The following is a 1,153,433-nucleotide window of genomic DNA, read 5'->3' as shown; positions in this document are numbered from 1 at the left end:
AGCAGTAATATTGAATGACTCTTGCTGTACTCGTCAAAATTCTAGCAGCTAAGCTCCGCACTGACTGATGCTTCCAAGGCATCTCATGGCAGCCACACATAATCTAGCCAGGAGGTTACCAGAACATAAATCACCATAGCTAAGCTATCCCTGTGCACAAGGGAATTTCAGCTAATGAACCAGCAATGCTGGCAATGTGAACTTTGGGACACTGAGGCCATCTGGGCCTCGAGTGGCAATGCTAGATCAAAGAGTATCCCTAAACTGCATACCTGCTCCTTTAGGGGGTAGTGCAACCTCATCCCCAAACCTGACAACACTCACCCACAATGTTTCCATGTTGGGATTCAGCTTCAGGCCGGTTAGTTACCGAATTCAGATTGAACCCTTACATGCTTCATAAATGCTTTTGGCAGAAGGATCTTCCAGCAGATGAAATTGATTACAGCACTACCTGGATTTATGAGCACAGTTATACAAGTGGGACCCTGTAACACTATTTTGTTCACTATCTCCCTCCAAGTTACTCTATTCCCAACAGCTTTCTACCTTGCCAACCACATTTAATGTCCACTGAGCAAGCTAACTCTCAATTGGCCATTTTAATTTTATTTAATTTCCCCCACTTAGTCCCCCCCCACATATTCTCAGATCCAAAATCTATTCCACTCAGCATTTGCCCTGGGAATAAATGGTTGCTGAGAACCCCCTCTTAATTTCTAGCAACTATGCAGAAAAGGAAGAACACAAACTGAAACATTTTCCCACAAGTACACACTATTACAATTTTATTGGGAAGCCAAGAGTGTGTCCCTGGATTATCTTAGATAAAAAATTAATCATAGAACTGTAGAATTTCAGAGTTGGAAGGGACCCCCAGAGTCATCTGGTCCAACCCCATGCAATGCAGGAATCTCAACTAAAGCATCCTTGACAGATGGCCATCCAACATCTGCTTAAAAACCTCCAAGGAAGGTGACTCCACAACCTCCCAAGGGAGTCTGTTCCACTGTCGAACGGCTCTTACTGTCAGAAACTACTTCCTGATGTTTAGTCAGAAACTCCTTTCTTGTAACTTGAATCCATTGGTTTGAGTCCTACCCTCCAAAGCAGGAGAAAAATATGTTCCATCTTCCATGTGGCAACCCTTTAGATACTTGAATATGGCTATTATATACTGTAAACGTTTTCCTATTTTCATATAATTTTTTTTGTTTTCCTGACATCCAAAGCAGAATCATATCCTCTATATCCATAATTTGATTAGCCAAATAATCATAATGGTGTCCATATCGCTACCATCCAGGTGCCATAAGACATTCAGATAACAAAATGTGGAATTCAGCAAACCTTCTGTATGTTCTGAAAGTATATTAAGGTAATCACTGATTGATGATGAAACAGATGTGAAAAATGTGTTTCACTGTTGCTGTTGCAATAAAATTTCTGTCTCCATTCTCAGATTTTGCAGCTTTACTTTTTGCAGCATTTTAATTGCTAAAAGAATAGGCCTGTCTGACAGTCTGATAACATTTCCAAAATAAAATTACTGGAATGTTTAACTGCAAGCAAGAAGTACTGTACCTTTAATAATTCCATCATCTCTTTCAACAAATATTCTGATGCAAGCTATTCTAATATCATGATATTGCAACTTCAGCAAAAGTGAACTCAAGCTTTGAAATTATTAATTAAGTCTCAAAGCTTTCCTGCTGAACCCAAATACCAGATGGGAGAATCAATTGCGAGTCAAATCCTGAGGTGGATAGAGGGAAACATTACCTATTGGCATCTGTAATGCTTCACTTCAACTTACTGAAATAAACACAGTGGCCAATATGATCTGTTTGAGGCCACACACATTGCTTGGTTAGAATAGATAAGAATAACTCAATCCATATGCACATCCAGCCTAGCCCATGGTCAGAAAATCCAAATTTATTTTGTGTATTTCATAGGTTAAACAAAAATATTCATATATACTGTATATTCATGTAATATATTTTGCAATACTTCAAGCATTTTATGAAAGTGATACATATACAAAGCTGGTCAAAATGGTAATCACAATGCAAGTGTGTTGAAATTTTACTATGAAAATATTAAGAAACTGCGTTAATTTTCAAACCTAAAATTATTATGAATGTAGGCCAAATGCTATAAAGCAGCTCAAGGATGTCACACATCTTGTAAAAAGTGTGTTGAGTGTTTGTGTTTCAGCTGAGCTCATGTTCTGTATGCAGAAGGTTCCCAGTTCAGTCCTTGGGATTTCCGCTTAAATGACTCTGGTGGCAGGGTTGGGAAATACTTCTACCTGAAACTGTGGATAGGTCCTGCTAGTTCAAGCAGAGTAGTGGTCTAGGTGGACCTGGTTACTTCGCTCAGTATGAGGTAGCATCGTATTTTTAAAAGAGTGTGTACGTCACCACAGAGGGAAAAGCAAAGGGCTACATTTATGCAAACCAGTGCTGTTAGTTAAAACAGATTTAGTTATCCTTATTTTACAAAGTTTTTGAATCTTTGGTTGATCCTAAATGCTTAATTGGTTTAGACTGGGTTTTTGGGGGGGAGGGGGATGAAATTATTGCTTGGTTTTGAGTTTTCTTCATCATGTGTTCTTTAGATCTAGATGCTGAAAATGATTCACCAAGATGGTTATCAAATTTACTCATCTGTGTACTTCTGATTTTTAAATGTGCTGAAATTATCAGCTGCCTAGTTCTACTTCATGATATTAAATGTGAGGTAAAAATGGTTGTGTGAAATCATGTTGAATGGCATGTGGAGAAATAACATTTGAGAGAGAAGATCCACCTAAGCAGCCCTGTCAGCAGAAGCCTTGTGCAAGGACTATAACTTGTGTGATGGGACTTTCCCTCTTCTCCTTCCTTCCCTTGCCCCCCTCAGGCTCCATGGGCCTGGGAAAGCCGGTTTGCTCACCTCTCTGGCTTTCAGGGTCTGGACCCTAAACTGCAGGCTGCTGCACTCTGGTCTGCTTGGGCCCTGCTTGCCTAGCAATGTGGATGGCACTGTATAATACAACAACAACACCTACTTTAAATGCAATCATTTAGGTCAAAAGTTAAAAACAAAAGATTTCAAATCAAGTCAGCAACAACTTGGTCTTCAGTACCACCTACAGATCCTGGCTGAGCACTGCAATTCCTTTCCCCAAAAGACTATTATTGTTCAAACATATTACCTGAAACCTGAAAAAGCCTATGCTTTTCCTATTGGTCTGTGACAACTGCTGCCTGGTCACAAATACTCCCATTTTAGGGAAGGTGATTGAGAGGGTTGTGTCTCAACAGTTGCAGGTATTCTTGGATGAAACAGATTATCTTGACCCATTTCAATCTGGATCTAGGCCTAGTTATAGGGCTAAATTGACCTTGGTCACTCTCTTTATTGGGACAAGGACAGGCAGAGTGCAAACCTGTTATTTTTACTTAATCTCTCAGTGGCTTTTGATATCATCCTCCATGGTATCCTTCCAAGCTGATTTGGTGGGATAGATATTGAAGGTGTTGGGTCATTTTCAATTGGGTGATTGTCTTTTGGCACCCTGGGCCTTGGGGTGCTGTGGGGTATCATCTTGTCCCTAATGTTGTTTATAAAAAGCCATTTAAGGCAATCATTTGGATATTTGGGGGGAAATGTCAACAGTATGCTGCTGATACCCAGCTCTTTTTATCTGAAATAGCCAAATCAAGAGGCTGCGCGATCCTTGGGCTGATGCTAGGACTCAGTGATGGGCTAGATAAAGGCCAGTAAACTGGCAAGATGGAAGCCCTGTGGGTTGGTGGGTCTTGAGTCCAGATAATTGGTCAATAGCCTCTTTTGAATAGGGTCATACATCCCCTAGCAAAAAATAATATTTGGTGTTGATTAATTAGGTTTTTGTCTCTGGTTTAGAAGTCCATGCACGTTGTCACATGCATTTGTGATATGTAAGCAAGCTTTGCCATTTCTTTCAATAATGCAAGCAAATCAGCTGTCCCTTTGCATGCACAGAGCTCATCTTCATCACAGTTGCTACCTTTCTCTAGCACAAGGTACCAAATTGAGGACTACAGAGTCCTTATTGGCCACATAGTTATTCTGCAACAGAACACCCCATACATATTTTTTATTTAGTATAAAACAAGTCTTACATACTTTTGTACTTAAAATTAAAAAGAGATTTGACCACAAACAATGAAAAATGTGGATATAAAAGTTGTTTTGTTATTCTGTTCCGATATTATCTGTCATTCGGGACTGTTCTTGGGCTGATGACTAAATACCTTATTATTAATACCCTTTATTCTTTGGTTTCTTAAGACTGATGGAAGGGGGGGAAATAGCTGCAAATGCAAGATCAGAAAATTAAACTGGATTTAATAATAATTTATAATTCTTAACAAGCTTCGCCTACATTCAGAAGCAATTAGCATTTCAAAATTAAGGGATACATGCCTATATATTTCAAATGGTGGCATATTCTGCCTTTTAGGATTGTTGGGTTGAAAAATTAAGTGCTTTTCTGAGGCAAGTCTGCCAAAGGAAACAATGCACTAGGGAAAGAGATCATGCCAGATACTAATATCTGATATTTAATGACTGAACCATGGTAATTTAATAAACAAACCAAAATTAACCAAACAGAATTTAAGAGAATTTAGGCATGTTTTAATCCTCACTCACTCAAGCCAACAGCTCAGGTAGGATTTTCAAAAGCTAGGCCCCCAAATCACATTGTGAGCCATTTGGATTTTGGCGGCTAGCTCAGGTGCTTTGAAGAAAAATCTTCCTCAGAATTAAATAGTGGTGTCACTTCCAAGTAATACTTTCTCCAGATAATGCCCTTTTAGTAATCTTGTTACCTCACTTCCTCACAGAGGAAGATCTAAAGGGACAAAGCTCCTATTATCTTAATACATTCCCGGGAACTTTGCTAAGGAGTTTGGTCACTGAAAAGCTAACCTCCTCAAGACCACTCAGCAATTTGATTGATGGTTTCTTCTTGTGTTTTACGATTTCGCTGCTGCTTCATCCAAAACAGTTTGTATGGATTTGTTTTTAATTGATTGTTTTGTAGAAATGTAGCAAATGCAAGGTTTCTTGGTATTAGGAAAAACACAGACTCAAATCATTACACGTACTATTGCTAAATGTTGCCTGTATATTTTAAATGAAATTGTTATTAATGTTGGTAAATTAGAAGTTTTGAGATTTGGTAGTCATTTCCTTCCCAGAGTACTTTTGGATCTTTACTACTCTAGTATATATATTTTTTAATCCAAGGCATCTTTAGCCAAGAGACTGAATATGATTCTACTTCGTGCCAGAAATGGCCAAACTGAATGATCTGAATTTGAAATCCAAATGGCATTTCAATCGATAAATGGGGGTAGTTAAATATTTTTGGCCATTTCCTAATTTACATATGCTAAAGTGTGCACCTGCCTTGTTTTCTAGTATTTGGCCTCAACTCCTAGCTTTAAACTGTACATATTTTGGAAAGTTCATTCACATGGAATCTTATATTTAACAGTTTCATGGGGTTGTTTCTTTGGGACGAAAGGAGTTTCTCAAGAGCCTTTTTTTCTCTGCTCCCAATGAAAAGAGGAGAGCAAAGCCATCCGCTTACCACAAAGCAGTCCCACCACAAAGGAAAGATTAAGGGTTTAGGGAGAGGTCAATGTGGGTTTTTCTCTAACTAAACACTTTCCTAAAGTTTCCTTGTGGAAAAAATAATGAAGTCATCTAAGAGTTTTTAAAGAATTTTTATTTCTTTTTCACCGTCTGCATTCGCTTGTCTTCTCAGCATGGATGTTTAATCTTTCTAGGCTTTGTGAATTGGCCCAAATGAATAAGTGGTGAGCTGTCTCTCTAGGAGCTAGCGGCTTATTCTAAGGCCCTAATCACTGAGTAAACACATCTTTGCCCTCCCTCTCTTACAACTGCTATATAATAGTGGAGATTCTAGCACAGTAACCTGGATATTGCAGAGATCCACGCTTTGAAATGCAGAATGGCTGATCCTCCAAAACAGACAGTGCCTGATCTTCTCCTGCCTCTTTCTTCTTTTTTAAATTAAATATCACCACTGAGATGCTGTTTTATTGCCTGATATTGTGCATTAGTGCCCTGGATTTTCAAGTTTAGTTTCAGTCAACATTGTTGGCTGCACTTATATGGAACTGTGCATGTTAGGCTTATTGGTGGCCTTTTCTGGTGCATGTGTACTTGGTTTTGAATCGCTTTTTAAATTAAAGCGGACAAACATTAATGTAAATGTCTAATCCCTTTTCCAAAGTCTACTGTTGAAATGTTTTATACTTTTAAAATCGATTTTGAGGACTTACACAAACTCTGTATTTTATAAATGTGCTGATTTAAATGAATATGTTGTTAGAACAGATGTTTCTATGCATTCAACATATTTATTTTTAACTGGCAATTCTTAGCTGGTTAAATACATTGGCTCTGATCCAAAGAGTTACTTTGGGCATGCCCAGTGCTATTTCTTACTCCCTATAACCCCTGCCTCTTGCCATATTGCAAACTGTTTTTAAAATGTATTCCAGAAACACAATTTCAGAACCCACATTATGTGTTGAGCTAATTGCATCTTGACCAATTCCTTGAGGGGCAGATCTGAATGTATCATAAAAAGACAATAGTTTTCATGAAAGATGCTTGCTCATTATTACTCTTAAAGAAGAAGCGGTTTAATAGCCTTATGTGAGAACAGCTTGCCAGGTAGCCATAGGTTGTAAGGAAATGGAGCAGGCTGGTGGACAAAGCCATCCCTGCTCCACCAACCCACTTGGTTCCCATGCTGGCAGCAGATGAATGGGATTCACTGCTTCTGGAGCCAGCAAAACATCTTCCCCACATCAGTCCATTTGGTAGAAGGCACTTACAAAACCCAAGAAGCCCATATTTCCACCATGGAAATACAGGCTCCTACTTTCTTAGGCTAGTTGAAAAAAGTTGCAGATTGGTAAGTTTTGGGTTTATTAACAGGACAATATTTTAATAAGTTTCAGTTAAATTTGTCTGTTGTCTACAGAAGCTGAAATATTAGGAACTGAACTATACCTCATCTTCCTAGGGTGGACTTTGCCACTGCAGCCTCCTGGAATAATGTTTCTTGTGAAACTGCCAGCAGTACAAAACTACCTATGAAACTACGATTTGAAACTACCTGTGAAATTAATACTTAGGTTTATCTAAATTGTAAATGAATGAAATTTTATGTTGTAAAATTTTATATAACATTTCCAAGCTATGAGTTGTGTGGTATCAGAATTTTTTTGGTGAGTTTTCTTTTTATATCAGCTACTGTATTTTCAAACGTAATTCAGAATCTAGACAATTTGATAGTTATCAATTTCCCTGAGATGTTGGGTAAAACAAAGCAACAGCATAGTGTGATAGAGTAACATTATTAAACTTACTGTAAACTCAACAATTTAGTTACCGGTAGTTTTAAAAGAAAATTGAAACAAAAACCAGTGTTGTTATGAGATAAATATACTCTGTTAGATCGAGACTGAATGGAGTTTGGGTGGAGGGGTTAGTGGTGGGTGAGGCAAGTTTCCCATGCTGCTCCAGAGTTGGGTACCCTGCAGAACAGTGTGAGCTGCTTGGGGAAGGGGAAATTGCCTTGTCTTGCCTCACCCCTTTCTGCTGGATCTCTGTCCCTTTTGTGAACAGATGGATGTTACCCAATGCACAATATAGTTTTATCCATGTGGCCTGGGAATCAGGGATTAGTTTGCACAGGAATGCTCTTTCCATAGGACTAAAACCCAAGTAAATGAGAGATTTTGCCCCATATCCAGAGAAATTTTTGAATACACAATTTCCCTAGATCCATTTTGTGTGTGTGTGTTGCTGTGCACAAAAGGAAATAAGGTGCTACATCCCTTGTTTAATTCTCCCTCTCCCTAATGCATAGTAAACCTCCTATCCTAATGCCATTGCATTAAAATCAGCTATTGGTTGTACAGTAGTAAGTATTTGCAACTGATTAAATTCTAAATTCAATTTTGGTGATCATGACAGAATGTAAACTTTTCTTCTTTTTATATAATAGTCACAACATTATTATTTCTGTAGAAAAAATGTTCTTAAATAAACATTTTGGCCATGGGCTCTTGATCGCAAGAATAGAGTAGTTCACTTTCTCTCCAAATACCATTAAACAAAGAATTGTTTCTATGGAAGCAGCAGCGGAGTGCTGGGTGCTGAGATAGGTGAAAGGATGTTCCAGCAATATCAATAGGATGCCTCCAAAATATTTGGTTAGGGCTGAGACAGAAATTTCACTTATATCTGAAAGTGGTGATGGTGTGGGCAAATAAATCAAAATATCATGCTAACACTCCCCCCCCCCCCCGTTTTTCAGAGAAAGCTGCTTGCTGTCTACCTCCACCATGACGAAAGTGTGCTAACCAACGTGTTCTGTTCTCAAATGCTTTGTGCCGAATCTATCGTCTCCTACCTTAGTCAGAACTTCATAACCTGGGCATGGGATATGACAAAAGAAGCAAACAGAGCAAGGTAAATAATTTGGAGTTGAATATTAAACTGTTTTAAGAACTCAGGAAACTCAGTGTATCTTTATAATATATGTTACATAGTATACCTTCTGTTTAAATAATAGATTTTGGGACTGCTCCCCCCCCCCGCCGCCTTTATTGTTCAGTGATTTACTTTTCACAGGCTAATGTTCTCAGGATGCCGCCACTGTGGGTCCAACACACCCTTCCCCACTCTGTTCATTCACAAGTCTCCTGGGCCATTCTCTTCCTCCTGTCTGCCAGGGTTAGGTGAATGAGGAGAGTGAGCAAGAGAACCAGTGAAATATCTGAGTGAGGGGCATTATGACTGCATCCTTTTCTGGCGCCTTGGAGGATACATTTAGAGTCACCATCACCCAATGAAGACCTGGAAAGCATTTTATCAACAAGTGGAACCTTCAACAAAGAGATGCGGTGATCTGATTCACACATCATATTAAACTGTAGTTAAAATAAACTATAGTTCAATGTGAATGATCTTGCTGGTACACACTGCTCAAATGCCCATTCTTCACTCTTCTTCCATTCCTGCTGCTTCCATGCCAGGAAGGAAACTAACTAGCTTGCTGTTCCATGTGTGGAAAAATATGTAGATTAGGAGAGCAGCATAATGTGGACTTTTGAAATGCATCCACTTTTGAGACGCATGCACTAGCATGCTGCTCATTCAAATTGTTTATTTCATAGTTTATTTTTACTATGGCTTAAGATGTAAAGTGAACTGGGCCAGTGTGGCCTTCTTCAGTTCAGATTTCTAGCCTACCAGTCATGCCTTTTTTCAGCACATACTCTGTTGTATTCTTTTTCCTCCACTTGATTTTCTGTCTATTAGCCCCCAATACTAAATCAGGATTTCTGTGCCGATTGACACATACCAAGTCCTCTTTTACCTGTTTTGGGGTTTCTTCCTCAGGGTTGTGTTTTCCTAAAGATTTTTCATTTTGGGTGGAAACCATTGGGTTCTCTCCACACCTGATGATACTTCCCCTGTGTGTGTGGTGGTGCCAGTTTGGCTGTATAAAGATTCAGACTTGGAGAATGACTTCAAGGGTGGTATAAGAAGGAAGTGTAGCAAACCTCCTGCAGATTGATGCAGTGATCTGTTGTGTCTGGGATGGGGAATTAGAAAGGAGAGAACTTTCTGTTATGGGATAGAATAAAGCAGTGGGATGGACCTGTAGGGTGTAAGCAAGTTGCAACCTGTTCCCACATCCTGATGAACTGTATAGAATATTGCGTTGCATAGATATGTAAGTGTAATATCAGAACCATCTACAAACACCCATTTCCCATCTGTCTCTTTGTTATTAATAGTTTTTTAATACCCCACAGGAAGTTTAGTTTGAAGGGCCTCTGTGTTGAGCTCATGTGGGAAAGTTTTGTAATATGAAAAATAACCAGAATTGCTACACTGGGTTTAATCTGATCCATTTGACTTTCGTCAAATGCAGCCTAATTGTGATAAATAAAGGCAGAAGTTTTCCCATATGGTGATACAGTTGTTGGGCTTTAGATTGCACTTAATTGTCTGCTGGCAATAGTTCCTTACCAAAGTTCTTTCTGTAACTGGTGGAATGTGCGGGTTATGTCATTCATCATGATAGTCTTTAGAAATATTGTATGTACCAATGAGCCTATGTCTATATATTTTTATGATGGAAGGATCTTAAAATTGTAGTAGCTGATCTCCTTTTTATTAACTTCAATGATGGTCTCATTCCATGTTGCTATTGATAATTGTTACTTAATATAAACAGAGCACTTAAGAAATCACATGGTTTTGTGTTCCTATCGGACTAGTTCACTGACATGTGCATTCCTCCACCATGCCGCCCGGTAACTTACAAATGAGTTAATTGCAGTTAACTTTTCAAATTAAGACTGAAACATGCAATGTTCTTGCATAATACTCCACAGACTACTTGGATGCATTTACCATAATCTTAATTTAATTTAGATTAGCTCACAGTGTTGACCCGTGCTTTTAATTGTTTTAATTACTATTGAAAAGAGGGATAAAAAGTACTTTCTAACACAGATATGAATGGAGTAACTATGCTTTTTAACACGGCAAAATATGTGGACAAGAGATTGGGCTAAATCTTACATGCTGCCATTCACTGGGGGTAGGGAGTTCCCTCCTTTCCTTTTATCCCACAACTTGGTGTCGAAGGAAACACTATTTCTAAACCATCTGCAGTGGCTAAGTTCAGTCGACTGCCTGCTGTTATATTGTTCTAGTCTCTGTTTAATTCTCTAGTTTCTTTTATTTTACAATGACAAAAAATTGCAGTGTAGTTTCTTTTGAAAATCTGTGTTTGAGGGAGGTTTTTTTATGACTGACAATCAACAGGCATGTCATTGCTTTGTTGTGTTTTACTAAAGAAGTCTATTAAGTAGCACAACTTTGATACACTAGTTATAAGAGTTTGCAGGTTACAGAGACACCTGTGGTGACCAAAGCGACAGAAGCTGCTTATTAGAAAGAGTCTGTACAGCTGTGTCCTATTAACTCCTTATGACACTTTTAGAAACACTTAATAAAGGGCTTGTTTAAGGCTTTATAGCTATTCTCAATGGATCTAGAACCTGATTGTGAAATACAATAAGATGCTTAAGCTTACACGTTTGGGTTTTGCTATCAGTTTATGACAAAGGAATTATTGTATAGCAGTTTTCAAATGGCTATATATAAACAAACGATTTTTTATTTAATTTTATTTCATTAGAGCATTTATAACCACCCTTCTTGTATAAATACACTCTGCTCAGGGTGTCTTACAGCCTATAAAGATTGCGATTTAATAAAACGAGCAAAAAAACTTTTCAAAAGAGATGACATCAGCAGTTTTTTAAAAAATCATTACAACATTGTCTACCTCATAAAAGAAAAACCTGCCAGAAAAAAGTCTTCAACAACCAGTGAAAAACAATGACAGAGGGTGCCAGCCACATTTCATGAGGTAGGATATTGGGTGCAGCTACTGAGAGAGCCTTCTCTTTTCCCTCCCAGCCATGCTTCCATTCTAGGTGGAGCATAGGGAAGGTCAAAATACAATTAATACTTAATATATACATATAAATTTAGGTTACTCTTAGGCTGCAGGGTTATTCATGCAGCATGGGGATAGTGAGGAATTGCTAACTAGAGACCATAGTGCTATCACATGAAAATTGTGAAGGCTACTTCAATATAAATCTAACAGATGGGGTAATATTAAATTACTATCTTCCCAACACAATATATTAAAAATATAAAGTCCTGGCTATGATTGTTGATAGACTTTGTTATGTGTATCTACAAATATCTGTTAACTTAATATGGACCTGTCACTTTGGTGGTATGAGGACAGATTAAGGTTAGATATTTTATTGAAAATTAAAGCAAATGTCTTGGACTCTTAAGTGGGTGGAAAGACATTCATAGAAAAATTGTTCCTCCAACTGGAGGGTCAGACTTGATTTTGGGTGGGTTCTCCCTCCTCTAGAAACCCCCATCATACCTTTTTTCATGTTGTTCAGGAGGAGCCCCTGATCCTCTGGAGAAGCTGGTGATAGCACAGGTGGCTGCTGGGATAGGGGAGGAAGGGACCTTTCCTTCTGTGAACTTCCTTCTGCTTGCTTTTCTTAGAATCCAAGCTATTGTATGCATATTTCCAGAAAGTAGCGCCCAATTTGAAAAGCGGACAATTGGATTGCCAAACCAGGTGCATTACTACTGCAGCCTATTGGTTCTTTCTCCCTCCATTTCCTCACTCTGCAGCCTTTATTCAGAGCCGCTATTATCTGCAGAAGGAGTAAGACCTAAAATTGCATTTTACCTTCCTCTCATTATGATGGAGGATTGAAAGAGATTATGTGGGGCCAGGAAGTCCACAGTGGAGCACTGATGCTCATCCTTACCTGATGGCCTTATTATTGTTAGCAGCAAATAAAGTTTATTATTCTTGCACCCAAAGTGGTTGACATAAACCATAAAAAACCAACAAAGCCACAATTAATTTATCAAGTTAAATAAAATGCAAGTTAAATAATAGCAGCTACTGAAGAATCATATCAATTTCTATGCACATGGTTATAACTCATCAGCAATTCAGGATCAAACTCATTGACCAAACACATGTCTGTTTGTTGTGTTTAGCCCCAAGCCCTTGAGTACAATATTTCAAATCCTCTTTTCCTTGGCCGGTGCTTGCTAGTCTTAATTTTAAAATGTTTATTTCTCCTTTAGTGTCTCAGCTTAAGAAAGGGGTAATTGACATACACATTTCCTTATTTCCATGACCAAATAATTAGCCAGATTCACATATCATACATCCTTTTTGCTAGTTCATCTGAATGAAAACCAGTAGATTTACTGCTTTTGTATGTACTGGTCTCCGTTCACATGCAAGTGATGACAGATGCCCTTTTAGTCTGGTCTTTGCCACTTCTGAATGTTTTTAAGTCAATAGAGAAAGTGGGAGATAACCATTTTAAGTCAAATACATGTTCTAAATCAATGTCACTTTGTGATTTAGTTGGAAGACATGAAAAATACAGCAGCCAGTTTAAGCATCACCCACTTGCCTTCAGTTCTGATGGCTTCTCATGGAATGAAATAAAATTCAGCAAGAGGTAACTTGCAAAAGAATTGGATCTGTTCCTGTTTAGATAGCAGTCCATTCTTAGACTTTTGTCTAAGTTTGTCAGAAATTGTTTCTATTTTGTCTATAATAATTTAAACAGTTCAATTTATTACAACAACATAATTATCAAAGGTGCTTAAAGGTGCCCGGGTCAGGAGTCTAATTAATGTTTTAAGAAATAAAGATTTACTACCAGGCAAGTTTGTCATTTTGTCTGTGGCATGTTTTGTAGAAAAAGCAGAGGAGAGAAGTTGAGGAGGAAACCCTCCTGTTTCTTGATTATATCCCACCCGCTCATTTTCTCCTTTTCTCCTTTGCTTTTGATTTTAGTGGTGGTCTTAACAGAATGTCAAGATCAATTTGAAGCATGGTTAAACTCAAGGTTTGCATTCTGCCAGCAGCAATTGTCCCTACAAACAATGCTGTGTGCTCTTGTAACTTCAGAAGCTTTTAGAAGGATCATGGCAAGGGCAGCATCTAATGACTTTATTAGTATAGGGTTTCAAAACAGCCTCAGTAATTGTTCACATCTCTTTGTCATGTAGTCATAATTACTGCATAACATTGTTCAGGGTTGCACTTGTGAATGGTTTCCTAATAGCAAGAAATGAAGAAAAAAGGGAAGGGATGAAAGGTGATTGTCTCTTCACACAGCCTGTATTCAGATAGTGCAAGAGCTGTTTGTAATGCTGAATATGTCTACTAAACAAGGAAGATCCATATTTAAACATATATACTCTTTGAGATGATACCCTGTTAGGTGTTTTGAAATATGTATCAAAAGGACATTAAGGCCTCCACATCTAGAAAAGGAAAGTTGTGATTGATGACCTATAGGTTTATGAATGTTAAAGGTGCACAACTTTCCTCCTTTGATCTGGCTTGGTTTTTTGTTTAAATTACCGTATTTTTCGCACCATAGGACGCACTTTTTCCCCTCCAAAAATGAAGGGGAAATGTGTGTGCGTCCTATGGTGCGAATGCAGGCTTTCGCTGAAGCCTGGAGAGTGAGAGGGGTCGGTGCGCACCGACCCCTCACGCTCTCCAGGCTTCGCGGACCTCTTCGCAAGGAGCGGGAGCACTCCGGCTCCTTGCGGAGAGTTGCCAGCATGCCGAAGCCTGCGCGCGCTGAGCTCAGTGCGCCCAGGCTTCGCGGACCTCTCCGCAAGGAGCCGGAGCGCTCCGGCTCCTTGCGGAGAGTTGCCAGCATGCCGAAGCCTGCGCGCGCTGAGCTCAGCGCGCCCAGGCTTCGCGGACCTCTCCACAAGCAGCGGGAGTGCTCCCACGGCTTGCAGAGAGCTGCCTGTTTGCGGGCTGGGGTCGGGGGAAGCTCGAGCTTCCCCCGCCCCAGCCCCGCGCCTGGGGGGGGGGGGAAATAATTTTTTCCCCTTTATTTCCCCCCCAAAAAATGGGTGCGCCCTATGGTCCAGTGCGCCCTATGGTGCGAAAAATACGGTACTCCAAATAACATTGCATGCCAGTCAATACTCCCTAGGCTCATGTCATCAAATTAATACGCAGAATTCTTGTACCGCTGAAGGATAGGCTGTTCTGCTCTTGAAATGATTCTATGTGCAGAATCTTTAGTCAATGAATTAAGCAAGAATACATTCCAGAAACTGTTGTGGTGCTACATCTAACTCCAATTGAGCAGTGGCCTCAGTCCTGGGTTCCTACTCCATAGCCCCTCAATTGCAGGGGCATCAGGAAAGGGGTGGCATTGGCTTACAACTCCTCACTGTGAACTGTTGAAGCTGCTCCAGCTGTATGTTGCTGTATGTTGCAGTGCTTCTAAACCGTTCACCAATGAATGCCTGCTGGTATTCTACTCCTTGTGTTGATTCTGTATGTATAGGAGAGCATCATGCAATGCAGCAAGGAATGCCTGCTCTAAAATATATCAGTTTAGCGTCAGTATTTAGATAAATGAAAAATCAAAATCTAGAATGGAAAAGTCCTAAAACTAGAGTCTTGAAAACTGATTAAAAGCTTTCCCTCACAAATAAAATTCTTATTGCACAGTAAATATGTATTGATTTCTCATTTTGGTTCACAGTCCATATATTTTTCTTCATAATTATATCCTGTTGTGGGAGAAATCACTGTTTCCTTGCACTCAAATTTTCAGTATGTCATATCTGGAAAAATGCAATTCTTTCAACAGGTAGCAAGTTTGTAAGAAATTGTTGTGGATCACCAGTGGCGTTGCTGTCTGTCTAGTATGTTGTTGTTTGGATGCTAGAGGTATGCCCTGGGTGGTTTTCTGATGCAGTTAGTGATGACTGACAGAACTGTTTTAATTCTTATGCCGATTTGTTGGTGACCATGCATTCCTCTGCTGTACAATTTGAGTAAAGGAACTCTTTATTAGCTCCCCTCTTTGCCGTTCAGTAAACTGTTTTGCCACTTTGTGGCCATTAATTTTAACAGCAACAACAACTTGTTGATCTCTTTGTTGCATGGAGAAAACATACATGCGTGAATAACCATTAGATTTATATGCACCACTCCCAGTCTGTTACAGAGAAGCAGGCTATTGCATCCTTGCCTTTGAAAGAAACTTGCTAGGCTATGGTGCAAAGGCTCCAATGAAGATGAGTATAGTTGGATGGATTGTACACAAGGCCCTTAGTTATGGAATTGAAATTAACACAATACATTCTCTTAAGATCCAAGTATATGTTGTTTTTAACTCAAAAGAAGCCTTTTATGTAGTGTAGCATGTAGACTCCATCCCTGCATGAGGTTACCAAATTAATACCAATGTCTTTTCAGATCAAGTTACAGATAGGTAGCCGTGTTGGTCTGCCATAGTCAAAACAAAAAAAAATTCCTTCTAGTAGCACCTTAAAGACCAACTAAGTTAGTTCTTGGTATGAGCTTTCGTGTGCATGCACACTTCTTCAGATACCAGGTACCTGAAGAAGTGTGCATGCACACGAAAGCTCATACCAAGAACTAACTTAGTTGGTCTTTAAGGTGCTACTGGAAATATTTTTTTTTTCAGATCAAGATAGAGACCAGGTTCTGGAAATATATAAAGTTGTATTTGCTTCATAAAAAAAAACCATTACAGCTGTAACCTTCTGGCATTTCATCTGCACCTTGATTAGCCCATACTAAATACATCATTAACAGTATAATCCTTTGCATACCTACTAAGTCCCACAAATTCAATAAAACTTACTTTAAGGGAAGCGTGTAACATTGCAGCCTTAGTTGGTCCAGTGCTCCCCTGTGTTGAGAAACCTTAGGACTGTCATGACATTATAAAGAGGGAAAATCCTGTTGTAGAACTGTGCATCATGACTTTTTTGATAACGATGTGGCCGAAACATCTTCAGTGTCAAGTCCTTTCATCGCTCAGACTTGTAGAGCAGAAGGTGCAAAAGAATAGGATCCTGTGGTGCTATTTGTAAAAGAGCTGTGATGCAGAAGAGTGGTTGGCTGATGCCGGCCTCTGAGGAAAAAAGAGTGAAGGCATTTGGGCACAATTCCATTTACACTTACAAAAGCCTACAGCTGCATCAGTAATATCTCAACGATTCTGTTATCAAAATCACAAAGACATTTAACAAAATCTATGTGGGTGCTTGGCCTTTTTCTTATCAGGAGGACTCAGTAAGCAACAAGATTATTACACCTAGTTTTTTAAAGTATGGAGTCTTTGACAATCGGGCATTGCTGTAACTAGCACTGCATTTGCAGAGGGATCATAAGAATACCCTTTCTTGGATCATACTGTGCAGTGTCATGCCCCCCTCATGCTTGAAGTGCTACCTGAATTTAAAATCCCTCACAGAGCCACTGATCTTCAAGAGGTTATATAATCTGGTATTTCTCCTGGGCTAATATGAGGTAGCTGCTTCCACTCCCCAAAATATTTTCTCCAACCTCTTTTGCTGCCCCACACATAAGTGGAACATAACTGTATGCTAATAAATTTTCTGTGATGATTAACTCCTGAGTTTAAAATGTTCCAAACCTGTAGAGCTGTTCTTTTTTTATGCTTCCCTCTTTCCTTTCTCTCTCAACTTGTAACAGAGCTAATAGAAGCCGGATAGCTGGGAGGAATAGACTGTTCTAGTCTGCAGGCCAGAGCCTCATCACAGTAACTCCTTGGGCATGGGCAAAGTTGGGGCGATTTTATCACTCAATAATGACCTTTGCCAGTCTTCTGCTTCCCCAAATGAATTATGAATAACTCACCCATGGTTACTGTTCTATTTGTGTAGATTTGCAAAATGGCACATTACGGAGAACAGAACTACCACACTCTTCGTTGTACTTCTAAGGACCAATTTCCATCTGTTGTTGCCACTTCAAAACCCTTCCCTGCTATTAATGATGTGAGGAGGAACATTTAAATGCACACTTTTGCCTTCTAACTGCTTCGTAGTTTTGTGATGCTAGTGTAGACTGATTAAAAAAAAAAGGTAGACACCTTTTGTCATAGTCTGGTTGCTGAGCTCAGTGGAATGGGAGAGTCTCTGAGGTGTACATGCCTGGAGGCAGAGTTAGCATTCAAAGTCAGGTCCAGTCCTAGGGTCAGGCAAACAGCAATCCACATGACCAGACAGTCTAGGGGTCAGGGAATCCAGTGATCATTGGTTGCAGGGTCAAGACAAGCAGGGAGCAGCAAGGTAGGGCCAAGAACTACTAGCATTGTTACCAGCAATTGATTCCTGTTGGAAACTGCTTAAGAAGGCTGAAGCCAGTTGGTTCTCACCAGTGCCTTCCCCTCTGAGTCCTTGAAGGCTGATCAACTGCAGGTGGAGTCACCCCACCTCCTCCCCTTTCAGGATGCTGTTCAGCAGGTGAACCTGATTCCTGGCTCAAAACACCTTTTTAACACACACCATATGGATACACAAGTGGAAAAGTTTTCAGTGGCAATCATGGACAGTAAGTAATATGTAAATTAGTCACAGTGGCTTATAGCAGGATGGGGCCTTTATATTTCTTTAGCTTTGTATTATTTTAATGGCTAATCCATCAAGCTCAACTGTATCTACTCTGAGAGTTACAGATAAAGAGGCACATAGCCTCAAACAATCTTAATATTTTCAAATAAACTTCCTAAACAGAAACAATTAGTTTAGTGTTGACTGGACTGATTGCAATAAAAGTGTCATTGCCTGCAGAAAGATGTAGCAAGAAATGGTGTGAGCCCAGTAAAAAATAGCAATTGTCTTTAAAGAAAGTTGGGGTTAAGTGGTTCACATGCAGACTGTACTAAGACAATCATGCATAGATACCCTGTTTAAATATTACATATCACATCCTTCAGTTTTACATTTAAAATTTAAATATTAATACATAAAATGTTATTCTTAAATTAACATTTTAATGAGACTTGTGTTGACTTTGCAGAGTATAAAATTAATAATGTTAAATAATTACATGTCTTACGTGTTTAATATTCAACAAGTATTCTTTTTGCTTTGGAAAGACACTAAAGCATCTCTTCTATGAGGAAAGATACTTTTAAGCTTTATCTTAAAAAAAAAAAAAACCCCGGCAGATAGGTCAGCGTATATTGTCTCTTATCTTCAAGGGGCTGATTTGATTGACCTTAAATAATTCTAGAACTGACCTTCAGGTCATGGCTCATCAAATTGGTTTTACCAGATTGATGCTTAAGATTAATTTATTTAGAATTCAAATTTGGTTGTGGTAATAAATCACTGGTCCAGTTTCTATATCATGGTAAACCATAGTTGATTGTTTACAGCCAATGTGGAGATTACACCTGCTTCACTCCTCTCCTAGTGGGAGCAGCAAACCACAATCCTTGGCTTAGTGTATTTTACTTATTTGTATGCTGCTTTTTCTCCCAAAGGATCCCAGAGCAGCAAATGTTACATTAAAACAAAACAACTTAAGATAAACATATTTAAAACATTTTAAAACCACTTAAAACTTTTAAAAACAATCACATAGCTTCACAGTTACTAATTTCGAGGTTGCCATGGCCAGTAGCTCATAGCCATCATATGCTTGGGTAAACAGGAATGTCTTTAAATTTTGCCTGAAAGTCAATAATGAAGGAGACAACTGCACCTCACCAAGGAGGCTATTCTAAAAATGGGGAGCCACTACCAAAAAAGGCTTGTCACGGGTCAACACCAGCCAAGCAGAAGCCAGAAGTAGCACCAGCAACAAGGAACTCCAAATTAGGATTGTCGTTCATTTGATCCATACCCACCACAGTTGGTAAGCCGAGAACAAATCTTGGCTTCATGTTGGATCGAAGTCAACTACAGTCCCTAGTTCAGATGTAACAGTAAGCCAGCAATTGTGGTTTGTTGCTCCTGTTTGCCATAGGGGAGAAGCAAAACAGGAGCTTTGGTTACCATGGTGCGCAGACTGGGTCAGAACGCTGTCGATTGAATGGCACAATTAGAGCAAAGTTATATCCAGTGCAGTTGTTTTGTTGTTGTTGTTGTTGTTTTGCCATTTGTCCTCTCTTTATCCTCAAGTTTGGAGGAGCTGGTCTTCTTGAGTAACTTTGCTTAAAGCGCAGCCCAAGGACATCTTCAATCTGACTGTCCTCTTCCAGGAGCATAGAGCTTGCACAGTGCAAACTACCCTGAAAGTCTCTGCAGCTGCCAAACACCACCCACTAGTAACATCAGAGAGTCTCTGGCATCACAACCCTCTAGTTTCCATTCAGTGGTGGCAGCCTTATGACGCATTCAAATGATGCCACACGCACTTCCATTATTCTGAAATATTTTTTTAATTTTACCCTTAATAAACAAATGTGTTCCATGGCTTCCATCTTAAGTTTATATATTCTACTGAAACGAGGCCAGTGGAGATTCAAAGTTGGGTCTAATTTGTTTTCAGACTTTTAGCAGCTCTCAATAGCAAGCCTAGTTTTGACTTCCATTATTTGTCATTCTAGGTTTCTGAAGTGTAGATGTTGAGATTTTTCCCGCTGATAGGAAAACGAAGTGCCGTGATTCTGTTTTGGATTTTGATATCAAATGCTTCTCAGCCTGTGACATTTTAATGCCGCTTGTCTTTTCAAATAGATTTACCTTCTAATGCATGAGACAACAGGACTTTGCTCATCAGATAGTGCATACATTTCAAGATCAGTTGTTACCTAAAATATTATCATAAGGCATAAGAAAACACATGATTTAAGTTGCCTTTCATGAACATAATTAAGAATTAATAAGCCTGTACCAGTGGCTAGTCCTCAGAATTTCCACTGTTTTGCCTTTTGTGACCTGTGTTATTAAAAGTCCATTATTTTTACAGACTTTATTAAATTGGATCTTATTAAAGCATTCTATATTTGCATTTGGTCTTTCATAATTCATTATTATTATGACATTTACTTTTTACCATCAGATCTGAAAACATATCATAAGCTACCCTTTTCTCTTGAAAGAAATGCTAATTTCAAACAGTCCTCTAATGGAAGAGAAAAGCTTTATCAGTTTTTTCATTTATTCAGGATCGTGTTAAGAATACTAATGCCAGACTTCAGTATGCTAATGGATGAAGGCATTTTTTTGGCCAAAAGCTTAGAATTATTATTTTAAGACTGCACTAGTAAGTATGAAAGTGAAGAAGGCTAGTACTATATCCAGAAGCATAACTCTTGAGTAAAAGTCATTGATTTTTATTGCTACTAATTGAACTTACAAATTTTATATTAAAATATTATCTCTAGGTATAAAGCAATATATGTATTTCATAATTAAATAAGTCCCCAACTTTTATTCTGTTGGTATTTATTTTTTCTAGATTTGTATTTTACTCTGAAGCTCTTAAGTTTAGTTGCTGATACCTAGTAAAGGGTACAATACACAATACTTGCAGATTTGTATAGTCATGTGTATAGTCATGTGAAGTACAGCAAAAGTTAGGTTTGCTAGATTTCTTTGGGGATGAGTTCAATTATCCATTCAATACAGTGTGACAGAGCCATGGTAATCAGAAGTGGTGTTTCTGTGAAGTGAGATGTCACAAATGATAGATTTCTGGTGCCATTCCATGTTGTTTTGAGCCCTAATGTTTTGGTGTGTTCATAGTTATCCACACAACTTCATGCAACAATACCAGCACACTGAACCTTTCAGGATGGTACTGTATGTTGTGTCTTGATGACAAATTCAGCATCTAAAGATTCAACTAAAAGGCGTCATTACATTACTTTGAGCCTTGTAGTTTATTCCGGTGCATATGTAGCAGTTGTAACTGAGATACCAGTTACCTTGTATATGACCCAATCATATTTACAATGGCTGAGAAGTGAAAACCATTGAGTTCAATGGGGCTTACTTCCAAGTAAGTGTGAGTATATGACTGCAATCATAACTGCTTTCTCTATCTTTCCTGCTCTTGGTAAACAGGTGGAGCTTGGTGCTCAAAACATGGTTAAATGTTTTGTGTTTGAAAATTAGAAACAGCATGCAGAATTCTAAGTAGATCTCTTTCTTTCTGCCTGAGTAAGAGACTTATCTTAAGGAAACTGATTCTACCACTTCTGAAATCCTAGGAAGTGGTACTTCAGTCAGTTTCATTCATTTTTAGAAATTTCAACAAAAGTCAGTGTTGAAATTCTGTTGGACTCTTGAAAGATTTGTTCAAAAATACTTCAGGAGATGCAGTGAAGCAGAGGTTACCCTCATATGGTGCCTTCTCTGTCGTCACACCCCAGGTGTGGAACTCTTTCCCTGTAGGGATTACCGGTAACTTGTCCCTCTTACTGTCAGTTTTCCAAAGCCAATTGAACATGCATTTTTTCCTCTTAGTCTTTGAGGTTAAATATTACCTGGAGTCCAACAGCTATGTTGTTGCAACTGTATTGATAAAGTTTGTGATGCAGTGTTTTTAGTGTCTTAATATGTATTTGGGGATATTTGAATTTTTGTTTGATTATTTTGTTAAACTCCATGAAAGGCTTCTGATCCCAATCCCAGATGTCCCGCTTTGGCTTGGCCATGCCAGAGCGTGGGACTAAAAGACAGGAGGTTTTTTTTGTCCCAACCTGTGGCGTAAGTCAGTTGTCTTACACCAGAGCACAGGACTCAAAAATGGAAGGAAAACTTACCTAGACCCACACATCATCACTTTTCTTCCTCCTTCCATTGCAGCACCTCCAGAAGCCTTTCAATACAATTATTGTAGATAATAGTAAAATGGTGTGATGTGTATGCATTCTAAGTGCTTGCTCTAAATGTTCTAAGTGCTGTTAACAGCCATATGATTAGTGTTAATGGTCTGAAAGTTGAGAATTCCACCAGAAAATGAATGTGTGACAGAAGTCCATGCTTGTGAATGAAAGGAGAATGTATTGTAGACATGCTTCCCCAGATGTTAAAGCATATGGAGATATATTATTGGAGTAGAATTTATTCATATCATTTAGCACTCTCTCACCTCCCCCATTTTTCTCTTATTTGCTCTTTATTTTAGCAATGCCTTTGGAGCAGATAGACCCCATATTTATTAACCTGTTAACCACTTTAGTTGTGAATGCCAAGGCACACTGCCCCTGCTAAAAAGTTTGTTTTATCTGGCCTTGGGATTGCTGTAACAGGATAACCAAATTTCTCATTCCTCTTTGCATATTTGAGAGGCCCCAATTGTTTTATATATTTGTGATAACAGAAAAATAAACTATAGATTTCATCATCAGGAGGCCTGTTAAAATATACTACAACCTTTGAGTTTGTTGTACTACAGAGCATCTGGTTCTACATCACATTGCAGAGTAGAACATGCTATTTAAACCTTGAAATGTCTTGGGCTGGCCTTGGTCTTTCTTTGGATTGTGACTAATTCCATTCTCTTCTGTTCAGGGGAAAAATAGTTTGTATTGGTGCATTCATTATTTTAAAATGTGGTGTTCATTTTCTTCAGTATGAGAACCAACTTGCTGCAGGATGGAATTTGATAGCTCTGAATATGATAAATGGGAATGTTGGCTTTGATAAATATTGATAAATGGGAATATTGACAGGATAAATGGGAATATTGACAATGATATGGTTACAAAGTGAACACGCAGGACTTTTGAAACTCGCTAATTTAGTCCAAATCTAATAACCTTTCTTTTCCTTAATAAAGTGGACATTGTTTTACAAAATTTCCATCCCCCTTTAAATGTTTCTGTTTTCCAGGTTTCTAACGATGTGCACGAGACACTTTGGTAGCGTTGTAGCTCAAACTATTCGAACTCAGAAAACAGATCAGTTTCCACTTTTCCTGATTATTATGGGGAAACGATCATCGAATGAGGTGCTGAATGTAATACAAGGTACCGTTTTTTGGTTCTATTGGGCATATGTTCCTTCCAAGTTAATTTGCTGGCGGTCCTCTCTAGAATATAGTTTATCTTCTTTAGTTCAGAAAGTACCTTTTAGGGAAATGTAAAGTGCAGTGCATTTATACTATACTCATTTGCATTTACTACGGCCAAAACTGATTTTCTTACTCTTTGCATCTCTAATAATGAAGAGGAGTATAGTGTAAATAGTGACAAATGGCTTTTATTTTTCATGCTTACCAGCAAGTATACAAAAAAAATGAAAACAACTGACAGACTGTGAATGATAAGTTTTCTGTAGCTAGAGCTTTAGAAACAGGAATTCAGGTTCGTTGTTAGAATAGATCCCCTTTCAGATTTCCAGCATTGAGGCTGATTTGAGTAAACATGCATAGGATTTTACTACAAAAGTACTCTCCAGTAAGTGTTCTTAGGATTAGAGCATTCTTGTGCATATCCACTCAGATATAAGCTCCCTTGTCTTCAATGGGATTTCTGTCCAGGTAAGTCTACATATAGGGTCTCAGTCTTAAAGACTTTGGGCAAGCTATCATGTCCCATTTTAGCCTGCCCTATAGCATTATTGTGAAAATTAAATGGGATGAAGAGATGTTATAACCGGGCCAGAGTCCTTTATGTTTTGAGTCATTGAATTCAGGTATCTTGCAACATTCTTAATTTGGAACTCTTAAAACATTGAAATATTGTTGATTTCAAGCTGAGATTTCCATAACTGAAGGAGTCTGTCTTGAAAGCAAAACAAGGGTCCAAATCTAACCAAAGCTGTGGCAGTTTGATGTTTTATCATAAAAAGTTCCTTTCTCTACTCTTGGCATTACTTTTCCAAGTTTAAATTTAGTGTGTATGTTGTCAAAGACATCCTGATTTCTGAAAGGTCGACATTTGAAATTCAAAATTTCACAATGCCAAATGCAGCCAGTATTGCTGTGGAGAGCAAGCAAAATCTCACTTGGAAAATAATGGAAAGAAGTGAAGCTACCATCTTCTCGCATGTCAGCCCACCTTGCATTGGAGAATAGAGAATTGCTATTGCCACCCAGGAATGAAAACCTGACAGGTCCATAGAATGGATTTTAACAATATTTGGACTAATGCGAAAGGAAGGGTAGGATTTCAAGGGACAACAGGATATACCGGTATATACTGCTATTTGAGATGCAATATAAAAGTCTAGAAGAATTTGGATATAATTGTAACTACTCTGTGGAAAGTGTTTTGAGCTAATGCCCTCAGATTCTTCTTGAAGCTAGCCCAAATTTTACATATCAGTTTGACAATATTTTTTTTAAGATGCTTCTTTCAGCTACCTGAAAGAAATAAAAAAAACCCCTCTCTCTTCCTGTTTAGTGATCCTATTTTCACCTATAGGCAAATATAACAGAAAGCATCATCAATCAGTTCAGAATAAATACTTTCGTCTATACTTGTGCATACATTTTATTGGAAAAATTAGAAACTTGTGGGGGGCAGCCCACCGATAAACAGAAAATATTCTAAGAATCTCATCTCATATTCTTATTATGACTTATAAAAACCCCTGCTAGGTATTCCTTTTGGATTAATTCTAGAATGACTTTCTGGTTTTTTAATAACTTTAATAATATGAAGTTCAGCTATCTTTCTTTGTTGCTAGGTAACACAACAGTGGATGAGCTAATGATGAGGCTGATGGCTGCAATGGAGATCTTCGGTGCTCAGCAGCAGGAAGACATAAAAGATGAGGTGAGAGCTGGACATCACTCCAGACATCTGGTGAATTTCGAGTAAAGGCCTTTCCAGACAATTAAAAAATATTGGATTCTATTCATAGCACTAGATCTGTTCAACCCCCAATTCAGCACCAATTGCACATTGTACGACCGGATGCTAAGGAAAACAAGGTTCCTGTGGCTTTAATAGTTGGGCAAATAGGAAGTTTTTGCAGGTTCTTACTGCACAAGTAAGAGAAGTTCCACCTAATGAGCTCTCTTGTACAACTGGACACAGCTACTGTCCTTTTCATCAAGGCACGCTAATACCAGGATGCGCTAACACAGGTGTGGGTAAGCTTTGGCCCTCCAGATGTTGCTGAACTAAAGCCCCCATCATCCATGGTCATTGGCCATGCTTGATAGAGCTGATGGAAGTTCCAGTTCAGCAACATTTGAAGGGCCAAAGGTTCTCCACCCCTGCATGTAATGGACAGGGTCGGGCAGCCATCACCTGTAGCGTTCTAAAAGAAGTCAGAGCAGAAGTGAGCGTCAGTGCTAAAAATGAATATATAGCTTTTAAATAAATAAAATAAAAGCTAAGGTTCATTATATGGCACAACATGTTACAGAGGGAAGGGAGCTTTGACAGGTGTTTGCTTTATTTTAAATGGGAATGATGAACAGGGAAAGATGAACATTTAATACTGAAATGCTACAATAATGAACCAGTAAGAGGTGCTGATATAACACAAAATAAAAATGTTATGGATTGGAGAGAGGGAAGGATCCTAGTATCATAGTCCAATAGGCACCTGTGACTCCTAGAAATTTCATAGCATTTGCAAAAGCAATTTAATGGCTAAATATTGTCTTTGAGTACTGGGGGAAATTATCTCTTGAGGAAATCATCTGAATGTGTGTGGGGGGGGAAATTATTGCACCTGGAAAGCCACAAGTATTGAACGGCAAATTTAAAAACTGTTATTTACTGTTCATACTGGTTTTTGTAATGTTGATTTAAAAAGAAAGTGTGTCACTGGTTAGCTAAAAAATATGATGGAAATTGTAAATAATAAAGTTGGTAGCCTGAAACATATAACATCACAGTACTGTAATGTAATAGAAATAATGGAAATGTTATAGAACAAAATATTTTGGTTGTAGCAGGAGGCCATCTCATGTTTTTAATCGACCTTTCACATGTTCAAAGCAGCTTATTATATGGGGAGATTATTCTCATCATTTCTTTCTTACTAGGAATTTGGCTTCACTCTACTGAAAACTTACCACTTCTTTCATTCCTTACCCCCATGATTAAAAAAATAGGAAAACAATCATACTTAGTACTCTAGCAAAGGTACCTTTCAGTATATAATAATAAAAATATACATTACCGTACAGGTCTCTTTCATTCAAACTAAATGAGCAAGTGGAAGCATAAAGTTTTCCAGAACTGTCACAGTGTTTCAGTTTTACAAAAAAAAAGTAGACACAAGACAGGTATACAGTAATGAGACGTTTATCTGTTACTCTGTAAATTGGGAGTGACATTTGCAAGTAATGAAGTACTTAGTTAGGAATTTGTAATAATAGGTGTGTTGCCATTCAAGATTATTGTTATCCTGGTTGTAGAGACATTGATTGACAATAATGCACTAAATACATTTTTCAGCCATTTAAGTCTTGTTTCTCATTAGTACAAGATTTACTGATTATTTTATGTAATAATATGAATGTATGTCATCTGCATTACTATCTACCATATCCATTTCCTCCCTCTACTCTAATTCCTTTCTATTCTTGATAGAATTTTTAGTTATGAGGATTGCATAAATTTATGAAATTTATTGCATAATATAGTTGAATTTTCATTGCATTATAGCAGAAGGTAGCCATGAGATGATATATTATTTTTTAAAAAAACTTTCATGGAAATGTTTCAGGTCTCAAATGATAGGGCTGTTTAGTATGCAAAAGAGGGCCGAGGTACCCTTGCACTCCCAGAAGGGCTTCTGAGCCAACAGATGCCTCTATTAATGGAAGAAAGGAGGAGGAGCTGCAGCCCTACAGTGCCCCCTGTAAATTGGCTTCAGAGTTTAGAGACCTTCCAGCCCAAAGTGAAAGGTAGTGCAGGGAGCTTTCAGAGGAAGGGCGAATTTGCAATAATTGTCTCTCTCATTATCACTTAGCAGAGGTGCCCCATGAATCAAAAGCTTTTCTGTGATCACAAGGGAAACATCTAGATTCCACTCTATATTGTTGTGCAGATTTTAAAATCATAGTTGCCATGTTTTTAAGTTGCTGCCTAATTGTACCTGCCTAATGGATGGCTTGTGAAGATATGTATGGCCTACTGCATTGCCCCATTCTTTGTTACCTTCTGGTTGTTAGGGATGACTAGGGGTACCATTTCAAAAACTGGTTTTATTCTAACAGGCTCTGATTTTCTCTCAATAAAGTCTGTTTTCTATGTTAAGCATGGTGCTTGCAAACCCATGTTGTAGGCAGTGGGACTCCGGTGCTATAGTCTCTCTCTGGAGTATTCCTGAGAGTAATCAGTCTCCTTCCCTGACCTGCAGTTAGTGAGAACAGGTAGAGTAGCACTAGCACTGCCACTGTCTGTACAATAGGAATGCTAGATATTTACTGATTGGGGCAGGGACAGGGGCAGGGAGACTACAGTGTGCCATGTGCTGCTGATTGGGCAGCTCAAATTGGATTGGCTGAGATATCGGTATAGCCTTGTTCCCTTTCCTTTCAGCTACCAAGATAGCGTTGTGCACATGTCAAGCCAAATGCAGTCTTCAGCTGTGGTTTCCAGCTGCTTGTCAGCAGCAGCACCGGCACAATGGTCTTACAGACCCAGGCAGGCAATATAAACAGGCAGATTATTGAGTCTTTGGTCAACCACCAAACATGGCTGATATAGGCTGTGTTGGTTTATTGACGCACATGTTGGTTTCAAACACCAGGAAGCATAAGATGGCTTCTCACTTTCAGAGAAGTAGCAAAAAATAATTGTGCCAGTAATTCATGCTTCCAGTATTGTGTTTCTGCATCTCTCTTGTGGGTTTTTTTCCCAGGGGAGAATGCATGCACATTTCTCCCTTTTCACATATCCTGGAAGTACAAAAAAAAGAAGTGGAAGGGTTTTCTTTGGAAAGGCAAAATAGTTAACAACTTAACATAAACATAGTGTCTGCAATTCATTTCAAACCTGTAAGAACATTTGAGGAATAAAACCAGCTTTATTCCTCAGTGTCTTTAAGGGAAATGGAATTCACTAGATAAAATAATGTGCTAAACAGGTAGTGAAGTAATCCATATATTATGTACTTAGCAAGAGGCGTTGGCATGTGAAAAAAAATATTGTTTTTTCGTGGTTTGCTAGCTAACATGTAACTCTTTTTTATAAGCCTTGTTCCTGACAACTTCTGTTTAAACAGCAACTCCTTTTTCTAGTGAAGATCTTAATGCATTTACATGAACATTCTTTCAAAATGTGACAATAGCAAGCAGGATACAGATTCCGGTTTCTGTTACTGTTTTCCTAGTAACAACTGTAAGCCATCATAAACCACAAAAAGATAAACAGAAAGTTCTTCCGAGGTTTTTGGCTGTTATTTTTTTCTAAGTCAACATGTTTTAATTTTTGTACATGGAGGCACAAAAGAATGGTTCTGTATGTTCAAAGAATATATGTTTCAGCTAGGGTGGGGGAATCGACAATGAACCAGTATGAAAATTTGGAATGTTACCCTTTTCATATATTTATATGCTTAGAAGTCTTCAAATCATGTATAACAATGTGACACACTTTTGCATAGCATTTAACACAGTATCCTTTGCTAGGTGTCATAATGTGGAGCTGGATTTTTCAGTTAATTGTAGATAGAGGATAGAACTCTTTTAGTATCACTGAGGCTAACTGAAGAAGAAGAAAAGTAAGACAAAACTGAGACACTGCACAGTTTTAGCAAACATGTAGATAGAGGCCTAAAATTCAGGTAACTTAAGTACTTTAGGGAGTGGTGGGTATTTTTCAATCCCACAAGAGTGGCTTCCCATAATTTCTGAGTAAGGTAACAGAGCTAGCACCACTTCCAGTGCCCTGCCACCTCACTCCAGCCTGAGTGGGAAGTAGGGGTGGGGATTCTACCTTTTTTGGTGGGCTGCTTTCCTTCATTTACTCCCTTGCTATTGTGTTCAGTGAGAAGCAGCTCTCGGAACGGTATAGTTGAGGGCTTCTTATGGGCACGTTGGGAATTCAAGAGATCTTGAGGTCTTGCAGATCCTTAGCTGCCCTCGTTTCACTACCTCCACCAGCAAAACACAACGAGTGGGACATCTGCACTGACAGACCTTTCTGTGGGTGTACCAGGGATCTTCTAGCGGCATGAGTGCCATCATACCAGTGGGCCTTCCTTCTCTGATGGAATGGGATTCTGAATCCAGAGGTCCTCAGCTGGTCTCCTACTGGCTTTAGGATTACACCCTAAATGCCTGTGGACTAAATAGTAATATAGTACCATAATGAATTGGCAATGTTATCCTGAGCAGTAGCAGCTTTGGAAAAAAGTGAGCCAGAGAAAGTGGCTGTTTCTATCCAGAGGAAGTCCAATTTTAATTGAGAAATATAATTTCCTTCAGTCTCATATTGTTACTGGAGACCTAGCTGGGAGCTCCAAGAGAAATGGCAGTAATTTATTAAGCCTTTTGTGTTTGAGGAGTGTACAGTGTTAAAAAGACATGTCCACAGTTTCATTGTTTACATTTGGCTTTTAACTTGACTGTTGAGTGATGATTCTAGCATTGCATGATAGGCAAGAATAGAGCCTGAATTTGTCACATATGAAACTAATGAGAAGAGATTTGTGATTAAATAATGGTATTACAATTCAACACACCTGTTTTGAGCCTCCTCCTTATGCATTTTTTCCTCTCTTGCCTGAGGAGGAGACTTCTCAATGGATTACAGTAACACTTTTTGACAAGCTTATACAGGGTGGAGTTCCTATGTACTGACAGAACCCATTTGATGATACCTCGATAATGCATTCTTTTTATTTCTGCTGTCAAAATTTATTACTGTAAAAGCATTGACTGTTACACAGCTGGTCTGACTTGTCCACATTTTTACGTTAAGTAACAGTAGGCCTAACATAATGTTTATTTTTCTTGTTATGCAACATTTAACCCTCGTTGCTTTAGGATAAAATTCATGGTAGATATATATTGTTCTACAATTGCTTGAAAAAACTTCCTTTATTTGCAAATCCCACTTGAAAATGTCTATTCACTTTGACTTCCCATCATCTGGTTTTTCAATCTTCTTCCTGAAAAACATAGTGTGTGTTTCTTTTACTTAAAAAAACCACCTGTAGAAATAAGAGTAGCACTGATAAAGGCATGGAGAACTATTCAGGTTCATGGAGATGAAAAACTTTTTAATGTTTTTATGTTTATTTATCTGGAAATAGGTGGGCTGTCAGCTAAGCTTTCAGATTGTGTGATCAGCCATCAACCCATCTTCCTTTCCTGTGAACTTAAATTGAGTAGCTTTATTGTTAAAGGCACAGGAACAGAGAGCGAGCATTTAACAGTGGCCTGGGATACAAAAATTAAGAAGTTGAAAGTTTATAGTGTCACTTTATGTCCAAGTCACAAAAAGTGTTTCACAGATTTTTGCATGCCACCCTGATGTTAAGGCATAGAATCAAGACAAGTAACAAAACAAAACAAAAAAAAAGGCACACCCCACAAAAAGTACCTCAAATTAGCTTATTGAAGCAAGTCAGCCATTTGGGGACAAAGCAAATTGTGATGGGTTTTTAAGAAGTATTTCCAAAATGTAATAGCAAGCAGGGCTTTTTTTTTTTAGCTGGAACTTGCCGGAACTCAGTTCCAGCACCTCTCAGGTGGGAACCATTGCCATTATAAGAGAATGAGGGAGGTGTTCATGGTGAGTCCCAGCACCTCTTTTTCTAGAAAAATAGTGCTGATAGCAGATAATCTTTTGTTTTTCAGCAGAAATTATGTATTAAATAATTTTATGTGAGAACAGCAGTAAAAGTTAGGCTTTATTTGGGCAGCTTTTATATCATTTAAAAAAACAACAACCCACACACTCTGTATATATATATATATCCATAGATTTTCCTGTGTTAAGCTATAAAATGTACAAGTCTGTCATCTTTGGAGGATCAGGTTAATGTTTTCTATTATGTTGTTTTGTTTAGACAAGCTGGGTGTTTTTTCTTTCACACTCCCATGATTAGCTGCAGGCAGTAATAGTTTTAACTTCAGGTGTGGCTCAATAAAATGTTTGAAATAGATTCTCATCCTTTGCAAACAGAGAATATGTAGGGTGGGTTCTTTGGTTTCTAGTGCCTTATGTGAACACATAGATTGTTGAATTTCAGGGTATAATGGGTTGTGTGTTGCTCTGAGATAACTCAGCATTTAATTGGGTCAGATATTAATTGAGACTCAAACTCCTCCTTGAGGATGCAGAAAGACAAGCTAGAAACATAGTGTAGAATTTGAGTTTCTAAAACTTAGATTTTGTTTCCTTTTCACAAGAAAGATATTTCCCAAGTTGAGAAGCAATTTAAATCTGACCATTCAGTTCAATAGAACATAGTTGTGACTATCCTTGCTGGATAATAAACAAGTACTTGATGGAACTTTACTCAAGTCTGACTTTTTTCAGCATTTTAGTGAAGATGAGGAGAAAATGCCCCACCCAAAGATTGAATGACTCTTGGGAGAGTAAAACTTCAGAACTTTCAGGTGGAAGTAGCCTTATGTTTGAAGATGATGCTGATTATATAAATAAGATTTTATTAGAATTCTTACCGACTCTTCACCATGAGCTCCCAGGTTGGGTCACAACAATTTACAGTTACTGTATTAAAATAGGTTAAAGCAGATTTTCAATCAAGAGTGCGTCCTAAGATGAAGTTGTCAATGGTTGCTGTTTTTTTTTTTAATGGGGGGAAATATTTGACACTGCTTCAAGCAGCAGCCACCCTAGGCATTCTCACTGGGTCAGAATGCTTCATGGGGATGATGCTTATCTGTGCAGGGAACTTGGTGGGAGTGGAGAGATGGTGCACAATGATAGTGATTTGAGAGGGGGGAATTTCAGCCTGGCCTCAACACGGACTGATCAAAAAAAATTTTTTTAAATAAAATATGAAGGTTTATGAAATTAAAAAGGGGGAAGTTAACTGCAGCTTAGCGGCAGACTGTTTCTTTCCATGGAGTAATCTTGCTGTCACTTTAATTTATTTCTAAAAAGATTTCATACTGATTCCATCAAAGCTGCCAATTAAATGTTGCTATATTGTCATACTGACACAAGATCAATTGTCCAACATCTTGAGGTGGGGGCAGGGGGGTCCTACCCATACAGCATTTCTGAATAACAGCTAAGCAATGAGAAATTTCAATATTCATAATGGTATATCCAATGGCTAAGCAGTGGAATGCAGAATAATCATGGCATAAGCTGTTCTCACAGATTAAAAGCTCTGTTTTTCATTTTGCTTTATGGATTCATTACTGTTGTGTTTCAAAGACAGCTTGCTTTGGGTCACATTTGAGGCTTATGCACTAGATAGATCCATATATTCCAGAGGCGTATCTTAATAGGTATGTTGATACAGAACTGTGATCCTCAGGCCTTTTAAATAAGGGGACCTATTGATGTCATTTTCTTTTTATGGGTATCATTCTTCTTCTCCCATCCATAAGCCTCTCCTCTCAACCTCTTGCTCCTTGTCCTTAAAATTCATTGCAAAAAGAGTCACAGAATGAGTGAAAGTGTTTGAAAGGTCAGAAATCAGTGCTCAGATGTCTGTGAGATGCACATTATCTGGTGCAGAATCATTGTCCCCCTCATTCCAGATATTGGGGGTGAGCTGTAAAGAATACATGGTTATTGCTAGCTAAACTATGAGGCTGAGCAAAACATAAGGTTTGGAAAAGATGCATGGTATATGTTACAATTTTTGCATGCATGCAGGTCTAGCAAATGCCCTACGACTACGTTATTAGCAATATATTAATTAATTAGTCAATATATTAATTAATTAATTAACATGCTGACTGAGGCCTCAATTTGAAACATATTTACCCCGGAGTAAGTCCCACAGAAAACAATGAGACTTACTTTAGACTAGACTTGAATAGAATTGCACTACAGTCTTGTACCAGGCTTCTGTTGCTGGAAGTAACCCTGGGGAGAGTATGCTCCTACCACCCCAAGGTGGGAAGGTAACTTCCACTGTTTCCTCTTTCCCAACTAGTCAGTTATGTCTGCTGAAAATCTGTTGCAGAAGGTTGGGAGGCTCACGGGAGCAATTTGAGAGAAGATGCAGAGGAAAGGAAAACTTCATCCTACCTTCTGCTGGTACTCCATTAGATCATGGTCCTGTCCATGGACTGAAGGAGCTGTATGATTCATGGATGTCTTATTAGGATGCTAACCAACCCAACTCAACATTATGTGCCACTTTTCCACACAAGTGTGCTCAAAGCAGTTTACTTAAAAAGCTAAAGCTTACAAGGAGCACTAGAAAGCAATTTAAGAGCTTTTTGCCTACCACCACCTCCTGCTGAAAAACAGTTCATGTTTTTACTTGTAATAATGTCTGGGATATGGACTGCTGTCTTGAGTAAAGCCCAGTAGAACTAACACATTGCTTGAGTTATATTATAGTATCTTGGAGTTTTATTCATAGATTTCATTAAAATTGTTTGTTAGGTTTGTCATTCTCCACCCCACACACTGTGTAAGCTGCTGTGTGTCACTGTTATATAGTAGGAAGGGTGAGGTAAATTGGCTTCCTTCTATCATCTAGTTACTGTTCCAGACAAATTTTGTTTCTCCCAACTAGCCAGGCATTGAGGTACAATTATATTCACCTGTACTTAATGAATAATAATTATCTAAGTTATAGAGGAAGGCAACTCTTATGAGCTTGTTTGCCCATTATGCTTTTTGAATCTGGGCAAGATTCAACTTCTGGCATTCACATTTTCTCAACAACCGTAAGTGAGCAATATTGCTGGTTGGCTGTCAAGGGAGTGAAATGTCATTTGCTTTCCAGTGACCTGTAAAGCCCTTAGCAAGCATGTCTTGAAAAAGCTCCATGTAATTACTTGGAGTAGAACATTTAATGAAACTTACATTTTAAAGGCAACTTTTAATTTTTATCTGCATTCTGAAATTTGACTGTAGATGTTTTTGCTTTGCTATCAGTGTCACATTATATCTTAAGTTTTAAATGCTTTTCCAAAATGAGAAAATGTTTTTTATTGATGCTCTACTTTCATAGGTACATTAGACAAGTTTACAAAATTAAAATAAAGCACTGAACCAACAAGGGCAAGCAATAAAACAATAGGAAGTAAGGTCCAATTTTTTTTTTAAATGCTTATCTTTTTAAAGGCTAGCTTATATGAACTTCCTTTGGAAGTGAGTTCCAAAGCACCATGCTGTAATAGAAAAGGCCCTGCTCTTAAGGAGTAGATGAAATCCAAAACATGGCATAATCAGCTGGCTTTTAAATGGCAGTAAGAACTTTTTCTCTGTTACAAAGGTTGGTTTGTGCTCATGTTGGTAAGCACTCACTCAGTGCTGTTGCACATCTGATCAAGTAGGTAGCAAGAGTAAAGAAATTTGCTCATACACCTTGTTGTGAAGAGAGGCTGCTGCTGTGCAGTGTTCATATGATGCTTCATTTAAGCTGTTAAAAGCTGGGTTCTAAGTCCCATAAATAAATAAAACGAACATCTAACTCTGCAGGTTGTAAGAGGAACTCTCACAGATGAGGAAGAAGGGGAGGAGGGCAGGTGCATAGTTTTCTTAGTAAAGCTGGGTCTACTTTGGCATTGCAAAGGCACAACATAATTGCAGGGGGAAGCACTGCAAGAGAGACATGTCCTTTGCTGATGCTCCAAGGGGCCAAGAAACCTTGGGAGCAGGGCTGTTGCTGGCGGTATGCAAATATTTATTTTTGCAAGTATGAAAGGGTATCATAATATTCTCTGTAATCTCACACTGATGAAGTCCTGTACTGCGGATTGCTTACTTTGCAATGCAACATTAATCTTAATTAAAACATAGTATTTTTTTTAAAAAAAACCTATGCAAATATTTTAGATAGTTAAATCTCTTACTTAGATAAACAATTTTCCATTGTCTAACCATGAACTTGATTTAGAAGGTACATCTGCTTAGGAAACTGTTCCCTTTGAAATGGAGGTTTAGCTGTGCCATTTCACACCTTTGTCCCAGAGAGGCAGTCATGCATAATGTATTGTTACATTCCTGACATCCCTTGCATATCCCGTTTAAATAATGCCAAGAAGAACTAAACCTAAGGGAAATGCGTGAAACTGTCTGACTGGAAAAATACAGCTGAGAACAGGAATAGCCTTGCCACAAGGAACCATGCTCTGGTAACCTTTGATTTGGTTTACTCTAATGCAGTGGTGGCTAACCTGTGGCCTTCCAGATGTTGTTGGGACTCCAGCTCCCTTCAGCCTCAGTCCGTATAGACAATGGTGAGGGATGATGCTTAGCCACTTCAGCTTGTGCATGGTGCTATCCCTGAAAGCTACTCAGAAGCTTCAACTGGTACAGAACGAAGCTGCTAGGTGGTGCAGCCAGATGGAATTACATTGCATTGATTATGTTGACTGCCTTTTCACCTGAAGCCCACTTTTTGGTGCTAGTGCTTACTGTTAAAGCAATATATGCCTTGGGACCCACATACTCTGTGCCTTAAGAACCTTGTAGGAGAGCCTTCTCTGTGGTGCTCTCCCACCTTCGAAATACTTCTCCAAAGGACACTAACTTGTGCTGACTTTATAATAATACTGTAGTCTGTATGCCATGTCAAAATATAATTGTTTGCCAAGGAATTTGGAAGCTAGTCTTGAAAGCCATTTAGTCTGCTCTGAGTGAGTTTCATTGTGTCTAATTCTTTTATGAAAATGGTTGCCTTATTTTATGTATGATACTGTATTGATACAGCAATGTTTAATTTTATTTATGCCTACTGTCTACAGCCCTCTTATCTATAAGAATGAAGGGCAGCCTTCATTCAATTTATTCTTCATTCTTCAAATTATTCAGCTGGATTTCAAATACAATTTATTTAAAGCTGTGAAATCATCATCATCAGCTGTATAATTATATTGTTACAAAAGTGAAGCATTGCTGGCTTTATTTATGTCACAAATACATATTTGCCAAAAAATAATTTTTAATAACCCACTGATTTTAAGTGGTGATTTAGAGTCTTATTAAGGCAGGAGTAGTCCTTAGTGTGAAATAATTTAGTACCTTTATTCCTCCCTAAATAAATCCTGTTTAAACGCTGGGGTGTTTGACAAATACAAAGCAGCAACAAAGACTGGTCATCAGTTGTTAAGCTATTTGGATCATGTGTCATCATGCTCATGTCTCATGCTCAAAGACATGGTGCAGTGCAAACTTGGCAGAGAGCAGATGTACTCCAGGTGATTGAAGCAAGAGAGTTGGTACTAGGGAAGGCAACACCGAAAGCACTTTGATTGGGAAGAAAGTTCCTTTCCTAACCCTAAATATGTGAATCAGTGAGATTTTTACCATGAGGAAATCTGATGGAATCAAGCAGCATGATAACACTTGCTTAGATCAGCTAGAGCCTATTTTCTGGCCTCAGAAACTGAACTTGTCTCTCATTCCTTTATTTGTCATTTTTGTCCATATTTGGAATTTAGAGTAGCCACATCATGGAAATAAATCAATGGGTTGTGTTACCCCAGAGTTCTGTTTCTGTTTCTACTACTGTCTTCAATTGCTTTAGAGTTGATTTAAATTGGTAAGAGACTGTTGCAATTTGAATAGTTTTTCAGATCCCTACAAAATGAGCCCAGGTTGAATATACAGATTTTCTAATAGGCTACTGTCCAATGCATACTTACTTTGGGAGTAAGATCCATTGAATTTAGTAGAACACACTTCTGCATAAACATGCATTGGATCAGACTCCATATAATGTGACTAACCTGAATGGCATAGTGACCTAGCTTAATAATAATAATAATAATAATAATAATAATAATTTTTATTTATATCCCACCCTTCCCAGCCGAAGCCGGGCTCAGGGCGGCTAACAACAATAAAACAGTACAAAAGTACAGCACAAACAACATTCTAAAATCATTCATTATAAAATTATAATTCATTATAATAAACTAATGACTTAGATTATGATTTCTTGGTTTATTAGGCTTTTTATTTGTTTTGTTTTTATTGTTAAGCTAGATGCTTTCTTCTAGTTCTTCATTCTGCAGTGGAAGAAGCAATCACTTGGGATATTAATCCAAACATTATTGCCACCTAATAGAGGAGCCCATGTGGTGTAGCGGTTAGAGTGCTGTACTAAGACCTGGGAGACCAGTCACTGTCTCTTCGCCTAACCTACATCGCAGGGGTGTGGGGAGGAGAACTAAGTATCCCACCTTGAGTTCCATGGAGAAAAGATGGGATATGAATGAATAAATGTAATACATAATTTTGGGATCCTAATCTGATTCTTGGCCTCCTTTTCCCATACCAGGATGAACGTGAGGCCCGAGAGAATGTGAAAAGAGAACAAGATGAAGCTTACAGAATCTCTCTTGAAGCCGATAGAGCAAAGGTGTGTACAGTTCTATACTAGAGAATGTGATTTAGTGATGAATTAAGATATTTTTATGAACTCTTTTGAGACCAGGAATTACATTATGATATTAAGCTTATTCTCTAGTTGAGAAAGTGTGGCAGCCATGAGTGGTGTTATTTCTAAATTTGTATCAATACACACACTTATCAATATATGTATATTTTATGCAAATTAGAGTCTTATTTTGCCCTTCCTCCTTGTGATGCATTTCTCCTTTTTCTAGTAATCCAAAAGCAGCCTTCCTCTGAGAGAAACCATGAAAACTGTGGAACATTCCCAGTTTGGACATCCAATATTTTGCATGGTATAATTAGTAGGAAAATGAGGGCCATTGGAATATGAGAGTGTACCTTAATGATAAATGATATCTGAAGTGACTTGTTTATTTCATCCCTGCAGAGAGAAGCACAAGAGAGAGAAATTGCAGAGCAGTTTCGTCTGGAGCAGATTAAGAAAGAACAGGAAGAAGAACGTGAAGTGAGACATTTTACCTTGAACATATAGTTAGTGGCACCCCTATGTTAATTTGCACACATAATCACAATGGCAGTGTCAAAGTAAAAATATAAATCCATCAGTGTATATTCTATTTAAAAAAACTCTGCTTGCACAAAATGGCTTCTGTCCCTCTCTAAAATAAATACTGCCCATATAGGTGCACTGTTATTGTGCTGCATAACCTTTCTTTCAGATACAATGGCCTTTTATAAACTGTTTTCTTACTCAGAGCTGCAGAACCAGTCCTCATTTCAACCTGCAACTGGCCTCCTCGATTTAATGCAGATTGCTATAATGAAAAGAAAATAAGATATATTTGTATAGCAATACAAAAGCATTGTTAGCCATGCTGTTTACTAACACTCCCCATGTCCAAGTGCGTGGATTACCTACAGTCTCTTGTTGTGCAATAGTGTTTGCTTACCTGACAGACGTTTGGCTTAGCCTGTCTATTTGAAAATCATCCACCCGATTCACATACTGAATATATATTTTTAATCAGTAAAATGCAGATCCATGAGTTGTTAACTTTACTCTAAGCATCATTGTCCTTTAAGTTAGTCCGGTGGTGTAGAATATCCATTGTAAATAGCTATTTTTATGCTTTAGTACTGGAGACTGGTTACTTTGAGGGGGGGTGGAGTATTGTTTGCACAATGAAAACAACTCTAATGAGCTACTGTTGTTTGTTTTCCTCTGATATAATGGCTTGGGTTTAGTAAATAATGTTGCATCTGTTGTACAGCAATGGAAAATGTCAACACACAAGGATAAAAAGCAGGTGCTTGAGTAGAAAACATGGACAAAGATAATAAAAAAATACCCTTTTTTAAAAAAAACCAGTAGACCAAAATACATTTTAAGGGTTGGTTCCACAGAAACACAAGCAGAATTCAGTTCTTGAAGAAGGGTGTTTTGGGCCCTTCCTCCCCACTAAAGGTTCCTACGCACCCCAAATAATGCTCCTGATAGTTCAGTGACCCTATGAAATGAATGGAAGAGGGTACGAGGGGGTTCCAGTAGGACGCTAGAATTGGGCAGAATTTGAGAGGGCTGCCTTGCACAAGCCTAAGTGCTTGGATTCATGCTTTGTCCTGTTGGTCTTTGATTCTCGTTATGATTGATATCTCAGTCGCTCATATATCTTTTCAACTTTCTGTCCACTCCAGTCCTAAACCCATTGGGCAGAATCTAAAGAAGCTTGAGCATTCCGAAGGCTGACTAAAATAATTGGAATTTCATTACTCAGTTCATACATTTAAAAGATCTAGCAGGCAGCAATAGCATTTCAAATCAAATTTATTTATAAAAGGTTTGTTTAATGTAGTGCATATCTTCGAAGTAGCTTCATTTCAATGAAATTATATAAATAGCAAGTCCCACTGAACTCAGTGAGGCTAACTTTTGAATAAGCATGTATATGATTGCACTGTTAGTGTATACCTGAAAAGCAGCTTCACATCAGTTAACTTAACGGTGTTATCTCGTACATGTCTGCTCAGAAATTAGCCCCACTGAATTCAATGGGACTTGCTCCCAGAGTAAGTGTGTATATAGGATTACTCAAATCATTGTTCAGATAATTTTATTGCAGGTTTCTTTGTAAAGAGTTCAGGTGTTTTTTGCATTATCTGGTCTTGTGTATTTATTGTGTTATCTGGTCAAGCATTTTGCCTGTGAGATGGTTACAGGATTTTAATTAATTAATTAATTAGTCTAAATATTTAATGGTTTTGATTTTATGCTTTAAAAAGCAATTTGGCACTTGACAATTATTCCCTCAATCAAAATTCCCTAAGCCCTTTCTGCCCAACAATTAAATTACCTATCACCACTATGCAGTAAACTATAGGTTTAATAATGTGTTATAAGAGGAGGATTTATTTTAATTAGTTGTTTTCTGAGCTGTTATTAAGAAATGAATAAAGATGGATGTGATATTGAAATATACATCATAGAACTGCAGTGTGGAAAGGAAGTTCTTCTGACACAAGATGTCAACCTGAATACTTGGAGAAGAATTTGCTTTCCAAAAATGGGGCTTTTTGCATGCTTAAAATTAGAAATAGATAAGAGAAAAGCATTTTCCTCCTGCTACTTCACTCTAGCCAAGTTTATGGAGGACAGGCCAAAGGAAGCAGGACCTCCAGCACTGTCATACCTTAATAAGGACAGGACAGCCCTTGATTCTTGGCAGAGTAAGAGCCAAGTACCAAGAGCTAGGAGTAAAGAGCCAGGTGCAGTGGCCCAAAGTTACAGCCTGAACTATAAATCCTTTATCATCCTTCTAAGTCAGGAGAAGTTGATAGGCAGCTTGGATGGGCTACTTCTCTTGAGTTGTAGGGTCTGTGCTGCCTTGTTCACTCAGGATGAAATCTCGGTGATAAAGACCCTCAGAAGAGGACCTTGCTGAGCGATTGGGGTGGAGACGCTCCTTCCGGTATATATAGCCTAGATGTTGGGGAAATGTTGCAACATGTAGTAAGAGGTTGCCTATTTCCTAAGACACGTTGCTTCACAGAATGTAATAGAACGTAGTCAAACATCTTGGAGAGGCCTTTTTGACCACAGCAGAAAAGCAACCACAAAATCAGGTGCTTGAAAGAGATTGATTTCTGGGACAATGCATCTGGGACAATTTGCAACAGGAAAAATATAAACTGGTTTATGCATTTAATTAAAATTACTATTCAAAGCTTGCCCCCCCCCCAAAGTCTTATTCCAAAATGTGTTAGGCCTGAAATAGATTCATCTTCAAGCACTTGGGAGTTCCTTCGTCTCTCTTTTCCAACCATAGCAGCCATTGATGGGACACTGAGTTAAAATTAACCAGATACAATGCAGTAGCAGTCTCAGTAACTAAGTTACAGAAAGAAAAGGGAAAGTTGCTAAAAACCTATGTGTCCTTCTTCTTTCTTCAGGCTATTAGGCTATCTCTAGAGCAGGCTTTGCCTCCAGAGCCAAAGGATGAGAGCCCGGAATCAGTGAGTAAGCTGCGTATCCGAACACCTAGTGGAGAATTCTTTGAACGACGTTTCCTTGCCAATAGCAAGCTGCAGGTCGTCTTTGATTTTGTGGCTTCCAAGGGATATCCTTGGGAAGAATTCAAGCTACTAGGGACTTTTCCCAGGAGAGACGTAAGTAAAAGAACTTCCTTTGGCATTCCTATTCTGCTTATTTATCAAGTTACAATGTATGGGTTGTTCTGCATACCTCAAGCACATACAACATTTGTGTGTTCTAATCAGTCTGCAGCATAATGATCTGCACGTAATAGTACAGCATGGATAAATTATGTTTGTTATAGTACTGAAAAGCTGCCATGCCTGCTCATGTGAATGCTCCCCTAGCATAGGAGTAATTAAATAGAAATGTGTATTTGAAAATGGATCTCAAACTAAAACTGACTGCCTCCACTTCTAACATATGCTTTGATTACTCTTGAGTATTTTGTGTGTACACATAGTTAAAATGTCTGTATTCTCCTTCAAACTGAAGTCAGTTTAACTCCATGTCATTTGTTACCATTTTGACTTGGCTCGAGAGCAGATAACATTTGTTGTTGTGTGAAAACATAGCTCTGTTGGTTAGAGTGTGACGTCTTAAACAGAGTCCCATATTGTGTTGTTTTTTTCACGTAGCTTGGCCCAAACTGAATTAGCTTGCTTTCATATTTGCTTTTGTAGAAGCAGCAATAAGCATTCTTCTCTAATGACTTCATGGCCTAAATGCAATAAGCCTGCCTTAAGTCACTGGGCTGCTTCACACATAACACTAAACCATAGCTTTCATGCTTTTCCACACCCCCTTCTTGCGCTATGCGTCCATAGGAATACGTCTTCTCATTTCAATTAATCTCAGTCTGGTGTTGTGTGCCAGCCAGGTCAGTTGGTCAGTTGCTAAACAAGCCAACTTCAAGCTGGCTATTGTTAAGCAAGCCCACTATTTGCAACTAGCAATGCACAAGTTCTTGTTAGTTATGCCTACTACTCTGTAGTATTTGTGAATTTGCTATCAGGATAAAAGGCTTTGGTTGCTTTCTTATTCCTATACTGAAGTCAGTTACTGTTCTATTTTGTCCTCACCGTTTCCTCATTAAGAATATGAACTATGCTGCCATTTTTACAGTGAGATACTCTGAAAAACCATTCATTACTTTTGGATTAGCATATACGTGTAGCATCTGTAATCAACCTTTGTGGGGGATTTATAATTTTGTACTAAGTAACATGCATTTTTTCCATTTTGTTTCTCATTGCGGCTGAAGAACATTCAGGGGGCAAAACTTTCTGGGAAACTCTGTTTCTAAATGCTTCTAAGGATGTGGGACGCTGGCAGCTATTGTGGCATTGGGCCTTTTTTTTTATTCTACAATTAGAAAGCAAAAGGGTTGGTAATCAAACTTATGCAATCTGAATAATTTGCCTAAGAATACATCAGCACCCACCATGAGACAGAATTTTTTAAATTTGTGGGGAAACCTCAAACCCATTCTGAAGTCAGAACAAAGTTTTCAGAATAATAAAACAAAATACAATTTTTCTAAATGAGCAGAAATTACTGCAGACATTAGAATTTGTAATGGTTTGGTTTGGAATCCTCTGTGTTCCCGTCATTTAGCCCGCATTCCAGCTAAGAGACTTTCCAAAGTTTCCCTAGCTTTTCACACTGCTGTTTATCAATGCTCTAGCAAGAGCTTTAAACTCTTCTCCTTCAAAGTCCTTCCACAGCATGTTCCTGAAGAAGGTTCTCCTATTACTATTTAAGGTGCTTCTGTGCTGCTTTTTTTAAATATGAGAATTTGTAATCCTATGGAACAGCTGTCTAATTAAGTATTGAATACTCTTTTTTGACAGTCTGGATGATAGTGATCAGCAGTTGTAATGTAGCATCAGGTAGTTCCTTTTAATTATAAAGTTAATGGTCTCATCCTTTACACTCTGAGCTCTTCCTGCAAAATGCTAGGCCATTTGACTATAATAGGCTTTTATATGGAGCTGAGTACACTCCAGGACTAATCACATAAGATGCTGTATGATTAAGGAATTGTAAATGTTAACCATTTCTTAAATGTTATGAAACACCTGCTTGCTGTAGAACAGCCTTGAGCAACTAATTTCTAATCAGTGTTGTTGTATATTTATTTATTTGTTTATTCGCTTTATCCTGACTGTCTAGAGCAGGCGACAGGGTTTCTAATTATTTTTTAAAACCTGATTATGTCACCCTTCATCATATCAGACTTCAGGCATAGCTGTCAAAGTTTCCCTTTTTTAAAAAGGGAAATTCCCTTATTCCGAATAGGATTTCCCTTAAAAAAGGGGGGAAGTTGACAGCTATGGCTCAGGGCAGTGCACAACAGTGCGAGACCCTCCAGAACAGCATGGGAGGGAGTGCTCCTCCCCTCTTATCTCATGATCAAAGGCAATATATTTTAAACAAACATATAGCTACAGTTATTAACCTTACGTACAAAGCCAGTGCTTTTTAGTACTCAAGCAAACCGCTGGGTCTATGAAGTCTGAAAAAGTGAACTTGAGCTTAACTTCTATGGAAGTGTTTTTTCAAATTTGAGTCCATCCCCATTCAGTTTATTCAAGGGTCTTTCTAGCATAGTCTGATCAAGCCTCTTCTTAACTTTGCGCTTCTAACAGTATCACTATATTTAGACTGAAATCCCCTGACAGGATAAGAATAAGAATTGTAAAGTTCTTTGTACATTGAAAAGTGCTCCAGATGGTGTTAATTCTTAATTATACTGAAGTACAAAAATAATGATACAACTCTGTTTTAATTTCTCTGCCCTGTTTATTATGTATTGGGAATTTGCAGATCAAAATGAGACAATTCCTACAAAAAGAAAGATTTGTGCTTGTTGCCTTTGTTTTACAGGATTTCCCCCCTCAAAACAGCAAAGAAACGTGTAATAATGCAGATGAGTCAACTCTTGTAGATAGTATAAAATGTCTGTGAAGGAATCCCATTATCCGCTAATTAGGTTTATCCCCATCCAAGCATGTAATCTCATTTTCAGTGGAACCAAAGTGGAAAAAACCATTCAGAGATGGCTGCCATGTTACAGATCTTCTTCCTTCCTTGAAAAAAGCTGAAGCAAAGATTTTACATCTAAAGCGTGATGCTTCTCTAAATACCTAAAGATCTTCTTCTCTAACAGTTTTCTTACGCTTTAAGAACAGTCTTACCACCTCACACAAAAGCAATTGCCTTCAGAAAGTAGCCTTTGCTTTTTTTAATTTTAAGAATAGTATTCTATTGAGTTAGATCTCTGTGACACTGTGGAAGAATGCCATCAAATGGTATAACTTTTTATTCAAAGTTATAACCTGCAACATTCTTAAGTCCCATTAGTACTCTTAGTTTAATTCTGACTCTGTAATGTCATAATCAAGTATTTATTTAACCGATTCTGAAAGGTTAAAGGGGACTTGTTGCAAGTAGTATCTGCTCATGATCTACCCTGAAAAAATACAGAAGATAATGTCCTTAGGCAGCCACTTTAGCTTTCCCCCAGACAGTGTGTGAGTTGATTTAACTTACACCGTCAGTGCAATATGCTGCAGTTACTGGGGCATAAGCAGAGGGATCTGCAGCAACAGGGCAAACAGGATAGTAGTAGCTTAAAGTAGTAGAAGTGTTCAGTAATTTGGATGGCTTTGATATTTTCTATGCAAAAGAGAAGCTTTGAGCAGGAAGAATATTCACAGAATCTCTATCACTCATTCACATACACATACAAACACCCAGCCATTCAGAGAATATGTTCTTAGAGTGATGGCATTACTGTACCGTTTAGCCAATGAGATTTGGCTATATTAATGACATCACAGAATCACTCCCTTTGCCACCACTTCAAATAGAGGAGGCAAGTATGAAGAAGCCTGCCCCTGCTTTTTTACTTGGTTGGATTAAACAGTCACCTGCCTTAGCATGCTGTGATAGTTTGATTGTTGACGAGTGCAACAAAATTGGCATTAGTCCAGTTGCCTCAGTAGTAGACGGGATTAGTGCAGCATTGGTCCAGTTGCCCTTAGCAATAGATTTCAAATCACATTGATTAAGAATTGTATACATTCAGCATGCCCAAAAATGAGATGTAATATTGCTCTTCTTGACATCTCAAATTATGGAAACTTTGAAGTGGCTCAGAATACAGCACACTGCTTTGACAAAATGGTTTGTCAGTAGCAAAATATGAGTAAAGCCACCAGTCTAGGTATCCCAATAAATATTGAAATAGGTTCACGTCTCCAGTAAATATGAATTCATTAATTCCTTCTTGTACATTCCAGTCACTTTGACATATATCCTTGGCTGACAAAGTCAGTATCATAACCCTACTGTAAATACAAACTTCTACAGTAAATACAAAGATTAACTTATTCTAGAGATAACTTGTAGCTTTTAAAATATCAGTGACATCCCAAAGCACCTAAAATGGGAAAGGCACTATGATAGGTATTACCTGCATTGGTGTAGAGGGTTGAGCCAACTCCTCGTTACTCTCTGACTCAATAAAAATATACAATAAATGCTTACAACTGCATTTTGAAATCATTAACAACTTGGAGTTGTTTGCAACTGTGTAACAAGGTTAAAGAGCATTAGAATGCTGTGCAATACTTGTATAGTAGTACCTTGGGTTACATACGCTTCAGGTTACAGACTCTACTAACCCATAAATAGTGCTTCAGGTTAAGAACTTTGCTTCAGGATGAGAACAGAAATCGTGCTCCGGCGGCGCGGCAGCAACAGGAGGCCCCATTAGCTAAAGTGGTGCTTCAGGTTAAGAACAGTTTCAGGTTAAGAACGGACCTCCGGAATGAATTAAGTACTTAACCCGAGGTACCACTGTACATCCTTTGCCATTACCATTTGTTATGGTTCAAAGTTGATGCCAGCATCTGAAAGAGAAAAGAGAGGAGAGTTCAGTGCTTGTTTCCACAGAAGTCTTAACGTTGCCTGGTCCTCATTTCAGATGGTATTTAACAGCTCTATACGCTTATTTAAAGTATGTGTTCAAATGCTCAGACGTACTTAGAAGGGCACCTAGACCATGTTCCAACATTCACCTATATATGAGTATGCTCAAAGTGGGGATGGGGGCAGGAGCATGCATGCAAGGCTTCTTACAGTGTGCTTGCACCTGTTGTTCTCCCCTCAGTCCTCAGCCCTCTCCGTGTTGAGTAGCACCAGTGTGGTGTAATGGTTAGGGTGTTGAACTAGGACCCAGGAGATCAGTGTTCCAATCCCCACTTTGCCATTTAGCTTACTGGGTGACCTTGGACCAGTCACTGCCTCTCAGCCTAACCTACGTGACAGGGAGGTTGTGAGGATTAATTTAGGAAGGGGGGGAACCATATACACCACCTTGAGTATAAAGTCTTGCACAATCTGTTTCAAAGGTCCTGGTTTTGTGAAGAGTAGAAGCACCCTGCAGACCTTCCTCACTTAGCAGAGGGAAAGTCAGGGACTGAGCCACCTATGACAAGGTGAAAGGTGACATGGGAGGCTGCAGGGTGAATGGCAGGCCAACCAAAATTGCCTTCCCTCCTCTTCCATTTACAAAAACATCAATCAGTCAGTCAAAAGATCTTCAATGAGTGGAAGAACAGCAATTCCATGTAATTACACATATATTAGGAAATCTCCAAAGCAGAAGGAAATTGTAGAAAGCCATGTTCGCCCATTAAAAAAAATAGTCCAAAAGGAACAGTGCAGTATATCTTTATGAGGACCAACTAAAAGATCTTAGAGAAGTGAGCAAGCCATCGAAAACTTGAAAGCTTGATCACTTTTTGTGACCTTTTAGTTGGCTCTAATAAAGATAATGTTTGACTGTTTCTTTTGCCTGTGAGAAATGATATCCTTTTATTGCCAAGGTGACAACTCAAGAGAGGTGGAGTTGACCACTCAAGAGAGGTTATGACACTGGGTTTTTGTATGGCATTTGAAACACAGACAAGGCTTCTTCACATCTCCCAAGAGCTCTGGCATGTCTTAACAGCCTGCACCTGCAATTTTCCTTTGTAATAAAAATTAAACCCTGTTTTTTTTCCTGCCCTGCATTTCCTCTTTAAAAGTACACCAGTGAACTCCATTTATCAGAGAGTATGTCTTTTACGGACTGTGTACTGGGGACTTAAGCTCTTTATTTACTGTATCTGGAAGCCTTAGTAAGCTAGGACGTCTACAGTATTTCACATTTATTTATCTGAGCCGTAGCTTAGGATCAGGTGGCAGTTAAGTCACTTAAGGTTATTCAAATGCATCTAAAATGTTGCTTAATAATTCAGAACCAGTTTGCTCTGTTTAGAGTATTATGCTTTTAAAAATCCCTTTAATTAGTCAATTCCAACAGCAGTTTAAATAAACAAGAAGGGGGGGGGGTAACTATCTCTCTTTCCTCCCTTACAAAGGAGTAGTTAAAATAAATTTAATCTGACTGAAATAATATAGTTCATCCACTCAAGAGAAGGATTTAGGCTGGTTTAGAGCCAGATTGTGTCTAGCAATGGCATGACTATAAAATACAGGTTAAAGATTAAAAACACTTCCGCCTTCACCCTTCTTCCCTTTCCTTGGTTTTCTTTTTGGTAAGAAGCAGGTGTTGGTGTTGTTTTGTACAGTTTATGCACTAGAGAGGGGAGCTTGATGTTGCAAGCAAGAAGCTATATTGCAATGTGTATCATATTTCTGAATACAGGAATTGTGTATTTCTGAATTAGTCTACTATCCACAGTAGCCATCAGGATACCTATGGAAGGAACGACTATGCTGTTATTTGTCTCTAATATTTGATATTCGAATGCTTACTGCTGTTGACCATGCACAATTTGTTTTTGCTTATGCTTTCATGACTAATTGTCATCGATCTAGTTTCCATAATTTTGTTGATAATTCTTTTTTAAAAATCCATCTATGTTAGCAGCCAGAATAACAACTTGCATTAGTAATTTCCATACATTTATGGAAAAAGGTTTTCCTTTTTTTCTGTCTCGAACCCACTGCCAATGATCGCAGACATACTTTTAGTAACATGATAAAGACAAATCTCCCTCTTCTATATTGACACTTTTCATAATATATGTCTACACAGAAATAAGTTCCAATGAGTGAGTATATGATTGCAACCTGCCACCTTTTTCTAAATTGCTTCTAGAGCTGAAAAGAAATATTGATAGTCTAAGCTGAGTGCTAAATACTCAGTAGGCATCTTAATTTGACAGTTCGTTTCTCAGAAAATGACCAACTAAACATGTTGAACACTACATACAGCTGTCTATAAGATGAAAGTATTCTGTTCAAATGCACCACCAGTTTCTTCTCTCTTCCACCCACCCCCAATTTTCACTATGGTCTTTTCTCTCAACTGGTTTCAAACTTTATTTGATTAGTGTGTTGTCTGATCATTCTCAGACGGTGCCGGGGGAAGTTGCCTCTTTGGGTCACCTGTTAAACAATCTTGGGGTGTGTGCGTATGTGTTATTTTTTCTCATGCTTAGCTTTTATTTTATGAATTTTTGCTAGAAGAAAGAAAGTGTAGTAGCAAAATGCCAAGAAATAGCCTTGGCAACATTAAGATATTAACATTGCTGTGTCTGCTAACTAGAAAATTTAATGATCTCCTGCTGTTTTGGTAATTGGACAAGTAAATGCATCTTAATAAGGCTCTGATCCTCAAAGTGATCCTTCAGCTCTAGCCCTGTTCATTCCGATGGGGTTTGCACTGCCAGAACTCTTTAAGAATCTGTAAATTGCCACTGCATTTTTGTATACATGTTATTGATTTAATCTGTATATCAGTCAGTCATATTGTAGCATCTGCACATCTTCTGTTCACCATTCTAAATGTTTTAGAAACACCTCCCTACATTGCTAACTAGAAATGTGCATTCAAATTAAAGGCCAGTCCCTTCTTAGCATACAATCTATATTTAGTCCTCTGTGTCTCAAACTCTGTTTGGTTTGAAAATTCATTCATATAGAGCTTTTTTCATAGTTCAGCACAGGTACTTTCACTTATGGCTTCAGATATGCTCGTGCTCAGAAAATTGAGGGAATAAAATATTTTCTTAGCATCTTACAATGCATATATGTTAATTGTTGAACTGAAATAATTCACAAGCCTATAAAGTGAGTGTATAGTGTACTGACCTTTAGCAACCCACAGAGGAAAATGTTACACTAGATTCCATTTTAGAAGCACTCAAAATTCACAGTTGTCGTCATCATTATCAACATTCCTCAGCAAAATCATTGTGCCAGCTGTTGTCCTTGACAACTGTAAAAATGAAGTGCCAGTGTAAAGTTTCCAACACATAAACATATTCTTTTGGTTAAATTAATATTCCAAGCTTCCTCCCCAAAGGAGCTCAGGGTGATAAAAGAATAAAGATGAACAATAAAATAGATGGATAATAAAAGTTGAAACACTGTATAATTCTACTAAATATTTCCTCCAAATACTATGAAAAGTCCCAGTTTTCAAGAAACTGGAAAAAAAACCTCTTAAATCTCATATGAGGCTACTTTGGTTCTTTCCATTTTGTCTTGTCGCTAATGCTTACATTGTTGTTCTGTTTGTCGCAAATTGGTAAATATCTTGTAACAGAAAACAAACAGTCTCTTCATCTGAATAGGTTGTTAAACTAGACAAAATGTTTAAAGGAATTTTCCCTTGGACCATCACATAAAGGACATTTCAGTCACATAAAGGACATTTCCACCTGTTTCAAATTCCAGATACAAATCCATTGGGAGATAGGTATATACTATCCAGAAGGCATAATCTATAGATGTTCTAGAAGAGCCCAAAATAGAGGGGAAACCTTCTGTTCTTCTAGATTTCTACATGTGCCAAAATGGCCTTTAAGTAGTTTGCAACTATAAAATCTATCCATAATTAAAATACACAATAGAAATTCCATCAGAGCATTAAAACACCCTAAATTAAAAATTATAAGCCTTTTAAGAAATTTCTTCAAGCCTAGGTGAGTAAAAGACAGTAGTACCAAGCTATTTGCATACATTGATTCAAATGTTTCTCTCATGTGTTGCAGGGGTGCATGCAACCTAGGTTTCCAGTCTATGGACTATGTCATGTGTTTAGATGTCATTTATGTAGGATAGGTGTGAATAGGCAGCCTGGCTTTACTCCTCTATTGACCATCATGTGTTTGGTGAGATTCCTCTGCACCATACCTCACTCCTTATATTAGGGTTGCCATATTCCCAAAGGTGAAAATCCAGACAAAGTTGCTGAGCTTTCGGGGGGAACATCCCCCCAAAAAAATATCATTTTGGGGCTTTCCTTTTATTTTCCCTGATTATTATTATTTTTAAAAAATAGCTCCACTTACCATACATCCAGGTTTTCCTGGACATTTTGCCAATTCAGCAAAAATCCGCCTGGATGCCATTTAGCATAGCAATTTCAGGACATGTCCAATTAGACCCTGTAAAATAAAGAATAGAGCAAATGTGCTATAATTTCTCCTGAACCTTGTTTATTCCTCATAAATCCTTTTCTATGACCCATGCTTGTAATTTTTTGCCAAAAAAAAAACCATTTGCACAACTTAGCTCACACATCTGCAAGACTGACAGGTCTTAGTGGACTGCTTTTTAATAGATTTTTATCCCACACCCTTCTTCCCCAAAGAAGCCCAAGGCGAAAAATAAAAAACCATCAAAAACAATTTTTAAAGAACATTCATGTTGAAAATATGTATAACTGAACTCGTGCAACTCCTTCTTTCCTAAACAGTATTTTTAAAACGTGACTTTACATCATTTCTGGTAGCACTGTTGTAAACTAGACTTCCCCAACCTGGTGCCCTCCATGACTACCGCTAGCATCTCCATGACCATTGCCTATGCTGGCTAGGGCTGGTGGGACTTGTGAGTCAAAAATCTTTGGTGGTCACCAGGTTGAGGGTGAGGGTATTGTAAAGAATCTGCATTTATTTATTTGATTTATTGTGCCCTCTTTACTGCATAATAAAATATACAACTATTTTATAAAACAAAACAGTTGACAACCATAAAACAAAAAAGTGTAAAAACATTTTAGAACATTTCCTTATATAAAACAATACAAACCTTTGGAGACTATTTTAGATAATATCAAAGTGATGCAAACCATTTTTATTGTTATTACCTGCCCTTCACCAGGGCAGGCTACAGTAATGATTTTCCTAACCGTAAATATTTTCTCTAAAGGAAGGGCTGTCGTAATCAAATTTCCTCAATATGTAACTGTACTGAAGTACTTTAATATCTATTTTTATTTAAGTAGAAGATTGGTCATAGACTTATGTGATTCCTAGTCTTAAAATTCACACACACATTCAATTTGAATAACCCAGTTGTTTTAAAGTGTTGTATTATGACCAACATTGTTAAAAAAATAACCCATTTTTATTAAAGTACACATTATATATTTCTTTTCCCATTATTCTTGGACATTGCACAGTGCCAATAAAAACCATTGGCAGATGAGTGTTGCTAAATCAGATCAAAGTGCACCTCTTCAAAGTGTGTGTTTATTTGGACCCTTGTTTGAAGCTCTTAATTACAGAATCCTAGTATACGTAGAGATTATTATTTTATCAGACAGAATGAATTGACTGTTCTCGTTTGTGTCATACTGAGATAATACAGATTTTGAAAAAGATTTTGTCCTCCACCAGGTGTGCATTTAAGTGATTTTCACAGCACTTACACCTTGATAAGGGGGATTAGGAAGGAAAGTTAAAGGATTCTTTGTCCACTAGATTCATCAGAGTAATTCAAGCATGTGTAAATGGCAAAGGAAGTTTGCCTGCTTGAGAACAGAATCCTGTTCTAGGGCGTGAACGAAAGTAATGAGTATGATCCTTGTTACTCATGTTTGACTTACAATAGTTGTATATTCCTATCATTACTTTAAATGACCTGACTAGGCTGCTTGCCATTATTTCACTTTACATTTTTCTCCTGGGTCAGTGTGCATAAGGAGCTGTATGTAGGAAGCCGTAAATTGCTGTTGTATAGAGTGTGAGCATTTGGTGTTATGTGCAGGGTCAGCTCAGGTGAATATGTAAATAGGGGTTTGGAGAGGATGAGCTCTATCAAGAAATGTATTTGAATACAAATCCACTATACTGATAGAAGCCCTAGAAAATCAATCAGTCATTCAGTCAATCATTTATTTGTATGTTGTCTTCCCGAAGTTCAAACCATGCTCTCGGTGACTTAAAACATACAAACATAACAAAAGCAGTAATAAACAATAATAAATAATAAACAATAAACATCAAAAGTACACAACCAAATTGAACAATTTCCATATAAATCACAAGAGCCGAAATAAAGATTAAAAAAAATTAATATATATATAAAAACCTAAATAACCCCAACCCAAGAAAACACTCTGGATCCTGTCCACAGTCCACTGAAAGTGACTGGAGACTTTCTATTGGCTTCTAATGGTATTACTGTTTCAGCCATTGTAGCCTAAATAGCATTACCCAGAGGTAAAGGTAAAGGGACCCCTGACCAATAGGTCCAGTCGTGACCGACTCTGGGGTTGCGGCGCTCATCTCGCTTTATTGGCCGAGGGAGCCGGCGTATATCTTCCGGGTCATGTGGCCAGCATGACGAAGCCACTTCTGGCGAACCAGAGCAGTGGTACCTATTTATCTACTTGCACTTTGACATGCTTTCGAACTGCTAGGTTGGCAGGAGCAGGGACCGAGCAACGGGAGCTCACCCCGTTGCGGGGATTCGAACTGCCAACCTTCTGATCAGCAAGTCCTAGGCTCTGTGGTTTAACCCACAGCGCCACCCGCGTCCCATTATTACCCAGAGGTATGGTGCTTCAAATTGGAACAGAGCTTTAACATAGGGAGCCATATTTTGCTGGTTATTATCTGCCCAACAATGGGGGTGGACCACAGAGTATATCAGCTACTATTCTCCTAGCAATTCCAGTATGATTCAGAACTTTCTTTCTTTCTATTGATTTTTTCCCTTCAATGCAAATGTTTACCAGCATCTTACAATATAGGAAAGGTAAAGGTAAATAACCCTTGGGCAGTAAGTCCAGTCAAAAGTTACTATGGGGTGCAGCGCTCATCTCGCTTCAGGCCAAGGGAGCCGGCTTTTGACCACAGAGAGCTTTCCAGGTCATGTGACCAGCATGACTAAAGTTTCTCGCACAACCTAACACCGTGACAGAAGCCAGAGCACAGAGAAATGCCATTTACCTTTCTGACACAACGGTACCCATTTATCTTCTCGCACTGGTATGCTTTCAAACTGCTAGGTTGGCAGAAGCTGGGACAGAGCAACGGGAGCTCACCCTGTCATGGTTTAGACCACAGCGCCACCCGTGTCCCCTTCTTACAATATATGATGCAATGGAATGATAAGAACCGGGATAATTTTAGTTACTTTAGTTGATAGTATATTGTACCCTTAAGTTATTGAATACATTTACATGTCTACTATTTGAGTAATTCTTATTTATATATAAATACTATTTAACCATCAGCCTCAATGTTTCTCAAACTGGGGTCCCCAGCTGTTGTTGCACTAGAAACCCCTTCATTCCTGGTCACTGAGCTAAATATAATGCCCATACAACAAAGTTTCTTGGATGAAGAAGGAGATTGTGAAGGTAACAGCCAAATCCACAGTCAAGAGGAAAAGATCATGCATGACAACCCTTCAAGTGCCCTAGGAAAGCCAGGGACTAATAAGAGAAATTTAAAATTTAAGGATGATTCTCCCAAGATTGGCTCTACTAAGATGAGGTCTTTGGACAAGCCGCAGGTGGTCATATCTAATTGGCTAATAATGAATCCCAGTGGCTCACTGCTAACTGAGGTTGAACTGTAGGCAGAAATACAAGCCATTTTAGGGATGTCCCCAATATTAGGAAATGGTTTTTGATGTAAATATTTGAGCCTTCAGGAGAAATGTGGTAGTATTGAACTTATGGTAATTTTCAGGACGTAGAAGTGTGGGATAAATTATGGTGTTTGATTTACTTGTTTGCCAACAGAGAATGTAAAAATAACTTTGCAGGGCGTCAGATCAGAAGTACACACACACACACACACACACACACACACACATACACGGTATCAGGTATCAGAAAGTGGTGAAGAGGGCATGGGAGGGAAGAAGACCATGTTCATGAAGACGGTTCTTGCTGTCATCCTGGATACAATTTCGGGAGGAAAGTACTGCCTGAATATGCCCAGAGATAACTTGTTTCTAATTTTCCTTTCAGTTGTTGCTGCTTTCAGGTTTTTTGCTTGCCATCTAAAGCCTATCTTTTGGTCAGAGGAGTGATAATAAAGCTTCTGTTTTCCATGCTAAAGCAACATATTTACATACTACAAATAACAAAGTAAATGCTGCAGACGGGATCTGGCGTGATAATTAAGTACAATGGCGACCCATATGAACAGAAAATGCCAAGCAGCTAAAACAAAGCAACAACAGCTTTGTTTGTTGACAGATGTAGGAGCCATATTGTTAGTTAATTGGGTAATGGTGTAAACATTTGCAAACTCTGCAGTCCCTAGGTGAATTAAAAAACCAGCAGGCACACTGAAATCAAGGGTGAAAAGCAGCAAACCTCCTCTTAGCACAGGTACTCAGCTAACCTCCAAAGTTGAAAACACTTGAGAAAAGGACATCGTTGATAGTTGTTATTAAGGGTAACTTGAGTTTGTAAACCCAAGAGTTCCGATTAGGATGTGCATCCTTAATTACACTCAAGTGAATAATAGGTTTCCATCTGGTTACAGTCTGGAGGATAGTGTTCATTAACCCAGCCTCGCTTTTCAAACCAGTTTTCGCCTGATACACAGAAGACATTCTCACTCTACTTACCTTTCCTTGCTTTTGCAATAAAGGGGTTATGGGATTTGGAAAGTGAGTGGATTTAATTAGATACAGACTTGAACTGAACAGAGAAAGCAAATTGCTTTTCTCAGGTGCACGGTACCTCTTGTCCAAAGAATGGTTCAGCACTGTAGCAGTGAAATGCTAAAGGCTTTAAATATGAAACAAAAAGCTTCATTATTAGGCTTCTGTAAGTGCAAAACAGAATTCAGAGTCACAGTAGTTTTATAAAACATATTTTCTAAGATAGTTTCTTCCCATTCATTTTAAGTGGTATGTTCTTTGGAAATAATGCTTTGTAGAAAATGCTATATCACAAATCCTTTTTAATGGCCTTTTAAAACATTTCATAATTTCAAGCATTCATGGTATGGTGCTACGACATATCTATGTATGTGGTAGAATCTAGTTGGTGTCATTCTGCTGACAAAAGGCATGCATCAGTGGAACAGGGAGGAATAGAAAGTTAGGTCTCCCTTCCCCTCCCAAAGACCACCACTCCATCTGAAATCTGCCTCGGAGGGTCCCCCAACCCCCAGAAAATTCCCTTCCTCCCTGTTCTGCTGACAGATGCCTTCCATCAGCGGAGCGTCACCAAGTGCAACAAGCAGTATAGAATTTAAAATACTAACCATCCAAACAAAATAAAATCAATTCAATTTTAAAAACACAGAAAAATGAAACGGTTGAAACAAAGCTAGAACACCAATGGATGGCTAAGGTGGGATATAACACTAGGAATAAGACTCAAGTAACAATGGTATGGAACTATATTTTTTCTGTTCACAAAGCGGGACTTCAGCAACTACTGGAACTTGATTTGTTCAGTAATGCCTAACATAAAATTGCCCTGTGTTTGTGAGCAGTAGACAGTTACTACTTATTTCAAATTTCAATGCACCCTATGTGGTTACACGCTTGAGCCTTTGATTGCAGCTACATATTCCAATGCAGTTATTCATCATACCACAATTCACTGCCCATGTACAGTCTGCCAGTGAAAACTAGTTTTGCATACAGAGTATGAGCAGGAGAGGGAGGAATGGCAATCTGGTCTAACAAAACATGTATTTAATGTTTTCAGGTGAGACCCTATCCTAAAAGCTCAAATTGCAATTGCTGGGAAGTTATACTGTATACTTCTACAGAACAGTGTACCTGCATATTGCAGTAGAGCTGTGCTCGTTTCTAATGTATGTGTTTCACTAGATAGCAATTCTTGGTAAATCATACAGTACGGTTTCACAGGTGTGGGTAAACAATTAAATCACTCTCCTATTATGCAGTCGAGTTTCCAGTAATATATCTTTTCAAGCCCAGATTTTAAACTTGGAAAACATAATCATATCCAAGCACTACTGGGGAAAGAAAGTCAATGGAATTTAAGCATGGAGTGAGCTGAAATGGATTTGTCAATTACTGTCATACCTCATGTTACAGTCGCTTCAGGTTACGTGTTTTTGGGTTGCGGACTGTGGGAAACCTGGAAGTACCGGAACAGGTTACTTCCGGGTTTTGCCGCATGCGCAGAAGCACCAAATCATGCCTGCGCAGATGTGGCGCTTCAGGATGTGAATGCTGCAGGTTGCGGACGTGCTTCCATCATGGATTACGTCCACAACCCGAGGTTCCACTGTACACAGGTGACATGCTCTCTGCAATGCGCTGAAAAATCAAATTGCAATTATTAGAGGATGTCTAAGCCATTTACATATTTGAAACATCAATTAAATTAAGTGAGTATTTTGGGTCTATATAGAAAAAAGTGCTAGGCATGTCGTTTCTGTCCTGTGTACCCGTAAGATTCCAATAATCTCACAAACATAACATCTGCATTGACAAATGCTGATAGATTCTCTAAATAAAGATAATAAGAGACCTTTGCCAGGTGATACAAAATGCAACTTACAATAAACCTATCTTTCTTGCAGCCCATTGCAAATATATACATATTCTTATGTATGAATTGATGCTATTTTCCTGAATGTTATAAGTAAAACAATTAAAAGGCCCTAAAATAGTTAACAGTCTGCTTTTGAAAATGTATATGATGGCTACCTGTACTTGTTTTTTAAGGGTTTTTTCTGTTTTTTTGTTTTGTTTTGTTTTTGTCTTCACAGGTGACCCAGCTGGATCCAAATAAATCATTACTGGAATTAAAATTGTACCCTCAAGAAACACTTTTCCTAGAGGCAAAAGAATAGATCGAGCCAGATTGGAGGACTAAGCAATCCTTTGATAATGAACGAGGCACGGTGAACGCTTTATCCAAATCACCGTGTACTGTCATTTAACTCAAAAATCAATGTCACAACTCTGCCTCTTTCAAGAAGCCGGAAAGGAAGAATAAACATAGCTCCTTAAAAGTTTTCCATACATGAGTATATGTTTCCAACCTCATTTAAATGAGCAGAAAAGAAATATTCTGCAGTAAACACTGAACACTATGACTTTGTTGCTCACTTACCATCTGGCTTTTGTTATAATTAATGCACTGTTAAAATGTGAGTGATTGTCAAGTAGAATTTTTACTCCTCAATTACCCCCTTTTCACCAAGAATTCTTGGACATTTCTGCCTGTACTTTTGACACTAGAATACTGTATATTTGATATTTCGGTGAACCAGTGCTCTCATATATATGCATTTTCTTCCTGTGTTTGAATTTCTACTTCACCACCTAATTTTTTTAAAAAGGCAGAAAATCAACACATGGGACATTTTCAGCCTTGGAGATTTAACAGTATTATAGTAGTAGAAAGCAGAAACCTTTTTTTTCTTTTGTTTTGTTGGTACTTTCTGACTCCTTTCATAAGATGTAAGGTTTTGTTTGGAGAATATAGTTTGACATATATGCAAGATATTTATTTACCTTTTTTCCCTTTTGGATCTCAGTTCCAATTCAGTTTAGGGAGTACTTTCCATTACACTGCAGTGTGCTGAACTGCTGATGATGTGAATATCTAAATAATGTTCAGAAATGGGCCAGTGCTAAATAACTGGTATCTAGCTGATAGTTCAGTAATAAGTTGATATTGACTACCAGCCTCTAAAAGTGTTTCAAATAGCAAACACACATTTTATTTTATTTTTTGCTCATCATTGTGGAAGAAATTACAGGAACCCTTCTCTCTGCCCTTTATTTCCTTTTTGCTTCCTTTCATTCTGGCACTTGTTTGTATTTTTTTTTCTGCTGTTTTAAAGCACCTTGTTTATTTCACCAAACAATAAAAATGTAAAATTACAGTGTATTAAGAAATCTTCCTCATTGCATTTTCATTATTGATCCTGAGTAATGTGTACCCAGGGAACTGGTTCTGAAGCCTGAATTATACAAACCAACCCAACTACACCTGCTGCCTAAAATTGTATCAAAATAATTTTATAACCTTTTTGTTTTTTAAAAAAGCAACAAAAATCTAGGTGTAGGGTATAGCATTTGAGAGCACCACAGAAACATCAGCTACTAAACAGATCATTGGTGTTTTTTCTGCATATAACTCAAGATTGTATCCAAGTATGAAGATTTAATATGAATCAGAAACAAACGTATAAACATTGTCAGTGGTGTTCTGCTTTCCAGAATGTTGGATATATGAAATTAGTGTATGATTATTAGTTGGCTAGTAAAGCCGATATATTATTTTTTACCAAAAATGCAAAATGTGGATGGGGGAGTCTTCTAAAACAATTACGTTAGTGAATGCACACAGGACATACAGTGATGTATTCATGTCACACTATTTCATGCCCCCCCACCCCAATCTACAGCGCATGAAACTCAACATTAGAGAATATGGAATGTATTGGAAAGATCCAGCTTCTTACCTTAATTGAAAAGCTATACAAGTTGCAAACAGAAGAAATGTAAAAAACAAATTCCCTACATGAGTAGGAAGAATGAAATCTACTTCAAGTTAAAAGCCCCATGCAGTTTAATTAGAGACAGTTAAGGTCATGATTAACTCTCCCAATGAAATGAATGGAACTGTGGTCTACCACTTGTTTCTGCATCAAAATTCTCTCTGAAGCAAGTGGATTCTGAATTGTGCCCTTAATTAGCATTCATCTGCAAATGTTCATTTAGATTGTTGTCAACCATACTTCTAATGAGTGGGCTTGCTGAAATATTGATATGCATTAGCATGGTTTTCACATCACATTAATGGTTTAATGTGAACATGCAGCATGCTAGTACATGGTGCTCAAACGTTCTTGCTCTGTTCCTCCCCTGCTCCTGCTGCTGCTGCTGCCATGCCACTACGAGACAAGCCAGAGTCTGACTTGCTGTGACATCCAAACCTAGGTTCATAGTTTGTTTCTCTCTAAATTCTGGCTTGTTTTCCAGCAGTGTAGCAGAAGCAGAGGAGAATTTTCCAGTGCTATGCACCAAAACACTGCATGTTCATTTTTATGTATGGTTTAATGTGATGTGGAAACCAGATCATTGTATAGAATATTTTTTAAATTACCTTTATCTTATATAATAAGTTTCATTTGTGAGATCATCATGCTGTTTTTATCTTCTTCAGCTTTATTTCTTATATTTTGGCTACACATTTCCCTATTAATTTATTAAATGTAGTTTAATCTTCCTGTGACGTATTTTATACCATGCTTCCATTTTACCCATCTGAACATCAACATTTGTTTACTTATTTCTTTTCATCTCGCATGATCTCATAATCAAGTCGCAAATGCACCCAAATGATTGACAGGAATAGCAGTTCGAGGTTTTAAAGGTAGTTTCCTATACTCTTCCACAACTTGATCTGAATTTGTGGATGTGTTTATGCTGTGTGGTTGGTTGGTTGGTTAGTGAATGTATACATCCAGCATGAAATTGGCTGTAGGCTTCTGTTGTGCCAATATCGGTTGTAATTTTCTCCATGTAAAATTAATTCCACCTGCTGTTCACTTTTGAGTCTATGAGGCATTGTCTTGGAGGACTGCAAGAATGCATATCTTCCTATTGAAATAAAATATTGCTAATGATTGGTTTATTCCTAACATTTGGATTTTTAGGAACACAAACCTCTGTAATCAAAAATATGGGCCCATAATGCTGCTTGCTGTTCATGTAGCAATAGTATTTAATGACAATTTTATATGTGCCCATTTTTTCTCTGTTTCAAAGCCACCGTATTAGTCACATTTTCTTTGCTGATATCAATTCACCAGCCCTTTATATTCAATATGCAAGCTGTTATCCCCACCCAACTGTTACATTGTTACGGTGGATCATATCTTTGATTCCACTTTTACATTGTCAGGTCCCTCATATTAATGGATTATCATTAATGTCTTGAATGCATTAGTATTAAATCTTAAGGCATTATTGTTGTCAATTAATGGAAACTTGTAACAAAGTGTTCCTTTTTGTGTCTATTATCCCATTCAGTATGATGGGGAAAGCGGGAGGCTCCCTGGCAGCAGCAAGTGCTGCCTCCGATGTACCTCTTCATTTTTACATTGCTGTTTAAACTGATATTAGAGGTTATGCAAAACCCAAATGTCTCCTCTGTATTCTCTTCACCTACACTCTTTACATTTAATGGGGGTGAGTTTTTATGGAACCGCCTTAAAAAAAAAAAAGATGTAGCAGAACAGGACGACAGCTTTCATAAATTGTACTTTTTCAGTGACATTAGAAACATTAAATAAATTTGCAGTTACACTGAAGTTTCTACTAAAATCTAGTTTACCTTTGTCTTGGAAGAGTCCATGGTTGTTCTTTCATTCCTCTCCATAACGAAGAGAAATAATGTCTTTTTTCAAAGATCAAACACTAAGTAGTCCAGGGATGAACAATGTTTTATGGGGCTTTTGAAGGCACAACGAGGATATAAGTATAATATAGTGTATTCCCATATACTTCAGGTTTGTTTATAATTTTTATCAAGGCAACAGTTTGGCATTTTAGATCTGGGCTGCAGTCCAGCTCTACTTACACATCACTAGTTCTGCACAACTACTTCTTTTAATTTCTAATAAAATATATATCATACCTTTCGAAATGTGTTTTTACTCAAAACAGTTTACAAACAAGTATTGTGATAAGAGCACCATTTCAGTGTTCTGGTCACAGACAGGAACATGCATCCATATTTACATACAAAGACTCAACTAGTCAGTTCAGTGTGATACTTGCTTACATCAACCTCCCCCTTAAAATAATATGGCCCAAATACAAGTAAACAGTTCTGCAAGTTGAATGAGTTTTAGCTGTGTAGTGGAACTTCCTTGTACCCCTTAAATCTGTTCCATCCCTTAAATCTGTTTCCCCAATCCACCAGAGCAGATTTACAGTGTGTGCAAAGAGAAAAGAGGGTGGGAAGTTCCACTGTGCAGGTCACTGTGCAGGACAGGGTCACTGTGCAGGTGCCTCTGGGCCCCAACAAAGCTTTTGAGGGCAATTAAGACAGTGGCTGCTACCATGGGTGTAGCCAGGATTTTCGTTAGGGGTGTAGGCTTTTGTTGGAGGGCAGAACCTCAGATTTTTTATTGTACTGATTTAGAGGGGCAGCAGACCCCCCCCTTGGCTACACCCATGGCTGTTACTGCTGATTCACTTAGTGCTGTGATGGCCAAACTTGGCCCTCCAGCTGTTTTGAGACTACAATTCCCATCATCCCTGACCACTGGTCCTGTTAGCTAGGGATGATGGGAGTTGTAGTCCCCAAACAGCTGGAGGGCCAAGTTTGGCCATCACTGGTCTAGTGCTTCTGTTCTCATTGCCAGCCTGCTCACAGCCATCCATTCCCAGTGCTGCTTCTCAACAACATCCATCCTGCCCCCCCAGTAGGTTGTGGGGAGCATCAGGGTACTGCAGGGAGGAGAATCCAGGGAGAAGCATGCCCTGGCCCCCCCCCAAATATTTGACAGACTGAATTTTTGCAGTGCAGATGTGTATCCAGATGTAAATCTGTATCCACCTTTGCATGAGCCAAAACCTGCTTTCTTGCACACATCCCTTGCTGACTATGTTTCAAGAAACTGATGTTCTTGGGGCTAGCTTGTTGCAGTCTTCTTCAAGATTCCTACATGTACTTAAGTAGCAATAAATGTGTAATGGCAACTGGTCAGTCCAACTCACCAGTAGAGGGATGTGCGTCTGAACTTATTCTGGAATTCTGCATATCACAAGCCTGCCACCTATTCCAACATACACATCATCAATTCTCCTCCTGCATTTTCTGGTGGTTTGCAAATAAGCAACGTTTTAACTGAGCTTCAAGATGCACTCAGAAAGTGGACTGTGCATCCACTCAGAATTGTTGCTATCTTGGTATGGGCCATTTCATATTATACAAAGTCCTTCATTAAGTTCAGCTCCCTATTTTAATAAGAGGGTGTCTTTTAAAAAAAGAAAAAGCTAGGCTTTTATTTATTTTATTTGCTACATTATATTCCACCTTTCTTCCCTCGTGTTACTCAAGGTGGCACAAATGGGTTTCCCAGAGGAAATCTTCCATCAAGCCACTTGACAGAAGTGAACCTGCTCACCTTCCCTTTGTGCCCTAAGCCACTTTACACAAAGTCTGTGCGCAAGAGGCTGGGGAAATGTTTTTCCAACACTGCACAGAAAGTTGCAAATATGTTGCAGCTCTAAGAAAATACTTCTATGTGTTTGTATAGTTCCACTTGCTCAGAGGAGACTGGCGGTTTGTTGTACGTTGGCTGCACTTGTATAACTTTGTGTCAAAGGCAAAAGATTATTGAATTGAGAAAAGGAAGCTGAACTCTTGACTGGCTGCATTAAAAACACTCCATAGGCAAGTTATTTCTCTAAAAAGGAGGCAATGGCTGATTGGGGCAAATGAGGGAAATGAAAGCTTGCCTCTGAGAGGCAAAAGAAAGCTTTGCAACATGTATGTATTTATTTCAGTTATTAATTGCATTTCAGGGGTCAAGCTATCACAAAGTGAGAGCGACAAGAATTTTTTAAAAAAAAACGAATATCAGACAAAATAGGAAGTTTTGATTGGAGGCAACAAATTGATTCATGAAAGAAACTGTTAAAGCACCTAAACAAGAGGTAACCAACACAGTGCCCTCCAGATGCTGTGGACTGCAGCTTGCATTATCCCTGACCACTGGCCATGCTGGCTATGGCTGATGAGAGTTTCAGTCCTAAACAGCGACACAAAATAGGCTACCTCTGACCTAAACTCTTTTAAAGAAAGGCAATAGTAAAAAGATAAGATTTAAAGGCTTTATTGAATACCAAAACTCAGTGGGCCAAGTAAATGTTAACTGGAAGAGAGTTCCATAAAGTGGAGCCACCACTGAGAAAGCCCTGTCTTGTGTGCTCATCGACCATGCTGATTTCACAATAGGCACACATGGCAAGACCTCTAATGCAGATCTTAGATTACAGGCAGGGAGCGATGGATGTAGGCTCTCCTTAGGTAACCAGGTGGCAAACTGCTTTAAGTCTCTAACTGCCAGGAAATTAAGGATGAAAATAGATCAAATCTAAAACCTATCAGCATTGTTTGGGGGCCTTTGTCTTTTAATGAAGGCTTTATAGTCCATGTTCATCCTGAATGTCAATGATATACACCCAACTTGCAGGAACATATTTGTATATTAAGATTTATTTAAATCATTTTGGGGGGCTTTGGTGGAAAGAGCCTGTTGCTTTCAAACTTGCTCAGTTTCATGATGTTACTTTTGTTTATCCATTCAGTGTGGATGTTTCAATTTATATTTGTATCTAAACCAATAGGTTTGGGGCTTACTGTATTTGCTGTGCTTTTTTTAAAGGGTTGGGCTGAATAGAAATTAAGGTGGTATGTCATATGGGTCCCATCTGAATGCTATTAATAATCTTATGAAATGCAGAACTTACTTGTATTTCCTCTAGATGCTCAATGTAACCCCAAAAGTCCATTAGTGAAGAGGCATGTCCAAACTGCAAGTCATTTATTTCTGTTGGCTAATAATACCAAGTGCCCATTTGAAATCTAAACAGCAATGTTCCATTTTAACTGTGATGGACCTAATCTCAAAAGGTTTCCTCAGTCTCTCAGAAAGGCCAGATGGCTATCTGAACCACACAAGACACCCTTCTCCTTTGGATGAAGTCTGATCAGTCTCCATACCCCAAAGGCAACCCCACTGATTTGTCTATTTTTGAACTACCAACACCCTTAGAATTTTAACCTCAGTCTGAAGTACACTCACTCAGGGTGACTCTCCTACAGTTCAAACACCCCTATCCGACTACAGCAAACCTACAAAGTTTGCTACCAAGCCGCAAAATCCTGATATTACACTTGGGAACCAGGAAGAAAGGATCTAATCTGAACTCTACAAACCTGGCTAAATACCGTATGTATATGGTAAACAACTAGGGTTGGCCCAAAAGATTTTGCTGCCAGAGATGGAATGGCAAATGTAACAGCTACTTCCATTACTAGAAAACATTTCCTCTGAGTTCTTTATCACATAGTAAAAATCAGAGATACCAGTAAGCTCTTCCTGGCCCAATTTATGTGCCCTTTGAGACATTTGAATATATTACAATGGTTAATGGTTAAAGTTAATGGTTGATGTGAGGGTCACTAAATAAAATATTTGTTTCCCTACAGTTGCTTAAACAGATAGAGGGGCTTGTGCCAATTTTAAAGATGACACAAATGTATTGTGTGAAACATGCTCTACAAGGGACTGCCCTTGAAGGCTACTGAGAAATTGAAGCTAGTCCAAAATGGAGCAGCCAGATTAATGTCTTACATTAGCTACAAGGGGCATGTACAATTTACTTACTTACTTACTTACTTACTTACTTACTTACTTACTTACTTATTATTGCTTCCAAGCTAAACTCAAAGTGGTAGTGCACACCTTCAAAATCTAGGCTCAGGATAGTTCCTTATGTTAGTTCCCACCCTTTAAGAGCTGGGAATATTAACTAGGGCTCCACAAGGACCACTGTGTTTACCCCCAAATGGACTTGAGCCCTTTTGCATATACTCCTAGCAAGGGTACATGAACATGAATGGGTGCTTGAGCACCTTACCTTGCCCCTCCCCAGTACCTTCTCAAATTTCCTAGGTCAGAAGAAGGGGAAAGTGAAGGCAGTAGAGCTTCCTTTCCTGCCAAGAAGTGCACTGAGACTACCAACTACCATGGAACAGGAAGTTTGACTAGATGATTTTCAAGGTCCCTTCCAATTATACAAATGGAATTCTAGTAATTATAGCCACCTCTGACCTCCCAGAGTAGAGGCAGCATGCTTATGAACACCAGCTGCTAGAGAGCAATGGTGGAAGAGGGGTTATTGCTCTCTTGTCCTGCTTGTGGGTATCTTGCCATTGTGGAAAAGAGAATGCTGCACTAGACAGGCTTTTGGTCTGATCCAGCAGCACTCATGTTTTTAACACTTTCCTATAGGAATGATGGGATGTACGGTCCCAACATCTTCCTTAGCAGAAAAGGCCATTCCACTAAGTTGCTAGAGCTGCTTCAACTACCAAGTCGTCTTTCTCCTGCCTCGGGTAAATTGCGACAGCAGCTAAAAGGGGAAGACAATGGGCCCCTGCTTTTAGCTCGATATGAACAAGTCCCTGCTTGACTCATGCTTCCTCTCAAGTAATTGAACAGGCAAAGTTGCCTTTGTGATCTTTTCTTTTCAGTTACTTGCCTTATCTCGAATGGGCAATCCCAGCATCTGTTGGGTTAGAGACCACTGCCAAACAAGCATTTGGGATAGAAGTTCCTAAGCTTTCAAATCAACTTCCTATCACGGTGTGACAGATCTGGGAACCTAACCCTTTTCAACAAGTGGTTAAATATTATTTAAATCTTATTAAATGATATGAATCTTACTGTGCCCTGCTTTGGGAAATGATATGAATGAAAAATGGGTTCAAAATAAATAAATAAAAGTGGTGTCACTGCAACAAGGAGGAGGAGGAGGAGGAGGAGGAGGAGGAGGAGGAGGAAGAAGAAGAAGAAGAAGAGGAGGAGGAGGAGGAGGAGGAGGAGGAGGAGGAGGAGGAAGTAAAACAATAAAAGCAGGAGAGGGAAATGATGTTTATGACAGGTAACAGGTAAATCTGCAAATGATTGCCTGAACATCCCCCCCGCTCCAGATAATGCAAAACTAACAACTGCTCTGGTTATGTCCTTATTTGAATGCACCATTAAAAATAATTATTATTTGAAAGTCTGACCAATGAGAAAGTCCCTGCAGAACCTGAGCATGAAACTAGCAGCCAGTTTTCTAAGAAATAGAGGATTTCAATATGTCATGGGGCATATCTTCTACCAACGAAAGGAGAGAAATATACTAGACATTATTCAGGCTCATGCTTATATTTAAAGTTAGCACAACATGAGGGGATTTTTAAATTGGAAACTCAGTATAGGTCACTCTAAAAAAGGAGGTAATGGACTCTTATTAAAGACTCACTTTGCAACTCTTGGATTTGTGCTAGAAAAAATGTACGTAATTTCAGATCATAACACAACTGGAACCTACAAAAAACATTGAGGTGTAGTTCTCCTGCTCACTATTCCAGTCAGGTGATGCAGCCATGCCCCTCTCTATAATACTCCATTTGATTCCCCTTCTTATCTGGTTCTTCCACACAAAACAAATAGTCTGCATTCCATGGCCACCTCACAGCCCTTTCCAACAGTTTTGTTGTACTTTGGTGAACCCTAGGACTCAGCTGAGCCTGCTAATACCACCCTTTTGTGGGGCTGTAGGGCTGTTTTGGCTATGTAAGCATCTGCACTCACACTTGGATGTCAGAAATAGATGTAATGATAAATCTGTCCCTAAACTGTTCAGCAAGAGAGATTTGTTTTTCTTTTGTTTTTATAGCCTTTGCTTTATAGCCATGTAGTTCTGGGAGCTTGACAATGGACTCCCCCTTGACCAACCTGGACCCTGCATTTATCATTTGAGGTCTTCTTCCTCTATGTGTCCTCTCTTGAGGGAGGTGTAGACTGACCACACGAGAATAGGCCTTTTTAGTGGTGGTTCCCTACTTACAAAGTGCTCTCCCCAGGGAAGCATGCCTGGCACCATCAATGGCTGCTTTTAGGCACCAGGAAAAAACATTGCTTTTCAGCCATGCTTTTGGCCTATAACTTGTAAAGTTTTAGATATTGTGGCCTCCTTTAGTTGGTGGGATGTGTTGGACTGCCTTTTATGTATATGTATACGAATATGTTTTGCTTTTCTGTTGTTTTAATTTTAAATTGGATTTTTTTTTTGTATTTTATTGTAAGTCACTTAAGCTTACTTTTTGTAATAAAGAAGGTGACCAGTAAGTGCAACAAACAAACAAACAAACTTTATTGTTGGAGTGTGGCGACTGCATACTTCAGAGCCAGGCTCCAGTATGAAGCTGCCATTTTGGAACTGATTAACAACTTTTACACTGTGGAATTTAGTCTCAAGAGATCCTGAAAATTACTCACTACAGGAAGTCATTATCCTTCGTTTGGTACTTGTTTATACTGTTGATCTTGCTATTCCTATGAAGATGAATCACTACTGGCTGCTAGTTTGGAGTGAGGCCCACCCATGCTGATGGGTTCCTGTTCTTTTGCTTGGATTCTGTATTCTTTCTCATGCACTGTACAGTGGTACCTCGGGTTACATACGCTTCAGGTTACATATGCTTCAGGTTACAGACTCTGCTAACCAAGAAATAGTGCTTCAGGTTAAGATCAGAAATCGTGCTCCGGCAGTGTGAAGGCAGCAGGAGGCCCCATTAACTAAAGTGGTGCTTCAGGTTAAGAACAGTTTCAGGTTAAGAACAGGCCTCCGGAACGAATGAAGTACTTAACCCGAGGTACCACTGTGTAACTGCTGTTTAAAAGAGAGCTACTTGTTTTATCACTATTTCTCCCATGACAGCCTCAAACTGCAGGCAGTGTGGATATGGCCTGGGTGCTGAGTGGCAGGGGGAAGTGGGACCTTATCAAAGAGACAAAGTTATGCAGCTTATCTTTCAAAAATCAGTCCAGTGTAGGATATCATTCAGGTCATGGTTCTAGATGAACTGCGGCTTCAGGTAGCATGCATTTGTTTAAAACCATTTTTAAAGCTGTACTTCTATATTGCTGTAACCCACCCTTGGATTCTTCAGTGAAGGGCAGGTAAAAGCTCTAGTAAGAATAATTGCTACCAACTAGGTCCCTGTGGCTGCTGGGATGAGGGTAGGGAGGCAGAACGCGGAGATCGGGAGAAAGGAATGCTGACCCAGTTGCTCAAGAGCATAACAGACCAAAAGGTGAACGTTTGCCCTCAAATTTTAATATAACACGTAGGAAAGCATGCTGTCTGGCAGCGCCTTGTGTTTATATTTTAGCATGGACTTCTGGTCATGAAATGACACCCTCAGCCTCCAAGTGCACACATTTTTGGATAAGGGTGGATAAGGAGTGGATAAGGAGAGAGAGCAGAAAACACCCTGCTTCGTTTTATGCTCTGCTGTGCTAGGAGAGAGCAGGCCTCTCTCTGTGCATTGCACAACTATACAACAAGATGTGCCTTGTTCCTCGCTCCTGGGCAGCCTTCCCTGCTGGAAGAAAAGACTTCTGTCAATTTCTGCTGGGGGGGGGGGCGGGTGCCCAGCCCTAAAGATAACACACATTTCCAGGGGAAGTGATACGACACCCACCCCCACTTTGTTGGCGGGAAAACCCATAGTCTGGTTCTACCACCCTTCAGCTCTCAGATCCCAGACTAAACTAACCTGGAGGGTCATTCAAAGTTTACTTTCTCAGAGCTATAAGCAGGAGCTCCCAAATGCTTAAAGGGTCTTTACATCTTAAACAGCTGTGCCCCAAATAAGGGTGTCTCATCTTCTCAACTTCTGTTTGTGTTGGGGGGTGAAGGGTGGGAGGGGGGCGGAGAATGCCTCCAGCTCACCCTCTATGCTTCAGGAATGCACAGGACAGCAATCCTCTTAGAAGAGCTGATCTAGAGAGCCACACACCCAATGTGATGATGCTGAGAAACCAAGCTTTCAACCCCCCCTTTTCCTAGAGTATAGGATTACAAATATCCATTTGCTTCAAGGGAGGTCTCATTTAAGAACCTCACCGTTCCACTGAATATAATGGTGCTCCTTAGTTCAGAACGAAATTGCATTACACAGGGAACACTGTTCGGTAGTGTCTGCTATTGTTGCAATGTTGATCTAGCAACTGCTGTCAAAAATTAGGCAAAAACACTGAATTAAGTCACTGAACAATTCATTAGCTTACTGAACAATTATTTAGCTTATCTTTACTTGTATTCTATTTAAGGTTACTGGCATTTATGAGGAACTCTGCACCCAAATTATTATAGTGCTTGCATAACACTTCTTGTAAACTGCAGCCTATCTTGTTTAAGGCACCAGGAGTTAACTGGATATTTCAAATGCCTTCACTTCCTACCTGGTCAAGTCTTCATCATAAGCCTGAAATTTTCCCTGGGACTCACATCTGAGGGAACCAAGAAGTTCGTATTCACAAAGAACTAAACTTTCTCAGAAACCAGCGAGTGTGTGTCTGAAAGAGCAAGGAACCCCCAATCAATACTGATGCTAAGCAATCCTTGGATTAGGTAGTGGATTGCCTCGCTCTTTCAGACAATTACCTGTGGCTCCCAGTTTCATTCATTCATATCATGTTTATTCTGCCCATCTATCGAAATTTGCCAAGTTTACATAGACGATAAGATACAATGCACAATTGTTAAACCCCTTAAACATAAACAACAAAACAAGAGGCAAAGCAGAAAGTCCAACGGACAACTGAAACCAGCATTAAACATAGCAATGAGGAGCATGAGGCAAACAGTGAAGCACCTAATGGGTTCTAATTAAATAAAAAATTCTCCCCCTGCCCCCCCCCCAATATGTACAGAGCTACAATCTACCTTCTGTAAAGTGGAACCAGATATCTGTGCAGTGGTTTCCTCAACACCCCCTCCCCCCGGGGCATATGAGTATTTTAAAGAGAAGGAGCTACTAATTCTCAGGTGCCCCGAGCCCAAAAGGATTTAGTATAATTGAAAATATAATGATCAGGGCTGTGGTGTTCTGTATGTTTCTGTGTGCTCCTCTGTTGCACAGAATCTAGACCACAGCACAGAACCTGGCACTTTGCGTGAGCCACTGCCCACAAGCAAAGATAGGTGGTGGTGTTGTTGCATCAGCACCACTTGCAAGGCAAATGAAGCAAGCCCGCCTAGCATCCACCCCAACAGCAGCCACACACACACACTCCATTGTGCCCCCATCAGATCAAATTTCCCTTTCATTATTGCCTTCAACTTCCCCATCTTTCTGAAAACATTCTCACTTCTGCCTCCACCCTTGCAAGCAAAATAAACAATCTCCTCTGTTAAAGGACCATCAGATGAGAGTCAGCTATACATGCGATGAACTGGAATGATTTATCTAACTCAGAAAGAACGGGCTTTTCTTAGGGTTTGGGAAAGTATATGCTCAAAAATGATGTTTTACATCTGCATCTTCTAGCAAGAAATTCTTATTTAAGTGCACATGGTGGTGATGCTTATCCATCACATTCCTGGAGAATGTTTAATGCCCTGAGAGTTACTGGGGCAACAATTACTATGTGAGTAGGTATGTTATGAAGAGACGCGGGTGGCGCTGTGGTCTAAACCACAGAGCCTAGGGCTTGCCGATCAGAAGGTCGGCGGTTCAAATCCCTGCGACGGGGTGAGCTCCCGTTGCACAGTCCCTGCTCCTGCCAACCTAGCAGTTCGAAAGTACGTCAAGTGGAAGTAGATAAATAGGTACTGCTCCGGTGGGAATGTAAACGATGCTTCTGTGCGCTGCTCTTGTTCGCCAAAAGTGGCTTAGCCATGCTGGCCACATGACCCAGAAGCTGTACGCCGGCTCCCTCGGCCAGTAAAGCGAGATGAGCGCCACAACCCCGGAGTCATCCGCGACTGGACCTAATGGTCAGGGGTACCTTTACCTTTAGGTGTGTTATGTAGAATAGGAACAAGAGAGGCTCTCAAAATCCCAGTGGAATTGCCTGGAACAAGTTATTATCTGCCCCCTATTTTAGTGAATAGCTTCCCCATCACTCTTAAGTTTTCATTCAGAAGTCCCTGATGTACAGGCACTGATAAACATAGGAGGCTGCTTTATAACATCAAACCATTGGCCCATCTTTCCCCAGTCTTCTGACTAGCAGTAAGTAAGCCTTCAGGATCTCAGACATAAGCTGCCTGGGTCCCTTTTAAATGGCGATGCCAAGGATCAAACCTGAGACCTTCAACCCTCAGTGTCCACCAAGTTGTATGTGAAATTCAGGTTCCAATTCTCCCATCCCAACTTGTCCTTCTCTACTAAGTTTTTTACTTCATAAGATTTATATACTGCTTGGTTATAATAAAACCTCAATGTGGTTTACAAAAAGAGAACTATAAAATTATCCGTAAAATGCAGTTTTAAAAAAACTATTTAGAATATTTAAAAACATTATCAACAATAAGCTTAATAAACTGATTAAAACACACATCATCATTCTATATCTCTGGATAGGCTTGCCTAGACAAAAATGTTTTTAACAGACTTCAAAAAGAGCACCTGCCTAATGTCAACAGGCAGGGAGTTCCAAAGTATGTGTGCTGCCACACCAATAGATTTCTTACAACCTTGTTGCCACTGTGACATCAACTAATTGCTAATGACAAACTGCCCATCCTTCCTTTGCTGCAAATTAAGTAACTGCTGGATTCCATAAATTGAGGTGAACTGTAGTGCCTAGATACCTGTTAGGATACACCTGCTCCTTCATAAACATTTTAGGATGGAGATACAATCTGGCCTTACTCTTTCAACTTTGAATAATAAGCCCAGTTCCACTGCGGGCACCTGAGTAGTGAGAAAGGCTCACCTTGTCTCTGTGTGCGCGCATGCACACATGCATGCCAAGAGTCAACTGGGGGTGGGGAGTTGCTACTGGCTAGTCATTGCATTGGGAGATGCATTTTGCACATGCCTAGAGTTGCTCTCTTCCTTTCTTAGTGTTGCATCTCCTTCAGGGCTGGCTCATATAAAGTTCTTTCAATCGCATTACCTTGCGAATCCTGTGAAGAATGTCCTTTAAAGGTAGGGTCATTGTCCTTTGGTCAACTTTGACTCAAGCATTGGATCCCACACTTCACCCAGTTCCTACCAACAGACCATGGCCTGGCAATGAAGGGGAAAGTTGTGCATGATGATTCTGCCCTTCACTCCCCTCGATTTTGCTGCCTCCACCCAATTTTTTTTTAAGTGAAAGAGACACACTTGGAATTAGAGTGGTTGTGACATTTAGGTGGCAAGCCATTGTGTGAGACCCTGAAAGTTTAAAAAACAAGTGCCATAGAACTCGGAGGGCTTAAAGCAACCCCCTTTGTGGAGCAAAGGACTGAGTTTTGATTCGGGACAATGGTGTTTCTCAAATTTCTTCCAAAAACCTGCACCCCATCTGTGATTTGAATGCAATCGCTTTTCTCTCACCCTGCAATTCATTTGGCAAAGACGAAGCAGATGCAAGAGACGGGGGCTGAATTTTAATGATTGGGTTTTACCTGAAACAAAACAAAACAAGCAAAAACAAAACAAAACAAAACAAAAAAAGAACCCAGCGGATCCTTTTAAGAAACAAAACAAAACACATGTTTGAAGTTAGCAAGAAGGGTAGGGATAATATAAAATATCATTTAAAAGGGCTCCGTTCATTAGACTCCAAGAAGAGCTCTGCTAATGAGCCTCTCACAAATGAGGGAAGTGCTGCTTTTCCTCCGTTTTCTGCTTGGCTTGCCACAAAATTGCCTACCTGGGGCGGGGAGGTTGAGTTATTACACAGTATGGACTCACATGATAAGATGGAGGTCAGCCGCATTTGGATTTCCCTGTAATGTCAGCACACTAGTATCACAGGATGTTTCAGATCTCTGTCATTAAATATATATATCTAATATACATATGTATTGAGTTCACTAAGGGTGATCTTCCTGTCCTATGCCTGACCACTGACACTACATTGTATCCCGATTTTGAGATATTTGATCTGGCAACATTGATCCTGTAAAGAGGCATATTGTGGATTTTAGGGTGACTCCTGTTGTCATGAGAGGCAGGCATCCAGTGTCTAAGTGAGTCAGATGATACCAGCTCTCTCAGTCTAGTATTTTATTTTATGGGCGGAGAGGGCAGGATTCAGACTATGTGAACTAATAATAGAAGTACTCGTGAGTATATACAAAACACACACACACACACACAGTGTAACATGCCTCTACTTAGAGTGAAGAAATTCCAGGTGGGTTTCTTACCCTAACCTCTTCTTCTAAAAACCTCCTTTGTCTAATAGCAGAGTGGTTGGGGGAATTGACTTATCACTGCAGTGCAAGTTCAGTGAGCAAATGCCTAGGGGTTTTTTAACCAATGAATTCAAAAGTGGACGGCACAATACTGACACCTGAGAGTTATATAAGGGATAGAGAATGTTGCACTGTCATTTTGCAAATACGTGGTGCATCCACCCACAGAACAATAGTTTCCTGTTCTAGTCTCCCTCGTCTTAAACAGGATACAGCTGTAAAGGCCCAAAATTAATCAGGAATATGGAACTGCTTCAGTACCAACAGAACTAAAAAAATTAAGAATTCTACTCGGACAGCATATACATAATATGTGTTATCTGGATACGTCGCATAATAGATGCATAAAACCATTAATATGGCACTCCTCGTTGTGTGTGTTTGGATTAAAATAAATTCATGTTTTTTTGTTCACTTTCAGGAAATATGGACTCAAGTGGACTTACTGTCGCAACATGTGAAGAGATGGCAGACAGTGTTTAAGTTGTTCCTTAAACGGCTGAAATAACTGAAAGTGATATTAGAGAATGTGCATTCAACTGAAAAGTTTCAAACACAGCTTAGTCAATATCCGTTGCTTCCTGCTGGAGATCATGCATAGTTACAGGACAGTGAGAAAGATACCCTATTTCCAACTCCCTTTCTTTCATGGAATGTGCAAGAATGCCAGTGTTTAGGCACATTTCCCCTCTAGCTGGCATAGACAAGGATCCAAAAGGCTGCTTTCCTATACTGAGTAGGATATTAGTCCACCTCACCCTTTAGGATTAATAACTCTGACAGTGGAGGTGTCCTTCCTTGCCCAGCTACCTAAAACCCTTTAGCCATAGATGCTTGGGAAACCAGGTCCTTCTACTACACAAACAGTAATCTCTCTACTTTCTTCCTCCCTGACTGCCAAACGTTATCTCCTTGCTCAGATGCCTTATTTTTCGCACTTCAGTTTACTCTACAGTGTGGGAAGAAGCTCCCTTGCTGCATGTTGCGCCGGCCACTGTTTCAGACCGAAGAGTCGGCATGATGAGCTTGTGGTCTGACCCAGGAAAGTTGTCCTTAATGCCGCCTCTTAGGCTGCTTTGGATGCATCTGAGGCCTTTGCGGAGTAAAAAGAAGAAGAAGGGGGCGGGGGGGGGACCAAGGGCACTAAAGCCCACAGCCAATTCCCAGCCTTTGCTGTAATACTTTGTACCCAAACTGTTGCTTCTGTTCCACCTTCAAGCGTGGATAGCTTTGTAGTTCTCCCAAACACACACACTTGATTGTGTTCTCACAGAGCTCCCTCTCCCCTCCCCTCCTCCCCACTCCGCCCTATTCACATCACCTCAAAGTGCATTTAAGCATCAATAAGGTGCGAAGGGAAAATTGTCTGTCACTTTAATCCAGGCCCAAGGGGCTGGGAAATAAAAAGGGAGAGAAAGGGAACGGTTCTTTAAGAGCCTAAAAATCCATACAATAGCTGTGGGAATGCTGGTCAGGCCCTTTCCTAGCCCCTGCCTCCCTGGTGATCCCTCAATTAGCACGCAGGGCCTTATTCTATAGGAGCACTTGTCTTTAAAGGTGAGCCTGTTTGTTTAAAGGGGCTCTTTTAATATTTACCAAGTTGGCCTCCAGGGAAAGCCAATGGAGCCTGGAGACTGCAATGCCTGGAGAGGAATTTGGGGGAGCTCTGTGCAAAGGGCCCTGCAAACTCCACTGTGGCAGGTGGGACTTTTGTCATGGTGGCAAGTCAGAGGCAGAGAAAAGCCTGGAGCTTTCTGAGCCTAATAAAAAAATGGCTGGTTTTAAAAGACACCAGATAAAACTATGCCTGCGTGCAATCCAGCCCAACGCAAATCAATGGGTGTTTCATCACAAACTTCCCAAGATGGGGGTGGTATCCTACACACCTATTGTATTTTAGTCTGGTTTTGCACTGTTGGTGATGAACTTGTGTTCTGGTGCAGCAGAGAGGGGAGGCACGCCGATTAATTGCTGTAGCTAATCCATTAACTTGTTCACTGCGTATTAATCAGATTGTAACCAGCGGTCCTCTGTGAATGGCTGTGTTACTGATAGTGCTGTCGGATGCAATCTGTGTGCATCTCTTAATGATTTTCTATGTGATAAATGGGTTGCTATTTAATACTACCACCCTCACTACTGCTAATAAAGTTGGCATAATTCTAAAGACATAATACTATTTTGTTGGTATTAAAGCAGCAATTATCCAAAGAGGTACAGCAACTAAAACTCAATCACTTGACAAACCTTTTTTAAAAAGAAAGAAAAACTAAATGTTAAAGCAATTAATATATTAATAACACACCCAGGTGAATTGTGCCCTTACCTCAAACACTCCAGTGCTTGAGAGCCAGTCTCTGTTGCCTACAGGAAGTGTGCAGAACTGGTAAAGATTGTCTCCAGAATTTCGGCTGCGAGTTTATGGAATGAGGAAGGGCTTGCAGCTGGAGGGATCTATAGAAGTGCTTCTATTTAAAGGAGCACTTGCTGAGGGAGGGCTGAGTGATCAGGGTTAGCATATGCTTTAGGAAAAAGCCTTACTGTAGGATGGGGAAGAAGGTGGAGTTGGTGGAAACAGGAGGCAGTGGCTGAAGAAATAAACAGGCATTCAGGTGGGGAAGAAAATGTACAGGGGATCCTGGGAGAAGGGTGCTGGCGCCTCTATGGGTCAGGAAAGTAGCAAAAAAAAAATGGGTGGGGGAGAGACGGGCCTTGCCCTCCCTCTTTCCCTCCCTCTCTCCTCTCCTTTTAGGAGGCGGGCGCAATAGGAGGGAGCCCGGGGCCAACTCTTCCCCCATGGCTCTCCATAACCTTTTATTCTACTCTGAGTTGATCCAAGGCTTTTTGAGGGGTGGGATGGGGTCAAGATTCACCCCTGACGCCGGGCAACGCGCTCCTCTTGGCCTGGGGGCAGCCGGGCTGGAGTTAGGCCCGGGCCGCCTGCGCAGGCCGGTTCCTTCGGCGCGAAACTGGAGGCGGCGCTCGCGTGGCCAGGCCAGGAAGCGAGGACGGGGCGAGGGGGCGCTGCCAGCTCAGGCCGCGGCCCAGCCGAAGAGGCTGCAGGAAGGGCACGGCCGAGGGCGGGGTCCCCCGCCGAGAAGGGAGGGGGAGCGGGAAGGAGAGGCGCCGCCGCCTCCCCGCCGCGGCCGGAGAGCCCAGGAAGGGGGCGCTTCGCCGAGGAGCCGCTGGCTTCTCCGGTTCTGGCTGCGGGGAAGATTTGCGCGCGGCGAGCGGGAGAAGCCCCTCTGCTGAAAACTGTTCCTTAGTCACTTTTAATTAGCCCCCTCGATTTAATTAGCGAAGTTGAAACATGCAATTAAAATTAGCTCAGTTTAGCAGGTCTTCAAGGGAAGGCCGGGGGGGGGGGAGGGAGGGAAGCGAGGCCGGGGAGAAGGGAGCGCCGCGGGGGACGGGCGGGCGGGAAGGTGGGGCCGAGGGGGAGCGGCGGGAGGCAGGCAGGCGCGGAGGTGCTGCACTGGAGCCTGCCAGAGGGGGCGCAAGGCGGAGGGCACCATGGGGACCTCTCCCTTCAAGACTTTCTTCTGCCTCCTCTGGGAGCGCCGCAGAAAGAAAAGACCAGTCTGATTGGCTGTTTCTGGTGACATTTCTTGGACTAGCGCCGAAAGTTCAAGGGAGGCATCAAACAGTTCCCGACCTAGAGGCTTGTGAGTTGCCCCTGGAGGGAAGAGCGCTTGGCTCCAATGGAAGCCCGAGGCCCGCTGGAGGGAATGGAGCGATGGGCGCCCCCCGCGCGCTCTCTGCCCAGGCCAGCCCAGGTTCTCGCTTCAAGTGAGCGGAAATCAAACGGGCACGGAAGAAGGCATTTCTGCTGCCACGTTCTGGGAGAACCATCGCCTCTCTTTCCCCATCCCAAGGGGGTTTCTATAGATTGGCAAATGGAGGTAACCGGTTGTGAAGTGTAGGTCTAACATTTCCATTATCCCCAGAAATGGGTCTACGTGACATTGGCCCGAGCCCCGTTGTTGAAACGTTGTTGCCACAGAGCAATATTTGTCAGAGTTTAGTTTAGTTTTTTAATATAGGAAGAAGGACTAAGTCAAACGTGAAATTGATGAACATGTAACGACCACAAAAAAAGCATTCTAACACTAAAACTGGCCGCCTTACCAGTGAACTGATAATCAAACTGACGCCGATTTTAAAAAACAATTAGTGGGATGGCAGAGGATTGGGAAATTACAGGCCTGCCAGTGTAAACATCTGTTCTTCGGGAAATGATGCGACCCATAATTCAAGATACAGAAGAATAAGCCTTGTGGAGGAAGAATTAGCAAGGCTTCTGCAAAAGAATTATTTGTGTGTGCCAACAAACATGTGAGTGGGAAGTAATCTGATAGAAATAGTGAATTTAGGCATGCAGAGAGAGAAAAAACTTTGGGTCCAGTGTTAGCCATACTTGGAGCAGACTCATTGAATTAAGGGAGTTGGAGATGATCATTTAGGTTTTTCAGTCTCCCGGTACTTCCGAGTAAATTTAGCAGCATGGGATAATAAGCTTGGTCATCTCGCGGATTAGTCTCGGTTAAAGAACAGGAAGCGGAGGACTGGAATTAATGGACCGTTTGCACAATGAAGAGATGCGAACATTAGGATCTCTCAGGGATCTGTATTGGAACCGGTCCTATTTAACGTGTACTACAGGATCTGAAGTCAACAACGAGTAACTATTGAGGATCGGGAAAGCGCCGCCTTTTGATTTCTAAAGCAATCGTTAGAAACTGGACAAATGAACAGTAAAAATCGCAAATGAGATTTGCCACTAAATGTAAAGAGATGCATACTGGGGCAAAACCCAAAACTTCAAATATGACATCATATGATGACATCGAAACTGATCGTCACTTTCCAGAAAAAAAATATATTGGAGCTGTGGTGCACTGCTCAGTGAAAATATTAACTAAGCATGCAATGGAGATAGGGAAAAGATAAAATCCATCTCGGAAATGGATTGAAAATAAAGCCACCGGACTTATATAAGACCCTTACATAAAAATCATGGGACCAGGTATTTGATTTATTTCGTACAATTATGAAAAAAGCACATCCCAATTTATCGAGGTGTTAGAAAACATTATCTACAAGGAAAGCGTTTGGCTTTTTTTTTTAAAAGAGAGTGCTAAGTGGGCGCATGGCAGAGGTTGATAAAATCATGAATGGTTTTGTAGAAAGTAAGGGAGAATTTCCTCTTCCTCTCTAAGAATGCTAGAACTCGGGGTCAAGCAAAGACATGGTTGTTTGACGGTAGAGCAAGACAACGCTTCGCCACACCACACATAATTAGCTGGTGGAATTCGCTGCCACAGGATGTGGCCACAACCTCTGGCTTAGAAGGAGATTAGGCAGAGGCCTGGAGGCCTGCCAAGGTTTTCAGCCAGGACAGTTAAACCCAGTTCAAAGGCAATGTAGCTCGGAATAATGGTTGCAGGGTGGGGTGGGCCAGCTTGTAAACTTCCTTGATGCGCTGGGTGAAAGCAGGTGTTGGACCAGCATGGTTGTTTGCTGTGCTGGGTTCTAGATTAAGTGAAAGGCTAGGCTCTTTGACTGAAGGGCTGAGGCTACCTGCAACCACCCCATAGACTATTTTACGCAGAGCTATTCCGGGTACAGCCAGCCAGTGGATCTGCTTGGGCAAAGGTTTCTCAGAGCTGTGCGGGAGAAGCGGATGGTTCTGGGTAGGTTTCATGTTGGAGCGGTGCAGGCTTCATGTTAGGGGTGGCAGAACCTCGGTTAAGTATTTTTACTGATTTACTTGATTTGCTACGGCTCTGGAGCAATCATCCTAACACTTGAGTTCCCGATCTAATTGCTCACCTGTGGGCATCCCAAAACCGATGGGGTCAGCAAACACACCTCACCTGTACGGCTCACCCCCGCCCCAGACATATAGGGAAATGACCTGAGAGGGAGATTTCGAGATGTGTTTGGGGGAGGGGCTTGTGACTCCTAAAAATCAAGGAATCCCCTTTAAAACGGAGGGTTGGCAATTATAAACCATGTCTAACTCAAGTCAAATGACTATCCCCGTGCGAAGCAACATTTGTCCGAAAGTCTGGATGGATGAAGAATTGGAGGGTTCATTCAGAGCCAAGCCACTGAGGGTGCTAAGGTTTCAGCGATCCTACGCATCCCAGTGGAAACGTTTCTAGTCCTCATTGAGATCAGATGGTGTCTGTGGTATTTTGCCAACATCAAGTCCACGTTTAAGACCGGTTGCCTGCCTATCAGACTAAATAGCACCATTATCTTAATGGCCCTGTGGTCGGGGCTTCTTGAGAAGAAGAGGAACGTCTGGCAGTCAGAAAGGTCATAGAATCATCGAATTGTAGAGTTGGAAGGGACCACGAGGGTCATCTAGTCCAACCCCTTGCAGTGCCCAGCGTCGTCAGCCGGAATGCAGGGGGGGCACGGGCTCCGCTTCCCACGCTGGTCCCCTCCCCACCTGCATGCGCCCATCCCTTCCGAGGTCACTCCCATCTTGCAGTCACCCACCCATTTAGGGAGGAGTAGGAAATGCTTCAGGAACTTGAAAACGGGCTTTTACAAATTAATTAATTAATCCATTTATTTTGCCATATATAGAAACCTAACATTAAACCAAAAATGTTTCCAATCTCATGTCTGTGTTAGATTAACTGAACTTCCAGATTGGAAGAAGCGTCGATGGGAAGCGATATTTATTTATTTATTTATTTAGAAAGACGCGAGGGAAAGGAGGGGGGCGGGTAGGGTAATTTTCATTCTTGTAATATTGGTTTGGGGATAATTACTTTTAATGTCAAAAAGATTTAGTTTAATATCATCTCTATTAGGCTGCTGGGCGGATAATTAAAAGTGAAGCGGATAGCAGGAGGGAAAACAGATGGGATTTGCTTACTTTGATTCAGTAGGTAAATAATGAAAAAGTCAGTGGCAAAAACCCCTCGAACAATTGAAACCTTAAAGATCACTAACATTATTGGAAGCACTTGCAAAGTGCCTCCTTGAAGAGTAGCCGGATAAATATATACCAAACGAGAACTATATTTCTGTAGAAAGCTCGTTTCTGCTCCCCGCCTCCTGTGGAAGAGATGCCCTCCTCCCCCCACCACGATTAGACAGCAGAAATAATATTTTAATTACGATTTTGCTCTCGTAAATAGGAATGTGGTTCCATGATCGGAAATTCTGTCCAAAATGCTAACTGGTACTTTTTTTTAAAGTATTATAATAAATCATAATTTTAGCTTTCTAGGCGCTGTATAATGGAAAGTTCAACAAAAGCACCAAAAAGAAAAAAGAAAAAGCAGGACGGCGGAGGATATTTTTAAAAGGGCTGCATCTGTAAGTCCTGGCGAGAAATCATTGGAATGATGACGGCGGCGGCGAAAATCACCACAATAATCATAATCGAATAAGAACCTGGGAACGGCAGTATTTTTGCTCGGACCTAGTTAAGGCAACCGGCTTGGGCGTCGGCAATGAACAGGACTTCCCTAAAGAAAATATGTATACTAAGCGGACGTTCGATCGTACCTCAGAGAGGGGGAGAATGGAGAAGCATATACATCTGCTTAACGCGATTTATAAAAACACCAGAAACGCACGTGTCTCTCAAGTGCTTTATAAGCGTGATAATGCTTTGCACATCAGCTTAGAGGTCTTTGGACCGTGGATAAAAACAAAATAAACCCTAATAATAATCCAATGTTATTCATGAGTGTGCTTAAAAAACAGCAGCAATATGACAACAAATAGAATATTGCATAATACCCCATTTTTATTGTTGACGAATGCGCTCGTCGTACGTTCATGTGAAAAGCGAAAAACGTTTTATTTATTTGTTAAAAATGAAATCCAACTCAGTAGCCTGTCTTTTCCAGCTGGCACCCGCCCACCCCAATATCAACGCAAGAGTTATATGTTTCTCTTCCCAACTGGACTTTTCTCCCAGCCCTTTCCGATCCAGTCCACCGGATACCATTTTTTTAATTGCCTGAAATCGGCCCCACTGGCAGGGGCTCCGGAGAGACGCGGAGGCTTGGTTGGGTTTTGTTCTCCCCGAGACCAACCCACCCCCGTCCGCCCCCGGGGACTCCCCCTCCCTCTTTCACCCGAGGAAGCAGAGAGCCGGCCTGTCTGTCTGTCTGTCTTTCTGTTTGTTGCCGCCCTGCGAAAGCTCCTGCCTGGATCCGCCAGGGTGCTTTCCGCACCTTCTTGTCAAGTTCAATTAGCTCCCGATCTTTTCAGCTAAAAGGACCAGCTCTGCTGCCCGGCAGGGATCCGGGCGCTGATTCATCCCGAGAGCGAGCGGTGTAGTCGCCTCTGGGCCCGCACTTTCTCGGCCTCCCCCTAGCAGTCCAGCCCAGCCCCTTTTGCTCGGGGTCCTCATTGCATTCATGACCAAGAAGGAGCAGATGAGCTTAGAGGAGCGGGCAAAGGATGCTCCTAAGGAAATAAGAAGGGTTGAAGGGAGAAAAACTCAGCCACACACCCAGAAGCCAATGATTTTACGCCTCCCCCCGGAAGCTCCTAGTGAAGGAGAGCTCCATATTTTTTTGCGTAGTGTTGGTGTGTGGAGTGGCTGGAAGAGGGCTGTTTTCAGGCTGAGGGGCAAGATCTGGTGTGGGGCAAAGGAGTCTACGCCTCTTGTGCCTTCTCTGGAGACAGAGATGGTTAGAGAGCCAGCGTTAGTCCTGCTCAGAGCAAACTCGTTGAAATCAATGGGCATGACTGAATGAGGGCCGTCGATTCACGAGGTTCTGCTCTGAGTTGGATGTAACTCATTAGCTGGAAGGATGAGAAACAGCAGTGAGAGTAAAGAACCACAGCGCCAAACCAGCGCTCGGAGAGAAAGGTCAATTTCCTGCGATCCAAAGCGATACTGCCGCCGCCTCCCTGCTTGTAATATAGCAGATTTCAAACTTTGTGCGCCTGCTCCCAGCTCTGCCACGCGGATTTTTAAGGGACTCGAGCCGCCGAGCGCTGTCACAGGAGGAGCGTGGCCTGAATTCGACGGTGCTTTGGGAAATGACACGGGTTAGTAAGACGTTCAGGGTGGTGAAAACAAGCGCGAGAGCCAGCCTTTGTGTAAGAAGACCCAGAAGCGACCCAAACCGGAGTCCCTCTGGTTTAAGCTCGCTGAGGACTTGGCATGCAGTGCTTTGTGGATCGCACCCTAATGGGGACACATTTCCTTAGAAGCAGCTCGTTTGTTGGGATATTGAACGATTCGCTGCGTCGCAAAGTGTGCTAAGGTTCCGGGTATTAATGCTCAAGTGAAGCGCTTGAAAACTCTCCTCGCTTGAGTAACTGCAACTAACGACAAGTTTGCATAAGATGGGAAGGACCAATAATGCGTTAAGTTCCTTTTGTGGGGAAGGGGAGGAGGCGTGTGCGTGGAGCAGAGGGAAGAGGCGGGCATCGCTGGTTTGTGCGGTAACCTTAGCAGGGTCTCCACGATCCTGACGCCTCGGAGACTAGGAAGGAGGAGGTCGGGGCTCTTTCCACTCCAAGGCGCACGAAGACTGCACCCGAGGACCAAAGAGACGCCTCGAACTGCTTTTAAGTTTCCTTTAAAAACAACACACACACACACAAGCACAGCAAGCCAAGTTAGCTGTCACATAAACAGTAGTTGTGTCAGAGTTGGAAACACCCCAGTCCAAGGAAACTGCACACATGCGACCAACGTAACAAAAAGCAGCAGGAGCCTGTTCTTTCTTGCTTGCTTGTTTGCTTGGCGTTTATTACAAATTATTTATTGGTGGTCACCATTTCTTCGCTTCCTGAGAGGAAAAAGTTAAAATGCGGGTCCAAGAGACGCGGGACGCACACTTCAGTTAGGTCACTGGTTCCCACGCAGAGCCCACGCCAGCCCACTCCAAGGGACACGCGTGCTGTGGGGCCACAAAGTGGGGAAAAGAACTGAGGGTATCTTGAGAAACAATCAAATCCCTCTGAGCGGTTCCTTCTGGGTATTCCTGAGGATTTCATCGCAAAGTCCCGGTGGTAGAATATTGTGTCAACTCCACTACCCAACCTCGCACCCCTAAAAACGAGTCTGATTTCAGAGATTTGCATTAAAATCAATGATGCTGACTATTTCGTCTAAAGTATTCGGAGATAAACATTTTTAACACTGAAACATTCAGATTTTATATTGTTCGTGCCTCGGGGCAGGGATCTCTTTTTTCTTTTTCGTTTGTTTGTTGTAAAGTCGTAGCAGCGATAACAAAATGAGACGAAATGAAAAACAGAAAACTGCACTTAGACGACACTGTATCGTCTGGTAACGGTAAAAAACGCGTAAATATATCACACACACCCCAGTTTTGTACCAGTAGGAAGGTGCGTGCGCGTGTGTAGAAAAGCCAATTAAAGTCTTAACGTCTATACAAGCACGTAAGAGTGATGGGTAAGTATATCAGTGTTCATATATGAAAAAGGAAAACACACACGTGCGCCGGCGCGCGCGATCGGTAAACTAGTTAAGCGTGGTGCTTTAGCTTCAAAAGTGTCTTAAATCCAAGGCCCTTCCGCCTTTTTGTTTTGGTGGTGGATCGCGTGACAGATCGTTCAGCTTGAGATCTAAAACACTTATTTGGAAACAATTTCAATGTCAATCAGCGTGACTTGTTCCAACCTGACATGTTTAGCACCGGTATGCCATAAAAGTATTTCCCTTCATTATTCTTTCTGGTTAGCATATTGATTTAGTGAAGACATGCATAATTTCTTTCTTTTAATATACCTCATTTCTGTTATAAAATTATATTTCGCTACATATAATGCCATGAGCTTTACATTTCTTACAGTCAACACATCTATACATCTATGTCTTAATAAAGTTAGCTTTTCTGTTGCATGTACTTTTGTGTGCACGTATGGTTTAGCCTAGCTATAATTATAAAACGTATGGTTTAGCCTAGCTATAATTTTAAAAAGCCATGTACACAACTTCTCAAAAACTTCCCGGAAACAATGCATTTAAAAATAAAAAATAAAAATCAAAGTCAGATCCTAACTCCTCTTTTAAACACAAGATAACGAGAAAGTGTGTAAAGTCCCGGAGCAACGGAAACTCTCTTCGCTCTGTAACTGAACCAACCTAGAGGAGCATTGCACAGATTTCAGACGTTGCTTACAAGCCTTAATTAGGAAATTCTTCCCCGGAAACCACCTCAAGTTTGTACTAGACATCTCTTGAGGGGAAAAACTAGGGAAGCACGCCGTGCATACGAGAGGCTGGCTGCCTGGTCCAACTCAGCAGCTCCCCAGAACTGATCCATTTAACTGATCCACGAAGCTTGTCGCTTTCCAAAAAGCGCCGCGCCTTGATGGAGCAGTTAACTCACTCAGGACCTTGAAATGACAAGTAGGAGGTCAGCAAGAAAGCGCAGCCCCAACTTTGCTCCCCTCGCCACTTCCAACATACACGCTTTGGAGGTGCGGGCAAGCAGGGCGCTGAGAACTTCCAGCAAAAGAGAGAGAGAGAGAGAAATAAATGACGGGACGGGGCGTGAAAAAGGCCACTTTCTCCTGCTGGAGAGGAAACACAATGGGAACTGCCAGTCCTTGCTAGCCAAGCGAATTCTTGCACCGTCCCCAGAAGCCAAGACGTCTCCTTCGGCGGAAACGAAAGAGGAGCTCTGGCTTGAGCAAACGGATCCTGAGCGGAGGGAGGCCTGAAATCGAGACCGAAGGAAGGTGCTCCACAACACCTCTCCCCCCGCTCGTGCAACGGGTTGGGGTATTGGTTCCCTAAAACTGGGGGTTGCTTTCCCCCCAAACGGGATTTCAGGGGGAGAGTTTTGCCGTCATCTAATTTAGATCATTCTAAAGCTTCTTGAATGAAGGCAGCAGAAGAGCGGGTTCAGAGTTACAAATGAAAGAGGAGCGCCTGAACCTCATTTTGCCAGGACAGATAGAAACAAACATTGCCTGAAACAAACATGTGCGGGACACCGCGTTTTCCGAAAAGCGGGAGGGGAAAAAGTTCCATCCAAAGCAGTCGGCTCATTCCCTTTTCTCTTGGTAACTGAACAGGGCTTTAAAAGATACTTCCCAAAGGACCCGAAATGCAGGTTCCCACCCGCCCCACTTTGCAAATATTTCAAAAATATTCAGTTATATCCCGGCGGGATTTTTAAAGGGCGTTGCTGCCAGGCCCACTCTAATGTCTCAAACGGTTTTGGTGGGTGCCTGATTTATTGCAGTTGAGCGTAAAGCAGCAAATGACATAAGGAGTCGGTTCAAGGGACTGGGGTTATTGCTGTGAACGATTCCAACCCTTCTTCCCCTTGGGATGGCGAGGACCGCTGCCTGGCCCAGCAGAGCCTCGACAGAGATCCAGGTGGGAGCGAGTTGCATGGCTTTCACGCAACTTCCTTCCAGGAACCTCTCTTCAAACCAAGCAGGTCCCAAGGAGTGTGACGTCAGCCACCGTCGCTTAAGTCGACGATATTCGGAAACAAAACAATATTATAAATGCGAAGACTCCGGTGATAGCGGCCTTAATTGCTCACGGATCGATTCCCCGTTTTAATTGTCCCAATGGAAAGTCAGAAATATTTCTGATTGAATTTTTAATTAAACAAACAACCAATAATTGAATCTGAGGAAAGAAAAAAAGAGACCTTCCAGAAATATAAAGTTGCTAGTGCCGCCGGCTCGTCTCACCCCCCAATTTATTTATTTTTGTTTCCCAAGTAATAAAACATAAAAATCGTACCTCTCATATACCTCCTTGCGCTGCAGTCGCCTGGATAAGGAAAGGCACCTGCGAAAGTAGAATGCGCAAGAGAAAACAAAAGTTAGTCTGTGCTCTCAGATAAAATCACCAGCAGGACTATCAATTGAACTGTCAAGTTTCCACAAGCGACTTCCTCCCTCCTCCCCACCTTTGACAAGTGATACAGTGCACCCCTAGAAAACCTGAAGCGCAGAGCGCACGATCGTTTGGCACAGCCAACTACTGCTTTTAAGTGGATTTTAACGAAGTACCAGGCAATGAGGTATCGGGAAAATTTTACACACAGACACAGCACGCGAGAGAGAGAAGGGGAGAGAGAGAGAGAGAAATGGAAACTATTTGTCGGCGTTTCCCCCCAATGCTACTCCCCACCCCCACTTTTGGACCCTTCTAGCCCTCCCCCCCTCCTTCTTTAAAACAGTTTATTTGAAAGAAGCTTCGGGTGGACACTGTAGACATCCGGCTGGCCAATCAGAAAGGCGCTTTCTTCCCCTGGCCAATAGCGGGCGTCACATTGTTGTCAAATGTTGTCTAATGGAAACGTAAGGAGCAACAATAGAGCGAGCGCTCGCGGGCGGCTCGGCGAAGATTTCTATCTCTTGGCAACTCTCGCCCTCTTTAGTGTCACACATGCAAAGTTGCGGCTAAGGAAGGGGGGGACCTCGCTGGGCTCTGCCGTCTGCAGAAGGCAGCTCGGGCCGACGGGCTTTTCTTCCAGAGGGAGGGAGAGGCGGAGAGAGGGGACGCGGGGAGGCTGAGCGGCGCTGCTGGGCGCGGGTCGGGAAGTTGGAAGTTGCTGCGCTCGGGAGCGCGATCCCCGGGCGGTTGTGTCTCCCTGGCGCTGCCGGTTGGGGCTGTGGGGCTGCTGCTGCTGCGGCGAGGGAGCCGCCGAGCTCTCCTTGGACAGGGCGCTGGTTTTGTTATGTCTCCAGGGGCTTGTGTACGCTTCAGACGGGACCGTGTTTTGTAACATTGGCAAGCGCTTGGGCGCAGCTGTCTCCTTTCGCACCAAGGCGCCGCCGCCGCCGCCGCTTGTTAGAGGGGGCGCTCGCTGTTGCCATTGTCCTGGCCGAGTCTCAATCGCAACTTTCCGCCGGAGAAGAAACCCGCAAGAACTAGGGGAACAGGGTCCGGCTGCGCTTGGCAGAGAGGCCGAGGAGAGATGGATTGGTTGTCATTTCGGTGGCTCAGGTACTTTAGGGCTTTATCGGAAGCCACGGTTTCCTCCGCCCGGGGATTTTAATTTGTGCTGTGGGGATTACGGCAGAAAAGGGAGGAAGGGCCGCGATCACTTTGGGTTGACGCGCTCGAAAAGTAAACTAGATTTACTTTCGCCTAGAGTTAGTTAAGCGGATCATTTACTGGGGGAAGGAAAGGCTGAAAAGTTCCAGGTATTTTAGTTAGGAAACCTGCCTAGACTGTGCAAATTGCCCAGCACTGCATGACAGTTGCTGTCGGAGGGTTTCGTGTCAGGCTATCTGTGTGGGAGTTATTGAAGGTTATCTGGAGGTTTATAAAACACCCAGGTTTGTTTTTTTGGAGGGGCGCAGTTCTGGAAAGGGCCCGGGTGCTGAGAGAGCAGCTAGTCCGAGGGGCGTCCCGTCGCGTGTAACCCGCCCGCGTAACTCCGAGAGAGCCTTTGGGAAGCTGCTGGGCTTTTGCGCGCCTGGGGCTTCCCCGGGAGCCCGTCTCTGAGCGTTTCGGTTCTGCTTCCCCGTCAGGATGGAGCTGAGGTCTGAGATGCCCAGCGTGCCCTCGGCGCCCGCTCCGGTGCCGCCCAGCTCGGTGGCGGCGGCCGCGGCCGCAGCGGCGGCCAGCCTGCCGGTGAGCGTGGCCGGGAGCCTCCTGCGGGCGCCGCCGCTGCTCCTGCGCGCGGCCGAGAAGTACCCCCGCACGCCCAAGTGCGCCCGCTGCCGCAACCACGGCGTGGTCTCGGCGCTCAAGGGCCACAAGCGCTACTGCCGCTGGAAGGACTGCCTGTGCGCCAAGTGCACGCTCATCGCCGAGCGCCAGCGCGTCATGGCCGCCCAGGTGGCGCTGCGCCGGCAGCAGGCGCAGGAGGAGAACGAGGCCCGCGAGCTGCAGCTGCTCTACGGCACCGCCGAGGGGCTGGCCCTGGCCGCCGCCAACGGCATCATCCCGCCGCGGCCCGCCTACGAGGTCTTCGGCTCGGTGTGCAGCGCAGACGGAGGCACGGGGGGCTCAGGTGAGCAGGCACCGAGAGAGCGCACCCCGATCCCGCCACCTTGGCGGCCACGAGTAAGCCAGGGAGTAAGCCAGGGGCCAGGGAGTAAGTCTCGCTGACCTCAGGGGGGCTTACTTCCCAAGAAAGACGCTCGGAATCTCACTGGTTTACGCGGGGCGGAAAAGGGGAGTCCGCTGAACCTCCATATAATGTCCAGAACAGAGCTGACTTCAGCCGAGCGCGCAGAAATATAACTCGGCGCTCATCTCTGCCACTTTCATCTGTCCAGCTACTCAAGCACCATTTCTCAAATCCTTTCATTCTTTGCCGTTCTTTCGCTTTTTCTACCATTGCCTCTACACTTCTCCAAGTCACTCCTGTACATACACGAACAACAGTTCTGAATCTCCCTCCTCCCCTCCCTATTTCCACCACTTAGCACCCTTTGCTCTCATGTCTCCATTCATTCTAACTCCATTTCGCTCTCCACACATCGCACTTATCTGTCCTATGCACCCACGAACAACGCATATTTCAATACTGTACTACTTGTTGGAATTAAGTCCCAGTGATTTCAGTGGGAGACAATTTTACTCAAGCTGTTTATGATAGACAGGATGTTACCAGGTTGATTATAAATATGGTCCATTGGAAACAACGGGTCTTATTTCCAAGCCAAAACTGAGGCATATATATTCCTCTTGTCTTTTATATACTCTGTCAAGCTCAGAAACTCTTTTAAACTTTCCTTCTCCATACTTATTCCCTGTCTACCCATCTGTACATGTATTTACACCCCACCCACAATTCCTTCCTTCCAGACCCATCTATGACCAGGGGTTACGGTCTCTATTGTGGACCCATTTTATGGCTTGAAGCCTCTGTTCATGCAGAAGCAAACAGGGGTCAGTTGGACTTATTTCCAGGTAAGTAGGTTTAGGATTGCCACATTGTAAGCTCTGGGACAGGGAGCTCCGACAGCAACGCGCATCAGCCTCGCGTTAGTTCTTTGCTCGACTTCTAGGGGAAGGCTCTCCTGCCGCCTCAGCCAAAGGAGATTGCGATAGAGAACGGCGCCCTCTACCGACCCCCCAGCGATCCGACCCTGCTAAAGAGGTGCCAGGTGGTGTGGCGAGCAGGGGCCTGGTTTGCTAAACGGGCTCGGCAAAGGGGGCCAAGGAAGGTGCTTTGCCTGGTCACCAAACGGCGTCTGGCAAACTGCGGGGTGGGGATGAGGAATAAGAGCTGCAAGATAGGCAGCAATTTATGCACCCACTTCCCCGGGGTGTGTGAGCCCCACATAACTCAGTGGGGCTTATTTCTATGTTGACATGTATAGGGTTGGCAGGGCAAGTGCTGAAGTGAATTAATCAGGCTGGTGGGCAGATGCCTGGAGACGTGCGTGCCCCCTTGAGGGGTGTGTGTAGTGAGTCCAGTTTGGGCAGGCTGCCTACTTCTCCGAATGGAGCTCCCGGCTGCCGCCAAGCAGGAGGAGCGGCTGAGAAGTTCTCGGCCTGACCCCCAAACCCAGCTCCACCCCGTCGAGGCTGAGAGCTTTTCAGGCGATGGTCAGCAGTGAGGCTCACGGGTCTCTCTCCCTCTCTCTTTCTGTCTCCCCTCTGCAGAGGTCAAGCTGCAGAAGTTCGACCTGTTCCCCAAGACGCTGCTGACCGCCCGGGCCGCCACCCCGCAGCAGGCCAAGCCCTTGTCTCCGGACGGCACGGACGGCGCACCGGGCACCTCGTCCCCGGAGGCGGCCCGCCACGGCTGCGGCTCGGGCTCGGAGAACGGCGACGGCGAGTCCTCGCTCAGCTCGCCCGTCTCGAAGGGCGCCAAGGACGGCTGCGCGGCCGAGGAGGAGAGCCCCGGCTCCATCAGCCCGCTGGGCTCCGACTCGGGCTGCTCTGAGGCGGAGCGCGAAGAAGCGGGCGCCCCTTCGCCCGGGCTGGCGGCGGCCGTAGCGGCGGCCGGAGGCAGCCGGCAGCAGCGGACGCCCTTGGACATCCTGACGCGCGTCTTTCCCGCCCACAAGCGCAGCGTGCTGGAGCTGGTCCTGGCCGGCTGCGGCGGGGACGTGGTGCAGGCCATCGAGCAGATCCTCAACAACCACCACCACCACCACCGCGGGGCCGGCAGCCCCGGCCAAGGCCTCGCCGTCGCGGCGGCCGCCGCCGCCTCAGGACTGAGCTCGGCGGGGCCCGAAAAGGCGAGCGACGAGAGCTGGGCTCGGGCTGCCGGGGACACGACGACAGGGCCTCTGGGCGGCCTGCAGCCTTCGCCCGCCGGCGCCGCCGCTCACCACCGCCCCCTGCTGGCCGGCGCCATGACGCCCGCCATCGGCGCGCTGGGCAGCCGCTCGGCCTTCTCGCCCCTGCAGCCCAACGCCACCCACTTCGGCGCGGCGGCGGCGGCCGAGGCCAGCGCCTACCCTCTGGGCACGCACCTGGGGCTGAGCCCGCTGCGCCTGGCCTACTCGGCGGCGGCGGCGCACAGCCGGGGCCTGGCCTTCATGACGCCTTACTCCACAGCCGGGCTCATGCCCACGCTGGGCTTCCGGCCGCCCATGGAGTACGCCTTCAGCGACCTCATGAGGGACAGATCCGCCGCCGCCGCCGCTGCAGCCGCCGCTGCCGCCGCCGCCAGTGCGCACAAGGAGCAGGCCTACCCCAACGGGCTCTACGGGCCCTTAGTCAACAGCGCTCCCGAGAAGCAGTAGGCCAGGACAAGGCCGCGCACCCCACACGACCCCCGGGCCTGCTTATTATACACGTGTATATAGACATGCTTCGAAGAAAGATAGACTGTGCCGACACCAACGGAAGGGAGGAGGAGATCCATGCCTTCAGCCGACGGGCTGAGTGACGTAGGCCTGACCAAGAGTTTTATATCCCGCAGGGATCGCAGCAGTTCTTAAAATATAATTTACACTCGGATGTTAAACGCATTGCTCAGAAAGTAGTTCTCTGGGAAATAAATCAGAGGAGTTACTTACAGGTTTAAGCTTGGAGGCGAGGCTGCCATAGGAACCCTGGCACGTCCAGTTTCGTCTGCGTAGAAGCCAGTATAAAGAAGGCAGTTTGGGGTGGGAGGTTTAGGAAGCGATTTAGAGCAGGTGGGGTTGTTTTCAAAAGATTGGCGGCTGCAAATGCCAGTAAAATGCATACGGACACAAGTTACTCGGAATTATTTCCATTGCCTTTTCCCCCAAGCTCTGAGTTCCGAGTGGTTTCTGGGTTGTCAGGATTTCGTTTCACCCTGTTCGTTGCAACGAAAACTGGTCAAATATGTGGGAGATACTTCTAGGTGTACTGAAGTTTTTGGTCCCCCCCCCCCAGCGCATTTCCATTGTCATAAAGTTGTCAGCCATTTTTATCTTTTTGCTTATGCCCATAAATAAGCATGGATATTCCTCTTGGTGCGTTGTGAGATTGATATATATATGTATATACATACCGAGATATATACACATATATACCAGCAAGTGTATAGTATAATGTTATCAAATGGAAATCTTAAGTTATTAATGTAATTTGTAGGTGATTTTAGTATTAACGGTAAATTAAAAAGTTAGTTTTCAGTTTAAAACACACCAAGCATAGAGATTAAATATATTGTAAATAATTTTAACGCTACTTTTTATTCACTCACTGAGAGGGGAAAGATACGAATTGTAAATAAATAAGGTTGAAAAGTAGATATATTTGCAATTGTTCTTTGGACTCAATCCAAAGCCTGTGCTTGACACCGTTTTAATGTGTGACCCGCAAGAAAAAAGATATTGGTTCCAGTGTAGCAAACTTCTTGCTGTTTCAAAAAGTTTTTGTCTTTTTCGCTGTTTTCATTTCATATAAATCCTAGAAATAAATGTTATTTTGTATTAAAAGTAGCCTTCTCAATAGCTCCTGCTGTTTTTATTTTTTATTTATTTTAAGGGTGGTTTTTATTTTATTTTTTTGCAGTATTTTGGTATGCTTTCGTAATGCGAGTCAGTGCAAAGTTGTAGTCATTTCTGATCCTTAACTGACCGATTTAAAGCGATTTTCCTGAGCGGACTCCCAGACATTCTTCCAAAACGGTTAACTAACATACCATACTTGCAATAGACGTTCACAGGAAAAGCTGCAAACCTTACACTCCAGTACACAGTTCGGCGGTTAAACACACACGACCAGAAATAATATATTACTTTGGTTCTCCTTTTTAATGGATTTGGGACGAAGTAACGGGTGCTGTTTTGAAAAGGTATTTTAAAATTTTATTGATCTGTTTCGAATGCTAAATTCAGGGACTGTGATCCTAAACACACGCGCTGGGAACTGAATCGGATTCAATGGGACCCTCTTAATGTCATTGTCCACGCGCCTTGTACACCCAACTTCGCGGTGGATTGCGCATAATTTTCCTTTAATCGTATTGCCGATTTCTATAGAAGTTGGTGGTTAAATTCTGCCTGTTAAAAATGCTAATTGGATTGACTGTGGTAAGAGGGTACTCATTGTTTTTATTTACTTTAAAAAAAAAAAAATTAAATGCGCCTATACTTTTAGTGTGAGAATCTTCCGCAGCTCAAGGAGGAATATCTGCTAGATTTCAGGAGAGAAAGCTTCCCTTTTCTTTGATCGACCAATCGCCTAGTTATTCTTCGGGTGAAATTGACCAACACCCGGTACAAAGCACGCTTAACTTGGAAGTTTATTCAAGTCAGCCGACAGTGTATTTAGTGGGAAGCAAAAGAAGTGTGAAACGAGGAAACGAATTTAGTTTTCAGTCATTTGTTGAGGAGTGGGAGTTTTTGGGAAATATACACAAATCAATCCTAACTTCACTTCTTGGGAAGTAAATTTAGTATTTTATATGTTCTAAAAGTCACGGAGGAATGAGGAGACCTGGAAACGGAACTCTGTTTAACTGGCAGGCAAGGATGACGACGAGCAACAGAGCTCTTAGGAATTTCTTACTGTACCTCTAGAATGGCAATGCTTATATAGGAGGGATTTTCTTTTCTACCCTGGAGAGTGTTTGGCCCAGGAAAACTATTACTCACAAAGAACAAGTTCAGTGCATGGTTGAATTAAGACTGTAAAAGCTCCTAAAATTGGTTGGTATGGAAACCTAATCCCACCCAACTGTTCTGTAGCGCAGCTGGACTGTTTACTTTCTCACTTCAAATATAACTGTGTAAACATTGGCTTAAAACTGACAGCTCTGCTCCTATAACCAGTTAATATATTGGGGTGGAGGGGTGAAAATTTGGATTCCTTAGTGGTTATTGGAAGAAGACATGGTAATAAATAATAGTGATGATGATGATAATAATTATTATTAGTGGTAGTAAAAAGGGGGTTAAAAGAAACACACCTCCAGTCAATTGCATTTCTCCCCCTTCTTCCGTGATTTCTTAAACGCGGTTGAACGGCCTTTGTTGTGTATTTAAAAATTATATTCGAGTTAATTCTTTGACCCCTACGCCAACCCTTAACGGCGGCCAAATCAATAGCACAAGGGAAAGGTTTATTTCCCCTTTTTTAAAAAAAATAAAGTCTCAGGTTCCGAAAGTGGTTGAAACGTAATATTACTACACCAAAACGGTTTAATAATGAAGGGCTTTAATAGTGAGCTAATTTGATTGAGTTTCCTAATTCCACTTTAATTGGAAAAAAGGAGTTGTCTGTTCGGTTATAATGTGACAGGGTTATGGGAGGGGATGGGGCGGGCGGGGACCAGAGAGAAAAAGATGGACTTCGCGCGACAGAGTAAATCTCTGCGCTCGCTCTCTCTCTCTCTCTCTCTCTCTCTCTGTGTGTGTGTGTGTAGGGAGCCGTCTGATTTTTCTGGGGTCTGGGATTAAGAGGAGTGGGGCTAACAGAGGATTTTTCTACTTAAGGAAATGAGGTGGACACAATTGTCACTTTCCAGCTGCGGAGAGCGAGCCCCAGTAGCCGCTCACGATTTAGGAAACGCCTCCCGCCACACACGGCATTCCTTGCAAAGAGAATGAGCTGAATCTATTCTTTGAGTTTCTTTCTCCGAAACACTTTTCCCTCAAGTTTCTCAGTGAGGCATCTCTACAAAGTTTCGAAGGGACCTCCGAGGTCATCTTATCAAACCTTTTAAATCTGGGATTTCATGGGATTAAACTGCCTAGACGTCTATAAATTTACAGCGGTCCCAAGGCGTCAAAAGCCCCTCCAGTAGCCAACGTGGCGCCCTCCGCGCATGGGCGTTTCCAGGATCTTTGTGGGGGGGGGGCAGAAGCGACGTGATTGGTCAGTTAGTTAAGTATTTCTATTGTTTTACTTTACCCCCGTTGGCTACGCCCATACCTCCGCATGTTGTGGATCCCAACTTCCAACATCTCCAGTCAGCAACTTCGCTACCCCTTATCTATTCATTTGGTACATTTATAACCCATCTTTCTTCCAAGGAGCTTCTCCTCTCCTCCATTTTATCCTAACAACAAGCTTGTGAGGTAGGTCAGGCTAAGCCATAGTGATTGGCCCAAGCACGGTCACTCAGTGGGCTTCATAGCTGAGGGGAGATTTGAACCCTGGTCTCTCAGGTCCTAGTCCAACGCTTAAACCACCACACCTCACTGGTTCTCTGCCCTGCTCTAGTCATACATCCTAGAGCCAGGGGTGTGGCCAAGTTGAATAAAATATTGGGGGGGGGAGGGACAGGTAAGCCCTGCTTGCATAATCAAATCACAAGATGTGGTGGCATGCACACCATTTGAATGGCAATGCCCATCTGCTTTGGGCAGGGGAGGCTTTGTCAAATATTTTATTGGGGGGAGCAAAGGGGAGTTGGCTCCTATGTCCAGAGTCCCAATACTGTACAAGCACAACCCCACAACAGTGGGCTAGGAGCAGAGAGGCAGCTGCAGGGCAAACACTTCCAATTACTCAAGAAGGAGCCACTCCACTCGGTGGAGTGAAATACCCTTCCTCACTCTTGAATTTGAAGGGGCGTGAGTGGGATGGGTGACATGACAAAACCCACTCCACACCACAAACATGGCAGCCAATCTGATCCTGAACATGAGAACAAACACAGTCCCTGGCCCCAGGCTGCCAAATAAAGGAGACTTTGCCGCTTGGCCTTGCAAAAATCAACCAAACTGGAAGCATTTTCTCTCTCTGTCCAAATTAAAATCCTTGTCCTTCCTTCCAAAGTCTTGCTCAATTGTTGTCCTCTCCATAGTTTGAATGGTTCCATGACCAACATTAAATAGTAGTCTATTTTCCTCTCGATTGGCCAGTATAAAGAGCAGATGCATTGCTTGTCTCCCCTTGGGATCCCTTGAGTCTCCTAAACTGTAAGAGACATAAGAACATCATTGTAGGGCAACACACTGGGGGAAAGGACAATGTGGTGTTGAGAACCAGGCTCTGGCTAGAAGGCAGGAAAAGGGAACCTGTGCCCCTCTCAAGGTTAAAGTAAAGGTAAAGAGACCCCTGACCATTAGGTCCAGTCGTGACCGACTCTGGGGTTGCGGTGCTCATCTTGCTTTACTGGCCGAGGGAGCTGGCGTACAGCTTCCGGGTCATGTGGCCAGCATGACTAAGCCACTTCTGGTGAACCAGAGCAGCGCACGGAAACGCCGTTTACCTTCCCGCCGGAGCGGTACATATTTATCTACTTGCACTTTGACGGGCTTTCGAACTGCTAGGTGGGCAGGAGTTGGGACTGGGCAACGGGAGCTCACCCTGGTCGCAGGGGTTCGAACCAATCACTTTCTGATTGGCAAGTCCTAGGCTCTGTGGTTTAACCCACAGCGCCACCCACGTTCCAGCCTCTCAAGGCTACTGGACTGCAATTCCTATCACCCCTGACCTTTGATAATGCTGGCTGGGGCTGATGGGAGTCTAGCACCATATAGGGAACAGTTCCCCCATCCCTTGATGGAGGGCATGAGCTATTTCTTTATCACATTTATATACCAGCTTCTCCCCCCAATGATCTCAAGGTGGTGTACATGGTTCTCCCCTCCCCATTTTATCATCACAATAACCCTGTGGGATGGACTAGGCCGAGAGACAGTGACTGACCCAAGGTCACTGATTGAGCTTCATAGCTGAGTTGGGATTTGAACCCTGGTCTCCAAGGTCACAGTCCATCATTCTATTACATCACACCAGTCATGTCATAGGACCAAACCACGGGTCACATCAGTTGCTTATCTCTCATATTTATCTAGCCGGTAGTTTATGTATATTTCTTCTTGCTCTCCATCTCGGGGGCAGGGGTGTATCTGAAGGTGTTCTTGGTGGGCAGGGCAGGTCATTCTCCCCAGGGATGTAGTCTAAAAGCTACTAAAATTCCTCCTCTGCTCCCCCCCCCCCGTAAATAGATTGCTGGCAGTTGAATAAAATTAAACAAAGCAAGTATAAATAATTTGTAAAATGGAGAGGCAGTGTGCCAGCATTTGCAAACTTTCTGTTAATTAAAATCTTAATCCGTTCAGTTGCATTTTCATTGTTTGGCTGTGTATTGAGAGTGGGGCACGTCCAGGAGGTTTATTATCTGCCCTGGTTGCTTAATAGAAATCAACCCTAATCCACAGCATAATAAAGATAACATTATACTAACAATTTAGTGGCAAAACGACATTTCTCACCAAAGCAAACATCTTTCCTCCTCACCCTCAGGTTGGTTAAAGGAGGAAAGGGCAGAGGGTAACCACAGCACAGGTCCCCTTCAGAGGTTAACTTGTACAATGACAAGTTTGGGGAAACCAATTGGCCTGTCCCCAAGCCCAGATTTTTATAGGCTAATTGTTATTTACTAGTGAAAGGCCACAACTCAGCATATGCTCAGAGTCACCCCCCTTTCTATACTTTATTAAACACATGGAGCAGCCCAGTCCAGAACAGAAGGGCCTGCTTGTAAGGGATTTCTATATTTGGGCACATTTATTTATGAATACAGGATTTACTCCATGATTTTTAGAAAAGAATTCAGAATAAATGATGTATGTTTCCTGGTTTAAGGTGTTGTCCTCTCCATAGTTTCATTTTCTTCTGTGATCAACGTTACAGAGTGCTTTCCTACTGTATTTGCCCTGCAGCTTCATTTTCCATAGGAAAAAGCATTTGCTAACCTTTGAATGCCCCTCAACCAACACTTTGACTTACTGCTAAAGTATTGCTAAATTTTGAATTTCCATGTCATAGTTTAACAAATGCAATGTAATGCTTTATATTGAAGTGTAGGAAACATGGATAAAACTGCTGATAACAAATACATAATATATGAAGAAGTCCTTGCCCCAAAGAAGTGCTTAAAGGTAAAGGGACCCCTGACCATTAGGTCCAGTCGTGGCCGACTCTGGGGTTGCGGCGCTCATCTCGCGTGCTTAGGAAGAGCATCTCGTTCTCCCACCTCCTATATAACCAACTCAGCCAATTGAACATCAATATATTCAGCTGCCTGTCTCTGCACAGGCTCTCCAGAGTTTCAGCTGGAGGCCTTTCTCATCATCTGAAGCTCAGGGATGGGGATCCTATTATACTTCAGAAGTTGTTGGGCTCCAACTCCCATCATCCACAGCCCGCATGGGAGTTGTAGTCCAACAATATCTGGCAGGCCACAGGTTCTTAACATCGGCTTTGACTGGAGATGTTAGAGACTGAACCTAGGACATTTTGCATGAAAAGCCTGTGCTCCACCCATGGGGCAATGGTCCCTTCCTCTAGAGCAGGCATGGCCAAACTTGGCCCTCCAAATGTTTTGGGACTACAATTCCCATCATCCCTGACCACTGGTCCTGTGAGCTAGGGATGATGGGAGTTGTAGTCCTAAAACATCTGGAGGGCCAAGTTTCGCCATGCCTGCTCTAGAGCATGGCGCTCCAACTTTTCATACCAAGTGGGACCCAAGACTTCAACATAGAACCTGTGGGCCACACACAGCCTTGTTGTGTGGGGTAGGGGGAGCAAGGTCAAAATTTGCGGCACCCCCTCATATTTTGCTGCCTTCCCAAAGCTGGGTAAGGGAGGTGCTGGGCTTTGGGAAGGAGGTGCAAAGCTCTGGTGGGGTCCTCCAGCCCTTCCACCTCATTCCAAAAGCTGAGAAAGTGCTAACTAGTATTAACTAGGCCTTGGAAAGGAAGATAAAGGACTCTAGGTCCTTGCCAGAGCCCTCACGTTGTGAGGATTCAGTAGGCCAGTCCAGGGCATGCATACTGCCATAAGCTCTTAGGAGAAAGCATGAGTTATTAATGTAATATTGAATGTAATTTGGACTGTGGCGATTCACTCATGTTCATGATTTACAACACTGATCACCCATAATAAAACTTTAATTTGGAATCACTCTTAGAGAACTGTACCACTGTTGAACAAAGTACAGTTTCAAGTTTTCCATGAGCAAATATGTGTGGGAAGAAAGTCTGTTTTTTTACACATTGCTGTAAGCTTTGGTGTGGGTTCTACGGATCAGTCCAGCCTCAGTGAACAAAACTGCTTATTTTTTTTTTTTGGGGGGGGCGCACAGTTTGTAATGGCACTAGCAGTTGTGATGCCCTCACAAACATTACTGTTAATTCTGATGTAGCTGACAATAGTAGACAATTGTAGATGTAGCAATTGTATAATTTTGCATCAAGTAAATTGTAACTCATGATATGTTTTCTAGTGCGGGTCTTGCTGTTTAGCAAGCTTCTTACTCCTGACCACAGGAGAGAAGGATATATCCTTTTTGTAATAAAAAATAGCTCTGTCTAATTAACACTTCAAAGTGTTAATTGTGCGTCCATCTTCTGTGTTTTTCGGGGACATTTATTTTCCAAATGCTGTTGATGAACATGTCAGAAGGAGGTTATAATGTCTGCGACTCCTGCTATGTTAACATTTATAATAGTTGTAGCTATTATAAAAAGATAGATGGCAATCAAAAGAGGATTAAGAAAGATTATACTGTACTATACTGTACCCTTTTTAATAAACTTGTATAGTAGTGAACTATGCATCATAATTATACAGAAGAGTACAGTAAAAGCCAGCAGAGCCACTGATGTATTGTGATCCAGTGTGAACACAAACAATACACAAACATTCTGAAATGAAACAAATTAGGACTGTAAATATGTGATGTTCCAGGTTATAAGGTTTCCCACGGCCACAAAGAAACCGAGCACAAAATGGATTGGGGGGGGGGAGCCTTTGACTGTAAATATGTGCACATGCTTTCAACCATATTGTGTTCTTTCATGCATTTTCTTTGTTTCTTCTTTGGACATCACTTTACATCAAATTGAAGGTAAATAAAAATCAGCAATGACAATGCAGCCTGATACAAACCTATAAAACCACAGCCTGCCTGACTTTAGGATTGCTTTTTATGTTACAATTCCACATATGCACATTAACACCCATGCATACACATTAATGCATGTATGTATTAATTCTAAAATGCAAATTTTATGCACATATCTATTTCCATTTATGGGAGAAAAAGCAGAGATCAGACCAAAATGCAAGGGCCTGTTCAAAGTGAGACATGCAGCTATTATCAAATATAGGTGTCTGCTGGGGTTGCCAACTTCTTGTTCTGGCAGAATCATACCCTCCAACATTTATCTGATGAAAATAGGGACATCCTATTCAACAACAACAACAATTTATTAATATTATTAGTATTAGTATTTTATTTATACCCCACCCATCTGACTGGGTTGCTCCAGCCACCCTGGGCAGCTTTCAACATATATAGAAACATAATAACACATTTAACACTAAAAATACTTCCCTATACAAAGCTGCCTTCAGATGTTTTCTAAAGGTTGTACAGTTACAGTACTTATCTCCTTGGCTCGGGGGTTGCATAACTCCATACCATACCATTTATCTGATGAAAATAGGGACATCCTACTGTACCCGTCAACATTACTTCAAAGAAAATAGGGATGTCCTAAGAAGAAGCGGGATATTCTGGGATCAAATCAGAAACTGGAATGGCTTCTGTAAATCCGGGACTGTCCTTGGTAAATAGGGACACTTGAAGGTTCTGCAGGGTTCCTCTAAACAACTTTTAAAATGGCTGACTTCAGGCTTAAAGAGGTGTGTAAGTTGCCTGTGTTGGGCTCCCTCTTAGGTTAGTGGCAACAACAGTATCAGCAGTCCTGCAACAAATGCCAGGTGACTCGACCATTCTAAATTTCTAAGAGTGCTGTTACATCAGGGGCATTGTAGGAAATTTAAAATGACAGGCAGCTCAAAGATCATCGGAACAGTGGTGGCTGGTGCCCATTAAGACTGGTAGGGTGGGAGCTTCTGTTTCCGGTGGTGAGAAATGGCTGACTCCCACACGATTTGACCTCAGCCGTGCCGGTAATTCAGGGTTGATATGGGGGTAATTAGCCCTGGCAGACTGTACCCAATGGATGAAAGGATATATGATCTCTGATATGATGGAGCATTGCACAGCCAGGGACAGGGAACTTTAAAGCGTTAAGATCGGAATGTGGAAAATATGAGAACAACAACAAGAAGGCAGAAATGAAAATATTGGAGATATACTTCAGAGGTCCAGAGTATGGGAAGCTCAAAAAATTAATACAGTGGTACCTCGGGTTACAGACCCTTCGGGTTACAAACTCCGCTAACCAGGAAGTCGTTGCTCCAGGATAAGAATGGAAAACGCGCGCCAGCGGCGCAGCAGCAACAGCAGGCCCCATTAGCAAAAGCATGCTTCAGGTTAAGAACTGTTTCAGGTTAAGAACGGACCTCTGGAACGAAGCTCTTAACCCAAAGTACCACTGTAATTAATAATTTGGATTGTAATTTGGCTGTTTTTTATTTTATTTTTATATTTTTAATTGGATTATGATTTGATGGATTTGTTAATTGCATGTTCTTATTGGAAAACTAATAAAAATGATTTATATCTATCATCTATCTATCTATCTATCTATCTATCTATCTATCTATCTATCTATCTATATCTATATCTATCTATCAATCATCTATCTATCTCTATCTATCTCTATCATCTATCTATCTATCTATCTATCTATCTATCTATCTATCTATCTATCATCTATCTATCTATCTATCATCTATCTATCTATCTATCTATCTATCTATCATCTATCTATCTATCTATCTATCTATCTATCTATCTATCTATCTATCTCTATCTATCTATCTCTATCATCTATCTATCTATCTATCTATCTATCTATCTATCTATCTATCTATCATCTATCTATCTATCTATCATCTATCTATCATCTATCATCTACCGGTATATCTATCTATCTATCTATCATCATCTATCTCTATCATCTATCATCTATCTAATGAGACTGTTAGGGTGGAAGACAGGAAGACCAACAATAGGTAGATCCAGAACCAATAGCAGGCAGAGCCAATAAATTCCTATTTTCTTCCTATCCCCCTTCCTCCTGCATTCTTTACAGGTAATGCTATAATTAAGGAAGAGGAAGTTTGCAGGCTGTGCCCTTCTGTGGATTTGTTGTAAGTAAGAAGACAGCTGATGAGGGCCAGCTGAGGGTAGACTGAAGTTGGTAGGGCAGTGCCTAATTTGCCGTAATGGACCAGCCTCCACTGTAGCCAACTGGTGTCAAGGGAGACATCCCAGGGGTTGTGTCAGCATAATGATGAGCCTTGTTGGGACACTGGAGCCCCAGCAACTGTCCAAGGATATTGTTCACCAGCACTGAGGATGCCTTAGGGAAGCGCATTTTGTAGACTACAAGGTCCAATCCCCGTCATGCCCTTGTAGGGCTAGGAGATAACCCTGTTTTGTTGTTGGTGGTGGGGAGGTATAAAAGGAGAATTCCTGGATGCCAAGATCCAAGTTTGGGGCAAGTACTCTTGTAAAAGTACCCCAGAATTAAAACCACAAAATATTCAACAAAGTCAGCATGGAAATACAGGCTGTTAGACCTCTAAAAATATGCCCTTCTAAAGTTTCCCTCTTGTCCTTGCAGAGAAAAAGGCCACATGTTTGATAAGTTAAAAATAGTTTACTTACAAACTCTCCAAAGGTCAGATTCATGTGCTTTCCCAGACAGCAATCAGAAAACACAGGTAGTAAAAACTGGTTTAATTACAGTGGTGAAAGTTCCTAAATTATTGGTATAGGAACACAAAAAAGGCTTATTAGAGCTATGCAGTCTGAGCTTGCAGCAACCATCTGTGTTGATCTGTGTTGATCTGAAAGGTGAGCTGGTACGGAAGCCTGGTCTGAATCCTGGTACTTGCCCTGGCTGTACAGATATTGTAATTGTTAGCTATTGTCTAATCAACTTTTAAAAGAGGTATTAGTCCAGTGGGACGAATCGTTCCTAAGCTAAGCTGCCATCTGGTGCAAATGACACCGCCCCCTTAATATTCCAGCTCCCTCTTTCACCTAGGAGTTGAAAAACTTATACTTTTCCAAAGTTGAGGCTGCATCAAGAATACTAGATTCCATCAAAAGATATGGGGGGGGGCACACAAACCTGGGCCCATGGGCATAAATGCATTGGACACCAATCTTCCATAGTTTGTTGGAAGTCATTAAACTGAACAAGGAATCATCTTGCGCATATCTACTCTAATCATTATTATTAAATATATTATGCATTAAATACATAAATTATTAAAAATCATTTAAAAATTACAGCTTGTGCAAGAGAGTGAAAGATATATATGACGATCTTGGGCTTCTTGTTAACGGGGAGGATAGCTGGATTTAACTTAAACTCTTCAGCTGGGTGAGGAAGGGAAGGACGGGGGCCTCCAAGACACCTTCCTGGGCTAAGGCCTAAATAACAGGGTGACCCCATGCAAACGAAGACAAGTCTCTTACATCTTTCATACAGGTGTTGATGAGGGGACTCCCCCTACTTTTTGGAAGCTTCAGCTCATTGTTTGGGAGGTCTCTCCTCCTTCCTTCCTTCCTTCCTTCCTTCCTTCCTTCCTTCCTTCCTTCCTTCCTTCCTTCCTTTCCATATTTGAACATAAGAAGATCTTGCTGGATCAGGCCAATGGCCCAACTAGCCCAGCTTCCTCATTTCAGAGTATCCAACCAGATGCCTGTGGGAAATTGGTTGCACATCACCCCAATCTCCAAGAAGTGTATGTTTCCAGGCACTTGCCCAGGATTCATGTTTCCTTTTGGAAAATGAGGCACAGTGGTGACTGTGGTGTCTTTATGGTATATGGTTTATTCACACATATATACAACCTGAGCCCATGATGGAAGGTTTCACAGCATCAACATCCCCAAAAGGTCTTGTTTCTCTAATAACCACAGCTTTGGATCCGAACAGAAATCAAACATTGCTCTTAAACATTGCTCCAACTCTCTCCAGCTTGATGCTTTACTTTGAGGTCACATGACTGCCAAACTCTGCTCTCAACTCTGGCTTTTTCTGCTGAGGGAGGGCCCCCCACCCATTTGCCATCTCACACCAAGCCACCTAACTCCCCATTCACCTCACCAGGAAGCTATGTTGGCTATTGCCAGGAATTAAAAGTTTTGATTACATTTTAACCCTAGGGCTTAGAGGGGTCTGGCTCATGGCATAACACCCCAAACTCATAACTCATCATGGCAATGTCCAGTTTCCAATCGACACCAGTCTGAAATACTTGGATCCTAAGAGAAGTTAACTAAAGGCAGGGCATGGAAGGAAAATTTCCTGACCCTCTCATGAGCCACCAGTATCCTTGAAAAGCCTCTACAGAGAGGTGGGGACTGCTACCCAGGGAATTGGGAAGGGGGCTTGGATGCTAAGATGTTCATAGACTGAAAGCTTCCTATTCCCTCTACATGTGAAAGGGAAACAAAGGCTGGATCTAGACACATCAAAAAACTGTTTCAGGAAAACGCGTTGTAAACCTTGTAACAAGAAATCATGTTGCCGAAAGACCAAACTCTACAGCGCCATCTGGTGTCACAGTGTCATAACGCATTTAAAACACACACGCACTAATGTAGCTGAGTCCGAAGTTTATCCTTATTCATGATGATATAATATTGTGACCTGGGGTAGGCAGGACGAATATTGTCAAAGCGCTGCTGAAGTGCCTGGGACCCTTGAACACCTGTATCTCACACAACCCTCTGAAGGACAAGAGAGGTGTATGTGGGGGACAAGTGCATTTTCCAATTTCCAGTGTCAAACATTGTGGTTTGAGTGCTTGGAGAACATGACTTCCTTTCAGTGCTTTATGGGGAAACATCTTGGATTCTCTGGAGCAAGAGAGTAACAGAAAGCTAACGGAACACAGCTTGGCAAACCCAAGATTGCTGGGGGAGTCTACACACCAGAGAAGTTAATAGCCATCAGAGTAGTCAATGCACTATATTAAGAATATCTAAGAAGTTGTGCTCCTTCATGACGAACATCTCTGGTGCGCATATTCCCCCAGCAATATTTTTAAACATCGCAAGTAGGAAAGCTTCTCTTCTCCAATAGTGCTGAACCCCCTTACACACACACACACACACACACACACACACACACACACACACACACATGTTCAGAATTCTATAAATTTAATCAGAGTTACGGTAGGCCCCTGAATATGAATTCCTGGTGAGGTCCTGCTTTCCCATGAGCATTATTATTATTATTATTATTATTATTATTATTATTATCAGTGCTTTTTTCTGGGGGGACGCAGGGGTATGCATTTTGTCAATCTAAGTTTGGCCTCATTGAGGGGCAGTAGTTCAATATGAGTAGGAAAATGAAAGTACCCGTAAACATTTTTAAAGAAAAAAAGCACTGATTATTATTATTAATTACATTTATATACCACCTTTGACTTCCAAGGATCTCAAGGTGGTGTACATGACACTTCTCCTCCCCATTTCATTCTCACAACAACCCCGTGAGGTAGGTTAGGCTAAGAGGTGGTGACTGAGCCCAAGTCACCCTGTGAGCTTCTCGGCTGAGTGGGGATTTGAACCCTGCTCTTCCAGGTCCTAGTCCAACACTCTAACCATTATGCCACATTGACTCCCATGTTGTTGGTCACCATGAGAACAGGGTACTAGACTAGGTGGGACTAGGTGATCCAGTAGGGCTGTTTTTATGACCTTATGATCACGAACAAGGGAGGGCTATTCCACACAAATCCTGCCTTTGGGCTTCCCACAGATACCTGGCTAGTCACCGCTGTGAGAATAGAATGTTGGTCTAGTTGGGCCTTTGGTTTGATTCATCTAGGCTCTTCTTAGGCTCTTAAGAGCAGAAATGCAGCAAAAAGCAGCAAAGCAATCCAATAGAGCAATCTAATATCCCCTGCTGTTGCTGGATTGGGGCTTGCAGCTGGGGCACTTCAGTGAGTTTCCAGTTGGGAGATGGTGAGAGAGGCACCCTCCTTAATGACACAACTTGTGGGACTGAGACATAAATAAGCCTAATCAAAGTACTATTGGAATGACGATAAGGTAAAGGGAAGCTGTACAACAGATTTTGGGTTTTGCTGCCACTGTGTGGCTGAATCCTGCCAGTTCTGCCAAGCTGGCTCTGTAGAATGAGAGCCTGAAAAACCACATGTTCTTCAATTAGTATAAGTGATCTAAAAATGTATCTTATCTTCCATTTGTATATCCCATGTTTTTGAGAGAAGCCCATTTCTATTCCCTTTCTTGTTTTGTATGGGCCAAGCAGCAATGTGAGATTTATCAGTAGCAGAAAGTGGGGGAAACCTGGGAAAAATATATTTCTTGCTCATTGACAAATCAAGGTGCTTACAAGCGAACTTCAGAGGCATATGGAAGGCATATAGTATGGGCAGTGTTTTTAGGCTGCCTTTCAGGGTAAAAACCATCTCACGGCAGCTTGTAATACATAAAATACAAAACAATTCAGAAATAGAATAATAATAAAAAACTCTATTTAAAATACCACCAACTGACAGTAGCTAAACGCTTATTATAGCAAAAGCTTTAACAATATTTTCTGCAACACCATCCCAGAACTGTCATAAAAATATAAGCTGGAATAAGTGGGTTTTCAAAGCCCAGTTAGAAATCTGAATGCAGGGGGTCAATCATACATAGATGGGCAAAGAGTTCTGAAGACATAAGCAACTACTGTAAAGGTCCCATCTCCCATGCCTGCAAACTTAATTGATTTTACTAGCAAGCATTTCAGGACCTCTGAAACTGATTTCAATATGTGGGCAGGTTCACAGCAGTGGTGGTGGTTTTCCAAGCAACCGGGTTTCAAGGCACTGAGAACTTTAAAACCAGCACTTTAAACTGGGGCTGGAACCACCCGGGCAACTGTACAACTGCTAGAGGATAAGCGTCATGTGTTTCAACCACCTGGCATCTGGACACCCGCATTCTGTACCAGCTGAAACGGAACCTTCTTTAAAGTAGTCCTAGGCAGAATGCCTTGCAGGAGTCCAGAGTATCAGCATAACAAAGGCAAATCCAGGGAAGTTGTGAGTGGTTCGGTTGCATCAGGTGCAGAGCTGCTGGGGCGCCGCAGCGGGCACCGTAACAATGAAGTCCAACAGAAGGTAAGAGGTGGTGGAGAGGAGTGGATTTTGGCATTGCACAGGGCTCCCCTGACATATGAAATGCCAAGGTCTGCTACTGAGCATAAGCTGGTGAAAGACATTCCTAGTCATGGCTGCCACCTGTGCTTGCATAGCTAGTGTAGAGTCCTCCAAACAGCAAACTTGTTTCTTCAGGGCAAATGTGTTCCTTTTTGTTCTTTGCATTTGGAGTTTTTTTTTTTTTTTTAAGGAAGCCATTTTTTTTGCTTCTAATAGCAGTTTTGGCTCTATTTATTAATCCCTCTTGGCCCTCAGGGTATATACTCCAGTTGAGCTTCTAATTTTGTGCTCATAAAACAAAAAAGGCAAAGGACCCCTGACTGTTAAGTCCGGTCACGAACGACTCTGGGGCTCATTTCGTTTTACTGGCCGAGGGAGCTGATGTTTGTCCGCAGATAGTTTTTCCGGGTCATGTGGCCAGCATGACTAAGCTGCTTCTGGAGAAACCAGAGCAGCACATGGAAATGCTGTTTACCTTCCCACCTGAGTGGTACCTATTTATCTACTTGCACTTTGACGTGCTTTCAAACTGCTAGGTTGGAAGGAGCTGGGACCGAGCAACAGGAGCTCACTCCATTGTGGGGATTCAAACTGCCGACCTTCCGATCGGCAAGCCCTAGGCTCAGTGGTTTAGCTTTTAACGCACTCTAAAACATTTTGGAGTAATTTGACTCTCTTGAATTTGCCTTTCAACTTTCCTTTTTTGAAACAGATTTATGTTCCTTTTAACCACAATACTCTATAGTGCTTTGGATTTAGCCTAGTCGACTTTCGCTCTAATGGTCCTCCAAGCTATCAAGGGCACTCTTATCTATCCATTTGTTAAAATATTTAGATACTGCTTTTCCAAAAGGTTCAAAGCAGTTTATATCAAAACGAAAGTACAATATAAAAAGATCAACAGCATAAAAATGACCTAATATCAGCCGCAGCATAAGGGCAGCCACAGAAAACAATGCTGTCAAGCAAAGACTTGGTGGAAAGAGATGTGCCTTAAATTTAACCACTTCTGAAAAACTGTCAGAGATCCTTTCTCCCCACCTCTGCATGAAGGAGGTTCCGCAACCATGAGGCATTTACCACAAAGACTTGGTGCTTGGCCATCACTGTCCAAACTTAGGCTCCAGTTGTTCTATACTGGCATCCCCCCACTTACACATGCTACTTGCACACAACCGTATATATGTGCAGTGCCGGGAAAGAAAGAAAGAAATAGAATCATATCAGGAAATGGCAGGACAGCACTACAGAGTTCTCATGGGTCTCCCCACAGCCTGAAGAGGACATCACTGAGGGAGGAGGAAGCTCCAAAGAGACCAGAGGTGCAGTGGAGCTTTGGTTAGGCTGCCCAGCCTCCCTGCCTAACAGCTGACTGGCAAGGTAGCACAGCAGCAGTAGCAGCCCTTTCCCAAGCATTCTCCAGCAGGCCCCAGAGCTTCATCTCTAGTTGAAGAAAGAATTGTGTGGAGAGAGAGTAGGAGAGCAGGGAAAAATAGGCATTTAGGGACTTTTTAGAGAGTGATTCCCACTTTATGTGATTTCACTTATGTGCACGGGGGCCCAGAATATAACCCCTGTGTAAGGGGGGGGATGCATGTACATTTCATGCAGCATTATATCACTTTAAACCGTTATGGCTTCCCCCAGAGTCCTGGGAGCTTTAGTTTGTCAAAGGTGCTGAGAATTGTTAGGGGACCCCTAACAATTCCCTGGCAAGAGGTATTGGTTCTTAAACCACTCGAGATATGAGAAAGGAATAAAGACAGGACTCTATTTAAACCTGAGCTCTGTTGAGTCTTGTGGAGAGTAGTTCGGAAAGCCCTTTAAGAACATGGTTTCAGCTTCTGAGCAGGCAACAGAGGCTTTCTCTCTCTTGAAACTTGCCTCATGAGCATGAAGTCTTATATTATGCACAACCTAATTCATGGCCACTGGTCCCATCACCTCCTGGCAAATAGAAGGGGAAGAAATGGAGGCAGTGAGAGATTTTACTTTCTTGGGTTCCATGATCACTGCAGATGGTGACAGCAGTCATGAAATTAAAAAACACCTGCTTCTTGGGGGAAAAGCAATGACAAACCTAGACAGCATCTTAAAAAGCAGAGACATCACCTTGCCAACAAAGGTCCGTATAGTTAAAGCCAGTAGTGATGTATGGAAGTGAGAGCTGGACCATAGAATTGATGCTTTTGCCTTATGGTGCTGGAGGAGACTCTTGAGAGTCCCATGGACTGCAAGAAGATCACACCTATCCATTCTGAAGGAAATCAGCCCTGAGTGCTCACTGGAAGGACAGATCCTGAAGCTGAGGCTCCAATACTTTGGTCACCTCATGAGAAGAGAAGATTTCCTGGAAAAGACCCTGGTGCTGGGAAAGATGGAGGGCACAAGGAGAAGGGGACAACAGAGGACGAGGTGGTTGGACAGTGTTCTCGAAGCTACCAGCATGAGTTTGACCAAACTGCGGGAGGCAGTGGAAGACAGGAGTGCCTGGCATGCTGTGGTCCATGGGGTCACAAAGAGTCGGTCAGGATTAAACGACTAAACAACAACAATTTAAGCAGCAACAGCATCATACGAATTATCTACCATCCACATTCCTCCTTTTTAGCTTTTGAATTCAAAACGCTGCTTTGCATCTATATTATGTGAATGCAGTATGTTTTAGTTTGGTGGGGTTACTGTTTTGATCCTGCAAAAAATTGGCTTGGATGATAAATTGACGTATTTTGTTGGATAATTTGCAAGACCACGAGAGGGCAGCAGAGACTGTGTTAAAAGCATGTCTTGAGTTATTAAAGCATTCCTAGACAAGATAAAGCACACTAGTTCCCCTTCTTTGGCCTGCTGTTTCTTCACTTCATCACTCTGTTTTGGATGAGGTGCAGCAACCAATGTGCCAGCATAATCTCACAGCTCATTGCACTGCACTGGCATCAGATACCAATCCAGAATAAAGCTGAGACAGTAGGGTGGATTAAGCACAGCTGTTTCTAAGAAAGCACTTAAGATGTACTAATTGCAATTTGATGTTGAGCTGTTGTGCAGCTCAGAAATGAATGGAGACGATGTATAGAAGCAGTGGGGTTAAGAATGTCACGTCTTATGCATTTTATCCAACCCACAACCTTGCATGGCATAAACCTGCATACTGCTTCTTAAATTAGCAAGAGGTTAGATTGATCTGTCCCATTTGATTGCATGGGATTTTGCTCTGCCAAGTTTGCTCTGCACATCATGTGTCAGTCTGCAAGAAATGAAAGCTGTTTCTTTTTAAAGGCTAAGCAGAAGCCCCATTCATTTCTAATGGGGGTCTACTCTAAGCATGACGAAGTCTGGATCTAACCATTTGCATTTTGTACTCTCAGGTTGTTTATTTTAAATGTCACCTATATCTCTTCTGATTAAATGTTTCATTGAAATTTTGTCTGTGGTTATAAAGCAAAAGTCACAATATTTATAAAAATTATTATATAATTTATATAATATATTTTTTTATATAATTATATAAATTATATAAATATAAATTAGACTGAGGTTTTCTGGGATGAAAGTGCTATTTTAAAAGTTGCCTTTTATAGCCATCTGGGCAATTATCATTTCTCTACTAAGGTAATTCCTTCCATTCAATTTCAGCAAACCAAATTTATCTAAATGGTAGGAGACAAAGAATCTATATGGAGGAGGGATATTCATTGTGTATACCTGAATCAAATAATGTACCTAGCTAGGCAAAACCATGAGGTAGTTGGGAAGGACCATGTCACAGTCAGAGACTAGATCACAATAAGCAACAGGGAACCATAGGGCAGTGGCTCCACCCATCAAACAAGTAGCTTCTGCTGCAGCCCATTGTTCTTTTTCACTCTCACCTACTCAGCCTCCTGTCCCTGACTATGGAATGTGGGGGTGTCTGTGTGGGAGGAAGACAAGCATGCAGTTATCCCCAAATGACTCTCAACCTTCCAGAAGAGTCTCCAGCTGTTTCCTAGTCATTGCAAGTAATTTATCTGTATTTTCCCCAACAAAGGAGCTGCTTGGCAACATTGAAGGCGGTCTCCAGCAGGACTCCTAGATTCATTAGCCATCTTCTGTCCTCCAAATCTTGCAGAATTGATTCTATCAGGATGGAAAACCTTGTGAAACATCCCATGCTGACCTCATAAATCTACTCCTCATGTGAGGCATGTAATCTACCGATTACAATCTCAGGAGGAACAGAAGTAAACAAGAGAGAGAGAGAGAGAGAGAGAGAGAGAGAGAGAGAGAGAGAGAGAGTGCAATACAGTATGTTTCACTAGTGTTCAGATTTCTGAGCTCTATCACAAAGTGCCCTTTGATCTAGAATGGGAAAAACTATATAGATTCTGCCAGTCAAGAAGAACATCAGCTGGTACCATGTAGGGCACCTACAGAGATATAGAAAGAAAAACCTGGCCACAGCTAATTAAAGCTGCAACCCTATTTACACTTGGAGTAAATCCCACGAAATACACTTTGGTACTTACTTCTGAATAAATGCAGATAGAACTGTCCTGAATTTCAGCCAGTTAATTTTCTGCTCCAACAATGGAAGTCCACTGTCTTTTTAGGGAGCTAGTCAACCCTTTTCTGTTGCTAATGCATACAAGAAGTTGCCTGCAGTCCAGTCCCTCTGTTTCTGAGTTTGGAGACTATTTTGCTCCTACTGTCAGGGTTGTTGTATTTCTGGGGTTGACCGTACCCAATGGCGACTTTGAACTCCGCTGTATTTTAACTTGGAAAGGTACGGATCTGCATGCCTTTCAGTGGTCTCGTTCGCACAACACAATAAACCAAACAATGGCTTCCTGGTCCTTTTTGCTCCTGTGCCATGCTGGGCTAAGCCAAGATTTGGTTTAGCCAGACCCTCCAAGTGTCTCTATTTTCCAGGGACATCCCTGATTTAGATAAGCCATCCCAGTTTCTGATTTGATCCCAGAATGTCCCACTTTTCCTTAGGATGTCCCTATTTTCATTGGAGAAATGTTGGAGGGCATGTCACCTGAGTCCAAATACTGAATTCACAGGATATTAAATTCCAATATCAAATAATTGGTGAGCAGGTGGAAAATATTCAAGTATTGAAAGACATTCTGAAGAATATTCAGAATCAAAGTTTACAGAGAAGAATTCTCTGTAAGTTTAATAGTTTAATCACTTAAAATAATTTCAGGAGCTTTGCTTCTGTTTTATCTCCAAACCACATAAACACCAATAGTAACTCTGAATTCTCTGGACTTACTTGCTTTTCATGATTATGGTTTTCAGCACCAGTGCAGGATTTTCAACAGTGCTTAAAACAAAGCAGCTTTTACTGGGAAGAGCTGTTTACAGAATCATTAAAAACAAACCTGTACTGGGAGCAAGTGAGAAAGCAGCACGAGAAGAAAATGATAGAACTTTATATGCTTTATCCAACTGCATCAAAATAAGATCACTCAAGCAAAGAGATATATTTGCAGTAAATGCTTCCTTTTCAGCATTTATCTAATCACAAAAACCCTTATTGCTACAAACACTTCAGTGTTTCAAACATTATCCCTTAATTATTCATCAGCAGTTTATATCTACAGCTAATTTACCAGCTGCACTTTTCTAAAGCCAAAGACTGTTTCTTAGTTACTTGTGGATTGGTCTAGGGGCTTAGCAACCAACATACTATAGGCTAGAAATGCAAGGGAATACACACGCACGCACGCACACTGCTTGGGTCAGTCCTACAAACATCTTCCAAAAGCAATGGGCAGTGTCATCTCTACCGGAGTAAATATGGTTTGCTAACTAACCTATTTTAAATCAATGCCATTTAAAAACTAGCTGGATTTTTTTTGGGGTGCTAGAAGTGAACTATCACATTTGTGGGTTGACTGGAGACCTCACAGCAATAATGAGATATCACAATGGGATTTAATTACACCCTCGCAGACATAGCTCAGAGGATTGTGTCTGTAGTGCAGGGGTGGGGAACCTCAGGTTCAAGGGCCAAATATACCTTTCCAGGCCTCCCAAAGACCTTCCCAGGCTACATCTCCTCCCCAGCCACATGCCATGGACTGGCTGGATGCCAAGGAATGGTGGGAGGAACCAGCTGGGGCACCCCCAAGGGAAGAAGACTCAGAGCCAGGGGATTGGTGGTGGGACAACAATGAAGGGTCAGATAGAGAAGAGAAAGCAGACTGGGAGTAGGGGCGTGTGTTGGAAGCTGTAGAGGTAACATGGTTTAGTGAGAGGGGAGATTTGTGGCAGAAAGTACTCCAGAATCAAAAACGGAAGCAGGAAAAGAGGGAGACCAAGAAGCAGAAATGAGTCAGGCTGATGAGGTGTCTCCTCCTGTTGCTGCAAGCTCCCCTCATGCTGGACTCCCAAGACCAGGAGAAGGATGAAGTGGGAAGAGCAAAGGCAGGCACAACAACATAGTCTCAGATTGCTTGGGAAAGACGTGGGAGAGAAGGAGACTTAGACATCTGTGGGAAGGTGGGGACTTTCAGTCTCTACAAATGTAGGGGCAAGACCTGTTGAAGAAGTGCCGCTGTGCTCATTAGGCCTGGCACTCCCGAGCAGATCCTGTTTCTTCCAATAAAGAGTTAACTTCACTTACTCTGTGTGATTTATTGCTGGCTTGCTCCTGACACCACACCTCCTCCTCCTCCCTGCAGACCACACTCCTCATTGGCTCTGCTTAGCACCTTCCCTGAGTGGTTTAGCCTGGCTGGAATGTGTCCTTGCATTCTGATTATGTCCCTTACTTAATCAGAAAATTTACAGAATATCTGAAAAATATATGTGATGATCAAATAACGCTAGCGGGGTTTAAAGAAGCTCTGTGAGAGTTTGAAGAGTATTGTAAAAAAGAGAAAAAAGATAGGAAGGGTATATTAAAAGGCAATATTAAATTTAGGGAATGCGTAATAAAAAAATTTAATATGGAAGATTGGCAGAGAAGCTGACGGAAGTCCAAAAGTTGAAATTTGTGAAAATGTTTGATATGGTTATATGTGTTTAATGGAAAATTAATAAAAATTATTATTAAAAAAAAAGATTATGTCCCTTACTTGCCTGGAAGGAGGACAGAGGGGAGTGTGTGTAGAAACAAACTTGCTGTACAAAGGTAAGATGAACAATCATTGCTTTCCCCTACCATCTGCAATTGAATTAAAGACTTTCTGAGGGACTGCACACAAATAGTAAGGATTGGGCCTGTTACATCTACCTCTCTGAAGCTCAGCACTGGCACCCCACAGGGATGCGTGCTGAGTCCCTACCGATACTCGCTGTATACATATGACAACATTTCATCTGATCCATCCACTGCAATTATTAAGTTTGCAGATGATACTACCATAATGGGTCTAATTACAGGTGGAGATGAATCCACGTATAGGGAGGAGATTCAAAAAGTCTCCACCTGGTGCCTAGAGAACAACTTGACCTAAATATCAGCAAGACAAAGGAGATGGTGTTGGACTTTTGGAAGAAGAGGGAGGAACTAGCCCCATTGTATATTAGGGGTGTGTGTGTGGAGTCTCTTCCTTTAATTTCCTGGGAGTTTACCTTAGTGAAGACCTCACTTGGAAAATCAATACAACCCAGGTGGTTAGGAAGGCCCAACAGAGACTCTATTTCCTCAGGGTCTTGCGAAAGAACAAAAGTTGATGATCTTCTTCTACCGGTCCACAATAGAAAGTGTCATTTCATACTGTATCACAGTGTGGTATGCTGGTTTGACAGTCACGGACAGGAAGTCCCTACAGAGGGTGGCGAATACAGCACATGACATCATGGGCTGTCCTCGGAGTTTGCTAGATGACATCCCTGCCTCAGGAGAGTGAGGAAAATTCTTAGGGATGACTCACACCCTGGCCAGCACTTCTTTAATCTCCTACCTTCGGGCAGGAGATACAGAAGTATAGTTAGCTGCATCAACAGGTTAAAGAGCAGTTTTTATCCATGGGCTGTTGGGCTGCTGAATGGAAAAAAATAGTGGTGTAATTGACTTCTGACAAACACACAGAGCGAGAACAAGACTGAGTGTGTGTGTGTGCGGGGGGGGGGGGCTCGTTTAATTTCACTGCACACAGGTGGTGTAGTGACAATAAAGGTTTATATTTATTTATTTATTTATTTATTTATTTATTTATTTGCTTGCTTGCTTGCATATTTCTCTGCCCAACATGGGCATGTGGCCCGTGAAAGGCTCCCTAGAAACAAACACAGCCTTTGGTCTGAAAAGGGTTCTCTACCCCTACTTTCATGGCTGCGGGGCCAGCTACAAGGTGTCTTAATCCCTCGCCCAACTGAAAAGCAAACTGTGTAGCATGAAAGCAGGAACTGAGGCTGTATACACACCATACCAGGGTGATACTTGGGGAGTGCTCTTCGGCCCTGTCGTGCCTTCAGTGTTGGGTTCCTCAGGATTCGATTTTATCCCTCATATGCTGTTTAACATATACATGAAACTGCTAAGTGGGGTCATCCAGAGTTTTGGATTATGTTGTCAGCAATATACCGATGACACACAACTCTTTTTCTCCTTTACATTTGCAGGTGTGGCAGTAGATATGCTGGACCATTGTCTTACCTGAATAATGGACTGGATGAGAGCCAATAAACTGAAGCTCAACCCAGATAAGACTGGGGCGCTGTTAGTGGATGGTTCCCTAGACTGAATGGGTAAGAAGTTGTCTGCTCTACACTCCCTCCACAGGAGGGGATATGCCACTTGGGGTGCTTCTGGATTCATTGCTGTTGCTTGAGGCTCAGGTGGCCTGAGTGGTGTGGAGTGCCTTCCAATAGCTTTGTCTGGTGCACCCCTGTTTAGACAGGGATAGCCTAATTTCTATTGTATATGCTCTGGTAACCTCCAGGTTAGATTACTGCAACACATATGTGGGGCTGCCTTGGAAGATGGTTTGGAAAGTTCAGCTGGTGCAGAATTAGGCAGTCAGCTTGCTCACTGGGGCAAAACAGTTATGCCTGCAACACCAATCCTGGCCTGACCTCACTGGCTGCCAGATAGTTTCTGGGCTCAATTCACAGTGCTGGTTTTGACCTTTACAGTATTAAGTACCTAAAGGACCGCCTCTCCCCATATGAACTGACCCAGACCCAGGGGTGTAGGAAGGGGGGGCCGCCCCAGGTGCCATCATGGAGTGGGGTGACAAATTATCAAGGAACAATGTACTGCCCTACTAGGGTGGTTCATAAAAAACTTTTTTTTGAAAATGCCTGCTCCAAAGGTCTTATCTTACTACACTAGGGATTATTTAGCTACATATGAAATTTCATGCATATCTTGACCCTCCCCCTCAGAAACAGCTGTTTATTTGGCCGTTTTCCTATGTCGTGAAGGCTGAAATTTCAGCAAAGCATGTTCCTTTGCTAGACTTTTTTTGGGCACCTGCTAAAAGCATTCTTCTTTAGGCAAACATACCTAGATGCTTAGGAAGTTGAAGTAATTTTAATCTTAATATTTTAGCTTTTCTATATCTTAAAGTAGGATTGTTAATTTTTCTTGATTTTACTGCTGTGGTTTTTTATGGTTTTTTTTTTTGGTAAACCACTTTGCAGGTTTTTAAAAATAAATTTTATTAAATAAACAATAATATAAATAAAATAACACAAGCTAAAACACAATCCATCCTGTAGATTTAAGTATCTGTCCATAGTCGCCTACTTGTTATCAGAGGCCCAGAATCCACATTCCTTTGTAAGAAAATATGAAATGACGTAAAACCATTTTTGCAGGGGGGAGAAAAATTAATGTGTGGAGGGGTGACAAGAAATTTTCTGCACCAGGTACCACCTGACCTTCCTACGACTCTGCCTAAACCATGCAATAATCATCTGAGGCCCTTCCTTGTGTGCCTGCTCCACAGGAGCTCCAGAACTTAGCAACACAAAAATGGGCCTTTTCTGCAGTGGCTCCTGTCTGTGGAATGCTTTCCCCAGGGAAGCTTGCCTGGTGCCCTCATTATATATGTTTAGGTGACAATGCTTCACTGCCAGGTGAATATGAATGCGACCAAGCAGTTGGCTAGCTGCATGGTGGGATTAACCTGAGTGAAACTATTCTTGGAAACCTTCAAACCCACTTTGTAATTGGCACAAGCTGGTCAATGAAGCGAGGTTTGCAGAAGGCCTCATTTTTGGGGAAATCACCTGGCCTGGGCGTGCTCAAAATGGCTATCCTGGACTAGCAAACTTCCTTTCTGCATTGCACAGCTGTGAGTGACAGTTAGAAGAGACAAGAAAAGAAAGTGGCACTAATTTAATTTACTTTCTGTCAGGAAAATAACAACATAGAACAAAACATCTTTTCTCCTGAGGCACACACCTTGAATTGATGAACCCCTGCAGTGATTTAGACAATGCTAATAATTTGCTTTGCTTTTATTTCCAAATCACATCAACTGTCTGCACTGACATTTAAGTTACATATGTGAAAGGATTGGCATTTTTAGATTGTCAGGAGCATTACTGGATGGGGAAAAACTGTTTGTGTCACGGGACATCTGTTTTATTGTTAATTAGATGAAATAGGAAAGGCATCACAAGCATACACTCCGAAACTATTTCATAGTTCCTGTTTAAAATCTTACTTTGATCCCTTGAAATTAATGATGCTTTGCAGATTTTCACATTTTGATGTGAATTTCATTTAGGAAGTTTCAGGAACAAATGAGAAAGGGAGTTGTTATCCATCTGTGCTTCTATCTATACAATTCAATTACTTGCTGCCATCATAACTGTTTCCCCCCCTTTCAAAATTATTTGGAGAGATAAAACAAGCAAGTAGTTCACTTATCATCCTCCTCCCCCGCCACCCCCACCCTGCTTCGGAAGTGATGTGTATATAGCAACTCATGCCTTACATCCCTTGATTTTGCAAACTGTGAAGCTGAAAATGATCTGAAGTCATCTAATCTCACCCACACTGTTGAGAAAGGATCATTCTTCTATGCGCTATATACCACCTTTAAAAGATATGTTAAAGTGCACATCCATTTTCATATCATAAAGTGATATGAAGTGCACATCCATTTTCATATCATAGAAGAAGGGCTGGTGGGCCTTGGAAGAAATCCATAGACTTAACTCCCCCCCCCTGCAATTTTAACCAGATTAATGTGCTTTTTATTATTAAATCCCTAGGGCAGAACCCAAGATGTGCAAGCAGATTTCCACTCATACAATGGGACTTAACTGATCTCTTCTTCTCCAGCGGGCCTTCAAAGTCCCTTCAGGAGGGTCTCCCATCCCTTTGAAGCAGATTTTGAGAGTGCATGGAGGGCCTCAGGGGAGGAAGAGAGAATGGTGAAGTCCTTTTTTGTATGAGCAGAAGTCCATTCCATGCCCTTCAACAGGTTGCAGCTGAAGACCAGGACATGCTTTTTCTGGGCTGTGCTCCTGCATGTGTCACGTGACCTGCAAGAGAGCACAGAGCCCCAAAATGGGATGTCCTGATTTAATCGGGACAGTTGAAGGGTAGGCTGCTCTGCTCACTCACAGACAGCATTACATACAACCTGTTAGCTGCTTGGAACCAAGATATCTCCTCCTAAATGAGCCTCTCTGCATATTGCAGCCCACAGGGAAGTTCCTTTTGCATGTCCTTCTGCCCAGTGAGAAACTGAGGTTTGCAACTCACAATCAGACCATTTCCTTAGCAGCACTCAGAACTCATTGCCCAGGAAGATCCAGCAATCCACCTTGTTGGCTCCATTTGCAGTTTTGTTCTGAGGGCGCTTGTTGTGGATGATTTTTACTGCTTGAATTTTCTCTGCTGTCGCTGCTCTGTCTTTGTTATTTACTTTCTTTCAAGTCGTTGCTTTATTGTTGTTTATTTAGACCTGCCGTAAGCTGCTCTGGGGATCCAATTTTGGGTGGAAGAGACGGATACACAATGTTTGTAAAAACACACAACGAAACAAGTGAGTGACTGTAGAGGATAAAGATTAGAAAGCATGTTATCTGTGGTAGCCAGAAGAATGACTGAAGGTGGCTGATTGAGTTCTGTTCCAGAAGAACTCAAGGGTGGGAAAGCTACCCCTGAGAATTGCATGCAAGCCGTTCTGAGCACTTTGGGGGGAAGACCGAGCTCTATCTGTCTTATGCAGCCCATACTTATAACTTTGTGCCCTATTTCAGTACAAGAACAGCACTGCTATTTCACAAAATTGGTACAATATTCCTAAGTCTTAACACAGGCATTTATTTTGACAAAATGTATTATAACACCTTGCCTCCCAGTCTTTCCGTCACCCATCCTTCACAACTTTATAGATTTTATTTTTAGGTTTGTTTCTTTTTTAAACCTGTTGTTGTATATTCAACAATCTTCATAATGGGAGACCTTTCTAATATTTGCATGGGTTTGTTTTTCTACTTCTGCACCAATGGCCAGGGCTTTATCAGAAATATTAAACTGGGCATCTCTGGCAGTTGCTAGACTGCATGCTGTACAGGGGCAAAAAGGAAAACATGGATAAAGGAATATCTGCAAAAACATTTACCTAGCAGTAAGTCTCACTGAAGTTAATTGGGCATACTTTTGAGTCGACATGTAGAGGATTGCGCACTGCTTGGGTTGTAACAGAAGTTTGTCAGGTACACCTAGAAAGCCAATGCAGATGAGCCATGACTGTGTTTTCCCTGAGTGAAAATCCAAAAGTAGTAGTTGGATAATAACTTCTAAGTAGCCAACTTTTTAATTTCACAGAATAGGTTTTAGAGTTCTGAATAACTGCTGGCTTTTATATTTTCAAATCAGAAACAGCTATGTCGTCTCATTGTTTCAGTAGCATTTGCTGCAATCTGAAACCCATTTTGGATCCAGTATAATATAATTAAGTTTGGGCAGCACCATTTGAACTTCATCTAAAAGACAAAACTACACAATGTGTTACTTGTTATGGATACCATATATGCCCTGTAAGGAAGAAGAAGACTGGGATGAAGGAAGGCGCAGACAACATCAGGGCCTGATCCAGTCAGATTGCCTCTTTCTCCCCCTTCCCAATTTTGCATGTTTGTCTTAGTAATTTGTCTTAGTAACTTTAAAATTGAAAACTGCCTTGGGTGCCTTGGCAGAAAAGTGGCATGTAACTGTAATGAACAGTAAAGATACAGGGACCCAAGAAATGCAGTTTACCTTCCCGCCAGAGCAGTACCTATTTATCTACTTGCACTTTGACATGCTTTCAAACTGCTAGGTTGGCAGAAGCAGGGGCTGAGCAACGGGAGCTCACCCTGTCGTGGGGATCCGAACCACTGACCTTCTGATCGGCAAGCCCAGGCTCTGTGGTTTAACCCACAGCGCCACCCACGTCCCAAATGTAATGAATAAATACTCATAATAAACAAGCGCTTAGGTGCTGAGTTTTTCTTTCAAAAATTTTCAGCATGTGACCCCTCACCCAGATTGCAATCTTGCTATGAGGCTTCTAGGGGGTTTTACCTTTTCTTTCCAACTGTGGTCTTGATCTGAATTGGGTCCCCCGTACCTGGGACTTGCATGGGAAAGAAGCTCCACTGTACTGGCTACTTAAAGCAAGCCATGTGTCATTATGTGTCATTTGATCCTAGAACTCTTACAAACATTTGCATCTTAAAATGTGACATGAACTGCTTTCACTCAAATTGTCTTTGCATCTAGTTTGGTCCTTAAAAACTGTTACTTAGATTCATTGCAATATACTTCTACACTTATTCTGTTGCCTTGGGTATTCTGATTATATTCTAACAATGTTCTATTTACAGATAGGTAGCCGTGTTGGTCTGCCATAGTCAAAACAAAAAAAAAATTTTTTTCCTTCCAGTAGCACCTTAAAGACCAACTAAGTTAGTTCTTGGTATGAGCTTTCGTGTGCATGCACACTTCTTCAGATACACTGAAACAGAAGTTTCCAGAAGCTTCTGGAAACTTCTGTTTCAGTGTATCTGAAGAAGTGTGCATGCACACGAAAGCTCATACCAAGAACTAACTTAGTTGGTCTTTAAGGTGCTACTGGAAGGAAATGTTCTATTTGACAGGCTGCCATATTGACAAGCTGGAATGTGTGGAGAGAAGGGTGACCAATATGATAAAGGGTCTGAAAACCAAGCCTTATGAGGAACAGTTGAGGGAGTCAGGTGTGTTTATCCTGAGAGGTGATAAGATAGCCATCTTTGAATATCTGGACTGTCACATGGATGATAAGCAAGCTTGTTTTCTCCTGCTCTAGAGGATAGGACCTGAACAAATTCAAATTACAAGGAGATTCTGTCTAAATGTCAGAAAGAAGTAAGAACTGTTAGACCGTGGAACGAACTAACTCAGAAGGTGGTGGACTCTCCACTGGAAAATTTAAAACTGGATTTGGATGGCCATTTGTCAGGGATTTTTTAGCTATGATTCTTGCATTGCAGGGGGTTCGACGCAATGACCCTTGGGACTTCTTCCAAATCTACAATTCTACGATTGCATTGCACCTTCACAAAGAAGCTACCTGCATGCTCTAAATTTTCTTAACTGAAGGTGCTCTGCACTGTAATAACAGAATGATGTGTTTTCTCATCTTCATTTACCATTCAATATATGTTACAGCAGATATACACATAGTCAGCTCTAAAGGCACAGTGTTTACCAAATGATAATACTACAATTTTCTTTTAGAAATATCTTGGAACTAAAGGCCTGTCCCGGTGATTTAGAAAACTGATCTTATCTTTAGCTATATTCACACAAGCCCTGAGCAATTCCTGTGGCATGATACTTTTTCAAAGGGCATTATTTTCTTCCCCTATCTGTAAAGAAAGACATCTAAGGCCACATTCAGGAGGACCCAGATGTCAGATGCTACTGCTGTCAATTTCAGCTTAACATCCTGCATTTTTACTGCCTTGAATATGAATATTTTTGCTACAGTTCTGTGAAGCATAACATCTGCTTCATAAGACCTGTCTCTTGAGAAGTGCATGCTTACTCAAATATAGACTCCAAGAGGAAAATGAAGACACTTCAGAGCAAGACAGAATGAAATATTAAGGTCCTGACAAAGAATATTGGCTTCTACCAATATTTCACAGCAAGATCCAGTTGTCTTCCTACAAGCCAGGTCTCCCTCCTCAGCTGTGGAAGGAGCAATGCCTTATATCTTCCTTTGACTGAATGCTGTGCGCTTATAGTGTCAATCAAAATTAAGAAGATCCCAGTTCAGCCCACCACACAGTTATGAAACACACTGTGTGACACTGGACTCGTCTCTCTCAGCTCATCATCCCAGGGTTGTTGTACCTGAGAGCAACATGGGGAGCAAGGAAGTGTGTACACTGTTTCGAGATCCTTGGGAGAAGAATGGGATAAACATGTATGTAAATATCTAAATAAAATTGATAGGCACCTCCCAGAGGTAAGGAACAGCAAATTTGCAGCGGCATAATTCACTGCTCCTTTAGTTGTATTCCAGTCCACTCTTACTTCATATAGCTTGACAAAGTGGGTGGTTACCTCAATCCGAAACTTACTAGTTGAAGGCTAAGTTTAGAGAAGTTACTCCAGGTGGTGGGTCTTCAGGCTTTGCCTTGCCTTTAGACTCCAGCTGGAATTTCTGCTGCAGTAACATTTTGCTGTTACTGTTCTGCTTTCAGAGATGTCAGTTTTATCTATGATTGAGGGGGCGAAGCATTCCACTGGTATTTCAACAATATATGTTATATAGATGAATGTATTGTTCATGAGGCTTGGCAATAATCTTCCTGGAATATACATGCGTGTCCACCCCTGGAACATTGGCTAATAACGGGCATGACAACTGAACATCTAATTTACATGTGTAAATGTCAGGCTAAACAGCTGCGTGTGTATGCAAATACAGATGTCTTTAATTCTCAGAGTTCTTTAAAATGCTATGCAACCAGAATATCTAAAAAAATAATACTGTGTAAAGTGTAAAATGGAGAATAACTGTGAGCAAAAAATGAATTTGTCTTGACTGGAAGGTTCATCAACAAATTGCCATAATTTAAGACTTATTTTATAATTATGTACACAACCTGTGTTTTCTAGCAGTAGAAGCATGATGATTTAGAGCGCGTCTCTGACAGGTTACTTTTGAGTTGGCCACCTCTGAGAAAGGGTTTCTTACTTCATGGATTATATAGAAGGGCCAGTTGCATGGGGCCCAAAGGCAATCTATTTCTTCCACACATCTGAGGCAGGTTCCTTCTTATTCATTATTCCACATGGATCAACTCTCATAATCCAGATTATATGCTCTAGTAAAATGAAATGAACCAATCTGTTAAGAGACAGGTGAAGGGGAAAAAAAAGAAACCCAATTTAAATTTCCTGCTTCATGCACTACACATTTTAGGTACCGTATATTCATAAGATATTTTAACATGCACATTTGTCCAAAAATATGGAATGTGACAAATGTGCATTATACAGACATGTTCATTGAAATTGGCCATAGGATCATCCTATGTCTGCACAGGATGGTAAACACATTGCCACTACACAATGTGTGAAATGGACTTTCCACTTGCAAGGTATGATGATGAGGTCCATCTAGTGCACAAGTGAGGAATCTGTGGCCCTCCATATGTTATTATAGAAGAAATGGTTGGTGAAAATGGATAAACAAGAACATAAACTATTCAGCTCAGCTCTAGAAATGTTCAGTCGAATCAGTGGTGGACTGTAAGCTTTCAAATTTTAGCAGTGCCCTGTGTGACAGTGAAATTCAGCACCTCCTGCTTCTCACCTTCCATTGTTAGTCATTGTTGTGGCGCCTCCTGCAGTGCCCACTTGGCTTGGTGCCCAGTGCAGCCAAACCAGCCCCGCTCCCCTAAATCTGCCTCTGGTTTAACTCTCTAGTCCCTTCCAATATGTGTCTTGCTCACACTAAGTCTAAACATACAGATTTGATAGAAATGTAGGTGTTTCCATGCTGCATCAGACCAGTGACCCAAAAGGGTCAGTCAGTATTAAGGCGAAACTATGCAATATTGTGAAAAACAGGAGACTGCATTTCATAGAACTGTTTTTGAAACCAAAATGGTAGTCCAGGTGTGTGAAGAGCAGTGGCCGGTCTTGGTGCCTCAATTTTCAACAGCAAAATCTGGCATCCACAGCCTTTCACCTCCATTGGACGTCATTGCTGAGACACCTGCTGATGAGCCCCAGAAGCCCTGTGCCTGGTGCAACCGAACTGGTCATGCTCCCCTAGATCCAACCTCATGAACATGATGAGGCTGGTGACATATAGAAAGCTGCTCTTTAAACTTTTCCTCCTGTGCTGCAGTCTCAGTGAATACCTATTCCTCCAAAGTTTATTCTATGAGGGGCTAACAGGAGATTCACAGTGTGTGTGTGTGTGTGGGGGGGGGTTATTCCTTGGAAGGAAACGGTTAATTGACTTCCCTGTGTACCACAGTCATTATGCAGTTTGGGGTCTCCATGGCTGATAAGGAAAATGCAATCACACATTTCCTCTGTTGTCTTATTTGGCCTCCAGACTGTGGGAACGGGGCTTTCTATAGCAGAGTGCAGAAATCCTTCCATGGTAATAGAAAATTGAATCCAGTGACAGTTCTCTTTTGAACTCTGACAGTATTTGCCAGAAGCCCCGAATCATGAATTTTGTACCCTTCCAAGCTGATTATAATAAACAAGGCATTACTTCTGGCCTAATTAGTATCTGGACCTGCAGGTAATGAATTAGAAGTTTGGAGAAGGACTGTACATCTGTCTCATGACTGACAGTTCTAAGCTTGGGGGCCTCTTTGTGAAATGATGGAAGTGCCATATATATATATTTGTCACTTTTTCAGTCAACTGAGGGTTATTTTTTAAAACGTGTAACACCCTTGCTTGGGAGAAAAGAAAAACAAACAGGGCTGAATTTCTCCTTGCTGTCATATTGACTTACTAGCATTGGCTAACATGGAGGATGAATTTTTGCAAAACGCATTTTATTAGTGAGACTAAGATAAATGTTCACTATGATTCCTTTATGAGAGAGAAAGATTGATATCCTTTCCTAGTTGTATAGAGAGCAATTCCATATCTATTTGCTTGAGAGTTTGTGTTATGGATGGATTGGCAGCTGATTTAATGGAGAGGAAAATGTACACATTTTGGTGGGAGGACACCAAAAAGCAAAGTGAGGAGAAGAAGTAGGATCAATGAATTTGGAGAGAAAACTTTGCTCTCTTCCTCTTCTCTTCCAAGGGAGAGGAAAAAAGAGGAATCAATTACTGTAAAATAGCCTTTAAAAGGTACGGGATATTTAGAAATCAATGTGTAAAGTGCATTGGAAGAGCAGGGGGATTACAATATGCCCTTCGGCTCTAATTCTTGAATATTTGATACTGCATCTCTTTTTAGATTCAGGGTTGCACTTCCTCTTCGGCCTGTTCATATTTACCAAATTTACTCATAGCCTTGTGATTAAAACAGAACAATACAATGAAGAAGAATAAGAATGAAATGATTCTGTCTTGCCTTTAAGTGATAACTGCAATGTACACACACACACACACACACACACCAGCAACCTTTATGTTTACCCCAAAGCCTTCTTATAATGGATTGATGAAATGAGTGTAAAAGAAAGCTTTTGTGGGAATATTCCTTCTTTTAATTTCCTGCCTCTTAAGCTGTGGCATCCCCAAATGGCTAGGCAAGGAGAATCTCCCATGACCACCAAGTATTTTACCATTTACAGGTTTTCCTTTAAGTAAAATTTGATTAATCTATGTGGGTTTTTGTTGGAGTTTTAAAAATTATTTTAAATACGCATTCGGGAAGGTGTAGAAATCTTGAAAGTGTGCTGCTATTTGTGAATAATAATAATATAATCTACTGCAAATTCAGGAGGAAATACACTATAAAACTCATTCTGAAACTGGCATATTTTAATGGCTAAATATCAAATGGACTAGGAGCATATTATACATGTAATAGTGGGCATCACTACTAACAACAGAAATAATAACAACAACAAACACTTCCTCTTTTGTTCTTCCCTAAGATGTATAGGAGGCTCTATGAAGAATGAGTAAAACAGCCAGAAGATGCTCATTTTAAAACGCAAATGGTTTTATGTATACTGCACAAATAGCTTCCATATTATGTGTGCAAATTCCACATTTAGCACAGTGAAATCATTTTCTGGCTTGCTAGTGAATTGCACCAAGCCAGATACTCCCTGGAACTGCCAGTTCATTTTCCTGTGCCTGGAGAGGGAAGTTGAAGAATTGGTTTCTAACGCTGAACCTGCTCAATGATAAAATCATACAAGATCATGCAGGCCAGGAGATAGTCACTTTATGGGAGCTATAGGGCATTCTTTCCCATATACCAGTGAATGCATCTGTATTCTGAGAAAGGTGTCCAATGGTTCACTTCGGAAAGTGTGAATGCACACTTTTCAAAAGGCAAGCATCGTATATTTCCAGTTGGCCAGGGCCAACCACTGGATTACAGAAGCCCAGTAGCTTGATTTCCATGCCAGAACTACATGTTGAGGGATTACAGAGGATAAGTGGTGGAGGTGAAAGATAGCAAGCTGTCAGAGCTGGCCAGATTCTAAGTCTGTGGGCATAGTCAATCACAGCCAGTCTCTTTAAATCTGCACCCTGATGCCTCTGCTTGTAAGCCATTCCGGTCACATGAAGGATGGATGAGGAGTAAGTATTCTCCTCCACAGGCTTCTCTATGTGTGTTATTAGAAGGATCCCAGCTGGTCCTCTCTGACCTGGCCTTGGATATAAATAGTATACAGTGGTACCTTAGGTTACATACGCTTCAGGTTACATACGATTCTGGTTATAGACTCCGCTAACCCAGAAATAGTGCTTCAGGTTAAGAACTTTGCTTCAGGATGAGAACAAAAATCGTGCTCCAGCGGCGCAGCGGTAGCAGGAGGCCCCAGTAGCTAAAGTGGTGCTTCAGGTTAAGAACAGTTTCAGGTTAAGAATGGACCTCCGGAACAAATTAAGTACTTAGCCCGAGGTACCACTGTATACTGTAGCCCTGTGAGGGGTAAACTACAGTTCCCAACATTTTTAAGTGTGTGTGTACTTTATATGTATGCTGTACACACCATCTTAAGTCACCAGGCAATAGGACACCTCAGTTCTACATTAACGACCTGGCGTTATACAACTAACCACACACTTAAGTTTTCTCTTAATCCCTACAAATATTCCTACCAATTTCCTCTCTCTTTACTGAATCTAAAAGAGATAGTCCCATTTTCTCTCAAAGCACAATGGGTTAAAGGATGGATTGCAAATCCAACCGTTCCACAGAGCAAGAAGTACTGGCATAGATGGATGGAAGCCTTAGCGGAAGATGCAATGGCTGTGTTCCATATTAAATAGAATCTTATGTGGGCAGCTTAAATTTAAACAGAAAGGCTATAAGTCTTTAACGGTAGTCTTGCATAAACATCTAAAACTTATATGCTACCTTTTAAACCTCAGTTTTATCACAATGAAGTTTAACATATATCTTCTATTACCTGCACCAACTTTACAGCTATCTCTCCTTTATGTATCCCCTTAAATATGTATAAGACAGTTTTACTTTTTGTGTTTATGCATATTCTCTCTTTGGGCATTTGTCTCGATCACCACATAGCATGTTTATGGTAATTTACTATAATACATGTATATCAGAGGCAGTTTAAATGACACTTAGCCTTGAATATATTTAAGATGTTTTCCTTGTAGCCACGGAGAAGTCAAAAGATGCATGGAAAGCTATTAATTTTAAGGCGATGGGAGCGTAAACAATATCGGGATGTGCATGTGTTGTTGGAACAGCCAGGAAGAAGTATGGCCAACTTTTGGCATTATGTGATCCGTAATTTTTTTTTTATTCTGACAGGAGCATTTTTGTCCATTCAAGCAAACTTTTTAAAATAGCCTTGTGGCTACAGAGTGCGAAGCAATATTTCATGCCCTTTAGGACAAATATTACTAGTCAGAAGGTATTGGAACTCCAAGTTTTTCATTGAATATTCCTTTTACCTACCTTTTAGTCCTAGCTTTGCTTAAAGGTGGAACTGACATATTTCTATTTCCAGTAGTTATATAAAGACTGTGATGTCAACTTTTAGTTATATAAATACTATGACACAGGATCAGGGCCTGATATTCCTAGAAGCGCATTGGACTCAGTAATAAGGGATCCTGCCAAAGCACTCATTGGAAGCAAAATTATAGGAATGTGTTATTTTATTTACTAAAAAATATTTTTATCTTGCCTCTAAAGCTTTAGTTGTCAAGGCAGCTCATAGCAATTAAAAAAAAAACAACCACATGCAAGAAAACAATAATAAAAGCAATGGGCAGCATCCAACAAAGTATTTCCACTAGTGCATGGATTTCCATTGGTATAATGGCACATCCTTGCTCTTCCTCAGTGCTCCTGCGCCCCCCAAATCTGCTCTGGAGGCTTGGGGGAGCCATCAGAACAGATTTAGGGCATGTGCATATGGGGCTAGGAAGGGGAGGGGAAGTTGCATTGTGCAGCCCAAAATCCTTGCACTAACCGAACTACAAAATTTTACATGTGTTAGCCTGGTGAGAAAAATTTCTAGTCTCCATGAAAACAGCATTTTAAACATGCTGACAAAATGAACTCGGGAAGGGCATTCTACAACAGAGGTGCCACAGCAGAAAAAGTCCTGTCTTCAGCTGCCATCAACCACATTTGTGAAGGAAGGGGGCACTGAACAGGGCCTCAGATGAAGGTCCTAATAGTCAGGCAAAGAAATGAGGTGAGAGGAGGCAAGAAGAGCGAGGCAACAGACGTTCAGGTGTGCTTTACAAATTACAATGCTCCTAAAAATTTGGCCGAGGAGCAAAAAGAGAGCATAAAAGTGCCCTTGTGGCTTGACCAGGCAGTTGAAAGAACAGGGTGGGGTGGAGATGACCACCTACATGTAGATTTGCTGGTGGGTAGATGCTCCAGCTTGAAAAAGGGTCAGTGTTCCCCCTAGGATTTTTCCTTGTGTTGTGCTTACATTGTGGGAAGGCTAGTACCTCTTTCATGAGGTAGTGACTTTCCTATTACAAACTCCAGAAGTGGAGCTGTACTCAGGATCAAGAACAGACTTCTGCACCAACAAATAAACTTGGATGCTGCTAAAAGAGGATTGGACAAAGTGATGGAGGATCTCATTGGCTGCTAACCATGAATCCTGTGTTCTACCTCCACTTCTGCAGGCAGTATGCCTCTGTATTCCAGCAGGGAGGTGCACAAAAATGTCATAAAGGGATTGAACCTCCAGGGATGGGCTGAAAGGCTGTAGTACAACCTGAAATTAGTCAATGGCTATTCCACTGGCTTTTATGGCAACACGAGGTTCAAGTCCCATTGTTCCTAAGGGCTCTTTCCCCTAGATCATCAGATACCAAGGCAGTGGATTCTACTTTAAGAAACTTGATGTAAGAAGAAAGTACCTGAGGCAGGTTCTCTTGGATTTAGCAAGGAGGTAGTGGCATTCTCCTCCTCTTTGTTCATTCTCTGTTAAGAATGTAAGTGAGCAGAATATCAACATCTACATTTCCATGCAGCAGAACTCTCCACCAGACCTGATCTACTGATGCATGTAACAGCTCAGTATTGCAAGGTTTACTTTAATTTCCTCCTGCCTTTGTTCTTTTGATTCACTGCTTTGTAACAGGATTCTCCTCTTCAGCTGCTTAAAGGGGTAGAGGGTGGCTAAGAAAGTCATTGTGCTTTTGGCTCTAAAATTAATTCAGAGAAAGTTAAGCGAGTTTACTTCACAGTGGATGTTTAGTGCACATCTAAGTACTCAACTCCCATTGTTTTCAGTGGGGCTGATGCACAGTCTCAGCTGGGTAGACCTGGGGGTGCCTTTCACAAATGTTTGACTGTGTTTCTGTAATCTATGATTAGGGAAGCAATTTGTTCCTTATCATTAGTATTCAAAACTCTGCTGCTGATCCTAAATACACCACGATACTGTTATGCACCACCCCAATCCCTGAGTGCTGCGAGATTCCAGGGATTCCAAGGATACCCAGGATTTGTGTTTCCTTCATAATGAGGCACAGTGGAGACTGTGGTGTCTTTATGATATATGGTTTGCTTACACATATATACAACCTGAGCCTTTGATGGAGGGGTTCACAACATTAACACCTTACTTCCCCTGTAGTTGCAACCTTGGATTATAACAACCTAATTTTTTTTCACAGGTTTGGTGTTGGATTTTTTTTTTTAAAAAAGAAGAGGGAGCCATGTGCACTGCCTTGAGCTTTTTGGAGGAAAAAAGTCTATACATACCTATAACTTTGTCATAAAAGCCATACAGAAATAGTCATTGATTCATTTCAGTTAGTACTGGAACCCTTCAGTCCAATCATAGACTCACGGTATCTTTGTGCTGCTTTTTTCATCCCAGAATATGTCCCAAGACATATCAGCAATGCTTGGAGTAGTAATATAGGCAATGGCCGTTTTGCATGGGGTTTGTGTTTCCGACCCATGTGCAGATTGGTGGCGTGTGTCTAAGCCCTCCCTGCCTCCTTTTCTGTCCTCCTCTAGGTTGCAGCGATGCGTGCATGCACACTTCGAACGTGCTCAAATGGTTGTTGCCTGTATGTTTAGGACATTCATGCAATGTAGTAAGTGTGTGTGTGTGTGTGTGTGTGTGTGTGTGTGTGTGTGTGTGGTTACCTTTGATAGCTTTAGCAAAGAGCGAAGCCTTGGACTAAATGTGGCCTTATAATGATCTGATGGACCACAGTGTCATTTGAGACCCACGGCTTCAGTGTAACAGATCATGTGCTGTAGGTCAGGTAGCATGTGCATAAATATTCTGCTAAACTGCACCCTCTTTCCTCTTAAACTAAAATGAACAGCTTGTGCTTAGGATAGTAGCGACTATTTCTGCCAAAACCAACATACTGACTAAAATAAATTAATTAACTTTTTCATCAAATCCACTTACATTCCCTGTCTGCTTCACTTCAGATCACCCTCTGGGAATTTTTTTTACCTGCTACTCCTTTATCATCTTCATCTATAAACTAATAAGCTGCTGGCCCCTTTGCTTTTTTGCTTTCTTATCCAACTGTAAATGCACGCCAGCTTGTTATGACAACGACTTTTCCGCAGAGACATCGGAACTCACTCCAGTGCTATGCAATGTGGCTCCATTCCCTTAGGCTACATTTATTTTCTTGTGTGAAATTTATTTCCTCTTTACCTGTATTTTTGTTTGTTTGAAAGCACAACTGAATAGCATTTGTGGGTGAAGAGCTCAGTTGTCATAGGTGGAAACTTGTGGGAATTTTGTGCTTCAGAAACGAACATCAGACAAAACACCACTGCATTATTGTGAGCTCCTAGTCACCACACCCAATTTGGGTGATTCCACTTTCCCTTTTTTTGAGGAGGATATATCATGTGAGTGTTGCCTCTGTGCAACTGGGGTTGCCTGGCTCACATGGGAGGTGACTTATGTATTGAAGAGGAAGAGTCCTGCAGCTCCCTTATGCTATGACACTGCTGGTTGTCTGCCCGGGAATGGACTGCCCCACTATCCTGGCACATGAGAACATCTCCCAGGTTCTGTCATCTTTGTCACTGTTCCACCCAGAAATGTGAACTTAACTTTAGCGTTTGAATGGACGCAATGCTAAGTTCAAATAACAATTACCTGCATGCCTTGCAGTTCAACCATTGCAAAAACTGAACTGAGCCACCATACTCATTCTGGGTCAAAGATACCTCTCAGATTTGTTGTAATTGCATCACAAATACTGCTAAGCTAGTGTTGCTTTTAACACATATGCTAGTGCTAGTTTGGGTTGTGGGTAAGGTAAAGGGAGGTAAAGGGACCCCGGATCATTAGGTCCAGTCGTGGCCGACTCTGGAGTTGCGGCACTCATCTTGCTTTATTGGCCGAGGGAGCCGGCATACAGCTTCTGGGTCATGTGGCCAGCATGACTAAGCCACTTCTGGCAAACTAGAGCAGCGCACGGAAACACCGTTTACCTTCCTGCTGGAGTGGTACCTATTTATCTACTTGCACTTTGATGTGCTTTCGAACTGCTAGGCTGGCAGGCGCAGGGACCGAGCATCGGGAGCTCACCCCGTCACGGGGATTCAAACCACCGACCTTCTGATTGGCAAGTCCTAGGGTCTGTGGTTTAACTCACAGTGCCACCTGTGTCCCTTGGGTTGTGGGTAGTGGGTTGCAAAGGAGATCTTAGGTCAGTTTGGGGCAGCATGTCCTGTTCTGCCACTTGAGGCAAAACAGGAAGTGCCACCTAGCTCTGCCTCTGCCTCGCCCCTGTCAAACATGCCTTACCTAGGTTGTGTGGAGGTGCAAAGCAGAGCCAGTGATGGCAGGTTCCAGCATCATCTCAGTGGAAATCAGCACCAGTGCTTCACCCTGCCTCATGGGTGGGCCAAATGTGGGTCAGTTAGCCTTCAACATACTTCTGGGCATAAGCGCCATTGAACTCAGTGGGACTTACTTCTGAGTAGACCTGCACAGGATTGTGCTTTTAGCTTTTCATTTTACATTTCACATAAGTGGCAATTGTTTCCAGATGTTTAAGTTGCATTAAATAAGTGGGCTTCAGCTGGAAATCCATCTTTCAGTTTTTTCGTCTCTTTATTAATTCATCCCTTAGGTTTTGCATGCATATCCTTTAGGAATGATGCTTCCAATTTATCCTAGTTTGTTACTTTTCTCCTGAATTTGATTTTCATATTGCAACAGAACCCTTGCACGATTAATCAAAAACAAATCCCACTGTGTCCATTGAGGCTTACTCATAGGAAAGTGTGTAGAAGGTTTCAGCCTTAGGCTGCACTGACAAATAGGGTAGGGCTTTGGGAGGGAGCAGTGGCGTAGCGTGGGGGGTGCAGGGGGGCCGGGCGCACCGGGCGCAACATCTGGGGGTTAGGGTTAGGGGGCGCAAATCCACGGGTTAGGGGGCACAAATTACTTGCCTTGCCCCGGGTGCTGACAACCCCCGCTACGCCACTGGGAGGGAGGTGTGAGGCTCTGGCAGGGTCTTAAAGCCTTCCCACCCATTGAGAAGTGTCCCAAAGTAGGGAAAACACTAAGTAGACTTTGGAAAGGAAGAGGGGGACTCTAGGACCCTGTCAGACCCTCATGCCTCCTTCCCAAAGCCCCGTGTCTCACTTACCCACCTTTGGGAAGGCAGCAGAAGGGTTGTGTGCATGTGGTGGGCATCAAATGTTGCTGAGGGCCACCTAAAAAGGCCTTGACTGCCACATGTGGCCCCAGGGTTGCATAATGGACCACCTTGGCTTAGAGAAAGAGGGAGGGATAGAAAGCAATGGTCTCTTAGAGAGTAAGCTAGAGTTATAGAAGGGAGTTAACAGGGATGTAAGCTGGAGAGAGGACAGGGCATATGAAATAAGCAGGGACTTTTTGGTGTGCCAATGCTGTGTGTGTGTATATAAATAAATGTGTGTGTGTGTGTGTGTGTGTGTGTGTGTGTGTGTGTGTGGTGTGTAAATAAATCATATATCCTAAAGACACCACAGTCTCCTCTGTGCCTCATTTTCCAAAAGGAAACTCAGACCCTGGGACCCCAGAAATCTCACACACTCCCTCAGTGGGGATTGGGGTGGTGTGTTTTTAAAGGGGGTGTATTTTAAAAGGAGAATCCATTTCCTACTCTATATAATCAATATTCAGATTAGTTGCTCTTCATCCTAGGCCTTAAGAGGAAAGGCTGTACAGAATTTCCTTACAGTACCTTAAATACTTAGCTGAGGAATGTATTTCCGAAAAGCCCCACAGATTCCATTTTCCCTGGCAAACCAAACTGAAATGACCAGGCTTGTTGAGAGAAATCTGCCCTAGTGCAGTTTTGCAGCTCAAATGTTCTGCTCTGCAGCTGTGTAGAGACTCTTTTATGGATTATGAATGCTGCAATTTGCTGGTATACAAGTTTCTTTTCATAGCATTTTCAAAGCTGCTTTACAATTTGCAGCACTGGCAAAGCTGTCCCCCCAACATTTAACAAAAAAACCCTTTTACTTTGAGCTTGTGGATACTAATCCACTTAAAAACAACAACACCCAACTTATATATTTCCTGGAAAAATAATATTCTCCAGCTTCAAAGAAACAGACGTGAGGGAGCTGTACATTGTTCTTGTTTCATTAAGGCCCAATACAACCACCGTTCCACAGATGTTTTAGCACATTGCTGAAAAAAAGACTTCCCCATTCTTGAGTTCCAGGCCCTCAGGTTTTGCACACAACTGAATCATTCATAGTTTAGCTGGTTGGTTCCTTCTGTTTCATAATATGCTGTCCTTTTCTAATAGATTCTTGGAAGATTTTTCATTCATTCCTTCCCATTTTCCCTCAGTTATCCAGTCAGTGTAAATGGTAACATTTTGTTTCTGGATTCACATACCATTTTCCTTACCCTTTTCTGTAAAATGTCCTTTCACTCTTTGATGACTTTTCAAGCTCCTGTCTGCTTTAATTATCCAGCAGCAGTCAACTTTCAGTAGTGAAAACAGCCAAATTGCATGAGCTATGTAGCTTTCTGGCCTTACACCAGGCTAAATTAATTTATATAGATCTAATCCAAAAGACTGCCCAAACCCCTGTCTTCATGACATTTCAAAACTGCCTGATGAATTTCGAATGTATGCGTCTAACTAGTTCAAAACATTTGGTATTGTTCAAAATTCTTCCTGACAAAATTGCCTTGGGATCCCAGGATTGTTGCCTGTTTTTGGAGCCTGCAGTATGGCTCACTTGTCTGAGCCACCTACATTAGCTAATATCTTCACTGTCCTTCAAAACCTCTGCCAAGGAACACTAAATTCTATTTGATGCTATCAGCTTGATGTGCTACTGTGACTTTGGATTACATGTGCCAACCTTTTAGGGTTCTCTTGGTGCTGACAAATGCACTCTTTGTAAAGGAGTTGGACTGAGCAGTAGGCGAAAGTGAGCAGAGCAATGAATGTGAATTTTACCTTTGTACAGTTGACTTCTTTACACCCCCCCAAACCATCTCTATCCAGGCAAATAAGAAGATTGATCAGAGTTCAAACAAACATTACAGCCAGGCAAAAACACTCAGGGTACAAAGCAAGAATGGTGAAGAGTCTCAACTGAGAATAGGAGGAGTGGCTGGGGAGGGGATGTGGTTTTGGGGGAGCTTTGAGGGCCAGATAGAGAGGTATAGAGGGCCGTATCTGGTTCAGCACCCATAGGACGCAGGTGGCGCTGTGGTCTTAACCACTGAACCTCTTGGGCTTGCCAATCAGAAGGTCAGCAGTTTGAATCCCCACAACGAGGTAAGCTCCCGTTGCTCTGTCCCAGCTCCTGTCAACCTAGCAATTCGAAAGCATACCAGTGCAAGTAAATAGGTACTGCTGCGGTGGGAAGGTAAACTGTGTTTCCGTGTGCTCTGGTGTTCTGTTGTGCCAGAAGCGGTTTAGTCATGCTGGCCACATGACCTGGAAAGCTGTCTGTGGACAAACACCAGCTCCCTTGGCCTGAAGCGAGATGAGCACTGCACCCCACAGTTCCTTTGACTGGACTTAACTGTCCTTTAAAGGCCAATCGTGTCCGACTCTGGGGTTGCGTGCTCATCTCGCTTAAGAGGCCGGGAGCCAGCGCTGTTCGAAGACACTTCCGGGTCACGTGGCCAGCGTGATGAAGCTGCTCTGGCGAGCCAGCACCAGCGCTGCACACGGAAACGCTGTTACCTTCCCGCTATAAAGCGGTACCTATTTATCTACTTGCACTTAGGGGTGCTTTCAAACTGCTAGGTGGGCAGGAGCTGGGACCGAACGATGGGAGCTCACCCCGCCGCGGAGATTTGAACCGCTGACCATACGATCGGCAAGTCCTAGGCGCTGAGGTTTTACCCACAGCGCCACCCGTGTCCTAACTGTCCTTTACCTTTACCTTTTACCCCTTTTACCACCCTGTTGATGTAGATTTTCTGTGCTGGCTAGCCAGCTTAGTCTGTGCAGTGACAACTGTACAACACAACAAGCTTTGATATTTTACTTCTGTAACAATTCTTGCATCCAATTGCATGTCCTTCTTTGTTTAAAATGCTACATTTAATGGAAGACTCACAAAACGTTCTTTGAAATGGAGTGTCTTCAGGTTCATTTTATCTTTCTGCTCAGCCTAATCATTCTTCTACATTCCTTCCCAAACAAAACAAGTGGCCCAGGCTTTCAGGGAAACTGCTGAAGAAAGTTCTTAACCTTGGCATGGTAACACTTAATCGACATGTGGCTGACACCTTGCAAATATCCCATAATCCACTGCTGCTGTGGCTTTCATTTACTCTGGAATGGGGCAAACAAACCACGTTCAAAGGCGCCTCTCTCATCCAAGTGCCTGTTTCATCCGGGTTTCCTTCTCAAATATTTCCAAATGGATGTAGAAGTGACCAAGGACTTTTATCAAGCCCACCGCATGCTGAGAAAAACTGAAATCCTATTTGTCCTCTGCCAATCCATAGCTCTCTCATCTCTTACCAACCCGAGGAACAGAAACTGCCAGTCGTATCTCCAAAAGCCAAGTAGCAAAATGTTTTGAACTACCAGCCTTCCCATTTGTATAAAGCAGCAGCGAGAGGCAAAAATTATACAGCAGCAAGAAACCTTGTCTCTCTTTTGCCTGGGAAAAGAACCATGCAAATAGTTAGCTTCTTTAAAGCACTATCACTGTACACTTATGATAGCATTTATAACAATTTCCTCTCTATTTTGAACTACCCTGGGTATATCCTTCTTATGCAGCCTCTTCTTCCACTTTCTCCTCTTCCACGGCTGCTATCTGTGGCCTTTGCTTTCACTTCCCAGGTGGTACCAAGGGATATCAATTCTTCAAGTCTACCTTTTTCCTCTCCTCTCCAATAACACTAAAACTCATAGGTATCTGATGAAGTTGGGGGATTCAGAACCGATAAAGTACTTCTTCCCACAGTGCAGTCAAACTGTGGATTTCACTCCTACAGGAGGCAGGGATATCCACCAACTACAATGACTTCAGAAGAGGATAAGACTATCAATGCTCACTAGCCAGGATGGCTCTGCTTCCATGGTCTGAATATCATACTTCTGAATACTGCTGGAGGGGAGAGTGCTGTTGCCTTCAGGTCCTGCTTTTATGCTTCCCATAGACACCTGGCTGACCTCTATGAGGACAGGATACTGGACTAGATGGGTCATTGGCCTGATCCAGCAGGGCTCTTATGACTGTTTCCATAGTCTGCAGGATAGGCCAGGTGTGAGGAACATTTGGCTCTCCAGATGTTTTGGACTACTACTTCAATCAAGTCCAGTGAGCATGGCTAATGCACAGGGATTGTGAGAGTTGTAGTCTGGAGGGCACGAGGTCAGGGAGGTACAAAATATGTGTGTACATCTATAAGAAACGGCAGGTCTTCAATTCCTTTTTCCTGTCTCCAGGCAAAGTTGAATTAAGCCAACCAAACTCAGATTCTCTGTCTCTATGTCTGTCTGAAGAGGGAATCTGCTACTGTGCCAGCAGCCCTGAACCCACAACCCTGCACGTGAGTCCAGCCCTGGTGAATAGCAGCATACCCTCCAACGTTTCTCTGATGAAATTAGGGACTTTCCATTCCTAAGGATAATTTTACTATTTATACCCCACACATCTTACTGGGTTGCCCCAGCCATTCTGGGCAGCTTCTAACATATACAACAACATAATAAAACATTAAACATTAATAAAGGATTGCCTTCAGATGACTTGGATAACTCCATACCCTTCAACATTTCTCCAGTGAAAATAGGGACATCCTAAAGAAAAGTGGGACATTCCGGGATCAAATCAGGTCGGCTTCTCTAAATCAGGGACGTCCCTGGAAAATAGGGACACTTGGAGGGTCTGCAGCAGACGAGACAGGAAACCTATAATCTGGGCACTGTTGCCTCAGACTTCAGGTGGGGGTCTCACATATGACTGAATGTGCTCCAACACACAAAAACATTCCCAGCAAAGAGAAGCCAGCATCTGCTTGTTGGAGGAAACTGGGCCTAAGAGTAAAGGACTGGAATAAAAATAGATGTCCTTTTTAAACACAACATGTTGTCATTGGTGCCACGGTTTATGGAGTTCTCTTTCCAAGTGCCAGTTCTCGTTTTCCTGCCTCGTTATCCTGATGGAAAGCTGACATCCCTGCAGATGCATCCAAATGGCAGGCAGAATCTGGGATGGAGGGATAGCGCGGTCCAGCTGAAAGGACCAATTAATAACTGCACCTGCCTTAATGTTTTCTGCTAGCCACAGCTAGGCATTTTGCTCCAACTCCCAGTCCTCAGCACTGTATGTCCAACAGAGTATGTGTCTTTTTAATGAGGGCATATCAAACATTTAGAATCCTTCCATTTCCTTTCTTTTCTAACGTCTCTGATTTACTCCTCACTCCCTTCCTTTATCCCTAGTAATTTCTGAGAAGTATAATAAAGTGGAAGCCACACACAGGGTGCATAAGAAGCACAACTTTAATGTCAAGCGCTTTATAGAGAGGGAATACCATGCTTTGGGCTGGTGGTTGTTCAATTGTAGAATTGAAACTAGAAGAAACACAAGCAGTTCCTGGTATGGCAAGACAATGTACTGCACTTCCCATGTGAAAACACACACATGAATGGACAGTGTCTAGTGCGGTACATAAGCTACTGCCTTGGGACACAGATCTGTTTAGTCCTGAAGTTCACTGGTTGGCTTTTGGCAAATGAGCATTTCTTACCTTAATCTATTTTAAGTGTTCCTTTGCAGGGTGATTAAATATGGTAAAGAAAATTGTACACTTTTAGAAGTCCAACCAATGCTGGAAATGTGTAAAAGTAGAAGGAACATTGTTCCATGCCTGGTGGAGCTGCAAAGAATCTAAGGCATATTGGGGTATATTTCACAAAGAACAAAAAAAATGTTAAAAACGCCTATACAAAAGAAACCAAAGGCATACTTATTAGGTCTGCTGGAGAAAGACATACTACAGAAAAAGAGAGAAATTTTCCTATATGTTACAGCAGCCACCAGGATTGTGTTTGCTAGCAAATGGAAGAGTGAGATAATACCTACAAAAGATGACTGGTTACATAAAGTAAGTGAATTTATAGAAATGGCAAAGCTAACTGCATATATAAGAATGCAGTCAAACCAAAAACTTAGACTAGAATGGCATGTTTTGAAGAATATATGGGTAAACACTGTTCAAAAAAGAATATGCTGATATGCTTAGACTAAAGGAGGAAAGTGGAAAAGAAAGCATTAATAAGTCACGTTATAAAGAGATTAAAATTTAAAACCTAAAAGATTGGAATGTTTAAATTTAAAATATATGGAAGTCGAGGTGTGGTGGAAGGAAGCAGTGGGGTGTGGTGACAGGAAGTCACAGGGGTAGGAAGGATTTTTGTTCATGTAAATAGTAGTTTATTTTTGTGTGTTTTCTTTTTTCCTTCTGTATCATCAAAACTTTAATAATTTTTTAAAAAATAAAATTGTACACTTTTAAGCATTGTGCAAGTGAATACTTTTAATATGAATAAAGCAGAGTTGTTCTTGAGGAAGAGAACTTGATCTTAAGGAATACTCTTGAACTGGGTTCATTGAATAAATGTCTTTAAAGATAATGTATTGAAGATGTGTTTTATCACGGCAAACTCTTCCATCTGGCAGAGTGAAGTGACCATCTCAGGTGGTAGATGCTGAGGGAGCAGCACAAGCTGACCCCTATATATTCCCCCCTGGGGCTATTTCATCCTCCTCAGCTGGAAGTAGCAACCGTGGCTTGTTGCTGACCTGAGCTGTCTGCCTGTCTCAACCAGTCTCCCAAAATGTTGAGAGAGGCCCCTGGCTGATACAACAGGCAGAGAGGCAGCTAGTTCAGGCCAGATCCTGCAACAGGCGTCATTGCACTAGATGACCCCCAGGATGCCTTCCAACCCTACAGTTCTGTGATTCTATGACATATAGCTGCTCCTCTGTAAAAAACAAACAAACAAAAAACTCACGAGAGGAGTGTTCTTTTAGGCTGCTGCCAATAGATGTCAGCAGCAGCTTTGGAAACAGTATGTTACACTGCAGGACAAAAGAATACATTTGGTCACTTCCCTTCACACTCAGCATCTGAACGTTTGACCCAAAAACAATGTTTGGAAGCCAAAACTCTGAACATTGCTATCTGGTTCAGTAGCCTCATGTTCTCGGTTCTTCTTAAAAGGATTAACACAAAAAATTAATTAACTATATTGCTGAGTTTAATTTCCTTTCTTTAGCAAGGTTGCAGTTTTTGGTTGGGATGTTGTAGGCTACTACCTGATATTTAGAAGAATGTGATATATTGATATTTCCTCTTATTTTAAGGTACCTTGGGCAAAGCTGAGTCTTATTCCAAAAAGGTTGTACACTATTTCTTTTGTTTAAGCCTTCAGTTTCTCTAGGACCCACAGGTTCCTTTATTTTGTGTTAAATTCAAAAGACTAAAATAGTTTCTGTTTTGGAAGTTGACCCTGCTAGGAAATAAAAATGTTCTAAAGCAAACAGTATCTCTGTATTTTACAGAATGAAGAGCACTTATGTGCATGAGCATGCAAAATAATGAGGCTGGACATACATGAACACTTAACCATAGCCATAGGCAACTGGGCTGGGCAACCATCAGATTTGTGCAATCTATCTATTTATTTCACTTGAGCACCAAGATCCACCACAGGACTCAAATACCAATGACAACCCTTGGAATTAATGAATTCTGAGCCCAGGAACCTGTCTTGTGTCTCAGAACTAAACTTAACTCACGGTCTTTCCACTCCTGCCAACCTGCACTCCCATTCCAGAAGCATAATTTGCAGGGGTCATTTTGTTTTTTCCATTGTAAAACAACAGAGTGAAAAACTCTAGCTCAAAGCCAGTAAATCCCAAATTACTTTCTACCTGTCTCTGTAGTGGGCACTTTTAAATTTTCCATAAGAGATAGGTACATATACACATTTGTAGCCAAAAAAACTAGAATACAAAATGTAAAATAACAGAAAGAAAGAAAGAAAGAAAGAAAGAAAGAAAGAAAGAAAGAAAGAAAGATTACCCGTAGGAAACACTTAAAGCTCTTACATCATGGCAGCCTTTACCATTTGGAAAGCTGCCATTTGTAGCACTGAACATGTGAAAATATGAGATGTGATAATCCATGTATTAGTTAGTGTGCTCTTGCATGCACTTGAAATCTGGGGAAGCCAAGGATCCTCTACAAACCCAGTTAAGTCCCATTGAACTTAGTGGGATCTGCTTTTGAGTAAACACTCTCAATATCTGTCTGTCGGCCTCTCAAAGTAGTTTTAAAACCCTTGTGCATTCAAAACGTCTATTGAATTCACAGGGCTGTGCACTTTACATGAATGTGGTTTGGAGCTTTTATTCTAGGTACATTTGCTAGATCAAAATCCAATAGATAAAAGGACACAATAGCACTGTGAGGTCTAATTAAATTTAGTGCTGCGGATAGCAGTGCTCTGAAAGATTGGACATCTGTTATATTCTATAGAAAACCATGCTCTGAGCAAAGAGACAATCTTTTAAAAACAAGAGATGTTCCGTTAAAAATGGAGGTCTCGCAGCCCTAAGTATGGGCCTGTATCATCTCTAGGGAGGGATATTTTCATTTGGTTGCCTTGAACAGAACCTAGAGTTCTTTCTGGCCAAAAAGACTGACGTTGTTCCTCACTATGCAAATTCAAATATGTGTGGGCATGGACTACTTCAGTCTAATTTGAATGGGGGGGAGTGGATTGACAGCTAAATACTGCTCAAGTGTGGACAAGCCCATTGCATCAAAGCAAGCATTACCTCACACTTTCCACAGCAGTTCTGTCACTTTCCTTACTGCAACAAGTTGGATCGTTGGTTTGCTGAGCGTCAAATCTGCTTTGATTGTGTAACCTGAATTTGCCAGAGTGTGATTGAATCCTAGCTCCAAATAGTGGCAGTCTAGAAGCACCCTAAGTCTATCAATGGCTACAAGTCATGATAGCTCTATGGAGCATCCATGTTCAGAGGAAGCTCAACACTGACTGCTGAGGAGCAACAGCAATCTCTGTCACACATATGCCATAGTTGTTTTGGTTTCGTATTCTCTTTAATTTTGAGCCCTGTACAATACAATGTTTGAGACGCTTTGTGGTTTCATTTCTAACTTCCTCTCAAACTATTGCTGTTACATTCCATAGAGAATAATTTTATCCTTGGGCAAAGAGAAATGGAAGCCACAATCAGTTCATTTTTTTGCAAAGCTGTTAATAATGGATCCAGGAAGTTCTGGATGAAGTTAGTTATTTGACCTGAAAGCTAGCCGTAACTTCCTACCAATAGATTTGACACCTGCATTTTAAAGGTATTTATTCCTTTTGTTTGTTAATACTATGGGCAGAAGAGCAGGTCAGGGTTGTGCACTGCAGTCTGTGTCAGTTTTATCCCTCTTTATACATGGGACATGTTTATGGCAATGGAGCTGGCTGTGAAGTGTGTTTCCACAGTGGCTGCCTGGGTGTGTGGGGCTACCATATCTACGAAACCAGAGATGATATATAATGAAATGGGGGGGAAATGCTTTAGATAACTTTTGTTAAGAAACAATAAGCCTTTCTATTAGGAATTACAGGTACCAACATAACAAACGAGCAGAAAAGACTTTTTACGTATGGAACAACAGCTGCCCAGATGCTATCAGCCCAGTCTTGGAAAGCAGACCAAGTCCCTACCAGAGAAGAATGGCAAACCAAGCTGATGGACTATGCTGAGATGGCAAAGCTGACTGGAAAAATCAGAAACCAAGAGGATATTTTTTTTAAATAAAAGAATGGGGAAAAAATTATAAGTTACTTAGGAGACCACTGTAAGCAGATGAAAACAAGAGCAGGATTTTGATTCACTTGTAGGGTAAATATCACTATGGATAATATGGTTTGATATAAAAATTGGAGTACGGATGAATATGCAGTTGTATATGTTTAAAATGAGACCCCATGGAGAGGATGGAGGGGGGAAGTCTCGAGATTTGGAGAATCTCTTTATATAGATATGTTTTTACTATTTGTACTTTGTATTTGTAAAACCAATAAAAATGATTTCATTAAAAAAGCAGAAAAAGGCATATGCCCATCCTCCATCAACTGCTCCAACAATGGGGGTGGGGTGTGGGGAAGGCACCTACATGAGCCACTACCACATGTTTGCATCTCTCCTCTGTTCAGAACAGACAGGAGATTGGGCACTCAATATTGGCAACTCATGAAATGTCTTTACATGTTTAAGGAGGCACTTTCAGTGTAGGAAAATCTGGGCCAGTGCAAACGGGATCTGAGCAGGATGGTCAAGTAGCATTGTATTGTATTGCAGATTTCTGAGGGTATATGTACCAAGACCTTCTGCAGGTGCTGTAGGAGGTACTGGTGGGCGCACTGGCACCCGTGGGCACTACGTTGGCAACTCCTAGTGTGACGTGATATTGGTAATGGCCTGTGTGAATTCAGATGCTCCAGCCATGGAATGTTCTTATTACTTCATCTTTTCTTTCAAGCACAACACCTTTTGCCCCGGCGGTTTGCACATGCTTCAAGACATTGAGTGCACACTAATCAAATGATGTTCAGGCACGTGAGAACTAAGACAGTTCATGATAATCAAAAAGCTGGAGGGCATTTTGTGGTGCATCTGACAACAGAGATAGAGTGAGACCCAAATAAAGTGTGTCTGTGCTTCACAAGGAGCTTAGCCCTAGTGTGGAACTCAACACTTTTAACGTTGGACTGAAAAGGTGACTGCTGCAACACAGCGGCTTTAGAAATGGGCCGTGACAATTCCAAGTCCCTTTCGTGCTTTCAGATATAAGGATTATAAACACAGCCAGTGTCATGTGTATCTATCTACACAGTCTATTTTACTCTTTGTGTCCTCTGCCCTCAGCACGACTCCTCCCAGTTCATCTGGGGATCTAGATTAATCAGGATTCTGCCTTTGGATAAAGGGCAGGGAGAGGGAAACTGGGCTCTTCTCGGTTCTTTCTGTGCCTGGCTGAGATAAAAATAAAGGGAACAGGGTTGTTGAACTAAATGGCTTTTTCCATTCTAGCAGTCTTTATGTCCTTGAAATTTCATTTGAAATGGAGCAGCCTGCTATTTCTGCTTCAAAAGGGGAAAAAATCAATACAATCAACACGTTAAAATGTTCTCAGTTACAATGAAAAAGTATCTGGGGAAAGAAGAGATGATGATATGCTTAACAAACATCTGTAAACTTAAAGGCCATCAGCAAAGAGGGCGTTATATATAAAAGCTAAGGGGTGGGCAGCAGGAGGCAATCGAAACACGCCACCAAGCCCTTGGCCCCAGCAATGCTCTCTCATGGTTTTAGTCTTGGAAGACAAAATATTAATAAGGTACATTGTGCCTTTGGGTGTATGTAGAGTGTTTTCCACTCTTAAATGGGCACCTGCAGTTCATTCCACAAATCTGGGACCAGAAGCTTCAGACAAGTGAATGGCCTGCCCCCCTTTGATTACAGGAATGAAAATGTGCAGAAGGGGGCCGAGTCTGTAAGAGGCAATGTTTGAAGTCATGCAGGGCAGGGGCAGCCAGTCGGAGGGGATGTTGGTCTGTTTTAGTGCTGTGCATTTTTTCAATATATTGGCCAAAATCAGTTTTGATATCACACCGCAATAACGATTTTGACCCAGCAATGCACAGCAATATATCACTCCTCAAGCAAGCGAGAGCAGAGCAGCTGATTTCAAGGCACCGCCGATAGCCATGACTGCTCCTTACCTCATCCCCATGCCTAATCTCCAATTTCAGACATCATGATATACCAGAAATATCACGATGTTTAGCTGATGATATATAATGATGTTGAAAACCAGATATCACTCTGCTCTAGTCCGTTTTTTAGTATACCTAAAATCCTTTGCTTATTTGGGGCCCCACATTTTGTTCAAAAAATGCTTTGCAGAGGTAACTACCATAGTTACCAAAATTTACAGACGTAAGGGGTCCATGGCTTGGCTTTTGAAAAATAGGGGGCCCTCAGTAATTAGCTAATTGGGAACCACTGCTCTAAACTTTAAATACAAGTATATTTCCTCTTATATGGGGCAAATAGTAATTTCAAGAAGAAAGTGTGTGATTTACTTTGGTAAAAGTATACAATGCTGCCCTCCTGATCCATTCATCACCCCTCCCATGGCTGCTTTAAGAGAAAGAGACAGAAGATCCAATAATGGATTTCCAAAGTAGCATTTATTTTTATTTTGCTGCTGCAACACACAATTTCTGATTTCCTTTGTAGGGCTGGGGGGGGGTGGAAGGAAAAGAAAGTATAACAAACAAAGAAGCAAATATCGATCAAATTTCACTTTCCCAATAAGCAACAAATAATCGATTACAGAAAGTCTGTGTATAAAAAGTCAGCATGGGAAAGACTGCATACTGCAGGGATGTGTAGTAAATCCAGATAGTTCCAGCTAATGTGAACATCTTTTGAGTTCATTAGTTTTATACAAATAAATAAATAAAATCAATTTGGAGACTTCTAGTAAAGTTGAAAGTATTTATTTTGTTTCATAGACTGTTTGCTGCATACATTGCAGGCAGAACAGTGTGTGTGTGGGGGGGGAGTAATAAACCTATATTTTGCCTTTCCTCCCAAAGGAGCCCATAATAACAGCAGCAGCAGCAGCAGCAGCAGCAACAGACCCAATGGCCCAATCCTTGCTTCAGTTCTTGGTTAATAGAGCAGCACTCACACACAGAAAGTCAAATATTAAGTGCCCTCAAATGGAAAGTTCATAGATTAGACTTGAAGATAGTCAAGGTGAGAAACATTTGAACATGGAAGTCGGAAAGTGCCTGCCTCATCAGCCATAACCTCAACCAATCTCACTGCTTTGGAGGTATGTAAGTGGTGGATGGAGAGATCTCCAAGGAGCTGATGGCATTAACCTCTGTCTGATCGTTGGTTAAAGGGTCCTAATGCGGCTAAGGTCAATGTCTGAATAATGTTCTGATCACATTAATGCAGCTCCATAGAGACATCTTTAAGACACAAGTTGACTTGCCCGGGGGAAAAAAGGCTTTCCTATTCTGCTTGGACCTGTAGTTTTCTGGGACACTCCAGTCTCTCCTGTTTTTAAATCATTTTTCCTATTGGTAGTACTTGCATTTCTCCTGAATGATATCAGCTATCATTACCTTACGTTGTTTTTATAAGAGTGTTTGGGATGAATGCTTTCAAAAATGTGTGCCTGTGAATAACTTTTGTACGCCTGCCTTGAAGCATGAGTGCTGGTAAAGGAAGGTATTGTATAGGTCAGAGATAATATGGGGCCCTTGTATTTTCTTTGACAAATAGCCCCACGTACAGTAATTCAGTGCTGTCCGCAGTATCAAAAAGTTAACTTAAAAGTTTTCTGCATTACACTATCAAAGAGTTTGACTCATGTTACCCTCCCTGCCTGGATTGTCCCCAGAGTGAGAAGGTTTGTTATTTCCCTACTCTGTTATCTTTTCGGTGTTGACTTTTGAATGCTGATAATAAGAGAGCTCTATTTGGCTATTGTCAATCAGGCACATATTTTCTGGTTAAGATTGGCTGGATGAAGCTGCCTTTTGTGAGATGTACGAACCTGGTATCAGGAACATATATTTTCAGTCTTAACTTCATGCTGCCTAAAATGCCCATATAAATGCATCAAAGATTTAAAGAAAATATGTTTTGCATCAATCCAATCTCCTCTCTTACAAATTGGCTGCTATGAATTGGCAGAGATACTTTGTCAAGACAGCTTATTTATGGATTTCAGTAATCTAGGGAGAGATCATTGTTCTTCTTAATTTAACCAATTGAGAAAAAAGATGTCCTGCCAGCTCAAGAGTAGGTATTGTTTGGCATGAATTACAAACAGCACTGCATCTTCCCTGGAGGAAATTTGGCTGGTGGAGTGCACAGTCCCAGAGTAATAACAACAGGGGGAAATTTATCACGTACAACATCATATGCAGCCATTTTTTAAACTTTACATCGGGATATCTCAGTGTAGACATGAGTGAAAAGCTCACACCTGCAACTAACATACCCATGATTTCATCTTCCCATTTGGCCCAACATATGGGACGCAGGTGGCGCTGTGGGTTAAACCACAGAGCATAGGACTTGCCAATCAGAAGGTCGGCGGTTCGAATCCCTGTGACGGTGTGACCTCCCGTTGCTCGGTCCCTGCTCCTGCCAACCTAGCAGTTTGAAAGCACGTCAAGTGCAAGTAGATAAATAGGTTCCGCTCTGGCGGGAAGGTAAATGGTGTTTCCGTGCGCTGCTCTGGTTCACCAGAAGTGGCTTAGTCATGCTGGCCACATGACCTGGAAGCTGTACGCTGGCTCGCTCGGCCAATAAAGCGAGATGAGTGCCACAACCCCAGAGTCGGCCACAACTGGACCTAATGGACCTTTACATTTACCTTATGGCACATGAACATAACAGACAGCCATAAGACAGGGGGAGGGAACCTGTGTCCCTCTAGAGGTTGTTGGGACTCAAATGACCATCTGCACCATCCAACACAACTAACAATCTAGGCTGATACGAGTTGTATTTCAGCAACTGGAGGGCTGCAAGTTTCCTCCTACAACAGAGGAACTGATCTACTGCATTCAACCAATGCTCATATCTCCTAGCACCCTGTCTCTAGCAATAGCTGGGAAGATGCCCCGGGAAGCTTTTAAGTGAGGCATGAAAGCGAAGGCATGGTTTTTTTTGTTTGTTCTTAACACCTGCACTTCAGAGGTATACAGAGTCTCCACACAGAGGTTCGATTTCACTATCATGACTAATAAAGAGCAGAGCAATTCTAATCCCAGCCAGGCAGTCACAGGGCATAGCCACTAGTGCATCCACAACTCCACCATGTTGGCCAGGGTGGAAAGCAGGGGGCGCCCCTCAGGCTGATTTGTGGGGGTACCAGGGGAAGAGGGGGAAGCCTCATTGTGCTAGTGGGGCTTGTTGCTCTGGCTCCCACTAGTGCAATTGTTTTGTTGAATCTGGACCAATTGTCTCATTGATTTGAATGGGAGAGTTGAGGACAAGTGCTTAACTTTGGTCAGTCGTGCCCTTTGTGTTTAAAGTGTGATAAAAACTGAACAAGCAGCAAAGTAATGACTAAATTTGGGAGAATGAAGAAAATCAGCTTCTAACCTTCCTGTCTGTTCATCTTGATGACATTTCTCTAGAATATACGGCAAATCAATGAAGTAAGTGCAGAGTGATAGAGACAGATAACATTTAATTATATCGACATAAACAAATAAGCATAGCAGTATGAGGGAAGATTATAAACCAGACATCCTTCTGACTTTTAAAACAACTATTCTACATTTTTTATTTACAGCCATTCACATTTTCTCCATACAGTTGCTTTTTGGCTGGGCTGGAGAAAAAAACATTGCTATGAATATTTATAACAAATCCCTTCTACCAGAGGACACATTAAATCTTGCAGCATAACAAAACTGAATTACCATGAAATAAACTTTCTTAATTAAACCAATTAAATTTCTTCCCAGTATGTAATTTAGAAACTCTGATAAACCCTGGTTGAAAAGGTTTGTTTTAGCCTTAAGCTGGCCTAAGAAAGAGTGAACATCTGGCCTGTATATGAAAAGACTCATTCAGGCCTTAGGCGGTTTGTCGAAACATTAGCGGCTGTCCATGGTGCTGATATAGTTTGGATGGCTTCAGGGCTTTGCTAAAGGACACTGGTATCATTATGGTATTATCATGCTTTTGGAAATAAGCTAAATCTGCAATGTGAATCTTCAAACTGCTACCATATCCCCATCTATATAGTAACTTAACTTTTTCCTAAAGTAGAATGTGCATATTTTTACCTCTAGATTTTCTGAAGCTTGGACAAATGTTTTAACCACTTTGCATATATCACACTCATAATTTGAATTTTCTGTTTGTAAATGCCTACAACAAACATCAGGATAAAGAAAACATTATTTTCAAACTTTAGCCTGCTGACACATCTACAAATAAGTGGTGTGGAACAGACTGATGCAAAAGTGTTGGAAACAGGCCTTTTAACAATTAGTTACTTGGATGCTTTCTTTAGAAGAAAAGCAGTATCTAAAAGTTGCAAGGGGAGTGACAAAGGCAGGCCTTTGATAAAGATGGTACAGTCCTATACATAGAATTGTAAGGGGCCATGAGAGTCATCTAGTCCAACCCCCTGCAATGCAAGAATTTTTTGCCCTATGTAAGGCTTGAACCCATGACCCTGAGATTAAGAATGTCATGCTTTACCAATTGAGCTACCCCAGCTATCTAGAAGTAAGAACCACTGAGCTGAATGGGTTTTCCTCCAAGGTAAGTGTACAGCATTGCATTGTGGGTAAAAAGATAAAGGTATTTTCAAATAGCCAAAAGTAACTCATCCTGTACAGTATATGGTTTATTTTATGCAATTGCAAATGAACTTTGCTTTAGTTCCCTATGAATTATTTGTTATGTCAAACAATTGCTGCTTACACTAATCTTTTGTGCTAAAAATATAAATAACCAATTAAGAAATAAATAAATTGCCAATACTAGCTAAATTTGGTGCTTGTTAAAATTCTGTAATTATTAAAATTAAGCTAATGCTTATGTACTTCTGTTATATAGTTAATTCAGCTACACAGGACACTAAAGTCTATCCCTTGACTATACTTTCCACTTTGACAACATTAAGCTTTCGTCTCGCCTTTCTGCAATTTCACCAGCACAACTTGTTACTCACCAAGCTGAATGAAACTCACAAGCCATATATATTGTGCCTGCCAGGTGCTTAACACACACACACACACACACACACACCAATTTTTGCAATCCAGGCAGGCAACAAAAACAAGGGTTTATGAAGCCTCTGGTGGGCCACCAGTCATGGCTGATGGAGAGAAAATCTGCACCAGATAGTGTAGCTATTTATTTATTTTTGGCATTCACAGGGGCTAGAGACTTGCTGTTTAAAAATTAATTTGTGACTAGGCTAGTAAGTAGCATATGTCCCTGAACAGAATGTTTCTAGACATTTAATATACATTTTAAAAATCAGTTTAAAAAGAAGCCCAATCAAACAAATAGCAAGAAGAGAGAGACAAATGGTATCAAAAATATATTGAAAAGAGAAAGGAATGGCATCTGAAGTAAAGCTGAGCCATCACCCCTAATCTGACATTTTAATGTTTGCTTGGGGACAACTTTAGGTCAAGAGTGAGAGCGGAAACTTAAAGGCAAAACCAGGGACATTTGAAAAAATATGTTGTCAGCTAAGACTGAAGCATAACAATATGACAACTGGTAGCTCGCTGCCTCAGGATGGAGTTCTGGGAAGATGTAGCTATTTAAAAAATGAAGTATTAATACATGAAAATGCAGTGTGGGCACAATTTATTGTAAAAACAGTTACACAAGCACAGGCACAGCCTGGCCAGATAGTTAACAAAAACAGCTTTTAGAAGAAGCCAGCATTAGTCCATTAGGATATGGTTGTGCTTGGAAAAAACTAGTATGTCAGCATGTCAAAGAATATCACGGAAAAGCTATGTACTCATGTCTTTTTATTAAACAGGAGAACAAAGAGATGGATCGTATTCTCTCAGCCAGCTGGAGGTTCAGGAAATGCAAATATTTTGTGGATACTATGGAAGCGCTCTGTCAAAGCAGTAAGGGAATAGGCACTCCAGTACCAAGCATGTGCCCTACTTTCGGTGACACTAACAATGGTCTTTGCTGTGACTTGGTTTGCACATAAGGGCTAGGAAACTTTGGTTTATTGGGAATGAGCAAGCATTGCTCAGAATGGCGCCACCCTCTCCCTTTGCCACACGGAGGACACTGTCTTGTTCTTCTGGGATTATTAATTATTATTATTATTATTATTTTAGTAAACAAGTGTTCACATGTAACACTAAGCCAGTGTTCTGGTTTGTCTCCCCCTGGTGTGGCAAATCAAAGAGAACGGCAGGCACAATTTGAGCAAAACACACCAGTGCACTTGCTTGTTTCTGGTAAATCATTCTTTATTTAACTCTGGTTTACCATTATGTGCCAAGCAGCCCCAAGGCGGGTAAAGCAGAATTTTACACTTGGCATTTGGGGTGAAAGAGGCTGCAATCCCTACACGTTTATATGGAAATAGGCTCCATTGAATCACAGTGGTACCTCAATTTATGAATTTAATCCTTTCCGGAAGTCCGTTCTTAAACCAAGCCGTTCTGAAACCAAGGCGAGCTTTCCCTAATGAGGCCTCCTGCCGCCGGTGTCCTTCCACCATTCGGATTCCATTCTTAGACCGAGGTAAAGTTTGCAAACCAAGACACTACTTCCGGTTTTGCAGAGTTCATAAACCGAATAGTTCGTAAACAGGGCTGTTCTTAAACTGAGGTACTACTGTATATGGGACTTACACCTGAGTAACCATGTATAGGGTTGTGCAGTTTATTTCTTTACCGTGTTGCTATCCTGCCTCCCTCCACCCCGAGAAGCTCAAGATGGCGTACATCCTTGTCATTTAATCCCCCCAACTCTGTGAGGTAACTTGGGCTGAGAGGCAGTGAGTGACTGGTCCAAGGTCACCCAGTGAGCTTCATGGTCAAGTGGAGATTCAGTCCTGCTCTTCTAGGTCCTAGTCTGATGCACTGACTTTGTTTGCTGTGTCTCTTGTCAAAAAGGTATTTCACTTCAGAAAGAAAGCATGACTCAAATACCTGCATATGGGCTGATGCCTCTTCCTGTTTGGCTCATTTAGTACTGCACTGCAAAGTGGCCCTTCTGTAAAATATATGTTTTACAGCATTTTTGCAACAACTCTATTGCCTGTTGTCACTATGACATATGCTAACAAGGTGGGGAAGGCCCATATGACTGCCCTACTCATTTCACTAAAATGTTTCCATACATACCACAGTGGGGTGGTTTTGCATCAAAGTGAAACAGCTCCCACGCTACTGGGTGTACACGCGAAGGGGACTTTGTATGTACGCAATTTTGTTCTGGATTAGGAACAGTACATACACATGCTAGAGCTGTAGTCCTATGCACAATTAGGAGGAAATGTTGGTCAATTCAGTGGGACTTAATACACACAGGATCAGGCTATGTGGCTGCAAACCTAAGCACCATTATGTGGAAGTCCACTGGATATATTTTTAGCCTTTGCCAGCCAGAGAAGCAAGTGAAATCAAATGAGTAAATTCATATTTTAAAAGAATCCCAAACTGCAATGCCTTTAACAATTACATCATCTTCAATTTGTTTATATGAGCATGAAAGGGAAAGGAGTGGAATTGCTTTCCTATGGGAAAGCAAATGGCACCTCCTGCTGTGGTATCAAATTCAACATTGGCAGCCTCCTGCGCTTCTCTGGTTCCGTGCTTGGAGGCTGGCGTCTGATTTCCTGGCGCCAGCAGGACCGCAAAGGTGTCTGACAGATGTGGACAGAAAGATGAGGATTGCTTACTTAACCTTGCTATGCATCTTTTCCATGGGGTCCTCCACCTGCCCCATGAGAATAGGGGAGACTCCAGAAGCTGCTTAAGGCTTCAATATTTTACATATATCCAATTAATCTTCCTTATATGTAGCTAATTAGCAGGGGAGTAAACATCATTCTTTGACGTTTTTTTTTTTTAACATCGATCAATTTGTGGGAAAACAATAAGGTCACAGAATGGAGGGGTAAAATCCACATTCTTGCAAAAACAACAACAGGCAAATCATCATTTTTATAAACATCAAGTGGAAATATAGATTACTGAGTACCTGCTGGACCATTTATTTCTACTTTGCTAGATTTTATTTTTTTAAGATACCATACCACAGCTTTTAGCCCAATGTCTGATATTGATTTGTGCTCATTAAAGACCTAATTCTGCAAAGAGAGACATTCGGACTGAGTGAAGGGCAGGTCTGAACCTGTGACTAAACTTACTCAGGAGAGCATTTGCAAATCTGAGCTCTTAATTGACATGTCGCAAAAATGCCTTTTAAAAATGTTTACTCCCTGGCACCTGTGTGATGGCAGCAGATCCTGTAAGAGCATCATTAGCTACTTAACGTACCAGCTAATGACTGGAACAGTTTAAAGGAAGCAGCTGCATTCTAGGATCTAGGTACATGGAGGGTTAATGACACCAAATAGTTTAAACAGCCTGCAGGAACACTTGCAAAAACTTTAGTGGTGACCAAGATTTTAAGAAGCATTCTGTCACAGTTTTGAAGCAGATATTCATATACTGTAAAGAAAGGCAAAATAGGCACACATAAATACACACAAACACGCATACAGACAGAGAGAGGCATAAACATATTTAAGTAGAAAGCTGTCCAATTGGTTTGGTGAATCATGCCTAAGTTAAAACAAACTAAAAACTTGCCCTGTAACAGAGAAGGGAAACCTTGGGTCCTTCAGATTTTACTACATCCCAACTCCCACCAGACCCAGCAAGCACCCTCAACATCAGGAATGATGTAATCCTTGTCTTATCAACCTAGTGTGGTATAGTGGTTAGAGTGCCCCAATAGGATGTAGGAGACCAGGGTTCAAACCTTCACTTGGGCATGAAGTTCACTGGGTGACCTTGGGTTAAACACCATCTCTCAGCCTAACCTACCTCAGTGGCTCAGAGTTGTGGTGGAGATGAAATGGAGAAGGGGAGAGGGCCATATATGCCAACTTGAGCTCCTTGGATGAATGATAAATAAATGAATAAATGATTCTGGAGGAACACAAGTTCCTTTACCTGCTATAAAGTGTGAATGGGATGTGGATGGGAGAAGGGTCATAGCTCAGTGGCAGAGCACACACTTAAGGCAGCATTCTATATTCCTAATTAGGCATGATTTTCTTAACCCCCCCCCATAAAAGTGGAAGTAGTTTTTGGAAGCACACTCAACCACTGCTGCTGTTTGGGGGTTTTGTTTTGTTAGGCGTCATTCATGTAATTCTACACGAGCAGCATACCCTTCATACTTGGTAGAGCACACAGGTATTTTGTACCTGGGTATACATAGCTGAGTAAGAAAAAGTAAAGTGATGGTTGTTCCAATACACAGAGGATCTAAGCCTCTCCCACAAGAGGCAGTGATGGCCAGCAACGCGGATGGGTTAAAAAAGAGAGGGGATTGGACAAATGAATGGAGGATAAGGCTGTCATTGGCTGCTAGCCATGATAGTTATGTTCTGACTCCACCGTGAGAGGCAATATTCCTCTGAATACTAGATGTCAGGAACTGCAAGCAAGCAGAGTTTGATGTTCTCATGTCCTGCTTGCAGGCTTCCTACAGGCACCAGTTTGGTCACTGCAAGAACAGGATACTGGACTAGGTGGGTGATTGGCCTTGTTTTTTTCCTTCTTCCTGGGGGTACTCAAGGGTACGCAGTGCCGGCACCTTTGTTTCCTACAAGAAAAGCACTGCTGATTGGCCTGAGCCAGCAAGGCTCTCCTAATGTTCTTAAGCAACCACCGCACCTTTAGTAGTATATACAGATACACGTTACCTTGGATTTTCCTACCAACTGAACAAAGAACATCAGACCATTGCTTAAGTGGTGAGCAGTGCAAGTGACACACAGTTTCAGCTTCCAGTTTAAAGAGCTGCCACATTTTTTCAGCAGGGCTCCTGTGCCTTAAAACACTGCAAGACAGCCAAATCTTTTCCTAGATCAGAGATTCCATAAGGGAGAAAGCCTCACCAATTAAAAATTTAGCCCTTTGGGAAGCAGTTAAGATAGGAGAGCACTGCAGGAAAAGCTCAGCATCTTTATTTTTGCTTCTCCCACATTGCAAGGGTTAGAATCCTCCTCCTCCATCTAAAAGCACAATTTCACATGCAACTGTGTGGCAGGTAAGACTTCAACAGATGAGGTGTGTAGCATATGTTGAATTTCTACCGACAATGCAGTTCTTAAAGGCATCACTGCAACCTTATATAAAACACACATGGTTTGCCCATTTTTACTGTTGTTCACTGAGCTGCAAAGCAGGGAAGGAATTAAAGGCACAAGTACTTTCTTATTCTGTCTCCCCTGGCAATATAATTAGCATCCAATGTTGTAAAGCCCTTAGTCTAAATATAAACCTTAACTTAAAAAAGGAAGACAGGAAAAGAACAAAACCCCTACACCAGCTACAAACACTATAGATTTTTTAGATGCATATAGAAACATTCCAGTGCTACAGCTCCGCTCATCTTCCCTCCGGATGTGAGCACAATGGGATTGTTGGAAGTAAAGGGGGAGGGATGCCATTTGGTAAAGACCTGTGCAGGAAACGGAACACAGTATGTGGAAAACATACTTAAGAAAGAAATTAGGATCAAGTGGCAAGTCTAGCATTTACCACAAAGCACCAAGCTGATTTTTCATAAAATAAAGAAGTCCCCGAATTGAGAAATATGTGTGTCTTTTAGATTGGATTGTGCAGTGAAGAGTATCAAGAACTAAGCAATAATAAATCATTGGGCTGTATGTCAGAGTAAATGGTACAAGATAAACCCCTGTTGGAATTGTCAAGAAGGTGACCTTAGGAGTTGCAACAGAGGTCCTAAAAAAAAGATAGAAAACAAAAGATCAATGTTTTCTTTTTAAACGCTGAAGGAAATCTATGTAGGCTTTGTCTTCACTCAGTTTTGTTTATTTTCTGTTTTAATTTTCTGTTTATTAAATGAATTATGGCCCTATCTAGGGAACACTGCATGACAAAATTATTGAAGATGCTGGTGGTGTAAAGCTATTTGTAGCAAATGAATTCCTGCTGTGTGCTATTCAGAACATTATATTGAACCGGCTAGAGAGGAGCATTTGAATATAGCTCTGAAGACTTCAGCACTGCCTCAGTTAGCTTGTTTTTCGTATTTTCTCCCCACTCCATGATATTGATTCAGAATGCATCATAAACTGGTGCAGAGACAGAATGACTTTATGGATGCTGGGTTCAGATTTGGAAACAGGTCAAGGAAAAGCAACAGGCATAAAATCTGCTGATTCTTTGAACATATCAGCTCATCCCAGAAAGAGCTAGCAGAGATGAAGATCTCTCAGCACTAACACTTCCTTGAAATTTGCAGCATAAAGAGAGATACAGTGTATGTACTATAGATTGTGTTTCTTCTGAACAGGGACTAACATATTCATTTATTCAAAGCAGGTTTCCTATCCTATTCCTGAAGCCTTGGGGTAGGTAAATAATCAGAACACTAAAATCCACTGGTCATCACTGCCCTGCTCCCCCCAAATCCTTAGGTAAGTGGTTTCTGGAAAGTTAGGCATTTTTGAACTCCTAAAGAGAATGAGTTCCAAAATGGGGTGAGGTCCGAAAAAGAACAACTTTGAGGTGGCATTCGCTTCCTCCCCACATACCCATTTGGTATATAGAGGGCAACACCAGAAGGCTGCTCTTGGCTAACTCTATAGATGGGATACAGGAAAGGAGGTCTTGTTTTATATCTTCTTGTATAATATCTAGAATGCTGCTGCAACATCAGGGGCAACCCCAGTTAAGACAAGAGAGTCTCCTTGTATACACCGCCAACATTCTGTCAAACTCTAGGGTGACCAAGAAGCATAGAGAGCTACACTGAAATAGAATAAGAAGACCCAGCCCATAGTTTCCTAGTTGCTGATTGAGCTCTCCAGGTTGTAAGGGCAGTATCCACTGAGAACATGTGCAAGAGGGAAGCCTGTATGCATGAAGGCTATACATGTGGATGTCAGGAACTAAGAAATTGATGTGTGTGACATCAGGAGTGAGACTAGTCAGTACATCCTTGCTCCTCAATCCCACATAGCTTCAATGTATGAGTGGTTCTTCTGGTGGTAGTTATTGTTTCTCCATACAGTCCAATATGGTCTGAGGGTCTTCTGATGATCAGGCAGAAGGTTTTCCTTATCACCTAATACCTGACCCTTTTAACTGGAGATGCTGGGGTCTGAACTAAGGCTTTCTACATGCAAAACATGAGTATTACCACCGAACAGGAGTTCTTCTCAAAGAAGGAGAACCCAGGTTGGGTTCCTGTAGAATAAGAGGTAGGGCTAGTAGCATGCTAGATTCTCAATCGTGAGGGACACTGGAAGCAGGTAGCAGGTTTAGCTTTCATAGCGTTGGGTGCCCTGAGAGTGCATCTGTTAAGTATATCACTGTACTTGGTGACACTGTTGTCAGGAGAGCAAAACCTGCCCTCCACAGTATTTGGAGGAGGAAAACAAGAAAATTTTATGCTGCTCTTCAAGAAAACCTTTCAAATCAGCTTACCATTTTATATATACTCACACAATAGAAGTATGAAAAAAATTACAAAATTTTCCCATGGAAGAAGACATAACATTTCTTTATAAGAAAATCACTGCTCCTTTAGTTGAAAAACAGCACAAAATGGGTTCTTCTCTTGGCTCCTGGGAAACCTTTGGTATAAAATAACACAATTTCCCAGGGATGGATAAATGTTGTATTTATTTATTTTTGAAAACCAAAACCACCATACAATAGCAGGATCCTTCCTCCAATGAGCTGTCCAAGCTATATCGGAACATGATGCTATACAATACCTGTTCCTTTTGTTGGGGTAAAAAGGTAAAGGTAAAGGTAACGGGACCCCTGACTGTTAGGTCCAGTCACGAACGACTCTGGGGTTGCGGCGCTCGTCTTGCTTTACTGGCCGAGGGAGCCGGCGTACAGCTTCCAGGTCATGTGGCCAGCATGACTAAGCTGCTTTTGACAAACCAGAGCAGCGCACGGAAACGCCGTTTAAGACAACAATATGAGCCTGAGAAGATATGATTGGGGGCAGGGGAAAGTTAAGTGCAAGACCAACCTGGCAAAGTACATGGACCTCTCCATTAGCTAGTTGTTTCAGTAGCTGAGCAGCATGAAGGGACTAAGTGGGAGGGTAGCATATGGCTGATAGAAAGCATTGAGAAGAGAAGGCAGGGGGGACAACAGAAATGCGGAAGGAAATTTCCCTTCTAGTTAGCATCACCATCTTTTCTAACAAAGGCCCTGTGTTGTTAACAACTGCATGCCACACCACAGGCAGAATTTTAGCTGCTATAGCTCTCTCAATTCTGTCTGAAAATACCTTAACCTTGCTCAATGTCTGCCTGTCACACAGCTTTCAATGACTGCTTCAGTCATGTCAAATTACACCCCGGTCAGTTACACACACACCCTCCAATCATGTGCACACACAACTTTCCTGAGTATTGCAAGCACAAACTCATTTATTGACACACAGTGTCTTTTCGAGTCTCAAAGTACGCTGGATGATTCTTCACTATTAAACAAGGCCCAAAGGATGAGTAGTACTAGGAATGAACCGAGGAATTATAAGTATTTGTCTTACCATGTGCATTTAATCTGGGAAAAAAAAGAAAGAATAGTCCGGTATTCAGAAAGCATTTGAATAAATGTTTTTAAAGAAACATAGGCCCCATTGCTTTAAAGCAATACTGCTGAATGAGTTCTTTTGAAATCCGTACAATATGTGTTCCTCACAGTTTTCTGAAGTTTTTCTACTTGAATAGTAAAGCACTGGCAATTTGGTGAGCTGAAGGGCTCTCCTTCTCTCCAGTCCAGCTGGAGCGGAGACAGGTGCCGTTCAGCCTCTCAAATGGAATCTCTTTTTGGTCTCGTTCCTGTTCTCTCTGCCATGAATGCTCTCCACACCAGCTCACTCCAGCATCACATGACCACACAAGTGACAATGCTCACTGCAGCAAAGCCTCTCCATAACCAGTTCATTTTACATTGCAGAGCACACAAAGCAATGGCTGGAAGAGGAAAGACACCCAACAAACCTCTTAGCATTTGCACTGTGACTATTCTCTCAACAGTGGCTAGTCTCTCAACAGAAAAAAAAGATAGATCAGGGAATTATAATTTATGTAATGCTTCCCTTTGCAAGTACTTATGCCAAGCCACACTGTTAGGGTCCTGAACATATAATCCCACTCAGTAAGCTAAATTTGTTCCCAGTCTGCAAAGAAGAGGAGAATCAGGTCCCCTCTGTACTATACATTAAAAGTTGAAACATAGCACTTTAAACAGTCACAGCTTCCCCCAAAGAATTCTGGGAGCTGTAGTTTGTCAAGAGTGCTGGGATTTTTTAGGAGAGTCCTAATCCCCTTACAGATCTACAGCTCTCAGAGTGGTTTAATAACCAATCCTTCACAGGGAACTCTGAATTGTAGCTCTCTGAAGGGAATAGGGGCCTCCTCATGAATATTGATCAGAATTTTAGTGCAAATTTCTCCTAATAACTACATTTTTACCAATGTATACATTTTTGCAAGCAATTTACTCATATATTGCATTTTTGTATATTTTCACTAGCATCTTCATTTTTACGCACACTTTCTCCTAGTATCTGCACTTTTGTAAACAGTCAATAGATAACCGCATTGCAAAATTTGGATAAGTGTGTTTTTGAAGTTTAGTGGTTTTGGTTTGCATTTTGATTTGGAACATGTGAATTTGATAGGTTTGACTTTAAATGCATACTGGGTCAAATTTCTCCTTCATCCCTACTCCAAACTGTCTTTAGTTATTATCTTCAGTGTTTCCTCTAATCTCCTTTTCCCTTCTTCAATTTGTTCTATAAACCATATCTTCAAAACTATGGACAATGGCACCAACTCGCCTTATGCATAGATCTGAACAATTCCTTTCTGCTATCTCCCCACCAGTCAGTATGCAGTATCTCCTGATATGTTTCCATTTGGTATGGTATAAACATGATAATAATGCCAATGTATTTTCTTTGTAAAGAATGTCATATGCATTTATGTACTTCTCAATAAAATGCACACATTCTCCAATAATGAAAGTGATAAGAATGTTGCTTGGTGTAGTGTGCCATTTAATCTTTTCTGTGTCATTTCTGACCCAAGTTGGTGAACAGCCAGCAAAAAAAGTAATCTACCTTTCATTGTTTAGTTCATTCATCTTTCCACATCAGATTTAAATTGTTTGCATTAATTACTTCTAAACCTCATGGGATCCAAGTCTATGTTCTCCTCAGCAAAACCAGGAAAGATAGTGGCTTGTGCAGTCAACAAAGCCAAATGAGAAGCCTTTTTTTCCAGTCCGTTGTTTTTTTAAAAAAACCTTCTTTGTTAAATACATTATAAATAACTATATAAATAAACCTTTCTTTTCTCATCACCACCTGGATATTGTGTTATCTTGCACTGAATGCTCAGAAAAAGTTTAAACTTCATTGTAGGAAGTGTGAAATCTTTTAGCAATATAATTCCCCACGTATCCTGAAGCTGAATAAAAGCAATTCCTTTGGCTAGAGCAGAAGATACAGATATATTGATTTTTGTTTCCGAACAATGCTAAATATATTTTAACAGACAGTAAGCACGTTTTGTGTTAGTGAAAGACTTAACAAATAAAGTTCATTTGTTTTTAAAGCAATAACACACTCCAGGGTAGCAGAAGTGTAAATTAAAGTCAAAGCTGTTTTTAAGTCATAGAGGCCATTAGATTGGCTTGGCATAGGTTTCCCAGGGTCTAAGGCCACTAGCTGAGGCTCCAGTACTTTGGCAACCTCATGAGAAGAGAAGACACCCTGGAAAAGATTCTGATGTTGGGAAAGATGGAGGGCACAAGGAGAAGGGGACAACAGAGGACAAGATGGTTGGATAGTGTTCTCAAAGCTACCAACATGAGTTTGACCAAACTGCGGGAGGCAGTGGAAGACAGAAGTGCCTGGCGTGCTCTGGTTCATGGAGTCACGAAGAGTCAGACACGACTAAATGACTAAACAACAACAACAAATGTAGCCACATATCTAACCACCTATAACTTCTCCAGAATAAAGGATACAGATGTGTTTGAAGGTGGGTGAGCTACAACAGCGGGCAGTAGGGGTATGCAAGAGTCCCTCCTACCTTTTTATTCCACTTGTTTTCATGATTAAAGACTACTTTCATTAAAGACTACTTTCATTAAATTATGTATTAGTTAAATCATATTCCTTTGATTATCCACAATGGGACTTCCCCCCTCTCTTGTCCACCCATGTGCACACTCCATGCCCTCCCTCAATTTGCTCCAGAGCATTAGGGGACCCCCAAGAATTGATTTAAGGGGCACACAGGGGGAGGAGAAGCAGATAAAATTCCATTGTGCTGGCAGAAATTCTTGCACTCACAGAATTTTCACTTTGACACTACATTGGATACAACCAAGTGTAAGTACCAAAACAAATACAAGTTGAGTGAATGGATAATCAAAGAATGCTCCCTTAGAAGGTAATGATAGCCACCAACATGGAGAACTTAAAAAAAAAGAGGCTAGGACTATCAATGGCCATAATGGCTATGTTGTCCACTGTCAGAGGCATTGTGCATTTGAATACCAGTTGCTGGAATCACAGGTGGGAAGAGTGCCCTTCTGCTCCCTTTGTGCTTGCAGGCTTTCCAAAGGCATCTGGCTGCCCACTGTGACAACAGTGCTGTACTAGATGGACCTTTTGCATGAACCAGCAGGACTCTTATGTTCAGTTTCCACCCCACTTTATCAGGCATTCCCCACCCACTTTGAAGCTTATCTTCGGAGCAAAATAATTGCTTTATTTTTAAATGAAAGCTGGCATTTTCAAGGTGCCAAATTATGTGTCCGTTTCCAAATCCAGCACTCAGGCTGTGGCATAGTTAAAAAGCAGGCAGTCCCAGCTTGTAGTAGCCATTCCTTAGTGCTCAATATATTAGATTACTGAGGCTGCAACCCTATACACTCTTATCTGGGGGAAAGTCTTGCTGAATTTATTTCTGGGCAGACATGGATAGGATTGTCAGTCTCAACTTATGCCGTGTTTGCATTTCATCGTGAAAATTAATCTCAATGCAAAATGGATTTAATCAGGGTTGCTAATGTGGAATAGATGGCAATTTTTTTTATTTATTGTTAAATGGTTTCCCAACCAGCCAGCCTAAAAGGTCCTTAAGATGGCTGACAATCATATTAAAGTTGTCTAAAATCCACTTTTAAAAACCACATTAAAATCGCCGATACAAAAGCAGCAAAAAAGAAACCATGCAAGCAGCATTAGTCAGTCAGCTAAATGCTTTATTGAACAGAGAGGTCCTGCCCTCCAGCTTCCTAAATCAGCAAGCTAGCCACCCAGTCTCTTTAGAGCAGGAAGACTGCTCCACAGAAAAAAGGCCCTGTTCCTTCATTGCCCCAAGGCTTCTTTATTTCCAAAGAATGGTCCTTGGAATGTAGCTTTGCTTGATTATCTTAAAACTGAAGTATGGACACATATGGAGAAGTTGCACCTTCAGGCACTCTGGTCCCAAACCACTTTGTTGGGTCTACACCAAGGAAGCCAACATGGTGCCCTCCAGATGCTGCACACAGCAACTCCCAACAGTCCCAGCCAGGATTGGCCAATGGTCAGATGTGACCGATGTTGTTCAGGGTGGGAAATGGTGACTTGGACTCAGTTCTTCAACACAGCAACACCTCCCTAGCAGTGTACACTGTGCACTGAAGTTAGACAGGCTCTGACATTGTGCATATGGCATCCAATGTGAAAAACTTTTTTTTATTTTTTATTTTACAGACTTTCCCGGAAGGATCAGTTGTGGGTTCAGCTCCTCCCTTGGGCACATGGCATAGCACCAATTCCATGCTAAGCATTCTCTTTGCAGTGGTTTTACTTTTCTGCAGTGACTCCCCATTCAAAAGTTTGTGAGACACAGCCAGAAGTATTGGGTTCAGAGGAAAATAGAAGGAAACAGAAGCAGGCCTAAAGTTGTAAGCCTTTGATCAGGATTGGAACTGCTAGATTCCCTTAATCCTCCCAACTGCAGCATCATTCAGACCCTATGTGCACATTCTGGGGACCAATTGTGTGAAGAGGTGTACCATACACCTCCCAGTCTGAACCTCCCAGCCTTATTGACTGACACTAGAAATGCAGCCAAGGAACAAAAATATCCACCAAGTGCTCAAAATAGTCTAAGTGAATCCAGTGTCTGATGCATTCAGAATCACTCTAGTTGTGACAGCTTTGTATTACCTGACAATTTTAGGTGTTTATTTTCATTTTTGTTCTCCCAGTTAGGAGACGGGAAAGAGGCAAACATAGAGGCTTTTGAAGTAAATTACTCCTCTGATTTATTTCTGCCTTGCTTCTACAGGAGGCAATGTTGTTGCTATTTTTCACCGTATTTTGAAACATTAGAGACTTAAACCAAGCATTTTAGCTCCAGAAAGCTTCACTCACAGAGAATCAAGGATTCATTTATTTCTTGGACACTAAACTCCTTTCTTACCTGGCTAAGAATGAATGATCGCAAAATACCTCCCAGCTCACATGTGAGGGCTAGGTGGCTAACATTTACCAGAAGATACAAGTGTCCTGAAAGCAAGTGTTTCATTTCTGCAATATAGCGGACTTATTCACACTAACCAAATTGGCAATTTGACAGCATGTCGACTGAATGAATCTAAGTGGCTTTGCAGAGTACAGTAAGGTTAAGGTGGCATTGCAAACTGGGTGTGTGGCAGATCAAACCCACACCCACTTTGCTACATGTTTGAACTCTGCAAGGATCTAGTCAGCCCATATTTTCAACAGGTCGGTTGAGGGGTTGTGTGAATTAGCCAGAGTTGGCCCACCTCAGGCCAGTGGTGTGACAGGGATTTGCACCAGCTTCTCTTGAAGGGAGGAACCAATGCAAAGTGTCACTGGCAGGTCAGATCCATAAAGGATCTCCTACCCATGACCAGTGGGGGAGACTAATTATGAAATTCGCGGCCACATTGTGTGGTGGCAGCAGGGAGTTTTGCCTCAAGTGCTGAAATGCCTTCCTGGGGAATTAGCTCATACAGCGTGCTAAAAAATACTGCTGTCCTCCTTTCCAGTGTATGAGACCACACCCACACGCAAGCCACATAATTCTAGAAAAATGAAGATAAGACACTAGTTTTAAAAGATGAGAAACCCAGTGATAGGTTCCTAGAACCAGGCCTCCTTGTAGCGGATGGGAAGTCAGTGCAGTGCTCCCAGTATCTACCCAACAGAGCAAGTCTAGCAGGATACAGTGGTAACTCAGGTTAAGTACTTAATTCATTCTGGAGGTCTGTACTTAACCTGAAACTGTTCTTAACCTGAAGACCACTTTAGCTAATGCGGCCTCCTGCTGCTGCTGCTGCACCGCTAGAGCACGATTTCTGTTCTCATCCTGAAGCAAAGTTCTTAACCTGAAGCACTATTTCTGGGTTAGTGGAGTCTGTAACCTGAAGTGTATGTAACCTGAAGCGTATGTAACCCGAGGTACCACTGTACTGTGGTCAATGGCATTGAAAGCTGCCTAGAGATAGAACAGAAGCTGCAAGGCCAACCTCCCCATCTCTTTCCCATCTAGCAGGATGGCTAAGGCTGATTCAGCCCCCCTCACATCTGGAATACTCTGTCCAGTTCTGGGCACCACTTTTTAAGAAGGAAATTGACAAACTGGAACATGTGCAAAAGAAGGCAACCAAGATGATCAAGGGTCTGGAAACTAAGTCTTATGAAGAATGGTTGATCAAGTTGGGTATGTTCAGAATGGAAAAGGGAAGACTGAGAAGAGATATGACAGCCATCTTTAAATATCTAAAGGGCTGTCACATGGAAGATGGAGCAAGCTTGTTTTCTCTTGCTCTAGAGAGTAGGACTCAATCCAGTGGATTCAAGTTAAAAGAGATTCCCACTAAACACCAGGAAGAACTTTAAAGGGAAGAGCTATTCAACAGTGGAACAGACTCCTATGAGATGTGGTGGGCTCTCCTTCCTTGGAGGTTTTTAAACAGAGGTTGGATGGCCATCTGTCCGGTATGATTTAGTTGAGATTCCTGCACCTCTGAGTCCCTTCCAACTCTACAGTTCTATGGAGAGTATTCTCTGGAGCCATTATGTAGCTCCACATCTCACTATTCAACAGCAAAGCCCTCAGCACTATTCACTGGCTCGTTCTACTGAAAAAATTGACAGATCATTCAGGACTCTTTCAGAATCCCTTAGTCTCTAGAGGTCAGCTATCCTAAGTGGCCCCTCACCACTGCAAGAAGGTCTGCCACTACCTTTTGAAAATTGCCACCCTTTCACAGCAATTGGTTCCCCATCAATTCCACGTGTCCTGTTTTTATTTTCACCCTTGTTTGAATTGCACTGCACTGCGCTCACAAGCAAGGCCAAACAATTCATGATTCAGGAGACCTGTGATCTGATTTTGGGTGGTTAATCCTACCCCCCCGCATCTTCCCTAGGCCAAACAAACAAACAAACAAACAAACAAACAAATGTTTTATTATTTCTACCCCCCTCCCACCTGGCTGGGTTGCCCACACTAGGGATGTGCAGGGTGGGGGAAGCTAATGGAAGCTTACTTGGAAGGACTCTGATTTAAATCAAGGCTGTGAAATTGGGAAGAGGAGTTAAAACCATTTCCTCTAGCATCATAGCCACAGCCCAATTCAGGCATCCTATAGCTATTTCAAATCTCAAAAATGGTGGCTCTCTTGCATTTGGCCCTTGGTTATATCGGGATCTATGCTGCGACTGAGCTGATAAAGCTCATTTTCCTCCAGAATCGCCCCCCGACGAATAATTAACGACATGAGCCTTTGATGAGGCCTCAGGCACATTCCCGTTCAGCAGAGTTTCCAAAGCAGCAGGAGTGATGAGATTTATGGCTACATGCTATGCTTTATTACTAAGCTACGCAGAGAGCAAAGAAAAATACATCCTCTCTCTGTGAGAGCAGAGAGCAACTGAACAAAGGAACAGGAAACCACTAACGTCACATCCCGTCTTCCGTGAGACTTCCAACAGCCTGGACTGGCTCTGGAATGTAAACAGAGTCATGTGACTCTAAGCAGCTGCACAGTGGCAAACAGAAACTAACAGGTTACACCATCACTTTTAATGTGTTAATGTTAAGGTATCTGACTAGTTATGTCAACTTCTTCAGTATTATTAAATAATGACTGAGGTTGTCATCATGATATACATCACACCTTTATAGGGCAGGTACAGTAGACATTCTATTCAAAATTAACTCCCACTGAGTTAAATGGAGCTTATTTATAGGTAAGTAGGTGTAGGATAACAGACTCAATGGCAGCTTATTTTCTACATGGAATTGGAAGGAGACACCCATGTTACCTGTGGATATTATTGTTAAAGACAGGAACATTTTATTTTTTAATGGTTTTAAGAAAATTACATTTTTGCATATTTTGACAGCAGGTTAGGGGTTGTTGTTTTTTAAATGTACCCTGTAAAAATATACATTTTGATATGGAAGCCAAAAGCTGCAAAAAATTCAATACAGCTCTAAGGATTAATTATTGAGGTTTTGGAGCTGACTCTCATTTCTCACTCTGCATTTTTGTGTTGCTGCATAACCTCATACATATAATGCATTAAGCTGAAAGTAAAATTGTATTACATTATGTGTGACCCGAGTACAAAGGTTCATATCACATTTTTTCTTTAACACTGCATTTGTGATTATGTTTCTGATTATACAGTCTTTTAATAAAAGTCAAATTACTGATATGACACATTCAATGCAAAGGTTAGGTAATTAATTCCCACATCATGCCACTTTCCTTGGCAGCTTTCAAACATTACTATGAGTTTATTATATGTGCTGTTAAATGGCCAGTTCCATGATGACCTTTAAGTTTGCGAATAGTTGCGTTCAATAGGTCAGTATTTTTGTATACTCTAGTACAAATCCTGTTCCAGATTGTGTGGCTTGTGGCATTTTACCTTCTTATTACATATTCTCTCTCTGTGTGTGTGTGTGTGTATACACCAGCAATACGTATGTGAATGTAGTGCCTTTTACATAATTCAAAGAGTCAAGGATAAACAACCAAAAGAACAACAAACAACTTATCCCTATTTCCCCCCTGCATTACGAAAACACTTATGAAAGTAAGATGGACCACAAAGGAAATAACATGACAGGATCCAGTGAGGCAGCAATAGAAATAAAATGACTCGAAGATACCAGCAAATAAAATCATACTTGATACATTCACAGAAGGACCGAGTATTGATATATTTAATGAACTTGATATATTTAATGAAAGGCCACCAAATGGTTGCCAAGACTTCCATGTCCATGGCTCCCCAAAGACCTTAAGATGGTGGGCTCCGCTCCCCCACTTCCCAAATAGCAATATACAAGGCTTTCTTCTACCAGCAGTCCAGTGTAATTGGCCCTTCCAGTCTTCAGGTATCACTAAACAGGCAGTTACAATATATCAAGAGATATTTCAAAATTAGATTAGCAGTAGCAGCTGAGAATAGTGAGAGAAGACAAAGTGTAGGATCTGATTCTACTTGTTGGCCACTAATTAAACTGATTTTCTGCAATACTCTCTCCCAAATGTGTGCTTATCTCCCAAAGGCGCCAGTAAGGTCCAATCTCTCTGCACTCCCTCCAACATCGGGTGCTGCCTATGTTGTGAATACGCACCAATCAAATTGGATTATTAAACCATCAATGAGTAGTTCTGAGGGAGTTTTGCCCAATATTGGTGGAAACCAAGGGAAATTACCTGGTGAACCAAAGATTTTTCTACAAAGCTGGCTCCAGCTCCTCACCCAAGTCTCATTCCCAGATCAACCAGACCCACAGAAAAATCTATCATAGTTCATGTCTTCTCAGCTATCCTGTGCTCATCATAATGATCCACGTGTCTTGGGATGACCTTTCCGTGGCAGCTCATTGGTTTGGGCTGCAGCACTGTGCAGAATTATATTTCATACATGTTATATAAAGGGTGTTTACCCTGTATTAACATTGGAATAAATATTTAAACTGCAATGCACACAGCCTGTTGAAAGTGAGCTACACTAGCAAAGTGACCAAAGGGTCACTTAAAACTGGCATTTTTCAAATGCATCTGGGAACAGTTCTGCTATTCTGTTGTCTGCGAATTCAGGAAGGCATTGCTCAGACTCTAGATGGTACAACACAAAACGTAAAACATTCATTCCTTTCCAAGTCATTCCAATAGTTACCCATTCAACCAGAAGAGCAGAAGTAGACTATTTTTAAATGAATATCATTATAATGAGGGAAACCAGGCAGCTATAAGGCAGGGCACTGATCAGTAAGACCCACTATTAAATATACATAGGAAATGTATTTCCTGTTTAAATCATTGGTTCAAGGTCAAGCCAGTCACTCTAAGCTACCCTCAAGGTTGTTGTGGGGATAACATACAGGGGAAAACCTTGTAGAGCACCCTGAGCCCTTTAGGGACAGTGCTCCAGGTTATTAAACCTGTATCCACAACAGATTTTGTCTACCCATTGTACAGTGGTTATTGGTAATTATTTGTCTGTTCCTGATCCAGATATGACAATCATAAAAAGCCTGAAACTTCCCAATTCAGAATATTCTAATCTCCTTTGCTCAAGTCCTTCCAAAATCACTACCTGTGGACCACCTTATGAAATGAACAAAATGCTCCCTACAATGGATACTTGAATCAGAATTTGGCAGAGGTCAAGGCCTAAACGCATAGGATATTATGCAGTTGACTAGTGAGTACACTGGCACACAGCCTGCCAAAACAAATTACTGGAACAAGGGTGTGAACGAAATTATCTGGCGAGTTACAGTATGGTATCTCCTTACACCTACACATTCTCAGTAGTGCTATATGGGGAGCAATATTAGGTTTTGGATCTGTATTTGTATTGGAGTGTTCATGCACTCCAATACAAGCATACATTGTGGAGGTACAGCTGCACATGACACATGGTAAAGAATCAGGTGGCAGTAGGAAAAAGAGGCAGAAACTATATTGAAATGGGACTTCCGGAGGCGGCGCGAACGGCAATGGCTGCCAGCTCCTGAAACGGGAGAGGGTAGCTCCGTTGAAACGGGTCGCCCGCTACGGCGAAGCGGGGACCCATCCAGAAAAACCACAGGCAGCAGAAGCCTGTGGTCCTGAGACCCGGCGGGCGCCAAAAGCAGCCCCTAAAACGACGAAGGGACCCCGTAAGGGGCTCCGGACCGCGGAGGGGGTAGCGGCGCTGTGGGTCGTTGCGCGATCAACGGAGCGAAGCCGCGTCGCTGTTGCCGGTGAGCGCTGACCTTTCTTCTTGAAACTGCTAACTTTGGAAAGCAACAACCCGTGAGTAATTTGGACACTATACTTCTAAAGCCTCTAAAAATTGTGAATTTGGCTGAAAGCGGAGTGACGAAAAACAGGAAGTCCGTCTTCCGCTGACACTGAACTTGAAAGTAAAGAGCAGGAGGAGTGGAGACAAAGAGTAATTTTTTGCATTGACTGATCTGGCATCTATTTAAACTGTTGTTTCTGGCTGATTTAAAGACTTTAAGTGGCTGTTTTTTGGACCTTCATTGAGACAAGGGTACCTGTCTTCTGTTGATCTATTGGATTACAAATAAAAGTAAGAAACCCAGGTACTGGAGCTGCCTGAGTAACTGAGCAGTCAGCCTGCAAGCTTTGGATACTTTGAATCTGAACTTTGGAACATACTGAGTTTGAATTTGTTACTTTGAAACACTTGTGGTCTAAGCACTTTTGGAAACAATGTTTGGCTTTAAGTTTTAACTCTGCTAAAACTTATCTTTGTGAAGATCTTTGGAGATCAATTCAGACTTACTAACTTTAATTGGATTGGACTTCCTCCCCAAAGACATTCTAAGCTCCACCTAGAGGATTTTTGGATTTACAGCAGTGACTTTGTTTTACTTTCTCTTTCCCGGCCTCCTGTTTGAGTGTTACCATCTGGGCTCTTACTTTCTCATGGGAACAATTCAGTTTGACCTTGGCTTTTAGATAACTTTGGAATGAGTGGAACAAGAAAAAGGGGAAGAACCAGACAAACAACGTTAACTTTACCGACAGTCTCACAGCGTAGATCATCTGTGCCTGCTTTGCCTACTACTTTGCCTCCTGAGGCAGAAGCGGCCTCCCTGCTACAATCAGGGGAGGGAGAAACTGAGGAATTACAACTGGAAGATATGGCCTCAGGAGCAAGTGGCACTATTTTGGAGAAAATTTTTGAAAAATTGGAGGCTCTGGACAGAAAGGCTGACCAGCAATCAGCTAAAATTGACTTAAACACAGAAAGTTTAAATAGACTAACTGGACAAGTTGCACAGAATGTTCAATCTATTGGAGAATTGAAGGAGGCTGTAGGTGAAAATCGGAAATTGGCGGAAGACACTAGCCAAAGATTGGGACAGCTTGAAAAAGAAGTAAGACCACTCAGCAAACAAGTAGGAGAACACCAGATCTACTTTTCCATGACAGAACTTCGGAACAGGGAGGCTAATTTAAGGATACGCTCAATTCCAGAAGTGGAAGAAGGTAACTTAACTGAGTTCCTTACCAAGGAATTTTCCAAGTTTTGGAACTTAGAAGAAAAAGACTTTAAAATACTATCTGCTTTTAGGCTTGGAAGACTTATAAAGAAGGAGAAGCCCAGAGACTGTTTGATAATATTGAGATCAAAGGAGGAAAGGGACAAGATTCTAGGCCTGCACTACGGAAAGTCACTGGATATTTTGGACAAAAGAATTGAAATTTATAAGGATATTCCTAAACAGCTGTTGGATCTTCGAGCAGACTACTCGGAATTAGTAAAACTGCTAAGGAGCAACTCAATCATCTTCAGGTGGGAGTTTCCCCAAGGTTTGTCGTTTACTTTCAGAGGGAGGAAGATTAAAATTAGAACGCCGGAGGATAGAGACAAGTTTTTGGTGGCACACGGAGAAGATCTTCATAAGGGACTTGGATTACCCCCAGGGCCTGAACCTCCGGGGGTTCCTGCACCCTCGGACCCCCAAAAATCTGACAATAAGGTACCCCCACAGCAAGAATAACCAGATATATTCAGGATGTCTCTGCAACTTTTGAGCTGGAACATAAATGGCTGTAACATTCCAGGAAAAAGGAGAAAAATCTTTCACATTTTAAAAAAGGAACATTTGGACATTATTTGCTTACAGGAAACACATGTGACCAGGCTCCACAGAAAAGTGTTAATAAATAAAAGACTTGGTCAGGAATTTATATCTTCGGATACAGTTAAAAAGAGAGGTGTGGTAATTTATGCAAAAGAGAGCCTTTCACCTAAATTTCTGTTTAAAGATGAGCATGGAAGAATTTTGGCGATAGAAATACAACATCAAGGGGAAAAAATACTGATATTAGGAATTTATGCTCCAAATGAAGGAAAATCGGAATTCTATAAGAAGTTGCATGAGACCATGCTGGACTATCTGGACTACAACAACATCATTATGATGGGAGATATGAATGGAGTTGTATCAACCAATATGGATAAGTCACAGAGCCAAAAAATTTCTAAAGATGGGAGACTACCAAAGACCTTCTTTGAAATGACAGACAATATGGACTGGATTGACATTTGGAGAGTGAGAAACCCCTTGGGAAGGGAAGGAACATTTTTCTCTGAAGCCCAACTGACTTGGACAAGAATCGACCAGATATGGATAACTAGAGGTCTGGCACCTAAGATCAGAAAGGTGGAAATCTGCCCAAAGACATGCTCCGACCATAACGCACTGAGAATGGACATGACATTGATTCCAACCGGTTCCTTCAGATGGAAGATGAATGATGGCCTGTTTAGAGATCAGGAGATCACTAAGAAGGCCCAAAAAGCCCTAAAGGATTATTTTGAGATCAATATGAACACCACAGTGGAAAAAAGAATTATCTGGGACGCAAGTAAGGCCGTGATGAGGGGGTTCCTGATACAACAGAACACAGTAAAGAAAAGGAAACAAAACGAAAGGAAAGATAAAATTTTGGAAAAAATCAAGGAGTTGGAGAAGAAGTTAAGACTTAATCCGAAGTCCCAGCCGATTCTGAGAGAAATCAAACTTTACCAAGCACAGTATTGTAAACTGATAAATCAGGAAATAGAATGGAAAATCAAACTAATGAAACAAAAAACTTTTGAGTCGGCTAATAAATGTGGAAAACTGCTAGCTTGGCAGTTGAAGAGGAGACAAAAGTTAAACACAGTGACAAACTTAGAGATTGAAGGAAGATGTATCCAGAACCCCGGAGAGATTAGAAAGTGTTTCCAGAGATATTTCAAAAAATTATACACTCAAGGGCCACAAGATGAAGCAGCGATTAAACAATTTCTAAAGACAAATGGACTGGCAAAGTTGTCAGAAGAAAATAGATCAATTCTGAATGGCAAAATAACACGACAAGAGATTGAGCAGGCCATCCAAAATATGAAACAGGGCAAATCACCAGGACCAGATGGGCTGACCTCCAAGTATTATAAGACATTGAAAGACTATTTGATACAACCACTGATGGAGGTCAGCAATGAAATTTTAGAGGGGAAGAAGGCGCCAGAATCGTGGAAAGAAGCTTTCATCACATTGATACCAAAATCGGAAACTGAAAAGACACAGCTTAAGAACTACCGTCCCATCTCCCTTTTAAATGTGGATTACAAAATATTCGCAGACGTTTTGGCAAGTAGATTCAAGAGGGTTTTAAACAAAGTAATCCATAAAGACCAGGCAGGCTTTCTCCCAGGTAGACATATGTCTGCCAATACAAGGAACATTATAGATATATTGGAGCTTTTACAAACAGACATAAATACTAAAGCTGTTTTAATTTTTATAGACGCGGAGAAGGCCTTTGATAACATATCCTGGAAGTTTATGAAAGGGAATCTAAAAGAAATGGGAGTGGGCCGGGGGTTTGAGAATGGGATTGATGCAATATATTCAGAACAAAAGGCTAAACTGATAGTTAACAATGTGGTTACAGAAGAGTTTAAAATTGAAAAAGGAACACGACAAGGCTGTCCGATTTCCCCGTTACTATTTATCTCGGTCCTGGAGGTGCTCTTGAACACGATTAGAGGGGACAGGTTGGTGGAAGGGATACAGGTCGGAGCGAAACAATACAAACTTAAAGCGTTTGCAGATGACTTAGTTCTGACATTACAGGAGCCAGAATCTAGTACGAAAAGAGTACTACAACTAATCCAGGATTTTGGTCGGGTGGCGGGATTTAAACTAAATAAGCAAAAAACCAAGGTGTTGGGAAAAAACTTGACAGATATTGAGTCGGAACGGTTTCAGAGAGAGACAGAGTTAACTGTGGTTAAGAAAGTTAAATACCTAGGGGTAAACATAACAGCAAAGAATTTGAGTCTGTTTAAAGATAATTATGAAAAATGTTGGTCTGAAATTAAGAGAGACTTGGATAGCTGGTCAAAACTGAAACTTTCATTGTTAGGTCGAATAGCTGCTATTAAGATGAATGTATTGCCAAAAATGTTATTTTTGTTTCAGACATTGCAGATTGTAGATAAAACGGAGTGCTTCCGGAAGTGGCAGAAAGATATCTCCAAATTTGTCTGGCAGGGCAAAAAGCCCAGAATTAAGTTTAAGATATTAACGGACGCAAAAGAAAGAGGGGGCTTTGCCCTGCCAGACTTAAAGTTGTACTATGAAGCCGCAGCTTTCTGCTGGCTAAAAGACTGGCTACTTCTGGAGGACACGGATGTGCTGGATTTGGAAGGTTTTAACAATGCATTTGGATGGCATGCATATTTATGGTATGACAAGGTTAAGATCAACAAGGTCTTTAAGAACCATATTGTCAGAAAAGCAATATTTAATGTCTGGACAAGATACAAAGACTTATTAGAAAACAAAACACCGAGGTGGCTGTCACCTTTGGAGGCCAAGGCCCGAAAAAGACCCAATATGGAGGCCAATTGGCCAAAATATTGGGAAATACTAGAAAGGGATGGAGACAATTGGAAACTGCAGAGTTTAGAGAAAATGAAAGATAAAGTGCGAGACTGGTTACACTATGCTCAGATTAAGGAAGTGTTTAAGATTGATAAAAAGTTAGGATTCCAGGTGGAGAAATCGAAACTGGAGACAGAACTGCTAGAACCTAAGACCAAGGTACTTTCAAAAATGTATAACTTGCTGCTGAAATGGAACACACAAGACGAATTGGTTAAATCGGCTATGATAAAGTGGGCCCAGGATATTGGGCACAACATTATGTTTGAGGACTGGGAAAGGTTATGGACTACCGGGCTGAACTTCACAGCATGTAATGCTCTGAAGGAAAATGTAATGAAAATGATATATAGATGGTACATGACCCCAGTGAAACTGGCTAAAATATACCATTCGTCTGATGACAAATGTTGGAAATGTAAGGAAAATGAAGGAACATTCTTTCACCTCTGGTGGACCTGCCCTAAAGTGAAGGCCTTTTGGGAAATGATATATAATGAGTTAAAAAAGGTATTTAAGTATACCTTCACCAAGAAACCAGAGGCCTTCCTTCTGGGCATGGTCGGCCAGAACGTGTTAAAGAAGGATAGAACATTTTTTATGTACGCTACAACGGCGGCAAGGATACTTATTGCTAAGAGCTGGAAAACCCAAGATCTACCAACACTGGAAGAATGGCAGATGCAGCTGATGGACTATATGCAACTGGCTGAGATGACTGGCAGAATCCGCGACCTGGGAGAGGAGAGGGTTGAAGAAGACTGGAAGAAATTTAAGATTTATTTACAAAAGTATTGTAATTTGGTTGAATCCTAACAAGGAAGCCAGAGCAGAAATAACTGTCTACCATTAAATTATAATTTTTTATTTGAGTTTAACCTAAACATTGCACTTAAGAGTATAAACAAGATGATAATTTGCTTGGAAAAATTCGTTTTTAATGATGAGAGTGGAAGCGGGAGACGTGAGGGAGTCCGCAATAGAATGAAAAGATGTTATGAAACCTATTTTGTTTGTTAAATATGTATCTGTAAAAAATCTTAATAAAATTTTTTATAAAAAAAAAAAAAGAAACTATATTGAAATGGGACCCAGCAAGAACAGGAATTGACCCACTGGGACTGCATTGAGACTTATCCAAAGCTGTATGTTCAAATCCAGTGCAAAAGCAATTACGAGAGCCTTGTTCCTACAGTAGCATTTGTATTTCATTAGTAGAAGCCCACAGTCAACCAGCCATATGTTACACAAACAAGATGCATAACCCTACAATTATGAATGTCAAACGACAAACTGCTAATCAGGGAACCATATTGCGAGTTCTGAATTTACCAAATACTGAATTAAAAAGTCATAAACACCTCTGCGAAAAGAAACAAGCGTGCCTCTAAAGATAATTTATCAGGTCTGTGAAATTCATTGGTCATTGCAAATACAGTATTTGACTCAGCTTTTTGTTTTAACCCTGTTGAACAATGCAAGGTCAAAAACAAGTCATGAATGCCTTTTGGATAAATGTTTAATAATCACCGAGATTAATGATTTTGCTCCAACCTACAGCATCCTTTGTCTACTCAGATTGTTAAAATCAAAAGTCACAACATGTGCTGTTCATCCATGCAATTAGAAATATCTGATGCTACCAGACCCATTTCCTTTGTGATATTTTTATAGAGCTGGAGTTAATGCTGAATATAATCGCCATCCAATCAATGGTATTGTGCTTTGTCCAATGAAAACCACATTCAACATAACTGCTGCTAGTTCCTGTTTAAAGTCCTAATCAGAGATGCTGCCAACATGTAATCACATTGCATAATAAATTGTTATAATATAAAATGAGTAAAGCAGATTCTTCTTTGCACACCAAAAAATGTAGTGCTTTAAACACAGTTATCAAAGGGTTTATTTTTAAATGTCTCAAAGTAAGAGCCAAGTGGCTATAAATGTGAGGGCTGAGGAGAACCAGTAAACCCCCACAGAGTCTTTAATGGATTTATATGGTTCATTTTGGGATAGTCTTCATCAGGAAAGAAGAACCAAGGTGGTGTCTGTTGAACTCTGTTACCAGAGATAACTGTTCTTGGTTAACAGCATAAATTCTTTCCTGTTGAAGAAATTCTATTGCTTTTCCACCAGTTATAACCAGCAGCATTCTGTGAGGGTAGTGGAGTGGCTAATGGGAAGGGGTAAGGTGGCAGTGAGGTTGGTGGCAATGGTCTGCCACTGCCACTCCACCCTGTCACTCATGTATTCAGAATGTGGCTTGCAGATAATCTGGTCAAATAGCTGAGACTGACCTGGGTAGTTGCAGATTATCCTGTCATAGTCTCATTGCTGGGCATCAACGTGCAGAAGTCAGTGGAGTGGGAGGCCAGCTAACCAGAAGAGTCACTGAGGTGTATTTGTCTAGATGCAGATTCAGCATCCAAAGTCAGGTCCAGTCCCAGGGTTGGGCAAACAGCAATCTGCATAACCAGACAGTCCAGGGGTCAGGGAACCTGATGATCATGGGGTCAAGATGAGCAGGAAGCAACAAGGTAGAGCCAGGAACTACAAGCATTGTTATCAGCACCTGACTGCTGCTAGAAGCTGTGCTTAAGAAGGCTGAAGCCAGCTGGTTCTCATCAGTGCCTTCTCTGTGTCCTTGAAGGCTGATCAGCTGCAGGTGGAGTCACTCCACCTTCTCCCCTTTCAGACTGCTGTTCAGAAGGCAAAGCTGACTCCTGGCTCATATCCTTATTTTCCCACCATGAATTTTAATGTGCATTTTATTTGTTGTATACGGTATACGATCAGATCACTTGGTAGTTCCACCGCCCTCAGAAGTTCAGGAAGTTGTGAGCCAGGAGAGGGCATTCTCTGTGGCAGCCCCTAAGTGGTGCAACTCCTTCCTCACAGAGATGCATCTGTATTCCGCCGAAGGTTTTGTTTGACAAATGCAACAGTTCTTCTGGATTCAGATAGGCAATGTAGACCAATAAAGTTGCCCTTTAATAGGTTTTATTTACAGGAAGAGGAAAATAAAGAACAGAGAAAACAAATGGCCCCGTCCCTTCTTTTTTTGGGCAGGCAACAGGTCAGACTTCCACCCCATCCACCATATGGTCTTACTATAATAAATGCTGATTTTAGCAAACTTATTGACGCCTTTACAGAACTCTAGTGTACAAGCAAGTCTAAGTAAGGTCTGTGACTGAGTACCTTTGAGGGCATCCAAAGGAGTTAACTGCAGAGTATCACTTCTTACTCCTTGTGATACAAATATATTCTGGATTTATTCCCAAACAATCTGACACCTTCACTATACAGTTATTGTCAAATTCTGAAGACACACTTCTTTAATCTGGCCTTTGACACTTGAGATGCATATTCTTGCAATTTGTTTTAGACTGTTTTTTAAATATATTTTATATTGCTATGTTGTGCTTAAAGTGCTATGTTAGGACTTTAGGGTGAATACTAGTAAATAATACTAATACTAATAGTACCAATTATTATATTTTTATTGTTAGGAGCCAGCCTGAGTGGTGTATTGGCACTGGAATGGCGGGGTAGATTTACAAAAGATATAAGTAAGTAAATAAAAATGAAATGTCATAGGACACAGGTTAATATCAAGGATTTGTTTTACAAGGGGAAACTGTAAAACAGGTCACATAGCAGCTGTTGTTTTCCTACTCTTCCCAACAGAGATTCTCTTTTGCATTGCTTGGGGAGGGAATGAAGCTCCCTGCTCATGAGGTGTATGAAGTTTGGGTGAGATTATATTATTCGTTCCCGAAACATCAAGAACAGATGTGGATTTTAGTCCTTATGGGTGGTATCTAACAAAGTCATACTCAGAGCAGACCCACTGATATTATGAAAGTAGACTAATTTCAGTGGGTCTACCCTGAATATAATTCAGTCAAATATCATCATATGACTTACTCCAAAAGCCTCATGTTGACATCAGTTTGAAAATCCAGCTAAAATATATACACATTTCAAGGTGCCTACAATCTAAGTATAACACTGGAGACCACAGGAGGTTTAACAAAGGGACAAGTAGATGTTCATTATGCATTACTTATCCTCCCTGTAAAGAGGTAGAGGCAGATTGTTACAGTCCAGCTCCACTTATGCTAGAAGTCTCTAGTCAGATCTTCAGCACAACTGATAAGATGGCTGCCACCTCACATAAGATAATTTTGAAGCAGCTGTGAACAGTATGATAACCAAGAGCCAGGACATGCCAGTTGCCTAGACACTATTGATTTCATTTCTTAAAACGCACAGCAGTACAGAGAAATCTAACACAAGTTTGATTTGAAGTCTTTTCTGAAGCAATTTCAAATCAAACACAGGCAGAAGGATTGACTTTTGCTCAAATAAATTGTAAGACAATCCGATGGTATGGTGAGGCAGTTGTGGCATGGCATGCCTTCTAGAGTGTACTAGGGTGATTTGACTAAGTACTGCCCTAGCCTTTGGCCTGGAGAATGCCAGGCTTTGTAGCTTCTCTGAATTCAGTCACATTAGGGACCTTCCTCTCCTTGTCAACAAGGGGCAGTTGGTGGGAAGTTCTATACATGCTCCTCACCAACCTTCCTTCCATGTTTCCCATTCCTGATCACATGAATTAACACAGTGAATTAACAGTGCCATTGTCCTGGAGGATGAAAGAGCTTTGAATTCTCCCTGGCATCTGCACCAACTCAAAAAGTCTCTGCAGGATTGAGCACCTTCAGGTAAGAGCTCTAATTAGTTCTGTTTTTGCTCTGCTGACAGGTGATGGAGTCATTAGTCAGCTAGTCTATGAGATGCAGAATCGACGCTATCAGATGAGTCCCATAGTGCAACATTTACTGGGCTGCACCAGTTTAGGCTGGAACTGGGGGCATCCCATGTGTTGATTCTTTCCCATATATAGAGAGATATTAAGAAAACCACCACATGTAAAACTAGCACATTGGATTTGATACCCCCCAGAATCTGGAGTGCTTCTCCCTCTCTCAATCTCTCTCTCTCTCTCTCTCTCTCTCTCTCTCTCTCTCTCCCTTTTCCAATACCTGTTTAGGAAACCATGGAAAATTACGGACAGCTTCATTTTATATGCCTGTTTCTACGAATACTGGGCCAAAGTATGTGGCTTGGACATTGTCATTGCTTGTCATTGCTTTTGGAGGAAGAGTGAAGCCGTGCAATGAAGATAGATTAATCTTTCAAGGTAGTCATCTTTTCCCAGCAAGAAAGTCCCTTAGAACACCACTACGTCATGACATGCCATCATTCCCATGGGACTCTGTCCCAAATTATGAAGGGAATGAAGGGGTTGTTGTGTCAGCCAAGCTGTTGCCTGAAGTGGCAGCAAAGACTGTGCCTGTGCCTGGGTCTGTGCCTGGGTCTTTCTGTCTGTCTGTCTGTCTGTCTGTCTCTCTCTCTCTGTGTGTGTGTGTGTGTGTGTAAAAGTCCTTAGCTGCCTTATCTTTAAGGTAAGCCGCCCCCCACAGTTCTTTGAATTCACCTGTTACCCTGAAAACGACCAATAATCCCCTTTCATTGAAGATGAATTATCCTGTGAAAGTGGTATTTGGCTTAACCTCAATGACCGTCTGAAAAATCATTTAAATAAAACTATGTTTGCCTGAACACCTTTTCTGGATTTGTCTGGGTTGCAGAAGCATCCTACATCAGGAAAAGCAGTTTATGAATTACCCAATACACTTCAGCTAACTATATAGGGGAGGGGGACTTTCGTAACATACAACCAGTATCCTACTGTAGTCCCATAGCAAAGATGTATTTAGTTCACAGAATCCATTAAATTCTGTAATCATGGCCTCTTAGCATTGCTGCATGCTTGTGTGTACACTAAAAAGTGTGTGAGATTAGGTTTACCATATCGCATCCGGCCACGCCCCTGTGTGAGGGAAAGCATTTTTAGAGCATTGTTACTAATATGTGGGTCACCAGAAGAATTGTGATCTCCACAACTTTCCCTCGGAGGTAAGCTATTGCACAATTTTAAAATGAAATTTACAGCCTTTCCCAATCAGTTGTGTCAGCAGATTTAGTTCATCTTTGAGGCCCAGCAAACCTGACAGTCTATTTGTTATTAGGGTAATAAATAAACAAGAAACTTGTCAGAAGCAAAACTGGTCTGTGTGCCTATGTGAGATAAATGCTGCTGTTGAGGAGACAAATATTTATGAACTTGGAGGGCAGTGTTGTCAACCTAGCTAAAAATCTTACATTTGCCATTAAAAGCTAAATACATAAATAAGCTATTTTTGGCTTCCATACCCAAAAGGAGCAGAGATGAGTTGACTAATAAGAATTTATCTGTAAATTTCACAGTAGCAGGTGGAGCATAATTCAAATGCTACAACTCTATAGTCTTGGCTCCATAATAAAATGCAATATAAATATTCCCGAGTAGATTCCAGCAGAGATTCTGTTTTAGCCAAGCAACTGAACACTGAGTTTTTGCATAAAAATAGGGTTTGTGCTGAATCTTTGAATCAGTATTTCAGGTAATTCTCACTATTCATTCACTACAGCTGCATGATAGGAAGAATAATGTGCACAGTATGAAAAGCCCAAGATGCAGAAGGATATCAGACATAGTGCTATTGTCCTCTCCTTGGCTTCTTATCATTGCTCCTGGACAAAGTACACCCTGGCATCAAGCTTCCAACATTCTCTCTATGGTAAGCTCATTGTTAGTTCCCTCTGTATGTTTTGGATTCCAGTCCCCAATATCTTTGCCCTTTGTCCATGCTAGCTGGGGTTGATGGGAGTTGAAGTTCAAAACATATACATGGCACAATACTGGGGACAGCTGCTATACACATTTACTAGGAAGTAAGCCCCATTGAGTGGGATGCAGGTGGCACTGTGTGTTAAATCACAGAGCCTAGGACTTGCCAATCAGAAGGTCGGCGGTTCGAATCCCCACGACGGGGTGAGCTCCCATTATTCGGTCCCTGCTCCTGCTTACCTAGCAGCTTGAAAGCACGTCAAAGTGCAAGTAGATAAATAGGTACCACTCTGGTGGGAAGGTAAACGGCATTTCTGTGCACTGCTCTGGTTTGCCAGAAGCGGCTTAGTCATGCTGGCCACATGACCCGGAAACTGTACACCAGCTCCCTCGGACAATAAAGCGAGATGAGCGCCACAACCCAAGTTGTCCACAACTGGACCTAATGGTCAGGGTTCCCTTTACCTTTACCCTTTAAGTCCCATTGAACATAGTGGAACTAAATTCTAAAGAAATGTGCATAGGATTGTAGTGCAGGACATTGCACTGCAAATTGCATAATTCACCTAAATTAGTTTGCTGATATTTTCCCCTTCCTTCCTTCCTTCCTTCCTTCCTTCCTTCCTTCCTTCCTTCCTTCCTTCCTTTCTCTTCCCACTCATTCCCTATTTTGAAGAAAATTCTAAAAGCTGAAATGATATTGAGATATCATTAGACTGTATATTGAAACATTTTAAATTAAAACATCTTATGACTTAATATCTCCCTGTTTCTAAAGCTGTTGCTTTTGAGAGAAACCTAAGGAGCTGCTGTATAAATCACTGCTGTCTTCCATATGGGATTGAGACCACCAAGATTAAACACCATCCAATTCTGCTTCTATTCTCACACATGGTAGACAGAACAAGATCTCAAAGGGGTTTGACTGAGCCACTGTCTGGCAGCCTGGGTGGTAGACAATATATTATTTATCATATTCAATGGAATGAGGTGGGCACGGAAGCTACTTAGTCGAGCAGCTGTGAACCTCCAGTCTCCTCCATTTCCCAAACAGGTAATTAACTAGAAAGTCATTTATAATAACTGCTGACATCTCTAGAGATCACAAAATGGTCAGTTAAATTTGCAGCATTGTTGTAGTGATATGTTTGATGACTACTCATCTTTTGAATTGTTTGCATTGCAAAAAACACATATTTTTGTATTTCTGATGTTAAAAGTTTGATATGCAAGAGAAATGATTCATGGCTTGATGGTTTGGGATAAAAATAGGTAATGAAATGTCAGCTTTGGTGGCTGCTAAATGAAGATTATTTTCAAATAGTTTATTATTCTAGTGAGTGGCCCTCACAGTTCTATAACTTGATCCTCTGAATCTGGGCTTAACTGAATCTTTGCAAATTTGCATGATAACAGGATTTAAAAGAATGCTTGCAGGACAACCATTGTATCTAACACCATAATAAGAGCCGTTAAAGTATGACCACTCCAGTATACTAAAAATTCTGATTATCAAATTATTTTGGATGTCCCACTTAACTGCTGATAAAGTTGTGGTATATTAAAATTTCAAAAGCAAAATTTATGTATGTTCTTTCTACAAAACACAGTAACTAGTTTGAATGTAATAATTATTTACAAGAGGAATAGTCAGACCTCTGCTATACTTCAGTGAAGTATTATGTCTTTCAGGGGCGAAGCTAATTTGCTGATGTCAAAAGACACTACCAACTGTAATCTTAATTTTTTTGAAGCATTGGCCTGTTACTATTTCCACAGAATTCACTATTAATAACTTCAACTAGGTCAGCCATTCAACAGTCTGTGCCCACCCACTACCACAGAATTATCAGGAGATCCCACAGCTATTTTCCAGATCTTCCAGATCTTCTAGATCTTCTAGCTTCAAATAACTCCAGAAAGCATAAATGCAACCCTATGCATATTTTCTCAGAAACAGATCCTATTCCATTTAACAGGACTGAGTTGCAGATAAGTAGGTATGGGATTGCATTCTTGATTTTGGTTCAAAACTGGAATAGTGTACTATATTACTACATTCTGCTATCATCTTACCTCCCATGATGATCCCACCTTCACCATTCTCACAAAAGCCCCCCCAGCTCACTATGTGCAAGCAGAATGAAGCTCCTAAACTTCTTTTATGTACTAGAACATATTTTTTGTTTCCATGTTTTCAAGTTTGCCTAATTTAATTGGTTTTTGCCTATTGACACAGGAAGCACATCTTCCTTCTTTGCTGAACATAAAATTAGCTTTCACTGCTGATTCGTGTTTGTTTGGCTCTGTATAAACTCTGTCTAAATGAGTTTGTTCTTTCGAAAGCAAATATCGCTCACATATTTTGAAAGTGCAGGAAAAAATGGTAATCTCCTTTCTTCATTCTCCTTAGTATACATTAGCATGTATTTGCATGATTTATTCATTTAAAACTCTATGTGTTTATTTGTATAGTGGCTCAGCAAGCTTTATCACAAAAAGGAAAGACTAAGTTTCAGTACCATTCATGGATTATGGTTTTGGATTTTAGCCACAAAAAAGAAATGATTCTGAGGCTTTGTCATTGCAATAAGAATGTTTCCAAGCAAGATGCTTTCACTCTTTTAGTAGTACAGAAGCTTAGCCCAATAAAAATGAGTCCCTAAGGTGAAACCACAAGGCAAAGGAACTCCTCCAGAGAGTCTGTGAGTGCTTTCTCTACTAGTGATATGTAGGTTTTTGTTTCAAATCAAGGCATGGGCTGAAGGTACATGATTCATGCAACTATTCCACCTGGGAACCCAACATTTAGTGCCTTCAGCTCCGTGGAGAAAGGGATGGAATCTAAATAAATAAATAAATAAATAAATAAATAAAAAGGTAAAGGTAAAGGTACCCCTGCCCGTACGGGCCAGTCTTGACAGACTCTGGGGTTGTGCGCCCATCTCACTTAAGAGGCCAGGGGCCAGCGCTGTCCGGAGACACTTCCGGGTCACGTGGCCAGCGTGACATCGCTGCTCTGGCGAGCCAGAGCCGCACACGGAAACGCCGTTTACCTTCCCGCTGGTAAGCGGTCCCTATTTATCTACTTGCACCCGGAGGTGCTTTCGAACTGCTAGGTTGGCAGGCGCTGGGACCGAGCAGCGGGAGCGCACCCCTCCGCAGGGATTCGAACCGCCGACCTTTCAATCGGCAAGTCCTAGGCGCTGAGGCTTTAACCCACAGCGCCACCTGCGTCCCTAAATAAATATATACCATCTAATTAAAAAAAAATTATGTCCCATCTACTTAAAAACTAACAATAGATTGAATACCACTGATGCTATACATTTCTACAATAGAGATGACTTTTTTAAATTGATTAGATAACACTAATTATGTTCATAATTTTAATAAAAATGGACGTTGAGGCAAATGAATTAATAAATCTTATATCCATTGTTCTAAAAGCTTTTGTGGGATACTGATACTGTACTATTGTTGATTAGATTGCTTTTTTCCCAATAATGTACACTTAGGAGACTATCTAAAATTGACATTTTGCTCAATTCATCAAAGGGTACAGTCAGGGTAAGTTAGCTCACAAACCTTTCCCCCTCTGTCCCAATCTTCATATTTATGTTTACTTCCTCTTAGAGTTAACCATGCAATTTCTGGACTGATCTGTACATAATCTTTTTATAAATTGTTCAGTTACCCCCACCTCCAGAAAGCTCTAGTGCTTCTATTGGTTCACCACCATTCTTGGCTCAGGACCCAAACACATCTTCCTCTTGTACCTGTGTAATCACTGACACATGTATTTGCGAATATGCACTAACAAGATCAATAGTATGACACAATACAAGGCACCTCAGAGCACAATAGCGATCATGTCAGGTCAAACCAGTATCAATCTAGTTAAGTAGACCATGCCTGACAGCGGCCTTAAGACAATTTTGCAATGTCCACTACCTGTCATTCACAACAGAAATCACAGTTGTTTGGTATTCCATCCAACATTCTGAATTGAAAGAATGCTTTGATTGACGCAGTCATATAGCTACACATTCATATTAATTCTATACATTTTTAGGAGTAGGCTAATGTGCTTATCAGAAGCATATAAGAAGAACCCTGCTACGTCCATCTATCTAGCATCCTATTCTCACAGTGGCCAACCAGATGCCTATGCAAAGCTTGCAAGCAGGATCTAAGTACAACAGCATTCTCCCCAGCAACTGGTATTCAGAGACATAGTGCCCCTGGCATTGGCTGATTATATATATGTAACAGTTTTTCAGGAGTAAGACCACTGTTCTGAATTTTCGCTTGCTAAAATCAGCAAGAGGGTCCTGGCTGGGCTCTCAGATGGCATATAACGTAAACATAAACAAATTTCGTCTCTAAAATGTGATTTTTTTTAAAAAAATAAAAGGATGCCCACCCAACCTCTTTAGTTTCTGCTCTGCTTTTCCTGCATAAATCTACTCCTCTAATGTGACCAGCGCCATATATTTAATATCCTAAAGAGCTATTACCACCTCAAGTCCATTCTGGAACTTCTTTCAAAGATTTGAAAAAGTGCCAAATGTGACATATACATAGTGAAGTTAAGTGGAAAATGGAAAAATCTGTAGCACTGCATGGCACTGTGTTGAATAATTGACATTAATTGCTGTTTGGAGCAGGAAATCTGTAATTTTCAATTGATGCTAAATGGAAAAAATCACTTAATGACAATTGCTATTAAATTGACACAATGGTAGAGAAATATAGTTTTAGAAAAAGAAAGATTTGGTGCATAGGAAAAATGGCATTAAGAAGGATTTTTCCAGTAAATGAATTGATGATACCCAGACTCACCGATATATCACAGTAGTATCTGATGTAGCTCAATAGCACAGTCATTATTCTGGCCAATGTTTTAGTCTACTTTCAAAACTGAGCCAAGTGCTACAACAAAAGGTAACACTGGGCAGCTTTAATGGACACAGCACAAATTGCTATGAATCAGCTTTAAAGGGTTGGCCTTAATGGATGGAGTACAAGCTGCTGTTTGTGCCTTGGGAGCATTCCACCTATAACTGGGTTCAAAGCCAGCCCATCCATGAGGCAGACTGAAGCAGCCACCTCAAGAGGCGGAATCCAAGAGGCACCTCCATGGGCACACACATCCCACCAGAGAAGTGAAGAGAAGCGGCTGTGGTGACTTCTGGAGTCCTCCCCATGACCTTGTGGAGTTCTTGCGAGATCTCACTAGAACCTGGAAGACACACCTGCCCAACCCCAGTAAGCGAGGCCAGCAGGGGCAGTAGCTGGTGGCAGGCATGTGAAGGCCTGTTTTGCTTCAGATGGTGAAATAGGATGGGTCGCCTCTGACTGGGTCACAGTACTTCAAAATGAGTCTATCATTCCTGTCAATCCCTGAGCATACCTCAGGCTGGAAGAATGAACAACTCATTTTCTATACAGTTGTACCTTGGTTTTTGAACAGAATGTGTTATGGAAGTCCATTCGACTTCCAAAATGCTCAGAAACCAAGGCGTGACTTTTCGACGTTTGCGTTCTGAATTGTTTGTGAACTAAGTTGTTGAAAATCCAAGGTACGACTGAATACTGTAAGACTTGAAACTGTGACAACTCTTGCTTGGAGGAGGGGCACCTAAAATTAATATGCAAATCTATGGTAACCAAATGCTTGTGGAGAAAACTCCATGTCAGGCTGCATCACCAAGCTTTTTGGGCTTATAGGCACTTTAGAACCACACACATGCTCAAACCAAGCACACACCAAAACCTTTTTCAAGACTGATATCAGCAGGAGTGTGGAGAGGTCCCTGTGGGCAGCAGAGGTCCCTCTGTGGATGCATGTGTGCCTACAGCGGCCATGCCGGTGACCCTGCATTAGTGAATGCCCATTGTCTGATTGTAATTATAATATGCTGCAGTGCTCTTAAGTGAAGTCTAGCAGTAAATACTCCCACGCTTTATAGCAGATCTAATTCTCTATGTCAATGTGCTACAATCTGTCTTCTGGCCTGCCTCTTCATAACATCTGCTATAGTTTGTGGTAGCAGTTTGATTTCACTCCCATCTCCCCCCCCACTCTAATACAATATGCAAAAACAATACAAAAAGGTACTTTAAGATCATAATACTACAAGAAGGACATCACAAAGCAAAACTATTTAACTGAGAGATTACAAACGTTTAAATAGAAGGCAAGACAAATGCCTGCCTAAAGAAAAACTTGGAGCTTCTTTACAGAAATCCATGTCCAAAACATATGAATAGCACTAAGTCTGAACTGAACTCTCATTTGCAAAATAGAGGATGGGAATAAGAAAGGCAAGAATAATTTATAAGGATACCAAAAACCAATCTGATAAATAATACTGGAACTAATGTCACAAGTTATCCAACAGCACCCCCATATATATTGGGCAGGATGGTAGTGGAGTTGTTACTAGATTTGTTTAGGTACCTATAAAAAAAGATAAAGGACCCCTGACAGTTAAGTCCAGTCGCAGACAGCTCTGGGGGTGTGGCACTCATCTCGCTTTGCAGGCCGAGGGAGCTGGCGTTTGTCTGCAGACAGTTTTTGCGGGTTATGTGGCCAGCGTGACTAAGCCACTTCTGGCACAACGGAACACTGAAACCAGAGCAGTGCATGGATACTTACACTTTTTGGCATGATTTTGAACTGCTAGGTTGACAGGAGTTGGGACCGAGCAACGGGAGCTCACCCTGTCGTGGGGATTCAAACCGCTGACCTTCTGATCGGCAAGCGGAAGAGACTCAGTGGTTTAGACCACAGCACCACCCACGTTCCTTTTAGGTACCTATATATGTGTACCTATAAACCTGTATTCTGAGGCGGCACAATCCCATTTTACTGTTTGAGGTGAAACAGGAAGTGCCATGCTCTCACATCACTGCCACTCTGCCACCTCTGCCACCAGTGGAGAAGCAGCACTGACATTAGTGCCCATTTTGGGTCAGATGGTCCCAATTTCTGGTGCGAGCTCACCAAAATTACACAAGCTCTCATATGACGTTGATGAGATTGCACCCCAAACCAGCATGACCTTACTTCAAATCGGCACCAATTCAAAATACTATGGAGATCGTGGTTTTGACATGTGGAAGGAAATGGTGAAACCCTGACTAGTCCTTAAACCTAGCTAAGAAAATGTACCGACACATTATGGTGTAAATCCACACAATTGCTTCTTCACGATCATTTTATTTCAGGCTGGATAGCTCAGTTGGTTAGAGCGTGGTGCTGATAACACCAAGGGATAGCTGCATATTCCTGTGTTGCAAGGGGTTGGACTAGATGATCCTCAGGGTCCCTTCCAACTCTACAAGTCCATGATTCTGTCATTCTAAGACAAATAACCACTGTGTGCCAACCCTTTCACTTTTATTTACATTCCTTATTTTATGGGTCTTGCTCACCTCTTGCTCCCATGAGAATTGGACATTGAACCTCAATGATTTGCACGTGAACTTTTCATCTTCTAATTCTCCTTTCAGTTTTGCTTAGTTTAAATACCAACCCCAGAACGCCATATGAGGCTTGTGTCCACCTATCTTTACCTCTCTATTGGTTCATGTTGAAAGCATGTGGTCCAGACAACCTGGGGTGTGTAGCCTTTGTCAGATGTATAAACTAGCCATGGCCTCTTTCATATTTGTGTAAGTGCAAAACCGTCTTATTCTTCGCCAGCCATTTTTTGTGAATAAATATGATACTTATAACTATGTGTGTGATTGCTAAATTCCCCAAAAGTAAACAAGGTAACTTTGGATACTGTCAGGGAACTGCCATTGGCTCCGGGGTGAGAGGGGAAAAGCCGGATGGATTACAGAGAGCCCCCAAAGATCGTGGGAAGCAGCACCTCCTCCACGGAGGAGAGTAACCACGCCTCCAGTGGAGAGGAGCATCAGGGCTCGGAGGAGGTGAGGCAGTGCCAGGACACCTTGCCTGGGCAAAGCGGGGAGGAGAGAGGTCCTCCATTACCCACGCCCTCCCTGCGCAGTAGGCTTCTGCGCCGAGAGGGGAAGCGCAGATTGGGCGTCAAGAAACTACTCTACTGGGGAAGGTTTAAGGACCGCCCACTCACAGATTCTGCCAGTGAATGAGCGAGCCACAGAATAGTGGCACTCTGCATGGTGAAGAGTTTTTGGCACCAATAACGAGGCTTTACAGCCGACCAGAGAGGCATTTGCCTGATTGCTCTTGAGTAACCCCCTGATATCCTTACAGGTATGTCCCAAAAAGTAGGTGCTCAAGTTACTTGACAAAAGAAATTCTCCCTCTCCCCCCCCCTCTCACACACACACAGTCTTGAATACTGAAGGAAGCTTCAAGAATTTCATTTTAAACTGCACAGCTTGGAGTTCACACATGCCTACTCTCCTCATGCTCTTGATGTTCTGCAAATAAACAAAAGAGCTACCCCAGTAGTGAGTGGGTGAACAGAAAGCCTTACATTGCATGGGAGTTATGTAGGCATGGAAACTTGGAAGGGGGTGGTCTGACAACATCTGGAAGATACTAGATTGTGACAGGCTCACCTACAGGAGCTTGGCTCCCATTGTTTTTATGCAGCTGTTTGCCCATGTTCCAACACCTGGAAGGTTTAAAAAATGTTATCTGAAAGAGCCTCTGCTATTTACGGATTTCTGCAAAATACACCCAGGGCTGCAGTCAAGGTTTTGTCTTTATTTTAAAACATTTTTAGGGAGTGATAAAAAAATTCCTGATTAAGCTTTCTAAATAAAATGTAAATGGCAATAGCTCCTGTAGGAGCACATGGGGGTTTGTTATTTCTCTTTTAATGTGCTTTCCCCCCCACAGCAGAGATGCCACAGCTATTTAGACTGTGCTATGAAACCCTCCCCCCCAACTAATTTCTGCTTTCTTGTGCCTACATAGAGCTAGGTCCGCCACACCTTTAGATGCTTAATTAGTAATTTCTCCTGACAAGAAAGTGTGAGTTAGCTATACAATATTTCATCTTATATTCCATTTCTGAGAACATAAGGAGAGCCTACTAGATCAAGCCAATGGCCCATCTAGTCCAGCAGAATGCCCCCACAGTTGCCTGTGGGAATACTGTGGAATGCCTGTGGGAAACCTGCAAGCAGGACATGTGTACAAGAGTACACTTCCCTTCTGCAGTGTCCAGCAACTGGTATTCAGAACCATACTGCCTCTGACTGTGGTGGCAGAGTATATGCTTATTTTCTAATTTGGTGGGATTATTACTAACAGTTTCTATCTGATCTTTCCTCTGGTTACCCATTCCTTGGTTACATCCAGATGATGCAATTGTTACGTACCTTCTGTAGGACTGCCTTTGATTATGCTCCAGAAGCAAAACAGGTTTGGAAAACAAAACTAACCACAGGAGCTAGCGAATGAATGTAGTCTTAGCTCCAGCCCAAAGCAATGGGAGACAGTGTTTCACTCTTATCATTACCCATTGCTACAAAGTTAAATTAAGTCAGTCCAACTTGGCTCTTGAGTTTCATGAGAAAAGGTGTGTAATGAGGGATGTGATACAGGTGTATAAGATTATGTGTGATGTAAAAGGTAGAAATAGATTTTTCTCCCTAAATAGTAGAACCCGGGGCCATCCGGTGAAGATGACTGCTGGAAGGTTCAGGACAGGCAAAAGAAAATTCTCCATGCAGTTAAGCTATGATATTCACTCTCTCAAGATGCAGTGGTGGCCACAAAGTTAGATGTCTTAAAAGAAGAAGAAGATTTAGACAAATTTATGGAGGATTATAAGGCTATCTGCAGCTACTAACTACAATGGCTATGTTCTGTCTCCACTGTCAGAGGATCTGCGGTCTGTTTGTGAGCTTCCCATATGCATCTGGTTCAGAAGAAAATGCTGGACCAGATGTGTGGGCCTTTGGCCTGATCCAGGAGGGCTCTTATGATGCTCTTCACTTTTTAAGATTTGGCCATCAACTTCTACCCCTCTTGGGCTTTGCTCCCCACTTTTCTTCCACCTCCGCCCTGGAGATAATCTCTTCTACAGCATTTTCAAGCATTTCCTCCTCCAAATTGATTGAGGTCTCTAGGATCACATGCTAAAAGCTTAGTTCTGTTCAAAGTGCTATAAAATTACCGCAGCAGTAGCAGCAAATGACAACAAAGTGCCTTCCTGTTCTATCTGCTTCACCCTTGGCCCACATCATCCCTCACAGACTCCACCTCCACAATTCCCTGTTTCTGCCTCCATCGACTGGCACACACTGCCCAAATTTTCTGTTCAATTCACCTTTCACAAGGTTTATCAAAAATGGCCATGCATTCCCTAGTTACTTTTACACATGACTATGCCAGCCCTAAGAGCTTGATTCTTATTAAGAAATCTAAAAGGGTGGGATTTATGTTCTCAATTTTAACTTTAATAATAAAAAACTGGTCAAAAGCCATTTCAGTCGTTTGTTAAAGCTGCTCAAAACTGTGTCTGCCAGACAGACCCCTTAAAACGACTGCTTCCCTCTTTCTCCCATAATAGTTCCCATTTTCAAAGTTAAATCACGGGGGTATAGTGTCATCCCAATGACAGAAGGGGCAGTAAAAAGTGGATGATTCCCTCCCCCGCAAGGAGTGCTTCAGAAATGTAAAGTAACTGAAGATCAGTACTTTTTCACTGCTGGCCAGAGCTTTGATTTTGGAAATGCAGCATTTTGCTGCTTCTGTGCCCAGGATCAGAAGCCTAGAGCTTTCTATTTTCTTTGCTCTGACTCAGTGGCTTCCTTTATTTAAACCATGTCAGACTTCAGTTCAACAAATCTAAGATCTCTAGGCACAGGCTACGTGACATACAAGAAATGGAGCAACCTCTCGTTGCCATTTTGCACTGAGCGCTTTCTGCATGTCCTCTGCTGAGATACTTCCCCAACAGTGGTGTTAGCCTTACTGTGGAGTCACAAATAAGCATAACTTTCCATGAATTTGTAATTGTTGTTTGCCAAACTCCTTTGAGTTTCCTGATGCTCATATATTTTGCAACATACTCTAGTTTGGGATAGATGTTTAATTACTCTATTCTACTATACCTGGGACATTAACCATCATTTTACTTTGGACCCCAAATGACTAATTCTCCAGTTCTGACTACAAAGCATGGGGCCAGTGTGGTTTGATCCATGCCTGCCCCACTTATTATGAACTACAGCACTTCTATATATTCAAAGTTATTATGCAGCCTCAAAATGCCACTTCAGTACAGTGCGCTGTTGGAAAATTAACCTTTTCATTACACTTGGGTCTGAAGCAACCTGCAACCATCGATAGAAAACCTTGATGTCTTTTTAAGTGCATCGAAACTGAACTTTCTCTGGCTGGGATAGTCAAAGTAGTTACAATTTATTTCCTCATTATCGGATGTAATTGCTCTATTAATATGGAAATAAGGCTGTCCTCTATAGATTCATCAGGGTGTTTAATGCAGTAAAAGTAGGAGAATTGTTTAGGTTAAAGCAGAACAAATGAACATGTTATTCATTATTATATCTAGGGTAAAGATCAAAAGAAGATTTCTATCTGCAAGGGTGAAATTCTGGAAAAAGGGTTCTTTCATCAGCCATGGAAACAAAGGATCCCATTTGTTTTAAATATGGATGGTATAAGTGCAGAAAAAAATTTAAAGATGGGGTAGGGTTTTATTTTGCTTCATTTACAGTTGGGAAGGTTCATTGTTGTCCTAATATTCTGAGTTGTTTCTTGTGTCCTCTGAGGACTGCCTTATATGTTACTTTTTCTGACACTGAGGCTCAAACCAGTGTTTGAATAACACATGCAATCTGTAATGCATAAAAGGCAGTACACATGCTTCTTCCAGCACTAAACTCTCAACCTCTCTCATGAGCATCACATAACCATTCTGAGAACTTCCCATGTGTAGACTATGAACAGTTCAGTGAGTGTGAATTTCCTGGTGAATATTATTCATGTCTGCTCTAATGAATAGCAGTTTACCCTGTTGAAAAATCAGATCTCAAAACAAATGCCTGGTTATGAAAAACTTTTTGTCTTGAAGATGAAATGTTATTCAATATTAATGGGTGGAGGATTTGATCCTATATAAATCCTTATACAGGATGATGGATATTACATGGTCACCTTGGAATATAGTCCATGGTGACACCCACACCATACATTTAAAGCACTCTCTTACCACTTTAACAGTCATGCCCCCTCCCCCAGAATCCTGGGAACTGTAGTTTGTTAAAGGCGCTGAGAGCTGTTAGAAGACCCTCCACAGGGCTACAATTCCCAGCACCTCCTGTTCCGTCTGGAGATTTCTCTCTCTTTCTGGATAGGATTAACACAACTCCACAAAGCTCTCATACAAAGATTTATTGAAGAAAATCAAGGCACATGTAGAAATATTACCCACATTCCAATAGGCTGTTCTATGACTCTGAATGAAGATTGTTAGGAGCTTTTTATGAAGTTCTCTGTGGAGCTCTGTAAGGACAAAATGAATTCGCCCTTTTTCTTGGGTTTGCCATAACTAGACTGCCACTAGATTGCAAGGGAGGAAGGGAGGTTTCTTTCCGCTCTGGCCAGAGCCAATAGAAGGGAGGTCTTTTCCTGCTATCTGACAGAACCAATAAAAAGTAGAATATTGTGCCTACATTTCCCATTCTGCCTTGGGGTCTAAAAAGGAGGAAAGGCACTATCTTTTCTTAAAGGAGCAGCAAGAGGCAGCATTGTGATTCCTTCTACCTAATACTAATACACAGATTTTCTATCGCTAAATAACTAAACCCTGTGCGGGCAGAACACCCCCAACAAACTATATTTCCCAGAATTCTTTGGGGGAAGCCGTGACTGTTAAAGTGATATAGGAGTGTTTCAAATGTATGGTGCAGATGTGATCCACATGATAGGTCCTCCAGTACTTGTAGCACTACTACAAGAAATGTAACATGAATTACCGGAGAGAAGAAGCAAATCCAAATATAGTAGTGCTGCCATTAGGCAGAGTGAGGTGCCCACCATGAACAGCAGTTGCTTGGGAACAGGAAGTGGCAGTGAGGAACAGGAAGTGGCTGTCCTGCAGCCATTAAGCTAGTTGACTACAGTACCATCATCTGCAGTATGGAACATTGTCCCATCACTGGCATTGACATAGGACTTCTTTATGTGGAATAGAGCAGGAAAGCCATCCTGTTCTTTGCCTCAGGCAGCAAAATGCTCTGGTTCACTTTTTTGCTGTTAGATGTACTATGTCATTTGCAAAAGCAGTATCTTCCTTCTAAGTATGACATCTACCTAATGGTAGTGTTGCTATAGACTAGGGTTTGGTTCACATCAAAAAGGCCTTCCCTTTAGTATTGGTTTCATTAACCAGAGATACAGAAAGTTGTACTGCAGAAGAGGGATACAAAATTGTACAGGAAAAAGAGAGAGAGATTTTCAGCCACAAGGAAATGGCTCATTTGGATTGGATCACCTATTGTACCCTGGCAAGTCTTCTGGTCTGCATTTGTGATTGGGGATGGACACAGTCCTGTGTGGCAGGACAACTGAATCAGCACCCTTTGCCTCCATCTATATTTGGGGAACTGCTTCTGTGCTGACAGCACTTTTAAGCAAGCAGCCACTGCTTACATTTGCACACATCCTGAAGATGTTATATAGGCTCACTCCTGGTTTCACAACAGCAGCTCATACTATTAGCGCATTAACATAACACCAAAGCTGTGAGGCTGGGTGATGAGAATGGCAGAAGTATCAGCTTCACACTACAGCCTTGTTCCTCTGCTTCTTCAACTCTCTGTGACTCACATTTGAGTCCTGAAGTCAGACACATAGCTCTCGGCTGTCACTTTGCACCTATGAACAATCTCTGTGTATAATAATTTGTAAAATGCTTTGGGATTAGGCTGGATCGAATGTGTAATATAAACATCAACTAGAGTTTTTGCCTTTGGGACAGCAAAGGAATCTAAAAACAGAAACCTGAGGCCAATAAATTAAAAACCGAGTCAAGCACCTGAGCCTGTATTTAGATACCCAATGGTAATCTGAGAAGTGTTACATTGTGGGCTGGAGCAAAGAACTTCCAAATTTGTCCTTCTCCATCCTGCTGTACAGACAGGTTTTTAATTTGCTAATAAGGGTGATTTTCATCCCCCTCAGCAGCCATAATGTTTGCATGAGTTATCATACAGTGTCCCCAAGGAGCACTGGGAGCATTTGCTCTCTTTAGAACACTGTACAAAACAGAGTGGGGTGTGTGGGGGGGGGGAGAAGTTCCTGTGTGATAAAAGGGTAGCTGGAAGAGCAAGGAAATCTATGTATGTGAACAAGGGTAAACAAACCTTTTTTGTCATGGTCACCACCTCAAATGCCTACAAAGCTGTATCACCTTAGTGCTGATATTTTTTTGGGGGGGGGATTGTTCCGATTCAGTAAGGCTGCTCTTACATCCATCATTCTCACTTGTTAGCCAAGCCTGGCTTAGTGTGTGTGTGTGTGCGCGCACGCCTCCCACTGTGAGCCCATCGTTTGCTTACAGGCAACAATGATTTCTTTCTGCCCATCCAACCATCCTTTTGGCATTCCCCACCGTGTTCTCAGCTGCTGTCCCCTTATGACAGCCATGAGGAATTGGATCTGACTGGTGGGCTAGTTCCTGGGATCTCCCATTCTTGGCTGGCCTTTCTGGCAGATGGGCGGGGCATTTCCCTCAGGCTTGAGGTCTGAACCTTCCTAAATCCCAAGCTCTGCTTTTACCATCTCTGCTAGCCTCTCACTTCCCCAGCTTCCTCAGTTATCAATTCCTGATTCCCATTCCCTCCATTTTCCTATCCTCCTTTTACCTTGCTTGTTGTGTCCCCTCTTCTTTCCTCCTTTAGAACAAGGTCTTTCATTCACCATGCAGCTTCAGACAGTCTGGCTGCCCTGCCTTTGTAGTTTTCCCTCTAGGCTTCTCTCATCACCATCTAGACAATTAGCAAGGGGATTTGCTTTATGGGATACCAAGAGAGGCAATCCTCACTTCACAATCCTCACAATCGTTAGTCATATATTCACTCACTCACTCACTCACTCACTCACTCACTCAGGGTAACCATGTGTCCTACTTTACAGAGGTCCTGTTTCCTCCTTCATCATCACCATCACCATCAACTGTTCCTATAGAACCCACACTGTGATACTGTGAAGTGAATTTTTTGTGTGACCCTCCCAAGCCCCTTCATTGCTAGTTTATATATTGCTCTAGGCCCCCTGCTGTGATTCTGTGATGAAAAAAGGTATTTGTGGACCTCCCCCAAACTCTGCAAAATGTTCCATGTCTACTTTACACTTGAGCCTCTTCAAGCCTGACCACGAGTCAATGTGGCTCTTGGCCTGAAAGAGGTTAGCCACCCCATGTAAGGTCAGGCACAGCGAAAAGAAATCCCAATGGCCTCCTTTGGAGCCCAGCTCTCCTAGATTTATTTTACTATATTTTGTTGACAGATTGACAGCCAAAGCAATTTTCAACAACAAAAACACACACAATAAAGAGCATCACAGCCACAATAAAACCACCACAAAACAACCATGAAATACTCTCACTGTGTAAACACTTGGTTATTGCAGGGCCAAGAGAGCAGGTTTATTTCTTTTTGGTTCTCTTTTGTACTGTGTTTCCTAGACGGCTGGTATAAAGGGCCCTTTAAGAGTCCTACATGCCTCTTTCAGTGCCATTCACACACCAAACGGTTGGCTGCATAGTTTAATTTGAAGTTCATTTCAGTTCAGTGAAGATCATTATGGTTTACTGAAGTTCGTGGTCAGCAGGTCAGCAAATGGAGAAACAACAACTGGAGCCATACCAGTGTGGGGAGGGTGGGCAAGCATTGCTTTCTGCTAATATAGAAACATATAGGAAGCTGCTCAGTATGCTAGGTCAGATCCTTGGTCCACCTAGCTCAGTATTTTCTGCAGTGACTGGCTGTGGCTGCCCAGGATTTCAGAGAAGGTCCTCCATGAGGTCTCTGGGAATTGATCTCAAGACTGCCTGAAGGCAAAATTTGCACTCTGCAAGTGATCTACCACACTTTGCCTGAGCAAAATGTTTCCCATCCTTTGACCTACAATAGCAGCAGCACATCTAAGCATAGGATAATTAAGGAACATTACTATTATCAGTGCTGTTTATGGGACTACAAATGAGACATTTCACCATGAAGGCATAGATAACTTAAATCAAAAGGATAACCATGGGGGTGGAGACAGTAAGCAGTATAAAAATGTAGGGCTTGAGGGGTTTTTTTGCGGGGGGACTGGGTGTAAAATCAACACAAATAATGTTAACTAATAAATTGATGTAAACAGTGCTTTTTTTCCTTTAAAAATGTTTAGGGGTACTCTCATTTTGACTCAAGAAAATCACCATTTTATAGTTCAAATCGGGGAAAATAAATACAGTAAGTGGACAAAAGTACAAAGATTCATAGAATGTTTAGGGGTATGCGTCCCCCCAGAAAAAAGCACTGGATGAAAAAGCAAATGCCAAACACACCAGGATACCTGGTTGAGAGACAATGGGTTCTATTGTCATTATGGACCCAGTAACAACAAAGGGTATTTTGGGTCCTAGTCCTACAATAATATAGCCCTACAGCTTCTGTTGTCCAATGAAATTGTTGGAGTTTATTGATTTTCACTGGTTGTAACTGGAAGGCTGTTTGGTGGGCAGCACTTGTATCAACTCCAGATTCAATTTAGAGACTGAGCTTAACATGAATAACCCACTGGGTTTGCAACTATAAAGGGACTCAAATATTTACAACAGATAGGGACCCAGAAGTTTAAAGGATGCTTCAAAAGATGGAAATGCATTTTATGTTGTTTGAGATAGAGCCATCTCTGAATTGCATTTCAAAAAAATTGCACGCATCTTTAAGGAGCATTTGCAAGGGCATAGATAATTATGTGCAGTGTTTAAATGTAGACAGTGCATGCTCACTAGTAAACTTTCATCATCTTGAATAATTTAAGACAATATGTGCATTATTATCTCATTGCAAGTTAAAGAGAAAATTTGAGAAATGAGTAGATCCCTGCTTGGGGCTGATGACTGTGTAATGCTCTGAATGATTACAGGTGTTCTTTGGGGAATCCGTGAGGAGTTATTCTTGTATATTTATCAGAAACTGGGGTTATTAAAGATGCTGCTTTCTCTCTCTAGAAAGCGGCAGAAAAACAGGAGCCCCGGAAAACGAATGCAGGAGTATTTGCTAAATGTTTCAGAAAATGGAATTATTAACCATGACACACTGATACACAGAGGCTGCTGGATGTTGCCAACTGTTCAGTCCACCTTGAAATTATGTTTATTTGCCTAAGTTGTTTTTTTGTTTCATATTCTTTGGAAGAGGGAATTTCTCTATGCTTGAACCCAAAATTAGGCTGTGTCCTTTTTACTGCTGTTTGTGATACCGCGGCAGCGGCAACAGCAGCACACACAGTTACTAGCTAGGTAGCTTATTATTGTGGTCACACTCCAGCACACAGCTTACTTGTTGGAACTTTCCAGAAATATTGCACTGCAGTCATTTTCCTCGCCGTTATGCTAATGGAATCAGGAAAATCAATTGTCCTTAAGGAACAGGGGAATGAGATGTGCTGTAAATGCCACAGGATGAGTGATTGGTTGATTGCAGGGATGGTGATTCAAACGCGTCTCATCTCTACATTATCCTGATGAATTTTTATGGCCCTGCCTTTTCTCTCTCTTCTTCTTCTATAGCTGTGGAGGAAGGTTTATGGCTTGCAGCTTTTTAGTTGATTGAATGCAGCTGGCATTGTTGCAGTGCAGAACAAATAGGTGCTTTTTCTTTATGGCCTTAAAAAAATAGATGGAAGTAATTGCACACCAACATTTTTGCAACAAAAGCATTATTTTTTCTTTTTTAAAAAAATTGCAGATATTTTATGAAATTATACGGGTTCTCTTTGCTGCTAGGAAAAAAAAAATAGCAGAAGAAAAGGTAAAAATTCTAAAGGATCATGACACCATTATATATGGGAAAGATAGCTGATGTTCTTTAATTAATTAATTTTCATGTGTTGTTTTCTACTAACAAAGAAAGGTTCTTCAACCTTATCATGTGTGGGTTTGCCCTTAGTATTTTTCTGTAGCTATTTCAGTCATTATAGGCAAGGTAGTAAAGATACTGTATGTGATTCAACTCAAATCATAATAACCCATATTGCATACTGTACCTGGTATTATAGGCTAGAATTTAATAACACAGGTGATTGACTTTATGAGGGCTGCTGACAGCTTAAGCAGGGCATCCAGGCTCCTTCTATTTGGGTCAAATTAAATTGCTGATAATTTCTTCTTCTATTCATTTCTTTGTACGCCACATGTGATGCTTGGGCTGCACATAAGAAATCTCTGTTTTTAGGAAGAAGTCCTTATGTAAGAGGTCTTCTTCTCTGCTTCACATAGCATTCCTATCTGTAATCTCCTTTTATTTCTTTTTTTGAGGTGGCAGTATTTCCTGACCCCATTTCCAGCTGTGATGTGTTCATAGCTTTGGACTTCCTGTGGCAATATTTTGTCTTCACCTGAATTTATTATTATTATTTAGTAAATTTAAATACTGCCCTTCATCTGAGGATCACAGTAGAAAAACACAAAAATACACAACAGAATAACAAACAAAACATTTACAATACTTCAGCATTATTGAAGTGAGAATCCAGAGGCTGGCGCATTCCAGGATTGCCTCTCATACACACATGTACTGGATTCTAGGGCTTCTGATGGACCAAACTGCTAAGAAAGGTACTTACCACTATGTGGGCTAATATTATCAGTGGTTATTTCTCATAGTGAGGGGCACAATGTATTTTCTGTAATCCATGAGCATAGATGCTTGCTTCCTCCCAGATTTAGAGGCATGAAAATCTCATGGCTGTACCCTCTTATAAAGTGAGAGAGCTTCCTGAGAATAAGGAATTATGTGGGCACTGTACATCTTCTTTTTGTCAGTTGTTCAATAACAGGCAGAGGGGGTTTGTTTCCAATGGGCCCATCCTGCATATAAATCTTTCTCCTATGCGCCATTAATACATCCATAGCTTTGTGTGAGATAATTCTGGTTTGTGAGAGAGAAACCATTTACTTCTGTAACAGTCACATCATGAATGATGATTGCAATGAGCATGGCACTCGGATTTCTGATCGAACCTGCAAATAACACAGTATTTATGTTTAGGTTGGAACTCTTTTTGGTCAACATTCATTCATTCATTCATTCATTTATTTAAAATTATTTCTATCTTTTCACCTAAGTAAAACCTCTCTCTTTCTTTCTCTCTACACTCCCCTCCCCATATAGCAAATAAAAACACAGCAGCTCTAAAACTATTTACCTATGAAAAAGGTAGAGATCATTTTTATAATTCCTACCAGAACTAAAAGTAAAGAAATAACTAGGTGAGAGCTGTTGCAAGGAAGGCAAAGGATCATGGGAAGAAACCACTTAGGCCTTCTCCAGTCATATTAATCTCCTGCACACCTCTCATTAATTTGGATGAGGCTTGTGCAGGAGACATCTTTGGTGGAATGCTTCTGATATATTGAGTTCCAGTCTTCAACAAAATTCTACTATCATAAAACACGGGGAAGGGGGGGAAGAAGCACTGCAATAGCTGTCCTAATTATCTACTCTCTAAATCAGTGGTGGCACCATTGACTTAATTTCCTCCTGGTGGTGGGTGAGAGGGACAGAGAGACACAGACAGGGAAGGTGCGGCCCACACTTTTGGTTCTTACTCTACCCAATTTAGCCCAAGCCCACCCACCTTTGGGTCTAGCAGATTCACCCTAGGGAGTGTGCCCCTTGACAGAAAAAAAAGTTGCCCGCCCCTGTTCTAAATGGTCCCAAAGCCAAATAGATTTGCACCATGATCTCAATTATGTTTACCCAGAAACAAGTCCCAGTAAATTCAGTAAGACTTCCTTCCAAGTAAGTATACAGGATTGCATCCTTAAACTTGTAGAAGCATGCAAACAACAAGGTGTTAGGAGGCCCCCTCTTGCTTTGTCAATTGTTTCTCAATGACTTGTGGGGTTAGTAATTCACTACCTTTATAAATTAATGGTGATATAAGAATGTAAGCACTGCCTTGCTGGTCCATCTAGTTCAGCATATGGTTGCCAACAGCAACCAGAGAGATATTTCTGGAAGCTTAATTTCATAAGCAGATCATGAAGGCAACAGCCACACCGTATTCCTGGTTCCTAGTATCTGGTAACTCCAAAGGCTACAACATCCAAGTCTTGAGTTTTCATTTACCTATTGATGAGCCTATGCTCTATGAATTTGTCACCACTTGTGGCATGACTGTGGCTGTATACAATGTTACCCATACCCCAATCTCTGAGGGTCGAGAGACTTATGGAGTACAAGCACATATCCTGAGTTTGGTTTCCTTGAATAAAACTGGTCTCATGCCTGAGAAGGAAAAGCCTGTCCTTTTCTTTTGGAAGCACCACTAGCTAGTCATTTCTCTGGCAACACATCTGGATTGGGTCTTCCTTTTAGCCAAGCAAAAAAGATACTTAACAAACTTGGCCAGAGTTTTGCCATTTCAGTAGTTCCTTCTACTACAGAATTTCATCTTACAAATTAAGCCACAGGCATGGATGAAATGGTTAGAAAAACACTGGGACCTAATTTGAATAGTAGAATGTTTGGCATCTGGTGGGCGGGGCTTTGTGTTCTGCTCCAGAACCAGCCCCTCCCTTCAAGTGTTCAGTTAAATTCAGTTAGAGAGACCAACTGTCATTCTTGCTTCTTGCCTCATGATGTTGTTTTAGTTTCTCTCAGACAGTTTGTTATTGTGTTACAATTTTCTTTATTATTAAAGCTTTGTTTGACATACACATGAGCCACTTACTTTGCTGAAAGAAAAGAAACTCTGCTGAAAAATGGTGGAATATCCTAAACTCGGTAAGTGAGGGCATATTCCTAGTCTGACAGGAAGATTTATTTTTTAAATCACCCCACCCTCCGCAACAGAAACCCATGGATGATATCCAGACTAACTGCCCAGGCCTATAAAACTTTTTAATTCTCAAGCCTCCCAGGCAGTAGGAAAAAGAAACTCAAAAATTCACATTTGTATATCTGAAAGCTACAAATGTTTTGGATTGGTTTTACATGCATCACTCAGATTTAAAACTGTATTCCAAGGACTGGACTTGATAAAACATTTTAACTGTTGGCTTTTAATTTTGTATTATGGTATAATAAAAAAAGAATTCCCTGGATGTCTAGACCCAGGTTTGGGGTAACAACTCTTTGTTGAGAGAGCCCCAGCAGAGATTTAAAATCATAAAACATGCAGCAAAGTAAAGTGTGGAAATATAGGCTGTTAGACCTTTAAAACCTTCCCTTCTAAATTGCTTCCCACTTCCCTTAGCATAGAAAGGGGCCACACGTTTGATATTTACTTACAAGCTTTGCTTACAAACTCTTCAAAAGTCAGATTAATGTGTTTTTCCATACAGCAGCAAGAAAAGAGAGGCAGTTTAACTTATTTTTAAAAAGATAAGAGTTTCTAAATTATTTGTATAGAAACACAAAGATGGCTTGCTGAAGCCATGCAGTCTAAGCTTGGAGTATCCAGCTTAGACCAACTTACTGGCAGAGTTCATCTTGTGGAAGTGAGAGAACAAAGAGTTTGGTAACCCTTCCTCCCAATGTAATGGGCTGTGACCTAGCTAAGCTTTGAAGGACTGGTTATTCTATGGTCTTAACCCCATTCATGCATGTTGGTTATACAGGGTGAGTCCTTAAAAAGAGGCCTGTGAATACAGAGTACACATGTTCCATGGGGCCTCTTTTAAAAGACTCACCCTGTATAAGGCTGTATATATCCTACAATAACTTTGAATCATATTTTCTTTGCATAAAGCATACACTGGGAAACTATCAACGTAGGTGAAATAAATGGCACACGTAGCTTGTGTTTCTATGATTTTGAACCATCACCAGCAATTCTCTGGAAAGCAGCACAGGTGAATGCTCTTCAGGCTTAGGAGAGACAATAATATCATGCTTTTTATTCTGTCAGATCGGATGACACATAGGATATTGATGACACTAACAGTTGTAAGGATATGGGAAATTTTTTTCCTCTCTTTCATTTTGCTATGCCTTCCTCAACACAGTCTTATGTTTCTTCTGTTTTCTGTCAGAAAATGATGCTAAGGGGAAAACAGTATTTTATATTTTATTTTCTACATATTATTATTTGCTGGTTTTCAACCTGTTGCTGTTGTTGTTATTGTGTGTGTGTGTGTGTATAAAATCTACTTTGGACTATCAAGAAAAATTTATGGTGGTGGTGAATTTAAAGAAATAAATATTTTTAAAATGTAAAATGTTCATTTAGACAAAGGCACCTTTTAAAAACAAAGCACGTTATCTCTCCAAAAGTTATGCACTTTTGTATTTCTATTTCATCAATTTCAATATTAAGAGTTCAACACGTGAGCAAGATACCTGCATGTGATTAATCTCTTCCATTGAAATATGTAGGTTAGGGCCAAACAACACATTCTGCAGGAGATCTACGGTTGATCTCCTAACTCCTCTGCCCCCAGCTCTCCCTGTCAATTTGTTCAGAGCAGTGGTAGGCAGGAGGAGGGATGAGGTATAATCTCTACCTCCAGAGGTGTTTCTCTGAACAAAATGACATCCCTTCACTACTTTACTTTGTTAATGCAGCAAGCTGCTTCCCCTGCAAGTCAGACAGTACCTTAACCTTGGATGGTTTGGACCCATATTTCCTATAGGTAAGACTGAGCAGTTAACCTTCCCCCACCCCACTGGTAAAACAGTGGTTTCTGTACTCTAGGCTGCGGACTTTTGTAGGGATATTGTACCACACCAATCCTGTGTGATTAAGAATAGAGCAACTGATTATAACTGAGTTGTGCTTGTGCTAGGCAGCATCCTATGACATTTGAAAGTATCTCATTAGCAGTTTATGAGCAGAGGGCTGTATGTATCCAGTGTGCCTACATGTGGTGCCATTCAGCAGAGTATCTGAGAGAAAATCTTGTTTCCCGAGAATCTTTGTTTTCCTTTCTTTTTAAATCAAACATATGTCTGGCCCTCATTCCCATGAACAAAGGTTTTTAACTGTGAAAGACAAACGACACACCATGTGGTAACTTTTTTGTGTGTGTGGGATGCACCACTTCAGACAACAAGTGGAAGCATTGCCTGATCAAATGCTCCACTGTAGGAAAACTCCAAGCAACATCCTGCACAGAGAAAACCCAGCCAGAGGAAAGGAGTCTAGGTAATGAGGTTGACAAAACTCATTATTACTTGGTTCAGAATATGAATTATAGCTCATAATGCTTCCCTTATTGCAAATTGAGCAGCATTTCCCCCAAAAGTTTTCCCAACCTCATGGTTTGGAAGTGTGCAGGGTTCACAGTGGACTTTGGAAGCTTATTCCAATCATCCAAATCTTTATTATGGTCATAGATCAGCAGAAGGTAAGAGCACCTCCATATGTAAATAAAACATGTTAGAAGGGCAATAGAGTAACTGGAGAAGTAGAGGGTACACATACTCATATTCTCACAGTAGCATAAGATAAGCATAAGATAAAAGCACACAAAACATGTAAATCAAACATTCAGTTTTAGAGCTGCTGTGTGGCACATACCACCCTCTGATGTATGTCAACCATAGCAATACAATATCTGGCCACTGAATGTGTTATATCAGGATTTATATCTTGGAGCAGTAAGGAGATATTAAGCTTATTGGAGGAAGCATTTGGATCTCATGTTTACAATCATGTAATAAAAAGTGCATTGAACTTTTCAAAGTTTCGAATGGACTCACAAGAAATGGGTTTGTTCATTTTGGAAAACAGCTTAAATTATCCAAGATGATTTTGAACTGAGCTGTGGGGAGTTTTTATATATCTAGAACTAAGGCAGCCTCCCCCCCCCAAAAAAAAATCTGAAATGGACAAACATTCAAATATGCAACCCAAATATATATTCATGGTTTACCATGCAATGAGCAAATTGTCTTGCCAAGGCTCACAGTTTAGGGCTAATCTTATAATGTACACAATTGACTCTTTAAAAAGGCATTATTGTTGTGGATTGCCAAGGTCTTTTGTTAGTGAGGTTGGTAAAGTATCAAGCTTGATTTTGCAGACTTTTCATGTGGCTATTTTTATACAGAATACAACCATCGTGTCTTGAAAGGCAAATGAACTAGCTTCATGAGAAGGGCATTGATTTTTTTTTTTTTTGGGGGGGTACTCAGTTTTAAAATACATCTAAATGCAAAAGATCAGCTAGATATCTACTTGCTTCTTCTTGTTGCCCAGTATCTGAGATTGTTATGCATACCCTGGTACATTAAATCACAGGAGCAGAGAGAAGCATGGTGATAGATCTTGCTGTGCATATTTAATATAATACACCATGCCAGCAGAATTTGCATTAATTATCAAGGGGGTGACTGCAACTGATTAGATTTCCTTCCCCCCAAAAGTTGCATAGACTTGGTCAATGTGTGTATTATAAATGTATAATAAACCTGATCATGTGATTTGTTGAATCAGGATTTACCATATGTAAAGCAAGGTGTATATTACTGTGGATGAAGGGAATGTGCATGTGCAGAATCAATGCAATGGACAAAATGAAATGAGATTGGCTTTGCAGTCTTAAGGTGTCTGTTGTGCTCCACTTAGCTGGAAACAATTGGCTTTTGCAATTGTATCCTACTCTTCTTCTCATGAGCTAACAGGGGCATCCATAGGGTGGCCTCCCATCCAGATCTAGCAAGGCCTAAAACTGCCACCAAAACTGAAGCAGGTGCCTTCAGACCATTCTTCCAACTACTAGTGCAACTTCATCTGCACTTCCGAAGACATGGATTGGATCAAACTGACATTAAGAACACTACTGCTACTTCATTTTTTTCACCTGTAATTATGGATAATGCATCACAGGGTACAGGAGACAATTCATCCCCCAAAATATGACTCTTTGATTGGAATGTATTTGTGGATCTGCATTTTCCTGTTCTAGCCAGTCATGACCTACATGTGTGAATCATCAGTTGAGGTCACCTTTGCGAGCTTCAGAGCCTGGTTTATACGTGGCCTTTTCAATAGGTTCTGGTATAGCATTTTCCATATACATGAAAACATGGTAAATATATGACAAGTGACATGATCTCAGATTTCCTATGGCTCCTTGTCATGTGTTTATATCATGGAAACCTGTCTGCTGCAGTGACATGTTAGAGACTTCACCATGCACGATGTTACATAACCTCTGTCGTGTTTTTGTGTCTTTCCTTTCTCACTTTTTCTAAACTAAAAAGCCCTGAGCACTGCAATTCTTCCTCACAGGAGAGTTGCTTTAGCCCTTTGATTATTTCCTGGAATCTTTTCCAGCTCTACAATATACTTTCTGAAGTGTAGCAACCAGAACAGTACACAACATTCCCAGTATGACTGCACAGTAGCTTCGTGCAAAGGCATTGTAATCACAATAGTTTTACTTTTGATCCTTTCTCTAAAGATATCTAACATGAAGTTCGTCTTTTGGCCTTTTCCACAACTACTGCATACTGGGCCAACATTTTCACTGAGCTGTTCAAGGTAACCTCATGAACCATCTCCTAGCCAGTCACTGCTAACTCAGACCCCCATTAGCATGTTTGAAATTCGGATTCATGTATTTTTTTTAATTTCAGGAGTTGATATATTCCTTTCTATTTCCACTTCTCTTTCACCTTGCCTTCCTAGGAAACCACTTAAATAAAGGAAAAATTTAGGTGTGTCAGCTGTCGCTCTGCAAAATGACTTTATTTTTGCTTGCTATATGCAATTCAGTTTTCCTGTGCCATTTCCATTGTCACTGTAGTCCAGCATAAGAGGCCCTGACTTTGGAAGAAAGCTTGAAGAAATTATAAGAGAACAAGCCAGGATTGTCACAAATGGCATAGAATTGATGCACTAAATGGCTGAATCTTTTTATTGCACCATGTGTTCCTTCCCCCTGTTTTTGTCTCTTTTCTTTCTCCTTTGTTATCTTCAGCTGCATCAATTTAATTGCTACTTTTTAAGCTAAAAGTTTGATAAATGGAAGTATTTTTTTTATGAGAGTTCATCCTGTATATATTGCAGATGTCAACCAACATGGCAAAGCATAATAGCCACATGGCAATTAAGAAATAGTGGTGGAATGTTCAGACAAAAGTAAGAACAATTCTTTGTTAAAGGTATTTAAAGTGTTGCACTAGTAAGTCATTGAGAGTATGGCAGTGGTTTAACACAGACCAAAAAAAAAAGGAGATTAAGAAGCAACCTTTCACACCACTGACCACGTATAAAAATCCACCAAAGTTAAAAACACACACACCACCTGCTCAAAACCAGTGGCAGGATTGCACCATGAAGCCTCTGAAGAAAAGGTATTTGTATTAATCTAAAGGAATCCACTAGAGGGTGCAAGAGAGTAAATTATATTCTGCATGCAAATGTGCTAAAATGAAAAATTGCTTTTTGTCATAAAGCAGTTCCTAGAGTGAAATATGAAATGTACTAACCTTCTATACCTGAATTGCCTGGGGGATCTCCAACACATTTGGATAATCAGAGGTTCGTGCAAAAGGAAAAGCTGTTTGCCCAGGGTTACATTAACAAGGGTCTGCATAGAAGATGCATTGTGAACACCCCTCTCACCTGTTAGTTCTGCTCACTTGCCAACTTTGGGCTGCAATCCTGCATGCAGCTCAACAACACGTCAGTCCCATTGAAATAAATGAATCTTAAGCACATGCAGCTGTGTGGCAATTCCCCACCGGGGGGGGGGGGGAGGATCTGGCAAAAAAATCAATCAATCAATCAATCAATCAATCACATAAAGTGCAATCTGTACTGTTGCTCATAACATGGATGTCCACAATTGGAAAATGGAGCAGAACCATTGTATTGTGACAAAACCCACACTAGCTGATTTTTTAAAATGTCAGTGCTGGGATGGTGAAATAGCATGTAAGATCTACCCTACAGCGTCAGTGCCATATCACGACAACACTTGCATAATATACTGGAGTCAGAGCTGTAGCAATGCTGGTGCTGTTAGTGGGACTGCCCAAGTTGTGCTCTGAAGATTCAAAATATGTGTTGGTGTTGTTTTAAAAAAGTCGTATTATATCTGGACAAAGAGAGTTGCACTTAACAACAAGACCTACTCTAGATAATCAGTAGGCAAGATGCATCGAGGAAGATCATGTTGCCATTTTAACAGCATTCTCCTTTTTTTTTGCATTTACTATGCTCAGTTTCTGTGCTATATTCTGATAGTAACCGTAGGTTACGTTTAGATCTTTATTTTAATATAGGGGAAATGATTCAACCGGATACTTCTTAATTAACAATAAAAACCCATCTATGAACAATCACAGTATAATGACATTCTTAGCTGAAGGAAATTTACAGATGTGTGCAGCTTCTGCCAATACAATAACAGCTAGCATTAAGCCAAAGAGTTTACTGTAGGAAGCATTCTAGCAAGAGAAACCATTTTATGTAGAAATGCAGCAGATCACCCCCACCTCCTGCTCCTAAAGCAGAGATGAGCAAACTGTGTCCCTCCAGATGTTCTGTACTACAGCTCCAACAAGTTCCATCCAGCATGATCGACGGTCACTGATGATGGGAGTTGTAGTCCAGTAACATCTGGAATTCCACAAGTTCTCCATCTAAAAAACAATCCAGTCTTTGAAGAAACCAGGAAGGACACATTCACAATAAATTCACATAAAATTATTTTGCCTGTATGAAAAGTCCTTGCTTAATGCTGTTTATTATTGTTTTCAATGGACTTAAATGTGGCAAATGCTGTGTGCTGGATTAGGACCAATGAATTATCTTTACCCTCTGATTTAGCTAGCCAATTCCATAACTAAGCATACAGTCATCTGGTCCATAACAAGCAGTCCTTGTTTAGCATAAGCCTTCTTCTACCACTTTAACACCTATGGCTTCTCCCAAAGAATCCCAAAGTTTACCCTTCACAGAGCTACAATTTCCAGCACTCATAACAAACTGCTGTTTCTAAGATTCGTTGGGGGGGAAGCTATGACTGTTAAAAATGGTATAAGAGGAATTTAAATATTTGGTGCAGATGCTACCTGCGTCCGTAGACAAAAACCTAGCATGTTTACTCAGAAGTAAGCCCTACTGTTTCTAACAGTCCTTACTCTCTAGTAAACATGCTTAGTGGGACTTTGGGGGGGGTGTATGTTGTGGCTGATTTTATTATGCATGAATCGTGGTATACGGCACAAAGTGCATGGATTTAATTAATATGCTGTTAATACTAAGGCAGGTTTGATTAGTGTCAAGACAGGGTAGAGATGACCATTTGACAAGACACACAACTTCTAGTCTCATGGCAATGCAGTCTGGTGCCCTCCACATGTTTGAGCTCCAACTTTCACAGTCCCAGTCAGTATATGCTGGCTAGGGTTGATGGGAAGGTTACTCACAAGAAATAGAATAGATATTTTCCCTCCTGTGGTCATCTTGATGATGATGCTCAACCACTATGGTCTCATGCTTTAATAATACATCATCTTAGGCATCTGAGCTACTGAACAACCATTAAGAAGCTTTAAAACTTACAGACACCCCTGCTTGCTCCCCTGAATTGGCAGAGGAACAACAAAGCATAGCTAGCATGTTACATTAATTTTGTGTTATCTTTAGGTATGTGTAGATACTCTAGAGGTAAACTGGCTTTCAGTTACCACAAATAACCTCTTCTTTCTCCCTTTGGGCCATCACAAAGGCATGAAAACCATGAGTGGAAAGGTCATGGGTGGAAAAAAGGGGAGAGGGAAGAATGAATGAATGCTTTTATGCCATGTGATGGACCAAAGGAAGAAAGAAGTGGTGGTTATGTTGTGCATTCTAATATCATTTATTCTGTTGCCTTGCTTCCTTCAAGTTAATGAAGTTTCCTCCAAAATATGATAGAAATTTGTTCCTGGTATGCTAATGGTATGGTGGGTCAGTGATGCTTCACTGAAATATTTGTTGTAGTGGTTTTGTTCCACCAGCTAATCCATCATGTGGTCCATTTTGGTTAAAATGGTTGAGATCTCTGTGGTTCAAGATAAGCTAGAGACAGGCCGGTCATTTATGGGTCTTTAACCTCCCTTAAATTGATTAGGTGACAGCTACCATATAGACTACTAGCCATTTATAGCACAACTGTTCCCTTCAGTTAACTATAGATTCAAGAAGAAAGATGTAGTGCAGACATTAGATGCCATGATAAGGACAGATCCTGCTCAGTTTTACAAATAGTGACCCATATGCTAGTGAGGCAAAGCAGCTGATAGGCACACCTTCTTCAGGGCTGTGGACTGCAGGGTTTGCACAAAGGAAAATGGCTTCTTTTCAAGCATCAACAGCACCAGATGGTGCCTTTTGTAGCACAGCCAGTATGGCCTGGGCTGAAACAATCAAGAGAATGAAAGCTGCTTGCAGCTCCTGGCACCTCAATTCCATGGTATTTGGATTTGTCTAAAATAAACTGACAATGAGACAAATAGACCCAATATTATGGAACACATTAATGATGTGTTCTGTTAAATAATTTTTTTTGAAAAAGTGAATTGTTAAGCCTATTAATAACTGCTAAATGACAGAAAAAAGCCAGCTCCAACTATTATGTGGCCATATGGCTATGTGGAGAAATTAACATTTGCCACCAAAATGTCATATATATTTTGCCCATCCTGAGGCTAAATTTAATAAACTCACTGTCACCAGCCCTATCACGAAGTTTGTGAAGGAAGAACATGCTGCTTTTCTTTTGGTTGAAACTTGCAGTAGAAATGACTTTGTTGAACTTTGTGTATCTGAAGAAGTGTGCATGCACACGAAAGCTCATACCAAGAACTAACTTAGTTGGTCTTTAAGGTGCTACTGGAAGGAATTTTTTTTGTTTTGACTATGGCAGATCAACACGGCTACCTATCTGTAATTTGTTGAGCGCTTCCATGTTGACAATCTCAGAGAAGCGCTCAAATGGGACAGGCCCAAGACCCACCAGACTCCACATCCTGTTTCCTACAGTGGACAATCTCTTATACTATTGCTCCCTAACAGTTGGTATTCAGCGGCATATGCCTTCTAAACCTCAGAGCAGCCTGTCACCAGATCTTCTGGTACCAAATTCCACACTTTTATTATGTGTTTTGTGAAGAAATCTTTCCTTTTATCCTTCATCTCCTGCTAATTTATTTCATTTGATGATCCTGAGTTATACGCTTCCCCGAAACTTGCCACATTCCCATTTCAGTGACCACACTGCTGCTGTAGTGACGGGGGCACCACTGCCTCAGAACCTCTCAGAAGCCACCACTGTTCTAAACTAATAATTCCCAAATACATTAGATTGTTCTGGGGTATATTTTTTGAATACAGAAAACAAAAACAAAAATGAGTAAAATATTGAAATCTGAAACAGTTCAGCCTTTCTTTTTAGAATAATGTCATTCAGTCCTCTGAATAAATTGAGAGCCCCCCTAAACAGACTTAGGACTCAGCTATACAGCTTCAAATAAAAAGTTTTAAGTGTATTGTGAAGGGCAATATACAAAAGTGACACTAGGTGATGATGGTTTCACATACCTGTTCTAGAAGATAATATACTAATACTAATACTAATAATAATACTTTATTATTTATACCCCACCCATCTGGCTGGGTTTCCCCAGCCACTCTGGGCAGCTTTCAACAAAACATTAAAATACAATAACCTATTAAACATTAAAAGCTTCCCTAAACAGGGCTGCCTTCAGATGTGTGCTGGTCCCGGGGGGGGGGGGTTTACCGTGCGGCGAGGTCCGTGTCCAGTCCAGGGTCGAGGGTGTGGTGTGGAGGCTGTCCGTCAAGGCTGAAGCGGGATCCAAGGCAAGGAGCCAGGCGAGGTCAGGAACTCTGACAGAAGACCAGGACAGGGTCTGGCAGGAACAGGTTACCAACAATGTTGCTCCTGCAATCTGGGACTGGGGCTGACTGGCTTTTATCTGTATAGGGCGGCCCCGGTCCACAGGTGACTCGCATCTCCTGGCCTGAAGGCGAACACTCCTCATACAGGAGTTTCACTAGAGCAATATCCTGTTATATTCCAGAACACATCATGGATTTATACCAACATCTTCAAATGAGCAGAGCATTCTGCTGCAGAGCATTGTGTTGCCAAGATACATAGGTTACATTATGTACATTACTGGTGAGAAAAGAAGGGTCATATAGCAGACTCACCCCATTGTAGTGCCTTGCTGAGATGGCATTTCAGAGTAGATGTTCATTGTAGGAGACTGACTGTGATTTTCAGGACAAAACCAACATAGAGATGGGAGACAGATTTTGAACAAAATTCTGAGAATGAAGAAGCCATTTTGTCTGGAGTAAGCTAATTGGAAAGCTGTTTCTTGTGAGATAGGGCTCTGGAGAAATGGTGATTTTGTACCTTTGGGAACTTTTCTCTCACTTTGGTCTGCCTTTTCCAGTATTATTGAATGCTTTCTAGGCACTTTCCTCTTTAGGTAATGCACTTAGATTTGTAATTAGAAAAGAGAAGTTCATTATCAATTCATATGAAAATATTGTGTTTGTGCTGTTTTTTAAAAAGATATAATCACAGCATGACCATTTAGAGAAAACAAAGGATATGACAGTTTCCCACACAGATTACTCACCTATAAACAGATGGATCCTCATGGATCTTTCCCCAACTCACTAAAGATCAGTAAGAAGACATCAGTTTTTGTATTTGTCACATGCAGAGGTGTTTCCACTCCACTGCGGTTCGTCGTCTGCTGAAAACTTCTGTGTCAAAATTACTTAACTTACATAACTAATTATGTAAATTATGTCAGCACGACTCTATTCCACACTATTCATCTCAGTGTAAAGAAATGGGAAGGTAAAGGGGTGATGCAATCAATTACAAATTGTTTGCAGATGGAAAGCAAGCACATTAGTAAATACTGATCGTATTCCTTGCAATGATTTCTGTTCCAAACAAGGGATAAATAAACGAACACTGGCAATTTCTGCTCCTATTTCTGTTTTCATTTGACTTATCCAAAATACCTACTCTTTACCTCCATGTGTGCACATGAGCACAGGCATCAGCAAGACAGTGTGGAGAATGGATGGTTATGTGCACCTCTGGTATTGCACATCTTTCCCTTGGATGGAGCTTGCATAACTTTACTGAGCAGAAGAAGAGGGTCACATGAGGACTTGGGAAAAAGTGGCAACAGGGTTCAGTTCAGCCCCATGGGGATTGCTCTGTGCAGGGACATGGGACGTACATAGCAATACTGTATTTACTCTAACGTAATGCACACCTTTCCCCCACCAAATCACATCATGAAAATTAGGGTGTGCATTAGATTCAATGGCACATTTACATTCACCAGCAAATCCCTTTTTGGTTTCAAGGTTTTCAAAATGGAAGTGTGCATTAGATTCGATGGCACATTAGATTTGCGTAAATACGGTAGATTGCATCCCTAAATATCCCTTGAATGTAGATTTTTAAAAGAAACATTAGTTAGAACTTTTGAAAAAATAATATTGTCTTACTAATACAATTTAAGAGCATTTATATATATTTTCCACTTCACCATCTGCACTGTCTCTACCCCCTCCTTGCACAGTGTCCAAATCCAAGCCTAAATTACTCATGCGTTTTCAGATTCTTTTGACAAAGGAGGAAAAACATTTTTGTATGTCAAAAAATGACTTATTTAAGGGCAATTTGTGACACCCACCCACCCACCCCTTGGCATTTCTGTACCTGTTTTGAATCATGAAGCTTGTTCAAGTGACCTTGCCATGCCTCCCATCAGTACATGATGACATACAGTATACTATTTACTATAAAGCATTTTGTTGGCTTTCGCCATCTCATGCATCACAGTGCAACGTCATCCCATTTGCCACATGGCATCTGATTTGGCACAGAGATCCATTTACAGAAGTGTTGCCAAAGATGGAGGCAGAAGCAGCAACAGCTTTGGCAGCTCATGGGCAGCTTGACTGGAAATGTAGTTGGCGATGAGGGAAGGATCTGGCCTTTTTTGATAATTTGCTGAATGTGATATGATGATGATGAAGTCTACCCAACTGAAATTGCAAATTTTAATATGACAAATGGAACCATGAAAATTTGGCACAGCCTCTTGAGTTTAGGCCACCATTTAAAGATTGTAGAGCATTTTAGAGAGCCGTTTAGAGACTTTAGACTGAGCAACCTTCAGGGAATCTTTGGCTTGTGTGCAATTGGGGAGGCAGAAGTGCTGCAGGAGACTCACCCTCTGAATCAGAGGATAGTTGCAAGACTGTGGGATCTGGCTGGAAGGGCCCTAACTGAGGTACTGGTGGTTCTTTCCCCACTCCCTGGAAGGATCCTGAACCTCATCCTCATCAGAGTCCTCTGCCATGTACTGCAGGGTCCCCAAATTGTAGATCATGACAGCATAATCTTGTTTACTAGGGACTGCATATCTACAGTGTGTGTTCTGTGTATTTTTATGAATTGAATGTAGTTTTGTATGAATGTGTCAATTTTATCTACGTCAATGATTTTAAATGCAAGGTCACCTGGAGACTTTTGTTTAACAAGCTACTAGCAAGTCTATCTAATAATAGTAATAATAATAATAATAATAATAATAATAATAATAATAATAATAATAATAATGTATAAGAGCAGTTATCCAGCCTTCTGCTGTTCCTGCAACTTTTGAGTTTGGGGCAATTGCCTGTGGCAGTGAAAAGCAAGCGCTCTTTATGTTTTTGTTAGCAGGCCTTTGATACTGGGCATTTGTTGTGAAGACTTCCCCTGCTGTCATTTCCCAATGCTAGAATTATCTATTTCCTTTTGCTTTCTCTCATATAGCTTCCATTTTCTCCTTCCAGAATCCTGGATGGTGTTTGGACACATAGACATTTGATAATGCCCTGTAGACTCTTGTAATAAGGGATATATGGTTTATGTCATCAAGACAAAAGAACAAGAAGGAATTAAATTGGATCTAAGAAGTGATTTGTTTTGCCAGAAAGGCAGTGTGAATTGGCAAGCAAAGACAAAGACAGAGTGATTACCTATGAGGTTGGAAACATACTAATCAACCTGAGCAAAGCAGCCTCAGTTCAGGTTGATAATTATCAAGTGTTTGACCTCCTTGTTGACCTGGCCAAGGAAATAAATCTACACAAGTTGAAGGGGTGCAAATAAGGAGATTACAACATGCAGCAGGAAAACAGGGCAGTTTGCAATTCAGAGGCACACAAGTAAAAGTGAATTGTTTAGAATAAATACTCCACAGTTAGAGGAATGAAAAAGTTAGGAATGGAGGGGGAGATGGAAGGAGGCAAAACAAGCAGCGGGAGGCAGGGAGGAGTGAAGGAGAAGTAGCAGTTTATGCACATCTCCTTGAAGACGGGGCTTCTAGTAATGGGGTTCAAACAGAGGAAGGTCTGACAGATAACATTTGAATTAATTCAACATGGAACAAGCAGCTGCACTGAAAGAATATATTGGTCTCATGGAACTGACAGATTTGTCTGGAAACTGGAGGTGAAAAAAACTACTACTCTCCATTGTGAAAAGATAATGGAATACAAAGCCGTTTCTTCAAAAGTGGCTTCAAAAGCTGCTCAAAAATACTGTTCATTATTATAGACATGCTCCTGTATTGTGAAAGAACAGCCTTTAAAAGACGTGTCCTTTTTCTGGGCCAACAGGAGAGAGGAACTGAAAAACAAATGGGACTGTGCCTTGATTTTAAATGTGGACCCCAGGTCTACCTCTGCTTCCTGCTGCTGTTGCAGCTCCTCTTCTTCATGACTGCAAGGGAGTTGCTATTCCTGCCCCTCCCTCTCTTGTCATCACCCCCAGGAATTGATCTGGCTGAGTGTAGGTGGCACATGGCAGATGCTCTGCATGGACCCCAAAAGCTTTCTTTTCTGCCTCTGCCAGGCCAGCTGTACCTTGACTCCAACAAGTCACAACTGGTGACTGAATTGGGCGGCCCCCCCAGACTTGGCTACCGGTCCCCGGCGGTCTGGCAGAGTTTCCAAGCACCCAACTTATTTAAAGGACTATGTTGTCGGACATGTAACACTGTTGGTCTAATGGAAGTATGTGAAATGTAACCAATATGCTTTTGTGCCTAATTGAACCATTACGTGTAGTGCTGTATATAAGGAAACCATTACGATTGTAATTAACGCTTTATCTCGGTGGGGAGGGGTGTTATGTATTGAAGTTCTCACCCTGGGACAGCAGGGGGATACTGTAGATAGTTATGCAAATAAGGGATCAAAAGTGACGTTCAGTGATTGGATAGTTTTAGAAAATTGTAACAGTTATGTTGTACTGAAGCTCTATATAAGCAGGCTGACTGAACCCTTCAGTTCAGTTTTGTTCTGGCCTCTGAATAAACAAGAGCTGTTTGAAGAATCGCTGTGTCGTCTGATATGTTCACCCACAACTTAACAGACTTAATAGACAGAAATGCAACCTGGACCACTGCTGCACTATCTCTGACATGGAGATCTCACAGGGAAAGCTATACTCAAAGAAGCTGAATATTTACAGGTGCCAGTAAATTATGTTTACAGGGTGCTACAACTCCAGGAAGAGCAGGTGACCCTGCTAGATGTCTAATGGCTGGAAACTTGAGCAGCTACTAGCATCAGATCTTCCTGTCTCTGTGGGGCTGAAGCCCAGGCTGAATTTCTGTGTGTCACCATCCCTAAGGAGATGCCTTAATACTCCACATAGCATATGAGCCCAGTGAGAAGGGACAAGATCTTGAAGGTGTGAGGCTCAAAGGTGTAATTGCTCCAGTGCTGAACATTGGAAAGCTTTTCTTTCCAGTTGTTGCACAAATAAGCTTGACAACATGATGAAGTCACTGGTGTTAATCTGGATTTTAAATCCTTTTGAGGTGATGTAGGTGGAGCAGGTTGCTTGTGAATGCCTGCTGTGAGAGGGTTTGTGTTGCCTCAGGTGTTGGCCTGTGCTGATCTTAACCCTACAAAGAATCAGCCCCACTCCAGGTCCTCCTGCTGAAGAGATGAAGCCTTTGGGCATGCAAAGGTGGCAGTTGGCAAGCACAGTGCTTTAGGGATGCTCGATCATAGCAGCAGAGTCAGGCCATTGTGCCATCTAGATCAGTATTGTCTACTTTAGGGATCTGCTTTGAGCATGCCCCAAACTTGGATCTTAGCATGCAGGATCTTAGCATGACAAAGACACATTAGAGCAGAAGCAGCAAAGCAGGCTGGGAAGTGCTGGGACTGCACAATCATTTGGGCCTCCTAAAGTTATTCAAGCCTAACTGCTAACTGTTGAGTCATTCTGACATGGGACGTAGTAGCCAGTTTCACTTTGTGCTCTGTAAGATTTCAGTGAGAGTCTGTCTGCCTCAGCTGTGAACAAAGTCAGTATGTAATCTCAGTCAAACTGTTTGGAACCATGTTGTTTATAAAGAAGTTTATTTTAACTCAGTAAAGCTTTTATTCTTTAAAACTCTGCATTATTAATTTACGCTGCGTGTCAATCCCCCCCCCCGAACCAACAATGAATGCACCAACACATCTCGCATTGGTGGTTTATTCTGTTCTGTGTTTACACTTTCCCCCTCCTGAAGGCATTTTGGTGTATAGTTTAGACTTGTAGCCAGAGCCAGCTCTACCATTAGACAGAGTGAGGCAGGTGCATCAGGTGGATGATTCTGAGTGTCATGAAAGGGCAGCAAAAACTTATTAATTCATCATTACTCTGTTTTCTGCCAAGAAGCAGGAGATTTGTTTCATTTTTCATTTTTGGTTTTTGCCTCAGGTGCCTAAATAACCTGGCTGGCCTTAGGTATTATTATGCAACCTGATTTGTGTGTGACATTTGCTTTTCCACATCCGGTAGCAAAATGTCTTGGGCCAGCTCTGTGAGCAGCATATATTTAAAACGTAGAAATCAGTATCCCAAAGCATTTCCCTCTTGTACCAAAAGGCCTCCAGCAAGGATTGTAAAAGCATAGGTGGAGAATAATATTTTAAAAGCAAAGCCACATATACATTAATTATTAAAAGCAAATTAAAATATGGAACTCTTAAGACCTCAACATCCAGCTCAGCTCTGGCTATCAAGCGCCAGGGTGGAGAGGAAAACAATACTGTGGCACATCTATTGTGGTGCAAGGCAAAATATTATAAAAACCAGAGTTTGGCATCCAGTATTATAAATGCCCCAAAGCAACTGAAACTGTAGAAGAAGCTCCTGGGAAATTGCAATGGCTAAGATACAGTCAGAGTATGCGGAGTATAAATAAGTAAATAAATAACCTTCTAAAATTCACTGGGGTATATAGTCAAATATTTATTTCAATGATATTTGAAGTGGATATATATATATATATATATATATATATATATATATATATATATGCACGCCTCTAGGGATAAAGCAAATAGCTCCATTTACTCTAACCGTTTGATTAAATTCCCAAAGTAGCAAAGTCACTGGGCAACACTAATAAAGTTTGTAGCTATGTAAGCTAAAATAATGATTAGCGTAATCAAGTCTAATGCTTCAAGGCATAAGTTGATCATCTGTGGAAATCAGGAAGAAAATTTTCTTTCCCCGTTCAGCAATGGATAATTTGCTTGGCATGTTCTGTAGCTTTTTATTTTACCGCCTTCCAAGCACCAGGTATTAGTTACAATTGTATTAATGTGGCTGCCTCCCACTGATAAGAATAACTACAACAGCAATATGTTGCATCAGAAATCATATTTAGCCTATGCTAATTGTGTTTCTAGAATGGGCAAACCAAAAGCTAACAAATGCTGTTGCTGCAAATGAAAGTAGGAAATAAGGCTCAGTGCACTGGAGGATATGAACAGAATTACCTAGTTAATGCTATCCTCATCCCCACCCATCATATGCTGATAAGAACTAGTCTTCCCCTGGCTGGTTCTCATACAGTATGCATCAGGGGAGTTGAGCCTGGTGCCTTCCAGACTCCAACTCCCATCATCCCTGACCATTGGCTATGCAAGCTAGGGCTGATAGGATTCCCTTCAGCATCTGGCAGAGAGCAACAGACACAGTTTGTCACCGGCTGCCTCTCCTTGGCTATCAGAAAGGGTATAAAAGGTAAAGGGACCCCTGACCATTAGGTCCAGTCGTGACCAACTCTGGGGTTGCGGCGCTCATCTCGCTTTATTGGCCGAGGGAGCCGGCCTACAGCTTCCGAGTCATGTGGCCAGCATGACTAAGCCGCTTCTGCCGAACCAGAGCAGTGCACGGAAATGCCGTTTAACTTCTCGCCGGAGCAGTACCTATTTATCTACTTGCTTTCGAACTGCTAGGTTGGCAGGAGCAGGGACCAAGCAACGGGAGCTCACCCCATCATGGGGATTTGAACCACTGACCTTCTGATTAGCAAGTCCTAGGCTCTGTGGTTTAACCCACAGCAGCACCCACCTCCCTTCAGAAAGGGTATAGCATTTATTAATTTGAAACATCTGCATAGCCATTGTTCAGCTCAGATTTCAGAGCAGTGTACAACAATATGCATGTTCTTACAAAATCAAATAACACTGGCAGCCCCACCAGAGTAGGGGACTGCATCTGATGTGCTTCCCAAAGGGCAGCGGTGTCAGACGGCTCTTTACTGCTTGAAGAGTTTTGGGATCAGATGGTACATCTCCAAAATCTCAGTATCTTTTGCTCCTCCTAAATCAGGCCACATTTAACACATTTGACTTTTGATCTCAAGTGTTCATGTTGAATACCAGCTGGGCTGTGTCTCACAGTATTATTTAGCTGACAGTAAAGCTTCTTTTAGCAAAAGGGGGAAGGAATTTCTGGCAGTTTCCCCTTCTGAGCCCTCCTATATCTTTGGCAGAGGGCTGGGAGGTATGGGTGGGGGCTGCAATGGGAGAGGGAATCACTGGCAGTGGCTACCATCCTTCTGCTGACTGAAGCCTTGTTGTCAGCTGAGCAACATGACTGGAAATAACCCATTAACTGTAGTATGGATTTTTTTTTTTTACAAGGGTACTCAAAATTATTTTAAAATATCAAGTAAACTGGAGCTTGGGTCAGGGGTGGGAGAAATGTGGTTCCTCAATTGTTGAACCCCAGCTCTCAACAGCTATAGTCCAAACAACCCATGGTCAAGGATGACAGGACTTGTAGTCCAACAAAATTTGGAAGGCCACATGCCTGGCTTAGACAATTTAAAGCGTGTAGATAAATAAACATGCTTTGGAAAGGCAAGGATCTTGCCATCAGGCTTGCCATTGCGAGCCCCTTCCTTGTCATTAGGAAGGGGCTTGCAAAGCTGGGGTGCCACTACTGAAAAGCTGTCTCCCTTGTGGCTGAATAACAACAGAGAAGGCAATTGTAGAAAGACTTTGACAAAAGGTAGTATGACATGGGCATCTGCTAGTAGCTGCCACTGCCATTATTTTCTGAAACCAAGCAGATATATTTTGCAGGTATGTTATTCAAGATAATTATTAGAATTGGGGAAAGTGCAATAAACCAGGCAAAAAACACGACGGGGGGAGGAAGAGGATCTGGATTGTGAATCTGCCATAAAGAGAAAGTTTGTATGGCTACATGCTATTTTCAAGATAGAGAAAATATTGTGAATAAACCTTAGTTTCTATAAGGACCTTTGAAAATTTAAATCTTTAGCCCTTTTCTTCTTTTCTTTTCTTGGAAATACACAACATATGAGGCCAATGGCCCATCTAACCCAGCACCCTGTTTTTACAGTGGGCAACCAGTTGCCGATGTGAAGCCCTCATGAAGGACCCTTGTGGAATGCACACTCCCCACTTGGATTCTAGCAAAATGGTATTCAGAGGCCACTTGTAAGTAAGAAAGGTTGCTTTCATTTTTCAGTGTGCAGAGTTGTTAGACCAAGGTTTGGCAGTAAATATAAAACTGCTGTATAATGATAGAAACAAATACCAGATCCTTCATTTTTTATTCTTATGTATGTGGTGTGCACTAATGGACTAAATGCATTCTTAAATACTGCTGCCAATTCCTCCCCCCACTTTCAATGGGACATTTATGACTGCCCTTTGTTTAAGTGCACATTAACAAATAATGATGCTTCAAGGGCTATTAAGATAATCATCTAAGTGCAGAAATGGCATTTGAGGCTATCGCATCTCAAAATGGCTGAACAGGATGTGATGGGTGCAGGCATCCTTGCACTCTAAAAGTTAGCAAGCATACCCAAAGGAAACAAAATGAGAACATTGGAAGCAATTTGTATGTTGTGCACAGAAGCTATCTACACCCTCCTAAAAGAGAGTGGAAGAAAGGCAGAAGAGTAAAAAGAGCACTGCTTTTAAAAAGAGCAGAAATAAAGAGAAGAAAAGAGTCCAGCTGATCTAAAATGAAAAGTGCAAAATGAAGCGGATGCAGAAATGAACCAGCTTCATAATGAGGCAAACTAATTTGCTTTCCCCAGGCAGCAGCAGAAGAGTGGTGGCAGCAGCCCACCTGCCACTGCCCTTCCCACTGCCCCCTGCCCTCTCCAAGCTACAATTTGGGGTCAGGGCTGTGCTCAGACTCCGAGCTAAGATGTGCAATGTGTGGTCTATCCTTTCCTCCATTTTCTTCCACTGCGCTGCTTTGCCCTTTTCCTGGCTTCTTCCAGTTGTTTGAAAGGAGAGAGGAAAAGAGGGGGGAGAGCAATATGGTGGTAATAAAACTAACAGCATGATTGCTGTGGCAAAAGCAGCATTATTGTTGGTGTGGCGACATCCCCTATCTTGAATTACCTGGGGATGCTAGCTGCAGCAGAAATTGTGTGCCTGACTGCCCATCATCACCTGCACAGACCACACTGTGTTTTGGGCTGGCCAGCTGCAGTGGCAGGAGCTGTGGTTCTTGTCTAGACAAGATTGGTCAGCAGTCACCTGGTGATAGTAGTAGTATGCTTCGTTGTTCTCCCTGTGCTGATGAGTCAGCCCATTTACACCAGAAGCAGGTTAGCTGGTTAAGCAACATTACTTTGGGTCAAATCAGGCCACAACTTTACTGATTACAGGTGTAAAGGTTTTGGCATAGGCATTGGGTATGACCATTGACAACGATCCCACTTGCTGGATGTATACCTTGTAGACATCAATCAAAGGTGAGGGGGTCCTATGACATACATCAAGTAAGAACCCCAACTCTTTCCAGACCCCTTTAACATGATACCCCAAAGTCTGGAGGGGCAGGCAACAGCTACAACATTTTGGGGCATTGTGAACAGTGCCAGTGAAAAGGCTCAGCAGCAGCAACCACCAACACTCCCTTTGGAAAAAAGAAATAAGCTGCACTATTGCCACCGCTGAAGGTGAGCATCACCTTTTAAAACAAAAAAAATTCCTTCCAGTAGCACCTTAAAGACCAACTAAGTTAGTTCTTGGTATGAGCTTTCGTGTGCATGCACACTTCTTCAGATACACTATCTGAAGAAGTGTGCATGCACACGAAAGCTCATACCAAGAACTAACTTAGTTGGTCTTTAAGGTGCTACTGGAAGGAATTTTTTTTGTTTTGACTATGGCAGACCAACACGGCTACCTATCTGTAACTGATCACCTTTTAAGACACTGTTGGATAATTTTTATTCCCCAGGATAAATCTGGTGAAACGGTACCTCTCCAACCCCATAATTTCTCTAACCAGAAAAAGGTGGCTAATTTTGCGAGGCCACTTGCACAAGCTCTAGCGCCATACGACTTTTGCACAAGGAAGAAACCCCGGGGCCAAATCCATCCTTATTTTGACTGCCAAGCAACAAAAGAGTAAGCATGCAATCATATAAACAGATAGCTGATAGTAATACTCACTGAAAATAGTGAAACTGAATTTTGAGTAGGCATGTATAGGTAAGATTGCACTGTAGTCCCTCACTTGGCCAATGGTGATCACAAGCACCATTGTAAATGTTGTGTTTTGAGATTCTGATCATAAGATCTCTCTGATCATAAGTTCTCTCTCTCCCTGTATCACACACACACACATCTTTCTCTCAACCTTCCACTCTAATATGTATATATTTCTCTCACTTGGTAAGGTACCATGCACTCACTGCATGCCCCAAATTCTGCCAATGTCTTATTACACGCATTAGGCAGCCCCCCAATACAGTTAGTTGTGATTTTTTAAAAATCGACACAAATACCAGGCATATGATTCTCTTCTTATCCACGGCATTTGTTTATACCATAGGAAATGAGCTGATTTATTTTGTTCCCAGAACCCTTCAGTAGTAATCTGTATCAAGCCAAGTAACAAAATTCACAAGAAGCAAGACTGAGCTCAGTCAAAAAGTCATTTATGACTCAATTCAATGCTTCAGCTTTCTAAGGGCAGCAGCAAATGTCAGCATGGTTACAGTCTGGAAACTCATCACTTGACATCAGGAAAGAATGGTGACCTGCCCAATAATGGAAGTTCTTTCTCTCCTTCCTTGATGGAATGGCAGAAAGCAATGTGAGGAATTTACTGGGCTTCACCTTGGCATTTGAAGAAAGAAAAGAAACGGTCTCTGCCCAAACTGTGTTAAATTAGGGGCCCCATACAGCCCTGCCTGCGAAAAGCAGAAGGTGCAGGAAAAAGGAGCGGCGTTCCTGACATAAAACAGGCCATCTTCTGGAGGGGGAAGGGTTAATGAAACATTGATGCCCTTTGTGGGAAAAGGAGGCCTGAAAGCTGGCAAAGCCACTTGTCAGGAAAACTGAAGAAATGAGAAAAGCTCTCATGGAGTGTGACTTTTTGTCACCATTAACCTCCTACCACATGCTAAAGCAGATGGGATTTCTCTGAGCTTTTGCCAAACACTGAGTTCATAAGAGACTGGAAATAAAAAGCTCAGCACCAAATGCAGCCAATGATAACAGTGAGCTTATTCTCGCACATTTCAGTGCTTGTAAAATAAAGGCAATTGCTCCCAAAGTAACTGCAAGTAGCAAGCCTCATATCAGCTTTGTTCTCACAATCTTTTTTCTTTCTTTCCCCTAGTCCACAATTCAGTTTTTAGCACTGTTCTCCACTGTCTAATGGTGCCCTCCATGTGTGTGTGTTGTTTTTTTTAAAATGGACTACAATTCCCATCATTCCCAACTATTAAACATGGTGGCTGTGGCTTATAGAAGTTTTTGTCCAATAACTTGTGAAGGGAACCACATCAGCTACCCCTGCTGTAAGGACCCATAGTGGGCTTATATTCAAAGTAGCACAAAGTCACTCATTCCATGTTTCTATACAAATAATTAAGAAACTCTTACCTTTTTGAAACTAAGTTAAACTCCACGGCTTTTCTTGTTGCTGTATGGAAAAGCACAAGAATCTGACCTTCGAAGCATTTGTAAGTAAACAGTTTTAACTTACCACATGTGTGCTCTTTTTTTCTATGCTAAAAGAAGAACAAAATGGGAATTTTGGAAAGATATTTAGAAGGCAATATTTTAAATGTCTAACAGCCCATATTTCCACTCTTTGCTGAATGTTTTGTGATTTTAAATCTTTGCTGGAGCTTTCTCTCACTAAGAGAATATTTGCCCCAAACCTAGATCTTAGGGACCCTGGGATTTCTTCTTTTGTTCTTTTAATCCAGTTACAACCAAACATTAAAATAGCAACTAAAAGTGGGATCAAATGCTTGCCATCTCAGTGGTGAACCACTAGTAAAATCAAGACAGGTAACTGGAACCAAAAATCCACACCTCTTCTAATGTTTTTCCCCCCAAAACAATTCTCCTAGGTCAATTCAGTCCCTCAAGGTCTCAGGAGGTAGGAACAAAATAGTAAATGTTAGCCATGCTCCCATGGTCAACGGATACTCAAAAGATCCTGTATTCAAGACAGGACATGTCATGTATAGAAGGCAGGATTAAAAAATAAACAGCAAAATGAATAAAACATTCAGTTGTAGTCATGGCATGATTTATCACATGAACTGTCCTGTAAATATGAGAATAAGTGGAATGAGCCAAATGCTGCTTCTTTATTACCCAGCTTCTGATAATTATACTTCACCATTAAGCAGACTAAAAACCAATTCATATGATCATTTTTTTAAGATGACAGAGTTGTCTAGCTTACTAAGGATGTGGTAACTTGATTTATTATGATATAGGGTTACTTTTCTGAAACCAGTTTGCCATATGAATATAGATGTGGAAAATCATCTTGCCTCAAAATCTTGCCTGAATCTCTATGCACTGTAATTGCCTTAATTTAAATATTAAAAACTCAGTTTTTCTGATGTCCTCTCCAAAATCCCAGGGTTTACTTCCCCACAAAGTTTAATTTTACACAGTGTAAAATTAAACTCCTTCTTCTCTCCCATCTTTAGCTGCTGTCTTCATTTCATTCAGTCGCTTCCTGTTAAAAAATATACATATATAGAAAAATATTCACAAATACTTCATCCATGTGAATGCAAATAAAATCAATAAATGTGCTGCTCCCACATCAGTCAGAACATTCAGCTGTCTTTTTTTCTGACTCAAAGAACAGAAAGAGGAAGAATATCTAGAAACCCTGACCCAATGAGAATTGGCTGCTATAGAGATATCAGATGGCCACTGCAGTCTTCCAGGTATGCAGAGCTCTAATGATGCAATAAGTGGCTTGATTTAGCAACATACTTCGTAGGGCAAACCTGTCCTATCAATCCTGGTATTAAAGCTCACTGCAGGTATACAGATATGTAGGTTTGTTTATTTATTCCAGTTCTATACTGTCCAATAACTGGAGTTCTCTGGGCAGTTTACAACACACATTTTAAAACCCAAACTGTAAAACATCTGCATGTGAAATCTAAAACAAAATAAAACAGCAATGTTTAAAACTGATATAAAAATGTATGACAGAGGAAATGGCATTAAAAGCACTTTTTCTAAAAGGTCTGGGAGAATAAAAAGGTCTTCGCATGATGTTGAAAAGAATTCAAAATGGGTGCCAGGTGAGAATATCCAGGGAAAGCATTTCACAATGTCCCTCCTTTCATCCGTTCATTTGAAATATTTACAGCCTACCCTTTAGCCTAAGATTTCAAGGTGGGGAACAATAAAACTTTCATTTAAACAGCAAACTATTCCCCAATAAAAGCAGATACATTCACACTTTAGTAGCCAGTGGCACCCGCTTCACTTCATTTAGTGGTGGCACCCGGAGAAGGACCCCAGAAGATGAATAGATATATGTGAGTAGGTCTATATTGGGAGAGAAATTCGTTCAACTTTTCTGGCCACTAGCCCCTTGTCCCAATCCTTCCTTTATTTTGCTATTCCTACTTTCATGGGCACTAGTCTGAAAATAGAACATCTTAAAGACTCAGACAAGTGTCTTGCTCGAGGAATCATTGGGTGTATCCACACTTCACTGACCAACTAATGCTGGGTCACAGCAAGTAACAACTTGATTGTTCCTGGACATAAATTTGTCTCATTACAAGAACTCATTGTGTGCAATTGGTTCCCAGAAAATTATTTCCACAGACTCTCCTCCATCGCTGTTGCCTATCATCTTGGTTCCATTTGTTTGTTAAGAGTGCTGAAAGTTGTTAGGAGACCCCTATTCCCCTCACAGAGCTACAGTGTGTGGCTTTCCCCAAGGTAAGGGTGCTGAGAGTTGTTAGGAGACACCTATTGCCCTCACAGGCCTTCCATTCTTAATCCCCAGTCAATCTCTGGGAAACTCTTGTAGAAATTGTAGCTCTGGGAGGGGAATCATACTTCTCACTGTTTAAAGTGAGATAGTGTATGATACTGTTTTAAATGTACAGTGCAGATGGGGCCTAGTTCCCACTGGTGGCTTGTACTGCTCCAGATTTCAGGTATGACTAACCTGACTGACTCCTCCTCCAGACAAAATGTGTCCGCTTTTACCTATCAGTCCATTTCCACATAGTTTGCTTCTCAGAATGTAATCACTGTGTAGATGGCAGCTTTATGCTTCTCATCTCCCTAGTAAATATTGCCTTTGGTCTTGTTCCAAAGGAGACATATTCTTGATCTGCTCATCCTAATCTAGCCAAAGCCCCCAACCACTCTGCCCACTTGTCTCCCACATACAGGCTGTATGTGACATCTCTGGTGATGATGGCTGTAATATTTGAAATGGCAAACTGTCCAAAATGACACGAAAGACAACTGAATCATGGAACAAGAACTGACGCTGTGCAACTCTTTTTTTTTTAATACAAAATGGCTGCACCACTAGGTTTAACTGCCCTGCTGCCTGTGCCCATCCACCCAGTCATTAAATCACAATCAGCAGAGTAGTAGCGGTTGGCAGAGAGGTCAAACCATAGTGAGATAATGGGCTAGCTCACAAGGCCACAGCAATGACCTGCTGGTGTCAGGGTCATTGTTCTTCCTCCCTAGTACTGCTTTACAGTACAATGGATGGTAGAATGAAGCTGTAAAACTGAACCTTCAATGGCCTCCATAAACCCATCCCCTTCAGAAGCTAAAATAAAGTGGACTAAATGATCACTTTCTTCCGGGCCTCACCTTATCACATCCCAGAGCCAAGAAAGTACTCTCTATACACAAATAACAATTTATTCACAGTTGTTTGTATAAAGTACAAAATAACCAGAGGAAGCTGATACATTAAAGAGCCCCAAATAAGTGAACAAGGCAGCCAGGCAAATATAGGGCACAAGAGAATATGAAAGTTTTAGCTCCTCCATATAGGCATAAGCCTATGCTCTCACTAAGATAATCATAAATAATAAACTTTTCATTTTAATAAAAAATGTACTTCCAGAGAGATAAGAATGCATTGATGTTGTTTCTACTAAACAGTGCTTGGAATATTAAGAAACTGTGTTTTATAATTTAACTACAATTGTATTTTACATCCACAGAATGTTCTTAGTTCCTGTTGTTAATTAACACACACACACAAATTGAAATGAACTGCTGAATGAGAATTTGGTAAATTGCTTTGATCCTGATCTCTCACTAGGAAATGATTTAATTCCCAGGTATTTTGCAAATTCAGCCTAGTGCAATAATTCTTGGGAGCACTTAACATTTCTATATAGTTGGCCAAGGCTTCATTGCCAAAAACTCTTTCAGATAGATGGTAATATTGAAACTCCATTAATATTCATTTCAATTATTTGGGAATACAGCTAATAAACTATTCTTCTACCTTGTCCTCAGATCCAGCTGCAGTCAACTACTGGGTAAGGATTTGGCATGGATTAAGGAGTCTACCAGAAAGGCCTGCCCATCTGCGCATAACTCTGCATCCAGCGTTTTGGACTTAAATCAGACAGGTGAATGAATATTAAACCATAGAATCATAGACTCAAAGAACTGTAGAGTTAAATAAGGCCCCAAGGATAATCTAGTTCAGCCCCTGCAATGCAGGAATCTCAACTAGATCATACATGACAGATGGCCATCCAGCCTCTGCTTAAAAATCTCTAGTGAAGGAGACTCCACAACCTCCTGAGGGAGTCCATTCCACTGTTGAACAGCTCTTACTGTGAGAAACATCTTCCTGATGTTTAGTGGGAATCTTATTTTTTGTAACTTGAAGTCATTGGTTTGAGTCCTACCCTCTGGAGCAGGAGAAAACAAGCTTGCTTCATCTTCCATGTGGCAACCCTTTAGGGATTTGAAGATGGCTACCATATCTCTTCTCAGTCTCTTCTTTACCAGGCTAAACATACCCAGCTTCCTCAACTGCTCCCCATTAAGGCTTGGTTTCCAGACCCCTGGTCATCTTGGTTGTCCTCCTCTGCACATGGTTCCAGCTTGTCTATACCCTTCTTAAATTGTGGTGCCCGGAACTGGACACAGTATTGCAGGTGTGGTCTGGCCAAGGCAGAATAGAGTGGGATTATTACTTCCCTTGATCTAGACACTATACTTCTGTTGATGCAGCCTAGAATAGCATTAGCCTTTTTTTGCTGCTAAAACCTTTAGAACCTTTTCACATGTACTACTGGCAGTTCTGCTGTCCCCCATCTTATATTTGTGCAGCTGGCTCTTCCTGCCTAAGTGTAGAACTTTGCATTTGTCTCTATTGAATTTATTTTTAATACCTATATACCTGCCAGGAGGTAACGCCCATTGAATTTAAACTCACTTTTGAATAAACATACATAGGACTGGGCTACATGTCAGTAGTCGCAACAGGCAGAAATGTCAGTTCCCTTTCCCTTTTTTCTGTTTCATGTTCCGTCATTTCTATCCTTTGAGTTCTCACCTGTGAATTCAGTACTTTTGCATGTATGATAGCTGATCCAGTCAAAACTCTCCTTTCCTTGATGAAGCCAAACTGTAAGGCCATTAGCTGAACCCAAATGATATTGGATGCAGTATTTCAAGGCCTGTAGGGCATTATTTTTATATTTAAACACATAATTTCCATATATAGTCACATTTCCATGGAGCTAACATGCTCCATGATGGAAAAGTAATTGTTTTTATGGACATAATTTTTCATATGGTGAGCTGGAGTTACATGTAAAATCTGAAGAAAGCCCAAGTGGTTTATTGTATTGCCACAATGAGCAAAGTGAGATCATTTATAGAGCGAGTCACCATGACCTCTTTGGAAATGTACCCTTTAGGGAAGCACCCTAACTTTTATTAAAGAACTGTCGTCCTACTCATCCTTATCAAACAATGTGTGTTTTTGCAATGAATCCGCAAACGGAGCTTTGGTGTTTTAATGACTAGAAATCATGAATATTAAACCCAAGAAAAGTTGACAGTATTTAAATGAGCATCATTAAGAGACACATAAATTAACAGGATTTTTAGTTCTTGTGGAACTGCCGTTTCAATGTTAATTAAACAACTGGAGTGCTCTTGTGCATTCCCAGCAAACTGTCCCTAATGTGCACTGCTGAATATCATTATGGGTGGCTGACTTGCTGTTTAATTATTTTCAAACTGATATTTTCCCCCCTGCTGCTGCAGTAGTTTTATGCTTGTCTTGCATTCAGAAGGTGATGGGGCTTATTCCCCAAGGAGTCTGTCAGTTTGATCTACATGTGGTGCTTATAGCGAAATACCCATTTTTGTAACTACTATAACATGCACATATAACATTGCTCCCTAACCCTACTGAAAAAAGGCTTGATTACTGACTGCACTATCTTTGTACATAACAGCCATTTGATGACTTACTGGGATTTAAGCAGACATCCTCCATCACAGTGGCAATCATTACTCATTCCATTCTCAACACGCAGGTGATAAAGAATCTGAATTTAAGAAGTGGGAGGGAGAGGGAGAAGTGAAATAAGCTAGCATCAAACTGATTGATCTCCTCTTGTTATTTCTCACATATGAGCTGAAATGGTATACTGACTGTTGAACCAAACCCAAGTAGCAGAACCCTTCATTGTTTGGATGCTCCCATTCGGTTAGCTATGTTATAAATGTGTATGAGCAAACATGTACAATGATCACCCATGTGTGATTTCACACATACTTGTCTGCACTCTTTAGACTTGCTTGCGAGTGATTGTGTACTGTAGGTGAACACATTAGCCTAATTTTGCAGGGATTGTGGGGATTACCCTCATTTGAAGACCTCTAAAATGGTTGTGGGAATCATATGATTTGAGGGTGTGTATGTCTGTGTGATTTGGTATGATGACCCAACAAAACCCACAAGTGACACCATCAGTTTCTATACTGGAATGGAGAGCATGGAGAGTGGAATAGGGTTTTTTAAAAATGAAATATAGTTTCAGAAACTGAAACTGATCCCACAAAGTGCATTGTATGCTGTCCCAGACCTATCATAACAATGGCGAAGCTGGCATGGAAATGAGTGGTTTTATCCTCTGAGTGTCTTGCAAATCTGTCACAGCAGGCCTCTGGCTATACAGTCCCAAATACTAAGCTAAAAAGGTAAAGGCAAAGGTACCCCTGACCTTTATGTCCAGTCGCAGACGACTCTGGGGTTGCATGCTCATCTCGCTCTATAGGCCGAGGGAGCTGGCGTTTGTCCGCAGTAAGCTTCCGGGTCATGCGGCTAGCATGACTAAGCCGCTTCTGGTGAACCAGAGCAGTGCATGGAAACACCGTTTACCTTCCCGCCGGAGTGGTACCTATTTATCTACTTGCACTTGGCGTGCTTTTGAACTGCTAGATTTAATCAATTCTGAATCAATTCTGAACAACGCAGAATTGCTCTACTGGATGTCTTCTTGAGGACTCAAATTACAACTACAAAACTCTCATTTGGGTTAAGCTTTGATGCTAACTTTAAACCTGCTTTCAAACTCTGGTTAGAATACAAACTCTAGTTGGTAACAGCTGTGAGTTATATGCGTTCAGATGCCATGCTAAAGCATAGAGATTCAAATAAAGTTAAGGAAACCAACCAACGTTTCTGGAACCTTGCTATCAAGCTCAAGTTTTTGTGTGTGTATTTTAATATCTATGAATTACTCTCAGAAACATTTAAGTTGGATAAGAGGAGGGTTTTATGTCCAGAAACCTTTACCTACTTATAATTAATATGTTCCTTAAATATAGAAACACCTTGGGTAAAAAGGGCAAAATCGTGGGTGAATTTATGCAGGCTATAGAAGTGTGTAATGGAAAATTAATTACAAACACCTTGAACTAAATGACTCATATTTTTGTTGTGTTATAAGAATTACGGATTTTAATAATATGCAGTCACCCACAGCAATCACTTTTATCCTTGAGTAAGCATTATAAAAGTAACTCACTGGCTATACTTAGACAAACTATAGTTTAACACAGTTTTAAGGAACCTTTGTGGCCTAGTATATACCACAGAGCAGAATGATAATATTCAGCTGATTGGGGTCTTATTGTGAGTGTGTTGCAATGGATGGATCATTCCCTAGTAAGGTTTGGGCTGAATTTCGCATTGCAGGGGTGGAGGATGTACTGAAATGGTTCGCCCTTGGATAATTATGGTATATGATGGATTCCTGAATTTTCTGGGGGATTTTCTGGCTGATATGGATGGTGCTTCTGTTGAGATTGTGGTCATAATGTGAAATAGTGAGCTATAAGTCTTCAACACAATCACTCCTGAGTGTCCTCGTGTTCAATAAAACAGGAAGTTTGACAGGTAGAGTACAAACGGTGTAAATCTTGGTGTAAACCTGGCCGAACACATGTGAGGTTCCATAATTGTCCCTATCACACGACAGTGATGGCAAAAACTTACTGCTCCATTACCATTGCATCTGCAGTTAGCAGTCTGGAATAGTTTTTCTGCGTGGTGAATGGGCTTTTGTCACCTGGCCAAGAGAGAGTTGCTCGGATGCCCTCAGCAGCTCACAAAAACAATGCTGAGAGGCACTTTGGGGCAAATTTGCTCAGATTCAAAGAGTTGGATTTCACAATTAGATCAAATTCAATGGATGTATCCAATATACTGTCTGTTCCACCTGTTCCATTGCACCCTGATAATGCAAACAAATTGCTTGAAGAAGGGCAGCTGACCACTTGCCCCCTTAATCGTTGCCTATGTTGGCTTCTTAAAGCTAACCATTAGGAACTGCCTGAGTAGATCCAGGGAATGATCAATTCTACATTGGAGGGGAGGTGAGGAGGCACCATCTGCCTTTAATGAGGCAGCGGCTATGAGTGCCCATTTCTAGCTATGGCTGGTCTACCAGCTGTAGCTCCTTTTTGACAGAGATGGCTTGACAATGGTACTCCCTGTTGTGATAACTTCCAAATTGGCTTATTGCAATGTGCTCTTCACGGGGCTACCCTTGAAGACAATTTGGAAACCTCAGCTGGTTCAAAATACAGCAGCCAGATTATGCCTCTTTATGCTAGCCTTTGACACCCGAAATGTGCATTTTCAGGACCCACCCTATTCCTGTGACTGTAAATTGTTTTAACTATTTTTAGTATTGATTTTTAAATTTTGCAACCTGCCCTGGAGCCTGATGGTCAAGAGTATATACTGTGGTACCTCGGGTTAAGAACTTAATTAGTTCTGGAGGTCCGTTCTTAACCTGAAACTGTTCTTAACCGAGGTACCACTTTAGATAATGGGGCCTCCCACTGCCGCTGCCGCACAATTTCCGTTCTCATCCTGAAGCAAAGTTCTTAACCCGAGCTACTATTTCTGGGTTAGTGGAATTTGTAACTTGAAGCATCTGTAACCCGAAGCAACTGTAACCTGAGGTACCCCTGTAGTAAATATAATGATAATATAATTATCTACGGTAACAACAAAGAAAAGAACAAATCTTTTGTCTGTTGTTCTATGTACTTAATAGAGCTGAGATGCATTTTGCCTAATATATGAAGAATGTATATTGTGTGGATTCAACATATTCTGGTCCTGTGGGCTTCAGGATTATCTTTCACTCAGAAATAAGACTGTGGAAAGTTTTAAAATGGTTGTCAAGGAGACATGATCAAGCATTTGTTGAGGTGGGAAAAATGTTTTGCAGCCATACATCAATTTAATTAACTAAAAAGTTGTTCCTGAATGTTCTTCCTTCCTACCTACTCATAGATGCCCATATTAATAGAAACAGTTGATAGATGTCTTTAGGGGAACTTCCTATCTAATTAGTGGATATTTCATACTGCATCTTGCCAATAGAAACAGAATTAAAATAACCTAACAAAACTAATTATGAGATACTATGAAACATCTATCATGTAGCAAAAGCAGTTTTTGCTCTTAATACAATATATTGATTAACATATATTTGCACATCTGTATTGTAGTGCATCAAAGCTTAAAATTATGGCAGAAATAGCATTTTGTATACTTTTTCCTATCTGTGCTTAGGGGAATATTGCTGACCAATTTTGTCTCATAGTTGTAGAGCTTCAATTGTTGACTCAAAGTAAATTTCATCAAAATGTTTAACAGGTCCTAGAAGTGCTTTTATGTTGGAGGTTCAAATTCTTTCAAATCACAAAGTACCAATGCTCTATACCAGGGGTAGGCAACCTAAGACTCGTGGGCCAGATATGGTCCAATCGCATTCTCAATCTGGCCCGTGGACAGTCCAGGAATCAGCGTGTTTTTACATGAGTAGAATGTGTCCTTTTATTTAAAATGCATCTCTGGGTTATTTGTGGAGCCTGCCTGGTGTTTTTACATGAGCAGAATGTGTGCTTTTATTTAAAATGCATCTCTGGGTTATTTGTGAGGCATAGGAATTCATTCATTCCCCCCCCCCCCCATATAGTCCGGCCCACCACATGGTCTGAGGGATGGTGGAACGGCCCGTGGCTGAAAAAGGTTGCTGACCCCTGCTCTATACAACCAGTTCTAAACTGGGAATTGAGCTGTTCCCGTCTCGGCCATGATGTAGTTCTCATTTCAGCTTTTCCATATGAAACTCATTGACCTTGTTTTTGAACAAAGATTATGAAATTTGGAGAGCCTGTGGTATTAGTTTTCTGGGAATTTGTATATTCCAACACTGCTTTTGCTTTCCAACCAGTATATTTAAGGACCTAAGTAGCTTTAGCAACTTTTCTTTTGTTCCACTGTTCACTTTTGCCCCTTGTACAGGGATGTGGCCTTACTTGTGAAGCTTGAAGCCCGAATCAATTGTGTGGCTTGCCCACACTGTCCGTGGTGCTGATCTGTTGCTCAAGGAGCTGCTTGCCTGCATACAAAAGTCAACGTTAACTCATTCTTCCCCTGAATGGCAATCAGCTATATGATGGAGTGTGGAATGAAAAGTGCAACCAAGCCACAAATAAGATGGGAGGTGGACGGAGGAGCTCTAACTGGCCAGGCAGTGACCAACTGGCTGGACCCACTTGCTGCAATGGGAAGATTTGAAGTGCACATGAGTAAGAGTAAGAAGGATGTCTCAGTGAGTGACTACCAGCACCAGCTGAGAAGTGCTGGTGCTGCAGAGAAGTTCTGCAGAGAAAAATTAAGAAAGGAAGAAGGAACAGAGCCGACTGATTTGCGGTGCGGTGCTAGTTGGTGTGTAGGTTGATGAGACAGACCTGCAAAAAGGTCTGAGGGCTGAGGGATATTATAAGCCTGATAAAGACCTCCAAGAGATATGAATACCTATGAAAGGCTTTAAGGTGCCCTTGGAAAATGGGAGGGGAAAGGAAGACCTCTAGTGGCTTGTGGCCATGAGAGGGGCCTGGGGAAGAGAGGGGAGCAGGTCTGCTAAAGGCCTTGTGTCCTCTTGTGGAGGTAAGGAGCAGAAGGTTGCCCAGGAGTGGCCCAATTTGCTGAATATTTAACTGCCCTGGTGACTTCATGGCTTTCCTTTATAGCTTCTCTCTTCCACCTTTTGAATAAGAAGGCAAGGTTGTGTTAAAAAAAAATCAAGAAGGAACTGTGAGGAAAACAGACAGACCCCGCAGCTCCCCTCCCTATTCTTCCTTTACCAACCTTCCTTTTCCGGGAGTGCAGATGTGGAAGGGACATGGATTGATGTTGTTGTTTTGGCCACTTTAGTATTTGAAAATCTGAAAGGATTTAGTAAGGTTTACTAAACTAATAGGATTTTTTTTCCTGCCTGATTTTTGTGATTGGGTCTCTCTGTGATTTTGCCCATTGTGATAGGTCAGGAATTTGAAACAATAGCAAAGCATTATTGTTATTGTTGTTAAAGAACTACGAGGGTTTTTGGCTGGGTGGATCTGAGATGAGTTCGGCCCATTGGATTTGAACTGATTTCCTAGAATGGAACCTCTGGTTCATGGGCTACTTAGTATACTTGTTCTAATAAGCTGCCATGTCTTGGTCAGTGACTTCTGAAAAACAGGCCTTTGCTTGTTATTGCCTCTGATATCAGTGCCTGCTAAGAGCATGGAATGTTACACCTAGAAAGATTTAAGTTGTACTCTCATCTGAGAACGCGGCCTGGCACGGCATGTATATACTCATACATGGAGGAATGAATCAGATGCAGGATAGAACCTAGGTATTTTTAGAGATCATTTGAATGTGATAAAATAGTAGCCATGATTGAAATGCTGACATTGATGAGTCTGAGCTATAAAGGAAAGACTGAGCTAATGATAAGATTGCATTATACATCCAACAACACAACTGTACTGATGATAATAATGTTTGAACAATCAGTCATAATCAGTGTGGCCTAAGATCTCTTGAAGCAAGAATGACAAGAGTGGTTCCAACTGAGTTAAAATTAAGGGTGTGCTATAGACCTGCAATCTTGGACAATATACCAATCTGCATTATGTTATCATGAATGACTTTAATTTTCCTGATATAGATCTGGAAATAAATAAAAGCCACCAACAAAAGGAGATCCCAACTACTCATGTATGTGATAACCAATCCTGTTCTCCATCATCTATCCTCCTACTCAACCAAGATGAGATGCTAAGTCAAATTTGGTTCCAGGAGAACAGCAAAATCGCGAGAGAAAAGTGGTAAATTGGACATAACTTTGGCTCACATAATCATGAGTTGATCCAATTTCATTTAATAGAAAGGTCTCCTGGAACAGCTACCCAGTTCAATTTCTTAAAAGATATGCCTTCTGAAATATAAGAAGTCAACAAACAAAGTGAATTTAGATTAAAATCTGGCAGAAAAATGGATTTTTAAAGAGTATATCAGTACTGTACATAACATCCAAAATTTAGATATTGGGTTTAAAAGTATCTCCTAGAAAAAACTTCACTTATTGCCAGACCATTGGTCCATCTGGCTATACATTAACTATACTGAGTAACCCTGGCTCTCCAAGATTTCTGACAGGCTACTCTCCTACCTTGTGCTTTTATGATATATAACGCCTCAAGGTGGCTTGCACATAACAGTGTCCAAAGTGTACATTAAAAAAGAGGGGGGAAATGCTGTGATGCCTAAAAAATATATTTTGGCATGATCTTTTGTAGTCAACAACCTACTATCAACAACCTACAGACTCTGAAGATGCTAGGTGCATATAGACCAGACTTCCTCAGCCTTGGCCCTCTAGATGTTTTTGGCCTACAACTCCCATGATCCCTAGCTAGCAGGATCAGTGGTCAGGGATGATGGGAACTATAGTCTCAAAACATCTGGAGGGCCGAGGTTGAGAAAGCCTGAAATAGACATTGGTTGATATACATAGACCCATAAAGTAAGACATGAATGTGAGACTTACAGATAACAGAAATGTAAAGCACATATGTACACACATAGCTGGCATGCTAAAAGTGAATGCAACCTGTTTGTTAGACTATGAAACATGAATTCTAAACAATTCCCAATTCCCTGAATAATGCCATTTATAACAAATGGGAAATTGTTATTTTGGAGGAGATGTTATTCCATCTTTCCTAAAAGTCATGAGTTAGCTTAGGAAAGAATATGTCAGGGATTGGGAACCTTTGCCACATTCCCTTCTGGGTAACCTTGCAGAGTCAGATACAAAAGTAGGTGGAGCAAGAAATGTATAAGACATCAAAGGATGTCAAATACATTCTTCTGGGGATCCTCTGAAAATTGTGTAGTTTATAGAGGGTAGGGGTATCAGAAAAGTTGTCTACCCCATCTGCCACAGATGACCAAGTACAGAAGAAGACTCTCCATCCATAAAATCTAGATCCAACCCAATGACCAAAAACATTGGAAGCAAAACAACTTGCAAATGACATAATAAAAACAGGCTGGTTGTTGCTCCAAATTATGGTTCATTCTTGATGTTGATAAACTCAAATTTGTATATAATGTCTTGAGTCCACTATTTTAGCTACAGATTAATAACTTACTCCTGAAACATCTATGATATTATAGTCTAGTGTATTTCTGACAAGCCAGTATTTTGATGGCACAGAGTGCTTCTAGACAATTTGATTACTGAGCATTCATCCTGATTTGTTTGCAGACAATGTTGGCTAACAATAACAATATTTAATGAGCAGTCATTTGAATTTGTTGCAGAGAGATTAGATGATGTTGCACCAAAGTATTACCCCACAATTTGCAGTGCATTTACCTGTCACTTTCCTTACTGCAAAAAATTCCAATGGTTTGGGAAGTGACTTTGTTGCACAAGACCTCTCAATCAACTATAACTGCTAGGGCTGGCCCAAGACATTTTGGGCCCTGTGGTAGACCCCCAAATGGCATCCTACTTCCCACCAAGGAAGAAAGAGGTCAGAGGTGCTCTACATCAGGAACAAGGAGAGGAAAGATTGACATCTGCATCTGCTGCCCCAGTTGCCTCACCTTGCTTCACCTTCTCTCACTGGCAAGGTAGAAATATGTAAAAATAAAGATTTACATTGGGATTTGCTGCCTCTGTGGATTCTGGCACCTGTGGATCCTTGCTGGTCCTGATAATTGCACAACCTCAATATGTTGGTATGTGACTGAATCCCACCCCAAAATAGCAACAGTCTATTGGCTTCTAGACTCATAGACATTTTTCCCAGCTAGTGGTTTCATTTTAAGATTGACTTTTAACCCCCCCCCGCAAAAAAACCCCAATGACTTGTTTTTTGGTACATTTATTTTATACTATTCTGCCATTTGTCTTTTTGGTGTTTGTAATGTGTTTCTCCTCAGACAAATCAATTTCACAAAAATAATAGGAATAAAAAAACCAGCACAGTATAAAATGCATTTTAATCTGTGTTTTATTATTGTAAACCACCCTTAAACAAAATGAATAAATAAAATTTCACATAAAAACCATGAAATAACTATGTAACAGTTATGTAAAGATGTTTTAATAGCTCTACTGAAGTGATGCTAATAATTTTGTATGGAAATATCTTCATAATAGCATTTCTGATCACTATAGCTCCCATTGTTTTGCTGTTTTCATAACCACCATTCACTAACTATATGGGTGCTGGTTATAAGAATACAGTTATGGTGTATATGCATTAATTATTTCAGCTAGTTATGTAAATATGCTGTTTATGCATTAATTATTTCAGCTAGATGCAGAAATATAGTGCTTGTTGAAAATATATTCCATCATCAAAACTAGAGAATATGTCATTCCCTTTAATGCTGTTTTCCTGCCTGTCTGATAGGTATATCTATTAATTTCCATATATGCTTAGTAGAATGTATGAATTTCAAACAATATGCCATTTCACGTACTACTCGGAATTTTCTAGAACAGTGATTTGAGAGAAGAGGACTCTGGGAGTCTTGATTTGTCCTTCTCTGTGACAATGGAAACTCAGTATGACATCTGAAAGTGTCCTAAACTGCTGCTTTCTACAGTTCTGATTCTAGAAAGCAACCATCCACATACCTAAGCAAGCATGTTCATCAGACTCCCAGACATGCAATCAAATGTTGTTTTCAATATCTTTTCTTTCTTTAAATTTTCCAATGTTTGTTTCCCCCTGTTTTTAATGGCAGGTCTAGTTAAAATAATATTGCATCATTTAGCTCAGGTTACCAGATAATTAGGGTGTCTTTAAAAGAGATTTCCACATCTAAGGTAATGGAGACAATTTATAGTAGAACAGATGGTTGGCCTTCATTTGCCTGTTGACAGGTAGCGTGTTGTCAGCACTTCAGGTTGTTATCATACAGAGAACAGCAGTTCAGTATCTTAATTGGGACCCTGAAGGATACACTGTGCAGCTATTGTTGGGCATTTTCAGACATAGGAATCTATGGAAAAGTTTATATATCTGTAAATATATAAATTTATCTTTTAAGATTTCCCCCCTTTCTTTTCACCTTAGTTTGACTTTGAAGTTAGTAAAATTGCTTGTATTTGCCACAAGCAGCACTGTAGTTCAGATCTAGAAGTGTACAGAGTGCCCTTTGTTCAGATAGTGTGGGATCAGTTTCAGTTTTTGTGGCCTGGTGAAGTGTACAGAGTGCTTGGGGGAGTTTAGCCTACCATATGTGTTCTCAACCCTTGTCTATCTTTGCTGGTACGAGCCAGCTGGAGAGATTCACTTGGTGGGTTCAAAGAACGCTGGCACAGTTCCTCCTCAACAAGCCTTCCATAGTTCTAGAGGTTTGTGACAACTATTGTCAAGTCACAAATATCCCCTTTCTGGCCAAGGTGTCCAACACTGTTGATGGCTATTCAACTTCAGGTGTGCTTGGAGGAAGCTAATTATCTGGACCTATTTCAGTCTGGTCTCCTATAACCTGGTTTTCCTATATCAATGCCTTCAGGAAAAATTGTAACTCCAAAAGGGCACATTAAGGCCTCCTTTACAAATGCAGCAGAATTGGGGGATAACATGAGGCAATATAATTATGGTATGTACCATTTCAAATTTCAGGTGGGAGATACACTTTTTGAATAGTCCCTGGTGTAAACAAACTCCCTGAAAGTTAAATAAAATAAAGAATTCCGCACCAGAGAATAATATACTAAAGACATCTCCCTTATAACATGGTAAGGTAAAGGGATCCCTGACCATTAGGTCCAGTCGTGGCCAACTCTGGGGTTGCGGCTCTCATCTCGCTTTACTGGCCGAGGGAGCTGGCGTACAGCTTCCGGGTCATGTGGCCAGCATGACTAAGCTGCTTCTGGCGAACCAGAGCAGCGCACGGAAACGCCGTTTACCTTCCCGCCAGAGCAGTACCTATTTATCTACTTGCACTTTGACGTGCTTTCGAACTGCTAGGTTGGCAGGAGCAGGGACCGAGCAACGGGAGCTCACCCCGTCCTTATTATATGGGGGAACATTTAAAAATGGGATTCTATGCCTGCCTTCTGACAGTGCGTTCTGCCACCTCAGCAGCTCATTCCCACTTTCTTTTCTGCTAATGGAGGCCACGCTTTGAGGACCTCATTCTGCTGAAAGAAAACATGAAACTCAAAAGGAGGACTTAATCTGGAAAGGAGCTATATAGCATACTCTATTCAGATTTAACTGGCCATAGCAGGGGGGAGGCTATTTGGACATATTTTTTGTAACGTGGGTAATAATGTGCATGGCACTTGACTCTGACCTTCATCTCCTCTCTTCCCAGACTGGCACATGTGCTGTTTGTGGAGAGGCTTCATGGCTCAATACATGGAAGAGAATGTGCAGTGGATGGTTGTTAAGTGCAATATACAAAAGGCTAGTTTGAAAACGCATACATTTAAATATCATATTAAAGTCAGAGTGTGTTTGTTGTTATTTACTTCACTTATCAAGGCAATTTATACCGACTGGAAAAGACAGAGACAGCGGAGGTTAAATATTCAGGGTGGGGATTAAGCTGCATGAATCCCCATTAAGGTTAATGGGAGTCACACTGCTAAATCCCTAAACATAGCATGTTGAATAGTCTGCCACCCCTGTATGCCAGGATTTGGCAGGAACTAAGAAGTAAACATCAGCGGCAGCACTGGAAAGGCAGCTCATTGGATGAGTTAAATGAAACTGCAATTTTGCAAGACAGTGAGAAACCGGTTTTAATAATGATTACATTTGGAATCTGAGGTACACTGAAAAATAGAAGAGAGATTAAGACAGAATCCTTTGCATACACACCTTCTACTGAGACAGAACTTCTCTTCCTGTGTATCTGTCAGCCTGCTTGTACACCAGTCACTCACTAGAAACAAATTGGCCAAGTGGGTATAAAACTTTCCAGTTAGTAATTTTAAGTGCTGAGCACCCAATATGAGCTTCAAAGCACCAACAAAACATCATGTAGTTTGAAAGGAAAGGGAAACATTTTACCGACATAGATCATTCAGTTCAGGTTATAGAAAGTTAGTTAAAGAAAAGCAAACATTCCATTTTCATCATTAAACTCAATCCTTGGACTAGGTCAGGTAAAGTAATTGGATTAGAAAGTTGAAGTATGCAAGACTTTGAACAGACCAAGCCCATTGTGTCATTCAAAAGCTTGCATGCTCTTCCCCCAAATTCACAACAAATAGCTCTATCTATTCATAAGCACTCACAGTCTTTTGTCTGTATCACTCGATTCAAATAAAGATAGCATCTTACCAATTTTGTCTCTCGCATTTTCCAGAACCTACACAACCACGACCCCCCAGCTCAGAAATTTGGGCCTTCTGCTTTAGAGCTCAAGTGAGATCTCATTATGAAATAATTAAAGGAACACAAAGACACAAGGGGGTAAAATGATACTTTTTTATTGGACCGGCATCTGTTGGTTAGGGAATGTGCAAGCTTTTAAGTGCTATTCTTCATGCAGAGTTCACTGGGGTGAAAAGCTTGAACTCTCTCACTAACAGATGCTAGACCTATAAAAGCCATTTCCTTACCTTTCTGGTGTCCCTCATCCTCTGGGGTCAATGTAGCAACAGCATTCTATTTGAAGCCATTAAAGAAAGGCTCCTATGGCCCAAAACACACCACTGGATTTCTGCTGCTTTTAAAATGCTATCTTTTTTGCAGCATATAAATGAAAAGAATTTGGAAGTTATGCTGTACTCTATGGAAACAGATCAAATTCTTATTTACTTGAAAATAATCCCCATCTTAAATGGGATTTAGGGCCAAACTATAGTAGTTAGAGTGTCAGACAAGAATCTGGGAGACCAAGGTTCAAATCCCAACTCAGCTGTGAAGGTCACTGGGTGACCTTGGGCCAGCCACAGTGTCTCAGCCTGACTTACCTCACAGAGTTGTTGTGAGGATAAAATAGAGAGAGGGATGGCCACTTTGATCTCCTTGGAGGAAAGATGGAATATAAATTTAATAACAAATAAATAAAAAGAGCCACAAAGGAAGCCACTCAGAGTGGGACCACAGTCGGGGTAGAATGTGGTTCACCGCACTCGGAATACTGCACTTCTAGTCATCACACTTTGGAAAGGATATTGTAGAGCTAGAAAAGGGCAACTAAATTATGATGAAGAGGGAGAGACTCCACAATGAGGAAAGATCACGACACCAGAGGTAGTGATGGACCCTCAACTGGACAGCTGCAAAAGTCAATTAGACCAATTCACAGAGGATAAGACTATCAGTGGCTAGTAGTCATGATGTCTATATTACTTCCAGGATCAGAGAAGGTATGCATCTGAATACTAGATACTAGAGATTGTGACTGGGAGAATGCTCTTGTGTGCATGTCCTGTCTTTGGACTTCCCATAAGCTTCTGGTTGGCCATTGTGAAAACTGACTGCAAATGATGCAGCAGGGCTATTCTTATGGTCTTAACCTCCCTACTCCCCCAACTAGTTGCTCTTTGCCCTGGGAGAAAAACAACTACTGCATGTGTGATAAGCAGCTGCTGGTGTGTGTGTGTGTGTGTGGTAATTTTCATTGCTACAGTGGCAAGGTGTACCCACACAATCACACCCACAATCCCTGATTCAGTCAAGATCCAGACTAGGGCTCCTCTTCCTGTGGCAGCTATTTTTTAAAGATGCTACATATATTTAACATAACATAAGATGAAGTTATGAATGCAGAAATGGGGAAAGCGAGCCATTTAAAAGATATCAAAACAAAAATGGATATACAGGGTTTTTCACTAAATTTGGGTAAATGTATCAATAGGGGTTGGGGCAGAGAGGTTTAACATAATTTGTGGAAAAATGGCCTTGGTATTTGTAATCTTAAATGAATGATGTCATGTTGGAAATTCACTTCATAAGTGAACAAATTCAGGTAGCTGCAGCTGACAAAATAAAATGCCCACAAATTATTTTCATCATTGCCAAATGTTTAAAGGCGTTCTGCCTGTTTTCTCAGCAATGTTCCAAATCCCTAGATCCGTAATGTGTAGTAAGTAAGCTTTCCTTCCTCCCTCCTTTATTTTGCTTTGTGTATTGCAGTGCTCAGATATTGTGTTAATATTGATAAAAGGTGACAGCTGAGAAGTAAGTGCTACTCACAATTAGCAAGAAACAAGGAAGAGAATAAGCAACAAAACAAAACCTTGCATTCACCTTTGGCAACATCTTATTTGAGTGATGACTCTGTCACATTAAAGCAAGAAAAAATGACACAAGTGAGGAAAGGCGAATAAATACGCAGACATTACTCAAGATGACCCAGGGTAACATAGATGAACATCCTGGAATCTAAATCTGTTACACTAGCATGCTCTGGGATGTTGCACACACCTGTGTAACTTAAATATCTGCCCATTGGTGCCGCTGTGCACATCAGGGCTTGCCTGTGACACTTTTCTGGCTGATGAAGAGCTTCAAGCCACCCCCCCACCCCCAATCAAGGGACATAGCACCCAAGGCCAACCAAGTTATTTTGGCATCTGAAAATTCTGCATGCACCTCTTGCCATGACCCCATCCCCCAAGTTCTCACATGCAGAGTCCTCCATGAAGGAAACAGACTACCTGAACCATACTGAGCAGATCCACTAGTATCAGCTTCTGTACCAAACCCTCCAAACCCTGAGGCTGCAGCTTTGCTGCTGATGTACTGAGGAATGGACTGACTTCTCTGATGGTCAAGAAAACACTGTACAACTCTCACACACCAACTCCCCACTGCCCTAAATCCCACTGCCAAGAAGAGCCAATGGCTGCACCAAAGGACACTAGCCTTCTAATAGGCAGCCGCCTCACTCTGCCTAATGGTAGAGCTGGTCCTGTGTGATTTTTGCTTATGGTGAATGACCCTGCAAACCTAATCTAGAATTTCTCACATCACTGCTCAAACCCACACTGTGAACATAGAGAGGAGTTGTGCTGGTGTACAAAATTCAAGCTTCTGCTCAAGGGAAGCAAGTCAAATGCCTCCTATTCACCATGTGCAAAGAGTCACAGGGAATCACCAGGCATCACAGAGCAGCAATGAAAAAATGCTGCCACTCAGCAACAATGTTTAGGAGAACACACACGTGCACACACACTTTTCAAACCAGAAATTCTCATATAATTGGATATAAAAATGTGTATATTGGGAGAAATACTTCATGAGGCTTTTAAAAAAATGCAAAGTCATGTGTGAATATGGAGAAATGAGCTTAAGAATGGAAAAATGACAAACCAGAACTGTCAGATTTGCCCATCTCTATGAAAAAAGAGAGCTTTTTCAGTAGTATAGCACCCCCATACGGGGTGAATTGGGGAGAAGCTTGCATCCTCCTTTCGCTGCCTGCCTCCAAGTGTCCCTATTTTCCAGGGATGTCCCTGATTTAGAGAAGCTGTCTTGGTTTCTTATCCCAGAATGTCCCACTTTCCCTTAGGATATCCCTGTTTTCATTAGAGAAATGTTGGAGGGTAAGGAGTTATCTGACCCCCAAACTGTCTGGAGGCAATCCTGCATAGGGAAGTTTTTTTTAAAGAGTGTTTAATGTTTTATTATGTTTTTATATATGTTGGAAGTATATATGTGTGGGGTATAATAGTAAAATTATCATTATGGAATGGGACGTCCCTATTTTCATTGGAGAAATGTTGGAGAGTATGCTGGTATGCTCTGCTCAAGATCAGAACCAAACATCAGGTGGTGATACGGAAGACCAGCAAACATGGCAAATGCCCCACACAAACCCAATGTGTGGTGCAGATCGAGTTGTAGAATCCTTGGCAACATGCTAACCTTTCTCAGCCGGGGAGCTGATCTCGAAAGGGATCCCTGAAAGTAAAAAGCTATTCATTTCAAATACCCAGGGGCATCTTAGGCATTAGGATTTGTGAATATACCCTCAGTGACCTCGAAAAAGAAGCTGTTTTCAGTAAGCAAGAAGAAGACATGAAATCTACAAATATGCACAGCAAACGCCACAGGCTCTGCAAAGAGCAAGCTTGTGACTACCACATGTGTAGATTTTTTACCCCTTTAAGCTAATATGATGTAGCAAAGAAGATGTGAATGAGGGAACTCCGAGCCCAGGTAAATTCAGCTCACGTTTGAAAGGAGGTTTTGCTTGTTGATTAGGTAATCCTTCTCAAGGAAATGTGCGGCACCAACTGCTTTTCATGCTAGATTAGTGCTCCCGTGGTCAATTTGCTTTTACTAATGTCAGGGCCCTACGGTGCAGGTTCATCTGTCGCATAGCAACTGCATCAGCAGCAGTGGAGGTAGCCATGCATAAAAGATTACACATGATGGCAGGGCACAAGTGTGAAGATTTTCAAAATTAGATACAATCTCAGCATGAATATGAACTGCCAAATTGACATGGAAGGTTTTTTTCTCTCTCCAAGTCATCAAGTTTTCCATATTTATCAGTTAAAAGTCATTTAACTGCAGTGCACGTAAAACTGAGAAAATTCAGAGGGCAGTCATTTAGGTGGAGGAAAAACCAATAAGGGAATACAAATAAATGTAAACAGAAAGGGCCTATGCCTCTCCTGTAGCATGCTGTTGACAACAAGGTCTACTTGTGGTGCATTGCATTACAGATCTCCATGGCAGGGAAGATGTTTGAAAACATTTTCTCTCCCCTCCCTCCCCAAGAAGCTTGATCTCTTCAGCTGTTCCCAATGATTAGCAAGAGAGTAAGTTACTTAGATTACTTCAGTTACAAGCGGCACTTGACTTCAGTATGCAACTGCTCACACTGAAAACTGCATTAACATTGCAAGCTTTTTACCAGCATAGCTTTGAATACTCTCTTTTCCATGTTGTTGTTGTTGTTTTTTTGGGGGGGTGTACACACACACAATTGTTGGACCACTCAGCCACAGATGTTACCTTGTTTATCTGCTGACACAGAGCACAGGATCTTCTTCCACTTGACTTGAAAGAAAAGAAACTATGGAATTGTGGCACAAACACGGATTATGTACTGTAAGTTGAAGCGTCCACTCGATCTGGGACTTCTATAGTGTTCAAAGGTACTTCTCTTCAAATGCTGCTTCACTATAAATATATAAAACAGATTGCTTTACTATTTGGGTGGCCACATGTTCAGTACAGTGAACTTTTGGGGTATGCAGCCCACGATTTATGTGTATTCCAGTTCACCAGGATCAAGGATTGCTCCACTCCAGGTCTTACAAACTTTAAAGGATAGGTGTTGAGGCAGCTGAGGGCATTGATTTCTGGTGGGCTTTATCTCATGCCAAATGTTTGAGCTTGTTACAAATAATGTATGTTGGCCATTTTACTTTATTCCAAGAGTACATCTTATAAACTATAGCGGTTCCCTCCCTGCGAGAGGCCAAGTTGCAGGGAACCAGGCAGAGGGCCTTCCCGGTGGTGGCACCCGCCCTGTGGAATGCCCTCCCACCGGATGTCAAGGCGATGGACAACTACCTGACATTCAGAAGACATCTGAAGGCAGCCCTGTTCAGGGAAGTTTTTAATATGTGACATTTTAGTGTATTTTTCATTTCTGTTGGAAGCCGCCCAGAGTGGCTGGGGAAACCCAGCCAGATGGGCGGGGTACAAATAATAAATTATTATTATTATTATTATTATTATTATTATTATTATTATTATTAAGGCCCACCCTTTCTCATTTCTGTTTGCAAAAACAGTTGCTTGAAAAACAGCTACAACTGCAAAAAATGTAATAGTTTTGTGGACTTGGAAAAAAGATATAGAAAAGAGGTTGGCAACCAAAACCAGCAAGTGCTGGAGTCCTTAGGAGGAAAAGCTGAAGTGTTTCGGGGGACCCTACAGCAGAGATCAGACTGAGGTAATTTTTTGAACTAGTCACTATGTATGGGGCCATCCAATGGAACTGACTGGCAGGACACTTGTTCGTTTGACGTGTAATTTATGTTCTTGCTATCACAAGATGAAGTAATGTCCACTAACTGAGTTGGCTTTAAAATGATTGGATATGTTTATGGAAAATAAATCTGTGAATATTTATCGATGGCTTAATGAAGTTTCCATTTTCAAGAGGAGCATAACTTTGAATAACAGGCCCTGGGGAGAAACAAGAGGAAGGCTGTTTTGGGAAGCCACAGAAAGAAAAAGGGGGGGGGGAGCTTGAAAATGAGGTTGATATCATTTGTATGTATATATATCCTAGCAGATACATATATTGAGTTTATAAGAATATAAATACTACCATATTGCTGTGTCCTTGTTATATGAAAATAATGTGGTCAAATCTGTGCTTCCTCAACAATGTTATTTACCCTCCCCTTTTAATCATGTAAACTATATTTTAAGACAGCTGTCCTAAAACTGGTGCCTTCCTCCTGATTTGGACTACAACTCCCAACAGCCCAAGTCCCTGTTTGGGGAAGGTTGTTTTGATGGATACAATGGAAAGTCTGCTATTTCATACTAAACCATGAGCTACTGAACTCCTGAGACTTGGTTGTTTTTCTGTAGTAGAAAAATCAGTAGAACAGGCTGATTTTTTTTCTAAGAAAAGAATTCAGAATTATAGTGGGGTTGAATTTTAATGAACTTTGAAAAATAATAGAAATTGAATCTGAAAAGGTGGCCTTAAGAATGTGCTAGACCCATCCCCAGTTGTTCTAAAAGAGTCTTATTTTTATTTTGGTGTGTTTGAATTCCTCTATATTGGCTGCACATATTGCTTTGATTGGAAGGACAAAAGAGACTGATAACTCTGGAGGGAGATTGTGCCTGTTTCTCTCTCACACAAGAGCAGCAGACTGCTGAAAAAAGGAACCTGGGAGGTAAATCAGACTAATGAAGCAGCTCAGGTGGTGCAACTTGCGTGGCTTCGTTTGTCACAATGCCTTGAAAGCCATGTTGCATATGGCAGTGAGAGTATGGAAGGCTAGGATACGTTGGGCGGGGGAATCTAAGAGAAAGCTGTTTCATCAGTTCCTCTGGGCTTTGGTTTAACTAGTAGTAAGTAATTAACTCCCTTTCTCATGAGTTAGAAAAGTAGCAGCCATTCCTGTCCCTGGACAAATTTGTATTTGGGCAAGAAATTATATTGTGACAGTTGCTGCCTTTTGATGCTAAGGTACTTTTATTAGGACAATTAGAGCTGCTTTTACTCTGGGGTGAGGAAGGCATTGAGACAATGATGCTTGCGCAAAGAAAGCAGTTTGTTAAAAATGGTGTTTTACTGCAAAGAGAGGAGGGCTTTCTAGATTAATTTTTGGATTACACAGATTTCCCAAGGATAAGCAGCTAAACCATTCTCCATCTCAAAGGAGGGCAAGGCAGGATCTGATTTGGCTAATCTAAAACAGCTTTCCCCTGGGAAGGTGTCAGTAATCTTCATGATTGGTAGATAAAATAATTGAAGTTCTCAGGGGTTGTGTTTGAATGCTAGGGACATTTCTCTTACGGAAGCGGTTTATTAAAGTGACAAAGTCGCACTTCAGTGTGGCTCAGCCCAACAGTCTCTCCAGCACAACTAACAAAAACATCATTTTCCCATTTGGATTTGAGCATGGAAAGTATGTGGGTTGTTTGACAAGGTGGAGGTAGTGTGGAGAGGCAGCAGAAAGGAATGTAAAAGCCACAGTTCTACAGTAAAGGGAAATTGTCTGAGCTAATTTGAAAAATAAGGAAGACACCAATCTGGAGACATGGGTTGGCCATGTGTCCTACTTTATAGAATAGAGTCTTCCATTTGAACGTCTGGCTAATACAAGTTGGACTTAGGACAGCAGCAGCCTTGAAGTTCCCCATCAACATGTTGCACCTGGAGAACAGAGCAGGCACACACACAGCTAGGTCTTCACCACTATGAGGAGAAATACTGTATTTACATTTAAATTATAGTATATAATGTTGCTTCTGTGCATATATTTTAGCATATGCATATCTGTGCTGTTTCTTGTCCTTAAAAGATAACGCATGTGTCCATCCTAGGAAGTACACAAAATACTGTTTCTTTGGTCCAAGTTGGGGGGGAAATAGCCCCCAGGACTACTGCAAAACAAAATACCATGCTCCCAAAATAAAGCAATTATTTATTTATTTTTGCAGATGAAGAGTCATTTAGGAAAGAGTATTGCTGGGACAGGGCCCCATTTGAAAGAGACTGCTTGCTCTCTGCCTGCTCAACTAAGAGCAGGATGAAAGGTCTAAATATCAATTTGCTCTGAGGAGGTACTGTGTGGAGTTTGCAGAAAAACAATTGTAGAAATTAACTTTTGGGTTCCAGTTCTACCAACTGGAATTAATAGACCTAAATTGATCTTGACCAAAAAAAATCCAAAGAAAAAGAAGCAGTTATACCATAATTAGTGGTCAGTGTGGAAAGGCCCTAAAATTGACATTGTACCAGAGTGCTGTTTGTTGTGTAGCATTCATATTTCTTGCGATCTCCTGGCTATTCTAATTTGTTGTTTCATTTGTTCTAAGCCCTAGGCCAATCATGTTTTCTGTGAATGATCCCCTCTTTGGAGGGGGTGTAATTTCCCCCTTTCTTCTCTCTCATGAAAAATGCCCATGCTCTTGATATTTTCTTACTGCACTCTTAACTTTAACATCTATTGCATATATGGGCTATCAGTTAAGAGAAATTTAAGTAAAAGGAAGTGTAGGGAACTTTTTCCAGTGTAATATGCTAAGGGGAATAAATGATCTCCCCACATGGAAAGCAGCCAGAAGATTGTCCAAGCTCCCAGAATGTCCCCATACTAGTAGGTTTCTGTTTAAAGAGAGAGAAAAACTGGCTTGCTATTTTATCCCAAGATACAGCTGATGCCTTCTGAATTGTACTTTTTAAGAAATAAAGCAAACTTTTAAGTTAACTAGCGCAAAAAAGCCTGAATCAGATCTGCCTGAAATTGGGCAGAGTTAATCTCCTCATGATGGGCTACTAAGCTTCCAAATTTCATGCACCTATATGTAAAAAAGAAAAATGTTATGCCCATTTTGGTTACCCAATGTAAGTCAGTGGGTGGACTGAAGATCAAGATTTCTGAAATTTGATCCAGAAATTGGGGGCCAATCTAAAATGCCACATCCAACTCTGGAGACACCACCAGGTGGCTGAATAGTGGTTTCCCCCCACACCTGTCAGAGTGTACCTGCAGGGGTGGAGAAATCTGGCCCACTGGGCAAAAGGGTTCACCAACACCATGATGATGTCTGCTTTCTTTTCAGTATCTTTCCTAATATTCCCTTAACATGCTATCTTCTGTTCATCCCTGCTATTGAATGCTGAGTAGATGTTTTCAATGAGCTGTCCTTCACATGCCCCTAATACCTCTTTCCTCCTGGAGAATCTCAGCCGATTCAGATCCAATCAGCATGTATACAAAACTGGATCATTTGCTTCTGCGTGCATCCCCTTAGACTTACCCCAGTGATGAGTTGCAGTGAAACCATATATTGCATTATTAGCATACCTATATTGGGACTGCGATTCTTATCAAAGTATCTACATTTCAGCGAAGGTGCAGCTTACATGTGGGATTCAGCTCACAGCTAGCAGGATTTCATTATGATTTAGAGGGTTTTGTTTTTGGAGTGGAATTCATTTTAATTAAGTCCTCTGTGTCTTTTTCATCTTTTTACTGTGTTTTTCATAACAAATAATGTATTCTAGTTGTGTAATAAGTGGCAGTGGCATTGCTACTGTGATATTTCAAATCTAATGGGATGATTAGTGAATGCCAGTTACACAACCGGAACTGAACCTTGTGCATTTTAGGCAGCAAGCTGAATGCGACAAATGCATTATACTGGCTAAAGCTAAAGTATTTTCTTATGGCTTGTTTGCCATTACAAAGTTTTTCAGATGAGGAACCGTGATGCATGATTGTGCTGCTAGTCTTGGCCCCTGAACTTGTATGATACTGCATACAGGATGATTATGATCCCATGCTTGTTCATGGCAGAAGTAGAAAACCTTTTGTACAGCATTAACATGGAACGCCGGTCCCAGTTTGAGAAAACAATTGTGCTTTCTTTATAGTGCTAGCATCCTTAAATAATAGTCCCATCAGAATAGTTCCTAGGATTAGGCTTTATGGCCCAGGTGCTGAACATATGGCAGGCTGTAGAACTGTCACAGATTTCAGAATTCCTACATTTGACCCTCTACATTCAGAATGGAGAACCTGTGACGCTCCAGTTGCTGTTCAACTCCCATTTCCATCATCTCTGAGCAATGGTGCCTGGGACTGATGGGAGGACCACAGATTCACCACCCCTGATCTACAGCCTTATTAACTTCTAAACATGTCATACAATTCCATTTGAGAAACAGGCAAGAGACTATGCAGTGGTCAATTGGCAACTTTTATGAAAGCCACAATTGTCTCTGGATATAGGTAAAGGTAAAGGTAAAGGGACCCCAGACCATTAGGTCCAGTTGTGACCGACTCTGGGGTTGCGGCGCTCATCTCACTTTATTGGCCGAGGGAGCTGGCGTACAGCTTCCGGGTCATGTGGCCAGCATGACTAAGCCGCTTCTGGCAAACCAGAGCAGTGCACGGAAACGCTGTTTACCTTCCCACCGGAGCAGTACCTATTTATCTACTTGCACTTTGACATGCTTTTGAACTGCTAGGTTGGCAGGAGCAGGGACCGAGCAACGGGAACTCACCCCATCATGGGGATTCGAGCTGCTGACCTTCTGATCGGCAAGTCCTAGGCTCTGTGGTTTAACCCACAGCGCCACCCACATTTTGTTCAATTCTCTTGGGGAAGCCCTACACACTTTTAGACTTTTCTTTTCATCAGAGTGTCCTGGACGAAGCATGTGCCAAATCAGCTTTCTAGGGAAGGGCCCAGATTTGCCTAACAACAAAAGAATAATCAGCTAGCAGCTTTAATAACACATACCTGTCTTTCTGGTTAAGCTCTAGTGAACTCTTCCAATGGCAATACCTCTGTTTGCACATAGCACAGAAAATGGCATGTCTTCTTTCTCATGACATTTTTGTTACTTGAAAAATAAATACATTTTCTCTTAGGGTAAAAAGTGATGGTTTTGTGTATTTGGTTAAAAAAAGAAAAAGAGAATTTCTGGCAAGGACTTTGGTGAGAGAGCCCCAGCAGAGATTTAAAATCACAAAACATGCAGCAAAGTAAAGCATGGAAATATAGGCTGTTTGACCTTTAAAATATCCCCTTCTACATCGCTTCCAAAGTTTCCCACCAGCCTTAGCATAGAAAGAGACCACACATTTGATAAGTTAAAAATGGTTTACTTACAAATTCTTCAAAGGTCAAGTTCATGTGCTTTTCCATACAGGAGCAACCTTTCCTCCCAAGGTGAGAGGGTATGACCTAGCTAAGCCTGGCAGGACAGTTTACTCTATGGTCTTAACTCCATCATACATTAACTAGAGTTATTTGAGGCTGGAAATATCCCACAAAAAGTGGGAGATGGACACTTGGTCTAAGTTCTGCTCCTCACCTACCCATTAGAGTCAGTGTCTTGAATTATGAGCTATAGGCTATTCCAATTTATGAAACCACAGAGTAAGATGAAACTTGTGTCCTGGACTTGAGAAAAATCTTATCTCTGGTCAGATTGGCATCCTGAACATTTTAATTCAAAACTTGCCATCTAGCAGGGCTAAATTCCTTTTTAAAAAAGAAAAGAAAGAAAGAAAGTTGAGGTTCCAGGCCCCCTTGTAGACATGGGTCCTTGTGAAATTGCTCCAGTTACACCATGGATAATCTGGCGTTGCCCATCACTCCTGACCATTGGCCATGTTGGCTGAGGCTCATGGCACTTTGAGTCCAACATCCTTGCTTGTAAAAATGATTTGCTGAAGTTATTGGAATTCCATTTTGGTAACAAGGAAATGCGTACTATACTCTGCTTGTTTGCTGTAGTATTTTTCTTATGCTATTTGTGCATCTTCCACATCCTTCCTATAAGAGTGTATCCATTCTGAGTAGATTTCCCCCCTACTTCACTGAATTTCTTGATTTATCCAGCTGAATTGTCCAAATTATAATATATTTCTTTTTGAACTCATATGCAAATAGGAAATGAAACAAGAGCATATTACAGATGCCTTATACAGAGTAGAAAGAAAAATAGCCTTCATTTATTTTTGTCAGGTAATAGCATTTTGCTGCTTGAAAGAACAATCATGCTTCCCTTTTTATCATGTTTTGTGTTTTTTGTCTATCATACCTTTTCAGCATAAGAATACTTTGCTATCTTCTCTTACCACATGATATTTTGCTCTTGCACTGAATATTCCATTGTGCAATTAGCATTTGCTAATTAAACAATACATTTTTTCAGTATTAATAGCTCCTATATCTTTTTTCCTCAGTACAGATTCCCTAACAGTACAATCCTATGCATGGTTGCTTGGAAGTAAGCCCAAGTGAGTTCAGTTGGATTTACTCCTAGGAAAGTGTATATAGGACTGCAGCCCTAATTTCTCATTAACAATTTCACTTTACACCAATGCAGAGTCCATAGCCTCTCCATCAATTAGATGTGGGAATTCTGATCATTCTGCTGCTAGTTTATGGAACAAAACCAACAAAATCCAGCTGTAATCTCTGTGGCAATTATAAAAGTGTGCAATTTCATTCATCCAAATGGCTGGGACATCTAAAACATTAATATAAAATTTTAGATAGCAGTGCTTCTAGGGACATAGTCATTTGTGGATACATGGGGAATCACAGAATTATAGAGTTGGAAGGGACCCCAAGGGTCATGTTGTCCAACCCCCTGCAATGCAGGAATCTCAGCTAAAGCATCCATGACAGATGGTCACCCAACCTCTGTTAAAAACCTCCAAGGAAGGAGAGCCCACCACCTCGTCTGTTCCACTGCCAAACAGCTCTTACTATCAGAATGTATAGAGATTCAATCCAGTTTTAGCTACAAAGACCCCTGAAAGGAAATTCACATTCCCTATGCAGATAAGCATTATGATGCAGATTGACACCTGTTGTTGCCGCCAGGTAAGCGTGCATAGGATTGCAGCCTAAATCACCCAAGATGGTTCTGAATTTGTTTCCTCATTCTACCCTATGCTTTTATGGATTTGTAGATTTGCAGCATTTGGTGTGTGATGTAGATATTAATTTTCTTAGTAAGCGCAAGCTACATCTGTTTTTGAAACGAGATAAGCATAGTTATAACCAGCATAATTTAAGTGGCTGAAACAATGAGTGAATCATTGTGAATACTGCCGCAGCAGAAAAGAAATAAGCAAAGCGGATTCAAATGCACAATTCATGGCAAATTGGTACTACATAGACTCTCCACTGCATAGTAGTTTTGAAGTTCTCTCTAGTAACCTCTGATAGATTGATATTCCAGCTTGATGTGATGGTCAAACTTTTTACATAGTTCGATAAGCTCAGCTCTTGATCCCTTTCTTTTCGGGTTCATCTATGTATGAGCTTATGTCTCCTTCCTTCTTATGCTCCCCAACTGACTTTCCCCTCCTCCAGCTAAGGTGCCCCCGTAATCAAAACCATAATGGCAGTAGCTGAAAAAGCCCGATATGTTCTAACCATAACACATGTATAGAGAAAGGAATTGTAACAAACACATTCAAATATCACATATTATTTTGGCATCAAGGGGCTATTCCATATTCTCATATAGCAAGGGAAGGATAAGCCGAATGCACTCCTTCATGCACGTGCCTAAATGCACTTATCAAAACCACCACCAAATACCAAGTGCTGAAAGAAGTGTCAATAGAAAAGGCCAAAAACACAGAGCAAGGTGCCACAAACCCATCTAAAGACAGGTGGTCTAGCCAAAACTGGCAAGATGAAGAAACAACAATACAGGGCAGGCAGAATCTTGGGTGTGGTAATCGTGCAAGCAAGCATAGATGCAGAAGACATAAAAAGGCACAGTAGAAGCACTGGGTGGCTGAGGGACTCGTGTAGCCAAGGCCCTCTTAATGAGTTTGCAAGGTTTGTACTTATTACAAGTCAATCAGATCAAAAGGGTATGATGCAAGTTTAATAAACCAACTCAAATCAAAAGTATTGCAGTTCCTATCTGCCACAAGGTCACCTTTGTTAATTCACGGTTGAATGGTACAGGGTGCCACAGCAGCAGAGCGAGGGTCCGTGCTCAAGATGTGTAGTGCTGACAAGAAACAACTGCACTTCATAATAACAAGCAATCCTGGCTGGGTAGTCTGAGATTGTTGCAGTCAATAGTGTTCATAAGAGGCCATGGTTACAGGGCCTGAATCGATGAAGGAGACTTGCTCAGCACAAAATAGTGTATGGGAATCAAACTCCTAAAGATTCTTACTGGCAGGAATAGAAAATTTGTAATCTAAACAGAAAATGTAAGTACCAGGTGAGCTGATGCTAAAGCAGCTTTTTTAAAAAAAGAGGAAAGAGATCCACAAAGGTATTTAAAATTTCCTGTCTAATGTTTCCAGTCTATTAGACTGTCTAAATCTGTCCATTTAAGGCACCAAGAATATTCTGTAATAAAACAGCTGCACCCTCCTTCATTCTAGCCACTGCAGTGTCATTTCATTATATCATCAGCAAATCTAATATAGTCATGTGTAAACCAAAGCAGGGGATGGAACGATGCAACTGATGTTGAAATTTCAGATGCTGTTAGTACACATACTTCTTGGAAAAATGATCTTAACCTTTAATAACAAGTTGCTATCTGATTAGTTCCAAAGAAAATCCTATTAAAGAGACATATGTACAAACCCCTTTTCTTGTTACAAACGAAAACGATTCTCCCCTTCTAATCAAATTCATGGGCATTTAAGCTTTCAAGGGCTTAATGGGGTCTCATGGCTAGATGGCACATTAGAGTGAGTAGAAGATATGCCATAAATGTATTATGGAAGCTTTTACTGGGAACCTCTCCCATGTCACAAATTAGTGCAGTTTTAATCTTCTCCTAATGCAGATAATAGAATCAAATGCTTTACCAGAAGAACATACAATGCATGTGTAGTATTGAATGACGTTCCACCCATTTCCTATTTTATTGCATTTCCAAAAATAGGAAGTGACTTCTATAATTCTACAATGCAGAGAGAAATATAATAGATGTATATGTCTGCAAGGTAGCAGTCCTACACACACTTGCTTGTAAGTCCCAGTGAACCTGATGGGACTTGCTTCTGAGTAGACCTGCAGTTCCCAGAGTTGCCTGTGGAGATTGAATGGTTATAAAGGCTTTGGTCCTAAAAAATCTTGGAGTTGGTTTGCACGGTGTGGTGAGCGAAACGATGGCTTAATAAGATTATGTGAACCTGAAGCCTTTGCTCCTCCCTGCTTCTTTTTACTGCTGTGCTGTTCTGAGCAAAAGTTGGCTTAGCATGTCTTCTGAACTGGGACTTGTGGTTAAGCTCTCTTCTCACTAACTGCAAGCTGTAGCCAAGAACAAACCTTGGCTACAGCTCACAGCACATGAGAAGAGACCTCAATCACAAGCCTGGGTTCAGTCAACACTGAGTTCAATGTGGTACAGGAGTGAAAGTGACCAGAGAGGAACAAAGCAGCAATAAGCTCTTCTCACGGTACCAGTAAACCATAGTTTGCATTATTGTATCAAGCAAACCAGCTCTTATTAAGGAGTAAGCCCCACTGAACACAGTGGAATTGGTTGGCATGTAAACCTGGACAGGATTGTTCTACACACCAGTTTAACTTTGTGGTATAGGAGAGTATATCCCCTAAGTGATATAAGATTATTTTATTCACTTTATGAACAATAATGAGAAGGGAATTGTGCTAGTAGTTGTTTTTTTTAAGCAGCATTTTAAGATTTTTGTTCTGAATGTGTGAGTCATGAGGCACATTTGAGACTTAATTTTTTTTTATTGTAAGGGGGGAAATTTAGGTTTTTGTTTTAAATTAGAACATAAGAACACAAGAGCAGCTCTGCTGGATCAGACCAAAGGTCCATCCAATTCAGGATCTTTTCCCCACAGTGGCCAGCCAGATACCTATGGGGAGCCCACAAGCAGACTGCAGCCTACCTCATCTGTTTACCAGAAATCGAGTGACTGTTTCTATAGCCTTGTTGCTATAACTCCATTTTCTGACATCCAATGAAGTAGACTCAACGTATATGAAATCTTACTGCCTTATAATATGACATTTGTCTCTAAGGAACCACACAAGCTATACATTTTTAAATATATACAACCACTGCCACAGCTTACTACTAGCATTTTGATTGTGTTCTTAATGTTATATGTCCCGAGACTTCAGGGATAAGGCAGAATAAGATTCCATAAATAAATACTGCAATTTTATCCTCTTAGAATTCAATGAACGTTGTACTTTTTAGAGGGCAGGGGGAAAGAGGTGTAAAAATCAAATCTAGTCCCATTGCATCCCAACAACTGTCATTGAATATGACATTTTAAATTTCAGCAACATTTTTTGAATGTTTGTAATTATTTTTACCTTACTGATTTTTTTTTGGGGGGGGGGAGGGGATTCCTTCTGGGATATTCTAGAATGGCAAAGTGCTCTCCTTCTACCTTAAAGTGCCCTAGGACTAAAACTGGGCCTGGTGTCTGGCATAACTGGATTGAATCTTAGCCTGACATACCATTGTTCCCTCTCTCACAGAAGAGGGATAGTGGTGGTTAGGCCTTTCTAGAGTGAACTGAGGCTTAGCACGTAAGCATAGCAAGCCTGGATAATTGCTGATGACCCATCAAGTTGAAGAGCATACCCTCCTTTCCATGGAGACAGTGGTAGAGGATTGGGCATGGAGCTAACAAGATGTAACAGGTAAGAAATACTCTAAAACACCAAAGAACATTCAGCAAAACAAAATAATACCCTTGATGCCACAGAGTGAAGTCTAATTTGTATGGCCTTTGATGCCTTCTGTCTGTGGGGATACATTGAATAACTGTGCTTTGATAATTGCATTGCTAATGGGCACTTCAGCCAGCCCAGAAAGTAAGTAAACGATGCTGCCAGAGGTCATGAGACTCAGATATGTATGGTACCTAACCTCCATTGGTGGGTATTCAGTCTTCTGGTGTGTAAACAAACACTGAGGAGAAGTTATGTTGTCACTCTCCGGGTTAGAGCTCTCCACAAGGCCAAATTCTGAAGTGGGGAGCCACCCTGAGTGATTTAAAACCTTGCACAATCAGCAGAGTTGGGGACTGTCCAGGATGGGAATTGGGGACACTGTGCTCCAGCCATCACACTATTATCTAAACAGTCATTTCCATAAGGACTACTAGCTCAGTGATTTGATCCCATGACTCTTATGCTGTGGCGTGCCATCAGACTGTTTTGTCTTGTAAGCTGTTTTACTGTCTACATGAAATGGCTCTGAGGTCATCTGGGGAATTTTAGGTGAAGCAGTGTTAAACTGATGTTACTCTGTTCCATCTCTCTTTTTGTCTGCTTCAAGTGAGATGCTAAGTTTGTGTTTGGAAGCAGTAATGGGCTGGAACAGGGCCAAGGAACTGAAGCTTGCACTATAAAAGATTGAGCTATTGTTATTGAGTGGTTTGTCTGATTTGAAAACTGGTGTTCAGCCTATCCTAGGCAGGACTCAAAGATCAAGCTCATGGATTGCGGGTCCTTTTGATTTAGCCTTATCTGGGAAGTCAAGTGGTTTCAATGGCATGATATACCTTCACTAGTATCAGTCACCTGATACAGTTTCTGAATAGAGAATGCTAAGGCACATGCTCTGGCAATAGTTAATTTTAATTTAATTTAGATTACTGTAATGCATTGTTTGTGGGCTATCTTTGAAGACCCCTTGAATGAGACAAAGTGCAAAGGCAAGATCACACACTGGGACCAGTTGAAGGAAACATATCTCATCAGTCCTGAAACTAAAACATTGACTACCACTGCATTTTTGAACACAAATGTTGGTTAAAGTCCTAAATAGCCCTTTAAAGCTGTAAATAGCTTGAGACCTGGGAGGCCGCCTGCTCTTGATGGGGTATTTCTGGATCCTTTGTTGTCGTTTGAGGCTCAGGTAGCCTCAGTGGCGCAGAGTGCCTTTCACCAGCTTAGGTTGGTGGCCCAGCTGTGCCCCATCTGGATAAGGATGGCCTAACTTCTTTTGTCTATGCTCTGGTAACCTCTAAATTAAACAAGGTAAAAGGTAAAGGACCCAAGGGAGCCGGTGTTTGTCTGCAGACAGTTTTTCCAGGTCATGTGGCCAGCATGACTAAGCCGCTTCTGGTGCAATGGAACACCGAAACCATTTACATTCCCGCTGGAGCGGTAGCTACTTATCTACTTGCACTTTGATGTGCTTTCAAACTTCTAGGTTGACAGGAGCTGGGACCGAGCAACGGGAGCTCACCCCATCTCGGGGATTCGAACCGCCAACCTTCTGATCGGCAAGCCCAAGAGGCTCAGTGGTTTAGACCACAGCGCCACTCGCGTCCCTTAACCTCTAAATTAGATTACTGCAATGCATTATATGTAGAGCTGCCTCTGAGGATGGTTCAGAAACTTCAGCTGGTACAGAATTTGGCAGCCAGGTTGCTCAGCTGGGCAAGTTGGTTTGAACATATTAAACCAATTTTTTTTCTGGTCCCAACTCAAAAGGCTGTTTTTGACCTATAGAGCCTTAAATGACTCAGGACCACTATACCTCAATGACCGTCTCTTCCCATATAAACTGATCCAGACCCTATAATCACAATCTGAGGTCCTTCTTTGTATGCATCCTCCACGAGAGGTCCAGAGGGTGGCAACATGAGAGGGGGCCTTTTCTGCAGTGGCTCCCCAGTTGTGGAATGCCCTCCTCAGGGAGGTTTGTCAATATACATCTTTAGGCACCAAGAAAAAAGTGTTACTCTTCAACCAGGCCTTGGGCTAATTAATAGTCTGTGTCCTTATAAATATATTTGTGGGAGGTGTGATAATAATATTAATGATTATTTTCTATTACTTATACCCTGCCCATCTGCCCCAGCCACTCCAGGCAGCTTCCAACAGACTATAAAAAACATAATGAACCACCAGACATAACAAACTTCCTGATACAGGGCTACCTTCAGATTTCTTCTGAAAGTTGTATAGTGGTTTATCTCTTTGACATCTGATGGGAGGGCATTCCACAGGCTGCGCTCTACTACTGAGAAGTAGTTTGTTTTATTTCTGTCCTTGTTTTTATTATATACTTTGTGGTTTTATTCTGTATTTTAATGCTGGGAACCACCCTGAGATCTTTGGAGGAATTACAAATATTAATAATGTTAATAATGAATAAAGTGTTAAAATCATCACCATAGGCCCTTTTCTCAGCTTCTTAGGTATTTGTCACCATCTCTTTCCTTTGTTTCTTTTTAATATTTGTCAGCTGCTCTGGAAATCTTTTGTCTGAGAAAAAGCTGCAGTAAATAAGGGAGGAGAAAGAAAGTCTATTGATTACGTTGTCATTTGCTGAGATAGCTTCAGCGTTCATCCAGCTTTCATTTGACACTCAATAAAAGAAGTTTAAAAATGCATGTTTGCAAGTTTGATTAACTTGTTGTTCATTGAACAGAAATCCTGCAAACACTTTGCTATGTAGCCACCCGCCATACACCTTCACTCAATACTCCCAACAGCTATTCTGGAATTTGAGCCAAATGTCCTCAAATTTTGGATCTTAAATTGTTTTCTACACTGCATTGAGCACCCGCTCAATTGAAAAGATGACTAAGAAGTGGTCTCAATAAATAAAAGAAAATATAAAAAAAAACAAGGTCTAGAAGACAATATTAGCGGATGCAGTGTTTTGTGCCTGCTTAGGGGAAATGTTAAAAATGCAGCATGCTTTTTCACTCGTGCCTTGTTTATACTTCCTGCATCTCTAGCTTTAAAAAAGCATAGGCAATTGATCAGGAATATTTTTACCTACAGACATTTACTACCATTATTCGTATTTATTTTATACTACATGATTATTATTTTAACCTGCAGAGTATACCCTTTGTGGTCAAATAATAGCATGTATTTGCAATAAAACCCAGGCAGACAAAGACTCTCAGTACACATGTGATGAGCAAGTGCAATGAAGTGAGCCAACTGAAATTTAGGACATTGCTTACTAATATGAAAAGTCTCTAGAAAAATGAGCTGAGAGATAAATAGCAGGAATGAAGCATGTCTGTGTGTTCATTGATATATGTGCAAAGTTTGAAATAGTTTCTGTACCTGATAATAGCCATTATCCTGAGCCGTGGCTGGCTGGCTTGATGGCTTCTTGGGGTAGCCATTTGCATGCCCCCAAATGGTGGTAAGTAGAACTGGTGCTGCAGTAGAAACTCTGCACTGTGGAGAGGTGGTTGAGTTGCACTGGCATAGAGTTTCATATGGGGCTTTCAAGAGGATAAGTGGTGAGTTGCTGAAAAGCAGAGGAAACTGGGCAGCTCTGCTCCAGACACTGTCCTTCTCACACATGACAAAGTATATACAGTGGTACCTCTAGTTACGGACTTAATTTGTTCCGGAGGTCTGTTCTTAACCTGAAACTGTTCTTAACTAGAGGCATGCTTTCACTAATGGGGCCTCTTGCTGCCACTGCGCCCCTGGCACACGATTTCCCTTCTCATCCTGGGGCAAAGTTCTCAATTCGAGGTAACTCTTCCAGGTTAGCGGAGTTTGTAACCTGAGGCATTTGTAACTCAAGGTACCACTGTATACATACAAGAGTAAATGTGTGTGGCATATGTCTGTCTGTCTCTCTGTGTAAAAGTGTGCATTCAGACACCACACTAAATGGTAAATTAACATGGCATGAACAAGCTGCAACAGATCTCAAACTCTTTGTGGCGATCACACACAGGCCCCTGGATGTTTGACGGTCTATTGACCCTGTGCTGCCACTGCGATTGCTTTTTCCACTGCCACCACCCCGTATCTCATGGGGACACATGGAGTCCAGTCAGTTGTTAACATAAACAAATAATCAAGTTTATTTTTAAATGCAGGAACAAGCTTATGGTTTCAGTTAGTTTTTCTTGACAGTTTCTTAATCATAGTTCCTGACAACTCCAAACTGATTATTCCAACTATCTATCTGACTCCACCTAACAATTCCTCTCACTCTCTCACAATACAACTCTACCAACCCACACCTAAACCTCCCTCTTCCTTCTTCAACTCCCAAACCTCAACTCAACTCAACTCAACTCAACTTTTATTCCCCCCATGCATTCTCACTGGCCAATCACATCACACCCATTTTAACCCTTTCCTTATGACCAATCCGAGGAGGCAAACACCACACTCTGCTTCTAACAATACCACAAGACATTCAGAAGTTTTTACTCCCATTTTTGCTTAACCACCACCTGTCATGTTGTCCAAACTGACAAACCATGGTTAATGGGACACAACCGTGAGCAAGTGTGAAGTGGGATGCGTGTGTTTGCATGTAATGTGTGTGAGAGAAAGAGGGAATGAATAGAGGAATAAGATATTTGCATGGGCTTTCACTTCTCTCCATGGATTGCTTGACCTGAAGCTTGCAACTTGGTTCAGTTCTTCTTTACATAGGTTTTGAGTTCCTCAGTACTGATCGATTGTCCTTCAGACTTGAAATTCTCAGCTCCAGTGTTTCCTGTCTGTGAAATGAGTACATGGATTTCCAGAATTTCCTTTGAATGCTTAATTCCTTGATAACATGCTGCAAATATTTGTGTTATACGTGTGGCTATGTAAGCTATGTATGCTTACTGGAGCAATGCAATTTTTGTTCTTGATTTGTTTGTGTGACATTGCTGCAAATGATGAGTGTTACAAACAGTATTTTGACCAGTCCACAAAGCCTGTTTGCAACAATTAAGATCTTTCTAACTTATTTCTGGCTAATATGGAATCATGTGACCTGATTGAACAGCTGTATAGGTCAACTAGATTTTGCCTTTCCATGGATATGCTTCAGCCATTTTGTTTGGTTTGTTCAGTGGTCAGTCATGAGGACCTGATAACTTCATTGGCTGGGTAAGTCTGCAATGTTTGATGGCATTTCTATCAATTCAGATATTTAGTGAAATATTGTGATGGTAGTAGGATAAATGCCTGCTAATAAACTGCTCTTCACAGTAACCAAGAATGGAGCTGCCCAGGGAATAAAAGCTTAGCCGATGTCACTGTAGCAGAAATGCATTCTTGAAGCGTTAACAAAGGATTTTTGGGACCAGTTGCCAGGTTCTTTCAGCTTACACCAAAAATGCATTTTGTTGTAACGCTTTATATTTGGAAGTCAAACTCACAGCGTGAGCTCAGCTATTGCTCTGAGAGATATATGTGATTATCCAGTGTAAGATTAGAAAAGCTGATTTGGGGATTCATAGAAAGGAAGCATGTACCTTCTCTAAAGGTTAACTTTGAGTTATACAAAATGCATTAAAGATGAATGCTCTCTGCCAGTATTAAGACTCTTCAGAATTTCACAATGAATGAGCTACATGTCATCAATTATTTACGGAGGGCTTCATAGTGTAGCCGTTCCAAAGTAATATCGAGATCCATGTATCCTGAAGGTTGCTGGAATGGAAAAAATGTTGCCAGTGATATTTGGTGAAATAAGTACAGTAGAAAGGTCATCATGAGGAGGTGTAAAATTACAGGATATCTTGGTCATGAAATTCAGCTGAAACAAGATAAGAAATTATTAATCTGTCCTCGGAGTGAAACCATGCATTGGCAATTCTATAGTGAACTGAATTTCACTTTGGTTTTTGTTTTAAGGGGAGACCTGAAAGGGGAGGAGGATGGACTAAGATTTCAGAATTTCCCCACAGTATAAATGTTGTTTTGACAAGGTTTTAAGTTTGATCTGGCAGCAGCTCCTCAAAGAGCACCCCCCTTTACTTATACAAATACAGAGTTTAGTTTTCTTTCTTGCTCCTTTCCTCTCTGTGTGTGTTTGCCTGGAGCAATCAGAAGTAGTATGTTTTCCTAATAGCTATTCACATTTAGTTTTCATATTATTGCTCTTCAAGGTTTGCAATGGTATTTTAGTTTTAATTTGACAGAAATTAATAAGTAGATGGGGAAAGAAATTGTACATCATGCCTGCATGGCAGTAACTGTCACACTTCCTAATTTGTTAGACAATAGGAATAATCTACCACTTCCAATTTAGGCTCAGCAAAATAAACACATGTATATTAATGATCTTCAAATATTTCTGTGCAGTCAAGCATGTTGCCTTTATATAGAACAGCATCAGATCAATAATTAGTGACCGTACATTTTAATAATTCAAAGTTTTCATTAATATTGTTTTTGTTTTGTGCATTTTGCATTTTAATGTTTCACAAATTCAGGAAACTTATTGGATTTGAAGGGAAAACTATTAATAAATAAAAATCACTTCATTTTGTGTTAATGCCGCTTACCCAATGTACTATGCAAATACCCGGTAGAACCTCTTTTTATAGTAATGGGAAGAGGCTCACCAAAAGCTTGCAGAAGAAGTCCCATTTAGCACCACTTTGTTCAGCATATTAGTATTCTCTGTGGTACTTAATTATTCACTGTTTTAGATTTTAAATTAAAAATAAATACTATGCATGAATGATAATTTATGTTGAACAATGGGGATGCTCTCTTCAGTCCAACATAGAGTACATTTCCTTAAGGTGTGAATTCTGGTCAATGATATCTTCTCTTGACATATATTCTGATTGCTAGGGATTAAAATGTATTTCTAGGGATTAAAATGTATTCCTTAAAGCATTAAAACAGGAAAGATGGGGTAGGACAAGCTGCAATGGCTAGACTGTGAAAGTTGGCACAGACATTTTAATTCTAATTACATGTGCGAAAGACTTGTTTCCTTCATTAGGTGGGCAGACAACAGTTCAGAGTTTCTGTGCTGTGTTGTTTGCTTTTTAAAATGGGTTTCTGTCCTGATAGAACATAATGCAAGCAAATTGTTTCACTACATTCTTGAAAACATCACCTGAATCAGCACACAAAGTGTCTCTGTAACAGTGAGAGCCATTCATATAACCACTTTTGAGCCGTGTTTTCCATTTGGCAATTAAAGTGACTCTTTATGTCAACTCAGAATTTAAAGGTGAGGTAGTAATGCAATTGTCTGAATGTTTCATCCTGAGTCCAACCCTTAATAGTGCAAACACTTCAAAAATATTGTGTCTAGCACTGCAATAAATCAGTGTTGCATGACCATGCTGAGATATTCAAACCATTGCTTCCACATTTGGTCCAGGATGACAAAAGAAATAAGACTACAATCCTATACACATCCAGGAGTAAGCTCAAACAGAACTCAGTGGGGCTTACTTCTGAGCAGACATCTCTATACACCGTAAGTCTTAGAATTAAATATGTGAGTTAGTCCTTATTTTCTGTTTAGTAGAGAATTTTGACACTACCAGATTTCCCCAATAAAGGGCTGTGATTAGTAAATTTAGTAAATTTAACATTTGTTTACAAAGAATAACAAAATATTTCCCAAAATGGGAAATAAACTAAGAAGTGTAACTAGCTACAGCACAGTTTGTTACATAGGAGGCCACACAGATTACCAAGGATGCAATATAGAAAGCAAGTTATGTTCTGCAGCACTCGCCTCTACCCACCCAACATTTTCCTGATGAAAATGGGTACATTCTATTCAACAACACCACCACCCCGCCCTTCTAACTGGGTTGCTCCAGCCACTCTGGGCAGCTTCCAGCATATATAAAAACATAATAAAACATTAAGCACTAAAAGCTTTCCTATACAGGGCTGTCTTCAGATGTCTACTAAAGGTTGTATAGTTATTTATCTCCTTGGCTCAAGGGTCGCATAACTCCATACCCTCCAATATTTCTCGATGAAATTAGGGACATCCTAAGGAAAAGCAGGACATTCCAGGATCAAATCAGAAATCAGGATGGCTTCTGGAAAATAGGGACACATGGAAGGTCTGCACATCTACACACACACACACACACACACACACACACACACACACACATCCTATACCTATCTCTCTACCCGATTTCTGTTCAGGTTACTTGGGAGCAATGTTTACTGGACTGCACTGCCGATGACTATTACAATGGCAACAAGGGACAGCCTTGACAGAAAACTATGTGCAGGAACTGTTATGTGATGGTTTCATTCTCTCCATAAGGACAGCATGGTTGGGTTTATCCCCATTGCTTCACATTCAGAGAGTTTAAATAAAGGGGGGGGGGAGGCAGGATAAAAATAATTCACTATTATCTCAGTAACATGGTCCTGTTAACTGGGGCACCAAATCTAGTGATCTGGTCTTAAATTAATAGCAGGGAACCAAAAATGTGGGACATTAATAATCCTCTTTATATATTAGGGTCATGGATAGCCTTTTCTCAGTGTCTCCAAAGTTTTATGCAAAGCAGCGAAAAACTTCAGTTGTATTTTTTAAGCTTCCTCCACTTTGAATTTTAAATAGTTTGTAAGCTGGTGATTTGCTAATATGAAAAAGAAATGAACTATAACACTAATAGATTGAAAACAGGGGCTTCTGAGTGAACTCCACATGTGAATATGCTGTTGGCTATTGCTACAACGCTTAGAATCTTGGGCTGCAATCCTCTACCTGTTTACCTGGTTGTAAGCCCGGTTCTTGAACGTGTGTGAGAAATGGTTTTACACTGTATTTCTACTTACTTTGGCACCTTCTTGAGTTCTTTTCCTGCTGCTTACAAGGAAAAACATCTGAACAAGGCTTAAGGCACCTAGTTATTTGAAAATGTGTCATTCTTTGGAAAAGGGAGCAAACTGTATTTTCCCAGGAGCTGTATGATTCCGGCCTTGGGTTGGGTGGTGGACCCAAACCCTGAACAGATGTGCTTGGAAGGGAGGGGCCACCAAGTAGCACTTACTACTTCTTGGGAATTTTGCTTGGGATCACTGCACAAGTAACTAGTCCTGAGAATGACAATTGTTCCATCAGGGTTAATATGAAGTAGGCCACTTCTCCAAAGCTCTTCTGCTATTAACAGTGGTGTGACAGCTAGAAGTACACCAAGTGCAGGTTTCCCATTCACGATAAGCAAAAAAGTATTGCATATCTTTTTGTTCACCTGTAAAAGTTGAAATAACCTCTGCGAGAGACAAAACAGGAATCATTGTGACATTTACCATGCAGAATCCTGAGGAGAATGCAGCTCTTGGTACAAAGGAACGCAGTAAGCACTATTAATTGGGAGAACAGAATTTGTCACTTTCCAATACAGAACTCATTTGCAGAACTTAATTAAGTTACGTACAAATTGTAAATAGCGCTAAGGCTGATTTTTTAAGAAACTACCAATGTAAACAAAAAAATCCCAGTTCAGGTTGGTTTAGAACTGGCCAGGTGGTTCCTAACAACATCTTAATTTCATGCAATCTGTTCCAGTGCCAAATGGTCCAATGTTATATTTATAGGATCAAACACCACACTCAAAAAAGTCCTCATCGTTCTCAAAGCTGAAGTATACTGTGTGTAAAGAATATGAGCGGTAAAATGGGATATTTTTTCCCTTATGAGAAAGTGTTCTCTTGTAATCTTTGCCGATCTGAGAAATGTAACAAGTACATGAAAATTACAAGCTGCTATCAAAATTACTGAGACTAAAACTGCCATTTTATCCTGCATTAGACCCATTTTACCATTGTTAGAGGAATACATCTCAGCAATTTTAAAATTATTTGAGTCATGACAGAAAGACTCATAACTGCAATATTTATCTTTCAATTTCAGATTAGGATGTTCCTTAAGGCTTGGAAAGATGACACATGATGGTGTTTTTTTTGTAGGTACTGCAGAAAAGTTTCACTAGTAAGTAATGTATCGAGATTGGAGCTACTGATGATGTAGGATTTAATTTTATCTGTTTTGCATTCATAGTATAATAAATAAAAAAAGACTTTAGCTGTTGCTGAAGAGCTGTGCCAGCTACTAACAGAAATTCAATTTATAGTTGCATATTTTTTAACAGTGAGCTTTAGAATGCATTTGATTAAATTCTGCTTTCCCGTGGACTTAATGAGAATTTTAATTCTCCAGAGGTTTTCAGCAGACCCAATGGTAAAATGAGACTATCGAGTCTCAGCAAGTGCAAGTAACTGACTTCTTTGAACATAAATAAAATCCATAAGTGTGCCTGCATATATTACAATATTGCTGTGATACATATTGGCAGAACAATAAATAGCACAAAGATTTACAATCCATTCACTCTTCCCCTTTCTCAGTATAGGAAAAAACTCTATTGTGTATACTCTCCAGAGAGCCAACATGGCTCCTCCCCCCAGGAATCCATTATTAACAGAGTGGATTAGGTGAATTAGTTGGTTAAAAATATGCAAAAATCATAGAAGTTACTACCAATGGCCTATCAAATGAGCTATCTTGGGTGCATGTTGTCAAGACTGCTTATCTTGGATTAGTATACCCTTGAATGTGATTTAATCATCATTAGCCATCTTTTGTTCACACAATCTGAGCAATTAAAGTGTGCAAGGAGGCTGATCCTTTCTTTCAAATTCTTTTCATGTATGTCAATTAAAGGATTTTCATATTCCTAGGTTAATCATGGTATTTTGCCAGTGTTGTAGCATTGATTGATGATATTTTGGCATTCTACCAATTTAGGATTCAAATATCTACCTGAGTTCAGTGATTAACTCCGTGTGGTGCACCTGGCCTCGATTGCATCTCAAGTAATTGCCCCCTGCACCCTCAGCTGTACACAGCTCCAATTTCTCCTCACCAATAAGACACAACAGACATGTTGGTTAACAATTGGTGTGCGAGTGCATGCTGCAATTAGGGTTTCCACCTTTCCCCCCTTATATGAGGAAAGCTTATCTCTATCTCCTTATTCTGCAGTTGTCAAAGGCAGAAAGAGCCACACAAGAAGAGCGTAGCAATCGTGTACAGTTTATGATTGCCAGAAATAAAAAAAGGAGAGCATGATTGTGACAGGGTGATCTTTGTTGTTGACTGACATGTGATTTGAACTCTCATTTAGCGGTGGCATGGTGGACCACTACAAAACAGAAAACATGATAAAACCCAGGAGTGCCTGTATTCTAGCTCCTTTGCTAATTTCCCATAATAAGATAAATCCTTTAGACCAGTCTGCCCCAACCGTTGGTCCTCAGATGTTGGACCGCACACACCACCATCCCTGGCCATGTTAGCTAGATGGGAGTCGGAGTCAAACAGCATCTGGCCACCTGCCAAGAGTGAACTAGCAATAAATCATATGGAGTAAGTGAAGTTAACTCTTTATTAGAAGAAACAGAATCTGCTTGGGAGTGCCAGGCCTAATGAACACAGCAACTCTTCTTCAAGAGGTCTTGCCTCTGTGAGGCAAGTTGTGGAGACTGCCTTCCTACAGCTACCTAAATCTCCTCCTCTAATGGGTTTTCCCCAGCGCAATCAGAGACTACACCATCGTGTCTGCCTTTGCTCTTACCACTTCATACCTCTCCTGGTCCTGGGAGACCAGAGGAGTGGGGAGCTTGTTGCAGCAGGAAGGGGAGCCACCCTTGCTTCTTCACTAGCTTGACTCATCTCTGCTTCTTGGCCTCCATTCTCTTCTGCTTCCACTTCTGATCTCTGCCATAGATTCTCCCTGCTCACTAAACCCTGTTGCCTCTGGTAAGATTCACCTTCTGTTGTGTGGGCAGGGCAGTCCCTCCCCTTACCTGGCCGATCCCCTGGCTACGCCTCCCAGGCGGGATTGGGTGATTGGCTGAGGTAGGCGGAGACCTCCAGATATCCAGCCTGGGGAGGGTGAAGCCAGCCTGAACTACTGGGAGCTGCACTGGGATCTGGGGGGCTGTGCGTGACCATGCAAAAGCCCCCCCCCATTTCATGGGGGGAGCGGTCATTCCCACTAAAACCCATTGTCATCCTACCACCAGTCCCTGGGCTCTTAAGTCTTCTTCTCTTCAGCATTCCCCAGCTGGTGCCTCCCACCATTCTTCTGTCCAGCCGGTCCATGACACCACCCAATGTAACCATGTCAGCAAGTTGCCTCAAGCAAGCTCACTTAGTGTGGCTCTACACATCATATCCGCCATCCGTGGCATATTTCTCACCCCCCTATTAAAACTAATTGTGTGATCTAATATCGTCATGCCTAGAGTTTCAGCTGCAGCAGAAAATTACTGTATAATTTTGTTCCAATAAACAGTGCTTCAGGATCCATCTTCACATGGCTTTAATCAGAAATGTATCAAGCCAGTTCCAAATGGGAGGGCTTTTCCTAAGTGTGCATTTTTAGTTCCTGCAAGAGATTAAAAATAACTTTCCCAAGCAATAAATTGAGCAAGACAGTAACAGGACTACAATCATAGTGAATTCTAGGCAATGAAATATTAATGCTTCAATGTTAAGCTGGGGGGAAATCATACAAAATCATTTTGCCGAGCTCTGTAAATCAGATTAACTAACATTTTAACTACATTATAATGGTCAGTGTTTTCACCCACTGTCCTGCTCATGTCTATGTGTACGTTTCTTATTAGGAGCATGGGCTGACAGATTTTCCACCTAAATACATAACAGCTTCCGGAATCAGAGAAAATGAGAGTATATACAGCCATAACTGACTAAAACAAGGAGTCATGTGGAGAACAATGCAAGAGAGCTGCTCTGCTCACATTGGAGTTTTTTTGCAGAAATAGAGAGGGGAACCTTTATTTCTAAGGTGACAGCATTTCCCAGTGGAAGTGAAGTGAAATAAAAACAGGTGGGAGGGAAGGGATGTTGGCATTGCAGTTAGTGCTTGATCTTTGCATACCCCAAGGACCTACTCCAAGCGTGGGGAATCTTTGGTTTTCCAATGTACTATAGTTCCCATCAGCTTTGGTCATTAGCCATGCTGACTGGGGCTGAGGGGAGTTGTAGTTTCTCAACCTGGCCAAAACTATCCAGCGGAAGGGCTTTACTTCAGGCAAGGAAATACACCAAAGTCAGACCCGGTTTAAAATTTTTGTATGCCGTGGCTTAATATAGGCTGTATGAAAGCTTGCTTGGTAAACAGGGAATGTATTTATAGATTTGTTATATTTTTATTTCTTCCTTTCCCCAAAGCATCCATAGTAGCATAGACTGCCCCCCCCCCATTTATCTTTACAACAGACTTGTTAGGCTGAGATATGGAGATCAGCCCCAGTTAACCTTCAGAGAGCCTTATGGCCTAGCAGGGATTTGAACACAGGTCTCCCCAGTGAAACTCCAAAAGGTCTGCGCAGCTCAATTTTGTAGAGCTGGGTCAAATCAAATGTTAACAGGACAAAACATAGTTGTAACTGAAATACAAATTATGAACCTTAACGTTGACGCTGCTCAATGTGCACTTTGGAACTTTAACTTTGCCTACTAAGGATAGGGTATCTAGAGTATAAATTGTGTCTGTGAATGATCTTGTCTTTTTACATATGTGATTACATGTGTGGTTTTATGATTGCAAGCCACTTGTTGGTCATGTTTTTGTTAGGAAGCAGATGTACATATGGCGTATTTAAGAAATGTTACGTTTCTTGAAGGCCTGACCTAATTGGGTGCTTCTTCATAATTATAATGGAGCAGTAGTGACATCTCAAAGAAACCACATGGGGTTAGTTGTTGCTGTTGTTTCTGCACAACATCTAATGGCATAACTACAATATTGACTCAACACCTGCATTGTCTGACTTACACATCCCCTTTATATTGACAGACAACCAGTGCCGTTATTTAAGCCCTTGGTTCAAATGCTTCATGCTTCTGGTCTCAGTTTGTAACCTCACAGCTGTATTCTGATCTAAGTGACATTTCTGGGCACTCTTCAGTTTTTGCTCAATGTGTGAAGCATGCATGTTTTTATAACATATGTAAATATATTTATGATTGGGCTCATAGTTGGCAGGAATTGCCAACATGTGAGCTCCTCATCTCTCTAATGGATTCCTAAACTTTGCAAGGAGAACTCTTATCATTTGTAGATGTTAGATTATCTACAAATAGTCTGGTTATTCTGCTTGATTGGTGGTGGAGGGTTGCTCTAAGCAAGTCTAGTCTGTCTTTTGGTCCCTTCCAAATCTATAATTCCTTGAAAACAATTCTTTATTCAGTATGTGTCTAGTGCTGCCTCCAAAAGGACTTGTGCAGATTTTGATGGAGCAATTTTAGCATAATCAATCTTAATGGGCACAAGCTACATCCAGAAATATATTATAATAGGAAAGTGTCATCTCACTTTCAAAGTTATAAAACTTCCTCATGCAGTTTCAATTACCCAAGATCCTGCTCTGCTCATACTTAGTTAAAAGTGACACTAATAGCAGCACCGTAAATTAATCCAGTTGGGAAATCTGAGTTTGAATTACAGGAAAGCTGTGTCGTACATAAATCTTTGCCATTGTCTTCAATGTTCTACATAATGGTGAATTTTGGGGTTTGTGGAAATGGAATGTAGAGTGTATCTCAGCTGCAAGTGTCACCTTTCAGGAAACTATGTTAGCTGGCAGTGCTTTCGATGTAATTTAAAAATAAAACAATTTTATGAATAAGTGGACAAAGACAAATAAGAGGACCTTGTCCTCCGGAATGCCTTCACTGGGCCAATCCTATGGTCCCGAGCCCCAGAGGCAGTCATGCTTGTTGCTGGATTTGGCTTGCAGGCTACCTTACCATGTTGCCTTCTCCCAATGTGTTAAATACTTTGAAAGGCTCCTAAATCCTGACCGAGTGAGCAGGCAGAGAGCCTGCCAACTCTGGTCACACACTCCAGCAGCCGATGTGTGTGTGCATGTTCCACTCTGCTCACACAACGTGTTTGAGTAGGCAGCAAGCAGGTGTCAGGTGAAGCAGTGAGCAAAGCAAGTGTTGGGAGGATAGAGAGCTGTGTGTGCCATGGGGCCTGCTCTGCACCACTGAAGCTGCAGCTACCTTGCTGCCTTCAGGTGTTGGGGAGGGCACTGTCCTGCTAAAGGTAAAGGTAAAGGTACCCCTGCCCGTACGGGCCAGTCTTGACAGACTCTGGGGTTGTGCGCCCATCTCACTCAAGAGGCCAGGGGCCAGCGCTGTCCGAAGACACTTCCGGGTCACGTGGCCAGCGTGACATCGCTGCTCTGGCGAGCCAGAGCCGCACACGGAAACGCCGTTTACCTTCCCGCTGGTAAGCGGTCCCTATTTATCTACTTGCACCCGGAGGTGCTTTCGAACTGCTAGGTTGGCAGGCGCTGGGACCGAGCACCCCGCCGCAGGGATTCGAACCGCCGACCTTTCGATCGGCAAGTCCTAGGTGCTGAGGCTTTAACCCACAGCGCCACCTGCTGCACATGTTGAAATATGATCCAGCTGCCCATCCAGTTGCCTTCTATATGTAGGATGTGGCGGTGGCAGGGGGTACTGACTGTCCTTCACTTCAGGCAGCAAAAAGCCTTGCCCATTTCTGCCTGCAGCAGTGGGGAAGAAGAGACCCGCCCCCCTCCAAATATCTGGTTAGGTTGGCCTGACAGAACACACATTTCTGAAAGGCTGAGAAACAGGTGGGTAGATCTTGATGCATGGCATCTTATACTAAGAGATGAGAGCCTGAATCCCATGTGAGGGCACTTTGGATTTGAGTATCTTGAACCACGGAGCCTCATGCTGCAAGTCAATTTGCTGTTGAAACTTAGGAGAATTTTACAAGTAATTGATACACGTGTTTTTTTTGTGTGTGTGTGTGTGTAAGAGAAAGTTTCACAAGCTTTTTTGCGCCTAAAATAAGGTCTTTGTATCTCGCCATAGATATTGTGTAAATCTGAAATGCCTATAAGAAAAAAGAGCAGTTGCACAAAACTTGGTGGGGAGAGGCCTGTTAAAAAAGCTCTGCTCTGGATGCATTTCAAGAGCAAACAGTTCCCTCAAATTGTGTGTAATAAATAAACCAAACATCCGAAGGACACACAGTGTGCTTGCTTGTTCCTGCTCTAGAGTGCTTGGCACTTTCAGAAAATGCTTGCTCAGTGTTTGCCTTTGAATAATGAAACAAAAACCTGATGGTCAGCAAAGTGAAGTCATTAAGAATAAATCAGCTCTGTTTCCATCCAGAAACAGCTTAACGTTACACTTTGCAGTACACCATTGCACCCGTTCTCAGCTCTCATATTGATTCCCCCCCACCCCTCCACAGCAGTGAACATACAGAATCAGCAGGCTCTCTCCTGCACTCAGCCACATTAAAAAAACCAAACAAAGAAGCCCTCCACAACTCCCCCATCTCCTGGCTTCCGGTATGTGTACGTGCAGCTATGACACCTGGTCCTGACCAATGCATAAACATGCACACGGAAGGCAGGAGCTTGCTGATTCTGCATGTTCATTGTGGGGAAGATAAAATCAGCAGGGAGCAATGACCCGCATCCTTTCTGCAATGCACAGTTGTACAGAATCCCAGTAGAGATTAAAAAAAAAAAAAATCTCGATTTTTTTTTTTTGCCAAGTACACATTGAAACTGGAAGGTCTGAATCCATCTCTGAAATTAAAAACAACCTCTCCATATTTTAAAATTAGCTGAAGTCGGAGAAAAGCATCTGTTTCCCAGAAAAATGCTGCTTTGGCTTTTTAGATTGATATATTTTGTGGCATTTCTGAGAAAATTCCTATGTAGATTCTGCAGTGCCTAATTTCCATTCAGTCTAATTTTGTTTGCCATGACTGAAGACTAGTGGTAATTCCATTTGCATTTGAGATTTCTGATAGACATAATCCATTAGGGTTTCAAATGTTTGAAAAGAGTCTTTACTTTCACACCTCTCAGCCAGCAGTGTTTTAACAGCAAATGACAATTCCTCTATCACTCCTTTAATTAGACACTCCAAAAAGTGAGGAATAGCAGTAATGAATGTGAAAGTCCCACTATTAATAACTCAGCAACTAGCTGTATATTTAGACACTTTTAAATCTTACTAAGTTAAAGATCAGTAACAAGTGCTTTTCACAGCCAATGGTTTCTTCAGATTCCCAAGTAAGCTGGCAGCCTGGTATCTATAAGTGTTATGCTGACACAAATGCCTTTTAGAACTTTGCTAGTTCATAAACTCCAGATTAATATGCATTCTAGGGACTGAGCTACATTGGTGAAGAAAAAGTGCTTGATATGTCTTGTTTATGCATTCTAACACTGTGACACCAGATGGTGCTGTGGAGTTCCGTTTTTGCTAACCCGATTTCTCATACAAAGTTTGCAACGCATTTAACTGGAATGCTTCTTTGATGTGTCTAGATCCAGCCTAGGTTACAGATGGAGTTCAAAAATTTAGAACTCTTTCCTGCAATACTCTGAAAATTTTGCCCTTTAAAAAGTAAATCACCATACATATACTCAAATCTGCAACCAGATTATTTGACTAGTCATTTCAAATCAAGGAACCAAATTCATCCTTCCTTTGGTCTCTTTTCTCCCCAGTGTTCCAGACCTATGAATCTGTGTGATTTATCTGCTCTGCTTCAGTCAAAAAGCACATCTATCTCTGTTTCTAAGCACTGTGTGGAATTGTTCCTCCTACACAACATTTTCAACAACTCATCCTTCCTACAATTCCCTGCCTCCTCCTCACTATTTCTTCATTCCTTCTCCATTGATTCTCCCATTTGGTTCCTGCTTCAAAATTCAAATGTCTATGTTTGTCTCATTTTATTGATCTATCGTGCGATCTGGGCCCTTGCTCCTCAGGTACCTTCCTCCAAGCTTTCCAGGTATGTGTTTCCACACCTTTCTGCATCCTGCCTGTGTCCCCACATTTTCCCCTACAATGAATTGTCAGTCTTCTGCGTCCAGTTTTGCCAGCCAAACTGATATATATTGTTTGCTTCATAATTTCCAAAGGAACTGGAAATTCCTTCCTTCATAGAATCTGTTCTGCTTGCTGATGTTCTGTGATGGAAACTTTCCCCTTAGCAGTTAAAATGTTTGTGAACATTTCGGGACACCAGAAATTCAGAGACTGGCTGGATGGGTTTTACATGGGACAACCGGCTTTGAGCCAATTATGCAGAAGATTAATTGTGTATCATAAAGAATTATGATGCAGCTGTGGATAAGAGGCAGGATCCTCCTGCTGCCATCAGTAGCTCAACATTATAGTGTGCTCCTGGCAACATATACGATGCTGGAGGACAAAGGATTACCGTGAACAATTAATTAAGGGGAAAAAGACTGGATGGGTTAAGCAAATGAACTGTTCCATAAATATTAATTCTCAGAGTCAGGGAAGCATAGTGTCCCCCCCCCCCAAAAAAATAGAATGCATTTCCAATATATTTCAAGATTCTTTCAAGGCCCATGCATCAGACAATATGGTTCAGTATGAATCTTCTAGGTTTAAGGTGGAAAACATTTGTCATGTAAAAAAGAAGCTCACAGTGTTGTAAACACGCTGTGAGATCTCTGTTTAGCATTAATATCCATCTCTAGCAACCCAGAGAATCAATCAAACTTGCCATTGGCAGTCCTCACTCTTTTACCCAGTTGCTGCTACTGGTATCACCCTCCGTCTGGGTAGCAGGGCACCCGTCAACTGAATGCCTCTGACTGCAGGAGGCTGCACTACTCCCATCTTTGTCACCTAATTGCTTTATTTCCCAGCTGGATGAGGAGGTGGACAGCAGCAGGAGATGGGTGTGCATGAGAGAAAGTGGGGCAAAAATGACACAGTATTTGACTGGCTGATACTAGACAGGTTTGGGGGAGTCCTTTGTCAATATGTCCTCAGTAGGTCCCTTTCTTGTTTGTCACAGTGACAACTGCTCATTTGTTTGTCCTCTCCCAAAGGGCCCAATTTGCACCAGCATTCAAAGGGCAAGGCAAGTAGAAGCTGCTTCTCCTTGATGTCACTGTTGCTCCCTCCCTCAGAGAAAGGCTGATGAACTGGCAGCAGTATCAGGGGCAGCAGTCCAGGAGTTAGAAGTTGGCTGCCCTGCTGTGGACTGGGCCTCGGTAGGTGCCCAGTGATTCTGACCTCTGATAGCAGCACAGATGCTCGAGGCAAAGCTGGCAGTGTGTTCACAGCACAACAAGCTCTCCTTTTTTGTATTTCAATTGTCTTCTGATACTTCTCTAAGCATAAAAAGTGTTTAAGCAACAGCAGCTTGCTGGATGAGGTGGAACCACTAAGCTAACTTCCTGGCAGGTGGGTTACTTACCAGGAGAGCAGGGAGACATCAGGCAATGCAGAGAGGCCACCGTGGCAGCAGAGGCAATCAGGCACTCCTTGCACTGAGCCAACCTCTCTACCACCTCTCCCTTTCAGCAGGCAACAAGGACCCACCTGCTTGGAGGTTAGCATACTGGCCCTACATCACCGCTCCACCCTCAGGAAGCTACGTCTGGCATAAGCAACTTGAAGGAGCCAATGCTCCACCAGTTTGAAGACAACTTTTGTGATCTCCATCAGTTTGAGGACAATGAACTTCATTGTCAGTGCACAATGTCAGGTTCTTATTGACTTGTGTATCCTAGTTTGATTTCTCTGTCTGTTTATTTTTCAAGATTTATCTACCACCTGATTGTAATATGACCTTGGGGTGGCTTACAAAAAGGGGGGGACAATAAAAATTTCAGTAAAAGTAATTCTTTACAACATTTGAAGCATAACAGTGTATGTCCTAGTACTCCACACTGGCAGCTGTTGCTTTGACCATACCTTTAGAATCAGTCATTTGGTTGTTTTATCATGTCCGCTTGAAAATATACTGGAACTCTCTAACCTTTGAACTAACAGCACTCTTCCGACATGCTTGATACTTGAATGGCAATGTTCATGCCACACCATTGTGATTAAACCAACTGAAGGGTGTCATAAGGTTTTGGTGCTAAGAATAGGCTCTAGCTGCTCTCAGTAAATTTCACTGTCTTTTTTTTAATAACAACTTCAGAATAGTTTGACTGAAGCTAAAGGGACTACCCAAGTAAGGAATCCACTCATCCTGGGGATGCTCTCATTTGGTAGAGCACGATACTCTTCAGGGTCTTTGGTTCAAGCCCCACACTGGATGAAAGATTTCTGTATTGCAGGGATTGGATTATAATCCTTGTGGCCCCTTCCAACTCTACAAATCTATGATTCTATGAATGCCCATAAGATTATGTTGTCCCATATAGGCTTAGGTTTCATGTCTCACAGTGCTTCTTGAACGTGGGTCCCCAGTTGCCATTGCCCTACAACCCCCACCATCCCTAGCTAGCAGGACCAGTGGCAGGGATGATGTCCAACAACAGCTGGGGACCCGTGTGAGAAACACTGCCAGCCTTCCCCCAGAAATAATCCTGCAAAAGCTCTTCACATTTGATACTTTGGTTCTATCACTTGTGCTATGCATGCATCCTGTAATGTGTGATCTAGTAAACATATTTTTCTTTTTCCAATTGTATATCGTGTGTACCTGCATGAGTTCCACTGCAGTCCTGTGTAGTGTGCACACATTGCGTAAACATGGAGGAAAAGCAGCAAGAAATCTTCTCATGTGTTACAAGATAGTTCACACAGTGAACCTGCTAACTTTTGAATATGTGAAGAGGCTCTGCGATTATTCTAGGGCAATGGACTTGTTGATGTCAATCTTCATTTGCTTAAGTGGCTTAGTTTGAGATGGATACTATTCTTCTTCATAATGGTGCTGGAGAGCTAGTACTATTTCAACAGCTCCAATCTCTCAGCACTAGCTAAATCAGCACAATGGCCCTGCATAGAGGCCAACTTAGAGTAAGAACTCATCAATACTTGTCCCATGCCTAGAAAGCATGGGTCCAAGTGGTTTTCTGCTTGACCCACAGTTTCTAGGCACAGGTCTGAGTGGTTTTTCCCTTGCCTGCTCCTTTGCCATGGAGAACCCACTCTTTAGTGCTAAATTGGAGCAAATGTGAATCTGGAAAAAACCTGTATTACTGTTTGCTCCTATTGAGTGTTAAAGAGCAGTTTTCCCTGGGCGGAAGCAGTGGGACAAGAGGAAGTGTGGATGAGCCCTTAGCAGATATTTTTGACCAGAGTGGAAGGACAGAAGGCTGTTGAGTTGAAAACTAGGTCTAAGACTTTCTTTAAGAACCTAGTGAGAAAACACAGTACACATTTATTGAGTTTTTTAAATTGCACCTCCTATTTCCACTCAAGGCAGTTTACAATATGCAATTTAAATCCCATATATAAGCCAGAGAACACAGATGATGTTAAGAGTATAGGAGGAATAGAGAAGCATTAGTTAATCCTACATGGAAAAAGGTTTATGCATTTGCTTACTATTTTTGTGAGGTGTTCTGTTTATTGCTGCTTTGCATTTATTTTGAAGCTGTCTTAAATAGTCACCCACACCATTCATTTTTTGAAACCAAAACAGGTGAGATCATGAAGTGTTTAGAATTATGCCTGTCTTAAAAAGGTAAAGGTACCCCTGCCCATACGGGCCAGTCTTGCCAGACTCTAGGGTTGTGCGCTCATCTCACTCTATAGGCCGGGAGCCAGCGCTGTCTGCAGACACTTCCGGGTCACGTGGCCAGCGTGACAAGCTGCATCTGGCGAGCCAGCGCAGCACACGGAACACCGTTTACCTTCCCGCTGGTAAGCGGTACCTATTTATCTACTTGCACTTTGACATGCTTTCGAACTGCTAGGTTGGCAGGCGCTGGGACTGAACGACGGGAGCGCACCCCGCCGTGGGGATTCAAACCACCGACCATGCGATCGGCAAGTCCTAGGCGCTGAGGTTTTACCCACAGTGCCACCCGCGTCCCATATGCCTGTCTTGGGATATTTAATAAATTAAACCATATTTCCATACATACTTTCAAACTGGCTACAACTTGTATTAGCATCTAAAATTTTTGAAACACATAATTTCATTTTATTTTATGATGTCCTTTTGCTAAGCTCATAAAAACATACACATACATACATACACATGCATAACCCCCATAATCTTATTTATAATAATGTTAGAGAAGTAATCTTTTGCTGGAATTCTGTTTATACCTCAAAAATTTCCCCTTTAATATTTTTCCACCCCCTCTTCTGTCCGCATTCCTAATCAAACAGTTGCTTAACTATATTTATTTCCTGTGCAGTCAGAGCAAATATAAGTCCAGGATGATTTGGCATTGTGCAAGAAACTGAACTGTCTGATTCTGATTAATGATGCTATCCATCTCAGAAGATAGTAATTCTCTCCTTCAGAGCTTAAAGGGGTGGGGAATGAGAAAACCATAGAATTCATACTTCACTGTTTTTCTGGGGCATTTTTAGCATTTCATAAGCTGCCGGACTGTCACTGTGACTGTGCCTTTTGTGCTAGAATACTTGGTGGCCATTCCCCAATGTTACTCCGGTCATCAAGAGCAATGAAGAAGAAACAATTCCAGACAACCGTAAGCAAGTCTCAAAATGTCTACGAAACTCTTAGAACAGTGAGAGGCCGTCTAACTGCATGCCACATAAATACCTATTATTGTTCCTTCTTGCCTGCTCTATTATTGTTCCATACCGTCTGCTTGGATTGGCAGAAGCTCTCCAAGGTCTCAAGCAGGGGTCTTTCCCAGCCTTCCTACCAGAGATTGTGGAAATTGTATAAAGTCTTAGGCTACTGAAACTGGAACTCAGGGCAGGGGGGAAAAACCCATGTACTTTACCATTCGGCTTCAACCCTTCCTGGATCTGATTGCAATTTCCCCCCTAAAGAAAAGATTGCTGACATGCCCAAGCCAAACCACATGACACACAGGCACTGGTGTCCGGCCCATAGATTCAGTCTGTGTGGGCTATCTGCCTCTCCTCCTGATAGGAGCAGGAACGCATCGTCATATCCACACAATTTGAAAACAGTGACCCTGGCCACCTCTGTTGCCAATTCTGGTTATTCATAGTATTATAGTTAGGAGAGATATTGGGAGATCATCTGTTGCTTGAATATCTTCATCTGAGAGCTTACTACCTCACAAAGCTGTTTCTCCCACTCCTTTAATAGTAGTCACTGCCGAAAGTTTCTCTTAAACAGCTTTAAACAAGGTGTTGGACACTTGGGCCCTCCAAATGCTGTTGAACTACAACTCCCATCAGTCTCAGCAAGCATGGCCAACATCAATCAGGGGAGAGCTGTATTTCAGTGACATCTGGTGGGCCAAAGGTTCCCCATGTCAACTTTAAACAATCTGAGTCCCATGTACCCTAGGGATTGCCCTTTTCCATCTGGCCATTCCTCAATGTTACTTCGGTCACCTAACCTTTAAAATATGGGAAGAGGGCAGCAAATAAAAAGGGGCAGGTTGGCAGGGACTTGAGATATGGACTTCTCTATTGTTCCACCACTATGCAAAACAGATTACCTGCTGAGATCTATGAAAGTTATTGCCTGCTATTTGTAAAGCATTTCAGTTTAGGCATGCTGTTAAACTCAGTTTTAATTAACATGTTTGATTTGGGGTAGCTTCAGATTTATTAATTTTTTGGTATGTTGGGAATTAAGTTTTTTTTTTCCTTTTAAAGAAATTAGTTGAGTTATGTAGGAATGAAAAGCACGGGAGACGAGTAGTAGGTGTCATGTGAGAGGCGTCTGCCGGGGAAGTCCCAGGAACTCTCTTTTATTGAATATTACAAGCATTGCCACAGGTGTGGTTGTGGCTGATTGGTTGATACAAACACAAAGAAACTCATTGCCTATTGGTTAATGCAAATGCAAGGTGGGAATTACATGTGAGGGGTGGGAATTACATGTGAACATTAATCACTGGTAGATTAAAGGCTGGGAAACGAGGTTGGGACTAGGCAAGTATGAAACCTCCTAATTAATTATAACTAAAGATTAATATAACACAGACGATTACTAATGATTGATCATAACATGAAAGAATACAACAATCAAGTTCTATAGATGTGCTCGGCTATGCATGGAGAACAGGTCAACATGAACTTAAGATGAATTGAGCAAAGGAAAGAATGTCTTGGTGTTTGGAACAGGTTCGTACAGTGTGTGCAGAAACAGAGAAAAGATCATGAGCGAGAGTTCCCAGAATGCAAGAGAAAAGAAGCAATGCTTCCCATAGCAAGACTTCCCATAAGGCCACAGTTATGTGTAGAAAGAGATGCAATGCTTTCCTATAATGCAACAATTATGTGCAGAGGGAAAACATATGTGCAGAAGGAAAACTTCCCTTTAGAGTTAAAAATGCTACAGACTCTGTCCATGTTGTCAGCTCTGGACTGCTCACCACTGTTGTTGTTTAGGCTCTCTCCCCCATCCATGCTTCAGTTTGTGGTGTATGTGGACACTTCCCATCATTTATCTCAAATGCAGAAAAGCAAAAGTAAAAGCTCCCCCATAAGCACATGGCAAAGTCTAGGAATATTCGAGACAGAATCCTATGTTCTTTAACCAGTCTAAAAGGCATGTTCAGGGATGATAACAGAATCAAAATAACTAAACCAGTTCTAATGGAAGTGTCTTCGCAGAAGACAAATGTTTCTAAAGCAGGTGTTTTTACAGCAACCTTCTTAAAAATGTGGAGAATAGAACTCTTAGGCTCCACCAGAAATTTTAATTGTTCTGAGCTTGTAGCCTTGCCTATTGCACTGTGGAGGCTACTAGTCTGGCTGGATGTTTTCATGTTTGTGTCTGGGGAGCACAGCAGTTGTCTCTGTGTTGCTCTAAGAATTTTATGATAGTGGTTATTTTAATTCATTTGGTTTGCTATGCTGTGGCTAAAAATGAGGTGTGGCATGCATAGAAAACTAAAATGAAGGTGGATTGCTGGAAATATTCACCTTTTTTCGCAGTCAGGGGACAACAAGATCAAAACAGAAAGGATGAAGAAAAGCAGGCCTGCTGTTCCCTGTCTCTCTGTCATCTTTGGGACTGTTGGCTACCACTATTGGCAAGCAGTGATTAAGGTTTAGCTCTGAAATGCATTGACTTACAGTTCCACTGTTTTCTGGTCCAAACAGGCAGAGTAAGGAGTTGCATTTCTTCGAGGAAGCCTATCTCACTTGGGAAACAATTGCCCTTGAGAAAAATAAAAGCTAAACTTAAAAGCTTCACCCCCAGTGCTTGTGTAACCATAGAGCCCTGAAGCCAGTGTAGTTTTGCACTGTTTTATATTTAACTTCCCTAAGCGCCTAAAACTAAATGGAGCAAGTTCATGGCTGGCACATCACATTGAATTACCTGTTTGGTTTATCTGGTCAAAAGAGCAGCAGAAATCCCTCTACAATATTTGAAGGAATCTGTCAACATTTTCGTTATGAAAAGTCCTGCCTCTCCTGTGCTTTTAATTACGCTGAAAGAATTTGCATCTGCATATAAATGCAGTTTAATATATAGCACAAGAACATTTTATTTCTAATAATGAAAAGGAACAGTTTTGCAAGCTCAAACTTATGCTTGTTGCAACCACATTCATTTGAATGCCCAGGGGGTGAGGGGTGGAAACTCAAAACACTTGGGATAATCTATGGTTCTTCTCTCTCTCAGGAGGACCACTGAAAATGAGAATTCATTAAAACGTTGGCAAATATTTAAAATTCCCATTGACTAGCTCTGAGGGAGAGCTGCAGTAAAGACTGTCTAGGGGGGCAAAAGAATCTTTCAAACTAGTTTAAAATCAGCAGAGTAGTAACCATACAACTGTAAGATGTTGCAACACATCCAGTATTATTTACATCAATGCTTACATTACTGAAACAGAATGTGAACTCAGCAGAGGTTAGTGTATCTTTATTAACATTTATGAGCAGTCCATGGTGCAGTGCCATGGGCTGGTGTGGTTGGGCACAGGTTGAGACCCAGGTTCCTGACTGAGGGCCAGCACAAGAACCCTGTCCAGGGTGCTGATCCTTTACAACATGGCTGCTTGCGTTCTGGACCAGAGGAGGCAAATGAGTGACCAACAGAGCAAGCAAGGCACGTGTTGCTAGGGATGATGGGAGTTGTAGTCCAAAACATCAGGAGGGCACCAGATTGGCAAAGGCTGAACTACACCATGCCTTCCTATCACCATTATTCATATAACTTGTCTTGGCCTTAGGAATACAATGAAGACACTTTTTTGATACCTGTGCAAATGTTCCTAGACCAAGGTCATCTCCAATGATCAGCCAACTCTTGCTGAGCAGGAGGCATTTCAGGTACCACCGAACAGCTGATTGGTGGTGCCTGCAAACCCAGCCAAGTGGCACTTTTATGCTTCCCCATACGGGCAATTAAGTGTGGCTGGGCCAAAATTGTCTGACAGGACCAATTAAGCCTGTGGGTCAGAGATGCTTTAAAATAAACATCCACAATTAAAACGTACAACAAACAATTCCATTAAAACAGTATAATAATCAAAACAGTTAATTAAAGCAGTTTCAAGTCATGAGATCAGTAGAATGGAGTTACAAGAGCCCCCGCTTAAGGGTGTGTTGGATTTTTTAACTTTTCAAATTCCGAAAATGAGGACTGCTAAAAAGTTGTAACATGATTTGGGAATCCGAAACATATATTGGTTAAGTTGATATAATTTACTTTTGCTTGTAAAATTGCATAGAAATCATTAAAAATGATTTCCAGGTAATTGCTGTTATATATATTAATATTTGTTGTTATTGTTCAGCATTACCTGAGGTTTTCATAAGGTAAAATTAAACTTCTTTGCTTGTCTCAAAGCAGTTTATGTGCTTTTTTATCCAATGTAGACTTACCAAGATAAATGTCCAATCACAAAAATAGCAAATGTGACTTCATCACACCCAGAAACATATTTTGAAGACCGCCTCACTGAAATTTGCAAAAAAAAGGTCCCACCCTTTAAAATAACACACCCTACCTGCAAGAACTAAATTGCCCTCCCCCACTATTGCTGTTAATCCGACCTTGGCAAGGCAGGGCGGGGGGGGGGGAGGAAAGTATTGGAGGCAGGTTGAGGGCAATTTCCCCTTGCAAACTGAGCCCATCCAAGGGCAGTCTCAGCAGCAATACCCATATTTCTCCTATTACCTGTACTTATGCAGCCAAAATGGTACTCTCCATGCAAAATAGGAAACAAGCAGGCCTGGGGAGACCACAATGTTTCCAGACCTGCAGATCTAGGAGGGAATTCCACCAAATAGTGCAAACTGGACTGATCATACCAAATGGGCAAAGAATGCAGACTGTTTGGAAGGAACAGAAAATGGAGTGGGTGTATTCAGAAGCACCCTGCCTTCTACTGTGGAATCAGGGTTAGTAGCCATTGGTAGCACTATGCTCCATCCATTTGTCTAATCCTCTTGTAAAGCCATCCAAGTTGGTGACCATCATGCCCCTAGTTTAACTACGCATTGTGTGGAAGTACTTTCTTTTGCCTGTACAGTCTCCCAACATTCAGCTTCATTCTAGTGTTGTAACAGATGGAGACAAGCATTCTCTCCATCTGCTTTCCCTATACCATATATAATTTATACTTTTACCATCTCTTACTTGCATTTTCTCTGAACTTAAAAGCTCTAAAGGCTGCTAACAGTCCCATTTAGTGGCATAGTGTGGGATGGGCCATGGGGGCTGTGGCCCCAGGTGCAAAATCTGGGGGGGGGGGCATGAACCAGGCACACCCTTGAGACCCCCTCGCACCCTGCTGGCAGCGGGGGCTGGAGAGCACGGAGGGTGAAGATCACCCTCTGCGTGTCCTTCCATGCCTGGCATGCCCAGCTGCCGTGCCTGGCTGCAACTCCAGGTTGTGGCTGTGGCGTGCCCGGCTGAGGCTCCTCCTTCCCTGTGGGCGGAGAGCGGCTGCCACCCACTCTCCTGGACTGGGGCACTCCTGCACAGGTGCCACAGCAAGCTCCTCCTCCCAACCCAGGCACTATTTAGATATGCTCCGCCACTGGTCCCAATGAGCATTCTGGCAGCCCTTTTCTGACCCCTTTCCAACCCTACAATATGCTTTTTGAGGTGAGGTGATGAGAACTGTTCATATAGTATTCCAAATGCAGTCACACCATAGATTTGCATAATAGCACTATATTGGCGGCCTTATTTTCAACTCTTTTCCTAATGGTCCCTAGCACAGAATTTTGCTTTTCCACAGCTGCCACACATGGGGCAACATCTTCATCGAGCTATCCACTACAACTCCAAGTTGTTGTTCCTAGTCAGTCACCACCAGTTCAGACCCCATGAATGTAGATGTCAAATTAAGATTACATTTAATTGCACTTGCCATTTTACTGCCCAGTTTGGAGAAGCCCCTTTGGAGCTCTTCACAAACTCTTGTTTAAGGCACCCTGAACATTTTATGAAAAAAGTTAAAAATCACAGGTCTTAATACTTACCTTGGAAGAATCCCCTTTCTACATCCCTGTTAGGAGAATTGTCCATTCATTCCTATTCTCTGCTTCCTGTTTACTTAACCGGTTCCTGATCCACAAGATGACCTCTCCTCTTATTCCTTAACTTACTTGGGAGTCTTTGGGGAGGTATCTAGTCGAAAGCTTTTTGAAAGTCCTAGTGTACTATGCCAGCTGGATCACGTCTGCTTGCTGACACTATTGAAGAACTCTGAACAGATTTGTGAGACAGGATTTACAATTTCCACATCTGCCAAATTTTCAAATGGACAATCTCAACTTTGAAATTTGACAAGATGTTTCATTGATAATGTCTAATCCAGCTTAAATTGATCTAATAGGCACAGGTACGGAAATGAAATAATACCCAGGTAACACTCAGAAGAATGGTTTAAAAATGACAACTTGGTTTTATGGTAAATAACTTTATTACTTTCTTAACTCTTGCTTACATTGCTGGGCTAATCATAGACTTAATATGTTTGAAAGCTTTGGCAAAAGCAAGGCAGTACAATCAGAAGCTGAAGCAAGAATTTTGCATATGGAAAATTAGCATCAAGTGCAAATGTTCTTGCAACAGAACCAGTATATGAAAAACCACTGTGAGAATGACTCACTGATGGACACATTTGTTGTTGTTTTCATGATCTTTTGCAATGTGTTTGCTGGTTTCCACAGCCTTGTTTAAATTCAAGCAAAGACCTTTTTGCACCAGCTCTGTAGGATTTCATTTGCGAGTTGTACATTTAATTCTCCACAGCAGATGGTGTTGAGTGGGTGAAGTGCTGTATATTTGCGACAGATTCCTTATCCTACAAAATTAATTAAGTGCTTCATACTGAGACTTAAAATCAGAATTGTATTATTTGTTAAAAGCTAATTCATGCTTGTGGGTTTTAAGGATATACACAACACAAGATTTGGTGTTTCGAGTATTTCCTTTAATTAGTCAGTAAATGCAGCCATGTCTTCTAGACTGAAATGCTACTGCTGTTGTAAATTTGAAATTCACTTGTAAATAAGTGTCATATTTTTGGCTGGAGTATTAGTTTTTCCAGATGTTGCTATGCAGAAGGTTGCTAAGGAAATCAATCAGTGTTCAATTATACGCAGTACAATGGAGCTCTCAGAATGCTTGTTTTCCACAAGCTTCCATATCCTACAGAGTTCTTTGAAATAAGAAATGAAAATGTAAAAAGATAACTTCTTGCTTTTTACAGAGAACTTAAGTGTGCTTGAAAATGTTTGGAAACGGTCAATACCAAATACATGGTTAAAGCACCATCATACTATTAGGCAAACAGGCAACTCATCTAGCCAAATGTATTGCCTACAATAGTGACAAATGCCGAATCTCAGAAAAAGTTTAGGAACATGAAAAAGTAGCAGGATTTAGTTTTCATCACCCATTCCAATCTCTCATCCTTAAACATTAGCAAGATATCCTCATGCTCAAGATGTGACTATAGTAATCTTGGCTAACCATTCTTGGGAAATACACACACACACCCCTGGGTGCAGAGCTTCATATTAAATATACATTTTGGACAATCCTGCTCTAATAGCTGAAGTAAATTATAGGCACTCACATTACTGCAAATATTTATTATAAATGTAGCACTTTATGTCAGAAATAAAGCACCAAATACTGACATCAGGGCCATCAGATGAAACGGGTAGGCAGGAAGCACTGAATGAAGGCAGGGAAGAGCTGATTGCAGAAAAACTGGTGGATGTGAAGTACTCTTATATTCACTGCAGAAGTTGTTGGAAGGATGCCCATATCCAAACTATTTTTTTCTGGTAGTGCAACTGAAGCTGTGTATCAAATACAAGTGTCAGGATGAAATATCTGACAAGTTAACAGTATCCATTTTCTAGAGCTCTGTGGTCATGCAGATGTTGTTATTGAACTATGAACATACCTATGCATCATCACAATTAAAATCAGTCTCCTTACCTAAGGAAAGTGTCAGCTCCAGGCTGTGACACGAGCAGGTATCAACAGAAATCCAGCGGAGGGGAAGTCTAGAGTAGGCTAGTTATCACAAAGGAGTCTGCCTACATGAATTCTTGACAGCTCAGTCATAGTAGTCATCAGAGAGCAATACCTAGATCTGTTCCGATGCAATGGAAACTGGGACCACCAAGCAGCACTGATTAGACTGGAAGTTAAGCAAGGTTGGGAAGTAAAAGAGAATAGCGATGGGTACCTGTTCTCTGTCACATTTCTATATCTAATGCTGGAAACTTCTAGACACTGAGGGTCAACAGAAAACAGTGAGTTTTCATGAGACTAGCTAGATTTGATGTCCCCTCAGGAGGTTGTTTTCAGTGAAAGGTATCTATGTCTCTGAGCAACTATTGCAGCAATTCTTTTTTTAAAAGATTGGAGAATGAGAGAAAGCTGACTAGAATTGGGGATTCCAGTAGTCATAGTCCAGAGGGCACACAATTATGTCTTCTTCATAAGGAAAAAAGATCAACATTTGGGGACAACATTGCAGAACCCAACCTCTGGTGGACATGTTTCCACTAATTCGAACCCATAAAATACATGGATAAAGAGTTTCTATATTCCACTTTCCCTGGAATACAAGCAACCTCCTTCCACACATAATCCACAATCATCATTTGATCAGTGATCTACAATGCACACATAAATAAACTTGATGATCTTGCAATGTTAAAATGAATACTCAAATTTATTTAAGGCGGCCGTAAGCTGCAAAAACTCATCCCACAGCATGAAACTAATTATTGTCACCATTGTTAATCTCTTGCAAAAAAGAAATATTTGTTATTAGTAAAAGTCCTGTAGAACTGCACACCATCAAGCAGATAGCTGATGTATTATTCCAAAGCTTGGACATGAAGAGCAGTGCTGCAGTTTTATGTATTTCCAATTAGCAACAGAACCTGAAGAAAAGATAAATGTGGAGCAAATTTTTGTATTTATGAGATTCATATAAACCTCTAGGAGGCTGTCCGGGCTATAAACAAAGTGGAGAAATCTGTTTAAACTGCAAATGAATGTCAAAATATTGTGCTACTCTTTAAAGCAGAGAAGGGGAACCTGTGATACTCCATGTTGCTAGACTCCAACTTCAGTCGCCCCCGACAGTTGGTCAGCTGATAAAAGTGGGAGTCCAAGCATACTTTGAGGGCCACAGGTTCCTCATCTCTGCTTTAAAGGTATCCATGGGAAAGTGCTGAAATCTAGGGCAACTTAGAGGATCATAATTCAGCAGACACTACTGCTATGCAAGTTCCAGTAGGGTTTAGAAGTATGAGGGAAATGAACTGATTTCATGCAGCCACAGCGTCCAATTATTTATGCGCATTAGAAGCAAACAAAGGTTGCTGAAGACAGTACTGTAGCAGAGATGCTGAACAGAGCGACTTCTCTCTGGACTCGATGCTTACAAAATAACACTCGGGGATTCAAAATGGATGGCCAACTGGTCATTTAAACTATTTCATGCTATTTGAAGTGATTCATTGCTTCTTTACACAGGTTAGAGATTATCACTGGACGGTTAAGATGACTACATCATTTGAAACAGGAGTTCCAGGTGTTCTGGCGTTCCAGATTCAACCTGCTTTGGCTTGTTTGTTTTCTAGATCCCTTTACCAGTTTCTGCATACTAGAGCCAATGCATCTTGTGTGTATGACCACTTAACCAAGGATACAAGGCAGGTGAGTCAAAAAGTTACCAAGTGCTCTTGATTCTTTCTGAAGAATTCTTTCTTGATTCTATCTGAATTGAGTGTGCATACACACAAAAGCTCATACCAATAACAAACTTAGTTGGTCTCTAAGGTGCTACTGGAAGGAATTTTTTTATTTTATTTTGATTCTTTCAGTAAGCTTAAAGACTGATTCACTCTTGAAATTCTAATTCCAGGCAATTTAAGGTGCTGCGATTATAGGTTGGTTGATCACTTAAGTGAGTTCTCTGATGCCATTCAAATCACCAGGTTTACTAAATCCTGTGAAATTGTTATCAGCAACATCTTCATTGAGCTATCCACTACGACTCCCAAGTTGTTGTTCCTAGTTAGTTAGTCAGTCAGTCAGTTATCAGATTTATGTTGTGGTTTCTCATTGCCAGGATATATACAAAGGAGGTAATAATCATCAAGGGCTCAGCCCGTATTCTGTTCAGCTTTGATTAAAAGAGAGAATTGCAGGAAAACCAGTGAGGTGGGGAAGAATCCATTCAAGAGGCCCAAGTGGATCAGGGATACTCTCTGATCCCTACAAACACTTAAAGGTTAGGAACAAGATTTGGCTGCTATGATTCCATTTTCACTGTTGTCCCTCCCACATTTTATTTTCCAGCTGCCACACGGTATATTTGTTTCTTCTGACTGGATCATTCAGCGGCACTCTCTCCAAAACTGTGATTACTAAGTAGGAAGTACTATTTTTCTATTCTGCACTAGCAATATAGTTAATCTTTAACAAAAGCCATGAGAAATGCCTTTCACTGCTAGGGCTTCTATGGTTATGACCCGCCCTTTGCAGACAAGCATCACTCAGACAATAAAGACCTACCAGCTACATCATCACAGCTCCTGAGGAACTGACACTGTTCCACCTTATCCCAAAGAGAATCTGGTTTTGGTTGGCAGCTTATAATTATGAGACAAAAATGTATACATTCTAGATGAGGAAGAGAGACTTGGGCATTATGTAGGAAACCGGCTCTCTTTTAAAAACATCCCTGGAACTATTTGTCTACAATTTGGGAGGCTAAGGCCACTCTTGAGAGACTTCCCTGTACCTGTAAATTTCATTCACTTTTTTTTTAAAAAATGGTAAATTTGTTTAAATGTTTTTAGATTCTTGCATTACAGTTAATGGGAAAACACACAACTTTGTTTTATACAGAATGGTTTGGGACTCAAAACACAGATTGAAGCAGAGCAAGTACAGAAACAGACAGATTCAAGGCAAATCTTAGTGCCTGCATAAACCCCTAGTAAGTGCATTGTTAACTGCATGCATGGAAAAGTTATAAGGGCTGGAAAGATGAAACCAGAATTTTAAAAATGGGATCTACAGGATTAAAAACTATTAAGATATATGGATGAAGCTGTGGTTATGAAAACAGCTGAACACTTTTAAAAATATGGCAAGTCCATAGCCATTCTACACACTTTCATTTATTGTCTGGACAATTTAAATACAAATAATTCAAACACAACAAGGTTATGAAAAAAAACATTTACAATACTTTCCCTCAGAAATGATCTAAACTAGCAAGTTAAACATGAAGTAATACATTATAACTAAAATATACAACTGCCTGGTCCTAAGAAAGATTTTTTTATTTTAAATTTCAGATAGTAAAACACATTGTAGAGAAAAGATTCTGACATGCCTTCCCCACTAATGCTTAGAAATTGCATCAAAACTTTCCCAGCAAACTGCGCTCATTCACAGCAGATGGTGTAGAAAGGTTTTCCCCAAACATTGAATGAGGGCATTTTCTGTTTTTTTTGTTTTGTTTTGTTTGAAATTTAAAATCATTTCAAAATGTAAATGAACTGATGACATTTAGGATGCACAGCCTTTGCTGTTGAATTATTCTTGTACTACAAAATGTTTGCTGCTTCAGTGTGGAAAATAAATAAATGAAATAAAACCAGTATGTGGTTTACATGCAGTTAGTGGGTATAAGCATGGGGCGGGGAGGGGGGGGGGAATGCACAAAATAAGCACAAGTTATAAAGAACCATAACGTTTTATTACCATTAAGACTAAACTGGTATTGAAAAAATTGTATATAACAAGACAAGAAAAGCAATAGCAAATTTAACTATCAACTAGATTATGCATAGCGAGTAACTGTTTCTAGTACTCAGGGAAGAGCATGACCTTTTTTTTTCTTTTAAATATATAACCATACAAAGCACAAACATACGAAAAGGATCAGTGCACTGAACATGGGAGAGGACTCCCTCAGTCATTTTGTTCCCTTAGCTCTGTTTTCCCCAATCTGAATTACATTAAAATAAAGACCCAGTTGTTGTTGTTTTCTACTGTGCAGTAAGAAAAAAATAAAATATTCACGACAAACATGACAATATATCAAACAATATTTCTACACAGGTTACCTTGATACCTCTTGCCACTTAAGTATCATTAAGAAAACATTTTAAGACATATACAAACGAAACTAGCAAAGTGTTACAACTTAGAATAAGTTAACCAAAAGGAAAAAAATAACTTCTTTATATATATATATATATATATTTATATTATATATACACATACACACACAACAAAATGACACAATAATATGCTTCTTCCCATAGTTTAAGTAAACAAATAAGTAGACTAGCCAAACTAGCAATATTTGATTTTGGCATATGCGTCACATCAGCAATTAAATAAATAAGTGTTTCAAGCAACGTAAAGAGTGTTTCAAATGTGCCAACACAGCCCAATTTATATCAGTATGGGCTAGAAAGTGAATCTGAAAATTCTTAACAAATTTAAAGCAAATGTACTTTTTCCCCTCTAAACACATTACATTTAACTATGATACTAAGATATGTAAATAATTTTGTAGCACCTACTGCTCAAAGAAAGGAACTTTTTGATTAAAATTAATTTTTTTCCAAAACTTTTGTTCTGCTGATATCCCATACTGATGACTTAAAGAAAAACCATCCTGCAACTCATCTCCTTGCTTTTGGGTTTTGACTGTGGGTAACTGTGTGCCTGGGAAGAACACTCTCCCGTTCTGTATTTAATATTTTTATTACATGCTATGAAAAGATACGAAGATCATCTGTTTGTAGCCCATCCTTCAAAAAACAATCTACTTAATCCAGTTTAAAACACACATCTTGATCTCTAAAAAGTTACCAGTGCAGTATGAACATGACAAAGTTGTCAATTTCCCCTAAATTAGCCAGTCAAAATATTTTTTTCTCAAATCCAGATTCTCTTGTAAAAATTCTTTATATTTTATAAAAATAGATTTTTCTTGAAACCCATTTTCAGCAAAGAGACCACCTCTTTGGCAACATTGTTAATGTTATTTAAACTGTTATGTCATCAGGTATCCCCCCCTTTTACCCTATCCCTAACAGAAGACTGTTTAGTTCACATGATATAAAATAAAAAAGGAAAAATAAAAAAGTTGCAAAATTATGTTTCTCTTTTTTTTCATTTTGCAATTTTTATTGTTCCTCTTTAATTTATGTTGGGGGTTTACCAATCTGATTGGATCAAACATTTTGGAAAAAAAAGAGAGCAAAATCTGCTAATCCCATTAGTCTGTAAAAATGGTTTTAGATTTTTTTCATTTATTTATTTATTTTTCAAATGAGTGAATGGTCATCTTAAAAAGACCCACCTTCAAGGAAGGTAGTAAAACTAGCTGGCCGGGTAAAAATCCCTGCACATTGTTATCTATGTATATTATATTCAACAACGACAGCTATGAAAGAACATTCAATGCATCAAAGGTTTTTTGTTTTTTTTCTAAGCATTATAAAATCCTTTCCTGTTCACAGGATATCAACGTTTTAATACTTAGGCAACACTGGCTTATAAAAGTCCATGGTTGAGTATAAGCCTTGAAAGTTTTTTGTTTGTTTGTTCGTATATATATTTATATATATATATATTTATAATAATTATTAAGGATATGAAATTCAGGATTTATGGGTTTTATTGGTTTTAAAGGAAACTTGCAATACTCTGTCTCCTAAGCGATATCCGTTAAGGCTGGCAATTGCCATGGCAGCTTCATCGTAGTTGGTCATGGTGACAAAGCCAAATCCCTTGCACTTGTTGGTGTTGAAGTCGCGAATCACCTTGACGTTATTGACTGCCCCAAAGGGGCCAAAGAGCTGCCACAAGACACTTTCGTCGGAGTCAGGGGACAAGTTGTAGACAAAGATGCACCACCCAGTCCCAGTATGGCCAGGGATGTTCATTCCTACAAGGCTCGTCATCCCATCAATTGTGATCGGAGAAAACCTATCGGATTAACAAAGACAAAAGACAAAAAAAGAGAGGAGGGCTAATCTACACATCAGTTTTCAAGCATACGTTACATAAAATCAAGACCAAGAAAAGAAAAAGAGCCTGTTAAATTCTCTGCAGTGAAGAGCGCACATTCAGCACACGGCGTAACGTTCAATTTAAAAAGCACTACTAAATGTCTCTGAAACAACAGCTGCTGAGCTCAATATAAGGAACTGAAATTGAGTGTAATTGTATTAGTGGTTCCCTTGGAGAACTTGGCTGCACCCTGCAATCACAGGAAGTCTCCTTTATGTTGTGATCTAGTACATGGTTTTATCTGAGTAGGTTGTAGCTACTACCTTTATTGCTGATGAAAGCTTAATTGGTTCGATTCAAAGGTATCTAAAGGGCTGCTACATGGCAGATGGAGCAAGCTTGTTTCCTCCTGCTCCAGAGGCTGGGACCCAAAGCAATGGCTTCAAGTTACAGGAAAAACTTTCTGACAGTAAGAGCTGTTCAACGGTGGAACGAACTCCTTCGGAAGGCAGTGGGCTCTCCTTCCTTGGAGGTTTTTAAGCTGAGGTTGGATGGCCATCTGTTATGGATACTTTAGATGAGATTCCTGCATTGCAGACTTCTAGACAAAATGACCCTCAGGGACCCTTCCAACTCTACAATTCTATTGTATTCACACAGGCATCAGTGAATTACCAAGTACCTTTATTTGAAACTACTGAGGCCCTAGAAAAAGCATTGCTATCCTGTCTAAGATGTTGTGTCCAATATGAATGTGTATTACATGTGCGAGTTCTGTCTCTTTACATAGATATATTTAAATCTGTGTGGGGCTAGCTTAGCTGAACCACAACTGTTGACCCCCACAGAGGGCAGCAAGCACTTTTGTTTTCTGTAATTTACTTGACTTATTACTTGCTATACCATTAACATGACAAGTTATGAAAACTAAAGACTGCTTCATGCAAATCTTTGTCCTACATGGATATAATATCTAGGTCCTGGTAGTCAGCAGGACACCCTCCAGTTGTTGTGGACTCTAGTATTTGGGAGGCCCAGCCATGGTGGTGAATGGTCAGGGATGATGGGAGTTTTAGTTCACATTAGCACCCTGATCTAGATGGATTCCAGTGTCCAGAAACTATATGGTAGCTGCTTAAAAACTTATCACATGGTCACCTGAAATCACATGGGGAGGTAGTATTCAGTAGCATGCAATTTAAGCCGATTGTAACTGGTGCGCCACAACCACCCCAGAAATCAAGGGAAGCGGGGAGGTAAAAAGGAACAAAGTTTAACACTGAGATTATTCAAGCAAAACTGCTTAACCACCCTAGTTTAAGTTCATCCTTTCAAGCACCAGGTGGTAAGTTCTGAAGTGACCACTCTCAACTGAATCTGTGCAGGGAAAAATAGGTACTGTTACTTCTAAAGTGCAGTAGGAATGTTTTTTACCCTGCCAGGAGTGGGGAATGTATAAAACAGCTGAAAATCTCTAAATGATGGGGAGCATGGCTGCCCCACCCTGTTTGATTTCATAAGGCAGACCAAGTGCTGGTTCAAAGCTACAATCCAGAAATATTGCGTGTGTGTGGCTGCACCTACACTGTACATACAGTATTGACAGCATGAAATATTATACCTGCAGTCTGTGGGTGGCATTCTATATTTCTGATACCTACACCCTGTAATAAAAAGCTAGCCCCCAACCCACCTCATGCTGTCCCTTTAAGAAAATATCTGCACCCAGAAATTTTCATGTCATTAACTAGGAGAGATCAATTCACATCAAAGGAAGTCAAAATTTTATGTTATTTATCCCCCCCCCAGTTTTATTGTTGTTCTGATGTATCAATAAAATCTATTTTTTAAAAAAGCAAAAGCACATCCAAAGCATCTCCCTCCTTGGGCATGTCCCCTCCTGTGTCTGCCATCTGGAGGAGAATGGCCCCATTCACACCTCGCAGGAATGTTGGCAAATGCTAATGATCAAATTCTCTTCTGTGGATGTGACAAATGTGGTGTCAAGGAGAGGGGGCTTCCCCATTGGTGAATTTCTGTCCTACTTGGAAATCCACCGAGTGCCTTGCAGCCCACCCCATCTCAAAGACTGGAGTGGGCGGGCCTGTTTTGTCACACCCTACTTTTTCAACATGGATGGATCACAATTGGACATGTGTGCACACAGCTGTATATGTTCCATGTCATGATACGGTGAGAGGCTATACATACAGCATTTTTGGATTATAAATGTAAGAAACAGTCCTTTAACCTCTATGCTGATGTATGTGGATTATTAACAGAGAAGTCATACTAATGTAACAGTTTCATGCCATTAGGACAGTATTTTCAAATTTCCAGTAGTGACACTATGAAATAAAAATCAGAACAAGCAATTTAACTTAAAAGAAGGCAAACCACAAGCTCCAAATTACTGGAAACACTTGTCAAACCTGCAACAAAGAAAATAAGAGGCCTGATTAAGGTGCACACAGTTACAGCGTTTTATGAAACTTGGGCAGCTCCCTTACATTTCTAAACAATACTGGGTTTGAGTCACATTTTCAGTGACAATTTCACACTATAAGCCCAGTGACACCAAATCTTTGTTATAATAAACTCTGATTGAGTGAGACTTTTAAAGAGTCATTTAACAATACACTTGGGAAACCAGAATGCTTGTAGCTGTTGCACCTAAACCATCTTAGAAGACCTGTAACAAAAGAAAAAGTAGAACATGCACACAAAAATCACACACTATTTGTGTATGTGTGTTTGTGCATGGTGTTAAAGAAAACGAACTGAAGTCCAAATGAAAAGACAGAAAACATTTGGCATGCTGGTGGGGGGAAAAAAAGGAAAGAATTAAAAACAAAATAAAGTTAGTGATTAAAAAAAAAATTATAGCACCAATCTGTGCCAACATGGACATCTGGCAATCTGTTCAATTCTAATTACCTCTTTACGCCATAGGCCATATTAAGCAAATTGTCCAGCCTGAAAAGAGAAGGAGGGTCTCTGGGTTAATGTCTCACAGATGGCAAGATTGCTCAATGGAACTTTTATTAATAATGCTCCATTTTCAAGGAAGAAATTCGTAACATCAACTCCTGTACATCTAGCGGGTCTAATGAATCAGCAGCCAGAGCTATTTTTACTTCCACAATAAACAAATGACATTTAAAAATGTGCTGGTAATGAAGAAAGGTAACATTCCACCATCTTACAATTTGATTCATCACAGAAGAATTCCCTTGCGGTTTTGCACACAGTATATTAGCCTGAAATTGTAACTATTGCTATGATTTCCACTATTTACCTTTCCATTGTCATTAAACCTGTAAATAGAAATAATAATAAAAAATACGCTGGTGGTAGCCGTTTAGGATTGTACTAGTATTGTGAATTGTAGACATTTTTCTTTTGTTGGGAGAAATTATTTTTGATGCCTAAAAGCCAGAGCAGATTATCCTAACATTTTTCAGATCAGATCATTAAACAAAGTTGACAATGTTTAGTATGATGGGCAGTCACAATGTAGCATGTATAAAGGCCTCCCCAACTTTAAAAATACGGAGCATTCCATATTAATGTATTAGGCAAATGGGTTTTTGTTTCCCAAGGGGTCAGGGTTGTTGGCAATAAATAACGAACTGAAATTAGCTACATTGTTCAGAAGAATTAACTTTAAAATAAAAATGTAACATCCATCACACTTCATCAGAAAAACCAGGAAGTGTTCTGTAAATGCTTTCAATGTGAAACAATTTGTGAATATTCTGTTCAGAAATCTGTATCTGCACAGAATGCTAAACTGTGGTTTTGTTTTAACCTTGGTTAGTTTAAGCAGATATCAATTTGTCTCAACTGACAAGTAAACAAGGCATGGCTTGTTTCCCTAGAACTTGGGTTTACATTCCAGCTGCTCTTGCCGCCACAGTTCGGCAAGCATCTAGGAAAGGTGGCCAAACAAACCATCATTAGGCAAGACTGTTGAGAGAGAGAGGACATAACATTGAACCACAGTTAAAACAACCTAGGATTTGTGTAGTCAACAACAAACCATGGCTTCACATTGTGATGGTACCAGAAAAAAAAACCATGGGCTGACACTCAAACACATCCCACTTTGGTTAAACTAACCATGGTTTAGTATTATGTGTGAGGGAGGCCACTTTATATTTATTTCTATCTACATATGTATTATACTCAATGAACAGATACTGAAATAAAGCTGTGTGTTCTTTGCACTTTATCTGAGCACTTTAAAAGCAATGTCAATAGGTACTAATGCTTTCTCTAGGGAAACCAATCCAAATGTAGAAACAAGTTTACGCAAAAGGTTGCCATGAATAGGGAAAGTCCCCACAACAGTAGTTCATAAGCAGGGCAACTATACTGTGTTAGAGACATCTAACAGGTGATCAGTACTGTCAACTTTGATTGCCAGAGGAAAAGATCTAGTATATAACCTGCTTCCTGCACCTTTTGCTTAACAAGGGATTGCTGCAAGCTAATCATATCCTGGGGCACATGGCAACAAGTATATAGTTTTTTTTTTTTACTGTATCTCTAGTTCCCTCGACTGGGGCTTTTATTTTTAATTACCCTACTGCTATGTTAATCTTTTGTATCTTTTTGTATAAATGCACCATGTATAAATGAAAAATGAATTCTGTTTCTCATTTTTATGTGGGGTAATAATTCACACATATTCCCTTTCTTCTTTACATGATCGTCCTATCATTCCTCTGCCTCACAAAATCTGGTCAAACCACAGTTCTGTCAACTCAGGAACCTGCAAAAAGATGGCCCACCAAACTCCCAGTCATAAGATACTGAAAAGTAACCTGTAACTTGGTACACAACAATAAAATAAATTATTTGGAGAATGTTACCTGAATCTCTGAGCTTGGTGGTGGAGAGGTCCCGGATAGCGTCTGTTGGGAGACTGGTACAGCTGGGAAAGGAGGGCTTGGCTTGTTTTCTGACTGGGGTTATTAGCAAACTTCACAGTAATCGGTTCTGTAGCACCACTAGGCTTCTGGCCATTTAGTCCCTTTATGGCTTCTTCTGCCTCTATTCTCTTATCAAAACGGATAAATCCTACACCACGAGAGACACCTGGGAAAAGAATATTGCATTTAAATAACCAGAAGAAGAAAGGGGGGAAAGTTTCAAGAACCTACTACACAAGGCCACAGGAAGTTATGTAACACCACAGGAAATCAAGTGTTGCATACACTGTTGTTGTTTAGTTGTGTCCGACTCTTCGGGACCCCATGGACCAGAGCATGCCAGGCACTCCTGTCTTCCACTGCCTCCCCCAGTTTGGTCAAACTCATGTTCGTAGCTTCGAGAACACTGTCCAACCCTCTTGCCCTCTGTCGTCCCCTTCTCCTTGTGCCCTCCATCTTTCCCAACATCAGGGTCTTTTCCAGGGAGTCTTCTCTTCTCATGAGGTGGCCAAAGTACTGGAGCCTCAGCTTCAGGATCTGTCCTTCCAGGGAGCACTCAGGGCTGATTTCCTTCAGAATGGAGAGGTTTGATCTTCTTGCAGTCCATGGGACTCTCAAGAGTCTCCTCCAGCACCATAATTCAAAAGCATCAATTCTATGGTCCAGCTCTCACTTCCATACATCACTACTGGGAAAACCACAGCTTTAACTATACGTACCTTTGTTGGCAAGGTGATCTGTCTGCATTTTAAGATTCTGTCTAGGTTTGTCATCACTTTTCTCCCAAAAAGCAGGTGTCTTTCGTGACTGCTGTCACCACCTGCAGTTGTCATGGAGTCCAAGAAAGTAACATCTCTCATTGCCTCCATTTCTTCCCCTTTTTATGTGCCAGGAGGTGATGTATTATATAAATAAATAAATAAAAAGGTACAACACGGCTGGCATTTCTGACAGATACAGCCACTGGAGCAATCTTCTCCCTCCACCCCCAGCACATATTTACCGGTTGACAAAGCCCCTGGTTCAGCATTAGGTTATGGTCCCAGCCTCAAGCTTGGAGTCAGTCAGTGTATTTAACTATACAGACCTTTGTCGGCAAGGTGATGTCTCTGCTTTAAAAAATGCTGTCTAGGTTTGCCATCGCCTTTCTCCCAAGGAGCAGGCGTCTTTTAATTTCATGACTGCTGTCACCATCTGCAGTGATCATGGAACCCAAGAAAGTAAAATCTCTCACTGCCTCCATTTCTTCCCCTTCTATTTACCAGGAGGTGATGGGACCAGTGGCCATGATCTTAGTTTTTTTGATGTTGAGCTTCAGACCATATTTTGCGCTCTCCTCTTTCACCCTCATTAAAAGGTTATTTAATTGCTCCTCACTTTCTGCCATCAAGGTTGTGTCATCAGGATATCTGAGGTTGTTGATATTTCTTCCGGCAATTTTGATTCCGGCTTGGGATTCATCCAGTCCAGCCTTTCGCATGATGAATTCTGCATATAAGTTAAATAAGCAGGGAGACAATATACAGCCTTGTCATACTTGAGCCCATCAGTTGTTCCATATCCAGTTCTAACTGTAGCTTCTTGTCCCACATAGAGATTTCTCAGGAGACAGATGAGGTGATCAGGCACTCCCATTTCTTTGAGAACTTGCTATAGTTTGCTGTGGTCGACACAGTCAAAGGCTTTTGCGTAGTCAATGAAGTAGAAGTAGATGTTTTTCTGGAACTCTCTAGCTTTCTCCATAATCCAGCACATGTTTGCAATTTGGTCAGCACTTGAGTGCAATTGTGCGGTAGTTGGAGCATTCTTTGGTATTGCCCTTCTTTGGGATTGGGATGTAGACTGATCTTCTCCAATCCTCTGGCCACTGCTGAGTTTTCCAAACTTGCTGGCATAATGAGCGTAGCACCTTAACAGCATCATCTTTTAAAATTTTAAATAGTTCAGCTGGAATATCATCACTTCCACTAGCCTTGTTATTAGCAGTGCTTTCTAAGGCCCATTTGACTTCACTCTCCAGGATGTCTGGCTCAAGGTCAGCAACCACACTACCTGGGGTGTACGAGACATCCATTTCTTTCTGGTATAATTCCTCTGTGTATTCTCACCACCTCTTCTTGATGTCTTCTGCTTCTGTTAGGTCCTTTATTATGGAAATCTTTGTACGAAATGTTCCTTTCATATCTCCAATTTTCTTGAACAGATCTCTGTTTTTTTCCATTCTGTTGTTTTCCTCTATTTCTTTGCATGCATTAAGTTGGGCTTTAAAGAAACCTATTGCGATTGCAACCCTTTTATTTAATTTAAATAATTCATACACTATTTAATTATGTAATCTCTGTGCTGTTTACAAAGATACAGCCTTAATAACTCCACCTATATACGAACATTTATGGTCCTATACACAGTTAGGTAAAAAAAAGAAGTTTAAAAATTGATATAGAGTTGTAAACATATGGCTGTTTTCCCTCTTATAAATGTGGAATATCGTATTTGTCCAAATGTTTTTCTGATGAAACCATGTTTATTTCAGCCTGAACCAGAATTCCCTGCCCCCATTCCAACTGATCACACATTTACAAGACTTCCCCAAATTACTGATTTGTCCCCAAGCCACCATTTGGAAATTACAGCTGATTATCAACCTCCCCTCCCTTTGTCAGCAAATCTAAATATGCAATTTCCTTTATATATATTCCTGTGTAGAAAAAGTAGAGCGAAAGCACTTGAGAGCTTTAATTAAAACAGCAAATGAAGGACCTTCCAAACAAATTCAAGTTTAGAAATGTGCTTATAAATAAAACGTTTTTCAACCTGTGACTTGATCAACCAGAATTCTTGAGGTGATGATGCGCCCATATTGCGAGAAAAGCTGCTCTAGCTCTTTCTGGGTCATCGTTTTTGGAAGGCCGCTGACATACAGATTAGCATCTCTGATTGATGCCGAACTTGGACGGGCATAGGAAACCTAGGAGTTAAACAACACGTGGTTAAATAATGTATTATGTTTTAAACATACTAATAGCCTGCTGATCAGACCAGTGGCCCATCTAGTCAAGCATCCTGTTCTAACAGTGGCCAAAAACAGATGCCTGAAAGCAGACAAAAACACAACAGCACTCTGCCCATTCTCAGCAAGTGTTATTCTCAGCAAGTGTTATTCAGAAGCACTGCCTCCGACAGTGCTTCTGAATAACCATAGTCCTCCATGAATATGTCTAATCCTGATTTAAAACCATCCAAGTTGGCCATTAAATGTGGGAACGAGTTCCATAGTTTATGTGCTTCATGAAGAAGCATTTTCCTTTGTCTGTCCTGAGCTTTCCAACATTACTGGATGTCCTAAGTTCTGGTACTATGAAAGAGGAAGAAAAAAAAACTCCTCTCGACCCATCTTCTCCATGCCATAATTTTATAAACTCCAGCCATGTCACCTCTTAAATGCCGTTCCTCTAAACTAAGGGCTATAACCTTTCTTCATAGAGGAGTTGCTCAATCCCCTGAATAATTCTGGCTGCCCTTTTCTGAACTTTTCCCAAATCTACAATATCCTTTTTGAGGTGAGGAACCAGAACCATTCACCGTCTTCCAAACGCAGTTGCACCAGGGATTAGTGCTTTTTCAAAGCTGCCACACACAGGTCGACTCTGCACCATGACCCCAAGGTCTTGTACCTGGTCAGTCACCGAGTTTCTCATGAGTTTTAAGAGAAATTAAGACCTTTTTGTCCCAACACGCATCACTTCACACTTGCTTACACTGAACTGCACTTGTTATTTTGCCACCCATCTTTTTTGTTTTAATGACCTCGAACAATTTACTGTTATCGGCAAACGTGGCTGCCACACTACTCACCCCAATCCTAGATCATATGTGGACAAGCTTAAAAGCACAAATCCCACAAAGACCTTTACATCACACACTTGGTTAACAGACTGTTTTCAACCTTTTGAGTTCCGACAGCTTGTTTAAAATAACCTTCTCACTTGATTCTACCTGCTCTTACTATAGAAACTGAGAAGTAGAAAAAATGTTGAGAACAAAAGGAAAGCTGGAAATAATTTTAAAACACATGCAAGGATAAGGTCCTTAAATGCAGGAATAAAAACAGTGACTGAAGATAGGCAGATTAATGTGCAGCCTCCCACACATCAGCTTTGTAAATTTACCCCTTTGGGCTGTGGGTGTATAAAATGATTTACTGTATCCAGCACAATCTGAACGAACCTAGTATGTACAGGTTCAGTGTTGTTTTGCTTTAATGGTTAGAAACAGATGAGGCTTTCTACAGAGAGATATTTTCTCTTTATGTATTCATACTAAACTGGCAGGATCTGCCCTGATTGCATTACAGAATAACTAACGAAACATCTGCTTAGTGAACCCATTCTCAACATCATGCTATTTTCAACTCAGTTCTAACTGCCCCTCAAACTGGAAAAACATCCAGCTGATGCCAGTCAATACATATTAAAATATTATGCAGAATTCTAATAATGCTTTAGCAAAATACAACACATTTCGGTGAAAGAATGATTTAATATTCATCTTAATAACTGCAGTCAACATACAATGTATGATTTATATATAGAGGTCTGTTTAATTTGTCAATATTGTTTCCTATTTCCACCAGCTCCAGTTTGAAAATATGTATTTTTCATCTTACAAAAAGCCATTTTGCCAACCCATTCCTTGTACTGCTAGCAATTCCACACAGAGTATAAAGAGATTAAGCTTTCCAGCACACTATAATACTCGAATATACAAACCCAACAACTTTGTGAAGCTTTTCACGTTTGTCTAAAACAAAGTATTTAAAGTCTAGCTTATCCATAAATTGCTGTATTACATTCACACAACAGCATGTATGGAGGGGGTTTAAGTCAGTAACATGACAAGCAACACCTATCTCTCAAAAAGGCAACTGATAGATGAATGTATTTTCTCCACTTCTAAAAACAGATGAGTCAACAAAGAAAATATCAGAGAAAACTAATATTTGCCTCCACAAACTTCATTAGAAGAAGATAAACATGTTACACATGTTTACACTGCAAAGAATTTAAAACCACATTTCAATATTTAGGAGTCAGATATAACTTATTTTCTAAAGTATCCCAGTGCATATAAATATAAATGTTAAAAAGAATTGTGATAAAAAGGGAACAAACAATTAGAGGGACTGGTTATAGTGTATGACAGTGGTTTTCAAATTTTAGGTTCAGGGAACATTGAGTCTTTCACAAAACTCTACAGAGGCATAGGATACTGAGACACAGTGTCTTCAAGCCCCATCAGCTATCATTCGTCATCAGCAAAGCCTGTGATGTGGCAAATGTACACTTATCCACAATGGGTTTGTGACGATAACATTTCCTTACTTACACCTCATCCCAAATTGTTTTGGGGAAAGAGCTACTGCTCTCTTCTTTTATTTCCCCATGCAAGGTTGTAGGTGGATGTCAAAGACATATTGGCTATTCCTCTTGTAATACTTGCACAATATTATTACCCCAGTCAACAAGTCCTCATATGCTGGAAATGGGCATATCTGCATGTGAAACAGATTATAAGAGTTGGGTTGAGGGGCCATTAGGTAGCAAAGGTTTGGAAGTCAGCCTAACTTCAGCATTTTAAAAACACCTGTGTATGCATAAAACTAGCTGCAATAAACATAAACATAGCTTGTCAAAAACATGTTTATTTTTATCAAGTTAATTCCTATTTTGTTTCTGCAGTGATTACAATTTTTTTAAAGAGGCTTACATACAAAATACAGCCATCAGTTCTATTCCTTTGTGGGATGTAATCAAAAAATCCCAATATTTAGTCAGGCATCAGACATATGAAAGACTGCCTGCAGTGATCCCGTAACGGCCTACTCACTGGATTTTCTTCCTCTAATCTCACATGATCTTGCAGATAAGCACAAAAATGTACTAGGCCATGTATTGTGAGGAAGGATTGGGGAGCAAAAGGAGAATTAAAAACATACTGGTAAGGCGTATTAGCAGCAAAGTACTCACTATATTTATTCTGGCAATAAAACAAATGAGCCTGGCTACTCACCACCACCACCAATGTAAGAATATTGCCAGGGTACTATGAGTTTGATTTTACCTTGAAAAAATTAGATTCGTCATAGCAATATAGCAAACACCTACTGTTATCCCCTAACTGTAATGACTTTCTGGCTCTACTATATACAGACTTTTTCACTTTTTCTCAGCACTTGTGTGAATGTAGGATTACATGGCATGGATCTGATAAAGTGTGTTGTAATTCACAAAAACCGATGTCACAATAACATTGTCTAAGGAGGCAAAGGTTCTTTTTTATTTTAACTATACCATACCAACACAGGTGCCACTCAAAATTTCATAGCCTAAATAATTCATGCTATTTTTTAAAGTCCTAGTGTTTCTATATAACCTGTGTTTGTGAACATAATTTCATGCATTCATCTGTATATAGTAAAACTACTTGTTGCCATTGTACTGTCTTCAAAATATGTGGATCATAAAGGTAATGGTACCCCTGACTGTTAGGTCCAGTCGCGGGCGACTCTGGGGTTGCGGTGCTCATCTCGCTCTATAGGCCGAGGGAGCCAGCGTTTGTCCGCAGACAGCTTCTGGGTCATGTGGCCAGAATGACAGAACTGCTTCTGGCAAACCAGAGCAGTGCACATAAATGCCGTTTACCTTCCCGCCAAAGTCTACTTGCACTTTGACATGCTTTCAAACTGCTAGGTGGTCAGGAGCAGGGACTGAACAACAGGAGCTCACCCTGTCGCGGGGATTCGAACCGCCGACCTTCTGATCGGCAAGTCCTAGGCTCTGTGGTTTAGACCACAGCGCCACCCGCATCCCTATATGTGACACATATAAGACCGCAAGGAGTGAAAGGGGGGGGGAATGGAAAGTACTCATTCAGGTGACATGCACAAATACATCAGATGTAAGACTTGGAGAATGAAAACTTCAATACCCAAGCAACCTGAGCTTTAACTTTCTTGGAAGCTGTCCTCTAAGTCTAATATTCTAATAATTATACGAAGCAGCTAATGCCTCTTTTACATTCAATGTTACTAGCCTCATGGTACTCTTCCTTTTCTCGTTTACCAAGACAAGTTGAACACTGGAAAAACAGGAAACCGGGAGAAAGCAAAATGGACAAATTTTGTTTATGGTGGGTAAGCACCTTCCTATTCACATAACAAGATAATTGTAATGGTTAAAGTCAGGCATAGGCAAACTCAGGCCCTCCAGATGTTTGGGACTACAATTCCCATCATCCCTAGCTAACAGGACTAGTGGTCAGGGATGATGGGAATTGTAGTCCCAAACATCTGGCGGACCTGAGTTTGCCTATGCCTGGCTTAAGTGTTAAGTTACTACAGGAAAAGGGAAGGAGGCAGTAGCTCTGTCTCTTTTGGCCATACTGGTCACCATCCAACTTGTGGAGGGTGAATGTCTCAATTGCATAGCTTCCTATACTCATTGGGGTTCCCTGTTTGTTTCAGTACCCTGGAAAGTCAGGGTTCTAGAATGTGCAGGACAGTGTCTGATAAAGTGGTGGAAGCAGCAGCAGCACGCAGAGCTGCGTGAATGTTTCTTGCTGCTCCCTTCACTTACTTGAAATGGGGGGGGGGGACATAACTGTGGAATTTAAACACAGTGGTAACTGGGTAGTTGTGTAGATCATATTAAAGGATGCAGATAATAAACAGGGCTTCAAATAAGAGCGGGGTAGGTCAGAAGACCGCACTGTAGTTCAGCTGCAGAGACAGCAAAGAGAAAGGACTCAGGAGACAGCTGCAAATAAAATGTTTCACTCCAAAGAGAGGTGGGAATTATTTTCTAAGCTTTGTAGCCATGCAGCGTCTGTGTGTTTTGCGGCACCGGAAGACAGGGATAAACCTCCTCTCCCCACATGCTGCAATCCCAATAACAAAGCCCCCTGAGCATGCAGTTAAGGACAAACAAGCAATGTAGCTGCACACTATGTATTAAGCGCTAACATGCAGTTTGACCAATACATCACAACTGGAAAGAAGAGCCTAGAGTAGTAGTTTGACAAATCCTAAAATGAAGGCCAAAACACACATTTATTTACTAAGTGTGGTTAGCAACTGCATTAAAAAAAAAAATAGATACCAGGTGTGACGGTCATTTCCAAAAGGAGGGAAGATTTAGCCCTCCCTTCCCGAACCATGATCAGCCCCTCTTGCCCACAGAGTTACAAGGCATAGAAAAGTACAGTGGGAGCTGTTTTTCAGAGAGAGCAATCCAAATACCTTTATGCTGGCATAGAGCGCTCACTACTGCCCAGTGAATTTGTGTGTGTTAACGTCCTGCTGGAAGGATCCAAAATGAAGTGTTGCAGGGAGGGGCTCAGTAGGTAGTGCATTAAACTTTTAATCTTAGGATTCCCACATTGCAGGGGGTTGGACTAGATGACCCTCGTGATCCTTTCCAACTCTACAATTCTTTGATTCCCTCCCGCGTATATTGAAGCTTCTATATTTATAAAGCCACTTTTTAAGGCTCATTTTCAGTGGTCACTCTAGATGGCACAATTACTGACCGTCATTCAATTTTCTGCCGTTTTCTTATAACATCTATGCTCTATTCCAGATGTGGGAGGGATATATAGATACGTGGATGTACTATTTAGTTAGAATCATGGGTCTGGAAAGTTTGTTGAAATGTCTTTTAAAAAACAAGAAGGATCTCTGGGAATGCACGCAGCCGGAGCCTTTTCAAGATCTGCCCTAAATCCCTCCACAATCCATCCAGCAAGAACACAAATTATATAAGCTGTCTGCAAAGTAGGGATCGGAACAAATTTGGTTCAGGTCACATTTAAAGGTGAATCTATCAAAACTGCGCTTTCCAAAACAATATGAGAACCAAAACACAACCATCCCTTGAAATTCACACTTAACCAAATTTTGTGATATAGTTACCCAATCAAACAATGGGTAGAAATCAATATAGTGCTAAAGAGACTATTCAGCTCAACTATTTCTGCTTTCTTGACAAAGCTAACTCCCTTCTCCTCTCCCTATATGCTGTTCTGGGGCTTCCTCTCTCTTCCCCTTCCCAAGCAACGGCTATCAGTTACACCCTTTGTATATTTATTCTGTATCTGTTAACTCTGAACTTCCACAGAGCGTAAGTACTAAGTATGTTGGAGCTTAGTAAGTGTCTTGCTGTGGTACCCATGGAGGCAGCACAGAAAAAACCCGAATTCATGTGCAGACAGTACTTTCCAGAATGTTTTGTTTACCTTTCATAACAAGCTGCACAGGGGGATTATGTAATTCAAGTGAAATAGGAGCATCAATAACTATTAAGTCAAGATGTTCTAAGGGATACAGATAATGCTTCAGGATATACCTAAACCAGGAAGTTCAATGAAAAGGAAAAGAAATAGATCACTCCATTTGTCACCATTTACTCTTGGGTTTCATCAACTGCTTGAGGTGAAATACGCTGCAGGAGTTGGGCCATTTGATCACGTCACCTTTATCCTAATGTAATGTTTATTACCATGTTCATTATTAATATTTAAGTTGTGCCAGTCAGTAGCACAAATAGGTAATTTAATATGGAGGTGACTAAGTAGCTTCTGAGGGTGCACATCAAGGAGTGTAGGTAAGATGCAAGTGAGAGAGAAAGATTAGACTTGATGAAAAAGCAACAAGGAAGGAAGAAGGGAATGTGAAGCATTATGTACCTAAATGAATGGATGCACAACAGTTCAGGAAGGGTTCTACAGGGGAACACAGAGGAACCTAAAGAGATCTGCTCATGTTATGCATATTTTCGGGATTAAAGAACCCTAAAACCCAGGTGCTTGTTTTCATGCCTGAAACACAAAACTGGATGTGGCATTTATATAATACACCATGAATATTCCTTCTTGTACATCTTTTTGGTAACACTGTTAACAAATGGGGAAATGTTATTGTTGGGGAAGCAAAGAATTCCCCACTTACCAAAGAGCTACTTTTGAGAAAAGTGAAGAAAAATGTGCTCTTAGCAATTTAAAAAAACGTGTGAATCCAAATATATGTGAGAAGCAAGATAATAATCAACTCACTCCTTTCCTAAGGAGAAAAAAAAACCAAATTGGATCCTATTAGGAACATCATTATCAGTATTATTTATTGCTAGGAGCTGTGTCCCTGCTTGCTTCGTTCGTCACCCCCCCTCAAGACCTCACCAACCCCCTCCACTAACCGCTTTAGGTCCACAAAGAAGGTCCTCAGATGAGGAACACAGGGTCTGGGTAGGTTCATGTGTGAGGAGCTGATCCTTAAGGTACTGGAATCTTGACCAGCACTTTGAACTGAGTCTGGAACTTAATTAGCAGCCAACTGTGCCAGGACTAGGATGGTATCACCAGATCACCTAGCCTGCCCTCTGAATCCTGCACTATGTGCCGTTTCTGAACTGTATTCAAATGCAGCCCGAAGTATAACACATTGCAGTAATCTAAAGCAAGAAGTTAGTACAGTGTTTATAATAGAAGTTAGGCTACCCCTGTCAAGACAGCGTCATCACTGTGCCACCAGTGAAAGCTGATGGAAGGTACTCTGTGCCACTGAGGTCACTTGTGTCTCCACAGACACCTGCTGTGTCCCTAAGCACCCCCAAACTGTATTCTTGCTCCTTTAGGAGAAGCTCAACTCTATCCAGAACAGGTAATGAAAAACAGATTTGTGTCTCATCTGATTATTGATGATAACACAGTCCAAATCCCTGGATGAGCCCAGCCAGTGGTTTCATGTAGATGCTAAACAGCCTGGGGGGACAAATCTGGTCCGTGTGGCATCCCACACTGGAGAATCCATGGGGCCAAGCAACATCTCCCAACACCACTCTCTGGAGATGGGCATCTAAGTAGGGTAGGAACTATTTTAAAGTGGAACCACCCACTCCCAAATTGGACAGCCACTCTAAAAGAAGACCATGGTCAATCAACACTCTCCCTGTTTCTCATCCATCCCTAACCCAACAAATACAGAGCAACCAAGGCAGTTTCTGTGTCAAAACAAGGCCTAAACCCCAATTTAAATGGATCTAGAAAACCAGACGGGATCCAAGAGAACCTGATTCTGGTTAGCAACCACCCGCTTAAGGACTTTGCTCAGTAACATCAGATGATTAGCTTTATATTGCTATTTTCAAATTAATTTGCTATTCTAATTCAACATCAAATGGATTAGAATAACTGCTTGGCTGAAGTTATTCAGTTGGTCTGCCATCTGGTAATTCAGTCCTAGGGCTTAGAACATGGTAAGGAGGAGGCAAGAATTACATGAAGCCCTAAAGCAGGTGTGTCTGAGCTGAATTTATTTTAAGCTAGATATAAAACTATGATGCAGGATACTAGCATTATAATTATTTAGACATCGCAACTGTTTATAGGTTAAGAGATCACACTATCTTCAGGAGGGGCAGTTAACACTAATTCACATGAACCTCACACTGAGCCAGTGTATTAAATGCTGGTTTTGGCCCAGATCACTCTCAGGCTACCTACTTCACAGTAATGGTGTGAAGATGAAATGGGGAAACCCTATGTATGCTGCACTGCACTGAGATCCTCAAAGGAAGGATAGTGTGTTATTACTAGGATTGTTTTCATTTACCACGAAACATGCCAAAGCAGTTAACAATAAATAAAAACAAACATATATCAACTATAAAAAGATATATAAATACAATTTCCAGTTCAATGCAGATAAAGATTAGGTAAAAACCTTCACTTGAAAGGCTTGTGACAAGAGGAATGTCTTTATTAGGCACCCAAACCACACTAAAGGTATGATTCCTATATCATACCTCCTGATGAGAAGACATGCGCAGGGTATAGTGTTCAATTGGGTATGTGTGGGTGAGTTAATCTTTTAGATACCCTAGCCTTAAAATCTCCCAGTGTTCGAAACTCCTACTGTTCTAGGCACATTTTGTGACTGGGAATTTCATTAGCAAAAGCAGTTTCTGAGCTCTGGGCGCAGTACTGCGCCTAAGGTATCAGATTAAAACTGCAGAGTGGAAGGAAAGGAGGACCATTTTCTGCCTCCCCACTTCTAGCTACTCTTTGAAGACTGGAAGAGACCCTCCTAAAAATTTAAGGGGGGTGGGCAGGAGAAGGACTAGACCATGTGAAAAATGAACACAGTATTTTAGCTGCAGTTCATTCATTTTCAGCTTTGCATTCTTGTTATTAAAAAAGTGTGCCTAGACATTCTGTTGTTGCACCCATAACCTAGGTTTAAGGTGCCATTTAGCTCCTAGCTTTCATATCTCAGTTTCTAACACTGAAATCTCCTAATGATAGCTCCCAATGGCTTCATACATGCTAAATGACACCGGGGGGGGGGCAGGATGGTACCTTGCAGCACCCCACTGCCAGGGGGCTTAAAAACCACCAGTGTATTCTCTGAAACTGACCTCAAAGAAAGGATCAGAACCACTGTAAAATAGTAATAATTTATTATTTATATGCCGCCTATCTGACTGGGTTTTCCCAGCCACTCTGGGCAGCTTCCAACAAATTAAAACACAATACAACATCAAACACTAAAAACACTGCTTATCTCATCAGTTCCGGACCACATCGTGTTCAATGGTATCACACAACATTACAGGGTCACGCATGCCTTGTACTCCTGATAAAAGCCATACGCTAGGGTGCTCACTGTTGATTCAGTCCCCAAACCAAGCCTGATTTTTGACTGGAATATGTCAATAACTCATATCACTCAATAATACTTCTTACTGTCCTATCATAGCCCCCTCAATCACCTTCGCTCAAGAATTGGTATTTGTGAAAGGGCAGTGATTGTCACAAACGAGGGGGTCCAATGTAGGCTTTTCCAGGAGTGGTTGAATCAAAGCATCTTTCAAAACTGCCAGGACCATTCCATCCTGCAATGATGTGTTGGCCACACCCAGGGCCCACCCGGTCAACCTCGCTTGGCGTGCTTTAATAAGCCAAGAGGGAACAAGGGCTGAGGAAGCAAATGGTTGGGTGCATTGTTCCAAGCATCTTGCACACATCTTTAGGTGACATCAGCTGAAACCTATCCATGTCACAGCAGCCACTGCACTGGATGCCTCACTGGAGGCTGAAATAAATGCGGTGTGAAGATTGTGACAGAAGTGACAAATGTGATAGTTATATAGATCCCTGAGTACAAGGTGGACAACAACTTTGGGCCTGCTGTTATTTTTCAGTGCATGGTTGGCACCTGACAGTTAAACTGTGAGATCTGACTTTGCAATCAGCTCCTCGTGTGCACAATGGACATCTATCACGGCAGCAAAACAGACAGGTGCCAGTGGTCTCACATTGTGGACTCAGCCCCCCCACTCCAAAAGCTACAGCTTCCTCTCTGACAAAACTGTGTTTTAAGAAAATTTGAATTAATGCATTTCTTCCCTGGCCTGACCTCCCCGAGCCACTGCTTTTATACTGGTCAAAAATTCTGTCTGTGTTCAAACAAAAGGTTGATAATTTCTCCACTTGTTACGCCTCCAAAGATGAAGACCAAAAATTTAAATGTTGCCCAATGGCCAAGATGTTTGAAATTTGATGGGCATAACAGGGTGACTAACACCATGACACACACTATAAGATGTCAAAATAATTTCTGTAACAAGGGTATTTGAAATTTGTGTTGTCTCATGGGAATGTTCTTATATATGGTGATCATTATTCCATTAAAAGTGTGATTATTTGCTAGCATCTTCCTTTTTCTTAAATGCTTGTCATTGCAAGAGCTAGGGCTGCAGATAGATGCTCTGGTCATCTACAGTGGTCTCTGACATCATGTCAAAGATGACACATGAGAGAGTTTAAAAACCTAATTATACCGGACACTAGCAATGTATTTCCTTTTAATGACAACCATTTATGTGACAAAATTTAACTACTTGCCCTCATGCAATTACTTGGCCTGTTGCTGAAGTGGAAGGAACAAAACCACTCACTTAGGTCACCCAAAAGCAGTCACTTAAAAAAAAAAAAGCAACAATACTGTTGACAGGCCAATGACATTAACTAATGCTAAAAATGTCAAGAATATTTATATAACTAAGCATCATAGCAGCTATTACTGATTGTAAAAGCAACTGTGGTCCTGACAAGCAAAACTTACACAGTAACTTATTTTGGCAATACCATGGGAATAAAATTTGCAAGTGGGTTAAAGCACCACAGCCAACAGAATGCTTCCCCTTGGTTACTGTAAGGTGGCAACCCACAGCCCTTATCAACTATACTTTGCCATTAACTTCAGTGGGATGTGAATCACACCTCTAAATCTGCAATTTTCTACTTCCACATCCTGAGACAAGTATGGTAGAACAGCTATGGTATTCAAACAGCAAAATAATAAAATTTATTTCCCTACCCTCTCCCTTTAATAATAGGAAATGTTTGAGAAAGAGGATTCCCTCCTTCCCCCGACACTTTCTACCAATAATAATAATAATAATAATAATAATAATAATAATAATAATAATTATTATTATTATTATTTATTATTTATACCCCGCCCATCTGGCTGGGCCTCCCCAGCCACTCTGGGCGGCTTCCATAAAAACCAAAAATACAGTAAAATCACACGTTAAAAACTTCCCTGAACAGGGCTGCCTTAAGATGTCTTCTGAATGTCAGGTAGTTGTTTATTGCTTTGACATCTGCTGGAAGGGCGTTCCACAGGGTGGGCGCCACTACCAAGAAGGCCCTCTGCCTGGTTCCCTGTAGCTTTGCTTCTCGCAATGAGGGAACCACCAGAAGGCCCTCGGCGCTGGACCTCAGCGTCCGGGCAGAATGATGGGGGTGGAGACGCTCCTTCAGGTATACTGGACCGAGGCCGTTTAGGGCTTTAAAGGTCAGCACCAACACTTTGAATTGTGCTCGGAAACACACTTTACTTTTCCCTACAGAAGTTTCTAGGGCTACAGTATGTCTCAAGAATTCAATTTTGTTTCCCCCCTGCTCCCAAGCCTTGTACTTCCCATGTATTTTCTCACTTGACTGTTTGTGAACATTATTTCATTATTTCAAGTTTGATCTCTCTGCTCTCACATCCCAATGCATTCCTGTTTGTGGTCTTTGCTCTTCAAGCTCCACCCATGTCAAGTGTGCAAACATCTTCTGCTCCCTCAAATGCTGTGCCCCTTTATCCACTGCTGCCCCTGAAGCCCAGAATGGTGCTAAATCCACTCTACTTCCCAGTGGGGAGGGGTTGCAGTGGACCACATGGGGGCGGGGGGCGAAGTCCCATGTCACTCAGAGGTTACCGGCCACGTTATTGTCCAGCCAGCCAATCTGTTGGCTGGGGGGGGGGGCCATGGGACGTGGCCGGGCCCCATTTAAACTGGAGAGCTTCCTCTTGGCTCGCTTCCTCGATCTTCCACCTGCCCTCCCTAGTTTCAGGTTTCAAAATTGGCCTTGCTATGGACATCGGTTGGTTGCCGTTGAGGGGCCTGGTAGGAATTTTTCCACTTGGCAAATTGGCATGGGTCATTTGGTTTTTGCCTACCTTGTAGCAATCGTCACAACTTTGTTAGGGTTGCGGTTAGGCATTGGTTGGTCTTATGATGGGGGAGGTGAGGTGTGGCCATCACCTGCCCCTCTAAGCTTAAGGGTATTCTGTTAAAGGAATTCGGGGGTGTGGATCTTGTCCAAAGCCCGGGGCAAGGCTAGGGCCATGCCACGACCCTGTTGGGAACCCAGGGGGAGCTTGAGTTGGTTTGCATCAACAGGGCTCCTCCTACCAGTGGTTGACCCTTACAGACTCCCTGCGTGACGGGTAGGAGTCAGATATAGTCGGGTCAGATATAGTTGTATAAGCCAATACCGCTCACATTCTGTAACCAATAAAGCTGTGGCCTAAATTTGCCCAATAACCATTAACCGAATATACACGTTCTTGTGTCTTATTCATCAACGAGGGGGGTGGTTTTGGGGTCTCAACATGCAACATCTCATCTCCTTCAAATGACTTCTCGAAACCCAGCTTTTCCATTAAGCCTTCAGTGCAATATCCTACTGTATTAAGACTAAGCATGCGCCACTGAAATGTAGACCCATTCCTTCTCTCTCTCTCTGCAGCTTGACCAGCATCAGATTTCACACCCTGGAGTAGAAACCTATCCTCTTATACTTAGAAGTGTTATGCACACTGTCAGTGCAATAAAATAAAAATAAAGATTTCAGATTCGTTGATGCCATTTGTGTTGTTTCATCTTCTAGCCAGTCAACTTTGTAATTCAGAACCAGAAGTATGATAAAATGTAAACTTTATTAAAACTAAATAAACTGTCAGAAAACAGTGACAGTTGTGTAATTTCACTTTTTATCGTGGTCATGGATGGACAGAAGGAGCCATCTTAAAACTAGACAATATTGTTCAGTGGCTGTATTTCTTCAGGAAGTATTTTCATTGTTTCATTCATTCATAATTTTACATGAAGCTTAAAATTATGAGGACACTAAACTTACAGCACTGAAATGCCTCTGAATACCAGTTGCTAGGAACCAGATGTGGGCAGAGGGCTCTTGTGCTCAGATGCTGTTTGTGGGCTGCCCACAGGCATCTGGTTGGCTGCTGTGAGAACAGGATGCTGGTTTACAAAGGCCACTGGCCTGATCCAGCAATCTGTTCTTATGTACTATGATTATAACAAGATGACTAACTGTTATCTCATTATCTAGCACAATTTACATACAGATGTTCAGATGTTTTATCCTGGTTCTGTAATTCTACATGCAGATCACTAACTACCCTTGTTTTGAGAGCAACTTTAGTTAATCAAACCCCACCATAGTTTAATCAAGCATTGTACCAATCAGAAGGACTCAAGCAAGCTCTATGTCCTTATTTCACGCATCTATGGTGTTTTAAGTACTGGTAATTGTGGTGCCCCCCCCTTTTTTTAATTATATGATAACAAAGATAATTCTTTAACATGATCTATATAAAATTGTATCACTTCAAACTGCAGTTAGGTGATCCAGCTGTCCCATTTTTTTTTAAAAAAAAACCACAACCCTGCCCACAGAGTGTTAGTTTTTGAGGGAATTCTAGCATTCTTCACAATATATTTTTCCACCATGTGCAGAGAGAGAGTTTAGGCTTTCTTTCATGTGAAGAAATGCGAAAACAAATCCCTGTCTATTTATTGTTTTCCATATTCAGTGCACATGTGTGGGAGGCACTTTAGTGTAGGAAACAAGAAGGTTTAAAACAAAGAAGCAGTAACATTTCTAGGCCATAATAATAAAATAAGTAATTGTTAAATTATTAAATTTCAAGGTGAAGGTGTCCCATTTAACACCAAGGAGAACAGCCTGTCATTTTACAAAGCAGATACTAAGAAGAAAAGAAAACCTTCAATGCTATAGGAAAAATTACAGATGAACATAATCCTCTCTAGTGTGTTTACACAGATCAGAACATATCACAATCGAAAAATAAACAAGGACACAGAACGAGTTATACATAAACAAATGAGTTGAAATGGCTGAACATTCTCTTTTACTTTCACACCCTAACCAGCAAAACAAACCTTTAGGGAAGAGATAGGATGTTTTTTAAAAACTTATTTAATGCTTCTTACATATTATTTCATACCTTTGCACAGCACAGTTCTATTGGGTTTTTCCTTTATTATTTCTTCGCTAACCACCTTGATGTACCCTGGACCAAAATCATACCCATAGTCTTTAAAAAACAATAACTATCCAAATTTGATATGGTAGACATATTTGAATTAAAAGAAGTTTAGCCTTTAGATCAAGACCACCCCTGCCCCTCAAAATACACATTTTACTTTAAAGAGTAAAACAAGAGATAAACACCATTAAAATATAATGGTTTTTTAGTCATTAACTGGTTAAGTATGAAAACCTATTTAAATGCGTACATCTGAAAGTGGATACTAGAGTCCTAGTCAATAAATTCTGGGGTTCTAGGACTTATCTAGACTTATCATGGTTTCTCCCCACCCCGAATTTGAGTCTATAGCACTATGATAATAACACGAGAAAGCAACTTATAAAACAGCAAAGATGACCAAGCTTTCAAGCAGAAAAATAATACAGAAAGTGAACACGGCACTAAAAATCTCTACCTTGAGGGTAAATTTAATGCAAGTTGGACTATTTAAGACACATACAATCTATTTTTCTTTCTTTCTTAAAAAAGTGGAGGACCCCCCCTTTTTTTTTGCTTATGGGCTTTCAGGTGAAGCCAGCAATTTCTTCCTTTAATTTGGAAGCAGACAAGGAAGCTGCTGACTCAGTACTACACTGTAACGATAAGAATATTTTTGTTTTGTTTCCTCATATTAACTCACTGAAGCAAAATGTGTAGTAATTGCAGGGAATCCTATAGTAAGCATTTTCTTAGTGTAAAAGATATCAAATTTGATACTATGTTAAGTGGATTTAGAAGGAGTATGCTAAAAATAGAATATATATTAAATTACTACAACGTACATGTAGCTATATTATGAAAGAATTTGCATGGAGTTTTTCTCTCTGAAATCAGGAAGACGTTACAGCCCAGTACTCTAGTTCCCCCCATAAAGAACTACAGTACCAAAAATGCTAACAGAATGCAGACAAATGCTTTAAGATCACTTGATCTTGAGTTTCCTTCAGAATGTTCTGCTTTCTGGAAAACAAACTTAATGCTAAAAACTGGTACCTGATCACCATTTACTCTAGGGTAACTACAGGTGCATCTTGACAAGAGCATCAGTCGTATGCCCAGTTATCTCATGGCAAGATGATGATAGCCGAAATAAGCAACCAAACCCCATGTAGTAGCCATTTCGTAAAAAGCCTATTTTCCCCCCTAATTTGCTGCTATGATTTTTGTGGATGACTCTCTAAACGCTGTGCTTTTGACATGCTGACTTGAAATCCTGTAATAGTCATTTAAAGATTTTCTGCTTGTTTTTTCCTTTTCTTTTTATAAACAAAAACAATAGGCAGTTTGAAAAGAAGAAGAAAGTGCCATCTGCTAGACACCTTTCCTTTGTTCCAAAGTAAGAGCTAGTTGCACCCTTTGGGCTGTGAAGAATGCAACATTGATGAGATAGCCAGACACTGTCTTAACTACACTCTTCCTCCTGAATTTAGCAAAATACTCTTTGTATTCTCTTACCTTTATGGTTTTGGTCTGGAGTCTGAGTCCATTTAAAGTGTTAATGGCTTTCTCTGCATCCTTTGGATCAATATAGTTAACAAATCCATACCCTAAACTCTGCCCTGTTGAAACATAAGAAACAAAAAAAAAGGACTCAGTATTCTTTGCAGCACACGTGTACGATTTCCAAATGGGGGAATGAAATCCTTTTTCTCTGATAAACTTTTTCACCTAACACTTCCATTCCAATCCAGAAAGCATACCCATACAGCCAACACAGCTTTCAGGAGGACTGCTTAGAAATATTTTTATCCTGAGAGTCTGTCATTAACAGGTGCTGATTCTTCTAGATTCCATAGTGCCCTTAAAACTAGGAAAACTAAACGGATATATTAAGAATTTACTAGTGGCCACACTTACTGAAGCTTTTCCCTACAGGAATCACATTAAGAGAATAAAAGACAAGAGAGAGGTAGCAGCAGGATTACATGCAGAATTTATAAACGATTTGTGTTATTTTAATCAACAGACAGAATTTAAAAAAATAAAAATTAGTTGTACAAGCAACTCAACTGCAATTTAAAGTGAAATAAATGAAATGCTTAAACTAAAACACATATCAGTAGCTAACTAAATTCTTACAAATAAGAAACCTTTCTTACAAATAAGAAACCCTGCATTTATTTTACCTGATTTGGTTGAAAATAGTATTTATTTACAATATTTATATACTGCATTTCCGCAGGGAAGGGCTCTTATTAATAAGAAGCTTAAAGAAACAGAAAGATTATCTAAAAATCAGGATGAACTCTAAAAATGAACATGTAAAAGCCAATAAATTAGCATCTATGTTACTGCCTTATCTGTGACAGCACATACACCATCGGAAATGACATAATATCATATGGCAGGATAGATGATTACTTTGTGCTCTTTGCACTGTGCTCATGTGGTGATGCTAGGAAGGACAAAACAGTAAATCTGCTTCTGCATTCGGATGGCAGGAGCCCATTTTAGCAGCCAAAATTTCAACAGCTTCTGTTTTATTGTCGTGTTTCGTGTTTACGTTTCACAGATCAACTTTATCCAGTACAAACAGCTTAGCTTTTTAACATGGTGCTAACTACATACCATAGGGATTCACACAGGTCAGGGATAATCTTGGCCTTGCAACGCAGTAAGAACATTTGACCAAGGAAAACTTTTGTCACCCCCCCTATAATCTATCAGAACCCACCCCTCGTTAATTCAAAGGCAATGAGTATAATTACAGTAAAAATGACAACCAATGCCAATCAACACCATGCACATGCAGCTTACAGGTTTGCTCAAGTTCATATTCAGTTCTTCTGCCTCAATATATTCAGTTTTTCATTGTTTTACATATGCTATGTCCCCCCACAGGAGGCACACACCATCCAATTAAAGCGTACCCCCCTTGGTCAAAAAATATATCATGGGAACTGCAGTTTAACCCTTATAGCTCCCATAACAAACTACAGTTCCCGAGGTTCTTGGGAGCAGTGGTGGCAAAGCTTTTAAATGTAGGGTGTGTACACAGACTAAATGCCCCTTTATCTCTATATAGCATCTTCCCCATTTGATTTGATTCAACAGCTTTTAATACACACAACTGATTTCAATGTACATGGAGATACTGGTTGACTAAACGATAAGCGGAGGCAGCTTTCCTACATCTAGTGGGAGATCTCCATCTTTTTCCATTATGAGGCAAGAGAATGAGAGACTGAAATTCAGAAGGAGATGCCATGTTTTCTGCCTGTCTTAACACCCTGAATTTACAAAATGCCTGACTACCCACTGGGGACTAGATGCGGACAAGGCAGTGAAAACTGCACCCAGGCAAGATGAAAGGGCGAGTTTTCAGGTTCAAACTGAATTCGGACAGGGAACTTTAAAGCATGAACAAAAGGTAAGTGCGAAACAGCCCTGAGTTACAACCAAGGAAACCTGGATCAAATCTCACTAGGTGGCTAAACGGCTCTCTCTCCCCCCCCAGCTTACTTCCTGCAATATGGAGTTAATACTAACCTACCTTGCAAGATTGTTTTAAAGGCTGCAACAAGATAATTTACGTGATTGACTCACTGCTAGGATTTCTAAGCACTGCCACCGTCATGGGATGCATCACTGTCTCTTAGCAACCTCACTTCTCTTCCTCATTCAGGGGAATTACGCTAAGGTACGAGGCAATGATACCTGACGGGTCTCATCATGCACCACAGATTCCCAGCTGATAACCACAATCAAGGTGTGAAGAACTTGAAGAACAAATTCAGAGGAAAGTAATCATGGTTAGAAAGTCCTGTCAATGGGAACGTCAGCAGCCAAAGCACTCTACATGCAGTGGAATGAAATTCAGTGATCTATTTCCTTTGCTACTGCCGTCTCGGCGCAAGCAAAGAGGAACAGAAGTGCTGGTTCAACTTCCAATCAGCTGCAACATTTCTGCTGCAGCGGAAGGCAAATGACATTTCCCCTATGGTGACAGCTACTTAACTAATCTTTTAATTAAACTACGAAGTGAAGAATTTGTCACCTGCCTCCTTTAGAACATCTGTAGCATTCAGTAAAGGGTGAAGAAATAGTTTTCACACTTCTATGCACTCATGCCATAATTTCCAGTGCAATGCTGTGTAGCAGAGAAGGGAAGTTGGAAACATGGCAATTTTGCTGCCCATGAATCGGAAATGGTCAAACAAGCAGTGCACAACAGCTCAGTCCTCCATTAGTGTTCTCTATCACCAAACTTCAAACTTATTTTTAAGCATGCTCTCTTGTAAACTCCCAGGAAGAGAGAATGGACATGGGGAAGAGAAGAATTGATTGCCCAAGAAAACAGAAATAATGAGTGCCTGCCATTTGGTTTCTGATCTCCCCCAGCCTAATGAACTCACATGGAAATCGAACAATAGTGTTTATGCTTAAAATGGGCTTGAAAAGGCTTGGCTTTTGTTTTTCTTTTAAAATAAAGGAGTGATTTTTTTTGTTTGCAAAGGTACAATTAAAATTATTTAAAAATTGCCTGCCCTTCAATATTAATCCAATGGGGGGGGGGGAGAGTGGGCAGCTTCAAAATATCTTGGACCAGCACTGGTCCCAATGAAATGTCCAAAAATTCCCAACCGGTGCTACAATGTAAACTCTCAAGAAGAAAGAATAGGAAGAGTAATAGAAATAGCAAGAAAGGTCTTCTCAATATCTTGTGATATATTCCAATGTTTCTGCAGTTGGAACAATTTGGACAGTGCAATATTGAAGGAGTGTGAATACCAAAACATGACTGCTTTCAGGAATAAAGTACATGTTAAGGTGAAGCCCACATTTTTAAAGCAAAATCAGCTTAGACAAGCTGTGTAATAGGGAAAGGAAGCTTGCTTAATTCTTTCCCCTCTGGCTACTCTGTTTAAAATCACCGATTTCCTGGTGCTTTTCACCTACAAGAGGGGTGGGCAACCTGTGACCACCCAGATGTTGTTGAACTACAACCTCCATCATCCCCAGCAGCCTACATCTATATTCTCTCTCTCTCTCTCTCTGTCTGTCATATGAACAAAAAGATCAATTTGGAAAGGGTGATTTTGAGCTGAATTATCAATAATTAAGTAGGCCTATATCTTCCCTGCCTTGCAGCCTGATTCCTGAAAGTATCTTGTTTTAAAAAGACATATAAAACTGCCAATGAAGTAGAGGCAGCAACCATTTTGCACGAGGGTTCTGTTCCTGATCCCTGTGCGCATGGGCAAAGCGCATAAGCCCACAATGTTTCGGGGCCTCTTCTGGGTCGGCAGCAAGGAGCATGCGCACGATCAGACACATGTTAGATGGTCTCTGCCTGTAATATGTACGGTAATTTGAGCCTCACTCCAACTTGGTCCACTTGGTTGCTATCTTAGATGACTAGTAATTTTTCTTTGGTGGTGAGTGAGCAAGAAAGCTGAAGTGGGATCAAGTTTCCAGTCCCTTCTCCAGGTACTTCCAGCATTTTTATGCTGGGTGTGGAGGAAAGTACTTTGACTCCTCCATGCCTGATGCAGAAAATGAAAGGCCCCCAAAGGGAGCATGAAACAATTGGGGCCTTCTGTGGGTGGAATTCAATGTTGCACTGTAAAAATCATTCTGTCTGTGCAAGCATTTCAGCTTGCAGATGGAATGATTCCCCCTCTCCTCCCTGCCCCCTAGCTGCTCTGGGGGTTCCCCTGACCTCCCCAGAGCCATTTTTGCAGGAGTGGTGGAAAGCCCTGTTGCACAAGACGAGGTCCTTGCATGGGGCTTCCGCTGATAGGGCTCATTGGGTGAATCCTGCCCTGCGTTTTGAGAATGGAAAGATCCATGCTTTCTACCCAGCCTAGAAACCAAGCAGGCTGCTGGTGGAGCTATGAATCGTTCCATCCTTCTGCTGGCAGCCCTTTAATGCTTCTATACTGAAGACAGAAGAGGTGAAGCTCTTTCCTGTGTGATAAGAACAGAAAGCAAGAGGAAAAGAATGCTCCTTTGCTCCCCTGCCGGCTTGCTGTTTTCCTACGAAACCCAGAGGACCTACTGTGCATCTAGCCTAGAAACCCTGCGGTCTGGGTGTGCAGGAAAGTTTCACTTCCTGCATATCCAGCATATAAATGCCAACTTAGGTTGATGGCAAAGGGATTGAGTGGTTTTGTGCCACCACTTGCCACATGATTGGTTTCTATGCTGGATGTACATCTAGCACAGGTGCACAGTGGGTGAAGGGGTACAGTAATCTATGCAGAGTTTTTTATGCTGAATGTGCGAGAGCTGAAGCCCTCTCCCGTAGAAATAAAATGGCATGGATCACTTCACCTCTCATCTGCTTCAAGGCTGGATGTGCAGGAAGCAAAGCCTCTTTCTGCACGGTCAGCACAGAAACCAAGTGGGCTGTCAAAAGAGGCACAGAGTGCTCATTTCTAGCTTACAAAATGTTTTATTCATCCACTATTTACTCATAAGAGGGATTGGCAAAGGAGGAACAGAGTGATCTGTCCATCCTCCTCTGCCCTGTTACATAAAAAGCAGATGAGTAAAACATTTTGTTGGCTAGTAAACCTTAATAGAGGTTATTTTCCAAGGCTACCTTAGCTTCATACGACATGTCACAGGATTGACTGGTTTAAAGTATTACCAACTGTAAGGATGACCAGACACAGCCTTGTTTGGATCAGAAGTAAACAACTTGATTAAAAAGAGACCATATACTGAAACCTAAGTACATTAAGAAGAGCCTGCTAGATCAGGAAAGTGACCCATCTGACGAAGCATCCTGTTCTCACAGTGGCCAGCCAAGACCCCTATGAGAAGCCTGCAAACTCCCCTGTGAGGAAAGGTTACAGCAATTGAGGCTTCAAGCCAAGAGAAAAGGCAACCAAGAGGCAACACAATAACTTTGGTTGCTCTTTTCTGAACCTTTTCCAACTCTACAATATCCTTTTTGAGGTGAAAGAACCAGAAGTGTGCACAGTATTCCAAGTGTGGCCATACCATAGATTTGCTTAATGGCATTATGACATTGGCAGTTTTATTTTCAATTCCTTTCCTAATGATCCCTTAGCATGGAATTTGCCTTTTGACATCACCTGCTCCAGAGGGTAGGACCCAAACCAGTGTATCCAAGTTACAAGAAGGGAGAATCAGACGAAACATCAAGAAGATGGCAAGAGCTGTTCAACAGTGGAACAGATTCCCTACGTAGGAAGGTGGTGGTGCACTCTCCTTCATTGGAGGTTTATTAGCCATCTGCCATGGATGCTTTAGTAGAGATTTCTGCACTGCATTGGACTACAATTCTAGGCACTCATTTCTAATCAGTATTGCCAGTTCAGACCCCAGGAATGTACATGTAAAATTAATACATTTTTGTCCTGACGTACATCACTTTATGGTTGTTTACACTGAATTGAATTTTCAATTTCACCACCCATTCATTCAGCTTAGAAAAATCTTCTTGGGGCTCTTAGCAATCCCTTTTTGTTCTAACCATGTAGCCTCAACAGAATACTTGGTTACCTCATTGCTCACCTCCAACTCTAAATCATTTTAAAAGCCCAGGTCCCAATCCCCCCGCCCCCCGTGACTGACTCCACTTTTTACACCCCTCCATTTGGATAACTCTCCATACAGTCCTACTCCACAAGAGGGCCTCTCCTCTTAGTCTATGACTGTTAAACTTAGTCATGGGTCTATGGTGATGCTGAAAGTTTTTTGAAAGTCCAAGTACACTATGTCAACTGGATCATTTGTACAACTATGACAGCATTAGTTTAAGAGGTAATATTGTTTGGGACAGTCCTAGGGTGCAAATAGATAAGAATGTAGGAGTCCCCAGTTTTTCAAAAGAAAACACAGCTGGGGGAAATTAGATTGAAGCTTCCCTCCATCACTCCCCCATCTAAACTGCCCCTTACAAAGGTATTTGCTGCAAGTAAGAAAACACATTTTTTTTGCAAGTAGCACTGCACATTTTCCAGTTTGATAACAGCTGCGGATGTGGGGAAATTAGCCACTCCTCCCACACCAAAATGACCCCTCACACAGCAGTTCAACTATCACACAAAAAGAGATAGGCCCCTTTAAAGTCATTTGGCTACTACAATTTAAGTGAATGTTAAATCTTTTCCTTGCCTAATTCCTTCCCCTCTACTATTTCCCCTGTGTGGAGACTAAGTTCCTCAGGGTGTATTGGGTGTGTTATAATATGTTGTACACTGCCCTGTGACTGCATGGTGGAAGGCAATATAGAAATAGCCAAACAAGCAAACAGCTGATGTGGAAGAATCCAACCATAATAGCTGATGTGGAATGAATTGAGTTAGCTTCACTAGGAGCTCAATTTATATTCTTCACATAAAATTAAAACAGTATGGAGCTTGCTTCATGAAAAAAGGACCTCTCAGTTGTTATCACTGAAGTGTTTCCACAACAGCTAAAGTAACTACAGATTTTCAGCAAAATATTGCCATCCTTATGTTGCAGAACACTGTATCCTGCTAATTTTGATAAATGGAGTGGGGATCTTGAAATACATGACAGCATGAAGTGTGCACAGTATTCCCCTGAAGTGGGAAGCACCCTACCTTAAGCAAGGCAGGCTGACAGCTACAGGAAGTCAGCAAGCATCAGTGATGATGACTAATAACTGATGATTCCCTATAAGAATCAGGGAAAAACTTGGGACAAAAATTGTAGCAAACTGTAAGATGGAAAAATATATTTAAGCTTTAAATGCAAGGAAATGTACTCCGGAAAGTTGCTTTTTGGCTGCCGAAAAACATTTCCTTCAGTAAATGAGAAAGGTCAGTAACAAATCTATAACAAATGCACCAACATTATCTTGCGAGTATAATGCCATTTACAGTTTCTGGTCCTGGGCTCTTCTTTCAAAGCTATTTTCCACCCACAGCCCTAAACTGCTTTTGTAATATTCAAAAAACCAATAATGGATTGTGCTACCAAACTTGGCAGGTCTAGTGATGAGAGCAAATTGGTTTATATGGATATGTCATATCACTGAAATGCTGGACTACTGGAGTGTTAATTGTGCTAGCAGGTGTAAAAACTGCCATTAAATACTTAAGCCAAGGCTTGAAAATATCATTGGGTATTTGAAGATGATTTAGGTTTTGGCTAGGAACAATTCTGCAGGACTGGTTACTAAGCCATGATTTAAAAGGACATCCTAATCCCATGGTTCTCAAAGGGTGTGGCAGGATAGAATGGCAAGTGTGGTGGGAAGATTCAAGGACAATCAAAGAAACAGTTAAACATTTCAGTGTAGTGTAGTGTAGTATAATATATTTTTAGAATTATTATTTGCAGGATATATATTATCAAAACAAGTGCAAGAGAATCACGTGATACTGCAAATTCACACCTCTCATTGAGTTTGTATACATACCTAAGGTACATATGTAAGAGGTTCATTTATAATTATATTTTGGGAATGATTCATGTTATTATGTAACTGCATTGTTTTATACTTTCTGGATGTCCCATGATCGTAATATAAAGTAGTTGTGCTCCACATTATAAATCAAACACTGCTAGTTGTTGTTTCTTTTTGTTTTCCAATGTGGAACGAGCAAATTTCTATTCTTAAAGTGTGGCCCAGAGAAAAAAGTTTGAGAACCACTGTCCTAGCCAATATAGGAGTATGTATCAAAACAGCTTTCCAGATACAAGAAAAGAATGTCCCTTAGTTAAAGCATATTTTGTGAGATCTATAGATGAAGGGCGGTATACAAATTTAGCTAATAATAATAATAATAATAATAATAATAATAATAACCAGCTTATGTAGATATCTGGGCATTAAGTGGTAAATTAATAAATAATAATTAGTTGCGTGGTCAGCTGGAGACTACAAGTGGCCAACTTCTGACAACAAGAGTCTCAAGTTAACACACTGCACTCCATGTAACACTATGCAGACACTCAAAGAAAATGTAAAAAATATGTTTGGGGGAATGGTCTGTCTTGCAAAAACAGGATTGCTTCTGACCAATATAATAAAAGAACAGCATTGTAAGAGAAAGAAAACTCTGAAAATAGAACGGGCCAGAGGACTCTAAAGGTAGCATTCAATGTTAGTTTAAAGTAAGCTGAACCCACTTATTTCAATGGGTCTGCTCTGAATTAGCTCTTACAGTGGGGCAGAGTCATCTATAAATAAGGAAAACAATGTTGGAAATTGTGAATACAACTATATAAATTATATATTTTGCTCCATTTGTTATAAACATTTAGAATGTACCATAATGCATGCCCTAGAAAAGCATCAACAGGTTTCCCCGCCCCATATCTTTGTAGCAAAGTAACAGCTAGCAAAACAGTTGCCTCCCTCCACATCCAACTTCTTTCATGAAACCAGTGAGCTAGACAGACCTATCCTTGCCAGATGTTATTACTCCTAATCGCTTCTCCTTCTTACTAAGAAACTAGACTGCAATTCTATACACATTTACTACGGAACAAGTTCCACTGAAATTAAATCATACTGTTGGGTAAACATGCACAGGACTGTGTTGCATATCTGCATCTAGGAATGCAGGAATTCTCTTTGAGAACCCACCATGGCACTCCTACAATATAGCAGTATTATACAGAGAAAACAAGCGGGACAGGCTTGATATGTCAAACAAATTGTAATAACGAACTGATGCTTTTAAACATCATGCAGGAATTCAACTGTTCATTTTCTTCTATCTGGACAGCCCATGAATAGAAGAAAATACAATGAGAAGAATCATGCAAACAATTCATGGTTGGAAGAGATAGCAAAGCATCTCCCTATATGAACTGACCCAGACCCTGCTCTCATCAACTGAGGACTGTCTTCAGATGCCCCCTCCATGAGAGGTCTGGAGGGTGACAGCACAACAGCAGGCCTTTTCTGTGGTGGTTCCCTGCTTGTAGAATGCTCACCCCAGGGAGGCTCACCTGACGCCTTCTTTACATCTATTTAGGCACCAGGCAAAAACATTCCTCTTCTTCCAGGTCTTTGGCTATTTAAATAACCTATGGTTTTTGAAACTGTGAGAAGGATATGTTATGTATATGTTATGTAAAATACCATTTTATGTATTTTTATGTTTTTATATTGTAATAATAATAATAATTTGTACCACGCCCATCTGGCTGGGTTTCCCCAGCCACTTTGGGCGGCTTCCAACAAAGACTAAAAATACATTAAAATGTCACACATTAAAAACTTCCCTGAACAGGGCTGCCTTCAGATGCCTGCTAAATGTCAGGTAGTTGTTTATCGCTTTGAAATCTGATGGGAGGGCGTTCCACAGGGTGGGCGCCACTACCGAGAAGGCCCTCTGCCTGGTTCCCTGTATCTTTGCTTCTCGCAGTGAGGGATCCGCCAGAAGGCCCTCAGCACTGGACCTCAGCGTCCGGGAAGAATGATGGGGGTGGATAGGCTCCTTTAGGTATACTGGGCCGAGGCTGTTTAGGGCTTTAAAGGTCAACAACAACACTTTGAATTGTGCTTGGAAACGTACTGGGAGCCAATGTAGGTCTTTCAAGACCAGTGTTATGTGGTCTCGGCGGCCGCCCCCAGTCACCAGTCTAGCTGACGCATCCTGGATTAGTTGTAATCCGCCCTGTGATCCTTGGATGAAGGGAGGTATAGAAATTTAATACACAAATAAATTACATAAATTGCCCACTCAAATGTTGATATTCTGGATACAAGAAATAGATAAGCAAATACCAAATATGTTGGATTATGCACCTACTGAAAACACACTCAGTCATCTATCTTACACACATACACAGGCAACTCCTAACTAGTGCAGGAGTTCCGTTCCTGGCCCCTATGCACATCAGCAGAACATAAGCCCACCCTGGTCATCTTCCGGGTCAAAAATGACGTGTGTTTCAGTGGTTATGTGTCAACTGAACACACGCAAAATGGTCGCCACCTGGACTCACGTTTATACTGAACCATAAAATCAGGACAGTAAGACTGCAATCCTAACCTCCCTTACCTGGGAGCAAGCCCAAATGTAAGTCTCAGAAGGGAACTTGCTTCTAAGTAGAGATGGTTAGGATTGCAGCAACCAATGGTTTTGTAATGGGCCATCAGCCCCTTCATAAACATTGTCCTTAAGATGCCACAAACTCTTGTTTTTGCTGCAAAATAGTAACAGGGCTACCCCTCTGGAAATGCATCAACTTTGAAAGGGGATACAGTGGACGATGAGACAGAAGAAAAAGTTGTACAAAATAAACCAATTGCAGGGGAACAGAAAATGCCAGGTGAAAGTGCAAAATGTCGGAATGGATTGAGGAATATTCACACATCCTTAATACGTACACACACATGCGAGAGGCTACAGAATTATTTTTGGGAATATACTAAAAGCCATAGCAGCCTACGTGTACTTGAATTCTGCAAATACTAATGGGGAACAATAGCAATTATTCTGCACTATAACTGGATATAGAAGACATAAGGATTCAAGTGGCATTTCTAATGGGAACTCTCCTCTTTGGGTTGCTTTTGCCAGCTACTTAAATTCTCTATAAACATCTGATCCATTTTGTGCATCGTTTGCTGAACAAACAAAATGCAACCATTTATAAAATATAAGCAACTTGCAGAAGAGAAATTAGAAGGCAAGCTCCCTCTTCATCAAATGCTATACGAATGGTTAAATAGATTTGGAACATGTAAATCAAAAGCACTGTTTATGTAGACATCATGAATTGAAAGATAAAAGCTGAACATGTCTTTGTGTCCTATCTACTTCTACAACTTAAATGGACACAGTCCCCAAATTGGAAAAAGTAACTGGGGTGGGTTGGAAGCAATGCAAATTCTACAGATACCTAAAAATAACTGATAAGAGAAATCACATCTATCAATAATACGCCATCTTAACAGAAATAAAACTGCTATTTAGATGTCATTAAAAATTATTAAACTGCAGAACTTTAAGCAGTGCATGTTTTGAAAAACAGTGTTTATATTTGTAGGAAGGGCAAGATGCATTTGCAGAAATTAATAGGGGGAAAAATGAGGGCAACAGCAAAAGACACATTTATTTTGAAACATGAACAAAACCAAGTGCAAGTACCTGGCTTTCTGGAATCCATAGAGCTAGGTATAATCTCACCCTCTGGTGCTTAGATTTTAAGTGTTTGCAATTTGATTGTTTGACAAAATCAAAACCATTTCACAAAATACTAACTACCTTGTACACAAGCATTTATGCCCCACCCAAGCAATCCACCACTGAGATTTCTTCTCATCCCCAATACTAGCAGACATGCAACCAAGTACATATCCTTAGATGGAATATGCAATATGGGCATTGCATGTGGGGTCCCCCTCTCAGTCACTTAGCGTCCATTGCTTAGGAAATGGAATCACACTTAAAAAGCTAAGCTTCCACTGATGTTGTTCAAAAGAAAAAAGGTGTCTTCCCTTCCAAACTAGTGATCAGACAGATTTCAGCCTTTTAAAAGGGTTCATTGTGAGCTCTACTGGGACTGAAGAGGTGTCATTTTGAACCATGTTTCAAGACAGCCTTCTTAAGGGCAAAGTCCTACTTCTTTTTTAAAAAATAAAAAATGGTGCAAGCTCAGGAAGCTAGTTTAATTCAGAAGCACCCAGTAGGGTGTATTCAGTACAGGCAGCCCCCCGTTTACGCATATTCAGTATGTGCATGACAGTGAATACATGTATTGCGCTGAGCCCAGAAATGCCATAAAAATGTCACTAAAAGGGTAGAATAAAGGAGTGGGATATAACGGGCTGTTTGCAGGCTTTTTCAATGGGATACAGTGGTACCTCAGGTTACATACGCTTCAGGTTACAGATGCTTCAGGTTACAGACTCCGCTAACCCAGAAATATTACCTCGGGTTAAGAACTTTGCTTCAGGATGAGAACAGAAATCGTGCTCCGGCGGCGCGGCGGCAGGCCCCATTAGCTAAAGTGGTACCTCAGGTTAAGAACAGTTTCAGTTTAAGAACGGACCTCCAGAACGAATTAAGTTCTTAACCTGAGGTACCACTGTACAAGTATATGCGATTTCACTGATGGGCATGGTGCTTTGGAATGTAATACCTGTGTCAACAGGGGCTGCCTGTACTTCAATTCACCTACTCAAGACATCAATTAAAGGCAAACCTAGGTAATATATATTAAACTCATAAAACATTACCCTTGGATAGATTTCCAAAGGGAAAATCCCCAACCCTACTTCCCCCCTGCCAGAATCCATCCTTCTTAAACTCAAGCCAATACCTCAAATACCTATAGTACCTCAAATAACTATCAATATATTTCAAGATACTTGTTTTATAGTATACATTATTTGAAAACCTTCACAAGATACCTAAAGCCAAAAACAGCAGCAAAATAATTTAAAAAGAAGTAGCTTCTGAAATTTATTTTTTATGTCCAGGAAGACTTGTCAGGTTCACACATTCACAGGAAGCTGTATCTACAAATTCAAATTTGTAAAGGATCTCATACTTGGAGCACTTTGAAAAACCTTTAAAGCTGTGCTGGTTGGTGGAGAGGGAGGAAGAATCAGCTGAGGAACCCAATTCATAGAGCTAAGTAAAAAGGACACTAACAATTCCTCTTGCGTGGCTAGGTACAATAGAGAATCAGTTCATTTTAAACTATAGGCATCTGCCCTCAAAACTGTCGGGAGAAATCAAATGAGGAGAACTAGCGGAAAATTTAACTTTCTGAATACTTATTCATCCCCAGTCCACAGATTTTAATGTGCAACTGCAGATGTGGAATTTTACACATTAATCTGTCCAATGGGTGAATGATGGTGGATGGGCAGAGAGGATATGGAAGATAATGGGATTTCCTAAGGAGAGCCCAAGTTCAAAAAGTGAACTTTGTGACCAAAAGGTAATAGATCACAACTGTCAATGGCTCAGGACTGCCACTGAGTCAACTATATCTGAAAGGTCTCCATGTACATGGAGCACGAGGTTCAGTGAAATTTCTGGAAGGGTCTGCTATCCTTTTGAAGACAGCATTTTCTGAATTTTCATTCACTTTTATTTAATACTGTTGTAGAAAATTAATGTTTAAGTACTTGGCTATTATTTGGTAATATTTCTCTAAGGTTTTTTGGGTTGTTTTTTATACTGGTTAAATGCCAATCTTAGAAACACTATATGCCGAGCAGTATGTGAAGGCCATATGGGGTTGGCACGAGCACAAAATCTATCTCTAGCAAATCTACAAATGGGAAGAAAAACCCCCATAAAAGGGGTATTTTTATATTTCCTGGCCCTCGTTTATAACACATTTTATTCTTATGAGCACACCTGGTATGCAATCAGAGCTACGTTTAATTACTTCCAAAAACAAAAAGAAGTGAGTTTCTAGGTGCATGTATTTGGCAAATATCTGGTATTTCTAGTATCTTGTTTACAAAATTGGGAGATGGGGAATGACACATGTAATGTGCCTAATAGTGATCAATTTGAAAGGGATTCAAGTTTCTATTTCCTAACTAGTCCCTGAGGAGAAGATAGCATGAGAGATAACCATCTGTATTTCAAAATGAGGCATTTAATCACTTCCCGCTAGTTCACATCAAATCTTACCCTTCTAAAAAAAGACAAGAAAAAAAAGACTGTGTACAGCAGTTCAAAGTCTTAAGTATTCTTCCTCAATAGAGCTGACCATTCAGAGCAACTGGCAGCGAAATGACAGGGTGCAGGCAAAGGTGACAGAGAGATATCTCCTCTTTTCAATCAAGCCCCTTTAGGAAAGTAATCCATAGAAAAGGGGCTACTACTGAAAAGGCTGATTACCTTGTTGCCACTGTCTGAACAGCCGCAATTCAGAACACAAACATAAAGGCCTCTGATCGTTGGGCATGGGAAATGGGGTCCTGAGTTGTAACAGGCTTTATCAGCACAACTTAGAAACAAATTGACAGCCAGGTTTTCTTGATGGCATTAATTGATAAAATAAATGAGGACTGTACTGATTCTTTCTGATTAGAGGTTAGGGCACATCATCTTATCTGCTCAAAACACAAGGCACACGTTAAAAAGAAATGATAAAACAAATACTAGAAGGGCACTTAAAAGACTTCCACAAAGCTGAGCCTAAGCACCGCTAAAAACCTCTTCCTGTGAATGAAATACCTCTTGCCCTGTGCGGAGGGCTATCCCACCAATCTGAAGCAACGCAAGGGAGAGCGGCACTCAAAGCAAAACGAAAAGGTATTTGAAGTAAGAAGTGGATAGGAAACAAACAAACAAAAAAAGTTACTACAAAACCAGCAAATGAGTCCAACACATTTACAAAGCAGCAATTAGCACAATCTGTTTGAGAAGGATTCATGTGACTATCCAGGGTGGGCAGATTGTTCTTTCCAAGCGAAGTACAGAAATTCTGAAAATATTAATTTCCCCTCCTCCCATCACGATGAGAACACTGAAAATTAGAACAGCAAGCAATAAATAAATAAATAAATAAATAAATAAATAAATAAATAAATAAAAATAAATAAATAAATCTACATCCTAAGGAAGGATAGTAAATCCTGCACACACAAATACTATGGTTCTGGATTCAGGTAGGTAGCTGTGTTGGTCTGACACAGAGTCTCTCTCTCTCTCTCTCTCTATATATATAATCCAGTAGCACCTTAGAGACCAATGGTCTCTAAGGTGCTACTGGACAATTTTTTTAAATACATTTTGACACAAATACCATAAGCCCTAGAGACTGGAGCAGACCCTGCAGTACAACAGTGAAGGTGTCTGTCCTGTTAACACACTGAAAAGGTGTGAAACACGTGACCATCCCAGAATTTTTATTTGTAGGTAGAGGTAGCAGAGAGCTTGCGGGGAACTATGCTGGACCCGGCTGGGCTTTGCAAATGTGCTAGCGGTTTTATTTCTGCGCAAATACTGTACTAAATGCACTGGGTTTTTAATATTCAGAGTTAGGTTGGAGTGCATGTGGCAATGGGCTGGTTACAGGAGTCAGTAAACTTTTTCAGCAGGGGGCCAGACTATATTTTGAAAAAAATAATGAAAGAATTCCTATGCCCCACAAATAACCCAGAGATGCATTTTAAATAAAAGGGCACATTTTACTCATGTAAAAACACGCTGATTGCCGGACCGTCTAGGGGCCGGATTTAGAAGGTGATTGGGCCGGATCTGGCCCTTAGTTTGTCTATCCATGGGCTACTACCAATCCCTGGATAAGTGGAAGTTAAGTAGCCTTTCAAAGGTGTATTGGTACCCTAGGAGTTAGACGGGAGAAGAGGAAAGAGTGCTTCTTGCTAAAATGCTGAATTCTGATATGAAATCTAAAGCCTCCCTGAAACTGCTGGGGGAGGTGTCCCTCCTCCTAGGAAGATGCTTTTAGCAATGCTTGTCTGGTTTCATGGAGGCAAGATCCAACCAATGAATAATGGTCTCTTACAGGAATATATTTTAACTCTCTGCAAATTTGCAAATCAGGTGTTAATCACCACCACCCCAATTTCATATTTCACTTAACACTGGGATAGTTCTATGCAGTTTAAACCTATCAAACTACATGTTTAAATACATATAGTTAGAGAAAATGAACATTTAAATGCATATTTTTCTAAAATAAAAAACTTATGCGGGAGAAAGGCAGGATTATGGGTAAAAAAATGTAATGACAATGCCTGGAAACAGACAGAGCAAACATCATATCAACCAAACCTATTTTACAAATCCAGGTATCAGAGAACTGTTATTTTCTACTTCTTGGTGCTAAATGACATACTACAAATATTGGGTTCAATGATTTACCAAATGATGGTAGAACACTGTATGGTCTGTGTAAATGAATTTTATGACACACAGACGTGTATGACACACACACAAACAGATAACTCTAAGCTTCACAGAACCAACATATCCATATTTCAGTGCCTCTTTGAATTTCTGCTTCATGGCTATAGTGCAGCAAAAGGCAGGCACTGTTAAGAATGTAATAGCAGCCTGCTAGATCAGACCAGTGGTATGTATCTAACAGTAGGTGGCCGGATGCCTTTGTGAAATCTACAAGTAGAGTAAAAGCGACATCACTCCCCAATTGTTTTGCTCCCTGGCAACTGGTATTCAAAGTTACGCTGCCTCCAAACAGGGAGGTTCCGATTAGTTATTATGGTTAGCAGCCACTGAAAGAACTAAGAAATTTGTCTCAATTCCCCTTAAAAGCTATTAAAGCCAGTGGTAGTCACAGTATCTTGTAGCAGCAAATTCCGGGAGGCTTTCCTTTTCTCATCCTGACTCCACTGCTCATCAATTTAACTGGGTGACTCTGACTTCTATTATTACGCCAGAGAACGATATACTCACTTCCTCCATGCATTCTTTAAAGGCCTCCTCTATCATGACCCCTCCTTAGATATAATTTCTAAAGTGAAAAGCTTCCAAGTGCTTTAGAAACCCCCGTGATAACTTTGGTTCTACAACATCCCCTTTGCGCTGGATGTCCTTCTGGCAGACATTTATCTGGTTGGTGGGACAAGGGAAAGGCATTTTTCAACACAGCATCTGAATTATGGAATACTCCCTTCAGAGAGACTTGCCTCACCTTTGCTCACTTTTAAGCAGGTGATGAAAACCTTATGGTTCTTGTTTATTTCCTTCTCTCTCTTGAGGTTTGACGACATTACTAAATATAAATTTTAAGATAATATTGTACACAATAGTCCAGATGTAGCCACACCATCCATTGTTTTAATGTTTGACGCTTTATTATGTTTTTATATGTGTTGCAAATCACCCAGAGTGGCTGGGAAAACTCAGCCATATGGGTAGGGTATAAATAATAAAATTATTATTATTATTATTATTATTATTATTATTATTATTATTATTATTATTATTATTATTAACAGCAGCACTACAATACAGGTAGTATTAACTTCCATCCCTAACATGGAAATTTCCTAGTTCACTAAGTACGTATTTTCACTGAGCTATCTACCATGAACTCATAATCTAGTTTCCCATGCAGTTAATTATTTAATTTAATTTACACAAATGGATTAATTCCTCACAATGACTCTTCGTGGCATTCTAACATCCAGTTACATAATGGGAAAATGTCCTTGTAGAACTCCTTACAGTAGGACTGGGAGTCCTGGCCAGCGACTCAAACCATTAAAAGAGAAAAAGAAAAAAAAACTACCCACTGCTAGATGGAAGCTACTTCATTACATCATTCAGAATAAAATGGGCTCTCCCCCACAGTTGAGGAAACCAGATGAAAACCAAAGCAGATATACCACTTTGCCCAAGGGTTTGAGAGAACCAAGTGGTGCTGAGCTCCAGACAAAGAATCACGTTGTACTTTTATGTGCAGCATACAGCTCTCTGTCTCTTGTTTTTCTTAAATTAAGTACAGCTGCAGGAGCCCAATGTTATTAGGGTTGCAGTTTACCCCTACCTTCCCCACCACAACCCCCTGCAAACCGGTGCCTATTGAAACATTTTTTTTCTAAGCCTGATATCCATGTTGAGGAAGAAGGATTTTCAGGTGTGCATGTGTGCCATGTCCAGAGAGGTCAGGGATCCATGCACTGTGACCTCAGCAATTCTCTCCCTTCCCCTATGGCTGTAATTAATTTAAAACAACAACAACAACAACAACAACAACAACACAAGAGACCTATCTGGATGCTGTGCATTACGCACCATGCTTGGTTTCAAATTATTCAAGTATGTACACAGGCTATTGGAGAAAGTAAGGTGCACAGTTACACACATTTCCCCCTCTAATTCATGCCTCAGCCCTGTGTTTAAGCACTAGCCTGGTAGTTACAGGCAACTAGGAATTACATGTAGGTGACTGAGTGGACTGACAGCAGAGGAATGGTGCACTCTGTTCCTCTTCTGTGCCCAGCACGGAACAAAGAACTATCTCCTATATGTTCAGTATAAAAAGGGAAAGGAATATTACCAGAAGGATGAAGCTTTCTTTCTGTCTGTCCCTCTTCTGCCAGCCTCCAGCAGGCTATGTCTATTTATTTACTACAGGCCAGCAACTGTCATGGGTTTATCTACAAGGCTTCCATAGGTTTTCAATTGTTAAGATGGTACTACTTCGCAACTGCTGCTTCAAGTTTATATGGAAAAAATTAAAAAGTCCTGAATATAAGGAAACTAGATCAAAACAGGCATAATATACTTCTTAGGAATGCACAGAAAACTGACTTGTATTTTAATTATTGGCCAAAATACTCTGGCACTATTGCTTATCTGTAGGAAGAATCATATCTTGTTTATCATACATGAAGAGTAATATAATTTAGGAAAATAATTTGCTTCAATTAAGTCTCAATTTAAAGCCCTAGGTTTCAAACCCCACCCTACCCAAATGAGAAAAGTATTTCCTCTTTCTGATATTGTACCTTCTCTGTGCAAGATAGTTCACTGACTCAAGGTTCCACTGTTTTGTTTTTGTTTTGGAAGAGCAGCTGATTAAAACTCACAACTGGGTTATTGGGCAAAATATGCTGCAGCTTTGAAATGATACAGCAGGGACCAGTTTCAGTGTTAATTTAAAATGCTAGAATTAATTAGGTAGTGTAAATGAAGAATTTAATAAGCACACTTTACAACTAGAAGTTATGCTTTTATTAAACATCTCTGCCAAACAAAGCTAAACATCTTTGGCCTATCCTGCCTTCCTTTTCTTATGGGCTCATTATTTTAAAACTCTGAAATTAAGGCATTTCCCCTATTGCAAACTCTGTCACAATTAAAGTTTGTCCCAAGTTATAGCAAATATAGATCACTAGCATTTTATGCCTGCTCTAGGAAGCTACTAAACACAATTGAAGTTTACAATTTTGGTTTTGAAGTCCAAATTAAAGGCTGTCTCAGAAGCTGTCATTCCCAGTCAACTTGGTTTGATATACTACCAAATTAGCATTTTTTCTGTAAAAGAATATGCTTGTTTAAAAGCATATTCAAAAGCAATGCGCAACATTATGAATCAGATTCTAAAGTCTACCTACCTAAAAGCCAGCATGAAGACTCTGAACATTATTATTAAGTTAACTGAAAGCTGGAAAAATATTTTAAATTCTGTTGTGTTAGCACCCCCATTTTAGGTACTCCAGCAGGTAGATATCTGGGATTTATTCAGCCCCACAATAGCCATTTAAATACTTGTCTAAAATATCAGAACTGCACACACCCTGAATTTATCATCAAATTATTTTGGATGTTAAGTGTTAGCCTATTAAAATCTACTTCCTTTGTAGCAGTGGAAGTACTGAGGTTTTCATTATGCCAGTCACTCTAGACTATAAATACTGTGGGTTATAAATATGAACAGTTTCATATAGTACAGGTGTGAAACCCACAATATAAACTAATTCCTCAAAGGGAATGCACATGGCCATTCCAACATAAAAGCCACTGCAAGTTGTTTTGACATAAGAAAGAAGTTACATGAATGCTTCCAGCACCTATCAATACATACCTTCAACACCTATCAATATATTACCCAAACATGTCAAACTGTGTAATGCAAATCAGTCACAATTTATGAAACTGAACTAGAACTCAACAGCATCCTGGAAACCAAGTTTTGGGGTATAGGAATCTGGGTCAATACCTGCCCTGGAATGTCCCAATCTCCAGATACTGCAGACAGCAATCCCAAAGTATAGGGGATCTCTATGGATAAAGGCCAGCAGGTGCTTGCCTCAAGAACTTCAGACTCAAAGCCAGAATGAAATCTAAGGCAATGCAGAACATTGTAAGACCGGGGATTCTCTCAAAAAGAGAACGAAAATGTACAGCTCCACGACCTCAGTTACAGCCCCATCATTCCCTCTAAATTGCTGGCAGAGAAGAGAGAACGCTCACATGGAGACTAGCAGGCAATGCTTGAGCATAGCTGTCAACGTTTCCCCCCTTTTAAGGGAAATTCCCTTTTTCTGAATAGGATTCCTCACAAGAAAAGGGAAAAGTTGACAGCTATGTGCTTGAGTGAAAGGCTCTACCCGATTCATTGTCTGGTGGCTCTTCGCCAAAGAGAATGGATCTTGGGGCTCATGAGGCTGCTTTGCCGTTTAGATTATGAGCTCAGCCCCCCGCCAAAACAATGCCTGCTGACTCTTCCAGAATCTTGAGCTTTCCATGCTATATGGAATTGGCTCCCAAGAATGTTGCTCAATGCCCCCTAATTGATACCATGCAACTCCAGCTCCAGCTGAACCTTGCTTGGCTCTTAGTACAGTTGGGAGAGGATAAGCATGGGACCAAAATTCTTATGAAGGCTCACTATATCAAGAAGAGCAATGCAAGTTAATAATTAGCAATTTGAGTCTACCTTGAATCTCTTCCGATTTATTCTGTCCACTGCTGCATTGCCTGAAATGTAGTGCAGCTGGTGACAGCGTCACAGCTCAGTGGTACAGCACTTGAGATGCACACGAAAGATCCCAAAGCTCAATCTCTGACTTTGCCTGGTAGACAATACTAAGCTAGATGAACCGATGGTCTGATTTGAGATATAGGAGCTTCTTGTGTTCCTTCCAACAAAGTATCATTCACAAGGGTGAGAATTCATATATAGCTCATATATGTAGAAGTAAACATCCTACCAGGAAGGATGCTGATGTTGCAACCAATGTGATTTCTCAAGCCATCTCTCTGTCCACAGAACTGCACAGCGACTAACAAATGCAGTTCTTTCACTAAGATGCTGATGAGAAGGCCAGGTGCCATACCGCTTGTGCTGCATATTATCCTTTTTTGAATTCAGCACATTATATGGCAGGGCTTATTTGCTAAAATATATACGAAGCATTTAACATCAGAATCTCAATAGAAATACAAATGAGCACTGTTCACCTACTAGACCCATAAATTAATCTTCCATATAACATAAAACTTCCCCTTACCCCACAGGAAATGTTGTAGCCAAGCAGAAGTGTACACAATCCAGTTAAAATTTCTATCTACTGTACATTCTCCAATCCTCCAGATGATCTTCTTCGGTCTCTATTTTCCAGCTTTTCCAGCTCTGAATCAGATTCAGTTCCATTACCTGCATCCCATCTCCTTTGGAGTTTTTTCAGCCCTGCTTCAATTTTCTCATCTACTTGCCTTCAGCCTTTTCTACTTACTTCTTGTTAGCATGTCTACAGGTAGATGATATTCATTCTCATTGCTTTTCCCACTAACTGTATACAGATATTTTTGGTCACTCTTTGAGATACCAGTTATTCCTTGACTCCTTCTGTTTTTTTTCCCTTTTCTTACACTCAAGCAGCCTCTAAATCTCTTTCAATGTCCTGTATTCAATTTCCTATTTATAGCTGGGATGGAGATTCCCACGGATAACCCCAATAAATTTTTGGCTCCAGCTTCAGTTTTTCACGGTATATATATAGGGTGACACTCTGGAGAGTCTCATGAGTTTTGGAATTGGGTTTTGAAATGATGTACAGGTGATACAGGGAGGTTTAAGCTCCAGTGTGCACATCTAAATTCCACACACAGCTATTTAGTCTCTAATTGTTCTTCATTCTCTGGTCACCCTCTCTCTTAGATAACCAAACTTCCCCTTTCCTAGTCCTCTTCAGCCACTTCTACTCTCTTCAACCCAGTCAAAATGTGTCACTTCAAGCCTTTACATTGGTTCCTTATCAAGTTCTATGCTTCCTAGTTCTTACTTTTAAATGTTCTCAATTACTGCACTCTCAACTAGCTCTTCTCATCTGCATTTTCTTGCCTTCTCCATGATCATCTGAGCCACCACTGTTCCCCTCTGCAGTCTCATCATTATTCCCTGTCTACAGGTCTTCTGTGTTTCCCCTGAACCTCCATCACTGTTCCCTATGTCTACAAGTCTTCCCTCTTCTTCAAGCCATATCCATTCCTGCTTCAGCTGATTTTATAATACCCTTCTTTCACCAAACCCTTTCCTGAACCTCCCAAACTTACCAGCCCCTCCCAAGACACCATTCATCCTTGACCACATGCTCCTGCATCTGTCAATCTAATATAGTTCCTAAACCCTCTGGATTACAAGGCTTGCTTCTTTACAATGTGTTGTATATTATTGTTGTTACCATGAAATAAATGGATCAGTAAAGAAATTAAAGCAGGAAGTTTGTAAACTCCTCTGCACATTTTGGCAGCAGTCATCTCCTCTCAATAACGAATGACGCAAACAAGATGAGCTGCTTTACCAAGCTAATTGGGCAACCCTAGCTTGTTAACCCCAACAAACTATGCCCAGAATACACCAAATTTAGTCAACCTTTCTGGTACTGGGAAAACGTTGATTACCATACTAAGCTAAGCTGTACCAAACTGTCTATAGAAAACAATCCATAATGATGAACTAAACTGAACCAACCTAAGAACCATATTTTATTTATAAAGTGGAGGGGAGGGGAGAGGAACAGGATGATAACTTAAAAGAGAATACATATTTTGATTACCGTAAAAGAAACTAAAATGGTCCTAATTTTGAAAGGGAGCTGAAATTATGAGTTCGTTGTGTGACCTACTTGCAAACAGGTTCACCTCCATGGCTCCAGCCCTTCCTGCGTTGATTTAGAAATTCAGTCCCCATGAGAACCCCTGCATCTACTTCCACCACCTAGGCCTCAAGGTACTACATTCACAGTAAGCATCTATATGTATTCATCAGGCAGTCTGTAGGCGTGTTGGTGGGAGGGCTGGACTGGCTCCACCGCTATATCCACATATTGCTGACTTTCCCACTGTCTTACCCCTCACCCCCTTGGTAAGTAGCAGTGTAGCCTGGAGGAGAGGTGTGCAGCAGCGCCCCTCCTTGTGTGTTACATCAAAGCTATGGTTAATGCCTGGTCATATGGATGATAGTACTTTCATCTAGCTCTAAGGCATCTCAGCTTCCTCATCCTGTAATTTCACACACAGGCACTTGTGCGATTTGCTCTTCTTCAGAATATCTAGCATAACTCATGCCACTGGTGTTGGATGACTGAGGGAAGTATCGTAATGAAACATGGACACGTGATTTCTATATTGATGGGCAATGTAAAGTGTTTCTATAAAAAAGATGTAGTAAACTTTGGCAACTTGTAAAGACCTTGTCAGAAGTCAAAGAAAAAGAAGCCCACGGCATGCAAGTCCCAATCTCAAGAAATAAGAAAACAATGAAGCACTTTACCTGTAATTTTGTCTCTCACAAGCTTGCAGGACTCTATTTCACCAATGCTCCCAAAAAGGCTCCTGAACTCTTCCTGGGTCATATTCTGGGGTAAATAGTTGACTATGAGGTTTGTTTTGCTGTCATCTGTAGCAGCCCCCGTCTGCATAGGGGAAGGGCAGTTCCTACTGTTACTGGCAGGTCCATTGGTTGTATTGGATGTTGGGCCATTTGACACCTGAGGCTCCATGGTGCTAATTATCTAGAACAGAAAGGAAAAGGGAGGGAAATACCATCTTAAAAGTCTGAGATACAGTTGCTATTTTTAAAAAGATACTTACAAATGAATACGTAGGTAGCATTCATGGCCAATTTAAGACAGTTAACAAAAAAACCCAGCTTGATTCTTCTGCTATTGTTGTAAAGTAGGTCATGCTAGTCTTTGGCAGAGAGCACATACTAAGATGCAGAGGCAAATAAAACCTCCCCGTCTATTTTTCTCCTCCTTTTTTTTTGTTAATGAAAAGCTAATTTCTCTTTTCCTGGTGTAACCTTTTTCACAAATGTGTATTTACACCACACCAATTTAATTGATTTAAGGTATAATGACTATGATTAAAATCATAGTTCCGTTTAAGTGGAAGAGTCCCATATAGAGGTAGAAACTGAAAAGGTAAAAATACATTAGCTATTTAATTACTGTAACACCCAGCGCTGTGACAGGTTTATCTAGGGCATTCAAGCTACAGAAAGATGTGACTGTGATCAGCTTGAAGCAATAACCTCTCAAGTCTCTACCGAACACACTTACTTGTATCACTGAAAGGCCTGGATTCTTCAGTTACATTTATCACCAAGGGCTTCTTTTGATTTATTCTTACACTAAAGGCCTGAAACTGCAAATACTTATATATCTGAGCTAATGTTGCACAAGTAAACAGCCCCACTTTAGCTGAAACTGGAAGAAGCTCTTCATTTTGTTAGTTTGTTTAAAAAGGGGGTACAAGATAGGGAATGTAAACTTATTAAGCCAACTTCTCTTCTTTTAAGGATACGCAAGCTTTAAAATCATACAGAATTATTCAACATGATTCATTAAGATGTAAGAAATTACCTGCTAGATCAGACCAAAGGCCTATCTAGCTCAGAATTCTGTTTCCCAGTGGCCAACCAGAAGCCTCTGGGAGCTATGCAAGCGAGACATGTGTGCACTAGGCCTCTGAATAAAATAGCCGGCGTGAAAAAATACTTCTTGTTGTCTGTCCTGAATCTTCTATCATACACTTATGCTGATTGTGACCTAGGGATGTTTGAAAGAGGTGGGGATTGGAAAAAGGGAAATGCTATCGTTATTTCCTTTTACCAACTGTGCAAAACCAGTGTCCTATCTTCCACAGCAGATGGGCAAAGGAACTGAAATAGGAGGGCAGAAAAGTTGTGCCCTCTTTCAGAGTCTTAAAACGATTCAAATGGAGAGCTACCGCCTCTAGACCTAGTGTCCCCACCTGGTCCTAAAGATGCTTTAACTTTATTTCTGAGAACAATCTCTCACTGTTCCATCACACTATTATTGGGCATGTCATAGTGAGTTATGAAAGCAAACTGATGCATTTAACATTTCTATTCTTATCCTAGAAGAGAAAAAACAAAAACATGGTTCTGAGCATAACCTACAATTTTCAAATGCTATAGATTTCAGAGTTGTCTTCTTACATAAGGCCAATAGTAATGGAACTTTAGAAATAAATTTTACATATGAATAAATGAAAGGAAATTAGTTAGGCTTTAATTATGCAAGATATTGTGCAAAAGGAACATAAAATAATTGGGGACAAACTATTGATGACACAAACTACTCTGCAACAACCAATTAACAAATTGTATTTGTTCATAGACAGGTTTGTGAATGTAAGGTGCATGCTGCCTTATGTGAAATTCTCACAAATATTCACCAGGACTGCAAATGTTAGGAAGCAGGAAGCCACAGCAGAGTCATCATCATCTTTTGATGCATGCATAGACACACCCTTTGCCGCATCAGAATCTTCTTGATGCATAGGAGTAGGAGAAAAATCATAATACTTATTGGGTTCCCAAGGAATCCTTAGTCATCAATGGATGGTTACCCTTTGAACTGGACGGCCACTTCACAGGAAGGTTCACTGCATCTTTTGAAATACAGAACTACCATCAGGAAGATGACACTTCCTCTTGCAAAAATGGCCAGGAGAACAATTTTCTTATAAGCCTCGGAAAAACTATCTTAGGGTCTGTTTGGGGGGGGGGACTTGCAGACTTGGTAGAAAAAGTAAAGACACAGGGGTGGGGAAGTTAGGCAAGGCATGGGTCCCAATCTGCCCCTCCAAAATATACACACCTGCCTAATATGATATCATATGTGACATCAGGTGTGGGGCAGAGGCACAATTGGGCCAGCTGTGTGACCGAGTTCCCTGTGGGGAACTTTATCATGCAGCCAGTAAATGCACAAAGCAGGGTTGAAGTCACCACCTACCAGCTGGTGGGCAATGTCTTCAAGTCTGCCGGATAAAATATGCAAACTAGTTCCCTGTAGGAAACTCTAGCACAGCTGATCCTTGCAGAAAGTACCTCTGCCAGCCGTGTGTTCAGCACTTGGAAAATGCCAAGCACAGGGCTGGCACAAACCCTTACACTGTCATTCCCAAGTGCCTGGCAACCAGCTGGCTGTTGGATGCTTGGGAAGCACTGGGCAAGGGACCTGGGCAGGTGGGCAAGCTGCCTCGCAGGGGCGGAGACCAATGTATAGTTATGGCAAACTCATTCTCAACCTGCCAACTGTTACACAGCCAAAGCAACACCATTCATGCAAATAACATTGCCTAATGTCAATGGCTCAGCAGGCATGGAATGCTGACTGGCAGGGCGAGGATGGAAAAGGGGAAGGGGCTGAAACTGGGTGAGGGCACAGCTGGCTGTGATCTTAGGCAGAAGCACTCCACATTGCAGTATTTTGTTTCATGCACCACTTGTAATCAAAAGCTTTTCTCAAGAGCTTTCTTGTTTCAGAAAGACCACATACATGATATTGGAAGTTGTGGAAGTAAGGGGGATTTAGCCTACTGCTTAATACTCTGCTTCAAATTCTAAGAGTGCTAGCAAAATCAAAATACGATTATTCTCGGTGTTTAACTCGATGTTGGTTTTTGAATTTCTGGAATGCAATCTTTGCTTTAGTATTCTAGATATAAACACAGGAAGCACATATATCTCAAAGTGCAGTTCTGAGAACCAATTTGTAAAGACCACTTTGCAGACCTAAGCACAGTGGAGCTGGCGGTGCAGGAGCAGGTGGCAAATAATGAGAGACATAAACTGTTATTGGATTAAATTGGGCCACAACTTCATGGACTACAGAGGAATCCTGGTTATGCAGGGGAGTCTGTTCCTGGACATGCGCAAGTCCACTCTGCCCCCACCCCCCTTTTGGCACCGAAAACAACGCATGTGTCAGCAGTCATACATGTGCTGATCATGCGCAAGTGGGGAGATGCCTATACAGTGCAACAGGTATAGCAAAGGCACTAGACATATAGCCTTATGATCTAGCAGTGCACGTTATAATAGCTGCAACAGGCATAAAAATCATTAAGTGCTCCACCAAGACCCTCAATAATTTTCAAGCCATTTCTTGGTGGTGGTGGTGTTTGTGTTGGGAGCCACTGATGTAGAAGATCGAGGTAATGGCTCCATCTTACTGCCAGTACACAACCGAAATACATAACCAACGTGAATAATTTCCACATAAATCAGAACAAGATCTAAAATAAAGACAAAGCCAACAGCAAGAACCTCCCTCAACAGAAAACGCCCCCCAAACAAAAGCCCAGCCCAAGAGTCTGTTCAGCAGCTTCAGCTTTTGTAGCTGGAATCAGTCAGGGTCCCACCCTCCCAAGTCAGGTAAGAAAAGACCTGAAAGGCAGGAAACAGGTCTCCCAGGTCTCTCATAGCCATTCAGGAAATTTCTGCCTTGGCTCTTCCTCCTACAACTGTATGTTCATGGAACATGGAAGATTCAGAAAAAGGCTATGGAATAAAGCAACATTCCCGCCCTGCTCCCACCCACATTTCAAACCTTAAATCTCCATTTGTATTCTAGAGTCCCAATTCAACTGAACATATCCCCCCCCCCCACTACACAGTGCTCACACAGCTGCATCAAGCAGATTTCAAATCTAAATACTGATGGATGCTGTGGACCAGCAAAAAAATTCAAGAAGCAAAAATCCGCATTCCTTTAAATAAGACAGACAAGTCAACAGTCAGCCTGTATATAATTCATGTAGAGTTGGCACTTTTTGACCCATGTTTAAAGAGCTATCTGTGCAGAACATAAAGCTGTTCCTCTCCTATCCCCTGACCATCAACAAAAAGTTTGGACTAAAAGGTGAGAAGAGGAAATGGAGCTCCATTTGCCTTATGCAAGTGCTGCACCTAAGCATTAGCCTCTAAATCTCTGCCTTTCCTGGAACACCCTTCCTTTTTCTTCAAACAACGCTCAGCAATAAAATGGTGGGGCAGAGGCAGCATGCTGTTCCACAGAGCATTAAGCTCTCCCCAGACCAAAATATTGTAATTCAAAGCCTAACACCCAAACACACACAGAGCTCCTGAAAAGTGGGCTTTCCTATTCCCGTACATCATGTTGCACACTTGGTAGAGCCCATCCCTCTCTATTTAAGTTATCAAGAAAGCCTTCAGGATGCACAAGCAACATGTGCATATTGGAGTTTCCAAACCTAGATGTAATAATAATAAAATAATAATAATATTTTATTATTTATACCCCACCCATCTGGCTGAGTTTCCCCAGCCACTCTGGACGGCTTCTAACCAAGTGTTAAAAACAATACAGAATTAAATATTAAAAACTTCCCTAAACAGGGCTGCCTTCAGATGTCTTTTAAAGAGAAGATAGCTGCTTATTTCCTTCACATCTGAAGGGAGGGCGTTCCACAGGGCGGGCGCCACTACCGAGAAGGCCCTCTGTCTGGTTTCCTGTAACCTCACTTCTCGCAATGAGGGAACCGCCAGAAGGCCCTCGGTGCTGTATCTCAGTGTCTGGGCTGAACAATGGGGATGGAGACGCTCCTTCAGGTATACAGGAGCGAGGCCATTTAGGGCTTGGTGGAGCTGAATTGGGGCACTGCCGTAAACTTTGCAGTAGATGGAATCTTTCAGAGACAACACACCATTGCAAATATGCCTGAAATCTCACAGGATATACAACTACATATCTGGAACCCTGCAAGGGAAGAGTGGCTTGAGGAACAATCACTTGGAATAGTATAATGGCAGGTGGATAGGTGGTTCTCCCTGTTACTCTATATCCACCCTATTACTCTTGCCTCTTCTGTTTACATTCCCTCTTCCCGTTATCTCCACTTATTTGGCAAAGTGGTGGTATCAACAAGGACAACTTAAATTACAATAACCTTTATTGTAGCTTCTAAACTCAGTTGCCCCAAAGCCTAAAGAAGAGGTTGCCAACGTGGCTTATTCCAGACGTTATTGGACTACAACTCCCACTGCCTCTGATCAATACAGGGAAATGTTCATTTTCTTAAAAAATGTTAATATTCCCAGATGTCAAGCAACATCTGGGTATTGAACTGGAAAGAACCTCACATTGTAGAAATAAAATCTTTTAAATCCCAATCTGACTAGTGCATGTACATGAAAACATCTATTTTCAATAGGAAAATATGTTTGAATGAGCAACAAAAGTTAAAAAAAATAAAAACACCCAAATTATTAAAACAAGTTTGACCAGCATTCACAAACTAGCAATTTCTAAGTGAGCAAAGGGAACTGGGAAATATGGTAATAAAATGGAATCACTTTCCAATTGGTTGGATGGGTTCTGAAACTAAAAGGGAGGGGAAATACTCAAAGGGACTGTGAAAGTTTATAATGGCAAAGAAAGTCGCTGTGGTAAAATACAACTTATCAAAAATTCATTAACTATAATTTCATATTATTTCTAAATGTTAATTAATGAACAGACTTAGAAAATTATTTCATAAAATAAACACTGATAAATAATGCAGCATTCTGTTGTCAAAGGCAATTCTTTCATTATCATTCCAACATGCTTTTGCATGTCACAACAAAGTGTCAGAGGGGACCCATTGCAAACTTAAGACTTGTTGAAACGCACTCCTTTAAAATAATTATTTTCAACACTGTGCTCTACTCTGCAATTGCAAACTACAGCATGTATAGCATCCATGTTTCAGAACCTAACTTGTTGCCGACAGATTATGGTAGCTAGTCTATGCATCTAAAACAAAATACAAAACACAGTTATACTCCAAAATATTTTTTAAAATATAAAAAAAATTGTCCAGTAGCACCTTAGAGACCAACTAAGTTTGTTCTTGGTATAAGCTTTTGTGTGCATGTACACGATACCATGCACACGAAAGCTTATACGAAGAACAAACTTAGTTGGTCTCTAAGGTGCTACTGGACACTATTATTATTATTATTATTATTATTATTATTATTATTATTATTATTATTATTTATATATTCTGACTGTGTCAGACCAACACGGCTACCTACCTGAATCTACAGTTATACTCCTTTCTTGATTATCTGAATCCAGTCTGAATCCCTATATTAATTCAGTCCAAGTTACAGCTAATAGACAGAAAACCCATGTCCAATTAATCAAGTATTTTAAACACACACTAAGTAATTAAGTTAATATGATAAACTCAATCTAGGGGTATTAGTTCCACCCATCATGACTTTAGTAGTGTCAGCTGCCAAACTGTGGTCCCTTGCATGCTCCTTTTACAAACAAACAAACAAACAAACAAACAAACAAACAAACAAACTCCCTTCTTGTTTATACAACACCAGGCATCATAGAGGTCTCACTCCGACTATACTTCTAAAAAGCTGAAATGAACTTTGCCAATAATATTGCACTGGGAGATTGTATTCTTGATCCCCCCCCCCCCAGTCTTCAGATTCCAATAAATTAGGTGATGAGATACTCCTAACTTTTTGTGCCACACACTTTGGCAGCTTCTTGATTCTTCCTTTGTGGCTGATAGGGATGTGGGAGAAAATGGATTCAGTTTGCTTTTAAAAGCAAATTTTCCCAATTCACACTTTTTGAAATAATATGCAAACTATAACACAGCCATCCTCCACAATTCACATCTCCAATGTTTGCAATATTGTTCTCCAGCCGTGTAATATGTAAAATATCCCTACAGTAGTGTACAGTGTGCATATAAATGCATTTATTAGTGGAAAATACAAATACTTTGCAAAAAAAATGCATGTTAAAAAGAATCCATGCAAAAAATTGTATATTAAGAGAAATTTGCATTTTAAAAATCACAACCTGATTTGAAAATGTGAAGAATCGAACTGAATATTGGGGGGGGGGGGGAGCCAAAAATTAACATAGTCACCCATCCTCAGTTGCTGGTATAGCACTACTACTCCAGGAAATGAAGAATTAAAATGTGAGACCCCAAATCCTTCATCTTGTGCAGACATGATAAACCCATATTTCCACTAGCCAAAATGTTAGAAGAATACTAGAAGAAAGCAAGAGGATATACTGATGATCCTTGTGAACAAATCACACCAGTTAATGTCTTTTCTCTTACTTCCAGCCTATCTCTCATGTCACACTTGGACCAAGACAGAAATGCCCCTCAAGTATAAGGGAAATTCAAACCCAAGGTTTTCAAGTGTTGATTTGAAAGGGTAGTCACAACACAATCTCATACATGCAAACTCAAAAGGAAGTCTCAATAAGATGACTGGAGCTTATTCCTAGAGAAGTGGACATAAGGTTACAGCTTTCAACAAATACTTAATTTCTTCTATTTAAAACATTGGGATAAATGCTTAAATTTGTTTAGATTGAGCAATCAATGTCATCTTGATATGTGTTAGCTACTGCATAGTTTTAGTATTTTATTGGAGGTAATCATGATAACGTGCTTCAAGGACAGGGCATAATCTCTTAATATATCAATCAATAAACTTATTCTTGTTTAAGTAGGCTGGTATCTGAAAAAACGCCGTGGAAATAATATAAAAGCTTATCTGTGGGACCTTCAAAAGTGTATTTGCTTCTCAATAACACAACTGCCAAGTTTCAATGTCAATTACTATTTTTATTAAAGCTTCTGTACTGCACAACAAGACATGCTATTATTTACTTAATAAATACATTATGAACTCAAAATAAAAGAGGAAAACTAAGTTTCAGAGTATCTCTGCCTCCAGGCAAATCCAATATCCCCGAAATAAATCTTTAACCCTCTGCATTTTGACACAACAACCTGCAAAAATGTATGAGGGTATCATCAACATTTTTCCAAAGAACCTTGGCGAAAAACAGAACTTCTTAGTTGCAGAAATAACTTGTCAAGAAAAATTAAAAGCTTCTGGTCTAATGGATGCTTATCAATGTCTAAATTTTTGAGTGACAAAACGTTACAACTTTTATATAAAATGTAAGATTCAGCCTGTAACATGAGTAAGTTAGAAATTGGCACTTTTATGGTTTCATACTACTGGGCACCGTAACAGGCAAAATACCTGCATAATAACTGAACTATAAATAACAAAAATATATTGAAGTTTATGTTTTAAACGTTTACAGGGTTTTATATTGTATTTTATGGGGAAGTATGCCTTCATATAATTGTAAATTGCTTTCTAAAATCATATATAATAGTGTCAAAAGCCAGGGCAAATAGGTGCATCTTCAGCCATGATATACACTGTGTAACAGATGCACCTATTCTAGGCAGAAATTCCACAATTTCAGGGATGCTAGAGAGAATCTTCTCTCCTGGGCTAACAACCCCCAAGATTTTGAGGGCATATGAACCACTTAAAATCCAAGAAGATCTGTAGGGAAAGAGGCCATCTTTCAGCTATTGGGACCTAAGTCATTTAGGGGTTTAAACATTAGCATGAGCATCTTAAACTGGGCCAGGAAACAGGCAATCAATGCAGCTGTTCTAAAATAGGGTTTATAAGCTCCAAATGGAAACCGAGCCAGTAATCTGGCTGCTGCGTTTTAGACCAACTGAAGTTTCCAGGTCATCTTCAAAGGCAGCCCAAAGTAGGTAATAACAAGTGCCTTGAATTGGAGCAAGAAACAAAGTGGAAGCCAGTATAATTTAAGCAAGACCAAAGTAATATGGTCAGGAAAGCGAGCAGTAGAAATTATTCTGGCTAAAACGTTTTGTACCAGCTGGAGTTTCTGAACACTTTTCAAGGACAACCCCACATGTAGTGTGTTTCCGTAATCTAATATGGATATGATTAATGGCTGTGTAACAATGGATGATCTGCTTTCTTCAGGAATGTGTGCGCTTGTATGCTACCCAAAGCTGGGAAAAGGCATCCCTAGATATTGCAGCTGCCTGTACATCCAGAAACCCCTCTAAACTGATCCTTTAGAAAAAGTACCAGAACAGGTTGTAATTCTGAACCCGGACTCGCATTTCTACCTTTGCATTTCTACTTCTGTCTCAGTTACATTAGTTGGTTTTTGACATACTGCATGAGAGAAATGGACTGGTTTGCACATCATATTAAATCAAGAACAAACTGTATCTTAATATACATGCTTCTGAAAAGTTATTGCTCTGCTTCTGCTGCGCTGCCAGAAACAAGGCAGAGTCTGCTTTGTCACAACAATCCAAATCCATGCTCTTGGTTTGTCTCCATCAAACCGTTGGGTTATCACTTTTGGTTTGTGAGTCTGCCTGGCTTCAGATGCAACAAGCCAAGACAACAAGAGTAGGGTCCAGAGCAGAATGAGTGTGTTCCAGCAGCAGACCGCACGATCACATGAAATGACCGTTTGTTTTTACTATACTTTAGTGTGGTGCATGAATTAGGCCAGTGATGGCCAAACTTTTGCCCTCCAGCTGTTTTGGAACTACAATTCCCATCATCCCTGGCCACTGGTCCTGTTAGCTAGGGATGATGGGACTTGTAGTCCAAAAACAGCTGGAGGGCAAAGTTTGGCCATCACTGAATTAGGCCAATGTCAATTCCCAAAAAGAGAGAAGAATGTGCTTATGGCTATGACTTTCTTTAAAAAGAATCCTAGCATAACATTAGGGCCAAAGAAGACTTGATGAGATCTCCTGCTGGTTTTTATTTTTCCATAGTATAACAGAAGTCATTGAAAAGGGAGAATCCAATCAGAGGGGCAGTAGCTCAATGGTACAGCCTGTGTTCTGCATTCAGAAAGTCCCAGAATTTTAAAGGATGGCTGTGCTTCAGTTTGAAAAGTGCAAATTAGGTAGGTCTGCCTTTAAAAGAGACTCATAGAACAGTGTCCCAAGAGTCATTGGACTGCAGGTATCACAGCTAAGAACTGAATCAGACATAAGAATTGAATAAAACTTCTGCTCCATCCCTATCTCACACGATATTACATTTGCTTTAGCCCTTGCTCTGCTACTGAGAGAGCCACCCAGACCCAGACAGGAGCGGCTCTATCTGATGGACAAAGCCATATTAGCCAGTAGCCCCTTACAAGGTGACAGGATGGTTACTACTACAAGGGCACACCGGTGAGAGCACCAAATTGGCTCCGCTGGTGAACCAGCAGAGACACAACCTTACCAGGAGGGCGAGACAAATGGAAGCAATGTAGATGCTGTGAAGCTATTGCTGCAGTCGTGGTCACAGAGCAAGTCGAGACTGGGACTAGTGAGTCCTGAGGGACATGCTGGAAACAAAGCAGAGCAGGAAGTGTACAAGTACCATATTTTTCATCCCATAGGACGCACCTAGTTCTTTTGGGGGGGGGGGGGAATAAAGGAAAAAATGTTTTCCTTTATTTCCCCCCCAAAACCAGGTCGGGGAATCCAAACCAGGTCGGGGAACAGCGGGATGGCGGCGCTCCGCTCCCCGCTGTCCCCCGAGCTTGTGGGGCTGCCCGATGTCTGTCCAAAGCGCGGGGCGCTCTGCTTCAGCGCTCCCCGCACAGCAGGCTGCGGATGTCTTCCCGAAGCGCCAGGCGCTCTGCTTTCAGCCCGCCCCGCGCTCCGGGAAGCAGGCTGCTATCCGCAGCCTAGAGAGCCCTGCGGGAACTCCCGCGGGTTCCCCAGGCTTGCTGATAGCTTCCTAAAGCCTGGAGAGCGAGAGGGGTTGGTGCGAAAGCCTGCATTCGCCCCATAGGACGCACACAGATTTACCCTTCATTTTTGGAAGGGGAAAAGTGCGTCCTATAGGGCGAAAAATACAGTAATTTACTTATATACAAGCTTCATTTACTTGTCGTTTTCATTATCTAGAAAGATACAAGACTATATCTGTAAGGTATGTCCAACTTACTGTATATTGTTAGGGGCCTGCAACTATTACCTTCCAAGTGTGAAAAATCCAAGATGGCTCTTAATGTGTAAAATTTGTGAGAATTAGAAAGCAAAAATTATGTGCCTTCTGACAATCACCAGTGCCCCATAGCCATATGCAACCTATCCTTACATAAATGTTTCTGAGCACAATAAAAGCCTGTTTTCACCAAGGTGTCACTCACAGAAAAAGAATTATCCCAGAAACTATGACAAAGACATATTTGCCAAATTTACTCCAATATTTATTCTAAACAGTGTTAGCTATAAACCCCTACATAGATTGCACTCTTGAGCTAGTTCTAGCATAATCACAGAGCTATGGCTTTTAAAGCGTTTGTTACAAGGCAAAAATAGCACATATATTTTTAATTAACCACAGCAAAATGACCACTGTCTGTATAGTCTCTGTTCACATTAGCAAACAGGTATTCTTGTGTTGTTGAGTTTGCTGCACTCATGATAGGTGAGGAACCCTTTTCTGTCCAAGGTCACCATTCCCTGGTGATTAACTTCTTGGGGGACACATGCCAATGATGAGTGGAACCATCTCTCTCTCTCTCTCTCTCTCTCTCTCTCTCTCTCTCTCTCTCTCTCTCTCTCACACACACACACACACACACACACACACACACAGAGTCATGGGCTGGTCAAATCAGGACGATGCAGTTACAGTGGTACCTTGGGTTAAGAACTTAATTCGTTCTGGAGGTCTGTTCTTAACCTGAAGTACCATTTTAGCTAATGGGGCCTCCCGCTACCGCCGCCCGATTTCTGTTCTCATCCTGAAGCAAAGTTCTTAACCTGAGGTACTATTTCTGGGTTAGTGGAGTCTGTAACCTGAAGCGTCTGTAACCCGGGGTACCACTGTAAATGGTTTGTAGGGACTCTGGGGAGGTGCCCAACTTGGGGGAGCCCGACAGTGAGGATACTGGAAAGGAGCCAAGTGGAGGATCCCTCAACCTGCTCGCCTTGCCTGTCCCTGCAACAAGAACCCCACGCCCTTCCTCCCTCTTCAGCCCTGCTTTCATCTCCAACACTTCCTCTGTGCCTCTAATGCCACCCATCTCAGAGCTGTCAGTCACTGGGTTGAGCTCTGCCTCTCTAGAGAGGTCAGACACACCCATCACCTAGGTTCTGAAAGTGGCCCAAGGAGGCATGAACAGATAGAGCAGAACCTGTCTGCCAAAAAACTGTCCCAGAACTTCAGGCTTGGGGTGGGGATGGAGAGGACACCACAGAATGCAGGAAGAGTAAAATCTCCTCTTACTATCTGCTCCCTCAGAAATTCCAGTAGCAATTAAGTTTTTAAAACTGCCTGCCAGTGGCAGTGTAAATGCCATGAGGGGGAGAAGCCAAGGAAGATACAGTGCAGGCATTAGCAATCGTGCCATTACTCTCTCAATGTGGCTGCCCTGCATGTGTTAGAAGCTGCTGGGAGTGTGCATGGGGTGAACCTTCTCACAGCTCACATACTTTTCTGCTGTTATCTAGTTTGCATTCAAAAATAAACTTGCTTTCTAGCCAAGAAATTCATTTTCTGTTTAAAATTACAGTGGTACCTCAGGTTAAGAACTTAATTCGTTCTGGAGGTCTGTTCTTAACCTGAGGCACCACTTTAGAGTTAATGGGACCTCCTGCTGCCACCGGAGCACAATTTCTGTTCTAATCCTGAAGCAAAGTTCTTAACCCGAGGCACTATTACTGGGTTAGTGGAGTCTGTAACCTGAAGCATATGTAACCTGAAGTGCCTGTAACCCGGGGTACCACTGTATTAAGCATTCTTTTGCTGTTTTTGTTTTGTTTAACTACAGTGTTCCTTATACTTGAAGCAAGTATCTGCAGAGATGAGAGAGGCTGAAGAATGACATATACGAACAGCATCACAATGCTGAGAACATCTATCTTTAAAAATATGCTTTGCTTCCAGTTTGAGGCAGTAATGCTTCTGAATACCAGTGGCTTGAAATCACAGGAGGGGAGAGTGGTCCTGCGCTTGAATCTTACTTGCTGGCATCCTATTGGCCCCTGGTTGGCCACTGTGAGAACAGGGTGCTGGACTACATGGGCCACTAGTCTGATCCAACAAGCTCTTCTTACGTTCTTATGATCAGATCTCTCATTGTTTTAACTCCTGAAATCTCTCCAACAAACTATGCACAATGGGAAGGTGAGCTTTCAATTTCCGCCACCTATCTAAAAAAAAAAAAAAAAAAAAAGTCAGAAATGTATGGATACATAGGCCATCTCTGCAAACACTTTGCAAATGGCTTAGCCCGTGACCAGCTAGAAAATGCTGAGGTTGCTAAGGAGGCAAGAGACAATCTTGGTTGTGAGTCTTGGGGTTTTATTGTTATTTTTTGGTTTATGTCTTTATGTTACTATCTTCAGATAGATAGAAAAGAGCAAGTAAGTAAGTTAATTTTATAATGGTTGCACCATAACCTATCCTCATACAGGGTCAGTGTTGCTTTCCTAAGTACTTGGGGGATGATAATTTAACTATCTGTTGTAATCTTCTACTGCTAGGAAACAAAGGACATAAGGGTCATAGTTCAACAGTTTAATAGCAGAACATGTCATTCATATATTTAGATTTCAGATTTAATTCCTCCAGTGTAGTAGGCCAGGGGGAACACCTCCCTCCCACCTCCACCAGAAAAACAACCCTACAAAATTCACCGTCACAGAATAAAGTGATGATTACGAGGCTAAATATGTTTCAGAGGACATAATCAAGGGATATTTGCCGTCAAAGTCAGAAAGAAAATATACATGTGCCAAGGTGATAAACCTCTACTGCCAGTTGCTGGGGACAAATAAGAGGTTGACAATCATTCTGTCCTGTTTGCAAACATATTTGTGACACGAGACTGGCCACCATCACAGACAATGCTATTCTAAACAGACCTCTAGTCCAATTAAACAAGACCATTTTTATCGGAGAAAATGGGTTTTCTTTATTCTTAGTCAAGTATGAATGGGTGGTGAGCCCAACACCATGGATTGTATCCAAGTAAACTATGCTCAGAGAAGGCCATTACTTTCAATGGGTGTATTCTGAGTAGGACTGGATACAACCTTGAGGCAGTACACATCCACAAAGCAATGGGCAATGCTAATGATCTATTTCTGCTCCCCCGTTACCCAGTCCTAAAACACACTTTCATTTGATGACACTGAAAACAGTGTGATTAATGATAATGTATTTGATTCTGTACAAGTAACTATCTTGAGAGAGAAAAAGAAAAAGTAGTGCAGAACAACATCAGCAGTGATTTCTTATGAAGGGAATTGGCGCTAGAGTAAAATTTGCAGAAAGCAGTGCAAGCGTATAATGTCCGGCCATCTAATGTTTGAGTCGCTCCTTTAGTGGGTACTTAATACTAAAAGCTGGAAATAAAAACATACTACTTTCTCTCACCGAATACCTGGAAATAAAAACATATAATCCTGTCTCACCAAATACATATCTTTTTATCTCCTATATCCAACCTTAGAATGGATTGTGGCCTTTAACAGGCAGGCACCAATTACCAGTTTGCAACAGAATAACAAACCATTCCTTGGGAAAGTATTTACAACCAGTTTATCTGGCAGATCTAGGATGAAGATAGAAAGTATTTTAGTGTTTCCTACTTGTGGAAGAGGCATGGCCATCTAAAGTGCTAATTCACTGTAAAATAAATAAAGTCTCATGTATGGACTGATGTGAGCATGGTTGGAAGGGAATGAACAACTTTGCTGAAGCAGCATCTGATGTATGCTCTGGGTGGGAGCTCACTTGAGACTCCCTTCAGTTCCACGATGAAAAGAAGGTAGGACATAAAAATATATATTATTAAAACAGATCCTTAGAAATGAAACATTTGACAATACTGAAATGTTTGTTTTACAGGTATGATTCTTTGGATATACAAGGGTGCACACTTTGACATGTAATCTAGGTCTGAAACAGGGGTCAGCAAACTTTTCCAGCAGGGGGCCGGTCCACTGTCCCTCAGAGCTTGTGGGGGGCCGGACTATATTTTGAAAAAAGAAGAACGAATTCCTATGCCCCACAAATAACCCATTTTAAATAAAAGCACACATTCTACTCATGTAAAAACACCAGGCAGACCCCCAAATAACCCAGAGATGTATTTTAAATAAAGGGGCACATTCTACTCATGTAAAAACACACTAATTCCTGGAGCATCTGCAGGCTGGATTTAGAAGGCGACTGGGCCGGATCCAGGCCCCGGGCCTTAGTTTACCTACCCATGGACTGAAACATATTCACAACTATTTTTAAAGGGGGTGGGGAGAGCTGAAATGATGGAAAGTTTAGAAATCAAAATTTAGAGGGAAAAGGTGTGCCAAAATGTTAAATTGTGGAAGAAGCTGAGAAGAGGGCACAAATGACACTAAATACTTCATGTAGTCAGATATTACTATCACAGATATTACCACTACCTGGATGAATACAAGGAGTATTTATTTTCTACTTCTATCAGTTGAACATCATGGCACTGTTACTCAAGTTCCCCCAGCAAAACTGTACTACTAAATCAGTTTACATGTTTTGTTTACAATTAAGTAGTATTTTTTGTTTTGTTTTTAAATGTATTTTTATTAAAGATTTATTGGTTTACAAAAGTATGTGCAATGTCTCTTTTCAAGTTACATTTTCTACAGATCAGTTGATATGTTACATGCTTTGCCTTTGAAAACATTTCTGGTGATATATGGTTATATTTAGAGGTTTTACACTATCACACCTGTAATTACAGCTGCTCACTAAAATTCCAGCAATATTTATTTAATAGATGACATTTTTAAAATACAGTGCCTCAACTCCTTGAACAGAAAAACTAACAGTGACAAAAACCCCTTCGGGGAATGTGGTGGAGAGTGTTGTGATAGGGCAAGCTGCAAGCATTCTTGGATAGCACTTCTATTGAGATCCATTTCTATTTGGGTCATGGTCTGTCCATGGAACCTTTACAGAGAACACAACCGGGAGGTGGGGGTGGGATTGCGACCTGGTTCTCACTTCTAGACCTTGCTGTGGTGTTTGATATCACTGAGCATGGTATCCTCAGCTTGGCTAGAGCAGCTGACAGAATGAGGCGTACAAGGAGCCATCCAACCATCTTAGGGACTCTACTGTGGATTTGTGTAGGCTTCACTCCTTAGCCTTTTCATCTCCCAAAGATATCCCGCAAGACAGAGGAGTTTTAGGATTAGTTTTCCTTCTCCTAGGTGAGCTACCTTGCCAGGTTGACAATCCCCATCTGCCACTCGCTTCCATCTACAGCACATGCGGAAACTGCTCTGATAGGATTTTATCAAACTTGACTGTCTCATTTTTACCTCTGAATCTAGTCTCAATACTACTTTTTATTTCTTTATTAGATGTATCAAATAAATGCATCTACCCTCCAATATTAAAACACAAGATCTAACACTTTTTTTAAAAAGGAAAACCCTCACATTAAATTTTAAAAAAAGAACTGCCAGCAAATAAAGGAAACTTTAAAACCAGGGATCAGTGCACTAATATTATATTATACTGCTTGGCAAATGCCTGCGGGGAAAGAACTGTCTTCAGCTGGTGGCACAAGACCAATAAAAAGAGGCTAAGGTAAGGATAAGGAGTTCTGCTATTTAGGTACACAAATGGAGAAGGATCTTTTCCATGTCCCATTGCAACCAACTGTGCCTAGGTCATTGCTGCGACATGGAGAATCCACTCTAGAAGGTCTGAAGGAATAGGCAGGATGGTATGGGAGGAGAAAACCTTTAGGTAACCAACATTCAAGTCACTTGTGGCTTTTAAAAGGTTATCATCAAGACTCTGAATTGCAGTTGCAGCAAAATGAAAACCACATGTCCCAACAACAAACTCCTCCAATAAGTTTAGCTGCTGCATTTGAACAAATTGGAGCTTCTGTAGACTCTTTAAAGACAGGATGTGGCAGCTATCTAGTCCCGAGGTAACTAAGGCATTTCTCAGCAGCCTGAAATGCTCAGGAGCAGGTGCAGCTGAATAAAAGAACAATACATTTTTGGTGCTTTGGGGTGCACTGTGTACCACGGTGAAAAGAGCACTAACCAAAGCAATGGCATGGTATACACATGGTCTAAGGGTCATGACTCCAGCATAGCTCTAGCTATGGAAAGTATATTCCAAGGGCAAAAAATGCACAAGATCTGCACAGAGATACCAAACACCTTCTGCTGCAACTTTTCAGTTATTCTAAAGCTTTTGAAAGACAGACAAGATGCTATATTGCTAAACCAGCAAGTTTTGCAAATATGAACTTAAGTTTGCACGTGAATAAAATACTTCATTGCTGTCAAATGTGAGCATCATGTAACAACACAGGCGAATGCTACACTGAAGAACAAACAGCAGATGACATATTACAAATGGAATATACTTCCTGCATAAAACTCTAAATGACCATTCAGTTACAGTCAGCTGGACATTTAAGGCAGTAATAAAGCCTTCTAATATATACATTGACAGAGGAAAATAGGAGCACTGTTGTTATGCTATGTTATGTTATGTTATGTTATGTTATGTTATGCTATGCCATGTTATGTTTTATGTTGTTATGCAAACAAGGTTTCATCATTGTGAACAAGTCAAGCCAATAAACTATTTTCAAATATAGGTTATAAATGTGTATAGTAATTGTCATGCAAAATTTCACCCTGAAAATATTGAAGTATACAAAATTCATTATATTCTATCAAAGCCAATATCTGATTCCCAAGACAGCTGAGGTTGTGACAGTCAAATAGGTAAACTTGAGATATTCAAGTTTAAACTACAGTTGTATCCAATATAACCATACAATATAAACAGTGTTTCCTTTCTTTCTATGTGCAACTCATCCTACAAAGAAATCTCAGATTAAAATGGTAAAATATAGATTATAGGATTATTATTATTTTTAAAAAAACACAAATTGGTTACCCTAAATTAACTGAAGTTTCCTCACCTGAAGTTGATCATGGCACTGCATACCATAACAAAATAATTGTGTAGAGAACAACTGAGATTAAATTCTGGTTACGAAACAGCTCTGCCCCTACAGGATTTGTAACACCTCACAAATGGTGCATGATGTTCAATTACTGTCCACCTGCATTCATACTGTCTCCTACTTTGTTCACAAATTGAGAATAATCTATCAGTTCATTTCAAGTGTATAGGACATGACAATGAAGTGATAATACAGGGAGCTAGCTATGTTGTTATGTTCAACCTACAGCCGCAGAAGGGCAGTTTAGGTCTGGCCTGCATATTCAGCAAAACGAGGCGACAGAGACAGGTCACAGGACGGGCTGCAGGCATAAATCATTTTTTTTTTTAATATTAAAAAATCCCCCTATGCAGAAGTTTCTCTGTAAGTGGAAAACTAGCATCTTAGGGCCTGGCACTCCCTATCACCTGCAGGTTTAAGTGGGTACTGCCTCATTCTACCATCTCATTCTGTTGCATGCGTATACCAGGACTTGGACTGCTGGGATCCAGACTGAAGCCTTTTAAAGACCAAAACTGTGGTGGAAAAATATTGCTTCCTCCTCCTTCACTAAAATGTGTTGCTAACTCACACCTCATGATTTCCTCACCTAACTAAACTTCCAACTAAAGTTGTATAAGAAACACAGTGTTAATTTCAGCTTTTATTTTCCACTTCATCAAATATTCAACTTACAAATATTTTTTTCAGATGTAGTGCTGGCAAAGAAAAGATACTAAAAATATACTCATTTTACGGAAATAGCAGTTCTACTGTTAAATATATACCACACTTTCTGAATGATCAAACATGATGTCAACTCATTAACCACATTCAAGATTCTCTGAGTAGGTTAAACTCGCAGTAAAGTTTTTGAAGTGTTCCAAACACATATGCTACTATGCAGAGCTACTGAATTGGTTCCTTCAAATGGGCACATTCAAAGCCGTTTTAGTTGCTATACTAACACTGCAATCCTAAATACACTTACCTAGGAGTAAAGATGTAATCTAAACCCCTCTTAATTGGGACTAAGCCCCACTGAATTCAGTAGAATGTGTATTGATGTAGCCATGGCCAGGATTGTGCTGCAGGTCAAAATGATTTCAATGAAGCTTACTTCTGTATAGATGAGACTAGGATTGCATTATAAGTTTGCCTTTACAATGCATGAATCTGTCTAGACCTGGCTAATTCGCTACAATAGCTGTTCTTACAGAAAGAACAACTGATGCTCCACAGCTGTAGCCCTCCTTAAGTAGGATTAAGCCTCAATGAATTCAGTGGAGCTTGCTTCTTAAAAGACTCCTGCAATGTGGCACTGTAAAAGCTGCACCTTAACAGCATACCTGGCACACATTAGAAAGAGATATGGATATTTGTGTAATAAAAAATACATGCATTTCAACAGCAGCACAGATCAATACAGGCCAAAAGAAAAAAGGGGTAAGAGAGACATCACTGTATATGTTAATTATAAAATTATAAAATATAAATTATAAAATCTACAAGTTCAAAGTTGACACTGAAAATGAGCTGTTAAAAACTGCTCACTGCATTCAAGCAACATTTTATCTGGATCCCATTTCTATTTCTGAACTACCACGTTTGTTTCAGACTAAATGTAAGACCAAAACCTGTAGATAAAGTTGAACCAATATGTTATACCATTGCTTCCCATGCCTTTTGTGCAGGATGCCACTGTCTGGTGGATCAGCAGCTGCCAGGCTGTGGCTTCCCCAGCCAGTTCTTGCAAGGTCCCACAGGATCTGGCAAGAGTACTAGGTGGGCAGGATGGTCAAGGTCACTCTGTTACGCATTCTATACTTTGTGATGACCTTGGGTGGAATGGCATTGGGCAGGATCTAAACATAATGAGAACCTCCATAAGAGGTCTTGGGATGGTGGGGGGATAATCAAGCCACACCCCTAGATCAAAAGGGGCCCGGCCTCCCCCCCCCCCAGCTGCCCAGTGGGAACCCAGATGCCTGGTCTACACCACATCAGAGTCTAATGCTGGCCAACTCTCATGGGTGCTTCCCAAATGTCTAGTAGCAGTATTTATTCCAACATTGATTCAAACGAAGACCAGATCCTTGCCCGACTGCCACGCCAACACCGCTTATCTGCTGAATAATCCAAAATAAATAAGTGGCCTGCTTCATCCCAAAAATATGTATTTGTTGCGCTCATTGCCATTGCACTAATGAGCCGCAACTGCTGCACTAGGATTACCTTCAGTTCAATAACTAATTCAGTACTAAGAAATGCTTATAGGCAGCACCAAAAAAGTGCCAGTGTTAGATGGATGGTGGCAGAAGAAAAGACCATGTATGCTTCTTTGACTTTATGAGCAGACAGTTAATGTAACACATTTTAGATGGTGGTTCAACCTTCAAAACACATGTCTCTTTCAACTCCCAATAGCTGGTGGGCATACCCTGTTCTAGCTTTTTTATTTTATATGGTTCAACCTTCTCCCTTTGTATTCTACTTGAATGTTTCACCTTAGCTCAACTACTAGCACCTTTCAAAATATCCTAAAGGTTGCAGAAGATTTTGGAAAAGGTATCTGAATGTTTCAGTGGGCATTTCAATCTGACTCCAGAGGGAATTAAAATCTAGAGTCTAGGTCTGTAGGTAAACAGAATACTGTAATTCAACTGTCTTTAGGCCCAGATTTTGACAGGAAATTCTGCAGTTAGGCTTCTTAAATTTCATTGAGGTCACTAAGATTTAAGCAGCTTGAATGCAGAATCACAGCCTTTGTCTTTTAAGCTTGTGATAAACACCAGACTGATTTCCATTTTTATATGCACTGACAGGAAGCTTTCAAGGCCAAATGTATGTTAACACTATTCTCATATGAAATATGTCTAATCTTAATTATCAGTGTGCTTTAGTGATGATAAACATTAACAGAATAAGAATACCCTTGTATTCCACAAAAAGTAGAACACAAGTGTAGGATGTTGTTTTTAATGGAAAAGCTGTTTTAGGGTTAGGTTTTTCTTACGACAACCAATATGTCTTGAAATCAGTGGGGCAGAGGATTCTGTAATTCTTATGTAAGCTGATAATACAGTAGGGTCTTAGCCATTAAAAGGCCAGCTCCAGTTAGAACTAACTGGTGGGGAAATTTGCCCCACTACTACTTACTTCTATGTTAATTCCAAAATACCTTTGTTAGAGAAAGCGATGGAAAAGACAACACTCCTTTATTAACTATAATTCAGCTTGGAGAGTTTTTAAACAAGTTTGACTGCTACACTTCATTTTTCACAGCTCTTTCCCACTGCTAAGTCTGCTTACAGAGGGCACTTTATGAAGATGGAGCCATTCTGCTATTTTTCAGGTGCAACCTGGAGAATAAATACACTAACCAGCAGAGTGAATATCAAAAAGGCTATTCTGCAAGGCCAACTTACATTACCAGCCAGAGTAAAGTACTGCTTATTGTTAAAATACAAGTGAATTTCTAACATTGCCTATAAAACTTCTAGGTTACAACGCAGGTGTATTTCTGGTCAATATTCCAATCTACAGGGAGTTAGAAATAACAAGTGTCTACATATCATATCAATCAAAAAGCAAATATGCCAAGGGCAATGCAAAAGTGATCAGAATTTAAAGATGCTATCTACTGGAAAGGATCCAGTGGTATCACAGTCCAAAGCCAACACTCAGAAACACTTAAGTACGCACAGAAGCGCTTTGCAAGGATTTTCCTTGAAGTGTTACAAATGACTACAACTTCTACATTCATGTGCATCAGTTTCAAGTAAACAGGCAAACAGAATGTCCCCTGTAACATCAAGGTTTAGGATCACTGAAATGGCACACAACACATTGGATCAACACCCAATCCAGTGCTCCTGCATGTGCAGATAACCACATATGCCCACAGCATTGTCTCTGCTGGTTTTAATGATACAAGCTAATTTAAAATTAAAGTACCTCTTAAGAGGCCAGGCCAAGGACATCTCATCTGCCCATCACGGTAGAGTACTGGGCATAATTGTGTTCACCTTAGCAACAAAGGAACATTTCAGCATTTTATATATGTTCTCATTCCCAAATATAGCCCCAGCCAGCCTTGCATAGAGCATTTCTAAAAAGCATGTTCAGCCTTTAACTGACCTTGTTTCTTCAATGTTCTCTCTGCCTTTTTATCCAATTTAATTAAGGGTTTCTCGCTGCTTCTTGGTATTTCCTGGCTCTTCTAGATTACTACTTCATATTAAAAGGTACAGTTAAGGGAAGAATAATGGATGGGAATTATTCTCCGTTTCCTCTTTACTTCTACAGGGCCCCATGGGCACAAAAGCTGTGCCATGGCTAAAGCAAACTAATGTAGTTATTAGAGAAAATAAATAGCCCTGGCCATGGAGGTAATTCTTAATGAATTAATACATAAATGATTTCTAGTTGTGGGAACCCCATCAAATTATTACAAATATTAAATATATGTTCGCCATATACAGCTACACGGCTTTTTAAAAACACTGCTGCTCCAAAACTATTGTCAAAACAATTAATAAGGGAATGTTTTTGCTGCCCCATGCTATCATTTAAGAAGAAACATAGATAATAATTAAAGCAAAAAGCATACGAAGTCAAGCTATTGACACTTCTACTACACGAATTCAAAATTTGTCCATTATCTCTCATACTGGATTGGTACATTCCCTCCTGTTTATCCCTTCATTTCCCCTTGACAGCTTAGTTTACACAATTTTTGCAATGGCATATAAATTTACTACCTCTGCTTTCTTTTCTTCAACTCTAAGCTAGTGACCTATAAGTCTTCTACACTTTAAGGTGTTTAGGAGATCGCCTGAAGGAATAGCTAAGTAAATTTTGAACATTGCTGATAGCTCTCCTGTACATAGTAAATCTGTGTTTAATGTAAACGAACATATTCTTCACTGGTTATAAAAAACTAAAAATACAGGATAAGTTTAGCCAAAGTACTTTTTAGAAAGGGGTGAAAAGAACAAATGTTTTCACTGAATTATGTATTTTTCTACCATAGGATTATGTACATCTCATGCATCCTTGTCTGTTCTCACAGAAGACCAAATGTGTTTAGCTTAACTAAACCAAAGCAATAGAAGCATAAGTGCGCACATGCTCACATGCATAAACACGCAGACACATACACCCCACTCACTCATCTACCTCTGAGAGAGGAGCAGAAATGGCAGAAGATGGGCAATTGCCTTTCCAAAAGGTACTGGCCAATTTTACAAAATCTGATGCCATCAGTGATTCAGCCCTGCATAAAATTTCTTGCAATTCTTTTCTCCCTAAACCCCAATGACATTGAAAAAAAATACTGCATTGCAGTATTTGCCAGTGTATCAGAGGGTATTCTGTCAGATGCCCCAAAGTCAAACCAAATAAGAAGGCATATAATCACATATAGTAAATGCCACACAACAGAGAAACTGAAAAGTGTGACAACGCTGCGAGTGCAATTAAATATTCAAGCTGTACTCCATGCCCACTCTGTATCTTAAGGTCCTGGATTATGTACAAAAATATCAAGGATTTATATACTCCTGAAGTTACTTTATGTGGGTAATCATGCACAGCCTAGAACCATAACCTCTCCACAAGGTCATGCATACGCAAGACTTAATATTACATATGTAGTAACTCCTAACAAGCTTTCCCAGCGACATACTAGGCATTCAAAAGTTTTTAAAACATAACTTATGGGGCAAAGCATGTGGAAGATTGAAAAAAGAAAGAAAGAAAAGGTGTTACCAAAAAACAATTTATTTAGATTCCATAACACTGAAAAAAATAATCCATTGAAGTTTGAACTCTTCTATGCCTATTAAGAACAGAATATAACCAAGCCCACCACTGGAAGCATCCTTTTGTTGTCATTCTTTTCTTGGTCACCCTTTTGTTGTGATTCTCTAATACAACATGTTAGTTCTTCCTTTACCAACGCAGCCAAAAGAGGCAACAAAAAGAAAGGAGCCAAAGGAAAGATGTCCACCTAGAAGAGCATCTTTCTACGTAACGTGCCAGTTTCATTAGTTATGTGCACTGCAATAAGAATAATTATAAATTAAAGAATGGAGTCAATATTTAAGCAATCCATAAATTGGACTATTTGTCCTGATAGAATTTTGTAAACTATAGATATTTAAATAAAATGCTTCACACATCTCACCTGCTTTAGGTATCCAATTAAAGGTTCAGTGCAGAAACAATCATAAATAATCTGCTGGTTTTATATATTTTTCTTCTACAAAGGTTCTATTCATAAGCTTTCATGTTATCCAAGAAAATCTTATGTGTATAAGCTAACAGTAAATAAAGAGCCACATATACATAGAAGCTATGGATATTACATCCATCTCTGACACCAAAAATCTAATAGCTCAATGCCAATGAGACATATGTAAGGAGAAAATGAAAATCTACACTAAAATTGTGTAGAGTAGATGAAAGGAAAACCCTAAAAAAACACCTACCAAAATGATTCAAGAAAACAATAGAGCTGTATGCCGATACTCTTTGAGAATGGGGAGGGAGACACTCAAGTCTGAATGTGGAATGAAGATTATGAACATAATATTGCATCTGAAAATGATTTTTTTAAATTCATCAGAGTTTTCATATATGAACCCATACAACTTTCTTTTTCTATATAGTGACATGGTCAATTTCGTCTACCCTGAAGTCTCCAAAAGAATTAGTTAAGGAATGAAATCCAAGCAGACTTGATTTCTCGTCTTTTAATCCTTCTAAACACTAGCATTTTCATTCTAACCGATCATTCAAATTATGTGCCAAAGAAAGGGAATGCGAAATTTGGCAAGTATAAAAGGTGTGCCCCTGTATTTCTGGTATGCTTCTCTTTTATCCTTGCCATACATTCCGGGCATGTGCATCCTTAGCCTTCTGTATTATATTTACCATCACCTGCCAACCAACAAAGTCTTCTAATGCTTTACATGCCTTTTACCTTCTTTTAAGAGGTGCTATGCTATTATATTGTGTCCGACAACATATGGCACCATAAAAATTAGCAACAGATACTTAAGTTTGTTCTTAACAGCACCTAGCTTATATTTTTGTATTTTAAGTACCGCTTCACAAAAGACAGATAACGTATTGCGATAAAAGATCTGTAAGACTGTGGAAATTAAGTTGGGTAGGAAAAAGAGTAGTTTCATTATATTTGAAATCTGTGATTCCATGCATAAACTAAATGGCAGGCTGTATTTGCATTAAATAATGATTCCACTACAGAACCATGGCATTTCATAAAACACACAACAAACAGCACTTCCACATAAAAACCTTTACTTAGGGTAAGTTTGTGCACAGTTCTCACCCTGACATTTGATGAATACTCTAAGAGAGCATTTGCAAGTCTGCTAGTTCCATTCAGCATCCTGTATCCTTATAGTGTTCTGCTTCCCTTGCGCCTTGTACTTTCTTGCACATGCAATTTCACATCAGAAATAAAATGGTTAAAGAGCCCCCACCCACCATATGCAGAAAAAGAACAGATGCAGGAAAAAAAAGGATTCTAGAAATCACTGTAAGCTTGAGCCAGAAATGTAATTAACACTTATTTATAAAGAATAATTAAAGTTGTGACTGCCACAAAGAACACCAAAGATAATTGAGGTAGCCCCAGAATTTTTTTACGCTGTTTGCAGTATTCCCACATGACTGCCACCTGCTCCCCCACTCAGCTTCCCCAATGCTCGTTTCCCCGGCAACCTTTCATTGGCTTTTCCTCCCAGCTATCGCTTTCAGTTCGGCTGCTCAGTCTAATCTTATTTGTTTTACACCCATCAAAACAAGCAGCTAGACAAAGAAATCCTATAAGAATAGGGAAAAGACCATAGCTTTGTTTCCCAGTTTATAATAAATATCCAGAGAGAGAAGAGGGAACGCCTGCAAAATGTTTAATTGAAACAAAAGTAGGAAGAATGAGGTGAATGTTAATGCCTTTTCCCTCCCTCCTGCTGCCCCCCACCTCCGTGATTTGCTCTGTTCTGAAAGATTCAAAAGTCCATATTTGATAGAGCCATTTTGCACAATCTATAAGGAAAGCACAAGAAACAGCGAGGGGGGTGGTGGGGAGAATGGGGGGGGGGGTAGAGAGGACAAGTCATGTAGTTTCTGATTTTTCTCTGCTGGAAGAATGCTCCAAAAATAGAAATACTACTATCACACCAATGGATTTAACTTCCTTCGGCAGAAAAGAAAGCACCCTTGTTTCACAATAGCATTCGGATTCTACGGCAACAGTACATGCAGTCATTAGATTTCAACTTAGCAATCGTGTAGCACAAATGAAGATTAAAAGGCGTCTTGTGCTGGGGACACACTACAAAAGCACCGCGACTGTCAGCGGAGATCATCCAAATGCATGCTCACTGGATGAAACACTCAGTGCCACGACACTTGACTATATTTATATAATAGTTGTACATACACATTACATACACAGGTGCCCCCATTAAAAGCCAAAACGACCTGTAATTTTATTTATGGCTCACAATCTGCCACCCTAAACAAGCATAATTCACAAGGCATACCAACTGCACCAAGCCTATATGGACAGTTTGCTGCCGGCATCCACTTACCATTTTCAAGCCATTCCACTCCATCTGTGATCACAAAGATGGACCCTTACAGCCCCGCACAGTGTCAAAAGCAAAAAGAACGTTATGTAAAAGCTGACATTCCTTCTTACAGAACTCCTGCCCAACGATGCAACAAATCGGCATATACTAGGCGCTGGTACACATACAAGCCGCCTCCTCTTTTTATGAGGTCATGACAGGAAACTCTTTGAAATACAATATGCAGCATTTACTGAAGCTCCTATAAATCACTCTCTTAGAAAAAAGGAAGGAAGGAAGAAATACCATGCCTACTGCGCAATACACCAAACCAAAAAGTATCAGTCCCAAGGCAATTGCCTCATTTTATTTTTTTCAAGGATTCCATTTTTCGTGTGTGATGCCCGTGTGTGAATGTGGGGGAAATAACCACCCCAACCCCCGCCTTCAGCATTTCTGTTGGCCACACGCAGCCTCGTGCTGGAAACCAGCCTTTTCTTTATTCCAAAAGAGAAATGATAATGACCTTAAAATGGCAAAGTACATCGCGGCTGCCCTTTATTAAAAGCGAGGCAAGTATATCAATGCGAGAGAGAGCAGGAGAGAGCGAGAAGGAAGATAAATGAAGGGAGAAAGACATTTAACAAGCGAGCCAGCGGGAGCAAACTAAACTCATGTGACAACACAGACTGATCAAAATGCAGACTTGGGGAAAGCTATATGTTCTATACACAGACTATGAAAGACTGCTGTAACAAACAGATTTTAAAAACTACTAATACCTACCATAACCATTCTTAATGGCAAATAATAGGTCTTGCAAGGCTTCAATTCCTCTAAGGATTTGATATGGTTTCAGGGAACTAAATGTGTTAGAATGGTATCTTTTTTTATAAATTAAAAATCAAAATCAAAAATCCACAAAACACACAGTGCTGTTGTAGGGTGCAGCAAAATGAGGAAAACAAAACAAAAACCCAAGCACTGTGATGAAGCCCCCTGATTTTAAAACGTAGCTAACAACTGAATAGAGCCTTGATGAAATTGGCTAGCAGCTTCTCCTTTTTACATCCATTTATGGGACCATCTGTCAGCTGAAAGCAAGATCCGATTGGCTAGGGAAACTAAAGGAGGCGTTGCAACATCAGGTGCTATTGAAATTAGCTACTGCCAGATTGACAATGTTAATGATTTGGTGACCTCTACAACAACAGAGACCAGATTTCTGAACTGCTGCTTGTGTCTAGTAATTAAGGGCCAGTTTAGGAACATCACACATGCATGGATTTTACCCACACCTCTTTCCCCCTTCCTCCATCAGTCACTCAGAGAGAGGGGCAGTTTCAGGCCACACCTTAGAGTTTCCAGCACTTTGACACTCAAGTGTTACACCTCAGCCATGCTCCACTGACTCCATCCTCTCACCTCTTCCATGCAAGGCTGTGAAGTCTAGACCATTTAAACCACCTTATCTTTCTCGACAGTTGCTTTCCAGAGAAATGCATATTTAATGATCTGCCTCTAGGCTTAAAAGATATGACAAAAACACTTTAATGCGCATCTTAACTGTATTTATTCATTGGTGCTATAGTGTTTAGTCTCTACGTAATTCCCGAAGATCTGCCCATAATAAAGGACGTTCGTGTATTTTGTAAATTTGATTTACAAAATTACAGTCATGGGATATTTCTCAGGACAAAAATTTACTCACAATGTTCAGGTAGAAAATGGGGAGGAAAGATTTTAGGGATTTGTTTTAGGGACTGTTCTGTTCTGGTTTAAGACAAAAGACAGTAATGCTTTTCTACACTATACAAGAGAGTATTTTTAAGTCTTGCTATGGTTGTGGAAATTTCTTTGCTTATTTGCATCTGAGAAAATAAAAATCACAAATGTGACACAAAATGTCACAAACTTTTCACTGTCCACCCACTTAGTGAAAACACTTTCGATAAGGATATTTTCATTTACATTTGCAATAGAAAAAGAGTTTGTTTCCAAACGCATTCACTATTCTTATGTTTGCTTCAAGAAGCCTAGTCTATAAACTAGAACCTGCTCATACTATAGCCAACTCAGATTAACAATTTTACACACACATTTTGTGCTCTCACTGAATGTTCTGAGCAAAACTATTCTGTGTGCCATCTGAAATTAGTTAAAACGTTTCCAAGCTATTAGAAACTGATTTGTTTGTCAGATTCTAATGCAGCCACATCTGAGTAAAACACTACCATGGGCCATGCAGCATACACATCTTCCACTGAGACCACAATATTACTATACAAAGAGCAAACATAACTCATAACGAAAATGAAGAAGTGAAAACTGAAATAAAAGCAACTCACTGAAAAACAAAATTGTACACTGTTTAAATAACTGTAAGCTTTCCTTTTGCTTCTGGATCAGATTGCTGTCTACTTAAAACTAAGAGATTCAACTAACCCATTTCAAAACTTAAAAACATCAAGTAGTACGACGGTAGAGTAAATGGCTGGGCAAGAGGATGGTGAATCCCAACTGTAACATGCGAGTTTCATTTGTAATAGTGATTTTGAATTCATTTCTGAGAGGTTAAAAAAAAATTAAACAGAGTAAAGAAATCCTTTCTCCATCATTTTCTCCGTCTCAACGCACTTCATTAGCCACCGTTTTTTAAATGTCCAGAATCATTATTCAGCTCTTTGTCTTAAAATACAATTGCAGATACAAGCATAAATTGGCTGTCTTGCCAACCTAAAAATCCATGCATTTTGTACAATGTGCACCAACACTGAGAACCACACAAGAAAAATATTTAAGAGAATTGAAATAAATAAATAATAAAGCAAGTGGGGGGAAAAACCACAAGGCAAATACACCAATGTCCACAGAGGCCTCTCTCTAAAGACAAAGGCAGAATCCTATTGTTGGGGCTGGGGGGAACAGTCTTATTATCAGATTTCCAATAGGACCATTCATCTTTCGGGGGGTGGGGGCGGCTGACCAGTGCATCACCAGCAGTGACACAATTTGTAAAGCATCAAAATTTTCAATAAAGTCTCTCAACCATAAACTGAGAGAAGCCTCCAAGTAGAGATGCTATTTTCATGAAACCCCCTTTATCTCCCCCTCCCCCCAAAAACTTGACTCAAAATGCAGCTAATCCATTTTCAAAATGAAACCACACGAGTTCTTTTGCCCTCCCTCTTCTTCCTTACCATAAATGAGCAGTTTCTTGACTCATTAATGACAGTTTCCCTTAAAAGAAGTGATCTCATAGCACTGTGTCCCTCTCCACCATGCATACATCCCAAAGGTTGCGGGTATCTTAGCATCAGGAACCGCCAGCAAGCTTTCTCATACAGAGTCCAGATGGACTATACTAGAAGCCAATTCAGCGTTAATAACTACCTACACTGTGCAGTTAAGAAGGCTTGCGTGGCATAATGTCCTAGGCAACAGCAGCTGATTAAAACCACAAATAAAAGAGAATCCTGTTATCCAAAATGATTGATGGGAGGTGTTGTTTAAAAAAAGAAAAAAGAAAAATAAAGCGAAGGATTTCTATTCCCCCCCTCTTTTTCCCCCTTTTAAATCTCTCACTTTTGAGGATGGAATCTTTTCTAAACATATGGAGAAGAAGAAGAAAAACCAAACACTGCCCAGAAGATGTGACAAAATATTACCTCATTATTTAACAAAGCAGCACTAAGCGTCCTGGTGATTTCAAACATCTTGCCACAGATTTTGGTTTTAGAGAAACGGAAAAGAGAATCCTTTGCAAATCCAGTCCTCTATCAGCACAGGGGAAGTCAAATTTCCTGCACACAACAATGTTTTCTCCCTAGATTTAACACATTAAAACACCTAGTCAGTGAGTTGCATTTTCCCTCTTCGCATACAGAGCAGACTCACTCCTGTAACATGTACTGCTCTCTTTTGCCTGCTACTCCAAAGCATGGTTGTTACTTAAACTGTTCTTTAAAGTAACAGTTCACTCTCTAGCCACCAGGTGGGCAGCGTGGAATGATTCAAAATGAACATCTTGAGATTGCAACTGAACAGCTCCTAACTGTGGCTCTTAATACAAATAAAATGCCAAGTATTTATAAGGGACAAAGGTGTGGCTTGCATGATTGTATCATCTGCTTTGTCAAAGAATCATGCACAGCTTTTGTGTGTGGGTGGGTGGGGGAAATAAATGAGTGATTTCAAAAATTACTTAACAGGGTCCCCCCCCCATAAGAAAACAAGGCATCTTAAATGAAAAGCCCTAATTACCACATTTGAAAGGGTTTAGTAAAATGTTCATTAAACTTCCGCACTGTCCCCTTTGCTCAGTTTAGCGAAATTCTACAACAATCCCATTTAACTCGTCTAGTTGCTTGGAATACAGTAACCCTGCAATTTATGTGCATTTTACCTTGTGCGCATTCAGTTGTACATGGTTGGTAAATAAATAAATAAATAAATAAATAGGGAGGGAGGGAGGGAGCGGAAAGGGGGTGGACTTCCAGGAAAACAGACTTTGGCAATCCACCCACCATTGAATCCAATGTATTTTGACTACACACGATTTTGGCTTTAGATGCGATTGCTGGAACATGACCCCCACGTAAATTGCATGTTTAATGTAATGTTTGGATGAAAAATTTACAATGCCTACAGAAAAGCTGAGCATCCTAGCTTTTATGCCACTTGCAAGTTCTTGCTTGATGTTTATAGTCCTTGTGACTGAACGGATAAGCTAAAAGTGATGATTAAAAGTGATGATTAAAAAGCACCCTTGATTTTAGGTTGTGGTACTGGGAACAGTACCTTTTCTAAACAACTGCAAGTTCAGCTATCTACAATTCAGATTTGTGTATGACATTTCATGGAGAATATAAAGAAGATACAGAAGACTACACGGATACTATATTTATTAGTAGTAGTAGTAGTTGTAGTAGTAGCAGTAGCAGTAGTAGTACTCCATAAAGTTTAAAAGGACTGCTCTCTGTCCCAAGGAGCTTAAAATCTAAACATGAGCTCAGAAAGACAGCAGATGGAATGAAGAGATATTGAGAATGATGTATGTTCATTCAGTTGCATATACTTCACCTTAGGCTGTGTACACATGCAACCCATTTGTAGCACCATTTCATTTTTCTCAATCCATAATTGTCCTCAACATGCTGTTTTTGATCTACATTTAGTCCTGCCTTCCACAAGGGTGGGTGTGGTTACTTGATACACATTGGTACCCATTTGAAAATCCACCATTGTAAACGCCCACCCACAACATCACTAGGTAAGTGTGGATACAATCCCAGTGATGCAGAATCAATGATATTTTAATTTGGGCATGAAACAAGTTTTTCAAGAAGAGCTTTTCAAGGGCAAAAAATATGCAGTGGATCTAGACAGCATATGGACTACCTAGAAAAAAAGAACTTACATCTCCATTAATTCTAGAATGTCATGTGTATGCAGCCTTAAGTTTCAGTAGGGGCTGGAGATTTCAGGAATTCTGTCAAAAGCTTAACAGAAAACATTATTTTGGGGGAAAGGACTAGGTAAGATTCAATACGAGAGAGTGCTGTAATGATCCAGTCCATATGCACTAGCAGACTCAACTGTGTGCTGTAATCTACACTTGGACAATTCATAGGAAGACAGCTTCTGAGTCCAATGAATGATTGCAGGACCTAGGGGACTGCTGAGCAAAAAAGTCTACAGGGCCTCTTCTTGGTACCTTAGGGATGCAGGAGTATGTGGCTTATTGCATCTAAACTATACCCCCTTAAGGAGAGACACTCCCCTTCCCTACTCAGCTATAACGAAGATTTCTATTTCCACCCCCATTCAGCAGGCACCTACCTAAGATGTAGCCTAGGAGGTTGCCAATTTTAGAATGTGGCTTAATAAGCTGCGATATGAATGAGCCTCACACACATGCATCCACTTTGCTGCTTCTTTTGTGCAAGCAAGGAAACAAGACAGGAAGTATATATATATTGCCCATATGTCCATCTCTGCACTTGCACTGATTCACCAATATGGAGGTCCATATGGAACTCCTTGCCGTATTGATTTGGCTTTTCACTTTCCTGAATCATTTGGTGTCATCTGTAAACTTGGCCACATTGCTTATCACCGCTGACTACAGTGCATTTATAAATTAATTAAATAATTCTTAATCAGATAGGTCAAACAGGCAAGTCATTGTTTGTTTCTGTATTTCTCAAACATTAATATTGTTGTATGTAATAAAACAAAACAAGCAAAAATAACAATGGTCCTAATATAGATCATTGCGCAACCTTACCACTAATCAAGTTACCTACATTATAAAAACTATCCCCATTTTCTCCTATTTTCTGCCTCTGGAAAACCAGCAACACAATGGCAATCTAAATTGGGCTACTGCTCTTTTCTCAATACTAATAAATCTACTCAGGTGACTTCGATTTTGAAAGCCTAAATATGAAGGTACAGAACATTGAAATCCAGGTATATAAAAGGCTGCATCCAATTAATTGTCCAAGCAGAACAACTTTCACTTGTGCAAGAGGATGCTCACTCACTCTTTCTGCCCCTGAGCCCCCACACTCACCCAGATCTGCTCTGGGTTTCTCTTCAATCCTCCAGAGGAGAAGGCAAAGTTCCACTGTGCAAGCAAATTTAACTCCCCTCACATAGTGACTTAGTTAGATTCAACACAGAGAATTCCAGACTCAACTGTGGTGGTTGAAGAATATGTCTCCTAATGTTATCAAAATGTAGTGCAGTTTCCTTTGAGAGGCATACCCTCACCTGACACAATTAGTATTTCCCAATGAAATAAATGATGATCCCAATCATTTTTTCTTCACATAAACATCACATTTCTTCCGGCCTGCTGTTACTATTTCCCCATATTTACATTGAAAATAAATATATCCCTTTTCCAAGGAAGTATTGATATACACATTTTCTTCTGTTCAATTAGGTCCCTCTGTTAATCTCCCAAACATTAATTTTAAAGTGTAACTTCAAAGCATAATTACTGTTTTGAATAAAATATTCATGGCTTCCTAGATTTTCAAGATTTTTATTATCCTGTTTGTTAAGAGCACTGTTTTATAATGGAGCCAAACAGCAAAGGGAAAGTGGAGGTGAGCAGACATAAGACACATTTTTAAGAAGCCGAAATCCCCAGAGCGAAATGCAGCCAATCAATATCAAACAACTGACATACCACCATATGCCGTACTGCACACCAGACCAATGTGACTGAATCTCCAACAAAAAGAGCAGTACTCTCATTTTCAATCTATTAGTGAGGAAAGAAAGCTTTCATGTGCAAGGAGTCAACACTACAGATCAGAATACGACTACACACCTTTCTCAAACCCAATTCAGATGTTATAGGGACCCATCAAATAGATCCTCAGCTTCAAAATATGCAGGCAAGTATGTGAACACACCTAAGGCGGGGGAAGGAAGGAATGTGTCAAATGCCATACTGTACCCCATTATGAAATAGAAATCCTGTTAAGATTCCAAGTTAATTGTAAGTTATTTTAAAGATGTACTGAAAACTATGAAAACCACTTTGAAATGACAAAATTATGCAGCAACCACATAAACTAGTACAGTGGACACTCGGGTTGTGAATGTGATCCGTGCTGGAGGCACGTTCGCAACTCGCAGTGCCACGTCTGCGCACGCGCGGGTTGCGATTCAGCACTTCTGCGCATGCGCAAAGCGCGATTTAGTGCTTCTGTGCCGAAACCCGGAAGTAACCTGTTCCAGTACTTCCAGGTTTGGTGCAGTGCGCAACTCAAAAGCACGCAACCTGAAGCGGCTGTAACCTGAGGTATGACTATACAGTGGTACCTCCGGTTGCGGAAGAAGAGGAGGAGTTTGGACTTGATATCCCGCCCTTCACACCCTTTAAGGAGTCGCAAAGCGGCTCACGATCTCCTTGCTCTTTCTTCCCCCGGAAAGGGATCCGTTCCGGAGCTCCTGTTGGATCCCAAAGTTTCTGCAACCGGAGGGACTGCTTCTGCGCATGCGGCGGTAGAGCACTTCTGCGCATGGTGAAACCTGGAAAAATACTTCCAGGTTTGCCACGTTCGCATCCTGAAGGATACGCAACCAGAGGTGTGCATATCCAGAGGTGCCACTGTACAATTAACGGACACTACTACAGAGCAGTCATTTGGAAGAGAAATATTTTTTAAGGCAAAGATCTAGGTACAAAAAGTGGCTCAGAGGACCTCTTGTGTAACCAAAGTTTGTGACATAACACTAGCTTTAATTGTATAGTAAAGAGGCCTTTGAAGAAATTCTGCAATTTCCCTGCATCTCTGTTCCTCAGGAGTTCCAAGCTGGTTCTGCTCTAAATCTGGGACTCACACTCACATAACAGGACATAAAACTCAAATGGGAAGTCTTTTTCAAAACCCCTGAGAAGGATGAGCCTTTACCCACGTGGAAACAATACCATTTGGGTCAGAAGCAAGCAAGCAAGCAAGCTCTGATTTTCTTTTATCCTCCATTTATTGAAGTCGTTTTTATTCCGCCTTGAATAATAATTCTTTTCAAAGGCAGCTTACACAATTAAAACGGAACAGTAATAAAACTACGATTAAAACTGTATCGAGTAAAAATAATAAAGAAATCAACCACATATATCAACATTAAAAATTTATAGAGTCATTCACAAGTCACTCATTAAAAACCTTATGAAATAAAAATGTTGCCAGAGCCCTTCAAATGCAGAAGATAGTGGGCGTGGTAGATCTCCCTAAAAAAGGGAATTCCTAAGCTCACCTTCCTTTCTCCACCTCCCCTCCCCGAGTATAAACATTTCACATTTTCAAACCAAGAGGTTTCTTAGAATATTCTAGCAATGAAAGACAATTGACATTAACTGCAGAAAAACTAGCAGCACAGAGATCTACACTGCCATATGCTACTAACTTCCAATGTAACATATTCCAATCCAGAAACAGATTTATGGTTCTCCCCACCTGGCACTTCCCCTCACTTTTTTTAAGGATTCTTCAATGCAACAAGCGCTCTCTCTTAATATCACTACGTGCTTTGTTTACCTGTGTCTAGAGACACCCTGCTCTGTTCAGATAAAACTTAATTGTTCTTCTGACACTGGACAATAAGGGACCTTTAAACTACCCTAATAAACTAGCAGTGCTTTGTTTTTAGAGTTGTTTCGGAACAAAAACAATTACACCAGATTACCTGTTCCTACACTGCACCGGGTGAAAAATGTGGTATTTTTAAAATCCTGCCAATTTATAGTATGACAAGCATTAAGGAAATAAACATACAGTAGTACCTCAGGTTACATACGCCTCAGGTTGCATACGCTTCTGGTTACAGACTCCGCTAACCCAGAAATTGTGCTTCAGGATGAGAACTTTGCTTCAGGATGAGAACAGAAATCGTGCTCCGGCGGCGCGGCGGCCCCATTAGCTAAAGTGGTGCTTCAGGTTAAGAAGTTTCAGTTTAAGTACAGACCTCCAGAACGAATTAAATACTTAACCCGAGGTACCACTGTATACTTTAGGCGAGGCAATCCTAACTGGCAGATTCACGGGCAGGAGGGGGTTAGGAAGAAACACAGCTGCTGGCAGAAAACCTTTGCTAGCAGAGGAGTCTATCAGGTATGAAAGAGCAAGACCTACTCACAGATAGGTCTGCAGTACAGATCTACTGCTGGCTTTCCTTTCACTGGGGCTTCCTAGTGTTAGGCTTTGAAACAGGCCTTTCCAGAAAAGGGATAGGATCCCTTGGACGCAAGGCCCCTTCATTCATTGCAGAAGCCCTAGGATAAGGTTCCTCCCTCTACAACACCTTGGAGTTGGCATAAAAAATAATGCCTGCCCCCACACCACTGGAGCCAATGTGGGAGGGGAATTAAAGAAAGAAAAATCGGCATAAAAGAAGGAAGTTAAGTGCTGTTAGACGAACACTATCCCTGAGGCCAATTTTTAGTTGCTGTTTTTAAATTAGGTCTCACTGTTCTAAAAACCAGTGAAAAATAAAAATAATCCAGTAATCCCAGGAAAATCCCATTTCAATTACACTCACATATATTACTACAAATCCTACTAAATGTGAGCCATTCTATTCTGATCCTGAATTACTGAGTTGCGTATAGCATGTAGTGATTTTAGCTCTAGTGAAGGGAAATTTGGAATGTTCATTTACACAACCCAACTGACTAAATTATAATCCTAAACAGTGACGTGGACTTTTAAGAAGTATTTGAAAGGGGAAATGTTATGATTTACATAACGATCTAATTTAAAATGTTTATTTTACCTGTATTTAATCAACAAAGCAAAAAAGCTCAGTCAGTAGGGCTATGAGGCTCGTAATCTCAGGGTTGTGGGTTTGAGCCCCACAATGGGCAAAAGATTCCTGCATCGCAGGAGGCTGGACTAGATGACCCTCAGGCCCCTTCCAACTCTACCATTCTGATTCCATGAACTTTGCAACTGCCAGATATTTATCAGCAATTGGCATCCATTTCCCACAAAACGAAGCACTGGAAGAAGGATCATCTCCACATCACTGAAAAATTCAAAAATAGCAAATATAACAACAGGAATTAGAAATGAATTCACCATAATTTCATTCCAGATACTCAGCAACTCCTTTTTTTAAACAATTATCCTTTTTTTTACATTATCACTACAGTCGAACCTCCGTTTATGTAACCCTCTGGTTACATAAACTTTGAGATGCGCGCGCGACAAACCCGGAGGTATTTTACCGGGTTTCACTGTGCATGCACACAAGCAGTCCTCAGGTTGCGGAAACCTCGGGATCCGACCCGACCTCCGGAACGGATCCGGTCCGCAACTGGAGGTACCACTGTATACAACAATCTTGTTCAAAAAAACTTAAAATCAAAGTTGTAAAAAACTTGCTTTAAGTCGTTCTCTCTAGGAAACACATACATTTGTTGCACAGGTCCTCAGGCATGCGGAAACTGGTATGTATGTTTTCAGTGCCTTTATATTCCTACCACCATCTGAATAATAGAAGGGATCTATATGCTATTGAATGATCTTGTCTTCAAATATTTACAAGTAATCCAATAAAAATAATTTCCAAGTAAAGCTTTGAATTTCTTATAATACATTTTTTATACCACTTTAAATGTGCTTCATTGATTTTTCCTAGTCTAATATTTCAGATCAACTACTTCTGGCTACTGGGGAAAAATGAGATATTTATACAGCACATAAAAAACAAAGATGGCATACTTTTTTAGTTTTGTTTGCTAAGGCTTCAATAGTACACACATGTAATAGGAATAAGCTCCATGGTGCTCAATGGGACATACTTCTGAATAGACATGCATAGGGTTGCACTGTCTGCTTAACTTCATTACATGTTAAATCAGATCTCAATCTATTTACTGTAAAACTGTATTAGCATCTTTATTTGCTGTCTCCTCCATTTTTAAACTCTGTTTTCAATCATTTTATGGTTTTGTTTTTTACTGTTATTTGATGTAAGTGCTTATGAATGTCTCCTTTGAGACAAAATGTGGGCCATAATTAATATAAATGAATTAGAGACAACGAAAACTTTCCAGTTTCAGTATTTTCTGGAAAACTTTCAAAGCTGGAAAAAAGCATGTTAGATGCAAAGTCCCATGAAAATAACCAATCTCAAATACTGTATGTGATAAATGCACACATGGACAGGAGGCAACTGCAAAGTGTGGATAACTCAAACTCTGGATTATGGTACCACAATAAATCTCCTGACTTTTTAAGAGAAGTAACAGAGGCACAAACCACTAAAAGCCATACAAAGATTACTTTTAGGCCATATTTTTAAACATATGTTTTATTTTGTGAACCACCCTGAGATCTACAGGTATAGGGTGGTATACTACCGTATTGGCCCGAATATAAGCCACACCAGAATGTAAGACTCACCTTTAAAATTGGAGGGGGGGAGAGACAGAGAATATAAGCCACTCCCTTCCTCGCTATTCCTGGCTGCATATTGGGGGGGGGGGCACCGTGCTGTGTTGCTGGTGGCCTTTCCCTTTCCTCGCTCTCTCCCTTCCCAGCCTTGGGGGAGGGGACGACGGACTTGGTGTAGGCTGGGCACCGCTTTGTCACACTCCTGCCACTGTTTGCCCCACGCTCCTGCTGCATACTGTAAGGTTGCGAATATAAGCTGCACTTTAACTTTTCAGTCAGAATTGGGGGGGGGGGGGATGTGGCTTTTGGGGGGGCCAATACGGTACTACTACTACTACCTTATCCATAAAACTATATTGTATTTTAAAGGACATTTCAAAACAACAGTGAAAATTTAAAATGTTGGACTAAAATGTGGAAGGATTTCAAAATTGCCTGATGGCTGGAGGTCTGTCAGTATAACCGCTCCCAATTCACCACCCCCACCCCATAATTGCTGGCCTTTGGTGGACCACTTAATTGGGGGGGGGGGTTGCTGCTATAGCAATTGTGATGCACTGTACTAAATACTATATGATTCTTAATTGCATTTTATTTCTTATATTCTATTGTACTGCATAACAATTTGCATTCCCTCGAGTGTTATAAGATTAAGGGGTCAGTCTGGATAACATCCATGTGTCGCTTCCAGGACTGTGATGCTGTGTCTATGATGTTTGGAATCTAATAGAAGCTTATGAAATAAGTGCATGAGAAAGACGACTAGGGAAGAACAAAGCAGCCACGATCTGCTCTCCTGCACACCCACTGCTAAGCCATGATTTAACATGCAAACTAAGCCTCAGTTTAATTTTGGTCAAATAAATATATTGGGCTAAATCCAATGGTCTCTCCAGGGACAATTCAGGGAAGATTTAGGGGAGACACGGGGAGGGGGGGAGGCTGGGGAATTACCTCCCTCCACTTTCCGCTGACAGAAGGCTTCCACCAGCAAAACGACACAGCTGGGCACAATCCATTTACAGTGGAACCTCTACTTACAGACGTAATCAGTTCCGGAGGTCCGTCCGTCCAGGTCGCTGGTAGAAGCACTGCTGTGCGCAGACACATTTGGCGGCAGTGCACTTCTGCACATGTGTAGACGGTGGCAGCCGCATCTCACAACTTGGATCGGGCCCAAGTAGAGGCAGTCGTAAGTAGAGGTTCTACTGTACTTCCATTCAAGTATTTCAAAGAATAGCATTCATTTACTTCTACTCAACCATACAGTGGTACCTCGGGTTAAGTACTTAATTCGTTCCGGAGGTCCGTTCTTAACCTGAAGCACTACTTTAGCTAATGGGGCCTCCCGCTGCCGGAGCACGATTACTGTTCTCATCCTGAAGCAAAGTTCTTAATCCGAGGTACTATTTCTGGGTTAGCGGAGTCTGTAACCTGAAGCGTATGTAACCCGAGGTACCACTGTACTTATAAATATACCGTATTTTGCGCCCCATAGGACGCACCGGCCCATAGGACGCACCAGGTTTTTTTGGGGAGGAAATAAAGAAAAAAAATTATTCCCCCCCCCAGGTGCGGGGCTGGAGGAACCAGGTCGGGGAACAGCGGGAAGGCGCGCTCCGCCTCCCCGGTGTCCCCTGAGCTTGTGGGGCTGGCGATGGGGAGAAGTGCGCTGAGCCCGGGACTGGAGGCAGCTCTGCGCAGCCATCGGAGCTGGTCTCCCGAGGTTTGCGCAGAGCTTCCTGAAGCCTGGATTCGCCCCATAGGACGCACACACATTTCCCCTTCATTTTTGGAGGGGAAAAGTGCGTCCTATAGGGCGAAAAATACGGTACTTACTTTCATAAGAGAAGCCTGTAGAAAAAGCAGAAATAACTCAATAGCATTTAACTCAATTTTTAAATACATGATACTCATATAAACACAACATCTCCGTTTCACCTTTTAGAAGAAAACTGCAAAATATTTTGCATAGCACTGTGGTGAAGGTAAGTAATCCAGAAGACTAATAGCTTGCCTCTGAGCAGCAAGGGAAGTAAAAGCTTTTTTCAGGGTTGTTATTCTGAGGCCTTCCATCCTCACTTTATCTGGCTGCAGAGGTTGCAATCCCAGGGTTATCATGAATTAGCACCTGTCTACATACACAAGGGTGTTTCAGCCACACTTCCTCTCTAACATTCTTGGGTCACTGACTTCACATTTTATAGTACTGTACAAGCAAGGTATTAATTAACACTTGCTCTGTATGCACTTATATCCTGTAACATATAAGTCACATACCTCCTATTATGAGAAAAAATGTGGAAAAACTTAGAAATGTAGCCACGCCACATGTTAGAGTAGAAGTGGGCATGCATGACTTTAAACACCCTGCAAAAAATCTTCTAGAAACTCCAGTCCTGGGATTACTTTCAGACACACAAATGCCCTTAAAAGCATTGCAGAAGAGACCGGATGGAGCAGCAATGGAAACACCAACTTTGCTGAAATGTATGACAAACTGGGGAACTGATCTTGTGAGGAACTGATTGATGATCCACTTTCAACTCATGTCAACTTTAGTCCCTGAATGTCCAAGTAAGTCAGAGATTCAGCGAATGCACTCAATCTGACCTCAGCATTTTTTAAAGGAAATCAGCTACAAAGAGAAAAGAGAGCTCCAATTCTCTGTCCGCTTTAATTTTTATTACAAAATCAGAATGTTTCACAAACATCATCATCAACATTTATAATAGCAAATATGAGAAACAAACTTGGGTGTCTCCATGGATATGTTTTTCTGAGTCCTCTATGGACTCAGTTCTGTCTACTTTCCAAGGCACATTGGGGAACAAAACCTAGTGTACTGTATAAAACAAGCAAGTTTCAGATAAGAAGTCAGCTTCTATGTTTTTATCCAATCTCATTCTCCCTCCTCAGACATTCAAAAAGAATGTGGAAGGACTGAAACTGAGGAAGGAGATGTACACTCTGCCACTGCTCCCACTGCTCCTGCACATGGCAGACATGCCTGCTCCATGCTCTACCTTCCTATGTTGAGCTTCTAAACAGGTTCAGCTAAACACACTTGGTAGCTTCCCCAAGATCTGAAACCCTATACTCTAAGTGTTTCATATTGTGAAAAGCCTTTCTGCTTCATTTGGGGAGGCTGAGAGTGGAACAGGTACCTATGGTCTGAGCCCCATAAGACAACAGATATTCTCAAAAGCGTTATGGGTTAAAACATTTGAAGAGAAATTTAAACGTGCCAATTTTATAGAAAAATTAATGGTGAATAGCATGGAGAAAGTGAAATTATTCATCACTTATTGTAATACCAGAGCTAAGATCACCTAATAACACTGACTGAAATCTAGCAACAGCTTTAAATTATGATAACTAAAAGGAACGTTCCCTATATATACAGTTTATAACATTTCCTAAATTAAAATATTAAGGTGAGGAACCTGAGGCCATCTCAATGTTCTTTAAGTCCAAATCCCATCATAAGAGACAACTTTGGGATTGGATCTTCTGGACAGAACCCAGAAGGGATTTTCATTTAATTAGGAAATCCAGATTCTTACCATGGCTCTCATTTCTGAAAACAGCATTTCAGAGCATATTATTTGACCCAACTCATCCCTGGTGCCTTAAGAAACGCATTTATAGAGCTAAGATTCAAGGTGATGCCCATAGCGGTCTTGGATAGCAGCTATCATACGGTTCCATATGACAGACTCAGCATATGTGGTCAACCACAGGTGGAAGACATCAATACATTATGCAGTGGTACCTCGGGTTAAGTACTTAATTCGTTCCGGAGGTCCGTTCTTAACCTGAAACACCACTTTAGTTAATGGGGCCTCCTGCTGCCGCCGCGCCGCAAGAGCCCGATTTCTGTTCTAATCCTGAAGCAAAGTTCTTAACCTAAAGCACTATTTCTGGGTTAGTGGAGTCTGTAACCTGAAGCGTATGTAACCCGAGGTACCACTGTATGTTATTCTGCCCTTTGTATAGGGATCGAAGAGATCGATTCCTGAAACTTTTGCTAATTCCTGGAAGCAGGTTTACTATGTCAGAAATGGTTCATTTTCTTTTGAGCGACACTTACAGATTTGTGAAACATAAAGTGACTGCAAGAAATATAGGAAAGGGAGAGAAGGACAATATTGCAATAAGTTACATTGGAGATTTGGAGGTCTAACACAAAGTAAGATAGGTATGAGCTAGCACATTACACTAATGAACTCTTGACTCCCTTTCCTTAAATCCTTGATGCCTTCTATTAGGTAATTGATGTATGCTGTATGTTATGGTTTGTAGTTTGGCAAATTGTAATGAAATTGTTATTGCCTTTGGCTAATAAAATAAATTCTTTGGTTGGTTGCTATCTAGGGTAATTTGTCTTACTACAGTCCAAAAATGAATGCTGCAATAGACAGACTGATCTAATCCAGTAGGACAGTTCTTATGTGCTTAGGTATTATCAACAAAATGTTAAGGTTTCATTCCTCAGTTGATCCACGTACTGTACAGATATATCCAATAACATAAGCGTGGGTTCAGGTTTGCAGTGGAAACTCTCATCTACTTCTAATGAAAGCAGTACTCTCACTACTACTTTTAATCGGCAATTAGGGGTAACTAGAAAATTGTAAGCTTCCATTAAACTGCAATTTGCAAAAGGAAAAACACTTTGTATGGGAACATATTTTGTAAAAGTAGAAAAAAATATTTTGCAAATGTTTATAAAGCGTGTATGCAGCTGCCCTTTTTTATACAATTGACTTGCAAATTATCCTTCCTTTAGATGTGTTATCTGTAACATTTTTCTGCGCCTTTTGTAAAGAGTGGGGGGGAATAAGTAGCAGCTTCCAAATAAATATATATTCTTGGGAAACTGTCAATTGCATTTTGATAGGTTTGTTGCTCTTTCATGGACAGAAGCTGTGTGCCTTCAGCAGGTGAAGTTGTTCCCATCACTGCAACAAGGAGCAGCTCCATCAGTTGATTTCCAGTATGCAGCTTTTAAAGGCACTGAGAAATTGTCCATAAACAGCAGTCCCTGATATTACCATCTATATTGCATATACTTGAAAACATCTGACATATATTAATTTAGTGAACATTTTAAGGATCCTGTAATACAGATCTTGCAGATGGGAGGCCGAGACAGCATTTCCATTTGCAAAGGCCCCTGAAGATGTGAGATTCTAACCTGCTCAAATTCTTAGCCACCACACTACACTGAGATTTTCATTACCCACCAGCATTGACAAACTTCAACAAAACAAAAACCAGTGCTAAACTGAAGAGCAAGGGAGGAATGGAGACCACAGAACTATCTATACCCCAAGCAGCAAATGTGGAGATTTCAAATGCTATGTTGTGCAACAGCAATGCCTTTATTTTAAAAGGGGGAACGGGACTAACTAGGAAACGTCTCACAATTATTAAATAACACTTGGATTGAATTGTTTTCATATTTGATCTTGAAGTAAACTTTACACTGAATATTTCAGAGAGTTGTCTGAACTTCCCTCAGGACCTGGGAAACACTGATTTACTCAGAAGGCCAGAATCCCAAACACACTTCCAGTGGTCTAAGCCACAACGTGCAGTGGAGTTTACCTGAGAGTAAACATGCTCTCACTTTAATATTGTAATCCTACGCTTACTTTCATTGAAGCAAGCCTCACTAAATTCAATTCACGGTGTTATAAACTTGAAATAAATCTTATATCCGCCTAGGGAGTAACCTCCACTGAATTCAAACGGGACTTACTTTTGAGTAAGATACTTATGCTAAGGTTATCTCCAAAAGCAAAGGAAATCGTCAGCATGGAGCCCCTTCTGCCCCTGGCAGATTTTTTTTGGGGGGGGGGTCCCCGACCCACAAAAGGGGCTTTTCTAATCCGCAAATACCTGAGCGGATGAGATCCTGGCCGCATTCTGATCCCGGCAGAATCGGCCCTGCTGCACGAGGCGTGGAGGGGTGGCCGTTACTTTGCCTTTCAGGCGCATTTTCCTCTCTTGGAGCAACGGCCAGGAGAAAGAAAGCGAGGGACGCACTCTCCCGCCCAGGAGAAGGCAACCCGCCCTGGGAAGAAGAAGCTGAGCTCCGAAGCCTCGGCGTCTCAGCAGCAACGCCCGAGCACGACGGAACGCTCCTTCGAAGGCGGCAGAACTTTCCAAAGCGCGCCACGTGACGGCGGCGTGCCAGTAAAGGGCAACGCAACGTTCCACGCGCGCGCGGCTCGCCCAATGGGAACGCAGCGCTGAGCCTGGGGAAGCGGGAATCGCTAACACGAGGCAGAACAGGCGGGCGTTGCAAGCGCTTACGTATCTTCGGCAGGCGTTCCGAGCAATTCCTTTGGGCGTTAGATTTCTCCTTGAGGGGGCTGGATGCAGCGCGGGGCCTGTCTTTCTTTGTTTAGCTGGAACCAAAAGCCTACAGGAATGTTATTATTTTTTATTATTTATTAAATTTATATATTACTCTTCGCCCGAAGATCATAGGGCGCTTTGCAATATTAAAAAATGTTAGAAACAGCAACTACTGCCCCGTGTCCCATCGTGCCATTGCCACGCTGCTCAGAGGCACGGTATGGGCATGGAACTAAGGGTGTGGACGGAAGAACATCGGTACCAATAAAGCAGGGAACTTATGTCGGCGAGGAGCCCAATCGGGGCGTGTTGTGAGTTAACCCTGAAGGATCTACCAGAAAGCACGATCGGGGCAAAGCGGGTGGGAATGGATGACTAGGGCTGTGCACTCAAGCAGACAGGATCTCGCGCAGGACAGTCCTGCGACCAAAGCCTAAGCATACAACGCAATTCAGGGATTTCGCCCCCGTTGCCGCCATGTAGATCGGCGATTGTGCAGAACTCCCAAAGAAGGCCAGACATTTCCCGCGCTCCCCTGGCACCCTTACTCCTGCTTGCGCGCTAAGAGGGATGGGGGAGTTTTCAGGCCAATCCAGAGGCTTTGCTTCTAGGTTTCTATAAATACTAGAACGTGGCTTTTGGGGAGGAGCTCCTCGTAACCGCAAAATACGAAATAAGCCCTTAACATTCTCTCCCAGCAGCCGGAGCGCTTATATAGCACCGATGGGAGGACTTTCACACATGCAGAACACGTGGTTCTTGCATTTACAACAATTGGACAGATACTGTACTAGATAGTGGGGATAGAAAATGTTTGAATGCTATTAGAACTTGTGCATTTGGAAAACAACATATTTGCATATGGCACTCAAGGTGTTTGCTCGCTTACTTGGGTAGCAAACGTCACTGAACACGCAGGAACTTATTTCTAACTAATTTTGCCCAAGTACATTTGGGCTTGTCAGAAAATGCACGTTAGAAGGTGATTAAAGCAAAACGTACCGAAGCCCCAGCTGTCAAGACAGCCTGTAATTCTAGCTCTTGTGTTCGAACAGAAAATATGGCTGCAATATACACACAGTATAGCCAGAGCAAATAAGAGTGGACAATATAAATATTTTCTTAAGTAAATAAATGGGGGGAAAATTACGTTTGAAAACAGGTTGCAGCCCTCAACTTTACCATGCAGAAACAAAATGCGATTCAAAGTTTCTGCAACAGAAGAACTCTTACAATCTTTTTATCTTCATTTGAAACCTATGAAAATAGTAACAGTGGTGGATTCCCTACCCTTCTTCATTTTTCCTTAGACTTGAATATCTCTGCCCAACAATCAACAATATTGTAAAATGGAAAGTTGAGGTGTCAGAAGCTTAGGCCTTCCCTAACAATTCCCAGAGAGTCTTGCTGGAACCAGAAGCATATACTGTACTGTACTTATCCTATTAATATTTTCTTCTGAAGCCATTCTTTAGTTTTTCAACATTTACAAATACCAGATACTCCTGTGATTTCAATGTCTTTAACAGAACTCTGCTAGTACAGTACAAGTGATCTCTGAATTGTCTCTGAATGCTAGAAAGTGGTAGAATTATCTCTACCAGTGTACCAATACTAAATTGCTACTTTGAGTGTTGCTGTAATTCGTTTTAGTGGGGTTTCTATCACAAAGTGAAAATAATCTAACATTCATTAAGCTGTTTAAGATTTCCACAGGAAATTTCAACATTGATCTGATCTGTCTGGATGGGATTAGGTGGCACTACTGACACTTGATTCTGTTAATTGACTTTCACACTGCTCTGTATTATCATTGAAACTAAGGAAGGTACTAAAGACATTTTTACTCCCTATGCCCTGTACTTGAACAAAGGCAGATTAGCATTGAATTACACTCAGTGTGTATAATATGAAAACCCATCTGTTTCTAATATTAGCATATGGAAGTCTGATGTCTGGCAAAATCTGTTCAGTCCAAATGGACTCAGCTATATATATGAATAATCCTGGTTGCATAGGATTTATATGATGATAAATACAAAAAGCTTCTGATTCATTACGTAGGCTGTTTTCAGTTCATTAATAAACACTTAAATACAAAAATTGGATTGTTATTAATAATATGGTTCTGATTGCTTAAGTGTGCACAAATAAAATACTTGCTAAAAGTTTCTAACATATGCAGGGCTGTTCAGTCAGTTTGAAGGGAATGTTCATTTCCTCTAGCTCTGTGAGAACTTCTAATAACTTTTTAAATATACAAATACTCCCCAAAAGAAAGAAAGTGTCTAGAAGTGATATAAAGCATAATCTTTGTCACCAAAACTGATGAACAGTCATCATAAAGCAATCTAAAACAATACTAAAAATAAGAAAAGGTAAAACGAGTTGTAAAAAAAAAGTAAAAATATCAAGAGTATCAACCTCCCATCACAACACCTTCCGGAACAGCCAGGTTTGTCCTGCTGAAGATACATCCCAAACCAATCACTGTTCTGCAGGAGAGAGCATCCTGCAGATATCAAAAGGGTATCAAGCCATGTGTTATGATATTGGAGTTGGGCTTTTAGTGTGATGACACCTGCCCTTTGGAACTCCCTCCCATTACATATCAGGCAGGTACCATTTCTAGTATTTACAATGCCTGTTGAAGACTGCCCTTTCAACAAGTCGAGCTGTTTATCCCCGTTTAACCATGTTTATCCCAGTTAAGCTATGTTGCATTTTTTTTTGTTAAATATGTAATGGTTTTAGCTGTTTGTATGTAAGGTAAGCAATTGTTTTACACATGTTTTTTATTGTATTGTGAAATTACTTTGAGATGCTCATAAGAAGTTGTTCATAGCTTAAATAAATAAATAAATAAATAAATGACAAAACCCAACAGAGATTGAGCTCGCTAAATTGAGATGGGTGTTGATTGCCAGATGGGTGTTCCTCACGCATTCACATTTAATCAATTTAATCTGAATTCCATCATTTTGTTTTTTTAAAAAACACCTTGTTGGTAATTTCCTGTTTGCAATATCTTATTAAGCCCCTGAAACAAATATATTTCAGTGACCAAAGCATTTCAGCATGTGGGCACCACTACTCTTAGCAGTTTTAATGACAGACATCAGACAGACACAGAACACACATGCATCTTCCTATGTTTTAGGGTAAGTGAAACAGAAATTTCAATGATATGTAATTTTGTATACATTCAGTGTGTTTAGGATTTTGGACAACACTTACTGCCATGAGTTTGATATTAAATTTCCAGTCTAAAACCATTCCCACTCATAGTGTGTCTCACATGTAGGAATCTGATAGTTACCATTTCCCCCAGCCTTTCACTTGCTGAAACTATTTTTTAAAATTTAGTATAGATTTGATGCTTTCACATTTCATTTCTTCTAGTACAGTAGTGTTTTACATTCAAAACAATAATAACCACACACACCAATTATTAATAGAGCAGCTCTTTCTATATAACCTATTTTGAAATATGTCCAATTCAGGATACATCCCTTTGACAATGCATCCTTCATATTTACTGCCTGAGTCATAATCCAGTTAAACCAAGGTTCATTGATTTGGGATTATAATGCGTCAAAAACTGTTGTTATTCTCAAACATCATTTTTGCAATAACCTATTTAAAATTAGTAAGTAAGTATATCATACCAAAGTTGTTCACTGTTTAGAAATCAGCTACTATTCAAGTAGTAAACACTCATATTAGTCCTCTGAATATAGTTATAACTTTCATTTAAAATAGAACAGATTATGAGCTGTTGTTGCAAATTGAATGCTTCATGTTAATAATTTCAGAAAATTAATGATTTTAATGTTAGAATAATTTTGCCACAAACAAAATAGTAATCTTCTTAAAATTAGTAGTAGAATGAAAACTTACATTGTTCGCAGGAAAAAGTCTTGTATGTGCTGTATGAAATTCTTAATCAATTGCAAAGGTTCATTGTATGTATGAACTGAAAAAAACACCTGTTTTTACTTTGTCTATATAGCGTCCTCTGTACCTGAGCATGTAATTTGTGTTACTCCGCCCACAGACCGCCCTGTTTCTTTGTCCTCCAACAATAACAACCTCTGGAAGAAATGGATATGAATAGATCTGGCCCAATTTATAGAAAACTGCACACTCAGAACAAAAATCCAAAAGCAAAATAATGAACTTTTGCTAATAGTGTCTCCTGACTAAGTGTAGAATCTGAAATTTGACAGTGCTGTTAGAGTACAACAGGCAAATTATTTTGTGAACTTACACCCCAAATCATTTTGTCATTTAGATCTACTTCACATTTTTTAAAATTGAGACTAGACAACGGAGTCTTAAAATAGCTGTTTGGTAAGAAGAGAAAGAATACTATGCACATTTTTAAGATGTGCTAGGGAAGCTTTTATAATACTCTTTTTTAGACGACAACGATAGTACCATTACTGAATAAAAGGGATGGCAACACCTGTCTTTAAACATTCAGAATTTCCATTGATTCTGGTGTGGGTGCATTCATTTTTAGATAGCAGATCAAAACATATTTATTTGATCGGGTCTTTGGGCATGAGAGATGTTGAAATGTTGCAGTACAGTGGTACCTTGGGTTAAGAACTTAATTTGTTCTGGAGGTCCGTTCTTAACCTGAAACTATTCTTAACCTGAAGCACCACTTCCTGCTGCCGCCGGAACACAATTTCTGTTCTCATCCTGAAGCAAAGTTCTTAACCTGAGGTACTATTTCTGGGTTAGCGGAGTCTGTAACTGAAGCGTCTGTAACCTGAAGCGTCTGTAACCTGAGGTACCACTGTATGGATTTTAACTCCTGCTGTTTCACATGTGGCTATGGTTTTTATAGTTTTAAAATGTTTTATTGGTTTTTTAAAATAATATTTTAGCCCTGAGATTCTCCAGCAGTTTGGCTTCATTCTATTGTCTCTTGAGAAAGACAGATGCTAACCACTGTTGTGAGTTTAGGTGGGGAAGGTAGACTGTATTCCTGATTCCCTTCTAATTCCTGGATCCATCAAGGGTTAAAATCTAATGGGGGATCCCATTGTTGAAGTAGGCAGGCCAGCTTCTTGGTAGTGTCCTTAAAGCATGGGTTGTTAGTATAATATAGGAAGTTGCCAAAGGACAAATGGGTGGGCCCCTTCCCTCACCTGTCTGGTAGTGAGAAGATGAATAATGAGAGCTGAACTAAACTAGAAGCAGGCTTCAGGAAGGAGCTTGGGAGTGAGAGCCATGATTGATTTCTGCTTGAATCCAAGGCTGTGGCTATGGGGAAGCAAGATCTTCTGAGGTGTTAAAGCTGTGAGCCCTTAGGCAGTGGTGGAGCTTCATGCTCTGGCACTGGGGGGGCGGGGAGAGCAGGGGGGCGGGGCTGGCACGCATCCTGGGGGCGTGCTGTGTCTCCTGCAGGGGCGCGGCGCCCAGCGCAGGCAGGGGCTGCCATGATGGCACCCCACCAGGATTGTGTTGCTGGGAGTGGTGAGCTCCCCCCGCACTCCTCTTCCTCCTGTATATACAGTGATACCTCACTTTTCGAACATAATGTGTTCCGGAAAACTCTTCGACTTCCAAAACATTCAAAAGCCGAAGCATTTACTTCCGGAAGCATTTACTTACAGAAAACTCAATACGGAAGCCGCGTGGCATGTTTGACTTCCAAAAAGCGTTTGAAAACCAAAGCAGTTACTTCTGGGTTTTCGGCGTTCGAAAACTGAAGCGTTCGGCTTCCGAGACGTTTGAAAACCGAGGTACCACTATATGTGTAAATAACCACATATCAAAAAGACACCACAGTTTCTGCTGTCCCTCATCCCAAGGAAACCAAATCCTGGGTAAGTACTTGGAATCCCTGGAATCTCATACCGCTCTGAGATTGGGATAATGTACAACAATGCACATAAATAGCATCATAGTGAGAAACTATATCATGAAGGGGCATAGACCCTTTACCTCTAAATACTCACCTGGGATTAAGTTCTGCTGAACTCAGTTGAGCTTACTTCAGGGTAACTGCATAGGTTTACATTGTTAGACTCGTATGACGATCTGATTCTCAAGAGCAGTTACCCGTCTATAAGATGGGAGCAACAGGGTTGTTGGGAGCAAAGCCAATACAGACCGAATGAATCTTTGAGGATTAAAACACTTTTAAACAACTGAAGGGGATAGCTTTTATTGGACATACTAGATTACTTTGTCTTCTAATGCCTCTTCTTTCAGACACATGCAACAATGCTTCGGTGGAAGATACTACCATTTTCTATATTTATAGTCTTCACAACAGGAAACAGGAAACTAAATTTATCAATAGCTTTTATTAAATTGGCCCAGAAAATGAAATCCCTTTTATTGACAGCATTCTTCAAATTGCTCTACTAACACACCACCTTTTCATATAAATTAGTACCTTCAGTAGCTGTCCCATTGCTGCTTCTGTCCATGCTGTGAAAAAGCCTGGCTGAATAGTTCTCAAGTAGCAAGTGAGTCAGTCTGCGGCTGCAGTAATGCTTGTAATGAGCATCTGAACATATCTTAGAATAGCTGCAGAGGCACTTTCAGTTTGTGGCAGAGATAGCATTCTCTCCCCACATGTGATTATTCCTCTGAAATAACAATGCTTCTAGTCTCTCAGTTCTACACACAGAATAGCTAACCTGTGGTTGCTGTTCTCCAACTCCCATGATCTCTAACACCATGCTGGCTGGGGCTGATGGGAGGTGGAGCTGAACCTCATCTGGAGGACTTCAAGTTCCTCCTCCTGTTCTACACACTTACTATTGATATAAATTTAATAGGCATATGAATGCAAGAGCAATAATCCATGTTTTTAAAGTGTGAGCTATTTGGCACGTGTTGATTAACACTGATATAGTTATTATGAATTACAAGGGAGTGTCTTCAAACCTTGATGAGAATCTGTGCCTGCCCTTTCACACTGAAATAGCAAAAATGGTTTTTAGGCATACTAATTTGGAACTAGACTGAACAAAAAACTATTAGTGAGTGAAAATAAAAATAATGGGACGGAATTTTGCCAACATAAGTTTTTCATTCTTTCTAGCAATATGATAAAAATGGAACTGCGGAGGTAAGAGTCATTCCAAACCTTTTGTGTGGTTGTGAAGCCTGATATTTAAGCTGTTCCTAATCAAACAGTATAACACCTGCTGAATGCTGCAAGACAGATTGTACTTAGTAGAAAATAAGCAGTTATTTGAAGTATAGGTGTGAAAGGTATCATAAGAATTGAATAGGGACCATATGTGAAATGTGTGCTAAAATGTCAACATAGCAAAAACCATTCTAATCTGCTATTATAGGATCATGCATTTTAGTTGTTCAACAGAAGTAGGTCAAAATCCTTAGCAGATAAATGTCTAATCCAAGATAAACATTAATAAATCCAAAAATAAGATTAAGTCTTTACCTTAAATACCCAACAAGCCAACTGAAGCGAAAACCTTTGTCATTTCATAGTGTGCCACTGGCGCAAATATTTGGACCACTCTTTCAAAATATAGAAAATAGGTGTTGTAGAAATGAATTATGTTATGAAGACAGCCATTGAAAGACAAGCAACAGGAAAACAAGTCTGGCACAACAGGTTTCACTAGACACCAGCCAGGATTGCTTTAGGTTTGTTCCAAAGTTATCTTCAGTCTCTGCAGAGTCACAATATGTGGTGACTGACTGTGCATGTCGTTGGTGTTAAGAGATGTATGCAGGCTCCCTTAGCCCCACAGATATGTTTGCCGATAACCTATCGGTCATGGTTATAATGTATGCAATAATAACACTTATGTTCTTTAGAGCATCCTGTGCCCGCCTGGTGGCTCCAGATATTTAGGATTACAGCTCCCACCAGCCCCAGCCCCAGTTGGTGAAGGTTCCGGCCCAAATGCCTTCTAAATCCGGCCCGTGGATGGTCCGGGAATCAGTGTGTTTTTACATGAGTAGAATGTGCCCTTTTATTTAAAATGCAGCTCTGGGTTATTTGTGGGGCATAGGAATTTGTTCATCCCCCCCATATAGTCTGGCACCCCACAAGGTCTGAGGGACAGTGGACCGGCCCCCTGCTGAAAAAGTTTGCTGACCCCTGTTTTAACGCATTGGTTGCTTCTTTTGAAACCTGGCCTTTTGCCTATATTGGACTACTACCTGCCCGTGGCTGCTTGTTTGCAGTGTCTGGATCTATGCCTGCCCTGGATTCATTCAATCATCTCTAGTTCTTTGGACTGACAGCCAGTATCCCAATGCAGCACACACACACACACCAGGTTGCAACATCTGACCACTTGTGGTTATAACCACAATGGGAATAATAATAATAATAATAATAATAATACTGCAATAATAATACACCAAATCATAGTTTGGACTATTCCACTAGAGGCACAATCACTTCTGCTGTGTTGTTAATGTGAAAAGATGGACAGGCGATACACTGGGCAGTTATATGGACTTTTGTGTATACATTCAGGCTAGATACCAACACCTCAACCAAGTGTCATTTTGTTGGAAACTCTTATAAAACATAAGACTGTTGTTTATATAGTTGTCCTGTTGTACTGCCTGGGATGAATTACTTTTTTGTATAACTGCAATCAGATTAAACCACTGATTCCAAAGAGAGAATGGTAATTTCTGTGCTTACCCAGCCATGAATTTATATTTTTCTGACTTGTTTGGAGGCAATCTATATCTGGAGACCATTTTGCTGTTAGAGAGGAGCCACTAGAGAGGGTGTTCGTTTAATGTATCCATGCAGGTCGTACATAGCACCTCCCCTGTGTACACAGTTTACTTGGTTTTAATTATTTTTATCTTGGAAGGTTATGATCAGTCTATGATTTTTGGAAGTTTATTTAGACTCTAAACATTAGAGTCTGACTCTTCAGAGTAAATATTTTTACAGTATTATTCTCTCAGAAGAAAATAAATGCAAAGGTAATCCTGGAATTTTTCATTTTTTTTGTTCCCTTTTGTGAAAGTGCAGATTGTAGGTTGCTTCAAATACAGTAACATAGGAATATACAAAGCCATCTTATACCAAATCAGGCCATTGGTCCAGACACTACATTGTGTGGTAGCAGCTCTCCAGGTTTCAGGCAAGAACACTTTCCCAGTCCTACCTGGAGATGGTGGGGCTTGAATGAACCTGAGACCTTTTGCCTGCAGAGTAGATGCTCTACCACAGGGGTAGCCAACCTAAGGCCCATGGGCCACAAGTGGCCCACAGGGGTCGTTTAACTGGCCCACGAACCACCCATGAACTGAGCCGCCTGCTCGGCGAGTCCCCATGCTCTGCGCTAAACCGGCGCAGCACAGCACGGTGCAGGGACTCGCTTCCGCGGCACCGGAAATCGCATCTGCGCAGATACCAGAAATCGCGGGTGGGCGCCCTCACACACACATGATCCAGCCCATGGAGGGATCTCCGCTGGAGTGAACCTTGCCGACCCCTGCTCTACCAGACCTTCCCACATGTCAGAACTGCTCTCTCTTTACCACAATACACTCCTACAGAAACATGATGCTGCATGATAATCTAAATTAATGGTGCTCTTGTTGTTGGTTTTAAAAAAGGGAACAGTGGACTCTCCTTCATTGAAGGTTTTTGAACAGAGGTTGGATGGCCACCTGTCAGGGATTCTTTAGTTGTGGTTCCTGGATTGCTAGGGGGATTGGACTAGGTGACGTTTTGAGTCCCTTCCAACTTTATGATTCTGTGTTTATTGACCACTTTTGTAACTATACACAAATACTATTTCAAATAAGGATTCCCTTATAATCAATGAATCTATTTTAGTGCTTTTGATTTGCCTCTGAACAGAGCAATGTGTTTGTTTTTTCTTGTTTAGCCGTAAGATTCATGCTTGAAATCCTTCAACTCACTTGACCCACATGCTAAAATCCCAGCAGAGCTGACTCAGCTGTTCTTCTTCCCCACATGGACGTCACTTTTATTGTGTGTGGAAATGTTTGTCAGATAAAAATCTAAAAAGAGAAGACCTACATGATCAGCAAGAAAATAAAATGCACGGTTTTGACGTTTATGTCCACGTGCCATGTTAAAATTTACTTTCTAGAAGGCTCACTCTCCAATAGGACATTCCAACTGTGAGCTACGTGTGACAGAGCAGGAACAGGATAGGATAGCTTCTAGGCACTCTTGAGACAGTGGAGCACAGCGCTACACAGGTGGGGGAGATTAACATTAGAGGAGTTATATTCTTGTGCTACCAGAATGCCCATGAAGCATTCCCAATGCCAAAGTCAAAAAGGGCAAGAGCAGGGGAAGAATAGAGCTTAAGAAAAATCATTGGCTGATTTAAAGCTTGTTTCCAAGCTCCACAATGTGTAATATTACACTTGCAAAGGAGACAGTATTAAAACATTCCTATTGGAGTCAAAGGACAGGCCAAGATGGCTTCCCTCTACCCACTTTCTGCCCTCACATCGTGCAACAGAGGATGGGATCTTGGATAACTCTGCAGCCAATAAACTCACAAAGTAGTATAATTCAATAAGGTACTGTATACGGAAAGGGTCTACATCTGTCAGTCCACTCGTCCACAAACTTAGAGCACATAAGCAGAAACCAGTTTAAGGGAATTTTGTACAAACAGCCAAGACTTCCAACAAAGAGGGAAGGACAGATTATCAAGATTTGTTATGTCAATTGTGCATAGCATATCCCTGCACCATGATTGCTAATCATGACTATGTGACAGATATATAAGTATATAAATATTGAATAGCAATGCCCATCAACTTTGGCTGGAGAGCGACGTTGGCGATGGCAGGTGTGAGCAGGTGGGGGTGGCAGCATGGTGGGAGAGGTGCCCTGGATTTAGGGGGGCCCCAATGTGAGTCATGTGCATGACTGTCGCGCTCGGCCTCCTCTGCCCCCTCAAGAATGCGGGCTCAGCCCTGTCCCAACAGAAATGGGGGGCTATGGACCTAACAGGTATCGAAAGCCATTTGCACCTGCAGAATGTAGGCACTCTATACATATATAACGAGCAAACCAGTGGCATTTTTAGGGAGCAGGCTAGCAGGCAGGGCCCATTACTAACATCATAGGAGCCTACACAACACAAAACACTGTTACTGGATATAGGTTTTATTTTGTTTTTTATCTTATATTTTGGAAATGTACATCCAGGTGTTTTTTTTCCTTTAAAATTTTTTGGGGCCCCCAAGAGAGCAGGGCCCTAAGCTATAGCTTGCTTAGCTTATACATAAATCCGGATTCCTCAGCCCTATAGAGTTGGCGGGTATGACTTGAGTTTCGCCCCTTAAACCCCAAGCACAGGGTATATTCGGAAAGGGTTATCGTGCAGTTCGGGTGATGCGTGCGAAATTCCTGTTGAACTCGGTAGGGCTTAACGTCCGAGTAAGCGCGGCAAAGCTTAGGCACAGATATTTAGCCATGCGGCTCGATCCTGTGGCATGTTTACTTGGAAGCAACCTCCACTGTGCTTAACGGGGCTTATTCCTTCCCGTGCCAGCGTGCCTTTGGACATGAGCCTTCCTCAGAGAGTCGCCTGGAGCTGGTCGCCGTCGCCTCTCTGGGCTCTGGCTAACCCCTTTCCCCTCCCTCGCGCCGCTCAGCTTTCCAGGAGGAGCAAAAGAAAAGGGGGACTCGCCTGGCTGTGACGTGCGTTGCCATGGTGACGTCCGGACAGCGTCTCGCGGAGGGAGGGGAGGGAAATGAAGGGATGAAAACAAACATGGCGGAGAGGAGCAAGACGGCAGAAACGGGTCAGTTATTATTCTAGCGGCAGTCCCGTGCGGCGTGGGGTTGGGGGGCGAGGGAGGCGAAGGCAGGAAGAGCTGGCTGGAGTCTATGGAAGCGAGCGACGGGCGGTGGAAACAGCCCTGGTTTAGGCGGCAGGGAGGTGCGGCCTTGGCGGAGGGAACCACCGAGGGAACTTGGGGCCCCGCTGAGGCTTTGGCGGGGGACGACCTTGTGGGGGGACAGAAGGAGCTGTGTGAGGAAGCCCTGCCCAGAAGGCAAGGGAAGCGTCGCCCTGCTGGAATGCGGGGGTCGGAAAGGAAGCCTGCTCATAAAGGGGATATCTGAGGGGTCAGACCCCCCACTTTGGTGAGGCAGAAAAGGAGGCCCCCGCTAGCCTAGGCACAAACACCCCGCTGAGGAGAGCGGAGGTTTAGGGCACAGGGAGGTTTAGGGCACATTTCACAAGGTATGAGGTAATGGTGGTGGGGAGTCGACAAGGGCCGGAAAACAGCCAGAAAAGCAATTCGGGGATCCACTTGGATTGCAATCCTGTGCAGACGTACAGGGGAGCTGGGTAAACATATTTAGGGTTGCTCTGTCCTTCAGAAATCGCAGCCCAGTCTGGAGGAGTTTGATTATGTTTAGCCCCAGAGGAAAGCATTGCTGAAGGACTTGCTCCATACAGATGTGCATCGGATTGCAGTCGTTTTTAAAAGGGATCATGCTGACAGTTCAAATATGTAAGAGGAAGGAGGTACAGAGAGATTAAGGTTTGCCCTCCGAAGGTAACATACTGATGTATAAATTTATGAAAATCCTACTGATGGGGATTAAGTTCCTTGCTATCAAGTAGGGTGTGAAGTTGCAAACTTTTATAGCCTCAGACTAAGGCATTTTGAATGAGAGAAAGACATCTTGCTCTGTTGGGTGCTGTATATAAATATGCAGAGAGGTATGAAAATTAGTAAAAGCATGCAGAGAGGTGTGAAAATTAGTAAAAGCATGAGAGGGAGGAGAGCTGTTCACACAACTTTTTAAATCTCATATTTAGCATCAGAACTATTTTGCACCATCTTCACGCTTTGGGAGCAGTGCCTAATCATACCTATGCCGCCATGAATAAAATGCATTTTGACCCTCCTGAATTCTAGTTTTTCTCAAAGGCCCCACGTATTTCACTAATTTAGTACAGTTTACATTTCTAGATGTATACTGTATTAGAATGTCAAACTGGCAGACACCGCAATCCTTGACATGTCTATTTAGAAATAAGTCCTGCTTTGTTCAAAGGTTAATGTACGCAGGACTGCACCCTAAAGAGCTTTGTTCAGATCTTACCTCACTGTACATAAACTGGATTTTCATTTTTTGTAAAAAAAATATCTGAAGCAAGGGGGGAGAGTTGGGCCCTTAAAAAAATTATATTGAAATGTGCAGTAAATGTAGAGAGAGTCCCATATTCCAAGAGGATCTAATCTATTTTATCAAGATAACACTTCTTTTGTGGGGGTATTGCATTTTCCTTGCAACAGAATATTGTGTTTTATGTGCGGGAATTATAGAGGTTTTCCCCCAATACCATGTAAATTGTGAAAGCTGTATAAAGAATGCAGTTGTATGAGTGTCACTGGGACCTCTTTGACTGTGTCTAGGCCATTATTGTAGTGCAGTTTCCCCATTCATTGCTATTATGTGCTTTTAAATAATTTCCTTCTCATTCTACTGAGGTAAACATTGCCCTACAGTGCCAATTAAGCCTAGCAGTGTTAACATGACGCTTTGGCACTTTTTGTAGTTGCTATATATCAGGGCTATTCTCCTTCACATCTGGAGGAATGTCTTAGAATTTCATTAACTTGAAGTGGGGGTAGAAGTTTAGTTATCTGCAGTTTCTTTGGATTAAAAAAAAAATTAAAGCGGAGAACACAGTCTACCTGCAGTGAGGTCATACTCCACCTCAGTTATGCAGGAATGAGTTTCATGATGCTGTCTTTTAAAAGAGACTTGTGGGAGTACTGCTTGAAGCCTAAGTTTTTGGTAGCAGCTCACTTTCTTTTATCATATGGAAGAGGATTGACATTTTGCTTGTGGAATCAAGACTTTTAATTTATCTGAAGCATTTTTAACCTGCTGTTCAGCCAAAAAAGGTTCCCAGATAGACTTACAAAGATCAGTCATATGACAGTCCCTGCACTCAGGCTTATCATCCTAATGACATGACATAAATGTGTTTGGAAGGGAGGAGGAAAAAAGCAAAAGTCAGGCAGAAGGTTTTGTAAGGACCACTTGAAATGGAGATAATGTGAGGAGTGGGAAACTTATAGTTTCTGGTCCCTCAGAGCAGAGCTAATGGAGTGAACCTTTTCATTTCTTTTGCATCATGGTGAAATGTCTGCTGCTAGATGACAATTGATAGAAATAGGAGCTGGCTTGTCAGCAGAGATGGTGGTGGTGTGCTTTCACTCCTCTCTGTCTCTGCTGCAGCCTTTATAGCAAGAATAGGGAATCTATGACTCTAGATGTGGTTGCACATCAACTCTCATCAGCACCAGCCAGCATAGCTAATGGTCAAGGCTGGTGGGAGTTGTAATCCAACAACATTGGGGAGCCATAGGTTCTCCATCATTTCAGGAAGATCTAAAGAAGATCATCTTGGTTTGATACCTTGTTAGGGGAGTCACCTTCTTTGCATATTACTACTCTCAATGTCTACTACTGGTAGTCTCCTGGACACCATGTCTCCTTATGTGAAATTGTACCTTGTTACCTTCCTTAGATTTTGTGTGCATGTATTTTATAGTGTCCATGCATCACACAGAAACACAATACTAGCTGGTATCTGTATTGGAAATTGATTTTAAGTATATGCTGTTTTTATTTTAAACTAGATTGATAGATAGATAGATAGACAGACACACAATTGTTTTTAACTATTTTTATATATGTATCTGTTTAAAATATTTATCTTTATGTAAATATACTTTATTATAGTGTAAATTTCTTTGAAATACCACATAGAAAGCATATAAGGAAATAAATAACAATAAAATGATAGCCAGAACTAGGATTTTGGAAACTAGTAGTGTAAACAGCACAGTGTGCAGGGATTATAGACTGGTGAGAAGAAGGGACAAAGTCTGGATTGTTGCCTATAGGGACTGACATTCTTATTTATCCCTCTCTTACTCAAAACAAAAAAGGCCTCTTGTGAGGCCAGTAACAGTCTGGGGATCTAATTTTCACCAAGTAAGTAACTTTTAAAACCAACTCATTTTTGTAGTTGCAATAGGGGTAGTAACAACCATAGGAAATGTGGATTTCAAAGTAACTGACATATGTCCTCTTGTCTGGCTATCATTTGAGATGCTTTCCAAACCTGTTGGAACTTTTCAAGCCACACATTTACCCTCCCTTATCTTAACGTTTCATTGTTTCTTTGAAGTGGTAAATTCTGCTGGCTGATTGTTTTGTGTATAAAAACAACAGCAAAGAGTCTTGTGGCACAAATTTATTAAGGCATAAACTTTTATGGGTTGAAGTACACTTCATCAGCTGCATCAAATGTTATCTTTAGTTGGTAGGTTCTGTCCATATGGGTGTAGAAAAAAGTAACAAAACTTATACCACCATATTCAAGTGATATAATATAAATTATTGAACTTGGCTATTCAACAGTGGGATCCTAAACTGGAGGAAAAGGATTTTATACTACCTGAAGATTCTATTTTATTCTCAGAGGAACATTTTCTCCAACTTCTAGATAAAGCTACTGAATTCAGTTTTCTTTTATGTACCGGTATGTGTTGTTGCACACCACCCCAATTGCTGTGTGGTGCAAGATTCCAGGGGTTCTCAGCCCTTACCCAGGGTTTGTGTTTCCTTTTGGAAATGAGGCACAGCAGAGACCATGGGTCTTTATGATGAAGGTGTTCACATCATCAACACCCCAAATGGGTCTTATTTCTTCCTTAGTCACAGCATGGCTCGCTTTCTGTGCTTGCTGCTTTGCTTCTGGCCCACATCACTGCAAACTCATCTCTAAACTCTGCCTTTTGTCCTTCTCACTAACTTCAGTCTGGGGGAGCAGCCCCACCCATTTGCTGTCTCTCATGGAGCTCCTTTCCTTTGTTTCCCTTGTTGACCCATTCCCCAGGCAGTCACCTCATGAGGAAGCTAACCTGGCTTGTATTTTAACACTTGCTGGATTCAGGGGTTCAGGAAGCTAGCCTAACTTTTAACACTTGCGGGGTTCCAGGGATTAGAGGGGTCTGGCACATAGGCATAGGATTTTTGTTAGGATTTATTATTTTTTAAAATCTCTGGTAAAGATACCACCAAAGCGGTGACATTACAAGGGGCACACTTGGGTTGGGAGGCTGGCTTCTGCTGTGGGGGGGGGGCGCATAGAACCTCAGTTAACTGAGTACTTTCAATGCTTTTCAATACTTTTTTTTGGCTCGGGGGAGAGGGAAGCTGCCCCGCTGCCCTCTCTTGGTTATGCCCATCATCTGGCACCCACAAACCCATAGCAATACACACACCCACGAACACACACACACACCCCTTTGTATATTTACCTGCCAACTGAGAACAGCATTACATGCATCTGATAAAGTGGGCTCTGATCCACAAAAGTATATGCCATAAAATTTAGTCTTTAATGTGAACTAACAAAATTGTTGTTGTGGCTACACTAATGCAGTTAGCCTGCTGGAAGTAATGTTATAAAGGAATCTAAACTGGATAATGCTTTGTACCTACTGTTAACATATTAAGGTTGAGATCATATTCATTGTACATGCGAGTAAGTTAAATTGACCTCTGGGATTTACTTCTGCTTGTATTGTTATCATTTGCTGATCCTAAACAACATCTTAAATTAGCTTAGGGAAAATACTAAATTCCTCCTTCCCTTGAAACCCTTCTCTTGAAAATATGACTATGGAAAAGGGAAGTGGACCTTCTTGCTGCTGGAAAGCAGGCCCTTACAGATTACCCAAAGGGAATACAGTGGTACCTCAGGTTAAGAACTTAATTCGTTCTGGAGGTCCATTCTTAACCTGAAACTGTTCTTAACCTGAGGTACCACTTTAGCTAATGGGGCCACCCACTGCTGCCACGCCACCGGAGCACAATTTCTGTTCTCATCCTGAAGCAAAGTTCTTAACCCGAGGTACTATTTCTGGATTAGCAGAGTCTGTAACCTGAAGCGTCTGTAACCCGAGGTACCACTGTATAGTCCTTTACAGAAAAAAGATCTCCCACCCTTGAGTTAGATGTGGGATGGTTCATAAGTCCTGCCCAGAAAAAATAACCTCTTCAACCATCTCTCCAATAGCCTTTTCTTTCCACTTTACTTTACAAGGATGGGTAGTCTACACAGGATTGGTGCTAGGTCTTAACCTCTGAGGCACAATCTGGAGGAATAGTGTTGGGTCAGACCCTGTAAAAAATATGAAGGGTTAACTTACTCAGAGGAACAGTACAACAACTGGCCCTTGAAACAGTTTCGTTCAGATTGTTAAAGAACACAGTGTTTCAAGCTCTGTTCCTGAATACCATGCAGACTTAAGCACTTCTCAGTGTTTTCAGTAAAGTACATTTTAGGATAATTTGCCCTGTCTTTTTGCTATTTTAAACCACTTTTCTTTTCCAAAGATTAAGGAAAAGACTGGCGATTGCAGACTTTGGCAAGAGTAATAGTTTAGCAATAGCAGTTCTTTCTGATTTAGTCCTATTAAAGTCTACTTTGCTGTACACTCTCTGTAGAAGGAAATGTTACATTCTTTGTCAGATTAGACTACTGTAGTTTGGATCTTTCTTTTACAGAAAAGTGCAGTGATGTTATAATAAGTATGAACTAGATAAAATAAAACACAAATGACCAATTTCTCATTAAAGAGGTGCTAGGTTTGTTGCAAAGAAACCATGCATTATCGCTTCTTGGCCTTTTGGCTAAGATCAAGTGTAGTAAGAAACCATGCATTATATTTAACTAACTTGGTTAAACAAAAACTAACAGATGTCAAAAGTCTTTCCAAATTCTAATTTGAAGAGGATATAAAAGTAATCAGTCTCAGAAGTATTGAAAGTAATTGTGCTACACTCTTGGTAGAGCAATTGATGTTGGCATCTGTGCATCAGGTTTGGTATTTGAGAGCAAGCAAGTAGGAAAATCACCACAGTTTTCTTAAAAGAAATGCTGTGCTTTCCATAGATATGAACTCCCAGATAATTTGCCTGGGTTTAGGGATGCTTTCAGAATTGTCTTCATTTGGAGTTAGTTGTGCTAGCAAAGTGGAGTCAATGCATTAGAAATCCTGCTCTGTTTTGTTTGTTTCTATTCAATTTTTTTAATTTTTTACAAGCAACTGCTATGCATGCACTGTTTGCTGCAGCTTTCAGTTCCTTCATGTTTTATTACTGCTGTGCACACATGTATTGATAAAATATTGTGTGATTGTGTATATGATTAAACCAAGATTCTAGTTGTATAGTGTTTTACCTATGCACATGTGCACAAGGAGCATTTGTGAAATATTAGAGAAATGAATTAGGTAATCCTCTAATTTCTAACCAAAAGCGTATGTGTTCATTTTAAATTAACAGTTGATTTTCCCACATAATTGAATATAAATGTAACTATATATTTACACGATAAAAGCAGTGTGTCAAATTAACCCAATATATACTTTTCTGAAATCAACATTCTTAGTTAGGACACTGAATCATTTGAGAATGTGAGTTCTTGATTACAAAGGGAGAAGAAAATAGTAATTAATGTAAGTAAGCAGAGGGCTGCATGCTGCAGCCATAGGATGGCTGACCAGCAGATGGAAAAAGAGGTCTCCCATGGCCTTACTTATTTGACCATGATTTGAACTTTAGCAATTTTATGCAGTGATATGGATGAACTATGTGTATTATTCCCTATGTGTATTATTCCATTACCAGTGCATTTGGTTAGAACAAAATTCATAGGATTCCAGCATAGGGGTGCACAAATGCTTGGATCTATTCCCTTATTACAGTACACTAGCCACCACCAGCAGTCCATTGAAGCTACTGTGCATGGCAGCTGTGAATTTTAAAGCCCATTGTAGGAGCTCTGTTTTAATGTTTGTGTACCACCTTATCTAGTGCACAATTCACTGGTTGAATTTGCTGGCCATCTGATCTGGAAGATGGTGATCAGGTTACCACAGTGTCTTGCTGTGGAAAATGTTTATAATATATGATGTGACTGTCTCTTTAGGGAAAGCTCTGAACTTCATGCTCTGCAGTGCAACTGTGGGTCTATTCTAAATAATAATTAGCCTCACACATGCTGATGGGGTCCTATGCAAAATACAGTATCTAATAAGGCCTTGTTTCTAGACCACCTGTTATTGGGGGGTGTTGAGGCAAGGTAATTGCCATTGCCAGATCATTAGCTCCTGAAATCTCATTGCTACTGGGAAATGCTGTTTATCAGATACTATTATAGAATATACTTGGAAAACATCATAGCATATGAGTGAGTATTATGTTTCATCACCTGTACAAACTATTAAAATTGCAAAGGAAGATAATCTCTGTGTTCTATTTTGGTATCAAGTTTACAATAATATCTAATTAACTTATTTTTATTCCAACAGGTAGTGACATAGGAATAGATGAAATTATCACAGGAAACTTAAACAAATGCACCGCTGTTCCACCAGGGTATTTTGGACAACCAAAAAAGGGACATCTCATATTTGATGCCTGCTTTGAGAGTGGTAAGTAGAATGTTATTTATAAAACAATAAGATGTTGCAGACATCTATGAACTTGCCAGCTTAGACCACAAAACGTTTATAAACAGTGATAACCAAGAATGTCATACTTTGTGAATTGTTTTCAATTAGTCTATGTTTTGGATGTTGCCAATGTATACATCATGTGTTGAATGTTGCTTCAACATGCATAGACAGACTTGTACTACTGTGAACATAATCTAGAGATATGGAACACTGATGAATTATTCTGGCCACTGTCATCATCATTTCATTTCTATATACTTTTCTCTATATGTTACTCTTAGGCCATGACAAAACTTCAAGAGAATAAATACATCAGCAATGCATTGCTATCCTTCATATGTCCATGTATATACAATTTAAAGCAGTTTCATAATCACAAATAATACAATAACCTCAAAATAATTCTTTCATAATTCATTACTAACAGGAAGAAAGTGAGATGCCATGTCACCCAGCAGGTTGTAGCAGCAGAGTAAAGCTTTTTAAAGACCCACAGAAAAGGATGGGTCAATCCTTAGTCCTAGATGTTGGCAGGAACAAGATAAAATTGGTTTTGTCCAGAATGGTTTTATCCAGTCTTTTCTATATAAATATTCACAGGACAAGGAACATTGTTCGTGTTTTGTAAACAGAAAGTCCTAGGTTCAATCCATTATATTGTTGGTTTAAAAAAATCAGAGGTGAACTCTCTTTCCAGTTGCAGTACTCATTAGTGGTCTGGAATGACAAGTATAGTATAGGACAGATTTCTATGTCCACAGGGAGTAGTGTAGTTGACTGTTCTTCAGCTCTCTAGGTGTTATTTTGCAAGGTGTTTTCCATTTTGACTTCAGTTGACATCTTTGAGAGATATATGACTAAAATGTTTTGCAACTCTGAACACTTATTAGTGTTTTACTTGTGAGGTAGAGGTTTCATGAAATTATTTTTCTGACATTTAGTTTATTTCTTTCAGAAAACTCTTGCAGTTTTTAAAGTGGAATGTTGTCTCTTTGCCCTATTTGAACATAATGGATTGGGGGTCATAAATAAGTATTGGTTAGGTCATAAGTTTCAGTTTTGATACTTCTGCTCAGAACAAAGTGCTTTCAAAATACTCCATAATGATGTTGAAAATAGTTGGCCTTTGTAAAGGTTCATTTTTTTCCAGCTTGTTAACTTTAAAATGGTAAGTAACCTTCAATCATCTTCTAACTTGTATTTATCCATTTTATCTATATAATAGTAAAGTGATAAACAATGTTGCACATTTAAACTAGTTAATACAGCTAGGTGCTGGTATAATCTCTAGAATATTTTTTGTTGGGCAGTACACATGACAAAGTTAACTAGCTATATTTTTGTTTTGAAAGCAATTATAATAGAAGCAAAGAATCTGAGGGACCAACAACAGCAAGTAAATGTTCAAAGTGCACCCTTTCCTCACCCATTTTGGGCAACAAAAATGTTATCCACTCCCCTTTTTGTACTTGCTCTAGATATCATTTGGTTCCTATCCTTTTTGAGAAGTAGCATTCTGTTACATATGTTTGCATGCAATTTTTAGTCAGTATTAGAACTGTGGATTCTAAAATTGTGGGGTGTCTCTTGTTCATAGCTTTGAACTCACTAGGTGTCTCTAGACAATCTCAAACACAGCCTTCCCACCCAGCATATGCAGAATTATTGCAGCTGTTTGAGGAGCGTTTATATAAATTATCCTGAGCACTCAGAAATACTGTATAAACATCATATGCTGTTTGAAATTTTCATGCAGGCACTACCCTCCATATCTTAGTGGGCAACACTTGAAAAATAGTTTTGGACAAAATTGGTTATTTAGGTCTGAATAACTGCATAGACTTTTCTATGTATATATTCATACACGTTGTTGTTTAGTCGTTTAGTTGTGTCCAACTCTTCGTGACCCCATGGACCAGAGCACACCAGGCACTTCTGTCTTCTACTGCCTCCCACAGTTTAGTCAAACTCATGCTGGTAGCTTCGAGAACACTGTCCAACCATCTCGTCCTCTGTCGTCCCCTTCTCCTTGTGCCCTCCATCTTTCCCAACATCAGGGCCTTTTCCAGGGAAATATTCACACATACACACATGAAAAAGAAGCTTATTGTGGGTAGTGTCACATCATTTTGACTGAGTGTGTCCTAACGATAATCATTTTTAGCTTAAAATGTTACATCAATGCCTTTGACAGATATCCTTATAGTAGTATGTTGAAGAAATTGTTATGATGGTTCACAAATATTGCAACCGCTACTCAAGGAAATTGTTTTATAACTACTTTTCTGTAGCATCTCATCCTGTTTCCAGATGCCTGATGTTTTATTATTTCAGTGTAAGATAGATCTTACACTGTTGTTATATAATCTCACTTTGTGTGTATCATAGAATCATAGAATTGTAGAGTTGGAAGCAATCTTAACTAAAGTATCCATGGCAGATGGACATCCGACCACCTGCTTAAAAACCTTCAATGAAGGAGATTCTACCATCTTCTGAGGGTGTCCATTCCACAGTCAAACAGCAGGATAGGATGTGGAGGATATAGATCTAAACTAGATATTTGTCATAGCCTGGTTCAATAAAATTTGAGACCAATGAAATTTAAAAGAGATTCCAACTAAATATTAGGAAAAACTTTCTGACAGTAAGAGCTGTTCAAGAGTGGAATGGGCTACCTCAGAAGGTGGTGGACACTCCTGCGTTGGAGGTTTCAAAACAGAGTTTGTATGGTCATTTGCCAGGGATCTTTATCTTTGATTCCTGCATTTTAGGGGGTTGGGTTATATGGCCTATGGGGGTCCTAAGTAATTCTCTAAGTGAAAACTGGGGCTCATGTAAGCACCATGAAGAAACACACATTTTGCATCAAGAAATCCATAAGACACTTCACTTGAAAACACATACAATCACAGAAATAAATGTGCATGTGCAGTTATTGTTATTTTATTTGGACAATTTATATTCTACTTATAGTGAAACTCTTAAGTGGTTTGTGTGTATATTGATGGTGAATATTCCAATAAATATAGCAGTGTTTATTTTGAATTGTTCATGTTCATTTGGACTGTGTAATATATTTGTGCCTATGTATAGCATAATAGATACGGTGGAAACTAATTAAAAAACTGGAAATGGGGAAGGAAATGTAAAGATTGGTTGTGACTCAGTCTTCATTTAATTTTAGTAACTACCTGAAAGATGATAATATGCTATTAAAATCACTGCTCATAAGTATTTTATGAGACATATTCTGGCAACACTTGTGTAGGAATAAAAAGGGGGAAGAATAATGCTTTTATTTTAAAATTCCTAGATAATGAAAACATTTGTTCAGGAAATGCTTTTTGAAAAAAATGAATACTTTATAACCTTTTTGATATGTTAAATCATTTTCTGTTCTCCTGAAATTGCTATTTGTATCACCACAATCAGACCAGAGCACTGAATTTATTTACTCATTTATTTATTTTTATAATAAAAGCAATAGACCTTTCCCTCCCCCTAACCGTCCCCATAGGGGCATTTGAAGGGCTATCTTTCCATGAGAGCAGGGGCAGGGGAGAAGAAGCAATGTGACAGCTTTTTCTTAACATGCAAGAATTATGCATGCTATGGTTATGTTCTGCTTGGACTTCTGCAATGCACTCCGTGGGGCTTTCTTTGAGGGTGACTCAGAAACTACAACTAACACAGAATGCGACTGCCAGACTAGTGACTGGGAGTGGCCTCCAGGACCATAAAACACGGGTCCTAAAAGATCTGCATTAGCTCCTAATACGTTTCAGAGCACAATTCAGTGTTCATGCTGACCTTTAAAGCCCTAACAGGTAATACCCGTCCCACATAATCGATCACATGATGTGGCACATGCGCATCATTCAAATGGCAGTGCCCATGAACTGGGGGTGGGGGTGGCCCCCTCAAATATATTATTGCGAGGGTTGAAGGGACCTTGTCCCCTAGGAGTTGGCTGCTGTGCCTGAAGGAGAGCTTCACTCCCATAGTTAAGTCTGCACATTGTGATCTAGCTCAAAGGACCTTCTGGTGGTTCCCTCACTGTGGGAACTGGAGTTACAGGGAACCAGGCAGAGGGCCTTCTTGGTATTGGCAACCGCCCTGTGGAACGCTGTCCCATCAGTTGTCAAACAGATTAAAAAAACCTACACAACTTTCTGAAGACATCGGAAGGCAGCCTTTTATCAGGAAATTTTAAATGTTTGATGTTTCACTGTGTTTTTATATTATGTTGGAAACTGTTCAGAGTGTTGGGGCAACCCAGACAGATGGGTGGGGAATAAGCAATATAATAATAATAATAATAATAATAATAATAATAATAATAATAATAATAATAATAATTCTATTGTGGGTGATTCTTTTTTTAAAATGATGCTGGTTGTTGTAATAATTTTATGTAAACCATTTTGTGATGTCTGCCTGAAAAGTGCAATAGGAATTCTTCAAATAATGAATAATAGAAAAGCATACAAAACCATTAAAAGGCTGTACATAACAATCATTAAAATGACTAGCTACTTAAGTAAATTTCAAATAGCTACTTAGACCTATCAACATAAAAAGTTTTTAAGAGATGTTCAAAAGTCAAAAGTGAGTAATTGGGACCCATAGCATGACTTAGCTGTCTGCAGTCTACAGATACATTTTGGGCAGGTTTAATGAAATAAACAATGGTCCATATTTTCTATTTCTTTAAATTATATTGGTTAGAGAACCTATTTAGGAAGATTTGTTGCTGCAAAATCAGCAATTTTACTCTATTTCAAGATGAACATGCTCTGTAATGAGACTCAGAGGGAAATAATTTATTAACATCTTTCCTGATAAGCTCAAAATTCATTTGAATACAAAATGTTACCTTTGAAGCATAATATTCCACTGGTTAAGCACATAAAATTCCTCTGATTAGGCACATAACTCTTCACGTTTGCCTTTATTGATTCTGTTCAGTGGTCTAATTGCATTCTAGGTTTAGCCTTTACCATGCTAATTTTGATTTAGGGTTTGTATTTCTTAAAAACAAACTGGGTGCACACCATCTATTATAGCTGCATGGTCTTGCTAAAGCTAGTGGGAACTTTGGGATCAACTATAATGACACAAAGTGGAGGTAAATTACTACAATATATAAAGGTGTTTTTTTATATGGTAGCATTTTGCAACAGATTAATAGTCTGAATTGCACCTAGGAAGAATTATTTGTTTTCTGTGGTGTCTGGTGTAATTGGACTTTTGGCATCACAAACACTGTGTATTTTAAAGAATTGTTTTTAGTGTGAATGTATTTACTTGGTAGTCAATCCACCATTCCTTCTCTCTGGAAGTACAGTTGGAAGCTTGCTCATGTTGAAGGTATTTTGTGTCCAAATTAAACATTATTATCACACTTGTTCATAAACCACAAGGTAATTTGTGTCATGCCCATTTCGTTGTTGTGGTTTCATCTGCTATTGCACCATCAAGAACATTCTTTTTCTCTTCTTCAGTGCAAGTGTCATTCCATACTCCAACATTTCTCCGATGAAAATAGGGACATCCTATTCAATAACGATGATGATGATGATGACAATATTTATACCCTGCCCTTCTGACGGGAATTGGAATTGATCTTTATTACGGCCATTGGCCCGTCACACGACAGTTTCCCATACCACCATAATGTACTTGAACCTCCAAATTTAAAACCGCCAAAACTTACAAAAAAAAACAACAACAGACAAGAACCAAGCAAAACAAAAACAAAAGACCAACATCATACATTACAACAAATTTGTAGCATAAACATCGCCCTCTGCTCATAAATTAATAGAAGACATCAATGGTGATATCACCTAATTACATCCTAAAACATAGATCATGGTTTAAAGGGATTATCCGAGCCACACAGGAGTCCGTTTCTCTTCTTTAGGGATAGGACGCTGATCAAGAATCTGGCAACCATGAGTGATCTTAGGGGGTCATCATCATTTAATAGATATCTCAGTTTGGCTTCAGTCGTATCATCGGCAATTCCCTTAAGATATTGAGCAAGAAACTTGCTCCTGGGCCCCTTCTGACGGGGTTGCCCTAGCCGCTCTGGGTGGCTTTCAACGCATATAAAAACAAAATAAAACATTAAACATTAAAAAAACTTCCCTGTACAGGGCTGCTTTCAGGTATCTTCTAAAAGTTGTATAGTTCCTTATCTCCATTCCCTCCAACATTTCTCTGATGAAAAAGGGATGTCCTACCATACCCACCAATATTTCTCCACTGAAAATAGGGACATCCTACAGAAAAGCATGACATTCTGGGATCAAATGAGAAACCAGGATAGCTTCCAGAAATCTGGGATTGACCCTAGAAAATAGGGAAACTTGGAGGATCTGCCATTCATGGGACTCAAGCAAAGCCATTCTTCGCATTAGTAACTGAGTCTTGTTATTTTTTTATCAACAGCTGCTAAGCCTCTTTGCTGTTTCTCTGTAATTTCTCAGCAAATATGTTTGAAGTGTACAATCCATTTCCCATTTCCCATCACAGGTACTTATTCTTACAGCTTTTTAGTATAAAGGTGTTTTAGTGCTCAGATTCACAATATGAGTCTGGGGTTTTCTTGCAACTTGACAATTAAAAATAGTGCAGGAAGTGACCACACATCGATTCCTGTATGATTCAATGCACAAAAGGGGTCTTGGGAGTGGGGGCGATGTGTGTTTGTGTGTGTGGCTTTGTGTTTGCAAGTATATAGGAAGTGCGGTAATTTTCTGCACCATTTAAAAATGCATTTTTACTTAATGTTGTGGAGGTACCATACTTTGAAGTTGTATGGTATTTACTTTGTTAAAGCAAGATAGCAGTATTTAGTTCACCGTATAAGTGCTACGTGTAGTCAAACTAGCTTTCTTGATAGCTCTGTAGAATAAACCACAAATCTAGGTTTTTTCCTGAGGTCTGGTTCAATTGGACAAATGAAAGTGCACTTCAGCAAATTGTGAACTGGACTGAAATCTGCTGACATTTCTACATGTGAGTGTTTAAACCATTAATATGTATTTATGGATGACACGATTAAACAAACATATAGGCACTTTGCAGTTAATAATAATAATAATAATAATAATTTATACCCTGCCCATCTGGCTCCAAGTGTCCCTATATTCCTGGGACATCCCTGATTTAGAGAAGACATTCTGGTTTCTGATTTGATCCCAAAATGTCCCGCTTTTCCTTAGGACGTTCCTATTTTCACCAGAGAAATATTGGAGGGTATGGAGTGATTTAACTCCCAAGCTGTCTGAAGGCAATCTTGTATAGGGAAGTTTTTTTAAAAAAATGTTTAATGTTTTATTATGTTATTATATATGTGGGAAGCTGTCCAGAGTGACTGGGGCAACCCAGTAAGATATGTGGGGTATAAATAAAAATTATCATTATGGAGCGGGATGTCCCTATTTTCATCGGAGAAATGTTGGAGGGTATGATAAGTAGACCCCAGAAGCTGCTGCACAGTGATAGAATTCTACAAAGTTCTACCCTAGGCAAGTTTTGAAAGTGTTCTAAATTGAAAGTTGGTATTTAGGATTTCTGTTTAGCAAGATTTTGAAGCTAACATTGTAGCTGTTAAAAGACTATTTATCATTTTTAATTGGATTTTATATTTGTTTTATTATATTATTAGGCATCACAAGACTTTGGGGCAGGCTTTGCAGTAAATATGAACAGATTATTTTACCACTGTTGTTGTTGTTGTGCCCCACCTTTTCCCTTGACAGGCTGCTTCCTTGAACTTTTTTTTTGAAATCTGTAATAATTTCCTGAAGATAGAAGTCAAGTTATATGTAATCCCCTGTCTCCATGTTGTTGTTGTTAAAATATAGGCACTCTGTTTTTCCCTTTGCTATCCTTACATAATCTTCCCAGTCTTTCAGTATTTTCAGATATAATTCCTGTGTGCTCAGAATTGTTTTCATTTTTTCTTTGAGCAAATGTGGGTGCTTTTATCTTATCCTACCATGCTATCCCCTCTTTTCCTGTCTTACGTTTGGGATCAGCTGATGATAACAATGTTTTTCCTTCAAATACTAATGTACAGGATATATTGTGTTTCATTTTCTTTGTAAGAGCTTGTGTTCTCTGTTGATTATGTTACTAGCTGCTACGCCAGTTCCCTACATGAGGTTGGTCAGCTCAGGTAACCTCATTGTTGGAGATAAGCAGTGTCCAGTGCACAGCGGAATGATGAAAAGTACGTGCCAACATACTCTATATTGCTTTATTTACATTTCAAAGCTGGTAAGTTACAGAAAAACATCTTCCCTCTGCCGGAGCAGAGAAAGCGTCATCTCTCCTCTAAAGCACGGAGAGAATCACACAAAGTGAAACTGCAAAGAACAGTGGAAAACAGGAAACCAGTGTACGTCATATCCAGTCTCCATTCCCGTGGGAAAACCTCCAACAGTACAGACTCTGTGGAATGTAAACAACCTGTCTCGTGACAAGCACTTCGCTGCACAGAGAAGAAAGCAGAAACCAACATCCTCCCCCTTTCTGTGAACATCTCTGGGCAGCGTGTTCGTACAATATCAGTACAAACCCAACTTCTGCACATAGGTACAGTGTTGATCCCTTGATAAAATCTTGGACAATACATCAGCAGGAATTTCATTACCTGGCATATAGGACACCATTACGAGTCCCTTCTGAATATGTTCCCTAGCATGTTGCACCTTCAATTGTAAGTGCTTCGTGCTTTGCTTACAACCTTCAGAATTCAGCAAAGCCAAACATGCTTTGTTGTCCTGGTAAACCTGGATTGGACATTTGACAGGAATTTTCATGTCTTTGCACAATTGTAACAACCATTCACAATCTTTAAGTGAATAAGACAGTGCATTCAGTTCAGCTTCACAAGTACTTAAGCTAACTGTTGTTTGCTTCTTGCATGACCAATCAAATAGACCCTGATTGTACTTATAGCAAACTCCAGACGTACTTTTCCTGTCTGTAGTGTCACTTCCAAAACTTGCATCTGCAAATATCTCAAGACCACCAGACTTCTGATTGTTAAATCTCAGTCTGTAATGCATAGTGCCTTTCAAATACCGCGCTATGCGTTTCAGAGCTTTCCAATCCTTAACAGTAGGATTGTTGACTTGTCTGCTTAGCAAATTACAGCTAACAGCAATGTCTGGTCTTGAACATCTGGCAATGAAGTTTAGCTTGCCTAGCACACTTCTGTACAGTGTAGTGTCAGAAAATGCTTCTTCAGTGTCATCTACCTGATAACCTGTTGTCATCGGTGTGTCTACAGGGTTAGCATCCATCAGGTTTAGCTTGCTTAACACATCAGCAATTTTCCGTGACTGGTGTACTAGAATGTTACCATCTTGATCTCTCTCTATTTCCAGAGATAGGTAGTTGTTTACCTCACCAAGATCTTTCATGTCAAAGTGCTCTTTCAGTTGAGCTAGGGCGTTATTGTACATTGTGACATCTTTCCAAAAGAATAAAAGATCATCAACATAAAACAAACAATACAGTTTCTTTTGCCCCTCCTCTTTGACAAACACACACGTATCAGCTTTCCCTTGCTGAAAACCTAGAGAAAACAATACTTCAGTGAGCTTTGTGTGCCAACACCGTGCACTTTGTTTGAGACCATAAAGGGACTTTTTCAGAGCACAAACAAATCCCTGTTTTACCTGTACGCCATCAGGTGGAAGCATATAAAGTGATTCATCTAGAGATCCGTACAGAAAAGCTGTATTCACATCATGGTGACTAATGTGTAGATTCTCCTCTGCAGCTAGCTTGAGCATAAGCCTAATGCTCTCATACCTCACTGTGGGTGAGTAGGTCTCGTGGTAGTCTTCACCTGGTACCTGTGCAAAACCTCTGGCTACCAATCTGGCTTTGTGTCTGACTATCTTGCCATTTTGGTCAGTCTTCGCTTTGAAGACCCATTTGCTTCCAAGCAATTTCATTCCTGGAACTACTGGAACAAGTTCCCATGTTTTGTTCCTTTCCAAGGAATCAAGCTCAGCCTTCATGGCATTTAACCATGGCTCAGCTTCCTTTGAATCCAAATCCTGGATTTCTTGGAAACTTGAAGGTTCAAAAACCTTCTTGGAGCTTTTAACAGCTGTTACTGCTATCTTAGCATACTCATCAGCAAATCTCTTTGGAGGTCTGCCTTTTGTGGCTCTCTGTGACCTACGAATTAGCCTTAAGTCTTCAACACTCTCCTCTTCCTTCTTAGGAGAAAAGTGACCTATTGTGAACAATGGTTCTTCCAATTCTTGATCAGAGCTTTCAGAGGGTCGCATAGAGGCTTTCGCACTCTTGAAATCCTCTGAATCACTCGATTCAGTTTCAGAATCAGAATCAGAACCTTCATCAGTGGGTGTGGGTTGTTGCGGTTGCTTTTGACTATCCTCAGTCTCATCACTGTCATCAGGATAACATTGAAAAATTCCCACATTCTCCCCCCACTTGGCATTGTACTCAACACTTCTTGTGAGCTTAATTTCCTTAGAGTCAGTCATCATTATTCTGTAAGACCCTTTCTGATAACCTAGAAAGATACCATGCAATCCACGCTTGTCTAATTTGGAGTTTTGTGGTGAGTGAACCCACATGTCCGAACCAAAAATTTTCATGTGTTTGATGTATGGCTTCTTGCCAAACATCTTCTCATAGGGGGTACAACCAATCGCTGAAGATAACCTGCGATTATAACTGTAAGTGAAACATGAGAGAGCTTCGGCCCAATAACTCTCTGGAAGATTTGCATCATGCAGCAAGGTTTTTAACCCTTGAAGCAATGTTTGATTTGCTCGTTCCGCAAGTCCATTCTGCCATGGCGAGCGAGGACTAGACAAATCGTGTTGAATTCCTTTCTCAGTCAGAAAAGCTTCAAACTGCTGAGAAGTGAATTCTCCCCCCCGGTCAGTAAAAAGAATCTTTATCTTCTTACCATGCACATTTTCCAACCAAGCACAGAATTCCTTGAACCTAGGAAAAGCCTCTGATTTCTGCTTGAGATTATACACAAAAATATACCTGGAAAATGCATCAACAAGAACCATGAAGTACTTATTTCCACCCAAAGAGGGCGCTAGTGGTCCAACCAAATCAGCATGAATAATTTGGTATGGCTCTGTAGCTTGCCTACTAGACACCTTACCTTTCGCAGCCATTTTTACCTTGTTTGCTGCGCATGCCTTGCACTTCATGTGGTACCTGCAGGGTTTAATAGTCATACCTTCAACCAAGGCAGGCATTTTAGATACTGCCTCAAAATGCAAATGACCAAATTTTCGATGAAAATCGTGAATACATTCTGCATGCAAACTTTTGTTAGAACCTGCAATGCAACAAGTGTCATCCTGCATAACATCATCATAATACAAAACAAACAAACGATCAACAAATTCAGCATACAACTGATAATCATTTTTCTTGGTGATGATGCACCTATTGTTTTTAAAGGAAACGTCAATCTTCTTCTCAATCAGCTGTCCAACGCTGAGCAGATTATGTTTCGCGTCCGGCACATAAAGCACATCCTGTATCGATAAGTCCAAACTGTGAAGAACAACAGTTCCGTAGCCTTTACTGGGGATAGTGTGGTCATCCGCCTGGTGAATTGCACCTTCCTGCAGTGTAAAAGACACGAACAGTCGCTTATCGTTGCACATGTGATGCGTTGCAGCTGAATCAACAACGAAGAAAGATCTAGATGTCTTCTGGACCTCTGCAACCTCCGCAACCTTTGGAGCGTAGCGTGAGACCATTGCCTTGTGCTGCGTTGTCCTGGACACCGGACCTTTGCCTTTGCCTCGGCCTTTTCCACGCGATGAGCTTTCGCTGCGCTGCTCTGTCTTGGCCCTGGGATATTTGCATTCCCTCTTCATATGGCCTAGACGTCCACACGAGTAGCATTTCACTGCCTTCAAAGCTTTGGCGCCATCTGGTGGTTCCACTGCACTATGGGATGACGTCTGTGAAGACTCCCCATTTCCCATGCAGCCAGCACCCCGCCGATCTGCTTCATTCTGAATCATGGCAGTAACACAAGCTACTGTGCGTTGAGCATTTGGCTGATCAGTGGTATCAAATCCCCCACTTGCTTCATCCAGCCTTCTGCAGCTAGCCATCATGACTTTGGCACTTGCCTCTTGCGTCATCTATGCTGGTTTAAATCAGACTGCTTTATACAAGCTGTGTCTGTGTACAGCTGCTTCAATCGAAAGGCAAATTCTAAACAGCCTCTGCCTTGCCTGAGCCTCTTTGCTTATCTGCAGCTGCTTCAAACTGCATTCCAAAGGCAAGTTCAAAATTACTTTCACTTTCCCAGCCATCCAAGCCACTACGCTTGTGCCGTGGAAAACGGCTTTAAAAGTTCAAAGTCCAGCCTTAAAGCCATTAATTAGAAGCTGGCAGGCTGCCCGGAGCAGTAGCACATACCTTCATCAATCATTTTGACGCGCAGAGCAGATACCGTGCGTTCCGTCGCTCTGCCGCTGTTCCGATGCTTTGCCGGCACTTCGTTTCTTGCTCCTTTGTTCCTTTGCCAGGAGCCCAACTTGTGAAGTCCATCCTCAAAACACTGCATTTTTCTGGGCCCGAAACCAAATGTTGGAGATAAGCAGTGTCCAGTGCACAGCGGAATGATGAAAAGTACGTGCCAACATACTCTATATTGCTTTATTTACATTTCAAAGCTGGTAAGTTACAGAAAAACATCTTCCCTCTGCCGGAGCAGAGAAAGCGTCATCTCTCCTCTAAAGCACGGAGAGAATCACACAAAGTGAAACTGCAAAGAACAGTGGAAAACAGGAAACCAGTGTACGTCATATCCAGTCTCCATTCCCGTGGGAAAACCTCCAACAGTACAGACTCTGTGGAATGTAAACAACCTGTCTCGTGACAAGCACTTCGCTGCACAGAGAAGAAAGCAGAAACCAACACTCATAACATAAATCTACAGTTCTCAGAATGATATAAACCTCATATGATATAAATCCATGGTCAAGACAGCCAAAACTGCTGCTGACATCAGCAAGGAACTCCATCAAGATAGGAAGAGGATAACTAATTCAAGACTCTACCAGTTGCTATCAAGTCAGCTGTCTGTGCAAAGAAATATATGGCAGCTCTCAACATTACTACCTGCTCTTTTCCTGAAGTCACCCAAACTCAAGCACTTTATGCATAATTTTCTTAAAGTTAAATAATTAAATGGGGGTGGGGTGGGGGCTTGCCATGTAGCAATATGCCCTCATAGCTCTGTATCCTGGCCCAACTGCACTGGCTGCCAATTACTGGTAGTTTCTGGGCCCAATTCAGAGTGCTCATGTTGACCTATAAAGTCTTACATGGCTCAGGACTTCAATACATTAAGGACCACCTCTCTCCATACAAAACGACCTGTACCCTGCACACAAGTTTGAGGCCCTTCTCAATGTTCCCCCTCCCCAAGAGGTTCGGAGGGTGGCAACACAAGAGAGCCTGATTTCTGTTCTTATCCTGAAGCAAAGTTCTTAAGCTGAAGCAGTATTTCTGGGTTAGCGGAGTGTGTAACCTGAAGCGTATGTAACCTGAAGCGTATGTAACCCGGGGTACCACTGTAGTGCTAAGGCCAGAAGGGGTTCAAATTGACTAATGACCTGTCAAGTGATAGGAACATGGCAAAAGATTTTAAAATCTGCATAAGTAGCTTGTGGGAGACTGGCGAGTAATGTTATCACCATTAGATAATAAATTGTCAAGTAGTTCAATCACAGGTGGCAGGGATAGGAAACCAGCTAGTGAAGCTCTTGACTTCAGTCTCTACCATCATTTGAAAATGGTGACGAGGTGCAGATTCTTTGGGAGCAGCAGTAGAATAAATCCCACAGAGTCAATATTTGGGTCCAAGAGGTGCCTCTTCTCTTGGACTGAAGGATACTGTACTAAAGAGGCTTGCAGATGTAATCTCAGAGCCTCTGTCTATAATCCTGGAGAATTCCTGGAGAACAGGTGAGGTCCCTGCAGACTGGAGGTCCCCCATGATATTCTTGCAAGGAAGCTGGTAAAATGTGGGCTGGACAAGGTAACTGTTAGTAGTTGGTTCACTGACTGAACTCAAAGAGTACTCATTAATGTTTCCTAATCATCCTGTAAAAAAGTTACGAGTGGAGTACTGCAAGGTTCTGTCCTGGGCCTGTTGTTCAATGCCTTTATAAATGATTTGGACAAAGAAATTGAGGAGATGCTCATCAAATTTGCAGATGACACCAAACTGGGAAGAGTATCCAATGCTGCAGAAGACAGATTCAGGATTCAATATGACCTTAACAGATTGGAGAACTGGGCCCAAACTAACAAAATGAATTTCAATAGGGAGAAATGTAGGGTTCTGTACTAAGGCAGGAGGAATCAGCTGCACAAATATAAGATGGGGAGCACCTAAGTTTACTAGTAGCACATGTGAAAAGGATCTATGGGTCTTATCAGATCACAAGTTTAACATAAGTCAACAGTGTGATGCAGCAGGAAAAAAAGCTAATGATATTCTAGACTGCATCAATAAAAGCATAGTGTCCAGTTCGAGAGAAGTAATAAAAGGTAAAGGGACCCCTGACCATTACATCCAGTCACGGACGACTCTGTGGTTGCGGCGCTCATCTCGCTTTATTGGCCGAGGGAGCCGGTGTACAGCTTCCGGGTCATGTGGCCAGCATAACTAAGCTGCTTCTGGCGAACCAGAGCAGTGCATGGAAATGCCGTTTACCTTCCCGCTGGAGCGGTACCATTTTATCTACTTGCACTTTGATGTGCTTTCGAACTGCTAGGTTGGCAGGAGCACGGACCAAGCAATGGGAGCTCACCCCATCGTGGGGATTCGAACCACCGACCACCTGATCGGCAAGCCCTAGGCTCTGTGGTTTAACCCACAGTGCCACCCACGTCCCTAAGGGAAGTAATAGTTCTGCTCTATTCTGCCTTGGTCAGACCACACTTGGAATACTGTGTCCAGTTCTGAGCACCACAGTTTAAGAAGGATATTGACTGACTGGAACATGTGCAGAGGACAGCAACCAAGATGATCAAGGGTATGGAAACCAATTGAAGGAGCTGGGTATGTTTAGACTGGAAAAGAGGAGACTGACAGAAGATATGATAGCCATCTTCAAATATCTTAAGGGCTGCCACATGGAAGATGAAGCAAGCTTGTTTTCTCCTGCTCTGGAGGATAGGACTCGAACCAGTGGATTCAAGTTACAGGAAAGGAGATTCCCACTAAAAATCAGGAAGAACTTTCTGACAGTAAGAGCTGTTGGATAGTGGAACAGACTCCCTCAGAAGGTTGTGGACTCTCCTTCCTTGGAGGTTTTCAAGCAGATCCAACCTCTGCTTAAAAACCTCCAGTGGTTCTCGGCTCAAGTGATGGGGCTAGGCAAGGAGACACAGACATTCTTGTGGGTGGACTGGGTCTATTTGCATCCTTGGATATTTCTGATGGGGATCATCCCATCTTGCAAGCTGAAATGCTTGCACTGACAGATCAATTGCCATTGCACTACATTAAACTTCTCCCAATGGGTTCTGCTTCCAACTAAATACAGCTATGGGATGTTTTATAAGTATTAATGTGAGCTTTACATGTATTTTATGACTTATTGCTATTATATGCTTTGTTCCATGGTCAGTGCAATTAAATAAAAATAAAATGTAAATTAATTTTGACTTTGCTTTGCTAAAGTTCATAGTACTACTTTCATAGCCTTTTGCCTTACTGTGTTGTCCTTGGTGCTGAAGTTGCTTTTGCATCTAAACAGCAAATTGTATTTATAGGGCTATAGAATATGAGATAAATCTAGCCGGTCAAAGAGATTGGAAAGGAAGGTGGAGGTTACATAATTTTTTAAAAATTGATTATGACTACTAGGCTTTGATTCTAAGCCTTGTGTATTTTTGGACTGTTTGCAGATCTGTATATGAAGCTACTTCTGTTTTGATATATGACCTTGCTTGTATAGATTGTAGATCAGATTTTTTTTCTCATTACGTACAACAGCAACTAATTATGAGAATGACAATGTGTCTTTCATTATTTTAAAGCAGTCACTGAATTACAAAAAAGAAGGTTTAAATTAAAGTGAACTTTACTAAGGCAATTTTGCTGTGAAAGTGATACATTCAATGTGGAAGCGAGACAGAATTTCACTTTTCTCCTTTCATGATATGAACACAGTTTTCTAAGACTGGCATTTCTTTCTTTCTTTCTTTTCTTTTCTGTTTTTTAACCTTTCATGCTAATGTGGACTGGATGGTAGACCAATTTTTTTTTCCTATGAAACTGTTTTGACATTCTTAGTATTTTTGTAAATATCAAAGAAAGGACAAAAACTGCAATTTTATTGCATTAATATTAATAATAATTTATCTGCCAGGAAAACATTTAAATATCACTTGACATTTACAGAGAAAGATTAATGTTTAATTTGCCACAAACCCTGAAATACATTGAAATAAAAGAAACTGCTTCTGTATTTGGTAAAAGGAAATAACAGAAAAAAGCTAGTCACTTGAAAATAGTCTAATCATAAGGGAGGACCAAAATATCTTTCAAAATGTCAGTATTTTAAAAGTATATGGGTGGGATGGAGGGAAAGAGGATCTCACTAATGTGATAAGCATTTAGAAATAATGAAAAATATCACATAAGAAGACTAAAGGGGATACAACTAAGGAAATAAATTGTAAATATGATTTATTATGTAAAGAAACCAGCCAAATGTGACTATTCCAATGCCATATGATATTTCAAACTACAATGCAATATATCAAGCATCCAAACAAATTTAGCAACTCTCCTGGAACAGAGACTAGGGTGCAGATAAAAAGAAGGGTCCCTTATGCGTCTGTTATTTAGTCTGTGCTATGACACTCCACCCCTAGGTCACCTCATCAAATCCCATGGCTCTCTGTACCACCTGATACTTGGTACGCCCAGAACTTTAGTCTTATCCAGTTCTGTGTCTCTAGCTGCCTATTGGATAATTTTCCTTAGATGTTTCATCACTTTGTCAAGTTCACTATGTTCAACAATGAAATTCTTATCTTTTCTCCCAAGCCTCCCTTCTCTTTATACTCTGTGAATCAATTAATATCATGACCCACTCTGCTAAACATGCACAAAGCCTTGGCTTTGCCCACAGTTCCTTTCTCTTCTTTGTTCGTTATATTCATATAGTCATGTCACATCTTCCTTTTCAGCACTGCAAAAATACAGCCTCATGCACATGTCATCTTTCACATTGACTGGTGTCCTTCTGCTTTCTTCAGAGGAATCTTGTCAGATGGTTAATGGGTGCCCCCATGTCCTGTGCACACCCAGCCAAGGAAGGCAAATGGCAGATAGTTAATTCTTTCTTGACAAAAACATGCACACCTATACAGCAGCTTCTAAGGTCTACCACATGCGTACACAATTTTAATGTCTATGTAGCTGTTTTCCAGGTTTGTGCCTGCTAGAGCAGGACCCTGCCCCCCCTGCCCCAGGCTTCTGTACCCTTGTCTGATGGAGTGCACACATGCAGCCTGAGACTTCTGCACAGAAATCATTGCTGTGCTTCCCTCTTCAAGCCCCTCCTGGTTCTAAGAAACAACTGTCATGATCCATTCCAGATAAGGAAGACATACGTCTGATAGTTAACTCTTTATTAGCAAGAGAAACACTGCAGCTTCCATGGTGCTCTGGATACACACACTCACACGCTTCTAGCCTGAATGCAGCTGTCCACAGGTCTGGGCCCTGTGAAGCAGTTGCAGCAACAGTGTGGCACCACCTCCCCTCCTCTGGCTTATATACCTTTCTCTGAAAGGCTGCGTGTCCACAACCTGAGACTTACCCTGCATTGAAGTCATCCATGCTCTTCCCTTTTCCAGTCCTTCCTGTTTCTAGGAGACAGTGGGGTGAGTGAAAATCTACTGACCCTTGCCTGAACCATCCCTTCTTTCTCTGCTACATCCTGTGTGCCTTCCTCTGCCTCAGACTGCCCTGATTCTCTCTCCTTCCCCAGGCTCTTGTATTGCGGGTTGTGTGACACCCCATAAATCACTGGTCCCCTCTCCTGGGTCACTCCTCTGGCCCCCTGCCTCCACCACACTCTCTTTAGAACCCTGCCAGTCCCTGATAACAGTGGGGCTGGATACAGTTGCGATTTGACCAGCCTGCCCCTCACCTGAACGGCCTCTTCCTCTGCTTCCAACCCACCCTGTGCCCCTAGCTCCATCTTTGACTGCTTGAACTTTCCCCCTCCCCTTCACTTTCCCCTTCCCCAAGGGCATGAAATGGGAAAGCGGGAATGGTGGGAGGCATGTTGAATGTCAGGGATGAGGGGGTAGTCCTACCCCTGCTTTGATGGTTGGGGTGAATGAGCAGTAGAGCTAAATCAGGGACCAAAAAGACAAATGAACTGGCAGCTGCTTTGCTTTCCTTGGTTGCTGCAGCCACAATTCTGTGGATCCATTCTTTCACATGTTTAATTTCCATCTGTAAGGATCATGGGCAGTGGGAACAGGGCTCCAGGAGGCAGTTGATGGTTTGGAGAGCTGGTAGAGAGATTGGGCTACCCCATTCATATAAAAGTCAGGGAACAACATTCTTTTTTAAAAGTACCTCATTTATAATTCTCATCAAACAGTAAGAACAATATTAGTGTAAGATAAAAACCAAGGGCCTTCAGCCATTTTCTCCAAAGGCCTTTGAAAACAGATAAATTTTAACTTGACAGAATCCCCAAATTATAGTTGCTCCCTATACATTCTGGCTGGGTGCCACAATTTTATTCATTTATTTATATAACAAATATACTGCCTATAGTGAAAATCTTCAAGCAATTTACATGAAAACAGTCTGTTTTATCACACAATTGCAGCATTTGGAACAACTGGTCCTTTTTTTCAGCAACTTAGATGCATGTTCTGTGAATACTTACTAATGTTTCCCCTCCCTTTTGAAGGAGTGTTGGTGGTGAAGCAGTTAGGCTTTTACTGGGAAAACAACACTTTGTAGGACCCCAGAGGGGGAAACAAAGTGGGATAGGAGCTTTTAGATGTTTATCTGGATCTATGACTTTCAAGATTTTGTCTCCATTACAGACTTGGCTGTACTTGGTTCATAAGAATGTTTTGTGACTTAAGAGCAACAGAAAGCTCCAAATATACTCTATGCATCTCAAGAGAGCATGGTGATAATGGTGACAGTATCTGCATCCCCATAGGGGACAATGTCATCTACTTATGTACACCAATAATAGCTTCTCTTTTTTTACAGGTGCTTTCTGAATAGTGGTGTATATGGTGAATATGATTTTTTAAAAAATATTTATTCCTTTTTGTGATTTTGTTGTCTGAAAAAATGGATTTGACTGCTTCCCATCACTGTATTTATCTTTTTTCATGAGTAAAAAAATGAAATGTGTCACATGGTTCGCTGGGAAAATATTTTTAAAGACTTTTTTGAGAAGTTTCCACTTTCACTTAGAATATAATCTATATAATTGCTTCATTTTATCACCTCAGTTTTGTTATCTTTTCAGTAGCATTCAGCTGATGGCCCATTCTAGAATGAATATTAAAGTTCAATGCTTTTTTTAAAAGTTTATTTGAAAACATAGATTAATTCTGCTTGGCTATCTTGAGCACAATTTCAGACTCCGAGCTCTGTAAATGATGTATGTATTATGCAATTCTGCACATTTGTTCCCAGGTTGTTTTTATTTAAGGGTTTTGTATAGATTGAAATGCAGCTGCAAGTGTATTAATGATTTTCTATTGCCATCTTGTCCAGATTTTTATTGTTCAGATGAAAAATAGTATTTTGAGGCCTGGCAATGTATTGACAAAAACAGAGGAGTACTTTATATATTTCTTTTGAAAAACTACTCAAAATTGCCTTGGCTACTTCTATTCACGTGTATTTTAAAGAATGGGTTAACTGTGAGCTTTCAGTTAAGGTTTAATTCTTTTTTCTTCTGTTCACCATGGTGCTCACTTTTCTCTATTTAGTCAAACCAGAATTATATTCCTGCAAGCAAGGCACACAATAGCCAAATGTTCTAGGTGCAAAAGAGGGCATCTGACCTTTTGTTACTAAGCTTTGACAGGTGCAACCTATTTTCGTCCAAATGGTGTTAATTTGCGTGTGCAAATTCATCGCCTGAAATCTGTATTCTGTATAGCAACCACAGGGGAATTGATCATAATCATGAATAGTGTAATGGACAGCTGAGAGAGATAATTACTGATATTTCAACACATTCATGCCTGCAAGTTGGGTTTTTGAGTACACTCCTGTTTTCATTGCTTGTTAGGGAAGCTGAAGTTAGTTATTCATTGCTGGACAAAAAAAAAGGTGTCTGCAAAAGTTCATGTGCAAGGAATAGCACATTGTTACAAATTAGTTTCCTTTACCATTTCTGGCAAACTCATTACAAAGTAATCGTGACCTGTGTTGAAGTGCACTTCCTCTGGGACCAATAACTGTAAATAAGCAGGGCTGCAAGCTGGCTGATAAGTTGTTGTTCTGAAGATAACAGTCCTTTTTAGCAGTGTGTTTGACCTTTTTCCTTTATATTGCCTGAGGCTTGTCAAAGACCCTCAAGGTCTATTTTTCATCTTAAAATTCTCTGTAGAAAAGCACAATGTGTGGTTTAAGAAGATTTTAGGATTGCTTAACATATCTCTGTTTTCTTGCATTTTTATAATAATTGTTGGCATACTTAAAAACTCCAGCTAGCATTTACTGGAACAGGATTTCTTTTGTCCTGAAATGCAGCCTTTCTTATTGATCTAGGATGCACCATGTTTTAGTATTTGATGAAGAGTTAAGTTCATATTGTAGGTTAAATAAAGTGGTAGTAATCATGTGTGTGTGTATTCCTAGTGACATTCATCTTTAGAATTAGTTTACAGTGTTTGTATTTTAAATATGTTACAGGACATTATTCTGAGGAAGTTGTTATTTGTGAATTCCAATATGAATTGACCCGATCCACACCTCAGAGACTAATGTGCAAATCAGAGTGCAGTTATCCCTCATATTTCACATTTTCCTGAATTTGGTAGTGCAGTTATTGACTCAAAAAGTACTAAAATTCATATGAAATGCACATCATATGATAAAATACATCGAGAAATGTAAGAAATGTTCATAAATATTTATTTAGACACAGACTTGTATGCAGTTAGGAGTAAAGTTGAACTTAGTCCTAAGTAAACATGCCTAAAATAGTACTATAAATTATTAATCTCTTATTGCAGAACAGATTGGGGTTTTTTTTTTTTACAAAAAAATTCTCCTCAATACAATAGACATATGGAATAAAATATTAATCTTTTAATACATATATAGTTTCTGTTTAATAGTTTTTAATGCATTTCAGTAAAATAACTATTTTATTCTGTTACGGGTACCATTTTTTTTTTAACAATTCTTTTAAAATTAAAAGATAAAAATTAAAACATAGTTTTGAAAATCCCACTATATGCTAAACAAGATTTTATTTAAAAACTACTTTCTAAGTTTCTATCATAAGCTTAGTATAGGTATTCATGAACCTTTCAGTTAATTAATCTAAAGTTATTGGCCACTCTATTTCTGCCACCAGCAGAGTGATTCTTTATTACGGGTGATGTTTATGGGCGCAACCAAGGCGGGACAGAGGGCAATCAAGTAAAACAACAAACAAACTTTACTGAGGCTCTGCCCCCCCAACATAAAGCCTGCCCCCCCAACTTAAATCCTGGCTATGTCCATGGCAATGTGCTTTGTCATTACTTTTCTTTTGAATATGAATTTACCTAACATAATGCTCAGATGTACTACAAATTAAATGTCATTTCCTGCAAAAGTAGATCTGCTGCCCAGAATGTAAGACAAGGTTCAGCATGTATACAGAATGTGCTTTTAGTTCATCTATCTTGTCCAACTCTTGGGCAGTAATAATAGTCTAAGCAAAACTAAGCACCAAATGACACTTTTATGACTGGGAAAATGTGAGTCAAATCCAGAGAATAAGGAAGAAGGGAACCAGGCAGAGGGCCTTCTCGGTAGTGGCGCCCGCCCTGTGGAACACCCTTCCAGCAGATGTCAAAGCAATAAACAACTACCTGACATTCAGAAGACATCTTAAGGCAGCCCTGTTCAGGGAAGTTTTTAACGTGTGATATTTTACTGTATTTTTGGTTTCTATGGAAGCCGCCCAGAGTGGCTGGGGAGACCCAGCTAGATGGGCGGGGTATAAATAATAAATTATAATTACGCCTTAGCTTATGTGAAGATGGAATAATTTTTTAAACTTTGTAGCTGACATGACTTCTAAAGCTTTCCTCCCACAAGCCACCTTGTTAAATGCCAAGTAGCTAACTATTTCAAGTGATATTGGAATTGGAATTGCCAACCCAATTCTAAATTAGACTATGGGGAATTATCATTACAATTTATTATTGGGCATTCTGGAAACATGAGGCACAAATGGTAGCTTATTATTTTTATTTTTACTTAATTTTTTTACCATATGTCAGAAAGAGATGGTGCCCCAAGGATCCAAGCCTTCACATTTTGTTCTGTTAGTGGCATGTCCAGCCAAGGGAGGTGGATATCCTTTGCTCAAGAGAGTAGACCAGAAATAGCCCCAACTTTTGTTCACACCTATGCTCTGCCTTTCTTTCATATTCAAATCCAAACAGTGGCACTCCTGCCATTATCAAGAGTGAATTTACTTTACCTATTCATTACTTGAAGGAGACTCAGCAGGAATTCCCAAAGAGGAGGGGACAAGGAGGTTACCAGGGTATAAGGGACCAATCACAGGGAGTGGCCCTGGGTGAACGCTTTGCTGCAGGGTCATGGTCTACATGTTCAGCCCCACCCCCCAATACCCCAAAGGATGGGGGAGAAGTACACCCAATCCTTGGCTAGGAAACTACTATGTGAAGCAGCTGACATGGCCAGGAGGTGCTCCCCTGTATACAATGAATAAACTGATCTGCCCTCACTTATTAATTGGCTCTTGATTTGCTGATCTTATATTTCAATAAATATTACCATTCTGCCAATATGTTGGCTCTAGAGGCTTCTTCAGGAATGTGTGGGCTGCCCTGAGTAAGGCATTGTGAACATTGTTATATCATAAACAGCTCATCTGGAAAGACAAATACACTTTATTTTATTTTTTAGAAATGAAATGTGCTCACAGCCAACAGTTGTGGATTAGAATTTTCCATACAACTTTATTGAGTCTTTTGGTAGAATATTTCTCTAAGAGAGGTATCACTGATCAAAGGGCTTTTCTGGAATGTGTTAACATAGCATTCTGTTTCTAATATATTTTTAGGTAACCTTGGACGTGTGGACTATATTACTGAATTTGAGTATGACCTGTTTATCAGACCAGATACATGTAATCCCCGTTTTCGAGTCTGGTTCAATTTCACAGTTGAAAATGTGAAAGAATCTCAGGTAAGTGCAATTTAAATGAGAATGAAGTAAACTTTTGCTTGACAACTAGAAATGTTCTGAATATTTAGATAGCTGTTATTTTCTGGCTGCTCTGTAGCTGGATTAGAGATGGCCTGTACTATATTGTTGCTATTTAGACATGTTAATTTGACAAGAAACTTGTTTCCCAGGTGGTAAAATGTGTCTCTCATATATCCTGGGCTGAGTAAGATATTTGGCTAAAAGATACCTTAAACTGGGTCTGAAGATCTCATGCTATGGTTACTGCTAATCTGTCACTCCTAGCTGCTTGACTCAAACCAGTGTACCAGCTGTCTAGGAGATAGGTTAACTGATCTACTTTTAAACCAGTTTTTCCTATTTATACTTCTGTCTGTTGGTAACTATCTTGTTGTACTCCAATACACATTATAATGGGATGTAGGATGCATTCTCAGCTTCCTTTTATGGTTCACCTCTTATCTCTGCCTTGGTTGTCCCCTAACGAACAGATATGTGCATTCACAAACAGCCAAAGTACATGGGCTGTATTTAGTTCCTTTGTGGGCGTGTTTGTGCTTGCCTGCAAGAGAGTTTTCATTTTGCTATGTTTAAGAATTAAGACACCATTTTAGCAGAGCACCTAGTTGAGCACCTCACCATTTCTTATTGAGCATAGATGAAATGTCATCTTGGTAAAAAATTCCAGTAACATTTTTAGAAAGGAACTATAAACAATTTACATATGGATGCCTTTGTGACCTTTTTCTATAATGTTTTCTTTTTGTACAGTTACTGGTTGATTTAGCTTCGGTTTTAAAAACACACACAATATTTTAATAGAAAGACACCATTTTCCTTAAGCTTCCAAGAAGTGTAAGACTATCCTTGCAAAAATTCTTATGAAAGATCAATTGCATGTGGACAACCTTGCCTTCATGCTCATCTAGTAGCTGTATGTTATAGAAAGTGTGTCTGTGGATAGTGGTGGAGGCAGATCATAGGGCACATGAGTTAAGGTTAAGAAATGTCTCCTTGGACTGCACAAGAGCCAAATGATTAATCACAATGTTGGCAAGACAACTTGCAAAATGTTTTGTTCCTGATGGACAACTAATTGTAAGGGGTGAAAATGGGAGAAAGATGTTTGATTAGAGAACAAGAGCAACACAGTGTGTTAGTATAAATAAATAAATAAATAAATAAATAAATAAATAAATAAATAAATAAATAAAAATAAAGACAGATCTTAAATATTGTCTGTCTGCTTGGCATGTAGAGGTCCTTCATTTGGGAAAAATTCCTCCCTGGGCCTGAATGCATCAACTATAGAACCATAGCAAAGTCAAGCAAAGCCCAAAACAAGTAAAAGGGGCGTCAACCATGAGATAAGGGAGGGTGGGTGGAAGATCCTAAAAGCCCATTGCGGTCCCTAGCAAAGGTCAGGGCAATTTTTATGCCCAGGGAGCAGACCTGAATGAAGTCTTCTAGGAGTCTTTGTCAGACCTGCCCCCAGGCTCCACCTCTTCACCCACCTGTGATTGGCCAGTTGTGTCCAGTGGGCAAATTTGAATCCAATAGCTGGTGGGACAGGTTGTTGCTTCTCCCATCAGCTGTTGGAGCCTGGGGCTGAAGAGCCTGGGACCACTGGATGGCAGTGGGGCTGTGCCAGGCCATATATACCACTTCACCTTCAAGCAGGTGAGTGGATGTTGTCCAGATTTAACCCAGTGATACTACTTTGCTTTTATTCCACAGTTCTTTCCTTAATGTACATTTTGTCAGTACTAATATGGCCCAGCTGTTCACAATATGTAGGTCTGTATACATGTATGTCTGTGCATGATTTTGTATCATTATGTCTTGCCTGAAAAAATCCCATAACTAAAATAGCATTTTAATGGAAGAATTATTTAATAATAATTCCTCTTTTATATGACTATCCTATGTTACAAGAAAAAAACCACGAAATGTGTTATCAAAATTTGTGGTACTGCATAGATGATTGGTCCTATTTCCCTGTTTTGTTCCTTAGTCAACAATGATGAGATTGTAAAGCCATGAGATGATTGAGTACCTGTCTCGATGAGCACCAAGATCTCATGTAGAGATACAATATATATCTAGAGTTCACAGGATATTTGTTTTCATGGTTGTATACATGAAAAAGAATGGGTTCACTATTAATTTTGACTTGTGAGGTCTGTTTTTATAATATGTCTTCCTGCAATCTGCTTTTTTTATCTCTCAAATTTCCGTTAAAATGAGTCCTACATGAATATAATGAAATCTTAAGCATCTCTCAGACTGGGCACCACCAGACACTGCAACCTTAGTGTATTAAATAAATGCTACAAATTGTTGTATCAAATGTATGTGGTGTGTTTTTTATTAACTATATTGTGTCATATAAGAAACATATTGTAAAAGTCTCTTTGTTGTATTCTGAACAGGTTGTAAAATCATTTTAAGTGATTTATTTAAGATTATAAAATACTGTATAATTGCACCTTCTTCATAACCCCTCCTTAATGGCATTAGAGCTGCAGCCCAGTTCATAGTTAAGCATGTTTAAATGTCATTATTTCAGTGTAGTAGGTCTTGATTAACTTGATATAATATACTTACGATAAGCTTACTTATTGATGTTACATTTATTATTGAGAATGTAAAGAAAGCAAACTATGTTTTCAATATCATTAATCCACCTGTGATACCCGTATACAATTGTATGGCCTGCTACAGTGATTTGATGAGACTCTATCATGAAGAGTTTGCAGTCCTTTGACAAGGATAGCTTTGCATAGATTTTTGTTTGTTTCAAAGGGCTGAACTCCACAAGATCCCTTTACAACTCCAAGTCTATAATTGTTTAATTGCAAAATTAAACCTACAAAGAGATTACTTAAAAGAAAAACTTTTTCACGAATATACTGCCCTGGGTTTTAACATAAGGAAGTTTCCTGCCCCCTCCTCCCCTCTGCATCTATTTGTGCCCTTGAAGCAGCTGATAAACAAAGATCTCTGTGCCTAAACTGACTTTTACAGTTATTCCTGGTGTGGCTAGAGAAAAGCTTTTCTCCCTCTCCCACAACAGTAGAACATGTGGACATCCAGTGAAGCAGAATGTTAGAAGACCTGAGACGGTCAATCCAGAGCATCATCTACTCTGATTGCCCATCACCAGCATGTGTCCTGACAGATTGCTGTAGATTTGTTTGCTTTGTTTTCTTACCAAAAATTTAAGCTGTTTCAAGCTGAAATTGAAAAGTGTTTTGGAATAGTTTCTGTATATTACATTCCCATGTTTTGAAAAACTGTCCTTTTATTACGTCTCAACACTGGAGGATGGACAAACAAACAAATGAATGAATGTAATTAGGTGTTCATTATGAGCAGTTTTGTCCCTTGTAACCTACTATTCCTGAATTGATAAATGTTGTATATGATTGCATTATTTGTTTGCTACTCTGTATGAAATGTAAATTAAATGCAGAATGAAGCAGTGATATCTAAGAATCTTAGACATGCCTCATATTTTATATAGAAATATCAGTTCCATACATGCACCATTATTCTAAAATGAGTAACTTTGCAGTTGTGGAAACTTTTGCAGATTAATATTCTTCCAAGTAGGATTCTTTCAAGTAGAGACGTTTCTTTTGAATCATTACAATGTAATGCACAGTAAGCATTTTATGTAATGCTTCCTTAACATGTTCCAGCTTTTAGAATATAATTAATATGGATTGACATGGATAAAATTGTGTTAAATTTATACACTTAATTTCCAATGTCTATGAAACCATCTTAGTTGCCAATTTTTTGAAATTACAGCAAGCATATTCATACTTTTGATTGTTACACTGATGTTTCTTGAGTAGAATCTAAATAGCCAGGTGTGTTTACTTACTTAATATGATGACATCTGTCAATCAGAATGTCAAAATTCTAAATAGTACAAACAAGAAGGATGCTTTGTTGTAATTATCATGATATTAGTGATGTGACACATTTAGTTCTGCTTCTATTTAGGAACTTATTTGTAGCGTGCTTTTCAAGTCACACTTGTTTTTGGCAACTGGCAGACCTCAGGACAAATCCAGCATACAGAAAATACTGCTGCAATATCCCACTTTAAGTAGTCACAATTTCTCTTTCTCTTTTCTTACTACTTCTCTCATATTCTCCTTTTAGGGGTTGGGACCACCTATATATGAGTTTTAGAGTCTTAATAATGGCTAAAGTTTTCTGAAGCATTGACCTTAACTATGGTTAGTTCTAACCAGGCTTCATTATTATTCAGAGTTTGAAATCATGTTTGAAGAATAGAGAGTGGGAGTATGTAGCTATTACTCGTAAGTGCCTTACATTCACTTTGGATCAGAGGACAATTTTTAGTGGTGGGGAACCTTTCCTTTCCTTTCCTTTTCCCCCTTGAATCTGCATTCGACTTTGGACAAGTCTCTGAGGGCTGTGAGCCAGCAGTGGGTAGAAGTGGGGCATATTCCAGGGGAAATTGCCTTGTGGGCCAAATTAGGACCCATACTAAGCTTAATTTTGCGCACTGGCCAAAGTTTTCTACACTTAGCAGATACATCTGCTGGGTCAAAAGTCCTTGCAATCATGGAAGGGCACTATTTGGATACAAGTCAGTGACTTTTCTTTTTGGGGTACAGCCCTCAGAAGAGGTTGTCTATTTATCAGCTTAATTTTCAGTTCCCAAATGTATAATATTACTTCTGAAATATTTAGTTTATTTAAAATGTAAAGTTTCTTACTATTTTAGAAGGATAACAGCTATCATGAATATATATGCATTATTCTTATGCTGTCATACACTTTCAAGTAACGCCTCTCCTAATGTACATATAGTCACAATATTCTAACTTTAAAATAACGTGGAGAAGCTTTCCCCTTTTTGGTAAATTGCAAGGGCTTATACAAAAGGGATGTATTTTATTGCAGAAAACTTAACATGGTATCACCACAGGGTTTTTATTTTTTATTTTTTTTAATCATTTCTTTGACATTTTTGGCTTACACAACAGGGTGCCAAACATTTATGACAGCTTACAGTGGAAAAACAATATTGCTTTTAGTTAACAACGTTAGCTATGAATATATATTGACAGCATTTTCACTACAGATTTGTTACCAACATAATACAAAGCAAATAGCATTCAATATGTTGGAATACTCAAGGGAATTAAAGAGTTTCAAAAACAAATTTATGGTATTAGGTGCTGAATGTTGAAATCTAATGAAAATGGAAATCTAGAAGCATCAGCAGAACATACTTTATGCAAAGGAATATAGTTTATCCAACTGATAAAATTAAGATTAAGCTGAAAAGAATAACTTTAGAATATCTCTACTTGTTTTAGTAAACTAAAGAGTGAAAATCAGCATCAATGTCTGAAACTTTATTGCTGACTTTTTAAACAACCAAACCCAGGTGAAATGAAAACAACAGCCAAAACAGCCCCCCCCCCATTTTGTTTTCAAGGTCTTGCATCCTCCCTCATTAATACCATAGGGCAGGCTTCCTCAACCTTGGCACTCCAGATGTTTTGAGACTATAATTCCCATCATCCCTGACCACTGGTCCTGCTAGCTAGGGATCATGGGAGTTGTAGGCCAAAAACATCTGAAAGGCCGAGGTTGAGGAAGCCTGCCATAGGGGAAGCAAAGCAACTACAGAGAGCCTAAAACGCTGAGTACTAGCCAAACGTTCTGAATGATGCTCTGCCGAGGCATGGAATCCATATGTGGTACTGCACAAAGAAGGATACTGTGCTGCATCATACAGTATGTGGTGTGGTCTTAATTCTAAACTATCAAGTGAACTGTTCAACACAGACCTTTTTCCAGACCCAAATATGTATCAATATGACCATTAAGAAAAGCAGAAATTAATAGTTTCATAAATCAACATGTTATTTGCCGGATAAGGTCCAAAGATATTCTGTTTACAGGATAATGCCTCCCTCTAGACTTGATTGGCAGGGTGTTTTATCTCCTCTTCCAGGGGATAGTAGTGGTGCAGGGTATTTGTCCAGATATACCTTGCTTATGTGGGACGCGTTTGGCGCTGTGGGTTAAACCACAGAGCCTAGGACTTGCTGATCAGAAGGTCGGCAGTTCAAATCCCCGCAACGGGGTGAGCTCCTGTTGCTGTGTCCCTGCTCCTGCCAACCTAGCAGTTCAAAAGCACGTCAAGGTGCAAGTAGATAAATAGGTACCGCTCCAATTTCAGGCGCTTCCTCCTTTCCACTGTAGCCCCATGCAACACAGCCAACATTATTCAAGAGAGCTCCCACAACCCCCTGGAAAGTCTTTTTAGAGGATGCAAATGAAAAGGTGAGAAGAGAAATACCATATGTTTGTGCAAATTGCTTTCCACTTGCACAACTGCTGGGTGCAAACATTAAAGTTTAAAATGTCTGGATCAATATCTATTTGGACACCCCAGTCTCCCTAATTATAGTTAATCAGAGACCTATCATGGAGCTTTCCTAATTTTGTTTGTGTTTGTTCAAAACACTGTCCTCATATATATGGTACTTTACCAAGTAACATAAGCAAAATGCCATGTATTTGCCAACCTAAATACAGACCAGGGAAAAGGCAAGAGGAAAAAGGAGGAGGATCAGAAGCAAAAGTAAGAAGGGATTATGGAAGGGAAGGTTTAAAACACATCCGCTTGTGATTCCTCCACTCTGCTGCTTATCCGACAGGAGAACAGCTGACACTGAGGAAAAGGAGTCTGGGGTGCAGAAAAAAGTTAATATTTTTACCTGAAGCCCCACCTCTACACCCTGCTGCTCAGTGGGAAGGTATGTGGTGGATCACATAAGATTAGGCTGGTCAGAAGCAGCCTTCAGAATGCAGATTGAACATTTCTAAATGACAGATAGAAAACGGGCATATTTCCTGAAGGCTATGTATACTGAGTGTAGAATGTATAAAGCTCAAATGGGATACATTGGTACCTCGGGTTAAGTACTTAATTCGTTCCAGAGGTTCGTTCTTAACCTGAAACTGTTCTTAACCTGAAGCACCACTTTAGCTAATGGGGCCTCTTGCTGCCGCCGTGCCGCCAGAGCACGATTTCTGTTCTCATCCTGAAGCAAAGTTCTTAACCCGAGGTACTATTTCTGGGTTAGTGGAGTCTGTAACCTGAAGCGTATGTAACCTGAAGCGTATGTAACCCGAGGTACCACTGTATACATACTCTCTAAAACCTGCTAACGATTGTGCATATTGACTGGAGAATGTACAAAATGCAGTTGTGATATTCACATTACTCAAGGCTTGTTGGAAATTATGTATATTGACTGAGAAATGTGACAAAATTCCTTCTTCATGGACAGATTATATGCATATTCTCTATGAGGCCTTGTGAATATGAGGCCTAGTTCATAAAATTCCTTAGTTCTGTTTAGTTCTGTGAGTTTTGGTACAGTAAGGTGATTTCTTTGTATCTGAAGAAGTGTGCATGCACACGAGAGCTCATACCAAAAACTAACTTAGTTGGTCTTTAAGGTGCTACTGGAAGGAATTTTTTTTTGTTGTGATTTCTTTGTGAGCTACCCATAGAGAAATTAATATTTTTTTAAATAGTAAAACCATTTAATAATCCAACATCGAGAACTGGAATTAGGGCTGTTTGGGAAGTTCCACTGCACAGGGTGCCAAGCCAAGTGGGTGCAAAATAATAAAAACAAAAACACAAAACCCTGTATTTATACAGGTAGCTACTGAGAAGATCCCTAAAAACTGTACTTAAAGGAATTATTGTGAAAATAAGAAATATTTAGGGAAGGGCACCAAATTTTGTTATCGCTCAGGGCTCCATATTATAAAAGTCTGCCCTTGCAACATAGTCACTATAGTTTACTGGTACTATCCTCCCCGCACATACCATACTATGAACTACATTGGTGTCTTCCTTTGTTTATGCTTCAAAACGTTAAGTTTATAAGTGAGGGAGGCTCTTTTTTCCTTGGAAGAATGAAGTCACAGAATTCAATAGGACTTTTGAGAAGGCTGTTTCTAGACTGTTGGAATTAAACTATTGGTACCGAGAAATATGCACTTAGGAAAGGCCTCCTCCCTGATGAGTTATCCCCCTTTTCAGCAGAAAACAATTACTTGGAATTGTCCCATGAGTGACTAATACAGAGGCTGAGAAGTGAATATAGTAAATAAGAAAGATAGTAAATATAGATCAAAACATCCTCATTTACTGTCAGAAATAAGATAGGAGCAGTATTAAGGCACATCGATGAAACAAACCAGCACTTATTCACGGTGAAATCTGTAAAGTGTCTTCGATTGCTCAAGGGATCTTTAGATATAGCATTATTTTCTCTGTCTTATGGATGACTTGACCACCTTTGCTATGAATTTTTCATGATTTTCCTGACCCAGCATCTCTTGCCTGTGGAGAGAGTAATACAGTATTGATTTGGGTGTTAGATTTCTACCTTTTTCTTTTCTTTTGCGACAACAAGATTTTGTAGCCTAGAAACCTCAATCCCTGATTACTCATTAGAGAATTGAGCAGTTCTTTTTAGATCTAGAATGAAAAAGAGAGGTTTGAGTGCTTGTGTTGTAGGCAGTCTTTACTGGAATTTCAAATGATCTCCGTGCTAAGGTTTAATGTTGTTAAAAGCTTCCTTAATTGAACCAGGAGTGCAAGGAATACAGATTAAAGAGACAAGACCTCTATCTGACAATTAGAATGTTGTGGGTGATGTTTGTGAACATGCTCATTTAAAAGCATACCACAAGCTAGAAAACTAGGGGGAAAAGGCTCAACTGCTGCATTTTTTCCAGTCAATGACTTCTGCTGGCTTATTTTCTGTGCCTCTCAGGCATATTAGAAAATTGAAAAGAGTCCATGATGCTGCCACTTTTCAGCTAAATTGTTTTGTAAGAGAAAAGGGAAAAAGCCATATCTTACATCCCATGCAAACTTACTGTCAGCATTGCCATGGAAACAAGATTTTTAAAAAGGAGTTAACTGAAATTTAGCAGCATTTTCATTTCTTTGTGATTCATACTTCATAAAAATGCAAATCTCACACTAATACATGTTTTACCTTAATATTTTATACTACCGTTTAGATTTAACTGATCTAATGTTTTGCTTAATTAAATTTTGAGCTTCTTTGAATGCTTTACATTTATATTTTTAAAAAGTACTCTGGTCCTATCAAGCTTCAGATTTTGACAGTGTGACACACTATTTAAAATACTGTCATTGAGAAAATCATTCGTTTCAACCTGTAATCATAAGCAGAACAAAGTATTGTAAAAGCATGACTGATTTTTTTTTTTGCCATTATAGTCTTTATTTATGCTGCTTTATCAGATTAGAAAGTATTGTATTACTTCAGTTTCTTTCTCTTTTGTTTCATTACATGCTAAAGAAGAAGAAGAAAAATAGTCAAACTTATTTTTCTTTTCTAGCAATCAAACCGTGTGTGTGTGTGTGTGTGTGTGTGTGTGTGTTTGTGGGTGTGAATATTTGGGTGGGCACATAACGACTCTAGCAGATTGATAATATTTTGAACTGTTTCCTGATATCTTTTTTCCACAGTGTGGCTGCTTGGTTTACCAGATGTTGTTCAAGGACATTCCTCATCTGTAAACAGATTATCACAAATAAGGCAAACTCCATTTTTAATCATTGCCTTTGTGGTTATCTATAAATGGTGCCTTCAGGTGGATTGATGCTTCTGTTATGCCTGTAAAACAAGGGTGGGCTATATTAGGCCTTCAGATGTTGGAATACAACTCCCACCAGCCACAGCAAGCATGGCCGGAGATCAGGGATGGTGAGGGTTGCAGCCCAAGAACTACTGGAGGGTCATAGTTTCTCAGTCTTGGTGTAAAAAATGTTGACCAAGTGTAATTTCCAACATCCTAAACTAGCCTAGCCAAACATTTTATTTATGTGCTTTACTATTGTATGGAATGACCAAGGAATACCAGGGGAAGGTTGGGTTTGGTATCTAGAAATATATAGTTTCATTGTTATGGCTCATATAGTCCCAGTGCAAGAGCATGAAAAATGACAGCAGAGTCCATTATTTTAAAAGAGTAGTTATTCAGATAATTTCTTTTTAATGAATGAACAGACAATTGGGAGCCCTTTAGTTCCATTACCTAACATCTTTACACTGTAGTAGCAATTTGGCAGCATTGATTCAAATATCATGTATAGACAGAGTGTATATTTTGTATTATATTTTTCTAACCTCCTCTACAGAAAATATTCATCATGTTTTGTTGTGTATTTTATGCATTGTAATAATAATTTTCAAAATCTGTCTGCAGAACAAACTACCAGACTCCATCCTTCCTTTAAAAAACCCAAACCAAACTGCCAATTATTCTGCCAAAAATGAAATTCAGAACTCAGGATCCAGTTAGATAGTGGCAGGGTACCCAACATGTTGTACTCTAGATGTTGCTAACTACAACTTCCATCATCCCTGATAATTGAACGTACTGGCTGGAGCTGATGGGAGTTGCAGTTTAACAACATGTGAAGACACAACACTGCTTACATCTGTTCTATGGCATTCAGACTTGAGATAAATAGATTAAAAAATGTCAGATAGGCAGGCGAGAACATGGTTAGCATTGCACTGTTATACAGTCATACTTTGGAAGTCGAACGTTCCAGAAGTCCGTTTGACTTCCAGAACGTTCGGAAACCAAAGAGCGGCTTCTGATTGGCTTCAGGAAGCTCCTGCAGCCAATCAGAAGCCATGGAAGCCCCGTTGGATTCTCAGGTTCTAAAGAACATTTGCAAACTGGCACACTCTATTCTGGGTTTGCGGTGTTTGGGAGCCAAAGCATCTGAGTACCAAGACGTTTGGGTTCCAAAGTACGACTGTATATCTAAGGAGCAGTGCTTCTTTTCTTAAAGAAATGTTTAGGGGTATTCTCATTTTCCTACTCATATTGAAATACTGCCCCTCAATGAGGCCAAACTTAGATTCACAAAATGTTTAGGGGTATGCATCCCCTCATCCCCCCCAGAGAAAAGCACTGCTAAGGAGTAAATACAAATCACTCCAGTGTATTTTATCAAACGCTTTATGAGCATCTAGTGAAGCAATCACATATGGATTCCACAACAGTTTTCCATAATATACTGCATTCAGCATCTTCTGTATGAGATCTGCTATATGTCTATGTTTAACAAAACCTACTTGTTCTGTATGGATTATACTAGGTAATATATTTGCCAGTTGATATTAGCTAGAATGCTAGTAAATGTTTTAGCATCCTGCCCAATGCATGAAATGTGTCCAGAGTCTCTGAATCTTTACGTGGTTTCAATATTACCACTATTCTAGACTCTTTCCAGGATCTCAGGACAATTGCCCCGTTGGAATGCTGTTAAACACCCTGCTCATATTGGGGTTCCCCCCGCCCCAATATTTCAGAATTTTTTAAAAATAAAATTTATATGTCAGATCATCTATACCAGGGGCTTGATGCAGTTTAAACTTTTCCATTATATTTTCTAGTTGCATACTAGCTTTCACAGAAATTAAAAACTCTTTAAACATGGCTGCACTGTACATTTATATAATGACACGAAAAAAAATATTTCTAGCCCGTTTCCTAATCATTTGCAAAACTGAATTTTCCTGTTTCACTGGTATTGCAGTGAGCTCTGCACTACGCCTGCAACCTCTGTTTCTTTGTGTAGTAACGGCAAATTTAGACCTTATCAGTGTATATGTGAAGAAGGGAAATTTTCTTGTCCCATGTGCATCACTCTTTATTTAAGGAAGGAAGAAGGCTGAAGCGTGTGATAGAAATTATGTAGATTAGCCACCATAATTAGCTCAGCATATTTGCATGTTATGCTAGTTATCTTGATTTAGGGGTTGGGTTATGGCAACCCTACTTCAGCTGATTAAATAGTGGTTCTTGCTTGAATAAAGAAGGCAACCATTTTGAAGTCTTGAACTAATTTAAATAAAATTACACTGTTTTACAATGTTTATCTTCCTAGTTTCTTTTCCTCTGAACATGTAAATTACGGCTCCTTTGGCAAAGTCTTCGTTGTTTTTGCTTTTATAAAGAAATGGGTGGGAGGAAGAAGAGTTAATTATTGGGTTATGTCCTCTTACTGAAAGGTTAAAAATTGTTCCTCACTTTCATTGGAATGACAGATTATAGAGCATGAGAACAGAAGACAATAATTTTAGCTAGGGGTTGTAATTCTCAGGAGAATGTGATTCCCAACACAGAAGGAAAACAAATTAGGATAATATTACAGTTGTGTGTATATTTTTGGGATCTTAGTAGCCATTCTCAACATACACACCTCTCTCATATTGCTGAAAACAGAAACAAAGAAGATTTGACTATATCCTATATACTCCTACAAAGTTCCTAGCAGTAGTATTTATGTTTATAGTTTTTGTGGTTTTTAAATTATCCACCAATATTCCTAAAACTGGGAGTCTAAATGTTTCCAAACTGAGCCTCTACTTTAAGAATGCACAGACTGATGGAGACCTAAGCACCATGCCACTCATCTGAAAATCCTATAGCTAATCTACAAAGAGTTTTCTGGGTCCTTGGGAGAAGAGGTGGGAAAAAGCATGAAATGAAATGAATTGGCTGCTGTTGGTGACCAGATATATTTTGCCTTTGATACACCTCCATTATTTACTTATTTAAAATATTTTTATGCCACTCTTCTTCAAAGGTATGAGGGTTTCCCCCAATAGACACGAAGAAACAATCATATCAAAAGTAAAATACAATGAATCACTTAAACTACATTATTTAAATCCTATAGAGAGGCAGCTAAATACCTGGACAAAAAAATTTTTTGGATCTGGCACAACAATGATTCTTAACATTGGTTCTAGCCATAATCCTTTGGGAAGGGCATCCCAGAGAATGGGCAGCAGCATAGTACAAGCTTCCTCTAACACATGGGAAAGTGTTTCCATTGAATTCACAGGTAGGTTGGTATAGAGAAGGCACTTCTTCAGATATCTGAGTTCTTTTAAAGGTTGTAATGGTAAGTACTAAGAGATTAAGAGTCCCTACCAATGATCCCATCCCATACATACAATCTTGTGAATGATGAAAGAAATAGTTTGAGTTTGATTCTAAAGTTACACACTGGGGCTTTTCTACAATTCCTCTCCCATTTTTGTTGGTGAAAACAAGTCGTAAACTTGCTTATAATTTTATTAATTGGATTGGTCCTATAAAAATAGTCTTCTGTTTTGAGCGAGCCAGCAATAAATCACACAGAATAAGTGAAGTTATCACTTTATAAGAAGAAGCAGGATCTGCTCAAGAAGAAGAAGAAAAGAGTTTGGATTTGATAACCCGCCTTTCACTCCCTTTAAGGAGTCTCAAAGCGGCTAACATTCTCCTTTCCCTTCCTCCCCCACAACAAACACTCTGTGAGGTGAGTGGGGCTGAGAGACTTCAAAGAAGTGTGACTGGCCCAAGGTCACCCAGCAGCTGCATGTGGAGGAGTGGAGACGCGAACCCGGTTCTCCAGATTACGAGACTACCGCTCTTAACCACTATACCTCACTGGCTCAAGAATGCCAGACCTAATGAGCACAGTATCTCTCTTCAGTAGGTCTTGCGTCTATGAGGCAGTTGTGGAGACTGAAGGTTCCTGCCTCTTCTTCTGGGTCTTTTCCAAGCAATCCAAGGCTGCATCAACATGTCTGCCTTTGCTCCTCCTGCTTCATACCAGGGAGACGGGAGGGAGGGGAGTTTGGTGCAGCAGAGCAGAGAAGACACTCGTGCTTCTTCATCTCTGCCTCATAACCTCCCTCCTCTCCTGCTTCCATTTCTGATTCTGATTCTGGACTCCTCTCTGCCACAGATCCCTCTTCACTAAAACCTGTTACCTCTTCAGGTTTTGACACCTCTTCCTCCCAGTCTTCTCTCTGACCACTCATCTTTGTCCCACCACCAATCCCTGGGCTCTAAGCCTTCCTTTGAGAAGAATGGGGGTGCCTCCCACTATTCCTCTGTGTCCAGGCAGTCTGTGACATCTTCTAATGGACTGACATGCCTGCAAACATTTGCTAAATAAACTAGTTCTCTTTAAAGCATTTTTCTGGGTGTTTTCATTGCAAAGTCACGAGTTAGCTCCCCAAAGTCAATTTCTTATGAAAGTTCAACTCAATAGACAATATAATGATGAAGATGAAGATGATTTATATCACCTTTTCCCCAGGCCAGAACTCGACTTTCAGATAAAATAAAAACAACTAATAACATAGAAAATAATAATTAAAAAGCAATTAAATATGAATAGAATTAAAACAATATATACTTATTACAATAAAAACATAACAGTACCATCCCTTTCCTTCACAGCCATTAGTTCCCAAAATAACTACTATAGTTGGCTTAGTAGTTCTTGCCCCATAGTAAACGCCTGCAGTTTTTACAAGGAAACTTATCAGAAAAATCTGTAGGATACTTGTGAAGCTTCTTTCAGTTCTTCTGGAACATAAAACAAATGTTATTGATAACTCTGAATCTTTGCAACAGTTTTCTTTCCATTTGTGATTCCCACCAACTGGTATAAATAGATCATTTTGGTTTCTCAGTAGCCCATGCTTTTTTGCAAATATTTCATTTTGTATTCTTTACTTTTCAAATTCTCTGTTGGTTGTTTACAATGTAATCTGTTCTTATTTGAACACATTGAAAAACAGATGGTTTGCTCTCTATATCATGTATGGCTTGCTCATATGTTTTAAGTCATACCTAATTTTGATACAGATATAACCTGCTGGTTATCGATGTCTGGAAATTTCCTAGTTGTCCATTTAACTTAGGTTTCTTATTGTTAATTACTGATGCTATTTTGTTAATTTCTAGTTATAAAACTTTCTTATATCTCTCTCAGGTTTTAAACATATATTGATCACGTAACTGTGCCCATTTTAATGTTGTTTTCCTGGTGAGTTTAGACAACCATAATATATTCCTGGTGTAGTTCTCAGTATAGACCCTTCTGTTGGTCTAAAATATTTATTTGCTTCTTTGAACAACTGATATTCACTGCAGGACTCCAGCACTGTAGTAGATAAATAAATCGGGAATGCCCAACCCTCTTTCTTTTCATGTCTTGTAACTTACATTCTTGTCAGCTTTAGCTCTTTTCTCATCCCAAATGAATGAATTTGTTTCTGGTATTCCTCCGTATCTGTTTATGTCAGAAATGTATATTACTATAGTATCTGCATATAGTCTCAACTTGTGTTCAGTATTCTGACTTGCTATTTCTGTAATGCCTTCATGTTACCTTATAACAGTAGTCACTGGCTGTAATGCACCCTTTCTGTGTGCCTCTTTCAAGTGTAGTTTCCTGGAAATTCTTTCATTAATTAGTAACCTGGCAGTTGGTTCCACATACATTAACACTATCTATATGCAGAAACTGCTGCCAAACATCCGGGTTTGCCATACACCTGGGTTTTCCTTGACATTTTGCTGATTCAGCAAATTTTCCCCCATATACCATTTTTGAACCCCCAAACCAGGACATGTCAGGAATTTTCCTGATGTATGGTAAGCCTATTAATAACACAAAGGCCCTTTATACCTGGGGAGCAGTATACCTTAAAAAATATTCTCATACCTTAATTTATATAGACTTTATAATCTCTATCACTGCAATCTGCAGGATACTATGTTATCAGGAGTTCCATTGCATGTGATATAGCAGTCGATCCCATAGGGTGGTGGCACCTATCCATTGGAATTCACTCTTGTTACATATTGGACAGACACTATCTCTGTTGTCTTTTTGGCACCTACTGAAGAGCTTCCTCTTTCAACAAGCCTTCTAAGTTTGTGTTTGTATTCAAATTGTTTTTAGATGTTCTGATTGTCTTATTGCCTGTATGTTTGCCACACTGGACTCCTTTAGAAAGAAGGGCAGAAAATAAATAAATAAATAGTTTTAGTCTTTCTGATTGTTGTATTTCCTCCCTTAAAGAATAAATAGACAAAAATTCATTGTTCTCCCAATGTGGTCCTTGTGTTTTATATAATTTATATATTCACAGATCTCATCCCACTCTGTCAGGTTAATTAACCTATCTTCTTAGTAATCAACATATTTTTGTACATTTTATTTATATGCATCTATACTATTTAGTTTATTCCATGCTTCTTTCACTTTAAATTTTACTTCCTATGATCACTTATCCTTACAAATCTTTTCTAATTTGCTTAGAAAATGTATCTAAAACTTAATCTGGGTTGCACATAAACCTATGTTAGATGCAGGAGTTAGGAGGAATTGCATCTCATTTGATAACATACTAATGTCCTTGTATTTCTGTTGCTGCCAAACATTTTGGATGTCTAAGTGCAAGCAGATAAAAGTTTTTGGCTTTGAGGGAACTGGAGTTTGTTTTCTTGGAAGGATAGGGGTATGGGTAATCTATTTTACTAACAGATAAATAAAATTTCTGCTAATTAAATTAGTATCTTTTTAGATCACTCAAGCAATTCATTGGGTGTAATAAATTCTGCATTGTTTTTGAACAAAACCATCAGCCCAAAGTTGTTCAAGGACATAACTTTATATTTTAAATTCTAAGCACTTTGTCATATTCTGCAGAACTTGTCTTTTTGCCATTTTATTTGGAAATTTATTTCCCTCAATGGAAGAGGCATTTGATTAATTGAGATGTCCAGGGTTGTTGTTGTTGTTGTTATGAAAGCTAAGGATCTACCTCCTGCTTGGTGTGTGTGGTGTGAACATGAAGATAGAAATTATTAAAATTGAATGATATAACTCAGTTCACCTTTAGTTCACCTGGGAACTTATGGGAACTTCTTTCTGGTGCAATTCAGAGATTTTTCAAAAGAGTTCAGTGCACTTCATTCAACTGAACTAGTTTGTTCCACTGTAAATATTTGCCAGCCCTACACAAGAGTAGACTCACTGAAATTAATGAACCTTAGATAGTAATGTACATTAATTACAATGGGGTTTTTCTGAGTAGGACTAGGATTGGATACAACTTTTAATGAACCGTTGTGAACCATGCATATACAATAGATGACAATATAAAGTAACAGAGGGATATCTGCATTTATAAAAACCCATAGCATTAGTTTCATTCACATGCATTTTTTGCTATTGAATTTCCAGATTACATTGATAAAGCACAAGATTGTACATGCTACTATGTTAGAAGAGAGATAAAGTTTGCAACCATGCCTGCATATGTGTCAATTTAAATAGGCAATACAATTGAATTTGTCAGTATGGTAATAGAGTAGCTCAGTAATAAAAAGTCAGTCCAAGGAGAATGGGACAAATTTTGTAATAAGTAAGCTGGTTTTAGTATTAGAGATTTATTTTTCTAAATGGTGAATGTGGAAAACACACTTTCTTGGTGTGTGCTTGGTGGCTGAATTTCTATACTCATGGGGATTTCTTTTATCAGACCTTCAGCACTTTGCTGCTGGGATCAGGTTTAAAGCAAAATTATTCCATCTATACGGTAATGTATTTCAAACCAACATTAAAAATAAATTAAACTGAGACAAGCAAACCCCTTGGGTAAGTTTTCTTCTAAGTCTAAAGTCCCTTTCTACAGTCAACTTATGCCCTTCGGTAGCTGTACAACTTCCTGCACTGCTAGATGCGACTGTGCCCTCCCCATTTTTCCATTACACAGACTGCCGAGCTTAGCAGTTTGTGTTGACTCTGAAGTAACTTCGATCACCAATTGCATCTCTGCTTTGTGTTAACATTTTGACTGTGTGTGTTCGTCAATTTTCTATACTATGCGTGCGTTAGCAGGTTACACAGCTTTTAAAACTGCAGTGCTGTGGAACATAATTGGATTCTTCATAAATAGTGAAGAAAGAAAGTTCTAAGAAAAACTAGTTACCTTTGAACTACATTTTTTAAAACTTGAGTTATGTTATTGCTCACACAAAAATAGTGCAATCTTAGTGTATCATTTTTACCACTAGAGTGGAACTATTTTTATAACCTTTTTGTCTCCACTTTCCCCTTAAACTAAGATTTTGTTCTTACTGCATGGAACTGAAAGTATTAAACTACCATTGCCCTTGATTTAGTTTGCTGCTTCTTCATGGCAGAAATTGCCCTTCATGCATAGCTGAGCTTGTAATGTGTGCCCTAGATGCTGAGTAAACGCTTTTGCTGTCTGTCCCTGGCTTACTTACTCAGGCAGTCTGAGTCACCTTCAAAGCATCAAGATTATGTGTGTATACACTGTAATAAATAACCACCTGTGCCAGACTAATGCAAATTGAATTCATTGAAATATAGCCTCTTACACAAAAATTTATGTTTCTATTATAATTTTTATTATATAAAACAAGTTGAGCAGTAAAAATAGAGATCTAATTTCATGTTTCAAAAACTGTTAAACAATATAATCCTACTAATCCTGTCTTTTTAACACACACATTTAAAATTTTTTAAATACAAGTTGTAGAACATTTGCAGAACTGCGAAGGGTATTCTTAAACATAATAGTTTAAGTATGTTCCAATAAACTGAGAGAAGATTGCTATCACATTTCTGCTTCTGTAACTTCAGATTTTTTTATTTTAAGTACCGTATTTTTCTGTGTATAAGACATGGGGGTTTTTTTACCAGAAAAATGGTAAGTGCATGGGTAGTGCTGAGGGGTGTTTTCTTAATTTGGAGTCCCCCAAAATAGGGGGCGTCTTATACATGGGGGCATCTTATACACAGAAAAATACAGTAGTTATTATTTGTTAAACTTTTATATTGTCTATCTAGCTGCGTTGTCTAGGCAGTTCATAACATGAATTATTTAATAAGCACAAAGACTAAGGTAAACAGAACTATAGAGTATGGGATGGTTCAGTGGACTTCTACTTCCAAATGAATAGATGTGGGCTAAAGTAAAGGTCTTTGTTTGCATCTCAATATTTTGGTAAATGCAGGGGGAAAATAATTAGAGATTTTACGAATTTTCTATAGATTGTCTCTGCTACACAAACTCCATCTGTCTTCCAACTTTACATAGACAGTTTCCGTAATTAATATTAGAAATCATGCATGTTCAGCTTTGAATCTTACTGCACTTTCTGCTGTGTGATTTACTACTTTTGTTACATTTAGCTAAGCAATGTGCTGAAGCAATTTTGTTTATGGGGTATCCCCCCTCCTCTCGCATTATGCAGTGATTTGCACAATTGCATTAACAACATTCATTTTGGTTAATGAAAAGGTCCCCAACTGTAAGTAGTTAGGTGTCTGTATATACTTTTTATTTTAAATTGAATTTACTTGTTCTGATTCTAAGGAGCAGATTAGAAAATTTCTAAACTATAATATAAATTACATAGCGAAATGATACAACAAAGACAGGCATTACACATGTTTTAAATACAGTGGTAAATATGCAGGCTTTGAATTAACCTTCATTTCATGCTAGTTCAGGATTATTGAATTAAACTACTCTTTAAAAAGCTGTTTCTCCTGTTCAAAGTAATATACAGTATATCCCAATTAGCATTCTTCCATTTTGGCTGTGAGAGTAAAGCCGAAAAGATGATCAAAAGCAGTGGAACAAAAATGCTCAGAATCATAGAATTAAAAAATTGTAGAGTTGGGACAAACCCCAGGTCCCATCTAGTCCAACCCCCTGCAATGCAGGAATCTCAGCTAAAGCATTCATGACAAATGGCCATCCAGTCTCTACAATTTATTATAAAACACGGATGCACTTGCATGTGTGAACAGTGCTGACTTTTTCCCTATAAATCTCAGACATTTCCCATCTTCCCTGCATCTTATTGTGATCACCAATCCTGAGAATGAATGACAAAGGTATTCCCAACCATGGTGAAGGGGATGCAGCCTAGACCAGTGAGATAGGTATATTGGTTGCTGAATAATATCCTCCAAGCATAAATCCTAACTTCCTGCCATTTTATTTATTTATGTTGCTGATGATATGATGCAAGATTGCCATTTTATTTTGCCTTTACAATCTAATTTCCACATACCAGTGGGGATGTGAAAGGTCATGCTTCCATTTCTCTCTTAAGAGCTCACTTTGAAAACTGCATGGGCATAAGAAAATGTATCCCTTTCATTTCCTACTGTCTTTTAGATGCCTAGAAGTCACAAAAGACAGTTTCAGTTACACTCCCAAAGCAGGTATTACAGTCTGTATTATGCTGTGCCCTTTGCTAGTATGTAAATATTTATTTTATTCAGTTCTCAGGGATAAGCATGTTAATGGATAAATTAATGATGAAGAATATTTCCACCAGAGTAACATACACAGAAAATAAATGTGCACACCTCCTTTCCTTTGAGCTGGTGTTACAGACACCTTTTGGAAAGCAAGGGCCTTCCAAGCCTTTGGCATATATAGATTTCTCTGCACCTGCAAGGGGACTGCTCATAGCGCCCAACAGCTAATCAGAGAGCAAACCCATTTAAAATCTGATTGCAGGCATGGTTTGGATTCACTTCCTGCCTGTAAAGACACATTTATTTTCCTTCTGCACAGCAGCAGTTTGAATCAGCAACCTGCACTCCATCCCAGCCATGCCTTTGCCTGTCCCACACCTGACATCACATATGACAGGTGGGCATGCTTTGGGGGGTGGGGAGAAGCTTCAGGAGCCTAATTATGTAAGTTCCCCACTTCTGATTTAAAGCCCTGAACATATTGAGACCAAGTTGCCTAAGGACTGCCCCGCTCAGCTTGGATGGGGCACTGCTAAGAGTACCACATGCCCCAGAGGTACATTCGGTATGTACTAGAGCCTGGGATTTTGGTGTTGCATCTCCAGCCTTCGGAAGCAGTTACCAGCCAAGACAAGTGCCTACTGTTTTGACATTTAGGCAGCCATTTAATATAGTTTTGTTTAAGAAGGCTTATTATTATGGAATAATAATTGAACAATTGTAGAAATGGTTTTAGTGCTTTAGTTTACTGTGTATGTAATCTTATTATTTTGTTTGTATTTTGTTTTACTGTATAGCACTTCAGAAACTTTTGATTGTGAAGCAGTTTATATATCTGCAAATAAATAATATTTATTTAGTTAGAAATATAGAGGGCTGCTCTCCTTCCCTCCTTTGCCAACCCCCAGTGGTAATCTTTGCGTGCTTATTTATAAGACTGACAATAAGCATGAGCCTATGACTTGCATTTTGGCATGGATGATCTGGTTCAGATCTGAACAAGCACATAGAAGTTTCTGCACAACTTCAGTGATTGGATGTGGCAAACTGGGCTTTCTTCCAGCTTACTCTTTTCTGTTTGTGAATCAAGATCAGTATCACAAGACACAGCAGCTGCATAGCCATGGTCTTAAAGAAATGGGCACTATTTGGAAGAACTCTTTGGTTTACCACTCCTTTTTCACTGACAATATACACAATTATCTTAAACTAGTTTTTAGGATTTAACAATTTATAATCCAGATATTGACTTCTGGATTTTTATTTAACCACCTCAGATTATTTCAACGAAAGTAATTTGCAATTCTTAACTGCTACCATTTATTACTCTTCCAAAATAATTATCTCAAACTCTCATTAGTCCAGGTACCAAACGCTTAATCAGGAGCCCTAAAAGAAATCATAAAATCATAAAAGAAGTAAATTGTACGCTTGAGAAGTATTATACACTTCTTGTGTTTCAGCCCAACATTAGCCCTATGCAGGTGTTACCAGTAGGTAGTATGGATGCATGAGGGGAGGATGGCATAGACAAGTGTGCAAGTCATGGAAAATTACTGAAGTGAGTTAAAATATGTCACACTGATGCGGGGTAGAACCCTTCACCTATTTATATTTTTCCTATTGGTAATGCTTGCATAGGGCTGTGATCTGGGATTAAAAAAATTATAATATATTGCTACAAGATTATCACCTAAATGAGCAAAGGAAGCACCCTGTAATGCAGTCTTTCAACTATTTCACATGGTTAATGATGGTTTTCATATGCGGAATTTTAGAATTATGCTTAGACAATATATTGTCATGAATTAATTTTAATGAACATAGTAGAGTGTGCTTATTTTAGATCCAAGTGGGGCATCACTTTAAGGCAAGCAATGCTCTGATAGTCCTTTTCAGAATGACTGACACCCATATGCCCCCTGCTAAGAGAGTTTGTTCCTCAGTTTAGGAAGGTTTCAGGGCACTCTGACACTTGAAACTTATTGATGTGAACTCTGTGTTGAATTGTGGATGTTGTGTCAAAGATGTGGGTTGGTTATTTCAGTTCATGATGAGTGCTGTTGTTTAGTTTAATGTTGTTATTTGTTTATTAATTTATATTCTGCCTTATCAACAAGTGCTAAGACAACCTACATTCAGTCACATTATAACCATGTGTGAAGCAGGCTGGGCTAACCTTGGGCAGGCTGCCCAAGGCTGCTAACTCAAGTATCAGAAGCATTTTTTTTTTCTATTCGTTTTTATTAAGTTTTTGATAACACAGAAAGATAAAAGCTTTTTTTACATCCAAGTACATATCGTAGCTCTTCCCTATTTGGACCTCCCTCAACTTTCCCGACAATCTTCCGCAATTTCTATCATATCTACACATTTCTTAATTTCAACATTACCATTAGGTCTTACAGTAATATCTTTATTTGTTCTCACGTAATGCTCCTCACTCTTTTACAAAGCTTCTTTTAGGCACACTAACGTTGTATGTTCCTCACATACTGTTTCCAAATAATCGGTAAATTTCCCCCAGTCCTCCAAAAATTTCTGATCTTTTTGATATCTTATTTTGCCTGTTAATTTGTCTAGTTCTACATAATCCGTAAGCTTTGCCCTCCACTCTTCCAAGGTCGGGACCTCTTTTCCCTTCCAATTCTGGGCCACCAGCACCCTTGCCGCCGTGGTGGCGTATTGGAAAAATTTACAGTCTTTCCTTGTTATAACTTTTCTTGTTATTCCTAATAGGAAAGTTTCGGGTTTCTTATCGAAGTTATATCTTAGTATTTTCTTCAGTTCGCTATATATTATCCCCCAAAACTCCCTTATTTTACTGCACTCCCACCACATATGCATGAATGTACCCTCCTTCTCTCCACACCTCCAGCATTTATTACTAATTTTGTACATTCTGGCTAATCTCACTGGCGTCAGATACCATCTGTACACCATCTTCATTAGGTTCTCTTTTAGGGAGACGCAAGCTGTAAATTTTATGTTTTCATTCCATATTTTATACCACTCGTCTATTTCTATATTATGTCCCAAGTCTCTGGCCCATTGGATCATCGTATCTTTCACCCCCTCATCCATCGTGTGCCAGTCTAACAGAATTTTATACATTTTTGAGATCACCTTGTGTTTGTTGTTCACTATTTCTGTTTGAAATTCCGAGTCTCTTTCTCTATATCCTTTTTCCTTTACATCCTTCTTAAACATTTCATTTATTTGTAGGTAATGTAGCCAATCGTAAACCTGTCCTTTTATTTGTTCGTAGGGTTTTATCCTCCATTTTCCCCCTTCCTTCACCACTAGTTCTCCATATGTCGCCCAATTGTCTCTCATGTTAACTTTTTTAACTGCTAACACCTCCAATGGGGATAGCCAATGTGGCACTCCTACCTCCAAGATGTTTTTATATCTATCCCATACTTCCAGCAACGCTCTCCGGAAAATATGGTTTTCAAACGACTTATAACCCTTTTTCTTCTCTTTCCATAGATGGGCATGCCATCCTGCTCTATTATCGAAACCTTCTAAATCTAACAATTTTGTGTTTTTGAGGTTGATCCATTCTTTCAGCCAACAGAGGCATGATGCCTCGTAGTACATCCTAAGGTCTGGCAGGGCAAACCCCCCCCTCTCCTTCGCATCTATCAATAATTTATGTTTAATTCTAGGTTTTTTCCCCTGCCAGACGTAGCGTGCGATCATCCTCTGCCATTCTTTGAAGGTCGTCGTTCCTTTTAATATCGGTAACATTTGAAATAGAAATAGCATTTTAGGTAGTATCGACATCTTGATTAGTGCAATTCTACCCCAGAAGGAAAGTTTTAGTTTGTTCCATACTATCAAATCTTTCTTAATTTTATTCCATGTCGGTATATAATTATTCTGATACAGGTCAATATTTTTTGTAGTCAGCCAAATTCCTAAATACTTCACTTTTTTGACAATTTCAATTCCTGTTTGTTGCTGTAATTCTTCCATCGCTGATTTCTCCATATTTTTGACCATAATTTTTGTTTTCTTCCTATTTATTATAAATCCCGCCACTTCTCCAAATTTCTCCATTTCTTCTAGTATTTCTGTTGCTGATTCCAACGGATCTTCTGCCGTCAACACTAAATCGTCCGCAAAGGCTCTAACTTTGTGCTGATCTTTTCCTACCGTCACCCCTTTTATTCTTTCCTTTTTCCTTATTGAATCCAATAGCACCTCCAGAACCATGATGAATATCAATGGAGACAGTGGGCAACCTTGTCTGGTACCTTTAGAAATTTTTATCTCTTCTGATATCACACTATTTACTATCAGTTTGGCTCTTTGTTCCGTGTATATCGCCTTTATTCCATTCAGAAAATCGTTACCCATATCTCTCTGTTCTATATTTCTCACTAAGAAGTCCCAAGATACATTATCAAATGCTTTTTCCGCATCCACGAACATTAACATTGCCTGTTTCTCATTCCTGGCAGACAGATATTCCACAATGTTTACGATGTTTCTTACATTGTCTCTCATCTGTCTGCCAGGTAGAAAGCCTGCCTGGTCCTCATTTATGATCTCTTGTAAAACCTTCTTCAGCCTTCCCGCCAATATCCCTGCAAAGATTTTATAATCCGTGTTCAATAGGGAGATTGGCCTGAAGTTTTTAACTTGCGTCAGGTCTGCATCAGCTTTTGGGATGAATGTTATGAATGCTTCTCTCCACGTCTCTGGGATTTCTTTCTTCTTCAGAATCATATTCATCACTTCTTTCATTGGTTGTATCAAAGTTGTCTCCAGTTCTTTATAATATCTTGCTGTAAATCCGTCTGGTCCCGGGGCTTTCCCATTTTTCAATTTTTTTATTACTTCTTTTATCTCGTCTATTCCTATTGGGGTGTTCAACCTTTCTCTTGCCTCTGAAGAAATATTCTGTATCTCTTTCTCCCTTAAATACCTTTCTATTTTCCTTATGTTGTTTTTTTCTTTCCTTCTATACAATTGTTTGTAAAAATCCAGAAATCCTTTCCTAATCCCTTTTGGATTTGTTATCTCCTCTCCACCCACTTCTATTTTATTTATTGTAGTTCGCTCTTTCCTTTCCTTAGTCTGCCATGCCAGCCACTTTCCTGCTTTGTTCGCAAATTCAAATTTCCTTTGCCTTAGTCTTTTGATGTTCCATTCAATTTCTTTGTTTATCATCATTTCAAACTCCTTTTGCAGCACCTTAATAGTTTGTTTGATTCTGGCATTATTCGGCTTTTTTATCAATTTCTGTTCATTTTCCATAATTTGTCTTAGAATTTCCTTCTTTTCTCTTTCTCTATTTTTTCTTTTAATCGAATTCTGTTGGATGAAATACCCCCTCATCACCGCCTTGCCTGCATCCCAGACAACACTCCTCTTCGTTCCTTTATCCCAATTGTCTTCAAAAAATTCTTTCAATTTCTTTCTAGCCTCGTGTATTATTTTTTGGTCGTCTAGTAAGTAATCGTTCATTTTCCACCTGAACGATCTTTCTTCCAAACCTTTAATTTCTAATTCCAGAGGGCTGTGGTCTGAGATAACTCTTGGTTGGATTTCTACCTGGGATATTCTTGGCGTCAACTCGTTTGAGATCCAAATTTGATCAATTCTGGACAGTGATTCATTAGGGTCGGAGTAAAAAGTAAATTCTTTTCTCAGTGGGTGTCTTAGCCTCCAGATGTCTGTTAGATTACAGCTCTTTACCATATCGAAGAAAGATTTGGGTAGCTTCCCTTCTTTTGTGTTGCTATTTCTTAATCTATCCATTTCCAAGGAAACCACCCCGTTCATATCTCCCATCAGAACTATCTTTTGGTCTGCGAATTCTAATAGCTTGTCTTCCAATTTTTTGTAGAATTCTGATTTGTTTTCGTTTGGTGCATAGATCCCAACCAGCATTATTTTTTGGCCTTGCCAATTAATCTGTATTGCCATTATTCTACCATCGTCATCTTTAAATATTTGTTGGGCTTCAATTTTGCTTTTGACGTACATTACCACTCCTCTCTTTTTCTTTTTATCTGAGGATATAAATTCGTTACCTAGTCTTTTATTAATCAAAATCTTTCTGTGACTCCTTGCGATATGTGTCTCTTGCAGACAAATTATATCTAAGTTTTTCTTCTTTAAAAGTTGTTCCACCTTGTTGCGTTTTTTCTTTTCATTCAAGCCATTCACGTTCCAATTCCAAATTTTTAAAGCCATATTGTTTTAGTTGGGTGTGTTTAGATTCCTTCCTCCTCTTCTTCTTCCTCTTCCTCTCTCGCCTCCTCTTCCTCCTGTTCCTCGTCTCTCTGGCCGCTTTTCCTTTTTATCTCCTCTCCTCCTGATGCTCCCTTGACTTCTTCGTCTTCTTCTGCCATCAGTTCTTTGTATTTTCTTTGGAATTTGCTTATCTCTTGCGGGCTGGTCAGTCTATGTCTTTTGCTCTTATAAAAAAAGGAGATCCCCTCCGGGAATTCCCATTTGAATTCTATATTATTCTTTTTGAGGGCTTGAACTATTGCTTTATAGGGGTCTCTCCGTTTCAACAGTCTGATCGGGATGTCCTTGAAAATGATTGTGTAGCTGCCATCTATAATTAGCCTTTTTTCTCTATTTTTTTGAAGGACCAAATTTCTCGTCTCCCTGTCTTTGAAAATTATAAGACAGTCTCCTGGGTATTTCTTAGCTTTGGTCGTTTTGACCCTCATTCTGAAGGCATTCGATATCATATTTGCTACATCGCTTTCCTGGAGATCCAACCATTGCGCCAATTCTACTATAAGCTTTTGTCTGATGTTCTCATTCTGCGCTTCTGGTATACCTCTCATCCTCAAATTTGTTTCCCGTTGTCGGAGATCACTCATAGAAATGGCATCCCACATCTCTTCTTGGGCTTTATTGGTCCCCTGGAGTTCCGCCTTGATTCTTTCTTCTTCCCGCTTCAATTCTCTTATTTCCAGTTTTGTCTTTTTCATCCCTTCTTCTAATACTTGGGTTCTCTTAGATACCTCCTTAATTTGCCCTTTAAGTTCTCTGACTGTCTCATCTATTTTCTTATCCATTTTTCCTATTCTTGCGTCTACTTGTTCAATTTTTGTTTCTAGATTCTTTTCACTTTGCCTAATCTCACTGAACATTTTTAATATTTCTGATCTAAAATCAGATTCTTGTTTAGACCCCTTTCTTTCTGTTGGAGTCCCCCCTTCCCCCACCTTTTTCTGTGTATATGACATTTTGATATTTTACTTTAGTTTCTTTATACTATGACGTTTGTGCCTGATAGACCTTCTTTTCCTTTTTTCCCCTTCCCACAAAAACTAGCTCCCCCCTCCCTCAGCAGGAAATTCAGTTCAACAGGAAGATAAGAAAATCTAATTTTCGATTCCCACTGTGGCTTTTGTATTGCAGTTTTTACAGATATAAGTCCAGTTTTGATCTTCTTACTTCTTACTTCTTGCCACCAATTAGGCTAATCCGTTAATTATAGGGTTGGGGTTCAAAGTTCCAAAGTTCAGTGTCCCTGCCCCCTTTTGGTTCTTTCTAAGTCTTCTTGCCCCCAAGTGGGCTAATCCACCTTCGCTGTATTCTGTACCTATTTCTTTGTCTTCCTGCCCTCAATTGGGCTAATTCAGTCAAAACCGCTTTTTCCGGAAGCACCAGAGCTCTTCTCTATCAGCACAACCCCCCTTCCTTAAGCAGTATTCTGCTCCCTCATTTCTGACTCCATTCCAATAGATCGGTAGGTTGTGTGAAATGAATAAAAAGTAATATGTTACAGTCTTTCCCCCTCCCGCTAGAGCGCTATGCTTCCCGCTGGCGAGAAGAGGTTGAGAACCACAAGTAGTAACAAGTCTCACCGGGAAGGATCGAGTCTTGCTGGCAAAAGGGGGGGCAGAGAGGGGCTGGAATCACGCAAAGGAAAAGAAAAGAAAAGAGAAGAGCTGGGACTCCGTATAGTTCTAATGCAGGCTTTCCTCGCGAGGAAGAGAATGGGCAAAACCCACTGGTATATTTTAATTTTGTCCACGTCCCTGCTGGGTAGTAAACCGCTGTCGATCCCCCCTCCTCTTGTCTCCTCCTCCTTCTTCTTCTATCAATACGTGCTGACAGTGAGGAAAATAATGGCGTCCCTAGTTTCACGGATCTTTCTCGCACAGTGCTTCTCCCCAAAGATCGCGCTGTCCCTTCTTTTTTCCCTCTAAGCTGTTATAGACTGGAGGAACCAGGACCAAGTCCTTCCAGAAGATATATAGTTTCTTTTTGCTCTCCCCTTGTCTTCCTTCCCAAACTGTTACTTAGTACCCCACGCTTGGAAAGATTTCAGGGAGAGAAAGTTCTGTCCGTTAGTGACACACACACTTTTCACCGCTTTGCTTAGCGCTCTGCGTCTAACACGATTTCGGGTAGAAGTTGAGCTCTCTTAAATCCTTCTTTCCCAATTCGAATTTCGGTTTAATCACATCTATAAAGCTTCCTTCTTTTGTTCGAAATTGTCCTTTTTCTGAGAATTTAGCGCTCCTCCTCCAGGCACGGGGCTTCGCTCCCCAGAGGCAGTTATGGCTTCCCTCTGCCCGCTTCCCCCCCCGCCGTACTCTTCGCTCCGAAACGGAGTTACCTGACGGCCGGGGATTCTGCGCTTCGGCACCACGGGAACCTCTGTGCCCGTATCGTCCTGCGGACACTTTTCAGGGGTTCGCTGCGCCCTGCGGCACCCCTATTTTCCCCTGGAGAGTTCGGGATCCTCCGCAACGAAGGAATCCCCGCCTGGCTCTGAGTCGCGCTAAACCGGAAGTCCGCTAACTCAAGTATCAGAAGCATTAATTGTCCACATGCTTTAATTATTTTAATGTTGCTGAAAATGACAGTATGCATGTTGCGATATTTTCAAGGTTTTTCTATGTAGACCATGCCCTTTTTAAAACACAGCTTGTTCTTTCAGGCTATTGCTTTAAGTATACCTTAACAACCACAATACCATCCTTCAGTTCCTTGAGAATGGTGCTTGTTGACTCACACAAGTATGAGGAGTTTATATCAATATAGTATGATAAAAGCATATTCTTTATGGATGACATCTGCTGTTACCTCATCTTCTTTCATTAGGAGTGGGTATTCATTTAAAAGATCAGATACAAGCATTCAGGCTTATCAAAGAAAGTGTGTATAATTTCCTATTGAACTGCATCCTTTAGCTAAACATTCTACTAAATCATTCTAAATTTCATGTGATCATTCCCACTTAAAAGCTCAAACCTTAGTTTCATACTTAGATGTCTCAGCTATTGTTACCTTTTGATATTACTATCTCCATTGTGGTCATCTTCCAAAGGAAGTGTTTTAGTTCTGACCACTCTTGTCAAGTGGCAAAATAAATAATATCCTAGTGTTTTCTGTTTATCTTTTTTTTTGCCAAGGCCTTGAGAAGCATACTCTCAGAGTTAACATGAAAGGAAGATTTACCAAACAATTCTTCACTCTGGCATTTGGTCCAATCTAAATTTTGATGAGAACCTTTTCCAGGCTTTTTGTGGCAGTGCAGGCAAATTATGGCACGTTTCCCACCAAGAGCACACAATTTCTTTTTGTGATCCTTGAATCTAATTTTTCTTATAGTCTAGTAAATACCAATGAAACATCATGGAGGTAAATTTTTATTATAGGTTGTTAGATTTGTTGTAGATGAAAGTTTTAGGCAGAATATAAGGAAGAAGCACAGTGTACTCTGATTGAGGAGGGGCTCATTCAGATTGAGGTGGGTTCATCAGCCGCATTACTTCCATGGTCCTTAATACATACTTCTTGCTAGTTTTCTCAGTGTCTAGAAAGCACATGGGAAAGTGGGTTACATATCAGGGTATGAGAATCACTGGTGCCCAAGTACTGACACTGGCTGTGGGATAATTCCCTTTGTTTGTTGTAATCTGACCATTTCCTAGACACAAAACATTTAAGGTGGATATAAACCAACTAACTAACTGTTTATTTTAAAACCACCCTATAAAGTTGAAGCTGGTCAGTAAATTTGATTAATTGCATTTAAATTAAATCAGTTTTCCTGGAAGCCCAGTTTCTATAAAAACTGGATTCTGTAAAAACAATAGCGTCAGATCCAAAGAAAATAGAGATAGTTCAGTATGGAAGATATGGAGTACAATTGCTACTATTCTGTTGTCAAATCTAATAATACCTGGTAATTCAGCCTTCCTGTTTCTTGTACCTTAGTTTGGTGGTCCATAGATGGAAAGCCAGTTCATATGTAGCCACGGTATGAATGCTATACATAAAGCAATATGCAGAAGCAAACCCACCCTACATATACTCTTCAGTGTCAATGACCAATGCAGATAAATGCCCACATGAGAATGCTTTACTCATGCAGTCTATCCATTTTTTTTCTTGGTTCTTGGACTAACTCTTTAAAAGTCATTAATAGTTTTGATGGACTCAGCAACCATGGAAATTGCTTTCTCATTCGAGAAATGAATTATCTCATTTTAGATGTCAATACTATCTTCTTTTGCTGTGCTGACTTATCACCAATGACCACTAGGGAGTGTGTCACACCAAGTCATCTTTTCACTGCACCTATGCATCCCCTTATGCAATACAAAATTAAAGTTAGCATCCCAGGTTTCCTTACAAGGGCATAAATAACACTGAACTTAATGGGGTTTACTTCTGAGTAAACATGCATAGGAATGGGCTGTAAGTTTACACTGTTTTAAGTATAAGCCCAATTGAACGCTGTGGACTTCTGGGTAAACATATGCAGGCCATGCCACATCAACTGGTGGATATTAGCAGTAAGGCCTAAAAGGTTTAAAGTACAAACATGTATTTTTAAAACAACCTTCGAGGGGGGAAATCCCCTGAACCGTTCAACAAGGAGTGAACATGCTCAGTAGGCAAAGAACAGTGAATCAGTTGGAAAAGAAAAAGGGGGATTGGCGTCAGCTGTCTGTCTGGCTGGCAGTGGCTGATGAGGAGGAGAATATTGCTACAGCAACCTCAGAGACTTCAGAACACTGGCTGGAGATCGTGGCTGGCTAGAGAAGCTATCTGACAGGAAAACATAGTCAAGGAGTATGTTGGTGGTAAGGATGAGAGGAGAAGGTCAGTGGTATCTCTTGTCTCTTCCTCTGCTTCTTGTTCCATTTTCTTCTTCCTCTTTTTCCTCCTCCAAGAAGAAAAGTATTTTGAGAGCAAAAGAGAATGATTACTGTATTTTACATTATACTGTATGAGGGCCAGACTCTGAGTGATTTACAGCACCCCATGCAGTGTTGTCCAGAGGTACTAAACCCATGTTGCAGGTTGGAGGCTGGGCTAAATCTGATAGAATAGCTTCCCACAATTCTGCACTGCACCATGTTGCAGGTCGGACTAAGAGAATAGTATGCTACAATCCTGCAGTGTAGTTCACAGTTTTAGCCCTGGAGAGAGGGGAGGGGAGAGGGAGAGACTCCACTGTTGATCTTGCTAGTCACAGGTGGTCCTGTGTCTGGCCAGGGGCGTATGGGGGTGTGACGGAAAAGTTGGTTCCACAAGTGTTTCTTTTTACTGTTTTCTCTTGCCAGCCTCTGATTGGCTATGGTTCCAGGAGGGAGAGTTTAAAAGGAGAGGTTCTGTAGGGAGATAGAGTTAGTTGGGGAGTTTAAGGTGGTTGAGTTGAGGTGGTTGAGGAGGGATGTTGGGAGTTAGGTAGGGAGATAGGAGTCAGGTTGGAATACAGAGTGTTAAGGAGGGAGAGTTGGTTCTGGAGAAAACATCCACTCTGAGTGTACAGTGAAGGACTGAGTGTAGTGTCCTGCAGGAGTAATAGGACCGGATCTTGCTGGGAGACTGAGGGTGAGACAGGAAAAGTAGGAGCTGAAAAAGATCAGTCTACTTAGGCCTCAAAACTAGTCTGGAGGGGAGAGACTTCTGAGGAAAGAAGAGACTCCCAAAACTCATTGAAGGAAGGGGTGTGTGGTGAGCCCTTAAGACTGTTACTGAAAGTACCTCAGGAGCTGGATTTGTTAAAGGGGTTGGTGGTGAAGGAAAGTACCGCCTTGGAAAGGAACCAACCTATAAAGTCGAAACCTCTGAGAACGAATTGAACTGAACTAGCGTATTACAATGGTACCTTGAGTTACAAACGCCTCAGGTTACAAACGCCACAGGTTACAAACTCCGCTAACCTGGAACAGTTACCTTGAGAACTTTGCCCCAGGGTGAGAATGGAAGTCGTGTGCCAGCGGCACAGCGGCAGCAAGAGGTCCTATTAGTGAAAGCACACCTCTAGTTAAGAACAGTTTCAGGTTCGTAACTAGAGGTACCACATTATTATTGAAGTAACCTAAGTTTCTCCACTTGTATTATACTACTTTGTTTTAAAAATAAATATTTATTGTTTATTTAAAGAACACCCGCTTGAGACTCCCAACTTATTGGTTATCCCCCTCACAAAGATCCCCCACAGGATACTCTGGGATAGTTAGGTTTTGTTTTTAAGCCTTCGGGTAAAAGGTTGTTCAGTGAGGTTGGGGCAATATATTTAAGTGAGAGCGGGCACATCGGTGTGAGTGGTAAGTGAGGTGCCGAGCCTGTTGCAGGGGGTGGTCTGCCCCGGGTGCCACCCTGGGGATGAAAAGATCACCTGCTGCCTCCCCCCCCCCAGCTGTAGAGTGGCCGAGGGTGTGCGGCGCCCATACGGGCTGCCACTCAAGCACTGTCTGTACAGGCACTGTGTGCGCGCTGCCAGGCAGTTTGCCCACCCCTCAGTGCCCCCACCTTGGGTGCAGGAGAGGCTTCCTTCGCCACTCTGTCTGGCTTCTGTGCCCGGTCAAAAATTTCCCACATCCTTTGTGTGCAGTAAAGGTCAATCTAATTAAACTGGTCCCTCAGACCCCTCAGAGGACTCAGTTGTATGCACCACTGACCTATGTTTAAACTGGTTGTACCTTAAATGTCCAAAAACAAATAGTAATTAAAGTTTGCACATAAAGTGGGACCTGAGTTAGAGCATCCTGGCTTTGATGTCAATGTTTGTTTTTTCAGCTTTTTATCACTGGTTCAAGAGGCACATGCTCACCAGGGATATAATGCAGTTGTTTTCATTTAAACTCTCTTTTCTTTTTTTCTCCCTTCAATATATCTTAACTTCTGTTTTAATGTCTCTGAGGCATTCATTTGTGACAGCCACAGAAGCATGCACCCCGATACCCACAAGTGCAGGTAAATCTGCTGTAGTGATATATTTTAATTACAGATGGTGAATCAGAAGTAATTAATGTTTTTTGTTCAAAGGATGGTGCAGAAATTCAAAATATGTGATTTTAGGCTTTTGGAGTGCAGAGTTTGTGACATGTTGCTATGCAAGATAACACTATACCCTTGGTGTTAGATAAATTAATACAAAGAAAATGAACTTAATGGGGCTGGAAAGGGGGGAAATGTGTGCCCCTCCCTTGTATATCACACAGATGGAATGATCATCCTGGGATTGTGATGGGGGACAGTAATTGCATTTTAATTACAATGCTGATGGCTTGTGCTTCCTACCAGATGGAAGGCCCTTCTAAAATAGCAACACAATAGCAACCCTCTGCTTATTTTCTCCTCTGATGCTGGCTAACATATACTGACACAGGACAAAAGCTATTATGTTATTATTTGATCAGAGAGACTGTCAAACTTCTAATACATTTCGTTTTGAAGCAAATATATTCTCAGCATAGATATTAAAAGGGCATTTCTTCAATTTTCAGATTTTTTTTAATCTAGGAATTATCTATTTCTTTTATTAGCAGTATCCCTATTTAATTACACTAGTTCCAGGTTGGTAATTTTTTTTTAGATGGCAAGATTGATGATGGGGACTGCCTTTTTGAATGGAAAAGTAGTTTAATGATTCCAGTATACTGAGCAAGGTGATTATACTGGCTCAGAATTTTAACAAATGCCAAGTTTACTCATATAGCTGTGGTTTTGGGTGGTTTCATAATACCATTTAGTTTATGTTTTTTTCATAATAAATGTGCATTTATTTCTTACATTCCACATATCTTTGTTTAACTAATTATTTGGATGTAGGAATGCACACTTTTTGAAGAGCCATGGTAAAGTAAGAGGGGCCATTAAAAAAAGCATTATATTTCATTCAAGTCTCCAAACTGAAAAGTGGGAGTAAAAATAACCTGGCTATCACAGATCATGTGAGGATAAAAAAGGGAGGGATTATGATTACGTGCCCTTTTTAGTAAGCTTTATTACCTACGTCTTCCTTCTGGGAACCTGTTATTTAGTCCAAAGTAGCCTTTCGTCACAGTCTCTTTACTTCTGAATAGCCTGTTCCTTAATTTCCCTAAGTTTCAGGTCCTATTTTCATTCATCAGCTGTGTGAGGTTTTAATCCTAGCAAACAACTTTTCTTAAGTGAAGCTAGACTAGTTTTGTTCCCTGGACATTGATCCAAGTGGGAGAAACTTGGATGCCACCACAACAGCTTAGCCAGTTGGTGCCAGAGGCTTCACAGCTGCAAATGCAATATCATAGAGATTTGGAGGTGGCAAGAAGAAGATATTTCACATGAAAGTTTGGTGTCCTAAAATAAGGCCTAGTACAATGTGGAAAGTAAGATATGGTGTGGCTTTATGTGTCTGCAAGCAAACTATGTGTGCCCAACTGCTGATGCTCTGGTGAAATTACCACCCAATTCTTAGGAACAATGTTCAGGTGGACTTTTCCAACCACGCCACTACTGCACAACATTCTTAGACATCTCAGTGTTGTGCTCTATGCTTAGCAGTCTCAGCTACAGCAATGATTTTGTGCTTTCTGGATTCCATCAGGAATGATAAGATCATGGCCTAAATTTCTGTATTATATACAAATTTGTTAGCTAGGAACAGAAGAATATTGATTTTCCAGGAATGACCTTTCAGTCAAAATAAATTATAGTAGCAAGTACATTTATTTGCTTGTATACTTATTAGATTTGTATGTGGTTCAATAGTGTGATTCACACTAAGTAATATTATTGACATGAAAACAACACTTGTAGATGGAAACAAAAAAGCTAGCTTTTCAGTATTAGGATGGTACTTGACAGAAAGGTAAGAGTTAAGATTATTAAAGCAAATTAATGGAACACATGATTCACTGAACATTTCTCTAATCATTCATGTTCAAATTGTTGAACTGTTGAAAGGTAGTCTGTTTATTTCATTGAATATTGAATATCTTGTTTGTGTGGAAAACCATTTATATCTTGATTCACTATGCACTGAAGAAAAATGTTTTAGGATTTATTGATTATTTTAAAAAGCACCAGCAAATTTCTAGGTAAATTTAGAGTATTGACTTTTCACAATAAAAATGGCAATTACCCAGTTAAAATAGAACTCATCCGTTTTGCAGCTTTGTGCAGTTGAAGAAGGCATGAGTGGAATGATGATATGCATATAAAATAAACATCACTATCTACATGCTCCTGAGGTTAACACAAACAACCTTTCCCAGACAACTTATATATGTTAATGAATTTATTCAAGTAAAAAACGATGATAAAGAGAACAGATGACTCAATTGTTAAGAAAGCTTTTGGTTCTTTAAATTAAGTGTGCACAACATATGGCACAGACTTGCAAAGTGGCCCACCAAGTGCTGGATAACCCTTGCCTATGCCTGTGTCATAGTGTGGGTTGTCAGCACCCAGAGCATGGCAAGTATTGTGCCTCCTCTGCGGCAACTCCCCCAACACACAAACACATCCCTCACACATCCCTACATATTGGGGTAGGGGGAAAGCCAGGCTCCCTTAAGGCTGCACACAAAGTTCTGGAGTTGTGGTGCTTCCCCTGCAAAAGTGCTGAAGGGATTTTTCTAGCCACATTGCTGGGGGATGGCCGAAGGGTGGGGGGAGAGGAGGGGTTGGGGCAAGCATAAATCTGCCTCCACAAGAGGGTGTGAGAAGAGAAGAGGAAGTTAAAAAGGGGGGAGTTTCCTTCTGCGTCACCTTATATGCCATGCGGGTGCCACCGCACAACTTCAATTCTGAGGCAGAAGCAGGTCTCTGTGGCCAGGGTAGGGCAGAGGGGAAGGGAGCAGTGGGAGCCCCCTCACCAGAGAAGGAGGGTGTTGAGTGGCTTCTCTCTCCCCTCAACCCCTGCCCAGTCCATTAACTCCCCCCTCCAAAGAGAGTGGGGGGCAACGGCTCCTACACCCCGCACCCCTTCTGCTAACTGAATGGGTGCCACAGCCTCTTCCATCTCTTACGGATGGCAGTTTTGAGCGGGAGAAGCATAGCCTCAGTTCTCACCAGTCACTGCCACTGTCACCAGCTAATATCTCCCCCACTCTCCTCTCCACTTTTATATAAGCATAAGGCAAGGAGAACAAAATGAAAGATGGAGAAACAGAATGAATTGGCTGCAGTAAGCAAGGGCACATCTCTCTGTCACGAGCCCCTTCTTGCTCTGTTTCACCCCGTTACAATCCTTCCTGCCTACAGCTCCCCACTTTTGTTCTGTCCCCTATCTTTCTGAGCCTAACTAGCAGCTGCTTCCATTATAGTAGAACCTGCAGTCCCTTGCTTACAAGCACAAACCCAGTTCTAGGTCCTGGCCTTTCTGCCCTGCCATTGGCTGATGGAGCCAGTACTCTGCAGAACTGGCTGTGGGTACTGCTGAGAAAATTTCTGAGGTGCAGCTGCAGTTCAGGGGCTTTGAGGGCTCAGATGAGTGAGGAACAGAAATTCTGCACCCCTAAGAATTTTGTAACCGCGTCTGTGCCCCTCCCATGCTCTGCATGGAATGAGCAGTCTACATAGAACAGAGGAAATACTAATGCCTTGCACACAATCATACTTCTTGATATTCACATTTTTTAAAAAAAAAATAGTTCCTGAAATTTTAGGCAATTGTGTTTGCTAATTGCTCTTGGGGGATTCTTAGAGGCAGTAAATCAGAGGTAGATAACCTTTGTTCTATGAAATCAATCGAGGGCTGGAATCAATGCCAGAGTTGTTGATCAGCAAAGCTACTCTCCTCCTCCTCCTCCTCTTCTTCTTTTTATAATAAAGTTTTATTAACCACAGTTTTGCCAATTATATAGATTCCAATTAATATCAAAATAATTCCAATTATTTCCAAATTTATACAATTTAATCAAAGTGGTTTCCTGTGCTCCTTGATCAATGTTTTTTCCCAGTTCTTATATTGCTGCAGCATATTTTTTATTAATATCTAATTACCTTTCAGTTGGTATATTAATCATTTAGATAACAGCTGCATTTTTAATGATTACTATTCGTGTTAATAAATGTCCAATTATCAAGTCCTTGGACTTTGTCTGCTGTCCCATTCTTGAAATTCCTCCAGCTTAGGAATTCTTAGTTTAGGAATGAGAGGTGAGGCTATAATCTTGGAGAATTCTCAAAATATCTCATTAGCTCCCTCCTATCATGCTCTCATCTTGCTTGGTGTTTCCAAACAACAACACACGCCATCAGTCCACTCTTTCTCACTACTCATTCAACATTTAGAAATTTTGACAGCCCAAGAAAGTGGGATCCAGCTTCCATTCCATGGCATATTGGAGTACTTTCATTTTAATTAATCACCAATTAACAGGAGAACCTCTGCTTCTTAATGATGGTGTAGGAGGGTTTTCACCAGGTGAAGTGCTTTTACACTCAGTGCCTCCCTGACCCCCACATTCAATGCCGGGTACTGAGACAGACTGCAAGTGAAGTCTGTTCCTCCCTTCCCTGGGAGGAATTTCCAGGAATGATTTACCCTCTATCATTCTTGTTTTTCTCTGCCTTTGATCCCTGTGATGTCATGGGGGCTGCCTCAACTAAGGCAGATAGGCACCGGAAACCCTCCTCTCCCTCATTCTTCAACCCTCATTTCTCTGTGAGGTATTTTTTGCCTTCCCTCTTTCTCCAGGTTCCTTAACATTCCTCTGCATTGCCTCATTTCTTCGAACTTCAGAAAGTGGTTGGGTTCTTGCTGTCTGTATGGAGCTTGAAAAAATAGGGTTTTGATTATTAGGAGCGTGTCAGAATTCAAATGTTCACAGGCAGACTGCAGCCCCCCCCCTTTTCCTGACGGGGACAAGTGCTTCCCCCTTCATTCCTTCCCTGGTTTTGTGCCTTTCCTTCACCTTCTCCCCAGCCTTCCTTCTCCTCTCTAGAACTTCTATTCATCTTTCTCTGTCTCAGCTTCTTCAGGAGCATCCCCTATTCCTCTGGCTACCTTCCTAGAATTCCAGCTAGCTGGGAAGTTACGACAAGCTGTAGCACAAGGTGCCTATATATATATAGAGAGAGAGAGAGAGAGAGAGAGACCTCATTCCCCTTCCTGTTTCACTCTTATTGCCATTTAGTAGTCTGAAAGAAGGGCATATGACTGAAAACAATGAATATAAAAATAATGTCTCTGTTACGTAAGAGGAGGATAGTATTTAAGCAGTTCAAAGCTGACAGATCCCTTAATCAAAACAAATGGATTATTTTTATCCTGCAACTGCTCATCTAGGACAAATAGACTATTCTTAGTTGTGAATGTTAATTCATTATCTTTCTTTTCAAACTGTACATTGTAAGGAATGTTTGGAGAAGTTTCCATAGTACAATGAAAATAAATATTTTAAGGAGAAGGCAATTGTTTCCATTAATAGCATAAATATTATTATTATTATTATTATTATTATTATTATTATTATTATTATTATTATTTAGCCCCTGATAACCTGAATCATCAGCAATAGTTTATTTAGGCTATAATTCTGTATTATCCTAAGAGTAAGTCTTATTCTTTGTTAAGAGTACACTCTTTACACAGGTTTTTTTTTTTAGTCTGTAGTATATGTGCATGCATATGGACAAGCAGGTATGTTTAACAGTTTACTGAATTGAAAAATACTGTGATTCAGACATCAATGATAAATCTGTGAGTAAGTGGAATAATATTCTTGGTAGGCTTGTATTTCCAAGCAGACATATAACATGTTTGGAATTTTGACTTCCTGAGGATTTAAAAAGGCCTTTGTTTTATTTTATTTTCTAGTCACGTTTCTTACACTATGGAACCAAGACTACCTTGTGCCTCTGAGCAGGCAGGGGAAGCAATCTCAAAGGCTTACAATCACCATTAACTCCCATAGCCATTGCAGATATTAAATGTAGAAAATTCAGATTTTACTTTATTGGGATATAGCTACACTTCTTCGCCAGTGAAATTACGTAAAAAATCCTATACCTTTTTAAAGAACAGATTTCCATCTCTTGAGTAAGTTTTTAAAATACCCCGCTTCTGTGCATATTTTATGCTGTATTGCTTTGTTGTTGTTGTTGTTGTTTAGTCATTTAGTCGTGTCCGACTCTTCGTGACCCCATGGACCAGAGCACGCCAGGCACTTCTGTCTTCCACTGCCTCCCGCAGTTTGGTCAGACTCATGTTTGTAGCTTCGAAGACACTATCCAACCATCTCGTCCTCTGTCATCCCCTTCTCCTTGTGCCCTCCATCTTTCCCAATATCAGGGTCTTTTCCAGGGAGTCTTCTCTTCTCATGAGGTGGCCAAAGTATTGGAGCCTCAGCTTCACGATCTGTCCTTCCAGTGAGCACTCAGGGCTGATTTCCTTAAGAATGGATTGGTTTGTTCTTCTTGCAGTCCATGGGACTCTCAAAAGTCTCCTCCAGCACCATAATTCAAAAGCATCAATTCTTTGGTGATCAGCCGTCTTTATGGTCCAGCTCTCACTTCCATACATCACTACTGGGAAAACCATAGCTTTTACTATGCAGACCTTTGTTGGCAAGGTGATGTCTCTACTTTTGATCCTTCATGATCCTTCATGGATCACTGCCTTGCCGTGGCGAAAGGGCTTGAAGAACTCAGAGAAGCTATGAACTATGCTGAGCAGGGCACCCAAGATGAACAGGTCATAGTGGAGAGTTTTGACCAAATGTGATCCACCTGGAGGAGGAACTGGCAAGCCACTCCAGTATCCCTGCCAAGAAAACTCCATGGACAAAGACAACAGGCTGTATTGCTTGACACCACATAATAATGGATTGCTTTCTTTGTTGAGTATAATTTGTTTCTTCCATACTTTATGAAATCTTGAGACAAATAGGAAAATGATGGGAAACAGTAAAGATACCCTTGCAGTAAACTGATGTGTATTCTGACACCTAAAGTATTTTGTTTTATAGTAGGTTGGATTTTTTTATGGTAAGTAACATTGATATAATAAATTTGAAAAGGTATAAATCTAAAGAATAATCAAATAATAAAATACATCTAGGGGAATGGGGAAATGGATACATTTATATTGACTAGAGATACCTGATATGCTAAACTGGTTTTAATTGGGCTGTCTGCACTACTACATGTGCCACATAACACCTGTTTTGCATTTGTGAGAAACCAATCATTTAATGTGGCAGCACCTACGCTTTGGAACTCACTTCCTGTTGATATCCAGCAGGTGTCTTCACTGTAATTTTTGGTACCTGCTAAAAACATTATTGTATAGACAAGCCTACCCAGATGCTTAGTATTTTCAATCAAGCGGTGTATAATTTTTATGAAACAAATAACTAATATCAGGTTATGCTGAGTTCACTGATGCCATGAACTACAGAAATAAAGCATGTAAAATGGCACCATCTTCACAGTACCACTGCCTTTAGCCATGCCGTTTCTTTTTGAATCTATATATATATATGCATTTAAACACTTTAAATGGTTGGCATCCATTCTCTAAGAACAATCTCCTCCCAGGTTTAATGGAAAGGCCCTATTACCTCCTTCTACTGGCAACAGTATGATTATATTTCAATCACAGCCTTTCCTAAAGCCTTGTAGCTTTCACAACCTGTTATAAACTCTCAAACCCTGAGCCCCAGAGATTCTTGTTCTGAAGGTCAGTCTCTAAAGACAAATTTGTAGCACCCAAGTCACTAAACCTATGAAAGAAAGGCTCTCTGTCTTCCATATACAGCAAACAATCCCATAGAACATAATCAACCATTTAGAGTAAATTCTGCTTACCCTGTAACAAGCCACTCCAAGGAGCACTATGCTTCCTCAAAACTGAACAGACTAACTTGTCTCTGCTGGCCTTTCAGTTTAAAAAATCAAAAATCCTCCAGTTGTGAACAAAAGAAGAGTATCATCCTACCTGTAGACCCTATCGCCCACTGTCTTTGTTTTTCATCCGAGTCTGTTTAACACAACTTTTAATATTCAAACAGGACAGTGACACCACAAGAAAAATGTCCCTCTGTCCAGAGACTTCCTGGCCAGAATAATCTGAACTATATTTCCATTTTACATTTGTCACAGAATTGTTTACATTCAGTTATAAATTTCTGTTGCTAGCTATTTCAGCTAGGAGGAGCCCAGATTGTTGAAAAGATGCCATTTTGTGTTTGCCTGGCTGTGAACTAGAGCAGTCATAATTTTAGTTGTAAAAAGGACAAATTGGTGCTAAAAAGCATTGAGAGATAATAAACATTAGCTCCACAATTCTGTGTTGCTGTCATATTCTTAAAAATTGGTTATAGTTTGAAAATGCAGAACAAACTGATATGAATAAATAGTAGATACTAATCATTCATATACATGATGCATCTTATATTGCAAATACGTTTTAAATATTCGGCTCTTTCATTCTGTGAACAGAGTGGGTGGGAAGAAAGACAAAGTTTGTGTTGCTTCAAGTAGATTTCATAAAATGTCACATTTCAAATATATCAAACTGAAAAATATGTCACCAGTGGAAATAGAGGTAGCTGATTCTAAAGAGCTCCTCATAAATCATAGGACTGGAAAGAATCAACAGCAATCTGTTCTAGATAAAGGTTTACCAAAAATGGCTCCCAGTTTTGCAGTCTATTCCTCACACAACATGGGGGTGGCATTTTTTCCACATACACTTTTGTATGGAAGGAAACTAGGAATGAGAGACTTTAATATCAGTTCATACACAGATGGCTTAGCACTATTTATGCATGGTCCCAAGACCTCATATGGAAGCTTATTCATATATAGCATGAAGAACATGTTGGCGAAGCACACCCCTGCACCCACAGCCAAACTGAGCAGGATTGCATTGTTCACTTACCAGCTGGTGAATGGAGGGTTCAGTCCTGCAGGGTTCTGCTTCACCAGTGCATTCCATGTGAGGAGCAAACTAGTGAAGTAGCTCCCTGCAACAAGCTGGTGAGCAGAGCATTCAATCCTGCTCAGTTTGACCATGTGTGCAGTTTCCCTGCTGGGAAGATGCATGTACAGCTAAAGGGCTGCTAGAAAGCCTCTTGTAAACAGTTTCATGCTGCTTTTTCTGCAGACTGCATGTGTCTCTCTTCCTTCCTGCTCACTGCCCTGCCCCTTGACTCTGGATTGTTCCTCGCTGTTGATCAGGGGCAATCTGGTGAGGCACTTAAATAATATTTACATTGAAAAATTAAGTACCTTCATTATGTATTGGTGCAATAAATGGCAAGAAAACATAGAACTATCTACACTTTTAAGAATACTGAAAACAAAAGAGGACAACAAATCTGTATTATGAAAATACCATAAATATATCTTTTTAAAACAATATTAATTGTAGCACATATTATTTTATGAGTTGCTCTTAATGTTTTAGACTGTGCAGAGACCATGAAATCAAGAACAATAGCCATGATTATGACCGTCAAGCTTTTCCTTTTTTACTATATTCTTTTTCATTTTATTATTGTACTTTGACTGAGTTCTATATCAGTGATCTCACCTGTAACAATGGACTTTCTTCACTGGGTTTCAAAATACGGAGAAAGATAATGGGTGAAAAATTACTGTGGCAAAGCAGTAGTAGTGGCTTGTAAAATAGTAAAACAAATGCCTATGGCTCACAATCCAGATGTTTTGATTGTAACAAGGTTATGCACATGAATTCATCAATGGTAAAATTTGTTAAATTCTCATTAAATTATGGCATACTGTTCCGTCAAGGCTGATACATTATTCCCCCCCCCAAAAAAACACACCTTTTATATGCCTAGTTATATAAATAAAACATACAAATAAAATGGGTGCAACCACTATATAATAAAGGAGGGGGAAGAAGGAAGTTATGAGGCAGGGCCCCGCAGCTCTGCATGGATTCATGTGTTTGCCTTCCTCATTCTCCACTTGTGGGCCTTTGAAAGGTGAAAGGCATGCTTTCACTCAATTTTCATGCCTCTCTGTGAAAAACTTGATATTCAGTAAGTGCTACAGTAGGGACTGATCATTGCTCTCTTTGCACATGTAAAATCCAATAAATGGAATTCCCCAGGCAAGCGCTCAAGGAGTAACATTTACAGGTAAGTGGAATCCTGCTTATTACATTACAGGGAAGAGTATTTTATCTGTCTGTTTGGACAGTTTGAGTTCCATAAATAAAAGGGACCTGCTTCACAAAAAGAATGCATTTTTATTGCATTCTAAATGCCAGATCCAAAGTTCATTTTTGTTTGCACATTTTGATTCTGGGCATTGTTCATTGTGTAATATACTGTGATGAGAGTCATATGCCTGTTCAGCACAGGTGCAGAGGTAGACCAAAATGTTTTTTTTAAGAGACATAAACGATATAACAACTTACAGACCAATTCTTAAGACATTTAGCCAAAAAGAAACTCTATTGCATTCTCTCTTTCTGTGGTAAGTATATTTCACATTATTCAGCTATTTTAGATGAGCCCAGCCTTGGCTGGGGAGTAAAGGTAAAAAAGGTAAAGGTACCCCTGCCCGTACGGGCCAGTCTTGACAGACTCTGGGGTTGTGCGCCCATCTCACTTAAGAGGCCAGGGGCCAGCGCTGTCCAGAGACACTTCCGGGTCACATGGCCAGCGTGACATCACTGCTCTGGCGAGCCAGAGCCGCACACGGAAACGCCGTTTACCTTCCCGCTGGTAAGCGGTCCCTATTTATCTACTTGCACCCGGAGGTGCTTTCGAACTGCTAGGTTGGCAGGCGCTGGGACCGAGCAGCGGGAGCGCACCCTGCTGCAGGGATTCGAACCGCCGACCTTTCGATCGGCAAGTCCTAGGCGCTGAGGCTTTAACCCACAGCGCCACCTGCGTCCCTGGCTGGGGAGGGCGGGGTATAAATAAACAATTATTATTATTATTAATGAACTATTTTCATCTGGCAATACCTGTATTCAGAAAACCTTGTTCACACTCATTAATGACATAAATGGGAACTAAAATACATATTTTTGTCCCGCTTTACATGTTAATAGTGTGTCATCACATAATTCTTGCAATAGGTATACAGAGATGGGGTGGTTTGAACTTTCAACTAACATTAAACATGTTTATATTTCTAGTTATCATACATTGTGCAAATTCAGCAGAAGATTTTTTAGTTACCAAGTCAATAGGCAGTCTAATAATAGTAATAATAAAAACAGCTACAATAGTTGCAATAAGTTTCACATTTTGGCCAGTGTGTATTTATTCATTTTAGATTAGCATTTTACCTTTCAGTTTGCAATTCTGTATGTTTACTTGAGTACAAGTACCACTGAAATAAGTGAAATTACTCTTGAGGAAATGAGGATCAGGCTACATGCATGTGAATGTAATTCTCATTCTATCAATTCTGTATTAATTTTTAAGAAAAGAATTATTTTTTTATGAGAGCTCCCACAGATAATCTGTTCTTGCTGTACTTTGCTGTAAAATCATTAGATATTTGTTAGGAGAACAACAGAGAGCCGCATAAGGCTGCATGTGTGTTGCAGAAGGTAGAATGTTTGTTCATTTGTTCATTTGTTAAGCAAAACAATGCCTTTCCTGCCAGATGAACTATAGTGCACACTCCCAGATTATTATTCTTAAAAAATACTTTTCTAGCATTTGTAAATCTAATATATGAAACAAAACGTATACTCCCTATTTGCTTTGCAACAAATTAGCTTGTACCAGCCTTTGAGTGTTTTTGCCATTAAATGAAGTTTACTATATAGCTAAAGACTGCAGAAAGCTGAAAACAAGCACTTTTGCATTTCCCCCCTAGAGGCAGCAAATTGTTTCTGACATGGGGCTGTCGAGTGATTAGTCAAAGAATCTGGCTGCAGCTGTATCAGAGATGTTCTCCTGTCTTGTTGACACTTTGTGTTGCCTCAGGCTGGTGATTCTTTGCAGCTTTTCCATCATCTCCCACACTTCATTTAGGGAGGAAGCACTCAATTATTTCTGCTTTGTGCTTAGCATCTCCAGTCTCCATGTCTATTAACTCCTGGTGACAGCAGGAGCAATTCTAAGCAGTGACTGCATGGTTAGTTGCTGCAAAAGGAGTTGAAAATGTATTTTGCACTGCTGTGTGAAAACAACTTAAGAACAACATACCCACATGGCTTTTGGGCTCATTAGACACATACTTTCTCGGGGGTATACTACCACAGAGGCTAACTTCATAATAAGGAAATACTATTGCCGCTGAAAACTTAATTTTCATCATTTTTAAAAAAATTCCATTCCAGTCAAAGCAATTTAAGTTAACTCGTTTAGACAAATTTCACATGGAATTTTATAGAACTGGTAAGGATTTTGAAGGTCAACTAGTACAATGTCCTGCTTGATGTAGGACCTGCAATACAACGTGCAACGACAGTATCCCTGACAAATGTCCACCCAGCCCCTATGGAAAAATACCTCTGGCAAAGGATTGCCCACCATATCCTGGAACTGTTGACATATTAGTTTACTTGGCTTGCCAAGGAATGGGAGATTCTGATTCAAATTCCTGGTCATCTAATGGAGTAGTTTGGAAATGTCAGTATCTCTTTTTAATACCACATATATAGCAATGGGAATAACTAGATAAGTTTGTGGGGCTTAGATTGTAACAAGTAGAGACCTATGAAATTGGCTGGAAGTCTGTAAAGTTGAAGAAATAGAGCTCTTGTATTTATACTTCCTAAATATTGGGCGCCATGTCCTTCAGACAGTTCTAATGAGAGGATTTGGAGCGAAAATAACCATTCTGGTTTGATTTCCCAGAGTTTGAAAAAGGATATAGATGTGTGAAATTTTCTGCAAAATGTTCTGTCTGTAGAGAATATTGTTATGGGCTACTCTAATCTCTGCCAAGCTGTAGCAAAATTCCAGGGGTCTTGGTACTTAACCAGAGTTTGCATTTCTTTGAAATAAAGCACAGCAGAGACTACTTTCTATAAGAAATAAGGTTTATTTTGCATGTATTCTCCTTTTTTATTTTTATTTTCTCAATTTACAAATATTTTAACAAAGAAAAAAGAAATTACACAATCAATCCAAAAACATTTTTCGAACCCTCTTTCTGCAGTTACTAATGTTATATCTTTTACCACTGTATATCCAGTTCAAGCCTATTTACTAATTTTCCTTTTATATTCCTTTTAATTTATTTATACTGCACCTTTAATGTCAATCCTGCTAATGATTTGTTTACAATAATTTTTCAAATAGTCCATGATTTCCCCCCATTCTATATTAAATCATCTTTCTTCTTGATTTTTTATTCTTCCAGTAAGTTTCATCATTTCTGCGTACTCCATCAGTTTTAATTGCTAGTCCTTAGTTAGAACTGCTGCTTCTTTCCATTTCTGGGCAGATATCATTTGGGCAGCAGTAGTAGCATATATAAACAATGTTTTCCTAATAGAAAACCTTGTTTTTTAAAACAAAAGTTATCTTCAACATTATTTTCAACTCATAAATCATTTCCCAGAATGCTTTTGTTACCCTACATGATCACCACATATGGAAAAAGGTATCCTCCTTCTCTTTACACTTCCAGCAGGTATCTGATTCTGACTTAAACATTTTTGCTAATTTAGTAGGTGTCAGATACCATCTATAGATCATTTTCATATAGTTTTCTTTTATCTCATAACATGCTGTCAATTTCAAATCCACATTCAGCAATCGTTCCCACACAGCCATTTCAATATTATGTCCTATATCTATTGCCCAGTGTGTCATTGATTATTTCACCTGTTGGTCTTTTGTTTGCCATTCTAATAGCATCTTATACATTTTAAGCATTACTTTTTTATTATTCTCTAGCAGGTCTCTTTCTAGCTGAGAGATTGATTCGTAAGAGCCGGTTCTTTTTAAACAAATTAAATAGCTCATTAAACTGATAATATTGTAAACAACTTGTTACTGTTTCTGCTACCTCCTCAAACCTCTTTAGTTTAATCTCATACTCCACCCCTGTTATCAAATCTCTATATGTTGTCTCTCATATTTCTTTTTTTCAACGATATGGTTTCTGTGAGTGAAATCCATAATGGTATTCTCCTTTCCAGCAAGTTTTTGTATTTATCCCACACTATATCCCCCCCATGCATGATTTATGAAACCTTTATGCATTCTAGTTTCCCCATACCACAGATATGTATGCCAGCCAAATTACCTGTGTATTTTTCAATGTTAACCACTCATTTAACCAACAAAGATGATGCCTCATAGTATAATCTTAAATCTGGCAAGGATAAAATAGAAAATCTATTTAAATTTTATATTTTATCCTTGGCTTCTTCCCCTGCCAGATAAACCTAGATAGAAATGCCCTTTCGCCACTCTTTGAAGTGTCCTACATTGCCGATGTGGGACACAGGTGGCGCTGTGGGTTAAAGCCTCAGCGCCTAGGACTTGCCGATCGAAAGATCGGCGGTTCGAATCCCTGCTGCGGGGTGCGCTCCCGCTGCTCGGTCCCAGCGCCTGCCAACCTAGCAGTTCGAAAGCACCTCCGGGTGCAAGTAGATAAATAGGGACCGCTTACCAGCGGGAAGGTAAACGGCGTTTCCGTGTGCAGCTCTGGCTCGCCAGAGCAGCGATGTCACGCTGGCCATGTGACCCGGAAGTGTCTCCAGACAGCGCTGGCCCCTGGCCTCTTAAGTGAGATGGGCGCACAACCCCAGAGTCTGTCAAGACTGGCCCGTACGGGCAGGGGTACCTTTACCTTTTACCTTTTACATTGCCGATCACCGGAGCTGTTCAGAATAAGAAAAGCATCTTCGGTAATACATTTTTATGACTGACATCCTTCCCATTGACAAAAGTTTCATCCTTCCACATATTTCAAGATTTTTCTTAATTTCTCTACAAGTTTTAACATATTTGTCTTGAAATAGGTTAATATTTCTTGCTGTTAACCATATTCCTAGGTATTTAACCTTTTTCTCTACCATTAGTCCAGTACTTATCTGTAAATCATTCTTTACATTAGCTTTCTCATTCTTCACCAACATTTTAGTTTAACTCTTATTTATTCTGAAACCTGCTACTTCTCCAAATTTCTTAATATCTTCCAGTGCCTTTGGGATAGATTCCAATGGTTCCTCCGCAGATTGCATCACGTCATCTGCAAGAGCCTTCAGTTTGTAGGCTCGTTGCCCCACTGTTATCCCTATTTTACACATATTTACATCCTGGATTTGGAGTGAGTGAATTCAGAACAGTACACCCCAAGATAGTCTCTTGTTGCTCCTCTCATAGCTTCAGCAAGCTTGGGTGCAAAGCAGCTGCCTATCATGCCCCCCCCCCATCGCTTGGTGCAGCCTCTTCCAACTACTGTGCATGTAGTTCTGGCTTTAAAAGCCTCAGACACACTTTTCCTGTGGTGACATCACATCCCCTGTTACCCTGGCATCCACCTCCTCCATGCCAGGATCCTGTTTGACTGATGGCTCCCATTATCAAACAAAGCAAGACATCATAAGCCTTTCCGAGCCATCACCTGGATGAACTTATGAGGAAGCCGGTTGGTGTTATTTCATGAATTTAAGAGTTCAAATTCTGACCCTTCACTGAATGTAGAGATTATGGGGGGGTCTGCCCCCCAACTTATAACCAGTGCTATTTTTCTAGAAAAATGAACACCTCCCTTGTTCTCTTATAATAGCAATGGCACCCACCGGAGAGGTGCCAGAACTGAGTTCCGGCTGGAAAAAAGCCCTGCTTATAGCAATATAATATGCATGTGCTGTAAGTGTGGTTCATGAAAGGATGCACTGAAAGCAGGAGAATTATATGGATCACTGACAGAGGGAACCAGAATATCCAACCTGGTTTATTTAAAATTTAGGCAACATTTCTGCTGTTGAAATAAAAACACAGTGGTTCTGTTGTGGATAACCAGAAAGTGCTTCTTCACCCAAAAGGTCTGTATGAACTTTAATGTGCTTTGACAATGCTGCTGGTTTTAAAGCACTACCTACTATCCTGTCAAAGGAAATGGAGGAGTTCATACATGAGTATCTTCCAGAACAAAGCACTATATTCCTCATGCTTTGGATCAGTTAAATTTTCTTACACCTTTTCTTTGTATAAATAAAACATTTCAGATGTTCAATTAAGATAAGTACCCTTGATTTAAAACCTCAGCCAGTTATGTGCTATAATTATTCAGAGCACTGTGTTTGATATTTCTCACAATTACTTTCCTTTTGTGCTCCAAGTGAAATTACTGGTAATTTCTGGTTTCCCATTTATTAACAGGACAAAAGCACTGCTTTGCAAAGCTGCCTTATAAAGAGACTAATGCTTTTACTTATTAACAACCACCTCCTGTTGAGTCCTCTGTTTGAGAATTGGAAAAAAGCACAAGACTTGTGTATCATTCATGTGATAAGCAGCACAAATGGGAAACGGTAGTATTTTGGTAGCCCATTCTGCATTAAATCTGACCAATTCACAAATAGTGCATTTGCATAAAGATTGACTGATATTTTACTTTTAAAAAAAGGAAAAAGAATTAGCCATAGGAGCCTTTATTGATACAATTTCTTGCACTAGAACTAAAAAACCAGTAGAGGTTATTGCTGTGTCTAAGTGTTGCAGAAATACACATTATGATTTCAAGATATACATTTATGTAATAAAAGAGAGTGATATGGCTGGCCCCATGAAGTCCAAATCACCTGGATAGCTATTACAATGATTGTTTGGATTAAATGTGCTGCCTTTTATCTGGGGTAGGGTAGGAAGAGAATTGCTGGATATCCAGCTCCCATAATCAGCAGGGAAAGTTAGTCTTTTTGAAGAGTTTTTATTTTGTATTTTATATTATTCATTTTTTAAAAAATCTTTATATTATATATATTTAATTTAAAGTGCAGTAGCAGGGTATTGCATCATACCACATATAATAAATATATGTGGATATGTACTTAACAGAAGAGTTTGAAATCAGAGAACTTGTAGATACACAAATAAGATTTTTCTTTCCTCTCATATACTGCCTTTTGGCTCAGGGAGGCCCTCAAGGTGGTATTCAGATATAAAGCAGTGTCATGTCTAATACAAGCAACACCCATAATTCACTGTCCACTGTTCCCTTGTTAGTAAATTGTTCCCAACTGTCAAGTACATGCTGTGCCAATTAAATGAAGTATCTTCTTTCTTTTTGCATTTCATGAGAATTCTTAAGTTTACCTCACTTAGAAGGCAAGAGTATCTTGCCAAAAATATAGACTGAAATGCCGCCATTTCGAACAGTGTTTAAGCTCTAGCCCTGCAGTGTGATAATTACCGGTAACTTGATCACTGATACAGAAACTCATGCCTATGTTATTGTGTTCTGTAATGGCACTCAGGTCCATTCCTACACCCTTTTGTCGAGGTCTAGTGGAGTCTTCCTATTTTTAATCATATGCATATGAACCACCCCAGCTCCTGCCAACCTAGCAGTTCGAAAGCACGTCATAGTGCAAGTAGATAAATAGGTACTGCTCTGGCAGGAAGGTAAATGGCATTTCCGTGCACTGCTCTGGTTTTGCCAGAAGTGGCTTAGTCATGCTATCCACATGACCTGGAAAAACTGTCTGTGGACAAATGTCGGCTCCCTTGGCCAGTAAAGCAAGATGAGCGCCACAACCCCAGAGTTGTTCACAACTGGACTTAACTGTCATTGGTCTCATATATATATATATCTCCACTGTATAAAACATCTGCCGGGGGGAAGTGTGCATGCCTAAGCCTTTTCAGCAATATTCATAATAAGGATGGGTCTGCAACACAATATTCCTGTGTACCTCCATCCCCATGTTTTATAAGGCTGCAGTAGTCCTTTCCTTGATTGAAATGGATTACTTGAACTGTAGGTGCTGCCATAGGATTTGGGTTGTGATGGCCCATTCAGAATCTGAGGGCTGTCACCAGAGACTTCAGTGCCTCTTTAGCCTCCAGACAGTAGCGTTGTTGGAGGGTGGGCTTGAACCCCAGAGCCCAGCACGCTGTTCCCCAAAGCAGCACAGCCTGGCGCTGGTCTTGCAGCGCACCAAACTGGAAAGTTTGCAGTGCTCAGAAGCATGTTTGTTATTTTGGCTAGCTAGTTGGGTAGTTACAATGTTTGTAGAGAAGACTGGAGCAAGTTAGATTAAATAATATGGAGTATGAGGAGGCTGAAGTGGACATTGTAATGGTGAATGAAGAGTCCCCTCCAGGAATGTTGGAATAGAGGAGGGTAGACTCCGCCTGGGTAATAGCCAGAGAGGAAGCCATGCACATCTGGACAGTGACTCAGAGGCAGAAAGAGAGGACTGTTTAGTGGGAGGTGCCGGGGGTTTGGTGGGAGGTGCCAGGGGACGCAGCCAAAGTAGAGGGCAGAGACATGAAGAGGATTGGAGGCAGTGGCTAAAAACTTTCATATCAGCCCATCAGTTAATTAAGGACAATCAACTCAGTCCGACTGTAAATCTGGAGAGGAATGGGAGAGGAAAAAATCCCTGAATTTCATGCTGGAGAAGATGCTTGCGCATATTTGAATCGCTTTGAAGTGACTTGTGAAAGATACAATGTGCCTGAAAGGGAGTACAACCAGATCCTTCGCTTGCATATGTCAGGAGAGCTTGCAGAAGTTCAGGGTGAGTTACCCCAAGAGGATGTGCAAAACTATCATAAGTTAGAATGGATGTCTTTCTCTTTAAAAGAATTGGCAGTTATGATCCTGTATAAAGCTATAATCGTGTCTATTGCCACTAATTATAGCCTTTAAAAGGGGGGAGGGGTTTGTGGTGATATCACCCCTTTAAGACTGGTTTATGGGAATAGGTTAGAACAGGCATAGGCAACCTTGGCCCTCCAGATGTTTTGGGACTACAACTCCCATTATCCCTAGCTAACAGGACCAGTGGTCAGGGATGATGGGAATAGTAGTCCCGAAACAGCTGGAGGGCCAAGGTTGCCCATGCCTGGGCTAGAACCTCAGAAATAATGAGCTTACATGCAGCTGTGTCTCCTTAAGGCTTCAAAGCTGGTGTCACAATGTAATTTAGGTGGAAGAGGTTCATGCCCATGGTCTATATTCCCATAAAACCTGGGTTGGTGGGAGCTCTCAGGAGCCAGCCAACTGAAATGTCTATTTGGGCTTTTGACAACATTTTGTTCCATTGCTCAGCCTACTGAGATTTAAGTATAAGCGTTTATGTTAATTAGCGGGATAATTTAGTGTTTTTTGTTTTCTTACCTTCTGAGCCATTTTAATCTGTGTAATTATTGGGAATTTTTCTCTCTTGTAGAGTTTTGCTTTAGTAAAGTCTGTGTATGATTTTATACAATGTGGTTTGGTCCGAGTTCTTGAATGCTTTAATTTTCAGATCAAGGTTCATCTACCACACCCTGTTTCAGCATGCCCCGCCTCCATGGAGCAGTGCACACCTGCCCCGATGGCAACCAGGGCTCCCTACGCCACTGCCTCCAGAAACATTGAAACATTGGTCAACTAAGTGATGAGTGAAAGAACTCTGGATTCTGTCTTTCTGGTCACCTCACTCCCAAAGCATCACCATTAGTTATAAGATTGAGCATCAATGGAAAGAATTACTGAATCAGTCTCTTGGCATGATGAGGAGTTTATAAATGTTGTCTTTTCTCGGACATAGAGAACTGTGCTGACTTGACATGTGCATTGCATGCAAGATGGACACAAAGTAAAGGAAAAGTAGTATGATGAGATGGCCAGATCTATGTGTTCCAGGGGTCATTCAAAGTTTTACTATAAGGACATTTGTAAACTTGATTTAGGAGACTTTCACATGAACAAATGGGAAATTCTGGCACATAGAAGGGACATCTGGTGTTACAGACTCTAGGCTGGCAGACAAACCTATGATGAGAAATGAGTTCGTACAGCTCCACAAGAACTATGAGCATAAGAAGTAGAATGCTTTTAAACTTCCTAGTGAAGTTTATAAATACCATACTATAGCAGTTCCTGCACATCCAACATTAACTCTTTCAGCCACACGTGGAAATATGATACAAAAACTATCCAAAAAGGATGGTTGTCTTACATACCTGCCCCAGAGTGCCTGGGGCAACCCAGTCAGATGGGCAGGGTACAAATCATCATCACCATCATCTATGCAGTCCTAAAAATTGGACACTTACTGTGCAATCATGTGCATGTTTATTCAAAAGCAAATACTATTTAGTTCCATGGAGATCATTTCCAATTACCGTATTTTTTGCCCTATAGGAAGCACTGGCCCATAGGACGCACCTCGTTTTTTTGGGGGGGGGAAATTAATAAAAAAATATATTCTCCCCCCCAGCCCCCAGAACAGGCTGCTATCCGCAAGCCTTGCGAGCCCAGCGGCAACTCCCGCCGGGCTCGCAAGGCTTGCGGATAGCTTCCTGAAGCCTGGAGAGTGAGAGGGGTCAGTGCGCACCGACCTCTCTCGCTCTCCAGGCTTCAGCATAAGCCTGCATTCGCCCCATAGGACGCACACACATTTCCCCTTCATTTTTGGAGGGGAAAAATGCGTCCTATAGGGCGAAAAATATGGTAAGTGTGTTTAAGGCTGCAGGTTCAGTTAAGATAGTTTCCCAAGTCTAAATTTACTTTGACCCTCATTTATGTATATAGCTTTGTAGTGTGTACCTCCCCAGTATGTTCCCAATTAGCCTACTTCCACCATATAGCCATCCTATTTTCACCATATACTATGACTTCTAATGTGAATTAATATGTGCTTCTATGAATCACATATGGAGGGTAAGGCTTCCATTGGCTATTTGTCATAATGACTGTGTTCTGGCTCTATCATCGGGGCAGTATATTTCTGAATAACAGTTGCTGGGGATCATAAGTGGGGAGAGTGCAGTTGCACTTAGCTTCTGCTTGTGTGCTTCCTATAGGCATCTGATTGGCAAGTACTACCACCTTACTGTACACTTGTGAAACATGGACCCCTTACAAACACCATCTCCAACTCCTTGAAAGATTACATCAATGGTGTCTCCAAAAAAATTTATGTATCTTTTGGGAAGACATGTGAACAAATGCCAGTGTGCTGGAAGAAGCAAAGATCACCGGTGTCGAAGCAATGATTCCTCAACATCAGCTTTATCGGACTGGTCATGTTGTTCGGGTGCCTGATTATCGTCTTCCAAAGCAACTACTCTATTCCAAACTTAAAAATGGAAAGCGTAATGCTGGTGGTCAACAAAAGAGGTTTAAAGACTCTCAAGACAAATCTAAAAAAAAGTAGTATAAACACCGACAATTGGGAAACACTGGCCTGTGAGTGCTCCAGTTGGAGAATGTTTACCAAAGGTGTCATGGACTTTGAAGACACTCAGACTCAGGATGAAAGGGAGAAGCGTGCTAAGAGGAAGGCAAGTTTGGCAAATCCTCACTATGATTAACTCCTGCCTGGAAACCTATGTCCCCACTGTGGAAGAATGTGTGGATCCACAGAACTGGCCTCCACAGTCACTTAGGGACTCACTGTTAAGACTGTGTTCATGGAAGACGATCTTACTTGGCAACGAGTGATCGCCAAAGGAGGAGGAGGATTGGCCACTGGGAAAGCAGATTGTTGGACTAGGTGGGCCTTTGGCCTGGCACAGCGTGGCTTTTTTATGTTCTTATGAAAATGGGTCATGAAAATTATGCTTTGAACATGTGATAAAATGTTTTGTTTTAAAAGCTTCCTCTTTGGAGAGCACTCCCTTTTTCTTAAAAGCCTAATAACTAATGAAACTGAAAACTATTGGGAGATTATTATTTTCTTGAGACTTCTACAGAAGAATATTGTAGCTTTAATTTCTTAATATAAATTGTGCAGACTATAAATAGATGAATATTAATTAGTCTTATAGCGCCCTAAATACTTCTATGGTATTGGAGATTTTAATAAAGGAGATTTTTTTATAGAAAAGGCAAAGTAACAAAGCTTCTTTAACAAATTATCCTTGGGAGATTGCTAGAGTTTTAATCGGTTTCTTCTACTTAAACTCATTTTCCCAGCATGATGTACACTATCTGTGGGAGCTTTTTATAAGAAACTCACACTATGATTACAGCACCAGTTATTTCAAGTGAAAACATTGTGAAATGTTACCATTGTTTGGGCAGTTGGAACTGAAATGATTGAGTGAAGGATGATCGTTATGCTGTAGGCTAATTACATGGCTAATGTCTTTGCTTTACATATCAATAGATACTTTCAGAGACAAGCAATATCTGTGGCTCCATTATCAGTCAAATACAATACACTTAAATTAGCTACCATTTAAGAACACTTAAAATAAGAGCTGGCTACTACTTAGTGATGATGTTGCACTTGACATGTTTTTTTTTGTTCTTGTTGTTGGTCTATAGATATAGCATATGGGATATGGAACAGTTTTGACATAAATAGAGGAAATACTTTAAAATATTTTGTGATTAGTTCAGTCTTTAGTTTTCTATAATAAAAATAATCATTCCTGGGTATAAGTAGATATAAAAAGGTACCTAATATATATTCTGTTTGGCCTTTCCTAATTGATTTTTGTATGATCTGTAAGGTTTATATCCAAATATACAATGAAATATACTGGAGATGTTCAGTAGTTAGGTTTTACTAGATATATGCTTTTTGTTTTAGCCAAGTAAACTCATACTAAAGGTATGAAAAAGGTAATATTTAGAGCCTTGTCCTAGTGTACATTCAGTTCCAGTACCATTTCCTTCATGGACCTGCACTCATGTGATGCTCTTAACAGTTGATAATTAATTTGCAAAACACAAGAATATAAATTACCCCAGTTCAATGTATCAGTTCTCTGAGGAACAAACATCCAGATTATGTCAGAAGAGCAGTGATCACAGGCTACCGTTAAGACTGCAGTCCTGTGCTCACTTAAATGGGAATAAGTCCTATTAAACACAGTTGGGCCTACTATTGACCAGGGATGCTGTTAGGTATTCTAAAGACTCAGAATATAGGCCCACAAATTTGCATAAAATTTGCATATGCCAAAGTAAACATAGAGATACAAATTAGGCTGACTTTCGGGGAGAAAAGCATTAGCTCTTGATATCAGGGCTTACTCTGAGCCAAGGGTCAGCAACCTTTTTCAGCCGTGGGCTGGTCCACCACCCCTCAGAACATGTGGAGGGCCAGACTATATTTTGAAAAATAATAATAAACGAATTCCTATTCCCCACAAATAATCCAGAGATGCATTTTAAATAAAAGCACACATGTAAAAACAGCAGGCAGCCCCCACAAATAACCCAGAGATGCATTTTAAATAAAAGGACACATTCTACTCATGTAAAAACCACACTGATTCCAGGACCATCCATGGGCCGGATTGAGAAGGCAATTGGGCCGCATCCGGCCCACGGACCTTAGGTTGCCTACCCCTGCTGAACTATGGGGTGCCAACAGGATTTTATGGGCCCAATACACTGTGTGTGGAATCGCCCTCCACCCAATCTTATGGCAATAATTTTATGTACATATTAAAAGTAAGTATCTTACTTAAGAACAGCCTTGTTGGATCAGACCAGTAGTGTCCAAATTTTTTCCAAAGAGGGCCAGATTTGATGAAGTGAAGTCAGACCAAATATCATTTAGTATCTTATTCTCAGTGGCCAGCCAGAAGTCTGAGTGGAAGAGCACTCACTGCATTTGTGATTTCCCACAACTGGTATACAGAGGCATTGTACCTTTAACAGTGGAGGTAGAACAAAGCCTAATGGTTACTAGCCATTTATAGACCTATCTGGCATGAATTAGTCTGTTTTAAAGCAATACAAGTTGGTGGCCATCAAATCTTGTGTAAGCAAATTCCAAAGTTTAGCTATGCACTGTGTGAAGAAGTACTTTCTTTTGTTTGTCTTGAATCTTCCAACATTCTGTTTATTTAGGTGGTTCTAGTATTATACTACCATGCATTATTTCATAAAATGTTTCTCTATAACTAGGTCTTTGGCTGATTAAACAATCTTTGACTTTTAAAATGTGTTTGTGGGAGTGGGGTTATTGGTTTGTTTGTGAGGTCTTTTTGGTTATGTGTTTTGTGTTCTCATTTTGTATTTTTATGTTGTGAACCACCTTGTGATATTGATATGAGGGGTGGTACAATCAATCAATCAATCAATCAATCAATTTATTTCCTACATTATTATATCCCCCCCTTATTCCCCCCCCGCCCATACCTGCCAGCCAGGATCACTTATGATACAGCTTAATTTACATAGGGGATACATTGGCATATCTGCCTGTTGTCGGTTATCCCAACAGAGCTTTCTGTTTTCAGCTGTTAATGCTTCTTTCAGCAGTTTATCCTGCTTCTAGAAGTTGCATTGTCTTCACTTTGGCAAGTACCACTTTCATAACAATAATCTGAGGCTGCTTTTTTAGGACTACTCCAGAAGACTGTGCTATCGTGATTACAATACCTCAATTACCTTTCAGATTGCAGTGTTGGTATTCTTTATAGCAATGTGGGTTATGCTAGCTGGGTTACAAAGTTTCACAAAGAGCTCTTGTGTTATAAATGAATGAGTAAATTTCTACAATAGTTTTTGTCATATTTGTTTCAATATCAGTACTAGCAAGAAACAGAAACTTGTTTATGCTTCACCTTAATATTGCCTCTTGTTGCATCCTATCTGGGCTGTTTGTTGCGTTTATTTACTTATTCATTTTATTATATTTCATCTATTAAAACCAAGGTCCTTAGAGCATGAATGTTCTTTTAGAAGTGTGTAATAATATATAAATTGCTGCTGTGAACAGTTTTCACTGTAGCAGCAGCAAAAATAAATAAATAAAGGCTTAGTTTTCAGGCAGACTGCTCTGAAAGATAGTATCTTGTTTTTCAAGCACATAAACACACTTAAAATACTTGACCATATGCCATTGACTATATTCTTCTAATTTTAAATGCCACATCTTCCCTCTTTACCTGTAAAGGGTGTAGTCCCCAGAGGTTCTCAAGCAGATAAATGTTTCTCTTCACTCTGTGCACGTAATGAAATGCTGAGGTAATATCCTCAAAGATTAAAGTTTCCTCAGTGAGTAACTGTTAGTTTAGAAGACTATAGAATTGCTACAAACACACTTTTACTCCAAGTTTTGTCCAAGTGTGGCAAAGCATTTTCTTCTTTACTTTGTAGCAAGCTTAAATAGGAAAAGATTGGGATCTTGCTGCAAACCTCTAACAGGTTATTTTTTGTCTCTGATCAGTACCAAAGGGGATTCATTACTTAACTTTGAGGATTTCAACAAAATAAAAGCAATTATCCATTTAGTTTCCCCTTCACATAGGTCAAAGATGTTGGGTTGTCTTTTAAGTCTAATTTGATTTTGTTTTTATTCATTCAGCCAATTTAAAGTCCCCAATGACCCCAGGAGTTATTGGGAATTTGTATGTTAGTATTTTTGACAGAAAACACATTATTGATTTTCTGTTTCACAGCTGTTTTTCTCTAACACTCTTATATATTTGCCATCACCAGCACCAATATTTTAGAATACAAGCCTGTATTCAGGGCAATGCTTGAATTTTATTCCTGAATCACATCCAGTAAATTTCAGCACCTAAAAAATAATAGATAATTATGCAGCTATCTTTATTGCCTTATGGCATTACTAATAATTAAAACAAGCATAGGCCATAGTTAAGTCATGGCAGCATTTTCTGTGTAATTTAGTTGTATATTTGAATATCTGATCATGTGAAAAAATGGTTAAAATCATTTTTCACTATTTTGTTTTGCATTAAGATGACTTCACAGTATAAATATCTTTAGTCAGTGCTATCCTGACCATTCAAAGCAATAACCTATATCCATAAATAACAATGTGACTAATTTGCATGTATTTATTCTCTGCTATACAGTATTACTGTTAGTATTGATTTGCCTGAATAGCAATATTCACATTGTCTGGAATGTTGGTTATTTTCAAAAACTTGAGAATAGTTCTGGTTATGTTTCAAGCCAAGCCAATGATTCTCCCCAAACCCCCTTCCTGTTAAAGACTTACTGGCCATTTTTAGTAGAGAAGTAGAGGCATGTTGTGTAGTTGGGAGATATGGTCCTCCTGGGCAAATGCAATGGTACTTCTGGCAGCTGGTAAGTCCCCTCGCCCCATCCTCCATTTTTGACCTGCCTCTCTCCAAAAAGGTTAAAAACTTTTACTTTCCTCCCTAAAAAAGGCTCAACAATGGTGACCTGAGCCCCCGCCCCAAGGGGTGGCTCACTGCCAGTTTTTTATTTTGTGAGTAGACCGCAGTCTCTTGGGAGTTGGATGTCCCTGTTCCAGAAACACTACTTCTCTTTTTTCCAACCATCTGGCCTCTTTTTCTAGTCCTCAACTGCTCTGCAAAACTACTTTATATTGTTAAGGAATGTTTGTGTTCCTTTCATCAAAGAAGTGAGACTGCAAAAAAAATACTGACAGCTTTGTGTTTTGTTCATTTATTATGTTTATGAAAATTCCATGCTATCTCAGTAGCTTATTACAAGTGTAACACAATATAGATATCTTATGTCTTTTTAAAATAAATTTTAGTTCCAAGGATGAAGTGTGATTAATAATTATATGGCTGTACTGTACTATTCTTTTAAATGATCAATTTACTTTATATTATTTTTAACGCTATACTCTGGATTGCTTAAATTCTTATTTTTTAAATTGCATTAAAGAAAAATAATATGTATAGCAACATGTATGTACTACTGAAAATTATTTATTTCTGCCTATAAAATTCTGAAGTAGTGATAATGCTAAGACCCAGGTCCCTATCAGCCATTGCACAGATATATAGCTCTTCCACCAGACTTACTGCTAAGAAAACAAAATTCATGGTAGATCTCATACATTGTTTTACACTAGCTGTATGATTGCCTATGGGAGCCCTGAAGCTACTCACCCCCAAAATTCACCGTTTCTACTGATTTGCTGAGGAATCTTGGGCATTAGACTGACTGCTATCTTATGAGCTTTACTGGTGAAAATAACATGCTTTTAGAAAGCAGGAAGACTCTAAGACCTTTAGAGATAGTCAGTAAGTATTATTTACTATAAATTATTTTAAAAGTTGATTCAGATGTTTACTTACACAAGTGCAAACATGCAGAGGTATATATAAGCAACTTTCCGTCACTGTTTTGCAAACTGATTTTAGTATATATGCTGCTGAAGCTAGCACTGGCAAACTGATTTCATAGAAACTCATTATCAAGAAATGAAGAACTGTATTCAACCAGTGGCAGAGAAAGCCTCTTGGGCACCGGGGGCATAGTGCCCAGGGTGGGGCGAACCACCCATAGGGGCGGGGCGAACAGCCAATAGTGGTAGGGCGTGGTGCCCATAGGGGCAGGGTGTGCGGTGCCCATAGGGACAGAATGGGGCGCCGCATGCTCTGTGCTGTGCCATCATGTGCTGTTCCTGTGGGTGCTGCGTGCCATCCCTATGGGTGCTGCACGCCATGGGGCGCACAGCGCCCATAGGGACGAGACTCATAGGGACGAGACGCTGCACACGACACCCATAGGGACAGGGCATGCAGCGGGGCCTCAGCTGCCCTACAGCTGGGGGGGGGGGAGGCAGCGGGCAGACAGTGCGGAGCCTATGGGCTCCGAGACGCATGGCGCAGGCCCTGCGGTGACGAGTGCCGCCTGCCATTTTTTCATCCCCCGTCACAGTGGTACCCGGGGCAAAGTGGACCCCCTGCACCCCACTTCCTATGCCCCTGTATTCAACTAACTTTTACTAAGAGTAAATCCATTGAAATTAATTATCATGAGTAACTTAGGTCCATTAATTTCAATGAGTGTACTCTTAGTAATAGCTTAATATAACCTGACAGGTTTTAGCCTGGTCTAGAATTGTTTTGTGTTAAGAAACATAGCAAATAATGATTCATGCTTGGAATAAAGTTGAAGCATTCTTGATACCTTTAAAGTGTAAGAAATTTTTACCACTTCTGGAACTAGAGCAGCAAAAGACAAGGCCTCCAACTCTGATTGACAAGAAAGAGGCTAACCAGGGACAAGCAGAAAGTTTGGTTGGTATTCAACTAACACACACTATCAGCGCAAGAATTTCTGTTTGCACAACAAAATTTTCCACCCTCCTCTCCCTGTATGCATCCCATAAGCTCCTGCAATCTGCTCTGGCATGTTACATAGGTAACATACTTTGTCTGGGTAATATGAAAAATGCTGGTAGTGTCATCAACTGCATATGATTTTCTGTCAAAGAGTTACTAGGCTATTGTGAGTAGAGAGTAGCAAATAGGTTTAGGTTGGTTTGCAGATAAATCATGTAATGGATTCCAAACAAATAAAACTTGCTCACATTTGGTCCCCAAGTAAAAAGGTAGAGAATCACAAGTATATAGAATGATTAATAATAATTACAGTTTTATAAACTAGATGGCTACATTTTTGCATCTGCATTTTCCATCTTTAACGTATTCACTTCTAGTGTAGGGTATATTTTGTACCAGCCAGTGGCGGGTATATTTTGTACCAGCCAGTGTGGGGGGTGCAGGGGGGGCCGGCCGCACCGGGCGCAACATCTGCGGGTTAGGGTTAGGGGGCGCAAATCCACGGGTTAGGGGGTGCAAATCCATGGGTTAGGGGGCGCAAATCCATGGGTTAGGGGGCGCAAATCCACGGGTTAGGGGGCGCAAATCCATGGGTTAGGGGGTGCAAATTACTTGCCTTGCCCCGGGTGCTGACAACCCACGCTACGCCACTGGTACCAGCTGTTACATCGCAACTGAAATCATGCAAGTTTTTAAATATATATATATATATATAAGATGTTTTAGTGACAGATTAACTGTTTTTATTTTGCTCATATAAAATGTGCACCTTACTTCTGATTAATAGAAAGAACTTAACAATCACATTGAAATGTGGATAATATTTAAAAAGGACATATTTTCCTTGCATAATTCCTTCTTCCATCCTGGCAAAGAATATTGAGGCAGATAGTCTTTATACTCCTTTTTACTATTAAAAATCCCTGAAGAGGACTCATCTATATTTTATACAGAAGCACAGAGAAACAAAGTGCTCACAATGAAGCACGAGTCAAAGAAAAACTGTTTGGGAAAATAAGTCAGCCCATAAGGTCCACCAGCAGCCTTGACCCTAAGGCACTCCCAGAGGCAATTGTGAAGATGCTAACTGCTCTGGAGCCAGTACACATTCAGCTAGAGACATAGTTTAGAAAGCCCCTAGAGACACAACTACCCTTGCTGCTAGGGAAATATTTTCCAGGTGTTAATTCTGTAAAAGAAAAAAGACTATTAAAGGTGCAGTGTTCAGTGCGAGAATATGCCAAAACAAGATCTATACTCAATTTGTAGGCTTGTACTAATTTACCTTGTGCCTGTCAAGCTATTTCAAAAGGGTTCTGCATTCCAATGCATGCCCATAGCTTTTATTGAGCTCAGATTTCTGTAGCTGTGGTTTGCATGTTGTAGGCTTGTACTAATTTACCTTGTGCCTGTCAAGCTATTTCAAAAGGGTTCTGCATTCCAATGCATGCCCATAGCTTTTATTGAGCTCAGATTTCTGTAGCTGTGGTTTGCATGTTCACTGAGCAGCAATATGTAGTGCTTAAATTAGACATTTTTCCATACTACTAAATATGTTTCAACAGTGTATATTTGTTTGAATATAAATAATAATTTCCTCTGTGTGAAAACTGTTTGACTTGTGTTGGAAAACTAGAAATTATTTTATTTGTTGCCTTTAAGATGAATCTGGAAGTCATCTATCAGGGGTATTTTAAGTTTTAAGTTTGTAACTTTTCAAGTCTTTCCTTGGAAGAAATGCCTTCCTTTCTCTTCAGTTGCTCTCAGTTCACTGCTGGCATCTAGTGTCTCCCTACAAGGTTTATTCAACCTCCCATGGCCTGGCACACACACTTCAGACTCCATCAATTTCACAGTTTCAGCTGTTCATTGTGTAGTATTTCCATTTTTCATGCACTTCTGTATTTGGTATGCTGCAGTTCTTTAGGTGTAAAAGATTTTATGTCTACACAATGACCTCTGCACATATAATAGGATTTTGCACTCACTTCAATGTTGATGTGAGATCTTGGAATGAATGATCCATACTTACATGAAATTGTTCTCTCCCCCCGCCCCCCGTAGCAAAGACTATCCAGGAGTTCCTATATTTATGTTAGCAAATATCTAGCTATAGCTGATAATGCATAGAGTGATTTTCAATCTTGTATTTTCTTTTTATTACATAGCTTGTAAACACTAGGACTAGTTGAGAACTGACAGTGGAAGAGAGGGTATAAATACAGATGACCAACATCCTCAGTATTGAGAATGTATGCTGGTCCACTCCATTGGTGCAACTGAGACCAGCAACTTTTGGCCTCTCTTTGAACTATTCCATTCTACCTGGTTCATTCAAGCAACTTGTAATTTAAAACTTGTATTTGCTTATTTTTTTCTCTGTCCCAATCCATTTTTCTTTTCCATCATGCCCTTTATTACTGTAAGCCTGGAGGGAAAGACTATCTTGTTGGTAGTGATCTGGGAACCCTTTTTGTCTGAAAAGCTGGATAAATATTATTATTTTTTAGATAATTTTTTTTAAAAAAACCAATGTGGTAAGCTTTCTGTAGTTGCTAGGTCATCTGCATTAATACACATTTGGTGTGATTATTCATTTACTTTTTTATTTATTGCCCCACATTCTAGTGAGTAGTATAGGGTTGCCATATTTCCAAAAGTAAAGCCCCCAAAATTGTTGAGCTTTATTTTTTTTTACAAAAATGCCAAAAAAAACCCCCTGCAATTTTTTGATTGACTTGCCTAAAGTCCAGGACAAAGCGCTGGAAATCCTCCCCCCCACGTCAATTCTGCCATCGATCCCGGTGATGTCCAGGGAAATCCGGACGTATGGCAGCCCTAGAATAGTAAAGGTTGGGCTTTACCAAGTGATAAAACTTTCCTACATTATTCAATGACATCTGTGTTAGTGAGCATTGGCTGATGATGTTGTGTCCTCTACGTTACAAAATTTCATAGCTAGATTCATCTTTTAAGAAACAGCTTGTCTTTCCTGGGTTTTCTCCATGGTTTTTTGATTTCATAATAGCAAATGTTTCTTTTTTTGAAAAATACAAATACTTTTTGTTTTTGTGAGATGTTCCAAAATTGTTTTTGTTTTTGTGCATTACTAAGAAACTATACTGTGATGTCTCTAAGCCTATTAGTTCACGTGGTGTGTGATGAAGCCGCTGGGTGGAGCTTGGGTATCCAACTCAATTTGTATATTTAAATGCTTTCTGTCAAACACAGGTGTCTTAACTTAATTACCAAGGGGGAAAGAAGAAAGGGATCATCTATAAACTCCCAACCAGACAATCCCTTCAGGGAATGTATATAAATTCTATATAATACAGAATTTTATATTATATTCTATAAAATAGAATATATAGAGGTTAATAAAAACATCTCCTCCTTGAGACCCTGAGAGGCCACCATTTTTAACTTCAAGATCCATTATATTTCTTTTCTGAGTAGAGTTATGTGTGTGTATCAATAAACACCTTTTTGTCCTGGGTCTACAAAGTGAGCAACCTTGCCCTAGATTAAATAAGAACTTAACAACAAGAAAGGGCCCTCTGCCTTATTCCAGAATTCTGATTTTGAACCACTCCACACTTGACAAAATCCAATGCTCTGGGCCCTCAGAAATATTTATAGAGTGGAACCAAGCTCCATTTAAACTTTCAGATCCATCAGTGTTCCTACACTGGGTTTATATATTGACTTGACATTCAAAACACTCAACTTTTAATGATATTAATTTTTTGCATGTTAAATAGCTCCTATTTTGTCTGTCTCATTTGTAAAGTGAAAGCAGTTACAATTGTTAATGAGTAATATGAGCCTAGACTGGTATCATGAGTATTACATTACTAACTAGTGAAAATGTTTAGAGCATTTAAGAATTTCTCTAATTAGTTCCCAAGTAGCCAATTCCATTGTGAATTAGTGCTGAAACACAGGAAGATACAGCTTTGCTGTTGAGTAATCGACACAGTGAAGTGTAAATTTTTAAAAATGTAAATCCCATGAAGAAGAGCTGAAATATTCCTCTGTAATCCTGAAGAATGTAGTTAAAAGATTTTGTCAGATAAAAGTTTCCAAAACCAATGTCAGTGGCATTTGGTGACAGGATAAATAAATTCCTATATGTGATGGTGAATAATATATGTTCATGGTTCATTTCACTAGTGTATCTTTTATGAATTGCATCCTAAAAATTATATCTAAAAACTAAAGAGAATCCAGTATTGAACAATTCCTTGTCATCCAAGTATTTGAGCTAGAAAATGAAATACGGTATTACATTACCATCTACATTTTGATGTAACAAGAAGCCAGGAATATGTTGCTACTGTTTTCAAATCATGAAAACATTATAAAGTTCTCTGGAATATCAGTTGCCATTTACAAAGACTAAGTAGAGTAGGAACAATAAATATTACACAGTGATGGTAAACATTTTATTTTGAAGTATGATTTGTAATGTTTACAAGGGAAGTTTTAATGCCCCCACCCCACCCCATGAATGGCATTTAGGACACAAGTAAGTACTATTTTTCACTGAAGCTCATTTTCAGTAGGAAAAACATTATACAACATAAAATATATTACAGACATAGTATATCCACCTGCAGATATCTACTGTACCTAACTGTGGATAAGGCAGAGTAGGCGAGGGTCTCCACTGATTATAAATACTCCTGCTCTTACAAATTAGGTTGGAATTATTAGACTAATTAGGTTGGAATTATCACTGCCTCCTTCAAACCTCTCAAACTGGTATGGATCAAAGACTGTGGATGTTTGTGGTCCTTGTGTTGATAGGGGTAGCCTTCATAGCAAAAGGAGCCAGGTAGATGAGCAGTTCATTTCCCTTCAGTCTGGAATCTAAAGGTGGTGGGAGGATGTGGTGAGGCTTTACACCCCATCCAACAAATTTCCAAGGACTCTTTCAGCATGAAGCAGAGCTGGTTGTTCATTCATGGGTAATTTCTTGTAAGAATATATTGTCCTGATGGTTTTACCTTCATTCATGATATACATAAATGTACTTTGTGTTTTTATGTTGTAGCTGCCCTGAGACCTGCGGTTATATGGCGGAATACAAATTTAATAAATTTAATAGTAAGAATAAGAATAATAACAGCATTACATTTAAAGAGACTGTTAAATGCTTGCTGGATAAAACAAGAACAAAAAATTATAGGTAATTATAGATCAGCTAAAGGTAAAGGTAAAGGTACCCCTGCCCATACGGGCCAGTCTTGACAGACTCTGGGGTTGTGCGCCCATCTCACTTAAGAGGCCAGGGGCCAGCGCTGTCCGGAGACACTTCCGGGTCACGTGGCCAGCGTGACATCGCTGCTCTGGCGAGCCAGAGCTGCACACGGAAACACCGTTTACCTTCCCGCTAGAAAGCGGTCCCTATTTATCTACTTGCACCCGGAGGTGCTTTCGAACTGCTAGGTTGGCAGGCGCTGGGACCGAGCAGCGGGAGCGCACCCCGCCGCAGGGATTCGAACCGCCGACCTTTCGATCGGCAAGTCCTAGGCGCTGAGGCTTTAACCCACAGCGCCACCTGCGTCCCCATATCAGCTAAGATATCAGCTAAGATCAGCTAAGTGGACCAGAATTCCTGGCAAGTCGCATACATCAAACAAAATAGGAATTAGTTGTTCCTTTGTTTTGTTAAGATACTGCTCCAAACCAGTGTACACTGTCTTTAAGATTAATAGCCTAATCAGATCTGTGTTTACATTAGTCTCATTTATTTAAATGCAACATCTTCAGCAAAGTGAACTTAGTCATACTTGGAACTTTATTGAATAGATACCTGCGTTATCATTACCCCCATGTTTTGTTTCATGTTGTTTCTTTTTCTTTTGCCTATTTTCTGTACTGCTTTTGGTTCATTTCATTGTGCTTCTTCAGATACCATTCAAGTATTAAAGGAGAAACAAAAAATAAATGTACTGGTTCAAAAAACAAGATGGGACACAGAAATAAATTTACTTATGGATAGGCACTTCAATCAACTGTCTATCCAAAAATGGGCTTATTTACTGCAAGGGAAATGGGGGTGCTGGAGCATGGACTCCAGTACTTGCACCTGTCACAGGTACTTGCATGTGGGAGCTGTAGAAGTGACAAACATATTGAATCAATGGTGCACTTACATACGTGTTGTACTGATGTTGATGCAAGTAGAAAGAGGAGTCTTGCATCAGATCTTCCATAGAATGAAGGCTAAGTGTTGTCTGTGGCCCCAAACATTGGATTTTTTCTTTTATCAATATGATGCTCAATTTTATCAATTGGATGCTCAGAATGCCCCTGATATTCTTCCTTAATTTCTCATACTTCCCTCCCCTCCCATTCTCTCTTAACTATTATATGCTAGGAAAAGACTGCATAAATGACCTCGTTGCAACATGTATGAGGTGCCAAAGTGGTTTAAATCATTGTATGTTAATCTTACATACAGCCATTGCATGGGAGTGTTCCCAGAATGTTGTGCTCTACTCCATTCTATGATACTATATACTGTAAAATACAAACTTTTCTTGTTGCCATAAATTTGCAGACTGTTGACACTTTTTAATGAAATGTTACTAAGTACCATAATAAATGGACCATAACAGTTTAATGAATAAAAACTAATTATAATTTTGATTCCTTTGTGAGGGGAGGGTATTTTAGACTATCTGAAAGCAAATCAAGCTCTGAATACCTTTTACTTCACATAGAGTAACTATATGAAGAAAAATCTCCTATCTGGGCAGGCTGGAGTCACTTGAGCCTTCCCCCACTCTTACATATTTTTGTCTGTCATTGTAGTAGCAGTGACTTTTCACAGTGACATCCAACCATCTTTGCACACTGTAGCTGTCTGCAGTCACTGAAGTGTGCCTTGTCTGCTTTCCATGGCTTGATTTAAGAACTGACATACCTGAGTATTGTATTGATTTTAGCAGTCTACTTTAGTCTATATTTGGAACTTAAATACGTTCAAATATCTTTCTTCTTTGATTACAATAATACTGAGTAAGTGCAAATTTGGGCAGTGGGGAGGAACAGAAAATGCAAAGCAGAAGCTAACATTCTATCATTAATTCACCCAATTTGTTTTCTTACAAAGTGTTAAATTCAGCTTTCTGGCTTTTGTCAGTGTCTGTCACAACTCTTTTGGATTCTCTTCTTGGAAATTCAATGCAAAAATAGAAAGCCAAAAGACTTGTCTAATCCCAAAGTGTTTTTGTAATTCAATGGAATTTATATATTACACTGGATATAGATAAGTCTTTATTGCCTTGAGGAAACTTTCAAAATGAGGATATAATATTGAATGGAAAGACAACCAAATTAAACTTATTCTGCACCATTAAACTCTAATGATTAAGGCTGCAGTCTTAATCCCATTTACCTGGGAGAAAGCCCTATTGAATTCAGTGGGACTTACATCTGAGAAAACATTTTTAGGATTGCAGCCTTAGATGTCACTTTTTCAATGTATCATTCCAGAGAAGGATCCAAAATACTGCCTAACCTGGTTTTGGGGAATGTGTTTCAGTTGTGACCTGAGGATGTGGATAAAGTGCTGTGGGAGTCTGGCGCACTAGTTGCGACTTCATAACTTCTTTTGTCTAGTGAGAGGGACTGACTGGCTGAGTTTCAGAGGTAACAAGTGCGCTGTTCCCAGAGTGGGGAGTCCAAGTCACTTCAAAGGAAATAGTTGTAGGACCCCTCATGAAAAAAGCTTCCTTGGACCTTCAGAATATTTTTAAAACAATTTTTAAAATACTTTTTCAAATTATTACAGATTAAACCAGATTTAATTTAATATAATTTCTTAATAAAACTGGTTTCCTGCCCCATTACCAAATATGCCCAAGATTTTTCCCAATTTGCTGAGTCCATTGTCACTTCAGTCTCTAGGTGACATCATTTCACTTGCCGTTTCTTCCATTCTTCAGCTGTCCTTTTTTATCACCTTACAAACAGCAACTTCCATTTAATCCTTAATATATATAATCCATCATGCATGTGCAATCCTTTATTTTTTCCAGACATGGTGTGTTTTTACAAGTTCAGTTCCTTGTCCCATACATCCTTCCCTGGTTAGATGTTTCACTGCAGTGTTATCTCTTCAAGGCTGCATTCCAGTCCGGTAATAGCAAACAAGCAGGCAAAACTGAATATAGAGTGAATTTTTCCAGGCTCTGTCTCTGCCATTAATTTCCCTTCTGTTCTTCATTCTCAGTCTTTCTCAGATTCAACTTTTTTTGCAGGTCCATACCAGTCCAGCTGGTGGTCATTTTACCACTGCATTTTTCCTCCGCCAGCACCATGTCTGGAGATGGCGATAACTAACATCCATTCACCTTCAGTTGGGGGGGGGGGTAGGCATAGCAAAACTATAGTAAATTCCTTGTAAAAACTTAAATCTGAAGCCCATCCCCCCTCTTTTTCAAAGTACCAGATAAAATAGTTATGTTGTTGTATAGGGGAGGGCAAAGGAAAATTGAACCATCCCGATAAGAAAAACACAAAGCACCCTGCCTTCCCCCTTTCCTTCATGGCTGTTGTAAGGATTTTAGAGCTTAGAAAAACCATTCGAGAATCCATCCAAATCCATCCAAATCCCAATTCTGTTGGCATCTGATTTATTGCAGCCCATTTGTATATCTTGCTTTGGGGCACCTCTAAGTTAATGCCAATTATCCAAATTGTGGAGGAACCTTCCCCAAGTCATGCTGGTAATGGAGGCTTATCCACTGCAGGAGCCCAGGTCACTCCCGTTCTGCCTTCTGAAGTGACAGACACAGGATTGCATGGTGCTGCAGGATGTGGACTTCCCAGAACTCTTGGAGAGTTTAACAGGAGGATTTATGCCTCATTTCCTCCCTTCTTCCCTGCCTCATTTCCTCCCTTCTTCCCTGCATCTGGGATGAATTGGGGTTTTTAGCTGAAAATGGACCTTCAGAGTTCTAACAACAATTGACTGGATGCCAGTGTCCCTTTATTAGGCAATATGGTGGGGTGAGTGCTTGCCAGCCAACTCCAAGCACTAATGAAACAGACTTATTTGAGCCATTTCAATCAGGATTTGGAACTAGAACTGCCTTGATTGCCCTGATTATCTGATGTCCTGATGAATGACATGTACCAGGGAGGAGAGAATGGTAATTTAACTCCATGATTTCTGCTGGATCTCTTGGCAGCATTCAGTACCACTGACAATGGTATTCCCTTGAATAAAGGCTGTTTGGAATAGGGGCACAATTTTCCAGTACTCTACTCCTACCTGGAAAGCAAATTCCAAAAGGTAGAATCTGGATACTTTACTTCTGCCCCATGACATTTATATTATTTTGTCCACCACATTGCTAAAAACTTATATGAAGCTTCTAAATGTGCTTCTCAGAGGATTTGCAATGGAGTGTCATCAGTATACAGCCAGCTCATTCTCTTGCAGCAGAGTCAGGCCATCCAGTGTTTTTCTATATAGAACCTGTATACAATTTGTTTTATGAAGGGTCAATTATATCTGTGCAGATGGAAGCCATTATAAATTGCCACATTAGTTGGAAGCTTCACATCTTTTCATCCAGTGGCCTTATGTACACACTGAACATTGAGGGGGAAACAAAATGGAATTTTTTAAGAAGATGAAATTTCTGTGATCAGTGTGTATAAGAAATGCCTGCCAGGAAGTAATGGCATACCAGCCAAGTCCTACATCAGATTGCTTGCATTGTGATGTAATAGTTTATGAGCATAAATGTAGAAGAGGAGATTATAAGAGGCAGTGGAAGACAGATTATTTTATTAAATGACCCTTTATACGGTTGGTCTATAGCACAATCATAAGGTCATTGTGAATTTGAGCATGTATATTTGCGCTGACACAGTGTTAAACTGTTTTATCCCATAATAGCTAAGGTGGGCAAAATTCAGTGTTGATTTGTTCTGTGTCTCAGGAAATCCTGTTGGTTTCAACAAGAGTCCCACAAGTTGTAAATCAATGCCAAATTTGGAGTAATTGGATGATTAAATAACTACTTGGAGTAACGTGTCATAGAGCCCCTTGTGCAGTCTTTCATGCAATGGCAAATTCCATGCATCTTGATTTATAACCATGGAAGACGCAGCAAGTTTATGGCAATGTGCATGCAGTAACAACAACATTTTATCCAAAGTGATGATCACTGCAGTATTAGGTATACTGTTGGTTGTTGTTTTTTATTTTAAAAAATCTGATGTGCACTGAAATAAATTAGAATAGCTTTTAAAATGGAACAAAATTACATTTGTGAAAAACGGGTAAAAATATAATCAAGCACAGTAAAAGCCATAGGAAGTTGGAAGTTTTAAACCTTCCCTTTCACAATCATGATGGAAATCACCCCCTTAGGAAAAAACCTATTAGCAGCAAAGGGACAATCATCACTGAAATCCCAGGAGAGGGAAGAATGAGCCAAGTGAGGAAGCATAACCCAGCAGGAGAAAGAAAGGGAAGGAGAAGGGAAGAGTATAAATAACCTCTGGTCCCACCCATTGCCATTTGTGGCCTGGTTCACAGCTGGTAGATTACCACCAAGAGAATTTTTCTCATAGTAGGAAAAGGTTCCCCAATCCTGCTGTAGTCTTTTCAAGGCTCTAGAAGTGGGTGTTGGCAGGTCAGAAACACAGGTTACATGTACAGTCCAGACCCTGACTGAGGAGCATTATGGCTTAACAAGGCAGTAGGGCCACAGCCTTATTTCTGCTGCTCACACCAGCTGGGGCGGAAGGTGAGTGGACAGACAAATGGCTGCATGTGCATGTAGACCTATTGGGCCTGGTGGCATCATGTGGTGGCAGTGAGGCTGGCTATGCTCCTTCCACGCACCCATCCCTAGGGATTTGCCTGCCCCAGCTGGCACTGAATGTTCTCGGATTCACTAAAGTGGTGTGGGAGTTAGTTACTATCTGTTAGTTTTTTCACAGTGGGATGTAAGCCATAAATCTATAATATTTTGCCCATTTTTAATCTGTTTTGTGGGATGTTAGGAATGTTCTCATATTGACTGGAAGGATGAATTTTCCTTCTATCACATGACTTCAGAGATTAGGTATAGGGCCTGTGTCATTTTCTGGCAAGGCCATTGTTACATTTGCAGCCCTCCTGCTCATGCCAGCTGGGCAAAAGCTGACAGTGGGGGAAGCAGTTTGCTTTGAGGGTAGGGCTGAGCTGACTCCATTGCTGCCACATGATGGCCTCAGATTTAAATGGGACAAGGAAACCTTGATAACGTAATAACATTTGAACCCTTACAAACCAAATTCACCAAATATTTTCACCAGTATGGGCTCTACTTTGCAAGAATATTTTTTTTATATGTCAGTAGTTTTCACCAAAATTGGAAAGAAATATATGACTTGCTGTCTTAATAACTTGAAAATAAGGGGTCAAAGTGTTAATTTTCAGCAGTTTTAAATTTAATGTATCTGTGACGATTCTTATATGCAGCAAAAAGCTCAGTGGCCATGATGGAGCAAACAGTTCAACTCCTCTGCAGAGTGATCAGACTGTTGGACTGGCAGCTCCAAGAGCTTGCTTTGCCTTACATTGGCAAATATAAGCATCTCCCAGAAACAGAAGCAGGAATGAGAGGATACGATGCATATATTCACTAATTAAAAAATAATAATGGGCAGGGCAGTTCAAACCTCTTGCTGGGAGCAGTGAAGCAGCATATTCAAAATCCTGCTGCTCACAGCCAAGGTGAAAGTTTCAGTGTGAGTCCCCCCCCCCTTTTTTTTCAGCATCAGCACCAAGACCACACTCTTAAACTCTGTGGTGGCTTTCAGTTGGGCTTGTGGGGTGCTGCATCACATACCTGGAAGGAAATGGCTCCCATGGATCTAAAGTTTCTGGTGTCCAACCCTGCCCTGAAACACCCCAGGTTGGGAGGAGTTTCCACTGATATCACCATCAGCAGAATCCTTGGTGGTAGATTCCTATCTGTGTGATTGGGGTCTCTGCTGTAGTGGAGCATCCCACCATGGTACTTCTCTCTGCTGGGCAAGGTCAGCAAAGAGGGGCCTGTATACTAGCCTCTCAGCAAGGAGTGAGGGGTTAATTATCTGCCCTTCATGCCAAGGCCCCAGGTTGGGGTGCAACATTAAATCACAGTATTAAAAATAGTTTAGAAATCATTTTAAACAACTTAATATCACATAAAGTGGGTCCTGAAAATATACATGTCAAGTGTCAAAGGCCAGGTTTTTAAAAAAATGTGGCTTCAACATTTGATGTACTCTGTATAATGAAGGTACCAGATGCACATCTGTGGCGAGAGAATTCCACAACTTAGGAGCTGCGACAGATAATGCCCTCTCTCAAGCCACACACCCCAGCCTCAGCTTCTGAGGGCAGTGGTGGAATAAACCCCTCTGCCAGTCTTAGCACCCAAGTGGAACTGTAGGGAAGGAGGAAGTTTTTCAGGTATTTGGGGCATGAGTTGCTTAGGGCTTTAGGCACTAACATGAGCACCTTGAATTGGGCCTGGAAATGAACTGTGTGTGCAAGTCCTGTGGGTGTTTGGAGAAGCTAGATTATATAAATGATCTTTCTTTGGGCAGAGAGCATAATTTGGCCTTCAATAAACCTCAAGCAGGTGCTGATTTAACTGATGTTATTCTTCAGTAAAATTTTAATTTCTGGTATTATTATGCTTGATACAACTGTCAGAGCCAATGACAATGCTATCCAGCTTTCCTTTGCACAAAATGCAACTAATTTCTGTATGAAAACAGCAGATGATACTTTCAATGGTGAAAAATATAGGATAAAACAAAGCCATTTTCTCTGTGTAAAGTAGCAATTATGACCTCTTTGACTTAGCACTTACTCTACAGAAATAAGCAATTGCCATTTGGCTCTATTCATTTTGTACTTGTTTCACACTTTCATAAGATGTATCAGCAGGCTTTTAATTATCCTGCAAATGATTCTATTAAGAATTCTCCTTGCATATTAAATGCAGGAGACATTGTTTTAAGCCTCCATTACCTCCTGTGAGTATAATGTGTGCAGACACAGAAAAATGAAATTATTTTGCTAAATGAAAACAACCTAAGCAGAAGAAATCATTTTGAATAATGACAATTTGGGTTATGGTGTCACCATTCCCTATCTGTTTGCTCTGATGGAATGTTTTAAAAAATGTGTCTATTAAAAATAAGCAGCGACACTGTCTAAGTAAATGAAATAAATCAGGAAGATTTTCAAAGGGAATAAAAAGTGTCATTTATGATGGTTACAGCTTATACGCCCACTATGATTCTTGTACTGGTACATTAATATTCTCTCATGGTGGATAACATTATTACTTGATCTGTCAAAATGGAGTGACAGAATTTCTGAGTTTAGACAGCTTATTTAAGAACAGTAAAATTCTATTGTGTGTTTGCTAGCTTGCCTCAAAGTACTATTAGTAAGAAAACAAGAAATGAATAAAACCAGTAATTGTCCAGAACGTTGTTTTATGAAACTGAAAACAGAAAGCACTAGCAAAGAAAACTGAAAATCATAGTGTTACCCACAGGAATTTTCCAGGAAAGCAAACACACATTTTTATTTGAAGTGATATTATTTCAGTGGCCCCTGAGATCTAAATTATAACACTTTTCCTGTGGTTGTAATGAATTTGTTAATACTTGATGTATTTTTTAAAAAAACAACCACATTATCTGGGTTATGATATACCTACAGTATCATCAAGGGAAAGAGCCTAAAGTTGGGTATCTCTTGACTGGACCCAATTGACAGTTGACGTGATTAGTCCCAAGAGCATGCCTCTGCTGAGCACAGCCCATGCAACTTCTTGGGTATACACTTGAGTTCAGGGCAATGAAGCAAAGTGTGTGGGTGGTGGGTAGGAGAAGTCTCTGATGCAGATGGAGAAAAATGTATGATGAATGCAGTCAAGCTGAAAATAGACCCCAGTATCAGCCTACAGTGTGATGTACAAAGGAGGAAAAATACTAATAATGATATTTCTCCTTCACCGTTACATTATTTCAGGTTGGTGCAGCGGAGCATTTCTGAGTGGTCACAGAGGGGCATTCTTTGAGGGTTAAGGAAAGTAAGTGGCCTGTCACTTGCTTTCCTTTTGTCTGAGACCTTAATGGGTGGGTGGGTGGGTGTGATTAGCCTTGAAGGACATGTGTCTTGAACCTAATCCCCGCCCCCGCCCCCATGAATCCTTTACTTCATGAGGTGGACTGCCCTCTAGCACTCAGAAGTTAGTTTACTGAGTTCAAGTGAGGTGTACTGCTAGGTAACTGGAAATAGGATTTTAACCTAAAATACTATGGAGAACTTGAGAGGACTCGGGGTACTTGCACCCTCAGACATTTGACCTCTAAGGTAATTTCCCTTCCCTACAAAGATGCTGCTGGGTTTCCTTCATAAGCAGGAAATTGAAATTTAGCAGCATCTTCAACAGTTGGCCTCTGGAAGAAGAACATGGAACAGGAAAGAATGCTAGGCAAGTTGAAGTGGGAGGAGAAAATGTGAAGGTAGGGCATGCTGAATTTTTCAACTTTCACATTCCAAAAATGAGGGGTCCTTAAAAGTTGCAACATGAGTTGGGAATTCAAAAGATATTTTGAGTAAATTTATATAATTAGTTTTGCCTGGTAGGTAAAATGTGTAATGTGTGTAAAATTGCATAGAAATAATTAAAAGTGATTGCCAAGTACTTGCAGTTATATATTAGCATTTCCTGACATTTTCAGAAAGTAAAATTAGAACCAAAATTCTTTGTGCTTCTTCATCAGATGTAGACCTACAAAGCTAAATATTGCCCAATCACCAAAATAATAGCAGATTCGAATTCCTCATACCCAAAAACATATTTTAAGATCCCTCACTGAAGAAATCTTCAAAAATTAAGTTTCACACTCTAAAGCAACATTCCCACATTGCGGGGGTGGGGGTGGGGAGTGTTTGTTGAAGGTATGAGTGAAGATGAACAAGGGAGAAAATGAAGGTATGAGCTCTCAATCCAGTTCCTAAGTATACGTTGTGACGGCGTAAGAAGGCAGCCTTTCCATGAATTACATGAATTTGTCCAATACTCTTTTAAAGCCATCCAAGTTGGTGTCCATCACTGCCTTGTGTAGAATCAAGTTCCATAGTTTGATTATGGGCTCCTAGTTGGTATTCCACAACTTCAAGAGGGACCTATGAATCTGCATTAGCTTACTTAGCCCCACATGTTGGGAACTAGGAGACATCAACAAAAAATAGCAGTACTTTGCATTTGCTAGTGACATATCGGTTGCCTCATGTAATGGAACAAGCATGAAGTCAAACAGACCTCTGCTATACTGAGTGAAGGCTGAAGTATATGCCACATTGTGCAGATTCACTGAGTCCTCTCAGACAATATGGTTACAAACAAAGCTGACCCCACTATGCATCATGGTGAAGCAATTTGTTTTGGGTGGCATCATGGGTGTGTATGGGTATAACACAGTGGCGTAGCGTGGGGGGTCAGGGGGGGCCGGCCGCACCGGGCGCAACATCTGGGGGTTAGGGGGCGCAAATCCATGGGTTAGGGGCGCAAATCCACGGGTTAGGGGCCGCAAATTACTTGCCTTGCCCTGGGTGCTGACAACCCACGCTACGCCACTGGTATAACAGACAAAGTATCTGTTGCAGCAGGGCTTTTTAAAATGTTAGGCCAAGTTGCAGGAGGCAGGTAGTGCAATCTAGGCTCTGGTTAGGTTAATGTGTACCTCTCTCAGGTTGCTTTATCTGCATTGGTTTATCTGTATCTGACTCAGCTTGCTTTACACACTGCAGTATGGGTCATTCTTGTAAAGCTTATGTAAAGATTGTGTATGTTGCTTTCCACAGAATGTGCTAGAAATATAAAAGAATAAATAGAATCATGAGGACTCTTACGTTTTCAAACAACCATATCCTTATGGTTTGTTGAGTGTAGTTTATTGAAACTTTCACTTCCTGGATTAGTCAACTATGTGCATCATTCAATCACTGTTATCTGAGGAAAAGTGCCAGGGAAACAGTTAAGTCCACAATTTTGAAATCACTGTGTGGGATAAGCCAAAAGGTCATAACAGAGGAAAATGTTTTCCTGAGCTTTTACCCTGGCTCTGCTTCTGTTAGAATTCAGAATGTTTGTTTTTTTAGCTTTGATGATTAGCTTGTTGTTGTTTATGGCAACTGTGCACAGACCTTGCCTTCTGTCCTTGAAATAATGGACATTCTAAGGAAATTGGGGGGGGGGGGAATCCAGTATCCATTAGCACAGCAGATAGTCTTACTTGGCGAATAACAGAATTCATGGTAAAAGTAAGCGACATCAAACATAGTATAGACTTCCTTTTTAAAAGCAGTGTCTTCTAAATATAGATTATAGTAATTTACTTTCAAACAACTCATTTTAAGCATGTGACATGTTCATTAACCCCAGGTAGAAAAATTATTGTGGTGCATTAATTTTTCACCAATGAAGACATTAGTCATATTTGCAAGTATCATTAGTGTCTGCCACCGAGGTGGAAAAGTCTTACTGTCTCGGTCCAAATGAAGGAAGCATTTGAATGTTAATGAGAATCTGTTAAGTTCTGTGGGTTATCAGCTCTTGCACACTTTTATGCTTTGAATCTTAATTAGAGACCTCTAAAGCACATCATTAAAGGTATTATAAAGAACAAGGATAAATATGTAATCCTTTAGTGAAATAACATTAAAAAAATTAAAGGATTTGGTGCAGCCGTTCTTCTGTCCTTGTGACCATATTCAAAGTGGGGGTATGTCGATTTCTTCATGGAACAAATGTATTCTGCAGGGGTTTTTTTTATAAAAATAATAATCTGCCTCTCTTAGTTTTGATGGTGACTCCATCTGCAAAAGTAATCCAGGAAAAAGCAGAAGCATCATATGGCAGTAGTTTCTGACCCAGCCTGTTACTTGGAAGAAAGAAGAACCAAAATACTCATTGGCTAATGCCACCAGAATGTAAACACACACAAATGGTCAGATGCCCTTCTTGCTCTCACAACTAATTTAGCAGAGCCTCTGGTTATGGGAAGGATTCAGGAAGCTTTTAAAGCTCCTGTGAAATCCAACAGATCAAGGAGTTAATTTCTTTAAGTAGATTAGGGAATATTTAACCTGAATACTACAACAAACTTATGCCAAAACATTCCTAATGTCTAGTACTACACTGTGTCCTCAGTTTTAAGTTGCTTTAGTTTTTCCAAAAGCAAGTAAAAGATCTAGAGAGAATTCATCACAATCACTTCAAAATACAAAAAGAGCAATGTGATAAATTAAAATATACAGAATTATATTCAGCATGATTATGTAGTTTAGTTTTGCACTTAACTGAGCCACACATTTGTTGGGGGAAGGAGGTATCAACTAAAAACTCCTAGATACTATAGTCTTTCCTAGTCAGTACTCCGGGTTCTTGACTATTTTGCCAAGTGTCCACAATGGTTCTCAAACTTAATCCATTCCAAAAGTCCGTTCCAAGACCAAAGTGTTCCAAAACCAAGGGGCGCTTTCCCATAGAAAGTAATGCAAAATGGATTAACCCATTCCAGACTTTTAAAAACAACCCCTAAAACAGCAATTTAACATGAATTTTTCTATCTAACAAGACCATTGTTCCATAAAATGAAAGCAATAAACAATGTACTGCAGTCAAATCAATCAGTAGCTAAACTGGGTTCCACACAGTCACAAAAACAGAAAAGAGCCACAAAAATGCAAAATAAATAGCAAAAACAGACAGACCTCAGCGTAACACTCAAAATGGGAGTGTAGCACTCAAATTGGAAGCACAACACTCAAAACGGAGCACATTCGGCTTCCAAAAAAAGTTCACAAACCGGAACACTTACTTCTGGGTTTGCAGCGTTTGGGTTCCAAGTTGTTTTAGTACCAAGGCGTTTGAGAACCAAGGCTACCACATTGGTAGCAGGGCAGCTGGTATACTAGCAGAGCTCCCAGTCTGTCCCTCATTCCCAATGTTACAAACACATGTCAAAAATTGGACATAGTTTGCACAAAATAGTGGGTCAAGGAAAAAAATGTCTTGCTGAAGTTATAGAATAGGAATTAAAAATGGAAGGTTGTTTGCTGGATAGGGGCTTTCCAAAAGTGCTCAGGCAAACATAGCTAAATGTTAAGTGAGGAGCCCACCATCGTGTATGAGACAGTGTTACTTCTTGTTGTAATCTTTGCCTTGTTTCATTAATTACATGCATAAACACATTTTTTCCATTCTATTTGCATTGCCTTTTAAAAGAATTAACTAAATTAAAACATATTTTCCATGAACTTTCCACTATATCAGCCAAGTAAGTTTTTTAAGAAGCAAAACCTTAGCTATAAATTTGCAACAATAATCTTGTTTAGTAGCAAATAATGTTTTACTGATATTTACACAACACAAAAGTTGTGTATATCACTTTCATTTGTTTGCCTTTCAGTTCGGATGAAAAAATTATACCTCTCTCTAGACAGTTTTGTTGTATTATTTAAGCACTTTTTGTTTTTGCTGAAAATTACTTTGGTAGGATGAAATTTACCGCTTTGACTGTGATCAGGGCCACAGCTCAGTCTGTAGCATTCAGTGCTGACATGCCTATTTCCTACCTGTCAGAATGAAATACTAATGGTAGGTCCTATCAATTCTGACATTGCCTTCTTATATTTTATATCCAAGGTCACTTTCTTCATGTTTACATTTGACATGGAAATAGAAATGAAACTATACAAAATTTTAAAGCAGTGTTATCCTGGTATTTCTTATTGCAACAATTGCTGTTGTAGGGGATACAACCTTTGGAGAATACAGTGAAACTTTTGCTTGTAGGAAAACAACAGAAAACTTGAAGGATTTTAAAACATTATTATTTAATAGATATCCAATACTGGACTTCTCCATCTATCATAGTATGTCAATAGCTAAATAAAATATTTGAATTATTATTATTATTATTATTATTATTATTATTATTATTATTATTATTATTATTATACCACCCTATATCCAGAGGTCTCAGGGAGGTTCACAGAATAAAATCAAAATATAAAAAACACAAAATAAACAATCAAAATAAAAACAATCCAATAACCCCCCCAAAAAAACACACCCCACATTTTAAAAGGGCATAGGATGCCAATCAAATGCTGAAAAGCATTCCCCAAGTAATGCCCTCTGGGAATGCCCATCCAAGTAGGACTGGAACCACTGCAAAGCAGTGCCACCCACACCTAGTTCGGACAGTCACTCCAGAAGGATACTATGGTTAATGGTATTGAAAGCTGCTAAGAGGTCGAGAAGAATTAACAGGGACATGTTTCCCTTCTCTCTCTCTCTCTCTCATCAGAGATCATCATACAGGGTGGCCAAAGCAGTTTCTGTGCCAAAACTGGGCCTAAACCCCACTTGAAATGGATCCAGAAAACCAATTTCTTCCAAAAACACATGGATCTGGACTGTGACCACTTGCTCCAGAACCTTGCTCAGGAAAGGGAGATTAGCAACTGACCAGAAGTTAGTTCGGTTTTCCGAATCCAGGGAAGGTTCCTTAAGGAATGTTTTTACCACTGTCTCCTTCAAACAGGCAGGGACCACCCCCTCTTGTAAAGAGGCATTGATGACCTCCCTGGCCCAGCCAACTGTTCTCTCCCTGCTGATTTTTATCCAGTGTATTGTGTTTTAAGTCCTCTAACAACAAATTATGCAAATATGAAGATGCTATTTTTTTTAGGTATAGAGAGGTCAGCCTCAGATATCTGAGATCTCAGAACCTTTGCTGTTTAATCATTTTTCATTATTGTTGTTTATCATGTAATATTTATTCTACATTTGGCCCAAATAAGGATGCATGTTTAACAGGAACAGCACAATTTCTTTCCTTTGCCTACTCAGGGGTATTAAACAGAAAGCATTCTAACATTATACTATCAATAACCTTAGTCCTAAATTACAATGTCTTCCTCCTTTGCAGATCAAGATGTAATTTAGCATGGTTGCCAAGTTAGCCAAATCGTATTTGGGAAATGTCTAATAAGAATTGTTATTTGTTATGCATTTATTTAGTTTTGACATGAATTGACTGTCACCTACCTTCCTCCCTCTGAGCAGTTCACAGTTTTTCAAAAAAGCAGTAATATATAAGTAGTAAGTAATATATAAGTAGTAAGTAATAGATAAGCTATCAAATAAATGTAAACAATAATATCTATAAACTAGTGTTGGGGAAACTAGTGTTGGCTGAACCCACAGGGTATTGAGCATTGAACCCCAAATTTTCCCCAACACTAGCGTTAAATTATTCCAAAACAGCATGAAAACCTAGCCAAGAATAATTTGTTCCAAGGACTAAAAAATACCAAAGCATAATTTTAATAAACCTGGAATAATTAAAAGATCTTCACATAAAACCTAAAATATTTTAAGTGCCATGTAATCTTCAGTGCGGAGGGCATTCCATAACCAAGGTGCCAACACCAAAAAGGACCTCAGCTTAGTCACCTGGCTCACGATACTTGGCAGGGGAATATAGAACAGGACCTCTGATTAAGATCTTAATGTTGACAGATGTACTTAGGAGTAGGTGACCTTTCAGGTAACCTAGCCTCAAGTCATTTAGAGCATTAAAGGTTAATACCAACACTTTGAAATGGGCCCAGAAATTGATTGGAAGCCAGTGCAGATAACAAAGGTTGAATCTGGCTAGTGCTGTTGTGTTTTAATCAAAATTATTTGCATGTTTTTAATAGATCGTATAATTAATGTGTGTGTGTGTGTGTGTGTTTAGTTGTTGTTTTTATTGCCCCCCCCCCATTTTTTAGCTGTTCTTATTTTATCTTAAGTTGCCTTGAGTCCCAGACAGGGAAAAATGTGGGGCATAAATAATAATAATTCTTCTTCTTCTTCTTCTTCTTCTTCTTCTTCTTCTTCTTCTTCTTCTTCTTCTTCTTCTTCTTCTTCTTCTTCTTCTTCTTCCTTGATACATTAAACTAGTAGTATGATTCAGTGGGGTTCCTTCAGTGGTGTAAAGGAATAACATTCAGGAGATCAAGTCTTCCAAGTGTTTATATAGAATTATTGAGACCAAGATATTCCATCCCTTCACACATTGCTTCTTTGTTTTCTTTCTAATACACATCTTCCTTAACTTCGTATACACCACTCAGTTTCTCCCTTCTCCCTCAATTCTACAGGCAAATCATGGTTCTCCCAATCATGCCATATGGGTTCACAGTCTAAGCTGAATGAGTGTAAAGACTGAGGCAGTACCTTCACAGAAGCATGGATCGTATTGCAGTGCACATGCATGGAGTCTGTCCAAAGCAGCACGATTGTAGGTCTTCTAATAATAGCCTACAGTTATGGATCAGATTTTTAATAGCCATTTTTTTTTAGTATAGGTCCTACTTAAACTCCCATCACTCCTATTTCAGTTATTCATGGTTTTCATTCAATTGTTCTTTTATGACAGTAATTTTGAGAAGGCTCTAATTATAGCTACTATTCTTCTTTTCCTTTTCTTTTTTTAAAGAAATGCCTAAATGCATACTCAAAGGGGCTTTGGAAGTGCACAAATGAGAATTAGTGATGTGATAAGCAGGCATCAAAAGCCTGCTGGGGCTTTTTCACTCACCAAATCTCAAATGAGAATTAGAATATTCAGATGCTAACTAGAGACCTGGGAAAGAAAATCAAATGAATAGGATTTTATATAAATAAAAGATAATAGAGATATTTAATTGTGTGGATCGATGCACTGTGTCAAGTTATGCCACATTTTATCTTTGTTTCAACAGAGCTGTGCTTTACTTGGAAACACTGTTTTTTATAGCTCAAGGAGACTGGAAAATAAAAACGAGGAAGTGCTAATAATAGAATGTGTAGGAGTTAAATTGGTGAAGGTGCTGCAGAGAACTGCTTTGTTTTAAAACACACGCATACAAACACACAGTTTCGACCCTTGTTATATTGTAAAATAGTTACATTATAACAAATTACACTAACAATGTATTTATTAATTAAAGCAGTACAGATTATAGACACACACAGTATATAAAAAGCCTGTTCTTTTCAAGCCTTGGTTTTCTTTTTCCTTTTTAAAACTTTTCAGTCTGCTGTATATTTTTAGTAGCTGCCTCATATTATTGTTAATGCTTTGATCTTATTGCATTAAAATAGATTAAAAAATAGTGGGGCAGTGATTCATGAGTGGCATTAATACACACACTTCATTTGAGTGGAATTGTGCAGGGCATACCTGTCTGTGCTTCAAGATGAGAGAGCTGGCAGGGTCTCAAGGTAAAGTTAGCTGTGGTTGCAGAATGTCTAACCTCTTAAGGGCAAACTCATTACCCTTGCCATTTCTGCACAAGCCTTCTTAAGGACCAGATATGTCACTGCTGTAGCGATTTTCAAGGCTAAGAATTTGCTGTAGGATGCTTTAAATCCCTGCCTGATAAAACATTTAAAGGCTTAGATGCTTTTTTTTTTTTTGCTTCTTTGCTCCCTATAAAAGCATTTTTCCAATTCCCATTATTTACTATCCCTGTAATCTTTTTAATGCATTTTATGTGTTAGCATCATTTTCTACAACAATATGAATAACGCCCTGTTTAGAGTGGCCTTAGGGCCAAACTACATATTACCTTAAGTGGGGCTAGCAGTGTCCTGGGGACAGGGTGCAGCAAATTTGCTTCAAGAGAAAATAACTTAGGGGAGGATTTTGGACAGAAAAACACAATCCTCATGGTGTGGTCCTGATCTGGAACACACACATACTCATCCTCAAAGCTGGAATTTAGGAATGAGGCATGGTGGGTCTTAATTGTGTTTTTAACATACAATATTCTTTGTACTATCAATGTAGTCAGGATTTGGGGGAGGCGGGCAGAACCAAGTTATCTGTGATACAATTGGTCAGTTAGTTAATTTTTTTTATTTATTTTCTTGATGTGGGGGCAGCTCCCTCCGTGCGGCCCCCTGGCTATGCCCCTGTTTTGTCCCTGAAGTTTGCATGTCTTAGGAACAGCACTCATCTTCTACTTTAAATTTGTTTTTAAAAGTTGAGTATGTTAATTAATGAAAGGAGAATACTGCTAAATGAAGTGCAAAAAACAGTGTTCAATAAAAGTTCCTAAAATTAAGTAAAGGAAGAAAACTATAAAAATGAGGAATGTTTTTAGAAGTACTTAAAGGTGGCGCTGTGGTCTGAACCACTGAGCTTCTTGGGCTTGCCAATCAGAAGGTTGGGGGGTTTGAATCCCCGCAATGGGGTGAGCTCCCATTGCTCGGTCCCAGCCCCTGCCAATCTAGCAGTTCGAAAGCACGCCAAAAAGTGCAAGTAGATAAATAGGTACCACTCTGGCGGGAAGGTAAACAGCGTTTCCGTGCGCTGCTCTGGTTTCGCCAGAAACGGCGTAGTCATGCTGGCCACATGACCCAGAAAAACTGTCTGCGGACAAACGCTGGCTCCCTTGGCCTGTAAAGCGAGATGAGTGACCCCAGAGTCGTCTGCGACTGGACTTAACTGTCAGGGGTCCTTTACCTTTACCCTTTTAAAGATCATTACTTTCTCTGCCTGATGTATTTTTAAGTAAGAGGATTTCTCCCCTTCTCCCCACTATAGGGCATAATGTCTTCAGGCAAATGCCTGAATAGGGCTTGTGTTGAGTGGGATTTGTTTCTAAGTAGGTGTGCATAGGATTGCAGCGTTGGCCATATAACATTTTTCCTCCTTGCCTTTCCATATCACAAACGTTTACACTCACATAGTTCTTATCCCAGTACACCTAATTTCTTCCTCCTTCTTATAACAATAATAATATTTTATTATTTATACCCCACCCATCTGGCTGGGTTTCCCCAGCCACTCTGGGCAGCTCCCAACAGTATTAAAAACTGTCTCCCTTCATTGTTCTTTATGTTTGAAATGCTTTGTACTGAGAAAACCCATCAGATATTTTGTTTATTTCTCCCTTAGTAATTTATGTGAATTGCTTGCAAAATGGTTACATCATTTATGATTGCACTAGCAGGGCTTTTTATCCATATATTTTAGGGCTTACCCCAATTCATTTTTGGTTTGTCTTGAGAAAAGTGGTTGCAATTCTCTATGGTAAATTTCTCTCAGATTTAGCTTATTAGAGAAAATAACCATTTTGTACATTCTCTTGTAACCATGAAAGTAGCTATTATGTAGACCAATATTATACTCAGCTGACTATCAGACAGAATTTGCAGTACTTGGTTGCTTACATATTAAAAGATTAAATCTGCAATACCTAAAATGTTGTACTGATATCTTTGGACATAGTTTTCACTGGGACAGTTTGTTTGATGCCACAGCCTTAGGGTGATATCTGACTAAATCATCCTTGGAGTAAACATAGGTAACCATCGTATGCAACCCTTAGTGTTAAATTAAACATAGGTCTTCATTCACAATTGCTGTGAAAGCTTCCTGTCAAGCAATCTGTGTGTACCAAATTATTATTTAAGTGTTCCTGCCCTATGTACTGATTTAAAAGCATGGAGCATTAGTGTCACATAGCCCAGGGGGTAGCTCACACCAATGTGAAACTGTTCAGATGCTAAACTGGCACATGCTGAAGAGGCATTTAAGCATTATCCTTGCTAAATGGATTGCATGGACAGGGAAGAGGTTTTTGGTGGGAGTCATGGTGGGAGTAGCATCTTATGTGTCTCTTTGTTACATCAAGCAGGCAGTGGCCTAATTACAAAATCTTTAGCACTTCAAACACCTAGAATTCAATACATTAAGCAGCAGGTAGTGACAGACTGCTGCAGTGATCCAAGATGCGATCATCACTTACAAGCAACAAGGGCTTGAAGTTTAACTCTTGGCCACTTCTTTGAAAGTGTTTCAGGACAAAGTCTTTATAGTAGGATGAACAGTTAGTAATGTTGGGAGAAAAGGTCCACCCTGTGTAGTCTTGTCTATACTAATGCTTTTGTATAATCATATAGCTATATAATATAATTTGAAATCAATTCACTATTACTCACATATTTGCCATTGGGATACAGTAATGGCTTGCAAAATGTATTTCTTTGTAAGTAGCCGTACTCCTAAAACAGAAGGCTGCAATTTAAAAATAAATTATCATCAGTTGCCTGATGTGGGGAGTTGCTGCTATATAAACATTTTAAAATACAAATATTTAAGTGGTTGGGTTTATGGATGGTCTTAGTAGCCTGTCTTCATATGCTTCAGAATGTTTTGGAAAATAAAAACACCTTTTATTCCAGGCAGAGGGCTCTATTGTTCTTAATGCATTTTAAATGCACATGTAGTGTGCCTTCTCCTACTTTTTACAATGAGACCCATGTGTAATTCAATGGCTATCAGAGCCAATGACTGTAATCAGTGGCTCAGCCAAGCCTCACAACAGAAAAGGATATAATGGGGAACAAAATATATTGAAAACATGGTTATTACATGCTTTTCACTGCCCCCCCTGGCTAAAATTCACTTGCTAAAAGAGTTCCTCTTTGATTTATAGTGATTAGATACAATTTAAGTTGTTTGGGATTAAGGATTCCCCTTCCCCCCAACTTCCTAGATTGACCTACGATTTGCCCATTCTAAAGGAAATGATAAGGATTTAATATTGCTCTCTTGCATATGACATGATAGCCTATATTCATTATGTGAATGATTAAAATTCATCCAGGTATACAATTTAAGACAGGGTAAGCTGACTTTTCCTGTGTACTATAATCATATGAAGACATTGTGCATACTTGGGAGCAGTGCCACAACGATAGAAGCTCAGTGCAACTTATAAGTCGGTGTCTTGAGCTAGCAACTGATGTGTGTGTGGGGGGGGGGGTGTTTGGGTGTAAAAGGATCTAAGTAACTGGTATCCCTGTAAAACAATTAGGAAGTTGGAATTTGAGAGGTGTCCGTCTTCCAAGAGGGAAGGCATACATGCTGGGGCACTTAAGAGGGCATGAGGCTTCCAAGAGAATTGAGGAGTAGTTTAACCGAAGAGTAGTTCAATTGACAATTTAATTACTATTAAATTGACTTATTTGTTTATTTAACAGCATTAAGGTGCATGTTGCATTACAGGGTACAAGAAGTTAGATCTCTGCCTTGTGGAGCTTAAAATTTTAAAAAGTTCACTGGGTACACAACAGAGGAAGAGGAAGGAAGGAAGTTGAGGCAGAAACAAATGGAAAAAATATGTGATGGTTTTGTTTATATATTGTTATAGGCTATCCCAATCTCTGCCGAGTGGTGCAAAATTCCAGGGGTCTTGGCACTTTACTAGGTGTTGCATTTCCTTTGGAATGAGGCACAGTGTAGATTTTGGTGTCTTTAAGATATATGGTTTAATTTACACATCTGATTCTACTGTGCAGACAGGTCAGAACATTAACATCTCAAGAGGGAGTGCAGCATTAGATTCCAGAGTAGCCAGAATGCCACCTCAGTGTCTCTGACCCAGCTTGACTCAGCCAGCCATTCCAAGAGTTCTGCCTTACCCCCACTTTCCAAGCCTCTTGCCATGATTTTTCCTGCAGACTACATCACTGTCCACTGCCAATCTGAAACTCCCCCTCCCAATTTACACCATCCAACACTGAAATCCTAATCCCGGCTGTGGTATCTGCTCAGCATTCCCTCATAGGAGGAGGGACTCACATTCCTCTGCTGCCCAACACAGGGTAACTGTTTTGCGCATTATCTTTCTTTGTACTAGATGATTCTTCTCTCCAGCTCTTCTTCTCAGCCTGCATTTTTACACTGTTAACCTGTCTGGCACCCAGGTGAAGACACCCAGCATTTAGTAATTCTAAATATTTAGTAATCTTTGCCATCTGCTAATTATGGATGCCTTTGCACCCACGGACTTCACAACCAAGCATCAAGGGCAGCAAGGGACAAAGGACCGTGTCTTTTGAGAGAGAAGGAGGTGCTGAGGGTGGTGCAGCTGAAGCAGGGAAGGCTATGTGCAAATAAATATTGGTAATTCAAGACCAGAGAGATAAAGGAAACAAGGCCATGGAGCGATTTGAAGGTAACAAGGAGCTTGTGTTGAATTCTAGGAGTGCAGAAGAAGTCAGTGTAGGAGTTTTATTGGAATAAAGTGTTCCAGTTTTATGTTTCATTTATCTGTGTAAGCCACTTTGAGCAAAAAGGTGGCACACAATTTCTTACATACACACTTTACTAAGATTTTGTTAAATGCTCTCTTATGTAATGGTAATTCTTTTCTAGAGGCTTCTATCCTCCTCTTCCTTCTGTGGGAAGAGATGGAGGGAGTGAATGCTTACTTCCCCCATTACTCTCTATGATGGAGGTGGCCTAACAACCATTCTGTGCAGATCGCAGCACAATGAGAGGCTAAGTCTCTGTCATTCCTCACCACTTTTCTGAAGTCTGGGAAGAAGAGGAAGGGGAATAATAGCTTAGCTGAACACCCATCTGCTCAAGACACAAATGAGCCTCTAGGACCTCTCAGAAAACAGACAGAAAACATCCCCATCCCCATAAAACACCTTACTAAAAAAGAAGAAAAGTGAAACTGTACTTTTCCCTTGCAGACTTTAGTATGTGGTAACTGAGCAACTGAAATTTCTGTGACAACATCCTGGGGTTTTCTTTCCTCCATTATAAGACTGGTTATAATTTGCCACCAAACTACAGTTTTAGCTACAAAGCACACTTTCTGGCATCATTATCTGAAAGCTAATAGCCTAGTTCACAAAAAGGAGACCAGCGATATAAGTTTTCTTAGCCATTAAAGTGCAATTCGCAATCCTTTCAGAAATCACTGTTTTATTTTCAGAGTGATACAATATTAATGCCTATCCGCAGAATGAAGAGAGCTATCCCAATTCACACAGAAACAATTTGATTCATTAAATCTATATTACATAACTATGTGGAGGAAGGAGATGCACTAAGTTTCCATATCTACCTATGTCTACCTATACTACCTATGTCTACTTACTGGCATGCTTCTATTTATTTACTGTGTCTGACCTTGAAGAAAGTGGCCAGTGAGTTGTCCAATATACACTGAAGTAAATTTGATTCTTGAATCAAAGGAAATAGCTTCCTGCCTGGAAGGCACTCATAAGATTAATTATGAATGAAAGTAAGAGATTCAAATGGTTCCTCTCTCACATGGGAAAGGATTTATGCCACTGCTGAATAGTAAATGATAATTATTGACTGACTTCACAACTGAGGTCAAAATCTTGAATAATATAATCCTTTTTCAATCAACTATGCAAGGAAGTGGATGCTATCTTAATATTTCCTGAGAGACGTGATACAGCTAAATATTTCTGAGCCATATAAAAAGGTAGAAAGAATTGCAGAATTGTCTAGGATACTTTGGGTTCATTCTTGCCTAATCAATTGTAATTTTGCAAGAATCACATGCCAAGGAGAGCAAAGTATGATTTATAGTTGTTTCTGTTTGACGATATGCAGGCAATTTGTTTGCTAGTGCACATGCTTTGTATTCAGAAGGTCTTAAATTCAATCCATGGAGAGTCACTACCAGTCAATGCAGACAGTACTGAGTTGGACGGATCAATGGTCTGATTCAGTGTTAGGCAGCTTTGTATGTCCCTATGTAATTATAATCCCATCTCCATCCATACCTCAGTTTCCCAACAACTTGAACATGTGATCTAAATGCGGTGCTTTCTTTGCATACTCTTTTGTTCTTTTCTTTATCCTCTCTGGTCTTATCCAGTCTGGTTTCCAACTTTTCTGAATAAAACTGTTGTTTACTCAGGATTCCAGCTATCATCTTCTGAATATGGAATAGTTCTTACTAAAAGAACTAACCCCTTTTTGTTTTGGCAAGCCTACTCAGGCATGTAATTTTATTATGTATAATCGTTTTTAAATTGTATTTTGTATTTATTTCTATTTTGATATAATTGTATGTCAACCTGCTTTTAATGTTTGCTTTAATCTGTATCTACAAAAATTTGAAAATTTGTTTATTTTTTATCTGTATTTTTAATTAATATTTTAAATTTGTTATTTGTAAACCACTTGGAGGTTTTCTATCAAGTGAGCAATATAAAAATGTAATTTAAAAATAAATGAAATAGTAAACCGCCTGTGGTCTGCACCACTTCAGACAGCTGTAGGGGCTGCAATTGCACATACCGAATGTTCTTCATGCAAAAAGAAGAGCTAGTTTTCAGGGGAAAGGTAAGTGTCATGTACTTATAAAATAAGTTCTTTTTAAAGAACTCACACCATGCTGCACAGATAATCAGTTGCTGGAAACTCATTTACTAAAATAACAATTGTATCCAGCTGAATCATTGCATGTACAAAGTGACTTTGGCAAGTGCAACAGAACTTCCCCTCTCTCTCCTCCTTTCACATGCCCCCCCCAAACTACCGGTACTCTGGTTTCTTTCCAATCAGATATGGGGACAGTGCGGGGGGCATAGGGGGTGGGGAATAAAGGGGAGGAAATTCTGTGGGGCTTTTGGAAATTGCTCCCCACACAGAACAATTCAGTTCAGGGGTCCTCAAACTAGGGTCTGCGGGCCAAATCCGGCCTGCCAGGGTCCTGAACCCAGCCTACCCAGCAATTGCAGAGCCCGCTGCTGTCTAATGGGTCTATGGCGAAAGGAAGTATGGCATCCTGGGCACGAGCGCGACCTCTGCATCTGGTGTCCGTTGATACCATGAGTGGTTGGTTCATTGGTTGTGGGGTGGGGGGCGATGCATGCGCAAGAGGAGGGATGATGTGATCCTGCACACGTGCAGCAGGCGGGCTGGTGCTTTTGCGTTCTCATCTCTATGGTCCATGGTTGAGAGTTCCTTCAGCTGCACTGTGTAAGGTGAGTGACTCGGGTGAAGCAGCCGCGGAGGAGGGGGGAAGGTTGGCTGCCCCCTGCTTTCTCTTTTCAGCTGTTACGCTCCGAGAGGGGACAGGGAAGTGGCCGTTTTGGGGCCAGGGAGCCTCATTCTACCGCCCAGCAGAGCAGGTGGGAGGAGGCCCCACCTCAGGGTTGAGACTGGCAGCTGCTGAGGCATCTCTCCTCCAGCCTCCTTGGTCGGGGGTCTTCCAGCAGTTGCAGGAAAAACCAGCAGTTGCATTCCCAAACAAAACATGTTGATTTACTAGAAATGTTGCACAAGGAGTTTCAAATCAGATTTAAAGAGCTTCATCTCCATGAACAGGACATACAGCTTTTCCGGAACCCATGTTCTGTTGATATTGAAATTGTTGATCCGATTTACCAAATGGAATTGGCCGAACTATAGAATTGTGACTCTCTGAAAGACGCATTCAAATCAATCAGCCTCACTAATTTCTATGCATCTCTTCGCTCTTGAGACATAATCTCAATTCTTAATCTCAGGAACCATGCACTCAAAATTGCAACCGTCTTTGGCAGCACCTATGTCTGTGAACAGACTTTTTCCCGAATGAAACATCTGAAATCTCCAACCACATCCAGACTAACTGGTGAACACTTGCATCACTTGCCACGACTAGCAGTGACAAATATGGAACTGGATATTGACCATCTCATTAGCCAAAAGCAGACATATACTTCCGATTGAAATACTTATAAGTTTATGTTGATTAAAATTGTTTTTCAATTTAAATATTGTATTGTTTTTCCTGTTTTTTTGTGCACCACAAATAAAATATGTGCAGTGTGCATAGGAATTTGTTCATATTTTTTTCAAACTATAGTCAAGGCTCCAACGGTGTCAGAGGGACAGTGAACTGGCCCCTTTTTAAAGAGTTTGAGGACCCCTGATTTAGTTGGATACAACCCATTGTTTGTACAAGCGGGGCTGGCAAACAAATGTGTGAAGGGTTTTAGCCACTTCGCTCCACTCCCCCCCTTGTTTTATGCCCTCCCCAATATTCAGTCAGCATTCTATGCCAACTGAACATGCTCTCTGTTTTTAGGGGATGGGGTACATTCTTTGGGTTTCTCTCTGAAATTTTCTTTTACTTTTGGTACTTCCAGAAACCTTGGGGTTCCCCCAAGCTCGCTGCTACCTTCATCTCGTGTGTGGTGCCATTTTAGGTACAGAGGGACCAGTACTCAGAGAACTTAGCTCTCTGTTAGTGAAGTATACACAATGAATCCACTTACTTCACATTGCCAGCTCTCCATTAAGAACAACTTTTTGACATAATATTATTTAATTTAACTGCTTTCAGTGGGCAGTAGTTCTCTGATCCCAGTCACCAGAAATATTGTTAATAGCTGCTTCTACTGATATGTTTTTGGTCTGTGGTCAGAGAACTTCACTTTTTTGGTGGTGGTGGGAGACCTAAAGCATTCTGAAATGATACTGAAAATAATTTGCTGAGCGATAAGAATTTTTCCTATCTATAGCCTGCCCATATAGAAAATTCTGTAATTGTACTAGACATACTTTGGAAACTTTCCCAGAGGAATAATAGATAAGTTAACAGAGCACTTTTTAATTCTGCAAAGTGCACTCTTCCTTATAATTTACTTAATATAAAAATTTAATGTACTGCAGTTTACTGAACAAATTGCATTTAAAGTATTTTAGAGTTAGCAAGGGAGTTCTGCTTTGGTGCCTAGTTGGACTTTATGATTTGATTATCCAGATAACAACAAGCAGTAACAGAGTTCTCTCAATAAGTGGGTATGGAGATTGTCTCTCAGTGATGTTACTACTAAAGCAGAATTAGAATCCATAAAAGCAGGAAGAAAATTGTGCATGTCATGTGTGATTTCACACACTTTGGCTTAGATTCCTAAGGGAAATTCCATATGACAAAAGTCTTTTAGAGATATTCCCTTTGTTACCTCTTCCTCATCCTGGGACCAGATTTGAGGGAGGGGTTTCAACAGTAGTAATATATATAGTTTCATGCAGAGTGTGATATTCCAGTTCAGTCCCTGTTTCCCAACCTGTGGGCCATATTCCAATGCGGGTTGTGAAGCCTGTCTAAATGGCTCACAGGCTTTCGAAGTAAACCCCAAATAATTATTGGTTACAATCCTTAACTGGTATGATAAATACCAACTTTGTTTTGTTGGCATATTATAAAGCTGTATTGACACTTGTAACTGATCATCAAAAAGTCTGAATTTTAACTCTTCTCTAGAGGCCGACAGCAGAGCTGGTCATAGTTTACCGCAAGTTGCTTACCATCAGAACTGAGCTGTAGTAGTAATTCAGAACAATACCCTGTACAAGCACCTTGTGGTGAACCATCACTGGATCTGCCAACGAGATTAGTTAATAGTTAAGCCAAGGGTGATAGAGGTTTGCTTAGTTGAAATAAGGAATAATATATCAACATTACATATCAATAATTATGTGAGACTATCTCTGACAACCATCAAATCCTGCATTGACTTCCCTATTGGCAAAATACAAGTTCAGGCACCCCATTGATACCTGCTAAAATGACTTTATCATGAATTAAACTATAAAAGATAACCACAGTTAATTATATCCAACACTGCTCATTTAAGCATTTGTTTTTTGAATACATTGTTATAGTTTATGAAGCAATATTCTGCAATCATATGGTTGGTGTACTTACATTCCCATAAACAAAACTGTGAATAACTTTGTAAGTACTATAAATATTTCAACAAATCCCACATGAATAGGGATGTTAAGTATTTTTTTGTTTGGATGCCTCATGTAATGGCTGTGAAATAGGCAAACACATAGTTAAAAATTAAATGCAATGTCTACCAGAGACCCACGTTCCAAAATTCATGTGTCAATAAAGTGATGAATCATCATACCAAGTACATCTAGACTTGTGGGTCACCATCAAAAAAAGTTGGGAACTCTTGCTCTACAGAATGCCTTTGACAAAATAATTATTGGTGTTTGTGGCATTTGTCAAGTGTAAAAGGCCTCTACAAAGTACATGTGTGTCTTCGTTGACACTCAAATAACAGCAGTTCCATGTACAGACAGTTGTTTCAATGTCTGTCATTTCCACTCCTAGTCACATAGCCTCCATCCTACATCAGACCTGTTCCTAATGCACCCTAACCTGGTGGTTTAAGCATAACTGTAGGCCAAGAGCCCAACTTTGTATCCTCTTTCTTTCCCACATATTCTATTCCCTTCCTTTCACTTGTCATTCATTCTCTGACATCATTGATGTATAGAAATAGGCATTTGCACTTACCTCATTAACTGTAATAGATGGCCAAGGGATCTTTAGGCTGTTAAAACTTTAGGAAAGTCCTGTGCACATTTGCAGCACAGGGTTCTCTCCTGCAGATTCCCAGCTTGGCAGCATTTCCAGGAATGTGCATGACATCACATGTTACTGTCTGGTCCCATAGGCATGTCAGGAAGTTCTGCCACACTGGAAAGCCTCAGGCCACTTGAGCACTCATGGGGTTTTTCTAAAGTTTCAAGAGCCATAAAGACCTCTCAGTCACTTCATACACTTAATAGGCTAATTAACTCATATTAAATAAGTTAATTAATCTACAGTTAATAAGGCAAGCACAAACCTACCCTCTTCAAGGACATCTTCAATATCCCCCCATCCCAGTCCTGATCCAAAGGCAATTGATTGCCTAAGCAAGATGTAAATCAGTAGGCCTAGAGTTTCGGAACAGGGCTTATCCACAATTGCTATTTGTTGCGCTTCAGCTTTAAAGAGTGGGTTTTTGTGGGGAAAGCTCTGGGGTGAAAAAAAAAGGTGTTCAGGCAGGTGTTTTGCCCGGAACCTGCAGGGCAAAAGCTAAGCCCTAAGGCAAAGAGAGGTTATGGTCCTTGTCCAAGGTGCTGAATGCTTGTTCAGGACTGTAGTTAGCAGTCCTGCAACTGAGGCAGAAGATAAAATTTGTCAGCTGAGTCTTGCAGCAATTTGCAGAGCTATACAGTCTAGTTTGGGTAGTCAGGATGGAAGACCCACCCCTGAGTGTTGCAACTGGCCATTTTCTAATAGTTCTCGACTGTTTTCTAGGCTCTGGCAACTGGTTTGAGGGACACTCATCAATGTTTTTTTTTATCCTCCAAGACAAAGTGTCTATGACCGAGTCATAGAATCATTGAGTTGGAAGGTGCCCTGAGGATCATCTACATATTATTAATATTAATATTTCATATTCCACCCTTTCTACCAAATGAGTTCAGTGGCATAGATCTTTCCTCAGACTTCAAGAGACAAGATGCAGGCTTTTTTTTGTCAGTGGATCCACATGGGAAGGACAGCAGAGTGGATTCATCTTCTCAGGGCTGCCATCATAGGATTCTGTAGCTGAAGAATTCCTGTTTGGGGATCACGACCACCCCTTTCAAATGGGTGAAAAACATTAGTTGAAAGATTTGGCTGTGCACTAGTTTTGTGAGTGTTCCTATTATCGGGCCCCAAACATGGTGCATAGGGGCTGTCATCTCCTAAACACCCCATCTGCCATTCTCAAGCCTGGCAGTTATGGGGATAACTTAAAACTGCTAAATGTCTGTTCCATAAGTGGTAGTTATCTTGGATGGCTCCATAGTCTAATAGGTTTTGCTTTCAGAGTGGGATGTGGTTTGTCCTAGTTTTCAGCAAGCCTAAATGGTCTCTGTCTACCTAGGTATGCCTGAGCTCTCCACAATCTTGATGTGAAATGTGTGCTCCAGAATCAAATTTAGATGTTATAACTCATTTTTAATGTATGGGTTCTTAGTGATTATGAAAATTCTTGATTCAAATTAGATGCATTTATTATTTTTTAGCACATGTTGTGCTGATTGAGCAGTGTGCATTTGATTTCCAGAGGGCGAGTATAGCAGCCTTTACCAAATAAATAGCTGCATCAGGTTTAGAAATGGTTTCAGCTGTCCTCCAATGAGCAGCAGGATGGATAGCACTGAAGTGGGGCAAATTGCTTAAAATTCTTAAAAGTGACATTTTTGTCTCCGTTCTGTTCATAAAAGTTCAGGGTACTGTGATGCAATTTTGCTGATATGGTAAAAGTTTGACAACCTGTTGGTTTCATAGAATGCATCATTAATATACATTAAATTCTTTTGAAATGCATTTTAAACACTTTCTCTCTTTTCTATACAGCTGCTTACTAACTGCAATGCATCCTACTTTGCCCTCCTCCTTCCTTCCCCAGCCAATATTTTTCTCACTTATCTCCATTGGGAAATTAATATTTCTCAACTTCTGTACATTGAAGACAGCGCTCTGAAAAAAGACTTTCAGATGTTTAGAAATGTCACCCATTGCAAGAGCCTTTTGAATTAATATCTACGCAAAAGGTGGTGGAGTGAAGGGTGAACAGATTGGAGAGATCACAGCCCAGTAAATTCTAAAAACCTGTTCTCCCTTTGTTTTAATGGAAATTTCAAAGACTGGATAGCAGATCAACTGTGAGATAAATGTGAGGTGTGAGCTAGCTCAGTCTCTCCCCCACCCCATCCATGCTTTTCTGCACATCTTCTGTACGTTATTCAGGTACCATTGCAGAGAAGCCTCTTATCAAATTTATGCTTACAGCTGAAAATGACACACCTGCCCAGTATCTATGGTAACAAAGGTTCTCTTCAGTCTCAGCTTTCTTATTCCTCTTTCATTAAAAAAAAAATCTCCAGAAATAGTAGCTTTTAATAGCAGTTTTAAATCTGTTTTCATATTTTTTTAAAAAAGTATTGCCATTTCTTAGTATCACTTCAAAAAGGATGGGATAATCTTTTCACTTAGAAACATTTCAGTGCTGCTTAAAGAAGTTTGCATTTATCATCTAGATTGTTACAAAACAGAAATGTGCTCAGACAGGCTCACCAATGCAAAACCTAGAGAATAAACCAAAATCTTTATAGGCCACCATAATAAAAAATCCATTAGAAATCGAACTTTTCTGCATAGTAGAAGCAACTTGAGTTGCTGCGAAATTTTGCCAACAGCAAATTTGCAAGGTAAAATTGGAGATTTCTGCTTAGGCAAGGAATTCCAAGGAATGTAAAGGGTTGTTTTTAAATACAGTGTGAACTTTTCTGGGGAATCCTGATAAACCCTGGTAGGTGCAAGCTATCATTGCAATACCAGCTTCTGGGGAACAGTGCAGTTACATTTATGTTCCGCTTATGGTCTTCCAAAGGGCATCTGGTTGGCCACAGTGGGAAAAGAATGCTGGACTAGATGGGCCGTTTGGTTTTGTCCAGCTGGGCTCTTCTTATGTGTCTCTCTCCTGCGAGTCAGGAAGTAATCCTAAAAACAGTTCCTTGGCAAAAACTGTAATTGTGTTGTTATTGTTCTTTTTTTGCAATACACTCTTTCAATGATTTTTGTTATAAAGCTTAATATTCTTTAGTTCTGTAGTGGTTTTTTACCAGAAACAAAAGCTTTTAAATGGTTTGATGTGTGTTCCAAAAGGGAAGCAGATATAAAATATTAGGGCAAAACAGAAACCTAAAGCATATCCTTATGATGATGGAGAGTGCTTCTGTCTTTGCTGTACATAGATCCATTTCCATTATATAACTTCAATTCTTGTTCTTTAGTAAACCCATTTCTTGGCACAGTCCTTGAGCGTAGAGTTAGAGCCAGGGGAAATAATGTCATATACTGATTCCTCCTGATGATGTAAGAGTCCTTGTAACTTTGCCTAGAATCTCTTTTTAAGGGGGGATGTAAATGGTCAGTTATCAATTTTTACCCCTGAGGTGTGGCATAATAGTTGTTCCAAGAATTTATTTATTTATTTATTTATTTATTTTATTTGTAAGTGCCTCAAAGTAACATACATTAAAACCAATTGAAACAAATTCAACCAGTAAAAGTCTCAAACGACATTTATACTGATAAAAGATGAGTCTTACTGATCTTGCCCAATATTATTCTTCTCACCTGTTACTTGAAGGGGGTTAATTCCTCACTTTGACAAAATGGTCTTTAGCCCAGATAAGGTTCTTGTCCACAACATGATTTTTTTTCTTCCATAGTGATCAGGATTTTACCCTCATTCTTAGCTATTCTACTCATCCTCAAGAACACCGTTGGTATAGCTTAGATATTTGTAGAGCACTTGGCTTTTATTTAGTTTGCAGGAAGTCTGGGGTCCATTTATTTGTTTGGATGCAAATGTATTGGAAACAAATTTTCTAAAACAGGGATGTCCAACAGGTTGGGATTGACTGGTCGATCCTCGGGAGGTTGCAGTCGATCGCTGTTGCTCACGGGCTCACTTTCCTTTGCTTTTGCCTAAGAGCACCTGGCCCCGCCTAAAATGGGGCATTCCCCCCCCCCAAAAAAAGCTCAACAATTTTGACCCAGATTTTAATTCTGAAAGTAGATTGCAGTCCCTCGGGAGTTGGCCACCCCTGCTCTAGAAGTACCATTTCTAGCTGGTTAAATGAGTGCATGTTTCAGATAGCATAGGCAACCAGCTGCCAGGAAGTTACAACCCATAACAGGAAAGCCATCCAGAAGTCTTGGAGAACAGAAATTCATGGTAAAGCAGTTTCCATCTTGGGAACAACTGCAGTAGTTTTTTTTTCAAATTCTATCCTCATTTTCTGTTTTGTTTTAGCAAGAATAATGGTACCTTGTCCACATTAAACACAATGGGAGTGTTTGCCCATGACTTCACTGGAGACTAAAATGAAAGTTATAAAGTAGAGGAAGCTTTTGTGTGGTGTTGTAATGTGAACAGCTGTTTAGATTGAAGATAATTTAGGTCAACTGTTCTATGGTGGGATTTTGTTTGTTTGTTTGTTTGTTGATAGTGCAACACTTTTCTCCCACTGCAGAAACATGTCAGAGAAATATATAATCTGTAAGTAAAAGTGTTATTTTGCTTGTTTGTCAAATTACACATTATGCTTAGTTATAATATTTCTTAGTAAAATTAACTTGAAGAAATACAATTAATTCTGTTTGGAAAATCCCCTAGGAAAAAGCTGTACACAGTTAACTATGATTTTTGATGAAGGTGACATCCTTATCAAATTCTGTTATTGCACACTATATTAAATGTCTGCACCTTTTTAGGTAGGTGTTTCAAATATTTTAATTATCACCCTTAAAGTGAAGAATAGTACAAACCTACAGTTCCATAAATATGGAGCCTGTTCTGATGTACTTCGTTTTGATATTGTTTTTTACTTAATAATCATAATAGCACATTTGTGATCCTAAAAGAAAGTTAAAGCTCCTGCTGTTACTTTATTTTTTAATTGTAGGCTCACATTCTTCTAAGACCTGTGTTGCTTTGGTCCTTTGTTTATCTTGTTCGTCCCTATTTTTCCATCCTAGGCACTAAAAGGCTATTTATATAAATCTGAGCATGCTTTCAGAGCATAGACTAAAAGCAATTTTAAACTTAAAATAATTTATTGCTTTGACACTGGTCTGGTTCACATGTAACATAAAGCTGAAATATGCCTTGGGGCAAATGAGCAGCTTGTGTGCATTCCTGGAGTGAAGATCATGACCACAGTGCTTCTTTCCTAATCCTGCTCCTGCTATGTTATCCTGGACTAAGTTAAAGTTTGGCTTCGCATGGCATATGAACCCAGGTTCATGGTTTGTCTCGCTCTGGACGAGGTTTGTTCTTTGCTTAATGTGTGTGGTATATTGAAGGGAGACAAATCACAAGAAAAAAACTGAACCATTGTAGAACTGTGCTCCAAGCCCCGTGGAAGTAAAACAAGGAACTGTAGCCACCTTGGAGGTTGTATTACAGAATAGGGACTGCGGGACATAAAGATTTTGATAACGAAATAATACTACTTCAAGGAAGTATGAGGAAACAGGAAAAGGCACTTCTGTTGAGGAGCAGAGGATCTATTGTTGTTTCTCAGTAGCCATCTCAGTTCAAGAAAAATGCAAATGGCAAACCTTCACATATGAAAACAACAACTGCATGAGAATGACGTTATAAAATGAACATGAACAATATGCTAATAAGGATGGTATGAGCAATAATATTGGAGGTGTAAAAGTTATTTAACTACATATTATGAAAAATACAAATTCACATCGGCACTTAAATGACTGAAAGTGCACATAGTTCAACAATGTACAAAAATACACAACCTTGTTTTTCTTCTTCTTTCCTTTGCTTTGCCAGTAGACCTTCTTTCACCATGGGAAGAGAGGAGGAGACTGGGCAGCACAGACAGAAGGCACACCGCCAAATTGATACTCTGGAGGAGCTAAGCAAAGGATCTGGCTCTTAGGATGGGCTAAGTGGAATGGACATTTGTTTCTAAAGAAAGAATGTCAAAAGATAATTCTTTATTTTTGCTAAAGGGAAGCACAACTTTTGTTGGCCAACTTTTGGCTGAAATGATAAGCATATTACAGATGTTTACTTTCTCATTTTTGTTTTCATGGTCAAAAATAAAGGTCTCTCCTATTGATATTCTTCATTTTCTCATGTGGTTATTTTTAAAACTAACATACAATAAAAAAAATAGACAAACAATGTCTATTTGTGGAAATCTTCATGGGACACATCTTCTTCAATGTCTTTTTCCTCTGGATTCTGTTCATGCTATTCTACACCTGAGACCTCTTCATAGGCGCCGACTCCATGGGGCTTGAGGGGGCCCGAGCCCCCTCAAAAATTCGTTTGGGGGGGCTCTGCCCCCCCAATAATCTCCGGCGCCCCTCCAGCAGAGCGCCATCGCCGCCCCTCCCCCAGCCCAAAATGCACAGGGAGGGGCGGGCTGCATGCCTCCTGCCCTCCCTCCCGAGCAAAAGCTCCACCCAATTTCCTTTGGAGCTGATCACGAGGAGGCGGCGCCACTTTATTTGCATATTCATGAGCTTATTTATTATTCATGAGCTTTCCCGGGCCCCCCCAATATTTTTTATAAGTCCGCGTCCCTGGACCTCTTCCAAACCCTACTCTTCCTTCATTGCAGGTGAGAAAAGAGACTGGGCATTTTATTTTTATTTATTTAACTATTAAATTTCTATAACACCCTTCAACTGTGGATCACAGGGCAGCTTACAATATAACAATTGAGTGAGACCAACGCCACCCTTCTCACGCATGCAGGTCTCAGTGACATGGACCAGATCAGCCTCCTCATCCAAAATCAGATCGGGGGTGGGGGGAGGGCTCTTATTCAAATCCAACCTGGCATTCAGCAGCTGCAGCTGCCAACTGGAGGGCTGACTGGTAGGACAACCACAGTTTCCCAGGTTGGAGGAGGGGCTGACACACGGCACAGTCACTAACTACCCGCGCCATGTGACCTTTACCTGGCCTGCTCCACCTCCTACCTCCCACCTTCCCCAGCTCTTCTCATCCCAGGCACATCTCCTCTCCCTCAATTAAAACAAACATAAAACAATCCCAACAAAACCTCACACAAATTAAAAACAGATAAAACAGAGGTCAGGGTCATGTCATGCTACTGTTTCTTGAAAAAGCAAGCATCTCAACATTTGAAGGCAACAGACAAGTTTTCCTGGTACCAACAACAAACCCAACTCTGCCAAGCAGCCTCTCTGAAGAGAGTCTTGTTGGTAGGCAAGACAAATGATAAATTTATAAAGACGTGAGCTGGCTTATTATCATTATTTTAAAACTTTTAAACTCTAGCATATCCAGATATGCTACAGCTCCATTTCATGTACCTTAACATTGAATAGACCTTTCACTTTCCCCTCCAAACCAGAGTGTAAAAGGTCAGAGACTTCAAACTGTGTCACCCCACTCCACTCTTTTCAGGCTTCCTGGGACTTCTTTTTTCATTTTCATAACTGCATATTCAAGATTTCTTGTCAAGAGTGATAATATACATAGTCCCTTATCCTTCTTGCTTTTCCTACAATGTCTCCAGGTGAGCAGACATCAAAGATGGTCTCTGAAGGATAAGGGATGGGTCAAGAAATGCAGCTGTGCAGTAGCTCTGACTCAGTCTGATTTATTGAAGGTGTTTTTGTTGAGGGTGTATGTAAGCAGTATATTAAGGCCCACATCTTTGTTGACCACCTCAAGCCTTGCAGCACTGTCTCTTACCTTGTGCTCTGTCAGGAGCAGAGTAATTTTCCCCACTGCTGTGCCGTCTCAAATAGCATAGCTGGCTGATCAGCACACATGCTATAATTATAGCTTGGATCTTAATATATGCTACATGAAGGAAATTTATGGAAGGCAAGTTTTGTATCCTTTTCTAGATCCAGCAAAACCCCTATTCCCAAAAAGCTGCTCTGAAAAGTTGGTTAGGCCTTCCTCAACAATGTTGGATGGGTGCAGGAAGCTGTTGGGGGATAGATAGAGTTATCCAAAATTGGATTTCGGTCCGAATGATAATTGAACTCCCAGGCAGCATCTTACAACTCATTTCAGAACTACCCTTTGACTTCCTGGGGAGACCTTTTAAGGGGCCACAGGGAGCTACAGGGAAACAAGAAATTGAAAACTTTCATTCCTTGAACTTGCTTAAGTTACCTTATCCATTCCTGTACCTGCTTTTTTCTTGCATTATTCATTACTTTCTAGATGCTGGCTGTGTAGCCTCCCAATCATATACAATTATTGTTCCAATGGGTAGTTTTGTCTTGTAGAATTTCAGAGTAAGGCAAGTTCATGCTGTTCTGCAAGTATTTTGGGTCCTATGGTGCTTTGCAGACCATCTGAACTGGGCACAGAGGTTACTTGCTGTTGTGATACTGTGCCTAGTTTTGCACCAGCTGTCCTAAGGAAGTGGCTCGCTGCTGGGTTTATGCGGTACAAGAGGTGGCGTCTGTTGAAGACCTAGATCCTGAAGCGTATTGTCACTTGGCTATAACGTAACCCAACTATTGTCAGCCATTTTCAAATTATCAAATGACTTCCAGTGTGTCCTGCTATGTTAGTCCTTGGAAATGTTGACAGGGACAAGACGGCTTCCTCACTTACAATCCTTGAGCCATGATCTGAGTCCATGTTTATGACCACTGACTAAATTCACTATTTGTGGGCTGGTCTACATGTAAGCTGTGATCTGCACTTCATTGGTCTTCAGTCGGGTCTTCAAGCCACCACAAAGGCCAGCTTAGCAAAGTTTTCCTGGAAAGGTAACAATGGGAAAATACCTTCAAGGAAGATAGTGATAAACCAATGAAAGTCAGAAACCTTCTCCTTCAATATACAAGCATGGGAGAATATCCACTGCATTGGAAGCATAGTGCATTGAGAATCTTCACTTTCCTGTCAAGTGGTTGCCACTCTCATGGCTGTTTCCAGTCTACCAATTTCTCCTGGTTATTGATATGTGGCTTTTTTCTCCTTCATCAGCTGAACAATAGCCCTCAGGCATTGACCAGCAAATATAAAGGCACCAAAACCACCAACCAACAGATAACAGCAAATATAAAGAAGGAACTATAACACAACTGCAAGGAAGAAATATGTCAAAGGAGCATTAAAATACATCAGTATGCATAACTCTGCATAATTTATCAGCGGCTGTTAAATCAGCTGGACAAAACTACTCAAGTTACACCTTCAAAGATTAATCGAAAGACAGTATTTTAGTATTTTAAAAGTAAACACTTTGAACTTCAAACTAATCAAAGTTTTCAACAGACTTCAAAGGCAGCCTCATCAACTCCAGCCTGGAGGTTACCAAGACCTGAATGCCAGTGACCAATTTGACCTTCTCCAGGAGCAGCCTCAGACTCACTAGTATATGTTGCTGAATGGCATTCCTTGTGATAGATGCCAGCCAGGTTTCAGGAACAGAGTTTAGGTCTAGGAGCAGCTCAAGAGTGTATATGGGAATACAACCTTCTACTGAACCTTCATCTTCTCCTGTGTTAACTGGAAGAACTGTCGTCAACATCTCTATTTTTTCTGGATCAAACCTTACTCATTCAGCTCCTCCCTGATTCCAAACTCTTGCAATTTCAAAATTGCAGTATGTATAAAAACTGAGAAGTTCTGAACAGAACTCCACAAGCTCCTTGATTCCCCATAGCTGCACTAAAATAGAGCATGGTCTGTTGTAAATAGGATTTAATAAACCGACGAGATGTCAACAATTCAAAGTTAAACTGCCTAAACTTCATCTGAGGGCAAGATGTTGGTGTTCATAATGCACAGCCTTAGAACATAAGCAGTATCATTGCAAAGAAAGGATATTCTCTAGTTTCCTGTAAATGTTTTGCTACCCACTGTATACATATGCCCTTCTTTATCCAGATATGCTCGCTTAAAACCTATTTAACTGAGTGCGTGATTGCAAACCTTAGGTTATACTGTCATGAACTCAAAATTATATGCCTCTGCTAGCTTTTAATAATAGCTGTTATGTGAATCTCAACTAATATTGTGTGTGTAAATGTATTGCTTCGTCTTTCTTCAGCTCTCCTTCATTCACCATACGTTTTTTCAGGCAGACTTGCACAGATAAGATCACTTTCATTCTCCCTTTCTAAGCATTCTTAAAACAGTACGATTGTTGTCATAGTGATACTGTAATATCATGAGAATGGGGATGAGTATTGTAGGAGGAGGAAGAAAGGAAGTGACTGACTTGTATTTAAATGCATACACAAACAGGATTACTGACAATTTCTAAATAAAGTACGATAACTTATGAACACATTAATGGTAAATTAATGTTTGATTAAATGTGGTTTTAATTTTTTCTCTTATGAGAAAATTAGTCTCAAGATAAAATGACATAAATCCTTATCTCTATGTGAAGACAGTGCAGTAATTTCCAATTAGAAGCACGCATGAGCTGCAGACAAACTCAGAAGCTTCTATAATGCCTTGTTAAATCTCTTCCACTGTAGTTATAGGTGTAATATCAATAGAGATAACATTTACAGGGTTAAAAGGTAAAGCAGGAAGCAGCTGGTTTATGATTGGTAAATGCAGCCACAACAGTTGGGATCTATAGAGACATGCAATTCCTTCTGCCCACGAACCAGAACTTCCTAATTTTTTGACCGCATCAGAGACGGTTGAATGTCACCTCTGAAACCTTATTGTTATCTTGCAAAGTTCCTTGAGCAATCTTTTGGATCCCCACCCTAAAAAAAGAAAGAAAGGTCATTTAATTTTCATTCTAGAACATCTGCTGTTAATTCAAAATTAGGGACAAAATATTTCAGGGGCTATACATGTAGGGGTTTCATAGCCAAGTACAGTGGTACCTCGGGTTAAGAACTTAATTTGTTCTGAAGGTCCGTTCTTAACCTGAAACTGTTCTTAACCTGAGGTATCACTTTAGCTAATGGGGCCTCCTCCTGCTGCTGCGCCGCCAGAGCACGATTTCTGTTCTCATCCTGAAGCAAAGTTCTTACCCCGAGGTACTATTTCTGGGTTAGTGGAGTCTGTAACATGAAGCGTCTGTAACCTGAGGTATCACTGTATTGGATTGTATAAGTGGGGAAGAAGCTAAGTGACCTATATACACTTGTTTATTTGTTGCATTTCTTCATGGCTTTCTTTACAAAAATGCAAGGATGCAGTGTACATTTTGGCTACTGCCCAGCAAGGCTTAACAGAATAACAGAGCCTCCACCACAAGCTGGGGCAGCTTAGCACCTGATTGCTCCTGGAATGCCTGATTCCAGAACTTTCCACTGTCTCCTTCATTGGGGAACACACTGGTTGCATTTCCACTCACCTGCATATTGGGTGCATGGAAGCAGAGCTATGTGTTATCAGAGTGACTCTGGCATCTCAGAGGCCAGTGGAGGGAAACCTTCACCCAATGCTGCAGTACCCCCAAACAACCTAGCACAATGTGGGGTGGATTGTTCTGTAAACCATTGAGATGATTGGTCTTTATTTTTCTGTTGATAAATACTTCTAATCTTGGATAAACCAGTAAATTTACCAAAGTACTTACATATCTGTTACATGCAGATGTTTACTGTTTTCATTTTTTTGTCCATTAAAAATATATATCCCATTGTTGATGAACAAAGGTTTGAAAGTGAACAAATAAGTATATTGCATAACAGATACTATTCATTCTTTTGAAAGTAGCATAGGATATGGAAAGATGAGACAAGGAGCATCATGGAATTGGCTTCTGCAGGGGGTGTTCTACAATGCAATAGCCATGATTAATACATTTTTACCAGTTTTCATGTCTTAAGCCACCAAGGGGCAGCATGGTGCAGTGAATACTGCGTTTGGATTGGGTGTGAGAAATTTAGGTTCAAATACCTGATCAGAATATAGATGAGCAGATTACTATGGTCACAATCCAGAGTTGCATTACTGGTTTTACATGCCCCCTGGAGTTTTGGGCTTGTGTTTCTCAGCAGCTAAATAGCAAACTGTGTTTATAAAATTTGAGATGAGAATTGCAAATTACTTTGCATTTTTAATATTTTGTTGGGAGCTGCCCAGAGTGGCTGGGGTAGCCCAGTTAGAAGGGAGGCATATACATAATCCATTATTATTATTATTAGTAGTAGTAGTAGTAGAAATGGCATGTCTTGAAAATATTATCTGTTGCACATCCCCATAGTACTGAGGCAGTGTAAGTAGGCATAGTTTGTTGTATAACAGTACATTCTACTCTGATTGGCAACAGCTTTCCAAAGACTCAGACAACATTCTGTTCTAGTCCTACTATCTGAGATTTTTTTTTTAATCAAGTTTGAACTTCGGATCTTCTCCATGTGACATATACGCTCCATCACTGAGCTGTAAACCTTCCTTCTTCTTCAGCTTATTTAGTCATTTTAACTGCATCAACGTAAGTATAGTGTCCAGATCAAGGAAAATAATAGTATCATTCTATTTTGCCTTGGTCAGACTATTTTGCCTTGGTCAGGTTTGAGCAGGACTTCCCTGAATTACATTCTGATTGGATCCCAGAATGTCCCGGTTTTTTGTTCAGTGCTCTGGCATGAGTTAACTGGTTCACACCAGAGTACAAGACCAAATGACACACCTTTTTTGGTCTTGCACTCCTGCAAGAGCTCAGGACACTCCCCCGCTCCAATGGGTGTCCTGATATTGATAAATGGGATGATGGAGGATAAGCAATTCTATGCAGAGCATGCACTCTATCTACCACAGAGCTACAACCTTTCTAAAGCAGCTATGCTTACATTCCAGTCTACCATTCTGCATATGGGAATGCATATCGAAAATCTGTTGCAGCTCATGGACCTTGGGAAACGCAGATAAAAAGGAAAACATAGAACTGTAAAGGGCAGAAACAAAAGAGCAACATGAGGCTTTGCAAGGGCCCTAATCCAATGTAGGCAGTTTGACACTGTGCTTCAGTGTCATGGGAGAGGAAGAAAATGCATCAAGTCACCCTGCTTTACCTCATTATACAGACCACACACTGAACTGCTGTACACCTTTATGTAGTTTGTTCTGGAACAACAGGGTAACTTTTTTAATTTTTCCTGACAAATACAGATGTGGTCTTTTACTCTGCCCCGTGTTACAAATGCTGTACAACTTAATTGGGCATTGACAGAACGCTTGCTTAAGCCATTATACATTGCAAGAAATTAGTAGAAATCTACAGGTTAAGAACAGTGAGAAATGAGAAGGCAATGTTTTATGTGAAAATTAGATACAAATAAATAAACTGTGTGAACATTGGTATAAAAGCAGGAAGCGATATCATTACTAATCAATCTTGAACATTCTGTCTCTTGCAGATGTCGATACAAAGTTATGTGCTACAATAATTGTAGTGTAGGCTCTCTGGTAATTACTGTTGTTCATTTGGCATGTTTGGTAAAAAGAAAGAACGAAAGAAAAGAGTCTTGCAGTCAGCAGCTGCAAATCTCTAAGGAACAAGCAAAAAGATAGCAGAAGGGTGATAGTCATCCATCATTCCTGACAATTTCACAGCCTAGAATAACTTGACAGAGACCCAGAACAAAATGTTATTGAGAATTGAATGCTGCTAAGCTGAGTGAATTGACTTTCTGATGACGAAGTGGGACTTGCTTAAAGTGGCTGGTCACGTTTTTGTTTTATTTATTCTGCGCTGTACCTGTTCCTCTGTAGTGGACATTCTGGAATCTCTGGCCCAGGGTCATTTTGGGATGCCACATCTTTGCAGGGAATTACCTTCTAAAAAAAAAGTAGGGCTATCATGCTTAACAAATTGCATAGTTGATTAATGATCTCATTTCCACCAATTAATCATTCAATTAAATCTAAATAAATATGCATGTTAACACAAGCTTCCATTCACTGTTAGAAAGAAAAGCCTATACTGATTCTTAATACAACAGGAAACTGAAATAGACTAAAAAATAGAAAAAAGTGTTCTTAATTCATATCTTCACTGGTTAACATTGACCCCACAACTCAGACAAACAACTCAGACAAACTATAATATGCTAGCCATCATTATTAGAACAACATAGCCTAAATCTAAGACAGAAGTTAAGCATGATTAAGGCTAAACATTTCAATGAGTTAAGCAAGTTTAAGTCTGGGTTGAATTCACCGCAGTTGTTGTTGTTTGCCATAATGGATAACCCTGGCTATTATTTGAAAAACACGTTAACGCAAGTATGAATATCCACTTTAGCCTTAGTTCTCCACTGGTAAAAGGAAAATGGAGATTCTCAGGAAGATTATAAGGATAAAGTGGAATTACAAGGCACTCTGTACCTTTAACTTGTATCTGTTAGTGCTATTGCAGTAGTGGAATTTTAGTCCACTGCAGGTGTTAATCACTTTGCCAATGCGTAATCGTATTTGCGTAATCAGCAACACTGCTTTGTGAATGGTCACTGCAATTATTCTACATACATTTATGCTTTAACACAGTATCACTGTATTTCTTTCATTTCTCTCTGGCATCACTGCTAGCATTTTTCTCTTTCACTGCCAAGTGTACCTGTGTCTACCAGCTGAGGATAATGCTGCATCAGATGAAGTGGACGATAATACACAAACGCTTATGCCATAATAAATCAGTTAGTCTTTAAGGCTTGAAAAGACTTTCTGTTGTTTTCACTTTGAGAGACTGACAAAGGTAGCCCTTTGGAAATTGCTTTCGAAACTTGTTTATTTCAGGCTTGGCCAACTTTCAAATTCTTGAGGGCCACTCTAGACCAGGTGGTGGAACAATCCAAATCCCTCACAGATGGTCAGGCTTTATAGCAACATTGGTTTGCTTGGTAGTAAGTGCTTCACAGGTATGTGCTCATATAGCATTAAGTCATTGAAGGGAGGGTAGCTGCAAATCAATGAATTTAGCAAAATACACTTTCAAAAGGCAGAATTGACAGTGCTCTTTGCCCTTCATAATATGCATGAGAGGAAAACAATGGGTGGTATCCACTGTTACTCATACTTAGAGTAAACCCATTGAAGTCAATGTATTTATTGAAATGCATTTATAAACCACTTAATATTTCAAAAATCTCCTAACAGTAGTTATTTTATTTTAGTAACTCAACTCTGGTTATTATTTAGTTGGCTATCACCCAATAATGTAAAAAAAATACATTGATCCATTGATTTTTGTACCATTGAAGCTGCTTAAAAAACCCTCAGCTACTACTATATCTTGATTTGAAATTTGTTAGCATTACTTAGAGCCATATACATTTGTTTTAAGGGTTAGATCCAATGTAAGGCTCACCACCTGTCCATCTCTGATTTATTTAATACCAATAAGATGTTAGGTGCAGTGTTGTTGTTGTTGTTTAGTCGTTTAGTCGTGTCCGACTCTTCGTGACCCCATGGACCAGAGCACGCCAGGCACTCCTGTCTTTCACTGCCTCCCGCAGTTTGGTCAAACTCATGCTGGTAGCTTTGAGAACACTGTCCAACCATCTCGTCCTCTGTCGTCCCCTTCTCCTTGTGCCCTTCATTTTTCCCAACATCAGGGTCTTTCCCAGGGAGTCTTCTCTTCTCATGAGGTGGCCAAAGTATTGGAGCCTCAGCTTCACGATCTGTCCTTCCAGTGAGCACTCAGGGCTGATTTCCTTAAGAATGGAGAGGTTTGATCTTTTTGCAGTCCATGGGACATGAAAAAGAAGAAGTGGTTCTTGAAGATGATGCTCCACATCCATTTTCCCAAAAGGAATTGAATGATCTAGTTCGTGACCTCAGCTTGTCAAATGACTCTGCCAAACTGTTGGCATCCAGATTGAAGGAAAAAAACCTCCTCTCTGACAGTGCTCACATCAGCTTCTTCCGCAACAGGCATCAAGAGTACCTCCATTTTTTCTCGGAAGAGAAAGACTTGGTGTTCTGTGCAGATATTGCGCAGCTTCTGCTCAAGCTTGGAGTGCCACAGTACGAACCCAAAGTTTGGAGACCGTTCATTGACAGCAGCAAGTGATCACTGAAATGTGTTCTGCTACACAACGGCAACCAGTTTGCCTCTATACCCCTGGCTCACTCGAGTACACTGAAGGAGAACTATGAAGCGGTGAAGTATGTGCTGGAGAAAATTGGTTATGATCAGCATAAGTGGTTTATTTGTGTTGACCTGAAGATGGTGAACTTTTTGTTGGGACAACAGTCTGGCTTCACCAAGTACCCATGTTTTCTGTGCATGTGGGATAGTAGGAACCGTGCTTAGCATTACACGAAGAAGGACTGGCCTGAGCGGGAGGAATTGGTGCCTTGCAAAGAAAGGAACATCATCAACGACCTTCTGGTGGACAGAGACAGAATACTCTTCCCACCGCTGCACATCAAGCTCGGCTTAATCAAGCAGTTCACCAAGGCTCTGGACAAGGATGGTGACTGCTTCACTTACTTGTGCCAGGCTTTTCCAGGATTGACCATGGAGAAGTTGAAAGCTGGCATCTTTGACGGTCCTCAGATCCGTCAGCTCATCAGAGATCCAGAGTTCGGAAACTCAATGGAAGAGTGGAACTGGAAGAGTGGAAGGCATTTGTTCTGGTAGTGAAGAACTTTCTTGGCAACAATAAGGCCAGAAACTACACAGAACTTGTCGACAACATGCTGACTGCTTTCAGAAACCTGGGCTGCAACATGAGCGTCAAGATGCACTACCTATTTTCACATATGGATCGGTTTCCTGAGAACCTGGGTTCAATGAGTGACGAGCAGGGGGAGAGATTTCATCAGGACATGAAAGAGATGGAGACCAGGTATCAGGGTTGCTGGGACGCAGTCATGATGGCTGACTACTGTTGGACTCTGAAGAGAGACCTCCCTGCCGCTGAGCATTCCAGGAGTTCCAAGAAACGGAAGTTCAAGCCCTGAAGTTTGAAAAATGGTGAAGCAACATGCAATTTATGTGTACTTACCTTTATCAACGCCCACCATTCAGTTTACAGTAATCGATGTTTCTATCAGGTAATCAATATATGTTGTTGGAAAAACATTTTTTTCTCTTAAAAACATATTTAGGATGATATGTGTTGACAAAAATCAGCTGATAATGCCACAAAAATGTAATCGATTTTGTCACAAGATCTGATTTTTTTCAAATCAACATAGCACAAAAACCTGACCTGATGGAGAGAAACGGATGCCATTTCCTGATTCAGCAGTGCAGAAATACCCTAAATCAATTGTAGAAATCTAGACAACATTCAAAAAGTAAAAAATTGTTGCCCAGTGGGAAAATATGGAATTTGATCAGGATGAATGACAACTTAAGCTTAAATCCAAAGGACCGCAAGCAGAGTTATGCTCATTCAGTGGGCATTTCCTACCTTCTTCCCACTATTGAAGGTTGTGGAACCTTTTCTAACTGTGCATGACACATTGCAGGGGGCTCCAGGTGGTGGAGGAAATTGGCAGAAGTGGTCACACAAATGCATAAGTGGGATCGGTATCACAAGTTGCTGTTTGGATCCAAGTTGGAGGAAGCCTTGTGTTTAGCTGAATGTATTTATTAATATGCCTTTACACATTAGATTAGCAGCAAATGACTATGGAATGTGTATACTGTGTCAGAAATGTTCCCCAAAGCTCAGCTGAAAGTTTGTGCTTTTGTTTTCTTCAAAAAGGTTACTGAAATACATGAGATGTTGCCCTAACAGACTTTGACAACAGCAAGCTTTGAGACTGGTTCATTAAGTCCTTGACAAAGGCATTTGTGGCCAAAACGAGCTGGGCTTGTTACAAAAATAAAGAGCCCATCCTTTTTCTTGGAATCTGTGAGAGATGTATTTCTTTTTTTGTATGCTACTCTTCAATGCTTCCCTTTTTCGGCACGTTTTACTAAAATGTGTGTGCCTGATAAGTGTCCTAATCCAACTCTAGGCATATTGTAAAGATGTATTTATATATGACTAGTTGTACCAGAATGTGGATGGCTATTAAAATTAAAATATATACTCAGCTGAAAGCAATGCAGTATGGATGAACAACATCCATATTCAGATGCATATGCCAATGCACACTTGAATCTGAATCAGATTGAGGCCCCTAGTTCCTGATCCAGCAAGTGAAAAGCATATTGATTTCCTTAGCAGGATTGGGGTAAAGGGCTGCAATTTGCTGTAAACTCCTCTTGTGTACCCCCTGTGGAAATGAGTTGTAAATTGTGTGAGAATGTAACTTGTTCTTCTTGAGACATGTTCAAGAGGACTGTAGAATATGAAAAATGCCTTGATTCAGCAGAAGTGTCTCATACATGCATAGGTCCTAATCTGGCTTCACACATTCATTTCTGGCCACATAATTGGCAAGGGTGCAGATGAGATGTTAAGGGGAAACACAATGGGGGCGGTCTAAACAGTTACCTCACTAGGGCTATGCACATGCAACTGGTTGCTGGACTGAGCTAGGGAAACTGTGTGAAATACCTACATATAGTTCCTCATACAATTGGAGGGGTGTATATATGGAAACGTCATTCCGCGCTTACACAAACATGCCCTTTCTGGACCATGTACATAACCTAATTCTAACATACTTTCAAAATTTGGACTTAAATACTCCCATAAAAGGTAATCAGCATTTCAAACTGACATATAACTAAAATTACAAATTAAATTGAGACATGAACATTATTTTCAGAATGCCATTGCAAAACAGAACCCCCCCCCCAAAAAAAAAAACCAGCCAAAGGGTTATAATATATACAGTACTGCTTGCAAACCATAGTTGTCAAATATCTCTGTTGAGGAAAATATAAACTGGTAATACAGAGTCAAAGATTAAGTGACCACATTTAATTTAAATTTCAAAAGTAAGTTTAGAATTCACTACATTTAAGAGTGAGTTTTTTATTTTTGCTTGTGTTTGTATGAAAATAGTAAAATACACTGGAGTTTGGGCCAATAAGAGTTAGGTTTTTGAAGTTGATTACAGTTTTGTGCTGTATGCAGTGCAATGTGATTACAAAGATAACTGTGTAAGTTGCCTCTACCCAGTTTCTCCCACTGCAGTTCCCTGTCCCACATCCCAGGCTTCTCTCCATGATCCTCCAACTCTGTTTGGGAGTGCATTGGCTGGAGTAGAGAGGAGCAACTGGGGAATTCCCCTTATGTGAACATCCTTATGCTGCACAGCACTGGGTACCTTGCTATTTTTGTGGAATGAATACAGTGATTTGAACTATGGCACTAAGTGTCATTCTACCTCAATACACTGAAATGGAAAAGACCTAGACATCCTCGTGGTATTTTGCAGTATTCTGCCTGTAAAGAATAGAAAACATAAGAATGGCCAAAACCTGTCCTCAGATATACATTATATTTGACAAATATGGCTATACGTTTTCATTTTTCAAAATGAAATCAAAATTAATTAATTCCAAGGCTGATACATATCAAACACTGACACAAGCAAAGTTCCAAAAGAGCTCTACATTGCATACACATTTTTATCCTAGCAAAGAACAAGGGCAATTCAGTTGTCTTTGCTTCTTTACCCCTTGGGATGACCTTTCACAATAAGAATTGTCAGTGCCTTATTTATAATGGCAGATCTCAAGTTTGATTCTGGCAGGTTTTGATCACTTGATGGCCCAAAAGCTTTCAAACACAGAAGAATCTGATGCTTTTTTGGCATCCTGCAGTGTGTTTAAACCTCAAAAGCAACTTTTAGTCCCAGAAGTGAATTACTGAAGTGGTGTAAACAAAACACGAACGTCACAAAATGATGAAAATCTCATACAAAATATCTTTGTCAGATGGATGACAATTCCACATTGCCTGAAAGGCATCTGCAACAAATGTATATTCTGTAAATAAAATTCTGATTTACCAAAGAAAGCTGAAAACAAACAAGCAGAAACATCAATAATTTAAATGATTATTTGTTTATGAAACACAGAAAGCTGCACAAAACATCAAATATCAATTATTTATCGCTGCTCATTGTTCTGTGACAGCAGAATTTTAGAAACATACTCTTGGGTCACATTAACATATGCAATATAACAGGTCACCTAGAATGACAGACTGCTTTCACAAGACTTGCTTGAGTTTGTTCTTGAATTCCCTGCACCTGCATTAAGCTTATTCAAACATTAATGTTCTGTTTCGCTTTTTAACAAAAGGTTATGCCTGCAATTATATACACTGATATTGCTCAAATATTCTGCCCCTTTGTGTTCTGTTGTGTGTAAGGTTGTGCTGAATGTTCTCCACAAAGTATTTTCAGCACGAAAGGGAGGCTTTCCAGGACATTGGAAAAGTTTCTCAGAATACAGAGCCCCATCCCCATGCAGAATACAGAGCTCCCCTCCTCCTTTCAGACCTTTTCTCACTAGCCATGACTTGACCAGCAGCACCAATTTTGACATGAAGGCATTTCGCCCGTTTGCCATTCTTCCAAGTGAGATTGTCATTGTAGCAGCTCAGATGTGTTTACATGACAGCATTGCCGAGGGCAAACAAAGCTAGTTCAGAATGATGGCAATGTTTATTTATGGTATCACAAACGAGAAATGGGGTGTTGAGCAGGGACAAACATTTGATCACCTTGTCGGACAAAGAATGCCAATTAAGATCATGTCTGTCAAGAATGCCATTCTACCTATCCTCTGCTGAGCACAGGGCTTAACATACTTTTAAAATGTATTGACTAGTAACTTCCACCACTTCCTTGATTCTATGTAGGTCTGGGTGAGGAAGTTTATTTACCTGAGAGGAGGGAAATAGCTTTTAGCAAGCTCTCTGGTTGCTGCCCAGACAGGGCCTGAGCCTGTTCGCTTTTTCTCTCCTTCTTAGCTTGTAAAGGTAAAGGTACCCCTGCCATTACGGGCCAGTCTTGACAGATTCTAGGGTTGTGCGCTCATCTCACTCTAGAGGCCGAGAGCCAGCGCTGTCTGCAGACACCTCCGGGTCATGTGGCCAGCGTGACAAGCTGCATCTGGCGAGCCAGTGCAGCACACGGAAACGCCGTTTACCTTCCCGCTGGTAAGCGGTCCCTATATATCTACTTGCACCCGGGGGTGCTTTCGAACTGCTAGGTTGGCAGGCGCTGGGACCGAACGACGGGGGCGCACCCTGCCACGGGGATTCGAACCGCCGACCATGCGATTGGCAAGTCCTAGGCGCTGAGGTTTTACCCACAGCACCACCCGCGTCCCTTGCTACTTAGCTTGTAGCAGGCACCAAACAACTTGGCACATAGAGGGGACTATCAGCTAGATAAAATACCGTGTCAATTCCAGAACTCAAATCAAAAGATTTCACGTTGTCAAAATAAGAAATAGCAAATAAAGCGAATAAAACAGTTCTAAATAATTCTATCCTAGGCAGTCCTATCGACAACTTGCCATGGTAGGCAAAGACACAGATCAACCTAGTAACCTTTATTTCCCTATGGTCAGGAGAAATAGATTGATGTGGGGCCAGGCAACTACAGATTAGCCTTGGGTGGACTTCTCTGGCAAGAGATCCTTGATTTGTATATCTTTGTGTTTGGAAGTAAATATATTGGGAGATAGTAGGAATATTTCCTCATTCCTTCCAGCTAGACTGAACTTTGATTGTGTACTTTGGGTGTGACCAGCCAACTCTTGTGGAATGGAGCTCATAGTTTATTGACTCCATTCCACATATGGAAATAACATTAAAGAGGCAAGTCCTGTACCTCCACAATGACCAGTGATCAAAGCTTCTGAAAGCTGAATGGAAGTATCTGAGCTGGCAAGCACTTCCTCTCTTGCAGATTATTATAGCCTTCTATTTTGGTCATGAAACATTAACACAGTAGTACACTCCCTTTAGAGATCTGCCATCCTTTTTATTCTGCAAAAGTGTTAAAAACGCACAACAGATTGATCCTGCTCACACACAATTACCCAATACTAGCATCCTCATTAAGCTGGTGGAGCAGGGGCACAGAAACACCTCCTTGCCAGAATAATAATAATAATAATAATAATAATAATAATAATAATAATAATATATTATTTATACCTCATGCCACTACCGAGAAGGCCCTCTGCCTGGTTCCCTGTAACTTGGCTTCTCGCAGGGAGGGAACCGCCAGAAGGCCCTCGGCACTGGACCTCAGTGTCCGGGCAGAATGATGGGGGTGGAGACGCTCCTTCAAGTATACTGGACTGAGGCCATTTAGGGCTTTAAAGGTCAGCACCAACACTTTGAATTGTGCTTGGAAACATACTGGGAGCCAGTCTAGGTCTTTCAAGATCGGTGTTATGTGGTCTCGGCGGCCGCCCCCAGTCACCAGTCTAGCTGCCGCATTCTCGATTAGTTGTAGTTTCCGAGTCACCTTCAAAGGTAGCCCCACATAGAGCGCATTGCAGTAGTCCAAGCAAGAGATAACTAGAGCATGCACCACTCTGGCGAGACAGTCTGTGGGCAGGTAGGGTCTCAGCCTGCGTACCAGATGGAGCTGATAAACAGCTGCCCTGGACACAGAATTGACCTGCGCCTCCATGGACAGCTCTGAGTCCAGAATTCAGCATCTTGGGTGCTTACTGGAGCCAGGCAGACCAGTAAGGTTGGGGGTACTTGTGCACACTGGCAAGAGCACCAGCCTGGCTTCACTCATGTGTTCACGGAGTCCTGACCTCACCTCACTGCTGCCTGCCCCACCCCCATAGTGCAATCCTGCTGCCAGATGGCTGGCTCTGCACTCTCACCTCACTGCACCAGCCACTCCTGCCACTTGGCTTCCACATTAAGAGTCCTAAAATGGTGCTTACAGTACTACTTTTTTCAGAATGCATTATGCACAAGTCTTTTTCCCTGGGTGGGTGCTTTCTCCCTGGAACTCTTTTCCTTGGAAATCCCACCACATATATCCCTTCAGAACTATAGTAAGTTGAGGTTGACTTCGTTGACTCAAAACTGGTTTTGGTGTGTTGATGCTGCGTTTGTGGCTTTCATACTGCAAATTCATCATTTGGGATTTCCTTTATTGTTTTGTTTTATCTAGCGTTGTACTTTACATTTTGCTGTTGTCTTTGGCTGTATTGAAACCTTTTGGAAGGCCAAATAGCAGGTTACAAATATTTAAAATAATTCATTTAGCAGTAAAGCTTAAAGAATCAGATATCCACATTTCTCTTATTTTCTTCTGAGCAGATGCAAGCTCAAGACGGAAATTTTGCCAAAAAAACCACCCAGTAGTGACATTACAGTACATAAGAGATTTTAATTTTAGCACTTAGAAAGAATAAAATTGGCTCAATGCAGTTAGATTTTCCATTTTTATAAATCCCAGGGCTGCTCTAAGGTTACAACAGATACTATAAAGTACTGATTCTATGCCTTAATATAATAGGTATCATTTATTATTTGGGTGACAGATAGTGGGAGGGAATGGTATGGACAAATTGCTTGATGCTATAATATTTTTATAAGGCTATAACTACATTAATATTCAAATTACAACTGGTATAATAGCATCATTTGGTGCTTAGGAGTTCTGAATATGTCAGCTTCACTTGCCAGTTTACTTTGGAAGCAAATTAGTAGTCAAGTTGAGCATCAATCAGTACCTATCGTCGCAATGCCTCCTTTCATCAGAAAAATATGGAAAACAGAGATATAAGAATAAACATTGACAGGTTGGGGGACATCATCAAAAGCAATTTGGTAAGAACTTGGGTATCACAGGTGTGAAAATGAATGTGTGAAGCTTCTTATATTTAGGAATTCTGGTCATATGCTATATGTTTTACCCTATTTAAATACCAAATCTGAAAGGGGATAAATCTTTTGCTACACTTTGACCGTGAGAGGGCATACTATTACCTTAGCCGTTTGCTCACCCACTGCCCCCTGCTTAAGCAAATGGACAAGTCGCATTGGTTCCTTTCCTGCTGCCTGGTGAGAGTACAGTGGTACCTCAGGTTAAGTACTTAATTCGTTCCGGAGGTCTGTACTTAACCTGAAACTGTTCTTAACCTGAAGCACCACTTTAGCAAATGGGGCCTCCCGCTGCTGCTGCGACGCCGGAGCATGATTTCTGTTCTCATCCTGAAGCAAAGTTCTTAACCTGAAGCACTATTTCTGGGTTAGCGGAGTCTGTAACCTGAAGCGTATGTAACCTGAAGCGTATGTAACCTGAGGTACCACTGTACAGGGGAAGAACGGGTACTCTTTTTTTCTTTAAAAATCAGGACGGCTGTACAAATGCCTGGTCATAGGAAACTAACCAGCTAATTAATACTACAATTATGCAGATAAAAAACTGTTGCTTGGTGACACCAGCTTTAATATCACCATTTATTACTAGCATTTTTGTCTCCAATTAACAAAGCAGATGGAACCTGCTACTATCAATGGGAGCGAGGACTGCAAAGACAGGCAGGCAGGGTAGCCGAGTGTCTATCACCATAACACCCTTTGTGAGGGTGACTTGGAGCGGATGTTGTGGTGGGAGGGTTTTTTATTTTTATTTTGCCACCATCATCGCCCCAGATAAAGGTCTGTGATAAGCTATAGCTGGTGTTCGACCATATTTGTCACAAATCTGCCACTATCACTTGAGTACTCTTCCCTGTCATTTCTTTGCCAGCATTCCTCAAATCACCTAATAATTAACTTGGCTGAGCTCCACTTCCATGGAGAGAATGTTCAGGAGCAATCATGTAAATGTCCCTGGCCATTTCTCTGTTCCAGAGTCGACTGCAGGTTTGACAGGTTCAGCAGTTGGTGTGAGAGGGAAATCCGCAAGAACAATCAGAAAATCATTCTGATCCTTTAGTCTTTTGGGTGGAGCCATCAGAACAGATCCCCTGCAAAGTTTTGGGATGCCAGTGATCCTAATTCTGACCGGATAACAGAACTGTATCTAAGCCTGTATCTAGATCACCCTCATCCTATCCAGCATCAAAAACCTAGTCCAGCCTGTGTCCAGCTGAATGTGTGGGGCCAGAAATCACCAATGTTGGCAAATCAGCAACAATGAAAACAATTTTGTTGTTGATCTTACAACTGAAACTAGTTTTCTCATATTAGAATAGTAATGCTATACAACAACAAACATGCATTGTTCCACTACCATTATCAATGAAATTTGAAATTAAACCTTACTTTTTTTACTATTCTGTAGTATGAAAGATTACGAGAGACCTAAACTTGAATAGCAAAGCCTGTGATTAACCTTGTAATAGCAATAAAAGCCACTCAAAATACAATGAAATATCACCAAAGGCCTTCTTGTCTACCGCTGAATTAAACCCAATCCTGTGTTTAATTATTGGAGACTCTCTTATTTCTTTTTTCTTTTTAACAGAAAGACATAATCCCTGTGATGCTACCAGTAATTTAGCTAATTTGCTTTTCTGGAGACCATCTGTTTTTCCCACATTCGGCAATATAGTAATAATTTTTTGTTCCTTCCTTATGTATCAAGTCTTCCTACTTCCTTCTTTCAACATTACACTATGTATTGCTCAGTTTCTCAGCAGTCATGCAACAAAGTGTCCATTGGCACCTTAAAAGCTAACACATTTATGATGGCATAAGCTTTTTTGAGATAGAGCCTACAGCATCAGATTTATAAAGGGATATCCTAGCTGGGAGAATTATATACACATTGATAAGCGAAGAAACATACTATTTTGACATTCATTGTTTTAAGACCACACAACCATTATATATCTGATTTAAATGTTTTAATCGCTTTTAATTTGCAGCATTTTAAATGGTGGTTGTTGTTTTTTAGAATATTATATTATTTCATTATTTTATTTTTGCTTGGGGTGGGATAAGCGCTGAGTCAGCAGTATTGTTCCTTGCTTTGTTTTGTTTTGTTCTGTTTTGTTTTATTATTATTATTCTGTTAAATTATTATATAGTTTGTATTTTGACTTTTAAGGGGAGGGGTCATGGCTGCCTGGGAGTGGGCCTCAGCCAATAGATTGGGTGGGGCAGGTTCCACAGGGGGGGATGTATTGGGACACCCGATCTCAGTGATCACGGGCAGGAGGAGGAGTTATGCTAAGACCAGACCATGTCATTACCGAGGAGGCAGGTTTAGTCATTGTTTGAGGACTATCCCTGCCTCCAGGTCTGGTCCTGACCGGAAGGATACAGTAATCAGCAAGGGAAACCCACATGACCTGAAAGTGTTGCTGTGCAATGCCAGGTCAATGATGAATAAAACCACTGCCATCCACGACCTGATTGTGGATGGAGGATTTGACCTGGCATGTGTGACAGAGACCTGGTTGGATAAAGCAGATGGGCCTGTCCTTGCCGCTGCTTGCCCACCAGGTTTCTCTTACGCACAGCAACCCAGGTCATGTGGGCGGGGAGGGGGGGTTGCAGTGATTTTTAGGAAGTCATTAGTCTGCACCAGGCGTCCTATTGGGAAGACCCAGTTTTCTGAGTGCATGTTCTGGAAGTTGGGCAATAGGGGCAGTACAGGATTCCTACTGGTGTACCGACCTCCCCGCTGCACCAAGGATTCCCTGCCCGAGCTGCTTCAGGTCGTGGCGGATATGCTCCTGGAGACACCTAGCTTGGTTGTCCTGGGGGATTTTAACATCCATGCCGACACGACCTTACAAGGAGCCGCTCGGGACTTCGTGGAAAGCATGGCCTCCATGGGGCTGTCCCTGAATAAGTCTGGCCCAACTCATAGCCACGGACATGCCTTAGACTTGGTGTTTACCTCTACGGATGTTGGTGATCTGACATTAACTAAAAGCGAAACAAAAGAAGTGCCATGGTCAGATCACTTCCTGGTGCAACTGGACTTCTCCGCAACCCTTCCCCTCCGCAGGGAGGTGGGACCGATTCGGATGGTCCGCCCCCGCCACTTAATGGATCCAATCGGCTTCCAGAGAGTGGTAGGGGATGCTTTATCCCAAGTTGATGGCCTTTCAGCTGATTCCCTGGTGGCCCGCTGGAATGCGGAGTTAACCAGGGCAATTGACTGTCTGGCTCCGAAGCGCCCTCTCCGATTGCATGGAGCCCGGACAGCCCCGTGGTTTTCCCCGGAGCTGAGGGTGATGAAACAATCGTTGAGACGGCTAGAGCGCCGGTGGCGGAAAACTCATTCTGAATCAGACCGGACACGGGTTAGAGCTCAACGTCGAGCCTACCAAGTGGCAATGGCGACGGCGAAGAGGGCCTTCTTCGCCGCCTCCATTGCATCTGCAGAAAACAGCAGCAGGAGACTTTTTCAGGTGGTTCGCAGTTTATCGGAACCACCTGTACCACCGGGGCCTGGTAGGGACCCCAAGATCTCCTGCAATGCTTTTGCAAAGTTTTTTGCAGATAAAATCGCTCAGATTCAGAAGGAGGTAGACTCCACCGTGGGAGCAGGGCCAGGGCGGGAGAGTGCTAGAGTTCTGTCTGGTCCTGTTATATGGGATCAATTCCAATCTGTTACCTCCGAGGATGTGGACAGGCTGCTTGGACGAGTGAAACCGACCACCTGTCTCCTTGATCCTTGCCCATCCTGGCTGATAAAAGCGAGCTGGGAAGCGCTGGGCGATGGGCTCTGCGGGGTGGTGAATGCTTCCCTCTGTGAGGGAGCCTTCCCAGACCCGCTGAAAGAGGCGGTCATTAAACCGCTTCTTAAAAAAACATCTTTAGACCCGGCCAATTTGGCCAACTATCGCCCAGTCTCAAATCTGCCATTCTTGGGCAAGGTGATTGAGCGGGTGGTTGCTGAACAACTCCAAGCACGCCTGGAGGAAACGGACCATTTGGATCCCTTCCAATCGGGATTCAGGCCTCACCATGGGACTGAAACTGCCTTGGTCGCGCTGGTTGATGATCTCCGGCGGGCTAGGGACAAAGGTGAGAGCTGTTTCCTAGTTCTGCTGGATCTCTCAGCGGCCTTTGACACCATCAACCATAACATCCTTCTGGACCGTCTAGAGGGGCTGGGAGCTGGGGGCACTGTCATACAGTGGTTCCGCTCCTTCCTCCTGGGCCGTGTCCAGAAAGTGGTGGTGGGGGGTGAGTGTTCAGACCCCTGGGCTCTCACTTGTGGGGTGCCTCAGGGTTCTGTCCTCTCCCCCATGCTTTTTAATATCTATATGAAGCCGCTGGGAGAGATCATCAGGGGGTTTGGACTGGGTGTTCATCAGTATGCAGATGACACCCAGCTCTACCTCTCCTTTAAATCAGAACCAGTGAAGGCGGTGAAGGTCCTGTGTGAGTGCCTGGAGGCGGTTGGAGGTTGGATGGCGGCTAACAGATTGAGGTTGAATCCTGACAAGACAGAAGTACTGTTTTTGGGGGACAGGAGGCGGGCAGGTGTGGAGGATTCCCTGGTCCTGAATGGGGTAACTGTGCCCCTGAAGGACCAGGTGCGCAGCCTGGGAGTCATTTTGGACTCACAGCTGTCCATGGAGGCGCAGGTTAACTCTGTGTCCAGGGCAGCTGTCTACCAGCTCCACCTGGTACGCAGGCTAAGACCCTACCTCCCCGCGGACTGTCTCGCCAGAGTGGTGCATGCTCTAGTTATCTCACGCTTGGACTACTGCAACGCGCTCTACGTGGGGCTACCTTTGAAGGTGACCCGGAAACTGCAATTAATCCAGAATGCGGCAGCTAGACTGGTGACTGGGAGTGGCCGCCGGGACCACATAACACCAGTTCTGAGAGATCTGCACTGGCTCCCAGTACGTTTCCGAGCACGATTCAAAGTGTTGGTGCTGACCTTTAAAGCCCTAAACGGCCTCGGTCCTGTATACCTGAAGGAGCGTCTCCACCCCCATCGTTCAGCCCGGACACTGAGATCCAGTGCCGAGGGCCTTCTGGCGGTTCCGTCATTGCGAGAAGTGAGGCTACAGGGAACCAGACAGAGGGCCTTCTCGGTAGTGGCGCCCGCCCTGTGGAACGCCCTCCCATCAGATGTCAAAGAGATAAAGAATTACCTGACATTCAGAAAACATCTTAAGGCAGCCCTGTTCAGGGAAGTTTTTAATATGTAATGCTGTACTGTTTTTAACACTGATTGGGAGCCGCCCAGAGTGGCTGGGGAAACTCAGCCAGATGGGCGGGGTATAAATAATAAATTATTATTATTATTATTATTATTATTATTATTATTATTATTATTCTGAGATGCATCTTATAAGAGGAGATGTGAAAAACCAGAGGATGTAGAGAGTCAAAGTTATAGCCTGCTTATATGATCAGGGCAAAAAGTAGGATCAAATGTAAGGGCCATAGCATTAGTGCCCTGTTGCAAATCTTGGTGTTGCATGATGACTAAGGAGGCTGCATTTTCATTGCAAAAAGGCTTTCACTAGTCAAATGGGGAAACAGTAGGAGATAGAATGAGGAAACAGGAACCATAAGAGCAAATCTATTCTCATCACTATGTCTTGTTGTAGTATAGTCATCTTAGTCGTGTTCGACACTCCGTGACCCCATGAACCAGAGCATGTCTTGGAAACTCTCACTTTCTTCTCAAAGCTTCTCCTTTTTTATGTCCATGGAGTTTTCTTGGCAGAATACTGGAGTGGTTTGCCAGTTCCTTCTCCAGGTGGATCACATTTAGTCTAAACTCTCGGCATAGCTCCTACCTTCTCTGAATTATTCAAGCCCCTTCGCCACAAGGCAGGGATCCATGAAGGGGTCACTATGTCTAAGGGACCACAAAACGTTAACTGAAAAATATGTGTAAGCTCCAAGGCTGACAGCCCAATTATTTTCACACAACACAGGTAGATGCACAAATGACTAATTTTGTAGCACACACCAACCACGTCACAAACAGACACAATTGGGTATTGTCAGATTCTATTTCCTTACTTTGATTTACATATCACAGGCATAGGCAACGTCGAACCTCCAGATGTTTTGGTACTACAACTCCCATGATCCCTAGCTAACAGGACCAGTGGTCAGGGATGATGGGAAGTGTAGTCCCAAAACATCTGGAGGGCCGAGGTTGCCTATGCTTGACATATCACATCTGGTAACCTACCATAAAAGCATTGCTTCATTGGTAAAAAGACCAAAACTGTGAAACCTTGACTGATAAAAAGTAAATAGAGAGACTGCTGTTACAGTGTTGTCACTCAGTTGTAACAAGAGAACAGTTGTGAAGAATTCAAAGGGTTTGGCAGTTTTTATTGCATCAGATTATTATAAGAAACAAGGTTAGACCACTACAAATTCTCTGTAGGCCATGGATTTTCAGTTTGCAAATGAAGGTCCTGTAGCTAGAGGCCAAAATTGCATAGGATGACATTATCACACTGTTCCAATAACTTCATGTGAAGAAGCACTACAGATTGCCTTATGGAACAACTCTCCTCCCACAGCACAGTGTTCTGGAGGTTCTCCTGACCCCACTCCCTAGCCTGTTTCAGGGTTGGGGTACCAGGGTTAAAGCCCCACTGCACAAGGAGAAAGCCTTGCACATGGCTTCCATTGTCAGGGCTGGCTAGGTGGATCCTGCCCATGCATTGAAAACTCTGTTTTTGTGCACAGAATTGATCTGGACTTCCTTTGTTGTATCTCTGCACACAGTGGCACTGCACACATAGATATTGTCACGTATTAGCAGCACATTATTTTTCCTAATACTTTTGGAACAGGACTCCCCTGACGCTGGTTATTGTGAAGGAAGGAGAATTTCATCAAAGACATATTAAAGCAATATTATAAAGAGGGGGGAAATGCCCGTGATGAAACATTCTGTCTGTACAACAGTTAATGCAACAGAAGTTCTGTCCCATGGAAGGTGAATCATGGAACCCTACCCAGTATACAGTTTCAATTGCAATGTTAACACTCCTGAATCTGTGGTATTTTCTTGCTAAACTTCATAGTGTTGCTTCTTTCTGCATAATAATGCTTACCCTTAAGAATGGAAACTTGAATCACTCAGCTGCCTTCTCTTGAGGATTAAGATATCAGCAGATTTTGCAAGTAAACTTCTAAAGCAGCCAGCTGTTACCACCCACCTGCAGCCATAATAGTGATTGAAAAGAACATGGATGTCTAAACATGGATAGCTTCTCTAATTATGTGAAAACTGAGAAGTTTAATGCATGACCATACTTAAAATACTACCAAGGTACGGAATGTGCATTGTGGAATTTAAAAGTTATAAACCAAAACAAACCACACATGGATTTTATACCAAGTATCTTTCAATTATTGCCAGAACAAAATAATCATTTCCAAATACTAATTGTCAAAAGTTTATTCATAAGAATGCACAAAATACAACCATCTGGCTATATTTTGTTAAAAGAAAGATAGCTGCTTTTTGCCATGTTTACGTTATAATGTATTCAGCTAAATACAGTCATTCTTCTTTTGGGTTTTTTCTCCTCTTAAAGCATCTTTAATAGGTAGTCCAAGAAGTAGGGGAAAACATGCAAATATGTAAGCTCTCCTCTTCATTGCCATTTTAAATGAGTTCAGTAGCTACCTGTGCTTTGACAACTTAAACATAACAAGGCACAGGTGCTCCTGATTAACAAATCAGCTAGGGCTCTGTACAGTTCCCTCCACAGGTGGAAATGAATTTTCTTGCCCTGACAGCAGACAGGCTTTAAATATTTGTTAACTGGTAGGGGAGGACTAAATGTCATAAATATTTATTTTTTTAAAAAAAGAAGCAGCAGTTATGTATTATGTGAAAGGAGTGATTCAACTGGAGATTTAAAACTGTAAATATTGCTGGCTGAACTAAAACTGAAAGATGTAATGTTTACCAGTCTTTCTTGGCAGGTTTGTACAAAAGTTTGATTTATTTGCACAGTCACAAGTGGTACAAAAATTGGTTAGTGGCTGTTATTATTAGTAGGCACCATGCTTTGAACACCCAGAAAGTACAGTAAGCCCGTAACCTATGCGGGGGTTATATTCCAGGGATCATTCCTAAAGCCAAAATTATGTATAGTCAAAGCACATTGGTTAATGGTGGGTAAGAGTGCCAACGTCATTTTTCCTGGGCATCTGCCCCCTTTCCATTTTTTTAAATTTTTTTGAAGGTCATAAATCCAAATGCATCCAAGTGAAATGTGCCTAAGTTGCAGGCTGTATAAAAATAGTATTATCTACCTTTGACAAATGTTCACATGAAATTTAACACATACAGGAGTACGTTAATATCTCAGTTGCAGAGCACTTGCTTTTCACAGCATATCCAAACAAGACTGGAGAACACCCCTTTCTTAAACCCTGAGGAATCAATGCTAATTCATGCAGAATAGGGTGAGAGAACAATTTGTCCTCCAGATGTTGTGGAACTACAACTCCCATCTGCCTTAGTCAGCATGACTAATGACTGAGGATGATGGGAGATGCAGTTCAGCAACATTCTGAGGGCCAGAGGTTCCCCACACCTGAAATCAAGGGCTTTAACGTCCCTCTGCCCTCAAACATGAAATAATGTAGCACATGAACACTATGTGCACTGCTTGGAATGGGGTGGTGGTGCTTATCCTGGAAGATAGGGTAAGTAGTTGTTGGTACAGGGCAGGGGGGTTAATTCAGGAAGTTTGAGACATGCTACTTTATAACAGAATGTTTCATTATGTTTTTATATATGTTGGAAGTTGCCCAGAGTGACTGGGGCAAACCAATTCAATGGGTGGGGAATTGTTGTTGTTGTTAAGCTGGTTAGTATCACCAATATAATGCAAGTATTGTATTGCTGAAATAAATGCCAACTTTGTATTGCATGATTTAGTATCAGACTGTCACAATTAACCCAAAAAAATGTAAAGAAGGAAAAAGCGCTTACGTAAAGCCAGCAGGAATATTTAAATTGCCTGCAAAAGGGGTGTGTGTGCGTGTGTCAAATCTAGCAGCTATTTATTTTATTAATGTCAGCAAATGTTTCCTTACTATATCACAAACTTGTATTACACTATTTCACTTCAGGATATATTTGTATACTTTAGTGAGCAAGCTGCATATTTTCTGTTTCTGTTAAGATGTGCATTGACGTTATTACATTATATATACTTCACTTGGTGGACTATCTAGTAGAGTTTTACATGTACTGATAATATGCCAAAGCTCCCTATTTTAATTTTAAACCTGGGATTTATATGTTACATTAGACTAGGGGCATAGTTTGATAAAGTTAATCACTGCTATGAAATGATTTTAGGTAGCATAGCTTCCTGAAAGGACTGAAACTGCTTGCTAACTGCACTTTGAGAAAAAGTGGTTGAAACTGTATAATTATACTTTTTCAAATATTTATAAATTTACTGCTTAACCTAGTTGGTTAAATTTACCCAAAACTAGTAGCAGAGATGGGTGGGGACCCACTTGGTTGGGATGAGACCATTCTTAGTGTCTGCCACCTGTCCTGTGTTAGTCATTATCCACTTCGTAGAATTAGAAAGTTCCTTCCTGCCGACCTCAGCATAATTGCATTAAAGTAATAGAGGCACTTTGTTAGTTTAGATTATTCACCATGAACATCAGGTTTAACTAACCAATTTGCTCCAGCTTAATTTGGTTTTATAAACAGAAGTCAAATTAAACAGCTTCTATTTTATTTAAAATGCTTCTAGTTTACAGTTTGGAATGAACACATTTTTACTATTGAATATTAATATCACAAACTGCCATATTGCTATTTTGGGAATGTAAACAGCAGAAACACAGCAATTGTACTACATGGACATCCTGCCCATTAAAAAGCCAGCTTGAATATAGCAAATTGAAAACCACAATTAGTACGTACATAATTAGTACATACATCAACCATGTATCCCTAACCATTTGACATGCTGGATGAAACTGATTGGGAGTTGGAGTCTGGGTATATATGCTGGCTGTCCTCATCAGCAGTAAACAAACCTGTCCACTTGGGAAGGTGAAGCAAGAATTCCAGGTGTATGTGAATACTTAATTCAACAGACCCCCCAAGAGCCCCAATTTTGCCCTATTGGCAGTCCTTGTTTTTGGTCAGGTGCCCCAGGGTTTTGTTTGAATATGGGGCACCCTGCTTTTGGGCTGCGACAGCAGCATCGGAAGGCGGCATGAGGGTTTATTCCCAAAGCTTCATTAGTGCTTAATAACCTTTGGGATGGAGAAGGTTGGATTCTAGCACCCTGAAGAGCCCTCAAGCTTAGTGCCCTGTTGGTCTCTCCTCTTCCTTCTCCTGAGGCCACAAATGAATAAGGTTGCTTTGCTTTACTGACAATGCCAACATAGCCCCTTCACCTGGAGCCTTATTAGAAATGGACTAGAATAAACTTTGGGGAATGAGTGTGCTTCCTATTTTTTTCTTATTCATAGCTTGAGACAGTTGTTGGCATTTAGCATATTCTCCATGGGCCATAGATACTTCATATTCTTCATCTTCTGGTTAGAACCAGCACACCGGACACAATATTTATGCCATCAGGTGTAAGGCAAATGGCCATGTTTGCCCAAAATGGCCTGGTGGGCCTAATTAGGCCCATGGGCTGGAAGTTCCTCACCCCTGGTGTCAGGAGATTCATCCAGGCCCCATCTGGTGATTTCAGAGTGCAAGGCGATAAAATTTACCATTTATTAAGGAATTGCTTACTTTTTAAATTAATAACAATTTCCACTAATGGCTACTTTCTCAAATTCATTAGCCAGTTCTTAATCTGGTTCAGGTGTTCCACAAATACATTGCTATGATTTGTTTTTTAACTGGAATGTCACACTGTGCCTGACATAGCCTGTGGTGTCTTATTAGGTAGGAAAGACTCCCCTCCCCCCCAACTGGTGTTTTGGTTTTGTGGTAGCTATTCCCGTGGGTTTTCTTTCATATCTTGTTTCTGGCAAGAAATACACTAGAGGCCGAGTAATAATAAATGTTCTATTTTTTTGCAGGTTTGCTCATAGCTCCTTTCTTGTCTTTCCGTTTTCTTTTCTCTTTTCCCAACTGCAATGATTACCAGTAGAATACAATTAGCAACTTTCAGCCGTGCAACGAGAATGCTGGGAAAATTAAATATATAAGCAAAATCATTCCACATGCTCCTGAAGGATTTTTTAAAAGATTGTCTTGTTTATATTTCAAAATTTGGCATCTGGTTACACAGCTCTGACATTGGTGATCTATGTGAAATATATTTAATAAACAACTGAGATTCTCCCTCACCTTGTGTCTTTCAGAGAGTCATTTTCAACATTGTAAACTTCAGTAAAACAAAAAGCCTCTATCGGGATGGAATGGCTCCAATGGTGAAATCCACAAGCAGGCCAAAATGGTAAGTTACCACACCAGTTAATAATTGTGGTTTTGGAAAAAGCTTTGGCCACAATATATCTTGGAACTGCTGCTCTTTGTTTTATTTGGTTAAACTTGGATAATCTTTGTTTTCTTTGTATATACTTCAGCTATTGTGTTATTTCTCTCTCCACAACAGAAGCTAGTTGTTTTTATATTATGGCTTAACCTTGTGAGTGGCAGATTTGGCATAGCCCATACCAGAGACAGAGACAATAAACAATTTTCCTTTGCACTTTTGCATATTATTTGGATGCTTTGCTGGTAAAGGTTGTTGAAAATTTTCACCAGTAGTCTCTTATAGTAAGATATGTGTATACAATTTACCTGATAAATGTGGAGGAGGCATTTGAGAGGTTAGACACAACAGAACAAGCCTGGAAAGCTAGATAAGATCAGGCTGCCTTGTTTTTGTTTTACTTCATGCCACCCAAGAAGAGCCCAATTAATTGGGATTTTAGATGTTGAGATCTTGCTAGCAAAGATTTCCTTTGTAAATTATCCTCTTAGAACTATGAAACTACTAATTTTGGATGGAGTAAGACTAGTAAAGTACCACATATACAGGCATATGAACTATTATTGTTCTCTCATCCATTCTGTTCCCCAAAATCTTGTTTGTAACAGTTTCAAGCCAAATACATCAAGTACACCAAGCACCTTCTGAATCTTTCTATTTACAGAATTAATTTCTAATTTTTGCTGTTAATTAAGTACCACTGATTTCCTCTTCATTATTCCCCTGATATGGTTTCACATTGAAACATCAAACTGTAAAAATCTATGTAAAATAGGCCTACAAATATACAGACATTTCTGTTGTTTTAAGGGATATTCTTTCACATATTCTCCAGTAACTTAAATATTTCAGTGTTTCAAATTGTTGTTCATATGTGCATTAAAACAAAGATTTCTGTGCTCCTGAGAAGGAACTTTTCCTTGTTCTTCAGGCATCTTTCCTACTATATACAAACAAGCTGACTAAATCAGACCAGTTACAATTTCATCAAACAGTGACAAGTATCAAATACTGCAGGGGAAAATAAAAATAAAAGGCAGAAGGGGTACCACTCAAATAAATAAAGCTATTTCTGCATGCACACAGAATGGCATAGCTTCATTTAGCAGCTATGTTGACTGTAATCTGTCTATAGACACCATGTGCAGAATTTATTTTATTTCCTATATGGAAAGGGGTATGGCCATTTTCCTAGATTTGTCTGGAAATGGTTGGAGCATAACTAATGCCCCTACACTTCAACAGTCATGGAATATAAGATACATTTTAGAACTAGATTAAAGCATCTAGAATAATGTTATTATTTACTTACATAAAATATTTTAAAGCCACACTTTCATATAAACATCACAAGGGGGTATACAGACTAAAGACACACTGTTATGATAAAAACATTGAGCTTCCAGTGGTTCCACTCCTATAGGCATAGGAGCCAACTCCTAGGGGCTGAGGGGTTTTCGTCTTCCCCAATAAAATATTTAAGGGGGCTGGACCCCCTCCCAAGAGATGATTAGCATTGCCATTCAAATGGTGTGCATTCACCACATAATATGATCAGTTATGTGGGGCAGGGCTTATCTGCACTCCTTACTCCAAAATTCAGGTTGGCACCCCTACCTCTGGGAGAGCTGTTTGCAATATTTAAAGCAGAGCTTTCCACACTTGTAATGCTGGCGACACATTTTTTATACATGCTTCATTTCATGACAGAGTAATTCAGTTTTACTAGCAAACTGGGGGTTAAGCAAACTCCTTTCCAGCCCCGGTGGGGAGCATTCGTGCGACACACCTACATGCTGCAGCCGATACACACAGTTTGGAAAGCTCTGATTTAAAGAGCCTGTACTGTAACCTATTCTACAGTTGCAGTTTCCTGTGTGGTTATGGAGAATGAAAAGGTACAGTGGAATCGTCCTCAGATTCTGAGGCGGATGGAAGAGCCATGTCAAAAGACTCCCACCAGGTTGAGGGGCTCCCTTGAGTTGGGGTGACTGCTGTAACATCTGTATCAGAGTCCTTCTTAGACCAAGAGGGGACATGACAGCCCCAGGAGCTTCTGTGGTCTCCTTGTGGTTGCTGGTTTCTTGTGTGGAGGTTGTATATGAGAAGCACAGGCTCAAGCTGTTTGACTTGTTGGCATCTATTGTTAGTAATATATCAAATATATTGCAAGTCGTTAAGTGACAAATACTAAATATCATTGTATGTTATCAGATGCCATCATATATATTCTGAAAACTCATTGTTAGGGGTTTTATGTCAATTATGTCAGTCAGAACTCATGGCACTAAACCACAACTTCTGTGAAGTAACATAGTGTTGTGTCATATCAAGCTATATTGGTTGCATTTCACAGCAGATAGGAAAGGCACAATGAAATGGGAAAGATGCTAATTTAAACCAATGAGATGTGATGTAACTTGTCAGGTAAAATTGATCAGAATGGTTTGCTCGTTATATGGCAAAACCTCAGGTCTATTTTTCTTGATGATTCCGCTTACAATTGTCAACAAACTCTTATTTTTCCTTTTTAAAGATGTGAATATGTGTTTTTTTTTGGGAAATGTGCTTATGCTTTTGTGGATCTCTTTTGTGAGTTGATACAATAGACTTATGTATACTGCCCTTATTAGTGATGTGTGAGCTCACACTAGCTTACCATAGAAGGCACTCCATTGTTCTTTCTAGGAAAATTATCAGAAAACTGTTAGGGTCTTACAGCACTTAATTTTTTTAAAAAAAGAAAACTAGAAATTGGGAGATCAGCCCCAGTCCTCTATGCCTTCTCCACACTTCCCAAGCGAGCTTGTTTTGCAAATGAGTTGAGAACTGGGAGTGGAGATAAAAAATTAATGAATAGTCCAGTAGCACTTCTGAAGAAGTGTGCATGCACACGAAAGCTTATACAGTTGTACCTCAGCTTAAGAACTTAATTCCTTCTGGAGGTCCGTTCTTAACCTGAATCACCACTTTAGCTAATGGGGCCTCCTATTGCTGCCGTTCTGTTCTCATCCTGAAGCAAAGTTCTTAACCCGAGGTACTATTTCTGGGTTAGCGGAGTCTGTAACCTGAAGCGTCTGTAACCCAAGGTACCACTGTACCCAGAAGAAACTTAGTTGGTCTCTAAGGTGCTACGGGTCTATTTTTTAATTTTTTATTTTGACTGCATCAGACCAACATGACTACCTACCTGAATCTGGGGGTGGAGAGAATTTGCTGAAGATAGGAAATGTCTTAATAGTTCTCCTTTTAACTAGCCAGGTTGCTCCTGAGCTTGCTTAGGATCATTAGTTCCTACTAGGATGCGTGCAACATGTAATTTTCAATGCTTTCTGTATGAATTGGGCAGAGACACATTCTGAACCAACAGTGTTCACATTTGCTACCACTGCTAGTTACTGTTGGGTGTGGTTTTCCCGACTCACCTAAGTAGTTTGGCTTGTCTGAGCTTTCTCAAGAGAATTTTCAGAAGGAGGTGGGGACTTTCACACAAGTTCCCTGAGAATGCTTGGAAGGCCACGTTGATGGGCGAGAGCTTGAGCCTAACGTCTTCTGCCATCTTCCACCCAAGGAAGCATAACATTGTGTGGAGTGCGGGGCAGGGGGTTGATTGTACAGAGATGAGAGAGATGGCAGTAAGAAACAAGCTGGGAACCAGGAGCTGCACCAGAAGATCAGAGTCAAGAGACAGAGCCAATAGTCAGGACCAAGGCGTAAGTAGCAGCAAGGAGAAAGTCAGAGGCTAGGACCAAAGGACAAACCAGGAGGCAGAATCAAAGGGCCCAAAGAATACAGGATAACAGTGTTGCTCAGACAAGGCTCAACTAGAACTGTCCTGTATTCCTTCCTGTCCAGAAGAATCCAATGGCCAGCCTTGGCAGACAGTTCAGGGCTTGAGGGCACTTTGCTGCCTAGGTAGATGCTGAATTTGATGGCTCATCTCTTGAGGAAGCTGCACACAGATCTAGCTTAAGTCCCAGTAGCTCCTCCGACAGGAGAATTGGCCAGTTTAAGAAAAATTAGATATTCCTGAGCATGTTCAGGAGCATCTTTTTGCACTTGCAATGCATAGGATTCAAAATTTTAGTTTCTTAAACCCCCAGCCCAATTCATTTGGCTGAGATGTATTAGAAACTACAACTGCTATACAACCTGGTGACAAAGGATGCTCCTAAGCATATTCAGGAACACATAGGATTTAAGAATAGGCCTACAATATGCATCCCTTATATTATCCCATTTCCCCTCCCTTGTTCTTCCGCCTTGTTTCAACACTCCCTCCTTCCCCCCTTGTTCATTTTAGTGTTTGTTGTTGCTCCCTAATTTCATATACTAGTCTCCACTCTTCCAAACCATTAGTTTTACTTCATAGGCTCTAATACATTAAATTTTATGCGTTGCACACACATGCATTGCCATTCCCCTGATTCCACAAGGTTTTGCAACTTTTCAAAGTGAAACGGAAAAGTGACTTGTTCAGTAAGCAGCAGATTTTCTAAATGATGAAGTGAGCAAGCACTCTCTTTGGGTAGGCTAGCTATAACTCTTGATTATTCAGCAAGACCATTGCCTCATTGGGGACATTAGTTTTCAAATTGCGCTAATCTTTTTAAAGTAACAACTGGCCACTCATCACCTTAGGTATTCCAGCAAAGATCCTGTGCAAAACTCTAATTAGTATTTATGAAACAGCAGCTCGTCCCTGTAGAATAATAGCTGTAGCTGGCAAATATCTATTTGACACCTGTTAAGTCTTCAAACATTCTGCATCTTAATGAGGAGAGAGTGCTAGGTGAAGTCCAGACAATTCAGAGGTAAGTGATAACAAAGAACAAATCAGCAGTGGTGATGGTTATTCTCTGCAGGTGACAATCTTGTAACAAGCCTAGCATTAGCAAGTGACATAGGCATATGCTGAGGCCCATTGACCAGTGAGGCCTCACAACTGCTTAGAGATGAGGATAAACTCCAATCTGCTGCCATGTTCTGCATGCTGTGGCCAGGCTAAACTTTCTATGTGCTTCAGAAGCAGTGTGTGAAAATTGCTTCTCATGCAGCTGTTGTGTACCTATACAACTAGGAAACACTAACTCATTCTAGAAGCATCTGCAAAGTGTAAGAGAATGAGAGATTTCCCTAGTGGAACGTGCAATGACATGAGGGCCACTGAGGCAATATCCAGTTTTCTGTTGGGAAAGCTGACCAGCTCAACTGTGGGCCACGTACGTTCACCTGAACGTCCTCTTAGGGGAAGGAGGCAGTGACTAAAGTCACCTCTGTACCTGCAGTATGACAAGGAAGGCGAAGGAGGGCCCTGCAGTTCTCTTGCCCAGGGTATTCAACTCTCTGAGAAGGTTCTCAGGTGTACATTTGTCAATAGTTATATCAGTCAGCAAATAATAGGACATTAACTGCCTGAAGAGAGAATTTATAATTCTCTACTCTTTATATATAACGTCAGGTTCCAGGCTTCTGGCCTTGACAAAATTGTCACTAGTGTTCCTTTTTTATATTTCATTCTTCGAAATGGCTGTTAAACGTGGACTTGTCTTTCTAGTCAAGCAGTGCTTTGACATCTATTACATCTACTACAAAATTATTTTAGACTCTGCTGTAGCATTTCTCCCTGTAGTGGTCTGGGTGCCGGAGAGCTTCCTGTGGAGTAACTTAAATGTTAATTTATATAGATGTCAGTAAACTTGTTTTCCTTTCACATCAGGAGGGTTACTGTTTGCATTGCTTTTCTATAAATCTATCAAATAAAATGCAAATGTAAAGAGCTGTATTTCATGTTTTATTGATCAGGAGAAGGCAGAGTTGTTGTGACAGCATCTGAATTTTGATTAGCTGTAACTTGCCTGTTTTAAAGTTTATTTTTGGGTGTAGACTGCAGTTTCGTGGGCAGGTATGCCTTTGTCACTTGCATTCTGTAGAAGATGTTATTGGAGGTTAGGTCATTGTGCGTGGGAAAGTGAGAAGAAATCTAGTAGTTAGTGACCATTATGTTAGGGGGGAGAGGGGTTTCTTAACCATAGGGGTCTTCTGGCTTTCTCTTCTTCCTTCCACAACTCCCGTGCTCACACCAGCCAATGGAGTGAATGGGCAAAGAGGTCTGTACTCCCTTCTTCCTCAGCATGTGGAATATACTAGAGTAGAATGCACATTGAACCCTGGGAGATGTGATTTCTGCAAGGCATTTGAAGTTTCTCAGCCACTGGGGAGAAACAGCATCTCCCAAGATTCCATACATATACCTCCCTAGTAGCATTTCAGCTGCTGAGGAGGGAAAGAGACTGAAAAAGGGGAAACTGAGACCTCTTCTTCCCATTACAGCTGTTGCTAGAGCAGAAGCCTAGCAAGGTGGGTGGCGGGAAGAAGAGTGGGAGGATTAAAATGAGAATTGTAATGTTCATCTACAGATTGAATATGCATTCCTACCTCTCATTCTTTCCAAACTCTTTGAAAAAAATACAATTGTGAAAACTGGTTATTTGTATAATTAGCATTTGGTAACATAAGGGACTTTTCTCTAATAAATAAGAGGGATTCATAAAAGAATCACTGCCAAATTTCTGGGATGACTGATATGTGTTGGCAAAAGTTACTTCCTCTGATAGTGAAGTGGAAAAAGATAATAGGAATTTTTAAACTGCAGCAGTTTTTAATCACATTTTAATCACATGCCTAGGTACACAACCCTGTGAAAGTTAAGTATGTGCTTGGTTAAAGTGCAGGACCTTTAGCTAGAACCTGCCCTTATATTCTATTTTAAGTGAATGATTAAGTGTTCTTACCTGGGGGAACTGACCACTATGATTACTTCACCTGCTGGTTTCTGGAAATGGAAAATTGGATGAATGTTAACAGTCTGCAATGATGATTGCAGTTCATTTAATTCAGTGGTCCTTCAATGTTTTTATTTGGATATTTTTTGTGGACCATAGAGCAGGAAGTACGCAGTCCAGTGTGGGGCCAGCCAAGATAAAAATAATACACAGAATCAATATTGGATTGAAATAGCCCACAACTTTTATTGTTTACAGATGTAAGTAGGCTTAGAGGAAGGCATTAGGTATGCATCAGGTGTCAGTCAGCCCATCTGCTGACTGATAAGAGGTTAGGTCAACCCTGGGTAAAGGGTCACCCTGTGATGCATCACATTGGTGTGAGCCCAGCAGGGTTGCCACTTGGAAGGGTGCTATCAGCCCCTGTGTGGACTCCCAGACAGAGATACCGCTTCCAGGATCCCTTTAGCGGGGTACCTAGTAAGCTAAATATGCAACTCAATGCTTTACCCACCAAAAGTTATGATGATTGCTATGAGGTAGGCGATGAACCTGTAGAGCAGCCTATTTGTCTAGAGGGAATGCGGCAACTGAGGCTTCCATAGTAAGGTCTGCCCACTGTTTGCCCACTCGCCTTTGGGCAGGACCTATAAGAAACAGGGCAAATGATCTGAGTGGGCCATGACCAGGCACGGCATGGCTTTAAAGGAGATAGGTAGTGGTTTGTGCAACATATGTATATGAGAGGTAAGGAGCATGAGTGAATATGGATGTCAAAATGGTATGTGTTTGCATGAAGAATGTGAGTGGTGTTTATTCATGAAAGAAATGTGTGAGTACTGTGCTCACGTGTGTGTAAATGTATACAAACTACGTATGACAATGACCGCTCCCCGCTTAAAACGGGGGGCGCCCTTTGCGTGGACGCGTGCAGCCCCTAGATCTGGAGCGGCTCCAACAGCATAGGCTAGGCTTTGCCTTCCCTCAGGTGGGATACCTGGAGGTCTCCGCCTACCTCAGTCAGTTGTCCAATCCCACCTGGGGGAAGAGTTGCCAAGGAGACCAGGCCAGGTAGGGGAGGGATTACCTGCCCACACAAAGGAGGGAGGATCTTACCTGGGAATTCTCACTTGGCTCCAGAGCTTCTCCCACCCTACCCACCCTCAGTCAATGTCTTATGTTGCAGGTTAATTTTCCTCACAGGTTTTGCAGGTTAATTTTTCTTCACAGGTATGCGGGCGCTGCTACGTTAAGGTCGCTGTTAAAGGGCCGGAAAGGAATTTCCCTGCATTGGCAGGTTTCGCCTTTCCCGTAACAAAACGTCACAACTTTGGTGGTATCAGGCCTTGGGCGGAATCCTTTTGTCCATCTTCCTCTTTGCGGCGGCAATACCAGGGTTCCCCATTAAAGGGGTTTCTGAAGGGAGGCTTTGACCGTACGCCGGAAGGTCGTCATTGCTCTCCCCTGCGGCGGCGGCGTTACGGGGGCGGCTATCTCTGCTTGAACATATGTTCTCCAGAGCCGGCCCATCCCCCCCCACACTGGATAACCCTGATGCTCCCTAGGTCCCCGGCTGGGGACTGGGGAGGGAGGACGTCCAATGCCTGAGCCAAGGTCTACCCACATTTGAAATTTAATAAAGTTGTGGCCAATTTAATCCCATAGCACGTTGTCTTGAGTCGTTATTCCACATGACGGGGGGACCGCGCAGGATCTGGGGACTCCGCCTGTCCACGCAAACAAAACATTTTCAGAGCCCTCTTCCTTCAAAATCTTCACATCCATTAAGTTGCACAAGACATGATTTATAATAAGTGTAAGCTGGGATACTGAACAAAAACCCCCACAATGCTCCCCGTATATAATTTGTGCCTTCCAGATAGATATGAATGAATAGCTGAAATAATAGGAACTGTATGAGTAGGTTAAAAATACTATTTTGCTAGTAATTGCAGTTGGCAACAGTGAGTGCAGATCCATTGCCCATGAATATACAAAAGGGGAGATCATATATGTTCAAGGAAACATTGTCTACTCAAGCCTTCCATTAGCTTCCCACTGGAGCATGAAATAAGGACATTCTCTGCAGTAACATTGCAGCACATCCCTAGTTAACAAGGACACCCCCCTTAAGATTACAGAAATGTGCATTAAGACTAGAAAAGTCCCGGTGAAGTGAAGGCAAGATACAGAGAACACACCTTCGTTTTCACAAATATCAGTTTCATATCCTGACTTGTAGCATGAATCATATGCTTGGGAAATTTCTAAAAGCTGCTTTTGTCTTTATCACTTATTTTCTTAAGCAACTGTTCTTCTAAGTAGTACTCAAATATAATTGTCCTGGTGCTTCCCTCAGTCTGTCCCCATATTCACTGTGCAGATTGATAGCAATAGAATTTTTGGCAGGGATTCTAGAGCTTGACAATGATGTTCTAATTATCTAATCCAATATTTGTTTTTAACTCTCTTTTTTTAAACCGATAGTTTTATTCTTTTTGTAAACTGCTTTGAGATTTTACTACAGTCAAGCAGTATATAAATCTTGTGAAATGATAAAAAATCTCTGCTGTTCACTTTAACAGCCTTATTTGGGGGCCAGAATCCTTCTTTTTGTGCCTGGGTCCTGAAGATGTTATGGCTCAGTCTGGGTGTGGTGATCACTTCTGTATTCCTGGTGTCTGGATTCCATCAGTGACTTGTGACTAAGTGAGGTTGGGGAGCCTGTAATCATGTGCCATTTAGCCAGGTTCAAAATGGCTCTTCAAAATACCATGGCCATGAACTTGTGACACTGGGCCTCAAGCAACTGTAGGTTGGCCCAGCTACCTGCTTCTGCCTACCTACTGCCTCCACAGCTGCAAGGGCCTGACTACTCCATGCCTTTGTCTGTGGTGAAAGTCTAGGTCACTGGAGACAGGGCTGCCATGTGCCTTACTGTACAGAGAGCTGTTTAGGTTATCAGGTCCATGGTTACGTTTAAAGAACCATAATAATGGAGAGCAGAGGCCTTGAGGTTGCCCATCACCAACACCTGGACAGCAGACTGAGCAAGCTTACAGGTCTCCTGCACATAGTCTTGTGAGGCCAGCCTTTGTTGTATTGCAGTGCAATGGCAGGCAGGAGTGCTTTTGTATTACGCTGGGGGACTAGATTTGGGTTGATGCCAGAGGATATGCTATGCTTGTATGCACAGAGCACCAAGCCTTTGTTGATATGTAATATTCCATACCATCCAATTTTTTCTGATTGAAAACCAAGATGCATATCTTCTGGGACATGCTTCCAGGAGAATCACATGACCTGCACCAGACTCTTGCCCCTCCACTTAAAATGCTTTTTTGGGGACATAATCTCACATTGTGCCCCCAAACAAGCATTTTGGGATGCTGCATGAGATTGCGGCCACCCAAAAGTGCTTATTTCAGGGTCAGGGTGCAGCGCATGAGCATGTGAGATCATAGCACCCAAAACGGCTGCCACAATCTTGTGTGAAAAATCAGGCAATTGGCAGGTATGATATTCTATTATTATTATTTTTCACTGCTTATTTAGCTGATGATTCACTTGTTTTATGCTTTCATTATTCTAGTTATTATTTAATTGCATGTGTTTTATTTTGACAATGTTTTAATAAACTGCTCTGAGGGTTGTTGTTTTACAATCAAGCTGTATATGATTTCTATGAAATAAATAAATCAGTATAGTATTTGTTGGTAGACAACTCTGGACATCAGTTGCTGGAAAAACAAGGTGTAGTATTTTAAAACAAATCATCCTAATACAAAACAGGAATAATCAAGATTATGTAGTAGCACAGACTAAAACATTTACATGGGTGGCTGAAAAACCATATAAAAGTTAGCAAAAATGCATGATGAGGAGCCAGCAGAATATGCGGTAGTCTCTTATGATAGATCTTTTTCTTAATTTTTTAAAATCCTGCATGCATTCTTTGATGGGAAATAGTCCTAAAGCACGCCTGTAGTGAGAAGCATTAGATCAATGTAGTTCAGGTGTGATGGACGTAGCACCAAGTGCATTGCTCTCAGTGGACAATATTTCAGAGATCTAGAACTGCTGTATACTGAAATCCTCCTCTCCCCAATTAAAGCGTCTGAAATGTGGATTTTAAACTTTACAAGAACAAGAGAATCTGATCCATTGTTCATGCAATCCCCAAGGCCACCATTTCTCAAAAATGCCTGCATACATTTTACTTCCTCAACAACAATAAAAAAATCTATATAATTACCCAGCATATGAGTGAGGCAGGCTCAGAAAATCAAGCAACATGGGACCTACTTTATGCAAACACTGCATATTAATCATCTTAATATTTATAAGCAATTTAATTTGATATAAAATTGCAATTGTGATATATTCTGTATACAAACAAATGAGTCATTTCTACTGCTCAACTGAAGAACTATAGGCTTTACATACTAGAGAACAGTCACGGTGTGCAGGGAAATAATGACTTGCTTGGGAGAGTAAAAGAAAATACATAAATCTATGCTAGTGCTCTGACAAAAAAGTGAAGAAGAAAGGAGGAGGAGGAACGGAAATACTTATCTGGAAGAGGAAAAAAATATTTTTAATTATAAGCTGCCAGCACCTCAAATAATGCCAGCATATCCTTTTCCTCCTCTTCCTCCTCCTCCTCCTCCCATCTGACTGGGTTGCCCCAGCCACTCTGGGTGGCTTCCTACAGAATAAAAACACAGCAAAACATTAAACTTAAACAACTTTCTGAAGACATCTGAAGGGACGTTTTTTAATCTCCTTGACATCTGATGGGAGGGCATTCCATAGAGCGTGTGCCACAACCGAGAAGGCCCTCTGCCTGGTTCCCTGTAACTTCACTTCTCACAGTGAGGGAACTGCCCAAAGGTGCTTGGAGCTGGACCTCAGTGTCCAGGCTGAATGATGGAGAGGCTCCTTCAGGTATACAGAGTTGCAGCTTTGTATATCTGCTACATAGATAGCATTTCAAAATTGCTACATGGGACAAGAGTTACTAGACGGTGAGCTAGTTCTGTAAAGTGACTCATGACTTGGATGGGGGGATTTTCTATAACCTGCTAATGCTTTCCTGTTTGCAGGTGGGCAGGAAAGCTCCTGTTGTATGGATGAAATCCCTTGATGAAATCCCACGGTGAGCCAGTTCACCACTGATGCAATCTCCACAACGTGCACTAGTCCTTTGACCAACTGATTTAGAAACTGAAAAAAATTACAGGATAGTGGTAGCCACTTGGCAAGCAGTTATTGTGCAGTGCCTCTCCATCTGAATATTACTTCAATATAAAGAAGTAGCATAAAATGAATAAACTTACTGGTATAGATCCACTGGCGGAGGAAGAGTGGGGCGGGGGAGCGCACCGCCCTTGGTACCATGATCCCGGTGGGGTGCCATCGCGGCTGCCCCCCCTGGTCTGGGCATCATGCCCCACAGGAGGTGCGCCACACCCCCAGGACGGTTCGCCATGCCCTTGGGACTCGTGTCATGCCCCCGCCTGCTCTCCGCCCCTGGTGCCGGAGTATGAAGCTCCACTACTGATTGATTGATTGGTTTATTACGGCCATTGGCCCATATCTAAAAACAATACATCAAAATTTATCCATAAACAATACAATTTAAACAGTTCCAAGTTAAAACACCCCTATAAAACCAATTTTACTTCAATTGGTTTGAAGTAATAAGCTCCCTCTATGTCGACCGCAATTCAAATCCCTCAGATTTTGGGGGATATGCGTCTTAGTTCTGGCACTTATTGATGGTTCTTAAGTTTGGCTAAGCTGTCAGAGTCATACAGTGAGCCATTTCTCCTCTTATGAAATAAGACATTAATCAGGTATCTAGCGACTGCAAGGGATCTACTTGAGTCTTCGTCGTTTAATAAGTATATTATTTGGGCTTCCTGAGGTCTGTCAGCTATTCTCGATAAATATGGGGCCAGAAACTTGGACCGTGAAGCCGAATGTATAGGACAACAGAAGATTATATGATATAACGATTCTGTAGATCCACTTTTACAGTCACAGAGGAGTGAGATCTGTCCGTTGGAGAGTCTGTTACCCAACACATTTGATGGGAAAACATTGAATCTAGCCTTTATAAAGGCGTACCTGTGCATCACCACAGATAAGGTAGTTAAATAAGATGGAAGCTTCGTTGGTGGTGTTAAGCCAAGGTTTATCGGCGAACAGGTGCCACCACCTGTCGCAATATTAAATTGTAAATCCATCTCCTCTAATTTGTGAGTTATAATTCTCTTGGCAGAAATTAAATCCAATTTTAGTAGTTCAGATGGAGATAGCCCTAAGGACACAAGTTTCCCATGTATTATTTTTGCCCAAGGGCTAGGGAAGTCGTCTCTCCAGAGACACTGTATCAAGTGGAGATTTGGAAGTTTATGCCATAATGCCAACCAGTAACAGAGGATGCATTTCCATAATGAGGTTTCTAGAGATGCAATATTTAGTTCGAGACGTATAGCAGTATTGCCTACACACCTGGGTAATTTTAGCAACCTTCTTAGCAGCTGGTTTTGGATTACCTCCAATTGGGTTAGATTAACAAAGGACCCCCATATTGGGATTGCATATGCTATTGTTGCAATCACCTTTGCCTTGAAAACTTTTAACACTGATGGAATATGGAAAGCCCCATCTGAAAAGAAAAAACGCAGTAGCGCAAAGGAAAGGGCTTTAGCTCTATTTAATACATATGCCAGATGGACCTTCCAGCCCATGTTGTGTTGGAGAAGGACTCCCAAGTATTGAAATTTAAAGACTTGGTCGATGGCTTTTCCGTCTATTCTCCAATTATAGGTTTTTCGACTCTTGGTGAAAATTAAAACTTTGGACTTGGCATGATTAATTGTAAGAAAATTTGATTTGCAGTAAGCATCAAAAATTTTCAGTGCCCTCCTAAGGCCTACTCTTGAGAAAGATAGGATCACTGCGTCGTCTGCGTAGAGTAGAAGGGGGCAACGATATTGGGCAAGGCGAGGGGCATGGATCGTTTCTTGAGAATCTATCAGAGGCGCCCTCATATCACTTATAAATAGATTAAAAAGGGTCGGAGCAAGGATACATCCTTGACGGACACCTCTATTGATGGTTACTGAATTTGAGAGGTCACCGGCCGGAGTGATTCTCACCCTTGCGGCTGATCCGTCATGCAATTTAGTTATTAGCCACAAAAGTCTTTTGTCTATTCCCCATCGTGCTAATTTCCCCCAAAGTAATCCCCTGGGGATGCTGTCAAAAGTGGCCTTTAAATCAATAAAGGCTGCACAAAGTTGGCCTCTATTTGGGGCGGAATATTTCCGGGCAAGGTGGTATAAAACTAAGACATGCTCAACCGCTGACTGATTCGGTCTAAAACCAGCCTGTTCAGGCCCAATCAGGTTGTTCTCTTCGGCCCACTTAGTAAGCTTAGTTAACAAGAACCGTGCATATATTTTCCCAATTATTGACAATAAGCTGATATTCCTGTAATTTCCCGGGTCATCTGTTGAGCCCTTTTTATGGATTGGAATAATAATCGCATCCTTCCATATTCTTGGAACCTTCCCACTGTTGTTTACGGCATCAAAAGTAACGGCCAGGATTTTCGCCCACCAGTGTGCATGAAGTTTTATAGCTTCCGCCGGGACTAGGTCGGGACCGGGGGCTTTTCCAACTTTGAGATTGGAAATGAGTCCGTGGATTTCTTCCGGGTCAGTGGGTGGCCAAAGCGGGAGCTGCTCATAGGATCCATCGATTGTATTAATATTAAGGTCTGGTAAGGCAAAATAGTTCCTTAGAAATGATTCCCAAACTGGGGCAGGGATAACGGTTAGTGGGTAACTTTTAGATTTTCTGTTAACCAACAGCCAGAATTTTCGGGAATTACCGGTATTTGAGGCAGCTATAAGTGCATGCCAGCGGTTCAGTTGCCATTCCTGTTTGGCCTTTTTTTGCACATATTTGTAAGCTGATTTTGCCTGATAGTACTCCTTGGGAAGCATAGTCGCCCCTGAGGATTTGTAATCATTATAAATAGCACAAAGATGTTGTTTGGCTTGTTTGCAATTACGGTTAAACCACAGTGCACCTGTTTTGGAGTGGGCCCGATTTACCTGGTGGGTTGGGACAGTAAAGAATGACGTAAGGTCATTCAACAGATTGGCAAATAGATTAATAGTTTGATCGTGTTCATATGAGGTTATGTCAAGGGCTGAATAGGTTTGTATGATCTCCTGCTGAAAAAATTGAGAATATTTTTGAGCCTGCGTTACAGACCACTTTATACCTTTCACTCGTAATGCTGTATTAATGCCCTCTACCGGGTTTTCTGTGTTAGTGTCTAATTGAGTTGGATGACTGTACTCGTCCCCGTGCCAGTCTAGGTCAAACATAGCAGCAAGTGGAAGGTGGTCACTGAACTGAATATTGTCAATCTTAAAAGAGAGAGCTTTCGGCATCAGATCACTCGAGGCTAAAAGGTAATCTAGTACACTGTTTGATTTTATGCCTAGGTGGGTATACTCCCCCGGTATATCGGGAGGGCAGCAACCATTCAGGGGTACTAGATTTAAGCGAATAGCCATTTGGTAAAGAAGTACTCCCGCCTCGTTTACTTTAGAGTCTTTTGAGGTTCTCCTCACGGCATGTCTCAAATCATAATTGTCGAGGCATGGAGCAGACCACCATTTAGCTTTAGTTAAATCGACCCAATTTGCTGCTATGCGTGCGTTAAAGTCACCCCCAATTAAGGATTGGCTATTGGAATATTTAACTCGGCATGATACTAAATGATCTTCTAATATTTCCCATCTATCATGCAGTTCAAGGGACGAACCCCCTGGCGGGAGGTAGACATTGGAGATTAGCAGTGATACTTCCCCCCCTGACATCAACCCGGATAAAGCATAGGGGGGAGCAGTCAAAACTAATGAAAATTTGAAATGCAGCTTCAGTGAGATACCAATTACTAGACCACCTTTCGGCCGTCCTCCTTTCTGGGAGGGGCAAGCTGGAAGAGATAGAAGGTCGAATCCGTTTATAACAATTTCACCCTCCTCCCAAGTTTCTTGCAATAGAATGATATGAAACGAATTGATATACGACTGGAATTCTGGGTCACATTTTTTCCTACGCCAGCCAGCGATGTTCCAACAGAGGATCGATATTGGTGGTTTTTTGGGTTGTCCGGCTAACCGTCATTTAAATTCTTGTGGGAAGCTCTTATGCAGCAAGGACGCTCCCTTAAAGAAGTCCGTTATTTTCCTTTGCTGAAGGTTGACGTCCTGGTGTGGTGGGTCTTTTGCTCTAGTGCGAGCCGGTTGTGGCACGATCAAGTTGCAAGGGCCTGAATTTTGGGGGGGCAGAAAAGAGTTAGCATCCTGGTGAGTAGAGATAATATTTGGCGATTTTAGCTGTCGGGCCCAACTAGGCTCTGAAGAGGCTCCTGCCAAATCCGCTGGAGCCGTCCTCTTTGGGGATCTAACCGAAACACTTGTGATCATTTGATTTATATGTCCTGCTGGGTCTTCAGTCCACTCTGTGTTGACTCTCGACACTATAGTGTCTTCCTCGCGTAATTTTTGGATTTTTGGTGGAGAAGCCTGACTTGGAGTGGCCACTACCGTCTCAGGTCGTGGATGGTCTTCGATGTATGTTGATTCCAAGTCCGGCATGGAGGGGTGCAGGGGCGACGATTTATCCAGGGGAGTGTTATCCTGAGATTCATTCTTTGATCGGTTAATCTCAGAGGGAACAGATAAGTCTATTAAAAGCAGGGATGAGTTACCAGTGTGAAGGGGAGGGGAAGAGTCTGCCTCCAGCAGTGGGACCTTCCCATCCAATGCTGATGGCACCTTATATGCTGGATATTGGGGGATTGTTGTTTCCACCTCCATGGGGCATGGCACCGCTAAGTTAGAGTGGGTATTATTCATAGTAACTCCGTTGCAGGCGATACTTAGGAGCTGAAGTTTAAGTGAGTCCAGCCTATTTATAATTTCTTGTTGTTCCATCGCTGGTAACTCTCCAAAGGAGGCGATAAGCTCTCTTTCCTCCTGGGGTGTCAAAGAGTTACTGGCACAATCATAGTGTTTAGTTGTAGGAGTGGGGGTGCTATGGGACTGGCCCCGACATGAGGTGTACAGCTCAGCCCTCTTTTGTGGTTCAGGATGGGAAGGTTGTACCGTCTCCTTGATTAATCTCTCCGATAGGAGGGGTCTAATTATGGAGTCCATGAAAACTCTCGTTGGAAAAATGCCAAGACTATTCAAAAACACTTTTTGCTGAATAAGAAGAGAGGGGATTTTTGCAGAGTGGAAAGCCAGCATTATTCTCTGATATCTGTTCTGGCGGACTAAGGGAAGCACAGCACAAAGATCTATTTGTGATGTCTCGAGTTTTAGAAGCCATCTGAGGTGCTCTTTAGACCCATGTAGCGTTGTCCAACTTAGGTCCCTTTCCCGGATGGTTAGGGAAATCTTCCTTGGATGTAGAATCAGGGATTGGCGATTCAGTGCGGGGTTGAGATTGTATTTGCAGTTCCTCATACAATCAGTGTTCGGTGGAGCTTTCTGCTGGCGCAATGGAACATCTCCTGCCCCATCTTGGGCTGTCTGTGCCGGCTGGTCATCCAGTTTTTGCTGAAGGCTATGCAGCTGAGAGGATAGGCCGTCAATTCTCTTAAATATACAGTTTAGAGTTCTAATTATTAGATGGAGTTGCTCGCATCCTGTGCAGTCCGATTCAGCTACCAACTCCTCCTTCGGATAGGGACCATCCCCATTTGTGTTACCATTAGCGTTTCCAATTTGTAACGTCTCAGGGGCCTCATCTTCTGATGTTGTTTCAAGGGCAGTTAGAGGATCGAAACGATTTTGAGTTGCTATTGAGTAAGTACATTCCTCGGGGCCTCTCCCTCCTTTAGGTGAACCCTTTCTTAATTGCTTAGGCCTCGGAGAGGATAATGCCTCGTCAGAGTCTCTTGGACGTTTTCCATGACCCATAAGTCAATTTTGCAGGAGAAATGGCGTGGGCACTGTGCTGGGGAGCTCCTTAAATCCTTTAGTCTTCCTCACAAGAATACTACCACTTCCAGGAGAGTGGTGCCATAAAAAATTACTCACAGTAAGGCAGTTAGTTCAAGCCTCTTCCTTCCCCTCTTCCTTGTTCCTAGGATTTTCGAGACAGCTCGGTTCCAGCAGTCGGGCAAAATTCACTTCGTAGTATGCAATAAACTGAAAGCTAAAGGAAAGAGCTGGTCGACAGGGCAGAGGATTTATGCCCAGGAGAACCTTTCACTTATCTCTCCCAGTTAGGGAGGCGGCGGCAGCCATGGCGGCAAGTCCGGGCGTCAGAGTATCCCAGATAAAAAGAAAACAAAGATAACACAAGCAGCGGGATACTAAAAGATACTAAAAGACAGCCAGCACAGCCAGCAGGTCATTAAAACTCACGGATAAAAACAAGGGAGGATAAAACCCGCTTAAAACCACTTAAAAACTCTGATAAGGGTAAGCGAAATTACTCGGAAACTACCTTCGCCGCCATGTTGGATCCTCCTCCTCCACCCACGGCCGAAGCTCCACTACTTTATAGATCCATGTCATTATTTTATTTATTTATTATTAAAAACTGCAGGTCGATGCACCACTTGAGATGTGGGCAACTGGCCTTGCTTTGCTGCTCCATCCTTGCATCAAGTAAGGCTGGTAGCGGCTAGAACAAAAGTCTTTATGGTAGTGACCCCTAAACTGTGGAGCCTTCCACACAGCTATGTAGATTAATATCCCTGCCAGGATTCAGAAGGGAATGTGAGACTTTGCTTTTCCAGCAAGCTTTGGGTTGGTATTGTCTCATTTTCTCTGGTGACTATATTGCTTTCTTGTATGGTGCCTGTGTGTTTTCATCTCTTTGGTTAAGAATAGCTCCAGGAATGGGACAATGTCTGTGAGGGAAAGGATGGAAATCATTTCACTCTCAAACCCCTGCACCATGGCCATGATCCATATCCTCATTTGCTTTAAGTGAATGATGACATCCAGCCACTGATCTTGCAGTTTGTTCCCATGCGACTAGATGTCAAACTTTTTATGAAAAATCTTGACTTGCTTTTGAGACCTTTAGGAAGCTATGGATGTCCTACCTTCAGGTTCACCATTTAGGGAAGATGGAGTGTAGTCACTGCCCCTGTGTTTCAAGCCATGATTGATTATTTCTCCAGCGCCCTTATTTTCAGCCAGCCTACCTGTTTCTTGTATCATACAGCCAAAGGCACAAATTCCTTTGCTTTATTTTTAAACAGGGGAAGTTCCTTTTGCTCTGGCTTCAAAACACTGTTTCTGAATCAGTGATTTAACTTTTCATCCTCTGAAGCATTTGCATCTGCTTTACAATGTGACTGTGGCCTCTTGCCCCTATTCCTCCAGTTCTCTCTTACACACATTCAATGTTAAGTCTTCTGTTGTAAGTAAATGAGGTTAGTACTGGGTTTAACACTTCTTGGAAACACTTTACTATTCTCTCTTTCCCTGTATAGAATGAAAAAAATAACCACAAGGAAAGACTGCTTGCCTCATCAATTTATATTTGAAAATAAGATAGTAATATGACAGCAGTTCATGTCCTGCAAATGTCACATTAAATTTGTTTCTGTGACATTGTGATTTGCTCTTTTAACTATTCTGAAAGCAAAGAGCTTAGCTTGCTTATGGATTCAGATACGCAGAAGCTTTCTTATGTAACTTAAAGAACCTCTTTACATCTTTTCCTATATAGCAGCATCATCCACTGGTAACCATGGGCCACACTTAGATCTGAGTATTTTCTGATTATTTGATTTTCATACTTTCATGAATGCACCGCAAGTGTGTTATTCGCCTGTTCTGTAAATGTCTTAGTCTGGGTTTGGCCATTTGAGTTCTTTCCACAATTGCTCACAATAGCAAATGTCCATTACAAACACATAATATGGGGTGCAGGACCTGATATTGGTGTAATTGTGCCCCTTCCTTTTATCGTCCATGCATTATTGTCAAATTGTGATATAGATCATCACTGTGAATTTCTATGGCCACAACAAATGAATACAGTAAAAATCAGACTAAATGAATACTTTTAAACAAGTCAGAGCACATTGTTTAGCCAAAGGTTTGACTAAACAAATAGGCCTTGTGATGATGAACATGAATACTTGATCAGAGCTTTAGAAGGTCTAAAGTTGCAATCCTGGTATCTTCTACCAGCGAGTAAACCTCATGAAATTCATTAGGACTTATTTATAAGCAGTCATTTCTGAGCCATTCTCAGTTAACTTTCCCCATCAAAGAGGTCACCAAGGCAAATGTTTCTTACTGCTTTTCGTAGTTTTGTTCTTTCTTTGAAGAGTTGCAGCCTGCAAAGCAGCTGCTCTGGGGCAAAAGAACATTACACTCCTGCTTCAGAAGGTGAGCTTCTGCATGCCCATCCAATAGCACTTTTAGCAAGAACAGCTCTTCAGTGTAGCACTTCAGCCCACAATCTTCTTTGGCTCCTATTTTAATCTGAGCTGGAAGGACTTGCTGTTTTCTAATGCTGGCTTCTGCTTTGAGGTAAATATTAGTAAGCCCCCACCCCCCAACTCCTCACTAGGCCCTGAAGCCAGTGACCTTCACCAGCATCTTTAATTGACATGAATGTGAGCCAAACACTCAGTGTCCCTATGTATTTAACAGTCTAAAAACCACTGTGCTGTAGAGGGAAATGAGAGGACCTACTGGGAAGGAGCTATTCAGACAATAGTTAGCCTTGAGAATCCACTAGGGATGTAATTTACTTTAATGGGAGAGAAATGTTCCTCTTCTATTGTTTATTTGCCAATTCAGCAAAGGCTCCTAATTGAACATGTCTATGTTTTGTTGCATGTTTATGATATGATGATCATTATTTGGTTTGACCTAGTAAAGTACTTAATAAAGAATAGCCATGAGCTCAAATTATATTCTCTAGTCCAGATGCAGCAAACAGAGAGAAAAGTGTGCATTTTTTTAAAAAAAATTAAGCTGTGAGCATATCCACAAAGAATGAGAGGGGTGGCAAGAACAAGAAGAAAAAAAGGGGGATTTTAACATTCAATCTTTTCCATTTAGGGGTGGTGGGTGGGTGGGTTTGCTTGGATTCATTGCAACAAACTCTCAGCTTCTGAGACTGGATGGGCTAAAATCCTAGAAAAATCAAATCAGGGATCACAGTCAAGTTTTTAAGCAGAAATTATGATCTCTTTTAGCGGTGAAGGCTCCTATTTTTCTATTTAGGATAGTACAGATTTCATGTGAGCAGAAATGAGAAGAAAGAATACATTCTTATTACAGAAAATTGAGGGTATACTAAAGCTGGTAATGATCTTTTATGAGGCATTTTTTCTATATGTAAGAAAATGAAAAATACACATGCTTTCATAAATATTCAGACAGAGGGTACTACAAAGATTTAACTATAAAAATATAATGCTCAAGATACTATTCAAAAACTTTAATAGTATAGGAGAACTGGAACTGGCTGAGAGTAGCTCTGAGACAAGTGCAAAGTTTTCCAGGAATGAAGCCAGACTATATTTGTCTCATAATTAATATCTAGTTCCACGAGACAACAGAATTCTCACTCACTTTTACATCATCTCTGTTTATGTTGATCTAGATTTCAATGGTGTTATCACATTACAGAAAGTGTTATCCCCACAATCATTAATGGGTTACCAAATCAAATGTGAGCTTTTCTGAAGCATTCTCCATGGCTATTTCACAGTGCTTGGCTTATTCCATCCATTCTGTGGTGGGTGCAGGCAAGATAATTCACTCATATTTAAATTCTGTACTGATTTTCTGCCAGGAGGTGCTCAATTTTAGTTTACAATAGATAATCAAGATCATCAAACACAATTCAATTTAAACAATTTCATTCTGAAACCAGCAGTCCAAAACAACAATAGAAAATATCTTACATTCTTCCCCAACCCTAAATATTGGCATTCCCCAGAGCCCATTTTAATGTTCTCCCTTGAGCTCTATTAGAGGGCAGATATCATGACATCCTAGTTGAACAAAGATTATGCCCATGCAACTCTAATGACAGGCATAGGCAATCTTGGCCCTCCAGATGTTTTGAGACTACAATTCCCATTATCCCTGACCACTGGTCCTGTTAGCTAGGAATGATAGGGGTTGTAGTCCCATAACATCTAGAGAGCTGAGTTTGCCTATGCCTGTCTAATGAGATTGAATCCATTGGGCACGCTCTTCTATACTGCCCATTGTGATACCCAAAGAGAACTAATTCAACCATTATCAAGGAAATTACCTAGCCGTTTAGAGGAAACTTACCAGTACATTAAATACCTTCTTGCTGATAAAGTTCTGGATATCATCAGGCATGTTGCGAAATTCTGTTTTATGGCAACAAGGACAATACAGGCTGCGGTGGGACAAACTCCTTTAAGCTCATTAAAATTTCCATAGCCATAAGAGATTGCTGCAATCATATATTTTGCCAAACTACATGTTGTCCACGTTTGCCAAATTTTGTCTGCAGTATTTCTTGTGCATATATACACTATTAACTGTACATTCACACCCATGGGGAGCATCTATATTTATTGCACAAGAACAGACCTTCTGCTCATGATTTGGGAGGAGTTTAAAATGATTAATGCAACTTAAAGTAGCTAGGTGATAGGAATTTTCTTATATGAATCTAATAAGCCCTCTAGGGGAGGCAGGAGCTGATGATGCATAGAAAAATTGAGTTATTAAAATATGCTTACTTTAGTAGCTTATTTTCATTTGTCCCAATCCAGAGATAAACCTGCATAAGAGTGGGTTGTCCACACTCTATTGTGATATTGAAAATGTGTACTTAGCCACCAACTGATGGTAAATTCCCATTTGGAAAGTTTCTGAGTCCAAGCTTCACTCCATCTTTCCCATTCTAACCCACTCCATAAAGTCTTGATCTCTATCATCCTCCATTTTAAACCATGGGACCTTGTTGATCCTTGTAAAATCAAAATAATATTGTGTGAGCAGAGTCTTTATACTATTTTAGGTTAGGTATTGCTATACCCCCTTCTTTCTTGAACCTATAAAGGGTTTTATGAAGTAGCCAAGTTCTCTTGTTTGCATGAATAAAATTTAGTAGATCCCTCCCCCCCATTTACTAACATGAGAAATGGCTATGCTTATTGGTGAGACTCTGAATAAGTAAAGAAGGTGTAGTAATAGCATCATTTTTGTTATAGAAATTGTCCAACCATGAGGATGTTAGCTTTGATAATTTTTTAATCTTAGTTGTTCAATCTTTTATCGAGGGAGTAAAGTTCCATTTTTCTAGTTTGGATAGATTCTTAGGTATATTCACTCCCATGTATTAAAAGTAGGCATTACAAAGTTTCAGGCCAGATGTTTTGTGCCAATGCAGTTCTAGGTTTGGCAGGGTGAAGTTGACAGTGAATCCAAATACCTTGCCATCTATAGCAAGTTGGTGCATTAACAGCAGGTAACGAGGTTTCAGAAAGGAATACTCAGCATCATCTGTGAACATATTGATGAGTTTTCCCAAATAATTCAAAACCCTTTACATCACCACCTGCTTTTAATACCTCAGCTAAGGGTTCCATGGCCAGGGGTCGTGGTGGGGGTGGAGCAACAGAGGAAACGATGATCCCCCAGCCAATGGGAAATGCCGAAGAGTGTTCCTCATTCACCAGAACTTAGTCCAGTGTTCCATAGTATAAATTATACAACGTATCAACCCAGGATGCACTAATACCAAAGGAACATAGAATTGTAAAGAGATAATTGCCAGTTTAAATGATCAGATGCCTTGACTGTGTCCAGCATCAGGAGAACAGTAGGTTCTAGATGTGATTGCCTCCAAAAAATTGTATTGATAACCCTTCTAATAGGGAAGGCTATTAGATCTTTGCTTTATGAATCCAACTAGGTCATGGTCGACATAGTTTGGCAAGGTTTTTGAAAGCCTACTGGCCAGTATGCCTGGAAATAATTTAGTATCCACATTAATCAATGGACAGATCTATGATGGGTTTTCACCCCAACTGTTTGGCATATTCTTCTCCCTGTTGCTCTCATTTGCCTTCAGCATGACTGAAGACAGGGTGTATATCCATTCAAGGAGTGACAGGGGGTCTGTTCAACTGTGGCAGGACAAAAGTGTAGTGAGTCCTTATCAGAGAGATACAGTTTGTAGATTATGCAGCCTTAATAATGCACTCTGGGGAAGCCCAACAGAGGCTTATCAATTGTTTTGGACAAGTCTGCAGGGCATTTGGACTTGCCATCAGCCTTATGAAGACTAACATCCTGGGTCAGAACATCACCAGCACTCCACACATCAAAATTGGTGATCGCATGCTTGAGGTGATGGATGATTTTGTCTACCTGGGTTCTATCATAATCAGCAACCTCTCCATCAATTCTGAACAGGACAATTGTATTGGCAAGGCAGCTATAGCAATGGCTTGACTCTCTAAAAGTGTATGGGAGAATGCCTTGATGATGCCTTGATGGCGTCACCATTACTACTTTATTTCATTTTTAAAGGCTGTGAGCTGAAGCATCATGAACACAAACTGAACTTTGCATTCTGTAGTTGCCAAAGCAGGTGAGAAATTAAACAAATATCCTAATGTATCTACTTGCTTTACAAACTGAATGGTTTTTCTATTGAGGGGCACTGTAGAACTGATGAGCCAAATATAAAATTTAATTTCAGTTTGAGTATCATAAAGAGGTTGCGGTAGTACTCTACACCACCTTGTGAAAAAAGCAGGTCAAATATTTTTGCCTTTTTGCTACAAGCTTCCATAAGATCCAAGGTGAATGGTTTTAAATAAATTATGTGAAATATTTTCTTTTAAAGTTGAGTGGCTATGAGGGCACTTAAATAAAAAATGTTTGAATAATGTTTTTGAAATGTTGGATCTTATGGAAACTTGCAGCAAAAGGCAAAAATATTTGACCTGCTTTTTCTTCAGGTTGTGTAGATTACTATAGTAACCACAGAAATTAATTTTTATCTCTGACTTTTCAGTTGTACAGTTAAATCTGGCCATCCTAAATCTTCCTTTCAGTTGGGAAAACCACTCAGTTTGTAATAAGTTTAAACTGATACATTGAGGACACATATGAGCCAATTTTACTTTACTACTATAACTTCAAATATAGAGTTTATATGTAATTATGAAAAATCAGATAGCATTGTCACATTTGATTGGTTTTCCTATGAAGATTTATTTTTATCCTAGCAAAGGAAGGATTTCTATTAAAACGAGGAGAGAGACTTACAATGAATAACTGTTATAGCTCCATTTGGTCTAGAACAATGAGTGTCTAATTCAAACTAGCAAGGAATGAGTGTTAACATTTTCAAAAGCACTTTAGTGACTTTGAAGTCTAAGTTCCATTGAAGTTCTGGCTTTCTGTCACACACTGAAAGCACTTTTGTTCTCTCAGTATTTACTTGAGGGTCAGGAGAGGAAATATAAGCAGTGCTTTTAATACTTCAAAATGAAAATGCCTCTTAATGCTTTCAATAAATAAAAGGAATGGACTGGTAAAGTGGTGGTATTCTTGTTGAACCAAATTACAAAAGGCTCAACAATGTTCACTGTGGTTGTAAATGAGTAATATCACACATTCTGTTGTTGCTTTCAGCATTGTTCATAGTGTATACCCTTCTGTGCTCACTACCCTTTTCAACACAGCTGTGACATGCAGCTGTTACTAGAAAAAGTATAATATGACAGCTGTGTAGGCAGATGTTGAGATGTGAAGGAAACATCTCAAATTCTTCAGGGCTCATCCTGGAAAGAATTGATATCTTTAGAGAGGATACATCAGAAAAGAGTGTGATTAAAATGTTCAGGATTTTTAAAAATTCAGTATTAATGCAAATTATGGTTTCCAAATAAATAGTCAAATGAGTCACAGCATGAATCTCTCTCTACAACTAGTAACCTTTTAAATATTACTATTACTTGACTTCTCTTTCATTGTGTGGTTTGACTTGTACTTTCTTGGGCATTCTTGTTTGCTTTATTCTCTGGTCAGGAGTACCTTATTCACTCTTTGCAGTCTCCTTGTGATAGATGGCCCCCAAAACATGTAACAAAAACCTACACATAGATGGCACAATGTGAAAAGATTTTGCCTTCAGGCAGTTGGCTTCGATTATTGTGCTTTCTGATCCCTGAAAGTTCTCTGATCATATGATTTATAAACGTTTAACATTAAAAAGTAAAATCTCATCTTTTCAACTTGTATCCCATTTCTCTCCCCTATCTGGTGACCCAAATCAGTTAATACATTACATAAAATATGTGAAATAACCATAAAACTAACAAGATAGAATTATAAGATCAGCAATCATGGCCTATGCAAAATCCAGTATGCTTCTACGCATGTTCCAAGCCCTCACAAATCTCGCTTTGAGCTAGGTAGAATAGGAATCGGAGCTTTGCCTGATGATCTCAGAGAGCAAGGAAATTAATACAATATGACTCAGAGATAAAAGTAGATCTGTGTGAATTTGTTGACCTCATAAAAGGTGAGTCACATAAACCCTATAGTGTGATATTCACCCTAGGAACCCTGTGGGTGGAAGTCCTACACAAAGACTTTCACATATGCAGTGGGGGCTCTCTCTACTGTCCCTCCCCCCACATGTCCTCCCAAAATGGGATCGGGGAGGTTGAGAGAGCCCTCAGAATAGTGCACAGTGGGAGATGAGGGAGACCGTTCCATTTGATAAGCTGAAATGAGATGAGGGAGACCGTTCCATTTGATAAGCTGAAATGCTTGCGCAGGCACAATGTTTGTAACAGCATGAAGTTGAGTTCCACGGATTGCTGTTCTTTGACTCAAGCTTTCTTGCTCCAGTAAGCAACTTGCCACTGAATTCTACCCCAGTTGACATTTCTGAATCATCTTCTGAGGCAGCCTCGCGTAAAATGTGTTGCCATGATCTAACCTAGAGGTTATCAGAGCATAGACAACATAAGTTAGGCTAGCTCTGTCCAGATAGGGGCCCAGTTGGGCCATCAGACAAAGCTGATGGAAGGCACTCCATACCACTGAGGCCACCTGAGCCTCACGTAACAGCAAAGAATCCAGAAGTAGCCCTAAGCTCCTTCAGAAGGAGGGTAACCCTATCAAGAGCAAGCAACCTCCCATCCATCCAATCTAGGGAACCACCCACTAACAGCACCCCAGTCTTATCTGGATTCAGCTTCAGTTTATTGCCCCTCATCCAGTCCATTGGCGAGGCAAGACAATGGTCTAGCATATCCACTGCCACATCAGCAGTTGTAAAGGAGAAGTAGAACTCTTTCCTTCAAAAGCCCCTTGATCTGGTCTGCAACCACCCACTCAAGAAGCTCCCAAGAAGGCATTGGGTTGATGACACGTTGGGACCGCCCTATGGTTGTCAGGGCGGCCATGAAGTCCTGAGGCACCCCAGAGCTGGTCCCCTTGGCATGGAAGTTGAAGTCCCTGAAACCAGTAGTCTGAGAGTCCTCAACATTGCCTTTGAGAATAGCTCTGTCACCTCAGGCCGGGAGGCTACTGGACAGTGAGGCAGCTGCTAAACCAGCAGAATCCCTAATATGTCCTGAATACACAACTCCAGGAACACTCTAGACCCCCACTCAACTGGTCAGAGAGCCTGCTGCAATCTCACAATGTATCCTTCTTTGAGTCCAATTCTAATCCCTGCCACCTTACTCCCAACACAGTCATTATCTATATCTTCCTGGAGTCCTGGTTGTCTATTAACCCTGCATTATATGGTACCCCCTCCCATCCCGTGACCCCTATAACTGTCACCCTAGTTTTCTCACACAATGGATAAACTGCTTTGAGAGAGGTCATACATTCCTGCTTATTTAGTTTGTAAGGGATAGCATCTGCAACAACATCCATTTCTTGCCAAAGGGCAGCAGTGTGATTTTTCCCATATAGCTTTAATACGGACAAGGCTGACACGATGGAATCCCTATTTGTAGAGTTAGTATGTCCTGCTGTGCTGAGAATTGCAAACGTTGTGTAGCATTGCGAGAATATATTAAAAGACATATTGTACACTGTCTTTGAAATGTATCTGAGATTATGCATGACTCATCTTCCCGAGTTTTAAAAATAAGAACAGGAATAAATTATAACAACATATGGTGCAAATGGATTTTGTAGTCCATAAGGGAAAGCTCAAGATCACAATGAACGAAAACAGTAACATTCAAAGTGTGTCGTTAAAAAAATGACTGCAAGTTAAATATAATTTCTCACTAAGTATATGAGAACCATACAAGCTCAATATTGTGTCCTGTTGCTTATCTTGCCTGTTTTGCGGCTAAAGAATGCAATGGAGAAAACTTATCTTTTATCACAGTTGTATCCTATTGTCCTCTTAGAAGCAAAATGTGGTGTGAGGGAATGGTCTCCCATTTTACCTGGTGGTGGGTAGAGCACTTTGTTGCTCGGTTTTTCTTTTGACAGGCTGGCTTTGATTTCTCTCCGATTTACTTTCCTATTTGTTGAAGTTACCTGCTAAATTGTTAAATTGCAGTGGGAAACTTTGTCTGCATTTTACAAATTCCCAGGCACTCTGCTTAAATACAGTTTTCACCCACACAGTTTCATTTGCACAAAAGTCATAATGGCAGAATATCAGCAGTTCCTACGTAGCTGACAATCCAAACTTGTAGTTCATAACTGGTGGCATTTCCCGAGAGAATGTCAGCAATTGGCATATATATATTTTGGTCTCACCCACTGCCACCCATTTTAACCTCTTAGTACAGATGATTGCTTGTAGGACTTTAATAACTTGTTGATTTTTGTGGAAGCGGAACAAGAGAAACTATTCTAGAAGAGTATGATGGAAATTAAACTGAAAATTTAACTAATCCGTGTACGAAAGCAGCAGGGAATAATGAATCCCCAGTAAAAACATCTGAAGAATACCTAATTGAAAAGCAGGGTTACAGAATTAGATTTACCACTGAACATTCAAATGAATAGTGTTTCAAGTTTTTTGGGGGGTGGGGGTGGGTAGAGCGAATGCCTGGGCCCCTTCTAATTACTGGGAAAGCTGAGTTAAGTTCCTGGTAAGGTGATGGGCCATTAAGGAAGGAGCTCTGTGCAAGACAGAAAATGGGTGGGGCCCCTCCCTCAACTTGTGGGTAGTTAGACATAAAAAGCCAGAGTTGTGAGCAGATAGTGAAGTGATGTAAGCTAGAAGAAAAGTAGCAAGCTAGGAGAAGAGAGAGACAGAGTGATGTAGATTTTTGTTTGAATCCAGGGGAGCAAAGCTATTGGGGAAGCAAGGCGCTCTGGGGGTATTAATGTTGTGAGCTCCCCCCCTTCATTGTTGGTTCAGGTTATATATATGTGTAAGTAAAGCATATATCATAAAGACACCACAGTTTCCACTGTGCCTCATTCTGAAGGAAACATGAAACCTGGGTAAGTGCCTGGAACCCCTGGAACAAACTGCTCAGAGATTGGGATGGCATGCAACAGTATTCTTGGGCAAATGATGGTAGTGGCTTCTTCAATGCTATTTCATTCTTCCTATTGCTGCTTTGTCCTGGAACAGCACTGCATTGAAACTTATCCAAAGACATATGTAATTGCTTATTTGTCTTAGCACATATGTTTTCATGCTTCAGAAAAGGCAGATTTTTTTTATAGCAGTGCTGCTAGTCCTTGGAGAAGTTTGATTGACAGTTAGAAAAATGAATAACTTTTAGGAGAAAATCAAAGAAATTTTGGTCCCGTTTGCACACAGCATTAAACCAAACCACAGCTTACTTCAGACAAACCACGAACTGTAACCAAAGTTAGTTCTTGGTTTACTACTTGTGTTATGTCCAAATGTGGGTTTGTGGTTTGTTTTCCCCAAACAAATCATGAGCCCACATTTAGACACAACACATTTGCACTAAGCCATGGTTTGGTTTAGTGTTATATGTGAATCAGACCTTTGCAACATTTGCTTGTGTTTGTAACTACTCCCACCCTGAACCTGCCATACCATTTAAAGATCAACTAAGGTTTCCCCACCCCACCCCATTTAGTTAAGCAAAGGGAACCGCCCATATACTCAGCTGTTTTAGCTGTTACTTTCAAAATAATCCAGAAAGGTTTGGCCCCAAAGCATTGGCTTATTAAGAAGGCATTTGAGATCCACTCAGTGACTATTTTCTGGTGTGCCTGCCAGATGCATGTTGAGTTTGTTTTCTTAAGCTTTTGGTGTATACCAGTGACGGTGTACACAAAATAGGGCTGTTAATTGTACAGTATGATCTTATTTAGCATGCTTGAGATGTAGTGATCTGAATTACGCTGTATATATTAAACATTTTGTGTTTTATACTCTGCACTCTGAATGCTGCAATATCAATGTCATACATACCCCTATGCATAGATTAGATCAGGATAGGAGAATCTTCGGCCATCCATGTGGTGTTGCACTACCAGTCTCTTCATTCTTCTGTTATTGTATCTGTTCATATAGTATACATTTGTTTAATCCATTTTTGATTGGTTAAGGGGCCTTGAAACACTAACTTAGTCACGTGGCAGCTGCTTTTTATTACCACGGAGGCGTGTAGAGGCTGCTGCCTATTGGGACTGTTACAGTAAAAGGCAGAGAGATTGACAGTAGGGAGAACTAGAGCCAATGGCAAATGGCGCTTCAGATGACTTGTTAAGCCAATCCTTGGCTTGGTTTAGCATGGCAGACAAAAAAGGACCATGGAGGAGTAAGGTAGGTATAAGCTCTTTTTCAGGAGTCTGCACATACATGCAATCCGACTAAACTGAAGTTTGGCTTCTGCATAACATCTGAACCAACACAGTAATGTGTTTCTTCATCTGTGCTTAGTTTTGTTCATTCTTAACAAAAAAAGCAGCTGGGTGGTGGAGGATGGGGATTTTAAAAAAAACGCTTTAAACCCCTCCTCCAAAGCAGAGTTCCTTCTTAAAATCACTCTGTTCTCTCCCAGAGAAGTTGTTTGCAGCCCATTTTGGCATTTTTTGATGGCAAAACAGCATGGGAGGAAGGGGGTTAGCCTCAACACTGCAGTCCCCATGTGGATTCCTCCTCACCCCCACTGCCGTTGGTTAAGTAATAATGAGCTAAACATGTAAGACGAGCTACAATTAGTTTGGCCCAAAGGCACAACAGTGGTGCTGATCATCTAATTTGTTCTAAATAAAGCTACAGCTTGACTAAAAATATCCTCCTTTTTTCTGAAGAATCATAATAGTATACACATCTCTCAACCAAATCCACAGTTTTAATTCCTAAAAATAAAGGGTAGCTCGCTGTTCATAACATAATCCATTAAATAGGTCTTGAACAATTTATTTTCATAAATGTTTAACTTCTTAAAATTATTGCCAATAGACAATGGTACATATATGAAAAGCTATATTCAGAATAACATTTTTTAATTAATTTCCATGAATGAGGCCCTATTAGATATTCATTCTTACAATGTTGTATTGTGTTGTGATGCACTTTGGCGAAATTAACTTGAAGAACTGCTCTTTGCAATTTTAATATTCCACTGGGTTTTCCATTCTAGAAAAACTCATTATTATACATGTACAAAGCTGAAAAGAAACAAGAGAGAGGCATATTGTGTGAATAACAGTCAAGGAAAAGAGACAGCTGGCATGATAATTTTCTAATAAAGCTTAGAAAAGGCTGCTGTGTCTTGGAGAAAAAAATGAAAGAGCTTTAATTTGAGTGTTCTCTTTGTTTGGATTTGCTTTGTACTAAAAAGTTTAGAATCTTATTCACACCTTTTATGAATGCTAACAAAAAACAAATATACCTTGTCAAAACTTTCCAGCAGCCGTGTGTACAGAAAAAAGGGTGGCGGCAAGATAAAACAAGTGTCTCTCTTTGTTTGTTTGTGCACATGCAGGGGATGGGGCCTTCCGTGTACTGTTTGGCTTTTAAAAGAAAGATATCTTCTTTAACTCATGTCTGTATCATGAAAGCCCTGTGCAGATGGCCCCAAAGGTAGAGAGGTATGAAATGAGACTATGTGGATTGGAACTTATGCATAGGGGCCTCTATACATACCACCCAGGCTCTAGTACAAACAAACAATCAGTGCTTTGCCAAATGACTGGGAGTTCAGAACTTACCGGTACGTTTGTAGGCACACATTTTCTGACCAATGAATGGAGATTAGGGGCGAAGCCAATCTAAACTGTGTGTGTCCCCATTTGTGTTTTGGGCTTTGGTGGCAGGTTTGTGGTCCCACTCTCCACTTTTTGTAGTCTTTCATTTGACTGCTTGTTCCCGAAACATAGCTAGAATGCAGCCTCCTCACCAAGGAATAGGCTGTGCAATGATTTTAAGGTTCTGGAACCAGGATGTAAAATGACACACACAGGCCTAATAAAATACAATCACTGCCAAAAAGAAGGGCAAGCATTTGGATGGCACCATGTTGGCTACCCCTGCTTTAGAGGTTGGTGCTTCCTCATTGCCACCTTCTCCCCCCACCCACCCTGAATGAAGACATATGCCAGTATTTGGATGCAAGGTCGTTAACTTTACATTATTATTATTTAATTCAATGAATTTATTATTTTATAAATACAATAGAATGTTATAAGAATGCAAAAAACCCCAGATATAAATTAAGTCATACTTGCAACTTTATTAATCAGTAAAGATCTGCAACAAGCATTGAATAACTAACATTCTCCACAACCGCACAGGTACCCTGTAACTCACTGGTAGCCAAGAGGTTTCACTTCAGATGCTGTGGACTCCATCTCCCATAAGCTTTAGCCAGCATAGCCATTGGTAATAGACAGTGCTTTTCCCCAGGGAGTACTCAACAGTACACAGTACCAGCACCTCTTTTTGTTAAAAAGAGTGGCGCTTACTGTAACAACCTCATGGTGAGTACTGACACCTATTCTAGGAAAAAACGCTGGTCATGGACAGTGGGAGTCAAGAGGGCAAAGCATCTCATGGCACACATGGACTGTTGCTGCTGTAACTTGAGGAGATATGCCACTCTCCCTCAGTGTACTGGATCACACTTTATTGATCCATGCTTTTCATCATTTGTTCACCTTAAAGGTGAGCTGAGGGGGCACTTGGCTGCTCCCCCTCCCCCCTGCTGGCCAGCAATTGAGATGTGAACTTTGCATCATACCATCAGACAAAATCCGAGGTACGTGTGGAAGTCTCTTTTACATTTTCAAACATACAGCTTCAGCCTTAAGATTTGTAAATGAAATCTGGGCTTCTCTGGATTTCATAATGGGGCTGATGAACTAAACATGGAGCCTAAATGCGGTCCATGGCCACATGCAGTCCATGGCCACAGTTTTATGTATAGCATCCAGTTGTTTGTTTGTGTGTGCGTGTTTGTGTGTGCGTGCACTTTTTGGCATCCACGGATATGCCAACACTTTGCTTTGTACGTTTGTACCTTCTGCTGATAGAGCTTTTATATCCTTCAGCATCCAAATAGTTAAATGATTTTTTTCCTATTATTCCTGTTCAAAAAAATACGGTGGTTATTTTAAAATGATAACATAATGCTAATTATTGTGTGGTTGGGAGTGCACCTCACAATGTTCACTTGTTTAATAGATAATAAATTGCAACATGTGAACCACAAACCATTAGTGGATTCAATAGATTGTGAAGTGCAGTTTAGAACCTTGTATTTACAAAATAGTGGTAGTTTCTATGGACCTTTTCAACACGATAACTTTGTAAAGAACATCTGAATTCCAGAAACTGCATTAAAGCATGCAGCCATCTGTGGAAGGAACCAGGACACTCAATTGAGGAGACAAATTAACCCATTAGTCCTAGTTTGATTTCCTGGAGTGTATTTGAGCAAAAAAACAGTGGAACTGACATTATCTCTGAGCCATCTCCTAGTGATGAATCTAATGAACCATCTTACACAGGAAGCTAAAATACACAGTTGGTATTGTATTGTCTTCTGTGACATCTAAAGTTTGAGTCATTTTTGTTACTGTAACTGTTTTCCTGAATTTCCTGAAATGATGGAACAAGGCTGTGAGATCGAGTCATTTATTTGAAATATGGGGGCTTCTAGCCTGAGGGATTCTGAATTCAGAAATATCTTTGACAAACTACAAGCATTCATCTGTCTTAAGGTTCTACTTCAATAGAAGTGCATTGGCCTGGGCTGAAAGAGGCAAGTGATGTTCAGACATGAAATTGGGTTTGACGTTTCACAGAAACCACTTTTACTTGGAATAATAGCACAAATCCTTTCCCTGCACCTTTACTTTTTGCCGCTGCCCTAAAATTTGTGCAGCTGTTACTGTGTTGTACACTGCTAAATCAATACTGTATATTTTTGCATCCAATTTTGAACTTTGACTTTGAATTGCTCTTATGTTCAAGGCACAATCAAGGGAAAGCACTGCACTGACCGTAGACACTCTACCACTTGTTACAGTAACCTGCATGCTGGTAGCTGAGCTAAAAGGTCTAGCAGCCTGAGTCACTGAGTGAGAAAATTGGCTTGATTCCTGCTTCTCAAGATTTTTATGAATTTTAGTTATTTATTTAATGTGTGTGTACACACACATGCATCACTTCATTGCTTTTTTTTAAAAAACCCCTCAAAGTAGTTTACAAAAAGATAAAACAACAACATCACTATTGTAATTTTTAATGAGAGAACTTCCCCCATTTACATGAAATGTGAACCTTAAAATATGCAACATAATACAAGCCATTTAAATAGTTTTACAACATGTTTAAGACAGAAATTATGTACTGAAAGTGAAAGTGACTGGCAGTCCCCTTCACTTTTGTGTAAGCCAGCCTTTCTCAACCTTCGGTTCCCAGGTGTTGTTGGACTACAATTCCATCATTCCTAGCCAGCATCATAGGCGCCGACTCCATGGGGCCTGAGGGGGCCCGAGCCCCCTCAAAAATTCATTTGGGGGGGCTCTGCCCCCCCAATAATTTAAGAAAATTATTGAGCGAATGTGTGGTCCCTGGAGCCGGATCGCAGCGGCAAAAATCAGGGAAAAATAAGATCGGGCGGTTGGTCGGTCGGGCGAGGGAAGGCAGAAGCATTCTGCCTCAGGGTCTTACTGCCCACCCGCTTCTCTTGCTGCATTTGCTCAAACTCAACAAAGAGCAGGGAATCCCCTGCCCTCCTGGCAAGCAGAGGGTTAAGGAAAGCATCGACTCCTAATTCTTTCCTAGTCACACTGCGTGCAGGCTCCAGCCCACCACCACCTCAAACATGCAGGTGGGAGAGAGAGAGAGAGAGGGCTGGCTGGGGGGGGGACTTTTGCCTTCCTTTCCTCCCCCCACCCCGTTAAACTCCTCCCCTGCATTCTTAGCCAGCTGCTTCTCCGCACACCCCTCTTGTGCTTCTTGTCCCTTCTGTGTTTTTCCTTCCCTCCCCATTTAAAACGTGGTGACAAAGCACGGATCCACATGGATCCTCAGGATTTTTGCATTGGGTCACCCCAAATTCACCATCAGATCACATTACATGTCCATGGCTACAGTCTGTACCAAAAAAAAACATGCACCCACTGTTGCCTGGGGCTGCAATGGTGCAAAAACATGGTTACAAAGCATGGATCCACAGGATCTTTGCACTGGGTCACCCCAAATTCACCATCAGATAACATAGCATGTCCATGGCTACAGCCTGCACCAAAAAAATCACGCACCCACTGTGGCCAGGGGCCACAATGGTGCAAACACGTGGTTACAAAGCACGGATCCACATGGATCCTCAGGATTCTTGCATTGGGTCACCCCAAATTCACCATCAGATCACATAGCATGTCCATGGCTACATCTTGCACCAAAAAAATCACGCACCCACTGTTGCCTAGGGTCACAGTGGTGCAAAAACGTGGTTACAAAGCACAGATCCACATGGATCCTCAGGATTTTTGCATTGGGTCACCCCAAATTCACCATCAGATAACATAGCATGTCCATGGCTACATCTTGCACCAAAAAAATCACGCACCCACTTTTCCCTACGGTCACAGTGGTGCAAAAACGTGGTTACAAAGCATGGATCCACATGGATCCTCAGGATTTTTGCATTGGGCTACTCCAAACTCACTGTCAGATATTAAAAATCTTTATAAAATAGAGAATTAAATACATACAGAATGTTAAATTTTCAGTTTCAAAATATTAGTACTAGTTTAGTACTGTATTTCTATATTACTATAGTACTGTATTAGTTATTTTCAAATACTTAAATATTTTTAGGGTGTAAGACCCAATTAAAGCCCGTTATTTACATACAGTATTACAGTATTTACATACAGTATTAGGCATACTGTATTAACTTTATTAACTGTATTAAAGCATTAACTTTGAGATATTATTTTTATTTAATGAACCCTCAGCCTTATTCAAAGTAAGCTTAAATTAGCTATTTCACTTATTAATCAAAGCGCTATTACTGTGCGACAGCAATATTTTATGTTTTATTCTTTTAATGATAGTTTAGGATTTATTTAAATATCATTTCAGTCTTTTCAGAGCTATAAATTCACTGCTCTGTAATAGTCTATAAGCATAATTGTTACTGTAAATTAAATTAGCTTTTTACGAAAATACCGTGCGTGTTTATGTTTTGTTTCTTTTTTCAAAGCCAAAAAGTGTTTCAGGCTTGTCGAGTTTCCCGGAGTGTGGAGTTATAGAGAGTCGAGTTTTCGGGGTTCTAATGTTGATCATATGACTCTAAAATACTTTTTAAAAACTTAAAAACTCACTAATTTTCATCTAAAATTTAGAAAACTTCCTGGGGCAGGACCCCGGTATGGGCCCCCCCAATATTTTTTATAAGTCGGCGCCCCTGGCCAGCATGGCCAGTGGTCAGAGATGACGGGAGTTGTAGTTCAAGAATATCTGGGAACTCAAGGTTGTGAGATGCTTCTCTATGGCTTGAATTATTAAACTGTAAAATTTTCATCATATCACACAAGATTCCAGATTCTATTTTAAATTCTACATGTTGTTACTGCTGTAACACACTATAAACGTTTGCATACACGATGACCACTATCTTAAATAAAGCTGAATACATTTTTGCATTTGCAGGTGTTGTTATTCCAAGAAGACAGTGGCTATGAGACATGGTGGCCCCTTTGTGTTTCAGCTGCCATGTTGTGGGTGGACAACACTCTCATTTTGCAATGCCACATCTCACAAGTTGCACCAGTGTAGAGAGAATCAAAGTCCCCACCCCCACCCTGGCATAAAGAAAACTATTCAGCCCATACAGACCACTGTACAGTGGTACCTCGGGTTACATACGCTTCAGGTTACAGACTCTGCTAACCCAGAAATAGTGCTTCAGGTTAAGAACTTTGCTTCAGGATGAGAACAGAAATAGTGCTCTGGCGGCACAGAGGCAGTGAGTGCTTCAGGTTAAGAACAGTTTCAGGTTAAGTACGGACCTCCGGAACGAATTAAATACTTAACCCGAGGTACCACTGTACATGAATGGCATACTGTATGGTAATAGCTTTCATGTGGAGTGATCTGAGAAATCCGAAGTGTGTGCTCATATGTTTTAGTTACTGGCTGCAAACTGTGTTGAGTACCTTGCGGCAGAAAAACAGGATATACATAGAAACATAAACTATATACATTTAAAATGTCTCTCATGTGATGATTGTAATGTGGGTATGTGACCATATGTACTCTTTATGCCTGATGAGTTAGTTTCCTACGCTTTTGATGGCTGCTGCTTCTGCATGAGGTTGTGCTAGTATTATTAAAACTCTCTTGGCTTCTGTACAAATTACTCCGATGTTTCACTTGAGGAGGAGCCCCCTCTTTTGCTTTGAATTTAATTTTACACAGGATTTCAGTGGCAATTCTAATCTATATCCATATATCCCCATCACTTTGAACCTTGTGTACCAAGACCAGGTAAGAGCTAGTTGAGAGCTGCAATTTGTCTGCTGCAGCCAGGTACTATGCCTCTTAAAATACGCTTTCGGGCCTCCCCTGCCCCCATCCGCAAACACCTTATTTTGCTTCTGAGCCAGATATCTATGCAAGCAAAAGCTACAGCTTCATGACTGATAGAAAAAGTGGCAAAGATTAATAAACTTCATGGATGGCTTGCAGTATATCAAAAGAAAAATGTATACAGAACTGCACCCATATTTTATCGTTGTTTGAAGGTATCCTTTCCTTAAAATGGTTACAAATGATGTAATTTGCACCATTACTGCTGAAACTGCTGCTCCAGATATGTTTCTTGTGCATTAGATTTTTGAAACTGGCATATCAGGAATTTTGTTATTATCATTCTCAGGTAATACTAAGCATCAGTCACATCACAGTAAGGTATTGATAAAAATTGGAACCTGAAAATAGAATGTGGGGTTCTGCTTTGCTGGCTTTGATGGTAGATGTAGCGTCTCTCCGACAGATTATATAGTCAATTTTACTGCGCTGGATTAGATGATTCAGTCACTCACAGCCACAGGCTTAATAGCATTTCTGTGGTGAAGGCAAACAATAACTGTTTTGAACTGGCGCTGGTAACATATATTAAAAAGCTCTGACATTTTTATCCTAAGAGGACTTATTAATAATTTAATGCATATTTCATACAAAATGGACAATGGCTATGAAAATGCTTTCCCCACCAGTGATTGTATTTTGATTACATGCCATGTCATGGTTGACTTGAATAATATTTGGTTACGTTGTTTCTTCTGGATTTTAGCTTTAAAAATACTGCATCTTTTAGTTACATATAAGGGACCCAATATAAAACAATATAAACTTCAATAGCTAAGGACGGCACACCAATAAAGGATAGCGGAGGTGCAATAAAACAAGGATTATTTAAGATGCCTGAACACCTTTGCAGTATGACTTGACAGAAGCCCTGGGCTCTTCAGCAAAGCTGTGAAGATCTGAAGGTAGCTAGTGCAAGGGTGGGGAAACTGGGATCCTCTCGATGTTGCTAAACTACATTTTTCATCACCCATGACCATTTGCCAGGTTGTCTGGGGCTGATGGGAGTTGGAGTCCGTTAACTTCTGGAGAATGACAAAGTTTCCATTTCTGAACCAGTTTTTTTTCAAGTAAACATTCCACACCAGCAACAGAAGGCATGGTTTCTGCCTTTTCCCTCAACTCTCGATCTCTTGCTCCGCTTGCTATTGCTGTAAGAAGACCCAGCGATTATGTTGTCAAACTGGTTACCATTTTGCATATTCTGCCTTGCCCCTGACTTAGCATCATTACAGGGCACTGTGAGGAAAAAAATGGTGGCCATCATGGGAGCCAACTCCTAGGGGCCATGGGGGCTTCAGTCCCCACAACAAGATATTTGAGGGGGCAGGGCCCCCACAAAGTTGATGGGCATTCCTATTTAAACGGTGTGTGTGCACTGCGTCATGAGATCGATTATGTGGGGCTGGGCTTACCTGGTCCCCCCCAATATTTTATTCAAGTTGGCACCCCTTGTGGCAATCACCGAAGTGAGCAGGCCAGGGGGAGGCAAAAATATTTTATTTTTTCAGCATTTGATGGCACACCATAAAATGAAACTCTCTGGACAACTTACAATCAAACAAACAATGCTACTTAAATGTAGCAGAAACAAACAAAACCAAATGAAAATACTTTGCAAAATGATCTTTTTTTCAGATGTGGGGTATAAAATTCTCAGAAATAGTATAAGAAAATATCTTCTCTGGCAAATTTCAGCTCAGTTCTAATCGGAGCATTCATTTATGATCATTTTAAGAATAGCACAAGATGCATAACTGAGAAAAGGCAAGAATATTCAATAGAAATAGTAGTATAGCGAAACCCTACCCTTTCCCTCACCACAACCAACCAACCAACCAACCAACCAACCAACCAATAATGCCAGCCATAGTTGTTAAAGAGCATTGAAGCCAGGACTGGGGAACTTGCGGCCCTCCCAAAGTTCATTGGACTCCAACTTCATCATCTCCAGCTAGCATAGCCAATGGTCAGGGATGATTGAAGTTGTAGTCCAGCTACAACTTGGGAGCCACAGATTCCTTATCCCTGATCTAAGCAAACACAAAAAGCAAAGGATGCTATGTAGGTTCTTAAGAAAAACAAAAAATCTATTATTGGGTCATGCCTTTGTTTGATGTCACAAAGTAGTAAGCAAGCTTTTGAGTTCTCTAGAAAAATTCCTCATGTTGGATGCTTAGCAACTGTGTGGGCAGAGGTGAAAATGGTTTGATATTGAAACTATAGCTTTTTTGTTTTTTTTGTTACAGTCCTAAAATGAAGTGTACAAGAGAATAGCAAACCTGATTGGGTGAAACTTTAGTAGGTCATATGCAGATTCCAGGTTTCATCTAGCATTTATGATACAGAGAAATATGGTCATTTTTATATTGATAAATCTGGAGATTAACTTATTAGGTGGTGAATTAGTTTTTAAAAAGTCAGTGCAAGCCAAATTGGATAGCATTACCTAATGGATGGGGAAACTATAACCATAGCGTTGCCATATTTCAAAAAGTAAAATTTCTGACACCCATTTTTACACCCCCAAACCAGGACATGTTAGGAATTTTCCTGACGTATGGCAAGCCTACTATAACCATCAGAAAACAAAGCCCATTTTCAAATGGCAAAAATTAATTTTCCTCCGGTTAGCAAAATTTATCTGCCCACAATCACCTGTAAAAGGTTGTATATTATGTAACTGCCAGGAAGTTGGTCATAGATTAGGAGATTTGAATGTTCATTTTAGATTATATTGCACTGCAATGTTTGATTAAGAGTATGCAAGTGCTTACATGGTACAAGTTGAATTTTACTACAAAGCAGTATTGTTAAATACAGCTAGAGCCAAACGTAATATGATTGCATTCCGAAGTAATTCTGTACTCAGTGCATATAACAAGAGTTTAAAAATTGACTGTAAAACACATTTAGCTACATTTTAATTAATGCCAGTCTGCATAACACTAAGCAGTACTTGCTATGGTTTATACTGGCCAAAGAATGAAAGCAAATTGGTGCACATAAAAAATACCCTGTTTTGCTTTGGGAGCAGGAAGGTAAGAGTACTGGAAAAAAAATCTTTTAAATTAATTGCACTCTTCACATATCAGCCTCTGTTTGAAGAGTGGAATACACATTTAAATAGGAGATTTTTAAAATACCTTGTTATGAAGGCTCTTCTATGGTTAAGAAATATGCATAGATACTCCTAGAGGAGTTGGTGGTGATCAAATGTAGTTTGTATGTGTAGCTTGCCTAATGAGACTAGTGCTTGTAGGATCCATTTCAAAATTGTCCCCCTTTTCCTGAAGGCCTTTCTGGGTTTTAATTACAATATCACATATTTAGAAATTGAGTTTGTAAGAGCTGAAACACTTGGAGTGAAACATTTTTTGTGGCATACAACTGTTTCCTTGAATGATAATGAATGTGTTGTATATAATTTTTTTAAGTGTCTTAATCTTACACTTTCTTACACTTGCATTCATACCTTGTAGGGGGTATAATCAAACTTTATGAAAACTGGGATAATTTAAAAGAATACATACAGCTTTCTACTCTCCACCTCTGTTTTTATACATTAAGCCTTTTTAATGAATTCCCATGGCATTTGTAGCTCTATAAAAATAAACCTTTCAATTTTTCCATACAAAGATATTTAATATAATGGCCTCAAAGTATATAATATACTTAACATTAAGAGAACTCTTACTGTAAACTGTCATCATAGAACTGTATGCCAAGAACCCAGCTGGGCTCTGTTCCAGAGTAGACAAACTGGAAATAATGTTAGCAGGACAGGAGTAAGATAATTTAGGCATTTTGGTGGGGAGCACTTTGGTTAGGGGCTTGATGCATATAGTTGTGTTGAATTGTCAGAGCCCTGAGTAAAATTTGTGAGGCTCATGGGAAACTTGAGAAGATCTAGCTATTAAACACTTCTCAGTGCAGTTTACGGAGACATCTACAGTCTGCAACTGTATTCATTTTAGATGCAAAAGAATTATGTTAGTAAAGGAACCTGCTGAGAATCACTTCCTGAGTCCCTCCAAATTGTGCCAGATGACAGCAGTTCACCTTTCTTCTCACTGCTTTGGCTCAAAGAGGAACCAGTCTGGTGGTAGCAAGGGAGCTGCTGTGGCTACATTTGCTCACTAGCTTACTGCAGAAGCAACTTGCCTTGTAGGGTGGAATCACCACAATAGTCTCCTGGCAACAGGGTCGCTGCCCCTTACAGACAGTGGGGGTGGAGCTGCACATGGAGCTGGACTGGCTCACCCACATAGCCCTGATCTTACCCCTCCCAGTATGTGGCTGCAACACTGCTGAAGGGAAGCTATTGCTATGGCTCTGCCATACTGGCCAAGTCCCTCTTGACTCACCCTCTAGCATTTGTTTCCCATTGCATGGCAGTTTCTGCTATGATGGAGCCAAAAGTTTTTTTCCAGAACTTTTTTTAATTGAAGTTGGGAGCTTCACAAAACTGCTCCTCACAAGTCTTTTTCAGCAGCTACCACTCAAATGTGTGCACTCCCAAGTACTGTCTGTGCTGTGTTTTTTTTTTCTTTTGAGACCCCCGAGTAAGGGCAGGAAGCACTGCTCTCAACTGGATTTAACCTCACAATGATGGCTCCCACCAGCAACCAAGGGTTTTCTTTCTTTACTTTCATTCCTTTTATGGTTCTCCCTTTCTAAATCACTGTATCCCCAACTCTGCATTTAGTAAACAAGGTGGTGTTTTGGCATGGTGGGTTTTAGATCGTCCCTAGTTCGTGCTCATCCTCCTTGCTTCTGCTATCCCATTGACTCTAGGAGGTGGAAGCAGGCAGATAAAGCAGCAATGATAGCAATTGCTTCTACTCCTCAGTGCCACTAGTGTGGGTCCAAGGAGCAAGTAAGTAAATGTAGGAAGCTGCCTTATACTGACTCAGACTTGGTCCCTATAGCTCAGTATTGCCTGCACTGACTAGCCATGACTCTCCAAGGTTTCAGACAGGGTTCTCCCTCTGCCCTACCTCGAGATGCCAGGGATTGAATCTGGGACCTTCTGAGTGCAAGGTAGATGCTCTACCAATGAACCCTTCCACGTAAAGTGGAAATGGTGAAGTGGAGCAGGAGCAGCAATCACTGCCAACATAGGAGAGAAGACCATCTCACCCATTCACTTGCCCCAGTATGTGTAACAGTGTATGTTCAGGATCTACAATAACCTGAAATTGGGCCTGTCATTTTGCTAGTCAAGTTTATCACAGAGTTTATGAATATATGACATTTCAGAGCTGGGAGCCAACGAAATAGACCCAAAGAGTCGCCTGAATATATGTCACCTTAACAATTATATAGCAGTCCCTTCTGCTATTATTATTACAATTTCTCTGAGGAGGAGAGCTGACCTTGCATAGCTAGGGAATAATTTCAGATTCAGGATGTCAAGTGTAGTAAATTCCACACAGGTGATTTTGGTTCAAAGACTTAAAGCACTGATGTGAGTTTTCCAAGTCCCCATAGTAGTTCTCTGTCAGAAGTGATCTGGTGATTGCTGCTAACCCATCATACAGTATTTCTCAGTCTGGAATCAGTGTAAAATTTATGTCCAGTTACTTCCTAGTGATATCCAGATGCAAAAAATAATAGACACTCAGATGTGATTCATTTTCTCTACATCCCTACATGAATTTAAAAACACTTTCATAATAAAGTTGAACTAATGCTGTTAGGCAGCTCTGCGATTCTCATCTTCTCTGCTTCCTTCTTCCTGTTATCCTTTATGCTGCATTGGCAAGGTTACACTTGCATATAAAAGGACAAATTCTCACCTTGACAGCACAGTACCAACTGAGGGATGCTTGAGGAATTGGATCTTTGCAAATTCCTATATGAAATAAGACCTGACCCACAGCTTTTGGACTACTGTGCAGTTCAGACCACAGCTATTCACTGTTTTTCACAGTTCTCTTTGAATATTTATAAACCATCAAAACTTGCAAATTACCATAGTGTTGTACGACAACAGATAAAAACAGTTTTCCAAAGAAAAATATAAGATTGTCAACTTATCCTTCTGGTAAAGCCTGTAGAAAATAGGAGAGTTTTAAAACATCCAGCAAAATTTGTGAAATGGTGGGGCCTATCTAATTTCAAGGGGCAGCATGTTCCACAAGGCAGATAACACGGCAATACAGTTCTCAGCAGTTTAAACATCAAAATACATATCTAAAATACATCTTTTGAGCGAGAATATACATTTAAATATATATTGGCAGGGTGGTGGGTTTTTTTAAAATCACAGATCAGTACTGAATGGTTGCAACTGCTCTACCAGCTAGAACTAATAAAAGGTGCTTCTAGCCACTGGGGGCACCTGACCGTCCAGTGACAAATTTGGACCCTTAGGCTGCATACCTGCTGCTTTACTAGAAGTGAAACTTCTTTAAAAGTTCTTTAGGCTTCTTTATGAGTAGCCGTACCACCACTTATTTCAGGGTGGAAGGGTCCACCCCCTCACACAATGAAAAATTAGCCATGCTCAGGACCCAACCAGTCAAAACTCTTCTGCTAGGCTTAATAAGGCCAAATGGGCAGAGATCGATGGGGCATGTGGTGAGCCATAGAGATTCAAGCACCTTATTCACACAATCAGGTTGCATAAACTGAAAGTGATCCCATAGCACATCACAGGCGGTGGCATTAGACGCTGGTGGGGACATCAGTAACAAGGTCTCTCAGTGTGCCGCCAGTTGGTCATAGTGGGTCTTCAAGGGCTCCAGGGGTCATTTCCTCACAGTCAGAATTGAGCAGGTTGCCTTGTCAATTCTACTTGCATGCATACACCTACCTCTTGATTTATTCCTTAAGAAAATATAATCTTTAACTTGGGGACCATGCAAGGGCCTAGAGCCAGGGACCCCTGAATCAGGTTCTCTGAAACCCGTGTCCTTGTCCCTTGCACCCCCAGAAAAAAAACTGTTGGTCAGGCAATGGGAATCCTGCACAACCAGGATCAGTGCCAGGCCTCTAACCAGCAGCCTTTCTACATGTCCTGCACTTTTTGATGAAGCAATTTCTTCCCTCGGAGCTCTCTCCACTCCTGCCTTGTCCCTGTGGACTTCTCATCAGGAGCAACACACACTTTTCCCTCTTGGGCACTGAGGGGGAAGGGATGTTGATGATGTTCTGAAACTCTCAACGGGGCCGGATCCCCACCCCCAGCTTATTCATTAATTACTAGTCCTGAGATGCTTACTTTCTCCCTGCTGAAATATCACTTCAACTCACATTCCGAAACAATAGAACTGCTATGGATGCTTTAATCAGAGTGGTATGGTACAATGAGTATATGCAAAACCTTGTTGCAGTTAGATGAGTTGCGTTTCAGCCTCTCCCTTTTAAAACTTTTCCCAAATATATACCATCTGTTCCACATAGATACATACTGGTTGGATCAAATTAAAAGGCACGCAAAAAAGGAAAATAAAGGTTTCTTCAAGCTGCAGCACTGCTGTATTATGCTGTGAGTATTATCACCAGTTAAGTACTATGAGGGTGAAGGTGAATATAGTGAAGAAAATATCATATAAAAATTCAAATTAAGGGTGAGGAAAGCACTTGAAGCAGGTGTGCTCAACTATGAAATCCAAGCAGGGCTTCTCACAGAGAACAGAATCAAAACAGGCATGGCCCTGGCTTTGGGGAGTAGCAGATTTTAACCCTTCATTCCCCACTGTTGGCCAAATATAAAACTCCCAAAGAAAAAAAAACAGATTAATTATTGTATATAGAGATAAAAATGTAGCTTTCTGTCTTCAAAATGGATTATTTAGGAATGGAAGAGGTAAAAAAATCACAGAATCATAGAACTGTAGAGTCAGAAGGGAGCGATAGAGTAATCTAGTCCAACCCCCAACAATGCAGGGATCTCTTCTAAATCATTCACAGTAGATCGCCATCCTCTGCTTGAAAACCTCCAAGGGAGGAGAGACCATCGCCTTCCATGGGAGTCTGTTCCACTTATAAACAGCTCTTACTGTCAGAAAGTTCTTTCTGATGTTTCATTGGAATCTTCTTTTTGTAACATGAATCCTTTGATTCAGGTCCTATCCTCTGGAGTAGGAGAAGCCAAGCTTACTCCGTCCTCCATGCAACAGCCTTTTAAATATTTGAAGGTGGGCATAATATCTGCTATCGTCTCCTCTTTTCCAGGCTAAACATACCCAACTCTCTCAGCCATTCCTAATAAACCATGATTTCCAGACTCTTTAAATCATCTTGGTCACCCTCCTTTGCACACATTCCTGCTTGTCATTACCATTCTTAAATTGTGGTACCCAGAATTGGGCACAATACTCCACATGTGCTGTGACTAAGGTGGAATAGAGCAGCACTATTATTTCTCTTGATCTGGACACTTATGGTAGTGTCCAGGTCAAGGTAGCTTATGCCTACTTGCACCTCTTTGTGCACCTATTAGTTCTGGCAATGCATTTTGTTAACAGGCAAATCTAATCATAGTTACTATCTCCTTGAGTTTAGAACAAGTACAAAATTCATAATGTAATGTGAGAAAATATCCTAACCTTTAGTTTGAATATGGTAGGATTATTTTAGATTCTACACCTCAGGCATACTTCTTAAGAACATATGCTCCAAAGTATCTTGTTTTCAAGTCGATTTTTTAAGGACCAATCTAAAATAGAGCTTTAGGCATATGAAACATTGTCAAACTAATGGGAGAGGCTATGAATATTGTTACCAAGACACTTAAAACCAGGGTCTACTGGAAAAGCTAAACTTCATTGCAGTTTTCTCTATAAATATGTTGCATGCCATATCTAACTTAGATTCTTCTTCCTGTTAATTTCTGTGCTAATGGAATTCTCCACATATTTCAGTTGGATAAGAAATTCCTGACCTAATATACCATAGGTCTACTGAGAACATAATTTCTCCTTGCCATCTACGTGATTGTATTTTCAGTGGTCTCATCTTGGTTTAGTCCACAGTATCTAAATGCAGGAGAATGGATTGGCAAGGAAATGGAAACATCTGTCAAATTTTTATCTGTGCCTTGAATTATTTTTGTGTTAATCATTCTTCTAATCTTGAGACAGCTTGCTTGAGGCTAAAGTCTTTACCTTTAAAAATTCCATCTGCCTTACTACAGGACTTTTATATCAATTGACATTCTTAGAGAAAAGCACAGTTTTGGAAGATTTTGTCAGGAGCTTCAACAATAAGGAGCTATAATTACATAAATTCAATGTCACTGTATTCTGAGTGATGGGCAGAGCAATTGTAAGCATATTTACTCAGAAGTAAGTTACAGGGATGCAGGTGGTGCTGTGGTCTAAAGTAACCACTAAGCCTAGGGCTTGCTGATCAGAAGGTTGATGGTTCGAATCCCCGTGACGGGGTGAGCTCCCGTTGTTCGGTCCAAGCTCTTGCCAACCTAGCAGTTCGAAAGCACGTGAAGTACAAGTAGATAAATAGGTACCACTCCAGCAGGAAGGTAAATGGTGTTTCCGTGCGCCGTTCTGGTTTGCCAGAAGCAGCTTAGTCATGCTGGCCACATGACCCGGAATCTGTATGCCGGCTCCCTCGGCAAATAAAGTGAGATGAGCGCCGCAACCCCAGAGTCGTCCACGACTGGGCTTAACAGTCAGGGTCCTTTTACCTTTACCTTTAAGTTACATTACATTCAATAGGATTTCTCCACTAGTAAGTGTGCTAAGGATTATTGGCATCCGTCTTTTGGGAGACAAGGGAGGCATGCACATTTTGGGGGTGAAGTCAAACTGTTGAAAGATTGCAATGCCTGCTGTGACTGTAGAGACCAATACGAGAGAGACATGTTTTGTTGCAGGTGGGGCAGATGAAGGCATCTGGTTGTGCTGATGCAGATGCACCATGACATTTTTTCTCTCTGCTCTCCTGGAGAGGAGAGGTCGCCTAGGTGCTGCAAATGCAGTAAGAATTCTAGCCATAATAATTAAATAATTTCCATTCAAGATCAGGAAATATTTAAGCCTGAAGAGAACCTCACCCCCAACTTGTGTATCTGAAGAAGTGTGCATGCACACGAAAGCTCATACCAAGAACTAACTTAGTTGGTCTTTAAGGTGCTACTGGAAGGATTTTTTTTGACTATGGCAGACCAACACGGCTACCTATCTGTAACCCCAACTTGGGAAACACTCATTAAGCCTCCAGTAGTTGGCCATTTGTGAAGTAATACCTCTGAAGCAATTTTTAAAATACTGTATGTTTTATGCAAAACAATAATATATACAGTTGCCACCTTTTGTATCTTTCGAGAAGCATATGCGCACAAAACTGGACATGACTTGAGAAAAGTGTGATTGGAATCTCTGGTGTCAGATACCCTAAACCAGGCTTCCTCAACCCCGGCCCTCCAGATGTTTTTGGCCTACAACTCCCATGGTCCCTAGCTAGCAGGACCAGTGGTCAGGGATGATGGGAGTTGTAGTCCCAAAACATCTGGAGGGCTGAGGTTGAGGAAGCCTGCCCTAAACCATCACTATAACCTAGGATTCAAATGAACTGCAGATCCAGAAGCACCCAATGACTATAGGCTTGGGAGGTATGTCTTTGGGGGTAAACTCCCAATCTACAATGGAAGTATCAAGCTCTTCCAGGTCAAATAGCCAATTGACCACCATTACTTTTGTCTTGTAAAGATTTAGCTTCAGCCAGCTCGCTATGAACATGCATTGGATAAAATACCAGTGCCTGAATCATGAAAAAATAGAAGCACAGTTAAGAGTTATCAGCATTTGGGTAAAAACTAACTGCATAACTTGTAGGAATTTCACAGGCAGTTTGTAGAAGAGAAGGGACAAGGTGGATCTTTTGCGGGACCAAGAGGGAATTTTATAGGAAGATGACAAGCCATTTGGGACCTGCTCGCAATGAACAAGTAGTGTCAAGAGCCATCCAAGAGCCTCAAGCTCCTGCAGTTATAACACCCATACATGAGGAATCAACAACACCAAGAGCAACAAAATGGTTTAGGAAGATTGGTTGGCATTAAAATAAAATAAAATAAGTAAGACAAGACAAGCAGCCAGTAGTGCAGTATCCATTCCATGTCTGAGACACCTGTAGAATTTGATCTTTACAAGTTCTAATATCAACTGATCTGATTTGCACCTCAGGGAATGATTTGCAGGACAGAACTTAAAGTACAATCCTAGCCTAAAGTGCATTGTCTACTCAGAAGTAAGCCCTAATTAATTCAGTGGGCCTTAATCCCAGGTAAGTGTAGGTGGGATTGCAGTCTTAGTTAATCACTGTACTTCTCAGTTGTTCTCATTTATTTCTCAGCTCATAGTCTAAATACAGGGGGATAAAATAATATAAGTATTTTAAGGTGGATTTTCATGCTTTTATGTGTATGTTTTAATAAACAGTAGATTATTACAAAAATGGAACAGAATGAAATCATGGCTGAGCACAAGACTAGTGACACAGACTGAAAAAGGACTGATTCAGCCATGGCTAGGTTGAAAGCTAGACTGGTTGATTTATAGCAGGGATGTCCAACAGGTAGATCACGATCTACTGGTAGATTCCTGTGAGGTTTTGGTAGATAGCGGTCGATCTCTTGCTCCCTTTCCTTAGTGCTCCATCACCCCGCCCTCCATTGTTGTTTGATCTGTTTTCATCCATAGTGATCTTTTTGTGAGTGACTTTACCCCTTTGTCCCTTGCCTTTAACTCCCCCCCAAAAATGGAAGTCCCCCCCAAAGTTTTTTCCCCACCCTACAAAAGCTCAACAACTTTGAGCGGATCCCCCAAAACGGGGGTAGAAAGTAGTTTACAGTCTCTCCCCTGATTTATAGATTATCTATGAATGCCTAAAGCTGCTAGGCAGCCACCTGCTAAACTACTTTGTCCCAAAAAGGAAGTTTGGGAATTGACAATATCTGACTAGGGAATCCATATCCAAGTTCAATTTTAAAAAAATAAAAAAATAAAAAGAACAGAAGCTGAACAAATCATTGGGAGTGTTTTCCTATCAAAATATACAGCCAAATGTCGCTCAATCTTGGCCCTACCTGCTATTTCAAAGAGGAGATGCATTCCATCAGTCAGAGCATATCTCTAAGCAGGAGACAGACTGGAAACCAGGTCCAAATTTCATTCCCTCTTCACAGTGCACAGTATAGAATATTGTAGTTCAGAATAGAAATCAGGTTTTTTTCTTTCTTTCTAGACTTTGGCTAGTTCATAAAATATGTTTTTGAAAGTTAACCCACCTATTGAGTGGCATATGCTGCTTGGGTTTTGAAAGAAGTGCCTATCACTGGAATTGTCACATATATTAGTGTTAGTTGGCATGATGTTCATACATATCTTATTAAGGTATTAGCTTAAAGTCTTTAGATTTCAGGGATATACTTGACAGCCCCCAACTGTTGGACATTCTTGAGGGTTTCACATCAGTGGAGAACATAGTGTTACTTGACAGCTGCATCTGACTAGGAAATTTAAAAGTAGTTTACCGGTACTCTCCTTGCCTCTTTTGTAATGGCCACTGCTGGGTGGCTTTTGTGAATGCCGGGATATATAATTTTCCAGAAAGTCGGCAAATATTTATATTCGTTAACCTGAATGATGCTTAAATGTTTTTCTTTTTCCTCTTTCCCGCTGTTTGACAGCCAAAATCCTAATAAATAACAGTTGGCTATAATGTAAAGCATGAATTGTTGACTTGAAAGTGGTGTGCTGTGCTAAGTTAAGCCTTCTGCCCCACTCTCAATAGTGAAATTTGAATCAAGAATGGAAACATTGTACAGTGGTGCCTCGCAAGACGAAAATAATCCGTTCCACGAGTCTCTTCGTCTAGCGGTTTTTTCGTCTTGCGAAGCAACCCTATTAGCGGCTTAGCGTATTAGTGCTATTAGCGGCTTAGCGGCTATTAAAGGCTTAGCGGCTAAAAGGCTATTAGCGGCTTAGCGGCTTAGAAAAAGGGGGGGAAAGCGAAAAAAATCACAAGACTCGCAAGCCCATAGGGAAATTCGTCTTGCGAAGCGCATCGAAAAACGGAAAACCCTTTCGTCTAGCGGGTTTTTCGTCTTGCGAGGCATTCGTCTTGCGGGGCACCACTGTATATTCCTTCCTTAAAGTTGTAGCTAGTTGGTTGCAGTGTGTCCTCAAATGTCCCAGAGGTCCGCCCCCACAGTTGGAGTCAGTAAGCTCTGGGGCAATCAAAATAACTTTGCTGGTGGACTACTAGAGGTTGCAAGGTAAGCTGCAAAATTAACCTCCTTTGCGGCTTGCACTGTCACATGGTAGGCGCAATTATATTTGCTAACCAGTGTTCTGTTGGCTTTGTCGATGTGAGACTTGCACCATTTATGCTTTAGTCTTCATCTAGCTTGCATCATATCCCAAAGCTCACCAGAATACCAAGGAGCCATTCTCAATCCACAATGCTGGAGAACAGACTGGACGCAATCTTTATCAGTTGCCTGCTTCATCTTGCTATTTCCAAGCAAAACCAGATCAGATCATCAGCTTTCTCTGCTGGAAAATACCCAGAGCATTCAGGAACACATTATTTCCCCTCAATCTCCAAGAGAAGGCTATTCAAATGGGCCCACCACCCTTACAGGGTATTTATTCAGGATGTCTTCCAGCTCATCCTGAAACTGGTCCGTCAATGTAGCCTCACTGAGACATGTAGGTGACACTTATTAATAACATAGTGCCCAGCCTTTAAAACTAGAGAGCCAATAAATTAGAGTGGGGAAGTTTTTATAGAATTCCCAGCTTATGGTGTATCTATTTTTCAGTCTGATATATTGTATGTATTTTAAACATTCCAAGACAGAAAACGTAACACCCAAAGAATTATTTAATTATTCTTACAAACACATGACTATTTCAGAATATCACTAAATCAAATATGCTTGCCATTCAAAAGAGAAAATCTGAAAAGGCTACAGAATTATGTATATAGACATGATTTTTGTTTAACTTAAAGTATGAGGTCTGTTTGAAAGGAAATCCCGATAACAAGGCACCCTAATTGTTTGCATCTTGTGGACTTTAAAAGTGTCAGAGCAATTTAGCCTTTAAAGAACTACATAAAATATTTTATCACATCTTTGCCTCAGTAAGTTTAATAAACTACACAGCCTTCAGGGACTAAGCTCCTTATAAATTAACTGCCTTCAGCTTACTGAACAAGGGCCTTTATCTCCTGTCAGCTTAATTATGTGTTTAATTTTATTTTTAACATTTTTAAAAATGACCCACACAAAGAGAAGCCTAGATTGTTTAATTAAACAAATGAATATAGTTATATCTAGCATGATCAAGGTACTAATTTGCCATAGCTATGTTTTATTCAAAGCTGAAATGCCAACCCACCCTATCCTGTCCTATCCAGTTCATCCAGTCCAGTCCAGAGTGGCTACACCAGTCCATTGTAAAGTTTATCTATGCTCCTTTACAACAGTATGTTAGAATTTTAAATTAATTTCATGGCCTTCTTAATGATAATTATCTGCAGGTTTTCCCATATGACTTTACATTATGTTTTACATATGACTTTACATTTTGGTTATTTCAGATTACCACATCAGTTTAGTGTTATTTTTTTAAAAGGTCCTCATCAAACTTCGTCATAATTTTATTGCATGTTTCTTCCAATAAACACATTTTATGCAATTTTGCCACTATATATTTTAAAAGCGATTTCCTCCCAATAATTGTTATTTTCATTAATACATGTCTTTTAGATACCCATATTTAAACACATATTTTGGTTGGACAATTGCATCACTAAATTCAGATTGCTCTATACTTCCCTTGACACAAGGTAAAGGGACCCCTGACCGTTAGGTTCAGTCGCGGATGACTCTGGGGTTGCAGCGCTTATCTCACTTTATTGGCCGGGGGAGCCGGCGTACAGCTTCCAGTTCATGTGGCCAGCATGACTAAGCCGCTTCTGGTGAACCAGAGCAGCACACGGAAACGCCGTTTTTCTTCCCACTGGAGTGGTACCTATTTATTTACTTGCACTTTGACGTGCTTTTGAACTGCTAGGTTGGCAGGAGCAGGGACCCAGCAATGGGAGCTCACCCCATTGTGGGGATTCGAATCGCTGACCTTCTGATCGGCAAGTCCTAGGCTCTGTGGTTTAGACCACAGCGCCACCCACGTCCCTTGACACAAGGTAGTTTACAGCAAAATAAGGCAATCCAAAAACATGATCCACAATAAGGAAAAATATTAACAAAAGTGCTTAAATAATAAGTGAAATTTAGTGGCACACTGTTACAGGTGTTCTGTCTACGCAAGCATTGCAGCTTGCCAGATGGGATGAATCTCCCCTCTCCTCCAATGTGTGCTGTTCTGCGGGTTCTCCTGATCCCCCTCCCCCGAGACAAATTCTGGAAAAGAGGAGGGAGAAGCCCCATCACACAAGCTGATGTCCTTACATAGGGCTTCTGGTGCTGGTGCTGGTTATGTGATTCCTGCCCAATATAGTTAGTAGTATCAAAACTTAAAAATGACCTCCCATCAACTTCTAATAACCTGATATGAAAGATCTGGGTTTATCCCATGTAGAGCCAGCAGGGCTCTGCTGCTGTGGTGGGACTTCTGCTTCTTCTCCCTTTCCCATTTCTCCCACATCTGTTCCAGACGCTTCCTTAACTCTCCAGAATTGCTTTTGAATGTGTCCAGGTGGCTGAAGGGGAAAGAAGAGGACAAGGGAGCCTTGTTGCATGCACAGAAGTCCATTGTACCAGTGGAACTACAATGCTGGATAGCTCCATTGATTACAGCATAGTGCTGATAATGCCAAGGTTGCATACACCCCAGGTTTTTTACCTAGCATCCAGGTAAAGAGGCTCTTCCATGGAGCCTCACACCAAGCCCTTCATTTAACCCAGGAAACAGCAGGACAACCTCATCTGCTGATCTTAATATATGCGCAAGTTTGTATGAGAGAAGCTGCTTCCTCAGATATTGGGGTGTCAGGTAATTGAGGGCTTTAGACATCAATAGAAACTCATTGAATAAGGCCAGGAAGATAAGTAGCAACCAGTGCAGTGGTTTTAGAATAGGAGTTATAATGTGAACCGAACCTAGTTTATCCCCCATCCCTAATTGTAGACCTGCTAATTGACTGGCTTAGAAAGCCTTACAAGTCCCAAGTAATCTGCTCAGCACTTTTACAACATGTTTAAGGCAAAAAATTATGTACTGAAAGTGAAAGTGTCTGGCAGTCCCAAATAATCTGCTCAGCACTTTCCAGAGGAAAGGGGTATGCAGATATAATAAATAATAGTACTTATGAAGTAACAAAATGGGCATGAGGAGGTCATATGTTGTTGGAATCAAGATCTCATCTACAAATAACTAATTTCATTCCTTTGTCTCTGGTCCAAAGCAGACTGCTTATTGTACTTAAAATATTTATGTGCTTTTGAATTATTAATTTCACCAAGGACATCTGCATTTTTTAGCTACTAAAATAAGTACTTTATCTCAACAGAACAGAGTATTATAATAAATCTATAATGTAAATAATGTTTGACTGAGGAGAGCAGGGATATTGGTGTGAACAAAGACCTCAGTCATTATTCCTTTCTCAGAAAGTGTGTGACTGAAGAATAGAGATCAAACTGCAATTGTTTCAATCCTGCTTCTTTCCTTTTTATCATTATATTATTATCGTCTGTTGTTAAAATAAGGTAGAATATGACTTAGATAATTTCCCCAACGCCCACCTTAGGAAAAGCTGCTGCTGCTGCTGCATCATCATCACTGTTGTCATATTTTCCTCTTTGTTTAAATTAGACTTTTTTTTTGTTTGGTTGCTGAAATTAGACCACCTTCTTTGTCTTTTCCTCTGCGTGGGAGTCTTTGGTTTATGTGACCTTGAAGCTGTCATCCAGCCTTAGTATGCATAGAAAATCTGTAGGTAGCAGCTATTTTATTTCCCAAACAGAAAGATAATCAGAAGCAGTCAAGTGCATAGCATTTAGGCATTCCTTACTAGAGACAGAAGCTAAAAAGAGGCTGATGTCCCCATGAATAAACTAGAGAACAAAAGAATTAAGATTATTCCGAATTGCAGACAATGAAATATATAAACACAAAATAATAAATATGATCAAGTATAAAGCAAATAAGTTCAAAAATATGAAAAATCTAGAATGACTATATAGCCTTTCTTTCTGTCTAATATGGTTGCATATGCGTCCATAGGGATACTGCAGATCCTGTATAATGAAAGATGCAGTTGATTCAATCTGGCTTGGTTTCTTGGGGATATGATGGATTCTCTAAAGTAGTAAACAACTGACAAAAATAAAAGCATCTCATTGGTTTTGAATATATTTGTTCTCAGTGACCACAGAAACTGTGGCGGGATTTTCCTATCAATTGATTTTTGTAACTTTGTGGCTTTGGTACGTTTGGAAATGTTGCCATTTTTCAATCACCCTGAAATAGAATTGGGAATTAATTATAAGAATAGGATATATTGTCTCTGTTTATTGACTTATGAACACACTGATATCATGCGTTTCCATCTTGTATTTTTGGTAGTGGTTAGAATGTTGGACTAGGACCAGGGAGACACAAATTCAAAAATCTTTCTTAGGTGACCTTGAATCAGTCACTATCTCTTAACCCAGCCTACCTTACAGGATTGTTGTGAGAGTACAAATGTGTGAGGAGGGGAGAAGAACCATGTAGCCACCTGAGATAAGGCTTTTGAGGGGCGTGGTGTTTTTTTTAAAAAATAACTTTTATTACATTTATAAATCCTGATTATTATATGTTGATATATTGTTTGCTTTTCAGAGTGATCCTAATTTTTGTTCCCTAGTTGCTTCTTACTATTTATCACCATTATTAATTTATTAATCACCTTCTACATAATTATCTCAAGGTAATATACAATAAAAACAGCAAAAATACAGTTAAAAACATAAAAAGCAGATATATTTAAAACAATAAAAAATAGACACTCGTGGCAAAGACCCATTTATCCAGTAGGAACAAAAATGTCTCCAGTTGTTTCTGGAAAGTGCAGGCCCTGGGTGCCTGTTGTATCTTAAAAGATATGCAGAACACAGAACAGAGACAGCCACCCAGAAAGCCCTACTCCAAGTAGGTTTCTGAGATTTTTGGACCTTAAGGAGAAACTCTCCTGCAGACTACAGTGATTTACTGGCTATATAAGAAACCTGGTTTCTATCCTCTTGGGTTAATTGCTGCTGGAGGCCATGTTGTGTAGAATCATTGTAGACAATAAGTAGTCAATGTGGTATGTATGGTGGATGGTGGAGCTGCCACCCAAACACCAGCATTGCTGACTTTGCTGGGTGGTTTCACCAGCAGAAGAAGTGGTTTGGCTCCATCAGTGCTTCTGGAAAGCCCCAACCTCACTGCCCTCCTACCTCACCCAGGTAATCTGTAGTGACACCTGTGTCAGGACTCAAGAGAACAGCTCTGCCCCACCACTCTACTTGCTACTGATGGTAGAGATTCCTAAAGACAATGGACCTGCTTGTTTCTCAAATTGTAATCATTTGTTTTAAATTATTTTCCTATCTTGCTGCCGTTTTACATTCACTATGCCAACAATGATAATAATAATAATAATAATAATAATAATAATAAAATAATAATAATAATAATAAAATAATAATAATAATAATATAATAATAATAATATCTTTATGAGGGACTGGATTATGGATTTCCAGTAGATGCTTCCTATTTAGAACTCTTCTCACTGCCTTGTTGTTGTTTTTTTCAGTCATTACATTGCTTTCTCTCATTAATTTTATGTTTGATTTACACACGTCAGTATCTTGGGCACCTGTCACAAACTTTATTGCTGGACTGTCTGCCAACAGTTGGACTTATTACCCCTTTCCTTGCAGATGTTCACTGCCTTTACATGACCTTCTCATGGTTGTGCTATATACAAAAGCAAACTCATTCTCTGAGTGTGGATCCTTATGTAGCCAAAAGAGCATCATCCACATACAAAAGAGTGTAAGAAACATTTAGAAAAAGAAAAGAAAACCTGAAGGGGAGGAGAAAAACCAATGGTGACTGAAGATGCTTGGTGGCCATAGGAAAACAACTGGATGTCAGGGAGTTGGAAGAGTAAAGGAAACCGGAAATGTAATAGAATATCTTCAAAAGGGGCATGGCTGGCTTACTGAACCGCTAAACAATAGCACTTTACACTGCAACAGTTTGCTCTGCATCCCCCTTGTTGTATCTATCTAAATTATTTCATTCATCTTGTTTTACCCGCTTTCTACTACTGCCTCAACTCTGGCCCAATTTCATCCACATCTTCTCTTCTTTTTGCTTCCATGCATTTGGGGAGGCTGTCCTAAAGGCCAGTCAGGGACTCAAGAAACCATTTGCATTAGGTTCACTCATGCACTTCAGTTTTGCTACTTTCCCATTGCAGACCAAGGGATTGGGGCTCATCCTCATGGTTATATGGGGAAAATATACTCTGACCTCAACTAGAAACGCTTTAAAAAAGTCTGCCAGGAATATGTGTAATGTCTTCGTGGAAGAAATTTAGCAAAAGTGGTGATTATGATAATTGTTACGCAGGTTTGGGAGATGTTTTTGTTTAAATTGAAAAATGATTTATGTCCTAAATGGATTAGCATATAATGAAACAAATTTAGCTTTCTGTTTAGCATCTACAGTAATTGTGTGTGTGTTTAAAATGTGAATGTCAATATTGTTTGTATAATATCGGACACATCTTAGACCATATTGGTTAGATTTGTCATATCAAGTTATGCTCACGATGTGAAAGAAATAGTAGTTTACTTCTTGCTTGTAGGTAGGAAGCTATATTACTTCCTTTGCTATGCCGCATATTCCCATTCTTTTAGCAATGAGAGACTAATGTTGAAATTCTATTTGTACATATGTGACAGCCAGCCAAATTGAATCCATTGGAGCTTGCTTTTGAGCAAACATGCACAATATCAAGTTGCACTCCTGCCACTTGCTGTTGATTGTAAGTATTTAAGCTCTTTTTACCTGGTTTGAAAACATGTATAAGGAATACATGGAAGATGAACAGAGTCACATGTGTCTGCTGCCCCTGTCTTCCATATGTTGGTCAGTTCCATGTTCACAAAACCAATAAGCCCATGGAAATCAAAAGTAAGGCAAGGATGTTACCTTGTTCTTTCTGCATGCATTCTGTATACATAATTTTACAAGCTGTGAAAAGTTTTGAAGATTCAGATATGAGCACTCAAAAAGTGAGTATTCCTACTGGAATGCTCACAGTTGTGTGAGAAGCACAGATAGGACTGTTAGCCCAAATCCTGGAAGCACCAACAGCCTTTAGGGCACAGAAATGTGAAGGTACCTTTGAGCACCCACAAGCCTAACTAGTAGGGATGGGGCTCTCTGCTATGTGTCTGCCTGTTTGCAGGTCTGCTTGTTGTCATCATGCATGTTCAGTTCCTGTCAATACTTAGTCGGTATAGGTTCGGCCCATATTGGAAATGTTGACCATGAACTTGACTTGTCAAGATTTAGACCATTGAACCAAAAATGTTGATCTCTAGCTCAAAAAAGGCTTGACTGATGTTGACTCTAATGCAAATCATTTGCCCCCAAGGCACACAAGAGCGACACAGAGAAAAATGGTGTGTTTTGAAACTTCTTTCTGTCTACTACTATGCTTTGTCTGTTTGTCCATCTGTTCAGCTGCCTCTTGAGATGTCATTGCCCAGGGGTCAGCAATTTTTTTCAGCAGGGGGCTGGTCCACTGTCGCTCAGATATTGTGGGGGGCCGGACTATATATATATATTTGGGGGGGTGAACGAATCCCTATGCCCCACGAATATGCATTTTAAATAAAAGGACACATCCTACTCATGCAAAAACACCAGGCAGGCCCCACAAATAACCCAGAGATATATTTTAAATAAAAGGACACATTCTACTCATGTAAAAACACACTGATTCCTGGACTGCCCGCTGGCCGGATTTAGAAGGCAATTGGGCTGGATCCAGCCCCCGGGCCTTAGTTTGCCTACCCATGTCATTACCAAACACTGCACATGTGTTTCTGAGGTGGAGGCAGCAGTCACCATTAATGTCTGGATGGCGGCTGTCATTCTGAAACAAGATGGTGGACCAAAACATCATTTTGGCATGACTTTGCCTGGTTGTTTTTTTGGCATAGGTTTGATTACTTCTCAAGATGTTGCCAAACTCTGCTTGAGGGTTCCTGAGGTGGGGGCAGCAATCTTCATTGATGTTTGGTGGGTGCAGGCCAGTTTGATTCAAGATCAAGTGATTCAAAAGTTCCTGGGTGGGAGCAGTCTTCAATGGTGTTTTGATGCTAGCTGCCATTTTGAGCCAAGATCATGACTTTGGCATGGCTTTATCTTATATTTGGTGTGAGGGGTCTAAACTCATAAATTACACTATCCATTTAAAAATCACAATATTTTTTTGCTTTGAACAAATTTCTGGGCCACCCCAGGCACTTACTACTAGTAGTGTATATTCTATAATATGATATGCACTGTACTTGCTTTAACTCTATTAATGTCACCTCCACAAAATAAATAGTATTGCTACCCCATAGTTCCGCCATATCTGCATTGTTATAAACATTTGTTCACCCTCCAGTCCTCTTCACTTCAACCAGCCACCTCCTCAGCACCCACTTCTTTGTTTGCCTGCAGGGCAGAGACAGCCAAACAAGCAGCATTCATTGTTCTTCAACTTAGCCTTCTATTATTTGAAAGGATTACCTAAAGTACCAACTACATCCACTGCCCCATCAACTGCCCATGCCTCATTTCCCCTGTTCAGAGGTGCACACTTAACCCTTTAATTGTTGGATCACTTCTGTAAAAAATATTTTATTGTCTTGGACTGCAACTGTGTCTGGCTGGCTTTCCAAGTCTGCATCCGCCATCTCCTTCCTGCTGCACTGAAAGTGTTCCATCCCACCAGAAATACAATATTTCTAAGCAGATTTAATGTTAGTGTAACGTTTTTAGTTTACCAAGCTGCACTGACAAAACAACTGCTTCCCAAAAACAAAGTGTATTCAGTTATTTCCTCTCTTTTTTTTTTGCTTTGGCAAATGCATCTTGCTGATGGCTGACAGTCACATCAGCAGTGGAGAGAATCTGCATTAAAGGAAACAGAACAGACAGTTTCCAATACACATTGTAATCACGTCAGATCCAGCGGGAACCACAAGAACAATGACAGCAAGTCATGCATAATTGTGAGCTTAGGCTTGGCTATTGAGAACAGCAACAACAGCTTTGGGGTGAAAAGTATATCTGAAGATTGGTATCAAATCATGAGGTATTGTGTGTGTGAGGTATGAAACCAGTTTGTGTATAAGTGTGCAAGCTTTGATGGAGCTTACTCTTCTGCTCACCTGCTAAGTACTCACAAAGGGTGTGAGCTTTTGTGAGTGCTCAGTAATATGCCTGCAAAAACTCAACTATTTGGGGGTCATACATCAGGCAGCTTGCGTATCCATAATGAGAAGGGCTTTAGGGAACCAGAAAGCTTGTTCACCAAGCAAGGAGCATATGAACTTGGCTTTAACTGCTATCTCTATGTTAGTGGGACTCCCTGTGTTCTTATAGACAAATTCCTGGAGCATAAGTACTGGTCATGATGGCTGTATCAGAGCTGGCATGCAGCTAAATGCCAGTTGCTAGGGATCACAAGCTAGAGTGCTACTATATTTACGTCCGACTGTGGGCTCCCATAGGCATCTTGTTGGCCACTTTGAAAACTGAGTTTTAGACATGAAGGCAGGAGAGCTTTGGCTGTTCTTAACACCACCAGTCGACTGCTGTACCACAGTAAAAGGCTGCTTACTATTGTTTACTGTCAAAAAGGCCTTTTGAATAATGAATTTTGGAAAGGACCCTCTTTTTCTTTAAAGGAAGACTGGACCTTCTTTAGATAACAGGGTATGTGAATGGTGCTGAAGGAGAAATTTGGACCCAGGGGTCAACTGCTCCTATTGGCCTTTTGTCATTGTAAAAAAACCCAAAACTTTTAGAAACACCAATAAAAAAAATAGTTACCATCAAATGCAATATTAGCAATGAAACCAGCATACTCTGCACACTATGCTCACACCAAATCTTTTTTTAACATTATAGATTTAACCATCAAAACCTTGTGGGTTTGATGAAGCAAAACTGATAGTCTGAAGTACGTTACCCCTTTTAGATTTGAATTCTTATAAAGACCAAAGGGATTCTGAGCTCCCCATCAATTTCAGAACAGCAAGGCCACCTGAAGCTTCTAATTAACCAATCCTGTTGGGGACTAAATTTGGGAGACGAGGAACCTGCTCAGCAATGGCCTGGGTGGGATATACCAATGTACTGATGCATTTCTGCCGGGCATCTCAAGCATTACTTAAGTTTAACAGATACCAATGTATATTTTCCAGTTGTTAATAAGAACAAGAAGCAAGGAACCTTGGAGCAGTGGGAGTTATTTGTCAGGATCTATTAACAAGAGCTGAGACTTTATAGAGAAATCATTTGAGAAGGAAGCCATTGGTCCCCTGCAGAGAGGCCAATTATAGAACACCACAGCAGCAGCAGAATAACAGGGGAAAAGAACACGGAGTCCAGAATCCATCATTGTTGTTAACATTACGGTTAAGTGTTGCTCCTATTAACAAATGTAAAATACATGTGAGTGTTAAGGGCTGCCAGCAGGGTGCCAAGCACTGGGAGAAAAAAGATGCAATGTCACCTGTATTTTCAAATACATTTTCTCCAAAGTGCAAGTAGAGTTATGCATCAAGTCATGTTAATAGGCAACTATGATGGATTTGTGATAATCTTTGCTGGAATGCACTGTGTACAGCGATCATATTTTTTTTCAGAATTTCAAACAGACTTCCATTGAGTCGTTCCCATTAGCTGAAGGCTTTGTGTCTATGAGATTTCATCTGAAGTTTGCTAGACCTGGTAGTGGATTAGTAGCTCTGTATTTAAAAACATGGAGATGAATATGAGTTGGTTCATATTAGTTGGTTCATATCAAAAGACCCTAGTCTTTTTCTTGGCTTCACTGCTGATTTTATTTTAATGTATTCTGCATAAAGCATTTTTTGGGCCGCATTAAAATAGAAGATGTCCAAAGCGGCATTTAAAATAATAAAAACACATCAAATCCATTAAGGAAGAAAATTTGGTGGATGCGGACAATTTGGATCCCTTCCAATTGGGATTCAGGCCTCATCATGGGACTGAAACTGTCTTGGTCATGCTGGTCGATGATCTCTGGCAGGCTAGGGACAAAGGTGAAATCTGTTTCCTAGTTCTGCTGGATCTCTCAGTGGCTTTTGATAACATCAATCATGACATCCTTCTGGACCATCTAGAGGAGCTGGGAGCACTATTATACAGTGGTTCTGCTCCTTTCTCCTGGGCTGTGTCCAGAAAATGGTGGTGAAGGATGAGTGTTCAGAACCCTGGGCTCTCACTTCAGTGAGATGGGGTGCTTCAGCTTTTCATCCTTTCCCTCATGCTTTTTAACATCTATATGAAGCCGCTGGGAGAGATCATTAGGGGGCTTGGGCTGGGTGTTCATCAGTATGCAGATGAAACCCAGCTCTACTTCTCTTTCAAATCAGGACCAGTGAAGGCGGTGAAGGTCCTGTGTGAGTGTCTGGAGGTGGTTGGAGGATGGATGGCGGCTAACAGATTGAGGTTGAATCCTGACAAGACAGAAGTACTGTTTTGGGGGTACAGGGGGCGGGTGGGTGTGGGGGACTCCCTGTTCCTGAATGGGGCAACTGTGCCCCTGAAGGAGCAGGTGCACAGCCTGAGAGTCATTTTGGACTCACAGCTGTCCATGGAGGTGCAGGTCACTTCCAAGGCAGCTGTCTACCAGCTCCATCTGGTACGCAGGCTGAGACCCTACCTGCCTGCAGACTGTTTTTCCAGAGTGGTGCATGCTCTAGTTATCTCCCGCTTGGACTTATGCAACACACTCTACATGGGGCTACTTTGAAGGTGACCTGGAAACTGTAGCTAACCCAGAATGTGGCAGCTAGACTGGTGAATGGGAGTGACCGCCAAGACCACATAACACTAGTCCTGAAAGACCTACATTGGCTCCCAGTACGTTTCCGAGCACACTTCAAAGTGGTGTTGCTGACCTTTAAAGCCCTAAATGGTCTCAGTCCTGTATACCTGAAGGAGCATCTCAACCCCCACTGAGGTCCAGGGCCAAGGGCCTTCTGGCAGTTCCCTCACTGCGAGAAGTGAGGTTACAGGGAACTAGGCAGAGGGCCTTCTCGGTAGTGGCACCCTCCCCGTGGAATGCCCTCCCATCAGATGTCAAGGAAATAAACAACTACCTGACTTTTAGAAGACATCTGAAGGCAGCCCTGCTTAGAGAAGTTTTTAATGTTTGAAGTTTTATTTTGTTTTTAATGTTCTGTTGAAAGCCGCCCAGAGTGGCTGGAGAAATCCAGCTAGTTGGGCGGGCTAGAAATAATAAATTATTATTGTTGTTATTACTATTAGAGACAGTAGTAAAAGTAATGTTTTTCTTACTCTGAAATTTATTGATGGCTCCAATTATTTCTTGACTATCTGTTACCACAGATTTGATGGTTCAGAGTTTCCAGCCGGTAGGTTGCCACATTCCAAGCTAGCATGAAACCAAAAGAGATGTGTGATTTCCAGTGAGCGGCTATTTCTAATCTCTCAGCCACTGAGAGCAAGACAATAAATCCTTATGCAATACCTCTTCTGCAGAGTTCTCAAATACTGAGCAGGGTAATTTAGAACTGTGAATTGCTCATAGCTTTGCTCTGAAAACTCCTGCACAAATAGGCACCATACCATATTCAGTAATATGATCATGTGAAGTTCAAATATACGAGAAAAATATTGATGGTTAGTCTTAAAGAATTCAGGAGAGTGTGGCACAAAAGTATTTTCAAATTGTCTCAATCTGATTGCCAATATCTATGATTTGGGGGGAAACTCTTTAGATCAAGTTTACAGTTAAATACAGCAGAATGGGAATATTTAATCTTCATAAAGTTTTTGAAAATCAGAACTCTCATTGCACATCACTTTACTCCACATTGATTTTAGGCACATTGCCTTCTTTAAGTCTCTCTCTGTCTCTGTTTCTCTCCCCCCCCCCAATTTATTCTATTAAAATAAAAACCAACTAACAACAAAGTTAGTGCCTGAAGTGTGCCAATCTAACTGTGACTTGGGGCCAACTCTTTCCACCAATAAGCATCATATCTATATATTCATTTCATGGTATTGTTTTTATTCTTCTTGATAAATCTAAATTATCCTACTTATATATACTACATGTAAATAATATTAGCAAAAGGAGTACTGCTTTTTTTGTTTTAATCCTAGAATATTGCATGCAAACATGGCGTCCTATTTTTATTTCAATTTTATCCCATTTTTGCTTGATGGTGAATATTGCTTGATGAGGAATATTAATATTTTCCTATTTTTGATTGATGATGAATTGGATTTGTAAGATCCATTTGTATATATGCCTAACCCAGTGCTTTTTTTCTTAAAAAACCCATTTTGACTCAAGAAAACCACCGTTTTATAGTTCAAATTGGGAAAAATAAATTCAGTAAATGGACAAAAGTACAAAGATTCACAAAATGTTTAGGAGTATGCGTACCCCTGTGTACCTCCCAGTAAAAAAGCACCAGCTTAGCCTATGGCAATTTTATCCATGTTGGGGGAATGCATGGAAAATATACCTTGATTTTTAAACATGCTATTTCTTACGTTTAACAGAATCAGCTCTCTGAAAATTAGACTACCTGTTCCCTAACATAACTGCTGGCACATTACTGAGTCACTCAACCTTCTTACCTTGGACTCTTTGATATGCCTCCACCCTCCAATATTATGCAACAATGAGCTAACTAAAAGACAAAAGGGCTATTTCTGATCTTTGAATATATTGAATATAAAGTTGCCTGTTTAGCATAGAATGAAATGAGGAAAATGTCCAAGAAAGGCCACATCAGATCAGTTTAAACCATAACTCTGGCACCACAGCAGTCTTAGCAGTACAATCCCTGCTTCCTGGTTTAATAAATATGTTTGCAGTTCTTCTGTTCTCCAGGTCACTCATGCCTAGATATTTGGTCCCTCATGCTATTCCAGGTTCCATAGCTACAGTGTGGGACTTTGAAGAAACTGCATATTGGCTCAGAAGGCCACAAAAGGTCTTTGATTCTTCTACTGAACAGCAAAGACCGAATCACAGTCTTTCTCCCCAATAGCTGTCAGATGTTGGAAGTGCTTAGCTACATTCTTCCTTACGTTGAAAAGCTAGTCTATGCCTTGCTAATGCAACTACAGAGTTCTTGCTTTCTGGCCCAGGCTCTTACATTGATTTTACCATGACCTGCTTCCCCTTGGTTTACAAAGCAAAAATGCTCCCTAAATGGGGTATTTCAAAAGCCCCGAGCTCTTTGTAACTATAATTGCCTCATAATATAATTAATGTAACTTAATTGTTCTGAATGTTCTTGAGCACATAGTCATCTTTTGAATCTCTAATGCATTGAGTCACAATGCTGATTTCACAGGAAATCATTCTTTGTCTAATAATAGACAGGTGGGGGGTGAAGGATTCCATGCTTTACAGGGAGATGGAAAACTGTGCCTCTTCATGTCTACCCAAATGATTAGATTGGTGTCTGCTGTAAATTAAGCAAAAACAGATTTTCATTCATTGGCTCCAGTCTGAGCTATATCTGGCAGACAAATTCCAGAGACTACCATTACTTTCTATCTATAAAGACTGCGATAAAGACCGGATATTGTCCTATTAGCACACAGTAGCATGTTTGTGATACCAGTAAAGTGCTGATATAGTCAATTTAGATTTGTATTATTGTAATAATAGAACTTTCTTATTTTTATATATCATTGTGGTCTTTTCTTTTTAGATTTATAAAGCACCTATTCTCAGGGCAAATTGCAACCCTTCCCAAACCAATTTACAGCTTAAAATATCACAAAACATAACCTTCGCTTGAAAAAAAAGATACATCTTTCTACGTACAGATTCTTCCATATTCATCCATTAAATGCTTATTCAAATAAAAGAATCATCACTGCCAGCAGATGCTCCGATCACACATCATGCAACAGTGAGGTTTTAAATACACATTTGGAAAATGAGAAACTAATGTATCTTGCAAGAGACTTTTCAGGGAAAATGGTGAGAGTAAATATATCATCATAAGGAGCATGGTGCATGATGGGGAACCTTATAAGTTACGAAGCCAACAAATGCTTTCTCCCTCACACCCACCAGCAATACAGATTATTACAGGGATATGGGAGCTGGCATTTTAGCAAGAATGTAGATGTGGAATTTATCATCTTAAGTGTAAAGCATGATATGCCATTCGGTACTTAAATGCAAAGCTGGGCATTGATGGCATCGTACCAGATTCCTCTGTGCATCCTTCTTTATATACACTTTAATTACATAAGAGACAAAGCAAAGTTCTTTGGAGATTAGGTAACTTGTCTTCTGTTCAGTGTGCAATGCTAGCAAATTTCAAATGCTACAGTTTTAGGAATTTCATGGTTTTTGAAAGAAGGAACATAGTTATGTGAACGAGCACATGTTTTGCATGGAGAAGATCCCATAGTTAACCACTGGCATTTTCAGCTAAAAGAAACTCCAAAGTGCCAGTTCAACAGACCTCTGTGTGAAACCTTTGAGAGCCACTGCCAGGGCCGGATTAAACCTTGTGGAGGCCCTTAGGCAGTCAAAATCTTGGGGTGGGGGGCTCACAGATTATTTCCTAATCTGTTTTTGACTTTACCAACCAACAATTTTAATAAACCAAGTGGTGGGGGCCCTAAAAGGCACGGGGCCCGTAGGCTGGCACCTACTTTGCCTATTTGGTAATCTGTCACTGGCCACTGCCAGTTGGAATAGCCCATACTCTGCTGGCTAGAATTGATCAGGTTCTTTGTATTCAGATAATAAAATATATTTAACTGATCAGCTTCTGTGCATTCTGGGTTATCATTCGGTTTTCAAATACTGAGTCAGTGATCAAATACTAGATCATTGCAATGCTTGATTTAGCTGAGTTACCATATGCCTTACCTGGAGATCCTGAAAGAATGTTAGCTGAGAGCCTTCCACAGGAATAGTTAGTTTCGCTTAGAAGATTATGACCTCTAGTCACCAGTTTTCTCTTGCCAGAGTTTGAGATCTTGGTTGTGATGTGTCAGTCACCAGTTAATTGTATAGTTCTGAAGTGACAACCCAGGGCTTAAGAGATGTTGCTATTTACTAAGTCCAAATCTAAGAAGTAGTTGCTAGAGATGAAAGTATATTTGGGTTATGTAGTGAGCTTCTTCCATAAAGAAGGCTGATCGCTGAAGAATTGATGCTTTTGAATTATGGTGCTGGAGGAGATGCTTGAGAGTCCCATGGACTGCAAGAAGATCAAACCTATCCATTCTGAAGGAAATCAGCCCTGAGTGCTCACTGGAAGGACAGATCCTGAAGCTGAGGCTCCAATACTTTGGCCACCTCATGAGAAGAGAAGACTCCCTGGAAAAGACCCTGATGACAAGGAGAAGGGGGTGACAGAGGATGAGATGGTTGGATAGTGTTGGTTGAAGCAACCAGAATGAGTTTGACCAAACTGCGGGAGGCAGTGGAAGACAGGAGTGCCTGGCGTGCTCTGGTCCATGGGGTCATGAAGAGTTGGACACAACTAAATGACTAAATAACAACAACAACAACAACAACAGGGAGCTTCTTGGTTTGCACTGTAATAAATCCCAAATAGTCTTGTACTTCTGTTAATAATGTATTTAATGTACTACTCTTTTGTAGTACCTAGTTTACCTATTGACAATTTGACTCTCTCTTGGACTCTCTCTTCAAAGTTATTTTAAACTTTCCCTTATGGTACCATATTTTTCGCACTATAGGATGCACCGGTCCATAGGACGCACCTAGATTTTTTTGGGGGGGGGAATAAAGGGAAAAAAATTATTTCCCCCCCCCCAGGCGCGGGGCTGGGGTGGGGGAAGCCCGAGCTTCCCCCTCCCCCAGAACGGGACCCAGAGCCATGCCGAAGCTGCGCGCAGCTTTGGCATCGCTCTGGGAGCTTGCGGGGCTGGGGGAGGAGGAAGCCCTCCGCCAGCCTCCAAACCATGTCAGGAGACAGCGGGATGGCGCGCTACGCCTCTCCCGCTGTCCCCCGAGTCTGCGGGGCTGGCGACGGGGAGGAGCAGGCTTCTCCCCCCCGCCAGCCTTCTAGCCAAGTCGGGGGACAGCGGCAAGGGCGCGCTGCGCCACTCCCGCTGTCTCCCGAGTTTGCAGGCCTGGCGACGGGGAGGAGCAGGCTTCTCCCCCCCGCCAGCCTTCTAGCCAAGTCGGGGGACAGCGGGAGGGCGTGCTGTGCCTCTCCCGCTGTCTCCCGAGTTTGCGGGGCTGGCGACGGGGAGGAGCAGGCTTCTCCACCCCCCCAGCCTTCTAGCCAAGTCGGGGGACAGCGGGAAGGGCGCGCTGCGCCTCTGCTGCTGTCTTCCGAGTTTGTGGGGCTGGCGACGGGAAGGAGCAGGCTTCTCCCCCCGCCAGCCTTCTAGCCAAGTCGGGGGACAGCGGGAAGGGCGCGCTGCGCCTCTGCCGCTGTCTCCCGAGTTTGTGGGGCTGGCGACGGGAAGGAGCAGGCTTCTCCCCCCGCCAGCCTTCTAGCCAAGTCGGGGGACAGCGGGAAGGGCGCGCTGCGCCTCTGCCGCTGTCTTCCGAGTTTGTGGGGCTGGCGACGGGAAGGAGCAGGCTTCTCCCCCCGCCAGCCTTCTAGCCAAGTCGGGGGACAGCGGGAAGGGCGCGCTGCGCCTCTGCCGCTGTCTCCCGAGTTTGCGGGGCTGGCGACGGGAAGGAGCAGGCTTCTCCCCCCGCCAGCCTTCTAACCAAGTCGGGGGACAGCGGGATGGCGGCCGAGCTTGTGGGGCTGGCGGTGGGGCTCTCCTGAAGCCTGGAGAGCGAGAGGGGTCGGTGCGCACCGACCCCTCTCACTCTCCAGGCTTCAGCGAAAGCCTGCATTCGCACCATAGGACGCACACACATTTCCCCTTCATTTTTGGAGGGGAAAAAGTGCGTCCTATAGTGCGAAAAATACGGTACTTGTTGACTATTGGTCTCATGTTGGTATTTAGCACTTGCTTTGGACTGCATGATATAATATATACCGTATTTTTCGCTCCTTAAGGCGCACCTGACCATAAGGCGCACCTAATTTTTAGAGGGGGAATTCAAAGGAAAAAAAATTATTTAAAGGGAGTGCTGTATGCATCCCAGGCTCTGCTCGGCGCTCCCTTTCACGAGCCGTGTGGAGCATGTGTGCGGCGCTTGCAGGCTTTTCCCCGAGGAGGGAGAAGGGCAGCCAGACTTAATCCATTCTGGAAGTCCGTTTCACTTCCAAAATGTTCAAAAACCAAGGCGCAGGTTCTGATTGGTGCAGGTGCCCTGGAAACAGTAGCCGACAGCGGCATCGGATGTTCAGCTTCCGAAAAACGTTTGAAAACCGGAACACTTACTTCCAGGTTTTCGACGTTTGAGAACCAAGGTACCACTGTACATAATCTGAAAGTATGTTAATTTATTTCATGGTCTGGTTATCAGTAGTATTTGAACAAAGAACTACTATCTCAGAAATGTATAGAAGTTCACTGAAACTAAATTTTGATTGTTTCCCTTATCTACCATTTTTGTTCAAACAGACTAAATAGAATTTTGTGTCTATAGACAACTTGGGTATCACATCAGCCATCAGTAATGAGGCATCTGAGTAAAATAGCTGATAATATACTAGATTCACTTGCTGATGTATTTCTATTTACAGCCTGCTAACCTCAATAGGAAGGTTGTAGCTGTTTCTGTCCACTCCCTGGTGAGCATTAGTGAAGCAAATTTGCTACCTTAGTTTGACACACAAGATATTCCTTGATGCACAGTTGACTTATTTTATTTAATGATTGTGAAGTTTAAAGGGTATATATATTTACTTTCTCCCCCTCCCTTCACAGACCCTAGGTATACATACAGGCATGGCATTGCACCAGAAACTTTAAGGAGGGTTTTTGGTAGAAATACTTCTACTACTAATGCAGGATGAGAATGATGACAGGCAACTGCTCTGACTAAAGAAATACATTCAGTGTACAGTAGCTTTTTTAAAAAAACCAAAACAAAACCTTGTAAGGTTCTATCCTGTAAAATCAGACAGAAAGCAATTTTCCATTATTAACTTAGTAAACACTTGCAGTATTGCAGTATCACAGTATAATCTTATTAAGATAGTATCTGATTTAATTATAAGCACACCATAAATATGTAAAGCACAGTGTAACCTTTACTAGAGCAGATGTCTGCTGTTTTTAACAGTAATTTAATCGAACGGCACGTGCTTGCCCATTGTTCTGTATGTGGTCTAATAACACAGAAGGTCACACCACAAATTCCCTTAACCCCGAGGAACAGATGGCTTGAAGGGAAGTCCTTTCTCTCAGCCTGACAAAACCTTGCATTGAGTAGTTTCCATTGTCTGATTTCCTGTCCTTGATCCATTCATCTGAATACTCTTATATGTCCAGATTTAATTGACTGAATTGATGGGGCTTTTACTATATGTGGAAGCAAAAACATCTAGTATTGGAACAATTGTGCACTCTAATGGTGCTTACATATAGGAAGGTTTTGGTTTGTCTATTTGTCTTCTTTGTTCCTTAAGTTGGGGTTTTTGAAATTTTAAGATCTTTCATGACTCTAGGCTATAGTTACAGCATGACAGTACTGGTACACATAAACAAATATCACAAATAGTATTATTTTTACTATAATTCAACCACATATAGATTATAGGGCAGTGTCCATTAGAACTTTATTTCTCTATTTATTTATATGTTGGCTATGCAAGAAGCCTCTAGACTGCTTACAATGAAAACAAAACATGTAGAATACCATTTTTAAAAATACCTAAATTGAAACATCAACCAACAGCAAACCCCTCCTTTAAGGACAAGTTTGAATAAAACACAGGATTGCCTTTTAGAAATAAACAATGTGGAATAAACACTAATAACTGTTAATAGCTGCTAAAAGCCTGGAGGAGAAGAAAAGTCTTTGCCTGATGCCAAGTGAACTTCTCTGGGGTGGGAGTGAGGAGAGCATTACAGAGGCAAGGTGCCATTGTTGCTGTTTTACAAATTGCAGCAGTAGAGGGCAATCTGAAGAGACCCTCCATAGATTATCTCAAGGCCCAAGTAAGCTCAAATTGGAAAAGCCCCTCTGTTAGCTACTGGAGTCCCAAGTAATGTAAGGCATTGAAGGTTAGAAATCCTCTTTGAAACCATCCAGGTTGGTGGCCAACATTGCCTCCCATGGGAGTGTATTCCATAGTTCAACTATGCACTGTGTGACTTCTTTTTGTATCTTGCTTTGCTGCTCAGGAGCCCTTTATATTTGCAACAGCCCTGTGAGGTAGGCTAGGCTAAATTAATTAACCTACAGGACTGGTTATTCAAGTAGGTGCAAAATCACCCTGTCCCTAATTTGGACATCTATCCCAGAAATATTCAGTGATTAATGATAGTGAAAGCCACTGAGAGATCTAGGAAAACCAATAGGTCACAGTCCCTTTGTCTCTGTCCTGACACAATTATCCTACTGAGCAACTAAGGTGGTCTGAAATCCCAGTTGGAATGGATCCCAAAAATAAAGTTTCATTCGAAATCACATGTATCTGATCTGCAACCACACACTTCAGAACTATTGCTAGGAAGGAAATATTTGCTATTTGTTTATCATTTCTTTTCTGGGTCCAAGGAAAAGTTATTTAGTAGTGGCCTTAACACCCCAACTATGAAGCAACATCAGACCAATACCACTCACAGTGAGGCATTTAAAACCACATTGGCCCAATGAGCTGTTCCTTCACTGCTAGATTTCATAAGCCAAAAGGGACAAGAATTCAGAACACATGCATTTCTTTCTTTCTTTAATTAATTCTTTTCCTGCCCTTCCTCAGAAAGGAGCCCATGGCAGAAAAAAAGTGGTGAACAATAAAAATACATTTAAAACAATTCCAATACAGATGCTGGCTGGGAAAGATCTCAAGTTAAAAGGCTTGTTGGAAGAGGAAGATCTTTACTAGGCACCAAAAAGACAACAGATGGTAATTGTCTAGTATTTAAGGGGAGGGCATTCCAGAGGGTAGGTGCCACAACAAACGGACTGATTTCTGTATTGTGTGGAATGGACCTTCTGAATAAAATGTTATCTGCAAGAGGACCTCATCTGCAGAATACAGTGATTGACTGGGTATGTAAGGGCTTAGGCCAGTGGTTTTCAACCAGTGTGCTGTGGCACCCTGGGGTGATTTGAGTGATGGTCAGGGGTGCCGCGGGCAGCACTAGCCTCCATCCCTTTTCCTTCCCTGCCTCCTCTGATGCCATGGCGGTGGCAGCGGCTGCCCAGAGGACTACTCAGGAGAGGAGAGGAGGCAGAGGGAACACTCCACAAGGGAGGGTGTATGAAAAGGGATGAGGGGTTGCTGGCTCTGCAGGCAAGGGGTGATATAACTGGGCTGCTGAAGCTTGGAGCGCTTTTCACCACAGGGGAAGCACAGAAAAAAAGTACTTGGTCAAAGGAACCATGGACTCAAAAAGGTTCAAAACCTCTATCTTAGACAGTCCTGGTCCCAAGCTGTATAGGGTTTTATATACCCAAACTAGCAACCTAAATTTAGCTTGATAGCTAATTGGCAGTCACACACACATACACTTTTCATTTATTCTAATGCTGCATCTCATTCTTGAGATTTATTATGACAGTAGTATGTGTGTGTTTTATGTGTTTAAATACACATGCTCGTGAACAATACAGGGAATCATTCAAACCTACAACATTTGCCATTTAGATATGCATTTGGTACAAACATAAATTCCAGAACTGTTTGCAAATGGCAAACAATAGTGCACAAGCTATTAAACACTGTAGAACTATAACAGCAGCATACACTTACTAGGAAAATGCATCTAAAACAATAAGCTTCATTCAATAAATTAGTTTGTAATATCTCTAAGCACTAGAATATTTAATTTCCATGTTGGTGTTTTGATGGGGGAAAGTAAATTAACTTGTGGAATTAATCATTTTATGTTTAATGAAAAAATATAAATACAGAAACACTGCTGTACCTATAATATGACTAGAGGAGATAATGATTCATATTGAAAATATGATTTTACTGGAATTTATTCTGCTATTTGAGATAATTTAATTTGTGTGATTTCCATATGAAAATAGGCAGAACCTAGCAACCAGATAGACCCTTTCACAATTCTACTGCACTATAACATACAGGACATTACACCTATTGGTAAGATTAAAAGTGCACATTAATTTTACAAAGAAAACATTTAAAGTTTAGGTATCATAATCTTATCCATGCATTATAGTGTGCAGTATATTTTGTATGTGGCTTATTTTGTATGCTCTCTTTTATTATTGATGTAAAATTGCATATACTATTTTTATGCACTGACTCAGTGGTTTTGCAACAGCAAATGTCTTATTGGTTAGAAACCTCTATGGATGGACGAAAAACACATAAGCTGAAATTTAGCAATGTAAGAGTGACATTTATATATTAGGTGACTTTTGCGGTGAGGTTTGTGTTGGAAACTGGCTATGGATGTCAGGACTAACAGCATCATCCCATGTGCATAGGAATGACACTTACTGTAGGTGGGAATTAGCCTGACTGAATACAGTAGGATTTACGTCCATACAAACACACATGGTGTAATGCTAATAGAATCAGCTCCATGTTTTACGTGTTCCAGTTCACCAGGAGGAGTTCCATTCCAGGTGTTGTTGTTGTTGTTTTAAGAGCACTAGAGAGGATTTTTTTTTCCAGCCGGAACTCACCAGAACACTGCCATATTTTGTTGCAAGTCTCATTTGTCAATCTTTATTTTTATCAATGGTGTACGTTGGTGTCACGGCCACCCAGGACGGGTCCCAGCTCACAAGAGACCTCACTCCGTTGCAGTTTATTTACAGGAAAAGTTTATTGAAGATTTCTGCTTCTCGCACAGTTCAGCATCGTGGCCGTACGTCTGTCACGTTAGACCGCTGAAGTCCCCTCTGACTCCTCCCCTCTTCCACACCAACTTAATAGCCTGGCTCTAGACCACCTCTTCCTCTCCTTTCTTTTCCGCAGGGTCTTCCTGCCCCCCTGGGTTCCCTCTCTCCGTGACTCGCCTGAGGCTGAATCCTCTGCCGCCTCTTCCCCCCTCCTTCTGGCTTTAGGGCCGGGCTCCTCCCCTGAGCTCTCTCCACTTCCGCGCGCCTCTACGTTTGAACTTGGCGCGCGTACGTTGCTGCTGACCTTTCTTTCGACCGCTACACCACCCCTTGTTCTGCTCTCCACCCTTTCCGGCTGAACACCTTGCTCCAACCCCCTTTCTCTGTTCTCTCCTAATCCTGCTCCCTCCGAGAGGCTGACGACTCCACCCCCTTTACTCCGTTCCGGCTGAGACGCCTCTTGCTGCGTCTGTCTTCCACTGGGCTCCTCTTCGCTTCTCCCTTCTCCTCCCTTTTGCTTGATTAAGGTAACCCCCTTTTGAGAATCCTCTGACTCGCTGCTCAGACTCGTGGATTCCCTCAGAATTCCGTCATCTTCTTCCTCATCCTTCTGCCCCTCCTCCCACTCGCTCTCCGTCTCCTCTGTCATCTCCTCCTCTCTCCCAGAAACCCTGACATCCATCCCCCCCTCGAAGCCCCCCCTTCCCCCCTCCCGCTCGCCGGGTGCAGGTTGAGGAAAACGTGGTTCTTCCGGGGTCGGTTCAGGATACAAGTTGTCCACTTCAACGTTCTCCTCTGTCATCTCCGTATATGTGTGTTCGAACTCGGGTTCCCCACCCACAGACCTCACAGTCTCTTCCTCCATCACTGCTTCTCCTGGCGCTGCCTGCCAAGGACCTACAATCCATCTCTGACTCCATGCCTCCCTTGGCTGATCCACCCACCAACAAGGGCCTGTCTCCTCCCCCCCCAGTCTCGGATCCCTGGTCGGGCTTGTTTCGGGCGTATGGCCCTCGGGTGAGGAGAAACCCTCGAACGTGCTGTCTGACAAAGTGGGCGTGAAAAGCCAATCATCAAAATACTCCTCGGGCATGGGCTTGTGCGGAAAAAGTGCATGGAACTCCTCCTTCAACAGGGGTTCGTCCAACGCGTAACCCGGCACCCAGCTATTGGCAGAGGCCGGAGTGCCTTCCCTGGCTAGAAAATATTCAACTCCCTCCTCCCCCCATCTCGAGTCCAGTATCTCTGTGACCTCGTTAAGAGGTTCTGGTCTTGGCGATTCCCCCCCCTCAGGCGCCCTCCTACGTGGCTCTGGGAGTGCTCCTGACTCTTGAAACCTGTGTGGGGTTTTGTAGGGAGTGAGCACCGACCTATGAAAGACCGGGTGCACCCTGGAACCCTCCGGAAGGGCTAGACGAAAAGCCACCGGATTGATCTTAGCCTCAACTTGATATGGCCCTAGCTGCCTGTGTCCTAACTTCTTCTTGGCCAATGACCTGGCCGGCATCGCGTGGGCTGCTAACCACACCCAGTCCCCAATCTGGATGTCCTCTCCCGCCCTCCTGTGCTTATCGGCCTGCACCTTATACGCCTGTTTTGCCAGCTCCAAATGTCTCCGCAGCTCCTCGTGCACCTCTTGCAACTCCGCTGCAAACTGGTCGGCATCTTGAGGCCCCCCCCCTCCTGGTGCCGCAAATCTCGGGAAGGTTCTGGGATGACGGCCATTGTTCGCGAAGAAAGGCGTCACCCCGGTGGATGCGTGTTTCGTGTTGTTGTAGGCGAATTCAGCCATCGGCAGATAGTCCACCCACGCCGCAGGTCGCTGGTTGGCGTAGCACCGCAGGTACTGCTGCATGATCGCGTTGACCCTCTCCGCTTGACCGTTGGTTTGTGGATGTCTCGCCGATGTCAGGTTGATTTTGACGTGCAAGATGCCCAGAAGCTTTCGCCAGAAAGTGGAAACAAACTGGCGCCCCCTGTCGGACAAGACGGACTGCGGAAGTCCATGCACTCTGAAGACGTGATCGATGAAGAGCTTTGCGGTCTGTTCTGCCGTCGCCACCTTGGCACAAGGGATGAAATGCGCCATCTTGGTGAACAAGTCCACCACCACTAACACCGCCGTCTTACCTCTGGAGCTGGGCAGGTCCGTAACAAAGTCCAACGCTACCCTCTCCCACGGTTGCTGCGGTGTCTCCAGCGGTTCTAGCAATCCCGCCTGCTTCTGGTGCACTGGTTTGGACCTCTGGCAGATATCACACCTGGCGACGTAGTCCGCCACCTCTCCTCTCATCTGGGGCCACCAAAAGTCTCTAGCCACCAACTCCATCGTCTTCTCTTTGCCGAAATGGCCTGCACTAGGGGCGTCATGCAATTGTTGCAGAACCTTGGCTCGAAGATCGTCGGTGGGCACGTAAAGGGCACCCTTACGAGTCAAAAGTCCATCTTGCAATTGGAACTCATCGTTGTCTCGTGACCCTCCGCGTAGCTCCTCCATCTTGGACTGTGCAAACTGATCCCTTTGCAACGCGCGTCGCACCGCGTCCAGGTCGACTGCGATGGTAGCGCACGTCCACGCCTGCGGTGCGAAAATGTGCTTTGCTGCGATTGGAGCTGCTTCCTCCAAGTATTGCGGCTTTCGGGACAGCGCGTCTGCAATAACATTGGAGTCTCCTGGGATGTATTCTATTTTGAAGTCGAAATCCGCAAAGAACTCCGCCCAGCGCATGTGTCGCTGGGTCTGTAACTTAGCCGTCCGCCAATACTCTAAGTTCTTGTGATCCGTGCGGACTTGCACCGTGTGCTTGGCTCCTATTAAGAAGTGCCGCCACGCTTTGAAAGCTGCATGAATGGCCAACAACTCCCTGTCCCATATGGTATAATTGCGCTCCGTCTTGCTGAGCTTCCGGGAGTAGAACGCACCCGGTCTCCAGTTGCCTTGTGAATCCTCTTGCAAAAGAACGGCCCCAACCGCTCTGTCTGACGCATCGGTCTCTACCCGCATGGGTCTGCCGGGATTCACGTGGAGCAGCTGCTCTTCGGAGGCGAAAAGACCTTTAAGCGTCCGGAAGGACCGCTCCGCTTGTTCGGTCCAGACGAACTTCTTCTTCTTGGAACTGAGGGTGTCAGTGATAGCCGCCGTCGCGTTCGCAAAACCTTTAATAAACTTGCGGTAAAAATTGGCAAAGCCGATGAACCTCTGGACCTCTTTCCGATTTCGAGGGCTTTTCCAGTCCAACAGCGCTTGAACCTTAGCCCTGTCCATGGCCAGTCCCTCGTCGGACAACTTGTAGCCAAGGAAATCAACCTCTCTGACATCAAACTGGCATTTTTCCAACTTGGCGTACAGCCTGTGGTCCTTCAGCCTCTGCAGGACCTCCCTCACGTCCTTATCGTGATCCTCCGGCGATTCCGAGAAAATCAGGATATCGTCGAGAAAGCAGACACACTTCTTGTAGAGGAGACCTGCTAGCACGTGGTGCATAAATGCTTGAAAAACGTGGCTGCCATTTTGGAGACCGAAAGGCATGACTCTGTATTCGTATGTGCCCAGAGGGGTGAACATGGCGGTCTTCCACTCATCTCCTTTCCGGATGCGGATGAGATTGTAAGCTCCACGTAGGTCCAGCTTGGTGAAAATCTTGCCCCTCCTGACGGTCGCTAAAAGGTCGTCAATCTTGGGCATGGGGAAAGCTTTGGGCTTAGTCAAGCTGTTTATGAACCTGTAATCCACTATAAGCCTTTTTTGGGGCGTGTTTTTCTTCTTCACAAAGAACACAGGGCTGCCACCCGCTGCTTTAGATTCCTGGATGAAACCTCGCTTGAGGTTATGGTCTATGAACTCCCGAAGCTCTTGCATCTCGTCTTCCGACATGGAGTACAGCTTGGCAGCAGGCAGTTGCGCCCCTGGCACTAAATCAATCGCGCAGTCGTAAGGTCTGTGAGGCGGCAACTTGTCAGCTTCCTTCTCACAGAAAACCTCCAAGAAGTCCTGGTACTTGTGAGGCACTGTTTGCACCATACCCAGATGCAACTGCTGCTCGGCTTCTCCTCCCTGATCGGTCTGAAAGCAATGCTGAGCACAATACGATGAACAAAAGGTGATCTGCCGCTGGTACCACGCAACCGCGGGACTGTGCCTCTCCAGCCAACTCATGCCTAACACGATGGGTGTGTCCGATAAGTGGGTGACATTGAAACTAATAAGTTCTCGATGGTTGCCAATCTGCATCATCATGGGAGGGGTTTGCTGCACCACTTGCCCCCCAGCAACTTCCTGCCGTCTACCGTGACCACGTTTAGAGGCGTCGTTGCAGGCAGGAGCGCCATGTTGTGCTGCTTAACGAACTGCAGTCCCACGAAGTCGGCGTTGCTTCCCGAATCGATCGTTATTGGAACCTCGAGGAGTCTCCCATCAGGCAACTGGAGTGTTGCTGTGAGCAGAACTGCCGGTCTGGGAGGCAAAGGGTCCACGCTCTGCAGTGATGCTGGGGGCTTGTCTACAGATCCGCCTGGCTGAGCCCCAGTAGCTCTGCTTCCAGCCAGGCACTGTCGTTTCCCTGAAACTGCTCCCCTGGTTGCACCTCTGCTGTTACAGTTGCCAGTGCTGCAGTGTGCTTCTGGAGCCTCTGGGGGCACTCTTTCGCCATATGGTGCGCACTGTCACAGATGTAACACTTCCTGGTTCCTCTAGGAGGCTTCGCTTTGGCTGCACCAGGGACAGGGCTCTGGGATGGCTTCTGAGCCCTAGCACCACCAATCTCCATTGGCTCCTCGCTGTCCTTCCCTATTGGCGAGGGGTGCGCACGGCTGAAATCCCTGTGCACAAAAGGGAGAGTCCTCGCTTGCGCACGCGCTTGGGGCCCGTCCTCCTCGTGCCACGGACGTCCCTCATGTCGAATTCCAATAGCTAAAGCCCGTTGCACCACGTCTTCTAGGGTCTGGGGTCTGTCCCCCCTAGCGATCTCATCCTTGATGGGGGGGCTCAATCCCTCCCAAAAAAGATCTCTGACCGGCTTACTGTCCTTTGGCCAATCTAAGGCGGTGAGCAATGCAAAAAATTTAGAGTGGTATTGGCGCACAGTCGCTTTCCCCTGCCTCAGCCCGTGCATTTGACGGCGCGCAATGTCCACATCCACAGAGGATTGAAAACAAGAATCCATCGCTTTGATGAACGCAGTTGAATTGCGACGGGCCGGTCCATCTTCGCGCCACAGATTGCGTAGCCAAGCCCTGGCCTCCCCATGCAGGTGCGAAACAATGAACCCCACTTTCTCCTCCTCATCTTTAAAATCGTGACGGAGTAAATGCAGTGCATATACGACGTCCGCTCTGAAATTGGGATAGTCTTGCAAGTTGCCATTAAAATGCGGAACCAGGGCACCCCCCCTCCGTCCAAGCGCAATGCCCTCCGCTCTGGAACCTGGGGCCCCCGCCCTGTCCGCGTGTTCCCACCTTGCCTGCAAATCCTGGCACGTCTTCTCCAAGTCGTCATTCTTCTTCTGCGAAGCAATGACTGCCGATGTGAGAGCGGTAACCTGATCCCGCAGTGCAACCAGCTGCTCCTCAGCGCTCATGGCTGCTCCCGTTCGTGAGCTTCGCAAAAAAAATTTTTGCTTTCTGAGAGGGGACTTACTGTCACGGCCACCCAGGACGGGTCCCAGCTCACAAGAGACCTCACTCCGTTGCAGTTTATTTACAGGAAAAGTTTATTGAAGATTTCTGCTTCTCGCACAGTTCAGCATCGTGGCCGTACGTCTGTCACGTTAGACCGCTGAAGTCCCCTCTGACTCCTCCCCTCTTCCACACCAACTTAATAGCCTGGCTCTAGACCACCTCTTCCTCTCCTTTCTTTTCCGCAGGGTCTTCCTGCCCCCCTGGGTTCCCTCTCTCCGTGACTCGCCTGAGGCTGAATCCTCTGCCGCCTCTTCCCCCCTCCTTCTGGCTTTAGGGCCGGGCTCCTCCCCTGAGCTCTCTCCACTTCCGCGCGCCTCTACGTTTGAACTTGGCGCGCGTACGTTGCTGCTGACCTTTCTTTCGACCGCTACACCACCCCTTGTTCTGCTCTCCACCCTTTCCGGCTGAACACCTTGCTCCAACCCCCTTTCTCTGTTCTCTCCTAATCCTGCTCCCTCCGAGAGGCTGACGACTCCACCCCCTTTACTCCGTTCCGGCTGAGACGCCTCTTGCTGCGTCTGTCTTCCACTGGGCTCCTCTTCGCTTCTCCCTTCTCCTCCCTTTTGCTTGATTAAGGTAACCCCCTTTTGAGAATCCTCTGACTCGCTGCTCAGACTCGTGGATTCCCTCAGAATTCCGTCATCTTCTTCCTCATCCTTCTGCCCCTCCTCCCACTCGCTCTCCGTCTCCTCTGTCATCTCCTCCTCTCTCCCAGAAACCCTGACAGTTGGAGTCTCAAATTTCAGTGGCACCCTGTGCGATGCCAAAATTCAGTGCCCCCTGTCTCTTGCCTTCCATTCTACACCATACTTGTGGCACCCATACTTGTGGCTCCGCTCCCAGTGCAGCCAAACCAGTCACGCACCCTTAAATCCACCTCTGGTTTTTTATTATCTCTCCCTCTGTCTGAGAATCATCTGATTTTGCATACACTGTGCATATATGCATACACTGTACATACATTTTGCATACAGGGCATATAGGCCCTGTGATGGAAACTACTATGAGAAAATAGCCTCCTAATCAAATTGCAGATAGTGGATATTATTCAACTAAGTTTTAATCAGAGCAGACCCATTGAAATTAATGGACCTAACTTAGTCATGTTCATTCATTTCAACAGATCTACTCTGAGTAAAGCTTAGTTGAATGCCACCCAATATCCCTACAGTTAGCAGTTTATGAATGGTTAATTAATTCAACAATTCTCCCTGTTGGCCTATCACTGGTTCATTTAGGCTGCCTGTACTAACTTTCTGCAGCCTGAATCTTATGAACAGAATGAATTATTCTGGCCATCTGTATTTATTTACGCCCGTGCCATAATCTGTCCTCTGCAAGCTCTTGTACTGCTTACACATGCAGTTCTTTAATGTGGGCGTTTGCCAAGCCAGTTTTTAATAGACTACATTCCCCGTATTTAAATGAGTAAGATACTAATAGCAGTTAAAAAAAAAAAAAGCCTCTGTGAATACCGCTTTTGCAAATAGCACATCAACATACAGCAGAAACTAATTTCATTAAACTACTTGTTAGTTCAGATGTCTTCCCATACCTACCGTAAGTGTATGTTTAATTTATCTCTAAAGTATGTGATTTGTTTCTTGGCATTGTCTTTAAGTAAAAAAAAGAGTTGCTTTTCTTTTTTTGCAGCTGTTCGAAGTAAGAGCAAGTAGCTCGTATGATGTGGCAAGGGGCTTTTGCTTTTAATTCTCAGATTGATGGGGACAATTGAATGATAATGAAAAACAGCTTGTTCCTCTGTTCCAGAGGTGACACTTTCCACATAATACTACAGAATATAACAAGAAGGATTTCTTGGACACGACTTAAAGTTAATTGACAACATCTGGCATTTGGAAAAGCTAGTAAGAAATACGCCTTTTTGCCCTGAAATATTGTTGCACATTACCCTAATCTCCAAGCATTGCAAGATTCTAGGTGCTTACCCTGCGTTTGTGTTTCCTTTTGGAAATGAGGCACAGTGGAGCCTGTGGTGTCTTTAGGATCTATGGTTTATTTACCCACATATACAACCCAAGCCTACAATGGAGGGGTTCACAGCATCAGCACCCCTAAAGTGTCTGCATTATTTATACATGGTGTCAAATTGAAACAGGTTATCCAGTCCTCGGCTGTCATGTTACAGCTTCAGTGCAAGCACAGACTTGATATTCAAAAGCAAGCAGTCACTCCCATGAGAGGCATCCATGCAATTTTGCCTCATTTGCCATTTCATAGCCCTTGCTGCCTCTCTATTCCCTTATTACAGTATTTTACTGGGGTGGTGTTATAGCAGTGCTAGGGACACAGAACTGCTCCATTGCTCTCGGGAGGCAATACAAAATACATTTAATACATTACCACGAGTTACATGACTCGGATCTTCTCCTGATATGGTCCAGCCTTCTTGTCCCTTTGCATTGGTAAATGCTAACATTGCTTCTGCATAGCCAAACATAACTAGTTTCTAAATAAAATGGCATGCTTGAGACAGAATATATCATTGCTTTGAAGAAAACCGATAAAGCGTCCTTGTATACTGGTCAGTTCTGCACGAATCCTGGGTGTCTGATTGTTTCATCTTTTGCAAATCTACTGCCTTCGTTGCTGATTTTTAATCAAGTGTGCATTTTTTAATTTAATATTTTCTTTTTTAAGTTATTGATAAACTGTTCAGTGTGTGGGGGGGGATAAATCAATAGAAGTTTTTGATTGGCTGAAATGACTGGCAGTTGCTGCAGCAGGTTGCAGAGAAAAACGATGATTAGAATGGTAGCTCCTCCTGCCCCATTGTTATAAAGAGGCATCTCCTAGATTTGACATTGTCTATAATATGAGCAGGTAAGACTTAAAAGTGCTGTTTTAAAAATGATGAGTACATATGGTACTGTACAAATCTACATAATTTGTTTCCTTTGGAATTTTACCACAAAGGGTATATACATAAATTAAAAGTGCTTATCTTGGAATTCAAAGCTGGAGTCCGTGTGTGAGATGCTTTTATGATACAAAATCTTGCCATTAAGATTAATGTTGAGATCAACTGATTATCAATTAATGCATCTTAATCCACTCATTTATTCTTGCAATTTTGATGGCTTTCATTATATTAATGAAATATTGATCATGAATACATTTGATAGTTTAGAAATTGAGAATAATCATTGACACTTGAAATATTTAACATTGATTTATATGCTGCAAATGCAAATGATTTTGTTTGAAGGGGGAAATGTATTAGGAGCTGCTTTTCTTCTTATGTTACAAATAATGATTAGCTATGTATATTTTAACCTGTATTTTGAATAGTAAAAGATTTCAGGTGAAACAGTGAAAGACCTGAGAAAGGTCTTTGATTTGTGCAACAGGGCTTTACTTAGATAGCTTTAAAAGAGGATTAGCCAAATTATGGAAGTTAAGGCTACAGATCTACAGATCTGCATTCTACCTCCAACATCAGAGGCAGGGTGTTTCTGAAAACCAGTTGCTGGAAACTGCAGGTGCTGTTGTGCTCAGGCTTCTGTAGGCCTCTAGTTAGCCACTATGAGTGCAGGATGCTGGAGTAGATGGGTAGTGACTCTAATGCAGCAGACCTTTTACCCCTCTTCTTTCCTTGCATGTCCTACCCCGCCAACTGGCTGGGGGTGGAGCTGTCAGGAGAACCTTAAGAGCTGCCAGGCAGCAGAGGAACCAACCCCTACCTCAGGTTGCCAGGAATAGACAAGACAAGGGAAAAGTCCTTACCATAGGCTTTTATTCAATATTCACAGAAAGAGGCTTGGGAATGTGGCCCCTCTGAATAATGGTGTTGCTCTGAGTAAGTCTACACCCCCTCCCTCTCTCCTCTTCATGTGTCACCACTGAGCAGTGCCTTCTGCATCTGAGCTGTCTGCTCTCCTACTTTCAATGCTTGCCGGGTTCTGGGAGGGGGGGTCTGGAATGCTTTCTAAGGACACTGTGCCCCTCTGGTGCTTTTTCTTCCACCTCTCTCATTATTTCCCAGCTTTTCCCCTCATCTGCCCCTGAGCTGTGACCTCCCTCATACCCCTGTTGTAATTCTGAACTGTCTTCTTCTTCTATGGAAGGCTCAGGCTGGGGAGGCAGGGTCTCCACCATTACCCCTCTGCCCAGTCCCTGACAATAGCAGTGCATAGAGGAATGAGAAGGGGTATCATTCCATCTGACAAGCTGTAATTTTTGTGTAAACAGAATGGATGGAAGAGTGCTACACTGAATTCCACCCTTAAGTTTAATATCCAGTGTGGTGTAGTGGTTAAGAGTGGTAGACTCGTAATCTGGTGAACTGGGTTTGTGTCTCCGCTCCTCCACATGCAGGTAGTGATAAAGCGGGATATCAAATCCGAACTACTACTCCTCCTCCTCCTCCTCCTCTTCTTCTTCTTCTTCTTCTTCTTCTTCTTCTTCTTCTTCTTCTTCTTCTTCTTCTTTTATCATATAGAATACATATTCAATAGTATCTCTAATTTGTTGTTTATTTTTCATTCCCTTTAAATACCTGTATGCTGTATGCAAGTCATTGTGAAAATGTGTGTTCAGGAATTAGAAGTATGTCATTCAGTGTATCATCACCACAAATTTTATATATATGTATTATTTACGTGATAAAGGACTTCTAAAAATACAGTATTGCTCTTGGCCTTTAGCTTTTGAGTATAGGATGGGGCAAAATCTACACACTGTACATGCATAAATAATACTACCTCAGAATTTAATTTAAAGGAAAGTCTCTAACAGATTTAATTCAACACACACTTACTTGAAAGTAAGTTTGGTTATAATTTGTGGACTTGCTTCCAAGTGAACATGTGTAGGATTGGACTGCATTCACTCTGTGGAGTTATTAACCAAAGTTCTTGTTAAGGTACAAGCCAATATACCATATTTCTACTCAGAAATAAGCTGCATTGTGTTCAGTGGCTCTTAACTTCCAGGTAAGTTTGAATAGATCTGCAGCCTACAACCATGAGTTCTGAAATCATGCCATTAATATCAACTAGATGGTGGCAGTTAAGGTAATGTAAAACGATGCAGTAATATATATGAAAAACCATCAAGATCTTAAATATTAATGCAATGCAAATCATACTATGAAAATTGTTCCATGTCACATATTTAGGGCGATGCGATTTTAAAAGAAATTCTTAATGTTATTGTAATACATTAAAAGCCTGCTTCTATATATACTAACACAGGAGTTCAGGAAATCCATCCGTCCCATAATATTTTTTTCTGTTCCCTTCTGGATTGGTTAGGGCTGATCTCAGCAGTGTCAGTAATTATTATTCTGATGACTTGCCCCTGAAAGGCACTAGCTTGTACCTGTGGGGACAGCAAATCCATTTGCCTGGCGCCGGGGAGTCGGATGCACAGGCTGGCGCCAGAGAAGAGAAGGGAAAGATGATTAATATGTCTTATAGATTCACTGCCTCTTCACTTGTCCTAGACCTGCCAGTAATTCCACTCCCCTGTGGTTCCACCTTGATCACAGATAATGGAGGCAGATTGAAAGTTTGAAGACAGAAGCCTCTCTCTTTTCCTGAACTGACATTACTCACCCAGGCTAAATGAGCTGTACAGCCACCTGCACCTGCCTATGGGAAGGCATCTCAGCACACTTCACAGTAATGCTACAATAAAGCAGCAACTGCGCTCTAATTAAACAGTGTTTTCTTTTTTTTTCCCCTTTTGAAACCGGATAGCAGGCTGCCATTAGCAAACATATGATAATGCCGCAGAGAAAAGTAACTTAGGGTGACTGGGTTTCCCCCCTGTTTTTCTTTTTAACCTTTCTCATTTCTTTCTACCTTTCTCTGGCAATGATATTCTCCAAGGTTATTTTGAAGCAGTGCTGTAGTTATTACATATTTAAAGATACAAGTGGCAACTATAAATAAAACAGTAGAAGAAAGCGTTATTTAAGTATGCCTATAGTTATGTCCTTATAAAGATAAGAATTTGTTTTTGAAAAAAAGTTTGACTGAAGCAGATCTCAGTCAATACATCAAAGACAAATAGTCTTGGGACTCACTTTGTAAAACAAATCTTAACAGCCACTCTGAGCATATAAATTAAGATGATATGAAACAAGGCAAGAAAGTGCTATTTACTTGTTATTTATTGTGTGTAAAAGGAAAACAGTGTATGTGAATGCAACAATAGACACAGAATGGTAAAATATCTATTTTGCATCTATCAGTGAACCACCTTAAAGGAAAAATAAGCTTTAAAGGAACAGAAAACTGTTCTGAATGCTGAGTCAGACCACTGGTCTGCGTAGCTGAGTAGTGCCTGCACTGATTGACTGATGTTATCCAGGGTCTTAGGCAGGGCTGTCTTTCCCAGCTCTCCCTGAAGATGTGACACGGGATACAATGACTACCCAGGGTTGTGTCCAATGCTAGTCAACAGGTGCAGCTTTCCCCTTAATTGTACTTTTATTCTTGAAAAGGCTTACCCCACTTTATTTCTGCCTGCCCCAGGGTTGCTGGGTTGCTCTACCCCCCCCCCATGCCAACCACAAACCATGTAAAGAACGAAAAGCAACAACAGCACATTAAGAGTAAAAACAACAGTTGGGCAACTCTCTTGTGTGGATCAGGGTAGGGGTGGGAGCCTAACTTTGGGTTGCATTGGGGAAGGGGAGCGTGTTACTCTGGCTTGCTCCTGGCGCAGGACCCCTGTCTCCTTCCCTGCCATTTCCTAGCTGGGCATTTCTCCCCCTCCTTTCCCTCATCTCCTCCCTCCCCCTTGACATAGAGCAGGGGTCAGGAAACTTTTTCAGCAGGGGGCCGGTCTACTGTCCCTCAGACCTTGTGGGGGGGCCAGACTATATTTTGAAGAGAAAAAAAATGAACGAATTCATATTCCCCACAAATAGCCCAGAGATGCATTTTAAATAAAAGCATACACCAGGCAGGCCCTATAAATAACCCAGAGATGCATTTTAAATAAAAGGACACATTCTACTCATGTAAAAACACGCTGAGTCCTAGACCATCCACAGGCCAGATTTAGAGGGCGATTGGGCCGGATCTGGCCCACGGGCCTTAGTTTGCCTACCCATGAGATAGAGGATAGAGGGCAGGACAGGAAGGCAGATATCTCCCTCCTTCCCCTTCTCTCTGAACCCTTCCAAGGCCAAGCAGCATCTTTACTGTCCTCCAGGCAGGAGCTCAGAGAGGGAAAACCTGGATCGGCATGATGCCAGTGGGGGCAGGTCCTTATTTGGGGGAGGGGAAACTCTGAAATTTGTCTACTGTGATGCAGACAAAGGGATCAAGTCTGGGTTTTTGTTCTTCTTTTTTATACACTTTCTTTGTGCAACTTTCCTTCTCTGCCACCTACTTTACCCCTCCCTTTTTCTCTCTGCCACCCCCTTTTTACACCTCCCTCTTTGCAGGTTCCTTCTTCCCCCTCTTCCTCCCCCCCCCCTCCACTCACACTGGTGCTACTGTAATGCACACAAACACAAGCTCCTCCTCCTCTTTTAAATATCTGTCATAGCAATCCTCCATAACTTATTGACACACTGGAATGTCAACTGAAAACTGCCCTTCCTTCTTTTGCCCCCCCTCCTGCCCCACCCCCCTGATCCAAATAGCACTATAACATTTATTTTCCTGGCTGAGTAGAATCTTGAACAAGAGCACTCCTAGCATTCCACTTGGAGTTTAATCCTAATTTGCTTGTACATTTATTAAGTTGCTTCATATATGATAAGGCCTGGTTGGGGCAAGAGGTCTCATTAAATTCAGGTTGCATATTTTAGATGATATTAATTATTTTAGTGAGTGGTTGTTGACTTCGGCTGAAGTGAAAAGTAAAGAGCAACTGCTGAGTTATTTGGAACATAATAAAAGCACTAGGAAAATACAACATTTGGAAATCAAGTCAGCTGATGAGATAGAACGGTGGGGGTGGGATAAATGTATGTTGTGCAAAGATATTAAATCACAAATTTCTGTACCTGACTCAGAAATGAATAACTGTGTTCTATTTTTGAAATAAGGTATGATTGCAATAAAGGCCAAGCTGCCTACGCTGAGTGTCATGTTTGAAGCTCAAGGAAGCATAAATCCCCAACTGTTGTGAATAAAGGTAGATTTTGAAGGTCAGGACCTTCTGTGTATTTGGCAATTAAATCAACCTTTTGAACTTCATTGTCCCTCCATACTGTTTCTGCTACAGCACTCATGGTCTGGAACTGAGGGTGATAACAGGTGTAACATTTATTTCAGGACAGCCTAACACTGTTAAATTGTGATCTTTACCAGAGAAAACTATTTATTTATTTATTTAGTATAGTAGCTTAATATCTAAGAGACAGCTAACTTTCACACTCTTTCTGTCCATACGTTTTGTGGAGAAGGGGAACATATGGCCTGTCTCCCCTACGCATTAGGAGATGAATATTAAAACTGAAAATGTAAGCTGTTTCAAGTCATAGCCTTTCATAATATAAGGTTTTTTGTTTTAAATTCCTTGCTGGTATAATGTGTGTGTTCTCTCTCTCTTTCTGTGTGTGTTTAGTGTATTTGGCTGTTACATTCTAGAGTGGTGACATTTATGGGAAGTGAATCTATTAAATTCTTTATAATGAATAGCATGTAACAGTGAAACATATACGTTTTACTCATTTTACCTTCCTCTGGGAGACTAAGGCAACATTTTGGCAAGTAGGAGTAAACAGCTTTGTGTTGGCATGCAGTAAATTAAACCGAGTAATTAAAATCAATAGCAAAACAGTAGCTAGGCAGAAAGGTCATATAGCGCAGCAGAAAATGTTGGGTAGCATATTGCTCCAAAATCAAAATAAATTCCTCAACTTTTAATTTTTCTTTACATGTCTAAAATAATTCTTAAGATTCATGAGGGAAATTGACACATCACAGAGCTTCCTTTCTAAATCCACACTGCCCTTTCTGTGGTGGCACCCTGGTTTTGAGTAGTATCACTATAGATGACTTGTGTAGTAACCAGTGTTCTAGCTAGCCACTCGGGTGCCCAGTGTGTGCGCGTCCTGCAGCCAGGGGTAGGGCAAACCACCCATGGGGGTGGGGCAAGCTGCCCATGGGGGCAGGGCGAGCCAACACAGGGTGCGCTGTGTGGAGCCTCTCCGCAGCCTCCCCCTCAGCTATAGGGTGGCTGAGGCGGTGGGCAGACGCAAGCCCCACGCTGCTTGAAAAAGCAGCTGACTCTGAGTATATTTCAGTGCAGAGCTTGCAGGCAGTCCGCCTGCTACCTCCCCTCAGGAGAGACGCGTGGCTCAGGCACGCTGCAGGTGTGGTGCCTGCTGCCTCACCTAGCTACCAGTGATGTAGGAAGGGGGGGTACAGTGGGTGCGGGGTAATTTTTTAAAAAAGTGTCATGAGCCCATTTTTTTTTTAACCTTTAAAACACATATTTTTGCCATTTTGTCACCCCCCCTCAGTGATAACACCTGGGGCGATCCGCACCCACCGCACCTCTATTCCTACACCACTGGTGGTAAACACTTGTCTTTTCAGTGTCAGATGAAGGCCTTTTTCTTTTCAGATAAAATCTTTTCTTGATGGTTTTACCTGAAACCCACAGAAGGGGCTTCCATCCTGCCAATTCAATCGAATTCAGGATTACCAATGATGTGCTTTACAGGGAGCTGGATTTAGGTACTGGGCCTATTGGCAGACCAACTCTGCTTTCTAAAAATGTCTACAAACATAACATGAAGGCTGGAAACATTAACCCTTCTGCGTGGGAATCCTCACCTGGAGACAGTCAGGTTGTGTATCCACAGCAGTGACCAGAGGAGAATTGACTGCTGGGAGGAGCGCAGAGAGAAGAAACACCATGATGCACCTATAGCATCAAAACAGGATGCCTTCATCTGCCCCAGTTGCAACAAAACATGTCTCTCCCATATTGGTCTCCACAGCCACAGCAGGTGCTGTAACTCTCCAACAGTTTGACTTTAGCCCTGATGGCACACTCTTCCCTTGTCTCTCCGAAGAGGCAGATGCCAACATGGGACAGCAAAGAAAGCAACTAGAGTACTGCATTTTAAACCTGTGCAGCCATAATTGAAATTCCATCTTGGTAGTTAGCACAGAAAATATTTCAACAAAATCTTGTCACAATACAAGACTGAGAGAACATTTGATATACACAGTGTAGCCCACAACAGCAACAAATATGGAACTTTGTATGGTGTTGGAAGCTTTCACATACATATATTACAGCCCACATTTTAGACATTTGTATATTTAACTTGATAGCTGCATGAATTATACATCAGGTACTTTCTCAAACATTTTATGTAAGTGTATTGACAAATGTCCTTTAGTTCTTGATGAGATGCATGGTAGTGTTGCAACATTTTAAGACAATTTGCTTATAAGTTTTCTCCCATATGTTGCTTTTCCTTGATTACATCTGCCTCTTTATTTGGTTAAACAAAAACAGCTATGGATCTTTCCCACAATCCCACAGAACAATATTGAAATGCTCTCTTTACTACTCATAGAATTACTGTATCAGTACAGTTCGGAAACGGGCCAGCAGGATGCATATGGTCCCTGAAATGCTCGTTTTCAACCCATAGAATGTCAGCTTCTGAGTGAGACTGATTTCATTCCATTTTCTGAGGATCCAAAGATAGGCCAGCAGAAGAAATTCTGTTGAGGTTTTGCAAAGTGCTGCACAAGAGCTAGCAGAATACTTTGTACAGCATAGACTTAGCACAAATCCATATACTGAGACATTGTGGAAGAACCTCTGCATGCCTTTTGACTTGCAGAAGAGGCCGTCCCCTTTCCTGCCCCCAACCCCTGGGCAACCAGTGGAATGGGAAAAGCTCACATCAGGTGTCACAGAGCATGCTGGTCAGCAATCACACAGTTCAGAGTTGGAGTTAACTATTTGCAAAAACACAGTCTCCACAGTCTTGACTGCCAGGCCTAATGAGCACAGCAGGTCCTGCTCCATGAAATCAGTTGCCGAGATTGAAAGCCTCCACCTCCCCATAGGGGTCTAAGTCCCCTCCTCTCCAGGGCTTCCCCTAAGCAGTTGGAGACTTCGCCTGCATGCAGCCTATTGCTGCTCTGCTTGTTTCTGGGACATGGGAGGGGAAGGGGAGCTTGTTGCAGCAGGAGGGGGAGACACCCATGACTCTTCACCATCTCTGCCTCTTGGCCTTCCTCCCCCAATCACCTACTTCAGGTTCTGCCTCTTATTCTGGACTTCTGTCTGCCATAGACCGTCTCAGCTTGCTAAACCCTGTTACCTCTTCAGCTTCTGGCACCTCCTCTTCCCTCTCTCCCTCTGACCACTCATCATTTCCCCACCACCACTGCCTGGGCTCTGAGCCTTCTTCCCTTGGTGGTTCCCCAGTTGGCACCTCCCACAGTCATCCACGTCCAACCATCAGGTTGCCAAGGAAAGATAAGGGCGACAAATGCAGTGCTGAGTTGAAAGAGGTCACAATCTTATTGTTTCCAGGTTCCATGGAATTTGGCATAAAGCATGTAGGAATACTGCATTGTAGTTGACAATCAAACTGCTTGTAGGGGGCACTAAACTGACTCTTCCTGCTGGGTAACCCTGGGCATTTATGCTATGGGGTATTGCAAGGTTCCAATGTATTCCTCATACTTAAAGTCATTGGGAGAGATCATCTGAGATCTGGAATGAGGCTCTCAGTTAAGAATTTAAGAAGAGCCTGCAGGATTACGCCAGTGGTCTATTTAGTCCAGCATCCTGTTTTCACAGTGGCCAACCAAATCCGTATAGGAAAGCCTGAGTAAGACCTGAGTACAAGAGCATGCTGCCACTTGTGATTCTTAGCAAGTGTTATTCACCACCTATGGCAGTGGAGGCAGAACATAGTCATCATGGCTAGTAGTCCATGATAACCGTATCCCCCATGAATTTGCCTAATCCTCTTTTAAAGGCATCCAAGTTGGTGGTCTTCACTACTTCTTGTGGAGCAAACTGCATAGTTTAATAGTACACTGTGTGAAAGAAGTACTTTTTTTGTCAGTTCTGAATCTTCCAGCATTCAACTTTATTGGATATTCCTGAGTTCTAGTGTTACAAGAGAGGGTGAAACTTTCCTCTGTTAACTTTCTCAGCAACATGAATAATTTTATACATCTCTTATGCCTTATCTTAGACACTCCCCCCCCGCAAACTAATGCCCCCCGCCATTGTTGCAATGTTTCCTTATAAGGGTGTTGCTCCACCTTGCTTTATAATTTTGCTTGCTCTTTTATGAACTGCTTCCAGTTCTACAGTAGCTCTGGCATGGCTGGCAACCAGTGCCTATAGTATTCTGTCCTAGTTAGTACTCACAGTTCATTGAGACTACTTAAAGAGTTCTAAGAACTATGTAAATAATACTGCTCCTGCTTACTCCTCTGTGGAGCTTTGCCCATATTAAAACTCTAGGCACAGGCTGCAGAGGAGCAATTTTCATCTTGGTAGCCCTGCTCCTTAGCTATCCAGTTCTAAGATGATGGGTGCAGTGGGCCTCTCCAGCTGCAGGCAGAACCAGCCACAAGCCCTATAGCAAAGTAAATATATGAAGACCCTGAGTGAGCATGCTACCTTCTAAGTATTTGCCATTTGAGGCCTGAATATATAGAGCAATGTTTAAACATTAACAAATAACAAGTTTCTCATGTAAATGCTCTTTCTAATCAAGGTCCTTTGCTAGTAACAGAGAACTGTTAATTGTGGTGGGAGTAAGATTTGGCCATAACTCTGGGAGACAAATAAAAAATGTATGTTAAGTACAATGCAGGGCAATTCTTGTTTAACTAAAAAGCCCATGGGAACATCCAAATTGAAAAGTGAGAGTAAGTTAAGAGAATGGCAGGTAATTGCATCCCCGTCTCCCTCTGCAATGTTTTATCACTGTATGAAAGGGAATCTGATGGAGCGAGAGATTGTTTTACATGCTAGAGGGAAATGTGAATCTGTAAAACAGGATGCATCAGTAAATATTCATGCAACATCTTTGCTTTTGTGAAGCTGTTAATACAGAAGAAAATCTCCCTTCTAAACTGTTGTGCTCTTGTTTTACAAATTACCAACCTCTTGATGTTAATGGGCAGGGGTGCGGGGGTTATTATGCAGTGTAAGTACCTCTTTGTCACCCTCCACTGACAGAGAATATGTTGGTGGTAGAGGTTGTTCTGTGCTGTGATGGAAGTCCAAGTTGCACCCAATCAGGTGGGTGGCTATCACTGGTGATCCTTTTGTCAGCAGTAGCCCTGAAGTGGTGTGGTACTGTGCGGCAGGTGAGGGCAGCTGGATACACTTGCTCCAGGCCTCAGAGGGCTAAACTGGCCCCACCAGAGACAGGCTGTTTTTTGTTTGTTTGTTTGTTTGTTTGTTTTTGTTTTGTTTTTTCATTTAATACTATATTCTAACAAAACATCTACCCTGGGCCTCAGACAAACTCTGCATGGGCCTAAGTTGTACCAACGAATCCAGAGCTCTGTTGATCCTCCAAGAGACCCAATTCTCAGATCCCTTGGCTGTGTCAGTCCTATTGCTGGTGCAGGAAGAAGCAACAAAAAACCACCACCACGCCTTCCATCCTGACTGGAATGAGCTAGCAGGGTTTTAAATACAGTGGTGATTCTCCTCCTCTGATATTCCCTCATCCAGTTACGATTGTTCTGCTCTATTTTGTTTAAAATCTTTGTAGTCCTTTTGGTACAAGGTTATAGGGCAGCATACAAATGTCATAAACATCATATCCGGTTAATACCACATCTACCAGTTTGAAGAGCAATGCAAACTTATCATTATGGACAATTTAGACTGGAATCCTAAGCACACACAAGCTGTGGTCATTTGTTTGCTCTGGGGTACTTTTTACCTTTGCTAGAGGATAGTGTCAGGTTATTTGTGAACCATATTCTACTCTAGATCAGTGTTTCCCAGATTTGGGTCTCCAGCTGTTTTTTTGGACTACAACTCCCATCATCCCTGATCCAAGTCTATGAAAGCTGCTCTAGTTGAAGGGAATTGGAGGGGGGACGACAAGAATCAGAGCTGCCTGAAAGACACCCTCCATCACTTACAGTTTTGTCATTTCGTCCCATTTCAGTACAGTGGTACCTCGGGTTAAGTACTTAATTTGTTCCGGGGGTCCGTTCCTAACCTGAAACTGTTCTTAACCTGAAGCACCACTTTAGCTAATGGGCCTCCTGCTGCCACCACGCCGCCGGAGCACAATTTCTGTTCTCATCCTGAAGCAAAGTTCTTAACCCGAGGTACTATTTCTGGGTTAGCGGAGTCTGTAACCTGAAGCATTTGTAACCTGAAGCGTATGTAACCCGAGGTACCACTGTATACCCTTTCATTTTGCATTGCTTTCAATGGGAGACCCTGCTGCATTTCTGCTGTCTATACTTCTGCATGAATTTTTCAAATCATCATGAATTTTTCAGGCATTCTTGTTCCTCCTAGGAATCATACTTGCCAAATTTCAAATCAATAGGGAAAAGGGGTCCGTTTTAAAGCAGTGTTCAGATCAGTGTAACTAATAAATCAGAGTTGATCAGAGTAACTAATATTGCTCTCTCAAGTACGAACTACAAGTAATTAACTAAAGGGAATGTGAAAGTTAGGCTAGCACAAAGTGGAATGGTTTGAAAATGCTTGATATAATAATAATAATAATAATTTATTATTTATACCCCGCCCATCTGGCTGAGTTTCCCCAGCCACTCTGAATAAAGGCAAGAAGCATTTGAGTGTGAACTCTTCTTTCACAAAGACAAAAAGCAGACGAGAGAAACCTGTAAACGCTCACTCTCCAAGGAGAAAGAGTTCACAGAAATCAAAGCCAACCTCCTCACCTCTTGTTTATACTTTCCCAAGTTCTCCCCCACTCACAACTGTGATTCGAGGTTTCCATACGGAAATAAGGTATATCAGAATGTTGGACACTTGTTAAAATGTGTTCCAAATTACATTGTTAATCTTCCTTTCCCCAAATATGCTTTCTCCCCAGTCCCTGTATAATAGATTCATCTGACCTATTCTTGATGAGGGGATGACTTTGAATGAGTATAAAATGAGCAATGAATGAATATATGGCATTAAATAATCATAGAATACATCCAATTGTGCACCACCAGAAAGAGGTATTGGGTGATGGGGTCAGCGTGCTCATCTGCAGAACATCTGGGGTCAATGGAAGTCACGGGAGTGGCAGGGATACAGTTCAGCAAGGGCTACAAGATGGTAGGGGGTTTACAGTGTCCAATGTCTTACCGAGAATCTTTTTTAAAAAATGCATGTGCTGTCAGAAAATCATTTCTTGGGAAAAGAAAGTGATGAGAATTCAAAGCTCTTAAACACAGAGAAACATATTGTAAATGTTTTCTATTGAGATTATGCAGTTTAGTTTATTCTGAAAGTGCATCTGAAAATGTTTGCCCACTTGAATCACACATTCCACAGTAAAAATAAAAATCAACGAATATATGCAATACTATTATAAACCCAAAGACGACTCAACAAATTCTGTTTGATATTCTGTCTACATCAAATTTGCATTGCAGCTACTTTAATTTCATATTAATAACTTACGTTGTGACCAAACAACAAAACAACAAAAACCCATTATGTTTGTAGTTTGGATGCAGATGTGTGTGAAAACAGCATCTGAAATTCAGACATCACCAAATTACTGCTGTAGTTTTTTGTATTCTTGTGAGGTTTTTAAAGTTAGTCTTGTGTGCAAGATATGCCACCCAAGAGTACCCTAAATGAAGTTCACATGGATTTTAAAAATTATTTCTGCAGAAAGGAGGGGAATGGGAATAGATGAACAGATGGGAAAGGGAGATGGGAAATAGAGGAAAAGTCTAATTGGCTAATTGAAGCTAAGAGGCTATTAAAGCTGACCGTGTGGTCTACTGACAATGTACCATAGAGACTGGGGTGTGAGATTGAGGCTGGTTTCTTGTTCCCAGGCTGCTATGGACTGCAAAAAATAAAGTCAAAACATTCTATACCATAATGATAAGTTCTAGTCAATTAGACTGAAAACTGAAGAATAACATAAAGTGAAAAGACTAAAGGTGGAAAGGACAAGGAATCTTCTCTTACCCTTCTTTTTAACTAAATGCAGCCTTGTGAAGCTATGAGTTGAAGTGGAAGAATGGCAGGGTAGGAGGAGTGCTTAGCTTTTTCACTTCCAGCCATGTTGTTGCTCAAAACCCACCCTGCAACCTGCTTTTCTAGCTATGGGTGGTATCAGGATTCCTGCCTGGTGCAACAACCTGGGCCCTGATGAGGAGGGTCCAGTCACATTCAGCAGCACACAGATGCAGAGACAGTTATGCAGGCCCCCAACTTCAGAAGCAGCCAAGGTTTTGGTTTGGAGGGGCTGGCCCAGACCTTCAGCATAGCAGCACCAGAGAACAACCCAGGCGACATCATGGCTAGGCCTGAGCCACAGCCCAAGCCCAAGTGGACCACGGGCTCTTCATCCAAATTGGGACTTTTTAAGTTCTTACTCATGGAGCATGCAATCCTCACAGAACTGGATTCATCCACTGTAGGGACTCATGTCTCCATCTCAACCTGGCAACATGCTCAAATGAATTTCTCAGACTGGAGGAATGTTAGGCTCCAAGCCAGAGATTTTACTCGAGGAAGAGGTAGAGCCTGAGGGCAGGGGGTGGATTTGTTTCCATAAGCCTAAAAGTGGCTTGTTTTGCCTAATCCTGCATTGTACATATAACACTCATATTATTCCTATACAAAAAAAAGATCTTTTAGCAGGTGCCAGAAACAGTACAGTGAAAACAGTAAGTTTCAAAGTGTAGATGCTGCCACTGATCCATTACAAGTGTGGAATGGATGTCGTATGGCACTTGTGCTAGTTCTGCAGACGAAACTGGTCAAGCAGCCATGTATGGGGTAATGTGGTTAGACCACACCTGGAATACTGTGTCCAGTTCTGGGCACCACAATTTAAGAAAGATATTGACAAGCTGGAGCATGCGCAGAGGTGGGAGACGAAGGTGATAAAGGGTCTGGAAACCGAGCCTTATGAAGAACAGTTGAAGGGATTGGGCTTAGTAAAGAGGAGACTAAGAGGAGATATGATAGGCATCTTCAGATATCTAAACGGCTGTCACATGGAGGATGGAGCAAGATTGTTTTCTCCTGCTCTGGAGGTTGAGACCCGAACCAACGGCTTCAAGTTACAAGAAAGGAAATTCCAACTAAACATCAGGAAAAACTTTATGGTACTAATAGCTGATCGACAGTGGAACAGACTCCTGTGAGAGGTGTTAGACATATAAGCAGAGGCTGGATGTCCCTCTGTCCTGTATCATCTTGCAGTTGAGATTCCTGCATTCCAAGGGGTTCAACTATATGTCCCTTGGGATCCCTTCCAACTCTATCATTCTACGATTCTATGAGACTGAATTGTGTTTTGAGAGGTTGTTTATAAGTCAGATTGGCAGGTAAAGAAGCACTGTCTTTGCAGTGTGTGTTTCCCCCTTTTCCTAATTAGCACACAATGTAAATGTACATTGCATTATTCCAATTACCAAGAAATCTGTGTACAGCATATGCTTTGGGTGCATAAGGTCCCAGGTTCAGTCCCCGGCATCTCAAGGCAGGGTAGGGAAAGAGTCTTGCCTGGCACTCTGGAGAACTGCTGCCAGTCAGTATAGAACAATAGTGAGCTTGATGGACCAATGGTCTGACTCAGTGTAAGGCAGCTTCTTATGTTCATATCACAGTCAACATATTCATGAAAGATGATCAATATTCGTATTCAATAATAAATATGTTTAGAGTGCCGATTTCTTAACTTTTAACTAAAACACTGAAGGTTATGATATTTCACTTTATTTTTCTTCTGTGCAGAGAGAAACAGCCAGATGTTCTAAAAGGTATAAAAGCTATGGGGACTGCAATCAGGTGGTTAAAGAGGAGAGAGATATGCAGAAGTGTTTCTAATTAATTGCATCTAGAATAAAAGCAATTATATCACAGTATCTGAAACTTCTTTGGAAAATGGTTTCAAAATGTTTTTGTGGTTACCCTTCCGCCTGGTAAGGGCTGTTCAGTTCCATGTCAAACAGGCAACCCCTTCTTAACTCTAAATTCTTTGGGCAGTGTTAGGTAAAGTGTTGGTCAGCGTCATGTTTCCATTTCTAGAAGGAAACAACAGCAATGTTGATTGAAAGCTGCCATCTCTTGAGTGACTTCAAGGCAGCAGTCCTGAGTGAGGGAAGGCCGATTTATTTATTTATTTTGTGACGACTCATGTAAATGTGGTCATGCATGAGTGGAATGCATGTAAAGGTGTCTATACATCATATGGTTAAATTCTATTCAGGGGACAGTAGTGTTGCTTGTCTAGACAGGAAATTGCTGCTTCCAAACATTTTACACCTTGCCCCTCAATGCCCTCCATCAGGAACTTGTGTACAAGCTTTCCCATCAGTTTGTGCGACTGGTTTGTGCATGTGTGTTTTGAAATCCAAACAGCCAACACTAGTTAGGAATACCTAATAGTGTTGTTTCAGTATCATGCTGAAGCCAATGGAGTGGGAGATGATGGCTGTTGTTATGAATGGACTTTGGACATATTTTCATCAAATCACCATTCAGAACTTTAGTTAGTTTGACAGTGCACATTAAGTATTGGTTAGCAATGTACATTTGTCATCCTAACTAAGGCTCTTGGAGGATATATGTAACTGGAAATATGCTCCAGTATGGCTTCCTCACTTTAGCTGTCACGTACTGCATGGCCTATAGCATGAAAGGGTGGAGCATTTCTGCAGATCTGTGATAAAGATATACATTTTCCCCTCTCTATTTAGAAATGCAGCTAAATTTCACATTCTGAATCTGTTCCTGCCAGGCCTAGGTCACATTAGTATTCTACTGGCAGCTGCCTATAGGTAGTAATATTGTTTTGTCCATAACCAGAGGGAACAATCAGACTCAGCCATTCTCCGGCTATAAACCAGCCAAAGTAATTGGGTTTAATTTTAATTTTTGTAATAGCTTTAAATTAATAGAAGCAGCTGCTGCTACAGTGTGTGGGTGTCCTTTTCCAGCAGGCGTAGAACAAAAAGAGGGAAAGACTAAACAATGGTATGTCTAGGACACAGAGGTTAATGCAAGAACTGAGCAATGTCTTTTTCTTATCAAAACCCCCGATTGGCCATATCTAGCACCTTGTCTCTTGTGCTCCTCTGTCTCTCTCCCTTCCTCCCTTTTTAATTCCCAGATAAAATCTAATCTGATTAGGCTCCTGTATGTAAAGATGTTTTGTTGGTATTGAAACACCCAGTCTCCTTTTCCCTTTGACATGGGAACAGATTAGCACTGACGAAGTGTTAAAAGTGATAAGAATAGATTAACAGCCCCATGAGTCCCATTACAATTATATTTAGGGGGGACATGCTTTGTATTAAGAGTTTGAACCTTTTCTGAGACTTTGGATTTTTATCGCTCAAGTAAGGGTAGGTTTTCCTCCAGTGAAAGGCACTGGGTTGTGAAATTGACTTATGACTTATCCTAAATTATAAATTTCACTATAATATCCAAGCATATAGATAAATAATTTTCGTTAAAACTGTTGACACCCAGATGTTTGACTTCTTCGGACCAGAATGGAAGACAGCAATAACACCAAAGCATGATTGCAGAAACACACAAGCATGTTAGATTAAGAGATTAAAAATAAAATAAAATAGAAGCAACCTATGCTGTGTGCCATCTGAACTAGCAGCAAACTAGTAGCAAACAAATCTCAAGTAGCTTTTCCTAGCATTATGAATTGTTTCATTATAATGAATGCAGCTTCTCTTGTTGCCAGCGTAGAAACAAAGGTTCTGCACTTGCCAATGCACTGTTTGAACTTGCATTGTATTTTGAGGTCTGGGGGCTTCAGTTTATTTACTCACAACCGTATAATCTGTTTGATCTTATATACAGTGAGAGATACCTGATAGCATACCAGAGTAATGTTGGATGATAGAAATATGTTAAGATATTTCAGGAAGCTATTTGCTTAGCTGGTTGTATTCTAAACCACTGAGCCTCTTGGGCTTGTTGACTGGAAGGTCAGCAGTTCAAATTCGTGCAACAGGGTGAACTCCTGTTGCTCTGTCCCAGCTTCTGCCAACCTAGCAATTCAAAAGCACACCAGTGCAAGTAAATAAATAGGTACTGCTGTGGCAGGAAGGTAACGGTGTTACCGTGCGCTCTGGCACTCGTCACGGTGTCCTGTTGTGCCAGAAGTGGTTTAGTCACACGACCCAGAAAACTGTCTGTAGACAAACGCCGGCTCCCTCGGCTGAAGCGAGATGAGCGCCACAACCCCATAGTTGCCTTTGACTGGACTTAACCGCCATGGGGTCATTTACCTTTACCTTTGCCTATTCTCCCACCTTCACTGCTATTTATATCAGATTGAAAACTATAACCCTCTGCCCTTTTGTCTTTGCGGTCTGCAAATATTAATAATAATAATAATAATAATAATAATAATAATAATAATAATAATAATAATAGTTTGTGGCTGGTTAACATCAGGATCTTTAGTCAGCACAATGTAAATAAAACAAAGAGCAACAATCAAGAGTGGTCCCCTTTATTCACTGGAGTTTAAAAGCCAAAGCAATACGAAGGACAAATATTTTTTATGTCATCTCTAATTAATTGCATCACTGAGTCTTCGTTGCATTTTGCCAGGAAGATGTCCGTTTTTCTTTGCATACTCCTTAACAGCCGCTAATTGGAAAGACTCTTCTATCATGAGAACTTTCTGTCCTCCGTTTCATATTAACAATGAAAGGCCAAAACTGATCCTCTCCAGTTGTCTCATTTCTCAGAACTATTACCGTAGGACCCATTACTACTGCTATGTCTGTAAATCATATTACGTTTTCTTCGCCATCATTGCCTGACGGTAGCTGACTTGTGCTACAAGCATTAGATGGGACCTGTTTATGATATTCCTTAATTGAATAAGCTACTGTCTGCGGGATGATAGTATGCTTTTGCCAAATAGGATTGGAAAATTTGTTGTATTTAATTGCAAGACCCTTGTGGAGTCTGTCCAGGCAGATAAAGGTGTACAGCCAGTACCCACAGCCTGCCTGCCTAGGCCCTAGGGAATGGTTCTTTTACTCACCCTTCCAAGATTGCTACATAATCATATTGAATTATTGTGCTGCTGCATAGATGCTGCACAGAACAAGGTTCTCTCATTCAAATTAAATAAAAAAATCTATTGTGTTCCCCCCTTACTTCCAGAGCCAACAGCTGCATTGCCTTATGATGTGGTTTTATTCTATTTATTCTGACTATTAAGATTTTTCATATAATGTTGACAATAAATGCAAAAAAAAAAAAAAAAACCAAGAAGGAACAGCAGCAATATAGAAGGAAAGGCTGCAGTTCTATAGCCACTTGACTTAATACCCCACTGAAGACCCCACTGAACTTAATAGGTCTGTCTTCTGAGTAGACATACCTAGAATTGTGACGTATGGTAAAGCAGAGGTGAAGTTTTTCAAAGAACTAGAATGATCCAGATCTCAGTTGTCAGAGTTTTAACCTCCTCTGCATTAAGCTTGGAAGGTGGTGGGTGATTACGTGGAAAATGGAGGTGGATTATCTACATACGAAACCTGATTCAGATTTGTTCCTCTGCAGTCAGAGCCATAGAGCCATTATGTCAGGGAAGAGAGATTCCCCATTCTCCATATATGTACAACTTCACTGTTGCATTTAATTTAGCCAATGGATTTTGATTGTGGCATTTGTCTTATCTTTTAGGCAAAGGCTGCCACCCAAAAATGTGTATTATTATCGCTGCCCTGATCACAGGAAGAACTACGTTATGTCATTTGCTTTCTGCTTTGATCGAGAAGATGACATATACCAGTTCGCTTACTGCTACCCCTACACTTACACACGGCTTCAGCATTATCTTGATAATTTACAGAAGAGGAGCATGGACTACTACTGCAGAGAACTTCTGGGACTTAGTGTGGTGAGTAATAAATGCATTTGCCACTTGTAATATTTCCTTATCAATCCCTGGACCATAATGGCAATACAGTAGCATTCATCATCTAAGTTGATGTACCCACACATGTTTTTGTTTTGTTGCTATCAAGGACACAACAGAGCTTAGGTGCACTGTGAAATATAGGCAAATACAGGTTCATATAAAAGCATTATGATTGTGACATGGAGAAATTGCCACATAGTTTGAATTTGCCTCCAAAGATATTAAAAGAAAAATGTAAACAAGAAGAAAAACATTCTGACATTGATTTTATTGCTAACACCTTTACTCTCCCATCCTCTCACTCCACATTCACCATGATTCTGTTCCCAAAGTAATGTGCTTCTCCAAAATGGGATGTTACTTTGTGTGGGCATATGTAAAACATGCCCATGTTGTGTCCAGCATTGATACTTCCTGTTGCAACTACCGCTGTTGTTAACAACAAAACTATTTAGGGTGGCCTCTGCTGAGTTTTGCCAGAGCTAGCTACATAATTCTAATATCGAAAAGTATGGCCTGCATCACTACTGGTGGCCACCAAGATCAGGCACTGATCTGTACCAAGACTGGTTAGGGCCAACCAATGAGGTGCAGAGGACTCTGGAAGTATGGTATTACAATTGAACTGTCAAGTCAAATGGAGGGAGCCCATTGATGATATTCCACTCAGGTTCCCATGAAACCTGAAGTTGGGTCTGAATAAGGAAAACCCCAGGCATACATATGGATGTGAACATTACCCCTCATGAATCCTGTCCAGTCTGTTCCTTTTCCACATCAAAATGGTACTTCTCTTACTATAAAGTAATGCAGGACTTGTATTAGGTAGGATTGGTCGAGTTGAAGATCATCATTATCCAAAAGGTGTAAATGCTATAAAGGGTCCTTTTATAAATTCTAGAGTTTATACTACAAGTTTATCAGCTGCTTCCTTGATTAATAAAAAAGTGCAAAAAGTAGAATATAGTTTCAAGTTTATCTCTGTTCTATGCTTCCCTACATGAGAATCAAAATTTAAAAGGGGGAGGGAAGGAGAGGGCAAATTACATAAAAGGAAAATGAAGTTGCTATTGTGATACTGATAATGTTTAAATGTCCATCTTGGAGGATGCATAGATCTGTAGTCTTTGTCTTGTCTTTTCTTTTTTTTCTTTCTTGGTTGAGCACAAACATTGGCATAATGTTCAAAACAATCATGAAACTCCTTATAATGGAGGCACAAATATTTTATTTTTTCTCTTTCTACATAGCTACATATGTTGAAATAATGGCCTTAGAGTACATTTGGTCGTACCCAATTATTTGTGATATAGCTACAATGCAAAAATACTGTGTGTTCAAAATATGGTATAAGAATTTACTAAGTTATCATTCTAAATATTGACTTCGAGTCAGATATGTTTAAGCTTATGCAGTGGGCTTCTGCTAGGCTGGTGGATTTTTTTTAAAAAAACTTTTGTTCTTCAAGCAGGTTTTCCCCCCTCCCCTCCCCCATCATATCGCAAACATCTTTTTAAGCTTGCTTTTCCTTAGCAGTTGGCCATATGGCATTGTGGAGTGGGGAGTTATATGGTAGATTTTTAATTGTGGACTTATAGAGCTAATTTCACGGTTCTTTGGGTTATGGTCATTATAGCTTGGTTTTTCTGTAACAGGCATATTGAGTGATGGAGGATTTGCAACAGAGCTACTCCATTTTTTATCACACAAAAAACCAACATCTACTACTGTACAACTGTTGAACCTTGCTCTCTGTCAAAGCTTGGCAAATAATGTAGTACTTTTTAAATAATCCTAGCTTTTCTTCATGTGACATTTTCCTAGAAAGCTTGAAAATGTGAGTTAAAGATTTTACAGTGTTTGTTGCTCATGCTCAGTTTTAAGTGGTTGAGAAAAGGTGAGCTCCCCGCCCACTCCCTTGGTTATCTTGAACAACTTAAATTATCAGTGTTTGAGAGAGTTCACTGAAAGCAGATGCTTTCTGTTGGGTAATAGATTAAAGTTGCAGCATATAAAGGAGACAGAATAAGGTTATTATACCCAGAGATTGGTGAGTCACTCATCATGCTGCATTAATATTTTGACACTAATCACATTTATACTTTTTCTCCTCTGAAAACTTCCACAATTAAATCCATAAATGCTTCCTGAAATTCTTTGAAAATTAAAAATGGAACAGCAGTACAGGCAGACATGCAATTTCCATTAGATTACCAAAGTTCACAGTGGTTGTAGAGCCAAATGGCACATGTTCTTTTTGCTAGCATGAAGATAAGCAGATCTGATTCTACTTTTTATGTCTGAGAGCTTTTGAACATTAAAATTCTGTGAAATGATATCAAGAATATGCAGTCCTACAAGCTTGGTATCATGGCAGATACCCATTTGGTACCATTTCTACTGACATGATTGTTCTGCTTTAGAGTGGTTGGTTTTTTTTTAAAAAAAAAAACAGCCAGGTAATTAGTGGCAAATCAGTTATTATAGCCAAATGATTTAATTTTTTTAACAATATTTATATAGAGCTTGGTTGTTAAAAACAAACAAATCTCTAAGGGGTTTACAAAAATATAAAATAAAACTTTTTAAAAACAGGTGTTTAAAACATTTGAAATACGATTAAAATCAACAGTAGCTTAAAAAGAGATAAAATACACATAACTTCTACATTTCTGAATAGACTTGCCTTAAAAAAAAAACCAGTGTATTAAGCAGGTGCTGAAAAGAATACGGAGTATAGCAAATCATAATCTTACAGCAATCAAAATACTGTGCAAAGATGACCCTGTCTCCTATGTAGTGATTGCACTGAAATTTTATCCTCAGTCATTTGGGGGCTACTTAATTTCAGAAAGATGCAACATTAATGTCGCTTCAGAAACAGCAATATGTGAATGGCTAAGCAAAATAGAAGCAGCATGTCATTCTTTATGTTGCACTCCACTGTATAGTCATGAAAACATGATGCATTTTTAAATTCTTCTGTTGGGTCCTTTCCGGGAGTTTCCAGGTGTTCAGATGATGTCTTCAAATACAGTAATGGGCAGTAATTAGGGGTATTAATGGTGAGAAGAAAGCCAACTACAAGTTATTGACAGATCCATTTCAGTTTTTTGATTCAGAGATTATCTACCTGTTGCTTAATTCTGCTGTAAGACTAGATGGCCTTTTAAATTTAAATGAAGGGTGAGGAACCTATGGACTTCCAGATATTGTTGGGTAACAACTCCCATCATCCCAGAGTATTGGCTTTGCTGGCGGTGACTAAAGGGAGTTGTAGTCCAATATCTGGATGGTCACATTTTCCCCATCCTTCTTTTAAATCCTTCCACCATTTGGTTTTGTGATTGCTAAATACATAAGTGCATACTGTTAATTAATTCTTGTACTGTGCATAGACACATGAACATAAGATTGCTCTATCCATTGAAGCAGCTCAGTCAGTAGAGCATGAGACTCTTAATGTCAGGGTCATGGTTCAAACCCCACATTGGGCAAAAGATTCCTGCATTGCAGGGGGTTGGACTAGATGACCTTTATGGTCCCTTCCAACTTTATAGTTCTATGAAATATAGTGTAATGGGAATTGGGGTTGCTTGTGCGTAAATTCCAAACTGCTCCGAGCTGGTTGTATAGCTGGACCTTTCCCCGGTTTGACAGCCCTAACAGCAGGACTGTCTCAGTCACTGGCAGAATCCGTCAGTGGGCGTTTCCTAAACTTCTTCCAACATAAGAATTCCTTAACAGCAAGTCTCCGCCTCGCTTCTCTGCGCGGAAGCCTTCTGCGCAGAGTGGGCGTGCCAAGCGGTGGTCCTGCACTCTCCTCACTGATCTCACTGGAAGAGTCTCGGAGCCTCCCCTCCGAAGTACTCTCAGCCTCTCCTTTCTTCCTGGTGTCACCTTGGTTTCCTTCCCCAGCGGAAGCTCTCTCTCTCTCCTTGTTGGTTCCCTCTCCGGCATCATTAGGGAGCCTTACCTCTCCACTCGGCTCTGATGTCAGTTCCCTGACATATAGAAACACATACATCTGTATGCACTACAACATCATTGGAGCTCTGGCTTGGGGCAGACTTCCTCCTCCTCCTCCTCCTTCACAAACTCTTCACCATAAGGTTCCAGGCAGGGCAACTTACAACATTAAAGCACAATATTAAAAACAGTTTAAAACAGCTTAAAATCATTAAAAAATATCCCCTTATCCTAACTTTTTTAAAAAATGAAATTATGTTTTATAAGAATTAGGGGAATGGAAGGTTGTTTGAATTTTGATTTTACCCTATGCAGGGTAAAGAACTATCTAAGCATATATTGGGGATATTGACCTATCTGGTGATCTCTACCTATGTTTTTCTGTAGTCATAAAAATGGGAGAATTACTAAATGTTCGAGTAGAGTCTACCATTCTTTCATTATCCCAATAAATAAATAAATAAAAATTGGGTGATCAAAGGTGTAACAAAATTACAAGAACTGTGTCATGTTTCTTCAAGTGATAGTCTTATGCCAAATGATCACAGAATGAAGTCTGTTTCGTGACTTCTCCTTTCCCCCCAGTAGGCTTTGTTGTACAGAGATCAGAGTGAAGAAATTGTATACAGTGGAACCTCGTGTTATGTACAAACCTTACAAACGTTGCAGGTTACGAGCTCCGCTAACCCGGAAGTAGATGCTCCTGGTTGCAAACTTTGCCCAGGATGCGAGCGGAAGTTGAGCGCCGGCAGCGCAGCAGCAGCGGGAGGTGCCATTAGCGAAAGCGCACCTCATGTTACAAGCGGTTTTGGCTTAAGAACGGACCTCCGGAACGAATTACCGTATTTTTCGCTATATAAGATGCATCTGACCATAAGACACACCTAGTTTTTAGAGGGGGAATGCAAGAAAAAATATATTCTTTAAAGTGAGCACTGAGCAGAGCCTGTATGCATCCCAGGCTCTGCTCAGCGCTCCCTTTTACAAGCCGCATGGAGCGTGTGTGCGGCGCTTGCAGGCTTTTCCCTGAGGAGGGAGAAGGGCAACCCTTCCCTTTTCCGGGAGGTGGGGGAAGGGACAGAGCGCGGCTAAGCCAGAAGCTATAACACTGAGCGGGACCACAGCGATCCGTCTCGCTGTTGTGGCTTCTGGGATAGCTGCGCAGCCTCTTCAGGGCAGCGGGATGAAGGCTCCCCGCTGCCCTGAAGAGGCTGCACAGTGCTCCCTCTCACTGTTCTGGCTTCTGGCTTAGCCGTGCAGCCTGCATTCGCTCCATAAGACGCACACACATTTCCCCTTACTTTTTAGGAGGGGAAAAGTGCATCTTATAGAGCGAAAAATACGGTAAATTCGTAACTGGAGGTAGCACTGTATTTCTAATACCCCCAAAGCACTTCCAGGTTTGTCACCACTAACTCCTGGTGCTCTGCAAACATCATCAAAGTGGCTATAAAGAAATAATATGGCTACAGTCTGTCATTCACAAAACCTTGGGTTATTTTATATATGAAAATCACTCCTCTAGGGATTGTTCTGTGTTTGATTGGCTATAGTATAAAAAAACAAAAAGTCATTCAGTCACAATTTATGGTTCGTTTAGAAACACAGGTTGTTCTTTTATTTAATAAAATAAAATAAAATAAAATTATCAGTAAAGTTTGCAGGTCATCCCTGCCCCCTCCCTCAAATTTGTACTTTCCCTGTTCTGAACTCATTGGAAAAAAGCATGGAACTGGGTGAAGTTTCAGGGAAGTTTCAACTTAATGGCTCTGCTGGGATGAGAAAGCAGAATCAACTGCAGATTGTTATAACCCATTTTATGGCAGGAAAACCTGCTGGAGGGAATAATGATCAATGGACTGTGTGTTATGCTGTTTACTGTCAATCTATACAAGCCTATTTTGTATAAGCCTAGTAAAAGAACCGGCTGTGATGCTGTTTCTACATTAGTATAAGATAGTTAACTACATCTTTCTTTCGCTTGCTATTTGCTTGACTGTACTCAAGGACAGACAAATGATGCACACTTGATAAAGAAAACAATGAGCAACAGATGCAGTGTCCTAGAATGCCTTGAAACCATCTAAACTGCACCTTTCAGGAATTTGATATCCATGTTTTTCTCTTGAATATTGAGCAATAATTTGTTGACTATCAGATCGGAAAGAAAGGTTAAATCAAAATTTCAGATGTAATGGGCATTGCAAAATTTTGCTAATTCAGATTATTTTGATCTATTTTTCCTCCTTGGAAATATTGAACTGTTATTGTCTGTGGGATTGTGATATTCTGGAACTAGGAACCATTATATAAACTATCAGTACAGGACTCCTGACATGCTAGGACTGTAGCAAACAAGTTCACCTTTGATTTGCCAGATGTCCTCTATTTGTGAGGTGCATTTGGGAATGGATTATGGTATAGAATTTGGACTAATGATGCGGGTGGAGAAGGTTTGACGTGGGAACTTGAAGTATGAAAAGTCTTACTCCACTATGAGTGAGTTCAGGCCCTCCAGAATTTTGGTTTGGGCTTGATTTTTTTCATGGTTCACATTCCCCAACCATCACTGCCTGCAAGTCAGCTATCCCTTTCTGGTTTCCTTTCCCCAAACTTACTTGGAAAACACTCCCTAGCAAGGGCGGTGGCAACAGCAAACTCTCTCCCCTGGGTCAATCTTTCTCCATCTACCAAAGCACAACTGGATTCAGGAGCCATAGAGAACTATGTTTCTCAGTCTGGGAAGCTGTTCTTGCATCTTTCTGTTAGGTATCCTGGCAGAATGAGATAAAAAGAGGAGAGAAAGTTGCTGGTGTTCTTGCCACTCTCCCTTTGCCAAGTGAGTTCATAAAAATGAAAGGGGAATTTGTAGGGTCTCAGTGTTCATGGGGTGGGGTGATCTTGGAGGGTTAGTACAAGGCTCATCCACATGCTTTTGCAAGCCTTTGTGTGGGGTTTCAGTTCTTCAGAAAAAGCTAATCCACTGAAGTGAGTCAGGAAAAGTTTGCCCACCAGTGAGCAGTAATCCATGTCCCAGTGTATATATTTGTATGCCAGTCATGCTTTCTTCTAAAGGATTGCAGGGTAGGTGTTACCAAAAACATGAAGGAGATGTTTGTTTGTTCAGCTTGGTACTAATTTTATTAGTAAAGAAGGCCACCTCCAGTGATATCTGTGATCTTAATTCAATCTTTCACTCTGCAAACTATTAGGGAGATGATTCTTTTGGGTAGTGACTGAGAGACTGAAAGACTACCTGGTTACATTTGGTGTTAAAAGTTCTATGTGACCTGAATAATTTCTGTGTAGAAGGCAAGTTAATAAGAGCTAAAGACCTGGTGGTTTAGAAGTGAGAGGATTATCTCTGAGTGTAGCACAGTCTGGTTTCAGGTTAGGTGCAGCCTTGAAATATCAGAACAGCATATGATCTGTTAAATTGAATGGAACTCCACTGCCTTCCACATGTGCTTTAATGATTATGCTACCATTTTAAGCAGCAGTCTTGCGAACCCTAAATATTTAAAACAAATCAGTGACTCCATGTTTCCATTATACCAATGTTACCCTTGCAGCAGTCACTCTAATCCTGAAAACTAGAAATCTTTTTTATTTGTAAGAAAAACATGATTCTCAGGCTTTTGTTAGCTGATGATTGAGATAAAATAGCCCCCCAAAGCAAGGCACGAGTTACATTTTACAAGAGAAAGATGGTACAAATGGAATTTTATTAGAGCATTTTTTCTTACTTTAAGAAAGTATGTTTTTTATTTCTTATACATTTCTCAGGTTCACATTTTACAAAGTGCTTAATAAAATGTTATTTGCTTTATAATATTCTAAAGGTTGTTTTATAGCTTATAAATTTCTACTTGACCTCAATTTCCTGTATGTAAGTAGATTATACTACTGCCTTAATATACATCATGCAGTTTTAAAAGGAAATCTGTTTCAGCTACAGTTCCACATAGCTGAGGATGACATTTAAATATTAATCAGCTTTGTTTATAACAGTACAAGCTGTATAGCTTTACAGTATACAAACTATTATTTTTTATAATTTTAAAAATGATAGAATCTTCTATTTGGTGCCCAGAAAGTATCTGATAAACATTCATAACCTCAGAGCTAAACAAGTTTCAGGCTTGTGTTGAATGTAAATAGCAACTGTGGGGGATTGGGGCTAGCAGTATTGGAACCATGGAGATGGGAGAGAGGGTTAACCATTTCCTTACCTGCTATGGTCCCAATGAAAATCAGGCCCATTAGCACTAATGGGGGTATCACTCTTAATGCAAATAGTAGCTCTGCTAGAGGATTTTATCAGAACCACAGCTGGGGATAAGAGTTAAATTCTTCTACCCCCTTGCATGGTGTGATATTGTGTGATAGTCCTTTAAGAAACACACAGCTCCTGAGTTAATAGCAGGTCTAGCTGTCCTTGGGTGAGTTCCAGCAATCGTCTGCCACACTGACCTGTCCAGGCTCCTGTGCCTTGTCTTGCTTTCTGTGATCTGTTATAGCCTACATATGTCTGCTCATCCAGTAAGGATGACTGCTTCAACCTGACCACCAGGACATGGGTGGCGCTGTGGTCTAAACCATCGAGCCTAGGGCTTGCCAATCAGAAGGTCGGCGGTTTGAATCCCCGCGATGGGGTGAGCTCCCATTGTTCGGTCCCAGCTCCTGCCCACCTAGCAGTTCGAAAGCACATCAAAGTGCAAGTAGATAAATAGGTACAGCTCCGGCGGGAAGGTAAACGGCGTTTCCATGCACTGCTCTGGTTCGCCAGAAGCAGCTTAGTCATGCTGGCCACATGACCCGGAAGCTGTCTGTGGACAAACGCTGGCTCCCTCGGCCTATAGAGTGAGATGAGTGCCTCAACCCCAGAGTTGTCCATGACTGGACCTAACAGTCAGGGGTACCATTACCTTTATGTCTGCTCATCCAGTAAGGGTGACTGCTTCAACCTGATCACCAGGAGCTTAGTTGAGACAGAACACCTGAGCAGTAGTGGGAGAAGAGTAGCTACAAATCTTTCAGTGTGCTGATTGTTTATAAGCTATGTAGGAAGATTGACACTATAGAAAATTGTTGATTCTACTAGCTTTTTAAAAAATGCAATGCCAGAAAAGTAGAGAAGTTGAAAGTTTATTTTAAATTAATATGTATAGTAGATAATGATATGTGGGTGAACTCAAAAAGTCCATTGTGGGCAGAGAGAAACAGACAGTGATGCAATTAGGTCACACAGAAACAGGCCAGATTTCAAAGGTTGCTGCCAGACGAAGGACACAAACCTTTCGGTCTGATTCAAGAACAATATTTCTCACTGTGCAATCAGCATGGATTTGTGTTTGGCATGTCTGACAAGTGCTTCAACATGTGTCTGATCATGACTTATAGGACTTCTATGCATGTTTAGTCAGAAGTAAGCTTCACTAAGTCCCACAGGACTTACTAAATAATGTGTTTGGGATTATAGCCATAGGGTTGGATCCAAAGGTACCCTTCTGTTTACTGCTGAGGCTCTCACTAATTGAAAGGGGGAGGCATCTCCCCCCCAATTTCAGACCAACCCCCGTCTTGAATGGGTCCATGTTAATCTCAAATAGGTAGGCAAATTACTACATTTTTGCCTTGCCACTGCCCAGTTAGGCTGCAACTTCATAACTTGTCCAAGGATTAAGCACACTACACCACACTGACTCATTCCCATTGAATTGACACTTGAAGGAATTTATTCTCACATTCATGAAAGTGCAGAAAGAATTCCCTCAATATGAGTTACACAGACGCAGCAATTAGAAGACATCCATTTGTATCAACAAACTTGTGTAGGTCTTCATTCAATATAATATCGCACAGTGAAACACATTCAATGTCCTCTTCCCCCCTTTTGCAATTTCAAGATCCTGGAATGATTGACTGGATAAGGACTAAATAATTAATGTGTGGAGTTACGTTAACTGGGTCTTTGATCTGAATCTTCTCAAAAGCATCTTAAAAGCTCTTCAAAAACTAGTTTGTATTTCATTCTAGTCACCTAAAATGGATCTGTTTTATGAAAGCATTCTGTCAGAAAGCAAAGATCTATGATTAAAACCTATAGCCTTTTGACCAGACTGTCTCCATTGGTCAACCACCACGGGTGGGCAGTGGGAAATTCCCCTGCATTGCTTCTGATATCCTCTCCAACGTATTCTGGTCCCACATCCAATTTCCCTACAAAGAAGCCCACAAACAGGAAATGAGGGCAGTAGCCTTCTGCCACTGTTGATCCCCATTGACTGGCATTCAGAGGCAGGCTGCCTTGAGGTGGCGTATATGTAATAATAATAATAATAATAATAATAATAATAATAATAATAATAATAATTATTTATACCCGCCCATCTGGCTGAGTTTCCCCAGCCACTCTGGGCGGCTCCCAATCAGTGTTAAAAACAGTACAGCATTACATATTAAAAACTTCCCTGAACAGGGCTGCCTTAAGATGTCTTCTGAATGTCAGGCACGACAAGTGCCTACTAACAGTTTTTTCCACTATGATTTGGTCTAATACCCTTTTAAAGCCATCTAAGTTGGTGGCCATTGCTACATATTGTGGCGCTAAGTTTCATAGTTTTACCTATGTGCTTCTTTTCTTTGTCCTGAAACCCCCACCATTCAGCTTCTCTTGTTATGAAAGGGGGCAAAAATGTTGCTCTTTTCCATTTTTCCACACTGTGTAATTTTATACACCTCTGCAATGCATGCATTTTACTTTCATAAAACAAATAATGTTTCTAGCCAGGTCTTCGTCTGATTAAATAATCTGTATGACCTTTTATGGGGTGGCAGTGGCTTGTTTGTTTGGTTCTCATTTTGTATTTTCATGTTGTGAACTGCCCTGTGATCTTTGGATGAAGGGTGGTATAAAAATAAAATAAAATCTGTACCTAAGCATTATAATATTAGTAGGGTTTAGAAAACAAAACAAAACATTCCTAGCATGAAATTCCTACCACGAAATTCACCTTTTTCACAGCTGCCACACATGAGTCCATGGATCATAAAATCAGTCAGTTTGTACCAGAATTCACAAAAATTAACCCCCTCAATTTCCTACATAGAAACAAAGCATCTCTTCTCAATCTGCAGGAAATGGGTTGGGAAGGGTGGAATCTGACTTGAGTTAAAAATGCAGACTAATCACTCTAAAGGGGGGGAAAAGAAAACATTTTAGTGGCTGCTAAGAAATTGTTCCTTCTGCTCCAAGGTTGTCCTCAGGCTCTCAGACTCTGCTGGCCATATATATACCACAGGAGGAAAATGGAACTCATCCCTCAAATGTGACTTCCTGCGCAGTAGCGTGGGTCTCTGTTAAATTAGGAGCCCACTGGAATCTGCCTATTACCAGCATATAATAATAGCTCAGTCTGATGTCATTTATAAATCAACAATCACCAGTCTGGAACGAAAAAGAAAATGACTTAGTTTGAATGTGTACATATAAGACTCTCTCTCTCTCTTTCTCTCTCTCTCTCTCTCTCTCTCTCTCTCTCTCTCTCTCTCTCTCTCTCTCTGTGTGTGTGTGTGTATGTGATCTCTTCCATGGTATTAGTGAGAGAAATATGACTAAACCCTCATGCGCTACTTTGGAAATGTATCTCCCAGTTCTGAAAGGGAATTCTCTTCTGTCAGTGCTTAGCTTGTGTCAAGAGCCGTTTGCATATAAAAGGGCTTGGGGATGGAATCTAGTTATATAAAGCAAGACTTCTTTGTGTGGAGTCCTTTTGTAGTACCAACATTAAAAGGCTTTTTATAAATAAAAGTGGAATATAATTATAAATGCCCTTCTAGGGGAAAATCCTTGATTACCTTTGAATTTTTCTGCCCTTTGAAAAGGTTATACTTAACGGGTTCAGTTTCTTACTTGATGTTGCTGTTCCCAAGGGAAATCAGCCTCCCATACAAACTGTTTCAATTGGGTTACATGGCTTTACTTTGTGTCATGCATTTGTTAACTGACAGGTTATATAACACTGCAGGCTAAATATATTTTGCTCTGTATTCAGGTACTGTTGCTGTCCTGTATTTGAGGATTAACCTGAATTGGTGATAAGGTGGGTGTAGAGGCAGGAAGACTAGCTCTCAGAGGGTGATTTTTTGTGTGAAAATCACGTTGCAAGATTATACCTCCTGAAAAATTACTTATATCTTCTACTGAGGAGCTGAAGTAAATCCAAAACTAATGTGGAAAGATCCTTCTAACATGTATGCGACATCAGCTCAGCATCATACATGCTGCACTGGTTTCAATCTGAAGAAATTGGGAAGTTAGATTCCCAGCACTTTAACATTCACAGAAAGCAAGAATCTCAGTGGAATTTCAGGGATTGAATTTCTAAGTAATTTTCTATCTTGTTAGTTTAAAATGCCTTTAGGATTATTTAGCTAGTTAAATCACCTGCCCTCCCGATGAGGGAAAAAGGTGAGAAACATCTCCCTCAAGTTAAAAATGAAACTTTCAGCCCAGAACTATGTCCTTGGAGAGAACTAGCTAGAAAGATTCTTATCTAATTAGCGGGGGGGGGGGACGGGGACCCTGTGCCAGTGTTTTGTGATATCACAGGGAAACATTTATACGGACTAATATTATACACAATAAGACACTTTAACCCCTTGTCTTTTTTGCTCCATCAATTTTCCTGCTGAATACAGGTTTCAAAGACAAGTTCAGCTTGATTTACGGATTGTGTAATAGAACTTGGATGCAGACCAGATAAAAATATCAATGAAAAATGTTATGTGAATCCTGGCCACAATCCTGTGCATGCTTTCTTAGGTATAAACTTGATTACACACAGTGAGGCTATCAGCGGGAACTTACTTGGAAGTGATGTGTATGCCTCTCCCACTTTAAGTAACACATACAAAGAATCCACAGTAGTTCTTACTGTGCACTCAGTTTGAGAGCGCCTTGGGCAAGGTGCCCTCCAGGCCTTCCTGTACCATCTTGGTGGCCCACCCAGAAAATCAAGTGCTTTTCTGGTTGTTGCCAAGCTAACTGCCAGCACCCATCCCTGCCTGCAGCTTGTCCTCCCTTAATAGTTTTTTTTACTTGTGTCCAGACTTCTGCAGTGAGGTGGATGGGTACATTTTTTGAAATATAGAACCGGAGGCATATAGACAACGACCAATTTAGGCATGGCCAAATGATGTGTGATCACACACACATGCATGGTGCCAAACCTGGTAGTAGCCCTAAAAAGTCATTAGTATGTCATGAAAAGGGGTGGAATGGGCTTACAGATGCTCCACTGGCACGCACAGGGGTCTGGAACAGAACCCCTGTGCAAAACAAGGATCGACTGTGCTACAGATAGCATGGGTATGCTGAGAAGTTTGAAACAAATATATTAGCTATTCTCCCCAAAAACAACTTTTAAGGCATGGGTGGTATTATGATCGTTGTATTTCTTTTGATTTTTTTAATTAAAAACATAACAGGGTGGGTTTTTTGGTAAAATCATTTCACCTCATGCGAAAGGCTGGGCTGGATGAATCCCAAACCGGAATTAAGATTGCTGGAAGAAATATCAACAACCTCAGATATGCAGATGACACAACCTTGATGGCAGAAAGTGAGGAGGAATTAAAGAACCATTTAATGAGGGTGAAAGAGGAGAGCGCAAAATATGGTCTGAAGCTGAACATCAAAAAAACAAAGATTATGGCCACTGGGCCCATCACCTCCTGGCAAATAGAAGGGGAAGAAATGGAGGCAGTGAGAGATTTTACTTTCTTGGGCTCCATGATCACTGCAGATGGTGACAGCAGTCACAAAATTAAAAGACGCCTGCTTCTTGGGAGAAAAGCGCTGACAAACCTAGATAGCATCTTAAAAAGCACAGACATCACCTTGCCAACAAAGGTCCGTATAGTTAAAGCCATGGTTTTCCCAGTAGTGATGTATGAAAGTGAGAGCTGGACCATAAAGAAGGCTGATTGCTGAAGAATTGATGCTTTTGAATTATGGTGCTGCAGGAGACTCTTGAGAGTCCCATGGACTGCAAGAAGATCAAACCTCTCCATTCTTAAGGAAATCAGCCCTGAGTGCTCACTGGAAGGACAGATCATGAAGCTGAGGCTCCAATACTTTGGCCACCTCATGAGAAGAGAAGACTCCCTGGAAAAGGCCCTGATTTTGGGAAAGATTGAGGGCACAAGGAGAAGGGGACGACAGAGGACAAGATGGTTGGATAGTGTTCTTGAAGCTACCAGCATGAGTATGACCAAACTGCGGGAGGCAGTGGAAGACAGGAGTGCCTGGCGTGCTCTGGTCCATGGGGTCACGAAGAGTCGGACACGACTAAACAACAACAACATCATAATGTGTGTGACATCTTAAGGGTCAGGGGATTTTGTTCCCTGTAATCACTTGGTCAGCTGGCAGACAGAGGGAACTGCTGGCCTCCATTCTTTGCAGTGTCACTTCTGCAGATGGTCAGAGGGCAGAAGATACTTTTCTCTCCTGGTCAGGCAGCTGTTTGAGAAGCCAATAGGCTCCCGTTTGGCTCTATATAACACTGTTTCTGGCATCTGCTCCTCAATCTAAGCATGCGACTTCTTGGTGAAGTTTGAGGTACCACAGATTGCTCGGACCACCATCAGTCTCGACATTGTAAAAGCTCTTGAATGCAGCGTCTGCATCTTACAGTCCCTTAAATTCTGTCATGAAATCTCTGATGCGTCTTTCCTCCAGTCTCTTAAAATGCGTGTATACAATAAATTTGCCTAGATTATGTGTGAAATAGTCATTATTGATTATGGAATCCATTCAATTGTATAAGAACTAAACTCTGCCTCTAGAAAATGTTCCCTATCTTAGCCTATTTTTTGCATAGATGTTTTAATCAATAGCTGAATAATGGCAATTCCCGAAGCTTCACATTTCTAGCAGGGATCCTTTATTTATAGAAACACTTTGTGATCTACCATACTTGCAAGGGCCCTGAAGTTCAGCAGCAGCATCCAGAATCCATCCAACTAAATCATTGCCATGAACACCCAGTCAGACCACCTGCCCAAAATATTTATTGTATAGTTGCTGAAGCCAGCATCCTCCCAGCTAATTTTAAGTCCTTCTCTTCCTGTTTTGATTCTCCACTAAGATGTGAAGAAACTGTTGATCTAACTAGGTAAAATATTTCATTTTTACCTTCCATTTTTCTCTTGAAACCTTCTCTTTATTTTTAGATCATTATAGTTATCCTTGGAAACAGGTAATATGTATTCAGTAGTTCTGTAATGGAAGTTGTAAAATGTTACTGTCACTTTTCATTACTCCATGCTGTCATAGCCAAAACAGCTATTAAAATGAGGTCCTGTTTCTCGTACAAGATCCAGTTTCTCAACCTTCATTAATTCTTCAGCTGCTATTAACCACAATTGACAAATGTACAGTTGGCACTGTAAAGTCAATGTCTTCATGAGAAGTTCTGCCACTTTTTTATTGAGGTAAACAGATGCTAAATGTATGTTGCACATTGAACTCACACAATTCATGCTTCTTGGAAGAAAACGTACAACTATTAGAGAGCACGCTAGTGATGACTGAGTATGCTGCTTGCACTCAGATCTGGCTGGATTCTGTACCAAATTATTCTGCATTCTGTGCTTAGAATAAATGATAGATTCACAGAATTGTAAAGTTGGGAGGGACACTGAGGGTCATCTTGTCCAACCCCCTGCAATGCAGGAATCTCTACTAGAGCATACAGGACAAATGGCCATCCAACCTCTGATTAAAAATGAACTTGATGTGCTTAAGTTTGCATGTTGGATAAGATCACCAAATTTAAGTTGGGAGTGCAATGAAGAAAAAGCAGACATGGGACAGGGACAAATGTCTGTGAGAAGAAATGGGGTAGTTGACCTCCAGACCCTGAAGCATTGGCCAATGTTCCCCTTTGATTCCAAGCCCTTCACCCTACTCCGTGAATGGCTTACATCAGAGGGCTAGTAGGATCATCTCCCCACCCCCAGGTTCTTGCATTACCTTTCTTCTGGTCTTCTAAAATAAAAGGTTTTATACAACCATTAATTAAAGCATTGAAATGTAGAGTTATTCAATGCTCCTAGGTGAATGCTGATTAACTTGAATTTTGTGATTCTTTTTGTGGAATTTTGGGGGAATTTGACTGAAATGCCTAACAAATCTATTGACATCTCAAAGATCTTTAAAAGAAGCATGAAATATTAGTCAGTGGCATTGATGGGAGTTTGCAATGGTATTTCCATGATCTCTAATGAAACCAGTATTTTATTAAAATCTGGCAAATAAAAATGTTTCACCTATTAGGAAGGAGAGCTAAGGGGGTACACATAAAGAAAACACAGATGATAATTAAAAATCTGATATTATTTGTAGTTTGCATAATGCCATGATTTTTTTTTCTATGTTTTGAATTAGTAATAACTTAGTGCTGGATTCTAGATCTGGTTTGTATTCCAGCAGAAAGACAGGAATGCAAGAATCAAGGAATTACGGTCACTGTATCTGCTTGGGATCACTGCCATGTTGCCTCAGTGAATTAGGTGTTATATATTTTATTACCTTTGTTATAGATCAAAAAGTGGTATGACATGAAAATGCCATGGACTCCTTTAGGAGGAAAGATAAAATTTAACAAAATAAACAAAAAACCTAATACACCAAATACATGTTGGTGCAGTTATTATTTTAAAAGTATTCAGTTATTGTTTTCTTTGACATTTTCACTTTTATTATAGGTGTTTCTTTCCCCTTCACCAAAGGGATGCAGTGCATTTTGAATGCAGTATTTTTCATATTAAATAATGGAGAATGGTCAAAAAGGCAAAAAAGATTTTCAACACAGCACTATTCTAGAGTGTGAAAAAGAAAGGCAGATTTTCTGGCAAGCGTCTCCCTTTGTTTCTTGCAAGAAACATTATTTAGAGAGTGGCATGAATGTGTCTGTTGTCATGTTTTATTATTTTAGATTTTACTTTGTTTCACTTCATGCAGCTACAAGACTGCTTCTGCAATAAATTTATTGGCTATTGATTACACTGCATTAGTAAGACAAAAGGTGTGTTTGTGTCTGTGTGCATACGCACACATATGGTGTTGGTACTACTATAAAAATATTATCCTCTGTCAGTAAAATAATACATGCTGTGGTATATAAATAATGTCTAAAAGGTCTCCTTTCCCCTAAGAGTCTCTTAGTCCATCAGCCAAATGAAATGAAAAATTGCTGCACTTGAGTGAAATTTCCCTTGGGAGAGTAAATTATAGACAAACTTCCAAGGACACCCCCCCCAAAAAAAGTAAGTGGATTGATGCTCATTCAACCTCTCACATGCTCTCTTTTATCCCACAAGGAAGCACTCCCATTACAACCTCCTTGCAAAATTGAATCTTCCTCCTTATTGTTTTTCTATGTATTGCAAGCCTGAAATTTTTATCTCAATAACTGGCACTAGTTTTGTTTTCCCCCAAGTGCTACCCAGAATAGAATGAGGTTGAGAACCCTCACTTAAATACAGATTACTCATTTTAATGTCCAGTATGTTTTCTTCATTTTTTTAAAAAAGGAAACACCTGCTATATTGTTGTTGTTGTTGTTATACTGGACTCATCCAGCTGACATATAGAAGGTAAAATTCTTTGTAAAAGGCCTGATTTAAATGCCTGATTAATTAGAAAACCTGTTTAGCTTCATATTCAATGTCATGTCGTCACATTATTCCTGGCACATCCGAAATCTTGAAGTTTTTCAAAAAACATCTAAACATGGCGTTTCTTGTGTATTTGTGTTTTTAATACTTGTTTATGGCAATCTTTGCACTGATTTGTACTTCCATGGAAGATGGAGCCCATAGTACTCAGCATATGAATCAAAAAGAATCTGCAAGCTGCTGAAAGGTTGAGATAAAATGTGGCAAATCATTACTGTCAGGTTGCCTAAAAGCACCCTTTTGAAGTGCTTTAGCCCTTTCAAGTCACATATGTAAAGTGCATAGTGTACAAATGAACAAGACAAAATCTTGTTTATATTCTAGCCCTCATGTGATGAGGGTAAAATGGGGACATCTCCCTGGTCCGTGCATTGCCTCCCCATTGCCTGGCCCTACCACCCTCCATGCATTGGAGGGAGTCTGTTCTAGGCATGCAGTCTCCCTGCACAAGTTAGAACCCTGCACAAAGACTCTCCTCCCTGCAAGAGAGGGGAGTGGTTGTGGCCGGGAGCCGGACTCCGCCTCAAGCAGGGGGCATTTGCCCCCTGCCTCCCACTCACCTGGCTGGCACCCACGCCCTCGGCCAGGCACCCAACCAGGTGCCTTCAAGGGGGGGCGTGTACAGCAGCCTAAATTGCTGCGGCGCCACCCTCCAGCCCTCACTTTTCGTCGTCCCATCGGTTGCTACGAGGTAGGCGAAAAAACCAAAAAGCCTAATGCCAAATGGAAAAATTCCTACCAGGCCCCCTGGACAACCAGGGCAACCAATCTAAGGTCCATAGCAAGGCCAAGGAAAACTAAGACCCTGAGCTCAAAGGGAGTGGAGAGTGGGTGAATCACGACGGGACGACCTGGTTGGGTGCCTGCTGATGGGCGTGGGCGCCAGCCAGGTGAGTGGGAGGCAGGGGGCTAACGCCCCCTGCTAGAGGCGGGGCTCGGGCTCCCGCCCACAACCACTCCCCTCTCTTCAGGAGGAGATGGTTTGAGGACCTGATCCCCACCCCCCCAAGTGGAATGAATACACAAGGACACGTGATATAAGGTTGGAAGTCACTGCACAGATCGGAGGAAAACGTAGGGGATTTCGTATAGACAGGCTGCTTCTGCCCCTCGGAGCTTATTTTATTTGAAAATCCTGTGGACTTGTCGTGGCACATAAAAAGAGATTTGGATGAGATTGCTGCCTTGTGTCCCAGAACAACGGTGTTCTGGTCCTCCTTCCTGAAGAGTATTGTGTGGCACGGTGCGCAGAACTGTATGGCCATTGAAAAATCCAGGAAACTCTTAAATCGTGCAATAGCCCGTTGGGTGCGCTTTATGTTTGGCCGAGTCATCTCTCATGGCCGTATCCGGATTGGCGACCAAGCCTTGTACCGGAATGATGGGGTTCATCTTTCAGACCAAGGGAATGACTTTTGGTTAACTAGCATCATCATCAGCATCGGGGATTGGTTACAGCTGTGAGGGTATTGGTGGTGAGCCCCTTTTGGGCTCGGGTGGCGGTTACGCATTGGAATAATGTGTTGTGGTGTCGAAGGGCTAGGTGTGGCCATCGCCTGCGCCTTCAGTTTTTGGGTATTCCGTTCAAGGAATTCTAAGTTACATGGGGAGCATGCATGCATAGAACAGACTGCCTGCTGCATACCACTGCCCTCCAGTGTGGATGCTATGGAGGGGAGAGGCCCAGTCTGTGCATCCCTAGTCTTCCCTTGTTGCATGAGGGCTGAACAGGTCTAAACAGAGCAATTTTTTAAAGACCTTTTAAAATAAATAGACATATGGCAGTTGTGATTTGTTACTTTTATCTAGGCAGCTCCTGTGCTTCTTGCTGTAATGCCATAGTAACAGGAGATAACTTCAAGGCTTCCTTAGGACAGAACTTCTAAGAAAAGATCCACATTGCACAGTAAAGGTCAGGTGTTGGGCAAGAAATGAGGCACTGCTACTGCCTTCTCTGCCACTCACTCTGCTATATCATCGTATAACAACTGGGGGCTTACAGTAGTGAAGAAGTGAACTCTCCTATTCTCTGTGAAAATCATAATACTGGAAACATAAATAATAGCTTTCTAATTTGTGCTCCCATGTAGTTATTTTGGTGTAACATCTGCATGCAATTGGCAGTATCTTGTCAAGAATGTATCCTGAACCCCCGTCAGGAGAAAACTGGGAGAATATAATCATACATATATTGCTCATGTTGTGGGAAAAGAAGACCTAGCAGACTGCCAATTAAAATATAGGGGAAGAATATTCTCCAGTCCTTAAGCATGTGCATGGGGGTTGGAGAGTGTAGGAGGGAAAGCTGTTAGAAGATTTTCTAGACTACAAACTAATGCAGTGGGCTAATGATATCTCTCCAGGAAACTTGTTTTTGCTCCTGCTTGCCAAGACATCTTTCCTTCACAGCTCCCTGCCAAAGCTCAGTTCTGGCCTTTCAACAGAGTAGCGGAGGTGGAGTTGCAATTCTACATACATTAGATGATGCACAGTCAGAGCCCAAGCTGGCAGTAGTAAGAACAGCCTCCCAGTAGTCAGGGATGCTATCAGGCTGGGCTGTCTTCTGGTGGTTCACCTTTGTTTCTGAGCAGCAGCAGGCTGGGCCCGCATGGCTTAGAATCAGCAGAAGCCTTTTAAAAAATAATCTCTGATCCCATGCTTGAATTGCATTGTCTTCTTGCCTTTTTATTAAGGCAATTTCAAACATTTTCATTTCTCAGGCCATTCCATAAGCATAACCTTATTTGTTTCTCTATTTCTTCTATTCAAATTGCTTTCAACCCTTCAGGCAGGGTGGTATATGGTAGGCCATTTCTGGCAATATTTTTCTCGGAGACTTTCTCCTGCATGGAAAGCATTCCCTCAGAACCCTTTATCAGAGTTCTTGCTCTTCTCTCTCTGCAGGAGCATATCTGCATGGAGCTCTCCTTATATGGGTTTTTGGATGGTGACTGATCCAATTCAGTAAACTCTTTGAAGCTGTTCATACAGATTTCTGCAGGCCCATTAATGCACTGACTGTGAAAGCTGCTGGCCATTCTGATCTTCCAGCACAAAGATGCAGTCAAAATGTGGAAGAAACCCAGGGTGGCTACACTTTTAGGAAACAGTCTAGCAGCACACTTTGGGATCTCCATGTTAATGCTGTTAGGATGCTTCTTTTGGCTAGTCTGCTATCAGCGCCTTACACAATTTTTCAGGCACCTAACAGTTTGAGACATACGGGTGTGCTGGCAAAAGGACCTAGGTCTCTACTCTTTTCCAATTGACACCTGAAGGTTCTCAACAGTTTTCTCAAGTACAGTAAGTGAAAATATTCTCTTGGAGCACATACTACGAATATTACCTATGCATAACTGTTCCATAATAAATAACTACATTTAACCACCAGTGAAATGAAGGCACATAAGCTTTCTATGAAATAGTTTCACATAGTTTTCTATTAAAAAAAATGCTTCATGTTTGGTAGGCTATGCCAGGAGGACACAGAGGCCTAGAGACTGACGGTTTTTAAAGAGCAATGTTACTCCAGGTCAAAGGGGTGCTTGAATCACAGCGACAGATCATTAATAGTAATTTCCTCTCTTATATCTTTCTGCTGTAAATGATGACTTCTTCATATTTGGATCACATCCCCCACTTTTTTCTGAATGAAGCAATTTTTTCTGCATGGCTTCAAGACACATTTTAAATTTAACTTCATTTGACATTTATAGAAGAGGTCTAATTAGACTGTTAGCTCTTCACAGGCACAGGTAGTTACTGATTTATATTATTTACATTTGCAGTGTTGTGATAAAATTAAGAGGATTTTAATTCATTTTTGTTTCAGTGTATAATGTAAATAGGGTCCAATACTAAATAATAACTTACCCAGTAATATGCACTCAAAAAAAGTGTGCACTTGCCTTTCTCGTACACTCACCCAGTAGTGCTGTCGCTGCTGCTCACTGGAAAGGGCAAGACGACAATGAGTTTGGGGTTGTGTAGGAGCACCAGCAAAACTAATCTGGTACTCCTGCAGGTGCACCCACATAGGCCTGACCTTGCCGCTGCCTCACACCTCCTGGTAAATGACAGCAACTCCACTGCCGGGTTGGTTATTGCTGTGGCTCCACCTCATTGGGTGAGGCATTCTTGCAGTGCACATGTTCAGCGGGCTTCAGAAAAGTAAACTTAAGCTTATGCCATGTTAGCCCTGAGCATCTTGTATTCTTCCTTCATCCTTTTAGGTAAGCTTCAGTTGGTAAAATACATTCCAATGATAATCTCGGTCTGCAGTGGCACATGTAAAAGCACAAATATGATCACCCCAAAGTGTCACGACAGTAATGGAAGAGGTGTCATCTGCATTCGTTTACTTTGATGCTATTATGGTCTTGTTCTCAGCAACTTTTTTAAAAATCTGACTTGAAAATTATGCTCCACACAGTAACCCATAGGGGCAGCCTTACAACGAAGCAATGTGAAACTGTCACTTTGAGCAGACACAACACACAGGAGCTATTTTCCTCCCTTCAGCCTCATCTCTGATTGTCACTAAAAATAGGAAATGGGGGTGAGACATCATTTTGACTTTGCTTCAAAGACTACACTAGCTTGCTCTTCTTTATGAGACACAATCAGACAGTGTGTCGCAACTTTAAAAAAGCATAACCCTGAGTTCCTTTTAAAATATTTAATAAATTGACCATAACACAATTAATCCATCATAGTGAAATATTCAGCAGAAATTGTCATTTCTTATTCAAGGACCTAAGTTTACTGTATAGTTGTGATGGCATATTACAACTGTTAACTTTTTGGCTAGATAATATATCTGGTTCCTAAAGAATCACAATTTTAAGTTTTTTAAACACACCCACATTTATATCCCTCACAACTGGAAGATGCATTTAAAATGTGACATACAGGGAAATAGGGATTCATAAATGTGTGTGTAAAAGTATGGATTGAAACAGAGATAAGGACACATTTCAATGATCTTTTTAGCACATTCTTGCTCAAAGGAGCTCAGAGTGGCATACATAGGTTTCCTGTCCACATTTTATTCACACAGCAACTCTGTGTGGGAGGTTCAAGTGAGAAATAGTGACTGGCCAAACGTGACCTTGTGAGTTTCATAGCTATACAGAGATTTGACATCAGCTAATGTCACTCATACTTCTACACTCTATTTACTTACAACATATGGGATGTTTTACAATGTTAGTGATAAGATATATATTATTATTATTGTTATCATTTTAAATAAAAGATCATAAAGCACCTTAGAAAATATTAAAATACAGAACAGTGTATCAAATATTTAAAATCCAAAACACAGAATAAAACATAAGAATAATAAGCGTTCCTCCATCAACAAGAATGAAAGGACAAATCCTACCGTATCCCCTCTAAAAAAGGGACAACAAAACAGCCCAGTATCAAAATAGAGATCAGGGATCAGCTGGAACTTTATTTAAATTTTGTTTCTTCAAAAAGAGATGCCAGGGTTCAAACACACCTATGAGCCCTGAGGGCTAATTCCAGATGTGTAGAGGCTGGCTGTGGTTCCATATGGGTGATATAAGTTCACTATTTCATTTATTGTTAATATGAAGTGCTCCAGGACTGAGCCAGGAAACAGCTCCCTTATATTAGCCACTGCAGATCTGCTGCCTTATTAGTCAATACCTAGGCAGGCTCTTTCTGTGACTGCTGCACAGCAAGGGGGTTATGGACGAGCAAACCAACTGTTTGCAAATGGAGTATAATATTCTCCTCAATGCAACAATTTATGAAAAGACTATATTTGCAAAAACCATTGGGGATTTTGTCTTAGTGTTTGTTTTTGCCTTAAGGATCCAAATTCAGATTTCTGATTGGTCATCAATTAAATGATGGAGGATTTATATCCAACTGCTCTCCTCAATCCTCACCCAAATGTTTTGCTTCAGGGCACGCTTGGCATGCATAGCCGATCAATGGCAAAAAGATCAATTTTAATTAAGCACTATGCCAATGGTATGCCAGTGGTATTAAACATTCATTGTCATAGGATAATGGTTCCCTGCTGCTGCATAAATGTTGGGGGGGGGAGGGAGCTGTGACATTTATGAAATGTAAATGTGGAAGCAAAGCAAGAAATAGCATTTTATTTTAAAGGTGGAAAAATTGATCCTACGGCAATGTGCTTGCAAAATAATTATATGGTTCTTATACTATTAAGCGAAATATCAATTCACATGACCACTGGAGTTGTATTAGGCGCTTGCAGTTCATAGACATGGACTGCTGGATTTGGGCAGCTACTGGCACATGCAAGATTGCGTATTCCACTTGGTACCACAGTTTAGACCCTGGATATCTGCTTACCCCATGATGACAGCAGGGTGGAGAGCAAGATGGATCCTCCTCCAGGTGTGGTCAGCAGATTACTGAGTGTATGTGTAGGCCAGACCCCATCCCAGGAGGCAACCACCTGATTCTGATGGCTTCTGGCGATGGGCTGGGATGTTGCTGGGTGAGAAAAGGAGGTCCTGACTCTTGGCTTTGGCATTTGACTGCCCCCACTTCCGGACCTCTGGTTATTTCTTACCTGACCACAGATGAAAGTTTGCCACCTTGGGGCTATGAATGTTTATCCACAGTTGCGACTGTCCTCTGAGATGCTGGTTCTCCCCACCCCCCGCATAGAATATTTATAGAAAAATTTCTAAAACAGCATTGTATAGAAGAATTTATTTGCCTTTCTGTGACAACATTTCATATCAGGTGTTGAAGGCATACATAGCAGGGATACATAGCAGGGTTAATGTTGTGGCTCCTCATGCCTCACTGAGGATTCCATTAAGATATCCTGGAGGTCTCTATTGGAAGGAGCAACAATTGTGCCATTTCTTTCCATCAGAACAGGATCAGGGCCTTAAGAAATATAATTTTGCACTTCTTTCAAGAACATCACATGTGAATTGATAATTACTCTTTTCTCTGGCTGGTTGACACTGTACATTCTAAGCATCAGCAAAGAATGAAATTATATTTCTTCAGATATTCATTAAGGACAAGAATATCAAGTGCAATTTGCTGAGATGCTCAGAGAATGTATCCTCATGCTTGAGATTTTAATTAGATTACCGGTAACTTGGAGTGATTAGTAAGGAATAGAGGAAACCATTGTTCCTGTTTTCCATTATGCATATTGGTTCTGATGCACAGCCCCATGCACCCATGGGGATCCCACATGTGTTACAGCAGATGGAGTTCCACAAATGTACAGGTGCTTTTCTTTGTCATCGCCTACAGTGGGAGATTCCAGCTTGTATACACACAGGGACAAATCACTGGTGCATGGTCTTTTCTGTAGCATTTGACTCAAGGCGCTGTAATTGATAAAGGGCTGATATTGGTGAATTTTAGGTCTGACCAATAAGGGGTTCACACTTCATACATTATTAGATCACTTTGTTTCAATGGAAGTCACGGTGTCACAGTGCTCCATGCAAATCTGAGGGCTTTGGAGGAAGGGTTGTCAGGGGAAAATGGTGCAAGGCTCTCTCCAGTTGCCTGCTGACGGCATTTGCTGGTGAGACCCTGTAAAGCAATTGGCAACATGCTCCCGGAGCTTTTGGAGAAATTCCTCCTTCCTCAGCAAAGCTGCATCAAATCAGCCCCTGTTTTTGAAGGGGAGAATATTTTCAGGAAACCCAAGGAGGGGAAAATTTGGACCAGCCTTTGAACTGGCCCCCATTTCACATGCAAGCAAAATAGGCCAATCTTAATAGATTTGGGGAAAGAGGAGGGATATAAAACTGGCGCCCAGAAGGGAACAAATCTAATAACCATTCAAATATATGTGTTGCTCCTCTAAAATTCTAATCCTAGAGAATCCCTGGGGTCTTGCATCACTTCTAGAAAGAGAATTGATGGCTAGTTTTACAATAGTCTGATTAACCTACAGGGATTCTAGTTGGCACTTGCTTCTGTTTGATTGGGAGCCATAATAGCTGTATTTCAGACATATTCATAAATAAGGGTGATTCACTTCCCTATCATTTCTGTGAGACCTCTTGAGAAAAATCACTTGTCATGATTTGTATACACATTTATTTCTCTATTCTCCCCCCAAAAAATTCTGTATCAGGACAAAAGGCCAGCGTTTAGCCTCTAGATGGTTAGATATTTAATGGCTATTCTATAAAGCCCCTAACTAATAGTAATTTCCACAATATTTCTTTGTCCTTGGTCTGTGCTCTGTTTTAATTCCAGTAAATCACTGGGTGGAAGTGAAATGAATTACAAAAATCAGCCACTGCTGATACTTTTATTCTCTGACGTCCAAGTTATTATAACTTTGTTTGGTTTTCTTGCACAGCAGGCAATTTGTCAACCCAGTAGCATTAATAGATTGTGGTTTTAAGACATTTCTGATTGTAATCCATTTGGCTAGAGTTGGGGAAAAGTTTTAAATTGCCAGTTTGTGCTGACTGTAATTTTAATATTCAAAATTGGAAAGTGTACTGTAAAGGAAAGAAATTCAGTCAATGGGAAAGCTTGTACAGTCTGGCTTGGGAAAGGAGAGAAATGAAAAGATGGAACTTGAGCCAAGTGTGAAAGGTGTGAAACTAGTCAAGCTTGATAGGATTAACCCCCCCCCCATTTCACCTGTTCTCTCCAGTGCCCCTGTTTTTAGTATTTTGATTATTCTTGTTTTTATGATGTGCATATTTTGAATCTCTAGACATTCTTGACATCTAAATTGCCAGTCCATCCCAGCATTGATTCTTCACTCAATAGAGATAGATCTATTTGGGTGATATCCACGGGTGACCATCCCCTGGTCGAAGGAAATCTGCCAGCAGAACAGGTATAGAGGCAATTTCAGTTACCCCCGTTTTCTCCCTCTGGAGCAAATTTAGCGGAGAAACTTGTGACTCCAGGTGCTATCATACTCCATTTCTCATCAATCCAAGGCAGCATGGCCAATAGTAATGAATGATGGGAATTGGTAGTCCAACAACACTTGAGGGCCACAGGTTTCCCGGTCCCTGGCAAATACCTTTCTCTCACCTACAATACATAGAAATTTGAAGTGATCAAAAACATTTAGAACTTTTAACTCAGATCAGTGGATTAGCTGCTCATTTTTGGTAGGAAGTGGCTGTCAAGTGTGAGAATGACTCTAAGCCACAACATTCCCTGATATACGTAGCTGCCCTGCTTAGATGTTATGCCGATTAGCTATATAACGTGGTGAAAAAGCCACAGGCTTCGTTTTTGCATCTAAATTTGGACCTCCCACAGTCCTTGCTTCATTGAAAACTGATCTGGTCTATTGCCACTCTTGAAACTGGAAAATCATGGCAAAGTTTTTTCTAGTTTCTTCATACTGTGAACAAAGTGGAATATTTGGAAGCCAATTCTTCCCTCTGAGCAAGCCCTTTGCTGGTCATGTGTTTAATTTTACTGAGGTGAATCCAAAGCTCTTCAAACTCTATAGCATATTGTGTGTATGGTATTCTGCATAACCTGGCAAATTTTTGTGAGTTCAGTAACAGTAATGACATGTAACCATCTGTGATTTTGCACCTGCAGAAGCCCGTGTCAGCTGTTGAAGTTCAGCATCCCTCACTTTGTGTCAATTCAATGCCAAAAAATTGCTCACTAACCTTGAAAAGAATTTAACTCTTTCAAGGCAATTAGAAGAAAGCTGTTTCTTTAAAATAAATTAATCTACAAAATTTTGCTCTATATATGAAATGCACTGTAGTATTTTAAGTGCTCTAAATCACATATTTTGAGTAAATAGCATGCAATGCCTTGTGTTGCAAGCTAAAACCCAGTACTGTTCTGTGCTGCACTTTCCACACAGTTGATGCTAAATGCTGAATTGTAAAACAGAAATTATCCTTGGCATCATGCGATCATATATGTGGCAGTTTAGAGCAGTTGTCCTCTAGAGAGCATAGCGCCAGCTCTTTATTTTGCTCATCACACAATGGCTCATCAGCTGATTCCAAACCAATCAGAAGCAAGCAAGCTTGGCATGAAAGTTTCTAAATGTTGAATGTAATGATTCATTAATTAGGAGAAATGAAGCCAGTGGGTTGAATCCAACCAAATTATGGTGCAATTGGAATAACTTCAAGTTGCAACAGAACCCCCTCCATTGTTTGGTGTCACTGTACTGGAGCAGTTAAGTGCATGTACACAGTTTCTGGGAAGTTCAGTGGAGTCATCATGTTCCAAATGATTTTATCTATTTCTGAAAACTTACTGTTGTTAAAAGTGGGATCTGCAAATCTTCCTCATCAGGATTCTAGCCAGCAATACTCTTTTCCTGGATAATGTGATCCATTTCTCTCCTCCTGCCCCAGGTTTTTTCTTTTTTCTTTTCTTAACAACCAGTCATCATTCTAAGTCCTAGGTCTTCATTGGGCTATTTTGTATCCCCTCTTATAATACTATTCCCTAAAGATTTCTTGCATCTGCATATCTTGGGGTTCCTCTGAGCCTGTAGCTATCTGCCTCTTCTCATGGATGGTACTGCTTTGGCTACATAAGAAGCCACACACTGAACATGAAACCACTTTTCCTCTTTATAATTTACATTTAAATCACCTTCTTTCAAGGAGTTCAGAATAGTATACATGAATCATTCTATTTTATTCTCCAAACAACCATGCAAGTGATCTGGCTGAGAGATAATGGATGGTCTAATGTGACAGAATGAACTTCATAGCCAACTTGGTATCTGCAGAGGTGCTCTCCCAGCAGAGGTGCTGCCATATGCCAAGACAGGGACAGGATGGGGTGAGTTGGTGGCAAGGTAAATGGATTTCCAGGTTGGTGTGCACCTGCTGGGCTGCCACTGCTGCCAACCAATAACCCTCCTGACCTTTCTGCTGCCCCAGCAAGCACAGCAGGATCCCTCTGCTCCTCATGCACCGCTGCTGGGTATTTGAGCCCACATCCCCAGGCTCAATGCTCTATCTGCTATATCAACATTCCACAGAGATGTATACTGAAAGAGCTTAATTTCTAGAATGCCATAAACCCTTATTTCAACTGGAGGGTGAAATAAGGAGTCAACACACAGTGGCTGGGTTGAAGTACACCACTTTGGTACCACCTTCCTGGAATTTTGCACTGCCATGTGTGTACCGTACCATTCACAATGACCCCAGTGCAGACTACTGGGGATAAGAGTTGGACACTAGTGGCTTTCGCTTGGCTTTCAGTGCATGGATGCACTGAATCAGCATACCCACTTCTCAAAAAATCCTCTGTGAACATACCCTCTTCTGCCTGTAGTAAACCAATGAGAAGACTAGAAAAAAGGGAAGAAGCCAGAAGACTGCTACGAGGAGTTAAGATTTTCCTCATTGCTTGTGGATTCCCTTCCACACTAATTGGTATGTAGATAGGATATTACCAAAGGTTTATGTCCATAACATGGGATTTTTCCCTTAGCCATTCTTTTAAAACTACTGCTTGCACATTTCTGGTTTACAACTGTGAGAGCAGGATATTGGACTTAATGGGTCTTTGGTCTGATCCAAAAGGGCTTTTCTTATGTTCTTACCCAGCATTCCCTGGAGCCAATATCATCCATCTGGATATTGTACCAAGTTAATAACTGTAAGGCCACCTATGGCTTGATAAGTGTGTTGCGCATTATCAGTAGCGTGTTCTGCGTTCAACTCAGTTTTGTTTGCTTTTTTTTTGGTAAATATTTGCCAAAAGGTTTTTCTAAGTTCCTAGCAAAGACATATGATTCAAATCAGCCACAAAAACCACCCCCACAGAAAAATGCTTTCTTCCACTATACTGTCAACATGCACATCCAATGAGATCCAAAATAAATAGTTTTCTGAAACCTTTCAATTTTTTAATAAGTCAAAATACACTTTTCTGACAGCATAATTGCTTTTCATAGTGGGTCCTAAATCTGCAGCACTATAAAAGAATAATGCTACAGTAGATCATTTGTGAAAACTTAATGAAAACTGAGTTAGTGAACCTCGGAGTCGCTAGACCTTGAAATTCACTTTCAAAAACTAATTTGCAGTAAATGTATGAGAAACATATTTAGACATGATAAACTTTCAGTCCTGTGTTCGCCAGGTGCAGAAGTTTATCTTGATTAACTCTTTTTTCCTTTTAATTAATCACTTGCAAAAAAAAAGAGAGAAAAAGCCTGGTCGTTGTTACTTCCCGCTGTGTTGACAACAGTAATCTAACCATAGTGAAATTATTTATTTTTTCCCTAGCTTGTGAATGCAATATAATATATCAAAATGTAATGTTTCTCCTGCATTAACCAAGGACATCTTATCTTGTGGGAGATGCATACTTCACTTTTTTATATATAATTGGCCAATGGGAGAAAATCTATGAAAGCTATAATAGTTTTATATGCCCTAGAAGCATTATGTAATACTCTAATATTACATAATACCCATGTGTCTGAAAGCACATGACGCGCACACCTTACTGAAGCTAAGCAGGATTTGGGCTAGTTAGTGCCTGGATGGGTGACCACCTGGAACTACATCTACACTCGCTAGAGTTACATGATGAAAGAAAAGTAGGATATAAATATAAGAACATAAACTCAATAATAATAATAACAATATATGCATGTAATCAGGAAGTAGCCAGAGTGGAGAAGTTTGTTAGCTATGGAGTAATTTTATTTGCACTAGCGCTGAGAAAGTTACGAGTTATCATTTTTACCCCAAACAGTGTAGACTTCCAAGGAGTTGTTTTATTTAATCTAATTAATTTAGGGGGGCTTTACCATTGTAGCATTAGACAACTTGCATTTCTGAAAATGTATATGTTTAACATACTCTTGGCGAGTGCTTTTTATAAGTTGTATTATAATAATCATTGGTTACAAACAATAAATCAGGAAGTAACTTATGGAACTCTTTTTAATTTTTTAAGAATTAATATTATTTTGATAGGGCCATATCAAATCTGCACTGTCATTTAAATATTTGGCCCATTTACTGTTTTGCTTTGTGATATGTGCTGGTCACCTTATGTCAAAAATTTTGTTGTAGAACTAGAAAATTATGGAAAAATGCAAAAAAAAAAAAGAAGAAGATCAGAAGTGTGGAACATTTTCTATGTGAGGAGTTTGAACACAGGATACTTAGACTTAGAAATGAGATGTCTGAAAGGAGATGTGGTGGACATTTAAAAACAAAAAAGATGGGAAACTTAAAGGAAACATTTCTGTTACTGGAGGATATTGACTTGGTAAGCCAGGGGTATCCAAACGGAAGCCATCCAAATGTTGTTGGACAGTGACCATAGCATGGTCCATTGGTCAGGGATGATGGGAGTTATAGTCAAACGACATCCAGAGCGCAACACATTGGCTATTCTCATAGTAAGTAGCACGTTTAAATGAACATGACAAAAATATATGTATGACTGCTGATTAAGTAGAAACTGGGATTAAGGAACCAAACAATTGCATAGTCTTTATTGACAATGGCATTTTCTTTACTATTCATTTACTGGCTCCTCATTCAGATATGACCACTGTTGTCCTTCGTACATATTTTCTGTATCTCCTTCATCTCTCACGGGGTATCAACATATGCTACACTATCAGAGGGTAATTTAGAATTTCTGAAAAGGCAGAACTTAAGATCACCCCAAAATATATCTTTTTGCTAAAAGTAGCTATCCCAAGACAATATGCTGTTGAAAGCTGGAATTTTCTAAAACATTCCGAACTGGCCACTGTCAAAAGGTAAACTATTGAGTATGATTGATTGCTCGTGTGACCCAGTAAGACTCTTCATATGAAGGAGATAATTGCATTCTCTGGTCTACTTTTTCAATATATTTGACCTAATTTCATCCAAGTATTCCTCTGTGGAGAAAAGTACAGAGTCACAGAACTTTCATCTGAACATACTTTGATAGAAATGCGGGAAGGGTAGATAAGAGTGGGGGATGCCTGGCTCATAATATAGCATATGCTTTGCAAACAGAAAGGTAAAATATTCAATCCCAGTCATCTCCCATGGACCCCATGGAGCAGGGCTGGAAAGGTATCTGCATGAGACCCTAGTGGTCTCACTCAGTCCAAGGCAGTGTTGGAGTTGTGGTGCATTGTGGCGTCTCTAGTTAGCTAACCTATTGGGTTAATTTTTCAAAGATTTCAAAAATATACCGTGCACAAAATTCTTAGGCTTTAAAGCCCCTGCAATCAATCTTTCTTAGAGACACTCTGCACTTATTAAAAATGGACTATTTTTAAAACCTGGGTCTGAAGTATTAATAGAATGAAAACTCTGAGAATGTGTTCATTAATTCAACATCACTGGAAATTTCATGCATTGTGCCTCTAGTGTTCCAGACTGCTTTGTATTTAGACTTTGGCCATTGTCTCACAATATGACAAATTTCTTCTGGAGCTGAAGGTCTGTAAGACCCACTCCAAATGCAACAAAAACAATGGTGAATGTCACTAGGCTTCTCTTTCGCTCTCCTTTCATATGTCAGAGGAGGAGATTGGAAGCATCCATTTTTTTTAATCTAGTAGGTTCTCCATGCTGTCCCAAGTTGTGGTTTATGCACAGTCAAGCAGTCCCTCGGTCTCTTCTCACCCCTTTCCTTTAAGCTGCATTTCGCAGCACAGTGGTAGCAGGAGTAGGAGCACACCAGCTTTGCTGAGAGGAAAAGGTCTCTTCCTAGCTCTCATCTTTGGCTGGTGCCTGGTGCTAATTTGTAATTGGGAGCTTGAAGCTCTCCAGATGCTGCTGGACTCCAGTCCCCATCAGCTCCAGCTAGTGTGCCCAGCAGTTTGGGATGATTAGAGTCAGATGACCACAGGTTAGGATTCTAGCACTAAAATATACCTCCCAGCTCTGGACCTGTAAATAGGTGCCTTCATATATTATGGTAGTTGTATGGTGGATGGTGGATGCTTCCATGTAACTGTGGCTGTAGATTGGGGCTGTAATGTTTGAAACCTGTGGACCGGTTGTTTAATATGTACGGCTACCACCAGCACCAGTGGCATAGACAGCAATCAGCTGGTTGAGTGTCTTATACCCACCCTGCAGCAGCATTTCTTTCCTAACATGTGAAGCAGTCATAAAGGTGCTTATCTGAGGACCCAGCATTGCTGATGCTTTCAAGGGACCTGCTTTGTCATGTAGGTATGATAACAACCATACTAAGTGTTTTAGGACTAAAAGGTAGAATTATGCCACATCATATTTTCCCAGTGGGTGGTTTTAGGTATAGTAATCATCACCATCAGAATTTGATACGTGTAACAAATGCTATCATTTAATATGTCCGATATATTAGTTTGAACCTAAATTCCTGCTGTAAGGCTGGGCTAGTAAATGGTTGTTCTGCCTCTTAACTTCTGTGAGGATGCTGTTGAGCTATTTTAGCATTTAAGTTATCAGTCCTGTCAGATAAAAGTCTACAATAAAGCCCAGTGGAGTTCTCCTGAATATTTAGACTTTCAGCAAATAATCTGTTTGGCATAGCTTTTGAATATTTGCAGAGGCAAGGCAGAACTTACCTGTGAGCAGAAAGACCTGTGTATATATACCTGCACTATGAATGTAGAGTGGAAGCCCCAAGTATTAACTGGCTTGCTGTAGTATATACTACATCATCTGGCTGATGGCTTTTAAAAAAAGTTTATGTAGCCCTGTCAGTAGCTATTAGCCATGATGGCTAAATGGAACCTACTTCTTCAGACAGAGACAGTATATAATGTGGACAAAAGAAGATCCTGGATGAGAAGGCTCCTTAATCAGATAACACAGGAGTCATTATGTGATGAATATAAGGATCAATTAATGCCCTTAGGGCTGCAATCCTCTATCTGCTTATGCTCTGAACTGCTGCATAACTTGCAGGGCAGTATTGTTGTGGATGTTAACACCAAGATGTTCAGTTTGGTGTATCTACCAATGTTCAGTTTGGTGTTATCTGCCAATGTTGACTGAGGAAACAAACCAGTGAATATTTTTGCATATGGACTAGATTACAGCAGAAACCTGAGAGCCAACCCAGTTTTGACATGCAAATTGCATCTGGGTGTGTTAGTGTGGGTAACAAGTGTGGAGAGGGAATTTAACTTTTCCTCCCCTCCCCTGCTGCAGTCCTGAAGCAAGTATTGCTTGGCAATGGGGATTTCACCCCCTTTATGAATTAGCCCCTTACCTAATGTGCAGTTTGGCCTTGAATCTCAGGCTCTTATGACTGCTCTGATCGCTAAGGAAACAAAATTCAGTATTTTTGATATGGAAGGTTTTCTGTTAGTAATTAGTACCTACATGGTGACTAATTGTTTTTAAGCCTAAAATCCTACTCAGAAGTAAATCTTATTGCATTTTTGCAGCACATATTCCTTATTTATCACTGCATCGTAGAGGGTAAGTTTTGTTTCAGTAGTTCAGTTATAAAACAAAGACAGTTTAAATCCATAGATTATAGGTCTTTGGTTCTTATTCAGATGAATTCTTGAAAAATTTCTGCCTCTGTTGAAAATGCTACCACTAACATTGCGCTGTGTGTGTGTGTGTGTGTAATTGGTGGCTAATTAATATGATGTCACTTATGTAGCTTTTCTTGTATGCATATTACGTCTTCATATAACTTTGTGTTTAGCCCAATACATCATAGCTACTGCTGTGCCATAAACCTGAAATTTACTTATTTACCTTTGGAACACTTTATGTTTGACATTTTGAGACTTTGCCCAGATTAGACTTGTTTATCAAGAGAGAAGACACATTTCTACTGTAAGGCAAGGCAGAAACAGTGCATGCCTTCATAGTGACAATGTCTTGGTGTCCTCTCCCCACCAGCTGTGAGGAACCTGGCGGCCTGCGACTTCTATACCTACTATTACCTTTGGAAATAATGGACTCTTAAGGTGTGTTTTTTTTAGGATAAGGCAAATTGCTTTGATCAAGATATGCACTCGCTTTGCCTACTGGAACTTCTCATGTACAGGTATTGGGTTATCCTTGGTCTAATATAATCTGCAGAGGCCCTCTCTAAAGAGGCTCAACTGGCATCTATTTTAATGTCTCTCCAGCACTAAGTAAGGACCTTCTTTTTCTCCCATGCCTTTTAACATCATAATGTTATTTTAACAAGTCTAATTTTAGTCTGTGTTTAATCTGATGGCAATTAGTTTTCACTTGCATTTGGGGTTTTTAGTTTTTTATATGATTGTGCCGGTGCCAATTACTTGCTTTTTCTTGTTGATCATTTGGATTATTTTTGAATTGTTTATATTTTGTTTCAGTGTTGCCATATAGAGGCAACTAATTAATATATCAACTAAATATGGATTCCTAAGAAAAAGATGGTTCCCAAAGGAGATCTCCTTTGTCCCCAGACTACCTTGTAAAAATTCCCTGCAACCTCCCTTCTACCTCACTACTCCCCCACCTTCTTCCTGTCCATTAATGGACACTGCTCCTGCATCAGGAGACCTCTGCAACTTAGAACTTTTACACTGGGAATGTTAGAGGCCAAGGATGTCCCAGGAGCCATAGGATACGGGTGGACCTTGCCTTCCATGGGTGGTAAGGGCAAAAGGGGGGCATTAAAAGGGCATGGCAGGTGCATCTCTAGGGTGGGGAACTACCACAGTCTTGGAACTGGCATATTTTACCTCCCATTATAACTCATGGAAGGCAGGAGGAACAGTGTTAAAAAGGGAACCAAATTTAGTAAGTCCTAGTTCCTGCACCATGGAATCTTCCTACTCCCACACACACCCCATATACTTGATCTGCCCATAACAAAGAAAACAGCAATAAATTTAGAGGGGAGGAGGATTAATAATTTACTGTCAGTGGTGGTAAATAATATTGTCTCTAGACTGAGTACATGACTTGCAAAGATCCTTTATTTTTACAGTTGCTATTTCCTTCATAAGGATGTCAGTAAACATAGACTGTTAGTTAATCTGTGATACAGTGGCCTCTAAGTGGGCCACTGGATGTATGACCCAAAATGCTAATATTATTTTATGCCGCTCTATGATTGTTTTATGCTGATTTTGTGTTGGTGTAGTTATTGCATTTATATTGACTGTGCTTTAGTTTTGTTTGTATTTTATTAATTTTCAAAATTTAGTGAGCTGTCCAGAAGGCCTGCTAAATTGGCTGATATTTATTTGTTAAATAAATAAATAAATAAATAAATAAATAAAGTCAGTCCAATCTAGGAAAGCAAACCCACATTAAGAGATTTAGACTGCAGTCCTGTACATTTCAAGTTAAGTAAGACTTGATTCAGAATAAACATGTTTTTAAGGGCAGGCTAGTATCCATCTGGGACGCGGGTAGCGCTGTGGGTTAAACCACAGAGCCTAGAGCTTGCTGATCAGAAGGTCGGTGGTTTGAATCCCCACGACGGGGTGAGCTCCCATTGCTCGGTCCCTGCTCCTGCCAACCTAGCAGTTCGAAAGCACGTCAAAGTGCAAGTAGATAAATAGGTACCGCTCCAGCAGGAAGGTAAATGGCATTTCCGTGCGCTACTCTGGTTTGCCAGAAGCGGCTTAGGCATGCTGGCCACATGACCCGGAAGCTGTACGCCGGCTCCCTCGGCCATTAAAGCGAGATGAGCGCCGCAACCCCAGAGTTGGTCATGACTGGACTTAATGGTCAGGGGTCCCTTTACCTTTACCTAGTATCCATCTGACCACAAATGGAAACATTTTCGAATCAGAAATTTGGGTTTGTTTCATCGCAATGGTTTGGCTACCCCCTTCCTCATAAAAGTTACATAAGCAGGGCAAACTTGTTATTGAGATTCAGTTTGATTGACAGATGGCTCCTTTCTAGTGTCTTGCTGATAAAAGAGATGGAGGCAGGGAGAGAAAAAAATAGGAGGGTGAGAAGAAGAGGAAGCTAAGTGGCTGCTATGGTCTGGTGGCTCGATGTTACCTTGTGACTGCCAGCATATTGATTGAACTGGATGTCTTTGCCAGCTAGGAGGTAGACAGAACAGAGAAAGGGCAAGCTTTTAGTTCTTGTAGCTTCAAGGCAAAGAAATAGTGTTGTGATAATTTGATGGGGATAAAAAAAGATAACACTGCATAACTGACTCTGGGCTACTGATGTAGACATTCAAAGAAACACATCTGGATTCCCACTTGCTTATCTTCTTTTCTTTAGTACCATAGAGATTCTGTAATGAGAAATAAATCTTCAAACTAGGTAAGTGTTAAAATTAATAATTTTACAGGCACACAAATTACTGTGGATATTACTGGTGGTGTCGGAATTCATTTACACATGTGTTCCTGATGATCATGTTCAATTTAAGTTTGCGTCTTAACATGCCTTTCTATGTAAGGGCCAGTTATCTGGTTGCAACAGCCACAGATCACACCATATTATGAAAACAGCTTCTGCTCTGATGGACCCAAAATGGTCTTTGAACTCTGAATTACATTTCAGACAGCAGTTATTATAAAATGCCAGCCTGTGTGCATGGAAGTTGGAAAGGCACTGTTACACACACACACACACACACACACACACACACACATCCTCTGACTCATTTATCCTTTAGTCAGCTCTCATTTCATATACGTATATATCTAAAGAAGCTTTCAAATTATAAGATTCTAGATGACTGATAAAACTGACATTTGCTCAGAAAGCTCAATTTGACACAAAATAGTTTTACTGTTTGTAACTGTATTAATGAAAGGAAATTTAGTTATGTTCTGTTTTTTAAAGACTGATGTATTAGTTCACTTGACACAATGCCATCACTACTAGCTTACATCTTATAATTGAGCCTGGCAACATGCTGCAAAAAATTTGGGCTGCTATTCAAATGTCTGCCCTTGGATTTCATTCCCATCAGGGTCAGTCCTGTGCCCCTAACTTCTGCTAGTTGACTGTATCTGTCTAGTATGGATGCCAGATTCTGTGAACCAGAAAACAGCTCATACTTATCTCTCATGCTGTTATGAGTGGGAATGGCGGTGGCCAAATATTCTTAGGCTGCATCTAGATATCAGATTCTCACAATATAATGTAACAGAGAAAGAAAGAGAAAGTTCAAAGTTGTATAGGGATTTGTTCAACTGTCTTGACATAATCTGTTATTTACCTGTGTTTACTCATTTATCCCATGGTGTTGAAACTGTGTGTTGCCATCAGAAAATATTCCATCTGGAATACACTAATGTATCACATGCATGGAATCATATACTGTACTTCTATGCAATTAAACTTTTTAGCTGTATTTTGCCTAAATCAAGAACACACTGGGTCAAACAAAGGGTCCATCTAGTCCAGCATCCTATATACATCCATGATCAGCCAGATGCCTCCAGAAGACCCACAAGAAAGGCATGAAAGTGATATAATATAGTCTGCATAGAGATTGAGGGAGACTTGAGGTTTGTCAGGGAACGGTGAGAACCAACTGCTGTCATGCTTCCAAAGACATCAAGGGCCCTGCTCATTTTATTTCTAAATCCTTTCTAATAATCTCTAGCATTGAATCTACCTTTTTCACTGCCACTTCAGTCATACATTCAATTATTTCATTAAACTATCCACACAAATTCTTACCAAGGTCACTTTCTTGGAGAATCACAGCCAGTATACACACATGAAGTTAGGATTCTGTGCCTAACTTTGTAACATCCCTTACTTTCACTTCCTTACATTCAATCTCATTTGCTATTTTGTTGCCCATTCACCAAGTCTGTTTAGGTTTTACCTAATTCCATTGATTTTAATGGGTCTAAGAACAGATAACTAATGTTGGATATTACAAATGTTTACCATATTGCCTCTGTTCATATATTTGTTGGCCCTGATAACTGGAGGTTGGTGAAGTAAGCTTGAGTTTCTATTTGTTTGATCATCCAAACTTGAATAATGGTGCCTACCAATCTGTTTGGCAATCAAGTTGCAGGATGAGCTATTATACTCACCAATTACCCTGGGTGGAGTGGGGTGGGTGGAAGATGCTAACTGTGCCTGGCATGCTCTGGTCCATGGGGTCACGAAGAGTCGGACACGGTTAAACAACAACATGCCAGGATAATGTCCATCAAATCCTATATGCACCCAGAACAGAAGGAAGAAAACACACCGCTCCAAACAGCACACAGCAGAGCAAAAATGACAGGCACCACCCAACACTCATGGCAACACTTGTGGTGCCACTCAAGCACAGGCCTTTTCAGCAATGATGCCCCTATGCCCCTTAGACATGGAAGGAGCCAGTACACTGGCACTGATGTGAGTTCACTCCCATGCCAACTTCCTGCCTTAACTTATTTCATGACTATGTACAGAAGGAAATTTAACACAGTTAATTGGAACCCTATGGTGATGGCTGATGCAGGAGTACCCCAACCTACCCTTCTGTGCTACAAAGGCCATGATGCATGTTGTAGCTTGATTGGATCTAAGTTACAGCATACAGTAAGCATAATTGCATATCACTAGCCTTCCCTTAAAATGAGCTGGCAATTTTCATATAAAGAAACATACATTCCATTATTTCTTTAAATAAGGAGATTGAACTCTCAACAGAAGTGAAAACAGACCATATGCCTTCTCTTTGAGTATCCCTTGGCACTGAGGTTCTGGCATTGCGCTACTTGGCGTCAGAGCCAGCAAAAGATGTTTAATGGCTTTCAGACTCCAAAATGAGCTCTGCAGCCATGTGTGTCCCTCTCCAGTTGTCGGAGGAGATGAGCTTGAATTACAGCTCAGCCTCTGCTGCCAAATGCTCTCCATTATTCCAGCAGACCAGGTTGCCAAGGAGGATTTATGGTCCTTTTAACTCAATATCTGTTGATGGAGCAGCAGCGGATGATCCAGACTGTATACCAGAGATTCTTATCAATGGAGCAAGGCTCTTGAAAATTAGGAAGATAATCAAGTCTGTGACTAACTCATTGGTAATTGGCATCACTTGGAACATAGTTAAACAGAAAAATATGAACTGTATAGCTGGAAGAAATGGCTTTCTTTCCCATGTAGATTAATGCTTCCCACTGATCAGAAACTTTATTTTCTCATTCAGATTTTGCTCTTAATTCTAGGGTATCTGCCCCCCCATTTGAAATATTTTTGCAGTACAATAGTTCTTACAGTTGGGGATGGTACAGCTAATTACAATTTAGTATTTTATAAATCAGTTGCTAGCTGAAGTGAAGTGGATTTGCCTGTTGCCAATAGCAATGAACTAGCTCTTGAATATATTAGGCTTTATATTCTTGTGTGTAAAGGGAAGTAAACATTTTAATTCCCATCTAACATAACCACTCTTTTACATAGTGGTAGGGGACACAGTATTTTTTTCATTTTAACATTTAGTGAAGAAATGTAGTGTGTCAGCATAATGGGGCAACCAAGATTGACATTCAAAAAGATTTCTTCTTCTTCCAGTGTTTTAGTTATTCCCAGTGAAAGAAGCTTGATTTTTTTTAGGGGGGAAATGATTATGTGGAGCAACCCACTAATGAATGCATAATTCCTGGTGGAAGTCTATTTGCTAGCCTTTTATTACTCCCTGTGCCATTCCCACTTCTTGGCATAATTAGATCATTTGTAATCACCTTTAGCCATTGATTTCTTTGAGTATTGATTGCACCTCAAGCAATTCTAAGGCCACCTCAGCCTGGTTTTGTAGTCATTTGTGAAGCAGGACTGTCCCATATGAGCAGTTAGTGCATCCAGAAGGAACACTTGCACCATGGGAGAGAAAGCTGTGCATCCTCAGCCCAGCTCATGTGGAGAATCAGACATGCCAGAAGCAGAGCCCAGAGAACTTCAAGTGAGGGAGGTGGTCTCTTTCAGTTATGCTAGACAGCTGTTTGGCCTCATGCAATTAAGTGCATTTTGCTGCATGCCAGTGTAGTCAATCAGAGCCCTTGTGATATGAATGAAAACATGTTATGGAACTATGGGCAGATGCTCAGTTCACTTCTGGTACTCCTGTTCTATGTTTGAGGCTGGCATTGAAAGGTTGCCATGAGAAGGCTTGGAAAGTACAGATTGTACAGTCATATATAGCAGTGTTTCCCAACCTTGTGCCTCCAGCTGTTTTTGAACTACAACTCCCATCATCCCTGACTAGCAAGACCAGTGGCAAGGGATGATGGGAATTGTAGTCCAAAAAACAGCTGGAGGCACAAGGTTGGGAAACATAGATATATAGTAGTATAATCTCTTGCCCACGTTTGTCATTACTGGTTTTACTGAAACAAATGAATGAATAAACAAATAAGTTGAGTTTTCAAAACCTATCGGTGGATTTATCAGCAGCATCACCCCATCCCAAGTGCAACTGGGCAAATCTCTGCCTGTATTTTTAGATCCAAAGGCATGCAAGTAGAACTAGAACAGGGAAAGTTGCAATACAGAGGCAAGGATGTCACTTTTGGGAAGGAATACCACCAAAAGCAGCAGCATTAATTTGTGTTGCCAGATTAAATGAAGGATTGTGGTATAAAGATACAAATAGTCCTGCTGACCTTTAACCAAAGGACAAACATGATCGTAATAAAATAATAATAGGGAAAAGACAGCATTGCCTATGTTAGTGTGTTATTTACACTTCAGTAAAAAGATAGGTAAAGGTAAAGGGACCCCTGACCATTAGGTCCAGTCATGACCGACTTTGGGCTTGTGGTGTTCATCTCGCTTTATTGGCCAAGGGAGCCGGCGTACAGCTTCTGGGTCATGTGGCCAGCATGACTAAGCAGCTTCTGGCGAACCAGAGCAGCACACGGAAACACAGTTTACCTTCCCGCTGGAGCGGTACCTATTTATCTACTTACACTTTGACGTGCTTTCAAGCTGCTAGGTTGGCAGGAGCAGGGACCGAGCAACAGGTGCTCACTCCGTCACGGGGATTTGAACCACCGACCTTCTGATCGGCAAGTCCTAGGCTCTGTGGTTTAACCCACAGCGCCACATGCATCCCTTCAGTGAAAAGATAGAAAGTAATAAAATTTAGCTCTGTATTCATTTGTCTTTACCCACCCACAAGAGAGTCTCAAGAATTAAAAAAATATTCCTCTGAGTAAGGGTGACTGGAAATACCTGAACACTAGTTTCAATATCAGCAATTGCTCTAAATAACTGATTGTTTAACATGCATGATTCCTAGTAAAACGGATGTCCCAACCTTTGTAAGAAGAAAACAACAACTATTCATGTGGAAAGATGTTTGTAGCCAGATCTGTTCGTGTGCTGTTGTTGCTGTTTTAAGAAAACACTCTGAAGTCTTAGGGAAGCAACATTGCTTTCAAGGTATGAGGAATCCTATCACAGAATATGTGTGCTTTTTCTTAGCAATCTAATAAAGCCACATAGGGAATTTGCATTCATACTTCCTGTTCCTACTAGAGTTTTGAATGCTTCAGAGAGTTCTTTATGATGCTGAAATAATGACATATTCAGTCCCCTTCTGCTTTTCTGTGATTTAATAATGGCAGCCTTGTAAGAAGGCGTCATTTATAAACAATTCAGCATCACCATGAAAAATGTATTTTAATCCAAACTTGATTGTTTGATAATAGGAGCATCATTATAGGAGCAACATACAACAACTTTAAAGTATATCTTAATTGGGGGCTCATGTGAGCTTTGAAGGCCAAAGGAGGACCAGCAAAGGTCTGCAGTTGGGCTGGGGTAGTGGAGCAGAGACCTTGCAAATCAGAGGGAGCTGTCCAGTGCAAGGCACACAACTGTCCTCTCCAGATGCACAGACTGTAGGTGAGAATTCGTACAGCAGAGTTCACTGCAAAAATCACAAAGGTGTTGGAGCAGCAGCAATCAGATCCAGAGCGAGCCATTTTACATCTGGCTGCAGGACCATATCTCTGACCTTCTCTTTCTGAAGCACTTTCTGATAGTGATGGGTGAAGTCCCCTTAGCTTGAATTGGGTGGTGGTTGATTTGTGAGAGTTTGGGGAGACGTTCAGCTGTCTCTCCAGAGTTCTCGGGATAATGGTGCTTGAATCACAGTAGAGCTTAGCATTTCCAGTCTGGAAAGATACATATTTCAGCTGAGGCAATTAATTTTTTGGCAGCTAGGGATGGAGGAGAAATTCAGTTTGGCTTTTATTTCATGGCGAATCTTTCAAATTTGCACATTCTGAAACAATATGAGATCCAAAACACAGCCATCCCAATTTTTCAATGCAGTTTTGCAACCAAACAGGTTTTTTTTAAAATGCATATATGAGGGGAAAGGATGCATAAATATGAATATATTGGTGAAATGGAACATACAAAAATCCATTATATGTGGGGAATTTGCTTCCAACTGCATTTTAAAATATGGTATTAGGAGATATTTGCACTAAAATGCTGATGGGTTTTCATGAGGATTGAAAAAAACAAAACATTTCACAAATTGTGGAGAACTAAATTTAACATTGGAAAAATGAGAAGATGAGAGAACTCAAACTGGCAAATAAGCCTGCACAGCACTAGAGTTATTCTCCCTGGGGAACATCACAGCCATAGACTGATCAATTTGTCTTTGCTGTTCCTTGGCATACAAAGGGGTGAGTCTGGATCTTGGCGGCAGTGTCACCCTAGGAAAGGCGGGAGTGTGTGGATTAGAACTCTTGTTGGCAAACTAGGCTCATTCTGGGCTAAGTGTATTAGCAGTACCTCATTATCGTTATCAAGGAAAGGTTGGTGGATACTGCTCTGGGGCGAAGGGGGGGCGGGGACAGAGGATTCTGCAGGGCTGTTGAGTTGACTAGTGGCTTCCCTAAGCTTTAAAATGTTGGCTCTTAAATGCAGAAGTTTCTCCAGCTCCTCATGAAAAACTCTGAATATTATTTAGACTCACAGAAGATGTGCCCACACATTTTATTATTCCTTTGGTATGTTCTGAATTTGTATAACTTTACAAACTATTGAACTACAATCTATTTATACTTTTTCTTTTTTTAAAAAAAACCCCACAATCCAAGTGATGAGCATTAAAAAGGCACGTTTTCATGGTTCCAAATTTCCATAATACATTATAATATTATTTGACTGTAGTTTTGTTATTATGAATCCATTAACACATATTAATAAATGCCATTGTTAATAATCATTTGCAACGTATAGAGTTTTTACTCCAGTTTACAGCATGCTGTGACTGTATATGAAAAAACAGTACAGAAACCGAATTTTAACTGCTGTGAATGTATATACATAATATCAGCTGTGAAGTAACCCTCATGGCATATGAATGACAACCTGAATAACTGATTAACATACAATCTTTAACACTGCCTGAGTCTGTGTGCTATTTAGTGGGCACCACTTTGTGTCAACAGTTCAACTGCATTTTGCATTTAAGGTGAAACCTTGGCTTCCTAGGTACTGTATTTAACAGGTTGAGCAACATTCAGTACTCAGGACACATTGAAACCATATTTCAAGCTGCAGTTCTCAAGATAACATGCTCATCCAAATGTACATATTATTAACCTAACTTGCATACAGTTTGCATGTATTTAGTCAAAATGCCAGAAGACTCTAACTTCTACTTTTCCTGGGTTCACTTTGTTGCTGTGGCTCAGAAGGTATCCTTGTTCACAACTTGCTTGTATGCCCATTCTGGAAAGACTGACAATCTTTCAGATTGGTATTTTTGCTTTGGCAATCATGAGTAGTAACTCTATCCCCACTCCCAGAAATCTAGCAGTTGTGCAGGTGTACCTGGGTGATTTTTTAAAGAAGCTCGCCGTGCTTCCTGATTTCACCAGCGTTGGTAAACAAAACAACAACATATCCCAAACACCAGAGCTTTGTTGCTGGTGTGTTTTTCAGTAGAGTGGTGTTGTTGTTTTTGCAACACAGCAGCAGCAAAGCACAGGCTGGGCATATGGTGGACAGGCAACAATGGATGAGGGAAGGAGGCTGCTTGGCCCACTACAGGTAGTGAAAGCAGCTCCTCTGCTGGAGGTGTGCGACCAGGATTTGAAACAAGGTGTCTGTGGCTATCAGCCCCTCTGTACCTGCATATTATCAAACACTAAATGCAATTACTGCAACCCATCTCATTCATGCAAAAGCAACAGTAGTGATCTTCTGCCTCTAAGTTATCTGACCCAAACTGCATAGAAAGTTCTGAGAAGTGGTTACCACAAATTGAGAACTTTTTCTATGTGAGGACAGAGTTGTCCTGGGAGGAAGGTGGCAGCTATACTGGGGGCTGCCATTTTTTGTAGGGCTGCTATTTTAACCAAGAATATCCTGGAATTATACAACATCCGTGCCAATTGTGTGTGTGTGTGGGGGGGTGCTGGCTGACTCTTAGCAACCGCTGAGAGGAGTACTGTTGTGGTTGTTAAACAATGCCTCAATGACAATGATGAGGCGAACCCCAAACTCTTTAAAGATTTTCCTTCTGGAAAATCCCCTCAATTTGCTGCCTGCAAATGGGATGGGCAAATCATGGGCACATTTTTTCAGTGAGTCCTCACTGAGTAGCAACCACAGGGAACCATTCAGGTTCAATAAATTGTTCATAATATCATGTGATGAAGTTTTTATTTGTAGGATTTAACAAGTGGCATCTGCAACAAAATATTCCTCTTCATGATTAGCTGGCTGGAATCCTGTCCTTTTTCAGGATACCTCATTCCACTCCTCCCCCCATTTTTCTTTAATCTTCCATCAGTTCTGTAGTCACTGAACATGTTCAGTCCTCATTGGGCTTTGTTTTGTTTTCATCCTCCTCTGAAGACTTTTCTTTCTAAAGATTATTATTTTTTTGTCATTCTGCAAACCTTGGGGTTCCCTTGAGCCCGCTGATATGTCTCCTTTTGTGTACAAATGGATGGCACCATTTTGGCTATATACGAACTAACACTTGGAGAATCAAATCACTATTAGTTTCTATGATTAATGATTGATAAATTAGCAAAAAAATTAAAAATGTTTCTATCGTCCTAGATGATTATTTGCAAAGATGGGAAACCTATACTGAGAAAAGAAATCCTTCACTGTATAATATATCTGAACCTTGGGAATCATTTCATGCCTCTGAAATCCTACATGATAGCTATGTGGCAAATTTGTTCTTAGTGATCTATCCATTAGATCAATAGTGCAGTAAAAGTTGTCTCAATACACCCTTTCAATTCCATATAAAAGTGTCAAAACTATTCCCCCAGTGTTCAGTGTGGCAGTAAATATTATATTATAGGAGGCATAAAGATTTATTCTCCTGCCCAGCACAATACTGTATTAGTATTACACATGGTGATCATTGAAGGAAGTGAGAGAGTTGAGATTCCACTCATATGAATCCACTCAGTCTGGGCCAACCATGGCAGTCTGGAAAGAAACTTTATTATCACCACTTTTGTCTCCAACAATTCTTATCCATTGTGGCAATGGGGTAGTTTTGCACCAAGCATCTGGCTTAGACTCAATGCAGCATCCTTCTGCTGCAAAGCACAAGGGCAAGCACACTGCCCGAGAAGCACCATGTCACCCTCTTGGGCCAAGTAAAGTACTCTAGATGAGTGGGTTGCAGGTAAGTTGGGGCTGTGAGTATTTGCTTAAGGAATTGATGGTTTACTGGTGGTACAGATAAAGGTGGTATTGGAATGGGTGTGTATATTTGGACTGCCTTTCCATGGATATGGTCGTATCCAGCTTCCAACAAGAACCAAATGGTTCAGCTTAGTAAGATGAAGTATGGTGGTTTGTGCCTTAGAGGCCAACTGCCCTTAAAAGGAACGTTTCCAGCTCTCTTAATATATTCCCCTCAATTAATAGCTGAAGTGTGGAGAGAGGACAGCCAATTATCTCTAGTAGAAACTAAAATTCCAAAATCTTTAAATTGCATTTATAGCACTAGCATGGTAGAGAAAAGGAAATAGAGAATGCTCGATCAGCAGGATCCAATGGATCACTTAAAAAATGTAAGGGAGGCCAGTTAGGAACATAGGAAATTGCTTCATATTAGTTGAGATCATTGGTGCATCTTGCTCAGGATTGTCTACAAGGACTAGTTGTGGCTCTCCAGAGTTCTAGAAGGGGCCTTTTCCATCGCTGCCTGGAGATACCAGGGATAAAACCTGGATGTTTCTGCTTCTAGTGGTCTACCACTGAACTATACTGTAGGCTTTCTCCAGATAGTTCATTCTTACAATGCATTACAGTGGAGGAATATTACTGTTTTGGTGTGTGTTTTAGCTTTGCCTTCCATGTGTTTGCCAAGTGAAAATTAATAATTTTGCTTACAGGGTGCCATCCTTGTCTCTCAAGACGTAATATCTGTAGTTTCTTTTTACATTCCTTTTCTAAGTAAGCAGTTTTAACTAGTATGGTTTTCTTGACAAATAGCAAGGTAGTATCACTGCCTCTTTGAATTATGGGGTACTTTTAATTGTTTCTTGTCTTCAATCAAGCTTTCCTTGAAAGAAGCTAGCAATTGCTTAAAGGTTTATTTTTAAAGCCCATCACCTTTAATTAGGTCCTGTACACTTCTTTTTCTTTTATACCACCTCTAAATTGTATTCTAAATTGTCAGCACTTTTCAAGTGGAGAGATGCAACCCCTTTGGAATGCTACTTTCTTGTTTGAATTAGATTTATTGTTCCTCTTTAAAAAACCAGAATTAAATAATGCAATTATGGTCTGTGCTGTTGGTGTGTATAGAATAGGGATGAGTATCCAGAAACAGACTTGGAAAAAGATAGTTCTGGTTATCCTGTTGCAGGGGCTTATTTTGCACACAACAGCTCATATGAATAGTCTAGAATGTAGCATCGAAGGAAGGAGCTCACAGAATATTTTAGAAGCAACTTCTGTGAACAATCATTTCTGTTTTTCTAGGCTGTGTTGGTGTTAGTTCTCTCCTAATGCATAAGACTGCTCATACAACTAGACTGCTTATGGGAGCTATTAAATTTGCAAATGTGTGTGAATCAGTGTGAATCAGCTATATAGTTTCTTTCTTTCATTTCTTTCTGCAGTTTATATTAAGAGGTGCAGCTGCAGAATGCCTAGCAAGAACCACAATATTTTCGCTATTTTTTGTAGTTGACTTTTTTTTTAAGGAAAGGCACTCTAGAACTGGCTCTTATTTCTTGTCACAGTTCCCATCTAGGCTCCTTGGAATATCCATAAAACAGAGTTGACTGCCAGCTGACCAAATATCCAGAGCACCAGAGAAAGAGCCTTGACTCTTGGATTCAAGTCCCAGCTAAAAAAAAGACTTAATTGGTCTGAGGGCCAGTTTCTTTTTACATCCTTAGTTCTTTATCATAGGGATTTTGATGTTTGAGGATGAAAAGATAAAATATATCCTTAATTCCTGCATTCAAAGACCTGTATAAATGATCCACAATAACTGTAGGTGAATAAACGCATAATCAAATCTGCAAACTGGTACTGGTTCCTAGAGTTCTTCACATTTATCAGTAAAATATCACAACTCTCAACTAGGTAAACATAAGAGCAATAGGTGGAACACATATCAGTCACTTTGAACCAGGGTTCAGCTTTCAAAATATTTATTTGCACTGCAACAAAATATTTTGAAAACTACACCCTATGTGTTCTCCCTATTGTTATTATGTCAGAATACAAGCTAGCTATCTGCACTCTTTTTGTTGCTTCAGGCTCCCTTCTTGCAAGCAAAGAAGGTGGTACAATGATGCCTGCGATAGTATTGACACATTTCCAGCCTTGTAACATGACTGTGCCCTTCAGATATCTGGAAGTGCAGCATTCCATAAAGGGAAGTTGAAGAAAATTAATGCTGTGACTGCTCCCTGTTTTATAGTGGCTAAGAAGGATGAAAGGCACATACCTTTTTGCAACTAGCAAGTACAGTGTTTGTTCAGAATCAGAAGAGCTCCATATAATAATTGTGCAAGGGGTTTAGCTTTAAACACAGTTTGTTTATTTTCTCAGCCATACTGATGAAGATGCTATCAACATGCCAGAGTGTTCAAAAGCTTTAATTTATTGTCTCCATGGATCTGCTTGGGGCTTTATTATGCTCTCTGACTTAACTGATGTAAGTTTCATAGCGGTGTGTTGCAGCAAGTTCCTATTGGGCATATAAACTACTGGATTTGTCTCCTGATTCCCAAATATCCAAGCTCTTATTTCCATTAACTATTTATTCATATAATTTAAAAACTTAATGTCCAGATGAGAAAGATATCCCCTCAGAGCAAGTTAATTCATGCAAGATTAAATCCTCCATTTCTAGTATCTAAGATACATTTCTTTGCAAAATTTAGCAGGTATTGCTATGGGAGCAAGAAGTTGAGCTATTGCAATAATTCAGCACAGCAAAATTTTGGATTTTAGTCTTTTTGACATTTGAGTGTAAAAGTCCCCCCACAACCCCAGCTTTGCCTACCGAACTCTGTAGCTTTGGAGGGCAGACAGAGATGTGAGTTTTGCTAGAGAACCATTGAGGTATGTGTGTGTGTATATATATGTATATATATGTATGTATGTATGTATGTATATGTATATGTATATATATTGCTCACAATATTTTTTCCTTAGTAGTGTGATTCTGAATACTTTTTGTTGCTTTGCATGAGGCTGTCTTTTTGCAAGGATTTGTACCAAAACTGTAACAGTTCTCTCACAATTATATTTCCATCTTAGCTGGTACCTTGTATAGGATTGAAGCTTTTGGAGTTCGTGTCTAAACAAATGAATACTGGATTGCATTGCTCACGTGGAAATCTATGAAATTATTGTGTTGCCACATATTTATGGACTGTTCAGTAAACTCTTGGATTTATATTTTAAACCTCAAATGATAATATTAAGAAGTTTCAATTACAAGGGGAACATTGCATTAGAACTTCTACTAGGGCCATTTCACTGAGCAGATTTTGTAATTAAGAACCAGATTCTAAGTTCAAAATGCATGTGGCATGGCAACATTAGTTGTTAAGGGTGCTCCTGTATAAAGGAAGTGCTGGAGTACATGCTTTGGATGAAGAAGGTATAAGTTCCAGTCTGCGGCATCTCCATTTAAGAGGATCTCAAGTAGCCAGCCTGGGAAAGACCTGCCGCCTGAGTCCTTAGACAAAGGCCACAGTTAAGTGATAGAACACATGGTTTGCATGCAGGAGGTCTCAAGCTTAATCCCTGGCATCTCCTGGTAGGACTGGTGGCCGAAACCCTGGAAACTTACTACCAGTCAGTGGGTTGCTGTCTTGCAGATGGAAAGACTCTTTAAAGTCATGGTAGGTAATGGCTTCCAGTAGACATTCCCCACTGTGGGAAAGGGGTGCTTTTTCCTGTAGGCCCCTACACCACCTCTCTAGTTGCTCCCAACATGGGCATCTTCCAACCTTCCAAAGCATATTTGCAGTGGCCACAGGGCTGTAGGGGAATGTTGAATAGGTAAAATTTGGTGGAAGTCACCCTCAACCTACTACTTCCTCCAGTGTGAGCAGAGGACAGGTTCAGCATTCTTTTATTTCATTCCAGATTTGGGGAAAAGCAGACTCTACTTGTCAGTTCTACCATTCTTTGAGACTTTCAATAGCAGAGTCTAAGCACTGTGGTTTTCTTAAGAGCAAGCTCAAAACAATGTCCTTGTTGATTAGCACAGTATGCATCATGACATTTAATTGGGTAATGATCTCTGTTCAGTGAATGTTCCAAATAGCAGACCGCTTAGAAAAGAGGTACAGCAGTAATCATGTTTCCATTGATATTGTCAACTGAAAATCACAAGCGATAAACATTAGATCCCAATATGTAAACTATTTTCTCCCCATGGAGTTTGGTCTCAGACCAATCACTTGTCTCTTTTAATATGATTTATCCTGACTATTCAAAAGAAGAGCTCCTCCCTCTCTCCATATCTCTGCTAATGTAATTAGCATCTAGTCAATAATGTTCAGCATTTCATTTTACCACTTTAATTAACAAATTCAATTTGTTCAAACCGCTGTGAAAACAAATTAAAAGCCCACTGAAAAAAACAAACAAACCTTCAGTGCTTTTGAACTATCAAAAATGCTCACCCAGTCTACTCTTTTCTTTCTGATAAAAAATTCACATTTTGAACCATTGAGTACATCTCTGTTACACTGTGGTACAAACCTAGAGAAATACTATTGGATCAGTAAAATGTATATTGTTTGTATTCATGATTATCTTACTCAGGTGAATGGGCAGGGAATACCAAATCCTATAGCACAGGAAAAAGAATTATGGACCTCATCAATACCTCAATGGGAGAAGTATAATAAAGAATTGGAAAGAAGAATAAAATAAAACATTTAGCATCCATTTTCAAACAAATTCTCATATTTAGGATATGCTTACTGAATTCCTTTTTGAAAAAGACTTTTTCCAAGAAATGGTTGCCACTGCAGCCTCTCCCCACACACAAAATGCAGCCATAAAACTGTTAGCTCAGCACTGATCATGGACATCACCAATGATATCATAATCTAGGGTGGAAATAGCAACTGGGAATAAAACTTCCCCTGGATGTTATTTTCTGTTCACTGGGGATTATCTCCCTTTAGCTATTTGTGCTATATCTGATATAATAATTAACTGCTTAAATTATCATAATTCCTGAGGTTTTCCCTCAGGATTTTAGTGATTTTGTCTAATTACAGGTTTTTTTCTGTGATTTTCTTCCCTTCCCTGAAAGCCTTTCAATCGCTTATCAAAATAATAATAATTAATAATGATGGGCGGGATTTGCCTCATGACTCAATTTGCAGTTTAAGAATCCTTCATTTCCCTTTTTGTCTTATGTCCCTTTTGAACATCTATGCCTCACATATTCCCTAGCCTCTCTGTTCATGAATTGTCACCTGAGAATCAAATGCTAATTGAAACGGAATCTGTTTGTCAGTGCCTCACAACTGTGGCACCCTCTGGTCTCATTAGCTGGCTGGTTCCTAAGAGGGAAACTTTAGTATTTAGTTTAGGAGCTCAAAGGTATATGTACCGGCCCTGCAGAAGCATATTCTTGTTTTTATTCTGAGCTGTTGGATAGCCAAGCACCAATGGGAACCATCCAAAACAACATGGATGTTCAGCTGCACTTTCCCAGGTGTCTTCTCCTTTCATTGGTACATACAAATGCTTCTTCAGAGGTAGTTGTTTTTAACACAGATTTCAGGGCTAGTGCCCTAGATCAGTGCCAATGGGTGGTTAAACAGTTAGATTTGTGCCAGTTTCTGCTGTCCTTTTATCCGGTAACGGTCAGTAGGGCAGCGTGGCAGCGCTCACCTGACCTCCTGTTGCCCATGTTGCTGGGTGGGGGTCAATGATCTCTGTGCGCCCATCCTAACTTTGTCAATTTATTGAAGAACTGATAGATAAGTCTATGAAATGCATAAAGCATACAGGTTCACATCGTGCTTAGAAAAATATATATGGGATACTCATAGCTGTAACATTAGTTCAGTTTGCATAGAATTATAGAGTTGTGACACTGAGGGTCATCTAGTCCAATACTCAACCAGATCGTACATGACAGGTGGTCATCCAACATGTGCTAAAAAACCTCCAAGGAAGGACAGTTCACCACCTCCCAAGGGAGTCCGTTCCACTGTCAAATAGTTTTTACTGTCAGAAAGTTCTTCCTGATGTTAAGTCGAAATCTCCTTTCTTGAAGCCATAGAAACCATAATCATGGAAATTTTGAAACTTAAGTTTCTTTCATATTTATTGCAGAAATTGTAGGAGAAAGCTCACCTTTCAGTTGAAGAATTCTGTTACATTAAGGTCACTATGTTTTCCTAGGGATGATCTCTATTCTGAATCACTTTTGATGCCAATTTAAGAATTCAATTTTAGCACATGTACCTACATTAACTTTGGTACTTGGTTGTCCTGGCAACAATGCAATTGCATGAAACAATAGCTTTCTCCTGTGTAACATTTATGTCAAGTTTAAAAACACGCACACACCAAACAAAAAACACATGCAAAAACCCCTTCCTGTCATCAAAGCAGAATATGTACTCTTTTGACAGCTGAGGGAATGTTTGGGGCCATTATTCATTTCCATTTCCCCTTGTAATTTTAATAGGTTACCATCACCTTTCATTTTATTGGCATTCTTTCCCCCCTCCCCTCCTTCTATAATACCAGCTGTTTTACATGAAAATTCTAGAGCAGGCAGGGAAAGCTGGTTGTTGTTTTTTTTGGAAAAAAATAGCTGAAGGAAAATGCTCCAAGCCCCATTCTTCCCGCTTGTAGTCTGTGAAATTGCCAGCATTTAATTGATCTTCTATAAGCTTATCTTTCCAGTGAGATGTACCATTATTGTACATTAATCAGTGCCTCCAGACATTATCACTGTGGTAACCAAGAGCTAATCAAGCAAGAATGGAGCTGGCAGGCGCCAAGATGTCACGGATGCCTTGCTGTGTGCAAAGTCTGTCAGAGCCTGTGCTTCCAAAGGATCCTGTTCTTGCAGGGCAGCAGACTTTGTATAACCTTGTGATGACAATCGAATGGGGAGAGGTCTCCTGAACGTCATGTTGGTGGGCCACACAGGGAGCTCACAGTCCAAGAGCAAATGATAGCAGCAACAATATAATATAATAATAATATAATAAAATGTGACCAATATTGTTGACAAGTTATGCCATTTTTACTAAATAGCCCTTTTTCACACAGAGGTACTAAGAATAGGAGGAAACCATTTTAACTGGCACAGTACTGTAATTGCTTCCAAAGATGGTTGTGGAATTATTTTTTCCATGCAGCAAGTGTTGTGCATTTTCTTCACTCCCTGCTGACCAGGAACCCTTTAATGATATATGATCTGCATGTTCAGTAAACATGCATGGGCAGCAGGATATATATGCTTTAATCAAACTCCTGAATGGGGCTCCCATAAGTATAAGCAGGGTTCTTTTCAGATGTTCAGTTAATGTATATAGATCAGTAGAGCGGGTGCTGGTTGCTGCTCCAGTGATGCTGCCGTATTTATTGAATGCATGGATTATATTGCATGGGGAGGGGAATATCATCCTTGGGATATATATGAATTGCCTATTTATGGAAGTAGGTGATCTTTCTACCAGACCAAGAGCTGTGCAGTTAATAAAGCCACAAGGACTCCAAGCTAAAACATTATGTGAACATGGAAAAGTAACGTTGGCTGCCGCTCGTGACTCCCAAAGAGTTAGTGTAGCCTGTTGGTTATGAATGTTAACTCTATGAGCTAGATACCAACTTGCCTTTCATATCCAAGCCCAGCCATGAACTCACTGTCCCTCAGTCCAATCTCATTTCCTGATCTGTGATTCAGTTATATGGATTACTGGGAATATATGTGAATGGCATCATTCTATGAGTCAACATTACTCACTTTTTCAATTAAAAAACTACAGTAAAGAAATAAAAAACTGATTTTCTCCTTTCCAGTTATTGCCCTGTGGACTGGCTCTGTCCTGAGTTCTATTCCTCCTGAATTACAATTTAATGGTGTGAATTTCTAAAATGATTCCAGAATTGGAGCATGAAGTTTACTGCAGATTTCATTTCCTTCTATTTGTTCATATCTTCTCCTTATGCTTTGTTTCTGGTGCTCATTAACAAACTCAGACTCAGAACTTGACCTGTTGCCACAACTTGAAGTTTTAAAAGCTTCTGATGAAATGAGGTTATAGGTTAGACAGCTAAAGCACAATAGATCACTCTGAGGCCTGGCTAGCCTCAGCTAAGACATTGTTCCAACAACTGACATGTCCCCTGTGCTCTCCTTTTGAAGAGCATGACAGACACAGCTATTTGCATGGGTCATATCCAAACAAGTGGGCAATGCTCTGTAGAGGCTGGGTATGCATGACTTGCTTGTGCTGGAGCTATTGCCTCCATGTCCTTGGAGACAGAGGGAGTCAACAAACCTGGGTTACTGTCAGATTTATTCTTAGATGCCTCCCCTAAAGGGAAGGGCTCTTCAATGACAGGGAACTGTAGAGCCATCTCTGACAACTGATGATACAGCACTTGAGGTGTCCAGTATCCCAGAGGTAGGCTGCTCCTCTAAGAGGCCACTAGATCTCAAATCCATCTCCCTCTTATCTACTGGGGCCCTCATCCAGATCACATGCCTCCTGGAGTCCCAATTTCTCATCCCCCAACCCACTAGGACCTCCTCCCCAAGTCTCCGAGCTCCTCCTAACCATCATCATCTGACCACCCTCTCCACAATATCTCCATGGGATATCACTTAATGTGATTACATGCTTCAAGTTTTCTTTTGCAAGTCACCTTTTTTGACTGCACAAACTAGAAAACCCTTTGTCCATTTGTCCATTGGCTACCTTAACCTTCTCCCTATACAAGGCACTTAGGAGTGAATAACAAAGCCTCTGACCAACGTTTTCCCAAACAACCCATGCTTTTACTTGTGAGATTTAGTAAAGAAACAAGACAAACATTTTTTGAGAACATTATTATAGACAAAATATATAATATTACAGTTTTGGTCATCACCCGTAAGAGCAAATAAAGACATACAGCTATACCTATTCTAGATAGTTTACATAATCAAGCCCATACTTGTCCATTTGCATTCCTCAGTTCAGCTTCTGGGATCTTTGGAGCTTTCTCTTAGTCTTTTTCTGTATACTTTAACCTTCCTGAAAACTTTTACCCTCCTTTGTAAAAAAAAAAGCTCTAAAACAAATAGCAATCACTGCAAAATACAAGATGGTGGAACATTTTCATTTCTTCACAATTTTCAAAGAGAATCTTGATATAATCATATCATGATAACTGTTTGTGATGTTTTATCAATGTGCTTATTTGTGTAAGTAAGAAAGAGCGCAGTGAAATGTGACAGAACTGAAAGCTGTGGCAAACCACATGATCGGCACTCTATATGAGATTCAGAAAGTAGAACAATGGAGGATTTCTAATGCATAATTTTCACTTAGGAATTTAGAATTCCAATGTCCATGTATAAATGTAGATGAAGAGAATTTTGGCAGCATTTCTACAATAACTGAATCCAGGGTATCACAAATGCATTTAGCTTAAGCTTCTGCATATCTGAATCCAACAGGTATTCCCAAGGATATTGAGGCAGTATGTAAAAAGCCCGTCAGTTTTTCTGAACTGAATGCCCAAATGATTTTCATTCCACGGTGGCCAATCTACTATATTAATATGTATGCTAGTGAACACTGAGTTTCTCCTTTATTTCAACCATAATTTAGTATAAAAGAAAAAGGCAAAATCAAGTCTGCTAAATGAGAAACATTTCTGCTAAAAATGTAAACAACAACAAACATGACACACAGCAAACTGATGAAAGAAATTTAAAACAAAAATACCGCTATTAGAAAAAAACCAAAACATTTTCCCATTTGGAACATCTTGGCAACACCTCACTATTTACTTTCACAAACCACGTAAGTTTTGCTTCTGCATTTATCTCACAGCAGGAGTTCATTACCCTGTGACAAAGTTCTATTCCACTGATATATCTCTTAATTAGAATCCATTCTTTTCTGGTGTTACATTGCCATGCTATAAATCTCTACAGTCTCATAAACCAATGTACATTTTCAAAGAAGAGATGATGGGTGAGGGGGGGGGGTTACTAAAGCATATAGAGATCAGTCTAATTAATTATTTCTCTTGTATCTCCCTCCCCTTTTAGCCTTTTAACCTTTCTTTTTCTGTTTACTTTCTCTTCGGGCTTTTCTCCATTGCTTTTCCCTGTTTGTTGGAATAGGATCAGTAGTTTAGACACAATAAAAGGTTGAGTTTTGCTAAAGAGAAGATAAATTGGGATAACCATCCCTTTTTGAGAAGGCTGGGTTTTGCTAAATAAAAATATGAAATTGGGAGAACAGTTTTTCACATTCTCTCCCTCTCTCATGTATGTATTTCTCTCATGTATGTATTTATGTATTACTGCATTCATATTCATACATAGCTGTCAAGTGTCCCTTATTTGAAGGGACAGTCCTTTATTCCAGCGCAATGTCCCGCTGCTGTCCCTTATTGATGGATGTCCCTTAAATGTCCCTTAAATGATGTCCCTTAAATTTCAAAGGAAGCAGCTCCTTTCCCTCCCTCCCTGCCGGCCAGGGAGGAGGGAGGCTCCAACTGTGTTGCTTGGCTGTGTTGCTCACCCAATAAGAAATCTAAGAACGACTGGGGGGTGGAGCTTGCATGCCTTGTGTGTGGCTAGTTAATGCAAGGTGAGGGGTTTTTTGAATGCTGGACGCCATTTTGTTGCACGTGCTGCTGCAAACTTTGCAGTGCAAGGTCAGGCCGGGGAGCCATTTAAGTTGAGGCTGCATAGGTCTTGTGTTGCATGTGATTCAGATTCTATTCAGTTGAACCTCTGGTTACAAAGTTTGTTGGACAGTGTTCTCAAAGCTACCCAGCATGAGTTTGACCAGACTGCAGGAGGACAGGAAGATTGGAGTGCCTGGAACAGGTGAGGCTGCAGGTCCCTTATTTTGGCTGCTGGTCCCTTATTTTCAAATCTGTAGGTTGACAGCTATGTATTCATATTCCACCTTTTTTGTGCATGGAGCTCAAGGTTCTCCCTATCTCATTCAATCTCCACAACAACCAGGTGAGATAGGTTAGGCTGAGAGGCAGTCAGTAAAGAAAAAGATGGAATTTGGTTGCCCTTTCTCACATTGTCTCTCTCCTCTGAGTATTGCTCACTTCACACAGAAGGCTTTTCTGCTGGGTGAGCAGATTTGCTTCGTCGTGGCCTTTGCTAAAGGCTACACTAGTATATTTTGAGCCTATTTTGTGTTTGTGTGTTTTATTCCCTAAACGTTATCTCAATAGCTCTAAAGGTGAATCCAAAGGAACATTCTTATACTTGGAGGGAAATCTGAACAAAATATTGAAGAATGCATACTGATCATGGAACTTACCACATATGACAACCTTGCACAACCTATAACTTACCTGGTTGAATGCAGCCCCATCAGTCATCTGACCCAGGCAGCTGGGCATTTGATAAACCTTCTGCTTGGGATTGCAAGCCACAATACTTGGTTGGCTAAAGGGCTGATGGTGCTGTGTCACAGCTATATAGAAACTACTGATTTGTTTTTAGTATTTTTCTTGCTTTTTGGCAAATCAGCAGGACTTTGTTATTTGGGAGATTAAATTATCTGACAGGCTTTACACGAGGAAAAACCTGAGTTCCTGATTTATTATGATAGTTGTACCAATAATAATAATAATAATAATAATAATAATAATAATAATAATTTATTATTTATACCCCGCCCATCTGGCTGAGTTTCCCCAGCCACTCTGGGTGGCTCCCAATCAGTGTTAAAAACAGTACAGCATTACATATTAAAAACTTCCCTGAACAGGGCTGCCTTAAGATGTCTTCTGAATGTCAGGTAATTCTTTATCTATTTGACATCTGATGGGAGGGCGTTCCACAGGGCGGGCGCCACTACCGAGAAGGCCCTCTGTCTGGGTCCCTGTAGCCTCACTTCTCGCAATGAGGGAACCGCCAGAAGGCCCTCAGCGCTGGATCTCAGTGTCCGGGCTGAACGATGGGGGTGGAGACGCTCCTTCAGGTATACAGGACCGAGGCCGTTTAGGGCTTTAAAGGTCAGCACCAACACTTTGAATTGTGCTCGGAAACGTACTCGGAGCCAATGCAGATCTCTCAGAACCGGTGTTATGTGGTCCCGGCGGCCACTCCCAGTCACCAGTCTAGCTGCCGCATTCTGGATTAATTGCAGTTTCCGGGTCACCTTCAAAGGTAGCCCCATGTAGAGCACGTTGCAGTAGTCCAAGCGTGAGATAACTAGAGCATGCACCACTCTGGCGAGACAGTCCGCGGGGAGGTAGGGTCTTAGCCTGCGTACCAGGTGCCCTGGACACAGAGTTAACCTGCGCCTCCATTTACAGCTGTGAGTCCAAAATGACTCCCAGGCTGCGCACCTGGTCCTTCAGGGGCACAGTTACCCCATTCAGGACCAGGGAATCCTCCACACCAGCCCGCCTCCTGTCCCCCAAAAACAGTACTTCTGTCTTGTCAGGATTCAACCTCAATCTGTTAGCCGCCATCCAACCTCCAACCGCCTCCAGGCACTCACACAGGACCTTCACCGCCTTCACTGGTTCTGATTTAAAGGAGAGGTAGAGCTGGGTGTCATCTGCATACTGATGAACACCCAGTCCAAACCCCCTGATTATCTCTCCCAGTGGCTTCATATAGATATTAAAAAGCATGGGGGAGAGGACAGAACCCTGAGGCACCCCACAAGTGAGAGCCCAGGGGTCTGAACACTCACCCACCACCACCACTTTCTGGACACGGCCCAGGAGGAAGGAGCGGAACCACTGTATGACAGTGCCCCCAGCTCCCAGCCCCTCTAGACGGTCCAGAAGGACGTTATGGTCGATGGTGTCAAAGGCCGCTGAGAGATCCAGCAGAACTAGGAAACAGCTCTCACCTTTGTCCCTAGCCCGCCGGAGATCATCAACCAGCGCGACCAAGGCAGTTTCAGTCCCATGGTGAGGCCTGAATCCCGATTGGAAGGGATCCAAATGGTCCGTTTCCTCCAGGCGTGCTTGGAGTTGTTCAGCAACCACCCGCTCAATCACCTTGCCCAAGAATGGCAGATTTGAGACTGGGCGATAGTTGGCCAAATTGGCTGGGTCTAAAGATGTTTTTTTAAGAAGCGGTTTAATGACCGCCTCTTTCAGCGGGTCTGGGAAGGCTCCCTCACAGAGGGAAGCATTCACCACCCCACAGAGCCCATCGCCCAGCCCTTCCCGGCTCGCTTTTATCAGCCAGGATGGGCAAGGATCAAGGAGACAGGTGGTCGGTTTCACTCGTCCAAGCAGCCTGTCCACATCCTCGGAGGTAACAGATTGGAATTGATCCCATGTAACAGGACCAGACAGAACTCTAGCACTCTCCCGCCCTGGCCCTGCTCCCACGGTGGAGTCTACCTCCTTCTGAATCTGAGTGATTTTATCTGCAAAAAACTTTGCAAAAGCATTGCAGGAGATCTTGGGGTCCCTACCAGGCCCCGGTGGAACAGGTGGTTCCGATAGATTGCGAACCACCTGAAAAAGTCTCCTGCTGCTGTTTTCTGCAGATGCAATGGAGACGGCGAAGAAGGCCCTCTTCGCCGTCGCCATTGCCACTTGGTAGGCTCGACGTTGAGCTCTAACCCGTGTCCGGTCTGATTCAGAATGAGTTTTTTGCCACCGGCGCTCTAGCCATCTCAACGATTGTTTCATCACCCTCAGCTCCGGGGAAAACCACGGGGCTGTCTGGGCTCCATGCAATCGGAGAGGGCGCTTCGGAGCCAGACAGTCAATAGCCCTGGTTAACTCCGCATTCCAGCGTGCCACCAGGGAATCAGCTGAAAGGCCATCAACTTGGGATAAAGCATCCCCTACCACTCTCTGGAAGCCAATTGGATCCATTAAGCGGCGGGTGCGGACCATCCGAATCGGTCCCACCTCCCTGCGGAGGGGAAGGGTTGCAGAGAAGTCCAGTTGCACCAGGAAGTGATCTGACCATGGCACTTCTTTTGTTTCGCTTTTAGTTAGTTTCAGATCACCAACATCCATAGAGGTGAACACCAGGTCTAAGGCATGCCCATGGCTATGCGTTGGGCCAGACTTATTCAGGGACAGCCCCATGGAGGCCATGCTTTCCACGAAGTCCCGAGCCGCCCCTTGTAAGATCGTGTCGGCATGGATGTTAAAATCCCCCAGGACAACCAAGCTAGGTGTCTCCGGGAGCATATCCGCCACGACCTGAAGCAGCTCGGGCAGGGAATCCTTGGTGCAGTGGGGAGGTCGGTACACCAGTAGGAATCCTGTACTGCCCCTATTGCCCAACTTCCAGAACATGCACTCAGAAAACTGGGTCTTCCCAATAGGACGCCTGGTGCAGACTAATGACTTCCTAAAAATCACTGCAACCCCCCCTCCCCGCCCACATGACCTGGGTTGCTGTGCGTAAGAGAAACCTGGTGGGCAAGCAGCGGCAAGGACAGGCCCATCTGCTAGAGAAGTACAAAGAAATTGGTCTTGTACGCCACAGAAGTGTTGGCCAAGGCTTGCGTTCTGCTATACAAAGTCTTCCAGTATTGGTAATTTAACCAGATAATCTAGATGTACATTTGAGGATCACAATTCTGTTTGTAATGAATGCCCCCATGGTCCTCTATACACAGAGAGAGAATTTATATGTTCATATCTTTTACACCAAGAGAACAAGACTATTTTTAAATGGCTTGCAAGCAGTGAGGTTGTGTTGACCTGGAGAAACAAATAGGAACTTCAGCTTTGCCATTCATATATTCTTGTCAATCCTTCTTCCATACTGAGCTAGGAAACTTCAGTAGGTAGTAAGCAATGGTTTCATAGGCTCCCGTTACTTCATATAAGATTGCAAAGATTCCTCAATGTGCCAGCTGTGAGTTAATAAAGTTCACAGTTTTAATTGCATCACCAAGGACACTCCTGAGTTTCTGGAGAATCTTCTTGGCAGCCATACCTGTCTCTGTAGCATGTAATGACTCCACCACAATACTCTGGATGGCACAGGCTTGTTGCAAGATAGCTATGTTGTTGTGCCCCAGCCTTCATCATAACAAATTCCAAAGCAATGTGGCCAATCAAATCTCCCCTTTTTAATATAATTTTATAATATGAAAACAACTCTTTTCCAGTTGTTTGCACTGGCAGCAAAGATAGATAAATGTACTTGCTTTCTCTCTCTCTGTTTCTCTCCAACTACAATAAAATAGAAAATTAAAAATGCACCAATACATGTGCAGCACACCAACACCTACTTAGGGTATTTGCACACTAGATGTTTTAATGCAGAATTTGCAGTCTTTGCCCTGTAGTTTATTTAACAAGATAGGGGGAAGGTATATCTTCTGAAGGATGAAAAGTTATGTAGCTTACAATAGTAGAACAATGAGTGGGCGGTGCTAAATACTCTCAGCCTGGAAGCACCTTTGGATTTATTTTTTTTTAGCTAAATGAAATAGCTTGGCCCTGACGATCTTATATGAAATTAAGATTTTTCATGCTTGGGTAGATCAAAGGGCATGGACTTATTATCCAGTTTAACCAGGCCCCTTCTCTTTCACTACCAAGTAAGGAGGATATGTATTTTTATTTCATGGTTTTTAACTACTGAGACATGATGTGAATGGGGTTTAAGCAGCTGTGGCTCTTGTAGCTACAGCGTTTTTTATATTTCTAGTTTATTTAACTTTTGTCTCTTTTCAGTTTAGATTTATGTGTGATCACATGGTCTGAAATCCTCCCCTCTCTATACACGACATAACTCTCACAACCCCAGGTACATCCTCTACATCCCCCCAGTGTTTCATACCAATTGGAGACAGGCCTATCTGTTTCAGACATCCCATTCCAATGCCCACGATCCTTAAATGTTCTCTCTCTCTCTCTCTTGGTAAAGTGCACATGTTTTGTTTAAAAATATCCAAAGCAGCTATTAGGTATATAAAGTGGTTTCTAATTGAAAAGTTGGTCAGGTTTACATTATAAAATGCAGCTATTAGAGCTGTTAAAACTTTATTGTACTGAATTATGCAACATTGTCCTCCATTGCAGAATGATTCCTTGGCTCTCATTAAGTGCTTGATTCATTTTACCATTACATCATTTAGACAGGATCCTCAAACATTATTTTATTTGCTAATTTATAGAGTGTAGCTTCAGTGTAATATGGCACTTCACTATACTAAAGCCATATAACATATCAAGCAATCTAAACAAACACTGATATATAAGGAGATCTTATAGATAATATAAATGAAGTAAATGTGCTAGCACTGATTAGGGTTGTGCTGAACTTTTATGAGGCTTTATTTTTTGAACAACAAAAACTCACTTTTGAATGATGTAAAATGTTGCTCAAAGCCTCTTCTTCTTCTTCTTTACATGATCTTTATTGAATTTTAAGTTACATACTATACATACACAAACATTATATTGCAGTAGGCTTTCAGTCCTCTTCACAAGCCAGGTAGGGTGCTGCTTCAGTGCTATTTTAAATTTTTTGTTTCTTCTGTGCTGTACAGTCCCAACCAATAAGGGACCACTTAAGCGTTATGACATCATGATGCCATGTAACCAATTAGATATGATTATTTGATACAGTGGTGCTGTAAGGGCAAGTCTTTGAGACAGGGCCTACTCAATAGAATGAGGAAGAAGACCCCCCAAGTGCAGCAGGGCTAGCTTGCTGTAATTTGAGGCAAGTGAAGTAATACACATTACCATCTAAAGAGTTCCCAAGTCTGAAATTACCTAATCACATCACTGCATTGATGCTGTTAGCATGGACAAATTGCATAACTATCACATGATTGTGTGAAGCTGTCATAAAAGTGGGTGAGCTATCCTAAAAGGATCTGATCTTGCTGATGGTTACATGAATGTCACTGATAAAAGTGTGGTGCACAGAGCATCCAACTGATTATATGACAAAATATATTTTACTTTATCACGAGACTGCATGTTTAGGCTTAATGGTGGAAATGTACATAGTGCAGAAAGCAGTACCTCTTCTGATGTGTGTTTGATTGCATGTGGTTTCATGCATTTTAGACTAAAAATCACATAAGGTATTACAGGTGATTGTATAATGAAAAATATTACTCCTATATATCCAAAGCACTGTTCAATTTCCTCTGAAATCTAAGCATCTCCAGTATTTAAAATTTCATGAAAATCCTCCTATTATCTGGATGCTTGCTGGCTTTTTTCAGATCTCTTTCAGATTTTAGGAAGGACTAACAGGACTAGCCATTCAAAACCCCAGAGTTTTTCCACTGTTCTCAGGTTCTCCATTAGTGGTCATTATTTTCTTGCCTTTGTCCTTTTTTCTCCCTCTTACAATTCTGCTGTGTGAGTGATTCTCTCTGTCATCTTGCTATAAATTGATTAATACTGCCCACTGATGCAGTGCACCACATGGCTAATATATCAGTTAAATGGAAACAGCAAACACCACCTGCTCCTTCAGGCAAATGGCACTTTGGAAATGGAATGTGTAATCAATAGAATTAAACCTTAAGCAAAGCGCTGCAAACAAATCCAGGGGCAAGGTCTTCCAAGCTGGTACAGTAAATTAGATTTCTCTTTTCTTTTAAAGCAAATCTCTTTGACTGTGTACCAACAAAGTGTCTATTCCGTATATAATATTGGATATTCACACTGTTCTTCTCTGTGCAACTTTTGTTTAATATTAAAAATTGCATCGATAATACGGACTTACAGAATTGGATAAATGCCACATATGGATGACTCAGTTTTTAAATTTTTGCTTTTCAACTGCGTTAGAAAATCGTGAGCATTCAGAAATTTGCCTGGTTAAACATTTTAACAGAATTATGCTTTACTCCAGTGTACAGTTATGTACATTTAAATAACATGAAAACAAACAAGTCTTATTGAGCAGTGCACCAAACTGTAGCCAGGGTAAGCAGTTCTATAAACCAATTATGCTGGGAGTGAAATATGCTGTAGCTATGGGAACCAGGAGGTGTAATTTCCAAATGCACCAGGGGCAAGTGAGTGGGAACAGCCACACTCACTTTTTGCAGGCCTGGCCAACAGCAGTCAGGCCCAGGAGAGTTTTCTCTGCAAATACCACCATGCAGTTTAGCCACAGCAACAGATAGGCAGCACACACATCATGGGGCATTTGCCTTCCCACCCACTCCCTCCCTCCCTCAAGATCCAATTCTATATTCCTGGATCGTGTGGGCAACAATAGGAGCACTAGCTTGGCGGAACATCCAATGTTCCTCATGCTGGGGAGACCACATTTTGCCATTCCGCTAGCATGTTTTCTCTGGTGTAGCAGGAACACTGGTGGAGTGTTCTGCAGCTGTATCCAATAAGCTGGGCCAGCATATCTAGCATTGCACTGGCTTATAACACTTTCCACTGCTGCCCCTCAGCTAGCATATCTTCATAAAATGGTTGCTTCCATAGGTTCTTAAGAAAGTATGACTAGTAACAAAATATATATGGTTGTTAAATGATATTGGGCCAATTTGTTGGGAGTTGTGTTGGTAATGAAATGAAATGCGTTGGATAGCTCACATGTCTTGACCTCAGACCAGCCCAGCAGTGTCCAGGACACCAGTATTCAGAAACCAAAAACCCATTTGTCATATGGATGCTCTAAAAAGATAATGAAAAGAATCTCTCTCTCTCTCTCTCTCTCTCTCTCTCTCTCTCTCTCTCTCTCTCTCTCTCTTTCTGGAACATCAAAGATTACTATACACATTGTGTTTGTGTGTGTGTGGTTTGATGTTCTAAAAAGATAAAAAGACACTATGCACACATATGTAAATATAAATTGGACAGAGTTTAATGTATATATAGTGTAATATGTCAAGTGTTTCAGAAGCATCATTTTTCAGACTGGGTGCTGCTTTAAAACTTGGCTGGTGGCTCCGAACTCATCATAAATCTATACATAAGGATACATTTGTTAAAAAATAAAATCCTGGCCATAAATTGTTACAAGTGCTATCTCTGGCAGATCTGTGAGGTTTGTTTGGAAGTACATTTTGCACCTGATAAACCTTGTTAAAAATGAATGAGCTTCATCATTAATATCTACCAACCAACAAGTAACTGGCCGGCTACAGTTACAGGAAAATAGCAAGGGTCTCTCTTCATTTCTGTTTCTAACAACTCACAGCAGACTCCGTCCCCTGTTTGCAGCGTACTAGTAATTATGGTCTTGCTGGCAGGATTTAGAGTTTGGTTGCCAGGGCTCAAGCGCTATGTAGCAAGTGTTTTGGTAATGAATAAAGACGGCAATCAGCAGCAACCTGAGAGTTAGCTGAATGAGACAGTCTGGCGGGCACTGGGGGGGGGATCCTGCTGGCTTGCTCAGATGGGCAGCAGGCAGAGATGAGATAATTGACAGGAAAGGGTAAAGAAAGGAAAAGAATAGCGGTGTAGAGAGTAGGAACAGAAAACTGAAAATGATACTGATCTTCTAGGTAATATGCTACTTAGGCTAATACCTTCTAACGATCAGAATAGCAATAGAATGTCAGAATAAAACTAAACCTATATGATTGTAGAAAATCCCCATGTGCAGATTTAGATTTGTTCTGAGACGATGGCTTGTAATAACGGAAAAGTCTCTCTCCTTCAAAGGCTGCATCGCACCACTTAGAGAAATGGGCTGCAATCCTAAGCGCACTTACCAAGGAGTCAGGCCCATTCAGTTCTGTGGGACTTAATTTTGAGTGAATATATTTTGGATTGCAATGATGGTGATCTCTCTGTCTGTTTGTCTCTGTCTTCAGGATGCAAGCAGTCATGCACAGAAACACATCTGCATATAAGCCCTATTCAGGCACTCAATCTCATGTGTAAATAGACACATAAGAATTAGGGGGTGCTGCTATGTCCCACCTTCTCCAGGGAACACACTTAGAATATGAGGGTGAAGATCAAAGCAGGGAGCTTCCTGTATTCACTGAGACTCCCAGCATCTAGTGCAGAGCTTTAAACCACACAGAAAGACTCCACCAGTGGAGGAGGTTTCCCACTTCAGACCTTCACCTTCAAAGGTGAAGAGATGTGTGTGTAGGTGTGTAGAGATGACACCCTGGCTTGGTAGCACACTTCCTCTTGTGTTTGTTTGCCCACCAAAAGCCCAAATGGAGCTGTAGATATATGTGAATGAGTGCTAGACAAAAAAGAAGCTTAAAATTGCTTCGTTGAACATTCAGCAGTGACATATTTGCATTTCAAACAAGTTACAGTCATATCTCAGGTTACGAACGCTGTGGGTTGCGCGTTTTCTGGTTGCGGACCGCGCCGAACCCGGAAGTACTGGAACGGGTTACTTCCAGGTTTCAGCGCTCGTGCATGTGCAGAAGCACAAAATGACATCATGTGCATGCGCAGAAGCGCTGAATCGCAGCATGTGTGTGCACAGATGTGGCACTGCGAGTTACGAACACTGCGGGTTGTGAACGTGCCTCGTGCACGGATCACGTTCACAACCTGAGGTATGAATGTACTGAGAGAGCAGTTGACCATTCTAAGAAAGCTGAGGAAGTATTCCTCCCCCCCCCCAGTCCAAAGGGTCCACGTGGTTGGGGGGGGGAGAGGCCAAAGGCCCCAGGCCTACCTTATCCACTGAGGAAGTCCAGCGATGTCCTCTCTGTAGAAGCTCTGGAGCCAACTGACGCTTCGCAGGTAAGATTCACCTTCCGCTGTGTGGGCAGGGTGGTCCCTCCCCTTACTGGTCAATCTCCTGGCAATGCTTCCCCAGGCAGGATTGGGCGATTGGTTTAGGTAGGCGGAGACTTCCAGGTATCCAGCCTGGGGAAAATGAAGCCAGGCTGAACTGCCAGGAGCCTCACTGGGATCTGGGGGGTTGCGCGCGACCATGCAAAAGGCACCCCCATTTGATGTGGGGAGCGGTCATTCTAAGAAAGCTGAAGAAGAATTCTCAAGAAGGTGGCATTAGCTATGTATAAGTACACTAGGTAAAAGTTAAGTCTAAATAGTGTTTGGGGGTATGTACAATTTGCTTTGTATATCCTTGTATATCCTGAAGTTTTCTCTTGCTTCTTATACCCCAAAATTGGATCCCTCTGCTTACTGGAGATCATTCCAAATTGGAAAGATGGTGGCTATTTAAATAAAATGTATAGAGCAGGCATGTGGGCACTGATATGTCTTTGGTGGCTTTCTGGCAGCAACTGGTTCATATTTTTGTTGGGTTTTATTACTGATGTTTGTTGACAACCTTTTAAATAGTAGATAAAATAATAAAATAAAATAAAAAGCCTATCAGCATTCGCAACCCCACCATCGAGGGGTCCAAACTCACAAATTATATTACATTCAAACCCAGGTGCAAGATGTCTTCTAACACCAGAGAGATAATGTCTAAGATAAGAGTTTCCTTTCTGTACAAAAGCCAGAACTGGATTTAGATAAAATATTACTTTGTTTCCACAGAATTTTCTGTAATATTTCATAATTCTGGTTTTGGTGGTTAGCGAAACTTTGAATGGTTTCTGACATCCAAAGGCATGGGAAATCCTACATATCAGTTGGGTAATTTGCCTTTTCCAGCGCTGCGCACACAAGAGGATGCTTGGAGTTTGGGGGCTGCAGGGGCACCCCAGGGCGTTTTCCAACATCCCTGACTCTGAGGATCTTAGGAGTATCTCAAATATTTACTGTTCACCATCTTGATGAAATATTTTGGCTTCTCACGAAGTTGGTGGATATTTGTATAATGTCTTGGGTTCTGACTTCACAACATAGTGGTTTTCTTCCCTTAAATTTTCTGTGAATCGCCTTGCATTTTATCAGCTTCTCAGGATGTTCATATGCAGGGTTCATTTTGTATCTATTTATGGTTTGGAGCAGAGAGGGAAGCAGACCTAAGCGGTGTGCATGCTTGATGTTTGGCTTTTTTATTTGCTTCTCTTTGAGTTTGTTCTCTTAATGGACTTCCATAGTGCACTGACGTCTTCTTTACCATTATTTTATCGGGTAATTTTAGAAATGAATTTGAAGGCTTGTCTGTGGATAGCCTTTTGGAAAACAGTGATTCCATCTTCCCTAAATCATTGGGGTGACTCATGCTAAGCACTGAGTCATTTTTATTGAAGTACTAGATGATTATTAATTGTCTATTCGGAAGAAGTCATGTTCTGATCGTCAATCTTGGAATGCCATTTTTAGTGATTGAATCATCTGTATTAGATAGAAATTTGAACATACAGGTGATATTATAAATTCAAGGAAACACGTCTTCTTTGTAGAGCTTCTAGCTAACAACTAAAAAGCAAAATATTCAATCAAATGGCATTTAGTGCTTGTTTGGGTCACTGTGACTCTTCATAGAAAATAACAAATGTGGAGTGGCAATAGTGCACAGAGTGCTTTGCCGTGATGTCAATAGATGTCTTCTGAAATCCTCCATATACCTCAGATCCATCCTGTTATGATACATGTGCATTGTAGCCCTTTTCTACCATTTATTTCCTTTTGGGGGGTGGCTAGGTTGCTGCCAAAATCACAGTCAGCCATGCTATGCATTTCTTTAGATTGTTGCTGGATTGTCTGGCAAATGTTGATGTTTTCTATTTAGATGAGTTAGACATGGCCTTGAAAGAAAATCTGATAGAATTCAGATTAATAAATGAGAAGGACAAATAGAATCAAAGCACAGTTGAAAGTGTTTGGTGTACCAGACCACACTAGAAAGAATCCTCCTGGCCTATTCTGAAATTCTCCTTACCAGGGTCTGTAGGCCTCTGTGGGATTTTCAGCCCTTTAGATACTGTTCTGAAATTCTTAGTTGTGTTCTGCTCAAAGAAGCAAAGTCTCCCTCCTTTCCTGTGTGATCACAGTCATTTTCTCCACTGAAGAGCACCATAGGAGGAATACCTGGGAGAAAGTCTGTGGCAGTCTGTTGTCAAGTGTGGAGAGGGCTTGACAGTTTCCACCATAGTCTCTCTATTAAGCATTGTAGTATAGCATTTTGAAAGTGATATTGATTTGGGTAGTTAAAAGACAGGAGACTGAATGCCTAGATTAGCCTCCTTATTCTCCAATTTGATTCACTTGGATTTTGAGACCTGGGCAACAGGAATAAACATTTAAAAATATGTATGTCACTTTGACTGTTATCTTAGAGAACACCTTTTCCACATGTTCCTTGTGATTTAAAATAATCTGATGAAACAGCTCTTCAGGTGCCACTCTTATCAGTTGTGAGGCTCTCTGAACTATGAACATGGCTTTTTCCAACAGTGGCACTCTTTTCAAGTTAGATCTGTCCAACCCAATCATAACTTTTAAATGACACAGGGGACCTGCAACAAATGTTGCTGTGTGAAGTGCTCTATTTCAGTTTACTAAACAGCCAGGAAACATGTCTCCTGTTATCCCTACACCAAGAATACTCAATTCCAGTCCCCACCAATGCACTGAGCTGATTCGGAGGGTCTCCCTGTCCCCCCCACCAAAAAAATGAGTTCTGCTTCTTCAAACCTGGGGGTTCTTTAAGCTTACTGACACCTCCCTTGTTTGTGTATGCCACCATTTTGGCTACGTTAAGATTAGTGCTTGGAGAATGAGCTCATGATTTGTGAACCTGGAGCTGGTCTAGAAAGACGAGGTGAGGAATCTCACCAGACAGTTTACCAGTCAGCTGCAGTGATAATGTAAAAGAGCAGTTGCCCAGCAGGACCAGAGGATACAATTTAGAAGCATAAAGAGGAAGAGGTGATATAATCATTCCTGAAGAAAATGCCTGGGTAGCAAAACTGTGTGTGTGTGTGTGTGTGTGTGTGTGTGTGGCCTGCTAGGATCTGACAACATAAAGTTGGGATGATGGGATTCTGGTGATAGATGTCTTATTAATTTATTAATTAATGCACTGCATTTATAGTCCACCTTTTCTCCAAGGAGCTCAAGGTGTACATGGTCTTCCCCTTTTCTTATTCAGTCTCCACCCTGTGAGGCTGGTTAGCCTGAGAGACAGTGGCTGGCCCAAGGTCACCCAGTGAGCTTCATGGCTGAATGAGAATTTGAATCCTGGTCTCCCAAGGTTCGTCCCCCAGTTCCCCATTGTGTCAGAGGTCACCCTGAATAGTTCAAACCTGTATGATATGGATGACAATTAGACATCACCCTGTCTAAGCCTGTGTCAAAGAAACCCAGAGCCAGCTTTTTATAGATTAAAAAAAAGCAGTGCAATATAATGCTTACAAAGAATCTGACTCACCAGGGTACTGGACTCTTTTGGCAATCATAAATGGCCCAGTGAAACTGTTGCAGCTACCACTTCCTTCTTTAGTGGCTTTTTATCCAACTGCTAAAACAAACAAACAAACAAACAAAATTGTTGGGCTGAGTGAGGAGGCCCATGGTACAGAGACCCCTTGTATGCCCCCTTGGCAAGTGTCACAGTGGCCTCTAGTGGCTGCAAGGAACAACTGCAAAGTTGAGAATAGAGTGCTTTGTAAGTGCTACTGTGCCATATAAAACCAGAATTATGAGCAGGCTTGATTTGCCCAGTTTCAGAATGTCATTTGGAAGCATGTTTTGGCTTAAAGAGAAAATAAAATTTGAAAATACACATGATAAAATATTAAGACGGAAATTTGTTTTTACAAAAGTTATTCAAGTAGGTCCGAGTGTGGGTAGCATCTAGCATATATAAATATAATTTTAATCTGATTTGCTGTAGATCAGGGGTACTAGCACAAAACTCTCATAGTGGCCACTAAAGCTGCACAAAGAGCTAGTCAAAAGCAGCCAATACTCATATTTTACAGGAAAGGTACACTGAGGTTAAAGACATAAGTGATTAGCACAGAGCCAGCCATGGCAGAGATTTTTCTATTTTACTTGCTATGGTTAAACTATTGGGAGTAGGAGAACCTTGCCAATCTACTGAAAACCACTCAGAGATTATTTTTTATTTATTTTTAAAATTTATACCCTGCTTCTCCCCCCCCCCATCTGAGATCTGCCAGTAGCTTCCGAATCTGCCGTCCCTGGATATACTTAATAAGGATAACATTTTTTTAGTAATGTGAATTTTTAATGTACAAGTATTTTTTTTAAAAAAAGATCACAGCGTGCTGACAAAACAGATACAGATAATCAAAAGATAGTAAGAATTAAAAACTATATAAATGAGCACCAGTGTTTTGTAGATTGCTGGAAGAAAGTCCACAGGAATTCACTATATAACAGAACAATCCATGGACTTAATGATTAGCCACTGACTGCTCAAATAAGACATCTTTGTGATCATGGGCACCCACATCACAGTTTTTGAGGTGTGTTGTGGAAGGGGCTGGCACCCATACCCATTATAAAACAATAGCTGCTGCCTCCCACTTGAGCTCATATAGGTGAAACATTGCCAGGAGAGAGACAGACAGAGACAGAGGAGGGTCAGGGATGTGAGGGTGAGACCCCAAATAAGAGCAGATTGTGTATACTGGAATGTACCAGCCTTAACATTGCTGCAGGCTTCTGGTATTTGTGTTGTTGTTCCATATTCCTTGTGGTTCAATTGCTTTGCCTCTCGGTATGTTGTGCATCAGTTCTAATAGGACACGATGAAGGCAGATGCTAGTTTTTAAAAATTCAAATCCTTCCATGCTTCCACGTGCTTCTGTGTTGAGATATTATCTCCTGTTTTCCTTAGGATGCAAGTATTGTTGCAAATTGTATTTTCTTCAGTCTTTCCTAGATGGTTATATCTGTGGCCAAAATAGATGGACATTTCCATTAGTGTCTATTGTTAGAAAGTCACAAGGCCCCCACATGACAATGATTGTGTCTGAGCTGTCCTTGAAGGTTGATTGGATTTTGAAATTAAATTCATTCATGTGGCTTCCAAAGAAAAGAGCAGCCTTTTCTTTTTGTTGGGTGGGGGGCAAAACAAAGTAGGAGAGCACTGCATGTGTGTGCACATATACAGAATATATAGTGTATACAGGGATGTGAGAATATCTTTATTTTTTTCTTTATCTGTAATATACGGCTAATAGGTTTCCCTCAATGTAAACATCAGCATATATATTTGCAACTCAACAGTGTATTCTATCTGAGTTATAATTTTAAAATTAGTGGTTGGAGGGAGAGATAAGCACCATCAATAAATTAAACTGTAACCCAGCAGTTTAGTCATGAAAGGTTAAAATAAACTTGCTTGATTGATTATGAATTTTAAACAGTTTTTCTTCATGGTAATCAGTGCTCCACCAATGTCATTTCTCATTAAAGAAAAGATTTTCATTCCAACATTTGATTGAGGATGTTATTTCTCATTTGCATTTTGCTTTCTACCGAGTAAGCATCTTGCCTTCAGAATTATTAGGTCCCCCCCCCCCCCCCCGCTTTCCTTCATCTGGCTATAAAAACCATACACTAGGAGAGAGAGCAGTGATTTAGAGGGACAGTACATAAAGATTAAATGAAGATATTGACTGCTGGGTCCTAATGCAAATAGTTGCTGCCTGATGGACTGCCTTTGACAGGATGATGGAAAGGGGCCTTGTGGCCTACTTAGCTGCCCTTCTAATTGGCCTTTATGAATATTTAATGAAATCAAGATGAAATTCAATCAGAGCTTTTACCTGCTGGATCTTCGCGTAAAAGCAGCCTATTATTAGATTCAACCCCCCCCCCCCGCAAGCCTTTCCACTTCCATACAATAAAACTGTTCCGAAATGTCTTTGTGTTAGTGAGCTGGCTGAGAAGGGCTTCTGATGCAGAGACTTAGTTTCTTACGATGGAATTTTGCCTTTGTTTATCAGGGGAAAGGAGTGTACCTATCACTGCCACATCCACACACATTTGCATGTATCGGTGGCACATTATGAACAACATAACAGAGATGGTTATGTGGCCTTAGCCTGGCTTAATGTCATTTAAGAAAGCTGTGTCTTTACCAAACAGTACGTCTAGTGCGATTGTGATGATCTTTTCAGCATCCCCAGCCACCTAAGTGTGCTTCAGGCGAACCTTATAATATTTCGTGTTTTCAATCATGTTGGTTGGCTTATGATGAGATCTATTCAAGAATTTGTTTCCCTTCCAAATATAATCTGGGTTGTATCCATGCCCTTATGCTTTCACAACAACAGGGCCTGATATACAGTAGTAGTCTTTTACATCCATTTAAATATAGATAGGGTGGGGGTCTACTTACTCCCTGGCAGAATGCTGCAAAAGGTTTCCATTGAAGGATAATGGACAGATTAATCTATAAGTGGCAAATTCAGCAGCAAAGGTTTCTCCTTCCTTAATGTTATCCATTTTATCTTTCTCTCCCAAGATAAGCTGTTTATTTACACTATATTCCTTTTATGTTTGCCTGATATTCTTTTTTTGTATACAAAGGGGTTTGGAATTTAGAGATCATAGAATCATAGAATCATAGTTGGAATAGACCACAAGGGCCATCGAGTCCAATCCCCTGCCAAGCAGGAAACACCGTCAGAGCACTCCTGACATATGGTTGTCAAGCCTCTGCTTAAAGACCTCCAAAGAAGGAGACTCCACCACACTCCTTGGCAGCAAATTCCACTGTCGAACAGCTCTTACTGTCAGGAAGTTCTTCCTAATGTTTAGATGGAATCTTCTTTCTTGTAGTTTGGATCCATTGCTCCGTGTCCACTTCTCTGGAGCAGCAGAAAACAACCTTTCTCCCTCCTCTATGTGACATCCTTTTATATATTTGAACATGGCTAGCATATCACCCCTTAACCTCCTCTTCTCCAGGCTAAACATGCCCAGCTCCCTTAGCCGTTCCTCACAGGGCATCGTTTCCAGACCTTTGACCATTTTGGTTGCCCTCCTCTGGACACGTTCCAGTTTGTCAGTGTCCTTCTTGAACTGTGGTGCCCAGAACTGGACACAGTACTCCAGGTGAGGTCTGACCAGAGCAAAATACAGTGGCACTATTACTTCCCTTGATCTAGATGCTATACTCCTATTGATGCAGCCCAGAATTGCATTGGCTTTTTAAGCTGCCGCGTCACACTATTGGCTCATGTCAAGTTTGTGGTCAACCAAGACTCCTAGATCCTTTTCACATGTACTGCTCTCAAGCCAGGTGTCACCCATCTTGTATTTGTGCCTCTCATTTTTTTGCCCAAGTGCAATACTTTACATTTCTCCCTGTTAAGGTTCCACTTGAGAATCAAAAAAACATATTGGTAAAGATAAATTGCAGCATGTTATTATTAAGCAGTGCATGAGTAAAACCTTCACATTACTGCCTGAACCAGGAGAATTCTGTGCCATTTTAAAGGTTTGATTTATTTCCTTTAAAAAATTTCTGTGTAGTTGTCGGTAAGTATCCCATAGGTCTTTAGCACTACATCTAAAGCAGTTTGGATCAGGTCTCATCTGATCATTGTAGCCACCCTTGGTTATGGACAGTTTATGATTATCCACGAAATGGCAGCGTAGAACTGATGGCTCCTTTCAAACATACAATACTTGTACGTATGTACCTGGGAGCATGTGTTTGGGAACCTTGGCCCAGTTGGCTTCTCCAAATTCATGCATAATTGTACTTGGGCATTTAAAAGTATACACATATGCACCACATAAGATGTGTTTCCTGCAGAAACCATGGCTCACTAAGCTGGTTGCTCATTAGTTCTTCAAGAATTTTCTTTTTTAATTTCAAGGGAGACGCTGTATAGCCAATTTTTAAAAAAGGGTGGCACATGGGATTTGGTGCGTCTCGCTTTCTTGTTTTCCCAGTCTTAAATTCAGTTTGTCACTTTTCCGCATCAGTTTGTGATTCTTCTTAAGTCCTCATGAAAAATAATCACATTTCTCCTAATTCACACATTTTATATGCAATTTTGCCTAATCTACAGAAGTTTGCAAGCTGGGAGGGAGAAGTCAGTAGAAGATTGGTGGGGAGGGGCATGCTGTTAATTTTGTAGGGAGACATTCCAAAAGCATTTTCAGCAAATTGACTGTTGTGATACACAAAAAAACCAAAGCAGCTGCGCTTTGATGAGCATCAGACTAATTCTTCCACCAGTGCTGATGCCCCATAAGCCCAGAGTTCATTTCCTACTACCAATATGTTTTATGATTCTCAAGTGGAACACAAGTATCATTCTTCTTTCTCCCAGAGCACATAAATAGGCCAAGACCAATACTAACACAAGCTTGTTGCTGCCCTTGCTCTGCACTAGATTTATTGGCGTCATATCTTTCAAAATAATGGAAGGTGGCACAAAGCTGCCCTTTCTATCTGCTGCTGTATGAAACTTCTTTCCTGCGTTTGCCTTCCTATTTTTAATCCCTTATCAGCTCAATTGGGAGGAAGAACACTGAAGAAAATAGAGAATCCCATAGACAGCACTGGGATGGAGAGCCGATTAAATGCCCTTCATCTATAGTCGATACTATTGACATTTTGTCTAAAGCTATCACAACTCCAATTCTCTGCCTCCTTCCCAAGCTAAATCCTCATTTAATTTTTCAAATGCACCGTGGATCCAGCAGTATAACACATTCTGATATTCTGTCCCAAAGGATTCATATTGTGAGTGAGTGAGAGTGCTGCCATTAATTGTCTTGGAGAATTATAATCCTGTTTTCAGAGTGCTATTCCAGGTGAATGGAAAAGACTCCTTTGGAGGTCTGACTTCAGTGTATTTAAAACATTAATTATAGTACTATCTCTCTTTTCCTGATTCAGCTCTAAACTTCGAGTTTTCCCAGGGGAAACCAGCTGGGCAGATGGAAGTGTGGAGGAGCCCTCAGTTTGGTGCCACATTATGCCACCCATTACTGTAAGACTGCTACACATACTTATGTGAGAGTAAGTCTCACTGAACTCAGGGGCTTATTTCTGGGTAGGAATTTGTTTATCTTTAAACGATTTGCTGTTGATATTTCTGTATCGTAAATTTTCTCAATGTCCCGAGCTGACTAGATTTTTGCCATTTTGCCCATATCTACTATATTAGGATTATACACCCCCACCCCAAATCACACTATCATCCACATAATAGTTGGGATAATTATATTGTTATGGAGTTCTCATCAGTAATATCAAATGTACAGGTATTTGAATTACTGGTGTTTAAGATATATTTTTTTTTTGAATTCTACTCTAAATAGTGGGATGGAATAAAAGAAAAATAATAATTATATGAACTTCCATTGAATACAATTTTTCTGTATGGCAGCCTTCCCTTTTCCTTTATACATCCTTAACTGGTTTGTTTGCTTGTTTTTTGGCTTTTCCCACAACACTTGTTTTCTTAGGGTGGGGCAAGTGAAAAATGAATGGCATCCTCTTTATTGCTCAAGAGATTCACATGTCTGATCTTTTCAAGAATTCAATAGCATCTTCTCCAGCCAAATAAGACCTATGAAGGAAGCAGAAGAAAACCGTCAAATCCTATTTCTTCACACAGAGCTTCAAAGTTGCCCTGACAAATCCGTAACTACATCTTGGTATCCAAAGGACACAACATCAGACAGGATATGTTGTTTTTATCTGTTCAGGCAGTATCCGATTAGAGCCTGGTGGATGACTTCATTAAATAGATGGAACTTTTCCCCCTCCCCCACCCCTCAAGCAACATGAAAGGTTTGGCTTAAGCCTATAAAGGCAAAGAAATTTGGGCATAAATGTGATAGCTGTCCTTGACAAATGGAACTTTGATTCTAGGGGCTTCTGCTTGTAGCTATGATTTAATGACCAAACTAAGCATCAACCAAATACGTGGTTAGAATCCCATGCAGTTAGAAAATAACTGATCAGTAGGGAAGAGGACAATTGAATCAAGTCTATTGTCCCCTTAGATGACAAATAGTAGGAAGAGCCTACTGAATGGTTCACCTAGGCCAGCATCCTGTTTTCTCATTGGCCAACCAGGTGCCTATGGAAAGCATGCAAGAAGGACCTGAGTGCCTCAGTACTCTTCCCTCCTGTGGGTTCCAGCAACTGGTACTCAGATGCATAAAGCCTAGCAGAAGATACTGAACCATTAACAACAAGCTTATTCTGTGTGAAGGTATCCCAAACCCTAAGCTCCTTTAGCAAAAGTCTGGCTCTTGGATCCATGGATTTGATTAATTGTGTCCAGTTTACTCTCTGTATTTCAGTAAACATACAGGAGTACAGAGCAGCATATTTCTGTTCTGATCATTGGATTTCATTTTGACAGTCAATCATAAACAGAATTGTTTTGCTGCCTGGAGATAGAGAGTGAAAAATGAAGCGACGCCCACAGAAAATCAAAGATTGATGAACTGGACCCTAATAGTCACAACTATTATTGTCAGATTAATTTAAGGAGAGCTTTTCTCTTGTCTGAAAGGTGTGCACATCAAGGACTAATTTGTTAAAATGTATAGGTGACAAGCTCTGAGGCTTGTAACTGAATTTAACTTTTGATAAATATTTTGCAATTGTTACTAAGGCAACTTTTCATCAGCTCTAACACTGTTAGTCTGAGATTCTCTGCTCAACAACACAGAGACACCAGTCAATGTATGTGCCATTCTTGAGATTTATTTGAGATTTATTAAATGCATAATTCTCAGACATATTAGGAATGTAGTTCAGGCAGAGGGCAGTTTGCAATCAAATGCCACAGTGTTGGCAGGTAATAAACATTCAAGGAAGGAAAAGAAGTATGCCTGAAGGCACTTATTGTTTCTTTTTAATGCTCTTTTTAGATTATTAGGATGCATGTACACTGTTGCCTATCACTAAAAATGTTAATTTACGCTGAAAATGATGAGTGAAAAGATTTCCCAAGATACTGTCCGGTTGGCAATATATTTTCATTTTGTTCCAAGGAAAATAAGGATGGTATGTTTTCTGAGGGAAGGGGTGGGGGATGTGTAACCCTCCAGAAGTTGGACTACAACTCCCATCATCCCTGACCTCTGGTCATGCTGATTGGGGTTGATGAGAGTTGGAGTCCAGGAACACCTGGAGGTCCATAGGTTCTTTAAATTTGTCTTAGAGTAAGCATGTCTGCTGGAGGCTTTTCAACCAAATGCCAGGCTCAGTGATTCAGTAATATTGACTTGGAGCACAAGGACAGGACAAACAACTGAATGCTGAAGTTTGATTTAAATGTGCTGACCCAGTTATAGCATGCCCTGCCCAGGGAAACTCACCTGGTGCTGGCACTATCCCTTTTTCAGTGCCAAGTGAAGACACATTTATTTCCAAGTGTGAAACAAAGGCTGTTTGTGAGCTTCAATTAAATTTCCATTGCTTTTTAATGGTTACTCATACAGTTTTACAGGGTCATTACTTATGACTAAACTTTCCTTCATTATCCATGCTGTCATGTGTCAGAGCCCACACATCCTTCAGAAACAAAATAAAAAGAACAGAGTAAGGTCAGTTTAAATTGAATGGGTACATATAACAACTTCTTCATCTAGTCAATACATTTCTCTATATAAAGTCTCTTTCTCATCTCCTTGTGGATTGTATTTTCCCTCTTCTTTGTTGTTTCTCTTTATATCACCTTTTTATTTTATGAGCACACTACATAGGCTACTTTGTGCTATGCTGAATGTGTGTGCATGGGTATATTTGTTTTGCCAACTTAGGCCTTATATCTGAGCTGAAATAATGACCACTCCCCGCTTAAAACGGGGGGCGCCCTTTGCGTGGACACGTGCAGCCCCTAGATCTGGAGCAGCTCCAACAGCATAGGCTTGGCTTTGCCTTCCCTCAGGTGGGATACCTGGAGGTCTCCACCTACCTCAGTCAGTTGTCCAATCCCACCTGGGAGAAGCGTTGCCAAGGAGACCAGGCCAGGTGGGGGGGATTACCTGCCCACACAATAGAGGGAGGATCTTACCTGGGAATCCTCTCTTGACTCCAGAAATAAAGGAATCCGTACCATCTTCCTTATTAACCAACTAAGAAACATCCAAATAAAAAATGTTTTAGCTGGGAAAACTTGTTACCTTTTTATTTAAGAGCTGTTACCAAATTGCACTCATTTGGATACTAAGCTTTGTTTGTTTCTCCAAAGTTTATTCCAAAATAGCTGTATAAAACAGTTGGCAATCTAGCTTCACCTTGTTACTTGTTTCTACACAAACTATGTGTCAAAATTGAGAATTCAAGGGGAAAGTTGATCATTCCATCAGGGCAAGCATCTCAGCTTGGCTCTCCTCCCCCTGTGCTTTGTTCTGCTGGTTCTCCCCTGCCCCATAGCTGTCAACCTTCCCTTTTTTTGCGGGAAATTCCCTTATTCCAGCACTGTTTCCCGCTGGTATCCCGGATTGTTAGATAACCCGTAGACTGTCCCCGGGACAGATGAGGCTGCTGATCCCTTATTTTCGAGGCTGCTGATCCCTTATTTTCAAATCTGAAAGTTGACAGCTATGCCTGTCCCCATAAGCCAGTTTTGGAGGGCGTGGGGGCACATGGGGGAAGGAGAGGAGGGAAAGCCTCATTGATCAAGCAGACGTGCTTACATAGTCTCCTACTGATGGGACTCATTCGTTGATGCTCACCCTCACTTTATTCATCCTGTTCTATTCATCCTATAGAAAATATCTGTACAATGAAGTGTTTAAAGGTTGCTGTTTATTATTTTATTGGGAGCTGCCCAGAGTGGCTGGGGCAACCCAGTAAGATGTGTTGCATATTATTATTATTATTATTATTATTTATTATTATTATTATTATTATTATTATTATTAGACTAGGTTTTCTGTTTCACATCAATCTCTCCAGATCAGCTTCTCTTTCTATTCTTTCTTAGCTCTTGGACAGCTCAGTTGGAAAAGCATGATGTTATTAATCTTAGCATCGTGAGTTCAAGCCCCACATTGAGCAAAAGATTGCCGAGGGTTAGACTAGATGATCCCAGTAGCAGCGGCGGAGCATATGCCTGTGCTGCCCAGGACAGGCGCCCTTCCAAGGGGGGCATGCCGTGGAGGGTGCCCTCCCAGGCCTGGGATAGCCGCTCGGGTGCCCGTGACTCCCAAGCCTCCCCCAAGCTGTCAAAACGAAGGGGGAAGGGGGGAACACCACCAGCAAAGCGGCGCAACTCCCCTCTTACCCAGAGGGCTTGGGGTAGGCTTGGGAGTTGTGGGTGGGCGGTGCGCCGAATGTCACTATCCTCAGTGAGGGCCCTTGGGGTGGTCTGCCCCCACCGCACCCCTTCCTCCACCCCTGTCTAGTAGTCCCTTCCAACTCTATAGTTCTATGGTTCTATGATTCTACATACATTATCATTCCTGAGACAACTTTAAGTCAGAAAAAATGAAATGCTCTAGTGAGGGATATAATAAAAGTCCTGCTAGCTCAGGGAACAGTCCATCCAGTTCAATCTACTATTTTCCATGGTGGACAGCCAGATGTTTCTGTAAAGTCCACAGCAGGGCATGAAGGCAGCAGCCCCCAGAGGCAAAATGCCTTTGCATTGCATTATCATGGCTAATATTACGGCAGTATCTTCCAAATATTGTTTAGCTGTCTTCTACATGAGTTTGACCAAACTGCGGGAGGCAATGGAAGACAGGAGTGCCTGGCATGCTCTGGTCGGACACAACTAAATGACTAAACAACAACAACATCCCTCCAAGCCAGTGCCAATTGCCACAGCCTGTGGCACAAGTTTATACATTAAGATTTTTCCGATTGGGCCCAGTCTGAGGATATCTAGTTTTCGGCCTCTTAGACATCCCCCCCCCCACTCCTTTCTAATACAAGTGCTTTAGCAGCCAAGGTCTTGTGTGAGGGAAGGTTCAGCTGTTGAAAGGTTGTAGTGGCTAATGACTAAACAATAAAAAACAACTGAACTGAAGAGCTATTTCGGATGTGCTGACAGAGAACGCACCAGTGATTTCTGCTTCTTCTTTTGGGCTACTTGTGTAACATGCAGCACAGTAACCTGTAAGGTGCTTGGCCAATTCAGATATGTGGAGTTCACATGCCTCATTGCTGAGGAAATGTGCCTACCATGTAAATTACAACAGAAGGGGGGGGGAGTTTGTCGTGCTTCTTTCAGTGTTCAGACCTGCATCAGATGCAGTGAAAAAAGGGCCACATTCACACTATGCATTTAAAGACACCACGTTAAACTTCCCAGAGTTCCCTGGGGAGAGGGAATGAGTGTTAAATGACTCTGGGAATTGTAGTTCTGTGAGGAGAAGATAGGTATCTCCTAACAACTCTCGGCACCCTTAACAAACTACAGCTCCCAGAATTCTTTGGGGGAAGCCACAATAGTTTAAAGGGTAATCGTGGTGCTTTAAATATGTGATGTGAATATGACAATAAGGCAGCTTCCTGTGTTCTCATGTGGAACAGAGGCACAGAGGAATTCTGTACACTGCTTTCTTCAGCTTCCAGAAAAAGATTAGTGCGATTTCTACGATCAACGGCTTTTCCTTTCTCTGCAAAGGGTTTCTTTAATATCTGAGGTTCAGAAATCAGGGAAGTAGTGCCAGAATTTCTGAAGAAAGAAAGGGAGAACCATATGCAATCCTACTGTCTTTTTCTACAAGCTTTATCAAAACTGATGGTCTCTGCTGTATTTATTCCACAAGATCAAAAAGAACCCCTGATTAGCTTCAGTTAAGATTGTGAAACATTTTTTGTTGTTGTCAAAATGGGGAGTCTTAATAGAATTCTGTATATTCAGTTGAATACTTCTCTGGTAATTATTTCACCGTAAGACAAACAAAAGAGTTTAACTGAACATGCTGTCATTCCTTTATTTACAGTAGTGCCTTAATAGCTTTTTTAGGGCGCAAAACATTTGAGATGCAAAATTGCTTGAGAAGAGAGTATTGTGATATGATTCTCAGAAATGTTAATTGGGGTGAAGCTTAGTGCCAAAAGCAATACTGATGATAGCAAGGCAGCCAGACATATCTATGGACCCCCTTAACTAGGAAGGGATATAGACAGGGCTGTCTCTGAGGGAATAGGGGCAGCATTGCTTGTTGTTGATGCCAATTCAGTATATTTTGTCATACTTATTTTATCGCAGGTGCTAGAGCTTGTGGCTGGATCCACAGCATGGATAAGTATGTGTCAGGCAACACATACAGGGCTGGCCAAGGACACTTTGTACTTCAGGCAAAACAGAAAATGCCGGCCACCCTACAGCAGCTGCTGCCTCTGTGCCTGACCACCTTTTCTGCCACTGCCCTCTGCCACCACACCCTCCTGCCACTGTGCCTTCCCAGTGCCATGGCTAGGTGCAGATTAGGTGGCCAGGTGGGTGTGGCAGCCGGACACAGAGGAAGGTGGATCTGCCACCTAAAGTTACTGCCTCACTTCGCCTCATGGGCAGGGTGGCCCTGAAACCATTTCACATTTGGGGGTGTTGTTTCAAGGTCTCAGCCTCAGCTTGGGGAACTGGCATGATATGTATCAGTTTTTTTTCATGCTGGGCCTTAGCTTCATGCAACTCCGAGAAACTCAGGTTAGCTGGTGTATTGGGCAAAAGGCAAGTAGTCCAAGGAGCGGATCTCTGTCCTATGCCAAGCCAAACTCTCTGAGATATAACTAATAAAAGTTGTGAACATTTTAACTCCTCCTCAGCCTATGCATAATTATTTGCTCCTTTACCCAATGCCACCACTCTGTGCTGCAGACACAATGTCCTCTTCTAGAAAGTCTGGCCAAGTTATATTGGAGTGGATGAGTTGAATGATGCTTATATATATAGCTGACAAATGAAGAATTGGAAATTACTTGGTTTCTTAACTTTCTTTTCTCTCACTTTGAAACCTTTGTCTATCTCTCCCTCTCTTTCTCTCTCCTTTTTTCTTCCTTGCTTTCTTTTTCTTTCTCCCCCCTTCTTTTTCTCTTCTTTTCCTTGGGATCAATGTTTTTATTTTATCTAGATTATCTAGATTCTATATTAAAAGAATATTAATCTTTGTAACTCTTCATTAATATCTAATAAGATTTATTTTATTAAAAAATAGAAAGTTTTGCCAAGGCCGAGGTGACTCAGTCTTGGAGCATAAGCATAAGTCCTGTTTGGATAGTCTTCCCTTCCTCAGTGAGCAGCATGGAAACAAGGAGCAGTGCTTTGCTGAGTAGCCCTAACCCTGGTGTCCATGTGTACAAAGTAAAGACCTGCAGCAAGGGGGCATTTGCACATATAAGTTGTGCAGATGAAAGTTTCCCCAAAATTTGCAGTCATAAAGAAGGCCACTTGGGAAAATTTTCTCTTGAGTATTTGCTATCAGTTTGTTTGTCTGTTTGTTTTGTGGCACCCATGATTTAACACACGATGTATCAGAATGATGCTAGATCTGGGGCAAAGTGAAGAATACAAAATGTTCCAATCTGCACCCATTTTTGGGCCTGCCTTCACTTGGAGCAGTGAAAAAGGGAGAGAAAAAAACAATAGGGGGGAAAAGGAGATGTGCTATTCCTGGTGGTGAGTCCCACACCCATACACCCTGAGAAATTCAATTCAATGTTTTTCCCTCCCCAATTTCTCTCCTTAAATAAGGTGGCAAATTTTGAGAGTCCATTTGCACAAACCTTTAGTGTGCAATTATTTTGTTGAAGACAAACACATAGGCAACACACCCCAACACAACACACATAATAAATCTATATCTATTTGCCAGCATTTGACACTCGTGGCTTCCTGGAAATCATACTCACATAAAAAAAACTTGTCATGTGTCAATCAGCCTGTAGGTTGACTTCAATTAAACTGGCTCATACTGCTTATGCTGGAGTGGGTGATAAGGAGAAGGCAGAGCTCCCCTCAGTGGACACTAGGGTCCTTGCAGTTGCCAGACCAAACATCTGCCCTGGGAAATGTCTGCCATGTCATTTACCTCTGGGAGAGTAGCCAGAGAAACTATGAATAGCTCGGCACTTTGCTCTTGAATATTTTTAGCTAATAACAAATGTATATATAAGTAGTCATCATTCTTTCCTGAATGATATTCATCAAAAAATCAGTTCCCATGTTCACCATTCTGCAAACTAGATAACTGGGTGGTGCTTCATGGTTATGGACTCATAAATCATTGCTGGTTTTGCGTGACCACAAAGTTTCTATGTTTGGACTCATAACTACTCAGCAGCATTCTGCATAAAACCACCCTGGTGAAAGTCGCTTGCAGGAGTCCAATCATGCTTGTGTGAAGATATTCATATATTTTAGAAAGTTTCTAATTCTTCATGGTTATCATTTGTGGTGATATTACTGTACTACTGCTGTGACATTGTCAATAGAAGGGACAGACTTTCCAGTAATCTCTGAAACACAGCCTAGTGATTTTGATGTTCTTGTTCCTTTAGTCTATGACATTAATGCATTGACCCTTGTTTCCAGCACCCAGAATTTATAGCCTAAAGTAGTACGCTGGAGCTACATTTCACAAGAAAATCAATCTTTCTCTTTAGAAGAAATTTAAGCTTGATGGGGAGACAAAGAAATCTGACACTTATTTTTATCCTATAAATTGAAACATTTACATTTGTGTTCCTGTGTTCTTATGTGCTACCTCTCCCTCCCTTCCATAAAACCCCAAATATAGCTGTCTGGTATAATGGAATTCACGATCAGAATGAGGATAAATTTTCCTTGCTCATTCACGTATGGAAACTTTGTTCACCTTTCCTGCAACTGTGAAATTGGTTTGAAACAATGGACTGATATTTCTTCATGAGTTACTCTTTACATACCAGAGCCATTCAAATGACTACAAAATGTGTTATCCGCAGGGAAACAAAGACAGGCATTTCCTGTATAAAATTATGAATGTTGGTGTTGCTAAATATGCAAGGAGAGCAGAATTCTGTGCTGAGAATTTACAGGATCCTAGCTTAGCGCTTAGAAACATAGACAATTATGAACAGAGATGTTTTGGTTTTGAACCATTTTAGCCTAAGATGCTAGACTTTCGTAGCAGGACACATTTAATTTTGTGATTAAATGCATCTTGACTTGCCCACTTCAATGATTGGCTTGGAAACATAAAAATCTATTAAGGGTAAATATTTTATGTTTTCTATCTCCTTTGAGATCTGGTACTGACAAAGGAAGAAGCCTTTAGAGCTTAGGGAAACACTTCCCTTAGAACTTGATTGTCCATAGTATATATTTACATAAAGACTAATGTCTGACATGATTTCCTGTAAATATGAACCATGAGATGTTTGTGAGAATCTGAAAGGCTAGATGTTTCTTATTTTCAAGTGGGACTACAGGGTGTACTGCTTTAATTATCAATCAGTGCAGCAAAATGTTTTGAACATATGACCAGTTTGCTGATGCAAACATTTAAACTCTGAACCAGATTTTTCTTTTCTTTTTGGCTTTCCTTTGACTCATGTTGTAGATGGAGCTGTTGTGTTTCTGGCTTATTTTGTCCCAACCATCCTATGAATAATGTACTAAGCTGTGACGCATTTCCCCGAGAATGAATTCTGTGGGAGCATTTAAGTATGAACATGAGAAATCTAACCCAGCTTTAAGAACAATATGTTCGGTCTAATTTGGGTATAACTTCCAGAGCGCAGCTGCTGGGATTATTTAATTATGTTGATATTTAATTTGTAATAAAAGAACTGAATATTAGAATTTGAAAGGTTAGAGTGTGCTTTAAAAACAACTGGAATACAATGATATAACACATCTAGGGCAGCAATTGGGGCTAATGCAACTGATCTGCAGGAAACATTTTCAGCATGTGAAGGGACTGGGGTGTGTGATAAAGTATTTATTCAGGCTCCTCATGGTGTATATTTCCACCTACTGGTTAATTGCCCCATCCCAGTGATCTAGAACATTGGCAATTTTTTGTTAGATGAAGAGAGAAAAATGCATTTCTAGCAGCAATGATAACCTCATGCAGTTACCCAGATTTTACTTCATGGTGATGTACATCACTAAGAACAAACGAAGCTAGTGTTGAGCAAAGGCATTGCTCTTACTTTGGATTTGCTTTATTTGCCCCGTGGTTTTATCTTGAAGCCAAATCTTGTTTGACGGCATGTTGATGCCACCGCTATTCAAGAAGAGGACCTGTTTTGAACAAAACAAAAATAGCACTGAAGCTGCCAAAAATAAAATGGAGCACTACGGTGGTAGTGGGGTTGGTTACCTCAGAGCAGGTTTTGGAATGCACCTTTCCTCTGTAGTGGCTTTTGTGAAAAATCTTGCCTTAAAGTTCCATTTAAAGGAGGAGCTGAATTTCACAGGGAAGACTGTTTACAAAAGCCACCTAATCCCAAATTTATTGTCTCATAGTTTTGGAAGTATCCTCATGGTATCATAATCAGTTACAGTAATTTCAGGATTATGAAGTATACGCACAACCATTTGTACTGATTGTGAAACCATAATAATGCAATCTCTGCTAGGATCTTAGCGGTTACGACTATGATTTCCAAATGGCATTTTTAGAACAGAAACTTCAAGTTGAAATTAGTATTAGCTAAGATCGTAGAAAATAATAAAACATAGAAAGCTCTCTTATACCAATACAGACCATTGGTTCAACACAGTATTGTTGACACTGACTTGACAGTGACTCTCCAGGGTTTCAGGCAGAGAATATTTCCCAGCCCTGCCTGGGATTAAACCTAGGACTTTGTACATGAAAAGCATATACTCCATCACTGACCTGCAGCACTTTCCCAGTGTCATACATTTGTCCATAAACCTTGGTTTGTATCATAAGAACCACAAGTGGGTTTTTACTCATTGACTAGTGCTTTTTTGCCTTCTCCCTACTGCAACTCACTGAGCTCCCAAAAAGCAACTCCTGTGGGTCAAAGCAGGCTGCAGCTACAGGAGGAATAAAAATATATATCAGAGACTCACTCCACAAGTACCTTCTATTGCTGGGCTCTGTTGGATCAAAGCCATTAGATTTTCTTTTGTGGTTATTTTGAGCACGTCATCATCCACACAGATTAGAAGCTACGCATGGAGTGAATAAATGTCATGACAAAATGGTACAAGGAAAGATTGCTCAATAGATTAATCCCTCAAAATTAAAAAGCAGGAACACTATGTAGCTGTGTTCCCTTTGAGGCATCCTGATTAACTGGATACATTGTTACCTTTTAGAGCAAATTACTGAAAGGAGGCTTGGAGAGATTGAACTAGCTGCCCCCTTTCTGTCAAGACACAAATGTTTGCTTCCTCCTTTTTCATTAAACAGTATCTACTGGGATCTGTTATTTCCCCATCTGTTTATTCCGTTTTGAATAATTTAAATAGAATGGAGATTTCTGTTTGACACATGCATATGATTTTCAGAAAGTTAAATGGTGACATCAAGATAGGTCAAATTAAAACCTGTCAGATACCAAATGTACCAAATTCATGATGCAATTATTGAAGCGTGGAATATACACAGCCTTGTCAGTAGGCACTGGACACCCAAACAGACCCCTTGAGACAAATGTTTTGATGGCCTTCATCTCAACAATGATGCCATTAAAATGGAAACACCAAGCAAGAAAGCAGGTTGGTACTGCATAGGATAGAGCAAAACGTGATTTTGATGAAGATTTTGAATTTATTATAGGTACGCAAAGGATAAGTTGGCTGAATAGCACCCCAAAATTACAATGAAAATTGATATGGGGAAAATAGGTATTACAATTTTTAGTTTACTAGATGTGGTCACTTCCAATTCTACAATTCTATGAAACTTGGCAGTGTATGAGAGGTTAGGATGAGTATGGTCCATACCACATTTGAGGTGGAAAGGATAATAAATGGTGTCTTATGAATGAGCTAAATGTGTGGTGATCAAGTTTGAGAAGTATGCTGATTTCTTACACAAATTTTGCTGGAGTAGTTTTGAAGGAAAAATTCTCTATTTATACTGTGTCCTTTTGGAAATCATGCTAGGTCAAGGGGAACATCTAGAATGTGTCATTGCCCACGAATTGTGTAACATGTTTGCAGTTTTAAAGGCATTTTTGTGGCCACTGTTATTAAATGGGGGTTTATAAGAAAAGACCCTGCAAGTGCCTGTTGTGACAGAAGGTTATGTTCAGGGGAGAGGGATGAATGATATGTTGAGTGAATGACAAGCAGAGAGGGTTGGTTGGAATATGACCATTAGTGTAGCTCTTTGAAGGACAGAAAAACATTGGTGGGGAGAGGGACAGATGAGAGAGAGAGATGGAAATATTCACAGACTAGGCCTATCAGCCTTGAAGTGTTTACAGCTCAGGTAGTCAAGAGGTTAGAAATTACAGGTGTGAAAATATACTGGGTGAAGAAACCACAGGTGATAAGTAAAAAATAGTTTGTAAGGCAAGAGAGGAGTGGAAAATATAACTGAGATGCACTACAGCTGCATTCCTGACAGCAGCTTTTGAAGGCACAGAAAAGCCTTCAAACTAAAATGGAGGGAAGGGAGATTTAGGGGGGCAACTGTGTGGCTCTGTATATGTACATGCTGAATACTGTATCCTCTTTTTCGAGTGCAACCTCTAAGGTTAGGTGTGACAATTGACCTAAACAAGAACAACAACCACCTAGCCACCATGCTCCTGGACTTTTCTCATTCATAGAAGGTGCACAGATCTGCCTGGATGATTGCAAGGCACATGAACCTGCATGACCCCTTGCCCAGTGAACTATTTGTTACTGGTAGAGAAGTAGCAGCCTGTAAAAGTTGGCAACCCCAATAAAGACATAGGAGCCTAGTTAAGAAAAAATATTAGCAACCCTTATTCATAACTTCTTCTTTAAAAAATGAGCTGGTTGTTACGGGCAGAAAGGCAGCCGGAGTCATTAGTGGTTTGCAGCCCATTACATATAGGAGGCTGGTGGGGATGGGGGAAGTTGGCAACCCATATTTCCAACCTTTCCCCCTTGTTTAAAAAAGGAGGTAGCTGTTATAGGTGGAGAAGCAGTGGCAACCAGTAAAAGCTGAAGCACCTTTAAAGAACTAATCACATGATGCGATATCATACAGTACCATAACAGTATTGCCTAAATAATACGTCTGTTAACAGCTGTCTTTTCGCAGCATTTTGGGGAGTGAACACGAAAAGCCCTTAATACGACGTGTTAAACTGAAAGGTTTTTTGTTAATTGAATTTATCCATTGCCTCTGCTGTTCTTTCTGACAGCAGCAAAGTAAGAGATTAACAGAGTCATTCTAAACTTGAATTCTGCCAGCTGAATGGTTGTAGGTTTTAGCAGAAGTCCTGCTATAGAGGCTGAGGAGCAGATAAACTGTCTCCACAAAAAAAATGTGGTGATATGCTCCTGGCATGGTTGTTCTGCAAGCAAAGATAAAGTGAAACAGGATGGATTTGAGGGCAGGATGTGGACAGCACAGGGTAGGAGTACACTCACACTGCATCAATGGTACCAGGAAATGGTGGAGGAACTGTGTGAATTTGAGCTAGCAATCTCCTCTCTACACTGTGTCCGCTTTGCAGACTATACCACAGAGCTCTCTTGCTGCTGCTTTTGCCTAGTTTGAAATTTACTTGAGCTTGTTTGAAACCATAACCTCTGATTCATATATAATGATAAGCCAGGTTTTGTTAAAAGTATAGCTAAATTTGCTAAAGCCCTCTTTCTGGCCATTTGGGAGAAGAGTTGGGCAGGGGAGGATGTGAGCCTAAGACTTTCAGCAGCTCTTTGCTGTTTGTGTTTATAGCACTACTAAACCATGGTTTCATAGCTCCTTTATGGACAGGGAATTGTTCTAGGAATGTAATTTGATGGTTATTGTAGGCCTGAGGCCTACAATATCCAACATCTATGAGCCAAGGCACTTCAGTTGATTCTTCCAGGTCCTCAGTTATGCTGGATTTCTTCACAGGGTCCCAAGCCTCTTCCTCAGAGGAAGTCTTTTCAAAGTCTGGGTCAGGTGGGAACCGGACTGTTGGAAGCTATTTGGAATCCAACAACATTTGAAAGGCCATAGGTTCCTCTTCCCTGTCTTAGAGTAGGAATATCCCATTTGACACAATTTCCAAAAAAAAAAAAAAAAAAAGTTATTTGCATGGCTTGACACTAATTTCCAACACAAGAAAAGGATTGCCCTACCCTGGATGAAGAAAACACCCAATTGGTATTATCTGTGTTTTTGGTTTGAAAATTGTGTAAACCTTATTTCTGCTATCAATAATACTCCCATAAACAAACAGTGGTTGATCAATATCCTATTACTGCTATAGGCAGATGCACTTTGTTTCTAATTAGAAATTCATTGAATTGCAAAGCCCACCTTCCCAACAAATCGCAGGCCCTAAATGTTAATAATTGCTTTCCCTAATCTATACTTTTTTCTGTCCGAATGCTTTTCCTGTTATTTAGTATTACTTAATATTACACACAGGCTAAGTCTGACAACGAAGAAGCAGTTCTTCCAGGCTGAAGTTGTGATCCATATCCTATATAGATTCTTTTTTTCTAATGTTAATAGCACCACATGTGGCCCTTATTGTTTTTATTCTGTTTATTCTTTCTTTGAAATAAATAGCTGTTTAACACAGATTTTATTAGCTCCTGCTGCTTATTTCTCACATTCAGGCCTAATTCTCTGTTTGTGGCACTAGGGTGATCTGTATTGGTATTATAGTAATTGATGTCACAAACACAGCAATGAGGCTATGGCTTTGTAATTTTACCAAATAAAAACTCCAGGCCACAGGAAAATCTCCATTTTATATGTGCACCAAAACAAAGCTTTTAACATTTTTAAAGCAACTTCAGGAGGAGTAGAACTTCAATTTGCACAGGCCTGCCAGATGGTTAAAGGTTGTTTCTAAATGGATGGCCTTGATTTTAACTGGTTCACACCATTTTTTAAAAGATGGTAGTAACTCAGTTCAGTTAATATTTGAGATCTCTTAAGGGGAGTAACATTTTTTATTGATCAAGTAGTATAGAGAGGAAGATACGGAAGCCATTTTACACATATTGAGTCCAATTGGGGAACTGAAAATCAATTTAGTTCATATTTAAAGGAGAACCTACCTAATTTTCACTTTTCAAAACAAGATGAGGCCTGAAACCTATCCATCCTTCAAAATTCACATTTATCCAAATTTAGCAATACCATTCTCTAGGGAAATAATGTGTATGAAATGCATATACTAGGGCAATGCATATACTAGAAGCTGCATATGCTAGTAAAAAAATAGCATACAAAAATGGGCAATGTAGGAGAAATTGCTCTGCAGGATAGATAAAACTGCATACAAACATGTGTTAGGAGAAAATCACATTAAAATGCTGGTGGATTTTCAAGTCTTCAATTTTTATTTACAAAGTGATGAGGTAGTGTGGAGAGCTGAACTTTAGATTGGAAAAATGAGAAACAGAGAGACAAAAACTGACACATTTGCCCATGCCCAGGGCTTTTTTCCAGGCAGTACTAAGGGTACGCAGTACAGGCACCTCTTTTTTGTTGTTGTTAAAAAGTGTGGCACTTACTGTAACAATTTCATGGTGACTACTGGCACCTATTTTTTTTAAAAAAAAGCACTACCCGTGCCTAGGTCCAGTCTCATGACAGGAGTGTGCTTAGTCCTCTTGAAAACATCCGTGCTTAGGGCTGCAGTCCTATACCTATGGCACATACCTGGGAGTAAACTCTGTTGTAATCAATGAAGCTTGCTTCTGAATAGATATACATAGGATTGTATTGTAACAGTGTCTTTCCCCCCTGATATCGGTGGGAGTTCGTTAGCCTTCTCCAGACTGTGCCAACTCTGTAATGCAAGAGATGTAGAAACCTTACCTTCTACATTACCATCAGCATGAAATAGTCTTTCCCAAGATAATGCACCAGTTTAAATGCAATTACAACCCCAGTTTTAATATTTTCTAATGTTGAATGATGCAATTAATCATACTCACCAGTTTTCCAAACATTTTGATTTCTGAATAACTGGACCACTATCCTACTCTAAATGAATAAAATGAGAGTCAGGATTACTAAACCACAGAGGTTACAGGGTATAGTCAGGTTTTCTTTCCCTAGGTAAAGCAGGAATGGCCTCACAGTACATATTTAATCATGTAGCAAGAATCATTAAAAGAAGTGTGGCTTTCAAAGCCTTAAGAGCACAGTTTCTTGTTCTGTACTGCCTGTCTGAGAAATAAAGTGTTGAATTTGATAGTGATATTTCTTTTCATTTAAGCTCCATCCATTATTCCTGGTAGCGGACTTGTAGGACTGTGCATTTATGTTTGAACTAAAAAAAGCCCACCAGTCTTCCTTGGGGGAGTAAGTACCATTCAGATTTGAGAAGTCTGCTTCTATGATTTCCTATTCCCTTAATCATTTCTTTGCCAACCTGTACTTCCTCAGCTATTTTAATCTTTCTTCTTGAATTGATCTTGTAGCACCTGATACCTTTCAACACTTTTCACTGAACTGATTTCTAATTTGTCATATTGGAATCGATTTAAGTGTTTTCCTGTGCTCTTAACAAGTAGTTAGAGTCACCATCTTCCTCCAGTTCAGGGTCATCACAGCAGAGGAAGCCTTTAAACATTTGCTACTGCTCTCAAGAGAAAAAAACTGAAGAGTTTTCTCTTAATGTGCTTATGAGATAAATCAGATTATCACAGCTCCACATTCCACAATATGTCCAAAAATTACTATTATTGCTTGAAAAACTTGCCTTGTGAATATTCAGGGCCTCCCCTGTGGTAATCATTCCCAGTTTGACCTCACTTCAGATATGCTGTCCCAGCCAAGGGGTTTCATAAATTGGATTTCTTCCATGTTGTTTATTTTTATCTTGACCTTACTGTTGGGTTGACCAGAAAAGAAAGTAGTCATATACAACGGATACATGGATGGTGAGTCTATGGCCCTTCAGATGTGGGACCAACTCCCTTCAGTCAGGAATGATGCAAGTTGTGTGATAAGAGTGATAAATTATTTTTCAACATTACACCCTGAGCAAGTGGATGAAATTTTGAGCATGGGGAGACATCACTGGTTTTGCTGTTTGGCTGTTCTGAAAAACAAGATCTCATTCTGCAAATGGAAGCTGTTGTGTCACAAATTCGAATGCTTTTTAAAAAACCAAAAACTTTATTAGGGAGGATGAGTCGTTGCATAGGCATGCTAGCACATCCACTGTTTCAACCCTGGTTTTGACCCTGAATACTAAAACATCTAAGACTACAGCCACATGCAAATAGCATCTCGAAATGTTGTATTGTATTTGTGGGCAGAAAAAGTAGGAGAGGGCATTTCCCTTGTGGGGGAGTAATCCAACAATTTCTTGCGGGTTTGGGCGCCCACCAGTAGCAGCAGCACAGCTTCTTATTTGTTTCTGAGTTTTTTTAGTTGCTACTATTTTTGCTGCCATTGTAAATGGCAGGAGGAGCACCAACTATGTTGGCTGCCAAACCACAACCTTGCATCTGCCACAATGCCCTAGGTCTAGCATCCTTCTGGGGGATTGTGGGGTGGTGGTGGTGGCTGCCACCCCCCCAAAAAAAAATGGTGGTGAATTTTCAGTGTTTTTTGGGGGGGTGAGCAAAAGGAAAATGACTGAGAAATTTCAGCTCAACTCTAAGACCAACCTTCTGATGCGCAGAATTTGCAAGGGTGAGCAGGGATGGAGGCAGAGTATAAGTAAAGAATCGGAGAAAGAGGGGATCATTTCATTTTTATGTGCTTCCAAAACTCAGTCATTGCCCAATTATTGCTTTCTACCTTGCTAATGGATATTATACATTAAAGAATTGGTGATAAGAATCTTCATAATCAGGATTAATCCTATCATCGGCCACAGAGCCACATGGCTCAGATGGTGGGCTCTACACCTCTTACCTGCTGCCTGCAGGGACAAATACTACCCTGGCTGGACAACTAGCCACTGGCACTACTGCCACCAATGATTCTTCCTTCCTCCCAGCTGCTACTCTTCCCTCCTACCTACCCACTGTTGCTGCTGCCCACAACCCAATTCTCTCTGGGGAGTCTATCTTATGCATTTCTCTGAGTGCACAGCCCTTCCTCAGAGTGATGCATTGTTGATGAGGTCACACCAGAGACTGCTATGCTGCCGCCATATTGCAACGATGCTAAAAAGTGTCTGTTAGTTCATCTCTGATTTTAACATTTTTGTATGGTTTTTGTTGTATGGCTTTATATATGATTGCTTCAAACCACTCTGATATATTTTATGGATAGTGCTATATAAATACTTAAATAAATAAATAAATTGTACTGCTTTATGTATCTTTGCATTTTAAACTTAAAGTAACTTTAAACAGTATTTGCTGCCATCCTGGCAAAGTGACAGTGGTGAAGGCCCACTCTGGAGTGACTTCACCCATAATGCTTTGCCTTGAGGAAAGACATCTTTCCCAAGTGAGGCATTGAGTTCACCCTGTGCTCCAATTCCTTATTCATCAGCAAAAGGGAAGCAATAAGAAAGAGCTGGGATTCTGCCACATGCAGAGTTTGACTTTTATATTGCATGTTTGTGCGAGCTTTGCCATTATACTATGGAAATAGCAGGAATGTATAGGGATAGTTTTGTTTCCATGCATGATACTCCCCCCCCCCATACCTTTGCAATAGTCATTAAACTGCCCATATGTGTTATTTTGTATTATTCATATTGGCCTCTGCTTTTGAACCACGACTGGAAATACAAAGATATAGAAAGTGTATAGGAAGATGACTGACCAGATGCTTCTGGAAATTCACAAAAGCTCCTACAGAGAGTGTTCACATTTTATTGGAGTCCACCTACACACCTGCATTATTGATAATAAAATCCACACAGAGTAATAGGCATGGGCAGTTGAGTTTTACTAAGATCCCTGCCAAGTGTCAACAAGATGAGTGGCACATTTTATCATGATCCAATGATACATTTGCAACTAATAATAGAGGGCAGAGGAAGTATGAGACAGTGAAGTATTACATGTATAAAGATCTGTTGGAGGGGTTAGTTGAAAGAATTTATTATTTAGTGCTTGAGTGTGATAACATTTTATGTTTTTAATTATCAGATTATCTGCTTTAAAAGGAACAGAAATAGCATTTTTGTCTTGATCAGAGGATATATCCAAATTGTATTGCAGGCTGTTGTGGCACTCCAACTAAGGAATATCCAATCAGAGAAAAAATGTAGAAACTTCATCAAGAGAACTTAATTTCTCTGAGTTTGATAGCTTAACATTTTGGAGAAAACATGCCACACTTCCTTGTCTGGATCAAGAACTGATTGCAGTCAGATGAAATTTGATGATGGTGTTAATGAGGAAACAGTTCTAGGTGTCAGTATCACTAGGCATCTTTGTACTGGGCTTCTTTTCACAAAATGTATGATCATAGAATCATAGAGTTGGAAGAGACCACAAGGGCCATCGATTCCAATGATAAAGGAAAGAACTGAACGATCTGTGGTACCTTTACACGTGGGCAGTGAGAGTTGGGTAATGTACCAAGAAGAAATAAGAGTGGTGCAGGAGAACATCTTGCAGATAATCTAGCCTTAAATGAATTAGTTAATTTACACAAAAAATAATTCCTTCTTTGCACTCTTCCAACTCACCCTGAGTTAATTAAGGTTAGAATTAAATAGAAAAAAGTCAGCAAATATCTCCAAGGGCATCAATACTAAGGAAAAGAAGTAAGTGCTGAGAGAGAGAAAGAGAGGGAATATATGTCAGTATAAAAGGTTAAAAGAACGCTGAAAGTTTAAAGTCTTAAGTCAGGAAAAGTTAGTGAAGAAGTAAGCAATGAAGAAATTTTAAGGTCAGCTTAGAATTGCAATTTAGAACTATTCAGCGACAAATCTAATAAAGACAGTTTTAGAGCCTAATAAAAATTTGGCTACCATACTGATATGAACAGTGCTCGATGGTATGTGTTTGTATAATGGGTTCAATTCATACATTCTGAGGGGTTAGAACAGCTCAACATTCTGGCTCAATTGGAGAAAGGTGGCTCCCATGGTAGCGGAAAGATAAATTGAAGTGTTGAGGAGAATTGTTTTAGTTTTTGTTCTAAATGCTGGTCCATATGGAGTGAGGATAAAAAAAAAGTGCATGATACAAAGTGAATTATTTTGGTTCTAAAAACGTCCCTTTAGGCAACCACCTAATTTTCCACATGATAAGAGTCTGGGGGTGTCATATCGTAGCCCATATAACTCATTATGATTAAAAAATAGTTCAGTTCTTTCTTAATAGGTATGTTTTGGTTTAGGAATGTATTTGTAAGAAGAAGTCAGATAGCTTGGCATCTTATGAATCTGGCCTCCCACCCCTAGGTATCTTGGGTTTAAATATTGTTGTACCCTGAGTCCTGCAGTGGGAGGGGACCTGTTGGAAGACATAGAAAAAGGCTGACCTAAGTAAAGCAATGCTCAGAGTTGTCCACAATGCTCTTCTTCTTGTACAATAACACTCCCAAGAAAACAGGAGATGGCCAACATTGCCCCATTAGTGCCCTTTCATGGACATGAATTAGATCTTATGTTCAGCTGCAAGTAGGAACTAAACACACCTGACTGTCAGTAAACTTCATATACCATCGAATGAATTTCATTCAGCATTTTGACTGCACAGACATAAGTTTCAATCTTTTAGATGAGGCCTTGAAAGAGCAAGATTTTGGGAAAGGCAAACTTTTCCATTTAGTGTTCATGCAGGCGTGCTTCCATTTTCAAGGACTTCCAAGTGTCACCAAAAGAATAGAGACAGCGTAATGATGAGAATTAGATTAGAAGTGGATCAATAGGCCTGACAATAAATGAAAGCAACACAGACATTATTGAGCAGATTAGGAGAGATAAATTAAAGTGGACAGTATATTCTGCAATGCCAGTGCTACACAAATGTTGGACGAAAAGAGTTTAGAAGAATAACAACTATTAGGAAGTGTAAGGAAAAAGAAGTAAATGGCTGTAACATTTGAATGATGAAGGGGGGGAAAACTCTCTGTGCTGTAGTGAATGTCAAATGAATGCTGGATGCACCAAAATAAATGAATTGTCAATGTGAATAGCACTAGTACTTTCTTAGAATTTAGTTACCTACCATTGATGGGTGACGAGTGCACAGTGACATGCTTAAAGATTAAAATAATTATAAGATAACTTGTTCAGATTATACTTAGTCTAAACACCTTTGTTAGTGATTCTGCAAACCAGAAATATGAGGATTTGCAAAACTTTTTAAACAAAAAATTATACGTATGTGAGATCTGCAGAAATAAGGCTTATCTTTTCAGAGCTCCATAGTTGTTCTACTGTGAGTTCCAGATCCAGACTGCTCATTTTTCAAATTCATTGTACTGTTTTTATAATGTTTCGCCTGAGCCAACCTATTCTGAACAAATTCTGTAAATGGTTTTGGACAGGTAAGCTCACCTTTCAGATGTGTGGGTAGATCATCACATCACAGTGACATGTGCACTCTTAAGTACACAATTATACAAATATGCTTGGAATTCATATCAAATATATGCAAGCAAAGCCAATATTGCAGCTTCTTAACCAAGATATCAAAACTGTATTTTAGTCAGTATTTTAGTGGAAGAGGATAAAATATTGTAGGAATTTCTACTTTCCCTAATCACAGTACAGCTCCAATGCCTTTTTGAAGAAATGATCACATTCATTTACTTATACAGATGAAGTTACAGGTAGGTAGTTGTGTTGGTCTGCTGTAGTAAAAAAATAAAAAAATAAAAATCCTTCCAGTAGCACCTTAGAGACCATCTAAGTCTCTAAGGTGCTACTGGAATGAATTCTTTTATTCTACAGATGAAGACAGTGGAAAGTTTCCAAGTGATTTGACTAGAGAGCAGTGGACTTCAAAGTGTGTTCCTACAACCCTGGCCGGCTTGCAAACTATTACTTATTTCTCCCTCATCTGACATTTGCACCAGCAAGGGGGAATAGGGGACATTTTAGGGCAGTTTGTCAATTTGCCAGGGATGCCAAACAGGTAAGCCACCATGCCTTGCTGGTGGCCAAGGCAAACCGAGAGGCCCTGTAGAGCAAATATGCCCCACTCCAATTATCAGGTTTTAACAGTACATAGCACCATGACTGTCAAATCAATGTGGAAAGGGTTCCCTGAATGTAGGATATCTGAAATTCACTGAACCATCTAAGAAAGTTTTGGAAAACTGTATCTCAGAAAAGCATTGAAGCAATTCTTTCTTTTACTCACTGAAAATTTGTGCATATATTTCCTGAATCCAAGGGCTGACATTTTCAGAGGTGATGTGAGAACAGCTTCCATGTGGTTGGATTCCACACCTCTCTAAAACCATGTGACTTAATTCCTGCCATCTTTTCTCCTCCAAGCTTTCCCAGTTGGATGAATAGGTCTCTGCTGTTTGGTGTCTGTTTTTATTGTTTCTTAACACTAAACACTACTGTTTTAGTTTATTATGTTTTGTACATTGCCTTGAGATATACGGTATATGTGAAAGGTGATTGATTGATTGATTGATATATGTTGCCAGAATGGTAATGGGAGCCATGCTAAGGAAACTTCAGTGCTGTTCTGGTCATGAAGTGGGCCTCAATGTTTATAGTTCTGCTTCCTGGTTCTCTGTATTGTTTTCCTTCACATGCTGGTATTGTGTCCAGTGGCATCAAGCTTCTGGAAGTATAGTTACAGGATCAATTATTTGTGGTAACAACAAAGCGCTTGATTATCGAAGGCTTCTTTCTCTCACTTTTATTTAACTTTTATATAACTTCTATCTCATTTACTCCTCCCCTATGAAAATAAGGTGTTGTTTTATTTTTATAAAAAAAAACAAGGATACTAATTTGTGCCACAGAATCCTGCACATCAATATCACACTTTAAATCTTATAATAGCCTTTGCCGTTGTGTTAAATGCTTCCTTGGTTTGACAAAGGTTGTTAAACCTAAGCAGACATGCATATGTGCATTTTTACCACTAAATTAATTACCAACACTCTAAAAGAGTGCAAGAGAGAAGGCATTCAAAGGGCTGGGCACGGTGCACATGGCTTCCATCCAAAAGAATAACATTGAGCCATGTAAGTCATAATTAATTCTATTGCAAATGTCAGAACACTTGCTTGGCATGTCTAGGCTGACCTACGAAAATTAGTCATCTTTCAGCAACTCCTTTTATCATTTGTTTTTCAGCAACAGCGGCAACTTGACCTCTTGACTATAACCAACCCTGGTGAGTAAGCCACAAGGCTCAGCTCTTTTTATGTTTTCTTAAAGAGATGGTTGTCTGAATGTGTCTCTTTCTCCCCTCCCTGACGTGCAAAATGAAAAACACTGTTCACCAGAAAATCTTTAACATAATAACAACTGACAGCTATATTGTGCTTGGTAAAGCCGCGGGCAGTTATCCGTTCACAGAGCTGCCTCTTCAGACCTTTACTCTGTGAATTTGAGTGCTGATATTTCTTTAAGCCTCCTGGGGTTACTGTTAGTGGTATGTCTGCAGGGTAGATATGCTATAATTCACAATGTATGTTCAAGTATCACAGAAGCATTCCATTTAACTCTCTGCAGTGGTAAACTTAGATATTTACTAAAGAACAGAGGAAGCCGATATTATCATTGCTCACTGCTGGAGAGAGAGAATGTGTTTGTCATCTTGAAAAATATATTATTAAAAAATACTACATTAAAATAGAATGTTTCTGAAAACCGCTTTCTGAAGAACATACTAGCATGGCTATTATTAAGTGCTACTTGTCTGTTTAGTACGGTGGCGATTAATCATGCCAATAATGTTCATACTAGTTTTGTTTGTTTCCTGCTAAGTGCTCAAAACCACAGAATTGGCCGTGTGGGGTGAAGGCTGGATGACTCTGCTTAGCAGACACGGGATATTGCAGTAGCTGCATGGCACACCCCGTTCTGTGTCGTCGTAGCTAAGCATTGGAGTAAGTCTGAGTTGTGGGTAATAAATAGAAAAAAACTGAAAGCTAATACCATGTAGCATTAATGGCAAGGATCCAAATCCAAAGCATTTGGCTTCTTCTGATCTCCTCTGAGAGCATGGTGATCATGGTGCATTGGAGGATTAGAGCTGAAGAAGACTAATGTAGCCCAAGGGAGATCCCTTGAGACCTTGTATTGTCTTGTGCAAAGCTTCTGACATATATTGCTGCCACCTCACCAAAAAGAAAACTCCAGCATAGAACACAGAGGCAGTGTGATGTTACCAAGCCTACACATATCTCAGGTTATGCCTTATGTTTTAACACATCGCTATATAGGTGTGATACTTTGAGATCTTGGGTCTAGAGGGAAGAAGTTGTACTGTAGTCCTATTACTAGGGGGAATTAGCAAGGACCACTGAATACCAATTCAGGTTTTTAAAAAAGTTTATTATAACAAAGTACCAAAAGAATTAGAAGGTAAAATGCTGATGCTGCTTGAGACTCCAAAATGGGATAATCACAAAACTTAAAATGGTAACAGGGCTATATACAGACTGAACAACTCCCATGTGGGCTGGGTCAACAGCTTATTTGCTGCTATAAATGAGATAGATGGAGGCATGGAGCATTATGGTTGACGTGTGAGAGTGGAGAGTGGTACTAGGGGTCTTGCAAACTGCAAGCCTAGATGTACCAGACTGAACAAAAATGATGGGGGTTTGGGCCTCATGAGGGAAGAATAATCAGTGTCATTTGTGAAATAGAAGAGTGAGAAGTAAACAAGAGTTACAGATACAACTACAATTCCAAATGGCCCCACCCAAGCCTGTATGTCGGGGGGAGGGATAGTTCATTGCACTCAAAAACTTGAACATACAAAATTGCCTTGGTATATCCAATACTCTATGCTCTCTCTCTTTAAAAACTCATTTAAACATGAAAATGTAAGATTATCTCCATTTCATTAATTTGTGACTCACACATGGATAATTTTCAGGTGGCTTTCATTTCTGCTAGAGCTGTTTTATTGTGTCAAATTATAGATGCAGTTCTGCATTGCTCAGTTAATTTTTCACTGGTTAGAAAATAATATGTTAACCTTCCTAGAGTTAAATGGGATGATATGTGAGATTTACTGTATTTCTCCTTTGATTGAGGCTTGCTTTCCTCCATACCACTGCCTAGGAAACTGCCGTGCAAAATTAGATGAAAAGAAAAGCTTCAAGACGTGTTTTGGGGGGAAAGTTGCTTAAGAACAAATTCCACTATTAAAACTCTCTGAAAAGCCATTCCTATTACAGTCCTGAACATTCTGGACGCTTCTGACTAATTGAAGCATGAAAATAATATGAACTCAAAGTCATGAAGCTATAATACACCTATTAGTAAAAATGATACAGGGTAATAAAATGTGACAGAAAGTTGTTCACCACTGAAACTCATGCTCCAACTATTCTTAATAGGCCATGCTAATTATTACTACATTGATTCTGATCAAAGTACACGTCAAGGGATCCTGGCTGAGTTTTCAAACAACCACACATAATTACTCTTCATGTTTGTTGGTGAGAGCTTCATAGGCTGTTGTATTTTAAAATGAATTATTACATATCTTCCTATTAATGACAGTCTGCGCTGAAGAAAATATAATAATACTCAGAAGAAGAGGGCAAATAAATTAGGAGGTAGGGAAGTACGTTAATCTGTTTGCGAGGTTAAATAGTAATTCTGGAGATAATGTTTACACAACTCTATGGAAGCTGGGAAGAGGGATTAGTTTTCAAGGCTAGTAGATGAGACCTTGGTCTTATGCATATTTTCTCAGACGTACATTCCACCAATATCTAGGGGATTGCAGCCCTAAGCCATTACTGCTCGTGTAATCATTACATCTTAGTTTTCCTGTTTTTAATCACCAATGGTCTGCTTTGCACAAAGCGCTGCTGGGGTGGCAGACCTGTGTTTGGACTATACCAATTCAGACTGCTGGTGAGGAGCTGAATGCTTCTTTACTGGGGTGGGGATAATCCCTACACTTAGAAAGTCTAGCCTTCTCCCTGACATTCTACATTTCTTTGGGTAGTGTGTGTGTGTATGCGTGAATATGAGAGCATTTTATAAAATTAGCTCCCACTTGCCGTCTGAAATGGTATTGTCCAGCTATAGATTTACAATGGGTTCTCCCAGCTTTGCATTCTACAGTTACTACAGTACTGACGTGTTGGATTTGCACATGCAGTGCATTCAATTGCAACATTCTCTAATCTGGCACCCTCCATATGTTGTTTGACTACAGCTCCCCTCATTCCCAGCCAGCATGGTCAATGGGCAGGAGGATTATGGGAATTGTAATCCAAAACATCTTGAAGGCATCAGTTTCGGGAGGGCTGCTCCATTGGTTCTTGGTCTGTGCAGGTCTCATATAGCACGAATGGCACAGCTGGAACAGCTGGGATAATGCCATCATGGAGTTTTCTAATACCATATAATTTCTGAGATAGCAAAAGTAACTTCTGATACTGTGCCTCATCCGATTTACCTAATTCCATGACCAGATAAAGTAGTAGCAGTGGGACATGGAGAAGTAAAGTAGTAGCAGTAGGACATGGAGAAGTATCCTAATAAATCCCAACAGACTACAAAAATAGCATCTCAGTAACTTAGTTCAGCAAAATACTTAAACCTGCTCTGAAATATTGATTCTGGCATTTTTATCATCCACGGGATACGAAAAGATCCTGGGCCTTTTCAAGGGAAACCTCAACCATGTAAGAGAATTCACAATAGTATTTATTTATTTATTGCGTTAATATCCTGCCTTTCCTCCACAGAGCCCAAGGCAGCATATATGAGTCCTCCCATTCATTCTCACAACAACCCTGTGATATATGCTAGGCTGAGAGATAGCAACTGGTTCAGAGACATGGCTGAGGAACAAGATACAGCAATCCCAGTTGTTCTTTTTCCAAGCTTGCCTCCTATCATGATCCAATATTTGTGTGTCCTTCAAATGAATCCTGGCTGCCTGCAGAAGAATATTTTCACAGTAGAAAATCAGCAGGCAGGTGTACAGAGGGGGTGGAACAGCAATACCTGGGGAGCAGAGGTTAGGCTTCTTTTTCAAAGCCATAAACGGAATGATTTATTGTGTGACAGCTTCCCAGTTTCAGGTGCAGAAATGGCCTTTTCAATCCTTGTAGCCTCTGTTCCTCATAGCTTTGCATCACTTTGTATATGTCCACCTAAACTTCTAAAACTGCTGCCAAATTAAAAGTGTACTCTGTTTCCCATGCGAAAAGAGCTGCGTGGGGGTTATTGTCAGGTTCTCCTATGCCATTGCTTGTTTGTCCCCTCATGCAGGATATTCATATAAATTCTCCTCCTAGCAGCCATTCCGTTCTGTCACAATCAATTGAGCAAAATGGAGATCCAACAGCTATGGACTCCCACCCTATTCTTCCATCTTGTTTGTGCTCTACTGCATTATCATGCTTCATTGCCTCTGTTCTTCAGACCAGCTTTTGCATCTTCCAAATCATGATTCCAGAATAAGTCTTTGCTGTTTACATAAGCTCCCTTCACTGGACTCATATTCGAAACAGGAGTTTTATTTTATTTGGGGTCTGAGGCTGAAACCTGACATTATGTTGTATGAATATTCACATCTTGAAGTACGTGACCTTCATCTACTTTTGTCTATCCAGCCTAAATTATCTTTTCTCTTGTATCATCAGTCTTTCTCCAAAATAATTTGTATGCTTAGATGACTGGATGATACTTACAATTTTGCAGCAGTTTTAAAAACTAGATGGTCATATACTAAGTGATGCAAGCCTTGCTAACAATACAATCCAGTATTTTGCTGTGGTAGGCAGACAAATCAGCTACTCCGGAAAGGAGCTTCTATGCATCCCCACAGAATATATAGGGATATTATATTTTCTCCTCAGCCCCCCCCCCCCCATCTTTGTTTTCTGACTAAATATGGGACTCTTCTTTAACCCAATTTCTAGCATAGCGACTTTCGTTGCTAGGTGTTATTTTAAAAATAGGAATTATAGCAGAGCTGCTTGTAACACTCTAAGATTGGTCTTTTTGCTTGCTTAACATTTAGTTTTGGTGCACACACACAGTATATAGGAAACCTGAATATTAAGTGTGTGCGAGTGTGTTTTTTTCTGTCGGGAAATGGTTTTTCATCAAGTTAAATAAAAACCATAGAGAAGGCATTTGAAAAGCTAACACCATTACTTTTGAAATCTTTCTGCAACACCTTATTATTATTCTAGGTCACTGTGATGTTTCCATGCACCTTGGCATGTCCCTTTAATTGGATCCTTGCCTACGAAGGTCCAGCATAGTTGCATTGAAAGCTGACATTTCCAACTAACTGACCTTTTCAGGCCCAGTGATACTTCTATAATGATTATCCCCTTGCATTGTTTGGACACAATACCACATACTTCACAGCACATAAAGAATATGGTCTTTGAAAACTATTCAAAATTTCCAATCTCAAGTTAGCAAAATGAGAAAATTGGGTACAAACATTCATCAGAAGTGTTATTGTGCAGGTATCGATTTGAATGCCCTTTCATTTCTCTGGGAAAAAGTGTTGTAGTATAGAGTTCTAAATTAACTTTTGTTCTGTTTTTTTTTTCTCCCACTAACTATAAAAAGGTCAAATTCATTCATAAGCCTGAATAGATTTGCTGGATATAAGCAATAAGATAACAATCAACCTTCAAATAACCTTTAAAGAGACAGTATCTTCCTCTATGAACAATAATTGATCTACTCATTAAGCAGGAGGGGATTCTTTCAGGCTCACCTAAGCAAAAAAAATGTATAGGAAAAGGACACTATCTAAAACAACAAGGAAATGAAGTTTTAATATCAGAAATGGTTTAATTCTGCACATGTCAGTGATGTCAAAGGCCTGTTCAGACCTTTACATATTAGAAATGAAAGCCTATATTGCTGGGTCATAGATGGAGATATTACATGTTGAGGAAATATAGAATCTCTTAGTATATAAATAGTTGTTACTGTCTACACACATCATGAAAGACCAAAGGAATGCATAAGCCCTTGACTCATTTCCTGATCTGAATATGCATCCAGGGGAAGAAATGGTATCTGAACAGGCCACTAAACAACACGGTTGTTGTGGTGCACATACTGCCTTTTCAATAGGACAACAAAATAATGAGAATCCTCTGACTATCAAGTGCAGGGACGCGGACTTATAAAAAATATTGGGGGGGCCCGGGAAAGCTCATGAATAATAAATAAGCTCATGAATATGCAAATAAAGTGGCGCCGCCTCCTCGTGAGCGAATAGGGGAGAGCGTGCTGCGCCTATTAATCAGCTCCAAAGGAAATTGGGTGGAGCTTTTGCTCGGGAGGGAGGGCAGGAGGCATGCAGCCCGCCCCTCCCTGTGCATTTTGGGCTGGGGGAGGGGCGGCGATGGCGCTCTGCTGGAGGGGCGCCGGAGATTATTGGGGGGGCGGGGCCCCCTCAAGCCCCATGGAGTCGGCGCCTATGATCAAGTGTTTTGGAGACAGAAATGGGCTCATTTCTCCTTTCATTCAGGTCCGTGGTGTCAGGAAGGTGCTAAGATAGTGGCACATTGTCACTTTCTTTTCACACTTAATGGCTAACTTTTAAAAGTGACCACTCATTTCTTCTGATAGTACTCACCTTTGTCTAGTCATGGTAGATCAAAACTCCTTAAGCTTTGTAGACATCAAATCAGTGATACCATGATAGGATCTCATGAAGCTTCCTTGATAGAATACATTGTGTTCATCTAGTCCAGTATTGCCTCCACTGTCAGTGACCCTTCAGGGTCGTGGATCTCTAATGTCTTTTTACTGAAGCATTGTAACAGCCCAGAGCCATAATTTCAGGATTTCTGTTTTAATGTTCGGCTTAATGTTTTACTGTATTTTTATCACATTTGGATGCTATGTACTGACCTTTTGCTTGCGTTTCTATTGTTATAATTTGTGTGAACCACTTAGAGATTTTGTTATATTAAGCAGTATATGAATTATTAAAATGAATGCAGATAAGCTGGTAATGGAACAAATGAAGAACTGCATTTTGGGGGGCAAAGGCAGCTAAAGGTAGCTGAGATGGATGGATTAATGTGGGCAGCTGTGGCTCTGCTACATTATCTTTTCCAAACACACAGTATGGCAAGTTCTGATCACTGTTCTGATCACTAGGTCCATGAAAGCTACTCTTCTTACTATTTTGTATCCTTCATAAGTAAAAGGACCATTTTTAACCTCATAAAGGAATAAGATGACTAAAGGAATAAGATGACTAAAATGTTCCCGTTCCTTGATGAAGTATATTTATGCATTTGCAAGGCTCTCTATAAAGTACTAATAATTAATATAAAAGCTTTAGTGTCCACTTATAAATTTTGCCAGGAAATTTTAAGAATTATGCTCTGTCAGCCCTTTCTTCTTTTTTTTACAAAATGAATACTTAGCATTACCATATTCCATCTTCGACAAATAAGTGTGACATTTTTAATGATTCATTTAAGTTGCCGGCAGGGGTGGGGTGGAGAGAAAATGAAACCTTTGAGGTACCAAGAGATGTAAATGTTGTTTTTCCACATTTTATGATTCCCAGATGCCTCCTCTAATTGCTTTGCTAACCCCAAGTTTATGAAGTTATTTTCCAGAGTCAAACTCATTTGTATACATGTCAGAATATAAGCTGAATTTTAAAAATAAGACCTCTGGATTAGAATTCAGGAATGATAAACAAATTCATTTTGAATGTATTTGCATGCAATTTACATGTGACAAAATGTACCAATATGCGCCTTTCACATACAGGTCCAGCATCTGCTTAACATGATGGAATAGAATGAGGGGATTTTGTGTTGCTTTATAAAATCAAATAAAATGATAGATGCTAAAATTCAATGAGTAAAAAAGACTGGTGTGGGTAGATAAGAGTGTAGGGAATCTATGAATACTAGTTGCATCATCCTCAGCTTTCAGAATAGAGATTTTTGTACCAGTTCTGTACCTCTCTATTGGCATAGAATCACAAGGCACTTATTATTTATTTCCTAGAAGTAAATAATACTTCTCATGCCTCATGCACTTTTAAAAATGGGCCTCTTTTTCTCTTTGAAATTATATATATGAAAAGATGAAATGATGGCTTCTGTTTGAAATAGCTCTAGAAATCTACAAACTTTGGGATGGATGGATAGACAGAATTTACTCTTTGCAAAATAGGATTAAAATGCATCATGTGGGTTGCCATATTTCAAAAAGTGAAAATCCATACAGAAAAGTTTTTTGGGGGGTTTTTTTTGGGGGGGGAGCTTTTTTTAGTTTTGCGCTAGCTTCACTTAATTTTTAAATACCACTGTGTGCCTTTGAAATGTTTAGATAGTGCAGATCCAAAAGCAATTTGAGATTATTTTCTCCGTACTGAAACTCTACAAGGTCCAAATGTAAATTAATGGTACTTTAAGAAATAAAGAATTATAAAGAACTAATAATCACAAGTGACAGTGGGGATTTGGATACAGATTTTGTAGGCCCATAGAATTTATATAAAGGGACGCGGGTGGTGCTGTGGGTAAAACCTCAGTGCCTAGGACTTGCCGATCGCATGGTCGGCGGTTCGAATCCCCACGGCAGGGGCATCTTTCGGTCCCAGCTCCTGCCTACCTAGCAGTTCGAAAGCACCCCCAAGTGCAAGTAGATAAATAGGTACCGCTTTATAGCGGGAAGGTAAACGGCGTTTCCGTGTGCTGCGCTGGTGCTGGCTCGCCAGAGCAGCTTCATCACGCTGGCCACGTGACCCGGAAGTGTCTCCGGACAGCGCTGGCCCCTGGCCTCTTAAGTGAGATGGGCGCACAACCCTAGAGTCGGACATGACCGGCCCGTACGGGCAGGGGTACCTTTACCTTTACCTAGAATTTATATGCCTAGAAACTAGTCTGCTAAAGCAGACTTCGCATAAACGAAGTTTAAAAATAATTATTTCCTATTCTCCCCACCAAATATGTCTCATGCTCAATTCACTCAATTCAGGTCAGGTGACATAAGTACAGCTACATAGTTTTCTTCAAAGCTGTATTTAACCAGTTGATTGGTGACATAATATCAGTAAGTTACCAGGTTGTGAAGAGATTCACAGGTTCTAACCCCAAAGGCTGAGGCAATTTATGCTGCATGTTTCATTCAGTGCCATACCAACACAGTTTGAAGCCTGCGTAGTGCCTTCCCTTCCTCCTAGAGCCATCACTTTAAAATAATAATAATAATAATTAGTAATTATTTTATTATTTTTTCAATATTTTTTTTGCTTTTCTGATAAGATTCCATATCAACAAAATATGAACAAAAATAATACACTAAAGAAAAAAATTTGAAATAAATAAAAGAGATCTTTCTTTTTTAAAAGATTTCTAAGAATAGACAAAAAATCAGAAAACATTCCTTGACCGATCAGCTTCCTAACCTCTCCTTCCATGGTTCTGTTTATCCCCTCTTTCTCCTGTGTTTTCTTAGTTCACCCTATTGCAACAACTTTTATTTACTTTTATTTCTTACTCTGCTGAAAATCTTACCATCCTGCTAGGTAAATTGTTTGCTTATAGTACTTCTCCATATATTCTATAAACAATATCCAGTCCACTTTATATCTTTCGTCATTTTGGTTTCTTCTTCTAGTAGTCATCCCTGCTAGGTTCACATATTCTAACAGTTTAATATGCCATTCTTCAGTAAGGTGATGCTAAAATAAGTTGGCTGTAAATTTCTGCTGTATTTAAAATTAACTTAAAACAATACTATTTTGCATAAAATAAAGTTATGCCCTTTGTCAGGCACACTTATTGTTCTAGCTCCATAACATTCACACATTTAGGGTAAATGAACCACCTTGAGATCTTTGGCCTTCTGGAGTGTGTCAGATTAGTTCATGCTTATTGAACAGTGTCTTTGACTCTTGTGAATTGCAGTAATACCATTGGATGTAGTCCATTAATAACAACACAAGTGAGACTGCAATTTACATTAAAAGCATAAGAAGTAAAGGTAAAAGTCAATTATATTTAGAGATGGGATAAAATTACTATATATGTATGGAATCCAGAGTTGATTATCTATCTTTGTGGTAACTTGTTACAAAAGACATTTTCCATAAAATATTTAGCCGGCTGGCCCTCAATTCTGTTGCAGTTGGTTTTCCTTCATAGCATATATGCCCACATATATAATTGCTCTTGCCTGGCAACAAATGCTACTTCCAGTTATCTGTTTTTAGATACTTGGGTTATAGTTATAGTCTTATACACACTATATAGTCCCATACACATTTAGTTGAGAAGCTTTTAGGCCATAGTGGGACAAAAGTCTGAGCAGGCTCAAGGTGAAGTGTGTGGATAACCAAAATAAATTGTTCCCAATTAAGCACAAGAGTGTCTTAGAAAGTTCTGCGCCTCTCAAAATGCAAAAACATTCATATGGTTTTCTCTGTAAGCAATTTGTTGCCAGACCCATTATACCTCACTTTAGAAACTTCTTCCTAGTTGCCTTTCTATCTTTACTTCTTCCAAATAATATTGCTGTAACTAGAGTTAGTGACACTGCCTAGTTCCAGGTATGAGGCCACGGCATTTAAGCACCTTTGAGAGTGAATGCTAAGGCTTGAACCTAAAACATTTGAAATAAAAGGGAAAGACTGTATATCCTTACCTGGTGTCAAATGAACTTTGCTCTCCTGTCACCACAATGGATGAGTTTAGAGCAAATGATCCCACTTGCCCACGATGTCCCACTTTGGTGATCTCCCTCCCTCTGTGGCTCTCCTGTGCCCCTGAAACAAGAAAATGATCATTGCTACAAGCAAGTGAAAACTTGGGTCTAAATCATGGTTTGTTTGTTAGTTTGTTACATTTCTATCCTACCTTTCTTCAGGGAGCTCAAGGTGATGTGCTCTGTCTCCCCATTTTATCCTCAAAGCAACCCTGTGAAATAGGTTAGGCTAAGATAGTGACTGGACAACCAGTGGGCTTCATGGTTGAGCAGGGACTAGAATCCCCATCTCCCACATCTTAGTCCAACACTCTAACCACTACAACACACTGGCTCACACTGTATTAGAGGGAAGGAGTTGCGATGAGCGGGTGTATAATGAGTAATGCCAAATTTACAAGTTTATACATCTTATCATTCCCTGTTTCTGGTTGTTGTTGTTTTAAATACAAATCCTGATCAGAATGAAGTTCACTTATCCCTCTAACAAGACAAGAAGCCATTATTAAGCTCTGTATTATTTTAGATCTAAGCTGTTTGAGTGCCTTTAGTCTTACTTGATGAGAAAAGTGACATCTTGAGGAAATATACAACAAATTAAAAACAAAAGTCTTATTAGTCTTGGCAGTTACCTATGTAGCACAATTGATTTAGAATCCCCTGGATGGGCAGCATTCTCTTCAAGCAGCTAACTTGACAAAGGGAATGCATTTATTATTATTTTTTAGAATTAATGTTTGGATTTCTTTGGTGGTAATAGCATTTTGCTCTTGAATGCAAAACAATTAAATCAAGACACTCTCGCTACACTGAGATTTAAAGTGCTTCACTCAGGCTGCAATCCTCAGTGCCACAAAGTCACTGGCCAAAATCCAACGCAGAGTTAAGTGTGTTTAAGCCCTTTAAAATGAGAAGCAAGCCACACATTACATTAAATGTGTATTCATCACATTTGCATGTTTATGCATTTTTAGTAGCAGCCAAGGGAGCACAGTAGCAGTTCCCCTCCTGGGCCAATAACAGATTTAGAGATAGTGATTTTTGCTGCAGTTGTGATATGGAAGAAGTGGGTTAAACTACCCTCCACCTGTTCTATAGTACTGATTCTGTCTGAAACCTGCACAGCTGCTATTTTAAAATAGACACACTCACCTGAATGTGAATGTGGTTTTACCATAATATGTGGTTTGGCATTAAATGGATTTAAATATGCTGGATTGTGGCCAAGGTGTTACTTACATCTTGGTTTTAATCCAGCAGCCTGCATACATTTTCCTCTAGGTATGTATGATACAATTATTGGGCTTGCATCTGGGAAGCACACTTGTGGAGATACCATTTGTATGAACTGCAGCTGTAAATAATTCACACAATTGTCATAGCGGCTGCATGGACAGCCCCCATTTGCAGGTTCATAAAAACTTGCCTCCATATTAATAGGCTCATCCGTCAAAGCCTATAAATATACAAAGCAACTCTATGCATATCTTGAAGTAAAATGAATTACAGACAATGCTGTGTAGCTAGAGATGCTAAGAGTCACACTCTCTCCTTAAGAGTTGGTGGATTGCATGCTCTTGTGTATACCACCCTGATTTTACAATCCGTGCATTTCAGAATCCATGAGGTAAAACTCTCCCATTAAAATATATATCTGATGATGGGATGTGTCAGCACAATGTTACAAGCCAGGATGTCAGGTTGTTCTGGTATCACAATGTGTACTTTTCATTGTAGTACCATACTATGTTGCTACATCTGTATCTAAAACAGCCACCACCGTATCACAATCAGGATCTAATTAGACAGAGGTAGGATGAGTCAGCTGCTAGGCACAATCTCAAGATGATTTCTGCCACTAAAGGTTACATCACTTCTGCATCATTGTACGCCTTTAGGTCTGGTACAGAACTGTAAGCCTGAGAGTGACCCTTGCTAGAGCCTTCCCTCAAAGCAAAGAATGAGTGGGCACAACTTTTTAAAATCCTTGTTTTTCTGAACACCTGAGTATAATGAACAAAAACTGAGTTCCTCTCTCTTCCCCCATTTGTTGTGGAAAATATGGTATGCATATATACCCATGAGCTGTTGTGCATAGCCTGGGAGTCATTTTGGACTCACAGCTGTCCATGGAGGCACTGGTCAATTCTGTGTCCAGAGTGGCTGTCTATCAGCTCCATCTGGTACGCAGGCTGAGACCCTACCTGTCCACAGACTATCTTGCCAGTGTGGTGCATGATGTAGTTATCTGCCACTTGGACTACTGCAACACGCTCTATGTGGGGCTACCTTTGAAGGTGACCCGGAAACTACAACTAATCCAGAATTTGGCAGCTAGACTGGTGACTGGGAGCTGCCGCTGACACCACATAATACCGGTCTTGAAAGACCTACATTGGCTCTCAGTGTGTTCCAAGCACAATTCAAAGTGTTGGTGCTGACCTTTAAAGCCCTAAACAGCCTCGGCCCAGTATACCTAAAGGCTCATCTCCACCCCCATCATTCAACCAGGACACTGAGGTCCAGTGCTGAGAGCCTTCTGGCAGTTTTCTCACTGTGACAAGTGAAGTTACAGGGAACCAGGCAGAGGGCCTTCTTGGTAGTGGTGCCAGCCCTGTGGAATGCCCTCCCATCAGATGTCAAAGAAATAAACAACTATATGACATTTAGAAGACATCTGAAGGCAGCCCTGTTTAGGGAAGTTTTTAATGATGGGTGTTTTAATGTATTTTAAATCTTTTGTTGGAAGCCGCCCAGAGTGGCTGGGGAAACCCAGCCAGATGGGCAGGGTAGAAATATATTGTTGTTGTTGTTTGGCTGAACAGTGTAAGAGATTCACAGTTCCACGTCTGAAGAAGTTGATCAACTATAACTTGCAGCTGAGTAGGCACAACTCTCAAATTTTAACCTTAAGCCTCTGCATCTTGATGAAGAAAGCAAAATGTCAGCCCATTAGTCATACTTGGAGTGCCATTTCCCTACTTTATGTGTAGAAAACATGGTTTACTTTCATCTCAAGGAGTGGAAGTTGAGGTCTGCAGCTCTTTAGAAATCTCTTATTTTGGCACACTGAAGGTATCTAGTTACATAGAGGGCAGGTGTGGCCCTGGGGCAGTTCATCACATCAACCTGACAGTGTGTTTCAACTCTCATTTGGGCAAAATGAACAAGTAGGTAATTTAATCTCATCAATGGCATTTCACAGATCAAGTAACAGTTGTAGCAGTTCAGTTTGCAAAGGAAAAAGAAATGAAATATTGCACATAGTTGATAACAATGGACCTATTTTAAGCTTCTAGAGGACAATGGCGTGCTTAAGCCTTACTTACATTTGACCTGTGGGTAAAAGAAAGTGCAATGCCCATTTTCTTCTCATGCTGGTGTGTTGAGTTAGTGTACCTATGTGAAATGAAATTATTAATTCATAAGCATCAAAGGAACTATTTATATAACAGAGGCAAACATCAAAGTGAGATGCTCTAAGGGCAACTTGTGTGCATCCACTCAGCCTTTCATTCTCTTCACAAATGCACTTGATAGAGCTGAATTCCTCACACTTGTGTAAGGGTCAAGAGACACTGTATCTAGAAGGCAAACAGACTAACCTCGGCAAAGCAAAACTGACCCAGACAAAACAGGCAGCTCTGCCAAGAATCTTTAGACTCAGACCTCAAAATGCCTCTGCTGGAAAACAGGAGGGGGAAAGCTTTGCATCTGTCTAGTTCAGTTGCCAAATGCATCTCAAGAGCAAGAGAGGAAAACAATGAGAAGGAATGCCAAGGGTGGAGGATATATTTCTGCCATAGAAAGATGCTCAGGCTGCCATATCTGCATCTCTGAAAACGGGAGGATTGCTCATGAAAGTTCTGGACTGCAGAAAAGGAGTCCTTGGATGAGCATCCGTTTTTACAACTTGCCAGACATTGATTCAAAGTGACTGGAGCTACAAGAGATGCAGAGGTAAGCTCTGCCCCTGCCAGCTCATCAAATGGAGTCAAGTCAAATTTGCAGTAGAGCCAGTGAGGGTCCAAGTTTCATAACAATGTGGCATGGCTCATCACTTGGGATCGACGGCTGCCATTTAAACAGGTGGCAAATGGAGTAATCAGAATCCACAGAGCCATCTAAATTGGAAGCCAAAGAGTTTTGGGGTGATTATGACATGGGGAAAGATGTGTGGACAATCAAAAGCTGGGAGAGAGCATAGAAATTTGAAATGATTGGGGATTCGGCTCATATAATAGGCAGTTATATTTAGAGGAATCTCCTTGTGAAAAATCAGTGTGGTTTTAACTTACCTACAACTGAGATATTATGGATATAACTTCTTTGAGGCATGTGACATGGTGTACAACTGAGCTTCAACAATAAGTGACAATTTAGAAGGTGCATCTAAAACAAAGAGCCAGTGGCACTTCTGTGACAGGAGTTGGCCCATAACTTGAAACTGAATCCTGATTGGACAGAGGTTTTAGTTTTCTGAAGTCTTGGGCCCAAGAGATGGTAGAAGCTACTTATTCTGGAAGGGGCTACACTTCCCTGGAAGGAGCAGGTCTGTAATTTGGGGGGTATTCCCAGATCCAGCATTGCCACTGAGAGCTCTGGAGACCTTGTGGCTAGGAGTGACACTTCTAGTTCCAGCTGGTTTGCCAGCTATGAACCCTTTTGGAAAGAGATGACTTGGCCACAGTATTCCATGTGCTGTATAACTACCAGACTGGATTACTGCAATATGCCGTACAGGGACTGCCCTAGAAGCACAACTTGGAAGCTTCAATGATCCAAAACTGAGCAGTACTATTATGGGCTGGAGTTTCATTTAGAATGCATGTAACCCCTGTTTTGAACCAGCTGCATTTTTGGACCCAGTTCAAAGTGCTCACATTAGTGTTTAAAGCCCTAAATGACTTAGGCCCCAAATCCATGACTCCCTCTGCCTCTACAGATCCTCAGTGTTGAGATAAGCAAAAGGGCCCCCCTTGAGAGTTCTACCACCATCAGAATTATGGAGTGTGTAGCCCTGAAGAGAGCATTCTCTGTGGCAGCACCCTAACTGTGGAATTTCATTGTATACCGTTTATCACACACTGAAGATGCACCTCTTTACACTGTCTTTTGACACCTGGATGCAGGTGGCACTGTGGTCTAAACCACAGAGCCTGGGGCTTGCTGATCAGAAGGTCGGCGGTTCGCATCCCCATGACAGGGTGAGCTCCCGTTGTTTGGTCCTAGCTCCTGCCCACCTAGCAGTTCGAAAGCACGTCGCAGTGCAAGTAGATACTGTAAATAGGTACCGCTCCAGTGGGAAGGTAAACAGCGTTTCCGTGCTCTGCTCTGGTTCACCAGAAGCGGCTTAGTCATGCTGGCCACATGACCTGGAAGCTGCGGACAAACACCGGCTCCCTTGGCCTATAGAGCGTGTTGAGCACGCAACCCCAGAGTCTTCCACAACTTAACAGTTAGGGGCCCCTTTACCTTTATATGTTTTAGAACCCCCTTCTTCCACCTCTTTATTGTAGATTGTTTCAATCGAGTTTAAAGTTGTATTTTTACATTGCTGTAACCCACCCTGGGACATTATGGTGAAGAGCGGGTAAGAAATGATAAATCATAATGCAATATACTAGGCAATTGGGAATAGAAATGCTCTTTTCTTTGTGTGCCAAACTTGATATGTGATCAAACATGACTCACTGTTTTCCATATACTTCAAATAAGACTCCTTTAAACATATCTTGGTTAATAGTATGGAGTATATATGGATATAGTTTTCTTTCACTAGTAAAAAGATTAAAAATACCTGGGGGTTCTTGGGAAATTCTTGAACAAACTGAAGGATTTTGTGGCTTGGATCTTTTGCTTCAGGCCATTAATTCATAATTAAGTAAGTGGAGGTGGGGAGGAATACTGGCTTCACTTATTATTGGTATGAATATAGAATTGAACTATGGGAGGTTAAAATGTATCTTGTGAAGAACTCCATAAACAGAGTGGTCTTGTACGGTCTTTTACCATAAGGCAACTTCTTAACTTGTTTCACCTTCGATTTCTGCACCATCAAGAGGCATGTCTCAGGTTGAAGCAAGGTAGATATGAGCACTTGAATAATGTAGACTTTTCTCCTTCTGCCATTTATATTTATAGACTGTACTATTCAAATGGCCTAGAGAAGGTTCTGTAGGTTTCTGCATTTGCATTCTAACAGGGTATGTCTGTTCCAAAGCACCCACAAATCCTAAAAATTTCTAGTTCAGTGGCTGAGATGCTCAAGATTTATTCTTTCCATTTCCTCGGTGCATTTAGTCCTTTTCTTTCATCCCTTAAGAACCATGTTCACTTCTTTAAGAAACTCATCTAATCTGCTGAGGATAATTATGTTTCTGCATAATATGTTTCTGCACTTAGTATATATGGACTGACTGAACAAAAAAGACCACCTCGGCACTCTGTAGAGTTTTTCTCTTAACCTGCTCACTGTCAGTTAGTTCCACTGATGTAGTTAACCCAGGATGTTCATAGAGCAGATTTGTTTGTTTGTTTGTTTGTTTTGATTATACCTTACCTTTTATCTATATAAGACACCCAACTTGTGTTAAAGTTGTGTTGGTTTTGAAGCCTCTCACAACCTTGGGCCACTCAAGCATATAAACAAACATTTTCTTTAGTTCTATAGAGTTGTACCAACAGCCTAGAAAGAAAGCTGTACCACAGCAGCCTGATGTTGAGATTATTGACAAGGGGTGTATCTAAAATCTAGACTTTCAGTTCACCCCTGCAACTACACTTTCTGTCACAGACAGCTCAGAGAACAGGCACCATTTTCTTTTGTCCATCAGTTCAAAGTATGTTTTCTGTGCCATTTCACCAGGGCAGGTATTTATTAAGGACAGTCAGGCATAAAACATACTGAAATGGGGGGGGGGGATTCTGGTCACTTGGCTTTGTTTTTACTAAATGTGGCAGAAGTGACCCCATGTATTACTTACACTACTGTTGCACCATTAACTTCAGTGCAATTACATTATTGTAGGTAGTCCATGAATTGTCCCTTATGGTGGTCTAAAACTAGTGGAGCAGGTCTGTCCCAGGTCTGAAGAACTAGCAGATTCAGTTTAGATATAGCATCATAATAAAGGATTTGTATAAAGAGTTTGAAATGGACTGTCACTGATTTTTTACTTTCTGTTTATTCTGTCAGTGGTTAGACTGGGTTGGGATGAGGGAGATAGGACCAGCTGTCCCTAGACTTGTCGAGTTGGAAGGGACCCAAGGGTCATCTAGTCCAACCCCCTGCAAAGCTATTGCAACTGGAAGAACCATTATGGCTATTTTACGTGTTTCCCTCCAACTTCTACTACAAGAATACCTTTGAGTTCTTACCTCTTTCTGCTTCTTCGCCCATGTAGAGGGTACTTTGAGTTGGAGGAATTAAGAGATATGAACATAATATGTATTATTCATCCTTTTGAGTGGAGCTGATGGAATACTGGGGCTTATAGCCACATCAGATGTACTTTCACAAAAGTGGGAATTGATAGGCACAGTTGTACCAGTAAAAGGTAAAAAGAACTGTTGTACCTAAATATGAACTGGTTAATGAATTTTTTTTTTAAAAAAACACTTTTTGCCTGTAACCAAAGACCATCACAGTAATGAATTAGTTTGCTGCAGAATAATCGATCAGTGTATGTACACCATTTGAATGGCAATGCCCATCAACTTGGGGGGGCATATTTTATTGAGGGGGCCATAGACCCCTTGGCCCCAAGGAATTAGCTCCTATGCCAGTGCCCTTCCTTTGATCTGACTTTAGATATGCTTAGTGATTTGCCCTATGTGATCCTGTTCATCCTACATGGATTATAGTATGATGTTACCTAGTGGCATGAGATGGAGCCAAGGAGAACTGATAATCACACCATTGTCACAGTGAAAGCATTGACCCACATTATTATGTGTGTAAAACACAAGTACTGTAATATATATGGGTCATATTCAACTAAACCAACAGAAGGACTTTCTTTAGAGCAGTGGGTCTTTGCCTTTCCTCTCTTATCCCCACGCCCCTGTGCCTCCCTCCTATCTGGAGCAGACTGTAGATTTTTTCCATTGGGCAAGCAGAAATAGTTGCATTGAAGCAACAATTTCCTTAGCACTGGAATTCCACCTGATATTTCCAGAAAATAAGAAAAAGCAACAACCCCAGTACAAAACAGTATTCTTATTCTGTGCTTCTACATGATCCTTTCATTTCTATAGTTTGCTATAAGGCTTACAAAGTTCTTGTATTTCCCATAGTAATGAAGATTTAGATCGCTCTTTGCATGCTCGGCATCCTCTCTGTGCCTATACTGCTCTATTACTGTTGGCAGCCTAATGCAGAATAACATTTGATTCCCTCTCCTTGCCTCTCTCTCAAATGCCTCTCTGTCTCTAAAAATATTTGAGTAACAATTTCTAGATTTATTTTGTGATCTATTCTTGCTCCCTTTTATGCAGCAAATGATGGGTATCATTCAGCAGGGACAGCTTAGAAAATGATAGCAGCCAAGTAAATCTCACTCAGAATTAAACATTGTAGATCAAATGGGATTTGTTCCAGATCTTCCCACTGGATTTAATGTAAGACTTTGACCCTTATGATTTTACAAAAGTGGGTCAAATTTCCTCTTCATGTTTGCCTGGTCTTCTGACATTTTGCCCAATGCCTGTAGTAGCAAGCAAGGTTTTATCAGCTGCTGCCAAAGAGATAACTACAGCTTTTGAATTCCAATAAAGAGTGTAATTGAATGGGCTGTGTCTCCAGAAAATAACATTTCATGCCAGCTGCTCTGTTTTGTAGTACTGGAACCCTGAACTTTCCCTGTAAAACAGGCTTGGCTCAGAGAAAGCACACCTTTAAAACCTTTTGACAAACCACCAGTCAGTGTATGTGTGCCCTAAACACATTGTTTTCCTTTAGCTATCTCCACTTTCAGAATGACAGATGCAGAATTCTGTTCAAGATCTATACTTTCATACATCAAATTTATCTCATGTCAGTACCATAATAAATTACCTCATCATGTTCACTTCATGTTAACTCCTCCCCTTCTTTATAGCTGACATGAACCCCTTTTAATCTGGTGGATATTGTTGTGCAGGAGCTGGGGATAGCTAGCTAGCAAGTGTCTATGCACCAACACCTGTCTTCTGCAAGTGAATTTTTCCTCAGTACTTCTTCCTTTGCTGGTTCTGGTACATTTCCCTGTTTTCCCCAGAAAGTGTTACTTGTTTATATGGCTGTCTCCACACTGAGCAGCTGTTCTCTGCAGGTACAAGTCATATGTAGTGCTGGAAGAGTGAATTGTGTCGGTGGCTAGACACACAAATTCGCTGTGTGTGAGAGGAGAATGGGTTTTAAATTAATGTCATGACTGCCAATGCCTTAAAGCCACTGCAGCCTCACAATATTCAAAGCTAGTTGCAACTCAGCTGTAAGTGGCAGAAAAGTTAATTGTTTCTTTAAATGCTTTTTACAAGTAACATCAGAAAACACATAAATAAACAGTACAGTAAAGTTTGCCAACAGAGGCTGGTAATTAATTAATTAGGGATAATTTGTTTTCAGATACATGTTTTATAATTTCAAGGTTGTTTTTTTGAGGAAAAAAAACAAGATAAATTGTCTGAGAGATTTAGGATGTGTCTTCTAAGCTGACTGATTGTCCCAAATTTGGGTTTACCTCATCCAGTTTGAGGGTTTGAAAACAGATTAAATGGAGACAATGAAGCACTTATTTGTGCTCTAGCTGTATTTTTAAGACAGGTGCTTCCCCCTCTTCTCTCTCCTACAAAACCTGGGCTGCTGCCACAGATCAGATCTTGACCTTTTCAAAAGAGAAATGTCTTTGAGAATTGCAAATTCTTGTCAAAAGTTAATGAACAAATTGCAGTGCTAATCGAAGGCTGGCCTCTTCCAGGCCTTTGCCTGATAGTCACGCCACAAAGGTCACTGTCTAACTAATGAGGGCTTTGGGTGATACTGACACAACATGTGGGCATTTGTGAAAGGCCAAAATTTATGGGTGCCACTTGGGGACCATCCTGCTCTTGCAGGCATCTTAGAACTACAAGAACGGATGACCCATCCATCACCCCTCCTTGATGATTAGACTTAAACACTCAGTTCATATGCATAATTGCTAGACCTTAGGCTCCTCCAAAGGCCCCAATGTCATTATGATACATCCTCCTCCATGTTTATCAAGAAGAATGAACGTTAGATGGCCCATTCTGACATTTAGCATTTCAGCCTATCAAGGTTTTAGGGTGATTTGCAGATATCAAGTCACAGAGTGGGTGATTTAAATGGATGGAACATTTGCAGAACCATAAATTTACCCGATGAAATCTCTTATGCTGGTGCTATTTTGCAGTTGGCAAATGGGGAAAAAATATGTCTTAGGCTTACATTTTCTCCCAATTTTATGCTCACCTTTTGTATTTAAAGATTTTTTTAAAAAAATTCTTTTTGGAAAGTTATTATTTAAACCAGCATGTCCTCTAGCTGCCAAAGACTCTTCAAATTACCAAAAATAACTTCCAGGCTCCCATTTTGATTTTCTATAGTACTATTTACCTGTTGCTGTTGTTTTAAAAAACACTTTCATGTGATTGCAATACATAAGCAGTAAGATAACTACTTCCTTGTGTAGTTATGAATATAGGACAAGGTGGTATTTCAGGCAATCAGAACAAAACCTGTTTTTTGTGATTCTACAGTAACAACTAATAAAGATAGGTAGGATGCTGCTTATTGTATAATGCAAATTGCTCTCTGCAATTTGATTTGTTTATAAAACCATATAAACCCAAAATGAAAAAACCCTGTAAGTGGTATCTCTAAAACAGTTATCAAAACAACGCACATAAAAGCATAATGCCTGCATTCATTTTCACTATAGCTTTGTAAGGTATATCACTTATTATTCACATTTTACATCTGTAAAACTGAGGCTGAGATAGGGTAAGATATGTCCAAAGGCCATATAGAGAGACCACAGCAGCTGTGGGGCTTGAACCCATATCTTCAAGATTTAAGACCAACTGTGCATTCAGTGGACATCACTGTTTCTAGATACCAGATTTCTCATTAGCCTTCTTCAGGCATTCTTCCATTCCACTTCCTGCAAGCAATTCCAGTCATTTCTTGAGGGGAGAGCATGAGTGCATTCCCTGCCCCCACATTACTGTCACAGTTCAGAGCCACATGTTGTTGTTGTTTATTGGACTTACAACCCACCCTTCATCATAAGGACCCAAGTCAGTTTACAACAATATTAAAATACAATATTAAAATCAATTACAACAATTTACAGTCAGCTCTCTCTTTCTCTCTCTGTCTGTCTATCTATCACCACAAGTGTCAAAGGCCAGGTAAAGAGAGGTGTCTTCAGCATACAGTGGAAGCTATACAATGCTGATGCTAGATGCATCTCTGAGGGAGAGAATTCCATTATTTAGGGGTTGCCACAAAGCACTGGGGGTTGTATTTACAGAGATAGGGAATCAGCCATTATGTGTTTTCTCCTTCCTCTGATGCCTAGATGTAATCTGGCTCTTGCAAAGAACCTGGACGAGTCTCATTTAAATGTCTGCTTATTTCTCCTATACTCCATCTTAAGACTCTTACAAGCATTCTTAGAGAAACCAGAGACTGGAACTGAGAGTGGGGTAGGGGGTGGGTTTTGTGTGGGAGGGGGGAGGGAGGAAAAATGGGGGAGAAAACAAGGATGATATGTTTTTGGATAATATGTCTTGTTATAATTTTGAATAATTTTGTTTTAAAAAAGACTTACAAGATACAAACAAGGGTGGCTTGAATACTGCCCCTTGACCCTGACAGGATTTATGTGGTTTTTTGGGGGGCAGAACCGAGCTATCTGTAATTGAGATTGGTCAGTTAAGTATTTTTATTTATTTACTTGATTTTTTGGGGTAGCTGCCCCCGCTTGGCTATACCCACCCCAAGTTTTTAACTATCTAACCTAATGCAGAATTCCAGGGTACTCAAAAACTTGTGCACCGTTTTGTGACATTTTGGTTGGCATAATAAAAGCTTTGCCCTAACATGTATTTTGGAATGTTACATTATGTTTTTAAAGAGCTTTTTTGACAGCTGTGTTATTTAGTGGCTGAAATTACCTCAAAGTGTCATTTATTCAAAGGAGGAGACATGAAACCCTTTTATTAAAAACAACATAGGAGACCCTAAAAGGTGAAAAACTTCATAGTTAAAAAGGTAAAAAAAAAGAAATTATAAGCTAAGAGGCTGATAATGTTAGTAGGAAACTGTACGTGTGAGTTTTGCTGAAACACCATCTCAGGTTTCTCACTCTTCTGCCACTATGTGGTTATTTGATCCTGGTTTAAATGTATTTCCCCACCAAATCTTCTAAATGCTGCAAACCAAATAGAGCCTTGCTTATGACCCAAGTTACCTCCTCGCCTTTAGCTTACCTGTACTTCAGATGGTGTTGAATGGAATAGATCTAGTAATAATAACATAGCATGAAATTGGCATTGGCACTGAGAGAATATCAAAAGTAATCTTATTCCCTTATATTTGCTTGTGTTCTTTTGGGGTCCTTTTCTTTATCCTATCTTTATGATAAATGATTTTCATACAGCGTAATTTTTATGATAGGCATGAAAACTGAGAACCTCTGGGTTTATCAGTTTCAGGAACCAAAAGTATATCACATTTCATGAATAGAGTACATGCATTTTGCCTGTTTGTAGTTATGAATATAAATGAAACCACATTTTATCTACATCCCCTAATGGCAGAGTGGGAAATTATTGTTATGAGATGGAATCTACCTTCACACTTCAAGCATGGTTATCTGTTGCTGCAAAGCACCAAAGGATACCTGCGAACTCTCACCATATCAAGGTGTTAAGCCTCATCAAATGGACTGTTCTTTGGCCTCTTAGAATCCTGCTGGTATCCATTATAGCAGAAATAATTTCCATCTGGTTTTTCAGAGCACTGGAGAGCTTGTTAACATTGCCTGCTGATCATATGTCACCTCTCCTTTTCTTCCATTTTTAGCTGCGCTGAAGAGCCACAGTCTATATAGTTTCAGAAAGTTGAGTTTTATCAGTTGATTAGTTTTTGCACAACTTTGAGTACCTCACTTACAAACTAAACTCATAGTGTTGCTGTTCATACACACACACACACACACACCAACCACTGCCAATAGTGGATTATTTATTTACATAGACAGTTGTACACTTGCAAATGTAGTGAAAAAGGTAATCGGTCTTTTCCATTAGGGCTGAATGGAAACATCCAAACATATCAGCAATTGGATATCATGAAGATTTCAGAATAAAGTTTCCACTTGTTTGGTATCAGTGATGTTGAGATGCCCCAGTTCAAATATATATAGATCTTTTATTTGTGCATTTATTCATTTCTTGCAATTTATCATTGCTCATATCTGCTTCATAAATACTTCATTGATTTTTTAAAAACTCAGCATTGATACTTCACAAACACACACCACTCCCCTCTAAAGTGCCAGTGGTTCCTTGAAAAGCATTGTTCTATTCCTGATGCAAGATGGCTGGAGCTCTGCTATCACTATGGATATTGTGATAGAATACTAGTAGAGTTGTTCTTGCATTTATCTTTACTGGGTGTAGAATGAAGTATTTCTGTCAACTTAATTTCCACTGTAAATTTTAAAACTCTTCTTTGGAAGTAGGCTTGCCATCTACTTATGTGCTAATAACTTTTAAGGCCCCAGACATGGCACAACATGAACAATATGGTCTATGTAAATACAGTGGTACCTCGGGTTACAGACTCCGCTAACACAGAAATAGTACCTCAGGTTAAGAACTTTGCTTCAGGATGAGAACAGAAATCACACGGCAGCGGCAGCAGGAGGCCCCATTAGCTAAAGTGGTACCTCAGGTTAAGAACAGCTTCAGGTTAAGAACAGACCTCCAGAACGAATTAAGTTCTTAACCCGAGGTGACACTATATAGGGTTTGGTATTCTGCCATTCCTTATAGAGGGAGTTGGGACTATCTTCAGCTTGATACTTTTAAGGAATCATAGATCTCCCTGTTTCCTCTTTCTTGTAATAAAAATATTGTGCCAGCCATTCAGTTTCAAATTCATGGTTTTTCCTTTAGGCTTCCTCAATCGTTCTACAATGGTCTTACATGATTATTCTCATAGATAAGACATCATGTTGAAAGGTGATTATAATAACAATTACCCCTACTTTGACCACTAAAGCCTAATCTTCATCTTAATATAAAAAAGCTAAAAAGGACAAAAAAAATACCACAAACCGTTACAAAGTTCTGCTTGAGTTACTTTTCAATTACAGTGGGTGAAGCAGAACGAAATTGTTACAGCCACTTATTGATTGTGTTGCTATCCGTTAAGGTACAACAGAAGAAGTCCATCATATTGTGTAACAACTCAACTATTTAAAATAACAAAGACTTCCTTTTGTTTTACTTTCTTTTGCCTTTCTTTTGCCATTATCCTGACAAATACATTTTGCTTCAGTGCCACAATCAAATTCAAGAATCATAATGAAGAAATTTTGTATTATAGTTGACATTTCTTCTTCTTACTTAGCTGACAAAATCCTTCTGTGTTTGCATTCAATTTGAGCAGCTGAAGCAGAACAAAGGTAATGAAATATATTAATTACATTAATGATGTTTTAGTGAAACTGGCTGCCTCCTAAAGAGACTGCATATATGAACTATAAGTGCAGATCCTATCTGTAGGCAAGTGATTAAAAGCCACCATGTTGTAGTTATAATTATAGCTTCTTTTAATAGTTAAACTATGTCACTGGGATCCTTGAAGATTTGATAACAAAGAGCAAAATCTCAGCCCTTGAGCTGGGGAAATGTTCAACCTCTGTGAAACCTCAGGGTTGCACTGAGTGAGATCTGAGCTATATAGAATTAAACCATTGTGAACTGGGCTGTCCATGGATACAGTCTGTTAAAGTCAGCAAATGCTGTCATAGATATTGCTATCTAGCATGCTTAATCTTGAAGTGATGTGGGAGACACACACAAATTGAACATATCAACTGGCGTGCTTTCAAGCTGCTAGGTTGGCAGGAGACATATCAACAGTAGAGCTGTTCACCAGATTCACCCAACGTCCAAGTTATATAGGGCATATTCAGACAGCATTAGACGAGATGGGTATACAGAGACATAGACTGCTGAAAGTCAGGTTTGATTGGCCCAGAGCAATCCATGGCTGTCAGGGGTGAGGGTGGAGGTGCATCTGTGAGAAAGAAGAATCAGGCAAGATGGCGAGGGGGCAGGTGAGACCTGCCAGACCAATGACTGTGTCTTCCCAGGAGAAACAAGGCCCAATCGATCCCATGGGATGCGGGTACTGGGATACAAGTGGATTGCGGTGGCCAGCACCATACAGGATTGGATCCTCTCACTTTTAAAGATCAGGATTCAATATTTTGTTGTGCCAGTACACCACACGCTTTTAAAAACCCTATTTTAACTGTATGTTGAGTCTCCATCTGCAGATTATGTATATTTGCCAGGAAATGTATGAAAGAAGTCGATGAATTTATATTCTCCAGCATTTGAAATATTTATATACTGTCCTTCATCAGAAATTTATTCCAGGCTGGTTCACAATAATGCTGCGTTGAAAATGCCCAGATATTGATTGGACTATGCACAAAAATCCCTATTTATGGTTTCTATTTTTTATACCTATTCTTCATGCCTTAATGTAAATGTGCACAATTGCTGGTGTTAGTGCATTTTTCTCAATTCAACTCACAAACACAGTAGGTTTGCACAGCTTGTGAAATCAATGACCAGCTGAATACACATAACCCCCCCAAAAGTCTTAGGTATGAGCTTGTTTGACACATACAATGATATGTTCATTGGAAATGATTACTAAGTGCCCTGATTCCTAAAATATTTGGGTTCATATTCTGTTTTCACTTTTATGTCCACATATCTTATTTTTGAGTCATTTAAATAAGAGACATATTATGGAGCTCTGTCATTTAAGCAAAATTGCTATTCTGCCATCCATAAAATTGCTTGCATCTCATGGACACCTCTGACTTATTCCAATTGGTTATTACATATGTTTGCTTCTGTTTCAAAAAATATGAAAGTGGAAAAAATGCTTTAAAATTCAGGTCACAGAATTTGGCAGAGAAACACATTTTCAAAATGATGTTTTACTTAGTGGTCTTTCTCTGTCTCTCAATTATTGGCTGAGTAACAAAAAATACTTGACAATTCTTCACCAATCTCTGGGACAATTCAGATGCTTGAATTAGCCAGTAGGTAAAAAAAAAAAAGGGGGGGGGAGAGATTAAGCATCAAGGCTTCTCTGTTAATCTAGCCATTTGAATATATTTTCATAGCAGCCAATGCCAGAGCTGCCAATATACAGAAATGGAACTAGGAAAAAAATTGACAGAACTCCAAAATCTAAAATTACAGTTGCACAGTCTGATTTACATTTCAAATGCAAATAAAAAAGACCCAAGCAATTGAACACCTATTGCTCTTACTGTTATAAATTTAAACAGAATAATTAACTATCTGATAAATGTTGCTAACTTATGGAATTCAGTGTCAATATAAAATCATATGTTTGGAAACAGTGGGTGATATCCCGCTTACAGTTGACCCATTGAAAATAATTAACTTAAATGGGTCAAGTCTATTCATCTCAACGAATACTCTGAGTACAACTTAGTTGGATTTTTAGGCTGCAATCCTATGCAAGTTTGCCAGAGAGCACACACCATTGAACATAATGGGACTTCTTCTGATTGAAACAAGCATAGGATTGCACTGTAACTCAGTAAAATCATATAATTTAAATCTCTAGAAACAAAGCTTTCCAAACATTTCATGTTGGTGACACCCTTTATAGACGTGCATCATTTCACAACACAGTAATTCAGTTTTATTAGCAAACTGGAGGTTAAACTAACCCATTTCCAGCCTCGGGAAGAGTGCGGGGAGTGTTTGCATGACAAACCTACACACTGCACCCAACATAATAACGAGTCACAACACACAGTTTAGAAAACTCTGCTCTAGAATGAAATCTCTAAGCATTTTTGCTGTCGCCTCATAGGACCAAAATCAGCTCCAGTTCTGCGTAATATAGGCCATAGTATATTTTATTTATTTACAAAATATGTTTATATACCATGATCTGACTCTGGTTTTTAGCTTGAAAGAAATGCGGACAGAGTTGAAAGATAAATAAATAGCTAGTCCAGCTTTTTCACTCTGCAATTATTAAACAGTATGTCTATGTCCTGTGTCATTTATGATCCACCCTTATTTTCTCAACAGTTTACTGGCTCTTGACCAAAATGAATGGGAGCATATGTAGCTGTACAGATTCTGTCTGTTAACATATATTTAGTTGTTGAGCCTTTGGCATTTAGCTGCATTCTTTCCCCCATTTGTAGTATCAAATTTCTTTAGGTAGCATGGTTACTATTGTACCCGAGGAAGTGCAGCTAGCAATTGAGTTTATTTCAGAACACTTCCTTGCGTGTTCTTGAAAATAGGTCATTTTTCTCCAGTGGGAATTGCAGTAGGTTTCTCTAACACGGCAAACATTCAGCACATGGTCTACAGGCAGAAAGAAAGATGTTTCTGCTAGCTTTTCCTCTGATTAAAATGTGTCCCAAGTTGGGGGTCAGCCAAGTTGCTAAACTTGTCAGAAGAGTATTTCTCAGATGAAACTACAGTTTTTAAAAAATCATAAACTATGATTATGATGCCCATGTCATAAAGACTTTGCCTACAACCAAGCATGTAATTATTCAGAACTGTCTGTCACATTGAAGAGACCATAGATTGCTCCATTGCCTGGCTTTCTGAACAGATATTAGTTCTAAACCATTGAGTACTATCACAAATTAACCACTGTACCAGAAGGGCAAAGTTAAGAGATGTTGATCCCAATGGGAAAAGATTCTGTGTTGATGTGGAATGTTAGCCTCCTGCTTTTTAGCCAGAAAGCAGAGTGGGAATAACTTTCTACTTGAAAGTCAGAAAGGAACTTGAGTATGAACAGGAGAGTCTTGTATACTTATCTTATGCCTAGTTAGATGTTTTTTAGATATTTGCTGGGGGGGGGAATGTGTGCCCCTTTGTGAATAAAACCCTGGGATAGAGTGGAACAGACTGTCAGATTTTGTCCAACCACCCCTAGGTTGCTGTCCACCAACCCCCTTTCTCTCATTCAAATAAACTTCTAAGCTTGTCAATTATGCTGAGTTAATTCTAATATTTGGAAGAAATAGTCAAAAGGTTGGATCCAACCAAGTTCTACATGCAGTAGGCCCATTGAAATTAATGGACTTGAATACCTCAGGTCCATTAATTTCAATGGGTCTACATCTAGTAGAACACAGCCCAACATGCACAATGCTTAAATACAAAAGTATTACAAAAATGGAGAATGTGTAAGTCAGGGATAGCCAGCATGCTTCCCTCCAGAGGTTGTTGGACCCCAAATCCCAGCAGCCCCAGCCAGCATAGTCATGGAGCAGTTCTCCAACAATATCTGGAGGGCACTACATTGACTACCTCTAGTGTAAATCATTAACAGAGACTTCGATGCCACTCATATTCTCTTTTGTACAGTTTATTTCCTTCCTAGTCCCACCTGCCTATTTTTGTATTCATAGCAGTCTTCCCCAACCACAAGGGATGGGGGTGGTAAAACTTGAATTCATGCTAATTTTTAAAGATCAGATTTGAAATTCAGAGTACGAAGTCATATAACAGTGAGTTCCACCCATTTTATTTTTTTTTTATAAATATTTTATTAGGTTTTTTTAATAAACAAATTTCCACTTTCAAATACATACTTCCCTGAATCCAATGGACTTCCCCCATCTCCCGAGCACTGCATTCCCTGTGTAACCAAAACCTCAGCAATTTGTTGACTTGTTTTATACATAACAATATATCTTCCATTTTATCGTGTTATCTGATGTAAACATTTCGATACAATTGCATTAATTTTTAATTTCCACACAATAAACATATTTCGTTACCTCACTTCTGTCTTATAGTGTCTTATTTATCAATTCAGAAATTTGCCGATACTGAAGGTATACCTTCCTAGAAAGGAGCATTTTTTAACATTCATACAACTTATAATGCTTTTTCAAATAGTCCTTAAAATTTTTCCAAACTTCCTCCGTTTCTTCTTCTCCCGAGTCTCGAATTCTGCCAGTCATTTCAGCCAACTCCATATAGTCCATCAGCTGCGTCTGCCATTCTTCCAATGCGGGTAGATTTTGTGTCTTCCAGTGCTTTGCCAACAGAATCCTCGCTGCTGTAGTAGCGTACATAAAGAAAGTTCTATCTTTCTTGACCATCCTCTGGTCTACCATGCCCAGAAGGAAGGCCTCCGGTTTCTTAGGTAAGGTGGATCTCAGCACCTTTTTTAGTTCATTATGTATCATTTCCCAGAAGGCCTTCACTTTCGGGCAGGTCCACCAGAGGTGTAAAAATGTCCCTTCCTCTTCCTTACATTTCCAACATTTATTATCGGACAGGTGATATATCTTTGCAAGCTTGACTGGGGTCATGTACCACCGGTATATCATTTTCATAATGTTTTCCTTCAAGGCAGTACATGCCGTGAATTTCATTCCGGTGTTCCATAACCTTTCCCAGTCTTCAAACATAATGTTATGCCCCAAGTCCTGTGCCCACTTTATCATAGAGGATTTGACAATCTCATCCTGTGTGTTCCATTTAAGCAGCAAGTTATACATTCTCGAAATTAGCTTGGATTTTGGCTCAAGCAACTCTGTTTCTAGTTTCGATTTATCCTCCTGAAAACCCACTTTTTTGTCTGCTTTAAAAACTTCCTGGATTTGAGCATAATGCAACCAATCTCGCACCTTGTTTTTTAACTTTTCCATACTCTGTAACCTCCATTTATCTCCAATTTTTTCAATTATTTCCCAATATTTAGGCCAGTGGGCCTCCATATTGAGTCTTTTACGTGCTTTGGCCTCCATCGGTGAGAGCCACCTCGGAGTTTTACTCTCCAATAAGTCTTTGTATTTTGACCAGACCATGAAAATTGCCCTTCTGACAATATGGTTTTTGAACAATTTATGAACTTTAACCTTGTCATACCACAAATATGCATGCCACCCAAAAGCATTATCAAATCCCTCCAGGTCAAGGACGTCGGTGTTCTCCAATAGGATCCAATCCTTCAACCAGCAGAGGGCTGCAGCTTCGTAATATAACCTCAAGTCCGGCAGGGCAAACCCCCCTCTTTCTTTCGCATCTGTTAGTATTTTAAACTTTATTCGGGGCTTTTTGCCCTGCCAGACAAATTTAGATAAATCCCTCTGCCATTTTCCAAAACATTCCACCTTATCCACGATCTGGAGGGACTGAAACAAAAATAGCATTTTCGGCAATACATTCATCTTTATAGCAGCTATTCTGCCCAACAAGGAAAGTTTTAATCTTGACCATGTTTCCAGATCTCTTTTTATCTCTGACCAACATTTCTCATAGTTATCCTTAAATAAATTCAAATTTTTGGAGGTCAAGTGCACCCCTAGGTACTTTACTTTTTTAACCACATTTAGTTCTGTTTCTTTTCTGAACTCCTCTATTTCAGTAGTTGTCAAGTTTTTTGCTAAAACTTTAGTTTTTTGTTTATTCAGCTTGAATCCCGCCACCCGACCAAAATCAGAAATTAATTCTAACGCTCTTTTAGTACTAGAGGCTGGCTCCTGTAATGTTAATACCAAGTCGTCTGCGAAAGCTTTCAGTTTATATTGTTTCTCTCCGACCACAATTCCCTGTGTCAACCGGTCATTTCTAATCATGTTCAGTAGCACCTCCAGGACTGAAATAAACAACAGAGGAGATAGAGGGCACCCCTGTCGTGTCCCTTTTTCAATTTTAAACTCCTCTGTCACCACGTTGTTTACTATCAATTTGGCCTTTTGTTCTGAATAAATTGCTTCTATTCCATTTTCAAACCCCCGCCCTACTCCCATCCTTTCCAAATTTTTCTTCATAAACAGCCAAGAAATGTTGTCAAAGGCCTTCTCCGCATCAATAAAAATCAACACCGCTCTTGTGTTTGAATTAATCTGTAAAAACTCCAAAATGTCAATGATGTTTCTTGTGTTGTCAAATAAATGCCTACCAGGGAGAAAGCCTGCTTGGTCCTTATGAATCACTTCATTTAAGACTTTCTTAAACCTACTTGCCAAAATGTCTGCAAAAATTTTATAATCCACATTTAGGAGTGAGATAGGACGGTAGTTTTTAAGTTGAGTTTTTTCAGATTCTAGTTTTGGGATCAACGTGATGAAGACTTCTTTCCACGTTTCCGGTGCCTTCCTCCCCTCCATAATCTGGTTGCAAACTTCCAGCAATGGTTGTGTCAATGAGTCCTTCAGTACCTTATAATATTTGGAAGTAAGCCCATCAGGTCCCGGAGATTTGCCCAGTTGGAGGTTCTGAATGGCGCATTCAATTTCTTGGGTTGTAATATTACAGTTCAGGGTTGCTCTCATTTCCTGGGGTATTTTTTGTAATCCATTAGTTATAACAAATTGGTCCACCTCTGAGCTTTTTTGTGGCCTTTGAGAATAGAGTTCTTTGAAATATTTCTGGAAGGACCTTCTAATTTCATCGGGTTTCTGAACCATTCTCCCTTCAATCTCTAGATTTGTAACTGTGTTAAGTTTTTGTCTCTTTTTCAGCTGCCAGGCTAACAATTTTCCACATTTGTTTGCAGATTCAAAGGATCTTTGTTTCATTTGTTTAATTTTCCATTCCACCTCTTGATTTATCAGTTTCGAATATTGTGCCTGGAAAAACTTCACTTCTCTCAATACTTCCTTTGATTTAGGCCTGGATCTCAGTTTTCTCTCTCCTTCTCTTATTTTCTCCAAGATCTTCTCCTTCTTTTCATTCCAGAGTCTTTTTTTAATCGTGTTCTGTTGTATTAGAAACCCTCTTATCACTGCTTTGCTTGCGTCCCAGATTATTCTTTTTTCCACATTTGTCTTTAAGTTTATTTCGAAATAGTCCTTTAAAACTTTTTGGGCCTTCTTAACAATCTCCTGATCTCTTAACAAGGCGTCATTCATTCTCCATCTGAACGATCCGGTTGTATTTAGTCTCAATTCCATTCTCAAGGCGTTGTGGTCGGAGCAGGTTTTTGGGCAGATTTCCACTTTTCTGGTCTTAGGTGCCAGCCCTCTAGTTATCCATATTTGGTCGATTCGCGTCCATGTCATATGGGCCTCAGAAAAGAAAGTTCCTTCTTTCCCTAGAGGGTTCTTGATCCTCCATATGTCAATCAAATCCAAATTGTCAGTCATTTCAAAAAAGGTTTTTGGAAGTCTGCCATCTTTCGTTATATTAGCACTTTGTGACTTATCCATATTCACTGAGGCGACACCGTTCATATCTCCCAACATGATAATGTTGTTATAGTCCAAATAGTCCAGCATAATCTCGTGCAGCTTCTTAAAAAATTCCGATTTTCCATCATTTGGGGCGTAAATTCCCAGAATTAAAAACTTTTCTCCTTGTGTCTGGATTTCAATTGCCAAAATTCTGCCCTGTTCGTCTTTAAATACAAATTTTGGGGACAAGTTCTCCTTTGCATAGATCACCACTCCTCTTTTCTTAACTTTATCCGATGAAATAAATTCTTGGCCTAACCTTTTATTGATTAGCACTTTTCTATGGAGTCTTGTCACATGTGTTTCTTGCAGGCAAATAATGTCCAATTGTTCTTTTTTCAAAATATGAAATACTTTTCTGCGTTTTTCTGGAGAATTCCCGCCATTTATATTCCAACTAAGAAGCTGTAGAGACATCCCGGTCTACTTCTTGGGTATCACAGTTGGGTATCTAATTTGTCGTCCTTTTCCGGAAGCTGTGGTGCCGGGCCGCCTCCAGATGGTATGGATCCTGGTGGTAATCCCGGTGGTGGAGGCCAAGAATCTACGGCTCTCTTTTGGAGGTCCTCCTCGTTGTCGTGTAGGAACTTCTGGTGGTCTTCTGGCGTTTTGATTCTTACCTTCTTTCCTTTATAGGTAAATGACAGACCTTGAGGAAATTCCCACCTGTAAGGGATTGCGTTGTATCTTAACAATTTGGCCAAGTCTGTATATGTGGCTCTAAGGTCCAGCAAATATTTAGGAATGTCTCTATAAATTTCTGCCCTTTTACCTTCGACTTCCAGGGATTTTTTAAAGTGTTGGCCTAATATCTTGTCTCTTTCCTCTCTTGTTCTCAAACAAACCAAACAGTCTCTGGACTTATCTTTTTTAACCGATCTTCCCAGTCTGAAGGCCGTCACAATCTTGAAATCTTTATCTTCTTCAACCCCCCAAAATTTAGAAAACAGCTCCGTCAAGAATTTCTCTAGGTTGCCCTGTTCCAACTCTGGGACAGCCCTCAGCCTAAGATTACATTCCTTACTTTTCAGTTCCACCATTGACAGGTAGGCTTGCTGTTCTCCTACCTGTCTTCTCAGAGGTCTTACTTCCCCTTTGATCTCTTCCACCTTCTTGCACGCTTGCTCAGCTTTTTGATTGGCTTCCGCAGCTAATTTGTAGTTCTCCGCCGTAGCTCCTTGCAGTTTCTCAATAGCCTGAGTGTGCTGCGAAACCTGATCTGTTAACTTGCTGATAGTAGATGTAGCTCTATCAATTTTAGATGACTGATCGTCCACCTTCTTATTCAAAAGTGCCAATTGTTCCAAAATTTGTTTCAAGACTGGATCAGTTCCTCCAGCTGCCATTTCTTCTGTAGCAGGCGTTTCAACTTCCTCCTCCTGCGCCGTCAACACAGTTGGCACCGAGGATCTACGATGATGAATCAAGGTTGTTTGGACCAGCTGCCCAGCTCTCTTGTCTTTTTTCTTTTCTTTAGCTTCCTCAGCTAAAGCTTCCTTAGCTTTAGCTGCTCTTGTTTTCGCTGGGCCACTCATTCCCCAGCTGCTGTTCAAGGTCAAATAGTCTTTCAATCCATGAGAAAGGCAAGTCCAGAGTATAAACAATTAAACCACAAAAAATCCCAATAAGATACAGTTCCCAGGCCACTATGCCTCCGCAAATCCACTAGGGGGGGTTTTCAAAGGAAAGAAAGTTTCTTTTCCACCATCAAAGCTCCTATTTCAACTGAAATCCCCAAGTTCAGAAAGGAGGATTTCAGAGAGTTCTGTTTCAAATTAGTGCCACAAGGTAACAGAGAGGTTTCGATGACAGTATTAAAGCGATAGTGTATCCATCAATGCAACAGTTTATGTTAAGAGAAAAGTTTCAGCAGCCTGACAGTACTCATTTGCAACACTGGCAGTCCAATAACTCGGTTATCCCCTTCAATTCCACGTCTCTTCACAATAGGAGGAAGATTCTCTAGCACACTGAACTAAAACATTTATTTCTTCACCCTTTTTCGATTTCTAGAAACACACAGTCTATTAATGCCCCTTCTTACTTCTTTCAAAGTCTCTTTTTAACGCTTCAGCCCGCATCGGGTTCTTTGCTTTGCTCCGATTAGCAGGACCGGAAGGCGGACTTCCTGTTACTCGCCTCCCGTTTTCAGCCAAAATAGACAAATTTAAGTTAATCCTTAATCAGTTCTTTGGTACCCCTTACTCACGGGTAAATTGCAGCCAATCTCGATGTTTTTCAAGAAGAAAGGTCGGCGCTCATCAGCAACAGCAGCGCGGCTTCACTTCCGCGAAAAGAGCGATGAACTCACAGCGCCGCTCCCCCGTTCACGATCCGGAGCCTCTTACGAGGTCCCTTCCTCGCTTCTGGGGGGGCTTCTGGCACCCGCCGAGTCCCACGGCCACAGGCTCGCTCTGCCTGCGGTTTATCTGGATGGGTCTCCGCTTCGCCGTAGCGGAAGACCCTTTTTCGCGGAGCCCCTCTTCACTGAGTAAAGAGGACCGCCATTGCCGTTTTGCGCCGCCTCCGGAAGTCGAGTTCCACCCATTTTAAATGAATGTTGGGTTCATTAAGGAAAATCTTTGGGTACCATTTACTTGTCCTAATTTTGTTTACATTGAATAGGATTTTGTTTGTTTATTGTTGATAGCAATTGTAGAGCTTTAATCTTCCAAGCTGATGTTCCTGTACCTCTTATTTCATATGGGGTGTTGAGATATAGTAGTTTTCATTAAAATAAAATTGTTGACAGACGTTGCCTGTAATTTAAGTTAAGAAGGGTATGTAGGCTTTTTGTACCGCCTAAATAAACTTTATTTTGTATCTGTACTCTAAAATATGAAATGACAGGCAACACATGGTCTGTAAATTATAGGACACAATGGTGCAAGGACATATGGTGATAAAATTGAAGCAATTTCAAAGTACAGCCATATCAACCATTTCCCAATTCACCCTTGTAATCACAAGCATGTTGCTTGCTTTGGAATGGCATCCTTAGTTATATTGCTTTCACATGCTTCATGTGGTCTCTGTTAAAAATCTGTCTATGCGGGAGACTCACTATATTAATTTGCTTTGTTTTAAATCTTTATTTTTATTTCATGTCTTGTCTCTAGAGAGAGATTATTCTGTGCCTTGATCCTCCAGCGATTTAAATATATGTAATGCAGGGCATGTACTACCATCCTTAGGAAGCTTAAACCACATTTATTACTCTTCCCTTAATAACAGTAATGTCAAATGCAAAGTTCTGTAGCATGCCTGTGGGTATTCTAGGTGCTGTGACACTTCCCTTGAATTTTGCTTAGATCCTAATGAAGTCTTTTCAAGTTTTTCTCCTATGTGTGTTCTAATTATTGGATGTTTCATAAGGGATCAAAAAACTTGCACAGAAAGATCATTTGTTGCAAAGTAGCTTTGTGTGTGTGTGGGGGGGTGTATTTTCACTTCTTTGGGAGATTTAATTTAATCAGGATAAAGGCACTCGCATCTTCTAGCTATCCAGAGACCCTAAAGTTTCAGCTATTCATGGTAAATTCAGATGAGCTGCCATTAATCCCCATTGTTATTTCCTATCAGAAACATGTATTTCCACTCACTTTCGTGATACTGCAAGAACATCATTCAGTTGTCTCCTATTTTTTCTGCCATTTGACCTCTGTCTACTTTCCTAGTCATTAGGTCTTATTCACAATTAGAGAGAAGAGAGAGGTGCTTCTTAAACACCTCTCTCTTCTCTCTAATTGGTAATCATGATAACAAGTTAGGTGTATAGGTACAAAAACTACTGTATTTTATATTATCCCAATAGGATAGTTTCGTCAAAGAATCAGATGAACAGCTCAAATAGCTGTACCAATAATTTATATTGTTCATGCTGTTAACTCTAGGATAGTGTCAGAGTATCCTTGATCCATATATCTTAATTTGCATAATATAAAGACTGATTCTTCTGAGAGTATTTTCACAACAGAAGGTCACCTGGAAATATATAAAAGCTTCACAACCTGCTTCTTTTACCACGCTCTGTGCAACTTTCACAGCCTTGAAGGATTGATGAACAGAACTAGAAATGTATTAAAATTAAAATTCCATCAAGGTATTCTACCTAATTATATATGAAGTATCACCTTGATTGATTGATTGACAAGTGGTAAATGAGCACAGAAGAAAGCCCAGAGACATTTCCCCCTGGAAAACATAATGTGAACTAATATATCAGCTGGTGGCATTAGTTTTACTAGTTTTTTTCCTGGTCATTTCATTTGCTTCTGCCAGAATTCTGGGATCTTTATAGTGCAGACTGTTCAGTTTATTTTCATAATAGTTCTTTCAAAGTCTTTTGAATGATCAAAAGAAATAAGGAAGGTCAAACTGCATTAAGTCACAACTATGAAAGGGAAAAGATAGGATGTGAAGCTAGGAAAACTTCATCACCTAATCCTGTGAATTACGGTGTTTGGGTTCCAGTGTACCAGTAAAGGCGGTTGTTACCAATGGCACTGCTGTACAAGGTTACATCCATAACTTTTGCAAATTGAAGCTGAGATTTAGGATGGGACAAGGGACATTTAGCACAAGGATGGTCCAGCAGCATCAGGTAATGCTAGAAAGAGACAACAGAAGGTACAACATCTAAAATAAGAAAGGAGAGAGATAGAGCACAGTAGTTGAAACCTGAAAGGGGAGGAAAGGTAGAGCAGGGAATGTATGCTCATGTGTGGGTATGTGTGTGCATATACCGTGGCAGAACATTTGTCCATCTAGCTCTGTATTATCTACATAGGTAAACTGATGTAATACAACTCCCATCAGCCTCAGGTAGCATAGCCCAGTAGTCAGGGCTGCTAGTTGTTGTAGTCCAGCCTATATGGAGGATACCAGGTTGCCTACTCCTGGTCTACACTGACTGGCAACAGCTTTCCAAGGTTCCACAGTTTTTCCTGACCCCAGCTGGAGATACCAGAGATTGAACATGCAATCTCTTGCATATGAAACTATAACTGAGCTCTGTCCACAACCGACACCATTTATTTGCACTCAGTACAATTGTGAAATGCCATTATTTATTATAATTTTCACTACACAATTTTACTAAAAAGTAGAGGTAAACTACCCTGCTTTGGGCAGCAAAACGCCTTGCATTGGCCCAAGTGCAATACTATGGAAGGAATTAGACAACTGAATTGTACAGTGCCTGGCCCTAAAATAGGATGACAGTATATCCAAGAGATCTTTGGCACCTGTTATTTAGAGGAGTAGATGCATTCTAGAGTACAACTAAGATTTACTGCCATGCCAATTTGCAAAGCCTGGAATCTGCAGTTCAGAATGATCTGGTTAGCTGGTGTCACTAAAGGTTCATCATTGAATCCTAATTAGGTTAGAAATAGGATGTCTGCAAACCTTACTCCTACACATGCTGATTAAGATTCTATTCACACACCTACTGAGATGATTCCATAATTTGCTATAGCAAAAATTTACACAGCCCTTCTGCTTTCTGGATTGACAGTGGTGTGTCTGTGACTGAGCTTTTGCTGGCCAACTTAATCTGCCTGGTTGCAGTTTAAAGCTATATTTTTGTTTTGGTTTTTTCCTTTAGTAGACCTGATAAAGTACTGTTCTGCCTCCTCTTACAGCTAAACTACATGTGTCACCAGTGCATCACTGCAAGTACTAGGAATCTTTAAAAAACAAACAAAAAACCTATCCACCAATCCACATGAAGCTGACACAAAAACTCCGTACAAACACTATGCAAAAGAATGAAAGATCATTCCCCCCTTCTTTCTCCCCCCTCTTTCTCCCCACTTCTCCCTCCCCCCAACCTAATAATACCTATGATAGCAGTGTCTCACACCCAGCGTAACTGACCTGTAGAAAGGACTCTATGAACTGAAAACAGAGACGTTTGTATGTTCCCTTTCATTCTCTTCATTCTTCTGGCAACTGTCTCCTTATTAAGCCAACCACACTGTGCACTTTCTCATTTCCCCTTTTTGTTATCAATTTGTAACTCCTTAAATTATCTTCTTACTGATGTTTGTTCTGCCACTTCTTTGTTTATGCTCACATAACTTATTTTCCCCCTCAGACTTTCTCTGACTTATTTGCTCTTTTGTTGCTGTGCTTTGCAACTTCCTGCTCCTCCCATTACCCACTGAAAGACAAACCTAGATGGGAGTTAAGCCTGTTACACTGTCCGTAGCTACCAGCGCAGTCCTTTAGAATCAAGTCTGCTCCCATCTGCATTGTTTCATTCTGGACTCTGTTTCTTGGTCGAGCTTATGCATGTAGGCTGTTGAAAGACTAAGGCAGAATTATTATTTCAGTGTATTATCTGCCCTTCACTGTAAGGTCGCATGGCAGATGACAACCATTTAAAACAGAATATATCAACACAACAGATTGTGGTTTGGAGTCATGGTCTCACCAGCAAGATAGGGGAGCTGTCCAGCTGAGAATGAAGGCAAGTGCCAGATCTTAGTACAAGACATGACTGCTGAAACACAGCAGTGGTGTTGTCCATAAGACAGCTATAACAAGGAGCTGAGTGGTACATAGAATCATAGAGTTGGAAGGGAGCCCGAGGATCATCAAGGCAGGAATATGCAGTTTCCCATATGGGGATCAAACCTGCAACCTTGGCATTATCAGCACCATGCCCTAACCAACTGAGCTACTCATGTATTGCACCAGCCAGGTGGAAACTGAGGGCTCTTTTGCAGATTTTGTGGAGCCACATTTTCTGCATCAGTGTAAACTATGCTCTGGAAGCACTTAACTCTCCAGGAACTAGGTTTGAAAAGGGGAAACTTTTTGCTGCAAAGTGAGCACCACCAATTTGTAACTGGTTCTTTCTGGGTTCACAGCTTCCTTTGCCTTTGGTGTGTGGGACACCCTCTGACAAAAGAAAGTCCCAAGTTATGGCAATTATGTACCTGAGTGCATGTTTTTGACCAAGTCCAATGGCAGGCCATTCTTCATAAGGGCTGACCTGGAGACCTGGCTAGTAAAATCACACTGCTCCTGGTACCAGCACATAACCCAGTCTGGGCTGGTGGGGCTCCCCGTCCTTTTCTAAGGTTTGTCCTATATGACTCAGGCTCTAGGAGCTGACACATCCTGAAAGGAACTTTTATTTTTAGAGAGAAGTGATCAGTCCTTAAACAGTTGCATCAACTCACTCATAAAAGATAGTAATTAGCATGAGTCTTATACTTGATACTCTGGTTTCCATGAATTTGTTGGGATGATGTATGCTGCACAGTGTGTTTCATGTTAAGATTGTATAATACATTTCTTACATTATGTAGGATTATATGTATTGAAGTACACTGCCCTGAAATTGTCAGATGAAGAGTAGCTTAGAAATAAAATGACAATAAGAATAAAAGTTTAGATGAGAGAAACTAGAAATTAGAAAATGCAAGCCATCAATAAATACTTCACACATCAGAATATTCCAAGATTTAAATAAGTCATCAGCAAACAACTAGGAACCAACGTGTAAATTTATATTAAATTTAAATACTCAGCCTCTCTTCACACTTCAGCTGTTACAGTGAAAAAGGTAATACACTATCTCCTTTCCCAAAATTATGAAGATGGCAAGGATGCCTTTCACAATGTCAACATGTCTGCAACAGTGCCTTCCTCCCCTGCCCTCCTCATTGAGTCTTATTTTCTCACCAGTTTGGACAAAGCTGTAGCTGAAGACTGTATGTGCTTCAAAATATCTGAGTGCTGTGTTTTGCATACAACATTATAAAGGAATGGTTATACCAAGAGTGTGTGTAGAGGCATCAGAATTTGATTACATGTAGAATGTAATCTCAGTACTGCACTATCCTCACAGAACAGTGTATTGCAAGAATATTCCAATTGATATTCTGAGTGGTGTATTTCTCTTCAATCATCCTCCTGAATACTATTCCAACCAGGAGATGATCAGAATACTGAACTGAATCAAAATGTATACATTAAATTGCTTATTCAAATGTCTGGCTTTGATGTTTGTAGAGAATTTAAATAGCGGGCAGCATATTCTGAGTTTTGTTTGATGAGTAAGAGATGCTACTAACAGCAGAGATTATAAACGCACATAACATGCTGCAAATGTGGAAAAATGCAGATTTTTGCTATTAGTTTTCACAGCTGCATTTGCATAATATCACTCTAAAGGCTGCATGCCATCCCATGTAGGAGCCCATATTAATGTTAGTATCACTTTTAAAATATATCTTTAAAAATTCTGTTTTGGGTTTGTAAAAAAATAAATGCCACAGTTATTAAAAACTTGCAGAGGTGTCCCCCCCCTTCTTTTAGAAACCAATAAAGGCACACAATAATGCTCAATTTTTGAAAAGGTGATGCTGGGTCTGTATAAATCACACCCTTCTACCTATAAATTATTTTCTCAATCCTAGTAATGTGGCTATTTGCAATTCAGTACTGAACAAAAGGCTCCCCTTTCTTTATTGCTACTGCACATTTTCCAGAGTTGAGCTCTATAACTGAAAACAGGATTTAATAGAAATTGGTCCTGGTGATCTCTGACTCATGTTAAGATTTTTCATGGACCTAATTTTAGTGTCACTTCAAGAATTGCTGGTAGCCCCTCAGAGTGGTGATCCTAAAAGCACCTTGCACTTGGCTTGTCTGGTTCTGCCCGTCCAAGCACCTCCCCAGCTTCTGAGCTCTGTCTATCATAAGAGTGACTGGCTAATCAATGGAAACATCTGCAAAGGCCTGCCAGCATAAAAATGTCAAGAGACACCTGGAAGTCAAGAGTGAGGATGCCTGCCAAATCCCTGCTGGCAGAGTGTTCCATGGCATGGGACTGGTGAGAGTAAATGCTCAACTTCTCCTGGAGGCTCTGTAACATGGAGTACAACTCCAGAGAGAATGCATGCCAACAATAAATTCTCTGTAGGGATGAGCAGTTTTGCTCTGTCCTGTTCTGTGTTTTATTGTCGTTTAGTCATTTAGTCGTGTCCGACTCTTCGTGACCCCATGGACCAGAGCACGCCAGGCACTCCTGTAATCCACTGCCTCCTGCAGTTTGGTCAAACTCATGCTGGTAGCTTCGAGAACACTGTCCAACCATCTCGTCCTCTGTCATCCCCTTCTCCTTGTGCCCTCCATCTTACCCAACATCAGGGTCTTTACCAGGGAGTCTTCTCTTCTCATGAGGTGGCCAAACTATTGGAGCCTCAGCTTCACGATCTGTCCTTCCAGTGAGCACTCAGGGCTGATTTCCTTAAGAATGGAGAGGTTTGATCTTCTTGCAGGCCATGGGACTCTCAAGAGTCTCCTCCAACACCATAATTCAAAAGCATCAATTCTTCGGCGATCAGCCTTCTTTATGGTCCAGCTCTCACTGTGTTTTACACCTCCCAAATTCTGCTTTAATTTGCTGTGGCTTTCAACTACCTACTGGGGTAAATTCAAAGCACTGGTTTTAGTATATAAAAGCCCTATTCAGCTTGGGACCAGGATACCTGAAAGATGGTTATCACCCCATATATGGATCACTCTGCTTTGCAGCCTAGAGCCCTCTGCAGATCCCATCTTATCAGTACATTCATACTGCACAATACAGAAACCAAACCTTAGTGTTGTGGCACCTTCCCTTTGGAAGTTCCTCTCCTTAAATATTAGACAACTGTCTTTTCTGTCATCCTTTCAACTTACCTCTTTCAACAAGCCAGGGCTTGCCTGCCCATGAGGCAGGCTGACGCTGCTGCCTCAGGTGGTGGAACCCCAAGAGGCAGTGCACCCGCAAGCACCCTGCCCACCCTGTCACCACTGGTGGGGAAGCAGCAGCTACTTCCAGTGAGAACTTGTGCACTCTATACCATCTTACAATACCTCAAGGCTTTTTTCCAGCTAGAACTCACTGAAACTCAGCTCTGACACCTCTCAGATGAGTGCCATTGCCATTATAAGAGAACAAGAAAAATAGCACTGCCAGAATCCGCCACTGGCATTATTGCTTTGTGTGTGCTCCTACATTTCCCAGGTAAGGGAGGCTTCAGGGGTGGGGGAGCTTTGGCAGAAATGGGACAGGTTGCCACTGCAACAAAACTTTTGAGATCTTTCCCAGTGTGCATCTGTATCTGAATTTTTATTTTATCTTCATAGAATCATAGAACTGTAGTTCGAATGGACACGGGGGGTTCTCTAGTCCAATCTCCTGCAATGCAGGAATCTCAATACATGGTCCCCCATCTAATTTGAAACCATACACAACCCTTAGCTTTGCATTGTGCTAGCAGTTTTATTGCTGCACCACTAGGAGGACTTTTTAAATTTCTTGTTGCTTGCCATCCTGGGCTCCTGTGTGAGGAAGTGCAGGATATACATTTAATAAACAAGAATATTCTCCCCTTCCTTTTTTTTTTTTAAACAAGATTGCTGCTGCTGGGTGACTGTGGAAAAGTAAGAGGCCTGATGGAGCTGGTCTTTCAGCACTGTTGTGTTGGTTAGTGTGTAAGGCATTTTGCAAGAAAAGTAGGAAACATTTTTCTAAATAAATCTTTATTGCTCCGTGTCCCCTCTTAATGGTATGCATTGCATTTCAACATGGAGTGCTTGTTCAGTCAGATTGCATTTGATAGCTCTTTGAGTCATGTACAAGGGACTACTCTCTCTGTATCCTGAAACAGGCTGCCTGAAGCGGTTTCCCAATGCAGGTGTGTGAAGTAGCTGCCACTGGATGGGATTTGGGGTGGGTGGGTCAGATCTTAGTGGCAAACAGCTCAGAGCAGTAAATGTGTTAGTGTTTGCTTCCTTTCTTCCTTACACTTTCCCTGACCTGCAAAGGTTTTTTGACTTCACATTCACCATCACAGTAAATCCATGCAATGTTTGGATGGGTGGTATTTTTTGGTATGTGTTGGTATTTAAGTGTAACTGACTGAACTTGCTTATTAGTAGTGTATAGGATTGCACTGTAAAGCAGCCAGAGCAGGTGCAATGCTTTTATTAAAATTAATAAGAAAACTCTCATTTACTTTAAGATGGTAGCATCTTGCAACCCTTAATCATGCAGCTGAACATACAGTATCTACCATTTCAGAATTTACTATGTTACCTATTGCCACAATTGTACAAACCCAGATGTCCCCCCTCTGCTTTTCCATATGCTGTATATGTATATTGTCTTCCTTAGACCTGTAAAGTATGTTTGCTTAAATTATGTGGTGCAAGTCTACTATGAAACATTACTTTATTACATATGGCTGCAGGAATGCTTTAGGATGGGAATGATTCTGCACAATGTCTTGCATTAGTTTTTTGCTATATTCATGTTGAATAATTCTGAGGCACACTAGTATAGCCTCCCCCAACCCCTACAGCCATAGGAATGTGCATTGTTACTATTTCTTGTTCTGAATGGCCATGATGATTTTGCCTATGTTCATAAATTGTATTCCTTTTATATTGTATCCATTTTGCAGATACACAGAGCATTATAAAGCTTTGTTTGCAGAGCTGATACTGGATGGTTACAATGCATTCCTATGACCTTGAAGCCCACTATCATTATACAGTACTAGAGAATAAACCCTATTGAACTCATAGGCAGTTACATCCAAGTAAAAGTTCTTCTGCACTTCTACAGCAGAAATGTATTACTCATTTCATAGAATCTCATCCCTTCCCCAAGGAGCCCAGAGCAAGATCCCTGGGGTGTGTGATAGGTTAGCCTGAGAAAATGTGACTGGCCAAAGGTTACACAGTGAGCAGTGATTTGAATCCAGATCCCAAGTCTGAGACCAAGACTGTTAAATACTTAGCCATATAACTAGTGTGGTCTCTCTCTCTCTCTCTCTCTCTCTCTCGCTCTCTCTCTCTCTCTATATATATATTACACCCACTAGCATAATCAGAGAGAGTTACAAGCATATTCTATGTAATACAGAGAATGGAGGTTTTAAAATGGTTGGTGCATTCATAACACAAAAAGGTGTTGGGAAATTGCAAGAGCAAAAGGCCCTTCTCTATCAAATACCCACAGAGAAAATTGTACTCAAGGGTCTGCGTGGCAGCTCAAGGTGCTGACATGTTGTGAAGACTTCATAGCAGAAGGTCCCAAAGGGTTCATATTATCACTGCGTAATAATACATATCTATGACCATTTGGAAGATACACTATTTTCCAAAGGCAATTCTGAATTAATTTGTACATTTCTGTGATCACTCAAGAGTTGCTTTCTGGGTGCTGTCTTCTCTGTGTAAGTGGGAGGGGTGTTGAGGGAACTTCAAGATTCCCATGCCTTGAAGAGCTGCCTCAGGGAGGAGTGTGTCACCTGTGAGGGCAGCATTAGCACTTCCTCCTCTCTCCTCTCAGAGGGCACCACATAGCTGCTGCCTGCTCTTCCACCAAGATGGGCAAGTGATAGGAATAGCTATTGCTGCCTCCATGCCACTCACTCATCTCTAGCTGGTGGAATAAGGCGGCCGAGGACCCAGAGAGTACTGGCTCCCTCTCTGAACTCCAAAGTCCATAGCGGGCAATACAGTACCTTGCGGCCAACTGGAGCAGCTGCTCCTTACTTGTGCTCTTAACGGGATAGAGCACAATCGGGAACCCCCGGGCCCTTGCACGAGCAGCCAGGGTCACTCTCCTTTTCCAAGTATCTCCTGGGCCCAATCCTCCATGCTACGTCTCTGAGATGAAGCGTGGGAGGCAGCTCTTTCCGGGAAGCGTCCCTGCTCGCCCGCCGCCTTTCTGGGGGTGCCGCGACAGGAAGGATCCGCCAGGGTGGCCGGTGGGGTCTTGCGAGAGGAAGCGGCTGCTGCTACTTGTGCAGGGACCTGCCGCCTTTGCACGCTCTTCTGTAGCCCTCTGGGAGCTGGAGGGCATGCAAGGCACAGCTCGCTTCCCCTCGCCTCGGGGGTGGGAGAGAGAGAGAGGCTAAGCTAGCAACAGGCACTGGCCCGCTCGCCTATCCCCTCTAGGTGGCTCACAAGCTTCCCACCGGGAGAGGAAGCAGCCGCCGCCGAGGGGGCATCCAGCGGGCCGCCGGGGGAGACGTCTAAGCTGTGGCTGAACTTTACCAAGGGCAACCCCCGGCTTGCTCGCCTCCTCATGGGGATCGGCGATGGGGAGCCTGCGGGAAAGGCGCTTCCTCCGCAGCACACGTGCGATCTCGTTGGGCAGCCCCGCCCGCGAGCCCCCAGCTCCCCCCAACCGCGCGTGGCACGGAGGATCGGGGCCGCCGCGCCCCAGTCCCTGCAGAGAGCGCGGACCCGCAGCTGGCATCTCACACGCTCTCTCTCTCTCTCTAGCTGATGGGAGGCATGCTCCCGAAAGTCGCCCATCACTTGGGAATTCCCTCTTCCCCCTCCGCCATCCCCTGGCAGGGAGCGAGCGGCACTTTCCCCTGCCGCACGCGCCGGGCCGATTCTCTCTGAGACGCGCGCCAGGCTGAGGTTCGCTCCGCTCGGCGCTCGACTCGTGCTGCTTGCTCGCAGCCCGAGCCCGAGGCTGCCTTGGCAAAGAGAAGACTGTGCAGCCTAGACCGGCTCAGCCGAGCGCCGAGCCGGATTTTCAGGAACAATAACAGAAAGCGCTGGGGCTGAGGGAGCCGAGCCGCGCGGCCCCCTCCCTCCCTCGCTCGCCCGCCCGCCCCGCCAGCTCGTCGCCGGGCCGCCTCCCCCCCCCACTCGCCCCCCGCTCGCGCCACAATAATGTACGCCTTCGTGCGGTTCCTGGAGGACAACGTGTGCTATGCGCTGCCCGTGTCGTGCGTGCAGGGCTTCAGCCCCAAATCCCGGCTCGACTTCGACAACCAGAAGGTCTACACCGTCTACCGCAGCCCTGCCCACGACCCCGAGGACGGCGACGAGAGCCCCCGCGAGCTGGGCGAGCGGCCGCTGCTGCACAAGGCCCAGATCCTGGCGCTGGCAGGTGAGGCAACCGGGGGGCGCGCGGGGACGGCGGGCGGAGGGGAGGGGTGCAATCCGGAGGCCAGACCACTTAAAAAACCTCCCTGCTCCTTGAAGGAAAGGGTCGGGGAGAAGCTGCTGCTCCTGCTGCTGCTCCTGCTCCCCCACCCGGGGAAATGGGTGGGAGGGAAGAGGCCCGACTGCAGCCCCGCTATTTGTAGGGCCTGCCCGTCTCCGTGTGTGTGTGTGTGTTGCTGAGGGAGGGGTTTCATGCGTCTCCAGGGGTCTCTGCTGCAGAGGCCTAGGATGGGGCTTCTCAGAGGCACAGGGATGCTCATTCGTGTGAGAATGGCAACAGTAATAATCTGGGGTTTTGTTTATTTGTTTATTTTTAAGAGAGTATTTTCCCAAGGTGCTCAAGAGTGCTTGAATGAATGTTTCTGGCTGAAGAAGGAATGGCTACAGGAAAGGATGGGGTCGTTTGGGTCAGGGGTAGCATGCCGAAATGGGCATAATGGCAAGGACTGGGAAGTTTGTGAGATCCTAGAAAACGAGGGTCCAGAAGGAACTGTTGCAGCGATTCTATGCATGGAATGAGGAGGCCTTTGGTTATTTGGCCACGTGTGATAGGCATGGAAACCAAAGGATGAACATGGGCAGATTGGTCATGAGGAAGTTGAGGATGTAGTTACCACAGAAAAAGTCATAAAAAGAGCCCTGCTGAATAAAACAGAAGCATCACCCTGCTTTCAAAAGTAGTGTGCCAGATGATTCCAGGAATCCCACAAGCAAAGAATGAATGCAACAGTCCTCTGTTGTTTGCAGCCAAGCAGCTGCTATTCAAAGGAATGCTGCTCTTGAATGTGGATGATCTAATGAACTACCATGGCTAAAGTCATTGATCAATCGGTTTTTCTTTACATCATCGTTACATCTTGGAGCAGTGAGTTCCATAAGTTAGCTATATTACATGGTGGAATATTTTTCCCTGTATTCTGTAAGTGTTCTCATTCAATTCCATTGAGCAAATGGAATAGCATTTTGTGAGAATTAGTTCTAGTATTAAGTGAGCTTGTATGGACTTTCTTCAAAATGTGTGTCATCTTAAAAACCTCCATGAGGAGTAGCATATAGAGGCCATATTATTACAAGAATTGCTCCTTCCTGTGATCCATTAGCAAAGGTGACCTACATGCATAATAGCACAGCTTACTAAAAAATCAGAGGCCGAAGAAGATAGATGGTAGCAAATACATTTTCTTGGCAGTATATACCAGACTAGAAATACAGTGAGTCCCAGCCCCCAGATTGCAGACAAATGAACTGTCATTAGCCATGAGTGCTAAATGGAACTTTCATATTCAGAAACCATATACTTCTGAGTACCAGATATTGTTGACAATAACTATGGCTAACCATAGTTTTCTGTCCTTTCTGAACTGCCAGATGCGGTGCAACAAGGTTTTTCATATGGCTGGTATTTTTACAAATTAGCAGTGTACAAATTAGCAAATAAACGTTTACTGCTAGGTGAGTATGTATAGGATCACACTCTTAAGTCCACAGAAGTACACACAGGAAGTATGCCTCACTGCACATAATGGGCACCTTCTTTTATTCACAGAGTCCCTCTCTCTCCCCCCCCCCATCCACATGAATTAAAGGAGCCATGCTGGAGATAGGTGGACTTTATCCCAGGTAATCTTATCCCCTTCTAGCCCCAGCATATAGATACAGCTTCACTATTTGAACCTAAATTCTGGCTAATACCGCCATACATTGTTTCAGCAGTTCACAAGGAGAAGTAGGCCCCTAGGCATATACCTCTCTCCTTTCCTACTGAGGTGTGTAGAGCAATTCAGACCTCTGGTCTGCAGCAACATGGCTTAACAGAGCAGAGCAACAAGTTTCACACATCCACACCTCTTGTACCAGCCTGATTCATTTTGTTAGCCAACACCTAAGCTGGTGCACCGAAGAGGCCCAGATCGTGTCCATTGCTGTCATGTGACAGAAGCAGGGTCTGATGAAGAGCCAGTGATTCATTTACTTGCTCCCTCTCCACCCTCCAGAATGTCCCATTTTGTAGGTTTATGCTTACCACCAGTGAGTGGGGTAACTGCTGGTGATGGCTCAAAGTGCTCTGTGGCTTAAAGTGTTCTGTGCCAGTGGAGCCACACAAGACTGGGCAGAGGTACACCTCTGCTGCATACACACACACACACACACACACACACGAACACATCCTGACAGTTCAGAGAGTTGGATCACAGTGATATTTCACGTGTCACATTGCAGACCTGTTAAGATGGCCACAGAGGCTGATGGACTCTGAATAATTCCTGAGAGTCTTTGAGATTTTGTTCTTGTAGCTGCTGGTCCTGTTGAAGCCCTGATCACATTATGGAGTTCTGAAATGATGTGGACTCCTCTTATTATTGAGCTGAGGCTGTACAGTGCCTTAGCTTATCCAATAGCTGATGAAGAAGGTGGGGGCAATGTCTAGAATACAAATATGACTGGACAAAAGTGAGAGCTCATATTTGAGACCACTCTCTGGCAGTGATACTGCCCAACGAGTATACAGTACTGTTCTACCACTATTGTATCATCTCAGTGCCATATACTGATGTGTCTTTGAATGATGAGATGTCCCCAAATGAGTCCACAGAAAGATATTAAGGAAACCTTGAAGGCCTATTGTGACTTACTTGGGATAAAATTGCTGGCATTCATCACAGCCTGAACAGCACAATTAAAACAATTAGTCACAGATTTAGGGCGTTGCCTAATTATTTTCATAGTACATGCTCAGGAAGTGGTTATTAGTGTCAACTACTGGCTGGTCATGGGAAGCGGGTGGCGCTGTGGGTTAAACCACAGAGCCTAGGACTGGCCGATCAGAAGGTCGGCGGTTCAAATCCCCGTGACGGGGTGACCTCCCATTCCTTGGTCCCTGTTCCTGCCAACCTAGCAGTTAGAAAGCACGTAAAAGTGCAAGTAGATAAATAGGTACCGCTCTGGCGGGAAGGTAAACGGCATTTCCGTCCGCTGCTCTTTTTCGCCAGAAGTGGCTTAGTCATGCTAGCCACATGACCTGGAAGCTGTATGCCGGCTCCCTCGGCCAATAAAGCGAGATGAGCGCTGCAACCCCAGAGTTGGTCACGACTCGACCTAATGGTCAGGGGTCCCTTTACCTTACTGGCTGGTCACTAATATTACTTCCAGTACCAAATATCAGTCAGATGGTAGCTGGACAATTACACATTCCTAAATAATGTTGATTAATGTTAGATCAGGGTTTATGCTTAGGTTTGTCAGAGAAACTGATTTGTTGGTTCTGATGACCTGCTGTGGAAGGACAGAAGAAGTGTGATACTGATAATTTTCTCGATACCTCAGTGGCATTTGATACTATCAGCCACACCATCCTGGAATGTAAGCACTTGGTGGATTCCAGAAGGTTATCCTGGGGTCCTTTAGCTGTGGTTAAGGACAAAGGTCCAGCTGTAAAATGGAGCTCAGTCCAAACAAGATGGGATTTTTATTCATTTAAATATTTTAAAGTTACACTTCAAGGTGGGATGCAACCTAAAGCAGGTTCTGTAGGTAAGTAGTCTGCCTGACTGAGGATCTGTTCTGCTTAGGGTTGCATGCCCTCTTAAGTCTGCAATACTGTTAGACCCATCCGTTGCTATGAATACCCAAGTCGTGTTGGTGGCATGCAGCACTTTTCACAAAGTGCTTCAGACCAGAGTGCCAGTTGCTACTCCTTCTGAGCAGACGTAGCGTGGCCATGTTTATCCTTGTACCATTCAGGCTTGACAACTACAATACATTAGGAACAATACACTAGGAACATAGGAATCTGCTTTATACCAAGTCATGTTATTGGTCCATCTTGCTTAGTACTGTCTGTATTGACTGGCAGATGCTCACCACCATTTCAGGTAGGGAACCTTGCATCCCTACCTGAAGATTCCAGGGATTGAACCTGCATTCAAGGCAGGTGCTCAACTACAGAGCTACAGTTCTTTTTCAGAAGTGTCGCATATTGAGAACATATCTACCATGATGATGATGGGCAGGCGTTATCTTGCCATCTTAATTGACTTCCTGTATGTTTCCAGGTGGTGGTGTTGCCTTGATCCCAGGATTTATAGGTATGCCAAAGATCACCGGTTCTGATGATCTGTTCAGAGATTTTTTCCAGTCTTTTGCTTGTTGAGATTAGGTGATGTGCCTTCTCTGTAGTAGTTTCCAGTCTGTGGAATGATTTCCACTAGGCACATGCTGGATGATTATTTTATTTTATTTTTTACTAATTTCTTCTATGCCATGCAAAAATGGCTTTAGTTTATTGTTGCTTTTTCAGTTCTGCTGCTTTTATATCTGAAATTTCAACTTGATTGCTTCCTGTGCTGCCACATGTAATTTTGAACTTGCTTATTCATATTAGTTTGTTTTGTTTTTATTGTTAAGCTACATGTTGCTAGAAAATACCTTTCTGAAGTGGGATAATACAAGTCTATCAGATAAATAAACAAATCCTTTCTATATGTGCTGTGTAAAATCATAATCTTCTATCTGCGAAACAGCACCCCCCACCCACTGCCATACAGGTCTTGCAGAATTATAGAAAAGTGCTTACATCAAGGATAAGAAGGAAGGCAAAAGGGGGAGGGGGAAAAAAGCTAGCCTTTAAAAGGCCTGAGCTACTGAACTATGATTCAAAGCCTGGAAAGAGTAAATTAATGTCATCACTGCTCCTTAGTTAGTTGTTTGCCCCTCCCCCCCCGCAAATGCAAGTTTGTTTGTAGCTTTAAAATATTATTTTTTTAGTATATCTCCAGAGTGAGAAAACTATTTGCAGCACACAAGAATCCCAAGGGCATTGTTATCTGAGAAAGGTACTGTACACGTTGAGCATAACATTCTGGGGGCATGCATAGAGAATAGGCTCTTCTTTCTAAGTATCCATTCTCAAGTTTGGGCATTATGAGCTGGCAGTTGAGGTGCCATTTTTAAAAAGAAAAAAAAAAACCCAAACACCTCTGTTTTACAGAGTTCAAAACCAAAATGTTCTTTACCCTTTTAGGATTGTTTGATCCCAAAGACATGCTGAAAAGTTGGGGGTGTGGTGACCCTGTTGGCAGGACTGAGAATTAACAATCCTCTGTGTCGCGAGAGGAAAACCTTATATAATCTAGAATAACGCTCTGTATTCAAAATGCCAAACAGCAGGATTTGTGCTAAACACACTTAGGGGGCAAGAAGCATTTCAGGTCACAGGATTATTTATGCAATCAGTAACATTAAAAATCCCCATATCTGTGTTAAAATATGAGGTGAATATCATATCTGTTGCAAGACAGGGAGTGAAGCTGTAGCTTGTAAAATGTACCTGTTGTTCTATAAATCATTATATATGCTGAGTACAACATACCTAGATGCTAAGTTCAATCAGTGCAGAACAAATGGTAGTTAACAACAGTGACAATTCCTGATTAGTATCAATTATTTAATCAGGGTGGCCCACTGCAAAGTTTTCACTGCCAGACTAGTTCAAACATTTGCTGTAATTTCCCCCAGGGTTGTGACTTTGATTTTATCATGTATATTTTACTGAAAGAACAACACCCTTCTATGACTACAGCATAACAATTAATTATTCGTATCCAAAATAAAGGAAATTCAGTGGTGATATTGAGGCAAAATTTAGGTTTCTTTATTGTCAGAAACTTCAAGCAAGTGCTTCATACAGTCTTTTAAAAACTCTTCCCTTCCTGGTTGGCTGGAGGTGATTTTTACCTGCTGCATGCCTGGTTACAAACGTGATGTAGGAAAATAAGAATTCTCAGTATGGGGAATGATGACTCTCGATTGAGAATGCCTGATTTGGGGAAGACCCTACTCTTCTGAGGGGTTCCCCACCTCAAAAGCAGTAATACAGAATTTCCAACATTCATTAGACTCATAGAATTGTAGGGACCCTGTGGGTTCATCTTGTCCAATTCCCTGCAATACAGAAATGACAAGGATGACAGCAGTTTGGACTAGTGAAGTGAAGGTTCTTGGAGTAGGCTGAGTTAGCTGTCTACCACTTGCTCATAATCTTGCTCTTCATTCATTTATTTCATGATTGTAAATATTGAACTTGTACAAGGTGTGGTCCATTCTGGCTGAGTTTTGTGAGCTAGGAAATTACATATTGCAGTGTGCATTTGAATTTCTTGATAGGTATTCTGCCTGTGACTGAGGTGGGTAATCTGTGGCTCTTAGATGTTGTTGGACTCCCAACCCCAGGCACATTGGTCAGTGATCAGAAATGATACACTGATGGGGTTTGAACTTAGAATGGCTGACAAAGAAAGAGAGGTGGGGCAGCTTATGAAAAGGATGACTTTCATGTGATGGATCATTAGGAGTGAAATATGCCTTGATGCACATATATATACATAGTACAACTGTGCTTGGAATACTTTATCTAGTTCTGGTTGTCACATTCAAAAATTTAGAGCCAGAAAATCACAGCTAAAATTATTGAGGGGAAATATTGGAATGTTTTGATGAATAAAGGGGGACATGATAGTCAAAAAAAACCATGCATGGCGTGAAGAAAGTGAATATGGAGCTCCCCCCCCCCCAATATATATATATATATATATATATATTAGAATTGTTGTCACTCAGTGAAGCTGAATGGTGTGAGATTCAGGACAGGCAAGAGGAAGTATAGCACAGAGTTAAACTATGGAAGTTGCTACTACAAGATGTAGTGATGACCAACTTGGATGGATTTAGACATATTCATGCAGGATAAGACTATCATTGGCTACTAGACACCACAGCTGTTATTACTCTTTCAAATCAGAAACAGGATGCCTCTCTATACAACCTGCTGGGTAACATGAGCGGGAGAGTAATTTTGTGCTAATGTTCTGCTTGTGGACTTTCATAGGCACCTGGGAACAAAATGCTGACTTGATGGGTCTTTGGAATGATCCAGCAGACCAGGTCTTGCGTTATTATAATTGGAGTTGTAGTCCAACAACATCTGGAGGACCACAGCTTCCCAACCCTAGTTCCTAGCCTACAAGGTTTGGATTCGCTGATGTGATCCAGCTGATATGTTGAAGCTGCCCTGTGTAAAAATTGGCATACAGTAAAGTCTTGAGATTGCTTCATCATCTATCTGTTACAATGCACTTCGTGCTTGTTATTCTATTGTCCTATATGCTTTTGACAGCTTTATGATAATATGCTAGCTTGATTATCAGCTGTCTATTTTGCTTTGCCATGTATTGGGCTGTGCATGAATCCACACATATCTAATTGAACATGGAGAACCTGCTTCCTTCTGTTTTCTTCTTTTAGTGTTAGTAATATTTTCTTTGGGTTTCCGAAGGATTTCAGGAGCTATCAGATACCAAAGAAGGCTACAAGCACTAACAGATTCTTGAAACATCCCTGTGTGGAGTGTTCATGGGAAGCTGACAAAGAAAAATAGGGCGTTGTTGAGCAGTTATAGTAACAGCCAGCTTAAAAATTCTCTAAAGTTCAGTAGACCATGATGTTCTGCAGCTTCATTTTCTCTAATATCAGGTTCTCATAATTTGTTTTGTTTGTAAGGCTTAGTAGGTGTTGACGGGAATGGGTTGGTTAACGATAATATAGATTGAACCATTGCTTTCTTCTGATGTTACTTGACAACATTTGTTTTAACAAATCAGTTTTAACACTGGTAGGATCTTTATATGGTCCCAGAATACTTGTACTTCCTTGGTTTGTGCTCCATGTTGCAAAAATCTCCCAATAGTTGCTTAGAATCATAGAATCATAGAGTTGAAAGAGACCACAAGGGCCATCGAGTCCAACCCCCTGCCAAGCAGGAAACTTGCCTGTCAGAACTGCTTCCAGGTGCCCAGACAAAGAAATCTTTAAATTTGAGGGATTTCTTTACCTTCCTTTCCGGCTGTTGAAAGCATGACTGACACTTTTACATATAGATAGACAGGTCCATTAAAATTTTGTGAGCCAGTAACTCTTTTTACACCAATCCAAGGCGTAAAAAAGCTGACTTGCACTTCTGCTCATCACTATTTGCTTTCAGGATCAATAGAAAATCAATGAGAATTATGCTATTAATATTTATTTAAAGTCTTTTTTATAAATCTATTTTGAATTACCCTTTTTTTCTTATACCCGTAAGCCAGGACTGGGCATGTCAACAGGGATTATCTCCACCTCCCCACCGTTAAACCACAGATATTCCTCTTCCCTCGTCACAAACTGCTCTTGATTTTTCTTTCTTTTAAAGACAGTTTTCCTTGCAAAACCCAGGGTTACCTGGTGTTTGAGAAACACATCCAAGGCTTATGTGGGTTTGCAGAAGAAGTCACACACTTATTTCAAACCTAACCTATTTTGTGTCATAGAATGTAGCTATGCTGTGTTGCAAGAATGTATTTGTTGATACAACAAAGACTGGAGATTGGGCATTAGCTTCCAACACTCTTTAAAATTCAGAAGCTGAAAGGTTGTCCAGTTTTTTGCCAGTTAAGCAGTATTTTTCCAAGACATGCCATGCCTAATATAGTCTAATGCAGCCTTCCCCCAACCTGGTGCCCTCCAGATGTTTTGGTTAACAGCCCCCCTCTCAGCTGCAACTAATCAGGCGTGATGGGAGTTGTAGTTCAAAACTTCTGGAGGACACCAGTTGGGGAAGACTGGTTTAGTGGACATAAAATTTCAAAGCATAAAAGATACTATATTACTGATAAAGTGAGGTTAGAATGTTTGTGCCGTAAGAGATGCTGGTTTTTCCACAACATATTGTAAACACATGATTTAATATATCTTTAGGAGTTGCTGATTAGGAAAAGAACATGCACGGACACACTGCGTTCTAAGAAAAAAATTCCATGAAGCTCTCTGAAACACTTCCATATGGATGCTGCTAGTACCGTATGTACTTAGTTTCATTTTCCTGAAGCAGCAGCTTTCAGTGGGCTCACAAATGGTTAGTGTTGACAGTGCAGAAAAGGAAAACAAAGGTAAATCAGGGTTTAATGAGGAGCACAGCATTCATTAGGGATGAGTTACACAGATGAATGCAATTCCTTTTTGTCAAAGACAGAAATGGATCTCTCAACTAGTGAAATTGTATCCTGAGGCAGAGTAAAGAAAATACATACAAAAGATGCAAAAAAGGGGAACCGAGACAAGCTAAAATGAACTGCAGATAGTCATAAGAAATACCAAGCCAGATGCAAGAAGTAGTGGTGAAATAAAATTCTAAACAGCAATCCTCAGAGTCCTCTTCTCAGTGCATTTTATAAGTCTGCCATTTTTAACAACACATCAGTCTGACTGCTAGGTCTGGATAATCGCATTTTCATTTCCACAGAGAAAAAATGTAAAGGAGTCATCAGATTGATGTTGTCATAAGGAGCAGGAGATTAAAAATGAGAGAGTGGGGGTGGGAAAGTTAGGTTTACATAGAAGAAAGGAAATTACAGATAAACATTGATCAGAATTTTAAGTTTGTCTCACTCATATATTACGAAATAATCATAGGTAAATATATTAAAAATTGCAGGGGTACACCAAAGCAAACTTCCTTTCTTTACAAGATTTATTAGACACCTTTCAAAAGATCAAAGATGCATACAATAAAAACATTGTCAAGTAAAGTCAGCCCATTAAAAAAATTATAATTAGAATTGATCCAAAAATCAAGAGCAGCAGAGCAATAGATAATATAATCCCTTGATAAAAGCTGAAAGAGCATGAGAACAAAAAAGCATTAACAAATGAAAATATATTAACCATCTTGCAGAAAGCAGAGGGAGATTATGCATCTCAGTAAGCAGAAACATCAACCCTGTTTGATTTCTTGGATGTCTTGATAATATCTGCCTTGGTCCCAAATTATGTGTTGCTTGCCAGGAGCTGAGTGACAAATGAAAGGTATAGGAAGGAAACTATCAGGGGTGATACGGGTTCTGAACAGTCTGCCTGGAAATTGCACCTGAAGGCTCCAGAGTTCTGCAAATAAACATGCACACTCCTGTCTTGGTTCTCAAGCCACTGGACTGCAGTGGTGGCCTCTGCTTCAAAAAGCAGTAAACGTAGATAGGATTGGAAGGTCCCATTCAGGCCTCTGCCTGTCCCTGGGATCCAGAAAGGACAGTGCTGCTTGTTGTTGCCACTTAATCTTTTCCTTAATCTTGCCAGAGCAAAGGAAATGGCATATTTATATATAATGAAAATTTTGACAGTTTTATTTTGAATTGGGCACAGTAAAACAAGGTCTAACTCCTTTCCACAGCAAGCCCACTTGCCTGGATATTTATCAGTTTGTTATATAATCATGAAATGGCTCGTCCTCCTATTGGAAGACCGGACAAATGCTAGAACATTAGCAGTGGCCAAGTTTTTATTGGTGGTTGCAAGAACCAATGATCCCTATATTCTGAACGAAATGCTTGTTTAACCTGGAGGTAGGCTGTATGAATTGTGTATTGCTTTGTAACGATTTATTGGGTCTCTGGACCATAATAAAGGTTGATGATAATGGTTCAGTTTGTATGGCACATTAAACCAAAGTGTAATACACACTGCACAGACATTCCCACAGCACCTTTCCCTTGCACTTCCTGCTGCCACACGGCAGATGAAACAACCCAGAGTCTGTGTTGTCATGTCATCTGAACCTAGGCTCATGGTTTTTCCTCCAAACAAACCATGAGCTGTAAGCCAGTTACAAACCTTAGTTACGGTTCATGGTTTGTTTGGAGGAAACACATCACAATCCAGACTCTGGCTTGCTTTGTCCACAGTGCAGCGGGGGAGAAGAAGAGTGCTGTGGGAGCTTTTGAGCACTGTGCACTAGTACATTAATGTAGAGAGCAAACTGGGCAAGTGACAGTGACAGCATTTTTTTTAAGCAATGCCATAGTAGTAATGTTGGGAGTGGTCTCTGTTTTTCTCCACCTGACTCTTGTAAGTTGAGCTGCTACCTGCTGCAGGTGTCAACAGTGTTGAAAGAACTTCATTTCACAGTATGCCAGCTGCTTGGGAATTTGCTATAACTGTTCTGAGAGATAGGGGAGAGGTATTCTTAATGCATATATGCTGGAGGAACGCTAGCATATCTTCTTTAAACATTGCCTCTTCCTCTTTTTTTTGGTAAAAGAATTGTCCTTTTGTAATAGGAAGTTTAAAATTTTCATACATTTAAATGAAACAACACAAATACAAATGTGGTGATTGTATTTTTTCTGTCTTGGAAAATACAGAATTAAAAAAATGTAGAATTGCATGTGGCACTCTTCATTTTGGTGTCAATGTTTAGAGTCTGTGGAGCAATTGAATTCCACTGCACACTGAAGACAGTTGAGCATGGGAAACTTTAAGTGGTCTGGCCTCAATGATACAGCATTTGAATGATAAGTTTGATGAAAAGTTTGATGAATTTGACCATTTTTATTTTTATGTAAATTTTACAGAAGATAAAACTGATCTTGAAAACAGTGTGATGCAGAAGAAAATTAAAATCCCCAAGCTTTCTCTCAATCACCTAGAAGAAATAGGAGAAATTACAGATTATGGGGATGAAGATATGGAACTTAGACACTGTAAGGTATTGGAAGTTTTTTTGTTGCTCTTTTTTAAAACTTTGTGGCTTCAGACCTTAAAGGAAAGCATACAAAGCATTGTATTACTGGCTATGACTGATGGGAGTGTGAATGTGATCAAGACTCCTGAATTGCTTTAAATGTCTCTCTTGTAAATGCATGAGGCGTTTTCATTCTATTTGCTCAAGTTCCTTTCTTTAGTCATTGTTGGACACTGTTTCACTTTGGCCCAAAGAGCTAGTTTTTTAATTGAAGGTCAGCTACAGGGTTTTGTGAATATGAGTTTTCAGCGTTGTTACTCATTTTGTGTTGTAAATTTAAAAGAAAGTTTTACGACACTTCATGAAAGAAACTTCTCTTTCACATTCATGTCTGTTGCAGAACTCCTTCACTGGTTGCCTTTTCTTCCCTTTGGGTACTGGTGTTAACTGGTTAACACCAGTAAATAACTTCATAGTGGACTGGCATTCTCTAAAGTGTGGCCTGTGGATGAAGTATGATACATGTATAATACATGTGTTTATGGGTTTGAGAGTATCAGCACCTGCCTTTTCTAGATATTTAAAAGGTCTGATATTAACACACAAAAAACACCCCACAATGAAATATATACAACATAATTCATTCTGCTATTGAAGGGGAACATCCAACTCCCTCATCCTATCAGAAAAGGATTTCCGCTCATGCAACGGGCCTCTCCCCTCTCTCCTCCCTCAATATGCTGTGGCCAAATCTGCTCTAGAGAGTTGGGGGAATCCCCCAGAACAGATTTAGAGTGTGCATGAGGGTGGGAAATATTAAACCACTCAGGGTTGTTAAAGGAGCATCGAAGAGATACAAAAGGACCTCTCCAGATTGGTATTCACCCAGTGTGGCAAAATGGCAAATGCATTTAAGTGCAAACTAGTGTAAGGTGATGCATGTAGGGACAAAAAAAAAAAAAAAAGCATAATTCCACATATATACTCTGAACTGGAGGTGAATGACCAGGAGCGAGAAACCTTGGAGTTGTAGTAGATAGCTAAGTGAAGATGCTGACCCAGTGTACAACAGCTGTGAGAAAGGCAAATTCCATGCTGGGGATCATTAGGGAAGGAATTGATAATAAAAGTGCTGATACCCAAATTCATGTGATCGATGAGGTTATCGTGACAGCTTTGGGGCTTCATCCTATGTTTTTGTTGCTAGATGGAACTTATAGTAGCCTACTTCACAAGAAGCACATGGTAAACTGAAAGTGTCACATAAAAATATGACTATGAAACATAAAACAATACACAGTGTGCCTGTCTTTTTAAGTGACTGGCTGAGCAGGAAAATGTGCTCAGTGATTTTAGTCTCACCATCTGGAAACTATTTTCTTCCTCAGTGGATTTAGGTAACGAAATACACTGACCTTGAGCTAAAAGTTCTCAGGAAAATTCCTTCCTGATTTTTGTCAGGATGCATCTAAAGACATGTACCCTACAAACAGTTCTCAAATTCATCTGGTTTAAAAGTAAATGGAGTGAATAAATGCTCAAAATGAAAAGATCTGTAATGCATTGAAGAAGCATCATACAAAAAGTACACAACAGACATGCAAAAATGGTCTAATATATGTTTGTATTCCAGGTTTTGCTTATGTGATAAAATGGTTTGTGGGACACATAGTTCTGGGTCATATTATTTGCCAAAGCTTTCCCTCTTTAGCCTGCTACCAGGTACTGTGTAGTAATCAGCCTTTTATATACTGAAAAAAACATTATCTTTGCCAATACATACCAGTACTCAAGCCTGCTTGTGGAGGTGTACTTCATTTTAATTCTAGGAAAATCAGATAGGGAGCATATTCATGCGCATTTTGACTATTTTAGATTCATGATGACTGCCAATGTTTTCATTAGAGTCAGGGAATAGGTGTTTGGCTTAGTGACAACGTTATAGAGAAACAGCATATACAAAAGCTATTACGTGCGTATGCCACAGGCATACTGTTTGTGTTTTAATGTTGCAGTGTAAGTTTATTTTATTTGTTTAACAAGAAAAAATGGTAGAAGCATGACAACCACACCATATGATCAATGTATAAGAATTGTAGATTGGTATGATGTGATGCACACATGCAAGCAACTATTAATTTACTGCTGGGTTACTTTCTGGGAATAGCTCATGCTATTCCCATGCTAAGGCAAAACCGTGTGAGATTGCCAGTGTATTTTTTCCTCAATGCCTGTCCCTGTCCCTCACCCTTTTTATTTTTTATGTTTGCCAAGCACATAAAGCTGAATGCGCACAAGTTAAATGTGCCCAAGTTGCAAGTTCCCTGTATTTACATTCTGCTTTTACATTGAACTTCATGGAGTAACCAGGTCTCCGATCTTATTGCCACCAATACTGCCACATGTCAGGCCCAGGAAAGCACATTTTGATTCCCTTCAACCAAACTCAAAAGGCAATCTCACCAGATATGTATTTTTCTGAATTATGGGAACAGTTGCTGCTCATTCATTCTCTCACACACATTTCTTAAATCTATATGTAGGATAATCCAATAGTAATACATGGAAAGTTCCATGCTAGTTAGTTCATTTGCTTGTTGCTGTAGTACACAGTATTCAGTGTGCTATGAAATGCTATACCTCCAGGTATGGCAAGTACCATATTGGCCCGAATATAAGCCGCACCTGAATATAAGCCACAGCTTTAAAATTGAAGGGGGGGGGGAATACCCAAATATAAGCCACTCCATTCCTTGCTGCTCCTGGCTGCATACTTGGGGGGAGGGGGGAGGCACACTGCGTTGCCAGCGGGTTTTCCCTTTCCTCACTCTTTCCCTTCCCGGCTTTGGGGAAGAGGACGGGGGACTACACACAGGGCAGGCGCAGCTTTGCTGCGCTCCTGCCACTGTTTGCCCCACGCTCCTGACTGCATACCGTAAGGTCACGTTTATAAGCTGCACTTTAACTTTTCACGGTCGGAATTTGGGGGAAAAGTGAGGCTTATATTCAGGCCAATATGGTACGTTTTCTCACAAATGCTAGCTATAGTCAACATGGGAAGGAACACACCCAGTTACCCAGACTGTCAAGCTGTTTTGAAAACAGCTTAGTGGCTTGGTTTTGTCAAGATCTTGCTGCAATCTCGTCTCTCAGAGTCCAAATGCCTACAAGTTCACAGTAAGATGTTGCTTGATTTAGAGTGACTTTCGAACCCAGCCAATATCTGCCTGTCTTTTAAGGCAAAAGGTTATTTTCAATCTGTATTATGCATTCTGCTGTATTATTTTATTACTGCTCCATAATGTGTTTCATGTACAGTTATGGTAGTTATTTTGTCATCATTGTTGTAGCACTTGTTTTTGTTGCTTATTTTATGATTAAGTTGTAAATTAGTTTTGTCAACAGCTTAGGTATGTAGGATATGTTGTATTTCTTATTTTGGACATCTTGATGTGAAAAAAATTAAGGTCTTATACATAAAAAGTTTAAGAAAAGCAGCTTGATTTGGTGTGACAGGTATAATGATGACCTTTTCTGCATAAATAGTATTCTTAAAAGTTTGAGGTTGCTTGATGCCCATGAAGCACTGTCCTTATATCACATTTGTCATGGTTGCATCTTAGTTTTGGTTGTCAGTGAAAACTGATGCAGCAATATGGTAGACTATAGCCTGCAAACTTTCATCCTTCCATGCAGTAAAGTTTGCTAAAGTGATTCTTTATTTTTGCCATAAAAGAGAAACATTTTCCTCTGAATTGTAGTTTTGTGCTCCATTCCAAATATTTTAATAAGATGAGAATGACCAGCTGCTCAGTGGCACTATTTCACATACTGTGCTGTGCCCACAATCCCGATAGGTATAGTTATATTTTGCTGAAAGTTGAGACCTTGTCATTAAATTGTGCCAATGAGCTCAACAGCCATTAAAGGAACATCCTATAGTTCTTAGATATAAACTGTGCCATTGAATATTGTTGCACCATTTCCTATATCACCCGGGCAACATTTCAAGAAAGTCAAGAGATGTTGTGATCCACCAGAGAACTTTAGAGCAGTATCAAGAGGATTCAAACAACCCCCAAATAACAGGATAAGATTGCCTTCAAATAATTCTCCCCCTGTGGCCTATTAAAAGTATTGGCAGAGAATTTCTGGATGCAGTGAAGAACAGTGTATTATCACTGTTTTTCTTTTGATTAGATCAGTGGATGTTCTGGCATTTGGGCTTTTTGATTAGAGGGGCTGACTCCTTTAAGCATTCAGCACACTTATTATTCAGCAGATAGTTAATAATTTTGGGAATGCTCTTGAGCAAATACCTGGACTTAAATACACTGGACCATCTGAAAGAACTGATAATGCTTTCAGTAGCGGACAAAAATGTTAATTATGGCTCTTCATCTTTCAGAATTAATATGCTGTCAATATCTTTCTATTTGCATGCACTTGGAGTCACACCTGCTATTTTCTTAGACTCATCATCATGGTTTCCTCTTGTTGTGACAAGATCAACTGTGGAACAGTAGAAGAATCATTCCAGTCGATGCATGTTTCAGTTTTGAATTTTGCACGATTCTTCAAATTCTATAGCTAATTGGAATTCAGACCTGAAATTTCTACCCTTTTCAGAAACTGATCTCCTTGTTAAATCCTGGATTTTATACTTCACAATTACATTCTTATTTCTATTTTACAAAAATAATTACCCACTCTTCATTACTGCAGGCACTGCCAGACTGGAACTACAAGACTTGAAATAAGACAAGTCCCCCCCTCTCTCTCCCCTCCCTCCCTCCCCCCTTCTTTCTCCCTAACTCTCCCTCCCCCCACCACCATTTGAAACTTGCAAGAGAAGTTACAAAATTCTAAAACAATAGGCAAAACACTATTGTTTGGTATACACTTGTGTAAAAAGATATGTCTTCAGAAAACATTTGAAGTTCATAGCTGTAGGTGTGACATTCAGGAAAAAATGCACTAATGGCTTTTGAACAGGTTTGCTGTTTTTATGTTGCAAGTATACTCAGAGATCCCATATTTCATTCAGTGAAAAACTGGACATAAAAGTTGTTGAGCTCCCCCCCCCCAAAAAAAGTTGTTGAGCTCCCCCCCCCCCAAAAAAATCACAAAAATGAAGTTATTGAGCTTTTTTAAAAAGGAAAATTGTATGGGTTGCCCTACGTCCGGATTCTGACTGCAGTGTTCTGGATATGTCCAGGAAATTCCAGACATAGGGCAACCCTAAGTATGAGTATAGTTTGTCATAATTGAGTATTTCTCATTTAAGTTCAGGCTGGTCTTCTGTATGTTTTCTTTCAGAATTTTAGATCTCTGTTGGTGATGACTAGAAAATAAGGAAAAGTAAATTTTGCAGCCCTGACATGCTTCTCACTCAAGAACTGTGCACTGACCATTACTGTTAACATGTATAAAAACGTACAGTTTATTGTTCATGCACATACTATATCCAAATACAAATTTAACATTTGATACATGCATGATTTATGATACTGATAAACTCTTTAGTGCTATTGTGACAGTATATTGACATTGTTTTTATTCTGCATTTATTGCCACATTCTCATTTTATTATGAATTTAAAATAAACTTCTAATTCAACATGAAAACACGGGCTGTTTGTTATTTTTGCATTTACTAGCTACGTATGTAGTGTTTCTCTATAATGTTGCCCTAAGCCAAAATAATGCAGTTTTATCATGAAAACAGTTATTATTTTAAAGCAAACACTTTCAGTTACACATCTGCTTTGCTTGATGCTAAAATGGGGCACAAAGTAGCTGTAAGAAAGCTTAAGTACTAATACTGAGAGTCAAAGGAAGGGCAGATAAATTTGCCTTGGAGACATTACCTCAGTTGAGATATGGCTGATTATTGCACAGTACTGGATAGCCTGATGCCGAATGAAATTATTTCATTAATAATTTTGTTGTATTGTGGAATTATTCCACTCAGTCACTTGGTTTGAGCTTTGATGCCCCCCAATTAGGTTAATGGTGTGAAAGTTGTGGCCACACCAGTAGCGTACAAAAATTTCTTTTAAGTATGTATGTATGTATGTATGTATGTATGTATGCTTGTATGTATTTCCCACCTTTTACTCCAAGGAACTCAAGCTGGTATACATGCTTCTTTCTCCCAATTTTTCCCCTCACAACAACCCTGTGAGGTAGGGTTGAGAAACAGTGACTGGACCAAGGTCACCCAGTGAACTTCGTGGCTGAGTGGGGATTTGAACTGTGCTCTCCCAAGTCCTAGTCTGACACTAACCATTACATAAATGCATACTGCCAGGAAATTTTGCAGAGAACTATTAGCTAACCTTCAGCAAATCTGTTTTGTCACCTCAGTGCACTCAGAAAAATATAGTTTTCAGCTGATGGAATGAAAGAACACAATATCTATGCCTATTTTTCCCCCTGGGAGCACTCAACAGTTAATAGTGTTGTTGAAAAATATCTAGGTGCTAACAACTTTCTTAGTTTGTGTGTTGAAAAAATAAATTTCATACAAAAGGCACAATTGCAAACCTGCAAAGGAGTTCATGTAAACCAGTGTGCTCCCATTCTCTTCAGCATACTAAGGACTCTCTGTGCATTGTGGAGAATTCCCACTGCCAATTGTCCGCAACTTTTGACTAGCTTTGGTAGGCAGCCCAAATTGGGGTTACCATCAGCCCTGCCTTCTCCAAGTGCTAACTTGAAAAGATTGTGATTATTTATTATTATTATGGTTCAATAAAAAAGAATGACTTCATATTTAGTATAGTTCATTGTAAGCACATCATTTACTTGAGGACTCTGGTGAATTCCTGTTTTAATTAACTATAGAGCTCTGTAGCGTGCTACGTATTATATGTTAACACAATGTTTGTTGTAACACACAGAGACAAGATGGAAGGAAACAAAATGAAGGTACGCACAAAAGCATTGAAGCAGTTGTTGCGCGCCTTGAGAAACAAAATGGAATGAGTCTCAGTAGCAATTCCAGTCCTGAAGCAACATTTATGGAAACTTCTGAAAGGATGAACAATATGGACGATGCTGTAGTTCCTCGAGTTCTTTATGAAGAATTGCTGCGAAGCTATCAGCAGCAGCAGGAAGAAATGAGACACATTCAACAAGAACTTGAGCGAACAAGAAGGCAGCTTGTTCAGCAAGCAAAAAAGCTAAAGGAGTATGGGACATTAGTGTCAGAAATGAAGGAGCTCAGAGACTTGAACAGACGGCTACAGGATGTACTGCTTCTCAGACTAGGCAGTGGTAAGTACTTGGATATATGTGGGACAAGTTCTTAAATAATTTAATTTTAAATTAGAATGGCTGAAATAATCACAATATAATCTGCTTCAATGCGTATGCCAATCTTCCATTTCATACATTGAAAATTCTGTATTCATGTTCCTTTTTTCATTCTTTTTATTAATAGAAATTTTCATCCTGGTAATATTGGCATGCTTTTCCAGGGCTGCACACAGCCATGCTGTGCTGCAGCTGTGGAAACATACTCTTTTTGAAAACCACTTTGAGGTTTTATTATAATCAGGCAGTATATAAATGTTTTGAAATAAATACATCTAGGTATCTCTTCCCACCCAAACCAGAAAAAAGCATGCAGAAATATAATAATTTTTCATAGCACACTGGTCCTTGTAACATGTCTGCAACATCATTTATGGCAGCTTAAGTATTGTGGCCAAAGTTCTTGCTAGAATGAGAAAAGGAATCCAATAAATATCTTGAATAAATATAAGAGTTCCATCTTACAGCATGATCCTTTGCATGTATACTTGGAATCTCACTATTTATCAGGACTTGCTTTCAGATAAGTGTTCATAGGATTGGAGAACCATAAGCCAAACTTTCAAAGTGCTCTTCTTGAGCAAACAACATTTGCTCCAATTTATTTTTCAGTTCCATATCTGTAAATTCCATTGATTTTTAAAATTCAATTTAGATTTTCTCAAAATGTATACTATCTAAAACTTTGTTTGGTTTACACAAAACCAAAGACACTTTTACCACATTTGGACAATCAGGTACTGGCTTGACAAACAAGGCTTGTGGCACTATCATGAGTGTGTTTCCAATGTTTCAAAGTCTCCAGATAGGGGTACAGTCATACCTTGGTTCTCGAACGTAATCCATTCCTGAAGTCCGTTTGACTTCCGAAAACCTTTGAAAACCAAGGCGTGGCTTCCAATTGGCTGCAGGAGCTTCCCGCTCTCAGTCGGAAGCTGCGTCGGATGTTCGGCTGTTCGCAAACTGGAACACGCACTTCCGGGTTTGCAGTGTTTGGCTGCCAAAACGGACGAGTAGCAAGGCATTTTAGAACCAAGGTGCGACTGTATAAGGAAAGGTACTCCTTTAGGTAACCTCATCTCAAGATGTCCAGGGCTTTATAGGCCAATAGCAAGACCTAAAACCTGGCTCAATAGCAAAATGGCAGCCAGTGAAATTCAGCCCAGGTGTTATGCACAGTTGATAGGTGCCCTCTTCCACAGCCTTGCTGTGGCATTATGCACTAGCAACAGCTGCCAGTTCAACCTTAAGGGAAGCTCCACAAAGAGTTCATTATGGTAATCTAATCTGGAGACTTTCCGGGCTTTGACCACTTTACCTAGGCTATTCCAATAAAGGGATGGTCACATCTGTTATAGCAGCCAAACTAGCAGAAGGTGCTCCTTATCCACTGGTTCTCCAGTGACAAAGATGGATTCAGGAGCACCGGCAAAACTTGCTACTTCAGAGAGTGAAACCCCATTTAGAACAGTCAGTTGATCTGTTCCTGGGCCTGGGAAGTGCTCCTAAACAGAACCCTAATCCTAACCAGAATTCAAGCTCAGTTTATTGACCCTCATCCAGCCCATCATGGTACCTAAGCGCTTACCCAATTCCTGCATAGTCACTTGATTCAGAAAAAGAGTTGAGTTATGTTTTGTGTCTCACGTGATGTGACAGAAAATACATAATAAAAGCAAAAACAACCCAATAACACACACCCCCCGTCATATTTTAAAAGTGCATCAGATGTCCTGGTTAAAGGGGTGTGTTTTCATCTGGTGCCTTAAAGGGGTATAAGGAAAGTGCCAGCTGAACCTCCCTGGGGAGAGCATTCCGCAAATGGGGAGCCACTGCAGAAAAGGCCCATTCTCGTGTTGCCACCCTCCGGACCTGCCATGGAGGTGACACAAAGAAGAGCGTCAGAGGGTGATCTCAGGGTCTGGGTAGGTTCATATGGAGAGAAGCAGTCCAATAAACTGTTTAATCTATAGGCTTTCTGCTAGACCACTGCTAAGCCACTGCCACAACATATTGGATCTGTGCATACATATGCCATGCTCATCTTTCAGTCGTGTTACTCTACAAATACCTCTTATTGTCAGTGTTCAGTCCTTCTCTGTGCAACTTTTTTTGGTTACTTTTCTGTTTTGGAAGTTGTGACAAATCTCTTTCTTAGCATCTGACATCTTTTCCACTGGGAAGTATTATGAAAAGGTTCTGTTCAGTTCCCTCTTCTAAGCATGATGTCGTAATTTTTTACTTGATATTCCCCTGCTTATTCTTCTTTGAAATTTCATTTAGCTCATTGAAATATAGGGATGGCTTGGTGGCTTCTCTTACATTCTCCAGTACTCTGTGAATGGGTATTTGAAGAAAATATGAAAGTGTTAGATTATTTTTTCCTCCAGTGTCTTGGAGTGTGCTGTCACTGAAGATGTGATAGCCCTATATTTTGACAAATCGGATTTCTTAATTATAGTAGCCAGTTACATTTAAAACAAGGAAGATAAATGTTGTGTTTCTTGGTAAGAGATAAGATGCAGTAATAAACAATATTTAGACTTGAAGTTTAATATTTAAAGAAAGTTATTACAGTTTTTTCAGATATTTAATTAGCTACAATTTTCTTCTTCTTTTATTAAGCTGGTTTTCATGCACTCAAAGTAAGCTGAACTCTCAAAATGTTTGCACTTCCCTTCTAAATACCACCATGCATTTTATTTTATTTTTACTATCCCACTAAGAGGCTAGTGGCCATTGAAATGCAGTTTGTTAGCAGGCTGGTAAAAACTGCCCTACCAGATAGGCTGGCACAGGAGGGGCAGAGCTGAGGGATGAGTTTCCCTTCCTCCACAGCTAGCCTGCAAACTGAATGGGCAGGCGGAAGAGGGACGGAGATACCTGTCCATTCTCTGCCAGTTTACTGACCTTCATGGTCACCTATGGCTATTCGGCTAAATACAGGTCTGATTTAGGAAAAGGACTGGTGAGAAGGTACTTTTCTATTTTTACTACAAATACCTTTCAGAATCAAAGCGTTGAGAAGCAAACATACTTCCTTATGTGAGTGCATAGGTAGTACTCTTTCCCTAAGTGATCTAATGTCAAGTGTGTCAGGAGATAAAAACTAGTTTCTATAAATTTTTAGAAGGCATAAGCAGGCACAGGTGAAGCAGGGAAGCAGAAAGGATTAATTTCTGCATATTTCATTTTGTTTCCTTTTGATAGAGAAACATTCTAAGAGCTGAGAAGCCCAGTTCATATTTTTTGCTCACACTCTAAAATCCCAAGCCTGTGCTCTTTTGATCTCTTAAATATTGTATGTTGGACTCTTACCACTTCAAATACATCTCAGAAAGTGAGAATCTACATTCAAGGCTTTCCCCGTATCTTTTTGAAAGAAAACTTAGGCTGTGCTGTTATGTTGTAGTGTGTACTGGAATTAAAGCAGCAAATCAGTGGGTCCCTGTCCACGCAGAAGTCCCAGTTGTGCCTGCTGCCTGGGAAGGCAGCAGAAGAGCAAGGCATTGGCAGCAGCTGGATTGTAGTCTGGCTCACCCACCATCTGGCTGTGCTGCAGCTCAGGGCCTACCATGGGAGCTGTAAGTCTAATTAAAGGCCTGGCCCAGACTTTGATGATGCTGTTTTCAACCGCTGGTGAAACTGCCATCGCACTCTCCCCCGCCAGAGGGAGAATCGAGCTGAATCGGCAAGGGGCTGATACCGCTCTTTCCTTCCTACGCTTCTTTAAACTGCTTGGCTGAGGAGTGAGCTGCTGCCCTTCCCTTAAGGAACCCCTGACCCACCACCGGCAGAATGGGAGCTCCATTAAAGTGCTCCCCCTCCCCAGCTGAGAGAGCCCCGCCCCAACTCCTGCTTGCACATGAGTAGGAGCCGGATCAAGGCTGCTCAGCTGGGGAGCCCAAAGTCTCTTCTTCCCAGCTGAGAGATCCCCGACCCTGCTGCTGTTTGCACCCAAGTAGGAGTGGCATTGGGGCTGCTCAGCTGAGAAGCCTGTAGCCCGCCCTTCCCAACTGAGAGAGCCCCAACCGTGCTTGGCTGCCTTCTCTGGGAGGGTGTGTTGCACCTTTCCTCCCAGAAAGATGGAAGGCAGACCAGGCAGTGTAGGGGCTCTTGGATGCTGCTGGCGGGCCCAGTGCTCACCAGCAGCTTCCAGCAGCCCTTCCCCACAAGGCATGGATACAGTAGCTTTGCACCCCGTGCCTTGCAGACTTTGTTGAGGAGTGTGGGCTGCATCATTCCTCCTGGGGTGAATGACCCCACACCAGAGGAGAGAGACAGCACACCCGCACAGGTAAAAGCAGTCAAACACATGGAGCCTGACAGGTTCCGTGCGCTTGGCTACTGCCGCTTGGTCAGACTTCGGGGAGTGGGGGGCAAGCTGGCAAGGTAGCTGCCCCCCCCCCGTGCCAGCGAAGTCATAGGGAGCTTGGCCAAGGAGCCCCAAGGTCCTTGCTGCTCCAGTGTGAGCGGCAGGGGACTTGGGGCTGGCTCTGCTGGGAGCAGGAGCTCTCCTGCCGCCAGCGGAGCCTGGCCAAGGGATCTTGGGGCTTGCTTAGCAGGGCACAGGAGCCTTCCCGCCCCCCAGCTGAGCAGCAGGCTTGGGCCAGTTGTATTGGCCACAGCCCATGAGGCGCTGGGGTGAAAGCACCTGAGCTCCCACGATGAGAGCTGCAGGAGTTTCACCCAGTATATTGTCAGCTGGGGCCAATGCAGCTCTTTTCAACATTGCTGTATATCATCAAACCGCGATGTTTGGGTGCCGATACACCATGATGTTGAAAACCCAACATTGTCCAGCCCTTGTGTGAGGTACAGCCACAAGCTTTTAGTGGCCTCATATGCAGGCACCAGCTTTTAGGTGCCTCTGGGCAGAAATGTGGCCGCATTGTGAAAAACAGTCTGCTACTAGTCCCCTCCCTTTAGCCAATAGATTTATATATCTGCCTTGGCTGTCTGTTGGTGATGGTAGCCAAGAATATCAGTTTGCAGTGTCCCACAGGGCCAATGCTAGACACGGTCTTTGCCATGAGTTAAATGTATCATCTGAAAGTTATCTTACTGTATAACCTGGTAATATTTTATCCCAGAATGCTACCCTTGGGGACTTTGAAATAACAAAAATGTTGCACAAGAAAATTAGGAAGCAAAACTATGAAAAAAATATCTAACACTGTTGTATTTATTTTCTAATTCTAGTTCTGGATGTTCTACACCTCACAAATGAAAATATTTTTTCACTGATACAGAGATTTTCCTTACTCCACACTTGTGTTTGCTAGGTTAAGATAATTTTGTTGACTTTCAGAAACCTCCCATTACTGCACAATTTCTTTCTTGCTTACCGAAGCAGAAAAGCCACAAAGAGAGAGAAACTTTAAAAGTAGGCATGGTACATGGCAAATTAGGCACGCAACACCAATTAGCAAAAACACAGTAAAAGGAATTGCATGTCTAATTCACAACACGCTGTGCTGTAAATGCAACTCTTAGTAGTTTGTGAAATCACTGTGAAGTTTATCTAGTTAGAAGAGGCTTTGATTTTGGAAATAAAACTATCCATAGATATAGACTCTTAATTTTACTGCTTTCTGTCAGTGGCTCCTAAGTAATAGAACCTCATTTATATATTTATTTTCTAGTGGTACTGTGGACTGCTGTTTTGGTAGAGGTTACTAGTCATGCTATGTTAGGAAGAGTTTAATTTCATACGTACAAATATATAGATTATCAGCAAACAGCAGAAGGCCACCAAATAGAAATAGCATAATGGTTTCTGGTGAGGTAACCTTTTCTTTTTACAAATAAATATTTAGTGTCCGCATTTTTTGGTTGTTCTCTGTATTATTTCTCCATGCTGCAAGAATTGTATGCAGCTAAGGGGAATACTGTTCACACTCCTGTTACGAGATAGAAATAGGTCTTGCCCGTCCCTTGAATTGTTGATACAGGAGTGAGCTATTCTCTTCTCAGGTTCTCCAGTTACGGAATTTCTACATTCAGCCAGGGAAGGATTGAAGAGAAAGCCCTGGCTTAGCATCATTACGGTAGCTGAGTTGGAAGCAAGCACTTCCTGCTCAGCTTACAGAACGGGATAGGCAGGACAACTCTGCAGAAGCTGCTGCTGTGTCCAAGAGCTCTTGGCTGCAGTGCAGACTTTCTCAAGGTTCTCCTGTGCACCCAGTCTCCTGCCCTAAAACCACTTGCTCTTTGGGGGGCAAAGGGAGACTCATTCTTGCCCTCTGCTTTTGAAGCAACCAGGATAAGTGAAGGGGAATTGGGCCTGGAGATAGCACATACCTTTTGACATGTTGCCTCTGGGCCCATTTTCTACCCTCCCCACCATACATGGCTTTGGAGATACATTGTGTTTCCCTTCCTTCCCTCTGTCTGCACTGCAGAGAGCAGGAAGGTTCAATCCTGCTGCATGCTGCTTCACCAGCACATTCCATGTAGGGAACACACCAGTGAAGCGGACCCCTTGCAGTCAGCAGTATTGAACCCTCCACTTGCTACCACCCCTTTGGGGAATATGCTTATGAAGCAGCACCCAGCAGGATTGCAAGCTAGGTTCTATCCTGCTAGCTGCAAGGTGCTGCTTTGCAAGCATGTTCCCCACAGGGAAGGCACTTGCAAAGCAGCACCCAGCAAGATTGCGCACTCTGGTTGTTTAAGCCTGCCGGGTACAGGGCAAATCGCTGATGAGGGGCAGTGGAAGGAGGCACAGTGTCTCCTCCTTTCCTCATCCTCACTCCTGACCAGGGGTCAGCAGACCTTTTTTAGCCGTGGGCCGGTCCACCGTCCCTCAGACCTTATGGGGGAGAGACACTCTCTCTCTCTCTCTCTCTCTCTCTCTCTCTCTCTCTCTCTCTCTCTCTCACGAATTCCTATGCCCCACAAATAACCCAGAGATGCATTTTAAATAAAAGCACACATTCTACTCATGTAAAAACATGCTGATTCCAGGACCGTCCGCGGGCCGGATTGAGAAGGCGATTGGGCTGCACCCGGCCCCCGGGCCTTAGTTTGCCTACCCATGCTCCTGACCATATGTTGACTTTACCCTCCATTGTCTCTCAAGACAGACCGATGCCAACAACAATTGGATGTTGCCCATATCTGGATTAATCTGGGATAGAGTTGTGCTTTCCTTGTACTGAATGTGGATTACATGTTTTGAGCCCTGGGATTTTGAGTTAGATCCAGTTTTTTATAGAATCAGTGTAATCTGTTTGAATTAATGCTGCCTGATATACTCAAATGCTGTTTTCTGGATTGTGTAGGTCCTGCGCTAGACCTTGAAAAAGTTCAGCCAGAATCCATTGAGCCTGAGCCTGAAGTACAGAATGCTTTCAGTGAGGAAGCAAATACATCAACATACTATCCTGCTGCTGTTCCAGTAATGGACAAATATATTCTTGAGAATGGAAAGGTAATTTAGGAGGCTACTTCATAAATATTTGTCATGTGAAATTTAGATGGATTTCATGTCACTCATATCAGGCCAAGAGAAATCTAGAAGCCCTTTTCTTGAGTTGTGGTTTCCTTTCCTGGTGGTTTTTGCATTTGTTCAGCAAAATGTACTCACAGACCACACACCTGATGAAAATCATAGCTTTAGAAGAGCTAGTATGTCTTCCCATGTGTTAGATACAGTTATGTGAGAGATTTTGAAAGTAACTCGGAACTCCTAGATCTGATTCATAGATATCTCTGTGTGTACAGTGGTACCTTGCAAGATGAATGCCTCGCAAGACGAAAAAAGCGCCAGACGAAAGGGTTTTTCGTTTTTCGCGTTGCTTCGCAACACGATTTTCCCTATGGGCTTGCTTCGCAAGACGAAAATGTCTTGCGAGTTTGCTTCCTTTTTCTTAAAGCCGTTAATACCCAGCGAATCCGCGTTCCGCAAAACGAAAAAATCATAAGACAACACAACTCGTGGAACGAATTAATTTCGTCTTGCGAGGCACCACTGTATATGTCTTTGGGAGACATCATCGTTTCAATCATCGTTGAGCCTATATGGTTGTATGAATTCACTTTCTGATATAACTTGCTTTTAGTTTACATGAATGTACACAGAACTCAGTTTCAAGTTAATTCTAACATTTCATACCTTGAGATATTGCAGGAGTATTTTTTAAGATCAGTGGCTGGTTCTTATTAAACAAATCACCACTAATGTGGATGCTCTTTGCTTTTTTGAAAACTGACTGCATTTCCCTCCCTTTACACTTCAGGTCCATCTTGGCAGCGGCATCTGGGTAGATGAGGAGAAATGGCACCAACTACAAGTAACGCAAGGGGATTCAAAGTATACAAAAAACTTAGCGGTTATGATCTGGGGAACAGATGTTCTTAAGAACAGAAGTGTCACAGGAGTCGCCACCAAAAAAAAGAAAGACGCCGTTCCCAAACCTCCTCTGTCCCCTCACAAATTAAGCATTGTCAGAGGTACGTGACTTGGAGCATGCAATACTGCTGTGATGAAATGGGAGAATCTTTCTTTCTCTCTCCCTTTTTTTTAATTACTCAAATATGCACCACAATTCCACATTCCAGTTACACTGTTGTGGGCAGGAGAGATATGCTATTGCTACACCAACAGAAAAGCCCATATATCCTATGCATGCTCAACCCAGGAGAAGAGGCGGGAAACGCATAACCAGTTTTTTCTTAAATGGTGGGAAAGCAACAGACATGCCCCTAGCATACATTGAAAACTGACCATTGCTATCCCTACTCACAAATGGAGAGAGTCAGTGAACTCACAATGCCAGGGTTGTACCGCAACACACAACGTTAGAGCACCTCACTCCACCAGCCCCATTGGCATAGCCATCAATGACCACAATACTGCAAGTCCCCAGGTATCTCCTGGCAGGGGTTTGACTTGAGTTACTGTCTTCACAACCACCATTTGGAGCACCACACACAGAAGAAAAGGAGAGCCCAGATAATGCTGCCCCCATCCACCATACGCAGCCATAGATACCAGGAGCATAATGAATGGAGGAGGAGCCATAGCTGGGTGAAACAGCTCACATTTTACATGGCAGGAGTGCCAATTTAAAATTCAGGGTACAACTAGGAAAAATGGGAAGCCCCCCTCCTCCCACTTGACACACCTTAGCAAATCAGGAGGAGCACTGCATGAAGCAATAGCCTGGCTGCTGCGTGGGCCAACCAGACCATTTGGCCCACCCTTTCCCCTAGCACCCCATGTGACCAGTCACCTTCCTTGCTATCTTGCCTGATAGTCCAGTGCTACTGTGTAGAATCTCAGTAGGCCTCTGCCTCTCTCTTTTCCTTCTTCCTTGCCAAATGACTGCCTACTGCACGCTGTCACCATCGAACTTGTGCAACCTGATAGGCCTGCCCACTCATGAGTGAACAACCATTGAAAGCACCACGTCAGGCTTCCTTCCTTCCCTTCTCAGAGTCCCATCCTGAGGCCAGATCCTACTTGAGTATGACCCTACCAACAGCAACAACAACAAAAACGTGTTGCAGAATAGGTAAAGGTAAAGAGGTAAAGGTACCCCTGCCCGTTTTCGGGCCAGTCATGTCCGACTCTAGGGTTGTGCGCCCATCTCACTTAAGAGACTGGGGACCAGCGCTGTCCGGAGACACTTCCGGGTCACGTGGCCAGCGTGACGAAGCTGCTCTGGCGAGCCGGCACCAGCACAGCACACGGAAACGCCGTTTACCTTCCCGCTATAAAGCGGTACCTATTTATCTACTTGCACTTAGGGGTGCTTTTGAACTGCTAGGTGGGCAGGAGCTGGGACCGAAAGACGGGAGCTCACCCCGTCGCGGGGATTCAAACCACCGACCATGCAATCGGCAAGCCCTAGGCGCTGAGGTTTTATCCACAGCGCCACCCGCGTCCCTATGTTGCAGAATAATTGCCTTTATTCAGCTCAGTGCATCTGGGATAGAGTGGACCCTGAAAGAGAAAAACACTTTCCTGGGATGGCCAATCATTCACCCTAGCAGGTTCTTTATGACAGTTGCTCAATAGACAGAAGAACAGGTTCTCCTTGTGGCACCAGCTGCATCCTAGGGACACCTTCATCTGTTTTGTGTCTGTGATGAATCTTCCAAGAATGTATGCACATGCTTGGAACAAGTAGGATGCTATAAGCAAAAGCTGGAAATGTCCTAGTCTCTACTGCTTGTCATGTGTTGGACCTTTCTCATGGTCTGTGCAGAATGAGGTTTCAAGTGGATCCTGTATCTTTTAAGAGAAGGGAGTCACTGACAGGGAAGAATGAGCAATAGTCAGCAGCCCATGGCCGCTGAAGCTGGAGCAGGTGTTTTGGGGAGAGTGAGAAGACAGGGTCTCATGACGTCTGTATGATGTCCTACATGCCCAGTCATAGAACACTTGAATTGTAGAGTTGGAAGGGACCCTGAGGGTTATCTAGTCAAACCCCCTGTGATGCAGGAATCTCATCTAAATCATACATGACAGATGGCTATTCAACCTCTGCTTAAAAACCTTCAAGGACGGAAAGTCCATCACTTTTCATTGGAGTCTGTTCCACTGTGGAACAGCTCTTACTGTCAGAAAATTCTTCCTGATGTTTAGTCGGAAACTCCTTTCTTGTAACTTGGAAGTTATTGGTTTGAGTCCTCTGGAGCAGGAGAAAAGAAGCTTGCTCCATCTGCCATGTGACATCTGTTCAGATATTTGAAGATGGCTATCATGTCTCCTCTTTAGCAGGCTAAACATACCCAATTCCCCCAACCATTCCTCCTAAGGCTTGGTTTCCAGACCAAGTTGTGCTCCCCCTGTGTTGGGTTTATATGCTAGTGGTAGTGTGCTGTGATTGGGTGCTGAGTTACACTGTGTCATATGGCCTGTCATTTGACGACAAAAGGGATGCGGGTGGCACTGTGGTCTAAACCACTGAGCCTCTTGGGCTTGCCGATCGGAAGGTTGGCAGTTTGAATCCCTGTAACGGGGTGAGTTCCTGTTGCTCTGTCCCAGCTCCTGTTAACCTAGCAGTTCGAAAGGACGCCAGTGCAAGTAGATAAATAGGTACCACTGTGGCGGGAAGGAAAACGGCGTTTCCATGCGCTCTGGCACTCGTCACGGTCCTCCGTGCGCCAGTAGCTGTTTAGTTATGCTGTCTGTGGACAAACGCTGCCTCCCTCGGCCTGAAAGTGAGATGAGCGCCACAACCCCATAGTTGCCTTTGACTGGACTTAACCGTGCAGGGTCCTTTACCTTACCTTTACCTTCATGGACTATTTTTCGTTTCCCACCCCTTCCCATCTAAGTCAGTGGGAGGAAAATTGCATCATGGCTGGTAATGTTCAGCTGTTGATGGGGCCATGTCTGTAGTCTGGAGAATTGTAGGTCGTAGTGTCTCCTGCCCATAGCTCTGCCGTGTTTTAGCCATTCTGTTGATGTATTTGATATTTTCACTAGGGTGTCTGTCATGGCAGTGATGTGTTCTACTAGCACTTGTACCATCTTCTCTGGCCCTCAACCAGTGGATCTTGAGCATATGAGGACACCTTTAATCAATCATTGCATTGAGACTTTGTTAAGATATTCTCTCACACACAAAAAAGAGTATAGCTACATACATACAAAAATATATGTCGATATAAAGCCTTCCACTTCTCTAATCTCCAAATTTTCATTCAAAATGCAGGCAGAGAATCTACAATCCATTTTAAAGAGGAAAATAGACACCTTAAGGCAGTTTGATAAGTAGAAAGGCATTGCCATACTTAATCTGGCATTTGAATGAAAATCCCTGCTTCTGAAAATAAAACTAATATGAAATTTTGTTTGACAGCACCTTTAGAAATGGTAAAAGAGTATGCATGTCTGACTATCTTTTTCAGTCAAGGAACTATGTTTCAAAGCTTCTTCAAATTTGGTTGCAATCCAGAAAAAATAAACCCAGTTAAAAATGCATTGAAATAGATGCAATTTAAGTACTTAATTAATGTTCTTAATTGTATGATTAATGTGCTTAATTGTACAATCCTATGTATGCTTACTGAGAAGCAAATCCTATTGTATTCAATGAAGTTTACTCCTTAAAACGCATGCCTAGGATTGAATATGTAGGCTCTAATTTCAATGGGATTTAGGTGTACCTTATATATTCTGACCTGCATACTTTATATTAGGGATAGGAAACCTGTGACCCTCCAGATGTTGCTGGACTTCAGCTCCCATCATCTCTGACCATTGATCACACTGCCTATCATGGAACTCATAGTCTGGCAACATTTGGAGGGCATCTCTACTAAATGTATTCAGATTTCTCCTTGGCCGTGCCAAATTGACTTTTTATGTCAGCCTTGTTCCCACGTACCATGTCTTGATGTGTATCCATGTATAGCACGATCACTTCTTTATATCACTGAAAGAGAATACATAATCACAAGCAACCCTCAAACAGTCTTTTCACATCATCTAAGTCTGGTACTATCTAAATGATGCATAAGGATATAAATATCAGTTCTCCGTAGCTTAAGAAAACAAGTGGATTCACTAAGTATTATGCACATCCAATTCAATGCATAGTACAAGAGAGGGTAAGCCCCACTTCATCTGTTAACCAGGGACACAGATATATGTGCATGGCAACTCCTCGTAGCACTTGAAGAAACCACGTGGACAAGGCTGGTCCTCACACCAGCACTGCAAGACGGTAAGCCAGGTTATCATTGGCATGGAAACCAGTGATGCTACTGGAGCAGCTCTTATGAATAGGAAGTTAACTTGGAGTGGTGCAAAAACTGCTTTCAATCAAGGAAAGAAAATTGAGATGCTCCAAGTGCTACTGAGAAGGAGCAGAAATGAGCAGGGAGAAGGGCTGTAGCTCAGTGGCATAGCAAATGCTTTGAACGCAGGTTGAAGAGCCCAGGTTGACTCTCTGCTGTCTCGGGGTAGGGCTGGAAAAGACACCAGTCTGACTGGCAGCAGCTCAGCAGTGTTCACTGTGAAGAGTACTGAGCTATATGAACTCACTATCTCAGTCGGTAAACTATAAGACATCTTCCTGTGCTGCTAGAGATAATCCTGTTGTGCCCAATATCTAGGAGCTCTTTCCTTTCTCCCAAAATATTTTTAGTTATGGGGCGGCATCAGGCTTAGTTAATCAGCTGTCTTGTGTTTCTGGACTCTCGAGCCAATGTTCTGGGAATGAGTAAAATTAGTAGTGTTCAGGGAAGCTGACTTTGTGGCTCCTTAAACCCTAGTAACAGCTGAAGTCTGCAGAGTAAGCTCAACATTCTGCAACAGCTTAACAACTCCATTCTAAACTTATGATCCTGCACAGGCTATTTTGTGTCTAGGAAATTTTAGTGAAATCAGTGGAAATTTCACACTCATTGCTAATCATCAGGGTTATGTTTGCAGGCAGTGATGCAACAATGCACTTAGACCAGATCTGTGTGCACATCAAGGTTTATTGTACTGGTTTTTCCCCCTCACTGGCAAGACTGAGAGATGGAATTTAACATTGGGATGATGGTTCATCTGGGAATCATGCTGGAAATAAAACAGCAACAGCCAGCATGGGTAGATTTCAATAATGCACAGTAATAACTTGAATTTCCCTCTCTCTGTGTTTGTGCCTTGTTTTTCAGTTCAAATATTCAGTGTTCTGGTACTGAAGAAGGGGTGGGAGGTAGTTTTCCTTGATCACAGTTCATCCATCAGTGTTTAAATTAGAACACCATTTTTAGCCACGGTTCTTCCCCCAGCTCTTTCAGACCTCATTTTAATGCATATTGGCAGCTACCCTTTTCAGCTTAGATTATAACTAGGATTTTAAATATATTTTTCATTGTCCAATAATTTTTGCATTTCAAGATGAGAGCTCATAAAATCCATGTTTGATGTGGTTTTTACTTTTATTCTCTGGTCCTAGAATAGCTTCCTTAAAATACATCTTTTTTAAAAATGGAGTAAAGCCTTAATGGGGCTAATATGTCTTGCTCTTTAGTAGTCCCTGTTGTGTAGTTTATTTTAAGGAAGTTATTAAAAAGTATGGTATGCAAACATTGTAAACCCTGTCACTGAAAAATAACCTTTTCTAAAACTTCTGAAAGGTGTCAGAGGAAACTGAAAAGGGTATAGAATACTTAATTGTCATAACTTTAATATGGTACATTAACAATGCTATAAAACTTGTTAATTAAGTGAATCTCCGTGGTTTTCTACCATATGAAGCAATAAATTGCTGGTGGGGAAAATACTAGGCAAAGCAGAAGTTGTTTAATCAGTTTGGAAGCCATTAAAGCAATAGTAAGGACCAGCAGGCACAGTGGCTATATTTTTTTGCCACTTTACCACCATGGTGTGTGTGTGTGTGTGTGTGTGTGTGTGTGTGTGTTTAGAGAGAGAGAGAGTATATGGAGTTCTAAGAGTAGCAGGGCTCGCCCTCTTAAAGTTGTGCCTTTGTAACCAGGCTATTCACAGCCCATTTATTCCTTCCAAAATCTGGAACAAAGATTACAATGACTTTATAGTTTCTGGATTATATCCTCATCTCTTTCTGTCTGCTGCCTTCAACTATCCTTGGGCATTAAAGTTGCTTGGAAGTATCTCTTGACTACACCTTTCTTGTGTGCTCTTTTTCCAATAGAATATGTTGGCCAATGTAACCCTACTTCAATTAATGCTTTTAGAGCACCTTAAAAGTCCACCAGAGGAGGCTTCATGGTTCTTTTTCTGTCACAGAAGTGTGCTGCCGCTGGAATAATGCATCACTTATATGTTCAGCATAGGTCAGCTTCCACTTCTTCGGCTACCAGTGTTAGTGTGATTCAGGAAAACAAAATTTGAAAAAGTGGGAACGTTTGTTGGAAATGACTAGGGAACCTGCTATCTGCAGCAGCAAAGGGAGCATTGAGAAACATAGACTTTTCTCTGGAGTTTGTGACCATGGTTGAAATGTTTAGCCTAGAAAACAAGACTTCAGAGCTAGAAAGTGTAAATATGTGCTAGATAATTGTCAAATAATGCTATATGCATTCCTTTTTGGTGTAATCCTAAACCTGTTTACTCAAAAGTGTTCTATGGAGAAGTGTGCATATGATTATAGCCTTTAATTTTAATGGAGTTAAATGTTGGGTTGTGATTAGTAGCCTATGATCCAAACTACAAATCAACCAGAAACATTTCACTCTGCAGTATTAAAATGTAGCTGAAAGTATTATTGTACATTATTTTGTTCATGATCCAGAGATCTGCATGCACAAAACCATGTGCATAAGCCAATTTTTTTGAAGTCTGTCAACAAACTGCTGCCCTCTTGCTATCTCTTGCATATGCCTGTTACCTTGCTCAATCACATCGGCTGTGTTTTACATTTGTTGAGGTGTCATTCTTAATGCCATTTTTTTTTTCATTTCAGAATGTTTGTATGACAGGATAGCACAAGAAACTGTGGACGAAACTGAAATTGCACAGAGACTCTCCAAAGTCAACAAGTACATTTGTGAAAAAATCATGGATATCAATAAATCATGTAAAAATGAAGAAAGGAGAGAAGCAAAATATAATTTGCAATAAATTTTGAATTTTTAATAAAGTATTAGTGTTTTACTCTGGTGGTGGTCTTGATTTCATGGTGTTGGGTGTGGATTGTATTATGAAATACTGGCTTATATTTAAACAGTTTTGAGAAACTACTCATCTAAGTACTACAGCAAAATAGAATCAATTTCCCTAGTTTTTCAAGGAAAGTGACATGCTGACTGTGGTTCAGCCTGTGGCAGATCATTTTGCAAGTTCCAGACCTACATTGTCATTCTATTGCTCCATGGAATAAAGATACTTCACCCACAAAGTGCTTTTCAAACAGCTTTCTTTTTAGTTGACTTGTTTCCTTTAATGAACTAAACATCTTCATGCTTTTTCATAATGTTTTATTGGAATGCAAGCTTTTTAGAGTAGATACTATTAAAGTCAGTATGATTGTTCCAGAGCACGTATGATCTAGATTGTGCCCAAAATTGATTTGTTCAGTTTTAAAGAGTGAAAAACTATATTTTATCTGCAAAATGTTGTATTTGAGCTGTGGTTCCTGTTTAGTACATATGTTGCAGTTATTCCTGGAGGCCATGTAGTCTAATGGCTTTGTGTTTCTTCAGAGAACAGCTGGCTGAATTACAAGAAAACTAAAGTAATGGTGTTTTCAATAAACTATAGGGCCCATAGATGGTATATGGATTATTAGTTGATCAAAAAAGTTAAAGTCTTTATTTAAAGGGACCCATGACCATTAGGTCCAGACGTGGACAACTCTGGAGTTGCGGTGCTCATCTCGCTTTACTGGCCGAGGGAGCCGGCGTACAGCTTCCGGGTCATGTGGCCAGCATGACTAAGCCACTTCTGGTGAACCAGAGCAGCGCACGGAAACGCCGTTTACCTTCCCGCCAGAGCGGTACCTATTAATCTACTTGCACTTTGACGTGTTTTCGAACTGCTAGGTTGGCAGGAACAGGGACCAAGCAACGGGAGGTTACCCCGTTGCGGGGATTTGAACCACCAACCTTCTGATCGGCAAGCCCTAGGCTCTGTGGTTTAGACCACAGCCCCACCCGTGTCCCTAAGTCTTTAAATACCTCGTCCTTATTTTCCAGTCAGCAGGGTCATGGGAAGCACATCAGAATTATGCCAAGGAAAAACCATCTCAAAGTGCCAACATTCTGACACGCTTTTTCCATACAAAAAGTGGCAATCACATACTGTCAGCACTTGTGTTTAAAACTAAACCCCTAGCGCAGTTATTATAATTTAGTTTAAAAGTAAACCCCTAGCACAGTTATTATATGGGGCTCAGATTTGGACAGGCACTTGCCTTGTATCTACAGAAGCTGTTCAATCTAAGTTCCTAAGGCAATTTCCCCCTCTTACATCCTATGTTCCAAATGCTTCATTGTGCTTAGAGGCTAATCTCCCCTCTGTTGAATTACAGATTTTGTGTAGGACGTTTATTTATTGGCTTCACCTAAATTTAAACCCCACTGGTATACTATCCTTAGTATTGCAAGATTGTCATGAGAGCACTTGGACTAAAATTGTCAACCAAAAGCTTTACTTTTCTGGTTTATCACAACAGTTATTAACACTGGGCTTCAGTAAAGCAAATAATTTAATTAGACAGTGCCTATATGATATTGAATGACAGAATAATTTGGCCACAATAAGGACATTTTGTCCATAGTATGATTATTTTCCACTTAGTCATTTTGACACTTTGGCACCCTATTTGCAAAATGTAACAATTGTTACATTTACGCTTTCACTTTCGCAAGATTGAATATACTGCCTTCAGCTGTACTTGAGCGTCTGTTTCAAAAAATTCCACTGGAAAAATGGTTCTGTCCATGTAGAGATGGCAGTATTGAATCAGTGGCTCATGTCTTCTGGCTTCCACTCTTTATAAAGATTTGAGGAGTGAGGTTACTACCCCTGTATTATTGTCCATGCTGGGTCACTCAACCATTGCTACTGTGTTCTTTCTTTTAGCAGATCAAGATGATCAGGTGACAGCAAAAACTGCAAGGTTTTTAGTGGAGGCAATTACAATAAGATCTATTATTTTATTATTGATGTAAACCTCCAAAATGTATTTTGTATAAGTTTTTACCTCTATCTTCAGTACATTTTATTTTATTTTATTGCTATGGCTAGTGGCTGATGCAAATAAATATTATTCTGATTCTGATTCTAATGTAGTGTAATAGAAAAAGCTAAGATGTGGTACTATTAGTCTCTATAAATCAACTATGGAACTCTAAGCCAGTGTTTCCCAACCTTGGGCCTCCAGCTGTTTTTGGACTACAACTCCCATCATCCCTAGCTAGCAAGAACAGTGGTCAGGGATGATGGGAATTGTAGTTCAAAAACAGCTGGAGGCCCAAGGTTGGGAAACACTGCTCTAAGCAATGGAAACACTGGCTTTCTCATTAGAGCTTTAGAAAAGTGAAGGATTGTGTGTTCGTCCTATTTGTCATTGATGAAAGCATCTTTTTTTTAAACTTCTGTGTCTTATTTTATAAAGCAACTATTAACAATACAACCCTAGGCATATCGACTGAAAAGTGAATCCTGTCAACTTTGGTAAGACAGTCATAGTTAAGTGTGCATAAGAACAGGATTTCCACAGGAGGACATACTCATTCTAAATTTGTAAAACTAGGCAATTCAAATTATTTGATAACTAACATATAGATCACTTTTCTTTATTGTGTATATTTTACAAAGAAGGTTTGAGTAAGCATCTTTCTTTTCTCATCTATTGTACTTCCAAGTTGTGTGCGCTCTGCATTTTTTAAGATTATCTTTGGGGAAGGTGTGCATTTTCATAATAGTGTAAACAAAACTACATGATTGGGATGGGATAATTTGATGGGCAGAGAGAGAAGCAAACAAATCCCTTTAATGAGGGCACTGGACTATACTCGTATATAATCTGCATTTAATCTATTTGAAAAACAATCCAAACTCTGATAATTTTTTTTAATTAAAAAAATGTGTTGAAAATACAAGTTGAATCTATTGCAAGGAGAATGAGTGAGTTGCTTTGCCTTCCCTTTCTGTTAGCAAAGGCGTAATCTGAAGCAAATAAATCCACAACTGGACTTAACCCATTGGGTTACATTAATAGTCTATGGCAGCTATCTTAAGTACACTTACTATAGAGTAAGCCCTGTAAGTGGAGCTTCTTGTGAATAACCTTCCATAGGATTGTATATACTTTTTCTATATACTAGGGACTGAAAATTTGTGGGTCAGGAAATTAAACCACAGTTTCCTGGAATGACTAGAACAGAAAACCACAGTAGAACTGCTGAAGTCCATGCAACTGGAGCGCGCAGGCCCCACACTAATTTGTGGCTTAATACACCACTCATAATTCTTGTTTTAACTTGTGTGTTGTTGTCTGTGAATGTATTTACCTTCTTGATTTCTGCCGCCTGCAACAGTACAAACAATACAAAGAGTGGTTTTGAGGTATCAACACTGCAGCACTATGCAAGTTTGTCTACTTCCAGGAAATTGTTTGCAGGGTTGAGCACCTTAAAATTCTGAGAAATGGCCTGCCCTGGACAGGGTTGCACTTCCCCGAAGGAGCAGGTGCACAGTTTGGGGGTGCTCTGGATCTAGTGCCATAATTAGAGGCCCCAGTAGCCTCGATAGTTAGGAGCACCTTTTTTCAGCTTTGGTTTGTACGACAGGTGCAGCCACTTCTGGACTAGAATAGCTTGGTCACAGTGGTCTAGGAACTGGTCACTAGATTGGATTGGGCACCTGCTACAGATTCATGTGAGGCAACCCAAACAAGTAATGTTTACATATAATTTCTAACAACTGCCGGTTTTATATTTTGATAGATTTTTCAGTTAACTTGGTTTTGATGTTCAGTTCATCAACATTTTTGATACAATGAATGAATCTTTTTATATTCTATGTAAGCAGCTTAGAGCTTATGAATGATTAAGCAGTATATAAATCTTATTAAATAAGTAAAACAAGTCATTTTTGTGAAAGACATTTAGAAATGTATTTTAGATTAATGTGTAAAAGTTTAGACATGTTGAGATACACATTCCTGCTCTTCCTGTCCCCACTCCCCACCCCTACATCCTTATTTCTAGATGATCAGAGCATGCGGAAGAATAGAAAGTATGCAATGAAATAGAATTTCTGATATGTCTTTGTCCATAGTTGCTGCCATTCCGGCTCCAACAGGCAGCATACCCACTGGAGAATGCTTTCTGACAACTAGATGGCGCAATCAGGTTCTTTTTTTAAAAAAAACATTGCCTATTTGCGCAACTGGTAGCTGATGGTCTGGGTGCTTGACTTTGCAGCTGGCATTTACTATGAAATAAAAACCCTGTGAAGTTTTGTCCAGATTGAAGTTGGGCCATCTTCAAGGTTGGCCACCTTCTATTACGATAAATTTTCCATATTGTATTTACTTTCTGGACCTAGTTGTCCCTACTATATGCCTCATGTGCATTAAAACTGTCGCATATAGCACCTGTGCGTGGATGGTGAAATATACAAAGAAGCTTTTCTTAATAGGTTTGGTCAGGATTCCATCTTTCTCAGTTATTACAGGCAAATGTTTTAGTTGAATGTAGGGAAGTTAGGATCATGTTAATTTATTTTGATACTGATTTTCTAAAAGTTGCTATATGTTGGAAGTTCCTTGCTGGAAGACTGGTCTGGGTTGACTGGATTTCTGCAAAATGTTCAAGCTTTTCTGAAGTTTATATAAGCCTATTAAAATTGCTGTGCTGTATTTTGCTTCAGCACTTGTAATAAAAGTACAGTTGTGTCTTGCTTAGTCACCTACATCTTATCTCTTTAAAAGGAAAGCAAATGTTTTAACCAAGCTTTCTGAATGCATAGAATTACCTTAATCATCTTTGCCACATTTCTTTAAGTTCAATGGGAAAATAATGCTTAGATTGGTGGTGGCACGAAGTGATTTTTAGCAGAGCAGGAACATTGAATGTGGGCTTCTCATGTTCCAAATATTAGACAACACCCGTTCTTCAAAAGCTTGACTAGTTCCGGCTCAATTTCATATATTTACTTTAAAGATTTATATGCCACCACTTAGGGTCTTACCTTCCCGAGATAACTTGGGATTACAATGCTGCAAATGTGTGATTTACAATCAGGGAATGGGCCTGTGGAATCCCACATCCCAGTGGCAAATAACCTGTCCTGTTTAGGCTGGGAATCATGGGCTTATGCAAGTGCTGAGTTGATTTTTCAAAATGCAAGTCCGGATCTGTTAATATGTAAGGAAAGAGATATTGCTGGATATCAGTGGGGTACTAGATGTCAGATATACTGGATATCATTGGGGTCTCTTTATTTCCCATGAACATGGGGAGCATTATGGTTGCAGAAGAGTTGTTGAGCCTGATATTTTAAACATTGTTGCTATAATTCGTAATATCCATGGCCTGATTCAAAATAAACTACTTCTGGCACACGTGGTTTTTTTCCTGGTGGTGGGTGGTGATATAGGAAATTGCAAAAAGGGCTTCTTTAGACTATGATGTTGCTGGTATAGTTGGTGGATTTCTGGCATGGGGGTAGACATCTTCACTTTCACACCATGGACATTAATCATTATAACATTGAATTTCCATTTGGTGTCTTTGTTTTTCTCCCATTTGGGTGTGCATTTATAAGAAAGAGGAATTGTGAAAGAACTAGAGAGAAATACAGCCTGACAATGAGTCTTTCCATAAACAATGATGCTAATATATATTTTGCCATTGGAGCTATTCAGGGTTGTATCTGGGTTCCTATTTGTAAGTGGTAGTATGTTGTTTCTCATGCTTCTATACAGGGGTAAGCCACATGACCCCTGGACCACATTGGATTCCTGGTACACCTTTCAGTACAGTGCAATTGCTCTTTAGAGTGTCAGCTTGCATATTTTTTAATACTGTAGTCCATGAGAAGTCCATAATCAAAACTCCTGGAAGTAATGTGTGTAGGCAGGCATTAGGATCCTGTGTGTGTGTGTGTGTGTGTGTGTGTGTGTGTGTGTACACACTCCTCTAGCAAAGTGGGAGCCACTTCCCAGTCATTTCTTTACTCTCATGCCACTGAATTGACCTCATGTTGAGAGCTGTGTGAATTTCTTACCCATAATTAATATATGTTAAATAAGTATTTAAGAATTCATTAACTGTTTGGTTTTTTTTGCAAAGATTCAGTGTTTACTTTCAGTAAGAATGTAAGACACGGTGCACAACATCTTAGAAGCAAAGTAATTCTTAAAACTCAAACTGCATATATAATGGCACACAAAATCATAGGATGTATGGATTTCGATGTGGGCATAACCACTTGCCCAAAACACCCTGGTAAATGAAATGTGTGGGTATCATTATTGCTATGAATTAAGAAGAAATGTCATGAAAAATGGTTTTACTTTGGCATGCCTCTGATTTTCATAGTCTTAAAGTGATAAAATCTTAACATCAATCACACATACTTTATTGATACCATTTTTTTCATCGTAATGGCACAGCACAGTTTAAAGCAATAATTCAAAGAATGTAGAGGCAATAAAAATGTTATGAAGAGCAATTATTGCATACTTCATGCTCAGTAGCTAATTTTTAAATTTTACCATCTCAGATATTTCAAAAGACTCTTCTCCCCAGGCTTTCTAATAGGAAGAAAAATGACTTAGATTTTAAAATTGGAACAATTATTCAACAAGAAATTTTACATGGCTGGTCACTGACTTTTTTCCTTTGAGAAATGGATGTGCTGCTTGCTTTGAATGAGAGTTTTCCTTCTACTTGATCAAATTCTACTTCCGCTTAACTCTGCAGAGGACACAATCCTACAGAGAGGCTGCTGCTATGGCATCCTTTTGGTTAGTGTGTCACAGCAAAATTGTGGTAGTTCTTTCCACTCTTCAGTGAAATTCCACATAGATACTGCTACACATACCCAAATTTCCAGGAGCTGGAATTTGCTGTGTGATGATACTTAGAGTGAGCAGGATGTACTCTTAGGCTACTTACATATGTAGGTCTGATCTTTGCATAGATGGTGAGATGTGATGGAGGGCTAGCTGCTTCTTACAGTTTTATTTATTGTATTTTTGTCTGGCCCTTCAATTATCTTTCCGTCACAGTTTAGAAAAAAATGTAAAAGCAAAAATATAAAAACCTAAAAGCCACAGGAGTATAAAAAGGATAAAACAATAGGATGAATGTAATTTTTTGTTTGACCAAGCTGCGGGAGGCAGTAGAAGACAGGAGTGCCTGGCGTGCTCTGGTCCATAGGGTCATGAAGAGTCAGACTCGACTAAATGACTAAACAACAACAATGTAAATTTAAAGTTATTTGTAAGCTGTGGAAACACATCAGCGCCGCCACCACCTCTTTCTAGGAAACACTTCCTTCATATCAGAAAGTGGGGATACCCCAGAAAGCCCTCTATGGAAGATAGTCTCTAGTAGCTACCCAAGGAGGCAAATGTTTCATCAATTACCTTAGTCTTAAGCTATAAAGGGCTTTAAAAATCAAAATGAGCATTTTTTAATTAGACGTGGAAACAGACTGGAAGCTAGTGCAGTTGAAGTAGCACTTTCCAGCAGTACCTCCGCCTTGTCTAGATTTGAGTTTCAGTTTGTTCGTCTCCATGCAATTGGTAACCATGATGAAGCAGTAATTATAGCACTGCCACTGAAACAGAGTTGTGTTTGATCCACGTATCAATAACACTTCTCCCTAAAGTTGCATGATCTCAAACAGCGGTTTCATATAGATATTAAATAGCATAGGGGATAAAATAGAGCCCTGTAGCAAAAATTCTATAGCAAAAATGCTAGGGATTCTAGCAGGTAAAAATGGAATTGCTGTTTCAGTGCCAGAGCATGCTCTGAACTCAGTCTTAACTATCTAAGAGTGTAAAGTTGTATGCTGCAGTGCAGTTGTGTCCTTCGTTTTTGTAATTTTAAAATGTCATTCTCACAGACTGGCTACGACTTAAATCTTTAGTTAGTTAAACTTCTATCAGAACTGTATTATTTATTGATTAATTCCTTTTTATATAAGAGCTTTTACCCTGCTTTCTATTGTGTATGCCCTCTCAAGGCAGCCTAATATCAGCTGTCTGGTTTAATCCAATCTAGACTTAACTGCAGAGATGTGCTGGCTTGCGCTTTGCTCAAAGCTGAAACAAACTTTTGGGGCATGGTCTGAGGGCACATGCTGGAGCTACCTTGCTGAAGCTAAGCAGGTCTTTGCTTGGCCAATACCTGGATGGGAGACCGCATGGAAATCCTATGTATACTACCATGAGCTCTGTGATCTAAGAAAGGTAAGATGCAAATGTACTAAAATAAGTAAGACTCCAAGCAGGTATCTGTTCCTCAGCACAGCACCTATATACCCACCCTCTCCTTTCAAGCCAAGTGACTTTTAAGTACAAAACAATAGCAACAGAATGGTCTATGACTGCTGAAGCTGTTCTTTGACCTCAATGAAACGTTTTGCATGTTCGAACTGATTATGACTTGACAGTGTTGGTTGATTTCCTATCTCTGAGGAATTATGCTAATTGAGAAGGAGAATTCATTTTGGAATGATTTGCTAAAATTCTGAAGGAGAAAGTTGATCTAAATATGTAGATGGGGGAAAACCTAAACTTGTAATCCTTTTTCATTAAAAAAGGGAAGAAAATGAAGTATTCCCTTAGAGATTACTGAATGATGTCAAAGAAAGATGCCTTCATCTTCTCTGTGATGATTGACTGTTAATTAATTTAGCAATTTAGAAACATGGTGAAACCACTGTCTCAGCTTGTTCCTATTTGTAAGGGCATCAGAAAATTAATTATGAATGTTGCTTTTTGAAATGTAATTAATGTCCCTTTGCTGGATGCCTGATTATTATTTTCCCTTTAATTTGTAATTTGTTGCCATCATCCATCTTCCCAAGTTGATTTTCCTCATTCTTCTTGCATTGGGTCACACAGCTGCTGTTGTAGAAAGCAGTTCTGGGTGATTCATCCCAAAACTGGGGATGCAGTAATCCCTGTTCATCCTGTCCAGTCCCACCACACTTCCCTTACAGCTCCACCCACCTCTTCTCTGTTCCATCCCAGACTTGTCACTGGAAGCCTCTCCTGTTAGTCATGCTATCTAAATTAAACTTCCATGTTCAGAGACATTGTCTCGGAATTCTAGATGCTCAGGACTGCATCAGTGGTATGTTGGTGACCTCATGCCTACCTCATAAGCTTGCCAGGTAAATTTGGCTGGCCTCTTTTGTACTGGAAACAAAATGTTGGCCTAGATGAAGACATGCTGCTTGATCAAGGCAACAAACTTGGAAGGTAAAAAAATGGATCTGAGCACCAAACATAATTGCCCAAAGCAACTAAATGAATACAGAGCAGAAGTGGGATCTGAACCCCCAAACCTATTAGTTCAAAGCTGACATGAGGAACCTGTGGTCCTCCAGATGTGGTTAGACTCCAGTGTCCACCAACCCCACCAACTTGGCTAATGGTCAGTGATGATGCGAGCTGTAGTTTATTGACACCTGCAGGGCCAATTATCCCCCCTCTGTCCTTTAAGTCAACATTAAGCAATGCCCTGCTCTGCATTGCTCCCTTCCCTGAGTCTCGTTTGCAGAGATAAAAATAAATCTAAGGAGCCTCACAAGGCAAAGCTACACATAACCTAATTATGAGTTGGGTGAAAGTAGTAATCTAATTCATTTGTTGTGATGACATTTTGTTAAAGGATTAGAGAAATTTAGGGAACTTAGATCTGCCAACAGCTATTAGCTATGAGAGCTAATAATTACCCCTCTCCCAAATGTTCTGGCGCACTTTACCTCTGAGCTGCAGTTGCTGAGGGGTGGTGGGAAACAATGGGAAATGCTATCATGCTCATACCCTGCTTGTGAGCTGACAGAGGCACTTGGAGATGGAATGCTAGACAGATGGAAGTTGGGACTGACTCAGCAAGGATCATATCAAATTCTTACAAAACAACTGCACCCAGTCTGTCCTCTGCCCCACATGCATTGAAATAAAAACACTTTCTACAATTCCCCCAATCACTCATTTGTGCAAATGCAAATAGCAGCTTCACAGTAGTGATTATTGTCATGGCCACCATAGGGAAGGAAATGGAAATGGTAACCCCCCCCTTCTCCTACTACTGTGGTCCTGAAAATTGCTAGCTTTCTCCCAGTCAGCAGCTATTTGTATCCCCCCCCAAAAAAAGATGTGTGTTAAGTGCAAAGACACACTTGAAGTTGTTGTTTAGTCATTTAGTCGTGTCCGACTCTTCGTGACCCCATGGACCAGAGCACGCCAGGCACTCCTGTCTTCCACTGCCTCCTGCAGTTTGGTCAGAGTCATGCTGGTAGCTTCGAGAACACTGTCCAACCATATCGTCCTCTGTCGTCGCCTTCTCCTTGTGCCCTCCATCTTTCCCAACATCAGGGCCTTTTCCAGGGAGTCTTCTCATGAGGTGGCCAAAGTATTGGAGCCTCAGCTTCAGGATCTGTCCTTCCAGTGAGCACTCAGGGCTGATTTCCTTAAGAATGGATACGTTTGATCTTCTTGCAGTCCATGGGACTCTCAAGAGTCTCCTCCAGCACCATAATTCAAAAGCATCAATTCTTCGGCGATCAGCCTTCTTTATGATCCAGCTCTCACTTCCATACATCACTATTGGGAAAACCATGGCTTTAACTATACGGACCTTTGTTGGCAAGGTGATGTCTCTGCTTTTTAGGATGCTGTCTAGGTTTGTCATCGCCTTTCTCCCAAGGAGCAGGCGTCTTTTAATTTCGTGACTGCTGTCACCATCTGCCGTGATCATGGAGCCCAAGAAAGTAAAATCTCTCACTGCCTCCATTTCTTCCCCTTCTATTTGCCAGGAGGTGATGGGCCCAGACTTGACCAGACTTGAAGTTATGTTCAGTTAAATGAAGCTGCCTTAGAAGAGCATGAGGCCACTGATGTGCCTCTTCACCATGCTGCAATATTGCGGTTATAGGATTACATCCCTCAGCAGGGGATTTGAGGGCACTGTTTGCCCTGAGTAACTTTTAAGGTTTGGTTCGGTTCTCTCTCTTTCTGCCAGTCACTTGCCAGCTAAGCAATTATTCCTGAAGCTAAAAAGGTAAAAGATCCACTAGATAACACCCACCATGCATGTCTTATATGAGAGTTGGTGGCAGCAGGTATCTATCCTTATGGTAATGCAATTATAGTGCTGTTGAACCAAGGCCAGCTCCAGGTTTGCAGGGCTGCTTGGCCTGGCTCTTCCACCCTGCCAAGCTTCTCTTGTGTTTGCACCCTGCACAGCAGAAAGGAAGAGGAAGAGCAAGTGGCAGGAAGAGGGGGCAGTGGCAAGCAAGCAGACCAGCAATAGGGGGTTGAGAGCCAGTGTGGTGTAGTGGTTAAGAGCAGTAGTCTCGTAATCTGGGAAACCGGGTTCACGTCTCCGCTTCTCCACATGCAGCTGCTGGGTGACATTGGGCCAGTCACACTTCTTTGAAGTCTCTCAGCCCCACTCACCTCACAGAGTGTTTGTTGTGGGGGAGGAAGGGAAAGGAGAATGTTAGCCGCTTTGAGACTCCTTCAGGTAGTGATAAAGTGGGATTTCAAATCCAAACTCTTCTTCTGCTGCTGCTCAGTGCCATTGGGCCTGTACTGGGCTGACTAGCCTTGCTTTTTTTAGGGGGAGAAGCAGGTGAATTATGATGAGCATTGTTTTTACCTTGTATGGAAGAGAATAGCTCAAGGCAACTAAAATTGACATGATCATGGTCCTGTTGTGGTTGTTTGACGAGATTACAAAACCTCAGCTCCTAACTTCCTCTGTGGCACAGCTGGCCAACCACCATAGCAGGATGGGCAAGAAAAAAAGTTGTGGTCAGCAGTATTACCTTATAGTTATGGAAAGGATGGTTTAATAGAAGCGCTTTCCCCACAATAGGATGCTTATATCATTGTGCTTGTAAGGCCCAGTGCTGCAACCCTGGAGGCTGTTACAGGCCCATTTGGCCAGGGTTGGGCAACACTGGTTTTTCAAGAGAGATAAGAACAGCTCTGGATTCCTGCCTCCTCTTGCTGTGTTCTGAGCAAATACACCATATTCTCCCTCCATGTATCCTATGAGTGGATGTATGGCAGGTGCCAAAAAAACTAAGGCAGTAATCTTTATAAGCTGCTTAATGGACTTCCACAGCTTTTATCCAACTTGGCGCTTGGATGATGTCCCTCTTGCAGTGTACTGAACCACACACAAGAAACGATGGATTTTGACTTTAATAATCAAAACAAACTTAAATTGCATCAGGCCATTCCTATTTGCCTGGATTTGTTGTTCAAGTACCCACTTACCTTGAGTATACTCTTGGCATGTTTTCTGCAGGAACTGTACACACCTCAGACTGCATACCTAACATCTGCAAAACAAGCATCCATGCAAAAGCTTTTTAAAAAATGCTATAATGATGCCTTACGTGCTCTTTCACCCTCCCCCTCTTTTCCTTCTGCTATGGTGCTAATTTTATGAGCAGATTAAATTTCAATCTTGCTGTAATGGTTGTTAAGTTTAAGTAATAACTCAGGGAGAAATCTCCTAAGCAACATAGGTATCGAATAGGCAGCCAAGCAGAAATCACCATTGCTCTTCGCTTCCTGGCTATTTAACCTGGCATCTCTGTGGCAGATGGGATTAGCAAAGCTGGAGCTCTCTGGCCTTGGCAATGCCTTTGGTTCATAACTTTTTCTCTGCTTACAGAATCCAGAGCCACTGCCCCCCCCTTCTGCAGGTGCTTCAGGGACCATCTCACCTAGGAAAGAAGGTTAAACAAGTGAAGTAGAATGATTCCTTATGAGACAGGCTGGGGAAAGTTTCCTCTCTCCTTTATTTCTTACAGATATTTTGCTAAACAAACTGCATACAGTCGACTCGCAACTTGCACACATTGCGCTTGTGTGCGATTGCAGCCTTATGAGCTTGGCAGCCGGCTGGCACGCAATCACGAAAAGGAAGCGCACACAAGGCGGAGAGCTCAAAAGCTTTTCATGCAGTGGGGAGACATAGCATAGAAAGAGCTTCTCAGTTCTCTTCTTGCTTACCAGGCTCTGGGACAGTCTTTTGACCTAATAGGCAGCATTGTGCCTTGGAGTGTGTCCCAATATCTGGGGAGAACAATGACTTTGTGGCACTTCACAGTTGGGGCCGGCCTTAGGGGTGGGTGAGCCTGGCCGTTGGATCAGAGCCTTGAGCTGGGGGAGGCACCAACCTGAGCTCAGTGGCTGCGTCTTTGGAATGTACTGGTAGCAGGGAGCTGGGGTGGCAAAAAATATGTGCTGTAACCCTTTATTCAACAGAATGTTCAGGTGCTAACTATAAATATCTTCAGTTAGAGTCAAAATAGGTTCTTGTTTCAGTTTTTTCCACTCTGATGTCCTATGTTCTTTACTGTGAGACAATGTTACCGAATGCTTCAAATCCTATAAACACTGCAAGCACTATAAAAAATAAAGTCATAAGCTGTAAGAGGTCAGCTGGATACCTTTTTTATTCATAACTTTTATTTTTAAAGGAAAAATAATAATTTTTGCTCTAAAATAAAGCGTGCTTGCTGAAAGACAGGAACTGTTACGAAACAAAACAAAATTATTAAAAGTAAAAGCTGTGATAATGGAGGGGTGTGTGTGTGTGTGGGTGTGTGTGTGTGTTTTGAAGGCATGTCTCGCCCAGGGCACTAGTTATCCTAGGGGAGGCCCTGTTCACAGTGCATGCCATAGAAGCTTTAAAGGACATACTGTACCAGAGCTTTATTTTTCTCTCTTAAGCAAGAACAAAACAGTAACAATAACTCACATTCTCTCTGGATACAACTTAGTTCATTGCTAGCTGATGGCTAAACTAGTCCATATAGTGCACATGGTATATAAAAATGAATTACGATGGCATTCAGATACACTGTCTTGCTTAAAGAGTGCAGAACAATTATTTTGGCATAAAGAACAGTGTTTGGATGGAGTCGGGTTTACTCAGAGTCTTCCCTCTTAAGCACATGCACGATGTGCTATATATCAAGTCAGCCTTGAGAAAGTTATTTGAAATATATGAATGTGAAATTTTAGGATGGTGACTGTTGAAATGATTACATATAGGAGTAACAAATAAATTTGGTCTATTATCGCTTTTGTTCACTGGAATGATTTTGTTAGAAGTTTTGTGAGATATATTCTTAGAAGCTGCAAAGAAAAGTATAAGAAAGCCTAGCTGCCGAAAATAAGAGGCACTATGAATTTGCAAATGTTCAAGAGGTCAAATAATTAGCCAGTAAAATAATTTACCAAGGGCTACTGGATTTTCCAACCACTGAGAGTTCTTAAATCAAGACTGGATGTCTTTCCAATAGACAAGCTCAAGCTCAGACAAAAGTTTATGGCCTTCATGTATAGTAATTATTCAGGCTATCTCCGTGGGATCTTTTATGCTGGAAGCCAGAGTGGGGATTATAATGGCCCCTTTTGGCATTGGAAATCTATCTGTCTGTAAATCATGATGGAAGTTAATTTGTCTTCTATCTGAAATTAATATTCCTGAGTAGGGGAGGTCATTGGGCTTAGATCCTGATAATAAACTTTCCTGCAAATATGCTAGAAGCTCTGGACAGTTTATTAACAAAACAAGAATTATGTTGTTGTTGGTTTGGGGCTAGATGTTTTTGCTCAGTTTATGGCAATTCCATCCAGAACACAATTCTCCTGGAGCGGATGACCCAGAAAGCAAAATGTTGCTGTTCAGACAAGTAGAAAAGAGAGCACAAAGGCTGAGAGATCACAGAACATGGAAGGACCTCCAAGCGCATCATAGACCAATGCAAGAAGAAATAGAATAAGGCATCTTTTGCTGGATGTGGCTCCCATGTCTTGCTGTAAACCATGTATGAAACGTTCCTTGAACAATTACTTCCTTACTTCCTTGAACAATTTCTCTCTTGCTCAAGCAATGTTAGATTTTCTTAATATTGAAAATATCTCTACATTGTGGCACTTTAAGTTGCCTTGGTACAGATTTGGAAGCACGGTGTGCACTCGGTTCAGGAACGGGGGCTGGAGTCTTCAGAGGGTGGCTGTAGACATGCACCCTGCATTATGCATGACACCTAACTGGGCTGCAGTGGCTTCCTGTGCTTGTGATAGTAGCAAGCTCCACGCAGATCTCTCTGGCACTTGTTCAGGGTAACTGCCTCCTGCTCTGTTAAGGTGCAGACTGGCTAGGGCAGAGAGCTTGGCTCGAAGACAGAACTTCATATATTCAGTATGTTGATCTTCCTCATGGCAGTATTTAAACATTGTGCTTATCCGTGTTTTTCCTTCCTCCTCATTTTCTGCAAATAAATATAGTTACTCCTCCCTTTCTTCATGACATGTCTTCCTCAAACGAATTATGGAAACTGTAGCTTCTCACAGAGCTGCAATTTCCAACTATAATTTATATTTTAGTCATGGTTTGTTTGAACTTTTTCTTTTTTTTTTAGCAAGCAGTTTATAAATTTTCTGAATAAATAATAAAATAAATACTGTGTAGGTATGCCCTAACACAACTGATTGTAATTCAATAGAAGGTCCAGCAGCAGTCTTTAATGGATTGCTCCCTCTCATCTTTTTTGGCTACCGATCAGAGAATAGTGCCTGCTCATCACATTACCATGGTGAACACACACATTCCTGGAGTGACACTCTGACCTTGGTGAATGGGTGGCTCTGGAAGGACACTGTGGCAGCAATGGATTAATATTTGTTCACCTGCCTAAAGTTCCACACCATCCCTATGTGACTGGGGTGTGTGTGTTACTTTAATATCCTTCTCTTTTAATAAACTCTGATGTTATTGCAAACACATCTGAGGAAATTTGTTGGCTTTTATATGATTTTAATCTCAGTTGTCGCCCCTTTGAAACAAGTCTTCTTTAGTTGTGAAGATAGGAATTCATCTGCTGATTATCAGATCATGGAAGGACAATGCCGTTATGTTTGCCATTTTAAACAAGTTTAAACAAAGATACGGGATGGGGGGAGCTCTTACCTTTTGATCTTTGTGTATCCTCTTTGTTATTAGCTCCTGACGTATTCAGCTGCCATTTCTTTGGGTGTTATCTGCTTTGTATGTGCCATTTTAATCTCTTTTGTATATGACAACAGAGGAAGGCTTTTGTTGTATATCTTTTTCTTTTTAATGAAAAATGAAAGGTTCCTCCTGTTTTTTGTTTTTTTAAAATTAGAAACTAAAGCGGATATTACTTTTCTCCTGGAACCTGCATTTCTTTTTAAGGGCCTGGTTCCCAGAGTCTAAGCACGTTTGTTTGGAAGTAGTCCTTTGCAGGTGATTGATGCTCTGAATCCCCAACACCAGTCTCTTGGAATGATCTGTACATGCTAATTTCAATGCTGATTGCTGCCCATCTGGATCAACTGACAAAATCAGCACCATACTGCTGCCATATGCAAGAGCAAGAAAGAGTCACTCTGATGTTCTTGTTTTGCTGCAACACTTCTAAGCCCACAACAGATCCTGAACCCATGTTCTGAAGGACACCAGGAAGGGACTTAACCTGTGCACCTATTCAGTTCTAACTAAAGGATTAACCTGTCAAGGATGAGCCCCATCAGTCAAAAGTGATGGTTGTTGACCTATAGATGAGATGATGATCCAGTATTACTCAACTTTGCTTCCCTCTATCTTGGCTGCATAGGAACTCAGCCACATATTCCATACTGGAAGTGAGGTGTGGAAATGTCCTTAGTTTAAGATACGTAGCTCTCAATAGGTTTTTCACCCAGTAACATGAATCATAACCCAACATCTTTTCATAAAGGTCTTGCTGAAGATAAGCCAGTCTGGTCTGGTCAATGACTTGATGGGAATCGCAAGTATGCCGCCTTGGATTTAATTTTGAAGAAAGACAGACTGTAAATTTGAGAAAATAAATAAAGGCAATGATACCCTTTCAACTAGACAGCACAGTTGCTGAAAGAATTGTCCATAAAAATGTTTTCTTTACTTCAGCATAGGAGCTTAAATATTGAGGTAGTAACATTGATTGGCATATATCCATAGAGAGCTTTGGAATTTTATTTATGTATTCAGTGCTTTTTTCTAGAAAATAGGTGTCGGTGCTCACCATGAAGTTGTTACAATAAGTGCCACAATTTTAACCAGTGCTTTTTTCCTAGAAAAAAACAAAATCTGCCAGTACTCCATACCCTTGAGTACCCCCAGAAAAAAGCCCTTTGTACTGAACTGCAAAAGATCAGCCACAAAATACCACATTAGGGAGCAAAGGTAGGTCCTGCTGTAAAATAGTTTTATACTATTTACCTGCAAAATTACTGCAGAGAAATGCTGTGCACATTCACTTATTAAGAACCTTTGAAGGTGTGATGTGCTGAATATTGTTACATTTTTATCTAAAAATGCTTTATGCCATAAACTTTAGAGAAGGATCTGCATAAATTAGCTCTTCTGTAGATTGTGTTCTATCTTCCCTTTTAATCTGGCTGTATTAAAAGGGGCCGTATGAATTTGTAATCTAATTTGAACATCAAAAACAAAGGCAAATTTTCTTTCTACTCCACCCTGCAGATCATTCCACATCAGAGAGAGATTTCTTGCATGTCTCTGGTTCAAGGAATGAAGTTGCATATGTAGATTTAAAGGAAACTTTGATTTATTTTTTTAAATGCACATTTCCCTAAAGCAGAAAATGAAATGCAAAAACTCAATTAAAAGACACTGGGACACAAATATAAAGTTTAGAAGACAGATGTAGGAAATAAGAGTCAATGAGTGTGTATGGTGTTTTATTTTCTGCAAGAAGCCAATACTTGATTCATCTATAATACACACATACATATCTATCTGTTAAACTCCTAGTAAGAGGGAAATAAGAAAAGTGATAGTGGTTAGGCAAAGATGACTATCTGTGTTATCCTGTTCTACCTCTTTATTATCCTGTTCATCCCCAATTTTCCAAACCAACAAATGCCAGCTCTAAAATGGTGTTAGTGCCAATGACCTTTGCTTAACTTCATTGGTTAATTTTTTAAAAAGAGAAAACTTGCCAAGAGAACAGTAAACATCAAGAACATTCTATCTGCTCTGCTAAGTGGAAGGTCACACCATGAGCATGCGCTCAAATAGAGCATTTTCTGTGAAGAAATCAACACATCCGTTTGGCTGAGGGGCAATCTCACCCTGATCTGTGTTTCAGGAAGCCTACTGTTCTGTTGGCAGGAAGTGGGGAGCGAGGCGAGAAAGCTGAGCTAAAAAAGCCTGTAACTGTGAAGTGAACCCAGAAACAGAGGGCTGAAGGAAAGGGGAGAGAATAGAAGGAGAGAGAGAAAGCGTGTGGAGGGACTAAGGCCAAGAGTATAGGAGAGGGCAAGGGGAAATTGGTGGAGGGATGGCAAATAAGTGGGAAAGTAAGGGCACTGTGGATGTAGAAGATGTAGAAGTGTTTGTGTTCTCTGCCTTTCTGAGGGAGACACAGAGATGAAGGGGAGCAATTCAATTCAGTTTAAAGGCAAACCGGCTTAGTTCAGACCTTCTGAAACATAACTATCCCAGTGGCTTGTGAAGGTGGTTTTCTTGGTGGGTTTCTGGATTCTCTTTCCCTTTCTTTCGCTGTTCTTTATATTTGCTGGTCATCACTGAAGGTAAATAAGTTAAATATACTGGCAGTGTGAATACTGTTGCAGGGCGATTCATTTCACGGGAAACTGGTACTGTATGCTCCTGCCAGCTCCTGTCAAGGCCTTCCCTTTAGCCAGAAATGGAGTCAGTATTACACCATGGAGTCTGGAGTTTGTAATGCCGGTTCTTGGCAGCAATAATTGCTCTTTTGGGTTCTAGAGTGCCCCCTGCCACGACCCTGAGGTCAGAGGCCCCTTCATCAGGGCATGTACTTGAGGGCTTGGGATCAGAAGGGGGATGGCACCCAGGGTCAGCCTCAGAAGCACTTCCACCAGGCAAGTCTGTGATGCTAGTGCCCCTCCCACCCAAATACGTCACATTTCCACCCTCTAACTAAGAGGACTCCCATTGCAGGAGCCCTAGGTAACCAGAATCTCTTCCACTCTTTCAGAACAGAAGACTTATGGAGAGGGCTTGGCCCTTGTAACTGGAGAGGCACATATTAGTGAAGGCAGATCTTGCAACTGGTTCAGAACTGTTGCTCAGTCAATGTTCGCTGTTGCTACAGCAACACCCGAGCGATGTTCTCTTTTAGCAATCAACCATAGCCCTCTGCACAAGGCAATTTAGCCTTGGCTTCAAGGTCCCCACCACCCTTGAGGCCAGAAGCAGATTTAGGACAGTGTGACTGCTTCCCCTGTACAGGGCGCAGGAGCCAAGGCGGTGCCTTCCTGCCTCCTTTCCAAAGCCTTGGCTTTGGGAAGGAGGGATGAGGAATCTAGCAGGGTCCTGAAGTCATCCCATTGCCTTTCTAAAGTCTAGTTAGTGTTTGCCCAGCTTTGGGAAGGAGGTGGGAGGGCTCTAGGTCCCTGCCAGAGCTTTGCGCTTCCTCCCCAAAGCCCAGTGCTTCCCTTTCCTGGCTTTGGGGAGGTGACTTTGAGCTAGGGGAAGGTGTCCAATTTTGGCCTTTCACAGGGTGCCATCCACCTCTGCTTGAGGCCCTTGCTTTTCTGGAGATCAGCACCTGCAGTAGCATCTTCTGCCCTGCCTCTACGTTCCCTTGTCTCATGGTAAGCTGCTTGTTCTTGGAGAAGGCAGCACAAACTTTTATAATGCACCTGAGCCTTTTCAAATGTCTGCTTGGAACATAGGCAAAGCGTTAAGCCATTGTGAGTAGCGGGATGCAATATTGCCACCCACCAAAAGTGGTATTACTCCCCACCCCCCAAAAATAAACTATGCTTCAGTGGACAAGTGGAAATGGAATGCTTGCACTCATACGAAGATGAATCTTTGGTGCCCTATCCCCTTTTGTAAGGAAGTGGAGGAATCCCCAGTAGCCACCAGAGGAGTCTGATACTTTTAAGCTCTTCTATTAGTCACATTTCTGTCTGCAAGTAATTAAAGAGGCTGGATACCAAATATCCTGTATACCTGGAGCCTTGCCAAGTGCTTTGTCCCATCTCTTATCATGCTTGTCCATTTGGGATTCTTCCGTAAGCTTTGTTATATTCATCATGTAGATTAACAGCGCTTAACTGCGAACACCAAACTTTGATGCTACAAAGTGGGAATTGCTTGAGTAAACAAAATCAAAAGTAAATGGAGCCACGGCATTGAATCAAAGTGCACTCCAAACTTGTTTTAATTTACAAAGGTTAAAAGCAAATGCAGCTGTTGCCTGGGGACAGAACTTCGGGAAGGCATCGTACACTGATTTATAACAAAGGCAAGAAGGATAACTGGGGAGAGGGAAATTTGATTTCCTACTGCTGCATTCAGCTTTTTTAATTGACTTCAATTTCTCCATCCCTAACAAGATGGCTGTGCCACAAAGGTGGCAAGTTATTAGAGGAAGGGTCTTTCCAGGTGATAACATGGTCCCGGTTTTTCTGTGAATGTGTGTGCTCATGTCCATATTCTTCCGTGCTACCCTGTCACAACTAGAGTGAAACGGGGGCAGCTTTGCCCCAGGAGCTAGCCTTGCTGCTGTGGGGGAATTGCATTATCCTTTTTTTGCTTCTTTGAAAAAAAAATGAGAGGGGGACATCATGGTTAAAATTACATAGGAAACATAGTGGTGAAATATGCAAAGATAGGCTACTACTGTAGAAGCAGGTGGGTAAAGGATAGTAATCTCACTTGTGTTTACCCCACTTTGTATGTTTAAATATGCATGTGTTACCTTTTAGTTTGAGAGCTCTCAGAATGGCTCACAAATAAAAAGTGCCCTGCAACAACAAAAAGTCAATTAGAATAATAAATATGGAAAGAGTTACCAGCTGAAATTAGAGAAGCACCTAATGCCTTGATACTTAGGCAGCTATTGATGGTATTTTTGGTTAAAGAGGCCTTTCCCTGGTGTTTGATCCAGTCATTATATGGCATAATAATTGTAGAAATGCACCAATAATTATATAAACTAAACACAACAAAGGATTGTTTTATTCAGATTGATAAAAGCCAGCAGAGACCTGTAAAAGGGTGGCAGCAGCTACCCAGACCCAGGCTGTGTCTGTTGTACTGGGAAAGCATCAAGTTTGATACCAGAGAGCTTTTCAGAGAAGGGCACTGACCATATGGAGAGACACAAGTCGAAAGGCCCGTCTGATTATCACTGGCCCAACTTCAGAAGGTGCAGGGCAGAGAAGGATCTCCAATTATAAATGTAACATTGGTGCAGGCTTACATTAGAGAGGGTATCCCCGATACCCAGGCCCCAAGCTATTGAGGGCTTTAAAAATAAGCATGTGCACTTTGAATTGTGGCCAGAAATGGACTGTCAGTCAATGAAATTGTCTAAGAACTAGCAGTGTATAGCAGGCCCCTGAGAGTAGCCTAGAAGCTGCATTCTGCACAAACAGAAAATTCTGAGAAGTCTTTGAAACATGCAACATCTGTTTTGTTTTAAGGGCTGCAACTGAGCATTCCCATATTTGATTGTTTTAGCAGAAGAGACTTCAGCATCTAAGGGATTTTAAAACATTCAGTTTTTTAAAATGGCTTGTGTGTGTAGTCTGTGCATGTTGCAGGAAAGGAAGCCTTGTAGCTCATCAGTGGGGATGTCACAGGCACTGAACAATAGGTGCCTGTGATCCCTGGCTAATTCCACAGAACACTCACTAACACAAAGTATTCCAGAGGGGGGGGGGGAATGATCAGCTCATCCTAGTGATAGATTATTTCATTTTGAGCAATGTAATAGAGCATCAGTAGAATATGTCTTCTTTGGAGCAACTTTAACAACTAACAGCTGTGCATTTGTCTGTGTGGGAAAGCCATACAGAAATATTTTATGTCTAAGCAAAGGTCTGCATGGGATAGCAACAAAAGAACATTTCTGTAGCTAGCGTGGGTATTTTACTAATTCAAATCCGCCCGATATGGATTCATTGGCTGCCCATTCTCATCCCCAATAGAATAAGCAGGTTTCAGATCACTTATAAAAAACAACTTGCTCTGGTGTTTCAAAGCTGATACTTAGTTTGGGGTTTTACTAATCCCTGGGTTGTTTCATGTTCAACAAAAAAATCCAGGAGTGTAGCAAGGACTGGGACACTGCAGGGCAAGCTGGGAATGGGGAAGGAGACATTGGTGTAGGAAATACTCATGGGGTGGTGGTGGAGGAGGAGGAGGAGGATGGGGCAGGGGTCAGTGCACAGGAACCAGAGCAGCAGAACCCATCACCAGAACCAGAAGGGCCCCTGTCCCCATGAACACAGCAGGCTCTGAGGCATAGGGAGCAGTGGGAGAGGTGCTCTAGGAGGCTGAGGCAGGCAAGAGCCCACAGACCAGCTCCCTAGCTGGCCAGGTGGGGTTTGCTAGCTCTGGGAGGAGGCACTGATTCCTTAGCTAGAGTAGGCTTGGAACAGGTGAGGGTCGCCTGCCTCATCAAGCCCAGGTGCTGCAATCAGCATGCAAAGTACAAAAGGGAAGCAGAGCAGAGGTGCTGTGTCTGCTCGACTGTCCATGTTGATGGACCTCAGCTTGGATGTTCCAGGATCTCTACGGGACACTGCTTTGGTTTGGATTTTGGACACATGGATTGATCCTCGACTGGAGACTTGGCACACTCGCTTGCTGCCAGGTAGGCCAGGTGTTCAGGGCACCATTTAAGAAATCCAATCCCCCCATGCTACAAAAGTATTAGAGAGTCGCATGGAAGTTACAGGTTTCATGTTGCTGTACTCCACTGCTTTTGGTAGGAAATCAAAGCTACAGTTTGTACAAGCTGTTTATTTTTTGCAGATAGGAATCCTCTCTGTGTATCCTCAGTGTCACTTATTCTGAGATCAATTAAGTGTCCTAAGAAAGGGGTGTGGTGCTGTGTTAGTGATTGCAGGCTGATTTCTGAATGAGGGGTGAAGTGTAGTATATGCTTTTTGTCTGAGTAATTAAGGGAAACACAGAGGCAGGGAAGCACCCAGTTTTCTTTAAGTCTGTGCACATAATCAAAACATGAAGGGCTTGTTCTATGCTACAGCACTCACAGCTTCAGGTGTTTGCTTAATATTCAGCCTTTGTAGGCTGCAGAAGCCAGTACATGCGTTAAAATGTCACACTATGGCTGTGTATATTGCACATTTTTTTAAGGCCCCGACAGATGGCAATGCTTGTTTAAAACTAATTTCTCTATTAAATCAAGCCCCGTGTTGTCAATAACTTTTAATATGAGTATAGTTTATTGTAATAGGAAATTTGCATCATTGGAATGCATGAGGAAGACAACCAGGAGCTGAGCAGACATACAGATTTGCCTAGTCCCACTCTTCTAAATTTTATTTAAATTGCAGCTATTTCAAAAGTTGCAACTCTGTGTAAATTAGTCTGGTGAGGGGAGACATTGTGGATGGGTGATCAATAAGGATTGCCATGGAACAGCCCGACTGGTGTTACTAGGGCAACGAAGCCATAATGGAGTCATCCATCTTTGCATCCCCCTTGGCAAACATGTCAGGGCGGGGCCAGGTTTTAGGAGAAGTTTCTTGACACCCAGGACTTGCATAAAGAGTGGGTATTGGCGGGTGGGGTTAAAACTGGCTCAGAGTGGTACAGGATGGGCTTGGAAGCAAAGAGGCTACATTAGGAAGGATGCTGTGAGATAGATTAGGAAAGGGGAAGTTACAGTCTTGCAGGATGTAACACTGGGGAGAGATACAAAAGGACTGGAGATGGATATAGAAGACAGTGGAGACAAACCTTTACAGAAAACTGGTCAAGAAGCCTAGTGGTGAGCCAGAACTTACACAAATTGAAAGAGGTGTGCAAGGAGTCCTATGATGAGACAGACCTCTGGGCTACTGAGGGCAAGGATACCTAGAGAAAGGCTTCTGATTATTGGAATGAAGCAACTGATTTGTATGGGAGAAGACAGACCTTCAAATCTCCTTATGAATTCATAGATTAAAACTAGCACTTTGAATTGAACTTAGAAACAGTCCGGAAGCCGCTGTAAATCTTGTGAAAACCACATTATCACGGTGTGACTGAGACTAAGTGGTGAAAAGAAAATCAGATATATTATTTAGTTGCTGAAAAACCTGTCTTTCTGGTTCTCCGTATTTTTAAGAGCTCTCACAGGAACTTCAAAAACTGAATATATGCTTTCTGAAAAATTATTTGGCTCTTGGGATCACACTTTAATCAAAACTGTAGCTGCCTTTGGGAGGAAAAATAAAACTTCTTTAATGGCTAAACAAACCTAAATGGTCTGTTTTGAACTGTGTGGTCTCACCTGCCATTTGTTTCATAATGTGTCCAAATAAAATTTTGCGATAGGGGCACTCTCCATTAAAATGTCATTTATCATAACAAGAATAAAGTCACATTCTTTCTCTTCACCCCCACCCCGAAATTGTGGCAGAGGAAATAGTATCATTAACTGCTTTCAACTAAATGGAAAGCTCTCTTTTCAAACTAACTCTAAAATATTTAAATAAATTTATTTTGGATTTATTACGCTGCCAACCAGCACGAATAAAAGCCCATTAAATTATCCTAAATGCACATGATAGAGAGGAATTTGTTTTGGTTTTTAATATCTTTTGCAGATGAAGAACGAGGTCATTTAAATGTAACATTTTAATGCAGGCCTGAAATTATGTCACAAAAAAATCCTAGTTTAATTTCAGATACAAATGGAGGGCATGATCCAACCAAAGTCAAGCACTTTCCTCTGAGTAATTTCAACGACAAAGTTAAAAATGTGCTTAGCTCTCTTCCACTGGATTCACTAGGACATAACAGTGCTTACTTTTGCTCTAGTTTGTTAAGGTGCATGATCAAGGTTTAATTAAAGAACTTGAAGCTTAACCAGTGTTGGGTTCTTAGATCACATTTGTAATAATGGATATCTGAAAACTATGTGTGAAATGCAGGATGTGTATTCATAATGTTATATAACATAGTTATATATATTCTAGAATCTAGAGCATAATTTTAAATTGACAGCATTAGATTTTCCTGGGAAAGTTAGTCTACGCTCTCCTCCTGTATTGTTTTTCTGGCACAGATGGGAGAGGTACCAACTGAAAGCTGAAAAAGATGAGTTTCCCCCTTGAAGACTTTCCCCCTTGAAGAGAGTCCCAAATAACATTTCTCACTTGAAACTATAGATGCCCACTCTGTTTGCTTAAGGTGCCTTTGTGACCTCAGAAACCATTGCACCAACCTCTGCTCTTATGTCAATCTTGGAATGAATTCTTGAATTCTGATAATGCCTCATGCTTGTCTGCTTGGAGGGAAGATAGAGAGAATATGTAGAAATCATCCATAAAGGCAACGTTTTAATTTGGCGCTCCTCCCACTTTTGCCTCTGAACCCACTCACAAGTAACATTTGTCCCTCAGAAGGTTGGCATTGGTGGAAAATGGTTCCCGACTCCAGCATATGGCTGACTAGGCAGGTGCCTTAAGCCAAGATAAAATGATTACACCCAGAGGCTGCCTGATTCATAGCTCAGTCTCTTAGCCACTATGCTGCACTAGCTCTGCGCTGTTTCAGCACTTTAATTCCTTCAGCATGCATTTCCAGCACAGAGAGTTCGTGTACAGCGACAGACTGGTAAGAATGGTGCAAGTACCACTACTGTCTGCCCCCCTCCAGCTTCTGTGTTTTGAGGGCCTCCACCTTTCAATAACAATTGGCACTTTCCCTTGTATGCCACGTTACCTCAGCCATGAGCACAAGGAGTTGCCATGCCTACATCTGTGAGGCTGGTATTGTTTTATGGCTGGCTATAGCTCCAGTCTAGAAAAAAGCATAATTCCCCCCCCCTTTAATAAAAATTCTTATTTAGAAAATCTGCATGCGAAAATGACCTTTAGATCAGCCCAGCTTTTTCACAGCTGCCACAAGAGGCGGACCAGTGAGCTCTATAGCCCGACATAGTCTTACGCTGTCAATGGGCAATACAGTGGTGCCTCGCAAGACGAAAAGAATCCGTTGCACGAGTCTCTTCTTCTTGCGGTTTTTTCGTCTTTAGAAGCAACCCCATAGGAAATTCGTTTTGCGAAGCACCTCCAAAACGGAAAACCCTTTCGTCTAGCGGGTTTTCTGTCTTGCGAGGCATTCGTCTTGCGGAGCACCACTGTACTGCAGCATTCATTCAATACTAGAACAGAATCATTTGGAGATGATGCACTGTGTAATTGTAAATAGTATTCATTTTCAGCTTTGGGGTAAGTGCTGAGTGGAGACAGTAGGATGAAAATTAGATTTGGTATAACTTTCCTGGTGGTAGATTTCTACAGACATCTTAAAATGTGGGTGTTCATTCTCTGGTCACATCTGCACTGTACATTAAAACACTCTTATGCCACTTTAACAGTCATTGCTTCTGCCCCCCCCCAAAATAAATCCTGGGAGCTGTAGTTTGTTAAGGGTGTTGGGAACTGTTGCTCTGTGAAGGAAATACTGACAGCTCTTGGCACCCCCTGCTAACTCTCAGCATAGAATCATAGACACGTAGAGTTGGAAGGGACTACAAGGGTCATCTAGTCCCAAGATACAATGAATGGGTATAATGTGGTCTTTACAGTTCTGCTGACTTATTCTGGTTTGGTCTGGGACGTAGAAAGACTCATGAAGCTGTAACTCAGGCTTCCTCAACCTCGGCCCTCCAGATGTTTTGAGATTACAATTCCCATCATCCCTGACTACTGGTCCTGCTAGCTAGGGATTGTGGGAGTTGTAGGCCAAAAACATCTGGAGGGCCGAGGTTGAGGAAGCTTGTTGTAACTGAAATGCATGCGCCCTAAGGCTACAACCTTACACTACTAGCTTATTTCCCCCCCCCCCATAAGCACATTGAACTTCATGGGACTCATGTCTGAGTAGATATGTTCAGGAATATGCTGTAAATGGAATATTTTGCATGCATGCAGAATTTGCAGTGTGTACTGCTAGATCTCCATTAGTTGTGATTTTCTTTCTCTTGTTTTCCATGTATACAAAGCATATAAATATAGATACAGTATATAAACTTAGAAGGGAGGGTCTGAGGAAGAGGGGCCGAGTGAGAGAACATCCTGGAGGCTACACTCATTTACAAGGATGTGCTTCAGTCAGACAGAAAGAACACACTACTTTTGCAGGAATAGTGCTGAGCTGATGGATTATGAATGGTGGTTGCTTCTGAACTCAGAATGAGTCTTGTAAATAAGAAAGGCTGGTAAAAATGATAATACAGAGAAATGATCAAGTGGACAGCGTGTCCTAGACTAAAATGTCTCAAATGCTATCAGCTACACATGCAAGTGTGAAGGCAGGGTCATTACAAAGACGAAGCAATAATTTGATTAGTGTTTTAACATGCACCTTGTTCTCCAGTGCCACTGGCACTCCAAGAGCAATTGGCACCCACACAAAAAGGGGTGGGTGGGTCTCTAAGCTTCGTGCAGGTATAATCAGAAGTGCAGATGCAGCGCTGGGTTGTTTGTTGTCTTTGTTTCTATCCATTCTAGAATGACACAACAACAATAATTCAACTTGGGTAGTGTTGTGCAAATGAAAAGGTGGAATTACAGAAACAGGGCATGTATGGGAAAACACTGACTCTCCAGATGTTGCTGGACTCCAGTTTCCATCATCTCTGACCCCTGGCCATGCTTGCTGAGGATTATGGGAGCTGGGGTCCAGGACTATCTGTACACAGGTCCCCCATCTCTGAAACTGGGTTAGTTCCATTCTCAAGGTTATGAGACAAAGTAAATAGCTGGCAATATAGGACACAGCTGAATGTCAGCCTGTCCCAGACATGGAGTGGCATGGCTTTCATTGCCGGAGGTCCCATGAGGGAAGCAATGTGTCTGCCGGCACAGAGCAATCAAAGACAAATTGCACCCCATATGCAGGCTCCTGTTATAATGCCAGCCATTTCTTGCATATTTAATTCCCCATGACTATTATTTTCAGATGTAGGATTCCTGTAATGACAGGTGCCTTACAGAGTGATTTGTAGTAGATCTATGAGGGGTTTCCCCACCCCCCTGTCAAGGTTTCTGAGAACTAGGGCTCTTTCTTAATGTGAGGAACTGCTGCTAGCATTTGTGTGTTTTATACATTGTTTTGGAAACCCTTGCTTCTGGCATTTTGAGGTGTTTTGTTAGGATTTGATTGGAAGCTGCTTTTGAGAGCAACTGGAGGCCAAAAGGTGGCCCCTAAATTTAAATAAAATAAAGACCATGGCTAAGGAGATAAACAAGTCGATGCAAACTATCAAACATTCTTCCCTCCTTCAATGTGTGCAACCAACTAAATGTATTTTCTCAAAAGCAAAGAACCCTTTACAGCTGAATGCCTGTCTTGCCACAAGTTGTACGTTTAGAAACTTAAAAGGGAAATGTTTTACTTGATGAAGATTTTTTGCTATAATAGATAGAATAACAACAACAACAACAAAAAAGCCCACCCCATATTCCCCTGATGAAATCATTCTGGACTGAATCAAGGTGGTGTTGATATTTTATCTGAAATCACTTTAATTTGGGTGACTGACAGATACAGAACACTAAGTGACAGTGGATTGCTTTGTGATGCAGTTTAAGAGGCATCAGGTTGGATTGTACACAATCATTTCCTTCTAAATTGGAAGTAGTTCCCTTTCAAATTGTCAGAAAAGCTTTCTTCTGCCTGGTTGCTCTTGAGAAACAGGTGGATGGCAAACTGCTCAACCTTGTTTGATCCGCATGCTTCTGTTCAATGGCTATGGCAAATCAAACTTGAAAACCACTCTGATACAGTTGTAATGTTGGCCATCTCAGTGGCCAAATTAACAAGAAAAGTTGCTTGGAATTTGAACAGAAGGAATATATTCACCGGTGCCATCTTACGTTGCCTCAGACAAGTGAATTGTAAAGGTAATTTTGAGAGGCACAAAAGCCTTGGATATTTACCATGGCACCAGTTGAAAAAAGCACACTGCAGCTGAGCCTTAAACACCTTGCTTTGAAGAAATCCTCCTTGATTTCAGAAGCTGTTTCCTAGTAAGTGTTCATAAGTTCACAACATGAAAGCCAAAGCAAGAGACACATCGGTGCTGCTACTCCATGTCCCTCCTTGTAACATCTAGCAGTGGCTCCTCATTTGTGCAATGCTTTTCACAGGGAGGTTTGGCTGGCACCTTCATTATATATCTTTAGATGCTAGGCAAAAATGTTCCTCTTCAACCAGGCCTCTTGCTGTTTAATATTCTACACCCTTTTAAATGTATTTGTGGGAGGGTTTTTGTTGTTGTTTTGTTTCTGTTCTACTTATTTGTATTTTTATCTTGTGAACTGCCCTGAAATCTTTTGATGAAGGGCAGTAGATAAATTTAATATGTAATAATAATAATAATAATAATAATAATAATAATAATAATGGCATGGGCTGCCAGCAACTTCCTGATGGTGCCAACTGCTGACACCAGCTTGTACCCATAGACTTTACTAAGTTCATGATAACTCTGAACAGGATCAATCATTTAGACTGCTGTTAAACATTGTTGCAGGCTTGGGAGTAGTCTTCTAAATTTTCATAAAATTCTCATATATCCCCCCCCCCCAATGCTATCTAATAATATACAGTGTTTAATTCCAATAGTTAGAAAGAAGCTATTCTTAGAGGTAATGTTTGGACTGAAGGAAAGAAGGTAGTTGAGAATGAAGTCAGATGTGTGAGCTTGATTGACAACATCATTGAGGATAATCAGCATAAATTGGAGCACTTGCTTGGTTTTCTAATTGACAACTCCTGTTTCTGAGATCAGTGTATAGAGACTCATATGTGAAGCAGGCATAGCTTTAAATCTGTCTATGGAGGAACTGTCCATTAGGGAAACCATCACTCAGTTTTCCCTGTGGCAACAGCGCTGAACGTCAGAGGGATGAATCGTTGATAGGAAAGGCCTGGAGCTCAGACTAAAGAGAAAAGGAGACATGGAAGAGATTGGAGAAAGCACAGGAAGTGATAGAGAAAGTATGAACCAAAAAACAAACTGAAATTTCATAAGAAACCCTGAAGACTAGTACATGAAAAGCAGCCTAAACATGCAATAATTTCCTTGCTGATTTGTTTTATGGCTTTTCGTTTGAGCCAAGTGTAAGTAGGTTTAAGGAATAAGATTCAGTGTAATGTTGAAGTTAGTCTTTTCCTGGTATCTTTGCTTGAAGTTGATGGTTTTTTAGGCTAAATAGAAATGTACAATAGGAAAAACCAAAAAGTGACACACAGGTATTGACACCAAATAGGATGTGGCTTAATTTTATTTTAAAACCCTCTTACCCACAGATACTGTGACTTGGGATGGCATAAAATTGCTGTACATTTGGGAAGCCTCAGTTCACAGAAAAATATTGGCTAGCCAGTTATTTATGTATAGCATGCTTGATACCAGTGCCTCTCTTTGGAACTCACCCCTTCTGCAATCACATGAGCTAAGATTCCAAAGAAAAGCCAAGAGTGTCAGACAACGTAGCCTTTTCGCCTGCAACTTAAATAACTTACAAAGAGAGAGACAAAAAAAGAAGAGGAAAATGCTTTGCTGCCTTGACTATTAGGGGGTTATATATTGCACATTGGCAACCGTTCCCCTTCTTCTCTGTCCTTTCTTGTTACTTCAAAAATATTGTCTCTCACGAAAAAGAACAAGAAAGGGGAGAAAGAAGCTTGAGAAATGGGGGGACATCTTGTGATTTTAGTCCCACCTCGATGTTTCCTGCCATGTTGGGATGAATATTTCTTAAAAGCCACATCCACAGACATGGATAGTATAGCATGGCAACAAAGTTGGCTTGCGAAGACAGAGGGTGGGATTCAGACTGATTTAGTCCTTCCAAAACTTGAAAAACATCATCTGCTATCTGCTGAGAAAGATTAGTATTCAAACCCTGCTGTTTTTTAATTAAAAAAGCCATTTAAATACAAGAGTTAGGGAATCTGCCAGCAACCATTAAAAATACCTGTCTTGTAATTATCCCCCAAACTCTCTTTCCATTAAATTCTTTCCTTCTGTGTTTTCTGCCTATGCAGTCTCTTGACAGATTCCTCCCCCCGCCATCCCCGGTTTCATCTACCTGCAGTGGTGACATTGTACCTCCTCTTAGGGTTAGCAGCTGGCTGTTTATCTCCTGCCAACTCTGCTGGATGCAGCTGTCGGGAAGTGCTGGGAAAGAATGTGCTCGGCATTGGATTACTGAGGACACCCCCAGGTGGTTTTGTACAAGTTCACTTCCAGGTTTTGGAGACGAGGGATTCTGGGGTGGATGCCTCTACAGGGATATGGGTGCACTTTGTCAGGCTGTAATGAGAGCTTTGAATAATTTGGAGCAGAATCATGGTTTATAAAAGAGTCTATTGGAATAGAAAAGTCTCACTGGCTTCAACTAAGCTTGGGGGGGGGGATAGAATAATAGAATCACGGAATTGTAGTGTTAGTGTTAAATATCAAGGTACGGTAATTTTGTCAGTGCTTTTTTTTTTAAAAAAAACCATGTTTCCATCATGCTTCAGCATTCCCACAGATCTGGACATTTTGCTGGTCTATTTTTGTGTTGGTATTGATTTTATATATGAATGTTCTGGGAGAAACTGGGATTGTTCTGCTCAAGGCTATATAAGCCTTCTTTGTTCTTGCTCTTGTTGGCTTCATAAATTGCCTCAAGACTATTCTTAGTAGGAGGTCTAACACAGGCTTCCTCAACCTTGGCCCTCAAGATGTTTTTTGCCTACAACTCCCATGATCCCTAGCTAGCAGGACAGGGATAATGGGAATTGTAGTCTCAAAACATCTGGAGGGCCGAGGTTGAGGAAACCAGGTCTAACAAATGTAATTAATAATTTCATAAACCACATACCCTTTTGCTAAAAAGAGGGGAGAGAGCCCATGAGAGGAGTATGAAATTGGGCTTATGTAGGAAACTGTTAAGATTCCTGCTCCGTGATTGCAATCATGAGATTGTTGTCTATCACATGATGGTGTATGTTTTCATTCCACAGAGTGGGAAGTGACAGAGACAGGATGTTTTGTATTGCTGTGTTCTGTGAAGTGGGACTATTGTCCTTTGTTCTCTCTCTTTGCTGATGAGAAAGAGGAAGGAGCTAAGTCAGAATGCTCCAAGTGTTTTATATGTAAATAAAGTAGATTAGCCATAATGCTGAGTTGCTGAGGTCTGTTACGCAAGCTGCGAAGACTCTGCGGATGCCTGAGTGTGCCAATGTCTGTTGGAATCGGTCGCTGTGATGTTCGGGCAAAATAAAACTTTTGAAGCTCCTGAACGATCGACCAGAAGGGAGAGAACATGCCAGTCGGGCATGTGTCTCTACTAAAGTCCTACTTGAGAGTAGGATGGCTCCTGACAGAAACTTTGGCCGTCTAGATGTTGCTGAACTACCCCTCCTTTCAGTCCCAGCAAGCATGCTCAATGGGCAGTGATAATAGCAGTTGTAGTTCAGCAACATGTGGAGGGTCAAAGATTGCCCACACCTGGGATTGGAGAATACTTTCTAGATGTTTGAAGTAATTTCTACAGTGCAACTAGGGAGACTTCAGCCAATACAATGTAGTGTGCAAGATGAGGGATCTATAAATCGTGTTGGCTGAATGGTCCTTCAACTGTGATTCACTGGCAACTAGAGATCCACAACACACCTTGAGATAGTGCCAAAACCAGCGGTTCAGTGTACAGATTCAGTGGCAAGATTGTTGGGCTAGGGTTTGGGAGACCTGGGTTCAAAACCTCACTCAGTCACAAAGCTCACTACATGACACTGGGGTAATTGCTATAATTTTATTTTGGCAAATGATATATACTGCCTGCAGTCATCTGTCCATTTGCATGATAGTATGTTGCATTGAGCTCCTCCCTTAAAAAAAAAAGGAAACGGGCTGCCAAGTGGTTGACTTAGTATCACAACATCCTCCCCACAAGGGACGCACCCACCACATCTAGGTTTCACCAGCTTCCACTGTTCTCATCACAATCCCCCTCTAAGTTGGAGGGATAACTTCTGAAGTGTGAAGTCTCTTCTATTTACTTAACTTCCTGTGGGATTAAGAAGTATCTCCTTCCAGGGTCTTATACCAGGCTTCCTCAACCTCGGCCCTCCAGATGTTTTGAGACTACAATTCCCATCATCCCTGACCACTGGTCCTGCTAGCTAGGGATCATGGGAGTTGTAGGCCAAAAACATCTGGAGGGTCGAGGTTGAGGAAGCCTGCTCTATACCATTCATGTAGCCTACACAATTAGAGCAGGGTCTCCATTGCAGACATTTCCCTCCAACTCGTGAAAGGTGCTAAGGATGCTCAAACAGGGCTCTTGTGTATTCTGGTACACCTGCATGAGACACACTTAAGGACACTTTAATATAGAAGAAACGGGGGTTTACTTTGAAAGCCTTTCAAGTGGTCTCCTCTGGTGCACATAATGTAAGTGTGTGGGTCTGCAATGAACCAGTAAACCAGAATTGTGCTTTCAAGCAGCATAAAGTTTGAAAATATGTCACATATCTCATAGGTCAGGATAGTCACTGTGGTGCCCTCCAGATGTTGGTGGACTACAACTCCCATCATCCCTGACTGCTAGCCATGTTGGCTGGGGCTGATGGGGAGGCCAACAACATCCGGCACTGATAAGAATTGTTTTGTTGGCCATGTGCAACAGACAGCTCTGGAAGATTGCCAGTGTTTTTAATATGTGCATTTTCAGAGAAGGTTTATATTTAATTCTACGTGCAGACTGATTTGAAACCTTATGTTCTTTTGAGCTGAGACAGAAAAGGGAAAGAGGGAAAATGGAATTCTTCAGAAAAGCTTTATTGAATAATATTTTTCAAAGAATGAAAACATAACTGGCATAATATTTTCAGCAGTAGAATTCCAAAGGAAGCTGGGAACAGTGGTGCAGTCTGCTAAGGATTCCCTTGTCACTGTCAAAATAGTTTCAGAAGGCAAAATTAATGCACAACGCTGCATTTATTAAAATGTGAAATAATCATAAATTTTTCATTCTTTGTACACTTAAGCTAATTTTCACATAAATGAAGCACTGTCAGTTGAAATTCACATATAGTTGACACTGATGTTTGATGTCAGAACAATGCCCTGAGCTCCATGCAAATTAAACATATTTTAATTATTCCGATGATCCATTCTTCTTGCACTGTGTATCGTAGTGGAATATTAATAGGAATTCTAAGTGCAACATAGCGACGCTAAGTTCCTCAGCTTGAATGACTGGTCTTGTAGTGTGGCACTGACTTTTAAAATAGTTCATTATTATCCAAACAATTGCAAACTTTTCTCAGTTTTCAGATGAAGCTGAAGCGCAAGCTAACATCAGCTCCAGCTCCTGCAACGGAATACCTTCCCCATACTGGTGAATTAAACTCTCAAGGAAGACATCAAAATAAATGTTGTCACTCTTATTACAGTTAGTTCATGAGGAATGTAAACGAGAGCACTTGCAATTCCTCCCCATGTATTCATCCATTTTATCGTTTCATTTTGAAAATGATATAAATATCATTTCTGAAGCAGTCACCACCTCTAATCTTGTTTCCAGTACTGCTTATGGCGTATGCTGTTTTAGGGTTGACCCTGTAATCTGGCTTGGCTGCTGGAAGCTGCACCCTACTTTTCATTCTTTCTCATGTGCAGGCGCACACAAACACTGCTGATTTTATACCATTTAGTGCACTGCTTCTATGTCCAATAAATTATTTGCAGTTTTATTGTTTGCAGTGTGTCTTCCATATATTTGTTTTACTCATTTATAGAGGCATTTATATACCACCCACTCACATAAAATATCAAAGTGATGCACAATATAAAATATTGTTAACCAACACAAAATAACAAAAGAATGACTGGCTCATCTAAAAAGGAAAAGCAAGCAACCAAATAGGCCTATCACCATTAAAAGATATTCATGAGATCTCTGAAGCTTGACACCCAGGATGTCTACTGAATTTCCACTGGAGGGTGTTCAACAGCATGGGACCAGGTACACTAAATGCCCTATTCTAGGTGAGCCAGTCAGACTTCTGAGACACAGGGGACAATTTACAGCATTTCTCCTGATGATCTCAGTGATGGGGCTTAAGTGGGCCCTTAAGGTATTCTGGCCCCAAGTTGTTCAAGACATTGTATATTAATACAAAAAACTTGAACCTGGCCTGGTAACATGCTGACTGCTCCCACCAGCAGCCTAGCTGCTGCATTCTGCACAATTTGGCATTTCTAGACCATGCCCAAGGGCAGCCCTACAGAGAATCTAGTCTTGAGGTTACCAGTGCATGGACTGCAGTGGCCAGTCTCTCCCATTCCAAATGTAGCTGGCATACCAGAAGTTAAAGTGCACTCCTACCCATGGAGGTCGCTTGGGCCTCTAATAAAAGACGTATCAGGAAGTACCATGAAGCTATGCACTGGGAGTAATATAGGGCAGAGGAATAGCATCTGAATTCAAATGTGCCTTCAGAAATACATTAGAATGCAGATTTTCATTTCATTGTCATTTCCCTTTTAATTTGTATACCAGGTTTCTGTATTGCTATACAGTACACAAGGCAGTTTACAAGCTGACGAAACCACAAAATATATAGCAAAGATACACTTAACTGGATCCAATACAAATAAGTCATAATAAAATAAACAACTTGTATCAAATAAATATTCGATAATAGTTCACAATAAGATTAACTCTCAAAATATCAGCAAATAATAATTAAACAGAAAATCACTCACAATATTTACAATAAATCATGACTAAACTATAATCTGCCCCCCTCTTGAGATCTTTTATATCGACTTGGTGACAGGATTCACCATTTTGGACCTCATGCTTCAACCATAGCAAAGTCCAAAGAGAATGTTAATGTGTGGGCTTTGGGGGTTTGTTTTCTTTGCAATCTGAAAACTCATTGTAGGTGAACCAGAGTGGAAATGCTCCTTCTCACACCTTGTGTCAAAAAGACTTGCTTCAGGTTTCAGATCCGGTCTGTAGGCGCTCCTGACTGGAAATTTTATATCGGTTTGGGAATGGCCACTTGTTCAGTATTGGCAAGTAAAAAATGGATGAGTTTTTTCTTCCTCACCAGGCCCCTTTTAGACTACATTTCACTTAGGATTGTAATTTTTGGGATTTTTCTCAGGACTGGATTGCTGTGTGGCAGTAATGTGGTACTCGTTACACAAATCTGAGGAAAAGTTAAGGCTTGTGAATTTAGATCTGAATCAAAAGGAAAAGAAAACTTGAACCAGGATGCCAGTTGAGAAGGACTTAAAAGGCTCTAGAAAACCCTAGCTCGTTTGGTCAAGCGATCATCAGATTTTCAGGTTGTACATAAACCATCCTCCTTCAACTCTGCACATAGCTGTAGCAGGATTAGCAAGAGACAGGGTTTGGGAAGGTATTTATTTCTTACCGCAAAATTCACTTCCACAGTGTTATCAGTGAAATCCAGAGTAGACGCTTAAGCAAATAAAATGTCCCTCCACTGTGCATAGAGGTTAATAAGGTTAATGCAGAAAAACAATGGAATCCAAGAAAAATAGGTTTGCATCGATTGGCTACCGTGTAGGTTTGTGACAAGTCGCTTTCTGCAATGAGTTGGGAGGGCAGAGTACTGCTGGCTGTTACTTAGTAGATTACATCAGTGTAATGAATCAGTAGCAGCAGCAGATGTTGAGGTGGTGGAATGTTTAAGATGGATGGTGCTGAATCAGCAGATGTCCATGGCTCCAATTATTTTCTCTCTCTCCTCTCCACCTTCTTTCTTTGCCATGTATCATTTGTTTCATTAACATGCAAGAATACACCCTTGAAATAAAAATGTGCATAAATGTGGCAAAATGAAATAATTCTGTGCCATAGGTTTTTATGATGAAAACTGGTATGAGAGGTGTTGAGAAAGTATCTTCCCCCAAATGGATTTATTTATTTATTTATACCCCACCCATCTGGCTGGGTTTCCCCAGCCACTCTGGGTGGCTCCCAACAGAATATTGAAAACACGATAAAACATCAAATATTAAAAACTTCCCAAAACAGGACCGCCTTCAGATGTCTTCTAAAAGTCAGATAGTTGTTTATTTCTTTGACATCTGATAGGAGGGCGTTACACAGGGCTGGTGCCACTACCGAGAAGGCCCTCTGCCTGGTTATGTCAGACTTTAACCTGACACTCCTGAATGGAGCCTGGAATAAAATTATTACATATCGAAGACACTGAAGGCGGTAATCTGTTGTCCATCTGTGTCAGCTTGGGGGGGGGGGATGTGGTTGCTTGCTTGGAAACTACAATAAAGCTTATGATTCAGCAAATACGTTATTTTGTGCACTCTGTTATCCAAACTTCATTTCTGTGTGCCCTAAGTAATTGTTAAACTTCCCCTTTCATTTTCTTACTGCTATTATTTCTAATCCCGAGATGTCATGTTTATATGTAACCAATTTTAGTTGTTGTTGTTGTTTTGTTCTGTCCCAGTTAGTCAAATACTGTCTACTTCCCTTTACTCCAGTTGCTGTCTGAAAAGCTCTGACTGGTTATAGATCCACATGAGCTTACATGTATTTATTTATTTTTATTTTGAAGATTTCTGTGCCAGCTTTTAGTAAAAACCTCCAGGGTAAAGAGGATCAATAATAAGCTTATGATAAGCCTAGTTTTACATGCGAATGTTAAAGTAACAGCGAAGCAATTTTTAATGACATGTGCACCAGAGGATCAGGGTAGCTTAATGGGATTTTGCAAATTTATTATCCTAATGAATGCATTCCTCTTCACATTATTCCAGTCACACCAATGGGGAGAATGGGACTGCACTTGCTGGTATTGGCCCACGGTCAGGTTGTAAGCTGCCTTGAGCATGGATTTAACTGGGGGAAGGCGACATACAAATAAAAGTGTGTCCCCACCACAACGCCCATTGTCCTCTTAGTGTTGAAGGGCTAACCATCTGCAGCAGCAGTAGTGGTTTTACTTGTGGAGTCTTCCTGTGGAGTTCAGAACCTTGGTTGTGTCATTTTCTAAATCTCGTGGGGAACCTCTATGGGCAAAGATGCGGATATTCAGCCTCGTATATAGAGTCTGGCTGTGCCAGAAACTCACCACAGGGAACTGCTATCTCTGTTCACTTGCATTAAACACTGCATTATAACTAATAATTGGTTGTTTTTTTAAAAAACAAAACAAAACATCATTTTAGCTGCTGAAATAATGTAAAGAAAAATCTATAGCTGTTTATTAATTTAGTCCAATGTCTTGAGAGTAAATAGAAAGTCCTAAATAAAATTGCTTTTGAAAGCCCGATGATGTTTATAGTGCACTTGGGATTTTTCCAGTCCTGACTTCATAACTGTTTCAACATTTGAGACTGGCAAACTTGAATATAGGTAAATTCAAATTGACGGCCTCCTGAAGCTTTAAGAATGGGCTTACATTACATGAGACAAATTCCTTTTGATTATTCCCATTTTAAGAACCCTTTAGAGATCAGTAAAGGGATTATTAACATACAGGAGAGCAGTGCCTACAGGTTCAACTCCAAAGTGCCTGAAAGGTCATTGGAGGATTTCATCTGGCTCCAGTGTGTTTGGATTAGACCAAATTTGAAACTGACTATTGAATAGGAAAGGAGGATGAACCAACAATATTAGATATGTTGAGTTAGCAATGAAATAATAAAGCTTATTTCTTGAACTTCCACATTTCAAAATGTGCTTGCCGATATTACTATATTTGTATAGTTAAACAAACATTTCTTCCTATCCTCTTAACACAATATGTATGTTACAAAATCAACCTCATTGTCATTGGTATTTGGTCAGACCAGTGCTGAAAACAAGTACAGAATCAAATCTTCCTATTTAAGGAAGCCATAGCAGATTGTGACTATTCTAGTCCTATAATTAACAGGAATGTATAATAGGAAAGTGTTTTCTTCCCATTTTGAGATTTTCAGTTTTGTCTTTATGCAGAGAATTTAAGTCAGCCTTTCTGCTAGCTTTTAATGTTCCACCTAGGAAATGTAAGGCATGTACAAAACATTAACATGTTATTAGAATGCCAAAGAACCAAGCATCATTAATCATAGCATGATGCACAAAATATCCATGCCTGTGGTATTCAGAGCTCCATGTGTGCTGTGATATATAATTTCAGAGTTGACTTTGATGTAATGTACAATTTGCAAAGGCCTCTGTAATTACATAAGTCAGCATTCAATTAGTAAAAAATACAATCAATAAGTATACAATGAAACCTAACCAGTAAGAAAACAATTAAGACAGTGTAGTTAGAGCAATGACCAGTGCTAAATCTATTTTCTTAGATAGTATTGCATGTTAATCACAAGAGGGACTTTGGATATAGGATGTTGGTTGTCTTTTCCTATGGCCCACCCCTTTGCCATCCATAAAGGTTGTTGGTTCTGAACTGCTATCAAAGGCAACTCCCTCTCCAGTGAAACCAGGTAGTTGTCATTGTCCTCCCAGCTATATTGAGTTGCAAGCCAGAATCTCACCTGTTTGTCCTTTGGGGTATGATTGGTGCTAAGCAAGTACATCCTCATTTAGCGATGAGGATCTGTTTGATGTTTTAAATGTTGTTATACTTAATGTATTGTCTGATTTTTTTCACTGCCTATGCTCCCTTTTTGGAAGAAGGGCACAATATAAAAATGACAAAAAACATGAGTTTTAGCTCCTGGGGTTGCTCAACAGGCCTGTACAACTACACTAGTTCGGAGTAGAATGCTATGGTATTTGCAGACTACACCAGTTTTAGTAAACAATGCTTTACTGGGGACTGTTGTGGAAAATACCTGCTGGGCTGCTCCACTTTCCTCCACTAAGCAGTGCCTACTATGCATAGCATGCATTTACAATCCCTCTTCAAGCATCATTAAATTGTAAGTGTGTAGGAGGGGAAAGACTGCATGCTTGGCCAACCCCTTCCGCCCCTCATCTTGCCGCATTGAACAAGGTCTGAAAGGGATTTGTCAATATGCCCACAGGGAGGCTTGTAAGTACGTTTGCATACTTGTCAACCTTGAAGGGGGCTACAGTTTTTGTCATTCCATTTTGAGTGCTACATCTGATCATTAAAAGTGATTGACCCTGCAAAAATGTGGAGCTATTCCCGTGGCTTGTTCTCTATGGTTAGTAGGCACCTGCAAAGTACGTTCTGGGATACTGTCCAAGTATTTGTGTTTGGAGATAAATGTGCTTTCCAATAAATGACTGCCAGATTATCATTGGATTAAAACAAAACAAAAAACCCCTGAGATTAAACCCCCTTTCACTTAGCATCATAAGCCTACCAAATCAGCCCCTCCCCATGGTTGCATTAAGGAGAAGAAAAGTATGCAAGGAAATCCAATCATAGTTTGCCTGTGCAATGGCTGGGTTGTCCAGGTAGGGATGAATCTTATCATATCTTCAGGAACACGACCAAATTTTAGTGAAGGGAAGCTAGTGGTTCACAGCCCATATGTAGTTTCCCTATGTGGAAGGTGATTTTCTTTTTGCTGCTGAAGAAAGGAAAGAATTAACATGACCGCCAAGCAGCAGAAGATTGAAGTGATGCAAATACATGAGCAGGAAGCAGTGTGTTGGAAATTTTGTTCCGTCTATATTGTTAAGCAGGTTGACCTCATTTGCAGTTACCTGAGTAATGTTGGGGCTGTTATCATTGGGGTTGCACATGTCTCTGAATTTTGCTGTGCCATTCTCAGTTCATCAAAAGGATACAAAATGCATGTTTTAGGGGAAATGTGTACAATTTGAATTTTTTTTTTAATCATAGAAAATGAGAAAGAACAGACTTATGCCTTATCCATCCCTATGTAGGAAGGTATCTGTAAATGGAGTGTCGTGTGTGTGTGTATCCATATAGGTATGTGTGTGTCCACTTTTTAGTAGCACGTGGGTTTGAAATGCTGCTTTTTCCTACACTGGAATTAATGAGCATCGGAGGTGGGGGGTGGAGAGAGATGTATTTTGTAATGTTTGCGTGGTATCACAAGCAGCTTTTGGTTGTGCGAACATAGATTAGAAAAGCAGTCTGCACAGCAGCTGCCTTGATGGAAAAAGTAATATGTAAAGCATGATACACACATGAGGTTTTCCAGTGCTGTCAGAAACAAGCACCTTCACATATGTGTACAAGTCGTGGTTGTGGCTGGACATTATTTGAATGTGTGACATGTAAAAATTTGGTCCAATGCTTTTGTTGTATTATAGAGACCTAGCATTATGCCCATTTCATGCAATGGACAGAGGCTTATCACTGAATTTTGTGCAACCATTGGTTAAAACAGGAAAAGTGAGTAGGGAACCAGAGCTGAAGACCCCTTGCATTTGAGGAAAATCAGCATTGAAGTCCTGGGAACATTATGTTAATGGCATTGCTCAATTTCTGGAAGCAATGCTGATTAAATATTCATTGACTTTGATTATACTGAAATTAGGATGAAAGCGTGAACTCAAATTGAGTGGAATAATGGCAGTGTAAATAATGCATAGTTTCTAAATTGAAAACACCAGCTTGCAGAGTTCTCTCCCACCTCCCTCGCCGGTTTGTCATTGTGCCATTTGTTTAGGAGAAGACTACACTTGTGCACACATCTAGCTTTTTAGTTTTACCAGCTGGGGGAAAAATGTGAAATTAAAGGTTTTCTGCATTGTTTGCTTTCCCTTTAGTATAGGGAAAAGCAGGCGTGGCATACTACAGCATAGTTGTTTTAGGTTTGCTTCACAAATGAAGGCTAAAAGTGATTAAAGGTTCTTAATTATATTGCTTTTAACTGGGCAATTGAGTAAAATAAATCATACCATATTTCACTATCAAATGGTATTTTTATGGATTCTCTGATTAGGACCATATCCAAGAGAGTAACCCCCCCCCTTAGAAAAATAAATACACAAATAGAGAGATGCAAATAGATGGGTTAAAATAATGCTGTTCCCAGGACAGCTCAGATTTTGAATCCATTATTAAATGTCTGATTGTTTAATCGATCCATCACATTGATTACATTAATGCTTTCGGTCCTAGTTAGAAACTTTAAAAGGCATGAAAGAGCTGTCTGTAACATTTAGAGGCTCACCTCACTGACAGCTCCTATGATACAAATATAGTACCATGTCTTGGGTCTCACATAGCCTTTGTATTTTAAAGGATTTTAAATATATATTTTAAAATCTATCTTTTTATTACTGTTTTATGTTTTATATAAACTGCCCTGACAATGTTTTTAACTTTAAAGGTATTTTTTTAAAGAAAATATTAATAATAAAGGCCTTCAAGGGTAGACTTTACATGGTTTAATTGCATTGTATGGTGAAGGGTGGCTGTAATTGTCTGTAAATAATGCATTCTAATAATGTAGCTAGTCCTTTCAGAGGGCTTTCTAGAGCAGAATTTTACTTATATGCTCTCTGGAGTTCATTTTAATAGGGTTCTGTGGTACAATATGTTGAATAACAAGAACATTTGCAGTGAGGGATGCTGCTTAAAATCAGGGGCATTAGCCAGATCTACTGCTTCGTAACCTTATCGTGTGGCTATAGGATAATAGGCTAGATGCTGTAGGAAAATACTTCTTTGAGGTCATACAACATGTGCTGCCTCCTGTCTCTAAACCAAACCAAAGCTCACCTGCTGATTCACAGATGAAAAGCTTATTAAAGAGCAAATTGTTTAAGGCTCAAGATTCTTTTCAAACCCCAGGAAGCTTGTTCCTTTGACAGGGTGATGAAAGGGTTTCTTATTCATACTCCTCTGTTGCTTTATACACATCAGGGCTTTCTTGCTGTTTCTAGTTTACTCTACCATGAATCTCATGCTGGAAGATGGAAAAGAATACCCTCCAATCTTGACCTTTTTAATGCTATTTTTCCAGCCCCACAGAGCGGTGCCTCAGAAAAACTGTGGTATGTACACAATGGCATATGTCAGTGGCAGTTCTACAAGCCAATCCTCCTTAGGGCATATATCTACCCACAAGACTTAAAACATCTCAAGTGTCATCCAAGCCTTCCTCATGAGAAAGGCATTTCTCTGTTTGAGTGACAGGTAAAGGTTGCTTTGTGGACAATACAAATAAGTCACATAATGGTACATTATGTCATTCACATACCCATCAACAGTCCTGATTTGACTGGGACATCCCAGAATTACAGAAGCCATCTTGGCTTCTTGTTGGATTTACCATTTTTGGTGCCAAGCTCTTGTGTGAGTCAGCTGGCTCCAATGAGAGCTCGCCACCCAAAGACGTGTGTCTTTGATGTGAAAGAAGGCACTTGAGCTGGAGCCCATGGAAGAGAAGGAGGGGGCTGGGAGAAGGTTGGGATGAGAACAATGGGGAAGAGGAGGATGAGGAGCTGGAGGTGCCAGTGTGGCCCTTGCTGTGGGAGCTTCTTCCTGTAATGGGGACGGATGAGTGGGGTGGGGAAGCCCCAGCTGGCTCATTTGGGACTGTGGCCCCGAAAGATGTGTGGCCCAATTTTAATTGGCAGGATGTTGGAGGGCTTGCGTTCACAATGTTTAATAGAACTGCAAGGAATTTCTAAGTCTGCTGTAGGAAAATATGACCAAGGCTTTCAAATTGAACTCCGCCGCCCACTCAGACGCTGAGAAAGTGTCTTTGTGGTTCACAGGAGTTGCATTACTGTTTAAATCTTTGAATGCACATCAACACATTTCCACATGAACTGTGGTCATTCTAAAGTTTAAATACTGATGTGAATGTACCTCAGGTTAAGAACTTTGTTTCAGGATGAGAACAGAAATCATGCTCCGGTGGCAGCGGGAGGCCCCATTAGCTAAAGTGGTGCTTCAGGTTAAGAACAGTTTCAGGTTAAGAACGGACCTCCGGAACGAATTAAGTATTTAATCCGAGGTACCACTGTAGCATGTTGAATTGTTGGTGGAGGAACCTCTGCCATAGTGCCTGCTTCCTATAACAACCATGCAATATGCTCATGTTGGGGCAATCATGAGATTGGGGCAGCTCACAACCAGGTGGAGCCCCTACACATGAGCAGGGACTCACCTGTTGGCAATTGGCTGACATGTGTGGTTGCTGCAAGAAGCAGACATGACACCAAGGGCAGGGCTTAAAAACATGACCTTACCTCTGACTCAACATGCCGCTTCACGACATGTGACTGATGCATGCATAGGTCTAATAAGTAGATCCAGGTCCAATTAATGTCACCATTTCTAGCATGAAATGAGTTGACCTTGCCAAAGAACCAACATATCCACAAGTAATTCTTGGGGAAAGGGGGACTCAGAGGAAGCAAGTTCTTTGGGACCCATGACCTTTTGTGAATCATGTCTGTGCCACCAAAAGAATCCTTGGCAATGTCTGTGAGGAAATGACTTTGAAAGATCAACACTACACAAGAAACAAAAGGTGCACTCCCATCACCCAGGATGTGTGATGGGAGCATGCTTTGCTTTGGGTGGGGGTGGGGTGGGGAGAGGTTTCCATTGAAACTATTGTTCAAATGGAGGAGGGAATATTCATTTTATTTACTGTTTCAATTCCCACCGCAACTCTGTGAGCTTCTGAAAAGCGGGGGTTCAAAGAACAACATGAGGCTGTTTACAAAAGGGCTTTCGAATAGCCCTGCGCTGCTCTTTGAAACCCTGGTTTTCATTCTAGTAACTCAGGTGAAATGCCTCGAAATGTAATGGAATCGCTGTTCTATTCGGTTTTCAATGAATCGGCAGAAGCATCTGTCAGAAATGCTTTAGACATACATTATTATTGTTGTTATTTGTTTATTTACTTATACCCTGCCTTTTTACGTGACAGGGACTCGTGATCTTGCCCTATATCTGGAAGTTGGAATAAGTGATCTATTCTCCTTTGTTACTGGGCAGTATTTCCATATTGATATTTCTTTCCAGAGCTTTAATTTCTGTGTTTTCCACATACTTTTCTCTCATCTTTGCTCTCTGCAATACAGCAGGGCTCACAGATACTTAATAACCCAGGCTTGTCTTTGTGTAAATAATTAATCAGAAAGAGAAAATAATATAAATCCCAGCTTTCATACTGCTATTAAAATTGCAGAAGCATTAATGCAGCCAATAAGTTTTTTTTTGTTTTTTTAGTAATTAGATAACTTTCATGGTGTTGTGGAAGCACACAGGAAGAAAAAGAAATCACAGGATAGGCAGCTGGCAGAAACTAACGTGACTTCCGCTGTGAAAGAGAAGTGTCTGTTAACTTATTTTCAGTTCTGCAATCATAATATATAGCATTCTTGTACAGTTAATAGGATCCAGAGAGAACTGCCTATATTGACATTGACCTGTGAACATACTACCGATTCTGCAACAGGCTGCAACATTAGGTGACTAACAAATTTAGATTGTAGCAACAGTAATCCATGCGCTATGTTTATTTATTTTATTTTATGAATATAAAAGATTTGCGTGCCACCCTTCAGCAGAGCTTCCAGGGTAGTTTATTCAAACAACTGACAAGATAAAATACAAATGAAACAACATTTTAAAAATGTTAATATATTAAAATACATTAAAATTCCCGGGAGGAAATAATGCCTTCACCTACTAGCACCAAAAAGATAAAAATGCTGGTGCCTTTCTGGGGAGAAAATACAACAAATGGGGTCCCATTGCTGAGAAGGCTCTCTGTGTGGTCAAAAGAGAGTTTCAAATGGTGTGGGAGCAGGCATTCCTCTCAGATCCCTGGGCCCTAAGCAGTGCTGGGCTTTGAAGGTAAGCAACCACAGTTTGAATTGTGCTCAGAAATAAACCAGAATCTAGTAACATTCTTTCGTTCTGCCATAGGCTCCTCTGAGAGGAGGGATGGGATACAAATTGAGATGATGATAATATGAATAGACCCTCTCATTTCCTCTGCCCTACGTCCAGTCTTCCTGAAGCCCAGTTTAACCAGGTGGATGTCTAAAAATAAATTATGGAATTGCCTCATGCTCAGTTTGCAGTAGTTTTCAATTCCTTCAGTTCATTTGTATCTCTTCTCCTTGGCCCACCCCAGACTTACCAATGAGTGCACTGGGATTTCCCAGTGTTTTATCACAGCAGTCTAGGGGTGATTGTATCTAGATTCTTTTTTATTCAGCATAAAACGGTGCAGTCCTGCACAATACATAATCATCGCATGAAATAATTGTATGTTTAATGACATAACTGCATGTGATATGAAATGTGACATTTGCTATAAGACCCCCTCATTTTTATTATTTAATGGTATTTTTATTATTTTTATTATTTAATGGTACAGGCAGGACCATCTCTTCAGGGGCATAGCATGGGCATGGCTGGGGGGGCCATTGCCCCTGGCAGTTTTTGGGGGGCTGGGGGCACATTCTTCCTGATACCCTGCCAGCCCACTGGAGGGCGGCTTGACAAGGACACAACAGGCATTCACTTCTTTTGCCCCTCCAGCTTGCAAAACTAATTCCTTCCCCACCTGCTCACTTACCTCATCGCCCACTGCAATTCTGCCTCTCCCTCCTGAAACTCTGATCTTTTTTTCCTGCAAACTATCTCTCACCTCAGGGAGGAGCTTTCCTCATTTTCTGTCCAGACCAGAGAGTCTCTGTTAATGGCCTTTTTAATGGGTTAATGACACAGCCATTCCAGTGATTACCTACTGATGCTTCTTCCTCAGGCAGTTTTCTGGACATGGAAAAACTGGTTTAAATTCCAGCCCCACTAGGCTTCCTAGTAATTTAGGGGTTTGCTCAAATTCCAACCTTTTACTGAATCGAGATATTTTAGAGGAGTCTTGCACCCAAAAAAACCGTATAACAATATAATTATTTTGTTATTTTAAATCTTGGTTTCAAAATGTAACAATTCACTTGTAGAAATAGTAGCCTAGCTATTAAAAGCAAAACGCTTTCTTTTAGAAATTTAGAGTTATGCCCTCTCGCAGTGAGAAGGAAGCCACTTTGTTTTTATTTCTTCCTTGTACTTCTTCCAAAGCCTTTTACATGATCAGACAAAAGAGTGCAAATGAGAAAGCAGCTAAGAATGAAAGTAAATTCACAGGAAAAAGGAGAAAAATGACAATTTTGAATAATTTATGTTTATGAAATAAGTGCCTGGCATCTGGAATTACACTTTTAGAGATAAAATGTCTGAAAAATGATTTCTCCACTCAGAGTTAATGTTCAAATTTGTGGTCTTAAATGTAAGGACAATCCATGCAATGTTTTAAGACTCCTCAGTGCAGTAGATTTGCAGCTGGCACATCTGCATCTTGGACATTTTAACTTGCCCATCTTTTGCCTGAAAAAACCTCTCCATCTTCTATTTTTTTAATTGTTCTAAATATTACTAAAGGTAAAGGACCCCTGGCAGTTAAGTCCAGTCGCAGACAACTCTGGGGTTGCGGCGCTCATCTCACTTTACTGGCCAAGGGAGCCGATGTTTGTCCACAGACAGTTTTTCCGGGTCATGTGGCCAGCATGACAAAGCTACTTCTGGCAAAACCAGAGAAGCATGGAAACACCATTTACCTTCCTGCCAGAGTGGTACCTATTTATCTACTTGCACTTTGACGTGCTTTCAAACTGCTAGGTGGGCAAGAGCTCGGACCGAGCAACAGGAGCTCACCCCGTCGTGGGGATTCGAACCACCGACCTTCTGATCGGCAAGCCCTAGGCTCAGTGGTTTATACCACAGTGCCACCCGTTTCCCAAAATATTACTTACTGTGGTCTAAACCATGGAGCCTCTTGGGCTTGCTGATCGAAAGGTCGGAAGTTCGAATCCCCATGATGGGGTGAGCTCCTGTTCCTCTATCTCAGCTTCTGTCAGCCTAGCAGTTTGAAAGCATACCAGTGCAAGTAGATAAATAGGTACCACTGCAGTGGGAAGGTAAACAGCATTTCCATGCACTCTGGCTTCTGTCATGGTGTTCTGTTGTGCCAGAAACGGTTTAGTCATGCTGGCCACATGACCTGGAAAGCTGTCTGTGGACAAACGCTAGCTCCTTCGGCCTGAAAATAAGATAAGTGCCACACCCCATAGTTGCCTTTGACTGGACTTAACCATCCAGCGGTCCTTTACCTTTTACCTTACCTTTACATATTTTAGTAATGCTATATTTTTAATAATAAAGTGGTGAGCTTTCAAATTCAAATAATTTCTCTTCCATTCAGGAACCTGAATTAGGGGTGTGTTTCCAGAATTAGGGGTGTGTTTCATTCAAATAATTTCTCTTCCATTCAGGAACCTGAATTAGGGGTGTGTTTCCAGTAGGAATCCAGATTGAATGGTCTCACCCAGGATATTGTAGGAGCTGCCGATTTCTCTTGATGTCTGGCTGATTTGTGGAACAGCAGGCTGCACCCAGTCCTTCATCTGGTTGCCCCTGGGTGACCTCCACTGTTACCTGTTTTTACCACACTGCACAATCCCCCTTTGAGAGTATATGGAGAGAGAGAGAAAAAAGGCTAGTAGTTTTCAGTTCTCAGAACACTAAAGCTGACAGAATACTAAAGTGATGCCATGGCAGTGGCAGCAAAGGATATGTCGTTTTTCTCAGCGGTAATAGCACCTGCAAAGTACCATCTAGTGTCTGTTGCTTGTTGCAGCTTATTTGACATCTACTTTTCAGGTAAAATCATTCATCAGCATGGAAACCTTAGCTATCACAGAATCTGAGATATCAAAAGTTCAATTCGTTCTCCCTATGTATGGTTGTGGCCATCCATAGTAGAACACAGCAAGCCATGAGATGGTTTCTTTTGATGGTAAAAGTGGGAAGAGGGATCCTGTCCAAAGTTAGTCATCCTCAGAGCTGACCCATTGATTTTAATGGAGGTTACTAGTTTAAATCAATTGGTTTCAATGGGCCTACTCTGTGTGTCTTAGTAGTGTCAAATTGACACCCCCATCTTGAAAGTGCATCCCAAATTGGTGGGACCTGTAATTTGCACATATGTTATATCCTTATGCTGATAGAGAGAAGTGTGCTAGAGTTATGTGTGCTAGACTGGGAGTTTGCGTGGCTAAAGGGAAGCAAGCACTCTGCCTCTTGATTCCCTGCAGCCTAGGCCCAAAGAGAGGTTTAGTCATTTTCTCACAAAGGAGACATTTCTCCCTAAACCATACTGTGATGTTGCCACATTGCATGAGGGTTGTTGTTTTCTCAACACGTAACTGAATGGAAATTTTGAAATACCATCAAATATAATACCTAATTTGTTTTGGGATGCCCTCTTTTCATAGTTCAAACCATCCTCATGGTGGCTTACAACATGAAAAAAAGCACAACAAAAGTAGTCATAAACATATGATGCAATGTGGTCCATGTGCTGCTTCAGTAGAATCTCTACTCCATTTACCTGTGTGCCTTGACTGATGGGGAACATGAAGTAAAGGGAGGCTACAAGGCAAGAGAAACAAAAATTTGATGGAATATGAAAGATCAATTTACTGCATAGCTGTCAACTTACAGATTTGAAAATAAGGGACCAGCAGCCTTGAAAATAAGGGACCAGCAGCCAAAATAAGGGACCTGCAGCCTCACCTGTTCCAGGCACTCCAGTCTTCCTGTCCTCCTGCAGTCTGGTCAAACTCATGCTGGTAGCTTCGAGAACACTGTCCAACCAACTTTGTAACCAGAGGTTCAACTGAATAGAATCTGAATCACATGCACCACAAGGCCTATGCAGCCTCAACTTAAGATGGCTCCCTGGTCTGGCTTTGTACTGCAAAGTTTGCAGCAGCACGTGCAACAAAATGGTGTCCAGCATTCAAAAAACTCCTCAGCTTGCATTAACTAGCCACACACAAGGCATGCAAGCTCCACTGCCAGTCGTTCTTAGACTTCTTATTGGGTGAGCAACACAGCCAAGCAACACAGTTGGAGCCTCCCTCCTCCCTGGCCGGCAGGGAGAGAGGGAGAGGAGCTGCTTCCTTTGAAATTTAAGGGTCATCATTTAAGGGACATTTAAGGGACATCCATCAATAAGGGACAGCAGCGGGACATGGCGCTGGAATAAGGGACTGTCCCTTCAAATAAGGGACACTTGACAGCTATGATTTACTGGAAGTATTCAAAACCCCAGTCTCCAGGCTAATTCTAAAATAAATACAGGCGAACTGAACTTCAGGCTTGGTTTGTATTCACCACTGCTACTGTAACTTCCTTACATTTCTCTTAAAGCTACCGTTTGCCAGCTGCATTGAAGAGATCTTGCTGTGGAGCTCCCACTGAAATTGTCGGAACAGTGTCTGAATGCAAGGATGACAAGGAACCGTCATTCTCATAGTTCCTGATTTACCAGTATTCAGAGGGAGCATATTTCCCATGGATATTTCACCTAAGACTGTTGTAAACATGCATAGCACTGTCCCGGGTGCAAAGGTCATTGGAATGAGCACCTAAAATGAAATAAATTATTTACCATTTTTTTGGAAAAAAATTACATACATTGTTACCTGAGCCTATTCCAAATTGGGTTAGAGAGGGCTCACCTACCACCATTATTTTTATTTGCAGCTTTTAGAATCTTATCAATTCTGTTTTCTCTCAGTTTCTGATGTTTTTATCTTAAGTTTATTTCTCGACGTTTCCACATGTTTGCAGTTTTTAAAAGGGTCTCATGAGAATTCATCAGCATTTTTGTGTGACTTGCTCCTAATTGTACACATTGTTTTCATATACAGTTTTGCATAATATATACATGTTTGCAAGACAATTTCCCCCTCGTATATGCATTTCTGTACACGGTGGACTGGATTGCAAAATTTTGAGAAACGTGGATTTCAAAGAATAGCTATGTTTCAGTTCACATTATTCTGAAGGTGTAAATTAGGTATGTATACCTATAAATGTGAACCAACTTGAATTTCTCCCCCATCTCAAGCAACTATGTGAGAAAGGGCTGAGAAAAACACACGTCTTTTATGGGTCAGAGGAAGGAGAGATTACTGGATATGGTTGAGCCAAAGGCTGTTTTGAATCACACTCTGCACACTTAGACTAAAATTATATTTCTGTATAACATCATTAAATGTATATCAGTAAACATATTTTTAAAGTTAGATACAGAAGTTGGTAGTACCTTTCTACCTTATGTTTTTCCTGATAAATATTCTTGCTGCAAATACATAAAGAAGAATTTTATTTTTTTTTGATGAAAGATACAATAATAGGAAGTGTTATCAACAAGAGAAATGTGCTACTTTGCTCCGCACCTTCTTTGCTACAAATTCACTCTCTATCTGTGGGAAGGAAAAGAAAGGAAAGGCTGTACATTTTCAAATATGGCTTTAAAGAAAAGGTTTCTGTTTTAATGTGGACCAGTGCATATCTCTCTGTAAAGCAGCCAAACTGTTGACAAACACACTGTGATGTTCAGCTTCTTTGTGAAATTTATTTCTGAAAATCCTGTTGCTCTCAGATAAATGTGTTGTTGTGTTTCTTGTGCTTTATCTTTTAATGCACTGGATGGTGCACAGTTTAAATTCTAGGGGGGATTGTGAAGAGTAATTCTTTTAACTATTTGAAGTGTGTAGAAGAATGGCAGGTTTGTAGCAGGGACAGGGCAGAGCTGTTCCATGGCTAAAGTTACCGAAACTATTCAGATACTTTTGTGTGTGTGTGTGTTTGAAGAATTCAGCCAGGTGCTTCCTCCGATAACTTAGAAAACCATTGCCAAAGGTTTCTTCCCCACATAGATAATGAGCAATCAATTCTACTTTATTGAGCTAGCTCTAAATTACCCTTGTGGGCTAGATCTTAAGGTTTTCATTGATACCCTAACACTGAAATAACTGAAAAATCTCTTCTGTATTGGGGCCTATCTAATTATTTAAGTTCATGAGAGTACATGATGTTTTATAGAGGAACTTACAATTTTATAGAGGAACTTACCATTTGATTTTCAACAGCAGGCAAAACAATAAAGGGCTGAGATGGAGGCTAAAGCAAGACTAACAGAAAGAAAAAAGGTGAATAAAAGAGAGGCAAGGGTAATAATGTAAAGGTAAAGATAAAGGATCCCTGGACGGTTAAGTCCAGTTGAATTTGACTATGGAGTGTGGCACTCATCCCTGCTTTTAGGCTGAGGGAGCTGGCATTTGTCGGCAGACAGCTTTCCAGGTTATGTGACCAGCATGACTATACTGCTTCTGGTGCACGGAACCCGATGATGAGTGCCAGAGTGCACGGAAATGCTGTTTACCTTCCCACCACAGCGGTACCTATTTATCTAGTCGTGCTGGTATGCCTTTGAACTGCTAGGTTGGCAGGAGCTGGGAAAGAGCAACAGGAGCTCACTTCACCACACAGATTTGAACTGCTGACCTTACAATTGTCAAGCCCAAGAGGCTCAGTGGTTTAGACCACAGTGCTAGCTGCATCCCTCTGGTAACCTACGTAGCTGTAGTTTTTCAGATAGGGATAGGATGAAGGGGTTAATCCCCCCAAAAGGAAAAGGAATTTTGGACAGAACTTCCATGCACAACAGTCAGCAAAAAAAGAATGTAGTCAGAGCCTTTTAGCAGATCAAGAGATTTTGGGGACACAAATTGTAGCCTTTTAAGTGTGATGTACCATAGGCAGGAATATATTGAGCTATAACGGCAGAAATATAGGCTTGGCAAGGTTGTATAAGACTTCCCATACAAGGGCATGACATTGACACTGGATGTGGAAGGGTATGGAAAGATGGTTTGAGAATATTTAGGAAGCAGAGGTGAATGGTTTTGGTAGCAAAGACTAATTGTTTCAATGATGGTGGTGGTGGTGGTGGTGGTGTTAGTCACTTTTCTTACAAAGCGTCCCAAAGTGACTTACATCATCATCATTAATTTATTTATTAAAAGAACTATAGGAACTAAAAATACAGCTATACAAATAGAAGGTGGGACCTACAAATCCTGCCCCGTTAAGAGAGGCCACAATGCCACCCTTCAGATTGAGGGCCAATAGCCTGCATAAAGAGAAGTCTTTGCCTGGCACCTAAAGATAGATGGAGAGAGCATTTCACAGGCCTGGGGGCCACCACCGAAAAGGCCCATTCTCTTGCTGCCATCCTTCAAACCTCACATGGAGGGGAACCCACAAAGAAAGGCTTCAAAGATTTTCAGATATAGTTTTAATTTGTGTTCTGTCATTGGATTGCACCCTGAGGTGTCCTGCAGAACTGTTGTTTCAGGACATCATGAAAACATGTATGGCAAAGTCACATCACTTGTGATTACTCTTGGTTTTGTTCCATCTCTTGACAATCCAACCACATGAGCCTTGCAGGCAGCTTTAGGTTTCCAGTGAACAGCCTCCCACCCACTCCTAGTCTTGCGTCTGCAAACTGGCCAAGGGATTCCTTGGACAATATACTTCACCCTGCAGCTGCCTCAGTCAAATCATGATGTGATGCCTTTGTATCACATGATGTGGACAGGACCTATTGCTAAAGAGTGAAGGCATCAAAAGCTATTATTTTGCTAAGGCTCAAAGCTGCACATCATATGCTGCTGGCGGGGGCAGGCCAGGGCAGGCCAGTAGGCGGGCAAGTGTAGCACAACCTGAATTCCTGGTTCAGAATTCAGTTTATCAGAATCCATATTATATAGTACTCACAATGTACTGGATCATATTGCAGTTGTAGATTTAATCTTTCGTTGTACTTTTGAGATCAGAGTCCATTTTGAAGAAATAATGGGATGGAAGCATAAAACCAGCACAAAACACTCTGTAGATCCCCCCCCCCGGCCCAAAATTGTTGCCATCTCTTTATGAGAAGAGAGCCAAAGAGTAAATTTGTGGTGTGAAGTTATAGCCTCTCTTTTAAAAGTCATGACCAGGCTAGTACTTCCCAAAGCTGCTCTCTGATTTACTGTTGCTCCTTTGAATGTGAAATACACACTTGTAATACTGGAAACATTAACCAAACTTGTTTTGGATTTCATTTTTGGGCACTGCACAGTGCATAGTTATCGAAGTTGGTCCCAATATCCCTGTAATGTTCAGCTAGATTCCCCCCACCCTACCCCGGTTTATCAGATCACAGGCATACTAGGCTCTTTGGGTGGTTTTTTATTTTTTGGCTAAATGTTGTGATTTGTGCAAGTGGCATTAAAGCACTTTTGATCTTTCAATTAAAAAAAGGGAGCTATTTGAAGGGATAGGCCCGGCTGCTATTTCTTGATAAGGAATGAAAAGATTTGCAATTCAACATCAAGCTCTCTTTTTCCTTCTCCCACACATTACACTGCTGCCAAAAGTAAAGAGAAATGCAGAAAGAAAAAGAAAAAAAAGCCCCAGCAGTTTTTGCCTTTTTAAAGTTATCTTGTCTGGCAGTGTGTCTTTAGAAGATAGACGTTCTCAACCTGCAAAGCTCACCTCAGATGGCTAATGTGACTTTGCTGCTGTTCTGGGTCTTCACCGTGACCCCTGGCGTGGTCTTATGGCCTAAAATCCCCTCTGTGGTGGTTTACTAAAACCTGCAGGCTGAATAGGAAATAAAGTCCCTAAGCCTACAACTTTCCCTGTTAATCCCAAACATTTCTGTGTTTGGGCATCAAAAAGCTTAATCATCTATCATGTATGCGACTGCTGGGAGAACACAGTGCGTAAGTTGGCAGCGGCGGACTAATTCCTACAGATGTTCTAGCGTTTGTTTCCTTAACGTAAGCATTTGGCTTGAGAGAAAATAACTGCCTAAAGGTTAGGGGGAAGGTGGTGTTGGTGGTGGGGAACCAAATTTCTTCAAAGCCCCAGGGATTGGTATGTGAACAGCAATGTGTCTAATCAGCTGAAATAGAAAGAAGAACATTGTAGGATTATTTTAGGTAATGAACATTATGTTTGGCAATAACACTGATTTCTCACTTATTAAATTGTTGCTGGAAGATGTGTCTGAGGAAATTATTTCTCTCCTTGAGTGTTTTGTTCAGAACAGAATTTGTGCTAAGCCTTCTTTTAAGCTGTTGGTTATCCTTTAAGAATGGTGTTCATTGACAGAAAGGGAGGGTATTGATGTGCTTTTCACCGAAAGCAAAGGAAGGAAGTGCTGGTGTTAAAACAGCTTCCCCTACTTCCCCAAGGGGGTATTTGTGTGTATGCTTTATAGGCAAAGCAGCAGTAAGGTTGCCAAACACCTTTCAATATGAGATATAAAAAGAAATGGCCATTTCTTCTCCCGTATTGTCCTTTTCACAGAACATTAACTCTCAGCTACACTTGTGCATTTGTGCCCTTCAGGTCAGAACCATAATAGTCACTTATTTCTTTAATTCTTTATTGATGTTTACTCCACCAAGGAATCCACAACAGACACATGAAAATATTGTTTCTATATCCCAGCCTTCTCCAACAGATTCGAAAATGCAGTCAACTCCTGCTAATCAGAAAAACCTTGGAGGATACATTTTTGCCATGCTACATTTTTACCCTTGGGTACCTGTAACTAAGTTCAAAACTTGTATACTGTATCTGTTTGGAAGTGTGGGTATATGTATGGATTGCTGCTTTGCTCTTTAAAATACCATATTTTTCCATGTATAAGACTAGGTTCCCCCCCTAAAAAACAATGTCCAAAATTAGAGAGCGCTTATACACAGATAGTGCCAAGGGTGGATTTTCTTAAATCTGAGTCTTATAGATGGAAAAATATGGTACAGATTATTATTATTATTATTATTATTATTATTATTATTATTATTATTATTTATACCTCACCCATCTGGCTGCGCTTCCCCAGCCACTCTGGAAAGCTTCCAACAAAATATTAAAATACAGTAATGCATCAAACATTAAAAGCTTCCCTAAACAGGGCTGCCTTCAGATGTCTTCTAAAAGTCTGGTAGTGGTTGTTCTCTTTGACATCTGGTGGGAGGGTGTTCCACAGGGCAGGTGCCACTACTGTAAAGGCCCTCTGCCCTGGTTCCCTGTAACTTGGCTTCTCGCAGTGAGGGAACTGCCAGAAGGCCCTCATCACTGGACCTCAGGGTCTGGGTAGAATGATGGGGTTGGAGATGCTCCTTCAGAAAGAATGGAAGATAGCAGAAACAATGCATGTTTAAAAATGCTTGTTACCTTTCAGAGTATAAAAATATGGAACTTTTGTTGTTGCTGTTGTTCTAACCCTATTCTCATGTTGTATTTTCATTATCCTTGCTCTTATAGCTATCTTTGTTTTTGTTTTTTTGTTAGATCGTTTATTAACTATCTTTGTGATATATTTTAGTTTGCTGTTTTATGGTATTTGTATTTTTTCAAGTTTTTTTTTAAGCAAGATAAAATATTTGAAAATATTTAAAGTTATGTACTTTGTCTTGTTTCCTATAAATACTGTAATCTGTCATAGTACCATTAAGTGTTTTTTTTCTCAATAATTGGAAAAGTGTTTATTTTTTATTTTTTTAATCAATGGAGCTGTTATGAGCTGTTATGGAACAAGACACTCAAGAAACAGGAACAATTTTTGTCTTCAGAAGGCTTTCGGTCAAGGGCTATCCAGTGGGCTGCAAAGAGAGGGTGTCATGGCTGATTCGTATATTTAAAGGGATATTGTAGAGAATTTTTTCTGATTTTCTTTCCCTATTTCTTAGAAATACATACAAGAAGAGTTAACTTGGCCAAGGTCAAAGACAACGTCTGAGGACAGAAATGGAACATTTGTCCCTTGCATCTCAGCCTCTTCCTGTTTCCTACAGCAGCCAGATCCCTTTCTCTGAGCAGTGTGATGGGACTAATTTTATTAATGCCTGCAAGGGAATCAGTTATTACACTGTGGAATGCCTGTAAATAAGCCAGCTCTCCCTCCATTCTCTTCTCTGTGTGGCTGGTTTTTAATAATCTCAGCTACCAATTCACAATGCCTGACCCACTGCACAGATGTTGATTTCTTTGAGCAGCTGGGAAGTACAGGGTTGTTTCTGCCAAGTAAATATCTCCTGCTTTTACATCCTCAAAGATGAGAAGAAGAGACTCATTTTCTTGAAGTCATTAGACATTTATCTCCCCCTGCCTTTCTTCAGCTATTGTCATTTCTGGTGTTTGTTTGGAGAAGCAGCCAGGGCTGCCTGTCATTGTGTGTGTGTTGAATGCCTTGTATTTTTGTGCCAGCTTATATTTTGAAGAACGGCAAAGTGGCACTGGCTCTGCCTGTCTCACAGCAGGCATGTATCATATTTATTGACACATGGAGAGTGACTGACTTATACTAATATAAAAACAATCCTGACAGAACCAAGGGCTTGATGTAAGGAGAGGGGAGAAATCTATATCTATCCTATATCTCTATCATCTATCTATGTATCTATCTGAAAACAGAATGTATTCTACAGATGTGAAAGCCTTTGAGGGAAAGGTTTTCATTTGTGATAAATATTCATTTTTAAATGTTTGTTTTGACTGAAGTATAAAAATGAACAGAGCAGAAATTAAAAAGCAGCATGGACAAATGGTATCTACTAGAACTCCCAGCTTCCCATTAACAAAGATCTCAAAGAGTGACTCACTCATTATTAGTGGGGCAGTAGACCTAGAGCAAACTGATGAAAGATAACAATAGTATTCCCAAAGATATAAAATTTGGTGATGAAATATGGGAGACCAACATCTCACACCTAGGGAATGCTACCAAGCATGTACTTCTGGGTTTGGAAGCATGAGTTTTAAGGCAGATTGTAATGCTTGACTCAATGAAGAGCCAAGCATTTGTACATCCACATTCTTCCCCAGTTCAGCTTTTAATATGAGCCAGAGAAGAATTCACTTCCCACACCTTTTCACAGCCAACAGTACTCCAAACCCCATCTTTTTCCTTTCCTGTTTCATGTGGGCAAGACACTTAAGGAAGCGAGGAAATATCTAATTCTTCAACAGCTGGCACTTTGCAATGGAGTACAGTAGTTAATGGTTAAGTAGCCCCTGGAAATAGGGATCTACTTGGGTTTGAAGGGATTTGCTTTTCATTTTGTGAGTTTCTATAGAATTGTGATGCTCTAAAATTAAAAGTACTACATACTACATTTCTGAGAGCCAGTGTGGTGTAGTGGTTAAGAGCGGTAGACTTGTAATCTGGTGAACTGGGTTTGCGTCTCTGCTCCTCCACATGCAGCTGCTGGGTGACCTTGGGCCTGTCACACTTCTCTGAAGACTCTCAGCCCCACTCACCTCACAGAGTGTTTGTTGTGGGGGAGGAAGGGAAAGGAGAATGTTAGCCGCTTTGAGACTCCTTCGGGTAGTGATAAGGCGGGATATCAAATCCAAACTCCCTCCTCCTGTAAATAGTTTGCATCAATTTCTCCTCTCTTATAGTTCTCTAGTGAGGTATTTTAGTTATAGGTTTTGGTTATAAACATTGTATATCACTGACTGGGCTTGAATCATGAGCAAACTTGAGTCATATCAGCTTCGATTTTCAGGACTGCTGAATTCTGTAAGTGCATGAGAAAGGGAAACCAGAATAAGAATACTGGGCTGAATCCATAGTTTATTTCTTCCAGTGGTACTATCCTGAGTTTTGCTTAGGACAATCCTGCTGGTGGAAGAGCAGGATGCATTTTTTTCCAATTTCATCTTTTCCCTGCAGCCCCCAGCACCACCCCAGTGCTTTTTGGAAGGTTTTCCAACCCTAAAGAGCAGATTTTGAAGGATTTAGGGGCTGCAGGAGAATGTGGCAATCAGTGACACCACCTTCCCCTTTTCCTTCCACAAACAGAAGGGCTCCTTCCATTCCAGCAGAGGAAAAGTCAGAATCCAACCCAAAATGTTTACTTTTAAATCTTAAGGGGTTTGAGTACTAAACTGGGAGTGAAGCATCTGTCCATTCTAAATCTTGCTCTTAGTGAAGTTAATAACTTTTTTTTTTGAAGTTTGCATCTTTTTAAGTGTCGATAGTTGCTTTGTTCTTCTGAAAGGGATCAGTAGTCTGTTTATAAGCAGATTTTATTCATTCAACTAGCAGAATCAGAGACAAATGCAGAAAAGAGAATTATTATCTGTATATCTCAGCTATTCATTCTTCCAGCTGCCTTTATCTCCCAGAATATTCTCTTTCCTTAAAGCAATATTTAATGTAAAAATAAAAACCTTCCTGGCAGGTGCACACTTTGTCAGTATATCAGGCTGCTGGCTTTCCCTATGACAGATGGAGTTGTCTTCCTTGTTAAAATTTGGGGCTTTAATACAGCAGGTACCCCCCTCCCCACTTATTGTTTATGTCCTGGCAGAAAGACGCCACACAAAGAACTGCAAGTAGAGAAAACTGCTGGGTCAAAATACCAGCTCTGGGAAATGCCAGCTCTGGGTCCTGTAATCCTTACGTGATTCCCTACATCTGTATCTTGCCCTTCCTCCAAGGAAGTTAGCATGCCATTTTTGCACTGTATCATTCCTGAGAGATAAGTTCTGCAAATTGAAACTGATTTGTCCAAGGCTATCCACTGAGCACCATTGCAGAGAAGAAGTTTGTACTTGCATTGTCTACATTCTGAATACTTGCCACATCACATTCTCTCCCCCCGCCCCCGTGTTTATTGTATTTCCAGTTTCAAAATAAAGAAACTATGTTCTAGGAAGGCAGCTTTCTCTAACATAAGTCTTCTCAAAGTCATCATGCATGCAAGGGAGCAGGATGTTGACAACAGTCTCCTCCCGTACTAACTAGACTTGTTGCATGGTCCCAGCACATGTACAAACTGCACACATGTAGACCCTGTATGCCCACAAGCTCGTCGCAAGTACTGTATATTTCTAAAGTGGCTGATCTGCAGAAAATGCAAAATTGTTCCAAGCATAGATCCATAAAATATAAAGTTCAGGTAAATGATTCCTCTTCCCTGGATAAGTTAAAGTCTTAACTTTTAGTTGATAATGGACATTTCAAGTGATGTTTTTGGAGAACTTTAAGACAGCATAATGAGCTATAGAAATGATAGCAGCTGCTTCAGTTTAGGAAGCTGCACTTTGTGGAGGGGACTTATAATATGACACAGGGGATTCCTACCTTCTTTAACCTTAAAAGAAACCATGTTTTTAATAGCTTCTGGGTTCTAGCAGCATAGCTGCCAACATTATTCTATTCCAGTCACTGGAAAAGAAGGAAATATCATAGTGGTAGCCAAAGCAGTGGTGCCACACTACTGAAGCCACTGGCAGTGCTAGCAACTTCAAAAAAGGGGTTGGTTTTGTTTTTAAGAGAAAAGATAAGAAGCCTTTGTTATTGTTGCAGTGGAATAAATCAGGGATCACCAACCTCTTCCCTGCATTGCCCTGCTTTGGGATTTGCACAAATACTTTCCCCCCAAAATCAGCCAAATCCAAAAACAGGGAGAAAGGTAGCAATCTTATAATGAACATAATACAGCTGAAAGCATGGCATATTCCCAAGGGGGAGAAAGTTATTTTTTCATTACTAAAAGTTAAAAAGGCCATTTTCTTCAAGTGGAGAGAAAGATGAAATACTTGCCAATTGTATTTGTTCTTGTTAAGATTGTTCTTGTTAAACACACATACACCTTCTGCAGTTTTATTACCACCCACAAGTGGTTCACCAGAATCTTAGTTTTTGGACTGTTACATTATTCTTATTACCTATAGCTGGTTGATGCACCAAGCCATTAGCACAATCAGAGGTAATTATGCCATTCATCGAACCGTTCTTACTGCATCTAGTTTTTCCTTCAAGTCCTGTACTTTGTTCAGGTAGCCCTCAAGTGTTTTGCCTCCGAGGTCTAACAAGCTAACAGGCTGGAATACTTTTGATGGTAAAGGAGAACAAGCACATTGAATGTTAGTTTTTCACAAAGCAGATCTTGCCATTGTAGATAATTAAACAGGACTTGTCTGTGCTTATTCCAGAATGGTGAGTTGCAGAGAAGCACTTCATATTGCCCCTAATTGTGTATTGGACTGATGAGAATGAAAACCCTGGCAGATTGGTTGCTCAGAGGCCATCTTGAAAATAACAAAAAAACAAAAAAAGTTATATAAAAAAGCATGATTCACACTGATTGCACCAAATTCTTAAAAGTAAGAACACTGGAGTGGACTATTAAACTTTCACCTCTATGGAAATGAAGCTATCTGTGTAAAGTCGAGGGTCTGACAAATGATTATTACTTTCTGTGCCTATGTAATGGCACTGAAGTACAAATGGGAAAAAGCTAATGCTCCGTTAGATCTAATGGGACATGTTAAGTGCTTCCATAAGAATATCTACATGTTGGTGGCTAGCTCATAATCATTCTATTTTGCATTAGCAATAGTTTATGCAAAAGATAGGAACCCATTGCAGTAACCATTGTAAATGGTATTTTGTGAAATGGAAGTAAATACTCGGCAACAAATTAGACATGACATCCTGTTGTGTATCTTTTCCCCTACTTTAAAAAATAAATGAATAAAAAGTAGCCTCAGAAGGTTGTGAGTGGATTGGGGGAGGGGCTTGACCCTTTAATCTCTGGGTGTTTTCACACTCAAAATTGCACGCACACTCATGTTTTTCTCTCCATAGCAGAAAAGATGCTGGGGAATTTTTAAGGGGGGAAGTGAACAAAGGGGTTAAACAGTCCCTCCATTCCTCCACTCAAAACCATTGCCTTCTGTAGCTGTGTTTGATAATGGGGGGGGGGGATTGGGCACCACCTCCAAGTGAGGCAGAGTCCATGGGGTTCCAGGCATTCACCCAGGGTCTGTGTTCTTTTGGAGAACGGAGTCACAGCTGACACTGTCACAGCTTTAAGAAATGTGTTTTATTCACCTATTTACACCTTCAGTCTGCGTGGAGGGAGTCCAGATCTTATAGCATGGCAATTCCAAGATGAACTTGTCCCCCACAGCAGTGCATCCCTGGAGTCAAAGGCATCTCTCCTACCCAGTCTTCAGCTTGCCTGCCCAAGATCAATCCCAGTCTTCATTCTTTCCCTTCTTCTTCCCAGCACACCTTGCTGAAAAGCACTGTAACCGCAAACACACACCTCATCACCTTGGCAACTTCTGTCTGCAAAGGCCCAGGATTCCACTTAAATGGGCCAATAACACCTTTTGTCATGTTAATGCCTGTATCCCAGGTGAGGCCCTGGCTTAGAAAGAAAACTGAGCCTGTATTTTTCCACTGACTTCCAAGCTTCCCTTTAATACCTCAAATAATCAAAATCCTACAATTTATTAATTTCTAGGGTTTAGGAGGGGTCCCCACCAAAATCTGTTAACATTAAGTAATGTCTAGCTGGAATTTATAGACAGAGGGTGGTATCCAGCTAACTAGGTCCTCTAGTACAAGGATTTCAATTTTCACAATGGCACTTTCCCTCCCTCTTCCCTGCCTGTGTGCTCCCTGTGTCCCCCACCAAACCTGCTCTGGAAGGTTGGTGATTCCAGAGGCCATGGGGCATGGGCAGGGAGAGGAATGGAAGGGGAAGTTCATTTGTGCAGCCAAAAGTCCTTGCACCAGCATACCTATTTAGCTGGATACTGACCAGTGTTCAAGTCTTTAGTCTAGCATCTTAACTGGTAGACAAGAATACCAATTCTGAGCTTTAGCCAGCCTGACTTTCCCCCTGCAACTGTTGGCTACTCGTGTATAATCCTCCTTTGTGACTTCCCCTTTCTTCCATTTCTTATATATGCCCTTCTTAACTTTCAGCCACACCGGTTTCCTTAGATGCCTCCTACTTTTCTTTTTGTCTGCATTTCTCCTTTTAGAAACTCCCATCCTTCTTGGGCTACTCTCTCATCGAGTAATTCTGACCACAGGATCACACCCAGTAGCTTTTTGAAATTGGCCTTCTTAAAGTCCAGAATGTGTGTCTGACTACACCCAGTTTTCCCTTCCCTCTGTATCCTGAAACCTGGGAGAACATGATCACTTCCTCCCAAGTCTCCAAGCACTTCCACTTCATCAATCACTTCCTCCTTATTGGTGAGGACCAGGTCCAAGACAGATGACCCCCTTGTTGGTTCTTCCACCTTCTGGGAAATGAAATTGTCAGCAAGGCAATGGAGGAATTTTTCAGACCTTACACTCTTGGCAGAGTTTGAGTCCTAACTTGGGAGAATGTGACTGCTGTTCATTATGGCAAAGTGCTGAACTTCTTCCTTTCTGCCATCGTAAGGTGATACTATAATAAGGTTCCAGACCAACAAAGCAAGGAGTTCATAAGACCAGATGCGAGGGCTTTTTGTTTTTGTTTTGCTTTTTAACATTTCTGACACTAAGCCCAGGGTCATTGGCAGTGGCTTGAAGTAACAAGCTCTGCTGTAAATACATGGTCCCCAGCTGTCTGCTTCTGTTAGACGGTCCTGGGTATTTTATAGCAAATTAATCATGCATTCTGACAGTTGCTAGAGTGGCATTTTCTGCTAAACTTATCCCTTTAATTAAACGTGGATGCTCCATCTTTAGGCTGACAATCTCTGGACACCTGTTTAATTTTTTAATTGAGGCCGTGGGTTTGCTTGCTCACTGTGCCTTTACTTTTTTACATCTTCCCCTCCCTGCACATGTTCACATAATGTTCCAAGCTGAGCTGCGGATATTGAAGAGGACAGCCTATGCTGACAGCTAAGGTCAATTCAATGCAAAACTTGAGCACTCATGGGCTTGAACTGAGTAGGTTGCTGTGTTTGCTAAATGCAGATTGACAGAAGTGTCCAAGGGACAACCTCTCCCCTCTATACAAAAAGCATCTAATTACTGCTGTGCTTAGCAACTTCTCTCCATTTATTCCCCACCCTGGTTCAGGAGAGTATGTATATATATATATGCATAAAACATTGTAAAATTACACACACACACACATACACACAGGGTTTGGAACATTAAAAAAATAAACCAAAAATACAACGTTTACAAACTGCATTCTAACATATTTGTAATTCATATTTCATCACACAGAGCAGCAGCTTTTCCCACAATGAAAATGGATACTTTCATGTTTTGATATTAGGTTTTACCTTTTTCATAATAGGCTTGCCAGCCCCACAAGATGCAAAGCTTCTATGCATACATAATTCTAGGCTGCTTCAAATGTGCACATACCACGTCCAAGTCTGTAGCTCTTTTTTCTGTCATTTCTGACATTTTTTTCTGTTACTGGATGCAAATTAATGGATGCAAATGTTGCATAGTGAGCATCACACATACAGCTATGGTATGGCACAGTGATGGTTGAAGAAGCCCCCATGTACCTGATTTTCTCCATTTTCTTGTTACGGGTGGTCAGTTCATTTTGGAGAGAAATGGAATTGCTTGGGGGGTGGGAGGCAAGGAAGGTAAAAGTGATACCTATACACCAGTAGAGACAGGATAGTGGACTGAGTAGACCTTTTGGACTTCTGCTGTTGGTTTACATTTATCTGAAATGTAAAATAGGTATTTGTCTGATTTTGTTGACTACGTCTGACTTCAGTTTGAGAAAGATGCTGCAACTGAATGTAGCATGTCTGACAGATAGACTAGTAAGTTTCTTGATCCTAATTGTTATTGTTGTCTCCTCTTACTGATCTTTACCCTTTTTGTGAGTGGTGCCCTACAGAGCTATATACTACTGTGCAGTACAGTTCACACTAAGAGGGAGGCTTTCAAACACTATTTTATACGTTAGTGTGTGCCCCCTAGGTAGAAAATGTGCTACTAACCTCCTGGGGTATGTGATACCCTTTTTACACTGTGCAGTGCCAGGCCTAATTTATTTATAGTTGGCATATATGGTAAGATGGAAAGGGTTGCCCTGTAAGTTTGTTTCGTTAAAACTGTCAACCGCTCTGAAATTTGGGCTGGGTGTTATGCCTTCCAGAAAGATGCTTGACAAGGAAACTGAGTTTATTTTACCAACATTTAACTTACCACATACATGGATTCCTCCGTTTCTCCTTTTAGAATATGGCCTGAGATGGCTTTTTGGAGAGGTGGTTGCAGGTAACAGCCCTGGAAATAGCATCTTTTGTGTTCTCCTAATGCTTTAATCTGATTTATCAACATTGTTATGAGGATTGAAACTTGAGCAGCAGAGAGTAATAGCAAAATGAAGTGTTTCAATCTGTAGGTTACTAGGTTAATTCTAGAAGTAACAGAGTGAGATTGGGTTGCATTTAGGCAATTTCTGCTGCATGGAGGAAAGACAGTTGATATTAGGAGTGTGCACCAGCCACAATATTCAGCTTCTTTTTGTATCTTTGGTTTTGGAAAGTAGCCCAGACTATTTTGGAGCTGCTCTGTGTCTTTCTAATTCAACTCAGTATAAATTGGGACCAATTTAAATTTGTGAAGCTCTGTCCTTCCCCCCCTTCCCCAATTTACTATAGTGCAAAACCTAAAAATAGCTGTACTTCTCCCCCAACAGAAAAGGGTGAAATTTGCAGGCATAGCAGCTCCTTCAGAGAGGATTAAACCTGCAACATTGTGGGAGGATACATCCAGGGAATTTCATGCAGGGCATTTGTGGGATTTCTTGAAACAAATAAATGAATATTACTTTTCATTTTCTGCAGCTTGGATGCAATTTTCAAGCATGATCTGAGGGTATGAGGCATGGCAAATTTCAGAATACTACCTACAGTGGTTCTCCCTCAACGACAGACTATAACAATTTGGGATGGATACTATAGGAAATATAGAGGGGTTAGAGGTGGTAGTGGAAAAAAGAGAATAGATACCCAGGAAAGACTGGTGTGGGGAAAATGCCACCCCTCCAACAAAGAACCCTGTTACTGCAAGCATTGTTGGTAGCAGTGGACACTTCCTTGCCTACCCATGAAATTATAGGGATACAGCATCTCCCTGGGAAAGAGTTCTCCATTCACTTGTATCAGGGAAGAGGGTAGTGAAGAAAATAGTATAAAATCCTAGGAAAAACAGGGGTGGGGAAAATGTCATTCACATGCCCAGCAAGAATTCTGTTACCTCAAGGGTCATTGGTGGAGTGGAGCTTATCCCCCACCAATTTATTTCTGTGGATACAATGGAGATATCTTCATTGACTTACCTGGAGAAGACAAAAATCCATGTGTAAAACAATATCTCTCCCCCAGCTCCAAATCGCTGAGATTTGGAATGTAATTCATTGCGATTAAAAGCTAGAGCTGCCTGTCAAAATGAGAGGTCATCCCACCTCTCCATCCATACTGCTCTTGAACTCTGCCAAAACTCCAGTGACAGTTTTGTTTCTTAGTGGCAGAGGTATTTCTTTTAAAAACCACACACACACAGCTGAGAGGCCATAGAGCCACCCAGAAGCTCATCTGACTTGAGCTTCCTTTTGTTAACTGCTTGATATGAGTCAGAAATGCGAGGACCTTCCATTAGATCCGTGTGATTTTCCTCATAAATTGGGGCACAAATGAAGTAAATGCACACCTCTAGTTAATACCGTTGAGAGATTTTATGACTCTAAATAACCATACATTTAATAGAAGTGAATTAAAATTTAAAAGTCCCAAGATGTGTTCCCTTTATCTTTGCTTATGTTTTGATTCATTTATATTGGCTGAGTTTCCTTTGTGCATTTCCAAATTTGTATTTCTATTGCATCTTTAACACAGCTACAAGCAGTGTCTGTTAACAGCAATCTCTTCTTATATAAATCTAACAATGGCCTTTTGCATTTCCCCCTTCTGCCTTGCGTCAACTCATGCTTTCCAAAGATGCAATTTGAAATCCGTTTCTTCCCTATTTATTCTCCATCAGTGACTTCCATATCAGATTTGTTCAGTTTTAAAGTCAAAACAAGGTTTTTGTACCTGCCAGCCAGCCCTGCAAGCTCATTGTGGCATCTCAAATTCAAGCTGTGTTCTTTATGCTTCATGCACCAGCATCATCATCAACAGTTAAGATTCTGGGACTGGAATTTAGCAGGCAGGTTTGTTGGGGAAGCATGAGATGGAACATAATTTTGATGCTTTATGTATAATTTTATTGCTGACAGTAAACTCAGCACACATGAAGCTTGATTCTCTACACTGGAATGCAGCAGTGTAACTTGAACTCATATTGCTGTGAAGAGGAACCAGTCTTGTACATGATACATGGGGAGCAGTTAAGGATTGTAGCAAGATGATCCTTTGTATAATCTCGTGTTTGTCCTGAAAATCCACTTTAATGGGTAGTTTCCTCCCTCCACTTGGTAAACCCTATTTAGAATAACAGATATATATATATTTTATGACAGCCCAGAATGTGGTTCAAAATGTCATCTGTGGCTGACAGATTGACAACTTCCTATGTGTGCAGACTTATTTTTAAAGTCCAGTTCTCTTGTGGCTTCCATATGACTGCACAAGTGTAAACACTGACTTCCTTTTCTCAATTTCTCAACATTTAGATTCAACGTTTTTCAGCAGATCAGGGTTTGTTCTCCCAAAAAGATTGCTAGTGCAAACTGATTAGTATTAATTGCAAGTGACACTCTGAAAACTTAATCAGAGTGGGATGCACGCAAGGCAGTTCTAAAAGGCTATTTTATTCAGCAAAGTGCATATCAGAGGAAAGGAAGGGAAGGTAAGAAACTGGAAATATCTAACGAATTAATAAAGAAAAAGAAAGAATTGGTTTTAAAAGTAAAATCAAGAGATACTACAAGAGATAGTCATTACAGATACAATACTCAGTGCTTGTAAACCAAGAAATAGAGAGGAAATTAAGGTTATATAACAAATAAACTTTGAATTTGCAAATAAACCAGGGAAGTTGCTGGCTTGGCAACTTAAAAAAGAGAGTAGACAAAGAGTAATTAATAAACTGATAAAGGATGGATTACATATAAATAGCCTAAAGGAAATAAGACAAGAATTTGTGAAGTTCTATACAGATTTGTATAGAAAAGAGAAGGAAACTAATAGAGAATTACACAGAGGAAAGTAAAATGGGTAAAATTTTGAGAGAAAGTGTAGAGCTACTAAATATGCCAATTTCAGTGATGGAAATCCAACAGGTGATAAATCTGGGAAAATCTGGGAAATCCTCAGGACCAAATGGCCTCTAGGTGGGCTACTATAAAAAAATATCCAGGATGAACTAGCCTCCCCCCTAAAAGATATTATGAACAAAGTGTTGGAAACAGGACAAGCACCAGAAACCTGGAAAGAGGCATATATCACTTTGATACCCAAACAAGATAATGACATAACAAAGCCCAAAAACTTTCATCTGATTTCACTATTAAACTGTGACTATAAACTATTCGCAGCAATATTAGTGAACAGACCTAAGGTTATGAGTGTTTTAATACACAAGGACCAAGCAAGCTTTCTTTCCAATAGACAGTTAAATGATAATGTTAGAAATATAATAAACGTAATAGAATATCTAGAAGTACATAACAAAAAACAGGCAGTATTGATCTTTCCGGACATGGAGAAAGCATTTGACAACATCTCTTGGCAATTTAGGAAAAGAGTCTTGGGGAAATGAATCTGGGGGAAGCATTTTTAAAGGGTATAGAAGCAATATACACAGAACAACAGGCAAATATTATTGTAAATAACACTATATCTGAAGGGTGCAGAATCATGAAAGGAACCAGACAAGGGTGCCCACTGACTCCATTATTGTTTATTTTGATTTTGGAAGTATTGGCACAAAAGTGCCAATAATGATAAAGTAAGGGAATAAGAGTGGGCCAGCAAAATTATAAGTTAAAAGCATATGCCAATGACGTAGTCTTGACTGTGGAAAACCCACTAGAAAGTGTACCAGTGGTATTGGAAGAAATAATGGGGTTTGGTAATTTGGCAGGTTTTAAATTGAACAAACAAAAAACAACGATAGTCAAAAACATGGATGGTCAACTCAAGAAAGATTTAGAAAGAGTTAGTGGTATGAAGAGTGAAAAGAAAGTGAAGTACCTGGGGATATGGTTAATGGTGAATAATCATAACATCTTTAATGATAACGATGTAATTTGGAAAGAAATAAAAAAAAATCTGCAAATTTGGAGTAGAATGCAATTGTCGTTGCTGGGGGGAAATTTGGTCATAAAAACGAATACGCTCCCAAAGATGCTATTCCTATTTCAGACAGTACCTAGAGTTAATGACATCCAAAATTTTAATGAATGGCAAAAAGATCTAGCTATTTGGCAGGGGAGAAAACCCAGAATAAAACATAAAATGACGATTGACACTAAAGAGAGAGGTGGCTTCCCCCCTCCTGACTTACAATTATATTTTGATGCATCATGCTTAAGTTGGTTGAAAGAATGGGTTTTACTAAAGAACAGTTACCTATTGGACTTGGAAAGGCATGGCCTAAAATTTGGGTGGCATGTGTGCCTGTGGTATGGGAAGGCCAAATATATAAGTTTCTCAAACCACATAAATAAGAAAAACCTTTATAGGGTATGGGGGAAATGCAAAAAACTTATTAGAAAGGAAAACACTGGTGTAGCATGCTGACATCACACAGTTCTGGCTTCGGCCCCCTCAATCATGGGGACAAGGTGGCTCTAAATAGAGCATCGTCCTACTGCCATGGTAGTACTGATTTCTTCTTATCCAAGCCTAAACTTTACTGTGGCAATAATAGGGTCTGAGGATGTTACTCCAACCTCTTTCAAATATCATGATATATTAACAACACAGGTATGTTAGCCCAAGACTGTTTCTTTCTCATGCTAGAAATATGCTACTCTCGTGCCCAAGAGATAATAAATAAAAGGATAACAGCTCTAATTTGCATACTTCCTCCCAAGGTGATATCTTATAATTCCAGTCAAAGGAAAACGTGAAAATAATCATATTAAACCAGAGACACGTTAGGCCAATAGCTGACTAAGTTCTGTTTATCTGTAAAAATGTTTAACTAACTTGTCTTCTGCTAGCCACACAATTTTGTTTTAAAGTAAGATTTTCCATCCAATTACATTCAACCCAAAGTTGTTTAAAACTGGCAGCCCAGCACATACAGTACTTTTTTTAAAATCCTTTTGTTTTATTGTCAGACAGGACAAAGTGTGATTTTTTTAAAAAAAAAATTGGAGAATGTATCAATCACTAGCGTTACTAGTGTTTGGAATTCATGGCAAAGCCAAGAGGGAGACTGTCCTCTTTCTATGAGCTGCCTATCAGCTGTGACATTACATGCTCTTAGTCTGTACATTTTCAAAAGTGTTGTGAAATTTCTCAAAGTGAATGGCAACAGGTGATTCCTTTGTTTCCTGAACTGTGTGCATGCCAAAATCTTGACAAGGTGAAGCCCTTTATAGCAAGGTTGATGACATATTTTCCTGCCTTTCAAAAGTCTGCTTTGATTTTGTTGCTTCTCTGTTTAAGTTCTGTTAGCTACACTTCAGCTTTAAAAATATATAAAAATCTTCAGCAAAACTACCATCACCACAGGGAGCTATTTACACATGTCCTGGTTTTCTTAGAAGAATAGCTTTAAAAGAATCGTATACTTTCCTCCTCATCTATTAGACTTGCGCTTTATTCCACAGGCATTTTTGTTCACAGTAGTTTAATGTCAGATCTACAGGAGATTGCACCAGAGACATGCTCTCTGTTCCCATCCCTATCCCAGATCAGGCTATTATGCCAAGGCCCAAACAGACAGTTTCTAGAGAGATAAGGTGTGAATCTTCCAAGTGCAAGTCATAAAATTGGAGTCTGCTAGCTGAGCTGTGGATGACGAGCACAGGCTCTGCATATGAGGAGGCAAGCAGGATGGGTTTAACTCCTCCACATGAGCTCATTGAAAATAAACAGAAAATGAGCAATTTGGGATGCAAGCATATATCTGCATTGCAGACCTATGGTTCTGTTTTATGGTTTTATTTGGCTGTTCAGTTGGGGTTCATTGGCAAGTTGCAAAGCCCAGGCAGCAAGCCAGTGAAGTGAGCATGAGCAAACTGTGCATGCTGACTCTGCTGTACTTACGCAGGAAGGGAAACAAGTTATTATTGCTGAGTGTTCTGTTCTCGAATGGAAAGGGAGCCAGTTGCTGTTGGCCCACCCAGATGAGTGTTCTCCTAGGAACACTCAGAAGAGCTTAAAGTAGACTGCATTTAGGGAATGGATCTAATTCCTCGTGAGAGATGCCTGGTTTTACACAGGAGAGCCATACTTTTAGGCACAAGTCCTGAAAGCTTATTGCAGGCACAGCAAGTGGATATCTTGGGAATTCTCTTCAAGGTTCATTGAAGGAGAAGAGGAAAGAAGCTGGATGTCTTACTGGTTGCGACTGGAACCCAGAGGAACAAAGGGAAAATAGGACTTACCTAGTAAAAAAACTAGTATTCTGTCTGGGATACAGAAAATGGTAACTGTACCTCAGTAACAGCTAAGGTAGGACCCTGTTATATGAGCCGTAATATTTAAAACATTAGAATTAGTCTATATATGACTAGCACACTCCTTCTTTGTGTTGATGCTTACGTAGCACAAACTGCACCATTCGTGCACAAGAGAGATACATTAGCAGGATGAGGGCAACCCATGAGGCGCAGAATGACAAAAAAGACAACAAATCCTAAGTGGTGGAACCATGTCCTAAAGCAGCCCAGTGAGGACTCAGCATGATTAGTTGCCATGGGGTGCTGAGGGACTATTGGGGGTGGGAAGGGGCAAGAAATGGATGGAACAGAATCCTGGAAGTGGGCTCACATAGTCAGCTTGAACCCTGAGCAAGAGCACCTCACACTGTAACACTTCGTTGTAGGTCCCATTTACCTCCAAGTTACTCAGTGATTTTATTTGATCCTTGTTTCCTTACAATACCCCATTGTTCATTCACTATTAATCTATTTGTCTTGTTAGATGCAGAGTAGTATTTAACTACATTTTTTGTGGTAGCGTGGGGGGGGAGGTTGCCCCTCTCCTCCCCTTGCCTGCACCCATGCCATCCCCAAATCTGCTCCGGAGGATTGGGGGGAAACCCCCAAACAGATTTAGAGGGTGTGCAGGGGGAGGAGAGGAGGAGATAATTCAGTTGTGTGAGGAAAAATCTGATACATTTTATGTTATGTCGAATGCATTCTAGTTTCATTACTGGCTGTGTAACTGACATGCTGCAGATGGTGTTGGACTCAGACTCCTATCATCCCAAGCCAATGTGGTCAATGGTCAGGGATGATGGGAATTGTAATCCTACAACTAGGGGTCAATGCTAGCCATCCCTGCTGTATATGGTTCAGGGAACTAGCAAATAGTCCTGGCTTCTCAAGGTTCTGGTGTGAGACCCATAACACCTGCCAGCAATCTTGACACAATGGCTTTACAAAGTTCTCCACCCCAAACTTCAAATGTTCCTCCTCATGTTTTATTTTTTGGGGGGCGGGGGGTATGTTGTCTGTATTTTAAAAATTTAAATACAAAGGTTGGATCCAAATCGAGTCAAGCTTAGATCAGGTCCACTGAAATCAATGGGATTTAAGTTTTCAGGGACTCAGTCTGGATTAGTGTTTTCTCCTTCCCAACCCAACCAGAGTCCCAAACCACAGTCCTAATGAAGAACAATATTTTCCTAATAATGTAGGCCAAAAATATCCTTGGTATGACAACTGAACTTCTAATTTTTAGTCAGTGTCATGTTTTAGAAGTAATTTAGTGTGAAGATGATTACTGCCATATCTCCTTGGAGATACTTCAAAGACCTTTACACAAGTAATCCATCCCTTTCATTTAGGTAACTTGTTCATTTTTCACTTGGACATTACAGAAGCAGTCACTAGAAGTGAACCATAATATAATGTTGGCATGTTTGCCCATCACACAAAAATGATAATATCTGGACGTCATATTTTTTCTTGATTTGTCCAGGCTATTTGTAATGAGAGTCTGGATTGTATTGGACAAAATGATATAACATGTAATGAAGCTTTTCAGATTATTTCACGTTGGAACTTTCCCATGAGTCACAAAGCACTTTAAAGGCAGGTACACCAGAGGATTTCTGTTTCAGGCAGAATGTGGGATTATAAGGAGAATGACGTTCCTGTTAAGCAACACTTGTTGTCTCTGATCTTCAGCTCTTGCCATTTGGCATGACCGTTTGGATCTAGGAGACACCGAGTAGTCATAGAAGATGAAATAAAGTTTTCAGTTTTTACAGTGTGATGAGCACCTCTGTCCCCAAACTCGAGAGATGAAAAGCCCCTGAGTGAAAAATGTTGACAAAAGTGAGATGAGCAGGCACTTGGGGCCAAATGACATGTTACATTAATTGCATTATAGCATTTAATATAAATGTAGTTAAAAAAATAATTGCTGCTCCAGGGTGGTGGTGATGGCAGATGTGTGGTTCAGCTGGTAACTTTTCCCTCCCCTGTTGAGATCATAACAAAATCAATTTGGATTTTTTTGTTCTCAGCATCTGACATGGCATAGAGCTGCTTTTAAATTCAACTGCCCCAAGTACCAGAGCAAAAGCACCTCGGGATAAAGAGGATTTTGAGACCTGGATGAAGGACAGCAGCCACATAAGCATTTACAGGAGAGAATTAAGGGAACTGACTAAATTGGGCTCCTTTGGTATAAAATTTGAGAAGGTGCCCACAATTAAAAAGCTGTTGGGTCAGATCACATGGTTCACAGCAACCAGTGAGTTTTGAGAGTAAGGGGTTAATGTTAAGGTCTGCATAGTACAGGGTAAAGGACCCCTGACAGTTAAGTCCAGTTGTGAACAACTCTGGGGTTGCGGCGCTCATCTCGCTTTACTGGCCGAGGGAGCCGGCGTTTGTCCACACAGTTTTTCCGGGTCATGTGGCCAGCATAACTAAGCCATTTCTGGCAGAGCAGCGCACGGAAACGGTACCTACCGGAGCGGTACCTGTTTATTTACTTGCACTTTTGGGTGTGCTTTTGAATTGCTAGGTTGGCAGGAGCTCGGACCGAGCCGCTGGAGCTCACCCCATCATGGGGATTCGAACCACCGACCTTCTGATTGGCAAGCCCAAGAGGCTCAGTGGTTTAGACCACAGCACCACCTGCGTCTGCCTATCTGCCTACAAATCACTTATGTCATGCCTTTCCACAAAGTTCCAGATGGCTCCCAAGAAAGGTAAACCAAGAGAAAATTAAAAATACAATAAGAACATATAAAACACTGAAATACAGTTACTTACAAAAGAAACATAAAACCAGAAAGATAAAATCACATGAAAACCATCACTACAAACACATCAGCCAAAGTTCACTAAAATCAGTGTTGGTTGGCATCCGTCTGCCTCAGGAAACAATGGAAGAGTGTATCTTCAGAGTTGAAGGCAAACTGTTGGAGAGTTACAGTGCCAGCTGTGGCTGTAGAAACTGATACAGGAGAGACACTTTTACTGCCAAAGCAGTCAAAAAAACAAAGTTCTCCACACTGCTCTGAAAGACCATCAGGGAAGGAGTGAAGTGGGTCTCTCTGGGCTGAGAATTCCAATGTCTAGGTGAAGCCACTGAAAAGGCCACTGAGAGCTTATCATCCACAACTCCTAAAATAACGCTCCCTGTTCAGACTTAGCACACGGTTGTCATGTTATGTTTCTTAACACTATTCCTGTTGTTTGTTCTGCCTCACCTTTGCCTTTCCTCATTTGCTTCTCACTTGGCAGGGGTCATGTCTGGCAAAACATTGAGTTTTGATTGGACCTGTTTGCATAAAGTCAACACCAAACCTGTTTGTTGCCATGACACATACATGGTCTCACCACAACGCGGGAACCTTGGAAGTTGCTTTATAGTGAGTCTGATCAATGATCCCTCTAGCTCAAGGATCACTTCTGAAGCATCTCTCCCAGCGCTACTTGGAGATGCTGGTGAATGAACCTGGGACCTTGTGTGTGCAAAATGCTGGCTGTTTGGAAGTCAGTTTATGAAGAATTTCCTGTGGCTGTCACATTCACACACGGTGATGTGGCTTTGAAGAAGAGGCCCTGAATCTTTGAACAATGCCTAACGCGTCTGTCATTCTTGAGGGAGACTAAAATATCTATTCATCTCCAGGGATCAAGGGCACTTGTCGAATTGCTAGCTATTGTTATAGCCCAGATAGTTGGAGTAAATCTTTAGTTTATGACTAAACAGTAAATGTAGTATAGCCATAAATCAGCACTATGAACACTGGCACAGTGCATGCTGGAATATGCTTCCAGCTCCCCTCAGAACACATCATTTTCTTTTGTTAACACCAGAGATGCCTTTTCTTCACATAACTCTGTCTTTTAGGAGTTGCTAACACTTTCTGCACTTAGTGTAACTGAGAGGCATCCACAGGGAAGAGATGTTGAGATTATTTCAGAAACATGTACAGTCCTTCACACTGCAAATCTCTCTCTGTGTCTGCAAGTCTCTCCCTGTGTGTTTCTAACACATTTTTTATTCAGTAAACAAGAAGTCTGGAGTAGAAGTTTTAATATTTCTTCATGTTTTGTTGGCAAATAAAGCCCATAAGCTACCAAATAAAATAAAAGTGCATTTAACCAAATATTCAGGCAATCCAAACACTAAATAATAATAATAATAATAATAATAATAATAATAATAATAATAATAATAATAATAAAATAAAGTAATAATTTGTTATTTATACCCCACCCATCCTGCTGGATTTCCCCAGTCACTCTGGGCAGCTCCCAACAGATTAAAAACAAAATAAAACATCAAACATTAAAAACTACCCTAAACAGGGCTGCCTTCCGATGGCTTCTAAAAATCAGATAGTTGTTTATTTCCTTGACATCTGATGGGAGGGCGTTCTACAGGGCGGGCGCCACCACTGAGAAGGCCCTCTGCCTGGTTCCCTGCAACCTCACTTCTTGCAGTGAGGGAACTGCCAGAAGGCCCTTGGCACTGGACCTCAGTGTCTGGGCAGAATGATGGGGGTGGAGAGACGCCTTCAGATACACTGGGCTGAGGCCATTTAGGGCTTTCAAGGTCAGCACTAACACTTTGAACTGTGCCTGGAAACATACTGGGAGCCAATGTAGGTCTTTCAGGACCGGTGTTATATGTTCTCAGCAGCCACTCCCAGTCACCAGTCTAGCTGTCGCATTCTGGATTAGTTGTAGTTTCCAGGTCACCTTCAAAGGTAGCCCAACGTGGAGCGTGTTGCAGTACTCCAAGCGAGAGATAACTAGAGCATGCACCACTTGCAGCATGGGCTTTTTAATTCCAGTGCTTCTGCTTATGAAAACTAATGTATTAACTAACTAGTAAATAAATTAGTTTTTAATGTCCCTCTGAATCCTACTGTCACCCATTTTACTCTTCTGGAAAACAACAACTTGAAAATGTCTTCCATATGTACAGATTAGAAATTAACTCCTTTCTCATAATAGATTTCCACAAGGCATTTTGTAGTAAAAGAACTTTCCACCTGTTGACTAAAGTCATGATGAATTCCTGAGTGACTTTCATGGTTTACATTCATTGCTGCCATATATTGTTTGCCATCAGCATCACATGCTTCATGCATGCTATTTGCAAAACACTGATTTCATAAAGGATTCCTCTTGATCACTGTGGTTTTTAGAGCCTATTTTTCACATATTAGCCCTGAAGGCCTCTGACAATAACTTTGAATGCAAACCCCTAGATATATGAATTCAAAGCAAAAACCGAAATGCTCTTTTGTTCTTCCTTAGCATCAAATTGCAGCATCAAGTGCTTTGTCTCACATTAATGGAATACCCGCAGTGGAAATTTAAAATTTGGGTTCTAATAAAAAAAAGGCAACCTTGCTGCAGCCTTGCTTACCAATTTGGATAGCAAGTGTCATCACTTAAATTCTGCTGCAGCCAATTTTGGCCACAGTTCATGACTTGGATAAATAGTTTTCTACGTATTACAGCCAGGAATACTGCCTCTTAAAATTAATCACATGGAAATTGGAGGTGGAATCTTAGCTGATATCACACTTGTTGGAGTTCATAATTTCATTGGATAGGCTACTTTAATTGTCATTTATGTAGAGCTCCCAAAGTGCTGGACTGTGCTTGCAAATAGCCAACAGCGGTCAGGAGGGAATTTAACTTATGATCTCATTAATCTTCTGCCAGGCAGCATACAATCCAGTTGAGCTAAAGTACCTGGAATTAAGCTGATTTAATCATGCTTAAATCTCTCTTAATACCATTTTAAGTTAATGGAACTAATGTCCCATGCTGTAAAGCATGTTGCAAAAGGCAAAAAAATGGATAAGGTTGAATGCAAGAGTCATTGCACGAACGCAGCACTGTGAGTTATGAGTTCACTAGTTGGGAAAATCGCCCAGGAATTTCCATGCAGTGAAGTTACACTGTGCATGGACGGTCTGGTTGAGCCAGATGTGGGTAGAGAGGGGCAATGACAAGCCCAGGCGAGGGTGTGGTGACCCTAAGCACAAGGCTGCTTACATGCAAATTGAAAGTGGGAGTCCTGCCCCCTCCTGCATGTGAGCATAGCCTTTCTGGCAACACTCCATGTGTTTGGGCTCTGAATTTCTTCTGAGTACAGAAAGTAGTGTCCTCATTCGATTTGTTTGTTGTTGTTGCTTAGTCGTTTAGTCGTGTCCAACTCTTCATGACCCCATGGACCAGAGCATGCCAGGCACTCCTGTCTTCCACTGCCTCCCGCAGTTTGGTCAAACTCATGCTGGTAGCTTTGAGAACACTATCCAACCATCTCATCCTCTGTCGTCCCCTTCTCCTTGTGCCCTCCATCTTTCCCAACATCAGGGTCTTTTCCAGGGAGTCTTCTCTTCTCATGAGGTGGCCAAAGTATTGGAGCCTCAGCTTCAGGATCTGTCCTTCCAGTGAGCACTCAGGGCTGATTTCCTTAAGAATGGAGAGCATCAGTTCTTGTTGACACAGGGAATTGTGGTCGGAGAGAAACAATATAAACTGAAAGCTTTTGCAGATGACTTGGTATTAACATTACAGGAGCCAGCCTCTAGTACTAAAAGAGCGTTAGAATTAATTTCTGACTTTGGTCGGGTGGCGGGATTCAAGCTGAATAAACAAAAAACTAAAGTTTTAGCAAAAAACTTGACAACTACCGAAATAGAGGAGTTCAGAAAAGAAACAGAACTAAATGTGGTTAAAAAAGTAAAGTACTTAGGGGTGCACTTGACCTCCAAAAATTTGAATTTGTTTAAGGATAATTATGAGAAATGTTGGTCAGAGATCAAAAGAGACTTGGAAACATGGTCAAGACTGAAACTTTCCTTGTTGGGCAGAATAGCTGCTATAAAGATGAATGTTTTGCCGAAAATGCTATTTTTGTTTCAGGCCCTCCAGATCGTGGATAAGGTGGAATGTTTTGGAAAATGGCAGAGGGATATGTCTAAATTTGTCTGGCAGGGCAAAAAGCCCCGAATAAAGTTTAAAATACTAACAGATGCGAAAGAAAGAGGGGGATTTGCCCTGCCGGACTTGAAGTTATATTATGAATCTGCAGCCCTCTGCTGGTTGAAGGATTGGATTTTGTTGGAGAACACCGATGTCCTCGACCTGGAGGGATTTGATAATGCTTTTGGGTGGCATGCATATTTGTGGTACGACAAGGTTAAAGTTCATAAATCGTTCAAAAACCATATTGTCAGAAGGGCAATTTTTATGGTCTGGTCAAAATATAAAGACTTATTGGAGAGTAAAACTCCGAGGTGGCTCTCACCGATGGAGGCCAAAGCACGTAAAAGACTCAATATGGAGGCCCATTGGCCTAAATATTGGGAAATAATTGGAAAAATTGGAGATAAATGGAGGTTGCAGAGTATGGAAAAGTTAAAAAACAAGGTGCGAGATTGGTTGCATTATGCTCAAATCCAGGAAGTTTTTAAAGCGGACAAAAAAGTGGGTTTCCAGGAGGAAAAATCGAAACTAGAGACAGAGTTGCTTGAGCCAAAATCTAAGTTAATTTCGAGAATGTACAACTTGCTGCTTAAATGGAATACACAGGATGAGATTGTTAAATCCTCCATGATAAAGTGGACGCAGGACTTGGGGCACAACATTATGTTTGAAGACTGGGAAAGGTTATGGAACACCGGAATGAAATTCACGGCATGTAGTGCCTTGAAGGAAAATATCATGAAAATGACATACCGGTGGTACATGACCCCAGTCAAGCTTGCAAAGATATATCACCTGTCTGATAATAAATGTTGGAAATGTAAAGAGGAGGAAGGGACATTTCTACACCTCTGGTGGACCTGCCCGAAGGTGAAGGCCTTCTGGGAGATGATACATAATGAACTAAAAAAGGTGCTTAGACTCACCTTACCCAAGAAACCGGAGGCCTTCCTCCTGGGCATGGTAGACCAGAGGGTGGCTAAGAAAGATAGAACTTTCTTTATGTACGCTACTACAGCAGCAAGGATCTTGATGGCAAAGCACTGGAAGACACAAAATCTACCCACACTGGAAGAATGGCAGACGCAGCTGATGGATTATATGGAACTGGCTGAAATGACTGGCAGAATTCGAGACTCGGGAGAAGAAGAAACGGAGGAAGTTTGGGAAAAATTTAAGGACTATTTGAAAAAGCATTATAAGTTGTATGAATGTTAAAAAATGCTTCTCTCTAGGAAATTATAGCTTCAGTATTGGTAAATCTTTGAATTGGTAAATAAGGCACAACAAGACAGAAGTGGTGTAATGAAATAATTTTATTGTGTTGAAACTAAAAATTAATGGATTTGGATTGAAATGTTTAGAGACCAGATATCACGATAAAATGGAAGATATATTATTATGTTTAAAATAAGTCAACAAATTGCTGAGGTTTTGGTTTTACAGAGAATGCAGTGTCCGGAAGATGGGGGGAGTCCACTAGATTTATGGAAACATGTACTTTGGAATTTGAATTTTGTATATTATAAACCTAATAAAAATTATTTAAAAAAAAAAAACAAAAGCATCAGTTCTTTGGCAATCGGCCTTCTTTATGGTCCAGCTCTCACTTCCATACATCACTACTGGGGAAACCATAGCTTTAACTATACGGACCTTTGGCGGCAAGGTGATGTCTCTGCTTTTAAAGATGCTGTCTAGGTTTGTCGTTGCTTTTCTCCCAAGAAGCAGGTGTCTTTTAATTTCATGACTTCTGTCACCATCTGCAGTGATCATGGAGCCCAAGAAAGTAAAATCTCTCACTGCCTCCATTTCTTCCCCTTCTATTTGCCAGGAGGTAATGGGCCCAGTGGCCATGGTCTTCGTTTTTTTAATGTTGAGTTTCAGACCATATTTTGCGCTCTCTTCTTTTACCCTCATTAAAAGGTTCTTTAATTCCTCCTCACTTTCTGCCATCAAGGTTGTGTCATCTGCATATCTGAGGTTGTTGATATTTATTCTGGCAATCTTAATTCTGGCTAGGGATTCATCCAGCACAGCCTTTTGCATGATGAGCATACTCAAATATGGGAGGAGCGTTTTTAGGACTAAAGTGAAACTATGAACTCCTTTTATTTTTGCTATTGGATGTTGCATGTTGTTTAATCTAGTTATATTTATAGTATTGAAATGTAGCTTCTTGCATACCCTCCAACATTTCTCTGATGAAAATGAGGACATCCCATGATGTTGATGATGATATTTATACCTCACCCATCTAATTGGGTTGCCCCAGCCACTATGGGTGACTTCCAACATATATAAAAGCTTAATAAAGCATTAGACATTAAAAAGCTTCCCTCTACAGGGCTGGCTTCTACTTATCTCCTTGGCTCAGTGGTCACATAACTCCATACCCTCCAATATTTCTCCCATGAAAATAGGGTCGTCCTAAGGAAAAGCAGGACATTCTGGGATCAAATCAGAAACTGGGATGTCTTCTGTAAATATGGAGGGTCTGTTTCTGTGTGTTACACTTGGAGGGTCTGTTTCTGTGTGTTATTATATTTTTGTTTCACTACGCTGTTATGAAATTGTTTTTGTAATGTTTGCTTGCAATGCATCCCTGTTTCTTGGTTGTATTTGTGTGTGTGTGGAAAAGTGGCATCTAAAGAGAATGAATGAATGAACAAAATGTAAATAAAGCAGGCCCTTCAGTGCAGATGTTCATCCCCCAACACATGGGAGGCTGCAGGAACAGCAACAGGTGTGGCCAGTGGGTTCCTCCCCACTCCCCATCCTGTCCACATGATGGAAATCATGTCAGGAGGCAGAATGGCTGAGCAGAGCTCATTAAAAGAAGTAGACGGAGACCCAAGGAACAGAAATAATCTTTAACAAAGGACCAACCATAGGATTGAGTTGCAGATCATTTGAGCAGCCATCATATTGATGCTTCTGGTTTCCACATTCAAAATTTTTGCATACGCTGCTGTCATTTAGATTTCTTCTTTCATGGAGAACAATTATGGAACTGGTTATTGTATTCCAATTTGAGGGTAATGGAGTGAGAACATGTTCTTCCAAACATTTTGTTTTCACTAAAATAATTTTATTAGTTTAATGTTTCCCACTTTTAAAACAAAAACATAAATGGCACATACAGTGGAACCTCGGTTTTTGAGTGTCTTGGAAGCTGGACATTTTGGTTTTCGAACGCGCCTCAAAAGTTGAATGGCTTCTGAGGCATGTTTCTCTATTATCCCAAATGATTTTGCTGAGAGCCCATTGCACCTTGGTTGTCAAAAGTTTCAGAAGTCAAATGGTCTTCTGGAATGGATTACGTTCGACAACCGAGGTTCCACTGTACTTACCAAAAATACAGTACCTCAAAGGGGGTTTTCTATTTCACAGATGTAATTTGTGATCTCACAATAAAGGCTGCAATCCTGTAGCTGCTTACCTGATAGTAATGCCAACTAAGCTTCCTTCTGCATAAAAATATATAGGATTCTGCTGCACAATACTTAAAAAAAAAATGTTTCTGACTCTTAGAATCTGTTTCCAATTTTTCTAGAAAAAACAAAATTGCCTGAAAACAAATTGAAAGCAGCAGCTATATACCATGCCTTCCTTGAAGACAACACTAAAACTAATAGACACATCACATACAGGGGCGGGGAAAAAGAGAGAGAGGCAATGTAGTCATGTACTTGCATCAGTACCCTAAAAGCTATACTAGAGAAGTCAAGCATGGAGAATGATCTTTTATTTGCAATGGCCGCAGTAAATGACTGATAAATAAAATATAGGGAGTGAGAGAAAGAAAAGAACATATCTGTCAACTACTGGAGAAAAACCTACTTGAATTTAAACCCTTGGAGAATTTGTTCAGGAACACTGTAGTTCAGCTGTGTGAAAATATGCCCCTCAGATGTTGCCAAGGTCAGTGCAACCCGTGGAGCATTGGGAGAGATGTGCTGGTCACACAACATAAACCAGGCAAGGAATTTCTGTCTGCTGATTTCATGCCATTCACCCCTCTGGCTTTTGCAGTCATTGAATGATCCAAGCATGTGATCCAGGGCATGTGATTTGGGGTACTGAGGTTTCCTTGTTTTACCTTTTTGTAAACCACTTTGAGGTTTGTTTGTTTTTTATTTTTTTGAAAAAGAACAACAATCAAGCCGAGTGTAAGTTTTATGAAATAAATAAATAAATAAATCATCATAACTCCATGTAACTAATTCATAGCGAGGGCAATATTTTTGTCCTCATTCTGAATGGGCAATTTATACAGGCAATTTGATTTGGTTACCTGACAACATCCTTAGCTAATTCAGAATAAAGGCAGCTTTTACCTATTCAGAGTGAAAATAGGAAACTTTTGCTACCCCTCTACCTTATCCTCACAAAGAGAGCAGGACTTTTCATAGCTGAAAACAGCTTGGCAAAACGTTTCTTGGCGGGGCAGTCCTAATTCGGGTTCCTCAAATGTTACATCTAATTTGATCATGCTGTGGATAAGAAAGTGGCAAACTGGCTAACAATATACTCTGGTGGGGTTTGTTTTGAATTGTAAGCTTGCAAAGTTTGAGATCAGCCATTATGGTTTCTTCTATTTTTGTTTCAGAAGTGTAGTTATTCTGATTTGTAGTTAGTCCAGCATTAAGGATCAGTTTACATGATGACTGGCTAGAATTCTTTAACTTCAAGACTGTGCTCTTCCGCTGCACATAGAGGGCTGAATCCAATGAAATCATACCCTGAGGAGAAGTGTTGAAAGCATAGCGTTAGTTGAATACAACCCATGGTGTTTCTATTTAACAGCTGTGTGTGAATATTTTTTTCCGTGGAGCACATAGTTCTGTAGTAGAGTACATACCTTGTATGCTGATGTCTGATTAAGATCCTGGAGAGCCACTGCAAGCCACCATAAACAACACTGGACTAGTTGGGCAAGTAGTATGACCTGGTATAAAAGAGCTTCCTAATGTAACATGCCACCCCATTGCCACAGCAGTGCACAATTCTAGGGCTCCAGGTGCTTACCCAGGCTTTGTGTTTCCTTCATAAATGAGGCACAGCAGAGACTGTGGTGTCTTTATGATATATGGTTTCATTTATGCATACATACAACCTGAATCTAGGATGGAGGAGTGCACAGCATTACACCCCAATATGGTCCCTTGAGTCTAAAACAGAGATATCCACCATGTTGTCAGCCTCTTTATTATAGCTTTTAAACCAGCCCACATGGTGTTCTGCCCTCCCTTTCCTCCAACTTGCCACTCTTAGACTGGAAATATTTTTGCACATTATAGTTGGCACATCGGGCCAACTATAATCCTGGCTTTGTCTTTAATAAGTACCCCCCCCCCATTTGCTGATGGCAAGTCTTGATGGGTTAACGACTTGTCCACCATCTTCTTTGGTCCTCTTAACAACCCACACTCAGTGAGCTCTGCCAGGCTGGCCTAGCTCATTAGGATTTCTGTGTTTGGCACAGTTTAATCAAACCCTGATTAATCCAAGAATCATGGGTGACCGACACTCACAAACTCTGGCACTCAGAACTTATAACATGATGCTCCTTTAGCCTGGTGAAAAACACAATATGCTTATATAATCTCATTATAGGAAACATCTGTTTCAATCCAAAATTGTGAATTCTTATATGATGAGCCTTTGTGCAAGAACTTTCTTTTGTCTGAATGGAAGTCACTGATCCATGCACAGAGTAGAACCATTGCAATCAATGGACTTGTTAGTCCATTTATTTCAGTGGGTCTTCTCTTAGTACGACTTGCCAGTAGTTGGATGCCACCATATGAAGGAATGTGCCCATGAGTTGACTCATTGCATTTAAATTAGGAGGGAAGCCACTGTGGTTGAAGGAGGTCTTGTTCATATTAATTCTCCTGTGTCTGGAATAGATAATTGAATTATGGTGCACCATGCATTTTGAAAAGAGCTGACATGATCTCAATTTCTTGCTAAGCAGCTTTAGCACATGTAATTGGTTACAGCCTGATATTTGCACACAAACCACCTAGGGCTCTCAGTAGATGTTATACATGGCATACTTCTAGAATCAAGGCAGCACATGCATCCACATTTGCCTTCTTTGCACAATTCCTATTACAGTACTTTGTGCAAAACTACAGTCATGTGATTCCCCCCCCAAAAAATTCAAAGGGCTTTCTTTTTTGTGTGTGCTGAGATCACTTTTTTAAAAGTGTGATCACTTAAAGAATATCAAAATTATATTTTCATTGATTTTCAAAGCATTTATGTTTTGTTTTCCATTAGCCTAAATCAATGGTAAAAATAGTTTTTAAGCAATTTTTAGAAATAGTGGAATATATCTACCAAAAACAGGAAAGGACAACTAGACATTATAACCCTCACTTGTCCTTCAAAAGGCTAATTTTAATCTTGACATCACTAATAACAGTCCCCTTCACCTATAAGGAGAAATATAGTATGGTCTTGAAAGTTTCTCTCTCTCTCTAACAAAAAACAAAAATAAAACCCTTGATTGAACTGGCAGAATATGTGTTTATAGCTTTTCTATCACTGCTGTAATCTACATTCATTTCTCCCTAGCTGCAAAGCATTCTACACCCTTCTCTTAAAAGCATTTGAATGATTACTTGCCCATGTCAGAGTGTACACTGGAGCAAAAGAAAACTTTCCTTTACTAAATAAGATCCCTTGAGAGTAAATATTGCTTAAAATATCTGCTGCTTTCCATGATCTACTTCATGCATGTATAATAATTTCATTAAATCGATGGATGGGTGATTTCCTTTTAAATCTTCCTAGCAACCCCACAGTGAATTTATGAGTTGGGTATAGTTCACAAAGGTGCAAAAGAACTTTATATTTGGTTATTTCCTATTAGATTATTTTTGAAGTGTGTAAGAGTGTGCCTTGTTACAGGAATATGCCTATTTGGAGAAGTTGCTCAAAGACCTTTATTCTTAAAAGATGTTAGCTTTCATTTGAAAGTAAAAAAAGAGATATCATAGTAATACTTGATCTGCAACATTGAAGCTCTTATCTAGCGTGCAATAGAGTCTTTCCATGTTTAAGAAGAATGTTGACAAATTCAAGAATAGTCATGTTCAATCAAAACATTAAGAATACTGGAATCATAGAAAAGAAACTTCAGAAGTTTGGATGATGGCAGGTCCAGTTCAGGCTAACAAACAGAATTGTAGGATTGAGGCATACAAGCAGTCTTCAGATTCTCTGTTTAAAATTAGAGGTCACATCTTGCATTAAAGACTACAGTGGGTTTGTTGTTTGAAGATTGTTTAACATACTATATACATCTTTTAGTGGCTCGTCATAAATACAGATATTTATTCAAATAAAATAAACACACAGTAGCAGTTTAGTCAGGTCTAGCTTCGATGTTCAACGCTGGTAGTTTTGTCTGAATTCTTAAGAATTGCAAAAGTGAACAAAAACACTTAAAAACCCTCCATCGTTATCTAGATTTTTTTTTTATAAATATTTATTAAGATTTTTTGAATACAAATACATAAATAGTAAACAGCTTTACTTATATAACATACTTTCTTCACTTCTTTGGACTCCCTCACGTCTCCCGCTCCCACTTACATTGTAGAAAATTTTTTCCAAGCAAATTATCATCTTGTTTACAATCTTATATCCGCTTATTTAAATACAATCTGACAATTCTCCTAAAAAGAGTTTATACTTTCTTTAATCTCTCTTATCGTCAAATTCAGATCTAATTTAGTGGTGGGCGATTATTTATGATCTAGCATCCTTCTTAACATTCAACCAAATCACAATATCTTTGTAGATAAATTTTAAATTTCTTCCAGTCTTCTTCAACCCTCTCTTCTCCCAGGTCTCGGATTCTGCCAGTCATCTCGGCCAGTTGCATGTAGTCCATCAGCTGCATCTGCCACTCTTCCAGTGTGGGTAGATCTTGGGTTTTCCAATTCTTAGCGATGAGTATTCTTGCTGCCGTTGTTGCATACATAAAAAATGTTTGGTCCTTCTTTAACACCTTCTGGCCGACAATACCCAAAAGGAAAGCCTCTGGTTTCTTGGTAAAGGTATACCTAAATACCTTTTTCCCATCGTTATCTAGATAATTCCTTAGAAGCAAACATCTTATTTAATCAGGGAGACATGAACTATGTATCTGTCAAGAAGTGGGAAATCCAAGTATTCAAAAACAGGCCAACCCATTTGAAAGCCATACCCTTTATTAAAAAAAGAAACCTCTTTGATCCAGAGTGATATCATACCTTCCGTGTCAGAGAGTGCTGCTTTATTTCAAATTATCCAACTTGGCCGACACTGAATTCTCCTTCCATTGCAAATAGCAGGTGATGAGGGGGTGCTTCTGACTGAGACTGCGCTGAGTGCAAAGGGTTAAAGCTCCCATCCCTCACTTCAGGATCCTAATTCAACTCCTGTTCTCCACACCAACAATTTCTTTTAAATAAGTCAGCCATGAATGGGCCCTAGTTTGACCCTTAGAATGACTTGTATTAGGCGAGCATTCCATCTAACACTTATATTCCCAGTCCTTGTCAGAGATGTCAAACTCTTGCTTTTCTTTGTATGAGATGTTCAGGATTACTCTCTTAATACTCCATTGGCTGGTTGTTAAAGAGGCATTGAATTATGCTGAAAGAGCTGAGCTATCTTCCCATTAAATAAGCAATGCCAAATATAGATTAAGCAGAGGAGGAATATAAAGTAAACAATGAATAACAAATTGAATTATTGTACTTTTATTCTTCTTGGACATATTTTTTAAGACATCTACTAAAATGCTTCAGATGTTACAAAAGAAATTGTTCTCTCTCTCTCTCTTTCTTTTCTTTTTTGCTGAATTGGGATGACAAGGGGAGTCCATGGAGTGTTCCAATTAAGAAACCACCACAGCATCTGTTTAAACAAACTCTGTTTTGAGTTACCACAAGGAATAATTATGTCCCCACTAATTTCCCCCCTGAAGATTTCTTTTTATTACTTGCTATAACTAAATCATGCAGCAACCTAGCTAGGCACTTTAAAATTAATCTAAATCTGATCAACTGTCAAAATACACGATGATGAAAACAGAAAAATGGGTTGGAGAAACTGAACACAGAAAGAAAGCAACAGAAGGAAATATTTTTGGCAAACACTTTAAATTTCCCTAAGACTTTGTCATTACTGACAAAGCACCTCTCTTTGATGTTCTAGGTCTGTCCTTCAATATTTTCTTATATAATCGTGAAACTCTTGAAGTTCCATGATTATATGAGTTTGTCAAGTTTCATCCCTTTCCTCCTCCCATTTGCTTGTGTCCGTGTAAGCTGACATAGCTCAGTTGGTTAGAGTGTGGTGCTGATAATGCCAAGTTTGCAGGTTTGATCCCTGCATGGGACAGCTCCTCAGGTCCCTTCCAACTTTCCAATTCCATGATTCTATATTTTGCACTACTTCTTTGGCACAACATTCATGCATGTGGCAAAGGCATTATAACTTAATAAAGTTTCTTTAGGTAATGGCTCTTTTTGCATTCTAAATAGGGCTATTATAAGTTGGCCCTTACAAGTCAATGAGAGTGTGGCTGCTCCTTTGTACACAACACACCCTATTTTCTTTTACAGCTCCTACTGTCTCTGGAACCTGAGTTTCTCTTCTTAGTTTCTACAGTCATACCTTGGAAGTCGAACGGAATCCGTTCCGGAGGTCAGTTTGACTTCCAAAGCGTTCAACTTCCAAAGTGTGGCTTCTGATTGGTTGCAGGAAGCTCCTGCAGCCAATCAGAAGCTGTGGAAGCCCTGTCGGACGTTCGGCTTACCAAAGAACGTTCGAAAACTGGAACAGTCACTTCCAGATTTTGATCGTTTGGGAAGCCAAAACGTTCGAGAACTAGGCTGTTCGAAAACCAAGATATGACTGTATAGTCCTGAAAGAGCATGATCTATATCCTTGACCCTTATGTTGGGGTGAAAATGCTCACCTTTTATGGGACTATTTGTCTCCTGAAAAAGTGTGTTTGTGTGTGTGTGAATACAAACCGATTGGTAGGGTATGAATTATGCTGTGTTTAGCAACATTAGCTTTGGACCATTCTGTTTGCAATGAGGAATGCCATCACGTTGCTGCTTTTTATGACTCAACTGCTGTTGGAAGTAGCAGAAAGTTTCTTTCAAAAAAGAAAGGATGCAATACTCTGCCACCTTGGCTCTCTCTTTAGTAAGCAACCATGCTGTTGAAAAACATTAGTTTTGTCCTAACCTGCTAAACTAATCTTTGTATAGAAAAGGCAGCTATTTGGGATTTCTGAATATGGCAGTTTTCACTTGAAATAGCAATAGAAAAAAGCCTGCCCACATGGATTTCTAGCTATACTAGTCTGTGGCATGAGACTGTGTGCCCCCTACTGGTATATACATGCTTTCCTTGAGTTGTTTTTTTGGTTTACTCCCATACAGAAATCAGAAAGTGCTATTTGTGGTAGGTTGTCACAAACTGATCTGGGCTGTGTATTGTGTCAGGTTGGAAACAAAAGACTTGAAGGGGTGATAATATCACCAAGTGATTAAACATGTTCCCCAAAATTACAGAATCACTAGCTTCTGGCAGAGTATCCAAGATAATAATAATAATAATAATAATAATAATAATAATGTTCCCATGTTGCGCATGCACTGAAATGAATCAATGGCCACCTCCATTATGGTGTAAAAAAGGTGATACAGTTATCATTGATTTGAATGAGTATGTCTGCAAGCATACTCATGTACCATAACCTAGCTTTAGAATAGGAGCAGGAGCAAAGTGATTGCAGTTAGTGATGCCTTAGCTTATTTCTACATTGCCACTCAGATGGATCCGTGAACTAGATTCCTGTTTGCTTCTGCAAGAAAAAACAAGTTCTTAAGCAAGCAATACACTTTGTGTTAAATAAGAAAAAACAAAGTATTTTCAGAAATGGTGCTTGCCATCTGCAGTTTTTTTTACAAGCACTTGTATTTATTTATTTATTAAAAAGAATCTGCTACTCTGTTTATTAGGGTCATGATGAGCAAATATTTGACAATTCTGGATTTAAATCATCATTCTTTTGATTGCTGTTAATTAGTTGTTTCGATACATGAAGAGCAGATAAATCTAACTTTATCTTTGGGAAGTCAAAATTAGTAGGAGTTTGGAAAGAACACTGGGAGGGTTTTCATTAGTACTTTTGAATGCTTCTCTGTTCTTGATTTTCTTTTCTTTTCTATGCACTGCTGTGATTGCTGATGACAACATTCTTCTTGAAGCCTCCTGTGTGAGTAATCAGCACAGGAGTCAATGGTACACAGTTGACTGTGCTTTCCAGCAGAGATCTGTGAAACATTATTGTCTACAAATTATTGAATTGCTGTAGACAAAATGCAGCCAGGCCAACATCATTTGTGATCATTTGTAGGGGGGACTGTCCTAGGAGATGAAAGGAAACTTGCTTGAAACCACCTAACTGCCAAAGTTCTTGCTATCACTGCAGACAATTCAGGGTGATAACGTATGGAAATTTAGTCTGGATTCATTACTATTCATGCAATTTTTTTTTTGCTATGTCCGCATGATGCCGTCATACTAATTTACAAAATCTGAAACAACCTAGGTGCAGGGTACCTTAGGGACTGCCTGAACTCCTATATCCTCGCTAAATCTCTGAGAACATCCGCAGGAGCACCATTGGCCGTTCCCCTTATTAGTGAGGCTCATTTGATCACAATGAGAAAGCGAGCCTTCAGGGTCATCAGCCCAGTCCTGTGGATACTCTGCCAACAGAGATTCAGCAGGTGCCTTTTGTTTCAACTTTTAAACACCTGCTCAAAACTTCTGTATCCTGCCAGGCCTATGCAGGCAATTAATGCATCTTTCCACAATATTTAATTGATGTCTGGGTTTTAACTTTTTAATATAGTTTTTACTGAATGATTTTATGTATTTTTGTTGTAAACTGCTGTGATATTGTTATGAAATAGCAGTTTACAACAAAAATATATTAAAAATAAATAAATTTTCATTGAAATGCAGTTTAATACTACTACTACTACTACTACTACTACTGAAGCTCAACATCAAAAAAACTAAGATCATGGCCACTGGGCCCATCACCTCCTGGCAAATAGAAGGGGAAGAAATGGAGGCAGTGAGAGATTTTACTTTCTTGGGCTCCATGATCACTGCAGATGGTGACAGCAGTCACGAAACTAAAAGACGCCTGCTCCTTGGGAGAAAGGCGATGACAAACCTAGACAGGATCATTAAAAGCAGAGACATCACCTTACCAACAAAGGTCAGTGTAGTTAAAGCCATGGTTTTCCCAGTAGTGATGTATGGAAGTGAGAGCTGAACCATAAAGAAGGCTGATCGCCGAAGAATTGATGCTTTTGAATTATGGTGCTAGAGGAGACTCTTGAGAGTCCCATGGACTGCAAGAAGATCAAACCTCTCCATTCTTAAGGAAATCAGCCCTGAGTGGTCACTGGAAGGACAGATCCTGAAGCTGAGGCTCCAATACTTTGGCCACCTCATGAGAAAAGAGGACTCCCTGGAAAAGACCCTGATGTTGGGAAAGATGGAGGGCACAAGGAGAAGGGGACGACAGAGAACGAGATGGTTGGGCAGTGTTCTCGAAGCTACAAACATGAGTCTGACCAAACTGCGGGAGGTAGTGAAAGATAGGAGTGCCTGGCGTGCTCTGGTCCATGGGGTCACGAAGAGTCGGACACGACTAAACAACTAAACTACTACTACTACTTTGTTATTTATACCCCACCCATCTGGCAGGGCTTCCCAACAGAATTAATAATAATAATAACGTGATATAGCATCAAACATTAAAACTTCCCTAAACAGGGCTGCCTTCAGATGTCTTCTAAAAGCCTTTGCTTGACATCTGATGGGAGGGCGTTCCACAGGGCAGGCGCCACTACTGAAAAGGCCTCCCTTCCTATAGTTTAATCTGGATTTACAATTTGTGTAGAAATACCCCCACCCCGGGCACAGTTCCAGGTCTGGGAACAATGGAAAAGCTTGTCCTTTCTGGATTGCTTGATGATCATGTCAAGTACCTCTAAAAGCACCTCTAGGTAAAATTTGACCAGGAGGAAAAGTGACCATGTGTCACCTAAAGTCAGGATCTAGCACAGCACCTTCTGCATCACTGGGGCTTAGTAGCAAACCTATCCTATCCAGCTGGAATTACTGGAGGATGAATTCATGCTGTGAGTATTGTTCGCCTCCCAAAATGTGATAAACTTCCAACTTCTCTAGACATGAAATGCTGGATAATTTTTCAGTAGTGATCTTTTATAACGTATTTATTCTTGAATGAATAAATAGCAAATATACTTCACCTGAACATATTTAAGGAATACATATCTAGAGGTACTTGGGATGTGTCCTTAATTCTTTGCTAAATTGCAAGTCTCCCTGCTGATGTGTGGCATAGGTGACTCATCAAACAAGACTCCCATCTGACAGGTAACATAATGCAGTGTGACTAATTTAGCCAGCTCTGATGCACTGAGGTGAGAAGTTAAATCTTCAAACTTCAGATGCAAGAACTTCCCACTGAATAGCCACAAAACCAAGTTCTAAACACTTCAGAGCTTAAAATCTTGTCTTTAATGCAGAGTTTGACTTTTGTGTTTTTGTAAGAAAGAGGCCTGTGTTCAATAATTATGGCTAAGGGTTGACATTTTTAACTTAACCTATCTTTCAGAAAACATTGCCACGTAGGATCCCTTTATGGCATCACAAATTTTAGGAAATAACAACAAACATTTCTGTCCCCTCAGAATCCTGCAAACAGAAGCCCACTGAAAATGGGCAAAGACCTCTGTCATTTAAAGGGCAGACATTACATTGTGCTCTCAAAAAGCAATTTGTGATAAATGAGGCTCTCTTTATGTGGATTATTCTGCCATCTTTATTGGCAAAGGGTCAGGTATTTTTGTATTCTCGGTGAAAATATGTCAGTGCAAAAATGTATTCATTTAACAAGTTCTTCCACAGCCACCATTATTTCAGAAAATACTCATGATTTATATTATTATATTAATGTGGTGAATACTTCTTAAGCTGGTGATGGCTGGAAGTTACCACATCAGGGATAAATTTTGTAAGTTAAGAAGCTCTCTGATGTGGTTCACATTTGCTGTTTGGAGGTATAGTCATGGAATACATTTGCTATATCAACAAAAGGAGGCGAAGTTGACTTTCTGTACCTTCACCATGTTAATAAGTACCGTGTGTATTGGTCCTTAGTTAGCTAATATAGGTACACTGCACAAAGTAAGCACAAGTTGCATTGGGAAAATTAACAAGACTGAAATTACAGTGAATACTGTTGAATCTCCCAACCAACGTCATATTTTTTGGTAGACCAGGCAAGGTCACATGACTGTTGCACTGTTCTATTGTCATGTACACAATCGTCTTTTCTAGAGCAAGCAATATTTCTATCATGGTATCTGGATGTTGAAGTTGGAGGTGTCACCTTTGTTCAAAGACAAATCTTACATATATTTATTCCCCATCTACTAACACTTTTCAGAGAAGTGAAGGGACCTGTAGAATCTGCATGTTCATATTTGTTCTACTAGTCAGTCTTTCCAGTGTGTATGTGAAGGATGGGAGGCAAAGATCATTTGCTAATGTGCATAAATATTCTATTGACGAAGGAATACTATATTACTCACGTTGTGACTTCTATTTAATATGCATATAGCACCCAACAAACCCGTGCAGAAATACCACTGTTCTACAAGAAGTGGATGAATATCAGATATGTGCATACACTCAGGAATGGGTGTGAGTTGGGTAAAATCATGTGACGTATGGCTATTCAGGAAAGGCGTTGCCTAAACATCAGGCTTTGAGAAGGAATTTGTGGGAAGAAACTTAGCAACTGAAAAAGAGGGGAAGCTATTCTGGACAAAAGGGTGGACATAGCTGAAAGGAACCAGAATTATGCTGTAGCTCTCATGTTAATCCAAAGGGGCCCATTCCATTATTCTTTAAGTTTTCAGACCTAAGAGAGACTCTGAGGGTGAATTTGAGAAATAAGACACCTTTGCAGTATGCATGGTTTGCTGAGGTCTAGATATGAATTGGTTGATTTGTGGGAGGCTTGTGGATGGACAGATGAACCTCCTATCTAAATGAGTGGACTTTGGTCCTTTCAACTATTTTATTCCATTTATTTTAGCCTCACAGATGAACTAGAAACCAGAGAGTTTCCCCCCCAATCAGTAAAATATGTCTAGTCCCTCTTTTTTTACCATTAAGAAAGCTCAGTAGCATCACCCTTCGTTCTCCTGGTAGTTTAACTCTCATTCATTTTGACACTTCTCTATAAATAAGTTTTCCCTCTAGCTTATCTGTGATTAGAGCGAATGGCTGATTTAGGAGCTTCTTACTATGGATTGTATTTTTGCTGTCATTCTTTTGATCGCATTGCAAGGGTAGTCCCTGTATATATTTTTCTGCTCTTAAGGAAAGAGACACAATGAAGGAAATAGCTTGGCTTGGCTATTGCTTTCAATATATTCTGACTGTGATCTGTTTCTGAAGCTAAAAAATCAATCCCCATCCCCAGGCCCAACAGAGAACATCCTAAGAGACTGCAGCTGATTTTCAGTTTTCTAATATTGCCAGGAGTTTTGATTTGAAGCAGGATATTTCATCCTCAAAACTTAGGTAAGAATTGTATTTCACCAAGAAAATCATCGCTTTTCATACACAGGAAAGAGGAAAACTGCATTAAACCCATGTAGAACTTTTTAATATTTTCTGTTTGAATGATACATCTGTTTACTTTCTCTTCTCCCTCAAACACATCATTTAAAAAAGAAGTCTCTTTCCTTATGCTGCACTGAAAGAACTAAGTGCACAGTTTCTGATGTTTTCGAGTAGGTTGTAAACTGCTTTGAGATTTCCCCCCTTATTCATAGCATTGAAATGAATAATAATATTAATATTACTAGTAACACTGCTCTGGGGTTTTAAAGGGTGTGCCATAAAGTAGCTAGAAAGAGCTACTGGTTTTACTTACTTAAGCAGGATGAGACTATAAAGGCTGATAGTATGACTGTTGTGCTCTTCTGGTCTTAAGAGCAACTGCTCCTTATGAATCATGGGTAACCATCTCCAGTCAGTCCAAGATACTCTGCTACCCTAAGTCGTTTCAGCACATGATTCTAGAGTTGCATTCCGACATCCTCTACAATGTTGCAGGAGACCATGCACCTCACATGCTCTACATAAATGTCACCTTAATTGATCCCTTGAGTGCCCAAGCAGTCATGGCACCTAACAATTACTGCAATGTCAGTTTTGCTGAAAAATCAAATGTGATGTGGAAAACTTTCCTGTTTCCAAGAAAGCGTTTCTTTCACCATTAACTCACAGCAGTCCCAGGATGGAATTATACACATGAATGTATGTGGCAAAATCCTGACAGCTTCTTCTTCAGTAGCTTTGGGAAGAGGTAATTTGAGCAGAGAAGCAGAGGGAGAGAGGAGTATTTCCTGGCTTTCCTCCCCCCGCCCCCCCACTTCAATTACCCCACATGGTATTAGATGTGTGATTAAGAGTATCTGGAACCCTTAAGGAGAACAGCAATTTGGGGAAACCTACAGCACAAAATGGTCAGTAGGTAAGCACCCCTTCCCTCCTCAGTGGCGAATTCTGGGGACTCCAATTTCAGTGGCAACCTGGTGCTACACCAAAATTCGGCACCCCCACCTCTCACCTTCCATCCTACAACATAGCTGTGGCACCCCCGGGGGTCCACACTCAGTGCAACCAAACCAGTTGTGCTCTCCTAACTCCACCTCTGCTCCCCCCCCCCACTTACTTTGTCTTCTCCTGGAGCTGCTTTTCCTTAGAGAAAAGTAGCTCCTGCCATTTGATTACATGTGTAGCAAAATCCCTTTTGTTTTGCCTAGTAGAATACATTTTTCCATGAAACATTTAGTTTTCTAGCTAAATAAATAAATAAATGGCACGTTCCAATTTGATGCCAATACAAAGCAATGTGTCTTGTGAAGGAGGTGGAGATCACATTTACTGTCAAAATATTTTGCAAACAATCCACAGTGGGCTGCCATAGGGCCCACCATCTCCTTTGGGCTAAAGTGTAAAAGATCCCTTTTAGATAAGCTCCACTAAATGGAACAATGAGGATAATGGAGCGGCAAAGGAGGTAGGAACATTGTAGGGAAAGCTGTATTACTATGTAGCTTTTATCTGTGCAATGTGTATGTGCACACACACACACACTCTTGTAGAACCTTCCTTGAAGGAAGTCTGTAGTGCTTGCAGATCGTCCCCACTCGGCAAACCTAAAATGCTTTCTACAAGAGTCTTTGCATGCGGTATTCATTTAAAGGGAGTGCAAGGTCCTCTTGACTGTAATGCCATACTAGGTTCTTCTAGCAGTACTGCTAGTCATAAAGTATGTAACATAATTTCCAGGATGCTTTACAGTCTTTATTGTGCTCACCCTCAATGGTGATTCATTTAAATACATTTTGCCTTCCTTTTGCCATTCATTGCCATTTACTCTCATTTTCTATGCACACTGTATGCCGGCTGCCTGCTAACTGCTCTTCAATGTCTCTGCCGCATAGCAGTGCTGGAAAAGGACGTCTTTTTAATTTGGTGATGCCAGTATGATTGAGGAGTCCTTTGAGTATTATGCAGTTTGAACTTGGGTTGCTCCAAGCATCTGGATAATAGATGGTGAAAGATTTCAGGTACAATAGGGTAAATGGCCCGGAGGTGCATCATATTGAAATGAAAGACTACAACAGACATCAAATATTCAGCAGCAAGTATTTTCACAGCATAATGGCTTCCCCAAGCCTTGTTAACACTTTCTTTTTTACTCACTCCACTTCTCATTAAGGCCTGCGCCCCCTGCCTATTCAGGATGATGATGATGATCGGACTAGACAGGACCTATTGCTCTGAATATAGAAAGGCTTGCAGGAGCCAAGTGTGAATGGTCCTGTCAGTGAATAAAAGTTGCTATGGTGGACTTTGGAGTAGTGTTGCAATGGCCGACTGTAAAAGCACATATAGGGTGCTTTGACAACATGCTAAAATAACTTTCCTCCCATTGCAAATAGCAGGCTCAGAAGGAGAGTGGTTTCAGTTTTTGGAATCTGGCTAGTTGTTCAAAATAAATCAGCCAAGCAAGGCAAAATCATGTGATTAAGATTGCATCTAGTTAGTAGTGTGGCCCTTCCATTGCTTTAAAATGGGGGCTAGAGGAATTCATGGAGGACAGGGTCCATCAGTTATTCTTGCAGCACACAAATCCATGTCTGCCAAGAACTAAGTCCAAGGGCAAGTGTGTATAGGATTTCAGCCTTAGTTGTCACGGCTTTGTGAGTGGAGGCAGTATGATTTGAAGGATAACTTGTTTCAGATATACCTTGTATGCTTCCTAGGTGCATCTGACTGGTTATTGTGGGAAGCGGAGGTTTCAAATCAAGCAGAATTAGTCCTCTGTGCATGCAGCTGTATGTGGATGTCTCTACATGTAATCATCAAGTACATCTTGACCTCTTTACACATTTATTATCTCTTAAGAGGGCTTTGGTAGCAATACTGTGGCTCCTCTGTGAAATGTGAGGAATACCCCAAAATACCCATTTGGAGAAAAGTAATTTGATACCCTTAAAAAACCCATACAAGCCTTTGGGAGGAAAATAAGATTGGTTGTGCCTATTTATCTGTATTAATCAATACATTTTTCTGTGATGCTTTGATATGCAAGAAAGAAACTTCAGCCTGATGGATTTTGACAGCTTTTTTACATTCATAGGGCATCTAAAAGCTCTTCTCCTGTCTGATTTGAACTCTGTGACCAGCACGCAAGGCTTCCTGTAAGGGAAAGAAAGTCATTCCATACAGAGAATTCAGGGGTTGTGAGCAAAGATCCTGATATTGCTTTCCTTTTCTTTGAGCCTTTTCACAGCTTGACAGTTTTCTGACTAGAGATTATTCCCTTTATAGCTAGCATGACTCATAAAATTAAGATCCGACTTCCAGCTACCATACTGTTTTAGAGAAGAATCTAGGATTGTGAAAATGCCCCCCACGCTACCCCAGAGATGCCACCTCATTCACAGGGAGTGAATTTTAGGGTTTATTTTAGTTGGATGAGATACCACTCTCTCACACACACACATTCATGGGACCATTTGTGCCTTGTGAGTTAGTATTTTTTTAAAAAATGAAACTAAAGCTTTGGTCTGCCTTGAGCAACCTAGTGTTACTTTTTTCTAAATGGAAAAGAATGGCCCAATGGAAAAAAAAAAATACTGGTTGGCTGGCACTGCCTAGATACAGACAAAGTGGATTCGACCCACCCTGAGGGAGTGTTTCAGGATGGAGAGAGAAAAGCCAGGTATGCTTCAAGCAATGGGCTGCCCCATTATGGGCCACTGTTAGGGGAGTCTCCTTGACAGGGAGATACCATAGAGAATTACCCCTCTGGTGTCTCCCACTCTGGGCTGCCATTGGGAGCCAAGGGCTTCATCCACTAAGAAGTTGCTGATAGTTTGTGGAAGGACCTTGAGTGAAAGACAAGGAAGTAAAGATCTGCCAGGTAAGAACTGGGAAGGTCCATCATTTTCCGTGGGTGGACAGAATTAAGTGATACTTTTGAGAGATGGTTCTATATTTGTGCACTATCTGTTTATTTTAGATATCCTGAAGCTGATTTTCTGTTTATGCTGTTGCTGTTACCAGAATCTGTGTCTTATTCTGCATTCCTTATCATAATTATATTCATAGGGGTTTTGGTTATGTTTGTTTTTAAGTTATGTTCTGGCATCTGGGCTGTACTTTGTAAGCTGCCCTGTGGTCTTTTGATGAAGGGTGCTATATAAATTTTAATAATAATAATTATACAGAATCTTTTCAAACTGAATTTTGAAGTTCAGTCCAGCAATGTGGTGTCTTCTAGGAGCTTCAACATATTTAACTATCATATTATAACCTGAAGACTAGTTTTAGAAAGTGTTCTTTGGAATGTTGCTAAATATAAATATGAACACACAAACAAATTCACAAGTCACTTTCGTAATAGGAAAATATCTAGGAGAAACTGCCACATGGAGGATTTGAGGTTCATAATAAGGCAAAACATATACACGCTTCATTGTTATTTTTGCCCATTGGAAAGGAATTATCAACAGCCAGGATGTGCACAATTTGAGCATGCCCTGTCATAATGAAAGTGAAGGCAGTCTGCGGTTACATTTCCATTTTCTTTGAATGGGAAATCTATAAGGAGAAGGAAAGGCAGAGCAGAAGTTATGACCCAGTCCATCGGGAAGAGGAAGGAACAGTGGCTACAGAAAGCAATCATTATGAATTGGGGCTGGTTTTTGTCCACCTTTGGTTAGAAAATCTTGGCAGTTATAATAATTGCACCAATGAAACTTTTATTAATTTTTTAAAAAACTTTTGACTATTGTATACACAGACCTAAAGGCATGGAGGAAGACCAAATCTATTTTTAGACACCAATTAAGTAGTGTTTGCACACAGCTTTGAAAAACAGGAGCACTTTCCAGTCCATGCATTCTAGGGTCTTAATAAGAAGTGATTAAAACACACACACACACACACACACACACACACACACACACACACCAGGCTTGCTTTTCTCTTTAAGTTTTGCTGCTTACCACGGTGTCAGCTGCTTCAATTATTTCTATTTAATTACATCCTAGCATTTGAACTATCCTCATTAACCTTCATCAGAGAGTCATCCAGGATAACACAGTTCATGGAGCCAACATCTTGTGTGAATCTCCCCCCGCCCCCTTCCTCCCTTTCCCTTTCCCTGTATCCCTCAGATTCATTAGCTGAATGTTAGAGCACTGGACCACTTAGGTATTCAAATCATGAAGCAATGTGAGTAGTGGGAGGCTGCAATGGCTCAGTAGCCCTCACGTTCTCTTCTTCATGGTTCATTTGCATTTTGCAGAAGAGACTACAGAAAAGGAGGCGCTGAGAAAAACGCTTCAGCTAACATCAGCAGGACGTGAAGGACAAATGTTTACTCTGAGCAAGTTGTTAATATGTCACTGTTATTCTGCCAGTTGAAGTGGTAGCATTTGGGACAGATGAATAGCAAAGAGACAGACACTAGCCTTCCCGGTATCACAGTCAACCACTGTGATATCTGTTTATGCAATGATATACAGCAATCATACACTCTCAGGGCAAATATAGATTTGACTAAGGTTTAGAGTGGTAGAGAATTGTGAACTTGTGACCCTACAACTGCAGCTTCCAGTTTCCTTGACCATTAGCCATTCTAGCCGGGGTTGATGGCAGTTCTGGTTCCCCATTGCTGGATGAGAGTGTCAAATGAGTGCTAGAATGGGTTTCTAGAAAAAGAGGTGCCAGAACTCACCATGAATGCCTCCCTCTTTCTCTTAGAATGGCAATGGCACTCACCTCAGATGCCAGAACTCATCTGAGAGGTGTTGGAACTGAGTTCCAGAGAGTTTCCCCCTGAAAAAAGCCATGGACCTAACCAACCTTACAGAGTATTAAAATTGGGCATGTGGTCCTTGAAGGACAGGTGGGATATAAATGCAGTAGTAGTAATGCCCATTCAGAAATATACCCAGGGGTGTACTGAGTGGTTGGGCACAGGACCAGGGGTGCAGAACCAGGATGGTGGTGCAAAAATCACCCCAGAAAGGACTCAAACTCCAGGCAGGACTTAACAGATACGCCTCTCTGTGCATGCCTTCCTCTTCCCCACTGGTCTCAGCCACTCAGCATCACCCTGGTGCCAGGGGAGGTAGCACTTGTCGCCTATGGGAGCCCAACCAGAGAAGGATTCAACTGTGCAGGCTTTCGCTGGGGTTGCCCCTGCCAGCTGCCTGATTCCAAGGGAAGGCTGGTCAATTTGGGGGCAGCAGCGAGGGTCGAAGCGAGAAGCACATCCCTAGCGCCTCCTGGTTCGCTGAGGAGAGGAGGCAGCTGCAGAGTCTGTGCGGGGTGGTGAGTGGGCAGAGCAGGGCCACTGCAGGTGGCAGCACTGCTGTGGCCATGGTGGCATGTGTGAGAGAGTGGGCATAAGAAAATGGGAACAAAGAAAGTTGACTGAAATAGCGGGGGGAGAGCAGGAGAAGGAAGTGGGGACAGAGAAGAGGATAGAGGAGAGAACTAGCCACAAAAAACAGGTATGCAAAAAGGGGGGGGGAAGGCGGTGAAACAGAAAATGGGCCTCTGGGAAAGTTGGCAGGGCAGAAGCTTTCTTGGACTGGAGGAACCACGTGATGCTCCTTTATTTAATTTTTTTTAGACATGAATCTGTTAATTTTTCCAGTGGTGCAGTGATTTTAGAACCTGGACTTAATATTCTTAATACCCCGCCAATGGCTGCATGTATTGTTTTAGTTGTGCAGTGAAGTGCAGAAGTAACACTTCTCGTCTTCTCCTCCCCCCGCCTTGTGATTCCAGGCTTTATAACTGCTTTGACATTCCTGATATGCCACAACAAACATATGTTTGCCAAACCAGAATAAAGGGGGGGAAGAAATACTCTGTGGCTCCTTTGCAAGGGAGCAAGAGATGGGGAGGGCACTGAAGCAGCTCCTTAGAAGAGCACAATATATCATATATTGTGAAAAGATTTTTCAGGGAACCTGGAGAAGCCTAATAAAGTACCGTATTTTTTGCTCTATAGGACCTGGCGCTGCGCAGAGAGGGGGAGAATCCCCCCTTGTTTTCCCCCTCTAAAACAAGGTGCCGTTCAAGGTGCGTTCAGGCGGCTAATTTGGAAGCCTGGAGAGCTAGAGGGGTCGGTGCACACCGAGCCCTCTTGCTCTCCAGGCTTCAGGTTCCTTTCGACCTGCTCTTTGGGGCTGGTGGGAGGAAGCCCAAAGCCAGCCACAAAGAGCAGGTCGGGGAGCAGCGGAAAGGCACACAGCCTTCCCATTGCTCCGCGAGCTTCTCGGGGCTGCCAGGGAAGCCCAGGGCTATGGCTTCTTTAGCCCCATGCACGCTCTCCCGGCTGGTGAGGTGGCGCACGGCTAAAGAGGCTGCTGCCATAGCTGTTCGCCACCTCTCCAGCCGGGAGAGGCTGCGCGCGGCTATGGCAATACCCCCACCTCCCGCAAAAGCCCGCAAGAGCCGTGCGGAGCTTGTGTGCGGCTTTTGGGGGCTTTTCCTGCCTGCCTCCCCCCCTGCATTCGCTCCATAGGACGCACACACATTTCCCCTTCATTTTTCGAGGGGAAAAAGTGTGTCCTATAGAGCGAAAAATATGGTATTCATGGTCACACCATGGTTTTGGTAGAACCAAATATATGGAAGAAGCAGGCTGGCTAGAATCTCACATGGCTTAAGCAGGTGTAGCATGGCGAAAGAGAAGTTGAGTCTTGGATTATAACTGGTCCAGATTCTGGTGTTGAAAAGCATGGAGTGGACTTCTAGACACCTGATGGAACAATCCCATCTCTTCTCCTGTGCTCTGTTCTGGGGCTTCTCCTGACTCTCCAGAGAAGATTGGGGGAAAGAGTGGAATGTGCTTGGCGGCTGCGAGCTCCATTGCGCAGGTGGAGTCTTTGCCCTGGTTTCCCCAAGGTTAGTTGAATCTGACCCTTGATATGACTGAACTTAGGTGTAAAAGCAGCCCAAAGCCATAGGTCTTCTAATGCAAACATTATTGCCTAGAGCTTGTGCACACGAACAGGCTTTACACAGTGTTTTTGAACTCCAGTTTTAATTTGCCTGCCACTGTTATCTCTACGAGGTTTGCTGTATGGTACAATATGGCTCATGCGGTCGCTCTCCTATCTCCTATTATAGGGTGCTATTTTTCTCTTGTCACGTTTTGATGGCAAAGTCTTTTATAACCCGATCATCAGAGAAAAATGGTTTTGTCATTCTCCTCAACATTTGGAAAAGTGAAGTAGATAATATCTGCAATTCTGAAGCTATGTGCTCTGGTGTAAAGCCATTGAACCCAATGTAACTACTCTGGGTAAATGGGTAAACAATGGCAGACTGTCACCTGAGATGGGGGAGTCATTCCTTCTGTAGATTACATTACACTCTCTGCTGCACACTTCTGTATGTTTCATTTTGGCTTCTGCACAAGTGAAGTGTAACCTGTGACCCTTCCTCTATGCAAAGCCTTTGGACAATTTCAAGTGGCTAAATCAAAGCTGTCTTCGCCACCTTTCTCCCCTTCTTCCCTTTCTGGTGTTGAGAACTGGTGTCATTTCTCTCTCTTCTCACACACACACACACACACCAACCCCCGCATCAGAAACTATCAGAAAATAGTTATTCTTGCAGTTGGAAGCAAAAGTGGCAAGGAGAAATGAAGGAGCCGTAAATAGTGTAAAGAAAATGACAGCCTGCTTTGTGTCACTAACGTTGGAAAACAGGTCACCAGTCTGAGACGCTTCTTGCGTCTTTATTGCTGCTGCTCAGTATTTCATACTTTTGATTTGTGTTTACCTTGATTTAGCTGATGTAGCAACCCCCCCCCTCCCCCAGCAATCACCGTCCAATAATGCCACATTTATCTGAGAGAAAATGAGATAATCATCATATGGCTCAGTATTATAGGAAGGGTAAATTAGATTTGCTCTTACCCAATGGCATTTTATTGCTACTTTTTATGCTCTGTAAATAGAAAAGGGGCAGATTGGAGCGATTACTTTACAAAAATAAAACCTTCTACCACCAAATGCAATTTTAAGTCACTGGGGAAGTAGGTAACCTTGAAAACTGAACTTTGCATAAGAATGCAGGGGAAAAACAGGGAAGCATCAAGATTTCTTACTGAAGAATGTAATTACCCATGCCTTTTCCTCTGTCACATTCATTCTCCACCTTGGTCACATGGCTCCTCTCTTAAATATGATTCTGTGCACATCTACTTAGACTCACATTTCATTTGAATGTGTTGTTTTATTTACTCATGTATTCAGATTAGTTGTCCTGCCTGCCCTGTGCCAAAGGCTCAGGGTAGGTTTACAGCACTTTTCAATCAAACACATAAAATCCCTCTAAAAACAAGATTGATAAGATGCCGTGATACAAATATGCTCAGGATTTGCCTTAAACAAGCACACATGGTAACAACTCAAGGCCAGCTTATCCGCCACAAAGACAGATTGTCTGTCGGGGCACTTAGTTCATGCGGGTACCAAATAGCCTTTTGCTGGTAGGATGGGAAAGGAACCTGGCATATTTTCAGAGAGGGGAAGAAGGAGGATGGAAACAAGGGGAAAGGATAAGGGAAAGGGTCAGAGTTCAAGTTTGTAAGGACTGTGATATAAGAGAGCGTGAAGATTCAAACCAAGGGGAAAGGTTCACGTATAAGTTATTTCTAACCACTTCACCTACTTGAGATGCTAAGGAGAAGCAGCTGCATCTCCTCAGTATATTGATAATGCACTCAAAAGCACCAGCTGACACCACTCAGCAGTTTTGTGTCAATGTTAAACACAACCAGGGACAAAATCAACCTCTGCAGAACCCCACATTGGAAGCTCCACAAGACTGAGGAGCACTCTTCAAGCACCACCTTCTGGGGGCAGCTATCTGAGTAGAATGGAAGCCACCTTCCCCCAAGAAAACTTCCGCAATGCCATGGTTGATGGTGTCAAAAACTGCTGAGAGAGCAAAGAGAACCAACCTGGTCACAATCCCTCTGTCTCTCCTCAGAAAGCAGCAGAGTGGCCAAGGCAGTTTCTGAGTCTTAACCCCAATTGAAATGGACACAGAAAATTAATCTCATTTGGAAGAGTCCAGTGTCGCTATTCAGTGACCACCAGCCCAGGAAAGGGAACACTAGTGACTAGACAATAGATTTTCAGATCTTTCTGGTCCAGGGAGGATTTCTTAATGAGCGGCTTTACCACCATCTCCATCAGGAAGAGCTGAAAGTAGCAAGAGTTGATCCTGTAGACATTTCAACTTACCCTGATCTACCCAAAATCAGGCTGGTAAAAGAAAAGATTTAATTATGGTATTTGTTTCTTTTAAAAAAGCGGGCTCTAAATCAGGCTGTGAAATATTCGGAATGAATTCTATATTCGTGGTCAACTACCAATAAGAAGCCCTCTCTTACCTATCCTCAGTTCTCAGTTAAAAGTCAGGCATGTACGAAACTTGCAGGAAGAACTGTAACTTATGATTCTGTTCTCAAATACTTTGCAGAAGATTTTTTGCAGAAAAATTGACCGCCTGTCTGAATTTTGAGTGATTCCATATTTGTAGCCATTTCTTCAGGCAATGTAGCTTCTCAATATGATGTCCCACATGCTTTCACAAATGTTTCACTCATCCATGGTTGAACTGTATCATGGGCTTTGTACTCCTAAGGGTACTTAAGCAGTTAGTTTTTCATATGTGTGCATGTTTTGCATGTTCATACAGAGATGGACTCCAAGTGAATGATATTGTGAGATTAGAGATTGTTTAGCATGGCTGTTCACACTCTTGGTACATGCTTGTAGGAGTAGTGCTGGCACAACTAGTCCAGATATTATGCTGTCAGCTATATAATTGCTATAAGGAAAGAGCACTTTCCTTTGATCTGCTCCCAAACTTCCTCATCTTCTTTGTATGGATACATGCAGTCAAACATCAGGAAATGAGCCACTAGAAAGTCTCTAGTGCAGTGAGGCTCTAAAAAAAAATGAGGCAGGGCTTCTTCAGAAGCAAAAGCTTGGCATTTTTAGCAATTCATCTGGATTTGAGGGTCCCTTATCCTGCACCTTGCAGGCCCAGCCCCTGTTAAGCTTTCTTTGTGAAGAAGCAGCTCTGAAAGGGCACAGGGTAGCCAGTTTTTGAAAACTTGAAATAATCCCAGTTTCTCTGGCTTCTCTAAAGATGTTGTGTTGTTGAAAAAATATATATACACTTTAATAGAAATACTTTTCCTTCATTAAATTAAATCTCTAAAGCCCAATAGCATTTCTAGTGCTTATATGAAAATGCCAGTGGGGATTGGAGATTAAAAGCGGTGTTTTTATACAAGCCAATGAAGATCTCAATAGGAAAGAACACTCTTCAAATATAAATTGCTCCAGTGTTGGAAAAGACAGCTTTTTATATACTTAGCTCCTTGATAATGCAGTTCCCAGCTTTGTTATGATAATGTCTGTTTACATGTATCTGATAGGAGAGTGTTACACATTAGCTCTCCATTTAATGATATCTTATTAATTGTGCCAGTTTTATTACACAGATATGCCGATATACTCGGATTTCAGAATAATCATGAGCTGTTGACCTATTTGCATGCAGCTCAAGAGCTTTATTCTCAGCTGAAGGATAGGAAAGTGGAATGTTTTTCACGCACTGTTTTATGTAGACTTCATTCTATGACATACTGGCACCAAATCATCAAAAGCATATTTTCCCCCCTTTTTGCATGACCTTCAGGGAGTAACCCAGCATCATATTTGTGGAAAACAATGGGACTTGTCTCCTCAGCAAACATACGTTCTTTTCTCTAATGCCTCCTGTCTTCTCAGGGAACAAATCTTGATGTCTGATTTTTAAAGCTAACTCTACAACAGGAAGGTTGTCATAGGAATATGAATAGATACTTAGTGTTCATACCTTCCTCCTAATCGGATTAAGAAAAGTTTCAAAAATATATTTTTTAAAAAATCAAGTTACACACTATATACATTTATGTCCCCTTGGTTATGATTGTTGCATTTGCAATATTCAGCTCCTTATGGGTGAATTTAATTGCATTCTGTGTCTCTCAAGGTTTCATTAGCTTTCCTGTTCCTCTTCTGCGTTGTACTTATTCCCTTCTTTCTCTTCCCCACTACACATGCACTACCCTCCTCAGATCTGTACATGGTCAGATGGCAAAGAGCTTTATGGTGATCTTCTAATGTAATGTGTTCTTTATAGAAAGAATTAAACTGGTTGATTGCTAAAGCTGCAGTGGACCTGAGGTTGGCTGTTATGTCTGACTGTGAAAAGGGAAGCTTTTCATGGATTTAAGCTGTGCTGAGAAACCATTAACATTCTTCTGCTGTATTGTATTGCATGCAGATCTCCTTAGCTCACAAGAACAGCTTTACAAAGTGAGAACAAAATTAACAAGACGAGAAACACTTATGTCCACACAGCTGAAGTGTAATAGATTTATTAGAAGGTCTATGTATGTAGGCACAATAGGACAATGGATTCTGCAAGCCAAAGACAATGCTAAACTAAATCAATATTCCTTTGGCTATTATTTTGAACTCAGGTTTTTGGGTTGAGATTGTATGCCCTCCCCCCAGTGAAATCCTTACTTTGGCACAAAACCTGCTATCTGTAGAATTGTGGTGTTTGTGAACCCTTCTTTATTGGGGTTTCACCTGTCTTCACAGGATAGATTTCAGATTTGTAGTCTTAGTTCATTAAAGCCAATGGGTATCAGAAAAGAAAATTGGTATAAAAATGTAGGATCACCATTATTTTTTTTATTTCACACTTTCTCCAAGGAGCCCAGGACAGCATACACGGCTCTTCCCCTCCCCATTCATTTTATCCTTAAAACAGCCCAGTGAGCTAGTTTAGTTCAAGAGTGAGATGGACTCACAATCACCCATTGAGCTTCATGGGTAATTGGTGAGTTGAACCCTGGTACCCCGGGTCCTAGTCCAACATTTTAACCCCTACACCATGGCTCTTGGGATCTCCTGAAAATGCTTCCATATCAGCACAACATAAACCAAGACAGTTTTATGCTGTCCCTGGTGCTTTAAAATGAACTCTGCCAAAAATTCCAACTAAGAATCTGTCCTAGGATAACACATCATGGGCAATGTCTTTGGCTGTCTGCTGGTCAACTTACAACAGCTGCCCCAACACACACACACACACACACACACACACACACACACACACTGAATGAGACACAAGCAGCAGAAGCATAGATTGGAATAAAAGCCACAGCCTTAGCTAGGGTGGCCATATGCCCAGCTTCTGAAGGGCTGTCGGAGAACAGTCCTTTATTTAGAGATATAGTTTGGTTTAAAGATAACCATAAGAGCAGGAGGAGGGGCTCTTGAAATTGCCCGTCAATATTTAGCACTGGGACAGCAGACTGAGCAGGTGCACAGGTCACTTTGTCAGCCTTCCACACTATGGTGAGATGTATTGTATTTCTGTTTAAATTATAGCAATTACTTTTATGCTTGAATCAATGTATGGAAAGTGCAAATTTAATGCAAAACTGTCTTTCCCCTCTTTTCTGCTGATGCATTTCCTTTGTGTGTGCGATACTTAAATGGCCACTCTATCGTTAGCTAGACAGCTAGGTTTATTATATGTTGCTGGTCCTTAACTTGCAGCAGGAAAAAAGTTCCTCTCGTGGTCAAGAGCAGAAGTAGTGGCAGGGGAGGAACATAAAGTGGCCTTGTATTCTAATAGCATATTACTACTTTTGTCACAAACCCAGAGAGAGTTATCCCTGATTTGACATTAGAACATACGATCTGGTCTTGTCCTGTGGTGGTTCTCTGAAATTTTTGGATGTTCGCCTCACACTCCATTATATCCTAATATCCTGGAATTTGAAGGAGGGGCATCACAGTGGGACCCTGCATGCTTTAATGGGGGCCAAATGACTGTGGGTTTTTGTTTAGTTGTTTTTCCAAAACTGGAAAGACTGAACAGCTCCCCTGATACCTCCTTGTTTGGAGGGCCTTTCCTCTCTTGCCTATGAAAAAGCTACTTTGTCCCAGAGGTGCAAAGAACAAAACTATTCTGAGATCTGGGAACCCTTTAGAGCTATTTGCATGAAATGTCATATGAGCTCTGCCAGAGGCTCCCCCCTTCCCCTTCTGTATCTAACCCTCCTCTGTCATTTTCTCTTTTTCCCCCTCTTGGCGCTGACCACATGTGCCTGATTTTGGAAAATGGTATTATGAATGGTCGTGTTCTGCTAATGTGTTTTCTTTTTCCTTTATTTATTACTTATTATAGGTTTTTATAAAACAAACAAACAAACAAACAAACAAACAAACAATAAACTATGCATTAAAAAAGAGAATACTAGTGTTAGTACTAGTGCTAGTAAATATGCCTGGCTAGATTCTGCCTTGACAAAATCAGGCAACCAGTTTTCCATTGCTTTTTTTCTCCTTCTTTCTTTCACAGCATCTCTCCACTGACATATCCCATCCTTTAAATAAATGATGGCTGTGAACAAGGCCCTTGGGCTTCAGCATGCTGCATTTATTTTATTAATTTAGTTCTTGCTGTGCTAGATTATTTCCCCCCCAGACTATTAAAGCTGCCTTTGACGTTAATTAAAAGCTCTCCCTAGGCTGGTAGACTTGGGTTTTTCCTTTCCCTTTTTTAAACACATTTTGCTGGGTAGGCTTTTTAAAATATTTTTTTTAGACACATAATTTAATATTCTGCATAGCCTGTTTGCGTGTGTTGTGTGTTTGTGAGTGATAGAGTGTGCACAATAATCTGCATTTTTATAGCCTCATTTATCTGGACATTCGTCCTGTAATTATAACCCCCTGACATTTTGTATTGGATTTTACTATATGACCAAACTCTAAGGCTGAAATGAATTTAAAATAAAAAAGAGCTCCAGAGTAATCAAAATCTCCTTGCTTGTTCATGTTGTCATTGCATAGTAATAGTTATTTAGGTAGGTCACTAAACAGGCAGTGACAGCATTAGGCATGCTATAAAGGCAAAAGAGATGCTCCTAGTGAATTGATGCCCTTTATTATCTTTCTTGATGACCACTCAGAAGACCACAGGACACCAGTAAGAAGATCCATGAAGTCCAGGATCCTGTGACCCACAGTGGCTCATCCATATGCCTACAGGCTTAACCTGAAGGCAATTGTCATCTTCTATGTTTGCTTTCCATCATCTGGGATTCAGTAGCAAATTGCCTCTGGGTGTGGAGGTTCTATCTAGCTATCCTGTGTGCTAATAGTGAACTCATTCTCTCAGTTTCAATCTCTGTGGAGCCGAATTGTCATCATCCATGCACAAGAGGGAGGTATCGGCAGGCTCCAGGAAGCCATAAGGTCTGCATCAGTGGTCAGTGCAAAAAAGAGTCACCATGGCTATTGGAAGGGGGGGACAGAAAGGGGAATTGGGAATGGAGTCTCCCTGAAAAGAGCCTGGTTGACTGACACCTGAAACAGAAGCATTCCCCACTGCAACATTTTCTGACAGATTTCTTGGTATGAATTTGTCTAAACCCAATTTTCCTGGCACAACTCATACCTGGCAATGTATTTCTTCTGCCTGCATTTTTCCCCATGTACAATTAGTGGCAAAACTGTTGTTTTTGCCCCAGACTGCTCTGCAAACTCCCCCAGGGCTGATCTTCCCTCGTAGCACCTTGCACTCCCTATTGGTATGATACACTATCAGGGAAAACCTATTATAATAACGTGACATATGCTGTGCATTAGCAAGCACTGCATACTTGGCTGGAATATAAATCCTCTGCCCCCTTGCAGGACCATGTTTCATCTTCAATATTTCATTAAGTGTGTGCCCTGCAAAAGTTCAAGCCATTCAACATGATCAGATTGATCTCTGAAACACAACTGATAGTGGCAGTGAGAGGAAAATCTAGTTATGTTAGTGTAACTGCAGCATAATGAAAATATGCTGCTGTGCCATAGCTTCTGTGATGTCATTTTTAGGGTTGCCATATGTCCTCTTTTTTCAGGACACACCTTCTTTTTCATGGGTCTGTAAAATGAGAGTCGTCATAGAGATTCATAGTTAAAAGTAGAAGTTGGAAAATGTGTCCTCTTTTTTGCTCTTCAAAATATGGCAACCCTAATTTATCTAGGTAAAACCAGTACAGCTTATGACCTTCTAAGCTGAAGGAAGGGGCTGGACAACTGCCCCATAATTGCAGTTCTAGGTGACCGGGCACACAAGGAGGGAGGAGAAGAGTTTTATCAAATCTTTGATTCATGCAATCCAACTGGATGGGTTTTCATATAGGACTGGTCTAGACCAGGTATCAAATTTTTGTTAGTGTCAGACTATTAAGATTATAAAAAATCTTATTAAATTGAGCATCTGTCCTGGAAATGAAAGCCTTTTGTACTGCATGACAAGCCCTAGTACCAGCTGGTGAACCCATGGTGACCCACCTATCAATATAATAAAACCTACTAATTGGGGGATCATAAAGCAAATGGAACAATACTGTACATGGAACACACATTGATTATTTATGTATTGTAACTGGTGCCTACGGTACTTTCTTGAAATTCCAGGTGTGCCCACTGCTCCAAAAAGGTTGACGACCCTTGCAAGTTAGGAACCCCTTATTATGTATTGGCTGGGAAAGCTCACAGGGCTTCATCAAGTTGCTCTGCATTAGGCAGAGCATGGCTGACAATAAAGCCCAATGTTGCTCAGTGCTGGGGAGAAACTCTGGGATCAAGCCCTCCTTCTTTTCTTGGTGCTGCAGTCGAATTTTCTCCTGTTTCCAATAGTACCAAACTACAACGATCGAGGCTGGAGAAGAAAGCACAAGACAGATCAGTCACCCTTCAGACCTGTCACTGCACATGTTGGGGATACCTGATTCCAGAATTCATCCTTATTATGTGGTGTTAAGTGTACCAGTGCTATGTGACATGATGTGGAGGCCAACTAGACTCAACAGTTTTCTTGGGGTGGTGGTGGTAAAGTTAAGTTAATCTGAAGTCAAATCGGCCTAGTAGTAGATATTGCTGCCCCATCTGTGCTTACCGATCCATATTTTAATCACATATAACAACTAGTTGCCTAAGATGGTGATGCACATCTGCATCCAAAAATGAGCACAGATACTTTCATGGGTCTTGAGCGAGCATTATGATGCAGATCTGCACCCATATGCACACCATATGTGGACTTGGCATCCATGTTGATGGCACATGCAAAAGCCGGATTCCACAACATAATCCCTTTGCTGGAATAGACCATGGAATAGACCAGACGACACATACCCAAAACACCTTTCTTCGGAAAATATCATCTAAATAATTATGCTGTGGAAAAGAAATGGCTTGAATTGTGTGTCCTAAATATTATTTTCCCTCCCACTCTTGCTCTAGTACTACATCAGATGACATTTTGAGGATATTGGGATTGGTTTTTTTGGAATTTTGGGATTATACATCAAATGCAAGCAGATGATCTATGCCTTTGAGGAGGCATGTTTTTAATGTACCACTTATCTTTAGCATCAGAAGCTGCCTTTCTTTCATCTCTGAGGGGCAGGGGGGTTTATCTGTTCCATGGTCTTATAAATAGCAAAGCTGGAAAGGGGGAAAGAGAGCAAGCAAAGGACTTGCCTGCTGAACTATTATGCTTACAGTGAGGATGCAGGCAGGTGACTATAAATGCTATGTGCTGCACCCTTAATTGCACATTACTATAATCTTGGCTGTTGGAATAAAATAACATGCCACTCATACTCCTCTTTTTTCTATTCCATTCCATGGAAAACTACATTCCAAAAATGCAGATGCTTGTGAATAATCTAAATGCAAAATCCTGTCCAGAGGAAGAGGCGGGGGGGGGGGGGAGGAAAAGCATAAACCTAGCAGCTTTTGTGTGCTAGTTAATTTCCTTTCCTTGCAGGGGCATTGAGCATGACAGTGTCAGAAAGCACAGATGCAGAAATGTTTGCTTCCAAGACTTCATGCAGATTAAAAACAAACAAATAAGAAGTGGGGAGGGCAAAAATCCCCTCTCTCAAAATTGCTTTGCCATTTCTGACTTTCTGTATTTGGAAATAATTTTACCAGAAGATATTGCTGGCCTTTTGCTTGACAAGAACATTCCCTTGCTGGGCTATTAAGTTGAAAATGCAGTCAAGTATTAACACTGAAACAGTTTGCATAATTTCGCCCTCTGCATAGAACACCTTCAATGAGGAAAGTGTGAGGGAGAAGTACACTATTTCCATTAAAGGGGGTGGGGGGAATGGGGGGAGGAAATGGTATTGAGTAGTTCAAGGGCTGGCTTGTTCCTCTTGGATCTAAGAAGATCAGCTGATTTTGGTCTAGAGATCTCAGGCTGCTGATTGGCTGCCTGCCAAAACTGCCATTGCAGTTCACTTTCTCGCAATCCATTGGAAACTCTTATCTTTCAGATGGTGCAAAAAGAAAGAAGAAAAATAACAGCTAAGTAAAGAGATCACACATAATATATCTACACTTCCAAAATCCCAGTGTCACAAAGATTAGTGGCAAGTGGTTTTAGCCTTTGACTTCCAAATGTCTTTATAAGATTTATTTGTGTTTACCTGTCCCTAGTGGATATTCTCTCTCTCTCTCTCTCTCTCTCTCTCTCTCTCTCTCTCTCTCTCTCTCTCTCTCTCTCTCTCATTTAGTGGGACTTACTTCTGAGTAAGCAGGTCTAGGACAGCACTGTAAATGCTCCATTTCTCTTGTTTGATCATGTTTGTCTCTATGCTTTTCCTCTGACCGCTCACCAGGGCTTTAATAAACTGCATATGTGGATGGGAATGAGGCAACAGATGTGCTAATTTCCTGTCACTCTGTCTTAGAAATGCTGCACTACATTAAAGTGATTTTGCAAATGAAAGCTAAAAGCTAAGCAAAAGCCCCTATCTATTTTCCCTAAAGATGATTATAGCGTTCTTTATGTTCCTCTAAATGACAAACCAATTTGTTACCTGCCTGCATAAACATTTCCTTGCATTAGGACCAGAAATGTTTTATTTTTATTAGCCCAAACTTTACCTTTTTATGAAGACACAAGGGCGCAATAAAATTAGCGTGCAAATATAATGCCCAATTTGCATTTCCCTCCTATGGTCAGCAGAAAAAGGCGGAAGAAAATCAATTGTCTATTAGGTCAACAGCATACACATCAAGAGCTCAAATTAGATCATTGTAATGGCTCTAATTTTCAGACTGCCAGATTAATATGAAATGGTTGGAATCCACCTCACTTTCACAGGAACATTTGAATTTCAGCAGGGAACACAAACCGCCATGGGTTTTCTGTTTTGAATGCCTATCCTCAAATATCTGGGATGGCAGATTCAATGACATGTTCTGAATGCATAATGAGTATTAGCATTGTTAGTGCAACCAGACAATATTATTTTTCTGATTGGATTGAAAGCCCGTCAGCTCTATCTTTTGGCTAGCTCTCAGCGTGATAACAACACAGCAGAGAAATGAAACTAAATGAAAACAAACACCCGGTAATTCTACATATTTCTATCTGTAATGAAAGGTCATTTCTGCAACTGTGTCACCATTTCACTTTGGCAGATGGACAACCCGATCTTCTCAGTACATCTGCATAGCATGGGTTGCCAGTGCCCGGGGCTGTGCAGCGGGTGGGGAGGGAAATGGTGTGTGCACATTCAACAGCCTAACGGGCGTCTGCGTCACTCAGGAAATCACAACCACAGAGATAAGAAAAGAAGAGCTGTTACGTTGTCTAGAGATGTCACTTCCTGGTTTGCATGGAGAAGCTGTTTTCAACGGAGCCCAGCAACAGAAGCGTGCAGCTGCATTGAGGCAGCACCGGGTGTTACGCCCCTAACAATGTTGCACCCAGGGCAGCCACCCCTGTGCCCCTCCCCCATGCTATTGCATCTGAAGGCCCCGTGGCATGAAGGAGGCAGATTCAGGCAGTCAGCAGAGCAGTCTGAGGGTCAACCTGTTATTGATGTGTCATCTTTCTTGAATAGCGGAGCTGAATTGTGTGTGTGTGTGTGTGTGGTTCTGTGCTGACAAGTGGCACAAAACAAAAACATTTCCTTTCTGTCTTTTCTCTCTCGTCCACATCTCCTTCCACGTTTTATAAATATCTTGTACATTCCAGCATCTACCTATCACATTTCTTATCTTCCTTCATTTTCTCGCAGCCTGGCTACTGTCCCAAAATAGAAAGGATGTGTTATCTTACACTGAAGTCAATAAAAGAGACGATTCCCCCACCTGCCCCAACAGATATACCACTAACAGTAAAGACAACACTATATACAGTATCATTTATTTTATCCTGAGTTCTGTTTCTTGGTAGCAACATTGTCGCTTCCTCATTTTTTTCATTTAAAGGTGTTATAGCCAGTGAGAAATGTTATTGCTTCATATATAAGAATAGTGAATACACACACACACACACACACACACACACGTACTTTTGACATTTAAGACACATGGCAGAGGAAAAGGTTAGAGAAGATACATAACATGCTAAAACATTTCAATACTTGGAAATGTGTATAAGTGGATGTGAAGTTGCAAAATATGTTTTATTAACTGAGTGACTGATTTCAAAAAAATATATCTGGTAGTGTGTATTCGCTAATGCTACTTGAACTGCCCCACCATGTTAATGAGGGAAAACATGCATAAACTTCATACCTGATATTTTCTAGTTTCAAAATTTCTGTTTATTTTTACATGTTTTTTGGCCTTGAATGTTCCCGCCACACTTGCCATACCCCTCCTGCCACACCACTGTGGTGTGCCACACCCTTTGAGAACCACTGCTTGTCTACCCTGGTGCAGCACTGAAAGCCAGGTGGGCACAGTTGGGTAAGGTCAGGCCCACCCAGTTCACCCACCCAAGTCTCAGTAACGCAAGCCAGATCCCATATCTATCCAAGTGTGGTAATATTTGTCTTCCCTGCTTGCTATTTTCTTCCATCTTATATTGTGTAAGAAGAGCAGATATTTCCCCTTTTAAAGTTACCGTTAAAGGGGATGTGCTAAAGGAAATGTGTTTTGAGAAATACATTATTAGACAGCCCCAGTTCTTTCCTGCTCCCCCCCCCCCCGCAAACAAAGCTGCAAAGCAGAGATCCGATCTGATCACTAGAGCAGTGCCTATGGCAGGGTCCACGCCCCTACACCATTTTCCTGATCACATAGGTCTCATCTTATTAGCCCTGTATTACAGTTTGGCAGCTATATAATGCACACCTATGTCACGGTTTCCATACTAACTGTAAATTAATAGAATGTAGAATGATATACATTATTTAATGGAGCACAGCAGAAAACATAATAAAAAGTAAGAGAAACAAAAACTGTGGCACATGTTACCAACTGATGGTTATTTAACATAATTCTCTCTCTCTCTCTCTCTCTCTCTCTCTCTCTCTCTCTCTCTCTCTCTCTCAACAGTTTGTAGCTTTAGAAACTACAGTTTCTACCTCTCACCTTGTATGGTTCATGGCTAATTCATCTCCACCCTTCTTCATCACTCTGTGCTAATCCTGATGGCACTGGTTGATCATCAGTTTTTTGCTGATATTATTATGTTCCTTTCTGCTGCTTCTCATTTTTCTTCTAGAGACAGGGTTGACCCCACCAGCTGCTGCTTTTGTCAGAAACATTCTCTTGAAAGATTTCTCTGCCTCTAGGGCTCAAATTTGCACCAGAGATGTGTGATGTTAGCACATCAAAGACCAAATAAATGGTTGGACTACAGGCTAAGCAGTTGTAGGACTTCCTAAGAGACTAAAAGAATACAAGAGAAGAGAATATTTCTAGGGCTGTTTGGCTAATTGCTTCTGGAGAAGAACTGAAAATGTATTGATAAGTGTTGTTGTTTTCTTTCGGATTTTCAGGCTTCTGACTGACAGAGGCTGGAACAACCATTTCTATTAAAAATAAAAATAATTAAATATGACTTTCCTTTCATAGTTCTGTGAATACGACTATCCAGTAGCTTGCCTTGCGGCAATATCTGGCCAGAGCCTGTGACTTAACAGAAGAGTGTTAATAGTCCACAAAATGTTTCTATGTGAACTAATTGTTAGCTAGGGCTTGCTTTCTTTTTTCCATCTGGAACTCAGTTCTGCCACCTCTCAGGTGGGCACCATTGCCATTATAAGAGAACATGGGAGGTGAGTCCCGGCTCCTCTTTTTCTAGAAAAATAGTGCTGTTGTTAGCCATTCTCTTTTTAATGGCTTAGAAATATCTGGATTTTTTTCTACTCACATTTATTGCCCAGCAACTAAAATCATGTTTGAATTGGTAAAAATAGAATATACCGTAAAGCCAGTGCAATTATTTGATGTACACTATGTGCTGTAACTCTCCAATGGTTTAACTTTACCGCCCCCCCCCCGGTGCCATGGCACACTCTTCTATTGTCTCTTGAGACAGAAGGATGCCAACTCAGTATGCATGGAGGAAAAGGGGGATAATTGGCGTGTCTGCCTGTGCCCCTTCATCTCCATCAATTAGTGTCCTATGTGTGTAGACTCCAACTGTGCAACAAAAAAAATAGGGACAGTCAAGATTTTTCTTTACAAATTTGAATCTCTTACATATCTGATGGTTCTGAAACTCCAATTCATTAAGATAAAATAAATAATGGGGGGGGGGGAGTACAAAATTTCAGAGTTGTTACTATCAATTTTTGTCTCTTTGTTTTCTTCAACAGTAAACCTTCGTCCTGGAACAGAGCAGAAAGTTGTGTTTATTACAGCCCGTGTGCACCCTGGCGAAACTCCATCATCTTTTGTGTGCCAAGGTAAGTAGCTTCATATGATGGTGTTTGAAATGAAAGCTAGGAACGGGAACTTCTCATCTCTGCATTTGATACGTCCATGGCCTTTAAGGTTCTTAGAGCATCTCCAACCCCTAATGCAGGTGTTCCTTGATTTTAAATTTTAAACAAAGTCTTAATAAGCACATTAATTAACCAGAGGAATGATAAAACTCACATTTGTTCATACTTGAGAGCTTCCAGAAGCATCTGGCTGTCTGGATCTGCATGTAAACCAGCAAGGCTGTTATAATCTAGCACTGAATATTAACTGGAATGAAATAATTAAACATGTAAAAGGGTAACCTGACCCAGTGGCGTAGCGTGGGGGGTGCAGGGGGGCCGGCTGCACCAGGCACAACATCTGGGGGTTAGGGTTAGGGGGCGCAAATCCACGGGTTAGGGGGCGCAAATTACTTGCCTTGCCCCGGGTGCTGACAACCCACGCTACGCCACTGACCTGACCAAAAGGCCCCGAAGGAAGCTATGGTCTGTTTTTCAAGTTTTGACTCCGAAAGCATCAAAACTCTTTGTAAGACAATAAAAGAACGAGAGCTGGAAATGTATATTGGAAATTTTCCTGTCTGCAGTTATGGTGCATGCTTGACTTATTTGGGAATTCATGGATTGGAACTTGGTGAATTTCTATGTTCACTGAGCCATTCTGCTTAATGCCCCTTGCGAAACTGCCTCTTGTGTACCATTAGTATTGTAAGGGCTGATAAGGAATCAGAGTACCCCAACCCCTCTGGAAAAGTAGACTTAGATGCTGCTGTACCATTGATCACACAAAATGAAGGGCACAAGTGTATATTCAGAGGACTCAGTGACATACTTCTGAGAGCCTGTGACTGAAATGACATTGAACTGAATAAGAATTTCTACTGATTGCATTTTCAACTTTGCTTTTGGTTTAACTGATATAGTGACAGAGGTTTTGTTATATCCATTCTATGTCTTGCAGTTGATTAGAGATGCACACAAAATTACCTGAGAACTGTAATAGATCTGATCTATAGATCATCTCTTCTCTGAGCAAATCTGGCTGAACAGCTGCCCAGTTATTATTGGTTACATACACCTAACAAATTAGACTCTCTCACACACAGCCTCAGCATAATTAGGAGAGAGCTTTAGTCTGCTATCCTAGGCACATTTTCTTGTAAGCAAACCCTGTTGAGGGATGTATGGGGTGTTAGGGAAGGGGTAGTATCTCTGGCGGGGACTTGTTGTGGTCCCTCTGCGGTAGTTGGTCCACCTTTGATCCCTACCCAGCATCCAAGCTCTCACCTGTGGCTCCTAGAAGCTGTCAAAATGTGACAGCAGTCACACCCTGAGAATGGCTTCAACTGGCTTGCTAAACCAAGTGAGGGTTGCAGATGGATCTCAAGCCCTCAAACCCCTGCATGCGAAGACAGGCTCTGGCAGACGGGACCAGAAGTGGGTCCAGTGGTCAAGAAGGTGGTTACTGCATGTGCTATAAAAGTAAATGAGGGGCAGATGGGGCTCATCAACCTGGGAAGGTAGCATATCTGGGAGAAGGAAAACTCTTACGCTAAACCTCCACTGTCATTCAGGAGAAAGGCTTTGGGTGTAAATCCCAAGGAATAATTCATACCTGCTGCTTGCTTTGCAAGACATCTTGAAGAGAACAAAAGGCTAAGGAATTTTATTTATTTATTTATTTATTTATTTATTTATTTAAACATACCCTGCCCATCTGGCTGGGTTTCCCCAGCCACTCTGGGAGGCTTCCAACAGAACACTAAAAGACAATAACCTATTAAACATTAAAAGCTTCCCTAAACAGGGCTGCTTTCAGATGTCTTCTAAAAGTTTGGTAGTTATTTTTCTCTTTGACATCTGGTGGGAGGGCGTTCCACAGGGCAGGTGCCACTACCAAGAAGGCCCTCTGCCTGGTTCCCTGTAAGTTGGCTTCTCGCAGCGAGGGAACCGCCAGAAGGCCCTCAGCGCTAGACCTCAGTGTCCAAGCAGAACAATGGAGGTGGAGACACTCCTTCAAGTATGCCGGACTGAGTAAACCCTGCACAAATCCAGAGTGGAGTCAGTTGGATGGTATCTTGTACGCCTCCTTCCGAGAACCAAGCTGGTACCAAATTTATTGCTCTGCTTTCCTTTGGACCACATCAGTCAGGCTGTGTGTGTGTGTCTTGTTTTCTGGGCAGCCCAGGACCTCCACATATACACTTCCCTGGCTTGCACTCTAAAGAGATGTCTTTGCTAATGCAATAGATTATCCAGCATCGGATGAAGTCTGCCTCTGAATGCCTGTTGCTGTGAAGCACAACCAGGAGAGGGCTACTGCACTCCTGTACTGCTGGTGGACGTAGGAATCTGGGAGTTGAGTGCTGGATTAGATGGGTCTTTTGTCTGATCCAGCAGGACTCTTCTTACATTCTCTGTATTTTTATTCCAATATTTAACACCCAATTTCCAATACTAACCCAGGTTACACCCAGGTATGTTCTCTGTGATGTTCGTTGCTCCATTGCCTGACCTTAAGTGAAGTAGTCACATAGGAAATGTCCTCAGTTATCTTGATATTTGACCCGTGGATGATCTCCTTGCCTTGAGATCACTGCAATTTTTTATTTACTTCTTTCTTGTGTAAACAAAGCTCAGTCAGGAGTTAAAGATCTGATTGTATAATAAGTCCACTCTTTGGCTGTGTTCCTAAAGGCTTCTGTTTCTTCACATTTTCATGGCATGTAAATGAGGTCTCAACCGTTGTAAATCACAGCCTGCAGAAGAGCTTCACAGAATTACTAAATCTACTTTAGCAATTTCCCATTTCTAGTTTCATTGTTCCAGGCATTTTGTGTGTGAGAGAGAATACCACCTTTGCACCCTGGTCTTTTTACTGTAATGTATTCTGCATGGTTGTAATGCCCTCCCTACAACCTTGGAACATTTCTTTATCTGGGGGCGGAGGGGACAGAATATCCAATGGCTGGACACATATAGTTCATCTTCAGCTAAGCATAGTTTGACCTCCAAGAGACCTTGACGTTTTGTAAACTGCAAAATGAGCATGTTGCAAGAGGGCAACAGCAAAACTGACATCTGGGATTGTAATATCTTAAAAGAGTGGAGCCAAAACGTGGCTTTTAGATCTCTTCTCATTACACAATTTAAGTGAATGTTCTCTCTCGCCAAACCAAGTTAAATCAAGTGGCGTGAAATGAAAATCTATTCAGTGCCAAACAGCAGGTTGAGCCTAATGTCTTTACTTTTAGTACATATCCTCTTTCCATTATGGTGGAGAAAGAAACTGAAACTTTCTAAGTAAGTTTGGATCCACTGGGGCTGTGGATTTGGGAGTTGGGCACAGCATCTATTTAATGCATCTCATGCTAGGTGACCTGGATGTTCCATCATATACAGATGCTCACTCTTCCAACATGTAATGGAACGTCTAGTGATTACAATGTTTCTTTGTGTCCTGATGGTCTTGGGAATTTATTCCCTGGAAGAGTCCAATGTAGGCCCTCAAATGGGTGATGGTTTTCCAGCTCACTTCTCAGGGACTTAACCAATAAAAAGATATTCCCATGAGCATTAATATAAGAGACCATTACTTTTCTCTACTATAGTCACAAGAGATCTTTCTCTCTCAGCCCCCAATAATGTGACCTTAGGGAAATTGTAATACATGCAACTATGAACCATAGTTGCATGTGCCTGAGTTTGGGAACTTAGGAAACTTGTTCTGTGCTACAGTAGTGAAAATAGCAAATTTCTTTAAAATGCCATTTTGCATTTTTGTTCAGGTAATTTGAATGGTCTTTAATTACCTGTTTATTCTCCAATAAATTTTCAGGCAATATACATATATGGATATATAAAAAAAAACACTAGCTTGAATTTGAATTTAATTTTAGAGTTGAATTTAATTTTAGGGAGTAATTAAGGAGCAGAGATGCCCAGAGGTTTTTTCAATTGTGTGTGTGTGTGTGTGTGTGTGTGTGTGTATACATACATACACATCTATATGATCAATCCAATCACAGTCTGTCGTTCTATTTCCTCCACCTTTAGCTACTTAAAAAAAAAAGTCTTTTATCTGTGTTCAGCAGCAGGAATAGCACTAGGATTTAATAGTAAGTTCTAAAACAGACCAATAGCTTCCTATCTATGAGTAAACCCAGCAAATAGGCCAGACAAAAGATGGCAATAGGTGATGGGGCCTTGACTGAAGAGATAGGATCATTGCAGATTTAGATTTCATTTTTTGTGAAACATTTCCATTTCTCTAGCGGATTAGACAGTCCCCTATGGGGAAAAAGAACTGAATTAACTATTTTTCTACCTGTGGGCCTGCTGTAATCTCAAAATGATGGTATCTGTGGTTTGAGATATGAAAGTAAATTTGGCTCAATACCCTCTGTGCAGCTCTCTGACCTGAAACGCCCACAAAGATGCAGACACTATGCTTCTTGCTATAATCCAGTGATACCACCACCGGGAGATGTTGCTTAAACAGCATTTCAAATATTCAGTAGCAGATAAGTCTACGTACTGTTCACCTATATGAACTCCTGCTATGAAAGTTTGTTAGAACTGTTCCATGATCCTTCATTTCCAACTATAAGAGACCCAACTGAAGTAACCTCTACTGTTGCATGGCAATGTGTTCCAGCATGCGTACTCGATAGCAAGACATTGTAAAGCCATTTTCAACAATATTAGATTCACACAATATTAGCATTAAAAACCAGTATAGCAGCGTCCTTAATTGTGCTCAACAGCCTGATAGTCCAGGTAAATTTGTTGGGAAGGTAGATAGCAGAGCTACTTGGGAAAGGTACTTTATATTCATGGCATCGCCACTTAAAAGGCTGTCTCTGAGACCTCATGATATACGGTATACCACCCTATATAGGATGAGACCTGGAGCAAGTCTTCTCCAGGTGAATTCAACTGCTAGGAGGGATGTTTGGGACAAGGTGTTTGCTAAGGTATGCTGTAGTATCACCATGTATGAGGGTAATCATTGAGGGCTCATATTCTCAGTATTCTCATGACCTTTAGAACACCATACCAGGGGCGCCCAAACTTTTTCAAAGAGGGCCAGATTTGATGAAGTCAACGTGTGTGAGGGCCGACCAAAGTTGTTGAACTTTTTTTAAAGATTGAGCTTGTTGAGATTTTTGACCCCAATAAATAAACTGCCACAGCGGCCAGATAAAACCGGCCAGGGGGCTGAATTAGGCCCCCAAAACAGACTTTGGACATGCCTGCTACCATACACCTGGGAGCAAAAGACTTGAGATTCATTACACATGCTCCTTTGACATAGTAAAAGTATCATGCCTCCATGATAGCATACCAGATTTGCATGGTGAATATGTTTGAATGCAGCCTCGCTGGTGAGAGCCGATATTAGCCACATCACTTCAGATGTTCCAGATTTTCACCATGGGGTATGCCCCCAATTCTGGTGCAAGATATTTTGCTGCTGGAAGTAACACCCAAAATGGCACACACACACACGCCTCCAGGCTGCTGGGGCAAATATTAAATAAAACCTTCCTACCCCATTCTTGCATTAGTTTGTGCCCATTGGGAGGGGGCATTTGTTTGGAGACTGTAGCATGCAACCTTTTTACCTAGAGGGGGGCAGGGAATCAGCTTCCCGGTTGATATTTCAAGCTCATGGCACCCTACCTCTCAGCTGCCATGATTATGAGACTTGCTTCTGGGAAGCTGTAGCTATCTCCATGGAAACCACACTTTACACTTTCCATGGGAATGCCACCTGATGACATTCACAGAAGACCTTGAATGTCTGAACCAGCAAGATATGTCAGTACCGTGGCATACTAAGATTTATTTTTTTTGCGCTAAAGATTAGGAACTTTCCCTTTCTTTGGATTAGTCCAAGCTATTTATTTGGCCTCACAAAGAAAAAAATGGTCCCCCCCCCCCTTTGTGAGGTCAAAGTTTGCACCATTCAGCATGCCCACTTGGTGTTTGTCAGCTGTGGTACCCCTTAAATTGGTATATATTCTTGATTTTCTTTTACCACAACAGCTGATGCACAACTTTAAAAGCTGCCATTGGCTCCTTCTTTCTTTATTTTTTGAAGAAACTGATATAAATAATGCTAATTTCCACAGTAGCTATCATTAATATGAGCTCAGTTTCATAATGAGAAAATGGTTTCAGGGTGGGGTTGTTCCCAGATTTGACATAATGTGGGGTAGAGTGATATGAGCTGGGTTAATGATTTTGGTGTCCAGCCATGGTTACCTTCTGAAAAAGCATTTTTCCCATTTACCTTCAATAGTTTTTGAGATTTCCCCCGCAACTGATATTAATCTTGCTAGTCTATAGTTTCCTGCTTTGTCTGTTGACCCTTTGTTCTTTGCCTGCCCTGGCACAGTTCAGCTGAATTGATTTTTATTTTTATTTGGTTTCAGTTCTTTTCTTTCTAAATTGCCCTCCACTTGCTTCCTGCTCTCCCTGGATATCTCCACACAGTGCTGTGAGAAGTGGCATTCATGTGTGACTGTGACCCAGCCACTGGAAACGGTTCCTTGTTGGGAGGCCATAGCTGTGTAATGTCTCCATTTATAAACTGGTAAAGAACTCTTGTAACAGCAGTGATGAAAACAGCCTTACAGACAGGCAGCCTTGAGTTGCTGTCTGGCACAAATGGTGTATATATCAGGCATGGAGTTATGCTTCGCTTGAGTGTTCCTAGTCTTTTATATTTCCTTACATCATCATTATCATCGTTTTATTATTTATATGCTGCCCATCTGACTGGGTTGCCCCAGCCACCCTGAGCAGCTTCCAACAAAATACTAAAAGCACAAAAAACCTCAAACATTAAAAACATCCCTAGCCTTCAGATACCTTCTAAAAGTCAGATAGTTGTTTATTTCCTTGACACCTGATGGGAGGGCATTACACAAGGCAGGCGTCAATACCGAGAAGGCTAGATCTGATTTCTCATTCATCATTGTGTTCCTACTTTCTTTCTTCTTTGCCCTCGCTCATCGGTTTTTAGCCTTCTTTACCGCTTTCTAAGACCAAACCAGACCTAATACTAAATGTGTAACTTGCTGGTGCATGTTTTGTTTTTCAGTTGTCAGTAGCAGCCATAGGGTTTTATCAAAGTTGCGGCATTTGATCTTTTCTTGTTTTACTGCTGTATTAACTGTTTTGATTAATTGTATGGATTACATACCACTTTGTGATGTGACTGCCCCCTAAATGATACAGAAGACTTTTGAATAAAGAAAAAGAGGTGAGAGTCAGGTGTAACCTGAGGTTCAGTTAAAATTATCCTTGTGGCTGCTTTAATAACACATATTTGTGAAATAGCACTGAAATGAAAGCACTTTAATGCAAATTTTAAAATTTGATTTAAAATAGGCATTCTACAAAGTCTATTTACTTTATTTTTTATTTATTAGATATATATAATACCCTTCCTCAAAATATTTCAGGGTGGTTCACAAGATAAAAATACAATATAAAACCACAAATAAGTAATCAAACCAAAAACACCGAAACAATAGGCCCCCCCCAACATATTTAAAAGGCTGTAGAATATTAATCAGCCCCGAGTGCTCACTGGAAGGACAGATCGTGAAGCTGAGGCTCCACTACTTTGGCCACCTCATGAGAAGAGAAGACTCCCTAGAAAAGACCCTGATGTTGGGAAAGATGGAGGGCACAAGGAGAAGGGGACGACAGAGGACAAGATGGTTGGACAGTGCTCTCGAAGCTACCAGCATGAGTTTGACCAAACTGCGGGAGGCAGTGGAAGACAGGAGTGCCTGGCGTGCTCTGGTCCATGGGGTCACAAAGAGTCGGACACAACTAAATGACTAAACAACAACAACAGAATATTAATCACCCAAATATTAATCATGTTGAAGAGGAACATTTTTGCCTAAAGATATATAACGAAGGTGCCAGATGAACCACCTTGGGGAGAGCATTCCACAAAAACACTAAATGATGTGGTATAGTGCATCACAACTCACCCACTTGACTCACTATGTGTGTGGAACACAGCAGGCTGCATACACACAAAAAGAGCTGCACCCAAAAGTGTGGGAAGCCTGGTACAATTCTGCCTGTTGCTTACAGTGGAAGACAAATGGCTGGATAGTACTAAAACAATCTGGACCCACCTCTGGCCTGCTGAACTGAGAAAGCAGCAGCTGCGCAACATGCAAGATGTGACAGAATTATAAGCTTGATGTTTTTTTACTTAAAAGGTTTTTTAGATCACCTTTCAGGTGACGCTTCCAAGGTAGCTAACGATCACGGCAACAGTTAAAAATAAAAAATTAAATTCATACTCACAATTAAACAATAGCTAACAAACACATATAAAAGCATTAATAAAGCAAGATAGATAGAAATGAATGTATTAATTAAAACCCCATGAGAATAAAATCACCTTGAGCAGGTGCTGAAAAGTTAATAAAGTCAGCACCAGCTAAGTCTCACTGGAGCTATTCTGTTACAGCCAGGCCTGGGGGTCAAATCAAATCAAATCCCTTTATTGGCATCACAGTATAAAACATTTCAAGTCACTGGGATAATTAAAACAACAAGGGTGAAGCTGTCGAGGGTCATAAGGTCATACCGGGGGTCTTTCTTGCCCCTGTCCACTTTTAGCATCCATGTACTGGATTGACTTCTCAAGACGTAAGCACAAGGAAACATCTGTTGCTATATATTGTGTGAGACAAGGCCATTTTGTAAAGCAAACAAACAAAACCTCTATTTTCTCCATCAGTTATTATCATGAGCTTTACAGTCCCTGACATACCAATGCTTCTACAGTGATATATATATATATTTGCTATAAAAAGCTTGTAGCATAATATTTGTGCTCCGTTGCAGCCATCAGAAATGGGCAACCAAGTCTTCATTTCTATGAAACTCAGCCGGGCCATGTGAATAAAAGAACAAACTCAACCTTGCTGATAAGGGGCATAGCTGATCGGCAGCAGTACTTTATTCTAATGCACATCTTAGACTGGGGCGGAGGGTGGCTGGAAACCTTTCCTATGTAGGAGTCCAGTTGATATGGCAACCAGCAAACTCTCTCAGCAGCAGAGTAACCTCCGTGTGTGACTTTCATCTCAAATTCAGAGATTTCTGAATTTGAAGAGATTTCTGATGCATGCAGGATTCTGTGGACATAGGATTCCCCAGGAGGTTTAGCCTTTCATCATATAAATCACTTCTTTTCTTCTTCTCTTGTCTGAAATACTCGTGATCCATCCTGAAGAAATGTGGGCTCTTCCACTCCAATTGATTGCCAGATATTCATTATCAGACTTTGTCAGGCAATTTCAGCATTTTCTGCTCACTGTGCTCTGGAGCTTTTTTTCAGGAGCCAAACTCACTCACCCCCAGGATGATAACGTCCAGAGGTTCATATTTCTCCAAGAATCAGCAGGATTTCTGGAAGCAGCATTTTGCAAGGCACAAACCTAGATATTTAATTAATGTACTTGCCATGCTGTCATTTTTAGCCTACCAAACATGTGCTCTCTTTTCTATGCTGGAGAAAGAGGGAAGATTTGTAACTCACTTTAAAGGGCACATTGTAAGGCTTTGCAGCCTATATTTCTTTGCTTTATTTCATAGCACAAGTTGTGATTTTAAATCTCCGCTGGGGTTCTCTCACCAAAGAGTACTTGTCCCAAACTTGGATCTTGGCATCCAGGAATCCTCCTTTTATACATATCTGTTCCTTAAACCAACACTATCGTCAAAATATATAAACTGAAAATGAAATTATATTTAGTGAACTTTCCAAATAAAGTCATCCATAGGTCATATCCCCACCTACAGTGACTCAGTATAGCACATTACTTTGCAAAAAAGGCCCAGCAGTATTTTGGCAGAGATGGATGAGAAGCATTCAGAACACACTTAAAAGCTATAGGTTGTTGACATTGTTCTTTGCACAATATTTGATGTTTTTGATTCTTTACTTCTAAGGTCATTGTTGGGGAGGAAAAGGTCTCACATTGTGGGGTCAGCTATAGTGCTTACATTAATTCTGCCCATAATTGTGTCAATTTAACTATTGTCCTTTCACTCAGAACTTATGTCTCACCCCTGAAATGCAGTAATCGATTTTTTCAAGGTTGTGACCCTTTCATATTAGACATCACAAAAAGCCATATTCTTATTCATTTCTACGGCGTTAACATTTCGGCTGCATTTAACACTAGCTAATTCTCTTAAAATGAGCACCATAATCCGGCAAAAATTTACTGCTGTCTGAAGCACACCAAGTCACAAGAGGGACTAACTTTGAATAATAATGAACAAGCTTGCCATTCTTTTGCAGAATGTCTTCAAAATGATTCCGATAAATCCAGCATCGTTCATTAAGAAAACCTATATCATATGGTCCCGGCATGGTCCTCCGGGGATCCCTCTTTTGTTTGCTCTGCAGTGAGAAAAGACAAGCTACCTCACGGAAAGGGCAGCAACAGATTTCATTTGGGGGGCAAGAAATTCTCTAAGTGCCTTACTGTGTGCATTAGGAAAATTAAAGAAAACAAAAGCCAAGCAACAAAACCACCCACTCAGCTCAGGATACGCAAGTGAATTTATGAATCCCCGGGGCAATGTGAGAGCAGCTGCACTATCCCTCAGATATGTCCTCTTACTGATGGGTCTGACACGATCTTCCAAACTATAATTTTACAGGCTGTTCCTGTAGCATAAATTAAACTCCTGTAGATAATTTTTATAGCTCCTAAAACATTTGGTTGCTAAGCAAGTTAAATGAGCTGCAAGGGTGATCCGTTACCAAGTGCTGGAGCTGTGGGTTAAACCACAGAGCCTAGGACTTGCTGATCAGAAGGTCGGCGGTTCGAATCCCCATGACGGGGTGAGCTCCTGTTGCTCAGTCCCTGCTCCTGCCAACCTAGCAGTTTGAAAGCATGTCAAAGTGCAAGTAGATAAATAGGTACCGCTCTGGCGGGAAGGTAAACGGCGTTTCTGTGCACTGCTCTGGTTCACCAGCAGTGGCTTAGTCATGCTGCCCACATCACCTGGAAGCTGTACGCCGGCTCCCTCGGCCAATAAAGCAAGATGAGCACCGCAACCCGAGTCGGTCATGACTGGACCTAATGGTCAGGGGTCCCTTTACCTTTACCTATGTATACAGTATTTAACTCTATTGTCTGTCCCATCCTGAGGATTTTTACTAAGGGAATATTTAGTAAGAGAATAAAAAAATACATGTTAATTTGTTTAAAATCCAGGACAAACCCCAGCCCTGATTGATTGAGACCTAGCTCCAAAAAGGCATTCTTTCAATAGGATCTTTCAAAAGAAACCAGGGACTCAGCTATACAGCTCCAAATAAAGCGTTTTAAGTGTGTTTTAAGTGCAATACACAATGTGACGCTAGATGGCGATGGTGAGCCTTATGGAAAATTTTGTGTATTTTTTAAAACGCTTTTTAAAAAAGCATTTTTAGAATGTTTTAAATATGTGTGCAGATTCCACCCAGGTGTCTTGCGAGCAGGGTGCAATAGTGGAGTAATCTAACTACAAATACCTTATGCAGATTTTGTGTGTGTGTGTGGACCCTTCTATTTTGAACCTGGTACATGGATAAAGGATATTTATCCTTTAAAACATGTTAAAAGGATGATCTGAGTTTATCTTGGAGTTCATCATCTCACTGGAACAATGTTATATTGGCTTCAAATCATTTACAGGTCACAAATGAGATCCTTAAATGGTAATTTGAAGACAATTTGGTATTGTATGAAATGCTAGAACATGAATGTATGACATGCTAAAACATAAGAAAAACTAGATTTAATAAGATACAGCAAAGGATGTCTTTGTCTATAGTGAATATGCTTGTGTATGCTTTACCTCTAGTTCCAGAGAGCCCATCAAATCCAATAAAACATATTTAAATATGAAATTCTAAATAAGATATTGGCAAGTGATAAATGCCCTTAAAAAAAGAAAAGAAGAAGCCCAAAATGAATTTTGTTTCGGCTTACTCCATCTAGATACTGCCAGCAGCTTCATATCATATCATATCATATATCCTATCATCATATTATATCATAATCATATCATTTCATCATATCATATCTCTAATATAATATTCCTGACTATCAGATGATACATATGAGGAATCTTCTGTCACAGCATTTCAGCCACAGTTTTTGCAGACACCGTACTGTTGCTGTATTTTGTTACTGGGATTGCTGCTCGTAATCTTATTTCCCAAACCAGGAGCTTTTTTTACAGCTTGAGGTTTTTTCCTACTACAAGTCTACATACATCGCATCAAAATGGGGCCTGAGGCTATGATTTGATGGTTTGCAACAAAATGAGTGATAGAAGTTCAAACCAGCATGTTTCTAGGAATCTTGGAAGATAACTGGTCACCCAGACAACAGAGTGAGCTGGAAGAAATGCCAGGAGACTATTTTATTTTTACCACATTACATAAAATCACACGCACAGAGTCAAGATCTGGTGTGATTCTGCAGCAGCTCTTTTATTCTTGAGTCACTGCTTCTCGTGCTCTGTTTGCCAATCTCATTTTCAAGGTAATCCCAGTAAAATAAAAAGAAGGCTTCCAAGCAGCCAGCAGAAGTATCTTCTATTGCTTAGGACTACTCTGCATTTCAAAACCTCAAGATATAGTTGCCTAGTAGTTATGCCAGTTGTGTTGATACTGTGGAGCTGTTTTCACATCTCCAGACCTGTCTCTGTGCTCTGTGTGGGGCTGCCCTGAGGTTGGCCAGGAAGTTGTGCAAAATGCAGCAGCTCAACTACTCACCAGGGGCAGACTATTGCCGTATGTTATCATGTTGCTGAAGGAACTGCACTGGTTGCCAATTAGCTACCGAGCCAAGTGTCTGTTGGTAAGAGTGTACAAAACCCCACACAGCTTGGCATTAGGTTATCTAAACTTTAATCTCACCATTTAAATTATGGTTACCAGACGTCACCGTTTCCCGGGGACAGTCACCGGATTTACAGATCTGTCCCCGGACAAAATCCGTCCCTGGAATGTCCCCAGATTTCATTTAATGTCCCTGGATTTATATTTTAAGTGTTGTAGATTTATTATTAGGGATTGAATGTTGCATGATTGGTTCAACGTCACAAGACACGCCATATGGGGACCTCTGGCGATGCAAAATGGTGGATGCCATGGCAGCGAGCAGCTCCTAAAGCCAGCCAGAGCCAACTGCGCTACCAGGCTGGCTCCGGGCTGCTGAGACTGCCGCTGCCACCGCCACTGCCAAGGGGGAACTGGGGACGCCTGGCCCGTCAACTGGGGGAACTGCTGATCCACCCTACATGACCCAAATTGAGCCAGAAGTGAGAAGAAGAGGAGGAGGAGTTTGGATTTGATATCCTGCTTTATCGCTACCCAAAGGTGTCTCAAAGTGGCTAACAATCTCCTTTCCCTTCCTCCCCCACAACAAACACTCTGTGAGGTGAGTGGGGCTGAGAGACTTCAAAGAAGTGTGACTAGCCCAAGGTCACCCAGCAGCTGCATGTGGAGGAGCGGGGAAGCGAACCCGGTTCACCAGATTACGAGTCTACTGCTCTTAACCACTACACCACACTAGCTCTCCAGCCATCATGCCGACTGCCCAGCAGGTTCCGGGGCCAGGAAAACCCCGGAGCTGACGCAGGGAGAAGGAGGAGAGGCAAAGGAGAAGGAATAGAGAGAAAGAGGAAGGAGGAAAAAGAGGGGAGCCCTGACATTGCCGCACTGCTGCGGCCGCTGAGGACAAGAGGTAGGAGAGCACTGGGACGGCAAGGACACATGGCCAATCCCAAGCCCAATCCGAGCCTACTGCACAGCAGCTAGCACTCCAAGAGAGCAGTCTGGGGCCCAGAGGAAGGCTGCATGACAGAGGAGACCACAGAAGAGGTTACTTCTTAATTATTAATTTTTAAATTTAATTTTAAAAATTCTCTTTTCAAACAAAAAAAAAGGGTCTCTGGATTCTTTGAAAAAAATCTGGTAACCTTAATTAAAATGCCCAGCTAATCACTGGGCTCTTCAGGGGAGGGTCTCTTGCAGATGTCAACTTATCAGCATGTCGGGATCCCTGTCACGAGTATCCACTCTGACTCAACTCAGATAGGGTGGTCAAATCATTCATTCATTTTCTGTACTGCCCTTCCTCTGAAGTTCACAAGGCAGTGTACAATACAAATACACCAAAATACATGCCATAATAGCAAACAAAAACAACAGTGCCTCCCCCCCAACACACACAGATTAAAAGCCCATAGATGAAGCAGCAAAAATTGGCTTGGAACCTTTGGGCCAGGGCAGTGAACTTGGTGCCATTCAGATGTTGTTGGGACTCCAGTTCCCACTGGTCCAAGCCAACGGGGCTTACGGTTGGGAATGATGGTGAGTCACAGTTCAACAATATCTGGAGGGCATCAGGGTAGCTCTTGCTGTATTAGGCAAAGTGAGGCAGCTGATTCTGGGTGTCATGAAAAGGCATGTGAGTTACTTGAGTTGCTGTCGTTGCATTGTTACTGCTTGGAAGAGGGAGAGGCAGTTGCAGAATATTCTGATTCAGGTGCCAAAATAACTTGAGCAGCCTTGGGTACTATATACCATGATTGGATTGCTGCCTCAGGCAGCAAAAAGTGTTAGGCTGGCATTGGAACCAAACCTGTAATGCTGAGTGCTTTTAGGCATCTGTGTGGTTTACTCTCATGTTGTTCTATTAGACAACAGGGCTGTATTGACTGGTGCGACATACTGCAGAATATGCGAACTGCTGATTTGAGAATGTGGGCATTTTCTCATTTTAGTGGAGCACCAAATTACCAAGATGCCTTGCATTTTCTAGTGGAATCCACTCTGTTCCATCCACTGTAATCTAATTCAATCACTTATTTTCTACACACTCGTTTTATCCCATTATTTGAGATTTCCTTTGCTTTTAATCCTGTACTTCAGGGAGCCCCTTAGTTCTACTGGAAATGCAGAGAACTCCGATATGGTAAATAAAAGAACAAATCTGCTGTAATAAAGCTCAGCATTCCTCTAAATCAATCAGCTTTCTTTCCCCCAGTGGACAGCATAAAGCCAGGCAAGTGACTCTTCTTTCATCTGTTGATTAAAAATGGTTCCTTCAGCTTAGCTAAAATTGGAGCCCATGCAGGTAATGCTTTCCATAGGGCTGCCATTCTAGAAGCACATTAACCAAAAGGAGTACATCAAAAGACACATTAGATATCTGTGAACTGAAGAAGAGGTTAATTTCATTCTATCTCTCTAACTGCCCACCCCCATAAGAAAGCAAAGAAGAAATTGCACATTATGCATTGTCCATAGGAATTAACGGGGGGGACGGACTTTTCTGAACACATCTTGTAATTGGAGTATATAGCTGGATTTTTATGTATTCAAAATATTTATAATGTTTAATTGACCAGGTTTTTAAAGCTGAAGAAGCAATGAGGAACCAGCCCCAGCCATCATGACCAATGATCAGGGACAACAGGAGTTTAGAATGCAATGATTTATGGAGGGAACCATGTTAGCTTCTCCTCTTTAGCTTCTGCCCAGATTTAGCATGTTTGAGTCATATGGGATTCAGTAGAAGAAATCTGAAATGTGTTTAACTTTTCCATTGAGGTTAGTGACTCAGTTTTGACTGGGCCATGTTTATGATAATCATGTCGTATTTCATAATGGTATAAGGTTTCCTGCTAGTTAGTCATTGTTTTTTATTTTTTCTATTTTTATTTTTGAAATGTGTACCTTTTAAAGAGTTATACTTCAAAGGGTCCCCAGGGCAGCTTATCTTTCATCATGCCAATCACTAAGATAGCACATAGGATCTATAAAATCAAACCCTAAATTTTAAGCACAGTTGCTGAAGAATGCTATGACAGCAACCAATAGCATCTGCATTTGTTTTTATTTTGTGTTATTCTTCACAAAATAAGGGATGCCCAACCTGGTGATAACAGAATAAATGATGTTAGAAGGGAGCTGCAGCCCAAGATAGGAAAAGGGATGGTAAGGTCCATGAGCATTTAGAAAAGGATGCTGTGATTACTAAGACCCAGCATGGGTTTCTCAAAAATAAGTCATGCCAGACCAATCTGATTCCTTTTTTTTGATGGAATTACAAACTTGGTAGATCAGGGAAATGCTGTGGGCATCGTGTATCTTGATTTCAGTAAGGCTTTTGACATAGTCCCCCATGGTATTCTCACGAGGAAACTGGTAAAATGTGGGTTGAACAAGGTAACTGTTAGGTGGATTTGTAGCCAGTTGACCAAACCCAAAGAGTGCTCATTAATGGTTCCTCGTCATCCTGGAAAAAAGAGACAAGTGGGGTGCCGCAGGGTTCTGACCTGAGCCCATTGTTGTTCAGTGCCTACCAAGTTATGTGTCCAAACGTATTATAAGAAAACAGCATCAGCATGTAAATGAACAAAATTTGAGGAGAGCATTTTACTAATATTTATCTTAAAATATAAGCATTGGGAGACTCTTGAGAGTCCCATGGACTGCAAGAAGGTCAAACCTCTCCATTCTTAAGGAAAGGTTAAACCTCTCCATTCTTAAGGAAATCAGCCCTGAGTACTCACTGGAAGGACAGATCCAATACTTTGGCCACCTCATGAGAAGAGAAGACTCCCTGGAAAAGACCCTGATGTTGGGAAAGATTGAGGGCACAAGGAGAAGGGGACGACAGAGGACGAGATGGTTGGACAGTGTTCTCGAAGCTACCAGCGTGAGTTTGACCAAACTGTGGGAGGCAGTGGAAGACAGGAGTGCCTGGTGTGCTCTGGTCCATGGGGTCACGAAGAATTGGACATGACTAAATGACTAAACAACAACAACAACAACAACAACAACATAAGCATTGGGGTTTTTATTAAGCTGCCTTTTAGTTAAGAGATAAGTAGTGCACTATGCGTAGCAGTAAGTCTTCTAACAGTTTCAGTTGGTTCATGTTTCTTTTTTTAAAAAAAATAATCATTAAGTTGAAATTAAGTCATGAGTGGCTATATATCATGAAGCATATGTACCTGTCTTTGCTGCTCGATATGCCCTTGATTGACTGCCATCCTTTCTGTCATATGTAATTATCTTATCCAGCTGGTTTTCTCTTGCCGTGAGATTAAAACTCTTTAAGATACTTATTTGCTGTGGGCTTAGAAGAGTTCTCTCTCCAGTACTGGAAGTTTGTCTACCACCTGTCACTACTGAAGTAGTGCGAGAGTTGAATGTGATTCCTGCTTCTGAGAATTGTGCATTTAAAGGCAAGATGCAGTCAAGGTAGATACATGTCATTAGCTTCAGGGAACTCAAGTTCAGTATCCAGTGTGGTGGCTTAAGGCTCAGGATGTATTTATTTATTATTTATATTTTAGGTTAGTTTTCTGCCTTCATCGAAATCAATTGATAAGGACAGGAGAGACTGCTGGATCAGGCCAATGGCCCATCCAGTACAGCATACTGTTTTTCACAATGGCTAACCAGATGCCTGTATCCAGAAGAACATGTGTGCAATGGCACTCTATCAGAATACCCCAGTCAATAACAGTTAAAGGCACAAGAGTAGCAAAAAGCTCCAAACTGCAGCTGCAGAATTTTGAAACAGCTAAAAGGTAAAGGGACCCCTGACCATTAGGTCCAGTTGTGGCCGATTCTGGGGTTGCGGCGCTCATCTCGCTTTATTGGCCAAGGGAGCCAGCGTACAGCTTCCAGGTCATGTGGCCAGCATGACTAAGCTGCTTCTGGCGAACCAGAGCAGCGCACGGAAACACCGTTTACCTTCCCCCTGGAGCAGTATCTATTTATCTACTTGCACTTTGACATGCTTTCGAACTGCTAGGTTGGCAGGAGCAGGGACTGAGCAACGGGAGCTCACCCCGTCGCGGGGATTCGAACCGCCAAGCTTTTGAGCAGCAAGATCTATCTATCATCTATCTATCTATCTATCTATCATCTATCTATCTATCTATCTATCTATCTATCATCTATCTATCTATCTATCTATCTATCTATCTATCTATCTATCATCTATCTATCTATCTATCTATCATCTATCTATATCTATCTATCTATCTATCTATCTATCTATCTATCTATCTATCTATCTATCTATCTATCATCTATCTATCTATCATCTATCTATCTATCTATCTATCATCTATCTATCTATCATCTATATCTATCTATCTATCTATCTATCATCTATCTATCTATCTATCTATCTATCTATCATCTATCTATCATCTATCTAGCTAGCTCTAGCTATCTATCTATCATCTATCTATCTATTTTGCGGCGACTTACGTAAATGCAGTCACACATGACACATGGGCCTTACTTTCTTTGTCTGGGAGCGCACTAAACACTTTCAGTGATTTTGTGATAATTGCTTCCCCGCCCCCAGCAAATATAGAAGCAGAGTATAAGTGGAAGCAAATACCAGGTACTCCTATAAAGCAACAGAGCAGTTACCCAACATCGGATCCTGAGGTATGCACTGCACACACCCCCAAAATATGTTTAAGCTCCAAACCAATATGCACTACGGTCTCCTCCAAATTATTTCCACTCCTCCCTCATACACCCCTCTATTCAGCTGGAGGAGTGTCATCTTCTTAAGCTCTGGTTGCTATCTCCTTAAAAACGCTTAGAGAGAGAGAGAATACCAGTTGTGAAAAAACCCATTCATTTTATTACCTTCCATCAAGAAATCATCAACCAGCCATCATGGGCTATGTAGCCTAAAACCAGATCTGTCATCCATGTAACAGCCCAGCTGTAGAGTAAGTAGCTTTCTAGAAAATCAGTGTGGTGTGGGGATCAGAACGTTGGACTAGGATTGGGAAAACCCAAGCTGATTGGGTGTCCTTTGTCCAGTCACCACCTTTCAGCCAAATCTACCTCAATACATGAACAGGGGAAATAGGAGTATGCACACCACTCTGCACTCCTTGGATATAACCACTGGGCAATCCCTTGATCATTTGATGGAAGAATGTTTTTAACTGTAATTAAGCTAATCTTTCAAGCTCTAATAATGATTGAAGTTGGAGCTTTTCAATTAATAGAGTCCTCTCACTCTGCTTTTCTGCTCTTTTCTTCTTCTAGGTTCTCTAGTTTATTGATGCCTTTGATCTAGCACTGGCAACTTACATTAGTTTAACCCAAAGGATGTATCACAATACGACACATCGTGCGGTTTATATAATGGACTTAGGACTATTGCCTGAATAAAGAAATCTATAGCCAATTGATCACATGGGTTTTAATCAATTAGTCTGTGCATTTGAGTAAAAATATTAGTTCTGAAGGGACTGCTTTATCCTACCTTGTTCAGATGATGTGCACATGGGCTACTGCAATCACCACCTTAGAAAATAGATTTCCTTCTGTGTGGCAAATAAGAGGGAGATACCTCTTCTAAGATGGCACCTGACATCTACCGGTTTTGTAAATGCTGTTGTTAAAAAGTAATTAACTTTTTTTTTTTAAAAAAAAGAAAAGCCTTCTCCTTGATTAATTTTAACTGTTCAAAAGTTTTTAATTAAATCTAACTGACTAATTGATTAAATGTTACAGCCTTAAATGAACTTGATGACCTTAGAGGTCACATTCCTGTGATTCCACAATGTTGGCTTGGTAATTATTGAATTTGTCTAATGATATTGTTCACTGCATACCTGCTTCGGCAGAGGAACCACAAAACCAGAACACAGCTGATAGCTTGACTGGCGTGCAGATTCTATTTTTGTGAGAGTTTTCTGAATGTAGAATACATGATGATGACATAAATCAAGACTTTGCTTTCCTCATGGGGTGGACTGAATTTACTATCTTCTTCCTTCTTTCCAGTGCATAGTCAGTTCTGTCAGTGGCTTATCTGAAAAGGTATTAAAGATTTTTTCCTTAACAGTGCATACTGTATACTGATGATAATTTTGCTTAAAGAATGGGAGGCCTTGACCCAAGGAGCTTACGATTTGAAAACAGATGCATGTTTATATTAATTTTGCATGTCAGCAAAAACCTACTAATAGAAAGGCAGGCTAGACAACACATGTCCTCTGAAATATTAAATAGTAGTGTTGTGTGTGCTAAATAAAACAACCCTTGGTAAAATATTTAAAATAAACATTGAACTTCACCTTTCCTCACAAATTTTTCTACAACTTGTCTCTCACACAACTTAACTATTTTTTAAAAAATATAAACTTGGTAGCAGGACCCCCCCATGCCTAAAATAAGTAGTGTTAGCATTCACATTGACCTTCCATTATGGATTCTTTGGGGCAATCATCCTTTCTAGAGAAAATTCCCATGACAGCACAATGCTTGATCTTGTTGATATCTATTATACTAGCCAACATGGGTCATTTATCAACATTCATTTTGAATGTATATCAGAAAAACTTCAGGACAGGGGCTTCAATGAGTTATTCCAGTGAACAGCGCTGTGGTGAATATGCATTGTGCACAGAAATGTGTTTAATACTGGCATTACCCATATATTTGGTTTTGATTTTCCAAATAATTAAGGCGAAAATAGAGGATGTTGTTATTGTAGTGGTTCACACATGGAATATTGATTTATATTTATTTGTTTATTTATATTTCTTAAATTTGTATGCTGCCCTTCATCCAAAGATCACAGTGCACAACATAAAAATACAAAATGAGAACACAAAATGCATAAGGAAACAAAAACAAAACAATAAACTCCCCTCCCACAAACACATTTTAGAATGTTAATCAGCCGAAGGTTCTATATGAACTAAGAGCATGGTCTCTGTCCTGAGAAATGTACTGTGTACAGTTGAGTGCAGTTAAAGTACCTCAGTTAGGACCAAAGGAGAAAGAAGATATAATAGCTGAAGCATATATATATATATATATGAAGAAATGCTCCTCTCCACAGCACATAGCTTAAGTGCAGTGTATGAAAGGTTTTCTGGAATATTTTAAGAGGCACTTGAAAGAGAGGGCATGCCAGCATTATATATTTTTTTTATTAAAGATTTTCTTGTTTTACAGAAGTATGTGTAATGTCTCTTGTATTTTTTCCATGTAACATTTTTACAAATCAGTTTCATTTGTTGAGACATTAGGAAGAAAAGGGGTGGAGGGGGGGGGAGATGGGTAGGGGTGGGGTCGGGTGGTGATGTTTCGATTTTGCTGAATGTATGTAGGGTTTGGTGTCAGCGTTGCTTGTGCAGGTTCTCTGCTGTTCACTTGTGTTCCTTTGGTGGTGAGAGAGGTTGGGGTTGGCCTAGGGTGTGGTTGTTTGTTTGTGATTGGCTGTGGCGATCTTTGTTTTCGTGTGTGAGTGGGGTGGGTGGGTATGCCAGCATTAATGTGAAGGAATTCAATGTGTTAGGAGCATACAGAAGGAATGGTGAAACCATGGGATACGTTTAGTGTGAGCAACCTGAATAGGTAAGATGTATAATTTTTACAACAAAGTTTTGGTCATAGATCAAGGAACACTACAAAGGGAAATACAAGAGATCAACAGGCAATATCACATGTCTGACACCAAAGTTGTAGAGAAGCCTGAATCTGTTCGAAGCATTAGGAGGGTAAAACTATGTCTGTGTGTCTCTCCCTCCGCACACACTTTTTTGTGTACAGTTAGTAGACTGTTTGAAGAAGGAGGGCAGCAAAGAAATAAAGCGTAATTATTTTGATACTGCCCATCGCCTCTGTAATAAATCAGACTATTGGCTTACAAAATTTGCAAAGCTTGCTGTGAATTTGACTGAAGTACCACTTCTGTGTTAGCTCTAATAAATTATTCTATGTATATTTATTTATTTATTACAGTAACAATGGAATCTGAAGCTGCATTTGAATCTGTGCCTATATTATTACTATTGTATGTTGTGCCAGCCTATAACACAATATGGTTTTCAGTAGTTGTGGCTCAAGCATATCTAATACGCTCACTTTTTGCTTCCAAACCTTTTTCTGAGTCCATGGATTTGGGATAGGCATGAGTGTGATGTGGAGGTGCCATAAAAAAAGACTGTATTGAGCACTGCTTTGAAAATCCTCACTATTTAATTCTGGTCTTAGGTAAATCTCCTAGAAGACTAGTTGGCTATCCACAACATTTTTCAGTATCTTACCGTATCTTATAGTTCTTATGCAATAAGAACAGGGCAATCTTGAATTTAGTACCAGCAGTAACTTGATGTCCTGAGAAGCAACTCATGCATTCTTTTGCATATGCAACCAGACAGTAATATATTTCAGATTATCCTAATTGATCCTGTCTGAGCTGAAAGAATGTTGGTTATTTATGCTTGAGTCTAGCAATGCAATAGAGAGCTGTTTTCTTTTTGAATTTCCATTGGTTTCTTCCAAGTTTTATTTGGATATTACCAAAAGAACAGCTGTGGTGTTATTATATTTTATTTTTGCATGTGATTTTCCATTCATTCCAATGGAGGAAGCAAATATATGTTCACAAAAATATGTGAGTTATAGCCAGTTATGTCTCCCTGCAAGTGGAATAGACATCCATGAGTGGAATGACCTCCCTCTCAGTTCCTTTCCTTTCCCCTCCAGCTGCCCATTTGCCCCCCAAATATTCTTTGGAGGGTTGGGAAATGCTCCTGAGCAGATGTGGGGCACATGGGGGAGGAGAGGAAAGAGGTCCAGTAACCTGAGTGGAAGTCCATTCGAGTGATGTTGGATATCACATTCTGCATATAGATACAGTTCTTTTACTGACATAAATAAAGAAGTATCCAGCAGAGCTATGCATATGTATCAGAGCAGTACAAGCCCAATACATTTTGTTCCCATAAGCAGAGCCCAAATAGTGCTCTCAATCCATACTGGGTTTTGTTCTACCCAAACAACAGTTCCCACCCCATGGCACTACCTGAAGCAGGGCACTCAACCCAGCTGCATGGGAGGGCTGGACCTGTATAAATTCATCCAGAACTGAATGGTAGTTTGAGGAATTGATCTTTTAGCCATCAAGACATCTTTTCCCCCTCCTTCTTTCAAAACTAACTTATTTATATATCATGTTTGGTTTGCTGATTCAAACTGGATCACACCATTTGACCAGGAGCGTGTAATAATTCCAAAATCCAAACAAATATATGGGAATACATTTATTATTATTTTTTTAAAAAATAGGGCACTAATTGGCAACCCAATTAATCTGCTCATCTGTGAAGAGAAAATATATTGCAACAAGTAGTTCCATTTCCAGAAGTCATTCTCAGAGGTAACATTATAGTGGTCTTGTTTTCTTCCAGCACTGCAACACGGTCCAACGCCTCAACAGTAGCATAGGTCAATTAGTGGACAAATTAAGCAATTATTAGCCACTAACAAGGGTGACTGGCATCATTAGTCTTCCTGTTTACCAGCAAACTGTTATTCTAATAGAAGGACCAACAAATAAATTAGGGCATCTGTTCTATCACAGTGTCTGTCTTCAAGTAAATTATATTAAATGGATCTGGTTTCTGGCAGATTCTTCACCTTGGTTTAACGAAATACAAGATATGTCTCTTGCTTATTATAGAAGATGTAAGTTTTAGTTTGCATTGATTAATTACCACAACAAGCAAATTATTTTAGTTTTAAACCTTCTTGATCTGAAGGCTATCATCTTCATCTGAAAGAAAAGCTTTGAGATAATAATACTGACTGAGTCCTCACTATAATTTGATTGTGGGGTATTAACATACATATAAGGAAGGTTTCATTTGCATCTTTGTCATGATGATCAATAGACCATTTCTTTCTTGTCTTTAGAACTGAGATTTGCCTTTGACTTTTGCTATAAAGGTTTTAAGATACAATCTTCACTGAAGGCTGTCATAATGTTTGTTTTTGTTTTTCTTGAAGCTGGAGATATATATATATATATATGCCTATTTCCCCATCCTCTCAGCAATTTCTTTTGTCTCAAAACCTTTCAGTGAAAAAGGAAAACATAATGGGAAAAACATTTGGGAAATGTAGTTCAAATAAGGCAGATGTATATGGTCCCAGTTTTTAACGCAGAATAATTGGAAACGCAGAAACAGCATGTTTTATGGATACTTGTATTGTTGAGGAAAGTGATGCATCTGTAACATCATCTTTACCCCACAATACTTGCACTGAAATGGTTTTCTCCATTTCTGCCACTGTAACCGCTTAGATCTGTTGTGTATAAAGCAAACATTCATTATGCCAAAATTGGTCAGTTTTGAGAGAGCATTGCTTTGAATCCTTCCCATCGCCATGTGCCTCAGTTCTGCCAAATGGATTTTTAATGTTCTTTCATGCAGTGCATATTAGTTTAACACCAAATGTTGACTGTATTATAAAAAACAAGAGAGAGAGAAGGCTTTCCAAGGCATCCAATTAGTCTATGCCCAACCCATTTTGGAGGTACAGTGAGAAGTTATATTTCTTTCGTATTCCATAGATCTTTTTCCTCTCCTATTTTAAACTATTCATATGCCTTTCTTTACTTCCCAGGAGAGATTATTCCAAAGTGTAACAGCACATTAGAGAAGTTATGCTGATCAGATTTGATTCTCATTTCCAGTTTGCTTTAATCCAACCTGTTACAGAAATTAAACGACAGACATGTTGGTAGGTGACAATTCATTACAAGTGTTCAGCTTCACAGAGTAGCCTTTGCAATATATAGAGTAATTTGCCACATTTTCACCGCACTTTCCCTCTAAATAGCCCAGGGCAGCTTACATGGGGTTATCTGATTTTATCATTGCATAAAACCTCTATGGTAAGTTAGGATGAGAGATTGTGATAGACACAAATCTACTCACTTTGTGAGATACATGGCAGAACGAAAATTTAGTTTCCCTGGTTCAAGTTCAGTATTAGAGACACAAGACTGCATTTGCTCTTGATTAGAAAACTTCTGTGCCTTTAATGAATTATGTTGAAATTCCACCTTCTCATTTAGGACCAAACTAGATGTGATACTAATTGCGTGAATGTAATTCATAGGTATTCTAGTGTAACTATATTCAGGGCCCCATACAAAGTGGCCTTGCATTATACAATTGGAATACCTGTTGAAAAATTTACTATAGCGAAGCACAACTTGCTGCCTTGCAGATGCCCTAGACTGGGGCATTCACAAGAGGTCCTGTGTAGGCCATCCCACCGCACCACCCTGAGCTCATGAGTCATCTTGCCAACTATAGCTATATGCCCAATGGCTCAGTAGATCCTCCCAGCAGTGAATCTACAAGACATGACAACCTAGAGTGACCTAGCAAACACAAAGGAACTCATATCATCTCAAATCCTATTTATAGAGAAGTTCCCTTCTGCTTAGTTGGTAGGAAAGCAGGAAAACCTTCTTGAGAGCTGAAGAATTCAGCGGTGGGAGGTATGGCTTGTGTTTGTACAGCTCTCCTACCTTCTAGAAGACCTCCTGTGTTTATCAGCTTTCTGCTTTTCTTATTCATTTCTTTCTTTCCTTCCCTATGGTGACATTCTCTTGCAGTTAGTTTTAGCTGCTAAATTGTTCTCCAAGAAATGAGAGCGTAAGTAGAGCCTGCTGCCTCAGGCCAATGGCCCATTTAGTCAGGCATCTTGTTCTCACAATGACCACCTTGGACCTGAGCACAAGAGCACTCTCCTCTCCTGCAACTGCTATTCAAAATAATAATAATAATAAGTGCCTTCGACTATGGAGACCAAACATAGGTGCTCCTCTCTGTAAGTTTTTCTAGAAGTTTAATTTGTGCTTTCAGAGCAACTAAACAAAAAGGATAGTGTGACTAACTTCCCTTGATATCAAATGATGATGATGATTTTATTTGTACCCCATCCATCAGACTGGGTTGCTCCAGCAACTATGGGTTGCTTCCAACATATATAAAAGCATAATAAAACATCACACATCCAAAAAGCAGAATATAAATGCTAGATAGCAGACTCCCTCAGACCCTGAGCAAGTTCTAATTTTTGCAGAATGGAATGGAAAAGGCAATGAAAATTTCATAGCCCACATGACTCCACCCATAGCTCTCTGGAGTGCTTAAGGACCAACAGTGGCAAAAGCAGGCAGCCCCATGTGGGCAGATGCAGACAGTGGGTGGGCTGAATAAGTCTCTTCAGTGGGAAACTTCTGGCCATGGCCTAACCCTACCTCTGCAATATCAAGTTAGCTATGTCAAACTAGGTTAAACTGAATATTTTGAGTATCAACAGTAACTAGTCTTTGACAAGACTTCAGTTGCCTTCATTATTGGGCTTACTGGATTGTATAGGCTACAAAAGAGTATTTTTGAGCTAAGTAATGCCTAAATAACTCCTAAGTAACTTAAATTTATTCGATTCAAGAAACATATCTCTTCTGTACCAACTTCAGTAAGTAGTACAAAGCTTTTAGAGAGGCAGTGACCATAAAGCACCCTTGTTGACTCATGCATACAGCATGTGGAAGAAATCTATATTGTTGTCAGATATGTGCATACTGATTTTTGTTCTGCTGAAATGTTTAATTGCATTTTATTTTTAATGTATTTTTATATCTTTTCATTGGATTGATTTTGATATCTTATAAGCTGTGGTGTGGCCATATTGAAATTGAAATACTTTATTATCACTTGTACAATTTGTATACAGTGAGATTACATGAGCACCCCCCCCCCACTCAGCTCTCTTAGTCTTAATTCCCCTCGTTTACTGACACACACACACCAAACCTAAAAGTCAGTTGCCCTGTTGTTATCTTTTCATTCAGCAGCCTAACAGCCCACAGATAGAAGCTGTTCTTTACCCTGTTGGTGCGACTAATCATGCTTCTATATCTTCTGCCTGAGGGCAGGAGATCAAGAAAGTGCCGGCCAGGGTGTGAATCATCCCTGAGACTTTTCCTCTCTCCTGAGGCAACGTTCTTCCGCTATTTCATCCAGCAGATTCACGGGACAGCCCATAATATATTGTGCTGTATTCACCACCCTCTGTAGGCACTTCCTATCAGATGATGTAAAACTTGCATACCACACTGTGATGCAGTATGAAAGGACACTTTCTATTGTTGACCGGTAGAAGGAGATCATCAGATGTTGATTGACATCGTTCTTCCGCAATACTCTGAAGAGATGGAGTCTCTGTTGGGCTTTCTTAACCACCTGGGTTGTATTTAGTTTCCAAGTAAGGTATTCACTGAGATAAACTCCTAGGAATTTAAAGGAAGAGATTCTCTCCACACAGCCCTCCCCGATGTACAGCGGGGCTAGTTCTCCTCTCTTCCTCCGAAAGTCCAATACCATCTCCTTTGTCTTGCTGATATTAAGGTGCAAGTTGTTTCCTAGACACCATGTAGATATTTTTTTGGACCTCCCCTCTATACGCTGATTCGTCTCCACCTGTTATTAAACTCATTATAGTGGTGTCATCTGCAGACTTAATAGCTGCAGTAGATGGGTTAGATGATACACAATTGTATGTATACAGGTAGGGACTTAGCACACATCCCTGTGGTGTGCCAGTGCTGATTTCTAAGGAATTAGATGTTACATGTCCAATCCTCACTGTTTGTATGATGGGCGGGAAATACATTCATACATAAATAGATAAATTATCTGTTGTCCGAGACTTCCGGGATAGCGCGAACGGCTAATGGCGGATTCCCTCCGAGCTCCGGAGGGAATCGGCTCTGCTGAGGACGGGTCTTGCCGTGCCGGCGACACGGGGACCCTCAGAAACCGCAGGCGCGGAAGCCTGCGGACTTGGTGACTCGGTGGGCACCTTAAGCGCCCTCCCCGACCCCCGAAGAGCCTTTTTAAAGGCTACGGAGAGGACCGGAGAGTGGTGTGGTGCTGAGAGTAGATCGCTACCTCAGCGGAGCGAAGCCGCGAGCCATGGCCGGAGAGCGCTGTCTTCCTTCCTGAAATTTGGACTGAAACAAAGAACCCGTGAGTAAAATGAAATTTCGACACTAAAATTTTACCATTGATTGGAGTACGATCGGGGGATGTGTTAAAAGGAAGTCCACACTCCCCCCCCCACAAAAAGATTTAAGCAAGGAGAGGAGCACTAAGGTGGAAAGACTTTTGTGCTTAGACAGACAACTTGCACGAATTGGACTAAAAAGTTATTGTGCTGGAGAGGAGAGAGGAATTTTAGAAGCTTTTGTGTAATCCCCCCCCTTTTTGGACCCGGGAGCGCCCTGCGTGTGAGCCCGAGGAAAAAGAGAAAAAAGTTTGACAGCTGTCAAAAGAGCTGTCAAACGGGCGGTTAAAGTCTAGAACTGTGATATTGAATATTTTTTCTGGATTAAAGGTGATACATTGAAACTGAACTGATTGGAAACAAAGTAATTTTGAACAATAAAGTAACGGATTGTTGGAAAAGAACTATTGGACTGGTAATCCCCCTGGAGGGAACAAAAGATACTGCAATGGCTGCAGAAGGAAAATTACTGGCAGAGATAGAAAGGATGTTTTTTCTCGTGGGAATCTTACAAGAGCAGAGTGCGGATATGAACAAACAACTTGTGACTCTGAACTTTAAATTGAGCAACTCTGCTGATGACACAAAGTGGGTGGAAAAAAACCCGGCAGCTGAAACAGAAGAGACAGCCTTGGAAATGGGGGAAAAAGAAGAAGAAGAAGGAGAGGAAGTTCAGATGGAAAGTATTAATCAAAAGCCTGCAGCTTCAGGAAACAAAGGAATTAAAGAAGACGACCAGTGGATTATAAATCTGCAAAAGGAGAGAAAGACAAAGGAAGAAGCCCCTGGAATATCTGAAATACTGGAATACAAAAGAACAAACAAGCATGATTGGGACTGCTTCTTTAAGTTTGAGTATGGGAGACTGGCAGATCCTTGGCAGCAATTGCTACTGACTGATTTGGTGGAAGGAAAGAATAGGGAGCTTGGGACACAACCTCTTCGAGAATTGAAGGCCAACAAGCAACAAAACCGACGGAGAGAGACTAACTGGGGCCTAAGAGCCTCGGATGTGAGAAATCCGGGCTGAAACTGTCTTTTTAGGATATTGATTTGGGAAGGGACAGAAACCGGGTCAGGGAGGGAGGGGGAGAGTAGAATAGTAAAAATTTATGATTTATGATTTTTCAATTTGGATATGTTTTGTTTAATATAAAAAGGGAGGAATTCGTGGGAGAGAATTTAGGTCGACCTTAGAGAAAGGAGCTAATGTGTAAAAACTGGATAAGTAAAATGGAGCCTAATAAAAAGTGTTAAATATTAAGAACAGATAATAATAATATAATAGAGAGAAGAGGAAATAACTTGCTGAATTAATTATTGAAATTGGGATGTGGGAAGGAGAGATGTGGGGAAGTCAATGAAAGAGGGTAAAGAAAGTAAGAGATGAAATTATATATGTTTTGTTTTCTATTTGTGTGTGTGTTTGTCTATAAAAATGTGAAAACTCAATAAAATTTTTATAAAAAAATAAAAATAAATTATCTGTTGTCCATTCAGAGCAGCATCCTGGGTATTTTGTTTTAATTTTAGAATTTTAGTTTTATTATAATGCAACAATTTTCATGTAAATATTTATTATGTAATTTGGAATGTGTTTTTGTTTTTCTAGTCTAGATAGGCATTTAACTTTGGGTTGAATGAGAAGGTTGGTGTGTAAACTGTACATAGGAAGGGGGTGGGAACTGAAGCAGTACTAATACCATTTCTACACATGTACAATCAAACCAAAGTTTACTCATTTCTTTCATTACTTCATATTAATATTATGATATGCGGAATCTATGTTCTTATTAAATTAGTGTGTGGGTAATGGAAAGCCTTTGTGAAATCTAGTCAGCCAAATGCCAGAATTAAATATATATTGTATAACATATTTTGAATTTCTGATTTATAATAAAGGCAAATTAATATTCTTTCCCCTGTTTCTCTCAGGTATCATTGATTTTCTTGTGAGTCCACATCCAATTGCCAAAGTGTTGCGTGATCATTTGGTCTTCAAGATTGCGCCGATGCTTAATCCAGATGGAGTTTATCTTGGCAATTACAGGTATGAGTTTTCATTCCACGACTGTGGAAGTTTGCTTATAATGTGCATTGTAATTAAAGCAAATTTTGTATGTTGCCAGAAAATAGGGGTGAGAGGTTAGAATGGTGGCACGAGGTACCATCAGTTCAGCTTTATTCAGAATAATAGATTGATGATGAAATGATGTTTTTAATACTGCATACTTTCTTGAATGCAGGAGTCAAATTTCACTATACTTTGTTCAGCTTTGTTTCATTTTGCCAAAAACTAAATAAAAAATATCCCAACCAGCCAACCTTTACACAATTTAACTGGAGTTTTCCTTCCTCTTTTGGAGTTACTGAGTGCATTTCTCCCAATTAATACTTTACTTTTATAGCTCTGGATGCTCTGAGGAAAGTAGTAATGTTATCCTGTGTTACTTTTGCTCCATTTTTCATACCTGAAATTCCTCTTACCCTTCTCAGTAACTCTCAGGCCAAATCAGGTGTTCAACCAAAGCACATGGTATGTCCTGGGACCATACCACTTAAGAATCCAGGGTGGAAGAATAATGTTGTAAGCCTCCCTGCATTTTGAAATCAAACAATTCAGGGAGAAGCTTTCAATATGGAAGCATTCATGTGAAGCATCATTCAGGCTTCCATTTTGAAGTATCATGAGGCCTTCTGTGGGGAAGGAGAGATTAATGCTCAGAAATTGGTGCTATAGGTCAGATTTTCTATCTGTGAAGCACACAAGTTCTGTTGTAAATGCTTGGATGCGGCTGAGAAGGCCCCATGATTCAAGAATTGTTTTGCCTCTGTAGTAGAAATTTGAGGTAGGGGTAAGATTATGTTGTAGCAATAACTGTAATAACTACAATGAAGTAACTTTTGTTACCTGCATGCATTCCTCCACCCTTCATGGATTTTTTTTTATTTTGATTTTTTTGTGAGCAGGGTTATGATAATTTATGGTGACTACAACTGAGGTGCCCAATATTTCTTAGACACATCTGGCCCATCATTTTCAGTGTCCCCTGAGAAGCTAGGTATTATTGCAAAAAGAAAATTATATTTCGTTCCTTAATTGCTGAACTGATAGCACATTATAATTTTAGCCTTTTCATCAGATGCAGGAAATTTAGCTATTCTGAAGTAAAAGGACTGCTAATGAGGTGGATGGAAAAGCATTAGATTTGCTTGCATTTCACCACGCCATTTACAAAAATGCCTAATGTAACTAATAACTTAAAAATGAATATAGTAAGCAGAATGCTGCCTATTATTGGAAGAAGGATATTAAAATCTTGATAATGTGAATACTTGATGGCTATTGAATAATTCACAGCAAGAGTTTCATTTGCTGAAGTTTACTGAATGACCTTTTATCAGTCCCATTTGAAATCTGAGTTCTGGTACTCCAGTAAAATGTAGTTTCAGTGTGATCCACCAATTAATTAAGTCAGTGTTTCTGGACTTAAGTTAATTTTGCTGAGAGAAGTACCCTGCCTAAACTGAATTACACTCCACACCAGTAGCTGCCTGTGACAAGGTACTTAGTACCTTCTTTCTAGCAGTTGTGGGATGTATAAAATATCCTTTAAATGTTAGTCTGGCATGGTCAGCATTAATCAATGTCATTTATTGTCGGGCGGCAAACCAGAATAGTTTCCCTATGTTGCCACTATGCTGTTAAAGATAAGGCTGTATCAGCCTCATTAGTTATTAGCCATTTTGCCAGGTCTTAGATAGAAGCAGTATGCTGGCTCTATGCATCCTGTGCTTTTGACCCTGAATAAATTTGTTTGAGCACTTCATATCATGCTGATTTGTTGCTGCTGCTGCTGCTGCTGCTGCTGCTGCTGTTATATTTATAACCCACCCTTTATTAGCACGTCCCAGATACATTTCCCAATGCAAACTAATTATCCCACTTCCTAAACATCTATTACTTATCTGTATTGTTTGATCTGTATTGTTGGGACGCGGGTGGCGCTGTGGGTTAAACCACAGAGCCTAGAACTTGCCGATCAGAAGGTTGGCGGTTCAAATCTCTGCGACAGGGTGAGCTCCCGTTGCTTGGTCCCTGCTCCTGCCAACCTAGCAGTTCGAAAGCATGTCAAAGTGCAAGTAGATAAATAGGTACTGCTCCAGCAGGAAGGTAAATGGCATTTCCGTGCGCTGCTCTGGTTCGCCAGAAGCGGCTTAGTCATGCTGGCCACATGACCCAGAAGCTGTACGCCAGCTCCCTCGGCCAATAAAGCGAGATGAGTGCCGCAACCTCAGAGTCAGTCATGACTGGACCTAATGGTCAGGGGTCCCTTTACCTTTACCTATTGTTTGATCAAATTGTACAAAGTGCAATCCACAGGAGGTTAGACAATACTAGTAGTAGCTATAACTGGTAGATGCCCAGACACTTTGTTGTTCAAGAGGATGCAGCAGAAAGCTTGTGATTTTGTTACCCAGTCAACATAGTTCTGTCCTGTTTCTACATCCATGTACAACCTTTCTGAAAAGCACAAAATCTTTTAAACATTTATTTCTCTTCACAAAATACACTGTTTCCTACAAATTTTCCTAAAGCATACATTTTTATACTCATTTTATCTTCTCTATACATTTCAACCTAAACTATGCTTCAGGGGGTGATTTTTTTTTGAGCCAATAAATATTTCACAAGATTTTGCAGTGTGAAACCAAAGGATAAATGCATTCTGATATACATACTCATCCTGAAAGTGAGAATCAGGTCTGTTTGCTTAACCATGTGGACCAAATGAAATCTTCGCGCATTCTCCCTGAGAAACATTCAGATAAATACGATCCCATATTCTTTAATGCTTGGCAACTTCTGAGCAAGATCCTTTTTTGGATTTTGGATATGTCTTTCCGTCTTTCCCAGCAGTTTACCATTAACACCTTCTGGATATATTCCGATACCTACGGCAACAATAGACAGGCCAAGGAAAGGCAACATAGTACTCTTGATTTAAAAGCTGCACCTCCTGAGGCCTCTGCTGAACTTTCCTTTATCCCAAGCTTGCTCTAAACTTGTCACTGTGTAGCTGAACGAGTGAAATCTGTTCCTGCAGGCGAGACGGCTGTAATTGTGCCATCTTCAGCTTAGATTAGTTCCAATTTGTCATTCTCACCTTGCCGAGATGAGAGACCCCAAGATGGCATGGAAGGGAATATGTTTTTTAATAGTGGCAGATCTCTGCTGAAGCACCCTTGAAATGCAGTGACAAGGCAGCGGCAAAAGATGCCTACACTCCCTCTGAAAGCTTTGTAGTCTATGAATCGGGAGCTAGCAGGTAGCAGCTGCTGTTCTCTATTCCACACCCTTTCATTATTGCTTTCACTTATTTGCTGTGACAGTGACACACGTTGGGCAAGGAAAGTATACATGCTAATTATAACATGCAGACCTGTCACATCTCAAACCTGAAATCTTTGCAGTGTCTGTGCTGGTAGGGAAAGGTCTTTCTGCTGCTCTCTCTCTATACTAGCATGGTGTTAAGGGTCAGTGGTGATAGAGAGCTGTCTAACTTTTATAAGCGCCTTCCTATTTCACTTCAGCGTTTCCCATAGGATGTTCTGAAGCCCAAACAGAACATTACATACAAATGTCTGTAACAATAACCCCATAAGCATTTAATAATAATAATAATAATAATAATTTATTATTTATACCCAGTCACTCTAGGCGGCTTCCAACAGAATATTAAAATACAATGGTCTGTTAAACATTAAAAGCTTCCCTAAACAAGGCTGCCTTCAAATGTCTTCTAAAGGTCTGGTAGATGTTTTTCTCTTTGACATCTGGTGGGAGGGCGTTCCACGGGGCGGGTGCCACTACTGAGAAGGCCCTCTGCCTGGTTCCCTGTAACTTGACTTCTCGAAGTGAGTGAACCACCAGAAGGCCCTCGGCGCTGGACCTCAGTGTCCGGGCAGAACGATGGAGGTGGAGACACTCTTTCAGGTATACCGGACCGAGGCCGATTAGAATTTTAGAATTGGGCATTCTACTTCTCAGCTCCTATCTGAAATCCAGCAGTGAGGAAAAAGCCTCTGAGTGGGGGGGGGGGGGCAAGCAGGGAAGTGGTGGTGAGCATAGGAGCCAACTCCTAGGGGCCAAGTTCCCTTCGGCTCCCCAATAAAATATTCGAGCTCCCCCCCAAAGTTGATGGACATTGCCTTTCAAATGGTGTGCATGTGCCACATCATGTGATCGATTCTGCGGGGCAATGCTTACCTGCTTCCTCCCCCCCCCCTAATATTTTATTCAAGTTGGCACCCTTGGTGATGAGCAACATGGTTAAATGATCCCTCCCCACTGCTTTTCCATTCCTGATCACCCTCACCTCACTGGAAGATATGAGATGGATGGGATCTTCTCAGTGATCTAGTCATTCACAAATGTGTAGGTATGCATTATGAGGATGTGGAAACAAGTATATATTATTATTATCTCAGCACATCAGTTCAGTCCCTCTAGAATCCAAAATGTTTTGCTTCTCAGCTCTGCTTGATGTTCAACTCTTTTGGACAGGATTGACTCCAACAGAGAGGAAGGGATCGTGGAGGGGTATCATTTCCCCCATTCATATCCCTTAGCTTTCAGTCATCATATATTCATATTTAATGTATATATTTCTTCTTTCCCCCAGAAGAACTGACCTTACTACTCCTTCACACACCCCAAACTAGTTTTTTTTCCTATGGAGTCACTCTTGTTTTTCACCCCAACTCATGTCATCCCCTCCCACCCAATGTATATTGAGGAACAGCCATCGGCAGATCAATGTTCCTCAAAATGCATTCTGAACTGGCTTTAGAAAAAGAGCAATATAATTGCCCATTAGTATTCCTAGTATCCTACTAATAATGAGGCCGTGCAAAACCCAAAGGGAGGCTTTTAATAACAGGACAGGGTGACTTACACCAATAGCATTTCGACATGGCAATTCCTTCCCCTGCATTTATTGAATTTTGTGTTGCATAACCCTAAAATGTTTAAATCCGAATTTAATGCAATTACAGTTTAAAACTGTATATAAAGCTGCACCTGCCACCATTTTAAAACAAAGGAAGTCTGGTGGCAACTTAAAGCCTTACAAATTTGTTATGTAGTTTGCAAACTAGTCTGCTTCATAAAATGCAAGTTCCTGAAAGTATATGCCTTCATAAATTTGTTAATTTTGTTACTAAGCTGCCAAGATTCTAAGCCTCAAGAAGCTAACATGGCTACTCCTCTCTAAATTTTGAAACAGAACAAATTGGGTTGGATCCAAAGTTGTGCAAGTAGGAAGTGCTTTTTTGTACAACTGTCTCCCACGATGACACCACCCACCAAATAGGCTTTTCTGAGAGTGCAAGGGACTTCAGTGAAGCAAAAGCAACAGAAAATATTCGTTACATGAGCGGTCTTCTACTTGTGCAATTTTAGATCCTACCAATTAATGTTATTAACTTCAGACTAGTACATTTTTGCCAGGTAAGGAAAAAAACCTAGCTTTCCCCAAGGTAGCAAAACAAAACAAAAACCATTCCAGCCATGCATGGGAGATAAGCTGGTAAATAAATCTTTCAAACCCAAGAGTACACACTAGCATGCAATGGTTACTTAGAGATTTGTTCCTCTGAAGGCCATCTCACAAAGGGAGAATAATAGTGTCCCCAGTGGATGCTGTCCAACCTGAAATCATCACTCAGTGCAAAAACCAAAAAGCCCAAACTTTCTCCTTCCCAGCTGGCATCGAACTGAAATTATACTAAGACCTGCTAGGAAGAGATAATAAGGAATCACAATCTTGTTGTTTATATGTGGAAGTAGCACAATCCTTAGGTGAGGAATCTACAAGAAAGATGGCAAAAAGAAAACCTTCTGTGGAGTTGAGAGCCTTTCCTTTCTTTCTGAGTCACTATTCCCCCTTTTATCTCCTCTTCACATGCTCCTGGGAGAATGTGCTTTTCCCCTCCTTTGCACTCTGGTGAAGATAGTGAATGCTGATGAGAGAATGCCCTGCTAGGGGGATGCTCCAGGCAGTCATTTGCTAGACTTATTCTTAGGAAGTTCGCAATGTGCCCAATTAGTTGGGGGAAGCGATGGGGAGCCAGCGTTAACAAATTCAGTTACACCCACCTACTTTAGAAGAGGAATGCCACAAAGCGCCACTCTTTCTCTGTTTTCACCTCTGTTGAATGGAGCTGGATACATTTTTATTTTTGTTATTTGCAAAATATAGTGCCTGTGATACCTGAAAGAGGATTCAGTATTATTTCTACTTTCAAATGGAATAACGTGGGGAAATGTGAGGACGGCCTACTCTATTGTCCTATTTCCCCTAACCATCCACAGCATTTTTTTAATCGGGTCTCATTGTTGGTTGATTTATCTGCCCCTCTAGGATATTATTGTAAAAATTATGGCATTCATATCTGTATAACCTGCCTTGGAATTTAGGATGAGATAGATTTTTTTAAATAAATAAAACTAAACACACAAAGATCATGATTGGGTGAATGGGAACATGGGAATGCCTTGTATATTTCATTATACCCCCCCGCCCATTCCCCTCTACCTTTCCTCTAAAGTTAGCATTGTATCTACATGGGCCTTGCCACAAACCATTGTTAGCTCCAAACCAAGCTCCCTGTTCTTTATTGTTTCACCTACTAAATGACTGGCCCTGTTGCTGAAAACAAGTTTCAGGATTGAGACCAAACATTTGAGGGCTGAACGCTGCCTCAAGGCAAGAGCCCCTGTCCCCTAGTCCATACCCAGTGTTACACCTACTATTACCAAAGCATTCGGGAGTGCCGTTTCAATGCACCACCAGATGAACATGACATGTTAGCATTGCAACAGTGGTTTCCCACCGCCATCTTCCTTTGGCTTGAAGAAGAATTCACTCTCACATGGAAACTTGTTTCCACATTTACAGTATAATCCTATACATTTCTACTCAAAAGTAAGTTCATGTGAATTCAATGTGGCTTGCTTCCAGGTACATGGGTGCAACCTAAGTAGCACATTAAAGGTTCTGTATGACACCCCAGTCCTCCTCAGGGATTCAGACTGAAAACATAAAGGCAAACGTGTGTAGGGGGCAAGGGGCAGGCATTTTGCCAAACACACCCCCAGCAGTGTTTTTTTCAGGGGGTACTCAAGGGTACACAGTACCGGCACCGCCCCCCCAGAAGAAAAGCACTGGTATGGCACTTACTGTAACAAATTTATGGTAAGTACCAGCAATGACGCCAGCCATGTTCCCATACTTACTAGGCTCATCCCTAAGGCTGCCATACGTCCAGATTTTCCTGGACATTACTGGAATTCCAAAGGCAGAATTGATGTCCAGGGGGTTTCCTTAAAAAAGCTCAACAACAACTTTTGGGATGTTGAAATATGGTGACCCTACTCATCCCTGACCTACTGACTTTTTCATGTTTAGTGGGGCAGTCTGGAGGGGACTTGTGAGCAGGGCCCTCTTAAGCATATCCAGCACCGTGGTGCGAAGCTCCCTCCAGCGCCCACCCACCCCGTTTCCCAGAGTTGTCCACCTTTTTCTAGGGAGGACAGCACTGCCAGCGGGGCTGGAGGAGGTGGGCAGTGGCTGGAGGGTGGCTCCTCTGTCGGGGAAGAGGCAGAGGCTGGACACGGCGCCTCCCGGTTCAGCTGGACGCTTCGTGCTGTGGTGGCCACAGCAAATGAAGGTGCCGGGCGTGGTGCTGCTTCGGTGCAGCATGGCTGAGGCGGGTGAGGGTGGCGAGGTGCCGCAGCCAGCCTTCGCCTCTTCCCTGGCGCCCTCCAGAACTTGGCGCCCTGGCACCCCGCGGCACTAGCCTCTATGGGTAAGACGCCCCTGCTTGTGAGCATATCTGGCTGAACATTCTTCGGATCTTCCTGAAACTGAGAGCTCTGTCTTAATGTGAGCTCCCAGTCAGGGCCAGCCCACCCATGAAGCCCACCCACTTCAGATAGCAGAATCCCATGAGGCGCCACTCCACCTTCTAAACTCATTAATCCAAATGTATTAAGAAACCCCTTCAGACTTTCCTGCTGAATGTGGGGATTTGGGAGCCCCTGCGTCACTGAGAGTGGGCTGGTGCATGTGCTCCTTTGTGTTCCTAATTCAATCCCAGACACATTCATTCTCATGAGATCAACACTCACTATCATGTCGTAAGGGCAGATTTGATAGTTTTGTAATAAACACACTGCCTCTTTCTCTGTTGAGCCCAAGTCTTAGTTTTAGTTTCATTTCATGTATGTGTAATTTATAAATTACTTCAAGTTGTAACGGGGAATATCCATCTCAGGATGACAAAACAAAGCTCTTCATGGGGCTTATTTTTCCTAATTAGGCATTTGTCATTGCAAGTGCTATATAGTATCATTATTATTTATATAGCACCTAAAAGTGTATATAAGTAAACAATCATAAACCTACGAATAAATGTATTGGTTTATTTATGTTTCTAGGCGTAAAAAAATCTATAATTACCAGGTACAGCCACAGCATAACTGCTATTTAATGACAATTCCTTTTTGTTACCATAGAAATGGGTCTGGAATAGTTACCTATAATTTCTCATTCCGATACCTCACACATGTTGTATTGCAGAATTACCATAGTAATTGCCTATTAGTCATCATAAAATAAGCAGTTATCCTAAAGATATCTGGATACTGTGAAATTTCTCTTCAGTTTCTTCAAAACTTACCACTGCATGCATTCATTTTCCTCTTGCAGAGTCTGAATGACAAAATCAACAGTACAATTATCTCAGTGAAAGGCAAAGCTGTGGGGGCATTTCTATGGGCAGAGCATTGTGTTCAGATGTGGGAAGAGCAGTAACGGGATTCCACTCAGTCATGAAATTTGGATTGCTCCCTGTTTCTCATCCTAATCTCTCTACATCATACCCTTGTGGTTATGTCTATAAACTAATAATTGAACAGTATTCTGTCTATTAAAATGTATTTACTTACATATTTTAAATATTTCTTAACTGCCCTTTGGAAGAAGATCCTAGGGCAGTGAACAAAAGTGCAAAAGCAATTCACACAGTATAGATGCAATCTTTTTAAAAAACCTAAACAACAATAAATAATAAACTAAAAATACTAAAGCTAAGTAACAAAAGCATAGGCTCACAGAATTGTAGAGTTGGAAGGGACCACAAGGGTCATCTAGTCTAACCCCCCGCAGTGCAGGAATCTTTTGCCCAACATGAGGCGTGAATCGATTAAGAGTCTGATGCTATAGCGACTGAGCTGTCACAGCAGTTCTAAGCAAAATTCCATCTCAAAATGCCCAGACAAACAGGAAAGGCTTAACTTCGCTCCAGAAAGATTGTAATGTTGCCACTAGACATGTCTTTTTAGGGAGGACATTCCAAAGTTGGGCTGCCACCACAGAAAAGGCCCTCTCCTGTGTAACAGTATCAACGACCTTTGTCCTTAAGAAAGCACAGAGTACAGTATCTACTACCTTTGTACCTCTGCAAAAGATCATAAGACATAAGCAGACCGGAATGGGAAGAGACACTCCCTCAGATACTGGGTCCCAAGTGGATTATTTGTTTATTTGATTTCTATACTGCCCTAGTGATCTCAGCACCTACACAAATATTTATACATTAAAATTGTAAAAGAGAGTATAAAAAATTAAAAACAAATCTGAACTCCATACCAAATCAACAGCAGAAAGGTAGTCCTCAATTATAAACGGGCCACACTGGCTTTGTCTTCAGCTGGCACTAAAACTCATACAGTATTGGTGCCAGCCATATTTCTGGCAGGAGAGTGTTCCACAATTGGCGTGCCACTACAGACAATGCTCTGTCTTGAGTCACCATCCACTGTACCACAGTTCCTGGTTGGACTTCCAAAAAGACCTCCCCTGCGGATCTAAGGACCCAGGCAGGTTGATATAGGGAGATTTTCCTTCACATATTTGTCTCCCAATTTATTCACAGCTTTACATGTCAGCAGCAACCTTGAAGTAGACTGGTAGCATATAGGCAACCAATGTAGATTTTACAGGTCTCTGCCATTCAAAGCTACAACCAATGTGACCTCTGTTGCATTGGTAAGATTGGCAGGGTATGCAACCGATGTCTTTCTTTTGGGGTGGTACAGCTGATCAGGGCAGTGGTGTATCATGGGGGCCACAGGGGTGGTTGCCCCAGGTGCAAAATCATTAGGGATGCAAAATTTCAACAACCAGGGCTGCCTCAATACAACTGCACACTTCTGTTGCAGGGCTCCGTTGAAAACCACTTCTCCATGCAAACCAGAAAGTGACCTCTCCAGAAAACAGAATGGCTCTCCCCTGCTCCCCTTATTTCTGTGCTTAAATGCATAAGCCATCTGTTTTCCTCCCTCCCTCCCACTAACCCACTCCATGCAGCCCCAGGCACTGGCAACCCACTCTATGTCACTGGATGAGGAACAGGTAGTTTTTCTCTTACTGTGAAAAATTATCAGAAATTCACTCCCCAGGACACCCAAAGATTAAAACAAAAACAAACAAACAAACAAAAATCCCACATGTTTTAAACAGCTTTGGCACAACCCAAAATTATATGTAAGAAGCCATTCCCTTACTTGTAATTAGTTACATTAAAGGGGCTGAGAATGAGGTAAAGAACTCCTTGACTTGTTTTATCACCCTTTGGTCAAGGTGTACTAACAGGAACTGCCTTAGAGATAAGTACCATCCTTTGCATGAAAATTGTGGTTCAAACATGTGTGTATCATACACATGTTTATGCATATATATTCATGTATATATTTCCATTCTGATTTCACTGTTCATTTTGATGACAGTTTTAAGACAGTTTTTCAGTCATTTTGAGATTTTTCTTGCCGTTGCTTTAAAAAACTCCCTTGTAAAATGGTTGTCATCTCTTATCTTAAAACAAATACCAGCTTGCAAAAGGGTTTCTACTGCCTGGTGCTGAAAATGCTCTTTATATTGATGTGGTAACTGCTCATTTAAACCATATTACAGCTCCTGAGTATTTTTCAGTTGCTATTGATGTGACAAATTCTCTTGCACAGAGGATTTCACCAATCAATAGCGTGTGCGTAAGCGCTTTAGCAACAAAACCTCACACTTTGGGATGTCAATTGAATCTGAACCTTTTTAGCAACATTAAATAAAGCATCCTTTACTTTTCTTTTGGTGCAGAAATGTCTAATTTAATCCGGCATGTATAAAAGGCTGGGCAATTTTGTGGTGGCAGTCTTAATAATGTGTCATATTGTAGCTAGTTTGAGTGTGACTGCTCTGTCCTTCACCTTCTAGTAACATTGATCTGAAAATACAAAGTAACCCATTTCCTCTCTTGAGAAGATGGCAAAAGGAGACCTAACGTGAGAGAATTGAAACCATAGTTCTTTTTATAACTGCCATTATTCCTCCAGGAATGAGCCGTGCCCCCTTAAAGCAACAAATCTATTTATTTTCCATTTAAACAGCCTTGATCCTGATTGCTGCTTTAGTCATAGCCAATTTCTAATCAACTGAAACTGGAGGTTTATTTTGCTTAAACTCCATTGAAATATGGAAATACATTTTTAGATTTCCTTCTTGGTCTTTCCTTGACCTTTTTCTGGGCTTGTTTCCACTTTCTGAATGGCTTACAGCTCCTCTTTGTATTAATTAAAGGATATGTGTTTTAATGAACCTTTGTTAGGTTTTCTTTTGTTCTGATACTTGTGTATTCATCTTAGATATGGAGCTCAGCTCTCTCTGGGCTTCATAGTGGCAAAGCCTAGTCCAGAGCCAAGCTATTTTATAGACCCTTTCTCCATCTAGCAAAACTTGCAGCTATTTACCTATCATGCCCAGGCACTGGTTCCTATCTCTTCATTGCTTGTCTACCAAATATAACTCTCTAGATCAGTTGCTATACAGTAAATTCATTTCTGCCATGATAGATAGCCTCACTGCTGTTATCCATGCTCTGGTGGTTAATTCCCAGGCTGGCATTTGTGGGGCTACCTTTGAAGACAGGCTGGAAGCTCCAAATAGTTCAAAATGTAACTTTCAGACTGCTAACAGGTACCAAGAGTTGGAAGAGTTTATTACCCCAGTTTTGAAACAACTTTATTGTCTTCCCTGTTCTCTTCTGAGTTCAGTTCAGTGTGCTGATACTTGACTTTAAGGTTCCATATGGCCCTTCGTTTGTGTAAGGTAAACCATACCCTCCTGCCCACAAAACCATTCATTGAGGTTTGCCCACTCTCTCCCACCTTAGGATCTCCAGTAAGTGTCTAACCAGAGAAAAAAAAGCTTGGATCCTTGCCTATGAAATGCCCACCCCAGAGATGCTCACCTGGTGCCTTCTTTGCTTTCATTCCAGTGCCAGATGAGGCTCTTCCTGTTTTTCCAGACTTTTTAAAAATGGTTAATTTTCAAAATATTACCTCTTGTGAGTCCTTATGAACTGGAGTTTTGCTCTGCTGTTGTATTATTATTGTTTGTTGTTGTTGTTGCCGTCAATACTTGCATTGATCACTTTTGAAAGATGTCCACTGACCACTGGAGGGCAGGGTAAAACGTTTTGCTAATTCAATCACCATCTTCTAAATTCCATAATTACAAAAAAAAAAAAAAAAAGGATTGAATGCTCCTTGGACAAGGAGCCTGCCCTTTTCACTCCACTCTGTTGTTACATACAAATAGAAATCATGGCCATCAAATGGGCATGATTAGAAATTGCAGACAAATTTGCCCAAATTAAAATGCTCTTGGATTCATCTAGGATGTGTTTTAGGGGGTCCCCCCCCCAGTGCCATGGTAACAAGCATTATTTTCTCTCACAGTTTCTGTAGTCTTGCTCCAACTGAGGTGAGATTAGATACTGCATCAATATGAGTTTGTTGGATTTCTCAATGTGACTGGAGGAACTTCCTTTTCAGGGTTTCTGATAGTGTGGGCATGCATAGGCTATTTCAGACATTCCTCTGAATGCTTGTAGGGCTAGAACCAGTGTATGTGGATGGACATGCTCCTCCTCTGTCTTTTAAGCATGTTGTTGTTGTTTAGTCGTTTAGTTGTGTCCAACCCTTCGTGACCCAATGGACCAGAGAACACCAGGCACTCCTGTCTTCCACTGCCTCCCGTAGTTTGGTCAGACTCATGTTTGCAGCTTCGAGAACACTGTCCAAACAACTCGTCCTCTTTCGTCCCCTTCTCCTTGTGCCCTCCATATTTCCCAACATCAGGGTCTTTTCCAGGGAGTCTTCTCTTCTCATGAGGTGGCCAAAGTATTGGAGCCTCAGCTTCACGATCTGTCCTTCCAGTGAGCATGTTAGGGGTAATATTACTCAGAATCTTCTTTGGTTGTTTTGTTGTTGATTTATTATTATTTTTCACATTTCCTCCAAAAGGAACCCAGGGTAGCTAAAAATGATCTGGAATTTGATAGCTAGGATTCTTACTTATTCCTTGAAAGACATTAGGCAAAATACATGCATGCATACATAATTTTATTTTTATGCCGCCTTTCAACAGTTCAAACCATGCTCTAGGCAGCTTACAACCTGAGAAAATTACATCACTACAACATAACAAAAGTGGTCATAAAAATAAATAAAGCATGGGAAAAGACAAGCAAACTGAACAATTTCCACATAAATCACAAGAAGATCTGAAATAAAGATGCAACCAAACAACACCCCCCTCAAAACACACACACAAACACACAAAAAAACACCCAACCCAAGAGTCTGTTCAGCTGCTTACCTTTTGTAGCTGGAGTCAGTCAGGGCCTCACCTTTACAGGCCAGGTGGAAATAAAGCCTGAAATGCGGGGAGTAGGTCCTCCCTGACTCACAGCGAATATGGACTCACAGCCAAACATCACAGCAGCAGCTTTTGGTTATTTAATTTGTATTTTTTAGGTGTTAGGGCAGTGTCAGTAGCAGAACATGAAAGCAACCCCATTATAGTCCCCGCACAGCTCCATCTGCAGCACAACTGTACAATCAAATCAAAGGAAAGTGAATAGTAAAAGTTGATCACTTTTAAGAGACAGCAGAAAAGTGACTAGACCGTGCTTCATCTTGTTGTCATTTATTATAGGCTGTGGTGCTTAGGACTAGCAGGGCAGGTCCACCCCATCAAAATGCGGAACTGGGGCAAAACTTGGAACTAGCAGAAGAGATGTGGGATTCTGATCAGGGCAAAGGTCCTGCCTGGTGTCCATTTTTGCACAGATTTAAATTTGGGCAACATTTCTATTTGTGTCTTGTGAAAGAGCTGAGATGGTTTGTGATAGATTGTTGGATTGCATAGAAACATTGGAAGCTGCCTTCTGCTGCCCATTGGTCCATTCAACTAAGTATTGTGTATACAGTGACTGGCAGTGGTTTTCCAGGATTTCAGAAAGGGGTGGATCCCATTCCTACCTGGAGGTGCTAGGGATTGAACCTGGGACCTTCTGCTGGCAAAGAAGATGCTCTGCCATGGGGGAAAAGCTTCCCCAATGGAAAACGATGCAACCATATTAGTGAAAGGTCGGTAAAGAGAAAATAAGCAAATAATAGATAAACAATAATCTGCTAAGAGATCAATGGACAATAAGTCAGTTTATTTAATCTTGCAGGTGAGCTCTTGCAAGAGCAGATCACTTTGATTTCTGCTCATTTGTTTGATATTGCAACTGAACTCTTCTTACATTGGCAGCCACTTAGCTTTCACTGCTTTGCTTAAGGTTGTTCCCGATCTGCTCTTGCAACATGGCAGTTCAGATTGCTTTTCCAAATGTGATGTACTGAGATTCTGACCATGTTTATAAAACAGGTGAGAACTTATCTTTTGATTCAATACAATTTAACTTAAGCCTAGCTATAAACTGTGTGTAAAGCGATTACTTGACCTAGGACAAAGAGACACTCTTGAAAGTGGTCCCCAAATCACTGAGAGGAATAGCACATTAGAAACTGTTGGTATGCAGAAGATGTGGGATAACTATGGATCCAGGAGAGGGAAGCATTTTATTTTATGTCTCCCTCATCCTCCTGACAAGCCGGAAGGGATGTGTATTAATAAAACCGTAAGCGAATTAACTTGCAGCTACTCAGTGTTAACCTAAGTCCCCAGGGAAAAAGAAGACGCATTTATTTCAGGTTGTGCAGATCATAAACCTTCTGCCTTGTATAACATCCGTGCTCTGGTTACTAATGGACTCTTCCCCCTTTCATTCCTGATGTGGCCATTGAGCTGATGAATTGCACAGATTATACAGTGATAATGGATGGGGAAGGGGGATTTCAGCAGTCACTTTAAGCAAAACACGAACAGTAAATTTTGCTGATTCCCTCAAGCGCACCTGGAGGAGTAATGCTGTGTTGATGCAGAGGTGAGAGGAATTCAGGCATTTTAGGGGAAATGTGCTTTATGTGTGGGTCCTGCTTGAACCTGTTGAAGAAGCATTTAGTTCTGGCCTCATCAGCTGAGCTGCAATGGTTCCTCTTTCTACAAACCGCTCTCATAAATGTGTGTGTGCAAAATAAACGAGCAGTTACTTACTAATTTATTGCATGGGATCCAGGCATCTTCCCTCAAGACAGAACTACGGTTGTAGGGATTTTGAGTTTTCTGAACATTGCAATGTAGAGAAGGTGCTTGTCAACATTTCTGAGCACCGCAGTGGGGAGAAGGTGGCTATCAATGATGCATGCCTTTCTAGTGAGCGGAAGGTGTTTTTTCTTAAAGGTTTCTACATGTTGTTTGCTCCAGTATACCTGGTGAAGAAGATTTCAAAGTGCAATCAAAGCCTGTAACACTTGCTTACCAAAGACAGATAGGGGGATGAGTATTCATATCACAGGAACTGCTGTCTCAGACATCTACTTCTGACATCCTTCTTGACATCTTCTCCGAGAAGCGGACACGGAGCAATGGATCCAAACTACAAGATAGAAGATTCCACCTAAACATTAGGAAGAACTTCCTGACAGTAAGAGCTGTTCGACAGTGGAATTTGCTGCCAAGGAGTGTGGTGGAGTCTCCTTCTTTGGAGGTCTTTAAGCAGAGGCTTGACAAGCATATGTCAGGAGTGCTCTGATGGTGTTTCCTGCTTGGCAGGGGGTTGGACTCGATGGCCCTTGTGGTCTCTTCCAACTCTATGATTCTATGATTCTTGCACCATTGCTATTATGACTGGAGTGTTTTTGAGTGAGCATAACAAGAATGTATTTTTTATAGAGGCACATGTCAGAAATCCAGAGGGAGAGCTTCAATGGTGGGGTCTGACCAGGAACTTGACCAGGAGGGCTCTGATCCATGGCCTCTTCCTCCCCCTCATCATCCTTTTCAAGGTCCTCAGTGTTGGAGGTCCTATGATACATAAGGGAGAAGACCTGAAAAACACTGAAGTTATCTGTCACCTCAGAAGAACACCCATGTCATTTAGAACTGTGCCAATTGGATACAGCATTTTCTGAAGTTATGAATTTCACGTCATGACAAATATCTGGCTCATCTTTCAACAAAAGCTTAAACAGAGAACAATGCAAATGAATGCTGAGAATCGAATATCTGTTGGGAATATACGAGTTTATGTATTTATTAGCTAAGCTCTTGCATAACAGGGGAACGAATAACAAGGCAAATATTGATATTCATGTCAACTTGATGCAACAAAATAAAAGCAGGATTAATAAATTATGTTAAAATAAATTCACGTACATGTTGCACAGTGACACCTTACAGTGATGTATTCAGTCTGGGAGAACAACAACCCCCAAATGCACATAATCATTATTGGTTCAGATATAATATCAAGTGTGCTGCTGGGCATCTGCATTGTAGCTTTTTGGATTAGAGATTTCATTAAACTCTTTTGTCGGAAGTCTTTTCATGCAAAGTTTTTCTCCCCCCTTTTCTCCTGTAACTTTCATTCCATCCAATTAATTTTCCCACATCTTTGAAGCTGAGCCAGGACCACTGAGACTTTGCCTGGACTCTCTGAGAAGCCACTGATAGTGGTACAGACGTCACAGTGGGCAACAGGGCTCCTTTAACTGCAGCAGGAAAAGGCAGGAAGGATTTGAGAGCCCTTAAGCTCTTGGAGTTCATTGATTAGAATTGAAGAACTGGGAGAGGCGATTGATGCAGGCCTTTCATTTTCATTCCATCCCCACACACCCTGGGAACACCCCATAAGCACATACATTTATTCAGCAGCTCTGCACATATTAACATCTGTTTGCTGTGTAGCTGATGCCTAAATAAAATGAAGGAAAAGATTGCAGAAGAACAACCATTCTCCCCTGCTGATTGGTGGCTATTGTACAAAAGACGGGGAGAAAGTACGGCAGCAAAACTTTTACCCAGTAGCATGAAAATAATATTCCAAAGGATGGGCAAAGAAGGAATATCATACAGCTAATATCTGTTTTGCAGGCTACAACAAATGCCCTAGAAGCTGAAATTAGAGTTTGTTTTGGGTTTCTTATTCTTGTGTGTGTGATGACACAAAACTGCATTGTATGGACGCATCTGACACTTGGAGCTGGTTTGCCTGCAACGTTAAACTACATTTTAAAAGGTGCTATGGTTTAGTGAGCATGAGCTGCTGCTCCCTCACTCCTGACTGTTCCTTGTGGGAGAGGGGAAAAAAGACAAACATGCCAGAGTCTGGCGTGGCTTAACATGTGGATCCAGGATCATGGTTTGTTACACTCAAACAAATCATGAGTGGTAATCATAGCTTGGCTTCTGCCCATGATTTGTTTCAAGAGAAACAAACCATAAGCCCAGGTTTGCACATCACAGCATGCCCACAGGCAGATTTAGGAGAACATGCCCAGTTTTGGTTGCACTGGGTGGAGAGCCTTTCAGGTACCGCAGGGGATGCCACAACTGTGATGTGGAATGGAAGGCAAGAGCAGGGGGGTGCCAAACTTTGGCATTGTGCAGGGCACCGCTGAAATTTCAGACCCCAGGGTCTACCACTGGCATGCCAGGTGCTGGCATGTTTGGACTTGTTTACGCTGGCCAGAGAACCCCTCCAGAAACCGGCTGCTTTTTTTGTTTGAGTTTATAACAATGAGATGCTGAGAGAAACCAAAATCATCAGATCTGCCCAACCCTAGTTACTTGTTAATTGAACCATGGTATTTTGGCTTCAGCCAGCACCATATGGGTCATCTGTTTTTGGAAGCAAGCAAAATCCATTTTAATTTCAGCATCCCTGTTTCATCTGCTAGTTCCAAAAGTGAAACATTAAACTCTGTTCCTGCAGCAGCACTTTTGAAAGATTCCTGCTGGGAGAGTCCCGACAGCCTAATCAGAGACACTGTTAATGAGGTTCACCCTTAAGCAAACTGTGATTACACATGCAGCTTTTCCGGAGACTGTCTTGATAGCTGCTCTTCACTAATTTTTTTTTATTATTTTATTTTATTTGCATCACCTTGCATGGTGTTAGACCATTCAGTGACTTTGAATATTTCTGCTTATCTGCAGTTTGTAAGCCACCTCTCCAAATTATTTTAAGGTGTGGGTTTGCTGACTGGTGAAAGCAAAGTACCTTTTCTAATTAAGATTTCATTCTTCCGCCACCTAATCTGAGGACTAAATCTCTCCTCTACACACAATATGCCAATCTGAAACATCCTTAAAGATGCCCCCACTTTCTTTAAATACTATTCTTTCCTGGTTTTCTCTCCTCCCCACCCCTGATAGCCTAATATATCTTTAATATTGCTTTCTGTCATTTAATATTGAATATTAAAGATGACTTTAACGAAAACCTTTGGGGCATCTATTTGCAAAATGCACATGCATCTGCCTCTTAATTAAGGTTTGGATAGCCAATCTGGGAGAGCAGACTGCATCACCACTGTGATAGAGGTGCACATATGAAGAAACAGATAGGCAGAACTGTCCTGCTGATCTTCATCAGATTCCCCTGATATCTTTATGCACTTATGGAAGACGTGTTACATTCTTTCTTTTATGGAACTGTGGCAATGTCTAACAGATTTTCCTAATGTGCATCATCATTATTGTACACAGATTAAGACTGCTGGATTGGGTCAATTTCCTTTTCCCTTGGTAGAAAGGAGAAAAAGTTGTTCTTCATGTTCTGGTAGATTTTCAAGCATTTAAGAATACTCTTCATGCTAGCTCAGTATTCTTTTGCTTAAGACATACAGCTTTTTTTTTAAAAAAAAAAATCATATATGCCGATCTTTCTCCTGTGCTGTTCTATTCCATGCTTGACTGGAAATAGGAAAATCAGTAGTAGCATTGTTTTTCAGCAACTCCTCCAACAAAGACAATTGCAACAAAAGCAAGAAAAATAAATTTTACTGAATTATTTTGAAACCATGCTGCTTGGTATTGAAAATGTCAGCATTTCCCCTTCTCCTAAACAGTTCAACCATCTCCGTTTTCTACCCATTGCAAATACTATGTTTGGTGTCACAAAGTCAGCTCTAGCACATGCTTATCTGAATGAGCAATCCGTGTGAAATGAATAAGATCTTTTTCTCCAGCTATATAAATGATTCAGTCTTGCTGCTGCATCTCAAATGCTGTTCCTTCCTTCTTTTGTTTTTAAAGGACTCTATCAATGTTCTCTTCCTATGCCCTGTATTTCTATATTTTTAAAAAATGCTTTTTTATGTTATGCCCTTGGAAGCTTGAAATTGAAATCTGTTCCTTACTTACCCAGAAATATATTTTGACTTTTCCGTCAGCAGACAGTGATAGTGGTTTGCTGTAATTCAGTAACTCATGAGAGCCCAGTTGTGGAGAGACTGTGCAAATTATTATGAAAATAGCAAATAGAAGTTAGGTGTTGTGCTGGCTTTCCTCCAATGAGATACAAAATAGGCGATACCTTTTATTGATCAGACGTCAGTTGGCAATAGGGTACGCGTTTTCAGGATCACAAATCCACACTGAGCATAACTGAACTATATTCAAGGGATGCCCGAAAATTATGCAGGGCATTCTTAACATTCAAAATAGCCCTTGGGGTATCTGTATTCATAGAAATATTGTTGTGTGAATGTGTGTCTTATGCATCTCTGCTACCACCACCAGTTTCAGTGCTCTGAATATATGTATAAAATAGGATAGGAGAAATTGCTGCTGCTGAGATCTGGGGTGTTTTGGTTGACATATGCACTGCTCATGCATATACAGATATCAGACTGACTACTGTGAGTGCAAAAAGCACCCCAATGTGATCAGAATCAACTAGGTAGAAGAAAAGGTTTTTTTATCAATGCAGAGACCTCTTGCTATGTAATATAGATACTGGCCTGATATTTAAATATATTTATGTGTGTGTGAAAAGAAAAGAAAGTGCAGTAGTGTCCTCCAAATGTTATGTTTGTACTGTGCAACACTGTGATATGCAGCCCCGATCCTATGTTTGTCTGTTGGGATGTAAGTCCTAATGATTTCAGTGGTAGGGTTGAGGGTGGGACTAGCACACTAGTGGTGCCTAGCTTGTTAACAGCATTCCAACTATTTTTAGGATTGAGTATGCAAATAGTTGCCTGATTTTTTTTAATTCCAGTATTTATTTTTGTGTATATTAAGTGATTAATTAATGGATTTGAATCCCACCCCCTTTTTCAGGACATAGCTCTCCAGAGGTAGCTTATTGACATCAGGATAAAACAATTAAGTACAAAATAAGCAACCCCGCCTAACACTAAAACAGCAGCCGCTAAAATGTCCAGCATGCAGCATTTCGGCAAAAAACAGTTTGAAACAGAAATATCTTCATGTTTAAAGGCTAATGCAGATGCCACATGTGCCTTTCAAAGGAGACGGTTTGAAACATATAGAGCCATCAGTGAAAAGTTCTTGTCTATGGGGACTAGCTACCAGTTTGGTGGATCTTACTGCCAGACCAGAGAGCGGGACTGAAGACTCTGGCAGGCTCGTATGGGTGCAGATAATCCTCCAAAAATCTGGCAAACAATTTTGAGACTTCTCTCAATCAACTGTGCAAGGTTCCCAATTGCACGGAGTTCCAACACACATACAGTGGTACCTCGGGTTACAAACACTTCGGGTTACAGACTCTGCTAACCCGGGAGTAGTACCTTGGGTTAAGAACTTTACCTCAGGATGAGAACAGAAATTGTGCAGCAGTGGCATGGCGGCAGCAGGAGGCCCCATTAACTAAAGTGGTACCTCAGGTTAAGAATGGTTTCAGCTTAAGAACGGACCTCCGGAACAAATTAAGTTCGTAACCAGAGATACCACTGTACAGCTATATGTATGTGAATGCCTCTTTGCAGACATCCAGCTGCATAGGCAGACATGGTTCTCTTCCCACCTCCAGAATGAGGAATGCAGGTCTATATTAGAAAATAAGACTAGTGTCTCTTAACTAGTGATTTACATAGCCAGTGGAGGAATGTTTGATAACTATTAAAACCAGACTACTTTTAAAAATAGCTGTATGTGTGATGAAGACTACTTAGGTCCCCCCCGCAAAAAAAAATATCTCAGCCATTGGTGCATTTTCTTTTTCATTTCATTTCTTGCCCACTTAGCTATTTATAGTGGAGGCTTGTGTTAGTTAGGCAAAGCACCATTATACATTGTGTATATTTAAATGAAGCCACACATGCAGCTATGCACAGACTGGTGCTTTCTTCCTCTGGCCTTACTGAGATTTGTGTGAAAGAGAAGAAAATAAACATTGAATCAAGGTATTTCTTGCTGATCTTAGAGGAATGCAGTGCATGCTGTGGAATGCCCCAGTTCTTCCTTGATGTTCGTGCCAGGAAGTAGCACTCCCACAAGTTGGGGGGGGGGGGGGAAATGGGTGGGCACATGGGAAGGAGACATGTATCACTGCACATTTATTTTTATTTAACAAGAGAAAATGGAGGAGTGCTTTGTTAACTATCACTCCCTGTTTAAAATTGTGTCACTCATTCTACAAACGTCGACTCCACCATGTGGCCTTCAGCAGCTAATGCTGATCTGCCCACTCTGTCTGTGCTAAGAAACTCATTATTAAATATTCTTTTGTGAGTTCTCTTAGAGCTATAAGTCCACATAAGCAAAACGGTGCAGAAAGCTGGCCGGGTGGAAATGCAGCCAAATGCCATGCCTCATTACCAAATTGCCCTGTGGGTTTGGAATGAATAAAAGCAAAATGAGAAATCTAATCAGAATGCCCTGCTCCTGCAAAGCCACTAACTGCTGTGGTGCAAACTGCTGTTCATGCCATATCTGCTAACCCAGAATCCTGCATTGGCATGTGGAGCCGAGCTAACGAACTTGTATCACTTGCCATTTTAAAAGCCCTTAGCAATGCACTAGGTTTTGCTAATGATGTTGGCTCCTTTGGGGCTTTAGATGGCCTTGAGGATGCCACATAATGTTGGCACCATCTGGCCCACTTCTGCAAGTGGAACTCAAGCATTTTTGCACCGAATGCATAAGACGCAAGCATTGGCATAGCAACAGAAGTGGCTGTCACTGGAGTCAGGTCCCAATAGTGTCAGGCCACCAGAAAAGACCTTCCTCAAGCACAGTGATCCAGTCCCATATATAACTTGCATTGACATGAATGCTACAATTTCATGGCCAAAGTATAAAATAAAAAGACACCGCATGGAGAGGGAAATGACATTTGAATTTAACCTAAGGAAAAAAATAGCATGTCAAGCCCTGGTCTGGAGTGCCATCAGGGGGGGGTCCATTCACAACTTTCCTAATTTATGCTTCCAAAATTTTCATGAGAACTTTTTAATTATTTGTAATGCAAACCAATGTGGAAAAGTAGCAAACTGAATTTAAAATTGGGGAAATTGGGAATTTTCCCCCATCCCTAAGTGCAGCTGATTTTGAAATCTGAAAACCTCAGATAAGTTAAGTAGTGCTTAAATAATTCTTTTAATATAGGAAGCAAAGTGTTGATGTACAGTTTTAAGACTTTGGTTTTGTGGTTGTTGCATGCACAAGACTTTTCCTGCTACATGCTACAGACTCAGAAGAGTTCCAGCCAGCATTCATGCCTTCAAGTAAAGTGGCAACACAGTCCAATTATGCCCGCTCTCAACTCTCATGGGGAGGGGCAGAGAGAGAGAGAGAGATGGTACTTTTATGCTCCCCTTCCCTTTTTCATTTTCAAATCCTGACCCTTCCCACTAGTGCCATTTGTGGATTTGCACTGGCAGGCTTTGTGTGGGGTATTATCTGTACATTCACCCAGTACTGATTCAGTGAACCAGCATTTCCTCACAAAGCAGACGGGAAGTGTGTGCAGTTCTTTTTGTAATAAATCATGGGCATGAAAAAGGATTTCTTTAACTCCTTTAGCCCATTCTTCTCCATTTCTCTCACCTTCTGGGAATAGGCCTGTAAGAGACTCTGCAGGCATATAGTGGGTGCAGGAAATAAAAGACAGGGGAAATCAAAGGAAGAAAAGTCAGAGGTCCCAGCGATTTTCTATAGATTGAACACTCTTGAAAGCAAGGAAGGACTGTAAGAAAAATAAGCAAACCAAAAATAACACACATCTTCAGGCATGTTATTAAATCTTCCTTGACAATAGCAGGCAGCCAAGAGCTCTTTCAAGGGATAAATTATATGCCCAGGGTGAATCAGAGCTGCTTCTCACAAGATTTTTTCCCTAAGTACAAATCATACATGCATCACATCAGGGTGCATGCTTGTTTCAAACACAACCTCCAAAATACTTGAAAGTGGGGGTCCAGTCTTTTCTTGGCCACTTGCAAGTATTTGAAGGGAATCCCCCCCTCCCCATCTGAAGCAACTGTATATCTGAGTGAGGAAGGGAGGTTAGATTTTTCAATTGAAAAAGGACAGCCTTTCAGCTTGCTCAGGCCAAGATACCTGGGGAGAAGGGGACTGAAGAAACTGTTGGGTTCCCTACAGTGTGTTTTACCGTGGGCTGATTCTCTCTCATCTTAATGCTGTCCCATTAGTACATTTCCCTTCCAAAAGACCAAGAAATGGTCTGATTTAAAGGCAAGGTTTTTGGCACATGGGCCACAGTTAAAATCTAGAATATGGACAGAGCCATTCTGGTGGCATTCCAGTGCAGAATGCATTCCCCACTTCCAGTGCTTTGACGTGGCATCTTGCAGTTCTGGAGAGCCAAGCTGGAGTGTTGCCCTGACTGTCTACCACATGCCACAGCTGGGTTTCATGGCCTCCCAGCTCCTTTCAGGGTTACCAGATGGATATCTGTGCTGCTTATGACATTTATACTACAGATTGGCCCCCCCATGTTTTAAAATGCTAATATGCAATCTTACATATGCCTCCTCAAAAGTAAGTCCCATTCAGTTCAATGGAGCTCCCTCCCTTATAACACTGCAGCCCTAAGACAACTGAATAGGAAATAAACTATTGTGCAAAACACATTTAGTTCAGGATCTACAGCTTAATTAGTTTGTGGATTACAAACTAATTTTTTATTTCAGCTTCCCTCTCCTTTACTTTCTCCCCATTTTTAGCTGCAGAATGTGTGGCTTAGTATTTATGAATGTTCTTTCTCTCTCCTTATTCCTTCTCAGACTTTGGGGATTTTCATCAGACAGCTTTACAAGAACAAATCTCAGCTGTTTCCATAGATATGTTTAAATAATAGATTGTAATAGCCATTCACCTAGTATCAAGTGAAAGCTCTTTGCTTCTCTAGAAGCTCTAGAGTATAGTAGCAAAATGGCTTTTTTATTGTTTCATTTTACATATAGCAAAAGTTGTGACTTTGTGTGGTTCCTCCTTATTTTCAGGAATTTCTATATTGTACCCTTTGATATAAAACCCAAATCCATAATTAGGGCAGTACTTTTATTAAAGGATACAAAACAGTGGGCAAGCTTTCGTGCCCCCAGATCTCTCCATTGGGATGTTAAAACCACAAGGTGGGAAAGAGAGAGAGGCTGCTGGTGTTAATCAAACTATCTTGGTCTTCCTTTGCTGAAAGTCTTGATGCAGTGTCTGGGAGTAGGTAGAAGACAATCAGAATAGACCCTTTTGGGCATATTAGGTTTCAAGCTGCGCACCAGCCTTATGGGAAGGAGAAGCACAAAATGTGCACCTATTACAACCAAAGTTGATTATCTTTCCAGTAGCACCTTAAAGACCAACTAAGTTAGTTCTTGGTATGAGCTTTCGTGTGCATGCACACTTCTTCAGATACACTGGACTTCCATTTCATGCAGCTCAATGTGGTGCCTTCCATAGTTCCAGTTACAGATAGGTAGCTGTGTTGGTCTGCCATAGTCAAAACAAAAAAAATTCCTTCCAGTAGCACCTTAAAGACCAACTAAGTTAGTTCTTGGTATGAGCTTTCGTGTGCATGCACGAAATATCTGAAGTGTATCTGAAGAAGTGTGCATGCACACGAAAGCTCATACCAAGAACTAACTTAGTTGGTCTTTAAGGTGCTACTGGAAGGAATTTTTTTTGTTTTGACTATGGCAGACCAACACGGCTACCTATCTGTAACTTGATTATCTTTGTTAGACGCCTTTAGTGTGATTCCCTCTATCCATCCCAATAACACAGAGATACATGGAGTGAGATGAGTGACGGACTTTCAGCCTGCAATTGGTGTCAGTTTGGCAAGGCAGGAGTTCACCTGGAGTGGTGGGCGGCTGAAAGAAAAGTAGGTAGTGTGAGAAACCAAACTTCCATCACCACACACTCAAACTGGCCTCTTGAGTCCTGACGACTTGTCCTGTCTTTGTTTTTACAGGTGCTCCCTAATGGGCTTTGATTTAAACAGGCACTGGGCAGATCCCTCACCTTGGGCTCATCCCACTCTCCACGGTGTCAAGCAGCTCATTGTTCAGATGTACAACAATCCGGTGAGTGAGCAACCTCACACTGAAATAGTAGCTAAGCATCTATCTAAAACTGTTCTTTTATCTTCCGCATGCACCATCACACAGTGTCTTGATGATTCAAGAGCACATTGAGACATTGTGGCAATAATCCAGCACGGGCAATAATTCAGTAGGGTTGTGTTTTTTACTCAAACATGCTACTACAGTGCCCTGTCTTCTACTTCCTTGGTTCTTCTGCATATAACCTTTAGCTGCATGACCAGTTCCACATTGCACAGGTCTGATCAAGTCTCTGTTGCAATTCATCTGCTGTCTGGGAGACTATCTATTGCAGCCTTTCCCAACTTGGTGTCCTCCAGATGTTTGGGGCTACACATCTCATCAGGGTGACTCTTTTAGTCCAAAATAACTGTAGGGTACCAGGTTTGTGAAGGCTGATCTGTTGGAAAACACCTCCTGTGATTAGCATTGTAAAACTTCTGAAATGTCTCTTTCTATGGGACTATCAATGGTAATAAAGCCAAAGAACCTACCTATTTCATCAAGACTTTGAAGCAACCTTTGTGATCACTCTATGCTGAATACATGGTCTGAATTGAACATGCTTGCTTTTGTAATGTTCTAGCTGCAAAAAGGGAGAGTGTTGCTCTAATAGACATAGCCCCAAATGCAAATTTTGAAATGGTGTTGCTGTTTAATGCAGTGCGGAGGCAGGTGTTGCTATGTGAAACTCAGAGCAGAAAGGAAATAACATTTGCAAATGTTACATAAACAGAAAATCAGTCAGATGCTTGGCCGGAGAAGCAGGGGTGTTTTGAAGGTGAAATTGCTGCTAATCAGGGGAGATGGATTAAGGAGCAAAGAAGAGTGGAAGACAGACAATTATTGAATATGTGACATCAAAGTGTGGAAGGATTATTGAGTATGTGACCTAAGAAAAACCTCTCAGCACAGATGGAGGTGGATTTGAAAATATAAAATAAATAACAGGCATTTTCTGAGAAGTGTAATGGGATTTTATAGATGGCTCTTGTTGAGTAAAATTCCTGATGCTCCATCTCACACTGACAGCTTCCCTTTCAGGGAATAGTAGTGTATTAAAGCAAATATTGCTACCATTCCTTTTTGTGGGGTGGGGGTTGTTGTTGTTGTTGTTGTTTAGTCGTTTAGTCGTGTCCGACTCTTCGTGACCCCATGGACCAGAGAACGCCAGGCACCTCTGTCCTCTACTGCCTCCCGCAGTTTGGTCAAACTCATGCTGGTAGCCTCGAAAACACTATCCAACCATCTCGTCCTCTGTCGCCCCCTTCTCCTTGTGCCCTCCATCTTTCCCAACATCAGGGTCTTCTCCAGGGAGTCTTCTCTTCTCATGAGGTGGCCAAAGTACTGGAGCCTCAGCTTCACAATCTGTCCTTCCAGTGAGCACTCAGGTTTGATTTCCTTCAGTATGGAGAGGTTTGATCTTCTTGCAGTCCATGGGACTCTCAAGAGTCTCCTCCAGCACCATAATTCAAAAGCATCAATTCTTCGGCGATCAGCCTTCTTTATGGTCCAACTCTCACTTCCATACATCACTACTGGGAAAACCATAGCTTTAACTATACGAACCTTTGTTGGCAAGGTGATGTCTCTACTTCTCAAGATGCTGTCTAGGCCTGTCATTGCCCTTCTCCCAAGAAGCAGGCGTCTTTTAATTTCATGGCTGCTGTCACCATCTGCAGTGATCATTGAGCCCAAGAAAGTAAAATCTCTCACTACCTCCATTTCTTCCCCTTCTATTTGCCAGGAGGTGATGGGACCAGTGGCCATGATCTTCGTTTTTTTGATGTTGAGCTTCAGACCATATTTTGCGCTCTCCTCTTTCACCCTCATTAAAAGGTTATTTAATTCCTCCTCACTTTCTGCCATCAAGGTTGTGTCATCTGCATATCTGAGGTTGTTGATATTTCTTCCGGCAATCTTAATTCCGGCTAGGGATTCATCCAGCCCGGCCTTTCGCATGATGAATTCTGCATATAAGTTAAATAAGCAGGGAGACAAAATACAGCCTTGTCGTACTCCTTTCCCAATTTTGAACCAATCAGTTGTTCCATATCCAGTTCTAACTGTAGCTTCTTGTCCCACATAGAGATTTCTCAGGAGACAGATGAGGTGATCTGGCATTCCCATTTCTTTAAGAACTTGCCATAGTTTGCCGTGGTCGACACAGTCAAAGGCTTTTGCATAGTCAATGAAGCAGAAGTAGATGTCTTTCTGGAACTCTCTAGCTTTCTCCATAATCCAGCGCATGTTTGCAATTTGGTCTCTGGTTCCTCTGCCTCTTCTAAATCCAGCTTGCACTTCTGGGAGTTCTCGGTCCACATACTGCTTGAGCCTTCCTTGTAGAATTTTAAGCATAACCTTGCTAGCGTGTGAAATGAGTGCAATTGTGCGGTAGTTGGAGCATTCTTTGGCACTGCCCTTCTTTGGGATTGGGATGTAGACTGATCTTCTCCAATCTTCTGGCCACTGCTGAGTTTTCCAAACTTGCTGGCATATTGAGTGTAGCACCTTAACAGCATCATCTTTTAAAATTTTAAATAGTTCAGCTGGAATACCGTCACTTCCACTGGCCTTGTTATTTGCAGTGCTTTCTAAGGCCCATTTGACTTCACTCTCCAGGATGTCTGGCTCAAGGTCAGCAACCACACTACCTGGGGTATACGGGACATCCATTTCTTTCTGGTATAATTCCTCTGTGTATTCTTGCCACCTCTTCTTGATGTCTTCTGCTTCTGTTAGGTCCTTTCCACTTTTGTCCTTTATTATGGAAATCTTTGTACGAAATGTTCCTTTCATATCTCCAATTTTCTTGAACAGATCTCTGGTTCTTCCCATTCTATTGCTTTCCTCTATTTCTTTGCATTGCTCGTTTAAGAAGGTCTTCTTGTCTCTCCTTGCAATTCTTTGGAAATCTGCATTCAATTTCCTGTATCTTTCTCTATCTCCCTCGCATTTTGCTTGCCTTCTCTCCCCCGCTATTTGTAAGGCCTCATTGGACAGCCACTTTGCTTTCTTGCATTTCCTTTTCATTGGGATGGTTTTCGTTGCTGCCTCCTGTATAATGTTACGAGCCTCCATCCATAGTTCTTCAGGCACTCTGTCCACCAAATCTAAATCCTTAAACCTGTTCCTCACTTCCACTGTGTATTCATAAGGGATTTGACTTAGATTGTATCTTACCGGCCCAGTGGTTTTTCCTACTTTCTTCAGTTTAAGCTTGAATTTTGCTATAAGAAGCTGATGATCTGAGCCACAGTCAGCTCCAGGTCTTGTTTTTGCTGACTGTATAGAGCTTCTCCATCTTTGGCTGCAGAGAATATAATCAATCTGATTTCGATGCTGCCCATCTGGTGATGTCCATGTGTAGAGTCGTCTCTTGTGTTGTTGGAAAAGCGTGTTTGTGATGACCAGCTTGTTCTCTTGACAGAACTCTATTAGCCTTTGCCCTGCTTCGTTTTGATCTCCAAGGCCAAACTTGCCAGTTGTTCCTTTTATCTCTTGACTCCCTACTTTAGCATTCCAATCCCCTATGATGAGAAGAACATCCTTCTTTGGTGTCACTTCTATAAGGTGTTGTAAGTCTTCATAGAATTGGTCAATTTCAGTTTCTTCAGCACCAGTAGTTGGTGCATAAACTTGGATTACTGTGATGTTAAAAGGTCTGCCTTGGATTCGTATCGAGATCATTCTATCATTTTTGAGATTGCATCCCAGTACAGCCTTCGCCACTCTTTTGTTGACTATGAGGGCCACTCCATTTCTTTTACGGGTTTCTTGCCCACAGTAGTAGATATGATGGTCATCCGAACTGAATTCACCCATTCCCGTCCATTTTAGTTCACTGATGCCCAGGATGTCAATATTTATTCTTGCCATCTCATTTTTGACCACCTCCAACTTACCCAGGTTCATGGTTCTTACATTCCAGGTTCCTATGCAATATTTTTCTTTACAGCATTGGACTTTCCTTTCGCTTCCAGGCATATCCGCAACTGAGCGTCCTTTCGGCTTTGGCCCAGCCGCTTCATCAGCTCTGGATCTACTTGTACTTGCCCTCCGCTCTTCCCCAGTAGCATGTTGGACGCCTTCCGACCTGAGGGGCTCATCTTCCAGCGTCATAACTTTTATATGCCTGTTGTCTTTGTCCATGGAGTTTTCTTGGCAGGGATACTGGAGTGGCTTGCCGGTTCCTCCTCCAGGTGGATCACGTTTGGTCAAAACTCTCCACTATGACCTGTTCATCTTGGGTGCCCTGCTCGGCATAGTTCATAGCTTCTCTGAGTTCTTCAAGCCCCTTCGCCACGGCAAGGCAGTGATCCATGAAGGGGGGGTGGGGGTAGGTTGTATCAGATCACACATATATCCCTTCCTTCAAGGACTGAAAGCAGCCACTGGATCACTATTACAATTAATTGACTAATTCCTTATTCTGCTCCAACATGGGATGGATTAACATGACAACATATTTGGGATTGAAATGGCCACAACTTGAAACTATGAAAAATAGTGAAAAAATGTGGTCACATGAGTCCACTGTTGGCTCCGAATCCCCACCTTGGTATACAAAAAATAGTCTTAGCTGGAAGGTAGCTTTACATATTTATTCTACGAAACATTGCAAGGTGGCTCTGCTTTATCTGATTAAAAACGAGAGAGGAAAGGTCTTATTTTCAGGAGACACATTACATTCTATTGGAAAAAAACTAATCCACTAACTTGCATTCAAGTGGTCTGCAGTTTGCAGCCAATCCATATCTCACAACCTGAGCCCATTTCAAATGATAGCATTGCTTAAATTACCTCCCACTTTTGCACCACTTCTGTGATTCCTGTTCATCACCAAATAACTCATATGCAAGAATAACACTCTGGTCTCATGAATGCACAGACCCTGCTGGTGCCTGACATAAATTTCCCTTTTGTCAGGGCAGCAAATTGTGTCCATTTTCAGGCTCTGCTTCCACTCTTGAAATGATGCTATTAGCATAGTCATCAATGTGAAACTGTGCAGTGGACGAATAAAATATAATAATAGACTTGGCAGGGGTTTGTGTCTAAATTGCACACTTGAGCTCTCTATACTATGAGTCTACAAGTGGTATCATCTCATCTAACATTTGGATGGTTGGAAGCAATTGTTTTCTGCTCAGTATACCTCCTTCCCCTCCCCCATTTCCACTCCAAATAATTCCATATCTCTCAATAGTAAAGATCTTGTGGCCATTTTGAATATGAATAAATGAAGCAGACTAGGTTTGCATTTTTTTTTATAATAATTTTTAATGATTTTCAAAACATATAACATATAACAAACACAATAAAACACATATATTTCAACACACAAAAACATACAAATAATATTGACTTCCCCATACCTCCCTTTTACCGCATCCTTATTTTTCCATTTTTTTAGCAACCCTTAAATCAATTTTTCTAATTAACTCTCTTTTGAATTTTCTTAAGATTAACATTTACAGCTGTAATTCTCCGTTTCTTACCCCTTAACATCTTATCAATCCACAATTTTACAACAATTTTTAAGATATACTTTAAATTTTCCCCAATCCTCCTCCACTGTCTCTTTCCTCTGGTCACGGATTCTGCCGGTCATCTCTGCCAGTCCCATGTATTCCGTCACCTTCATCTGCCATTCTTCTAGAGTAGGTAGTTCTTGCATCTTCCAATACTTTGCCAACAGGATTCTTGCTGCTGTAGTTGCATACATAAAAAATGTCCTATCCTTTTTTGGTACCAGTTGGCCGACCATGCCCAAGAGAAAAGCCTCCGGTTTCTTTACAAATGTCCACTTAAGGACTTTCTTAATTTCATTATAGATCATTTCCCAGTAGGCCTTAATCTTTGGGCAGGTCCACCAAAGGTGGTAAAAAGTTCCTTCAGATTCCTTACATTTCCAGCAGTTATTATTGGGCAAATGGTAGATCTTTGCAAGCTTGACTGGGGTCATGTACCACCTGTAAATCATTTTCATTATGTTCTCTTTCAAGGTACTACATGCCGTAAACTTAATACCGGTGGTCCATAACTGTTCCCAGTCAGCAAACATAATATCATAACCAATGTCTTGTGCCCATTTAATCATAGCTGATTTCACCGTTTCAGACTAGGTTTGCATTTTGCCCTAGATAACCATTAAATAGATGGTGTCTCCTTTTTTTCTGAGGGTCTTAACCACACATGACACTGATGATGTGACTAGCAATTATGTTTTAAAATTAAATACCAGATGTGGGAGAGAGCCATTATTACCAAGTCTGCAGTGTATGTAGTTGTGTATCTGCAGGCAATCAAACATTTGGATGGTAATGAAGGTGGAGGTTGCAGGTGCCTTCCCCTGCCCATGACTGGCAACCCTTTACATTTCTCCACATGTTCTTGGCAGCCATGATGCCAGATTCCCTGCAAAGCAAGTAGTACTGGGGGCTGGAAGCTAGTGGTGGCATTTACCACCCTCCAGAGGGACCAGTGCTCCTGAGTGCTGCAGGGCAGCTTAGAGTGCTCTGCCAGCCTCTGTTAGGTGTGTTTGTGGCTGCTGCTGGTCCTCCACATATGAGATGGGGGTATTATTGGGGCTTCTAACCCTCCCAAACTGACTCTGTGGCTGCTTCTCCCTGTGGGTCAATGCTGCTACTGCTCCTTATTTTCCAGGGTGCAGCTCCTACTGTGTTCACATTGGTTTTGACTCAGACAGCTGAGCCCCTAGCTGAGTTGGGATGGGGAGCCTATGATGGGGAGCTAGGTTTGAGGCCACTGTGTGGCCCAGAACCAGCTGGCTGAGCCAGAGATCTGCTTACAATTGTGCCCTAAGTTAGTTGTGTTGAATTTCCACTGAAATCAATGGGCCAAGTCTTGAGTAGTTTACCCCATTGCTTTTAATGGCATCTAAGTCTGGATCCAACCCATAGTGCACCTCCGTTCCTTTCCTTTCAAGATAAACAAACGTGACAACAATAAGAAAGGGTTCAACAATTGTTCATGCAAATCGTGTTTCTCATTTGACTGTCTGCTAATCACACAATGTATGCATACAAAATAGGTTCATGAAAAAGTAACTATCAAAGCACATATAAATTTATACTTAAAAAGGTAAAGGACCCCAGTCAAAGGTGACTATGGGGTTGTGGCGTTCCTCTCACTTTTCAGGCTGAGGGAACTGGTGTTTGTTCACAGACAGCTTTCCAGGTCGTGTGGCCAGCATGACTAAACCACTTCTGGCGCAACGGGACATAGTGATGAGTTCCAGAACGCATGGAAATCACTGTTTACCTTCCCACCGCAGTGGTACTTATTTATCTACTCACACTGGTATGCTTTCGAACTGCTAGGTTGACAGCAGCTGGGACAGAGCAACAGGAGCTCACCCTGTTGTGCAGATTCAAACTGCTGACGTTCTAATTTGCAAGCCCAAGTGGCTCAGCGCCACCCACATCCCTTACCTTTTACCTATACTTAAAGAATCCCCCCCAAGGTAGAAGTCTTCTAGGTTGGAATTAAACAATGCGAGAAAGGGCACCCAAATTTCTTGAAATGTGTCATGCTTAATGTCTTCCCTAGCTAGACTGTATTGGTACATAAGCTTGTCAGCCACTGCCAGCTGCCAGAACCTTTAGGAGAAATCCTCATCACCTTTCCAATATCATGCTATTTCCACGCGGGCGGCTATAACAAAGTAAGCGGTTAATTCCTTGTGGGGTAAGGATTTATTTTGACCACAGAGCAAATAAAACAGAGCAAAATCTGAATCCATATTCTTGGTGCACTGCATTCTGTACAACCATGAAACTAGTTACAGATAGGTAGCCGTGTTGGTCTGCCATAGTCAAAACAAAAAAAATCCTTCCAGTAGCACCTTAAAGACCAACTAAGTTAGTTCTTGGTATGAGCTTTCGTGTGCATGCACACTTCTTCAGATACACATGTGGAATTTTTTTTGTTTTAACCATGAAACTAGTTTGCCAAAATTCTCTCATTCCTGGCATTTTAAATATGGCTAACACAAAAAAGAGTAATACCCAAGTGGATGAAAGCATGACAACAGGAGGTTGTAGCTGTAGAGGGGCTGTATATGAAAGGGGAATGGCTACAAGGCAGTTAATATATTTAACTTTTTTCCCCCAATACACCTTGTCTCTAGATGTGCCCTGTTTGCACAGTATGTTCCCCTATATGCAAATAGCTCTTAAGAGCCATCCTTTGAACACATTCATAGGGAGAAATGTAACTTTGAAATGGACTGTGCACCTACCTACATAGCTATGTTATATATTGTTATGATGTTGTTATTGTGTTCTTTGGGTGGGGGGTTAGGCTGAAGGCCAAGACCCTTCTTTGCAAGTATAGTGATGCTTCAGGTTACAGACGCTTCAGGTTACAGACTCCGCTAACCCAGAAATAATACCAGAGGTTAAGAACGTTGCTTCAGGATGAGAACAGAAATCGTGAGGCGGTGGCGGCCCGGCGGCAGTGAGAGGCCCCATTAGCTAAAGTGGTACTTCAGGTTAAGAACAATTTCAGGTTAAGAACGGACCTTCAGTTCTTAACCTGAGGTACCACTGTAGTGGTTTTTTATTCTAGAAATGTGAGATAACTTTCTTTTGAGACTAATGGTTCAATAGTAGAACAGGAATTCAACATCTTGGAACTTGGAAAGACTTATATTTCATTTACATATATGGTGGGTATATCATTTTGCTAAAAAGTATTGAGGTAGAATTATGGAATATGATCCTGTATTGTTTTTATTGACAACTAAATCCAGACATATGGCAACCCCACTTAAATCAAGTCAGCGGCAGTCTCAGACATGGGCGGTCTTATCCAATTCTGTTGAGTTCCTTTCTAGGTACCACAAAACTAATCACAAAGAAGCCAACCCATCACAGAGTAACAGAGTGGCACCAATCTGTTGTAGACCATTTCATTTCTGGCATCTACAGGAGCCCCACTGCACATTTTTAGTATCACTATAGCTTGGTAGGAGTGCCATGTCCTTTCCTGATCCTGATCTTGAGCAGAAGCCCACAGGGCATCGGGGAACAAGACAGGCTGAAATTGCAGTAACACAGAGAGCTCTGTTAAAGCGAGTGAGTGTGACTGAACTAATGCCTTTTATCCCTACGGGGTCAGATCTTAACCTGCTTTGGACAAATTAATTTCTGATACACTGTCTCCAGTGTATCCAAAAAACACACCTTTGTGGCAAAAGGCAATCTAATAGAAGCTTAGTGTAACAATTAGAAATCCCCCCTCCCAAAAAAAATTCTTGTACTTCTCTTGCCGAGAGAAAACTACTTGAATTAATATATTTCTGGGGCAAGGTCTGAATGCAAAGAATCATAAAATGTATTATTATATCAGCCACAGTGTATCAGGAATTGTATTATAGCATAAGAAGTATGGTGAGTAAGGAAATAGTTAAAATATAAAAACATTGGTAGGGTATAAACTGGAGCTGCGCATCAGATTCATCCAAGCTCCAAGTCATATCGGGCATATTCAGAGGGGCTCAGGAGTTGGACAAGTCAGGTACAGACATCCATGGTTTGCTACAAGTCGGGTTGGATGGCCCAGAGCTATCCATGGCTATCAACAGGTGGGGTATCAGACAGGAGAGGCAGGCATTGGGCAGGAAGCCCCAGCACAAGGGGTTAAAGCTACCCTGACTACCAGCTGCATCTTCCCTGGAGAAGGTAGGAACTACATGACTCTAACTCTCCTTCCTGCTCTAGAACAGCATCATGCAGAATGTCAACAGAGGCATCAGTCCTGTCAGGTGTAGGGTGGCTTCCCATTCAGCAAAATTGACCCTCCTCTCTACTCTTGGTTGGTAGCCAGAGGAAAGGAGATGCAACATCTATTTCCCCCTTCCCTTCCCAGGCTATATGTTTAATTAGGAGTTTTTGTAATTTAAACAATCTTATTAAACATTAGCCATACCTTCAGACTAATTCAGGACGGGATCCATGGTGGGGCAGGTTGTCCACAGGTTGCGTCAACTTGTTAGCCCCCCCCCCCCCGGATCAGGGCCACAAGGCAGATAACAGCTTGCACAATTCAAAAAGTTCATCTGGATCTCTGGCCACTTTCCCATATAGTAGAGGTGCCATATTTCAAACAGTAAAAAGTTGTTGAGCTTATTTGACAAATACAGTAAATGGACAAAAGTACAAAGATTCACAAAATGTTTAGGGGTATGTGTACCCCTATGTCCCCCCAGAAAAAAGCACTATGTCTGGGAAATTCTAGGCATATGGCTCTTCCACTAGAAACAAGCCTTCCATAAGTGGAAAACATATTCCGCCAATGGAAACAAGCTACATTGCTCACATAGCTGGAATGTATAGGTGGCAAGGGGTTCTTTACTCCCCTCTCCCTCCCCACCCCCAACACCACTGATTCTTCCCTACAAATCTCAAACTCTGCAATTTTAAGGCTTTCCTGCTACCTGGATTCTGAACCAAAAGGTAGCCCAACTGGGGAGAAATACATCACCCTTTGCACCTGCCAGCCCCCCTTCAGAAATGTCACCTCACCTCTGTGTTCCCTATTGCCTCAGCAAATGTGGGGCTGGGACCATATTACCAAGATAAGGCCTGGCTTGGCTTTTAGACAGTGAAGAATTTGATCTTCTGCGTCTTGAAATCGCTTCTATACCCCAATCCCAGATGGTCACCATGCTTTCTAACAAATGGGTTCTCTGCTATTGCAGTGGTTTTAAATCATAAAGCAGAAATGGTCTTTTTATGTTGTTTACATCCCTTTGATAAGAACTCTATTGATCTGGCTGCAGTTGAGCTGGAGTTCAGCATTTACCAAATATTGTTAAGGGCACCAAGCTTTCATTGCAAGTGGTAGGCATATTCTATCAAGAGTTGGCAGGAAAACTAAAGTCAAGAACCAAGCCAGATCACCTCCTCTTGGAACGCCCCCCCCCATTCTAATTATCTAATTTAGGAAGAACAGGTAACAACTGATATAACAACAGGGTTATCACTTGACAACAGTTTGTTTTTTAAAGTCAAATATCATGAGACCTTTTAAAGAAATAGTGTTAATTTTTAGGATGTAATTGAGAGTGGCTATCCTTACACCCTGGACAGTGAGAAGCCCCTCTTAATATTGGTGCTTTGTGTGTTCATTTTACCCTGGTACTTTGAACAGATTAAGTAGAATGTGGTATTATATTGTGTGCAACTGCTGGATATCCCTTCCATCACTCCTCTCCCGTGGCGGCCCCCAAATGTTTCCAAGAGATCAATCCACCTCATGTTGTTTGTGCAGAGTTATAAGCAGAGAATATGTACATAATGTACCAGTTAGAATGAATACATTTATAGTACAACCCCATGCAGGTTTGCTCGGAAGAATGTCATATCATGGTCAAGGGGGCTTACTCCCTCCTAGTAAGTGTGTTTAGCTTTGCAGTATTAGACCACACAGTGGGACTGACCTATTATTAAGCACCCACGGGGTTGCATGGTTGGGCTGCAGCAGAGGGTCTTGCTTCTAAATAAACTTGCATGGAATTGCACTGCATGTTAATCAAAAAGGTATCCACAGGATGGGCAGTCAGAAGCTGTAGCAAGTCAGATGCATCTGTACTAGGCCCTATATCTCCAAAGGTCCAGTCCCCAAAACCTCCTAGCAAGGTGCCCAGATGCTACTGACAACTGAAGGAAGAAAAGATGAGGCCTAACCTTAGTCCTTATTTCCCTGTGGCAATCCTAAAACTCTTTCTGCCAGAATTTTAAAAGTACCATAACACGCACCCGACCATAACACGCACGTAGTTTTTAGAGGAGGAAAATCCGTAGGCATGCCACCCGTAGGCATTCCCTCCATAACACGCACAGACATTTCCCCTTACTTTCTGGGAGGAAAAAAGTGAGTGTTATGGTGCAAAAAATACGGTATCTGGCTGGGGCACAAGGACATACGCATCTTTATTCTCCGTGTTATCTTATTACACTTCCATATACAGCATGATACAAAAGCACGTCCATGTCCTTAATGGAAATGTTTGTTTTTCTGACAGTAGCTGAACAAACCAATATGAGAATGTTGATCACCCCCCCCCCCCCCCAGATATTCTGTTGGAGAAAAGGAGCCAACTGCATATTCAGCTCCAGGGACCATGGTGTGCCAAGTAGTCTTTTGGGTATCCAGACCAATTGCCAACTTCCTCATCTCTCTGCTCTTGAAGGAAAGTTAGGATTATGTGCAAAAGATAGATAAGAGTGCTGAGAAAGAAATGGCATTTATTCTATACAAAGCTGGATCTACAGCTTCCCTAGTGAGATATAATCCTCTCAATGCTGGGGTTATTTTAATCAACCTTAAAAGGCCCCCTATAAATCTGGCTACCATTCAAATTGATTCACCAACAGAAGCAGCAAAAGTTGAGAAAATTAAATCCAGGAGATTCTTGATACCCTGCCGGAAAAGGATGTGATTCACCATTTGCTGTTTAATAATCAGCTAAGACTCAATGTGGGGTGTACATGGGGTGGAATGCTGCTCCTCTTATTCCATGGGCAGCAGGTGGTTAAGGCAAGCAAGACTGGGTGGAGAGGCCCCAATCCATCTGTCCCCTTCCAGTGCAAAGGAGAGGGGTTGAATTGTAGCCATAGCCACCAAGCATTTTCTTATATTTGACTTTAAGGATGTGGGCGCGCAGCTATTTTTGATGGATGTCAGTGTGGTGTTTTCACATATCAAATCATCATCACAGTGCACAAACAAAATGCCCATATGCCGTCTTGGAGTGTTTGGAGAATGGAATCTTTGTGAAACTGCACACAAAATGGGTTCCTCCACACCTTTTAGCGCAGATCGGAATTTAGCAATCCGTCAGATTTCACACTTCCCTGCATGTTGCAAAACAGTTCTCAACAGTTTAAACATATAAAATAATGCATTTGCATATGTATTTTGAGAGGATTTTTTTAAAAAAGAAAAATCTCAGATTGATGCAGGAAAGGAACTGCTATGGGTAAAACCAGGGGCAGGGATGCCATAGACTAGAAATAGATTTGTCCACCCCCTGCTCAACAGGGATAATCTGCAGTCCCTTTGGCTACCTTCCCACTTCTGATCCAATAAGGAAAACTGGCAGGGTAAAAGTACCTGCTTTTTCCCAAAGTCTTGGCTATGTTCTGCAGTAGATAACTAGGAGTGAAGGAAGCCACTAGATAAACATGTCATAAGAGTCATGGTTTAAGAGAATTGAAAAATTCAGTGGATATATTCTCCTAAGGAATATTCTGGGGCCATAAATGACTTCAACTCTTACAACATAGCTGTATGCCAGACCTTGACTTCAACCATAGAATCTGAATGAACAGATGTCTAATTAGTGTAATATTTACCACAGTTGACTTTACTGAATTTATTATGATTCTGTGATTATTAGGCTGACTTTAATAATTGATTCTTGACATGAAGTACTAAGCTGCTTAACTTGTGATAAATAAAATTCTCCCTGTATTCTCAGTTGTAAATGTTGACAACTGTCCTCTTTCTGATCACTCAGTGAAGCGCTCTCTTTTGAACTGAATCTTGGAGCCCAGAGTTGTTGTTTTTCCCTTAGTCCTGAAAGTGTGCTTAATATTACATGGCTGGAGTTAGGAGTGTATATATTCTTACATACCCCCCAGTGCATTTTAGTAATTTGTAGACCAGGCTAGATGGACACAGCAGTAGATGTTACTCTTAAGATTTGGAGGGCCATTTTGGCTTTTGCCTCGGGCGTTTTGAATCCGAGTAACTAAGCTGGAAACCTCATAAGAACAGGCTTACAAGATTTCCTCTGCTTCCTGTCTGCAGCTGAGCCTGGATTATTGCTAAACCTAGCTACTCGTGCTGCGTACCTACTTCTTCTGGAAATATATATATTTTTTAACTCTTCCATTTCTGTTTTTCCACTCTTCTGAACACCTTATTCCTGAAATGTTCTGCAATATAGCAGCCAGCAGATTCCATAATGTTACTTGCACCAGGGATAGTCTGAGCATGTGGGGACTGAGCAAACTACTCTTGGGTGGTTTCCTCCTTCAGCACTGGGCTCTGGTGGTTTACCTCGTGGTGTGGCTAGGTTGCAGCAGTGCTTTGAACAGCACTGGGCAACAGGGGCTAGTTTCCATTTATATTTCTTACAGTGTCCAGAAAAATACCATGCCAGGTGCATTTGTGGAAAATTAAAATGCTGGCTAGCTGGGGCTTATTAGAGATGCCTGCCTCCTGCAATAACTTAAGCATCTTGGGTTGGAAAATTTTTTGGTCAAATTTGAGCCCCGGGGCAGTTGTCAGTCATGGCCCTGCTATAATACTGGACCTCCAGCAGCTGCCCAAGGATAACAAATGCTGAGGCTAGCCCTTCTTGCACTAGATATCCTTCCAAATCACATGTTCTTTCTCCTCCTGTGATGAGGCTGCATTTTAATATTTTAATGTTTCAATGTTTCAATATTTTAATGTTGTATTTTAATCTTGTTTTTAAGTTGTATTCATTCAACTTGTTTTTATTATTGCTTGTTAGCCGCCCTGAGCCCGGCCTTGGCTGGGGAGGGCGGGGTATAAATAAAAAATATTATTATTGTTGTTGTTGTTGTTGTTGTTGTTATTATTATTATATCACTTAAAAGTCTATGTGGCACCCTGTGAAGGCAAAAACTTTTCACAATAGAACAGTTGGAATAGGCAGCAACCTCTCTTGAGGGCAGAGGACGATTGTACCATGAGTGAGATCTTAAGGCTTTGGACCCTATTTCATTGCTGTTTGATTTGTTTGTAATGTTATGGGCCGGCCACCCCAACTGAGGCATGGCGGTGTCTGCAGTGTCTTTGAAATACGATTGAAATATGATTTATTTGCACAGGTTTACACCGGAAGCTTTCAGCAGAGAGATTTCACAGCATTCACATCTCAGGAGAAGCTCGTCCTTTCAGTGGCATAGCGTGGTGGGTGCAGGGGGGGCTGGCCGCACCGGGCGCAACATCTGGGGGGCGCAAATCCACGGGTTAGGGGGCGCAAATCCACGGGTTAGGGGGCGCAAATTACTTGCCTTGTCCCGGGTGCTGACAACCCACACTACGCCGCTGCGTCCTTTATAGCAGCCCACCACTGGATTCCTAGACATCTCTGTGCTTCTCTCCCTGCCTTGCCTTCATCCTGCCTGCCATGATAGTTCTGCCCTCAGCCTGGAGTTCTGGCTCCACCCTTCTCATTCCCAAGAATCCTTGCTCCAAGCAGCTTCTCCCCATCAGTCTGCTCACCCCCCTTATCCAGACCTGCAAAAGGGCCACGTTTTTCCTGTGTGACATCATGCTTCCTCTAACCTCCCCCTCCCAACTCTGATGTTTCTTCTGCTAACTAGCACACAGCTGGGGGAGAACAGCATCTGCATGATCAGTTGCTCTTTAATGGCCTGGAATTGAAGAATTGGAAGGGACCATGAGTAGGGCTGCCAAAGGTGGAATTGATGTTTGGGGTGGGGATTTCTGAAAGGCGGTGCTTTGTCCTGGATTTTAGGCAAGTCAATCAATTGTTATTTTTTGGAGTTTTTGTTAAAAAGCGGGGGGGGGGAGCTCAACAATTTTGGTGGTTTTGTTAAAAAAAAACCCTCAACAATTTTGGTCTCTTCCTCTTTCGTGGTGCCCTGGTTTTTTCTTTTGGAAATATGGCAACCCTAACCATGAGGGTTATCTGATGGTTCTCCTTGTGTTCTTAATGGCAACTCTATCAGTGATCTCTTGAACAGGATCACTGCTTCAGCCTGTCTTTTAAATCTAGTGTCTGGCAACTTCCCATCAATACTCCAAATATTATCTAAATTCTATCATTTCTTAATTTCTAATATCCACTGACTCTAGCAGTTACGAGTGCCCTGGTAACCCAGAACTCTGTTACCCCAGATCTGTTACAATAATATTGGTCTAGCATGCTTATATCTGTATATCAAATACCATGTTCAGCAGCCTTGATATTATATATTCATGCGCTGCCCTTCTGCTGTGCTTGATTTGTTCCATTTCTGGATTTGGGCCCTATGCTTTGCATAGGTAGGTTACTAGCTTCTCAGGTGTCCATCAGTACCATATTTGGCCAGTGATGCTTGAGAATACGGCTTTTTGATGAGCTTTGTTTTGTTTCCGTGGCTACTAACCATGATGGCGTGATCTACCTCCCCTGTCAGAGGCAATATGCTTCTGAATACCTGTTGCTGGAAACGGCAGGAAGGGAAAGTGCTGCTGTGCTCAGGTGCAGCTTGGAGGCTTCTGGTCGACCACTGTGAAAACAGGATGGTGGACTAGATGGGTCATTTCTCCACAAAATAAATCATTATGACTCAAATTGGCTTTTTAAAAGAAAAGCCAGGTTAGGGAGGACTGTAGATATTGAATGGAATTAGAGGGGAGGGGCTGTTGTGGTTGTGAGCTGAAAAATTCCGGTTATGAATTACTTCCATACTTACTGAGATGCAGTTGCTTTCCTGTGGGACATAACTCAGACAAAGAGCAACCAGGCAAGTTTATTTAGTTGTAGCACATGTAGCCTAAGATTTTGTGTGTGTTATATTGCAAGGATTTTCAATGTGATATAGACTTTTGCTAGAGGGTATGGGAAATTCTCAGGGAAGGTGCAAGCTTCCTTCCCTATCAGTCTCTCAAATGTGTTTCATGACTAAGCCAGACGTGCAGCCGACTTTCTCAGTGTAAAATTGTGTTGTTGATAACAATGTACACAATATATCCTAAGTCATTCTAGAGACATCATTGTTGTTTTCACACACACACACACACACACACACACACACACACACACACACACACTGTTGTACCTTGGTTCTCGAATGGAATCCGTTCCAGAAGTCCATTCGACTTTGAAAACATTTGAAAACCAAGGCGCAGCTTCCGATTGGCTGCAGGAGCTTTCTGCACTCAATTGGAAGCTGCATAAGTTGCATCGGACATTCGGCTTCCAAAAAAAGTTTGAAAACTGGAACACTTCCGGGTTTGTGGTGTTCGGGAGCCAAAATGGACAAGTAGCAAGGCGTTCGAGAACCAAGGTACAACTGTATATAAATGCTTTGTTGCCAGCCCTGGAACCTTCGGATGAAGGCTGGAAAACACTTTTCAAAACTAAATAAATATATTAAAATCATATTCATGGACCTGGTTTTATTCATTTATTTAGAACTGTTGTAATCTAACCTTCACCCAAAGATCTCAGGGCAGCAAATACATACAATATTAAAATAAAATAGTAATACATTAAAAATAACACTACACTGACAATATAATTCATCACGAAAAGCAGTAAATAACAGCAGCAAAAATATGCACTTAGCTTGATCTTCTGAGAGTGAGGTTTACCCTCTTTTTCCTGGGATCTTTGCTGGGTTTTATCTCACCTACTAATAGATACACCATCACATTTAGAATACTGTAAGTGTTTTTCCCCCTAACATCACATGTAAGAGCACTCTGCAGTACCAAACCCCAAAGCTGCGTTAAGTTGGCTTCACATCTTCCCCCACCTTTTATGACTGCATTATATTCTGCCTTCTTTTCTAATTAGATGTCAATAGGATGCTAACAGCCTTGCCCATTCATGATTAGCATGTTCCATAAGATCTTCAGATTCTGCAGCTACAAATGGACTGGGATTTGGGGCAGCTAGATGGACTGGAGTTTGGGAAAGGAATGTTATTGTGTTCCTGTCTACTACCATGTGGATCTGAGGACTTTTATCTGTGGTTTAGCTCTCAAAGAAACTGACCTTGCAGGAAGTGCAAAACATCATTAAGAAGCTACTTAGGTTTGCTTATTTTTATTGTTAAGAGATCTGTGTGGTTGTTTGAGAAAGCAGAGAGAGTAAGAAACAGTGGAGGTTGGTCTCTTAGGGTATGTGGGACACTGACCCACCAAGCTCAGCCTGCCTTAGCCAGTCCCCACTTTCCTGCCTTCCCCCCTTAAATCTAGCCCAGGGGTGGCACTGCCTATCAACTTCCTCCTCCCTCAGTGTTGCCCTTACAGAACTTGGCAGAGAAGAGGATAGGAAGAAAACCAGAGTTAGTTGGCTCTGACTTTCCTTGTTTCTTGCTCCACCAGCCATTTGTTCTGCTCCATCTACTTTTGGCCTTCTGCCCCACTGGTTCCAATGGCCTTTAGCCTCCATTAGTGACAATATAGGGTGGGCTGAGGGGGCTGGGGAAGACCAGAAACAGCTGCAGACCCATACCTTGCAAGTGTCCCGGAAAAACTGGGAGGGACATACCTTTTTATCACGAGAGAATGACAGTCATTTTGGTTGACATGATCTCTAATGATTTTGTGGCATGATCCCCCCAGGAATCAGGGGGGAGATTCCATGACATGTAACCACGGCAACCATGATAAATAAAAGGGAAGATGGCATCCCAGTTTTTGCTTCAAAGTGTTAGAGGGTATGCAGACCTCACCCTGTTGAGGCATCTTTGATGTTCTTAGATGTCCATTTTGTTTGCAGCAAGAAAAAAAAAACCCTGCAGGTGTTATTTTATCTACAGACACAAAATCCTTGTAGATGTATTTCTTGTCATGTATTTCATGCTGTTTCCTGTCATAATCATGTCTATACCTATGTAATCCACCACACCTCACTGCCTGCCTCTTGGAGTAACCATCTGTGCCTATAGCATATAATAACATCATAAACCAGTGAAGTGATCAACTAGAAGCAGTCAGTGGCAAATTAGCAACTGAGTAACCTGAGAACACCTGAGTAGTATCAAAAGCAGAATAACTCTTGAAGTTTTGTGCTTTTCAGGGCTATGGGAGGATGTTGTGGTTTGCTCTTTGTTCTGTATGATAAATGGCATATTCTGTGTAATGGCGATGATGGATGTTGCATTGAAAGGTCAGGAGGAATTCCCAGCACAGAGCCTGACCTTTGTTTAACTCACTTCTGCACTATGGATTTGGAATAATTTCACCAAGTTGTGAGAACCTCTCTTTTCCTTGTATTTCTAAATTATTTTTTTCACTTTAAACTTTTTTAAAACATAGGAAAGAAAAAAGACGGCTGGAAATTTACCCTGGGCCGTTTTCTTGGTTGAACAAATAAAAGATTATTTTTATTGTTGATTACAAACTGATCACATTCTTATGGACAGGCTGATTTCTTTGTCCTTTTAGGCTCTTTTTGAGTTGATTTAGTGTTTCTGCCTCCATTTTCTCAATGAGATTTCTGGGCCATGAAAATTATAGGAGCTGGGTTGGGCATTTTGAGATGCAAAGGGGAGAGGAGGAAGTAGAAGGGCTTCATTCTTCTCCTTCAGACCCCTTTTAGCAGCACCCAAAAGAGAGCATAAGCTTCTTATTCTCATGTGTGAAGCTTTCACCACATTGGAAACTCACACTTTTATTGTGAGGAAAAAATGTGAAAGTTAAGCATGGACAGCATACAATCTAAAACATGTGCTTTCCTCTCCCCAACTCTGAACATCCAAAACCATGATAGGACTATGGCTTCCACCACTGCTAATACTGTGTACTTTATTGTACTCCATGGGTTCACAATGGGAACTATTACTGAAACATAAAGCCTATAATTGAGAGAGCCTGGGATCCAGTAGTTAGAATGCTAAACTTGGACAAGGAAGCTTTGGGTTTAGTTTCATATTCAGCCAGAATCCAACTATGGCCTTTGGCAAAGCATTGTCTCTCAGTCCCAGTTTGCCATCCACACAACTGCAGAATATAGAAAAATAAATGTTGCCCAAAACAGAAATGGAATGAATCTTGTTTTATTTGCCTTTTTAAAAATTTGAAAAGAGACATGGTCTCATCTCATTAACTGACAATTGTTTCCTCCCCACCCTCAGTCTCTTTCCTAGAACTTGTCTGTCAAAATAGATTTCTATCCGCAGACCGTTTAAGCCACATTACTGATATGAGACGTTTGGTCTCATTCCATCTAATTGATGTCAGCCTCCCAAAACACAACCCTGTAAATCTGGTTGCAAAAAGGCCAAACTGCAAATAAGTGAGGGGGGGATTCAATCAATGGATCTGTGCCTTCCAGATATATCCACTTCCTGGAAAGAATTAACTTTGACCAGCTAGTAAGTATGAACATTTATTACTCAAAATGTTATCCCTTCTGATCTGACAGAGCTGTTTTGGATAATTTGTTAAAGATGACAAAAAGGCTCATATTGCTCTAGTTCATTTTTGACCTTTCTTACTATTAGAAAATTAATTTAAGGAATGAAACAAATGTATTAGTGTTGTCATAAAAAGAAGATGAATACCTTACCTTCAAGCTGTTTCTTCATATTTATCCATCACACCTTGTAACATGATTGCTTTTTGAAACATAACATCTTGCAAAGATATTTTCTACCGTCACACCAACTTTTATTAAATATTGCTCATGCATTTCTGTTTTTTAAAAGTTATGGATGGAATGAATTACTAAAGTCATTGAAACTGCAAATACATTTCTCTTGTCCACCGTTTTGGCAAAGTTCTACCAGCTGTGGACATAGTTAGGAGATTAGCTAGTAAAAAAAAAAGAAACCCAAGCAAATCCTCTGGGTTTTTTATCCTTCTGTTATGTAGCTAAAAAAACCCCACCTCTCATAAGTATATGTAGTTTGCTGGCAATTTATTTGCCTGGTTTTGTACCTTGTTCCTTCAGGTTTTCTTAGGTGGGATATGTCAAAAGATAGAACATAGCAACATTCTGCTACTATGGCAGATGTGTCTGTTCTAAAAATAATATTTGAAACATTCACTGAAAAATGCCCAGCCCTGATATTGTCAAGTGCCTCCAACTCCTATACTGGGATAGCCAACATGGTGCACTTCAGATGTTGCTAGACCACAGCTTTGTCCCATGCTATTTATGTATCTGGTCTCAAATGCATGTTGTCTGCCTTAACTTGTAGGTCCCGGTGAAACCTTTTAAACAGAGCTGCCACCGAATGTATCCTTAGGTGAAAATTGGTGTTTCACGCTTGGGAAAACACAAATGAGGAAGGGAAGTTAAGAGAAATTAAGGTTATGATGAAATCAGCAAAATATATTGAACTCACTACTGCCAAATTTCACTTAGAATTCAAGGACTGGTGCTTTCTGTTTAGACAGAATATCAAAAGAATTTCAAGACCGGTAAATGCTGACACCTGCAATCCTAAACACACCTATTACCAAATAAGTCCATTCATAAACAATGGGTGATACTAGGCCCAGAAGAAAGCCATTGAAATCAGTGGACCCAAGTTAGGTTACTGATTTCAGTGAGCCTGCTCTGAGTATGACTGAGTTGGCTACCAACCAATGGAACTTGCTTCCAAGTAGGTATAGCCTTGGATACTTATGTGGGAGTGGGGTTTGCACCCTGCCACTCTAAAGGCACGAAAGGCCTGGCACCCACGTTGATGGCCCTCTATTCCAATCCCAGCATATATTTGAAAGAATGTATTTTTTTAAAAAACCACAACCCTGAAAACTCTGAGGGCCAGGGAGTTGAAGGCAGACAAAGTGCCTTGTCCTGTGCCTTACCAGGCATGCACCAGCAGAACACAATGCATTTCTCTGTTCTTCTCTGTGTCTTTTAAAAAAACAGCATACAGTCTCACTACCATTGGAGTCAATGGGATGCAAATGAACTGTATTTGTCCCATTCCAGGGGTATGTTAGGGAGCTGGGAGGACTCTCAAATGTAGACACACCATACACACACACCTCAGAATGCCTCCTTTTTGTTTTCTCCAAGTTAGAGGAACATCTGCTGAGGACCTTTCTGCAGCTTCACATAGGGAGCAGAGGAGGTCAGATCTCTCTGGGTGCGGGCCTGTCACTAAACAAGTGGCAGAGAGATCCAGTGACTCCAGGAGCACCCTCTTCTACAACCCGAAAAGTGTTTGGTCTATAGCATCTTCCATAGTGAAATTTGTGTTTGGGGGACTGGAAAGAAATATGAGTGTTGTCTCCTGGCTTCCTGCTCCCAACCTACTGCCTGCTGTGCACTCAGGCAGAGAAAATGGGAAGCTGCAAATATTTCTTGAATTGTATTTGAGCTGCAAGGCAGCATTTGAGAAACGCATTAGAAAATCACATTAAATCATGAAGACACACAATAGGAAGTGTATCCAAATAGGTGTCTACAAATAATATTGGCTGTGCACACAGCTTGCATTGTGAGGGCATAAATTAAATCACAAAAGACAGTGATAGTTACAAAGTTAAAGCTGGGGAGAGATTTTTACTGTTTCGGGTTGCAGGGCGAGAGATTGATCAGTGCATTCAGAGACAATGGAAGGGAAGGCAGGCATCTGAACTCTCCCACTCCGGCCTAGAATCTCCCTGAAAACAAATAATATTCAGGTTTTGTCACCAGCTCCAGATCATCCAGCTCCAACAGTTTGGCTTTGCATTTAGGCTTTAAACAGGGTGCTCTGCTCCTGTTTTTCAGCAGATTAAATGGTGCCTAGTGCTGATTAGAACATTAGTTTTTAGAGTGCTAGAATATGAATATCTTGATTACCCTCTGCATTTTCACATAGAGAGACAAGCTATAGTTAGAGGAAACCCAGATAGGAAGTACAGTGGTACCTTGGGTTACATAAGCTTCAGGTTACAGACTCCGCTAACCCAGAAATAGTACCTCGGGTTAAGAATTTTGCTTCAGGGTGAGAACAGAAATCGTGCTCCGGCAGCGCGGTGGCAGCAGGAGGCCCGATTAGCTAAAGTGGTGCTTCAGGTTAAGAACAGTTTCAGGCTAAGAACGGACCTCTGGAACGAATTAAGTTTTTAACCCAAGGTACCACTGTACTGAAATGGAGCAGCATCTGAATGGAGACAGGATGTTGGGGCTGCCTGCCTTTAACTATCAGTGCAGCGGAAAAAAGAAGATTGGCAGGTGGATCTGAAGGTTAAAGCCCTGAGCAGATAACCCAGTGTGGGAATTCAAGTCCCAGGGCATGGTTTCAGCATGATGAGGCAACCTTGTGAGATGCAACATTGTACCAGAAGAATCCTGCTGGGATAGCTCAGCTGGTTGAGCAATAGACTCTAAATCTCAGGGTCGTGGGTTCCGAGTTCCATGTTGAGCAAAAAGATTCCTGCATTGCAGGGGGTGGGCTAGATGAACCTTGTGGTCCCTTCCAATTCTACAATTCTATGATTCTATAAAATGTAACCAACTGTAATAATAAAGGGGATTGCTCCAGCTGGTCCTAATCCCACCTCACCCTCCACCCCTAGTTCAGCTCCTCTGCACAGAGCCATTGGTCAGGCCTGGTGCCAGCACACAGCTCTGGTTAAGCATGGTGCATCTTAAACTTCTTTATTACACTGCTACGATTATGGACATCTGGGCAGGGGTGGGGGTGGGGGCTGATGTACTTAAACTGGCAATGCTAGCAAGATCACTTGTGGGAGTCCTGAGCACTGCTCAGCAGCATTTCCAGGCCAGAACCACTGTGCAGCTAAGGGCAGCCCAGTGCTTACACTGAGGAGGATTCCAGGGCTGCATGCATTCCCCACCCCATGGTGCTGTCCTTGTCTTGATGTATGTTGCATCATGCAAGCCTGGAGGCCTGCTCAGTGCTGCCACCATTGGTGGGCAGGAAGGCAGGGAGCCTGACCAATACGTGGTGAGGGATCTGGGCCTGGCAGACAGCCCACTGTGCCAGCAGGGGTGGTCCATTGAGGGCAATGTATCTGGGAGACCCATAACCTGTAACTGGGTGTGCCTACATGCTCTTTGTTTAATAGCCACCCACATGTGAATGTTGGGGTGGGACCAGTGCTCCTTCCCCAGGCCTTGATGACTCCATACTAGCAGTTTGCAAAGGGCTATAAGATGGACTGTCAAAGCCCCTGTCCCAGATCCTTCTCAGCTGAAAGCAAAGTCATAACTATTATAGACAGCTGCAAAAACAAACAAGCCCCATAGAAAAGTTGTGTTTTCCCATCAAAAAATCTGCTCAGGGAACCTTTCTTTTGTGGCAAGCAAATAAAGCCCCTAGATGCTGCTATTTTCTTAACAAGGGAGTAGTTACCAAATGAATTGTTATCATTCTTTCTGGCAGTGACTCGGCTGACAGCTCTGTCTGTATGTAAATTAACTTTTTTTTTTCTCCAGGAGCCTTTCATTTTGGCAGCCTCATCAAAAAATCATATTCTACTTTAAATTATTCCCGCTTCTCCAAAATATCTCCCCTGCCACCCTTAAAAATCATTCTTTCTATCTCTGATTGGGAATTTCTGCTGCACTGAAGTCTTAAAATAAATGGGTTGTTTGTAGCTGGATTCTGTCCCATGTGAATGTGTTAGCAATGCTTATTTATTTGCTTATTTATTTATTTGATTTTCCATGTTAAAAAAAATGTACACTATCTACAGTGCGAAACACAAAAGCTTTGTCAAGACACGGTGTGGAAAGTCTTTTTAATACACTTTGCATTCATTTGGCAGTGATCCAGGGCCATTTATTTATCGTAAATTGTCATCCTCATCAGATTTTTATAGTAGCCGATTAATCAACAGGAATGGATAGGGATGTATTCTGGGCTTTTGAAAGGAAGGCAGAAATCTAAGAAGCCATCTATGCTTCCCACATATAGATGTTCTGCCCAGTGCTTAGATCCATGCTTTGTTATCTGTTCTTTAAAAAACAAACAAAAAACCTTATTTGCATACCATGGAACAAATTTAGTGGGTATAAGGCTTGGTGCTTATTGTAATGTTGGTAGCAGCAAAGTATCAGGATGTAAAACTCAGAGGACCCTTACAGCCTATTGATCAGCAATCTGACTCCAGACAACAAAGGATCAAGGTTGAGGGACTTCTTTCATACATAGCATCCTACAGACCTTTACAGCCCACAACAGAAAGAGAAGCAAACTGGCTGCAGTTGTAATTAATCACTACTTGTACTGCATTGGTGGCCAGTAACTCCAGTATGAAGAACTGGATCTCCCCTTTTTAAAGAAATTAGGGACCCCATCCCACTGCATTCTTAGCCCTTCCCCTAAGGAGCTTTTTAGGATGACTAAAGCCCTTTCAGACTGAAGGATCCACAAAGGAACCCTGCTTTCTACTCTTAAGTGTACTTTTTTGTTTTGCAATTTGTATTTGTAGAAGAGCTTTGATGTCTCTTTTGCTGTCTGAACTCTGCATTGAGGTGGGTGGTAAGCAGGGAGAAGGGCTTTTCAGTGGTGGCACCTGCACTATGGTTTGCTTGTTCTCTCAAGTCAGGTTTTCATTACAATAAATCTGGTGCATCTGTTTCTCCATGTTGGTTTATTCTGACTTTAACTGGTTTTGACTACAGTGTATTATTCTGGTTTTAGTTTTTGCTGTGCCCCCCCCCTTGCGGTCTCTTTTGTTCTGGTTTTAGTGTTTTAATATGAATTTTTATCTTATACGTTAGTGGTTTTTGGACACCACCCAGAGAACTTATTACAAATATAATACATAAAAAAATAAATTTGGGGAGACAAAAAAAATGCAAATCAGTCATGTCAGTTTAAATCCATTGTTCATTGCTAGTGGTAGGGGCTGTTGCATGAAGGGAAATGAAATGTGAGGCCCTTGGCCTCAGGCTGACAAACTGGAAGATAAGACAAGCAAAGAAACTGAAGTTGAGGATAAAGGTGCAGGAGAGAGTTCAGTTTGACAAGAGCTAGACTGAAACAAAGTGGTGAGTTTTTAACAGGGATTTATATGCAGTTGGAGCCAGGTTGCTCTCTCCTGGCTGGTGCTCATGCCCTTAGTCTTCTGGTTGGTGAAAGAGTGACCTTGTTACTGAAGTCGCAGGACAAGTGATGACTGGAGCAGAGTTCCTTCTGATAAGGAAAAGAAAAGCAATGGAGCCACTTCCCAGGCTCTGAACCAGACTGGCCTTCTGCTCGCTACAACAGTCTTCCTGGAGAAAACTGGTGCAGGCAAATGTATAGAGATGGTGTACGTCAGAATGTCCTCCCCTCATTGCTACAGTATGGTGGTGGAGGTGGGAGACCTAACCCTGCCCTATAGGGTTTCTGCAAGGAATAATTAGATAATGTACATGAATGGCTTTCAACAATGTTTGTTTTTATAGCCCATTCTAAAATAGGTTTAGCCCACTTGAAGGAAGAAAAATGGGGTGGGGTTGTTATATGGTAAGAATTCGAGTGCAGAAACATACCATATATATATATGTTCATGGAACAAGGAAAGAGCATAAGAGAGAGAGAGAGAGAGAGAGAGAGAGAGAGAGAGAGAGAGAGATTGGCTTTCCCCCTCCTTGCATTGTGTTCCTAGCTCAGGTCTTTCATCCCCATCCCTTTTATTTCCTTGGCGATCGCAGCTGGAAATTTTGTCCGATTAGTACAGAGTTTTCCCTCTATTAAGCCCCTGAATCTCCTTCAAGAGGCTGATAGACTGGGCCCTAACGGCAGCCGCTTTACTTCTTTTCAGGCGCCATCCATCAGGCTGACAGTGGCTGCCGATGGGCCAGTCATATTGTCTATATTTCATACACAAACATCAGGCCTGCTGACAGCACTTTGCACACTCGGAAATTGCTTTTGCTGTGAGTTGAATTTCAACGAGAGCATTTCCTCCAGCTTCCCCCCGCCCTTCTCTCCCTGGCTCCGTCTCTCTGTGTTTATGACCCTCAGGAGGAGGAGAGCTGTTGTGAATAGATAATGCTGAAAGCGCTCTTGTATCGCGCAGAAGGTTTTGTGTCTGAAGTATTTAATGTTTACAGCAAATTTGGTGTTTGTTAATTTGCACTTTGATTCATTCTTTAAAAGAACTGTCATTCCACTCTTCCACTTGTCCTTTGTACAGATGTGCAATGACTCCTGCTGTGGTGTGTGTGTGTGTGCTGAATGAGCAGGATGGTAAGGAGCTGGGGCAGAAAGAAGACTGTGCAGAATTCCACTGTGCCCCGTGGCCTAAACAGCAACTGTGAGCAGCTGGCTGAAATTACTCTGCTAGGAAGGATGTAAAATATAGGCTTGCAATTGGAGAAAAGCTGGCCCTTTGGCTTGGAGGCTGAGCAGATATGTAAGATTGTATGTGAGGCATATTGGGCGTCTTGTGCATGACTAGGTACAAGGCGAGGGAAAGAGGACCGCCAAAGACCAGACGAATCGCTTTTGGCCCAGTCCATTGCACTGCACTAATGGCAGGGCCACTGCTTGAAAACAGAATCATGAAAAAGAGGTTTTGCCAGCAGGAAATCAGCCAAACCACATAGGAAGTTGTCTTGCATTTAATAGCTCCCTGTGTGGCATGGTGTTCATCTGGCGCAATTTACAACTGGATGCATTGCTGCTAGGATTATATACAGATCAAGCCTAGTCCTCAAGGACAGGAAAACATTGCATAATAACCAATCATTCCCATTCCTAATGGTTGCACCTGGGCAAAGAGAAAGAGGGATGCTGCCCTTCTGCCTTTTCCAATGATTCTCTGAGATACCACTTAAGTTGTTTTCCTGCAAGCCCTGGAGAAAATGGATGTAGGAAAACAAAGGATGGATTTTTGGGTGCCAGAACACTCCAGGTTCATGCATAGATACCAATCTGGAACCCCTCTCTGAAACCCCTCATTTAGGCACATGGTACAATCTTTCTTTGTCACGAGTAAACATCAGTCCAGGCAGGTGTACACTCAGTCAAGCACCATAAAGGTGCTCCTCAGTGCATGGAACAGAAGTGGGACCACCCATGCTGGCCTGCCACCAATCCTATGTGCCCTATATGACCAGCCACCTACTGTCCCCCCAGTGGGGCATCTGCAAGGGGGAAGCTGTGTGTGCGCAGCTGTAGGTATAGCAACCTTGCATGACTGAAGCTCTCACTTGCAAGCAACACCGGCCTGCCTTTGCCTGCAGGTCCTTTGCAGATGTCCTGCTGAACACATGGATGTCTGTAACAGGGTCGAGGGAATGGTCCCCCTCCCCCTACATATATACATGTGGGGGTAGCGTCTAAATATGTCTCCTGGGACAATAGGAAGTCGCACTCGGCCAGCCTTCATAAAACAATGGAATGTTTTCAGCCATATTGGACCATTTTTCTGATGTATTTAAAATGTTAAATGGCTGGTGATTAATTACGCCACTTGATATCTGAAGTGATTAGCACTCTGGTCCTATAGATCCATGCAACTGTGACTGGCCCTTAAGTGCTATCTGCCTGTGATGCATCTTCAGAGGCATCCTAGTTGAAGCAAATAGCGCAGATCCTTCTTGCTAGGCTGAAATCCCAGCCCAGCCAGTCACTAATTGTGAGGTATAGAATCTGATATTCAAGCAGTGTTTCAAAGAAATAATGCAATATATTCAGAAAGACAGATTCGTTTCCTCTGCTCTCAGTGCCCACATTTTATAGATGAGTGAAACGGAAAAAAACGTTTAAGCTCAAACATTAAGCTTCTTAATGCTTTTTTATATTGTTTTTGTTTTACAGTTTTGCCAGCTGAGTAAGTGAATATATTTGCATAAAGTTGTTCAGCTGTTTGTAATCTTGAATTTTTCAAAACCTTATCATGAGCTTCATGCTTCTTTCGTCAAGTGTCAGCTGCACAGCTAGAACCTTCTTATTTTATGAGAAACTCTGCATGATTTTTCTCCCCAGTGAAGTTGCCTATTTTTGTGTGTTTTGTGGTGAAGCAGAACGTCAGTTAAGCTGTACATTTTGTGCGACAACAATTATTGCAAATAATCTGACAGAAATAAAGTTCTGCTGAAATATCTGTAACCTTATCCCCAGTCATTCTGATATCCTGTTGTATATGTACTTTCTAAGGAGTATCTCTTTTAACTGGGTAGTAAAAAGCTCAGATTGAGTTGAATGAGTTTGCCCTACAGTGCATAATAGGATTCTGTATTAGCATCAATTTTACCTTTAGAAATCTTCTCTTTAAATGCCAGCATTTCAAAAGGTAAATGGGTAATGCTGATAACATAAGCAGCTTGTTTTGAGTAAACTGTTTGGTTATTTGATTTGAGAACAAAAAAACAAACAAGCTAGTGGATAATAAGACTCTGTTTTAATCCTAAAACTTTTTCATTGTTTCCCAGTTTGTGCTAGGTTATCTCTTCTGTTGAGATTGACATTATTGACTCCCCTCATTTAGAGATCTCCTGACTTCATGAATTTGCAGGTCTTTCTTGCTCTGAGGTTTTTCATCTGTTTCTAAATTCCTAAACTGTAACTGTGAAATGGTTTGTTTGATGATCATTTGCTGCACACTGGCTAGTGGTTTACGGTTTCTAATCTAACAGGCTGTGAGACAACGACTTTTGAAAAACACACACACCTAGGGCATGATGCATGAATATCTCCAAGAGGATTTCTTTCAAAATGTAAATATCTAATTATCTGCTCCTGGTGCCACTGGTATAGATTTGGAAACCGACTGAAATCTTGGAAGACAAGGCTGGACATCAACCATTTACAATTAGGCTGGTAGCCATTCAAAGCAATTGGATTAGCCTGCTGGCTTTCTCTTTTCAAATGGTTGTCTTAATTAAATGTTTGAGATAATGCTTGAATAATGAGAGACTCAAGTCAAACAGCCTCACACTATTTCACTGTAATTTTGTTGTGATTAGATACTTACATTCTAAACTATACAACTTTAGCAATATATGAGTTGCACTAATTATTCTGTTTATAAGGAATCATTTTTTTAAAAAAAATAATTTGGATATTAAGCACTAGGAAGAGTCCATTAACTTATGCAGCAATGAAACAGGATGCCTGGGGTGGTTGGAGAATTTCCATCTTTGGAGATTGTAGGGGAAGGTTGGCGGGGCATGTGTCAAGATGCTTAGTCTACAAAATGTTTGGCTTCAGGGTAAAGACTTGAACTGAGACAGGTCACCTATTGGTTCCCTTCCAAGTATTGAATTCTGTAGCAACTGGTAATCCATTTTTTTGCATTGGTTGCAGTTCCCAGACTGATTAATCCAAAGCAGCAGGCCTGATAGTTAAGAGAAGAACCAATAGCCAAACTGTATAGGCCAGATGGGTCATGGGTGATCAGATTTTACATTCCCTCTGCTCTGACGTACCACCATGTTTCTCTCCTGCCAGACTCCCTGTAACATACCTGTTGATATGGAAACATAGTTTAAGAAATGTAATTCATAGGAGAAGCCTAATTATATGTGACATTTCATACATCATGGACAAAGCTTCTCCCGAGGAAAGTAGCAATGTTCTGTCTCCTTGACAGCAAAGAAACATGACACCCTGATGAACCAGAGGTAGCAAACATATATATTCTGCTATACTTCAAACAACAGCATTGTAGTGTAAAAGAGCAAATACAAAAGAGCAAGATCTGACATGAGTAGGAATTGAAGCTTGGAGAGCTTCCTAAAAGCTCTTTTCAGTTAAAAAACAAATTGTCCTTCAGGAAAAAAAAAAGATTTTAAAAATAGCAGTACTCTGCCAAGCAATTCATTACATAGATGTTGTAGCAACAATGCTTAACCCCAGTGGCTCCTTCTCTACTTTGCTTCTTCCACAAGTAAAAATGTTATTTCCAGGTGCAGGCCTTCTGATGCATTCTAACAGGAAATAAGAGAGGCTGATTTTGTTTCTTCCCTCTCTTTTGTTCCCTCTTTTGCTCTCTTTCGGATTCTCCCTAAATTTTCATTTGTAAACTTATGACTTCTGCTTGTGCATAGCAAGTTGGTTTCAGAAGGACTCATTCTGTTTTTGGAAGGACTTGAAATCCAGTGAAGGCTGGAAGATACAGAGTAGTATTCCGTGCTAGTCCTTCTCCGAGTAGACCCACTGAAGTTAATAAACATGACTAAGGTTTGCTCATTTCATTGCATCTATACTGAGTAAAAGCTTATTTGAACCCTGGAGCCTATTCTGAAGGGTCCCAAATCTGTTGCGAGCTGGTAGAGTATAATGTTTAAAATGTATGAGCTGTGATGTCCTTGATTCAAAACATACATCAAATGTGAATCTAACAGTTCTCCAGCTTCAACCTCCCAGCTGCAATGTTGAGATAACAATATTGACTTATTTTGCAGGGCTGTTGTAAGAATTGTTCAGATAATGTCTGTAGAGCACTTTGAATACTCTAAATGAATGCTAAAACATTTTGTTGTAACTGAATAAATTCCCACTCATTAGTGGAAATGTGCATGGAAATGGTGCCATAAAGATGGACTATTAACTTAGTGGATTGGCAAGTCTTCGTTGCTGCTCAACATTCTATTGCCACACTCAGTGCTTTTTTTCTGGGGGGATGCAGGGGTATGCATACCCATAAACATTTCGTGAATCTTTGTACTTTTATCCATTTACTGTATTTATTTTTCCTGATTTGAACTATAAAATGGTGATCTTCTTGAGTCAAAATGAGAGTACTCTTAAACATTTGGCGGGGGGGGGGAGCACTGGCCACTCTCATTCCTGACTCTTCAAGCCTTTTAAGCATGGCAAAATATCTTTTGCCTGAATTGTGATAAAAGGTTACAATAAGAACTTTGATAGCTACAAGGACATGGTGAACATTACCGTGCTAGGTGGGAGAAACACTTCTTTTTCTTCCAGACTTGGTTTGGCTTATTACTCACCATGGTTTGGCTTATTATTATTATTATTGTTATTATTATTATTATTATTTTGTGGTATGACGGAAAGTGATCTGAAATCATCTGGAATTTGTCACCCTGGGCTCCTTTGGGAGAAAGGTCTAGGTAGGATATAAATTTAATAAATAAATGTGAAGATTTAGGCTGTTTTCACAAGTAATGCTTAACATTTTTGTGTGTGTGTTCACTACATGTCTGATTTGAATGACTCTTACATTTGCTAGAATGTGTTGCATGTGATTTAAAAATGGCTCCCATTTTATTCTGCGCTACTAGAACAGATGCTACACCCCAACCCAGCAGGAGAAAACTGATGCACAATTGGAGATTGTGTGCATATTTCCCTGGCTGAAAAGCTGGAACATGAGCTTCACGCATGCAGCCCACAATAAAATATTGTCAATCATTTGCAAGGAATGGCAAAGACTAAATCCAGACCTCTGCACCCAAACATGTAATCTTCTCTACCAAGGGCTGTGCTTGGCTTCTGGAAACATTCTCACAGTTTCTACTTAAGGATGTGAGCTTTCTTTTGTTGAATCAGAGCATTAGCATCACTTGCAAAATCTGACATTTAAGCAAAGAATATAGCATGCATTTGAACAGTTTAGGCTTCTGCCATTGTGTGTCAGATACCAAGCCATCATTACCTCCCACTCCAGAAACTCATCAAGGGTGTATGCTGCCTCTGCTGAAAGCTTGTGACACTTTAAATAGCTGTTTGGTCCAATAAAAGATATTATATGATAAATTCTACGGTCCTCTGAGATAACGTATCACATGATCACCTTGTGCTGGGTGTCAGTCAGACTTCCAGCTTCAATCATTGAATCAAACAGGCTTAAGTTAAAAATGCACACACTAAAATACCCAAATGGCAGATCAATTGATCTTTCTTATTTCCCCACCCCTGAATATCTTATCCAGAATGCCAGTGAAAGAAGAAATGTTGGCACTTTCTAACTGCTTTCCCTCCTCTTGACCTTTTAGTTAGGAAGCGGCTGGAGTGGAATGAAATGCTGAGGCACATTTTCTTTTATTGTTTTCTATTTTGTAAACAAACAAACAAACAAACAATCTGTCATTATCTGAGAACACTTCCTGGTCGCAGTGGTGTGCAAAACTGCATGTTTGGTTCTGCAGTTCCTTATCACATGTAGCTCTGCCCCCTCTTTTTGCTAATCACGCACATAATCCCAGAAACATACATCATAAGCAACGTGGTATCTTGCGTTTCTTTTCTATCAGGTTACCAATAGTAATGGTGTGAGAAGAAGTGAAGCGTTATGTAAAATCCTGCATTGCAGATCTTGAGGCTGATGCAAAGAACTCAATAAAGTCTTCTACTTTAATCATGGAGATAAAAATCACAAAAGTGGTTTCCAAGATGCAGAGCCTTAAAGACAAAATAGAAGGGGAAGAGATAAGATGATGGAGGAGGGGCAGGACAGAAGCACTTTGTTCCACAAAGTTAACAAAGAAAACAGAGCTGGGGGCAGGAATCTTTCTTTTCCACTGGAGCTTCCTTTTAGACTTTGTATTCATGGAAGGAAGGCTCGAACTTGGTTGCACATGAATCTTTTCCTCCACTTTAAAAGACCCAAATGCCATAGCTTTATGAATGAATCAATGACATTTACAAGGACTTGGGTAGCTACTAATAAAATCAGCAGGGTGCTACAGTAGCTGCTTCTAAAGTGTGCACAGGAGCACAACATTTATCACACTGTGCTTACCCTGACAACTGATTCCATATGACTGTCAGCATTGGTGTCTAGTGTGGGCTGATCAGGGCAGAGTGTGATCAGAGCTAGTCTACATCAGAGGCAGAGCTGAGGGATCGTTAACCGGGGGGGCGGGGAATCTAAGCAATGGGACTCGATGAAAAAAGCATCAAGATTTGGGATAAGAGTGGAGAAGGTGATTCTGAGCACAGAACAGAAAGCATGAAGCTCGTGCAGGGCAATTCGTCCACTATCTTATGCCGCACTATATCAGAGCACTACAAGCACTGACGTGTAGCGTTTTGTGAGAAGGATTACACTGCGTCGCAGAGGGCCTTCGCACAGCATAGGAGATGCAGACAGACCACCAGTGTGGAATGTGTGTGGATTGCAAATAGTTTGCCACTGTGTTGCAATCTGAACATGTACCAGTGTGTATGGAGGATCATGTGATTGCAGGGGGTGAGGCAGTCATGGGGGTAATGATATTGAAGATGGGAACAGAGAAACAGCCATAGGCAAAGAAACAAGAGGCTAGTTAGCTCTAGGACATTGCTCAACCCAAACTTAAGCTCTAGAGTCTCAAGGCCGCTAAGGCAAGAAGAGGATGTAGAACGAAACTGGATGCAATGTCTTCTCTAGCAGTGGATAAGCTCCCTCAAACTTGATTTGAGCTGGCAGTTACAAAGAAAAATGGAGAATGCTCAGAAAAATGCCCCACTTCCCAAGTTCTAAGTGTGCCCATAATTGTTCTCCCTTCTCATGAGTCCCAATGCCTCTTGTCTGGGGTCATTCCTACTCCCTCTCCAGCTGCCCATCTCTCTCTTTCAAATATTGTGGGAAGTGGAATCTGAAGTGGAACGGAAGGATAGGAATAGGCTCAGGGTGCATGAGACACACAAATGGACAAAAGTTCAGAAATCCCCACCCCCATAATCTGTTGATTGGTGACGATGGTGAGGTGTATGAACCTATTTGATTTAGTGATTTGATTCGTACCCTGCACCTTCCTCCAAAATAACCTAGGACAGCAAACATACACAATTAAAAGTTTCTTTAAAAAACAAAAACAAATTGAAGCAGTTTAAAACAGCTTTCTCAAAAACATTTTAGAACTCCTAAAAGCAATCACCTACTCTCAAACTAATAATTTCAGGGATGGCAGGGACAGAACTTTCAGCCATCAAATGCCTGGGTAAACAGGAATGTTTTTAAATTTCACCTAAAAGTTAATAGTGAGGGAGACAGATGCACTTCACTGGTTGCAGGCCTCTGGTGAAAATAAATATAAAAATAAATGTTGGTTTGTTTGTTTGTTTGCTTATTTGTAAATGTTTATTTATTTTTTAAAAAGAAGTCCACATCATTTTTTGACCAGAATCAATCTCTTCCAAACCTTGTTCCCATAAATTTGTAAGCTTTGCCTTCAATGGGGCTTGTTCTGTGAAAATTGTAGAATACTTACACAAAAGCTTAATTTTAAAGACAAGCATTCTCCAATTTAAGTATATGTTAGATTGCAGTGAGACTTAGCAGGCTTTATGTTATAAGGCAGCAATTTCAGTTTCTTGCATTAACTTCTTGCGTCTGCGCATGCAGCTTGTTTTCTTTTTAAAAACATCTGAACCAACTTCAGAATTGGATGAATTGCAAAATAAAAAAAATAGGTTGGTTGGAAGCATTTATTGAGGCATATTTAAATCTGATGAGGAAAGTACCTTCATTCCTTCCATGCTGTTAAATATCTACTGTGTATTTGTATATTTCAAACTGAGAGCTTTTAAAAATCATATCTAATATTACTGGCTGGTGATTTAAATTAATATTCTCATGCTTCACACTGCAGTGCTCTCTCTCTCTCTGTCTCTCTGTCTCTCTCTCTCTCACACACACACACCTTTATTCTGTAGATATCTTCGGAGAGGATAGCAAACACAATAGCACAATGGAATGCTCAAAAGATTTCTTGTTGACTATGTGGACACAGTCTTAGCTGTAGATAAGCATACCATTGCTCCATTTATTGTCAAATGATTAAAGAGACTGTAAACAATGAGAAGGCTGGAACTTCCAAAATATTGAGGGGGAAATGCTATATATATTCATGTTCTTTTTAAAAAAAAAAAACCCAGAAAGCTTCTAGACAACAGGAAGGGTCTGGAGAGGCATGCAGGAACTATTGTGTTCTCCAGCTTGGAGGACAAACTACCGCACTGCATACATACATCAACCCATCTGACCAACAATCATCAGCTTTCTAGGTTTTTTTAAAAGTAGCTGTGCTCTGCTTAATCTGGAAAAAAAACTACTCTCCTGTAACACACAAAAGCGGCTGCCTTCTGAGAAAACACAGAACGGCAGTTTTCCAAAAGCTAGTTGCTATGGCTGCCAGATTAGAATGAATCTATGTGTGGGGGAGGGATGCACAAGTTCCCCATATCTTGCCCCAGTGGAAGATTCACAAAGCATCCACCCCTGCTGTCGCCCTTTCTCTGTCCCAAGGTCAAAAACCTACATGGAGGCAAGTGGTCCCCAGATCCCAGTAGAGCATATTTTACCACCAGGAACTGGAACTTTCTGGAAGCACTGTTGTTTGCGCATGACACCTCTAGAGTGCAATGGGGATTAATTCTGCTGGTCTTCAGTGTGGAATATCCTGGAAGAGGGCATGGCTGGCTTGTTCCCTGAACAAGGGCACTCCGCACTACAGCATTTTGTTGCAGTCCCTGTTGCAATATATTGCTATGAGTTTGTGGGTGCCAGGCTCCCCTAAATTCCTGGACGCAGTAAGTGTTCGGATTTAATCAAACCTCTTGAACCCCTGGATTTAGCAAGGGTTAAAAAACAAGACAGGCTAGTTTCCTGATGAGGTAATTGCCTGAGAGATGAGCCATTAAGAGAGAACAAAGGGAAAGGTGATGGACCATTAACAAAGCTAAAGAGAGGAGACTCTGGGCCAGATGGTAAATGGATGGGGCCTTCCTACAGCTCTCAGATAGTTAGTTAGAAGACACAGCCAGAGTCTGAATTAGAGCATTTAGGGTTGGCTGTGATGTTACTTAGAGGAAGAAAAGTTTGCAGACTGGTAAAGGCAGCAAGCTTGAGAGAGAGTCAGAGCATGATGGTTGCCTTTGAATCCAAGGCTGCAGCTATGAGAAAAACAAACCCTTTTGGGGTGTTGATGCGGTGAACCCCTTCATCATAGGCTCAGGTTGTACATATGTGTGAATAAACCATATATCCTAAAGACACTACAGTCTCCACTGTGCCTCATGTCCAAAAGGAAAAACAAACCCCTGGGTAGGTGCATGCAACCCCTGGAATCTCACACTGCTTGGAGATTGGGGTGGTATGCAACAATATTATTCCTAATATCCTTTATTTATCAAGTAGAAAATTCATGCAAGCCAGCATAGGAGTTGGTTGTCGTTTTTCCTTTTTTTACTGCAATATCTCCATTGGGCTGATGCATACCATCATTTTTGGTGCAGTGAACATGACATTTATCATGGTTGTATTGGGGTCCACTCAGGAGAAATGATTACCACATGAAAACAACAGAGCAAGCCAATTCATTGAGAAGGGGGCCCTTCCAAATAATGATCAGCATAGTATCTTCATAAACTTTATTCTACTCCTGTTTTAAGGGTGATTTTGTTTCATTTCTGTTCAAGCATCAGCTCTTACGTAAAGTAATATTAAACACTGGACAACTGGCAAAGCACAAAGTCATTTTGCAAGGAGATCAACGGCACTGCCAGGCTTGAGGGGATTCCGGGTGTGTATTCATTCCTATACCCCACCACCTGGTCCAGAAGGAGCTGAATAGATGAAGCTAAGGAAGAAGGTTTTCTAAGGCCAGATTCATTGGTAGCTTAAGATTCTGGCAGGGTCTGGCTTGCATGCCAAACTGCACTGCTTTGTTTTATTAAAAGATTTACCTTTTGCAGTGGATACTTTTGCTATGGGTGTGATGCTCTCTCTTGCTTTCTGAACATGGCACACATGTTTGTTGGCCAGGGACACTTTTTTGAGCATCAGGATTGTACTTCATTATGGTAGGTTTTGATTGGTGATCTTTATGTTCCCCCATCTCTAAGGTTCTGAGAGGCATTCAGAAACAGTGCTGTTGGGTTTACAGATCACAAAATTTGGGGGAGAGGAGATGAGGGAGTACTATTTAAACCCTCAATAACATACTAAAATTGAAGTGAAGTCTTTCCAGCTATTGTTGTTGTGATCTGCCTGTTTGTTTCCTCCTCCCAAATAGAAGCCATCTCATAGTACTAGCAAGAGTTGACTTGAGGCTGTGTTGGCCCCTAGGCACTGGCTAGGGAAGCAACATACTTGTGGGGAAAATGTTCACAGCAGTTGCTAGACCAGAAACTGTCACATTCAATCAAACACCACCACAAGTTAGCATTGCACAATGCAGAACACTCTTCGGAATAATATGGACATTTTTCTGAAAGTACCAATAGCAGAGTCTGTTATCAGTTACCTAAATCACTGGAAACATCAGTCTCAGTTGACAATGTAGCTACCAATTTATATTTTTGTACAGGGGACTTAATAGCAATTAGATGGTGCACTTTTCGTTTCAGTCTTGGCTGATCCCAAATTAGTAAACTAATAATGCAACCCTATGCATGCAGGACGCGGGTGGTGTTATGGTCTAAACCACTGAGCCTTGGGCTTGCTGACTGGAATCCCCATGACAGGGTGAGCTCCCATTGCTTGGTCCCAGCTCCTGCCAACCTAGCAGTTCGAAAGCACATCAAAGTGCAAGTAGATAAATAGGTACTGCTCTGGCAGGAAGGTAAATGGCGTTTCTGTGCACTGCTCTGGTTTCACCAGAAGCAGCTTAAGTCATGCTGGCCACATGACCTGGAAAAACTGTCTGTGGACAAACGTCGGCTCCCTCAGCCAGCAAAGTGAGACGAGCGTCGCAACCCAGAGTCATTTGTGACTGGTCTTGACTGTCAGGGGTCCTTTACCTTTATGCATGTCTACCTGAAAATAAAAGCTCTTTCTCCCCCCTCCCCCGTGCAATTCCCCTTGGGAGTGACAGAATATCATCATCCCATCACTCTCAGGGGGACCAGTTCTATGTGCATTGAAAGTGTGTGGCAGCAAGAAAACTGTAATGTGCTCCTTTTCCTCTATGGCCATCTGCGGCATCAGCCATTTTGCTGCCTTACTTTTAGAAAAAAACACACACACATAAACTTGGAGAAAGACATGAGGAGGCACTTCAATTAGCTGCATCTTTTAAAAGTCAAAGCATGTGGTAACATTGTTCTTGTTTTCCAGCTGAAGGCACAGTTCTGGGAAGCGTGCCACTGTCTGTCTATAGGCCTTGTTTGTTTTATGAAGGTTACAGGCACCTGGAAGGGTTGGTAGAACTGTCTCCTTAATAACATACACAAATAAAAACAAGGTTCAGATGGTGTAATAAACCCAGCAGCCGACTGACAGCAGAGCTTTCTTGGCAGCTAGGGATAGGAAGAAGTTTCAGAAAGGATATAAGAAAAGATGCCAGGAAGGTGTGGAGTTGTCAGGGCGATAATTGGACTGGCGTGGTTACTTCCATCCCAGGTTAAAAGGTTGGAAAACCCACAATTTTACCCAGCAGCTGCAAACTTGCCTCAGAATTGTTATTCAGTGGTCAAAACACAGGCTGGTTTAAGACCTGGGTTAAAGCTATCTCACGTTGGCTCATGATCCAAACAGCCTGGAAATTAGAAGCTGAGGCTGATGCCTTTACAGAAACACACTCTGATCAGTAATGATATTGTGCAAGGTCACAAATTGTGCTTGCTGACAATTTACCTTCCATGCACCCACAATTTCCCTTGGCCTTTCAGATCCAAATCCAGGTCAGGAGGAAGTGCCTGGGACCAGCAGAGATGCCTCATGTTGTTCTGGACCTGTAATGTCTTACAATGTCTCTGAGCCTTATTGTGTTGCTAGAGAAATCTTCCTGTTGTGGATGGGCACAGCAGCAGTATGTGCAGAATTAGAGTCCCCCTGTGGTTGAGGGACCCTCAAGTTATTCATTTGCATTGTTAACTGAGTCGAAACATTGGAAACAGGACTGCAAACAATTGCCATTGTTCCATCCTAGTGTTTCAGTTTCAGCTTTTTCAAGTTGCTGTACTTGTGGCAGTTTTCATCCTATTGTTGCCCACCAGCCCAACCTCTGAGCGCTACAAGGTTCCAGGATTTCTAGGCACTTACCCTGGGGTTCATGATTCCGTTGGAATGAGGCACATTGGAGACTGTGATGTCTTTAGGATATATGGTTTATTTACACATATATACATCCTGAGCCTACTTTTTCCACTTGAAGATATTTTGGACCACGAGGCCCCAACTATCATGCCTCATCTAATAGCTTCACAGCATTAACACTTCAAGAGATGTTAATTCCAGCAGAATTCCAGCAGAAATTGGGCATGGTTCTGTCTCTTAGCTGCCTGGTCTGTATCTTTTCTTCCCCTGAAGACATGCCGCAAGGCAGCAGAGGTTTAGGACCAGAGTTTTCCTTCTCCTAGATGGGCTACCTTCCCAGGTGGATAAGCCCCACCTGCCCCTCACTTCCCTCTACAGCAAAGCATGTTGGTGACACATTTTTTAGACATGCATCATTTCATGGCACACTAATTCAGTGTTACTAGCAAACTGAAGGTTAAACTTACCCCTTATAAGAGATACGGACACATGTCATGCAACACACCTACACGCTGCAGCCAACACATTTCCATGTCTCAACCTACAGTTTGGAAAGCTCTACTCTACAGCATCTGCAGAAACCGCCTTCTTGACCATTTGCCCCACTATTGGCCTTGTCTGCTCAATCCTCTGGAGCTTGTCTTCACATGCAGGGTAAGGATACCTTCACCTGGTTTAGCCAGCCAATCAAAGCCATCTCCTATGGTGTGGCCACTGTTGCATGCTAATGGCTTCTAGGAGCCACAGGTGAGCGCTGAGTGCAGGGTGGGGACCAAAGGTGGACAGCATGAGGTGTCCCTCACTGGAGGTACTACCCCTCCCCTAACACCCCTGGTGGAAGGTTATGCAAGTGATTTCTAGCTAGGAAGAGGCTTAGACTGGTCGGTATTAGAGTTCAACAACATCTGAAGGGCCACAGTTTCCCCATCCCTGCTCCTGAGCCTGGTCTGATGGGTGCAGATCAGGTCATTTGATGTAGGAAATCCACACAAACTGGATTCTGCAGATCATTGTAAGGATGCCTGCAGAATCCAGTCTGTGTGCGTTTCTATATTAAATGACCTGATCTTAATCTCTCAGACTCGTGTGGATTGGAACTTAGCTATAAAATACCAGAGTCTACACTTTCCTGCCATGCAGTTCTTGGTAGTTTAAATGTATAAAAATATTCATTGAAATAATATTTTGAGGGAAAATATGCATTTAAATACTTGCTTTGAGAGGAAATGAACATTTACATATTTAAATATGTATTTAAATGCATAGTTTGAAAGGAGTTTTTTATTTTAAAAATGCAGATTAATGCAGATATGAGTGAAAACCATGCAGAAGTGATATGGATAGAAATAGACCAATTTCCCATCCCTATCTGAGAGTTTTCAGCATCATGAAATGTCTGTTGAAACAGGTTAGCAACTGTTAAGTAGCCTGTGAATCATCTGGGCACTTCTTATGCTTGCCAGTTTGAACCCTATGTGTAGTTAGTGAAAGGCGAACCTCTTTGCTGTACTTCCATTTGTGAGAATTGAGAGATCTAGTAGTTTGTGTTCTGCACTTGAGAGAGAAGTGAGGGGGTGGGTAGGTAGCCCAAATTACCTCAATTTAAATGCAAATTTTGACTTTTCACGTCTGACTAGAATGTCTATTTGTTTTTGTTTTTTAAAGACTCAAACCTGAAGCAATGAAAAAAATCAAATCTCTTTCTTGCTGATATTGATATATTTTCCACACAGTAATCTTTGCTTTCCTTGTGTTTCCCCCTCTCCACTTAAAAATTAATTTTCTTGAGAGAAAAAGGTCATTAGGAGAAGGTACTCCATTCTAAGCAAAACAGAGAAAAGATGCTGTCTGCTTAATATGTTCCATCATTTCTTAGTTGAAGATTTCCTATTTGGGGATTTTAAACCCCAGTCACTTACAAAGGGACACTTGAGGGATGGCATAATGGTAAGTTAAGGGTTTCAAATTGTTCTTAGAATTTTAGATCAGTCACCTATAACCGAAGGGAATAATATATACATCAGCGCCCCTGAGATTTTTAATGGCATTGGTTCCCCTCCTAAACACCCCTGTTAAACACGTCCTGTTAAAAACCTCCCAAACTCAAACTGAATCAAAATAGGAACAGCTCCATTGTGGAACTAGTTATTACAAGAACTATGAAGCTATCCTTATGTCACATTTCTGCCTCATGATATAGTATACCAAGCCATGTGACGTCACCCTTCTCTGTGTCCCTTCCACGCATTGAGCCGTTATTTATATGAAGTGGGAGCACAAAACCCACAGATCATGTCACATATGAATTATATTACAGAGGTCACATGAAGAGAGTAGAGCAGTGGGAAAGTGCTGTTTTCCTTTATAACATTAAGTTACACCATGGTATACCAAAGCTGTGATCCAGCAAGCCCCTTTGTATGTACATACACACACTTACAACAGCCCTTGTCAGTCATTCTTCCTCCTGCCCCTATAATAACCAACATGTGAGGGGGGAAGCTGGGACAGTCCTGTTCATCTTGTTGCCTCTCTGTCACCAGCTTCAGCACATGCTGTAATGATTTTGCCATGACTTCCATTTTGTATATTTCTTGTGAAGCATCCTGAATTTTTTTCCAGCTTATCTGAGTTTTACAGCTTTGACCACAGCCTTTTGAAATGATATATATACAATATGTGCTTGTGCAGGGTAAACTAGCCATAATTTGTCATACGGTCTGCAATAAAAACTTTTACTTATTTTTTTATTGACACAGAAAATACTTACAGTTGCCTCATGAGATTCATCTAAGGACACCCCCACCACTGAAAAACAAATACTCAACCTGAATTTTGTAGATAACTTGTTTTCATTGAGAGAGAGAGAATCTCAAAAGTTTTTTTTCCAAGGTTGATAATAAAAATAATGAATGCTGGGCTTCTGAAACTGGTGTCTGGAGACATAGACAGTTGTGGGATTTGAAGGGCTGAAGAGCTGAAAATCTCTCGGCAGGTAGTTTCTGTGAAATGACTAGCCGTACACCTGCGTTAGCACAGGAAAAGTATCTCTTTGGAAGTAATGATGACAGAATCAGACTCAAAATATCAGTAAAACCTCTTGCCTCACTTCTGATAAGTGCAAAGGTAAAGGAAAGCAATCTGAGGGATGGGTTTTTATATATCATCATGAAGCTCTTGGCATTTTCAAAACTTGGAAATTTAAGTTGCAGGGGCCGCTGCCTGCAAGTGTATGATGACATGCTCCAGGGATCATTGGGTAGATGAAAATTACAATTAAAGCACACACACACATTATAGTGCTTAAAAAAGCATTATAGTGTCTTCTTTTTGTTTTTTAAAGAAACTGACATAAAATGAAGCTGTATCTCCAGCTGACATTAGGGCTCCAGGGCTGGTAGGGCCAGGGCTGCAGAGGCTTTTGTGGTGATGAGGCATGGGGCAGGGTACAACAACAGATCTCCTCTCGAAGACTGGGGCTCTTGTCTGAGAGGGCGATCCAATGGGATGCCTCCAGATTCCTTAAAATTGAATGGTAAGTATCAAATAGATTATGTTCAAAGTAGTGCTGCGTTCAGCACTCTTCTCCCACATTGTGGACCCCTATGCCATGGCAGATGGTCTTTGGGTTAGGTTGGCCCACTCAAAATGGCAACCTTCTAAGGCTGCACTTCATTTTAGAAACAAATGAACTATGCTCCTAGCTCTGGCATTGCTGTTGCTTACTGAGAGGCTGAGGGGAGAGACTTTAGTGAGGATGGAGCTGCATAGGTGCATTGGCAGGAGGGCCAGGTTGGCTACACTGGTGTCCCCACAGAGCTTGACCACACTACAGCCTCGTCTCACCTACTCCTGGTAAGTGACAGGGATGCTGGTACTGGGAGGCTATTGCTGCTGACTGCTCTTAAGAAGAAGCATGGGAAGGTATAATTCTAAAAAAAGAAATACACAACCGTATTTAGCTCTGAGCTTCTGTTCTGCAGCAAAGTGCTTGGGAGAAAAAGAAGAAATACTTTCAAATGAGCACTGGTGTTAACTCCATGAATTAAATCCTCCATAAAGTAAAGTGGGAGTGATGATTCCATTCTTTTCTTGTACAATATCTGAGTAAAGGAAGCCCTTCAATTCCTTCTTAGTTCAGGGTTATAGCAGAAAATTAATAAAATCTATATTGAAGTGACAGCTGGTTTGCAGCACTACCTTTTCCCTACATTGCTTTCCTCTCCAGTGACTTGTGTTTGGGGATAAATACACATTTATCCCTTTTTGTTTTATAGCTTTTATTGATTTTTTTTAAAAAAAGAAATCTCTGTGCTTAAGAATCATAATTGCATTGGGATATCAACTGTGGTCCTAGCAGCCCAGGCTGTTCGTATCATTTTTCCTTGGGCTGTTTAATTAATGGTCTTCCAAAGTCATCAAGATTATGAAATGAAAATGCAGAATGAACACACTTTCCTCCAATACTTCATGGAATGCACAAGGAAAGGTTGGGAAAGTATGAAGGATGATTATTGGGTTTTGTAACATCTCAAAATTCAACATTTTTGTTGTTGTTTCTAGATTGCTGCCTTCGATAATTAATTCTTGATCCCCATCCTCCTTTAGTTGAGGATAGTTATAAGAACAGACATGCTCAAAGAGACTTTGGCTTGGAAAAAACTGGCTTATAATAATGAAATGAAATATACCTTTAATTATCTAGGAAATCTGGAACATCTATGCAACCAATGTTTACTTTATCTTGATAATACCTGTAAGGTATTGTTATTATGGCTAAACATTGCATAGTGTTTTCTATTATCATTTGTTGGTTGATTTTAAATTCAAAGCTTCAGTTTGATTTGCTTCCACATATTTTTGGCTTTTAGTTACAGAAAGCTCCAGGCAGTGTGATTTTGGCAACTAATGTTTCTTCAAGTGCTGGAGAACTCTAAAACTTTTTTTTTTTAGCATAATTATCAGCAAAATTGTGTCTGTCAGTGAAATGTGGTCTAGCAATCTTTAAGCTGTGAGAGTACACACCTGCCACTCAGTGCAAGAGGCAGGAAGGGGCGGGGTGTCAAATGGCTGAAGGGGAATGTGCAGGACACACCATGGTGGTTTCATTTCCTGTTTCTTAGATTGGGTTAAAGGGACAATTTGCAACTTGGCAATTGAGGTTACATTTCATCAGTCAATTAAGACATAGTATTTTGAGTGCTTTGAGGAGGGGTTTTTATTACAGGATCGCTGTTGCTTATGCATGGAAATCCTTCACAGCATCCACACAATGCCATCAGCACCAAAGTGCTAGCCACATTCCCCTCTGCATTTAATCCAGATCTATCCTTTCTGAGCAAAATCTAAAGTGTAAAAGACACCTTAAGAAACCTTTGCTGATAACCTGTTTATAATATCTGAATCAGCCTTTTGGAATATCAAGCTCTGCCTGGAAGCCCCTTTGAGCCAACATACCTTTGACTTTGGGCCAGGTACTCAGTTTTATTTGGTTGGAGATTGGCATTAATATTCCGTATATATCAACAGCCCAATGTCAAGGCACATTCACAAAAATACTGTGTTGTATCCAGAGGTGTCCTTCATTTCTGAAAGGTTGTCTGATCCAGTGGAGGGATCAGTGAAGGGAGGGGATACTAACAAATTTCCCTTTCCCATGCAACTTCCTCTGTCACCCCCACACATATCCTTTTCAATTCTGCAAACAACTGGAGCAGACTGTGGCATGCAGAGTACTGCAGAGGGAAAGGCACCTTCCATTCAGGGAAGCTGTCACCCGATCAGAGACATTTCCATGAACAGAAGGGAATTCGTGGACCTTGGAACAGGGTTACCAATCCTTTGTGATAATTAGACCTGGCAAATCACCATGCTTTCTATAAATCACTGCCATATTTTCTTCTCTGCTATCTTCATGCTTTGCCATAAAGACTTAATTCTTCATTACTGTGGCATGATTGAATATGGCATTTGCCAGGTTTTGAGCTTGTTGGGTTCTTCCCCACCCATGAAAGTCTATAAACTAGAGAGTAATTCCTGTGATTAACTTTGGCAGCAGACAAATGTAGCTGACATGCCATTGGATCTTGCGCCCTCCATTTTGAGTAACGTTGCTGTAGCCTTTATTTCCTTTTGTATCATAGATGCCTTTTATTCCAGAAAAATTTATACAAGAAACAATTGCATTATGAAGTGAGATTGTTGTTTTCTTTGAAAAAAATAGAGCACGTACCTTAATTCAACTGTGGTACCGTGCTCCAAAACAGCTCTCCATAGTCCTATTCCGTAACACAATGAATACCAGCAAAATGAAGTGGAAAGCTGAAGTATAGCAGTAGAATAACTCTGCAAGTGCTGGCCATTATAAGGCCAGGAAGCCTTCTTTGTAGTTCCAAACAAAGAGAATCTTTCTGCTATGAATATTTGTGTTACATTAACAATGAATCCATTGCTGGACAAATGAATGGGAAGGATGTTTCATTTTTTTATCATCATCAAATGTGACTCATAAAAAAAGAACATGTATAATACTAAAATGCCATTCTCCTAACTAGTAGAGCTGCCCGGCAACTGGACCTCTAAGAGGTAATTACGAGTGCAAAGTTGGCCATGTTACTGAGAGGGGTAGGGCTACTGTGTAATGAGTAGAATAGTGAAGGGTTATTTGATTGTTGGTTGATTTTCACTCTTGTAATTGAGTTCTGACTACAGCTTACAAAGCATTGAAAATGTACTCTAAGACACCCTTCCCCAACCTAGTACCATACAGATGTTCTTGGACTACAATTCCCATTGGTCAACCTGGCCAATTGTCAAGGTTGATGGGGGTTGTAATTTTTGTTCAGTATGCAATTGAGATACTGTGAGCAAATTTTGCACAATGGTTCCCGAGATTCATCTAACAACACCATTTGGATTCCCGAGATTCAACAACAACACCATTTGGATTCAAGGTAGTGGACTGAAGCTTTCAAAACTGCATTGATTTTAACCAAATATTTCATGATGGTTCCAGGGATCAAAGTGCAGGTTTTCACCTGTGTTTGGACACAATTAGATTCCATTTTGACTCAAGATGGAAGACTCACCCTTTAATACTGCATTGATTTTAACCATCAGTTTTAATCTTCTTTCCCATGTTTTTGTTTTATACTCTTAATGTGTTTTATTCATTTATTTATAAGGTACATATCCTGCTTCTTAATTACAAGGATTTCCAAGGCCTTCAGAATCTTCACTGTAGCTTATAAAATTTGGCAGTGCAATCCTATACGTGTCTACTTAGAAATAAGTCCCATTGAGTTTAATGAGGCTTACTCCCAGGTGAGCAGGTATAGGATTACAGCCTAAAATATTTTTCTCACTCTCTTTACATGTCCATCTACCAGATTTCACCTTTTCAAGTGCTCAGAAAGTCTTTTGTATAAGGGAATGTCACCATGAGGTGAAAAATTCCTACAAGCATTCACTACACAAGGAAACAGTTTTAGGTACAAATGTACAGAAGCTTTATAATGATTTATCACCCGTAGTGACTTCTTCCTGAAAAAATGATTGTATGAAATAACCTGTAGACTGTTTGTAATTGTTTGGCATGGATAATCAATGAACTCCACCATTCTCTTTTTCTTACAGAGATGTAAACTGAATACTTCTTTTTCTCTTTGGTTCAGATCTTTAGGTCTGGGTAAAACCAGCAATTTCCATATGGATGAGTGGAAAATTTCCATTCAAGAGTGGGCCGAGATGTGTGAGCATCTCAAAGAGAAACATCTGCACAGGAATGTCAGCTTTAGGGCTGTGTGTGCCACTTTGGAAAAGACCTGAAGCAGCCCTAATTGGTACACTGTCTTCATTCTGGCACAACACTTCCTACTGCTATATGTTTTGATTTTCAGGGATGACATTGTTGCTTTTATAGCTGAGTTCCCTTTTGAAATGTGTTTTCAATTTATCTTTTGTGTGCATGTATATATTTTCTATACAGAAAGTTACCCTGGAATTCTATATCGACATCCATGCTCACTCCACGATGATGAATGGCTTTATGTATGGGAACATTTTTGAAGACGAGGAAAGATTTCAGAGACAGGCTATTTTCCCCAAGCTACTCTGCCAGAATGCTGAAGACTTCTCCTTTGTAAGCAACTCTCTCTCTCTTTTCTACTGTATTTCCTTCCCCCTTCTCTTCCCTTCTTTTTTTTTTTTGTATTATTAAATAGGTGTCTATTCATACAACTCATTCAGCCTTTGGCAGTGCCAGAGTCTTCAGGCAGCCCGTGCTCCATTCAAGCCATGATGGCTAAGATATGTGTGTGTTGCTGCTACTTGGTAGATGCACTTTTGTTGTGGCAGCATTCTCACAACCAGTAGAGCCTGGTCACATTTGCAACTGACTGCATACTGGGTTTATGACACGGGCGAGGAACATATGCCTTCAGACAGGGCTGGATTTAGATTTGATGAGGCCCTAAGCTACTGAAGGTAATGGGGCCCTTTATATGCCCAGCTGTCCTTTGTCAACAACAAATTGCCACTGTTTCTTTGCTATATGGTAATTTATGGACCTAACAGGTATCTAAAGCCATTTGCACATAACAAAATATGTATTTTATCAAAGTAATTTGTTTTTTATCTTATATTTTGGAAATGTACACCCAGATTTTTCTTTAAACTTTTTTGGGGCCCCCAAAAAGGTGGGGCCCTAAGCCATAGCTTGTTTAGCTTATACGTAATTCCAGCACTGCCTTCAGATGTTGCGAGACTGGAACTGCCATCATTGCTGACCCTTCAGTCATGCTGGCTGGGGGTAATGGCAGAGGACAGAGTTAGAATAGATTTTTGGCCTCAATGGAAGTGCCATGTTCAGAGGCAATATAGCTTATCCTTCACTCCCAGGAGTTGGACTTCAGGGGGAGGCTGTGAGCTGCCAGAGACATATGGCAAGTCACTTTTGGAAGTATTGTGCTGAACTAGATGGAACAGTGGTCTGATCCAGCAAGGTGGTTAACTGAAAAAATGTACTTGATACAAAAACTTTTGTTTGTTTGTCAAAATGGGATGTTATGTTGTATCCCTTAAATACTATATTGGATAGATATTTCTCTCCCCTCCCCTCCCCTCCCACCCCCCCACCCCCCGCAACCTGACCTAGTCTTTATTTTTTCTACCCTTCCTTTCTCCTCAGTGCTTTATTTTTTTTTCTGAGGCCAGCCAGCCAGAATATGCCATCAATGGATGTTCCAGCTGCTGAGTTGTGTTTAATCTTGCATTATTCCAGTCACAGCCAATATCATCCTAATAACCCATATTTTGAAGGTGCAGGAAGAGGCAACATGCTATAAAGGGCCTCCCTGGCTTTTCCTGCACAGAAACAACGTAAAGCAGCTGAGTCTGCATATTGGAAACAAAGCAATCAACAGAGAGTCCCATTTGTCTACTAGCAATAATGCTAGCCTGAAGGGCTTTCCCCACCTCACAGTACTGTATAGAAATTGTTTGCATCTCATGGTTTCACTTAATAAAAAATGGCCAAAAAAAAGAAAAGACTTTGCAATGCAGAGCTGATAAACAAACTAAGGCAAGACATGCACTTGGATTTGGTGACAGTGCTTGGGTAGGGATGTGTGCACATTAAAGCCGTAATTTAATTGTCCAGGGATCAAACCTCTTTGATTCTTTTGATGGCCTACCTTGAGTCAGAATCTTAGAAAATGATGGAGGAATCCAGGATTCTAGTATAGTTTTGACTGGGAAACAGTGTGCCCAGTCCCAAACACACACAAAAAAGCATCTTGATCTTTTTAGGGGTCCAAATAGATGTGAAGTCAGTAGAATGATTGCAATTAGTATGTCTGGTTTTAAACTTTTAAATAGCACCTACAGTGCCTTTGGGGGTAGAAGCAAGATGGTGCCATTGAGGGTGGGAGTTTGAACAATGGTCACTTAAATAACGATGCATCGTGGGGCAAATAGCAGCTCTAAAGAGGGAGGTTTTCATCGTGAACTTAGCCCAAGGGAGATGGTGGGTTTTACAAAAAGGCTACCCATGTTCTGCAGTTCTAATGCTGTGGTTTCATATTTACTTGTAAAGCTGCCAGTCTGTGTGGCCAATATTGCATTAACAAGATTGCTATATTTTATCCTTGTGGAAATTTACCAAATTATGTGCATATGACTGATTGTGGTCAAATCAGTGCAGGCAAACATATTGTCTTATATGACTAAGATAAAACAGGCTTGCAGATTGTGCACTGAAATAATGAACTAGGCTACAAATGTAAAAAATGAAAAAAAGCAAGTTTTTAAAAACAAATGGAGTGGGAGCCAAACATTTTCCTTGCCTAGATCACCATTTGGTTCAGGACTAGCTGGGACAACTTACTCGACCCTTTAAGACTGTTATTATATGTCAGGCTTGAATTGTTAAACTGCTGCTACTATGTATCTTCTCATATTGGATAAAATACAAACTAAATTAATTCTATTTTGGAAGGAAGGGTGCATATCCTTGTCATTTGGTAGTGATGGTTGTTGTTGTTGTTTATAGAGGAAGAGAAGCCTTTTAGGAAGAGAGAAAGTAGGTGCCAGCAATCAAATAAACATTGTTTGCCTCCTGCTCCAGGTCACTTCCAGAGGCAACTGGCAGGCTTCAGCACATGCTGGCAGCCAGCGTATTTGAGATTATTCTGGGAGCTGCTGGCTCACAGTTTCTCACACTGACTCAGCAGTTTTGGTGTGTGACCTTGTACAGGGAGGAATTCACTTGGAACAAGACTCAAATGCCAGTTATCGCTGGACAAAATAGCAGGCCCCAAACTAATAGCCTCACTGTCTTGTTGATCCACATGTTTAAACTGGCAGCTCACATTCCTTCTGTTGTACTTGGATGTGTTTTTTAAAAAAAGAAATTTTGTTTAAAAATAGAGATCTGCAAATGTTTAACCAGAGGGATGCAAGATCCGTGGCATGCTTTATTATGGATACCCCCTTCTCCACCAGGTACTACTGGTGGCCCTTACTGTTCTCTATTGCTGACATTGGATGACATGAGCTAATCTTTGGGCACTTCCCAACATGTAACAGGGATGCCCCTGTTGCATATCTCTGCCTTAGTGTCAGAAATCCTTGTCATGTTGAGGTCTGTACAATCCTGTGACCATCCCACATGGTTGCAAAACTCTCGACTCTTTCTAAATAAACAAGCCCTAGTAGTGTCTTGAGCTATAGTAGTAAGAACAGCAAGGAATACAGTTGGCCAGGCTACCAGGATTTCTTTGTTAAGAGATATGTGCAGATATGACACTCTCGGTATAAGCCTTTGTGGGTGTGAGGAACAAAGCGGTGACAATTAGAAAGCTGTGTATATAAATACACAGCAGGCACCGAACGCTCCAGAAGGACGGAAAACTGCACAGTAAACGTTATCATGCCCATGTTTGAGAAGTGTGGGAATGGGCCACTGTTGTAGCTAATTATTTTTCTGAAGCTTCAGGAGGTCTCATTTACATTGTATGCTACAGCAGACATTTGTAAGGATTAGAATACTTCCCTAGAATTGCTTCAAGTGAAAGCTGGCGGCTGCATGAAGTGTTGTCTGTAATTGACTAGCTTCATGTCTTCACACAGCATCAAGACAATGTTCCATTATGTTATCCATTGACAGTATCATTGAAAAGATTACTCTCCTTAAAGTATCTGTCAAGCTTGATTGATTTACAAGGGACAAAAGCACCGAGAGGACTTGAAATGCAGGTCCTTCTTTTCTCACACACCACCGTTTAGCATACATAATGGATCCCCTTTGATGTCAAAAGCTCATATTCCATTAATAATGAACAGGCTTTTTGAATGCAGGCTCCTTGTACAGAGTCCCACACTAATAACCTGTTTGCTGCAAAATGGGAATCACTGGCAAAGCAATCATTTGTCTGGATTTTACATGCTATCTGTGAGTCTACACTCAAAGGGATTTCTTTCAGCACTCTGCATGACTGAAGCTCAGGAAAATCCTGGTCTTCCGCTTCAAAAACAACATCCTGAAGATGGTCACTTGAATGGTTTACTTTAATTAGGCTGGGAAGAATTAGCATTGCTATATTGTGGAGTGTATTTCATGCATAAGGAGCTTATTCCCATTGGTGAGTGATACTCTAAATATCTGGTTGTGCAAATGCTCCATCTACATGTTTGATATGGTGAGTCCCCAGATACAGCTATTGCTGCCTTGGGTGATTCTTATAAATAAAATGGGGCATTCTTCAATCAGTGGGGAAATGGCTGTTCTGTCTAGGGATGTGCTTGGTCAGAAGCTACTCCCTCCAAACAGCTGGGTCTCTGGGGAATTGGCGCCATTAATATTCCAGCTCAGAAGTTGCAGAGACATCCTGGACGAATCTAGAACAACTTTGTAAATCCCTGAACTGTTCTTTTGCTAATTTCATCTGCTATTTTTTTCTACCACAAACTAAGTCTGATGAATTCAGGATCCATCCTACATAAGAACACATAATCCCCTTTTCAAAGCCATCCAGGTTAGTGGTCATCATTACATCCTTTAGATTCTCTATCTCAAGATCACCCCAGGCATTTTTGTGAGGGGGACCATAGTAACAGTCAATTAAATGAAGGACAAAACAAATGACATATGACGTGTTTTCTAATTTGGACACAGCCGTACTTTCTTTATAACCAGAATGATTCTCATCTTGAAACTCAAAGTTTTACCTGCAAACATTTTTCAGTAAATGATCATACCTTACTTATTTATAGTTTCATGGTCAAAAGTTAAAAGTCACTAGTACAAAGGCTGAGTCACCAGATTTTGAGTATCTGCTGATTTAATTACCAGTGTCATTCATAATATAAAGCTAAAGCTGGATTTGGAGTGTGCTGCTTTGCTAGGCATCACTTATTTTACTTAGGAGATTAGTCATCAAAAGCAGCTGAGCATTTCAAGAAGCCATTAGAGCTTGGGGATGACTAATTGTGCTCTTTGCAATGGGATCAGAGAGGCCTATTTGCTCTTCTTTTTCCAGGAAAAGGAAATGGACAAAGTCAGTCAGAGAGGGCTTCATTCCCCATCCATCCACCCACCTCAGGTGGATGCTAGGCCTAGCTGTAATCATTGAGCTGTCTTGATTAGGCCCCATATTGCTGACCCCTTCCTTTTACTCTTTTCACCCAAAGTGGGCCAGGTGTTGACTCCTGCAGTTTTTCAACCAAGTTCAGATGACAGACGCACTCAGTCAACAACCAGCTCCTGGGCATTGTTCCTTCTGCCAAGGGTAGCAATCTTAAAGGGACAGGTTGGGCAGAGCACAACATTTTCTCACCTTCCTTTTGTCCAGGTTGTTGCTTTGTTTAGTCGTTTAGTCGTGTCCGACTCTTCGTGACCCCATGGATCAGAGCACGCCAGGCACTTCTGTCTTCCACTGCCTCCCGCAGTTTGGTCAAACTCATGCTGGTAGCTTTGAGAACACTGTCCAACCATCTCATCCTCTGTCATCCCCTTCTCCTTGTGCCCTCAATCTTTCCCAACATCAGGGTCTTTTCCAGGGAGTCTTCTCTTCTCATGAGGTGGCCAAAGTATTGGAGCCTCAGCTTCAGGATCTGTCCTTCCAGTGAGCACTCAGGGCTGATTTCCTTAAGAATGGATAGGTTTGATCTTCTTGCAGTCCATGGGACTCTCAAGAGTCTCCTCCAGCACCATAATTCACAAGCATCAATTTTTCGGCATTCAGCCTTCTTTATGGTCCAGCTCTCACTTCCATACTTCCATACATCACTACTGGTTGTCCAGGTTAGCTGACTGGTACTTTCTCAGAATCGTGCCTAGAAATGCTACTGTCCAGTCATGGATCTTTCTACCAAATGTCTTCTCTTTGCCTATTGTGCTGCATTCCTTGCAATTCTGCATAGAAACCATGTAGAATAAAACTTTGCAAAGGCTTGAAAGACTTTGACATAGCTGATCTGTTGGGAAACTATTTTTGGCTACTTACATTAATCCTCTGAATCCCTAACAATTATGGACACTTATTATTTCTGAGAAAACGTTACTCGGTTTGAAATACCACCACTTTCTAATCTAGGTATTTATATAATTTCTTATCAGAAATCCCTAGCATATGTAAGCAGGGCTGGGAAAGGTCCATATCTGAAATTCGAGAGAGCCACTGCCCACCAGTACTGTATAATAAACAGTGCTGAGTTAGATGGATAAGTCAGTTAAGTCTGCCTCAGTTTATGACAACTTCCCATACTCCTACCTAAATTTCAGAGAATTGCCATGTCTTCAAATTAGCCATGGAATTAGCCCAAAGCAATCTCTGTAATTGATTTCAATGGGAGAGAAAGTTAAGTACATAATTAAATATCCCTCCTTTGAAATAATGGGACTTAAGCTCTTTGAATCCACTCATCCTTATTCACAGATACAGATTCTCAAACTGACCACTGGGTCTTCATGTGGAAGACGGAGTATAAAATTCTTTATGTTTCAGTTAAGTCTTGCTTGAGCAGCAAGGTCTTTCCAAGCACTGTATTCCTGTATCCTGACTTGCTCTTTGGCCCCAGATAATCCTTTAGTCTTGAATACTGGTTTTCCTGGAGTTCATGGCTCCTCTCAACGTACTGGCTCTGACCCTGGCACTACCATAGCAAATTTGATAGCGACACTTAAAATTGAGATAGCTGGGATTAAAACCAGCTACGTTTTCCTTATCATCACAAAACTGGATTCTGCTTGCATGTAAAATAACAGATAAATTTATTGCAGTTGCTCTGCAATAGAAGCTCTCCTATTCCCCCTTTTTTCTAAGAAGACAAATGGAACTATTGTTTTATTTTTGTTCTTTGGAATAAATTTCTGTCATTGGACATGCCATAGGAATTTTGGTGTTCATTTTGGAGGCAAACAAAAAAGTAGGATGGGAACTGTATGTGTTTTAAGACTGCAAATGCTGGTTGCTCAGGAACGAGGACCCTCTGGATATTCCTGGCTAAATGAAACCAATCTGTCACATAATGTTAAACCAATCTGCTCGTGTTAGCCACAGGGCCATCTTCAAATTAATTTATAGCCCCCAAAAATAGCAGAAAGGAAGAAATATCCACACAACTGTTTCTTGTTTTCTTCTTGCCACTTCTTGTCCACATACATTGTTTTAAAGGCCCAGGGGGAAGAAATCCCATGTGCTTAGGGATGAAACCAATTTTCTAAGCAAACATACCAGTAAAAGTTACACTCATAAAAACCACCAGCAGGGACCTAGTTTTTGTTATATTTATATAGGAGGAGGTTTCTGGAGAACTTGGCAGTTCTACTGATATGAGAGGAATGATGAAAGTACTTTTGCCCCCAGAACTTGCAAGGGTTGACTATACAAAAGAGTTTGGGCTTGTTGTAGTAGTACTTAGTTCTTCTCTAGCTCAGTAAACAAAAACAAAGTACCTCTTGAAAAGGACCTAACATGGAAAATGTTATCTCAGTGCAAATATATGTATCCTATTGATCCTGATATCCAACTTCTTGATTCTCACCCCCCCAAGGTAACAGGGACCTATAGTAAACTATGGTAAAATAATACTGGAAATGACCACCAAGATTATCACCTTCCAACCTGGAAACCAGTTTCATTTCCTGATGAATGACTGCTGCAGAATATCTTGCTTCACAGCATTAACCGTGTGGTGATGTAGCACCCACCTATAATCTCTTTTTGTGTATGTCTGGGTAGGAGGCATTGGAAGAGATGAAAAGGGTATTGCAATGGGGTCTGAGGCCTTCCTGACCTGTCTCTACTTCCATGCCTCAAAGTCCAAGGTCATCTATGTAGGTCTGGTTGTTAGATTTTACTCTTAATCAAATCTGATGCAGGAAACTAGATATTCTTATGGTGTGGCCATTTCAGGGTGTTCTGAACTCTACTGTGCCTCCTTTAGAAGGCTTCTGCCACTTATCATGGCTGTTGGAAATGTGGCAAAACAGTAGCTTGACCTACCTGAGTTTTTCATCTCATATGGGACTCCATTCTCCAGTTACACTGTATGGAATGTGAATAAGACTCCTTCTTTTATCAGAAGATGATGTGAGATTACATGTGGTGAGTTTTGCCTATGATCCATTGGGCAATTAGATCTGTGTGCCTGCGGCTTTTATTGGTGTTTGTTTGTACCTCGAGCCTGAAATGAAAATCCTCTCTTAAAATTAGCTCTCCCACATGTTCCTGCACATATGATTCAGAGCCATCTACTTAAAAGACTCAGTACAAAAGAAAGGAGTAATGGAAATTCATAGGTTTAACTGTTGCTTGCCTTCATTGGTAAGGAGCTGATAGGATATATAACAGGTTTAATTTTTCCTAATCCTCTATTTTCTGTTCTGCTTAGGGAACATATAAATGTAGTGAACTATAGATGGAAATGGGGTACATTGGCTTCTACCCTTAGGTTTTCTTGCTATATCTTTGAGATGTTTTTGTTTGTGCATAATCCTTCATAACATGAGAATAGTTTGGCCTGTGTCTATTACTTAAACTGGCAAAATCTCTCAAAGCAGGAGTCTAACCCCTTTTCAGCCCAAGGACCACTTTCCATCATGGGCAACCTTCCCAGGCTGGGTAACAATACTGGACAGAGCAATATATGTTGCTCTTTTAAGAGGAGGCTATACTCCAGCCATACAGCAGCCTCCACATGCATCTTTCCATCCAGGCAAGCACTTCAGTGATACAGTCCACCACAGCAAAGACACTTAAGGAGGGCACAGAATAGATCCAGTAGGGTGTGTGGTCTGGTGAGAGTCCTGAAGGCCAAATAGAGAGACCTGGAGGGTTGCATGCAGCCTGCAGTCTTGGTCACTTGAAGATTAAAGGACATTCAAAATTATTATGCTCCTCCCACAGTTGCCAGCATAAATCAGACAGACACTTAAGGCTTTGAGAAGATTGTTTTATGACCGCACCATGAGCTTTTGCCCTGGGCTCAGGCTCTGACCTACATGGGGAGGAGCCAGCCAATTTAGAGGGGAGGACAGGGGACTACTGGCTAGGGTTGCAGAGGGTTTAGACTGAGATACAAGCCCTAACACTAAGATTGAGCCTAAACCTCTCAGCCATGAACAGGGATCCCAGAGACTGCAACCTGCGAGCCTGATGTTCCTAAGAGAACATCTACCCACCTGGGGCCCCAAATTCTCCACTCCTAGTTCACAAGGGCAGGCTATGAACCAGGGAAAACTAATGGAGAAGAGATAGGATGCTATGTTCTGGGCCAGGAGACAAGCTCTTTCAGCTGGTTCATTTCCAAGACAGAGTCTGAGCCTGAGAGGAGTAGTCTGAACTGAGAAGTAAGAAAGGTCTCATTTGGATTTTTAGGCCTTGTTGGAGCAAGTGTGCAATTGTCTTGCTTGGAGCTCTCCAAGGTCCTGCAACTCAGGTTTTAAACTAAGCTGCGTTCTGTCAAGCAATCTGACTACAGCTTGAACTATTTTTTATTTCCAACATGTAGAACTTTGTTTCCTGTACCCATGTCTGATTGTCTATAGTGTAGCAGTTCCCTTTACCTGCCTTTGCTATTCTGCAATTTTCACTTACTTGTGCTGTACTGGAGTTACTCCCCACCCCCGACTTAATTTCCCTCCTTTCTCACTCTAACTGAAGCCACTTCAATTTATTTCTATCTTCCTTGGTCTTGCCCTTTTCCGTCTTCCAGTGTCTGTTCTCCACCATTAATAAATTTCCTGGGACCTCTATCCAAACACTCCCACACTTTGCCTTTTATGCAGCTACCCTGGGTATCTGATTAATGTTCTGCAGATGCTGACCTCCAGCTGTCCCTCCCCTGGCTCACCTGTGTTTTCATTTGAGTGTGCCAGGATAGGAATGTTGTGGGAGGCAGCTGAAGCTCCTGTGTCCTCCTGACACCAGGATGTGGTTTTGTGTGTGTGTGGGAGAGAGTGTGAGTGTGTGGCTGCTGGTGGTAGTCGTAGCAAACTAGGATGATAGGAGAGAGTTTTCTGTTGAAGACAAAATGTGGAGCTTCTCATATGACACTGCAGCCATTTCATTACAGAAGTATTACTTAGGGCAGTGGTGAGGAACATCCAGATTACAATGGAACTACAACATCCATCATCCCTGACAATTGACAATGCTGGCTAAAACTAATGGGAGTTGGAATCCAACATCATCTTGGAAGACCACAGTTTTTCCTATCCCTGGCTTAAGGTGAAAGCATTTGCCACATTATTTTTGAGATTTCATCTGCAATCTTAAGGACTAAGAACTTGCCTTTTATAGAGAAGTATTCTCAGGAGACTATGGATTTGTATCTCTGCTTTAAGGAAGCACTACTCCATGCCAAATTTGTGATAATTTCACAGTTATATCTGTATGTAGACATTCTTCTATCTGCATTCCTTCCTTATGGACATTTTAAGAGCATAAATGCATATGATGCATAGTCTCTGGACTTGGAAATCTCTAAGGCTTGGATTTCCAAATGGTGAGTTTCACCATTAGCAGCCACAGAAGGTAGAAGATGTGGTGACTCTACTGATTCCAGCCATACATGGCCAGCGGAGCAAACCTGCAGTTGCCATTGCTGCAGTGAATGTGATATGCGGCCCATTGCCAGTTCTAACCAGTGGTTGACGCAGCAGGACTTCCGATGCTGAACATCAGGTTCATATGGGTGCAGGTAGTTGCTCTGAGAGTCTGATCCAAAACCATTTTCTGCTTTAAAGGTTAATAATCAGTCCATTAAATTGGGCCTGGAAACAGATTGTCACCAGATAAGTATAATCTGAATGCCTAGCTGCTACAGTTAAGGCACTGAAGGACTGCCATGTGTACCTCATAAGTTGCTAGTGAAAGCCTTTCTAAAATGAAGCCTTCTCGAATAGTTCCTATTTCTGCTGCTTCACCATTTCTACAGCCCTGCCCTACTTTTCTCTTCTTTAAGGTTCCACTTGTCAACCCTTCTTTCATAATAAGATGGTCCACTCTGCTGCTACAGAGACTGAAAAACAGTACTTTGGATCTCATTAGAGAGGATGCATTGGAGTACTGCTTGGCACAAAACAGTGGGAATGTTACTATCATAAAACATTAGTGAAACAGCTAAAGCTTCCTACATTTAATGCTAATAGGAAACTGGGTTCCATCTACTTCTAATTAGCTGCAAGACTTGCCTTTTTATAACATGAGAAGCTTTAAAACATATCAAATGCTGATAGAGCAGCAGGTATTTTTTGAACTGCAGTCTCCCTGTATACCTCATTTATCATGAGTTGCCACGAATTCCTACGTATTTGTTAGCTCTCAAGTCCTAGTTACAAGGAGCTAAGGAAATCAAGCAGCGGGATGTGTGTGTGTGTGTGTGTGTGTTTTAAAAAAATCATTTTTGTACTCTCATTTTCTCAGGTACTGGTTCCTGGCAGTCCTGGTATTGCATGGAGTGAATGCGCATATGTTCTAGGCTGACAACACAGCTGGCTTCAGGGGCTTGTGGTGGGCATGGGAAGTCTTTTATTGCTTTGTCAATAGCTCACCTGCAGTCTAGGCAAAGACTTTGCTCCACCTAGTGGCTGTTACACTTTCACGGTAGGATACAAATTCATTCTGGATTTTGTGACAGAACACTGAATTGCCCAAGGTTGAGCGCAGAAAAGAAGGGTTAGATATTCCGAGATATTAGAATTTGAAAGTGGTGAATTTAAATTACAGAGTTTTGAGAAAATAAAGTCCAAGGTACGAGATTGGCTCCATTATTTTCAAATAATGGAGACTTTTAAACAAGACAGGAAACTCGGATTCCAGGTGGAAAAATTGAAATTAGAAACTGAACTGCTAGAACCCAATACTAAGAACTTATCAAGAATGTATAACTTGCTGTTGAAGTGGAATACAATTGATGAGACAGTTAAATCAGCTATGATTAGATGGGCACAGGACTTAGGCCATGATACTATGTTTGCTGACTGGGAACAGTTGTGGACCACAGGTATTAAATTTACGGCTTGTAATGCCTTAAGAGAAAACATTATGAAAATGATCTACAGATGGTACATGACCCCAGTCAAGCTCGCGAAGATTTATCATTTGCCCAATAACAAATGCTGGAAATGTAATGAGACCGAAGGTACCTTCTTTCACCTTTGGTGGACCTGCCCAAAGATTAAGACCTTCTGGGAAATGATCTATAATGAAATTAAGAAAGTACTCAAATGTACTTTTCATAAGAAACCAGAGGCTTTTCTCTTGGGCATGGTTGGCCAACTGGTGCCAAGGAGGGATAAGATCTTTTTTATGTACGCCACAACGGCAGCAAGGATTCTTCTAGCAAAGTATTGGAAGACACAAGAGCTACCCACGCTGGAAGAATGGCAGGCGAAAGTGATTGACTACATGGGACTGGCAGAAATGACCGGCAGAATCCGCGACCAAGAGAAAGAGACTGTGGAGGAGGACTGGAAGAAATTTAAAGCATATCTTAAAAATTGCTATAAATTTGAGGAATGTTAAAGTGTTAAGGGAGAGGAAGATGTATAATTACAGCTATATTTATCTTTTTTTTCTTTTTTGATTTAAAGTGAAATTGAAATGAGAATAAGTTAAATTTTGATTGATTAAAAGGGTTGCTGAAAAACTGGAAAACTAGGATGCAAAAAGGGGAAGGTATGGGGAAGTCTGAGAAAAGAGGCTTATGAAAATGAGGTTAAGAAAGCAAAATGTATGTTTTGTCTGTGTCTGTTGTTGTGTGTTTTGTTTGGTGTGGTTTTGTTGTAAAAATTGGAAAATCAATAAAAATTATTATTAAAAAAAAAACAGAAAAGAAGGGTTAGATGTTGCACACATTTGTTGACCAACAAAGAGACTTTGCTGCTGCAGTAAATTAAAATGGCTACTCAGTGGAAATAGTTCTAGCTGTAAAATAAGATGTTGTCCCACCCTGCAGAACACAGAGCACTGCATGAAAATGAGAGAGGAGTGGGGTGGGAAAGAAGATTCTGGCAGCACTGGGACAGGGATAAAAAAATTATCTTTGCAATCTCTCAGGGTAGTGAAGCCCATCCAGAGAGCCAGATGCGTAGGAACATCTACAGAAACAGCCCCCCAGAGTTCTTCTCTGCATAGAGAAAATAAAATTTATTTAAAATTTATATGGTGATGCTGAGCATTAAAGCAGAAGTGAGATGTGAACTTGCAGTATCCCAGGGTACAATTCAACCTTTTGACCAGTGTGGTGTGCTTGAACTTCCTGTCTACATATAGGTACATTGGGGTGAGGGGATCTGAACATTCCAAGAACTATGGGAACACCTATATATGTGAACGTGTGAATAAAATTGTGTTTTGAATAGACTGTGTTTTAGTGAATTCTTTCTTTAGAACCAGACCTAACTAGATAAGATGACAGAGATCTCTGATTACATCTCCTGTTTCTTTTAAAATTTAGGGAAGAGCAGATGTTTGGGGCAGGGGAGAGATTTAGATGTAAGTAGAGCCCTTCTGGATCAAACCAAAGGCCCATTTAGATTTGTATCCTGTTTTCACAGTAGCCAACCAAGCAAGGCAGGAGCCCACAGTAATTTTCTCCCCAGCAACTGGTATCCAGAGGCAGACTGCATCATTCGGTTTGGATTGAGACTGAAGTGCTGGGGTAGAGGAACTTAACCCTTTCCTCAAGTGCTGAATTCTCAAGGCAAAGCTTCCGCCCTCTAGTTGATAGCTGCCATATTATGGGAAACTTACAAACAGCAGCTTCTTCATTCTACTGAGGTAACGTGCATATGCTCCAGTTGATTTCTCACCTTCTCTTTCTTACAGTCAAGCACCTCCTTCAACCGAGATGCTGTTAAGGCAGGAACAGGCCGTCGGTTCCTTGGCGGGCTACTTGATGACACCTCTTACTGCTACACCCTGGAAGTCTCCTTCTACAGTTACATAGTTGGAGGGACTACTTCTACAGTCCCGTACACAGAAGAAACATGTATCCTTTGTGATGCTTTAGCTTTTGTTTTCGCTCTACCACGACCTGGGAATCTAAGGTAAGCAAAGACTTGGAATAACAGCAGCTCAAAAAAATACCTTCTTTGCTCAACCACACTGTTATATCATCTTTTCAAGGTTTCTCAGAAGTTTCTGTTAGGATATGGCTTGGATCCTGAAGTAATTTAGTATCAGAAAGTTCATGAGAGGAACATTTCCCATCCCCTCAATCTCCCTGCAGCATTTGTGTCACATTTGCCAGAGTATCTGGGAATGTGGGATGGGACATAAGGGAGCTGTTGGGTGAGAAGAGAACCAGGCTAAATTGGGTAGCTTTCTGCCTGATCTGGGGTTGAACCCCCCATTTCCCCACCAGTCTTTTGTTCCCCATCACATGCTGTTCTGGGGGCCCTTCTATACTCTTGAGGTTTTATGAGGGGTGCAGGTGGCTGCAGGATGGAGGAGGCAATAGCAAGCTTTCCTTCCAAGAACTCCAAGTAAAATAACCATAGAATCAAAGACTATGTCTATATACCTGTTTTCTCCCCCCTCTTTTAGGGCTGTATATTGTATAACCTCATTAATGTGCACCTTTTCTGTTTATTCATACTATTCTATAATATTCCAAAGGTTTGCCAGAAGTTTCTATTAGCTTTTATATCCAATGGCAAGTGTTAAATGTGTTCTGTCGTCAACCTCTTCTGAATCCTGGTCTAAGCTGTCAAAAGCAATTTTAGCCCCTGTGAGAAAATGCCAGTCACTATTCAAAAAAGACTGTGCTGTCCTTGATTATGCATTCCCTCCGTGATTTACATCTCCCACTTCCTCAGCTCCCTGCTAAAAGTCATCCTTCCTTTTTATTTCCCTTTTTGGGGAATGGAGGGGGGGTGGGTTGGTGCTCTTTATATCTCTGCAGGATCAACTTGTCTTATGCAGATGGAGCTATATCACTCTTGCTTCATACATCATTGCCATCAGCCAACCAGAGCAGAAAATAAGTTGTAGATAGCAGTGATTATCTTTGGTGATGAGGTACAGAAAAGCTGAGACTGCAGTTTGATTTCCATAAGCATGGCTGACCCTGCTGTGCTAAAAGTAGCACAAGCTGGTTTGAACAGGCAAACATGGAAAATGTTAGCATAACACCTGTGTATTAATGTGGAAAATCTTGCCCTGCTTGGATGTAACTTCCTCTCCTTCCTCCTTTGCTGATGTTAGATCTCTCAAAGAAGAGAAGCCCTACCTTTCCCTGAGTTCCATTGCACTCATTCTCTGCCACCTTCTGATGTTACATTTCACTTTCTGTGACCCTGGCCAAGAATGACTGTGGTTGGGAAGTTAGAAGCAGGGCTAGCAAGCTTCTTGAAAATCATCACTGCAGAAGCTAAATTAATTGGCACAAGAATGATTAATTGAATACTATTTCATTATAATTGAAATACTGTTTCATTATAAATTCCACGATCCTTTAGAGTGCCCAAGCTTGGATATAAAGAAATTTGTTGAAGATTATGTTGTGGAGCTATTGAGGCATGTTAGGAAAGCATAAAAAGACAGCCTTATCATGGGAATGGGGATAAGAGTTCCTGTCTCTGCCAGGGATTGTACTCAAAACACCAGCTTTTTATCTAAGAAATCACTCTTGTCAAATCATCCTAATTTACCAGAGAGACTCGGTGATTGTGATTTCTAGTTAGCTGCATTTCTTAAGTAGAAGACAAAGCAGAGTTCTTTAATGTATTGTGTGGAGCACTGTTTTTCTAATTTATAAATGATCAAGCTTAAGAAGACAACACGTCAGCATTGAATATCACCCTCTTTAATGTCAAGATGTGTCCTGGTAACCGACGTATTTGCAGCTAAAATGAAACCATGCTAGTTAGGTTGCAGCAGCTCTTTATGGGCATGTTTGCAAATTGGTAATTAAATAACATGGTTGAGGTTTTTTTTTAATGACCTTGGAGTTCATTAATGACTGCAGGGAAAACATTTTTTTCTACTGAACTGTGTTGAGATGAACCCTTCTGTAGCTAATTGTACTTTTTAAGAGGAGAATTTAAAAGTGTAATTTGATTATGTTAATTCAAACAATATGTTAATTTTATTTATATGGCCCACAGTGAAATCTGTGGATTGGATCCAGAACAAGTTGATAGCACTTAGGTTCGATTGAAAGTAATATGAAATATTAGTTACGACTAATGGATGTCCAATTAATTTCAATAGGACCTAAGCTGGTCAAACCTGGGCTGGATCCAACCCAATAGCATGTATTCTCCTGAAGATGCTGGAAGAGGAAGCAGTAACCATTTCTGGTAGCAGTGGACAGGGATAGCCAATGTGATACCCTACATGTGTTGTTGGACTAGAATTCCCATCAGCCCCAGCATCTCCAATTATTAGGAATGATGGGAGTTGTAGTCCAGCAACATCTGGAAAGTACCACAGTGACTACACATGTACTGACTATGGGCTACAAAACAGGACCACAATATTTATTAAGGCTGTGGTGTACATTTCTGCATTTCACCATTGAGGCTGAAAATAGCTTTCCTCTGTCTGATACTATTTCAGCGTATTTTTTTCCTGTTTAGGGTTTTCGTCACTTTCTTAAGAGATAGCTATCAGTCAAAAGTCATGTAGTAAGTGTGATGACATCCAGGTGCAATGTAGCCAATCCGATTTGACTGTGTGATGACATCACTTAAAGGAAACAAAGCCAACTAACAGAGCTTGCTGCATTAGGCATGTGAAGAATTCCAACCAGTTGTATCATTCATTGCCCTCGCTCTGTATGGGCAAGCATTTTTACACTCCCTTTTATGTTGTCCTCTCAAAGTGCTAAAAGGGTAGCTTTTGGTGCTGCTGGAAACGTTGCAAAAATGCCTCACCTCTGATGCATGTATAACCCTTGTGCCACCCATGTGATGCGCTCATAAATTTCAATGGGGTTTCACTAGTGTCAGGGTGGAAGTTCAGCCCAGGTTGGGGGGTTTTGGGGGGGGAGGAGGAGGAGAGGAATCTGCATGCAAAACAGGAGCTGAAAATGTCTCCTATGCTTTACATTTCAATAAGAGCACAGAAGAAATCAACTCTGTGCCCCCCCCCAGTTCACTGCTTTCAACTTCTTAGTTTGGTTATTTAAACAGAAATGGACAATGGTTATGATTTATGGTGCTTGTACAGAGAAACAAAAAAATTACAAGGAGAAAAGTGTTTAAATGGGAAACATATTTAAATGGGAGCACCACAATTTATTTTCCTTCTTTAAGTTTGTCCTTATTCCTTTCTCTTACATATAAGCAAATTGGAAGGAAGCGAAGCAGATGGAACTGATAGCTAAACTCTTGGCTGTTCAGAGAACCATAAAAATGCTATTAAACCTATAGTTGAAATAATTCTTTGGTAAATGTTAAATTCCTATTAGTTATACTTGCAAAACTTAGGTGCAACAGAAAGGGCAATACTAAGCTGAAAGGCAATGGAGGCATTGAAGGGCTTAAAAACTATGAACAGTCTACAGAAATGATCTGAAGAGAGTAAAGTTGATAGCAACCATGTCAGATTGGAGATTTAGCTTGGCAACTGACTTGGTACCTGTGTGTGTGTGTGTGTGTGTGTGTGTGTGTGTGTATGTATCTGTCTGAAGTACAAATAAGACAGGGCAATGAACACTTTGAATGACCCCGGGGCATAGATTAATTGCAAAAATCTGTATATCACCTGGGTTTTTTGAGATGTTCTGCCATGTTTCATGTTTGTGAGTGTGGCTTCTAAACAAAAAGTATTAATACACCGTGTGTGTGTGTGCGGGTGTGTGGACTGCTCAGATTAAAGGATAATATAGATACAAACAGATGCATGTATGGTGCATACTGCTAAATTTAAAATAAGATTTATTTCTATTACCTGAATAGAAATTCTGAGAATGTCTTCTCTAGAGCTGCCATGTTGCTAGTCTTCAAACTGAATGCATTTTTAACTTCACACCCAACCTTGATGTCAAATCCTATGTGTGCGTATGGCACAATGAATGTGCTAAACATGTTGGATCTCATCCATTTGCTTCCTCCTTGGTTGGCCTTGCCTCCACAAAATTGACCTAACATCCACACATCCCTGATCTTTCCCACCCAATTGTGTGGGATAACTATTGCATATTATTGGGCTGGACTTTATGGGTTGAATCCAACTAAGTCATGCTCAGAGCAAACCCACTGAAATAAATGAAAGCAACTAGTTTAAGTTCCTTCCAGTAGCACCTTAGAGACCAACTAAGTTAGTTATTGGTATGAGCTTTTGTGTGCATGCAAACCTCTTCAGATACTCTCTAAGGTGCTACTGGAAGGAATTTTTTTATTTTGTTTCGACTACAGCAGACCAACACGCCTACCTACCTGTAACTAGTATAAGTTCGTTACAGTGATTTTAGTGGTTCTATTCTAACACTGCTGGGTACAGCCCTGTATACACACATGTACCACTTACAGATTATGCAGAGCAAGGCAGAAGCTGACCATGTTCCTAATTTTACAGTCTTCTGTTTGAAAGGCTATCGGAAGACAGCCCTCTGTTTGAAGATGTGTCCAGTCTAAGAGTAGTATTCAACTAAGGCCACTCAGAGATGACTCACTGAAATTAATGAGCCTAAGTTAGTCAAGCCTGTTCCCTTCAGTGAGTCTACTCTGAGTTGGACTAGCTTTGGATGTGGTGATGCATATCCTCCTTTTCAGCAATATGTGAAGGCAGGTTTCCGGTGTTCCACCATGCACTGCCATACTCTTTTCCCTTGCCTTCTCCATTAGCAACATTTGTTTTAACTCAGAACTCAGATCCCTGCCCCCTGCCTCCTCCCAAGTTCTTTTTCTTCACATTCAAATGTGCTTGGTATCAAGAGGTAGATTATTTTTTTTAAAAGTGTGCTCCTTTATAATGAGAAAATGAAATGCTAGTTGCATATCTTCTGCCAGTTCTCTTCTGGAAAAAAGTAAGTGTCAGCAGGAATCTAGTTATCAATTAATTGCAGCCAAAGCAAATGCTACAGTACACTAGTAGCTTCCACATGCACCATTTGCCAAGTTTATAATAGTATCAGCCTAGCAAGCCATTAGTAAGATCCTGGTCCTCGGTACCATCTGAGAAATACTGCTTTATCACCACACTAAAACAAAAGCTATTTTCAATTATTGCACACATACTTCCTCGCTCCATATGAGTTCCTGTTTGCCTGCAATAAGCTTACAAGTTCACTGTACTGTATTGTGCTTCTAGACTTCTTGCAGGAATGTCTCTGGGAAATTCCTTTTCTAGCCAGCGATTCAATGGGGCTCTTTACAATAGCAGTGGAGCTTCTACATTTCATAGAATTGTAGAGTTGGAAGGGACCCTGAGGATCAGCTGGTCCAACCCCTGGCAATATAGGAATTGCAACTAAATCATACATGATATATGACCATCCAACCTCTACTTAAAAACTTCCAAGGAAGGAGAGTCCACACAGTACTCCTGGTGTGGTCTGACCAAGGCACAATCAATGTGTGTGTGTGTGTGTGTGTGTGTGTGTGTGTGTGTGTGGAGGAGGAGGCAAAGAAAGACCTTTTAAGAGCTATTAGGATTTTGTTTTTGGAGGGGGGGACGCTCTGTAATTAATAAGGGGGATATGAGTAGGATTAGAGTAACATATAAGAAAATCCTTAAGAATAAAATAGCGAATTTTGTAAAATAGCAAATGTTGTGAGATGACAGTGGCAAGAACTAGGGCTGGCGGTGTCTGACCAAAGGGAAGATAAATTCCGGGAGCTGGCCGCTTGGAGCATGAACAAAACAAGATCAACAAAACAAGATGCCACCATATTGGCGCAAAGCTGGGTGGAATATAAAAATTAATAATTATTAATTATAAGAATTTGCACCTTGCCCATCTGACTGGATTGACCCAGCTTCCAGCATATATAAAAATATAATACATCCTTAAACCTTAAATGCTTCCCTATACAGGATTGCCTTCAGATATTTCCTAAATGTTACATAATTACTCATCTCCTTAATATCGGATGAGAGGGCATTCCGCAGGGTGGGTGTCACTACCAAGAAGGCCCTCTACCTGATTCCCTGTAGTAGTAGTAATAATAAGGGCAACCAGCAGCTGCTGAAGTGACCACTGATTGGTCAAAACTACTGGAATGGTAGTATCCCCTATGGCATCCCCTACAAAAATAAAATCTCTCATAGACTACTACATCTCACCTTTTTGAATGATTGGTAATCTGCTCTAGGAAGGCATCATATTATTTATGCCACTCAAATTCCAGAGACCATGGGAAGCCTGCATGCCTATTTTGTATTTATGTCACAAGAGAATGCAGCCAATATTGATTTAATTTAGCAAGAATACTCTCATTTTTTGCTTTTGCCTTTGTACTCTCTAGAGACTTTAATTAATGACAATGCACAGCATCCTGCTAGGTACGGATTTTTTTTCTCCCTGCCCTACATTTTAAAAAAGTGACTGGAGAAGCTAAGAAACAAATTGAATCCACCTTTAGTATAGCAAACAAAGTTCCAGTGAATTCAGCAAATCTGGCACACTTTCCTGTTGCTGAACAGCCCTAAGACCTTTGTTACAGGCATCTTTGTTTCTGTGTTAAATGTAGTTTTTTTTTACTTTGGCTGCCATGTACAAAAATGGCATGATTTGTCCTAAAGAGTAGAATCTAGCCCTCCTCATAAACAATGAACACCCATTCTTCAAATCTTATTTAAGCAGTTTCTAAGATAGCACGGGTCACCACCACTACTACTACTCAAAAGCTATTTTTTCTAGAAAAAGAGGTGTCAGAACTCACCATGGACACCTCCCTTGTTCACTTACAATGGCAATGGCGCCCACCTGAGAGGTGCTGAAACTGAGTTCCAGTGAGTTCTGGCTGGAAAAAAAGCCCTGGCAGTGACAGATCTTGGATTTGTGTGTGTGTATGGAAATGAATGCCTATTGCTTAGAATTCCCTGGTCCTTGTATCTGGGACATTGTTGTGGCAGCATCCTCAGGCATAATTAGGAGAACAGTACCAGCCCTTCTCAAGAGTTCCCCGTGTTGTGGTAGTGCTGCTGCCACCGCCAAATATGTTTTGGGAACTGTGCGTGTGTTGTCTTACAAGCACAGTCTCATTCCTGTTGATGTCTGCAGGACCATGTTGAAGCTTAAAATTTGGAATGGACTTAGAAATGAGCTATTTTTCCAAGAGGTTTTTTTTTTAACACTGTTACTTTAGATGACCCCATTCTGTATTGCAACTGCGGCGTCAGCTATCCATATTCATTTGTGTTGCTGCTGCTTTTATATTAACAAATTCTGTGCTATTTCTCAGCTCGCTTTACCAATAATTTAAGTGGCACTATCTTCCAGGGTTGATCATTTCTTCACATGTAAGAGAACTCCACCCTCTACACGCTTGCCAGGTGTCCTGCATATCTGCATATGTCCGCAGAGTTAAAATGGACATGTGCAGGATATGTGGCAAGAGATGACTCAGGCCAATGGAATATGCTTGTGTGGGACCCTACCATTTTAAAAGACCAAGGAGACAGCCACCTATGTGATGAGTGCATGATCTAAGATTAACAGTAGGCCTTATGTGGGTGCAGGAAGCAAACAACCAACCGAGAACACTGGAGAGGTGTATATCCAAAGATGGATGTGAGATGCTGAAGAAGAAGAAGAAGAAGAAGAAGAAGAAGAAGAAGAAGAAGAAGAAGAAGAAGAAGTAGTAGTAGTAGTAGTGCAGGATCTGTCTATCATTGCTCCATCTCATACTTGTCACCAACCAGAACTCATGGTATCATTGTGATTGTATATTTTCTGTCTTGCGCCTTAATCCCCTGGACATGAGATTTAGAAGTTGACCGTGCAGCAGTAAGGTGCGTAAATCCCCATGGAGATACAACTAGATCTCTCAGGCTCCTTAGAAATCCTTGCCTTTCAGCAGAATAACAAATCCTTGACTAACTACAATTCTTGCTTTTCTTCTCCTTCACATACAATCCACTCTGCCATACTTAAGCAAGTCAGCAAAGAAACAGTTGTGGATACAATTTAACTACTAACTACTACCTATAACTAGCATATATGTTTCTCCATTCAAAGTGACTCAGTACTTCTCAGCTGGGCATGGCTAGTTCTCACTTTATGATTTCCACCCCTCATCATGGGTAAGCCGGCACCATCCAGAGGCAATAGGGAAGGGCACAGGAAATTGCTAGAGAACCCAAATGTGCATCCACACCCACTTGCCCTCTTATGCCAAGGGTGAAATCTTAAGATGTGTCACCTTAGCAGAAGCCCTGCTCAAAACTCCTTGCCACTGACCAGTGGCCACACAAACCAGGAACACAGCACTCATAACGCTCCATTCTTGGCCCTTGCCCTTAAGTTATTGGTTTAAGAAAGGCTAGACAAACAGTGTGCTAAAATCCTTTTCTGAGACATACAGCTTATTTCTGAGCCCGCCATCCTGGAATGACATTAGTTAAGTTGTGGCACAGGTGTGTGTTGTCTACATATCTACATTTACAGGAGCAAAGATGTCAGGGAACTGCCATCGGAGCCAAGGGTGGCGCTGAGGCTCCCAAATGATGAGGCTGGAGAGGGAACCAGCAGAGGGAGAGAGGACGGTTCCGCTGGGGAAGGAGATAGAGGTGACACCAGGGAGAAAGGGGAGTTCGAGGGAGCTGTGGAGAGAAGGCTCCAGGACTCTGCCAGTGAAACCAGCGGGGAGAGCACAGGACCTCCTCTGGGGATGCCCACTCTGCGCAGACAGCTTTCGCGCAGAGAAGGGAGATGACGATTGGGTGTGAAAGAACTCTTATGTTGGAAGAAATTCAGGAAACACCCACTGACGGATTCTTCCAGTGATTGAGACAGTCACGGTGTACTGACTGTCCAGCCTGGGGTCAAAGTTTTGTCCAAACTACTCAGCTCGGAGCAGTTTGCGCTTTACGCACAAGCAACCCCATAGCCCATTATAAAAGACATAATGGTTCAGCTATTGTCCGAAGCAACTTCTGCATATGCAGCTACTAGAGATGAATGAATGAATGAATCTTTATTTGCATCAGCCACCAGCCATAGCAATAAAACAACAATACAATATACAAAGAATAAAGATAAAAAGTCAATTAAATAAAATACATTTTTGGGTTTTGAATCAATAGTCAAATAGTGGATCTTATTCTAATTGCCCCGGCTAAAAACCCTGCAATCTTTGTTGTCACCTGCTCAGCTTGATCTGCCAAAAGAAAGGACACTGTGACAGTGACCCGGAATGGACAATAAAAGAGGGGTGATAACCTCATTTCTCAAGTCTTTATAAAGAGTGCAAGCCAGAAGGGCATGCGCCACCAAGTTGAAATGGGTAGGTGGAAAATAGTCATACCATGGACAAAGTTTCCTTATTATGGCCAAGTTGTTCTCTCGCTTAATATCATTTAGGTGCTGACTAATTAGACAGTTTGCTTTACTAAAATCCAGTGTGAGTAGCTGTTGTGGTGATAAACCACAAGAGTGAAGTTTTTGATAGACAATTTTAGTCCAGGCGCTCTTGTGACAATCTTGCAGCACTAGGGATATTAGACCAGGGGGATTTCAGTTTAGGCAAAGCCAATAGTTAAGTGTCCTATACCATATCTGTAATTGTACCAAGGGAAGATTAGCCTCTAGGCGCAATGAGGTGGTACAGAGAAAAATTGCCTTAAGAACTTTGATTGGACAGCTTCCGTAGATCCAAGCTGAGTGCCTGTCCAAATCTGAGCCCCATATAATAACTGTGCTAGGGGTTTAGCTTGGAACACTTCCAGGGCTGATGGTATATGTTTACCACCTTTTGTGTAGAAAAAACGTGTCAGAATTTTGGCACTTTGGGACGCTTTTTCTTTTGTACATTTCTGGTGTGCTTCCCCATGACCCCGTAGACTGGAAAATAAGGCTGAGATATTTAAAAACTTTGACCTGTTCAATGAGCTGGTTGTCCATGCTCCATCTATGGGCTCTATAGTTTCTTGAGAAAACCATGACTTGGGTTTTCTTGTAATTCATGGCCAGCTGTTCTCTCTGGCAATATCCTGAAAATTCCCTCATCAGTCTTTTTAGGCCTACTTTTGTTGGGATAGTAGAATGGAATCTACTAGAAATGTATTCCCAGTGGCTGGCACCAGTGTTATGCTTTTGTAGCCAGCTTTTCACATAAGAAGTCTTCCTGCTTTCCTCTCCTTGCTTAATACAAAGCCTTCCTGGAAGACAGCATTTCTTCAGCCCAGGGCCAGGGCAAGTGTGAATCTTGTGAACCGTCAATATTTTTCTTGAGATGATAAATGGCCTGCCGATAAACGAAGGCAGCTGCCAGCTCTGTCTGAGAAACACACCTTCATCCCCAGTTTGTCCGTGCCTGGCTTATTTATGTGCCTGCTAACTTTAAACACTTACACCAGACAAACTTAAAACAGCCTTCTGAGTTATTCCAAAACCGTAATCGCCGTCGTGTGTGAGCCAGATACCAGTCACAAGATTTCAGCAGCTCCAGTGCACACAGAAAGACTCATGTTCACATGGAGCTCTGTGAAATCAGGTAGCTGTGCAGGCAAGGGGCTGCAAATGGGGAGTTTATTTGGGAGGGGTTGGCTTTCAAGCCTCAAATGGGCATGATTTCACCATATAAAAATGTGTTCTGCTAGTAAAGTTTGTGGATATATCTGCAAAGGCGCCCTAAAGGGTTCCCTCTCCACACAGAGTGCAAGTAAAGAGAAAGATACCTAGAAAGGGCATCAGAAATAGTATGGAGAGTTAAGGAGCACCTATAGTGACAGGCCAGCCCAACTTGTGACCACCAAGCCAGATTTAGCTTCCCATCCCTGTATTGTCGCCTCCCATATATATGCATAGCAATCTCTGCATTCTGTTTGGCAGTTCCAGGCAAAGGGCAAAAGAAAGGATCCCAATAGGTTTCTCAAACCCCTATGAGCAGTCCTGTCCTGCATGGCTGGCGATCTGCACTTGGGTTGGTGGGTCATGCATGTCCGACCTAGGAGACTGATTTGGACCCATGGGCTTTGACGTTCTTGTGGCTTTTCATGTTAAAAGCAATGCCATGTGTCCTGCATCTGGTCAATACAATCTTTGTTTTTCCTTACAATTTGCCCCTTTTGCAGTATATATGGGTTAGCCCATATGACTTAAAAAAAGAAAAAGAAAAACAACAACAACAACAACAGGCAAATAGGGAATTCTGTTGCAAACTACTGGCTTGGTGCATCTTTCTGTATCTCTGCAGTCAAATGCCATCATCCTATAACCTAGGAGATAACTAAGCAGTTTTCCTCTTCCTCCATCACCTTCTTTCCTGGGTGATTCCTAAACAGCATAGATTGCATTTGTCTGTAGTTAAAGTGCCCTCTTGTGGCACAAATGAGATTTTCCTCCTTCCTCCAAATGTCCTTACAGGAGAAATATTTGGATGTTTTCTTTGTTGCTGTGAAATAAAGTCAAGCCACTGCCCCTGCTTTTAAAATCTTTATAGCTTCAGTTTCACTTGGCAGGCAGCGATGGTGGCCGGTAGTTATCATCATGGTGATTCAAGCATTTCTGTAATAGCTGGGGGAAAGAAATTATCCACATTGTAGCTATAATAGGTTGAGATTCATCCTTTTCTTACATACAGAAGACAGCAAATAATCATATTTAGGGTTACAGATGCTGCTGTAAATAGATGAAAGACATTTGTCTCTGCTCCATTCTTCTCTTTGGGTTATATCCTCATCAGGCGTAAACTGGAGCACTAGCCTGTCAGACCATGCCAGGATCAGCCTAGTATGTGCATCAGCCTCAATTCATCCCCTTACTGCAGTGTGCTATGCCAAACCATCCCCCGTTAACATCAAGAGTAATTTTGCCAATGATTTCAGTAGCTTCACGGTTTATTGGTTAGGAAAGAGGTGACTGAAGAACAGGCAGGCATTTGTCTTAAACGTTCTCAAAAGTGATCCACACAGAAAGCCAGTTGCGGACACACTTGCCAATGTGAATTCAAGGTTAGCAGTCACTGTGGAAGTATGTAGCTGGATTTAAACGAGGCTTTAATAAAAGGAAGGAGTTAATTGCTTGCTGTTGCAGGTGTTTTCGCATTCTCACAATATTTATGGAACGTTTCACACTGCCATTGATTGTAGCTGAAGTTTGTGAGTCAAGTTAGGGATCAGTTGATCTGGACATTTACTTTGTTGTTGTTATAGGAGGCAAAGCTTGGTTTACATTTGGCTTTTTGTTGTATCGAAGAAGGGCATTCTTAAAAGATAGCTTCATTCTACAAAGTTGTTCTGCAAACCTGATGCAATATTTCTTTCAGTGTCATCATCTCATTATAGTGGTAAGTTCAGGAACAATCTTTACGGGGTGTGTTTCTGCCATAGGAGGTACAAGGGTTATAGGGTATTTTTTAAGAAAACAACAACCCATTTGTTTATAAATGTGCATCATGAACCACCACCTGTACATATGAGGGTGCAGGGACAAGTGCATAGGCAGCAACAGATGGTGTTAATCAACTCTCAAGCCAGCCTAGCTCTTGTCACATCAAAATAAAAAAAATGAAAAAACTGCTGCTGCTTCCCAATCAGCATGTTGAGGGAAAACTGGATGGTGACTCAACTCAGGCAGGTGTTTTTGTCCTCAGCTTTTGCATTGCAGCCAGGTTCCTATTGGAGTCTGTTTTAGGGAAACAGGGTATACCATACCAAATGTCTCTCCACCTTGTATAGTTGGGAAGCGTGATTCCCAACAATATTGTTGTATATTGCATTAGTTTACATTCCAGGAACATTCTTTAGATTGGTATAATAGGATCATGTTTACAGATGACCTGATTGCCACTCAGACTTGTTTACATTTGAACAAGTCCATGACGAGATCAGGGAGTCTTAACTTCTCTTTCATCTGCCTGTGGCTTGTGAGCAGGTGTAGCATATGGAAACAAGCCACCAGCACTAAGTCACAACCTTGGGGGAGCGGGGAGCAAGGGCAGAGGTGGATCTGAACCAACAACATTCTGGTGTGGAGTTGCTGACAGAGCGCCCATCAGACTGGAGATTTCACAGAGAAATACAAGGATCTGTGACTGGTCTAGGGATTTTAAACTGGAAAATCACCATTAAAGGTTAACAGTCCTAGGATGAAACCTGGGCATAGGTACCCCTGCCCGTACAGGCCAGTCATGTCCAGCTCTAGGGTTGTGCGCCCATCTCACTTAAGAGGCCGGGGGCCAGCGCTGTCCGGAGACACTTCCGGGTCACGTGGCCAGAGTGACGAAGCTGCTCTGGTGAGCCAGCACCAGCGCAGCACACGGAAACCTGGGCATGGCAACCTCTAAATCTTAATGCTGTAAACAGGCATTGAATCTTTATGTTTCCTTGTATCCTTCTATAGGGAATATATGTTCGTCATCACTCAGTGCAGCACACATGTAATGGACATACTGTCTGTCAGTCCTTGGAGAAATGGTCCGCCCTTTTTTTGTATTCTCTGTTTCAAAATCCTCCAGTGCTGCAATCTGTTCAGTAACTCCCTTCTGGGATTATTTATTGTCAAAACAGCAATCAACAGAGTTTTAAAACCGGCTCAAAAGCTCTCTTGGCGTCCCTTTAGGATAGTTTCCAGGCACCACATTTGTTTGATACCAAAGCTGTTGTAAATCACTCCAAAATGTTCACTGATGTCATCTATTCATCCATAGGTGTTCTTTGGGCCTCCTTCTAACATTGCAGGACTTGTTTAGGATTTTGTGTGGAAGTGTAACTGAGGTGCCAGTGGTGGGTCTCACGATCGTTAGGTGACAGGAGCTATGTCGATAGATGATCGTGTTGCAGGGGCATTTCTGAAACACTGCAGAACAAAAAAAGAAAAGGAGGGGAAAGCAACATTGTAGGAGCATAAAATAGTTGAGCGTGGAATACTGAAGAACCGATCCCTCCAAGTCATTCTTAGGCAAGACATTTGTCCCTCAGTCTAACAAGGTTGAGTGGTTAAATAAAATAGGATATTTTGCCAACTGCTTTGAAAATAGGGTGCAAAAGTAACCTAAGAAAGGCATTGAGGGAATGCTTATTCTTGGCTATGGTCTTTACACTGTAGTAGAGGGAAAGGTTATACAGTATTCTTTCACAGAGCTGATAGGCCAACAAAGAACTGCTACAGTTAAATAGGCTAATTCACCTGGGATTGGTTCTGCTGTCTGTTGTGGTTGCTTTTTTACCAGTGGGGCAATGTTAATTAGCCAGAGTACAACACGAGATCAGCATAATTAAAATCATGTCATTTCATTTCTAGATAACAGTTTCAGTGGAAAAGTAGCCCCCGCCCCCGCTACTGCCCTGCTGTAGGTTAATGCGCAAATTCATTTCAACCGCCTTCCACCTCTTGTTTAGTCTTTTCTGCTTAGGGCCGCACCTCAACTGTTACATACCCATTGTGCTTTCAGCGCATTCACCGGGATGAGTCTCCCTTTCATTTGGTATGGTGTTCATTGTGATAGACATGCTGAAATCATGTTGGCTGTGCAAAGTGTCAAACAGCCCTTTGGCAGTCAGCATCAGTACCGCAGAAGCACTGGCAAAAAAGGACACAAACCTCTCCCTTCTTCCACACAGAAAACTCTTGCCTGTGTGAGCTCAGTCTCATGGTGGTCCACTTCACAGACCACCTTCCCTGAAAGAATCAAGTGAAGCAGGCCTCTGCATCCTCCAGGCATTCCCCCAAAGGGTCTGGCACAGATGGGAGGTTATTTGCAAAGAGGGACCCTATGCCCCACTATTTCATGCAAATGTATGAACCAGAGCTGAGTTGCTTACATACCCTGTTTCCTCACAATGCATACATAAGGTGTGAATAAATAAATAAAAAATGGTTGGGTGAGATGTGAGCAGGTGAACGATGCAAGCATATTGTCAAACCAATAGGAGTCCTTCATTTTTAGAAGCTACTCCTGCTGGTGCCATTTTTAATAAAGGAAACTTACTGGAATAGAACATAAATCAATGGGCCTCTTACTGGGATGGCTCCTTTCAAACACCTGCTTGTAAATTAAAAATGAATAGAAACAAAATGCAGCCACCCAGTGTCAGGAAACCAAAAGCAGCCACGCAGTTTAGATGCGTTGTTTCTCGAAAGAGTAAAACCAGAGAATGCTGTAGAAATGTAGCAATAATGATATTTTTTAAAACCCACCAAAAACCAGAGCTCAGGCCAATGTTTTAAGAATGCTGAGCGCATGTTGTTTTTGTGAGCCTGTAATAGCACCACTTATATCTAAAACAGTATGTGTTCCATAAAAAGGGCTGAGTAAATACTGATATAAAGCAGTGCATGGTAAGCTCCAGCCAAAGAAGGTAACAGGGGAATGTGAGCAAGCAGTAGGCTACTTTTCAGATAGTCTGCTCTTGGAACCCCATGGAGCCAATCACTAGTGCCTGGCACATGTTAAATCTATATTAAAATTCTGATGAAGAAAATTGGGTTGGGGTTCATCCATAACACATTCGTACCCTGTGGGGACAGACCTTTATCATTGCTGGTGCAGTCCCCCCCCCCACCTCAAATGATGTCTAAATTGATATCCATGCATGCTGTAACTAGTGGAGTAGGAGGGTCATTCCCCAATTGTGGTTCCAGTGTATGGTGTGAAATCTTGCTGCCTCTGCTTCTTGTATGGAAAGAAGATGGGATGTAAATTGTTTAAAATAAAATTATAATGACACATATTCCTATAGGCTTGGAGGTTGATCTGAGCCTGTTGAGACAGAAGGTCGCATAACACCTTCTGCCAAAATAAAGGTTTCTTCCTCTTCCCCTCCATCAAAAATTGGCAAAACTTCTTTCTGATATTCTCTTAAAGGTATCGTGCTAAATTTACGCAAATAGATGTCCTTTTCTGAAAAAAGTGGTCCCATCATCATTTTCAAACGGAGTTATTTTAGATTTCTTCATTGAGTAGGAGGGTAAATGGTTATGTGCTCCTGGGGGCAAATGCAATCATATCTAATAGGTTTAAAGGAGGGGTGTGTGTGTCATGCTGAATAATGAAGTTAACAGACACCAGGTTTCCATCTTGAGCTGCACAGTGCTTTGTCCATCTTAAACTGTTTCCTGAAAGTCCCAGCTTCTGTTTAATGCAATCACTTTTATGCTTTATGTTCTGTTCTGAAGCAGTTTAAGAATTACAACTTCATAGATATCGGCAGTGAGCTGAAGCTTCCTCATACCAACTCACTTAATGACCAGTTGTATTTCTTGACATGATCTAGTCATTTGGCCTGTTAAAAACAAAACACCCCCCCCCACCTCAACCCACTGCAGGGAACAAAGTTGTCCCTGTTGGTAAAACTGAGAACAATCCCTAGGGCTGTTTTTATTTATGGTTGCCTTAGCTGGGCTGACGAGATCAAGATGTCCTGATCTGCTGAGATCTCTGGACCATCTTGCTCGGCTCAGCGAGAGTCTAAATAGTGTCACTTCAATGAATTACCTGTGCTCTTTCACGGTGGCAAGAACTTTTCTACAGCTGCTGGTCACACTTTTGTGACTGTATGGTATAAACTAGGCCTCATCGTGGAATTGTAATAAATCGCCTGCATGTTGAGCTGGCGATGTAACCCTTTCAGGAGCCAACTGTTCATTGCAAACTGGACAGCAAGCAGTGATAAAAGGAAATCGGTTAGGGGGCAGAGACATTCCTTTCCCCCCTGCTGGGTCTGCCCGTTAACCCTGCCAGGAACCAGAAAACCAGGCTAGAGGTGTCAATGGAAAATGAGCTAGAGGAGGAGGGAAAACATTGCAGAAGTCAGAACAGTTTCCTAGCAAATCTACTTGACTTCTGCTCTGACAGGGGATGAGGACCCTCAACAACCTGAGCTGCATTAACAGGAACAGCATGATACAATTTGCAAATTCTTCTACACTTTGGAAACTGCTGGGGGGGGGGAGACACAAATACAGAACAGCCTCTGATGGAATCTGGATTGTATTTTATATAGATGCATGGTTTGTTTCTTAAGAGTCACGTGGATTTATGTGGCATGTTTATAAGAAACTAAGGATCTGTGTGTCGGTGCTACTCAAGTGGGGTCAGAATGTAAGCAAAATCCCTGCTCTTCCTTATCGCAACCTGCAAAACAGATTTGTGCATCCTCTTCCCTCCTCATTCTGGTACTTGTTTCTTTCTGGAATTATCCTTGTTTCTAACAGGTGTTGTTTCTAGCTTCATACCGCAAAGTGTTCAACGTATTACCACTTCCCATCACAGAAGTGTGTGAATGGCATGCTTATTTGTTGGGATGTAGTACAGTGGGTTTGTCACGTGAGAGAACTTTTGCTTTGATTTCCCCTTAATTTGGAACTGGGTCCATCAGGGCCTATGGGGAGTCCATGGGAAGTGCAGGGGAAGTGCTGTACAAGATATTTGTGTTTGTCCATGATATTTACAAGGGCATGCATCTCTAGCCTGTATGAAGTATCTCAGATGCAGCCCACAAGCATGTGTGAAATGGGCTAGGGCTAATGTACAGATTTAACATAAAAAGCCCTAAGATGTACTACTGTGTTTCACTGTATTTAAAGAATATAATGAACCTGATCCCTAATATTCTGTTAGTATGTTACCTGTTAATCTATAGGACAAGTAATTATAGGCCTATAACCAGGGCTTCCAGAAAACTCTTATTCTTAGGTGGCATTCCATCATATCTCCCTAAAACATAAAGAGCAGCTCTTGTTTCAAAGCACCTCGGGCCCATTAAACTACCTGGAACTAATGCTGCTGCTACAGGGTGATTTGTTTCTGAGATTTTCTTCTGACAGGCCCCTAACTTGGATCATATACTGGCTGATCTTGATGACCTTTGATGCAAAGACTCCAGATCTAAAGAGCAGTGAAAGCCCAGAGCGAAGTACACCTTCAGACTCCAGCCATAGACAGTTAATGTTCCTTCTAGGAGGCCGTGAAATCAATCTTCCAGGTCAATATGTGGCCTGCCTCAGCATTATGTTTATGCATTTCTGACAGAGCTGGTTGCAGCCTCACTTGCATTGGTGAACCTTTCATTGTTTAGCTGATTTCAGCTCATACCTCTTGGAACATTTCATTGCCAATATGCAGTCTTCTGTCACTCAGCTGCAACAGTGAAACCAACACTCTCTTCTACAGATTTCAAGGGCACAATGTTCTACTGCTTACTCTTAGACCAGAAAAGGAGAAGTAACTATCAATCAATCAATCTGTCTTTCTTCCCTGTAGTGCACTAGGAAATTATCATAGTGTTTGTTAAGCACAATGACTCAAATGAATCAGGATGCTCAGCCCTTAACAGCCTGTGGCTTCATCTGGTATCCTCTGCCTCACCCACAGTAGTGGTCCAGCCTTCATCATGTCCTCCACAATTGCTAGTCTGCTACACTACCTCATATTCATGAGAAGCAGAATCTGTGCCCCAGAGTTAAGGGGGGCAGTAGGAAGCCAGGCATTTTGAACCACCAAAAGTTTGGTTGCTGGTCAGAACCAGAAATACAGACATTCATCAAGATGTTGTTAATTGTCAACCACTGCATTTTGAGCTTCCCAATTGTTGAAAGAGAAGGTGTTTCTATCTTTTGTTATCTAGTGTTGGAGAACTCAGTTAAACTGAAACTCTGCACTTGCCCGGAGACTGTGTGTGCATTTTAGCTTTGCTCTGAGCAGCGCACCTGGTGCCATTGTGGTGAATCAGGGAAAGTGATTATTGTTCAAATTTAAGCACATCCCAGTTTAGCAGTAAGCTAAAGAAAGTCCCCAACAACAACAGTACTTGAGATTGAACTGTGCAAGGGTCTGAAAGACATATGCTCAAGCCTAATTAGTTCCTGGAACTTTTGCCACTAAACTCTTATTCAATTATCAATTAACTCTAGGAATGTAACAATAGGGCATCCTCCAGCAAGCATCTTCTCCCACTAATTGGATTATATTCCTTTGGAAACATCCCCACCTTTCCCAATGAGGGACATCTCAGTCACCTGGCTGTGAGTTTTGATTAACCAGAGCTCTCTCATGACCTCCCTGCCTCTTTCTGGCCGGAAAATTGTATTGTGATGTTTATTGACAGCTATATCCTTGGCATTCAATGCCCCTTCCTTCCAGCCCTGTCCTTAATGAGATCACTCTTTGTGTTACAGCTCATGCCCATCAAGAAGTTTCTTTCTTACAACTAACTGGACACTTCTCATTCTCCACTACGACCAATTTTTCTCCACTGAAGCTGCCCCATGTCTCTCTCCTATTCATTCAGCTTTTTGAAATCCTCCAGGATGCTCTTCCACAACATCCTGTTCCAACTCTCTGACACCATGGATGCCATTGGGAGTCAGACTACTTCTTCAGCTCACCTGGATCACAAATCTTGCCTCCTTTCTGCTTCCCTGCTTCTTAGCCATGCCCATTTCCTCCTCTTACATTAGTCAAGACCCTTGCAGGAAGCACAAGCCAGTGTTACCCTGAAAGGAAGCCTTTTCATGGAACCTAGGGTAGGGAGAGGATTTATCTCAGTGGGAATTTATGAAACCTAGCCTACCTTGGGCCACCCCATCAACACTTGAGACTAGAAAATATTTTCTGCTTGTTTACTGAAAGCTCACAAGCTTGCTGTTAATGATGTCCAGGCGGATTAGCCTCAAATAATTTGTGCTTAGCTTTTGCCGAGAGTCCGAGACCCAGCCCTGACCTTGCACCCGCAGGTCACAGTAAAACTCTGAAAGCAATAAAACTCTTTACTCCCCCTTCCTTGGGACAGGTAATTATTAATGTCTTCCTACTACCTCTATCTTGCTCATTCCCATAATCTTGCTGCTCTAAAGTCCTGTGATTTGCATTTGAGCTTTTCCCCATAGCACCTTTTCCCTGCCCATCTTTACCTGATATAAGGCACTTTATCTGCTTCTTTTTAGCTTTGTAACAGGAAATGTTTGCACTTATGGTTTGGGCAATGAGAGTTTGAGTTGCTTCTGTGACAACATGGATAAGATACAGGTTTGTGAGTTGTATGTATGTATAGGAACATGAGCAAATCTAGTAGCACAAGTGTTTGCTTGAATCTTGTCATGATTTTGATCTTGCGCGTGTCATGAATTTGGTCCCAAAAGTTAAATACGATGTATACAATTAATATTGTAATGATTTAAGAGGTGACTTTCAATGTGACTGTCGGTCTCCTCTCTCTCTCTCTCTCTCTCTCTCTCTCTCTCTCTCTCTCTCTCTCTCTCTCTCTCTCTTAAATTTCCTATGAACTCCACCAGAGGGGTCCACTATCATTAGCAATCAAACTTTAATAATCAGGCGATAATTTCCTAAATACCTTCTTATTAGTTATAGTTAACAGGTACTGAAAATAACCACCATGAGATTGCCTCGCAAAGTGGAAATTTCATATTTGTAGTTGTAGATGTGTGTGAGGAATAAATAGAGGATTAAATAGACTCATAGATATACAGGTTCAGTTCCAGACCAGTACAATAAAGTGAATATTATACTAAAGTGAGTTACAATGGTTTCCCAGTTCATTTAGAAGTTATGTTGACAATATAGAGTTGCTTATTAAGCCATGACCCGCTGGCTGCAGGAATGGGAAGGGAAAACCCACCTCCAGGCCTAGCCAGCTCCACTCCTGTGGCAAGAAGAGGGACGGCAGGAGCAGGGGGCTTCCTTCTCCTGGAAGCAGCTGGGCTGCCTGCAGCTGCACCCACAACCTCCTCCTAAGCAGCAATGTAGGTGAAATACAATAAAACAGGGTGTTCCTATAATAAGTTTCCAAGCAGTTGTTGCTGATTCAAATACGCAAAAGAAGTGATGACTTGTCCAAAGTATTGACAGTTAAACCAATTGCATGGAATGAGGCATGATGGGGAAGAATATGTTCTGATTACAGAGTAGTTAAACCAGAATGCAAATGACCTTTGCAGCAATGGTATGACATATAACTCTAATGAACATAATCACCCTGGGCATGCAATATCACTGGATATATCAATAGAAACGGGAAGGTTTCATACATCCCTGATTTTAAATACCTTAAACTTTCATTGTATAATTTGGATAAAACTGAAGATAGTCCCCCCCCCCCCCATGCTAGCACAGAAACCACTTGTGCTATTTACCGCCTGCTCTCTAGATGTACTTTCCATTGTTTCTTTCTTTAGCAAGGTGTTAAGCAAGTCTCTTGAAATCTGCCAATGGCCACCTGCCCTTGGACTAGTAGGATTACTGGGGGTGGGAATTCGGATTCAACACTGTGGTCTTGCAGAGATCTCTACTATTTGACTTGTGCTTCAAGTGGTTTAATGCACAGAGAAGGTCTGAAAGCTTGAGTTGATTTGTTTTTAAAGGGGTCACGCACTGGGATTTTATTTGATACAGTACATCTGTGTCTAGCCCTTTATATTACCTTTCCTTTCACAGGTCTTCTTTACAGTGGCTTAGGACTTTTTATTCATTTAGTCACTCTAATGCTGGTGTCAACAGATGCTTCTTGCTTCACTGGAACTTATAGAACGATTGTTGTTTTAATTGTGCTATAAAGTTGGTGGTCAAGGTAGGACCTTGCATTTTATCCTCAATGTCCTCCTTTTTTACTCAGTTTAGACATTGCTTTTTCTCCTATTGTACTTGCAACTATTACTTTTGGCTTCTATGGTAATTCTGGTGTGTGTTGTGCTTCCCAATGTCTGTATCATTAACCTGGACCCAGGATGAAGAACCGCAGGCCTGCAGGGCTTCTCTATCCGGCCCTTTGTACTCCCAGGACACAAACCCCTCCCCAACCTTGCTTTTCATTCTTCTTGAGTGTTTGTGCTTTCCTGAATGGATGGAGAGGGTGTTGCTGTGTGTGTGTGTGTGTGTGTGTGTGTGTGTAGAAACTAGCCTACAGAACACAGGTAAAATTCATATTCATTCCTCTGCCCACCTTTGCCTTTGGCTCTACCCACCCCTGGCATTTAGCTTCTGGAAGGTTCCTCAGAAAGAAAAGCAGGTCTTGGGCTTAAAAACATTCCCACTCCTTTTCTATACCATGCTGTTATGGATGCTGTCTGGTCAAACCTTTTTTGCTTGACATTGCTTGCTAATGTGCCGAACGTCTTGACAGGTGTTTCCTAATGGAGCCAATGGCTAGGAAGCAGGGCCAGCCCAAGGCATTCACCGTTTTGAGCAGAAGCAGATGGTGCCCCTGTCCCCTCCATTCACACACAAATGGAGACAGCAGGTAACAAGAATAGGAAGGTGAATGCCAACTTTAGCTTCTCCAACTCTTCTTTACAGCATCTGCTTCTGCACCTGTGGAGAACAGCAGCCTGTTGAGGAGCCAGAAGGTGGAGCCAGAAAGTGGGTTAGGATGAGGGCGAGGAAACTCCCATTGGCAATTGTTTGTGAATGGGCTTGCTCCTACGTCAAAGATGGAGTCAACCTGACTTCTAAGTGAGAGGTAGATGCTGGAGAACTGCCTTTGTGGTGAGAGAATGAATGCAGCTCACTAGTGCACAAAGTGTGGATGATGGGGCACCTAATGTTTGCTATTTTGTATTATATTTGCTTTTGTATTAATCTGTTGACTGCTTGGGGGACCTTTGAGCCAAACAGTGGCATATAGACAAACCAATGAATGAATGAAAGCCAAAGTGTGTAATAACCAAGGCCAGCCAAGTTATTTAGTACCCGAGTCAGAAAATCCCACAAGCACCTCCGTCCCTCCCTGGTAGTAAAAGTAAAATAGAAACAAATTAAATAGCAAACCATTTATTGCCCTTTCATGATGCCTGAAATCAGATGTCTGACATGGCTCTCTCACTCAGCCTAATGGCAGTGTTTCTTGTTTTGCATTCTGAATGCGAAAGATTACTCTGCAATGTATGGAATATGAAAAGCATCAGAGTTCAGGGGAAATGACACCTACACATGGCCCAGCTAAGGAGACCCAATTAACTGGCAGACCTGTAGGTTATACTTTCCCTTTCCCACCTCTAAGCCATGTAGATACATGCTAAATGAACCCAGAAGCATAAATTAAGACAAAGGCCCATAAATGTAGGCATATCCATACTGAAAGGATACTTTCAATGTATATCCATCCATCAGCAATCATCATGGTGGGAATGAAAACCCCTCAACCTGGTCTCCAGCTAATCTCTGGCTATTCTTGCCATTTCATTTAGGGGTCCCCAGCATGGAACCCATGGGCACCGTAACACCCTCAGACATTCTCCTTGACACCCACCAAGGCATCCTGTCACTTCCTCTCCCCCCCTTTTAGTTGAGGTTTATGGGCTTTTTATTGTTTCTTGTTTGGGGGTGCTGTCTGCTTTTCAAAATTTGTGTGACATTTGTCTGGGGGGAGGCATAAGTATTTTGCCTGTTTACAGGAGGGGCCAGTTTTGAGCAGGATAGTAATGGAGTTTTTACTATTCAAATACATCTATTTGCAAATATATTTTTCAATTCATTCCTTTTTACTTAGAAGAAAAGTTGAGCAGGTGAAAGTTATTTCTGCAGTTCTGCTTTCTTATTCCTTATGTGAAAATGCACCTTTTGGTTGTGCTGTGTGAAGAAAGAGCCTCTTCCCCCCCTTCCCCCGTTATCTGCTCTGGATGTTGCAAACTTACTCCTGCTGAGATCCCAGGAAAGTCCTATTCTGTCATCTGCTTTTGTTAAGAAATAAAATGCATTGCTTTTGCATTTGTCAACATTAAGCCTCATTTGCTGCGCATCAGCCAAGCAACATGGCTGGGAGAAAGAGACTCTAACATTTCTATGCTGGCTTTTCTTTCTTCTTCTGGTCTCCCCCCTCCTGCTGCATCCACTCGGATGCCCAATTCCATGTTGTCAGCAGACTTAACCAGTTTTCAGTCAGCTTCTCAGAGCCATTTATATAAATTAGGCCTAGCAGGGGCTCCCAGAATCGCACAGCAACAAACATTACTTTGCATTTGTTGACTTTAATTTTCACATTGCCGTATGTTGACCCAATTCCGGAGTAGCTGTAAATCGTGGGTTGCTTTTTGGCTGTGTTTTCTCAGCCCTGCCAGTGAATTTGGGAAGCCTAAAAATTCTGTCTCCCCGAGTCATTTGCATAACCTAAAAACGGCAGCGGGAAAGTCATATGCACTGACCTAATTTAGCTACTTCGGCCATTTCATCTCCTTTCTGTTCCACTGATCTGTAGCCATTCTTATTTTGTAACCCTGACTCATTGCTGCTTTCCACTAAATTTGTCACTTTCTCTGGGGAATCTAGCTAAGCTGCCTACAAAACCTGGCTGGGTTGCTATAAGGGCAAATAGTACTTTAGCAGTTTAAATGGAATAGAAGGAACAGAGACTTAACAGAATTTCTGGAATATTTGCTTTATTTACAAATCTACAAGTAGATAAAGGGAGGCAAAGAGGCAAGCGGGAGATCTCCCAGAGTGGATCAGGACAACCCTCTAGTTTTGTTCTTCCTCCAAGCACCTTGGTTATGGATCATTCATCATGATTTGTTTTCAGGAAGATTAGATGACACTGGTTACTTACTAAGAATTCATTCTGATTTGTTTTCAGGGAGGGTAGATGATATTATGTCAAGCAAATGTTATTCCACACTTTCCAGTGCATCACCTTTCTTATCGCAAAAAGTCTGATTTTCTTGAGGTGTGTAGGTTGCTATTCCCCACCCCATATCCATTTTAATTGCACAGCCTTAATTTTCCAGTATGTGATTGAATCCCACCTGAAAATAGTAGCAGTTTGGAATCACTCTTGTTAGTAACTCCCATTTCTCTCCCCCCCCCCACCATTTCCAATAGCAAATATTACTGTTTCTCTTAGATTTATTAATATTTTCTTTTTAAAAAAAATATGCATCGCCTTACTGCAAACCAAACATCAAGTGGGGGGGGGTATGGGTGGATGTGTATGCATGCTGGATACTAATCTCTGCCTCCCCTACCCCTTGGGTTTGTTTGTATAGAGGGTTTTATTTTTGCTATTTCTGCAAACCCAGGGGTACACACAAGCTTGCTGATACCTCTTGGACATGTCTTGTGCCATTACATAAGCTTTGACAGTCACCTCTGTCAAATATCAGAAAGATCTCTGCCATAGATCATGTATGTGTGTGTGCACATATACAAAGTGCTTCTATGTTTTAGGGAGAGGTCCTGAGATTTTTTTCTCCTCCACTGTTTCCCCCAATGCTTCACCCAAATTAAAGCTTTGATTTGGAGCTGGGTTTCTGCGATTCAGTTTGACTAGTTCATTTCTCCTGGGAAAGGCAGGTTTGGTTGCCTTTCAGTACAGGAGAAAAGGTGAGGTCTTTTCTGTTAGCGTGAATATGAAAGAAAAGCCTAAAGAGAAGAAATGCCCATTCGAAGGGCAGAAAGTCACAGCATTTCTGCTGCTACTTTCCGGGAACAAAAATAGCAAGAGCAGGTCCCAGCTGCTGGCCACTGTGGGTTTGAAAAGGTTATCAAGACATTATAGCATATAAACAGCAGAGCTATTAGCTCTGAGCTGTGAAAAGTTTCTAACCTTCACAGCGAAAACCTTAAATTATTTTTGAAGTGTTAATGAAAGTCAGCTCTCCAAAGATGGATGTGGAGCAAGGAATTGCATCAGACAAATGGCAAGTAATGTATTAATAGTTATTGCTTCAGAAGGCCCTGAGGGGGGGTGGGGTCTGAGGTGGCTAAAAGTCAGCCACCTTCATATGAATCTCTCCCATGAAAAAAAGAAAATCCTGGGTGTAATATCGATCATGCCCAACCCACTAGGAGGTATTCCTTCTCCAATGGTTCCAGGCAAGGAAATCATAAAAGAGCTCCAACTTTCTGGCTGTAATGTTACATTATGTCCCGTGGCGTCTTGGCTCCTCCTGCAAGCTGCAGCAAAAGGGGGAGGAGGGCAGAAGGCGAAGGAGTTCAGCACAGTCAAAGGAAAAACAAGATTGACTCAATTTCTCTTCACTGGAAACCACACATTCAGATTTCATTTCTCCACAGGATTGGTCTCAGCCAAAAATCATACATGGGGGGCGGGACGGGGGTTTATTCCCCCAGGGTTAGGGGAGACTTCATGTTCCAATAACTACAGTGGTACCTCGGGTTACAGACGCTTCTCTGTTTCTTCCCCCAAAGAGCTTGGAACTGCTTAAATATTGTTCCCATGCTGCTTGTCAGTGATGCAGCTTACATGGCCAGGCCAGACCTGCTTAACTTCATCAGCAGAATTGTATCATGTGCTTTTCACATGTTCTTTCAACGTATGAATGGACAGGGACTGGGATAGTGCCTGCTGACCTCACTCCTGACCTCCAGTTGTCCATCAGAAATGTGAATAAGGCAGTGGAAATTCAAATTGTCCATGTGTAATATGTCTCTCCTCAGTTGAGAAGTTTGAGGGAGTAGAGGGGGAGGGACAATGGTGGTGCGAACACACTGGGAGAGCAAATCTAGCTCTCCAGCCCATGTATTTGCACTATGCTAATCTGCCCACTGCTTCATCTCCTAGCTCTGCCTCTCAGAAAGCAGTAGTATCATGGCCAGCCAGAGGTTGAGTGACTGGTGTTGCCTCACCAAGCCATCCACTACTGGAAATGATGCATTTGAACATCTGACCTAAAGTGAAACCCCTGTTTGAACATGCATCTAAAGAGCAACATTTTTTAAAGTGGAAAATTCATGAGCTACTATGTGGTCTGAAGATACTGGCTGTGCCGAAATGACTTCTTAATTTAACTGACCCAATAGTGTGTGGCTTTACTTCACCTAAAGTGGTTTCTGCACTGTTAATTAACTACTTCCAGTTCACATTACTTATATTCTCTTGGATTTTAACCAGTACTGTTATTTTTATGGCTTTGTAGGGGGGCAGCTTTGGCCTGCCCAGTTACTGTTGTTCAATTAATATTAGCTCTAAGAAGCAACTCGTTTTCTCTGTTTATTTGGTTGCACCTACCATTATTGCCTTACCTGGTGGGAACCATAAACAGATGTAATTATGCTTCATTAAAATGGTGATTGATAATGGCCTGACTCTACAAGGTGCATTATGAGACTTCCTTTCCCCCCTGCTAGCTGGGCTTATTAATTGTAACGTATAGCATTTTGCATATCCATTAAGTCACAATTAAAATGCACACAAATGAAGTTCAGATTAAGTTTAGTCATTGGTGTAGATTCACAAAAGGTAGACTTTGTGGAACTTGGGAGAAGGCTGCAATGCTTGATGTGAAACTAAAACTTTGTCCTCACAGAGATAAGCTCTCCAGAATAAAACATACCGTATTTTTCGCACCATAGGACGCACTTTTTCCCCTCCAAAAATGAAGGGGAAATGTGTGTGCGTCCTATGGTGCGAATGCAGGCTTTCGCTGAAGCCTGGAGAGCGAGAGGGGTCGGTGCGCATCAACCCCTCATGCTCTCCAGGCTTCGCACACCTCTCCGCAAGCAGCAGGAGCCCAGCGCTGGGCTCCCGCTGCTTGCGGAGAGGTGCCTGCATGCCGAAGCCTGGGCGCGCTAAGCTCAGCGCGTCCAGGCTTCGCGGACCTCTCCGCAAGCAGCGGGAGCGCTCCCGCTGCTTGCGGAGAGCTGCCTGTTTGAGGGCTGGGGTCGGGGGAAGCTCTAGCTTCCCCCGCCCCAGCCCCGCACCTGGGGGGGAAATAATTTTTTCCCCTTTATTTCCCCCCAAAAAAACTGGGTGCGCCCTATGGTCCGGTGCGCCCTATGGTGCGAAAAATACGGTAGTTGGAGCCCAAAGATGTTCTTTACAGTGCTAGCTGAAACCACTAGAACAGAACAGCACTATTTTCTATGGTTAATGACTCTAAGTAAGTGAACAATAAGTAAATAACTATGGATGACTCAGACCGCATCCTCCTGACTTGTCTGACTGGCAGATTTTGCACAGAAATACTTTTAGAACTAAAGGATAAACAGGGCAAAACACAGCAGTCTTCATGCTGTAAGATGTGGCTTTGAGTCCCTAAGTTGGCTAAACAAGTACATTGTGTTGAATCTCATGTTCTGGGAGGTGGGAGATGAGCTACATCAGATACATAATAAATAGGATGATTGTTGGGCCTTCAGCTTCATCTTGTTGATTACGATCTGACCTTTACATCTGCCTCTGTCTTTCACTACCAGAATTGATAGCACATCCACATAAAGCACATGACTTTTAATAAATGCCCATTATTTAGGCATTTTATCAAAAATCTGCAACATGATATGAAAATCTCTTTCTATATAGGATGAAAGAAGCAGCTAATGCACTCCTTTATGCTAAGGATGATTGAGTGGGCAAGAGCGGCCAGAGCTTAATAAAAAGGAGGCAGGGATTCAAACCGTGACTTCGGGAGATTGAGTCTATAGATCTTCATTAGAGCTTTATGCCTTAAAAAGTGGTAATAGTCCCAAGGATTTACAGAAAACCACTCTGAGCTGCATGTTAACTTTTTTCACCACTGTTTCTCTCTATAATAGAAATAGAACCATGATTATTGTTGCTGTTGCTGTCTGTTAATAATATAATATCATCCATGTACTTTGCACTTTACAACCTAGTGAATGAAAAACCAGTTTCCTCACTGAGGAGCTTATTATCTAAAATTGGAGGAAGGGAAGTGGGGACACCGGTATCAAGGAGATAATGCATTCAGTTGAGCAACCAGTATGGTGGAAGACAGCCATGTCTCTACAGTTTACTTGGATGGGATTGGAGAAGAGCAGGGTAGTCGTAGTGACAAGGTTGTGGGGGCCCACTGGCAGTAATGGCAAATGGCCATGGTGGAAGTTTCCATGCAGCCCCGTTTCCATCTTGATAAGCTGTAGCACTGCCAGCATTGGCAAAGTGATTCTGCAGCTCTGCCCCCACCAGACTGGCTGCCACTGGCAACCAGGAATGGGCTTGGTTAAGCAGAGTACAGTCGTACCTTGGAAGTCAAACGGAATTCATCCCAGAAGTCCGTTCGACTTCCAAAACGTTCAGAAACCAAAGCGCAGCTTCTGATTGGCTGCAGGAAGCTCCTGCTACCAATAGGAAGCCACGCGGGATGTTTGGCTTCCGAAAATCGTTCAAAAACCAGAACACTCACTTCCGGGTTTCGATAGTTTGGGAGCCAATTTGTTTGGGAGCCAAGGTGTTAGAGATCCAAGATACGACTGTATAAGAAACTGGTAAAAGTTCTCCAACCTCAAACTTAGAAGGAAATTCTAGAAACTCAGCGAAGTCCACTTCAAAAAGAAGGAAGGAAGGAAGGAAGGAAGGAAGGAAGGAAGGAAGGAAGGAAGGAAGGAAGGAAGGAAAAGATGATCTAGGAGAATAGTTTACTGGAAGAGAGGAATAAACTTGTCAAGTGTTGAGGACAGGGATGGGTTGCTGGTAGAATCTTCAAAATCCAAGGAGTAGGCAGTTGTGACAGAAAACACAAGAAATGGCTGTTTTTAAGCAAGATGGCAGCACCAGTGCACTGTGCGCATGGAGAAGCAAAAGGCAGAGTGTCTGGATGATGAGGATGTGTGCAGTGTTGAAAGCAATGGCAAGAGAGAATTTCACAACAGAAGTTACAATATCCTTTCCTGGATATTCTTGGCCATGTTCACTACAGGCATTTTGTGTCCAAATGATACCAAGATGCTAGGGGCAAATCATGATATCCTCTGACAGTCTTTATTTTGCTAGAAATTTGCAATCCTGTACACACCTACTTGGGAGTAAGTTCCATTGAACTCAGTGGGATTTACATCTGAGCAGACATGTCTGGGGCTGTGCTGCAAACTTCTTAAGGAATGATTTCAAAAATGTCCTATGATTCTTTGACCCTGTTGTGCCATATTTCATATTCTGAACACCCTAGAGGGAAGAAAAACAAACTCTGTATGCCAGTACACTTTAAAGAAGGACAATTTGTTCTTCACAATCATTTCCAGCTACGGTATAAATTATTTGGAAAAATTGATACTGCATACATTAAGGAGTGTTATTTCTCCCCCTCTCTTTTTCGTCCCTTTTTTTGTTCTGATTAGACAAATGAATCATGCGAGTGAGCATTCCCTGTGATGCTGCTAATTGATGGTACACTATAAAATTGTATTGCAATAAGCAAACACTTTCAGCCTCCCTGTGCTTAGCTGCATTGGCCCACGATCAGCAAAGCTTTGAAATCCTGAATTTAAATTACCATTCTTTTGACTGCTGTTCATGACGTTAATTAGCTGTGTTAATTGGTTGTTTTGATACATGAAGAGCAGAATAATCCAACTTTATTTTTTATTTTTTGGAAAGCCAAAATTATTAGGAGTTTGGCAAGAGCACGGGGAGGGTTTTCTTTAGTACTTTTGAATGCTTCCATCTTCCTGTTTTCTGTGTGCACTGTTGTGTTTGCTGATGACTGCATTCTTTTTAAGCCCCCTGTGTGAGTAATCAACACAGGAGTCAATGGTACATGTTTGAATATGCTTTCCAGCAGAGATCTGTGAGACATTGTTGTCTCCAAATTATTGAATTGCTGTAGACAAAATGCAGCCATGCCAACATCATTTGTATTGTAGGGGGGGTCTGGCAGATGAAAGGATACGTGCTTTAAACCATTTAGCTGCCAAAGTTGCTGCTATAGCCACACAGCAGGTGACTCAGAATTGAGATAATGGTTCTGAAGTCATGATGCGCCAACTCATCAGAACAGGGCAGGCTCTCGGTTATATCACACTAAAGCAAGCAGGAGGAAGTGGTGCTCACGGACACATGACCTTTAGCATTCCAGCTTATAGGTGGTGTCCAGCTCTGCGAGATAAATGGTAGGTAGCTATCTGCTTTTGTAAACAGTTGCTAGGGAATGTGCTTGCTGTTGTTTTGCCCTGTGCTGTGCCCACTTCACAATATCAACATGTGGGGTCACTTAAATAGGCAACTACTCCATATCTTGTGGACCTCCTATATTCCAGCTCCACCTTTTATTGCTCCTTTTGCCTTTCTCCACTCTGAATTTGCCCGTGGGTGAGGTGGAAAGGAGACAGGGAAAAGGAAGTTCTGGGAAACTGCAGGTCAAGTTTATATTTGATACAAGGGGAGACACTACAACAGATTATAAAAAGAGTTCATTTGTGTTTTGTTTAAAATGGAACGATTAGTATGAGCCAGCATGACTTTGTCAAGAATAAATCCTGCCGGGCTAATTTTATCTCTCCCTCTTTTACTTCGGTGACTAGCTTAATGGGTTGTGGGAATGCCGCACATGTAATTTATCTTGATTTCAGCAATGCATTTGACAAAGTTGTCCATGTTTTTTTGGTTAGCAAACGAGTTAAATGTGGGCAATACTCTCAAGTGGATTCACAATTGGTTGGAAAGCCATACTCAAAAGAGTGCTCATAAATAGTTACACATCAAACTAGGGCTGGTCCAAAACGAGAAGAAGCCGTTCATTTCTATTTCACCCACCTTAACATTTGCTGTCTGGATTCATCTTTCTTTCCTGAGGATGGCGAATGCTGCAAAATCAGAGCTAAAAGGAAAAGGCAGCCACAATGAGCCATTGCTGCTCACTGGAAAGTGGGGGCAGTGAGCTGGGATTCACCCTGATTCTATCCATGCCACCGACTGCCTGTTTCCACCATTCCTTAGCTTGGAGTCCTTGTGCCCTTGGAGAATCAGAGATACATGGCAAAATGTGCAGCTCCTATTCTTCACTGATGACACTAGCGTCCCCAAGTCTGCCTCCATGGAGGACACTGCAAAAGATCTTGTCTCTTGAACTCTCCTGTGCAAAGAGAAGCAGTAAGGACACTGAGCGGAATAGAAACAGAGGAAAACAATGGCATAAAACAAATAGTGAAATAAAAGTAGGTCTGAAATTACAGATTATTCTGATTTACTATATGTTACTTATATATAATGACAGTCAAAGGGCTACAGCTTTTTGTCCTGTTCAGTTGCATTTCCCTTTATACATTTAAAAGGAAAAGAAGCAGTCAAGTGGTGGGTGTTTGCAAAATGCATCTACTTTGGCTGCAGCCCTAAACCTGCTTACCTGGGGACCATCAATTCAATGGGCTTATATCCGAGTAGATCTATATAGAATTTCACTATGTGTTTGTGCACATGTGTGGCACACTCTTCTCTGTGGAATTTTATTGATTTGCAGAGCAGGGCTTTTTTGCTGTCAAGATTGTGGAGGCTTTAGCCTGTAAATTTTATTTCCAGCAAAGTGTCAAGCAATGTAATCCAGCAAAGCTACCATGATGACTGCCATTGGAGGAAAGTGACAGTTTCTCTGCCATTTTCCAAGCTCTTCCCATCCTCCAAACACTTTCTGTTTTACCGTGTGGGCGGATTGATTGGCAGGTACCTCGGTAAATAGGTTGTGAAAATATCACTTAAATGACTTGATATTGCAGGTGACTTGAAGGACTTGTGAAAACAGCGTCAATTAAGCCATGTGCATGTGTGTATGTGTGTGCTTGAATATGGCTTCTGAATGCTTTTGAAAGTAAAAGCACCTATCATTCAAAGTGTTACGCAAGAGGCACTTAACAGGTGAAGCAACACACTGAAAGTGCAGTGTAATCAGTTGCTACTGAGAATCCTCACTTGAAAAGGAGAAACTGCCAGGTGCTGATCTCTTTAACTCCATGTGGTTAGTCTGTCCAAGTTGAGAAGTGATCTGAACACAATCTGGTGTGTGGCTTGCTGCCATATTTAAACCAAGGCAGGGAGGAGAACCTCAGACTCTCCAGATGTTGTTGGATTCTTTCTCCTATCCGCTCCAACCAGCTTGTCCTATTCTTAAGGATACTGTGAGTTGTAGTCCAGCAACATCTGCATGCCCAAAGCTTCCCCGTCCTATTTCGGCTTTAAAAAATGAAAGTGGTTTGGAGTTTCTGTTTCATTACTGCAACCCAGTGGATCAGGCAACTGACTCTGTGCATTCTAAAGGATAGCTAAGCCATGGAATCTGCTACAAGAAGATGTAGTAGTGATGGCCACTAACTTGGATGGCTTTAAAATGGGCTTAGATAAATTCAAAGCTAAGGCCATCATTGGCTACTAATGGCAACCTATTATCTACGCTATCAGGGGCAGAATGCCTCTGGATTCCAGTTTCTTGGGATCATGAGGAGGGAGTGCTATCACACAGATATCTGGTTAGCCACTGTGGAAGCAGGATGCTGGACTGGTTGGTGCTGCGTGCGATGCAGCAGAGCTCTTATCTTCTTGTAGGAAATGAATCACATGTGAACTGGCCCTACGGCCCTTAGACCTCAGGTCCAAGTAGCTAAAACTACTCTGCTGCTTAAGTACAGTCTGATATTAATCTTCCCATTGCCACCACTACCACTAAGTTTAGCTGCTGCGATATTTGCTCTTAAAGAGTGCTGGGCTGGCATAGCCTGATTACCGACTCCTATGAGATCCTGCAGTTTTTCTGGGTATGTCTCTTTTCTTTCGTTTGTTCTTTAAAAAGAAAAGAAAGGACTTGATAAGAAAATCCAATTCTAGATGCAATATCAGTCCTGGTCCAATCTTACCTTGGTAGCCTAAGCTTGCTTCAGACACCGGTGGACAGTTGACTCATCCCAGGAAATGTAACACAATTTAGTGCAATTCTCCACAGTTGACATATGTTGATCAATATAGGACTTAGAATTTAACAAGCGTGGCATTTCAATTAAATTGAATTACTGAAGAGTATAGTCATCATCGTACCAGGAGAAAGGTGTTTTAGCAAATGAAACAGCCAACCCCCCACTCTCTCCTCATGCTGTGTTGCAGCTGGTCTGTGAATTAAAAAGTAAGCTTTAGCTTTCAACTTTCATCAACACTTAATTCTTAAGCAAACCATGTCATTAAGGTAAATTGTTTCTCTTCCCTCCCCTCTTTCCCTCGGGCTACTGCTACATTTTTTTTTTTGAAAGCATAAAAGAAGGATGCTTGCTCCAGAACAGGCACATATACTGTCCATTAGATGATGCATTACTAAACACCCAGCTCCGCTATCCTCAATTAATAATTCCACATTGTTCATATAATGGCTGAACTGCAACACAAAAATTCTTCTACGCACAACCATATTCTCAAAGAACAGCTACTGTGTTTGTGTAACATATGATCTGTTTACCTACAAGCCTGCCTTACCCCATACATGCCCACACAACTACTTCTGGAGGAAATGGCACTGTTATAGGTGTTTCATAATACCCATTGCAAGAACCTTGATCTTTTAGTGTGGCAGCACCTACACTTTGGAAAGCCCTGCCGATTGACATCAGGCAAGCACCTTCCCTGTGCTCTCTTCAGTGCCTGTTAAAAACTTCTTATTTAGACAAGCCTATCCAGATGTTTTGGGATGCGAGTGGCGCTGTGGGTTAAACCACAGAGCCTAGGACTTGCTGATCAGAAGGTCGGCGGTTTGAATCCCCGCAACGGGGTAAGCTCCCGTTGCTCAGTCCCTGCTCCTGCCAACCTAGCAGTTCAAAAGCACCTCAAAGTGCAAGTAGATAAATAGGAACCGCTCCAGTGGAAAGGTAAACGGTGTTTCCGTGCTCTGCTCTGGTTCACCAGAAGCGGCTTAGTCATGCTGGCCACATGACCCGGAAGCTGTACGCCGGCTCCCTCGGCCAATAAAGCGAGATGAGTGCTGCAACCCCAGAGTCGGTCACGACTGGACCTAATGGTCAGGGGTCCCTTTACCTTTACCCAGATGTTTAGAAAGTTGATGTGAGTTTTAATCAGTTTTTAGTCTATTGTTATTTCAACTTCTTGAAAGTTTTAAATTGTTGTTAAATTTTATAATGGACTGCTTTGAGGGAATTTTTTTTACAGTGTATAAATTTTATGAAATAAAATCAAAATCAGGCAGGGAGGGAAACGTTTTCATTCCAAAGGCCATGTTGTCTCTTGGCTACACACCAGTGACAAGCACAGCTAGATGCAGCCAGTGAGTGTAGTCAGAGGCAAAAGTGGGTGAATAAACAGATGTGGAAAAGATCAGCCATATAAAAACCAGAGGTTTCTACACACACACATCTTTGCATCCTCCATCTAGGTAATCAAGAGACACTTTCACAATTCGGATATACTTCTAATATAAAATATGCCCCTTGCAATTATATCCCATCCCTTGTCCAAGGAGTTCAGAACAGTGTACATGGAAGGGGTTATCTCACTTTGTCTTCATTACAACAGCCCTAGGCTAAAAAACAGTGTTTGGCTCAAAGCAACCCAGTGATCTTTATGGTCCAAGTGGGGTTTTGACCATAGGACTCCTAAATCCAAATCTTCTAACCCAGTATTAATCCTCGTGTAGCCAATGCAGTGCCCTCTGATACTGTTTGCCTCCAGCCCCAGGATCCTTGACCATTGGCCATGCTGCCTGGGGCTGATGTCCAACAATAGCTGGAAAGCAACAGACTGACTCCCTGTACATCCACCATGTGAAGAATGAGTGCTTTCTCACCTGTTTTAAACTGATCTAGCCTAGGAGAGCTAGTGGATGAATACTGCACACATTAGCAACTGCATATGAAACCACGTATGTGGGTGAATGTTAGGCAGATATATTTTTTTAGTTCACTTGAAGCCAAGTTTGTTTGCAGTCCCTTCTGCTCTTCCTTTTACCGTGCTAACAGACACTGTAAATTCAAGTGTGAAGGAACCATGCCTGCACAATTATCTTCTGTCACAGGAGTTGCAATCTGCATCATTAGCCAGGCATTAATGTTGGCAGAAGAACAAGACAGGAAGAGGCAGTGTTTAATATAAACACCAGTAAATGACAGCAAGCCTGCGTGCACAGTTTAACATCCTTTGGTTTTTTTTATCATTTCCACATTGGGCTTTACTTATTACAGTTAAATAAAACATGTAGCACAATTAGAGGAATGTAATAAAGATCACTCTATCTATCTTATAAGTGCATATGTCTGTTGCGGTATAAGCATTTAGGATGCAAGCTTTTTTAGATAAGAGTGTTGAAGGTGGTTTAATACAGGTGCTATTTCCTGTGGAGCATACAGTCAACTGGCTTATGAAGGTTTTTTAAAAACAACAACAACAACAACAACAAAATAAAATAAGTACTGCAAAAATCTGAGAATGACAATGGGGTTGTATTGGGAAAACACATACAACACCTCTATCATTTTATTCTCAGCTATCTGAAAAGAACTGCCAATGGCAATTATAGGATTGGCGTATGTTTCTCTTTTTAGGAAATCTGAAATTCCTGGTTACCATAGTGTGGGAGGTTGATTGAAGGCAGACTGTGGTAATCTTTCAAAATATGGCACCCTTTGCAAGACCAACATTTGGCACCCCAAAATCTTCAACATTATGGATCATCTCACTTGTGTGCCCCCATGGCTCAGCTCCCTGTATGGCAGAACGGCTCACACTACCTTAAATCCTGCACTGGGTTGATATTAAAGTAATGAGAAGATCAGTTCTGCAGCAGTATATCTTTGTCACTGCCACCCTTGTCACACACACCCTTCTTTCCCAAGCAAAAATGCTAGGGAATCTGGAATGGGGTACTCTCCATTAATGACACATTGTTGACATGTTCTACAAGAATTTGGCTCTTATTTAATGTGCAGACATAGAGACGGCACTCATGTGGCATCTGAATTCTGTACCTACTTTAAAAGTTGCAGTGGATATGTCTGTTAGCTGGGAAAGCCATATAGGGGGCAACTAAGTAACAGTGCAGTCAATTACCTGCCCAGATGTGGCGGGTGCAAAGCATTTTCCAAGTCAAAGAAAATGTTTGATGAGATAAAGGGAAGCAGTTCATGGCAAATGGCAAATGTGTGGTGGAGGTGGAGGAGGAGAGAGATTAATTCCCCTCTTGAATGAGAAGTGTGTTTGAGACTGACAGATGGGCTGTAAATACTCAGAACCAAGGACAGGAGCTGAGAAAGAGACAGTCTGGTGATTGAAGTGTGATTGTGATTGAGGTAGTATGTTTCCTAGCCAAGGTGACAGGTTTTTTTGTGCTGGGGTTGAAGCGAGGAAGGGGAAAGAACTCAAGCCAAGGGTGCTGCACTTCACATCAGCCTAGACTAGGGCACAATCTTTAGACTCGATAAGTGATATCCGGGTCCCATAGGGGTCCTTGCAGGTCAAATTCACTGCCTGCCTTTTAAGTGAGTTGTTGAAGGTGCAAGAAAGGTGAAAAAGCTCTTTGTTCCCTGCTAAAATCATTGAGCTCTCTAGCAGCGTTGACTGTGGCAGCCATGTGACTGGAAGTTAATCACACAGTGGTGAAATGTGGCCGATGTTGATCATGAGAACAGCCACTACACATCAGTAGCAATTCGGCCCCAAAAGTAGGCATTACCTAAGAAAGAGAAAGGGGGAGGGACATTTCAGATCTAGAAGAATTTCTGTACATATTCCCTCCATATGTGTTGCTTTGCTGTGCAGATGTAAACTTATCATAATGGCTTTGTTCAACACCATACATCATTCATTCATTCATTCTACTACTACTACCTGGCACACCCTCTATTGTTACTTTTAATACATATTATAAAATGTTTGAAATGCTAATTCACCAGTTCAGGATTTGAGAAATGGCTACACAGATTTATCTCAGCCATTTAAATAAGATTCTGGGCAAACCCCAGTAAATATAACCCATGGGTCAAAGAGCAGGGACAGGTTCAGCATTTAGAGATTTTCTTCTTTTATATTTGGTTCTAGCTTGAAGACCCCCCCCCCCAAAAAAAAAAACAACAACAACCTGGAACCCCAATCTGGATGTCTGGATAGCTGCTTCTGCATCCTCTCACACACACCTGAGAGATGGCCAAACAACCATATTTTTTTAAAATTCTTTAAAAACCCAGCAGTATTTGCAGCCAGAAGATTGTAGATACATAGATATTCTGAACTTCAAAACTCCCATTTCGTCCCAAGGTATAAATGCATAGTTGAAAGTCTATTTCCTTTGGCCCGTTTCATGGAGTTGGAGTCCCTTGCTTGCTCTGCCAATATGCAAAAATTGAGAGTGTAGAATGGGGGTGGATGGGAATCAAGAGCCTTGGAAAATGGAAACATTTGGAGCGCTGCAATCGATGCTGGTCCAGCAGGTGGCAGCAGAAGGCTCTAAGAATTCCTCAAAAAAAAAAAAAAAATAGAAACTTGCAGTTCCTGAATTTGCCAATAGAAAATTTTGAAATAATGAATCCAGCTGCTAGGATATCTCAACACTTCCCTTCCGGCCTGAATCGTCTTGGGTTTCAGTGTATGTGATTCCCAAAGGAGAACTATTAATCATGTGAGTATTCATCACGTTAATGGGAGTCCCCCTTCTTAAGACAGAGTTTAACTTGGACCTATGGCAAACTAAGCTCCATTTCTTATGCACCTGTTGAAGGGAGCCAAACATAAATTTATCTAGATAAGTTTCCACCTTCTTCATGCTTCTGAACCAAATATTTTAGAGGATCAAGCTGGGAAAGTGGACTGGAGACAAAGCAAAGGATTTTCATTCCCCAACAGGAGTTCAGAGTTCCAGAAACACTTAGCCTCTTTCAACCTTGGTTCCCTCTATGTTGTTGGACTGCAACTCCCATCACCCTGGAACACTGGTCCTGCTAGCTAAGGATGATGGGAGTTGTAAAAGGTTGAGAAAGGCTGTTCTAAATGGTGCTGTTTATCCTACAGGGATTATACTCTCTGTATTAACTCCCTGTACATAGAGCAATGAAAGATGCTCACCTATCAGCAGCACACTCCCCATACACACACACCTTAGAAAAGTCAACCCAGAATTCCCATTAAATCTCCCTATAGTCGTGGCCCAGCAAAAGCTCCCTGTTTCCTGACACTGAGCAACTTAGTGACCTGGAATATCTGCCTGATATCTTGCTAGACTTTCTACCGCATCTATCATATCATATGGTTTATTTATTTTATGCATTGTACCTCACTCTGGTATCTGTACAGGTGGGGGCAGTATATTTATATTTTCAAGACAATTGTGTGGGCTTTGTCCTACTTGCCATGTCTATAATTCTGCATCAGCTGCAGGACTGCAAACTGACTCTCTCACTCTGGCTTTTTATTCCTCTCCCATTCCAGCTCAAAACAGTACTTTAGTTCAGCTTGCTTATGCTTCTTCCTTCCCCTTGATTGCTTTCTGCACTTTCTTTATTTGCCCATACTGGCTTGCTTTGCCGCAAAGTGTATTTATTGCTAGCTAGCACACATAAATGCTCAGACATACATTCAATTACCTTTGAACAATTTCCATTTACTTTCTATTTTTTGCTTTCCCCCTGTTCAATTTCACCAAGCTCCTGCATTCTCCTGAGTGTGTTCAACTGACATGCACTCTTCTTCTAGTTCTTCTTTAATTAAGGACTTGCACTAAATTCTCATCAGTGAGATTCAGTGGCTATCTTGTTTATACATCTTGGGCTGGGAATGTAAGCTTACCCCCCAAAACAGAGCAAGCAGTGATGGTGTTTTGTTTTGGTTTTTTCCATCTACCATTGCAAATTATGCATAAAATCACTTTCCTGCCATGCATCTTCAGGATTGTTTTTGTCCAGACATGATTTCCAGTAGTAGGGTCTAGGAAACACACTATTTTGGCAATGTTTTCTGGCCCATGTATTTGCTCCAGCACTCCTTTCCTTCTTCACTCATTCAGTCTAGGCCTAGACCTCAAAATATCCTTGCCGGTGGATATGACAACACTGTTTTGATCATTTGCTCTTGACTGTATCTGAACTCTGTCCATAGTCACATCTTCCTTAAGGCAGATGGTGGCCCAGGAATTCCTCGGGAGACTACACAATTTGAGAGGAGGAAGAGGATTCCTGGAGAGAATGAACTATAAAAATATTATTGGCCAGGAAATTATAACTACTTGGGGTGGGGGAGACAGGATTTAACAACTGCTTAGGAAGTCTATCAGGTTATGACAGGGGTGGGAATATAAGGGGTGGGGCTGAATCAGAACATTGGTTTGTTTAGCTTATTCTGAGTGAGGGCATGACAACTTGCACAACTTGTGATCTACCAAACTGAACGCAGCTGATCTGCAATGTACTTTAGTCTGCATTTGGTGACAGTTAGTACTGATACCTCACAACGGATTACTGTGCTGTTTATTTTTGTTGCTTGATACTATTTTATTTAACTCGTTGATTTTAGTAGGATTTTGTATAGTTTTAATACACTGGAAACCATTTTGGTATTTTCCTATAAATGAAAAGTGGTGTGGTAGGTATACACTCTCTCTCTCTCTCTCTCTCTCTCTCTCTCTCTCTCTCTCTCTCTCTCTCTCTCGTTATAGTCTGCCTCTCAACCCCATGCTCCATCTTTCCTTGTTATTGGGCACAATCAGAACTGCAATTATGCTTGGTCAATATGTAGCTCTTCAGATTGCTTACTTGGCAGGTGCCCAGGATCTAAGCAGGGAATGGAAGCTGAGGCTGGGGAAATCTATGGGCCTTGAGGGATTGGAGCTGACAGTGTTACTACTTCTCCTCCAGTCAATTATTTTCCTCCAGCTCCTTCTAATACCCCATTTTTATAATAAATTATGGATTACTTACATAAAAGCTTTTTAGAAAAAACAGTGCTGTTGTACCAGGATTTTGTCGTATAAAATTCTAATCTGCCATAACTCATGGGGCAAGCATCCCTCAGCAGGTTCTTTCTCTCTTCTTAGCAACGCAATGCATTTAAGGGGGGGGGGGGGACCAACACACCTGAGGACAAAAACAACACATAGAACCCACTGGTAGAGATGGTTACAGTGCTTTAACATTTGCAGATGGATCTTAATCAAAACTAAATCATGCTGCAGTCTTATATACCAATACCTGTATGATCTATGAGGTGCATGGGTATCTTCAGGTATTTTTCCAGGGGTGGTCAAAGTAAAAACCTGGGGGGGGGGGACTTCCCAGGGATGCGCAGGGTAGTTTTCATGGCCAGGAAGCTTCAGTCCCAGAGGCCAAATGTGCCCCTTCAGGCCCCTACTTTTGCCTTTGGCTACACCCACCATTGGCATTCAGGTCCCATAAACTTGCCCACAAGAAAATGTGGCCTTCAGACCCTCAGAGGACTAAACCCCCTTGGTTTAATCCTCTGACTTTTTCATTATTGCCTCTTCCTCATTTTGCTCGTCGTCTCTTTCCCCAATAACTCTACTCTGACTAACCTTGCAGATCACCCCATGTAATTTCTCCATTTGCCCTTTGCCCATTCTAGTTTGAACATCATGAATACTGCTGTCTATGCCCCTCTTCACCTTTAAAGGTGTCTAGAGTAATATTTTAACCTACTGCAGTCCTGATAAGCACCTAATAATTTTGTTCGGGGCTATAAAATAGGTTTTGCCAAGTTCCCATTTGCTTCTTAATTCATTGGAACTGTGTTGAGTAGAACTTTCAGCTGAATTCCAGCTATCCATTGTATACAGAAGCACTACATTTACGTAAGTGATTAAGATGCAATATCAGTTGTTGTTGTTGTTGTTGTTGTTGTTGTTGTTTTTAAAAAATCTAAACTGGCACTATTACTGAGATGCCTGAATGCAACCAATGTTCCTAAAAAAGGCTGAACTCCCTCAGATAAAAGATGCAGCACCTTAAATTAAGCTGAAAAATCCTGAACTCTGCAAACCTTGTTTTCATCCCCCTCATCACATACATTGAAGCTATATGAATAATATCACTAGATCTCATTCAGATGCAACGTATGGTGCTGTGGACTGAAACAGCTCTCTGATTGTAATTAATCCCCAGAACAATTCCTTGCTCCCAATAAATATTAGCAGACATCAGAGATAAACGAGGAGGAGAGATAACATGAATGTTGTGAAGGAGAGAACAGTAATGCTGGTAGGTTCTCCCCCATTTTAATTTTGACCTTCCCTTGAAAAATAAAGTTTCCTTAGTTCCCCTTCCCTTTGGCCCCTATTTGCAGCCAGAGAATTACCAGAGCTTCTGCCTCTTTGAGTTATTTTCTTCTCACTGATAAAACCTTAAATCTTTTTAAAAGACTGCTTGTTTTAATTGAAAAATTTCAATCAATCTACAACCCCCCCATCCTAAATAGCCCCACATGCAGTAAATAATCCGTAGTGAGGCTTTCTGCAGTAAAGAAATAAATAATTCTGAATCTGCTGTATCCTACTTGATCTCCAAGCTTTAAATCACTGTGGTTTGCACTGAGCTCAGCCAAAATACTAAACACACTGGAGCATGACTATTACTTAGGGACTGCAAGTCTTTTTTTAAAGGTACAGCATCAGAGGCTGTCAACCTTTCCCCCAGGGGAGCTCTATCATGATAGAGCCTGCTGGTTCTGTGCAAGCAAATTGGCTTCCATGCCACTTCATCTGCTCTTAACGTTAGGGGTGAAGAAAATGCTTTAGACATAAGAACAGGTGGGCTGTAGAGCAAATACCTCAGGGAAGTTGCAGAACAGCCTTCCCAAAAGGTCTCTAAGAAGAGAATGGATGGCTGTTAATCAGGTATTGTACAATATAAGGCTGGGAATCCTGATTTGGCAGGGGGTCAAACGGGATAAGTTATTAGAGCCCTTCCCTTGCTGTGATTGCATGACAGCAATATCCAACATCCAACGAGAAAACTAAAAACCTTTCTACTTAATTCAGCCCAGGTCCTCGGACTTCAGATTTCCTTACTCTTTTCCAGTAAATCTGATCCATTTCAATTTGGTGTGCCAAGTAGCGTTTACTACGGTAATCCTTCTCGTTTCTTTGTGATGCATTGTACCAGGCAAGGCATTTGAACATTGCCCTTGGTTTGCATGGATTGTTCGTATTTGTTTCTTCTGTGTTCAGAGTGTGGTTGCATGAAGCTGCACCCAAACTGACATGTGCAATATGAGTTCTGCTTAAGGTAATATCCAAGTCCCTCATCCGTCAGTGCAAGGATTTCCACATGCGCATTAGGGCTCCCCTCCCCCACTGCATGTAACCTGCATGCTCTCTATATCTGTTCTGGAGCATTGGAGAAAACCCCATAACGGATTAGTGGACATGCTGATCTGAGAGTAAATCCTATTAAATTCAATGAGATGGTCTTCTAAACAGGTACAGTATGTATAGGAATGTGCTGTAAAGGGATCCATTTCTGATTCAGCTTGTAGACAGGTAGTTGGAAAGCAGTCTGTGCCATCATCTTGACAGAACATAATTTTTGAAGTACAATTTATAACCCTTTAAAATACGTTGTGGGAACAGCTTATATTCTTTTAGAAAGAATCTGTATTAAATCACTGGGCAGTGAATTGTATCTCCTTTCACATAGATATAGAGCTATTGATGCTGGCAGTGCTTTTTCTGAGGGGTACTCAAAGGTACACAGTGCTGGCACCTTCATACCCCCCCCATGTTAAAAGTGTGTCACTCCCTATAGCAACTTCATGGTGAGTACTAGTACCTTTTTCTAAAAAAGAAAGAAAGAGAGAAAGCACTTGATGTTCCTGAGTTTTCTCTGCTTGCTAATGTACATGCTGAGAAGAAGAATAAAGTACAGTCTGTCTTGGATAGCACCACTGCAGACTACAGGTGCAGGACCACATGTTTGAATACATCCCACTATTGAAAACAAACAAGCTATATCCGGACGCTTCTGTTCTCCATATCAGTTGCAAATTTCCTTTCTTTAAAGGGTCACTGTGAAAATTCATTAGCATTTATGTAATGCATTGATGTTGCCTTCACAAAACTATGCATTTTGATGCACACTTTACTCAAATAGATGCATTTTTTTGTACACATTGGAGAACTGCATTGCAAAATTCAGAAAAGTGCAGATAGCTGTCCTCCAGTTCACTTTTTGCTTAAGGCAGAGCAAGTTACGGTAGGCAGGTTCACCTTCAAATGTGAACTCAACCAATTTTGTCCCCCATCCCTACAAACAACTATCTGCAAAGAAAAAATTAGCACTACACAGAGAAGGCTAAGCTCATTCACAAAACTAGCACATTAGGAAGTTGACTAGCTTGGACCATTCTCTTTGATATTCTAATTTTCTACCTGCATTCCCAAGTGTAGGTGACCATTAAAGGGGGGGGGATTGCATTTTGAAGCTGAGAAAATATTCAGCCAGATAGTGGGAAGAATTGTTTGGTTTGCTAGATGGGGTGTGTGAGAGGAGAGGATGATTTATAATGCTCATTTAGTGCAACTGTGATGAAAGAGACGTACAAGACAGAGTTTCAACTCAGGAAAAGCTTCCATAGTCTTGAACATCAGTACCCACACACCTAAGGACCTATTTCTTAATGAAACCGACAAAAATATATTCCTAGGCCATAGTTGCATGAAAGAGAGGAAATTCTCTTCTTGATAAACGCCGCAATTTCTGTAATGGAAAACTGACTTTCTAGCAAAGTTGGCATACTCAGCAGAGCTGTATCTTGTTGTTGGCTTTTTCCTTTGTATGCATCTCCCTCCCTCTTCCTCCTCTTTTTTCATAATTTAACTGCTTGCATAAAACAAAGAAGCACACAGGTCTGTCAAATGATACCTCCAGTCTAGAAGGTCATAGTTCTTAATCCTCTTAGGGGGATAGACTTGGATGAGTTCCATAACTAATAACCCAGCCAATAGCATTTCAGGCTGATGGAGGTGCTGTCCTCTAGAAGAGACATAAAAGTTAAGATCCAATCCGTTTGATGGAGACCCCCAAAGGACTTATCAAATATTGAACGGCGCTGCTAACTGGCTTTGCCCTTGTCAAATCCTTATCGCGGCAGAAGCCTCACTCACTGTGGCATAGAAATGGCACAACAGATCTTATTAAAATGAGATTGTGGCTTTGAAAGGAGTCTTATTATTTCCAATAATTGCCACTGCTTTGCAAAACGGAGGGTGGAAAGTCAACCCACAATCTTGAAAGCAAAATGACCCCACATTTTAAGAAGTAAAACAAGCGCAAGGATGGATCATAGTGCGACTGGTCTCTGCAGTGGCAACATTATTAAATGATCAGTGAGCTATTAAAGCTACAGTGCTTAGTATCTCCCCTAAAGACTCATAGCGCTAACAGGTTTCCAAATTGAGGTTTTTATTGCTGGAAGAAGGCTCTGTGTGCAGTTCTTGAAGCTGCGATTACAGGGAATGGTTGTGAGCAGACTGACACTAAACAGGAGCAACAAATCTTCTTGAGTGAAAACTGGCAATGGATGACTCCCCAAAGTGTTTCAATATGACAGCAAAGAGGACTATAGAAGTGGAAAGGATACTGCATAATAAGAAACTGAAACTAATCAGAAATATGGTGTTTTACTTGGATTTAAATAAAGAGCAAGGTTTTACGCGTCTTTATCTGACCAGTTGGGATGGGTAAAAATGGGTAATTGATAGCGTTACAGGAAATTTCACCCACCATTAACTTCAAATGATATCCTTTCCTAGGGGGCTAAGGTTTCTTATATTCCTTCCAAAGGGATTGAAATGTAGCCACTAGCAGGGGAGAAACTGCTGCGACTTCTGTTTTTCCAAGAGCTGGTCTTTCACCATGTCTTCTGGGCCAGAAAAGAGGAAGGAATACTAATCCAATAGCCATCACGAGGATGGTAATGACAGCAGGAACCAATGTTCTGGGGAACACCTCTGGAAAATTGAAATCCAGGAAAGCAGCCATTGTTAGTTCCATTGAAGTAAGCACTGCATTGGGTCAACTAAGGTGGTTTTTTTCTATCTCTCTCTCCTGTGGCATAATTTTATAGATTGCAAATGCAGGATAGTGTAAGAGGAAAAACTGAAAATAAAAGTCAAGCAAAAGAAAGAAAAAGGAACCAGTTGAAGACATTGCTGCGATTATAGTGGACAAAGAGTCCCTGTACAGTGGATTTTAAGAACCAGCCCGCCTTTTTCAGCACCCTTATTTCATTTGTTACCAGCTCAACTGATTAGAGGACAGAGACACGTGGAGAGCATCTGAAGTTGAGATAAGAGAATCATTACAATAGTAAAGGTCCAAAGCCTTTATCTCCTTTGCATGTGAGAGATGCAATTGTCTGCAAAAAGTGACTGAGAAACATCCCAAGATCAAGTTTTTTCAGACTACCAATGCAGCTTTCTGCAGGAGATCTATGAAGTACTAAATACCTGGAGCCAATGATAGATGAAACAATTGACATCTCATATGCACCTACATCAAATGTAGTTAAGCTGAAATCCGGAGAAAGAATAAATGAAACAGGTGCTGCACAGTGTATCTGCAGGACTTTAGAAAAGGTTTTGGTCACTGAGACTTCTGCTACATTAAGAAGCAGAGTAATAATAATAATAAATACCTTCTGAACGATATCATGAATGTTTTCTTTCTTTTTAAAAAACTTTCCCATCAGCCCCAGCAAGCATATTCAAGGATGATGGAAAATCTGGAGGGCCACAGGATCTCTACCCCTGCCTAGATCTTGGGTTAGGTCCCTCATGACAAACAGTGTTTGGTTCTGAGCTGACATCAAACATTACTTGAAGTGATTAGTGTCCTTGTTTTAAATGAAAGCTCAGTTATTTCCAAAAGTGTGAAGTCTTGTTCTTACAGATTTCCATGATGTGATTCCCCCACCTACAGTCAGAAGTGGTACAATCCAGACTCAGGTTTACCCCCCTTATGAGAAATAGCTTGATTCAAGGTGAAACCCGGCACATTCGTGCTAATAAAAGTTGATTCTGAATATATATATATAAATGTATTTCTACTACTTTGTCTCCCTTTGCCCCAGTTGAATAATAATCCTGCATGGGCTTCAGGGTCATTTCTACAATTAGACTGTAGCTCATTTACAAACCTCTTGGATTAGTTTCTCTGTATAATACTTCCAGCTTTCAGCCACAGAGCTAAGACTTTACATGATTTCACATTAGTCATCTTCTCCATTTGAAGAAAAAATAATGAGCAGAGATATTTCCCCCCACAGAGTGTGAACTCTGCATCTTAAATTCATTTGTTTTGATATCCCTAATGTGAGTAGGCGGGTAATAACAAATGCTTCATTTAGAAGTTGGCATCTTTACATAAGATGCCTGGAAACCCTGAAATGTTATACTTCTGGAATTTCCCACTACTGGAAATTGCATCAGGTAATTACTGATAACTGCATTTGTACAAGACACAAATAGATTTAAGTTTCAGAATGGACGAAAAGCTAATAATATAATGTATGTGTGCATAAAATGGAAGTGCATACAAAATCGTGGACAATCATTGGTGTTTGCTGAAGGGACAGGGTGTTTGGTTCAGTAGGTTATGTAAAGGTGATACATAATCAAGCTGTACGTAACATTCCCTTTCAGGAGTTGAGAATCCTCTTTAGAGTAGCCAAGTCACATGAGTGTGCGTGAGGTAATTCAAGTGGGAGCATATGTTACAATTTTAGCAACATATTATTGTTTGGTTTGAACAAAAGTGATACCCAGTTATGACACTTGTAAATCTGTTAATAAATATTAAGGTCAGATCTATTGGAGTATTAAACTCAAATTTGCTTATGCATCGTATCTCTGTAATTTACCTTTGCAGCTGGTTTGGATTTTAAAAACCCCTTTTAAGCATTCTCCTTAATTAGACACTCACAGATATGAAACTAGGAAGGAATGTGGCCAGAACCTTTTTGGATTACTACAGGCTAAACAGCATCACAGAGAGACCATTGGCACCAATCTCAAGTACATGGTAGGTTTCAAAATGCATCTGGCTGCTTTTTTGAAAAAGAATTTTTTACCTTTTTTAATGTAATTACAGTAAACTTGGTCAGTTGTGTACCTAGCAAAGCCATCCTGATTTAGCATGAAATCTCCAGAATGTGGTATCTATGTTCCTGAATGGCAGTGATACAGTGGTGTGCATGTGATGGAATCGTTGATGAGCTTGCTTTCCACAATTTTTTTTAAAAAAATCTTGCTAGTATTATTAAAACTCAGTTTGACTCCCTGGGTAACAGCTTCTTCATGAAGAGCTCCTTAAAAACCTCCAGGGATACATGCACCTGCTTCCCTAATAACAAATTACTTTCCTAAGCTTTTTGAGTTCAGTAAAAGGTAAAGGGACCCCTGACCATTAGGTCTAGTTGCGAACGACTCTGGAGTTGCGGCACTCATCTCGCTTTATTGGCTGAGGGAGCCGGTGTACAGCTTCCGGGTCATGTGGCCAGCATGACTAAGCCGCTTCTGGAGAACCAGAACAGCACACGGAAACGCTGTTTACCTTCCTGCCAGAGCAGTACCTATTTATCTACTTGCACTTTTACGTGCTTTCGAACTGCTAGGTTGGCAGGAGCAGGGACCGAACAACGGGAGCTCACCCCATCGCGGGGATTCGAACCATCGACCTTCTGATCAGCAAGCCCTAGTATGTGTATTAAAATGACATAACTGAGAGGGTGAAGGCTATGCTCTCACACAAGCACTAATAATTTAAAAGCATTATTGGGAAGTGGTAGGCCAGGGGTGGGCAATCAGTAGAGCCACATGTGGAACTCAGCCAGCTTGGTCCTTTTTCATGCATGGTCAGGGATGATGTTCTCTAGCAACGTATGGAGTGCCACAAGTTCTCCACCCCTGAAGGCATGTAGACAAGATCTGGAAACCCCACCTACACCACCATGAGCTCAATGATGGAAGAAATGCAAAATATAAACATACATTATTCATATAAATATAAATAATAAGTGTTTCTTTGCTACTACAATTTAGACCCTGCTTTTCTGTAAGCTGATATCTGAGGAAGTTTGCCATAAAAAGACTCTACTCCTGCAAAGAGGGGAGGGGTTGTGGGTGGGAGCCGATCTCCGCCTCAAGCAGGGGGCGTTAGCCCCCTGCCACCCGCTCACCTGGCTGGCGCACCAAGCCCACGGGCAAGCGCCCAACCAGGTGGCTTGGAAGGGGCGTGGACGGCAGCTTAACTTGCTGCTGCACCAGCCACGCGGCCTCGCTTGCCATAAAACTATAAAACAGTACAAAAACATATCTTCCAAGAAAAAACTGCAGCAGACAGAAACAGTGACATAAGGTCACAACTGCTTACAAATTTGCTGGAATGATGTAAGCTTGACTGCCTACCTAAAAGAGGGCTGTGATGGGGCAGGAATGCCATTCTTGGGGCACTGTTCCACAGTCTAGGCACCATATAAAAAGATCTTGTCTCTTGTGCACCCTCACCACACCTCTGAAGACAGCAGGTCACACAGAAGGGGCTCTACCATTGAGAGGGATTCACAGGCAAACTCATATGGAATGAGGTGATTATTGAGACTGATGAAACAAAACTACCAGAGTGCAAGAATGTGGGGTGGATTATTGAATCTCCAGCTTTTGTGCATTTTCACGATGCCACTATCGTTTCTTTCACTGAACCTGCACTCTGGCTGCGACACCTCTGCACCTTTTACTTTGCCCCACCTCACAGCCCAGAGTGATCACAGATGCATTGTGAAGCAGCAGAATTTGACAAAACAAAATACATTTCTCTCGGCTACACAATCTTTGATGTGTTTGTATTACATGCAGCTCATAGTTCATCCATATGCAGTCAGCGACTACAGAAATACTGAGCAAATCATATTTCGCCTGTAAACAGATAATTCTGAAATCTTTCAGTGATTATATCAGCTGTATTTCTTACACTAGAATCGGCAAGATAAGATCAGAACATGTCCCTCTTTCTATTTTAGCACAGTGCTTCGAGAAGGGCCTGGCCTTGGTAAATCTTTGAGCCTGAGCACCATGCCTGCGCTGTTAAGACACCACAGCAGGTAGAGAAATAGCCTGCCTGTGAAACGCTTCAGTTAATTGGAAAACAGGCTTTCTGAACCATTTAGTAAATCCAATTTAATTAAATGTCATCACAGACTGAGAGTATTTTCATAAAATACACATTCTTCTACTTCTGATGATAAGGAAGTGACTCGAGTATTAAGGTTTACATTTCAGCAGCATAAGATGCCACACATATTTTTTTTAAGAAGCTATTTGTGTGAGGTAGAAAGGAGAAAGTCTATTGCTTGAGTGTCATAATTTTGCCCCTAGTTAGTCAATACGAAGTGATACCAGCGTGTGAGATCAAGGGAAGTATTTGGGCTTTGGGGGAACCTTCCTTCAGATTCCATAACCTGGATCTGAAACCCATTCCCCAAATCACAAGTCCCATGTCCTGTGAAAAACATCTGTACATTCCTCTAGGAGCATCATGAGTGCCTTTTTAACAATATCTGTGATATCACTGAGGATTAGGCACAATCCTGTGACCCCTCTCCATAGCTACAGTTTATATCAGTGAGTGAGTGCTGACTTGATTTACCACACAAGTTCTCATGCAGGCTTTTAAAAACAAGGAAGGGCAAGATTGCCTCTCCATCAAGAGCAATGCTGTATCATTTCGGGGATTTTAAAAAATATGTTCATTGTAAGATATGCACTGCGCTCTCACATTACCAACGGCGCTATCCTCAGGTCCATCACCATTCTTTGTTCCTAAGCATTTCTTCTGTTGAAAGGTTATCCCTCTATCCCTCTATTACATTTATTAAATTTACATTGCATTTTTTTAAGATTACATTTGTACAGCAATTGCACTGCTCTTGCAGGAGTGAGGCCCGTGCCATTCAGCACGATGAGAAAAGCAGTTCCAATTGATCTAACACACACACACACACACCCCAAGCCTATAGGAAGCTGCCTCACACACATGGCACTGTCCCCCCACCCTATTCAAATCAAGTGTTGCTATCTGAGGTGCTCTCTTGCATTGCATTATCCCACCCCTCCAGAACAGATTATCAGAAACCTTTGGGGCTGCAGGGGGGAGAGGTAATTGTCAGATACTTTCCCTTCACCCCCATTAGCAAATTCTCCAGTTACAACACTACTAGGACCACCAGTTGGATTGCACCCATAGCCTCTGCTGTCTGCTATCTTTGCATTTTCATATACTGTCCACTGACATCCACTTGAAAGCCCACATCACACTCCCATAGGTCAATGTAATTTGGGGGCAGGGGAGAGATGCTGGAATCCCAAACAACTTACGTCTGATTTTGTCGAGCAGTAAATTGCATGAGGAATGGAATAGCTATTACCGTTTAAAGGCAAATTATATGTTTTGCCTCAGAAATTAATTTTTGTTTCCCCCCTTGTCTATTGATAATTATAATCTGTCAGTTTTACTCCTACATGCGTCTGCACATTTTAATTGCAGATCTCAATGCTTGTAGCTGCTGCTGGAGGCAGAAAAATAAAACCCTTTCAGTTTTAAACTGTGACACATTTGCGTGGGCTCGGTGAAAGGGATCCATTTACAGAAATCAGAGAGATTTGCATTGCTTGGACAGCCTCAAGCAGAGGGCTCACCAAAATACCCTATTACAACAATTACCCTGTCAAGGGCTTTAGAAATCAAAATGCCGTCTGGAACAATGCAGCCCCATATTTTGCGCACAGGCTGCATGGATGCAGATGCAGCAAACACACAAATTGAGGCTGTGCCTTTCGGCAGAAGCACAAGAAAAGGAAAAGTTGGGCAGTTAACCTCTTCATCTCAGCAGGAGGAGCACCAGGAACAGTTCCGACCCATGCACAGCCCTCTATGTAATGACAATGCCTCTCTCTTTGAGACGAATAATTTTTGGCTAACAGGCAATGAAATATTTGCTTTGCATCATACGATTAAAGTTTCAGGTGTCTCAGTTTAGCAGGGATAACCTACATGTTCTGATCTCTTCCCCAAGAAAATTTCCACCCACCCATCAACTTGATTTTAAATAAGTCACTGTGTTTTCCCCTCTTCTTTCGTACTCTGCATGCCTATGTTATCTGATGCTGCGAGATCATACATAATGAAGGAGCAACCTTTTAGAAAGTGTGCTTCATGTGTTTATCTTAAGCCATAAGGCTTATGGTGCTACCAAGAAATATCACCTCACTAATCATATCACTTTAAGTTCTTACTGTGGCAAGCAAAGAAACTGGTACAAAATATTGGTACAAGGCCAATGAGGGGTGTGGTCTGGGAGAGAGCCTCAGATTCTAAATATAGAGACCTGGAGGGCCATTCCCTGCCTCTCTTCAGGATGGAATCAATATAAACTGGGAGGATTTCATTTGCAATATTACAGAAGTTAAAGCTGCCCTCTGGGAATCTAAGGCAGGGTTAGCGGACTAGGTGCATCCTTTACGGGTGCTGATTTGCTTCTAGCTTGCTGTGGTATTCCATTTGCAAATAAGACAAGTATTACAAAGACACCGCAAGTCTTCTGTGTTGTGCTGTGTTGTGTTGTCTTGTTAAAAGAAAACTGTGAGTGCTATCCCTGTAACAAGAGACAGAAGGAATAAATTGTATAGCTAGAATAGCTTTCTCTCTGTGTTTGTTCAGTGCCTGAATAGGACTCATTTTGAGCTTTTTAAACAAATTATAGCTTTCTTTGGGATTTTCCTGGCAGCAAACAATTGTGCTCTGAGATTCTTCCCAAGTATTTTCATAGGATCATTCCACATATGCAGCATTGTCAACACTGGAATGTATTTTATCAGTATATCTTGTTGTCTTCACTTGTTGGCAGGAAGGACAAAGCATCTTCCAATAGATGTTCCTACCATCGGGCTCAAGGGAATAATCAACCTTCCACTAAGACCGAGAAGAGAACTCAGGCAACTCTTAAGGAACCAACGCACTCATCATAAAGCACTAAAGCGATAAACCCTTCAGAGAAGCTGGGACAACAAAACTGGATTCAAAATGGCTTCCCTTTCTCTTTCCAGCCAATCATTTTTGGAAGGGGGGGGGGGGAGATGCTACTTTACTTGCAAATGCTACTGTTGATTTTGTTATTGGTTGATTAATCACTAGCCTTTTCCCTCAAAAGCAAACCAACAGATTACTTCCTGCCATGTTAAGAGCTTTTCAAAGCACTCAGCAAACCGAAGAAAGCTTTCCATGATGCTGGGTAATTTCTACATTTATTGCATAAGACATATCATTTGCAAGTGTTAAAGGGGTTAATTCACATGGATACAGGTCCTGGCAATATTCCCTAGGACACTGTGATGTGTCATCTTTAATATCTAAAGAGTGGATGATATCCAAGTTTGTGTGGACAGGAGTAAATGAATCCCTCCCCTCCTTTCCTGTTCCTTTCAGTACCAGCACCATGCCCCTTCAATCTGCTCTGGAGCATCCCTGAAACCTCCAGAAAAGATTGAGGAATCAGGTGCAGAATTTTCAGGGGGAATAGGGGAAAGAGAAATCCTTGTGGGAAAAGGGAAACTCCTGTAATACATTCACTGAATGCCAATGTATCTACTCTTGGCTCCTCTAGAATGTATGCAAAGTAATGACTCGCAAAGACAGATTGATAATCAAAATGACCTCTTACCAGTATGGATGAAAAAGCAGGCAGAGGGAGCCCTGTGCGTGAAACTACTGATACTATGTTTGAGTTTTGTAAGGTTTCAGTTGAATATTTTCAAAGTTGTTTGATGTGTGTCCATTCAACATGTTGATGGAATCAAAATACTTGCAAAGTTTGCTGCTGCTTCTTTCTGAATGGAGTATGTTATGTTATGTTATGTTATGTTATGTTACTTATGTTATGCTATGTCATGTCAGTCTTCAATTTGGTGCCCTACAAATGTTTTGGATTAAAACAATTGTACTGTCTCAAGCTGATGGGAGTTGCAATACAAAGCATTTGGAAGACACCAGGTTGAGAAAATCTGTGTTATGTTATATACAAGACCAGGTGAAATCTGGTCACTTGCTCTTGGAGAATTTAATAAAAGGTTAAATGCAACTGTTGCTTTTTTTTTATTTTGGTCCATGCTCATGTTTCTTCCCTGACAGGCTTACTTAGTTACCAAAGGCAAATAAGAGCTTTACTGCTGCTGCTTTTCACTTGGTTAGATTAGATTTATTCAATGTATGTATGACTTCACACGAAAGCAGTCCCAAAATAATTTACAGAGAATATCTATAATATACAATAAAAAATCCACTAAAACCAAACAAATATGCTACAAGTGTTCACCCCAAAAATCACCCAGCAGCATAAAATAACTTCCCAGCCACATTAAGAATGAACACCAGAAGAAATGGCCAAACCATCGATGCTGTCCAAATGCCCAAGAAAATAAAACTGGGTTTTCCAGGTGCCAGGAGGACAACACCGTTGATGCCAGGTAAGTCTCCTTGGGGAGGGAATTCCAGAATCAAGGGGCCACCACAGAGAAGGCCTGTTCTCTCATTGTCACTCTCTGCACATCTCTTCGGAGGTGGACACAGAGAAGGGCCTCAGATGTTGATCTCAAGGTCCAGGTTGGTTCATATGGGGGAAAGGGATCCTAAGGGTCTGATTATAGGTCAGACCCCACACCATAACCTCAGCTAAATTGTACACAGAAGCCATGTTGTGTAATGTCTTCTTATCTGCTTCATTAACCCACCTTTGTTATTCTGTCTTAATATATTTAGAATCACTTAATGCCAGCTTTAATTTACCATAGCCATGTCTGCTCTGTTGAAAAACCAGCTCCATCAGGCTCTTCCCTTAATTGTCATTTGCAGTCATTCCTACAGGCTAGCAAGAGTAGTAGTACCTCAGGGCCTCTGAGCCAGCTCTTCTCTTTCAACGCTGTGTCTTTTAGATTATGAACCTGAGGTAGAATCTGAGTCTTGCAAGCCACTTTGGAGACTCTTGGTGTGCAAGAGCATTTTAAAATGCTTTAAATACCGTATATAAAATTGTATTTTTTCTTCTTCCCTTGTATCTTCTACCCTAACTTGTTTGCGTGTAACCACCATCCCTCCTCATTACAGGCTGGGTGCCATTTTTCAGTTTTCTTCTCCTTCACACCTTCAAAATTCTTCTTTCAATCAATTGAAATGCTTCCACCTCTTCTAACTTCTTCTTTACATCAAGGGAATAGCACAGATTGAGATCTGTGGGAACTACTCTACTACGTCTCCACTCCACAGAACTTTATTTCCTTCCCCCAACTGTTTTTGCAGTCCTCTTCGCAAATGTTTCTACCAACATTTTGCCTTGAAAATATACTATACAGAATCTGCTTCTTGCTCTGAGTGTGGATTCCTGAGAAATATTGAAAGTTGGCTTTCATTATTATTATTTTTTCAAAAATTGTTTCTAGTCCTCATCAGTGTTAAAAGTTGCAGGTGATCATATAGCATCTACTGGAAAAGTAAAAGAAGCGTGGGACAGGAAATTCATTGCTTAGAGAATGACTTCTATATGCACAGTTCTTTACCATGGCTCTGTGCTGTTTGCTCCAGACTTTGTCCATGTTCAGAGACCTAGACTTTTTTTTTTTAATAACAGTAATGGCAAAAGATGCTGAACTTTCCACTTCCGGAGGCGGCGCGAAACAGCAATGGCGGTCCTCTTCGCGCTGTGAAGAGGGGCTCCGCGGAAAAGGGTCGTCCGCTACGGCAAAGCGGAGACCCGTTAAGAAAAAACCACAGGTAGAGTGAGCCTGTGGTCGTGGGACTCGGCGGGCACCAAGAGCGACCTCGGAAACGAAGAAGGGACCCCGTAAGGGGCTCCGGAACGTGGAGGGGGTAGCGGTGCTGTGAGTTCATCGCTCTTTCCGCGGGAGTGAAGCCGCGCGGCTGCTGCTGATGAGCGCTGACCTTTCTTCCTTGAACATTCGATTGGAATCAACTTACTCGTGAGTAAGGTTTTTGAGATTTGGGACTCTAAATTTCTGAAATTTGGCTGAAAGCGGGAGACGTTAAAAAGGAAGTCCGTCTTCCGGCTCTGTTTAAACACCAAGCAAAGAGCTATAAATCTGAAGCGCTGAGAGGGACTTTTAAGAAGTTGGAGTACACCTTGCAAATTCGAATTAAAGTGCATGGAAAGTTAAGAAAAGTTGAGAATTTCTTTTTTACAAGAGGATATAGGCAGCAACCTCTTCCTTTCTCTTTTGTGTGGATTACAAAGTTTCAAAACAGCTCTCGGGCTGTCTGGATACAAAAATCATCAGACTGCGGTAACTGTATATAAGACTTTAAAGTTACTTTGGGGCTACTTTTGTGGTTACAAATAAGGAACTGTGCATGCACCACTGTAAAGAACACGTACTCTCTGCTAGTTTAAATGAACTTTTGAAGGTTCTACCCCTTGGTTTTCGGTTTTTCTTTAACTTTTGGAACTTTTTGGAACTTTTAAAGAGGGGAATTTAATGGTGGAAACTTTTCACTTTTGTTTTCTCTTAACTTTTGGGAAGCTCCCCCTACTGGATTGTGGAATATATAGTCTCTGGGAACTGCAGGGTTTTTTGTAAAGCTTCTGCCTGGATGTTTACCTTTCGGTTTGTCTTTCCCATGGGATTTACAATTTGACCTTGCTACATGGACAGCTGTGGAATGAGTGGAGCCGCAAAAACAAGAGCTGCCAAAAAAGCAAAACAATCTGAGCTAATACAAACAACCTTGCCGGTGCAGCCTCGCAGATCATCAGTTCCAATAGTTACAGGTCTGCAAGAAGGAGAAATTAAACAGCCAGCTTTTCGGGACATGGCTGCAGGAGGACTAGATCCTGTATCTAAGGAAATTTTGGAACAGCTGGCAGCGTTAAATAAAAAGGCAGATGAGCAGGCCTCTAAGTTTGATCAGGTGACAGCCACAATCAACAAATTGACTGACCAAGTTTCTAAAAATTTAGAGGCCATTGGAAATTTGCAGGCAACAACAGCAGAAAATCGTAAATTAGCCGAAGAAGCAAATTTAAAGGCAGACCAAAATAAAAAGAGGATAGAGGAAGTAAGAGGAGAAGTAAGACCACTGAGCAGACAGCTTAATGAACAGCAAGCCTACCTGTCCATGGCAGAATTGAAAAACCGGGAAAGCAACCTTAGGATTAGGAATATACCAGAACTTGAGAAAGAAGATTTGATCAGCTACCTGACGGCAGAAATATCAAAGTTCTGGGGTATCGCAGAAGACAAGGACTTTAAAATTGTCACCGCCTTCAGGCTGGGAAGAGTAGCAAAGAAGGACAAACCAAGAGATTGCTTGGTCATTTTGAGATCTAAGCAAGAAAAAGATAACATACTCGGCCTTCATTTTAAAAATACATTGGTGATTCAGGGAAGAACTGCAGAAATCTTCAGAGACATTCCGAAACAGCTGTTGGATTTAAGAATTGCATATAAAGACCTCGCAAGCCTACTGAGAAACAACACAATCCCTTATAGGTGGGAATTCCCTCAAGGACTATCCTTCAGCATTAAAGGGAAAAAAGTGAGAATTAGATCAACAGAAGACCAAGAAAAATTTTTGAACGACTACGGGGAGGACCTTCGGAAAGGAGTAGCAGGTGCCTGGCCACCACCTCCGCCTGGTGCATTACCTCCAGATCTTGACAGCAAGAAAGACACTCCTACTGGCTAACAATTTGATTCAAGATGTCTCTGCAGCTATTTAGTTGGAACATTCATGGTGCAAATTCCCCTGAGAAAAGGAAAAAGATTTTTCACATATTGAGAAAGGAACAATTGGACATCATATGCCTACAAGAAACACATGTGACTAGGCTCCATAGGAGAGTTTTAATTAACAAAAAATTAGGCCAAGAATTTGTTTCCTCAGACAAAGTTAAGAAAAGAGGAGTAGTGATTTATGCAAAAGAGAACCTAGCACCAAAGTTGATATTTAAAGATGAACAAGGAAGAATTTTGGCGATTGAAATCCAAACACAAGGAGAAAAATTTTTGATAGTAGGAGTATATGCACCAAATGAGGGGAAAGCGGAATTTTACAAAAAGCTGCATGAGATAATGTTGGATCATATAGACTACACTAACATCATTTTGATGGGAGATATGAATGGAGTCGTCTCTACACACATGGATAAGTCACAAAACCAAAATTTGACTAAAGATGGCAGACTACCTAAATCTTTTTTTGAACTGACAGACAATATGGACTTGATCGACATTTGGAGGACCAAAAACCCACTAGGTAAAGAAGGGACTTTCTTTTCTGAGGCTCACCTATCATGGACAAGAATTGACCAAATTTGGATAACTAGAGGGCTGGCCCCTAAGACAAAAAAAATAGAGATCTGCCCTAAAACCTGCTCCGACCATAACGCATTGAAAATGGATCTGAGACTTGTGCCAGCTGGATCCTTCAGATGGAGAATGAATGACACTTTGTTCAGAGATCAGGAGATTGTGAAGAAGGCCCAAAAAACGTTGAAGGATTATTTTGAAATCAATATGAATACCCCGGTGGACAAGAGAACAATCTGGGACGCAAGCAAAGCTGTAATGAGGGGGTTTCTGATTCAACAAAATTCTATTAAGAAAAAACTCTGGAATGGGAAAAGAGATAAGATTTTAGAGAAGATACGAGAGGGTGAAAAAAGACTTAGACTTAACCCAAAGTCAAAAGAAGTGTTAAGAGAAATTAAGTTCCATCAAGCACAATATGCCAAATTGATAAACCAAGAAGTAGAATGGAAAATTAAACAAATGAAACAAAGATCTTTTGAATCAGCAAACAAATGTGGAAAATTATTAGCATGGCAGCTGAAAAAGAGACACAAATTGAATTCTATTACCAACTTGGAGGTTGATGGAGAAAGTATTCAGAAACCAGAAGAAATTAGAAAGTGTTTCCAGAGATATTTCAAAAAACTGTTTACTCAAGGTCCACAGGCGGAGGAGGAGATTATTCAATTTTTAAAAAGTAACGGATTGAAAAAATTATCCCAAGATAAACAAACAACCCTGAATTACAGAATAACACAGCAGGAAATAGAAAGTGCCATTCAGAACATGCAATTGGGGAAATCCCCAGGCCCAGATGGACTCACCTCCAAATATTATAAGGTTTTAAAAGATTATTTGATTCAACCATTAGTGGAGGTGTGTAACCAAATTATGGAGGGGAAGGGGGCTCCGGAATCGTGGAAAGAAGCATTCATCACTTTGATACCAAAATTGGAATCTGAAAAGACTCAACTCAAGAATTATCGTCCTATTTCACTCCTGAATGTGGATTATAAAATTTTTGCTGACATTCTGGCAAGTAGATTTAAAAAAGTTCTGAATGAAGTAATTCATAAAGACCAAGCAGGCTTTCTCCCTGGTAGACATCTGTCTGACAACACTAGGAACATTATAGATGTTCTGGAGCTACTACAGACAAATTTGAACACAAGAGCTGTATTAATTTTTATAGATGCAGAGAAGGCCTTTGACAATATATCTTGGAAATTTATGAAGAGAAATTTGGAAGGGATGGGAGTGGGAGGGGCGTTTCAAAATGGTATAGAAGCAATCTATTCAGAGCAAAAAGCTAAATTGATAGTGAATAATGTGGTGACAGAAGAGTTCAGAATTGAAAAAGGAACACGACAGGGGTGCCCCCTATCACCCCTGCTATTTATTTCGGTCCTGGAGGTATTGCTGAACTTGATTAGGAAGGATCGGGAGGTACAAGGAATACAGGTCGGAGGTAAACAATACAAGTTGAAGGCCTTTGCAGATGATTTGGTTTTAACACTACAGGAGCCAGAATCTAGTACTAAAAGAGCTTTAGAATTAATTTATGAGTTTGGTCAGGTGGCAGGATTCAAGTTGAACAAACAAAAAACAAAGGTTTTGGCGAAAAATCTGACTTCTTTAGAAATAGATGAGTTTCAGAAAGAAACGGAGTTAAATGTGGCTAAAAAAGTGAAATACCTGGGGGTGAATTTGACTGGGAAAAATTTGAATTTATTCAAAGATAATTATGAAAAATGCTGGATTGAAATTAAAAAGGATTTAGAAATCTGGTCAAGACTAAAACTTACCTTGTCGGGAAGAATTGCAGCTGTAAAGATGAATGTATTGCCAAAGATGTTATTCTTGTTTCAAACCCTGCAGATCGTGGATAGAGTGGAGTGTTTTGGAAAGTGGCAGAAGGACATTACGAAATTTGTCTGGCAGGGCAAAAGGCCCCGGATAAAACTTAAAATACTAACAGATGCTAAAGAAAGAGGGGGGTTTGCCCTGCCGGACTTAAGGTTATACTATGAGGCAGCATCCTTCTGCTGGCTGAAGGATTGGTTTCTACTAGAAAACACTGATGTCCTAGATCTGGAAGGGTTTAACAATGCTTTTGGATGGCATGCATATTTGTGGTACGACAAGGTAAAGGTACATAAATTGTTCAAGAGCCATATTGTCAGGAAAGCTTTGTTTAATGTCTGGACTAGATACAAGGACTTATTTGAAAATAAGACACCGAGGTGGTTGTCACCAACGGAGGCGAAGACCACCAAAGTACTTAACATGGAGAGTGGTTGGGCTAAATATTGTGAGATAATAGAAAAAGTTGGAGATAATTGGAAGCTGCAGAGTTTAGAAAAAATAAAGGACAAGGTGCGAGACTGGTTTCTCTATGCCCAAATTCAAGAGATGTTTAAAAAAGATAAAAAGATTGGTTTCCAGGTGGAAAAATCAAAATTAGAGACAGAACTACTTGAACCTAAGACGAAAGTGCTCTCAAGAATGTATAACTTGCTGCTTAAATGGAATACACAAGATGAGTTAGTTAAATCAGCTATGATTAAATGGGCTCAAGACATTGGTTACAACATCATGTTTGAAGACTGGGAAAGGTTATGGAACACCGATATGAAATTCACGGCATGTAGTGCCTTGAAAGAAAACATTATGAAAATGATATATAGGTGGTACATGACCCCAGTCAAACTTGCAAAGATTTACCATTTGTCTGATAAAAGGTGTTGGAAGTGTAAGGAAGCTGAAGGAACGTTTTTTCACCTCTGGTGGACATGCCCGAAGGTGAAGGCATTCTGGGAAATGGTTTATAATGAGTTGAAAAAGGTATTTAAGTATACCTTTACTAAGAAACCAGAGGCCTTTCTCCTGGGCATTGTGGGCCAGAGAGTGACAAAGAAGGATAGAACTTTCTTTTTATATGCAACTACAGCAGCAAGAATTCTATTGGCTAAATATTGGAAGGTACAGGAGCTACCCACGCTGGAAGAGTGGCATACGCAGCTGATGGACTATATGGAACTGGCCGAAATGACTGGCAGAATCCGAGACCTGGGAGAAGAGGCAGTGGAAGAGGACTGGAAAAAATTTAAGGACTATTTACAAAAACATTATAAGTTATGTGAATGTTGAGAATTTGTTAAGTTTTTAGACAACAAGCTTCAGATTTCAAATTTTTGATATTGCTGAATTTAAGTTCTGATGATGAAATGACTAAAGTCTAGGGTAAAGTTTCTATATTGAGGACTGTTGGAATTGTGAACTAACAATATTTCCCCTAAACCTAATATACAATTGAGGAAAGTACAAAACACAGGAAACAAGGTATTAATTTGCTGTAACTTTATTTTATTGAAAAAGATGCAGGGGGTGGAAGATGTGGGGAAGTCCAGTAGATCATGAAAAATTGTTTTGTAAAGTAAGATCTCTTTTTTGCTTATAACCTTTTTCTTTTTCTTTCTGTAAAACTGCCTTTGTTGAATAACTGACGATGTATCTGACCTTGGAAAAAAGCAAATAAAAATATTATTATAAAAAAAAAAATAAAAAAAAAAACAAAAGATGCTGAACTTCCAACAAAGCCCAAATAGTCCATTCAAAATAAGTGATGCAAAATAAGCAAGGTTATACTATATAGCAGCATAATTTGTTAAATTGCATAGGGGTCAATAGCACTGGTAAACTCAGGACTCAATTTGAACCAACCCTTGGCCCTGGAAGGAACTTCCCGTTTGTAGTAGCATGCCATGACGCCTATCCAAACTTTCAAAGTGCCTCTGGATATAGGCAGAGCTGCTAGATTTAATTTCAGACAACAGCTCTGAGTCCTGGAATTAGTTTTCAGTACTACTGCTGAACATGTGTTGTGAAGCAAAAAAAAAAAAATGACTCTCTGAACACGTGCAGGACTACTTTCCCTCATTACTGAATGAATTCATGGGTCACCTTGCAACGAAAGCAGATCCCTGGACTGTCAACAACTGCAATATAGGCAAAAGCATGATTTCCTGAACGAGTATGCAGTTCCCTTTACATCTTCTGATCGACAAGCTCTGCAGGAAGTTTCAACTCTATACAGGCAACGTAGGTAAGCCCATTATTTCATTTTTCCTTGATGCATGTATTGAGTTGTTTCCCAGCATATGCCACTAGAACTTGAAACTCACTGTCAGAAATAGTAACACTGTGTGCATGTGAAAACAACTGTATTTAAGTGTAATACCGGCCATATGGTGGGGAATTTTATGGAAATATAGCTTCAAAGCAGGGCTGTAGTTGAGGGGGTTGCTTAGCTCAAATTCCCTTTCCAATTGATTGCTCCCTCCTTTCTTTCTGAAGTCCCTTGGCTCTTCTTGCTCTGAGTACCTTTGGGTCCTCTCCTCTGCACCCTTCCCTCATTCCCATTTCTCCCTTGTATCCCGTGCCTTCAGTCATGCTATCGCACAACTTCTGAGCTTTATCACGGTGTTTCTTGGTTGTTAAAGCAGCTCACCATTTGCAGTGAAGACTGCAGATCACTCATAGCAAAACTGTCCAAAAATGCAAAAAGGAACTTTGCTGTCTACCAACTGGCATTAATTTGCAGTGTGGATGGGACATTTCCAGGTGGAAGAACACAAGTCCCTCAAAATCAATATTCTTCCATCCATCTCTTTCGGCTTCCTGGTGGTACTTCTCCCATGCATGCTGGTGAAAGATCTCACAAAAAGGAAAGCTGATTAAGGTGCTCTGACATGTATGTGTGCGGCACTGTGTTACAAAGGCCTGACTGGCCACAACTAGAAGATGGGCATTTAGTTCCCATGCTGTGGAACGCTGTTCCAGAAGAGATTCTGCAAACAGACTCGCTTTTGACTTTCAGGTATCTCTTGAACACTTTTTCATGCCAACAGGCCTTGGCAGCTTTTAAATTCACAACTTGCTTTCATAATTATTTATATTGTTTTTAATTGTGTGCTTGTGTTTTTAATTGTGTTGTACATTGCTCTGATATTTTGTGAGATAGATAAAGGTAAAGGGACCCCTGACCATTAGGTCCAGTCGTGACCGACTCTGGGGTTGCAGCGCTCATCTCGCTTTATTGGCTGAGGGAGCCTGCGTACAGCTTCCGGGTCATGTGGCCAGCATGACTAAGCAGCTTCTGGCGAACCAGAGCAGCGCATGGAAACGCTGTTTACCTTCCCGCCGGAGCGGTACCTATTTATCTACTTGCAATTTGATGTGCTTTCAAACTGCTAGGTTGGCAGGAGCAGGGACTGAGCAACGGGAGCTCACCCCGTCATGGGGATTCGAACCGCCGACCTTCTGATCGGCAAGTCCTAGGCTCTGTGGTTTAACCCACAGCGCCACCCGTGTCCCATTTTGTGAGATGGTGGTACAGAAATACACATTTTCTCTTAGGTACTGTTATGAGTTGGGGGTGGGCTTAATCTGGAAGGAACCCTGGTTCCCCTTTCTGCGCCTGCAATCTGTGAGCGTAAAATATACAAAGGGAACTTTGCCAAATCAGTTCCTTTGTCAAGGTAATGGCTTTGGCTGGCTAGCTAAGGACCTGGATTTTGCATAACCAAATAAGTTGCTCTGTGCCATAGAACTAATGGGTGGGCCTTTCCTCACCCCACCCCACCCAACCTAGCTGCTACATAGGGGAACAAAAGGCAAAGTGTTAGGGGTTATATTTGGGCAGTAAAATGAGGTACCTAGCAAGACTGTGGAATCTTCACCAATAAATAGTTTCTAAGAAAAAGCAAGAGACATTTTAGGAACAGTATAGGGGGGTAAATAAATAAGCATCTGAGGTCCCTCTTAATTTTACAACTCGATTGTTCCACTGGTGTTATTACTGATGAAGGGGTTAAGCAAACCCTGAACCACTAAAGATGACCTTTCACCATATATATTTTTTTTAAAAAAGAATAAAATTACTTTGTTTTCTGCACATTCTGCTCTTCTGGCAAAAAAATCCTACCATAACCCCCAACACAGATAGTCTTAGGTTGAATTGGACGCTTTCTGATGGTGGAATTAGGCACTTTTCAGTGACAGGGTGGGGTGGACTTCATTTAAAATTATTCTTTTTGTTCTGTCACACCATCAAGCACCTTTACTGCCAAGCTGCAAACCTGTTACAGAAACACAAAATGAGTTGACTCTTTTGCTAGGGGAACATTAATACAATCTCAGGTTGTGTCCATTACGGCTCCGACAATATTGTATATGGAATTCCCGGGAGAAGGTTCTGCAGACAGAAAAGGAATCTTTCTATAACCATTTTATGAAATTTACTGGTGTGGATAAAATGAACAGTTTCAAATTGCCAGTCTGGCTATCTCTAAAAGACAGGTGAAGTCTTCTGGCTATCACTGCTCCATACTATTACAAATGGAAAAGCCCTGAAGTAATTGAATAGTTCATCTGCTGGAAACCACTGTGAACTGCTATAACCTAAAAAGAAACAATATATATACAGCTGCAAGTTCAGAAATAAAAAAGCATGCCTGCTGCCTTACCTGGAGATAGTGCAAACACAACATTGTTCAGAGATCGTTTTCTCTCACTCGCTCGCTCCACATGTAATGGGAAACTATGGCTTTCTACTATGTGAGCAAGCTGCTGCAAATCTACTGTTCATTAATGAGAACAAGCCAGGATTAAACCATGTTTTCAGGACCTGACTTGATTCTCAAACCATAGTTCAAAGAAGCCAGTCTCCCCAGTTCAGATGTCACAGGGAGTTTTGGTTACCTTAAAATATGAAAGACACCCATTCCTTCTATGATGGATATGGATGATGAAGAAGATGATTAAATGGGATCCAGGCTGGTTATATTTTTCTCAGAGTTGAAGGCAGCTTGGAAGATTTGTGTTATAAACAGATGCTGTGGTTGAGTGTTGGGTTTTTAGTTTGGGTTTTTGGTTTGACAAGGGGCAACAGTAGGACAAGAACCAGGAATAAAAAAAAAATCATAGGCAGCCAACTAGGGACACCGATATCTGGACCAGAGAAAGCTAGGTTTCATTTTCCTCTTTTGATCAACTAACCTAGGCATTACTGAAACCTGGTGGGATGAGACCCATGACTGGAATCTAGAAATTGAGAAAAGTGTCTAGATCAAGGGAAGTAGTAGTCCCACTCTATTCTGCCTTGGTCAGACCATACCTGCAATACTGTGTCCAGTTCTGGGCACCACAATTTAAGAAGGATATAGACAAGCTGGAACCATGTGCAAAGGAGGACAACCAAGATGATCAGGGGTCTAGAAACCAAGCCTTAATGGGGAGCAGTTGAGGAAGCTGGATATGTTTAGCCTCTTAAAGAGGAGACTGAAGAGATATGGTAGCCATCTTCAAATATGTAAAGGGCTGCCGCATGGAAAATGAAGCAAACTTGGATGGGTTCAAGTTACAAGAAATGAGATTCTGACTAGACATCAGAAAGAACTTTCTGACAGTAAGAGCTATGAGACTGTGGAACAGATTCCCTTGGGAGGTTGTGGATTCTCCTTCCTTGGAAGTTCTTGAGGGCCATCTGTCATGTATGATCCAGTTGAGATTCCTGCTTTGCACGGGGTTTGACTAGATGACCCTTGGGGTAGACTCCAACTGTACAATTCTATTATTCTAATATTTGTAGAATTTTCTCATTCTAATTCACTGGGTTGAACATTGCAACACTGTGCAATAAACTGATGATCTTTTAAATCAGTTCACTCTTTTGCATTTTATCTTTTTAATTGGGCAAATTGACTGCACAATCAAGATTACAGCATCTCTTATTTGCAACCCTGCCCACCATTTCAACATGTGGCTATGTGTAACTGATAGCAGAACAGGATCCTCTTAGCGTAGATTAGTTTACCTTTACTTAAATAACCCTGGCAGCTCCTTGTTTAGAACATCATCAAAACACATGGCTTAATTCAAGAGATCACAGATTCATCACAATGATGCTATCAGCACTGCAACCCCTGGGGATAGCTCTCATTGAAAAGGCTCCTTGAATTTGTGATTAATCAACTGGTTAATCACATGGACTAATCAATGAAGACTTTCAGCTTTCCCTAACATGTCAATACTATCAGCAGCTGAATGGAGACCCAGATCGTTAATACTTGACTTTGCATAGTTTGATGATGTTGTGATTTATAATACTGTTTGAGTGTGCATCTGAATAAAATACCTGATATTTGTTGAATTTCATATTTCTGGCTAATAAAAGCAATATGCTTGCCACTCTTTGGGGGTCTGTATGTGAGCTGCATTTGTATGAAAAGCAGGAAGCAGGCAGTGACCATTTTAAGATTGATTAATCACAGACATGTCTCTTTCTTTCTTCTCATCTTTATTTCTTATTTATGGATGATATAGCAGGATGAATTTTAATCAGCTCTTACCCTCTTGCTGTGTTCATCACGTTTCTCTCTCTGGAAACCGCAGATGTTAACCATTTAGGGACACCTGGTGGAAACAAATCAGCTAAAGTAATATCAGGATCAGAAGCTGACTGACTTTGTGCTCGGACTGATTTATTTAATGCCTGTAGGGTGTGGGGGGGTGGGAACTGAGCAAAGGTCACACCCTGAAGGGCTGTGGGGAGTGATGATGTATGTTTGATTAATGATATTGCAAGAGTGCAATGGATTTCCTAACTACGTTTACTGGCCGTTTCTCCAAAAATCTATATCTTTGAAAGAAGTGAAGACACCATAAAGTGCACGTCAAGATGCCATTAGTGGAAATGAAATGGAAGGAACCAAAGTGAGCTTTAGACTGATGCAAACTATCTACCTACCGTGCGAAGATCATAATCGAGCATGACCAGCTATGCAGCTAAAGGACCTGAGCTATGGGAATACTCCCTGCTCCTCATTGCCACTGCAGTGACAGGACCGGTTTGGATTGAGGTGCAAAGGCTGAAAAGGTAAGGAAGATACCCTGTGTTGGCAAGTGAAGCTGTTGCCACATTAGCTGAGCCATCCAAATCTCCCACTTCTACTCCTGAGAATAGGAGTGAGGAATACACCCATTTTGAAGATGTACATGGTATTGTCAAAACCTCTCCTTCAATATAAATAGCCTCAGAATGATTTACACAATGAAAAACGCAGCACCAAAAAGGCCCTCTCCCAGTCTTAGGGATTGTGTGTCCAACACTTCATGCAGGATGTCGCCTTGTCTACTTGCCTGATCCACTCTTTTGCTCTCCCTCACCTGTTAACCCTTTCCCCAAGGCAATATTTCCCTCCTGTGGAAGATGGGGGGGGCTGGCAGGAAGGGTGGGAAAGGCAGATGCAAGAGTAAGCTAAAAGGTAAAGGAACCCTGAATGGTTAAGTCCAGTCAAAGGTGACTATGGGGTTGCAGCACTCATCTTGCTTTCAGGCCGAGGGAGCCGGTATTTGTCCACAGACAGCTTTCCAGGTGTGTGGCCAGAATGACTAAACCGCTTCTGGTGCAATGGAACACCGTGAAGGAAACCAGAGTGCACGAAAACGCCATTTATCTTCCCGCCACAGCGGTACCTATTCATCTACCTGCACTGGCGTGCTTTCGAACTGCTAGGTTGGCAGGAGCTGAGACCAAGCAATGGGAGCTCACCCCATTGTGGGGATTCGAACCGTCAACCTTTTGATCATCAAGCCCAAGAGGCTCAGTGGTTTAGACCACAGCGCCATCTGCATCCCTACGCAAGAGTAAGACCTCAGGATGACAAGCAGTAGCATGCATGTTGAAAATTTTAATAAATGCACTTAACCTGAATACTGCTCAGTTAATGTTTGCGACCTTTAGGAGAGTGCTTTCCTATATTTAAATATATATGAACTACTCTGAATACTCCAAAGTGGCCAAGCTTTATTATTTTCAAATTCTTGTTCAATTCCTCCTCACAATTAATTTGTACTGTAGGCCAATGTTGGCTGCTATTTCTTCAACCAGGGAATATTTTTCATATTGTGAGCACTTTGAAGGTATATAATGGAAAACAAGATAGCTGTATAAATTGGAGTGTGTGTGTTTCTATATACTCCCAGAAGAACTGGAACTCTAGGAAGGCAGGTTGCTCCTCAAATTAAAAAATGAAGGGGAAAATGGTTTCCTGTGCACAAAATGCAGTTGTGCAGCACAACGAGATTGTTAACATCTCGGGTCATCTCAGAAACTGGTGCTGGAAAATGACTTGGCAGCCTTGGACTAGATGACCTACCTGAGGACCAGCGTATGATGAGATACTTTTCCAGGCATTTAAGACTTTGCTGGCCTAGCCTAAAATAGGAGATCAAATGAAAGGCATTACTTTATAGTAGATAACGCTGCCATTTCCAGATAGCTGCGCTTCAGTTAAACCCACTGAACCAAAATCCTCTGTGCATTTCAGCCTGGAAAATTAGCCTGCTGAAAGATATGATACAGGACAAGCAAAGTGACTGGACTGCATACGTTTTACGCTCATTACCATAGATGCAGCCAGCTGATCCATTTTCTAACCATGCTTCTTTTTAATTTGAGAGGCTGATTTTGAAGCAGCAGAGATTCTCCGGCTCAAATAACAATCCCTCCCCCCCCCCCCGAAAGGATACAGAAAGAAAGAAAAAATGCTAGGATTTGGGATCAGTGGCATGTGCTCCCCTGTATCCACGCACCTGTTTTATTGAGAGTCCCTGTGGAACGCTCTCCCATCAGATGTCAAGGAGACAGATAACTATACAACTTTTAGAAGGCATCTGAAGGCAGTCTTGTATAAGAAAGTTTTTAATCTTCGATGTTTTATCATGCTTTTATATTTGTTGGAAGCCGCCCAGAGTGGGATACAGATAATAAAATCATCATCATCATCATCTTCACATATTTGGAACCAACTACCTGCAGGTGGCGCTGTGGGTTAAACCACAGAGCCTAGGATTTGCTGATCAGAAGGTTGGTGGCTCGAATCCCTGCGACGGGGTGAGCTCCCGTTGCTCGGTCCCTGCTCCTGCCAACCTAGCAGTTCGAAAGCATGCCAAAGTGCAAGTAGATAAATAGGTACCGCTCTGGCGGGAAGGTAAACGGAGTTTCCATGCGCTACTCTGGTTCGCCAGAAGTGACTTAGTCATGCTGGCCACATGACCCAGAAGCTGTACGCTGGCTCCCTTGGCCAATAAAGCAAGATGAGCGCCGCAACCCGAGTCGGCCACGACTGGACCTAATGGTCAGGGGTCCCTTTACCTTTACCTTTTACTTGCTACCCAATGCAAGTGCCTTCTGATTCTGCCTCCCCTTGACCTCCCAGCCACCACCATGTTTCATTTCTGCTATGAGCATTTTTAGGTTTGATCTTCTGAACAGAGCCTGATATGCATAAAATAAAAATGGCATCGACAGTTAGCAAGCGAGTACAGACACTTTGGCAATGGCAAAGTGTACAGTGACTGTAGGGATGGAAACAGCTCAGTGGCACAGCACACACTCTGCATGCAGAAAACCCCAGCTTTGATCCCTGATGTCTCCAGCTATCAAATAGCAAGTGATGGGAAATGGAACTCTTAAGAGATTTCTGAGTCTGTCTTGAGTTATTTAGAGGTTTCTGAAAGTATAAGCAACGTTTTAGCCTAATCTAAGCAATAGTCACTAGCCCTTTGGAACCTACTGCGACAGGATCCCTGGTAAGACTGTCCAGACTCTGCTTAGAAACTTCTAATGAAAGAGAGTTAGCTTATTTATTGGTTTAATTTCAACAGCTTGCATACTGCTTAATTATAGTCAGTGTGCAGGAGACTAAAAATGAGTTAAAACTATAAAATCAGTTCAAATACCTGCTGCAATAAAAGGCCCAGGAAATTCAACAGGGAGAGGGTCTGTCTGACCTCAGCTGGAAAAAAGTTCCATCAAACTGGGCCCACAACACTGAACCCAAGCAACTGGTGGATATAAACTGTGCATCCAAGCCATGGGGGACCACTAACAGGCAGTCCCAAGTTGGACCCAAGTTGTTAAGGGCCTTGTAAAATAATATAAGAGCCTTGAATTTGGCCCAGCAGCATATGTGCAGCCAGTGGAAGCTTTTGAGCACCTGAGTTATCAGCTGGCAATAGTCTGTCTCCATCAACAGCTTAGCTGCAGCATTTTGTCCCAGCTGGAGCCTCTGGATCAGGCCTTCTGGGATTAATATATATTGGCTTGCCTGTGAAAATTTCAAGGTTTGCTGAGAATATGTCTGCAAAGCACTATGAAGTGCAATATAAATGCTAAGTTTTCACTCTTCATAGAGAGTTTCTTCATAAAGTCCCACAGTTCTCTCGCCTACTGCTCAGAGGGCTCCGTCAGTGGCCCAGAAAACATTCAGCGCTTAACTCTATCGACCACCAAAAAAATTAAGGAATGAAATTAACAACTCCACTGAAATTGCACAGGAGTTTGCTGCACACGAAGAGTCATATTACGAAAGTTGAAACATCTCATTGTAACCACTCATTGCAAACCACTTGATATTGAGGCTACATATAAAGGCAGTGCTTATGCAACTTAAACTCTACTGGCACAATCGTACTTCAGTAATACTTGTTTATTAGCCAAATGCATCTGATCTCAGAGGCCTGCATGACAAGTTCATTACATATCAATTTAATTAGCCAATTTACATTTAATTTACATTTCAATTAATGTCTTTAGCAACAAAACGTTGCATTAATAGGGTAATTGCCTGTTAGGCAATATGTAAAAGAATAAATAGCCACATTCTGAGGAAGCATTCCTATTTTCTACATTTTATTACCATAAATAACCTAAATAATTATTGCTCTTAAGGGGCCATGTCCCAGTTCCCTTCTGGGCCTAATTATAAAGACTTAGTACCTCATTAAGCAAAATGGTTTTGAAGTCACAGAAAAGCATTACTCTAATCGTGACTCATTAGTTTCAACAAAAGGGGGTGTAGAAACTGCAAAACAGCACATTTAGACATAGTATATTTGGTGGTAGAGAAGCAGAAACCCACTTATGAGGTGGCTTTCAGAGTTTTGCAGGTGTTTCCATTGAAACCCAGCTTTCCAAAGGCTTTGTGCAACTTTGATGAATGAAAAAGATAAGCCCAGAAGAAAAATTAGGTCAGACGAAGCCGTGGCATGGCAAGGTCTATCATGTTCTAATAGCTTTGTTCCCATAAAGCTGCAGTCAGTCTGTTTGAGCTTCAAATTACTATAGACTTAAAACACATCAAAGATCAATTCTGCTTCCGAAACTTAAAAGTCAGACAATGCAGAGCAGCAATAATCTTATGTTAAAGTAATCTCCTGCAGACTTAAGAGGCATGATCAATAATAGATGGGCTGAAAACCTAGTTAGCCACCAAGCTCTGTGGGCAGGATCAGTTCAAAGGAATGTTACAGCATATATTTAGAAAACATTCTAGAACCCGCTATCACAGAGAATCCCATTGGTGCAGCCAATGCTCTATAGCAGCAAGAGAACCAGATCCATGTACTGTTCCAGCATGCTGGCTTCCCACAGGAAATGGGCAACCTACCCCATAATCCGCTTTTGTGGCATTACAGGGAGTTGTGAAGCACCCTTTCAGCTTACACAGGTTGCTGGTTATATTGAAAGAACTGCAAAAATCTGCAGTTGCATGCTGATTCTGACATACTGTATGGTCCTTGAATTGTCCTCTTCCTATATGGTTGATCCAGCCAGTTCTCCTTGTGGAATAAGGTGGATAACATGTTGAGGTTCACCAAGGAGGAACCAAGAGGTAATGCTTAGTGTGAGTCAGCGGTGTAGCGTGGGCATGATTGGAAGATGATTGGAAGGGCGTGTGCCTGCCCTGTTGCATCCTCCTCACATCACCTTGCAGGCCCACTCTGGGCACTGGGAAGATACACTCCACCGCTGGTTGAAGGAAGCATCATAGGCCACCTACTCCACGCACACAGATACTCTAATCTCAAAACAGGAAATCCAGAACTGGAGCATCTGCAAAAGTTGACTGTCCAGTTCCTTCTCTGAAGACCTTCAACAAGGGAGGACTACCATCAATTTGTTCCACTGTCGGACCATTTGCTTGTCTCCAGCTCATTCGCCAGGATTTCTCGCAGTTTATGGATAGAACTTGTAAAAGCAGGCAGAACTGATTTCACTCAAGGTAATTTAAAGATTAAATTAACACAGGTGACACAGGTGGCGCTGTGGGTTAAAGCCTCAGCGCCTAGGACTTGCTGATCGAAAGGTCGGCGGTTCGAATCCCTGCGACGGGGTGCGCTCCCGCTGCTCGGTCCCAGCGCCTGCCAACCTAGCAGTTTGAAAGCACCTCCGGGTGCAAGTAGATAAATAGGGACCGCTTACCAGCGGGAAGGTAAACGGCGTTTCCGTGTGCAGCTCTGGCTCGCCAGAGCAGCGATGTCACACTGGCCATGTGACCCGGAAGTGTCTCCGGACAGCGCTGGCCCCTGGCCTCTTAAGTGAGATGGGCGCACAACCCCAGAGTCTGTCAAGACTGGCCCGTACGGGCAGGGGTACCTTTACCTTTACCTTAATTTAAAGAAATGTTTTAAATTGGCAGGGGAAGTGAAAAACCTATTTAAATTAAGTTTCTCATGGAAACTTCTTCAGATGCTTGATGAACAATGGTACGAATTTGAGCAATGACTTGTGTTTAGTTGCAAGTGAATGGTGCATTTTTTACACTGTTGTTTCATTTTTACCACTAGGTGTAGCATTTATTTGTTGCACTGAATGTGTTTTCCTTTTTTACCTTCCTATATATTCCCATATATAGGGCCTGCCTTATGGCTATCTGCCATGGTATTTGTGAAGCTCAGTGTGAGTATATAAGAAACCTGTACACAGCACATTGCCTCCTTTTCTTTCCAGCGTTGCTCCTTTCTGCTTTACTCGGCTTTGGATCAGCCCCACACTCACAAAAACAAAGTAGCAAAAATGAAAAGCTCATAACTGACAGGTTGAAGAAAAGTGTGATAATTACTGGATGAACTGGAGCAGTTTATTTTCACTATAAAGTGAATATGAAGTGCCTGTGCTTGGTAGGTAGAGTGGAAAAGAATCCTGAGAAATGATCAAATTGGTTCATTTACATAGAAGAGCCTCCTTTAGCTCAATGTATCTGGTAGGAGGCATTAATTCAGTTCTGAAATTAAGTGTAAGGCTTGCATACTTGTACTCACTCAGATTAATTACTATTAAATAAGTTATTATTCTAGAGAAACTTGGTGTTTACTTTTTAAAAAAGTTTTCTTTTATTATTTTATAAATCACATTTTTTAATTCACTCTGTATGAGAGTATGTCCAGCAGGGCACTATTGCACCCCCAATGCGGTATTTCCATGCGCTCTGGCACTCATCACAGTATCCTGTTGTGCCAGAAGCGGTTTAGTCATTCTGGCCACATAACCCGGAAAGCTGTCTGTGGACAAATGCCAGCTCCCTTGGCCTGAAGCAAGATGAGGGCTGCACCCCCTAGTCAAGTTTGACTGGACTTAACTGCCCAGGAGTCCTTTACCTTTAATGTGTATATGATGCTATCGGGAACAGTCATTAGGCTTGGGGCACAATGATGACACCCAACGTTTAAGCTGGTGCCTGGATGCAGTGCTAGGACTGGTTGGTTTGAGGCTGGAGAGAAAGATATATGCTAATGTTAGCTGGGAAAGCCTTTCTTACTTTAGTGCGTACTGGTTCTATACTCCAAGGGTCCCTGAACTTCTAATTTGTTTTACTCATTAATATTGCATTGGGCTACAGGATCTTTTTCGGTTGTTACTTAAATAACCCCAGTAAAGTTTGCTTCTATAAAGAATTGATCTGTGTCATTAAGGAGAACTCAGATTCTAAATTCAGTGCCTAGGCTGCACTGAATGAATGAATGAATGAATGAATGAATGAATGAATGAATGCAGTGCCTAGGCTGCTGGGTCACTGAGGCTGCTGGGTCCTCACCAGTCATGTTACTTATCTGAGACAGTGTTATGTATAATGTAGGGGAGGGGGTGCTGTGGTTCAATGTTAGTGCTCTTGACCACATGAGTTCCCTTAGTTGTTTCCTGCAGTGCCTCACAGGTGGAATTTCTCCCAAATGTGTTAAATGTGGGAATAAAGGGCAGCTATGTTTGGAATTGGGACGTGGGTGGCGCTGTGGGTTAAACCACAGAGCCTAGGGCTTGCCGATCAGAAGGTCAGCGGTTCGAATCCCCGTGACGGGGTGAGCTCCCGTTGCTCAGTCCCTGCTCCTGCCAACCTAGCAGTTTGAAAGGACGTTTCAAAGTGCAAGTAGATAAATAGGTACCGCTCCGGTGGGAAGGTAAACGGTGTTTCCGTGTGCCGCTCTGGTTCGCCAGAAGCGGCTTAGTCATGCTGGCCACATGACCTGGAAGCTGTACGCCGGCTCCCTCGGCCAATAAAGCGAGATGAGCACCGCAACCCCAGAGTCAGCCACGACTGGACCTAATGGTCAGGGGTCCCTTTATGTTTGGAAGGGCCTGATTAATGCCTGTTTTCCTGCTATCCCCACACAAAAGAAGACTTAGTAATACTTGTCCACTGTAAAGAGTTCCATCTCTGCTTTGTGTGGCAGCCCCAATCCCTTCTCTTGCTCCTTCTCCATTATCTGCATTCTGGCCCTGATGTCTAGCTCTGCTTTCAGTTTTCATCTCTTACTGCTATTGATACTGAGCATATTATGATTTAGAATATTTGCTAAAGCATTTCACTTGTTTAAGTCATTTCCTATATTTGTCTCTACTTTTGTTCCTGACTCTTGCTTCCTAGTAGTAGTAGTAGTAGCAGTAGCAGCAGCAGCAGCAGCAGTAGCT

General features: G+C 40.9%; 4 protein-coding genes and 4 long non-coding RNA genes across 25 annotated transcripts in view; 4 read left to right on the top strand and 4 right to left on the bottom strand.

Annotated features, from left to right (window-relative positions):
* The window catches only part of FAF1 (Fas associated factor 1), a 166,837-nt gene extending 106,493 nt beyond the window's left edge, over nt 1-60,344 (top strand). Inside the window, exons 13-19 of the mRNA XM_081913955.1 lie at nt 8,402-8,556; nt 23,350-23,486; nt 25,150-25,238; nt 37,828-37,908; nt 38,332-38,409; nt 41,352-41,567; nt 57,471-60,344. Coding sequence (XP_081770081.1) covers nt 8,402-8,556; nt 23,350-23,486; nt 25,150-25,238; nt 37,828-37,908; nt 38,332-38,409; nt 41,352-41,567; nt 57,471-57,554 — 840 coding nt within the window. The 3' untranslated portion in view covers nt 57,555-60,344. The remainder of the gene's footprint in view (nt 1-8,401; nt 8,557-23,349; nt 23,487-25,149; nt 25,239-37,827; nt 37,909-38,331; nt 38,410-41,351; nt 41,568-57,470) is intronic.
* Nucleotides 44,692-92,536, bottom strand: LOC309371417. 5 transcript variants are annotated; one of them, XR_014169082.1, is made up of 6 exons: nt 91,645-92,536; nt 86,447-86,494; nt 76,043-76,160; nt 50,811-50,906; nt 46,289-46,352; nt 44,692-46,060 (listed from the first exon to the last, which is right to left on the bottom strand). It is a non-coding gene; the product is annotated as an uncharacterized lncRNA (long non-coding RNA). The 5 variants fall into 5 exon arrangements; XR_014169083.1 differs by lacking the exon at nt 76,043-76,160; XR_014169084.1 differs by lacking the exons at nt 76,043-76,160; nt 91,645-92,536 and adding an exon at nt 91,096-91,226.
* On the top strand, nt 87,530-92,538 carry DMRTA2 (DMRT like family A2). The gene is made up of 3 exons (XM_081913968.1): nt 87,530-87,658; nt 88,189-88,673; nt 90,278-92,538. The coding sequence occupies exons 1-3, from the start codon at nt 87,630-87,632 to the stop codon at nt 91,366-91,368; spliced, it is 1,605 nt and encodes a 534-aa protein (XP_081770094.1). The 5' UTR covers nt 87,530-87,629; the 3' UTR covers nt 91,369-92,538.
* Nucleotides 92,539-201,691: 109,153 nt separating this feature from the next.
* On the top strand, nt 201,692-292,583 carry LOC309371423. 4 transcript variants are annotated; one of them, XR_014169095.1, is made up of 5 exons: nt 201,692-201,883; nt 220,825-220,922; nt 268,411-268,488; nt 290,495-290,677; nt 291,323-292,583. It is a non-coding gene; the product is annotated as an uncharacterized lncRNA (long non-coding RNA). The 4 variants fall into 4 exon arrangements; XR_014169094.1 differs by lacking the exon at nt 268,411-268,488; XR_014169096.1 differs by lacking the exons at nt 201,692-201,883; nt 268,411-268,488 and adding an exon at nt 216,549-216,852.
* A 2,070-nt stretch (nt 292,584-294,653) lies between these two features.
* ELAVL4 (ELAV like RNA binding protein 4) lies at nt 294,654-387,939 on the bottom strand. 7 transcript variants are annotated; one of them, XM_081914015.1, is made up of 7 exons: nt 387,670-387,939; nt 342,839-343,079; nt 319,145-319,248; nt 302,758-302,911; nt 299,884-300,109; nt 297,944-297,982; nt 294,654-294,982 (listed from the first exon to the last, which is right to left on the bottom strand). In XM_081914015.1, exons 1-7 carry the CDS (start codon nt 387,766-387,768, stop codon nt 294,655-294,657), a joined length of 1,191 nt encoding a protein of 396 aa, XP_081770141.1. In that variant the 5' UTR covers nt 387,769-387,939; the 3' UTR covers nt 294,654. The 7 variants fall into 7 exon arrangements, with proteins under 7 accessions (XP_081770141.1, XP_081770144.1, XP_081770140.1 ...); XM_081914018.1 differs by lacking the exon at nt 387,670-387,939 and adding an exon at nt 373,510-373,749; XM_081914014.1 differs by lacking the exon at nt 387,670-387,939 and adding an exon at nt 373,042-373,173.
* Nucleotides 387,940-399,355: 11,416 nt separating this feature from the next.
* BEND5 (BEN domain containing 5) lies at nt 399,356-1,132,401 on the top strand. 5 transcript variants are annotated; one of them, XM_081913981.1, is made up of 13 exons: nt 399,356-399,909; nt 407,524-407,646; nt 431,064-431,188; nt 561,204-561,298; nt 662,955-663,171; nt 762,559-762,598; nt 960,939-961,028; nt 990,985-991,099; nt 1,016,812-1,016,923; nt 1,064,520-1,064,672; nt 1,078,366-1,078,528; nt 1,126,196-1,126,292; nt 1,131,172-1,132,401. In XM_081913981.1, the coding sequence occupies exons 1-13, from the start codon at nt 399,816-399,818 to the stop codon at nt 1,131,290-1,131,292; spliced, it is 1,545 nt and encodes a 514-aa protein (XP_081770107.1). In that variant the 5' UTR covers nt 399,356-399,815; the 3' UTR covers nt 1,131,293-1,132,401. The 5 variants fall into 5 exon arrangements, with proteins under 5 accessions (XP_081770107.1, XP_081770111.1, XP_081770108.1 ...); XM_081913985.1 differs by lacking the exons at nt 960,939-961,028; nt 990,985-991,099; nt 1,016,812-1,016,923; ... (2 more) ...; nt 1,126,196-1,126,292; nt 1,131,172-1,132,401 and adding exons at nt 821,072-821,205; nt 828,086-828,461; nt 835,787-835,935; nt 836,744-836,957; nt 843,899-844,089 and having other exon boundaries at nt 399,787-399,909; XM_081913982.1 differs by lacking the exons at nt 399,356-399,909; nt 407,524-407,646; nt 431,064-431,188; ... (8 more) ...; nt 1,126,196-1,126,292; nt 1,131,172-1,132,401 and adding exons at nt 808,316-809,580; nt 821,072-821,205; nt 828,086-828,461; ... (1 more) ...; nt 836,744-836,957; nt 843,899-844,089.
* LOC309371429 lies at nt 536,727-603,377 on the bottom strand. Its single transcript, XR_014169104.1, has 3 exons — nt 603,307-603,377; nt 599,586-599,721; nt 536,727-536,822 (listed from the first exon to the last, which is right to left on the bottom strand). It is a non-coding gene; the product is annotated as an uncharacterized lncRNA (long non-coding RNA).
* LOC309371427 lies at nt 1,102,647-1,112,642 on the bottom strand. Its single transcript, XR_014169102.1, has 3 exons — nt 1,112,317-1,112,642; nt 1,110,052-1,110,101; nt 1,102,647-1,104,494 (listed from the first exon to the last, which is right to left on the bottom strand). It is a non-coding gene; the product is annotated as an uncharacterized lncRNA (long non-coding RNA).
* Nucleotides 1,132,402-1,153,433: the final 21,032 nt, after the last annotated feature.

The sequence above is a fragment of the Podarcis melisellensis genome (assembly GCF_964234715.1).
Source record: "Podarcis melisellensis genome assembly, chromosome: 6".
NCBI classification, from domain to species: domain Eukaryota; kingdom Metazoa; phylum Chordata; class Lepidosauria; order Squamata; family Lacertidae; genus Podarcis; species Podarcis melisellensis.
Note: the sequence above shows the minus strand (reverse complement) of the source record. Positions and strands in the feature narration are given on the sequence as shown.

What these genes read in the sequence shown, in the direction of transcription:
- BEND5 (XM_081913985.1), top strand. Translation starts at nt 399,816, where the DNA reads ATGGTGACGTCCGGACAGCGTCTCGCGGAGGGAGGGGAGGGAAATGAA. An exon ending in TCCACAAGCAGGCCAAAATG is followed by an intron (nt 561,299 to 662,954) that starts GTAAGTTACCAC and finishes CTTATCTTTTAG; the next exon opens with GCAAAGGCTGCCACCCAAAA. An exon ending in AACTTCTGGGACTTAGTGTG is followed by an intron (nt 663,172 to 762,558) that starts GTGAGTAATAAA and finishes TTTGTTTTTCAG; the next exon opens with CAACAGCGGCAACTTGACCT.
- DMRTA2 (XM_081913968.1), top strand. Translation starts at nt 87,630, where the DNA reads ATGGATTGGTTGTCATTTCGGTGGCTCAG. An exon ending in TTGTCATTTCGGTGGCTCAG is followed by an intron (nt 87,659 to 88,188) that starts GTACTTTAGGGC and finishes CTTCCCCGTCAG; the next exon opens with GATGGAGCTGAGGTCTGAGA. An exon ending in CGGAGGCACGGGGGGCTCAG is followed by an intron (nt 88,674 to 90,277) that starts GTGAGCAGGCAC and finishes TCCCCTCTGCAG; the next exon opens with AGGTCAAGCTGCAGAAGTTC.
- ELAVL4 (XM_081914014.1), bottom strand. Translation starts at nt 373,158, where the DNA reads ATGCTAAGATACCCGCAACCTTTGGGATGTATGCATGGTGGAGAGGGA. An exon ending in TCCAGACCAAAACCATAAAG is followed by an intron (nt 302,912 to 319,144) that starts GTAAGAGAATAC and finishes TTTAACTCCTAG; the next exon opens with GTTTCCTATGCCCGTCCAAG. An exon ending in ATGGCCTATGGCGTAAAGAG is followed by an intron (nt 294,983 to 297,943) that starts GTAATTAGAATT and finishes TTAATCCGATAG; the next exon opens with GTTTTCTCCGATCACAATTG.